Source organism: Ambystoma mexicanum, chromosome 3q (genome assembly GCF_040938575.1).
Source record: "Ambystoma mexicanum isolate Mex_15411 chromosome 3q, UKY_AmexF1_1, whole genome shotgun sequence".
Taxonomy (NCBI): Eukaryota; Metazoa; Chordata; class Amphibia; order Caudata; family Ambystomatidae; genus Ambystoma; species Ambystoma mexicanum.
The window spans coordinates 372,935,281-374,088,713 of NC_090926.1; the positions used below are offsets into that span (position 1 = coordinate 372,935,281).

The window sequence follows — 1,153,433 nt, forward strand, 5'->3', positions numbered from 1 at the left end:
CCTCAGGTGCTCTTCCAAGCCACATATCATGCCTTTCAGGGTCTTGTTAAACCCCTCAACAAGCCCATTTGTTTGTAGATGGAAGGATGTAGAGAACCGTTAGGTGACTCCACACTCTTCCCACATAGCCTTCATATATGCAGATATGAAGTTTGATCCCCTATCAGAAATAACTTCCTTGGGGAATCCAACACGGGAGAATACCCCAATCTGAGCCTTTGCAACCACAGGGACTTTGATGCTTCTCAGGGGGACAGCCACAGGGTACCTTGAGGCGTGGTCTACCACCACCAAGATGTATCTGTTCCCTGAGCTAGTTTTTGGATCCAAAGGACCCACAATGACCATGCCTTTTCTCTCTAAAGGCTGCCCAACCATGGGTACTGGAATTAAGGGGGACTTTGTGACACAACCTGACATGCCAGAAGCTTGGCAAGCCAGGCAGGATAGGACAATTTCCTGTATTTTTATGCTAAACAGTGGCTGGTACAAGTGCACAGACAACCAGTCCAATGTCTTAGTCCCTCCCAAGGGACCCACTATAAGAATTAGGTGAGCCAAATACAAAAGGATCTTTCTGTGGCATTGGGGAATGACCAACCCTTTGGTGCCCTCACCCTCAGAGTCTTTTTGCTCACTGAACAGGGGTCCGTCTGCCTAGTACACTTTGAACAGTCCAGAGGCCTCGTCGTTTGCCTGCTCCTCTGCCTGATTCCGCAGACCCGCCATAGCGGGACTCTCTTTCTGGGCTTTAAAGAAGTCAGTCTGATCCGGTCCCCCAGCTAATCCCACTGAGGAGACACTTCAGATCTGCCCTCACCTGGTCTTCCACCTCAGGTTCCTACACTGTGTCATGCAACTCTGAAGTCACTGAGTCCCCTGCTACCAATGTAGGGTCCTCAGTGGCTCCTGGCCCTTCTCCCGCAGCAGTAGGCAACTCAGCAGTCTGTGGAACTAGACCAGAGGCTATCGGCCATGCAGGTCCCTCCAACAAGCTCTGTGGAAGCACTCCAAGCCCTAAAGCTATGAGAGTTTTGAATCTGACGATCTCTTTAGCCGTCAATCAGGTAACTGCTGCAACTATCTTGTGATCAGGAAGATCATTACCCAACATACATAGGACAGGGCTGGAGTCTTTCACTGCTACACAGCACTAGGTCGTTTCACCGTGCCAGCTGAACTCTACTATCGCCAAGGGGCACTTACTCTTTCCGTCAAACCCACTGACGCTACAATCAGGCCCATCAATATACTGGTCTGGCTCTCCCCACTGCCAGGTGAAAGCAGTGAGGCTAGCCACGGTGTCTCGGACCGCAGGAGTTTTGTGACCATTGATATACACATGTTCCAAATGGAGTTGAGTATTATTGGGAACTGGGTTCACTTGTGGAGACCCAGTACCATTCCTATGAAGTGTAGCCAATCCACATTTTGCCACTCCTTGGCCGAGCGGGATAGCCTCCTCTAGGAGACCCACACTAATGATGGCCTCCTCCACGAGTCCAACGTTCACCATGGCTTACTTGGGTAAGCCCTTGCAAGCATGATCTCCTTTCCTATGGCCCAGCTCCTCACACACAAAATAGCCTTTGGGTGGTGAGAATGCAGGTGTCCCAATGTGTGGGGTGCCTGCGTTCTTCTTTTTGGGGTGTACGGCTGAACTAAAGTTTTGGGATTTCCCTTCATTCCTTTGGGGACTGACTTCAATGTGGATTGGGTTGAACCTTTGTCCTTCCCATCCTTGTTAACCTTTTTTGTCCGAAGATTTCTCTTCTAGTTTGGGTATGCTCGCCTGAGCCTATTTCTAGACTCGAGTACTCACAAACCTGTGGACAGCCTTTGCAAGCTCCCTAGGGTCTGTGATGGTGTTATCCACAAGATGCTGGTGTAGGTCAACATCACAATTCTTTAATGCATGCTCAGACGCAATCAAATTGTACATCCCTTTAAATGTGTCAACTTTGTTACCAGGCACCCACCCGCTCAAATATTTCAATGACAAGTGTGTGAACACTTCAAATGTCTTCCCACTTTTCTTTCCAAGCTCTATGAAGCTCTTGAGATACTGTTCAGGGGTTTTACAGATCCTGAGGAGGGCCGCCTTCATGTTCCCATAAACAAGCCTTTCCTCAAGAGCTAACTGAAGAATTGCATCAGTCCCTGGTGTCGGTAAGCGACTAATCAGGGCTGCACCCCACAGTACCTCGTCCACCTCCTGTAGCTGAAAAGCAAGCTTGAGTGCTTCAAACCAGCCAAAAATATCCTTTCCCACATCATAAGCCTACACTAAGTCTTTGGGGATGTGGCCCCAGGGTTTAACCCGGGCACCCTTGTTTGAGCCACTACAACTGCTTTTGCTAGAGGTGGATCTGTTGGCCCCCTTCTTCTCGTCGAGTGCTGCCAGCCTATGCAGCTCTATAGCGGCCATGTCGCAATCCACTGCAACCTTGTCCCACTCCATTGCAACCGTGTCCCACTCCATTGCGACCTTGTCATGCTGTTTTTGTTCCTCCAGCACTAGTCTCCTCTCCTCCAACAGGAGCTTTCTAGCCACTAAATCGTTAACAACTGGACAATTACTAGCCCACTTAGAGACTGTGCTGAGGTCTGGGCCCTGCAGGATGCCGCACTGGCCCCTGACCTTCCTAACACTCTAGAGTGTTGAGAAACCATGCTTGCACCCCGGCGGGACGGTTAGCAAGTAACACTGCTCATGCTGTGTTCCTCAAAATCTTTCAGGACCTTCAGACCATACCAATGGTATATAAGGCGCTATATAAATGCAAAATAACATAACATAACTACCCTTCCCGGAAGGACTTCTTCATTTGGGTACGCAGGGTCTAACCCGTCCCCTGGGGTCTTCTCCCCAAGCTTGGAGGCTGGGCAGCAACTCAGGTTTATTAACCTTACTGCTGTGGGGAAGTCCCCTCTCTTGACATAAGACGCACAGGACATCCTTGCTCATGCCTTTCATAGTCTCTATGTCAAGATCTATGATTATTTAACACTACCTAGCAGTGTCTAAATGTTGCCTGCAACAGTACTTTTATCATTGGTTGACTAAGCTGTGCGCAAGGCTCCAACTCAATCCCACCACTGCCACCAATGTGATGAATCAACTTCCAGGGCACCAGCAGTCCAAGGATAAACATCGGTTTCTAAACCATCAATCAGCCCCACACCGCTAGTACACAGAAGGGATCCAGACGGATTGGAAACACGAGAAATTATAAACCTCCTTGTCAATTTTGGTAACATGGACAGAACAGCAGGCTTATCTCTGAAAGGTTGTGGATCGTTGGTTAGTTGCAACACAGACATAATACAATTATTACCCAATGATAAAAGGGACTGTCCAGTCAAGGTTGTATACAAATATCTACTTTATTATTATCACAACAGACAGTTCTAGCACAATATGAAACACAAATCACCCTGTATAGGAATACAGAGGACAGAAAGTTTAAAAGAAGTAAACGGGCTGCACTCTGGATACTGACAGGACGGTAGTTTGTATAGTAAATAATCACAATAGCTCAAGGATACTTGGTTTCAACACAAAGGGAGCAATGGGTTGTAAAATGTCAGTAGGGGCCTTCGGAGAAGGAACCGGTGGACAGAACCACACGTACCTTGTGCTGAAGGAGTTCTTGGTGCTCAACGGGGGTCAGTCGGTTTCAGCTTCTGCGACAGAGTTCAAGATGGGAGACAGCTGCAGGTATCAGGCGGCAGGCAGTTCGGCAAACAAAGCTGGACGGACAGCTGCAGGTCAGGAATCATCATCTCAGTGCTGGTCAGCAGTTCTGAAGCACTGGTCGATGTGTCTCGGATTGCTTTAGCGACTGTGGTGTAACAAAAGTCAGCGGTGCAGTCGGTTGCATCTCAAAGCACTCAACTGGCTTGAAAATGTTCTTTAAGGCAGACGCCGGTAGATGCTTGCCGATGCACTCCTAGCTTCTTCTCTGGGCTTGTGTCATACTTTAAGGCGGACGGCCCAATGCTGGGGAGAGTGTTTCAAGAAGCTGCATTGTCCATGGTTTGGTTCAGAGGCTCTCTGGCACTTCCCACCTAGGAAGCTTGCTGTAGAGCCTAGCAGTGCATGCTGTGTGCTGACTGGGAACTGTTTCTGGATCTGCTGGAGGTTCCTCTGAATTCAGTATCTCCCTCTGTTCCATGGGAGATGTTTAGAGGAGGGATCTTGATTCCCTTTTAGAGGTCCTGGCCTTCCTTCACTGGTGGAAGATATAAGGCAGACTGTACCTTCAGCCAGGGTCCATTGCTGAGTTCTTCTTATTACTCCTTACAAAGTCTTCAGATGATCTGTAAAAAGAAGGTCTGAGCCCTCTTTTAAATCCAAATGGACCACAGGGATTGGTGTAGGTTAACCCTACCTCAATGAACTAATCCTGGGTCCCCACCAGCAATCTCCTGTATGCGTGAAGTCATAACTAGAGTGCTTTGCAACAGACAAGCTAAAGGGGTGAAAACCTGTAATACTAAGTCCCACCCATCTTCCTGTCTGTTGTGGATCAAAGGGTCCCTCTGGCTAATGGACCTCTCTGTGGTTCCTGATTAAAGCGGCAGGTCTCCACTGAAGCTGCGGCGAGACCAGACTTTTTGGCTCTGTCAATCCACATACTCATACCTTCTGAATGGGGTCTCCCTGCGGGGATGACTACTGTAAACCTGCAGTCCCAGACATGACATTTCACTGTCAATCAATACTGAGGGTGGGAGCTGGCATCAGGTTGACACAGTGCATATGAAAGGGTGTTGGGGTTTCCTGTCTTCTTTGTTAACCTCTGCAGACAGGCCTGAATTAAACTCGGATTAGTAAATTAATGCTGCCGTGAGAGACATAACTCCTGGCTGTCATATCCCAACTGAATATGACAGGGAACCACGCCTGTAGGCTGTGTCCACCTATAGTACACAGGTCTTTGAGTATGTCGTGCGGTGAGCATAGGAAAATGTGTGCAGATTAGCCCCACACATTTTCTAGAGGTTGCTCCACCATCATTCAATTTCATTTAAAATGTCAGCAAAAAAACAGGCGGGCGCTCACCCACCATGCGGACGGTCGAATTCCTCACAGTGAGTCTGTGGATAACGGTACAGAGTGGGAACATAACATCACCATTCAGGATATAACGTAATCTATATGTAAATCTTCAAATTCTAGAGCACCAGGCCCAAATAGGCTATGAAATTCTGTAATTAAGAAGTCACCCGATTTATGGTCTTCAATCCTATTCATTCTGTTCAAGAAAATCATTAATAAATGAAAATACCCTACTCACATGGAAAGCCTTTCTCATTATCCTGATATATAAAAAGGGGGACAAAGAAAACCCCATTAATTACTGTCCCATTGCGCTTCTGGATGCGGACAGCAAAATCATCTCGTCACTGATATTATCACATCTGTAGAAATGGGTGGCTAAAACAAAGCAACTATCTATATTTCAAAATGGTTTCAGAAAAGGCATTGGTATTTCACTATATGGTTTCATAATTGCCACCTTACAACAAAATGCCTGGTGAAAAGACGCCCCCCCCTTCCTTTACAGCTGTTATTGATCTATCTCCGGCTTTCGAGACTTTGAATAGATAACTTCTTTGGCAAAGGTCAAAGATTTGGAAGATCCTAGATGGACTCCCAACTATTTTAATTCATTAACACACTACTACAAATATCAGTTAGGATAAACTTACAAGGTTTATTAACCCAACAGATCCTTGCTTACAATGGTTTACGAAAAGAAAAGGTTGCATACTCCCCCATGCCTTTTTAACCTGTACATTTCAGATCCAAATGACTATTTACAACAGGTATCTTTCGTTCCTCTGCGCCTATGTAATTGGAACATCAGTTGGCTCGCTTATGCGGATGATGTAGTCTTACTAGATAACAACACATGATCAACGCCCTTTATCAATATCCAAAAGCAAATGACTCAGTGATGAATGTCAAGAAGACCCAAGTCATAACATTTTGTAAAAACAACACAAACAAATTAGGCCATACTTGGAAAATTGATAATACTCAATTGGAAGTGGTAAATGAGATTAAATACTTAGGATTCCATTATTGCGCATCCCCTGATCAAATATTTATTATAAATACACTGCATGAAAAAGCAATCCAATTTATATCCCAGATGAAATGAACAAACCATAAACATGGTACATTTTCAATAGCACCACTTATATTGTTCTATAAAGCAAAATTCATCCCTTCACTTACGTATGGATCAGAAGTCTGCTTCGCTGTTGAGCAGCCTGAGTAATGGCTGCATAGCTTAACAGCTCTGCACCGAGCCGACAACAACTTGAAATACGTAGCGGTTCTACTGATCTGCCAAAGCTGTAAATACACTCCCTTGGTGCTAAATGTGGGGGGCACCTCTGGTCTAAATCTGGTGAGGATTGGACAGCCTGGTGCCGAGACTGGACAACACTGTGCCAGTGGCGTGGTGCGGGACCGGGCTGGTGTTCACCTGCAGTCGGCGGTGATATGGGGCAGCCTCACTGAGATTACGGAGAATTCTGGAGTGGGCTGCACTGGGAGCCCATCCCCAGGACCTGCTGGGGACTGGCCGAAAATCCACAGAACCCCCATGATACTATCTTCTGCCCTGTTGGCCCGCCCGCGGATGGTGGAATACTACGTGAGGTCCCCCGATTTGGGCCTGAGGGGCGGCAGGCTGCCGCCTCCTTTGGCTGGTGCTGGCGGCTTGTTTCCCCCCTCCTACACCGGCAGCACACACGGCGTCGAGCAACACGGCCCTCTCCCGAAGTCCTCTTAAACCACAACACAGAGCACATAAGAGGGGTTGTGCTCGCCAGAGACCTGAGGGACGGCCACTAGAGCAGTGTCGCGCGGGAATCGGCTGGGTGTGGGCGCAGGCTGCAGCTACTGATCAAGGCCTGTGGTGTGGGGTCACCCTGGGTTCCACCTCCGCCTCTGCTCAGCGGGTCACTGAGGCCCCCCGCTCCTTGACACGGGCACAGAGACAAGGCAGCTGCCACTGGGGCCCCACAGCAGGTACTACTGGAGCCGCAGCGGTCATCTGCTGGACAGCTAAGAGCCCACCCTTATTAGCCTGGTCACTACACCGACGAGCCAGGAGGAACATCATACGTTGGTGACTGATTTAGCGACACTGAAGGCAACCCTCGATTACTGCTGTGTGTGCGGTAAGTCATTGAATGGGGCCTATATTCGGCTACCACCTAACTTCAGGGCCTGTGCTGCACAAGCTGTGACACTGTCAACCCAGTAACTACTGCCGCCCGCACTGACGCCAAGTAAGTGATAAGGGAGTGGAATAATCAACTGGCGCGCCCTGTTGCATGGCCGTTGCGGGCTGGCAGAATGGTCCTGCGTCACACTGCATTCATCCTTGGGCATTCAGCCCTCTCCCTCTCTTGGCCACTGGAACCCCGTCTACCCTGAGATGCGATAAGAGACTGCCACCGGACTGATGGCGTCAGAGACTCTGCCGGCCCCCAGGCTGCACTGGATCTGAGGTGCTGTGGACCAACATCTGAGAAATTATTTTCCGGCCCAATGAATAGTAGATGGGACATTAGTGGGTTGGCCCAACACTCAAATGACCTTGCCAACTCTGACCACAGAGGACTAGACAAAGGAGACGTGCTTCTGCTGAGCAGACGATGACTGGCTTGTCGGGGCTTCCTGTGCCCGTCGCTCTCGATTACTCCTCGGGCCAATCTCCTGAATACACCCCGACATGCGATGAAGGTCCCTCGCAGGGCCCAGCAGATCTAGCCTTACAGGAGGAACACCTGGGGGCCTAGACCACGCACGAGTGACCCTTGGAATGCACCATACGGTGCTTCACACTTCAGCCCTTAACTCCTTATACTGCCTCACTCACTACTTTCTCTTGGGCCCACTGTGGTGTACAGCCAACACAGGTGTGGAAGTCGACTGGCCAGAACTCTGAACGGCTGGATTGGGGGGACGACTGCTCTAGCAAAGAATGCCCAACAGATCCCGGAGTGCCAACAAGACCGGCGCCATGGATACATTCGCTAAGGCGGTGCCCAGGCCCGACCGGTCACAGCCCTCATCATGCCAAGACGACACAACGACGCCTGCAGCTACACCAGTCCCCGACCTCGCCAGTATGATGGAGTCCATGGCCAAAAATGTTGTGTCCTTCCATGAAAAACTGGACAACATCAACGCAAATGTTGCGTCACTGAAATCACAGCTGGATCACGCAGGCACCAGGATCACAGAGAATGAAGCCAGAATTGGGACAAATGCAGATGGAAAACAAACACTTCAGAACGCTGTCAAGGCAAAATGTGACGATTTGGAATCACGATCCCGTAGGAACAACATTCGTATAGTTGGTGTGCCTGAGGGCGCGCTCAAGGGAAAGATAGAGCTAGCAATTGAAAATCTGCTTAAAGACCTGCTGGGCAACGCTGACCTGCCCCCCTTCTTCCCCGTTGAATGAGCGCAGCGCACATTGGCCCCCGCCCTAAACCAAGGGACTTCCCCAAACCTATAATCGCAAAGATATTAAGCTACCGAGACAGGGACCATGTACTCCACCTCGCACGGGAGATGAAGGAACTGAGGCTGGGCTCACAGATTATCAGAATTTTCCCTGACTTCTCCACGGGTGTTCAGCAAGCGAGACGCCAATTTCTTGGAGAAAAGAAAATGCTTAGGGAACAAAATATCCAGTATGCCATACTGTTCCTAGCATGCCTCAAGTTTACTTTTAGAGACAAGCTCTACTTCTTCACCGTCCCAGATGAGGCGGTGAAATTCATTGAGGCACATATCCCACTGAACAACCCTGCTGAGGATTTGATGGACAACGACTGAGCGACCAAGCCATACCTACTTGCCCTTTTATCCTGCTGGTCATGAACTGATAGTGGCATAAGTAAAGGTCAACCGTCCACCATAAAGTCGCAATAAGTGGTGTTTCACCACAGATCTAAAGTTGTTGGTTGTGTGGCAGCAGCGTTCCCCTCTGCGGCTGCAATGGTTCTCTTGGAGGTTCTGTCGTGGATGCGTCCCTGTTGGATCCCCGATACAAGTGGGCCAAGTTGGGGGAGGTACACTGGATACAGGACCGTAGGGGAGGGGAACTACACAGCTGGTTGGGTAAGGGCAGTGGGGGGGTGGGATAATTGGGGAATGTAATGTTGAAAATGGCAGAAGTTATGCGGCAATGCACATACCTTGAGGGCAACAGGTGGACGCAACAGGTGCAACAACCCATGTACAGAGGTGGGTTGTCTGGGAGGTACCATGAAGGGTCATTATGGCAACGAAATTAATATCATGGAATGTACGCGGGATTGGTAATTTTACAAAGGCTCGTAGGATCTTTGCATATGCTCAGAGGCATGGTGTAAAGATACTCCTGCTGCAAGAAACCCATGCCACGAAACGCTTAGCGACTGGCCTAGCGCCCTCCTGGGGGTCACATAGATTTTACACCTCCTTCTCGACCCAATCAAGGGGAGTGTTGACATAATCCACGAGTCGGTTCAATTTACACTAAAAAAGAGCTAAATGGACCCCGAGGGCAGATACATTATATTACACTGTGTTATAGCGAACGGGGAATACCTGTGTGTGAACACATATGGGCCCAACGTTGATACCGCTGAGTTCTTTGACACAGTGGTCTCTATTCTCATGGAATATGTTGGTGTGCAGATCATATTGGGAGGGGATATGAATCTGATAATGGACACCGACCTGGATAGGACAGGAGCTGCACCTACGTCCTTGTCTCGGGCGGCACAGAGATTAGAAATACACATGACATCACTAGGTCTGCGAGAGGTATGGAGGACATTCAATGCCCATGAGCGGGGATACATGCACTATTCATCGGTGCATGATAGTTCGTCCTGAATTGACCTGATTTTATCCTCAGGGTACCGACTGGGCAAAGTTCATTAAGCAGAGATACTCACTCGCACACTTTCAGACCATGCCCCGGTGACACAATCCCTAGTGCTGGGATCGTCTACACCTGCCCGTACGGCCTGGCGCTTTAAGTCTGAAGCCCTAATGGATATAGTATTCAAAGCCGAGATCCGCTCTGATATTGAAACTTTCTTTGAATGCAATAAACAACAGGACACGACAGCTGGGGTATGCTGGGAGGCCTTTAAGCTATACATTAGGGATATGTCCATCTCAAGGGAGGCGGGGGCACTAAAGGCGATCAGGAATGATCTCAGGCATTCTGAAGCCAAACTGAAGGTTATTGAACTGGGGTGCGCAACTGCCGCCGCCCCGGCCAAACTGGCGGAGATAAGGGAGGAACTGGAGGTCTTCGAGTCACATGCTCTGCGAGAAATACATTACTTCTCTCACCCACTGGCAGCGAGGAAATATGGGGAAGGGGAGAGACCAGGGAGAACACTTGCCAGGTTGGTCTGGGCGGAGGGTGGTCAATCCCAGATTGAGTGTATCAAGGACACACAGAGCACCTTACAATGGACAGACCAGCAAATACTTGTGGTCTTCGCAAAACTCTACACTGATCTACACACATCACACCAGGTACACATCATAAATGACATATGTGAGCTATTAGACCACATCCCTATGACCTCCTTCGCCCACGCAACTAGGAACCAACTGGATACCCCGATCACACTGGATGAAATAGTTAAGGCCATAACTGAGCTTCCGAAGGCTAAGGCCCCTGGGCCAGACGGACTCACTTCAGAGTTCTACCAATAACATATTGCGCTCCTTGCTCTCAAACTATTGGAGGTCTGGAATGAATCACTAAGCTTGTCTATTCTTCCTCCCTCTCTCCGCGAAGCAACCATAACCGTCCTTCTAAAACCTGATAAACCCAAAGCCGAATGCGGCTCCTACAGGCCCCTGTCGCTCATGAACATAGACACTAAAATCTTTGCCAAAACAATAGCAAATAGATTTCTGCCAATTATGTCCCACCTGGTGCATGCAGACCAAGGGGGTTTCGTCCCGGGACCTTCGACGGCTCTCAATATTAGAAGACTTTTTGATGTAATGTTTAGGGTAGACCAAAATGCGGAGGCCGTGGCAGTCACGCTTGATGCCCAAAAGACATTAGACATGGTCTCATGGCAATACATGTGGGAAGTCCTAGAGAACATGAGAGTGGGACCGATTATTATTAAATATATCAAACTTCTGTACACATGCCCCACAGCGAGGGTACTGGTCAACTTTCAAACCTCCGCACCCTTTGCACTAACCAGGGGCACCCGACAGGATTGCCCGTTCTCCCCATCCTCTTTGCACTGGTCATCGAACCGATGGCAGACTATATGAGGGCACGACACGCTCGTAAGGGAATTCGCCTAAATGATGCCCCGAGATAATTTCATTATATGCCGATGACGTATTGTTATAAGTCATGGACCCATCCATAAATCTTGACCCCATACTAAGAGATGTGATCCGGATAGGCACCTTTTCCGGATTCACGACCAACTATGCCAAATCTGAGATATTCCTGCTCACCAAAACAACTCAACAACCCACATCCGAATACCCACTCCGAAGGGAATTTGGTACCTTTGTTCCAGGTGTCCCAATCTAAATCGACCTTGCTAACTGATAACTATACTGCTGCAGAACGACACATTCAAGCTAAAATAATGAGATGGCGTTCCCTTCTGCTCACGCTCGCTGGGAAACTGTCATTGGTGAAAATGATCCCAGACCCTACACTCCTCTGCGAACTTGCGGGTCTGACGAGGAAAACACTACTTTGACGGACTACACAAGGCGTGTGCGCAATTCCTGTGGAACGCCGGGCCGGTTCATAAAAAATGGGCGCACATGACACTACCTGAGGTTGAGTTATCTGGTTAGGTTGACAACTTTTCTCTGTACAGGTACCACCAAGTGTCTTGTTCATCATTGTATCATCTATGTGTTTGTATTTGTCTCATTATCGCGCCCCGATGCCTGCAGGCTTTCGGCGCAGTACAAATAAACAAATAAATAAATACATATCTTATGAAAAGGGAGGCTTCACTGCCCCAAATTTGAAAATGTATTGGATTGTGTCACAGGCTCAATACGCCACATATTGGTACTCAGAACTAGACACTCCGCCCCAAGTTAAACTTGAAAAACTAGCGACGGCCGGAAAGAATCCCAAGTCATTAATTCTACATCGTACATACACAGATGACTCGGCATTGGACCCCACTTATGCTACACTATTGGCATGGGAGTGGCTACTGCATCCAAAGTAAGGACTACGCCCCTATTACAAATGGCTTCCTATCTGGGGATACCCTTGGCTCGGGCCTACTCATGATAGGCTACTATCCCAACACTGGAAGACACTGGGATATCAAGTACTTAGCGACCTGTTCCCTGAGGCTAAATTCATTACTCCGCAGACCTGGCGTCCTGGACTCTCGGGGTCGACAATGGAAATGTTGCAATACTTTAGACTCCGTGCCTCGGTACGCCTCGGTACGTGCCATGTGGTCGTGCTACCCTGACAAACCCCCTGCTACACCTGAAATACACTACATTGCGAATTCCAGCAGCACTCGTGGTGTAGTCTCCTCACTATACAGGATGCTACTTGCAAAAGCCCCTGATCAACCCCCAAAAGCGCGAAACGAATGGGGAAATGAGCTAGACCTTGAGATCTCAGATAACATTTGGAAGAAGCTTTGCGCTCTCACACGTATGGTTTCCCTTAATTTCCGGTACCGCTGCATACAATACAAGCTGCTGAACAGACTGTAGTACACCCCGCATAAACTAAATAAGTTCAATCAAAACTTGTTACATACCAGCCCTAGGTGCCTGTCTGAGGCAGCAGATCCCACACACATGTTTTGGTCATACAGGAAATTCTCTTCTGGGGTGAGATATTGCAGGCGCTTTCTGACATAGTGGACACCGTGGTGGGTCCGAACCCGATCGGTGTGCTGTTTGGGCTGTGGAGCAATACCAATGTTAAGAAAATTTCGACTTTTTTTAATATAAGTTGCATGGTGGCCATAAAATGTATTCTCCAATGTTGGAAGCGATCCTCCCCTCCGACCTTTCAAATGTGGTTGAGTGCACTTACCTGGACCCAGACTTGCGAGGAGGAATATATAAACTATCTTGCGACGCATTCCTACCCGAGAAACGTATGTACAGAATTTCGTAGTTATCTTATTAGGTAAACTGAAAGCGAACCAGGATCGCCAGCACCCCAACTAACTGAGAGCCAACCTAAAATTGTGACCTGAACACGATCAATGTGCTATGACATTATGTTGGAACGTATCACCTGCTACTTTTATGGGACGTTATGTCTGTGAATGTATGCTGTAATGAATTCCTGAATGTGTGCGCTGTATAACTCTGCCGAATAAAATTTAAGTTTTTAAAAAATAAGTCTGCCATTTGATGACTGATGACGCTTTGTCTAAAATAGAAGGATTTATATGGTAACAGACACTAAGGTTCCCAATTTGTGTCTCAACAGCAACCATCAAATATGAGTTAGGCCTGACCTATCCACACTGCTGGCGCAAATTGAAAGTGTTACAGCTCAATATACATCTTCTAGCATCACCTGAAGACACTTTATTTGAGGTTTTACATAAAGAAATTGTAGATAGCAATACAGGAATATTACCTCATTTTACATTTTTGTGTGAAATTATACTATTTGCTATATATACGATATCTTCACTTTTAGTGACTAATGAAACTATTGTCAGAAAGAAGCTTCTGGTTCCAAGGTGGCCGCCACACAATGAAGACGTGCATGCAAGTGCTCTGTCTACATTTTGATTTAAAATATGCTCATATCTGCTTAAAGGTAGCACAAGCCTAGAATCCAGAGTGGACAGGACCCCAGGGCATCTTGGATCAGTGGTACACTGCCTTTGAAGCTGTAAAGGTACTCTTATCTGGATGGGGACACGCAGCGGCTTTCCAGAGGTGTGGCAGCTTCGATCGGTATAGTGAGGGCGTAACGTCAGCATACTTCGTTCTGACATCTGCGCTGGGGAAGACTCCACCTGATACGTGGCAGGAGCACAGACATGGGGCCTTCCGATCCACGCCCTAGCTTTACTTTGACTGCCTGCAGCGTCCAGCGGGGTGCGACCCGGAGGAGAGCTCCAACAATATCCCTGCGGGGGGAGGGGGCGGGCCTGCACCGTGTCCCGCAGGAGTTTCAGCTTGTCACCAATCCCTGTGACCCCCAGCAGATGGCCGGCTCTCACCACCACCAAGCATCCCATAGAAAGGCCCCCAGGTGGCTTCCAGATTCGCGCACCTTGGCTAAACTTAAACACTCCAGGCGGTCGGCAGACTTTGGCTGCTTCCCGCCATCACATGCAAGCTATTGGCAGTGGCTTTGATCTGAACATGTGCAATCTTCTCCCTCCATTTTGGCTACACACTTGCAAAGACCCCTTAGCTAAAGCAGATGAGGATTGCCTATTTGGGGACTTTAAACAGTCTGGACTTGGAAAAGATTTGGGCGAGGAAGTATTGAAGAAGGGGAAAATAACGTGCTAGTGGGTAGTATCGCTGGTCCTATATGGTAAGGATATGCTTGGTGGGGACTTCACAATTTAATATGAGGTGCATACCAAACTCATCCGGGTAAGCAGGACTCAATGTGAGTAGTGCACACATTGTTTATTCCAGGCCTTTGTGATGACATACTCTCCTCAGTAAATACCGCCATGGTTAACGAATCCCACGCCGGATAAAGAACTTTACATATGTTGAGAGGTAGATAGACGCATACACCGGCTGGGCAGGCCTACTAAACACAGTCAAATCCATTGCAAAGACTGTGGGCAAGAGACCAGGCGACACCCTCAACTAGAAGCACACCTGCGATCATCCCTCCATTGTTGCCACGTAACAAAGATCCGGACTTGGCTGCTTCTAAAGAGGACTTTGCAAAAAAATGTCAAGTCTTCCAGGAAAACTTCTTGGCCTGTTTTCACCTTCAATTTACCTCTTTTACCTTCCGAAATCAGGCACTCACTATCCGATTTTAGCAAGGAAATATCTTCCCTGCGAGAGAGGGTTTATGCCAAGGAGCGAGCAATCCAGGATCTTATACAGGAATGCCGGCAATCGGATCTGGCTTTGGAAGATCTCTCAAGGACTGGACATAATCTTGAAATCCATTGCGAACACCTGGAAAATAGATCCAGACGATCTAACATTCTCATTGAAAACCTTCCTGGAACAATGACAGACTCTGATTTAAAAGAAACTGTAATGCATATCTTTGCGGATATAATTACTGGGGAAGAGGCCCTCAATATCCTGCTTAATCGGGTTCACAGGAGAGTTCCAAAAATAACAGAACCTCGAACTCGCCCCCGAGACGTGCAAGTAGTGTGTGCACTATATTCACAAAAGGAATACATTCTCAGAGAAGCAAGGATCTCGACACCAACAACATACAATGACACGTATATTCAACTATATCAGGATCTCTTGAAGACAACCCTCCAAACACATTGTGAAATGCAGCTGGTGGTGGTAAAAACCTTACAGTCACGTGGGGTTAAATATAAATTGATGTTTCCATTTAGATTGGCTTTTTCATTTTGGAAGGAAAACAACATACAATTACCTCCCGAGAATCTGGAATTGCTCTACTCCAAATCGAAGAGGATACACCTATGGGCCCACTGGAAGGTCGCTGCGGCAACCTAAACCCTGGGAATGGTCATCATCGGACCGACAGTGGAGAAGAAACAGGGGCACGCAGAAATATGACTGGGAAACCCGCCTCAGAGGTCCAAATTCAAAGGCACCCATATTGAGACATGGTTGAGTAGAAAGTATGAAAATAACAGACGGTGAAAAGGTGATCCAACGTTAGCAGAGATGGAGCACAACATCTTGGAACTTATCTGTTCATGTAACAGATGGGGTTTTAAGGAAACGGGTGGACATGCAAACCTTAGCAACTCTCGGTTCGTGTTCACATGTCAGGTTTATTTGTTGGTAAGTATCCAGTCAGCCTAGCAGGTGTGCTAGGTGTATGTGAGAAAAAAAGCCAACATGTGTTTCGACTTAAGTCTTTATCAAGGCGGAAAGCAAGTGACAGGTGGTCCTTATTAAGGGCGTCTGAGCCTTGGGTGTTTGATCAGTGTCCATTCAGGTAGGTTGCTGAATAGCCGATCTGCTTGATCTCGGGTCAGTTCCCGTCGTTCGGCAGTGTATGCAGTTTTGGGATACCCCGCACTTCTCCCTGGGGAGAATGATGACTCACAGGTGAGAGTTCTTACTTCAGGATACATTAGGTACTGTGGCTCACACCAGGGGACTTTTAACAGGAGGATTTGGGGCAGGTTGTGATTAGGGGGGGAAGTTAAACTGGGGGTTCGGGGGAGCGGTGGAAGGAGAAACCATAGTGTTTGGTTCCTTATTACATATTCAAGTAAGAGCGGGTCTAAACATTCACTGGCCTCAATGGAGTTCCCTTTTTATCATTTTAATTCAAGTGCCTAACGATCAATATTAGGGGCCTCAATACACCAGTAAAGCATAGAAAGCTAGATGGATTCTGACGCTGGGCTCATTGACATTAACAGTGACTTCAATATATGCTCCTAATACTGGCCATGAAGGCTTCTTAAAAATTACTCTCACACACCTGGACACTTTTAGGGAGGGGTAAACAATACTTTTCAGAGATCTTAATATAGCTTGGAACACAGTTTGGGATCGTAGCTCAGTTACATGTTATGCCCAGCCCGCCCCCTCCACTACATTAAACTAAAAATGTGCAAATGTGTCTTTAGTAGACTTTTGGCCGGCTCTCAAGGGAGCTGAGAAAGGATATAGGTTCTACTCACATGTTCACTGCTCGTTTTCGCGTATAGATTATGTCTGGCCTTCAATCTCACTTTTAGGCACTATCACCCAAATCACATCTCATAAAATCTCGCTCTCAGATCATGCACCAATCTCCGTAAACCTGAATATACCACGGGGAAACCAGAGGCTGTGGGCTTAGAGATTCCCGTCTGAATTACTAGGCGACAAAGTCATCAGAGAAGAAATCAAAGAGAAGATAGGGGAGTTCTACGACCTTAACCCAAGTGGGGAGACTCCTGCAAATGTGACATGGGATGCCTTCAAGGCAACCCTACGTGAGGTCCTGATAGCGGAAGAGGCCATTAGATATAAACAAAAATTGGCACTTGAAAAATATTTAGAGGAGGACGTGAGATGAGCAATGACAAATATAGAAACAAGGGTGGAGCCATCCATGCAAAAAGCCCTTAGAACTGTGTCAGGCAGATTAAACATATTTCTAACAAAAAAGGCAGAAATATCTGTGCTATATCTTAAACAAAAATATAATGTAAAAACCAACAAGGCCGACCAATCATTAGCCAGACAACTCCACCAAAGAGCAGCGTCTCAAATCATACAAGCGATTAGGCTTCCCTCAGGAGCGATGATTACAGAAATGCCCCACATCATTTCACAATTTCATGCATTTTACTCGAGTTTATAACAGACAAAGTCTCCCAACCTAGAGTCTCAAGTACCTTACCTCAAGGCAGTCACTCTTCCCCAGTTAGAGCCGGCAGATAGGGATCAGCTGAAATTAGATATCACCCAAGAAGAAATTCTCAGGGTCATACGCTCTCTTCCACTGAATAAATCACCTGACCCGATGGTTATCTAGCTGAATTTTATAAGACCTATCGTAAAGTACTAATCCCTTGATTGACTCATCTGTATAATTCTTTCATACATTCAGGTTGCATCCGCCCTACTATGGAAGAAGCTAAAATCATACTATTTCCAAAACCGGTAAAGATCTGAGTAGCTGTGGGTCATACCGCCATATAGCTTTAATACTTTTGGATGCAAAAATGTACACTAAGGTTTTAGCCAGTTGGATGGAGGACCGGCTGCCTTTCTTAATACACTCAGACCAAACAGTCTTCATTAAGCAGCATCAGACACATGACAACATAAGAAGAACATGTTATATCTTGGAGAAAGTCAAAAAGAAGAACATCCCAGCGGTCCTTTTATCTCTAGACGCTGATAAATCTTTTGATCGGGTCAAATCGTTGTTCCTTTTTCTGACCTTGGCAACGATGGAGTTTGGATAAAATAAAAGTTAACTATATACAACCTAACGCTAGACTACTTGTTAATGGTAATTTATCTCTCCTCATCACTCTTCAATGTGGGAACAAACAAGGATGTCCTTTATCGCTGCTTCTATATGCACTACATCTAGAACCATTCCTTGCCAAGATCAGACAAACAGACGCCATCCATGGGATAGACTTTGGTGGGGTCCCACACAAAATAATGGCGTACGCAGATGACATGTTGCTCCTGGCCTCTGAGCCCATGAACACATTCCGGGCAGGGGTACAAGAATTGGAAAAATTTGTTAAGGTCGCTGGTTTAAACATAAATAGAAACAAATCAGAGATTTTAAACTTATCCCTTTCCACTGTAGACCTGTAGCTTTTACAATCGCAAACACAATTTGGATGGGCGCAGGATGGGATTAGATTGCTCGGAGTCACCATAACCCCTACAATAGCAAAGTTATTTGAGGCTAACTACCCCCATGTAAAGAAATTAAAGGTCAACTGTTGAAATGGGGTCCGCTATCGGTTTCTTGGCTCAGTAGATTTAACTCAATAAAAATAGTCATGCTGCCCAAAACTCTTTATATGGTCCAGACGTTACCAATTCAGGTCCCCACCACCTTTTTCCAAAAACGATATAGGGCAATCTCCATTTTTATATGGAACAACAAGGCTTCATGGGTAACCTTGGGTACGTTAATAACCCCTACAACCAAAGATGTCTTGGGTTTCCCGAATGTTCTCACATATTACCACGCAGCTCAAATTTGGGTCTTGAAAGATTGGTGTGCGGAAGACACTGGGAAACGGTGGGTTCGGATGGAGAGGGCATTAGGTGGTCCAAGGCCGGGAGATACATTGTGGTTACCTAAACAGGATCGGCCCCCCAACATGCACAAGAGTTTTATTATGAGCCAGGTTGAGGAAGTTTGAGACATAGCAGTTAAGAAATATTATTTGACAACATTCCCTTTACCCCTCACGCCCTCTCTTAGATCGTGCCTCCTGCTGGTCATTGAAGCAGACTTGCGACTGAGTCCCAAACAAATTTGTAAGGACTAGGTCATAATACAGCTAGTGGCTTTGCTCGTGATTGCTCAAAAATGGAAATTGAAATTCTACCACACGTTAATGAATGGCTCTCCAAGGTCTGGGACTTTCTGGCTCTTGAATGGATAACCTACTCCATACAGGGGGAACAATCCAAATTTACAGAGGACTGAGACATAGTGCAGAACTTTCTTCAAAGTGACTATAATGTTCCATTTTGTCCTCAGAAACTCCATATTTTGGGTTTTGCGTGACCCGATAGACTTTGTTTATTGTACCATGCACTATGGGAAAGGGAAATGGGGGTAGTTGCGGGTTGGCAGGGCGTTTTTGTAATGTTTGGTATTAATCAAAATACCAATAAAAGCAATTTTAAAAAAAGAAGCTTCTACTAAATGGCTGGTGTGAAACTATTAATATAACCAGTAACTACAATCTATATAGCAATTGTACAGTAGGTGCAAAACATGTAGGTTGTCTCCCACGCTACCACCAGTTCTTCCTTAACACTTACTGAAGAAGCCAATGTATACCTTTCAGACTGAATGTGTTATTTATGGGTGAAATCCTTAGTATTAGAAATAAGGATAATGGCCCTACTGGATCATGTTATTATTGCCATCAAGAAGAACCGGAAACTTTATATCGCCTTTTAATAAGATGTACTGACTTATCTCATTTAAGAAATACTTAATTTTTAGATTTCATCATGATGCAAACTGGCTTACAGAAGACGAATTCTGGTACCGCTTGTTGTCGGTCTATGAAAAAGCATTATTATTTGCTGTTATTACATTTCTGCATAGAATTTCACTAATTGCTTTAAAGTGATGGAAAAATTGGAAACTATGTCACATTACCTAAGCTTATTAAAATACTCCTTTTTAGCCTTGTAAAACGTTTTGTATTAATATGATAAAAGGAATATGTACATTTTCATTTTGTTTTGGGGTATTGACTCAAAGATATTGTGCAAATTATGTATTGTGTTTTGTTTTCTTAGGGCCTCATTACACGGAAGGCGGTGGTCCAGGGTGCTATTAGCACCCTGGACCATGCCGGTAAAATACCGGCACCGCCTTGGCGGAAAGGGGATTTACCGCCCCATTCCAAGGTTGGAGGGGCGGTAAATCCCCTTTCCGCCATTGCCCTTCCCCATTCCCATTTCTGCCCCATAGGGCTCTATGGGACTGGGGAAGGCGCTAATTACGGCACCGCAATTTTGCGGTGCCGTAATTAGCTCCGAGGTCCCTTAGCGGGTTGGTATTTAACGCCTGCAAAAAGCAGGCGTTAAAACTCCAACCCGCTAAGGGACCCCGTAGTACGGCGGTAAGGGTTAACGGTCACCGTTGCCATTAACGGTGACCGTTAACCCTTACCACCGTCCGTGTAATGAGGCCCTTAGTGTTTTGTGTAAAAGTTTATAATAAAGGTTTACAATAAACCAATTCACAGTCCCAACCTTCCCCCACAGCAAGAATCAGTGCATGGAAATCCTTAAGCAGAGACCCAGTAACATACCCAAAGTATGTCCCTGCCCTGAGTTCAAGGTTTGCAGTTTAATGAGGCCTTTTCAGTGCTTCTTTCAAACAACCTATACACAGGGTCTGATGGTGCAGCGTCTTCGGTGGCCACAGAGGTAGGCCCAGTGAAGGAAGGTGTGGGGAAAATATAGTCCCAATACAGATGAACTGACCTGCCCATTTTAGGCCCAAAATGTGCAGAAAGACGCAAGGCATGATGTGACTGTCGAACAAAATGGGCAGCATTTCATTATCAACTGTCACACATCAAAATGCTGTTTACAGGGAAACAAGGAGTGCAAACAAGAAATGGACCCTGTATTTGAATGACAAAGAACCAAAAGCAAAGCCCTACCTTTCACTACATTATGATAAAATGAAGACAAATGCACCTGAGATTGAAAGGAACTGTTTACCAGTGAAACTACAGTGCCTGTGCCATTTTAATATAAGGTATAATCTAAAGATGGACATTGATGGCAGAGTGCAGATTAAAACCGGCGATGACATAATGCAATTACCTGAAACCAGGTTTTTCATATATCAAGAAATTGTAACAGATTTAAAAACAACTATTTCTGTTCATCAGAGCACCGCAAACATGTGATTAGCCCCTAAAAGGCTTTCCCATAAAATTCAAAGTCCAGGCACGCACACCTCTCCCTACCCTTATCAGAATATCTGTGAATCTCTTTGAAGCTGCAGCAGTGCCTGGGAAGAGAGTGATTTGGGCGAAGTAGTGACACTGTGTAATCAAAGAAGCAGCCCTTAATGGGTTGAACACTGGAAGAAAAAAATAATCTATTTGTGGGCTCCCTGAGCACATTGACAAGTGACATGTTACAGGAGATTGCCACATGATGCCAAGAGAGTTATACCCCTCTGTTCAGGAAGATTAGAGCCCATCTTCAGACCTTTGACTTTGCAAGAATGTTAATGGATTTATAGCAGCCTGGGTCAACAAAGGAACAGATGGCCGAGGATACATGTTAAGTTTCTTTACAAAATGAAATGTGATGTTAATAGAAGTTAAAATCATGCATGTCACTAGCGATTACCATAGGTTTATATGGAGGATCATATATTGTTCATTATATCTGGGACCGTGTTTTGCACAAAAATGATCCAAGTATCCCCGAAAATCTTATGAAAAGACATATCCAATGATACAACTCTAATAGTAATTTGATGCTGGAACCCAGAGCTAAAAGCTAAAATGTGATTCTAGTGTCCCAGGAAAAGTCACAGAGGCGAGTGTTGGGAAGATGGTAGCTTATTAAATTAGATACCTGTATATTGTTTTGTGATGATAATCACTTTAAATTTTGAAGAAATTGAAAAAATCTGCCATTCACACATGCAACATCATGCCGATACCACACACATTTCATTAAGTCTGGTATGATCACACCAATTCAGAAATATGGATTTTATGATGGGTATTGGCAAATGGGAAAAAGGTGTCATGTTGTAGTTTTTAAGTTCATAACTAAAGTTGATCAAAAATGCAATTTCAAATGGGTGGGTTTATACTGCCCATAAATGAAGTTCAGTAACTGCAGGAACCAATCCAAAGATAAGAGGTTAGACCTTGTTGAAGGGGAGGTCAGTAAATGTCTAAACCAAATCACTAACCAATGCCCTGGCACCTTAATTATTGAGACAATTTTGTGGGTGTGGTTTAGATTTTTTTTTAAAGGGGACGCATGATGGGGAAAGGGGAAAGCTGTTGGAAATCATCTGAGTGGGAATTCCTGGAAAAATTGCTGTAGAACCAACATTGCTTGGGAGGTGGAGGAAACCAGGGAAAGAGACAGAGACTGTGACCCATACAAGGAGAGGCAAATAGAGGCATGGATGCTGGAGGCTATCCATGACTGTTGTTGGAGTCTGACCAGTTCCCTGTGCTTACCGTGGGATGACCTATGAGGCTTGATGTGCTTTCCTGAGCACAAACTCCAGAGCTGTTGAATGTATGTTGACCTATCCAACAGAACTAAGTATTTTGGGGATCTGTTTGAGTTAATACCGTCCCCTTATTTCTTATTTAGTGGGTGGGGTACGGAAGTAGATCCCAGGCATTTTCTTGAAAATTATAATTTGATTAATTCCCCTATAGCCAAATGATACAGGGTGATTTTGTTGAAGTTCAAAATCAACAACATTGCTTCCAGTATGGATAGAAATATAGTCTGTTAAAGCAATAGGGTACTGCTATTTTCTTTTTGCCAACCACAAAAATCCCTTAAGTGGGAGGGGTGCATAAAACACAACATTTCCTACTGCTCCCCATTCCTCAGACCCTGCCTTAAAGCAGATGGCTTTCAATAGTAAACTGAGTATCAGGGTTTGTGCAGGGGCAGAAAAATGCCTTTCCAAATTAAATGGAGTGAAGTCCATGATTTAAAAACATACCCTCTATAGAGAATGAGAAGGTGACTCATGATAGAAGAGAGATTCTTCATTGCATAGTGGTGAAATAAAAAAGGTTTAATCTATATAAAAAGTGTTTTGTCATTAAAAGTTGGTTGTGCTAGAACACTATTAGCAGTGCAAAGTGTGCAGGGAGATAAAAATAAAGACCACTGCCTATGTCAAATTTCTTTTACCAACAGAAAAGTGTTGCATGTTAGTGAAATTAAAACCCCTGAAAAGTATATTACCAAGCGTATGATTTATTTATTTTAGTTATTACATTTGTAGAGTGCACGAAAACCCAAAGGCAGCAAGACGCTGTGAGCATAGAGACATGGTTACAGATACTTAAAAGGCAGGTATGCACATGAGGCTCCACATCAGATCAGTTCAGTTAAACAGAAAAGTTTTGAGTTTTTTCTGAAGATAGTCTGAGAATTCTCCATTATGAGCTGGGGTGAGAGGGAGTTCCAAAGTGCACTGGCTTGGGTGGGGAAGCTGGATCCTCCTACTCTGGTTCTTCTGAACTTGGGTGTGTGCAGGAGGTTGGCATAGGCAGTTCTGGTGGGTTTGGAAGAAGTTGGTTTGGTGATATGCTCTGAGAGGTATAGGGGAGCAGTGTTATTGATGGAGCGGTGGGTCATGGTAAGAACTTTGAAGGAGATACAGTCCTTCACTGGCAGCCAGCGGGCATCTCTCCTGGCTTGAGAGATGTGTTCTGATTTTTTTAGGCCCAGGGCAGCGCGGAGGGCATTGTTTTGTATAGTTTGTAGTCTATGCAGGTTACCTTTCGAGGTGCCAGCGAGGAGAGAGTTGCAGCAATCCAACTTGTAGCAGATGGTGGCTCGTGCGATGTTGATGCAATTGTCGGTGTAGTGGTACGGATGGCAGCCGTTGATGAGTTTGGCGGTATATGCTGATGAGGAGGTGATGGAGTTCACATGCTTGGTGAGTGATAGAGTGGAGTCCAAGTGGACGCCCAAGGTTTTGACTACTGGGGAGGCTGGAACAGTGTTGTTGTCAATGGTGAATTGGGAGTATTCGGGTTCTAGGTTGGTTAGGTGGGCTGGGTTGCCGACAAGAAGGAGCTCAGTTTTATCATCATTCAGACAATGCCCATGGGATGCCATCCAGAGTCACAGATGCAGTTAATTTTGGCTGTGTCTTGGTGATGAATGCTGGAGAGGGGGATGGTGATTTGGGTGTCGTCAGCGTAGTTGGTATGGTTGATTTGGCAGGAGTTGAGGAGGTCAAAGAGGAGTTTGGTAAAGATGTTGTAGAGGGTAGAAGAGATGCATGAGCCTCGGAGGACCCCACAGGTGATGGCGGTGGGGGTGGAGGAGTGGTTGCCGGCAAAGACATGTGAGGTGCAGTCGGACAAAAAAGATGAGATCCATTGGCAGGCTTTGGGGGAGAATAGAGCAGCTGTGGAGAGGTGGTTTTAGAGTATGGCATGGTCATCCAAGTCAAAGGCCGCAGATAGGTCTAGTAGCATGAGGAGCAAGAGGTTGCCAGAGTCAAAGGCAACATCTAGTTGTTTTTTAGCGTCCCGGAGGGTGGACTCATTGCCGTGGCCAGGGCAGAAGCTGTATTGGTGGGGGCTGAGGAGGTGGTGTTTTTCTAGGTGATCTTGGATGCGGATATAGGTGGCGCCGGCTATTATTTTCAAGAGAAAGGGAACGGAAGTGATGGGCCTGTAGTTGGCGGGGATGGGAGGGACCATGGAGGTTTCATTCAGGAGGGGGGTCGTGCAGGATTCTTTGATGGAGGATGGGATGGAACAGGAGTCAATGATGCATTGATGATGGCAGCGATGAGAGGGACCAGGGGCTTGGAGTATTCTTTGATGAGGGGAGCTGCGAAGATGTCTGCTTTGCATATGGAGGGCTAGAGGCTGTTGAGGAATGATGCAACCTCTTGGGTGATGACGTGGCTGCATTTGAAAAAGGGGTTCCTGCTCAGGAGTATAGATGAGGGGGAGAAGGGGCTTAGGTGGGGGCATTGAGGGAGGCAAGTTTGTGCTGGGTTTTGGTTTGAAGGAGGGAGATTTTGTCTGAGGGTACTTGCTGCACGCTATTGCACCAGGCAACATCTTTGGGGACAGCGGAGGGGCAGGCCACTCCGGCTCTTGGACCATTCAGAAGAGTTCACAACAGCCAGATTTCACGTTAGCAATTCTGAAGGAGTAGGCGAGTGCTTTGGCGAGGTGGATGACATTCTTACAGGCTTTAGTATTGGAGGCAAGCCTGGTCTTGTTCTCAATGGAAGGGCATGTGAGCCAGGTACATTTGCAGGCCCGCTTTTTGGAGCCGAGGGTGTGGAGTTCAGGGTTGTACCCACTTGGGGGAGTATTTCTTTATGGGTGCAAGGGTGTCTACAGCCATGGTGAGGATGGTGTTGTACAGGGTGACAGGTTTTTCAATGTCGGTTGCGGGTGCAGCAGGAGAAAGTGGGTGGGGGCTGGAGCAGTTGTGCGGGGGGCAGGTTGACTGGTGGGGATGGAGAAGAGGATGAGATGGTGTTCTGACCAGGCACATGGGGTGTTTGAGATGAGGGGATAGCAGTTTTGGTCGAGCAACCAGTCCAGGGTGTGATCGCGGTGGTGTATGGGTTTGAGGATTGTTTGAAAGAAGTTGACCGAGTCCATAGTGGAGGAGAGGGATATGGCCTCTTTGTCAGATGGGTCCCCGTAACCAAGGTTGAAGTTGCCTAGGTTGAGGGACTTGGTATGGTAAGGCTGTGCGGGAGGAGGTAGGAGTGGTCATCCTCGAAGGATAAGATGGGGCCTGGTGAGTGGTAGATCAAATGGATGTTGATGGTGCTGATGGCAGACAAGGAGAGCTTGACGGATAGGGGTTGGCCGCTCCTGATGGGTGGTGTGGCGGTATCGCGGATGTGGAGAGTGTCTTTGAAGATAAGTGCGACTCCACTGCCTTTTTTGGAGACACAATCATTGTGAAGGATGGCAAAGTCAGGGGGATAGAGATGGAAAGGGATAGGCCTGCACCATCAAGGGGCCAGATTTCGGTGATGGCCAAGAGGTCGGGGTTGTGGGAGATAATATGGTCGTGGATGTCAATGGCGTGTGCTATGGCAGAGCGTGTGTTGATGAGAGCACAGGAGATGGGGCAGTGGTTTGGGGGTTGGGTGGGTGATGTGGAGAGGTGTTGGGGGACAGTGGGAGGTCATGTGCATAGGCGGGCGTTGTGGGATGCTGGCGTAGGTGGCTGGGGGCCAGTGGGGAGTCGTGTGCATAGGCAGGCATTGCGCGATGCTGGCGTAGGTGGCTGGGGGCCAGAGGGGAGTTGTGCACATAGGCGGGCATTGTGCAATGCTGGCATAGGTGGCTGGGGGCCAGTGGAGAGGTGCACGCATAGGCAGGCAGTGCACGATGCTGGCGTAGGTGACTGGGAGCTAGTGGGGAGTCATGCGCATAGGTGGGCCTTGCGCAATGCTGGCATAGGTGGCTGGGGGCCAGTAGGGAGTCGTGCACATTGCGCGAAGCTGGCATAGGTGGCTGACTGGGGAGTCGTGCACATAGGCGGGCATTGTGCAATGCTGCCTTAGGTGGATGGATGAGAAAACCGCAGTGTAGATGGATGAAGAGTAGTGAGCCAGCATGCAGGGGCTTACCTTGGGCTTTGGGTGGATAGTAGGCAGGTGCGAGCGTAAGGGCTGGCCATGGGTCTGCAGTGGTTAGGGTGCATAGGATGAGCATTGTGGCAGGCTACAGAGATGCTTTTGTAATCGTGAGGATTAGGTTCGGTAGGCCGGTTTTAAAGGCAGGAAGGTGTCAAGCGTTGAGGCGTAGTCTGCGTGGCATAGTCAATGTGGGCGTCGATCGGGCAGCATAACCTGCGGACCTGCGGTGCACACCACCATGCCCTTGGTCTTTGCAGGCTTTGCCACAGAGGGTTCGGTAGGCCAGTTTTAAAGACAGGAAGGCATCAAGCGTTGAGACGTAGGGTGCGCGGCGTAGTCATAGTGGATGTCGATCGTGCAGCGTAACCTCCGACGCACACCACCATGCCCTTGGCCTGCACAGGCATTGCCACAGAGGTTTCGGTAGGCTGGTTTTAAAGGGAGGAAGGCGTTAAGCTTCAAGGCGTACGGTGCGTGGTGTAGTCATAGCGGATGTCGATCAGGCAGCATAGCCTGCAGACCTGCGGTGCACAACACCATGCCCTTGGCCTGTGCAGGCTTTGCTCCAGAGGGTTCAGTAGGCCAGTTTTAAAGGCAGGAAGGTGTCAAGCATCAAGGCATAGGCTGCATGGCATAGTCATAGCAGACGTCAATCGGGCAGCGTAACTTGCGGACCTGCGGCGCACACCACCATGCCCTTGGTCTTTGCAGGCTTTGCCACAGAGGGTTCGGTAGGCCAGTTTTAAAGACAGGAAGGCATCAAGCGTTGAGACGTAGGGTGCGCGGCGTAGTCATAGTGGATGTCGATCGTGCAGCGTAACCTCCGACGCACACCACCATGCCCTTGGCCTGCACAGGCATTGCCACAGAGGTTTCGGTAGGCTGGTTTTAAAGGGAGGAAGGCGTTAAGCTTCAAGGCGTAGGGTGCGTGGTGTAGTCATAGCGGATGTCGATCAGGCAGCATAGCCTGCAGACCTGCGGTGCACAACACCATGCCCTTGGCCTGTGCAGGCTTTGCTCCAGAGGGTTCAGTAGGCCAGTTTTAAAGGCAGGAAGGTGTCAAGCGTTGAGGCGTAGTCTGCGTGGCGTAGTCAATGTGGGCGTCGATCGGGCAGCGTAACCTGCGGACCTGCGGTGCACACAACCATGCCCTTGGTCTTTGCAGGCTTTGCCACAGAGGGTTCGGTAGGCCAGTTTTAAAGACAGGAAGGCATCAAGCGTTGAGACGTAGGGTGCGCGGCGTAGTCATAGTGGATGTCGATCGTGCAGCGTAACCTCCGACGCACACCACCATGCCCTTGGCCTGCACAGGCATTGCCACAGAGGTTTCGGTAGGCTGGTTTTAAAGGGAGGAAGGCAATAAGCTTCAAGGCGTAGGGTGCGTGGTGTAGTCATAGCGGATGTCGATCAGGCAGCATAGCCTGCAGACCTGCGGTGCACAACACCATGCCCTTGGCCTGTGCAGGCTTTGCTCCAGAGGGTTCAGTAGGCCAGTTTTAAAGGCAGGAAGGTGTCAAGCATCAAGGCATAGGCTGCATGGCATAGTCATAGCAGACGTCAATCGGGCAGCGTAACTTGCGGACCTGCGGCGCACACCACCATGCCCTTGGTCTTTGCAGGCTTTGCCACAGAGGGTTCGGTAGGCCAGTTTTAAAGACAGGAAGGCATCAAGCGTTGAGACGTAGGGTGCGCGGCGTAGTCATAGTGGATGTCGATCGTGCAGCGTAACCTCCGACGCACACCACCATGCCCTTGGCCTGCACAGGCATTGCCACAGAGGTTTCGGTAGGCTGGTTTTAAAGGGAGGAAGGCGTTAAGCTTCAAGGCGTAGGGTGCGTGGTGTAGTCATAGCGGATGTCGATCAGGCAGCATAGCCTGCAGACCTGCGGTGCACAACACCATGCCCTTGGCCTGTGCAGGCTTTGCTCCAGAGGGTTCAGTAGGCCAGTTTTAAAGGCAGGAAGGTGTCAAGCGTTGAGGCGTAGTCTGCGTGGCGTAGTCTGCGTGGCGTAGTCAATGTGGGCGTCGATCGGGCAGCGTAACCTGCGGACCTGCGGTGCACACCACCATGCCCTTGGTCTTTGCAGGCTTTGCCACAGAGGGTTTGGTAGGCCAGTTTTAAAGACAGGAAGGCATCAAGCGTTGAGACGTAGGGTGCGCGGCGTAGTCATAGTGGATGTCGATCGTGCAGCGTAACCTCCGACGCACACCACCATGCCCTTGGCCTGCACAGGCATTGCCACAGAGGTTTCGGTAGGCTGGTTTTAAAGGGAGGAAGGCGTTAAGCTTCAAGGCGTAGGGTGCGTGGTGTAGTCATAGCGGATGTCGATCAGGCAGCATAGCCTGCAGACCTGCGGTGCACAACACCATGCCCTTGGCCTGTGCAGGCTTTGCTCCAGAGGGTTCAGTAGGCCAGTTTTAAAGGCAGGAAGGTGTCAAGCATCAAGGCATAGGCTGCATGGCATAGTCATAGCAGACGTCAATCGGGCAGCGTAACTTGCGGACCTGCGGCGCACACCACCGCGCCCTTGGCCTGCAAGGGCTTTGCTGCAGAGGGTTCAGTGGGTCGGTTTTAAGGGCAGGAAGGTGTCAAGCGCTGAGGCGCAGGGTGCCTGGCGTAGCGGACGTCGATTGGGCAGCGTAACCTGCAGTACACAATACTGCACCCTTGGCCTGCAATGCTTTGCCACAGAGGGTTTGGTAGGCCGGTTTTAAAGGCAGGAAGGCATCATGCGCTGAAGCGTAGGGTGCATGCCGGAGACGTAGTGAACGTTGATCGGGCAACGCAACCTGTGGACCTGCAGTGCACAACACAGTGCCCTTGGCCTGTGCGGGCTTGTTGTGTTTCAAGGTGCTGCATAATTCTTGACATTGTGGGATTTTTGGGAGTGACCAAAGTAGTTGAAGTGTTTATTTGACCTGAACTGAAAACTGTATATGTGATTGTGCTATAGGTCCTGTGATTTTTAGTTATCCCACAAAAGCGAATTGTGTTCTACTTAATTGTATTGAAGCTTTGTTTTGGTGCAACAGAGAAGGTGGCATGTCGTGTGATTTTGAGCAAATATACATTTTACATATGAATTAATATATATTCTTACTACACACCGGCCTGGTTTTTGGCTTACCTATTGCTAAAGGGGGAAGGGATCTGCATGGTATGAAATGGTTCATATAAGCAGGTATATTGGTGTGGTGCTTTTGATGGGGAGGGAAAACTCCTTGTATTCATTGTTGACCCATGGGGTTGACCTTGAGAACATCTGGGAATTCTTAGTTGAGCCGCTAAAAGGGGCTAGAGTTTGGAACACCCCTTGGAAAGATTGTAATTGTAATTGTTTATTTATACAGCGCTTATGCTCAGGTGGAGTGCTTCAAAGTTTCCGAAAGATTTAATAGAAAAAACAGCATTCTGGGCCTGACCGCATTTATCCTAGTGTAAGTGCATAAGTGTTACAGTTGTGACTAAGCTAGGGAGGTGGACAAAAAAGGAGGTGGGGGGAACTGGACAGATGAACTTACTAGTCCTAGTACATTTAGGTCTTGCATGCATACAGACAGAGGTGCGAGGAAGGGGAGTAGGAGGTGGGACAAACGCATCCAGACCGGCAGGGCCATGGGTTAAGTGCAGAGAGGATGCCCTGCTCATGGAGCGTTGGCTGAAAGTGCAGTAATGCTGAACAAAGTGCAGTGGCCTGGAGGCAAATGAAAGAGACTGACAGGGAGCCTGGGACCTGTAAGACTCTGGAGGTGAACCAGGTAACCAATCAGCAAAACCTGAACAGAGTTAGGGAGGAGAAGGAGTAAGGAGGGTGAAGAAAAAGAGAACAGAGGTTAGCAGGGGAGAGGGAGAGAGAAGGAGGAAGAGAAGAGGAAGGTCTTGAGGAGTTTCTGGAACTTAACGTGCTCTGGCTCAAGACGGGAAAGGCAGCAAGTCTGTTCCAGAGAGAGGCACCTGCAGAGGATAAAGATCTACCCCCAAATCTCTGTTTGTGAAAGCGGCTACCCCAGCCCCAGAAATTCTTGTGAATTATGCAGAGGGTCTTGAACCTGATCCTTGCAGCCACTGGGAGCTAGTGGGGGAATTTCAGCGCATGAGAGATGCAGTCCCTGGGCTTGGGTCCCGTGGTTCTGTTCTGGAGGATGGAGAGTAGAAGTAGGAAGATTGAGAAAGAGGCTGTTGCAATAGTCCAGCCTAAAGAGAACCAAGGCTCTTGAGGTGGTGAGCCTCTGGGGGAAAGTGAGAAAAGGTAGAATGCCTCTGAGGAAGTGCAGTTGGTAGCGGGACGTTTTTGGAGCTGTCTGAGATGAGAAGAGAAGGAGAGAGTGAAGTCAAAGATGACCTCTAGCTTTCTTGCCTCATTGGTAGGTGAGGGTGCAGGGCCAAGGGAGGCCAGCCAGAGTAGAAGTGGGAAAGTGGGAGCAAGGGTCCTGATGAGGATGATCTCTGTCTTACTGGCATTCACACAGAGATTGTTAGCAGCACACCAAGACTGAATTGCGGATAGACAGTCAGGGATGAGCGAGGAGGAGGAGGAGGAGGCTGAGGGAAGCCTGAAAGAGAGCTGCGTATCATCTGCATAACACTAAAAGTTAGAGGTAAAGGTTGAGATCATGTGGGCCAAGGGGGCCATGTAAATATTGAAGAACCAGGAAGATAGACTAGATCCCTGGGGGACACTACAAGTAGAGAGAGTGATAGAGGAGAGAAAGGACCCAAGTTTCACCTGGAGGGCCAGTCAGAGAGAAAAGAGGCGAGCCACACCAGGGGCAAATCTGTGATGCCCAGGGTATAACGGAGATGGGAGATCAGGATGTTGTGGTTTACTGCATCGCAAGAAGAAGAGAGGTAAAAAAGAATGAGGACAGAGGGAGAGTTGGAGTGAAGATTTGCAAGCAGGTCTTCACAGATGTTCAGAAGAGTAGTTTCCGTGACTTTGGATGCTCTAAAGGCAAACTGGTGGTCATGGAGACACCACCAGTTTCAGTGTGGAGGGTAAATTGAGTGATAGCCAGCTTCTCCAGGAGTTTTACCAGGAAAGGGATGATGGAGATTGAGCGATAGTTTGCCAGAAAAGACAGGTCGGCTGAGGGTTGTTTGAGCAGAGGGTGCACACGAAAGTGCTTGAGAGGAGAGGAAAAAACTCTAGTGGCAAAAGAGAGGTTGCAGAGGTCGGCCATGGCATTAGTGAGTGTGTCAATATTGTCCTTGATGGTTTTGGAAGGGCAGGGGTTCACCTGTTTGGAAGAGGCTTTCATAGACCGGACTTGTCTAGAGACCTTGTCAGGTGTGACAGGGAAGAGGGAGGAGAGAAGAGGGGAGGGGAGGGCAAGGTCGGGGGGCCCAAGAGATGTTGTACCAAGAGTTGCACTTTTTGGCAGCCTTCAGTTGGACCCTCATGACAGGGGCAAGAATGTCAAGCATGTTGGAGCTGGAATGGTGAAAGTTAGAGAGGGCTGTATCAGGGTGGGAGTCAGCCGCAGGAGTAGAAGGAGGAGAGTAAGTGGAGGCAGAGCATTTCTAAAGAAGAAGAGAGCTTCACATGAGAAGAGAGAAGAGAATGATCAGTCCATGAGAGAGAAGTAGCTAGAGGAATGGAGAGTGGGATGTCTGTGGAGATGCGAGCATTCAAGGTATGGCCAGCAGTGGGTGTTGGACCAGAGAGTAGAATGGAAAGAGAAAGGGTGTCGCACAGGTTGCGGAAAGGTTCTGAAGAGTCTGGAGAGTCTGGATGCTAAGATCCCCCAGCAGGAGGAGTTGGGAAGAGGAGGAAAGTAGAGTAGAGGCCAGGTCAGCCCATTCCGAGAGGAAGAGGGTGGTCTGGGCCGGTGGCCAATAGAAGGTGGCCAGAGTAAGAGAGGAGACAGGCGAGAGAGAGAGCCTGGAGACCAGGTATTCAAAGAAGGAGTGAACCTGAGTGGGAATACTGGACACAGGGATCCACTCAGGAAAGATCAAGGCTACTCCACCTCCTGGCATGTTGGGCCAGGGCACGGAGAGGATCTTGTAGACTTCAGGGAGAAGTGTGTCAAAACTCGTGACAGAGCTGTCCTTAAACCATGTCTCAGTAAGAGCAAGAACATCAAGGTCCAGGAGTTCAAGGAGGTGGAAGATGTCAGAGGAGTGCTTGACAGCAGAGCAAGAGTTTAGTGTGGCAACATGGAGCAGGTTACCACTTTTGAAAGACTTACGGGGGAGTGCAGGGGACAGAGCCCCCCCCCCCGTAAGCAGCAACAGTGCCTGAGAGATAAAGGTAGGAGAAGGCAGAGAAGGCAAAGATGACAAGGGTGTAAGTGAGGAGGGTTCATGCAAGGAAGCCAGGATAGTGGGAGATGGCAAGGGAGCCAGTGGGGGAGGGGCCACAGGAGTCAAGGGAGCTCCAGAGGCGGTGGCAATGGGTGGCCAGGGCACCAGGGTGGGAGGGGAGAGAATGACGAGGTTGTCAGTGTAGTGCGAGTAGGCAAGGGAGCCTCTACAGTTGAAAGCGGCAAGGGGGGAGTTGTGCAGGAAGTGGTGAAGTTGGTAGGAGGCAAGGTAGCCAAGGTGGCCATAGTTGGCAAGGGAGCCTGGGCGGCCATCGAAACAGGTGACAAGGGGGTTGCGAGGAGGAAATAGCAAAGTTGATAAGGTGAGGAAGGAACCTATCAAAAAGTAAGAGGTTGGGTTGAGGCCCTTTTACCAGGATGGTACCATTTCAATAGACATTTATGATGGTCCTGGAGGTGGAAAAGGAGGCAAGAAGTGCCTCCCAGTGGGTGCCACCATTTTCGTGTGAGGAAGAGTAAGGAGGGAGCAGAGTGGCCATATGCAGAGTCCATAGGTCGGGAGAAGGAACAAAAAAGGGGATGTTGCTGAGAGTCTCTCTGGCGGAAGCACTGACGTAGGCGTCAGCGATAGGAAGGCCTGGGTTGGAGGCCAGTATGTCCTTCTTGAATTTATTCCTGTCAGATTTAGAGCGAGTTGAAGGATAGAAGATGGAGAAGCAGTTAGAGTAGATGGGGAAGATAGAAAGTGCCATAGTGAGAGGCTCAAAGTGTGGTACACTTAACCAAGCAGAGCAGTTGAGGTACGTGGGGGGAGGTTAACAAGGAGGGAGCAAACACACAGGGCGAACAGACAGGATAGGGAAGAAACAATGGGAGATGACGAGGATAAGGGAACAGATAACAGACTAGACAAAGGAAAGAGGAAAATAGGATGTGAACACAGCTAAATTCGATTTTAAGCAACAGCAAAACAATCAGGAAGTGCACACAGCTACATTTGATTTTAAGCAGCAGTAAAACAATCAGGATGTGCGCACAGATAAAAAAAATATTTTTTGGGACAACAGATAAGCAGCACAACAGTACAGGGTGTAGGCAGTGGATGTGAAAGTCCTGGAAGGAAGTAGGTGTTATGGCTTGGTGTTTGGAACAAAATGAGAAAAGAAAAGAAGAGAAACTGTGCCTTCTGAAGATAGTTTATAGAGAATGGCATGAGAGGCACAAAGTACAGAAGATGATGCAGATAGCATAGCAATAGTCCACACCTGCGTGATAGCTGAGGGAGCGATCACATAGCCCAAGAGAGCCTGGATGAGGTACCAAGCATTCAGGTACATACTGATTGGCTAAGAACAAGTAGTGGGGCCCAGAATTCCCAACCAGGACCAGACAGGAACAGACAGGGCCTTAGATGTGGGCCTTTGATGGGGGATGGCTTCCGCCTGCCGGTGCTCCCAGTTAGTTAAAGAGGAATTCAGGCAGCCAAAGAAAGGGGGGCCAGGCATGCTAGGGATGCAAGGCCCAATTTCACACAAACCAGAAGGCCATCTTGAAGAAAGCACTGACCCTCAGGGTGATGCAGTAAAAAAGTGCTAAATGCCTGATGAAAAGCATCCAAAGCCAGCAATTAGTGCATGTGTGTGCGAGCAATTTGCTTGATTTATGTTTTGAGGATTGAATCAGGCATTTAGTCCAAGTTCCGCATTCTGCAGCAAAAACATCAAAAATGCATTTTGCTCAAATTAATTTTCTAATTTCTTTCTTCTTTCCTTGTAGCAAGTCATATGGGATTGCAGTCGATTAAGAGAGCCCCAAGGGCTTACCTTCAATCCGATGGTCGCATGAGGATGGCTGTCGTGGTGGGAGGAGGAACTGGTGTAGCACGCTGTCACCTTCAGTTGCAGGGGAAATGAGGATGCCTTTTCAGGCTCCTTCTAGTCTCTAGTAAAACAAGTCTGGATACTCTGTAATACAGACAGGCCAGACTAAGGGACCTGGGCATATCGACTCTTATCCCCAATCTCTCACAAAAGTGTGTGCAGTGGGGCAGGTGGAGGTTTAACTACAAGCAGTCTTGCGTCAATAGCTGTGTTTACCATCTCTGTAATCATGGCCCTGAGCTCTTCTGCTGATGTATTCATTGTTAAAGCAGGCTCTGCAGGGGGAAGTACAGCCGTGTGGGAAGCCTCCTCCATCCTCCTGGGGCTTCTTCTATGCAAGGGGGTCCTGGAGTAGGTATCCCTGCTCCTGTGCCCTGCTCCCAACTCAAGTGGGAATGGGAGCATGATCTATGCCCCCTCTTGCAGGAGACACTGTAGTTATGCCTCACAAGGGTGGCCTTATATTTGGAACCAGTCGGTGATAAATGATATATGAACAGAGGCTGTTCCCACTAAGCATATGTCACCTGTATGGATAGGAATTAATCCAGACAGCACACAAAAAAAGTCAACATTGTGTTGCGCAAAAATGTAAAAAATGCTTAATGTTTATAATCGAACAGAGAACAGACATGAATTACCAGTATGTGTTTTTTTAATTAAACTTTTAGTTTTAATTCAAACTTTTTTGTTTACAGTCTTCAATTCATCACCTCTTTATCTACTTGTTATTACAACATTTGCTCCTTACTAAAGCCGACTATTGAGGACCAAGCAACAGGTGGCTTACCTACATGAGTGACACTCAGCCAGCCTTCAAAATCAAATCCATATAATCAATTACAGCGCAGGTCAACTTCACATTTTGACCTGCCAACAGCTAAAACCACCATGCAACAATATTCCCATTCTGAGGAGCAAAGTTATACAGCAAGTCAGTTCTTTGATTGGTGAGACCTAGGCATTCAATAATCAGGTGTCTCCAAGATTCAACTGCAGATTGGCAGAAAGGACATCTGTTATCTTCAGTTGCAGTGTCAAGTTTTAAAAAGAGCATCTCCTTGGTTGGATATAAGTTTAGCCAAAGCCTCAGAAACTGGTTCCGGTGATGCCGAGATGGAAATTTGTCTAAGTATTTTGGTCGTTGGTTAATGCCTAATGGAACAACACCAGAACTGATGGAGGATTCCAAAGGTGATCTTTTCTCAATTGTCCGGATCCAGTCTAAATATTTTAATTTTATTTTTACGGTGCCTGGGTAAGACAAGACAGTGTCTAATCTAATATTGGCGTCGAACAATAATTTTTCAACTTTGTTCATCCATACCAACAGTAGCCCTGGAGGAGAGTTCTTGGGATTTGGAGCTAAGATCTGGTACAGAAGTGCGGGTGGAGTCAAGTGCATTTTCCTAAATGCTGCTACAGATTTCCAAATCACGGCAAACAAAAGGGATTCTAAGCCATGTTCAAAGCGGATTGCCACTACTGATACATTACTAGTAAGTTTCAAGATTTTCAGCCAGAACTGGCCCTGCAAGTAGTCCCAAAAATCATAACTTACATTGAAACCAGCCTCAGCACCAAAAGTAATCGATGCAACGACTTTTTGTGTGTAAAACATTAAGACTGGCTTTAAAGTAAATTTGCCATACATTCTATGCAGCTTTGCTCCTTGCAATGCTAATGTTCTCATGCGAGTTTTCAAGTCCTGGGTCCAGTCCAATTCACGGATGGAACTGTTGAATAATATGCCTAGGTAACAAATGCATTGTACCTTTCCAAGCACTTCGTGGGCTATGTGTCATTTAAGATTCGTGCCTTTTTTGCCAAATTTCATTCCGAGAGTCAGGACTTTGGATTTGGTGACGTTGATGGTGAGGTCATTCAATAGCAGATATTCATGAAGCTTAGTCAAAAGTCTCTGCAAGCCGATCTGTGTTGAATCTACGAGAACCAAATCGTCTGCATATGTCATCCAACTGATTTGATTTCCGTTAATACGCGGAGGAAAAGATTGTGTGCTCCATAGAAATAGGGGAAGATCAAAGACGTATAGTTTAAAAATCAGCGCGGCCAACGGGCAGCCCTACTTGACTCCAGTATCAGTAATACAAACACAAGGGCCTCATTACGACCCTGGCGGTATGGGGGTAACGGCGCCGTAAAAGGTGCCGGTGCCATTTACCCCGTACCGCCTCATTACCAGGTCCCCTCTCGGGACCCAGGAAGTAACGCCTGGTCAAACCAGGCGTACTTACCGGGTCCCGCGGGGGGAAGAGGCAGCAAACAACGGGCCAACTCGTAATGGCCTGTTGTTTGCTCCCTCTCCCATTCCCATTCAGCCCTATGGGGGCTGAAATGGGAATGGGGAAGGACCGGGTCCTGGGAGGGAGGAATTACAGGGCCTTCCGAACTCGGAATGGCCCGGTAATTCCTCATTCTGTGGACCCGGACCCAGACGCGATTTCGGCGGCAGCCATCCCGCCAATAGCGGCATGGCTACCGCCGAGGTCGTAATGAGGCCCAATGATGGTATGACAACACAAAGCAATACAAAGGCTGCCACATTTATTCAAACATGAAGATCACAATTAAAACTAAAAAAGAAACACAATTACATAAAAGGGTAACTTCATTATCTCATGACTATATTAAGAAAGTAAGGAAAACATAGTCATGTTTTGTTCAAAAATGTATCCAATTACAATAAGATAAATGGGGCACCAGTCCTCCAAAATGAGTTGCCAGAATAAAAAAAACGATTTACTCATATGTATTTTAGTAATGTCGGACATTACATGTTTCACCCACCCATATATGTATAATCAGTTTGTGCATGTGGTCTTTCTTCTTCAGGGGCAAAATGCATGCGTGGTCAGTGCCATTGCCTGGCTTTAAGCACTTTTACGCTTTCATTTTCTGGTCTGCTCACTGTAAAATGACCCCTTAATGTCCACCGGAAAGCGATTCAGCACCTTGTGGACAACGAGCAATTTATCAGATGAAACTGGAGTAAAAAGGCAACAAGGTGTTAAGAACGTTGCTCCATACTGAGAGGCCAAGATGGCGGCATGGGGGTAACAGCAGCCTGTAACATGCACGCTGCAAAGCGCACATTTAATGCCTTGATTTAAAGAAGATGTTGCTGTGTTACAACACTGCCAGCACAAGGACACCTGCTCGGGAGGGGGCGGGATGTGGGCTGAGGTTTAGGACCCATTTTATCAGAAAGACTCGAAAGGCCCTGTTGCTGTCATTGGCCCTACCAACAGTGGCGTTGCTAGGGGGGGACCGAGGGGCCTGGGCCCCTCCTCTGAAATCCTGGGCCCCACCTTGCACCTTCCTACGTCAGCTGGGCTACTCACTCTGTACTGTCGCCAATGCTGTGTTTGCCCGCACAGCAACACACAGGGCCGCAATCAACAATGACCAGCTGTTAAGTTCCCTTTGCCGTCAAGACCAGCCCCTCCAATCAGAATGTAGCGCACAAAACTGTGAATGGTGGGTCATGTGTGCCTACATTCTGATGGGAGGGGAGGTGCAGTGAGGTTTGGTAGTTGGTGTGCACAAAAGCTTCTCTGCTGAGTGCTTGTGACGTCACACATTCCCTTTCCTAGGCGGCCCCCCTACTTTTGTCTGTGGCCCCCCTACTTTTTCCTTTGGCCCCCTCTGAACCCCTCCCCCCTAAATCTGATTCCTGACGACGTCACTGCCTACCGATAAATTGAATAGGGAATAAAGTGATTAGTGAAATATCAACCATTTCAGTTAAGTATGGATAAGAATTGATGTCTCAAAGTTGTACAGCAAGCGGCCACTAGAAGACAGCCCCTCCCTTCAACATTCGGGGAGAAGAGCCGACTGGGAGATTTACCATAAATGGCATCCTTGGACAGAGGGTCCTTCAGTCGTGACTGTTCCAAAGACCCCGCGAGCAGAATTGGCATGGCTCTGTTGGTATGCTCTAGAAATCCCGGCCACTTGCTTTCCAGTGGTTCGACGAATACATTCTCCTTACAAGTGTGTTCACTCGCGGAGGCAGCTGTGCTATTTCCAGTGTGGGGCTGCTTCCTGGAAGGATGGGAGCGACGAGGCCTGTTAGTTCAGCCACTCGAACATGGAAGCCTATACCACTCAGGGCTATTTAAATGCGACCTTATTATTAATGTTATGAGTTTACCAAACGCGCTTTGCAAATCCGTGCATTTACATTTTTGAAAAGGATGGCGTATCGGGACGCGGCAGATGGAACGATTAGACACGGGCCCCTGCCACCCCCCATCCCCCAACACACATCAGACACGCGCAGAGCTCTCATCCTCCCCCACTCCGCCGACCCCCCTCCAATCTCCCGGGCCTTGCCGCGCATAACTGCCAGATTCAATTCTCGAAATATCAGACTAATAACGATGAAAGAGTACGAGTTGACCCCTCGGATCTGAAGCCGCGCCCCGCCCTCTTTACAGACTGATCTCACAGGTACACCCCTCTCCTCCAATAGGAAGCCGAGCCCGCGGCGCCTCGCGGAGCCGATGCGCGCACGATGGCCAAGATGAGCTCAGATGTGGGCACTGCCGAGGCTTCGCGGAACGCGAGGGAGAGCGAGAGCGTGAGAGGGGGACGGAGCACATCTGCAAGACCGGCTACTGGATAGAAACTCTCCAGGCACCCATTGGCCGAGAGAAGAACGAAGTACTGGACAACCCCAGGAGGCATAGTTGCAGAATTTGTTGGCCAGGCAGATTTTCAGGAGGCTGTTGGTGGGTTCTGGGGATAGTTTACATGACCAGTTGTTTTCTATACCTCACTTACATCTGGGGTTGGATCGATTTCTAAGTGCTCTGCATTTTTACCAGAGAAAGAGGAATGGGAACTGGGACTTTTGGGATAAGTCCAAGATCACAGAAATGTGCTCAAGTGGACACGCCGTAAAAAGAACATAGAGTACTTGCCAACTTAATCAACGCACCACTTCTCATTGCAACAAACAGACCACTTCAAAACGTGCCCACTTCTCAACTACCAGATCATCTCTCACATTAGCCACTAGGCCACTTTCCACGTACTCGAAGTGCAGCTTAGCAGGTGCAACTGCGCCACTTCACCCCTAGGGCACTTCTGAATGTAGCCATTGGATCCCCACTCGACTTAGCCTCCAGGCTGCATCTCTTCTTGTTTCGCTCTTCTGGGTCTTCGGGTGCTGCAGAACACATGGCGTGGTTCCACCTTCTTTTCAAAGTAGAGTGTTTCTGATTGGAGCGTCGGCCCGAGGGTCATGTGATGTGGTCATCTTCTGGCACTTCAAACTTTTCAGCTGCTTCCATGAAACCTGGGTCACCATTCGTGATCCGGGCCTTCAATCTGCCGCCTCTACAAGGCTGCCTCTCCAAATAGATGACACGGGCATGGACCAGGTCGTCTCCAGCCGGGAGAATGCCTCGGCCAGCTACGAGGAAAACACTGGCCATGACCCACCATGGCTGGTCAGCACCCTGGCGGCTGTCCTCATTGTTACCATCGTGGTGGACATCCTGGGGAACCTGTTGGTCATCGTGTCCATCTTCAGGAACAAGAGACTGAGGAAAGCAGGTAAGGGCGCAACATGAGAGTGCGTGAGAAAATAGGTAAGGGCTCAGCATAGGAGTGTGTGAGGATATCAGGCAATGACTCCTCATAAAAGTGTGAGGACAATAGGCAAGGGCTCCTCATAAAAGTGTGTGAAGATATCAGGTAAGGGCCCCTGATAAAAGTTTGTGAGCAAAGCAGGTAAGGTAATGGGACATCATAGAAGTGTGTGAGGAAAGCAGGTAAGGGCTCACCATAGGCCTGTGTGAAGAGAGCAGGTAAATCAGGTAAGGGAGCAGCACAGGCAAGTGTTAGGAAGCAGGTGAGGGCGCAGCACAGGAATGCATAAGGGCTAAGGGCACTGCATGCAAGTGTGTGAGGAAAGCACGTAAGGGCACTATAGTGAAGTGTGTGAGGAAAGCACGTAAGTGCTCAGTATATATAGGAGTGTGTGTGGAAGGAGTCCCGGGTCACCGTGACTGGTATTTCCAACCCATCCTGTCCTTTCATGGGCCCCAATAGGCGCATTACCTGCACACCACCAACATATTCACTACGAAACTTGTCAAAATCGCAATCGTTCATGTCTGCGTAGTTATACTATTGGCTACAGGACACATGTATGATAATGCAGTATGTCCAGGTAGTAGTGTACATGCAGTAAGGCTCGGAGTGGCCTATAGGGTAATAGGCCAATGCCCGAACCAAAAACGCAAAATGCTAGTGTGGGGCAGTTTTTTTAATCAAAGTGAGCCACTTTTTTAGTCAATGTGGGCCAGTTGGATGAGTTAATTCACTACGTGGGCTGGTAGTTTTGCCCAGTGTTGCTGAATAAATATTCTTTAAATTGCACAGTTTGCATCACATTTTATCAAAAAACTCCCCCTTGAGCACTATTCAAACAGTCTGTCACAAAAGGAATGAATTTCCAGTTGCAACAGTGGGCCACTTTTTCATTGGTGCCTGAGACAATTGTATGCCCCAGTCCGACCCTGCATACAGTGTGATTAGAGTTAGAGCCTGCCACCATTTTTTGCGGGAGCTTAGATGACACATTTTAAGGGTGATCCGTGTGACCACCAATGCCCCTTAGGGGGGTCCACAAACATTGCCTTCACGTTATTAAAGAGTTATTATTATTATTTTATTTTTTACCGATGTCACACATTCCCATGTACCAGCACATTCACTGGGGGCACCTTCAAATGTCAAGTCACCATATACCCCAAGAGCCCAGGTTCAGCTTTACATGCCAATGAACATCCATCGTAGCCTGGGACACCTACATATAATGCTAATAAGTACTTTTTTTGTGTACTGCTCGCTAGCGCCATGTTGCTGCTTCACAGCACTTTAGATAAACTCAGACTCGCTCATTTTATAAACTGCTCAGGGCTGGAAGGCCGAGGAACCTCTGCCGCAATTCAAACATATAGTTGCAGGTTGCAAACCAGTCTCTGCAAATCTCCAGAGAGCTACATGTCTGAGGACCTCTGGGCCAGGTTATCAAAGATTTGCACTGGTGTGAAAAAGGGAGCACATTCTTTGATAATGCAAGATGGAGAAAACCGACTTTGTCACAGTCCATTTTGTGTAAACACCTTTGCACTTGGTCAAAAATTAATCCGGCAGTTTTCTTCACTATATTTGGTGCAATGCATTCAACAAAAGGTGTCCCCTACATTTATTTTCATGTTATGCAGCAAACATAGCAAATCAAAGAGCCTGCTCCAACGTCCCCCAGTGAAAACATTTTTAGATAATACTGATTGGGGCTAACCCTGTTGGCTCCATTCTCTATTATCAAAGCAGCAACATTGGTGCTAAATTCATTTGCTCCTCCTTTTTGCACCAGTGCAAATCTTCGATAATCTGGCCTTGGTGACATGCAGGGGCGTCGCTAGGGGGGGGGGGGGCTAAGGGAGCTGTAGCCCCTGATCTTTTGGTTGTAGCCCCGGATAGAATCTCAGGAGCTACAGCCGAAAGACTAGCTAGCCCCCAGTCCCAACATTTCTGACATCAGCATAGCCCCGGGTCTTTTCCAGACCTAGCAACACCCCTGGTGACATGAAATGCACCCACTTTCATCGTGCAGCAGTAGCATGCACGTGAAGTAGCGCACAATAACTCTTGGTTATAGCGATTGCAGAGCCCACGACGCACTGCCTGCGTTGCTCGCATGATGTCGCCATTTTGAAGGAGCAGTAATGACACGCCGACGATGCACTGCCCGCGTTGCTCGCGTAATGTCACCAGTTTGAAGGAGCAGAAATTACATGCCAGGCGTGATGTCGCCAGTTTGAAGGAGCAGTAATGACACGCCTACGATGCACTGCCTGCGTTGCTCGCGTGATGTCGCCAGTTTGAAGGAGCAGTAATGACACGCCTACGATGCACTGCCCGCGTTGCTCGCGCAATGTCGCCAGTTTGAAGGAGCAGTAATGACACGCCTACGATGCACTGCCCGCGTTGCTCGCGTAATGTCGCCAGTTTGAAGGAGCAGTAATGACACGCCTACGATGCACTGCCCGCGTTGCTCGCGTAATGTCACCAGTTTGAAGGAGCAGAAATGACACGCCTACGATGCACTGCCTGCGTTGCTCGCGTAATGTTATGACACGCCTACGATGCACTGCCTGCGTTGCTCGCGTAATGTCTGCAGTTTGAAGGAGCAGTAATGACATGCCTCGCAGCAAAGCTTGCAGGTTGCATTCTTCACTCCCAACTTCTTTTGGCACATATCATGTGTATTATTTTGCAGTACTTCTACATTCTCCTCTTTATAAATGCATGGCTGCAAGTAAGAGAATGCAAGACCAAGTCAGCCTAAAAGTCAGGACTAGCTGATTATTCGCCTCTGGTAAGGGGGAATTTGAGATCGTGCTAAACTGCCCCAGCTGTTGTTCTACTTTCAAAATATAAAGGCACAGCCCAGAAGACCATGCACGATAAAGTCACCTGCTTGTTGCCACAGCTGGACACAGGCTGGCAGCTTATCTTGAATGAGGCACACATCGAAATGCCAACCAGAGGCATTCAAACGCGTATAAACTATTCTGAAATGCATGTGCTGGGTATTAGAGACAGTATTATAGATGTTGATAAAATTGCATGATTTGTGGTCTGCAATGCTGACAGCAAGGCTTCAACATGAGTTGCACAGAAAATGTAGGGGGAGATTTAAAAGTAAACTATCAAGCATTCACACTTGAGTTAAGCTAGAACTGATCACACCCACACTCAGGGGCGATTTCCCGGTAGGCCTCTGCACCGTGAGCCTCTATTGTGTGCTAACCAATTTTATTTTCAAATGTTCTCATAGGAAAAGGGTTGGGCTTGCTGGCAATGTGTAATATGGGGCCACTTGATTCCCAGGGTCTCTTTTTGGATCCCAGTCCAGCCCTGCCCACACTTGATTCATCCCTGATTGAGGTGTCAGCTGTAGCCCCCGTATCACAAAAGCACTGCTTAAAAGAAAAGGAGTGTGTGAAAAGACGCAGGATCTAGTGCGATCGATGGTGGGGCATCTCGTGATGTCTCTGCCCGGGTCTACTTTGCGATAGATTTGTCAACATGTCTGTTAGAGGGAGGGGCAACAGCCTGCTCTTCTCCCAACCCCCAAGCCAATGGTCAAGCACTGCCCGGAGTGGGCGTCATGTGCAGTAGTAATGTTTTCCTGTCTAGTGTGATAGCATTTCTGAAGTGCTGCCTACCTCTGCAGTGCACAGTAGCATAGGTGAAGTATATGGACAATCGGGGTGGCTTTATATCTGAGCACTGTGGCTCAGTGTAACTGAAGCAGTGCTGTATATCTGCCATTGTGCCACAGCGCAACCAAAGAAGTCATGTTTATTTGTGTAACTGAAGTATTATTGTACGTCAGTGCCCTGATACCAAGTATTATAATAATATATAATTGTTTTTGTATAACTTGCTTAATACCCAGAAGTTTCCAGGCGCGTACCCGGGAATCAAACCTGTATTGCTCCGCATCGTCTTGCTTCCAAGACGAGCGCGTTGCCCCCTGAGCTATCCTACCGAGTATAATGTAGATTATCCATGCTTATAGCACAGGCATTATTGATTCTATTAAAGACACAGAGGTGAGGTTTATGCTTCAACTTTCCTTTATTTCTACTATTCAGCAGTTTGAAATCTTTTGAACTTTGAAACACACAACAAAAAAATCTCCTTTTTTTAAAGTCCTTGCACCCCTGTAGTCCATTCCTGCCCTGGTCCCAACACATTGCATCCTGTCCAGGGCTCCTCCTCTTCCTTGATGCTCTGAACCACATTCAACTGTACAGTCTCCTCTAGGCAACTGGAGACCAACCCCAACATCTGAACACTGAAAAAACACTGGGAGATCTGTTGACTAAACTCCTACGACTCCTCAGAACTGCAACCCTCAGCCGTTCTTCTGATGCTCTCCTGCAGCAAGAGAACGCGATCATGGGTGGGCATATGCGATATTTGTCACAAAACTAAACAATCGCACATACGCTGGGTGGGAATAATGCTTGTCTCTGTGTCTTTAATAGAATCAAGACTCCCAGCGGTATAAGCACGGGTAATCTTTATTCTATGTCAAGACTGGAGGTGAGCATTATGCTTATTCAAGGCTGCAAATCACTGTCTCTACCACTGACACTACCGGCTTAAAGTAAAAAGCCTTAAAAACACTATCCTTAGAACAGGGTGAACACCCTGTCGTCTACAGAGACCTTCCACTTGCTCCACAGAATGTTATAGCTCCTGGGGGTGCATGGCACCCATGGTTCTTCGATAAGATGGGCAGCATGGCCCAAAATGGCTGGCAAGCTCCATTGTTTCCCAACACCCCACAGGCCAGCAACGGGAGTTCCCCTGTCACTCTCAGAGGATAATACTGACCCGGTGGGACCGAGAGCAGTTCTTGCCCTTGTGGCAGGGCTTGCAGGAAATCCCTGGAAAGTTCCCTAAGACCTGGAAACCACGCTTGCGACTTCCAGGAGGGAGCCACTACTACTACTTCTGCTTGCTCTCTGCGAATCTTCACCAACGCCCTGTTCAACATAATGAATGGAGGGAACACGTACTGGAGGAAACACTGCCAGCTGGGTAGAAGTGCATCTCTACCCAGCGTGTCTGGATCTAACCTCCAGCTGAAAAATCTGGGTGTCTGCGCGTTTACCCTAGAGGCAAACAGATCTATGTCTAACTGTCCCCAGATGTCTACTAGTTTCTGGAAGATCTCCTTGTCCAGCTTCCAGTCGCTGGCATCCGTGAGATGTTGGGAGTTCCAGTCCGCTATGCTGTTCAATGCACCTGGCAAGTATTCTGCCATCACCAATATCCTATACTCAAGGCAGTGATGCCAGAAGTCGCTTGCCAGCTCCACTAGAATCCTGGACCTTGTGCCCCCCAGGAGGTTTATGTAGGGGACTACTGACATGGTGTCCATTTTTAGCAGTATGCAACAGTCTACTCTGTCTTTTGTAAAAGGTTTGATGGCGAACGACCCAGCTAGAAGTTCGAGACAATTGATATGAAGAACTAGCTCTTCCAGGGCCCACTTTCCTCCCGTCTCTACAGCCCTGCACCTGGCTCCCCAACCCATATTGGTGCCGTCCGACTTGAGGCCCAACTCCAGAGCATCACCAAAAATGGCTCGCCCGTTTCATGCCTCCATATTATGGAGCTACCATTCAAGCTCCGTCCTCCATTCCAAGTCTAAAGAAATCACTTGATGATACCTCAGCCCCTGTTGAAAATGTTTGATCTTCAATCCCTGCAAGGCCCGATAGTGTAAAGGCCCCAGAAATATGGCCTGAATGGACGTGGCTAACAATCCTACAATCCCTGCTAATGCCCTGAGCGATATAACTCTCTTTCTGAGACATCTCCCTTTTTATATCATGCACTTTTCTCGCTGGGTGTTCCAGTGTCGCTGATTTGGTGTCTACTATGAAACCTAGAAAGTCCATCCTTTTCCTGGGTTCTAGGTCTTTCTTCTGTACGGTTGACTAGGAACCACAGAGATACCAGGAGACTCTTCACCCATTGAGTCTGCTTCACCAGCTCGCCCCTGCTGCTTGTCAGTGTCAGAAAGTCATCTAGATATTCTATGGTCCTGATCCCTCTCTTATCACTGCCATAACTTGTCTCATCAGTTTGATAAATATCGACAGCACTGAGGAAAGTCTGAATGATAGAGCTTTGAATTGACAAATTCCCCCCCCCCATCTGAAGCTGAGCCATGCTCTGTGGTCCTGTACTACTGGGATCGTTAGGTACGCGTCTTTCAGATGTATGCGGGTAAGCCAATCGTCCTTCCTGAGGATGTCTCTGAGGAGGTGAATGCCATCCATCTTGAAATGCCTGTACACTATTCACCCATAGAGCTCTTTCAAGTTTATGCCAAGTCTGACCTTGTCCTTTATGTGTACTAAAAACATATTGCTAATGAAGGGCGGGTGTGCTAATGTGCTGTGCCCTATGGCTCCCTTCTCGCAAAGCTGCTGCAACTCGCTGTCTAGTAGCTTCAACTTCTCCCGGGATATATGTATGCGGGCGGGTACTTGTGTTTGTATGGGCATGTCCAAAAATTTTAACTGGAATCCTGTCACTGTTTGTAATACCCAAGCATCGCTGGACAGCTCGAGCCACTTGTGAATATGTGCTGTGGTCCTCCATCTGTGAGAAACCTGAGAGTGTTCTCACGCCTGTTCCCCATGGATCCACTGTGCAGGTGGCCATGGAAAGGCCACTGCTTTTGGATCCCGACCCTGGGGTGGACAAACAAGTGAGGATCACCTGGCCGGAGGGTCTGTGGGGACTGGGATGCCCTCGGGAGGGACATGGTATCCCCTTTTTCCTACTAATGACCAACCAAACCATTCCCCCATCTTAATGGGGTATTATAAATCAGCCCCCCCCCTGATCTCCTCATACATAACTACAAAAAGTACTGAGATAGGGAAGAGGCAACTGGGAGTAATGAAGACTAGTTGCTTTCACCACTTAGGTACTGAGACGAGGAAGAGGCAACTGGGAGTAATGAAGACTAGTTGCTTTCACCACAAGATACTGGGACGAGGAGGAGGCCTGCTGAGAGCAGTAGAGGTCAGGCGTATCTCCTTAATGACAGTCGGGCAGGGCTAATTGTAAACTCGCACTTGCAGCCTGTTAGGTGTATAAAAAGCCCCACCAAATGAGAATGAGAGAGGAAGTGGTGACCGGAGCAGTGGCAGTGAAATCGCAGCAGCAGCAGAGAGGCCAAGAAGAACAGCTAGGAGCTGTTAGTGCCCAGCACGCTTTTGGTTCAGAGGAGAGCAGCCCTGAGCTGTTACTCTGTGGAACCAAGAGAGGTGTGAAAGGGGAGCCGTGCTGGAAGGTGCCTCTTTTACTATTGCTCAAGGTGCTTGTTCCCCTGGGGCCAGAAGCCGACGCAGGAGTGCTGGAGGGGCAGGATGTGGAACCCTGAAGCAAAGACCAGAAGGCTGGAAGATCTGCCCTGCAAAAATTCGCATCGAAGCAACTAGTGATTTTCTAAGCAATCAAAAACCCGGTATGTGAGTGTTTCATCCTACGGGCAAGGATACTTTGTATCAGGTTGGTCGCGTGAATGGTGAGACTCGTTTCTGAAGGTCTCCGATTCCAATCCTTGCAAACCAGCAAAATATGTGTTAGCTCTGGAATAAGAGGGAATGCGTTGTTACGGAGCTGTAACGTGCAGGTGAAAGCACGTTTTTGAAAGTCTCAGCATGCTAGGTATATTTAAAAGAAAACTACAATGATATATTACAACAAACCTGATTGAATATAACAACACAGTTACTTACATGCAAACCTTTACGCATTAGTGAATGCCGAACGAAAAAAAAACGAATTTTAAAACAATATATCTGCACAATTTTGAATACAGCACTGAAAGAAAAACATTACTTAATGAAGATTAAAGAAATGAAGCTTTGCCACATAACTAAACACATTGTGTGCCAGTTCTTAAAGTTAATGAAATTTACATTGAAACAATGTTCACATATATTATTTTTATAGGACAATTAAGTGTTACTTCAAAGAAACCAATGTTTAATGAACTCTGAAGTGAATACAACTTTAACGAGGCAAGTAAATCCAATATGTATTTAAACCCACAGTGAATGGAACTCTGTGAAATGAACTTTAAAAGTGAATTTACTAAACTGCCATTTTTAACTAAAACATTGTGTGGTGTAAAGACCAGTGATATGCAGAGGGTGCAAGTGTGGCACAGAACATTAAGAACATTGGGAAACACCATCATACTAAAACCTCACTGATATTATATCTTGCGGATGGAAACCCTGAGGTTGGAACTCCTTATTGTCTTGAGGACAGAGCCTCAGGATATTTTGTGTTTTGAATTGTGTTCTGGAACTTTGAGAACGGATCCCCGAGTATTGGTCAATCCTACATTGATTTGGAACCCATGGCAAGCCCAAGACTTCTGTTAGAATTGCTTTATGCTTGGGGAAGGGAGCTGCAATCTGGAACAAGCTCTGAACTTTATGCTGAACACTGTTTTGTTTGTTGCTGACATGCCTGCACATTGTATAAAATTAGCTGTGAGGGCAAGTATAGGTTTTGGACACAGACAGATTCCGAAGTTGAACTTGTGGACTTAAACTTTCCTTAGTTTTGGTTTGGTAGGGAAGTACCACCATAGTTTAGGGGAAGATGGGCGTTTTTCCACCCTGACATTTACGTTAATAAAAAAGTGATTGTTTGGAACTTTGAATCTTGTGTCTGTGTCTTGCTTCAAGATGCCCCCACACCGCCCACTTGAGGGTAGGTTCTGAGTCCCATCCTTACCTGATTGCGCACTTTGGGATCTGTTGTAAATCCTTCCTCTGCGCCCTCTAGTATTTCTTCCGCAAGCTGTAAAGAAGGAGTCTTGCTGCCTTGACTCCCAATATTGTGCCCTCGGACCTTGAGGTTCTTCTGTTGCAGGGTTGGCGACCAGCCAGACGACCTGTGAAACTGCTGATCCCGGCAAAAACTCTAATCAGAAATATCAATTTAATAGATGATTGGGCCTTCTCCAACACAGAATATGTTCTTACAAATTTTCGCATTTCTTACAAGAAATCCTTCCCAAAAAGGAGTCCTTAGTGTTGCTTCTCCAGCCTCATAGGACGCCAGGTCCCATAGTTTAGCATCTATCTTGAGTAGAAGGCCCTTGCACCTTTCAGAGGATAAAGCACAATTTGCGTTTCCAAGTACACACACTAGCCTTTGCGCCCAGTTAGCCAGGATGTCTGTGTCTACCGGCTGTCCGGTATCCCTGACCGCCTTGGCCAGGTCCATGATCTTTGACTGGCCCTGTTAAATCAAGTATCTTCTCCTCACAGCTTTTCCAGGACCTCGCCATCCCTCTACGGAGGTCTGTTTGAGGAATTTGTCATGAAGGTAGTCATGTTGGGATAGAGTTCTGGTACATCCGCTACATTTCCAGCCAACTCCGGCCATGGGCATTCTGACCACATGCACAGTCTCGATTTCTTCGCCAACGGCTTCCTTAATCTCTGTACCATATATAAAGCCAATCTCGGTAATAGCTGCCAGTCAGTGGATCTGGGATCCCTAATAGTATTGGGTCAAACATATCGGACACATCGGTGTCCGCCAATTTGATATGTTTCTGTTTCCTGGCTTTCTTCTTGCTCTGGTTGGGCACTGCTTCCATCTCTGTGATGGGCCTCTGATCACTTGTCGAGGCATCGGTGTCCAGTGTCCCACCCAAATCTCTTGTAGTATCGTCCCCTGGGAAGGGGGTAGGAGGCATGGCACTGCTGAATTTTTAAGGAAGGCTACCTTGAGCTTACAAAAAGCACCAGCTACCTATGGGGCCTTGGAACGCCCCTATCATTTGAAGAAGAAGCCTTCCTCTTCTGGTTCGGATTACTCCCCAGTTGTCACAACCCTCATCCCAGATCCCCACTAGCAAGTCTATTGGCCATGTGAAATCAGGACTCGGATCTCAAATAAGACCTGGCATCCACTTCCCAGGCCCTCTTGCGGCCAGTCCTGGCACCTTTGGCACCAGGCTCATACATCGTGAGAGACATGTGTTCAGGAACTACTTCTTTAGGCTACCAGCCAACATGGAGGCATCCACATAGCTTGGTTCTGGGAACCAAGCTATGCAGTATAGTGTTTTGGGTGTGGTGGCCTAGGGACTACTTTACCTGGACTACTTTGTTGGGGCTATTTCAACCAAACCCAGACAAGACCACACGCTTCGCGTTACTTTGCAGTCTGCAACGTGACGCTCACCGTGTCCAGCTTGCTTTCAAGCCTGGAAAAACCAGAACCTGCAGAAAGACAAAAGAACATCATTAGCAGCAGCATCTTACCTGCATTCTCCATCTTCTTTCGCTCTCAGCTCCTGAACAGCTCAGTTGGATCAGCGCACCTCCCGCACCGAAGGACCTGAAAGAAGAGTAAAGACAACATTAAAGGAGGCATTAGAGACATTGCAAGGTACAAACTATTCGCAAGGCTTACCTGGCTGGTCGCCTTCCAGCCGTCATCGCTTCGAGAATCCACACATGCTGAGAGCACACCGTGACCTACAAATAAGAAGGAAAAAACAGGTCAGCGAATGAAGACATTGCAGCGCAGCATAAAGCGCTTACTTACCGCATTTTAGCGCTCGTTGGGCATCATCAACTTAGCCAGTTCGCCTCGCGGACGCTCCGCACATCTAAGGGAGAAGAAACAGAGACATTACCACACAGAGAAAGGCATGCAGGAATAATAACTCAAAAACAGCAATAAGACCTCCTGCAGAGTATCTTACTAGCTTCACTTGCCTGAGTGGGAGATGGCTAGTGCTGCTGGTGCCAATGCCTGAGCTTGCAGGCCTCCGTGACACGCCACCCTCACTGTGAAGGGTTTATACTGGCTCCAATACTTTTTCGTTGTTAGTCAAGCTACTCTGCTTTTACTTTATAGAGATATATTGGTTTTTTATATGTAGTGAACGAGATTAGATGTCTCAATGACCCAATCCTGAATGCTCAGCTCTGCGAGCTGCTGCAATGCGCTCTGAAATGAGTGTGAGTGCTGGGAGACGCATACGTGTGCGAAGTCACGGCAGCTCCACGTCACAGACAAGCGCTCAGCACGTTCCCTGTGTCGCGCAGACATCACAAAGGCAAACACTTCCCGGCTCCGCTAAAGGAAACCGGAGCGTCAGAAGATCTGGGAGATTTTAATCTCTAGAGGAGGCAAGCAGGCCCCGGGAGATGCTCCGATGTGAGCGCGGAACCTGCTCGCATCCTCCTCTAAATGTGGTGAATTTGCAATCACTGCTCGCTGAAGCGGAACTAATACATGGCCCTGGGTCTCACGAACATTGCCACTGCCGCACGCTTATAATGCTCATACAACAGAATAAAAACTGTACATCACATTGACACCATATATAGATTTTGGTGGGTGTCACCCGCAAAAAGCATCCAGACACCCGCCAGCTCATCTGTTTCACCCGCCTTGGAGCCACAGACTATGTTGCATACCTTACACGGGCTCAGTCTTACTATATGAGGCAGCACAGCAGGCTGTGGGCACAGAAGAAAGCCACACAAGTCTACCGAGCCAACACTGATAAGCTTCAACTTTCTATGTTGTGTTTATTTAGCCTCATGGGAGACAGTATGTTTTAGTTTATAAATCTAATACGAAATTAATCCACTTCAATGGACTCTCACCCCACCCCCCAAACAAATCGGGTTTTTTCACCCGCCTTGATGTCAAAGAAGGTTGAGAGCTATGTATATAGATAGTGCCGAACAATCTCTTGAAGCCATGCTCAGAATGGTTTCTTATCTTCTCGAAGAGCAGAAAAGGAAGAGGAGGAACCCTTGACAGGGTGTGATGTGTTGGGTCCAGGGGTAGGAATAGACTCAGGGGAGTTGCTAGGTCTGGAAAAGACCCGGGGCTAAGCTGATGTCAGAACTGTTGGGACTGGGGGCTAGCTAGTCTTTTGGCTGTAGCTCCTGAGATTCTATCCGGGGCTACAACCAAAAGATCTGGGGCTATAGCTCCTTTAGCCCCCCCTAGCAACGCCCCTGAATAGACTACAGGGATGCAAGGACTGACAGGGAGGAAGATATCTTTCTTGTTGTCGTGTGTTTCAAAGTCCAAAATATTTTAAAATGCTGAAAGGTAGAAATAAAGGGAAGTTGAATTGACATAGAATTGAAGGTGTTCTGTATATCAGTCCATTGTGAAGTGGTTTCACTGAAGCATAGTTTCCAGGCAGTGTTAGTGAAGTAATACTGTATATCTATGCCGAGTTTCTACATCTAAAGCAGGGTTGCTATATCTGTGTGGTTTGGGAGCGCAAAACTATGATTGTGGTATGCAGTATAAACATGTAAGGTGTCTGAACTAGTAAGGTGCGCCTTTGTAGACTGATGATGCAAAACATTGCTGAAATAACACGTTATGTCCATCCAGTGTGAGACAGTGTAGCTGAAGCAATGCTATAGGACCATACAGTGTGATGCAGTAGAATTGGCATATCTGTGCACACTTGATACCTCCTCAGCCCTGGAGTGTTCCTTGTAAAAGCCCCCCCCCCTGTTATCCAGTTTAGACCCTGATGGACACTTTTGGGGTGCACACCCCTGCTCCTTTTAAGGCTCTGAGATAACTGTAGCACTGCAGTGAATTTGGTATTCAGTGCTTTCTGTAGTTTCTCCACGATCCTAGCACTGTCTTAAGGAGGGATTGGCGGGCAATCTTCAGAATGCCACTGGAATCCTAAATTGAGATTGTCACTGGGAGGGCTGCTGGTTGAGGAGGGAACTCAGTTGAGAACCTGATTATTGTTAGGGCCACTTTCCAATGAGCGCGGCCAGGAGTGATGCGGCTGCCTAGTTTCCTGGTTGTTGGGTCCTAGCATTAGTGGTAGAGCCATGGGGGACAGATGAGTCAGTCGCCCCGTCTGGCACATCCCTGGTGCACCCCCATGCCTCCCTCAGGACTGGCACTGACTGAGAACCAGCCCTGATATTTAAAAAAAATAAAAATCCATGCATGCTGAGGCGTGCAGCACAGTGCGCCACTTATACAAGGTTATTTGGCAACCACATTGCTCAATGGCATGGCGCTGACATGTCCTGGGTGTTCAAGTCCTTCCGGGTTACGCTAGCACTGCATGCCTAGGTTCATCCATTCCATGCTGCCACTGTACCCGATCATGCCTCTGCCCCCCACTCCACCTTTCATGCGCTTGATGTGTGCCTCTTTCTCTGCTGCCTGAAGAGATGACAGAAGAGAAGAAGACCCAAGGAAAGTGTGCATTTTGAGGTTGTGTTATGTGCATGTATACTTGCATGTGTATTTGAATGCAATGCAGTGAGTGTGAGAGTGTGTGCGTGCGTGCGCGTCTGTCTGGGCATGAGTCTGTGTGCATGTTTTTGTATGGTTGGTCACTGTAAATCCATTGCAGTGAAATCTGTCCTGCATGCTGAAGCGAGACTTATTAAAGGACTCTGCAAATTCGACCACCGCCCGACCCTCATCGAACGGCACTGGCTCCCACTGCAAGCCCGTATCATCCTCAAATCCTATTGCACCATTTACAAGGCTAGCATCATGAAGTTCCCAAGCTACCTCACTGAGAAACTCTGCATCTCCAGAGGCCTGCGATCCACCAGAAGTAAGGAAATGTGCAGACTTGAATTACAACAATGCAGGTCGGAAAAAAACAGAAGAAAGGCCTTCTCTGTCTATGCTCCAAGACTTTGGAACCTCATCCCCATCAACATCAGACTTGCCCCATCACTTCTACAGTTCCGGAAAGAGCTCCAGACCTTCCTCTTCAAGTAATGGCTCCTCCTTAACACCTAGATCCACACACCGTACACTGCCCACCCTACCTGAGACTCAGTGATCTGCTCCCCACTGTCTTCCCCCCATGCTGCCAGCTGCCCACCCTCCCCTGTTAGCTCCCTGCTCCTTTTTTCTCAGCTTTCCTGTGTTCTTTCGCCTGTGATTATAAAGCACTCCGTTGCTTCCTGAAGCTAGGTCTGTGCTCAATAAATACGCTAATAATAAAGAAGATGTTGCCACAGGTGGGTTGTGTCAGCAGGTTCATCCATTTGATTTACAGTGGCCATTAGTGGCAAACAGAGATTGTGGCAGGAGCTTTATGCAAGGCATTTGCAATGACCATTTGTCAATACCGACATAGGTAGGTTGTGTCAGCAGCTTCATGCATGTGATTTGCAGTGGCCATTTCTGGCAAACAGATTACGGTCAGAGCCTCATGCAAGGGATTTACAGTGATAATTTCCTGCACTGCATAGATATGTTGTGGCTGCAGCCTTCTGAACATGGTATAAAGAGCTCCTGTGCAGTGTCTTGTTGGTGACATGGCATTTACTGGATTCTGCCATGTGTTACCCTAGAGAACCAACTGTAAACTGTAGGGCTTTTGTCCTCATTTTTCTTAAGAAATGTGCTACAAAATGCATCATTTCTGCAAGTTATTTGTAAAAATATTTTTCCAAACCCTCTTACTTATTTTGGGCTCCCTAGCCACACTTATTCACTCATGCTAATTTGAGGGAATATTTAGGCCCCTCTGCTGAAAATATTCATAAGACAGATGTTACTGCCAGTAAATCATGAAATTTACTGGATATTTTTCATGTTTCCCTGGAGAACCAACCGTAGATTTTATGGCTTTTTACCTAATTCTCCTATAAAATAGTTGTGTTGCAAAAAGAATCATTTCAGCAAGTTATTTTCCCACAATATCTTGCATCAGGGATTCACCCCAAACTTCCCTTCATTATTTTGGGTTCCCGCCCGATGCTTGGATGTTTTTCCTAATTTGAGGAAATATTTAGGTCCCTCCACTGAAAACGTTCACCACCTTTTGGGTGCTGTCCGCCAACCCTGGCATCAAAAGCTGCTCCCACCACTGCCCAGCCATTTCCTGCGTGGCCCTTACGGTATGCTCGCTTTGCTCACTGCCACTGTCTGCACACTTTTTCAGGGCATGCAACATGCTGTTGAATGAAGCCTGCTGTATTGTCCCACCAAGCTCAGAAACCACCAGAAAGAAGCATGTTCTGCTATGCGAGATTTGTAAAGTGCTCATTTACACAAGTAGTGTTGTATATCCGAAGAGTGATGCTTTTATTTGTGAATCAGTGTTGAATATGTATGCAGTATGATGAAGTATATCTGAAGTCATTTTGTAAAATGCAGCGTGTCAGTAATTCTGTATACATGTGCACTTCGATGAAGTATATCTGGAGTATTTCTTCTCCTCCAAGAAGTAGAAAGTGCTGTATCCAAAGTAATTTTTAAGAGGTTTAGCAGTATCTCTTAAGTATTTGTGTGTGTCTGTGCAGCGTCCTGTTGTATAGAGGCACACTGGGCCTCATTACGAGTTTGTCAGTAAGCAGTAAAATTGGAGGTATTTCCGTTACCGCCAACTTTACCACTACGCCAAATTCTGAGTCACAAAAAATTGGCGTTAATTCCACCGGTGGATATTCCTCACGCGGAATTAGCTCCAATGGTAAATCCTCCAATAATTGGTGGAATTAGCCCCAGAGCCAAGGCTGTCGGCAGAATTACCTCCCAAAAAAAAATATCAACCTATTTCCGCCGAATTACAAGTTGGGAATGGCCTAAATTTCCTCCAACAATTGGAGGAATTACAGGCAAGAACACAGAGGATATACCTTCACCAAGGAGGTAAATGCAGACAGGTCATTGAAAATAAAGGTGCAGATGCACCTTATCACCTCGGGAGGAGTATATTAGGGCCACACTCTCCCCAACACACATCCAGCCAACATGCAGCCTCAAGCAGACGTTCATTATGGGCACCACTACCCTCTCCTCCACTTACAGCTACTGCAGCATGCAAGACCCCAGCAGGGAAAGAGACAGGCACCACAAAGGCACAGGAGACGCATGGCGTGGGGGGCACCCATACCAAGTGTCCGCCCGCCCCCATGGATATACCGACGGTTAGCCAATCAGTGACCCTCTACTGTTTGGACCGCCCGACCATCACAGACCTGCTCACCCTGATCCAGGCCGATCTGCAGGGTGCCATTGGAATGAGAACTGCCACCCCGCCCCTGCAGAAGTTGGTGTCGGTCCTACATATCTGTACAATGGGTGAATCCCAGCAAACCATGGGTACACTGCATGTGATGTCACAACCCGCATTTGCTAAGATGCTGGAGCAAGGCATGGATGCGCTAATGAGGCATGCACATCACGTAGGCACAGGTGCATGAAGCAAAGTCACGTTTCAACAACATTGCCCATTTCACCAATACCATTGCGGCATTGGATTGCACACATGTGGCATTGGTAACCCTCCTCTCCCTCCCAGGCAACTGAGCAGGCATATAGGAACAGGAAACAGTAGCAATCAATTAATGTGCAAATGCCATGTGACACTGACCTCACAATCACCCACTGCAGTACAGGATACCTTGGGGCCACACATGATGCCAGCCATGATACTGAGGAAAAGCACCCTGCCAGCTTTCATGCGGAGACAAGGAGGACAGCTCGCCTGGCTCATGGGTAAGAAATAGGCACACCTGATGCACAGGGCCACCGTCACACACATGGGGTACACAATGTTCAGCAAAGTGTAACAACTAAAGGTCCCATGATGCAACGACAGAAATGCACAGAACAGACCTAGTACACTGACTGACCCACCCCGGTACACAGACAGTACTCATGTGATGGCACAGGGTATCCTGTCATGCAAGGCAGCACATGCAATCAACCCACCCGCCACAACCATAGTAAAAATGCAACACCATAACTGAAAAGTGCTTTGCAGATGACATGACCCTGTCAAATCCTTGATTACTGCTGAATCCTGCAATGTGACTGACTGCAATTGTATTGAAGAGTCACATCAACTTCACACAGTCGATTCATATCTTACATGAGAAGCTGGCCACCCGCAGTCACCATGGCTGAGGACGCCTGTGAGAAACCCTGGAAAACCACAGTAGGAAGCTTACAGTGATGTGCAGAGGAGGACAAGGCCATGCATTGAGTGCACATTTGATTTCTGAAAGCCAGATTCAGGTTCCTATGAGCCGCAGGTGGTGCCCTCATGTACAAACCAGATGAAGTAGGCAAGATAGTATTCATCACTGCAATGATGCAATACTTGCACAGTTGAAGGCACATTTGAATATCACCAGATGAGGCCAAATCACACCCTAGCTCGGCTGAAGGTGTAAACAGGTCAGCACATGGCATACGTTGGGATGTGATGGAAGGACTAATGGTATGCAATGACCTCAGGGACAATTGCCCTCGACTATGTATTTATGCAACACTGAGGGCAACGATGAGTCACTGAATACACAACTTACTCAACCATAGAATAAACACCTTACACGAACACTAACTTCAAACAGTGATTTATTCAGAACCTGACATACCCCGATCCCCAACTCCACCACCAACCCACACCCTGATCCCCAACTCCACCTCTCACCCCACATCCTGATCCCCAACTCCACCTCCCATCCCAGACCCTTATCCCCAATGCGACCTCCCACTCCACAACCTAGCCATTGGACATCAACCCACTAGCACAACCTCTTGTCCCCCTTGTCAGCCGCCATTGCGGCATGTTCTGCATGATACCGTGCACCAGCGCCTGGGTGGGGTGCTCACTAATGAAACCTCAGTAGGGGTAGTGGATTGTGAACTCCCCTCTATGGCTCCACGGACATGGTCCATAGTGAGGTGGATTGCCCTGGCCATAGCCTCATGGGAGGATGACAACTGTTTAGCCAGTTTGCGCATCGTCTGGCTCATCAGACACTGGCTTGCGTTGCTGTGCTCTGTGCTCCTGCACAGCTTGTTGATGGATTTGGACAACTGCCTGGATGCCCCCCGGATACAGCCCTGCATGGCCTGAGAATGACACAATTGTTCCAGGGCCATGGAGTGCATCTCAGCATGCCTCTGCTCCATCCTGTCGAGACGGTCCCAGATGGCCTGCATTGTGAGGCCAGGCAATGGCTGGGGTGAATGGCCGCTGCCATGGTTGGCCTGCTGCAGTGACGGGGTGAATGGGGACCTGCCTCAGCATGACCATCGGAGGAGGACTCATGACGGTAGTGGAGTGCACAGCATTATTCCCGGTGGGAAGGCGGGGTGTGCAACGGGGAGAGGCTACGCATAGGAGAGGATTCTGGGGAGAACTGGCAGGCAGGGGAATGTGGTGGACTTGAAACGGGGGATGCAGAGTCTGACAGCACGTCTGCCATGCCAGCTGTGGCCTGTTGGGATTGTGTCCTGTCATCAACACTGTGTCTCACATGAGGGGCCACAGACGCCCCAGCTGTGGTTGTGTGTTGCCATGTGGCCCGTGGTGCTGTTTTGTGATGGTGCCCTGTCGATGCACGATGGCTATGTCATTCCCAATGCTCATTAGGTCTGTAGATTGCGTACTCACAAGGTGCTTTTTTCTGGGTGGCACTACCCCACTCACAGAACTGGTTGGCATTATGTGCTTCCTGGCGCTGGTTGATGCTGGTGTCCTGGAGGGTCCCACAACATCAGTCTGTTCCTGGGTGTCTTGAGTGCCTGTTGGGGTATAATTCATATGTCCATTAACACATTGTTGCTGAGGTGCATGACGATACATTTATTTTCACTTGTACAATTGCATCACTGTGCATTGTTCCTCCGGGTGCGGGGGGCATGCATCATGTGTCTGCCACTGTGTTGGGACCATGGATTGGGTAGGGGCAACCAGGTGACAGGTGTGGGGTGCAGTGCTTACTATGGATGTGCAACCGTGTTATGGGTTGACCAACAAGGTGTCCTGTCCAGATGTGCATCAGGACTGTTGAAGCTCTGATTGTGTTACAGAAGTAAGGTGATTGCATTGAATTGAGTTGTGTGTGATTCAGGTGGACGTGATGACGTGCATGGAGTGTGCAATGAGTGTCTCCTTGGCGCATTGCTGCTGATGGGCCGTGTTTCTAACATTCTTACACATGCTATTGTCAAATGGTTGCATGTTGTATGTGTTGCATGTGCATGGGTGGTCACCATGTGCCAATGGGGTTTTGCTGTGCACTGTGGGTGTGCATTGCACCTTTGGGCTTGCATGGCAATGGTGATAGTTGGTTGTCATCCCCTGCACTTCCTGCCTGGCTTCCTTGTATGAGGGTCATTGCTTTGCTGACTGGAATCACTGTGGACTTGGACCTCGCCTGGATTGTGTATTCTGGCTGGGGCTCATGCCACTTTGATGGATTTATATTTTTTGCGGCATGCATGCAGGGCTGTCCATGCATGGATGCACATTTCACACATGTACTCACCAGATTCTGCCTGTCCGCTGGCTCCAAACTCTGCAGTGCCCACACCCTCAATGCCGACTATGTGGATGATGCTGGCAACCATCCCCTCCCAGGGTGTGAACAGGAGTGGTTCTACAGTGCTGCCTCCAGTGGCAGCTCTCTCCCTGCGTTGAATTGCAAGCAGGCTTCATACCGTGGCGTTGAGGTTGTTGCAATGCTTTTTCATGTCCATCTCACTGCATTGGACATTTCCTACGGCTACCACCTTGTCCCAGATGTCTGCCATATTGCGTTTCTGCGCTTCTGGGGTATCTGCCGATGCTGATCTCCTTACAACTCATCCGAGTGAGCCACCACCTGCTCAGCCAATACGGTGAGCTCTTGCTCAGTAGGTTTCTGCATCCTCAGATCCGGCACCCTTTATTCCCCTTTTCCCCCTGACATGATTCCATGATTCCGTTTTGCCGATTTTTGATGGATTGTGATTTCCAAAATGGCCACCTCAGTACTACCTTAATAGGCCGCAGAGTACTTCCGACGAGGGAATTTCTGTTGACGGTAATTCAGATGACAGAAATTCAGAGGACTGACCCAACGGTAATGGTAATTCCGCTGAATATCAACGGAAATTCCATAGTTGGGCCAGTTTTCGTCAGTAACTCCGCCAGGCGGAAATTAAAGTTACCACCACTGGGGTGTGCGTGCACCCGCCAGGTTGTAATTCAGTGGTAACTCCGCTGTTCAACACAGCAGTAACGCTAATTCCATCTTGGCGGAGTTACCGCCAAAATACAGCCAAACTCCTAATGAGGTCACTGCTATGCCACATGTATGACTAAGTGCTAGGTCGAAAGGTACGGTTTTAAGATTTCTTGTTTCTGTTGCGCCCGTCTACCTAAGGGCTTGGTGCGCATTACCAAACAAATAAACAAAAAAACGATATGTCATGAAGCACACCTTTCTTTGGGGGGCATTCAGTGTGGTTCAAGAAGTGCAGTGAACAGGGGCCTTGACGGCTGGTGCTTTGCAATCTTAGGGGACAAACTATGAAGATGCGCAGAAGCATAAAGGATTAGGTATCTAAGGGCAGTGTGCAGCAGTGCATCGGTAGTAGTGGTGTATTCATATGCATCGTGATAAGCTTAAAGTGGAGCTGTATATCCGTGCAGTATGATGCAGTGTCCCAGAAGCAGTAGCTCTGCATTGTGCTGCGGTATAGCTAAAGCAATATTACAAGTCTATGCACTGTGTTGTGGTATGTACGAAGCAGCAGTGTGTGTTTTTGTGTGTGAGTGTGAACGTGCCTGTGTGCGCAACGCAAACCAGTAATCTTGAGTAGTATTAAGGAAACGTGTGGTGTGATGCATTCTACCTGATTCAGTGTACTACGCTTGTGAAGTGTCATGCAGAATGCCCGCAGTTGTGAAGTTGTATTATATGTGCAGTTAAAGCAGTGTAACTGAAGTAGCATCTGTGCAGTGTGCTTTATGATATATCGGGTAGTGTTGTATCAATGTGGCGTGTGTTGAAGTATGCCTCGTATTGTATCTCTGCTTAGTGTGTTGCAATACATTTGTAGAAGTATTGTACATTTTTCTGGAGTGATATAATTTGTCTGAAGTATTTTGTGCGTCAGTGCACTGGCTGTGTTGTGACTGAAGTACTAATGTACACCCATGTAGTGTACTGAAGTATATGGGAAGCAGTATTGCATGTCTCTGCATTGTGATGTGGCATAAATATACATATGCACAACGCAAAGCAGTATATGAGGCAGTTTGTATAATGTACAGTGTGCTTCAGCGCGTATGAGCAGAGCAATGCAGCACACCTGGGAAGTGTGATATAGCATATTAGTGCAGTGTGCTGCAGTATACCCGAGTAGTTTGGTATGTATGTGTGGCAGCTGGTGCCGAGGATGATTTTTTTACCCATTGCTAGCACCGTCTTGTTGCATTACACAGTGGCATAACACAAAATGTGGGGGCCCCTGCGTGCAATACTGAGGGCCTCACCCTCCGTTAAACTTGGCAACAAAGCATGGTGCACACCATACTCCATGCCGGTCTAAACCACCACGCATTAACAATGCACACGATAATCACTCTGTGCAGGAGCAAGTTGTGCACCACACTAGATGAAAGATGTAAGTATGTGTTTTAATCAACCCTTAAATATTTCACCTAGGGTAGAAACAAGGGGGCTGTGCCTGGCTCCTGAGTCCAGACACCCAAATGTGCATGGGCAGGAATATTACGCAAGTAATGATACCATAAGAAAACATTCATGCTGGCTCTGCCATTGCATATGCCAATAACCCCATGTACGAACATTAGCTTGTTGGCTTTGTCATTCATGCCACTATCTCCCGCTACAGGAAGAAAACGGGTTATTGCTGCTGCACAAATGCTCACCCCAACAGCTCAAGGCCAGTAGAACATGCAATGCCACATTTTCTTGTTTGGCTTCTGAAATGCCCCCACCTACGACCCACCAGGAAAGAACACTCATTGTGTTGACTTTGCCTTTAACACCAGTAAAACATGCAATGCCACAATAAGAAAACATTAACTTGCTGACTGCACAATCCCCCCGCCCCCCATGTCCCCATGTAAGAACACACATCATATTGGCCTTGCCCTTTATGTGACTAAAAAAAATGCCATGCTACAGAAAGAAAATGTCCAGTCTGCCTGCCCCACTGAACTATAAGCCCCGCACCCCAAAAACCTCCTCCATGTAATAACATTCATCAAGTTGGATTTGCCAAAAAATACCAGTAACACATTTAAGAAGACTTGCAGACGCCAATGCATCTTGCCTGGGCTACAGCCGTGTAAGCCTACATTGATACCCATTCACTCACCAGCCACTTACCCAATGGTGGATATTGAATTTTTGAATTGGAGGGCCTAAACATTTCCCACAAATATGCCAGACCAACTGGGAATAGTGAGGGAGCCCAAACCAACCATATGGGTTTGGGGGGATCCCCCAATACCCAGAGAATTTTTTTTTTTAATTTTGGGTAAACAGGGTGCACTATACAGCACACTGTCTCTGAAATACTGAGTAAAAAGTGAGACAGTTTGCAATTTTCTTTTGGGGTAAATCCAAATTAAATGCCCAATAGATGCAATTCACCAACAGTGCACAGGAGCATTTCCGAAGCCATTTTCATGATGCCTTTGCCCACAATATATATCAGTATAAAAACATCTTCAAGGTGGCTGTGCCCAAACATGTTTATGGTGGCTATAATAATATATGAAAGTATTCCCATAGAAGAACATACTAATGTTGCTTTGCACATAATGCCTTTAATGATACTATAAGAAAACATATCCAGGAGCCCCCTGCCAATATATGGCAGTATCCTCACCTAAGACCATACTCCTGTTGGACTTGCCATTAAAAAGGCCATGCCACAGTAAGAAAACATGTGTAAACTGGCTGCAGCAAAATGCTTGTATAGCCAGCTAATAACTCTTACCATGCCTGCTTTATCGAAGATGCTCAGTATACAATGTCATGCCACAGTAAGAAATTGCTAGACGGGCTGCGCCAAAAATGCCAGTGTAGCTATGTAATAACACTTATCATTCTTGCTTTGTCAAAGAAGCCCAAAGAAGCCCAATGCCACAGGAAGAAATGGATTCACTGCTGGATCAAATTGTTAGTCTAGCAACATAATAACATTTATCACGCTTGCTTTATCAAAGATGCCCAGTACAAAAAAGTCATGCCTCTTCCATAGGGCCGCCTGCACCTTTAATGCACACATAATCAAATTAATTATGTTATGTTATGTTAAAGGTACCTATATAGCGCACCGTCACCAATCCAATTGGTCCCCAGGCGCTCTGGCGGATCTGTAAAGAAGAAGGAGGGTGGGTAGGTTAGTTGGTTGGTGGGGGAGTAGGGGAGTGGGAGAAGTGATGTGGTGTTGGCGGCTTCAGTTCGGTATACACTGTGCGCTAAGCTTTGGTGCGAGTATCGGACCGGGCGAGACCTTGTGTGCTGTAGGTGCATTGTATGTGCTGTTTGTTTGTTGTTGATGATGTAGTGTGGTAAAGTGTGTGCGGGTTGCTGGGTGAGAGATGGTTGTGTGAGCTTTGGGTGGGTTGGGTATGCAGAGATTTGAAAGTTTGGTTTGTGGGTTCTGTATCCTGGTTCTAGTACTTCTTATTCCATTTGAGTTGTATTCCTGTGGGTAGGTTGTTGCTGAAACCTTATTGGCCGCCTGACTGTATTGTGTGATTATTGTATGCTGAGATTGGGTATGTCTAATGTCTCTCCCTCTAGTGGAAGCTGAGGTTGGGTGCTCTCTATTCCCTTGCTATCTATTGTGTCATTGATCTGTTGGAGCTTGGTGTGGTTCAGTGGCAGGGTGCTATTGATGAGTCGTCCTATTGTTTCCGTCTTGGTCAGCCTATGTATTCCATCTTTGTGTCCTCCTATCATGGCAATCTCTTAGTTGGTTGTTTGTTATGTCATGGGGTGTCTTCTTTTAAATCTATTGTTTGGTTGTTGCTTGTGAGTGACGGCATGGCGCGCTCCCAGCTGTATCATAATGAGCCTTGTATAGTGTAATTGGTATGTCTATTCCTCCCCCTCTGGATTCAGGGCTGAGGGATGGGTGTTCCCTATTCTCTTGCTATCTTATCTTGACAAGGGTCTGTTAGAGTTTAGGATAGGTTTAGGGTCAGGGTGCTATTGATGATTCGTCCTAGTACTTCTGTCTTAGTTTGCTATGTCTTTGGGCTTCAGTGTCCTATCATGGCTAGTCATTTGGTATTTCATAGAGTGACTTCCTTAGAATCTTTTCCCATTCGATTGCTTGGTGTGAGTTGGGAACTGTTTCTTCATTCATCGTTGTTTTGGTTGTGTGTGTGTCCCTGTAGGTAGTCTTCTAGTTATGAGGTGAAGAGCCAGGTTTTGAGTAGTTTGCTGAATAGTAGGTCATTTCCTGTGTTGCGTATGTTCTTTGGTAGGTCGTTCCAAGTTTTCGGTGCTTGGTGAGAGAAAGAAGATCCTCCGAATTTTCTTTTATTGTAGGGATTCAGTTCCAGGCGGATGTTGTTGCTTGAGTGTTCTTGTTGGTTGATGTAGGTGTAATTTGTCTCTCAGGAACTTAGCTCATGTTTGTGTACTGCTCTGTGCGTGATGCACATTGTTTTGAATTTTATTTGTTGTTTTATTGGTAGCCAATGTAGTGTTTTTAGCGCAGGTGTGATGTGTTCTCTTCGGGGTAGTTTGAGAAGCAGTCTGGCTGCCGCATTATGTATGCATTGCAGTTTTTTTAGAAGTCGTACAGGCATACCCAAGTACAGGCTGTTGGCGTAGTCTACTCTAAACATGACAAGATCGATGATGGTGCTTGTTTTGTTGCCGAATAATAGGAATGGTAGGATCCTTTTTGCCGCTCGAAGGAGAAAGAAGCATTTCTTGAGTAGAGAGTTTACTTATGGCTCTAGGGTGAGATTATCGTCCATCATGACCCCCAGGTTGTTTACAGTCAGAGAAGGTGCTGGGGTTGTCCCGAGTTCCCTTGGCCAAGGAATGAGGTGGTTTTCTCCTGCCTTTTTGTGACGATCATTATTTCTGTTTTGCCTGGGTTCATTTTGAGGTAGTTAGGGTTCATCCAGTTGAATACATCACAAAGGCAGTTTTCTAGTGTTGAGCTTATTTCTGGAGTGTCTTGTATTTTGAAGATTATTTGTGTGTCGTCGGCGTAGTTGTAGCAGGTGAGGCCGTGACTTTTGATGATGTTGATAAGTAGAGATAGGTAGATGTTGAATAATAGTGGGGAATTATGAATGTGATCATGTGTGCGCGAGGCGCTGAGGGGCCCAGGGGACAGCCATGGCGTTTCTCACTGGGCATTGACACCTATACCCAGTACAAAATGCCATTCCTGCCCATGGGCCACGCAGCACCTCACATACACACAATCTACGTGATTATCTCTGCATGCGAGACACTGGGGGGCCCAGAGGACAGGCCTGGTATTTTTTACTGGGCATCTATCACATATGCCCAGTTAAAAACACCATCCCTGCCGTTTCTGCCCCTCCCCCCCAAGTGTCTCACATGGGGAGCCATTTTCTGGCCGCTGGAGGTTGGGGAGGTTGTGAAACAATGGCATTTACAGATGGCCAGTAGAAAAATGCAGTTGTTGCGCAACCCTTCCCTCCCACTCCACCAAAATCAGCTACCCGGCGGCCCAGCATAAACACGTGTGCACTCACATACAAATAACACTCGCTCATTTACTCACACCATCACACGAGAACCCAAACACGGTATACATTTGCTCATTCACACAGGCACCCAGGCTCAGCTATCCATACATCATACACTCACTTCCATTCGCACGCACTGCATAATACATAACATATCCACATGTACACACGCATACTTACAAACATACCTACAAACATACATCATGAACACCCAAGCATGCACACACAATCGAAACATATTATTAGTTTTCTTACCTGCTGCCAGAAACGTCTTGTCCGTGGGTCTCCAGGTCTGCAGCTCGCATGCTCCGTCATGCAGAGGCAGGAGCTACGAAGCAGGAAGAGCTTTCCGGCTCTTTACCTGTGCAGTGGAGGTGTACTCAGAGCGACTTGATACCGTACCGGAACAAGAGGATTTCTTTTCGAAGTCAGAGTTTCAACTTCAAAAAGAAATGCTCTGGACTTCAGAAAGAAAGAAAGTTTTTTTGAAGTCACATTCTGCTTCAGAAAGGAATGTTTTCTTTCTGAAGCTGAATGGCATAGTCCACCCCAGGAAACCAGTAGAAACGAGTGGTTTCGTTGCAAGTAGGACAAACTGAGGACTTTTTTGGAACACACCGAGATTTTGAAACAATTCATAGGAAAATTTTGTGAGGAAGCAGGACATATCTACTCCTGGTGATTCGTCTTCCACAGTTGGAGGTTTCAGCCAACTGTTCATAACAGGTGAGCAAGGAATGTGCGATCTTTTTGGATCTGTGACACTGTAAATCACTATACTAGTTCAGATCAAGGACCTTGACGTATGGGAGTTGTCTCATCAGTGATGGGGCAACCTCCTATTGGAATACAAGAGATTTATTATTACCAGCGGAAGAAATTAGACCACACACTAACTGGTGTTGGTCCTTAGCCCTGAAGAAAGTGGTCCTAATAATCCCAATACCACTGAAACCGGTCGGCTTTTATGTGACCTGATTGGCAAAATTATGGATCAGAGATATCCCCGTTTCAGGCCACACTGTAATCCCAACATCAAAAGGGATTGTGTATTTGAAAACCCTAGGAACGGAGCTTACACGAAGGAATATATCTCCGAACCACACAAAAAATAGGAGTAGTCTTCGACTATCTTTGGTCCAACACTCCAAATAACACTTTTTAACAAATACTACTTGTGAAATAAACTCATGAGTTCTGCCTCTCGATTTATATAATCCTATTTTCAGATGAGAGACATTAGATCAATACCTCTATTTTTAAAGGGTTGCATTCCAAAAAACGAAATAAATATTAATGTTTATTTGGGAAACAACATACAATGTGTGAAATCTTGAAGGATAAAACAAATCAGGAATTCAACGGTGTGGATTTAATCCTCAAAATAAGAAGTAATATCTGAATAGAATTGACTCAAATCAAACTGTGATACAATACGAGGGAAGATTTGAGTTCCAGATCCCCAAACTAGGTTCTATTATTGTGGATAGCAGTCCACCCCAGATCATGGTGCAGCTTTCCCCTCTCCCCTCCCCCGCCAAAGCCGTGCGAGCTTCGGGGGCCTCCGCTATGCCAGTGGCTTCACCTCACTGTAAAAAAAAAACAGCAGTCCTTTTATTGGTTTCAGATTTTTTTTAAAAAGTGAGCTTCCCCTAGCAGGATTCAAACCCATGACTCAAGGATAAGTGCATACTTTTCCAGTAGCTGAATGTACAAAATGGGTTGATTTGTCCTGCATGTAATGTAAGCAAACACTGCAATCTATTTGCGCAAGGTTCGTTCATTTATAGTACAGCTCCATGTACTAAGCGTGAAGTGTTTTCCTTAAGCAAGCTGTCATCCAGTGCACTGCATTTATTAGTGCTACTGATGACAATATAGTTAAGGAAAAAGTAATAAAGTGCATATGTCCCTGTGCCCTGCTGGCAGTGGCCAACATGACACGGCTGAGCCAGAACGAAGGCAAAAGCGGCAGCTCCTGTCCTACTTAAACAATAAGAATACAGAAAAATGCTGTAGCGAGGCAGTCAGTGCCCAGATATTGTGCAATGGCTTAAGTAATTGAGCTGTCTCATGTATGAGTGCAAACAGGAGGAAAAGATGTATTTGATTATAATCATAAGATCATCCACCAGAGGTCACTGCTGGATTGACTTGTGAACTGTTTTGCTCCGTTTGAAGCTTAATGAGCTGACATGTCTAGCTTAATGAGCTGACATGTCTAGCTTAATGAGCTAAGATGTTCACTTAATGTTGCGTGGAGTCGCCTCTCCTTGCACCTGTAGTCAGCCTGCAGAGCAGTTTGAATCCCAAGCGCCTCAAGTGTGCGACCCTGGTAGGTCCCCCACAAGAGCCTTACTATCTATGTATTTATTTATTGATTGAATATGTATATGGCGCCTATACAACAAGACTCCAGCAATGTCTGTGATGGGACCTGTATGAAATATAAGTTTTATGCTACACAGGGCCAGGCCTTAGCGGCCGCAGAGCCCTGGGCAGCAAAACGAAAATGGGCTGCCTCCCCTCCCCTCACGTGCGTCCCTGGTAATTGGGGCCGTGGGGATGCCAAATCTTTCAATGGGCGCTGATTAGCACCTTATTGTTATTAAATGCGCCACATCCTGAGAGGGGAGCACATTTAATTTCAAAAGGGCGCCTGCCACGCCTTCTCCCACCACACCAGCTCGGAGGAAATCTTGAAAAACTCCCCAGAGCTGGCATGGTGGGAGGCTAATGGCAGGGTGCCCTGGGCGGTTGCCCAGGCGGCCCACCACTAAGGCCGGCTCTGATGCTTAAAGAATTTCTTTCATGTTGCACCAGTTTTAAAAGCATTTTTACAAGTATTCAAAATGTATCATTATCACAACAATGGTCATTACGAGTCCGGCGGTAACCGTGTCGGTGAAACCGGCAGGTTGTCGTCAGACCCGTAAACAGTTACCGGCACCTGGCTTGATGGTAACACTGGAGTATTACAACCGGCCGGGAAGTCAGGCGCCGGTACAATGTTGTTCCCCATTCCCATAGAGTCCCATAGGACTTCATGTGAATGGGGACCACGGAAACACAAGTACCGGTAATAACGGTGCCGGTGCTTCCATGAAAGTCTGTGGGTGGGTGACCTGCCGGGCTGGGGGGTACCTGCCCGCCAGACTTGTACTTTGCCGGTCCAGAAACAACAGTGCCGATAATCTTAATGGCACCTTTGTGTCTGGACCGGCAAGGTTGAAATGAGGCCCAATGTAGTTTAAAGAAAAAAACAGAGAAATGGAGCATTAACACTTGGTCAAAATGAGGCCTCAGTCTGCAGGGCTGCAGTGCCTCATTCATGTATTGGTTAGTGTTATGTGGGCATGGGCAGTTAGAGCAAACATGACCCCTTAGGATTTCTAGTGGGTTCGTGCGGGTTAAACTTTACAGAGTTTTACTGAGATCCGAGATAAGAGGTTTAATCTTCCATCTATGTAAAGACCTGTGAGTAGAAACTCGGGAAATCTGATGTTTGGCATTTGAAGAAGCAGGAGCGGCTCAGGTTTTATAGGAATGGGGTTCTCAAGGTAGTGTTTTTACATTAGCATTACATCGACAATAGGGCCTAGGTAGAATTAGGGAATAAGTGTGGACATTTTGGGGGTTTCTTGAGGGCACATCATGTATGGATGTGTGAGGGAATGAATTGTGGGTGGTGAGGCAGTTCAACCCAGATGCATTCTATAGAAGACCAAAGCACTGATAACCCCACGTGCACATACTAGGCGTAGGAGAAGGCCAACTCACTGACCACCCCATGGGCATTTTGTAGGCAGAGGAGAATGGACATTGTACTGAGAAGAGAACCCCACGTGCATTTAGAAGGTGTAGAAGGCCAATACACAGGGAACCCCACATGCATATATCAGGCATCGGAGAAAGCCAAAACAATGAGAACTTCACAAACATGTATAAGGCATGTGGGAAAACCAAAGCATTGAGAACCTCTTTGGCGTTTAGTAGGTGCAGAAGAAGGCCTCAGTACTGAGAAGCCCATATGAATTTATTGCATGGAAGGAGTGAAATAAATGAACATGTCTGGATCTACTGCAGTACCCAAATATGGTATGTGTCTGGCAAAAGGACCAGCGAGGAATATACCTAATGGGCATAGTACATGGATCCCTATGCCAGCCACTCTGGTCATTCAGGGGCGGCAGATCTCACCCTCTTCAAAAACAGGAGCATCTTTCTAAAGGAAACTGGTGCATTGAGAAGAAATGATTGTGCACGCAGCACCTTTGCACGTGCATCAGGTGCCAGAAACAGAGAGTAAGAGGAGACGGAGGGAGATGAGATGCCCCCAACGAGGCCCAAGAGGGAGAAGGTGTGACATCAGTTCAGCAACTAAGAATGTATTTCAAACTCCAGGGTGCCACCAGGTGCAGGGAATGCCCTATTGTATTGTTGATCATAGTGGACCGGGTACCTGTCTGACCCATAACTAACGTGACCCTTCTTAAAAGGAGTTAGATTTCCTTCACACAAATGCCTCCTGCCTTTTGCAGAACTATGGTCCACCTAACAGTGCTGGGATGTACCTATGCTATAACTAACTTCTTCCCCTGTTGTATCTCCTCCCTCTTTGTGTTTTTAGCATGTATTTCCTGCTTTCCCACCCTCTCATCTTCCACTTGCTCATTTTCTTTCCACCAGCAGACTATGGTCTAGAGGTCCCTGGCTGGGGCACAGTGCAGTACCCCACGGACAAGCCTAGACCCTCAAACTGGCATGGTGGTGCTTTTGTGTGGTATGAAAGTATATTCACATAACATGATATAACAAATATATAATCTCTCCCAAAACAGAATGTAAGTCCAAGATAAACTATAGTGTTTGACCGGAGCCAGTGAATCCTGCACAGTGTCCATGTGGTAGTTACTTATCCTCAGTGGGGGACGAGGATGGGATTGTGCTTGGGATGCAGAGTACTTTTGTCGCTCGCCACTCAGTCACTAAGTCCTCCATATGAAGGTTAAGGAACACAACTTGCACTGCTGCAACGCTCGCTAGCTCATGTAAAGCCTGACAGAATTATAAAGGTTGAATGTGGCAAACCTCTATTGCTTATGTCCTCATCATTCCCATTTCTCAAAGGTGCTTTGCTGACCACCCTCTGATGCTCCTTCGCCTTGCAATCTTCTGAACCAGATTTCCCTTCTTACCATTATTCAACAGGCATTGTTACATTTCCCTCTTGGGTTGCAATCTCATGCCCGCAATAGTTCTCTATCTTGTATTTTTGACCTTGAAGCACCTCGTCAACTCTGATACTGGTAGAAATTCCTTTGCTTCTTTTCCATGTGTTTTTTGTGAAGAGTGGCAGGAGTCTGCTAGGGTGGGCAGGGAGGGGTCCATCCACTCCTCAGCCGAAACGCTGGGTGGCTGGTCACCATACAGTGGAGGAATGAGGGGATCCACCGGTATTCCCTTAGAAATGGGTGAACATCCAGTTCTGGGCCATGGGCCTGTTTCACCGCCATCGGCAGTGTCTTTCTGTTTTGACCTCATGAAGCGCAGCGCCAAAGTTAGCTTGTGGCCATCTGGTACTAATGCCTTGATGGGCGAGGCCCATTGCCTGTGTCTGTTTTCTGCTCTCTTCTTTGGAATGAAGGGCCATGGTCTATCCGCTCCAGCATATTCTCGTAAGTACTGTTTCTGCTGCTGTGAGGTCACTAATTCAGATCTGGGCATCATGAATAATTCATCCATTACAACCAGTAGGTGTTGATTACTGGTTGTAATGGACCTCAAGGGTCTTGCTGAATTAGGAGAGGGTACATGATCTGGCATAGCTATCTCCTGGCCCGGTCAGTTGGTACGGTACTGTAGGCATTTGGCTTTTTCGGATTCCCTCAAAGCATCGATACCCGGAAGCCGCAATTTCCCTCTGTTCCCACCCTTCAATTTAACAATTTTGTGATGACCAGCGGGCACCAGGTGTACTGCCTTTGTAGTCACTAATATGTCCAGAATTAAATAATTGTCTGAGAACATCAGGCCTTCTGGCAAGATCGATAGTTCTTGACAGTGTTTTAAGTGGGATACGAAATCGAGGGGGGCTCTGCAAAAGTGGCATGGCCAGATTGTGCTGGGCTTGCACACTTGACCCATCCCACAGTCAACTTAGACAAGGGCCACCCCCCCCCCCCCCCAAAAATACATCATTAGGCTTTGCAAACACGAACTTTGGGTCGTCCAGCATGGTCTCAGGTGGCCTTGCTTACATCCAATCTGCATATATAAATAAGTCTCCATCTGGTTCAGTTTCTGAATAAACTGCTGTCTGTAAATAAATCTCTTCCTGACTTGGGTTATAAGCAGGTAAAGCAGTGAGTAAACCACCTTCGCTCTGTAAATAAATGATCTAGATCCAGCATGCTTAATGGCTCTTAAGTGCTCATTCAGGGTTTCAGTCCCACTGATTTTGTCTGTCACATGATAATCTATCGCTACTAACCACTTGCAATAAAGGGCTAATAGTATACACATATTGCCTAGGGAGGCGCAAGACTTCTTAAACTAAAGTCTGCGCAACTTTAAATAGGCTTTTACCAGCCACGGCTGACCTCACGTTGTTAACGTATCCCTGACATCTTCAGCTGGCCCTGAAGTCACCCAGGACAGCACCCTGGAGAAAGGGAAGAGGACAAATAGCACCAATGGAAGCTGCTTGGTGTTTTGCTTAAAATCAAAGAGCATTTTGGGAACATATGAACAAACACACATGTTTATAAATGACATGTCTGTGGCATTGATAAACGCCTGCCATCCTTCTCAACCCATAGTGGACATTGGTATCTTTACTTATTTTAAGTATGATAAACACCCTACCTGTGAAGTGATGGAAAACGATGAGTCATATATATAAATGAATTAGGGAGATGAAACCTTTGGGAGTTAAGTGCTGGCTGTCCTGATTTAGTAGGTAGTTAGGTGCTACTCGAAAGTCAAATGCTAGTTGCTTTATTGTAGAACCGGCACAAAAAATACCTCCCCAAAAAAAAAAACGATATACGTAATTAACAAACAGTGAACATAAAAATTAACTAGGCCATCTGAAACATGAAGGCTAGACAAAACCTCAGGATCCCGCTCTGTGAAGGACCAGATGCCAACCTCAAGGTGCCATCTGCTTCAGAGTCATCCTGGGGGGTGCTGCAACGAGCGAGTTAGTGTTCTTGGGTTTTACGTGAAGGTTCTTAGTCAATGGCTGGGCGCGTCCAGTGCTAGCCTGGTCTATAGGGATCGGCTGGGCGGAGCCCTCCTTTTGAATGGAATCAAAACGTGATGGATAGACAGGGTTGCATTGATCATAACCATGGCATATTCCTGGCAAAACGTCCATAGCATCCTTTTTTCTCCCATTTGCAACATTATAAGAGGGCACTGCCATATACAAACCATTACTGGTTCTGCCGCCAGGTGGAGCCGTGCATCCCGGCTGCTAGACCAGATGGCCCGCGGGCAGGAACACAAATCTACAATTCACAGAGAGCTACGCAAACGGGAGGGTGTTCTGATGCGTGGCCCTCCCCCAGTGGGGCCCCTTGCCATGGCTGCACAGTTTACCAGCTCTACATAACAAGACAGACCAGCATGTAAGGAATAAGAAAAGGCGCCGGTGCCTAGCATATGATGCAGTGGCTCTCAGGGAACTAAAACAACTCCAACGCTGCTATAAAAAAAGAGATCTTAACCCAAAAAAATGCTTTTAGGGTAAAAAAATGGACTCAGCAGCTAATAGCGCTCAGAAACCTTTTGCAGTGGTAAATGAGCTATCTGGTGGCTCAACCCGCCCTAAACTTGCTCTATCCCAAACCCCTAGTGGATCGTATTGGCGCCCATTATACTCAAAAGATTGAAAATATTAAGAACCTACTGGACAGACCCGCTCACAGTGAAAATATGCAGGGGCCAGTCCTATCAAATACAGATACTGCCGGAATAGCTATATTAGAAACGTTCCCACTTTTAGACGAGAGTGAACTTCATTAACTCTTCTCTTCCGCCAAATGCTCAGGATCCCCACTTGACGTAGTTCCTCCCAAACTGGCCAAAGATATCTATCCTCTTTTTCAGAAAGACATCCTGAAAAATATTAATCTATCCTTATCCTCAGGAATCTTTCAAATCTATTTTAAAACCACTGCTTAAAAAAACTCTGGACACCAACGAGCCGGTAAATGTCCACCCTATATCACAACTTCCTTTCCTGGCTAAACGACCAGAGAGAGTGGTAGTGTCCCAAATGCAGGCTTTCACGGAGAATATAGGACTACTGGATAGGAACCATTATGGTTTTATACCAATGAGGGGTACAGAATACATCCCCACCACTATCCTAGACCATTTTAGAGAGAAAAGGCACAAGGATCAGCCAGGCCAGGCATACTGCTCCCGCTAGACCTGTCCGCAGCATTTGATAGGGTGGACGATAAAATCCTACTCACTCGCTTAGGCAACTATGGCTTTAGAGGTGCAGCCCTAGATTGGCTCTGCTCCTTTCTAACCAACTGGGGCCAACGAGTTCAAATGGGTCCTTTTCGCTCCCATCCTGTACCAGTAACATGTGGGGTACAAAGGGGATCAGCTTTGTCACCCATTATGCTTAACCTATATGTACACCCATTAATGAACATTATACGCCAACACGGTCTGTTGCTAAATAATTATGCGGATGACACCCACATTCTAATTGACATTGACCAAGGTTTAAATGGCCAACTACAAATGTCTTGTCGCAAACAAGGACTGGATGGACAGGAACTATCTTAAAACAAACACAGATAAAACCGGCATCGCCTTTACTCCAGTCCTGTAGCCTTTGACTTCTGGCCTGAGGAATTTGGACTATGTCCCGAACCAAAACAAGAGGTAAAGAACCTGTGAGAACCTGTGAGTAGTCCTTGACAGCTCCCTTACATTAAAAGGACGAATACACACTGTGACTAAATCGTGCTTTTTCCTGTTAAGAAAATAAGACCTGGACCCCCTTTACTCTCTTTCCCAACATGTTAACATTGTGAATTCTTTGATCCGGTCCAGACTAGATTTTAGCAACTGCTCCTGTCTGGGTATGTCTGAGTCTCTGCTTCATCACCACTAAAGAGTGCAGAGTGCAGCGGCCAGAATACTTTTGAATATAAAGAAATGTTATCACATCACCCCTGCCCTGAAATCATTACACTGGCTCCCGGTGAGAAAACGGATAGCTTTTAAATGCCTGTGTATGGCCATTAAAACCGTACACTGACCGGGAAGCTCTCCTTTTTATGACCAATCGTGAAATTCGCACCGCCCAAGATGGCCGCAGAAGTACTCAATTGAACTCAATAACCGTTCTGATGTACGAAAGGAAAAATAGTGGTGGGCACACCTTCTCGGTACTAGCAACAAGTATGTGCAACACACTGCCACCGAGAGACGTCTTTATGGGAGGGCAAGAGCGGCACTTGCCCAGGGCCCCCACCTTGGAGGGGGGCCCCAGAAGGCTGCCTGATCTGAAGAAGTAAGATTACATTGTTAACCAGTCTTAAATAGCACACATCAGGATATTATATGGGGTGCTGCTGAGTCCTTAAACCCATTGCCTTTCTGTTTTGACAAGTACATTCTGGCTTGATCAATTCATCATGTATTGCTTTCTGTGTTCACTGCGGTATACATAGTTTGTGTGTTCCTTACGGCACAACTCTGTAGCATTCTTTCCTTCCTGTGGGAATTATGTTGATCATGTGCAATAGGCAACAGCGAAATGCATATTGATAAATTGAGTACGACAATGGTTCAGAAGTTAGCTCAGTGTGTGAAGCACCCATTGCAGAGATATGTGCTCATATGCAAAATTAGAATATCATATTCCAGCAAGGCTGGCTGAGCCTTTCCTATGTCTGAAGTGTATAAAACTGGATGCATATGTACTTGGTTTTGCAGAATAACATCTTCTGGTATCAGCAATGTACCTCTACCAGATAGGGAATACTATAAAAACGTACATGTCATCCGTATGGTAAAGGTCTAGAAACTGGTTTGTTCAGATGAGGTGTTGTAAAACCTAGGCAATCGCCTCCAATCATGGCATCAACTGTTAGTCCAAGAGGTGAATAAGTATCCAAATTCAAGACTATGGAACGAAAGCGTTCATGCTTGTATCCTGGCTTTGCCAGCAGATGATACAGTGATCCTGCTCCAATCATCTCATATATCTTACATTACTTTGCTGTCTTCTGTGAGGTTTGCCTTCTTAAGGTGCTTCTGGCATCGTTTAGCCCATTACTTGATCTTTCTTCTTATGTAGACCATTTGAGTAGAAGGGGTGGTAGACAGAAGAGAGCGGACCGGATGTTGTAGGCCTTACGCAAGCATATTTCAAGGTCTGCTTTTTTGACACAAAAAAATGGTTAGCTTTTTGGTAAAAGTCAAAGGTTTTTATGCACGTTTATAAATGAAAATGTCACAAGCCATTTTTTAAAGGTATTTAAAGCTTTAAAATAGAAAAGACAAACCCAGATTACATTTGTTAAATCACAGCGATTGGTATACTGGTACTTATATACTTCCCTTGATGATGGAGAGAATGAAGCTAGAACCATTCCCATTTTGCATAGAACCCTTCTATAATATTTTGTTAAAAATGGTCATGTTTGGTAATGTGATTTGTGTACATTCCGAGTCCATTTTTATAAAATGAGATTGTTTTAGTTAATGGTAAGAACTGGAAAGGAAAGTGTTCAAATGCAGACATAGCAATATTGGCACAAATCCCAGCTTCACCCCTTCAGCCCTTAACCAATGTGTGATCCTGGGCATCTCATTTAATCTTATATTGGCAGTCCCTAAACCTTTCAAAATTGTCAGCCCTTTAGAGTGATTTCCTTCTCATGGTATGATCTTCATAAAATACTTATTCATGGTTTCACTGGCTATAGGGTTGCTTCCACTTTAATAGTGAGCATATTTATATCGCACACCACAGGCATTTGTTCCTTTGATATCTAATGGCAACACTATTTGAAAACCATATCCCACTTCTAATCTCAATCTGTATGGATAAAGGCACTTTTCTGGTAGCTTCTAATCTGCCTCCACTATGCATGCTACAGTATGTGTAGCGTTCTCCTTCCTTCCAATTGGTCTCCTCTGTCCATGCATGATCACTTTTGCATTCTGTGAGGCAGCTAATGTGAGTTCTCTGTCTATTATGGGTGACATGTACCTTTTACATTTGGTCCTGCATTAATACTACAGGCTGCACACCTTCCTGGATGTTATTGATAACAATTATCTTGTATGCACTAGAGCAGTAACCTATTCGTAGACTGCTAATGTTGGTCTTCAAATGCTACTTGTTTATCATTCTGATTATATCAAGAATGAAGAAGGTAAGGGGACTTAAAGGGAGTAAACGTGCTGATTATGCTGCGAGACAGCATATCAACCTATAGGTTGTGAGCGCAACGGGTGGGGGTGGGGGGTGCGACCATTATTCTTGATCCCTAAATTCGTTTGGTTTGGTGGAGGGGGGAACCAAAGATGTCTGTGCCCAGGGCCCCAAAAAGTGCTTAAGGTGGCCCTGCTGCCACCAGCACTTAGAACTGTAATTAGTCTGTTAAAGTTTCGGAAACAGCTAAAGACGCACCTGTTTTGTCAGACTTAAGCTCATATATACAATCACGATGTCTTGCAGACCCTCTCAGCACCAACATCACCCTCCCAGCATCAACATACCACCCGGTGATAGGTGCGCTCTACTGAAACCCACATGACATAACCTCTGTGGGAGACTGCATCAGCAAAGACAGCAGGGCAATGGTCAGAAATTGCACAGACACCCAACACGGATAGGCAGGCCTGTCGGGGAAGTCCATTGGCTTCAACCATTGTCACAATTGCACACTTGACCCATCCCACAGTTGCAGCCCATGCAATGCCACCCAGAGGACAGTGCGCCAGTGATCCCTCCAGATAGAACCAATTAGGACTCAGATTCTCATGCATCACCTCAACAGATGAACCCGGACCGGGGGGAGAACACAGATGAACCCAGCCACCCTGCCGGGACTATTCATGTCACCAGTAAGCGATATTCAATCAACACTACAGCCAAGTCAATGTCTAGTCTGGGATGCTTAGGAAAACCCTTATTAATGTATTTTTATGTCTAGTTCAGTACTCTGGATGACCACTCTTGTATAACACACCCCCCTCTTAGAATCCCCCTGACACCACTGAGCCAAGAAGTAGGTTTGTTTTGCAAATTAAAAGGGTAATTGGAGAATTTAAACAATATATATATGTCACACTTTATAATAAATTAATATCTGATAGTACACTTAGACATATGATGTTGATCAACAATGGGTAATCTGGCACTAGCACACTTCTTTACAATCAATGAGGAGTTAGTATAGGATGGATAAAGTAGCAAAAATACTTTTATGATTTCAAGGGAAAAGCAATGAGGAATAAAATGCAGTACAGAAATACTTGATATGATTTTAGCAAAAGATAAGATAATCACTTTTTCTCTGGCAATTGACCCCCTTCCCCTATGCAATGTAAGAAATGGAAGGAGATGGAAAGAGGAGCACACAGTTCTCAGGAATGCAATCAAATACAATACGAAATTCAGTTCCCCCCCAGCAAGCTTAGAGGAAACAGGTAGGAGTTTGAAACACAGGCCCAAAATGCTTTTTAAATGTGATGGCAATGGATGGGAAAATGTGCCAACTGATTTTAATTCCCTCTAGAGATTCAGGGTGAGTGGGAGATGCGTGTTGGTAGTAGTTCAGGCTCACTTTAGCAATGCTCTATGAGTTGTTACCAAGTTGCAACAGATTTTAACAAAAGAAAGAATGGAGCTGCTATTTTGACAAGTGGAGAAATTGAGCCAAAATCGCAAATCGTGGTAAATTTCGCAAGTGCGTGAATCGTGATTGCGGTGATTGCGGTAAAAGTATAAGGAGTAGGAAGTCAGTTCTAGGCTTGTTGGAAAGATTAGATTCGTTCCTAGCCCAAACGGTTCCAGAGATACGGACGATTAAATAAAGGTAGTTTTTCAGATTTAAAGTAAACTCAAAATGACAGGTGACAGCTTGCAGCTGTAAAATTGACAGGTGACAGTTGTGCAGCTTTAAAAATGACAGATGACACGATTTCTAGGAGGCAGTTCTACTTAGTTAAAATAAATTATTTTAACCTAAGAGATTGGTTCTGCACCGTTCTGCTAGGTACTCGCAATATAAATTTGAACTAGGCCTCGTCACAGATCTGGTCAACACGTCCGGCTGCGGTTCTGTCTGCTCGGCGGGTCAATCAGGCACCGGTTCTGCTCACAGCGATTTGGGTCAGCTCTGCTCTGCTGGTCTAGCCTCTCTGGATTCAGCGGCCTCTGGTTCTGGATACTGCTCTGCTTTCCGGTCCGGATCAAGTGGATTCTGGATGTAACACTGCTTTCTGGGTACTGGCAAGAGTTCTTGGCAAAAGAATTCAGACAGCTCGCCCGGCTGTGGAATAGTTTGCAAATGATTTTGAGGCCTGCTGACAAATACTTTTGCTTGCAGTGGGCCTTCTTGGTTCAAAGTTCTGTAGTCTCTGTTTAGCTTGGAAGTCTAAGTGTTGGATCTCGTTATGTGAAGTCGTCGGTCAGCATGCTCCGCAGCAAATGGAATTGAATGTCTCTACCTGTCCCAGCAGTCTCTTTTTATGTGTTTTGAAAATGGGTGTGTGCCGGGGCCTAGCTAAGCCTGCCACTCTACTTGTCATTGGCCCAATTCTCCCCTCTCCCATGATTGGGGGAACTGAGTTGTGAGTCAGAGTGATGAGGTAGATTTTATGGCCAGAGGGCCCTCCCCTGTCATCTTTACACACAAATCTATATTTGATCCAAATACATATTTTCCCAAATACACAGTTGTTTTTACATCACCTACACACATCATATATCACATGAGGTAGGCACTGTTCCGACTCTGGCGTTTCTAGGAGCTTGGGTAAAGAAATGGCAACTTATTTTCGATTTTAGTGGGTTATGCAACATTGGTTTTTCATTAATAATTATACACATATACACGGCCTGTCCATACATACTCCAGTAAATTCCCATTTCTCTAGCTTAAACACAGAGACTGTAGTATCAATAAATAGCAGGGTTTTGCCCCAGAACATCACACAAATTGGAGTTTGGGCTTGAATTGTGGGCAAAGTTTTCATTTTAAGGATCCCCAAATTTCACATTTCTGTCATCTGGTTACCAAGAGTTATCAGCGTTTCTTTAAAATATATATTTGCTTTCAATTCAAAGTACTGCAGTGTTTGAGTCCGCCCCCAAAGTTTGGGGATGACAGTGATCACATGTCTCTCCTGGCTGGCAGATCTTTGTTGACAGGAAACAGTCAAAATCACCATATCCTATTCAAGGGAAAAGGTCTTTTGTGTGGGCTCCAGCAAGCTGAGGTCAACAGACCAGGGGGCCACTTTGCATTTGGTTAGCATGACCATGTGATATCCTGGGCTTTCTGAGGTGAGAAGGTTTCCCAGCCTTTTGGCCTGTTAATCAAATCAGATTGTCTCTGGGAACAGCAGGTGGTTAGATTTCTAATTAACCCACAGTCTTTTGAAGTCCCAATTGTCACAGAAGGCTGATTAGCTTCTGAAGTAGCAGTTCTCCTGTCGGGGGCAGTTGTCAGGCAGAATCCAGTTTCACTAAGCCAGATTTCAGCTAAATGTCAATTTTTGTTCCCAGTTTTCTACATTCAACTCAAACTGACAATTTGTACCTATACATTAAATAATTACTTCCTTCAAGTCATTTCAGAATATGGTTTTACATTCTTCCACCTCTTAGCAAGTCTTTCCTCGGTCTGGTTTTGTTTCATTTGCGCAGTTTTACACAAAAGTCTGGTGGTTTTAAAACGCCGGCTTTCTGATAGTGGTGAGTACTGGTAATGCAACCATTTTTGAGATTAAGAAAATTAATTCCCCACAGTTCTGAATTGCTTTTTTGGCAATCAGCATTGCCATTCCCAATGGTTTCAGGCTACTGTGTGTGTAGCCCAGTGGTGGTTTTAGGCAGTGCCCTCCTGTGCTCACAACATAGGCAAAAATGGGTGGCAGCCTATTCTTCATGTTTTCCCTGTGCCTCTCTGGGGAGTTCTGGCCATCATGAGGTTTTCCATGCCAGTACTGCACAGTTTTATTGTAGGGCTTGGATGCATGGGTAAAAACATCCCACAAGCCCCCCCTCTTGCAATGGCCATTCTGTCCTTTCTCAGATAGAACTCGCAAGATCTGGGATGTTCTCCTCATCTTCTTCCGGTAGATGGCACAGTTCAACATCTTTTCCCCCATCCGGTTAGATCGATCGGTTCTCCTCGCCGGTCCTGATGGGAATATTGGGCGGTACCCCGGGCCCCTTGGGTCTCTGCTCCCGGTCCCCGGTCGTCCTCCTTGGTCACTCTCCAGGTTTTCTTTCTCCTAGGACGACAAAGGAAAAGCGGCAATACCTATTCATAGACATTTTTCCATCACTACTAATGGTGTGGCAGACATATACATTTTATACTTTAACATACCTAACATTTTACTTTTGAGATACAAGTTATCATTCAAAGACAGTGGCTTACAAGAGTATAATATTTTAGAGACTATATGTGGGATATTTTAGGGTTGGAACTGAATTAATCTGGAGCGGTCCCCTCTGGTATTGCAGAGGACTCCTCCAGTTGCTGCAAAGTGTGCCTGGGATGGCAACACTTTAGCTGGTTAATATGGACCCACTTGTCTTCCCCTTCCGCCAGACTGCCTTTGGGGATGCAGATCTTATAGGCAACAGGGGAGATCTTGTCTATAATTTCAAACGGTCCCTTCCAAGTAGGCAAGAATTTTTGCTGTTTGCCTGGTTCCTTTGGAAATTGTATAGATAGACCCGATCACCCACCTTATATTCCTTTCGGGTAGTTTTTAAATCATAGTGGGTCTTCATGCTCTCGGCTGATCTTTCTAGATTCCGCTGAGCATAGGCAAAAGCATGCTGAAGGTGTTTCCTTAAATTCTCCACATACTCATGAGTTGTGAAGGCATTTATCAACGTTTGCTCTTGGGATCTATAGAGCAAATGCTGGGGAAGCACCATCTTGCGTCCAGTCATCAACTCAAATGGTGACATTTTGGTTGCAGATGAAGGGGTAGATCTGATGGCCATTAGGACCAGAGGTAATCGGATATCCCAACTTGGCCCAGAATCTGCCACAAACTTTTTTAAGATGCTCACAATGGTTCGGTGATATCTCTCCACTGCTCCAGAAGAAGCTGGCCTGTAAGCAATATGTAGCTTTCTTTTGACCCCCAGTATCTCCCACATCTTTGTCATTACTTCACTGGTGCAGTGGCTACCTCTGTCTGACTCAATCCTTTGAGGTAGACCAAAACGGGAAAAGATGTGGTTAATCATCAGGGCAGCTGCTGTTTCTGCCTTGCAGTTTGGTGCTGGGAGACATTCCACCCACTTGGTAAACAAGCATGTAACGGTCAACATGTACTTGTTTCCTCTAGACGAGCGAATCACAGGGCCTACAAAGTCGATTTGCAAATCTGACCATGGCAGTGTCATCCCCCTCTTTTGGAGAGGCGCACGGTGTGTGAGGGATGATGGCTGAAATTGTGCACACACAAGACACCCCTTCAAGTATTGGTCGAGGTCCTGCCCCATGTGTGGCCAGTATGCAACCTCTCTTAAGATTTCCAGTGTTGTGTGAAACCCCCTATGACCGCCAGTGGCCGCATCATGGGCGTGACTTAACATCAGGCTTCGGAATGAGGTAGGAACCACCCACTGATCATGGCCATCTTGGGATTTCCTTACCAACAAACCGTCTTGGATTCGGAACATTTTTGGACATTTCATCAACACTCTTAGGTCCTCTTTCCCAATGTAATCGGTATCCGTCAGGGGAAAGTTCTCAGGGTCCTCAAGGTGTTGGTAAAACTTACCAATAATTGGATCCCCCTTCTGAGCTGTAATCAAATCAGCATCAGGGGTCTCCTTGCTCCATTGGGCAGTTGAAAGATCATTGTGAGCATTTGTCTGGGACCTAGTGATCGCAGTGACCTGGATTTCCCCCAACAGGAACTCTATTTCTATTAGATCCCCTTGGATGGCCCCGGTTTTGGCCAGCTGATCAGCTAAGTCATTTCCAGTTTTGTCTGGTCCCTCTACTTTGGAATGACCCTTGATCTTTTCCCAGTAGATGGTCATCCCATTCGATGTGACCAGATCATCAATGTTTTGGATTAACTTCCCATGTTTCAAGGGTTTGTTATTAGCACATAACATGCCTCTGGTTTTCCAATTAACCAGGTGCTCCACGAACCTGTTCCGTACATAATCCGAAACTGTGATTATGACCAGTTCGTGGAGTTGATGTTGGACAGCAGTGAGGATGGCCTAATGCACAGCCATCAATTCTGCCACCTGACTACTTCGGAGACCAATTTTGTATCCAGCGGAGGGTTCTGGAAACTCCTTCACTCATGCATTCCCTACGCCAGCCACCAGTTCTTTCTCCCCGTCGTTGTCAACATGGTAAGAGCATCCATCCACATAGACAGTGGGCATTCCCTCACACTTGTCTTCTTCAAAGACTTTGTGTGGGGAATTAAGGTATGCCTCCATGTTGTCCTTGATTTTTAGACTTTCGTCCTCGAGTCAGTTTTCTCTGGCACAATCATGCAAGTCAGCCAGACCTTGCACGAGGGGACTCTTCTTGTTTTGGCCATATCTGACCTCCACAGGAAAGCCTTGCATTGACAGAATCCAGGAAGTAATTCGCGAATTACTCACATTTCCGGCCCGGTTTCTGTCACTTTGGAGATATTGCAGAGGCTGGTGTGGAGTCTCCACTATGATGTGTTCCCCCTGGATAAACGGGCGGTAATTCTTCAATGCCCACACCATTGCCAGGAGTGCCTTCTCACAATCGTTGAATTTTTCCTCCACAGAGGATAAAGTTTTGCTCGCATAGGAGATTACTTTATTGACCTTGTCATGCTTTTGGTATAATACTGCCGTCAAGCACGTATTAAAGAACCCCGTCTCCAGGAAGAACTCCTTGTTTCTGACAGGGTAAGCTAGGCAAGGCGCTTGTGAGAGGCTTCTTTTGAGTTGTCTTACTGCCTCGGATTGTTCTGGACCCCATTCCCACTTGACCCCCCCTTCAAGAGATGAATCAGGGGTCTAGTGATCTCTGCGTAGCCTTCAATGAACTTTCTGCTGTAATTAGTCAGTCCAAGGAGGCTCCTTAGTTCCCGCAGAGTTGTGGGGTCCTTCAGTTTCTGGAGTGCTTCCACTTTCTTTTCTTGGGGACAGAGACCCTGAGGAGTAATCTCATGCCCCAAGAAATTAACACAGGTTCTATACCACTGTGCTTTCTGAAAGGAAAGTTTTGCTCCGGCGGCCCTCAACTATGTCAGAACATAACGGATATCCGCTATGTGTTCCTCCACAGATGAACTTTTGATGAGGACATCATCTACATAAGCCAGGTTACCCCTCGCACCCAGGTCGGGCATGGCCTTATGTAGGAAAATGTTGAATTCATTGCCGGAGTTGAGGTATCCGAAGGGAGTCCGGGTCCATGTGTACTGCTGGCCCCCAAAGGTAAAAGCCAGTTTGTATTGGTCCTCCCTACTGACAGGCACGGTCCAGTATCCATTGGTCAGGTCTATTGCTGAGAATACCTGTGACCCCTCAATCTGGGCCAGCCCTTGGTCAATGTAGGGCAGAGGCCATCGGGAAGTATGGACCCGTTTGTTGAGCTCCCTAAGGTCGGCGCAGAGTCTCCACTGGCCATTTGGCTTCAATATTCCCAGCACCGGATTATTGAAAGTGCTGTGGACTGGACGGATTATTCCCCGGGACTCAAGGTTCTTAATTATTTCAGTAAGGGACTCCATGGATGCGAGAGGCAAGCGATATTGCTTCACAAACACTGGAGTCATTCCAGGGTCTGTGGGAATTGTTGTGGTGTGGATGTCGGTGCGACCACAGTCATATGAGCCTACCGCAAAGAGATCTTGGAAATCCAAGAAAACTTGTTTCAACTTTTGCTTCTGTTCCAGAGTCACGCAGGCGTCAGCTAGGTTGACCCTCTCTTCCACCATCTGCCTGAAGCCGGGAAAGACTTCTGGTTTGGCTATCTCAGCGGCCTCCTCCAGCTGGGTGGAGAAGTCCCTGGTCAGAGTGCTGATTTGGACTGGAGGATTCAGGTGGGAAAGGCAGCCCTCGTGGACCTGGAAAATCACCTCATCCCTCCTGAAGTCACAAGTCACATCTTCCTTACCATAAGGGCAAGAAGTGTACACCAGGAAGTTCCCCCCATGCCGGGTGAAAATCCTGTCTGGTGTTGTATTGTCATCACTGTCACTGTCAAAACAGTCCTTGGGGATTGGTCCTAACAGTTCATTTCCTAAATCAATGGAGAAATGTCGGTCATCAATCGCCATTCCAATAATGGTGCCTGCGGCTAGAGTAATACTCTTTAAGTCGCTGTTATCCACCTCTATTGGAATGGTGTCATGTTCTATGTTGACTAATGGTGTTGGGTTTACCCCTAACCCTTGCTGTTAGAGAGAAGAATTTAGATGAATAAAAGCATCAGGGTTTTTCAATTTTTGTCCTCTTTTAGCTTTCACTCCCAGAGAGAATTGTCGGGTCCTTTCTGGGATGGTGACTTCCTCTTTAATCTGAATTTCAACTGCATAAGGTAGCAATTGAGCTGAACTAAATGCTTTTTCTGAATCATCAAAGCCCATGGGATTATCCGCTAATTGGGACCAAGCTTTGAAGTTTGTTAGGTCCAAACTAATGGCAAAGCGATTGAGAATGTCACTGCCTAAGTAAAAGGCGGCAGTGACGTCTCGCACGACCCAACAATTATGGACTATGCTCTTGTTGCCAATGGAGATTTTGAGCATACACCTGCTTGGCAGGAGATGTTTGGAATTAGGTGCTTCCAGGTCCATTTCCCATTTGTCTATCAGTTTGAATGTGGGAATGGCTGGATCTTTTGGGAGTTGGCGGCACATGGCTTCGCTGATGAAGCTCTTACCGTTGTTCACACACACTCAAGCGAGAACAGAGTCCTTCCCATAATTTAACTGAACAGGGTTGAACAACTGATCTCCAATTTGCTGAATATCAGCCAGGCTCTGAGCTGATTTCACATCTTTCTGGACTATAGGAGTGGGAGTGTCTGATTGTGGATTGGTGAAGAAATTCAGAGTTTTTCCTTCCAGTGTGAAATACCACCTTAAACTGGAAGGAAGGTTGATTTTCAGAAATAGAGAGGACCCCCCATCACCAGTCTGTTGTCCTACTGCTATTACTGTCAATCTGGAATTTGGTTGTTCTGGAAGTGAAATTTTACTTGGTCAGATTTTTGTTCAACATTGTGGCAGGTGCCATTTAAACTAACATGGTTGACACTCTGTTTTAATTTTATTGGTCGACTAGTCTGGGTCCAGAGGACCTTGTTTACGCAATCTATTAGGGGTGACAACCTTCTCAGGAGGTCATTCCCTAGGGGTGCCCTCTGGAGTCACTACTATGACCGGGTGTTTCACCTTGTGTCGCCCAATTTTAATGTCCAAGTCTGCAGTCCCCTCAACGGGAATTTCCTTCCCGTCAAAGATCTGCAGTTGTCCAGGAAGAGAGGTGAGAGGAATTCGGTAATTCTCCCCCCTTCCTGCATTTAGTTCCTCAAAGGCCCTTTTGGACAGAAGGGTAGCTTGGGATCCAGTGTCCACCAGTGCAAAAATTGTACCCTGCCCCTGTACTTGTACCGGGGCATAGCATCTTCCCTCCTTCTCCTCAAGGGGGCACAGATAATGCACATTTTTGGACAACTGGTGGGCTAACTATCTGGTTTTGGACATTGCTAGCGAAGAGATTTGGGCAGAATTCTGTGGAGAGCCTTGGGAATCTGAAAGAAAAAGTTGGCAACTGGCGATCAGAGCCATTGTGGGTTCCCCTGGTTCCGGTTCTGGGCCGCCCTCCCCTTTTTGGAGGCAGTCACCAGGATGGGTTTCAACCAGGGGATTTTGGTATTGTCGGTTCTGGGATGAGATGATGGGCAGCGGTAGCTCAGTCTCCACATCTCCCCAGTCTGGATTGGAATCCCTTGGGACCCATTTTTCCTTGGGAGGAGTTCCCCCATCTCTGAAGGAGAAGATCCTTTTCCCAGGATCTTCTGAGGATCCCTCTCCCTCAAATTGGAAGACCTGCACCTCCTCCACAAAGTGGGTCTGTTTGGGTCCTTTGGTTCTCCTACCTCCTCTCTACTCCTTGGGTGGCAGACTTTCAGGGGTAGGAGATTTTGTTTCCGGTTCCTGGTTTTCCAGGGGATGTTTACAAGTTGGGAAGGAGGCTTCCTCCAAGGCTTTACACCCCCCTTCCTCTTGTGCCTCCTCCCTGGGAACCGGTGGGTTATCGGGGTGCTGCCCCCGTCATTGTCTGGAGCACCCGGTCCAGAGTTTGGGGCATTCTGCGGTGGCATGCTCATCTGAGGGTTCTGTTGAGCCCTTAGTATGTGACCCAGATCTCGTGCCATATTTTGGACCTGGCGCTCAAGTTGTGAAAACCGCTCAGGCTGATACGGGGCTCTATTTTCTCCCCTGGGCTGATCCCGGGAAGAGTAGCTATCCCTTCTCTGGTAGTACCCCTGGTTGGGAAGATTTTGGTACCCCTCCACCCTTGGCCTCCCCTCTCCCGGATTAGGTTGTCTGGGCTCAGGGAATTGGGGAAAGAAGGATGGATGATTTTGGGGCTGGAAATTGGGCGGATACCTGGGGAAAAAGTTCTGCCCAGGATTTGGAGAATTTCTGCCCTTCTGGAGGAAGTTAGGAGGGAAGTTCCCCGGGTCAGGTGCTTGGCTGGATCCCCCCCTTGGGCTGGAGGTGTCCACACATAACCCAGGATTGGTTGGTTTCCCTTGTAGCGGGGACTTACATAGTCAGGGGAGCAGGGGACCCCATTTGTGGGACTACCTCCTCGACTCCCTGTCTGTGACTGGCCCGAGGGCCTTCTGGGCTGTGAATTATTTGGTGCAGGCAGGTTTTTAGGCCCCCCCATCTCCAAATCTAAAACGGGGGCAACCTTTACCTCTGCCACCTTGGCAGCAGCAGGGGTTCTGTTGGTTTTGGGGGTTTTCGGCGCGTTATTTTTATTTTCGATGGGCTTCTGCACCTCATAGCTCCGGGTAGCCTGTTCAATGACCCAGTCTAAAGATCTTTTCTCATGAAAATCTCTCACGAGCTGGGTCATTATGTATTTGGGTAAGGCATGGAAAAACGTATTGATAAATTCTCTGCTATCCGTGCCCACCCTTCTGCGCAAATGCACGCTTTAATTCTTGCACAAACTCTTGTGGGGCCTGATCCTCCCCACATTGCAAATTGTAGGCTGCCTTGCGAGCCTCTTGAGGATTTCTGTGCACAGAAAAATGTTTCAAGATGGCCGCCCTGTATGTGGACCACCTTGAATGGTTTTGATCCTCCAGCCCCGCAAAGAAACTGGAGTATTCTGGTGAGAAGGTCCACTTTACATATTGAATACAGCTTTGGATGTCCTTCAAATGGAAAGTCTCCATCATTTGCTCATAGAGCTCCAAGTGTTACCAAATAGAATACTTGGCGTTCTTATGATAAGGCGTGATGACACTCCTTATTGCCTTTATTTGTTTCAATGGGTCCTTAAGCAAGGCCCTTTTTGCCTTATTGGCCTTTTTGGTTCGGGTAACCCTGGTCCATTCATCCTCTGACTCAGAAGCGCTGCTCCCAGAGGTGCCCGTCTGATCTTCCAGGTTTTCCGGGATTCTGCGAGCCTGGGAATGGCTGGCAGAATGTGGGGACCTGGTCTCCTGTGTCCTGTGACACTCAGAGGAGTCTTCAGATCCCTCCTTGTTACCAGGATTTGCTGCGTATCCCCCCTGACCTAACTGGGCAGAGGTTTTCAGGATGCCCTTAATGGGCCTACTCTCCTGGGGTTCCCCACTAAATTGCACTGTGCTTGGGTGCCCATACCCGGATACCCGCCCATCCATTCCTGGGAAGTACTGGCCTATGAGCCCCATACTTCTAGCTGGATAGTAATCTGCCATCCCCGTGGCCCTGGGCTCATGTGCGCGAGGGGACATGGGGGTGGCAGAGTCCAGGGTCTGGGAGAGATGAAGGCCTCTGGTACTAGGGCTCCTGAGGTCATGCTCAGGAGTTTCTCTTTCCCGGCGAACCTCATCTCTATCCGCCCCTGCTTCCTGTTGCAATGCAAGAGCCTGCGCTTTCAGTTCCTCAGTTAAGGCCTTACTAGACTATCAGTCTCTCCTGCATCGCTACCTGTTGCTGGAGCCTATAATTGTGCTGACAGAGAGCCTCATTTTCTCTCTGTGCCTCCTGATTGGTCCTGGAGTACTGGGCCAGTCTCTGCTGCAGGAGGGTTAACTCCTGAGCTGTGTCCCTATTGGCCTGCTCCTTTCTTACCAGAGCATCCTCCACCCTCCTGGTGTGCTCTAACAAGTTCTGGTGTTCTTTTTGGAGGTCACCCAGTCCCTGGAGGGCCAGGTGATTTTCTTCCATTTTCCTTTTTAAGTGGCAGACTTCCTGGCCTAAGGTATCCCTTTCCTGACTAAGAGCCTGCATCTGTGCCGCCAGGTCGTCTCTTTGCCTTTGGAAGGCACCAGCTTTCTGGCGCTCCTGATCAAACTCTGCCTGGGTATCCAGGTCTTTCAGAATCAATTTATTGCTTTCCTCTTTCTCTCTGTCTAATCGAATTTGCAGGGTGGCTACCTGCTCTGTGCATGCCCTGTTGAAGTCCAGTTGTTGCTCCAGCTTTTTCTGGCTCTGCAGAAGGGAGTCCAAGCCTTCTTGGTACTCCTTCTGCAAGGCCAGAAATCTGGTATCCAGGTCAGCCTTCTCCTGTTGCAGTCTATCCATGTCCTCTTTTATTTTAATGATATACTGCCTACTATCATTTTCTGACTCCTGGCTCCTCTGCAGCCTCTGCTCAGAAGAGACCAGGTCAGATTGGGCCTTTTCTAACGTCAGCTGTTGCCTACTTGCCAGATCTTGGCCTTCCGCACATTTGTCCTGCATGGCTCCCATATATAGATACAAATATTCCGCTATCCTAACCATCTTGTCGTGTTCATCTTTGACTTTAGGAGCCATGTATAATTCACTCAGGGCCGCATGTAATGGACCCTGATCTCTCCATGGATCTGACCCTGTTTCAGTGACCTGTTGCGCGATTGCCTGCAGCCAGACCGTTTGGTCCTGATGAGTCCACTCACCTCTTACAAATAGCTTATGTAAGAAGTGCTCTCTGGCTATTTTCATATCTACCAAGGTCGTCATTCTGGAATTTGAGTTCCTTCTTGACTTACAGAAGTTTGTATTTTATTTTGCAAAACAGACCGTTTCCTTAGAGCGTTCCTTTGAGGGGTGGTTTCACAGTGTAAAACAGCGTGGTGATCTAACCGGATATGTGTATCTGGTCAGTTGGCACACTGTATTAATCTGCACAAATGGTAAATCTAACCCAGAATATCCCGGCTCCGAGCCCCCAATTTTGTAAGCGATATTCAATCAACACTACAGCCAAGTCAATGCCTAGTCTGGGATGCTGAGGAAAACCCTTATTAATGTATTTTTATGTCTAGTTCAGTACTCTGGATGACCACCCTTGTATAACACCCCCCCTCTTAGAATCCCCCTGACCCCACTGAGCCAAGAAGTAGGTTTGTTTTGCAAATTAAAAGGTTTATTGGAGAATTTAAACAATATATATATATCACACTTTATAATAAATTAATATCTGATAGTACACTTGGACATGTGATGTTGATCAACAATGGGTAATCTGGCACTAGCACACTTCTTTACAATCAATGAGGAGTTAGTATAGGATGGATAAAGTAGCAAAAATACTTTTATGATTTCAAGGGAAAAGCAATGAGGAATAAAATGCAGTACAGAAATACTTGATATGATTTTAGCAAAAGATAAGATAATCACTTTTCTCTGGCAATTCACCCCCTCCCCTATGCAATGTAAGAAATGGAAGGAGATGGAAAGAGGAGCACACAGTTCTCAGGAATGCAATCAAATACAATACGAAATTCATTTCCCCCCCAGCAAGCTTAGAGGAAACAAGTAGGAGTTTGAAACACACGCCCAAAATGCTTTTTAAATGTGATGGCAATGGATGGGAAAATGTGCCAACTGATTTTAATTCCCTCTAGAGATTCAGGGTGAGTGGGAGATGCGTGTTGGTATTAGTTCAGGCTCACTTTAGCAATGCTCTATGAGTTATTACCGAGTTGCAACGGATTTTAACAAAAGAAAGAATGGAGCTGCCATTTTGACAAGTGGAGAAATTGAGCCAAAATCGCAAATCGCGGTAAATTTTGCAAGTGCGTGAATCGTGATTCCGGTAAAAGTATAAGTCGGTTCTAAGCTTGTTGGAAAGCTTAGATTCTAAGCTTTCAGATGAAAGTTAAATTTCGTTCCTAGCCCAAACGGTTCCAGAGATACGGACGATTAAATAAAGGTAGTTTTTCGGATTTAAAGTAAACTCAAAATGACAGGTGACAGCTTGCAGCTGTAGAATTGACAGGTGACAGTTGTGCAGCTTTAAAAATGACAGATGACACGATTTCTAGGAGGCAGTTCTAGTTAGGTTAAAATAGTTTGGATTAGATTATTTTAACTAAGAGATTGGTTCTGCACAGTTCTACTAGGTACTCACAATATAAATTTGAACTAGGCCTCGTCACGGATCTGGTCAACACGTCCGGCTGCGGTTCTGTCTGCTCGGCGGGTCAATCAGGCACCGGTTCTGCTCACAGCGATCTGGGTCAGCTCTGCTCTGCGGGTCTAGCCTCTCTGGATTCAGCGGCCTCTGGTTCTGGATACTGCTCTGCTTTCCGGTCCGGATCAAGTGGATTCTGGATGTAACACTGCTTTCTGGGTACTGGCAAGAGTTCTTGGCAAAAGAATACAGACAGCTCGCCCGGCTGTGGAATAGTTTGCAAATGATTTTGAGGCCTGCTGACAAATACTTTTGCTTGCAGTGGGCCTTCTTGGTTCAAAGTTCTGTAGTCTCTGTTTAGCTTGGAAGTCTAAGTGTTGGATCTCGTTATGTGAAGTCGTCGGTCAGCATGCTCCGCAGCAAATGGAATTGAATGTCTCTACCTGTCCCAGCAGTCTCTTTTTATGTGTTTTGAAAATGGGTGTGTGCTGGGGCCTAGCTAAGCCTGCCCCTCTCTACTTGTCATTGGCCCAATTCTCCCCTCTACCATGATTGGGGGAACTGAGTTGTGAGTCAGAGTGATGAGGTAGATTTTATGGCCAGAGGGCCCTCCCCTGTCATCTTTACACACAAATCTATATTTGATCCAAATACATATTTTCCCAAATACACAGTTGTTTTTACATCACCTACACCCATCATATATCACATGAGGTAGGCACTGTTCCTACTCTGGCGTTTCTAGGAGATTGGGTAAAGAAATGGCAAATTATTTTCCATTTTAGTGGCTTATGCAACATTGGTTTTTCATTAAAAAGTATACACATATACACGGCCTGTCCATACATACTCCAGTAAATTCCCATGTCTCTAGCTTAAACACAGAGTCTGTAGTATCAATAAATAGCGGGGTTTTGCCCCAGAACATCACACAAATTGGAGTTTGGGCTTGAATTGTGGGCAAAGTTTTTTATTTTAAGGATCCCCAAATTTCACATTTCTGTCATCTGGTTACCAAGAGTTATCAGCGTTTCTGTAAAATATATATTTGCTTTCAATTCAAAGTATTGCAGTGTTTGAGTCCGCCCCCAAATTTTGGGGATGACAGTGATCACATGTCTCTCCTGGCTGGCAGATCTTTGTTGACAGGAAACAGTCAAAATCACCATATCCTATTCAAGGGAAAAAATCTTTTGTGTGGGCTCCAGCAAGCTGAGGTCAACAGACCAGGGGGCCACTTTGCATTTGGTCAGCATGACCATGTGATATCCTGGGCTTTCTGAGGTGAGAAGGTTTCCCAGCCTTTTGGCCTGTTAATCAAATCACATTGTCTCTGGGAACAGCAGGTGATTAGATTTCTAATTAACCCACAGTCTTTTGAAGTCCCAATTGTCACAGAAGGATGATTAGCTTCTGAAGTAGCAGTTCTCCTGTTGGGGGTAGTTGTCAGGCAGAATCCAGTTTCACTAAGCCAGGTTTCAGCTAAATGTCACTTTTTGTTCCCAGTTTTCTACATTCAACTCAAACTGACAATTTGTACCTATACATTAAATAATTACTTCCTTCAAGTCATTTCAGAATATGGTTTTACATTCTTCCACCTCTTAGCAAGTCTTTCCTTGGTCTGGTTTTGTTTCATTTGCGCAGTTTTACACAAAAGTCTGGTGGTTTTAAAACGCCGGCTTTCTGATAGTGGTGAGTACTGGTAATGCAACCATTTTTGAGATTAAGAAAATTAATTCCCCACAGTTCTGAGTTGCTTTTTTGGCAATCAGCATTGCCATTCCCAATGGTTTCAGGCTACTGTGTGTGTAGCCCAGTGGTGGTTTTAGGCAGTGCCCTCCTGTGCTCACAACATAGGCAAAAATGGGTGGCAGCCTATTCTTCATGTTTTCCCTGTGCCTCTCTGGGGAGTTCTGGCCATCATGAGGTTTTCCATGCCAGTACTGCACAGTTTTATTGTAGGGCTTGGATGCATGGGTAAAAACATCCCACAAGCCCCCCCTCTTGCGATGGCCATTCTGTCCTTTCTCAGATGGAACTCGCAAGATCTGGGATGTTCTCCTCATCTTCTTCCGGTAGATGGCACAGTTCAGCATCGTTTCCCCCATCCGGTTAGATCGATGGTTCTCCTAGCCGGTCCTGATGGCAATATTGGGCGGTACCACGGGCCCCTTGGGTCTCTGCTCCCGGTCCCCGGTCGTCCTCCTTGGTCAGTCTCCAGGTTTTCTTTCTCCTAGGATGACAAAGGAAAAGCGACAATACCTATTCGTAGACATTTTTCCATCACTACTAATGGTGTGGCAGACATATACATTTTATACTTTAACATACCTAACATTTGCTCACAACATAGGCAAAGATGAGTGGCAGCCTATTCTTCATGTTTTCCCTGTGCCTCTCTGGGGAGTTCTGGCCATCATGATGTTTTCCATGCCAGTACTGCACAGTTTTATTGTAGGGCTTGGATGCATGGGTAAAAATATCCCACACACCGACCCCACAGACTTAAACTATGGCATTCCACCAGAGTCAGGTTCATCAGCTATCTCTTGAGACCTTCCACAGCACCATAGGATCATGTGAGTGACAGACGGAGTGCTTTCTAAAAAAAAAAACATGAGATAAGTGGTTGTTTGCAAAGAACATTCGTGCTGAAGTGTGTGAGATAGTAGGCAAGCAACCAATTGCAACCAACAGCGTTTTGTACTTCAGGTGACAGCAATGGATTTCAAAGATAGTCACAATATTCATAGGCTGTTAATGAATGTCTATTTTGCTATGCCTTAAACATTCATATAAACAAACCATTCCAAACATACATCTTTACCCCTCAGTTACTGTCTGAGGCTCCTTTTAATGGGGATATCAGCACCACCCAAAGGGAGGCGCCATCCGTGGAAGCCAGGGGTGGACTGGCCTATAGGGAACTCTGGAGATTTCCCAGTAGGCCTCTGCACCCTGGGCCTCTTTTGTTTGGTAACCTATTTTATTTCCCCATGTTCTCATAGGAAAAAGGTTGGGCTTTTGGTGGCAGCCATTGGATGGTGCACACATGGTTGTTGTGCTTGCGGGTCAGCAGCTGCCACATTCATGTCCCCGCAGGTTTTGCATTACAGTTGGACAGGCTTGCGGTCTGCCTTCTCTTTCTATTCGGTCACGGCAAACAGCAGTTACAGGAACCGCCTTGGCGCCTCCCATAGCAAGGACGCGATGTCTGCAGGGCGTTTTCTACCCCTGTCCACATCCTCTGAAGACATGGAAAGTGGGAGAAATAAGAACTCTACTACAGCCCAACTCCCCCACACACTCATGCTGCCACGGGCAGTGGGAAAGGAGGGTCAGGCAGAGTTGGGAGAGCACAGATGTGCCGCATTCCTCTCCTGCGTCCAGCTCATCTAGCAGTGCATGGGAGAAGAGTGTGTTGGCGGTTTGCACGCAAGAGAAGAGCGCATCATCACTTCGCTCATCTCCCGTGCACAGACTTTAGAGAGAAGAGGAGCCAGGTTATGGGCCTGGATGGGGCAAAAGGAAGTGATGGCAGTAAGGTGTACCTGGGCCCCTGGTGTACGGCCATGCGCCTGGGAAGCTGTAAGCAGTCCATGGTAGCGAGGACAGTAGCCGGGCAGTTGATGGCAATCATTGGAAATGGGATAAGATCTAGGAAACTGTTGCCAAACTTTGGCAGCAGGGGAATAATGGACACCTATGCAGTCCTTGCAGTGTAGGGGGACCCTGACGACTCAGTGGGCCCCCAACAAGACCAGGGCATATGCAGTTCTCTGGGTGACCGCATTTTCAAGGGCGATTTACATTTCACACAACCCCCTTCCCCCTCCTTTCAGATTCGGCAATGGGACAAACCTTTTTCTGTTTGATGGTAATCCCTGACCATGACCAAGTACCTGGGCATTGAATGCCAATATTCTATAGTGACACAAGTACCTGGGCAGTTCATGCCAATTCTTTGCTATATGTCAGGCGTTTGATATCCATCCTTGGTAATGGGGGAAGTTTCTGGACGTTCTATGGTAATACTTGGCCCTGGGTCAAGTAGGTGTGCATTTCATGGCAATTAGTAAACGTGCCTGTGCAGTTGATGGAAATCACTGGCATTTGATGGTCATCTTTGGCATTGTGGGCATCCTCTTCCACCATGTTTCTCCTGCCCCAAACCCGCTACCCAGCCGCTCTGCCATGGATTAGGTAGGCAGCCTATACACCTGTTATTTATTGCTGTGTAGGTCAAGCATAACTGCTGTTGTCTTTGTTCGTTTTGCTACTTTATCTCTTAAGACCATGCATACACATTTCTAGTGATTCCACAGGAAAAAAACAAGAAACGGTCATTTGAAGCGTAGCATAACATCATGTCCTTGCTACCAGGGAAAAGCCCCCCTTTGCTAGACCTACACAAAGCCCTAGGAGGCAGACGTGAGCAACAGTGCAGAGAGAGCAAGGAAAATGCAGATCATGGTGGCTGGGTGGATTTGTGTGTCAGGTAAAATCAGAAAAGAGCAGACGGTCACGACAGTCAACTCTGAGACTCTCCTCTTGTAAAATTCTGGATCAAATGCCGCTCTGTCATCCCCCAGACACTAAAAGAGTAATGTCACAACCATTTTACTAATATCCAGCAGAGGTACTCCCAGGACCCCCCACCCCTTGTTTTTTGTATATTTAACTTTGGGTCTCACCCTAAATTACTAGGGCAATCCAGATGTGCAGTCCTTGCTCACTTTTCTTAGAGATGCACCACTCCACCCTATTGGTGAGGCCCAACCAGACTGAAACAGGTGTCTGGGGTTGTTGGTACTCTTGTTCAGAGGAGATTTGGTTAGCATTTCAGTGCTACACTGCCCTAGGGCAGCACAAAGACTGATATGTTTTAGATATTTCTACTCTGTGAAAGATAGTGAGCTAAAGACTCCGGGTAAGTCTCTCATAACCGGGACTTACGTCTGGCAGAGGGACTCCCAGGACCCCCCTTGTTTTTTGCATATTTAAGTAACTTTGGGTCTCACCCTAAGTTACTAGGGGAATCCAGCCATGGACCCCTTGCTCATGATTCTTAGGGAGGCAAAGCTCCACCCTACTGATGAGGTCCAACCAGACTGAAACACGTGTCTGGGGTTGCTGTTGGTACTCTTGTTCAGAGGAGAATTGCCTAGCATTCCAGTGCTGGACTGCCCCTGGGCAGGACAAAGACTGATATGTTTTAGATATTTCTCCTCTGGGAAAGATAGTGAGCTAAAGACTCTGGGTAAGTCTCTCCTAACCAGGACTAATGTCCAGCAGAGGGACTCCCAGGACCCCCCCCCCCTTGTTTTTTGCATATTTAAATAACTTTGGGTCTCACCCTAAATTACTAGGGCAATCCAGACATGGACCCCTTGCTCATGATTCTTAGGGAGGCAAAGCTCCACCCTACTGATGAGGTCCAACCAGACCGAAACACGTGTCTGGGGCTGCTGTTGGTGCTCTTGTTCAGAGGAGAATTGCTTAGCATTTCGGTGCTGGACTGCCGTAGGGCAAGACAAAGACTGATATGTTTTAGACATTTCCCCTCTGTCAAAGATAATGAGCTAAAGACTCTGGGTAAGTCTCTCATAACTGGGACTAATGTACGGCAGAGGGACTCCCGGGACCACCCTTGTTTTTTACAACCATTTTACCTGCACATCCAAATACTCAGGCTGTCCGAATGATTGTATATGCTTTATAGTTGCAAACGGGTGAGTGTTGGAAAAAATGCAATGATCACCGAGCCCAGTATGAATTATGTGCTTAGTGATTCAAGCGTGCAACCATTTTAGCACTGATATATTGTAAAATATAAAGATATGTAGTCATTCTAATATTCTTCAAATGCTCTCCGATTTTATGCAAAGTAGTCATGGCCCCTTAATGGTGCTATTTGATAGGGATATTTCTAAAGAGTACCTAGTAGTGTACCAGACTCTCCATCTTGAAATGATAATCTTCTATCAGAAACTCATGCATATGGCTAGTCTATATTTTGATTATATGTTTTGCAAAGTAAGACAAGTGTTATTATGTTATTATGGCTACAATATATACTGAAAGAGACTATTAGAAATGAACATGGTCAAAGTTTGAAAGAGACAGTTTACAATGTTATTGCAATTAAATGTTATATTCTTTTAAATAGCTTCTTTTTTGGAGAATACCCACCACTGTCTCTTCCCTCTTGGAAAGGGCTGTGCTCAGATTAAAACTAATGATCTGGTTCTTCCGTGTGCACAAAAAAGCAATGTTCAATAGTGCGTGCTGGCCAGTGATTTGGCGGTAGTGCTGCTGAACCAGCACATTTGTTATAGTGTGCACAAACACTCATAATTGACAAAAATTGAAAATAACAAAAACAATTATAGACCCCGCAGTTTGACCCTATATTCCCTTACACAGTCTCTCAGAATCCGAGTGTCATCCACACAACCGACCCTCATCTTTCTCAGATTGTCTCATAGCGACAATGGGTGGTTAGGGTGATGGAGACATTCCTGCAGGATGCACGCTGTGACAAAGCCTGTTCCCAAAAATCAGGCCGGTTCCAACTGGCTGCATCTGTCAAAGATCATCTCATTTTACTTTTAGCTATTAAAAAAGCAGCACCCGCCTTCACGATATCTGTGTTTTCCTCTGGTCACGCTGTTATCAGCAACGGCTGCACTGGCTCTAGTAAACTAGTAAACGCACGCCTGACACTGCGACTTCCACACATAGAGAGAGACAGAGATGATAGAGAGAGAAAGGGAAGAGACAGAGAGAGAGAGAGAGAAAGAGATACATATAGCCGTGTAAAGCTAATGTTCATAGTATGTCTGGCCACTGACTGTTTCACGGGGCAGCTTCAGACTCTTCGAGCAAGCGCAGCCCCATCGCTTCACGAGCTTCCACACGCCCCCCAGGCACAAACATTAGCCATGGATGAACTGGAGCGGCAACGCAGAGAGCAGGCGCACGCGACCTCCAGTAGCATTCCCCTGTGCCACAGCCCTTTAATAATGCAGCCGGTTTAATGGGCTTGCCTGTTAGCTACTCTTAGCAACAGGTGCCGATCGTTACCTCTTTCGAGGAGCAGGAAAGCGGGGGGGGGGGGGGGGGGGGCGTTTCTTCAGTGCGCACGCGCGTTCCCGCCACCAGGGATGGCTGATGTTCCTGGAATGCACGCGGAGCTGGCCCTCCTGGGCTTCAGGCCACCGGGCCTCAAGACTACTTGTTCCTGGAATGCACTGAGCTTAACAAGGTGGAAATTCGACTCTGGTTTTATTGCACATGAAAGAAGTTGTTTCTGTAAAAATGCACGGTATATGCATTCCACTCCCTCGCCACTCCTGCAGGATCTGACATTGCCCCTCTCCTGCAATGACTGAGAATCACTTCTAGTGTATCGCCCTGCAATGACTGAACCCGCATTTCCTCCTCATGTAGGGTATGCTTTCACTTGCTACTTCCTTGCTCTGGTAGATTTTTTCCGTATTCCACAGAGAAATATGGCAGCAGGGGAACGGGAGTAGGCGTTGGTTTCAAAAACTTATAGAACCGACAGTATTTTTCTGCAAAGTTTCATGTGGTTTTGTCAAGGGAGAGCGCAACGTTGTGGGGGGACCCAAACCACCCCAAATCTGGACCGACTTGAATGGTCGAAAATTTGGCTTGCGGCTACAGCCGGAGCCCGCACCGCTGAACTGATTTGCACCAAACCTGCATGATGAGCAGCGGCCTGGTCGCAAAAGCATGTTTTTGCAAATTTGGTGCAAATCAGTCAAGCAGATTTTTTAAAAATGCCCAAAAATTAGGTACAAAAAAATGGTGATATCTCTGATTTGGTGTCTGAGGTCGCCTCGGGAGGAATCAGAGAGCCGCATGACATTTGCAGACATCGGGTAAAGGTGCTGATTGGTTAATTTAAAAACGTGAGGTGCGTCAAACTTCTTAAACAGCTGCCATGTTCGATTCGCAAAATGCACCCGTAGTCTGCGAACATTGTGGTAAAAAATATTAAAAATCACAACATTACACTTGTCTTATGAATGAAACAACCTCTGGGGAGCTGAAGGGGATGAGGGTGGGATTGAATATATCTAGAAAAGGGCAGACATTGTGTGTTTTTTCATCTCAGAAGTGCACACACATCTCAGATGTTCAGAGACATTGCTGTGATGTTCACAGACTTGACAAATGTTCTAGGACATGGAATTATGGGTAAATTAGCTTACCAACGGGATGAGCCTTTTTGGGCAGCGTATAACTATATCACTATTCGATGAATCTTCACAAAACCTAGCAAACAAGATATATAGACCCAACTCAGAATTTATTTGGAAAGGTTGCTGTGGTTTTGTCAAACATGGCAAGGTTGTTGAGGGTCCCAAAAGGTCCATAATCCAGATAGACTTGAATCAGGAAAAACAATGCTTGCAGCTACAGTCCAAACTGTCATATGGATTTGCACCAAACTTGCACAAGTAGAGGCACCTTGTCCCGAAAATGTGATTTTGCAACTTTGATTCTGATCCATCCAGTGCTTTATTTTTTCAAAAATGTAAAACTGTAGGTACAAAACATAGAGATATAACTTTGGTACATGCCATCCCCTGGACAATCCAGCCACTGTGCCAAGTACCGGTTGTGGAGTTAAAGTTGGAACTGGGCCTGGCCTGCAGTAATGCCCAAGGTCTACTCTGAGATGCTTAGCGGGAACTGGAAAATGGCTGAGACCCATGCACAGGGACTGCGGCCACTGGCCATGGGTGCAAGCCATGCTCCCATTATTGGGGTATAGTGGCCACTGGGACAGTCTATAGGCCATAGCCAATGTTTACTGTGGGTTGATTTATGAGGAAGGCAGCATTGCTGAATCTCATGGCCCAGAGAGTGCGGCCAGTAGCCATGGCCACCAGTCGTGGACTGTGGCCCAAAGTCTCACAATTGGGGTAAAGTGGCCAATGGGCCAGGATGCAATCCAGGTCCTTTCTCTACTGTTGGTTGCTTTGAGTGGCAGGCAACATTTATAATTTTTATGCCTCAGGGTTTGTGGCCACTGGACATGGTAACAAGCTGTGGCCAGTGGTCACTGCACCAGGTTGGAACAGGTATAGTGGCTGTTGTGGGTGGCTTGGTAAGGCCTGTGGCATGGCAGACCTCATGCCCCAGTCATTTCAGACATAACTTGCAGAGACAGCATGTGCTGCTCAAAGTAACTGTAACAAATCAACTTCCGGGACACCAGTGGTCCACAGATGAATATCAGCCCCACACCTCTAGTACACCAGCAGAGATCTGAACAGATTGGAACACAAATATATTATAAACTTCCTTGTCCAATTTATGGTAACATTGACGGAACAGAAGGCTTTTCTCTGAAACATCGGGGATCGTTGGTTAGTTACAATGCAGCAAAAATACAATTATTACCCAATGATAAAAGGGACTGTCCAGTCAAGGTTGTATAAAAATATCTACTTTATTATTACTACAAAATACAGTTCTAGCGCACAACAAAATACAACGCACCCTATAAAGGAACACAGAGAATAGACAGTTTCACGAAGGAAAGGGCTGCACTCTGGATACTGACAGGAGGGTAGTCGGTAAAGCAACCAGTCTTAACTTTTCAAGGGTATTTGGTTTTGAGAACCAAGGGAACAAGGGGTCGTAAATTTCACTAGGGGCCTTCGGAGAAGGACCAGGGGGAAAGAACCACAATGTACCTGGTGCACAAGATGATCTTGATGCTCGACAGCATCAAGTCGGTTCCAGGACCGCTTTGCAGCTCCTGTGACAAAGTTCAAGACGGGAGACAGCTGCGGGTATCAGGCGGGGAGGCAGTTCGGCAAGCAAGGCTGGACAGACGGCTGCAGGTTCGCCTACACGGCAGCTCTAGGGCAAGAATCGTTGTCTCTGTGCTGGTTGGCGGACCTGGGATGCTAGTTGAGGCGTTTCGGACGGCTTTAGTGACTGCAGCATGACAACAATCAGTGGTGCAGCCGGTCGCGGTTCGAGGGCTCAACTGCCTCGAAAATGTCCTTAAAAGATGGACGCTGGTTGATGCTTGTTGTGGCACTCCTCTTAGCTTCTTCGTAGGACTTATGTAATCCTTTAAGGCAGACCACCCAAAGCTGAGGAGACTGTTTGCAGGCAACGGCCTTGTCCTTTGTTCAGAGACTCTCAGGCACTTCCCACCTAGGAAGCTTACTGGCAGAAGCTAGCAGGGCACATTGTGTGCTGGCTGGGTACCGGTTCAGAAGCTGCTGGACGGGTCCTCTGAGTCATGTTTCTCCGTCTGTTCCCTGTGAGATGTTTAGGGGAGGGATCTTACTTCCCTTTTGGAAATACTGGCCTTTCTTCACTGGCGGCAGATGTAAGGCAGACTGTACCTTCAGCCAGGGTCCAAATGAGTCCTTCTTACTCCTTTTGAAGTCGTCAGATGATCTGCCAAAAGAGGGGCTCAACCCTGTTTTAAAGCCAAATTGACCCCAGCGATTGGTGCAGGCTATGCCTAACTTATTGAACTAATCCTGGATCCCCACCAACAATCTTCTGTTATGCGCTGAGGTCATAACCAGAGTGCTTTGCAACAGGAAAGGTAAAGGGTGACAACATGTACTACTAAATCCCACCCATCTTCCTGTCTGTGGTGGATCGAAGTGTCTCTCTGATTAATTGAGCTCTTTGTGACTCTTGATCAAAGCGCAGGTCTCCCTTGAAGTTTGTGGCGAGAACAGACTTCTGTCTCCATCAAATTACAAACTTCTTCCCTCTGAAAGGGGTTTCCCGGCAGTAAACAGTTGTCCTAGACATGCCATTCATTGCGCTTCATACAGCGGGGTGGGAGCAAGCTTCAAGTTGACACATTGCATATCACAGAGGTGTTAGTGTCCTGTCCCCTGTTGTCAGTTCTGTGAACAAGCCCCTTCCACAGGCTTGCCTCAATTAACTCTCATCAGTATGCACTGCCACCAGCTGAATTTAGAGAATAGAGAGGGCAGAACCATGGAGCCTTTAATATTTTAATGTGGCTGGCCATGGTGCTGCCTTCCCCCTTCCCGAGATGCTTTGATGTACCCGTAGCTGTCACATTCCAGCTAAATGTGACAGGGAGGACTGTGTCTGTAGAATGTGTCCCCTCGGAGTACATATGACTATGTGTGTGTTATGCGGTGAGCAGAAGAAAATGTGCGCATTTTAGCCCCACGCATTTTCTGAGGTTGATCTCCCATCATTCATTTTCATTACAAAACTTCAAAAAAAAGGCCAGGAGGGCGCACACTTCCCGTGCGGATGGTCAAATTCCTCACAGTAATACACGTCAATATGTGCTGAAAAATATATCCTAAAGGAACATTATAGTTATTTCATATATTTTAAAGAGGAATGTTGAATAACTTACATACAGTGCTGAAACTTCAGTTATAAAAAAGCAATGAAATTCACAGAAAAAGCTTTGTTAAAGGTGCATTATAACCCTAACCCTTGCCAGTTTCTACTGTAGATTGGTTGGCGGGGCTTGCGATATGGCTATCCCAAAGATCGCGATCACTGGCCATGCCCGCAAACCATGTACAATAGCCATAATGCCATTATGAAAATATAGTGGACACTTGACCTGGCTGTAGGCTAGGTACAGTGGATATTGAAGGTAGTTTGCTGGGGTCGGGTTCATGGTTGAGCCTCATGCCTTAGGCAAGTCAACCATGACTTGCATCCCCAACATGCGCTGCTCAAAGTAACACACATATGCAGACATTGCATAAAAGATGTTTGTTAAAGTAGCATTATAATTCTTTCATATATGTTAAAAGTGGAATTATTAATGACTTAAATCGAATCTTGAAACATCATGAAAAATATTCAGTTATAGAAAGTGTTGAAATTCTGTGAAAAAACTATGTTAAAGGGACGTTATAGTTAAGTGGCAGGCCAGAATGGGACATCACGCACGCAGAATGTGCATGATGATCATGCTGCCGCAGCCGCAAGCTGCGCGCTGCACTAGGTAAAATATGTAAGTCTTTTTTCTCTCCAGACTTTACATCTTTCACCTAACATAGAAACAAGCGAGGTGGCATATGGCCCCTGATGCCCAAACATACCAGCGCCATTGTGCGAGGCTAGTAACATTATTATCCGCTGACAATGTCGGAAGGCAGCTTCTGATTCCATAGGGGGTGCAGCATTGTGAATAATTCAAGGTCAGTGGCAGCAGGTGAATATTTTTAGTAGAAGATGTGGCAGGTCAGAAGAAAGACACAGACTCTCGTTAGCCATTTCCCTGATTAATTTATTAAATAAAGAAGAAGAATGCCTAGCTTTCGCTATGCTATAAGGCAACCCTCCCTAGCAAAACTAGCTACAGTGCTTGTTGTTATCAGTGAAAGTCCAACTCAGAATCAGTAAACTGCTCTGACGCTACCACTACCATAACAACAAAAATCAGGAGAATGACTCCTTTCTCCTGCAGACTCAGGTTCTTCCCAACTCAAATCAATAAGTTATTGTTAAGTAGTTCTGAAAAACTACTCTTGTTAAGTCTCACAGTTTTGATACAGAGTTCTTCAAACCTATAAACCCCTCTTGCTTTTGTTTACTCTTCTGATCCTTGTGACTTTCTTCTTCCTTTTTATTTTTGTATGTTTCTCTATTTTGCCTGAGGGAGCAATGCTCTCCGACACTTAACACTTCACTCTTGACTTCCTAGGTTTTCAATCTTTATATCACAGCCTTTGACTCTGTTTGGGCTTTCATTCTTAACCTTGTTCTCAACTGGCTCTTCAGTTTTCCCTCTCTCCCAAAATGTCCTATTTTGTAACGTCTCAGGGCATTTGCATTCACATAATGTCAATATCCTCAAACTGGGAAGAGTATGAGCATTCCAAAGATTATTCTCTTCTTCCTTTAATATTCTTAACGTATACATGGGACGGGTAGGAGTGTTCCAGTTATGATTCTCTTTATCGTCAGTCCATCTTAACAACTTTGGACTGGGACGAGTATGAGCATTCCAGTTATGAGTCTATCTTCATCCAATATCAACAGCTTTGTTAAGGGCATGGGGACTAGTGCAAATATCATGCTCTTGAGTACCATGAAGGCCAGGGTGTTGGAGGGTAAACCTTGTGCATTCATGGCATTCGTTGACCTGGTCAAGGCTTTTGACCAGGTCAACCGAGACATCCTTTGAAGCAAGCTAAACAACCTGAAATGCCCGGGGTCTATCCTTGAACTGATACAGGCCCTTTACTCTGACACTACAATGCAAGTAAGACTGAATAGCTCTGGGCTTCTATCAAACCCAATTAGAACTGCATGAGGTTTCAAGCAGGGCTGTCCCTTAGCACCAGCTCTGTATAACAGCTATATAGCTGATTTCAAGGATTATGAGCAGAGGATAAGAGCCTTGCCCCCTACTCAGGGCAATTTGAACCTATCAAGACTCCTCTATGCGGATGATATCATCCTAATAGATCAGACGGCCATAGGGCTACAGAGGCAACTAAACAACCTGCTATCTTAAATAAAGGAAAACCATTTGGAACTGAACAAAGTGAAAACGAAAATGTCTTTTGAAAAGACAACAAAAAAGACGGAACATCTCAAATGCAATATCGAGGGAGTTTCCCTGGAAAATGTGAAGAGCTTCAGATATTTGGGCTTTATTTTGAACAACAGCCAGTCATAAATTCCAATGCAGGATAGTTTACTTGCAAAGATAAAAACAGCAATTGCCCAAACGAAAGCCATTGACAGAAAATATGGCTGTTTCTCGCTCCTGCCCGTATTTAATTTTTACAAGATCAAGGTGGTAACAGGCTTAATTTAGGGTGCATAAGCTATGCCTAATATTCCAGAAAGTCTTTGGCAAAAACTAGAAGGCTGCTTCTGGCGCAAGGTCCTGGCCCTGCCACAATCGACACCGGCAGAACTAATTCAGTGAGAATTGAGACTCATGTCACTGAGTGCAACAGTAGCACGGAATGGCCTAATGTTATATAGAAAGGTCATACTTCCTTCGCCCCTCCTGATCTTCGAGACAATAAAAAAAGAAATCGATGGTGGTACTACCAGAATGCTTAAGGATTTGATGGCAAAGAACAAGCTCCTCCTAGAAACCATATGCAGCTCAGAAGACAAACTATTGACCAACCTGACTAAAGTCAAGAGGAGATTACTGGAGCACGAATGGATCCAAACTTTCGAAGAAGCAGCAAAATCTAAGCTGACTCCTCCCGTCTGATTTTGGGAAAGTCAACCAAGTGAAGTTTTACTTGGGGGCATTTCCTGACAAAGGAGTATGAAATGGCTTCCTGAGGATCTGTCTAACCTTGATACTTACAAATGAAATAATAGCTATAAGAAACTCATAGAGCTCCAACAAATGTAGGTTCTGCAATCATCCAGACCTAGTTGAAACAACTAAACACCTCCTCCTATGTTGTACAGGGATTCAGGATGAACTTACACCTTTATGATGAGGAGGAATGGTTTTCTATGTTAATGAGTTGAGATAAGTCTGGATGGGTGATTGCAGTGGTTCGCTTCTTCCAGTACATCGGTGTGGATCGGCCTCTTGGAAACGCAAGAAACAACACGGGCATATAAATAAACTGGACTCTATGGAGCATGAGTATAACATCTTCGGGCTCGTTAACTCGTGGAAAGTGTTGAGGATTTGATCATTAACTATTATTTAGCACTATGCATGAAGAGTGCTGAAAAGGATAAATATATTGAATATTTTATGCTCTTGTAAAAATTGCCTTGCAATAAAGCCAAGTAATACAAAATAAAAAATATCAACAACTTTGGATTGGGATGAGTTTGAGCATTCCAGTTATGATTCTCTTTATTTTCATTAAATCTCAACAAGTTAGAACTGGGACGAGTCGAAGCATTCCATCATTCTCTCTCAGTCCCACTCGTGGGTCTCCCGCCTTGCCCGTTACCTGTGGTGTATCGGGATAGTGTCACCAGGGCACTTACTTGGTTGGGACGTTCCTGTTTCCCTGTCAGGTTGGCCTCCTATAGTCTCTGTGTTTGCAGGCATGGTTTCTCCAGCTTTGCATCTGCCAGTATTTTCTGTGCTGGCTCGTCAGTGGTCTCAGTGTTGTTTACGGACCTATGGGTTCACCTCTGTTCCTTCTTGGTCTCGCCACCACTTATGTTTGCTTCTTGTAAGGATGCCTCAAGTCTTTCTCAGTCTCTCTCCATTCTCTCTCAGACTGGCGCTGCATGCCAGTCTTCTTCCAGGTTCCACTTTGGATAAGGGTGCTGCGTGTCCTCAGCACACGCCTGCAAGCAAACTCAAATCTCACTGGCTCTCACCTCTCCTTCCCAGTCTCCACCTGTTTCCTTTATTGTACTGTCACGGGCCTTCCCCAGTGTAAAGTTATAGTCCTTTCTTTCTGTCTGATGAATCTGTATTCCTCCAAATAGGTTTCCATTTGTCTCAGTATGAGGCATTCTTTCTCTTAAAGGGATAACTTCTATTTCCTGGTCACAAAAACACATCTTTGTATGTTATTCATGTTTCTTGTTACTGAATGGGTTTAAAAGTGTACCATTGGTGTGTCCCCTAAGGAGTTCTTCCCATGAACGGGAGCACTTGTCCCCAAATGGGGAGTCTCCCCCAGTGAGGTGCTGCTTGCCAATAGCCCTAGGAAGGGTATTGCAGAGCGGGCTCACCTCCCTAGCCTCACAGGGCATTAACATCTACCACAAAATATCTCAAGCCCCTTTGAGCACTTAGTCAAATAGAGATTTCAGGGTTCTGACTTGAAGATCATTTGGAAAATCTATTGAAACGACTTAGAGCGATGAATTTATTTGAAACAGTAGAGCCAGGTAGGGATTAAACGTCAGGCGGCCATTGGGGCTTAGTGGGCGGAGGGACTGTCTTTGAGACAAACAACTGCCTGGAAGAGGAAGTTTTGGTTTCCATGATTTGACTGGATTCTTCTTCTCATGCAACTGTAACTGTGTACTTGATATTGACATTGAGAAGTGTAATGTTATGTTAAGAGGCTGGTAACCTAAAATCAATAAATTACCTTTGATAAAATAAATCGATTGAAATGGTGCATTCTATGTGTAGTAAATTGCTGCACACGAATATACTCAAAGTATAAGCTTTAATGAGGGGCCCCCGGAGCACAACACCGCCGGGAGAACACTGAACAGACATTCCATCTCAACCATCACTGGAATCTCCCTACATGTATGCATTCCGTAGGCATGCATTCCACTGACATTCTTGTCAGTGACTACATAACATCTCCCTTCTTTATATAAAACGAACAATAGAAGGATGGGTAAGGGAAGGGTGGGAAAGGGAGAGGAGAAGGGAGGAGGAAGAGAGGTGAAATGAACATATCTCTAAACCTTATATAAATAGATAAAATAAACATTCCTTTGAGGACTATATGAAAAGAAAAGGATAAATGTGGCAGGGGTTTAAATGCTAGTAGTAAAGATAGTCATTATTGAAGTTCTGAATAATTCTCCGGTTTCTCTTAGATAGTCCTCCATTTGGAACATCATTCCTTGCATTACATGGATTATTCGTAGACTCCTTGTTCGTGTGGTCAGGTACCCCTGGATCATTGTCTATGCTGATACTTGATTTCCTGAAAGTGTCTTTGTACACTTGACCCGATGTTCCTAGATTAATGTCTTTGTCCTTACTCGTGCTTGGTCTATTGAAATCTTTCTCTATTCTCACAAGATCATCACAAGACCATCTTCTCCCATCCCCCAACACGACCGATTTGCCATGACAGCTCTTTACTCTCTGTGGCGATCTAAACCTGGATTCACCTTTCAGTGTTTTCTTGGGTTCTCTAATGCACACCCACTCTCCTTCTTTAATTATCTTTTCTTTCACCCCATTTTTGCAGCCATAATAGTTCTTGCATTTCTCCTGTTTCTTCTTTACACTTCATAATATCTGGTCAACATCCAATGTTGCCTCTCCTGTGTCCATGAAAATCCAGGCAGGTCTTAGTCGATTGGATGCCACTCTGCCACGCATCATAGTGAAGGGTTCAACATTGGTGGTGGAATGCGGAGTTGACCTATAGGCACACAGGGCTTCTTTGAGTGTCTCTCTCCATGGAAGGTTGTTGGACATGGCTAATTAAATCACACTCTTTGCAAATGTATTCATTCTCTCTACGAGTCCATTAGCAATCGGATTGTACAACGAGGTTGTTATATGTTCAATTGCTTTATCTCTGAGGAATCCTTGGAATTCTAACGATGTGAATTGGGACCCATTGTCGGACACTAACTCGTTGGGGTCCCCTTCTCAGTTGAAAACTTCTGTTAAAAAATGTGTGATTTGCTCAGTGGTGACGCTTTCTTCAGATACTCCCCACTCCACCCATTTAGAGGTATAGTCTACAAGTACTATGATGTATATTCCAACTGTATCAATATTCCCAAATGGTCCCATGACATCTATTGCCAACTTGGACCACACATTTTTAGGAGGCTCTACTGGTTGCAGTGGTGTTTTCCTTAATATTTTAGATTTGTCGCTTGCAGCACAAGTCGTGCAATTCTTGACAATTTCCTCTGCCTCTCTCCACATATTTGGCCACCAATAGCTACTTCTTATTCTATTATTTGTCAAACTCCTTCCTAGGTGTCCCTCGTGAGCTAGGGTAAGTAATTTTCCTCTAACTTGCACGGGTGGAATTATGCGATCACCTCTATAAATGTGTTCCTGATCCATAGATAGTTCTTCTTTGATTTGCACAAAATATGCAAGGCCTTGTCCACATTCTTTCCAGTCACTGGCCATGGTTTTTCTAATTTCCAGCTGTTCTGGATCAGTATCAGTCATATTTTTCCATTCGTCTTTAGCAATGGCCGGGTTTATAGTGGCAATGATATCTCTATCCATGGACTCAGTCTCAGTTCCAAGATTGGTTGATAACCTGGAAAAACAATCAGCTACTTGATTTTGCGAACCTGGTGAATAGCACACATGAAGAATATACTGCATAATGACCAGGATCTACCGCCTAATCTTCAGCGATATCAGGTGGGGTGCTTTAGATTGGAGAACATGCACCAGTGGTTTGTGGTCTATTTAAAGAAGAACAGGTAAGCCCCAATCAGGTTTCTAAAATGTTCTAGGATCCACTTCACTTCTAGGGCTTCCCTTTCTATGGTGGAGTGGCTTAATTCCACTCCTCTCTACACTCTTGATGCGAATGCAATTATCACCATATTTTTGTTTTGAAGTTGTTCTAGCACCGCTCCCAAGCCAACTTTACGAGCGTCCACTGAAATAGTCGTTTTAGCTTTGCAGTCAAACATTCCCAATGCTTGGTTGATGGCAGATTTTATTCTTTCAAATTCATCTCTACACTCATCTGACATACGTATTTTACAGTTTTTTTCATTAGATCTCTCATATTCTTGGTTCTGTTGGCATAGTCATCTACAAACTTAGAATAATATTCCATCATACCTAGGAAAGTTCTTAGTTGATCTTTGTTCTCCGGTTCAGCAATACCCAATATGGTGTTCATTAACTCTTCCTTAGGACTAATGCCCTTAGCGTCTATTGAGTGACCCAAATATTACACCTTGTCACATTTGATCTTGCATTTTTCCAGTTTTAGGGTCAGGCCACTTTTTTGGATCACTTGCAAAACCCCCCTCAGTTTCGCATCATGCTCTTCTTCAGTGCTGGCAGAAATCAGAATGTCATCTTGGAAGCAGTGTACGCCTTCAAGGCCCCCAAACAGATGTGACATCAAACTTTGAAACACTGCAGCAGCTGAAGCAAGCCCAAAAGGCATTCTTTTAAACATTAATGCGCCCAAAGGAGTGACAAATGATGTACGACTCTTTGAACTTTCTTCCAAGGCAATTTGATGGTAGGCCGAGGATATATCTAAGGTACTGAAAAACTTTGCTGGTTTCATAGTTGTCAATAATTCACTTATATTCGGGAGTGGATGCCTGTCTATCCAAATGTTTTTATTGAGGTCCCTCAAATCTACACACATCCTTATCGTGTTATCAGGTTTTTTCACCAGTAATATTGGAGCAAGTGTCATGATCTCTGCTTCCAAAAGGTCAGGACTTACCCAACTCCCTTGGAAGCAGACCCATAACCCAGGTTCCGAGTGCCAACCAGTCCCAATTGGGACCTTTTGGACCCTGTCCTGGCGCCAGTGGCACCAGGCTCATAAATATGCCCAGTCCCAGCGCTGGAAGCGCCGGGCTCATAATGCTTGGGTGGACTTACCTGCAGCAGACCATGCTGCTTACTTACCTGCCAGTTGAGCCTCTAATCCTCTTCTGTTTGGGACTACTTTTCCTGTTGGGTGGGGCAGGAGCCACTCCCTAGGTTCAGAACAATGGAACTCTTCTGGAAAGCAGGAACTCTTTTCTTACCTAGGCGAGGCTGTGGAAGGAGACACCTAAGCACTACAGGAGGCTATTTAAACCACACCCGATGGATGAATCTTGCTTTACGTTATTCTGCATCCTCTGCAGCAGAACGCTCATCTTGTCTTCTGCATCTGATCCTGGGCCTAAGGGAAAAAGGCTTACCATCCTGAATCCAGTCTTCAGCAACACCTATAAAGACAAGAAAGAACAGGTTAGCATTACGGTCTTCAGTGACAGCGCTTCTCTTACCTGGTCCATCGGCTGTCACCAACGCCTCGCGCTGCATTCCGGCATCTGAAAGACAAAGGCTTACCTACTCTTCACGTGCTCCGGAGGTCTTCGCACTGCATTCCGGCATCTGAAAGACAAAAGCTTACCAACTCTTTGCACGCTCCGGAGGCCTTCGGCACTGCATCCCGCATATGAAAGACAAAAGAAGGTGCGTTTAAAGACATTGGGTAACTTCATTACTCACGTGCCAGTACTCCTTCCCACGCCGAACCCAGTGGGTATTCCGGCACCCTTCAGCAGCTCCGAACTTGTACCTGCAAGATAAAAGGACAGTTAGTGCGCATCGTGAAGCAGGCAACAAGCGCTTACTTACGTGCTTCCAGGCGCTTCTATTCCTCACACGGGTTCCATCCTCAACTCACTTCAGCCCATCATCCGCCATCGCCGGAACCCTGCAAAACAAGAGACATCATTACAAAAGACTTTTAAAGACATTTGAAGCAGTCCTCTGAGGTCAAGAGGCCTGCACCCTTATCTAGTGAAGAAACTGGTTACGGCACCCTGCCCCGAGGCAGATGGAGAGCTCGGCGTTCACTTACCTAAGGTGAGAGCGTTAACCTTTGGGGTTCTACAGGAGAAGAGAAGGGGAAGAAGAGAGAGACACCCAATAACCCCAGTTCATTAATCCCATATTTTCTATCTGCAGACATCTTACTCTTCGCGTCAGACATACAGTGCACAGAGGTCCAGCCCAAAGAGCCAACCGTGTGTTACACATCACCTTTGAAGATACGGTATTCGCCCAGTCAAGACCGGAGCCTCTGCGGGAATCAGGTGAGCGTTACAGAACGCAAAGCCAACCGCAAAACTCCCACCCAGGCGCTATGGAAACCTCGAATACCGACCAGCTAGCCCAGTTACTTGGGGAACTAAGAGCAGAAGTGCATGCAGCCCGTCAGGAAACGAACGCTCTAAGAAGGGAACTGATTATTTCCAAGGAGCGAACAGACGATCTCGCTAGACAATTGCTACAGTCACAAGCCGGACAGACCCCATTACCCGCATCAGGGGGCAAAACTTCCTTCAACATCCTCTATGAATCCAGTGAAAATCAACCTACCTGGGAATGTACCTCTGGCTCCGCCCGAGCGATTTTCTGGTGACCCAAAGAGGTTTGCAGTATTTATTAATCAGTGCCGGTTGCATTTCTTATGCCGGCCAGCAGCCTTTCCAACTGATCAAGCTAAAGTAGCTTTCGTGCTTTCGTACCTTAGTGGCAATGCGGCAGACTGGTCGATCCCTCTAGTTAATCAAGATGATCCGGTTCTCCATGATTTTCAAGCTTTTCAGCTCAGTATGGAAAAACTGTTCGCAAGACATTCACAGGGGCAGGCCTTGGACAATGAGCTTCTTTCGTTGCGACAGGGTAATCAAGACCTTTTGGCTTATATTGCGTCTTTCAACAGACTGATAGTGGAAACTCAATGGCCTGAGGACAAAAGGATTACGCTGTTTTATAGAGGTCTATGTGGAGAGCTCAAAGATGTGTTAGCCCAAGTAGTGAATCCCCCGCAAGACTGTTCGGACTATATAGACGTAGTCGTTCAAATAGATTACAGACTGCAGAACAGGAAGGCCGATCGTTCCAAGTTTGATGCTCGAGTATTTTCCAAACCACCAACTCCTTCCAAAGGAGTAGACTCCGGGGAACCCATGCAAATAGGGGGCCTGAAAGGACCACTAACACAAAAGGAGCGGGAAAGGAGAAAACAGTTGCAATTATGCCTCTATTGCGGAAACTCAGGGCACTTTCTTCGAGACTGTCCGGTGAAACCAGCCAAGAAGGCAGTAGGAGCTGCAGTTACCAAGGTCACAAACTCTGAGCAAGGAAACGACCTCGCCCGACAAGTATAGAGGTCCTCTTGCCGAGCGTTAAAACCAGTTCCGTGACCTCGCATTTCGTGATACCTATGGTCCTCATTAACCCTGATCATCCGGATCGATTACATGCGATTGAAGCTTACGTCGACAGCGGTGCCATCGGCAATTATGTGGATCATGAAATGGTTTTGAGGATGAATCTAACTCTTTGTCCCAAGGCTGTAAAGGACGTCATTACTACGGTGGATGGTACGGAGATAGCCTCCGGACCAGTAACGCATACCACTCAAGAAGTGACGCTAGTAAGTCAAGATGGACACCATGAGAAGATCGTGTTCGATGTGATCAAGGCCCCTCAGTTCCAGATTATTCTAGGAATACCTTGGTTAGAGAAACACAATCCTCAGATCGATTGGCGAGCAAGAACGGTTCAGTTTCCAGAATGTGTCTCTACTTGTCACCCTCCACCTGGTGTTGCACTGGCAGCAATTTCTTCGGAGACTCTCCAGTTACCTCCCGAATACCTAGAATTCCAAGATGTTTTCCGGAAGGATCAGGCTAACTCTCTACCTCCTCATAGGTCTTATGACTGCCAGATAGACCTGATACCCGGATCTACTCCTCCTTGTAGTAGAATTTATGCCCTCACCGAGCCTGAGAACCTTCACCTCCGACAATACCTGGATCAATACCTAGCGAATGGGTTTATTCGTCCTTCCAAGTCCCCTGCTTCTTCAGCTTTGTTCTTCGTTCCAAAAAAAGAAGGGGACCTTAGAACTTGTATAGATTATCGTGCCCTGAACCAGATCACCGTTAAGAATAGATATCCGTTACCTTTGATCCCTGAACTCCTGGACCAAGTCAGAAAAGCATGCATATATACAAAGCTGGATCTTAGAGGAGCCTACCACTTGGTACGAGTAAAAGAGGGCGATGAATGGAAGACGGCCTTCCGCACCAAGTATGGGCTATTTGAATATCAGGTCATGCCCTTCGGACTTTGCAATGCCCCGGCCGCCTTTCAATATTTTATGAACGATGCCCTCAGAGAGCTCATAGATGTGTGTGTTGTTGTTTACATTGATGGCATCCTCGTTTATTCTTCATCGGAATCTGAACATCGGAAACACGTGAAAATGGTCCTCGAGAGATTGTGTCAACACAAACTTTTCGCCAAGTTGGAAAAATGTGTTTTCAACGTGACTGAAGTTGAGTTCTTGGGATTCATATTATCACCTAGCGGAGTGCGTATGGATTCAAAGAAGGTCGATGCAATTCTCAAATGGCCATCACCATCCTCCGTAAAAGGTGTTCAAAGCATGCTAGGCTTCGCTAACTTTTACCGCAGGTTTATCCCCGAATTCTCTCGAATAGTGCAGCCCATCACCGCCTTGTTAAAGAAAAACAAACGTTTTGAATGGTCTACCGAGGCGGAGCAAGCTTTCCAGAATTTGAAGACTAAATTTATCTCTGCACCAATTTTAAAACATCCTCGCCCCGAACTCCCCTACATCGTTGAAACTGATGCTTCGAGCCTTGCCATGGGGGCAGTTCTATCACAAAAGGACCCAGTAACCAAACAGTTGCATCCCGTGGCATTTTGGTCCCGCAAATTCTCGCCTCCTGAAATCAATTACACTATTACTGATAAGGAACTTCTGGCTATCAAGTCTGCCTTTAAGGCTTGGCGGCATTATCTTCTGGGGGCCCGACACACCGTTACTGTGATTACGGATCACCGAAACCTGCAATATTTGAAAACCGCAAAAGCCCAATCCTCTAGACAACTCCGTTGGGCACTATTCTTTGCCGAGTTTGACTTCATAATTACCTATCGACCTGGTACAAAAAACCGTAAAGCTGATGCCTTTTCCCGGATGGGAGTGGAAGAACACTTGATCAACCCTAAACCTGTATCTATCATTCCCGAACAAAGAATTCTGGGTGTAATCGCCACACAATCCATAGAGGAAGTTAAGGATAAAGCCAAGCAACTTGTAACTCCAGCAGACATACAGAATTGGCATCTGCAGGGAAAGGACTTTGCAGTGAAGGACAACTTATTGTATTTCCAAGAACGATTATACCTGCCCAGCACAGATTTACAGAAAAAGGTAATCTCTTGTTATCACGATTCCTTAATGGAAGGACATCCCGGTATGGCCAAAACCTCAGAAAAGATCAAGCGCTACTTCTGGTGGCTGTCTTGGAAAAAAGATATCAGTGACTTTATAATGTCCTGTGGAGTATGCGCCCAAAACAAGAGTCAAAAGGAAAAACCAGCCGGGCTCTTATGCCCTATTGACATCCCACCTCGCCCTTGGCAAACGCTTTCTATGGACTTCATCACCGATCTACCTCCATGCTCCGGATACAATACGATCCTAGTAATCGTGGACTTATTCTCCAAGATGGCGCATTTCACTCCACTCAAAGGCTTGCCAACAGCAACAACTCTGGCCCGAGAATTTCTCGAAAACATCGTCCGACTGCACGGTTTTCCTTCAGTTCTAATTTCGGATCGAGGTAGTCAATTCATTTCTCATTTTTGGCGAAGTTGCTGTCGGTCGGCTCAAATTGATGTGAGACTATCGACCAGTCACCACCCTCAAACCGACGGACAAACCGAGAGGACCAATAAAACTCTGGAACAGTATTTACGCTGCATGCTGCAACAAACTGAAAACACTTGGAAAGATATCCTTTGGATAGCCGAATATGCCTACAATAACTCTGTCCACTCGGGAACTGGGAAAACCCCGTTTTTTCTTCTATATGGCAGTCACCCTCGAACCTCGGAGTTGGATCCACTCCAAGATCTTGGAACACCAGCAGTAGACTACCTGCATTCTACAATCACCCAAGCCTTTAAGGAAGCCGTTTCTCACCTTCAAAGGGCTAAGGAACAATACAAGAAAGGAGCAGATCAACATCGGAAGGAAGCCCCCCAATATCAAGTAGGAGATCAAGTCTGGTTATCCACCAAATATCTACCTCTAAAAGGACCACGCACATTCAACCCAAGATACCTTGGTCCCTATTCCATCACTACCATAGTAAATCCAGTAGCGGTCAAGTTGGACTTGCCCCCTCACATGAAGATACATCCGGTCTTCCATGTCTCTCTATTAAAACCCGTGCAACCTCAAACCCGACTAACTAAAGCTCCAAAACCTATCCTAGTTGATGGAGAACTCGAGTTTGAAGTCAAAAGCATCCTGTACTCCAAGATCTCCAAATCTAAACTATTTTACCTAATTGACTGGAAAGGCTACGGCCCCCAAGAAAGATCCTGGGAACCTGCAGAATATGTCCACACTCCTCGTCTAATCAAAAGATTCCATCGAACATTTCCTGACAAACCCAAACCCCCGGAGAAGCCCGGTTTGGGAGGGGCCTTGAGGGGGGGTGCTGTCATGATCTCTGCTTCCAAAAGGTCAGGACTTACCCAACTCCCTTGGAAGCAGACCCATAACCCAGGTTCCGAGTGCCAACCAGTCCCAATTGGGACCTTTTGGACCCTGTCCTGGCGCCAGTGGCACCAGGCTCATAAATATGCCCAGTCCCAGCGCTGGAAGCGCCGGGCTCATAATGCTTGGGTGGACTTACCTGCAGCAGACCATGCTGCTTACTTACCTGCCAGTTGAGCCTCTAATCCTCTTCTGTTTGGGACTACTTTTCCTGTTGGGTGGGGCAGGAGCCACTCCCTAGGTTCAGAACAATGGAACTCTTCTGGAAAGCAGGAACTCTTTTCTTACCTAGGCGAGGCTGTGGAAGGAGACACCTAAGCACTACAGGAGGCTATTTAAACCACACCCGATGGATGAATCTTGCTTTGCGTTATTCTGCATCCTCTGCAGCAGAACGCTCATCGTGTCTTCTGCCTCTGATCCTGGGCCTAAGGGAAAAAGGCTTACCATCCTGAATCCAGTCTTCAGCAACACCTATAAAGACAAGAAAGAACAGGTTAGCATTACGGTCTTCAGTGACAGCGCTTCTCTTACCTGGTCCATCGGCTGTCACCAACGCCTCGCGCTGCATTCCGGCATCTGAAAGACAAAGGCTTACCTACTCTTCACGTGCTCCGGAGGTCTTCGCACTGCATTCCGGCATCTGAAAGACAAAAGCTTACCAACTCTTTGCACGCTCCGGAGGCCTTCGGCGCTGCATCCCGCATCTGAAAGACAAAAGAAGGTGCGTTTAAAGACATTGGGTAACTTTATTACTCACGTGCCAGTACTCCTTCCCACGCCGAACCCAGTGGGTATTCCGGCACCCTTCAGCAGCTCCGAGCTTGTACCTGCAAGATAAAAGGACAGTTAGTGCGCATCGTGAAGCAGGCAACAAGCGCTTACTTACGTGCTTCCAGGCGCTTCTATTCCTCACACGGGTTCCATCCTCAACTCACTTCAGCCCGTCATCCGCCATCGCCGGAACCCTGCAAAACAAGAGACATCATTACAAAAGACTTTTAAAGACATTTGAAATACTCGGAACTTACCGTTTGTGCAGTAAACGACGGACAGCAGTCCTCTGAGGTCAAGAGGCCTGCACCCTTATCCAGTGAAGAAACTGGTTACGGCACCCTGCCCCGAGGCAGATGGAGAGCTCGGCGTTCACTTACCTAAGGTGAGAGCGTTAACCTTTGGGGTTCTACAGGAGAAGAGAAGGGGATGAAGAGAGAGACACCCAATAACCCCAGTTCATTAATCCCATATTTTCTATCTGCAGACATCTTACTCTTCGAGTCAGACATACAGTGCACAGAGGTCCAGCCCAAAGAGCCAACCGTGTGTTACACATCACCTTTGAAGATACGGTATTCGCCCAGTCAAGACCGGCGCCTCTGCGGGAATCAGGTGAGCGTTACAGCAAGCCATTCTGAGCTTTCTATGGGCTCTATTATGTTTTGTTCACACAGACACGTATGTTCTTTTCTCAATGCTTATTTCCTGCCAATTGGAACTCCTCGAACTCTGTGCACTATGGGTACTGCACCTTTTTTTAGACCAATCCTATGCTGAAAACCCTCTAAAAGTCCAATCCTTTCACTAAATACTCTGGGAAACAGTTTTTCTAGCGCAGCCTTAATATCGCTGTTGTCCTTTAGTACGCTCAGTATGGGGATTTCTTCTCCTGGGTGAATCCTGACTTGGAGACTGGCTTGTTCCTCCCAACCCACTACAGATGAGCCATTTCCTGCTATGTAAAGTTCACAGTATGTCTCTCTATCACAGAACTTTAGATTGACCCATGTGCATCCAGTGATATCTATGGTGGTCTTCCCATATCCTGTTGCCCTCACCCCAGTACACTGCATGTCTTGCATTTTGCCAGACAATTCTCCAGTGAAGGTCTTGACATCTACCATGGTGTACGGGGATCCAGTGTCCACCATGATGGGCAAGGATATACCATTAATTTGCATTTCTACCCATGGTCCCTTAGACTGTGGCAACGATGAGACCGTAAGTATTTGTACCTGTGCATTTCCTTGGTTGACAGTCAACATGTCATCTTGTCCTTGACTTTCCTTGATGACTCTTACAGCGCCTCTGGGCATCCTGTTGGAGGGTTGTCTGCTAAATCTGCCCATCCTGCCACGTACATTCCTATAGACCTTGGCAAAATGTCCCACATGGCCACATCTGTAACATTCAACAGCTGCTGCAAGGCATTCTTTATCACTGTCATTATGTTTGTACCAGCCGCATTTTTGGCAACGGCCTTGATTTTGATTTCCGTATCCTTTATCTCTGTTTCTTCTAGAACTGGCTCTCGAACTGTTAGTTGACATTCTCCTCACCATTGCCACTAAGGACTCCTCCAATTCCTCTTTGGGTTTATCTTGAATCATCTTGACCTCCCTATCTTCAACCTTGTCGAACCTTTCTCTCATGAAGCGATCACCCAGTTCCATGCTTCTGGCTATCTCTTCAGCTTACTCCAATGATGGGTTTTTTGGTTGACACAGTCTCTGTTGTATGCATGGATCAGCTACATTTAACACAAGTTGATCTCTTAAATATTCATCCTCGATGCCAGTAAAACTGCATGTTGACATAAGTCCCCTGAGAGACGCTATGTAGGTGTCAATTGATTCGCCTTTCAGTTGTCTTCTAGACAAAAATGTGTATCTTCCCAATATAACATTAGTCTTGTTGCCAATGTGTCTGGCAAGTTTCCCTAGCGCACTTTCAAACTTGCGGTTGCCATCGCCAGAACAACCTTCTGAATCATCCAATTCAGGAAGTGCCCTGAAAATTCTTAGAGCTTCCGCCCCAACGCAGTTCAATAATGTGGCCTCTTTAAGATCATCATTAAACTTATTCCCACAAATAGCCCTCAAATATACCTGGAAACCATCAATCCATTGTTCCCAAGGGCACATGGGATTCCCAGGACATGGAAGAAATTGCATTGGAGCTGTGACATGCTGCATGATGTTAGAATATTACTTTGAATATTGCTGTCTTTTGTTTATGTTTTCTTTTGTTTTTGATGTTGATGGTGCATTCACTTACAGACTTTGTGGTCTGTGTTCAGGCTCCATTTTGCTTGGGTTTTATTATATGGTTGCCTTTGGATGGTGTGTTGGTATTAAAGTTTGTAGGTTTGGATGTCCTTTGAAATTGATTTGCCTGCAATATATCGAATCACCTCAAATCACTCACATATGGTCTTGGCACTTTTACTTTTATGGGCAGTGGCTTTACTATCTGTTGATTTACAGTCCGTTATGGATTTCGTGTCCTCAGTCTGTTTTACGGCGCCATAGTACATGTATTATAATCCGTACGATCTCCGTACTGTGGTTACCATGGCAGCTCAGATGCAAACTTCACAAAATGGCCACACGTAGCCTTACGTTCTAGGGTCTCTTTCTCGAATCGCTAGCGACCGCCGTTGGCCAGCGTTTCATAAAATGCTCTCACTTTCATAGAGCGTTTACGTCGGATTTGTATTATCCTCCTACCTCGTAGTGGCTCACAATGCCCGCAACCAAGTCCTTTTGGCTGGCGCTGCTCGTAGGAACGTCAGCAGGCAGCCCAATATTCCTCCGCAATCACGGCACCGCTCTGTGGCTTGTGGCGGTGCAACCTCCTTCACTGGATGCAGCTGTTGAGGTAGCTCCGGGGGCCTCTACTGATGTAAGGTACCCTCGTCGCCAATTGTAGTAAATTGCTGCACACGAATATACTCAAAGTATAAGCTTTAATGAGGGACCCGCGGAGCACAACACCGCCGGGAGAACACTGAATAGACATTCCATCTCAACCATCACTGGAATCTCCCTACGTGTATCCATTCCGTAGGCATGCTTTCCACTGACATTCTTGTCAGTGACTACATAACACTATGGCACAAGTTTGGAGAAATATGGGATTAAAAGCCATACAGGTTGCACTTGGTTCGCTGTGGTAACACATGCAAAGATCCAGTAGATGGCATGTACACAGGAGCATTATACAACGTTTTCATGATGCCTGTGCCAACAACCTATGTTATGTTAGTATTCTTTTACTGTGAGCACAACACCACTGTAGTGCTCTTAAAGCACCGAAACCTTATCCATATGTAAGTACATTGTGACACCTCACCCAGGGTGCAACCAGACCATGATCTGAAGAATGAGAAATGAAACGGAAAAAATGTAAGTGGGATGGAGGGAAGCTGGAGAAGTTGGAGAGAAGGCAGGCAGGCTTACGTCACAAGAAAGGAAATATGACATGGGGTGAGTGATAGCGATTTCTAGGATGTATGCATAGTGAGCACTGTATAGCAAAGAAAATGCAATCAAGAGAAGGAATGAGAATTGACATTATTAAGTATTCCAATTCATGGAAGCAGTTTCTTTGCACACCGTGTTGTTGGCATTATTGTAAGTCATGTTATGGATGCATGATGGCCTTGAGATGTGCTCATGAAAGTTGGTGTGGGCTTCAAACTAGATGTTCATATTGAAAGTTCCTCAAGATGATGTGGCAATGCTGAGCCCACTGTCAAGAGTTGTAATGTAAAGGGCCTGAGTTGACTGTGTGAGGAATGAACATTGGAGCGCAGAAGCAGAACATGTGGCAAAGGAACTCCCCCACCACCGAACCATACTATGGCAGCCTCAGGGGGAGGCAGTTAGTGATTGGCTCAGCTTGCATGTAATGCAATTGTTCTTACCATAATCCTTTGATGAAGGGGGACCAGAAGGAACTATAGTGACCAGCAAACATACTGTAAAACTATTAGAAATGGGACGGTGCAGCAGCTGTCTGTCTGTAATCAAATAGCCACATAGAGGAAACTTAATTCCCTGAGTACAGCCCTTGCGCGTGCTTGCCACATATGAATGCACAGACACACATGATATTGCGGCCCAGCATCCTAAGCTGTTATGTGAATGGCATTCTGGAATCTGAATGCCCAGGTATGGAGGTCAGAGTTTCAGTGAGTGTTGTGCTTTTGAATGGTAGAGTTAATTAGGATCTTAGTGGGAACATATCAATACTTTCTCTCCCTGTGGTCCCTTTTTCCCCCTCTGTCAAATGCAGTGCTGGTATGTCTGCTAGGATGGGTGAAAAATAGTTATTTATGTTAATTTTGCATCGAATGAATAACACACCTGCAGCTGTTTCCAGGTTGTTGTGGCCCTGGAGGGGGCGGAGAGAAAGAAAGCAGCAGCTCACCCTTTGCATACCAGGCAAAGGGACTGAAGGTTCCATGAGTGGTATAGCCATATACGCAGCGACCTCCAGATCTATCCTCACAGTGTGGCGGGAGAGGAAATACCCATGAATATCTGATAAAACCATAGCAGATAAAATCACGCTGTATAGGGCGCAGGTCACCATCCCACCTAAAATCCTACATGTTGTGGATTTCCCTGTAGCTGCGTCCCACAAATAAATACAGATTCACAGCACAACATTATATGATATACCAGATGCGATGGAGCCAGAAAATTGCAATAGCCAGTCCCCTGCAAAGCAATAGGAATGTAATGCAGTAAAGTTAAGTATATTCACGGCCCACATGGTTTAGCTCGCAGAAGTGTGAAGTTATTATAAGAGTGTGTTTTGTCAAACTGAGGTATTTCACTGGGTATCATTGCCAGCCGGGGTAGAGGCAGAGATTACAAAAGGAATGCACTGGAGCAGGTAGAACGGGTAGGAATGAAAGAATGAAGCAAAAAATAAAAGAGTGTAGTTACCCTCTTTAGGTACACAAAAAAACCTGAAAATGTAGACAAATGTAGTCCCGGTATTGCAGAAAAAGATATAAGGACTCATTAGGAATTCCATGGTCCAGAAATAATGTCTGAAAAATACTGGTAATTCCAGCACCAGCATTTGTTCCGGACTGGGAAAACACAAGTTTGCTGGTGGGGACAGTGAACTACTGGCAGGCCTGACCTGCCAGGAGTTCATGCCCCTATTGGCGAATAAATGCTGGAATCATTCTGGCAATCCCATCCCATGGAGTCCCGTTGGACTCCATGGAATGGGAACTTACCAGTGACTCTGCTGCCCGTAATATCTCGGTAATACTAGGATATCGGGTGGCGGAAACGGTGAGGCAATTTTGCCAGTATCCCACCGGTAATTCTGGCGGGATACTCGCAAAACTGCAATGAGGGCCATAGTTTGGATTTATGATCTCACACAAGATATAAACTGATTATCGTAACTTAAACTTGGAGCGAGCAGTAGCCATCTACTAACCAGGAGGCCATCTTGTATTGCTCATATGCCAGCATTGACAGAGGAAGTCACTTTCATTCAGCTGCAACCATGTTATATGCTAGTGTTGCCAGTGTTAATCATTTACAATAAGCTGCGGCCACAATTTGTGCCAGTATGGTCTCTGAAAATCACTTTCATGGGGGTGCAGCCTCAATCTATGACAGCTTGCTCACTATACATCACTTTGATGAAGGTGCAGCCACAATCCATGCCAGTGAGGTCACTGTAAATCACTTTTATTTTGCTACAGCTAGAATGTATGCTAGTATGGTCATTGTAAGCCACTTTCATGAATCTGCATCAACAGTTTATAGCAGAATTCCCAATATTGCATGTTGATGATGTGACAAATCCCAGGGTATTGTTAGTGCTTCCATGGGGGAAGCCCCTACCATGAAGCAAGGGAGGTGTTGCCGCTACTCGATAGTCCCCCTGGGTGTGGTACTCAGCGGATGCATCTCATGGGGAGGGAAGCTCTCCATGGGACCAGTGACCATCACTTGGGAGAACATGGTATACCCATCCTTCATTTCACTCCCTTCCTTCCTTTCACCCCACTCAGTACCCTGTGGTCCCCCACACCAAGTCTCAGGAGAAAACTAAGACGAAGAAGATTGCCACTGAACTCTGTGATGATCATCAGTTCAGTACTGTGACAAGGAGGAAGTATGGAGCAATGAGGAATACCTATGGAGACTAACACACAGTCTAGTTGCTGGAGACTGCATATTGGTTTCCCAAAGTACAAATGAAAAGAAGGACTATGCCATTGGTCAAGCCTGCACCTGAGGAACCAAGAGTGACATTTGAATGCCGCAGATGGAGGAAGAAGCTGCAGACCGGGATGATGGTGGAGAGAAGCCAATGTCTCTGAGGGTGCTGCCAAAAACCGGCAGCCCACAGGAAACCGAAGAGAAACCAAGTATGTGGAAGACTTCGGGCGTCTGCTAGAGTGAAGCCACAAAGCATGAATCACTCTAGCAGGGAAGTGGACCACAGCGGGAGCAGAGAGAGAAGGATTGGAAGCTCGCCCAGAGAGTTGGAGAAGCTCGAGCAGGAAGCCACGCAGCAAGAATCCCGAAAGAGGGTACGGTAGCTGCCTGGGTCCATGAGAGGTGCTGGGGACCTAACCCGGGAGCCTGCGGAGGCTCGCAGATCTGAAACAAACTAAAGAGGCTGTTAAAACACGGGTCAAGAAATATAACGACACAGATATACGCCGCATCAGTAGACACTTGGCAGGAGATTAAACCAAGTGTCCGAGAAGACCAATACAAAGGGGTCTGGGACTTATTCAAAGAGACTGATAAAACACAGGTCAATAACCCCAACAGAAATATAAGGACACAGACATATGCTGCATCTGTAGAGACTTGGCAGGAGATTAAACCAAGTGTCCGGGAAAGCCAATACAAAGGGGTCTGGGACCCAAGTGAACCACAGAGATAAAGCCAAAGTACAAGGGTCAAGGACCCGAAAGAAATACAGTAGCAAAGCCAAGCTAAGAGGGTCCAGTACCCTGAGAATAGCAAGAAGAGAAAGATTGAAACAAACTGTGTAAAATATCCTATGTGCAGCAGTACCTGGCAGGGGAGTACACAAGCCCTGTTCAGTTGGACACTGAGTGAAGCTGGGTTAGAGAACAAGCGAAAGCAACACACCAGGGCCTAGGACCCATATGAAGTTGGGCAAGGCCAACAAAAGCAAAGCACATGGGTCAGGGACCCATACAAGAGCAAAGACACACATAATCCAGGGGCTGAGGGCCAAAGCAAGTCAGAGACAGCGCAGAGGGATCTGGGACCCATTTGAAAGAGAAAGAGAAGCGTAAGAAGCAAAAACAAGGGGTCATGCACCCATTACCAAAGAAAGAGACATTTTCTGAGTTTTTCAGTCAAGACTGGCAGGATAGTGTACCAAACTTGGCGCGGTTGGAAGAAGAACAATGGGAAGAGACCCCTCTCCTTTTACAAGGAAAATAGGTTTTGGGATTAAAGAAAAGGTCTACAATTAAGTCTAGCAGGATAGTGAACCAGACTTATCACTATGTTTGGGAATTGAAGACAAGAACAAGGGGAAGAGACCCCCCCTTGATACTTGGGAACTGTGTTTAGAGGGTCACTGAATCGTTTTTTCACTCTACGAACTGAATGTTAAAGGTCTACATCCAGGACGAGAGAAGCCCCGTTCTGGATCAAGAAGATGCCCAGTTTTTCCTAAGTTAATTTATTTTAAGGGATGGAAATAGGTTTGGACACAGGATGGTGGACTTTATACATTACAAGACAACAAGACATCCTGACAGAGTCCTTAGTATTCTGTTGAGGTAGGGCAACCCCTCATAGAATTAGGGCAAGATAGGTTGTTTCCTTTGCTTTTATAATAAAAGTCTTTGCCAACAAGCATGCCAACACTGTGTCTGACTCGTACTTCTGCACACTTAAAATGACAAAAACAATAATAATATAGCTATTAAACCATCATCGTGTAGTATATTGCCACAATTCTGCCACAAGCATTTCGGAGAACTGTATTCGGATCTCAATCCGAATTCTATGATTAACCAGGAGGAAGGCAAGAGAACTAATTCTGGAGTTTTGGCTCTGATCATGATAACAGTGATTGAGGTGAAACAAGCCACAAGGGCCCTCCAGGGTGGAAAAGCACCAGGCCCGATAAGATTCCCATAGACCTCATCAAAACAGGGATGATCCCTATGTCTTGGCGCCTGGCAGGAATCATTCCAATCTTCAAAAAGGGGGAGACAGAAACCTACCGTCCAATATCACTCCTGGATGGAGCTGGTAAACATTTTGGAAAGGTTCTGTTGGAACGCCTACAGGGGTGGGCTGTGTTTGCAGGGTTAATAAGTAAATTTCAAACCGGGTTCCAAGAACAGATTAGCATGGTTGACCAGTATTTTTGCCTGGTACAGATCCTGAAATGATGGGGCTCAAACTCACTCTGGGAGTATTCCTAAATAAGTGCAAGGAATTTAGACTATCACTAAATAAGGAAAAAACAAATACTATGGTGTTCCGACATAGATTGGCCAGAAAGGTTAACCTTGTAATGTATGTCGATGGTGCCGCCCTGGAGAACATTTCCACCTACGATTATCTTGCAATCAGGTTCTCAGATAATGGATTATGGACCAACCAGGTAGCAAAAGCTACAGCAACCCCTACGTTTCCACTATACTCATGCTAGTGGGGCCATTAGTCCAGCCATTCGGTTATACCGATCATAGGCTCTTGCGTCGGCACTGTACAGGGCAGAGATATGGGGTTGCGCTAATGTTGAAGCCCTGGGAGTTTCCGAAACCACATTTTTAAAGCCAGTATGGTTCTGGGCAAGACTTTGCTTTGGTCCTCCCCAGGTTTGGGTTGTATAGAGAGGTTGTGAAACACATGATAACCATGGCTGACAAAGCTAAACCTAAGCAAATTCTGGGTTGAACCAGAAGCCATGAGCAGCCAGGCTAAGGGGAGAATCAAACAAGTGGGTGCAGAGTACTCTAGGTGCTCCATGGTGGCAGCATGCCGAAAGCTCTGAACTGGAATTAGATACCTTAGGTCCAAGCCAGCTTTTGGCTTTGAGCCATACCTGGATGCCCTGAGCCCTCGCTTTGCACGCTGCCTGTACATAGAATTTCAAACGCATGCCCTAAAATTGGGGTCCCTCACAAAGACCTGGCTGGGGGCAGTCAAGTCGGTTTGTCCAATGTTTAAGGACCAGGATGAGTCATTAGTACACTTCTTGTTTATTTGCAGGGGGTACAACGATCTTAGGAGAAAATAACTGATCACATTGTTGAAAGAAGCGGGCCTTCGTCAGACCGAAAAGGCCTTGGCGTACTGCCTGGACTCTGGGCGTGCTTATGTAGTTTTCACAGTTACTAAATATACACATAGAGCTTGGCTGAGGTGGTACAATATGCAAAATGGCTAGTGCACAGGTTTGAATTTGAGGGCTCGCTCGGTGATTTTTCGTGGGTATCTTATGGGTATGTTGAGTTTTTACAACTGAGTTGCATTTTATTAACCATTTTTAACTGTGTTCCTATCAATTTTATTCTGTATCATGTTCCATGAAAATGTATTTTATTCATGCTGTTATGGTTTTTAACGCCGAAATAAAGTAATATTGATTGATTAAAAAAAACAATAAGCTGTCATTGTTCCTATAAACAACTTTCATAAAGTAGCCCCCACCCTTGTGCCGCAAACACATTCAAACATCACTCTTGCACAGCCATAGATACATACACACACACAATCACACACGAGCATACACATACAAAGTCAGTCAAATCATGCACACACATTGCAATTCATTCAAACTCATGCATGTAAACACTTGTTTTGTTTTACTTACCTTAAAGTGAACACGCTATGGCTGCAGTGGGCTTCTCTCTGTCTGGGTGTCTACATGGCGACCCTCTCACCATTGCTGTGGGCTTATACATGATTCAAGTCTTTTTCTAAGAGAATTCGGGCCTGGTTCCTCATGTTTATGAAAGCAGTCCCAAGATCCCTTAGAAAGAGGGCTAAAACATGTGTAAACAAACAACAACACTGCAAGAGTAAGGATGCAGATGTCATAGGTTTACTGGTATAGTAGGGCACCCTGCAGACCCCGCAAAGTGAATGGCCAGCATCAGGAGCCCCTTTACCCGGGGCTATGGTACAACACGTAGGTGGCCAACCCATCTCAGCTGTTTCCCTGCATTTTTCCCAGCATTGTATATGGGGGGAAAGCCCCTCCCACACCTCCTTCCATGCCCCCACCCTTTCCTCAGCCCCCAAAATTAAAAAGAAACATAGACTAGCCCCCTCCTTAAAAATGCCACAAAAAATGCAGCAAAACGGCTGCCATGGTTTGGCCCCTACAAGTTTGGGCGGTACCTGCCTGGGTGTTACCACCACAAACCAAGGGGGCTGCAGGAGCCCTTGCCATGCCGGTGATTTGGAGGAGATGCAGATGGTTAACCTCTCGTGTGATGAGTACATTTGCTGTCAGTTGCAGCCTCTGAGGGAAGTGGTGTTCCTCTTGTGGTTATGGGCTCTTTAGACCCAAGCAGGTGTTGCCTGAGGTGGGCGAGATGTTTGGGGGTGGCTCAGGAGGAATAGAGGAGGTAGATCTGATGAAGGGTTTAGCACTCACACAGGGGGGGAAGTGGAGGAGGAGCCGGAGGTGGCCTGCTCAAAACCTCTGGATATATATGTTTCATGTCAGCATACAAGAAATGTATAAAACTGCCCTAGTTGAAGGTAAACCAAATGGCACTTTTTCATATAGAAAGCTCAAATCTACTCATATACTCATACTGTCATATGATGTTCAAGGTTTGGTTAATGAGGCTGATTAAAGACATCTTTGGACTGTACCTGCTCTTCCAATTTTCACCAGAGTGCTATTCAAAGTTATCTTGCATTCACAGTGTACTTTGCTTTGCTTCTCCTACAGGTAATGCCTTTGTGGTGAGCCTCGCCATCGCTGACCTCTTGGTGGCCTTCTATACCTACCCATTGGTCCTGATGGCCATTTTCCATGACGACTGGGTTATGGGAAACCTCCACTGCCAGATCAGCGGCTTCCTGATGGGGCTAAGTGTCATCAGTTCCATTTTCAACATCACTGGAATTGCAATAAACCGCTACTGCTACATCTGCCACAATCTCAAGTACAACAAGGTCTTCTCCAGTGCTAACACAATCTTCTATGTGGCACTGGTGTGGGTGCTCACCTTCATAGCCGTAGTGCCTAACTTCTTTATGGATTCACTGCAGTATGATCGCCGGGTGTACTCCTGCACCTTTGCTCAATCTGCCAGCTCCCTCTACACCATTGCTGTAGTGGTGGTCCACTTCTTCTTGCCTATCTTTATTGTTACCTATTGCTACCTCAGGATCTGGGTGCTGGTCATTCAAGTGCGACGCAGGGTCAAACCTGATGCCCGGCCCAGGATCAAGCCCCATGATCTGCGGAACTTCTTGACCATGTTCGTGGTCTTTGTGCTTTTCGCTGTTTGCTGGGCTCCGTTGAACTTCATTGGGTTGGCAGTGGCAGTAGATCCAGGCCTCAGCAAGTCCATCCCAGGGTGGCTCTTCACTGCTAGTTACTTTATGGCCTACTTCAATAGCTGCCTGAATGCAGTTATCTATGGTGTGCTAAACCACAACTTCAGAAAAGAGTATGGGAGGATAATGCAGGCTCTCTTTCAATTTTGGTAAAGTGGGTGGAGGCTGAAATGGAAAAATATACATTTTAATTAAGCACTCAAAGACTGGGTACACATTTAGCTCAATTCTACTCTGGAGTAACAGCTGCATGCTCAAGGATTTGCAGAGTGGGTATTTCTTCTGTCACAAATGTCTCTTTTTATTGTAGCAGTCGAGTCTGGCAACAGGAAAGGTTGGCCAGTATGCCTAACCATTGGATAAACCATTCCATGGTGATCTTCCTCATATGTGAACTTCTGTTTGGCAGGGATACCTGACAACCTCAAGTCAATCAACCAAGAAAGCGGCAACACATGACTTAAAACAGGTTGTCAGACCACAAATAATCATATAATCAACCTGAGTCTGTTGCTTAGAAATCCCACTGAAACTTGGCCAAAGTATCCACTTTAATTTGGGGACTACAGAATTCAGCATAAACAATGAATGTTCAGTGGTGACTTGCCACAATCTGGACAATACTAGATTACATCACCATAAAGAGCAAATATGTCTGACACAGCGATACCAAAACAAAATAGACCAATCCAAGACAATGGGCCTCATTACGAGGTCGGCTATAATTTGCCGGTGCCACCAGCAGGTTGCCGCTGACCCCAAAACACTGAATCTGCCACCGGCATCATAAGTCCCGGTGGAGCGTGAAGTCAGGCGGCAGATTCGGTAACTCCCAATTCCTGTGGAGTCCCGTAGGACTCCATGAGAGTAGGGAGACGGAAGCACTGGCACCGTTATTAACGTGCCGGTGCTTCCTTGACTTCTCTGCCTACTGTGAGAAACCAGAAGTTGTCTCACCCACTACTCCCCAGGGATCTGTTATCCAGGTAGCCAGGACACCCTTGTTTCCGGGCCGACACACTCGTAATGAGGCCCAATGACTCAAAACAAATCCCAATCAACTCCAGACAATGCCATCAAACAAAAGTAGACCATTCTGAGAGTGTTACATAAAAACAGACCAATTCCAGACTATGATATCAAACAAAACAAACAAATCCCTGGCAGTGGCATCCAACAAAATTAGACCAACCACAGATGGTTACATCAACACAGATCATACCCCAACAATGACATCAAACAAAATCAGGCCAATTCCAGGAAATTATATCCAATGAAATATGTGATATCACACGTTGACACCTGGAAAAAAAGGACCAATGCCCAGACAATGACAGCAAATAATACCCTACCAGGGGGAGGCAGTGATATCGAGTGATAACCGCACCACACTAGACAAACATAGGAAAGAAAAGCAGGCCAAACATAGAAAATGGCAACACAATGAATCCAGACCTATCAAAGAACAGATAATGATGTCAAACAAATCAGACCATTTCCAGACAACTACATTTAAGAGTTAATTTTGAAATTCTAGAGGGAAACAAAAATGTAACTACAGTTTTGTGCTCAGACTCTTTGCTTGGTATTAGGTGTTTCTGAAGCTAGGGGTGTGTTTAGTGAGAATCTGTGATTGGCTGGAAGGTAGTCTGGAGGAATGGAGATGAACTCAGCCCTGACCTTGTAAAAGTACTCGGAAACGCTTGCCCCTCGAGACAACTGCAAACCAGGCCACACCTTAATCCAACCAAACGCCATACATATGGCAGCATGCCAATCGTAAATGCGAACAAATACAACAGTACACACCGGCCTCACCAACACCATGCGCCCATAATACCAACGCAGTCTCAAACAGCTTAAAGATAGCACTGCGCCACTCCCCAAAATAGCTAATGCAATTTAGCATGCTAAATGCACATATACCACACTCTTGTGCAATTAACACAGTTCATGACACAAAGCTGGTTGCACTTTGGAATGACTGAATCCAAAAGTCTGAGTCCCAAAAGTCCGTTTTTTTATTTCCCATTTGTTCACATATATATATGTGGGGGGAGACCCCCCAAAGCCCCCCACCTTACCCCTATACATTTTTTATTAACTTTACCCCCCATATATATATATATATTCGAACAAATAGAGGTCAGACTTTTGGGCTTCAGACTTTTTGCCCTCTGTAATATCGTACAATACCTGCACTTTGCCTCCCAAAACAATCACAATGGAAGACAGCAGACACAAGAGACATCACACCTGCAAACAAATAACCCTGTGTAAAAGGTCATACAGAGGGTAACAAATGCCTCTTCAGCGCCTTTAACAAAGAATAACATGAAGGAGCCACCAGTACCTCTTGATATGCAATCAAGACAGCATGAAAGAGCATGGAGAGGGCAGTCCACTTACTCGACAACACAACCAGCTTAACTGAGCACACCAAACACAATCCCATCTGAAACCAGCACTAGGCCAATAGCAATACAGAACTAAACATGCCACTCTTCCATCAGCACTAACACAACAGAATACAATAGACGAACCAACAGGACACCCACACATAGACACACACACACCAATCCCAGCATCACAAAAGACAGGAAATAGCTCTTCAACAAAATACATAGTACAAGACAAAATCCCACACAATCTAAAACAACATCAAAAGCCACACGTAGAGCAATGTGCTGCTCCAACTACCGTTAAATTCTCAAGGTAAATCTGAGGAGAATGTCTGCCAGTATATTAAAGACATAACTTCACACTTTGGACAAAGAACAAACATATTGACACCAGGGTATGAGACAGCAGACATATTGGTCAGATTACATATGTTACAAATGTAGGGATTAGACAGTTGGATATTTGACAACTGTGCATCCCGCAAGATAAACAGTTCCTACAAGCTCAGGTATTATATCACAGATCTATCATTCAATGTGCATTTCTCTCACAGTCACCAGAAAGAGAGCACTCTCAACTAACATAGAACATGCAGTGTCAAGCTTCAGACAGCAGAGCTACCAGTCCTCAAGGTTACATAGATTCTGCAGCATCAAACTTTCATATCTCACTTTCCATGTCTTCCAAACTGACACATTAGTAAGCTGTATAGAAATTCCATTAGAATGTATTACAGATGTATAACAGAGGTACTAGGATGAGCTACAGATAACATTTCACACACACCTTCACTGTATTCTCTATCTGTGCAGTATCAGGAAGTCTTTTGGAAACCCAAATCAATGATACCACTGTGAGACTCATCCACAGAACTTTAATGTGTTAATCTTTAAAGATATACATCGTTGATGTGGGTTCTATAGGTTGCAAGTATGGAAGGATCGATTCACTGGATAAAATCCTCTTCACAAGGCTGCTTTACACAAAAATACACTTTAGAAGAACCCTTCCTTTGAAGGCCTTCTCCAAAGGAGCCGAATTTTAAGAAGACCACGTACACGTGAGTGTTCTTTGTACCTTCAAAACACCTCACCGCAAAAACCCTGGAACAAAGACTCTGTCCTCTGGATCACTATCAACAGATGGGTGATTCCCATTTTATGTGCTCGATTCATCATTTTAGTTTTGTGAAAACATTTTTTTATAATAAAATAACCTTTCTGTGGTTTTGAATGTGCATTTTGGTTGTTTATTTTGAGGGTGGGACAGACATCACCAATCAGATATGTTCTTTTTCTCTTTTGTGTACATTTAATATGAGGTCACCCAGACAGTAGAGAAGAAGAGTTCTGTGGTCAGTGTGACGGGGCCTCTGGGTTTTTCTGACCAATATAAAAAACATCACTTCAGAAGAGCGCTTCCACAGTTGTTCTCTTCAGAAACCCTTTTTTTAAAGACCAACCTGTAGCCAGTTCCAAAATAGCCAACTTCAAAGTGCCCTTCACCCCCCAGCAACCGTCCTGACTACCGCAGACACCTTTGAAAATAACCCTTTTAAAGGTTCCGTCCCCAAGAACCATCTTGAGAAGGGCTCTTTCACAAGACCCTCTACGCAAACACAGTCCTGCACCACACACACACACACACACAACTATCTTTCAAAAGACGAGTTTCATAGGAACTTTCTTTCATTAACCCTTCACATAAGAGCCCCCTTTACATGAATCTGTCCAAACAGGAGTTTGACACAAGAATTCATCCAGAATACGATTTTGTCACAAGAGGAGTCTGACACAAAACCTCTACGAGAAGACGATCCTGTCACAAGAATTCCGACAGATGACTCCTTCCGCAAACAGTCTTCTTTAAAGAAACCTTTCATGAGTCTCCTTTTGGGATCATCCCTATCACAACACATTTCTTAACTCAACTACTTTCATAAAACCTCCAACAAGAGCCCTTCCTTGTGGGACAGGTCCCGTCATCCTAAGGATGACAGCTGGTTGAGCATCATTAGGACTCAAAGCCAAGATAAAACATACAAGAAAAGGCTTGCCATCTCCGCTCAGCACACCTCTTCCAGAAAATCCTCCTTAGAAGTGAAGAAAGACTGACAGGTGTGTGTTTGCAACAGGTGACTAAAGAAGGTGATTAAAGGAATTCAAACCAAGATTCGGGTAGTTGGCATTAAAGTCTGTATCTGTGCTGGTTTCTGAATGCCTACACGCATTGTTACTTGGATAAAACATATTTCATGGTCATTAATTTTCTGGATGGTGTTGTTACCACTGTGTATGCTACCAAGATGTGGTCCACAAAATGTCATCTCTAAGGCATGTTTTCTGCAAGATTTTGCTATTTGTGCAACGGGTGTTAAAAAAACAGAAAGAATCATGTAAGCATACAGTACATTCACACCACTGCACAAAGAAAAGCACTAATGGCGTCATAAAGGCTTGCGGGGAAGAGGGAGAAACGTGGTGACACGATTAGTGCACATTATTCCACTTATCCAGGAAGAAACACAGGTGGTATTTTATAGGGATTACCGGTATTTAGCTAATCTGCAAGACAATACACATCTGAGAAATCTGGCCAATTACAATCTGTTCCTCCCCATGAAGACCTCTGGGTTCTCCCCAAAAAGTGACTGCTAGCAAAACTTGATTAAAAATGCTTTGTGATGTGACAGGTGATTCCAAACACAGACATGGCATTGGTTGAAGCACCACAGTGATTCACATTCTTTTATTGGGCATTTGAAGCCCTGTCTCCCAGGACCCTTCAGAAATGTCCCATCGCTGTGCATTGACTATGACAGACACATGCACCTTATGGTAAAGGGCCATCCATACAGGAAAACTATGCATAATTTGCTGATTTATTTCATTGGTCTTGGAGTGGCTATTGCAGAAACAGATCATAAGGCTCATGTAAAGAGAACGGGGTTTGACCCCATTGCTCTACGTGTATGCTCTCTTGGCCTCCCATATCCTCATAGCATCTTCTCTCACTCAATCCTCATTGAGGGCCCCTATTTCTCCTATACCCTACCATAAGGGCTTATGGGAGGAAATTGTAGAAGCCTTGAGCTTCATTTCCCAGTGAAGCTCCAATGCCATGACCTAATCTGCCCCCCCCAGCGTATACATCACAAAAAGGAAACATCGGGTAACCTACGCCTGTCAATCTTATCCTTTATCTATCAGGCTAGCCAAGGCCCTTTAAATAGGAAAGCAGTGCATTGCATTCTGGGAATACTCCCCCATGCTCTACCTTTCCCAGATATATTAGCAGATCCGTAAAACCATCCTCCAAAATGATTCCCACTGCAAACATAACTCAAGAGATGAGCCGGCCATCCACTTACCGACAGATGGGCGCTAAATTGAAATGTTGAAACAGAAATGTTCACTATGGAGGAGGCCATTTCAACCCAAGATGATGAAACAAATATTCTCCTTCCCCTACACAATCATGGGAGAGCTGTCTTCCAACCAATATGCTTTGTTAAGGTGATTTGATGTGTGGAAGTTTTAATAAAGCAAGAAGGCAGAGTAATGTCACTGCTTTCCATCTGTCTGTGTGTGTACTTGTCATTTGAAGTACAATGCGAGGACCGACAGGTTTCAAATCTCATGTTCGATCCTCCATAATCTCTTTATATATGACTGGCGTGGGCTGCAGAAACCCATGTCGATTCAGTTTCTAAACCCTTCTCCACATGCATGTGGATATCCACTGATTTGTCTCCACCCTGTGCCAAGATGATCCTCTGCTCGAGACTTTATACACAGCCTTATCAAAATGTCTTTGTAAGTGACTAAGAGGATATTTGGATCCAGCTATTCAACAGTACTATGCTCCTCATTGAGATGCCTGTGGAAGAACCACAGGACAGAGAACGACCCACCGTGCATTCTTGGAATCTGGCTTTTTACCAGGATGTCGACACATCTTGGCACATGGTGGAGACATATCCTTGGATATTGTGAGGGGTCAGAATTGTGAGACAGACAACTTTTGAATGATTTTTCAACACACACCCTTTTATTAAATTATAAATGTTATCAAACGCCTCACTATACCAACTCTGACGAGGATTTCCCTGCCTATCAAAACTAAAGGGAAGCACTCTAACACAGGATGTCTGGCCCTCACACTTAAACATCAAATACATAAAGAAAGACATGAAAATTCAGACTAACATCAACAATGATATTCACAGTCTCTTTTGGTAACATGGATGAATTCCCCTTCCCCAGGTTTCAAGGAAATTCAGTTCAGTGTTCAACAAAAGAAAAAGAAAACAAGCAAATCCGTATTCGGTGATAGAGTCTTAGTTCAGTTCTTAGCTCCTTCAATGTTGATGTAAAGTTCTGTTAAACAAGGTTCCAACAACAGGAAAGCTTTTCTTCTTGGTGAAATAAAGACTTTCCACTACATAAAGATAGCCTCAATGTTATATCCATCCACAATGATTGGCCACAACTTCCAGTTGTCCAAGAAGAAATGCCACAATTCAATGGAAATACAGCTTCTGTAAATGTTAATGAAACACAGTTCTAGATTAACACTTAGTATGTCTTCTCTTTCCAAGATTAAGAGTCACAGTAGGTATCTTTATCAGGATGACTTCATAGAACTTCTACCTCAACAACTTCAACTTCTACAAGAGTTCACCATGAGGGTCTCCTCCTTTGCCTCATACTATTCTACCTTTGTTTGTGCTACTGCAGTCTCACATTTACTGACAACCAAATACACCACTACAGCTTCAGTACTTTGCGACACTTTAAACAGGTTTTGGTTATGACAAGATTCACTTTCTGGTACTTCAACACCTTCAAGTAGACAAGACACTTTTCCTCTGAACCTTCCTTTTCAGAGGAGCATCCTCTGTGCCTCTCTTGTCTGTCTGCAACCAACAACAACCTAGAATTGACTTTAGGACACACTTCTCTCTTCCTACTCTTTCTGGCAATATAGGCTGTATCACCTTCAAAGAATGTTTATAAGTAGCAGGTTTCCATTCACCAACCTTGACTTTCTCCCTCTGCTTATTGTTATCCAGAATAATTATCCAGAAGCTTTGTTGCCACTCTCTTGGCTTCAGCTAATGCTTGCACACTTGTATCTTAGGCAATGCTGAGATTCAGTTTGGCTCACAGTACTGTTCAGACTGTTCTTTGGTTTTGGGAAAGACCGGCTTCAGTCTCAATTGGGGAAAATACCTTGTTATTGCTTGGCTTGGACAATGCTTGCTCTCTTTAACTGATAAATAACAGTTTTTTAACACTGTTCCTCTCTTTTTAAGCACTTATTGACTGCGTTAATAAAGATTCAGAGGTCACTCTTCCCCCGGAATCGTAATTAGGCACATGCAACCACTTAAAGGAGTCTCTCCTCCTCAACACTGAGGCCATCATGTCGCCCCTTGCACCACCTGACTCGCTGGACACCGCTCGCCCTTCTCCCCGCCACCCGGTACAGCTGTACCTCTCATCTGTCCCCCTCTATATCATACCCCAGTTGTATATCTGTTCTGCTGTTACCACGCAAAGGCACTCTGTAATGCATCTGTAATATTGTACACCTCTGTAAAGCACTCCGTTATGTATCTGCATTAGTGTATACCTCTTTAAAGCGCTGCGTTACTTCTCGAAGCTAGTTCCGCGCTCAATAAATACAATAATAATTATTATTATTCATGTGCTTTGCAAGGTTATAAGTTCAAGAAATGATTTTCACAGCGTTTGCTCTTCATGCAAGTGAAACAGAGAATATTCGGTCACACGCGAATGCTACAATTCAAGTTTTCCTTTGTTAGAGGCTCAACGATCAACTTTGCATCACCTCTACTCAAATGCAAGTGATTATTTAGCTGGATACTCTTGCCTGCAGTGCTCACACAAGGAAACCAAATGCCTGGTTCAACTCATTGGCTTCGGGGTTCCTTTTTCTGCATGCCTCACAACTTTTACAGCTTCTGGCTTCACTTGGGGCACACACCCTTCCTTGCTGAAGGCGTCTCCGGCTCAGCCGCTAAAGTAAGGAGCCCCTCTCGTTCATGAGACCCACAGCTTCACTGCAGATTCTTGCCACTTTCTCCGACATACTTCCTGCTTCGCAATCTCTGCAATTAGGCTCATATGGGGAAAGGCAGCCAACATTGTACTTCTTTCTTCTGCTTATGCTACTACTGCATACACTCCAGCCACAGTTACAGCGCCTTCTAATTGCCTGCAACTAAGGGGGCCTTTTAAGCCTCTCAGCTTTCCTCAAGTGTGGGCTACCAGGGTTAATTGCCTGACTGCTACTACTACATGACTTTTCAGCCATCTTCCTCGAACCTGGTACTTATGGGATTATGGGACTTTTAGTCCCAGTTGACAAAGTTCGATTTTCTGACTTCTTCTGTTTGGCAAAAATCCATTAAAAGTGTGGGGTTGTGGGGAAAGTTAAATATGAGGGTTTCCCAGTCGTCCTGGCCTGTTTCCACCCAATGTGATACTCCCACAGAACACCACCCCCAGGGTCGGGATCAGTCAGCATCTGCCCTTCCCTGGCCACATAAAATGGGTCCCAGGCCAGGTATTTGAGAGGAATCATCACTAATTCACCACATGCCCTTGCCCTAATATTGCTGGTTCTCTCAGCCTGTAAAGGAAATCGGGAAAGGAAATCAACATTACCTTGTTCCTTTCCTTTCTGATGTTCCACTGAGAAGCAATAAGGCTGTAGATATAAAAACCAGCTCATGATCCTAGCATTGGTATCTTTCCTCAAACGAAACCATTTAAGAAGAGCATGATCATTGTGAACTTGCGTCCTGTTAAATAGTATTTTAAGTATGTTATTGCTGTAACGAACTCATGGTGGCAACAGTAAAGACAGACATGAGTGATCACAGTTCAAGGGTGTTTTATTAAAATGTAAATGTAGGGTGGTAAAACTTCTACTCTGAACCTAAATCTAAGATGGGACCAAGCGTCGACCATCAAATGAAAAATAAGGCATTCCTTGTGGCATTGTGTCCAAATAAGAGGTCCCATACTAAGAAAAACCTTCTGGCAATTCCCTACAACTAATTACAAAAAGAGTGTGGGATGAGCGTTTAATAAAGAAAGAAGTGTCACAAATAATAAGTCAGGATGTGATTGGCAAGGGTATCCCTTCCCCACCTTTTCAGCACGGGACAAGGGGAGTCCTTGGAGCACAGCACACGCTCGAGCTTTCTCAGCACCAGCTGACAGTTCCTTTCCAGCTATCAGGTTCTTCGATGGATAAGTCTCTTCAATAAAAAGTCTCTTGCCTTCGAGGGCCTGATGTATTCAACAAAAAACAAAAGGTTCCTTTACAAATGGACTTTGGGTGAGGACTTTTCACCCTTGGATCTCCCTCGACCGGGCTTGGACCCAATTGAAAAGGGGGACCATTCACTTCTGCTGGTCTTCCAATGCTTCTTACTTTCACGGGTCTTAATGTCTTTTTAAACACTTCTTCAGGCTGTGCCCCTGATTGCCGGCTTCCCTCTACCCGGTACACCCTCACTAATTTTTACACAAACAGTTCACTATGGGACTTTAGACTTTGCCCTGTCTCGCTAGCCTCCCTCTGCCGGGTACACTCTCGCCAACTTCTACTGACAGTTCATGTACTAGTTTTCACCATGCAGGATTCAATTCCCATTATTTCACAATCAACCGTCGGTCAAAGACTTACGATGGTACAGAGGATTTTACATGACCCCTGTATGACCACTTTGACCTCTCTTCGCCTCTTCCCAAGGCCCTCTGGTTACGGTAGTCTCTTATCATTGGGTAACCGGCCAGAGTTTCCTGCGTGAGACCCACGTGGTGCCGGTCACCTCTGTTGCGGGTTTTCCCCATCTTTTCTCAATAGTTCCTTTCAAAGTTCAAATGCACTCTTCTCCTTCAAGTCAAGGTTGGTACCACTGAGACAAGCGTCCCTCCCCGGCTTGGTGATCAGCGGAGGCGGGTCTCGTGTACTGTAGACATCTGCTGCAACACATGCTGGCCTTTGTTTGCGGTCTTATGTTTCTGTTTGCTGAGGTTTCACTTCTTTCCTTGTCACCCTCTCAGTATTTGCCATCTTTCGCCTCCTCTTCAACTGCCGTGCTGAGTTAGCCCTCACATCATGCAGTCTACCTTGCTCATCCAGTGCTCTTGTGCGCCACCTTTTATCCCTGTGGGGAAGCAAAAGGGCTATCAGGTGTATGTGATTCTGGTAAAATGCCTGACTTTTCCTGATCCTTGTATTGGGACATGTCAGGTAAACAGCTCTGGTGTAGTCCGTTGTCTTTTGTGTTGTGCAAATGTGTTTGTGTCGGAAAAGGGGCTGGCGGTTTTTTGGAATATGCTACATGGTATGATGGGGAAAAGGTGTTGAAAGAAAGGGGATACCGCGTCTCACCCAGCGGTATCCCACTCCTACTCCTCAAGGACCCCTCGTCCAGGTGATCTCACTGGTCCACTCCCAGGAACTGGATCGAATAGCAATGGTCGTGTCCTGCCCACCTAGATGACAGATCCCCGGGGACTAGCTAGGGAGACACCTTCAGGTTTCTCCCATACTCTTCCTCCATGCAATGTAGCCACATGTGTTTCACAGGGCAACCAGGAAAGAAAATGTACATTTCCCTGGTCTTTTCCTTTTCGGTGTTCCACAGTGAAACAATAGGGTTGTAGGTCTAGAGACCATCGCATGACCCGAGGCTTGGAGTCTTTGCATTGGCTAATTCAAACTAGGGGTGAGTGGTCTGTGACAAGTGTGAACTTTTGTCCGAATAGGTAGTACCTGAGATGGATAATGGCCCACTTGATGGCCGGTGCCTCCAGTTCCAACACAGAGTATTTTATTTTCACGTTGGAACAGCTTGTGGCTGGTGAATAGTATGGGAGGTTCCAATCCATTGCAAACCTGTGACAGGAAGCATGGGTGTAATTTTAGGGGGGACAGGGGTGTTTGTCCCCGCCAACTTTCATGGCACACCATTTTGTCCCCATTCATTTGGGTGGGGCACCTTTTCTTCAGATGTCATGCCCCCCCAACATTTTCAGCAAAATTACTCCACTGACAGGAAGGCTCCTAACTATGTGAGGGAGGCATCTGTCTTTAAAACAAACTCCTTAGAGAAGTCAACTACCTTTAAGACTGGGTTATGACACAGCGTCTGCTTCAGGGTGTTCTAACATATCTTATCTTCGTCATTCCAATGAAGTTCTGGGGTTTGGCATGCTTAAGTTTATCTGTCAGCCGGGCTGTTTTGTCCGAAAAGTTAGGGATAAATCTTTGGTAATATTCTAACCCAAGAAAATCTCTAAGATCTCTTTTGGTCTTGGGAGTTGGTGTATCTAAGACACTTTTTACCTTCTTATGTTGAGGTTATACATTCCCATTGCCTATGAAGAAGCCAACATATTTTATGGCTGATTGGGCCAATCTGCACTTAGCTGGATTAGCAGTTAGGCCAGCGTTTCTGAGAACTTTCATGTTAGTACAAAGATGGAAGAGATGGTCCTCCCAAGTTTTACCATAAATGACAATATCGTCAATGTAAGCTTCACAGAAATCAGAATAGGGTTGTAGGATTTCATCCATGAGGCATTGGAAGGTGGCTGGTGCACCGTGTAGACTGAAAGGAAAGACTTTAAATTGGAATAATCCTAGCAGCATGGAAACCGCTGTCTTTTCCTCATTTGGTCCATATACAAGAACTTGCCAGCACACCTTAGTTCAGTCTAGGGTCCATAGAAAGTGGCTGCTCCGAGTTTATCAATTAGATCATTGATGTGTGGCATAGGATAGGCATTGAAATCTGATATGGAATTAACTTGATGGAAATCCATACAGAAACTCCAGGAACGGTCAGGTTTATTGACCAACAAGATAGGAGATGACCATGGACTTGAGGAGGGCTCAATGATGTTAGCTTTCAACATTTTGTTGACTTCCTCGATCACTATCTGTATATATACTTAGGGAAGTTGCTATGGTTTTAAGTATACCACTTTACCTTTACGTGTTCTAATATAGTGCTATGCACCTTTTACTCTTCCTGGTTTTCTGAGAATACATTGGGGAATGAAATGAGTACATCTTTTAGATCATGTTTGTGTTGGATGGATAACTCGGAAGGAATTAAATCAAAGTTATCTATATCTTCAAGAACCAGACAGGCTATTATTTTGGCATGGGTGGCTGACGGGTTCTCTTTCCACTCTTTTAAGAGCTTTACATGATATAATTGGATTTTCTCTTTTCTATCTGGTTGGGTTACTCTGTAAGTACATGTTGCCAATTTTTCTACTATCTCATAGGGTCTGTGACATTTGGAGACACGTTGTTCTCTGACGATGGTAAGAGGACTAGTACTTTCTGTCCTGTGGAGAATAATCTTAAATCCACTTTCCTGTTATAAGTGGTCTTTTGCTGCCTCTGGGCTTTTTCCATATGAGTAGAAACTAAGTCTCTGACCAATTTCATATGTTCTCGCATTCAGGTGGCGGTTCGCGAGATGTGAATAGGGGCCTCCTTGCGATCTTCCCAGATTTCCCAGAGCATGTCCAGGACATCTCTCGCCTCTCTTCCATAGCGCAACTCAAAGGAAGAGAAACCTGTGGAAGCTTGGGGGTTTTCCTCACTGCAAATAGTGCCCACGGGATAATTCGGTACAAGTCTTTCCCGCCCTTGTTTACCAGTTTTCATAGAATTCGTTTGAGGGTTTATTCAATCTTTCTACCATGCCATTGGTCTGAGGATGGTACACAGATGTTCGCAAGGTGGTAATGTGGAGTAGCTCTTTGACTTCGGCTATCAGCTTACTCATAACATTCGAACCCTGGTCCATTAGTATCTACTTGGAAACCCAACCCTGGATAAATACTGTAGAAGATGTTTAGGGATCTGCTAGGCAGTGTTATTTCACATTGGGAATGCCTCAGGATATCGGGTTGCATAATCCACGATGACCAGGACATATTTATTACCTAATCTGGATGTTTCAAGCGGTCCAATTAAGTCCATACCAATTCTTGAAAAGGGGATTTCTATGATCGGCAATGGGTTCAGAGGGGCAGGTGGTGGGATATGCGTGCTGGTCTTTTCACATATTTTTCACATCTGGATGAAAGCTTTTACATCTGCGTGGATACCTGGCCAGTAAAACGTCCCACTAATATATGCCTGTGTTTAAGATTGTCCTAAATGTCCTCCGGTAAAATGGGAATGCACGATTTCCAATACAACCTTTCGGTGGCTTTTGGGTATCACTAATTGTGTTTTTACCATGCCTTCTGGGGAGGTCTCTCTTCTATAAAGCATTTTTTTTATTTTTGGAAAGAAAAAGGAACTTCCCTTCTCTATGCCTTCTTCTTCTGGAACTGCTTGTAAAAATGTTTCAGCGAGAGCTGGATCATTTTGCTGGGCGACGGCTTGGTTGGGATAGATGGTGGGTTCGTCTCCCTTCCTTTCTTCGATGTTAATCAAGTTATCAGCTTCCCCAAAGCCTAGGTTACCTCTTTAAGTTTTATCTGGTACACTTTCTTTAAACTGAGGAAGTAGAGCTCTTTCCAAAATTCCCTGGGCAATTTGATTCCCCTGACGTACCTCAAAAGGGACCTTACCATGGTTTTGTAAGAGAACCTTCACATCTCCCCGAAAGTCGGGATTAATAACGCCTGCTAACACGTCTATCCCGAACTTCCACGCCAAGCCAGATTTTGGGGCCAGTCGAATGTAACACCCAAGAGGGGTATACAGACCAAGTATGTAGGAATCATTGCTCTTTTCCCACGGGGGATAATAGCTTCCCTACTGCTACAGATATCAAACCCTATTGATTCCTTAGTGGCGATGGATGGGCTAGAGGCTCTCTGACTAAGCTTTTGAGATTGTAGGGTTCCCCAATTAGTATCAATTGAGTCACATCCCACTTTTGACACCATATGTAAGTAACTTATGTTGGCAACAGTAAAGACAGCCACAAGTGATCACAGTTCAAGGGTGTTTATTAAACTGTAAACGTAGGGTGGAAAAACACAGAATCTAAACCTTAATCTTAGATTGGGCAAGCGTCGACCATCCAATAAAAAATAAGCCAGTCCTTGTGGTGTTGTGTCAAATTAAAAGGGCCCATACTAAGAAAAATGTATTGCCAATTCCTTAAAACTAATTACAAAAAGAGTGTGGGATAAGGGTTCAATAAAGAAAGAAGTGCTCACATCACAAATAATAAGTCAGGATGTGATTGCAAAGGGTCTCCCTTCCCCACGTTGTCAGCACGGGACAAAGTGGGACCTTGGAGCACAGCACATGCTCAAGCTTTCTCAGCACAAGCTGACAGTTCCATTCCAGCTATCAGGTTCTTCGATGGATTAGTCTCTTTTCAATAAAAAGTCTCTTGTCTTGATGTATTCAACAACAAAACAAACAAAAAGTTCCTTTGCAAATGGACTTTGGGTGAGGACTTTTCTCCCTTGCATCTCCCTCGACAGGGCTCGGACCCACTTGACAAGGGGGACCATTCACTTTGCCTGGTCTCCCAATGCTTCTTACTTTCACTGGTCTTAACGTCTTTTTAAACAGTTCTTCTAGGCTTTCATTTCCCTTTGTTTCACAATCATCGGTCGGTCAAAGGCTTTTGATGGTACAGAGGATTTTACAAGACCCCTTTGTGACCACTTTGACCTCTCTTCGCCTCTTCCCAAGGCCTTCTGGTTACAGTACTTGCCTATCATCGGGTAATCTCCCAGAGGTTCCTGCGTGAGCACCCAAGTGGTGCCGGTCATCTCTGTTGCAGGATTTCACCCTCTTTTCTCAATAGTTCCTTTCAAGGTTCAAATCCACTCTTGCTACTTTTTGTTCAACACAGTTCAGTTTCTTATCGACTCTCCCCTCGACTCACCTGGCTTTCTTCTCCTTTGAGTTAAGGTTGGTACCACCAAGACAAGTGTCTCTCCCCGGCTTGGTTATCAGCGGAGGAGGGTCTTGGGTACCGTAGACATCTGCTGCAACACATGCTGGCCTTTGTTTGCGGTCTTACATTTCCATTTGGAGTGGTTTCACAAGCCATGGACCTGAAAGGGCAAGGTCACTTCTTTCCTTGTCACCCTCTCAGTATTTGCCATCTTTCGCCTCCTCTTGAACTACTGTGCTGAGTTAGTCCTCACGTTGCACGGTCTGCCTTGTTCGTCCTGTGCTCTCATGCTCCACCTTTTATCCCTGTGGGGAAGGGAAAGAGCCATCAGGTGTGTGTGATTCTAGTCAATTGCCTGACTTTGCCTGATCCTTGTATTGGGACATGTCAGGTAAACGGCTCTGGTGTTAGTCTGTTGTCTTTCGTGTTGTGCAAAAGTGTTTGTGTTGGAAAAGGGGGGCAGTATTTTGGAATACATGATAGGATGGGGAGAAGGTGTTGAAAGAAGGGGGATACCGCATCTCACCTGTCGGTGTCCCACTCCTACTCCCCAAGGACTCCCCCCATCCAGGGGATCCGCCTTCACTGATCCACTCTCAGGAACTGGATCCAACAGCGATGGCCGTTTCCTGGCCACCTGGATGACAGACCCCCCGGGGACTAACTAGGGAGACACATCACACATTGAGGTTTCTCACATTGCCCATTTGATGACAAGGGCTTCCAACTCTAGAATGGCATAGTTCTTTTCCCAAGCAAATAGCTTTCGACTTTTATAGAGGATTGGATGTTCTATGCCATAATGTAGCTGAGATAACACTGCTCCTAAACCAATATGGGAAGCATTGGTTTGCAGAATAAAGGGCCGGTTGAAATCTGCCACTTTCAAACAGGCTCATTACACAGTATACAAAAAGGTCTGGCAGCCCCTCTTCCGAGATCGAACACGGCCACATAACCTGTTTTATGGGAAGGTTCCCACTCGGGAGAGTCTACAACCACTTTTTAGCTCACTGTACTTTTCACAGAGGAGAAATACTATTTGCATATTAGTCTTTGTCCCCCCGACAAGGGCAGTCCATCACTGAAATGCTAGGCAATTCTCCTCTGAACAAGAGTATCAACAGCAACCCCATCAGTGAGGTGAAGCTGTGTCTCTCGAAGCACAGTGAGCAAGGGGTCCACGTCCAAGCAATTCGCAGAAATCTGAACTGCAGTCTTTTCTTAGTGAACACCCTCTCGACTCTATCCATAACCTAACAACCCACACAGTGGCTAACTCTTTGGCTTGCTTATTGATCTCCACCTCTCTCTCAGCCACTAATACTACTGTCACACCATCCCCATCTGTCACTCCACTGTTTCCATCACCATCTCCTTTCCAACCTTTCACCCCTCCTCCCCACTTGCCTCACCTATTACTAAAAGGAAATGTAAACCTTCTGCCATTCCTCACTTTCTCTCTGACCTAGTTTTCACTCTCCCCTTTCACACCTGATGCCTCTTCGACTATCACTGCCTTCTCCAGCTTCCAATCCCTACTATACAATGCATTCTCCTCTTACTTCCCATTTCTAACTGTCACCCCTAAGTCTCAGCGCCCTCAACCATGAGTCACCCCATTCATGCGCTGTCTCTGTACAAACATGCATTGGCTGCTGCTCAAATGGAGGCATGCTCACTTGAATGAGGACATGCAACTCTACCTCTCTGCCCTGAACTCTCTCAAGTCATCTCTTGATAGAGTGAAAAGGGAATTCTACCTCATCCTCATCGACTGTCACTCCAACCATCCTTGCTACAGGGCACCCGACACTCCCTTCTCACCCCTCCTAAACTATGACTATCAACTCTACTCTCAGAGCTAAAGGTCTAGCTGTATACTTTTCTGCAAGAAAAAAATTCCAAAATTAGAGACTCTCTCCTGACTTTCCTTACACGCCATCTTCCTATATTCTCAACTCTGCCTACTTTCAAATCATCCTCTGCCTCTATCTCTCACGTTAGTCACACTAATGCTAAAGAAGTCCTATCTCTACTGATGAAGCTAACCCCTCTTGTGCCACATCAGACCCTCGTACTCCTCAGTTAGTCATGCCCATTGCCCCTTCAGTGGCCTCTCACCTTGCTGAACTCTTCAACTAGTCCTTCGACTCTGCTTGCTTTCCCTCGAATTTCAAAATGGCCATGTTTGCTTGTTTCCTAAAAAAGCAAGGGGCGGACCCGAAACTGCCGGCAAACATTCACCTGGGTCTCTCTTTCCGTACTACTCTAAAGTTCTGGAAATGGTTGTGTTCAATTGTCTTACCAATTTTGTTAACATCCACAACCGTCAACACCTCCTATAACCAGGTTTCCGCACCCATTACTCCACAGAAACGGGTCTCGTGATTGTGTCTAACTTCATCGCCTCCGATATGCACTCCAATCTATCCTCTATCCTACTTCTCCTTGACCTGTCTACTGCCTTTGACACTGTCGATCACTCTGAGCTCCTTTATTCTCTCTTTCTTCTTGGGATTTCCGATTGAGCCCTTGTCTGGACTGAATCCTACCTAGCATCTTGCCAATTCCCTGTCTCCTCGAACAACAACACCTCTCAACTCACTCCTCTAACTGTTGGTGTTCCGCAAGACTCTGTCTTTGGTCTTCTCCTGTTTATACTCTACATCTGTGCTCTTGGGGCATCAATTCCCTCCTTTGTACTTGCATACCAACTCTTCATGGATGACACCCAAATCATCTTCTCTTTTCATGAACTCTCATCTGATCTCTCTATCAAGATGTTCAACTGTCTCGCTGCCAGTAAATATTGGATGGATTTGCACTCTCTTAAGTACCAACCTGACACTCTAACCTACTCCTCTTCAGCTACAAACCTCAACATCATCCATGACTTGTCACACCATCTCTATTTTCATCTCCAAAACGGAAACAGTGGCTCACCTCAATCTTCTAAATATTTTGAAAACCAGGCACCTCCTTCCTTACAACACTGTCAAACATGACTCTTGTTATCTATAAAGAAGAATATTGTGCCAGCATCTGTTTTGGTCTCCTCAACTATGCTTTCCGTACTCTCGATAAGATCATTAACTTACCCATGATGCAAAACAGAGTCAGATAAACATTTCTCATACTTGGTCACAAAGGCACCACCCTGTCTATCTACCTCTATCCAACTGTGCAAGACTTCTCGTAATCTCTGCTCGGCTTCCTTGACTACCCTGGTGACACCTTGCCCTTCCTGTGCTTCCTCCCACTTCGGCTCCTTCTCTCTTCTTGCTCCCCTTGCCTTGAATTCTCTTCCGCTGGACATCCAAAGGACAGTCCACATTGAGTTGTTCAAAGATAAATTGAGGCCTACCTCCTCGCCTCTGTGTTATCCTCTTAACCTACCTCTCATCTGCCTCATTTGTCCCTCACCTCTAACCTGCCTCTGTCCCTCACTTTCTCTACCTCCGCTCTAACACTTCATCCATCGTGGTCACATCACTCACATAGCTGGTCGTACCGCCACCTGCACATAAAAATGGCGAATGGAGATTCACCTTAATCTATGTAAATCCACCCATGTATTGTTCCCAGTGATTGTTCCATTTACTCCCCAACACAACCTGGTCAGAATGTCAATCATACTCATCCCATTGTAAGAAGCTCTTTGCTTCCCGTCAAATCTGTTATCTTATCTATTGTACACTCTTTTGCAATCAAAAGAGCATTGCTCTTCCTGTGCCAACAAACAGAGCAGATCCCTAGGTGATGATGTAGGATTCTTGATTTTCCTCTCATGCACAGAAGGGTGCACCCACAGAGATAATACCTGCTCTTTCAATGCCCCACTGTACATGAACAGTGTCTCACATTTCACAGACTCTAAGAGGTCTATCAATAAGTGGGAGTTCTTTTCTGAACAGAAAGTTGTAAGGGTCAACATATCAGTGGATATGTTAGTGGCATCATTAAAGGCCCTGAGGGCATCACATGTAGCAGTGTAGTAACTAGGAAAACCCAAATCTGGAGAAGTATCCAGACCACTTCCTACAGAACACTTTTCTAAAAGGTTGGGTTGTGGATTCTCCAAATATTGAAACTCTTTTGCATTGGCATCTGTAGTTCGGGCCTCCAGGTCCTCACCTCCAGGACATTGGAAGTCTGATTCAGTATTGTGGTGGGCCTCGTCCAGATGAGGCCTAGAGCATTCAATAAGGAGGCAGACACACAACATGCTTCACAATGGGTCCCCTGCTCAAACTGGTGCATGCGCCGCCGGGACTCACCTTTATTCAGGCCAACACCATGTGACTGTATGCATAACGCAGTCCCTTAAAGGGGGCACATTGCAACTATCAAACATTTGCTCATAATGGGCAGATGCTTGATGTCTTGTTACATTTGGGAGTTTTGATGCACTATGTTCTATGGCCCTAGGGCTGTATGCAGCATCGGAAGATGCTTTAAACTGCAGCAAGGGTTCACTGGTGTCAGCGTCAACCTATGAGGAGGTGACCATGGGCCAACCTCTGCATAGTCAGTTGCAGTGCTGACTATGCAGAGGTTGGCCCATGGTCCCCAAATCGGTAAATCGGGCCCCAAGACCAATGCTGGAGGAGAACTGTGTCCAAGTATGGGCATCAAAGCACCCTTATCAATGTCTGTATATATTTATTTACTATGTGAAACCTATATTTACAGTCTTAATGAGGGTCCGCTGGCACAGCTTCCCTGAGCTGGAGGATGCTTTATATTTTGGAAGGATGAAGACTTACTTTTAGCGCAAGAGGCTTTCCTCAGCTTCTTCCCAACTAACTCTGTTTCTACACAGCCCCACATTAAAGCCCTGGCAAGGTAGGAAGAAAAAAATCACGTCGCTGGTGGGGTTGCTGTGGCTTGCTTCCCCTGATGTATTAGTTCAGTCCAGAGACGTCATTTAGGGGTCGCTAGGGGTCGCAACTGCGACCACTGAGGTCTCCCTTGCGACCTCTGCAAAAAAAAAAAAACATGTTTTTTGTAATGCAAGCTCCTGGAGTGGCTGGCTTTCTTGTTCAGGCCCTTTAAAAAAAAAAAGAAAAATGAGAACAGGAGTGCCACAAATCTAACACCTTCAGCACTGACCCTAAATAGGAAAGAATAAGAATGCCAAATAATGTGTCTTTCTGGAATTCTATACAATAATTGCTAGACTCATTAAGGGTTTATTTCAGGCACGCTTCGGGGGTGAGTCACTGATTAAGTCTGTTCTTAAACACCTCAACTCAGCCTTTCATCCTTCTGAGGTCGATAAATGAGTACCAACACAGGTTGGATGATATCAGGTGTATATTTTTTCTATATAAAGCGCTTAAGCGTATGTGCTATATAATAACACATCATTATCATTTGGTCATGGACGTCTGCTTGCTTTCACAGTAATTTGATAATATGGGCCTGCACACACTGATCTTAACGCTAAATATGGCGATCCATTCTTGCATGAAATGTACATCACATTACAGTGATATCGTAACCATATTTTTCGTAGTGCACAATGCTATGTGATGTCACTTCCTGTTTTGTCAACAGGAGAAAGGTCGTGTTCCATCGCTTCCCGCGATATCACTTCGGGGTGGGGTCAAATGACACCACTTCCTGTGATGTCATCAGGGGGTCAAGAGTCGTGTGATGTCACTTCCGCTACCCCTGGCATTTTGGTGAAACAACGTCCCTGCTCTGTGTCAGCAGAAGCCATGCCAGATTCTAGTGGTCCTTATGCCATTAGAAAGGTCTTGGGGATTTGCTTTGCAGAATGATAGTTTCTAAAAGAACTGGATTATGTTAGTGCTGACACGTCTTCAGGGTCTTGGGAGCGGGTAGTATTGCCTGCTGTAGTACTCCACATAGCCTATATACTGGCTGCCCTTCTGGAAGAAATAGTGCGTTTGAGATTCCTTCAGTGCTTTAGGTGGGATGTGAAATCAGGGAATGAGGGGATGGGGGGGGGTCAGGGGGGGAGAGGTGACATCCGACAAGGGGCCTGGCCTGAAGATTGCTGTCGTGGTCTAAAAGTGGCATGGTATAAAGGGTGGCATGCACCAATAGATAACCCTTTTTTGGGAGTTGAGGGCAGTCAACCCACACATTTAGAAAGAATATTTTTTTTGCATACTGAATACATTGCAACAAAAAACATGTCCGATATCCACAAGCCATAACTACTGGCTTTGGCAACGCTACATTGCAGTCTGATAAGCCAACTGTATCGCTTCCAGGGACAGCCGAGTTTGGAAGCTAAGCCACAGTGCGATGACACTATTGGCCCCAACCAGTGAACTGGTCAAGCCAGGACTTAAGCCCCCTCTGCAATGTAGGTACTTCATCGGATACATCCCCGATCTAGGTAGTTGAACTGTTTTTTAATGCTTGGCTTCCCAGGGCTTAGGTATTTTTGTACATAGAGGTGTCTTGAAAAGTGGACAAATTGCATAATTAATTATCCTGCTAATATATAACTCGTTTCCCCTTCTTCCCTATCATTTCATGGCTCCCGCCGTCAATTCTTAAACTGTCTCTGTTTTCACTCCTTCCCTTTGTCTACCTCTCTGCCACATTACATGCCTCATTCACTTTACCTGTGGCAAAGGAGATGGCACTGAACGACACAGCAGGACACCCTGATCCCCAAAAAGCTAATCTTAGTAGTTTAACGTCTGGTTCAAAACATTTCCAGTTCATTAGGGCACTGTGACGGTTTTTGTGGCTGTCTTTTTATATGCCAGAGGGGCTGCAGGGTCTTCAGTCAAAGAAGTGGGCGTATTTGCTATCATTCCTGTTTCTTAATTGTGACACCCTCACCCCCCCTGCTCCTCCCTCACCCGCCTCCTCTTTAACTAGAGAGATGCAGTGATCATCGCACTTTCACCCCACTATCTACTCAACAGTTCACACTGCAAAGAGCAAAGCCATTTTCTACTCTCGACATATGAGAGAAATTAGCGTATTTTGCGTTAAACTGCAGTGTATATGCAAGGAATGGAAGTGGCGCATTCCTGAAACACGTGGAATAAGGACGCAGCTCCCACAGCCTGCTGCTAGTTGCACTGAGAGTAGTAAACCAATGAGTTGTACCGTATTCTATGTGCAAATATACCAATTGAACACATCTCATGTATTAATTTTGCAATATATCACGTGCAATGTGCTCTGTCTCATAAGATCATTCACAAAATGGTCGAAAGACCGTTCCAAATTCTCTCAGAGCAAATAAATTACTTATGTGAGGGAAGGCAGACATGCAGTCTTCCCCTCCCTCTCCCTGTGCTTCTATAATATATGTAGGAGGAAGGGAACAGGCGTTCCCAAAAGCTGGGAGCTCGTTTACTATGGGAAAGCCGGTTGAGTTTACACAAATAAGTAGCGATGATCCAGACCATTACCTGGCCTTGCTGTGAAGTCAGAAGCTCACGCATGCACAGACCCAAAACTACCACTAGACGCTGCACAGATACATACCATTACCCAGATGCCCTTGCTGAGCCAGTAGCGAAAGGGTGTAGTACCTCAGCCAATTAATAGATGTCCTCACAGAGCCAGTAGCATTGGATGCAGTACTGCCGATTGCTACCAGATGTCCATGTGGACTCAGAACCCACACTTCACTGCTGCTGGAGACCAAGAAAAAGAAAGCGCAACTCCTGCAAAGCAGAATCAGCCTCGTATGTTTGCTAGTGGGGGGCAGAGGGAGCCCGGCAGCGCCCTGACTCAGAACCTGATTTTGGAGACTGCCAGAGCTTTGTCCTGGCTAGCCGCAGCCCACTTAAAGCTTATGTTCCGTTCCAGGTCGTCCTTCTGTTCTGCATGTAAGTGAGATTGCCTCTATTGAGTAAGGGTGCAATAGTTGCCAAGTGAGACTGTTTTGCCATGTGTGGCTGCAGCCTAGAAAGCTGGCTTGCCTCCCCACCACTGAGGCAGCTTTTCTGTGAGTGAGCCACCACCGGCGTGGTGCGTTCTCCAGTGTAATCAATGTTGTACATGAAAAGGATTACACGCATATTTGTCGGTGACAGCTCAAGGCCTGCTTCCCCCTCCAGGGGTGCTCGTTAGGTTGCACTGCGTTTAAATACTGCATCTGTAATGCATTCTCCACACCTACAGCCTCGGCGCTGCATCCTTGGGATTCATTATGTAGCTCTGAATTAAATCACTGCTGCCAGGTTCCCTGCTCACTGTTTGATTAAAATAACATATTGAGATTAATAGTGGCCTGAGGATTCCCTGAATAGAGCTATCTCTCTCTCTCTCTCTCTCTCTCCCTCCCTCTCTCCCCCTTTCCCTTTCCCTTTTTTCTCTCTTCCTCTCAAACACCATTAAAACATTCAAATCCAGACTGCTGCTCTGGCTCCCAGCTGGCTAACCATTGCATGCCTGACAATCCAGGGACGCACACAGAACTGTTGGCCACACTTTCTTCTCACTCACAGATGTTGCTAAAGTTCACAAGACCCAACCATCCTGCTGAGTCTTGTGTTGAACCTAGTGGTGGGAGAGCCAGTGAATTCAAAGGTAGAGCCAAGCCAGAGCCAAGCCTGCACTCGAGCTGAGCCCGCAAACAAAGGGCTGTGCAAATATTGAATGGTATTGTTTATGCATCAAAAAACTAATATCTTTTAAGATGTGAGAGACTGATGATCATGGATGGAGCCAGCTGGACATTTCTGGGGATCTTTGAGGGCATCTTTAAAAAAGTGTTCCAATTGATCACTCAGTATCTCTTGGCAGGGCCCACAAACATCAGGTTAACATTTTCATTATGTATTCTCATTTAGTGATGGCCTGACATGTTAGATTTTATCCAAGTCCTGGACCTAGGTTTACGTTTCGCTGTACGGCAAAAGACATGACTGCCTCTGTGTTGACATCATTAGAAGCAATGTCCCAGCAAAGGCACTTCAAGGAGTGTTATCAGTTTTTGATACAAGGGCATCGGGAAAAGCGACATTAAAAGAAGTTGCCATGAATAAGCCAATAGAGAGACAAATAACTTTGTTGTGTGCTATACATAAGTGAAGCCTTCCAACCTTGGGGAGAGGGCTGTAACAGGTGTTATCAGCCCACACCTGAATACGCTGCAAGGTGCATAACGAGGGTATGGGCGATAACACCGGTTACAGCCCTCTCCCCAGGTCTGGAACGCTACTATAATATGGCTGAATCACTAAATAGGTTTAAAACGAAAGAAAACCATTCAAATTGTTGCCTAGAGCCTAGCACTGAACATTGACCTGGTGTTGGGTAAGGGAGACACCAAGCATTGAGGCCGAAAGTTGGGAGAGAAACATCAACCTTTGTACCTGTGTTTAAGGCCCTCGCTGGCTAATGGCCTGCAATCGCCTACCAACAATCTAATATAATGACCATTGTTATTCTATATGGTATAACACTATAGTAAATCATGAGTGAGACTTTTTTAATAGCATAAGCTGCAAAAGAATTCACTTCTAGAGACTCACAATTTTGACAGTCAATACGAAGAAGAGTACATGGTTTGCATTTGATTAGGAGGTGAAACTTGAATTCAAGTCCTGTCTGCAATTCTATGCACTTCATGACATATATCTTCCCAGCTTTCGTTTTTTCAAATATTTGTTACAGTTTGGGTTTCAAGAGCTATATATTTATTTATTTAAGTCATTTCAGACCCTCATTTATGAAATAAACAACATTTAAACACACCAATATATGGCCTCCCATCTCAGCAAACTAATCTTATAAATCAACTTGACACATCACAACCTTCCTCGAGGCCTAAATGTCATTTATGAACACTTAAAGATGTTCAAGTCGATCTAATTTTGATGTAAATGTATTATTGAAAAGAAAATGTCTGGAGTACAGACCTGTAACTATTCTTATGAAAAGTTTCAGGAACATTATATTTAAATTCCCTTGAGAAAGGAACGCCCATCATTCATCCTTCAGAATGGCTGCAGAGGGGAGAATAAAAACAGAGATCGCAGATTGAGGCAAGTCGATACCTCAAAAACAATGCTTGGCACATCTATAAAGAGACCAATTGTGCAAAAGAGCAACTGAGCACAGCTGAGTGAGTCGATTTAGTGAACTGCCTGTATTTCTAAAACATTAAGATAATCAGGTGATTTCTATATTTATTAGGTATTCAAAACATACTCCATATTGGCAGCGTTATATTGCAACAATGTCCCACATCTTTGTCCCCCGATTTAGAATCTTCAAACTAACATTAAGTTAAGTTTGTGTTACTCCTGTTTTCCAAAGTATTCAAATATAAATATTCGAAACATACTCAATATTGGAAAGTTATATTGCAACGTGTACCCCATTTCTGTGTCCCAATTTTAAATCTTCAAAGTAAATATCAAAAATAGTTATTTTCAAAGGTCATTACCGACACGTGTTTCTCTTAGTAGTCAAAACTATATATTGTGATCCCTAGTGAGCTTCTTCAAGGCTAACCATTAGGAAAGTGCAAAATAAAATACACCGTCATTTACAACTGATCATCAAATCTTCTTAAATGAATGTTTCAGTATCTAAAGTAAAACAATAAAAAAAGACTAGTATTCAAGTTCAAATTGTTCCAATAGTATTCTAATGGAATCCTCCCTCTTGTGACACTCGTATTTCTTATCTTATTTACCAGAGTGTGTGGCATGTTTATTTTGTGTTAGTTTGAAAATTCTAAATCAGGGGACAAAGATGTGAGATATTGTTGCAATATAATCTTGCAAATACTGAGTAGGTTTTAAATACCTAATAAATAATTAACTGATTGTCTTAAAGTGGGCCAAATTGGTCATACAAGCACTTATCTTTCTTTCTATTTAAAAATAAAATCACAATGATGTTCTATCAGAGCTCCTTAATTTCTTCATGTCACTAGTAAGGGCTAAAATCATGAACTTTCCCTTGTTTGAGTTGTAGGTGGGGACAGAAGTAGAGACAGCGGAATACAAAACAATCAGACACAATCCTTCTCAATGGTGCAATTCCACAGGTTGCAAGTGTGTAATTTCCTAGCTATCCATAATTTTACTTAATCGATGCACAAGGGGTGACCCTTGCCACCACGAGCACGGGAGGCCACTTAAGGGACGCTCCGTTACTCCTAGTGGCAACCATCATTCCATTTATAATGTTTTCCTCTTTTCTTCCTTTTAACAGTTGCCACCCCCAAATTCACTTTCTTCTACCACCCAAAAGTTCTTTGTCTTGTTCCCGTTCCCCTTTATCATTTGCTTGGACACCATATATATTACAAACTGCTCCATGTCCTTGAGTCCAAGTACCAGGTAGCAGGACAGTCACTGCATGGGGACAACTCTAGTAGCATGAGGGAACACAGTGTTTGGGAGAGCACACAATTAGAGGGCTTTTCTCATGTCCCAGCTTGTGACATCTGGGCATTAGGCTGGGTCCCACAGGCCCTCCTGGCAATAAACCTTCTTTCTTTGCTCACGGGCTCAATTGTTTAGGTCATTCGCTGTGCAGTCCTTGTGCCTGAACTACCAAGAAAACCGGCTGAGTTTCTTGAAATGTATATACATTTTCTTCATCACATCCTATCATTACCTAAATGCTTGCAATTACCTCCTTTTATTTATTTATTCCTTTCATCTGCTTTACATCTCATATGCCTGCTACCCACCCCACTTCTATTCCAAATGTCATTCATCATGTGGGCGCTCTCCTAATTTCTCTGTCCCATTTCTTTTTCTTCTTAACCCACATGAAGGAGACAAAACACGACAAAAACAACAATAACATAGTCCTTTCCCAGCCCTTGCCATACCTGCTCTTCTTCTCCTGGGTGCATCCTTGAGTTGAATCAAGCTGTCTGGTAGAAACCAAATGGGGTCAAAAATGCATAATGAAGTAATGTGCAGAACGGCGCTCCGCTTTTAATTAGCTCTCTCTCTTCTCCTGCGCCTGGTGCCTTGGCCTTGCTGCTGCGTGACCCCTTCATGTGAAGAGCTGGCAATTTCTTCATGCAATGTCCAAGATGCTTTCTTTTTACCATTAACGCTGAACTTGTCTTTGGGATTGCTGTTTGTTGGCAGGCCTGCATGAGCTGTCTCTTTCTTGGCATTTTTCCTCTTGTCCATCTTCTTTGTGATGTGACGTTCCTGCAAACCATAGCTGCTACCTCCTAACATTTCCTGACACTGAAACAAGCGGTATGTGTACACAAGTTTGCCTACCATCTCTTTCACATGCATTTCTGCTTCTTTTCAATATAAAGTTACACATCTCATATAAACATTACATTTCAAATCATAAAAGACATTTGATAATTTCATACAGGTTGATCTATTTACATTGTATACACTTGATAAAAAGGATTGGTTTCTTCTTGTTGAGGGCCACCTTCCAAGTGCCATGCTTCATCTGTGCCTCTTGTCCTGTACAAAAAGATGCTTTTCACTGAAAACCTTTCTACATCGCCTTCACCTTCTACCTGCTACTTACCTCCATCTCTTTTTCCTCCCCTAGAGATCAACATGGGACCCCCCCACACTCCTTTCACCTCCCCCGGTACTTACCTGCTTTCTCGATCCACCTACCCATCCCTTCCACAATTATCTACCTCCTCAAGAGTTGCTCCTTCTCTTTACATTGCTACTCTACACCAACAATTCCACATGAAATAATGTTGTTCCGAAACCCATTGACTCATTCAAAACCCATTAATAATATACAAGATGTGGCACCTTAATACGCCTACTTGCTGGGCATTCCTATGTTGCACATTGTGTTTCCCACTGTAGCCCCTCCTTCCTGGCCTTTATCCTATGTCCAGTTGAACACCTGATTTCCTTTACTCAATCTGTTATTATGCTCTTGTTGCGGTAATATTGTCTGGCATAGTTGCCCCCTTTCCCTGTAAGCCAAAAAAGAGAACTAGACGGAAAACCCCCATGAAACACTGCTTTGGTCCCTTTTAACTGTGCACTATTCCCTATGTTCCAATGCCTCCAACTTGGTTCCCTTTAATGTGTCACTATTGTGTCACTATTGTGTATCAGCCCGCAGCATGATTCATTTTGATGTTAAATCCTCCCCTTCTCTGGTTCTGTTTTGACTTAATATGTGAAACTTATATTGAATACTCATTCACCTGGTATAGACACACCCCCATCTATCAAATGGGTCCACCTGCACCTTCATCAAGAGCTGTCTCCCTAACCCACTTTTACTCCCTTGTCATTATCCCGTCTGAAGTCACTCTGCCCCACCCTTCACCATCGCAACTCTTGTGCTCGCTCGTAGCTGTCTGTCAATTTTCCCTCCTCCGTGTGTGCCTTTCAGGTTTACTGCACGTTTATTTCATGTGGAATTATTTCCCGTTCTAATGGCGTGCCCCCTTTTCTCTTCTAGCCCTACAAACTGACATAAATAATGTGCAAAGTGTCATGCTCTCCCAGAACAGGGTCCCCCCTCAATGTGCTACATCCCCTGTTCTATGTGTGTGAATACGCATTTCCTTGGTGCCTGAAGTGGCTGCATTTGTCTGTGATGTAAGTTCTACTCTCGGCACATGTGCCTGCCACTGTGTGTTTTTGGGCTTACTGTTCATGTGGTTATGCACTGCATTGCAGTGGGTGTGTGTCCCCCCCCCCTAATGAGTCTTGCCACTCTTCTCTTCCCTTGTCTTTTGTTCTTTTTTTTTCCTTGCATGCTTAAAAAATATGTCCTAATATTACGCCCACTTTCTCCCTCCCTCCCGTTTTCATCTTGTGCACAGCTAAACTATGTGCATTCTATATCCGAGGCTTCCTACTTCCCATAATTATGTCTGCCTGTGTCATCGCAGCCCTATCTTAACCCTTGAACAAGATTGAAAATGTAATTCAGGTGCATGTTAAGGCATAAAGGATGAAGGTGATAAATGATTGTGGCGAGTTGAGTGTGGGGGTGAACCATGACAATTAACAGCACAAGGCAAACATAAGAGAAAGAAAAAGAAAGGGGGAGAAGGGAGGCAAGGGACAAGTTAGTTGTAAAGATCTTTGCGTCATAGCGACACTGGCGGCTGATAGCCGTCCGATCGTTGATATGGGGGGTGCCCCATAGCCACAACCGTGGTGCCAACCAGATACAACCATCCAACTAGGTCTACCGTAACATGTTTCCTGCCTACACCATCAGCCAGCACTGCATAAACACTGGTCGCTGGGTCATGCAATCACATGAGCGCAAGTGTCATGCTTATGTTACTCATCGCTCCAAACAGAAACCGATTACCAATCCATAATCCGAATCAGCATTCAATAGATACTGTACAATTAGCCTGGGGCACATGTGCACCAATCCCAAGCGACTGTTACCACAACCAATAGGCTTCTGCCACACCGGCGTATCCGCTCGCCTGAGACTATTTAAATGCACTTCCAAAATGAATTGACCGTCCCAACAAGTACAAGCTTTTACGTAAGGTAAGGAGTTTAGCCACCTTGTGAAACCTTGTTTCACCCATTGTAGCTCACCACCAAACTCTGGCATTGCATCGAACAAGAGACATTTATCGATTTCATAATAATTTGTCTCCTGTTTAACCATGATACCATTACATGGTACCCTGCATATAGAATTACTCTCCCATAGAGCCTTGGGGCCTAGGGTGCATCGGCCACTCACCTGGCACTTTCTAACCAGGCCTCATGCTGCACTTACGTATCAGTTAATTTCAAACTGGCCACTGCCATCCACGTGAACACGAACAACCTTAACATCCTCACATCAGTAGGCTTCCCGGGTGATCTTTACATAGATCACGCAACAATAGGTGCAACCTCTAACCTGGCTTCTAGCATTCGGTTCCACACCATGTAGCCTCCTAAATGGGCTTCCAGAATTCGGTTCCACACCCGTTATAACTGAACACCCCCGTTCTCCTAGGATGCATATGCCCTTTGCTTGACAAGGTTACTGGGGGACTCTGAATTACTATGCCTGTCACTCACTTTAGTCCTTGGTCTGGATGACTTTCCATTCATGACTCGGTCACTTCACCATCTACACTCCTTACCGCCCTGTTCTTCGGTCTTGGTCTTCCCATACCATATGCACCCTAGCACCGCGGTCTGACATCCTCCACCACAACGACCACCATACTATTAGCCAGCACACTCAGTTCTCTAGGGGTAATCTTCCTGCTTTTTTCCATGCAGGCTGCTCCAGTATCGCAGAACACCCGCCAGGGAAAGCAAATAATTCACATGGTACTCTTTTATCTATAGCATCGCCTTATAGAGGTCCACCTATGCGTGGGGGACCAAGGAACTTGCCTTCTGTGATATAAGATAGCTTCTTATGCTAACCCCTATACACAGGTAAACCATCATCCATAAAACTTGCTAAAACGCGTAGCCCACCGGAAATCCAATATTTACATACCTTTTATCATCCGTACCCTTAACTCAATCGTCTAAGCTGACAGCTCCAAACTGATCTCCCAAAGACCAAATATTCCCTAATCAAAAGCAGAAGTTTAACACTTCCTATGAACCCGAAACCTTAACACAAACATCAAGCAGAACCTTTCCATACACTCCCCTGTTTGCCACATAGCTGAGTCTATACTTACACTCCATGATCTGCTGACAAAACAACTAACAAAAACATAGCTATAGCCCCTGTTCCCTACCACCTGTATTTGTCAGATTCCTAGACCCATACTTAAACCAACTCTGCAGGACTGCTGAAGCTCTCGGACTCTCTGTCACTCGCACAGCCTGCCACCCCCACCTTCTGATCTCTGGACGTGCCACAGAGAGCAGGCAGGAATGCAGGGGAGACGGAATTTGTCGCCAAAGACATTACCAGCCATCCCTCTGCTACCACTTGAAGCAGAATTAAAAACCAGAGGCTGGCTCGAAGGAAATCCCCCATGCCCAAGAAAGAGAGGAGTACAGAAATGTGAGAAATTACTGCTTTTATTAATCCAAAACAGGGAAAAGCACATAGATTTCTGCAGCGTCCAAATGCATTTTCACTCATTACAGGCTGGTAGTGAGGTTTTATGTTGCTGTGACATCACAACCAAAAGTTACATTCCTGGACTCTAGGCGAGATGGCATTGGGTGAACAGTATACATATAATTACATCCTATAGGGGACAGATGATGTGATTGGCCTGGCATGATCGGGTAGCTCCGCCTAGCACCACTTTTTTTTCCTTGCATGCTTAAAAAATATGTCCTAATATTACGCACACTTTCTCCCTCCCTCCTGTTTTCATCTTGTGCACAGCTAAACTATGTGCATTCTATATCCGAGGCTTCCTACTTCCCATAATTATGTCTGCCTGTGTCATCGCAGCCCTATCTTAACCCTTGAACAAGATTGAAAATGTAATTCAGGTGCATGTTAAGGCATAAAGGATGAAGGTGATAAATGATTGTGGCGAGTTGAGTGTGGGGGTGAACCATGACAATTAACAGCACAAGGCAAACATAAGAGAAAGAAAAAGAAAGGGGGAGAAGGGAGGCAAGGGACAAGTTAGTTGTAAAGATCTTTGCGTCATAGCGACACTGGCGGCTGATAGCCGTCCGAACGTTGATATGGGGGGTGCCCCATAGCCACAACCGTGGTGCCAACCAGATACAACCATCCAACTAGGTCTACCGTAACATGTTTCCTGCCTACACCATCAGCCAGCACTGCATAAACACTGGTCGCTGGGTCATGCAATCACATGAGCGCAAGTGTCATGCTTATGTTACTCATCGCTCCAAACAGAAACCGATTACCAATCCATAATCCGAATCAGCATTCAATAGATACTGTACAATTAGCCTGGGGCACATGTGCACCAATCCCAAGCGACTGTTACCACAACCAATAGGCTTCTGCCACACCGGCGTATCCGCTCGCCTGAGACTATTTAAATGCACTTCCAAAATGAATTGACCGTCCCAACAAGTACAAGCTTTTACGTAAGGTAAGGAGTTTAGCCACCTTGTGAAACCTTGTTTCACCCATTGTAGCTCACCACCAAACTCTGGCATTGCATCGAACAAGAGACATTTATCGATTTCATAATAATTTGTCTCCTGTTTAACCATGATACCATTACATGGTACCCTGCATATAGAATTACTCTCCCATAGAGCCTTGGGGCCTAGGGTGCATCGGCCACTCACCTGGCACTTTCTAACCAGGCCTCATGCTGCACTTACGTATCAGTTAATTTCAAACTGGCCACTGCCATCCACGTGAACACGAACAACCTTAACATCCTCACATCAGTAGGCTTCCCGGGTGATCTTTACATAGATCACGCAACAATAGGTGCAACCTCTAACCTGGCTTCTAGCATTCGGTTCCACACCATGTAGCCTCCTAAATGGGCTTCCAGAATTCGGTTCCACACCCGTTATAACTGAACACCCCCGTTCTCCTAGGATGCATATGCCCTTTGCTTGACAAGGTTACTGGGGGACTCTGAATTACTATGCCTGTCACTCACTTTAGTCCTTGGTCTGGATGACTTTCCATTCATGACTCGGTCACTTCACCATCTACACTCCTTACCGCCCTGTTCTTCGGTCTTGGTCTTCCCATACCATATGCACCCTAGCACCGCGGTCTGACATCCTCCACCACAACGACCACCATACTATTAGCCAGCACACTCAGTTCTCTAGGGGCAATCTTCCTGCTTTTTTCCATGCAGGCTGCTCCAGTATCGCAGAACACCCGCCAGGGAAAGCAAATAATTCACATGGTACTCTTTTATCTATAGCATCGCCTTATAGAGGTCCACCTATGCGTGGGGGACCAAGGAACTTGCCTTCTGTGATATAAGATAGCTTCTTATGCTAACCCCTATACACAGGTAAACCATCATCCATAAAACTTGCTAAAACGCGTAGCCCACCGGAAATCCAATATTTACATACCTTTTATCATCCGTACCCTTAACTCAATCGTCTAAGCTGACAGCTCCAAACTGATCTCCCAAAGACCAAATATTCCCTAATCAAAAGCAGAAGTTTAACACTTCCTATGAACCCGAAACCTTAACACAAACATCAAGCAGAACCTTTCCATACACTCCCCTGTTTGCCACATAGCTGAGTCTATACTTACACTCCATGATCTGCTGACAAAACAACTAACAAAAACATAGCTATAGCCCCTGTTCCCTACCACCTGTATTTGTCAGATTCCTAGACCCATACTTAAACCAACTCTGCAGGACTGCTGAAGCTCTCGGACTCTCTGTCACTCGCACAGCCTGCCACCCCCACCTTCTGATCTCTGGACGTGCCACAGAGAGCAGGCAGGAATGCAGGGGAGACGGAATTTGTCGCCAAAGACATTACCAGCCATCCCTCTGCTACCACTTGAAGCAGAATTAAAAACCAGAGGCTGGCTCGAAGGAAATCCCCCATGCCCAAGAAAGAGAGGAGTACAGAAATGTGAGAAATTACTGCTTTTATTAATCCAAAACAGGGAAAAGCACATAGATTTCTGCAGCGTCCAAATGCATTTTCACTCATTACAGGCTGGTAGTGAGGTTTTATGTTGCTGTGACATCACAACCAAAAGTTACATTCCTGGACTCTAGGCGAGATGGCATTGGGTGAACAGTATACATATAATTACATCCTATAGGGGACAGATGATGTGATTGGCCTGGCATGATCGGGTAGCTCCGCCTAGCACCACCCCCAGGAGGCCAGTGTGAACCTTGTCAATTACCAGCATGTGAGTAAAAATGATGTGTGGGTAGAATGGCCTCAGAGTACTGCCTGTTTCCCACTAATATTACCACTTCAGTAACTCCTCTGGCCCTGAGCAAGTACATCAGAGTCTCCAACTCCAAGCTGTTACATTTTTGCATCTTCTGTCTTCAGTTTGAAGGCCTCCCCATGTGTCTTAAGCCTTACCAATTAATTTCAATGCCGCTGTGGTTTCCATTTTATTTTTATGGATGTTCATGATAATTGCTTTTAGGTGTCAGCAAGCAGTTAATGTGTGTTCTTTTGTGCCTTGCTAATGTATCTACATGTGTGTTCAGCCATGGTGTCTCTTCATGATTACTTTGATGTCATCTGAGCACCACACACCTTGGGTAATGATAAGCATCGCTTAGATACCTGAGGGTTTGTAGCGCTATATAAGTGCCAAATTATTATTATTATTATTATTATTATTATTATTATTATTATTTGGTTATTAATCTGTGGGGCTGCTACAGTGGGCGGCATCTGTCATCTTGGGGATATGATGACGGGGTCATACCAAGATGAGAAGGAAAAAGAGAGGAAGCAAAAGGAAGAAGGTATGAAGAGCAGGTAAAAAGTGAGAGAGAAAAGATGGGGGAAATGAAGAAACGTGAGAAAATAGAAACAGAGATTGAAAGAATGAAGATGGCAGAGAAGGCGAGTGGAAGAAGAGAAGAGGGAGATGAGAAGACAGGAAGAGCAAGATGAGAAGGAAATGAGAAGGAGTAGGGGAAAAAGGGAGGAGGAAATAGATCACATTGTTAACAGTGTAATACCAGTTGTAGAACAAGAACGATGGGAAGAAGAGAGACGGTCACAACAGTCCTGCGGGGAGCTGCACGAGGTACCTAGAGTACCGACATGGGCTGATGAGCAGGATGCAGAAGCCATAGGGAAAAGGATCAGGGAATGTTATATAGACAGAGGAGGAAAAAGTATGGCTATGAAACTAGAGGGAGTATTGAAGGATCTCCACCGAGAGAAACAAGAGGTAGATTGGATGACGTAATGATGGACAAGCATCGAACGCTGTCCCTAAGTAGACTAGATCTTGATGATGAGGAAAGGGATAACAGCAATATCAGGTGGGGTATAATGATGTCAGACGAAGAAAGGGAAGAAGAGAGAGTGCGAGAAAAGGGTGTGGCGCGTGTGGCTCTTCAATAGACCCAGACGTAGGAAAAGGGTAAAGTGGTCAGATTTAGGAGAACCAGAAGCAAAAACACCACAACCTATATCATATTCTGAACGACCACAAGGATGGTCGCATAGTGTAGGGGAAATGTCCCCGCCTTATCTAAAATGATTAAGATCATTGCCAGGGTGAAGATGAGTGGGCGTAACTAGACCCACCTGGAAGACAAGAAGCGTAGGTGGATATGATTGTAGAACAGGGTTTACACAATTTTCGTTATTAGAAAAAAAGGGGAGTATGACCACAATATATACTGTCGCCGCAGATGGATAAAGATAATTTAAAATTCAAATTACCTAGTTTGATCACAGTTGCGGGAAGTGGATTTATGAGTTAGAAAGAATGACAGCAGCAGTGGGTGATGTAAAAGGCCTACTAGCAGCTATCGTAGGGGAGAGAGCTGACGACATTTGGAGCACAAAACATGACACATGATGGAGCGCCATTTAATAATTGTAGAGCAGGCATATGGAGGCCACTTAGAGTACAGTATCCTGACACGTCCGACATGGGTGCGATTAAGACAAGGAAAATGGGAGAGAACGAAGAGCATGCTGTTTATATTCAGGAACCTCAAGAACATTGGCGTCTTGAGACAAGGGAACCGTGGCATAAAACAGTAGCAGAATCTTTTCATATTTTATGTCGGGTACTGCCTGAGCCAGTGCCAAGGCAGATGAAAAAACAGGTAGGGCTGGAAGCGAAGCCATGGCCAGAAATACAGTTGACTATCGTACATCATTGTCGATTGTTACAAGAGAAGTATAAGAAAAAAGCTGGGAATAGGGTGCTTGAGGAAGCAAAGTTAGTTCAGAAAATGTTGTCTAAAATGTTGTCTAAATTTGCTACAGAAGGAGCAGTACTGACGAGCGGTGAAGGAGTGGTTACACAAGAGTTACAACCTAGACAGTCAATCAATGTAGGGTACCCAGTAGATCAGGGTGGATATAATTTCTGGCAACATGCTAGAGGGAAAATGCCTAAAGGACGAGGAGGTGATTTCAAAATGTCTTTAGTCATGTGGGCATTAAGATTAAATCTTAGATACTGGGCCCGATACCATGGCCACGGAAAGAGTCTCAAATATTTCATCAAAAGACCATATGTCTTACATATATTCTATAATAGCGACTGCAGGTGCCATCAATTTTATTTTTATCTGCAACTGTAGCAATCCAATCTTGCTGTCAAAGTTTTTTTTTATCTTTTCAGGATTGGACAACAACAGATCTTGATATACGTTTAGAGATTTCAATGTTGTCTGGCAGAAGGTCACCCATTGTCCCAAGAAGGCCGATCCACCCTTAGCTATCTCTCCAATTACACTCCCAAAAGGAAGGGCAGGTGGGGACAGCAAACATTTGCGGCAAAGAGCCAATGCCTTCCAAACTGTCCTTGCATACATCAAGATCAAACCCAGCTCATATCTGATCACCAATGTTGCAATCAAGTTTGGCAGCCACAAAGACTCTCATAATTTGACCAGTGGTAAATAAGAAAGCCTCTGCTCCATAGATCAGAACAGGGACAACCTTTGATTCGTAGAAGGTCCTCACCGGTATTATGGAGAACTTCTCAAACCTTCTATTGATCAACATCCCCTGCGCTTTCAGCGTTTTAGCTTCTTCTTCAAGGCCCCTCTTTGAGGACCATCATCCATTTTCGTATTAATATGGGTACCCAGATAAGTCATTGTCAGAACCCAAGTTTAGGGCATTCCTTCCAGGTACCATTTAAACTCTGAAGCTTTTGTTTTTGTTCTCTGTCCAAATACCAACATTTTTGTTTTCAAAGTGTTTATCTCTAGACCATTATTGATCATATATTCCCATAGTCCTTCCAAACTCCTTTGTAGGATTATTGGGGTTTGGTCTATGAAGACAAGATCATCCACGAAAAGAACTCTTGACAACCCTTCCTCACCCAACCTGGGCGGGAAAGCCTTCACTCTATCCAGCATTTTGCCCAGGTCAGATGTAAATAAGTTGAATAAGAGTCGGGGCAAGCGGGCAACCTTGCTTGAGACCTCGTTTAGTATAAATGGATCTTGTCAATACGCCTTGTGCACAAAGCCTAATTTGCACATAAGTGGCCGTATAAAATGCTCTGCTGAAATTAGATCCCCTGGGTATTTCCATGCCTCCAACTTGGTCCATAGTAACTCTATGTCAACACAATCAAAAGCCTTTTTAAGGTCTATAAACGACATTTAGATCTTCAGACCCTCGTTCACAGGCCTGCCTTTTAAGATGTTTAACAATAAAAGGTTCAGGTCAGTTCCCACCTCAACGATGACTTTCATCGGGTGCGGTTCAAGCATCACTACTTTAGGACCCCTTTCCTGCTCCTGCAAAGTCATTGAGGGTTGCTTCCTCGGTACAGTGCTTGTTGATCCAAACTCCACTAGGCCACTCACTTTCATTTTTTTACGGCAATCTTTGGCTTGGTGAAGTTTTTGAAAGACATTTCTGTGTTAGACAGAAAGGATGCAAAACTCGTAAGTGTATGAGGGAAGACATGAAAATGCTTTTCTTTTCTTTTTTTACTTGAAGCTCTGCGGGAGGAAGGAACTTGATCACATAGTAAAGTAGGGTTGGTTGTGATTGATGTTTTTTCTGATAAAGGTTTGTAATAAACAGTATATCAATAAAATAAAACAAAATAAATAAGTATTTTTCATAAGTCTCACTAATTGGATTAAAGTTGATAATAGTGAAATACCACAGTGAATGGCATTTGTAAGAAAGAAACCACCATTTTTCCCGGAAGATTTAGAAAAAGTGCCAAGCATCCTGTGGACAGGCAGTCCACATGACGTGGGTCTATTGAGCGGAGCAGGAGCAGTTCAAATTAAGCTTAAGCTATGAGCAATTTACCATGAGCAACACATTATCCCATGTCCAGAGAAGCAGATGAAGGTATATTTGAAGCCATTTCCGCTTTAGGACAGCAGGGAATACTGGTGCCATCAGACTCCACATGTGACACTGCTGTGTACCCAGTGAAGAAATCTCCGGAGATTTATTCAGGATCTGCGCCCCCTAAACAATATTGTTGAAGCAGAATTTCCTCTGGATCCGAATCCACCTATGATATGTAACATCCCAGCTACAGCTAAGTATTTTACAGTAGTAGATTTTAAAAAACGCGTTCTTTTAAATGCCCCTTCATGACTCCCCCCAAGATTTGACTTCCTTTTCATATAGAAATCGGTGGTGGAAACATACAAGGTTTACCACAGGGACACTGTGAGTCGCCATCAATCTTAAATAGGGTCCTTCAGGTGGACCTAGGTAACATGCAACTTGAGAGCACAATAATTTAGTACGTAGATGACATTTTAGAGTGTAGTGAGACAGAAGAAAAATGCAGAGAAGACTCAGTCCAATTAATAACAGTATTAGCAGGAAAAGGATACAAAGTGGACAAAGAGAAACTACGTCATTGCCAGGAAGAGGTCCTGTACATAGGACAGCTAAATCCCAAGAAGGGAGAAAAGTGATACCTGAAAGAGCAGAAGCAATCATGAAAACTCTAAGACCTATGACAGTGAGAGAAATGCAGCAATTGTTTGGCGTATTCAATTATTGTAGGGCCTGGGTTTTATTTACAGTACATATATTAGACCACTTCTGAAAGGACTTCAAGAAGCAAACACAGGTAAAGATGAGATAAGATGGACAGATGAGATGACAGAAGGATGTGAAGAATTGAAAAGAGCGTTTTGTATAGCCCCTGTGCTAGGAATTCCAGATTAGAACGAGGATTTGTATTTGTTCTTGCGTTCAAATGGAGTGGTAATGACAGCAGTCCTCACACAGAAAACAAAATTTGGACATGGACATAAACCATTGGGTTATTACAGTGGGATTCTAGACCCAGTAATGAGAGGGCATTACCCAAAAAACAGGCATTAGCTGCTGCTGCATTTGCAATTGAAAAAGCTGCAAGTATTACAGTGGTGTTTTTAAATGATGTTATACATCAAGTATTCCTTATTCACCATTTTGGAGAAACCTTAAAGTACGTTGACTACACAAAGAGCGTCTGGCTATGAGGTGATCATTTCAAATCCAGCGATCAAAATTGTTAGATCTAGAGTCGTGAATCAAGCAACATTCATAGCAGAACCAGTAGAGAAGGAGGATTATGTACATGATTGTGCAACTTATACTGAGTTTTATGACGATATTCCCCAAGTTAAAGAAAACTCTAGGAGGGGGGAAATTCCATTAATTAATGGATCTTCAAAAATGTATCAAACAACAGGAAAAAGGCATACGGGATCGGCAGTAGTGAAGTTAAAACAGAATGGCGAATGGTTGGGTTTTGTGTTGAGTGCATAGCAGCATTTGTGAGATGAGAGCCTTGTGTGCCTGTGGTGCTTGGATGAATTGGCTAGGGCTGTGGATTGAAAGTGGTTTGTAGAGGTGTAGTATTCTGTTGTTTGATGTTTGTTGGGGTGGTGTTCAAATGCCATGTGTAAGTGGCTTTGTTGGAATGGTTATTGTATGTTGGAACAGAATTTAACACTGTTAGTGCTGGGAGCAATCAGTGTGATACCTCAATGTGCAGGTTGGTGAGGGGTGCTGACAATGTTGAAGCAACTTATGGCCAATGCGAATATGGCATAGCAAGGCATGACCAGGCATGAGAGGCGCTAAAGTCTTGGACTGTCTGGCACTAAAGAGGGCCCTAAGCAAATCATAGCAAGTGAGACAATTGCAATTAGTAATTATAGTTCCCATAAGTCCCATAGCCAAGCAGTGTCCACCATCTACTGTTGCCCCCAAATTGGGAAAGCAATCAAGTTGGGGTGGGAACACAAATAGGAATCTTACAACACAGAGGATTCATTTTATCTTTGTCATAAATATGGCACTGGAGCAACTGGCTACCCTACACCAAAATCTTTTTTTTTAAATGTTTTATTACACAACAGAAAACTAATGGCCCCAGTTCTTCCCTATCTTTCATGGACTGGTGGGAAACAGCCAGTTGCAGTCTTTGGGGTTTTCAGTGCCCCGCCCATCTTTCTTTGCAGTTGAAATCACTTTCTTGGCTTTTGTTTATTTTTTCAGGATGTTGTACTTATTCATATTTTCCAGATAGTGCAATCTCCAAATCTAGTACCTAGATCTATAACAAAGACTCAAAGGGGAGATTGTGATTAGTAAAAAATGTCCCCCCTCGGACTCGTTGAAGTCCTGCCCATGAAGTAAGCAGTCTACCTGCAGTTGCAGAAATGACTTCATTCCTCCACCATTGTCAACAAATCCACTATGAGGCTGATTACACCTATATTTCTATCCCAGCATTTCCCCTCCATACCTTCAGCCCTGCACCTTCCCACAGCAGTGCCTTTAGTGTCCTTATCCCACACCACCCTATGTTCATTTATTTCATAATGATATTGGCATGGATCCTGGAAACAAAATACATTATTTCCATGGTTCCTGCACTTGACACACGTCATGCACGTTTTGAAAGGAACCAAACTTAAATGATGTTCTTTTTTTAATTATATGATTGCATTTGTTTTGAATTTCGATGCACTCTTAATTGTATCTGAGCCCAAACAGCGTGCACTTGATTGTAGGCCATTAAATATAGTGCTTACATTTATTTAAAATTACTAAATTGTTTTCTATCAACGGAGTGTGCACTAGGTTGCAAAAAGTTAGTAACATTTCCCATTGTAATCATTGTATCCCCACCAGAGGGGATTCGCTGATGCACCACATTCACAAACCAGTGTGAATTCACTTGTGCTCATTTCTCCTTACGTCTTTAAGAACTCTGCACCCTCGCCCTGCAGACCCTATTCTCGCCCGCTTACCTTCCCCCACAAGGGCAGTGTGCCCCCAGTGTGATGGCAACATGTTGGCAGGACTCGCGCAATAATAATGGTATGTCTCCAAATCCCAGGTTGTTCTCACTTTGGGGAATGCCTCTGCCACCGAGTTTAACCATCAAAAACCCAGCAACCAGACCCCCTTTAAGGTATGTATTTTTTCTCTGGTTTGGCCCCCGCCCGCCATAGCTGAGGTAGCTCTAGCAAAGCAGGAGCAAGCAATATGGTAGGGAGGGAGTGAGAATGTAGAGGGCGGGGTGCAGGCCCTCTGCAGAAACTACCGCTCCCCCACACAGAACCCTGACTTCACCTGACAGAACCCAACTTCAGGTTATTGCTCGCTGCCTGCACGTCGCCCCAAATAACAGTGCTAAACAATCATGCCCTCACACATTTCAAACTTAGTTAAATGCAATTACGCTTTATTGGCATGTTGCACAGTTGGGCAAATAGTTTTCTAAGTTCAGATGACTTCAATTAGCCTTTTAAATCATGCGATCACTACCAAAGTTATGGCATTACAAACTGGAAAACATTCCGTATCCTTCCTCACAACCTCCCATGTTAACATATAAAGTTATGACATTACAAACTGGAAAACATGCCGTATCCTTCCTCACAACCTCCCATGTTAATGAAGTTCAGTCCTCCTTTTGTGTCAGCAGCCACTGTCAAATTCCAGTCCTACCTTAATGTTAGTGGCATGGCCTGGTTTTTGATTTTGAAAATCTGGTCACCCTCCATATACAATCCCGGCTCCCATTCAAGCCCATTCTTTCCAAAATTTAGCAAAGCTCTGTACCTTGTATAAAACTCCAAAAGCAATTACTAAAACACAGCAAAGCTCTCCAGGCAGTTATAGCTCAGTTCCCATGTTCAGCACTGCCCTCCCTCGCATCCCGGGATGCTTTCTGGGGAGAAGGGGAGTTCCGCAAGGCTGTGGCACTAAAGCACGGATGGAGGGGGAGAGAGAGAATATGAGTCGAGGGAGCAGGACATGAACATATTCACTAGGACACAGCTGCACTTGAAATTCACTCATTCCAGATAAAATATGCAGATGGATTCCTAATGCAATGAAGACTTAACTTTTAATGTAACATTCTCGCACAAAGACAGGCCAATCTCACCGATATCTAATAAGCCTTACTGTTATTTGGAGACGAGACTTGTATATATAATCTGAGTGACATGTATTGAGTGTAATACATATTTCCCTCAAACAGGCGCTTAAGCACAGCACATCATTTGCTGTGTGACACTCTCTCTCAGGCCGCAGTCAGCCATGTAGCTTCTGCTGGGATCGTGACCCATACATGAGTTCCATCCAAAAAGTAGTTTAACCCCTTTACATTAAAAATAAATGGTATTGTTTTAATTGTAGGTACATGTAATGACATTTCTGGAAAAAGAGAGCCCAATCTAGGTGCATTTTGTGTTGTTTACGTCTGAGAATAAGTAGGGTTGAAGACCCATCTTATGAAATATTACATACCATAGGGACACGCGCTGTGATGTCAGCAGTCACCTTCCAGGATACACCTCCTGCTGCTTCTAATCTGTGAATTGTTTCTGACCTCAGATTCATCGGACCCTTTGCCCTCCCCCTATCCTCTCTAAAGATAGGTTGGTGCTATTTGGGGCCGTGCCCAGGATTGTCAATCCAATTGTTAAAATTGAGATGGCCAAAATTGCCCAAGTTGCCAATTAGTGAGATTGCCAAGAAGGTCGATGGCTGGTCCCTTGTCCCTTCCTGGGCTCTACGGTTTTCCTTTCTTCCCGATCCACTTAAGAGGATAGGACACATGTGTGTTCACCTGTCCTCCACCTTAAACGCCCTTGCCCTTTTAATCCTATTGAACGTTTTTCTTTATATCTACCGCCTTAGTTGATTGTGTGAGATCACCTTCTGTAGGACAAGGACATGTCATATATAAGGTCTAGAAGAGGGCCTCTGTCATCAGACAGACAGCCACGATGGAGGAAGAGACAAACTTATGCCCAGGTGGCTGGGGCAAGATCAAGCAGAGTCACGGGGCAGTGGTCACCACAAGACTTTGTGGCGTATGGAGTAGAATGTTGAGAGTTAGGGACTTGCATTGCAATTTCCTTTCAGGCTGCTCCAACAGCCCGACCCCATGCTTCTCATCACTTTCCCAGAGCCATAGCACCCCTTTAAGCCAAGGGATGGTGCATCCAGCTTCGTGGGTCACTTTTAGGAATCCAGACTCCACCTGTTATCTTTCCTGCTCTTATTTCACAGTGAAGAACCCCCTGCAGGGTTCCAGAATTATCCTGAAACTGAAGTTAGTGAACAGCCACAAAAGCAGGTGGTGGGTGTGCGCTGTGTGAGAGGAGTTTGAGGTTGGCAGGAGATACTGAGGTAGACTTCTTGGTGAAATGATCAGGGATTCTGGCTCTCGCCCCTTACACCTGACAAATGCTGTCCAGTGCCCCGACGGGCAAATGTCCCAGCTTGCCACTGAGCACAGCACCTCATCAAGTTATAGTGAGGTATGAGACAACACTCATCCTGCAAACATACATGCTAAGTAAGTTGACATTTTTGCCTGTTCTATTCATACCTCCAGTGGAGTCTCCAGACTTCCCCTTTGCTCATATGCCAATTCCCAGATCCTTGTGGCACAAAAGGTAAAATGTATATATAGGAGAGAGCGGGAAAGAGCAAGAGAAAGAGCATAGACTGAGAGTCTGACCATGGCAATATGAGAAAATGAATTGGACCTGCCTGCAAGAAGCCGGTGGTAGGAGCATGGGGAGAGCACCAGGTTGGAAGGCCTTTTTCATGTGTTTCTATGACTTATAATGCCTCGTGATGATTTTCGTGCCTTGCTATTTCATTCTATGATCTAGTAAATGTGGTTTAAGGTTTGTCTGTCAATCGAGGTCTCTGACTGCTCCCTGCACCAACACGCTCAACTCTATGTTGCTACATGCAATATGCACAGCAAATATATCACCCGCACATGGCAATTGAACTCCCCACCAAATCATTAAACATCAGAAAACTGCATTCTACATCAAACTTGTATACCTCACCTCAGGCTAATGCATTCTGGCACCACAGGCACAAAAGGCTCCCCTCCGGACAAACGTCTGTTTTCTCTGGGAACACAACACTTAGAAACTGACCAGCACACAGAGGTCAGGGTACTTCCAGTCTGCATGCATCAACACAACAGCAACGCTATTTTGCATTTTTCCTCTCTCCCATCTAACCTCCCTCTTCCCCTCCGCCCCCTTCTCTTTCGGACTCCCTAGAATGCCCGAAGACCATGCATATGGCAACAGGGCATAGTACAGATCCCAATAACATACTTTGTTCCTGATAATCCAGATTCTTATCCCGAAAGGGGTGAACATGTTTTTGCCTCTTGCAGGAAGATATTTTTCCACCTTGAGGAGGTCTTTTATCCGAGCAACAAAATGTAAGTCCTCTGTGATTTCACATCTGGGCCTAAGTCTCTTCTGAATGAATAGCCTCTGAAGTACTCGACACCTTTGATAACCTCAACTTTCCCGTACACACTTTGAAGGCTGTGCTCTTGACCTCATCATTGCACGTATTCTCGAGATCCGTCAGATCATGACAACTCTCATTTTAGTCCATTCCAACCACTACCTAATTTCACTTAGCTTCTCCTCCTTCACCGACCAAGTATGTCTGTTTGAATTTTATGTACATACATTTCATCTACATTTAGGCCCTGGCACCTATCTATGCCCGAAGTCTTTTCCCGATCGTGTCTTATACTGACGGTAACCACAAGGTGAGCACTGGCAAATTATTGAACCTCCATCTCATTGAGATCATGGGAACTTTGAAAACCAAATTATCAAAACCTCAAGTCCATCTGATTACCAAATGGTTTTCAGAAGACATTCCAAAGGTCTGCTTCTGTTCTTGAGTGGGTCCTTGTTTCGCCCTCTGACAGCCTCAAAGCTATCAAAGGCACAGGCTAGTCTGGTGCTCCAAGTGACCCTTGTCCTCCTCTGGTCACCATCTCTCCTGCACACAGTCTTCTCGCGGACTGTCTTCTTGCGAACTACATAGAAATCACCAATGTATTTAGGGTATTCATAAAGTGTGAACCTAGCTAGGAAAGAACAGATCACTGTGCATCAGTGGTAGATTATACATAAGGAAGATCATACATAAGGTAGATCATAGGTGAGGTGGGCTAGAAGTTGGACCAGAGCAGGTCACCCTAGCAGAGACACTCAGGTTCCCACTCTTATTTGAGCTATTCTTTGAACGGCAAGGTCTTCAGTTCCTTTCAGAAACTGGAAAAGTGATTGTGTGCAGATGTACTGTTGTATGGTGCTCCATAATGCTATCGAATGACACGAAAAAGCTGTTTTTGTTGTCCTTTCCTGCATTGTATTTATTCATTTCCTGTTTCGCTATTTTGCACCTTCTGTAATTGTGCTGGCCTCAGCAGAAATGGTTTTTGTTAGCTAAGGCAGTTCTTGCATTGCTATAGCCTTGCATGTGATAAGGCTCTTTTAAATATAATTGAAGATGCTAATGGCAGCCAATGCCGTTTGAACAGAGTGGGGGGAGATGTTCGAATTTTCTTATGTGGCAGATTAGTCTGGCGCAGAGTGCAAGCTTTGAGTGGTGCTAGTGCTATTGTGGAGTTGCCCAAGAGTCGTGTGCTCCCCCACATCCATTTCTGACAGTATCATGGAATACTGTCAGACTTAAAGTCGGAGATTGGTAGGGAAGGTTTTATTTTGTAAAGTAATGTTATTTGTTACTCGTCCGTTGAAACCTTTATGGTGGTGTGATGTTTAAAGGAGAGGACAACATCAATGATGAAGCCTACTGATTTGGCATTTCAGTCTAATTTTGGTGGGATCCCTTCTGGGTTCATAATGGACAGAAATTATTGAATACGTGTGTGTCTGCATTACTCGCAAAAAACATGAACTCTGTTTTGGTTGAATTGAGTTTTAGATATGGTCTTAACATTCAGGATTGAACTGGCACAAGACAACGCTTAAGTCAGGCGATAGCTTCGGTATCACCGAATTGTTATGAGAAGGGTGGTTCTCCTCTCTTTTGAAACCTGCCACCATTTCACTGCTACTAAAGAATCTATCTGTTCCGTTTGAGCGCCCAGAGATGTACCATCCCATCTCAAACTTTCCTAGCCTGGGAAAAGTCCTGAAATATCTAGCAAACAGTTCAAACTCTCAGTCGCATGGAACTAAACGTCCTCTTCGACACCCACCATTCATGCTTCATGCCTGCTCACAGAACATAATCTGCACTCATAGAGATTAGGAGACATACACTTCCTGCCTACCTGCACTTAAAAATGTCCAATGTTGATTGTCCTGAATCTATGTATGTCCACTTATGTATTGTGTCTGGTGACTGTTCCATTTATTCCCCTCCACAACCTGTTTCGAATGTTCCTCAAACTCACCCCATTGTAAGAAACGCACTTCTTCCTGTGAAACCTGATTTCTTATCTATAGTACGTTTTTTTGTGATCAAAAGAGCATTGTTCCTCCTGTATATAAATAAATAAATAAATAAATAAACCTGCTCAACTTCCACCCTGATCTTACTTTATCGTCGGGCTGCACTCGACATGGTTGTCCATCCTCTTTTATAGAGTGCCCCCTATCTTTGTTGTTCAACATATCTGACCTGGTCATTGATTGGATCTTCAAATTTTTCAGCAAAAGATCTCAACAGGTAAAACTCAGGCTGTTCCATTCTCCAATGCACCTCCTCGAATAATGTGTTCCCCAGGGTTTGTCCTTTTCCGCTTTATTCTTCAACACATTGTGACAAAGCGCAAGGCATCACTTCTCACAAGGGTGGGCCACTTCTACAAGGGTAGGGAAGATCATTTGGTGAGAACACAGTATATTCAGCTGCCACAGCCTTCTTAAACACACCCCCTCTATCTTCAACACTTTACAGACTGCCTGTGTAGGGTTGAAGAATCTGTCCATTTAAATCAGAGCTGGACGAGGAAGAAGCTGACCTACCTGGGGAAATTGCTATTGCCAAATACTGAGACAAAGAAAATCTATGGGGATCCCTATGGGAATAACCAAGTTAATACTGTGACGAGGAGGAGATGTAGAGAGGTGAAGAATACCTCTCAAGACCATGGTATACGGTCCATTGTTGAGAACTCCCTGTTGGTCATAGTGAATTTAAAATAGAAGAAGGACTTACCCAAAGGAGAAGCCTTCCCTGGACATGTCCTCAATGGAGGAGCCATGAGAGTCGGTAAGGAGAGGGAGAGAGCACAATGGGGCAGGACACTGAGACGGGACAAAGACGGTGCAGAATGCATCCAACTTGGAAGGCCCGCTCGAGAAGCAGACAAGAAAAGGCTCCTGGTGTCCCTGCAGACAGGCAAGTGTGGGAAGCTGAAGCAATGCCTGCCGATCAGAGCTGGTGGCTGCGGAAGCGAAGCCCGGATAGCTTACCCACTGACCCCAAGCATCCACAAGGACACTGAACCACTGCCAAACACAAAGCCAGGTACGTGGCTGGTTGGGAAAGCACAGAGGAATCTAGAAAAAGGCTGAAGAAGCCACAGAGAAGCAGGAACCTTAGAATACAGGGTCTGAAAACCTATGTTAATAAATGGAACTTTTTCTTATGAGGCGATATTAAGTAATAGGACTTGGCAGGTGAGTAAGCCAAGTCCATTACAGCAGAAAGAGGCATTATTGCGAGTCTGCGACCTGCGCCATAGGAGAGCCACAGAGTAAGAGGGTCTTGGACCCTGAAAGAATCCAAGACGCTCCAGAAGGGCATATATGCTTGGCAGGAAAGTAAAACAAACTATTGCCATTCCTCATTGCGAGTCTTGGACCCTCACCCATATGAGAGCCAGAGAATAGTAAGAGGGTGTGGGACCCTGAAAGCAAAACAAATAAACAGGAAGAAACCATATGCTTGACAGGAGAGTACACCAAGCTGGCGAGTCTGGAACTCGCACCCATATGAAGGTCTAAAGTAAATGGAGGAGCATTCAAGAAAGTACAGGGTCTGGGACACAAAAGGAGGAAAAGAGAATCAACAGTAACTATCTGTTTCATGGGACATGTTTGGCCGGAGAATGAACCAGGCATAAACCCTCCCTGAACCAATAAGGGATGGTCACAGGAAAGCACAAAACCTTTGTTGTGCATCTAAATTAAAGGAAACTACATAAGAGGGAGACAAGCTCTTAGCTTGCCAAGTAGGATAAGAAGAAATCCTGAGGAAAGGAGCCAATCCCTAATCTTTTGAATTTTCCTTTGTGAAAACAAAACATTTATTTTGTTTTACAACTCGAGACATTGGGAACGTTCTGTTGACAAGAAATGTCTTCATCACCTTTCCGAATATAGCATCCTTGCACATTAGTTTTGAATTACTAGTTTTAGGGTCAGAAGAAGGGTTTTTGGACAACAACATTGACTCTTTATTTGAAACCTGACATTTTCATTAGTTTTCTTTGAGGCAGGGAAACCCCTCTTAGCTTCAGGCATAGAGAGGCCGTTGTTCCTACCCTTTTACTGGTTAATAAAAGTCTGCAAACAAAAATATGTCACCTTTGTGTCCGAGCCCTAATTCTGCACCCTTATGACATCCATCTGACCTCTTTTTACCCTCAAAGGATCTTTTTGTGTTTATTTTAAAATATATGCAGATGGTACTCAACTGGTGGCCCTCTATGCCTCCCAAATAATAGAACATGCAGAATCCATTGCATATCTCCCCAGATTCATCCCAAGCTGCATCAAAGTCATTCAGGCCTGTTTGTAACACAATATCGTAGCCCTCAATGGTGACAAATCAGAAATACTCATTCAGCGGCCTCAGAACCCTTTGCTGTTTCAGTGGCCAGGGAAGATTGATTCTGCTCCAGTTCTGTTCATCCAGGAGCTTTGGCATCATCTCTGATAAGCTCCCACCAAATTAATGGTTTGACTAAGAACCACAACTGCCACCTAACACTTGCTAAAAATGGCGCTTTTCATTTACCAATTCACCATTGAGCTGCATCCCTCATCAGAGCTTTTATACTATCCAGGCTTATAGGTATATTTTTCAACTCAGTTGATGCAATTTATCAGTGTTAGGTTGCCCTCTTCTGTCCAAATGGCAAGGTGCACCTCTGTGTGCCCTTCCACTTCAACAACAGCTATAATTTTAACAAACAGAATGAGCACGGTTTTATGCGGTCACCTTCACCTTCCACTATCACAAACATTTTGGAATAATTTCAAGTTACTTACAGGGCACAGCCGTTTCAAAGTCATTAAACGTTTCCAGTCTCTAAAGAGAGAATTGCTGAAGGACAAATGCCTCCTCACAAGCTAAAAGCCTCAAAAGATGACTAACATCGCTATGGCACCCCCATCCCCACCAGAAGTAAAAAAGACATCACAGCTGAAAAATTACTTCCTACTTACCATCTCCTCTCTCAATAACAATTTTGACCCTAACGCCTTAGTAGAGGTCTTCAACAAAACCATGACCTGGGCCCTTGACACTATTGCACCAGTCAAATTGCGCAAGAGTAAACAAAAGGCCCACCTCAACATGTGGTTCACTCCCCATCTTAAAGAATTACGACTCCAGAAAAGAAAACTCCAATCCATATCGCAACACACCCTGACGACCGAAAACAAAGTCACGCTAACAAACTTGGATAATAAGTCCAAAAAAGAAATAATCCTCACCAAAAGGAATATGTTCAATGACAGAATCTCCAAGGCCAATTCCAACACTAAGGAGTTATTCACCATCCTCCGTGAAATAGAAACCCCTATTCCACCCATAGACAATGCCCCTAAAGACAAGCAATTGTGCACTAGAATCCAGAATGCTCTATCCAATAAAATAGCCATTCTACAGACCAAAATAGCTAACAAAAAAGCCTCCCTCCTTCCCACTGAATGCAACCTACCCTACCTACTGTGTTACCGAGCAATGACACACTATTCATATTCACTAATATCTCTATACTAGAAACTGAGAAAGTCATACTCTCTCTGAAGCCTTCAAATTGTCAAGGTGACAGCCGCCCAGCACAAATCATTAAGAATGCAGCCAAAGAATTAGCACCATTTATCTCAAAACTAATTAATACTTCCTTCAAGACTAGCACGGTCCCTAACAACCATAAATAATCTTGGGTTCTTCCACTACTGAAGAAACAAACATTAGACCCTTCTATCCCGACAAATTATAGACCAATCGCTACGCTCCCCTTCCTTCTCAAAATTATTGACAGAGTAGCTTACCTCCAAATTCAGAACTATCTGGAAACTAACCACCTATTAGGCTCCCGCCAATCTGGATTCAGTCCACAACATTGTACTGAAACTGCATTAATTGACTTAAAGACTCAAATCGACGAGTTGAGGGACAAAAGTAAAACAGCTCTGCTACTCCTCCTCGACCTATCGGCAGCATTTGACCTAGTAGATCATGCCGAGTTATACAAACACCTAGCGTCAGCCGCCCATTTCTCGAGTGATGCTATATCTTGAGTACAATCCTTCCTGGCCAACCGTACGATGAGAGTATTCTCACCTTCAGCCTCCGCAGACCCAATCTATATCACCTGTGGTGTTCCACAGGGATCATGTGTCTCACTGACAATGTATAATATCTTTACCAAGCCACTCTTTGGCAAATTGGACATACTGGGTATCACCTACACAAATTATGCAGACGATATCCAGATCCTGATACCCCTTTCGGGCAATTTTGATGTGGACACTGCTTTGGTAAACAAGATATACCTCATCATTCAGGCATGGATGGCATCACATGGCCTCTGCCTGAACGACGACAAAAAGGAGATCCTGATTCTGGGCTCGGACGCCAACCTAAAAAAAAATGTAGCCCCAGCTATGCCTCATTTAATATTGATGGCAATATAATTAAAACAGTAACTGAGGTAAAAGCACTAGGTTTCCACCTCAACTCCACATTATCACTAAAAAGACAAGTTAGTGCCATGGCATTCTCAACGGCCTATACTTGCAAACTTACTGGGCTTGCAGACCCTTCCTCTCCAAAACTAGCTGTATCACACTCGCTAATGCTCTAATAATGTCTAAATTAGACTATTGTAAAGCTCTATACATAGGGGCCAACAAATACATCTTTGATAAAAATGCAAATAATACAAAATAATGCCATTAGAGGAGCCTTGAACATATCCAGCAGAGAGCACATCTCTAACATGAGAAGAGACCAGCACTGGCTAAAAATCAGTGATAGGATCCGCCTCAAAACTGCATCCCTTACCTTTAAATGTCTGAATAACATGGCACCCCCCTATCTTGTTGACAGAATGATTAAAAAAACATCAACCCGTCCCACAAGATCATCCAACTCCCAGTGCCTAGAAGTCCCCAGATTTAAACTTTCTAAATCTGGAAGAGCCAGTTTCCCAGTGAAAGTGGCTCTTTCCCCCCAGCTGTCAGAACTGAACAGCCTTACACCATATTTAGGCATAACATGTTAAATTGGCTTCGAGCTAATGACAACTAATACTGGCCTACTTGTTCTTCTTACTTGAGCCACGTTTGTTTCCTCAGACTTCTGTTGAAACATATGATTGTATCGAAAACTGCACTTGTCCCCTGTATATTACCTTGTTCTTATTATACTCCCTAATTTGTCTTTATTGTACCTTTACTGTGTTGTAACTAAGCTGAAAGTATACTTGTAACTTCTGTGCCCAGCTACCTAAGGGTTTGGTGCGCATTACCAAATAAACAAACAAACAAATAAAACTGAAAGTCGATGCTGTAATTATGCTATTACGCAATCTTATACCTTCACTGGGACTCTGCAATGGAACAAGGTTAACAATTTCGCATCTACAAAGACCCATCATAGCGGCCTGTGTAATCGGTGGAACGTAGATACTTTTCTCATACCGCGCATACCACTAATTTCATCTGATACAAATATGGCTTTCAAATTCAAAAGAAGACAGTTTCCTATACGTTTAGACTTTTCGATGACCATTAATAAGTCACAGGGACTTATGCCCCCTTTCCTGGAGGGGATCGGTGGCAATTTCAATATTTCAGAAGGGAGAAAGAAGTGACCATATGAAATACCGACTGATATTTACCTTTAAGATATGCTAGAACGGCGTATCTTACGCCGGGAACAGCTAGTCTCGACTAATTCCTTTTCAACAAGCTTCCCTTCTTAGGCTCCAGTGTAAAGTCACACGACTCATATTAAACTTGAAACCACATGTTCATATCACCTCTTGTTGGAGGAACTTCACTGGCTCCTTGTATCATCATGCACAACATAAATATTAAAATTATTGTGTATCGCCCTCAAAGTCTTCCACAGAATGTTTCCACCCTGTCTACAAAATCCTATCACTAAATACTTCCAGAAACTTTCTTTCATCTGATAGCAGATATATGTAAGTTCCCACTTTCAAGGCGCTTAGATGGGGGAGGTTGCCGGTTCAGTGTGCTTTTACCAAGGTTGTGGAATGCCGTCCCCATCCACCTTCAAGCCAAAAAGAAATTGATAACTTTGGAAAGGCGCCTAAAGACCTGTTTACAATTGCTTACTGAAATCCGACGTGTCATCCCCCTGCCTCCACCTGCCACATATGCTAATCAGGTGTGCTTCTTTTCTTGAGCTCTGAAACCATCTTTATTTGTATTAGTGTGCTACAAATGTCAATAATCAAATAATGGCAGGGTCCCATTGCCCACTGTGCTCGCACTTCTGCCTAGAATAAACCACCTGCGAGCATGACCTTTTTTGGGAGAAAACACAGGTTCTGCACAATAATATCCTTCCCTCAGGGTTGAGAACAGTGAACCTCAGAAAGAGTGACACTGAGCAAAGGAGAGGCAAAGGAGAAGAAGAAGCAATATACAGGAGGTTGGAGGTGACCTCGAAGCAGGAACTCTTCGACCGAATGATGTGCATGGAGATGGGGTGGAGGTATGAGCATGTGGCACATAGTCCAGGAGGTTGGAGGGAGGGAGTGAGGTGCAAGAGAGGTGTCCTTGGGCATAAGGACATATTGACTAGTCAAGGAGGTAGACAAGGATGAAGTGTTGGGGACTAGAACCGAGATATTAAGACAGAAAGGTGGAGATGGCACCCTGGCGAGGTGGAGATGGCACCCTGGCCTAACCTGTAGAGAAGCTAATTTGGCCAGAATCTTCCCGGGCCAAGGGATTAATGACCCTCATAGATAGATCAGCTTTGAAGCTTATCCCGATGTCGCCCAACCCTAATTTCTGCCGTTATCCCAGTCTAGCTTGTAAGGGCACGAGACCCAGTGAAGGGGTCTACCCAGAATTTGAAGACAAAAAGCAGAAGACCTGCAAAGACGGAACAAGGAGCCAAGAAAGAAGTGCTTTCTGATTGGTTTCCTTCCTCACATGGCCTTTGTGTCTGGCTTATGTGCTAGCATGTCCCTTCAGATACACTCGCCTACCCCCATCCATGCCAGGGTCAAGCCCCTCTCAGCCCCCACAATCCCGGTTAGTTCTTCTTCCTCCCCCTCCCCACCTCTACGCCAAGGTACAACTTATTGTCCTCTCTTTTGAGTCCTTTTCTCTTGTTCTGTGCTGTTTATTAAAAAATAATATACACTCTCTCTCCTCTTTCCCTGAACAGTGCTACCCTCTGCCTGGCACCCATGCCCTCATTAACCTGCAGCCTCATTAACGTTCCTCTCTACCTAAACACACACATGAAATTTGTCATATTCTTCTAAAAGATAACTTGGATGTTTTAGTCTTTACAGAGACTTGGATTTGTGAGTCCTCCGCTCCTGCTATTGCCACTGCTGTCCTTTCTTACTTTCAGCTACTATACCCTCGATAGACCCCTTTCAAACTCCATTTACAGAAGACTTCTGCTCAGTGGCGGAGGCAGCTTTTAGTGCCAGGGGGCAGTTAGCTGCCTTAGGGGCACCAAGATTCTAAACGATTCACGGGTGATTCCTCACACGAGTGGTGAATGTTTTCAGTGAAGGTTCATGCATTTTTTCTCAATTTAGCTCTGGCAACGGAGCATAACAAGGGAGCCCTAAATAATGGAGGATTCGGGGCTGTCGCCGTACCCCCCACCGCCCGAGGATGTTTATTAAAATAATATGATGAATTTATCCATTTTGCAGCACAGTTTTAAGGAAAATTCTATGAAAAGCCATATAATCAATAATTGTTTCTCTACGGTGATTATTTTGAGTTGAGGGGCCAAAATATTTCCTCTAATTATAGTGAGCGAACGAGAAAAAAAATAATGAAGTGGGAAATGTTTTTTTAAATAATGGATTCAGCAGCACAATTTTTGATGAAAAAGACGTAAAAAGCCATAAAATGTAGTCTGTTAACATGAAAAAATCCAGGAAATGCCATATCACCAGCAGTACACAACATCAGCGCACTTTATATTATTTTCATGGGGATGTTGCCCCGACCTATTTATGCCAGTAATGACCGCTTTAAATCATATGCCTTAGGCTGCTTCCACAACCTATCTTTGCAGTAAGACTCACATTAAATCACATGCATGAAGCCCTTCGAGTTAATGATTTAAAGTGACCATTACTGGCGCAGATTGGACAACCTATCTATGCCAGTAACGATCACTTTAAATCACATGCATGAAGCTGGTGCCACAACTAGTGGTGGCTGGTAACATTTTTAACTGGAGGGGTGTGCATATTTCCCCAAAATATGCCCAAGCGACCAAGCGCAGCGAGGGAGCCTGAACCAACCAAAGGAGGGAAGCATTTTTAAATACTGGTTGAAATGGAGCATTGTGTAGCCCAACATCTGTGAAAAACTGCTTAGAAAGCCACATAGTGTGCAATTGGTTTTGTAGGTAACACCAAGCCACAAATACAATAAGTCCAAGTCACCAACGTGCACAGGAGCATTTCACAACGCATTTTCATGATGCCTTCGTTCACAATATATGTTGGTATAAAAACATGCTCACACTGGCTGTGCCCATACATTTCAAGTCTGGTTGCACCACTACATGTCAGAAATCCTATATAAGAACATACTCATGTTTGCTTTTCATATAATGCCAGTTACCATACTACAAGATAACATGTCCACATTGGCGGCTCTGCCAATAGATGGCAGTATTCCAACTAAAGAACATACTCCTGTTGGCTTTGCCTTTACAAATATCATGCCACAATAAAAAAGATGTCCAAACTGGCTGCACAATGGAGTCCAGTCTAGACACGTACTAACACTTGTCTTGTTTGCTTTATCCTTGATGACCAGTAAATAAATGCCATGCCATAGTAAGAAATGGCTAGACTGGCTGTTCCAAAATGCTGTGCTACCCAAGTAATAACACATTATCCTTTCTTTTAGCAACCACCGGTTGATACAAGAAAGGATGATGATTTTTTTATTCAGCATCTATAATAGATTTCTAGTTAGTGATCTGTTGTTAACGCACCGCCTTCCACTCCCGGGCCCAGCACAAACACACATGCTCATACACATTCATATGACATGTTCACTCATTCACACGCACACCCGTACATCATACACTCACTCATTCACACACATAATAAATACAAAATAAAACCTTACCTGCACGCAGCGCCTATCCTCACTGACTCCTTCACTGCCTCCAGAAAACCTCCAGCTCCCGCACCACAAGAACAAGAACCCGGAAGCACGCTCCGTGGTACCTGCACATGTGCACAGGAGCTGGAGTGCTGATGATCCAGGGCCTCACTCCGCTTGTATGTTCAGGGAGGTGCAGGAGTCCTCTCTAGCAAATACAAAAGTGCATGCCCCCAGCCTTGCATGGCCCATTGGACATGCAAGGCTGGGGTACGAACTGTCATAAGGGCAGCAAGCAACTGAAGGAACACTCCTTGGCTGGTGTGGCTCCTCCATGATGAGCGAGTGTTCTGCTGGGCCGGCACTACCTTGCCCATTATGGACAAGCCACCCCTGGCCACAACCTATCTATGTTAGTAATGGTCATTTTAAATTACATGCATGAAGCTGGTGCCCCTACCTATGTATGCTAGTAATGGTCATTTAAAATCCCATTCATGAAGGCTGAAGCGCTTCATGTGTATGATTTAAGGAGACCATTACGGGCATAGATAGGTTGGGGGCACCAGCTTCATGCGCATGGCTTGAAGTGACTATTACTGTCATAGATAGGACAACCGATCTATGCCAGTAATGGTCACTTTAAATCACATGCATTAAGCTGTTGTCACAACCCAACTATGCCAGTGGTAAACAAATGTTATGGTTGGTCACTGTAAATCCCTGGCATTGACCTCACACGCACACATGCATATTCAGACATACACACGCATACAATGCATTACATTCAAACACATACATAAATATACATACATACGTACATAAATAAATACACACAACACATCATTTACCTTCGGTCTTCTTTTGTTCTTCATAGGCACCATGCATGGCCAAGGAGCCAACTCTGCATATGCAGGCGGGTGCCCCGGCATTGCATGTGTTGAAACAACAACATGGTTGCCAGGTCAACCCTGTGAGTACATTTGGTCGGCTTGGCGCATTGGGCCCTCCCTTCTCATTCAAACAATCTGCAAGTAGACCTGTGCAACTGTCACCAATGCTTCAAACAGCAAGTTTGGAAAATGCAGTTTATAAAAATGCATTTCGCCTTTTCTGGCACGTTTGCTGGAAAAGTAATTGCAGCACAGGCTGAAAGTGGTCTTTGTCAATCATATACATATTATTGTACTAAAATTAAAATCCTGAGTCTGTGCAACATAGGTTGCCATCAATTGATCAATAGTCTGAAATACAACTGTAGCCAGATCTTTCAAGTCTTTACACCTCGGTCTTGCCACTAGCCGACGCCCCTGTGTGACCTTCTCCCACTTCATTGGCACTGGAGTGATAGCACCCAGCAACAGTGAAACAGAAATGTATCCAAAAAAGTTACAGTCCAACCCAGTGAGACACAAAATGCCTGAGTAACCAAAGCTGATAGGTATTCACTCCTCCCACCTGGGTTTCAAGTGCTAGCAATACTTATTTATTTGAGCTGGTGACCTTGCTACTCCAACCATGGTTTGTATTTTTATCATGGTTTGTATAGTTGGGCTGGTGGCTTTGCTACTTCCATCCAGGTCCTTTTACTCTCAGCACTTCAGGGATCTTGGGGTATAATCTCCCACCAGTCTGTGACTTCAGTTGAGCAGACATCTCTGACTAGCTTGCCCTCTCAAGCGGGCTTCTCTTAAATGTTGGCTTCGCTAGCTTAGCCAGTCTCCCCTCTCACTCCCTATCACTGGTTGGCCGTATTCTCTTGGTTTTCTGTCTTCTTGCCTTAGTGTTACAACTTGACCGGGCCAACACAAGTTCTTCATCATTGCTTCTCCATGTCTGACTTTCCTCACTCTTATATCACACTCTATCAGTAACGTCATCCTATCACACACATGGCCAGGAGCTTTCTGTCTCCTTTTGTGCAGGCAGTGATAGAGTGATTGATAAACGGAGGGTTTTGATTTGCAGACCCATTTCCCCATTTGCTTCGTGTTTTTCGATTGGTCCTGGTTAAATGGTTCCACCTCCTCCCCATAACTATGGCTCGTGTTAGTGGTCTCCTCCAAGTGTTGTGCATTCTTATCTAATTCAGTAAAATGTTGACCTTTATAGTTAAAATTATAGCCTTTCCTTTTGTGCCTGTTCACAACGTTCTTATTATGCCTCTTCAACTTCTTCATATCAGTTCAGTATTCAAAAGTACTATTAGTGGCCAGCGGGTGATTACCGAGCATACTGGGGTTACCCAACAGTGGTGAACCCCCTGGTTGCTGCATACGCATCCGCTTGCTTCGCTTCCACAGTGCCTTCTGCTTCGTCCGCCACCACCTGCACGCAAACTGCTTCATTTCGCTTCCTGCGGCATGCTCCGATTGGGAAAGGAGCTTTCCTTGCTCCTTAAACACTCTGGTGCTTGCCTGCCACCGGAGCACATCTTACCATAAGCAGGGCCTCTAAGTCCCATGAAGGCCTTTCTGGCATGTTCCGCAAACCCTTAGGAAGCATTGTTTTGCATGTCAACGAGGGATCCGTGTCGTTGTCCAAGTTCAAACAACAGACACTGAGTTGGTTATAGAATAGAAAACATCAGCCTTTCACACTGCTTGCAAGGCTTAATATGACACCATCCCAGGGATGCTATATTGCACAATCTTGCCACTTAAAAACCACCAAACCCCCAAAAGAAAACAGTGATTAATTCCCTCTGTGGCATAAGTGGCACAACGTAAAGGGGAAATTGAGAAAGGGGCCAAGGGTGGCTCCATTTGCAGAAAACTTGACTTACCACAATAGTATTTTTGCAGCTTGTATCTGATTCAGAGTCACAAAGTGCTAGACCACCATCTAGTGGCTAGCGCAGAGTATTTTACTGTATTTGCCCGAAGTTTTGTACATAGTGTCAGCATTGTGAAGTGCATGTTTGCCCCACAATGCTGACAAAGACTCTTGTTATGATGAATTAGAAAATGTAATTTGAAAACATTTCAAACTTGCTTATTGTAACTAATCTATAGAAGCACTTCTATATGAAAGAACAAATTACTTACCTCTGGTAATTTTCTTTCCGATAGATGTTCCACCAAACCGATTCCTCATCTTAGATATATTCCTGCGATAGCAGCACAACTTTAGACATTTTCTCACCACCAAGGGGTGCCATGTGGTTCCAGCAACAAGAGTCCCTTGACACTCGGGAACAGACAGAACGGCGATATACAAACAATTGTCACTGCGCCCGTGACTTCAGTTTGCTATTTTTTCCCCCCTTGCTCAGCTGCGTTGGGGAATTGGGGCTCATTACGAGTTTGGTGGTATCTGGGTGGTAAATCCACCCAGATGCCACCAAACTGTATTACAGTTACCGCCACGTGGTCCGGCGATATTACCACTGGATTAAAAGTGGCAGTGGCTGTGTAAATCCCTATTTTTCTTTGAGTCCATAGGACTCAATGGGGTATTTATGCCAGAATTACTGCGCTGGTAATTCCAGTAAAATTTGGCAGAAAACTGTCAGATTAACCTCCAGCTCATAGCTGTACGTGAACCCTCCAACTTTCCGCCAGTTGGACAGTGCTTTAATGTGAAGGTATATGGTAATACTGCCACATTTTACCCACACCGCCCAACCTACAATGAGCCCCATTGTGTGTTGTAGTCTTCGAACAGTAATTCATGGCTTGTCATGAGCCTAAGGCAGAGAAAGAGAGACTTGCAACAAGCTGAGTAGCTCACTGATTGAGGGGTAGGATGGGAGGGTGATGAGGAATCTGAGAGGAACATCCATCAGAAAGAACATTATCACAGGTAAGTAATCTGATGGATGATGTCCTCCCACAAATTCCTTATCGTAAATAAACTCCCATAGCAGTGCTTGCCCTTTCGGAGGAAGGAAAGAGAGCAACTCCCATTGCAATCTCCTCATAATGCATTTCCCAAGACCGACTCACTGATTGAGGTGTATGATGGGAGGATGATGACGAAATTGTGGGAGGAACATTCATCAGAAAGAACATTATAACAGGTAAGTAATTTGTTCTACTAATAGAGGTGTCATCCCACAGATTCTGCATCATAGATAGACTTTCATAGCAGTGCTTGTCCTTCTAGAGGAGGGAAAGAGAGCAACTCCGGTTACAGTCTCTTCACAGACAGTGCATTTAGCGAGACTGCTCTGACGAATTGGGCATCCAGGCCTCCCCAGGTGTCCAAGGAATAATGTTTAGTGAACGTGTGGAGAGAAGGCCACGTCGCTGCTTGGCAAATGTGTACAGTAGGAGAACTGAGGAAGTTGCTGCTCCTCTATTGGAGTGTGCTCTGATTCCTCCTAGGACTGATTTGCCTGCTCTACTACTGTGGCAATATGAAATAGCTAGTAAAATCCATCTGGAAATAGTTTGTTTAGTAATCGACCTTGCCCATTCAGGGGTAGTGTATCCTACAAATAGCAGATTCTCTGTGCTGGAGCTCCTTGTCCTTGCTATATATAAACTTTGAGCCCTTTTAGGGTTCAATCTGTGCAGCCTCTTCCTGTCCTTAGAAGGATGAGAAGGAGTATAAAAAGCAGGTACATTAATTGTTTACTTCTTTGGGTCACCTGCTCTCTGGTGAAGACAGTGAATGGTGGTTTGCACGACAGGCCTTGTAGCTCGCTCACCCTTGTGAGGGGTCAGTAATGTGAGACTCACAACTGGGTTTAGATTTCTCAGGGTTAAACATTTTATTGTGCACAAAATTATAAAATAAATCCTAACTAAACCTATTTTACCAGGGGATTCCCCTACCTAGTCTAGTATCTATGGGAAAACCCCCCTGCATTCACGATACTAACCCTTCCACTAGACAATATAAACATTCAAAACAACATGAAACTATATAAATAAAAGGTTACCAAACACCCAGTGTCTTGGATGACTTCTAGTGATCGTGGGCAGATGCTGCTCTCCCGGGAATGTCCCAAAGTCAATTTCTTCCAAGAAGCAAAAAGTCTTAGCCAAAGTCTTGAAAAGTTCCAAAGAAACAAAAGTACACACAAATAAAATCCACTGACAAAAGTCTCTTCTTTGTTTTGTGAAAAGCTTCTCCTTTCACAGTTCCACGTAGAAAATAATAGTTCCAAAGGAATTTCCTGGACGACTTCCTTTTCAGGAAAGATCAACAAAGTTGAAGACAAATGTACCACTTCCACTTTGGCAACAACTCCTCTGCTTTCAACTTGTGTGGCGTCTTATTTACCCAGTTTGCCAGGGTGCTGTAAGGTTTGCACTCTTCTCAGCAACTTTCTTTTTTACAGCACTGTCAGGGGAGACACCCTTGCTCCACAGATGGATTCAGCTTCTACTTCTTTCAGCTTTATACTTTTGAAAAGAGTAAGGATGACCACAGCCCTGCTACTGCTGCTACAACGTCTGAGATTAGGCCACTGTTTTGCTACTGCACTGCAACTTCTGAAATAAAGTAATTGTGCTGCTACAACTGCTACATAAGACGTCTTCGACCTCTAGATGCTGGCAAGCCACTCTTATTTCTACACCATCAGAAAGGGCAGCCTCTCTGCCTGTCTTGCAGCTACCATTAAATCTGCTGTTAGTTTATAGACCACTTCTTCTTGCTTCATATAGTCATTGCCATGCAGAGTTTAATGCAACTTCTGTTAACAAGTACCCAAGCTCCCTTCCCCTGCTTCATATACACCTTTCCTTCAATAGTTAACCCCAACGTTTTTGTGCCACTCTTCCAGCTTTGGTTGTTACTGTCCCATTCAATTTAGAGGAATCTTGGGTAACAGTTTAAAAAAGAAAACTTTAGAACACTGGTGTATAGTTCTTGAAAGAGAAAGATTCACTTTTATAGAGTGTGCTCTATAGGCTTGGGTAATACTTGTTCTGGCTTCATCTACAACCTTTTCTACGACTTCTGCTTCAGACTTTAATTTGTTGCAAGATATATATTTTCTACTAGAAACAAAATAAGGTACACACGATTTTGTTTCTCTCTCGAACTGCCACTTCAAAGACAGACATGTTCCCACCTTTTTCGGTCAGCACACAGCCTCCAAGGTATCAGGAAACATTGTCTCACACGCAGGCTTCTAAAACGTTGCTTGCAACACTTCAGGAAAGTCTGTTTTATTTCAATTAGGCTACCAGCAACTTCCTCTGTGGTAACTGGAGACATGTGACGGCTCTGAAGGAAAGGCTTTCATTACACACAAGCGTCTTATTTAAGAGCATGTTGCTTTCCCCTTAACAAAAAGACTTCCCACTTCTGCGGTTAACTATTCTTCACGTAGATGAAAGCACAAGTACAATTAAATCTGGTTACAGTTATTGGCAAGGAAATTCTGCTGTTAAGGAGTACGGAGCTTCTCTTTCCGACTCCTAATTACAAGGATTGAGGGCTGCTGCTGCTTCCCGACTTGGTTTGTGCTTCTCCTGCTACTTCTGCGGGCACTCTTGGGATCCACAACCCTCTGCTTCAAGGGTGTCTCTGACCCGGCCTCATCCAGGGAGAGTCTCGTACTCTCCAGTTTCCCTCGGCTTGCTTCTGCACATGGGCCATGGGAACAACTGCAGCTTCAGCTCTGCATGCACAGCAATGAGGCTCACCTGGAAAGACTGCCTGGGACTTCTAGTCCCTTCCAGTGCTGCCACAGCTATACAGGGTCTGTGAGCACAGGGCCAACACAGAGCATGCAGGTGAAATCTGACTCCTCTCTACTTGGGCATCCCTGTTGTGGTCACACTTCCTCGTGAACTGCTGGTTAAGTGCTCTGCTTCTTCTGCTACTGCTGACCTTCCAGCTCCTGCCCCAGCTTCTTTCTACTGCTCCTTCCTGCTGCAGCCTTTTATGCTTCTCAGGTGGGCTAATTAGGTTAGGTAGAGGCCCTTGTGATTAATTGCCCTAGGCTTGCCTGCCTGACCTGGAATCCCAGATGTCTCTTCAGCCCTCTTCTTCTTCACAGTCACGGAGTGATTTGAGTGATTCTGGGACTTGTAGTATATTGTATTCCATTCCCCTTCTCTAGAATGGTAAAAGGCCAGAAAAAGGCTAGGATTACAGGGGAAATTAAAAAGGGATACCTCCCAGTCATCCGGGTCTGATTCTACCCCAGCCCACATGTGATCCTCCCGCAGTACACCACTGCCAGGGTCGGGATCAGAGAGAGCCTGCCTTACTCTGGCCACATGAGAAGGGCCAAGACCAGGTTCTTTGGGGGGGAATCCAGTCAGATTCACCACACCCTGCACGCTGACAAGATGGCAGCCAGCTGTCTTCCATGAGAGTAGCCTGAGCGGGCAAGAGTGCATTGGCTCAAAGGGTACCAATCAAGAATGTTCACACCAGGTTCAAGTCCCACGCTGGCATCAAGAAGGGTGTTATGGGTGGAGAGGGGGAAATGTTCACTAACCCTTGCAGGAATTGTATGACCAGAGGCACAGTGAAATAGGAGCCTAGCTCTCGAGTTCTCTTAAAATGGAGATTGATTAGCATGGTTTAACAGAAAGGAATGTACTGCAGCAATATCACATGATAAATGATCCAACTCTTTGGCTCTACGCCAGCTGCAGAATGTCTTCCATCGCCAGCGGTAAAGAGCCTTTGTTGCTGGCATTCCCGTCGAGAGCAACACCTCCATGCCGTCTTCCAGAAGATCCCAATCACTGTACCTCATCCTCTCAGTAGCCAGGCATGGAGATTAAGGGTACTGACTTTGGGGTGGAGGATAAGTCCTCCTTCTTGCGAGAGCAGGCCTGTTCTCTTCGGAAGGCGCAGTGGAAGGAAGATGGTCAAGTCCAGAAGATCTGGGCACCATGTTCTTCTGGCCCAATCCGAGGCTATCAGGCTCATGGTTGTGCCAAATCTCCTCAACCTCCTGATGACATGTGGAATGATGGGAAATGGTTTGAACACACATAGAAGTGGATGATTCCAGCCCACTACGAAAGTGTCCCCCAGTGCTCCTCTCAGAGGAAATTCCCTGGCGCAGAATAGCTCCAACTTTGCCATTAAATATTGGATGGCTTTTGCACTTCTTGGTGGCACTGGATGTGGACAGATCTACTTCAGGGGTTCCTCAGAGGGTGAATATCTCTGTAAGGACTTCTTGGCATAGCTCCTACTTGTGGGATATCGAACCCTGCCTTCTCAGGTTGTACACCATCCTGTTCTCTTTCCCGGCCAGAGGAATCACTGACAAAGAAATGTGCTTTGTGACACCCAAAATTAGAGCTGCATTGCTGCTCTGCACAGGGGTAGTGACCCTAGATCCCCTCCTTCGTTGAGATAGTGCATGACCACTGTGTTGTCTGTAATGATCAGGACTGTCCGCATTAATTTAAATGCACTCAACTCCAATAGGTTTATGTGAAGCCTCATTTTCTATAGGGATCACCCACTCACTGTGAGTTTGTTCAGGTGTGTGCCCCAGCCCTTCAGTGAGGCATCTGTCACTACTGTCACTTTGTGCCAAGGTTACCAAAATGGTTCTCCCGCCATCAAGGTCTCCTTGCTGGAACCACACAGAGCGTCCTGTGAGACCCTGGTCAGGACCTCCAACAGATGTTCTGTTGCCCAAGAACTGTGACCACTGAGTTCTGAGAGATCATTAAAGGGATCGCGTTCTCAAAATGCTGGATACCATGAGACCCAGCAACCTTAAAAAGTCCATGGCTGGTATTGTTTGGTCATTCTGGAATTTGCATACCATCTGCTGGATGTTGGTAGCAGCTCTGTCCTCAGGAGGAAAACCCTTCCCTTTGGCTGTGTTCAGGACCACTCTGGTGAATTGGATCATTTATGAAAGTATCATCTGGGACTGTGTGAAGCTGAGAAAGAAGCCCAGTTTGTGTGGGAAGTTGCTGACACAGTGTAGGTGATTCTGGCTCAGTGTAAGATCCTGTAGATCCAGACGCGATGCAGGTACCTCCTGGGAGTCACAGAAGAATTGCCCTCTGCTCCCACAGGAAGAAAAACCACCAGGACAGAGTAATACCAAAAAAGGTTTGGTCTCTCATCCCCATGCAGAAGCAGACTTATGTAGTGCGCCTCCTTTGATATATTCCTGGTACACAGGTCAGGAGCTACAGGAGAGGGGGAAACACAGAAGAACTTTGGTCAGTAACAAGACACCATCATACTATACAATATCCCTTATTCCCATACAAATACATTGCAGCATCCCTTCACATGCTCGAACCAACAGGAAGTAACTAATGCATCTCCTCCGTTATCCTCACAGAGAGGTGTAGGGTAAAAAGAAAGGTGTGGGTGTATGGATATGGTCGTGGTTACCCTTCTTGCTGCAATATTTGCAAAGACGTGGAGGGTTCACAGAAAATAGAACAAGGACAGTCTAAAATTACCTAGAAGATACAAGTGTCGAGGTATCAAGGTGGCATGGATCCATTTGCAAGACGCGTTCAACTTTGCACCGCCCTCTTTTAATGGGTTTGTCTGTTCACAATGACACAGAGCAACGTGGTAATGCCATACGGCCTCAGTGACCATATTGGAATAGGTTGACTTGACCCCACTCAGTGGCCATCCTGGAATGGGACCGAATCATCCATATATCGAATATCGGCGAGTTCAATGAGATTGCCATATGCAGTCCGGAAGGAGGGGAGCGTGTTCCAGGAGCGGTGAGTTCCTAACACTCTGCTCTTCAGAGCAGGCCCTAATTCACCACTCATCCAAGTAAGGGGAGACATGAATTCCCTCCCTTCTCAGACTGGCTGCCACCACAGACAACAGCTTGATGAAGACCCATTGGGCGGAGGAGAGCCAGACTGGCAGTACAATGAATTGCTCATGTGCCATGCCAATCACAAACCTCCTGTACTTGCTGTGCTTGGGATAAATCGGCACATGGCAGTAAGCATCCTGAAGATTCAATGGCACCAGCCACTCCTGAAGCTCTAGAGCCTAGAGGATCTGTGAATTATTCACCATCTTGAATTTGTCCTTCCTGAGGAACTTGCGATTAAGAAATAGTGGGAGTACCAACCCTAGATTACTTTCTGCTAAGGCACCCACACTATTGCAACTTTCTCCAGCAGGGAAGACATCTCTTGCTGGAGTAGCGGATCAGGAGATCTTGGGACCAGGGCAGTTGGAGGACATGCAGGGGCTGTCAGATGAATGGCAGACAGCACCCGTGTGAGACAATCTTTTTCACCTGCACATCCAAAGTAATGATTTGCCATTCTTTGTAATAGCGGGTTAGATGCCATCCCACCAGAGATGTGTGGGGGATGAGATTAGGAAGGTTTTTTCTGTCACTACTGAGCCTGATGGGACGGAAGCAACAGAAGAGGACTGACCTGCCTTACTCCCTCTTCCTCTTCAGGGTTGAAGAAAGCATGTGTGACATCTGCTGTTGAATTGCTGCACTCTGGGACTTTGCCGCTACTTTAGAAGAGTGCAGCTTCTGCAGACTGTCCTTAGCTTTTAAACCAAAGGGGCTATGGCCCTCTCAGGGCACTCCCAATATTTTGGCCCGAACATGAGGTGCAAAACCAGATTTTCTCAGCCATGAGAAGCATCTAAAAACCTAGATGGTGCCTTCTCCTGAGACAGTCTGAGGTATCCAAGCCAGACTGTAGAGCTTGGCACATTGCTTCCTTGCCATATGCTATGATATTTAGGAAGCCGTCCCTCTTTTCTCCCTCTGGGATGTCGTCTGCGGCTTGTTCTTGGACTGCCCATAAAGTATGGGTATAGATAGCCAAGGTGCAGGTGGAATTTACGTCCTTGGGGGCCATGCTTCCAGAAGCCCAGGCATCTACTATTTTGTTATCCATATCTGGGTGCAAGGATGGGTAGGCAGACGTTTTGGCCCATATTAGAAAGCCAGGACCACTAGACTCTCAGGGCTAGAGTGCTTTGTTTGGAATTCAGGGTTGTAAGATGCAAACCTGTGCTTTTTCGCTACTTTTACTGCTGGCACCAAGCACAGCTCTTTTAAGGCTGAATAAAAAGGTACAACAGGTTCTCTTACCGTGCCCTTGTCCAGAATATTGGTCAGGATCTATTCTGTGACCACCTTTGTTGGGGGTCCCCACACTAAGGCTTCTGAGACCTTGCCAATGACAGCCCTGTCTGCTGCATTTGGATGTGCACAGGAATATCGTTGGTAAAGCAGACTTTCAGGGGAAGTGTCTAACTCACTCCCCTTTTGTAAATCTGCAGCCAGGTCTTGCAACATGGCTTCCTCCGGGAAATGTTCATCAGAAGGATTTGCTAGCCTCATGGGTTCTAGTCCAAAGGGGACCTCATCATCCTCATCGTCGAGAATGTTCTCGAAGGAGGAAATAAAATCTCTCCTGTACTTCGGTGGTTAGTGAGGCACTGATGGCTCGTCGAGCTTCGACGCTGATGGGCCTCTTGAAAAGGGGGCAGGGTTGGCTCATATAATTGTTGATACGGTCACGCCCGTCAACAATGTTGGGGCCTTTGGAGGTTTCTCCAGCATCGTGCTTGGGCCTTTTCAGCGGCTTGGCAAGCCCTTGCTTGATACCCTGCTGGCTGTACTTTGCATGCTGGGCTCAGACCCTCCTTTTGACTTTGACTCCAGAGAGGAGGGCTGCCTTCTCGAATATGTTCATCATTTTAAGTCTGAATTGGTCCCATTTCTCTGTAAAATCGGATTTAAATGTGAACCTTACCTTTACTGGTGAGGATTCCAAAGATGAGAGTCTTCTTCTCTTCTTATTCAAAGAAGATGAGTGATTGCAATCAATTTGGCAGTAAGATCTCTTGTGTTTTCTCAACTTTCTTTTCTCCAAATGTTGCTCCGTCGATTTCCACTTCATCTGAAGAACGTACTTTCGAGGGCGTGGGAAGACTGAGACTCAATTTAGAAAGCCGTTCATTCAAGGACTTCTGTGTCATGGACAGGCATGACCAGCATTCAGCCGTCTCGTGATTGGCACAGACACCACAAGCCTAGCCTGTGAGGATCAGGGAGTAACATTTTACCGTTGCAATATTTACAATGCTTAAAGTCTGAAGGCTTTGACGTCGACATTTTGTCAAATGTATAACGTTTTTCAGAAATATGCAGTTTTTCTTGAGGTGTTTCGATCGTTGAGTGCGGAGCCTGCAGAAAAAAGAACTGAGTTCACAGGGGGGTGATGTCAGCTATTTGTATAGATGTCATGTCCAGTCCCGTGCTGAGAAGTGTCGAGGGGCACTCAACGTCAAAGACGCACAGTGCCCCAAGTGGCGAAAAGATTTCCAAAGCTGCTACCGCAGGAATATATCTAATATGAGGGATCCATGGGAGGACAGAATGCATTAGAAACACTGGTGTGTAACATTATACATACTCACAAAAACGTACTTGAGGTATAAATGTTTTCTTGCTTATTTAATTTTTCTTTAAACTGTACCAACCTGCAGGGCGATTTGGTGGGGCGCATGTGTGCTCACCGCTTCACCTGTGGCAATGTGCTTATTTTCTGGTTGGGCCCCGCTAGCCTGTGGGCCGCCCCCTCACCACGCGGCCCACACAGCCTTCTTGATACCAGGTGGCGTCCCTGCTGTTATGTGGATGCTGCCGTGATCACTGCCACCCACTGCAGCCTTCTTTCGGCCCACCCCATCAGTAATGCATCATTAGACGCAAGGGCCAGGCCGCAATCTTCACCCGGGCTATTCCAATGGGTGGCCCTGGACTTTCTTTCACCTGGGACGCTCATTGAAGCAGCATGTGATGTCCTCCTCCTTCTCCTCTTCACATGGTTTGACCGCCAAGGCCAACCCGGGACTTATTTGTATTTGTATTTTGTTTATTTGTATAGCGCGCCTGGCCCAAAGGCATCTGGGCGCATATCTTAGGTTACAGTGACATAATATACATCAAGGTCATCAAATCTTAGGTCACAGTGACATGGTATACATTAAGAACATTGACAATATACAAAATTAACATAAAGTTAACCTTCACCACTCCCACCTGCGGGGTGGAGCAGGCGTTGCCGTGCTCAGCACTTCACCTGGACTGCATTTAGCATACGGAGCCCTGGAGGACTTCCATAAAGTGTCCGGCTCACTGGCCATGAGGCGGGCCATCACAGCTGGGTACCCTGATCCGGGCCACCCCGACATGTGGCACAGGCTGTGCTGCTCTTCATTGGCCCAGGCAGTGCCGGGCACGCTGGCTGGGCCCAAGATACTCCTGGGCCGGTCTAGTCTGGCCCCCAGGGCAGCTGAATTCTGCCACGGCCCTTGGCGGCTGAGATGCCTCAGACATAAGCAGTTCAGCCCCCCGCCCCCTGCTCCTGCTCTGGGGGACTATACATGCGCCGCACAGAGCCATTATAAGGATTTAGGCCCGGGGGGGGGCAATTGAGGCACCACCCCACCCCCACCCCCACCCCCAGGTACCTCTGTTTCTGCTTGTCAAACTATCCTTTTACAACTGCCTTTATTTAGAATCTTCTTTGGATTATTTTCTTCCTTGCCCAGCCCATTCTTGGGCAGGGGAGTTCTATTCTATTGTTCCTTTCCTTTCTTTTCTGTTAACATTCCAGCCCGCCCTATGATGGGCTGGATGTATGGTTCACACATACACAGGGCACATACAAAAATGAAACAAACACTACACTTTTAATGAATACCTTTATTACCCTGATGTCTGTGTCTTTATTTTTAGGTGTTCCTTCAGGGGACAAGCATATAGCCACAGGAGCCTGGCCCCGTAGGGTCGCAGCTACATATAATATTGAAAGTATGTACACAACTCCAAGTTCCCGATTTTTATATTTTAGCTAATGGTATATCAACTAAGAAAGATCTGATAGAACCAGTAATTCTAGTCGAATAGGCTGTAGATGGGTGCAGTAGTTCTTGCTGTATGTTCTTGCCTGTCAGGTTGTAGCATTCTTGAATGTTTTGTACAATCCCTTTGGATATTCCTGTCATATGATGGTTATTCCCAGTTGTGCCAAGCTCAAAACCACACAAAATAGTATGGTCTTTTGAATGTCTTGTGCTCTTATAACGAAGTGCATTAGTGTCCTATGAACATCATAGTGACTTTGTTTGAAAAAGACTGGCGAGTCCATTTTCTGTTAACTTGGAACTTTGATATTACTTTTGATGAAAACTGTGGATGTGTTGTGAAGAACATGCTATCCTTATGAATACTATGGAAAGGTTCTTCCGATAGGACCTGTCATTTACTAAAGTGATAGCCATTATGAAAGTGAACTTTTATGTTAAAATGTAAGCGAACATTTGGGCACTGGTTGAAGAAGAGGACACATGAGTCTATAGAGGACAGTACTCAAATGTGGGGGTCGTTTTGAAACTAGTTGATACAACCTCTTGAGCCCCTTCATGAAAGCTCCTGCTGCAGCATTTTCCACTATGTGCCAATGTACGTTGACTTGGGTGGGCTGCCAATGCAGACAAATGAACTTTGGGCAAGTAACAAAACAGTGCTTGATCCAGCAAATACATCTGAGTGATGCATGGGATAGATAGGGAATTTGTTACACTAACTATCGTTTCTATTTGTTATGTAGCAGAACCTAGTGTTCCATTTCCTTGACTTCCTCAGGCATGGCCTACACTTATGTGGGTGTTCAAAATGTCCCTTTTCTATGACCTCAGGAGCCAAACTGCTACGTTCATACTGTATGGGCGAGGGTGCGCGACTCCTATTGTCAAGAAACAAGTGTTAGCTGTACCCACATCTCGATACTCAGTGTTATTGACGGTTGCATTAGGCGTGACTACTGTACTTGAGTTGCTCATGTCAGTGTAGTTAGTATAAGTTTGACTTGCATTGTACTGAATTATTTGTGCACAATGATTCCTGACCAAGTAATGTAAATAGTCTTACCCAGTGACCCTGGATGCCTGGAGGTGAAGTTGAGGCATTTTTGTTTTCTTTTGGTGTGATCAGATCTATGCCCGAGTGTCACACTGTTGGCAAACGAACCCCATTGTGTTCAGTATTATCGCCCATCTGTGTGCATCCTGTGAGTGATGACTTAGTAGATTTGCATTTAATTGTTCTATTCCAGGCAGAGGGGCCACTAGTGGGATATTTTGGAGCAGACAATAGTGCCATACCTGTTGATACTTTGATGAACTGTGGGTGGTGTGTGCCTCCTTTTCTGTTTACATAGTACATTTATGTTGTGTTGTCCTTTCTTATGAGGTCATGTTTTCCAAATATCTATCTGTACAGCGTGAAGCACTAGCATCACTGCTGTAATCTCCAAGTGATTGAGGTGTAGCGGGTATTCTATCCAGACCCCATGTGCTCATATTTAACCATTTAAGGTGTTGTTTGAGCTTCGTTACCCGCCGGCCTTAAAGAAGTTTGTCACTCCTTCTTTCATTATTTTGTGAGAAGATGGCACAATTCTTCCAAAAGTATTTAAATGCGATCAATCCTGGGATTAGTTCCAGCTCTGCTGTGGGATCTTATCAGATGGTAGCAGTTCCAACAAAACCGTTTTTTTATCTTTTAACCCTGTCTCTGTCTCCTCCTTGCTTGAAATGATGGAGACCAGTCAATCGACCAGCTCATGACATGACCAGTGTCCGGTAAAGATCCTAAACAATGCTCGTACTGTGATTGCTCCTGACCCGTGTCTTTTGATAAACATCTCCTTTGACAGGGGCTCGGTTCCAGCTCAATTTAAGAGGGTTGCATTTATTCCTTTGCAAAGAAAAAAAAACACATTAGATCCCAATCAGTTCTGCAACTATCATGCTATTTCTTTGCTTCTGTATCGAGCAAATTACTGAAAGTGGTAGCAACAGTACACCTGCAGATCTACGTAGAATCACAGAAGCTGCTGACACATTTCAAGCTGGGTTTAGACCTGGTTGTAGTACAGAAAGTAGTAGTAGTGGTGGCAGTTATGGATGATCTAAGATGGCTGGTCAACCACAGATTTCTGGGGGTAACGATTCAGTTGGACCGGTCTGCGGCCTTCAACATGGCTGACCATTCCATTCTCTTATCTCGCCTAAGTGAGTACCGTATTAGAGAGGACTTGGTTCCCTCAGTTGTGGCCTCCTTCACTTGGTTCCTGCTCAACCCCTGTCTCGAAGGTCAGATACTTGGGGGTGTGGCTAGATTAGTCGCCATCTCTTGAAACTCACATTTCCCTTAGTCTATAGTGCCTGCTTCTTCCATCTGCATTCAATAGAGACTCCTGGACTATGTTGCTTTCCCTCATATGATCCAACTGCTGAATGCTTTTATATCCAGCAGATAGGACTTTTGCAATCCAGTCTATCTAGGATTGCCTAAACCATCAATTCAAAGGCTGAAAAGGGTTCAGAATGCAGCTGTGAGGGTATTGCTTCATCTAGGGCGCAAGGATCATGTTTCCCTTGCCCTTAGTTCTTTACTTTGGCTCCTGGTAGACCCACATATAAAGTTTATTACTCAAAGCATTTTAGAATGCGGCTACGGCTTTTCTGAATAATAAGCTCCTAAGGTATCATCTTCCCAGAGCCCTGTGCTCTGCTTCAGCGTGCCTTCTGGCCACCCCCAAAATCAGATTTAAAAAAAGGTGGGGAGGGAGGCACTCTTTTTCCAGCCAAGAGGCAAAGCTCTGGCATCACTTGCTGGTGGCACTTCGGTCCATGCCAAGCCACCTAGACTTTCAGCATACATGTAAACCTTCTAGTTTCCATCTTGATGACGGTTCCCTTTTTTCCTACATGGGCTACGGTATTTCTCTGCTCTGGGCTCCCCACTCTAAGTGGAAATACTGCTATTGTTATGGTCACCTGAGGAAATGGGACTTCAAAAGGGTGTCCTCTTGCTAGGTTTTATGGATTTGACCATTTTGCTGACTGAATTACTGTGGGTGCTATAACCCTTTGGTGTCAGGCAGTACTCCTCTGCCTGCCACCTTTACATACTCAGCTATTCCTTCATGTGTAGTCTAGAAAGTGTTACCAATGAATACAGGGTCCCATCATACCCAACCTTTTCTTTACTGTGCTAGTTGTCAGACTGTGATGTCTGTCAAAGGGGGACCATGTCTCAAAATGCTTTTCTCCTGTCCTGTGAAGGAAAGGTCAGTGTCTGTTTGGCAACTATTACAGCTTATAGACATTTCTTGAATGTGCTAGAGATCAGGTGAGGTTTTTTGATGTTCTATATAAGTCCTAACAGGTGTAGAAGTCAGAGTGTATGTTAATTACAGTGACTGAAAATGGTCCAGTTTACCAGTCTGTTGGCTAGTTATGGATACAAAAGTATTGCACCTCTGTGTAGGCATGCTGCCACCACCAATACCACCCATGTGAACACTCTTGAATGACCTTGAACTGATAATAATAGCACCAAAATAAAAGCACAGATATTTTTTGAGGATGCATTAAAATGTGAAAATAAGCATCCTTGACCTCGATGGTGGAGATCTTGTAAACTCCCACCTGTAACAGAGGTGTGACTTCATAAAGTGTGGTCACCTAAAATGGTTGTGTTTCGATAAACTTCTTTAGTGGACCCAACTTCAGAATGGGTCATAGGCCAAGTATTTGGAATAAATAGCTTGATTCCTTTACCCTCTTGGGACTTCCACTTTGGAGGACATCCTTTATAAGCTGAGGTTGATTTGTTGGATTGGCGCGTTTTTGATGTGTTTGGAATGTGCCATGATTTTCCAGGCAAATGCAATGCAGTATTAATTGTGTAGCATTTCTAGCATCCATTGGACTGCGGGCACTGCCTCCCAATGATGGCAAAATGATGCTGTCTTGCTTCTCACTGGGGTGCTGTGGGAGAAGATGTCAAAGATTTGCTGATGGATTTCCTCTTTTGGAAACTCCTTTACTTCTTCCCAGGGTGCAAAATGTGCACTCACCTTTGGTATTTGACTCTTTGTGAGTAAGACATGGTTTGCTATGTGTTTGTATAGAAATTAGGTGGCAAGTGACTTTTGTATGTCGGGCTAGTAGGTTTTAACTTGAATTTTAGTCCCCTGCTTCTTCCGCTTCCTTTTGATCTATGAAAGAGTGACAGGTAACCTCCTTTAGGGGACTGTTGCCACGGTGGTGACTGGCTCTGAAAGGACACTGGCGATACTGGGCATGCCTGAGGTTATCGATATCCCTTCCTGTTGGAGGGAGTCCCACTTCAGAAGACTAGTGTATATGTTAATGCCCCCACTGACATAGCCATTTCATTTTCCTTTCATTTGGTCTTGTCTAACATGTTCTTCACTTATTCCCCAAACATGTACTGTCTACCAAAAGGCGAGTTAACGCCTTGCTCCTGTACTTGGGGGTTGAATCTCATTACTCTTAGCCATGGATGTCATTTGAGCCCTATTAATGGCTTCATTGCTGCAGTCCCAAATGCATCTAGACACGACGTGATCATTGTACTGGGGGCTGTGTGCCCTTCCTGTACAATGAGCAGTGACTATGCTCCGACTTATTCTGAAAGCATTGTGCCATTTCATCCCATTAGCTTCTATCATACCTGGCTGCTGCCGATGGTGTTGAATTGACAATTCTTATGTTGAAGACCGTGTATGGGCTGATGAATGAAACAGAATAGGTCAAAATGACGTAACCAAATTACCGACCCCACCAAAAGACCTAAAACGCATACCACAAAAAATGTGAACTACCAAAAGTTAGAACTTTTTGTGGTATTTTTTTGGGTGTGGTCAGTAAAAAGATTAAACACAAAGGCTGCAGGGGTGTCTCCCGCAACACCCCGCTCACTATACTATATAGTAAAGTTGTAGGTGGCACCCCCGCAGCTTACCAGACCAAATTATTATTTTTTTTGTTTTCTTTTTTTAAAAGTCAGGGGTGTCCCCCGCAACAACCCGCTCATTAAACTATACAGTATAGTGAGCGGGGGTTGCAGGGGACACTCCCGCAGCTCACCAGGTCAAAAGTAAAAATAACAACAAAAAAAACAAAAAGGACCCTGCCGCGCCGGTTCCCGATCACGGAAGTGAAAGGGAACTGGCGCTGCAGGGACACAGCGCGTCGGAAGGAAAGGTAAGTAGGGGGTGTGGGTGGGGGTGTGTTGGGTTAAAATGGATGTCCGCATGGGAAATGTACGAACATTTTTGTATTGCGTACATTTCCCATGCAGACATTTCCGTCACCGGTTAATAACCTGCAGAAAAATCACACAGATTCGAATCAAAAGATGACAAAGCCAATTGTGGGTTCTCCTGATTCTTACACTGGAGGAACCAGCAGAGGACTCACAACCCTATACAAATGTACGTTATGTATCGAGGCAGCGGGAATTAAGTTTTGACTGGGCCGCAGGGATGGATTTAGGGTTTCATAAATCAGTTTTTTCTTACAAATGTGGTCCTCATTCCATCCCAAACAATCCGAGATCAGGTCCACCTTGTTGGAGGAAAAACAGTAATTCCCCGTCCCTGGGATTAAAAGTGTCCAACACTTCTTTCTTTGCATCGGCTGAGTCTTTCTTGGTACATGCTGAAGTTGTCCGGATCATGCGTGGGTCCACCTGGATTCTCCTATCAAATACCCTTACCTGGTTACCTTAGGCCTTCTGAAAGGGATCAAGGGTTGGTAAAAAACACAGATTCCCATCCTTGAACCTCACCTGGCAGGCCTATTTCTCTTTGTTTATCATATTAGGCTTCTCCGCCACTTGCATGTATTTGTAATGCCAATGTGTTGGTGTTGAGGTTTTTGATACTCTGGCTAATGTGCGTTTTGACTACCTCCAAGAGTATGAAGTCATAGCTTGCGGGCCAATGGTGCTGATGCAGGTTCAGTTCCTAAATCACAGTTTTTGTTTTGGCTCTTGCTGCAAAGATAACTCTTTTGTGGTCTTGTTTTTCTCTGCTTACTGTATCACCTTCCTTGGGTGTGTGTGTAGCCCATTTGATTTTACTGAGGCATTTTTCTTTTTGCTATACTCTTAGGATTCGAGGAGGCATTCTTTTGAGGAGTCAAATATGAAGTACATTGTACAGGATCTGTGGGATGCACCAAATGTGTAACTTTAATACCCATCCTTTTTGTAGGAGTGTATATTGCCTCTTGGTAGGTAGATTCGAGGTCAAAAGTCAGTTTGGCAAGCAGGACCTCCTCTCGGTCTTGCCTTGCACCAAATACCAAATACAAGGCTATTGTCTTGAGTGTCTTGGGCCCATTTAGTCTCATTGTGGTCGCATGGAGGACACCAGTCACACTCAAGATGTTTGTCCATCGACAAGCACCTGTGGTTGCAAGTGGAGGCAATGTAACAGTAGTTTTATCCATGGGGCCACAACACTAAAGACAGAGGAGAAACCACATTTGTTAAATGTATTACACTCATTATATGCAACCTGCCAGGTCCTAAGCTGGAAAAAGTCTTTGAGGCAGGTGTGCAACACCTGTTCCAAAGCCGTTTCATTTTGATGTTTTTATCTTCTGCAAATCCATTCCCTGGCAGAAATGGTAATGGGAAAAACTCTCTGAAGATGGAATCGACTTTCAGGAGGAGTGTGGGAAGTACATACATTTCATTTAAAGATGATAATACTGCTCCACCCATGCAGGCATCTAGTGCAAAACCTCAAGTAAATAAAGTGAAATATTCAGACCAACTACTAGATGGCAGACTATGCAAAGCAAGTCTACCGAAAGCAAAATTACACAATGAAAAAAACACATCTTTGACGTTACTTCTGGTACTAGCCACGCCAATGATAATAGTCTAACAGAGTGGGGATGGAGTTGCTCTGGTGTCCAATCATAGCCGTTTAAAGATGTTGGGATAAGGTTTGCACATGGAGCTATTTCAACAAAAGATGAGGAATTTGTGGGAGGACTGCATCCATTAAAACGTGGCTGTGGCAGGTCACCTTAAACCTGTGTGCTATTGTGCCAGAGAATCAACAGCAATCTTGAACCATGAGGCCCAATGGCATATCAGGAGAATGCCCCTTCAATGGATTCAGCAGGATCCAGCATGTTGACACGGGAGTCTTCGTTCTTCCTAGTGATGAAAATTGGGTCCTTGTCCAAGAAGCATCACCGGGCCCACAGAGGACCAGGCTGCAAATCCAGGTCAGGAGGTGCATATTAGAAAAGGCTGTGTACGCAGTCTACTCTGTAGGGAAAATACAACCTCTCCTGACAGAGGTGGCAAGACATCATAGAATGCGAGCCACTTATAAACCAGGCTCACATCAGAGCAAGAGGCCTTTGCTTTGCCTAACAACCAACTGCAGGCAAAGGAAACTGAGAACACTAGGTTTATAACGCCACTGAAAAGTTATGGAAGATAACCTGGCTGGAACTCGAATAAGAGCTTCAGTCTGCTTCGGTACCCCTTCTGTCCTTCAGAGTCTGGGACAAAGTAACTTATGAAGTAATCCAGAGGCTTTGTGGTCTAGTGGAAGCCACTCACTTGGAGAAACACCCCTCAATAGATCATATGGGGCACACCACATAGTCCCCGTTCCTACCCAGCCTCCCCTGTAGTGGAACTTTAGTACACATTATATCTTCAGACCCAGACCTGAGTGAGAGCCTCATACATACTGTAGGTACTACTGGTAAGGACGGCAAAAGCCTAATTGTGGGGACGTTTCTAAATGGTGAAAATAGAGCAAGGAAGCAGAGAGTGTTTGCAAGCCTGCTTCCACCCCAACGCAGAGCAGACTGGCCACCCATGGACTCACTCACATAAAGATATTCAGAAAAATTCTGGGTTTAGTAACCAGTGAGAACAGTTCTTGGAGCCACCAAGATCAGGGAAGCAGATGGGAGACTCCCAGAGCCGCAGAGGTGCTGTGTCAGGAATGCTTGACATCAAGCTGGCATCTGCTAACATTAAGCCCTTGTTGCATAATAAGGAGAGCCTAATTGAACACAATAAAGGCAGTGAGTTGCAATACCTGAAAACAAGGGGAAGCAAGAGGAAACACTTGGACATGAGGTCGGATCTGGGAGCCACCGCAAGCAGAGGATTCTGAGAAAATGGGGAACGTGGTCACCCTTTCAATCCAAGATCTCAGAGCAATTAGGGCCCAGAGAACATCATGAAAGGAGAGAACTACAGTTAGTTGTGGTGGTAGCTCAGAAGGGGGAGGTGGAGAGCTGGTGCAGAAGAGAAAGTGAGAACAAGAGATGAGAACCATTTGCTGAGCAGGGTACCTCAGTCTTTGGAGCACTTGTCCAAGAGCCCACTAAGAGCTAACCACCCAATGTCAGGCCAAACAAGAGAGGAGTTGACTACAGAGCCTGTTAGGGGATATAACCCAATGCCTGGCTGGAGTAAGGAAGCCACAGACGAAATAGGCCAATTGCAGGCATACTAGTGGCTATACAACAGAGGATCCGAAAGGAGGCTTAAACTGATTATAGGTCCGAACCGAGGAAGGCAACTCTAGGCTGGTGAGTGAGGATAGTTTCAGTCTGAAAAGTACCCAAGCAAGTGGGGGGAGATATTAATGTTGGTAATCATTTTGGGTAGCCCCCTAAGGGGAGAAAGAAGTGTAGTGTGTCTACACTATGCAGCCCAGGATAGAGAACCAAATACCATCTATGAACAAAGAAAGGACTTGCAAGCGCTAAGAAAGCATGCTGGGTGCTATGAAGACCCTGAGACTGTGTGCTTTGGGTCTATGGTGAGTGGTGATTTGCACACCAGATACAGGAATTACTTAAATGATTAAAGGATTATTGATATCAATGTTTAGGGTGTAGGGGAAAAAAATACGTCTCTGGCACAGAAAGCCGTCACAGTAACAAGAACTAATCGAGTGTCCTTAGGTAATGGACACTCCCATCCCCTGCACACCTTTTTAACTGGAAACAGTCAACTGTTAAATGGGTAGGTTCTAGATATACAGTATACCATATTTCAAGGAGTTAACATAATCCTTGAAATATGGTATACTGTATATCTACATCCTATCCATTTAACAGTTGACTGTTTCCATTTAAAAGGTTGTGCAGGGGAAAGGAGGGTCCATTACCTAAGGACACTAGATTTGTTCATGTTATGGTGTGTTTTGGGACTAGTCAGCAGAGAACTAGACTGTGTTCTGTGGGATGTTTTTACCCATACATCCGAGCCCTACCTCAAAAACTGTGCAGTACTGACATGGAAAACATCATGATGGCCAGAGCTTCCCAGAAAATGCACGGGGAAATGCATGAAGAATAGGCTGCCACTCATTTTTGCCCATGTTTTGGGCACAGAAGGGCACTGCCTAAAACCACCATTGGACTACCCACACAGTAGCCTGAAACCATTGGGAATGGCAATGCTGATTGCCAAAAGCAACCTAGAATTGTGGGGAATTCATTTTCTTAAATCCCAAAAATGGGTGCATTACCAGTACTCACCACTATCAGAAAGCCGGCGTTTTAAAACAACACCAGACTTTTTTCTTTTTTTGTGTAAAACTGAATAAACGAACCCAAAGCAGGCCAAAGAAAGACTTACTGAGAGGTGGATACAATCTAAAGTTATATTCTGAAGTGACTTGAAGGTTTATAACAAGACTGGCTGAGTTGTGGATTTCAGCAGTTGAAGTAAATTTGGACTGAAAGACACTAAAAAAATCTAAATGTTTAAAAGAAATGAGTGACCTACTTTTGAGTGTCACATAGGTTGCAATTGTTTTAATGTCATAGTTTTAAACTTAGAATCAGTATTCTAGCTGCATATGAAAACATTGTCTTGACTTAAACTGGGTAACAAAAAGTGACATTTTATCTGAAGCCTGGCTTAAGGAACTGAATTCTGCCCACCAGCTACCCCCGACAGGAGATGAGACTTGCACAACAGCTGTGTTCCCAGGCCTAGCTGCCCTTTTGCTGCTCCCACCAAAAGGGATATGACACTTCCCTGATTGAATTACCTGGGCTCTGCAGGAAATTGAACAAAGCCCTGTCCTGACTCAGGCAAATGTTTTATTATGGGGGCCGTAAAAAGTGGCTTCCTCCTGGAAGGAAAGGGGAGGAGCACTGCCTGTGAGAGCAAGCTGGCTTGGCAGAACTGGAAAAACCAGAAATTCAACCTTGTGCTGGGGGGAAACCACACCCCTGTAGCCAGAATATGGTTTTAGAAAAAGATGAATAACTCATAGTACGGACTTGTCATAATTATTTAAATGATACCATAATTCTTGTGATTTTTCTGCCCACATTTTAAGAGGTTTTTAGAACCGGTGGCATGATCTGGGGGCAAGCTAGCAGTTAAGAGGGTATTACTTAAAATGTCTGCATGTGAAAAGTCTGATACTTCATCAATTAATGCCTGCATGCCTTGCACACATTTGGGTAAATTTGAGTAAGAATCTGATATTGGTAACTTGACCGAAAAGTGAAATATGTTGCCATTTCTGAATGCAAGCTCCCAGGAAGAGCAGATTTGGACAGGGTATACCTCCTGTGATATGTGATGGGTGCATGTAATTTTAAACAAATGTGTACCTGTGCAAATATGTCTTTTGGGTCAAAATATAGATTGTGTGTAATTTGACAGGGGTGGGTTCTCTGTACCATAAACAGACCTCATCATGATGACACTTCATTTCATTCCCCCAATCAAGGGGAAGAGGAGGAAGTGGCCAATGACAAGTGGAGAGGGGTAGGGTCTAGGAAGCTAGCCTCTCCACCCATTTTCAAAACAAATAAAAGCAGACAGTCAGGACAGATAGGGACATTCAATTCCATTTGCTGCAACGCGCTCTGCCGGACCATACCACATCCAGAGATCCAGACTTCAAATCCATCAATCTCCAGAGAAAGCTGTGCAGAAAGATCCAGAAGCAGTGCTGTACCCAGAGAGAGAGCAGAGCTGACCCAGACCACTGTTAGCAGAACCAGAGAGCTGACCCAGACCACTGTTAGCAGAACCAGAGAGCTGACCCAGATCACTGTGAAGTGCAGAGACCAGACCAGAGTCCAGTCTAAAACCTGACCAGATCCGTGGCGAGGCCCATTTAATTCAAGAATATAGTGTGAGTACCTAGCAGAACTGTGCAGAACCAATCTCTTAGTTAAAATAATCTAATTCAAGCTATTTTAATCTAAGTAGAACTGCCTCCTAACTGTCACCTGTCATTTGCAAAGCTGTCACCTGTCATTTTCTAGTTGCTAGCTGTCACTTGTCTTTTTGAACTTTAAAATTTCAAATCTGAAAAACAACCTTTACCATATCGCTCATATCTCCGTGACCGTTTGTCGTAGAAACTTGCAGTAACTTTCCTCTGAAAGCTTAGAATCTTAGCTTTACAACGAACCTAGGACCGCATTCCTATTCCATACACTTTTGCCGCAATCGCGAAAAACGCACTCGCGAATTTACCGCGATTTGCAAATTTCTCCACGTGTGAAAACAGCAGTTTCCTTGCTAAAAATTTGTTTGCCTCTTAAGAACCATCCCTGAATCATTGCTAGTGTGAGCCTGAACTAATATTAACTTGATACCACTCACCATGAACTTCTAGAGGGAATTAAAAGCATTTTAGCATATTTTTCACTTCATTGCCAGCACATATAAAATCATTTTGGGCCTGTGTTTCCAACTTCTGTAGTCTAAGCTTGCTGGGGTGAACTGAATTACATTTGATTGCATTTCTGAGAACTGTGTGCTTTCCTTCCATTTCCTTGCATTGCATAACGGGGGGAGGGGATTGCCAGAGAAAAGTGATTACATTGTTTTGTTGAAATCATATTGAGTATTTTCTGTATTGCATTTTCATTCAACATTACATCCATCTGAGCTTATATAAAGCATTCTCTACCACCTTATTCTTCTGTTCCTATCCACAAGTGTGCTAGTGCCAGACTATCCATTATTGATTACTGCTCAGATTAAGTGTGATATTCCATTATTAATTATTATAAAGTGTGATATATATATCGATTGTTTAAATTATCAAATAAACCTTTTAACTTACTTGCAAAACAGAACTACTTCTTGGCTCAGTGGGGCCAGGGGGATTCCAAGAGAGGGGTGTTATATAGGGGTAGTCATCCAGAACGCATGAAGTGGACATAAAGATATATCAATAAGGGTTTCCATTCAGTATCCCAGACTAGGCATTGACTTAGCTGTAGTGTTGAATTGAATCCTCTTACAGTTCCTGGAACTTTGCACAATAGGTACTAGAACTTGGATATAAAATCCTTTCCAGATTAACCTCTTACACTTCCCTGGTAAGGCCTCCAAGCTGACACCTTCAGTGAAGATCCTCCACTGAAATGTAGTTTCCTCTTTGATCCAATAGGCATTAATTCCACCAACCCTGTCAACCTCAACATACAAGTTTAAGCACATTTGTGGTGTATTGGGAGTTTTGTTGGTCCACACCGTCAATGCTTCCAAAGCTTCCCCCAAGAGAGGGTTCATAGTGTGAGAAATATGCTGAGACCCAATTGATCTAGAAGGATTCTCTGCCAGGGGAGGGAATGCTCAGACCTCACCCAATGTGCATTACACAGACTCTTAAAAAGTCACTGACATGTGTGTTACCTCTCGCTAGCTCTCCTGTTTTTGTGGAGTGGCTCTGTCCCACAAGTGAATCCCCACTGGCCCTTCCTCTAAAGACATATCATCGTGGCTCACTTCCAGACTGCCCTCACTCATTTCTGTTAAACCCTGCACACTATCACCCTTACCCTAGCAACGTTTCTTTAGGGGTGAAAGTATAGGCCCATGGGGCACCCCCATGTTCATTCCTATGGACTCTTCCTTTGCTCGGGTAGCACCACTCCACAGAACCATTTCACTCAGCCTGGCCCCACATCTGTGAGACTGATGAAGCTAAAGCTCCCAATCCCCAAGTTTACCCAAATGGCTCCATCTCTGCAGTGGTGGTAATCCCACGTGCATTGCAGGGAGCAGAACCGTAGCCCAGGTTAGGTACTTAAAGTAACAATAAGCAGAGTGCTGAAATGAGACAGTGCAAAGTCCTGACATTAGAAAGTAACTTGTCATATTGGTCTTTATTTATGGTATCATAGGTGAGGAAGCATGTAAGGGGGGAAATCTGGGGGGAAAGCGGTGCAGTTTCCTACTCTCTTCAAACAACTAATGGAGAAGAGAGTGAACTTCATAAAATGAGAGAGTACAATCATTTTAGACCAGTCTGCACACTTAAATGTGGATCAGCCTCTGCCTCCAGGCATGATACAAACAGCCCAATGTTCATGCTGGATTAGACTCTTCCAGCGGTGGCCCCATTGTTCACCAACACAGGCTCCCCCTGAACTTTTCTCTTCATGGGGTTAGGGCTCTGTCCTACACCAAGTGGTGCCAGGTTGGATTTCCGTCTACAAGGGACAAGATCTCATGTGTAAACCTGTGAAATGTTTCTCTCTGTGGGGCATTATCATAGCTGAGCCACGTATACTTGCACTAGATCCCCTGTCGCAGGGGGCAGCAGGAAGAACATATTGGTGCAACCTCACGTCTTCTCCCACAGACATTTCCTCTGTGCAGGGAGCCGCCCTGGCTAATTGTCTACTCATATATCCCATGCCAGCTCATCATCTGCAAAGGCAAGCATACCTAGCGTGCACGCGCACGCATGCGCGGCCGTGTGTGTCTCTATAAACACACACACAAAGGGAAGCATGTGAGCGGCTGAGGGGGAACAGACAGGTAGGCATGTGGGTGGCCGAGGGGCATAAACAATCTTAGGCCCACTCAATAGTTAAGCTACACTGGTAATATGACCTGAAAGGATCACACCAGTATCATTCACAGGCTTAGGTCTTTACCAATGGGGGCAAGTGTGTAAAGATCTATTGCTTTGCCCAAATTCTCTTCTCCAGTTAAGATCATCTGTGACTCTGCGGTGGGCTTAACACGGTATGTGGTTAAAACTCCTGGTCAATCACATCACCTGAATCCAAGTCTTAAAGAAGGCCCTGTTTAGGTCAATTAGGCTTATTTTGGCCCAGCGCCCACCCCACCTGTAAGGCCAAGAACCTTGGGTCATCTTCGACTCCACTCTCTCCTTCTCTTCTCACATTTCTGACATCTCAAAAAAGGCTAATTATCAACTATACCTCGTCAGAGGCACTCTACCCTTTCTCACTTTCCCTAGTATCTCACTGTCTCCAGAGCCCTGGTTACTCTAGGCTGGACTACTGCAACAGCCTCTTACTCAACCTCCCTGCTTCTGCCCTGCGCCCTCTGCAACTCACCACAACAGAACCGCAAGACTTATCCTTGGCCTCAAGCCCAGGGACTGCATCTCTCTGGCGCAGAAATCCCTTCACTGGATCCATGTGGCTGCAAGGATCAAATGCAAGACCCTATGCATTGTCCACAAGGCTTTCTGGGGCCTGGGACCTACTTACCTTCAACGTTGCCTACCTAAATACAGTCCCTCTCAAGCCCTCTGCTCATCTACCTCAAACCTTCTTCGGTTGAGCCTCTTCTCCAAGCAGAGATTTGGAGGGAGATCCCTTTCCTCAGCAGGCGCCTCCCTCTGGAACAGCCTCCCTGAGACCCTCCATCTGGAGCCTGATATTCTTAAGTTACGGAAACTTCTCAAGACCTTCCTCTTCTCCTCTTCCCTCTCTCTTACCATAGCCTGCTAACCTAGCTCTTTCTGCTCTTCCTTCTCTCCCCCCTTTCCATACAGCCTACTGACTGGCCGTCTGGTGCACCTCAGAGTCTCACATGTCCCAGGCTCCCCTGCCAATGTTTCTGCACTTGCCTCAGGGCCCTCCACTGCACTTGTAATAAATCCTAGAGAGCTTCTCTCTCCACACTTCCCTAGTCTCTGCCGACTGGGTGGACTTGGACCCCTGCCCATCCCTTGCCCTGCCTGCACTTGCACGATCTGTTACAGCTCTGCCTGAAGATCGTTCTGTCTGTTCTCTCTTGTCTTCACCCCTTAATGTGCACTTGGAAAAAACGCAGAATTGTCATCAGGCCTATTTGCTGTATCTAAACTGTTAAATGTATTATCATATTCACTTAATCTGCCTGTGCAGACCGTTAACTTCTCAGAAATTCAAGGGCTCTGCGCGACTGTGGTTTCTTTCCCTGTGTTCCCACCCTCCTTGAGCGCTTTGAAACACTTGCTTATGTATAGGCGCTTTATAAATAAACATTATAATATATATTATATTACATTACATTTTAATTGGTACTGGCGGAACAAGGGAGATGGAAAGGTGTTAAGCTATTTATGTAGCGTTAGCCCAATTAGTCATGTCCTTATTGGAGGGATTAAGCTGGAACACAAGGTGAGAAGTCATTGTGCAGGGCCTGAATCTTTTACCTCTCTGTTCTGCCCTCCTGGAATTCTGAGCTGAAGAGCAAATGAGTCAGAGAAGAAATGGAGGGGAAGACAGAGGAGGTGAAGAGAAGGTGTCTGAGCAAAAACCCACCACCCACCAAAAACTTCACAAATTCTAGCATTCAATCTCAGCATGTAGCTCAGGTGTGCTTATGGTATTCAGGACAAATCCCCACCCTACTAGTCAAGTGAACCTTGAGACCCGCATAGATATTCACAGGAAGATCCACTAGGTTGAGCACAGATGACAGAAGAGGCCACGGACCAATCAAAGCCCATATTTCCAAAACCCTTAACATACACAGGAAACCAAAGAACAAGTGTACCATAAAATAAATCAGTTCTTTATTGGCCCACTGTTATGTCACTGAGAAAGGATTACAGACATTGCATGTAGAGACATTGGTTTCCATTGTAAACAGGTACCATAGGTGGATAAACCGCACATTCACTGTCTTTTCCAGTATACGCAGCTGCCATAACCATTTACAGAGGTTACAGAGGCGCACGCGTGTATTCTAGACATCAACAAGATACAATACAATATGCAACATAGGCCAATGGGAGGCTGGTATTTTGAACACTAGGTTGACACACTGACAGGATGCAAGGTGCATGGTTTGGGAGAAGAATAACCAAGTGCCTTACCCACCCAAGAAGTCCAAATACTGCTCATGTGTGGACTCTAGAAATGGCTAGAATATACTTTGCGTCGAGGAGTTCGTTATAGGCAAATAAATAAGAAACATACAAGTAAAATTAAACAAAGCATCTCTTCCCCACAAGTTATTCATAATGCTAAAAGGGCGTCTGAAACGCAAAATTATAAAAAACAAAAATCTGATAAAAATGCATGGCTTGCATTAAAAACATGTGCAAGTTATTAATGTGCAAATCAAAAGGGCTGAAGTTGAAGTATTATTACGATGAGTACTATAAAAATGTTCATACATTCAAAAGTGTAGGTAATGCAAAACCTTGATTTGGCACCTGGACCTTTAGGGTCAGCAGCACATGTGAAGAGTCAAAGCACTGTCAAGGGTGATATAGGTGCAGTCTAGTGCCCCCTCAAACATCTGCACTAGGGAAGACTGCACGCCTGTCACTGATATCCGGAGAGGGTGGCTTAAAGTAGGCAGTCTGCTTGCCTGTGGGCAAGTCTCCCTGCGAGCAGGACAAATCACAAACAGAGGGAACATAGGCCCTGGCCTTATTGGGACTTTACCCAATTGTTATTCAGCTGTAATGTCACATTTATTAGTATCAAATTCTAATGCCCTCATTGTAAATCAGTCTCCTCTGAATACCACCATGAACTTGAAGCAGTCACAAGGTCCAATCTGCAGCGCACTTCACAGAGAGACCCTACCTCCGGCTTCCTGTAGAGCCTCGGGTGGATTACTCTTACCACCACAAACATCTGCCTGGCCTACATTGTGAGGCAGGAACATCTTATCTATACCGGCTTTGCATTCCGCACAACACACCTTTAGCAGAGCACCTAAATTAAATTACATTTGCTCCACCTGCTTAAAATATGAAATGAGTGGCCCAGGGGACAATATGATTCTCCTGTGCAAGTACCGGAATTTGGAATCAGGCGCATCATCAGCTAGACATTTCCCAGCCTAATAGATTCCAGAAACGTCCTAATTCCTTTCTTCGTTCGCACCTTCCACCATCTGGAAAGCTATGTCTCCTCTCGAGGGAATTTGCTTCATAGCCACGATGACATTAGCACACATCACAAGAGTTATTTCAGCCCCCTGTAGTCCTAAGCCGGTGGGTAGGAGCCCTGGGAACCGTTTCCCAGCGCAAAGTCACAGGATGGGGCCCGGACTGAACATTGCATACCGGCTGCTAATTAACACTGTGGGTGAACTTACTTCCAATTGTTTCTATGTTCATTACCGTTCTCCATTGTTCTCAAAATTGTCTCTTTCCTTGAACATGCTTTTTTTTAAAGAAGAGACGTACATTTTGGTTATTCCCCCATAGTAGTGTCAGTGCTACTTATTGACTATTAGCAGATAATATCAACATTCACCATGTATTACCAATATATGTGGTAAGCTAAAAACGGAATTGTCTACTCTGCTTAAATAACAGGTGTTGCTACCGAAAAAACGGTACGCATTGTATCCACCCCTGACGGGTGAACCAGTACTCTCATGATTCGGGCCTGCCTGTGCCTTGCAGGCTACACCCAGATCTACACAGCAGCAGCAGGCAATCAGACCACAGAGCCGGTTCCAGTGGTAGAAGCGTACCAGAAAAAGTAGTGGAGAGAGTAGGTGGAAGCATAGTGCAACATGTGACGTGGTGTTGCGGCTGGGGCATTGCAATGGTCTAAGTGACTAGTAACTAAGGCTCTTATTACAACTTTACACTTGCACAGGGAAATGAACGGACACATCCTCCATAAAGAATGGTGAATATGGTGCTAATAAGTAGAGGAATGGCAAACAGAAAAAATAAAAGTAGTGGAACACCGTTTCCGCTCACTTCGATCACTGGCCGATCCATCTCGTAATGGCGGCATGGCCAAGAAAGGGAGGTTTCTAAGAGCAGAGCGGTGAGCCTGAGGTGGTTCCACTTTTCACGGGCTCATGAAAACCTCATGCGTGCGTTTACAAAAGAATGAACATGTTTCTCGACTGGTGGGCATCAAGTATTCAGTTTGTTTGGCACACGGTGGCATTTGGGTCTCTGGTTATGAGACCGGGCGATCACATCTCTCTGCCATGAGACACGCAGTTTATAGCCTTCATGTGCTCCATTAATGTGATGAATACACACAGATCACTGTCTCCTACCTACTCAAAGCGGAGGCATATTTACAATAGTGTCTTTCATGCCTTACACACCCACACTTCCAAACCACATTAATGAAAGAAATGCCACCGTTTATGGTAGTGCATGGCACGGCTCATGCATGTTAGCTTGCACCACTCGCCTTGCTCTCTAGATGCCATCGAAGCAGGAGGATGAGGTGCTGGGTGGGACCCAGACGGACCAACTTCCTGGAACTGACTCAAGTTGTCTGTGGTGAAAGCCTTTGTCTCTTTCACTGATCTTCCTTTAGCAATGCAGACGTGAAAGGTGAAAGGTGGAAGAGCCAGCTCTGCAGGGCATGCTAGCTTTAGAGGACATGCCCAGAACACACAACATGCGAGATGCACATGGAATTCCAGATCTAACAAGCATGCCAACAGGGTACGATATGCTAGCTGTGTAGAGCACGCTGATATCAGAGGTATACTGGTGTTGATATGTCCACATTTCCCCCACCAATTGAAGGTACCAGACAACTGCCCTCACACTAAAGTAGAAGACACGAATCCAGGTTCCCATAGAACTAGTACCCACTGCATGACTGTACGAGCTTCAGATGTAGGTCACAGTACAAGCAGGGGAAGCGATGGGAGACTTTTTCCAGGTCACCATGGGACCACCTGTGAGGAGAGTGGTAAGGGTCAACAGAGACCCCAAACCCTGTAAACTTTGTGCTGGATGAACCCCTGGGGAGTGGGATGTCCCTGCAGATAAGGAGATCATCAAAAGAACAATCTCCTCACCGACCATACCCATTGAAGCACCGACCATACCCATTGAAGCAGCTAGCGAACGCTAAATACTATCGAAAGCGAGTGGCAGAACTTCACAGGTATCTTTCATTATCTATGGGATTTAATGTCAACTCTGATTTATTTTGTGAAATTTTATAATTTGTCATCATCATTTCTTGGAGATAAATAAACAATATACAGGTATGTATGTGTGTGTGATCAAGGAAAATTCCTCCCAAAACAATTATCATCCTCAAGGCCTCCATTGTGATGATACAGATAATGCAACTTCAGTTTTAGCAACTAACCGTTAATAGAGTGGACGTGGGGAACACATTTGAAAGAGCGAGAATTCCAGGGTAGCATCTACTGGGAATGGGACATGTAAACATAGAGCCAGGCCTTTTTTCTGGGTGTGCCTGCGGATGAGAGCGTGGCTGCGGCAGGTAGGGGCCAGAAGGTTCACGGTCAATTCACAGCATAGAGATATATGCTAGTTGCGTTGATGCTCGGATTGGCTGATGTTGTAGCAAACTCCCACAGGGACACGTAGGTGCCCATCACAAAGCCCACAAAGCCCACTACACTGATGGCAATGTCCTTGGCCACAGTCCAGCGGCTCAGGCCGTCCACGTAGAAGGTGCAGATTTCCATAAGCGGCGGGAAGATGAGAGCAAGAGCACTACTGCTCACGGAGCCCACCAGCGCGATCACAATATCCAGGCGGGGGATGAGGATGGCCAGTAAACCTGTGCAGAGAAGAGGCACTAATTAGCATTAGCAGTAAGAAGGACACTATTTAATACAGGCACAAGAAGAACATCAGATAAAAACCACAGCAATTAAAAGTAGCAGAAAAAGTATCAATTAGCAAGAGTAGTAAAAGCAAGACATATGCCCAGAAGAATGCATCCATTACTACCAACGGAAGAACAACCCCCATTACCACTGGCAGGGAAACATTACCCATTAGCGCTGGCCGTAAAAACAGTACCCATTTGCACCGGCAAACACAGCCCATCACCCATTGTGGAGGCCTATCAGTGTTCTGTGATGAATCCTCGGAAGTCCTCACAAAGAACCTACCTAAAGTCTCCACTCAGGTGGCCAGGGAAAGCAGCCGCTACTTGATTCTGACCATGTGGGCTGGTATAAGCCGGGTGATCACCTGGGAGGAGAAAGCCCCCAAAGGGACAGGAGGATTCCATTGGGAGGGACGCAGTATTTGTCTTCCTTAGGGGGAGAGATTTCTGTGATACCAGAATATGTAATGACTTGTCAGAGTGAAGTTTCCCTTCCCAAAGCTATCTTTCTTGCTGGTTGTGAAAACTATCATAATCAACATAGGAAACAGAACATCAATACTATGACTGTTTATGAATCCGATTAAATGTGAATATCAAGAGTAAGACTTCCCTTTATAAAGTTGCCTACATTTATGATAGTGAAAACTGTTGTAATCAGCAGGAGAATGATAAATGGAGACATCAGAACATTAATACCCTAACTTTTGATGAAGCTAAGTGTCCTTTAAATTTGAAATAACCATTGTGTCCTTTTAAAACTCTTTTTGAAGGTGTAATTAATGATAAGAGTGAAGTGAATACGTGCTGGGACGAGGAAGAGCGACTCAGAGGCACTAGACTGCAAGAAGCAGTCTAGTGGCTCCAATGACCCACACAACTGAGCGGGACCTTTGAATATATAAGACCCCCTCAGGTGCAGGCCATGAGAAGTAGGAGGTGGAGTGGTTGCAGAGACTCCACGCCGCAGTGGCAACAGAAGAAGAAGAGAAACGGAGACACTGGAGCTGCCACTATCTACAGAGCGGATGACGTTCCTGTGAGGGTTTCCAACTTGAATGGCCTTGAATGCAGAGGTTGCATGGCAGGAAGCGTTATTGTGAAAAGCTTTCCCACAGGAAAGAGGCTCTCCTTATGGTAAGCTGTGCTCCGGTGGCAGGCGAGCACCAGAGTGTTTAAGGAGCAAAGAAAGCTCCTTCCCAACCGAGCATGCCGCAGGAAGCGAAATGAAGCAGGTGGTGGCGGATGAAGCAGAAGGCACTGTGGAAGCAAAGCAAGCGGATGCACATGCAGCAACCAGTGGGTTCACCACTATTGGGTAACCCCAGTATGCTCGGTAATCACCCGCTGGCCACTAATGGTACTTTTGAATACTGAACTGATATGAAGAAGTTGAAGAGGCATAATAAGAACGTTGTGAACAGACACGAAAGGAAAGGCTACAATTGTAACTATAAAGGTCAACATCTTACCGAATTAGATAAGAATGCACAACACTTGGAGGAGACCACTAACACGAGCCATAGTTATGGGGAGGAGGTGGAACCATTTAACCAGGACCAATCGCAAAACACAAAGCAAATGGGGAAATGGGTCTGCAAATCAAAACCCTCCGTTTGTCAATCACTCTATCACTGCCTGCACAAAAGGAGACAGAAAGCTCCTGGCCATGTGTGTGATAGGATGACGTTACTGATAGAGTGTGATATAAGAGTGAGGAAAGTCAGACATGGAGAAGCAATGATGAAGAACTTGTGTTGGCCCGGTCAAGTTGTAACACTAAGGCAAGAAGACAGAAAACCAAGAGAATACGGCCAACCAGTGATAGGGAGTGAGAAGGGAGACTGGCTAAGCTAGCGAAGCCAACATTTAAGAGAAGCCCGCTTGAGAGGGCAAGCTAGTCAGAGATGTCTGCCCAACTGAAGTCACAGACTGGTGGGAGATTATACCCCAAGATCCCTGAAGTGCTGAGAGTAAAAGGACCTGGATGGAAGTAGCAAAGCCACCAGCCCAACTATACAAACCATGATAAAAATACAAACCATGGTTGGAGTAGCAAGGTCACCAGCTCAAATAAATAAGTATTGCTAACACTTGAAACCCAGGTGGGAGGAGTGAATACCTATCAGCTTTGGTTACTCAGGCATTTTGTGTCTCACTAGGTTGGACTGTAACTTTTTTGGATACATTTCTGTTTCACTGTTGCTGGGTGCTATCACTCCAGTGCCAATGAAGTGGGAGAAGGTCACACAGGGGCGTCGGCTAGTGGCAAGACCGAGGTGTAAAGACTTGAAAGATCTGGCTACAGTTGTATTTCAGACTATTGATCAATTGATGGCAACCTATGTTGCACAGACTCAGGATTTTAATTTTAGTACAATGATATGTATATGATTGACAAAGACAACTTTCAGCCTGTGCTGCAATTACTTTTCCAGCAAACGTGCCAGAAAAGGCGAAATGCATTTTTATAAACTGCATTTTCCAAACTTGCTGTTTGAAGCATTGGTGACAGTTGCACAGGTCTACTTGCAGATTATTTGAATGAGAAGGGAGGGCCCAATGCGCCAAGCCGACCAAATGTACTCACAGGGTTGACCTGGCAACCATGTTGTTGTTTCAACACATGCAATGCCGGGGCACCCGCCTGCATATGCAGAGTTGGCTCCTTGGCCATGCATGGTGCCTATGAAGAACAAAAGAAGACCGAAGGTAAATGATGTGTTGTGTGTATTTATTTATGTACGTATGTATGTATATTTATGTATGTGTTTGAATGTAATGCATTGTATGCGTGTGTATGTCTGAATGTGCATGTGTGCGTGTGAGGTCAATGCCAGGGATTTTCAGTGACCAACCATAACATTTGTTTACCACTGGCATAGTTGGGTTGTGACAACAGCTTAATGCATGTGATTTAAAGTGACCATTACTGGCATAGATCGGTTGTCCTATCTATGACAGTAATAATCACTTCAAGCCATGCGCATGAAGCTGGTGCCCCCAACTTATCTATGCCCGTAATGGTCTCCTTAAATCATACACATGAAGCGCTTCAGCCTTCATGAATGGGATTTTAAATGACCATTACTAGCATACATAGGTAGGGGCACCAGCTTCATGCATGTAATTTAAAATGACCATTACTAACATAGATAAGTTGTGGCCAGGGGTGGCTTGTCCATAATGGGCAAGGTGGTGCCGGCCCAGCAGAACACTCGCTCATCATGGAGGAGCCACACCAACCAAGGAGTGTTCCTTCAGTTGCTTGCTGCCCTTCTGACAGTTCGTACCCCAGCCTTGCATGTCCAATGGGCCATGCAAGGCTGGGGGCGTGCACTTTTGTATTTGCTAGAGAGGACTCCTGCACCTCCCTGAACATACAAACGGAGTGAGGCACTGGATCATCAGCACTCCAGCTCCTGTGCACATGTGCAGGTACCACGGAGCGTGCTTCCGGGTTCTTGTTCTTGTGGTGCGGGAGCTGGAGGTTTTCTGGAGGCAGTGAAGGAGTCAGTGAGGATAGGCGCTGCGTGCAGGTAAGGTTTTATTTTGTATTTATTATGTGTGTGAATGAGTGAGTGTATGATGTACGGGTGTGCGTGTGAATGAGTGAACATGTCATATGAATGTGTATGAGCATGTGTGTTTGTGCTGGGCCCGGGAGTGGAAGGCGGTGCGTTAACAACAGATTACTAACTAGAAATCTATTATAGATGCTGAATAAAAAAATCATCATCCTTTCTTGTATCAACCGGTGGTTGCTAAAAGAAAGGATAATGTTTTATTACTTGGGTAGCACAGCATTTTGGAGCAGCCAGTCTAGCCATTTCTTACTATGGCATGGCATTTATTTACTGGTCATCAAGGATAAAGCAAACAAGACAAGTGTTAGTACGTGTCTAGACTGGACCCATTGTGCAGCCAGTTTGGACATATTTTTTATTGTGGCATGATATTTGTAAAGGCAAAGCCAACAGGAGTATGTTCTTAAGTTGGAATACTGCCATCTATTGACAGAGCCGCCAACGTGGACATGTTATATTGTAGTATGGTAACAGGCATTATATGAAAAGCAAACATGAGTATGTTCTTATATGGGATTTCTGACATATAGTGCTGCAACCAGATTTGAAATGTATGGGCACAGCCAGTGTGAGCATGTTTTTATACCAACATATATTGTGAACGAAGGCATCATGAAAATGCGTTGTGAAATGCTCCTGTGCACGGTTGGGGACTTGGACTTATTGTATTTGTGGCTTTGCGTTACCTACAAAACCAATTGCAAACTATGTGGCTTTCTAAGCAGTTTTTCACAGATGTTGGGCTACACAATGCTCCATTTCAACCAGTATTAAAAAATGTTTCCCTCCTTTGGTTGGTTCAGGCTCCCTCGCTGCGCTTGGTCGCTTGGGCATATTTTGGGGAAATATGCACACCCCTCCAGTTAAAAATGGCACCAGCTTCATGCATGTGATTTAAAGTGATCGTTACTGGCATAAATAGGTTGGGGCAACAGCCTCATGAAAATAATATAAAGTGCGCTGATGTGGTGTACTGCTGGTGATATGGCATTTCCTGGATTTTTTCATGTTAACAGACTACATTTTATGGCTTTTTACGTCTTTTTCATCAAAAATTGTGTTGCTGAATCCATTATTTAAAAAAATATTTCCCACTTAATTATTTTGTTTCTCTGTCGCTCACTATAATTAGAGGAAATAGTTTGGCCCCTCCACTCAAAATAATCACCGTAGAGAAACAATTATTGATTATATGGCTTTTCATAGAATTTTACTTAAAAACTGAGCTGCAAAATGGATAAATTCATCATATTATTTTAATAAACATCCTCGTGCGGTGGGAGGGGGGATTTGACAGCCCAGAATCCTCCATTATTTAGGGCTCCCTTGTTATGCTCCGTTGCCGGAGCTCAGTTGAGAAAAAATGTATGAACCTTCACTGAAAACATTCACCACCCGTGTGAGGAATCACCCATGAATCGTTTAGAATCTTGGTGCCCCTAAGGCAGCTATCTGCCCCCCTGGCACTAAAATCTGCCTCCGCCACTGAGCAGAAGCCTTCTGTAAATGGAGTTTGAAAGGGGTCTATCGAGGGTATAGTAGCTGAAAGTAAGAAAGGACAGCAGTGGCAATAGCAGGAGCGGAGGACTCACAAATCCAAGTTTCTGTAAGGACTAAAATATCCAAGTTATCTTTTAGAAGAATATGACAAATTTCATGTGTGTGTTTAGGTAGAGAGGAACGTTAATGAGGGTGCAGGTTAATGAGGGCATGGGTGCCAGGCAGAGGGTAGCACTGTCCAGGGAAAGAGAGAGTGTATATTATTTTTTAATAAACAGCACAGAACAAAAGAAAAGGACTGAAAAGAGAGGACAATAAGTTGTACCTTGGCGTAGTGGTGGGGAGGAAGAAGAACTAACCAGGATTGTGGGGGCTGAGAGGGGCTTGACCCTGGCATGGATGGAGGTAGGCGAGTGTATCTGAAGGGACATGCTAGCACATAAACCAGACACAAAGGTCATGTGAGGAAGGAAACCAATCAGATGCTTGCACCAAGCTTGTGGTTTAAAAAACAAATTATCTGGGTTTAGTAATCCTTAATAAGGAACCCGCTCCTGGGGCATACCTCACTTTTCAATCACGCACAGTCTTTGAAATGTGCCCGTCTCTGCACTTCTTTCTTGGCTCCTTGTTCCGTCTTTGCAGGTCTTCTGCTTTTTGTCTTCAAATTCTGGGTAGACCCCTTCACTGGGTCTCGTGCCCTTACAAGTTAGACTGGTATAACGGCAGAAATTAGGGCTGGGCGACATCGGGATAAGCCTCAAAGCTGATCTATCTATGAGGGTCATGAATCCCTTGGCCCGGGAAGATTCTGGCCAAATTAGCTTCTCTACAGGTTAGGCCAGGGTGCCATCTCCACTTCGCCAGGGTGCCATCTCCACCTTTCTGTCTTAATGTATCGGTTCTAGTCCCCAACACTTCATCCTTGTCTACCTCCTTGACTAGTCAATATGTCCTTACGCCCAAGGACACCTCTCTTGCACCTCACTCCCTCCCTCCAACCTCCTGGACTATGTGCCACATGCTCATACCTCCACCCCATCTCCATACACATCATTCGGTCGAAGAGTTCCTGCTTCGAGGTCACCTCCAACCTCCTGTATATTGCTTCTTCTTCTCCTTTGCCTCTCCTTTGCTCAGTGTCACTCTTCCTGAGGTTCACTGTTCTCAACCCTGAGGGACGGATATTATTGTGCAGAACCCGTGTTTTCTCCCAAAAAAGGTCATGCTCGCAGGTGGTTTATTCTAGGCAGAAGTGCGGGCCCTGGCATTATTTGATTATTGACATTTGTAGCACACTAATACAAATAAAGATGGTTTCAGAGCTCAAGAAAAGAAGCACACCTGATTAGCATATGTGGCAGGTGGAGGCAGGGGGATGACACGTGGGATTTCAGTAAGCAATTGTAAACAGGTCTTTAGGCGCCTTTCCAAAGTTATCAATTTCTTTTTGGCTTGAAGGTGGATGGGGACGGCATTCCACAACCTTGGTAAAAGCACACTGAACCGGCAACCTCCCCCATCTAAGTGCCTTGAAAGTGGGAACTTACATATATCTGCTATCAGATGAAAGAAAGTTTCTTGAAGTATGTAGTGATAGGATTTTGTAGACAGGGTGGAAACATTCTGTGGAAGACTTTGAGGGTGATACACAATGATTTTAATATTTATGTTGTGCATGATGATACAAGGAGCCAGTGAAGTTCCTCCAACAAGAGGTGATATGAACATGTGGTTTCAAGTTTAATATGAGTTGTGTGACTTTACACTGGAGCCTAAGAAGGGAAGCTTGTTTAAAAGGAATTAGTCGAGACTAGCTGTTCCCGGCGTAAGATACGCCGTTCTAGCATTTCTTAAAGGTAAATATCGGTCGGTATTTCATATGGTCACTTCTGTCTCCCTTCTGAAATATTGAAATTGCCACCGATCCCCTCCAGGAAAGGGGGCATAAGTCCCTGTGACTTATTAATGGTCATCGAAAAGTCTAAACGTATAGGAAACTGTCTTCTTTTGAATTTGAAAGCCATATTTGTATCAGATGAAATTAGTGGTATGCGCGGTATAATAACAGTATCTACGTTCCACCGATTACATAGGCTTTTATGATGGGTCTTTGTAGATGCGTAATTGTTAGCTTTGTTCCATTGCAGAGTCCCAGTGAAGGTATAAGATTACGTAGTAGCATAAGTACAGCACCGACTTTCAGTTTTATTTGTTTGTTTATTTGGTAATGCGAACCAAACCCTAAGGTAGCTGGGCACAGAAGTTACAAGTATACTTTCAGCTTAGTTACAACACAGTAAAGGTACAATAAAGACAAATTAGGGAGTATAATGAGAACAAGGTAATATATAGGAGACAAGTGCAGTGTTCGATACAATCATATGTTTCAACAGAAGTCTGAGGAAACACACGTGGCTCAAGTAAGAAGAACAAGTAGGCAAGTATTAGTTGTCATTAGCTCGAAGCCCATTTAACATGTTATGCCTAAATATGGTGTAGGGCTGTTCAGTTCTGAAGGCTGGGGGGAGTACGTTCCAGGAAAGAGCCGCTTTCACTGGGAAACTGGCTCTGCCAGTATAGAAAGTTTAAATCTGGGGACTTCTAGGCACTGGGAGTTGGATGATCTTGTGGGGGGGGGGGGGGGGGGTTGATGATTTTCTAATCATTCTGTCAGCAAGAAAGGGGGTGCCATGTTGTTCAGACATTTAAAGGTAAGGGATGTAGTTTTAAGGCAGATCCTATCACTGATTTTAGCCAGTGCTGGTCTCTTCTGATGTTAGAGATGTGCTCTCTGCTGTTGGCGAAGAAGGATTGTACCCAAGATATAGCATCACTCGAGAAATGGGCGGCTGACGCTAGGTGTTTTTATAACACTACATGATCCACTAGGTCAAATGCTGCCGATAGGTCGAGGAGGAGTAGCATAGCTGTTTTACTTTTGTCCCTGAACTCGTCGATTTGAGTATTTGAGTCAATTAATGCAATTTCAGTACAATGTTGTGGACTGAATCCAGACTGGTGGGAGCCTAATAGGTGGTTAGTTTCCAGATAGTTCTGAATTTGGAGGTAAGCTACTCTGTCAATAATTTTGAGAAGGAAGGGGAGCGTAGTGATTGGTCTATAATTTGTCGGGATGGAAGGGTCTAATGTTTGTTTCTTCAGTAGTGGAAGAACCCCAGATTATTTATGGTTGTTAGGGATCGTGCTAGTCTTGAAGGAAGTATGAATTAGTTTTGAGATAAACGGTGCTAATTCTTTGGCTGCATTCTTAATGATTTGTGCTGGGCAGCTGTCACCTTGACAATTTGAAGGCTTCAGAGAGAGTATGACTTTCTCAGTTTCTAGTATAGAGATATTAGTGAATATGAATAGTGTGTCATTGCTCGGTAACACAGTAGGTAGGGTAGGTTGCATTCAGTGGGAAGGAGGGAGGCTTTTTTGTTAGCTATTTTGGTCTGTAGAGTGGCTATTTTATTGGATAGAACATTCTGGGTTCTAGTGCACAATTGCTCGTCTTTAGGGGCATTGTCTATGGGTGGAATAGGGGTTTCCATTTCACAGAGGATGGTGAATAACTCCTTAGTGTTGGAATTGGCCTTGGAGATTCTGTCATTGAACGTATTCCTTTTGGTGAAGATTATTTCTTTTTTGTACATATTAGCCAAGTTTGTTAGCGTGACTTTGTTTTCGGTCGTCGGGGTGTGTTGCGATATTGATTGGAGTTTTCTTTTCTGGAGTCGTAATTCTTTAAGATGGGGAGTGAACCAAGTGTTGAGGTGGGCCTTTTGTTTACTCTTGCGCAATTTGACTGGTGCAATAGTGTCAATGGTTTTGTTGAAGGCCTCTACTAAGGCGTTAGGGTCAGAATTGTTATTGAGAGAGGAGATGGTAGGGATGAAGTAATTTATCAGCTGTGATGTCTTTTTTACTTCAGGTGGGGAGGGGGGTGCCATAGCGATGTTCGTCATCTTTTGAGGCTTTTAACTTGTGAGGAGGCATTTGTCCTTCAGCAATTCTCTCTTTAGAGACTGGAAACTTTTATTGACATTGGAACCGCCGTGCCCAATAAGTTACTTGAAATTATTCCAAAATGTTTGTGATAGTGGAAGGTGAAGGTGACCGCATAGAACCATGCTCATTCTGTTTGTTAAAATTATAGCTGTTGTTGAAGTGGAAGGGCACACAGAGGTGCACTTTGCCATTTGGAAGGCAGAGGGCAACCTAACACTGATAAATTGCATCAACTGAGTACAGAAACATACCTAAGACATATATATATAAGATAAGCCTGGATAGTATAAAAGCTCTGATAAAAGTTGCAGCTCAATGGTGAATTGGTAAATGAAAAGCTTTATTTTTAGTGTTAGGTGGCAGTTGTGGTTCTTAGTCAAACCATTGATTTGGTGGGAGCTTATCAGAAATGATGCCAAGGCTCCTGGGTGAACAGAACTGGAGCAGAATCAATCTTCCCTGGCCACTGAAACAGCAAAGGGTTCTGAGGCCGCTGAATGAGTATTTCTGATTTGTCACCATTAAGGGCTACGATATTGTGGTACAAATAGGCCTGAATGACTTTGATGCAGCTTGGGATGAATCTGGGGAGATATGCAATGGATTCTGCATGTTCTATTATTTGGGAGGCATAGCGGACCACCAGTTGAGTACCATCTGCATATATTTTAAATAAACACAAAAAGATCCTTTGAGGGTAAAAAGCGGTCGGGCGGATGTTGTAAGGGTGCAGAATTAAGGCTCAGACACAAAGGTGACATATTCTTGGTTACAAACTTTTATTAACCAATAAAAGGGTAGGAACAACGGCCTCTCTATGCCTAAAGCTAAGAGGGGTTTCCCTGCCTCAAAGAAAACTAATGAAAATGTCAGGTTTCAAATAAAGAGTCAATGTTGTTGTCCAAAAACCCTTCTTCTGACCCTAAAACTAGTAATTCAAAACTAATGTGCAAGGATGCTATATTCGGAAAGGTGATGAAGACATTTCTTGTCAACAGAACGTTCCCAATGTCTCGAGTTGTAAAACAAAATAAATGTTTTGTTTTCACAAAGGAAAATTCAAAAGATTAGGGATTGGCTCCTTTCCTCAGGATTTCTTCTTATCCTACTTGGCAAGCTAAGAGCTTGTCTCCCTCTTATGTAGTTTCCTTTAATTTAGATGCACAACAAAGGTTTTGTGCTTTCCTGTGACCATCCCTTATTGGTTCAGGGAGGGTTTATGCCTGGTTCATTCTCCGGCCAAACATGTCCCATGAAACAGATAGTTACTGTTGATTCTCTTTTCCTCCTTTTGTGTCCCAGACCCTGTACTTTCTTGAATGCTCCTCCATTTACTTTAGACCTTCATATGGGTGCGAGTTCCAGACTTGCTAGCTTGGTGTACTCTCCTGTCAACCATATGGTTTCTTCCTGTTTATTTGTTTTGCTTTCAGGATCCCAGACCCTCTTACTATTCTCTGACTCTCATATGGGTGATGGTCCAAGACTCGCAATGAGGAATCGCAATAGTTTGTTTTACTTTCCTGTCAAGCATATATGCCCTTCTGGAGCGTCTTTGATTCTCTCAGGGTCCAAGACCCTCTTACTCTGTGGCTCTCCTATGGCGCAGGTCCCAGACTCGCAATAAGGAACAAGTTACTTACCTGTAACTGTTGTTCTCCAGCATGGGTCTGGCATGGATTCACATGCTCATGAATATTCCCCGTCGTCAGGCTGGGAATCCTCGGTAAAGAAAAAAATCAGTATCAGTTTCGTTTCTGATCTGTCTTTCGTAGTAGTAACCAATCACTGATCTCTGCGTCATACTGACCACAGCCAATGACTGCCCTCCACCTGAGCCCCGCCTCTGGCAGCCATCTTCAGATTTGGTAGCACGTGAAGTGGCAGTATGACCAAGTGAAGAGCCGCAGAGGGGTAGGTGGGAGGGTTCGCATGTGACTCCATGCCAGACCCATGCTGGAGAACAACAGTTACAGGTAAGTAACTTGTTCCTTCTCCAGCATGGGGTCTGGCATGGATTCACATGCTCATGAATATAAGAATAGATAGCAGTACACACATGCACAACCATGGGGGGTGGCAAAAGGCTCAACATTAAGCAATACAAAAAACTCAACATTAAGCATCTCTTACCTCCTCACCAGGCTCACCTTAAGCGAACAGGTTGCGCAGCACTGCTTGGCCGACCCTGGACTCCTCCCTGGAATCCCGATCGACGCAGTAGAATCTAGTGAAGGGTGCGTCGACCTCCACGTAGCAGCCCTGCAGATGTCCAGCAGGGGCACACCAGATAAGAACGCCGTAGTAGCAGCGATCGCTCTGGTCGAATGGGATCTCGGACGGCCTGGCAGAGGTCGGTTAGCCAACCGGTGACAGTGCATGATGCAGCCGGAGAGCCATCTGGAAATAGAAGACTTCGAGAGAGCCTTCCCTTGATTCACAGGTCCAAAGTTCTGGAACAGCTGTGATGTCCTCCGGAAACTCTTTGTGCGGTCCACGTAGAACTTCAGCGCTCTAGCCACATCCAGCGAGTGCAAAGTCCTCTCGGCCGGCGACGAAGGAGACGGGAAGAAAACAGGTAACACCAAGGGCTTGTTAAGATGGAAGACCGACAGCACCTTGGGCATAAAGGAGGGGTGCGTCCTAAGCACCACCCTCGAGGCATGGGAAGTCAAGTACGGTGCTTTGCAGGATAGGGCCTGGATCTCTCCCACTCGTCGTGCGGAGGTAATGGCCACCAGGAACGCAGTCTTCCACGACACAAACTTCATCGGTGCGGAGTGCATCGGCTCGAATGGGGGCCCCATGAGCCTGGTCAGCACCACGTTAAGTTCCCACGCCGGGGCCTTCACCGGTGGGAACGACCGGAACAGTCCTTTCATAAACTCTTTTACCAGTCGATGGGACCACAGGGACGTCCGTCCTGTGGTTCTGGTATATCTGGAGATGGCCGCCAGATGAATCTTAATGGAGGCATGGGCTAGCCCAGCCTTTGCCAGCGATAGTAGGTACGGCAGCACTTGAGGGGCCGTAATCCGTAGGGGGTTGATCTTCTGTGCTCGGCACCAGATAGAGAACGTCTTCCACTTATGACCGTAGCATTTGAGAGTCGAGGACGCCCTGGCCTTTGCAAGAACCTCTCTGCAATCGGCCGGTATATCGTAGCCTCCAAACTCTAGCGCTGCAGGAGCCAAGCCTGCAGGTTCAGCGACGCCGGGTCGTGGTGGAAGATGGCGCCTCCTTCTCTGGAGAGAAGGTCCGCGTCTGCCGACAGCTTGATGGGAGGGGACGTCGACAAGTCCAGAAGGTCCGGGAACCAGATCTGCCTCGGCCACGCCGGTGCGACGAGGATCATCCTGCACCGGGACCTCTTGAGCTGGCTGATGAGTCGAAGCAGCAACGGCAAAGGAGGGAACGCATACAGGTATAGGCCGTCCCAGGGGAAAAAGAACGCATCGCCCATGCTTCTCGGCTGGGGAAACCTGCTGGCGAACCTCTTGCACTTCGAGTTCGTCGCTGTTGCGAACAGCTCGATTTGGGGTTTGCCCCATCGTCGGAAGAGTTGATCCACCTGATCCTGGTGCAGTTCCCACTCGTGACACGCGCGCAGCTCCCTGCTGAGCGAGTCGGCAATGGTGTTTCTTTCTCCTGCCAGGTGGAAGGGAACCAGGAACATCCCCTGGGCGACCGCCCAGTGCCACAGATCCTGTGCCTCTTTCGATAGGGCTGGGGATCTGGTGCCTCCCTGCTTCCGTATGTAAAACATTGTCGTGGTGTTGTCCGTGAAGATCCGCACCACCTTGCCCTTGAGCGATGGGAGGAACGATTTGAGAGCCCAGAACACGGCTCGGAGTTCCAGGACGTTGATGTGCAGGAGCCTCTCCTCCGGGAGCCAGATGCCTCTTGCGTAGAGATCTCCGGTGTGGGCGCACCAACCTTCCACCGTCTCCTGGTACGCCGGCATCTGAAAGTCCTTGCCCGCCGTGAGGTGCGCTCGAACGCCCCACCACTGAATCGCCCGCCGGAACACCTCGTTGAGGGGGACCCTGTCTTCGAAGGTGCCCGTCGCCTGCATCCAACGGGCGTCGAGAAATTCTTGAATAGGGCGCATCCGTAGTCTGCAGAGGCGCACCAGGTAGATGCAAGAGGACATCATCCCCAGGAGGGACTTGATGGACCTCACCCTGGCCACGTCCGTGGCTAGCAGGCGCTGCACTTTGCCTAGAATGGTCTTCGTCCATTCTTCCGACGGGGCCGCCAGACGCCTCACTGTATCGAGCTTCGCTCCCAGAAACAGGGCCACCTGCGACGGCACCAGGTGGGACTTTGGGTAGTTAATGGCGAATCCCAGGTCTGTGAGTAGCTGGACGGTCCTCGCAGTGTGTTCGACGGCGAGTTCCCTCGTCCTTGAGCGGATGAGCCAGTCGTCCAGGTAGGGGTAGACGTGAATCCCCTGCAGGCGCAGCCGCGCCGCCACTGGTGCTAGGCACTTGGTAAAGACCCTGGGGGCCGACTTCAATCTGAACGGCAGTGCTCTGAATTGGTAGTGGCGTCCCTGGACGAACCTGAGGAACTTTCGGTGACTTTTGAGGATGTGAACGTGGAAGTATGCATCCTCCAGGTCCAACGACGATAGAAAGTCGCCTTCCTCCAGCTGTCCCAGTACGTGCTGGAGGGTGACCATCCTGAACTTCTGTGATCTGATGTATTTGTTCAAACGACGAAGGTCCAGGATGGGGCGCCAGCCGTCTGTCTTCTTCCTGACGAGGAAGTACCTTGAGTACACCCCGGAGCCCCGGAGCCTCTTCGGGACAAGTTCGATGGCGCCTTTCCTGAGCAGCGCCCGTAACTCCAACAGCAGTTGCGGGACGTGATTTTCCTTCCTGGGCACAGGTGGAACGTGAGGGCACTTCTTCAGGAATTCAATAGTGTCCTCTTGCCAGGGTATCCAGCACCCAACGGTCGGTGGAGATGGACTTCCACACGCTGACGAAATTCGTCAGCCGGCCTCCTACCGGGGTGCTTCGGTGGGGGCCCGAGACCACGGCTGGTTCAGTCCTGCTTGGAGGTGGTGGCCTTGCCGCCCTGGCCACCTTGCACACAGCGGCGAGGCGCTCCCTGCTTGCCGCGACCCCTGTAGGCCTCCTGAGATGAGGAGAGTGCCGCCTGGCGGTAGGACGACAAGCCACCACTGGATCCCTTGGAGGCACCCTGTCTGCCTCCAGAGCTCCGAAAGGGCCGTCGTTGCTGAAGGGCTCCTAGGGCGCGGGCCGTCTCCGTGTCCGTTTTTATGGCTTGGAAGGATTCGTCCACCGCCTTCCCGAACAAGTTGCTGCCGTCGAACGGCATGTCCAATACCCTGGTCTGGACGTCCTGACGGAAGTCGGTCGCCCGGAGCCAACCCCATCGTCGTAGGCAAACACCGTTGCCTAGCTGGCAGAACCCGGTATCGGCAATATCGGTTTCCACCGTTATGGCGTGGTCTGACGCCACCTCGCCCTCTTGCATTATTTCCAGGGCCTCAGGCCTCTTGTCGTCCGGCAGGAAGTCCAATATGGGGGCCAGCTTAAACCAGAGCTCCCTGTCGTAACGGGCCACGATTGCCAGGGCGTTGGCCGCTTTGATCATCGTCGCCGCCGACGAAATGACCCGCCGCCCCATGGCGTCCAACTTCTTTCCATCGCCGTCCGGTGGGGAATTCGACGTCGAGGCTCCTGACCCCGCCGCTTTCTTCTTCGCCGCTGCCGAGACGACCGAGTCTGGCGTTGGCTGGGCCCTGAGGCACAGGGGAGCGGTTTCGGGGACCCGGTACTTCTTCTCGTACTGGTCCCGTTTGGCTGGTGACGTGGAGGGGTTTTTGAGAACTGACAGGCCCGCCTCCCAGATGTCATCGATTAGGGGCACCGCGATGACCGTCTTCCTCTTGGCCTCCCGGTGCTGATAGAGGAAACCTTCCTTTTTCTGCTCCTCCAGGCAGAGCTGGAACAATTCGGACGCCCTGGCGATCATGGCGTGGAATGAGCCAATCTTGTCGGGCGGCGAGGCCCGTGCGACGGGAGATGGGAGACTCGTTCCGTCGTCGTCGCCCTCAGAACCCGTCGTCGAGCCCAACGCACCGTCATCCCCCGACTCGTGGGAGGATGAGGAGGGAACTGTAGGCCCTACGGGGGCGAGCGGAGGAGAGGGTTGGGTCCTCCGTCGTTTGTTCTGAGGACTTCCCGACGGGCCGGGTTGCGGGTCCTCCGGCCTGGGCCGTGGGAATCTCGTCCTTATCTCAGAGCATAAGGACTGGATGGCAGACAAAATGGCCACCGAGCCATCCTGAGGTCTAGGGTCCGGCTGTGGCGGAAGGGAAGGCCGCTCTTCCTCACCATCGTCGTCTTCCTCTGTTTTCTCCCGAGGATCTTCCTGACAGGATCTACCCTTCTCGAATTGGACTTCGAGGTTCCTCACGGCCTCTGTCAGTTCCTCCTCCGAGGCTGACTCCGAGCTCGAGGAGGGCACCGTGCCCCCCCTCGCTTCTTCCATCATGGCGGCCACAACGATAGGCTGAAAAGAGGATTCCCTCCTTGGGGGCAGGGAAACTCTAGTCCCGGAGGCAGTCTCCGCTGGCGGTGTCTCTGCCGGCTTGGCCAGAGTCGCCGCGATAGCCTCGATGGAGGCCTTCGCCTGCTGGGTAGGGGCCTTCACCACCTTAGGTGCGTCCCGGGCCTTCTCCTTCGGGGGAAGGGCGACGCCTCGCACCCCCTCTTCCGAGATCAGACGGGGCTTCTCCCGAAGCTTACCCGGGGTCTCGGACTTTCTCTTCCCCGAACCGGAGCGTTGGCTCGTGGTTGACGGTGCCGGGGAAGGTGCGCCCTGCCTGGCGACCGAAGAGCCCGACCTTTCGGCGCTCCCGGAGCCAGCGGACTTGCGGCGCTTGGCCTGGTGTTGGGCCCCCGTCGCCGGGGCGCCCGCACAGGACTTAGAAGGCCGCTCGGACCCTTTCTTCTTCTTCTCACCCGTCGAGCCCTTCTCCAACCAGCTTGCGAGACGGGATCGACAGTCCCTCATGGTCCGCTCCGACAAGTTCTTGCAGAACTGGCAGTCCTTCTCTACATGAGTCTTGTCCCCATGAAGACAGTAGAGGCATCGCGAATGTTCGTCTTCCTTAAACACATTCTGCAGCCCGCATCCAGGGCAGCTGCGAAACAGCTTGGGTCCGGGCGACGAACTCGCATCCTGGGCCATCTTGAAGTAGGCCGCAAATCTTCTGGAATCCTCCAAGAAGTTAATTCAACGAAATCTTCACCCTTGAGGGGCGTAGGAAAATCCTGCAACGGGTAGCCGTTAACGGGAGTAGAAAAGGTGGAGCTTGAGGCTCGATTAACAGAAAAAATGTGAAAATTCACCTAAAAAACTCGAAACACGCAGTAAAAGCTCGAGAGCGAAGCACGAGGACTCCCAACACTTGAACGTGCGGTAAAAATCTGAAGATGGCTGCCAGAGGCAGGGCTTAGGTAGAGGGCAGTCATTGGCTGTGGTCAGTATGATGCATAGATCAGTGATTGGTTACTACTACGAAAGACAGATCAGAAATGAAACTGATACTGATTTTTTCTTTACCGAGGATTCCCAGCCTGACGACGGGGAATATTCATGAGCATGTGAATCCATGGCAGACCCCATGCTGGAGAATGTCTCTTTCTGCTCTAATGGACTTGGCTTACTCAGCTGCCAAGTACTATTACTCAATATCGCCTCATAAGAAAAAGTTCCATTTATTAACATAGGTTTTCAGACCATGTATTCTAAGCTTCCTGCTTCTCTGTGGCTTCTTCAGCCTTTTTCTAGATTCCTCTGTGCTTTCCCAACCAACCACGTACCTGGCTTTGTGTTTCACAGTGGTTCTGGGTCCCTGTGGATGCTTGGGGTCGGTGGGTAAGCTATCCGGGCTTCGCTTCCGCAGCCACCAGCTCTGATCGGCATGCATTGCTTCAGCTTCCCACACTTGCCTGTCTGCAAGGACACCAGGAGCCTTTTCTTGTCTGCTTCTCGAGCGGGCCTTCCAAGTTGGATGCATTCCGCACCGTCTTAGTCCCATCTCAGTGTCCTGCACTGTTGTTCTCTCTCCCTCTCCGTACCGACTCTCATGGCTCCTCCATTGAGGACATGTCCAGGGATGGTTTCTCCTTTGGGTAAGTCCTTCTTCTATTTTATATTCACTATGACCAACAGGGAGTTCTCAACAACTGGACCGTATACCATCGTCTTCAGAGGTATTCTTCACCTCTCTACACCTCCTCCTCGTCACAGTATTAACTTGGTTATTCCCATAGGGATCCCCATAGATTTTCTTTGTCTCAGTATTTGGCAATAGGGATTTCCCCAGGTAGGTCAGCTTCTTCCTCGTCCAGCTCTGATTTAAATTGACAGATCCTTCAGCCCTACACAGGCAGTCTGTAAAGTGTTGAAGATAGAGGGGGCGTGTTTAAGAAGGCTGTGGCAGCTGAATATACTGTATTGTCACCAAATGGCCTTCCCTACCCTTATAGAAGTGGCCCACCCTTGTGAGAAGTGATGCCTTGCGCTTTGTCACAATGTGTTGAAGAATAAAGCGGAAAAGGACAAACCCTGGGGAACACATTTTTCGAGTAGGTGCGTTGGAGAATGGAACAGCCTGAGTTTTACCTGTTGAGATCTTTTGCTGAAAAATGTGCAGATCCAATCAATGACCAGGACAGATATGTTGAACACCAAAGATAGGGGGCACTCTATAAAAGAATATGGACAACCATGTTGAATGCAGCCAGGCGATAAAGTAAGATCAGGGAGGAAGTTGAGCAGGTTTATTTATTTATTTATATACAGGAGGAACAATGCTCTTTTGATCACAAAAAAACGTACTATAGATAAGAAATCAGGTTTCACAGGAAGCAGTGCGTTTCTTACAATGGGGTGAGTTTGAGGAACATTCTAAACAGGTTGTGGAGGGGAATAAATGGAACAGTCACCAGACACAATACATAAGTGGACATACATAGATTGCCAGGGCGTTGGCCGCTTTGATCATCGTCGCCGCCGACGAAATGACCCGCCGCCCTATGGCGTCCAACTTCTTTCCATCGCCGTCCGGTGGGGAATTCGACGTCGAGGCTCCTGACCCCGCCGCTTTCTTCTTCGCCGCTGCCGAGACGACCGAGTCTGGCGTTGGCACGGGCCCTGAGGCACAGGGGAGCGGTTTCAGGGACCCGGTACTTCTTCTCGTACCGGTCCTGTTTGGCTGGTGACGTGGAGGGGTTTTTGAGAACTGACAGGCCCTCCTCCCAGATGTCATCGATTAGGGGCACCGCGATGACCGTCTTCCTCTTGGCCTCCCGGTGCTGATAGAGGAAACCTTCCTTTTTCTGCTCCTCCGGGCAGAGCTGGAACAATTCGGACGCCCTGGCGATCATGGCGTGGAATGAGCCAATCTTGTCGGGCGGCGAGGCCCGTGCGACGGGAGATGGGAGACTCGTTCCGTCGTCGTTGCCGTCGCCCTCAGAACCCGTCGTCGAGCCCAACGCACCGTCATCCCCCGACTCGTGGGAGGATGAGGAGGGAACTGTAGGCCCTATGGGGGCGAGCGGAGGAGAGGGTTGGGTCCTCCGTCGTTTGTTCTGAGGACTTCCCGACGGGCCGGGTTGCGGGTCCTCCGGCCTGGGCCGTGGGAATCTCGTCCTTATCTCAGAGCATAAGGACTGGATGGCAGACAAAATGGCCACCGAGCCATCCTGAGGCCTAGGGTCCGGCTGTGGCGGAAGGGAAGGCCGCTCTTCCTCACCATCGTCGCCTTCCTCTGTTTTCTCCCGAGGATCTTCCTGACAGGATCTACCCTTCTCGAATTGGACTTCGAGGTTCCTCACGGCCTCTGTCAGTTCCTCCTCCGAGGCTGACTCCGAGCTCGAGGAGGGCACCGTGCCCCCCCTCGCTTCTTCCATCATGGCGGCCACAACGATAGGCTGAAAAGAGGATTCCCTCCTTGGGGGCAGGGAAACTCTAGTCCCGGAGGCAGTCTCCGCTGGCGGTGTCTCTGCCGGCTTGGCCAGAGTCGCCGCGATAGCCTCGATGGAGGCCTTCGCCTGCTGGGTAGGGGCCTTCACCACCTTAGGTGCGTCCCGGGCCTTCTCCTTCGGGGGAAGGGCGACGCCTCGCACCCCCTCTTCCGAGATCAGACGGGGCTTCTCCCGAAGCTTACCCGGGGTCTCGGACTTTCTCTTCCCCGAACCGGAGCGTTGGCTCGTGGTTGACGGTGCCGGGGAAGGTGCGCCCTGCCTGGCGACCGAAGAGCCCGACCTTTCGGCGCTCCCGGAGCCAGCGGACTTGTGGCGCTTGGCCTGGTGTTGGGCCCCCGTCGCCGGGGCGCCCGCACAGGACTTAGAAGGCCGCTCGGACCCTTTCTAAACAGGTTGTGGAGGGGAATAAATGGAACAGTCACCAGACACAATACATAAGTGGACATACATAGATTCAGGACAATCAACATTGGACATTTTTAAGTGCAGGTAGGCAGGAAGTGTATGTCTCCTAATCTCTATGAGTGCAGATTATGTTCTGTGAGCAGGCATGAAGCATGAATGGTGGGTGTCGAAGAGGACGTTTAGTTCCATGCGTCTGAGAGTTTGAACTGTTTGCTAGATATTTCAGGACTTTTCCCAGGCTAGGAAAGTTTGAGATGGGATGGTACATCTCTGGGCGCTCAAACGGAACAGATAGATTCTTTAGTAGCAGTGAAATGGTGGCAGGTTTCAAAAGAGAGGAGAACCACCCTTCTCATAACAATTCCGTGATACCGAAGCTATCGCCTGACTTAAGCGTTGTCTTGTGCCAGTTCAATCCTGAATGTTAAGACCATATCTAAAACTCAATTCAACCAAAACAGAGTTCATGTTTTTTGCGAGTAACGCAGACACACACGTATTCAATAATTTCTGTCCATTATGAACCCAGAAGGGATCCCACCAAAATTAGACTGAAATGCCAAATCAGTAGGCTTCATCATTGATGTTGTCCTCTCCTTTAAACATCACACCACCATAAAGGTTTCAACGGACGAGTAACAAATAACATTACTTTACAAAATAAAACCTTCCCTACCAATCTCTGACTTTAAGTCTGACAGTATTCCATGATACTGTCAGAAATGGATGTGGGGGAGCACACGACTCTTGGGCAACTCCACCATAGCACTAGCACCACTCAAAGCTTGCACTCTGCGCCAGACTAATCTGCCACATAAGATAATTCGAACATCTCCCCCCACCCTGTTCAAACGGCATTGGCTGCCATTAGCATCTTCAATTATATTTAAAAGAGCCTTATCACATGCAAGGCTATAGCAATGCAAGAACTGCCTTAGCTAACAAAAACCATTTCTGCTGAGGCCAGCACAATTACAGAAGGTGCAAAATAGCGAAACAGGAAATGAATAAATACAATGCAGGAAAGGACAACAAAAACAGCTTTTTCGTGTCATTCGATAGCATTATGGAGCACCATACAACAGTACATCTGCACACAATCACTTTTCCCGTTTCTGAAAGGAACTGAAGACCTTGCCGTTCAAAGAATAGCTCAAATAAGAGTGGGAACCTGAGTGTCTCTGCCAGGGTGACCTGCTCTGGTCCAACTTCTAGCCCACCTCACCTATGATCTACCTTATGTATGATCTTCCTTATGTATAATCTACCACTGATGCACAGTGATCTGTTCTTTCCTAGCTAGGTTCACACTTTATGAATACCCTAAATACATTGGTGATTTCTATGTAGTTCGCAAGAAGACAGTCCGCGAGAAGACCGTGTGCAGGAGAGATGGTGACCAGAGGAGGACAAGGGTCACTTGGAGTACCAGACTAGCCTGTGCCTTTGATAGCTTTGAGGCTGTCAGAGGGCGAAACAAGGACCCACTCAAGAACAGAAGCAGACCTTTGGAATGTCTTCTGAAAACCATTTGGTAATCAGATTGAGGTTTTGATAATTTGGTTTTCAAGGTTCCCATGATCTCAATGAGTTGGAGGTTCAATAATTTGCCAGTGCTCACCTTGTGGTTACCGTCAGTATAAGACACGGTCGGGAAAAGACTTCGGGCATAGATAGGTGCCAGGGCCTGAATGTAGATGAAATGTATGTACATAAAATTCAAACAGACATACTTGGTCGGTGAAGGAGGAGAAGCTAAGTGAAATTAGGTAGTGGTTGGAATGGACTAAGATGAGAGTTGTGATGATCTGACGGATCTCGAGACTACGCGCAATGATGAGGTCAAGAGCACAGCCTTCAAAGTGTGTACGGGAAAGTTGAGGTTATCAAAGGTGTCGAGTACTTCAGAGGCTATTCATTCAGAAGAGACTTAGGCCCAGATGTGAAATCACAGAGGACTTACATTTTGTTGCTCGGATAAAAGACCTCCTCAAGGTGGAAAAATATCTTCCTGCAAGAGGCAAAAACATGTTCACCCCTTTCGGATAAGAATCTGGATTATCAGGAACAAAGTATGTTATTGGGATCTGTACTATGCCCTGTTGCCATATGCATGGTCTTCGGGCATTCTAGGGAGTCTGAAAGAGAAGGGGGCGGAGGGGATGAGTGAGGTTAGATGGGAGAGAGGAAAAATGCAAAATAGCGTTGCTGTTGTGTTGATGCATGCAGACTGGAAGTACCCTGAGCTCTGTGTGCTGGTCAGTTTCTAAGTGTTGTGTTCCCAGAGAAAACAGACGTTTGTCCGGAGGGGAGCCTTTTGTGCCTGTGGTGCCAGAATGCATTAGCCTGAGGTGAGGTATACAAGTTTGATGTAGAATGCAGTTTTCTGATGTTTAATGATTTGGTGGGGAGTTCAATTGCCATGTGCGGGTGATATATTTGCTGTGCATATTGCGTGTAGCAACATAGAGTTGAGCATGTTGGTGCAGGGAGCAGTCAGAGACCTCGATTGACAGACAAACCTTAAACCACATTTACTAGATCATAGAATGAAATAGCAAGGCACGAAAATCATCACGAGGCATTATAAGTCAAAGAAACACATGAAAAAGGCCTTCCAACCTGGTGCTCTCCCCATGCTCCTACCACCGGCTTCTTGCAGGCAGGTCCAATTCATTTTCTCATATTGCCATGGTCAGACTCTCAGTCTATGCTCTTTGTCTTGCTCTTTCCCGCTCTCTCCTATATATACATTTTACCTTTTGTGCCACAAGTATCTGGGAATTGGCACATGAGCGAAGGGGAAGTCTGGAGACTCCACTTGAGGTATGAAGAGAACAGGCAAAAATGTCAACTTACTTAGCATGTATGTTTGCAGGATGAGTGTTGTCTCATACCTCACTATAACTTGATAAGGTGCTGTGCTCAGTGGCAAGCTGGGACATTTGCCCGTCGGGGCACTGGACAGCATTTGTCAGGTGTAAGGGGCGAGAGCCAGAATCCCTGGTCATTTCACCAAGAAGGCTACCTCAGTATCTCCTGCCAACCTCAAACTCCTCTCACACAGCACACACCCACCACCTGCTTTTGTGGCTGTTCACTAACTTCAGTTTCAGGATAATTCTGGAACCCTGCAGGGGGTTCTTCACTGTGAAATAAGGAGCAGGAAAGATAACAGGTGGAGTCTGGATTCCTAAAAGTGACCCACGAAGCTGGATGCACCATCCCTTGGCTTGAAGGGGTGCTATGGCTCTGGGAAAGAGATGAGAAGCATGGTGACAGGGAAAGAGAAGGGGGTTGTGTCAGGGGGATAGGGTAGGCAGTCTAGTAACACCTGAATCTCGAATTTGCAGAATCTCTGTCAGGTGCCTGCTGGTGTAAACAAAGAATGGGAACAACAGCCAGGGGTGACCCGGGAAGACCCCAGACTAGTGAACTGTGGAACAGCAGCAGCACCCCCCACTCCTTGAGGCCAGAGAGGTCCACTTTCCAGCTGCCCGGACAAAGATGACCCTGTGGGGAGGCACTCCCTAAGAGACCTAAAACAATACAATCATGGGACAGCCAGTGTAGCCAGCAAGGAAGACTGGGAGGAGGAACAAGAACAGCCCAGGAATGACACCTAGCTGCCAACTGTAGGAACCAGGGCAAGGGAAAAGTAACCAGGGCCCAGCCACCATGGCCAAACCAAGTACCAAACCAAAAGTAGACCATCCATGCAGCAATCCCCCAGCATTTCACGGAAGAACCAACTGATTGGAGGAAAGGGTAGAGTCCTGTCCAGACACAGACAACCATCCATGGGCCGGCCCAAGCCAGCCCCCCAAACACACAACAGGCAGACGGCAAAGGTCCTTGTGACCAGTCTAGGGAAACATCATTTTTTCCTGTGAGGCTTACGCAGCAGCAGCAGTGCAGGTACTGACAACAGATTTTAAGGGATTACAACATCACTGCCAATGAGAAGGAAACTAGTAGCAGTGGGAGTAGACAGGATAATTGGAACCAGAAAACAAAGGGAAGCATGTTCTAAACTTGCAACGGTATATTAAACACTTAAAAGTGTAGTCCTAAACAGACTGTCTGCAATCTTTTTCTTTGTGCAGGCAGACTGTATGCCGTTTTAGTACCCGGCGAGTGTCAACCAGAATGTAACAACCATTCTAACTGGCCCTCGCCAGGGCTTTACCCGGTCGGGAATCCCTCAGATGGGATTCCACTCCTTTGTTCACGGTGGGGGGGTGTGGCAGCCCCTCAGCCAATGAGGAGGCCTCCATCGTCCCCTGCCGGGGATTCAGGTAAGTTTTTTTTTCCCCTCTGCCTCCTCTTCACACAATCCCTTCCCTGCCCTCCCAACCCCACTTACCTTCGTATTTCTCCTTTTCGGGTGAGAACTTGCTGGGAACACTTCTGTCTCTAGCGCTTGCACTCCCGATGGCCGCCATGTAAAGGGAAAATGGACTGTTTTCCCTTCACGGCGGCCATTATCTGACATGTATTCATTTCATTTTTTCTCTGTTCCAAAACGCTGCAGCATTTCGGAATAGAAAAAATGCTATTAGTAACCCAGTCTGGCATTCGTTAAGGCCTTTGTTAAGGCCCCTGCTTCGCAAGGGCCTATAACTATGGGCCCTGGGGCATTACCTGACTTGGTAATGCCCCCGCAGCTCGGGTTTTATTGCTTAAGTATTGACTGCATTTTCAAAATTCTGTCTTCAGAAGCAGACAGGGCAACAACAATGCAATTTACAGTCCACAGTTATTTCAACAAGGCACTACCACTATGGGAAGGTTTTTTTTTGCTGCAACATCACATTTGACACATGGAAGAGAAAGCTGAAACACTGGAAAATGTGTTCACTTTCTTACACATGACAACTAATGCATACCTGTGTTAAAGCTCTTTCAGTTTAACCTAGTTGTATTTAAAATTCTTAATTCATGAGGACAACCATGTTATAGGCTAATTGGTACTACAAAATAAAAATACATTTAATTTACTAACTCAGGTTGTCAATTTCCATTACTCAAACTTAAAGCATTTTATTACTTCACCACCAACATTCGAATACATGCAGTGCTACTGCCACCAAGTACTACTAGCCTTATAGACTTCGGGAGGGGTCATCATCGCTTGGGATAATGACCCCCCAATTTATGGCCCGAATCAAACTTGGTGGCGTGTCATTAACCTGCGATAATGACCCCTCCCGCACTGTATAAGGCTATATCAACTGCATGTTTACATTGTCCTACATTCAATGCACGCACGACATCTGAAAGGCTGCAACTCTTGAAGTCAAAGCTCATTCTATAAATGGCCCTTTTGAGATTAGATAGGTAATAGCAGCTGGGAGAGTGTGTGTTCCCAATGGCGGACCCTAGAAAATGCCAGGCTACATGAGGTAGAAAAGTCTACATCTGCCGTGAAAGCTATTACTACTGCAGGAAACGTCATCTGCTCCAACGACCTTAGTCGCACAAACGTTCCAAACCTCTAGGCTGACATTTGGATTCCATTTGTTCTAAAAACCCTTTCATGCATCGGCACCTCAGAAAACTGTGTTTCAATAAGCCAGGTATGGGGGTGTCGGGCTGTTGGAGCAGCCTGAAAAGAAATTGCAATGCAAGTCCCTAACTCTCAACATTCTACTCCATACGCCACAAAGTCTTGTGGTGAGCACTGCCCCGTGACTCTGCTTGATCTTGCCCCAGCTACCTGGGCATAAGTTTGTCTCTTCCTCCATCGTGGCTGTCTGTCTGATGACAGAGGCCCTCTTCTAGACCTTATATATGACATGTCCTTGTCCTACAGAAGGTGATCTCACACAATCAACTAAGGCGGTAGATATAAAGAAAAACGTTCAATAGGATTAAAAGGGCAAGGGCGTTTAAGGTGGAGGACAGGTGAATACACATGTGTCCTATCCTCTTAAGTGGATCGGGAAGAAAGGGAAAAACGTAGAGCCCAGGAAGGGACAAGGGACCAGCCATCGACCTTCTTGGCAATGTCACTAATTGGCAACTTGGGCAATTTTGGCCATCTCAATTTTAACAATTGGATTGACAATCCTGGGCACGGCCCCAAATAGCACCAACCTATCTTTAGAGAGGATAGGGGGAGGGCAAAGGGTCCGATGAATCTGAGGTCAGAAACAATTCACAGATTAGAAGCAGCAGGAGCTGTATCCTGGAAGGTGACTGATGACATCACAGCGCGTGTCCCTATGGTGTGTAATATTTCATAAGATGGGACTTCAACCCTACTTATTGCAGACGTAAACAACACAAAATGCACCTAGATTGGGCTCTCCTTTTCCAGAAATGTCATTACATGTACCTACAATTAAAACAATACCATTTATTTTTAATGTAAAGGGGTTAAACTACCTACTTTTTGGATGGAACTCATGTATGGGTCACGATCCCAGCAGAAGCTACATGGCTGACTGCGGCCTGAGAGAGAGTGTCACACAGCAAATGATGTGCTGTGCTTAAGCGCCTGTTTGAGGGAAATATGTATTACACTCAATACATGTTACTCAGATTATATATACAAGTCTCGTCTCCAAATAACAGTAAGGCTTATTAGATATCGGTGAGATTGGCCTGTCTTTGTGCGAGAATGTTACATTAAAAGTTAAGTCTTCATTGCATTAGGAATCCATCTGCATATTTTATCTGGAATGAGTGAATTTCAAGTGCAGCTGTGTCCTAGTGAATATGTTCATGTCCTGCTCCCTCGACTCATATTCTCTCTCTCCCCCTCCATCCGTGCTTTAGTGCCACAGCCTTGCGGAACTCCCCTTCTCCCCAGAAAGCATCCCGGGATGCGAGGGAGGGCGGTGCTGAACATGGGAACTGAGCTATAACTGCCTGGAGAGCTTTGCTGTGTTTTAGTAATTGCTTTTGGAGTTTTATACAAGGTACAGAGCTTTGCTAAATTTTGGAAAGAATGGGCTTGAATGGGAGCCGGGATTGTATATGGAGGGTGACCAGATTTTCAAAATCAAAAACCAGGCCATGCCACTAACATTAAGGTAGGACTGGAATTTGACAGTGGCTGCTGACACAAAAGGAGGACTGAACTTCATTAACATGGGAGGTTGTGAGGAAGGATACAGCATGTCTTCCAGTTTGTAATGCCATAACTTTGGTAGTGATCGCATGATTTAGAAGGCTAATTGAAGTCATCTGAACTTAGAAAACTATTTGCCCAACTGTACAACATGCCAATAAAGCGTAATTGCATTTAACTAAATTTGAACTGTGTGAGGGCATGATTCTTTAGCACTGTTATTTGGGGCGACGTGCAGGCAGCGAGCAATAACCTGAAGTTGGGTTCTGTCAGATGAAGTCAGGGTTCTGTGTGGGGGAGCGGTAGTTTCTGCAGAGGGCCTGCACCCCGCCCTCTCCATTCTCACTCCGTCCCTGCCATATTGCTTGCTCCTGCTTTGCTAGAACTACCTCAGCTATGGCGGGCAGGAGCCAAACCAGAGAAAAAATACATACCTTAAAGGGGGTCTGGTTGCTGGGTTTTTGATGGTTAAACTCGGTGGCAGAGGCATTCCCCAAGGTGAGAACAACCTGGGATTTGGAGACATACCATTATTATTGCGCGAGTCCTGCCAACATGTTGCCATCACACTGGGGGCACACTGCCCTTATGGGGGAAGGTAAGCGGGCGAGAATAGGGTCTGCAGGGCGAGGGTGCAGAGTTCTTAAAGACGTAAGGAGAAATGAGCACAAGTGAATTCACACTGGTTTGTGAATGTGGTGCATCAGCGAATCCCCTCTGGTGGGGAGACAATGATTACAATGCGAAATGGTACTAACTTTTTGCAACCTAGTGCACACTCAGTTGATACAAATCAATTTAGTAATTTTAAATAAATGTAAGCACTATATTTAATGGCTTACAATCAAGTGCACGTTGTTTGGGTTCAGATACAATTAAGAGTGCATCGAAATTCAAAACAAATGCAATCATATAATTAAAAAAAGAACATCATTTAAGCTTGGTTCCTTTCAAAACGTGCATGACGTGTGTCGGCTCTTCCCTTTATCAAGTGCAGGAACAATGGAAATAATGTATTTTGTTTCCAGGATCCATGCCAATATCATTATGAAATAAATGAACATAGAGTGGTGTGGGATAAGGACACTAAAGGCACTGCTGTGGCAAGGTGCAGGGCTGAGGGTATGGAGGGGAAATGCTGGGATAGAAATATAGGTGTAATCAGCCTCATAGTGGATGCGTTGACAATGGTGGAGGAATGAAGTAATTTCTGCAACTGCAGGTAGACTGCTTACTTCATGGGCAGGACTTCAACAAGTCCGAGGGGGGACATTTTTACTAATCACAATCTCCCCTTCGAGTCTTTGTTATAGATCTTGGTACTAGATTTGGAGATTGCAATATCTGGAAAATATGAACAAGTACAACATCCTGAAAAAATAAACAGAAGCCAAGAAAGTGATTTCAACTGCAAAGAAAGATGGGTGGGGCACTGAAAACCCCAAAGACTGCAACTGACTGTTTCCCACCAGTCCATGAAAGATAGGGAAGAACTGGGGACCATTCGTTTTCTGTTGTGTAATAAAACACTTAAAAAAAAGATTTTGGTGTAGGGTAGCCAGTTGCTCCAGTGCCATATTTATGACAAAGATAAAATGAATCCTCTGTGTTTTAAGATTCCTATTTGTGTCCCCACCCCAACTTGATTGCTTTCCCAATTTGGGTGCAACAGTAGATGGTGGACACTGCTTGGCTATGGGAATTATGGGAACTATAATTACTAATTGCAATTGTCTCACTTGCTATGATTTGCTTAGGGCCCTCTTTAGTGCCAGACAGTCCAAGACTTTAGCGCCTCTCATGCCTGGTCATGCCTTGCTATGCCATATTCGCACTGGTCATAAGTTGCTTCAACATTGTCAGCGCCCCTCACCAACCTGCACATTGAGGTATCACACTGATTGCTCCCAGCACTAACATTGTTAAATTCTGTTCCAACATACAATGACCATTCCAACAAAGCCACTTACACATGGCATTTGAACACCATCCCAACAAACATCAAACAACAGAATACTACACCTCTACAAACCACTCTCAATCCACAGCGCTAGCCAATTCATCCAAGCACCACAGGCACACAAGGCTCTCATCTCACAAATGCTGCTATGCACTCAACACAAAACCCAACCATTCGCCATTCTGTTTTAACTTCACTACTGCCGATCCCGTATGCCTTTCTCCTGTTTGATACATTTTTGAAGATCCATTAATTAATGGAATTTCCCCCCTCCTAGAGTTTTCTTTAACGTGGGGAATATCGTCATAAAACTCAGTATACGTTGCGCAATAATGTACATAAATCCTCCTTCTCTACTGGTTCTGCTATGAATGTTGCTTGATTCACTACTCGAGATCTAACAATTTTAATCGCTGGATTTGAAATGATCACCTCATAACCAGACGCTCTTTGTGTAGTCAACGTACTTTAAGGTTTCTCCAAAATGGCGAATAAGAAATACTTGACGTATAACATCATTTAAAAACAACACTGTAATACTTGCAGCTTTTTCAATTGCAAATGCAGCAGCAGCAGCTAATGCCTGTTTTTTGGGTAATGCCCTTTCATTACTGGGTATAGAATCCCACTGTAATAAGCCAATGGTTTATGTCCATGTCCAAATTTTGTTTTCTGGGTGAGGACTGCTGTCATTACCACTCCATTTGAACGCAAGAACAAATACAAATCCTCGTTCTAATCTGGAATTCCTAGCACAGGGGCTGTACAAATCGCTCTTTTCAATTCTTCACATCCTTCTGTCATCTCATCTGTCCATCTTATCTCATCTTTACCTGTGTTTGCTTCTTGAAGTCCTTTCAGAAGTGGTCTAATATATGTACTGTAAATAAAACCCAGGCCCTACAATAATTGAATACGCCTAACAATTTCTGCATTTCTCTCACTGTCATAGGTCTTAGAGTTTTCATGATTGCTTCTGCTCTTTCAGGTATCACTTTTCTCCCTTCTTGGGAGGTTAGCTGTCTTATGTACAGGGCCTCTTCCTGGCAATAAGGTAGTTTCTCTTTGTCCACTTTGTATCCTTTTCCTGCTAATACTGTCATTAATTGGACTGCATTTTTCTTCTGTCTCACTACACTCTAAAATGTCATCTTCGTACTAAATTATTGTGCTCTCAAGTTGCATGTTACCTAGGTCCATCTGAAGGACCCTATTAAAGATTGATGGGGACTCACAGTTTCCCTGTGGTAAACCTTGTATGTTTCCACCACCGATTTCTATATGAAAAGGAAGTCAAATCTTGGGGGGAGTCATGAAGGGGTATTTAAAAGCACACGTTTTTTAAAATCTACTACTGTAAAATACTTAGCTGTAGCTGGGATGTTACATATCATAGGTGGATTCGGATCCAGAGGAAATTCTGCTTCAACAATATTGTTTAGGGGGCGCAGATCCTGAATAAATCTCCGGAGATTTCTTCACTGGGTACACAGCAGTGTCACATGTGGAGTCTGATGGCACCAGTATTCCCTGCTGTCCTAAAGCGGAAATGGCTTCAAATATACCTTCATCTGCTTCTCTGGACATGGGATAATGTGTTGCTCATGGTAAATTGCTCATGGCTTAAGCTTCATTTGAACTGCTCCTGCTCCGCTCAATAGACCCACGTCATGTGGACTGCCTGTCCACAGGATGCTTGGCACTTTTTCTAAATCTTCCGGGAAAAATTGTGGTTTCTTTCTTACCAATGCATTCACTGTGGTATTTCACTATTCTCAACTTTAATCCAATTAGTGAGACTTATTGATATACTGTTTATTACAAACCTTTATCAGAAAAAAAACATCAATCACAATCAATCCCACGTTAATATGTGATCAAGTTCCTTCCTCCCCCAGAGCTTCAAGTAAAAAAGGAAAAGAAAAGCATTTTCATGTCTTCCCTCATACACTTAGAGGTTTCACATCCTTTCTGTCTAACACAGAAATGTCTTTCAAAAACTTCATCAAGCCAAAGATTGCTGTAAAAAAATGAAAGTGAGTGGCCAAGTGGGGTTTGGATCAACAAGCATTGTACTGAGGTAGCAACCCTCAATGACTTTGCAGGAGCAGGAAAGGGGTCCTAAAGTAGTGATGCTTGAACCGGGCCCGATGAAGGTGATCGTTGAGGTGGGAAATGACCTGAACCTTTTCTTGTTAAACATCTTAAAAGGCAGGGCTGTGAAAGAGGGTCTGAAGATCTACATGGCTTTTATAGACCTCAAAAAGGCTTTTGATTGTGTTGACAGAGAGTTACTAAGGACCAAGTTGGAGGCATGGAAATACCCAGGGGATCTAATTTCAGCAATCAGAGCGTTGTATACGGCCACTAATGTGCAAATTAGGCTTTGTGCAAAAGGCGTATTGACAAAACCCATTCATACTAAACGAGGTCTCAAGCAGGGTTGTCCGCTGGCCCCGACTCTTATTCAACTTATTTACATCTGACCTGGGCAAAATGCTGGATAGAGTGAAAGCTTTCCCGCCCAGGTTGGGTGAGGAAGGGTTGTCAAGAGTTCGTTTTGCGGATGATCTGGTCTTCATAGACCAAACCCCAATAATCCTCCAAAGGCGTTTGGAAGGACTATGGGAATATATGATCAATAATGGTCTAGAGATAAACACTTTGAAAATAAAAATGTTGGTATTTGGACAGAGAACAAAAACAAAAGCCTCAGAGTTTAAATATGGTACCTGGAAGGAATGCCCTAAACTTGGGTTCAGACAATGACTTATCTGGGTACCCATATCAATACGAAAATGGATGATGGTCCTCAAAGAAGGGCCTTGAAGAAGAAGCTAAAATGCTGAAAGCACACGGGATGTTGATCAATAGAAGGTTCAAGAAGTTCTCCATAATACTGGTGAGGACCTTCTACGAATCAAAGGTTGTCCCTGTTCTGATCTATGGAGCAGAGGCTTTCTTATTTACCACCGGTCAAATTATGGGAGTCTTTGCAGCTGCCAAACTTGATTGCAATATTGGTGATCAGATATGAGCTAGGTTTGATCTTGATGCATGCAAGGAGAGTTTGGAAGGCATTGGCTCTTTGCCGCAAATGTTTGATGTCCCCACCTGCCCTTCCTTTTGGGAGTGTAAGTGGAGAGATAGCTAAGGGTGGATCGGCCTTCTTGGGACAATGGGTGACCTTCTTCCAGGCAATATTGAAATCTCTAAACGTAAATCAAGATCTGTTGTTGTCCAATCCTGAAAAGATTAAAAAAAAACTTTGGCAGCAAGATTGGATTGCTACAATTGCAGATAAAAATAAATTTGATGGCACCTGTAGTCGCTATTATGGAATAAATGTAAGACATATGGTCTTTTGCTGAAATATTTGAGACTCTTTCCGTGGCCATGGTATCGGGCCCAGTATCTAAGATTTAATCTTAATGCCCACACGACTAAAGACATTTTGAAATCCACCTCCTCGTCCTTTAGGCATCTTCCCTCTAGCACGTGGCCAGAAATTATATCCACCCTGATCTACTGGGTACCCGACATTGATTGGCTGTCTAGGTTGTAACCCTTGTGTAACCACTCCTTCACCGCTCTTCAGTACTGCTCTTTCTGTAGCAAATTTAGACAACATTTTTTGAACTAACTTTGCTTCCTCAAGCTTCCAATTCTCAGCTTTTTTCTTATACTTCTCTTGTAACAATCGACAATGATGTACGATAGTCAACTGTATTTCGGGCCATGGCTTCGCTTCCAGCCCTACCTGTTTTTTCATCTGCCTTGGCACTGGCTCGGGCAGTACCTGACATAAAATATGAACAAATTCTGCTACTGTTTTATGCCACGGTTCCCTCGTCTCAAGACACCAATGTTCTTGAGGTTCCTGAATATAAGCAGCATGCTCTTCGTTCTCTCCCATTTTCCTTGTCTTAATCACCCCCATGTCGGACATGTCAGGATACTGTACTTTAAGCGGCCTCCATATGTCTGCTCTACAATTATTAAATGGCGCTCCATCATGTGTCATGTTTTGTGCTCCAAATGTCGTCAGCTCTCTCCCCTATGATAGCTGCTAGTAGGCCTTTTACATCAACCACTGCTGCTGTCATTTTTTCTAACTCATAAATCCACTTCCCCGCTCCTGTGGTCAAACTAGGTAATTTGAATTTTAAATTATCTTTATCCATCTGCGGCGACAGTATATATTGTGGTCATCCTCCCCTTTTTTTCTAATAACGGAAATTGTGTAAACCCTGTTCTACAATCGTATCCACCTACGCTTCTTGTCTTCCAGGTGGGTCTAGTTTCGCCCACTCATCTTCGCCCTGGCAATGATCTTAATCATCTTAGATAAGGCGGGGACGTTTCCCCTACACTATGCGACCATCCTCGTGGTCGTTCAGAATATGATATAGGTTGTGGTGTTTTTGCTTCTGGTTCTCCTAAATCTGACCACTTTACCCTTTTCCTACGTCTGGGTCTATTGAAGAGCCACGCGTAGCCACACCCTTTTCTCGCGCTCTCTCTTCTTCCCTTTCTTCGCCTGACATCATTATACCCCACCTGATAATGCTGTTATCCCTTTCCTCATCATCAAGATCTAGTCTACATAAGGACAGCGTTCTATTCTTGTGTATCATTACGTCATCAGATCAACCTCTTGTTTCTCTCGGTGGAGATCCTTCAATACTCCCTCTAGTTTCATAGCTATATTTTTTCCTCCTCCGTTTATAAAACATTCCCTCATCCTTTTCCCTATAGCTTCTGCATCATGCTCATCAGCCCATGTCGGTACTTTAGGTACCTCGTGCAGCTCCCTGCAGGACTTTTGTGACCTTCTCTCTTCTTCCCATCGTTCTTGTTCTTCAACTGGTATTACACTGTTAACAATTTGATCTATATCCTCCTCCCTTTGTCCCCTACTCCTTCTCATTTCCTTTTCATCTTGCTCTTCCCGTCTTCTCATCTCCCTCTTCTCTTCTTCCACTCGCCTTCTCTGCCATCTTCATTCTTTCAATCTCTTGTTTCTATTTTCTCGCGTTTCTTCTTTCCCCCCATCTTTTCTCTCTCACTTTTTACCTGCTCTTCATACCTTCTTCCTTTTGCTTCCTCTCTTTTTCCTTCTCATCTTGGTATGACCCCGCCCTCATACCCCCAAGATGACAGATGCCGCCCACTGAAGCAGCCCCACAGATTAATAACCAGATAATAATAATAATAATAATAATAATAATAATAATAATGTTAATTAATAATGTTAATTAATAATAATAATAATAATAATAATAATAATTTGGCACTTATATAGCGCTACAAACCCTCAGGTATCTGAGCGCTGCTTATCATTACCCACGGTGTGTGGTGCTCAGATGACACCAAAGTAATTATGAAGGGTAGCCATGGCTAAACACACATGAAGATACATTACAAGGCACAAAAGAACACGCATTATCTGCTTGCTGACACCTAAAAGCAATTATGAACAGCCATAAAAATAAAATGGAAACCACAGCGGCATTGAAATTAATTGGTAAGGCTTAAGACACATGGGGAGGCCTTCAAACTGAAGACAGAAGATGCGAAAACTTAATAGCTTGGAATTGGAGACTGTGATGTACTTGCTCAGGGCCAGAGGAGTTAGAGAAGTGGTAATATTAGTGGGAAACGGGCAGTACTCTGAGGCCATTCTCCCCACCCGTCATTTTTGCTCACATGCTGGTAATTGACAAGGTTCACACTGGCCTCCTAGGGTGGTGCTAGGCGGAGCTACTCGTTCATGCCAGGCCAATCAGATCATATGTCCCCTATAGGATGTAATGATATGTATACTGTTCACCCAATCCCATCTCGTCTAGACTCCAGGAATGTAACTTTTGGTTGTGATGTCACAGCAACATAAAACCTCACTACCAGCCTGTGATGAGTGAGGATGCATTTGGATGCTGCAGAAATCCATGTCCTTTTCCCTGTTTTGGATTAATAAAAGCAGTAATTTTTCACATTTCTGTACTCCTCTGTTTCTTTGGCATGGGGGATTTCCATCGAGCCAGCCTCTGGTTTTTAATTCTGCTTCAAAGTGGTGGTAGAGGGATGGCTGGTAATGCTTTTGGCGACAAATGCCGTCTCCCCTGCATTCCTGCCTGCTCTCTGTGGCACGTCCAGAGATCAGAAGGTGAGGGTGGCAGGATGTGGGAGTGACAGAGAGTCCGGGAGCTTCAGCAGTCCTGCAGAGTTGGTTTAAGTATGGGTCCAGGAATCTGACAAATACAGGTGGTAGGGAACAGGGGGTATAGCTATGTTTTTGTTAGTTGTTTTGTCAGCAGATCATGGAGTGTAAGGATAGACTCAGATATATGGCAAACAGGGAAAGGTATGGAAAGGTTCTGCTTGATGTTTGTGTTAAGGTTTTAGGTTCATAGGAAGTGTTAAACAACTGCTTTTGATTAGGGAATACTTGGTCTTGGGGAGATCAGTTTGGGCAGTCAGCTTAGACGATTGAGTTAAGGGTACGGATGATAAAAGGTATGTAAATATTGGATTTCCGGTGGGCTACGCATTTTAGCTTGGTTTATGGATGATGGTTTACCTGTCTATAGGGGTTAGCATAAGAAGCTAGCTTATATCACAGAAGGCAGGTTCCTTGGTCCCCCATGCATAGGTGGACCTCTATAAGGCGATGCTATAGATAAAAGAGTACCATGCAAATTGTTTGCTTCCCCTGGCGGGTGTTCTGCGATACTGGAGCAGCCTGTGTGGAAAAAAGCAGGAAGATTACCACTAGAGAACCGAGTGTGCTGGATAATAGTATGGTGGTCGTTGTGGTGACCAAGACGGAAGAACAGGGCGGTAAGGATTGTAGATGGTGAAGTGACGGAGTCATGAATGGAAAGTCATCCAGACCAAGGACTAAAGTGAGTGACAGGCATAGTAATTCAGAGTCCCCCAGTAACCTTGTCAAGCAAAGGTCCTATGCATCCTAAGAGAACGGGAGTGTTCAGTTATAACGGGTGTGGAACCGAATTCTGGTAGCCCATTTAAGAGGCTACACGGTGTGCAACCGAATGCTAGAAGCCAGGTAAGAGGTTGCGCATATTGTTGCGTGATCTATGTAAAGATCACCCGGGAAGCCTACTGATGTGAGGATGGTAAGGTTGTTCGTGTTCACGTGGATGGCAGTGGCCAGTTTGAAATTAACTGATATGTAAGAGCAGCATGTGGCCTGGTTAGAAAGTGCCAGGTGAGTGGCCGATGCACGCTAGGCCCCAAGGCTCTACGTGAGAGTAATTCTATATGCAGGGTACCATGCAATGGTATCATGTTTAAACAGGAGACAAATTATTATCAAGGCGATACATTTCTCTTGTTCGATGCAATGCCAGAGTTTGGCGGTGAGCTACAATGGGTGAAACAAGGTTTCACAGGGTGGCTAAACTTCTTACCTTACGTCAAAGCTTGTATGTGTTGGGACGGTCAATCGCGCTGATTTGCAGTGTCAGTCACCATTTTGGAAGTGCATTTACATAGTCTCAGGCGAGCGGATACGCCGGTGTGGCAGAAGCCTATTGGTTGTGTTAACAGTCGCTTGGGATTGGTGCACATGTGCCCCAGGCTAATTGTACAGTATCTATTGAATGCTGATTTGGATTATGGATTGGTAATCGGTTTCTGTTTGGAGCGATGAGTAACATAAGCATGACACTTGCGCTCATGTGATTGCATGACCCAGCGACCAGTGTTTATGCAGTGCTGGCTGATGGTGTAGGCAGGAAACATGTTACGGTAGACCTAGTTGGATGGTTGTATCTGGTTGGCACCACGGTTGTCGCTATGGGGCACCCCCCATATCAACGTTCGGACGGCTATCAGCCGCCAGTGTCACTATGACGCAAAGATCTTTAAAACTAACTTGTCCCTTGCCTCCCTTCTCCCCCTTTCTTTTTCTTTCTCTTATGTTTGTCCTGTGCTGTTAATTGTCATGGTTCACCCCCACACTCAACTCGCCACAATCATTTATCACCTTCATCCTTTATGCCTTAACATGCACCTGAATTACATTTTCAATCTTGGTCAAGGGTTAAGATAGGGCTGCGATGACACAGGCAGACATAATTATGGGAAGTAGGAAGCCTCGGATATAGAATGCACATAGTTTAGCTGTGCACAAGATGAAAACAGGAGGGAGGGAGAAAGTGGGCGTAATATTAGGACATATTTTTTAAGCATGCAAGGAAAAAAAAGAGAACAAAAGACAAGGGAAGAGAAGAGTGGCAAGACTCATTAGGGGGGGGGGGACACACACCCACTGCAATGCAGTGCATAACCACATGAACAGTAAGCCCAAGAACATACAGTGGCAGGCACATGTGCCGAGAGTTGAACGTACATCACAGACAAATGCAGCCACTTCAGGCACCAAGAAAATGCGTATTCGTACCACATAGAACAGGGGGTGTAGCACATTGAGGGGAGACCCTGTTCTGGGAGAGCATGACACTTTGCACATTATTTATGTCAGTTTGTAGGGCTAGAAGAGAAAAGGGGGCACGCCATTAGAACGGGTAATAATTCCACATGAAATAAACGTGCAGTAAACCTGAAAGGCACACACGGAGGAGGGAAAATTGACAGACAGCTACGAGCGAGCACAAGAGTTGGGATGGTGAAGGGTGGGGCAGAGTGACTTCAGACGGGATAATGACAAGGGAGTAAAAGTGGGTTAGGGAGACAGCTCTTGATGAAGGTGCAGGTGGACCCATTTGATAGATGGGGGTGTGTCTATACCAGGTGAATGAGTATTCAATATATGTTTCACATATTAAGTCAAAACAGAACCAGAGAAGGGGAGGATTTAACATCAAAATGAATCATGCTGCGGGCTGATACACAATAGTGACACAATAGTGACACATTAAAGGGAACCAAGTTGGAGGCATTGGAACATAGGGAATAGTGCACAGTTAAATGGGACCAAAGCAGTGTTTCATGGGGGTTTTCCGTCTAGTTCTCTTTTTTGGCTTACAGGGAAAGGGGGCAACTATGCCAGACAATATTACCGCAACAAGAGCATAATAACAGATTGAGTAAAGGAAATCAGGTGTTCAACTGGACATAGGATAAAGGCCAGGAAGGAGGGGCTACAGTGGGAAACACAATGTGCAACATAGGAATGCCCAGCAAGTAAGCGTATTAAGGTACCACATCTTGTATATTATTAATGGGTTTTGAATGAGTCAATGGGTTTCGGAACAACATTATTTCATGTGGAATTGTTGGTGTAGAGTAGCAATGTAAAGAGAAGGAGCAACTCTTGAGGAGGTAGGTAATTGTGGAAGGGATGGGTAGGTGGATCGAGAAAGCAGGTAAGTACCGGGGGAGGTGAAAGGAGTGTGGAGGGGTCCCATGTTGATCTCTAGGGGAGGAAAAAGAGATGGAGGCGATGTAGAAAGGTTTTCAGTGAAAAGCATCTTTTTCTACAGGACAAGAGGCACAGATGAAGCATGGCACTTGGAAGGTGGCCCTCAACAAGAAGAAACCAATCCTTTTTATCAAGTGTATACAATGTAAATAGATCAACCTGTATGAAATTATCAAATGTTTTTTATGATTTAAAATGTAATGTTTATATGAGATGTGTAGCTTTATATTGAAAATAAGCAGAAATGCATGTGCAAGAGATGGTAGGCAAACTTGTGTACACATACCGCTTGTTTCAGTGTCAGGAAATGTTAGGAGGTAGCAGCTATGGTTTGCAGGAACGTCACATCACAAAGAAGATGGACAAGAGGAAAAATGCCAAGAAAGAGACAGCTCATGCAGGCCTGCCAACAAACAGCAATCCCAAAGACAAGTTCAGCGTTAATGGTAAAAAGAAAGCATCTTGGACATTGCAGGAAAAAAGAAATCGCCATCATATTGGCCCAGAACACAGAAATTGCCAGCTCATCACATGAAGGGGTCACACAGCAGCAAGGCCAAGGCACCAGGCGCAGGAGAAGAGAGAGAGCTAATTAAAAGCAGAGTGCCGTTCTGCACATTATGCATTTTTGTCTCCATTTGGTTTCTACCAGACAGCTTGATTCAACTCAAGGATGCACCCAGGAGAAGAAGAGCAGGTATGGCAAGGGCTGGGAAAGGACTGTGTTATTGTTGTTTTTGTCGTGTTTTGTCTCCTTCATGTGGGTTAAGAAGAAAAATAAATGGGACAGAGAAATTAGGAGAGCGCCCACATGATGAATGACATTTGGAATAGAAGTGGGGTGGGTAGCAGGCATATGAGATGTACATCAGATGAAAGGAATACATAAATAAAAAGGAGGTAGTTGCAAGCATTTAGGTAATGATAGGATGTGATGAAGAAAATGTATATACATTTCAAGAAACTCAGCTGGTTTTCTTGGTAGTTCAGGCACAAACACTGCACAGCGAATGACCTAAACAATTGAGCCTGTGAGCAAAGAAAGAAGGCCTATTGCCAGGAGGGCCTGTGGACCCAGCCTAATGCCCAGATGTCACATGCTGGGACATGAGAAAAGCCCTCGAAAAGCCCTCTAATTGTGTGCTCTCCCAATCACTGTGTTCCCTCATGCTACTAGAGTTGTCCCCATACAGTGACTACCCTGCTACCTGGTACTTGGACTCAAGGACATGGAGCAGTTTGTAATATATATGGTGTCCACACAAATGATAAAGGGGAATGGGAACAAGAGAAAGAACTTTTGGGTGGTAGAAGAAAGTGAATTTGGGGGGGGGCAACTGTTAAAAGGAAGAAAAGAGGAAAACATTATAAATGGAATGATGGGTCCCCACTAGGAATAGTGGAGTGTCACTTAAGTGGCCTCCCATACTCGTGGTGGCAAGGGTCGCCCCTTGTGCATTGATTAAGTAAAATTATGGGTAGCTAGGAAATTACACACTTGCAACCTGTGGAATTGCACCATTGAGAAGGATTGTGTCTGATTGTTTTGTACTCCGCTGTCTCTACTTCTGTCCCCACCTAGAACTCTTAACAAGGGAAAATTCATGATTTTAGCCCTTACTAGTGACATTAAGAAATTAAGGAGCTCTAATAGAACATCATTGTGATTTTTTTTTTTAAAATAGAAAGAAAAATAAGTGCTTGTATGACCAATTTGGCCCACTTTAAGACAATCAGTTAATTATTTCTTAGTTATTTAAAACCTACTCAGTATTTTCAAGATTATATTGCAACAAAATCTCACATCTTTGTCCCCTGATTTAGAATTTTCAAACTAACACAAAACAAACATGCCACACACTCTGGTAAATAAGATAAGAAATACGAGTGTCACAAGAGGGAGGATTCCATTAGAATACTATTGGAACAATTTGAACTTGAATACTAGTCTTTTTTTTATTGTTTTACTTTAGAAACTGAAACATTCATTTAAGAAGATTTGATGATCAGTTGTAAATGACGGTGTATTTTATTTTGTACTTTCCTAATTGTTAGCCTTGAAGAAGCTCACTAGGGATCACAATATATAGTTGTGACTACTAAGCGAAACACATGTCGGTAATGACCTTTGAAAATAACTATGTTTGATATTTACTTTGAAGATTTAAAATTGGGACACAGAAATGGGGTACACGTTGCAATATAACTTTCCAATATTGAGTATGTTTCGAATATTTATATTTGAATACTTTGGAAAACAGGAGTAACACAAACTTAACTTATTGTTAGTTTGAAGATTCTAAATCGGGGGACAAAGATGTGGGACATTGTTGCAATATAACGCTGCCAATATGGAGTATATTCTGAATACCTAATTAATATAGAAATCACCTGATTATCTTAATGTTTTAGAAATACAGGCAATTCACTAAATAGACCCACTCAGCTGTGCTCAGTTGCACTTTTGCACAATTGGTCTCTTTATAGATGTGCCAAGCATTGTTTTTGAGGTATCGACTTGCCTCAATCTGCGATCTCTGTTTTTATTCTCCCCTCTGCAGCCATTCTGAAGGATGAATGATGGGCGTTCCTTTCTCAAGGGAATTTAAATATAATGTTCCTGAAACTTTTCATAAGAATATAACTATGTTACAGGTCTGTACTCCAGACATTTTCTTTTCAATAATACATTTACATCAAAATTAGATCGACTTGAACATCTTTAAGTGTTCATAAATGACATTTAGGCCTCGAGAAAGGTTGTGATGTGTCATGTTGATTTATAAGATTAGTTTGCTGAGATGGGAGGCCATATATTGGTGTGTTTAAATTTTGTTTATTTCATAAATGAGGGTCTGAAATGCCTTAAACAAATAGATATATAGCTCTTGAAACCCAAACTTTAACAAATATTTGAAAAAACGAAAGCTGGTAATATATGTGTCATGAAGTGCATAGAATTGCAGACAGGACTTGAATTCAAGTTACACCTCCTAATCAAATCAATGTCTCTCTATTGGCTTATTCATGGCAACTTCTTTTAATGTCGCTTTTCCCGATGCCCTTGTATCAAAAACTGATAACACTCCTTGAAGTGCCTTTGCTGGGATATTGCTTCTAATGATGTAAACCTAGGTCCAGGACTTGGATAAAATCTAACATGTCAGGCCATCAGTAAATGAGAATATATGATGAAAATGTTTGTGGGCCCTGCCAAGAGATACTGAGTGATCAATTGGAACACTTTTTTAAAGATGCCCTCAAAGATCCCCAGAAATGTCCAACTGGCTCCATCCATGATCATCAGCCTCTCACATCTTAAAGATATTAGTTTTTTGATGCATAAACAATACCATTCAATATTTGCACAGCCCTTTGTTTGCGGGCTCAGCTCGAGTGCAGGCTTGGCTCTGGCTTGGCTCTACCTTTGAATCCGCTGGCTCTCCCACCACTAGTTTCAACACAAGACTCAGCAGGATGGTTGGGTCTTGTGAACTTTGGCAACATCTGTGAGTGAGAAGAAAGTGTGGCCAACAATTCTGTGTGCGTCCCTGGATTGTCATGCATGCAATGGTTAGCCAGCTGGGAGCCAGAGCAGCAGTCTGGATTTGAATGTTTTAATGGTGTTTGAGAGGAAGAGAGAAAGTGGTCCGAAAGAGAGAGAAAGTGGTCCGAGGGAGATGGAGAGAAATTAGCCTGAGAGAGAGAAAGGGAGAGAGAGAGAAAGAGAGAAAGAGAGAGAGAGAGAGAGAGAGAGAGAGAGAGAGAGAGAGAGAGAGAGAGAGCTAGCTCTAATCAGGGAATGCACAGGCCACTATTAATCTCAGTATGTTATTTTAATCAAACAGTGAGCAGGGAACCTGGCAGCAGTGATTTAATTCAGAGCTATATAATGAATCCCAAGGATGCAGCGCCGAGGCTGTAGGTGTGGGGAATGCATTGCAGATGCAGTATTTAAACGCAGTGCAACCTAACGAGCACCCCTGGAGGGGGAAGCAGGCCTTGAGCTGTCACCGACAAATATGCGTGTAATCCTTTTCATGTACAACATTGATTACACTGGAGAACGCACCACGCCGGTGGTGGCTCACTCACAGAAAAGCTGTCTCAGTGGTGGGGAGGCAAGCCAGCTTTCTAGGCTGCAGCCACACATGGCAAAACAGTCTCACTTGGCAACTATTGCACCCTTACTCAATAGAAGGCAATCTCACTTACATGCAGAACAGAAGGACGACCTGGAACGGAACATAAGCTTTAAGTGGGCCGCGGCTAGCCAGGACAAAACTCTGGCAGTCTCCAAAATCAGTCATGGCGCTGCCGGGCTCCCTCTGCCCCCCACTAGCAAACATACGAGGCTGATTCTGCTTTGCAGGAGTTGCGCTTTCTTTTTCTTGGTCTCCAGCAGCAGTGAAGTGTGGGTTCTGAGTCCACATGGACATCTGGTAGCAATCGGCAGTACTGCATCCAATGCTACTGGCTCTGTGAGGACATCTATTAATTGGCTGAGGTACTACACCCTTTCGCTACTGGCTCAGCAAGGGCAGCTGGGTAATGGTATGTATATGTGCAGCGTCTAATGGTAGTTTTGGGTCTGTGCATGCGTGAGCTTCTGACTTCACAGCAAGGCCAGGTAATGGTCTGGATCATCGCTACTTATTTGTGTAAACTCAAACAGCTTTCCAATAGTAAACGAGCTCCCAGCTTTTGGGAACGCCTGTTCCCTTCCTCCTACATATATTATATAAGCACAGGGAGAGGGAGGGGAAGACTGCATGTCTGCCTTCCCGCACATAAGTAATTGATTTGCTCTGAGAGAATTTGGAACGGTCTGTCGACCATTTTGTGAATGATCTTATGAGACAGAGCACATTGCACGTGATATATTGCAAAATTAATACATGAGATGTGTTCAATTGGTATATTTGCACATGGAATACGTTACAACTCATTGGTTTACTACTCTCAGTGCAACTAGCAGCAGGCTGTGGGAGCTGCGTCCTTATTCCACGTGTTTCAGGAATGCGCCCCTTCCATTCCTTGCATATACACTGCAGTTTAACGCAAAATACGCTACTTTCTCTCATATGTCGAGGGTAGAAAAATGACTTTGCTCTTTGCAGTGTGAACTGTTGAGTAGGTAGTGGGGTGAAAGTGCGATGATCACTGCATCTCTCTAGTTAAAGAGGAGGCGGTTGGGGGGGGAGTGGGGGGTGAGGGTGTCACAATTAAGAAACAGGAATGATAGCAAATACGCCCACTTCTTTGACTGAAGACCCTGCAGTCCCTCTGGCATATAAAAAGACAGCCACAAAAACCGTCACAGTGCCCTAATGAACTGGAAATGTTTTGAACCAGACGTTAAACTACTAAGATTAGCTTTTTGGGGATCAGGGTGTCCTGCTGTGTCGTTCAGTGCCATCTCCTTTGCCACAGGTAAAGTGAATGAGGCATGTAATGTGGCAGAGAGGTAGACAAAGGGAAGGAGTGAAAACAGAGACAGTTTAAGAATTGACGGCGGGAGCCATGAAATGATGGGGAAGAAGGGGAAACGAGTTATATATTAGCAGGATAATTAATTATGCAATGTGTCCACTTTTCAAGACACGTCTATGTACAAAAATACCTAAGCCCTGGGAAGCCAAGCATTAAAAAACAGTTCAACTACCTAGATCGGGGATGTATCCGATGAAGTACCTACATTGCAGAGGGGGCTTAAGTCCTGGCTTGGCCAGTTCACTGGTTGGGGCCAATAGTGTCATCGCACTGTGGCTTAGCTTCCAAACTCGGCTGTCCCTGGAAGCGATACAGTTGGCTTATCAGACTGCAATGTAGCGTTGCCAAAGCCAGTAGTTATGGCTTGTGGATATTGGACATGGTTTTTGTTGCAATGTATTCAGTACGCAAAGAAAATATTGTTTCTAAATGTGTGGGTTGACTGCCCTCAACTCCCAAAAAAGGCTTATCTATTGGTGCATGCCACCCTTTATACCATGCCACTTTTAGACCACGACAGCAATCTTCGGGCCAGGCCCCTTGTCGGATGTCACCCCTCCTCCCTCCCCCCCCCACCCTATCCCCTGATTTCGCATCCCACCTAAAGCACTGGCTGAATCTCAAACGCACTATTTCTTCCAGAAGGGCAGCCAGTATATAGGCTATGTGGAGTACTACAGCAGGCCAACTTTGCTGCACTTGTATCCCACCCACAACAGAAGGCAGTCTCATAGCACAACAAAACTACCCGCTCCCAAGACCTTGAAGACGTGTCAGCACTAACATAATCGAGTTCTTTAAGAAACGATCATTCTGCAAAGCAAATCCCCAGGACCTTTGTAATGGCATGTGGACCACTAGAATCTGGTTTGGCTTCTGCTGACACAGAGCGGTACTGGGACGGTAAACACCACTGGCAATCTGGTTCATCTTGGCAAGCGACCCTGCCTATAAGTGCATGATTAAGACCCACATAAAGTTCTGCTCGTAGCCCCGAAAGCTGTTCTATTTAATGGGCCACACGCCTCACCTACTGAAGTGACACGTTTCCATTGCAGGGATGCGTGCAACTCGGCCGGTGGAGCCCATTCCGAGCCAGCAACCTTGTCCTGTCCATCTGCCCCACAGCTCTGCGAGTGCACCACAACGCTGACATGTTGTGGCTTTAGCTATTGCACTACTGCGAAGCACATGCAGCCAGATTAGTGCACCTCAAACCAGTAGCACCCCTATGTGACCGTTCCAGTGCCACCCCGCACACAGATATAACAATGCATGCACCTCAAAATCCTGATATGCAGAATGACAAGCTAAAACAAACTGCCCCAATTCCCCGTAAACCTGTTGGTCCATCCAAACAGCAAATTAAAAAAAAACTGCGGTTCTGTCAGTCCACCCCAGGGTAGCCTGAATCTTCAGCACTCGCCCTGTGTCCCACAAACGGCCCCTCCTCGCTCGCAGCTTCCTGGCCCACCCACCCCCGATCTTCTTTATTCATAGTGCACCTGCTTGTCACCCCGTTGCATCCAATGACGCGTCTAATCCCACTAATGCATGCCTTGGCTCTGCGGGGCCACTCGAGTCGCGAAACGCAAGCGGCTCCACGGTGGAGCGTCCAGGGAGGCTTCAGAGGAATACTATCGCTTAGATCCCACAGCACTTTAATAGCCGTCACTGTGCCGGCCACGCGGGGTCGCAGCTTGATATCATCAAGCAGAAAGGACGGCTGAAATATTCATCAAGGGCTTTTTTTAAATCATAAAAATGATAGACACGCAGAACCCGCCTTTCATCAACTACCTCGCGAACGTGACTAGATGGACACTTCTATGACGCACAAGCCTGCCACACAGTGAACAGTCAAGACGCCTAGCTACTTGCACTGTCTGCATTGTAGATATTCAATCAACGAGGGTGTGTAGCTTTGACAAAGTCAACAGACCTAACATTGTTTAATGCCAAGTGCAGCTTTACAAGCACGGCTGTATGTACAGTCCCATTGTTATGATTTTAATATATTCATTCACACAAAGACAACGCCAGGCAGGTTCTCACGTCCTCATACTTTATTTCCCTCAGCTTAAATGTCAACTGTCCCCTTGGCCGCGCGGCTGCGCCCCTTCCTCCCTCCACCCTTCAGTCCCCTCGTACCGAGTACAGTTCTATTTCCTTAAAGGCAGTGGTCGAAGTGTACGAAAAGAAGTAGTGGAACTATGTTACCTGGCTGGCCTGCACCCACTCCCCACAAACCCATCACCACGTCCCCTTCCACACACAATACACACCACCAAACACTTGCACCTACTGTTTAAGGTAACGTTCAGTGCGTGCAGTGCACTGAAAGGGCAAGTTTCAACTTCTTCCTACACTTTTATTTTAAAACGAAACCATTCCGGAACTGTTTCTTTTTAAAATAAAAGTATAGGAGCTGTAAAAGGTCATTAAAAAAAGTAGAGGAGCACCGCTCCTGACCGCTCCCCCTCACTTCGACCACTGCTTAAAGGGGGCGTATCCTGTCAGCCACAACATCCCATGTGCAAGGGACAGCCTGACATGCCCCGGTCTAGTCCTAATCAGCCATGTACAGCCTGATATAGCTCCATAGTGCCATCCTATCGCAAGAGCAGCCTCATATACCTTACAGACCCATATACAGCCATCGGGGCAGAGCAGCCACAACATTGGGGGGGGGGGTTCAGGAGGTGGGGGGTGCTGGAAGGCAGTTTTGAAAGCTGGTAGTGAGTGGGGTCATTAAACCTATTTCGCTGTTGAGCCCAACGTGGGGCCCAGTAGGCTGAATAGATATTGTGCCTTCCTTTTGCCCATTAGATGCATGGACGTAATTTTAGGGGGGACAGGGGTGTTTGCCCCCCCCCCAACTTTCATGGCACACCATTTTGTCCCCATTCATTTGGCTGGGGCACCTTTTCTTCGGATGTCATGTCCCCCCTCCACCCCCCAAAATCTTCCACAAAGTTACTCCACTGATTAGATGCTTCTTTCACCCAGAACTCACCAGAGGCGTATCAAAGATTTTGTAACAAACAAGTGGGGCCTTGAGCTCACCCTAAGGGTAGCCCGAAGAGGAAACTGGGCTTGTTCTGCCCCCGACAGAAACTGTATGAGCTACCAAGTGTAGCGAGGGAGAGCGAACCCACCCAGGTGGGTTCAGAGCGGTTCTCTCCCAAAGAAAAACGTTTAAATAAGGAGTTGAAACAGTCAATTTGAACAGTACACTTTCTGTGCTACATTAGGTAAAAAGTCACTCAGTTTACAATCGGTTTAGTAGGGTAAGACATGAAAAAAGCGTATTAGGTCAAGAGACTGTTTTACAAAAGTCAATTTAGGAGAAAAAAAAAAGATTTAGAAAGACCGTTCTGTGGCCGAACAGAGCAGTTGTGCAGGGGCCGACAGCCACGCCAGGACCCAGAAGCACCATTGAGGGAGACCGGGTAAGTGTGTGTGTTGTATGTGTGTGTGTGTGTGTAACATTGGGTTTGGGATGTGTGTGTGTGTAACATTGGGTTGGGAGAGTCTTGGGAGGAGAGATAGGTGGCGGGGCTGAGGGAGGTGGGTTTGGAGGGTGAAATCCCTGATTATGGAAAAATCAGGCGGGGGGTAGGTGGTATGGGTTTGGGTCGTGGGGGTGGGGGCAAGGGAATGGCCTTTTTTCGCTTTTTGTAGGCTGCCTAAAATCGACTGGAAAAAAACGGTCTTTTTGTTGGGCGACCTACAAAAAGCAAAGTTATGACTTAGACCCGAAAAAAGTCCATTAGAGGCCAAGTCATCAGCAATGCACAGGAGCATTTTTAAACACAGTTTCATAATGCCTTTGCCGACTGTATGCCAGTACCTAACAAGTGTAAAACACATTTTCATACTGATTGTGCCCAAACACCTCCATTCTGGTGCTCCTATGTATGCCAGTATTCCCACATCAGAAAATACTCATGTTTGCTTTGCCCATGATGGGCTCGCTACCTGCTTGGGAAAGACACCACCCTCCCCATGGCACCAAAACCCGCCTTGTTTGAACAACTGGGGGGGCAGTGGTACCTGGGTGTCCTGCACCCAGGAAAGCGAGGATTGCAGGGTACTGAGACAAGCCCTTCTGCCATGGTGGCTAAACTGTGTGATGGGGAGAGGCGTGAGGTGTGTGCCCAAAGGTGTAGGCAGGGTAGGGCCTGAGGGGCAAGGCCCACCCAAAATCTGTAAATGCCCACTCAGCAGCGCTTTGTGGGCATTTACAGATATTTTTGTCAGTGCAGTGGGCCCAACTACATTAGCATCAGGCCCCATTTGCTAGACAATCCTGGCTAGGCCCGTGTGTGTGCCTAGGGGGCCGAGGGCTGGCCGCAGGCATGGCATCAGTGTGTGATTGGGTGTCTGCGGAGAGAAAGTGGAATGTGAAGGGTACAGGCAGAGAGGCTTTACCGTGTGCTGAATAGGCATTGGGGCAATGCGCTGAACAATGCTTTCAGAGGGACACAGTGAGGTCTAGATAGTGGTGCATGGACAGAGGTGGCAGAGAAGGGTACGGGTATAGGTCCGATTGGATACGAGGTAGGAGTGCAAGTAGTGATTAAGAGGGGTCTAGGGCAGGGCTAGGCCACAGAGTAAGGGCAGCGTGCATATATAGGGATGTAGGCCACATACACACTTGCAGTTGCTCAACACTGCCGCGTGGCACAGATGGGCAAAGATGAGGTGTCCTGCAGGAGTGCTGTAGGGCAGTGGTGTTGCATACACTGACAAAGGCGTGAGAAAAAGAAATGCAGTGCTATGGCACAGAGATGGACAGTGCCAGGACGGTGGGCGTGACATGGGCTCTCAGGGCTAGGGCAGAGGTGGACGGGCACAGCACAGACATGCGAAGGAAGTGGGGTGCAGTGAAAGGTTGGTGTGGGCAAGAAATGGACAGATGGCAGAGGTTGACAGTTAGTGGCACGGAGCAGACATGGGCAGTGTTCTGGGGCAGGCACAAGGTGGGCAGTGCTCTGGGAGCAGAGATGGGCAGTGGTCTGAAGGTGACACACGTTTAAGTTGAAAGAGTGGCTGACTGTCTCAACACCCACTTCCTCAAAGGGCATGCGCTGATGCGCTGTGGAGGAAGGAATGCTTATGCGAAGGCTGCCTCCTGCCGGGTTTGGCAGCAGGGGCTTTGATGGGGGTGGGGGTGCGGTGCTGGAGACACTGAAGACCTACACATATATAATGACTAATGGTGATATTCCACCAATAACGAAATAATCTTGATTTCTATTTTATCTGAAAATCATAACCTGCAGTCAACGCCTTGTGAATGGAATTGCAGTAAGAGACAAGAGGGGCATGTGTAAGACCCGTTTCCATCTGAATACAAATATTATGAATGCAGGAGAGGGAGAGGTGGGCAGCCAGTGCATGGGTGCAGGAAACGAGTGTCAATCTAACCAGATGAACATTGAAAAGGTACACACATTTTAAAGTGCAACGTATAAAAACAAGTCGGATGGGTCAGAGGAGCAAAAGGGAGTGATGTAATTTAAAAATAAATGTGTGTTAAAGTTTGACAAATAAGACGGAAAGAAAACAGATCATTTGTCTTAATAGATTGGCAGTGAATGTAACAAAAAACGCGCCAAGACAGGCTGAAGTCAATGAGAATGGGTATGAGAAGAGGAACACCACTAACAAGAGGCATGTTTGCCATGAGGTTTATAAAGTTTACTTACAAAAAACACAAATTGCATAATAAAGCCACAGGGCAACATATAAATCCTTATAGCAAAATGTTAAACTAAAATATTATCACTGTGGCTTTCATTTTCACATCCTGAATGTCAAACTATAAATCCCAGAATGCAAGATAATGCCGACCTGAAACCCCCCCCACTGTACTTTCAGTAATTTAAGACATGTAATACTAGAAGTTGTCTGTGTAATAAACAAAGATAGACATGCAGATTATTTGTCGCAAACTTCCAGCTCGTTGTTATTCATGATGTTCAAAACATTTGATTAGTTACTTAAAGCAACAACATCATGGATGTAAACCAATCTTTACATGGGTTCCTTGGGTTGCTCACTTTAACGATCACAGATTTGCAGTGCTTTGCAAGCTCTTTGAGTGGAATTGTTCCATCATGCATGTGAAAGGCTCTGCTACAGATAAAGGTTTGGAACATCGGCACATTCACCACCTGCCAGAGCCACAGCGTGTGAGAGAGCTTAAGAGGGTGTGAGTGTGAGAGCGTGAGTGTGTGTGCCTAGCTCTGTGACTTGGGAAACTGGCAGTGCTTGAATGTCCAGCCTGAGTCTAATCTATAACTGGCTCAGGAGAAAGAGCACCTAGCTAGATTGGACACGTATCTCTATTGTCATTACTGGTGGCAACTAGTAAACATGCCTTGAGTATGGTTCTGCATAATAAGTCTTGGATTTTAGCTATGTGGTGGTGGTGGTGGTGATGATGATGATTTTTCTTTTTTTTTTAAAAGAGCAAAAGTAATGGTACCACTTTCTAAAACGTTTACACAAAGCATAACCTGTAACAAATACCATTAACCCTCCATTTTCTGTAAGGTCGTGAATTGACGCGATTCACGGATGATGGTTTGAGGGCCACTTTTTTGAGGCGAGGGGTGGGCCACTTTTTTTTAGGTGTCCGGGCCCATTTCTCATCCCAGTCTGACCCTGATCAAGGTGCATCCAAGTCGCAGGAGGTGATCGCCTGGGATAGACAGCTGCGCACATCTGTCAAGAGCGCTGAATGCAGAGGTGCACTGGCCTTTGGGTAAATTGGGAAATGTTCTGACTGGCCCTAGGTCATATATAGAAAGTCAGACATCTGGCATTAACACACTGTGTGGAAATCGCCCGACTTCCTCAGAGGGGTTCCTTCGCTGGTAATCAGTTCTTGGGTTGAGGCCTGGTCCGTTTTTATACTACATACATTGTATAAAAATAACATGGCTTTTTAAATACTTACCTAAAGTAAAGTTACATGCTCCAATATAGGGTTTGACTGCTTGGCGTCTGTAGTGTATCCGGGCGGCCTTCTGCTGCTGACATACTCGCACTGATGCCGGTGTGTGCAGTGGTGCTGCTCTCTCTGCTCCCCCTCATCAGCAACAATACCAGTGGCTTGAGGCTTACCTTCCACCGATAGTTCCTTAAATCTGTTACCCCCATACTCCAGTCCCATGCTTAAGTTCCGAGCCAAATTCCGGCAGCCAGCATGTCCTGGAATACGGTGACCGGGCTGCAGTGCACACATACGACACACCTAATGCGCATGACGGCCCAGTGGCGCCGGTTCGGTGGGAGCAGGATGCACAATGAATGGCTGCCAGGCCGCCCTGCGCTGCTAGTGTAGTGCTACATTAGCAAGTACCAAGTAGCCAGCCTCGGACTGCAGCAACTACAACAGCAACATGTAGCCACACGCCCTGGGCTGCCCCTCTATGCGACAGGCAGGCGCCAGCCCCACCCTGCTCCACCCCAGGCAGGACAACATTTAGCATAACATCACTCAATTGCAAGTGCAATGCAACTTGCAAAGGAACACACACAAGCTCAGCTGGCTCGGCTGAGTGAGTTGGCTGAGGCTCACACATCCTGGCCACGCTCCCCAGCCCCACACTAGTAGAGTGCGATCACGGTCATCGGCCAAAGCCCGAGCGGGGCAGCCTCCTCGCTGGCCTGGGCGGCTCCATACCACGGATGGCTGGGCCTGGGGGCAGTGGCACTCGTGCTTTTCTGCATTTCATCAAAGCAAACTTAACACTTAGGAACTATGTGTTAACTTGCTTTGATGAACATGCAGAGGTCCCGAGAGGTCCGGTGACGCAGGAGACAAGATCACATTAGCACAATAAAAATCGATCAATGAAATGATCATGCACTGCAGCATGGACGTGGCACAGCCGCTGCCTGCCTTGATATATTAAAATATGCACAGCTCTACAAAACTGGCCCACGGTGGCTCATAAAACCATCCCGCCCCATTCCCAAGGCCAGATTCAAATCGGCCAGGGGCCGAATGACCGATGAGACAATCCGAACCTGCACTATGGACCTTCTCCCCACAGTTTGGGGAACAGGGTCAGGACTCTGTGCTCACCTGAACACCTTCTTGCTCCAAGGTCTTGTTCCCTGCAACATTCCCCTCCAGATTGTCCCCGTCATAACCTCTCTTAACCTTTGGTGAGGTTGTACGTCTCCTACCTCCTCCTGCCTCGGACGTCTGCCCTGGGCTGACCTGGTCTGCCAGAACCTTCCTGTTTTAGTGACAGTAGGGGGTCAACAGTCCTCCTTCCACCTTCTTAGGTTGAGTGGCTTCATCTCCCACCTCCATCTTTCCACCATCCTCCTCGCTATGTGGTAATGAGTCTATCCTCCTCCAACCTCGTGTCCTCCTTCACACCAGATGACCCCCTTCCCTCATCTTCTCAACACTCTCCCCCCAGCTCTCTCCTCCAGATAGTACGCCTCCATCCTGCATCACCGATATTCTCCCTCCAACATCAACTCGCTCCTCCAACTCAAAAGACCTTTCACTCACCAACCTCTTTCAAACACCTTCAAACAGCATCTTCTGAGCAACCCATATTGCCCCAGTTAGAAGGCTTTGTAGCCTGGTCTCTCCTCTTCTTGGGTGGTACTTAGAGACATGGATTTCACCTGTGCTGCGTTGGGACTGTGCCATGTTCTAGGGGATATATGAGTTGGAAGGTGTTTGGTCTGAGGTTACATTAACGGCTGCCGCCACCTTGGTCTCTAGAGAGGTCCTCGGCATCTGTGAGGTGTCCTTCCCTTCCTCTTGAACTTCTGCTGCTATTGCCTGGTTTAGTCTGGGTCCCTCTGCTCTCTCAGCATGCAAATCTAGAGTCAGAAAATCCTTGTGTAAGCATGTACAGCTGTTAGTTGTACTTGTAACACTTTTGGCACGGGATGTGCAACTTTCTTCCTCGTACGGACAACATGAGTAAATTTCCCATTGTTTAAGCGCAACGTTGTATCCACAGGTCTCGTGCGCCCTCCACAAGCATGACACATTCTCAGAAATGTTCTCATCAGCATCAGTGCTGAAGAAAGAAATGTATTTCCCCACTCACCAATGAACTTGAAACGTTGACATTTTGTTTCTTTAAACGGGAAAGCTTTATTTCCTATGCTGGGTGTTTGAGTCTCGCTAAGGAACTGAAAGGCTATTTAAGAAGTGCTGACTTATCATAATAGATATCTTTACAGAATTCTGTCTCTTTCTTCCCCCCTTGGTAGTCTTGGGTGTCTTTGGGGTGGAGGGGTGTGAGTGCTTCCATCATCCCTTAGTGTTAGAACCAATTTGAGGAGGTCTTGGTATCCCCTTGTATACTGCCTCTTGGCCCAGCATCCACTAGCTCAGTGCTGCTCCTTTGACCACCCCACTATCGGTCCCCAAGTTTAGGTAGGGGACTTGATCACATCACCCACTGACTGCCCTTCCCTGCCCAAAGGGCATATCCCTGGGATCTCTTAGAGAAATCTCTGTACTTTCAGAGAGCCATCACAAAGGCAATGGCTTAATCGGTGCTATAATCTAGCTCCTTGTGCAATAAAAATGTCTTAATCAAGCATGCTTTTAGCCAACAGATTAATAAGCAGTATGTGGTTCACTGCATTTGTTACTTACTTTGAATTATGGTTAAAACCAATACTTTTGGCTCTTGTATAGGCATTAGACAGGCATTTGCCAGGCACTGCCATAATATGCCCTGGTACTAACACCTTTTGCCAGTTATATTATGGCAAGCTAGATGATTAAGGCAGCGCCTTGAAAATGCCACCCCATTACTAAACAAAAGCCAAAACTGTAAATGCTTGTTTTGGTTGCATTACCTGTAGTGGATGGCTTCAGTCCTCTTCAGCCCGACCTAAAAGGCAGTTGCATCATAAAACTACAGAAACACAAACAGGATCTAGAAAACACCAACAGGAACCAGACCAGCGTGCCCAACTCACACAGATTACAGTTGTCATGTACCAAATCTAGGAAAGGATAGAAGGCTGTGGTGTTCTGCTGCTTTGATTTGTTTTAAGACACTGCATTACGATTAATACTACAGCAAAGGGAGCAACATTTTAAAAAATTCTACACTCCTGGGTATGAGGTCATATCGCCACCATTTTCCAATCGCAAGTGCTGTGGACAGGGCTGAATCTCCAGAGGGACAGGGAAGAAGATGATTATTTTACCAACAAAGCAGCAAAACTCCAACCTGACATTAGTACCCGGCATGCGCGGCTGAACAGGAATACTGTGTGGTGATTGGTTCATTTGCGAGCCATACCACATGGTATTCATGTCCACGCCGTGCGTGCAGGCTACTCTGTTCCCGGCGAAGGGCGTGGCAGCCCCTCAGCCAATGAGGAGGCTCGAAGCGGGGCAATCCCCGCTCTGAGCCTCCCTATGGCTGGAGGCTTCCTTCGTCCCCCGCCGGGGACTCGGGTAAGATTCCCCCCCTCCAAGCCTTTCCTCCCTCCTGCCTCCCCACCCCACTTACCTTCTATCCCGCGGTCTCCTGCGGGGACGATGGAAACCTCCAGCCGTGTGGAGACTCGGAGCGGGGCCATCCCCCGATGGCCGCCATGGAACGGGAAAACGGACTACGTTTTCCCTTTCCATGGCAGCGGCCATATTTTTTGCCGTTTTTTTTTTCTGTTCCGAAACGTGTTTCGGAACAGAAAAAAATGCCATTAGTACCCCGGTTCGCTCGGGCCTATAACTCGCCCGGGGGCATTACCTGGGGCGGTATTGGCCCGCCGCCTCGTGCCTTATTGCCACATTTCATCCCCTGGGTTTTGTACACATGGCCGTGCGTGCCCAGAACCGTAGTACCAAAAAATTACCTTCTCAGTGATTCAGGTGCTCTTAGTCCCTGGCTCTCCCTTGTTTACATCTTGTTGGGAAGCTTGCTCATGCAGCAGACAGGACAGAAACCTGCTAAAAAGATTCTGCATATTGCAGAAAAAGAATTTGGAATGTGGAACCCACGGGACGTGAACACTCCATTAAAGGATAGTTCCGGGACTTTTTTTTTATTGTCCCTACGGGTCGGCCATGTGTTTGTAAGCATAAATCGGTAGATCGTAGGAAACTTTCCTATGGACCTTACCCGACTTTTCGCCCATTATCGCACTCGAAATCAGCCTCCATTTTGTGATAATCCTATCATTCCGCCGCATCGACCTGGCTCACCTGCCTTTGCGGCACTAAATCAAATCCCCCGCCCCTGAGCCTGACATCAGCAGACGCGTACTGCCCATTTCAAGCACGTCTCGTGTCAACAATCGCTGCGCCTCAGCTATTGACGTGTTGCCATGGAAATGGCAGGACGCCTCTTTCCCCAATAAGTATAAACAGACCGTTTCACAACACACAGCAGCAGATTTTCGATTCCATTCCTCTCTCTGTGTTACTTTGAGTATTCTGTGACTCGTTTCAGTGCTCTGGTCAGCTACCTTCGCCGCTTGTAGCCCGTGTGAACACCTGTACCATCTCTGTAAATTATTTTACTATCTTTACCGCACAATGGCCACAATAATGCCGTATATGTACGAGCCCGAGTACACCGAGGAAGAACTACTGGAAAGTCAAGCACGCGAAAACGATGGGGATTCGGACGGCAGTTGGGAGGACCAGTCAACGGATGAAGAGCCTGGACCATGTCGCATGGACGGCGTCTCCACCTGGTGCACGTGCAATCGGTGCGAGCTAATGCCAACTGAGGAGGAGAACTGCTGCTGCCGTGAAAATTCCGGGTGCTTGGCCTACATTTCGGAAAGCGAGCAAAGTCTGCAGGAAGGCGAGCAAAGTCCGCAATGCATCACCGAGCTGCCAGAGTTCAGGGAAGCCTGCCTCTCACGGACCGTGTTGAGGATGATGATGGTGCTTATGCACGAACTTCGCGGCACTGTTCGTCCGCGTAATCCGAGTAACGAGTAAGTATACTCTGTTTGTGATGTCAGTGATGCCACCACTATTTCATGGTCGTCTCCCACATATAAAATTACATTTACATATCATTCGAACGCATGTAAATTTGTTCCATATAGTGCATTTTCTAGATATAATTTTTTTCTAAGAAAAATGACATGTGTTACCTGAATCGACATTGATAAGAAAGTTTGGTCAGTTTAATACAGTTTGCATCTTTTTTTTTCACAGGTGGTACAGGCTGGTGGCCTATCGTTGCTTCACTTGGTGGCTTCACGGGAGGCTCGGACACCGCGTTCGGAGAGTAATACCTGCCTGTGCGGTACTTGCCATTAGACAACATTTCCCCAGTGACAGTGGACAATACCGCGGATTTTCCCTCGATGTGCTGCAACCTCAACTTTACAATGTGTAATGTTTATTATTTATGTTTAATTAAAATCTAAAATAAAGCCCAACATATATTTTAACAATGGTTGTTTTGATTTTTTAAATGAATCTAGTGTATATTCTCCTGGGAGGGTGAGGTATTTATAAACTCACCCCCCTGCATTCCATGTAGTAGATCCTGCAGCCATCCTCTTACATTCAGTTAGATGGCCTCTCCTTGGTGAGGCCCTGCGGCAAACGGGTCTTGTCTGCACGACCACCGCCCCGATCCACCCCCCGCCCTATCAAAGGCAGTTCGCACCGGGGTACTTGTGCTGGCAAGTGGAGCTGTCAGGGAGCGATAAAGGCCAAGAGGTGCCAAAGACCATGTACACTTCAAAGTGGTCTATAGAGCATGGGTTGTTGTTCCCATGTCTACCTCCAGACCCCGTGTCTCCTGCCAAGCATCCCCCCTCACGCTGGACGGCCCCCTGCAATCCACATAAGTGTGTCTCCATTCACGAGTCTTCCTGTGTCTTGTCTGCACGACCACCGCCCCGATCCACCCCCCGCCCTATCAAAGGCAGTTCGCACCGGGGTACTTGTGCTGGCAAGTGGAGCTGTCAGGGAGCGATAAAGGCCAAGAGGTGCCAAAGACCATGTACACTTCAAAGTGGTCTATAGAGCATGGGTTGTTGTTCCCATGTCTACCTCCAGACCCCGTGTCTCCTGCCAAGCATCCCCGCTCACGCTGGACGGCCCCCTGCAGACCGCATAATGCCACGACATATACACGTCATTCATTCACAAACACACCCCTGTTTCGAATTCTTTATAACCCACTTCATATTTCTAATGAGAACTTCTTTGCGCTTTGCTAGTCAACCCGTGAAGGTGCTGGTTATCTGCTCTTCGTCTCTGTGAACTTCCGTGACCACTTTGAGCAAACTCGTCAGTTTGCAACCTGTGAACTGCTCCCTGTTCTACGACAAGAAACTACTCTGATCCCTGCATCTAACTGTTTGTTCGTCAAGGTAAGTCCATGTACCATAATCATTTTGCGTCCAATTTTTTAATTTATATCTATTTGCTAGTAGTCATCAAATTGCATCCATGTTTTCTTTTCGTTCACGACAGTACATGCAAGGAACTAGTCACATGTTCTGAGTTTAGTCAAATTACTTTTTCTATTTTTTGAAAGTTATTGAAATACTTATCCGCATGTGAATAACATGTATAGTTCCAAGAACCAAAACGGACCTTGCATTGAACCTTTTATGTGTCATTTAATGTTTTAACACATTGGTATTCATAGAGAATTGTTGATCTTTACTTTTCAGAACTTTCCATAATGCCTGCCTGTTCCATTGGCGGTTGCCCTTCGAAGACCCATAACAAATCTGAAGGTACTATAATGCATGTTTTAGACAATAGATCAGATAAGAGAATGGGTCCGATATTGCGGATATCCAGCCTCTGAGATAGAAAGTAGAGTCCTAGAAGTCTTTGCGGACAAGAGGGGTGATCGATACCGCATCTGCAGCAGGCACTTTAGCCCAGACATGTACTCCACATCATTGCTAATAAGGACGAAAACACCGCGAGCGAGGCGAAAATTGCTCTCAACCGCTATTCCCACTCTATTCGTCCACATCCCTCCACTGGTGAGTCAAGTTTACGTATTTATCTCTCGGCATTGCGGTAGTGTGTAGCATTAGCTAACAATAATTTCCCCATTTATGTATCCACTCAATATGAAGGCTGAAGATTCTCCATCCGTGTCGTTATTGCAGTCATCAGCCACTTCAAGCGCCTATCGGGTAATCTTACTTAGCTATTCTGACACTGACTTGTTTTAGGCATGTAAATCAATAGTTTTAATTGATCGTGTAATTATTTTACCTAATGGTACACCACAGTACTCGTCCTCTAGTCTTTGTTTTCAGTTATAATTATTGTTATCCAAAATAATGCAAGTACTGTCTTTCAGGGAGATGCTGAGGAGTCCAACGCATTGACGACAACCGTAGATGTCACTCAGATGCTCGAGGTACGTTTCCGGACAGTTCCATCGATGGAGATCATCAGATCTTGCATTCTTGTAGCGTGATTGTTACACACAATGTTTCTTTCGTTTTTAGCCATTGGTATGTCCTTCTGTCGTCGCCCTCCTATGTGTCTTCTTTTTTCAATATTGTGTTCATTACTAATGAAAGTCCTATGTTTCAGGGAGTCGATGGAGCATTAGTCCAAGAGGAAGGGGGAGCATGCAGTTACGGGTCGGCGCAACAGCTTGCAGAAGTGTGCACCGCAGTTACAGCGTCCCTTGATGTTCTTATGCATTTCGAGGTATGGATACTGACAGATCAATCATGCGAGATCAAATGACGTGATTACATCCGCTATACTTCCTTCTTTATTAACGCAAGTACTATGTTTCAGGGAGCTGACGGAGCTTCTTCAACAAGAACATCACCCCTAGTAGTTGATGCAGATCTCTGGGTGGTGACACTTCCAACGATGGAGCAAATCGAATCATATTTGGATATCCATTATTTATTTTAGACAACTGATCATTTGTGCAGGTCTATTTAGATGAGCCGTTGACGCCTGCAGAAAGTTTATGTTCTTTTAAACAAAATAGAAAACCATACTAATGCAATTACTGTGTTTCAGGGAGTTGCTGAAGCGTCATCTTCAATAATATCATCAATGGAAGTCTATGCGGAGCCCGAGGTATGGATCTTGACAGTTCAATCTAACTAGATCAACAATGCGTGAACTATTGTCGTTTGAATGTTCTACACAATGCGTTCATTCGTGTTTTGCTATTGAGATGTACGTATGGGTATTGGTCCCCAAGTACATTTTGTGTTTTCAATATTATTATACATACTAATGAAAGTTCTATGTTTCAGCGAGTCGATGGAGCCTCAGTGAGTGATGGATGTGCTTATCATGAAAGTATAGTCGTTGCAGCGCGAGAGGAAGTGGAGACATGCACACACGAGTCGGAGCAACAGCGTCCAGATGTTGAAGTTCGAGGAAAGAAAGTTTCAAAGAAAAGAAAGCAAAAGAAAGTTAGTGTCCTGTTCACTATATTATGTTGTCTTTCACTGTCAATAGTTCAATACTGTAAATTGTGTTTAAACTGAACATCCCTTTTCTAATCTGTCCTCTAGTTGCGAGTGGGTGTAAGAACTAGATCTACACAGACAGTGAAGCGAACGAGAGATGTTGCTTGTCAAACCTTTTGGCAGGGACTTGAGACTGGAGATGCATCGTGCCAATGGGAAGAATATGAAGTGATTGACAACGGAGCTATACCACCACCAGCCATTGATAGTGAATGTCCTCCTGGTAGTTTGGATGCAGTCGTAGATCAATTCACAGAATCCACACCCGCAAAAAATAAGAGCACGCGAAAGTTGAAGACATTGTTTTTTTCTCCCATCTCCGGACAAGGAACAGATGTTGCAATGGAAGAGAATGAAGTGGACGACAATGAAACACCATCAATATCACTCAGCATAGCGGAAGACGATATCAGAGATTGTACCTTTCATGCGAGTGACATGTCCTCAACGTTACAGGCCGAACCAGCTGGGATGCAGAGTGACAGTATAAGGAAAGAGGCCAAATTCATTGTATTCGATAGCTGTTTGATGGATATTATTATGATGATGAAATGTGGGCATTGGGTTGGTGGGGAAGTATGTGGGGAGCCATTGATTAATGTGACTCGTGCAATTCGAGGCACTAACCTTAAAATACATGCCACCTGTACACAATATCATCCGTTCGCATGGTCTGCACAACCCATGCTGGGGCAACTGCCAGCAGGCAATCTACTTTGTGCAGCGGCCGCACTTTTTAGTGGTTCAAGTTTTAAAAAGTTACAGTATTTCTTTCAGTTTGTGGGAATCCATTTCATTGCGAAAAGTCAGTTCTACAAATACCAAACCGATTATCTATTTCCAGCCATCAGCGAAGCTTGGAGAATGGAAAAAATGTCAATGGAAAGTACATTCGCGGGCAAACGCTTCAGGCTAGCCGGTGATGGACAATGCGACAGTCCAGGATTTTCAGCCAAGTACTGCACCTACCACTTTCAGGACATGGAAAGTAAGAAAATTGTGAGTTCGGTGGTCGTGCAGGTGTCACAAAGTACATCCTCAGTGGCCATGGAGAAAGTTGGCTTTGTAGCATCATTGCAAGAACTACAATCGCAGGGAATGGTGATCGACCTGATAGCCACGGACAGACACGTTTCAATTGCCAAGACAATGAGAGAACAGTACAAAAATATAAATCACCAATTTGACGTTTGGCATCTTGCAAAATCAATCAATAAAAAATTGTCGGCTGCAGGAAAAAAAAAAGATATGCAAGGTATTTCACAGTGGTCCAAGTCAATCAGCAACCATCTTTGGTGGAGCTCAAAAACATGTGAAGGGTCGTTGGAAATTCTACTGGAAAAATGGCGGTCAGTAATGTTGCACTGTAGCAACGTACATCGATGGTCGACAAATGAGCATTTCCACAAATGTGAACATGGCCATTTGTCCACAGAGGAGGCACGGAAGAAGAAGTGGTTGATTCCTTCATCACCCACTCACAAGGCCATTGAAAAGATTGTATTTGATAAAACTATAACAAGAGATTTGAGGGGACTCACGGAATTCTGCCACACAGGAGATTTGGAGGTGTTCCACAATATGTGCCTAAAGTACAGGCCCAAAAGATTGCATTTTGGCATGGAAGGCATGATAAATCGGACTCTTCTAGCGGTCTTGGCACATAACCATAATGTTGGCCGTCAACAAAGTAGGACGACCGGAACTTTAGGGACGCTTCGCTACAATAAGGCCTTCACTAAAAGAAGTAAACAATGGGTGATCAAACCAGTGTTTGAGGATATGCAATATGAGTTTATTGAGAGACTTATCGTAGATGTCCTCGATAGGCACATACATGGAGTGGTGAACGAACCTATGCAGGGGACAACTGCATTGCCACCCAACATTGCCTCTGTTCCATGTTCACCTAAAGCAGAGCTCATTGAGAAATACACATCACGGTTTAAATGATTGTAATTCGATTGTCTGTTCTCTCGAGTCTCCTCATGTTGCAGGCCCATTGCAATTAAACCAAACAGTAATATAAATCATTTTTACAAAAATTATAGAATGTTTCCGTATTACAAACACATGGCCGACCCATAGGGACAATAAAAAAAAAGGCACGCAGACAAGATGCCCTTACACTAACTGGAGCTAACTAGAAATGTGTGCTCGCTCAAAGTGAAGGTCAGCTGCTTTGATGTTTTGCTCGGGTGGCGGAACGGCCCACGACCCAATATAAGGTTCTATTGTGATTTGACCTTGACAGGCCGGGACCATCCTGAAAGACTAAGAAAAGATAATGAATAAAATTTCAGAAACTAAACGATGAGCCACGTTCATTAGAAGAAGTAACGTCGGCAAAGAAGGAGTGGTGTTTCGGGTCTGCCCTACACAGAGACACAATGGAAAATGCAAATATAATGTAAGTAACTTTTGATGAGTTTATACCGCAATTTCATTACTATACAGTGGCTTTAAAGACGGGTTCAGTTGTACTTGTTCGTTCTATGTGGCATAGTGTTTTCTACCGCGCACTATCTGGAGGAGAAACATCTGCTTTTACTGAAGCACCTCAAAACCTTCCTCTTTGCTTCTGCTTTCTCTCTCCCTCTCCCCTGCTACAACTGGTCCACTGTCTGCGACCTCGGTCCTGGGCCCTTCCACTCTCCACCTGCACTGCCTCCCTGTCAACCCCTGCACTGGGGGACTGTCTCAGTATCCTACAGCCCCCCCTTCCCAGCACTTGTTCTGCACTTACCTTGCACTTGCCACCAGCTGGCCCTATTTATTTATTATTTTATGCTACTTACCTTGTACTCCACTCCCCCCCCTCCATGCCTCGCCACGCCTTTAAACACTTGTGTACACCCAGTAGCGCTGTCCTCGCTATGAAATGAATAATTTTAATAAGGATCTGATGGTGAGACTAATTTCATTTTTTATGTTTTTAGGTACATCATTCACTACTGTCTGTGTCACGAGTACCAGACACCGGCGGACGGCTTCTACAGCCGCCAGTTGCTTCTCCGCGTGAACAACGTTACCACCCTGACCATTTTATGGGACGATCGCCAAGTACAAGTATGCCCTTACGCGGTACTAACGGTTAGATGCAACATACCTACCGTTGTGGTGGCCTAGTGCCTCGTTGTTGGAACAGCCATGCGATTATCAGTGCGACAGAAGAGCTTATTTTTATCGTAAACCAACACCCTGTGTACTGCACACGAACATCGCTTCCCTCAAGACGAACTAATTTGGATCGAGAGCAAAGAAAAATGCAAATCGCTGAATATTCTCTAAACATTTGATGTCCAATAAACGTACTTTGCCAAATGTACAATCTTGCCGTTTGCTTTTAAACCACGGTTTCACATTCCGAATTGTGGTGCTGTATTGTGAGATGCTCTAAGACCCTGTGTACAGCAAAGGACCATCGCGTTCCTCAATACGAACTTTTTGGAACATGAGCAAATAAAAATGCAAATCGCTGAATATTCTCTAAACATTTGATGTCAAATAAATGTACTTTACCACATTTACAATCTTGCGGTTTGATTTCAAAGTACAGTTTCATATTCCGAATTGTGGTGCGCTGTATTGTGAGCTGATCTGTGTTGATTTCCGGGGTCTGTGTGGAGTCGCGTAGAAGACGCCTGGGCGCGTTTGCCTACGCAGCTCAGTCACGTCACGGATAGAGGCGGGGAATATGAATGTTTTGATAAAGTCTGTTTCAGGGGCGGGGGATTTGATTTAGTGCCGCAAAGGCAGGTGAGCCAGGTCGATGCGGCGGAATGATAGGATTATCACAAAATGGAGGCTGATTTCGAGTGCGATAATGGGCGAAAAGTCGGGTAAGGTCCATAGGAAAGTTTCCTACGATCTACCGATTTATGCTTACAAACACATGGCCGACCCGTAGGGACAATAAAAAAAAAGTCCCGGAACTATCCTTTAAGCGACCCGGTGCCCACGCTCTCACGCAAGTATCCCCAGAAGCACAAATGTTAGTTTCGACGTTTTTACGCCAACCAGTACTCTAAATAGGATTAACATATGCCTGAGCAGCTGGCTACCTGAGTGGATGGTGTAGAGGTGGGAGAGCCCAGGCTAACAGTAGCTGAATCACCATGATTGCAATGTATTGTTTGGGTATTAGCTGGTGCTTTAACACCAGACATAAAGCCAAAACAATTGGCATAAGAGTACAGATAGGAGGGAGATGACGTTCATATCCTGGCCACGTCCAGATTGTGCAGAGCCGGTGAAATATGTGGCCTCAGTAAATGTCCTCCTTCAAATGGGAAGGTCTAACAGGTAGCATTCCAACTCTAGCGCCAGCTTACACAGTAGCCCAAGCTTTGGCAAAATGGGTGATCCTGTGCACTCAAAAGCTGTTTTGCGAATTTTTCTGTGAGTAAACTGAACTGCTCCCATTCCAACTTTCTCAGCTGGTTTAGAGCATGGGGTGGGGTTAGGGCGATGTCGCACTGCTGTTCTCGTCCCCGAGTGCACACAAAGGGGTTGCCCAGTTATGGGCGAGTATGGGCCACTTCTACTGTCGCATGTACAATAGGCAACATGCGGGAAAGTTACAGTTACGGGGGATTGTGCAGTATTGGTGTGATTGAGGGCACTTTACTACAGGGCACCGAGGGCAGGTGTACAGTTAGGAGGGATTGTGGTGTATCTGTGCCTCTGGGTGCTGTACCATAGGGCACATGCAACAGCTGTGTAGTTCGAGGCTAGTCAGTGTGGGTAATTCACACTGCTATGCTCATGCTCCTCTGGGTGCCGCATCCAAGGGCACACATACACAGTGCTCACTGCCTTCCTCAATCGCGCATGCAATCACTTCAGGCCTCAACCACTGTTGCAAGCAAACTGGCAATCGTTCTAGTAACTGTTTACACAACACAGTAATCCTAGCACTTGCTGGACACTGAATGATGCGGCCAATAGCCGCACCGTGCAAACCACTGCCAGCGGCGTGAATTGCTAACATTACGTTTAACCAGTGAACTTTCATGTTTTATGCTAGAGCAAATATGCCCCTATGGCTGCATTCTAGTAGAACGTTTGATGTATTGACCAATGTGACAGGTTATGTGTAGAATGCAGTCCCATATAGTCAAAATTATACACATACGGCATAGCTGACTCACCGTTACTTATATATTCCCGAATTTGGAAAAAGAACACTACTGCGTATGTGGTGGCATTGATTTTGAATCCCTGCGTGTTCCTTTATGCTGTGCTGATGGATGGGTTGTGCCACTATCAGCCGGGGGGAGCCTCCCAGCTGTTTGCTCTGTGCACGACGGAGGGAGAGCCTCGGGGGTGCACGGCCTGGCCTATCGATTTTCAGTTCTCTACTGAAAGCGCCGCCCTATAGACAGTTTGCAACTTTGCACAATGATAAATCTATTGGCCGCCAAAGGTAAAAAAAAACACATCCCGCGCATTGCTTCCCACTCCTAATGATTTATATTCAGACTGAGTGAAACATAAGCAATCATAGTCATGTCATAGACCCTACGACATGATGGTGGCCCAATACTGACACAGCGACACACACCTACCTTTGCGCCTGGCGCTGGTGCACATGCCGCCGCCGGCATGGGGCTCAGAGTCGGCTGGCAGGGCACTGAAGCTTCACAGGGCGGGGGGGCAGGTAGGTGACGTGACTGGGGGGGTGAAACAGGAGCAGGATTAGGTGGTGACTGGTGTCGTCAGACTCGTGAGCTCGCGTTCCTCGCAGCAGGGACTGGGAACATGCACCAGTGTCTGCAGGCACGGGGCTGGGCGACCTGCTACTGCCTTGTTCTGCGCAAGTGCGCATGCAGGAAAAGACCCAGTGCACGTGCGTTTGTGCCTGGGCAGTGGCTCGGCTCCCTGCTGCACAAGCGTAGAGTGTCATGAGGCAGCAGCACGAGTAGCAGCCCAGGCAGGGCCAGGAGGCAGCTATGCTCATGTCACTCACATTTTTGATATAAAACAGAAACGTTGCTGCCTCCTGACCTGCCTCCTAACCTGCCTCCTGACCTGCATGCCAGGTGGGACGTAGCAGCAAAACTAATGTGTCCCGGGAGGATAGATCAGCAGCAACGTGCTCGCCTTGGAAACAAGACGACACGAAGTAACACAGGTTCGATCCGCGGGTCCGCGCTTAAAAAAAAAATCTCCAGGGGTATTAGGCGCGTTATAAATACACAATTTAGAGACATATTCCTGTAACAGCGCCTCGATGCCCCGCTTTAAAAAATGCAAATTAAATAAATAAAAGTTCGGATGTTTGGGCCCGGGGCTAGCCTTTGCTTGTAGCCCCGTGATTTTAATCCGGGGCTACAAGCAAAGGATCCGGGGCTATAGCACCCCCCCCCCACTCTAGCGACGCCCCTGCTCCTATGGCAAATACATGATCAGACTGACGGGGAAAAGCCGATAGAAAGTGACAGCACCTTGCCCTGGTAAAGCGGATACAATCGTGTAAGCAGTTAGGCGAGGCGAGGAACAGATTAAAAACCTTGCCCTTCCAAAACTAGGCCCACCTTCCAAGCTTTTAGGACGACCAAGAACTTGTGCTCCAGCCTTCTATCACATCTGATGCAAGTGTTCTGAAACCACCTCCGTTAAACAACATGCCAAATAATAAGAAAGCATTCATATAGACAATGTTCTCTCCAACCCACAGGCGAGTGGAAGGGGAAGGTCTGTCCCAGCAGGGGATTCAAACAGCGATCTGCAAGTTACACACACACATGTAAGCAGCGGTAACGTTAACCCACTGAGCTGTCTTAGGGGCTAACAATATATGTAAAATTAGCCGCCACAGTGGGGCTTCATAGTGCTGTAACTAACAGGCATTACTGTTTTGCAACCAAATGCTTGTAATCTCATCGTCTCGTCTCGGGAAAGGACTCGAACGTGAGCAGGAATCTATGCAGCAGGTGTGCTCACTCGCCTCGGTCTCTCACCCACTCTGAAAAGGACACAACCCATTTCAGTGAAAGGAGTGAGTGAACATGGGTAAAGGGCAGGTGGGATTAAGCAAGCTACCAGAATACCTACCTCCACGGGTGTTAAAGTGTCTACTGATCAGTCCAGGTGATGCCATTAACAGAGCAGGCCTTATTTTAGACCTCTGGTGAGTTGGCGACATGAAAAGGGGAACACGAGTGGTTTCCAGGCACTATTCAAGTAAGTTCTTTTTACCTTGCGCCAAATAAGATAGTATCTAGAACGATAGGTGCGGGTTTCAGGTAAAACAGAGCAGTCACAATAGCACACGAAACAAAGGAATAGAGCCCACCCTAGGCCACGGTCCTGTAGGCCACGGTCCTGTTTCTGCCCCCCCCCCCCCCCCGATGCTCAATGGCTGATATTTAGAAAGCTGGCATATACATATAATATACCACAGCAGGTAAGAAACAAAAGGACCTCTTCACGAAGACTGGCATGCGTTGCGTGTTGCGCCCTGCCCTCCAGTATGTGACTGCATTCCAGACTGACGACCCCAAAAACAACCTAGCTGCACCCAGTACCCCCTAGTGACAACACTGCACTGGAGCAATAGAGAATCTGCTCTCTCATGAGGCAGGAAGCACAACTGCCACTGGGCAGCATGTCTTACTCGGCCAAGGCTCCCTCTTGGGTGCCCTAGGACAGACAGAATGGGTCAAGACTAGATTTCAGGAGATAGCAACCTTCCACGTGGAAGGTTTCAAAGGCGGGTGGTCTGTGTAGGATTCCAGAAAGAGTTCAAGTCCCAGCTCGTCTAGATGACACACTTTGTGATCTTCTTCAAACAATTGCACCTCCGTTATCCTGCTTAGAGAGATAATCAATCGGACCTAGAGAGCAGCAATGGAGCAAAGCGGCAAAACAAATACCTCACTGGGTTTTAAAGTCCACTCTTAGAAGTGGGTCATTTTTAGTTTCTTTGGAGAAAATACTCTTTGCAGCAACAAGAAAACTCCAACTGAGAATTTGTGCTTGGGAAACCTTCCAATGGCCTATGCTAATTCATTTCTTTCCCATTCATACCGCGGGATGTGCATATATAATGTAATATGAATTGTCTTGCCTACGCCCCATCCCCCTTCTCCACACACCTAAATCAGACACCAGTCTATTCGTATTTGGTGGATCTTTTTTCATCCCACTGCAATGTTGAGGTCGCATTCTTTCCCTACCAATTTATTAGTGAACAAAAACAAGCTCATCTTGGAACATGGTATAAAACAATTCATCCATAAGAAGAGAGCACCAGAGTTTTAGAGCGGATGGAGACAAGCCAACTACCGGAAATTGGATTCTTAAAAAGACTGCGGGCTGTTGGGATAATGCAAGTCTTTTTTAAAATTTTTATTTTTAAAGAACACACCCAGGCTTTTGATCAGCAGTTGTAGCACGAAGCAATGAAGGACAAACAAAAAACCATGGGCCTCATTCCGAGGCTGGCGGTAAGGGTTAACGGTCACCATTAATGGCAACGGTGACCGTTAACACTTACCACCATATTCCGAGTTCCCTTTTGCAGGTTGGCATTTAACGCCTGCTTTTAGCAGGCGTTAAAAATCCAACCCGCAAAGGGACCTTGGAGTAAATTACGGCACCGTAATTTACGGTGCCGTTATTTACTCCTTCCCCATTCCCATTGAGCCCTATGGGGGCAGGAATGGGGATGGGGAACCGGTATGGTGAATGGGGAATTACCGGTCCCTCCAACCTTGGAATGGACCGGTAATTAATCCATTCACCATGCCGGATTTCCATGGAGTAAATAGCTCCATGGTTGCTTACCATGGTGCTATTTACTCCATGGATAGCGCCAGCCTCGGAATGAGGCCCCATGACATTAAAATTCGAAGCACGGTCCTTCATGTGTTGGACGAAAATAATGTTTTCCTCCCGCCTCCGTGTTAGGATTCCAACGTGACATTCACTAGGTAGGACCTTGGTCTAAAGTCAAAACCCCAGTTCAGCACTGCATCTGGGGATCACAATCTGAGATGGCAACCATCAGCAGTAATAGAAAGCAGCATGCAGTAATCCCCAGAACAGAGTAAGGCCCACAGAGAGAAGTCTAGTCCACAGCTAAGATCAAGCGCAACTCCCATCCAGCAATGTGCACTAAGAAGAATTTAGCACCCCATAACGTCGGGTGCTAACAAGGCTTGCCCCTTTGGGACATTATAACAGGAAGTGCTCAAAAGGCCTGTCATTAAATCACAGCATAGCATGGGCAAGTAGAAGATTTTGGCCGTCATCGAGTTCGGTGGTAACTGCAACTCAGGTGGTATTCCAAGTACTTGGGAAGGGGTCTCGATGGGTCTAGAAATGGTTTCTTTTGTGTTTTCAGTATTTTGCAACGGTTCCCTAATCCCGCTTGCTGGCAGAGTTTTGGCGTGAGTTTGCAGTCCACAGACTTCAACAAGCCTGTGAATATGAAAAACCCGGACCACGCCAGGCAGATACATAAATTCCACATGCGCTACAAAAATGTTTCTTGCCTTGGGGTGATCAGGATTTTGGGGACTTCAAGGGAGGCCCTGGTGTTAAGCTGATCGGCCCGAGAGGACCGCGTACCTGTAATCTTGGTGGTTGGTCTTGCTGAAGTCGCCAGTCTGGAGTCCAGGAACTGATGAATTAGCGGCACGAGGAATCAGCCCCTCCACCACCCAAAAGAGGAACTGGGTGAAGGTTGGACCGACCCCCAATGTCACGATAAGTACTCGCCAGATGAGCGTGACTCGAGGATTGATGGCTCAGGTTGGTGACACTGTAGTTCAGGTAGAGCCGATTGTAGATATCATGAATCTTCCGGAACCAATGTAACAGTGAGGTATTACAGTTGATAGAAAAGTCCGGTTGGTGCTGATAGTTCCAGAGGTTTGCAGGATTAGGTTCGGAGGTAGGCAGAACAGGAAGAGAGAGAACAGCTGGAGGCTAGCTGGTACTGGGCAAGTCCCGGGTAAGTCTGAAGATGGGCAGACCCAGTGCCGACAACAAGTCAGGGCTGGAGGCAGGCAGGCTCAGGACAGGCCCCAGGTAAGGCTGGAGGTAGGTTGGCTCAAGACAGGCCACAGGAAAGTGCTGAGGTAGGCTGACCCAGGACTGGCCACAGGTAAGGCTGGAGGCAGGCTGGCTCAAGACAAGCCAGAGGTATGGGCTGGAGACTGGCTGACCCAGGACAGGCCACAGGTAAGGCTGGAGGCAGGCTGGCTCAAGACAAGCCACAGGTATGGGCTGGAGACTGGCTGACCCAGGACAGGCCACAGGTAAGGGCTGGAGATGGGCTGACCCAGGACAGGCCACAAGTAAAGGCAGGTGGTAGGCTGGCCCAGGACAGGCCACAGGTAAGGACTGAAGGTAAGCTGACCCAGGACAGGCCACGGGTAAGGAATGGAGGTAAGCTGACCCAGGACAGGCCACAGGTAAGGCTGGAAGAGAGCTGGTCCAGGACAGGCCACAGGTAAGGACTGAAGGTAAGCTGACCCAGGACAGGCTACGGGTAAGGAATGGAGGTAAGCTGACCCAGGACAGGCCACAGGTAAGTGCAGGAGGCAAGCTGGCCCAGGACAGGCCGCAGGTAAGTAAGAGGCAGGAACAACGAGGCGAGCGAAGCGAACCGCGTTGAGACGCGACTCGCTGTGAATTGCGGCCTCTTTTATGGGCCGCCGGCGCCCGAAAGGCCTGGGACGCAAGCCGTTCCGTTTCCGGACGCCGGCGGACCCATAACGAGGCTTGAGAAGCAAGCCCCGCTAGGGAGATGAGTTCGGCCCACGGCGCATGCGCGGAGCCGAGAGAGAGGCCTTCCGCGCATGCGCCGAAGGCCGCCAGCCCTGTAGCCCGCCACTCCCCTCCCGGCGAGCCCCCGGAAGCAGATGCGCGGATAGACTCGCCAGGAGGGGAAGAGAGCGGCAGACCCCCGTCTCCCGCGTGACATAACACCTGGTGCGCCTAATGCAGGACCCTGTCTGTAACCTGAAACGTCCTCTCTGTAACTTGCTACTGCCTACCAAACATGCGCCCGTAAGCCTTTGGGCAAGGAGCGCAATACAAATAAATAAATACAAATAAATACAAAATACAAATACCAGGAGTGGGAACATGCAACACGGCACAAGCCGGCTGCCCATTACAGTCAACCAATGATGTAGCAACACAGTCCTTGGCACTTCAGCTGAGCATACTGGCACGGGGCATGACGATCCTTGGAAACATTGCCAATTACTTTGGTGTTCTTTAGGCTTGTGAATTCCACATGCCACCGGGAGTATCAGAGTGGTGGGGCAAGTAACAGGTTAGAGATGGGCTGGGAGGCCTGTGAGGCTCCTTCTATTCCTCCTCCTGGCCCTTAATCACATATCTGGTGGTGGCATCAGGCCCCCATCATTTCCCCAGTGTCACCTAACCTGGGGCATGGGACATAGGCACAAAGTGTTGAGAATACAGGATAATTCAACACGTAAGCAAATATGTTTTTCATATAAGGTGCATCGCAACTCTAAAAGCAAAGTGTGCTTGAGTTTGGGAACATTTTACCATGGTTTCTCACTATGGTCGATCATTAGCAGAATGCAGATGTTTGGTGGGTATGTAAAATATGTACGTCATGGGATCTGCATGGACCTATGGTGGAAACTGCATCCATCATTCATTTGCTGAATGGATGTTTGTAGAGTAATGTCCACTGCCTAACCTTGGGAATCCCAATATCACCACAACAGGCTCCTTGCACTAACGAAGGGGCAGTCATAGAGTATTTACATACCCTTTACTCCTACAGACACCCATGACCACCAAGGGCACAATCACAATTATTAATGCATTTATTTTCTTCCAAATCGATTTTTGGCAATGTTGCCTATCTTGGGATTTCAAAATACGTCTTATCCAGACTACAACATATACAGAATACCACAGGCAGACTCTTGATGGGCTTGAAGCATTTCACCATGTTTCACTGGCCTTGCATGTCTTCTGCTGACTGTTGGTTAAACAAAGGATCTTTTACAGCATCTGTCTGGTTCACAAATTGGTGCATGGGCGTCATTATCAAATTCTACTTTGATGCCAACCTAGCAGGCACCTAAGATCTCAGAATTCCTGCATGTTGTTTATATCGAGATGGAGAAAGACTCGGTGGGGTGGCCCTGGATTTTCATGTTCTGCCATCCAAATTGTGGAGTCATCTCCTCCTTACCCTTAGGGAGACCAACAACCTACCGACTCTCCTTCAGAAAACAGGGGAAAACATAGATTTCATTAACCAGTGTCCTTCTAAATCATTAGCAGCGGCTGGTGAATGTTTGCACTTCATAAATCCCCCCTCACTCCCAAGTACAAGACCACCCTATGGTCAATGTCACCATATGGTGAAAGCTTGCTTGGCGAGTGGAGCGGTGCTTCAAGTAGTGGGCCCCAAGCCACGACAGGAGCCTCTCCCTAATGTCCCACATAGGAGAAGAAAATGGAGAACAAATTACTTACGCCTGGTAATGTTCTTTCTGATTTCCCCCCCACAGATTCCTCATCTTAGATATATTTATATCCTGCTTTGCAGTCTCGGTAAAAGATTTCGACAACAGGGGGCAATGTGCGTCATCAGCATCGATGTCCCTCGATGGTTACCATTCCCGCGTTCGGATGTGACGTCGATGAAAGTATATATGGTATGTAACTCAGCTCCTAGTTTTTCTGCTCTGTGCTCAGCCGCCTTGAGGAGTTAGGTAACCGTGTATGGGCGCTGAAAGAGATTAAATGAGAATTTGCTCACATTCAGAGGGGTAGGTTGGGAGGGCAATGAGGAATCTGTGGGAGGAACATCTATTAGAAAGAATATTACCAGGGGTAAGTCAGTTGTTTTTCTAATGGATTGTGTCCTCCCACGGATTCCTCATCTTAGATAGGCTCCCATTGCAGTTTTGAAGATGGAGATGGCAGAAGCAGATTCTTATGTTGCTGCCATCAGCACATAAGGTTGTGCAGAACCGCTCTTCCAAATTGAGCGTCCTGACCCAACAGCGTATTTAAGCAATAGCGCTTTGAGAAAATACAGAGGAAGGACCATGTTGCAGCATTACAAATGTCCTGCACTGGTACACCTCTTAGTAGAACCCAAGTGGGTGCCACTCCCCTGGTGGAATGGGCTCTTAAATGATATGGGACCTCTTTTCCAACAATGAACTTGCACTCCGTAATGTATAGGATGATCCATCTTGACAGTGTTTGTTTGGTCACAGCTTGACCTAATTTGTGACCACGGTAGTTTAAGGAAGGCATGGTATCAAAGTAAGACAGACACCTCACCGCTATGCTACAAAATAATGTGGGGTAATGTTCACAAGAAAAGAAAGAAGTGTTCACAAAATTATCAGTCAGGATGTTAAGGCTGTGGTCTCCCTTCCCCACATTTTTAGCACGGGACAAGGCGGGACTCTTGAGCACAGTACACTCCTGGACTTTTCCAGCTCAAGGTTACAGTTCCTTTTCCTTAATATCAGGACCTTCTGTGTTTAAGTCTCTTTCATACAAAGTCTCTTGCTTTAGAAGGCCTGATATGCCATAAACAACAAAACAAAAGTTCCTTCTACTTATCTTCACGTCGTGCGACTACTCTTCACCTGTGGATCCCCCTCAGCCGGTCTCTGATCGTTCTCTCAACGTTAGCCTCCCCTCTGTCGGGCTCAGACCAACCACTCACTATGGATATCCCTCAGTCGGGTTCATACTTGTCGTCACAATGTTCACAGGTCTTTTACTGCTCACCCTAATTCGCAGGCATCCATCAATCGGGTTCACATTTGCCAAACAACACAGTTCACGTGGGTATTATCACAATGTGGGATTCACTTCCCTTAGCAGTCTTCTTGGCTTTATCACAGTACGGTATTCACCTCCCTTAGCTTTCTTCTTGGCATCTCTCAGTCAGGTTCACATTGCCATTGTAACATAGTTCAAAAGAAAGTAATTCATTCTATACCCCTTAGGTTCTTCCCTTACCCAGGTCTGGGTCTCAGCCCCAGTCAGGCTTTCCCTTAAGCCCCCAGTCATGCTTTCCCTTAAGCCCCCCAGTCAGGCATTCTCTAAAGACCCCAGTCAGGCTTCACACAGTCCTACTATCTCATAAGGCTCCCCTCCGTCGGGCTCAAACCTTTTTCAGTGGCTCTTACGCCTTGGCTTCTCTCTGTTGGGCACGAGCCGCTTGGCCTTCCACTATTCGTTGACTTTCGAGTGGGCGAGGACTTTTACGAGAACCCCAGCCTGTCCACTCTGACCATTATTCCGCTCTCATTATTCCTTTTGTACGCTTCCATCAGCCGGGCTCGAGCTGTACTGGTTTTCACATTTGCCCCAATGCCTCTTGGGACTTGTAGTTGCTTTATATTTACTCAGGGTTTCCCTTTCTCGCACTCGAGTACCCCTTCTGCTTCGATCCCCAGTTCCAGTCACCCACACGCTTACCAGGTTCCTCTCTTCATCCGTCGTGAGACTGACGTGGCTAGCGTGGTGCTGGTGGGTAGCTCCCTGGGGGGTAGGGAGGGAAGAGTTCTGGTAGGAGGTCAGGGTCTCACCATCTGCCCTTCCTGCACCTGGACTTCCTTTCACATGCCCAGGGGAAGCAAGCGTTGCAGTAAATACGACCAGCAGGCTGCTGGCCTTCTTTAGCCCTAGGGAGGTAAGGCTCCTTAGCTGGGCTGTAGCCCCACACAGGTACTGGCTCAGCACCTCGACCCTCCTCCTCCTCCTCCTCCTCCTCCTCCTCCTCCTCCTCCTCCTCCTCCGGGCACTCTCCACGGTTTCCTCTACTTCCTCCTGCTTCTTGGTGTGCTTGGGTCTGTGGTAGGGATCCCCTGCCGGACTCAGCCTTGCAGCCTCCCTCCTATGCACCCAAGAGCAACTGCCTTCTCTCTCTTTGCAGGCCCCTTTTATTTTATCTATTTATTTCAATTTATAAAGCGCACAATGGCCCTCAGGCATCGTGGCGCTGTTACAGAATATTCACTTAGATACAGATTACATAAAGAAGACTCCTCCGGGAGCAAAAAAGATGTTAAAAGATAATAATACAGTATATGTGTTCCATTGTTACAGGGGAACAACTATTAGTACAGTCTAATTGAATAACTTTTAAGCACCTGTGTGATATGAACAGGCTGCAGGTGTGGTTAAGATTGGGCCTGCCTGACTCTGCCTGGCCTCGTTAGTGTGACAAAATGGTGGTCGTCCATAGGAGTCAATGGCCCAGGGATTCCCTTGGGTAATGCTCATTCCTTCTTGTCACCACTTCTTCATAGTATTTGGAGGGCAGATTGAATGAAGGGGAGTCTGGGAAATGTAGTGGGTTGTGGATCTTGGTAAAAAGTCAGTTAAATAATTATAAAAAGGTTTTTAAACAAAAAAACGGGGATTATGGAGTTTGTAGTGTTTCACTGAAGAGGAGGGTAGATTATTGTCAGAAAGGGGAGAACAGGTATATCGTGGTGGATTAATGTGTTTTCTCCTGCCTTTTCTTAAAGGAAACTACTGGGGTAGGATGGGACTGTGGTGGCAATGTCCCATAAAGACTGCGGGGTTGTCGGGTAGGGGTGTATGGAAAAGAAGGGGATACCGCGTCTCGCACAAGGGCATTCGTTCAGCGGGCCCCAAAGGCCCCTTGCCCAGGTGATCCTCCCTCGCTTGTCCGCCCCCAGGTTTGAGATCCAAGCGCAATGGCCCTCCTCTGGCTACCTGAACAAAGGATCCCCAGGGTCTACCAGTGAGAACACCCTCAGGTTTCTCACAGTAGCCAATGAACAACTGATCGTCTTGTCTAATTGGTGAAATCCTTGAGATGTAGAAGCCAAGCAGTCTTTTTTGGGCCCAAGCCTGTGCAACCTCTCTTCATCCTCAGAAGGGTGAGGAAGGGGGTAGAATGCTGGTAGTGTGATCTTCTGAGATAAGTGAAACTCAGAAACCACCTTAGGAAGGAAAGAGGGACAAATCCTCAAAACTACCTTCTCCTTGGTGAACACTGTGAAAGGTGGTTTGCAGGATAGGGATTGTAGCTCACTAACCCTGTGAGCATAAGTTATAGCCACTAACAATATAGTTTTCCATGTTAGCAGCCGGAGAATACAGGAATAGAGCCTTTCAAATGGCGCTCCCATTAGGAATCTAAGAACCAGATAGAAATCCCAGGACAGAACCACAAAAGGGACCTGCAGGAAAATATTAATTAGTCCTTTCAGGATTTGCATTACAATATGCGCCTTAAAGTAAGAGCCTTGTTCCAGTGTGAGTTTGAATATTGATACCGTATCCATTAACAGTAGCCACCTGCAGCCCCTGGTGGGATAGGTGCAGTAAAAAAGAAAGCACTGCAAGGATATTGCAAGAGAAAGGACCTATATCTTTAGCTCTACACCTGCTGCAAAATTTGTTTCAACAGCAACTGTATAGAGCTTTAGATGCTGGTCTTCTAGCCGAACTAAACATCTCTATAATGTCTGCTGGAAGGTCCCAATCTTTATATCTTAGCCTCTCAAAAACCAGGTGTGAAGGTTCAATGTTCTGATTCCTTGGTGAAGAGGACGACCCCGTTCTTGTGAGAAGATCCACTCTCCTTAGAAGACAGAATGGAGGGCAGATGGACATGTCTATAAGGTTCAGCTAACACAGTCTCCTGGCCCAATTCCGGGCAATCAGGATAATGGATTTCCTGAATTTCCTCAACCTCCTGATGACATGAGAAATGACGGGGACTGGTGGAAACATGTACAGAAGTGGAAATACCCAGCCCACTACGAATACGTCTCCCAGTGCTCCTCTGTGAACAAATTTCTTGGAGCAGAACATGTTGTACTTTCTGTTGAAATGGACACAAACAGATCAACTTGAGGGGTCCCCAAGGCGCAAAGACCTATAGATGGATGTCCTGAGCAAACCCCCACTCATGGGAGGTTGTGCTCTGCCTGCTCAAATAATCTGTAGTTGTATTCTCTTTCCCGACTAGATAAACAGCCGACATAGATATCCTGTTTTGTAGAGTCCAAAAACAAACAGAGCTGCATTGCCTCCTTGCACAGTGTTAAGGACCCTACACCACCTCTTGTTGAGGTAATGCATGGCCACTGTGTCATCCATCAGAATGTTCTTTCCCTGTATAGAAGGCAAAAAGGCAATCTGGGCTAGTCTGATTGTCCTCAGCTCAAATAGGTTTATGTGTAGTTTTGATTCTGCAGGGGACCATAGCCCACTCATCGTCAGATCGCTCATGTGTGCTCCCCAACCCATGAGGAAATCATCTGTGATTACAGTTATCTCCAGCTAGGGTTGCCAAAAAGGTTCCCTGATCATCACATTCTCCCTGCAGGCTCACCACAGGAGGTCCAGTGCTACCTTGCTCGGGACCTGAAGAAGGCTAGTCATCCTGCCTTAGAACTGTGACCATTGGGATCGGAGAGCTCACTGGAGAGATGCCATGAGGCCCAGCAACCTCAGAAACGTTGAATGCCGGTAGATGTTGGGCGTTTTGAAATCTCATTACCATCTGCAAGATATGATGAGCATTCAACTCTGATTTCGAAGCCTTCCCTGAGGAAAAGTCTAGGACAGTCCCAATAAATTGAAGCTTTTGAGAAGATGTCACCTGGGATTTCTTGAAGTTGAGGGAGAAGCCCAGTTTGTGGAGGGAGTGGCAGGTACTATTGAGATGTTCCAGAGCCTGCTCAGGGTAACAAGCTCTGATCAGCCAGTCATCTAGGTAAGGAAAGATGTGAATTTCTCCCCACTTTAGATTCACTACCACCACCGCCATCAACCTGGGGCAGAAGTAAGCCGAAAGGCAGTACTCAAAACTGACAGTGAGAACTGCCAATGGCGAACCTTTGGCACTTCCTGTGTCTGGGATGTATAGGCACATGAAAGCATCCTGAAGATCGACTAACACATGGGGGGACATTACGAGGTTGGAGGTAAGGGATAAACAATGCCGGTAAACGATCACCGGCATCGTTTACCGTTCCGGGCCATTACGACCCACCAACCCGCTATTAGCGGCACCGTAACTAACGGTGTTTCAAATAGCGGCATGGGCACGGGCACGCGACCCTTCATGCCTGAAATACCGTCATGGCGTAAACAGGCCTACTGAAGCCCGAAAACTACCTACCGGCATGGAGTAAATACCAGCATCGCGGACCACCCGTAAACGGCCATGTGCAGTGTTCCCAACTGCAACAGGTGCACACAATCAGCACAGGTGGAGGCAATATAGACTGGGCCAGCACAAAAGGAGCACAGCCCACCTCCTTCCCACACCCAGTCACACACCAAAATGATTCCAATACTACTAGCAATGCTGGGGCTGGAGGACATGATTGCAGTGGAACTGCTGCAACATCAACAACACCAACAACACAGAGGAGACACAGGAGGAGAAGAAGGGTGAGGCAGGCCCAGCATACCCCACCAGTGCAGCCAGTGGTACCACGCAGGCATCCCCCAATCCCTCGCATCCGAGCCAGTCCATTCAACCTAACCCCTGAGCAGATCCACGCCCTTTACCCTCTGGACCGGGACTCCATCACCACCATTGTGGACATGATACATAACGACATCATCAGCCTGATTGAAATACGCCCCGCCATCCCACCTCTACTGAAGGTAGTGTCTGTGCTCCACTTCCTGGCCACAGGCACCTACTAGCACACAGTGGGGCACATGCATGGCATATCACAACCATTATTCTCAGGTACGCTGAACCAAGTGCTTAATGTCCTCCTGAAGCACACAGGCGACCACATTTTCCTACCACGGACAGCCCAGGAGATCTCCAACACCAAAGTTGGTTTCCATTCACTGGTCGGCATCCCTGGTTGCATTGGCGCCATCGACTGCACCCATGTCGAATTGGTGGTCCCACATGCCATGGAGGTAGTGTACCGCAACCGTAAGTTATACCACTCCATCAACGTGCAAATGGTATGCGACTCAAACAAGATCATCACACATTGTTGTGCCCGATTTCCCGGATCAACCCATGATTCAATGTTCTTGCGGAACTCCACGATACCACGCTACATGGAGCGACATGCAGGGCAGAGATCCTGGCTTCTAGGTGAGTTGCATGTCAGGCTCATGGAAATGCGATGTGGGTAGGTGATTGGGGGGAGAGATGCATACTTCACCTGGCTGAGATGGGGGGAGGGAGAGATGCATACTTCACCTGGCTGAGAGTACCTGAGAGGACGTACCATGCTCATACCCCAAAGCAGGCCAGACTTGACCCGACACCTGAGCACAAAATACAAGACGTAAGCTGCACTACCACGAAAATGATGCAGTGCAACACCCATTACACAGCCATCAACATGTACACTGCACATAATCAGACCGTAGACCCCACAGCACAATGCAGCAACAAGCAATGAGGATGGCCAATGCACAGCGCCAAATACCATAATCAAAAAGGACAGGTCTCCATTACTGCGTACAAAGGAGCCACATGAGGGCAGAATACATGCACACCCCTACACCAACACAGAGGTCCACCCAAACAGCATGTCACCATTTGTCGTGCAGAGTGAGATCATCATGACGCTGCCATCTACGTTGACAGGATGGTAGCATACATATCACTGCACATCACCCAGACCATGGGAACAACCATCGTAGACTTCCACAGTGCATGAGCACTCACAAGGAATTGCCCCCCCCCTGCGCCCACTAGACGATGGCACGCACACCTACCTATAAGAGGAATACACACATAGCAGCCACATCATGTGTCTCTATTAATGCATGGATCTGTGGGTGCATACAGGAAATGAATGCATGCTATGGTGTCATTGATACAGGTCCCATGTGATGTGAGGACTCATACATAATCATTGTTGCCCACATGTAAGTGATGCAGGCTATCCCTTGAAGAGGTGGTTCCTTACCCCAGTCCGGAACCCGCAGAACAGGCACAAGGAGGACTACAATCGTGCGCATACACGTACCCGTCTGGTGATTGAGCAGACCTTTGGCCTCTTGAAGGCACGGTTTCGCTGCCTCAGCAGGTCTGGTGGGGCACTCCTGTACGGCCATGAGAAGGTGGGCAAGATCATCATGGCATGTGTCATGCTACACAATATGTGCATCAGACGGAATGTGCCTCTGCCCCCTGACGGTGAACTGCAACCACCTAATGATGAGGATTCAAGGAGGGTGGAGATGGGGCTGCACTTCAGGGAGGCAGCGATGCAAAGGAGGGACGTGCCATGCGTCAGACTCTGATTGACCAATGTTTCTAGCACACATCGATGGGGAGTGTGACATGGAGGTGGAAATCAGGGCACTGGGTGTGTCAGGGACATAGACACTGTAGACTGTTCACCAATAAAGCACACGTACACAATAAGCAATGTCCTCACATGTGAATTCAGATTTCATAACAAGTATATTCAGAATATGTAACTAACAAGTGCACAAGCCCTCAACCCAACACACCCACTCCCCCCTCCCCCGCAACTTCCCCACATACCCTCTCCCCCTTCCCCCTCAACTTCCCCACACACCCTCTCCCCCCTCCCCCCTCAACTTCCCCACACACCCTCTCCCCCTTCCCTCCCCCCTCAACTTCCACACACACCCTCTCCCCCCTCAGCTTCCTCACACACCCTCTCCCCCCTTCCGCTCCCCCCTCAACTTCCCCACACATGATGTGCACTGGCATGCACCATAAGTCCACATGGGACCAGAATGCCTGGCTGAACCTACAGCCCTTCTCCTCCGGCAGCAGGTGGACCCCTGCCCGACCTGCGCAGGTTCCGGCCAGACCTACACAGGGGGCTGGACTTACTGGAGCTGCATTGGAAGATGTCCCAGGTTGTTCTGCCACCTGTGCCGGACGCATGGCCTCCATTGCTGCCACCATTTGGGAGAGGACCTGCTGCACTGCTACCAATTCACTGCAGATGTCTTTTGAGGAGGTCTCAATTGCAGATTTGAGGGATGAAGCACGTTCCCTCATCTCATCCCTTGCCTGGCCACATTCTGTAATGTGCTGTGTCAACAGCCCTGTCAACTCCTTCTGCCGCTTCTGGATAGCCCTGATCCCCTCTTGGCTGTTCACGACACTGGGGGATGTATGAGGTGCTACCGACATGGTTCGTTCATCATGTACGGTTGGCGTGGGGCTGAAACTACCGGGCCATGAGTCCCCAGGAGACAGCTCATGGCTGTTGCTGTCGTGTATGCTGGATGGGGAGAGGTGTGGTGAATGCGGGGGGCATATAGTGGTGGTTGTGCCATGTGGCAGAACATCTGCTTCATCATCGGACACGGCTGCTGTGGCAGCTGTCTCCCCCACAGTACTAATGGCAGCCGATATAGTGCCTTCTGCCACTGGCTCCAGTGTGTTGGTGGCTGGTGTGGGTGCTGTGGTGGGGGCTGTAGTGCACGTTGGTGCTGTGGGTTCTCGGGTTGTCTTGCCCTTCCGCTGTGGTCGAGGTTGCCCTCTTCCCCTTGATGTAGAGGGGCGGTTTTCTCCCTCCGTGCCCCTGGCTTTCTTGTGTGGTGTTGCAGCATCCTCCCTGGTGTTCTGGTCATCGCTGTCTAATGGCGTGCCTGTGGGGGACCAAGAGAGGGAGAGGCTTAGTGATGGGTCTACATGCATCAGGCATGCATTGGGGTAGCTGCATTGATATGGAATGGCAGTTGATTGGCATTGGGGTACTGACATATGGGTTGCTTGGCTTTTGGGAGGGTGATGCAGGGATGCGTCTGGGATGGGACATATATAGGGTGCATCATGCATGTGGACAAGATATGCTGTGCACTGCCTGTAGGCAGTCTTGCAAATATGTGTCTGGTGGACCCTGCTTTCCATCATTGCACTGTCAGTTCAGGGGGACATCATCGAGTTGGTCATTGCAGTGTTTCATTTGGGACACCTACCTGCATCGGCCGATGACGGGGCTCCTTGCTCCATGTCCCCCACTCCATCAATAGCCTCAATCCCAATGGTGCTTGCGCAGATCTCCTCCCAGGGTTGCATCTTAATGGGGGAGTCCGCACCTCCACCTGTTGCCATCGCCTGCTTGCGGTTGGCCGAGAGGATGTTCCGCATGTGTAAACGCAGGTCGTGCCAGCGCTTCCGGGCATCTTTAGGGGTGCAGGGGGTGGTGCCAACGGCACTTACCTTCTGCGCCACCACCGCCCATATCTCCTTCTTCCGCTGCACTGCAGGTCGAGACATGTTGGTGGAGAATACGACATCAGCATGCTCTTGCAGCGTCTTGGCCAGCATATTCAGCTCCTCTGGTGAGAAGCGCTCCTTGCGCAAGCGCTCTGCACTTTCTTTGAGTGCTTTGGGCATGGTAAGATTCTGCAGGTAGTGGTAGAGGTGTGGTAGAGGTGTGGTGGTGAGATGGCTCCTGGTTACAGAGGATGGCAATGGATTGTGTTTTTAAAGATGGCCGCTGTGCTCTTTCCCGTTCCAGTGCGATGACGCTACTTTCGGTTCCGCTTATTAGCGTTGACCGCTTATTGCGGTCACCGCTAATGCCGATGGCTTGGATGGCGGTGGAGCTATCTGCACTTCGCGCAATGCCGCTAAGGGCGATTTTACACCCTTTTACAGAATGGCGCAAAGCTCGTGCCCGCGTACTCCTAATCGCCCTCTAATAGAGGCCTTGTGGCAACACAGACACTGTATTTGCTCCATGACGGTAAGGGCCGTACCTTACCACCAAACTCGTAATGAGGGCCATGGAGTCCTGGAGCTGAAGGGCCTGGAGAATCTGCGAAAGAGTGACCATGTTTAAATGTGTCCTTCCTGAGGAACTTGATCAAGCGCATCAGGTCCAGGATGGGTTGCAGTCCTCTGTCTTTTTTGGGCACCAGGAGATTGGTGGAATACCAACCCTGGTTCCGTTACACTACAGGTGCCTTTTGCACAGCACCTTTCTTCAACAGGCAAAGAATCTCCTGATTTGGCGCTGATCTGGATCTCAAAGAGAGTTTTCACTCAGGTGACAATCTGGATGCCTCTTTAGGAATGGGAGACAGTACCCTTGGTCAACTGTTTGTAATGCTCATGCATCTGAAGTAATGGTGTGCCATTCTTGCAAATACTTGGTCAATCTGCCTTCCACTGGGGTCTTGTGAGCAAAGTGCTCAGAGAGGTTTTGGGGCTGTGGCTGAGGGGAAAAAGGGAGTTACTGCCTGGGCAGTCTTTCCTCCACAACCTCTTGAAGCGTGTGAAAATCATCTTTGCCCTTGTCTTTGTACAGACTGACATCTTGCTCTTTGATTGAAGGAAGAGTAGTACCAAAATGTTGTTGTGGTTGGGGGATAGCTGCCACTAAAGACTTTTCTGCAGCCTTGGAAGCCTGCAGTTTTTCTAGGCTGTCATCAGCCTGGGGCCAAAAAAATTGGGCATAAGAGTACCTTAAGTTGAAAGGTGCTGTTCATTAACCAATTCAATGGTTACAGTCTCCCTAGTAGCAGTTAGAAGGGTAGACGATTAACTGATAGGTTATTAATAGTGAACCTCTAACAAACAAACAATTGTTGGTGTTTTGAGGTGCTACCTACCGAAGTGTGACTATACACCAGGGATTTTGTGTTATATTGTGAAGATTTGTATAGGCAGGAGTTTTTGAGGTGTATAGGTGACACCTAGGCAGATTTTTTTTTTTATCAGTTTTTTATTAGTTTTTTAAAAACTGATTTGGAACATGTAATGTTGTTTTGTATTGGATGTTTTAAAAGAAGTGCACTAGGTTTTACACTTTTTTATATGTTGTTGGTTTTATTCATGATGATATTTACATTGTGTGTTTCTTTTTGAATAAAATTGTACTTTGATATATTTTTTTCACAACCTTTGACTCGGTCCCTATTTGGTACATGGGCCGAGGTGTGGGAGAGAGGACTGAGTTTGAATAGGAGAAAGACGGCAGGTTCCTTTTTTGTCTTGTATTGTCTAGAAGGCTGAAATAGGTGTTTTGGCCAGGCGTCGTTAAACCACTCCGTTGGTCTCTCATAGTAAGAAGCCAAATAAATTGGACCCATCAAAGGGCATGTCCAGGAGTATTGAGTGGATATTGAGGACAAAACCAGATTTGCATAGACATGCAAAATGCCGGATAACAGCACTAAACCCCATGCATATGTCAACACAGTCTAATGCATCTAATCCAGATTGACAAGAGTCCTCCTCCCTCGTCATTAATAAGGTTAGTAAATCCTTCTCTCATTTCACCTTCAGGAAAATGTTCAGCCACTTGTGCAACCACATGTCATAAAACGTAGATGCAGTTGGCAAGTACACATGATGCATTGATGGCTTTTAACACCATACTTCAGGCTGCTTAGGAGGGCCCTTATCTAGGATGTCATTTAGGTTATCTTGGGTAATGCCCTTTGCAGGAAAACCCCATCCAAAATACTCTACAACCCTGTTCATTACAGTCCTACATGCTGCATTTGGGTGGGAATGTACATCTGGAGTGTCAAACTCAATTTCAGGGGAAGTATCTAGACCACTGGTGTCCTTTACCCATGAGACTAGGTCTTCCAGCCTTAATTGCTCTGAAATTAATTCCACTGGGACATTAATGAGACCCAAACATTCATACCCAAAGGGACCAAAGTCTTCCTCTTTGAAAATGGAACCAAAGGATTTAAAGAAATCCATCTTAGATTGCGGTTTATTTCTCGACGTCGAAGGTCCCTTTAACTTTGTTGATTCCTTTGAAGAGGATGCTATTTCAGCCTTTTACTTTGACGCTGACTTGGTGATTGACGGTGTCAATGCCACTCCAGTAGACATCTCAGAGGCCTTTCGATTCTGGCTTTAAGGCATGCAGGTCAAAGCCATAACCGATTCCCTGCCAGTCTTGGAGGACGCAGTGCAATCTAGAGCCTTCATCGTCTCTTGCGAGCACCATCCTTCTCGCTCTAAAATGTTCCCATTCAGTCGCTGAGGCGCTCTTTTCAGGGTAATGTACAACAACGCCTGTTGGGAGAGAAATCGGATGATGAAGAACAATGCTTCTGCTTCTTACTCTTCTTTTATGATGATGAAGAATAACGTAAATCACTCCTGCATATAGATCTCCAGCAGTGGTTGGATCTCTTCTTGAGCCTATCAGGGGATTTACCTCCTGGGGAACTCCTTCCTTCTGAGGATTTTTTTTTTGGGGTGGAGGACGGATATTCAGATACCGACCAACCTAAGACGAGTTTCGATCTTCTCTACTTCAATGCCTCGCCGCATCAGCAGAGACAAATCCTGTGCAGATCAGTGATCGACATCTTTGAATCACAGTCCGCACATCTATTGAAGCCTATTTGAGACTTGGAGATTCTCATTTCAGGGTTTAGAGCCAGAAAAGTGGAGAGGAGGGATAGCGGCAGTCAGCGATTGCTGGTGATGCAGGTTCCCATGCCATCTCCGGGCAAAGGATCCAACCGAGGAGGGGGGTTGGCTTGCCAAGTTCCTGAACGAGCAGGCATTGAGGAAAAGCAGAAGAAAAGACCCTTACTGGGGAGGGGGACATCCTCATAGGTGGAATGGGGAGGCGATATGGAGGTGCATCACAGGATGAAGGCAGCAAGCCCTCTGAGGATTCCTAGGTGAGGGGAGAGGAACCATAGCACTTGTCTAGCGTCCTGTGGTAAAGATTCTGGGGTTGGCTCAGCTGAGAGACTCTTCAGGGTTCTGACAGTGAAGGGGCACCTTCCTCTGGGTTCGGGAGATGTGGCCTTTGAGTAGGAGCTGTGATCCAGGTTGTCCCCACCACATCAGGGGAAGGAAGCGCTGCTCTGGGTTACCTCTGGTCTTTTTTGGAGAGGCAGAGCTTCACTTAGTATTGTCTGGAACATCAAAGGGTGCTGGCGCAGAGCTTTGCTCATTCTACGATCAGCAGAACTTCCAGGGTGCAGGTCAGGAGATCCAGCTATAAACAAGGTGAGTGGGCAAAGGGGTCTGATTGTATCCCCTTCAAGAGGCAGAGATGGAGCACTGCAACCAATCACACACAAATCATAATTCAAACAGAGGGGTGGTCAGCCAATGGCAGAGCATCACATCAACCACACCCAAGCATTCTGGAAAGGTTTCAAACACAAAGGAATTAATATTTACTGTCCACACTGGTTTCTGGCTGAGAAAAGCCCAGAGTTCTGAGACACAGAACCCCATTGGCCACCTCCACACACACACCTCCACCTCCACACACCTCCACCTCCACACACACACCTCCACCTCCACACACACACCTCCACCTCCACACACACACCTCCACCTCCACACACACACACCTCCACATCCACACACACACACCTCCACATCCACACACACACACCTCCACCTCCACACACACACCTCCACACACACACCTCCACACACACACACACACACACACACACACACACGATAGGCATTTTACCCCTCAGGTCTTCAAGGAAAGAACTATGATCCCCATTTTGGTGAATGGGGCGGGGGTTGTCAAAAAGAACCATGCCAGTAAAATGGAGTCCACCTAGTGGAACCATTTCACAACAGGTGAACAAGCCACCACCAGACTAGCCACACGACTAACATAGAGAGGGTACTCTAAGTACTAGTGTCTGCAGACAACAACTGCCTCACTGTTGGGCACGTCCACACTGTATGCAACATAAGTGCACGGTTTGTAAATCCTGGACAGCTCCTTGGCGTTCTATCATTAGTTTTATGCAGTGTATTTTGTATACGTTAGGATCTCAAAATGTAGCTGGACTGTACTTATTTCAATTTAGCATTTTTTAATATACCCGTTTATCTACAGGCTCTAAACCACTTTTACACCAGCCATTCCCCTCTGCCAGATCAGCCTCCCACTTATCTTTTCTTCATGAATAGCTGACCGCAGATACCAATCTAGCACGCCCTCTCTTTCGCTCTGTGTGCTTTCTTTCTTTCTGTGGGCACGAGTCATGGTGGCAGATGCACATTTGCTAGAGCCACCCAAGTTATTGTAGACAGCCGCCCAACCAGACAAAAAAACATATCTTTAAAGGGGCGGTGGGTGCCCTGTTTAGATGGTTAAATGCAGAATGACATCAGCAACGACATCACACTGAGCCACATTGTCTTTATGTGGGGAGGTGAGAAGCGGCTCTGCAGAGTCTGCTGGAGTTCTGACCGACCTTGTAAAGGACCCAGCTGAGGGGTCTACAAATGTGTTTGTTATTTTCTATTTTTGTTTTTTGTCATGGGGATTGTCTCCGCATCATCAGGTCATCCGCAAACAGGGATATTTTCTGCTTTCTACATGCTAATGTGACTGGTTTATCTACAAAGCCCTCCCCGAGCATTCAGGCAGGGTGCGCAATTTGAGGAATGATTGGAAAGAGTGGGACTCCCACACGAGTTTCCGTGTTGTACAGACCAATCATTTTATACTTCTGTCCTTGTCTTGGCACAGACACTGAGGGTGTCGCAGATTAAGACATGCCCAGATCACCATCCCTGGCTCAGAAAAGTATCTATTTCATGAAAGTGACTAGGCACTGTCCTACCTGGGGACCAAAAGCCTTCTCAGGACCTTAGCCAGTCATAGCGAATTCCTCCTCTGACGCTCTGGTCATACCCCTTAAAAAAACAAGATGTCTGAAGTTGGAAGTAGTGGTGTGGCTGGGGACAAACCCAGCCACGTCTCCTGCAACAATGTCAATGAGCACCATAGAGCCCCGCTTGCTAGGATCACACTAAATATTTTGACTTCCATATTGAGCAAGGAGAAGGGCCAACACAATGGACTCTTTAAGGAGTCGTTGGGATTAGTACGTTGCCATGAGGCTGGTAGCATGTACTTGCACTTAGCTTGTAGTGATACTTAATGTCATTTCAGCTTTATGTGCTCCTTTAGGAACAGGAATACAAGTCACTCCAAAACATTAACATTGCTTGTGTGCCATAGATCTTCAATCTGGTACTTTTGACAGTGTTCTGCCCTTTGGTCCATTTTGGATTTGCATTTGACATCACGTATCATGGTGGCTGCATGTAGACAAGTCACCAAGCCCACATGGCAGCCTTTTGCATCCTGATTCTGCCCACTGGCAAGTGACCAAAGATAGGTAGATGTCAGTTACAATGGGCAAACAGTTTCAGAGTAGAGGAAACGGGGATACCAGGTGAGTAGAGTCCACATAATAACTAAGTCTAAGAGTTAAAGGTAACCCTGGCTTGGCTTTACAGCAACTGTTTGGGGTAACATGTCCAAGAGACAATTTAAAACATTTAACAAGTGCTTAATCAGCAGAATGCAGGCACACTTGACATTATGTGTATTATAGCCGGTTGCAGTTACCCATATTTATACACAGTACTCTAACAAACCTAGGTAATCAGCACCTTTTGGCACTTTAAAGCCATTAAGAATTGGGTCCATTTAGCACGGTGTGCAAAGAAAGATAAGCATTTCCAATGGCGTAGCGGGGGACATGGCAGGCCCGCAGTGCGAGAGGCCCCGCTGCCCCATGTCCTGGGGGCCAACTTGAGACTTCAGAAATAAATAATTTTTGTGGAAATCTGAGTACATGCACTCAGACTTCAGAAAGAAATGATTCCTTTTACAACACAAGGACATGCCGGTTCCATCTTGCGCCGCTAAAAGAAATACGTTTTTCCAAAGTACTCAGATTTCAGAAATAAATTATTTCTTTTGTGGCAGGAGATGGAGGCGCTCTGGCTCCGACGTGCCTCCATCTTGCAATGCAAAGGAAATAACCATTTCCTTTACAGTGCAAAATGGAGGAGCTCTGACTCAAGTACCTCCACCTCGCCCCGCAAAGGAAATAATAAATGATTTCATTTGCGGAGCGAGATGGAGGCTCTCTGACTTGAGCGCCTCCATCTCGCTTTGTGAAGGAAATAAGTATTTCCTATATGGTGCGAGAGGGAGGCGTTCCGAATCGAGGACCACCATCTTGCGCCACAAAGGGAATAATGATTTCCTTCGCGGAGCGAGATCCAGACACTCCGACTCGAGTGCTTCCATCTCACACCTGTGAGGGGTCAGAATATGAAAATTGGACACAAAGTGGCCTTGGTTTTGGTTAAAGACTTTTATTAAAGGAATTCGGTTGGGAAAATACCTCTCTGTCCCTGTACTAAGAGGCGTGTCCCCTACCTATAACCAAAAGCTAAGGAGCTGTCTGTGTCAGGATGTCCGAAATCAAAAGCCGCCCTTGTGCCCAAACATTCTATGCTGACCCTCACACTATAAACAGAACAATAAAGTGAAAAGGGAAATGTCCTTAACCTTGCAAAAAGTGTTCAGAAATAAAATAGCACAACCCCTTCATAAATGATCCCCATAATGAAAATACCTTGATTCCAGAGGGGGCGTCCCTTCCACTGGATTTTGCAATAGTGTAACCATGTCTCTTGGACTAACAGTTCTTTGTGTCTTTCTTGGAAAATACCTTGGCTCCAGAGGGGGCTTTCCTTCCCCTGGATTCTGTAATGGTGTAACAATGTCTCTTGGAATAACAGTTCTTCTTCAACAAATGTTTCTTCTTTTGTTCAACAAATACTACACACTTACCTTGGTCTTTCTCATAGTTTTAAGATGTGCCTGGTATTATCCCCTGCCAGGATTCCTTCTCTCACTCACATCTGCCTGGTGTTCTCTCTTGCCAGGACCTTTTCAATACTTGCAATTTCCTGGTATACTCTTCTGCCAGGATTGCTCTTGCACTCACAACGGCCTGGTGTATACTTGCCAGGTCTTCCCTTCTTGTGCTTTTTTACTGCCTGTTGTATGCTTGCCAGCACTTTCTTTTGTGTTATGTCTTTCCTTACAACCAGGTGGCAAACACCCTGCTTGGCTTGGTATATCTACCTCTTCTCATTCAATCTTGTCCACCATTGGCATTCACTTTTTTGTGGGGGTTCAATATACTTGTGGAATTGGGCAATTTGACAGAATTTATTTTACCATATGGCCCAGTTGACCTAATTTAGGTCATACAAAATAATCATACAACCAAACATTCAGTCAACTGGGCCCTACAAATCCATTATAGCGAACATGGGGGGGGCGTGGCCTGGAGCTCATGGCGAGTGGAAGCTGAGTCGCCGTGCTCCGGCCGAGGCGCCGTTTCCAGATCCTTTTGCCTACTTAAAATCGCACTTGAGATAGAAAGAATCGGTTCCGAGGGGAGGGGAACCGACCCCGGATACGCTGCAGAGGTCTTCCCCTGGATCTGGGCCCCCGAGCCCACGGATTCGTCCCGATAACGGTCCCCCCCCTTGGCGGGACCCAAGATGGCGGCCATCTTACGAAACTAATGTCGCAGGAGAACGCCGGCCGCTCTTGCAGCCAAACCGACCTATCAACTTCTGCTGCGACTGCATCGGGGGTGAGGAGCCTCTACCTCTATCCGGCCCTGCTGAGTTGAACCAACCAGAGCCCCCGGCCGGGGAATCCAAACCGGGGCTCAGACCCACACCACCGAGCATGGCCCCGGCCGTCGACAACAGACGACGGTGGCGGTGGGGAGAGCGCCGGGCATGAGCGCGAACGACCTGATAAATATCCCACTGTGCACCCTCTTGAAAACTTGAGCCTGGACCACCCTGCTTCCGACAAATAACCCCGGCGCCTGTCTCCACACGATTGAGTGGCGCCAATATGGCGTCCAGGAACAAGACAAAGGCAAGCACCATGGACACCTACGTGTCCGCTAAAGCGAAGACTCCTCCGCAGCCAAGCGTTTCCACTCCTGAACCCCCCCGAGCGCAACCAACAGGTTCCCCAGAAAACCAAGCACAAGTACTGGAGGCGATTGAATCATTGCGTGCGTTCATAGACATGAGAATTGGGGAGTTCAAATCTGAGCTGCAGCTTGTGCGCCAGGACGCCCGCAACTTGACGGAAAGGGTGACCTCCGCCGAATCCACCATTAAAGAGACGTCGGGAGACACAACGGAGCTGAAGGCCAAGGTGACGGACCTAGAATGGAAGGTACTCACACTTGAAGCCAGGGCCGAAGAGGCCGAGGGCCGAGCCAGACGCGCCAACATCCGAATACTGGGGGTACCGGAGGGAAGCGAGGGCCCGGACCCGACGGCCTATGTGGAATCCCTGATACAACAGGAGGTGGGCGCAGGAAAGCTGACGCAGGGATTCTCGATCGAAAGGGCGCACAGATCGCTGCAAAAGAAACCCCCGCCGGGCTCGCGCCCCCGCCCTATAATTGCCAAAGTTCTGAACTTCCGAGATAGGGAGATTATCCTCCGACACTCCAGAGAAGAGGGCCCTATCGAACGCAACGACTCTAAGATCACGATCTACCCTGATTACACCCCGAAAGTTCAACGGGAGAGGAACTCATTCGTGCCGATCAAGGCCCGGCTCAGACAACTAGACCTAAAATATATGTTGCTCTACCCCTCCAGACTAAAAGTGATCCACAAGGGCAGGGCGATCTTCTTGGAATCCCCGGCAGCGGCGACCATGTGGCTAGAGGACAACAATCTAGCAGCGGACAATGACTCTCAACTTTCCGCGAATTGATGACCCCCTCGCCCGATGCGTAGATGTCATGCCTCATATACTCAACTCGGACGTTAGGCACAAGATCTAAGAAGAAGGTAACATCACCCAATAGTTCGCAAAGATGAAACGGCCCTCGCTCGGCCCCCGCCAGGCACAGGGCCCCACCCCCCACGAACAGAACAGGTCGGGCCAGTTTCCTGCCCGACCTTCCTCGTGCCCGATACCCGGATGGGTCCAGACGGTACGAGAGCGCCTGAGCACCCGCAAGACTCTGTCGTTGCTGGGCGCACCAGTTTTAGTTTTGTTATTTGTTTTTGTTCACACCACAGCCCTCAGACTACTAATGAAGCAGAAAAATGGGACCGGAGGCTCTTGGGGGTGGCGGACGGGACGTCGCCAGACCCTGAGGGGGATAATGTACCGCCTGGAGGCGGGGGAGGCGTGGAAGACGAGGCCGAAACAATAACTCCATGGCGTCCCAAATCAAGGTGATGACGTGGAATGTGAGGGGCATGGGCACGTACATGAGAAGGAATCGGATCCACTCCTATCTGCGTAGGAAAAAGATATCAATAGCAATGCTCCAAGAAACCCACCTCACGGACGAAGCAACGGCCAAACTCTCCGAGAAGTGGGGAGGTACTGGGAAAGGGGCGCCTTATTCCAAATTCGCCAGAGGAGTGTTCACGTGGGTGAGCCCAACTGTCCCCTTCCACCTGTTGGGCCACAAAGCCGATAAGGAGGGCAGATATCTAATATTATGGGGCACCATCGATTCCATACCGGTGTGCCTGGTGAACTCATATTTCCCGCAACAAGGAATACCCTCACACCTCGCAATGCTCACTGCCAAAATTATTCCCAGGAGAGAGAGCGCTTTCATATGGGGCGGCGACTTCAATTCCGTCAGGAACGGCGCTCTGGACAGGTCGGTCCCCCCCCGTTCCCTGAACAACCTCGCGTCTAACGCGCTGAACACGGCAATAGAACAGCTCGACCTGGTGGATATCTGGAGGGAACAACATCGCAACGAGAGGAGCTACTCCTATTACTCGGCCCCCCACAAGGTCCACACGAGAATAGACTATCTCTTCATTGATCGTGCGCTGGCTCAGCAGGTGGACGACACACTTTACCTAGGCAGAACCATATCTGATCACTCACCGCTGATCATGCAATGGACCCCTAGAGGACCCAGGCCACCAATCCCGCTATGGAGAATGCCACCCGCAGCACTCACGGACTACGCGTTCAGGGAGGAACTGGGTACCAAACTTGAAGATTATCTCAACATTAACACAGGTTCAGTATCACGCTGGAGCACACTCTGGGAGGCCATGAAAGTTGTCACAAGAGGCGAAGTTATATCAGGTGCCGGAGGTATTCGCAAGCAACTGAGACTGAAACTGGAGAAACTGGAAGACAGGATCACCCACCTCGAATCCGAACTCAATAATGCGCCCGATGCCGAAACAGAGTTGAAGGACATCCGGGAGGAGTGCCTATTGGCAAGGAACAGACTGTCCAAATTCGACTACGCGACCTACATAGCCAGAACTCACAAAGAAGCGGATAAGCCTGGTAGAATGCTTGCCTGGCTGTGTGGGCGCGAGTTTCCAAGACACCTCCCAACCGAAATAACGGATGAAAGGGGGACGACTCACCGGACGCAACGAGATATCAACTCAGCTTTTGCGGCCTTTTACTCCAGGTTGTACGCCCATGACGCCAAAATACCAGTGGACGACATCAGGACCACACTGGCCGAGATTGAGCTCCCAAGTCTGACGGAGGCCCAGAGAGAGTCATTGGATGCAGAGATCACCGCTGAGGACGTGATATATGCGATCCAGTCGCTGACCACTTGTAAAACCCCCGGGAGCGATGGACTCCCGCCCGAATTCTACAAGGCCTACGCAGCGACCCTTGCCCCGACACTCCACAGGGTCTATATGGAGGCATTTGAAACTGGGACCTTACCTGACTCCATGAAAGAGACAATTATTATCCCTATACTCAAACCTAACAAACCCGCCAACAACTGCGAATCATACCGCCCGATTGCCATGCTGAACTACGACTGTAAAATCCTGACCACAATTTTAGCTAAAAGGCTGGCGAAGGTGATTGGAACCTTGATCCATGAAGACCAGAATGGTTTTGTGCCAGGTCGCAACACCACTGCGAACCTGAGGAGGCTCCAACATATCATGGCGGAGACCCACGACCGAGATGAAGACCTCGCTGTACTCTCTTTGGATGCCATAAAAGCCTTTGATTCCATCTATTGGGAGTGGTTGATTGAAGTACTAAAGGAATTCGGCTTTGGAGCGAGCTTCGTGAGGTGGATCGAGGTACTATACAACACCCCGACAGCGAGGGTGAAGACTGGAACGACGATGTCCGAGGCCTGGCCGATACAGCGCGGCACCCGACAAGGATGCCCACTATCCCCAATGTTATATATACTGGGCCTGGAGCCAGTGGCTGCCTACTTCAGGGCACAATATTTTGACGCGGGCATCGGGCTGGGCAGGGACTATGCCATAATATCCATGTATGCGGACGATGTCCTCCTGTACTTGAATAACCCCCGGCTCAACGCACACGTCGCGCTCGATATCCTCCTACTCCCGATACTCCGGAATAACATTCAGCAAACTGAAGTCTTGTGCGTTCCCGCTGGCGAGACTTAGGGGCCTGGCCGAGTCAGACCTCCCAGACGTCGGGATACGATGGCAACTAGAGCACTTTAAATACCTGGGAATTGACGTGTGCCATACCCCAGCTCTCACACATGACCATAACACGGAAAAAGCTGTTAGGACCCTTCGCAAATCCATGAACTTTTGGTCGAAGCTGCCACTGGCGGTAATGGGCAGAGCCGCATTAGTCAAAATGATAGTTCTCCCCCGCCTCCTGTACCACTTCACGAACGTATGCTTCTACATCAGGCCGCCTTTCTTCAAAAAACTGGACTCTCTCGTCAAGGACTTCATATGGGGGTCCTCCAGACACAAGATCTCCCTCCCCACACTCACGCTCCCGCACAAGGAAGGTGGGATACAACTACCGGACTTGCAAAGGTACTATCTGGCCGCACAGCTCAGTCACACAACGAAATGGCTTTCTGATGAACTTTCGTCGGAAACGAAGCTCCTCCGTAACCAGACTTCCAAGCTGTTCCCCAAGGAGATGCTTTGGAACCCGATGAAACAAGCTTCAGGAGTCCCCATGATTGTCACCTTGGGCCGGCAGGTCTGGGCCAGAACCGGCTTTCTCCGACACCTGGAGCACCCCTACAATCCCAGTGCCCCCATCCTGGCTGACGTGTGCAAGACCCACGCAGACTTAGCGACAGCGAGACAATGGGAGAGAGCCGGAATCTACACATGGGGAGACCTGTTCGAAGACGGCACGTTCAGAGAACTCGAATCCTTACAAGCCAACGAAGGCATTTCAAACGCCCAGTTCTTGTGGTACCACCGCCTCAAACGGACGGCAAAGGCACAATGGCCCGTCTGGCCGGAGGAACCCCCACCGGACCCCCTTCTTCAGGAGATGTATGACCTAGCAGATGGCTGGAGACCGGTCTCCCGCTTATACGCCAAGCTGAACGACAGACCCAACCCAAAAAGCGCGCCCCTGAGACAAAAATGGGAGTCCGACCTGGGGGTCCCCCTCACCGACGGCGAATGGGAGCGAATACTTCTGTACCCCAAGGAGGTGTCGAGGAATGCCAGATTTAAACAAGTCCAGTTAAATGTCTTATACCGGACATACATGACTCCGCTAAGAGTTGCCAATTTCAACAATCGTGCACTCCCGCACTGCCCCTGGTGCGGTAACGACAAGGCGGACTTGATCCATATGCTTTGGACCTGCACCAAAACTGCGCACTTCTGGTCCATGGTGGAACGTACTTGCACTGAGGCGGGGCTCACAGGATACGAGTGGAACCCAAAGGAATGCCTGCTGGGAGCCCATCCCAGACTCAGCAAACACAAGCATCAGGTCAAATTAATGGACCTTGCTTGCATCCTTGCGAAGAGGTCCGTGGCGATGGCATGGAAATCCCCAAGGGGCCCTAGACACGGACGTTGGCTCAAAGACCTGGAAAAGTGGACGGAGGCGGAGACTAGGGCCTGGCAGGATGGTATCCGCTCGAACGATGACGACTCCAATGAAGCTCTGGACTCATGGAAGGCCCTGGTGCGTGACATTCAATTTGCCTCCGACCACAAACCCCCCTGAATTTTCGCTCCTAACAGAATACCGCCTGTGACTGGTTTCCAAGAATGGCCAACACCATACCCAGCCCCCCACGACCACGGATTTGCTGCACACCGACCCCCCCCCCCTCTGCCCCCCATCACGGACGATACATTGCCCTATGAAGACTGTGGAAGTTAAGTAGTTAATTAGTTAATTTGTTTTAAGTTGTTTGCTAAGTCACTGTTTGTTGTTTGTTTCGCACTTTTACAAATGCCAATAAAATGTTTAAAAAAAAAAAAAAAATAGCGAACATGGGGAACAGGGGTTGCGGGGGTGTCCCCCGCTCCCCTTGCTTGCTATAATGGGAACTGGGTTTGCAGGGGTGTCCCCCGCTTCTGGGACATTGAAAGCGGGGGACTTTAAAAAATTAAAAAAATAAAAACAGAGAAAGGGACCCTACGGCATCAGTTCTGACCCATGTTGCAGTGACGGATCTGATGCCGCAGGGTCAAATGGAAAGCGGACGCTGAAAGGTAAGTGAGGGGGAGGATGTATTGGGAGGGGGTCAGAGGAGGCATGGATTGGTATGATTTTGCCCGTTGCAAAATTGGGTTTGCAGCGAAATTGAATACGGTCAATTCTACCGTGGTCAAATCATACCAATCTGTACTTGCAGCTTCCTGGTATAGTTCTCTGCCAGGATTTCTCTTCTTTTGCTTTCAACTTCCCGGCGTATGTTAGCAAGGACTTTCTCAGATGTTGTAGTCTCTCTCTACAACCAAGTAGCACATACCCTTATTGGCTTGGGATATCTACTTGTTCTCATTCAATCTTCCCCACATTTACATTAATTTCTTATTGGGGGTCGGTTTGGCACTCAGCCCTTTTGCTTCACAAACATTTCTTGGTGTATTTCACTTTCTGTAACTTTAATAGATTCAAAGTCTCTTTGGTGCGGTCACTGATACGCCCCGGGGTGGCCACTCCGCTCTGGCAAACTCACCAGCTGTGTGGGGGGTTTTCGGTCTTGCTCACGCTTCCGCGGCATTCCGCTGCCATGTGCTCTGTAGTCTGGGCAGCTCTGACAATTCTCCAGCCTCTCCCGCAGCTCCACTACTGCAAGTTTTAAGTGATAAGTGTTACTACGTGGCTAGACTGTCATTTTGGTGCAGCCAGTCTAGCTATTCCTTATTATGGCAGGAATTGTCTTACTTGGCATCTATGATAAAGCAAGCATGATAAGTCTTATTAAAAGGCTAGACTGCCATTTTGGTGCAGAATCCTGCAGAACCATCACTGAAACCCTGCCTAAAGTCTCCTCCCAGGTGGCATAAGGAAGGAAGACGCTTCCTGATGCCAACTCTGGGGGTGGTGTACTGCGGGAGGATCTCCTGGGTGGTGACAAGTCCCAGGGTAGTGAGGAAATTCTGTGGGATGAGACACAGGGAGACTCTTACCACTGTGCCAGAAGAGGTTATGGCTTATTGTAATTTTAATGTCTCTCAACCTCCGATTAAATCTAAGGTGGTAAACTCTAATATTGTGACATCAAAGCATATTATGCCAAACAAAAGAATCTTTTTGGTTCCTAAAACAAAATGCCCTCCTCAATTCCAAGGCTACACTAAAAGAGATAGCGGAAATGTTGTCTTCTCTAAACCATCTTTCTCTATAAAAGTCCAAACCTACAGCCGCTCTGTTAAAATGACTACAGGAATTAAATCTACCCTTAAATATAATCAAGAAGTGGAAAAACCTAACCTAAGTGAAAAAACCTAAGCTACATGTCCCAGAATCCTATAGGGACTGAGATGAGGAATTGGGCTGAAGACGCATGTAGATGTAGTAATCAGGCAATTAAGCCTAACTTCCATTGCAGGAGTCAGACAATTGAAACTAATGCCAAACCTGTGAGGCATAAAAGGCTGCAGCAGAAGAGGAGGAGAGAGCTGGAGCAGTAGTTTGAAGGCTGGCAGTAGTCGTAGAAGAGCACGAGGATGGCAATTCACGAGTAAGTGTGATCACAGAAGGGATGCCGGAACGTGGAGACAGCAGATTTCACCTTCAAGTTCTGGGAGGGTCCTGTGTTCTCAAAACCTGCATTGCTGTGGTTGCACTGAGGAAGATGTGCTGGCAGTGGAGCTTTCCCCATGTGCACTGAGTGGCTATGATTGCAGAGCTGTGACCGTGCTGAAGCCAAAGGACTGTAGCAGAAGGCAAGCCGAGCGACTGAGGAGTGAAGGAGACTTCCAAGTGGAGTGGCCACACTGGAGACACCCGTGCCGCAGAAAGGTGTGGGTCCCAAGTGTGCCCAAGTTGAGGAAGTCGGGAAAGTGAAGCAGCCCGCAACTGTAGTCTTCCTGAAGCCGGTGAGTGAAGCTTGGCATTCAGGGTCACTCAGTAAGCCTTGCTGGTAACTGTACCCAGCTCTAAAATAACTTGCGTATATTTGGAAGCGAGTAAAAGCTGTTTGTTGTTCAAAAATCCTTTCTAACAATGGAAATGTAGAACGCGCACTAACAGTTAAAGCCGTAGTGTTTGCGTAAGAAAAGCACATTATTTCCATTGTTGAACATTTCTTTGTTACCAGAGTGATAGCATGTCCTTAATTGAAAAGGGAACGCCTGCGAAAACCATTCCGAAAGCTCAACGTTAACTTTTTACCAGAGTTATAAGTGAATGCAACATCAAATGGAGGTCGCATGTGGTCAATTGTGTTTCACGAAAGAAGTCCGAAATCATCTCTGTGGCTGTCTGAGAATACAATTACTTGCAGTCCTTTGAGGTTACAGATCTACCTTAAAGAGTGTTTGTGTGTGCCTAAATCTGTTTTCCCTTTGAAGGTTGAATCTTGTAGTATTCTGAACAATCATTCTTTAATTTCAGAAGTTGTACTGTCGAGGAGAACAAGCATGACCCAAGCCAAGAGGCAAACCCCATAGTGAAACAAGTAATTTGTGAGATTGTTAAAGGTCAAGAGTTCTCTGATACAAGTGTGGCATTGTTGCCTGAAGCTGGAAAAGTGGCAATACAGCTTCTGGGTAATTCCTGGAACCAAGATGATGTGAACAAAGCTGAGGAAGGGAGTTGGCTGCTTGTAAGGAAGAGTAAGAACATAAACTGTAATGTTGAAGACTGCTGAAGTTGAGAGAAAGTCAGTTTCGGGGCATAGGCAGGTTATACTTGTGGCAGTAAGGCAGACAGAAGAGTCACAGTGGCTGTGCTTTTCTTTAAGCATAGGAAAGAAGAGTGCCTTCTTATCTGTAGAGGTCAAAGTGTCTTGTCTTTATATGCCTAATAATTGTGAAGTATACAATTGAAGCAGAAATGCCTGAGCTGTGGTTGTGTATAAAACTATCAGTGGATCTCACATTGAAGTTGTTTGGAGTAGTGGCATACTGTGGAACAAAGGACACTGTTCTCATAGTAACAATAGTAGAAGGGTGCTTGTTAAGATGAAAGCAGGAACCCAAAGAGAAGCAGCCTGACAATTATACCAAATGTACTGCAGTGATCCTAACTAATTGTTAAGCTGCAGACGAAGAAGTTGTTTACCTATTCTTTGAACTGTGGCAAACAATCTTGGAAATAAGATATCCAGGATTACCATTGGTGCTATTTTCTTGACTGCAATTGGAAGGGGGATCTTTTCAACCGAAGCTGGAGAATTGTTACCAGTTGATTTTTGTTTGGTGAACTTTTGTTTTGACTTGGAACTTACAAGAACTGGTTCAAGACTTTTATTTTCATGTTTGAATACTTTGAAGTTGACTTTAAAACCTTGGGGAAGGGATTTACCCAGGACAGGTGAAGGTCATCCAAATCATTGTGTATCATCTTATGTTGTTTTATTATGTTTCTTGAATGTTTAGTTGTTTAATTTGAGGGCCAGTTTGTCTATGTTACAAGTGATTTCCTTAGTCTTTATACTAGGTAGGAAATTCCCTGATAGAGTAGAGCAAGTGAGGATTTATTTGCAAACTTTTTCTTTAATAGAATGTCTAATCTTGAGAAAAATACAAACAGTTGTCCGCCTCGCATTACTATCCCCTCACAGATGACATTTTGTTTTTTTACAGAGCATCTATAATAAAGCATGCATGATAAGTGTTATTATGTGTCTAGAGTGGCCTACATTGGAACCAGCTTGGAGATGTTTTCCTACTGTGGCATGGCATTTTTAATGGGAAAATGCCAATGGGATGTTCTTATGTGGGAGTACTGCCATATATTGGCAGAGCCTACTTGGGCATGTTTTCTTATAGTATCATTACTGCCATTATGCACAAAGCAAACATGAGTATGATCTTATGGAATACTGGTGCAGCCAGCATGGAAATGCAAGGGAACCCCAATGTGAACATGTTATTGGCATATATTTCAGAAAAAGGCATCATGAAAATGCATTGGGAAATGCTCCTGTGCAGTTTTTTCATGTGTTGTCCTACAAAACCGATTGCAAACTATCTGGCTTTTTACCCAATTATTCTCCGAACGTTTGCTGTGTTATGCACCATTTTAACCTATTATTCCCAAAATCCCAAAAAGAATTCTCACAGAGGAGAACCCTGTTAAACCCTGAACCTCTTTTCATTTGTTTGGGCTTCATTGATTTGGGCTCCCTCACTATGATCAGCCGCTCTGGCATAATTGTGGCAAATATTTATGCCCCCCCAAATAAAAAACTCAAAAGTCGCCAGTGGTCAGGCACCACCCTCTTGTTTCTACACTAGTTGAAAGATTTAAGCTTTGATTAAAAACAAATTAAATGTGTCACTTAGCGCAGTGCACGTGGGTCCCTCGTGCACTAGTGGGCCTCCAAATTTTGTGTTATGCGACCGAGAATTCCATATGATTTTATGAATTAATCTTTTCTAATGCGCTTAATACTGGGGACCAGTCTCTAAGCGCGGGACCCGGATTCAAACCTATGTTGCTCTGCGTTGTCTTATTTCCAAGAGAACACGTTGCCCCTGAGCTATCCTCCCAACCCTACCCTGTCCTCCCAACCCTGACTGAGCATCCCATATGATATAAGATCATGGCCTGGGTGACAAAGGTGTTTCACACTTTGCAAAAAACTCATCCCCTCATTTGTGGTGGCCTTTGGTGCTGAATCACGGAGTGCTTCTAAACCAGTCTTTCAGCGGTTTGGGAATTGCATTTGCTGTTGCAGTATTAACAATCTTGTGAAGTTAAGTGAAGACTTGTGTACGACTTTGACCTGGAGTGGGCATTCAGAGGCTACCTAAAACGAATAAGGGCTGTTTTGGAAAAATAATGGTTTGAGAACACAAAAAAGATAATTTCTGGCACATTCAAGAATATTATTTGGCGATTAAAACCCCAGAGTTGTTGCAATTACCTAAATGGTTTGTCAAGATTGAAGGAATGACTTGTTTAAATGTATTATGCTTCATGGTAATACAATTGACCAGTTACGATAGAATTGCACTTCTGGACAATGAAGAGGATGACTTGTGTCAAATAAAGTGCAAACCAAAGTTAACCTTTGGGGATGAGGGGCCATTTACACACATGGTGGCATATTTGGGTAGACCTATATAATGGTCCTCATTCTGAGTTTGGCTGTAATTCGGTGGTAAATATGCCAAATTAATGGCAACTGTTACCACCACTTGGTCCCGTGGGATTACCAAAGGATTACAAGTGATGGTAGAGTGGTATAACTCCCCATTTTGGGCAGATTTCCCACCAGCAGAATTACGGCGCTGTACATCCACTGATTTGTATAGGTAAAGTGGAGGATTTTTCCTCCAGCAACAAGTTAGAGGTGAATCCAGCCCTCCAGATAAGGTGCGTAACAGGCCTTTTCACACACAAAAATCTTGTCAATACAGCCCATTTCCTTCTTCCTTGCTACAGCTTACGCAGGCTATTTATAGCAGCACCCCCATAAATCTTGGAGGTCACTGGAGACAGGGTGGCCACAAGAGGCTTGCAAAATCACTCTTTACTTTAGCAATCAACACAGTTCCTTGAAAGAAGCAACTGGGATGAGTCCTGGTCCATTTTTTTAAGACACTGTGTTAATAATTCTAACAAGATGATACTTTCAGAGGAATGTAGAAGGGAATTTGTGTTTTGTTCACTTTGTTCAACTGCCTGCACTTTGTAGGTTACAGTGTTATTGAAGCATTTTGAATCATGATCATGCTTTTCAAATTGCTTTAGGACACATGTAGTATTGTGTAAAAAGAAAATGGTACTAGTGCTGCATTTCTGCTTTATTTTCTTCTGTTTTGATCAGCTTTAATAGAGGCATCGTAGTTGCAGTATCCTGGGCATTTCATACTTTGCCTTCTTTTCATCACAGAAGCACATCAATTGCGTTTGATGTCTCGAAGTTTCAAAAGAGCCTCCCAGCAAGCAGTTTGGCATTGGTGAGAAGGAAAAGCTTTTGGTGTTCTATATGAAGATGTGTTTTATTTAGTCTTAAGATTGTATGTGTCCGTGTGCAGGTGCATGCATGAAAGGGCGCTGTACATAGTTTGTCTTGGAGAGCAAGAAGTAGCTGAGCATGTAGTCTTAACTTTACTTTAACTCCCTTTCTGACTACCCGCCCACCGCAAGCGGATATAATGGATGCAGGTAGAAGCAGTGCTGTATTTATTTTCAGTGGCTCAGATTGTTGAGGTACCTCTGAACAGAACTGCTATATATTTGGGCAAAGTACCCTAATTTATCAGCAGAGCTGCTATACGCATGACATGGCACAGAGTCAATTATTCACAACAGGGCTGATTTCATCATGCCCACATTTCTTAGCAGGACTGCTATGTTTTGGGACAGTACCTTAATTTCTTAAAAGAGCTTCTGTAATAACAAAGCACGAACATGTGTTAGCATTTTCTGCAGCAAGCTAAAGTACTGAGCAAGAACAGTGTCTGAGCTCTTCCCACCGGTTTCCCAACAAAATTCATGTATCCCATTACTGCGATGTAGAAAACCTTGCATGGAAAACAAAAAAATTCCCCCAAAGTATAGATGGGAAGGGGCATTGGGTAGGGGTATTTAATAAAGTGGGTGGATGTGTCGGGTGTGCTGCGAGTGGTCTCCCCAGCTTTAAAAATACAGAAAATGTGTTTTACATGTGGGAATTTCGACCTTGCAGTAAAACATTTGTTATTTGCACGTAGATCCTTCCCACCACCTTCCTGAGCTGGTGTGATGCACATTGGCGGACAGTGTGAGAAGATGGCAATGCTGTCATATACTCAATCGATCCTACTCGGCCTTGCACTTTTCAAAACTTCTGCTTCTCCCATGTCACATTACTGAGTCCCACTACCAAAAATGTAGCACATTTCAAAGCCTCATTATGAATCTTCGGACTCATGTAGGATAGTCCAAATAGGCTGAGACATTTTGACAAGCCTTACGTGGAACTGCCAGTGCCCTAACTCTATGTGCCTTTCCAAGTCAACAGCTAGTTGGGAAAGGTGGCTCAGTTGGTCAATAACCCTGCTGCAGAGATCATTGTGTAACCTGTTAGTTCAAATCCTGTTGATAGGTGAGCTAATGCGTCTGCATCAGAGGTATGTGTTTAAGATGCAGGTAACATTCAATTTTAACAGAGCTGACTTAGCTTTCGTCTTATCAAAAGGACTCCAAATTGTTCAGTGATTCAGAACACACACCTCTCATCGGAATAATACAATTACTGCACTTTTTTTACGGCGACCACTGAAAATGTTGAGGGCTCAGAACAAGCACATCCCATTGCTATGCTTGTAATGGCTAGAACACCCATCTCATCTGGGCTCTTATACTTGTAATGACATACAGTGCTGGTAAAGCATCTGCATTCAAGCAAGTACTGCATCTGGTGAGACACACTAACTCTATATAATTCCCAGCCTAATGGCCAAAAGAAGGTTTGCACACATGTAAAAAAGGAGCACCCTATGGTAAAGCTGCACTGGATTTGTAAATGGAAAAGGCAGTTTCAGCTTTTTAAATATTTATTAGTGCTATGTGAAAAGACAAAAAGGAGAGAAAGAGCAACTCTGAACCTAAGCAATACAGGAGAACAAAGTGAGGGGTGCAGGGAGAGGCCGGGAGAACAAACAATGTATTAGACAATTCAAATCAGGAATTTGAGCAACAGGAAGAGAGAGACCAATGAGCTACATAAGAGAGCAACAAAGAAAGTGAGATGGGAAACAGAGGAAAATAATAGGAAAATAATAGGACACACACACAGTAGGAGTGAGGGATAGAAGCAGAGCAAACACGACATATATAGACAGTAAATAAGAAAACACAGATCAACAGCAGATGGGGAGATCTGAAAATAGAAAATCCAGATTAGAGAAAGGCAGGCCAATAACATAACTGGCAGTGCAAGAAAGATAATCAAAAGGAGTAGCAACCACAACAGAGAAAATGAAAAAACAGATATAGCCAGAGTAATGACATGAGAGAGGAAGAGAAGTTATATCAATTGATACAGATCAATGTAGGAGGGAAACAACAATAATAGAATGCAGAGATAGGAGAATAAGAGTGACCAAGCAACAGACCTCAAAACGTGGCATAGCAAGAGTGAGAGGCAGAACATCAGAAAGTGAGAGACTGGGGAAACAGAGTAACAAAGGGAAGGAGAGATGGAGCAAAAACATGGAGTGGCTATCAAGCAGGTATTGCCAGGCAGCAACAGTAGGCCCGAGAGGCAGAGAAGTGATGCTGGTAGAGTGAGGGACTTGATTTATGATGTAACTAGCTGGCATCTGTAGTAGTTTGTTTGTTTGTTTGTTTATTCATTTGTTAAGACTCGTGAGTAAAAGGGCGCAGTGATATGGAGATGCAAGACTTACATAGTTACGTCTACACAGGTTACAATATTTACATAATAGCACGATATACAGTTTTAACAGGAATACAGGATATATACAATGTACAAAATAGGACGAAGAAAGGAATAACCAGTGGAATTAAATAAATGATCAGTAGGCATTGTACAGAGGATAAATGTGCCACAGTGGATCACAATTCACAAGGTCTTCAGAGATTAATGCAAAGATCAGTACAGTAGTCTGCTGTTGCTGCAGGATGACCCAGTCACTAAGGAAGTGGGCAAGTCTTCTAGGAGTGGTGGGAGACTAAGGATCCATAGCAGTGATATGTTTTATTACATTTTTCCTCAAATGTAGGTAAGGTTGGTCCGCTCTCAGCTCCTGGGGCAATGAATTCCAACTTTTAGCTGCCTTAATAGTGAAGCTGTTTCCCCCCAATGGTGGTGAGCTTGTATTTAGGAATAGTCACACAATTAGTGTTTCCAATTCTAGTAGGTCTGAGAGAAGTTCTTCTCTGGAGTTTATCTATGAGGTAGCTAGGGGCTGCGTTGTTAAGGGCTTTATGTGTCAAGGAAAGCATTTTTAGTAATATTTTGTTAGATGTAGATAGCCATTTATGTTGATTTCTCAAGGAAGAGATGTACGTTTTTTTATTTATGCCTAAGGCTGCTCTTAGGGCGTTATTCTGTAGTGTTTGGAGCTTTTGAATGGTAGATTTGTTGGCACCACTGTAGAGGGCATTACAATAGTCGATTCTGGAGAGTATTAGAGCTCTAGCCAGGATCAGACAGCTGTTGTCAGAGAGGAACGGTTTACCAGCTCTGAGTAATTTGCAGGTGTAAGCCGTGGCCGAGGTAAGCGATTTGACATGTTTATCAAAGGACAGTGTGGAGTCCAAGTAGAATCCAAGGGTTTTTACTTCCTTGGAAACTTTAATGGTATTACCGTCAATATTGAATGATGAGTATTCTTGGCCTAGTTTTTTGATATTGGTCTGCGAACCCAGAATTATAAGTTCAGTCTCATCATCGTTCAAGCACAGGCCACGAGTGGCCATCCATGCTTGGATGATGAGGTAAACTTTGTTCACTAAGCCCATGTCCGTACCGTAATCCCCAGAAAGTGGGAGGAGAATCTGAGTATCATCTGCATAGTTAGTGTAGGTGATACCCAGCTGGTCCAGATCGTCGAACAGTGGCTTAGTGAAGATGTTGTAAAGGGTAGGCGAGACACAGGACCCTTGGGCAACACCGCATAGGATGGGTGTAGGGTCGGCAGCTGCTGAGGGGGAAGACGACTCTCATGGTTCTCTCACTCAGGAAGGACTCAATCCATTTGATGGCACCCGTGGAGAAGTGAGCTGCAGAATCAAGGTGCAGGCATAGGACCTTGTGGTTGACCAGATCAAATGCGGCCGAGAGGTCAAGTAGGAGCAAGAGTACTGTCCTTCCTTTGTCTCTCAACTCGTCTATTTGGGACTTTAGGTCGATTAGGGCTGTCTCTGTTCCATGTAGTGGACGGAAACCAGATTGTCTGTTGCCTAGAAGTTTATGCAGTTCCAAGTGTTTTTGAATTTGAATGTAAGCGGCTTTATCCAATATTTTTAGTAGAAATGGGACCGTAGTAATGGGCAAGTAGTTCGTAGGAATAAGGGGATCTAGTGTCTGTTTCTTGAGGAGGGGTAGCACCCAGGATTGTTTAAGGTTAGCAGGTATGGTACCTCTGGTAAATGAGGCATTTATCAGTTTAGTTATGAATAGGGAGAGTTCTCTGGCAGCATCTTTTATTAGCTGTGCTGGGCAAATATCGCCTTTACAGTTTGAAGGCTTCAAATATAGGATAATTTTTTCTACCTCTAGGGTAGATATTTTAGAAAAATGGAAGGTAGTGTTGTGAGCCGATGGTGACTCGTTAGGCAGGAGAGTGTTGGGCGAGTGCTGCAAGTTCAGAACTTCTTTTTTTTGTTGAATTTTATTCTGGAGTGTGTCAATTTTATTCGCTAAGGCATGTTGGATGTCTGTACACCAGGATTTGTCCTTAGTACAGACATCGGGAATACTGATTGGGGACTTTAATTCTTTGAGTATACAAAAGAGTTCTTTCATACTTGAATTTGAGTTAGCAATATGCTCGTCGTATGAATTACGTTTTGCCTGGCAGATTTCCTTCTTGTAGTGTGAGGAAAGTGAGGTTAATTTGGCTTTGTTCTCGCTAGAGGGGCAAAGTCTCCAATTGGTTTCACTTTTATTCTTTAAGTTGCGGAGGTCTTTAAGTTGTGGAGTGAACCATTTGTTTAAATGGGCTATTGGTTTACTAGGGGCAATTTTATCCAGAGTGGTGAGCATAATGTTGTTAAATTCCTGAACTAGGCTGCTAGGGTCAAGATTTTCAGGTAATGCGTTGAGTGTGGGCAGAATGGCAGGGATAACTTTCTCTACCGTGATACTTTTTTTACTTCTGGTTGAGCATGGTGGCGCTAGTGGTTGAGCCAGTGGAGTAGGTCTTATAGTGGATAGGTGAAAGGAGATCAGAAAGTGGTCTGTCCATGCTAATTCTAGTTCTTAACATAGTTTTGGTGTCCAAGTATAATGAAGATGAAGCTGGGTAGTACGCATCAAGTTCTTTGTCACTAATGTTTTCGAACACAGTTTTAATTTTACGCACAAATTGTATAGTTCTCAGACACTTTTTTACTCTCTTGTGAAGGAAGAAACTCATTTTTACTCTCTTGAAATTGCATTTACTCTTCAATTCTAAAAACTGGGAGTAGAATACTCTCACGCCAAAATCCTATCTGGAGCACTGGGTGAATCCACTGCTTTTTCTCCAAAATAGGCGGATTTACCACATGGTAATTCCGCCAGAGGTAAATTCGCCAAACATTATAATTTGGCAGTGCTGGGAAAACGGCAGCAAAACCATTAGTCAAAAAAGTGGTGATAACGGAATTACCGCCATGTTTTGCTGCACTCGGAATAAGGCCCAACATCCTGAGACACTCTCCAGGAAGGAACATGTTGGCAGGACCAATACCACTGATTGCCAGGAGGGTGAGGGCACTGTTAATTGGGGGTGTAGTTAGTGCCCCTCACTAGATCCCCCTCTTGTCACAAATGTAATCGAAATATGTACCACCTTTTCTCTCACTGATAAAACCCCCCGTTTTACTCACATGTCAAACAAACGAGCATTGCACGCACTGCGTAGTCAACCACCTTGCCCCAGCGTTCCGTCACACACGCCACAGCATCCGGAGTGATGATTTCAGCAGCAACGTAAAACTGTAGCCCATATGTGATGAATATCCCGAAGGAGTAAAGGATCTTCACTGACTGGTAGAACCTGAGGGGAGAAAAAAATGTGTCAGGCAGGGAAACCCGAGGAGCTCAGCATCCTGATGTCACACCGAGCCAGCTGATTATCCCTTTAAAATCCAATGCACCTGAACAGCCAGATAGCTAGAGACACGCGCATAACTGCTCCCGCACCTCATCGTAGCTCTGACTGCAGCGCCTCCTCCTGTTCCAATGTTACCACCCATACACAGATGGGGCCATGCACCTTGCTCCTGACTTGCAGCACAGACCTCTCACCACCAGCCTTCACTCACACCTGACATTCCTATACCAATGCACATCAATCCGGGACCTGCGCCCCACCTGCAATTCAAGCACCGGGACCAACTCAGATCTGCCATGGATATGATGGGGAGCTCTCCCACTGTCTCTCAGCCGTAAACAACATGCTGAGGGAATGCACAATGACTCTGTAGTTCAGAGCCCGCCAGCCCCTAAATAAGATACTTTCATTTCAACAAGCTTTGAGGTATACATGTGCTCTGTTCTTCCGGTAGAAAACCTTTCAGATTTGTTTAATGCAACTTAACCTGCTGCCCTTCTGAAGCTGTACTTGGCTGTAGTCAAGTTAGATGTATATGTATCATGCATGCAGACTAAGGTCTGGATAAACCTGGCGTAGGCACAGCTCACCACTCCACGGACAAGCCTAGGTGCTCTGGGGTTACAGTGTACCAAACTTAGGTTCAATGTAATAATGTCCCCTGACAAAAAAGTCACTGTTTTTTTGCGGAGACATTATTACATTGAACATGTGGGGGACACCCCTGCAACCCCTGTTTATTATTATTTTTTTATTTTTATAATGGGAGCAGGGGACATTCCCTGAACCAATGGCTTTTCCAGGTGACATTATATTATGTATGGGGACATTATTACCCGATACACAAACTTCCTTTCCCTTTCTAGGTAAACCCATTGTTGTTATTTCATTGATATTTGGACAGTACACATCTGCCACGGGCATGGCTTTATAAACACTCTAGGCTGCTTTGAGGTCTGGGGTGCACTGTGGCACGGTTCTAGAATTCCTGCAGACAGTGGAGTGAGTGTGTGGGTGACACCGGGTGTATAATAGTCAGGTGCTGTGTGCAAAACCAAGGCATGTGCTCCGGTCATGCCTCAACATGCCTGATACAGCGCTTTATGTGTGCATGGGTAGTAGTAGAGAATGTCAGGTCTCGATATATAGTAAAATAAATGTTTGTATTCCAATTAAGCAGGCTAGAGTGATGCAAGTCTCTGCGTGAATGGAGAAGGTGCATGGCTGGAGAATGATGTAGGAAAACGGACGGCAGGGGTCTTGACTGAGGAGGTGGAGAAGTGCTCCAAATGCGGTGGTGTGTTTGAGGCGTCGAGATGTAATACATGCTTGCTGGTTGCTATGTCGTTACCTTTGCTTGCGACTAGGCCACGAAGTCAGCAAGTGTTGGAGGACGAGAGGAGGCAGGATTAAGACACCAGTGGGTTTTGCACAGCAGGGCATACCTCGTGTTCACACAGGAAGCTTCCTCTGGAGACAGCTGCTCTTATCCGCCTCCATGGAGTCCACGCAACTCCTCATAGAGGCCAGCATGGAAGCTTTTAAGAGGTTTTCTGTAGGCGAGGCATACCTGTACCCTACGTGTTTAATTCAGAACAGAATTCCAGCCCGAGAAGAAGGAATCACACAGACGAGATCTGGTAAACCGTGGGATTTAAATCCTAAACAATGATGACGAATAAAGGTTGCATCAGACGCGGTATCAACGAAGTTTGGATGTTGGAGTTTAGGACCAATAACATGGAACACCCGGAGTGTGATGTACAGTCCCTTAAATCACCATAGGGGGCCCCTGGTATCAATGAAGAACAATCAGGCTTGTGAGCAGTGGTCAGGACAAACAAAGGAGTCTTGCACATTGATCAGAAAGCACTGCACTTTACAGAGTAAATGTTCTAGAGGGCTCAGACAGAGCATGGACGAGGGCTATTGCCATAGAAACCCGACTCTTTGGGGCAAGTCCAGGAAAGTGAAAAATGTGCCTCATGACCTTCAAGTGGTAGAAGGAAGATTGGAAAATAGTTGTTTGAGGCGGCAGGGACAGGTTGATCAAGCAGACTATCTAGATGGATGGACTGCCACTGTGAGGGAAGTGCTCAGCCCATAGGCTGAGATAAGTGGAAATGGTTACAAGGAGGGCCGAACCTGCCAAGTACAGCGTTACCTTCAGTGTTGGAAGGTCCTCTGCATACACATTCAGCTGGGAATGATTTAAGATGCAGCAGGCCTTGGAGGGTTTCACCAATGCCACCACAGGTGTGATGCACCCAAATATTCGGTGTACCCGTGGTGAGAAGTAGCAGACTCGGGCACAAAATAAACTGATACAAAAAAAAGTAGTGCTGCTACTGAAAAAGGTTCATCTTGATTGTCATTGAATAAAGCATGTGGTTATGTGCCACATAACTAGTTGGGATCACCTTGTCCCAATAGAACTTACCAGAACAGACATCTGCACATTGGGGTTCAAATAGAACCCACCCAATTAGATAGTCCTAAGATTACTGGAACGACACAGGAATTCTTTTCCACAAAAATATTTCTAAAGAATACAAGTTGTTGATTAACATAGATATGTGCTATATTCATTGCACATTCTAAACACTTTTTTGCTTTTTTCTTGCTTTTTTCTTGTTATATGTTCCATTTTAGAATTTCACTCTACAACACTATGTTTAAGTTGTATTGTTTTTTCGAAAACATGATTTGTTTTTGTTTGTAATCAATGAAAAAATGTTTTGTACATATTTGTAAGTGTGTGTTTTCAATACAAGTCATTTATTTTCACAGCCCCTTGTGTTTATGTGGGTTTTCCTTCTGGATATTTTCTTTGTGTTAATCTTCCCAAGGTATATTCTATTAGTAAAAACAGTTAAGGTTCCTTGATATTACAAATTGGTTATGCTTTATTCAATGACAAACAATCAAGATGAACCTTTTTCAGTAGCAGTACTACTTTTTTTTGTATCACCACAGCTGTGATGGACAGGGGAAGGTCTCACTAGAGGGAATGTTATGGCCAGCCTAAAATCAGCTCAATTGAACCATTAGTCCTTCCAACTGCTTCTTCATGCAAATTGTGCTGGAATTAAGAAAAGATCACGGGCCAGGTGCATGCGTGGGGGGATGGTTAGGCCCCTCGTGGCCTCTTTAAATGGGTAATGAGGGCATATCCAGAGACGGATCAATACAGGACGTGAGGATCTTACTCCCAGAGCCCCAAGCAGCACATGTATTAGTTGAATTTTCCTTGACAGCACTGAGTATTAAGTGACCTTGCAGCGGCTAGTTATGCCTTAGAGGTCAAAGCTATTTCAACTTCCACATAATTAGCACCTGTGCATCATGGATGCATCACATGGCCTGAATGACGATAAAACAGAGATACTAATCTTAGGATCTGAAGCCAACATCAAAAAACTAAGCCCAAACTACGCATCTTTCAACATTGATAACAATACTATCAAGGAAATGTCTGTGGTTAAAACCTTAGGATTCTATTTGGACTCCTCTCTCACACTCAAGAAACAAGTCACCTCCCTTGCCTCTACAACAGCCTACACCTGCAAACTAATCCGAGCCACTAGACCGTACCTTTCTAGTGCTAGCTGTATCACCCTAGCCAATGCTCTCATTATGTCGAGATTAGATTATTGCAATGCCCTATATTCAGGAGCTAACAAATATATCACAGACAAAATGGAAAGATTGCAGAACAACGCCTTGAGAGCAGCGTTGAACATCCCCTACAGAGATCACATTACCAAATTCAGAAAAGAGGTCAACTGGCTAAAAATAAAGGATAGAATCTTTCCATAAAACAGCTTCCCTCACTTCCATAAGCCTGAACAACCTAGCACCCCGTTACCTATCAGAAGAAATCACTAGGAGAATATCCATCCGCCCTATGAGATCTGCCAACACATTTATGCTCGAGATTCCCAGGATCAAACGATCAACAGCGGGAGGAACAAGTTTCCCTGTTAAAGCTTTGCAATTCTGGAATAAGATCCCACTTGACCTCAGACTAGAACAACCTTGCCCTAAATCTAGGCATAAGGTACTCAAATGGCTACGCACTAATGACCTTTAACCAGATTTACCTTACACCTTACCACTCCCGGCTTACATCTGACATGACTTTTGCACACCTCTCACCTGACTGTTCCCACTGCTCTATACTCACTACCTGTATACACTCCTTGTATGCATACACGCCCACAAACATCTGCATCGAGCCACACTTTATTTTAGGCGAGTATGTATATATAAATGTATATGTCAATGTTTCCTTGACTCTCTAAGGATACGCTCTGTATTATATGTATTTATTTACTTGTTGTACATAATTGTGTTATGCACTGTAACTAAGCTATAAGACTTCCTGCACTGCTGCGCCCGGCTACCTAAGGGTTTGGTGTGCATTACCAAATAAATAAACAAACAACAAACTTCAATGGGAGCCTGTGGCCATTCCAACCAGAAAGGATGAAAGTTTGCCAACACAAAAGCAACAGTGAAAGTTGTGCCCACAGGAATAGCACGTGATGCTTGGTTGCATGTTGCCCTAGCCCCTTCGTCCCAAAATGTGCGTTTTTTCCTGCAGGTCACAGGTTTGAATGCAAGACGGACATATTCAGCCGTTCATGTTTCCGAGGCCCATAAAATGATGCTACAGATTTGGGGGTAAATTAACTATCTTCAAGAGGTAATCTTAATATGCTAACCAATAGGCCTATTTTTGTGAGAATATGTTTTGTTGAGGGGTGGGGGAAGGACACACAAGAAGAAGAAACACAGTGGTGCTGCTCCATTGAATGCACCTGGATTATAGGTGGGGAGAGGGTTGGTGGGGTGCAAGGTGTACAGGTTGGAAAACACGTATGGGGAAGAGGAGCACTGGGGGATGAAGGAGTAACGGGAGGGTAAGAAGCAACACAAGGTGGTTCAGAAGAAGCACAGCAGATGTGGAAAGTACTACTGGATTCTCAGGGATGAGGTGGTGCACCAAGGGAAAAAGGAAACAGGGGGTGCGCACATCTTGAACATACCACAATAAAGTGTTTGTGGGTGTGCGTGATGAAGTTCCACATTAAAGGGTGGGTGATGGGAATGAGGTAATTTTGGGGCAAGGAGTCACCACACACTTTGTGATGCTGGTCTTGGTGGGGGTATACAGAGGATCCTCAAGATCCTCAGTCCACAACAAGCCTCTTGGGCGTTGTCCAGTCTATGATTCCCAAAAAAACTTGGACGACAGGAGCTGGCCAGAAGTGGAGGATGACAAATTGGAGAGACATTTTCATAGAGCTTCTAAAACCAGGCAATAGAAAGAGAGGGGATTATGAGCAAGGATCACCCAATAGTCCAAAAAACATCTATAGACTTGTTCACGCACCCCAGGAACTACAAGTGGCAGGAAGTGACCCTTTTCAGCTGATGGAGAACCCCGCACTAGCATATCACCCTGCAGCCCCGGAAGGGACGCATAATTTCACAGCATAGGGAATCTGCTGTAAAGGTCACAAACCTGTATTTTTGGGGGTCTGCAAAGGAAGCAGTGATAATAGGGAGGCTGGATCTTGCAGAGGACACACGTTCACCCGCCCAACCACAGACCCAATCTGCCTGTGTTCGCAGGATCAAGTGGAAGGGAGAGAATCAATCACTTACCAAGTTAGAGAAGGTGGATTTGTCGCTGCCTGTTGAAGTGATTCCACAGTGGAGAATCTAAATCCAAGATTGCAAAACTGTTGTAAAATAAATACACCCAGAGGAGCCATGCCATGCCCTGTTTCTACATTTCTCCCAAACAAGAGATTTGTAGCTCCATGGTATGAGTGGCAATCACATATTTCACACACCTAAATCCCCTTGAATAATCATCCCCATAGGCTGTTCCGCAACAGGATAAGACATAGGGGAATGTTTGAGTCTGGAGTTTAAAATATCAGGCAAAGAACAGCGCATGACTGTGTGGTGAGGAGGAAAGATGCAGGGAGAGAAGCTAAAGGAGGGGAAGAGAACCACTAGGAAGGAGGAGGGGAGAAAGTTAAGATCAAGGAACGAGGAGGTGAGGAAAAGTCTTGAGGAGGGGGGCAGAGAATTGAGAGCTGGGGAAGAGGAACAGAGGGGCATCAAAGAGGAGGAGAGATAATTAAAATCTAAGCAGAGGGAGGAGAAAAAGGCCAGATGGAGAGAAAGAGAGGGATGGAAGTAGAAGAGTTTAGATCACGGTGAAATGTTGAGGAGAAAAGAGAGAGCCAGGAGGGGAGAGTGGAAGCGAACACTAGAAATGAGGACGGGGAAGTACCAATGAGTTAGACGTGCCCAAGAAGTGAGGCAGGAGACTAAGGGGCTGGTTAGGACTGAAGCTAAGAGAAAGTTCTAAGAGCCAGCAGAAAGGTTGAAGCCTGAGAAACCCAGGGCCTAATGCAATCAGGGTCTGCTGTCTGACCAACATTCCAACGACCCAAGGGTCCAACAACTAGGGGTGGTGGCGCCAGTTTTCACTGGAGCAACAGAGGAATACATTCTGACAAATTGAACAAACGTGTGTACTAGTGTTTGTTTTCTGTTGCAAATTCTTGCGATTGGTCCTCATCTGATACTAATGCCTGATGTTCTGTTTTCAATAAAAACCTTGAATCATATAGCTTAGCTTTGAGCTGTCTGTTGATTCCTTGGCCATGACAGGGCAGAGGTGGGGAAGGGGTATAGACTCAATGGGGCAAGTTGCATGGGCGAAGGAGCACTGAAAGGTCTGGAAGGAACACCAGGAGTGAAGGAACATTGTGGGCGAGCGGTGTGAAGGTTTGAGGGAAATAATAAGTTAGATACAGGGAGAACACTACGAGGCAACTGAAAGGTGAGAGAGATTTGAGAGAGGAGGAGTTTAGTGAGGTGACCAAAGTATGGGGCAATCTAGTGTTGGGATGGAAATGAGCATATCCCACCCAGGCACTTTCAGGTGAGGAGAACACCATATGAGGTTATGTAGTGTATAAGGGGGGAGTAAACCGCACTATTAAACACCACGTAGAAGCACTGTAGCGCCAACAGTAGACGCGCAGCACTAGAAAACACATAGCATATGACTCCATTTTGTATTAGGCCCAAAAAGCATAAGCTTGCTGTCCACAAACTTAGTTCACTAGGCCCAATCTCATTCAAACAGAAAGGATCCGCAGAGCCCAGTTCCCACAGAAATGAATTCCTCCCCCCCGCTTGTCCCTCCGGTGTTGTGAATATTTAGTATCTTTCAGAGGAATGTGCCCTGCAAGAGCGTGAGACAACACCAGGATCTGCGCTGCATCCATTCATCTCCATTAAACTGCCAGTTGGCTTCTAACCCCCACCCAGTCAGTCCGGAGCCAGCCCCACACCACTGACCAAAACCCCACACCTTTGCATTCCCTGAGAAACAAACAACCCCCTGTCTCAACACAAATCAAGGGTCCACAGAAGATCTAAGCATGCGCGGCTGCATTTCTTCAAGCATGAAAACACGTCTTGTGTAACACGAGGTACAGGAGGGATACATTAAAGATCAAAACCCTGGGTGGAGACCTTGAGTCCGGGAACTGCAGTATCATCGAAGCCCTAAATGTGTGGGTCACAGTGACTGGATTTTGTCCTCCCTTCCCCCTGGCACCATTTCCCATGTCGTCCAGGTGCATGCCATAATGATATAGTAACCAGGTTTAGCAAGTTTACTTTAGAAAGAAACAATGTAGTATATGTGTGCCCCGACCTACACCGCGAGGATGAGTCCAGCTGACCCAAGTGGACCCTGATCGACGGGAAAGAACCAAACAATTGAAGCCTGGCATCCCCTATGGAGCAGGCCCATGTGTAGGGTGCCACCAATCAATGGCGCCAGTTACTACTGAATGTGAAGACGTTTTTCAGTCTTTTAAGCTCTTGTTTGTATCAGGACAAGCGAGAAGCTCTCGAACAGCAGTCCTTTGGTGATATTTGTATTCTGTACAATTAAACCTTTGTTATCCTTGCAACGCTATCTCGTGGGTTATTTCTCTAGAGGGTCATCTTTACTCTGGAGCGTGGGTAAAAAGGGACTTGCATTCATTAGGAATAGAGCCACAGAGAGAGGTGAGCATGGGGCACATCTGAGAGTTTGGAGGCTAGAGAAGATATCGAAGGAGAGAAGTGGGGATGAGGAAGCCTGAGAACAAAAAAACAGTCTGGGAGGATCTGATGGAAGAGCTAATGGTGAGAGTCACCAAGAGAAACCCGAGCAGGTACCTGCCCAACTGACTGATGATGCCTTTTCAATGCATTTGGTGAACTGACGTTTCACTGCATTTTTTAATGCCGTTTTTGAGGGAGGTTTGGGCAAGGGTATAATTTTAAATTGGATTTTAGATTAGAGAGGAGGGGGATAGGAGGAGAATTGGGGAATGCCCTGCATATAAAATGACAGAAAATGCAGTGAAAAGGACACCGCAGTAAGATATGCCCGATCTCCTAAGTATGAGGGAGATCTGAGATTTTAGGATTCCTCACAGTGGGGAGGGTGGGGATGCCGAAAGGATACGTGCAGCAACAAAAGTAATGAGTTGGAATACCCAAGGAGCGAGGTGAAAGTTGGACAATGACTTCTTTCTCCTGGTTCTGTGACTCCATCTGTTTTTCACAATAGTTCTTATGAGCCCTTCTAGTTCCCTCAAGGCTTCTCTGAAGGCTCTTTTAATTGTACCACACTGTTTATCTCTGACTTTGACAACCTTATCCCACTTACTGAGACAAGGTACACTACTCCAGAGGCTCTGTTAACTTTGGTTACTGTTGGAACAGTTACTGAAATGAAGGAGATTCCTCCCAAGGCATTGTTCCCAACTGTTGTTATCCTCAATGCAATTAACGGGGTAAGGGCAGGCTCGGACTGGCTTCCAGGGCAATAGGTCCATGCCCGAACCAAAACAAAAAATTCTAGGGTGGGCCTGTTTTTTTGGTTAAAATGGGCCAGTGTTTTGGCCCATGTGGGCCAGTTTGATAAGTTACTTCACCATGCAGCTAGTAGTTTTGCCCAGTGTTACTGAATAAATATTCTTTAAAATGCACAATTTGCATCACATTTTATCAAAACCTCCCCCTTGGGTACTACTCAAACAATCTGTCACAAAAGGAATGAATTGCCATTTGCAACTGTGGACCACTTTTCTATTGGTGCCAGAGACAAATTATGCCCCACTCCGACCCTGGGTAAGGGAGATCACTCCTGAGCTTTGTTCACGATTCTTATTCTTTGTGTGATTACTGAGATGAGGGAGATCACTCCCGAGGCTTGATTCATATGCCCCCACTCCCATATCAGGTCTCCCGCAGTTCCAGTTACCTTTACTGTGGTCGGGGCACGTCACTGGTTCTTCCTGGGGTGTCGGGCTTCTGCATTCTCAACCACTGCTTGTTTGGCTTCGCTCTTCTCTCTCTGCGGTCCCCCTGTATCTCTGCGGCATTCCAGGCAGACGGTGTCAGCATAGTTGCAGGACCACTCGAACCTTGTGGTCACGCCACCATCTCCCAGATTCCAGCGTGGCTTGCTGTTGCTTAGCCATAGAAGGACTCTGGTCTGCGTTGAGCGTCTTCACACTGTCTGAATTGCTCCTGCAGTGTCTCATCTCTCCCGGTTCGAATCTCCCAGGCTGACCAGGCGCTGCACCTGTTCCTCTCTTTAGCGAATCCTCCTTTGCTTTTTATCTTGTTTGGCTGGGACCTCCCCAGTGGAGTGCCATAGCCTGTCGTTGGGCTTAATGGAGTACTCCTTTTGCCTTCATGGAAGAGAATCCTCTTCGGTTCCGGAAGCACCTCAAAACCTTTACTTTGCTTCTGCTTTTTCTCCTTCTCTCCCTTGCTGACTTCCTAACTGACACTGAAACTGCACTGGTTACCTGGCCACCCTCTGATCTCAGGCCCAGGTCCCCTGCCCCGCAAGTCGCACTCCTGCACTGCCTTCCTGGCAACCCCCGCACTTGGGGACTTGTCTTCTGTATCCCTACAGTCCCACCATCAGCACTTGGCACCTGATGTCTGCACTTACCCTTGCACTTGCCGCCTGCTGGCCGTACTTGTACTTATTATTTATTTTCTTATCCCATGCACTGCACTGTCCTCTTCCCTTTTCCCCCGCACTTCTCCTCCTTACCCTTCCCATGCACTTGCGCGATCTGAGTGACACCTGGCCTAGTAGGATCGTTGTCGGTCTTCCCTCTGTTCCCCCTCCCTTGCCTCGTCGCGCCTTGTAACACTTGTGTATAGTCACGTTATAAATGCCATATCATATCATATCTCGTCCTAGTACCTTTCACATGAGTGTTCTATATGACTGTGTTAAAGTTCTTCATCGCAGTTCCTTCATTGTCTAAATCCTGATTAGCCTAAGTATTCATAATGAAGGTATTTAAACTTACAGAAAGAAGATTAGGAGTATCACAACAGTACACAGTAGTAATGTCATCCCGAACCTCAACAGATCTTAATGGTTTAATGGTTTTTAGGGAAAGAGTATTAGGGAGTTTCATCATGGAACGGGAGTTCTTGTCCCCGTAGGGGGAGGCTCTCCCGGTGAGGTCCTCCTGCTATTTACCACCCATAGGGGGACTATCAGGTAGCAGTCTCACCTCCGTAGCCTCACAGGGAAGGCCCTCCCCCCCTTGGGTAAAAGTGAAACTACTGTGTTGTTAACCAAGGACCATCAGACATGCTGCTGCTGCGCCCCATTTATCATGCGGTTTAAAAATGGAGAAATAATTTCTGGCAATTGCCTTGAAAAGCACAAATAACCGCGCAAAACACATGTTGACATGGCATTCATTTCAGATCAAGGATCTACATTTTCTATTCAATTACACGTGCAAATAATAAGGCGTCAAAACACCCCTAGACGTATTAGAAGAGGACGTAAACTATTGTTTGGTCACTATGTGCAGGAAACTAAGTGCCACCTATATAATACTCCTAAACTCGCCTTGTGTAAGAAGTACTGCGTTCAAGTAGACCATATAGGTGCTGCAAGGAACTCACACAAGAGACGTTAAAAGAGGAGAAACTAATGGCCCCCCACAACGCCTGCGTTCGAAGTACAGTAGTACAGGCAGTCATTTTGCAAGTGCTGCATCCAGTATTCGAAGCTGCTGTGGCAGACAGAGGGCCAGATAGAATGACTGAAAGGGTACAGAACGAATATTAGTAGAACGCCTCGGATGCATTAGAATAATGGGGGCGGAGTAGTGCTGGAAATAGAAATAATTAACTGTGGGATCACACCAGCGATGGGGGAGGTTACGGGCGGAGTGGGCAGGGGCGGGGGATTGTGAGAGTTGACTCAGGAGACTTTTTTCACCCGCACCTCATAGATAAACATATCGATTTCAGAACATTAATTAATACATTATTAACAACAGGAAACTAACCCGTGAAAGGAGGATCGTTTGCTATAATGTTTACCCAGCACATTGTAAAAAGCTCACCTTTTAAACATACAAAGTTGTACTTAAATATTTTCTGAGGGCATATTCAAGGGTTCGAATCAAAAGTTCCAGTGGCCTAGTGGGTAAGTCTCTGGACTTTGGTCCTGATGATCCGAATTCGGCAATAAAAGCAGATCAGTTACATGAAGGGCGCAAACACATTTCCTGGGTCTAGATCCGTTGAGAGTAGGAAAATCCGTACTGGGACCCAGATAACTCCACTGGTAGCATAACTAGCTGAACTATGGAACGACGTGGGGCGAAAGCCTGAGGCAAAGGGTGACTTGTGCGAGCAGAGAGGGGGCACAATGCCAGAGTTAGGAGGGTGCAGGGGGAAAGATAAGGAGGTCAGTAAAAAGAGGGGATCGAGGGAGAAACACAGAAGAGGACAGATGGGATACACGAGCAACAGAAGAACGCTGGGAGGAATGAGGGGGGAAGGGAGGGATGTTGCAGCAAGATGGGGGATGAAGGGAGGAGGAAGGTGAAAGGGTAGGGCGGGAAGAAAGAAAATAGGAGAACAAAAGTTTGAAAAGGTGAACGAACCATGAGTGTGCTGAGCTGTTGGCTGCACATAAGAGTGGAACACCTCCAAATAGTTCACAGCCTGGTGCCGGCTGCATCCATTGGAGAGAGGCTGGGAAAGAGAGTAATGCAAGGAAAACAGAATGGCAGCAGCTCAGATGAAGTGTGCAGCCGCCTTCCCGTTCTTATTTCATCTTTATTAAGGTACTCTTTGAAGTTGCAAAATCAATTAAGTGGCAGTGTAGTGCTAGCTTGGAGGTAATCAACTACCAGATATAATCAGGCCGGTGGTAAATGCAGCTGCTTTCCTGTCGTAATTAAAAGCCGTGCAAGGCACAGCCTGGGGTGGGGAAATGGCACACAGTCATTTTCAGTGATTTTTTTGACTGAACAATTTCAGTGTTTAGGGTACGTTAATCGTATTTCACAATCTATAAATCTATAAATCATGATGATTGGAATTGGAAGGCTTATACTTACGTACATGGTCTGCCGCATGTCAGTTTCTTCCTGTAGCTTTTGTTTTTGGCTGCTTGGTGTGTGGCTATGTGGCCTCGAGAATCGTATAGCTGCGAGCCCTTTCGTGTTAACATGCGTATGGAGTCAATGGGCGTCTTAGGCTATTCGCCCAGTGTTGGTCTGTTAGGGAGCTTTCAGTGGTAAATACATTAGCGTGGGTGCGCGCGTATTGTGTGTGGTAAGCACCTGTAAGGGACCCACGACCATTCCCCAGGGTGACCAGTGTAAATAGGTCGTTTTCCAAGGTAGCTCACAGTTTCTCTTTGCTTTCCCTTAAGAGGTCTACCAATACCCTAAACTGGGCCACCCTGTAATATTCATACAAGTATCGGCATCCATCCCCTCTCTTCTCTTTTGGCAGGATCAATGTGCCATATGCTATTCGTGGTCTTTTCCCTTGCCCATACAAATGAAAGGAGTGGTTTTTGCACTTCATAATGGATGTTGGTTGGTATTATCGTTTGGAGAGCCTGGTACAGAAGCAGCATCCTTGGTAGGATGTTCATTTTTATAGACATGAGACGGGCTGCCCATAATAACATGCTTTACGACCAGTACTGCAGGTCTTTCTTAATTTTATCCCTCAAGGGTGGGTAGTTTGCACCATATAGATTGTCTAGATTTCCTGTGACGTTCACCCCTAAATATTTAATACTGTTTATACCTGGATTCCATGGCTCAATACGTTTTGGATCGTCTGAGAGGTGTTCTCCATCAGTGTCAAGGCTACTCTCTTGTTCAGGTTAATTTTAAAACGAGAGAGGCTTCCATATTCCGATACCGTTAGGTAAGGGCCAGGATAGACATTTGTCGTTTGCCATATAAGCCAGTACGTCATTTGCTTATAGGGCCAGTTTCTAAGTCCTTCCTCCCATCACTATGCCCTGAATGTGCCCATATGAGCGAATGGCAATAGCCATCGGCCCCAGCGAAAATGAATGGTGATAGCGGATAGCCCTGCCGAGTCCCATGACTCAGCCGAAGTTCAGACGACGCCACACCATTAATTATCACCTTGGCCTTGGCATCTTGATACAGTGCTATGGCTCATGCAAGCAACCTGGGGCCCAAACCCACCTTTCACAGAGTTGCCTCCATAAAAGGCCATTCGGACCTCCCAAAAGCCTTCTCGGTGTCAATCGAGAAAAAGATGGGCTTTTTTACATCGTCACGGACTTCAGAAATAAGGTTCAGGGTCTTGAGGATATTGTCTGCTCCTTGCCTGCCCATAATAAAGTCCACTTGCTTGTTGTGTACTAAATTGGAGAGAATTGCATTCAGCCTCGGCGCCAAGACACTCGCGAACACCTTGAGTTGATTTGTTCCATGATATGGGCCGATATGAACCACAGTCCAATTTGTCTCTTCCTTCCTTTGGTAGGACTATAATTCGTGCCTGTGCGAACAAATCCATATTTTTCCCACCATTTAAGATGTCATTAAAGAGTTTCATTAGAAAAAGGGCCAACAAGGGACAGAGCCTTTAGAAGAAGACTGATGTGAATTCTATGTGAATCCATCCTGGCCAGGAGCAGATCCTGCCTTAAGTTTTGAGATGGCTTTAAGAAGTTCATCACTTTCTATCGGGGGGGGGGGGGGGGGGGGTCTAGTAATTCCCTTTCCTCCAAGGTCAGAGTTTGAAGGGATCGTACTCATCACACACATGTTCGGTCGTAATAATTGGGCATACAATTCACCAAATCTCTGTACGATTTCCTCTGGTCCAATCAGTATTGTTTATTTCTCGTCCCTGATTTCAAAGACCAATCTTTCTGCTCTCTGATCTCTCAGGTGAGCAGCTAGTAGGGTGTGAGCTTTATCACCCTTTTCGTAATATTTCTGCTTAACAAATTTAAGCTGTGCAATAGCTTTCCTCTTCCAGACATCTCTTAGTGCTGGTCTAAAATCCCTAACTTCAGCGAGTCTTTCCTCAAGCTGATCCCCTGCACTTTTCAGGGCTGTCTCTTTCTCCCCAATTACTTGCTTCAGTTTAGTTTCTTGTATCGTCCCGTCCCCTTTCTTTGCCGAACCTTCCGAGATTAGTAGGCCACGAAAGGTGTCCTTGACTGCGTCCAAAATTACATGAAGTGGTGTGTCCCCTTTGCCATTATGTTGGAAGAATGATTTGATCTCTTTACGGAGGTATAACTGAAGCCTTAAACGATGACCAGTGCTGCAAGGGGTCTGCTATTGAATTCAGCTCTCCTTCAGAGATAAGGAACCTAGTTTTCCAAGTGCTTAAAAACGCCATCACCTCATTACAAAATTAAAGTTGCTGTTGGTTAGGAGCGTAGACAGAACACAGTGTCACCGGTATGTGCCCTATCGTACCATTGATCGCAAGGAGCCGCCCCGCCATTCCTCTCGATCTGTGTGACTTCGAGACCCAGGGATTTTTAAACAAGGATAACCACTGCTACTTTCTTCGGGGAGCCAGATGACCAGAATGTCCCCCCCATTTCCCTACCTATAAGTGCACATTCCTCCCCATTCTTAAATTTAGTTTCCTGCAGGAAGAGTATATTCACCACCGATTGCTTGAACTTCCGTACTACTATTGACCGTTTTTGTGGCGAGTTTAGGCCTTTCACATTCAATGACCCAGTTTTAATTCCATTATTCTGTGCCTTCATACGATTCCATGATTCCCATGACTATTCCCTGTTTGTTGTCAAAGCCTTTTAGCAATCCTCGAGCTCCATTTTTTCTTCAATACTATTAAATTCCTTGTTACCTTCCCTCTGCTCCCCTCCTGAAAATAGATGCAGAAGTTCAAATGTTTCCATCGCTTCCACAGCCCACCCACAATCCCACTGAATTCTAGTGTAATTCGGTTCAGGGTTATAACCTGCCCCTAAAGCCCCGGTGCTGAGGCACCATGTAAAAGTAGGGCCACCCAGAAGAGACCCCTTGCCCCTAACCAACATCATTTAAACATTTCAAAAAACATAAACCTCTATTTCACTCGCGAGAAAGGACTAGTGAAGCAGCTAACTATGGCCAAGTTCTCAATGGTTCAGTTTCTCGGTCTACTCCTTACTTTACCCTCCCTTTTATTGGAACAATATGCTTTCTCAATCAATAATAGGCCAACAACCTCAAGTCATGAAGTGTTTAATTTACAAAATGTTCTCATGCCTGCCGGTCCACCTCTCCATGGACAAGATTTCTGTTTTCTGTCCTTGGAATCTGGTGTGTGGTCCATGCCATCAATTTCTGTGTTGCAATCATCTAAGAACAGCTGCTTCAGGAGACCTTCTACTTCCTCTTGCGTTGTGACTCTCTAATCCTACCCTCAGTGTTCGAAAGTCTGAAGCAATGGGAATCTCCATCGATGTCGGATGTCCCGTTCTTGTAGCCATTGGGTTGGTGGGCAATGTCATAGCCCACAGATCCTGGTATATGCAAATTTACTAGCCCTTGAAAAGCATTTGTCCTTTCTCTCGTGCCTTTTGCACAATGTCCATCTTGTGTTGGAAGTAGTGATACTTCGCAAGGACTGAGTGTGGTCCACCGGGGTCTGAGGGGTGAATTATATGGAATGCAATTTCAGGGGTTTGCGTTTATGTTGTTTTACCCTCCAGTTCCTTCAAGCACATGATTCTTATGTTAGAGCGCCTCTCCTGATTCTCAAGTTTGTCAACTTTTAACGCGAGGTCCATCTCCCTTTGCTCAAGGTCCTACAGGCAGCCTTCAACTTTACTTTCCATGAGGTCGGCTGTAAGTTGGTTATTTTTAAGTGTTTCAAGTTTTTCTTTGATTTTATCCACCCTGCACATTAGTTCAGTTATCTCTGCGGTTATACCGCTCTTCATTAATCTAATTTCTTCAAAGAACACTCATATGTCTGCTTTAGTGGATGCTTTTTGGTCGTCCATTTGTTTCACTGTGGCCATCTCTGATTTGCTGCGAAAGCGGTTCAGCACCGTGGCCTTATAGGATAACCACCTGTACCCGTGTGACCTCACTTTGGAGTGTTGTTATGGTTAGCGAGTGGCTGTGTAGCACTAGCAGGTTAAGTGGGAACATAAGTTGCAAGAACCACATGGGCGGGAGAACAGTCCCAGTCCAGCTGCCCAGTAAAGGTTACACTTGCAGGTAATGATATGGAGAACAATCACCAGTTCTGCCAGGTCCCTGTATGTGATTGTGTTGGTCCTGGCCGAAGCTCTCCACCTCTGGAGGCTTAATATTTCAAACCCAGCTCTTGGTGAAATATTGTGAACCCTATTGAGGTATCGTTAAGTGGAGGGGTGTCCCCTGGCCCCCAGGGTTCATGTGTGCTGTGTCGTTCGTAGAGGGGGCTCTTCAGTCACTAGGCTTACTCGGCCCTCTGTGGTAGGCATCTAATTGGGCGAGTTGACGTAAAGGGTCGCTTCAGGTTGGGTGCCTATTATGAGATGGGTGTTCTGCTGGGGGCAGGAGCTCCAGTTCTCACTGCTGGCAGCCTCCCTGCAGGGGCGGCACATTGACCTGTCTTGATGGTGCCCCCACGGTAACAGATAGCTTCGCTGAGATGCTCTGTGTAGTGTCGCAGGGTTCGCTGACCAGAGCCGACCCCTGTTGTGTCTCCGCCCCCAGGGGATAAGCAATCCGGTGTAGCAATGTAGAGGAGCAGTTGGATGCATTTTCCCTAACTCTCGTCCCTTCACCGCCATCATACTGGAATAGCAGGAGAAGGGCCCTATGTGAGACGCCATGTGTTATGCATATACCCCATTGGGTGTACGAGAGACGATATGCACTTAGACAGCCGGATCGAATGTACCTTTGCACTGAAAGTGCGGAAGGATGCAGTATGGAAAGATGTCGGCACACACCATTGGACATCATGGAGCGTGGAGTGAAATCTGACGAGGGCAGAGTGATGTCATAAAGAAGCTATATGAGGACATAATGAAACAATATGAAAATACTTAAGAGTGACGATGTAACTGAAGCAATGAGAAACATGTACGAAATTATAAAGTAATCATGAATGCAAAAGGAGACAAAGTAACTTGCTGACCAATAAGTGTAAATACGCAGCAACCCAAGGTAGAAACAATACATAGAAGCTTGCTACAGAGGAATATATAACAAGGCAAGGACGGCCAGTTGGAAAATGGATGCCCGCTCAAGTTAATATTCAATTCAGCTGACCTCAAACAGATCAGGGTTGCAGAGTCAAGAGACGCTGGAAGAACAGCTTTATGTGCAAAAAAAAAAGAGTAGTCTATGTTGGTTTGGGATCAAGGATGCTATTTTTAAGGAATAGCTGCAAAGCACGAAGGAAGGCAGACGGATAAGCCATGGAGGAGACATATTTCTCTTAGATTAAAGAAGAAGAAAACATCTGCAAGAGCCAACTATTGCACAATTAAAAGTGTATAAAGTCTATACAAGACAGAGTGAGCAAGTCCCTAGAGGCCGTAAGGAGCAATGACACTCGGTATAATTAAATCAAATAGCAGTAAATAAGAGGCTGAAATTGACAAATTCGTGGTCTCTTCACATGTGACTCAGAATTCGAAACAAGGGCTATTCATTAAGCCTCGGATGAAGATACTGATTTGCTCATACTCCCTTACTTTGGCTCATGGCTGGACTGATGAGAGATGATGGACTAATTGGGAAAGTAGGGAATAATCTGACGGGATTCAATCACTTGGGTTTTGATTTCCTTACATGCTGCTAGCCGAGCCGAAAGTCCAAGGTTGGGTGAGAATACCAACTAATCAGTGGGTCTATGGGGCAACCTGCTATACAATGTTGCATAGACCAATCTGCTGCCATTTTGTTCCCTATAATCAGTATTATACGTATTTAGAAGTAGTTCGAGGTGTGTCTTACAGATAAAAGACAGCCAATGAAGTACTAACCAGTATACATTCCATAAGTAGATATGTTCCACTAACCAATCCCTCCCGCTAATATGTTTTATGTTTTGCCACTTAGATTGATGCCAAAGATGACGTATATTGTGGTATATGACCTATGTGTAATTAAGTTTGTGTGTGAGTGTGCAAGCATCCGTTCAATATCTGTCAGTTGACCCCGTTTTATTAAACTGAGAATAAAGTAGTACTTTGCCATACTCTCGGAGTCTGTCCGGTTATTTGATCTGAGATCTTTATTGACAATTCCATCTAGCACAAGAGATGCTTCAAGGTGCTAAAGCACATGTTGGTGCTGTGCAGAGGGTTCAGGTCTAGTGAACCTAGGCCCAGACCTTCAGACTTTTGGCTGCTCCCGCCATTAGCCAGAAGACCGCAGAGCTTCCTGTAGAGAAAGCATGCAACACTTCACATGTAAAAGGATACGGTTGGGAGGTTCCCCTTTGATGAAATTCCTGTCTGGTCCCAACAGGTGCCCCATGGATGGAAGGCGAACTGGTCGGTTGAGGGGGAGTCGATACTGGGGAATTCAAGCTGAGCCATGTTTGTAAGTAGAACATTGAAAGGGGGCGCTGCTACTCTCTGAGCTCCCGTACAAGCCGCCTGATAATATTGTTAGAGAGCCCACTTGTATTGCACTAAGCTGGAAACCAACACCAGCTGATAGTGTCGAAAGACCCTCTGCACGACTGGAGAAATCCTGGCTGAGCGGCAAGTCACTGTTCTTTTTTAATTTTTTTTATTTGTTTTGATCAAATAGATCTTTACAAAATATAAAAACCAACATTGTGCCGATTTACCACAATAAAAATACACAATACACAATAATTAAAGTCACCGTTCCTCTTCTACCCGCTGTGTTCGCCCAAAGGCTTCCTGGGCCGTGAAACCAGGGCACATTACGGAACAAGACGGTGCGTGGACCAGGGAAGAGGTGAATGGGCCGAGAACAGTTGATGGCGCCGACTATGGAGCGTGGCCCATTGATCTTGCAGCAGACAATATAACGACCACGGCATGAACCATGCTCTATCTGTCCTTGACGCCTTTGGGGTTTGTGACCGGCAGCTGATAGCCCCGCGAGACGGGAGGTGCGAGGGACCTGGAGGACGCTCCGGGAGAACTAGAGCAACTCTAAGGTAAAGCTGCACAAACACAGAGGTTAACTTCAACTACAGCCACCTTCCCCCTTCCTGCTCCATATTTGTACGCCTTGAAGTGTGAATAACGCAGCAAGGAACAGCGCAAAAAAGCATTATAGCTGCACGACTCCACTTGCAGTGCCATCCGAAGTCTTTCCGAGAGAAACAAAGCAACGAGACTGGGAGACATACTTCCCTGGTTAAAAGACACTGCAAGAACGCATGCTTTGGGAGGGCTGCTTACCTATAATACTGCAGTGAACACTTAGCACGGAACGCTCTGCTGCCTTTATTATTGTTGAAAAGTCAGAAGCACCAACGATTGCAGCTATGACTAAAGGAGGAAGGAGCCAAAGGAGACAACACACATCGGAGGCATATGCATGCCGATTAACCAGCCTCGGGAGGAAACACTCCCTGGGACCCTGGCAGCCAATGACGCTGCAAAGACGACTCCTGAGACCCCAAGCCTTTAACAGCGAATGAACAACATGCAAGCTGGCTTTGCTTCTCTTACTGGCAAACTTGATGACATAACAACCAACATAACTACCCTTAACGGCAAAATGGAGCGTGTATCTAAGCGACTTACGGAAGCTGAAACGCGGATTGGTACAGTTGAAGATGATGTACATATCCTTAAATCTCAGATGGCAATTGTGACTACAGACTTGAAAAAGGCCCTCTCCAAATGTGATGACCTGGAATCCAGGTCTAGAAGAAGCAACATACAAATGGTGGGCCTCTCAGAGAACTTTGGCCGTGGCCCTATGGAAACAGCCATTGAGAACTTATTGAAAGAATTGCTGGGCGATCAAGAATTCTCTAAAACATTTGTGGTAGAATGAGCCCATAGTAGACCCGCTGTATGTCCCAGACCTGGGGCTCCCCACAGAGCAGTTATAGCGAAACTCCTCAATTACCGTGACAGGGACACCATCATTCGACTCGCCAGAGAAAAGGGCCCCTTGAAATATGACAACACGTCCCTGCACATCTATCCGGATTTCTCTGCAGCTGCACAGCAAGAGCGAAAGTCCTTCACGGGGGTCAAATGAATGCTTTGTGAAAAGGCCACACCATATGCTATGCTTTTCCCAGCGAGACTTCACATACAGCACAGAGGGAAAACTTTGTTCTTCATATTACCGGATGAAACAGCCTCCTATATTGAGACTAATATACCTATCAATACGTAGTTGGCAGAGATCGTGGAAATAGGAGGGTCATCCGCGCCTACCTGACCGTGACAGAAGCAGCAGAATGGTTGGCTCTAGGTTACCCATTGAAATATAATATACTACTAACGTTTACTATGACCTAGTACCAAGGTATGGACGTAATGCTTCCGGCCTTTATTTGAAGCGGGTTCAAGTAATTCTTTGAACGTTATTGAGCTGTGGCAGGCGAGTCGCTACTGGGAGTCTACATGCAGAGGTAGCAGCCTCCAGGTAAGGTTGCGGTTGATTGTTGTGGTATCTATGTACAAGTTGGGGTTCAGTGCAACAGTTGGTAAGAAAGGGAGCAGGGTGGGAATGGTATACATGGCCCTGGTTGGGAGGGCAATGATGGTGGGGTCAGAGGACGAGGACAAGGGTGTAAAAAAGTTGGGGAAAAATGTTCAGACAACCACAAAACCTATACTTGTATGTCTACGTGCACTGAAATGAATGCATAGACTTGCTCGCACTGGCGATATACCTTTTTCACTGCTTTCAATACTCTGGAGATGCTTCATGTTTTAAGCTGGAATGTATGGGGATTTGAAAACTTCACTAAGGAAAGGAGGGTGGTATCCTACATCAATCGCCATAATGTTCAAATCTTATTTTCACAAGAAACCCATGCGTAGGGAGGAGCGAACACTGCATTTGCTAGGGGTTGGCTCAAATAGATTTTTTACTAACTACTCTTCATAATCCAGAGGTGTGTTAACCCCATTCCACAAACTGGTGGCCTTTGTCTTACTACATTCGTATGTAGACCCGCAGGGTAGGTATGTAATTGTTCATTGCAAATCACGAAATAGAGAAGTCCTATTAGTAAACTCATATGGCCCAAACTTGGATGACCCATACTTTTACCATGGGTTACCCATCGATCCCGGTATCAGGGGAGAAGGGTGATATGAATAATATTTTGAATTTAGATCTTGACCGCACAGACGGGTGCCCAGGCCTTTATCGAAGGTGGCCGGCTGCATCCTTGATCTGTTGACTACACTTGGCCTATATGATTTATGGCACATACAACACCTAACAGAAAGGGGCCATATGTACTATTCCACTATACACAACATGTCCTCTAGAATAGATATTTTCCTTATCTCTGACTACTGGGTGGGACAGACAGCGGGGCCTAGTATACTTCCTTGTACCTATTCTGACGCTTCTCCAATCCGACTGTCCCTGAACTGGGATGACACTGCTCAAACTCGAAACCCATGGAGGTTCAAAACACTAGCCCTGAACCGACTTAGAAAATGATATTCGCACATACTTTTTCGCTGAACGACACTGAGGCTGTGACAGAGGCTATGCTCTGGCAAGCGTTTAAGGTCTACAACAGGGGCATGGCTACATCGTGTGAATTTGGCGTCCTGCAAGATATACGCAGAGGCATAGCCAAAAGTGAGAGTGAGCTCCACAAACTAGAGGTGAATATGCGGCAACACCTGACCGTATAAAACCGGTGGCAATTAAAAAGCAATTAGAGACCTATAGGCAACTAGCGGATAGAGAGGTGAGGCTTTTTGCTAAACCAGCCATGGCCAGACACTATGGAGAATGCGAGAGACCTGGAGGAGCACTATACGCATCGGTTAAAATAGACAAGGCACGCAATCACATAGTGGCAATTAAAGATAAACATCAGATATTGTGATATTCGGAAAAAGAGATCAATGAAGAATTCACGCAATTCTATACAGAGTTATACCAGACACAAGACTTGGGGTGGGAGACAGAGCACACCTTTCCCCTACGTGGGATGTCATGATCCATAGGCGATGGGAAACTCTAGGGTATGACTGTATAGGGGACCTATTTCCCAGAGGGAAGTTCCTGACGGACGTGGGTCTGAAAGCAAAACATGGGGACACTCGGTGGGATTATTACAATACTATAGACTATGTGCAGCGATCCAGGCTAGATGTGAATCCTATCTGGCTGAATCCCCCGAAAACAAATTGCTGGCCTATATCTCCAATTCTAGTGGATGCAGGCATGTGCTCGCTACCTTATATAGGGAAATACTAACTGGGACACGGGGGGACTTCGAACATGAGAAATGGGAGTAGGAATTGAATCAGGTGATAGATGATGAACAATGGGAAGCTATGTGCAGGTTCACCACGTTAGTATCCATGAATGGTTGAATGAAACTGTAAAACTATTACACGTTACACTAGACACCATATAACCTTAAGAGGGCATTCCCGGACCATAATGGTTTATGCCCGAGTTGCGGAGCAGCGAATGTGGGGTGCTTGCACATGTCCTGGTTTTGCCCGAGCCTACTGCAATACTGGAAACAAATATACACTGTAATGTCTGAGATTCTTGGAAAGCATCTGGATGCAACGCCAGTGTCTGCATTTTTGGATGTTGGCAAGATCTGTTGGAAAATAGGATCAGAGCCTTTTCGAACATAGTGGCGAAAAGGTGCATACTCAGAAAATGGAAAGCTTGATGTCCTCCATCCATACAAGAATGGCTGAAAGACTTAACCTGGGTGAATGAATGGTAGGAGCTATACATATCAATAACTCTGCGTACGCTCCTCCCCAAGGACACATGGGGAGAATTTAGAGCATATATTGCCAAGGTCTGAACTAACTATGCAATAAGTGAATACTACGTGGCAAGCAGAATAAGTATGTGCTGAGACAATGTATATCCGACAAATGTATTGTAAATGTTTATTTTCTTTCTGTGATTGCTGACTTAAAATAACATTTTCAAAACAAAAAAAGAACATTGAAAGTGGCAACAATAAGGGGAGCAAATATATATATATATATATAAAAGTAATAGGATTTTGGGGGATTACAAAAAAGAGAAGTAGATACCTCGATTCCCGGTTCCAAGGGGATGGAAGGGTACGCAATAAAAAAAGACTCCAAATCGGGATGTTAAGGAGCCCCAAAATGGGTCAAAATTTAGATGAGATACATTTACTCAAGATAGTAAAGGAAGGTGTACGCACGGGAACATTTATTAAAGTACACGTGTTGGGTTATAAATATGTCACTTTAAAACATTTCGATCGAGATTGATGTCAATTCAGAAGGATAAAAATCAAAGGAAACAAGGAAGAGACTCTTAAAATATCAATGATAGAACGAGATATAAAAAATTGATAGAAAGTATAAACGAAGGAAGAAAAACAACAGTTGTGTCGAGTTTTGAAAGCGGATAAAATATTTAGATTTTCGGATAATTAAGCAGCAATTGATGGCGCCTGCTCAAATTGATAAGTGTGGTATACTTGATAACATAAAGAGAAGAATAAAAAATAGGGTAAGTAAAGACAGTCACAATCGACTTGTCACCATGGGAGAGACTCCTCTTCTACACTTATGCAGGACATTGCCAAGATACAGCTAAGATAAGGAAATATCATTAGGAATGGGTCCGAGGCACGACTAATAAGACACTCATGGCATGGCCTCAGGAGGGTTAATTGTCAAAAACAGTTTTGTCACATATGTCAACGTATTTGAATGCTATATAGAAGGGAAAGAAGTTACAGAAAAGGTTGGCTGTTTTAGAGCTATGGAAGATGTACCAGAGTGAGAAAGAAGATCCAGCGGAGGAGTGGATGCTTAATCAGCATAAAGTAGAGGATAAAACGCATTCGGCTCTCCTTTCGCCTTGTGAAAACAAGAGCGTAGACACAGAGGAGAAGAGATTTTATCCTTTAAAGGAATTGAAAGCAACGGCAGGGTACATTAATCCGACATATGAGCCCCCCGCTTATAACAGTGAGGACAATGCGGAAGAGAGAAAAGCAGAAAACGCAAATATATTTCGACACACGATGAGGAAGGAAAGACAAGATAGTCAGATAAACATAGAGGAAGAAGCAAAGAAGCAGAAAAAAATAAGGCACTAAGCTAAGGGAATAACAATAGTGCAGAATAAATGGATGGGATGACGGATATTACTCAAGCTGGATAAGGGCACTGATGGGGTTCGAGAGAGAGAAGAGCAGGAAAAGAAAGAAAAAGAAGAAGAGAGCATGTAAACAAGAGAAAGAAAGAATGCAAGCGAAGGGAATAATGAATAAGGTACGAGCAAGGGAAGAAAAGGAAAGAGACAAGAGGAGGTAGAAGTGCAATGAATGCAAGAACATAGGTTGCAAAGAAGGTGAGGGGAAGATGAATTAAGGGAGATGGGGAGAAGGGGAGAATAAATGAACAGAAGTAGGCGACTAAAAGATGATGAGATAGAGCATAGTGCTGAATGAAGCACAGGAACAACTTCAGGAAGAGAGAGGGTCACAACTGCAAGGGGTACCAAGAATACTATTGTGGGCTGATGTGCGAGATATAGAAGGCGAAGAGAAAAGACTTGGGGATTTATATAGGCAAATGAGGGATCAAGAAGGACATAAAACCTAAGAGAATATAGAAGGATCTTTATCGAGGGAAACTAGGGGAAGGCTAGATGACGTCATAACAGACTAGCACAGAACGCTGTCTTTAAGTAGACTAGATCTTGATGATCCAGAAAAGGATAACATTCATACAAGCAGGGGCATAATAATGTCAGACCAAGAAAGGGAAGAAAACTAAAGAGTGTGAAGGGAGAGCGCATGCGGATTTTTAAAAGAATCGAGTGTAGAAAAAGGGGTAAAATTATCAGATTTAGAGAACCCCAAAGAGAGAACACCAGAATCAACACCATATACTGAGCGACCACAAGCACAATCGCGCAGTGCAGGGGATTTATCCCCGCCTTATTTAAGTAGATTAAGGGTAATGTCGGGACGGTGACAAACAGGCGAGAAAAACCTTTCCTGGAAGACGAGTAGTGTAGGCAGGTATGATTACGGAGCAGGATTTTCACAATTCCCATTATTAGAGAAAGGGGAGGACAGCCACATATATACCACAAATGGATAAAGACAATTTAAAATGTAAATTACTGAGTTTAACTTCTGGTGAAGGAAAAGGGATTCAGGAGTGTGATGCTGGAAATGCATTGAAGGGACAGGGCTTCCATTTCCTTATCCTGTACTCCCTTATCATGTGTGTTCTGTGTTGTTTTCTGCACAGGAGTGTACGTGGGACTCCTGGCAGTGCAGCTCTTGCTCTTTTTGGTTGTGGTGAACAGAGACCCTTTGGATACCTTCATGGCACCCATGGGTGGGTGTACAACCCTATACCCTTAGTGTAGTTTTTGGCCCACAGAGCAGGGCATGGGCTGGTGGCAGCTCCATGCTGAATTTGACAGGTGCTCTGAGTATCCTCCATTTTGGGATACCCAGGCCCTGCCATAGGAATGAGTGGATTCCTGATAGAAAGGAAGGTGGCCCCTGTTGCCTCTTGGTTTCTATGACCCGTTACCCTGTTTTCGCAAAGTCCTGGGAGGCCCTGCCTCTGTCCCTTCCCCTGACTGGCTGTTGGGTGGAAGAACCATATATGGTATTGTGGGGAAAGTCAAGGTCAGACTGCTAGAGCCTTCCAAGTTACTCTACGGTGTAGGTACACCCTTGGGGGTGTGTGCTTGTGTGCGTTTGTGCTTGCGTGTGTGCGTGTACATGTGTGTGTGTCAAAGAATGAGAGAGCCCGCCTGAAACTGACATGAATTTAGTGTGGTGTGCTGAAAGGTTATGGGTGTCTGGGTGGAAGTGAATGGCGTGAATGCACTGTGAGCCTGATTGGCCGCCTGCCTGCATGAATGCCCTTCTGTCCGATTGGCCGGCTCAGCAGTGTGAATGAGGGATAGATGTGTATATCTGGGGATCTCTCACTTCCGATTTTGTTCAGAAGCTAAAGTTGAAACTTGAAGCTGCTTATCCTTGAAGCCTAGTTGGAAGAAGAAGAAGTGCTGCGGCTTTCCTTTGACCCAATCTAAAAGCTGTTCAGTCTGTTGAGGACTGATCCAATGGAAGACCTGGCTAGGAGACCTCCTCCCGAGCTACAAGGGAACATCGTGCAGATGTTGATCTTCATCAAGGCACCCTAAAAGTCAGTCCTGAAAGGCTGTTGACCAGAGACGGGGTCTGCCAAGAAATCTGAAATTAAAGCACCAGGTCATCGAGGATGTCGAAGTCGGACGAGTTCCGTCACCGATGGAAGCCCGTGGAGTCGTGTTTCCCAGAAGCGGGGACAGCTTGATGCCATGCAACGCTCCACCTTGCCTAAGAACATTGCACAAAGGGCTCCCTTGCCATCACAGTCAACCAATTTGTCCCATCGCAGAAAGTTGCAGTCGTCGACGACTGAGGAAAGTACATCTTTGGGTTTCCCTCCACCTGAAGTCCACAAAGACGCTGACAAGTGAAGATCCGAAATCCATCTGTGGTCAAGTTCCGATCGTCGACGCGACACCTGACGGCCGCTGCCGGGCCTACGTTCTTCACAGAGTCTTCTTTGCGGCACCAAGCACTTTGCATTGAGGCGCACCGCATGCCTCATTTTCCCAGGATGTCCTTGAACGATCGTTGATGCGCACCGCGAAGATCGAAGCTGCAGTCTCGACGCAAGTGTTCACATTTCTTCAAGGAATCTCGACACCCTGTGGCTCCTATTTTGAAGGGAGTCCACTCTCGAAGGATCCGTCGAAGAAACCCTTCTATCTCAAGTACATTGGGGAAGTTGAACATTTTGACCAGGAAACAAGACTATTTAAACATTAATGGACCGGGCTTGTTAATACTCTTTATAACAGGGTTCCCAGGTGGAGGGAACCTCACTCAGATTTGTGTCTTAGGAGCTAGAGAACCATTCTGCCATTGTTTTATCTAACTTGCCTTCCTTCCTATGATCTATGTTGATACACATTGTTATATGCTTTGTATGCCATTATAACTGGCAGTTGATGCATTTCAAAGGAGTCAATAGCTAAGTGTGGTACCACATAGACATAGTAGATATTTGCCATATTAGAATTGCCAGAGTACAAAGTGTGTTATTAATTGATGTATATATCTTGAACCTTATTTATATATAAAGAACTGTGTGAGCACATAACATAGTGTGTGAACATTCCTTTGTGGGGGGCTTGGGGACTACACTGTACTTAAGGACCAGCCCACCCCACCTCCTGAGAGTTTAAGCCTTGGTTGCTCATCCATTCTACCATATGGAGAATCTTGGATGGGTGCTCTGTGCTTCTGCTCTGCCATATAGAGGGCAGGAGTACAGATAACCGCCCCCCGTCCCCCCAAGTCTTTACACTGGTGGCAATGGTGGGATTGATAATGGTTTTAAGAATCAGTGTGTAACCTTGCCACCTACACAATAGCCACACTTTGTTAATTTGAGGTTTAGTTGTGTACTAGGATAACTTCACTACAAGCAATGGAATCTATTGAAAATGGTAAATTGAAGCAGATGCAACCACTGAGGGCCCTGCCCCTGAGGTTATTTAATCTGTTTCTGGGAGTGCCAGCTCTCCTGTTGCCCCTTTTCTGAAACCCAGCATTGTTTCTCCAGGGAATGCCTTGGAACTTGAATTATTGAGGATGAAATTGGCCTTTGAATATAAAAAGGTGGAAAGTGAAGCGGACCTAAAGAAGGAGGAGTTGGCACAGCAAGTGCTACTCAAAGATAGGGATCTTGAACTTAAAAACAAGGACACTGAATGTCAGAGAATCCAGCTAGAGCGAGCTAGAGTGTAGACTTCAGCCAAACAAGTTTATGAAAGATTTGGTTGGTGTGTAGGTGGAGGTTTCTGATATCCCCCAATGGATTGAAGCGTTTGAAATGGTATGTGGGATCCATGATGGTGATAAAAGAGATTGGGCTAAGTGTTTGTTAAGTAGAGTGCCTCAGACTGGTTATGTCTGTATTCTGAAACTGAGTGTGAGGAAGAAAAGGGTATAAGTGCATGAAATCTACTGTGATTGTCATGTTTGGCATGACACCTACCCAATACCTTAAAAGGTTCAGGGAACAGAAAAAGAGAGAGAATGTGTCTTGGGTTGACTGGGTGAGTGCTGCACATATGAACATGATGGGGTGGATTCATGGATACAAGTTGAAAACTTTTGTTGAATTGTCCCACCTTTTGTTTTTGCAGTATTTTTCTGAAGCCTGTTCACCAGAGCTGCGTCAGTATGCTGCCCAGAACATTTTGGATCCTTTTAAGTTGGCCAGGCTGGCTGACAAGTGGGTGTCCCCCAAGAAACCCAGGAAGGACAAGGACAAAGGGAAAGGGCCTCTAAGATGTCTGAGGAGTCCCCCAAGCATACACAGTCGAGTAAACCTAACCCTTCCCCTCCTAAGAACCAAATATCTAGTGGGGATACGTCTTATGGGGGGGGGGGAGCGAGAGCAGCAAGTCTCCTGCTTTAAAGCAGGCTCTCAGTGTACCCAGTACCATACCTCGCATTCCTAGCACGTGTAGGGACTGTGGGGCTCTGGACCACAAAAGGGTGACCCCAAGTGTAAAGTTAAGGCACTTGGAGTCCAGGCCATCAGCCTGACATACCCTTGCTTCATGCCTGAGGTGGAGGCCACTGTCCTCCCCTCCTCTACAGGAATAACATTTGGTGCTCCTGCAGAGATTTCCCTAGTGTCCCTTGGGGATTGGGACCAGTACGCAGAAGTACTGGCTACTATCCCACACAATACCAGCAGAATTTTTAGAAGTGTCCTCTTGAATGGCCAGCCTTCTACTGGTTTGAGAGACACTGGGGCAATTATGTCAGTGGTGGACAGGACCCTGCTCATGCCAGAGGACTATGTAGGTGTTCCTCGGATAACTACCGGGTTTAGCTGGTGGGCCTTGCAAATTATCTCCTGTAGCCCTAGTCACCATCACGACTACGGACAAGACAGCAAAGCCTCCTGTCCTGGTTCGGGACAATATGCCTAGCCACATTTTGTTGGTTAATGATTTAGTTGAGTTGGGGTTGATCTCTGATGGACTACCCCTGACTGCTGCTGCAGTCACTAGATCTCAGGTCACACCGAGTTTGACTGCTAGTCAGGTACCCCAGCCAAGGGGAAAACCCAAGGCAAGATGGAAGGCCACCTCTGTGAAGGGGGCTCCTTCTCTTCCCGCTGTTTCAGCAGCACCCACTGGGATTCAGGCTTTGTAAGGGCTGGGTCCAGTGGTAACCCAGTGTGTGGACATTCCTTTGTGGGGGCTTGGGGACTACATTGTACGTAAGAACCAGCCCGCATCACCTCCTGAGATCTTAAGCCTTGGTTGCTTGTCCATTCTACCATATAGAGAATCTTGGCTGGGGTGCTCTGTGTGTCTATTCTGCCATATAGAGGGCGGGAGTACGGATACCCCCTCCAGTCTTTTCAATGATTTAGAGAGAGTCACATCAGGAAGGATGTTAGCTATAGGTGACATAAAAGACTTGCTAAGAGCTATTATAGGGGAGAGAGCTAACGACATTCGGAAACAAGCAGGATATGCAGGTGTGGCTGCACAAAACACGACACACGATGGAGAGCCATTTAATAACTGCAGAGCAGATGTATGGCGCGCGCAGAGTACAATAACCCGATACATCTGATATAGGTGCGATTATGACTAGGAAAATGGGGGAGGATGATGACCCTGTGGCTTATATTTAAGAATGCTGGGGTCTGGAGACGTGTGAACCGTGGGATAAAACAGTAGCATTATTTTACCACATTTTGTGTCAGGGACCGCCCGAGACAGTGCAGCAGCAACTGGAGAAACAAGTGGGAATGGAAGCAAAGCCATGGGCAGAAATACAATTGACGATGTGCATCACTGCCGATTAATGCAGGAGAAGAATAAGAAGAAAGCAGAGAGTAGAAAGCAGGAGGAATCGAAGTTAGTCCAGAAGAACTTGTCAAAAATAGCCATAGAGGGAGCAGTGCTGACAAGTAATGAAGGTGGGATGACGCAAGAGGTGCAATCAGTTCAGCAAAACAATATAGGGTATCCATATATCAGAGTGGGTACAATCTTTGGCCAAGGGAAAAAGGGGCCAAGAGGACGACGACAGGGTGGATTTGAAAACCCTCAGAGAAGAGGAGGATTTAATTGAGGCCAGCCGCAACAATGATGGCATTGCAGAAAAATAGGACATATACCCAGAAAATGTAGAAGCAGAGGAGGCATGTAGCAAAATTTGCACGCTCCAAGAGGGGGCTTGGCTATGCTTTGCAATATAATACAGAACCACAGGAATATTATGCCCAAGATCACACACAGGTTCAGACATATGCGCTGCAACCCTAGCAAATGCAGCAAGCGCCACAAGGGCAATCACAGTAAGTACCCATGCAAGCACAACAGGTACAAACACAGCAAGCAGACACAGCAGGCGATGGTGCCAAAATGGAATAGGACTAAAGGAGTCTAGCAAGCACCTACACCCAAATTAGTGTGACTGTGGTAGGAGGAAATCCTTTCACAGGTACAGGGATGGATTTATTTCCACAATAGGACAGACCACAGAGTGAAGCAACCTGATGTGTTCAGTACTATCAGTGACACCAGACCTCCAAGAGGAACCAAGGGTCAAGGTGACGATAGGAGGCAAGAGATTTTCATTTTTTGTGGACACTAGAGCAACTCGTTGCTGTGCCTGTGAGGGGAAATATCCAATGTCAGTTATTGCATTGAATGCGCAGGGATTCTCTGCGGCGATGAGTTTAGCTCCTTTTACAGATGAATTACCAATCTCTGTAGGAGAACACAACATGTCTGTGCCATTATTGTATTCTAGACAAATGCCAGTTAACATATTAGGGCGTGACTTGATGACGAAACTTAACATGACAACTTCTTTTACGAATGAAGGAATAGTGTCTTCCACTCCGGGGATACATTATATGAATGTGAGAGAGTTTATATTAGCATTTACAGGCCAGAAAGCATTACGAGGGGTCCCTTTTGACCCAGAGGTATTTTTATATGGAGTGACTGTTTTATTATCGTGGTTGCCCAGATTGATAGGTAAACTGTTAAGAATACCTGATGAGTTTTTGTTCAGACCAGAAATCCCTATGGATGAAGAAGAAGGGCACATCATCCCCTTGGAGTTAGAAGCAGCAGTGGTTAGAGAGGAAAGGGTGGTTCTTTATGGGACAAATAATGAGGGAAGATGATGAAGAACAGTGATAGCCCTCAGTGGAGGATATAGGCTGACAGACGTGAAACATGAGGAGCTGTTTAAGAATGAGTACTCAGATGATGAATTCATATTTTTCATAAGTCTTACTTATTGGACAAAAGTAGAGAATAGAGAAATACTGCAAAGAATGGTATTGGTAAAAACGAAACCATTATTTTTCCAGGAAGATCTCCCTGTAACACGGCTATGTACCCAGTGGGAACATTGACGGAGGGGTCACAGAGATTTATACAGGACCTTTGCCCTCTGAACAATATAGTTGAAGCTAAGTTTCCTTTAGTTCCAAATCTCAAAACAATACTGTGCAACATCCCTCTAAGGCCAAATATGTCATATAGATTTAAAGAATGTTTTTTTCTATTCCCTGCCATGATTCAACAGATTTGACTTCTTTTTCATATAGAACGACCCACCTGAAACATACTTGATTACCCCAGGGGTACTGTGAGTCCGCTACAATCTTTAATGGAGTCATCCAGATGGACTTAGGCAATGTTCAGCTCAAAAGTGCAATAGTTCAATATGTGGATGACATTTTTGGGTGCAGTGAGACAGAAGAAAGATGTAGAGAAGATTCAATCAAGTGTATGACTATCCTCTCAGAGAAAGGATATAAAGTGGATAAAGAGAAGTTACAATACTGTCAGGAAGACTGAGGCAATGCCCCACTGAGGCAATTTGGAGACAGGATAGCACTGGAAAGCCAGTTATGCCTCTAGCATTATCAAGGGTACTACTGGAGCACCTCTACTACTCCGCTCATGTGACTCGAGAGAGTCTAGCTGCTACAATAGCAGAAGAGTGGTTTATGCCAAATCTGTTAGAGCATGTGGCGCAGTTTACTGTAAACTGCATCGTGTGGCAGAAATGTACAGCATTGCACACTTTGCGAACAGTGAAAGGAGCAATTCCTAGACCCAATGGCCCATTTCAGGATCTACATATAGAAGGTACGACGTTCATTCATCACCCTTTTTTTCGCAGGGCTTTTTGCCAAAAATGTTTTGCTGAAAAAAAACATTGGGAAATATGGGGGGGATACAAGTGGTAGGGTGGGATGGTGTATAGAGAACAAAATAATATCGGTGGGGGATGTGGGAGAACCCCCCCAATAAATAAAATAGATTCTTTTCGGCAAAACATTTCCAGCAAAAAGTGCTGCGAAAAAAAAATATCAGGCGATGAATGAACATAGAACCACATAGACTAGGTAGATATACTGAAGACATGCAACGGTTACAGGTATATGCTAGTCGTGGTATTTCCTTTTTCTAGATGTATCGAGGCAGGTCCATGCACACACCCTGAAGCCACGTATGCTGCCAAGTAGGTCTGACGATGCCAATTGCGGTCTGACGATGGACGGCATTTTGTAAATGACTTTTTTGTACAAATAGTTCTTCTATTGGGCATTCAACATAAGGTGAATAGCATCTTTAATTATAATCACAATTGGTTATTTATAACGTGGTTAATACCCAGAGGTTTCTTAGCGCGGACCCGGGGATCGAACCTGTGTTGCACCGCGTCGTCTCGCTTCGAAGGTGAGCGCGTTGCCCCTGAGCTATCCTCTCAAGAGTGAGAGATTAAATGAATTATTGAAGGAAGGGATTGCAAAAATAAAGATAACTTTGAAGAAGGGGTGAGTACATATCCTAACGCTAGCCTTATACGCTCTAACGAACCAGCCTGCCATAGATCACCATGTAACTCCTCATGAGTTTGTGACTGGATGCTGCATGAGAACCCCCCTTGCTCCTCCAACTAGGTAAGAAACAGATGCCCATAGTGTAGCAAAGACATTAGGTGACGAGTGTAAAGACTGGAGGGGGGTGTCTGTACTCCTGCTCTCTATATGGCAGAGGAGAGGCACAGAGCCCAGCCAAGATTCTCTATAGGGTAGCGCTGGACAAGCAATCAAGGCATAGCTTCTCAGGAGGTGATGCAGGCTGGTTCTTAGGTACAGTGTAGTCCCCAAACCCCCACAAAGGAATGTCCACACACTGTATTACTGAAAACACAGTCTTTATATAATTAATATTCAAGATTATATACACTATCACAATAATTCACTTTCTTTTCAGAAAATCTACAATGGCAAATATATACAGTTCTAAGGTGGTACCACAATTATTATCAGATCTCATTAAAGCGCATCAACTATACTCTGGTCAAATGTCACACAGATCAAGGAATAAAAGTAACCAACAACCGATATAGGAGGAAAGCAGTTGGTTAGAACAATTGTCAGAATATTGACACCTACCAACTAGGCACAATTCTGTGCGGAGATCCCCCTACCTGGGCAACCTGTAAATAAAGATATTTCGTACAAGCCCAGTCCATATATTGTTCAAAAGAGTCTTATTTCCTTCTAAAATAGTTCTACAACCCCAATGTACCTGGAATAGCAGAGTATGTCGACAGGTCGTCGACGGATCCTTCTTGAGCGGCTCCCTTTAAGGCAGGAGCCACGGATTGTCGAGATCCAACGGGGAAAAAGGGGTGAACTTTGACGGTGAGGTGGCAGCTTCGTTCCTAGCGGTGCTCAGCAACGACGGAGTGTTGGCGTCCTGCAAGGAAGAGGCGTGTGGGGCACCTCGATGACGATAGTTCAGGAGCGCAAAGAGATTGTGAAGAACTGTGGCCCAGCAAGGGCGTCAAGTCGTCCGGCGTCTCTACGGTCATCAGGTGGCGGAAAACCAACCGGCAGATGTTCCTCGGCGTGTCAGCGGCCTCGACTTTCTCTGGCGGGACAAAGCGGTCGACAGTGCAGGCAAGAGCGTCCTTGGATCAAATGTTACTTAGGCAAAGGGAGCACGGCGGCTCTGGTCGGCGACGGCGGTCGTCGACAATGATGATGGACAACAGTGTCTGGGCGCTTCTCCTTGTGATTGCGTGGCGGTCCCCGTCTCCGGTAGGCAGCCTGTCGTAGGTCTGTCTAGCAGGGAGCTTTGGCAAAGATCAGCTGGTGCACGATGGTCCCTCGTAGCTCGGAAAGAGGGCGCCTTACCAGGTCCTCTCTGGGTCAGTCCTTGAGACTTCTCTTCCAGCAAGGCTTCAAGGTTAAGCTTCAGTTTCAACTCCAGTTTCTCTTCAGCTTCTGAACACGAATTTTAGCAGTGAGAGGCCCCCAGATATACTACTTGATCTCCCATTCATTCTGCTGGGTCACACTCAGGCAACCAATCGGTCAGAAGGGCATTCATGCAGGCAGGCATCCAATCAGGTGTATAGTGCATTCAGGCCATTCACTTCTCTCCAGACACTCACAACAATTTATGTGTATTGGGTCAAGACTCCACACTGCATTCATATCAGTTTCGGGCAGGGCTGTCAAGACTCCACACTCCATTCACCCAGGTCCCACCCACAGGGTGTACCCACAACATACAGTCACTGGGAAGGCTCTGGCCTGGACTTCACAACAACACCATACATGGATTTTCCATCCAACAGCCAGTCAGGGGGAAGGGACAGAGTCAGGGCTTCCCAGGACTTTGGGAAAACAAGATAACAGGCAATAGAAAGCAAGATGCTACAGGGGCCATCTTGTTTCCCATCAGGAATCAACTGATTCCAATGGCAGGGCCTGGGTATCCCAAAATGGAGGATACTCAGAGCACGTGTCACATTCAGCATGGATCTGCCACCAGCCCATACCCTGCTCTGTGGGCCACACACAGGTGCCCAAAAATATAAACTAGGGGCACAGGGTTGTACCCCCACCCCTGGGTGCCATAAGGGTATCCCATGGGTCTGTACACCAAACCAAAAAAGAGAGCTGCACCGCCAGGAGTCCCACATGAACTCCTGTAGGGAAAACACGACAGAAGGCAGTAAAGGACAAGGATACAGAGGCCCTGTCCCTCCGATGCATTTCCAGCATCACAACGAGATGCATGATTACCTAACAGCAATGACTGTTTCTTTCATGTCTCAACAGGTCATGAATTGAAGGGAGGGGTCAAAGAGATGCAACAAAGACGATCAACCCACTGAAGCAGAGGATATGTTAAAGCAACCAATTTTATACCAAGGAGACGAGGTGCTGAAACAAATGTTTGTGAGCACTTGGAGTGCTCCCTGCTTTGAAGGTCCATATGAGGTGGAGGAAGTCACACCCACAGCAGCCAAAGTAAAAGGACGAAGACCCTGGCTTCATTTGCATGACATCAACCCAGACCCCCTCCTGCAACTACCCGCGGTGAAGCAAGAGAAGAAATTCTGTGTGTGCAGACTCGTTCTAAGGCCAAGAGTAAAGACAATGAAAGTGAAGAACACAGCAGCACCTTAGACCAAAGGTCAATATCTTTTAACATTTGACAAGGAGTAAACAGACTTGCAGTTATCCTGGACATTTTTTAGATAGGCTCAAGACACAATGTATTGAAGTACTAAAGCTGAAAAAAGAAAAGCACATTTCATCTTTATGTTACCTATTGCAATAACATTACACACATTCTTGTATGCTGTTTTTAATCACATATTCCAGTCTTATCCAGCTCTAATAAGAAGATACGTCAACGTCATAACGTTTCTTGGAAATCCTAAGAACAATCATATTATTTTTAGAATAACTGTTGCAATCATCGTACAGTTCTTGATATAAAAATGTGATTCATAGAGACTTGCAGAGTTACATATTTAAAGTTTGAGCAAAAAGTAGGAGGTTTCAAAATATAAGCAGCACATTTCCGTCAAGAAAATCAATGAGTTGCCATGGAATAATAATTGTGATGTCATTCTGCATTATGATTTGTGTTTTCCTCCTGATTATTATTACATTTAGACATGTTATAAGAAATAATACAGATATGGTGGGTGACAATGAAACATTTACTGTTGCCCCTGTTGGGGAACATCATATATATATATATATATATATATATATATATATATATATATATATATATATATTTTTTTTTTTTTTATTTTTTTTATATTAGGTTCCTTTCATACAGCGGTGACTTCACCGACTGGTTACCTCCCATTGTTATGGTTCCCCTTCTTTTCACGCGTTATATGCCGTCTCTTCTACAGTCCCTACTCTGTTGACTTTCGTGACACTTGTGGCAGCATTTCTGATTTCAAGACGTTATTTAATGTCCAGATTATTAAGATGTGTACTCTATTTTGTTGTACATTAATCAATGCATTGCCTTTGGTACACTACAACATGGCCGACTTGTGTACAAAACATTGTATTGACTTGTGCAATGGGACGCTCTATGCACTGTTACTATAGAGTTTGAATAACGTTTTAAGGAGTCCCTTGTCTGTGTTTCCCCTACCTACGTGAACAAGCGGTCGGAGTACCGCGAAACGCGTCGTTGTGTTATTTCAGGATCCTCTTTCCTATGCACTTTTGATAAATAAAGAACATTGGGTGCTGCCTGATTTTGCCGTCAAGCCTTTCATTTTGCTGAAGATTGGATTCTCTTTATTCAGCTGCTCTCGGGTGCGCAACCTGCTGGTTTTGCCCTGTTCAGGTGCTCAATTTTCATTTGAAAAAAAAAAAATATATATATATGTTTCTTCTTGGGGACCTAACTCCTCATGAGCAGTGAGGTATGGTGTCAAGCATTTTGCATGGAATATTCTCTATTCCATTGCCAAATTAATGCAACTATTTCTGGCTCGATAGGGGATCCCGGGATAATCCATCTTTTTGGTTTTTCGGTTTGTTTTTTCACATTACGTTTTGTGGTGTTACACCGGCATCTACAGGTCATTTGTTGCAAGTGTGCATCGAAGCTGAAACATGATCAATACCTGATTAATGTCTATCACAAAAGATAGAAACGAGACTTCACTCATGATATCAAATGGAATTTTGCTAGAATTTGAAGATGACATAGTTGAATCAGTTGATTTACCGCCGGATCTATGTTTAACAAAAAAGCGTCTTTCTTCTGTATTCTCTCCTTTCATTAAAGCTTTAATCCTGTGAATATATTTTTATAGAAATGCCACGAAAAAAGATAACAGTATTTAATCCCACCCAAATCAAAACAAAACATCGAAAGCTGAAACATGATCAGCATTCTGAAGAAGGAAGATCTCAAGACCATGAAGCTGATATAGAAAAGAACAATGAAACTGCTGAAGAAACTGAAACATGACTTGCTGTGAAGAGAATTTTTGAAACTGAACTGAGACTTACCGACCAGAGATTTAAAAATCTGAGAATTGAAATCCCGGGTAAAGCCGGTTAGTTAAGCTAGTGAAGATATAAATATGTATCTTTATAATTCGCCTCATTTAAAGAATAACCTATGGTATCAGCACATGAAAAAGGTGGGAAGAAGGCCATCAGATGAAAGTTGCTATGTGTAATTCCCTTATACCTTATGCTTTGAGAACCTCTAAAATAGTCATACCAACAGAAGTATTTGTGAAAAACGCACAGTGCCTGACACAGCTTGCACTTCGCCTAACCAGACGACAGTTCCAAGGCAGAACTGCATCCATAATGTGGATGAATAAAGCGACATCTCAAAGAGAAGACAATTATGTACGGGACAAAGTCAAGAAGAGAGAAGCCATAAATAATGCATCAAATAATAAAATACAAACAGCCAGGAATAAATGGAGCAGGACTCAAGATTGAAGAAAATAAGATGTAACGATGCAAGGATAAGAATGGGAAGGAGATTAGAGATCCTGGGAAAGAGGTAAACTACAAATTAAAGGAACAGTGCTTACTCCTGAAGGGTGGGCTGAAGGATTGGTTGTTTGCACAGCAACAGCATTAACCAGACAATGGGAAGAAGTTGTGGCAAATGCAGAAAAGGAATGCAAAAACCAATGGCCTAATGTTGCAAGATTGTTGACATGGGTCGACGATGAGGGAGGACCATTGCAGATACTAACCTTGAAGAATGCATCTTTATGCTTCAGAAATAATGGCACAGTGAAAGTTGGAGAAAACTGCAAGTGTGGCTGAGTTCTTGATGCAACAGACATGAAGGAAGGAACAGCAGTTCTGATGGGCCATTATTGGGCCTGTGGATCAAGAACATATATAAAGTTGACACTAGAATGGGTAGGAGTTTGTTAATTGGTGCTGGTAAGCATACCAGCCTTTGTACTACCACAAAGTGACCTGCAGATTACAGACTTCCCAAAAATGGACACACACCTGAGGAAGAAAAGATTGTTTCATTGAAGCAGACATAGGAGAGATAATTACTTCTCAGAAAAATCAATTGAAGCCTATTATGACATTCCAGGTGAACAAAGGTTTTGCAGCAGAAAAGCAGTGATAGATACAACTATATTCCTGCCAGGAATTGAGACTGCAGTGAACGCCAAGTGGCTGCAAATCACCAGATGGGAGCTGCTGCAAAACATAAATACAATGAAAGGATTTAATGCGGTCAGAGAAGAGTTGAGGGCAATCAGGCTTATGGCCCTCCAGAATAGGTATGTCCTGGACTTAATTATAGCAATAGAAGGAGGCATGTGCGCCAAGATCGGGCCTTCTTGCTGTACATTTACACCTGCCCGAGATGAAGAAAAATGGGACTTGGACAGATGCAATAACGATGTTGTCAACCTTGCACACCGAAATGGTGGAAGAAGTAGTAAAGACTGAGAAGGACAGCTGGTTTTCATCTCTATTCTCATGGATTCCAACTTGGTTGGCAAATGCCTTCAAATTACTTGGAGCAGTACTAGTGTTGATATTCCTAGGATTTTGTCTCATAAGGGTCATCTTGGGACAATACCAGAACACAGCCAAGAAGGCTATTGGGATGAAGATCATTATTGATATAGATGTTGAAACTGGTAAGCAGATGCAAAAGGAGGAAAGTACCCGTGGGAATATAAAGAAAAGTACCCTTCCACCTCCAGCAACAAAGTTCTACTACCCTAGGGATCATAATAAATATGTAGGACGATGGATATTCTGTCCACCATCAGGAGATTGCTGCCACATGACTTGGAAAGTGAACATATAAAGAAAGCAGGTCACCTGACGGGTATGGCGGGTGACAAAGATATGGGTCCCAAAGAAACGACAGTATGAAGAAATGGTACAGGAGAATGAAGAGAGGAATGTAGTCAAGGACTCAAGGGGAATGTAGAAGAGCAGTTGGACGAATTTCCCAAACTCCTGCCCCCTCACTGCCATCATACTGGAATAGCAGGAGAAGGGCCCTTATGGGACTCCATGTGTTATGCCTATACCGCATTGCGGTGTACGAGAGACGATGCGTACTCAGACAACCATATCAAATGTACCCTTGCACTGAAAGTGTGGAAGGATGCTGTATGGAAGGATGTCAGCACACACCATTGAACATCATGAAGGGATGAGTGAAATCTGATGAGGACAGAGTGATGTCATAAAGAAGCTATATGACGACATACTGAAACGATATGAAAATGCTTAAGAGTGATGATGTAACTGAAGCGATAAGAGAAACATTTACGAAGCGATAAAGTAATCATGAATGCAAAAGAAGACAAAGTAACGTGCTGACCAATAAATGTAAATACGCAGCAATGCAAGGTAGAAAATATGCTTAGACACTTGCTGTAGAGCAATATATAACATGGCAAGGACGGCCATAGTTGGAAAATGGACACCAGCTCATGTTAATATTCTATCCAGCTACCTCAGAAACATATCAGGGTTGCAGAGTCAGGAGACGCTGGAAGAACATCTTTGTGTGCAAAACAAAGAGGAGTCTATGTTGGCTTGGGATCAAGGATGCCAATTATAAGGAATAGCTCCAAAGTACAAAGGGAGGCAGACGGATAAGCCATGGATGAGACAAATTTCTCTTAGATAATAGAAGAAGAAAACATCTGCAAAAGTCAAGTATTGGACACTTAAAAGTGTGTAAAGTCTATGCAAGATAGAGTGAGCAAGTCTTTAGAGGCCAAAATGAGCAATGACACTTAGTATATTTAAATCAAATAACAGCCGAATATTTTTGGTCTCTTCACATGTGACTCAGAAGTTGAAAACAAGGGCTATTCATTAAGACTCGGATAAAGATAGTGATTTGCTTATACTCCCTTGAATGTTCAAGAACAGAAAAAAAGCTACAAGGTCAACTACAGACTAGACATTTTGGCTCATGGCCGGACTGATGAGAATTGTTGGCCGATGGGAAAATAGGGCGTAATCTGATGTGATTCAAACACCTGGGTTTTGGTTTCCTTACGGGCTGGTAGCCGAGCCGAAAGTCCAAGGTTAGGTGAGAATGCCAACCAATCGGTGGATCTAAGGGGAAACATTCTATACAATGTTCCATAGACCAAACCGCTGCCATTTTGATCGCTATAATCAGTATTAAACATATTTAGAGTTAGTTTGAGGTGTGTCTTACAGATGAGACAGCCAATGAAGAACTGACCCTTATACATTCTATAAGTAGATTTGTTCCCCTAACCAATCCCTCCCGCTAATAAGAATTATGGTTTGCCACGTAGGATGACGTCATAGATGACGGCTATTGTGGCATAAGACCTCCGTGTAATCAAGTTTGTGTGCGAGTGTGTAAGCATCCATTCAATGCCTGCCAGTTGACCCTGCTTTATTAAACTGAGAATAAAGTAGTACTTTGCCATATTCTTTATTGGTAATTCGATCTAGCACAAGAAATGCTTCAAGGTGCTAGAGTACAGCACTGTGTCACCGGCGGACTGCAGTGCCCACAGGACGTCAGTCAAGATCCCCTAATGTAGTCAATCTTCCAACCACCACAGCACTTGAGGATAGTACAGGGATGCACTACCTCCACACTCCAGAGTCTCTGTGTGGTGCCAGCGAGGCAAGGGTTGGGCCACGCTGTTCCTCCTTGCTGTGGGGAATCTTGTTAGTATTGCATTGCACACTTGAAGAGGCCAAAAGGAGTGCGGACCAATATCTCGATGTGGCGCTCTCAGAGCTCTTCAATACCCTGAACGGCAGTTTCTGCACCCCTTCCGATTACAACATAGTCACTTTTATTCCGTGATCTTCATGTTTAAGGCATGTTTTAATCATTATTTGTTGCTGGGCAAAGGAGCCGACATATTGGGCTTTCCATGGTGGTCAAGAGAACAGATTTAATATCATAGTGCTGGTGTTATGTAAAAACACCGGCTAGGTATAATGGATATGCCCCTTTTCATGTCTAAAAACAGTAATGTATTATAGAATGTCAACATGTGCCATTTCACTGCTTCATGGTAATTGATTCTATATTGTTGGGGCTAAACAGTAGCACTTCTCACTGAAATAGGCAGTAGCAATTTTGTATTCCTTAAATAGTGATCGGACACCATCTACCCTTGTGTTCCATGGACTTGAGCCCTGCATGGGAGATCTGACGAAGGAAGCCCAGTCCTAAACTCACATTTCAAGGGGGAAGCTGAAGCTTGGTTAGCAAAATGGTTGCGCACCTGATGTAGCACAGACAGGGCAGTCTTAAGAGGTTTAAGTGCCTGAGTCACAGCAAATTTGCTCTCTCCCTGCTGAAACTAAACAAATGAATTGATCCAAGGATCTCTCTTTGCCCCAGTCACACCCCCTAGCTTGATAGACCGCTGTGGCAGCAATCAAAATAAGTATGGGAACTCCCTTGAAGTCTTCTGACTCCCTTTATCCGTGCTGGATTCAGAATTATAAACAAGTGTCACTTCGAGGGCAACACTAGCAGTCCATGATGAGGTTGCTTGTGTTCTATCAGAGGTAGAGGACTATTTAATATCAGCAGCGAAGAGCAAGTCATAGAGGCTCTCATATACAACTGGAGATACAGATCTGGAGCCATATAAAAAAGCTGCACTATCCCCACACAGATACAGACCTCAGATTAGCATCTTCACAGAATGGCCTTGTTCTCAATTATGGATAAAGAAGACAGATGAGAAACAAGCAGGAAGATAAACACACCATAATATATTGAGAATATGTGTCAGAAGACATCAGGAATGTGCTCATATACAACCAGAGAGTAAGATTAGAAGACGGTCATGGTTTTCAAGCAGTGCTGTCGTGTGTTCGCCAAGAAATAAATTACTTTGTGATTTGTTAAGAGGCAATGGGATGGGGCTTAGGAGACCTGGGCGGCTGGGGACTGTTGCCTGCTCCAAGATGCTGGCCCGAGAGGTGGTATAAAGAGGAACCAACGCCTAGGGCCTCTGTCCTATGCCTAGCCTTGCATGGTATTCGACCAGGCAGACCCAAAGACCACTGAAGTATCCCTACCAGTTAGAAAGGAGAGATGTTGGATGCACAGAATTTGACACTTGCAAGCCTGATGCTCTGGGGTTTTGTGAACAACCTGAAAAAAACAACAGCTATCTAAGGTTCATTTTAGAAAAGAGTGTGAGTGCCGCTGTTGGGGGGCACCATGAGTTATCGCAAAGTGTAAACCGTGGGGCCTGCAGCAACATCCTGAAGTCGAAGGGCCCGAGAGACTGGGCTACATGACTCCAAGATGGCAGACCACCTTTATGCTTCCTTGCTAAGTGGAGCCATGATGTGCTTTGCAGCTCAAACAACCACACATGGGACATTTTAATGTGTCCCTCTCACTCGGAAAGCCTTCTCTTGATGAGTGCACAGATGCCACATGTTTTCTGCTCATGATGGGGGAGGTGTGAGAGTTAGTGTAACAGGGAGAGAGGCGAAAAGTGGGAGGAGGCAGGGGTTGGAGCAGAGTGAGTGATAGAAAAAGAAGAGATGGTGCAGAAGAAATAGCCACAGATAAAATAAGGGGAGGAGGAATTCAGAGTTCGAGCAAGGAAACGAATTTGAAAAGAGGAACCTTCAGAGAGAAAGGCGGGAAGAAGCAGAAGGAGCACACAGAGGAAGGAGAGGAGGCAGAAGAGGAACACAGAGACATAGAGAGAAAGAGAGAAGATTAAGAGGAACACCGACAGAGAAGAAGGTGGAGGTACATCTACAAGAGAAAATAGATGAGGAAAAGGGGAGTAAGTGCTGGGAGGAAGAAGGGACGTGTAGAAAGCATCAAGTTCTGTGCCAGGACGGTGCTCCTAAGTTGGTGGATAGACGGCAAGAGATACACTTGACCCGTTGTCCAGCCCCAAGTATAACTGGAGTGCTTTCAACTGCAAACAGGAGGGGAAGTTTTACAAGGGAAGCCCTGTTGTCCAATTGTCCAAGCATTTGTTCATGGCTGACCACCATGGAATAACCAAAGGTACCGGAGAGGTGGTACCTGATAAGAGTCCAGGAGGACCAACACATGACCATGACGACGCCTGTGCTAGCAAAGAAAAGTGTTTAGCAGAGTATGAAATCCAAGAGAGTGGGAGAACATTTCAATTTCCCAGAGCTGCAACCCTAAAACAAGGGATAAAGGGAAGGGCTTAGAATCTCAATCCTAAAGTAAGTGAAAGACCTGGTAGAATACCCGTGTGTTGACTACATGGGCTCTACCCCCATCAACGTGTTTTATTCAACTATGACCCCTTTCGTAATAAGAATAAAGAGCCTTAATAATTGCAATTTGGTTTTGAGTTGTTTGTTTAGCCCATCGGCCATCACAATGTTCACAATTGATTTAAATGAAGCAAGACCATTGTCAGTTAAACCATGACAAAGGTTTTTTTTTAACGTACATACTCATAGAACTAAATCACACTTAAGGATTGACAATTTTTAATATTCATGGGCTGGGAATGTTAAATGAGTTAGACACTAAGAGAGTAAATAAGTTGTCCAGGATCACACAGTATGGTTGAGTGGTAATGCAAGGAATCGAAGCCAACCTGCAACGCTGGCACTTGACCACATTCTTTTCCAGTTCTGTTCGTACACCAAGGCGCTTCTGTTTGTGAATCGTTGACGTTCAGAACTAATATCTTATGTTGTAAAACTCTACACAAATTACATGATAATCCAACATGACAATAGTTTGTTAAAAAGAGCATGAGTGTTGCTTTATTTTCTCGCTCATAAATCGAAGTTTTGAAGTACCAGAATCCTAAACGATGTGAGCCTAAAGAAATCTCATCTGGGTTTTACTACTGAATGGCAACTATTTAAAAACATTTAGCAAAAGAAACAGGGCAATAACCCTGCTTGCATTTATTGTTTGACACTGCCTAAACGATTATTGGATGTGAGGAATATTTGCAATTCCAAAAAATAAAGACATTTTATGTAAAATAAGCAGACCTGAATATAAGCTTGCATGGTGTCTCTGACATTTGGTTGGATCTAGCCTGTCTAAAGCCCCGGATAAGGCCTTCATTCAAAGTAAGATCTGGGAGCGGGTTAAAAAATGTAGCCATAATGTGAGAAAGAAAACCTTTTTCACAAAAGAGTGCCTAGTACTATACAGTACAGGCAGATAATACAATTATTGATTCGGGATAACCAGTTTGCACTGCAACCCATAAAATACGGTAGAGTTTGACGAAACATTTGGTTCAGCTGTCACATAGTCACTGACCTAGCAGTCCTCTCTGCGCCTCAACACAATGCCCTGCATGATCTTTATAATGTTTTAAACTAGTCATCTCTGCTAGTAATTGAATAGTCAATTAGTTCTAATTACTATTCAAATGCAATTGTAATGATCTTTTATTTCCATGTTTGCACAACCTACGGTCTTCCGAAGGGCCTTCCACCCCACATCGCTTCGAGGTCATAACAATGGCAATAGGCACTATACAAATATCTAATAATATATCTGCAACTTGTTTTATCTAATAACTTTGACGTAAGCCACTTTAAATTGAACTTTGAGAAGTTTAAGATAAACTCCAGCTTTGTCAACAACTTTTACAAATTAACTTTACTGTAACAAAGACAGTGTATGATTGATTGACAGCACCTTCTAATTTTGTAAAAATCTAATTTTGATTAAATACAAACAATAAAAAAAAAAATATAACATATTGTTCAGCGGCAAAGCTAGGAGATGAGGCACACCACCTTGGCTGCACTGTCTCATATTTGGCTACCAAATAACCAAGTCACCTGACTAATGCATTGCGATCCTTATTGGGTTGGCTTGCTGGTTTTGTTGGCTCTGGTTTGGATGGACAAGCCACACAATCTTAGGGTAAGTGTTATTAACTAGCGGTTTCTGGTGTAGGTACGCTAGGCCCCATTACGAGTGTGGCAGTCTGGTGAAAAAGCAAAAGTAATTAAATTACGACATTTACCACACTGCCATATTACGAGGTTTGAGTAGTGTGGGGGCAAAACATCCAGCCAAATCCTCCATATCACTGCCAGAAAATGGAGGATTTACCACAGGCGGAATTACCTCCTGTGGTAAATGCTCTGATCCCCAAAAGGGCCCTTTGGGACTGCACCTGTGGGAGTTAACATCACCAACCCACTGCTCGTAATCTAGTGGATTTGTAGCTGATATGAGTGGCGGTAATTGAGTATGGTGGTATTTCTTGTGGAAATGCCCAATACTAGTAACGAGGACCACTGTTTTGTGGCACAGTAGCTATTACCATCACCAAACTACACATACTCAAGTGTACCTACCGCAGAGAGAGAAAACTCTGTAATGTGATCTGGCATGTGAATACAAATCTCTGCAACAAGTGTTTAACACACTGAGCTTTCTTCTTCACGATTGTGGCACTCAAACATATGATATGATATGATATTGCATTTATAACACGCCTGTACACAAGTGTTTCTAGGCGCCACAAGACAAGGGAGGGAAGACAAAACAAACGATCTTACTAGGCCTTGTGACATTCAGATCGTGCAAGTGCGACGACGAGAGGTGCAGTGCGGGGGAGTGGGGGAAGTGCAGTCCGGGCAAGTAAGGCTCTGGGTAAGTGCGACTAGGGCAGCGCAGCTCTGAGCCTGCTACCAAACGAGACTCTGAGGGTACCAAGCAGCCAGTCAGCGCATCAAACAGGAAGATTAGCAGGGGAGCGAGAGAGAGAAGGCAGAGGAGAAAAGTCTTGAGCTGCTTCTGGAACTTCAGGTGGTCCGGCTCAAGTCTGAGAGGGGCAAGGAGGTCGTTCCAGAGAGAGGCACCTGCAGAGGAGAGAGACCTACCCCCCACTCTCTGTCTGGAAAAGTGCCTAACCCTTAGAGAGTTGGAAGTAGATGATCGAAGGGCTCAAGAAGGACGGTACTTGGGCATAGAGAGTTGGATGTAGTACGGGCCGCAGCCCCAATATATCAATAGGCATTTCATTTTAGGTCATTTCACTTGATAAGTATTTTCCCAAAGAAAGGTATAAACACTGCACGAGTAGTGTTACAGTGAACACCAAACTGTATGTAAAATAGTCAACACGGAAAGCATTACATAATACATTAACTGGATATAAACTTAGTTGTTAATAACAGTCAGGCAGAGGGGCAACAAACTATGCAATATCTATCATGAAGTATTTATTTTGTAAAATAATGTTCATTGACATCTTTGCAAATAGCTCAGAGAGGTGGAGGTGAGGGGGAAATTGTACTGTATCCCCTCCACTCTGGACTGTCAGGGGGAATTGCCCCCGTTAGTCCCCACTGCTTCCTATAGCCCTGAACCCAAAGATCATGGAAAGATGGGAGAGCTTTGCTTACTGCTCCTTAACCTGTAAGAAAGCACTTGACTTGTACTGCCAACCCCCACATTAGAGAACACGTTGCCTGCAGGAGGTGGCGAGGGTGGTGACTGGAGGCAGCATACACAAGGAAGGGCAGTGGGGGACGGATACACACAGTGAACTGATTACCCTACTGCCCTGGCCGGTAGAGGAAAATGAGGACCAGCATGTGGTGCAGAGGTGCGAGGCTTGGAGTGGGCTGTCTCTGGACCCAGCCACCCCGCCAATATCACCCAAGAGGGGTCCCTAATTTTATCCTGAAACCGGCACTAGGCCTTTTCAGTTCATTGCCTGCACATGTTCCAGCCGGCGCCTGCCTTTGGCAGCAAGCCAGGGGAGATGGCTCTATTCGGGGGAGGACCCAACATGGCAGAATAGGAGGGGGCACCATTATAGTAGTTCCTGGAAAATGCATACACCATGCCCACTCAAAGTCTGAAACTGTTGCTTTTTCCAATGCTTGTTTTTTTAATGGGGGAATATAGTTCTCCCAACGTCTGGTCAAAGAAGGGAGCAAGACCTACCCAGTCATTTCTTGGACTTCCATGTTCCAAACTGACAATCCCACTAAAGTCTAGAGCAGTGCTCGCTGGTAAATTTTTAGGTACAAATGTCAGAAAAAGTGGGTAGCAATCCATAGAATTTGCATTCCGTTCTGTAGGGTTACACAAGAAACACTCCACTACATGCCAGGTCACCAACAGTACACAGGAGCATTTTTCCACACCTGTTCATGATGGTTGTGTCCAAAGAAAGTAATGAGGCTGACCTCCACAAAGCATGCCAACATTTCCACTGTAAAATGTATTTCCATTATGTTGGTGTCTAGTAAACATAACATACCTGCACTGCTTCCTTTTCATTCTACGTATGGCAAAATCAAATCCTCCATTGTGTCACAATATATGCACACGCTGTCCCCAGGTCTGCATCATGTCTCTCTCAGTGCACACAAACCTTTGCCCATGCACACAAACACACATACGCTCATTTTAACTGTACCTTTTTTATGAGCCTAAAAACCAGTCACTGTTAATTATTTCAAACCTGTGCTCTACATAGACTGTCCTAGAGGTCTTATTAAGCGAAATAGTTGACACCCCTGAAAGAGCCTTTGTGATAAACCTATCCACTTGTAGTCGCCGTTTGACAAAGCTATGCATCGTTTTGTTCTGCACAATCAGCTGTAACACTTAAGAACAATTGAGACTTTTGAAAGGGACACGCCTATATTGTTTGCCATGCCTGATGCAGTCTTTTATAAAGATGCTGCCAGTTAGTGGTTCAATGCAAGAAACTAAGGGTAGTGTGAAAAAAGGATGTGCCACCAAGGAGGCCTGGGAGGAGCGGCCGGACACTACAGAAACCCCTCAGGGCTCTCCTGAAGGTTCTTGCAGACGCAGCAGCTAGCAATGTCCTGAATCTGTCAACTGTGGAGCCTGAGTGGGGGCTGGTTGTCCCTTCCCCTCCAATCAGTACGGCTCAGTTTTATATACAAAACAATGGCTATACAAAACGGCTACAGCGCTAGACAACAGTGTAGTCATTTGACACGTTCCTTTTTTCTCTCAAAGAAACAGAGAAGAGCATTCCGTGATGGGCCCGCCAGCGAGCCACTCTTGCCCCTTTCTTCTCCAACTCTGGAAGTGTTTAGGGGGATGTTCATGTTGGATCCGGAGGAAGCACACACCTTCAACAATGGACATTACACTGAACAGAGGAACCCGGAGGTGCGTGTGTGCTACACAGAAGGGCGCGCACCTAGAAGGGATGGGGCGGCAGGGCTGAGTCAAGGTGGCACCGTCCCCCTGCTGGGGCCAGCAATGGGGAAGATATCCGCACTGCACACACAGAACGATGGGGAAGACAACCGAACACAGGCCTGCAATATGTACAGTAGGGGAGCTACCACAGAAATACTAACATTCTCCCCAGGGGTTTAGAGAAAAAGACAAGGCTGTGGGTCTCAATGAAGTCCCCCTTGGCTTCCCTGTGATATGATGTGGCATTTCTAACGCGCCTGTACACGAGTGTTTCTAGGCGCTAATCAGTGGTGCCGTAAGCCAAGCTCAAAGGACTAAACTGCACAGAAAGTGGTGGGGGATGCAGATAAAAGCACTATAAAAAGACATACCTCTAGTTACTAAGGTTCACTAAACATATCTTAATGGAGATAAAAACAGAAGTTTACAATTCATCAAAAAAGTTAATCTGGTATCTAAAAGTACGACAAGTTCGCAAATAAAAAAACTGTAAAAATAGGTTGATAATATTTATATTAGAATAACAAAACATAACACATAAAGCTTGTAACATTTCCAACAACCTCATTTTGCTGAACAGCGAGAAAAAACAGCAAAAAGAGTCCATGCGCAAAGTACTGGTCTCTGAATTCCAAACTTCAAGACAGACTTAGCCTTTCATGTTTATGTTTATTGTGTTTATATAGAGCATTACGCCAAAGCGCTTTACATTATAACAAGGATACAATAAAAAACAGTAGAAGCAATTACAAAATATGAATCAAACCAGTAATACAGTAAGTAGAACAATTTGCCAGTGAAGATAAACGAGGGAGGAGGGGGTGGAGAAGGGGAAGGAAGTGGGAAACAGGAAGAGGAATCGGCTGAGGATGAGAGAGGAGAGGGGACTTAAGAGGAACGGAGCAGAGAGAGAAAGGTAAGAAGGGAGGAGAGAGGGAGGTGGGAGGAGGGGATAGGAGTGTCTAGAGGGGAGTGGAGAAGAAAAGATTTCAAGGAGACACGAAAGGAGGAATTGGTGGGGATGGAACGGATAGAGGGAGGAAGGGAGTTCCAGTGGAGGGGGGCAAGGAGCTGAAAGGAGCGAAAACGAGAGGCGGCGCATGGGGTAAGTGGGACAGAGAAAAGGAAGAGATCGGCAGATAGGAGAGAGCGGGAGGAAGTGTAGAATGAAATGAGAGAGGAGAGATATGGGGGAGCAAGATCGTGAACAGATGTAAAGAAAAGACAGAGGAAGTGGAATTTAAGTTGGGATTGAAAGGAAAGCCAGCCAAGATGAGAGAGCGAGGAGGAGATGGAGTCGCGAGGAGAGAGAAGACGGAGGATACGAATGGCTGAGTAGTAGAGGGATTTGAGGTGGGCAAGATGGGAAGCGGGGAGTCCATAGAGGAGAGAAGAGCAGTAGAAAAGACGAGAGAAGATAAGGGAGGAGATTAAAAGTTTAGTAGCAATGAAGGTGAGAGAGGAGCAGACTTTACAAATATTGAAAAGGTGGTAGTGACATGCGCGGGAAGAAAGAGAAATATGGTGGGTGAAGGAGAGGGAGGAGTCAAAGTAAATGCTTAGATTACGAGCATGGGCAGAGACAGGAAGATTAGAGGGGGGAAATGAATAAAAGGTGGGGGAGAAGGAGGAGGAAGCGAAGAATAAGACTTCAGTCTTGTCTGTATTGAGAGAGAGAAAGTGGGATGACATCCAGTTTTTAATAGCAGTAAGACTAGATGAGAGATTAAGATGGAGGTCAGGAGTGAAGGAAGAAAATGAGAGGAAAAGCTGGGTGTCATCGGCGTAGAAGTGGTGAGAAATACCGAAGGAAGAGATGATTGGGGCAAGAAGGGAGGTGTAAAGAGAGAATAGAAAAGGGCCAAGGACAGAGCCTTGGGGTACACCGTAGTCCAGGGGAAGAGTAGAGGAGGTACGACCACCCCAGGAGACGGCGAAAGAGCGGTGGGAAAGGTAAGAGGAGAGCCAGTTGAGGACAGAGCCTTTGAAACCAAAAGAAGAAAGAGTGTTGAGAAGTAAGGGGTGATCGACGGTATCAAAGGCAGCAGAGAGATCAAGGAAGATGAGGACTGAGGATTGCTTAGAGTAGCGAGCAGTGAGGAGGGAGTTGAAAACATGAGTGAGAACAGTTTCAGAGGAGTGTTTAGGGCGAAAGCCAGATTGAAAGGGGGGGAAGGAGAGAAAAGTTAACTTTAAAGTAAAGTTAGCAAATTTCATAATTCCGATGCCGATAGAGTACCATTAAAAATAAGTTCATAAAACGATATGCTAGAGGTTTGTTGCAATCGGAGGCCGGTTTGAGATGTATGCATAGTGTGGGTACATTTGAGCACATGATATGGGAATGTAAAGACTTAAGAAACTTTTGGAAGGAGGTTACAGAAACAATGAACAGGGTATTAATGCTGGATATGGATTATGATTACACAAGTATTATCCTAGGAGAAGAAGATCTGGTAGAGGATTTATCTTTCCCGCAACGTTGCTGGTTTTCCATGGCTTAAGGTTCTGCAAAAAAGATTATTCTAAGAAAATTGAAAAGTGAGTAAACGCCATCAGTGACAGATTGGTTGTTAGTCTTGCAACAAATGTCAAGAATGGAGGGACTGATTCTACACAGAGATAAGAAAAGAAGCTTGTATGGCCAAATTTTGGAAATGTTTTTGGAGTTGTGATTCATTACTATAACTTCATTATTGATGTATGAAAACTTGTCAATTTGCTACTGTTTTATGACTTGACTGTGAAGAAAGGAGCCTTATTTATTCTGTATATATGTTTGATTTAAGTTGTTAGGTTTAATGCTTATGTTTAAAATATCAATAAATATGTAAATACAAAAAAAATAAGTTCATAACACCTGAATCAGTGCTTTAAGTGGGTTAAGAAATTGAGGCGGGGAGAGGCTGTGACAAGGGGCGTGGTTTAAATGATGGGTGTGGCCTCCTGAAGTCTGCTGTGCAAGGTGTGCAACCCAGACAGATTTCAAGATACTAGACTCCTTGCCACATAAAGCCCAGTTACGGGCCGTATGTGGTAAGCAGTCTGTCTTGGGAGACTGCAGGGTCTGAGCCCGAGCCAGCCCTGGCCCACTGAAAGCCCTGCCTGTTAAAACAGTGCTTAGAAGCTGGAGGACTCCCGCTTGAAACACCATGTTAGAACATAAAATAGCATTGCTAGAGGATTCACCAGAGCTTTAAGTCGGCCGGGGAAAGTCGGGGTAGAGCCCCGCTACAAAAACATCCCCTGAGCCGGGAGGGGGGCTGCCCGGGCTGCCTATCTCCTATAAACAGGGCTTTTGATTTTTTTTTCTGGTAATGTATTCGGACTGGCACTGCTGGGGTTCCCTGTCATTGATTTGCAACAGCCTGTAAAGTATTTCTAGGCACCACAAAGCAAAGAAGGGAAGACAGAGGGAGGACAAGACACACGATCCTACAAAGCCCTGTGTCATTCAGATCGTGCGATACGCTAAAGTGCAGGAGGGAGAGGGGAAGTCAGCGGGCAGTCACAAGGAGATGCTATGATGGCAAAACTGCCCTAGGCCTCATCAGGCATGGGTATGCCCGGCCGAACCAATTTGGACAGTGATATGCAAACAACCTATCAACGCAGACTTTATGTATGCAGGATTTTCAGTATGCTCATTACGGAGGTGGTGGGTGGAGAGGCAGGGACGTCATTTAGGGGCATCTCCCTTGCGACCTCTGAATAAAAAAGCAAAAAAAAAAAATTTTTTTTTATGCAAGCGCCTGGGGTGTGGCCAGCACCATTTGGCTCTTTAGTTCTGGGGTGGCTGGCTTTCTTGTTTAGGCCCCTTACAAAAAAAAGAAGGAACATAAGAACAGGAGTGCCACAAGTCTAACTTTCAGCACTGACCCTAAATAAGAAAGAATAGGAATACCAAATAATGTGTCTTTCTGGAATTCTATACAATAATTGCAGGTTTATTTCAGGCACACTTAAAGGGGTGAGTCACTGATTTAGTCTGTTCTTAAACGCCTCAACTCAGCCTTTCATCCTTCTGAGGTCGATAAATGAGTACCAACACAGTGAAATGGCGTGTATATTTTTTCTATATAAAGCGCTTAAGCATAAGTGCTATATAATAACACATCCTTATCATTTGGTCATGGATGTCTGCTTGCATTCACAGTAATTTGGTAATATGGGCCTATACACACTGATCTTAAATATACATATGGCGATCCATTCTTGTATAAAATGTACATCACATTATAGTGATATCGTAACCATATTTTTCGTAGTGTACAATGCTGTGTGATGCCACTTGCTGTTTTGTCAACAGGTGAAAGGTCGTGTTCCATTGCTCCCGCGATATCCCTTTGGGGTGGGGTCAAATGCCCACTTTCTGTGATGTCATCAGGGTTCAAATGACATGTGATGTCACTTCCGCTCCTCCTGGCATTTTGGTGAAATGACGTCCCTGTGGAGAGGTCTGGGGGGATCCGTTGATCGCCATGAGCACCTCGCCCCCTCCCCCAACCCCTCCCAGCAGCACCATGCCAGGGTGTTAACTACAAAAGGAGCGTGATTACAGAAGTTGCTACCATTCCCATCACTGTGTTGCACACTAAGATTACTGCTCCGCCGCCTTCACTGCCGTCTAGGACTGCTCCCCCCCAATGCTCTAGTTAATATTGAGGCAGAAGTGCTCCACAGAGAAATTATTTCCGTCTGCACTGTCTGTTGACACAATTATTCTCTGATCAGGTCAATTCATCATGTAATGCATTCCGTGTTCACTGTAGTACAGTCAGTTTGTACATTCAATACTGCTGAGCACAACTTGAGTAGCGTTTTTTATCCTTCTCTGGTGCATATATGATCAAATGCAATAATCAAAGATCAAATGGATACTGATAAAGCAGATGTGGGAGGCACTGTTCAATTCCGTTCCACGGGAAAATTGGTGACTTCCAGGCAACATTTGCCCCATCTGCCAATTTTGCCTCTGGAGTGGAGTTGCCAGCTGTTTAAAAGTTATATAAAAATGCAGTTTTTTTAAAAACAAAACTTTGTAGGAAAATGGGCGTTTTGCTCATTTTAATTTCGATTTCACCGAAATTTTGTTTTTGGTGTGCTTCGCACCAAAACACCCAACATTTTGGGAAAAAAACTCATTTACGTGGGAAAAAAATGAATAAGAAAAAACGCCAGAAGTGTAGTGGAAAAAGGTGAAAAACTGGCCAGCTGGCAGAATGGAATTGTTGATGAATTTTGCCAATTCCATTTCACCGGCAGTAATTTTGCCCACCCCTACTGAAAAGTTTGAGTGCTGCCAAATGAGTTTAGCACCAAAATGCAGACTTCATGCAAACAATACCATTTGAGAATCTGCTGAGCGACCCAAAGTACAAGTTTGCAGGGTGTCATGGTGAATTGTTTGGGTCAGGTGGTGCCTCCTTTAGGCCATATCATCACTAATTAGGCCCCGCCCTCTTGTTAGACTCCACCCCCTGGATTTCACATCACATTTAGAGCACTAGGGTTCACATGGAGTATTACAGCAGTATGGCTCTGGGGCGGAGTACCTCCTGTCCAAATTCCACAGTATGTGCCAAACTGCCCTCTTTGCTCTCAAGCTTCTATTACCATCCAAGCCCCCCACGTGAAGTTGGCGTGTGTTGGTGGTCTGGCCTTCTCCTCAGCAACAGCCAAGCTATGGAACCCACTACCTCTGACTCTTCGGGCCTCTGCTGACCACCTCTCTTTTCGACACTTGTTGAAAACGTTGCTTTTCAATAAACCATTTTGTTACCCTTGCTTTCTGTTTCTGGTAGTTTAGCACCAAGATGCCCTTGGGCGAATGTTCACGCTCTACAAGACCTGCTTACATAACATACCATAACACTAGGCCACTCGTCCCAATTCGTCACTGGGACCTGGCCACAGACGCCAGAAGTACTATGCAAATAATAACCTACACCACATCACATTAGGAACCTCCACCCTGTGCGGCCGCCCTGCCCAGCGAGGCTTGGGGCTGTTTGCCCTTCTGACTGTCACCCACCTTGTGATGGCCCTGCATGGATGATGAATGTACATGCCTTACCCAATTTGATGACTATTCGTCTCCCTCACCTCAAGCCTCGAGGAGGAGCGACTGTGGCAGGCAGGTTGTAGGCAGCAAAGTGAAAGTGCTTATCGTGGGGGGCAGACAAACAACAACAGCGGCGGTTATGTTATATGTTATCGGAATTTATATTGCGCAAGGTCATCCAAGGGCATCATGGCGCGGGGGACACAGTCAGCAGAAGGCTAGCAGGAACCTAAACAAGTTGGCTTTTTAAAAGATGGAGAACATGTAGGTGGTTCTCAACCTGTCTAAGAGCAACGGGTAGGTTATTCCATAGTTTAGCCGCTGAGATCGAGAAGGCCCGACCCCCAGTTCTTAAGCGGCGGAATTTGGGTATAGCCACTAAATGTGCAGCTGCAGAACAAAGCGCTCGACCTGGTACATAGAACTGAAACTTAGCCTGGAGATATTCTGCTCCCTGATGGAAGAATGCTTTTTGTACCAGACACAGAGACTTAAATTTGACCCTTTTTGCCAATGGTAGCCAGTGAAGGGAATGAAACACTGGACTGATGTGTGACCCATTAGGGGTAGATGTGGCTACCCTAGCTGCCAGGTTCTGAAGCCGCTGTAGCCAATGAATTAGGACAAGTGGTTGAGCCAGAAACAAGGCATTTCAATAGTCAATTCGACTAATAACAATAGAGGCAACAACCCGAGGACGAAGATGGCTGGGTAGGTACAGTAGTACTCCACGGAGTACACGTAGTAAGGAGGGCCCCATTTTGCATTCACCTGAGCAGACAGAGTGAGGCAGAGAGGTAAACCCCCAGATTCTTAACCACCGTCACTGGGGTAGGAAAGACACCAAAAGCAGTGGGCCAAAAGAAGGAAGACCAGGAAGCGGAGTTAGGGGAAGAACCCACCACCAGGATTTCAGTCTTGTCCCCATTAAGTTTCAGCCAATTGCTGTTCATCCAGCTCCCCACGGCCAATAGCCACTCACATAGCCGACAGGACACCTCAGACTGGTCAAAATCTAAACGGCCCAAAATCTGTGCATCATCGGCATATACGTAGCACCGAAAACCGTGGGAGCGGATGAGACAAATCAATGGCCGAACATAGATGTTGAATAGTATAGGGGACAAGGCAGAGCCCTGAGGGACTCCACAGGAAAGAGAGGAGGAAGAAGAAGAATGGAACGGGGGAAGAGAAAGAAATTGGCCCGTATCAGACAGAACGAATGAGAACTACAGAACACGCAGGACTGGACCACAGAGGCCTGCTGCCGCCATGAGGGACATAAGGATGGAGTGGTCGATAGTGGCGAAGGCCGCTGACAAGTCAAGCAATATCAGGGCACCCTGGTCGACCAACATGGTAAGATCGTCAACAACTGATACCAGGACACGCTTTGTTCCAGGTCCCGGTCGGAAGCCTGACTGAAAGGAGTCCAAGAGAAGAGAGGACTCAAGAAAAGAGGACAGTAGTTGGGACACCAACGATTCAAACAGTTTCATAAGAAATGGGAGACGTGAAATGGGACGTTAGTTAGCAAGAATAGAAGCATACAGCAACAGTTTATTGAGCAGGGGATAACCATTGCCTGCTTAAGATTGTTAGGAGTAATGCCTGATTGACAAGAAATATTGACTGCTGAGGTAACCCAGGGAATGATAGAGGACATAATATCTTTAAGTAGCTTTGAAGGCAAGGGATCAGAGGAGGCTGCCGACTTCAGTAGACAAGCTTCCCTAGCGACCTCTTCCACGGAGAACTCAGGAAAATTAGAGCATGCTGAAGAGTGAGAGATGGAACCATCAATAGCAGTAATATTAGCCGACGTTGGGGTAGGAGACCTAATAAAACTACGGATATCCATAATCTTAGTGACAAAGAACTCAGATAGTGAGTCTAAGAGTTGTTGAGTAGGTGCTACGGTAGGAATAAACCTACCAAGGAGGACTTGACACAAGCATCCAAACGAGGAAACAATGCAACTGTGCAAGGATGCTTTGCTGTAGTACCTGAAACTTCAATTGGTGCAAGAACGCAGGCAGCAGGAAGAATAGCAACTAGCCCAAATTTAGTCAACTACACCAGGCATCTAACGATCACTTATGACAATGGTCTCAATTGGAAGTACATCTCTGACACCTGTTGAAAGATGTGTCTGAGGTTCAAGCACAGTCTATGGGCAAGATAATCCATGGGACACCCTCCTCAGGACCTCTGGCATCTTGAATACATACAGGTAATCAGAAACAGCCAGTGGCCCATCAGCTGCACAGATGCTTGATGCCCATCAACTAGACAATTCACCTGTAAGAAGGGATGATGAGCTGTTGCAGCATTGGTACAGCAAGTGTTTCAACTGGCGAATGGCATTTGTGAGAGTTGCTGTTGAATCACTAGGCTGGCTCCCGCAACTGCAGCACGCAGCATTGTCTCTGACCATAGGAGAAGTCTCACAGTGCTGCATGCTGAACAATTGATATCTACAAAAATGAAGTCACTTCTTTGCAAAAGAATCTGGAACAACATCCACCCATAGCCAACAAACCAGCTTGGATTAGGATGATAGTGATTTGATATCCAGTACATGTCAGGGACAGAAAAGTGGAGTAGAGCAGTTCTGTGGTGCATGTAGTTGGGAAACCGGTAGAAGTGGGAGTAGTGTTTGTAACTGAGACCCTGACGAGTAGCTGTTTTATATATTCCATTACATTGACCGTACTGCGAGTAATGCTTTCTAAGACTGATCCAACACACGTCTGAAAGGTTTTAATGTTCTCCACAACATTTTGTTAAGGTGAGAATCACGAGAGTGAAGCGTACCTGTAGACTTGGATGAAGATCTTGACGTGGCAGCCAGACTGACGACTGTTTTCTGATGAGTAAATGACGCGGGGTACCGGCCTCTCCACCACCCAAGGTTTATACAGGATGGAAGTTGGACCGACTCTCAACGCCACGGGACGCTCTCTCCTGATTAGCGTGGCGTCAGGAGAGTGCAAGCACTGACAGGAGAGGCAGATGTAGAATGTCCTTTAACAGTAGAGTCCGAAGTTCTATCTGAGATGAGGTCCCAAGGACTCTGTTCAGAGGAGCGTTGAGAAGATGCTGGGTATTGCTGCGGAGCGGGTACAGGGAGGCTGAAGTAGATGGTTGAGTCAGGCACCCGCGAACCACTGGTGAAACAAGAATGACAGGCAGGATGTGGTCCAGACTGGTGCAGCACCAGGTAGTCTCAAAAGTCCCAAAAGGCACCGGGTAGCAGCCCAGGCAGGAGAGTGGGAACCAAAGCCAGGAACTGGACTGGGAAAGGACAGAAAACGGGAACCCAGGAGAGGGGGAGAGGCACCCCAGGATAGGGAACTCCAGGACCCAAAAGGACCTCCAAGCTAACACAACAGGAGGGAAGGACCAAAGGCCGCAGGAAGGGCGAGAAACCAGGCAGGAATTCAGAGCTGGAGCGGGCGGAAGAAACAGGGCTGGAACGGGAGAGAAAACAAACAAGCGTTGTACACGATCAGGGAACAACCGCGTTGAGACGCGACCTGCCCCTGATCGAAGCTCGTTTTATGGGATGGCCGGCACCCGAGAGGCTTGAAACGCAAACCGTCTCGTTGCCGGGTGCCGGCGCATCCAAAGCGAGGCTTGGAGCGCCGGCTCTCGCCGTGGTGAGGGCCCAATCCACTGCGCATGCGCGGAACCGAGACTGTGGTCTCCTGCGCATAAGGCTCCTGACGGGAACCCTAGAAGCTCTCCCCATGGCGAATCCCCGCAAGCGAAAGCGCGGGTAGATCCGGCAAGAGGGAGGGGAGCGAGCAGGTGCGGAGAACCCCGGTCTCCAGGTAAGTGGTGTGACACATTTCTTGAGTTTTTCAGAGGGCAGAGTTGCACACTAACATTCTAAGGTTTTTTCATAGGGGATCGCCGTCCACTAAGGTTCTCCCACGGGGTGCCGGAACGGGGGCAATGGACGGGACATGGAGAGAGCAATTGTATTAATGATAAGTGGCAATAAAGTGTTGCATCTTACTGTGTTGCTTTCTGATTCACAAGCACAAAGGATAAGTGGGGATGCGGTGGATGAGAGCTCAAAGGGGAACCAAAATAAAAAATCTTAGGAGGCTCAGCAAACGTGGTGGGGAAACGGTAACAATTGGGGACAATGGGGACGGGAAGTGGAAGGGAACAGGGATCCCGGTGTCGGTCGCAAAGTAGGGAGAATGAGGGTAAGGCGAGGGAGTGTGGGAGGCAGAGGGGGACAATAGCTTGGAGCCAGAAGAATGGTGCTGCCCCTGCACACCAAGTGCCCGTCACCCTTAAGGGTAGGCAAGCTGTTGGCACGGTTGCTAGAATACCCCTGCACATGGGAAAGGGACATATTGGTGAAAGGTTTCACAATGGGTTTCGAGATCCCTTATAAGGGTCGTAGGGTTGGGAGATGGGCAAGAAATGAGAAGTTGGCACAGGAACACCCAGATGTGGTCAGGGACAACATAGAAAAGGAGTTGAAGCTGGGGAGGGAAATAGGTCCGTCCATGACCAGTACGATGGATCACCTGATTATTTCACTGCTAGGGGCTGTGCCCAAGAAAGTGCCAGAGGGAATTTAGACTGATTAACAACCTGTCCCATCCAAGGGGGACCTCGGTCATAGATTGGCTGGATAAGGATTGCTCCGTGAACCCACCCTCTTTTGATGAGGCAGTAAGCTTGACACAGAAAGCGGGGCGTGGATGTGTAAGCTAATGTAGACATAGAGGCTGCTTTTCGCTGGTTGCCAGTACACTCAGATAGCTTCCACTTATTGGGGTTCCAATTCCAGGGGAACGCGTTAATTGACCACTGCATGCCAATGGGCTGCTCGGTATAATGTGCATTTTTCGAGCAATTCAGCTTGTTTTTAGAATGTGCACTCAATGAGAGAGTGCAAGAGGGTGGAAAAACACCCTATTTGCATGATTTCCTATTCGTGGGCAAAAAAGGGGATGGGGCATGTGCAAAGCTACTATCTGAATTATGTACGCTGGCAGGGGATCTGGTGGCCCCACTAGCGGGGGAGAAGGCCAGGGGACCTTGCACAAGGCTGAGGTATTTGGGGATAGAGATAAATATGGAGGCTCCCGGAAGAAAATGTGGCAGAATTTGTGGACAGCCAGGAAGTGATAGTAGGAAGGCACAAAGCGACACTGAAGCAAATTCTGTCTTTGCTGGGAAAATTGAATTTTGCAGCGAGAATAGTACCAGCAGGGCGGGCGTTCAGCAGGAGACTACGTGGGGGCAACGGCAGGGGTAATGGATCCAAGGCACTACATCAGGTTGGGCAGGGGCTTGAAGGGGGATCAAAGAATGTGGCATGGGTTCATGAGGGATTTCAATGGAGTGGAGGACGCCTGGGACGCAACATGGGCAGGGGCGCCTATGCACAGACGCATCTGGCAGGTGGGAGATCAGGGCAATATTAGGGAAAGCATGGTGCAGGGCGGTATGGCCAAGAAAGTGAGACAGGAAGTGGTGGAGAAAAAACAAAACAGTGTTAGAGCCCTTCCCAGTGGTAGCAGCGCTGCATTTATGTGGGGCAGAGCTGTCAAACAACGAATGATGATATGGTCAGACACAGCAGGGGTAGTACTGGAGATAAATAACCAGTCGCCTAATACCCGGTAACAGGGGGCTCATTCGCCAGTTAGTTCGGGCAGGGTTGCATTTGAACACTGAATTGAGTGCGCGACATGTCCCTGGGCTTCAGAACACGGCAGCTGATGCACTTCCTCGTTCACAGATCAAGAGGTTCAGACGAGCATGCCCCAGGTGGACAGGGAAATTACATTGTTCGACGAGCGACTGTGGGCGCTGGTGGAGTGGACGAGAAGGTGAAGGAGTTAGCGGTGCAGGCACTGGCACAGAGACAAGGAAGAAGTACAGGAGATGCATGGACTTGTTTCGGGTCGGGTCTCCAGACTTGGGACAGGGTATGGAATTGAGGGTCAAGTGTTTAGTGGTCTGGGCTAAAGACTACATGAAGTCAAAAATTTGGCTGGACGAGCACTTGGGGGCAGTGGCATTCATGGAGAAATTGGAGGGATGACCCAACTAGGGGCTTTGCGGTGAGGGCTGACAGATTTTCGGGAATTGAGGCAGCGGATTGATGGGATAAAGGGGGTATGCAACTCACCTTATGAGGGTAGGTTATTCAGGGTCACCTTTATCCTTGCTTTCTTTGGAGCATTCAGAATAAGCGAGCTGATTGCACAGTCTGGGATGGACGTCAGAGGCAGGGTCGTGGCAGGATTGAGTTAGCAATAGATGGGACAAACATGGTTATACATATAAAGTGGTCAAAGACAGACAAGGGCGGGAGGGGGCAAGTGATCACATTGGGGGTACAGGTGGAAGACAAATATTGACTGGTTCAGTCAATCGGCAGGTACATGTCGGTCAGGCCGGCAGTCCAGGGATATTTATTCTTGCACCAGGATGGCACACCACTGACGCAGTTTTAATTTAGGAGGGTGTTGGCCATGGCATTGGCAAAGATCGTTCTGGGGCACGATAGTTATACAACACACTCATTTAGAATAGGGGCAGCAACCACGGCACGCAAGGAAGGTATTGGGGAAGAGAGGATTATGCAGATTGCACGGTGGAAGACGCATCAATTCCAAAACTACATCTGGACAGGGGTGGCACGCAGGAAGGCAAAATTAGTCTTCAAGCAGGACGACGGGGAAAGCAGGGCGGCAACAGAATGTGGCACAGGGGGGGGACAGGTAATGCCACCATGAGGGAGCAGAAAAGGTTGGGGTAGGGGAGCAAAAAGGGTTTTGGGAGCGTGAATAAAAAATTAATCTAAAAAAAGGATTAAATTTGAGGGTGTAACTAATGGCGTTAATTTCGTTTACATTCGTAGGGCAAAATGAAGCGTGGGTGTTTGGATACTGCTTAGTCACTCGAGCAGTGAGAGGCACACGGCAGGTGAAGTGGAGTTTGGGGATGGGGCTCACGGACACGAAGGTGATGTGGTTGGGACTGGGGATCAGATGGGGTGAAGTCTCACAGGGCAGTGGATGAATCGCAGAGGCGCTTGAACGCATGCCTGGGAAAATGTTTGAGGGGTAGCGGTTTCGGTTGGGTGAGGTACCCATTGCTCATGTTGAGGATACCAGGTTATTTTTTCCCCAGATACGGTGCACCTGTCTGACATTGGAATGGCAATAATGCATCTAAGCATTAGGGATGTCCTAGAGGGGCACAGTGCAGGTACGAAGGCCAAGAGAGGGCACAGGCAGGGGGGGGATTTCGCGAGGGGGGCGGGTGGCAGAAACCCTTTGGGAATCCTTAAAAGATAGGAGGGGGATGGTAGGGGAAGGCAAGGACTGGAGAGGCACTCAAGGGGGGGGGGGGTTTGGTTGGGGGACTCAGAGGCGGTGGTCGCCGCTGTAGATTCTTGGCGGAGTTACCTGGTGTATCCAGAGAGAAAGTAAGGTGCTGCAAATGGCCAGAAAGGCCCGGCAGACATTGGGGAGGTAGAGGCAGGATGATAAATATGCATCCCCAGGGCACAAGGCGTAGGGGAGGCAAGTGGGTTAGACAATACAAGTGGGGCAAAAAGAGAATCACCTTGCCATTGCAAGCGAACTGAGGGCAGGAATGGCTGGCTAGTCACAAAGACCGAAACGACTTTAAAGCGTAACGCTGATGGAGGCGAGTGTGGGGAGGGGGGTGCTGCAGATAATGGGGAGAGAGCCAGCCCAGTCGAAGTTGGGTGATACCAATGAAAATTGGCCGGTGCCAGCCAAAGAAACGCAAAGAAAATGGGGCGATTCGGGAGGCAAGTGCTACCTCAATGCAGTGCACCCAAGCGCCCCAGCCAGCCCAGCGTAGTCCCTGCGGCTGCGGGTCATCAATACGGATCACCTGTAAGATAACTCTTGCCAAAAAGTATAAAGCATTTGCAGCATTCGATCATACCAAACGGTTGTGGTTGTGTAATAGTCCTGGGGTATGTCGCTGTGTACAACAAAGCAGTTAGTTTAAAGGCACAGCAGCGATGTCCATTTCATTGCATTGAATGCAGTGTTTAGACATGCTCACCGAGGCAGCCGATGCTTGAGCAAGCTTGATTTATGAACACTGAGCAGACTGATATACTCCGAGATCAAAGAGGAAGACCTGACTTTCCACCATCTGTTTGTAATATGCTTTTTTTGTCTTTGTGCTGTGCTTTTCTGCTTCTGTCCAGAAGCTACCAGGCATGCTCCAACCCCAACCATATATGGCCAAGACCGTTCAGATAGTAGATTAACTTCTTTAGTGCTACAGGAATTCCAGATGGAATACTGCATGTATTCAATAATAAACGGGCTATGTAAGGTCACATCCTTGGCATACCACAGACAAAGGAAAGAACGTGGACATTTCCAGCCTAAGCACTACTGTCTGTGGCAGAAAATAGCGGTCGGTTGCCTCACATGCTGTTGTGCGACTCATCAGCTTCTGTGTCACACAGCTCTGACACCGAAAATTAGCCAAGGACATTCCCATGATATTTTATGTTGCTGAGAAGGTATGTCTCAACATTGGTTGCATTTTCAATTTGAGGGACAGGACGGGTCAGAGCAATATGTGAGGCTTTAGGATGGATATTTACCTACCAAAGAGCTCAAGTTGCCAAATATGAAGACTTGGGCTAGATTCCAATCTCCCTTAGCTCCTCTTGCAGTTATTAAATGTCTCTTGTAAGACACACATAATGAAAGCTCTCTGTTGAATGTCAAGGTGAACAGAAATGACAAGGAGAAAACAAGCCGGAAGTGCCCCCCCGTCCAACCACATAGTTATACATCTTGAAGTTCACGTATTGGCCCCTTGGTCCAGACCCATTCCCAGATTTGGCATCCTAAAGGCTGGTGCACAACTCTGCTTTAAAACAGACAAATTACATCAGCAGGGCTGCTGGGGCTACACAGAAAGCACCTGTGTTAACCCCTCTTCAACCACAGAATATGGTTTCTGGGCCCTGCACAGGATAGATCAGTCTACCAGACGTTCTGTGAAATGACTTGTTTACAATAAGGAATACTGTGCAGGCAATGTCTTTTTTAGCCCCTATATTAAACTAAATGTCAGCAAGACACATGTACCTGTGTGAATGATTGTTTAGCAGCAGGCATGCTTGAAATCATGCAAAAAGCATTAGTATATCAACAACTTCGAAGAGAGCAACTTCTACATTTGTTGCTCCCCCCATGCCTCGAAGCCTGGCTCGACATCCACTGGGCACTCTGGTGCATCCGCTCTATGCAAAGATGGCCATCGCCTCTGCCATCCCTGCTGCACCTGATTTGAGTCACTGCGCTCCAGATTTGCCCGAGCCTCTGTAACAGACCCCTGTGATTGGCCACCCAGCCTTCATCTCCCGCCCACCGACTTCCGCTAGCTGGTGGAACTGGCCCGCTCAGAAGGTCTACATATAAGACCCTTGATTCTGCCTGTCTGTGCCTGGCCGGGTATGGGTGGACACCCCACCGTGTTTTACACCCCTCATCTGCTTTCGGATCCCCTCCACCTTTAACCCAACCAATGCCCAATCGCCCTCATGAAAATTCCTCTTTCCACACCATCTTGGCATCCGGAACAACCCCTACTTTTCTGCAACTACACCCAAACGAACAGTAAGCCCTCCGCCCTCTTCATGAGTTGCAACCTGTATTTACCTACGCTCTATCCTACTACACCCTATCTCCATACTATAACCCTCACTTATTTTTGACCTCCTATATCTCCACCCTCCCTCCTTCATTCCCAAGTATGTCAGCATTGGAACTTTGCTGATCTCCCTAAGTTTTATATCCCTACTTTACCAGCATTGATCTGCACGTTCCTCCAGCCCAGCTACCTGCTGACCATACCTGTGCTACCCAGAACTACATTCTTCCTTGCTCCACTCCTCTGCAGCCTAACCCCTCCCTTTCTCCATGCAGCACCAATACCCTCAGCACTTCTACCCCTCTGCACAACCCTACTCTTTTCCTACTTCCGCTCCTTACCACCACCTCCCCACACTGCCAGCTGTATCCGTCAGCCTCCCCACACTTATACCCCTCACCAATAACATCTATGCCATGCCTCGGATCCCTAAGAACTAACAAATTACGACCACACACCATATTCATAGTCCCACTCCATCTGTGGTCAATTCCCTGCCACCGGCACTGTTAGACTTCTCAGACTTTCGCTACGTACCACAACCCCCCATTCTGCTACCGAATATTTTTCTACCTCCACCCTCACTGTTAGGAAAGATTTCGTAATTGTAGGTAATTGTCCTTCCATGTGGCAACCCCTAAACTTTTTGCTGTTGTTTTTCACCTTGTTCTTGACTTTGCCAGAGAAGTGCAGCCTTCTGCCGCACTCCTCTGGGCTTTCGCTCCTTTCTTACGGGGAAACTGACATGCCCTTAAGACAGTCAGTACCGGGGAACGCTGTTTCCCGTAGTTTCTAGCTTTCGTGCAACATGACACAAGAGGGCACTGTAAGCTAAGTTACAGCTCCCTTGGGTCTCTAGCCTTCTACAGGCCCTAGATACTCGTTTAGGATTGTATCTGATCGGTGCAAGTGATTCAGGGACGGGAATGGTGGCAGCGATCGTTTCTTGTGTTTTGAGCTCCTTTTGGCGTTCTAAGCGCGTTTCTCGCGCTTAACCCAAAATGGTGGCCTGGCTCCCAAAATGGCCAGACCACGAGGCTCCTTTGTCCTGTCTGCTGACCGTCTTGCTCCCTTCACCTTCCCCAGGTCGAGCCGACCCGGGGCCTTCCTTATTTGGGCATGTACTTTCCCGCGAAACACAGATGCTTTCGCGGGCTTCTACATGTCTTGTGTGTGCCTCCAGGATGTGGGCTGTGATGTCTGGTCCCAATACACATCCTGGGTGCCAGAGAGTCTAGGGTGGTGTGAATGCCTGGGACCACCGTGGTCCGTGATTGGTCCACGAATGGTGTGAGTGTTGATGAGCGGATCTCCCATTGGGTCCCCTCCGTTTTGGCGCAAAGGGAACCATGGATAAGAGGGGGCTGGAAACACCACTACCATGTCGATCTCCTGAGTTCTCACGAACGAAGGAATACAGGAGCCAAGTATCCTGCAACCAAGAGGCTGGACCGAGGAATCGCTGGTGACCCGCTGAAGGACTTCTCCTCTGCACTGCTGTCGCCTTGTGAAACCCTTTTCACCTTTGATCGAACCAGAAGGCCTGTACTGGTACTTCGACCCTTGGAATTGCGGGAACAGCTATTCTCGGCATCTTCATCATCTCCTGCCAGTAAGCCTTCGGAAGCGTCTCTGGGCCATCCAGCTGACTGACCAGCTTACACGGGAGTCTTGCTCTGTAACCGCCGCCAGGTTGTGTAGTATTTCGAGTCCTTGTCACTCTCACACGCCTCGTACACTTGGCGTTCCCAGGTCTGAAGTGAGTAGTGTACATTTGGCTCAGATACACACGACCGCTCCGTTGCCCTGCTGTGGTAACAAACTGTGCAGGTTTCTTCGATTGGGACGTCTTTTTACTCAACACGACGAAGAGGCGTTCCCTGCTCTTCTGAACCTGCCAGCTGCTGAAACTGACGCGGAGAAGCCTGGGTCTGCTTGCATCGGGGACCGGTGAGTAGCATAGCTAGGATCTGGTCGCCCTCCTGCAGGAGCCCATTGCTTTTCCCCGCTATGTCAAACAGTACCCTTTTCCGTACTCGCGCTCTGCTTCTGCCCACTGTGGAGGCTGCGCTTGAGTCGCGGAACTTGTTCTTCTTCTTTTGTGCACTAAACTGAACTGCCTGATTTCCCTCGAAGAGCTTCTCCTTTTGCCCGTTGGCACCAGCGCGTGCAGGTACTTTTGAGCACAAGGCTCCACTCTTCGCAGGGCTCGGACTTCCATCTAGTTAGGTGCCTCTAAAGGCAAACTGGGTCTAAGCATTATTGCGCACTGTCTGTTTTCCCTCCCTTTTAGGTGGACTACACATTTCGTGCATATAACGCTTGAGACTTGTTGTATTTGTATATATATTGTGTTGATATGGTATGTGTTGGTTTACTATCGTTATATTGTGATTTTCTCGCTACGGTCATTGTTTTAAAGGCCTTGGAATAAATGTGTATATATTTTTAATATAACAACTGTTTGGATTAGTTTGTAAGTGTTCTTGCTTTGTGTGCTCATTGCGGGCTTTCAGTCACCCTCACCACCCACCCCTCCAACCCAAAGAAGCACATTCCCTGTATAAAAATCTCCACCCTTACATGTGCACTTGTAAACGCATGCTCTCTATGCACCCATGCCACACTCATCCACGATCTCGGCGAAAGCAACCAACTAGATATCTTTTCGATCACTAAAACATGGCTCCATAAGGCTGCAGGCCCAGCCTGTTCCCTGGCTATTCCTCCGGGATATACCATCATCAGGTGGCAGAATAGCACTAATTGTTAGGACTGCTCTGCCGATCCACTCTATTCCTGGCCACCTATAGCAAACCTCTCTCTGACAACCTAGACAGCCTAGGTATCCCATACACCAACTTTGCAGATGACACCCAAATCCAACTACCCATCTCACGTCCACAGCTCATACTACTAAGCTCATTATCCACTGCACAGCAATTGCTGTCACCTGACAATTGCATTACTCTCCCTAGAGCCATCATTGATAGTAAGCTTGATTACTGTAATGCCCTTCTTCCAGGTTCCTCTACCAAAAACCTTACCAAACTTCAACTTCTGCAGAACAAATACCCAAGAGCTGCATTGGGCCTGAAACGCTCGGATCACATTTCACACGCCAGACGTGACATCCACTGGCTCACCACCAAAGCTTGCATTGTCTTTAAAATTCTCTCCATCAAATCGATGCACCTACAACGCTGCACCAGTATAGCTCATCTCATTTCCATAAAATCTGCTTCTCGCCCATTACGATCCTCATCCTCTCTTTCCTTACACCCAGATTCAAAAGCAAGCCAGCGGGCAGCTCTAGCTTCACAGTCATTGCACCCAACTTGTTCAACTCTCCCCCCGTCAGCATCAATAACAAGCTTTCTTATACAATTTTCAGGAAACCCCTTAAAAACTGGCTGTTCAACAAATAGGACCGAAGAATCTCTCGCTATTTATGACTTTACTTATAATTTATCATGTTTGTCACCTCTCTGCTTCTTGGTACCAGAGCCTCTGGTACCTCTGGGTTTGGGCCCTACGCAAATACAATAAACAAAATAAACAAATAAATGCCCAGAATTTGGAAAAAGGACACGGGCACAACCTCCATATATTCCCTTGGAGGCGCACAAATGTCGGCACTCACCAGCAGTTTGGAAGGTTGAGGGTTATGCTTGGCTGGATGCTGCCACCGAAGCGCAGGTAGCCCAGGGTCCCCAAGCTGATGTAGAAGGCAGTGACAATGCCCATGCCAACATAGAGCACCACAGGGAACTGACGGGGAGTGTGCATCTTGTTTTCCAAGGGGAGGATCTGTGGGGGGTGATAAGAAAACAGATGCATCCAATCAGATTTAAAATAAACCACTGTAACAATTAGTTCAACCACACACTCTGCTTGATGAGTTTTTTTTTTTTATTATTCATTTCGGGGGGCTGTACCTGCTCCTTTTCCTAAGAAATACAAGCGCACCCTTCCAACTGAATGTATGAGAACCCCCAAACATTGCTAATTTCTTATCCGACTGTCAGAAAGTTCATCATCCTAGTTTACCCCACAATGTCCTCTCTGGTGCCTCCTTGTGCGCCCCACTTTTGTCTTCTCACACCTTTACTGATTCTTGGAATGGCTCTTTTTAAAAAGCCTCTGGTTTTTTGCACAATTATCCTAAGTGTTATGTCCTTGATCCTCCTTCATTTTCTGTTCAAGGCTCGTTTTGCTTTGCCAATTTCTTAAAAAATGGTGTCCAATCACATTTCAATTCAGATGATACAGGCATTTTTTTATTTTTTTCCAACCATAATGTTTAAGGTCAACTCAGCGATTGTGTTTTGGCAGCTGGGACATGTACATAGTATTTACTTCTGAATCCTGCTATAAAATTATTTCCTAAAAATCATCATTCATTACACTGACTTCTATCTATCCTGTTTACTCCTCCGAATTTTATTTAGCTACATTCGCGTGCACATGATTGCAGCATTGGGTGTAATTGCTTTTCCACATCAATTACTCGAAAATGCTTTCAAATTATTTATTAGTACAAATGTCAAGAATGTACGTGTGAACCTGGAGAGCAGCGCAAGGCAGAACCGGTAAGGAGAAGGGGGAGGAGGGGAGGCCATCTCCTGAGACACCGAAGCATAGCAGACGGCACCCCGGACTGACCGTCCGCCTGCCCGGCTCCACCCCCCTGACTTCCAAAGCCCGACCTACTGCTAAGAATAGCCGGGGGGAACCACGTGCTGTACCCCCACACACCAGAAATGGGCAAAGAAAGGATTAAGAGAACTGGAACCCAGAACACAATGGAGCAATACACAACGTCTACCCCGACACCGCCTATGGATCCGAATAAAACTGGCGAATCACCAGAGCCCGAGGACATATCCCTTAGAGACCTGATGAATGCCATGTCCAATTCTCGAACCGCCATGGAAGTCAAAATGGACAGCATTTGTACAGAGGTCTCCTTGCTGCGTCATGATCTCCAGAAATTATCATCTCGAACAGGGGAGGCAGAAACGCGCAAATCAGTGACGGAGGACAGTATAAGAAGCATGGGTCAACAAATGAATACCGCACTAGACCGCATCAAAGTACTGGAGGAGAGAGTGGAAGAAGGAGAAGGCCGATCGAGAAGGAATAATATTCGAATCCTCGGCCTGCCCGAGAAAACAGAGGGACCCAGCATGGAGCTGTTCCTCGAACAATGGTTTGCCGATCTATTCGCTCCCAAATCCCTCTCAAACTTCTTTTCAATTGAGCGGGCACACCGGTTACCAACTGGCAGGCCAATTCCCGGAGCACCACCACGAACAGTGATAGCCAAGATCCTAAATTACAGGGATCGAGATGCGATACTCCACATGGCGAGGACGAAGGGGACCATGTCATATAACGGCTCCAGGATAGCCTTCTTCGCCGACTTTACTAGAGAAGTACAAAGAGCAAGGCAATCCTTTGACACTCTTAAAAAGCGGCTACAAGGACTGAATGTGAAATACGGTTTGCTATTTCCGGCACAGCTGAAAATATACCATAAGGGCACAAGAGTGCACTTCACAGACCCAAAAGAGGCATGGAGCTGGGCGGAACGCAACCTAGAAGGTGAATGGGGCCCATGGAGATGGCAGGAAAACCGGAGAAACAGACCCCGACCAAACAGACCACCAAATGAGCCGCCACAGCAACAAATGGAAGAAATACCACAGAACGTAGATGATTAAATACAACCAACAGACAACTGCATGAAACACTTTCCGCAAGTGGACAAACGGAGGCACAAGCTGGAACAAATACCACCCAGAACGGCTGGCGGCTACGATAAGCCACACCACGCAATCCACCCCCTCGATTGCAACCGGCAAAGAAGGAAGATTGCAATCACCCACCGTGGCATCTCCAACCCACGGCGGTGAAAAGAAAACCCAGAGTCTCCACTGCGGCACCTCCAACGCCACAGTGACAAGAGACACCCCAAGTTCAACAGTTTAATTAAGTTTGGTTGTGTGGGCGACAGATGCTTCAGTTGGGGAAGGAGTATGGGGAGGGGGGAGAGTTGGGACTTGTTCGCGTTATTTGTTGGCAACAAGGAAAGCACGGCTTAGACATGCGCTTTGAGATGGGAAGACACCAGGGCAGCCCAAGCAGCCACAGCGCAGGACTCCTCTCGTCTAAACTGCGACCACTGACACAGACATTCATACACGACAAGGAATGAGTGCGATTGGGCCAAATACCAAAAAGCTTACTCTCATGACGTGGAATGTTAATGGCCTGGGAAACAGTATTAAGAGAAGACTGGTAACACAATAATTGAATCGTCATAATCCAGACATAGTACTACTTACCGAGACACACCTGGCTGGCACACGATGCCAATGTTTCAAGAGAACCAAATACCGTACAGCAATACATGCAGGCTTTTCAATGGGCTCGAGAGGTGTGTTAATACTAATAAATAAGAGAATCCCTATTGAGATATCCAGTATAACCCAGGATACTGGAGGGAGATTTGTCCTCATAAAAGGAACACTATGGAACCAAACCATTGCCATACTGGCGGTCTACACTCCCCCGGCGCTTATAACTACTCTACTCGACGACATCACACCGATCATAGCCAATAATACTGCAGATATACTAGTAATAGGTGGAGGTTTCAATGAAGTAATGGATGTCAATATGGACCGCACACATATAAGAGGGAGAAATCCAGCGATACCCAATAAAATAGCCACCTTCGCTACGGCAATGGGACTGAAGGATGCATGGAGAGATTTGCATCCGACAGAAAGACAATACTCCTTCCACTCGGGGGCACACGCATCGTTGTCTAGACTGGACTACTTCTTCCTCCCTGGCGAAGACAAACACAAGGTAACGGAGGCAACTCTACAGCCCAGAGGGATCTCAGACCACTCTCCGCTGATGATCCTACTTGAAACAGAAAGACCCCTGCCCCTACTGACATGGCGACTAAATTCATATTATCTAGGATTCCCAGAGCTAGTAGAAAAGATTCAGGAAGCCACTGCTTCATATTTTGAACTAAATCAAGACTCGATAAACGACCAAGGAACCATATGGGAAGCGTATAAGGCAACTCTGAGAGGTGAAATACTGAGTTGGACAGCAGCTTACAAAAAAGCGCACAGGAAAGAGGTCGAAGACGCTGAAACGGAGGTCAGAAATGCCGAAATGCAATATATAAATACAGGCGCACCAGATGACAACAGAACCCTGCAAGTGGCACAAAAGAAGCTGCATAATATCACACTCACCTGTGCGAAACAAGCCACACAGAGCTATGCTCACTAGACTATACGAGACTGGAGACAAAGCCGGCAAGATGCTGGCGTGGTTGGAGAAGAGAGGAGGGGCAACGCCAGATAAGATGTATAACCACCATAAATGCAGAACAGACCTGGACTGATTCAGCCATTGCAGAAACCTTCGCAGCGTACTATGAGGCGCTATACGCCTCCCCGAAGACTTCGGTTGACCCCAGCATCCTAGATACACTCACCATTCCACACCTAAACGATACGCAAAGAATGAGTCTAGAAACAGAAATCACAGAAGAAGAACTATCAACAGCCCTATCCCAACTCCAAAATGGGAAAACCCCAGGGCCTAACGGCTTCCCAGTACAGGCTTGGAAAAAGATCGGCAATGAACAAATAGTACCACATATGCATAAAATGTTCCTGTATGCCAAAGAAAGAGGAATCCTGCCCCCGGATCTAAGAAAGGCCACTATAGTGGTGATACATAAGGAAGGCAAACCATCAGACATATGCAGCTCCTACAGGCCGATTTCACTTATAAACATAGAAGCCAAAATACTAGCCAAGATACTGGCTAACAGGCTCCAGACAGTAATAAACACTCTTATCCACGCAGACCAATGTGGCTTCATGCCGCAGAGATCCACATGAATGAATATCCATAGGCTGCACGTCGCCATTGAAAAGTCCCCAACACTGCGGGAGTCACTAGCACTCCTCATAATTGACTTCGAAAAAGCCTTCGATTCAGTCCACTGGGAGGCCTTGTGGAGCATCATGGGTAGAATGGGGCTGGGTGAACAATACATAGGTTGGGTCAAGCTACTATACAATGCACCGACAGCTGAGATAAGGGTGAATGGATGGACCTCACGTAGCATTAATTTGGGTAAAGGGACCAGGCAGGGCTGCCCCCTCTCGGCGATGCTATTCGCACTGGCAATTGAACCCCTGGCAATAATGCTGAGAGAATCACAGCTGTGGAAGGGGTTCCAATGGGCCCAGGACTGGGAGGATAGAGTCTCCCTCTATGCCGATGATCTACTGATCTACCTGAGCGATCCATCAGGGTCATACCCCATCGTCACCCACATACTAAATAGATATGGAGCATTTAGCGGACTACGGGTAAACTATAGCAAATCCATTCTATTCCCGATTAAAGGAATTGATGCGACAGCTCTACATAATTGCCCATACAGAATAGAAACTGAGCAGTTCAACTATCTTGGGGTACAGGTTACGACGGACCTCACGCAATACGTATCCCAAAATCTACACCCAATCAGAGATAGATTCGCAAACAATGTGAAACACTGGATGACCCTCCCTCTTACCCTATTAGGAAGGGCGGCAATGTTCAAAATGCTGGCTCTACCACGATTCGTATACATCCTCCAGAATGCTCCACTGTATGTACCCAAAATAGAATTCCACAAAATAGACGAGATTCTCAGAAAGCTCCTCTGGGGTGGAGGGCACCCCCGAATTGCACTAAAAACCCTACAACGCTCCGTATGGGAAGGAGGTATAGGACTTCCCCACCTACAAACATACTATTGGGCAGCCCAGATGCCGATAATAAATGACATCCTTCACAACAACCCTGAATTACCACACATTAAAGCGGATAGCCAGATGAGAACAGGGCTCACCCCACTAAGACCCTCTACCAAAGCAGGGTACGCATGATCCCCAACACAACTAAAGCACACAGAACGCAAATATGGCTAGACGCACACAAGCACCTAGGATGGGATGGGAAGCTCACACTGGCACAGCCCCTATGGCGAAATAGGCACCTACCGGAGCTTGGTAAACTTCCGAAATGGGCAACCTGGGAAGTAGCTGGGATAACAAGGCTAGGAGACATAATACAAAATGGAGTGATAATGCCATTCCAGACCCTGAGAGACAATTTCAAGCTATCTCCCACAGAACACTTTCATTACAGACAGATACGTCATGCACTTACCACATGTGCGATAGACCCACCGAACATTCCAGATTGCACACCAATTGAGAGGAACATTGTGGTAGAACGTATCGATAGTAAAATAACCTCCATAATATACAATGCAATAGCCTCTTTCGCCACAACGGAACTTACAGACTTGAAAGCAAAATGGGAAAGAGATGTGGGACCAATACAACCGGAAAAATGGACCAAAGCACTCATGTACCCAAGGGAAGTCGCCATGTCGGCTAGAATCAGATTGATCCAACTAAAAATCCTACATAGGGTATACTACCCAAGAGAGGCCTTACATCAATGGGGGAGAGCAACGGACCCCAACTGTCTAAGATGCCAACAGGCGAGAGGGACCTTTTTTCACATCTTGTGGGAGTGCCCACGAATCCAGATCTTTTGGCAGAAATGTTGTGACAGATTATCAGCGGTCATGGGCCAACGAATACCTATGGACCCCAAACTGCTGTTACTCGGGATGGATGAAGACTTAGATATATCCCGATTTGAGAAACTCATGCTGGCAACAACCACAGGACTCGTAAAGAGGAACCTGGCCCAACTATGGGGCTCACCCTCATCCCCACAATACGAACAATGGATAACGGACGTAGATATCTGTGTGCAAATGGAAACGAGAATATACACTACCAGAGGATGCCCAGGGAAAGCACGCAAGATCTGGCAAAAATGGGAAAACACATAGAATGTTGTGAACTCAAGAATAGACTCGATAGACGTTTGGAGTCCCTCAGAGACCCATCTGCACCATGTATAATTTGGAAGCCCTGTAACTTATTATATGAAGGACTTTGCTATTTGAAATTTGAAATGTGTATGGAGAACCGTGCTTAGAGAATGCTTGTATGCCCGATTGATGTGATCGTATTAATTGTTGTTAATTTGTATGTTTATAAAATCAATAAAATATGTTATAAAAAAAAAAGAATGTACGTGTCCATCAACTCAATCTTTGTTCTTAGGATTCATTAGTTCATGTCTCAATCACTGTTGGTCTTTGCAAGATGGCCTCCTATCTTTAGTCATTCTTACTTTTTATCAATTCTGAATTTATCTGTTAACATGTAATTAAACACTCTTTCTGTTCTTATATCTTCCCATATTTTACATGTTTACAACACATTACGATATCCGATCGTTTTCGGTTGTATCAAAATGTTTTGTGTGCATGTGATTTATTCTGTGCCATGCTCTTTGCTCTTCTTTGGTGTCCATCTATAGAGTCTCACTGAATTTTTATGGTACCCCAGGACACATGTGTTGGGTCTCAATAAAGCAAATTGTGCTTATTAGTGCCTCATTCCAGTAACATTTTCACGACTAAATGGAATTCAGGAATCTGTATTGTTGTTACCTTTCCTTAGATTAAAGATGCTGCAATTTTCATTACTGACATATTAGGATGCACTCCTTGTTTCTGGACTACTTTATATAAGTATTATCCACAAACCAACAGTCAACATTCACAATTCAACAATCACCATTTAGAAATTGGGATTCCGAATCTGCAACAACCAATAAGCATTCACATACCTGGACCAACTTCTCACATAACACAAATCAGTAACACTTGGAACAAAGCCAAGTAGGATCAATAAGGAGGACATAGGTTGGGGTAAATGATGGCATGTACGCAGTGGGCTAATGAAGGGAAGCAGAACGCAAAAACAGGAACCTTTGCATTGGGTTTAATCCTTAATGTGACTCAGTCACTTACAGTCTTGAAGGTTTGAGTGGCCCCACACTATTTACTTTGCACTTCACTCCGTAGACTCTAGTACTCTGCTTCTTGATCCTGACTCCAAATGTAGGTCTTTATTTCTTCTGAATTCACCATGCCATTCATTCACGTTGTCACATTTACCTCTTCATACCTTTACTTCTTTTGCCTTCCACTTCTTCTAACATTCACTTTGTCATTACAGGAGGAGGCTGCCAGAACCCCCCTTTCTTTTCTCACCCAAATTATTCACTCTAACCCCTGACACTAACCCGAACCTTACAGCTAACCTTACCGTATCCATTGCCACCTAGATAATGTGAAGATAAAGACGTGAAGGCAAGAAGTAAATGTATGAAGAAGTAAATGTCTTACTAAGTGTATGTAGAAGACTTTTATTTAAGCGAAGTAAAGGGGGATACCCTGACTCCTTGGCAATCCATTGCTTGGGTCTCGGGGCCTTATGTGCACATGCACGCTTGGCCAGGCAAAGCAGCCTTGGGGTTGAACAGTGATAACTGCCACCCAGATAGGACATCAAGGTGCAGGCCACCTCAGGCTCTTCACATAAGCTTGATGGAGAGCTCCTCATCACCTCCATGTCTTACGGTCCTGACCCTCCTTGCTCAAACCACATTCTCGTCTACCTCAATGAGTCAAAACAGTCCCATACTTAAGGAGGAGACTCCTACTGTTCCTGTGCATTTCCCTCTACAGAACAACTCCTTCCCTTCTCTTGTATCCCCTTGACGCTTTGCCACATTCTCTTACCTCTATCCCTCCTCACCTTGTTCCCGTCAGGCTTGTAGCATTCTCAATCCCTTCAACATCTACAACATTGTTCTGTTTTTCCTCCTCTCTCTCCATCTCTGTCTTCCTCTGTTTCCCCCTTTCAGTGTAAAATGATTCTCCTCCATTCTATTGGTGTCCCCTCTATCTTCCACCTCTCTATGCCTCTACTCCTTCCTGCATAGGTTTTCCACAACCTTCTCCGTATTAATCTCCACCTCTCATCTCCTGCTGTCTCCTACAACCTACTCCATATCCTCGTCCTCTATGTCATCCCCAACATCCTCCTGAATATCTACCTCCTTTCCTCCTGATCTCTCCTACAACAACCTCATTCCATAAGATGTTTATCTTTTCTACCGCCTCACTTCTAATCACCTCCTTGCTCTTTACCACCTCTCTACCCCACTCCTGCCTTCTGGCCACCTCTTCCAAGCCTCCTGGTCCATCACAATCTCTTTTTACATTTGGCACTCTCCAAAGCTCGGCTTCTACCTCCAAACACTGACACTTCTATCATCATGCCTGCAGATCATGCAGTGGGACAGCCTTGCCCCCACTGACCACCCATGCTGAACCATGCTCAGATGTCTTTTTTTCATAATGGTAATCAGAGTAGTTGAATGGAGGGATGCAGACGGAGCCTTGATTAAGGACTAGTGCTATCTTGGCATCTAAGTTAAAGAACAATGGCTGAGGGCTCACCTTAGTGTAACTCCACATTGCACTTCTACCCATTGCTCCACTGCATATGTGGATCAATACAACAAGGCCTCTTGTGTGCAGTTGTCTGTGCATGCTGTTGGCAAGTGGAAAGCTGTGTATGTGGCCATATCTGTTTGTGCATGACTTCTTGCAATAGGTGACAGCTTTTGAGAACGTCCAGACCACGAGGACACTTGAGATCTTGATGAATTCTTCAAGATGGGGGAACCTGATCAATGGTGGGGGACATGTCTCGGCTCAAGCTAACAAGCCCCTGTACATTGACTGAGGGATTGTGGGCAGGCCAGTGGACCCTCCTCACAATGCTCTAAGGCCCAGCATCGCACAACCAGTGGCAGCACCCAGCCCTCAGCATACCACACACTTTACTGTGAGAATAAGCAGGGGACTTCATAACACATTGTTATTTTATCTTGGTATTTGTTATAAATTCACATGGGCAAGTCATCCAGAATTGCTTTGACTTTCACTTGAAACAACATGTATTTAAACAGCTATGCACATGCATTTAAGTGCGAATTCTGACCAGCAGACTAAAGTTGATAATGAGGCACCAAACGGTACCCTTGCAAAAAATGTTTAGGTAGCTGTCCCTGGCTAGATCATGAATAGTTTCATCACTCCATCATGATTGCCAATCGACAGAAACAATGTCTTATGGTTTAATGAAACGCAATGGGGTGCTTACCAGTGATGAACACGCCCCCGCAGGAGGAACACCAGACAAAAATGGAGTTGCTAGACCTTCCTATTTTCAACCTTTCACAGACTCCACTCTCACATACAGAAATAGCAGTCTTAGCTAAAGGCTTAACATTTATTCCAACTCACCCTACAGACTGCTTTACTGTACAGACTGAGATTTGTACATTCTTCAGGGCCATTCAGCTCAAAATATTTTTTCAAGACAGAGGCCCTCATTACAAGTCAGGCGTTAAGGGGTTAACGGCGCCGTAAAGAGCGTCGGCGCCGCTAAACCCTTAACGCCTGATTCACACTTTAACGCCTGCTTTTTGCAGGCGTTAAAGTCCAAGGCGCTAAGCGACCTTGGTGCTAATTACGGCACTGTAATTTACGGTGCCGTAATTAGCGCCTTCCCCATCCCCAATTATGCCCTATGGGGCAAAAATGGGAATGGGGAAGGGCAAATGGTGAATGGGGAATTACCGCCCCACTCACCTTGGAATGGGGCGGTAATCCCGCCATCCACCATGGCAGAATCCGGCATGGACCATGGTGCTAATAGCACCATGGTTCATCGCCTGACTTGTAATGTGGGCCAGAGAGAATTCTACAGTTGAGAGCGATACAGGGCTCTACCCTCCATCTACCTTTACACCGGAGGATCGTACTATGCCTAAGGAGCTACTCACTTTTGAAAAATGTGTCTTGAATGACCTCAAAAAAATGCAAACCAAACACATTTCTATCAGATGAACAAGTTACTCTCTTACCTGGTAACGTTCTTTCGATGGGATGGTCCGACGTATTCCATATCTATGACAGTAATCACCACAGCTGTGCTGCTTCAGAAATTCTTTGGCGTCTGCGTCCTGCGTCGATGACGTCGATACGCCGCCCTCGAGGACCTCCTCCGACGGCCGACATCACTGGATGTTAAGTCGGATGCACGACGCCTGTATCTTCAATTGTAGTTTTTTCCGCAGAGCGTGTGGCACCAGTCTTCTGCCAGTCAGACACACAAAGCCTTGCGGAACCGTAAGCTGCAATCGCATAAGAAATTCTGTAGCGGGGAAGGTAGGGAGGGAGCGATATGGAATACGTCGTCGGACGATCCCATCGAAAGAAAGTTACCAGGTAAGAGAGTAACTTGTTCTTCGAGGGGATTGGGTCCTCCGACGTATTCCATATCTATGACAGACTCCCAAAGCAGTACCAATGCAAGAAGGTGGGAAAAGAATTTAGAAAACAGAAATTTAGCATGCCCAATCAAATTGCGGAGTAAAGGACCGCCTTGCCAAAGGCTAGATCCTGACCCCGGATGGAAGCGAGGGAATAGTGACGTACAAAAGTATGGACCGAAGCCCAGGTGGCTGCATCACTGATGTTGCGAATAGAAACACCCCTCTGCAGGGCAGTAGAGGCAGCCATACCCCTGGTAGAATGGGCCTGTAAGCCGACCGGTGGGTCCTTACCCGCCAAGCGGTAACACTCAGAGATAGCCAAAATAATCCAGCGAGACAAAGTCTGTTTCGTCACAGCCTGTCCCAAACGCTTTCCAGCGTAACCAATAAAGAGCTGCTCGTCCACTTTGACCCGGGACATGAGTGAAATATAAAAGCTTAACGCTCTCTGGATGTGGAGGAGGATAAAATGCCGGAAGAACAACCTTCTGGACTAAATGAAATTCCGACACCACCTTCGGAAGAAAATAAGGACGAACACTAAGGACAACCCTGCCCTTATGAAACACAGTGAAGGGTGGCTTAACTGAAAGTGCCTGTAACTCACTCACTCTGCGAGCGGAAGTGACCGCAACTAAAAATACAGTTTTCAGAGTTAACAGTATCAAAGGGCATGAATGCAAAGGCTCAAACGGAGCACCCATTAGAAACTTGAGAACAAGGTTCAAATCCCAACCGGGCACCTGCAAAGGTGACGGAGGGAACACATTAGTGAGCCCTTTCTGAAATTGAGAAATTAAAGGAATTTTAAAATAGGAACACTCTCCAGACGAGTGCTTAAATATGGACAGCGCCGCCAGGTAACCTTTAATGGTACCCACTTGAAGGCCCCTGTGGGCCAAAGAAAGCAAAAAAGACAGAACCATGGGAATGTCACATGCAAAAGGATCCACATTCTTAACCCTGCACCAGTCGCAGAACTTTCTCCAACGGCAACGGTACAGGGACTTTGTTGCGGGCCTTCTGGCCGAAAGCAACACCTCCATCACTTCTTCAGGGAGGTCCCAATCCTTATACCTCAACCTTTCAGAAGCGTGAAGGTTGAGGGACCTGACCTCTGGATGGAGAACCTGACCCCCCCACCTCCCGTGAGAGCAGATCGTCTCGGTAGGGAAGACCACGTGGAGGGCAGATGGACAAGTCGAGAAGGTCCGAGTACCACGTCCTCCCGGCCCACGCCGGAGCAATGAGGATCATCCGGGAACCGAACCTCCGTAACCTCCGCAGTACTTGCGAGATGACGGGGACTGGAGGAAACGGGTACAGCAGTGGGAATGACCACTCCACCACGAACGCGTCTCCTAAGGCTCCGTTTGGAGGAAATTCCCACCAGCAGAACCTCTCACACTTCCGGTTGACACTGGAGGCAAAGAGATCCACTTGAGGGCTCCTCCAAAGGGCGAAGATCTCCAGGAGAATCTCCTGAGCCAACTCCCACTCGTGAGAGATTGCGCTCTGCCTGCTCAGAGCGTCCGCCGTCTCGTCTTTGTCTCCTGCCAGATGAACTGCCGAGATCGAAACTTCCTGCTGGATTGCCCAGAACCAGAGCTGCATCGCCTCCCTGCACAGAGGAAGAGACCCCGCCCCCCCCCCTTTTTGTTGAGGTAGTGCATGGCCACCGTGTTGTCCGTCAGGATCATGACATTCTTTCCTCGCACAGTCGGCAGAAAAGCCTTCAGGGCTAGCCTGACGGCCCTCAGCTCTAACAGATTGATATGGAGTCTGGACTCCGACGGAGACCAACGACCGCTGTCAACTCGTTGGCATGAGCTCCGCATCCTGTGAGGGATGCGTCCGTCACGATCGTCACCTCTGGCCAGGGCAGCCAAAATGGAGCCCCCCTCATCAGATTGCCTTTGTCGGCCCACCACAGAAGGTCCTGGGCGACCGAAGACGGCACCTGAACAGGGTCCGACATCCTGTCGGAGGTCTGAGACCACTGGAGCTTGAGTGCCCATTGCAAAGATCTCATCCGCAACCTGGCCTCTGGCACCAGAAGAATGCAGGATGCCATGAGGCCGAGCAGTCTCAAGAACTCGAACGCTGGGAGAGTCTGGGCAAGTCGAAACTTGTGCACCATCTGCTGAATGTGATGAGCCCTCACCTGGGGAGGAAAACACTGCCCCAGGGACGTGTCGAGCACCGCTCCGATGTACTGGAGCCTCTGAGTTGGTGTCAAACGGGACTTCTTTAAGTTGAGGGAGAAGCCCAGCTTGTGGAGGGAGTGGCAGGTGACTGACAGATGATCTAGGACTTGCTCGGGAGAGCGTGCCCTGATCAACCAATCGTCCAGGTAGGGGTAGACGTGAATCCCCCCTTTCTTGAGGTACGCTGCCACCACTACCATGAGCTTGGTGAAGACCCTCGGGGTGGAGGTCAATCCGAACGGCAGGACCCGAAACTGAAAGTGCGAGTTGCCAACCGCAAACCTCAGGTAGTTCTTGTGCTTTGGATGAATCGGCACATGAAAATAAGCGTTCTTGAGGTCGAGAGACACCAACCAGTCCTGAAGTTGAAGGGGCTGGAGGACTTGAGAGAGAGTAACCATCTTAAACTTGTCCTTCCTGAGGAGTTTGTTCAAACCGCGTAAGTCAATGATGGGTCTCAATCCCCCGTCTTTCTTGGAAATCAAAAAATAAGGGGAATACCATCCCTTGTTCCTCTCCGCTACAGGCACCTGTTCTATGGCGCCCTTCTCCAGCAGGGATTGAATTTCCTGCGCAAGGAGCGGATCCGGACTCTTCAAAGAGAGATTCCCCGGTGGATTGTCTTGAGGCCTCTGCCCGAAAGGAAGACAGTAACCGTGGGTTATGATCTCCAGAACCCACACATCTGAAGTAATGGCGCGCCACTCTGCAAGATGCTGCGCCAGCCTTCCCCCAACCAGCGAACCATGGGACATGGCCTCATGACTGAGCTGAAGCGGCTGCGGCGTTGCCTGAGGGCAAAGAGGCAACGGCCCGAGCGGCCTTGGCACCTCGAGTACCTTGTTTTCCACCTCTGGCACTCCTACGGTGGCCCCTTTGACTGGCAGTTCCTTTCGCTTTACCAAAGGATGAGTAATAACGAATAATAACGAAAGGTACCTCCCTTCCATTGCTGTCCCCTAGGATGAAAAGGCAGAGGTTGTCGAACTGCAGCTCCCAACGACTTTGCTGCAGCTTTTGAGGTCTGCAAACTCTCAAGGCTCTCCTCAGCCTTGCTGCCAAAAAGATGTTCCCCGTCAAATGGCATGTTGAGGAGCCGGGCCTGCATATCAGGAGCAAACCCCGACTTCCGCAACCACGCAAACCTGCGTATCACGGTGCTCGCCGCCATGAAACGGCAGACGCAATCTGCCATGTCCAAACCCGACTGAACGGCCTCACACATAGCATCCTTGCCATCCTGAAACATGGCAAGGAAACCATCCCGTTCATCCCCTTCAGGAATATGTTCAGCCGCCAAGGAAACAGTTCCACAGAGTGTGAGTGAAACGAGACAATGCACAAATGGAGTTGGCCGCCTGAAGCGCCATACCCCCTGCAGAAAACCCTTTCTTCGCCCAGCCGTCAAAATGCTTGTCGTCCCTATCAGGAGGGATGGTAGGGTACGACGCCTGCTTTGCCGGGGCCGTAGCCGCCTGCATCACCAAACTCTCCGGAGTAGGGTGCTTGGACAAGTGGCAGGGGTCACTACTGGCTAGGCGGTATTTTCGCGGCAAAGACTTGCTCACTGCCGGGAGACTCTCCGGAGCAGTCCAAGCCACCACCACCCTTCTTTGCAGAGCCATATGGAAAGGCAGTACCGGGTCAGTTGGCGGACCAATGTCGAGGATATCCGTAAGGTCATCCTGAACAAACTCCCCTGGGGGAGCAGACCATCCTAAGTACTCGGTGACCCGTGACATAAGGCGCCGGTACGAAGAATCGGCATGAGGGACAGGCTCAGGCCTACAAAACTCCACCTCCGGACAGGCGTCCAGCCCACTAGCATCATGTAGGGACTGCCTCAGGTCCTCAAACTGGCTATGGCCCGAGAGAATCTCGTCAGGCACCATGCCATCATCAGAGCCCTCATCCACCACTGAAATGAATTCCAGATGGCGGTAAGAAGGCACAGAACTGGAACCAAAGCCATGCTTGACCTTGGCCAGAGCCTTTCTAGGTGGTTTCCCCTGAGCCACGGGGTACCCCCGTCGACACAGCTCCGAAAGGCGGTGAGGGTGTCGAGTGAATCGGCACCGACGTCGAGAGAATCAGCGTCAACGACAGACATGGCGCCGACAGCATCGACAGCGTTGACACAGGCCTCGACATCCTGGGCGCCGACTGCATTGACGACTTCCTCAGAGGCGGAGCCTCAAGAGAGTCCGTCGATGACCTCAGCGCCACAGGCGTCGATGTCTTCCTCGAAGACTTCACAGGCTCACTCGGTCTCGAGCACGTCGAGGACCGGCACCTGGACCGGGCATGCCGAGAACGATTCCCCTTGTCCGAGCGGGACCTTTCCCGCGAATCGTGACGACCACCCGAGCCCAAAGGCGTGCGAGCGGTGTCTGTCGGCTGATCACGACCGACCCCACTCAGAGGCGCGGACGGACTAGTGCCCTGCGATTCGAGAATCGCCAACGTTTTCTTCCCGAAGGAAGCCCATTCCTCCGGTGTTGCATGCTTGGTGGGGTAAGCGACCCACTGACTGGCGGAGTCCTCGGATGAGGACAGGGAAGACGACCGATGACAGTGCTTCCGAGAGTGCCTCGATGAGGCAGAGGAGTGGCGAGACCGACTCCGGGACCAAGACCCATTGGACTTCCGACGATGACGCGGAGAGTCGCCTCTCGAATCATCCGTCGAAAACCCTGCAGACCTCGACTTCCGGGGCTTGGACACCGTACCTACCGACAACAACTTCTTGCGCTCCCGCAAGGCTTTGGACGTGAGCGACTGGCAGTCGACACAGTCATCCGGGTCATGGGCCTCCCCGAGGCACCAGAGGCAGGCGTTGTGCGAGTCCGTCACCGACATTTTGGACCCACAGTCTCTGCATTTCTTAAAGCCTGGATGCGGGGTTGAAGACGACGTAGACATCTTGACTAAGAATAACTTCACAAACGAACAGGTTCGAAGAACCGAGATGAACAACAGAAACTCCAGAGAGTCGAGGCGTACCGAGATTCACGAAGCGAACACGTTTGTGGAAAAAACGGAACTGAGGCTACGGGCATCGTGCATCCTTCTTATAACATCCAGTGACGTCGGCGATCGGAGGAGGTCCTTGAGGGTGGCGTATCGACATCGATGCAGGACGCAGACGCTGAAGATTTTCCGAAGCAGCACAGCTGTGGTGATTACTGTCAGATATGGAATACGTCGGAGGACCCAATCCCCTCGAAATAACCTTACGGATCAAGAACGGCAGGCGCCAAGTTCTCTTGCAAATAACCCTCAAATTGTCATCAAACCGGCTGACAGGGGCGGTGGTATCGTAGTGTTGAAATGTGAACAATACCACTCCATGGTGATGGAGGTATTAAATACACCAGGCAGTTATCGCTGACTTCGCAGAGATCCAACCAAAGAAATTCAAAATTCAATCCAAGACATCACAAACTATGCATGTGAACTTTACTTTACTTTACTTTATTGCATTTATATTGCGCAACCATAGACCCATGGGTGTGAGGGCGCAGACGAGACAAAAAAAGACTTGGAGAAACCGGGAGATCCATAACCGAGGGGGATGGTACTAAAAGGTGCAAGGACTACTATTTGAAAAGGAAGGTTTTAAGGCCCTTCTTGAAGTTACTCAGGGCTACCGAGTTTCTCAGATGAGCTGGCAGGTTTTTCCAGAGAGCCGGCGCTGCAAAAGCAAAGGCGCCCCATTGTGCTTTTAGTTTTGACTTTGGGCTGGTGAAGCAGGTTCTGATTATTGGAACGAAGATTTCTAAGGCAGGGTTTTGTTCCTATATACCTTTGCAGGTAGGTGGGCATATTGCCCTTGAGACATTTAAAAGTAATGACCATGAGTCTGAAGGAACGTGCGTGGATCTCACAGAAGGAATTTGAGTTCCTCAACAGAGCACAAGGATCTACTCCAAAATGTTATGCCATCCCGAAAATAAACAAGGATGTGGCCAATCCACCTGGCAGACCCATCCTTGCAGGTTGTGGTAATATTCTTGAGCCTGTTTTTCAATTTATTGACAAGTACTTGCAACCTATCTGCCAAAAAACTGCGGCGTACCTCGGAGACAGCACTTCGGCGATCTTGCTATTTGAAGGCAAACAATTTGATCCCACAACTAGTATTTTTGTTTCCTTTGACATTGCAGCGCTATATAAAAATATTCCCCATTATGAGGGCATTGAGTGTATTTGCTCCAGTTTGACTCGCTTTTTACCATCTTTTCAGGCACCAGTGAAATTGATAATGGAATTACTCACGCTATCACTCACCAAAAACTTTTTTAAATAACAAGAACAGTTCTTTGAACAAAGACAAGGCACGGCTATGGGGGCAGCATTTGCCCCCAGCCTGGCCATCATATTCATGGCATCCTTTGATGAAAACATTTTTTTTTCAGACCTCAATCCATATCATCAATATATTGATAGTTGGTGACGGTATATTGATGACATCATTTTCATTTGGCACAGCAACTATGATAATATCAATGCATTTTTGACATGGCTTAATCAATGCTATACTACCATTACATTTACGATGACAACAAGCAATACTCAGATAGCTTTCTTGGACCTCCTTATTCAACATCAAGCTAATGAACTTATTTGTTACTTATACACTAAACCGACTGATCGCAACACCCTTTTGCATTTTGACAGTTTCCACCCACGAAATCAAAAAGAAAGTCCTCCGTACTCTCAGCTTCTTAGATTAAGGCGGAATTGTACCATATTACCCGACTATGAGTACCACGCCCGTAATGTAAGTACTAAATTTAAACAACGTGGATACTCCAACAAGCTAATCTCAGACTCTTACAAACGAGCTAGGTTTACCTCTCGAAGCCTTTTTGAACCTAAAAATCAGCCAGCCCAAGACTAATGGTATGTGCCTTGACATATAGTCCACACACCTTTATGATAAAAATAAAAAACCGATCAAAGAATTTTGGTCTGTGGCTCAACTACTGTTGCCCAAAGAACCACTACCGATTTTTGCCATGAAAAAGCAGAAAAATCTGAGGGACCAATTGGTCCATGTTTCTAAAAAAAAAACCTCCAGATATATAACAGCTATCTGGGATTTGCGGCCCCTTATGGACCACTTCCCTTGTGGGTCGTGCTTGTTCTGCAAGTTTGTGCACAAAACCAAAACCTTCACCTTTGATGGCAAAACATGGGACCGTTGGTACCACACAAATTGTAAAACACATTGGGTCATCTATTGTATTGAGTGTCCCTGTGGGCTTAAATATATTGGCAAAACATCACGCCCTGTTCATACCCGGATTACGGAATGCCAATCTCGTATCAGATGCAAATCAATCAATTCACCACTAGTAAGTCATTATATGAAAAACGGCCATTCTATGGAAGATCTACGCTGGTGGGTTATTGATGTCGTCAAAGATGCTGCTAATCCAAATCAATCATTGGCTAACAAAGAATCACAGTGGATTTTTCTTCTCGATACTATTGATCAGGGTTTAAATTTAGCATTTCTCATTTGGTAGGCGCCTGACTTTGTTAAGCCACCTGGGAATACAGGCAACCTGACTATCTAGGGTCATGAGTGTGGTCAGACTTGTTATCTAAAATGATAAACATCATTTTGACTTCATCCTCTCCACATTCCTGGTACCAAACAACTTTCCAGTGTTTGCTACTAGATATTAAATATTTCTGTTTTGCTTCGATCTTAGCAATGGGCCTTTTTTCCCAATTGAATGAATTTTTTCTGTCCTCTATATGTTCTTTTTCTATTTTGCACATGTTAAATGCATCTCAGAATTTGAGATCGTAACTATTTATTTTATGTATATTCAGGCACTTTCTCTGGTTTCATTTTTGCTTTGACTTCTAGCCCTCTATTTTCATTCCGTGATGGGCACCATGCTGCTTTTTGGAGGCTATTTTGTTTAAAATAGCTTCAATAGGCTCAATTTTGCCAGTATTTCAATACACTTTGCGTTCTTTGACCCAAACTAGATCTTGTTTATCATTTATTCAATGGCACTTAACGTGAGTTTCTTACTTTCCATTAGTGAATTGATATTGAGCGGAGCTCACACACTTTGACTTTGTAAATAGTCCTCTTTCATTTTTCATGAATTGAGTTACTTCCGTACACTCAACCACTCTCCACATTTCGGGTTGCTTCTCTACGATCGGTATGTAGACTGGAGCCTTCCATAGATGTGCAGCGTTTGTTATTGCGCCACTCAAGTAAAATACTGTGTCTGATGCTCACAGGTGAGACTACTAAACAGGTGCCTCTAGGACCGAACTTGCATGCGGTTACAATTCTAAATGCTATAGGCAATTCACAGGCTTATTGTAATCGAGATGCTTTGTTGTTCTTTGGCCCTCCTCTCTGCCAGCTCAGCGTCCTCGCTCCGGGAACTAATTGAGCAAGGACTTGATTACTTTAAACTGCATCATTTCAAGGCGTCCATTGGCAGAAACTGTGGCACTTTACCTTGGTAAGTGTAATTAACTCGTTTCTGCAATTAATACTGCAAATTGACTAAATGTGTCAATATAGTGTGTGTTTTCTTGCTCTTTTTCATTTTTCCGTACCATTAGATCAAAGTACACATTCACGAGGGACTACAAACTGCTTCATAGTCACCTAATCTTGATGTTACAGTATACATAACGTCATCATCGGACTACAGTGCTAGATTCTCCGAGCATGATGTTGCATTTAGGTAGGTAGTTTTGCAAAGCCCACACTGACTACTGTCATTTTTCGTTCTTCAACACTACTTGATTTATCTTCCAATGCACTGCTGTGACAAGTGTGCTCTATTTGAAAGCACTATGAAGAACCTTTTGCATTTCGTTTTCTACTGAGCAAGGAACACGTTGTTTCTTATCCCCTTCATTTGATTGGTGGTGTTTTCTTTTAAATTTTGGTCATAAGAGACAATCCTTGGGTAACTCTCCCTGGGTCTGATTGCCCAGTCCCACATCTTAAATCATTATCTCTTACCAGTTGGTACCTAGCATATGATTATTTGTCTATGTATGTTGGTAAGTACAATATTTTAATAATCTGTTTTTAGGGGTTGAATAGATTAAACCTCCTCCTGACGAAGGTGGTACACCTATCCTCTTTCACCACTGAAACGCCAGCTTTGCCACTGTGCTAGCTTGGGATGTGAGAGCACACCCTGGACAAGAGAACGTGGCATATCACGCTTATAAATATTCACTACAGCGGATGGCGTAGGCTTTTTTCTCGTATCAGCCTCATCATTTTTTTCATCCTGGCATTTAATGACCAGGTGCACTGTTCCTTGTGGATGTTATTTATGTTTCATTAAATCATAAGACATTGTTTCTGTCGATTGGCAACCATGATGGAGTGATGAAACTAGTCATGATCTAGCCAGGGACAGCTGGCTAAACAGTTTTTTTGCAAGGCTACAGTTTGGTGCCTCATTATTAACTTTAGTCTGCTGGTCAGAATTTGCACTATAAATGCATGTGCATATCTGTTAAATACATGTTGCTTCAAGTGAAATTGCTTTGACAAATGTTTTCTTTTGTGTATTGAATGTGTCTCCCTAATTAGCAGCTCCCTACCTGTGTTTTTCGACCCAGGTATATGTACATATACGTGTATTTTCCCTTCTGAGTGTTTGTGAACATTCACAACACTTTTCCCTAAATATTTGGTTTCTTTTTTCTGGTTATCTTTACTATTTGCAATATACCATCACAGAGAACAAAAGGTTTTTGGCGAGATACTTTCCTCTTATTGAATCTAATAAAAAATGTTTTTTTTTAAATGTTTGCTTAAATGCACTTTACAATTGTTATATTCATTTTGTTTGTCTAATCAATTGTATATTGTATGTTAATGTACTGATAGGTACCACACTTTCAGAAATTAAGTGATTAAATCACTGTGAGACTTGTTTAGTAAATGCTTTGTGCTTATTAAGTATTTCAAAGTTTTCATCACACAGGAACACTCTGTTGTTATTTCTAGTTTATTACTCCATTCAGTTCCCGGGGTGTATACAGAGCTGCTCTTTGTCTTTAGTCTATAATCTAATGCCAATAGCATCAGCAAAGGACCCTTGATCAAAACACACCTTGTTGTGTACTTTTGCACCACCCAAAAGATTGATTCCAAGATATATTTGGATATATTTAGATGCCAATCCATGTTTCATTATGATGTGTTTTAACGTGCAGGCCACATGACGTGCAAGTTAGGCTTTGTGCACCACTTTTGAAAAAGTAGCAATGAAAGGAACTAAGTTGCCACCAGGATGACACGCTAATGAATGAAGATTAGATGGGGTCAAAATATCAAGCTACCAGCAGCATAACGACCTCCAGAACGGGCATGGATTATATTTTTATTTTGGACTTGGCCTTGCCAAAGATAAGGTTGGAGACAGTAGAAGTGGCTCCCACTTAACAGTGGACCGGTGGGAAAGACAAAATTCAGGTGAGGCTCATTCACACTGGAATCCGTCCTGAAAGGAAAGTTATAAAAGAGGCTTTTCCACTACATATCCAGCTTCCGATGTTAGCCGAGTAATTCTGGAAATCAGGGTTTTCCAGATAGAATCAATGAAAAGCTTTAAAGTTTGTTTCTTTATGGTCAGATAGCAAACAGTGGACACCCTCAGAGTGGACAATGAAGATCACCATCATCTTTGAGCAACGAATGCACTGACCTGGCCAAAACTGTGATGCAGACACATACTGAGGCAAACAGAGCACAATATGGGCAACAATTTAACGTTTGCATGCCAAATTCTGGTCAGGGCACAGTGACAATCACTGGTTGAAATGACCATGTTGTACTGTGCCATTTATTGATTTTAATGTACCAACCCTATTCTGAAGTGGTCCTTCACAACTTTGCCTTCATGGAGCAACAAAAGTAGATCTTACGACAAAATATGGCTTTTCTGGTCGCATTGGTAGCATCCAAGGGCGATGACAGGATTTTGGGGATTGTATTAATCTATTCAGAAATAACTCAAAAAGTAATGCAGTCTTACGAGTTACTTGCTTATACCCCAAACACCAAGACTTGAATGCATGCATATATTGTTGCGGTCCGCACCCTCATTAATGCCCAGTGGTAGCTGTGCCAGGGGAGATCAGCAAAGTTTTTAAAAAGGCAGCATATCCACACATGCCCTTTGACTTCAAAATTCTTATTTTTCCACAGAAGAAAGTGTAGCTAAACAAGTGCAAATGCACTACATTGAAAAGCCAAGCGTCACATACGGATATGAGTCTAATTACTGTAAATCCCGTTCTCAGGGGTCTTCCCCTCTGCCATGGCTCTGCTGTCCTGCCACTCATCTCCACTCCAGCTGATTATGGCTAGATACCCTGGCCCTGCTCTCCTTTGCTCCCCCCATCCTCCTTGCCCATCACACGTCTTTATGTTCGGCTTGTTTTTCACCTTCCCTGCACTGCTCATTCCGGCTCAACTCTGTTCTTCTCCTTCTGCCCCCTCTTACTCAGGACAGCCCATGACAGGCCCATGACCAAGAGTGAAGCTAGCCTCAACATTATGGGGGCTGCAGGATATTTTTAAATAGTGGGTGTCAAGAGGACCACGAGTGGTCACCTGATACCCAATGCCCCTCCAGGTGCCTGCATGTCCACGATTAATTGTGCCTTTGTGCACTCTGGCTTTTGCAACCCTAATACATAAGCTGCCTCTGCCTCCAAATGACCTGAAAATATTGAGGGGAGAAAAGTGAACAATAGGGGCCATTGGCGATAAGTTATTTGTGCTGGAAAGCAAACCGTTACCTTCTCCAAGTGACATGAGTGGATAACAGGTCCCAGCACATCAATCACAACTGCATCAATATCTCACAAGGAACTGGAAGTGTGACCTGCAGGTCACATAGATCTCTGCAGTTGTTGGATATTAACGCATTGTGCTACAACCTTCTTCCACCGTTCTTTTTAGCCCAAGAGTCTGATATCTATTATGCCTTCCATTGGCCCATTAGCTCCATATTTCACATCAATTCAGAGGACATTTAGTTTCACAAATGCTAATCATTGGGACGCCTAAGCCACTAAACCCCCAACAGAGCAGTTAAGTCTTTGGCTTCATCAGAGGGGACTAGATCAATACGGTGAGGATAATCTTATGTCCTTATCAATTGTGTTGCTGCTGCCTGTTAATGGTTGTTTAAACTTCAACAGACTGCTACCACAGGTGAGAAATTTGACCGGCTCTTGCTGTAGAGCCCTTTTCCCATGAGTGCCCCAGGATGACATCACAGCAGAGTGCTGCCTTCTGCCTTCAACTTCCTCAATTTGTGAGGGCTTAAGCCTGTGGCTGGTTCCATCACTGCCCATGACCGCTGTTTATATTCAAAACTGTAGCATCCAAACTCCTTAGACTAGAGGATACTGGTAAATACTGCAGGAACCTGGCAGCCAATTAGGCAGTGTCTCCAAGCATCACATAGAAAAGATAGGGGAGACACAGTTAGTGTGAGGGATCCTCCAGCTTTATTGAAGGATAACATGCAGGGTAACAAAAACCGAATGCACGCAATTCAGATATAACGTAGAGGCACTTGAGGAGAGCGATTGGGGAAAATAGAATGGTGCTTGAGTGAGTGTGAACAATGGTAGCATATTCTCCCAGTTCTCCTCTAAGCTCCCCGCTCTTGTGAAGCTCACCCCATCAACCACTGCAGAAAGGGCATGCCCAAATAAAACCCTAGTGCACTGGAGGATTATGTTTGGGGAGGGACAAGTAAGTGTTTGTAAAACAAAACTCAATTGTAAAATTCAAATACTACACTTACTTTTATAAGGAGAACAAGAATATGAATAAAGTTCTGTGATAGAATGCCATCTGGTGAGGTTGGGTTAGCCTAAACTGTTTTGATTTTTAGCCACACAATAATGTGGGTTATTCTGTTTCGGAATGTTAGACCTGCTAATCAGACCCCCTTTCATATGTTAAATGGCAAAACTATTCTGCACCCATATACCTTTGCTGAGCCAGTTTCCTGACATCCCCAGCGCCTGTCCTGCAGGGACAGCAAGGCAGGTTCAAAGATCACGTGTATAACACATCAGCTGCTGGAACCGAAAATTCCAACAGGCAAAAGAGGCTTTTTAACCATCTCCACCTCTGGTTCAAATACTTATAAATGCGTAACCCAGCAGCCTGGTGTCACATTAATGTATATGCCTGCTATGCCTGTGTATGACGTGGTGGCCACTTGGATCACACAATTATAAAGCCACAGGCATTTGTATGACATGTCAATGAAAACGTTTGGTGAGATAACTAATTCATGACAGGCTAGGGTATATTAGTTGTATGGCCATGATGTACCCAAAACATGTCGGACCCCGCCCTAGAAACTTCTCTTTGATCCCCCCCCCCCCCCGAGGAAGGCCAATACTTACCTCCAGGAGACAGGTGCCATCCCTGGGAGGCCCTTCTCTGAGCTGGCTCAACACCATATTGACTCAGTGAAGCACATTGCTGTTGTGACTCGACCTTTAGCTCGTCACTGTGCAAGCAGTGATTCGCTGCATTCCGAGCACTGACTCGATCCAACAGAAGCAGAGTCTCGACCCGAAAGCCGTCAGAATGCACTGGAAGCCATTGAGTCGCCCTTCTGGAACTCAGACTCAACCTGTTGGGCACCATCGACTCAACCCATCTCAACCTATAGAGAACCCTATTTCAAAGCTGCCTTGATGCTGCCTCGACCTTGAAATATGCGACTCGACAATCTCGACACTGGTTGGACTGCAGAAAAAAGTGTTAAGATGCCGGCTCGACAGTGTCCAGTTACCAAGACAAGAAATACAAGTATTTCCAGTGGTCCTGTCCTACTGGTCAACCTTAAAGAGCCCTATTGACTTGCAAGAGAGAGCACACTCTTTGCCTTTTCAAGACACTGGGCCTCATTCCAAGTGTGGCAGACTGGAAACAAGGGTGCCAGTAAGCTTACCGGCACCCTTGTTTCCAGACCGCCACACTACGAGTCTGCCTGCAGTGGCTGTTGCGCCCGGCAGGGTCAGAACTACAGCCCCTAAAGGCAGACATTTCACAGAAGCACTGGCACCGTTAGCAACTAGCGCTAACGCTAATAAAGTTGGGCGGTATCCCAGCCGGGATACCGCCCAACCTTATTAGCATTAGCGCCCACCCGTCCGGTGGTATAACCGCCGGATCGCAGGTTGGCCACTAACTGTTAGTCCCCATTCGCCATTCGGTCCATTGCGCCAAAAATGGGCATTTTTCGGGCATGTTTACCCCCAGCTCTGAGCTGGCGGTAAACACGCCAGACTCGAGATTGGGCGGACCCTTAAATGCAGCGGTAACACCGTTAAGGGCTACAGCCCAACTCATAATCAGGCCCTATTTATATGCAAAATATCACCATTATGGCACGTTGGGTAACTTCTATGGCATATAATAATGCACACATGCAACCATGCACTCTTGTCGACTCCAGCCTGTGGGATGTTTGGAAGTTAAAAGAAAATGGGATAAGCAGTCTGTTTGTACATTCTAGTACCCTTAGATAGAGTTAATATTGAAAAAAAACGCCTAAAGTTTAACAACAAGTCTGGATAAATGGGAAATGGTCTTATTTATGCGTTCCAGAGTGAGGATGTGAACTAGTGGCTTGTGGCTGGTGCAGAAGATAAATCGCCGGACACAGATGTACCTGTGCACATGCCAAAACTTCTCATTTAGTTTGTTTGAGGTAGGGAAACATCTCTAGTTAGGGATAGATAGGTTTGTTTATTCTATAAATAAGTCTATAACAACCACTAAGCAATCATTTGGTCAGACTCCTTATTTCATGCCGTCACAATGGGTGCACAAGTCATCCTATGAATAGCTTGTACTTTTTTCGAGGAGCACTCTGAGAGGTTCAGTCTTTTCCAAAAGAATTTGTACGAATTGCACATCGTACTCGCCCACATCCATAAACGGATGGAGTTGGCATTTGTTAGTGGGCTCATGAGTGTCTTTAATGGCTTTAACCAAGCTTATTTGGGGAGTGACCCCTTGTTGAGATATGGTGTACCGTAGGTACTGACATTTGAATAAACATATACTTGTCTCTAGGAAGGGTGAGACCACTCTTACCAAATCTTTTAATGACCTTCCCTAAAGTCCAATTGAGCTCTTCTTCGGTATTACCTATGGTGGGTCAGAAGGAGGACAGGGACTTGAATCTTCCATTTCAACAACTTTATTGAACCAAATCAAAGGATGTAAACTTCTGACTATTCCTAAACTATGGATTTTCCCTACCTAAAACAAACTAAGTAGGGTGCTTGTCATTCGTCGGTGAGTCCAAACGGAAGATCTGTCCTCTGTCCAAAGCTAATCTATTCTGTCCCCACCACTATTAAAACCAACTAAGGCACATGAGGATGACTCCCTTCTCCTGTGGTTTGCTTTTCCTGCACAGTCACTTAGTAACTAATTTGTAGGTAGGTCTTACTACTTTGACCAGTTCATACAGTTCAGAAATCGGGTTCTTCAGTTTCTCTATCGTGTCCTTGACACTGTGCTTTCCCCTTCTGGGGTTATTTTTCACGCTCTCTTGGTTTAGCACACTTGTTACTTTTCCCTTACACAATGTGCACCCTTTTTCCTGGCTGGGCCAGCTAGAAAGACTCTCAAAAGAATCATCGCTTTCCTCTTTCTTTTTTTTTTTTTATTCAATTTTATTGGTTTTTCAAGGCAACAAAGCATTAATACAATAAATGGCAACCGGGCACCGGCCCGAGCCAACTTCGATTAGAAAAACTCTGCTGTTTACACCCTACCTCCCCCCTCCCGCACAAGACCCCTAACGATGAGGCACACGATCCACATCTCCATGAGTAAACGTTTTGGGCAGCTCCAACTGGGCATACAAGGAATTAACATAAATGGACTTTAGTTGAGGCAGTGCAAAGAGTCTCCTACCACAACCAGTTTTCGGGCCGGGTGGGGTACATAAGCTAGGCTCCCGTATCGTCCTCAACATTGGCGAACGCTTCCATAAATTGCAGCCAATTAGTCTCAAACTGTGTGCAGGAGCTGTGTATTGCTGATGTTAGTCTCTCCATGAAATAAATGTCTTTGGCCACCAACACCCATTCCCTCTTCGAGGGGAGAGATGCTCTCTTCCAAGTCCTGACCCGTACAGCTCTGGCTGCCAATAGCAAGAAGTGTGTCAGGTCCGGGAGTTTCTCCCAGTGGTCGTCCCTGTAGCGGAGACCAAATATCAATAACAATGGGTCTGATGGGTAAACCCCCTCTCCCGCCTCCTCGAGCCAGCTGAGCACTTCTGACCAATAGACTTGTACTTTCCTGCAGGACCACCACATATGCCAGTAGTTGGCTCTTTCCCCACATCCGTGCCAACACAACGGGACAGTGTCTGGGAACATCCTAGAGAGGGTGATCGGGTCGTACTGCCATCTGTGTAGAAGCCTGATGGCGTTGGACTTGTACTGGCATGAGATAGAAGTCTTAAATGCCCTCCTACATAACCTCCCTCAGAGCCCGTCCCCGATGGTACAGCCCAAGTCCATCTCCCATTTCCCTGTAAGGCTCTTAGTCGTTCCCTCGCGGGAGGTTAACAGTGCTCTGTAAAGGAGGGAGATGAGGCCCTTCATTTCCGTGTGGGAGTCTAAGATTTTCTCAACCGGGGTCAGCCCTCTTTGTAAGCATGATTTTAGTTTAGGTTTCATTAGGACGCCCTTAAGTCGCAGGTATAGGAGCGGGGAAAGCCTGCCGACTCCCAGAGCCGCTTCGAGTTCCTGGATACTTATGAAAGTGTCTTCCCTTACCAATTGGCCTACTCTACACAGGCCCGCGTCAAACCATGACTGATAGTGTTCGTGGCCCAGAATTTCTTCGAGGGCTGGCGTTGACCAGATGTGGCTCAGAGGAGAGGGTCATGCGGTGACTTTCTCGCTAGACCCTTTCCCTGCTAGTGCTTTCCACATTGTGCCCAGTATTGGGTGGTCCCTAATTCTTTTGGGGAGCTTTTTCAGTGGGACCCATAACCATTCCCCCACCGTGACTGGGCGTAGGTAGAAAGTTTCAATGTATACCCATTGTTTATTTGTGTCCTCTCCAAAGTGGGGAGCCAGGGCCCTAAGTTGGGCTGCTCTATGGTAGGCATTAAGGTCCGGGAGGGCAACCCCTCCTCTATCCTTGGGGAGGGTGAGAGTCTCGTACCCAATCCTATGTCTCTGGCCCTGCCATATGAACTTCACTATGCGCCTCTTGGCTTCTCTAAGGTATGATTCAGGAGCCTCCAAGGGGAGCATTTGGAAGACGTACAACACCCTGGGGAGCAAATTCATTTTTATGGCGTTTATTCTTCCCATCCAGGAGATCTGCCCCTTCCCCCAAGCCTCCATGTCCCTGAATAGAGCGGAGGGTAGTTTGCCTGGCCTAGATCCCCGTCGGGACGGACTATGTTGATCCCCAAGTATTTTATCTCCTCCGAACAGATTCGGAGGCCCAGTGGGACGAGTTCCACAAGGTCTCTATCCGCATCAGGTGCGAAGGGAAAGATCATGGACTTGCTGACGTTTACCTTGAACCCGGAGAAGTGGCCCAACTGTTGAATCACCTGCAAAGCGGCTGGGACCGACCTTGCCGGATCCCGCAGGTGGAGCAAGATGTCGTCTGCATAGAGGCCTAATTTGAAGGTGCGTTCGCCCACCTCAATTCCTCTCACCGTTGGGGCCCCCCTGAGGTACTCCGCTAGAATCTCCATTGTCATGGCGAAGAGGAGAGGGGAAAGGGGGCAACCCTGCCTCGTACCTCTCTGGAGAGGAAAGACTTGTGACAGGTGCCCGTTGACTAACTCTGGCGGTAGGTGACACATATAGGGCCTTGACGGCTTGTTTAATCCCCGCCCGAAGCCCAGCTTCTCGAGTACCCCCTGAAGGAATCCCCAGTCAACCCGATCGAACGCCTTCTCAGCATCAATGGACACCAGGACGGGGTTCCCACCCTTCGGTGCTGCCTCTCTCATCAGGTGCAACGTCTTGCGCAGTGTATCTGCACCTTGCCTTCCCCATATGAAACCCACCTGATCTGAGTGAATTAGCCTCGGCATGTAGCTGTCCAGTCTCGAGGCGATAATCCTGGTAAATAAGCTTCGCATCTACATTCAGGAGGGAGATGGGTCTGTAGGAGCGGCAAACCGCTGGGTCTTTCCCCTCCTTTGGAATCACCGTGATCAGCGCTTTCCCAAAGGAAGGGGGTGCCCTCCCTGTTTTCATAATATTCGAGAAAAGGTGAGCAAGGACCCCGGCCAGGATGCCCGAAAAAGCATTATAGAAACCTGCCGAGAACCCGTCCTCCCCCGGGGTCCTGCCCAGTTTAAGTCCCGATATGGCTATAAGGACCTCCTCCTCAGTTATGGGGGCATCTAGGGCCGACGCCTCTAAGGGATCGAGGGAGGGGAGGGTGACCCTGTTGAGATAAACCTCTCTCTCTTCCTTCTCCGTCTCCCCTTCCCTCCCGTAGAGCTTCTCATAAAAAGAAGCGAAACTCTCGACTATCCCTTCCGGATCCGATCTTTCCCCCTCTTCAGCGCTAACCACTCTTGCCACCCATCTATCAGCCCTTTGGCCTCCCAATTTTGCTGCCAGCATAGCGTCAGCCTTGTCTCCCTTCTCATAGTATTTCTGACGTAGATGTTGGAGCCCCGCTACAATTTTCCCCATTCCATTTCCCTCAATTTTAGTCTCTTCTCCCTCGCTATGCTCAGATCCCTTTCTTTCTCTGTCTCCGCCTTCCCCTCCGAGCTTTCTAGGTGGATTATTTCAGATCTCAACCTGTGGGTCAGGAGGGTCCTAGTTGGATGCCCCTTCGCTGATCAACCTTCCCCTCCAAGTCGCTTTAGCCGCCTCCCACACCATATCCCGGCTCACCTCTCTTGTGTCATTTAGCTCAAAGAATTCTTTAATTGCGGCGGACATTTCTTCCTTGAAGACCGCGGCCCTCAACAGGAAGTCATTGCACTTCCAAAGAGACTCCCTGGGTTTCAGCCCCGCTATGCTGACATCTGACCAGACCATGTCATGATCTGTCCAGTTGACCGGGCGGATGTCACAGGCCTCTATTCTGCTCATGTGCTGACTCCCCATGAAAAGGTAATATATCCTGGTCCTGGTGCCATGGACTACGGAGTAGAAGGTGTATCCCCTGCGTCTAGGGTGCAGCTCCCTCCATATGTCTACCAATCCCTGCTCCCACATTAATTCCCGCAACCCGCCACGAGGATCAGCTCCTCTGTTGCCTGATGTGGCCGAACTCCCACTATGGTCCAGCCCTCGATCTGCCCACATATTGAAGTCCCCACCCAGGATCCAGAGTCATTCCGTTTTAGCCATCACCTCCTCCAGGGCCACTTGAGCAAATTCCCTCTGGCCCACGTTAGGGCAGTATATCACTGCTAGGCTGACTCTGGAGTTATGTAGGTTGCCGGACACTACCAAGGCTCTTCCATCCTCCCTCTCCCACTGGGACACCTCCGTCAGTTTCTGGTTCCTTTGGAGTAGGATGCACACTCCGCCTTTCTTTACAAGACCTGATGCCCAAAAGGTCTGACCAACGCGAGATCCTGGAATGGCCCTCTCCCCCCCCCCCTTACTGTTCTGGTTTCTTGAACAAACAAGATATCCACCTTTCCATTTTTCATTTCTCTCCCGAGAAGGGAGCGCTTCGTCAGCGAGTTGAGCCCCTTGACGTTGAGCGAGCCCACCCTGAGTGACTCGACCCGGCCCCTTTTTTCATTGACTGCCATTGCTTTCACTTCTTAAGTATCCTGTCTTCCCGGTGATGTCGGGGCTGTCCTGAGCCCGTTTGAAGTGCGGTGGATATCGTGTCCTGAGCTCCTGAACATCAATTCCCCTCCCTCCCCCCTTCCTCCTCCCTCCTTTGTCCAAGACGCCTGCCAACGGGCAAGCCACCAGGGTGTGTGCATGTTCCTTGCACCGCAGTTCTCTTAGTAAGCTCTGTGTCCCCAGCCGGGGTCGCCTACGAGCCAGACTTAATCTTTACACTCCTAGTCCCCTTCAGCCTCTGACATCAGCGTGTTAGGTTTCCTGAATTTTCTCCTGCCCTTTGTTTTCTTCTTCGTGGACCAGGGACCCGCCGGTTCTCTCACAGTATCGCCTGGTTCTTGGGTCTCCATCATATTTCCCCCTTCCGGGGCGTCCCCCTTGAGCACTTGTAGTACTTGTGAGGCTTCTTTGCCACTAGTCACTCGATAGTCTACCCCGGCCCGTTCAAAGGAAAGGGCGAAGGGGAAGGACCATCTGTATCTAATGTCTTGGCTTGTGAGCCACTGGGTGAGTGGACGGCAATCTCTTCTGCGGGTGAGCGTGAGGGAGGATAGGTCCTGGAATATCTTAATTGCGTCGCCTTCAAAGACAAAGCTCCCCAGTCTTTCTGCCTTCTCCAAGACCTCCATTTTCTCTCTATAACGGAGGAACCGCACCACAATGGACCTCGGTCCCCCACCCGCACCCCCTCCACCTCGACGCGCTCTTTCCAGCTGGACTTCCTTGCCGCCCTCCAAAGTAAAAAGCTGATTTATCAGGCCCTGGACCTTCCTCCCCACGTCCGCCGCAGTTTCACCTCTCTCTTGAGTCAACCCCATGATGCGCAGGTTGTTTCGGCATTCTCCGTTTTCAAGATCGTCCATCTTCAAAATTATTTCCTCCTCTCTCATTTCCAAGTCCGTTAGCCTAGCCTCGTATTTCATGTCGAGCAGGTCTGCCTGGAGGTGATTATTTTCCATACCTTCCATTTTATCCTCCAGGGTCTCCACCCTCCCCTTGAGATCCACTATGGGGGCTTGAATGTCCGTGCGAATCGCCTTAATCTCTTGGAGAATGTCCCTGAGATCCTCTTTGGTGAGTGCTGCAGGAGGGGGATCGCCACCCGCTGGCATGGTGGTTATGGCGTCCCTGGGGGCCGCACCCGTGGCCGCGAGGGGTCGGCGGAAGCGCTGGAAGGATGAGATCGCCCCGGGTACTGGGGGTCGCTCCAGGGTCCCAGCCTTCTGGCGCACCTCAGGGCGGTGCCGCTATACCCCTTATTAGGGCTGGTGTCGGGGTCGACGGTCCAGGGCCCCCACAACAGTGACCGGGCCACTGGATACTCGGACGGTGAGGGCACGTGGATCCGTGAGTAGCGCTGTGCCCTAGGTGGGGCCTGTTGGTCTGAGAAGAGTCTCGGCGATAATGGGCCTAGTAGGATCCGTCGAATTTGTGCGGCCCGTGCTCTTTTCGTCGCGCCCGACCGGGTGGCGTACCTGCATGCAACCAAGGAGAAGGCCCTGGGGGGGGGCTGCCCCCAGGTGGCTCGTCCACTCGCTTGTCCCTGCCCCCCACGTTCTCCTCACCTCCAACTGCTACCTGTCACTGTGCTGGGCTCCGCTGAGTAGGACAAGGCGCTTCTGGGGCATCCACAGGGCCGATGCCGGTCGCAGGGGCCACCGTTCGTACACGCCCCACTGCGTCCCCCAGCACACCTCCGCGAAATATGCTTCTAGGATAGGGGGGGTGGGGCCTCTTCGCGGGGGCGGCGGCGTCCGGTGTCGCTCGTGTGCACTTTCTCAGGACACCTCTATAGCCAGGGCCCCAGTCCACACCGTGGCGGGTCTCAGTGTAGGGCCCTCTGATCAGGGGACAGGTCTTCTCTGGCTCAGTCTCGTACTCCAGGCTGGGGACTAGGAAAGTCCACTAGGCCCTGCGGTGCTTTCAGGAGTGCGATGCTTACACGTCCTGCATGCTCCGCGCCCCCTAGTGGTCTCCATCGCTTTCCTCTTTCACTTGACAGTTACTGAGACAATTATGAGGGCTACAATAACAATTCTCATTTGTGCTCACATCTTTAGTCTTACTGGGATGAGCATGAATGTTCCAGCAATGATTCTCACTTATTCCACTTCTTTAGTTTTACTGGGACGAGTAACTCAGATTGGCTGGTGAGAATGTCAAATATATTTAATTTTATAACCAAACTTTATTTTTATATTATCAGCAGTACATGACTTTCTGTCAGCTAATATCACAGTACAACAAAATGAAAAGCAGGAATTGTAACAAGATCCCACCTTAATAACTTCCTTTACCTCCCTGAATCCCCATTCTAATCCCAGCCCTGTGACCCCCTTAAAGTTTCTGGCAGCCGATATCAATTCTGCTCTTTCTGCTGCCACTTCTTCCCCCCGCCGACGGCATCAAGGACTCCCAATTCACTTGTTCAATTTCCCCCAGATCTCATCATGTTTGTAAGGGGACCCTTAATTCTTGTATACCAACTTCTCAATACTCCTACACCTATTCATCCCGTCTTCCCATGTGTGTAGCACAGGTACTTCACAGCTACCCCATTTCACTGCAATATCCCTATTAGCTAGTGCTAAAGCTGTTCTTGCCAGTGTCTTTTCCGCAGCCGCAAGGGAAGCAACGCCCCAGACTCCCAACAGACACAATACAGAATCCATTTCCAGTTCCTCCTCCACCATGGTATTCAGTGCTTCTAGCACTTCTTACCAGTAAGCCCCTATCATAGGGCAGGACCAGACCATGTGGAAATGTTTACCCACATCCCCCCTTACAGTTGGGGCAGGTTTCATCCTCTCTCCTCCCCATCTTTAAAAGCTCTGACGGGTGTAACACACCCTATGCAGCACCAGATACTGGATTGTCCTGAGCCTCGCGTCTATAGCTATCTCTCTGGCCACCTCAAGGGCACATTCCCAATTCCTGTCCTCCAGAGGGCTGAAATCCCATGAGTTAGTCAACGGTTTTGCCGTTGCACTAGCTATCCACCTATAAGCTCTCGAAATTGGTTTGTCTGCAAACATCTCGGTTGCTGTCAGTCTGACTAATGCAGAGTCCAGGGGAATATCCGGGTCCTCCATCAATGTGTCCTAAGCGCATAGCGCAGCTGTAAACACTGGTAAAACATATTTGCGTCCACCCCAAAGGTGTCTTGTAAGTCGGGAAGGGTACCAAGCCTCGTGATTTGATCACATCACTCACTGTATATATCCCTTTTTCCATCCAACCTCGGCGACCCTGTAAATCCCTAAATTCAGGGAGTAATCCATTACCCCACAGAGGCTCGTCCATAGCCAGTCTTTTCAAATATTTTGTCCTGTCCTTCGGAGTGTGCCAAATCTTAACCACCACACTCCCTGATTGTGGGAATTCATTCGGACACATCTTCACATAGAGGATTTGACTGGGGGTTAGCGGTCCGATCTTCCAAGTCTCCAAACTTGTAGTTGAGTCATCCTCTTCTAGGATGAACTAGTCATTCGCCACCACGAGCTGGACGGTCCAGAAAGATTTTCACAAGTTCAGGAGGTTGAGCCCTCCTTCCCCGACCGAGTTCAGCAGAGTGTATGACGCTATATGGGGAAGGAAGTGCCCCAGAGCATTCAACGGTTTACAGAAATCCTCACCCAGTATCACATAGGGCGTGGCCTGCATACATACAGGAATTTGGGAAATGCTACAACGTGACCCTACCCAATAGCGACAGTGGGAGGCCAGCCCATCTTGTGACATCCCTGAGAAAACTGTGAAGTATCGGGTCCCAGTTTAAATGGAAGAACTACTCCTGTGTCCTAGTGATCATAATGCACAAGTATTTAAATGGTTCTCCAGTGGGCACCCGTTAACCCCTGTGGCTCGTGGCCTCCATCTCCCATAGTAAGCTCATAGTACACCAACTTACCCCAGCTAATTTTAAGGCCACTATATGTCCAAAACATGTGGAGTAAATCCCCCGCCTTTGGCAGCGACACTTCTGGGTTACTCGCATAAAGGAGAACATCTTCTGAGAACAGAGAGATCCTATTAGTATGACCACCTAGCCATTCAAAGCCGATGAGTAAATGGTCAGATCTTTTCGCTGCAGCCAGTGGTTAATTCATAAACCACTGAGTAAATAGAAATGGGGAGAGAGCACAGCCCTGCCTTGTCCCCCACTGTAGTGGACAGATGTTAGAGAGACACCCGTTCACCCTTACCCTCGCTGACAGAGACATGTAAAGCAACTTCACCCAGCTAATAAAAGATGGGCCGAAGTCCAACCTCCCCAGGACTGCCCACAGGTAGTCCCAGTCAATAGAGTCAAAGGCCTTGTATGCATTGAAGGACAAAAATGGGTTGTGTTCGCTAGACAGCCATTCCGACTCCAGGATTGCACCAAAGAGCCTGCACAGATTGAGACATGTGGACCGCCCTGGCGTAAAACCATTTTCATGCTGGTGGATCAAATAAGGGGAAACCTCTAGCAGTCTATTAGCCAATGCCTTCAACAGAATCTTGACTTCCCATTAAGAATGGAGACTGGTTTGTAGGATTCACAAAGCTACTTGTCTTTTCCCTTTTTGAGGATCACTGTGATGACACCCTCCTTAAGATTCAGCGGCAGCCACCCTTCTTCCTTACTCTTTTGAAAACAGGGCCAGCAAGTGGTACTAGTCTTCCAGCCCAGCAGTTTCCACAATTACGGAGGAAGACCATTTGGACCTGAAATTCTGAAAGACTGTAGTTGCTGTAGGCTACGTTCGATGACAGACAGTGTCAGGTATGCCTCCAATGCTTCTCTCTGGTACGCCAACAGCCTCCTTAATGGGAGGGCCTAAAGAAATGTAGCCATCTCTGCACCGGTTCGTCCAAATGCCGAAGTATAAAGCTTTTCATAAAAGCCTGCAAACATGCCTGCGATGTCCAGGCCCTTAACACGTAATGTCCCCATGTCAACCCTGATGGCTGTCACCCACCTATCAATTGCCTCTTGTCTCGCCAGCCAACCGAACAGTCTTCCACACTTGTCCCTGTGTTCATATACACTTTCTTTACTGAGACAAATGGAGTGTTTTGCCTCGTCTAAGGAAATTGCCTGCAACTTGTCCCGAGTGATACTCAGTTCCCTTTGTCCTCTTTCCACATTATCCTCTATATACTTCAATTCTGTAGCCCGTGCCTCAGCACTTCTTAACTCTTTGTGTCACCGGGCTGTCAACTGAACCATCATTTTCCCCAAAGAAGTTGTGGGTGGCCTCTCCCAGAGTGTCACCCATACCTGGTGTCAGCAAGTGGTAAGCGTTCAGAAGCCAAATCCCCTGCAGCTTGTTCCGACCCAATCCCCACTCCAACAACGGCGAATGATCAGAGAGACCCCCGGGGAGGTACTCCACCATCTTTATGCCATGGATGTGGTCCCTGGTGGTAAAGAAATAATCAATGTGGGACAGGGAATCATGGGCCTGAGTGAAAGAAGCTGCCCGTGTCTGGGTGCTGAACCCTCCAAACATCTAGCAGGCCTAGTGAGACCGTCCACTTGTGTAATTCTGTGGGTTGTCCACCCCTGAACAAGGTGTTGGTCAACCTGTCCCTCTCTGCCTGCATCGTATCATTAAAATTCCCCCCTGAGGACTATGGACCTCATTACGAGGTCAGTCGTAACCCGGTTCTGCCGATCCCGAAACACTGTTTCCGGGTACTGACTTGCTGGTGCCACCGGGACATTACAAGTCCAGGCCGTGGGGAAATCAGGTGTCTGATTTGGTAAGTCCCCATTCCCATGGAGTGCCATAGGACTCCATGGGAATGGGGACTGGTATGCACCGCCGGTTCTTCCGTGACAATTCTGCCTACTGGGGCCGTTGCACCCGGCAGGCTCAGATTGCCGGGCACGACGGCCCCTGCAGGCAGACTTGTAGTGTGGCGGACCAGAAACAGGGGTGCCGGTAAACTTACCTGCACCCTTATTTCCAGGCCGTCACACTTGTAATGAGGCCCAATGTCAGAATCCATCCCAATGATCATGTATCTCACCCCTTTCAGCAGCTCATCCTTAACTGGGGGGTGGGGGGGGCAAGAATAAACATGAATCAAAGTGATAAAGTCTGCACCTACTCTAGCCATGACACATATGTATCGTCCACTTGCATCGGTCTTGAGACATTGAGTCTCCCATTGTAGTGTTTTTCTGACCATGATTGCCACCCCTCTAGAGCCCCTAGCAAACCCAGCATGAAAAACCCTGGCATGAAGTAGATATTTCACCCCAAAAACCCAACAATTATTATCCTCCAAATGTGTTTCCTGGTGCATCATTACATCAGCGCTGTGACGCCTTAGGAATTGAATCAAGGCTCCCCCTTTAATCTCGTCTCCCGAACTGTTCATGTTCCAAGACATGAATTTCATTGTGTCTCCCCCAACCGATCCTAGTGCATCTATGGTTGTGTGCATGCAACACCTGCAGGGCCCAAGAGTAGTTCCACCGATAATATATACTCCTCCATTGCACTAGCCCGATCGTTTTGTCCTGATGCCTTAACTACCAAAGCCCTTTACCCCAAATACCTGAAACCTGCACCCTCTGTCCATACTTCCAACCCCCTGAAGCATCTGTTGCCCACCCCTGACCCCGCCCTACCCCTAAACCAAAGAACAATATAACAAAAAAAAGAAACAGTTGACTCAAAACCGTGGTTAGGCTTGCTGAGCCCCTCAGATAAAGCAGCAAAGAGAGCTCTCCCTAGTATCCAGGGTTTGGCCGCACACACGCCCCCACAACCACACAACCCTTCCCCAAGAAGGAGAGACCTTCTGTCCCCACCCCTAACCTGCTACTTTATAATCTTGGGCTCTATGACCCCTGCCCTCAGAGTTAGCCCTATTAGTCAAGGATCTTTAAACACTCCCCCACAACTTAGTTAAAATTAGGACTGAGCAATCCCCTCCAAATCACAATCACAAAAAACATTGGCAATTAAAGGTCGGCTCCAGCATCGACAGTTCTTGGCACACTATGCCAAGATGCATCAGGTATCGTCGGCCACTCTGACCCTCTCTGGCAACTCCTGACCTGGAGGATTGGAAGATTCAATAGGGTTTCCCCCACTTGGACCCTGGCTGCTACCTCTTCCATTCCCGTTCTGATCGCCCACCAGACAAGTGCCAGTGAGTGAAGCACCCCTTTCTAGCCAGTCACAAGCGTCTCTGGGTTAAGTGATGATTCAGGATCAACTTCCAGTAATAACTTTCAATTTAGCCTGGGAAGAGTAGCATGTATCAGATGTCCCGCTTTCTCATTTTGCGCTTTACTCTTTCAAAAGATGGCCATGATCATTGGACCCCACTCGTGAGGTTCGGGAAAAGGAGCACCTTGGCATCACCCACCATGATTGGACACACTTTCCTCACTTTTTGGAGTATTGCGTCCCCGACCTGAAATTCAGAAGCATGACAATTGTAACCCTAGGAAATGCTCTGGGAGGCGGGTCCTGGCCGGCACCCTGTGTGCCCTTTCAACTGAGACGGATGACAGACCTGCCTTGCCAAGTTTACCCAGAAGCCATTTTTAATTTTTCGAAAAAGAGTTCCATAGATTCCCCCCTCTGCTCCTTCTGGAAGGCCCACAATATGGATGTTGTTCCTTTTAGAGTGCCTCTCTGCATCCTCCGCCTTCCTCTCCAACCTCACAGGAAACAGTCTGGAGGAGAGATATTTTGCTGCCCTTCAATGTGGCCAGGTAATCTTCCAAAGTGCAGATCTGATCTTCTGGCACCGTCGTTCTATCAGCAACTTTCCAGAGGTCCGCTCCTAAACACCAATACCTCTGTGCCCATTTCCCTACTCTTCCAACATTATTGTTCGAGAGGACTCTCCGCCTAGCTGTTGAGCCGCCTACCCACCTACCAACTGCCCATCGTCGTCATGCTCAGTCCGTCTAGGTCCCTGGAGCACAGACCTGTCCCCCTTCCGAGGCAGGTAGTTGACCATCGTGTTGGACTGAGGGGGACACCCTCTTGCTACAAGCTCCCATCATGGCGAAATGTCAGACCACTTTGTCGTTCCGGGATGGAATCCACAAGACTTTGGCCGCACTACAAGGGCTGACACAGGCGAGCCGCCCAGACAGAGGTCACCCAACAGAGCAGTCAGGTCCAAATGATATGAGGACACCCCGCTCCAGGGACCCCGCCACCGCTCCGGATACTCATCACTTCAGATTTTGATGAGCTACACACCAGGATCCATGGCCCCTACAGCAGGTCCACCCTCCAAAAACCTGGCTGTACTGAGGATGGGTAGGATGTAGGTATCACCTCCCCTACCCGTAACCTCTCAGACATCCTGGTTCAGATCGTCCTCTGAGGGCCAACCAGGACCCTCACAACAGTCACTGCTGTGTGGCACAACCCCACACAGTAACTTCTCAGCAGTACAACCCGCTCCAGTCTGGGGGCCCTGCTGAGCGGGCTTCCGCCACTCTCTCCCTGAAGCTCGCTGAGAGGAAGCCTGACACCGCCGTCAGAGTGGACAAGGCCTCTGCCATGGGCCGCCTCACGGGGAGAGGACCCGTGCCACTATATAGCACGGTTGTGGACCCCCGAGGCAAACCCAGTTGTCGGCACAGTTTTCGGTCCACTACTCAGGGTCTGGGCTCCTTGGTGCTGCACCTTCTCCATGCTGCCACGGAACACGAGAATGCCTAACTGACCAAACCTCTGCCATGCGCCCCGCTCAAGAGCCGATCTCCTATTGCGGTGCGGCTGCCAGTTTGAGCCACCGGCTCCTGTGCTAAGTCTCCTCTTCCCCTTCATCGCCGTATTCCGTGTGGGTACGGGAGCACCATAGCACAGGAGGGTGGCTGAGGAGGGACCCCCCTTCCACAATCAGCAGGGCAATAAATCAATCAGCAGGGCAATAAATATCCTCAGTATTCCTGTCGGATCACCATGGTCTTATGGGAGCCCCTCCGCGATGGTGGTTGGCCATGCCCCTATGCCTGTCAAATTAAGTGATGTGGGACTGAGGAAATGACAGTGGACACTAATGCAATACTAGGCGAAAACCAATGGGTGAATCACCAACAAAGGCATACAAGGAACACCATTGTGTCCCTATCTGCCTCATATTTATGCTGTTTTCAAATAGTGTGAACATATTCACACACAAAGATTCCAATGACTGCAATTAAGGCACATTGAGAATACATTATTTTCCCAGGATCACACATTTTATCAGGAACACACACTGGCCCTCATTACGACCCTTGCGGAAAGCGACTGACCGGAGCGCCACAGCGTAAATAGCGTTTCCGCCATTGTACGAAGGAGCAAAGTGCGGCCCATTCCGACCCATCGGGCACGAGCACCACGCCACGGCGGAAGTGCAAAGTCCGCGATGGCGGAAATGACCCCAAAACGGCCCACACCGCCGCCGTACGGCGCCCTAGGTGCAATACCGCCACCCCTCTTAGCGGTCACCGCAGTGTGCGCCTACCGGAAAGTACGGTGCCCGGAAATATACGGAAACGGAAGTTAAAACATGGGCCCGGAACGGGAAACATCCCGGCGTACACCTATAAAAACACCAAAACCACACAACCACTAAAATCACTACCCTGAAACACACCCCAACCCGTCAACCACCCTAGCGAAACCACGAAAAATGGGAAAAGTAGCGAAGAAAGCGTGCGACCGCAAGCGGCAGGTCCACTTCTCCCGTGAGGAACTCACCGTGCTAACAGAGACCCTCCAGGAGAATGCAGCCGTCGTCTTCTCCACGCAAATGACCAGGACGGCACTTGCAAACAAGAAGGCCATATGGGCTCTGGTGGCACAGCGGGTAAGTGCGGTGGGGACCGCACCCCGCACCCCACAGCAATGCCGCAAGCGATGGGACGACCTGCGGATACGCGTCCGCAGCATACTCTCTGCCAACCGCAACATTGCCACAGCCACCGGGGGAGGTCCTGAATCACCCATCAAGTTGACCCCCTGGGAAGAAATCTGTGCCTCCACCATCGGAATGGAGAGCATAGAGGGAGTCGGAGGGATGGAGAAAGGAGTGCAGACATCCGAAGATTCAGGTAGGTGGGCCAGATAAAACAATGCCAAATCCACAAAGTCCAACCATGTGAAATACCATGCGTCCACATAGTGCAACAGAAACACATGTCCAGGAGAACGTCCACACACATCGGCCTGAAAGCGCACGTCAAAACCCACAATAAATACATAAATAATTAAAAACCCCTAATACACGCACTACACGTGCAGCAGGCACACCCTAACTGCAGGCTGCCAAACAACTGCACCCTCACTCCACACACAAATCAAAGCACCTCCAAGACCCCGACCCAAATCACCCTCAGGTACCACCCCAATGCATGTGATACAATGCCATTCCAATTCCCACTGACCCATCAATAACCCTCGCCCTCCTTTACTCCACCACAGGGTCCGATCCAAACGACGAGCTACAGGACACCCCTACCAGCACACCTGCAAAGAGGGCCAAGACCAACGGCCAGAGACCCTCCACCTCAGCTGCACGCATCAAGACACGGCAGCAGCACAAATCAGGTGGCAGCACAGAGGAGGGAACATCAACAGGCACCCCAGCAGCCAGCATGGCCACAACACCACCACCACAGGTCCCCCCAATGGATGCCACAGAAGGCACTGCCTCTGGTGGCAGCAGCACCATAGGTGACACCCCATTGATGGCAGCATGCTCGGACACAGAAGACGGGGATGTCGAGGTCAGATCCATCCATGACCTGTCCCAATCCCCCTGTCTGTCCCATCCCGTACAACATGAGGATACCACGCAGGTGCAGCCACAAGACGACGACTGGCCATCCCCCACAAGCCCTGTGGCAAGGCAACATGAGGACAACAGCCCCTCTGTGACACCACCGCAAATGGCCATGGCCCAGCAGAGGCAACAGTCCCTCGACAAGTTAATCGTCCAACAGCAGCAAATGGCCACACTCCTCAAGGGCCATGCCGATGAATGTGGGGGCACCAAGGCAGACATAGAAACATCAACAGAGACACTTAGGGCAGAAATGGAGAGAGGTACAGAGACGCTAAGGGCACAAATTGAGAGTAGCACCGAGAGCCTGAGGGGGGAACTGCATGCGACGTCCAAAGACGTATGTGCCGAACTTGCCGCAGTGCGCCGTGTGCTCACTGAGCTCTCGCAAACCCTTAGGGACATGCATGGACGTGAGCAGGCAGACACATCATCCGTTGCAAGTTCCGTCCAGGGCAGCCCCCAACGTAGATCTGGAAGGAACCTGCGCTCCACAGGCAGGGGTGCCCCTGATACCCGCAGAGGGGGCATGCAATAGCGACAGCCCACTGACAATGAGCATCTTTGGACACTGGTGTTCGGGTGGGAGGTAGGAGGGTGGAGGGGGTGTGTTGGGCTCACTTGGGTGGCGGGTCGATAGGGTGTTCAACATGATATCACATATGCCATAAAAAGTGCACGATCAACCAATGAGAAGTGTGGACATTGATCTTTGTGTACTAGGCCATCATAGGCGTACAGTCCATATTGTGCATGTCCCAGACACACGCAGTGCCACGAGTCCCGTGTCCATGTATCAGCCACCAGGCGTGAGTGCTAGAAGCATACATCAATGAGATGCTGACGAATGTCACGGCCCTCCGGTGCCTCGCAGACTCCATGAGGTGCTGCCACATCCCCACCCTCATCATGACCATCATCAGGTGCTTGCAGTTCTGCGTCAGGGGGCATGGGCACATTTCTACGTACGCACATGTTGTGGAGCATGACACATGCCATGACCATCTTTGCAACCTTCTCATGGCGGTACAGGAGTGCCCCGCCAGACCTGCTGAGGCAGCGGAAACGGGTCTTCAGTAGGCCGAATGCCTGTTCTATGACTACACGGGTACGTGAGTGGGCATGGTTGTAGTCCTCCTCATGCTGGTCCCGTGGGTTCCGGACTGGTGTGAGGAGCCATCTCTTCAGTGGATATCCAGCATCACCTGTATGTGGACGAGAAACGTATGATGTGGAATGCCATTGATACGTACGCACACCCCCCCCCCCTTTCCTGGCAGGTCATTGACAATTCACATACCCCACATCATCATGCATGTAATGAGACTCACCGAGTAGCCAGGATCTGTTCCCTGCGTGTCGTTCCATGTAGCGTGGTATTGTAGAGTTCCTCAAGACCATAGAATCATGGGTTGATCCAGGGAATCGGGCACAACAATGTGTAATGATCCTGTTGGAGTCACACACCATCTGTACATTCAGGGAATGAAATTGTTTTCGGTTGCGGTACTGGGCCTCCATGGCATGTGGGACGACCAATTCAACATGGGTGCAGTCGATGGCACCAATGCAACCCGGTATGCCGGCAAGTGCATGGAATCCCACTTTTGTGTTGGTAATTTCCTGCTCCGAGCGTGGTAGAGAGATGTAGTCGTCTGCGTGCTTCAGGAGGGCATCGAGCACTTGCAATAGTGTCCGTGAGAACAGTGGCTGAGAAATGCCATGCAACTGTCCGACTGTGTGCTGGTAGGTGCCTGTGGCCAGGAAGTGTAGTACAGACACCACCTTCAGTAGGGGTGGGATGGCGGTTGGGCTATCTATCATGCTGACAAGGTCAGCCTGTGTCATGTCCACAATGGCGGCTATGGTGTCCCGGTCCAGACGGTAGAGGGTGTGGATCTGCTCATCAGTGAGGTTGAACGGATGTGCTCGGAGGCGTTGAATTGCGGGCTGCCTGCGTGGTGGTAGTGGCTGTGCTGGTGGGCCTTGCTGGCCCTGCCTTGGCCTCCTCCTCCTCCTGCGTCTCCTCCGTGCGGCTGGTTGTAGTTGGTGTTCGTCTACTTCTTGGAGTCGGAGCACTTGCAGTGCTATCAGGTCCCCCAGGGCCAACATCGCGAGTCCTGCCGGTAGCATTTCGGTGTGGTTGTGGGAGGAGACTGGCTGTGCAATTTATGTGTTTTCAGGCTGTATGGCCTCCACCTGTGGTGATTGATTCCACCTGTGCAAACTGCTCTCCCCTTTGGCCGAGCACGTCCCGCGCACAACGCTGCAATTCGGGGAATTGTATCTTGCTATTGCAATCATGTATTTGTACCCGATGGCCGTGTAAGATTGGTTGATATGTTCATTCTGCTGTGGTCCCATTGTTTCACATACTATCTGTGCAGTCGCGAACAGACTTGTGAGGGGTCAGTGGGACGTAGTACTCGAGTAACGGTGGGCCCTCATGCATCACTGTACCGAGTTGCAACGACGGGCGGGGCGTCCCATTCGTGGGTGAAGGCAGTTGCCATTTTCACACACAGCCGCACTCGATGGGATAATTAGTGATTTCAAACGGCCACAGATGCCTTTTCGACGTGATGTTGCAAATGAGGAATTCGAAGGGCGGCGCTTTCGGTTTCCAGCTAGCGGCGAGGAGATGCCCACAGGTCTGACTGCAAATGTAACGTTCTATTGTTCTATGTCCTTGAGACAGGGCCCATGGCGAGGGAGCAATGATTGATATGAATAGTTTGGGATGCGCAATAGCTACGTGGGCGATGAGGCCGTCCGTTCCCAAATACATGTTACTTCACAACACTGGAATTACGGGCTGGGGCACTGTGGATTTAGCAGGCTGCATAACGCACAGACTCAATGGATGTTTCTAATGTCATGTGAGTAATTATTCAGGCATTTTGATCCCGGGATGAGGGAATGATGGATGGATGCATGGGCAGGTGATTTGATACAGAGTTTGCCATGTACAGGGCTTCTTGGGATCTATCCGCCTCCCCTACGCTATGTGATGCAGGGCTGCCATAGTGGGACCATCGTCCATCTGGCCTTGTTGAGCCCTCCCTGTCTCGAGGCGCCCTCAGACACTCGTTTGTGATGGTGTTTGCACCTCGATATAGATGGTTATGAGTCGCAAGTGGTTTTGGGGTGGTGATGTTCCTTTGGAGTGGGCTAGCATGCATATGGCTGTGGATTTCGTGTGATCATTGAAGTGAGTTGTTGGTATGTAGTTCTGATGGCCATTCTGTTCTTTTTCTTTTCTTTTGGTTGACAGGTATCTCCTCCCCTTTTGCCACTGCCATCTGTATGCCACTCCTGCAGATGGATTTTACTCCCGACACCTGCTGCTTCGTGTTAATCAGTGGAGCAGCATTACGATCTTATGGGACGATCGCCAATGGGCCACATGCCCTTACGCAGTACTGGTGGCTCGGAGCAACATTTCGGCCTTTCAGCTGGACTAGTGCCTCCCCATTGGGACGGCCCTGCGGTTCTGTGCGCTTCCATGTTGCCTTTTCGTACGTGAATGTGGCTCTGTGTACCATGGGGGAACAGGGCGACACACAGGTAGTGGCTGGTCATTTCTTGCGGAAGCAGCCCACAATGGTGATTGGTGTTTTGGATTTCATGGCCTGATGGCTGTATGTGCTTGGTGATTTTGATGTGCATAAATTTCTATTCTGATTTGGCCCGTGTAGCGTTTTTCTTTGCAAGTGATGTGGCATATGCCTATTTGGGGGGCGATGTATTGTGAGGAGATCTGCATTGGGTTCCAGCTTCGGGGTTTAGTTGCGTGGTACTGTGCTGTGCGCGTTTGCCTACGAAGCCCAGTGAGGTCAGGGATGGGGGCTGCCAATATGCCAGTTTGAATGTTGTCATGCTCAGGGGCGGGGGATTGGGTTTTGTGTAACAGATGCCGGTCAGCCAGGTGGACTGGTTGAATGATGTGGTTTTCGGAATATTGCTGGTCACAGGTGCCTGTGTTTGCGTGCGTTTCTTGGTGGGGGACTGTGGTCATGTCCATTGGGATGGCTTCTGTATTCGTGCCATCTGTGCCCTGCAGCTCCCATTGGCCCCTCTTGTGTTTCTTTTGTTCGTTGGCATGCATGGGTGACTTGTACATTTCAATGGTTGCATTGTGGCTTCATTGCACCTACGGGGAGTTGTACTTTGTGGGCAGGGAGCGGTGTACAGGCACTCAGTGGGGCCGTTTACGGTTGATTCGCGATGCCGTACTTCTCGCCATGGCGGAATGGTACATTCCGCCATGCCTGATGGCGTTAGGTACATGTCCGCTAGGGTCGGAATTGGCGTACCGTTGCACCATGGTGGTGTTTGCGGTTTGGCATGGCGCGCGCGCGCGTGCTTGGTGCAGTTAGCGTTGGCGTTCACTACGGTGTCGCTAATGGCTTCGTACTTTGCGGTGACGGGTCATAGTCGCACCGAGCGCTATTCGATGGCGGTATTGCATTTCCGCCATCGTTTTTCGATTTCCGCCAGGGTCGTAATGAGGGCCACTGTGATTTAGACTACCTTCCAAGTTCTAGTTATTACAAATATTAAAGTTTTAGCTTTCAAGAAATACAATAATGCAGTCTTATAGAGTTCACTTGAAAAGTGCACACATCACCTAAAGCAACCAGACAATTTGTACATACATATGTAAACATGTTCAGCCAAAAGGAGGCCACTATTGCTGTATTTTCAGAAACCTAAACAGAAGATCTCAAGTCAAAGAATACAAAACCCTTTTTCATATGTCAAACTAGAAACCATTGATATAAACTACATTTTATAAAATAGCTTCATTTTGTGATTCCCTTTCCTACTCTGGGCATTCTTTGGCCTTATTGCATCTAATCTATTTACAACACCGTGTAGTAAGACTCTTCAGCTGCCGCTTTTATGTTAAAAGCTGCCAGAACTGTTAATTTCCCATACAAAAATAGACACTTGAGAACTGATGGGAAGATGACTTGCCTTCTACCTCCCCTTGCCCACCCTTTCTCTCTCCTGCATTACAAGATTTAACATTCTGATTCCTCAACGAACATCTTACTTTTTGTTCGCGTTAATCAGTTATATAGTTGTATCCGTTGGTATGCAATGATTATGTGTAATCACAAAATAACTAATCCAATTACACAAATCCAAAATAACTAATTCCAAAATAACGAATTTGGGAAAAAAACTAATAATGGGGTTGGGAGTGGGAATAGTGGTTTTGGGGGTGGGGTTAAAGTATAAGAAGAAAAAAATAAAAGTGGGTTTTGCGAGGAACCCCCCGAAAACAACGAAAAAGGAATTAGTCCTGCCTGAAGTTTGAGGTGGAGGAGACAGTAAAGGCAATTATGCTCCAGGCGCATAACCGCGCCCCGGGTCCCGATATGATCCCTTCAGATCTATTTCGGGATCCAGTAGACATGTGGGCGCCACTTTTAACTGTGGTGTTTAATGCTTGCATACAAGTAGGGAAGTACCCTCCATCTTGGAAAAAGGCGATCATTTTTCCAATTTTTAAAAAGGGGGTTTTATCCAGCCCTGGCGCATATAGGCCAATTTCTCTACTGGATTCTTTGTTTAAAATTTTCGGGAGAATACTGTTGGCCAGAATCGAAACCTGGATTGGGGAACAGTCTATCCTCTCGGACATTCAATTTGGGTTTCACCCGGGAGTGGGCACAATAGAACAGAGCCTCAATTTATATATTTTAGTGGCCAATTCGGTTTTTGTCCAGGGCGAAGCAGTTTATCTGGCTTTTATGGATCTAAGCACGGCCTTTGACAAAGTGGATAGAGCGAAGCTTTGGGCTGTGCTTGGTTCCTTAGGGTGCCCTGGGGACATACTGCGGGTGCGGGTTGATCTCCATTGTGTACGTAGCGGTCCAAGTGGGCATTGCACAGCCTGCTTTCGGGTGGGGTGTGGCGTAAGGCAGGGTTGTGTACTGGCTCCAATCTGCTTCTGCCTCTATATTAATGGCCTTTCACAGGACCTTACCGATATATTGGCAGACTTCCTGGTATTGGGGGGAAGGGGTTTCCCGGTATTGGCCTATGCTGACGATACAGTCCTATTAGCAAAAACACCAAGGGCTTTACAGGTCCTGATTAAAGCCTATTCAACATTCATGGATAATTTGGGCCTAAGAATTAATACCAAGAAGTCAGCAGTAATGGCCTGTGTAGGAAGAAAACGCCCTGTGCCCATGAAACCTATGCTTTGTGCAGGGGAAATTATACCAAGAGTCAAGGTTTTTGACTACCTTGGAATACGTTTCTCTGAGGCACTAAATGGTAGGGCCCATGTGGCCAAGCAATCTGTAAAGATGAGTCAACAGATAGGCGGCATCTTTAGATTTCTGTCAAAGTGTAGGGGCCAGCCTCTAGATGTGATCACAAAGATCTATGGTGTACAAACTGTGGCAACTACTATGTATAGTGCAGCCTTTTGGGGTTTTCAAAATGTGATGGAAATCCAAAGTAAAGAAAGTAAGTTCTTAAAAAATGTGTTGGGGTTACCAACTAATGTCTCCGGTAAAGCCATCCACAGAGAACTGGGTGTGGAATTCTGGGAGGACCAGTGGGCGATGGCACCTCTTTTATTTTGGGTTCGCTTGTGGGCTAACAAACATGCCTCTCTTTGTCATTTTATTATTCGTACTGTGTTGGGCAGAGCTGGTTGGAAAAAAATCCCCTGGCTAGTTTATGTCTCCTCTAAATTGGCGGAGGTTAATCTAAGTGCCCTTTTTCCACTGGCCTCGATAATAACAAAGAGTGAGGGGGCAGCATATAAAGCAACACTGGGAGAGATTGTGGTAAGGAAAAGAATTCTCTTAGAGTATGGCCAACAATCCGGCCAATTCCACACTAGTATTAGCAGTCTTACCGGAATGCAACCATATTGGACATGGAGCCCGTATAAAAAAGATAGATGGTTGATTACAAGGGCACGTTTTGATTGCCTCCGGTTGCAAGGAAACACTTTTAATTGGAAAGGCTTTCCCGACTCTGCGGGTTGTCCGATCTGTGGCCATATGCGTGAGGATCTTCCGCATCTGCTGTTTTTTTGTACAGGGTTATGTTGGTATACGTAGAATGACTTTGATTCCTGCCCTTAAGAAGACAACGATCGCACGCATCGGGCCGCACTTGTGTTTCTCTTGAGTTCTGATACAGTTTTCACATCCTGGGCTCTTCTGACGTTTTTGAAAAGAGCAATGTATTTCAGAAATAGTTTAGTAAAATTGCAAGGTGTTGAAAACTAGTGTTGTGAATCACACAACATTTTCTGCTAATGGGTTAATTGTATGATCTTTGCTCCCTGCTTGATTATTATCTAATTTTAATGCGGCCACCATAAATGAATTAATGTGACATTCAATTGTATTTGTATGCTGTTTAATGAATTGTCCACTGACCTTTTATCTTTTTATACAAATAGTGATTTTGTTATGTGTATAATTGTATTTTTGTCGTTTAATGGATTTTTTTATATTTCCGAATAAACATGTTTGATTGATTGATTGAATTAGTTATTTTGGTATTAGTTATTTTGGTATTACTTGTAAATCCAATTAACCCTCCGGTTTTTGCCTTTTTGTTAAAAATAAACTACCTGCGACTCACTTTTTCAGTTTGAAGCTGCATGGGGGCTTAGTTCCCTGAATACTTATGCATACGAAAAGGTGATGGTAACAACGAAAGACCATATTTCAGAAACCGTAGATTTGTGTAAGTGCAATAAGCACTCAAAATACATATCAAATGCATTTTTTGCACCAAGGCAAAGGATTTTTTGCAGTAGGGGAATTATTGACCTATTCCTAAATGCACTTGCACCAGAGGAAAATGTCAGTAATATCGCCCCGTAAGTGTTACAGAAGTCATTGCCCTGCCCCAGACATCACCTATCATCTGTTTCCTGTCCTACTCATAACAGCTCTGTAGGTAAGCAAGGTCCAGTAAGCAACAGCCAAGAATTTTAGGGTTGGCTAAAGACCTATTAACCTAGAGGTGTGACAAACCTAACCTAAGCAGCTTAAACAGCATTCAAATCAATCTGTGAAAACAAATGTTTATTTCCAAATGCAGAGTTCCAAGCAAGTTATAGTTGCTTCAGACGACTTAAATATGGCATTTTCAAAAACATATGTTCAGACTTTAATTGGTGGTGTGTCTCAAAACGGTGTCCAGACATTTGGTCGACTGAAAACTGGTCGAAAGACATTTGGTCGACGCAATTTGTTCGAAATCCAAATGGTCAAATTATTTTTTTTTATTTATATATATATTTTTCGGGTTTTCGTTTTTAAAAAAAAGGGTTTTTTAGAAAAAAAAGGGGTGAAAATAAAAAATAAAAAAAAATTCGACCATTTGGTTTTCGACCAAATTGGTTCGACCATTTGTCCAGTCGACCAATTTTTTTCGACCAAATGTCTGGTAACCTTCAAAACTGTAACTGTAACCAGTATCATTCAACTTGCTTACCCCAGAGTCCTCGTTCTCCATGCCACACACTCGTTCTGCTGCATATCTGACCTGCACTCTGCTGAGTCTGACACTCCTGCTTAACAATAACTTATCAGATTTCATAAACACGCATCCCTACTTCGACAAACATATCCTCTCCCATTCATCTGAATTGTTTGCCCTCAGTTTTGCGTCATTCTATTGCCTAGTTTCTCTTTTCTATCACCTCCTCCCCAAACCTCTCCCTCCTTTCCACAGACTAAGGTCTAGCAACAACCTGGTGGGTTCACAATATGCTAACTTTCGGAAAAGGCCAGGCACCGTAATAACACTAAGGTGGTGACGGGTGCAGTAGAAATATTGGAAACATTTATAAAATATACAAGCAAATGATTCCTTACCACGCCAATGCCTTCAAAGGCAAAGATGGCGGTGCCAAAGAACAACGGGTAGGTCCTCCAACCAGAAACATATGGCAGGTTGCTGGCATCTGGTATACCCTGCAAGAAGGTAGGACAGTGCAAGTAAACATAGGAAGCGATGCAAACAAACAGATCTACAACAAACACCTATCTATAAGGGAATTGGGAACGTGTAGGACAGAATTAGCAATTAACACACGAGGAGTGGAGAAACCAATGTTATGGCACAAATCAATGACCTCTTATAGGTAGATGAACCTTAATTGAACAGGTAAAAGGCAAGTTTAAAGGTAAAAAAGGAGCCAAGTTTGAGCATTTATGACCTCCTGACTTTTAGGGTTAGGGACAATTGCAAAGTCCTGGGCAACTGTTGGGCTTATTGAGGTTTGTAATACTGATCTTGTAGTGATGGGGTGCCGTCACAGATAGAGGTATCAACAGAAGGAACTGTAATTATTGTTCTCCAGCATGGCTCTGGCATGGATTCACATGCTCATGAATATTGCCCGTCGTCAGGCTGGGAATCCTCGGTAAAAAGAAAAACAGTTTCACTTTCACTTACAAACTGTATTTCTCCTCTAAATCAATCACTGTACTCTGGGTCATACTGCCCCCATCCAATGCCAGTCCTTTCCCTAAGCCTCTCCTCTGGCAGCCATCTTCAGATTCAGTAAGCACGTAAAGTGCCAGTATGACCAAGAAGAGCCGCAGGGGATGGAGGGAGGGTGAGCATGTGAATCCATGCCAGACCCATGCTGGAAAACAATAGTTACAGGTAAGTAACTTGTTCCTTCTCCAGCATGGGGTCTGGCATGGATTCACATACTCATGAATAATGAATACACAGCAGTACAACATTACACAACTAGGGGAGGTGGTAAGGCTCAACAGAAGAAATAAACACTTACCTCTGGAACAGACTTACCTCAAGCAAACAGGTTGTGTAGCATTGCTTAGCCAACTCTGGACTCCTTCCTGGAATCCCTGTCGACACAGTAGAACTTTGTGAAGGTGTGTGTGGACCTCTCGTAGCAGCCCAGCAGATGTCCAGCCGGGGCTTTCGTCGCAGTGATCACTCTGGTGGAGTGAGCTCTCGGACGGCCGGGCAGCGGTCGGTTCGCCAACCGATGACAGTGCATGATGAAGCCGGAGAACCAACTTGAGATGGAAGCCTTGGACATGGCCTTCCCATGGTTCACGAACAGCTGTGAAGTCTTTTGAAAACTCTTTGTGCGTGCCACGTATAACTTCAGGGCACAAGCAACGTCCAGCGAGTGCAAGGCCCTTTCAGCCGGTGACAAAGGTTTTGGGAAAAACACAGGCAACATCAAATGTTTGTTGAGGTGGAATTCCAACTGAACCTTCGGCATGAAAGAAGGGTATGGCTGCGGCATCACCCTCGATTCGTGGAAAGTCAGGTATGGCTGTTTGCAGGATAGGGCCTTTATCTCACCCACCCTCCTGGTGGAGGTGATGGCCACAAGGGAAGTGGTTTTCCAGAAGAGGAACCGGATAGGGGCCTGATACGCAGGCTCAAAGGGGGCATTCATGAGCCTCGTCAGCAAAACGTGGAGTTCCCACGCTGGGGCAGGCGCCTTCACCGGCGGGAAAGATTGAAAAAGTCCTTTGAGAAATACCTTGCTGAGGCGATGAGACCAAAGTGAAGACCTTCCAGATGACCTGGTGTAGCGAGAGATAGCCACCAGATGCACTTTGATCGAGGCGTGCGCCAGTCTTGCCTATGCCAAGGATAGCAAATATGAAAGAATCTGCAGAGCCATGACCCTCAGAGGGGTAATCTTCTGCGACCGGCAGCAAGTAGCCAAACGATGATGCCCTGGCTTTGGCGAGGAATTCCCTGCAATCCGGCAGCAACTCATATCCTCCAAATTCTAGGGCTACAGGAGTCAAGCACTCAGGTTGAGCGATCCTGGGTCATGATGCAGGATTGCGCCTCCTTCTCTGAAGATCCGGGGCCTCTGGCAACTTGATCGGCAGCAACGCTGACAGGCTAAGAAGGTCTGAATACCAAATCTGCCTCAGCAAGGCCAGGGCAATGAGTATCATCCTGCACTGACACCATCTGAGTGTATTGATGGCTCGTAGCAGGAGAGGCAACGGAGGAAATACATACAGAAACATCCCTTCCCACGGGAAGGAGAACAACTCCCCCATGCTCCTCGGTTAGTGGAATCGGCTGGCAAACTTCTGGCATTTGGTGTTTGCAGCCATCGCAAACAGATCAATCTGGGGCCTGCCCCAATTGGCGGAGATGTGGTCCACCTGGTCCTGCCGAAGTTCCCATTTGTGGCAGGAGGGCAATTCCCTGCTGAGAGAGTCTGCAATGTTGTTCTTGACTCCCGAACGGTGAAGAGGGACGAGGAACATTTCTTGTCTGACGGCCCAGCACCATAAGTCCTGCGCATCCCTGGAGAGCACCGAGGATCGAGTGCCCCCTTGTTTCCTGAAGTAGACCATCGTGGTGGTGTTGTCTATTAAGATCCTCACCACCTAGCCCTTTAGAGACGGAAGGAATGACTTGAGGGCCCAGAGCACTGCCGTAGCTCCAGGATGTTGATAAGGAGATCCTTCTCCATCGGCAGGCACAGGCCTCTGGCGTGCAGACGACCGGTGTGGGCTCCCCAGCCTTCCAGGGAAGCGTCCGTGTGACGGTTTCCTGGAAAGGAGGGTTCTGAAACTCTATGCCCTGGGCTATGCTGGAGCAGACGCCCCACCATCTTATCGCCAGAAGGAACTCATCATCCCAAGTGATCTGGTCTGCAAATTATCTGGACAATTGTACCGAGCGAGAGACCAGGAACTCTTGAAGAGGTTGCATCTGTAACCTGCAGAGCCAGATGAGGAAGATGCAGGACAACATGCCGAGCAACAACTTCATGGTCCACACCATAACAGTCTTCATCGACAACAGCCGCTGCAGCTTCCCCTGAATGGCTGCTACCCTCTCCTCCAAGGGTGATGCTAGGCAGGAAACTATTGAGTCTGGCCCCCAGGAACAGCGCGTTCTGCGATGGTGTCAAGCAGGACTTTGGATAATTGATGGAGAATCCCAAATCCATCAGCAGCTTCACGGCTGCCTCCGTGTGTGCGACAGCCAACTCTAACGAGAGGGTCCGGATGAGCCAGTCGTTGAGGTACGGGTGTAGGTGCATGGCCCATAGACGCAGATGGGCCGCCACTGGTGCCATGCACTATGTGAACACTCTGGGGGCCTGACTTCAAGCTGAAGGGTAGGGTCTTGAACTGGCAGTGCTGTCCCTGCACTACAAAGCCTAGAATCCTCTGATGTTTCCTGTAAATGGGGATGTGGATGTAGGCGTCCTCCAGGCCCAGCAACATCAAGAAATCCCCTCTTTCCAGTTGGCCGAGCATGTGCTGCAACATGACCATGAATTTCTGAGACTTGAGGTACTTGTTCAGACATCGCAGGTCTAGAATGGGCATCCAGCCCCCGTCTTCTTTCTTACCAAGAAGTATCTGGAATAGACTCCAGAGCATCTGGGCAACCAGCTCTATTGCTCCTTTTCGTAGCATGGCCCACACCACCTCCAAGAGCTGAGGGATGTGCTGCTCCTGACAGGCCACCGGAGGGATCCGCGGACACCTGTGCTGAAATTCCAGGGTACGTCCCTGGGCAAGAGCATGCAGCACCCACCTGTCAGTGGTTATCTTTTCCCACTTGCTGATGAACCTCGTCAGCCAGCCTCCCACTGGGGTGCACGGGTGGGGGCTCGACATCTCGGCCGGATCAGGCTTGGTTTGTCACCAACGTTCTGCCCTGCTGGCTATGGCGACGCTGTCCTCCTCCACCGTAGGCCTGGGAGCGGCCTCTGTGAGCTTCCTGGATCGTGGACCTGCCCAACTTTCCTCTGGAGTAGCGAAAGGAAGAGCAGTGGTGCTGGAGGGTGCCCAGGGAACGGGCCGTCTCCATATCCGCCTTGTTGACTTGTAAGGACTCGTCAACAACCTTCCTAAAAAGGTTATCCCCATTGAAAGGCATGTCCAGTACCTTCGTTTGGACCTACTGGCAGGCAATTTTGTCCTTCATCCAGCCTTGTCGATGACAGCAGACATCGTTCTCCATCTCCTGGAACCCTGTGTTGGCAACGTCCGGCGCCACTGTTATCTCTCCCTCCTGGAAGAGGTCAATCGCCGCCATTCTCTTGCCGTCCAGGAAGAACTCCAAAACCGGGCCCAGCTTGTACCACAGCTCCCTGTCGTACCTGGCTAGGATCACCAGTGTGTTGGCCGACTTGATGGTGGACGCGCCGGTGCAAATCACTTTCCTCCCCATGGCATCCATCTTCTTACCCTCGCTGTCCGGAGGGACCGAAGACAACGAGGACGGGTTAGCTGACCGTTTCCTCACAGCCACCGAAACCACCGAATCCGGCAATGGTTGCGAACTCAGGCACTTGGGTGCACACTCCGGCACCCGGTACTTCTTCTCCAGCCTATGCTGCTTGGCCGGAGCCGTGCAAGGGTTCTTCAGGAGGGCCAGGCCCTTCTCCCACATGTCATCCAGAAGGGGCACCACCATGATTGTGTTCCTCTTGGCCTCGCGCCTCTGGTATAGTAAACACTCCTTTTTGGTTTCTTAGGGCCCAAGCTGGAACAGCTCGGAGGCTCTGGTGATCATGGAATGGAATTACCCCACCTCGCCCGGTGGGGATGCCCTAGGCAGCGGGGACCCGCTGCCCGCTCGGACGATATCGTCATTGTCATGGCCATATCCATCCCCGTATCTGGGTCTGCTCGGGGAGAGGGGACCCAGCACAGATGTAGAGGCTGAAATGGGGGCATCGGATGGTGTATCCTCTTCTTCATCAGCGGTTGGTAGGGGGCCTGGTTGATCGTTGGAACAGGCCCTTGTGGCATCCTCTTCTGGATCTCTGACTCCAAGGTGTGAAGGGTTGATAGGATGTCCTGAGACACATCCCTCGGCGGAACTGGTGTGATCGGAACACTAGGCCTGCACTATTGTTGCCATTGTTGTCGCCATCATCCTCCTCCTCCATATCCTTGTGGACCATGTTTAGGGACTCTAGGTCCTCATCACCCGTGGATGTAATTTCCATAGCTTGGGCCATGGCCTAGGACTGATCCGGGGCCTCCTTTCCTCACGCCGTTTTTTCTACCCTGAGGTGTCCCCTTCTCCGGTGTGCCGCCAGACCTTGGCAAAGTCCCCATGGTGGCCTCACGCCTCGGAGGGAGCTATACCTTCAGTGCTGTGGGAGCTCCCTTCTCAGGTTCAGCCCGTTTAGCTTTCAAGAGACCAGCCATCACCAGCTCTATCGTTGACGAAAGATTATCTTGTGCTGCCTGGGCCTACTTGGGCAGCTCAGCCTTCTCCTCTGTCCACAGCTTCTCTTTCTTCTCTCGCAGCTTAGCCGTGTTGGACAACTTTCTCTTCGAGGAGGAGCTCGATTGCCGGCTGGCAATGAAGGCGGAAGGTGATGTTGATCGCACCCTGTCTGCCGTGGTACCTACTTCCGCAGTGACTCCGGTGGATCCGGTCTTGCGGTGCTTGACCTCATCTTGGACCCCCACAGATGCGGCTCCATCACAGGCCTTCGAAGACCGCTCCTCGGACCGACCAGCCTTGGGTGAGGCATGCCCCTGCTCGGAGCACGCGGCAGAGGCCTTGGCATTCAGCCACGCCGCCAGTCTATTGTGCCTATTCTTTGTCATCTTCTTGGAGAAGCTGTGGCATATCTCGCAATCTCCTTCCTTGTGTTCAGGATGCAAGCAGTATAGTGTAACGCTCACCTGATTCCCGTAGAGGCGCCGGTCTTGACTGGGCGTATACCGTATCTTCAAAGGTGATGTGTAACATACGGCTGGCTCTTTGGGCTGGACCTCTGTGCACTGTATGTCTGACTCGAAGGGTAAGATGTCTGCAGATAGAAAATATGGGATTAAGGAACTGGGTTATTGAATGTCTCTCTCTTCTTCCCTTTCTCTTCTCCTGTAGAACCCCAAAGGTTAACGCTCTCACCTTAGGTAAATGAACGCCGTGCTCTCCATCTGCCTCGGGGCAGGGTGCTGTAACCAGTTTCTTCACTGGATAAGGGGAGCAGGCCTCTTGACTTCAGAGGACTGCTGTCCGTCGTTTACTGCACGAACGGTAAGTTTCGAGTAATTCTAATGTCTTTAAAGTCTTTAGTAATGATGTTTCTTGTTTTGCAGGGTTCCGGCGATGGAGGATGACGGGCTGAAGTGAGTTGAAGATGGAGCCGTGTGATGAATAGAAGCGCCTGGAAGCACGTAAGTAAGCGCTTGTTGCCTGCTTCACGATGCGCTCTAACTGTCTTTTTATTTTGCAGGTACAAGTTCGGAGCGGCTGCAGGGTGCCGGAATACCCACTGGGTTAGATGTGGAAAGGAGTAATGGCACGTGAGTATTAAAGTTCCCCAATATCTTTAAACGCACCTTGTTTTGTCTTTCAGATGCGGGATGCAGCGCCGAAGGCCTCCGGAGCGTGCGAAGAGTTGGTAAGCTTTTGTCTTTCAGATGCCGGAATGCAGCGCGAGGCGTTGGTGACAGCCGATGGACCAGGTAAGTGAAGAGCTGTCACTGAAGACCGTAATGCTAACCTGTTCTTTCTTGTCTTTATAGGTGTTGCTGAAGACTGGATTCAGGATGGTAAGCCTTTTTCCTTAGGCCCGGGATCAGATGCAGAAGACACGATGAGCGTTCTGCTGCAGAGGATGCAGAATAACGCAAAGCAAGATTCATCCATCGGGTGTGGTTTAAATAGCCTCCTGTAGTGCTTAGGTGTCTCCTTCCACAGCCACGCCTAGGTAAGAAAAGAGTTCCTGCTTTCCAGAAGAGTTCCAGTGTTCTGAATCTAGGGAGTGGCTCCTGCCCCACCCAACAGGAAAAGTAGTTCCAAACAGAAGAGGATCAGAGGCTCAACTGGCCGGCAAGTAAGCAGCATGGTCTGCTGCAGGTAAGTCCACCCAAGCATTAGGAGCCCGGCGCTTCCAGCGCTGGGACTGGGCATATTTATGAGCCTGGTGCCACTGGCGCCAGGACTGGGTCCAAAAGGTCCCAATTGGGACTGGTTGACACTCGGAACCTGGGTTATGGATCTGCTTCCAAGGGAGTTGGGAAAACCCTGACCTTTTGGAAGCAGAGATCATGACAGTACCCCCCCTCAAGGCCCCTCCCAAACCGGGCTTCTCCGGGGGTTTTGGCTTGTCAGGAAATGTTCGGTGAAATCTTTTGATTAGGCGAGGAGCGTGGACATATTCAGCAGGTTCCCAGGATCTCTCTTGGGGGCCGTAGCCTTTCCAGTCAATTAGGTAAAATAGTTTAGATTTGGAGATCTTGGAGTCCAGAATGCTTTTGACTTCAAACTCGAGTTCTCCATCAACTAGGATAGGTTTTGGAGATTTAGTTAGTCGGGTTTGAGGTTGCACGGGTTTTAATAGAGAGACGTGGAAGACCGGATGTATCTTCATGTGCGGGGGCAAGTCCAACTTGACCGCTACTGGGTTTACTATGGTAGTGATGGAATAGGGACCAAGGTATCTTGGGTTAAATGTGCGTGGCCCTTTTAGAGGTAGATATTTGGTGGATAACCAGACTTGATCCCCTACTTGATATTGAGGGGCTTCCTTCCGATGTTGATCTGCTCCTTTCTTGTATTGTTCTTTAGCCCTTTGAAGGTGAGAAACAGCTTCCTTAAAGGCTTGGGTGATTGTAGAATGCAGGTAGTCTACTGCTGGTGTTTCAAGATCTTGGAGGGGATCCAACTCCGAGGTTCGAGGGTGACTGCCGTACAAAAGAAAAAACAGGGTTTTCCCAGTTCCCGAATGGACAGAGTTATTGTAGGCATATTCGGCTATCCAAAGGATGACTTTCCAAGTTTTTTCAGTTTGTTGCAGCATGCATCGTAAATACTGTTCCAGAGTTTGATTGGTCCTCTCGGTTTGTCCGTCGGTCTGAGGGTGGTGACTGGTCGATAGTCTCACATCAATTTGAGCCGACCGACAGCAACTTCGCCAAAAATGAGAAATAAATTGACTACCTCGATCCGAAATTAGAACCGAAGGAAAACCGTGCAGTCGGACGATGTTTTCGAGAAATTCTCGGGCCAGAGTTGCTGCTGTTGGCAAGCCTTTGAGCGGAATGAAATGCGCCATCTTGGAGAATAAGTCCACGATTACTAGAATCGTATTGTATCTGGAGCATGGAGGTAGATCGGTGATGAAGTCCATAGAAAGCGTATGCCAAGGGCGAGGTGGGATGTCAATAGGGCGTAAGAGGCCTGCTGGTCTTTCCTTTTGACTCTTGTTTTGGGCGCATACTCCACAGGACATTATAAAGTCTCTGATATCTTTTTTCCAAGACGGCCACCAGAAGTAGCGCTTGATCTTTTCTGAGGTCTTGGCCATACCGGGATGTCCTTCCATTAAAGAATCGTGATAACAAGAGATTACTTTTTTCTGTAAATCTGTGCTGGGTAGGTATAATCGTTCCTGGAAATACAATAAGTTGTCCTTTACTGCAAAGTCCTTTCCCTGCGGATGCCAATTCTGTATGTCTGCTGGAGTTACAAGTAGCCTGGCTTTATCCTTAACTTCCTCTATGGATTCTGTGGCGATTACACCCAGAATTCTTTGTTCAGGAATGATTGGTACAGGTTTAGGGTTGATCAAGTGTTCTTCCACTCCCATCCGAGAAAGGGCATCAGCTTTACCGTTCTTTGTACCAGGTCGATAGGTAATTATGAAGTCAAACTCGGCAAAGAATAATGCCCAACGGAGTTGTCTAGAGGATTGGGCTTTTGCGGTTTTCAAATATTGCAGGTTTCGGTGATCCGTAATCACAGTAACGGTGTGTCGGGCCCCCAGCAGATAATGCCACCAAGCCTTAAAGGCAGACTTGATAGCCAGAAGTTCCTTGTCAGTAATCGTGTAATTGATTTCAGGAGGCGAGAATTTGCGGGACCAAAATGCCACGGGATGCAACTGATTGGTTACCGGGTCCTTTTGTGATAGAACTGCCCCCATGGCAAGGCTTGAAGCATCAGTTTCCACGATGTAGGGGAGTTCGGGGCGAGGGTGTTTTAAGATTGGTGCAGAGATAAATTTAGTCTTCAAATCCTGGAAAGCTTGTTCCGCCTCGGTAGACCATTCAAAACGTTTGTTTTTCTTTAACAAGGCAGTGATGGGCTGGACTATTCGAGAGAATTTGGGGATAAACCTGCGGTAAAAGTTAGCGAAGCCTAACATGCTTTGCACACCTTTTACGGAGGATGGTGATGGCCATTTGAGAACTGCATCGACCTTCTTTGAATCCATACGCACTCCGCCAGGTGATAATATGAATCCCAAGAATTCAACTTCAGTCACGTTGAAAACACATTTTTCCAACTTAGCGAAAAGTTTGTGTTGACGCAATCTTTCGAGGACCATTTTCACGTGTTTCCGATGTTCAGATTCCGATGAAGAATAAACGAGGATGTCGTCAATGTAAACAACAACACACACATCTATGAGCTCTCTGAGGACATCGTTCATAAAATATTGAAAGGCGGCCGGGGCATTGCAAAGTCCGAAGGGCATGACCTGATATTCAAATAGCCCATACTTGGTGCGGAAGGCCGTCTTCCATTCATCGCCCTCTTTTACTCGTACCAAGTGGTAAGCTCCTCTAAGATCCAGCTTTGTATATATGCATGCTTTTCTGACTTGGTCCAGGAGTTCAGGGATCAAAGGTAACGGATATCTATTCTTAACGGTGATCTGGTTCAGGGAGCGATAATCTATACAAGTTCTAAGGTCTCCTTCCTTTTTTGGAACGAAGAACAAAGCTGAAGAAGCAGGGGACTTGGAAGGACGAATAAACCCATTTGCCAGGTATTGATCCAGGTATTGTCGAAGGTGAAGGTTCTCAGGCTCGGTGAGGGCATAAATTCTACTACAAGGAGGAGTAGATCCAGGTATCAGGTCTATCTGGCAGTCATAAGACCTATGAGGAGGTAGAGAGTTAGCCTGATCCTTCCGGAAAACATCTTGGTATTCTAGGTATTCGGGAGGTAACTGGGGAGTCTCTGAAGAAATTGCCGCCAGTGCAACACCAGGTGGAGGGTGACAAGTAGAGACACATTCTGGAAACTGGACCGTTCTTGCTCGCCAATCGATCAGAGGATTGTGTTTCTCTAACCAAGGTATTCCTAGAATAATCTGAAACTGAGGGGCCTTGATCACATCGAACGCGATCTTCTCATGGTGTCCATCTTGACTTACTAGCGTCACCTCTTGAGTGGTATGCGTTACCGGCCCGGAGGCTATCTCCGTACCATCCACCGTAGTAATGACATCCTTTACAGCCTTGGGACAAAGAGTTAGATTCATCCTCAAAACCATTTCATGATCCACATAATTGCCGATGGCACCGCTGTCGACGTAAGCTTCAATTGCATGTAATCGATCCGGATTATCAGGGCTAATGAGGACCATAGGTATCACGAAATGCGAGGTCACGGGACTGGTTTTCACGCTCGGCAAGAGGACCTCTATTCTTGTCGGGCGAGGTTGTTTCCCTGCTCAGAGTTTGTAACTTTGGTAACTGCAGCTCCTACTGCCTTCTTGGCAGGTTTCACCGGACAGTCTCGAAGAAAGTGCCCTGAGTTTCCGCAATAGAGGCATAATTGCAACTGTTTTCTCCTTTCCCGCTCCTTTTGTGTTAGAGGACCTTTCAGACCCCCTATTTGCATGGGTTCCCCGGAGTCTACTCCTTTGGAAGGAGTTGGCGGTTTGGAAAATACTCGAGCATCAAACTTGGAACGATCGGCCTTCCTGTTCTGCAGTCTGTGATCTATTTGAACGACTAAGTCTATATAGTCCGAACAATCTTGTGGGGGATTCACTACTTGGGCTAACACATCTTTGAGCTCTCCACGTAGACCTCTATAAAACAGCGTAATCCTTTTGTCCTCAGGCCATTGAGTTTCCACTATCAGTCTGTTGAAAGACGCAATATAAGCCAAAAGGTCTTGATTACCTTGTCGCAACGAAAGAAGCTCATTGTCCAAGGCCTGCCCCTGTGAATGTCTTGCGAACAGTTTTTCCATACTCAGCTGAAAAGCTTGAAAATCATGGAGGACCGGATCATCTTGATTTACTAGAGGGATCGACCAGTCTGCCGCATTGCCACTAAGGTACGAAAGCACGAAAGCTACTTTAGCTTGATCAGTTGGAAAGGCTGCTGGCCGGCATAAGAAATGCAACCGGCACTGATTGATAAATACTGCAAACCTCTTTGGGTCACCAGAAAATCGTTCGGGCGGAGCCAGAGGTACATTCCCAGGTAGGTTGATCTGCACTGGATTCATAGAGGATGTAGAAGGAAGATTTCCCCCAGATGCGGGTAACGGGGTCTGTCCGGCTTGTGACTGTAGCAATTGTCTAGCGAGATCATCTGTTCGCTCCTTGGAAATAATCAGTTCCCTTCTTAGAGCGTTCGTTTCCTGACGGGCTGCATGCACTTCTGCCCTTAGTTCCCCAAGTAACTGGGCTAGCTGGTCGGTATCCGAGGTTTCCATAGCGCCTGGACGGGAGTTTTGTGGTAGGCTTTGCGTTCTGTAATGCTCACCTGATTCCCGTAGAGGCGCCGGTCTTGACTGGGCGTATACCGTATCTTCAAAGGTGATGTGTAACATACGGCTGGCTCTTTGGGCTGGACCTCTGTGCACTGTATGTCTGACTCGAAGGGTAAGATGTCTGCAGATAGAAAATATGGGATTAAGGAACTGGGTTATTGAATGTCTCTCTCTTCTTCCCTTTCTCTTCTCCTGTAGAACCCCAAAGGTTAACGCTCTCACCTTAGGTAAGTGAACGCCGTGCTCTCCATCTGCCTCGGGGCAGGGTGCTGTAACCAGTTTCTTCACTGGATAAGGGGAGCAGGCCTCTTGACTTCAGAGGACTGCTGTCCGTCGTTTACTGCACGAACGGTAAGTTTCGAGTAATTCTAATGTCTTTAAAGTCTTTAGTAATGATGTTTCTTGTTTTGCAGGGTTCCGGCGATGGCGGATGACGGGCTGAAGTGAGTTGAAGATGGAGCCCGTGTGATGAATAGAAGCGCCTGGAAGCACGTAAGTAAGCGCTTGTTGCCTGCTTCACGATGCGCTCTAACTGTCTTTTTATTTTGCAGGTACAAGTTTGGAGCGGCTGCAGGGTGCCGGAATACCCACTGGGTTAGATGTGGAAAGGAGTAATGGCACGTGAGTATTAAAGTTCCCCAATGTCTTTAAACGCACCTTGTTTTGTCTTTCAGATGCGCGATGCCGCGCCGAATGCCTCCGGAGCGTGCGAAGAGTTGGTAAGCTTTTGTCTTTCAGATGCCGGAATGCAGCGCGAGGCGTTGGTGACAGCCGATGGACCAGGTAAGTGAAGAGCTGTCACTGAAGACCGTAATGCTAACCTGTTCTTTCTTGTCTTTATAGGTGTTGCTGAAGACTGGATTCAGGATGGTAAGCCTTTTTCCTTAGGCCCGGGATCAGATGCAGAAGACACGATGAGCGTTCTGCTGCAGAGGATGCAGAATAACGCAAAGCAAGATTCATCCATCGGGTGTGGTTTAAATAGCCTCCTGTAGTGCCTAGGTGTCTCCTTACACAGCCACGCCTAGGTAAGAAAAGAGTTCCTGCTTTCCAGAAGAGTTCCAGTGTTCTGAATCTAGGGAGTGGCTCCTGCCCCACCCAACAGGAAAAGTAGTTCCAAACAGAAGAGGATCAGAGGCTCAACTGGCAGGCAAGTAAGCAGCATGGTCTGCTGCAGGTAAGTCCACCCAAGCATTATGAGCCCGGCGCTTCCAGCGCTGGGACTGGGCATATTTATGAGCCTGGTGCCACTGGCGCCAGGACTGGGTCCAAAAGGTCCCAATTGGGACTGGTTGACACTCGGAACCTGGGTTATGGATCTGCTTCCAAGGGAGTTGGGAAAACCCTGACCTTTTGGAAGCAGAGATCATGACATATAGGCATTGCAGGTGCTTGTCCTCCACAAACACATTTCGAAGCCTGCACTTGGTGAAGGACTTGAAGAGGGACCTTCCTTCTTCTCCTCTGTCATGGTAGTAGGGCACGGAAACTTTGAGGATCTTCGCCCTTGATGGGCACTGAATTTCATTGACAATGGATTCTCGCATTCGGCAGATGGAGAAAAGAGCACACTGTCTCTTTTGGAACAAAAATAGAACCTTTTTCCACAAAAAACATGAAAAAAGTAGAAGTAGCTCGCAGAGCAAATTCGAGGTAATGCAACGCTGACACGTGCAGTAAAAATTTGAATATGGTTGTCAGAGAGGGGCTTAGGGAGAGGACCGTCATTGGATGGGGGCAGTATGACCCAGATGACAATGATTGGTTTAGAGGAGAAATACAGTTTGTAAGTGAAAGTGAAACAGTTTTTACCAAGGATGCCCAGCCTGACGACAGAGAATATTCATGAGCCTGTGAATCCATGCCAGGCCCCATGTTGGAGAATAATAGAAATCATCAAATAGGTTGAATTTTTGGATTAAGCAAAACATAGGGGGTGGGAGCATGGTCTATAGAGAGTGGTTTCAACCGGACATGGTTACTTTTCTAAATTCAGAGCAAAAGGTTAAAGGGAAACAAAATGTGATAGGAATGTTCAAGCCCTAGTCTAAGTAAGTCAAAATTCCCTAGTCTCCAACACTTTGTGGGCACGGTTGTAGTGCACTGCGCATTCCCACAAAGTCACTCACAGTTCTTGGAGATTCTCTAGGTCCCTGCCACTTCTATGGTGGTATGTAGAATGGTTGGCCCTCCTGGGCTCTGTAGCTAGGGGCCCAGATGACAGGGTATTTCATCCATGTGTCTGTCCCACAGTTGATTTTCATGCAGGATTCACTAATGCCATCCCCCACCAGCCAAGGGTTGTATGTACGGTTCAAGGATTCCTTTATTGTTTTCCTTTTGGGTCCAGTTACCAGGTCCCAGAAAGACTTTGTCGGGTTTTCAATTCTTCTTAGAGCTGGCTTAGACAAAATCTGGGATAGAACGCTCAGCAAGTTGTGGGCAAGGGTCCGCTCCTGCCAACCAATACACTGGATTATACCCTACCCAGCCTCTATCTGGTATACTCCCGCCATCTCTTCACGGATGGTTCCCTTTCCTCCCACTTTTTTCTCTCTTTCAACAACGTCCCCAGTTCCAACCTCCCCCTTGCTCTTCTTCATCATTCTCTAAACCAGTTCCAAATGCACCTTTTCTCTCTGTCCTTCCTCCACCTCCATCTTTCCCTTCCCAACTTTGACCTCCCCCTTGCACTGCCTCTCTTCTCCTCCAGCTTCCGGACTTACTCCACACAGCTCAGCTTTTCCAACCTCTTTCCAAACTCCCTCGCCTATACACCAGTCAAATCTATTACTGATACATTCCAATGGTTGCTACGGCACAATCTGACATAGTGAGAAAGGTGGTTGCCCCCAGGAGTTCAGGTGTTTTCTATTTGTCCTTCCCTACATCAATAGAACCCAGATCTTTGGTGCCCCTCTGATCAATACAGGCTATCGCAGTGAAGCGTTCTTTGGTGGATGGAGTTACTTTTTTCTTAGCTAAGAAAAGTGTTTCACATCTGCACAGTAGGTGGGGACTGCAATTTAAAAGGTCAAGTTATCAGTCAGATGAAGGTCTTTAGGCTCCATCAGCAGCCAGTGTATCGTATGTTCATGTATGTGCACACTTCTCTTTATGGTTAGGGTAAACGCAGAGACCAGGTTCAGCAAGGGTTGCAGAAAAACACCAGTTACGAGGCTCTAGTCAATGTTGATCCCTCTGAAACAAGGACCGTAAGCATCAATCCTGGTTTCACCCGAGAAGCTAAAAGTCCTTTTCTTACAAGTCTGGAAACAGATCTTTGCCATACAGAGGTTCTTGTATGGTTGTAGGACACAGACAGGCCTTGTCGTGTCCATTCATCAGGTCTGAGTCTTCTTATGATTCAAGCTAATGTAAGCAGACTATGTGCTTTTTGTGAGCTGGGGTGAGGGTAAGTCCACAACCCAATCAGAGGGTCACATTCAGTCAAACGTTTTGGCAGTCACAATCAGTAAACCTCCTTGGATTCTTCCAGAGAAAACTCTTCAGAAGTGAATTTAACTCTGAATCCAGATATCCAAGCATTGTGGTCTTATCTGGTCAAACCCCAGGCCGCCCCTGAAATACAAGGGCTGGAAAGGCCCTGACCAAATATGGTCACATCCATGTGTCTCCCATTCATTAACAGGAACAAGGCCTAGCTAAGGACCATAGCACTGGATTTTGAAACACAGCTATCTGGTAGGCTGATCCCCCTAGTCTAAATGTGCCTTACTCCCTGAAATTGATCAAAGGCTGACACCAACCACTTTTGTCCATACAGACCACAAAGGGAAAGCAGAGTACTTAGTAGACCTTGATGCTGAGGCGCCAAGTGTCTCATGCGGGAGGTAATGTCTACATTTGCATCTGTGATGCATTCTAGGATCAATACTCACACAGGAAAAATTGGTAAAACAGTAGGCACAAGAGTGAAAAAATACAGGGATATGGTCTCAGAGCTGCAGACTAGGAGGTACTTCTGACAATGACTCTGTGACTTTGGATACCAGAATATCAGAAAGATGCATAAATGCAATAGTTACCCATATTAGGCTGTTATCTGTGGAAAAGTGTTCACAAAAAGAAAAGCGAACCTGAGCTAGGCTGCTCCACGTGGCTTTTTGGCATTTTTAGCAAACAGCAGAGACTCTGAGCACATTGCTGACCTTTATGCAATATACAGGTTAGATAAAGCATCAGTGTTGTGAAAGAGGAGATACAGAGATGTGGTCTTGCAAAGAATAAACAAGGAATGTTAAGTGAAAAGTGAGGTTTGAGAAGTAGGACGAAAGGTGCAGTATGGAAGAGGTGTGATCTAGACAGAGGGGGTGTGCTCAAGTAAGAAAAAGGTGTTGTCTGATAAGGAGGAAATGTGGTGGTGTTAAGAAGGTTATGGTCTAAAGAGCAAGAAGAGAGGTGTCATAAGAATGTTGTGATCTTGGAGGAAAGTGCAGAGAGGTGTGCAAGAGCAAAGGGGTTCTTGAGAAAGGAGGTTTGCTGTAGTAGAGACAGGGAGAGGTCAAGTGACAATGAGGAGTGGTCTAATGAGGCTGCATGAAGTCTAAGAAAGAAGCGGTAAGATTACTACTAGATGAAGTGGGATCGATCAGTTAATGCGATGTAGTCTTCCGAAGGCAAGCTGGATAAATATAAAATATACCATAGTGCCCATGCAATCAAACCATGAAGTGCCTTGTGGCAAATTAATCTTCCATGCTACTTTAAACCAGTATTCGTTTAATCAATTAATTCAGACATAGATACCAACATGAGTGCAATAGGTGTGTTCTAATTTGGTGGCATGTAGATCTTAGTTTCATAGAAATGGAAGAGTGGACAGCCAAGTTTGGTTAGATATAGTCAAGTGGGTGTGCACAAGACTGGGTGGTTTCGGGGGGAGGCGAGACTTATTGTACATCAAATGGAGGTGTAGTTAGATGGACTGCCGTATAGTGGCAGCGGTGTGGTCAAATAGGTAGCGTGGTTCAAAAGAGGAGGGGTGTTGATCCAAAAGTGGAGGTGGATGTTCTAAAAGGGGTAGGTGGTGGTCCACAGGTAGGAAGAGGTGGGCGTGCCCAAGGAGGACGGGGATGGGGAGCTTGTGGTGTTGGTTCAAAGGGGAGGGAAAGTGATCCAAATAGAAGGGGTGGTGGTGGTAAAAAAGATGGGTGTGGAGCATTGGTATTGAGGGTGGTGGGAGGAAGATGTTGATGCAAAGACAGAGGCAGAATTGGTACAAACAGGGGCCGGGAGTTAGTTCAAAAAGAGGGGTGCTGAAGGTGAGTGTTGGCGCTAAAGGGGAGGTGGTATTAGTCAGAAAGTGGTGAAGTGTTGGGCCAAAGTGGATAGAGGTTCGAAATGGGAGCAGTGTTGTTGAAAAGGAGGGGAGTTGTTGGCCCAAACATGTGTCAGCAATGTAGGGCCAAAAAGGAAGGGTTGGAGTCAAAAGTGGAGTAGCTTATCCAGAGGGAGAGGTGTTAGTTCAAAAGAGGCGTTGTGCCCCAATGGGAAGATGTGCCCCAATGGAAATGGCGTGTGCGGTCAATGGGGCAATGTGGTCCAATGGTGAGGCATGCTCTGGCGAAGGGTGCATCCAATGGAAAGGTTTGCTCTGGCAGACAGGTGTGGTCCAGTTGGATTGGGAGATGCAGTGCAGTTGTTAGGTATGATCCAATAGGGTGGTGTGTAGTAATGAAGGGGTATGGTTTAGTGAGGTTCAATGAACAGGTCGGTTCAACAGGAACATACAGTCCAATGGAAAGATGTAATTGATTTGAAACCTGTGGTTCACGGAGCCAGTGGCGAGGTGTTTTCCAATGAGTGAGATGTGGTCTGAAGGAAGAAACAGATGTCTGATGGAGAAGATGAGGTCTTGTGTGCAAACAGTATACAAGAAAGCTGCCTACATTCATAAATACTCCAATGTCGATCTGATGTCCAATAGAAAGGTGGGGTCTAGAAGTGTGTGGTCCTGTGTGAGAAGTTAACCAATTGGAGATGTGTTCACCAATGCCGTGGTGTGATCTTGCAATGTGTGGTCTTGCCTTCAAGGGGGACATACCATTATGATATACTGGTAGATGATCACCAAGCTGCCCAGCATAGCAATGTTGCCAACCATGGAGAAGACTGCCAGATACTTGAGGTTCTTTATGAAAACCAGGAGGATGAGGAAGGGCAGGAAGGAGATCATGTAGAGACGAGAGTCCATGGAGTACGTTAGCACCACTGTTTCATTGGAGTGACAGTTGTTGGTCGTGCCGGCAGAGGCTTCAATAACCTGCATGTCACACAAAAATGGAGGGGTAGAGATTAGTTATACAAAAAACTGGGCAAAAATCCCCCTCTCCCGAGTCACCCTGCTCTCTGCGCTGTTTTTTTTTTTAAAATTGATTTTATTAAGCAATTTTGGTTAATAAACCCCTTTGCTCTTTCCCAGTACAAAATCAAGATCATTTCATATTACATCATTATATATATTACATAAAAGTCGGGAATCCCCCATCTTCTTCTCAATACATACTCTAAAATAGTTTCTGTCTTTAAAAGCATCTTAAATCTCCAGTTCATCTATCATGATTATTGGGTCTGTAAAAACCACCTCTAAAAATGTAATTGCTGCTATAACCAACGATATATTTTCTCCACTTGATAAATGTATCCACCAATCCTCTGCGGCTATAGTCCGGGCTCTGTTTACACTTTGCTGTTAAACTTGTGCAAAACAGCAATATATGTTTAAGTTTCTCATCATTTTCCTGTCCCTTACAGCACACCTACAGTTCATGTTCATATATCCTTTTATTTTACGTATCATCAGCACTTCTTTTGTGAGATATAAATTCAACCGCAATCTTAGAAATGTTTTTCTATAAAAGGAACTTGGGAATTTTGTTAAGCACTTCGGCATTGCATAATTCGGCATAATTAAGTCCTTTGAAAGTTTCTATTTCTTTAGACAGTTTTGCCGCTTTATTCAGCCTCAATCTCAGTGTTGTTCCTGAATATAAAGCTTTAATAACTGCTATTATGTTTTTGGCGCACTCTCATTTCTTCATCTTGTTCCATAATATCACTCTATCAATGCTATCAAATGCTTCTTAAAATCAATAAGGGCAAGGTAAACCATAGTTTGATTCCTCTGAACTCTTGATTGAAAAATACTTATCACTAATGTGTTCAGACTAGTACCAGCTCCTTTAGTAAATCCGGTCTGACATATGTCTCTTTGATTTGTCTCTACAATCCACTTCATCGGACATCTAAGCACCTGTGCCCCAGATATCTTGCATGGCACATCCAAGAGGGTGATTGGGTGGTCCCAAAGTGACCACCCTAACACCCTCTGTGATTATTGTAACAATAATACCAGAATTCCATAAAGCAGGTATCTCGCAGAGTTTCGTGACCTGGTCAAACAGCATGCACAAGGAAACTGGCCATAATTCCGGCTGCTCCTTTAGTACAGCCTTTGACAGGCCATCCGGGCCCGGCCCTCTGGAATTACTAGAGACTTTTATAATCTCAACCACAGTCTGAAAGACCTATGGAATCTCCCACTCTACCCTCGATTCACTTTGTCTCCTGACCTCATTTGACTTTACGTCGGTGAACAAGGTCTCAAAATTATCTATCCATAGTTCTTCTGGGATTGGGATGATCTGTAGTGCCTGTTGTGGGGTATCCATATCATTCAGTAGCTACCAAATCTCACCCATATGCCTTTTACACACTGCTCTTAACATACTCTCTGGATCATTCGGTAACATCATGATCTTTCGTGACCGCAGCCAGTTTTTAAATTCTTCTCTTCTTTTCTTTCTCTTTTGTGGGTAACCCTGGTCTCCGCACTTATCTAGACATCCTCAGTCCCTGTTCTGTTACACATGCACACATGCTTAATCATTGACTCTTTACGTCTAAGTGTGTTGTCACTCTACCCCCTTGACACCTGTTGCCACCTAGGAAGGTACTGCCATACTTGCCTACCATATTTCGAACGCTGATCTCCCCCCTCTAGCTCCAAGGCAAGACCTCTCCTCCCCCACATCCTAGTTATACATGTTCACTCCTATATCAGATCTACAAACACAAAGGCCCTCAGCTACACACATACAACTTTCTGTTCCCCTGTCTATGTTCGCTTCCTTCGACTTATCCTACATCTGTCCTGGCATTGCTAAACGACACTTGTTCTGTGCATTACGAAACAAACCTAAGGCTTACCCGAGGATGTGCACTATAAAGCTAAAAAACTGTAATCTTACCAGCCTATCAGTAACCTGCATTGTGTCATAATTGCCATCAGCCCATCTGTGCCATGTTTTTGGTCACTACCGGCCAAATGACAGGGAGCTTAGACCAACTTTACCCCAGGTGCTTACCCATCCTGCAGCACCCAGCACTTGCACCGTATCAACCCCCACATCATCATGCTCCTACCTAGACTAGTGTTTCTCCTTCATTTCTCACTCTCCCTCTGTAGCATGGCCTCCCATCCATCCCCATACACTGTCCCTCCCCAGACCATCACCTTCCACCTTTCCCATACAACCTCCATCTTCCCATTACATGAAACGGCACTTTCTCTCATGATCACTCTCTCCAACCTCATCAACTCTTGCCGGCCTCCCTCTACTGCTCCTCCCCCCACCCATTCATCTCATATGCCCACCTACAGAACTCACCCTGGGACTCTGAAATACCCAATCAATCATGCAACAAAACTTACTTCATCACCAACCACCTTGACCAGCTCACCCCAACCGCTCTATAATGGCGCTCACTGAAACTTGGATCTCCCCCGAGGACACTGCAACTCTTTCCGCAATGCATATTGACGTTGCCACCTTCTCCTACTCCCCTAGACTCTCCGGAAAAGCCAGTGGTGATGGCATAATTATCAGTAAGAACACACCATGAGCCCTCTTCAACCCACAAATTTTACTTATTCCTCTTTAGAACATATCTCGTCCCAACTCATTGCTCCCCACATCTATCGGCCACTTGGCACCTTCAAACTTCATTTAAATGACCTTGACCTACTACTCAAGTCATTCCCAGTGGAGGTCCACTTATTCATAATGTGTGACCTCAACCTCCGCACCATCTCCAAGACTTAACAACTTTAAATTTGAATTTGACCCTCAATGACCATTCTCTGGTTAGCCTACATAAATCTCCAACTCATGCACACCTGTGGGAACTGGTGGGCAGTCATTTTTTGCGAGAAAAAAAATGTCGAATGACAATTTTTTCGAAAAAATAATGTCGAAAAAAAAAAAGTCGAATTCCGTTTTTTTAAATTATATATTTATTTTGGGGTCCAAAGTAAAAAAAAAATGGGTAAAACAAAAAAAGAAATTTAAAAAGGGGGCCTGGGGGAACCCCCCCATTTCGAATAAAAAACGTATTACAAAAAAATTCCATTTTTTTTCGACATTTTTTTTTTCCGAAAAAATGATTTTTGCATTCGAAAAAATGACTATACACCGTGGGAACTACCTAGACGTCCTCTTTCTATCCCCTACCCTTCATTATTTTGCCCTTATTATTGACCTGTCTCCCTCAGACCATTATCCCATGCACTTCAACATCTCTGTTCGCCCTCTAATGCCTTCTCCTATCACCAAGAGGAAGTTCAACCCTGACTCTATGGCACCATGCCTAGACCAAATCAAGCCCTTCTTGCTAACCCGCTCTCCTCCACTTGTCCATTCCAATAAAATAGCCTTCAATGACTTCAACAATGCACTTGCCACCTATTTTGAACGTGAATATCCTGCTCGTAGCTTCATCCCCTCGCACACCCGCCCTCGAACCATGGATCACTGCAACGAGTCACCTATTCAAGAAACTCATGCTCCTCCACCTACATCTCTGGCGTAAAGATCACTCTCCTACTATTCTCAGTGCCTACAAAGACTCTCTTTGCTCTCAGTACTGCTCTCGACTCCTCCAAAGTATCTTACTACACTCACCTTATATCATCCCTCCACTTTCACCCTCACAGACATTCCATGACCCTCCTAGCTGTGTTTCCCACCAAACAAAATGCTGCCCGTCCGCTTCTCTTAAATGACGACTTTGTGCTCTACCTCACCAACAAAATCAATAAGACATGTGACATATTGTCCACCCTCTAAACTCTCCCTCCTTCCATCTTTCCACCTCCCATCACCCCACGCCCTCATCACTTGATCACTTTTTTCCCACCTTCCCCATCAAACTCCTACCACTCCACCGCTCAGCTAACCCATCATGTGCTCATGCTGACTTCTTTGCAGTACAAACAATTAAAGAGCAACCTCTTGTCCCAATTCAACATTTCTCTTGACACATGGAATTTCCTTGCCTGCTATAAGCTAGCCATAATTAAGAAACCCATTGGTGACCTTAACAATTCTCTCTTCCATAGACCAGTCTTTCTTCTGCACCACGACTCAAAAAGCCGCCTATGAATTGTTTTCAATGGCATTATCTGCTACCTCAAGGAACACTCACTTTAAAGATCCCTTACAATCTGGGCTCTGGAGTAGAGTGCACCGAAACTGCACCCATCCACATATCAAAATGTCAGATATATCTGCAGAGTTCGACATGGTGAACCAACTTGCCCTCCCTCATTCAAACCATTTCCGTCCTCGGTTTCATGGACACCTTACTCCATTAGGCGGCCTCGTATTTCTGTAACCGCTCCTTTGCCATCTCTTACAACTATAACCTTTCCTCTCACACCACACCACTTTCACAAGATTGCACCACCGCCATAGGAAAACTCATCTCATCCTTTGCCTTACACTCCCACCTACTTGCTGATGACACTCAGGCATCTTCTACTTTACCCCCCCACCCCCGTGTATCCCTAACATCTCTAAATGCAGTACCAGCTGTCAGACAGCCATCTGCAATGGATGGTAACACGCCGACTCATTCTTAACTCCTCCAAAACTAAAATCAATGCCATCTCCTATCTGCTTTTCTCCAGACATGCTCACTCCTTCACCCACGGCTTGCAAGCTTGGGGCCCTCTTTGACAGAGGCCTGAGACTAACAGATCATTATGGCTACTCCCACTGCGGCAGGGGTTAACCTTCTGAACATCAGATAAATCTGCTACCATCTCACTCACCACTCCAACATGTTCTTCTATACTCACGTACTCAGCAAACTTGGCTATTGCTTGAGCCAACCTCTTGGTATTCCCTCTACTCTTTCTTACCCCTTAACAAAGTGTTAACTTCACAACAAACTCCCATCTACAACCTACCACAAACCTCTGCAACTCCACAAACCATAACCATGCTGGTTATAGGTGTAAATTTGCTCGCTCTATAAATTCCTTCCCTTAATTTACTAAGCTTTTCACAGTCCTGCCCACCCCTTCAATCCAATCTTGTGCACTGCGTCTCCCTGGACTCTCCCTCTTGTTCCGTAAAATGTGTTTCCCTCTTCAATTTATCAAGTCCCCCACATTCACTGTGCCTCCTCGCTCTTCTGCCAGCCCATCTTTAGAACATACTAAACACAGGCTCAAACTTCAGCCAGTGAAGGAGCCCCACCTAACTGACCTCCCACTACGCCCTACTAACTGCAGCCTTACACTCCCACCTAGATACCACATCTATGTTCTAGCTGCAAAATGAATATTAACATCAGTTGAAACTCCAGACCTTACTGTTACGTTATTAAATGCTGTTAGAGTGTCTTTGTTCCCTGTTCATGTCCCACTACCCAACCACCTCATGACCAGTCACTCCGACTCACTCATCCTCGTTCTTGTGTACAGGCACCCTAACCAGTGATTGACTACAATACCTATAATGCTTCCTATGTACCTCTTTTCTGTCTAACTTAACACCCTCATAAACAATAAACACAAATAGCTAATGGCATCTGAAAGCAAGGACTCACGACCATCCATTTGGTCTCCTGAAATAAAGAAACTCACCATCAATCTAACTATCAAGGATGATGCATTATAGAGAGGCAGTGGAGTGCTGCGTATGGGGCATTAAATGCTGCTTAATGAGGATTGTCTACCAGGAACTTGTCGGTATGGACTGAACCATGAAATGTGTGCAGTAGGAATATTGATGACCAGATCTTGACAAAGGTGCACAGCTCTTGAACAACAAAACAAGTGTACACAGTGAACCTCTAGCAAATAAAGCTCTAAAGATCAGCCCATCTGCTGGGGACCGCAGGCTACTTTTGGAAATCCTAATGGGCAATGGATGTAATCTACATAGGTTCACTTTCAAAGAGAACAAAGAATAAAACATTAGATTGACAGCAGTTCATCAATATTTTAATGGACATGTAGACAAGACCATCAGATTTATAAAATAAAGCATTTGGGTCACTGGCGTAACAGGGGCCACCACAGCCACCGCGGTGCAGGGGGCCCCGCCTGCACATGATGTGTGGGGGGGCTCCCTGGATAAAAAAAAAGAAAAATATTTTTTTTCCCCAATTTTTTTTTTCTTTTTCAATTTACTCTGCATTCATAAAGAAATGATTTCTGTAACATAAATCATTTCTTTATGAAGGCAGTGACTACAAAAAGAAATGTTCTTTTTGAAGTCTGAGGGCTCCGCCTCTCCCATTCCCCATGGCATGGCTGACCGTAGGCTGGAGGCCTCCATGTCATGGGGGGGGGGGGGAGCCCTATGACTTAAAAAAGAAATAGTTTATTTTTGAAGTCACTCTGCCTTCCCAAAGAAATTACTGCCGTTATGGTTCGGTGCTTAACGGAAATAATTTCTTTATGAAGTCAGAGTGACTTCAAAAAGAAACAATGGGTCTCATTACGGGTTTGGCGGTAACTGTGCCGGTGCTACCGGCAGGTTGCCGCCGGACCCGTAATGATTTACCGGTGCCCGACTTCCCGGGAACACAGGGAGATTACAAGCCCGTCAGTCCGGGGAGTCAGGCGCCGGCAAATGATAAGTCCCCATTTCCACTGGACTCTATGGGAATGGGGTCCACAGAAGCACCGGCACCATTAATAATGGTGCTGGTGCTTCCATTAAAACTTTGCGGGTGGGTGTCGTTCCGCCTGGCAGGTCTGGTCTAACCTGCCGGGCGGGATAGCAACCGCTCGCAGAGCTGTAATATGTCAGTCCGGAAACAACGGTGCCGGTAAGCTTACCGGCACCGTTGTTTCCAGACCGGCATAGTTGTAATGAGGCCCAATTTTTGGGGAAGTATTAGGGCTCCCCTCAACCCCATGACGTGTGTGTGTGTGTGTGTGTGTGGTGTGTGGTGTGTGGTGTGTGGTGTGTGGTGTGTGGTGTGTGGTGTGTGGTGTGTGTGTGTGTGTGTGTGTGTGTGTGTGTGTGTGTGTTGAAAGGCTGCACAATTAAATGTATAGGTGGCTGCCTGTGTGAGTGTATGGTGAAATGGTGCACACTTTAATGTACGGGTGGCTGCCTGGGTGTGTCTGTATGGTAAAAGGGTGCACACTTAAATGTATAGGTGGCTGCCTGTGTGAGCATACGGTGAAAGGGTGCACACTTAAATGTATGGATGGGTGCCTGGTAGTGTGTGCCTGTATGGTGAAAGGGTGCACACTTAAATATATGGATTGCTGGGTGTGCGTGTGTGTATATGGTGAATGGTGTGTGTGCTTGCGTTCAGGGGCTCAACAAATCTACATTTCGGGGGGCTAACCTTTCAAATGTTGGGAGAGGCGCTAACTTCATGGGTGGTGAGGGAGGGGCAAACTAATTTGTTTGGGGCATCTCATTTCTTTACGCATTTTAATGAGACTATTCTAGTGCAGCTTCAATGTTACAAGCAGTTAACTCTCTCCTTTAAAGCAACCACTTATAGACTCCTGTGAGAATGAGCGGTCTCCTGCTGCCTTCCTACCCTTCCAATCACTCCGCTGGCATGCAAGTATTAAACCCACGTCACGATTTCAATTGCCTAAAAAATGTGGCATTTGAATGCAGGTGCTAACAGTGAAATGCTTTATGTTAGTAATTGCTGGGCTCTTGTTAACAGCAAAACCCAGGTGACATTTAAGATCTGTGTCCTGTTCTGTCTGGCAACTGCTGTGAAGGTCGACCAGGTTGAGTCATCATAGCCCAAAATTTCAGGGGCAAGGGGGAGGGAGTGCTGAATCCCAGTCAACTCAATGTTGTTGCACCAATACTTGCGTTTAATGCCTTGATTACTCATTACTCCTAGCCCTATTCTTCCTCGTCCCAGTGTGTATGAGACAGCACTTGTGTAAGAGGCAGAGTGCTTTATACACAAGTACTGGGATGAGGTAGAGGTACATGGAGGTAATGCCTGACTTAACTACCTGTAATTATCATTACTCCTAGTCCCATTTGTCCTCATCCCAGTACTTACCTATGAGGCAAAGAGCCTCATCCCTAAGCTCTGGGACAAGGAAGAAGGAGGTGGAGGTAATTCTGGGCACAGAGGTTGGGTTTAGAGGTTGGGGTAGGGTTGGGAGGGAGAAGGGATGTGTGGGAGGTGCAGGCTTGTGCAACAAATCATACAGTCTGTCCATGTCCAGGCTAATCAGGCATGATATGTGGTATTAGTGGCTAGAGAGGCATTTCGGTGTAGCCAGTCTAGTCATTCCTCAGTTTGGTATGACATTTTTTTAACTGGGCATTTCTAATAAAGCAGTCCAGCTAAGTGAATTACCTGGCTAGACTGCCATTTGGGTGCTGCCAGTCTAGCCGCTTCTTACTGCGGCTTTGTATATTTTTCTGGGCATCTGTGATCAAATGATATGATATAAGTCATTTATAACGCGCCTGTACACAAGTGTTTCTAGGCGCAACAAGAAAAGGGTGGGAAAATAGAGGGAGGACAAGACAAACAATCTTACTAGGCCTTGTGTCATTCAGATCATGCAAGTGCAAGAATGAGAAGTGCAAGGGGAAAGCAAGGGGGGAAGTGCAAGGGAGAGGAGAGGGAAAAACAGGGCAGCAATAGTCTGAGTAAGTGCAGCGCGGCTCTGGGTAGTGCAAGGAGAACAAGGGACTGTAGTGTTACAGTTACAGTCCCTAAGTTCGTGGTAGGCCCAGAGGCAGTGCAAGGGTGACTGTCAAGAAAGAGTCTGGACTCAGTGAGACTCTGAGAGAAGCCAAGCAACCAGTCGGTACAGCAGACAGGTAGGTCAGGTAGGCCAGCAGGGGAGGGAGAGAGAGAAAGCAGAAGAGAAGAGGAAAGGTTTGAGCTGCTTCCGGAACTTCAGGTGGTCCGGCTCAAGTTTGAGAGGGGCAGGGAGGCTATTCCAGAGGGAGGTGCCTGCAGGGGAGAGAGATCTACCACCCACCCTCTGCCTGGAAAAGTGTTTAACCCTTAGAGAGTTGTAGGTAACAGAGGAAATGTCTTAAGAAGGAAGATATTTTGGAAGAGAGCTTTGGATGTAGTGTGGGCCCCAGGCCCAGAAAGCGTTGTGGACAATGCAAAGGGTCTTGAACTTGATCCTTGCAGCAACTGGGAGCCACTGGAGAGATTTCAGGGTTGGAGAGATATGATTCCCTGGGCTTGAGACCTGTTCTGGATTAGTTGCAGAGGGTGGAGAGTAGAGGAAGTCAGATTGAGAAAGAGGCTGTTGCAGTAGTACAGCCTAGAGAGAACCAAGGCTCTGGGGACAGTGAGCTTCTGGGGGAAAGTGAGAAAGGGAAGAGTACCTTTGAGGAGGAGCAGCTAGTAGTGGGACTTCCTGGCGACGTCAGAGATGTGAGGAGAGAATGAGAGAGTGGAGTCAAAGATGACACCAAGGTTGTTTGCCTCACAGAATGTCGAAGGAAGACGGCCCAAGTCGGGCAGCCAGAGTGAGAGAGGGAAAGCAGGGGCAGGAGTCCATATGAGAAAGATCTGCATCTTACTGACATTAAGGCAGACATCATTAGAGGCACACCAATCCTGAATCGCAGATAGACAGTCAGGAATGAGCGAGAGAGGAGAGGAGTCTGAGGGGAGCCTGAAGGAAAGCAGAGTGTCATCTGCATAACACAAAGTTAGAGGCAAAGGTAGAGATCAGGTGGGCCAAAAGGGCCAAGTAGAGGTTTAAAAACCAGGGTGAGAGGATGGAGCAGAGAGAAAGGGACCAAGTTGGACCTGGGAGGGGCTGTACAAGAGGAAGAAGGGCAAGGGCCTGATCCGTGATGCCCATGTTCTCATGGAGTCGATTGATCAAGATTGATCAGGATGGCGTGGTTGACCTTGTCGAAAGCAGAGGAAAGATCAAGGAGGATGAGGACAGAAGGAATGCTGGAATCAAGGTTAGAGAGCAGATCTTCACAGGTGTTCAGGAGAGCAGTTTCCGTGACTCTGACAGCTCTGAAGCCAGCCTGAAGGTCATGCAGCACAACCAACAGATTCCCTGTGGAGAGTAAGCTGGGAGATGGACAGCTTTTCCAACAGTTTGCCCAGGAAAGGGGTGATGGAGATTGGGCGATAAGATTGCCAGGCAGGCAGGATCGGCAGACAGCTTCTTGAGGAGTGGATGCATAAGGGAGTGCTTAAGGGGAGAGGGGAACGTGCCAGTGGTGAAAGTGCGATTACTGAAATCGGACAAGGCTGGAGCGAGGGTGTGTGCATTAAAACACATATTTATATTGTTCTGCTAGTGCAGTGTGCATCATATAGCTTCAGCGGCACATTCGTGGGTATTGCACAAGCGTGATGATTTATGGCGGCCCAGAGTGTGGCGTGACCAGTGATTTGTTGCTGAGTTGGGGGGGGGGGACCCACATTTTGTGTTCCGCCACTGATTTGGGTAATGGTTAGAAAATGTTTAAATTGAAAACAGAACAGTACAAAACAGTTCAGCCTCAGTCCCCACCTGCCTCACAATACCAAACGTGCTTTCCCCATTTGTTTTAATGGTTCTACTGTAAAAATGGTGAAATCAAAAAAACGCAGCTGAAAATAACTCGTTTTTTGTAGTAGAATCCCATGGAAAAAGACAATTTCTTTTTTTTATTGTGGGGTATGGGTGGAAGATCCCTGCGGCTCCCCCATCACTTCCCCCACTTTAATGTATACCCATAGCCCACCCCTTATCTATTCAAAAAGGGTACCAAATCCCACAAAAATGTAACTTTAAAAACACGTTATTTTCAGCCTCGTTGTTTTGCTTTTCATTTTTTTGGGAGAATACAGTTTTACTCAGGCTGTGATCCTATCACAACACTTTGAAAGGAAGCAATATGCTCATAAGATTGCCTTCTTTGGAAGACAAATATCAGAGTAATAGGAGTAATATGAAATATATTTTGACAACACATTAAGTATGACATCCCACATTTAGATATGGAGAAGCTTTGAAGATCAAGCTGTTTCTGTGTACTTTGACAGTGCTGGCGAATCTATTCCTAAAAAGATCATTCGAAAAAGTGTGCCACTGAATGACGTGAACACCTGAAATGCAGTGAGGTGCAGAGACAGATTATGAACTTCAATTATGGGGCTGATCGCTCCATAGACAGCTATTGTGGATAGTGATCCCTCCAAGAGAGAGGAAATAAGGGGAGCAAAGTCTTTCCGAACACAATCCAAGGATGTCTCCAACAGGTTTGCAAATGTCTAAAGGTACGTGCATAAAGTAGTCTCACTTTTATGTTGGTTTGTGTAAAAAGGGAAGAGACGTCGTGAAGCATCACATGTTACCAGTACAAGGATCTGGAGAATTCAACAGGGAGAACATCAGGTGGTGTCTTTTCTTTCAGGCACTTTGTTTATATTCCATTAAACACAAGGTTTCTTGATTTGTTATAGGTCTTTCATGAGGAGTGAATATGCTACTAGCACATCTGCATGCCAGTATAACCTTTCTCATTATGTCAAACTCAATTAGAATTACAGTGGCCTGTCCTATAAATTATAATCCTGTTCTCTTCAGGCTGAAGGCCAATGCTCAGAAACATTGATTTTGCATATTGTAACCATTCCTGTGGATGAATGAACTGCACTGTAATAGGACTGAATTGCAAATGATGCACACATAGCGTTGAATTTGTTCTGCATAGCTGCCATATGAGGCAACATTTTCCCTTTCTGAATAACCTGCCTTGTCTGAGGTCATGGTTGGGATCATGGAATTCATAATCAACTGCTGTGACAGGGATACAGCATTTTCTCGGCCAAGATTTATTTTTCTCTTTTGTGTGGCTGTGGGGTGAGAGCAGTGGAAACGTGGTATTTTCTGTGTGTTTTATATATATAATTCCCTCGTGCCTCCCCGCAACACTGCGGGCGCGGCTGGTTCATATGTGGCGGAAAAGGGACCTAGCAGGCCAACCCAACATAAAACTAAGATGGGTAGCTTCCCATTTCACGCAACATACAACTAAAGATGGGTGTGTGCCCTCTTGGAGCTCCAAATGGCATCATAGGAAACTTGAGCTTCACTCACGTGGTCTATCAGATGTCACACTGATGCCCTTTGTGAACTATATCTCTGTACTAGCTAGGCATGTATAATTCTATATGTTGCTGCAGAGTGAACTGTGAAAGGAATCCTTGATAGCAATGCAGGCCACTCAATAATGCTACTGAGCGATTGCGCCGTGTGGGGTGGTTCTATGAGCCCCATCAGCAATGACCAAGAATGCTCTCAAATCAGCTCTGCGTTGCCCTCCCTTTTTGTTGAGTTACGGCCTTTTCTTATAGCAGATTCCTTCCAGTGTGTCATGGCCTCAAGGCCTAAAATCATGGAAAAAAGAGAATAGACTTGCACAGGCGCCTACTGTGCCCTACTAGTGTGCATGCGAACATCCATACCTTACCAACCTTGTATGCGCCACGGGCTAGAAGCAACACTGTTCACTACACCACTAAACAAATGATGCTGGATCGAATACACAAAAGTCGAATTGAGCAGGCCGAGTAACAAAGGAGCGGGCGAGGACTCTAACCACAATTGGAAAGATCACTGGCCAACTCAATGCACCAACGGTGGGAACTTGCACAAATGGGAGGATGGCACATTTAAAATTGGATGGAAAACTGATTTTGAGAAAGACACTCAATGGGAGTTTGCCTTTCATGCTGGACTGCAGATGAGATAACTGTGCAGTTTAAACAGACAAAGGAGAAGCAGCTCCTTGAGCAATCCTTATTGTGCATTTGGCAATCAAAGGAAAAGCCTAAATGTCCAAGGCACAGGAAACTCCCACAGGTTTGTGTGGAGTGTCAGTCAATTGCCTCTACCTCAGTTGATTAGGCTTAGGACATTTTGGGGGTCAAGTACCTCATCTTGATGGCAATGGCAAGGAGGTGATCAATTCAAAGGACTTTTACCTACCTCCTTTGGTGTTCTTTACAAATAGGTATGGTTGCAGTCTTAATTAACCCAAATCTCTATGTGCATACAGAGTTATTGTCATATGTGTGCGCCCCAAAAAGGGAGGGGGCGGCTGGCCATGGAAGGACCGCCTTTCCTACCTGCCATCACAATACATCCTGTAGGTGGTAATTCGGTAAGACAGGCTTTAGGCAATTGACCAATGAAGCAAAATGTAGGTCTATTTTGCCCCACATGACATTTCCCAAAACATTGCCCCACCCCCTTAGCAGGGCAACATAAAATTCCAGTTCCCATCTCCCTCATACCTGCTTTATGTTGTCAGCCAGGAACACAAAGTACACACAGCAGAAACCCAGCTGGGTGACGATCAGGAAAAAGGACACTATGTACCTGGAGGAGAACAGAGAGAGAGCTAGTGAGTTTCTTTCTTGAAAGAATAAAGAAGGAGAGTCAGGGAGACAGAAAAGAAAGTGGCTCATGCTGCACATGACGCATTTTAGGTTATAGGTCAAAGGATCGGAAAAAAGGGTCGAATGACAAAAGGGTCGAGGCAATTCGACCGGAAAAAAGGATCGATTTTTTTTTTTAGGGGGGGCACCCACCAAACCCCTGTTTTTGGAGCAACAAAAAAATATATATATTTAAAAAAAATATTCAATCCTTTGGTTTTCGGTCGAATGCACTCGACCATTTTGCATTCGACCCTTTAACTGGACACCCGCAATTTACATTCACTGAGTATTCTAATGCTGATAGCACCAGATTGGTGCTTCCTCACTTCCCTTCTCAATTCCCGCTCCTCACACAGCTCAACCAGTGGACATAGTACTTGCTCGGGAGAATGTGAAGGGGTACAGGTTGCATCCTCACAGAATCTTCGGCGTCTCTAAACGAGACAGCTAAAAGGAGCAGACATGGGATGCTATATGTTTTGATGATTTTGTGAGAGGATAACTGCAGCTACTGAAGGCCTAACATAGCAGAAAAAAAGTTATTAGACTGTTCTGTGATATGAGATAGACAGTGGTGGTCTCATTCTGACGCCCCTGCAGAATGAGGGTGAAACAGCACTTCAACATCTGGGTGGTAGGTCCAATTAATCCATATTTTGTAGACAGACAGCCCCCTGTGGTGAAAGGCGTGGGAGACCAGACTGATCCTCTGCCCACATGTCTTATTATAGAGTGCAATGAATCTGGAGTGATCTCCACTTTGGCAAACAGGGCTGCTCTCTTTGTGTCATTGATTCCTGTGGAATGCGCAGGTGAAGGGAAAGAAGGCACGGTATATATACAGAAATCAAGCTGCTCTGCGGAAAGAAGAACACTCAGACCCACGCACTCCCTTCAGAATTCCTGGCACTAATGAAGAACCCAGAGCAGAAACACTGGTTCGGGTTTCTGCACAGGGTTCCAGCACTGTATTGGGAATTCACTGCAGAACGGGGCGGTCTTAGAAAAAGGTACATAATACTTTGTCTGTGCTTTTCATTCACATCTGCCCCACAGCTGAGGGTCTATACTCAAAGAGATCTCCTGAAATAGGTCCGGGCAGCTATAGAGCAGGTACCGAGAACACCTGAACCAGACAATTAGTGGCAGATATCACCACCCTGCCCCTGAGAGGCAGAAGTGCCCTGTTAGGATCCGCTTACTCTCAAAGGAAGCTGCGTGACCAGCACTGGGGCTAAAGAACATGGCGAGGTCTACGCTATGCCTCTAGGCTCGTACATGTTTCACAGTTGAATCTTTCTATAAAAAAAGTAGTCGCATTTCAGAGAAAAGGGCCAACGGCATAGAACGGATGCGAATGCCACTTGCTGATTAAAACATTTGAACGTTGGATATCTTTAGTGGGAAAGCAGTTCTGCCAAGCATCACTGAAACATACCCAGAAGTAGGGAGCATGATCGAACTTCATGGGATCTCTCAAGGGTGGGATAATGAAATAGCAAGAACAGAAAGATGGCACAGAAGAGACAAGTAGGAATGCCAACCCTACACTCAGTCCCTCCCTTTATAGTTGAAGGGGCTGAATTGGGAGAAGGGCCCAGAGCGCAGGTGCAGAGAGCAAGGCAAGTGAGGACTCCGCACCATGAGCAGTGCAGCGTGTCTGCTTGCAATTGCACTTGGGAAATAAAGAGAACTAACAATTCAGCATTTCCACAACAGCAACGCGCAGATGAGCTCGAAATGTAAACCGAGGAGAGAAATTCTGAAGCGAGCGTGCACCACAGGCACCCACAGAAAACACATCCTAGTACGGACGGTATTCTGATCAATGCACTGGGCCTCGAGAAGCAAAGGGAGCTTAGGACACTGCTCGAAGAAAAACAGGAAGATGGCACAGAAATTAACAACAAATATGAAGAGGAAATTAAAGCACCGCCAAGTGATTGCACCTGAAAGACAACATGTTTTTAGTTAAATCCCTGTGAGTAGCAGGGAGCAGCTCCAATGAAGGTGCACACACTCTTGGTGATAGTCATACTGAAGCTCCTCTTTCTGTCCGGCCTCCCACCCTAACCTTGTCAGGTCTGTTTTGAATGGGACCCAAACTCCTTACATAAGGACGTGAAGGCACTGCATGTTGGAACATTACTTTCTCCCCTTGATTAAACAAATCCGTATAGTTACCCCATCGCCTCTTCACTAATCTGCAAGGCCAACTGTTCTCCTGTCCCTGAACTCCACCTTCCTCCTCAGCTGTATCTTCATGATTTGACCATTCTTCATCCCCTGTGCATCCCGATTCTTCAGAAGTCCCTTCATGTCGGACTTCCTCTTCTTCTGGACTTGGACCTGGCATCTTCCTGAAGAACTATGCATTGTGTGTGATGCTCGTGTCCCTTCTTTCCACTGTTATCCTTGTCCCTCTGGTTTCTGTCACCGTCACAGGTCTGCTGCGTTGCTTTGTGCACTACTGCTATGCCACCTACTTGGAGATCAGAGGTGTGTGCTTTCCTCCTATGGTTGTCATATGCCTTCAAATTCTCCTTTGCCTTTGTGTCGTGCCTGTGTAGTTGCCTTTTGTACTGCGACACTTGTCCTGGTTTCTCTTTTTGGGACATCCTAGTGCGCACTTGTCTCACAAACATTTAGTTCCGCTGGGCATTTTTTTGGTGCTACTATGAGGCGTGTTGAAGTAGTCTCGCAATAGCTGATGTATGGCCTGTTCCAATGGCTTCTGTGTGATGCTGGATATTTGCACCACCCACTTGAGATTTGCCATGAAGCGTTCTGCTGTCCCGTTGGCTTAGGGCCATAGAGGTGTTACCCTCCTGCGGTGGAACCCCATGCAGTTAGCAAACACCTTGAAGCCAGTGGTCTCATTTAACTATTTTCGGTATTCCTTATGGTGAAAATATTCAGACAAGTGCGGGTATTACCACAAACACAGCTGTGGAATGGAGGATTTGTGTTTCCGGATACCGGGAGTGGTCATCCATTGCTACTAGTATATAACTGCCACAGTGTAGTGGTCCAAAAAAGTCAATTGCTATCTCTTCCCATACATTCTCCGGTAGTTGTGTCCTGATTAGTCGTTCTGGTTATGTCTGCTGATGTAAGCTTTGACAGATGGTTAATCCTTTCAAGGTTGACTCCAGTAGAAGGTCCATTCTAGGGAACCGTACCTTTTATCTCTGTAGTCTTTGTTGAAACAATGCCCCTATGACCTTCATGAGCTACGTCAATGACATTCCGCTGTAATGTGGGGGAAATTATTATCTTGTTTCCTTTGAGAAATAGTTTTGAGTTCGATGTGAACAGGCCATCCTTCACCAACAGTAGTGTCAGTATAGTATGCAAGTCCACAGAGGCATTTCCCTCTGCTAGTCATCGTGCATGTCTCCATTTTCCTAACTTGATACACGTGACAATGATGTTTAATGTCAGGTCATCCGCAGTGTGTTGGTGCAGTTCTTCGAGCAATATTCTCGCTGGGCGCACGTGGTGTGTGACAACATTGACATATGTATCTGCCACGGATACCCTTATGCTGTGTGAGGGCAACAGGTGCTTTGATAGGTAATCGCTGGATTTGCATCCTTCCCGGGCTTGTGCACCATGACAAATTTAAAATCCTGCACTCTTAAACCCCATCGCACAATGCAGGGAGGCATGTGTGTCGACGGTTTCCCCATATATCGTAGTCAAGGCTTGGTGATCTGTGATCACAGTGAACGACATTCCGAACAGGAATAGATGGAAGTATTTGCACGCCCACACCACGGCCAAACCATCTTTTTCTGCATGAGAGAAGGCTTGTTCTGTGTCAGTGAAGCTCCTGCTTACATATGATTCTCCTTCGCGATGTTAACTTGTCTGAGAATTGTTCTAATGCCGCTCCCAAACCCAATGGGCTGTCATCCACTGTGACCTCCGTGCTGAGGTTGGGGACGAAATAGGATATGCAAACAGCCAACACCATGTTCCTCCGGATTCCATCTAAATCCATCCGACATTCACAGACCACACAAACTCCTGATCTTTCCTGGGGAGGTGTTGCGAAGGCGAAACAATAAGAGGGGGTTTCTATCCACATATGTACTTCTTGGCATCAATTTCTTATTTTAGTGCCTATAAATTCTGATTGCTTAATTTTGCATGCAAGCTTCAAAAAGGTAAGCCAAGTATCCCTAAATAGAACAAATTCAACTGTAGTAATCCAGTCAAAAACTTGAAATGTTAGTTTGAACTTAAGTTGCTGCTTTTATTGAATTAGCAGTCATTCAAATGGATTTTTAGTTTTTAAAGTATTTAGTAATATATATAGAGAACATAGTTTTACAGTACACATCATAAATACCAATTATACAACTCATTGGTGGGTTAGTACTGTGTGTGCATAAAGATTGCAAAAGGAAAAACAAATTACAAAGATAAAACTAAAGATTACATATATTCAAACTTCTGAAACAGTAAGTCCAACAGTTGGCACCAGATCCAATAGAGCCAAGGAGCACATCTGGTTGATGCAAGTTCCCTATCGTATTTCAATCTAAGGGCCTCTGTCAATTATATCTGGCAGTTTACTGTTTGGATGAGCTAGTTAAATCGTCTCGGCCCATTGAATGGACCAGCTAAAAGGAGGGAATGAAGGAAAACATATTGCCAACAGAGGACCAAAACCATTGGTCGACGCCAGGGGTAGAGACCCCCTAAAAGGTTTTTTGGTATGGACTGGAGAGCAGGATCTGGGCTCTGTCCATGGGTATTTCGGCTAGCTGTTGATGAGCCTTCGTCTGGGCCTCTGGATTTGCCTCTCTGGAGGAGTAGAAGAGGGAGGGGGAAGATAAAAAAAAAACGGAAAGTGAGACCGGGTGTTTTGTCTCTATCTACAGTAAAAACTACTGCCTGGCTCTGAACCAAGGCAGGGGCTACTAGATTAAATATTTAAATATTAAGAACAAAAATCTGCCGTAGTCTGATTAAGATTTCTGGAACTGGACTCGCACTGACCTGTGTTAGGGCTTATTGTTTGAGCCGATATGTTTGTCCGGTGTCCTTATATATGGGTCTTCAGAGGAAGTGAAAAAGGAAATGGCCGCTTGTAGTTAAGGGGCTAGACAATTTGTGCAGTCCCCCAGTGTTATTCTTTGCTCTCATCCAATATGGAATAACTACGGGGGAATACAGAGCAATGATTGGAGTTAATGGAGCAATGAAAGTGCAACCGTGATCTGATAAAGTAGTACATGGAATTAGAAAAAGAAAAAGTAAAACTGCAATTACAAAAATCCGTACCTAAAGTATACACTGGAACTTGAATGCAGTTTGACGTTGGAAGAAAGAGGGGAACCTGAATGTGGATTCCCTTAGTGGAGGGGCCATCCGCGTTGGTTGGCTCTGGAAGAAACAGGAAACGAGGGAGAAGGGTCTCTGATGAATATGGAGGAGCAGGGGGGGGGAATAAGGTATGGGGTGGGATGGGGAAAGGGTGTTGCGAAGGGTAACCAACAGTAACAAAATCAGGGAGGTAGCGCAAGAAATAGCTAGCAAATCCCAAGAACGATCTTACTTGCGCAACATTGAGTGGTTGCAGTGCTTCTCTTAAGGCTGTTATTTTATCAGGATCCGGTTCAATCACTTTTTCCGAGAATGCAGGGCTGGAGCATTTGAGGGTCAACTTATTAAAATCGCATTTGTCTCTGTTTAGTGTGAGCTCTGTGTCTTCTAGTGCTTTACACACTTGGAGAAAAGTGGCATCATGGTTGTCCTAAGATGTGCAAAAAACGGAATGTCATCACTATTGTTTAGGCAGTTTGGTATGTGCCTGATGACTTTGTGTATTTTATTTTGAATATTTCAGCTGCCAAACATATCCCAAAGGTTAACTTCTTGTAACGGAAAACACCCAAGTGTGTTGTAAACGTGGTGATGCATCTCAAGTCTTCGCTGATCTCCAGTTGATAACATCCCTTGTTTAAGTACAATCTCGAGAAAACTGTGGCTCCTTTTAATAATTGAATCATATCTGTTGGGCTTGGTCTCTTCCCCGGAATATAGATTGATTCGGTATCCTCATCTCTATGCATAGATGTACCTGGCCGTCCGGTACTATGGGCAACCCAAGGCGTGGGGCCTTTCATGGGTTCTATGATGTCAGCTTTGATGAGTGATTGTAGTTCCTTTCCCGCTTGAGCCTGATTGTTGAAGGGGATGCCTCTGTAGTGTTGTGCCACTGGTTATATATTTGGGTCGATGTGTAGCTTGACTTGGCACCCTTTAAGTTCCCCAATTCCTTTGAAAAGTGATGGGAATGTGGTTTCAATCTTGCCCGCAGTTGTTAAGTATTTGTTCATCATAAGGTGGTATAGTATGTTTATAAGGCCCATCTGCACGTGGATTTGAAACTTAGGATACAGCCACAACGTCTGTCAGCTCTGATGACATGTATCATTATCTGGTCAGTCTGTCCCTTGTAGGAGCTGTCGGCCATGAATGTACCAATGCATTTCAGTGGTTTCTTAAATCCATATGCATATTTATCCACTTGAGCTCTTTTGAGCGTCAGTGTCTTTGTTCGTTTCTGGACTATTTCTTCAGCCCTGACATTTACAATAGCTCCTGTGTCGATCAAGAACTTGTGGGACTGCCTGTTTATTTCTAACACCAATATGGGGGCTGTGCTCGATCGCTGTAGGATTTCTGATGGTATATACATATACTTTTTTTTCCATGCTGAATCCAAGTCACACGTGGATGGAGTTGTCATTCGTAGATGATGTAGTCGTTTTTGTTTGGGATGGCTCTTCGGGGCACACAGATTCTGTGCTGCGACCTTCTCTCTAGATGCGTCAATCCTCACCGATCTGTAGATCTTTTCTTTTATTCCTTGAGTCTGTTTGCAGGAACGTTGTTGTTGAATGCCTCATTGTTTCTTGCATGAGGTTTGTTCGCTTTCGATGTCCTGCACACCAAACAGAAGTGATTTTCTCTCCCGCATGAGGAACACTCCTGATGTGTGTGTGTGTGTGTGTGTATATATATATATATATATATATATATATATATATATATATATATATGATACATTACTCACCGTAATCGTATTTCTGAATTTCTGATGCTTGTATCTGCTTAGATTCACATGCTGTGCATAGGCCGACATCTAGTGGAAACTGCGGTGTATTACAGTTTATTTTTCGAAACTCGAAAATGGGTGTCGACACAGGGCGTGCCAGTAATACTATCCCTAGTGTGACGTCCACTGTATCCATGATCCCTCACGCGTCTAGGTCCCTCAGATTGTATTTTTTCTGACATGAGGTAGCATGAGGAGTAGCGCGAGTACAGATAATCCAAGCAGATAGATAGATAAGACTACAAGCATCCATGCGCCTTCTCTCAGAGGGGAGGAAGGGTGGGTCGCATGTGAATCTAAGCTGATACAAGCATCAGAAATACGATTACGGTGAGTAATGAATCTCTTCTGAGGCTTGTGGAATCTGCTTAGATCACATGCTGTGCATAGATTAGCGAGCAGTGTTAGAAGAAGGAGGTGGGATGTGAGAAGGGTCATGAGCAAATAAATGTCTTAGAACCGCTTGTCCCACTTGAGTATCTGTCTTGGAATGGGTGTCAATGCAGTAGTGCTGACTAAAGGTGTGAATAGAGCTCCAAGTAGCTGGTTTGCAAATGGTGTCAAGGGGTACATGTGCAATGAAAGCCTGAGTGGCCCCAATGCCTCTTGTAGAGTGGGCTCTTGGCGTGCAAAGTTTTTTCAGAAAGGGAGTAACACAGTTGGAGCCAGTTAACAATCCACTTAAAGATGGCACCTTTAGAGACGCGATCTCCCTCTTTGCCTGTAGCTACGGAGACAAACAGTTGGTCTGTTTTCCTTAGCGGTCTGGTTTTGTTTACATAGTATAGGACCGCCCTGCGCACATCTATAGTGTGTAGTTTCACCTCAGCCGAGCTTTGTGGGTCTTGGAAGAAAGTAAAACGTAAAACCAGTTTATTCTTATGAACTGTAAAGAAAGGATCATGCACTGACAGAGCCTGAATTTCACTGACCCTTCTTATCGATGTAATTGCTACTAAGAAGGCCGTCTTATAAGTCATGTGTTTGAGACTGCTTTTATGCATGGGCTCAAATGGGGGGCCCATGAGTTTAGCTAGCACCACGTTAAGGTCCCATCCTGGTGGTGGGTTTGAAATTGGAGGGTGTAGTCTCTTTACTCCTTCCATGAAGGCTTTAACCACTGGTACTTTCCACCACGACACCTTGGTATGGGAGGTGGAGTATGCTGACAGAGCTGCCAGGTGTACCTTTAGTGAGTTAAAAACCAACCCTGCGTCCAGCAGGTGGAGCATGTATGTGACAATTGTGGAAGGAGTGCAATCAACAGGGTTGATTTGCTTATTCTGGCACCAGATAACGAATCTTCTCCATTTATCAAAGTAGCAGTGCCTCGTGTTTGGCTTCCTAGACTCTCTTAGGATGTCCATACATCTCTGCAGCAATTTGAGATGTCCAAACTCTATGACCTCAGGAGCCATGCTGCCAGGTTCATTGAGTTGGGTTGAGGATGCACTTTCTGACCTTGGTGCTGGGACAGTAGGTTGTACCAGCCCGGGAGTTTGATGGGTTCGCACACCGCTAGTCTGCGTAAGTGTGGGAAGCACGGTTGTCTCGCCGACATGGGAGCAACTAGGACGAGCGTCATCGATTCTCTGTTCATCTTGTTGACCACCTTCCTGATGAGAGGTGTTGGTGGAAAAGCGTACGCAAACATCCCTGACCAGTTCATCCACAGGGCATTCCCCTGGGAGTCTGGCTGGGGGAACCTGGATGCGAATCCTGGGAACTGTCTGTTTTCGCTTGTGGCGAATAGGTCTATAGTGGGGAAACCCCACTGAGAGAAGATATCTTCTACCATTTCTCTGTGTAGACACCATTTGTGTTCTCCTGGGAGGGGATCTCTGCTCAAAGCGTCCGCCAGAGAATTGAGATCCCCTGGAATATGTTGAGATGACAGGAAGATGTTTCGTCTGAGTGTCCATCTCCAAATTTTCTGGGCAAGCTTGGACAGATTTGGCGAACAAGTCCCTCCTTGCTTGTTCAGGTAAAACATGACTGTAGTGCTGTCTGTCCGGATCTGCACTGACAGGTTCAACAGGTAGGGCTTGAACGCTTGAAACGCTCTGAATACTGCCAGAAGCTCTAGCAGGTTGATATGATTCTTGGCCACTGAGTGAGACCAGAGACCCTGAGCTATGTGGTGGAGATGGTGAGCTCCCCACCCTGACAGGCATGCGTCCGTTGTGACTACCGCCTGTATTTCGGGATCGTAAAAGGGTTTCCCCTTGGACAGATTTTTTCTTGTCCACCAGTGAAGACTTTGTACAAGTGTTGGCGAAACAACCACTAGATCGTCCCACTGACCACTTGCCTGAGACCACTGTTTCGCCAACTATTCTTGCATGGGACGCATGCGTAGGCGCGCGTGGGGGACCAGGTAAATACATGACGCCATCATGCCCAGCAAACGCATTGCTTTGCATACCGTTATCTGGCGACCGGCCCGATATTGCGGAATTTGCAGCAGTATATTCCGAATTCTTTCCTCTGATAGAAAGGCCAACCCCTCTTGTGTGTTTAGGACAGCTCCTAGGAACTGTTTGGAGCTTCTTGGCACCAGACTTGACTTTCTCGTTTATGGAGAAACCTAATTCAAAGAGGCGGCCGTTCGTTCTTTGAATGTTTGTTCTGCAAATTATTGGGGTCTCCCCCCTGATGAGCCAGTCGTCCAGATAAGGGTACACTGGGATTGCCTCCCTGCGTAGATGTGCCGCCGCCACCGCCAGTACCTTGGTGAATACCCTTGGAGCCGAGGCTATCCCGAAGGGCAGTACCTTGAACTGGTAGTGCTGACTGTCCACCTTGAAGCGCAAGTATCTTTTGTGCGCTGGGAACATGGAAATATGAAAATAAGCATCTTTCATGTCCAATGTTGCCATGTAATCCCCCTTTTTTAGGAGGGGGATTACCTCTTGGAGAGAAGTCATGTGAAATGTTTGGGGCTTGACATACTTGTTTGCAGGCCTTAAGTCCAATACTGGGTGCATTGTCAAATCTTTTTTTGGCACAAGGAAGTAAGTTGAATAAATACCCTTGTTTACCTGGTGTCCCGGGACGAGTTCTATCGCGTCCTTTGCTAGAAGATTGGCGCTCTCTTCGAGGAGGATCTTCTGGTGGTCTAATGAGTGTACTTTGTGACACGGCGGGTGGTTTCGGGGACGCTCTAACAGTTCTATGCAGTATCCTGTGGACACTGTGGACAGCACCCATCTGTCTGATGTGATCCCTTCCCAAGCTTGGGTGAAGTTGGTAATGTGTCCCCCTACTTGGGATGCGTGGGAAGGGACCCTGAACGGAACGTCACTGTTTTGGTGGAGGCGTTCCACCGCCTCTACTCGGGCTGCCTCTACCTTTACCACGTCCTCTCTTATTACCCATGCCATAACCCTGGGTAGACTGCTGGTTGTTGTTCCATGGTGTACCCTGCCCCTGGGAATAGTTTGTTCCTCACTGCAAATTTTGGCCGCGTGGGCGACGACAATTGCCATTCCCTCTTTGATTCGGGGGTTTGTTGATTAAATGGCCTAGGGATTTGAGAGTCTCGTACTCATCCTTGACATTTTTCAGGGCGTCCTCTACCGCCTTCCCAAACAGTAGATCCGTCTGCACCGGCTTGTCTATTAATGATGCTTGTGTTTCGGGTTTGAACCCAGATTGGCGTAACCAAGCATGTCTTTTGATAACAGTGCTTTCTGCTATCAATCTGCCTGCGATATCTGCGGCATAAAAGGTTGCTTTTAAGATGCAACTGGACACGGCTCTTCCCGCCGATGCAACCCGTGCCAATTGGCCTTTTAAGGATTCTGGGGCGGAGTCTATGAGTGCCACGACTTCCTCCCACTCGTGGCAGTTGTAACTCGCCAGTAGGGTGGTGGAGTTGGCGATCCTTGCCTGGTAGGCGGAAGTGGAGGCTACTTTCCTACCCAAGCCATAAATCTTCTTGCTCTCCTTGTCGGGAGGAGCTTCGGACGATGACAGGGGTGTTCCCGCCCCCTTCGTGTGTTCGTAACTACCAGGGAGTCCGGTTTCAGTTGCCCCCTTATGTACAGCGGGTCTGATTGGGCTGCCCTGAAAAGCTTCTCTATCTTGGGGTTTACTGCCCTGGTGAGGTTGGGATTTACAAGGGAAGGGTCTATCCTCCTTTGTATCGATTTAAGGATAGGGATAGCCTGGGCAACAGGTCTCCTTTCTCCCACTAATTCTTCGGCAAAGTCCCTCTCTTCCTGTGCTCCCTGGGTGTCAATGTGGAAGTGTTCTGCCTCTTTGGACAGAACTTCATTCAGGAGAGGTTATTTGTCGACCAGGGAGTCGGTAACCGGGGGATCTTTGTCTACTGGGGAATCTACCCTGTAGGTTTCTGGGTCGTCCTCTTCCTCCTCTTGGTCCTCGTCATCCCCATAGTAGCACGTCCCAGTTTGGTCTCCCAACGTGCCCAAATGTGGATCCTCAATAAAGGGTGGATCATCATATTCAGAGTATGTTTGTAAACAGAAAGGGTCCGAAGACCGTGTTGGAGCTTCAACCCGGGACTTCTTACTTGGGGGTATCGGGTCCCTAGAGCCTGAGGGTGATGCCCCGTCAGGGGTAGATGAGAGGAAGTGTTCAGGATTCTTGGCATAGAAGTCTGCCACGGAAGACATCCTAGACATGACTCTGTCTATGTCGTCACTAGACCACTCCTTAGAGCTGGGAATAACTCTTTCCTGGGAAAGATTCCCTGTTTTATCCTGACTGGACATATGGGTTTGTGCAGGAGTCTTTAAAATGCCAGAAGACTGAGACTTGTCTGTATGTTTCTGTGGCGTGGAAGACTGATATCTGTTTGACTGCTTCTGAGGTGTGGAAAAAGGTAAAGAATGCTTCTTCTGTTGTTTTCCCCCCTCCCCGTGGGTGGAAGAGTGTTTGCCCTGCTTTTTAGCACCTTCGGAGCTTTCCGACGTCTGGCGTCGAGCTTCGGGGGTAGTGTCCCTATCTCTAGAGTGTGGAAGTTGGGAATCGGAACAGCCGTCGAGCGGTCTGCTGACACCGACTCCTGGAGTGCGGCCTGGGGATAGAGGTCGGCTTCGTCTTCCGACGATCGAACCGCCGTTACCTTAGGGAGCGAGGCACTTTTGGCAACAGTGGATGGCTGCCTGGAGTCATGCGGCGATCTAGACCAAGAAGGCCCAGAGGACACCGATTCGGTGGACTGTTCTCTGTGTGCCTCTTTCCGAGAACTCGACTGCCCGTCGAGTCTCGGTGGAACTTCATGTGTTTGGTGGAAGTGCTGTGGGTAGCGCTTGTGTCACCAGGGGTTTTCCCCATAGCTGCTCTGCTGGACGACCTTTTCCCCATAGCTGCCCTGCTGGACGACCTTCCGAGGTCGGGGACTTGCGCTTGTCTGTCTCTCAATGGCACGTTGCCCTCGCCGTTCAAAAGCACGGCGTCGCTGCCATCGCTGAAGGTGCCCTCTGCTGCCATGGCCTCTTGACGCCTGGCTTGGTGGGCCCAACGCTTGATCGAACGGTCCTTTAGTGTTTTAGGTTTAAACCTACTACACGCTCTGCAGTTGGCCTCAGGGTGGTCCCTCGGCAAGCAGAGGTTGCACGTGGCGTGTCTGTCAACCCAAGGGTACTTGCGGTTGCACTTGGGGCAAAATTGGAAAGGGGTACCCTCCATATGCACCTTGTGGCAGCGGGCTAGTGTGTAGGAATATATACGTGAAAATATATGTGAGTGAAGAGTATGTACCACCCCCCACTCTCCCTACTTGTAGGGCCGAGGCCAGAGCCCTTCCAAGGCCCGGGCCGAGGCGAGAGGCCTTCCGAGGCCCCAATCCATCGTGCAGCTGTCGACGGTTGATTTTCCTCTCCGTTTCCGGCGGCGAGTGTCGAAGTTTGGTGTCTCCAAGTTGGGGTGGAGAAATGGTGAAATATTAAGATTTTTGTAAGAATTATGGCTATGGCCAGGGAACTCCGTGGGATGCTTCCGACCAGTATGGCGGAAAAAAACAATCCGAGGGTCCTAGACGGGTGAGGGATCATGGGTACAGTGGACGTCACACTAGGGATAGTATTACTGGCACGCCCTGTGTCGACGCCCATTTTCGAGTTTCGAAAAACAAACTGTAATACTCTGCAGCTTCCACTAGATGTCGGCCTATGCACAGCATGTGATCTAAGCAGATTCCACAAGCCTCAGAAATATATATCGGCCAAATCCCTTCATGAGGAAATTCATATCAGCATCTATAAAATAACCGATTTGTGTGTCTGTCAGGTGTCTGTTTCGACACCATCACGTTAATGTTCATCTGTGGATTTTGATTTATCTTGAGTTTTTCCATTGTGGTGACCCACCGTTCCACTACCATGGTAGTGTAGGCTATCGTGAGAATTTCTGGTAATGTATGCAGTTTCTGTAGTATCTTCTTTTTTAGTGTGAGTGATTTGTATCCTGCTATTACTGGTAATTTGATGGCTTCTACATTTGAGTAGATGTCATTGCTTTTTTCAAGGTAGTATTCAGGAGAGAAGGAAATTCTGCCAACATCCTCACGGACAGCAGAGTATAATTCAACTGCTTGTGGATGCAAACATACTTGCAACAAGCTGGGTTTAAACACCATAGTTCAACCCTATTCCACCCCCAGAAACTGGAAGGACTCCCCACGCTGCAGTATGAAGGGAGCGGGATACAGAAGATGGGGTTGACTCGGTCACTACCAGTTGTGGGCTCATCGGATGATTGGAGAGAGTGTGCAGTTAATTTGCTGAGCCCAAGTCGATGCATTCAGTCACTTCTGCTACAGCAGGCTACTCTGCCCAGCAACCCGACTGAGGAGCGGAGGTGTTCTTGCCTCGCAAGTAGAGCACATGATCACATACCAGGTGTGCCAGAAACATGAACAAGCTACTTACCCCTGTAACCTTCTTCCGACTGGATGTTCCTCCCACGTATTCCTCATCTATGATATGTCCAATATCCACTTTCTGCTGCTTCGGCATATTTTTTAGGCAGAGGGCGTTGTGTGTCGATATAGTCGACTTGATGTCCATCGAGGGCCTCCGTCTCGAGTATGATGTCATCAATGGTATATATGGAATGTGCAGCACCCGTTTGCTTCAGTTCTGTTTTTCATGTCTTTCTTACAATAGACCTACCAGCATTAATGTGGTTTAGACCATACTAGACTCTGGAGGTTCGTAAACTGCAATAACATGGAAATTCTACTACGGGTTATGGTTGGGAGGGCTGATGAGGAATATGTGGGAGGAAAATCCAGTTGAAAGAACATTACCAGGGGTAAGTAACACATACTCCTCATCTATAATAGACTCCCAAAGCAGTATTAGAGTATGCATTTTGTCATCGAGGGATGTTATGAACCGAATGAAGGACTGCTTTCCCAAAGCTTCCATCCTGACTTAAGGTGGAATCAAGGCAGTAATGCTTTGTAAAAGTGTGAATGGTAGACCAAGTGGCTGCCTCTAAAATATTATTTTATTGCAACACCTCTTTGCAGAGCAGAACAAGTAGCCATCCCTCTAGTGGAATGGTCTCTCAAGCCTTCCGGGGGATCTTTCCCAAGCTGCTTATAGCATTCAGTAATAGCTAAAATAATCCATCTGGACAAGCTTTGTTTAGTTACAGCCTGTCCCAGTCTATAACTAGTGTATCCTATAAACAGTTGGTCATCTAGACAAAACTTTGACATGCTTGAAATGTAGAAACTCAGAGCCCTTCTTGAGTTAAGTCTGTGGAGCCTTTCCCTCTTCCTTGCCAGGATGAGTTGGAGGGTAAAAAGTAGGTAATACTATCTTTTGTCCCAAATGAAAATCTGATACAATCTTAGGTAGGAATGAAGGTTTGACCTTAAGGACTTGTCCTTATAAAAGACTGTAAAAGGTGGCTTAGAAGATGGTGTCTGCAACTCACGTACCCTACAGGCTGATGGTAATGCTAGTAACAAGATGGTTTTTAATGTTAGTAGTCTTAAAGGACATGAATGGAGTGGTTCAAATGGTGCACACATGAGAAACTTCAAAACAAGATTAAGGTCCGAACAGGAACCTGAAAAGGAAATGGAGGGAACACACTAGTGAGTCCCTTTAGAAATTGTATCACCAAAGGTATTTTAAAATATGACCTTTCCTCAGACGAGCGCTTGAAGATGGAAAGCACCACCAAATAACCTTAAATGGTTCCAACCTGGAGCCCCAGATTGGCCAAATGCAGCAGAAAAGAGAACATTTTTGCATAGAAAAGGATCCACATTCTTATCCCTGCACCAGTTACAGAATTTGTTCCAATGGCAGTGGTACAAATACTTTGTTGCTGGCTTTCTGGCCGAAAGCAAAATCTCCATTACGTCATCCAGGAGGTCCCAATCCTTGTACCTCAGCCTCCCAGAAACAATGTGTGGAGGCTGAGTGTCTTGACCTCTGGACGGAGAATCCGACCCTCCTCTCTCTCGAGAGAAAATTGTCTCTTTGTGGAAGACGTATTGGAGGGCAGATGAACATGTCCAGAAGGTCCGGGTACCACGTTGTCCTGGCCCAATCCAGGGAAATTAGGATCATGGATTTCCCGAACGTTCTCAACCTCCTGATCACGTGAGGAATGACGGCGACTGGAGGAAACGCGCAAAGTCCACCATTTATTTTAAAATGTTTTTTTATTGGCATTTATCTTATCATTTCAGCTACGAGCAATCACAGTCAGCCATTGCTGTCACAATTAAGTATCAGTGGTGTACATTAACATAAGAACATTATACTAACAAACAAACAAGCCATCTTCATGTAGCATGTCTATTGTTTTCCAGGGTCAGTGTCGTGGCCACTGTGTCCAGAAATGTCAGTCTTTCAGAGTCTGCCATGGTGTGGTTGCTTCTCCCAGAGAGGACAAGATGCACAAACGACTCTAGTGCTCACTCGCTTTCAAGTGGGGAAGGAGTTCACATAGGTTTGTCATCTGACGGGTGGAACATGTCCATATCAAGTTCTTCCACGCATCATATGTCATATTCACACTCATCACACCTGGATATTGCTTCCCCCCACACTTTGGTCTCCATTTCAGCCCAGTGTTCAAAATCTCTATGCTACCTCATATATTGTGGGCCACCAGGGGCTTTCCAAGCCATGGCGATGGTCCTTTTGGCCAGAATGCATGCCATATCCATAAATTTGACTATGTGTTTAATTTTACTTCTTCTGGGATAGATACCTAATAAGCATTTGTGTGGCGCCCATTTGTATCGCACCACACCGGCCTTCTCACAGTCTTGCTTTATCCGCACCCAGAATTGTTGCGTCAACTCGCATTCCCAGAACATGTGTAATAACCCTGTGCCTTCTGACCCACACCAAGGGCACAGTGGTAGTGTTAAATTTAGCCAGCCTGAGTGGTGTCATATATGTGCGGTATAGGACTTTAAGCTGGATCAACCTATGCCTAGCATTCCTGGACACTTCCCGTGGGTGTGCCAGTGCCTTCTCCCAATCTTTCTCGTTGATCTCCCTGTTCAGGTCGCTTTCCCATTTAGCCTTTAGCGTTGCACTCATGGGGTTGGGCTTATCAGTGAGGTGGCTATATATTCTAGATATCGGCCTCCATCTGTCTCCTAGGGTATACATCAGGGTCAGCGTGGGTGGAGGCCTCAGGTTTCTCTGGCCAGTTATCCCATTTACACTTAGATGTCTGTCTTACCTGCTGATACCATAGGAATGGCAATCCTTCCTTCTCATGTAATGATTCAAACTTTCTAAACTCCCCCTTGTCATACATGTCCCCCACGTGTAGATGCCACACCTCTCCCAGTGCCAAATCACTCCTAGGTCAGTTATACTTTTGCAGATATCCGCTGTCAGCGGAGTCCCTGGCGAATAAGCCTGTTCGAGTTTCATCAATACCTTAGTTCGGTTCCACACCTTTCTACCCAACAGTACTATCATGGGGACTGTACTCATATCGCAATGGGGCCGCCAGTATTTCCTTCAGATGCAGCGGGGCCACCAATCGCTGCAGCAGGGCAGTTTCTGACATGGGTTCATCTGCGAGCCATTTGGTTACAAAGCTAAGTTGCACCACCAGGTAGTATTTTTCCATGTCGGGTAGCTTTATCCCTCCCTCGCTATGTGGGAGGGTTAGTACGTTCAGCGATATTTTATGTCGTGATGTACCCCATAAGAATTCTCTCAATATCACCTACAGCAACCTGAAGAATGAAGCCTTGACATAACAGTGAACATTATGAAAGTAATGCAGGAACCTCTGCAAGATAATCATTTTCGTTATTGCAACTGCAGAGTGATTCAAGAGAGGAGTGAGCCCTGCAGTTGCCGACCCAGACACACGCAGGAGTACATAGAGGTGAGTCACCGACGCCCAAACCCTCAAATAGCATGGAGGACTGGGTGCACGCTCGCGCTTACTACTGCTCACACGAGGCTGGACGGCGACTCTCTTGGCTAACACAGACGAACGCGCAGTGAATCGCAGGGCAGGCCGTTGAGGGCCGCGCAGGCACTCGCTACCCAAAATCAGCATTTCATGGATATCCAACCCTATTTATATAACGCCGAGTTCGCGAACCCGCAAGAGGCGCATCTCACCACACACATTCATCGACCCTGACAGTATGGACAAGCTTAAGCTGGCCAAGGACCTAGGCCCCCCCGCTCGGAGTGGAGAGCACATTGGACACAAACCATGGATCGCTATGAACTATTCAAAAGTAAAACAAGTACAGTACCCTACATATGCTCTGCGCCACTTGACCTCCAGTTAAGTGAAAAATATTAATCCTGTTAATTGAAAGTAAAGCTGCATAAATAACCCTTTGTGTATGGCAAACTGCAAGTACCGTTACAAAAGTCTAAGGAACCATTGGTGGTGTGTATTCATGTGCATCAAACTGAGATGTTATTCTGTTACAAAATAAAAATAAAATAATACCATAGCTTGACGCGGTTGAAAGTAACGAATCATGTCATATATGTTGAATACATAAATGGCATGACACATACAGGATTATAATTTGGATGAAGTTTGGGTTAATTTTGTAACAAAATGACATAACAATGTAATGCGCATGAATACACAACACCAATGGTTCGCTAAAAACTATTGTCCACTTTGAGACAAAGTATTGAGTGACTGAGCAATCAAGCATAACCATTTTCAGACAGTTTAAGGGGTTTCTCCCGGAGCATTTTAGGCCCATTTCTTGCAGGTGCACTATCCAATCATACCCAAATCACTGCATCTCAGAGTACTAATGATGTCAGAGAGAATTGATAGAGTGTACTTTAGATCCAATAGGGGAAAAGGGCCATCAACCAGAATCTACAACACTAACCAGCTTGGCAAATCGAACTGTCATAATTATAGAGGGCGGAACTTTAGCAATATTGACTTTATAGAATTAAGCAATAAACCCTGACGGGCAGAGACTTTACCGAGCAAGGCAATTCCCCGGGGCCAAGTTAGAGGCCGTTCAACATTACTTTAAATGTTAGAAGCTTTAATGTTAGCACTGGGGCATTACCAGCCCTGGTAAAAGCCCCACCCGGCGGGGTTTATTGCTATTAGAATCCAGGCACATTTTACCGGGATGCTAATCGTTTTTTTCCTCAAATTGAGAAACAGCGTGTTTGCTGTTTCTCAACTTGAAAAAATAAAATACACTGCAAGATGGCAGCCATGGATTAGCGAGAAGGGGACTACACGTAGCCCCTTCTTCCTTTGTATGGCGGCCATTGCCATGACAGGGCTGTGCCGGGATCACTCAATGTTCCCGGCACTGACGAGGGACAAAGGAGCACAGGGTAAGTAGGAAGGAGTGGGTGGGGAACGTGGAAATTGGGGTTGCGGGAAGCATGGGAAAGGAGGCGAAGAGGGCACACTTACATAATTACCGGCAGGGAAGATGGCAGTCTACAGTTTCCAAGGAGGCTCCGAGCAGGATTTTTTATCACGTTATACCCCCCTCCCCAACCAGGTACTAAAGTAATTAATAAAAACACCAGTTTGGATTAAGCATAATGAACTCATGCACGTTTGGAAATATTTACAAATCCGATCACTCTGACAATGCATTGCTCAGGTATCCATTCAACCTTCTTTCCTTATACCCAGATCAGCTTTCATAGGCCAAGCCCATGCCCCTTTGACAGCCCCACATACACATCTCCTGTCACTGTCCAACTAATTACCCAACATACATCATAACACTCCACCCGCTCTTTTACAGTCAGTTACCCACTCTCCAACCACCCCAGGAGGCAAGACACCACCATCAGGCGAACCCACACAATTACAATAGTAAACACACAAGCAATTCCCCTCCCACCTCATCTGCCCCCTAAAGGCCATCCCCAACCTGTACCCATTCATCAAATCCACACAAACAACAGCTCCTATCTTCCCTGCACACTACTAAGCTCACTGCATGCAAAGTGGAGGAGGGTAAATATAGGGTTGAAGAGGACATCATTTCGGCATAGTAATCACTACCCCTACTGTTGCAGTTTGCAAGCATTGTGAATTGCTTTGCAAACCCATGCGATTCAATCAGTCCGACTACTAATCTGCTACAAACCAGTGAGATTCAAGCTTTGGTCGTGTTTATAGCTGGGTGTGCCCATTTTACATTCCTACCATTACCATGCTGCAGCCTCCTGTTTCCAAGAAATACTGCCAAAAAGCATGAACGGGCCTCTCTTTGAGATTACAGATAAATCCAAGTCCCTTCTTGAGATGTCGCCTCCATAACCTCCATGACTGGATTAAATGAATCCCACAGATTCTAAGCCTGATGTCAGTACTTGTGTGTAACTGGGTTACCTTGAGTAAAACCAAAAGGTGATCGCTGGAAGGTTTTGAATCAAACATAACCACCGTCACAGCTCTGGGCAACACTCCAGACTATTGTGTACTTGGCTGCCAAGCCATTACAGAAGAGGAAAGACCATATGCAAATCAGGCGTGTTCCACCCCAAAGGGGCAGTCCAGCCCGAACTGCTTGGTCACATCCCTTCTGCTCAAGACCACAAGGATCCCAGACATGTTTCTCCTACGATGAGGACTCCCCCACTATCGACACAATTTACTCTACAATCCAGACCTGGATGGCTACCAACTACTTGTGCCTGAATGACGACAAAACAGAGATCTTGTTGGTAGGCTCACCAGTTATGCTGAAGAAACTTAGCTCCCAATTCACCTCCTTCATGATAGATGAAATCCAGATATCTGTCTCAGCATCTGTAAAAACATTGGGTGTCCACTCGGATGCCTCCCTTTCTCTCACCAAACAAGTGAGCGCGGCAGCCACCTCGGCAAAATACACTGCCAAGCTCATCAATGCAGCAAGACAGTTCTTGATGCCAGAGAGCTTCCTGACTATCGCCAGAGCAATTATTGGTGCAACATTGGATTAATGTAATGTCCCCTTTGCCGGGACTTCCAAACAGTACATCAACAAACTACAGGTAATCCAAAACAATGCCCTCCGAGCAGTGCTGAACATCCCTAAAAGAGACCACATTTCAGCCGCCAGGAAAAAGGCTCACTGGCTTCCGATTCGGTAAAGGATTATTTTCAAAACTTTGTTTATTACACACAAATGCTTGAGCAACACCACCCGCAATACTTGTATCAGATAATTGAGAGATCAAAGACTACCAGACTGGTAAGGTCTCTCCATGCTCATCGCCTGGCCCTACAAAAAATAAAAAGAGCCAAAGGAGGTGGGGTGAGCTTCGCTACAGTAGCTGTGAACCACCGGAATGCTCCTCACCCTCGAACTAAGAGCAGTGGTCTCCTATTTGCCTCATGGGCCTCTTGTGGCACCCGCTACTCCATGGACCCGTGAAAATGTTAATCTCTTGTTATAATAGCCTGCATTGATGTTCTTTATGTCTACATGTTTGTGGTCGGGTTAATACACCGCCAGAGGAAGCGGATGTATTATGTAACTGGTTCGCAACTGTGCCCTGATGGCCCTGGATTTAGGCGCTTTACAAATGAATAAATAAATATATTTGTTTTGCAACTGTATTATCCTGACCAAAATGTTTGCTCTCTTTCCTTTTTCTCATTTAACAAATATGGGAATGCATTATAATACAGAGAATTACATCTAAACGTATTGACAAGGAGAGGAAAAGGAGGGTCTCTGTTGAAGTCACAAATTGGTGACTTCGTAACCAGAACATCTGTATTCTGATCTGTTTCCCTACTTGACCAAAATGTTTTGATCACGTGCAAATTGCTATTTCCTTGTGCTGCAGCCCCATTCCCCACAATTACCTTTCTATTTTTATCACATCAAATCAAATTTTGCTCATACCTGGCTTGACCTCATTTCAACCCGGTTATCCAAGAAATAAGAAGTGTTAGAAATTTCCCACAAAGTGTAACACATTCCATGAACCCAGAACCATGGTTGGGGCATGTTGTGCACACCTGCTTGTGACATGGAACAGGTAGCATTAGACCAAACAGAATCACCAAGCACCCGATAAAGAGAACCCAAGGAAGAATGAACTGCAGACAACAAAGGGAAAGACCGAGACAAGGTACACAGGGATGGAGAAGACAAAGAAATGGGAGGAAACAACAACGAAGAAACTAACACCAACATTATGCAAGAGGAAGCCAAAACACAGCCAAACAAGCAGACAATCCAGTTCCGCAAACCTTAGAAAGTTATGGAACTGACCAACAGACTCAAAGACTGTATCCTGGAAAATCCCTCAAATATTTAAGAAAGGGGGAGATGCACACTCTCCCTTAAGGCCTCAGCCATGTGCTCAGGCCCTCCCTGCACAGCATCCCAGCAAGAGGCAGGATGAAATGGGACCGCGAGTGACACAGCGATAGAGAGAGGAGGAAAAGAAGCTTTTCCACCAGGCACAGCCACATGCTCAACTGCACATCGGAAATAAAGGTAACAAAGAGTACTTGGGAAATAAATGTAGCCTGGCTAGTGCGTCTACATGCTTGTCCCCTGAGGGAATACCTAGAAATAAAGGGATAGACACTAGGATGAAAAAGGTTTTATAAAATGTGTAGTGTGTCTATTTAGATGTGTCTTGTATGTGTTTGCGCTTCGGACTAAATCATGCAGCCCACCATGGGACAGGATGGAATGTTGAAGGCGAGAAGAAAAAAAAACAATGGAAAAGAACTCCCCTAACCAAGAATGGGCTGAGCAGGGGAGAGAAAAAGAATACAGAGGATTTAAAAAAGTAAAGACAGTTGGGAACGACAGTTGAAGGGAGAGAAAGCAAAGAAGTATAGAAAGAGACTTACCTGGGGGTCGGCGGGGTCGCTGCCTCGAGCGCCCCCCCGAGAGCCTATATCCATCAATTAGTGCCAGGTGGCACATGGGGAATGCCCACAGGGCCTAATCCAAGGGGGCCGAGCTGCTATGCAAAGAGCAGATCGGCTGGCCCGGGCCATGGTGCCTTACGGCCTCTGGGAACCAGACTATAAAGGCCCAGTGATATTGAGGGCCCAAACAGCATGTCGGGGGCTACGTGGGCCCACAAAGAACAGCCCGGGATGGGCCAAGTGTGGGGGGCAGCCCTGACCAGGCTGCCCGGCCGTGCACCCAAAGTCCCACCTTGTGGGCAGTGAGGTGATTTATTTCTTTGTTTTATTGTTTATAGCACGGGCCGAGCTCGAGAGCACCAGAGCGCTTTATAGAGTGGGTAGCTGGCATTTGGACTGGCATCTTTTAACAGTAATGCAGTACTGTGAGGTCTGTGCATCGGTATGCACGTCCTTGGTCAGGTGTTAGGTTATGTTATGTTAAAGGTTGCCACGTGGCCTCTTGGCACTCTGGCAGATCTGTAAAGCAAGGAGGGAGGCGGGTAATTTAGTAGGAATTTGCGGGAAAAAGAGCAAGATGGCTGTGATGTGCTGTTGGCAGCTTCAGTTCGGTGACACCGTTCACCGAGCCTAGGTGTGTTTTTCAGTCATTAGCCACTATGTGCTGTTGGGCGAGACTATTTGTGGTTTGTTTCATTGTTGTGAAGTGCAGTTGATTTGTTGTACTGTAGAGGTATGGTTGTGTTCAGTTCAGAGTTTGAGATGTGTATGCAGAAGGGTGAATATTTAGTAGGGTTAGTTAGTGGTAGAACCTTTCCTAACCCACCTGTTCTGAATAAATGTGGCCCATATCCCTTACCCTGTCTTACATTCCGGTGTGCAACAATTACCACCCCCACGGGTTCCTCCAGGGGTGATGTATTCCCTGTGCCCTGCTGTCCATCCATGTGAGATAAGGACCACTAGCACAAGTGCGCTAAGGAACAAGTTACTTAACTGTAACTGTTGTTCTCCAGCATGGGTCTGGCATGGATTTGCATGCTCATGAATATTCCCCGTCGTCAGGCTGGGAATCCTCGGTAAAGAAAAAAATCAGTTTCAGTTTCGTTTCTGAATTGTCTTTCTACTCGTAACCAATCACTGGTCTCTGGGTCATACTGCCCCCAGCCAATGACTGCCCTCTACCTAAGCCCCTGCTCTGGCAGCCATCTTCAGATTTGGTAGTACGTAAAGTGGCAGTCGTTCCAAGAGAAGAGCCACAGATGGGTAGGAGGGAGGGTTCGCATGTGAATCCCTGCCAGACCCATGCTGGAGAACAACAGTTACAGGTAAGTAACTTGTTCCTTCCCCAGCATGGGGTCTGGCATGGATTCACATGCTCATGAATACAAGAATACATAGCAGTACACACATGCACAACCACGGGCGGTGGCAAGGCTGAACATTAAGCATTTCAACAACTCAACATTAAGCTTCTCTTACCTCCTCACCAGGCTCACCTTCAAGCGAACAGATTGCACAGCACTGCCTGGCCGACTCTGGACTCCTCCCTGGAATCCCGGTCGACGCAGTAGAATCTTGTGAAGGTGTGTGTCGACCTCCACGTAGCAGCCCTGCAGATGTCCAGCAGGGGCACACCAGACAGGAACGCCGCGGTAGCAGTGATCGCTCTGGTTGAGTGGGCTCTCGGACGGCCGGCCAACGGTCGGTTTGCCAACCGGTCACAGTGCATGATGCATCCGGAGAGCCATCTGAAAATGGAAGTCTTCGAGAGGGCCTTCCCTTGGTTCACAGGTCCAAAGTTTACAAACAGCTGTGATGTCTTCCGAAGACTCTTCATGAGGTCCACGTAGAACTTCAGCGCTCTAGCCACATCCAGCGAGTGCAAAGTCCTCTCAGCCGGTCACAAAGGTGACGGGAAGAAAACAGGTAACACCAAGGGCTCGTTGAGATGGAAGTCCGACGGCACCTTGAGCACGAAGGAGGGGTGCGTCCTCAGCACTACCCTTGTCTCGTGGAATGTCAGGTATGGAGGTTTACAGGAGAGGGCCTGGATCTCTCCCACTCGTCGCCTTCCTCCAGCTGTCCCAGCACGTGCTGAAGGGTGACGATCCGGAATTTCTGGGACTTGATGTATTTGTTTAGACGACGAAGGTCCAGGATGGGTCGCCAACCGCTGGTCTTCTTTCGGACGAGGAAGTACCGCGAGTACACTCCGGAGCCCCGGAGCCTCTTCGGGACGAGTTCTATTGCACCCTTTTTCAGCATTGCTCGTACCTCCAGAAGTAGCTGTGGTACGTGGTTTTCCTTCCTGTCCACAGGTGGTAGACAGGGACACTTTCTTTGGAATTCCAGAGTGTGCCTGTGGGGCAGCGCGTCCAGCACCCAACCATTGGTCGAGATGGACTCCCACGCGTTGACGAACTTCGCCAGCCAGCCTCCCACCGGGGTGCTTCGGTGGAGGCCTGATGCTGTGCCCGGTTCAATCCTCCTTCGCTGAGGCCTTTCTTCATCTAGCCTGAGACTGCCCGAACATCCCATTGTTTTGGTAGCAGGTACATCAAGTGGTCATAGCTACTGTGGAATGGGGATTATGCCCCGTCCCCACAGACATGGCTTCTGGGTATTTTTGATATATCTCACAGTATCAAGCTCTGTTTAATATCGCATGAGTGATTGACAAACAGCAGGTTGCCATGTAGTTGGGCAGGACAGCCTACCCAACCCAGGGGACGATGGATGAAAGAAATAATTTACTTTAATGACAATGAAGATACCTATGCCGCCTCTCGCCCCTCCTCCAAGACACCTGGTAAGACGTGAGCTAGTGATGCAGACAGTGACGTGGATTAGGAAACCCTAATAGTAGGTTTGATGGTAAAACGATTAATCAGCCATTGGTGGAGAGAAATCGGTAATGTTATGGTGCTGCTAAAATAATTTTTTCACGATGACAGATATTATACGATACTACTTGGCCATGCACTGTTATCTCATGTGTGAATACTCTGGGAGAACATGCGATCACTCTTGCTCAATATATGCAGTTCATAGGGGTTTCCTTTTCCAATGTTTGTTTCAGTCAAAGCAATTATAAGCTTAAACTATTGCAGTGGAGTGCAGCTACGAGGGAGATGCGACTTGAGGATTGACACACAGCTTGTGGGTGTTTAGTTATTTACCCACCCATTGCCTGCCCAAGGCCATGCTACTTTCTATAGTCATTTCCACCCACTACCTGCCCCTGCCCGCCCAAAGCATATCCTCCTGGGATCTCTTTGAGCTAGCTTAATCAAGCAGTAAGATCACACTTGGTGCTGTAAGTGCCTGTCAGTGCTATTTCAAAGCAGTCTTCTGGGAGTTAATGGCTTTATTGCAGCTATAAAAGGGCAGCTGGGGTAACAAAAATCTCTTTACCAAGTGTGCTTTCTGCCATTTGATCTATAAGCAGTATGCATGTCTTTGCACGGACCTGTCAAATCAAGCTTTGGCAAAGCCAACAGATCTAGCTTGTGTAAAGGTATTAGAATGGCATTTGCTAGACATTGCTTTCATGCGCCCTGGTACTCAAACCATGGTGTGGGTCTTACCACTTTTAAGTACATGCAGTACATTACTGTGCCTAGCAAATGCCAACCTTTGTCCACATAAAAGCCAAACTATTGGTGTTGCCAATGCTGGTTTATGGAGCCCTCAACGCCACCCCAGACTGGGCTGGAAGATTCCCAGTCACAGCGAAAGGCTCGTCCTTCGGGTTCTTTTTTCATTTTACTTCCAAACATATAGAACGGATGGATCAGAGCAAGGCTGCGAGCAACTTTTCAGAGCTGGCTCCATAATAGAAGTCCCAATGGCCAATGCAGGCTCGTCTTTCATGGCAGGTGCTGCAAAAAGAGCCAGAAGCCGCAGTTTTCAGGAGGTAGCCAGCAAGTCCGATGGCTGCACAGCCCGAGGCATTACGAACTGAAGCGGGTTATATTAGTGGACAGCCACTTCACCATCATCATCATCATCCGATTTATCATCACCGCAGCCATCAGCGTTCGGTCCCCGAGGAGGGCGGGCCGTTTCCGACACAATATCAATAGGTTCCGAAAGGAGAGCCGGTGCAAATCTGTGTCACTACTAAAAACAGAAACATCCAGAAACTGGTCTGAAAGCACAGGCTGCATTCGCCAATAAGTTATTGGGTTCAGGGTCTTTGAACTTTGTTAGTAGAGGGTGAAGTATCTTTCCCCGGAGCATTGCCAGTAGCCCTGCACTTGTATTCGCGGAGCAGGACTGTGATATACACTTTTGGGAAACTACTGGCCCCCATAAAGATACAAAGCACGTTGGAGATGCATAAATACCTGCAATGGTGAGGGGGTGCGAATAGTTTGTGCAGGGTGAAATCCTCACTCCCACAATAACTAGAAAGGCGCAGAGGAGATTAACTGCCTGATTCATGTAATTATTTGCGTGAAAAACACAGATTTGCGCACCTTTCTGCCCGAAAATCCCCATACTTCAAACAGGGATTTTCGGGCAGAAATGCACGCAAATCTGCGTTTTTTACGCAAATAATTCCATGAATCAGGCTGTCAGAGACCTTTGTTCTCAGGAAGAGAGGCGACTCACGCAGACCTCACCCGACAATCCAAAAAACAAAGGCTTCACCCCACAGCACGCAACATCCTAGTACCAGCTTAAAAGCCTTCACGAAGGCAGCGGTGCTGCATTGATAGCTTACGACTGCATGCCATGAAATTAAAAAGCTGCGCTCCCATTCTTTTGTCAAAGGTGAAAGAAGTAACGCAACACTGCCACCTTGTGGAAGCCTGCTAAAATACACAAGACAACCAATTCTAACAAGTGAAAGAAAGTGTGTCCAAGATGAGGACTAAGAGGGAAATGTTTGTACTAATAAATCTATAATCCGAGTCCAGTCCAGCTCCTGCAAATATCATCCGATGGTTCCTAAATGCATTGGAATTAAGGGACATTTTAGCGCAGGTAGTGAATAAGACTACAGAGGCCAACAAACTACATTATGATTGGCTTTAAGTAAATAAAGCAGTGCACCTGGACACGGAGTAAAAGTCTGTATTTGTTAAAAATGGCATTAGAAATCTAGTCCCAGACACTACCTGTAGATCACAAAAGGGCATACAATTAATATATGTTGCACGAACATATCCCAAGGGCAGCAATTCTCTCCCCGATGACGCCATTTCACTCCATGGACTGGGCGCAGATTGAAGCAGAACAGAATTATACATCTCCTCGCAGCTTTACCGGGTCCCACCAGGAGAGAATGGCCACATTCCCCGTTGGCATAGGCGTAGGGAAGGAATGAAGACACTGTAAACTTATCTTAGAGTTGCAAATGCCAGGGAGAAGGGACTTTTCTTTCAGCATACACTTTCTCTACTGAGTGCGTTCTCAGTGTTCTCCGACAAGGGAGTGGCCAGGAGCTCAAGATACAAAGGCTATTTTGCTGTAGATACTCGAAGTCCTCAATCCCCGCCTAATACCTATAAAAGAGGAACAAGGGCGCATACCATGCCATCCACAAGATTTGGCAAGGAGGCCTCCAGTGCTGTATATCCCGTAACACCTTCAAAGTTATTGGCAAAACAAAGGACTCTCATGGTTTCCGGTTTCAACTGCGTGGAGAAATGTTTACCTAAATGAGCAGAGAAATCATATTTATTCGAGAATCTCACTCCTAGGGAATTCAAAGGCGTGAACTGATTCCAGTAAGCTAAGTGGGCATTGGCTTGAAAAGGGTAAGTTCTCACTCTTTTACGTTGGTATAGCGTAATGTTTCATGGTGAGACATTAACAACCACTCGGCGCAAATCCATAAAATAGAACGATCCGACTGAACACCATGAATTTAAAAAGCTGCTCTCCCATTTTACGTCAATGGTGAAAAAACTATTTCGTAACACTGCCACCTAGTGGAAAACTGCTACGTTACACACGAGTGTCCAAGATGAGGACGGAGTAAGGTGGTCATGGAAGCACTTTGCAATGTTTTTAATGACCTGTACTCTGAGGCCCGACCAATGACTGCAGAGAAAATCCTATGGTTGCTAAATGCATTGGAATTTACAGTTTTAGAGCCAGTGGTGCTCATAGGCAAGCAAAGGCATGCCCTCTTTCCAGTGCCTGGCCATTTATTTGAAAGGGGTTGGTTCCCGCTCTTTCACGCTGGTATATCATAACCTTTGATACTGAATTATTCACAATTATTCGGGGTGAGCCCATAAAATAATTCGTTAAGACTGCACGCCATGAATTTAAAAAGGTGCTCTGCTATTTTTCATTCAAGGGCGAAACGACTTATTTTTTTATTTACCGTGTTCGTGGTTAAATAACACACCTTAGAACACAATACAAAAAACAAATACAGTACATTTCATAGCATACATTCAATAATCAATGTATAGAAGAAAAACACTGATAAATACAATTAATCACAATTCATGACAGAAAAGTTTCCTTACAATTTTTCTAACACTTTACAAATCCTGAATAATTCCTAAAACAATTTGCCAAATGCAAAATACACTATAATTTCAAACCGGATTATTTCCTGAGTAAATGTAAGACCAAGACTGATCTTCATTAGATTGTGATTATCTGTGTATCCTCAATATCCTGGATTATAAATATTCTTCAGATTCTGGCAGCTGGTTGAAAGGTCGTTTCAGTTTCAAGGTTACACATGCTACAGCTACGTTCCAGTCATGGGATATGTTAGCAGACACCTATAGGAGCGTAATTAGACAATTGTTGTATCTATACGCAATACCCATGAAATTAATAAAGTAGAGGAGGTGGACCTGCAAAGGTCTGGATGGTCAAGGGGGAAGACTTCAAGGATGTCCCGATCCCGGGCTAGAATATCATCCTCCTAAAATGGTTCAACAAAATGGCATTCAGGAGGAAAGGACAACTTCCAAGCAAGTCTACCTCAACTCTTCCAGTCAAAGTACATGTCTGGGGTGGCATGCCCAAGAAAAGCCTTAGACCCCCAACGCAAGGGACAGAGCTTTCCTTAAATAGAAGAACATTATACAGAGGCTTTTGCCTTATGCAAGGAGGCATTACTTACGCGGGGAACACAGGCAAATTACACATCATACCGCACAATAACACCAATTTTTAAGCCTAAGTGGCTCGATTTTAGAAAACTTTCCTATGGACCTTACCCGAGTTTTCGTCCATTAAACGCAAGCGAAAACAGGCACCAGGGAGCCGCCATTTTGTGATAATCCTATCACCTGCTGCATCGCCCTGGCTGACCTGCTTCTGCGGCACTAAATCAAATCCCCCGCCCCTGAGCCTGTCATCAGCAGACTCGTACTGCCCATTTCCCAACGCCAAAACACGTCTCGTGTCAACAATCGCTGCGCCTCAGCTAATGACGTGTCGCCATGGAAATGGCAGGACGCCTCTTTCCTCAATAAGTATAAACAGACCGTTTCCCAACACACAGCAGCAGATTTTCGATTACATTCCTCTGTGTTACTTTGAGTATTCTGTGACTCGTTTCTGTGCTCTGCTCAGCTACCTTCGCCGCTTGTAGCCCGTGTGAACACCTGTACCATCTCTGTCAATTATTTTACTTTGTTTACCACACAATGGCTACAATAATGCCCTACATGTACGAGCCCGAGTATACCGAGGAGGAACTACTGGAAAGGGGAGCACGCGAAAACGATGGGGATTCGGACGGCAGTTGGGAGGATGATTCAACAGATGAAGAGCCTGGGCCTAGTCGCATGGACGGCGTCTCCACCTGGTGCACATGCAATCGGTGCGAGCTAATGCCAACCGAGGACGAGAACTGCTGCTGCCGAGAAAACTCTGGATGCCTGGCCTACATTTCGGAAGGCGAGCCACGACCGCAATGCATCACCGAGCTGCCACACTTCAGGGCAGCCTGCCTCACACGGGCCGTGTTGATAATAATGATGGTGCTTATGCACGAACTTCGCGCAACTGTTCGTCCTCGTAATCCGAGTAACGAGTAAGTATACTCTGCTTGTCATGCCACTCCTATTTCATGTTCTTCTACTATATCCACAATTATATATTCATATCATAGTAACGCATGAAAGTCGTTCAATAGTGTGCATTGTCTAGATAGCATTTGTCCGTGCAGAATACCATTAGTTACAAGAATTTTCATTGACAACAAACGTTTATGAAACTTATCTTTGTCATTTAAAAACAGTTTGTTTCATTCCTTTTCACAGGTGGTACAGGCTGGTGGCCTATCGTTCCTTTACATGGTGGCTCCACGGGAGGCTTGGACACCGCGTTCGAAGAGTGATACCCGCCTGTGCCGTTCATGCCATAAGAGAAACGTTCCCGAGTGACAGCGGTCAGTACAGGGGATTTTCTCTCGCTGTGCTGCAACCTGACCTGTATAATCTTTAAAGTCTTGTATTTTTGTGTCATGAAAATAAGATACAAAATAAAACACCACATATATTTTAACAACGGTTGTTTCGATTTTTTAAATGAATCAAGTGGGTTATCCATTCAAGGATGGACATCAGACATCTGTGCTCCGAATAGGGTGAAGGTCTGGTCGCTGTAAAGCAGGGTGGTCACTATCTATCTAAGCTAACATAACATATTCTCGATAATGCATGCACTAAATAACACTTGTTCAAGGTCTTTCAGTAGGCTATGTCTCTATAAAAGTCACACATATATCTATACTAACAATTACCATTGGATTATACAGGCCTTAGGGTCTTGACCAAGAAGTGTGGGTCTGTGCTCACAAGAATCTCCGGTATGTGGCATTTGTTATTGATAAGCAACAATATACTATCAAAGGCAGTTCGCACCCGTGGATGAGCGCTGGCACGTGGGGCTGTCACGGGCGCAAACGGCCAAGGTGCCAAACAGCATGTACACTTCAAAAGGTATCCCACGCCCAGGGGCCATCGGTCACATGGCCTCCTCAAACCCCGTGTCTCCAGCCAGGTCTCCCCTTGAAGCAGGCCGCCCCCTGCAATCCACATGAGTGTGTCTCCATTCAGCAGTCTCCCTGTGCCTTATCTGCACGCCCCAGGCCCCTCCATCCCACCCACCCTCTATCAAAGGCGGTTCGCACCCGGGGATGAGCGCTGGCATGGGGGGCTGTCACGGGCGCAAACGGCCAAGGTGCCAAACAGCATGTACACTTCAAAAGGTATCCCACGCCCAGGGACCATTGGTCACATGGCCTCCTCAGACCCGTGTCTCCAGCCAGGCCTCCCCTTCAAGCAGGCCGCCCTCCTAAGACCACGACATACATACGTCATTCATTCACAAACACATCCCTGTTTCTAAAACTTTATAAACCACTTGATATGTCTCATGAGAACATCTTTGTGCTTTGCAAGTCAACTCCTGAACGTGCTACCTGGCAACCACTGAGATCTACGCTAATCTGCTCGTCGTCGTGCTATCCGTGAACTTCTGTGACCGCTTAGAGCAAACCCATCAGTGTGCTACCTGCGGCCACCCACCTATTCTCCTGCAACATACTGCTCTGCTTGCTGAATCCAACTGTTTGTTGGTCAAGGTAAGGCCATGTATCCTAGTCATATTTCGCAGATTTTTAAATTTCTATCTATTTGCGAGTAGAGTACACAATAGTGCTATGTTCATTGGTCTCATTGCTATTGACTTGAGTTTCCATTGCTATGCTATCAATAGATCTATTTAGTTTCATCTTTGTCTATTGTCATCGAATTGCATCCTTCGGGGGTCCAGTGTATAATGTAAGCATGTTTCCTTCTCGTGCAAGACAGAACATCCAAGGGACGAGTCACATGTTCAGATTTTAGTCACATCATTTATACATTTCTGCAACTTATGCAAATACTAAGCCGCACATAATGAACTGGTATAGTTCCGGCGACCAAAACAAACCTTGCATTGATCACTGTATGATTCATTTACTTTTGTATCAAATCTTTATTCATGAAGATTGTATAATAATGTCGATATTTACTTTTCAGATTTATCAACAATGCCTGCCTGTTCGATTAGCGGTTGCCCTACGAAGACCCATGCGAAATCTGAAGGCACTACAACGCATGTATTCCCGAAAACTGTTGATCGAATAAGAGAATGGGTCAGACATTGCGGATATCCACTGGATGAGCTGGAAAGTAGAGTCCAACAAGTCTTACAGGACAAGAGGGGTGATCGATACCGCATCTTCCGCCGGCACTTTTCCTTGGACATGTACACAACATCTTGGGTAACAAAGAAGAATAAACAGCGAACGACACGGAAATTGCTCGAAAACGCTATTCCCACTCTATTCGTCCACATTCCGCCACCGGTGAGTCAAGTGTCCGGATTTAGTTTTAGGCCTTGCGGTAGTGTGTAGGTAGCCGAATGGATTAATTGATATTGTAGGTGTTCTATCCCTTGTAATAATTTCGATATTGATATAAGAGTGTATAGCTTTTTGAATAATGACATTTATCAATATATTCTTTTTCGATTTCATAACCCACAAACAAAATGTATATATATGGGAACAGGGAACTGTGCTGTATTGAGCATTTTTCAAGTATTCTGTCGCCTTACATGGCTATTTTTAATATTGGCATTTCATTATCAATCATTAATTTACCTTTACAACTTCTTTACTATCCCTTGAATCTGAAGCAAGAGCATTCTACATCCTTGACGTGGTCGCAGTTATCAACCACTTCTAGCGCGTATCAGGTAATCTTACTAGGCTAATCCGCTACAGACTTATTTTATGCATGTCAAGTAATAGTTTTATTCTATCGTTTTATTATTTTACCGAATGTTTGGTTAGTGCTTTCCAATTGATATACAACTTAGTTATCGTCCGCTGGTGTTTGTTTTCAGTTATAATTAGTGTTATCCATACTAATCCAAGTACTGTCTTTCAGGGAGATGGTGAAGCGTCTGCCACATCTACAACATTTCTAGATGTTCTTCACCAGCAGGAGGTATGGATACTGACAGCTCCATCGTTTGATTGTTCTACACAATGTTTCATTCGTGGTTAGCAGTTGATATGTACCTGTGCTGTCGACCCCAGGTGTGTGTTATGTTTTCACTATTGTAATCCTCACTAATGCAAGTACTATGTTTCAGGCAGTTGATGGAGCGTCAACCCACGCACTTGATGCAGAGCCTGACATTCAAGTAATTCCAGGGGAAGTGGAAGCGGGACCATGCGTATACGAATCGGCGCAACAGCTTTCGGAAGTGCGCACTACATTTGCAACATCCATAGATATTCTTCAGCAGCACGAGGTATGGATACTGACAGCTCCATCATGCGTGATCATATAACGTGATTCCATTTGCTATACTTTCTTCCCTATTAACGCAAGTGCTGTGTTTCAGGGAGTTCGTCCTCACGTGTGTTTTATGCTAACAATATTTTGATACATAGCAATGAAAGTACTATGTTTCAGGGAGACGATGGAGCCTCATTCAGTGCTGTCTAAGCGGATACAGAAAATATAGTCGTTGCAGCGCAAGAGGAATGGAGGACATGCGGAAACTAATCGGAGCTACAGCGTCCAGATGTTGAAGGTCGAGTCAAAAAAGTTGCAAAGAAAAAAAAACAAAAAAAGGTTAGTTACAAACAGTTAATAACTTAAAAAAAATATTTGTGCTGGGGACTATTGTATGTTTTTTTCCAGTCAATTGGACTACACTTTATCTTGTGTTTAAACTGAACATCCCTTTTCCAATCTGTCCTCTAGTTACCCGTGGGTGTCAGAACTATACATACACAGACAGTGAAGCGAATGAGAGATGTTGCTTGCCAGACCATGTACACTATGGAGGAACTATTAATTGAGGCGAGGCGTGTTCAGGCTCGAGATGCTCATGTCCAATGGCCAGAACATGAATTAACTGTGTTTGGAGAATACAGCAAAGTTGCATTGGACCATTGCTACAGTGCGACCGCACCACCACAAGAAGATGATATTGAATGTATTGAAGATAGCTCTGAAGAAGTTGCAGATCAATTCACACAATCTACACCCGCCAAAAAATTGCCACCCAAAAACATGTCGACATTGTTGTGTTCTCCCATCAATGTTGAAGTAGCAGATGTCGAAATGACAGAGAATGAACCAGCCGCAGCATCCATAGACGCATCAGAACTTGATAGCAGCGATATTACTTTCCAATGTGTTGAAATCTCTGCAACGTCACAGGCCGAAACAACGTTGACGCAGGATGACAGTCTAATGAAAGAGAGCAAATACGTTGTATTCGACAGTTGTTTGATGGAAATTATAAGTATGCTGAAATGTGGGCATTCAGTTAGAGGGAAAGTATGTGGGAAGCCATTGATTAATGTAACTCGTCAAATAAAAGGCAGTAACGTCAAAATAAAAGCCGCCTGTCGATTAAATCATAGATTCTCATGGTCTGCACAAACGATGCTGGGGAAAATGCCAGCAGGCAATCTACTGTGTGCAGCTGCATCACTTTTTAGTGGCTCCAGTTTTAGAAAGTTAGAGACTTTCTTTCAGTTTGTGGGACTCCATTTCATTTCTAAATCGCTGTACTACATATACCAACGTGATTATCTGTTTCCGGCCATTAGTGATGCTTGGAAAATTGAACAATTGTCTCTAGCAAGTACAATCGAAGGGAAACGTTTCAGGCTAGCCGGCGATGGACAGTGCAACAGCCCTTGATTTTCTGCCAAGTACTGCACCTACCACTTTCAGGACATGGATAGTAAGAAAATTGTGAGTTCGGTGGTCGTGCAGGTAACACAATGTACATCCTCAGTGGCCATGGAGAAACTAGGATTTTTAAAATCAGTGTAATATCTACAATCAAGGGGAATACACATCGACCTAATAGCCACGGACAGACACGTTTCAATTGCCAAGACAATGAGAGAGCAGTTCCAGCTTATTAATCATCAATTTGACGTATGGCATCTTGCTAAATCAATCAGTAAGAAAATCTCGGCTGCAGGAAAAAAAAAAGGTTTTGAAAGTATTTTGCAGTGGTCCCAGTCTATCACCAACCATCTTTGGTGGAGCTCAAAAACTTGTGAAGGGTCAGTGGAAATACTACTTGAAAAATTCACTGCTGGTCAGAAAACCTACATTTCCACCAATGTGAACATGACCCTTTGTCCCCAGAGGAGGCACGGAAGAAGAAGTGGTTGATTCCATCTTCACCGACACACAAAGCCATTGAGAAGATTGTTTTCGACAAAACTCTATCAAGAGATTTGAGAGGACTGACAGAATTCTGTCACAGAGGAGATTTGGAGGTGTTCCACAATATGTGCCTAAAGTACAGGCCAAAGCGCTTGCATTTTAGCTTTCGGGGCATGAAACATCGCACTCTACTAGCGGTCTTGGCCCATAACAGTAATGTCGTACGTGAACAATCTAGGACTAGGGGTAAAGTAAGGATGCCTCGCTACACTAAGGTGTTTTCAAAACGAAGTAAGCAATGGGTGATCAAACCAGTCTATGATGAAATGCAGTTAGATTTTGTGAAAGGCCTTATTGTAGCTGTGTTAGAGAAGCACAGATATGGAATTTTGGACGTTTCTGTGCAGAGCAGTGATCCATTTCCACCGAACATTGCAACTGTGCCATGTCCACCAGAAGCACAGCTGGTTGTGAAGTACAAATCCCGGTTTAAATAATTGCAATACGATTGTCTTTTTGTAAATAAATGTTATTGTACAGTGTACCTGTAACCCTAACCCCTACCTTCACCATCATGGGTGGCGAACAAGCTGGGTGTCATCTTTGCATTCTCTCTATTCACCTCATATATGTGTATGTATATATTTTTCTCATGTCTCATCTCATGTAAATGTAAATGTTGCGCACTGTTAACGGAGGCGAGACTTGCGTATTGCAAATAATAAAACAAACAAACAAACAAACAAACAATAAATCTCACTTTTAACTCAACTCCTGTGGTACTTTATACTTTCCCTGACCTTTCGCCAAAAATTAAATGTCTCCATTTGGGCTGCAAAGCTCACAGACAACGGGGACAAAATTGGGGGCCTTAGAACGCGCCAAGCGGGCCGTGGCATTTGAAAGAGAAGCCAGTTTGCATTTGCACATTGTGGCGCACTACATAGAGGGATTCTAAACTTCAAGTTCTCACAGATGCCTTTACTACGGGATGTTGCAAATAAAGAATGCGAAGGACAGCGGCTTTGATTTTCAGCTCGCGCCCAGAAGAGGCCCACAAGTCGCACTGGAAGTATAAGGGCCTATTGTTTTTTGACCTTGAGACAGGGACCATGCCGAAAGAACTTCATTTGAAGGGGGTGCGCAATAACGTAAGAGACGATAAGGCAGAAAATTCAGAAACTAGACCGAGTTTCATATTAGTTCAGTATACGAAAAATCGTTGTCAAGAGCACGGTCCGATTTACAGACTGCATTACGCAGAGACACAATGGAAATTTCAAATATAATGTGAGTAAATCTTTAGACGCTTTTATACCGGAATGAAGAATTAATGAATGGATGCATGAATAAATGAATGAATGAAGAGTTAGGAAAAGCAAGGAAAACGTGTTCGTAGTGGGCACATGGGCATGCAGGTCCACTCGTCTCACCGATCTCGGTCCTTGGCCCAGCCACTTTTCCCTGCACTGCCTACCTGCACTACAGTACTGTCTCTGTATCCTTCAGCCCCTTCTCCCGGCATTTACCTTGCACTTGCCACCAGCTGGCCCTATTATTCACCTTGTATTCTACTAACCATGTACAGCACTTTTACCCCCCTCTCCCCTTCCCCATGCGCGATCTGAAAGACACCTGGCCTAGTAGGATCGTTGTCTGTCTGCCCTTGTTCCCCCCCTGCCTCGTCGCGCCTTGAAACACTTGTGTGTAGGCGCGTTACAAATGCCATATCATATATCATATCATTCCACACGCATGTAGACTAACTGTCGTTTCTCATTGTGTGTTGGCCTCGATTTATTTTGTTACTTTTCGCATTAATTTTAGAGCCGAACATACTCCATTGAACTATCCTTGCAAGCAAATAGTTTCTGATCGGACGTAATAAATAAAATGAGTAATATTAATGAAGATCGGCTGGCGAGACTAATTATAATTTTTTTGTTTTCATAACAGGTATTTGCTCCCCTTCTGCTACTGTCATCGGTTTGAGACACCGGCAGATGGATTTTTCAACAGACACCTGCAGCTTCGTGTGAACAACTGGAGCACGTTAACCATATTATGGGACGATCGCCAAGGGCCCACATGCCCTTACGCTGTACTTGTGGCTAGAAGCAACATATCAACCTTTACGGTGGACTAGTGCCTAGTTGATGGAACAGCCTTGCGGTTCACCGTGCTTCCAAAGTGCTTCTTTTAACGAAAAGCAACACCCTGTGTACCATAAAGGAACAGCGCGTGACTCAATATTAACTTAGACGGATTTGCGGATACAGATAAAAGAAAATAAATGGCTTTCGGAGTTCATATGGCAATTGCTGAATATTCTCTAAACATTTAAAGTCAAATAAATGTACTTTACCAAATTTACTGTGTTGCTGTTTGATTTTAAAGTACAGTTTCATATTCCGAATTGTGGCGCGCTGTGTTGTGAGATGGTCTGTGTTGGTTTCCGGGTACTGTGTGGAGTCGCGTAGAAGACGACTGGGCGCGTTTGCCTACGCAGCACAGAAACATCACGGAGAGAGGCGGGGAATATGAATGTTTTGATAATGTCAGGCTCAGGGGCGGGGGATTTGATTTAGTGCCGCAGAAGCAGGTCAGCCAGGGCGATGCGGCAAATGATAGGATTATCACAAAATGGCGGCTCCCTGGTGCCTGTTTTCGCTTGCGTTTAATGGACGAAAACTCGGGTAAGGTCCATAGGAAAGTTTTCTAAAATCGAGCAACTTAGGCTTAAAAAAACATGGCAGACCCGTAGGGACAATAAAAAAACTTTACTGGACCATGCCTTTAAGGAGTATCTCAACTGTACACAAGCCCACCAACAAGGAAAAACTCTTGGCATGGCATTTCAAAGGTTTGGTGGCAGGTTCTGGACCAAGATTTCCGTGAACGGATAATAAAACACATTAAAAAGGTGATTTCTGTGGTCATAGAGAGCAACGGGGAAGCGACCAACATCTGAATGGACTCTTTACCTCACTCTAAATGCTCATACCATCTTGTCATGCTGCTCAGTGTTTAAACTGCACCAGCCATCAAATAAATACAATTAACAAGTACATGCCATGGCCAAAGTGTTACTGGGGGGAGCAGGAACAAGAACAGCACACTACGGTTTATGCAGTAGTTGCCTACTATACAGTGGAACTGAAGGAATAGAGGAACAGTCAGCGGGGAGGGGGGGTCTTGTGGGGGTGATTGCTGGCTGCCTGTGACTAAACCATGGGGCTGGGGACTAACTGAGGCGGGAATGGGGGAGGAGGCAATGGAGCCAGTGGACCAGCCACTTGTCGGGGGAGGAAGAGGGGAGAGGTGGGTGGGGTTTAAAGGGGAAGTTTAATGGCTAAAAGTGAAACATCCCCTGGGGGGCTAAGTGGAGACTGGGAGGCAGGAGATCAGGGGACAGGGGGGAATTCGCAAAAATACATATATTTTAATTTTACACGCTGGGTGTGGTCACCCTCAAATATTACACTCACAAAGTCGGGGATGGTGGCTCTGAGAAGACAAAATGTGCGCCTTGTTGTCCAATCTATCAAAGTTCACTCGTTTGCACCACTCCTCAAAATACTCCGAAGGGACCAAACGTTTGAACAGTATGCAGACCATATTGCTCGGGCAGTGCTTGCAAGTGCTTGCAAGATTAATAAGGACTTGCCCATCCTCTGCTGAAGTGTCTTTTATGGTGTACTTGGAAAATTGGGTACCTAGACACTTCTTCCTCTGAACCACGGGGTAGCAGGCGCTAGGATCATGGGGATCAAATGGAGAAGAGGGGTGGAGGTCAGTGGTACCAAAGGGCTGGCGAAGTGTGAAGTGGCGGGTAGTAGTTGTGTGGGTGAGGAGGGAGGACAATCTTGGTGATATTGGGCGTGGCAAGACAGGTAACACCTCCACTCCAACATTACCCATCGGATGATATTCAACAAAATCAAACTTAGAAGTCAGTTGTGCCAAAAGGATAAAGGGGCAATAATGGGACCAGCATGTACGAGGAGAACGCAGAGAGCAATCTTGGTGCTCTCAGGCATGGCAACAGGCATGGTAGATTTCCAACCCCAACGTCACCCTCCTGATGCTCCTCAAGTAATTCAAGGTCAAAGGCATGTCGAAAGTGTCACTGCGGTGGATAACACTAAATACGAGACTGCACAAAGTCCTACTGTAATTCGAGAACTTGACAAATATTCTCTTCACACGGAGTTGGGGACCTAGGCAGGAAAAGTGCGGCTTTGCTCCACTTGGCAATTACAGTTCCTCAGGCCCTTTTTAGTCCTCCTGTTTTGGAGGGCCCCAAAAGTAGCTGTCTGTTGTTGCAAGGGAGGGGGGGCATTGCACTGAGGGCTGATGGCCCAAAGAAGCAAAGATGCCCCACCCTTCTCACCAGCTTGCTTAGTCCACAGCGGCGTGATGATCTGCCCGGGAACCTTCAGCAATGTTAATTTTATGAAGATATAATAATTTCATATTTTCAAATCGATCACACTGCAATTGACTCACAGATAGCAAAGGCAATCACTATCTTCAGAGGACTTTGTCCACAGTTTCCTCCTCGAGCAGGAAGGCCATAGGACAGAACTAGAGCTATGTTTACAGTACATTCAGATGTTCATGAGGTAAGATGTGGTGCTATGCCTCGTTCCCATGTACAACATAAATGTTCTGTGTACATAACCTTTGCGCATTTTGCAGTAACCCCACACTAGAACCTTACGAGATAGTACAGCGCTCTGCAACCTGTGACTCTCCTGATGTTTTTGGCTGTAACTCCCATGATCCCCTCACTAACCACTGTATGGGCTACGGTTCATGGGAGATGAAGTTGAAAACATCTGGGGAACCAAAGGTAGCAGATCCCAGAACAATGTTTGCCTAAAGCTGGATCGCATAAAAAGGGACGTGAACATCCAAGAATATCTGTTTTGTGCTGACAGAATTACTTCCACTAAAATCGGTTTCATTTATATATGGGGGAGTGCCCAAAATCCAGATATTCTGGGAGAAAATCTTGCTTAAGATAAAAAGCATTACTAAAATTACTATATCTAAAGAGCCTTTTCGAATACTGTTTAGGTGATGCGGATAAACTCCATCAATACCCCTTGCGCTGGCCAATGAATAGACTGAAAACATACCTACAAACAAGTATTAATGAATCCATCGAACAATTGTGGAAATCCACTGACCCTTTTATATGGTAGCACAGGGTCTGGGTGATCGTGATCAATGAGAAAATATATGCGGTAGTGCATAAGTTCCAATCTTACATGACAATATGGTTAACCTTCAGTGATTTTGTAAATCCAAATGATGAGACAGAATTGCCTAAACCAATACATTTAAGATCTTTCTCAAGTTATCACTGATTATGTACCTTATCAAGTTTTTCTTTTTTTGTCTCTCTTATAAAGTGCAATTCAGATCTCCCATAGGGGGAATTAGGGCAGCGCTCCCCCTTTAATTTTCTGGACCCTCCAAACCCCCTGAAGGAAACGAAGCAGTTAAAATAATGCATTACATTATGGAGCGCATGATTTTAACTCACTCCATAATAACGCAAATGTTGCATTTGCAAAGAATCTAAAAACATATAAATTATTTGCAACTGCAAGGACTGGTTGTCCTGAACACCATTTTACATGGGCGAAGCCTGGTGAATAAAACGCCCATGCCTTCACTCATCTACAGATTTGTGAAAGACATTGGTAACACCACAGGTGACATCACGCCCTTCAAGATGCTTTGGGGGCGTTGGCAAATCCGGATCATGAAGCTCCCTGAAGGCCTCATCACCCCTTCCTCTACCTGTCTGTCTCAGGCCGGGGCAGGGTCAGAATGCTGACCCTGTCCTCTGCCCTATACAAGCAGGGGCAGAAGAGGGATTAAGGGGTCTCTTGACTCCCAACCCTCTTTCTTCAACGTGATGAAGCCTGGAGGAAGAGGGAGAAAGCTTGGGCAGAGAAGATCACCACTGCGGCCCGAAAACGTGACGTTTTTAAAATTACATTTGTTTTGTGCATGTTTGTGTGATTGTATGTACGTGTGTGTGATTGTATTTTTAAAGCATACGTGAGTGACAAGTGTATTTGTGTGAGTGAAGTGTTCTGGTGGGTATCATTTGTATGATTCAGAGAGAAGATGTATGGGACCATGACTGCTTGTGTCTATTTGAATGTGTGTATCTGTGTGAGTGAAGTGTTCTTCTGGGTCTCAGGTGAATTAATCATTCACATGGCACCAACCAGAACACTCGACTCAGGCAGATACACATATTCCATGTGTACATGCGCACAAACATTGAGAGACAATTATTGAGAGAAGCTGTATGGGGGTGTGACTGCTTGTGTGCATGTATATATGAATATGTGCCTCTGCGTCAATGATTGAGAGAGGCTGTATGGATGGGTGGCTGCTTGTGTGCATGTGTTGGTGGGCTTGGGATTGGAGGGGGCATTGTTGCCGAGCAATTCTATGGTGAGAAAAGATGTTTATTGTTAGTTGCTGGCAGTGCACCTAATCAGCAAGAACATGCTTGAGGAGTCCAATTACGTGGCTAGACTGGCATATTTTGGTGCAGACAGTCTAGCTATGATTTCTTACTGTGGCATGGCATTGTTTACTGGGCATCAATGGTAAAGAAAGCATGGTTAGTGTTAATACGTGCCTAGACTGGCTTAATTTGTTGAAGGCAATTTTGACTTTATTTTTAAATGTTGACATGTCATTTTAAATGGTAAGCAAACAGCAGTATGTCCTGTGAGGAAGCTGAGGGCGTCCAAACTTCTTTACCCAAAATATCCTCCGCCCAGTTGGCCAAGGAAAGGCTGTTGCTTTCGGATCCTGACCCTGGGAGTGGATCTGCAAAGGAGGATCACCTGGGAGGAGGAGACTTGGGGAGTGGGGAATGAGGCATCCTTGGGTGTGACCCAGTATCCCCCATTTCCCTTTCATCAGGAATCAAATGTCCCCCAGTCGTTTATGGGATATTTCCAATCCCTTCCCTATTGTGTAAGAAAACCATCTTCCAATTTATACCACTATGGTACTGAGAAGAGGAAGAGACCACACAGGAACTTACATTCATCCTTTATTAACTCAGACATACACAAAGACTGCTTTGGGACTGGGACGAGGAAGAGCGATTCCGAGTACCAAGACCATTGTGAAATCAATGCAAAAGGCCTGCACCTGAAGCCAAGAGGGCGGGATAAATGGCCCACTCAGGTGAGGCTAAGAGGGAGGTCGAGATTGCCTGTGGAAAGCTTGCAGATGGAGTAGCCAGAGGTGAAGACAGGGAGACGCGTATCCGAGGCACTGCACAGTCGTTGCAGCGGAAGCAGATTGTGGCTGGCGTTGTCAGCAGGTCTCCAGTGGCAGGGACAGGCTGCCAATCTCCTGCAGTCAAGAGCACCCCCTCTCCGGTAGCCTGAGGTGTCGGAGACTCAGGAAGAGGGGCTTGCTGAGCCAGGAACAGCAGCAGCAGCCACGAAGAACTGACCAAAGCGCCGGAAGGAGCCCGAAGACAGCATGCCCAGTGAGTCAAGTGAGGGTGAGTGACTCTGGAACGCTGTGGTGCGAGCCGCATGGTAAAGGAAAGTAGGAGCGATCGTGAGTGAACGAGTGAAAGTGGAGGTAAAGTTATTGCCGGTCCAAAAATGTAAAACACCGATGTTTTGAAGGTTGATGAAGGAGCGATTTGTGAATACTGAACTGTAGTGCAATTGGAAAGGCCGCGGAATGGCATGAAAAGCATCAACCTTGAAATTGAATGCGAAGTCCGTGAGCATGCTGCAAATTCAAAGCAGGAGAGTGAACTGGGAATTTGCAATCACAATGTTTTGGATATGAAGGAATTGTAATTTTGAATACCAAACCAATGGAAAGTAATAATGAATGGATGCTACATGAGTGGAAAGCAGAGAAAAGCGTTCCCTGATAAGAAGAAACTGAATTATGGAAACTAAAATACGCAAGCATTGGTAATTAATATAAAGGAGAGCTACAGGGCCACCCAGGCAACCCAAATTGGGTCTATGAACTGGGCTCATTGTTTTGTTTCTTTACGGATAACCCTCTTACTTTGAGTTATCTCCAACACTTGCCTTGCCAGAATCACATTATTCCAATACAAAGTCTAATCAAATCTTTATTTTGACGTCAGCCTTGGTCTTGTTTGCGTCCCCCACTCAGTACACTTTGAGACAGCAGTTATAGCTTGCACTTGACCAATAGGTGTCTATATCCCTACATTACTGCCTATTTGATGATGTGCTCCATACGTGCTTTACATGTTATATGCATTTTAAAAAATTATAAAAGATGGTTTAAAAAAGAAATAAAAAGTCCCTAATGCTAGCCTGTGTTATAATGATATTAGGAATGCTGTAGCAGACTGAGTGTTGTAGCTTGATAACGCTGAGCAGCGCCATATTTTGCAAAGCGAGTCACCATAAATCTGTCAAAAAGAGTGACTGTGCTCATCTTGTCTTTCGATGCAACAGCCGCCATGTACCCACGAATATAGTTTGCTATAATCACCAACTTGGTGGATATTTCAGTGAATATACGATACAACATTAAACGTTGATAAAGCACTGTAGGGGCAGACACTAAAAAAAAAACATTGTTTTGGCTGCCCAACCTTCACCCCACACCACCAATGACCATAGAAGGTGGCTGGGAGTTGCCGCCAAACATAAATTCAGGAGTGGACTGGAATCAACTGGCAACTGCAGTGTCTTTGGGGCATGGGTGAAGCAATGTTAACTATTGTTATCATGGGACACCAAGAGAAGAACAAGTTACTTACCCCTGGTAATGTTCTTTTGACTGGATGTTCCTCCCAAGTATTCCTCATGTTATGATATCTTCGTTTCCAGCTTTAGCTGCTTCTGAACCATTTTCTCTCGGCTGAGGGCGCTGTGCGTCGAGACGGTCGACTCAATGTCCCTCAAGGGCTTCCATCTCGGCTGACGCCATCGTCGAGTACATATGCCACGTGCAGCGCCCGTTGGCTCTAGTTGTTTTTGCGCCACCATATGCAGAACTGCCCGCCTTGATGTTCTTCAAATGTATTGTGTCCTTCCACGTATTCCTCATCTTATGATAGACTCCCAAAGCAGTATTAGGTTCTTTTGGAGGAGGGGGTAAGAATTGAGAGTTATTGTTTGTCCAGAATGAAGCATAGAACTGCCTTCCCAAATCTTCCTTCATTGTTAGAAGTGTCTAAACAGTAATGTTTAATGAACTTGTGGAAGGTGGACCAGGTAGCTGCCTCGCAGAATCCTTTATCGGAACTACCCTCTGAAGGGCAGTGGAAGTTTCCATGCCTCTAGTTGAATGAGCCCTTAAACCTTCTGGGGGATCTTTCCGAGCTAGCCTGTAGCACTCCGAAATAGCCAGTATGATCCATCTGGATAGGGTCTGTTTGGTGACTGATAGACTTTGTTTGTGTCCAGTATATCCAATGAAAAATTGGTTGCGCTATCACAACTTTGCCATCCTTGAAATATAAAAGCTTAGAGCTCTCCTCCAACCAAGCCTATGGAATCTTTCCTCTTCCTTGCCAGGATGAGGTGGAGGATAGAAGGCTGGAAGCACAATTTTCTGTGCTAAATGGTAATCCGACACAATCTTCTGTAGAAAAGAGGGTTTGACCTTAAGGACAACCGTATCCTTGTAAAAGGTGGTAAACGGAGGTTTACAGGATAATGCCTGCAACTCACTCACCCTGCGGGCTGATGTTATTGCTACTAACAAAATGGTTTTGTAAGTTAGCAGCCTTAAAGGGCAGGAATGGAGTGGCTCAAAAGGAGTGCACGTCAAAAACTTTAAAACCAAGTTAAGTTCCCAAGTTGGTATCTGGAATGGTGTAGGAGGAAACGCATTTGTGAGTCCTTTTAGAAATGTAATTATCAAGGGTATTTTGAAGTAGCATGCCTCTTCCGAGGTGAGCTTGAATATGGAAAGCGCTGCTAGATAACTCTCGATTGTTCCAGTCTGGAGCCCCAGATTTGCCAAATGTAGTAGTAAAGATAACACTGTAGGTGTATCGCATTGAAAAGGGTCCACGTCATTTTCCCTGCACCAGCTGCAGAACTTGTTCCAACGGCAGAGGTATAAGGATTTTGTTGCTGGCCTTCTGGCTGAAATCAAAATCTCCATTACATCCGGGAGGTCACAATCTTTGTACCTCAGCCTCTCAGGAACCATGCGTGAAGGCTGAGTGTCTTGACCTCTGGATGGAGAACCAAACCCTCCTCTCACGAGAGACGGTCCTCTCTTTGTGCAAGACAAATTGGAGGGCAGATGGACATGTCCAGAAGGTCCGGGTACCACATGCTCCTGGCCCAATCCGGGCAATTAGGATCATGGATTTCCTGAACATTCTCAACCTCCTCATCAGGTGAGGAATGACGGGGACTGGAGGAAATGCGTACATGAGTGGAAACTCCCAGTCCACTACAAGCGCGTCTCCTAGAGCTGCTCTTGGGGGAAATTCCCTGGATCAGAACAGTTTGCACTTCCGGTTGACACTGGTTGCGAACAGATCCACTTGAGGGGTTCCCCAAAGGGTGAAGATCTCTTGAAGGACTTCCTAAGCAAGTTCCCACTCGTGGGAGACTGTGCTCTGTCTGCTCAGAGCACCCGCCACTGTGTTCTCCATCCTGCAGGAGGTCTGACATCCTGCAAGAGAATTGAGACTACTGTGTTCTGAGAGCCCATTGAAGGGATCGCATTCTCAGGCAAGTCTCTGGCACCAGAAAAATGCAGGATGCCAGGAGGCCGAGCAACCTCAAAAATTCGAAGGCCGGAAGACACTGGGCAATCTGAAACTTGGTGACCATCTGCAAAATGTCTTGAGCCCTTACCGGACTGCTCCAATAAATTGGAGCCTCTGAGATGGTATCATGTGATACTTCTTGTAAGTGAGGAAGTAGCCCAGCCTGTGGAGGGAGTGGAAGGTGATACTGAGATGTTCTTGGGCCTGTTCGGTTGAACGTGCCCTGATCAGTCAAACTGTCCAGTTAGGGGTAGACGTGAATCCCCCCTCTCCTGAGACTTACTGCCACCACTGCCATTAACTTGGTGAAAATATTTGGGGCAGAGGTCAGCCAGAATGGCAGAACTCGAAACTGATAATGAGAACCGCCAAGGGCAAAACTTCCTGTGCTTGTGATGGATTGACACATGAAAGTAAGCATCCTGAAGGTCCAACAATACAATCCAATCCTGGAGCTGGAGGACCTGAAGGATCTGAGAAAGTATGACCATCTTGAACTTGTCCTTCCTGAGGAATTTGTTCAAGTATCTGAAGTCCAAGATAGGTCTCAGTCCTCCGTCCTTCTTGGGGATTAGGAAATAGGGAGAATGCCATCCTTTGTTCCTCTTCATCACAGGTACTGGTTGTATAGCACCTTTCTCTAGCAGGGTCAAAATGTCCTGCAACAGCAATGGATATCTGGAACATTTAGCGATGGATCCATGCGGATGATCCCGAGGTCTTTGTAGAAAGGGAAAGCAGTAACTCTGGGCTACTGTTTCCAGTGCCCATGTATCCAAAGTAATACCCTGCCATTCTTTCAGATGCTGTGACAGTCTGCCTCCCACTGGGTTGTCCTGAGTCAAGACCTCATAGTGGTTGTGAGACAGCTGAAGCAGTGGCTGATGGTAAAGATGTTAAAGACGCTGCTGCTTGGGCGGGCTTTGCACCTCTCCCTCATCCACCACGAGGGAATCTTCTCTGTCCTCTTTGACCAGCATGTCCTCTCACTCTTCCAACTGAGGAATAGTAGCAGCAAGACCTACCCTTCCAAGATGATCCGCTGGGGTGAAGCACTTAAGGACTTGGCTGCCGCCTTCGAGGTCTGTAAAGCCGTCAAAAGGCATGTTAAGGAGTCTGCATTGTACACCAGGTGCAAATCCTGACTTCCTCAACCACGCAAATCTGCGTATGACACTGCTTGCCGCCATGGCCCTGCTTACGCTGTCAGCAGTGTCCAGACCCGATTGCAGAGACTCGGACATGACCTCTTTGCCATCCCTCATCATGAAACCGTCTCTTTCCTCACCTTCAGGGATGTGATCAGTTGCCATTGCTATGCAGTCCCACAGTGTGAATGTAAACTTTGCCATGACACGTGGAATTAGCAGACTTTAAAGCCATGCTGCTAGCCAAAAAGAATTTCTTTTTTTGCCCAGGAGCCAATGGGCTTCATTATGACATTGGTGGTAGCCGTGCCTGTAATACAGGCACGGCTGCCCCTGGTGTCATTTTCTTTCCGGCGCCCACGAATGGGCATTTACCGGGTCATTACGGCCCTGTTGGACACGGTAATTGGCCATTTGCGGGCGCCGGAAAAAATATGCTCCCCTTTGCCATTCGGCCCCACAGAGCTGAATGGAAATGGGGAGGTCAGATGCACCAGCACCGTTTATAATGGTGCCGTGCATCCAACATGCTGTACTTGTGGGTGCCGCTCTGCCCGCCAGGTCAGACCTGGCGGGCAGAAAGGCACCCGCGAGCACAACTCGTAGATTGCCAGTACGGGAACTATGGTACCGGCGTGCTTACCGGTACTGTAGGTCCCAGACCGGCAAACTTATAATGAGGCCCATTAATACATTTGTCATCCCTATCAGGGGGTATGGCTGGGTACACAGCTTGCTTGGAAGCAGATGTACCTGCTTGTACTACAAGGCTTTCAGGAAGGAAGGAAGGAAGGAAGGAAGAAAGGGATGGATGGATGGATGGATGGATGGATGGATGGATGGATGGATGGATGGATGGATGGATGGATGGATGGATGGATGGATGGATGGATGGATGGATGGATGGATGGATGGATGGATGGATGGATGGATGGATGGATGGATGGATGGATGGATGGATGGATGGATGGATGGATGGATGGATGGATGGATGGATGGATGGATGGATGGATGGATGGATGGATGGATGGATGGATGGATGGATGGATGGATGGATGGATGGATGGATGGATGGATGGATGGATGGATGGATGGATGGATGGATGGATGGATGGATGGACAGGTAGCCAGGGTCACTAATAGATGACCTGTATTGTTTTGTCAAATTTTTGTTCTCTAGAGCCTGCCAGTTGGCTGCAACCCTTTTTTGCAATGCCACGTCAAATGGTAAAATGGGGTAAAATTGAGGACCCTTGTCCAATATGTCAGTCAGTTTCCCCTGTTGAAATGCAGGAGCTGGCCTACTCCATCCCAAGAATTCCACCACTCTGGACATTAGTCTTCTGTAGGATTTTATCTGCATGATCAGCCGGGTCTGGTTTCTCAATATCTAGTTCTGGGGAGGCGTCTACCCGACGAGCTGTCTTCAGGGTGTCATGTAGTTCTCTAACCTTGGTCTCTTCTGAAATAAAGCATTCAGGTATATTAGTATTCTTTTGAATACTAGGTGTGTCCAATTGGAGACCACATGGAGGGGTATCATCAGAGGTTTCATAGCCCTCATATATTGAAGTCAAGGACCTGAAAAAATAATATTTAGGTAAAGTTTTATAATCCTTTTCCTGGCTTTTCTGAGGTAAAGGCATCAAAGAAAGTACAATCGGCGTCAATGTTTTTTTCTATCTAAGTCAAGGGCGTCAATGGCATCAATGGTGTCGACGGCTTTAGTTTTGTCTTGTGCTTCGAGGGACTTAGCCCTCGACTCAATGTTTTCTTCACCGATTTCTCATCTCGTCGAGTACTCGAAGATTCTCGAGTAGTCTTATGCTTATGACCCAGGCTTCGGGGCGTGCAGGGTTTCACCTTGGCATCATGCATGCCTTTGACCGTAGCATGGCCACTTTTTATACGCTTTGAGGAGGTTGGGGCCTGATCCTCGAAGATTTTGCAAATTTTCTTCCTAAAGAGTTCCCACTCCTCTTTGGAAGAAGATTTAGTTGGGCAGACTGAGCTCCTTTCTGAGGAAGAAGATGAGGAAGAAGAATGTGATCTGTGCCTTCTCTTTGATTTTTTTGAAGACGACAAGGAGTGTCTGCTCCTCAAGTGGGATCATTTTTTCAATCTGTTTTTGTGAGGAGAGGAATCTCTCGACTCGTGCAATGACCCAAATTTAGGAGTGGACAGGGATTTGGGGACAATCCTACCCACTGCAAGTTTCGCTTTGCGCTCTTTTAAAGCCTTACCTGTCATCGAGTGACGGGCTCGACTGTCGTCGGTTATATGCTTGACGCCCAGGTACCAGAGGCATATCTTATGCGGGCCCATGATCGACATCTTGGCGCCGCATTTTATTCACTTTTTGAAGCCCGTCTTCTGAGTATTTGGAGCTGAACACAAGGCCATTTTGAAGAAGATTTTGAGGAAAACTGAAGAGTGCCGTTCATCTCGAAGTGTAAAGCAGCAGGGAATGTTTTCAGGAACCAACCCACCCCTGGGTCGAGATACTTGCCGGGCCCATATCTTGCATTGATGGATTGACTTGCCTTAATCTCGAAGCAATCACATTCGTGGAAAAACAGAACTGAAGACAATGGGTGATGCACGTGGTATATGTACTCAACGATGACATCAGCTGAGATGGAAGCCCTCGAGGGACATCAAGCTGACCATCTCAACGCACAGCGTCCTCTGCCGAGAGACATTTCTTCCGAAACAGCTAAAGCTGGAAACAAAGATACCATAAAATGAGGACTACGTGGGAGGACACAGTCCATTCGAAGGTGCTGCTCGGAGAGCATCAGGAAGCAGAGGGAAAGGGAAAAGTCTATGGTGGCTGGTCCACAATCATTCAGTAAGCAGGAGCCCATTAAAGGGACATTACTTAAGGGGGCCAGATAAAAGTCAGGTGTAAATGCACCACTTTGCTCCATGAACTGTCAGAGGTGGAGAGGTGAAAGATGAAAAGACAATACAGTAGGGGGTCACAAATTATGCAAGCTTGGTGAAGAAATTGACCTTGCAGCTTGATTGGCCACAGGGTTATTTGCATTCACTTGCTAGCTGGAAATTGTCTATGTATCAATATGCCGGAACTGCTCGACAACCAATGACATTTTTCGTTTTTGGGCAAAATAATATTAATCAACAGGTTGAACTGTCTTTTTTTTAAAAAAAAAAATGTATGTCCTTGCTTTTTTTGGGTCACCTAAAAACTTCCACAACTTGCTTAGCAGATTAAACTTCGGTGCATTCCATTGATGTCTTTTCATTGAAATGCGTGCTACAGTTTGGACTACCTTTTTACATTTCTTACAGTAGCTTTGAATTGTGGTGGATGTAAGGTGCGGGTGCACTACTTGTATGTAGATGTTAACCCTACGCAGAGGGCTACATCTTAAGACCTCTAGCAAGGTGTTAGCAACGTGCACGTTTTCACACGGGATCCAGCTGCTGTCAGGTCTGAATGGCTTGGATAGGGGAAGAGCCGAAGCAGCTTGAACTGAACACCACTTTTGAAGAAGGTGGTATATTGGGGGGGGGGTGCATTGATACGTGCACTGTACAGCAGATGGTTTCCGTTTTGTTGTATGCACTACATACAAATATGCCCCCCTAAATTCAATATGTACTGCACAGACTGGAGGGGATAAATAACAAACAAGCAACAATAAACACTGTACACATTAGCCCGAGCATATTTCTGGTGACTATTTCTCTAAAATAAGAGTATACAAAAACGTAGGGCAATACATCAAAATAATAAATAACTACTACATAAATGCCACGTGTGTAAAATGAATGATTTAATGAAAGCATTAAAAGTAGCAATGGTGAAACGGGTCGAATCCTGGCATCCAGTTGATTGAGGGGCCGCCCAGATGCAAAGGCATTCGCCAAGTTGATGAGGCTCACACTAGCCTTGCACCCTGGGTTCCAATCAATCAATGGTAGCCAGGATGGTGTTCATACGCACAGCTAGTGCTGCTACAGAGAGCAAAAGTCAGATTAAAGCTCACGTGCTTAAAAGGATGCCTATATCCCACTGTCTTCCAAATTTCAGAGCACCTGTGGACAGGGCAGAGTTATGAAGGCGCGAGTGCTCCAGCCCCTGTTGAACAGCAGGGAGGACCCACCACGTGGTGCAATGAAAGATAGTGTCTCAAAAGGCTCTGTACAAACATTGGCCGAAACAGTGTTGAGATGTGTCCGTAATGTGCCAATCTCGCTGGTTAAAAAAAAGTGATAGCTAAAACATCACCGATAGTCACTAGAATACAAAATGCGCATTATTATTGTAGATGCAAAAACGACCTCTCATATGTAAAGCGTGCGCTCTGCCACCCCCGCAATTGCCATTCACGCAGCAAAACTGCGGCCGGTGAAAGCAGAAACATGCATGATAGATCCCATGCCGGTGTTAGCAGCACTTGCGGTCATCCTGAGAAATAATCTGGCACATCCCATGGATAAGGTTTCTCCCAGTGTGGAACTAATGCAAACAAATACAAACTTGACGACATACCGCCATCTTCCCAGAAGCCCCCTTTGCTAGAAAGCGCTTTTTGGTCATATTTAAGAGAATGTGGGTCAATGGGGCAAGTGAGGCGGAAGCATTACAAGCCCTCACTAATGCACATGGCTGCTCTTCCTGCGTGCCGTCGGGCAATGAAGAAGGGGGAGCAAAAACACCTCCTCAACCCATGTCTGAGGCGCAGGAGAGCGGCGGCTGAGTCCCCAGAGTCATATTTTATTGAAGGCTGCAGGGTTTGTGAGCTGATTGACTCTACGGTCTCCCCTTCTGCTGCAGGCGAGGAAAGCAAGAACGCGAAAGGGGAGTTGTGTGGAAATGTACTGTGAAGATTAAACATGGACATCAAACAATACCGCAAAGCGGAAGCACAGTTTCAACCAAGTTCCAATACTCGAAATACCCCTCAAAAGGAGTGGCCAATATCTACACGCTGATCAGTCCCGGTTAATGCAATATCGCCTAGCACTCATGCAATCACCCAGCTGTTAAATTTAGAATAACTGCTCGGACAGAGAAAATGAAGAAGAACTCCGTCCATCAAAGCGAGTTATAGGCCCGGCAAGTACTCTCGACCCAGAGGTGGGTTTGTTCCTGAAAACATTCCCTGCTGCCTTTCTGCTACCATCACAGGAACAAATAAAGTTTAATTCAAAGAGGAATGCACGCTTGCAGCCCCTTATAAAGCTGTTCTGAAAACACCAACACTGGAAGCACAAGCCAGCAAAATAGTCCATCTTCCCAGACCAACCAAGATAATCCTATAAGAGGCAGAGAAAAGTTGAAAGAACATTTGGAATGAATGCATTACAACAACTAGGCTAGTCGCCATTCTGACCCTGACAAGGGTTGGTAACAGCCATATGAAGAATCTAGGATGAAACATGTGGATATGGATCAGTGCTTTAAATGGGCCAGGGATGAGCCCCAGCAGTCTCCAAAAAGTGAGGCTGAGCCGGTGCCCACCACACAAGGGCGGGACATACTCCCGCCACGGCCGCAGCCACGATGGAAGATGAGCCCACCGACATGATCAGGTCAGGCAGCTGTGACTGATGTAAGTGCCAGCCAGCAAAAGCCTCGCGCAAATTGCAGTTTGCGTGACTCTGTGGCTGGCTGCCACTTCTGTCAGTCACAGCTGCAGGAAACCCAGCAGGAAACCCACAGCGTCTACAAACCGTGACTTCCTCCAGCGCACAGATCATCGAGCCCGAGGCGTCTTTGTCCGTCAGCATAGCTGGATCTCAGTGATCTAATCTGCTCTGTGTGCTGCAGAGCAGATGAGATTGCTGTGTGAGTACCTTACTATGGTTTGTGTACTTTTCAAGCCATCTTTTGTATGTAACATGTTTCTCTGTTGATAAAAGATGGCTTGAAAAATACACAAACCAAAGTAAGGTACGCACACACATATATAAATGCTTATATTTATATATTTGTGTGCATCCCTGGTGGAGGAAGTGAAGGGTTTATGGCTTCAAAGAGTTGGATGATAGTAATAGTACATAAAAGGGAAGAAATGAGAGTCAGACAGCAAACGATATTTCAAAGACCAACGAGAATACAAGGACTGCTTCTTCTGTCCAGACTGAAAAGTATGTGCTAAACATTTAAGACTGATTGATTGTGCTACAAAATGAAGATATTTTACTAAAGTTCCCTCTAGTTTCAATCTTCCTCAAGTCACCTAGATTGAAAAGAACCCACTCTTGCTAAGTTTGCGTTCATTGATTTATTCAGGTGTCTTGTGGGGCGCTATATGTTGCCTTGTAGCCACACCAAAGCCCTTGCCTGTCTCGTGGGTGGTGTCAGTGTGGACATTTGGGACTAAAGTTGTCCGGCTGCCGTTATGCCAAACATCGTCTTGGAGTCCACATGTTACGCCAAAGGTTGGACCTCCAGCTAGTACGTAGCCTACTTTATATTGTGTTTGGGTCTTGCAAAAGTGTTATGGAACCATAGTAAGGTATGCACACGTACCTTAATTTAGTTTGTGTACTTTTCAAGCCATCTTTTATAAAACATGACAATATTTTACATGTTTATCTTTAGGCCATGCCCACCAAGTCTCAGACCACAGCCATCATGCAAGCCACGTCCCCAAATAAGCCCGCCCCCCCCTCGATTTCTTACCCCACTTAAAGCACAGATAAAGATGACACACGTATGCAGGTCCTTCTTAACTAGCATGGGTCCTATAGAGTGCTCGGGAATAGGAGGATAGAATCAAGCATATTCTTACCGATAGAGTAGGGAGACTGGGGAACATTTTTCTTATTGCTCACAATGGATAAAACTAACTAGATATCAGCTCTGCAAGGGAAAAACGACCCTGTGTAACACTGCCAATGGAGACAAATCTTAACAGAAGGACCTGTCTGCTGTACCAGCCTTGTCTGGGAAGAAGTACATCCGGTAAAGTCTGTGTATGGGAAGAGGAACCCCTGAACTAGCTTGGCATAATATATATGATATTTATAACACGCCTCTACACAAGGTTTTCTAGGCGCCACAAGACAACGGAGGGGAGACGGAGGGAAGACAAGACAAACAATCCTATAGGCCTTATGACATTCGGATCGTGCAAGTGCGATCAGGGCAGCGCAGATCGGGGTAAGTGCAAGGAGGCAGTGGGCTATAGGGGTTAACGTTACAGCCCCTTTGTGTGTGCAAGGCCAGGTGGCAGTGCAAGGAAGACTGGTCATGGAGGAGTCTGATAGCCAGTGGACTCCGAGGTTAACAAGCAACCAGTCTGTGAAGCAGACAGGTAAGTTAGCAAGGAAGCCAGAGAGAGAAGGCAGAGGAGAAAATGAAGGTCTTGAGATGCTTCCGGAACGTCAGGTGGTCTGGCTCAAGTCTGGGAGGGGCAGGGAGGCCGTTCCAGAGGGATGCACCTGCACAGGAGAGAGATCTAACCCCCACTTTCTGCTTGGAGAAGCATCTGACCCTCAGAGAGTTAGAGGCAGCAGCAGAACTAAGGCCTCTAGAAGGAAGATATTTAGGCAGAGAGAGTTGGATATAGTGAGGGCCCCAGCCCCGGAAAGCCTTGTGGATGATGCAGAGGGTCTTGAAATTGATCCTTGCATTCACCGGGAGCCAGTGGAGAGATTTCAGGGCTGGAGAGATGCAGTCGTGGGCTTGAGTCCAAGGATAAGTCTTGCAGTCCTGATCTGGATTAGTTGCAGGGAGCGAAGGGTAGAGTTAGGCAGATTGATAAATAGGCTGTTGCAGTAGTCCAGCCTGGAGAGAACCAGGGCTCTGGAGTGTGAGCTTCTGGGGGAAGGTGAGGAAAGGTAGAATACCTCTGATGAGGGGCAGCTGGAAGTGGGACTTCTTGGCAAGGTCCGAGATGTGAGGAGAGAAGGAGAGAGTTGAGTCGAAGAGGACACCAAGATTTATTGCCTCACAGGAAGGCGAGGGTAGAGGGCCCAAGAAGGGCAACCATAGTGAGAGAGAAAGCGGGAGCAGGGGTCCCAATGAGAAGGATCTCATTCTTAATGGCATTAAGGCAGAGATCGTTGGAGGTGCATCAATCCTGAATCACAGATAGACAGTCGGGCATGAGCGAGAAATTAGAGGAGGCTAAGGGAAGACTGAAAGGGAGCCGAGTGTCATCCGCATAACACTGAAAGTTAGAAGAGAAGGTGATCAGGTGGGCCAAAAGCATTGAAGAGCCAGGGTGAGAGCCCTAGGGGACACCACATGTGGAGAGTGAGATGGTGGAGAGAAAAGACCCAAGCTGGACCTGGGAGGGTCGGCCTAGGAGAAAGGAGGTCAGCCATGCCAAGGGCCTGATCCGTGATGCCCAGGTTCTCGCGGAATCGATTGATCAGGGTGGCGTGATTGATCATATCAAAAGTAGAGGAAAGGTCAAGGAGGATGAGGACAGAAGGAGAGCTGGAATCAAGATTAGAGAGCAGATCTTCACGGATATTCAGGAGAGCAGTTTCAATGCCTCTGGCTGCTCTGAAGCCATACTGATGGTCATGGAGGCGGCCAACAGATTCAGTGTGGAGAGAAATCTGGGAGATGGCCAGCTTTTCCAGGAGTTTGCCCAAGTAAAAGCTATGCAAACCCTCGTTGCATCGCCTGCATGGGAAGAGCAACCTTAAATCTCCCCCATTCCAACAAACTACACCAGGTATCTGCTATATTTGAGAAAAGCTACCGAAGCTATCCGCTCTATTTTGAAAAAGCTACCAGCAGCGTATGTGAACAGCAATCCTTTGTACCAAGCTAATGGCGAGAATAATGCATGGGAAGACCTCTTCTTAGTGCAAGATCTGTATGGGCAGCTCAGATCTATTTAAGGGGATTAACTAAAGACTAGGGTGGTTGAAAGTGAATTGACCAATTCGGAACAAAGCGCTGTTGTGGAGTTGTCAATCATCCAATAGAATTTGAAATAATTGTGTTCAGCACCAGTGCATTTACATACGTTAGGCTCTACTACCAAGCAAAGCACGTCCAAGTTTGGACCTTTGTGGATCGGCTCTTAACCATCCCCCTCCACACCGCTGCAAGTGTGAGAACAACTATGCAAGACTGAAAACAAGGATGTTACCTCCCCCAAATGGAGTGAGTCCGTAGCCATGCACTAGGGCTGGACTGCAAGCCATACATCATGGTATCTCCGTAGTCCACGAACGGCCGCTGGTCCCTGCAGATGGAAAGAGCAGAATTATAGATGAAACAGATGGAATGAATCAATAATGTAGGACTTTTCATAATACTGCAGCGTTTTACTGAGCAGGTTAATTATTTGATTTTAAATGTATATGGTTAAACTCTATAAGCATATAGTTTCTGATTTCCAATGGTCAAAATAACTTTAGGTAAAGGAATGTAATGATTTCAGCACAGCACAAAACCCCAGAAATTCATCAGTAATGGTTCCTAAAGCAAGCATACCTCACCCACTACTACCATGCACTGATCATGCCTTCCAGTGCTGTGCTCACTGATGTAGAAATATGTCTCTTCAAAATAATCTTTACCGTCTATTCAGCATTTCTTTGGTGATGTCCCTCAAATCAAAAGTCAGCATAACCAGTCTGGGGCACCCCCGTTTTTCTTTAGCGCTTTTTGTTCCTCAAGTCCCAGTAGGCACAATGGTTACGTGGATGTCACTCGTGATGACAGGTGTGACATAATGAGCGGTGCCTTGTGGTTGTTGCTGCTTTAGGACCCATAATTGGTGAACCTCTGGGCTTTTGTATGGCAAACGCTTTTTTCACTGAATTTCAAAGGTTTTTATAAGGTAACATGTTTGGCTTTTTAAACAATAAAAACGAACATAATACTGGGCATGGCATGTAGTCATGCCTGGGCACATCAAGGATGCCCATTGCATCCCACTGGGCATGTCCTGCATTCATGCCCAGAGTTAACTGTGGCCAGGGCAGGGACTCAGACACTTCCAAGGTGATCATGTGCCCACCATGCATGGCCCTACATTATTAATTCCACTTAGGTAAGTAGCCTTTTCAATGCTTAGCAGACTGATGTCTAGGCAGGGCACTGCATGTTCTCTCACACCTTCTCTTTTCCCCTGAATACTTGTAAATAAGATGAAATGTGTATTTTCTTCAGCATTTCTATCTGAAATATGTATACGTTATTTTCAATAAATGGTGAAATGTTTGATTTATAATACCAAGTTCTTATGTTTTAAGTACTTCATCTGTACATTTAGTTTATGGTTCATGTTATATAGGTCAATGGTGCAGACTACGATGGAGCAAGTGTTATTTGATAATATTTTTGTACGAATCTCATTGAAGTAAATAAATGCAAAGGAAGTATGCGACTATGAACACAACTAAAACATTTCTAGAACGTAACATTCTGACTATGCACGGAGGCGATAAGCAATATAGAAATGGTGCAACACGTTTATTGATGCTAAAAAGCTAAGGGGTATGTCTCTGTATATGCTGGACTGGTTTCTAAGTTGCTTCTAAGAGTATACATGGCAAAATAGACATCATCGCTTCTTAGTGTCTGAGCAGTGTTTTAAGTGGGATAAAAAAGGTGTTTGCAGGGGCTAGAAACTGAGGTGTGGGTGAACTGTTGCATTCAAGGGACTCAGAAGACACCACTGTATCTCAATACAGTAATGGAGCTGACCCCAAATCTAGCACCTAATCAACATCAGAGCGAGATAAAGTAATTTGGCCAGGATCTCCTAATTTGGGTACATCGAGCATTGAACCCTTCTCCAGTTAACTACTGACATAACACAATGGCTCTGTGTGGTATCGTGACAAGGAGTTCTGGAAGGTGGAACGTGGAGGACGAGAGAAAGAATGGTTGGGATGGGAGAGAGAGGAAGAGGACGGAGGAGCTCCGTATGCCAATGTCTCTAATGAGAAAACTGCTATTAAGAACAAATAAATACTAAATGATATTATCCTCCGCGTCTCCTGCTTGTCAACACTACAGACTTGTCAACAAGGCAGTTCACAGCGCCACACGAGGAAGGAGCTCTGCCCAGCCATCATGTTCGCCCAATTGCACAAAAGTGAGATGGCCGTCCCCACAAAAGCTACGTGCTCTGATTTGGAGTCACGGCTTTGCAGTCTCTGAACTGCTGGTCCTTTTTGAAGAGGCTATGATGGCACACGCCACACGCACAGCGAGCGCACTATGCTCAATATGTAAGATGCGTCCTTTCTGCTGTTGCCTAGCAACAAAGTCAACAGAGCAGGCGTGCTGTATGCACTGATCCATGGTGTAAACCACCAACAGGATTTCACTCATTTTGGATATTTTGAAAATGAGGAAATCACGGCGCACCCCACAATGATTACAGCAGAAAATAAAGCAACAAATATGTGACAGTAATGCAAGCACTGTCTTTTCGACTGGATGTTCCTCCCACGTATTCCTCATGTTTGATATTTGTGTCATCAGCTTTTCTGCTACGGAAAAAAAAATTCCCACCAGAGGGCGCTGTGCTCGATGTTGTGACGTCGATGTCCCTCCAGGGTTGCCGTAGAGTGTCCACATCCTCAGCATGACAAATAGCTCGAGCCCCACCCGTTGGTTTCATTTCTGTTTTTTCGCTCCCATCAATCAAGGCATAACCCAAGACCGCAAGCTCTCAGAAAGCACGGAGTGCAAAACACAGAAATTGTACAGCAGGGTAGGGTGGGAGGGGTGATGAGGAATACGTGGGAGGAACATCCAGGCGAAAGAACGTTACCAGGGGTTAGTAACTTGTTCTTCAAATGGATTGTGTCCTCTCACGTATTCCTCATCTTTGATAGACTCCCAAAGCGGTGACAATTTGGAGGAGGGAGTACCAAAGAACGGCCTTTGCAAAAAGACCTCCTTGAGACGAGGTCGAGTCCAAACAGTAATTCTTTACAAATGTATGCATAGACACAAGGTGGCTGCTGTACAGATATCATTTACCGGGGCACCCCTTTGCAGAGCTGCAAAAGTTGCCATGCCCCTAGTGGAATGAGCCCTTAGCCCACCTGGAGGTGCTTTACCTGCCAGTCTATAACATTCTCCAATTGCTAAAATTATCCATCTGGATATAGTCTGTTTGGTTACTGCCAAGCCCAATTTGTGGCTGGTATACCAAATGAAAAGTTGCTCATCTTGTCGAAATTTAGCAAGTCTTGACATATAAAAGCTTAGAGCCCTTTTTGGGTCTAGCCTGTGAAGCCTTTCTTCCTCCTTACCTGCATGAGGGGGGAGGATAAAAATTGGCAGTGTTATCCTTTGGGACAAATGGAATTCAAAGACTACCTTAGGCAGGAATTATGGTTTAACTTTGATGATGACTTTATCCTTATGGAAAACGGTGTAAGGAGGCTTACAAGAAAGGGCCTGTAACTCACTCACCCTGTGGGTTGATGTTAGAGCCACTAGTAAGACTGTTTTTAATGTACCGAGCCTTAGAGGACATGAATGTAATGGCTCGAATGGAATGCATGTGAGACATTTTAATACCAAATTTAAATCCCAAACAGGGACATGAAATTGGACTGGAGGGTGCACGTTGCCCAATCAATGGTAGCTCAAAATAAGAGCCCTCTTCAGAGGAGCGCTTAAAAATGGAAAGCGCCGCCAGGTATCCTTTTATCATTCCAATCTGGAGCCCCAGATTGGCTAAACGCAACAGGAAAGAAAGCACCATGGATGTGCCACATAGGAATGGATCCACATTCTTATCCTTGCACCAATTACTGAACTTATTCCAGTGACACCGGTACAAGGATTTATCACGGCACTGAAGAAACTATCCAAATTGAGCAACTTTAACCAGCAACTGGATTAAAGACTGGCAGACCAATTCATGCTACAGTGCCAGTGTAGCAAGGTGAGAGAAAGACTGGGGGTGGAGGATGACCCACCGCTCGAGACAGTGGTGTGGATAGCCAAACAAGTTTAACACACAGAAAGATGTGTCAAGACACTAGAATGCAGGATGAAGGAGGTGACAATTAAAGTGGCACCAGACATGGTGCAAGGCACACCTGAAGGGACAACATAGGGAATCTCGCAGCTGGAAAGAAATGGGTCCCAGAAGAAAATAATTACAAAAGGAATGCGTCCAGATTTGACAATCCGAGGGGGAAAGGAAAACTTCCCATGAAATCTCAAAGTCAAATGAAAAGGTGTTAAAGATGTGATAGCATGTCACAATGGGTAAAGAGCCCAAATTGCCCACCATTCTGGATAATTTGCAGAATATGTAATGGAAATGGTCATCTAGCTAGATGTTGCAGGAACAACTCGAGAAATTGGATGAATGAGATATATGATGATGATTATGGTGATGAATGCATATCTACAGTCATAGATGACAAGGAGGATCTAGAAATCCCTAAAGCAACCGTTACTATGAACAATTTACCAATTGTGATTATGATTGACTCAGGAGCCAAATACACTTTACTTCCAGAAGTGGCATGTAAGGATTCGGAAACAGTACTTGCATGAAGTTCACATGAATCCAAAAGCACGTGGGGGGAGTGCAGATCGAACAGATTGGCCGATTTCAAGCTACCCTACGATGATTCAAAGGGAGAGAAGCCACTGGAAAAGTGTATCCGTCTAAAAAAGGGTCAATGCCACTGTTGAGATGGGCCCATCAGAAGTGAAACTAGACCCAAATGCGAAAGATTCCGTACTATCGATAGAGCGTGGTACTCACAAAACATGCAACAAACACAAGAACAAGTATTTCAAGATGATATAAGATGTTAAAAAGGATTTCCATATTAGATTTTATTTATTGGTTACTTATAATGGGTTATTGGTTATTTATAACACAATGGGCATCATTATGAACCTGCCGGTCTGGAAACAACGGCAACGGTAAACCTGCCGCCACCGTTGTTTCCAGACCGGCAAACTACGAGTTCTGCAGGCGGGTGGTGTTACTCCCGCCAGGTCTGACCTGGCGAGGGTAACGCCACGCGCCTGCAGACGGAAATGGAAACACCGGCACCGTTAATTACGGTCCCAGTGTTTTCATGGTCCCCATCTCCATGAAGTCCTATGGGACTCCATGGGAATGGGGAGTAACGTTATTACGCCTCTGGAATTACCGGACCACCGGGGCTGTAATGCCCAGGCAAATCCGGCAAGTCCGGAGGCAGTAATTCATCCTGGGTCCAGCGGCAGCCTGCCGGTTTTTCCGGCACAGCTACCGCCGGACTCGGAATGAGGCCCAATGTGTTTCAAGATTAACTTAAAACATGGTTTTAGACCAGTTGCTCAGAAACTGCGGAATGTTCAAATCTCCATGAGAGATGAGGTGGAGGCAGAACTTAAGAAACTGGAAGATCAAAGCATCATAGAAAGAATAGATACTTCAGAGTGGGTGTCACCACTAGTGGTGGCGAGGAAGGGTTCTGGGAAAATAAGGATTGGTGTCGACATGAGGGAGCACAATATGTGCGTCATACCAGAAAGACTTCCTTTGCCAAATTTCCAAGAGCTGATATCTATCATGGGTCCAACGAAAGTATTTTCTGCCCTTGTTCTTACTTCCGCCCATCATCAGGTAAAACCTGACAGACAGTCTCAGCATCTGACAGCATTTATAACGCGGAGGGATTATATCGGTAAGTGAGGATGCGATTTGGGCTCATATCTGCAGCCTCAGTGTTTAAAATAAATAATGTAGAGGATCTTTGACAATGATGGAGTCATATTTTTTCAGGATGATACTCTGGTGTTTGAAGAAACTTAGGAGGAACATGACGAGAGGCTCAATGGAGTGCTGAAGATGTTGCATGCTGTTGGGATGACTAAGCAAGAACAACAGGAGGGAGATTTGACATGTCATCTCTGAGAAGGTTATATATCCCAAGCGAGATCGTGTGAATGCCATTGAGAAAACGCTTACTTCCACTATCAAAGACCCTGGGCCTCATCATGACTGGGTGGTATCCCAGCGCTATTACAGCTGGGCCACCGCTGGGGCTAATAGCGTTACCGCCAAAACCCCTATTAGCACTGGATCACAGGTTTGGCGGAATGGGAATTCCCCATTGGGCCCATTAGGGAATTTATTTTATTTTATTTATTTATTTGAATTTTCATGACGCGCCAACATGCCCGCGGGCCTCAGGGCGCACACAGAACAAAACAAAGACGAAGACAAAATTCCCCATTGGGCCCAATGGAGCATTTTCGGCGCAACTACCATCGGCGGTATTACTGTGCGGTAATTACACCAAAAATCAGCAAATTCACTGCAGATTTACCGCCAGCTCAGAGCTGTGGGTAAATCCTGCCAAACCTGTGATTTGCTGAACCCTTAAATTTGGGGGTAATAGCATTACTGCTGCATTTAAGGGCTACCACCAAACTCTCAATGACCTACCTCCAAGTCAGGATATTTCTCGGGATGGTGGAATACTATTCAAAATGTATCCAGGTCTTTGCTAAACACACAGCAGTGAGAATGGGATGATCACTTTGAAGAAGTATTTGCCAACATAAAGAAGGCGCTCGCAAGTGCACCAGCTTTACACAACTACAAGAAGGGAAGGAGTACGGTCATCACGACGGATGCTAGTAATGTTGATCTGGGCGCAGTTTTGAAACAGACAGAAAAGTACATGCATACTGATCATAAGCCACTAGAGGAAATAATAATGTTGAAAGGTTTAGATAATGTTTTGGTGAGGATATGGCGATGGGTGTCTAGGCTACAAGAGTACGACTTGGTAATGACATATATACCGAGTGTAAAAAACTATGCAGCTGATTGTTTATCTGATTGTTTATCTAGGATGACAACCAATGAAGATGCTGTTAACGATAAAGAAGTACAAGGAACTGTCCTGGAGGTAGTGGGAACAACAATTCCGGAAGGAGAATGGAAGGCTGCTTTGGTAAATTCTTTCCTGTCTTCATCACTACACACGGAGTCCTGCTGACCTGCTCCTGCAGCCCTCGGCCTGCCTGCCAGTAACATCAGGATTTTCCCCACATTTGCCATGGTAAGCCCTCAATTTGGGGATGCATTTCGCTGTTGGGCGGATTTTTCAGCATAATTGCAAAGAAAACAGAAAATTGTGTTTTACATTGCCTCGCATTGTGTGCCTCATGTCTTTTGGCCTTTTCAAGATGGCCAGTCCACAATCATCTGTGTGGGCTGTTCTGGTGTGGCCTCAATCCCCCTCCCATTGGTTGCCTTGGTCTACATAGGGCAATCATAGCAACCGGGAGGCGGGAGCTGGCACAGTATACTAAGGCCCACATGAAAGGCCCCTGTCTGCTACCAGAATGCTGCTTGAGGTATTTTTCTGATACCCCTGCACTTGGACTTCCATGCTGCTGCAACCTCACTTTACTAAGAAATCTAGACTTCCATAACGCACCTCCATAATTATGGGTTTACTCCCTCCTTCTGGACACGCTTCTACCCTCTTTTGACTCTCAGTTTCCTTCTCTGCTTGTCTCCCATGTTTGCACTTCTGGACTTCTGGTTGCCCTGAGTTTTTGCACCCACTGCTAGTTTCTGATTCTGGTTGCTATTCAAATCTGGCTGTGTTTATGCATTTGGCTTAGTTTCAAATCCGGCAGTGTTTATACATTTAGCTTAGTTTCACATCTGGCTGGGTTTTTATGCAAACTTGATGTACCATTTGTGCAAACCCCCCCCTACTGTATGCTTATGATCCCGGTTTGCCCACATTTGTGTACTTCGATCACCCTCCCCCTCCTGCTTGCCTCTTCTCTTTCACCACACTCACCATTTCTCAGTCTTCTCTTCCTCTCCCTATCATTTTCCCCTCTCCCCATTTCCCCCTTACTATATTCTTTGCACTTACTCAATCAGAAATGTCATCTGACCTACTACGAAAGTAGCTTGTTTGTTTTCCTCCCCCTCCCTCCTTGTTAGTTCCTCCCTCTCCTCCTCCAGCACTACCTAAAATGTCGTCAGGCCTAGCACGGTAGTCGCTTGTTTTGTTTATCTACTCCTCCCTAAACCCCCCCCAACCCGCCCACCCTGCACCTCTTGTCAACTCTCTGGTTCTACCAGAAATGTCGTCAGGCCTAGTACAATAGTTGCTTGTCTGTCTCATCGCCTACCCACCTCCCCTCCTTATCTTTGTCATAGCTCTTGCACTACCTGAAATGTCGCCAGGCCTAGTACAATAGTAATTTTCACATTCTTAATGTCTAATGGCCTTGTAAGAATGTCACTGTATTTTCTCTTGCTCCCTCCCTTGTATTGAAGCGCTTTGAACGCGTTGTGTATAGGTGCTATACAAATAAACAATCAATCAATAAATGACAATAAAGTGATTGCAATTACGAAGAGTGACTGAAAGCACACGGAGTAGGAAACTGCTTAAATAAGTAAATATGGAGGCGCTGTGGAATATAAAGGATGACCTATATGTACAAAACAATGTCCTAAAGAGAGGAGACACGGCTGTACCTCCTGAAGGAATAAAACAACATGTAATTGATCTAGGACATAAAGGTCATTAAGGAATAGTGAAGATGAAACAGAGAATCAGAAACAATTACTGGTGGCCTGGATGGGATATCCTGATAGAGAAAGCTGTGAGGAATTGTAACCTTTTGTGAAAACAGTGATAAAGTCTGTGCGAGTGCGAAATTTCCAATGGTGGTAACAGATGTCCCAGGAGAACCATAGGAAAAAAATAGGAATGCATGTTGCTGGTCTCATATGAGGTGGTGGAGTCCAGACATACTGTTTAGTGGTGATAGATCTTCTAACTAGATGGGCAGAAATACTGATGACATTACATTTGAGCACAGGGAGAGTGATTGAGTTTCTGGAAGAGTTGTGTGGTCGTAAAGGGTATCCCAACACAATTTTGACGGATAACGGGACACAATTCAGATCGTGGGAGAAAAATATTTTAGAGATCATGCCATTACGCATCACACAAGTGCTATATTTACCCCCAAACAAATGGTGCTGTCGAACGATTCAATAGTGTGATCAAGAAGACAATAAGGTGGACATGGACGAATGGGAGAGATTGGAAGAATGCAGTTAGGGAAATGGTGTTGACACATAGGTTTATGTCACATAGTACCACTGTTCGAATTCAGCAGAGGCAGAAAAGCTAACACCAGGCTTTTCCCAGCATAGTTAGGCAAGGATAATACCAATTATATCACAGTGGATGATGTGGAAGAAAGGATAAGGAGAAACCAAATGATGGACAAAATATTATATGTCAGGACTGGTGTGAAGAACAGGGCATATCCCTGAGTGGGAGACTGGGTCAGAATAAAGTTGCCCATAGCACTCAGAAAAGAAGGGTGTAAATGGTTGAGACCGATAAAAGATAAAAGAGTGTATTTAAAAACGCCATCAAGACAGAGGTTGACAGGGTGTGGAACATGGAGAGAGTGATGAAAGTGAGTGGAAAAGGGAGCAATGGTGAAGGGTGTGGAAATGGAAGACCTCAAATGAGAGGTGTACAGTGTGGTGATGAAGATCTCTGGTGAAAGGCGTTTCCTTGCCTTGCAACTCAGATGATGGTTTGTCCAGGTCTACGAGTGGAAGAAAGTGGTGGAGACCGAAATATCTTGGAGAATATACTCAGTAGTCGAAAGAAGGATCTTTGTATAGGTGTGGGTGTAGTATCGTGACGAGGAGTTCTGGAAGGTGGAACCTGGAGGACGAGAGAAAGGACGGTTGGGAAGGAAGAGAGAGGAAGAGCACGGCAGAGCTCCTATTATGGATTTCTCTAACGAGATAACTGATAAAAAGAACAAATAAATACTGAATGATAGCTTGCCCTCTCCGTCTCATGCTTGTCAACACTACACTCTGCCAGTTGTTTTACTGTATATATGGCATTTCTCAGTGGCCACTATTTTATGCACTCAGTATTTTGGCCCTTAAGTGGTCAAACACAAAATAGATAGGTGATGTGCCCAGGACCACAAGATGTTAGTGATGGGAGGAAGCACGGTTTGGAACATATTCATCCTCCTAGGCCGAAATTCGACATCTCCCCTTACATCCGTTTCAAGCAAACAAACATTTCTAACTCACTGACCCACTCCATTTCTAAAGCCAGTTTTACTTCTGCATTATGACCTAAATATGCATGCAGTATGGGTGGTTCCTCCACATTCTATGACTGTGTATTACAGTTGAAGAGATGTGTGTGTTAGTCGCATCATGCACTGTCCTTCATTGAAAGTGAGGACGAGTGGCTTGTGTGTGTGGGTACCAGCCTTCAACTTGAAATTGTATACCATGCCTCATTGCATTACGTTTTCCCGATTATATATTTAGTTACCAACATAGTGACATGTTTTGACCCCCAGCTTCCACCCTTAACACATCACTCTCAAAGCATGTGATCTACCTCACAAGAACTAGCCCCAAACAATGAAGAATATCAGTGATGGCTGAACATCTATGAGGGACATTGGTAGTTGGCTGACAAAGGTATGTTTAAAGCACAAGTGTTTTTACACTGTGATCTTATTCTGGAAAACATATAACTCAGTGAGTTAAATACTTGATTGTGACCTCTGAATGCAACCTGCAGACACAGGTTTGAATCCCAGCAGCGGAACTGAGCCGTTATCCTTCCCAAGTCGATAAATTGAGTAGCATTAAATTAGGCTATAATAATACATTTTACAGCACTTAAGACAGGCAGTAATCCGGCATGAAGCTCTATATAGAAACGTGATATTATGGAGGTTTTATTTTGTTAAGAATTATTGCATCTAAAAAATAGGGTTTCAGTAATTTATTCATCTGAGCCTCAATGACTTGGTACTGGCGCCAGTCTGTATGCTGAGCTATGGAGGAACTACATAGGCAGTAAAAAAAAAAACACTATTGGCAAAACCAAGGTATGCAGAGATTTTAGCCTCACGACTCAAAGCCGAAGTCAGCGCTGGCCAATGGGCCGGCTCTTGCTGGGTCCGAGATCTGGCATCAGATGTCTGGCCTTATCGCGGGACCAGCCTGGTGGGTCTGTGAGCAAATCTGCTATGCGCGAGCGTACCTAGAGCAAATTACATTACCGAGACCCCATCTTCACAGAGGGAATGCACGCAAAGCTGGGGACATGGTGAAATATGCCCGCAAGGGTTCTGGTATTTGTAGTCTCTCAGTAAAGAGGGGAGGAATGTCACAATCGTACACGTTTTTCCTAGCATATTTCTCCTTTTGTTTAAAAAATATGGCTTGCAAAGTACACACACCACGGTAAAGTACACACACCACGGTAAGGTACGCACGAAAATGCATAAATCCTTAAATATATTTGTGTGTGTACCTTACTCTGGTTTGTATACTTTTCAGGCAATCTTTTATAAAGCAGAGCATTGTTAAATTGAACGCCAAACAGGGGGTGAGGAGGGGAGATAGGAGTGCAAGTGAGTCGTGAATTTTGGCCAAGGATGTCTTGTGGGAAGAGAGTTTACAATCCTGGAGACTGGAAGAGTTATTTTCCCTCATTGGGGCCCTGTGCTGGTTTTTAGGGCACAAGGAAAGGATGCATGTGGGTGGACAGTGTAGCTTTTCTTCAGAGGGCAGACACAGCACACTTTGGGTGTTTTTGAGGCCAGCAATCTTGCTCAAGTGTTTGGCTACCAGGATTTATCCCAGGTCGCACGTTCCCAATGTTGACGCTTACCCACAAAACCACACAAAATTGTCATCAAAGCACAGGTCTTATATTTGGATATGTTGTTTTCCAGGGAATACTGCCCTATAGATTGCTGGATTTAAAAGGTGAGCACCTTTTATATTTTTCCAGCGTAATTATTGAAAAGAAGCAGCCTGAAAAAAATGGCACCATTTTAAAACTAATATTGTGAACATTTTCTTAGAGCAGAGTTCAACTGCCAGCTCCGCCCCCTCTGAACTCTGCCTCCTCAGAACCCTGCCCTCTCCTCCAAACTCCAACCCTTGTGGGATCCCCCTTTACATTTTTTCAATTTCCACAACTGATCCAAGTCAACATCACAAAGGCAGCAGCAGACGAGGAGCCCGGAGCCCTTACCTCAGACAGATATGATGAGCACATTTCACCAGAAGGTGCATGCAGTGGACAGCAATGGCACCCATCACAAGCAGACTCAGCGGACCCAGCTGCAGATAGAAGAGAGGGGCACCTTTAGTAGAGCAAGACGACACATGTATTTACAGTTCATGTCTACATGTTCATTATGAAGCAGCAGCGCATTTCACCTGGGATGCAAGAGGTTGGGGCTGGTGAACTTTCAAATTGGGCAAGTATAAAAGGTGTGCTGAATTACGGTGCAAGCAGTACTTTTTTTTAATACAAAGTACAAAGAAACTGGCAATACATAGCTGTTTAATGTAAAAAAAAAACAAATGTTTAATAAAAACGAATCCTGTGTATGCAATCTGTTGTAAACATGTATTTACAAAATATCATGTTACAAACGTTAAAATACTTTCCATGAAACAGACAAACACTGAAAATAATCAATGCATTTTGCAAAACAACTATGTACAGTGCGAGATCTAAATCAAATCATAACCCCCCACCAAATCTATTACATCTCTCAATTACCCTCCCCTTCCACCCCCCCACTTACACATGTACTACACCAAGTCTAGTATAACAGTAGAAATTTACCCCAGATTTTCTCAAACAAACCCATCTTCCCTTATCCCCTGTAAAGCATCCTCTCCATTTCTGCCAAGGCGTGCATTTCAGTTAACCATGTCTCAATATTCAAAGTCAATGTAGATTTCCAATTCCACAAAATAATTTTCTTACCAATCATTGCCCCTCTGAATAACCACTTCTTCTTGTGTATGCAATCTGATGTGGCGTCCATGCATTTAAAAACATGTGTAAACAAATCTCCATGCATCCACTCAACCTATCCCTTTTTTCAAAGTCCCATCCTATTCTCAGTCAAGTTACACAAATCCGAGACTCTGAGGTATAGACAGCAGAGGTGTGCTTATGGTCAGACAGATCCTACAGAGGAGACGCTACTGACATCTTCTGTGGTTCAGGCAAGAGACTGGTGATATATGGTAATAAGTGGATTTTGAAAGCTTTCATTCAACCACCTTAGAAGGAAGCACAGCCAATCAGACTGCTCCAAACGTAGAGCCCACATTTGCCCATCGCCGCCCTTGCCCAGTTTGTCAATCTTTCAGTAACTTAGCTTCTCACGCGAGCAATAGGTCTTTCACAGCATACCCGAGTGCTATTTTTCCATTGTTAGGCTTTGAATGTAACGAAAAGCTTTAACTTGCACAAAACTACACGCGAGTCAGTAAGGAGCTGGATACTGTTACTGACAAGGCTTGTGCAATGTCTTAGAACGCTGTGCTTCACTCATCTGCTTCTTTGACACTTGTTTTGTGCGTTGCACTGCTTTCCCAGCTTCCACTACACCCTCTACTGCTTCTGGCTTGCTGGGGGACCCAATCCCTTCTCGTGAACAGGTGTTTCTGGTCTGGCCACATTTGTTGGGAGTTCCTTCTGCTCTGGAGACCCTTGGCTTGCCTCTTGCTTCTTGCCTCAGTCCCCAGCACGTCTTCTGCTACGCAGCCGCTGCACTTCAGATTTTGGGAGAACAGGACTCTCTCAGAACTTGCAGGTGAAATCTGCTGTTTCCCCATTCCGGCATCCGTCTTGTTCTTCGCTTCTGTGTGTTTTGTCCAGCCTTGTGCTTTTTTCTGCTTCTACTGCTACAGTGTGCCTTCCAGCTCACGTTCCAGTGCCTTTCACTCCTCCTCCTTCCTTGCACCTGAGGGGGCCTTTTATGCCTCTGAGGTTCCAACAGGTGTTGTTCTATTAAGCTCAATTGCCTGGACGACTGCAACTGCTCTTAGGCCTAATTGCCTGACCACTACATCAGCATGCCTCTTCAGCCCTCTTCCTCGTCCCAGTACCTCTGTGATTCTGGGACTAATAGTCCCCTTCAAACAAATATGTTCTTTTAACATTTTAGTCCTTTAAGGGTAGATTTAATTTCCCTGAACTCATTAGGAAAAGGAATGTTAGAATTAGCTGTTAGAGAGGAAGGTAATTTATTAAACACAACATTTCCATATTCCTTTACACTGTACACTTGGGAGTAGGAAAATACATTGCCTTATCCCACTGAATCTCCTCACCACCCTGGGCCTGTCTCCTCCCAGAGGATCCTCCTGCAGTACACCACCCCCAGGGTTGGGATCAGGAAGTGTCTGCCTTCCCCTGGCCACCTGGGATGAGACTTTTAGGCAGGGTTTCAGTGAGGGGTCCGTAGGATTCTTCACACATCCAGCACCTCAGCCAGCTCAGCTATAATTGCCACTTAGTAGTACACACACCTAGAACACTCACCTAGGCTAACGCTCTACATTCCAAAGAATGCATCACTTGCACACCAACATTCTGACAGGCAGAATAGTAGTATATCTTGCTTTTTTATCAATGGGATTTTAGAGAGAGACCTGTTAAATCTAGCATCATTTCTGTTTCTTGCGGACTTCAAAATCATAATATTCGTATTAGAAACTTTTAGCATCAAGTTGCTAAGGGAGGTGTCATTTTTTAGCGGGTTTAATGTACTCTGTACTCCACTGGGGGTCTGATCTAGAAGGTCATCCGCTTAAGAAATCCAATGAATCACCTGTCCCAAGATTCTAGGTGGGTAGGCCCGAGTGGTACTCATCCATTCTTTCAAATCTGAGAAAAACAAATTGAACAAAGCAGGGGCAAGGATACAGCCCCGATTTAGCCCTGTGTATTTAGATATTCTGTCGGATAATTTACCTTGTTGATTTATTCTTAAGTAAAGAGACGTGTCACTATAAAGCTGCATAATAATTTCAACCAGACCTGGCGTGCATACCTTAAGTTATTAAGTAAAACATTCTTTGGAAATTGAAAACCAGATTAATGTGGCCTGCAACAGAAAAAGCTGAGTACTCAGTGGTTTAATGGGGCCGAACAGCTTGCAAACGCAAGTGGGAAAGTGACTCAAGTGCAGAGCAGCAATGAAGCAGCTGATGCCCTGTAATCCATCGCTGCTGGCTGCTGCCGCTGGGAGTGAGGGGGCAAAAACGGCAACACGTCACCCCCAATAAATGGGAACTAAGTGCACTTCACTTTTTAGCCAAATTGCTCCCCACACTTTAGCCACAAGATGGCGATGAGGACTTCATATAATATTATCTATTTAAGAAATCGATTCTGATGGTCGAGTGGAACCCGGCAAATCCAGCTCAAAAGCAGTTTTTTGAGGTTGCCAAGGTTCCTCCCCTGCCCACTTAAAGCCCTGAACGCAGGCGCTTATGGTTCTAACTCCATCAAGGGAGGGCAGCGCCTGGCAGTAACAGCTCTGTGGGGCCCTTGTAAAGGTCCCTGCTGTGCTCATGCGCTTAACTCGGGCGTGTGAGACATAAAATGCCAGGGTTCCGCCCACCCCGGTGGATGTTGTCGCCTCACTATAGATCATGAACTGCGTCCACGTGAGCCAAGAATTAGGTGTAATTGCTGCATAAAGATGGCCTCCAGAACTATAGAAAACATTCCTTATCATGAAGTGGGGTCCCCAAAGCAAAGTGACTGATCACTCAAATATCACGTTGAAACGTTTTGAAAATTTCAGACGTTCATTTACAATAAATGCACTCATTTTGTCTCGAAATATCAGCTTTCATCTTAATAAATACTAGCATTTTGTCACCAAAATATCAGCTTGTCAAATGAATTAAGAGCTGCTATTTAGTACAACACAAGGGCTGATTCATGGAATTATTTGCGCCGAAAAACAGGGGTTTGTGGCCATTCTGCCTGCAAATCCCTCTTTAACAAATGGGGATTTGCGGGCAGAATGGTGCCCAAATCCCCGTTTTTCGGCGCAAATAATTCCATGAATCAGCCCCATGGTGAACAGAGAGACCCTGTTGACATTCTAAATCAGCTCTTATACTCCCATAGTGTCACCATATGCCAGAAATGCCCACGAAGAACAAGTTACCTTCTTACCTGGTAACGTTCTTTCGATGGGATGGTCCGACGACGTATTCCATATCTATGACAGGTAAAGTCCACAGCTGTGCTGCTTCGGAAAATCTTTGGCGTCTGCGTCCTGCATCTATGCGCCTTCCCACAGGACCTCCTCCGACGGCCGACATCACCCGATGTGATAAGTAGGACGCACGACGCCCATAGCCTCAGTTATAGTTTTTTCCCAGAACGTGTGCCACCAGTTTTCTGCCAGTCAGACACACGAGGCCTTGCGGAACGCAAGCTGCAATCGCAAAAGAAATTCTGCAGCGGGGAAGGCAGGGAGGGAGCGATATGGAATACGTCGTCGGACCATCCCATCAAAAGAACGTTACCAGGTAAGAAAGTAACTTGTTCTTCGAGGGGATTGGGTCCTCGGACGTATTCCATATATATGACAGACTCCCAAAGCAGTACCAAGCAAGGAGGTGGGAAAGAATTTAGAATACAAATTTAGCATGCCCAATCAAATTGCGGAATAGAGAACTGCCTTGCCAAAGGTCAGATCTTGCCCCCTGATGGAATCGAGGGAATAGTGACGTACAAAAGTATGTACTGAAGCCCGGGTGGCTGCATCACAGATGTGACGAATAGGAACTCCCCTCTGCAGGGCAGTAGACGCAGCCACTCCTCTGGTAGAATGGACCCGCAAGCCAGCCGGAGGGTCCTTACCCACCAAGTGGTAACACTCGGAGATAGCTAAAATAATCCAACGAGACAAAGTCTGTTTCGTCACAGCTTGTCCCAAACGCTTTCCAGCGTAACCAATGAAAAGTTGATCGTCCACTCTGACCCGGGACATGCGCGAGATATAGAAGCTCAACGCTCTCCTAGGATCAAGCCTATGGAGCCTCTCCTCTTCCTTACCAGGATGTGGAGGAGGATAGAACGCCGGAAGAACAACCTTCTGGCTCAAATGAAATTCCGAAACTACCTTCGGAAGAAAAGAAGGACAAACTCTAAGGACAACCCTGTCCTTGTGAAATACAGTGAAGGGTGGCTTAACTGAAAGTGCCTGTAACTCACTCTGCGAGCGGAAGTAACCGCAACTAAAAACACAGTTTTCAGAGTTAACAGCCTCAAAGGGCATGAATGTAAAGGCTCAAACGGAGCACCCATAAGAAACTTAAGAACAAGGTTCAAATCCCAACCTGGCACCAAAAAAGGTGACCGAGGGAACACATTAGTGAGCCCTTTCAAAAACTGCAAAATTAAAGGAATCTTAAAATAGGAACACTCTTCAGACGAGCGCTTAAATATGGACAGCGCCGCCAGGTAACCTTTAATGGTCCCCACTTGCAAGCCCCTGTGGGCCAAAGAAAGCAAAAAAGACAAAACCATGGGAATGTCGCATTCAAAAGGATCCACATTCTGAACTCTGCACCAGTCGCAGAACATTCTCCAACGGCAACGGTACAGAGACTTAGTTGCCGGCCGCCTGGCCGAGAGCAACACCTCCATCACGTCTTCAGGGAGGTCCCAATCCTTATACCTCAACCTTTCAGAAGCGTGAAGATTGAGGGATCAGACCTCTGGATGGAGAACCGGACACCCCTCCCGTGAGAGCAGATCGTCTCGGTAGGGAAGACGACGTGGAGGGCGGATGGACAAGTCGAGAAGGTCCAGGTACCACGTCCTCAGGGCCCACGCCGGAGCAATGAGGATCATCCGGGAACCGAACCTCCGCAACACTTGCGGGATGACGGGGACTGGAGGAAATGCGTACAGCAGTGGGAATGACCAAGAAACGCGTCTCTTAAGGCTCCTTTTGGAGGAAATTCCCGCAAGCAAAACCTTTCACACTTCCGCTTGACACTGGAGGCGAAGAGATCCACTTGAGGGGTCCCCCAAAGGGCGAAGATCTCCAGGAGAATCTCCTGAGCCAGCTCCCAACTCGTGAGAGATCATGCTCTGCCTGCTCAGAGCGTCCGCCGTCTCGTTGTTGTCTCCGGCCAGATGAACTGCCGAGATCGAAATTTCCTGCTGGATGTCCCAGAACTCGAGCTGCATCGCCTCCCTGCACAGCGGAAGTGACCCTGCCCCCCCCCCCTTTTTGTTGAGGGAGTGCATGGCCACTGTGTTGTCCGTCAGAATCAGGACACTCTTCCCGCGCACAGTCGGCAGAAAAGCCTTCAGGGCTAGCCTGACGGCCTTCAGCTCCAACAGATTGATATGGAGTCTGGACTCCGACGGAGACCAACGACCGTTGACTGTCAGCTCGTTGGCAGGAGCTCCCCATCCCATGAGGGATGCGTCCGTCACGATCGTCACCTCTGGCCAGGGCAGCCAAAATGGGGCACCCTTCATCAGATTGCCCTCGACGGCCCACCACAGAAGGTCCCGGGCTACCGAGGGCGGCACCTGAACAGGGTCCGACAGCCTGCCGGAGGACTGAGACCACTGGAGCTTGAGCGCCCACTGCAAAGATCTCATCCGCAGACGAGCCTCTGGCACCAGAAGAATGCAGGATACCATGAGGCCGAGCAGTCTCAAGAACTCGGACGCTGGGAGAGTCTGGGCAAACTGGAACTTGTGCACCATCTGCTGAATGTGAGGAGCCCTCACCTGAGGAGGAAAACACTGCCCCAGGGACGTGTCGAGCACTGCTCCGATGTACTGGAGCCGGTGCGTTGGTGTCAAATGGGACTTCTTTAAATTGAGGGAGAAGCCCAGCCTGTGAAGGGAGTGGCAGGTGACGGACAGATGATCCAGGAATTGCTCGGGAGAGCTCCCCCTGATCAACCAATCGTCCAGGTAGGGGTAGACGTGAATCCCCCCTTTCCTGAGATGCGCTGCCACCACCACCATGAGCTTGGTGAAAACCCTCGGGCGGAGGTCAATCCGAACGGCAGGACCCGAAACTGAAAGTGCGAGTCACCAACCGCGAACCTCAGGTACTTCTTGTGCTTGGGATGGATCGGCACATGGAAGTAAGCATCCTTGAGGTCGAGAGACACCAACCAGTCCTGAAGTTGAAGGGCCTGGAGGACGAGAAAGAGTCACCATCTTGAACTTGTCCTTCCTGAGGAGTTTGTTCAAACTGCGCAAGTCCATGATGGGTCTCAATCCCCCGTCTTTCTTTGAAATCAAAAAATAAGGGGAATACCATCCCTTGTTCCTCTCCGCTACAGGCACCAGTTCTATGGTGCCTTTCTCCAGCAGGGCTTGAATTTCCTGCGCAAGGAGCGGATCCGGACTCTTCAGAGAGAGGTTCCCTGGTGGATTGTCGTGAGGCCTCTGCCGAAAAGGAAGACAGTAGCCGTGGGTTATGATCTCCAGAACCCACACATCTGAAGTAATGGCTTGCCACTCTACAAGATGCTGCGCCAGCCTTCCCCCAACCGGCGAACCATGGGACCTGGCCTCATGACTGAGTGGTAGCGGCTGCGGCGTTGCCTGAGGGCAAAGAGGCAGCTGCCCGAGCAGCCTTGGCACCTCGAGTACCTTTGTTTCCACCTCTGGCACTCTTACGATGTCCTCTTTGACTGTTAGCTCCTCTCGCTTTACTGAAGGACGAGTAATAGCGAAAGGAACCTCCCCTCCATTGCTGTCCCCTAGGACGAAAAGGCGGAGGTTGTCGAACTGCAGCGCCCAACGACTTTGCTGCAGCTTTGGAGGTCTGCAACCTCTCAAGGCTCTCGTCAGCCTTGCTGCCAAAAAGGTGTTCACCGTCAATGGGCATGTTGAGGAGCCGGGACTGCACATCAGGAGCGAACCTAGACTTCCTCAACCACGCAAACCTGCGCATTACGGTGCTCGCCGCCATGGACCAGCTGACACAATCCGCCAAGTCCAAACCCGACTGAACGGCCTCACACATGGCATCCTTGCCATCCTGAACCATAGCAAGGAAACCATCCCGTTCGTCCCCTTCGGGAATATGATCATCCGCTAATGCAACACAGTTCCACAGAGTGTGTGTGAAATGAGACAAGTCACATATGGAGTTGGCCGCCTGAAGCGCCATACCCCCAGAAGAAAACACTTTCTTCGCCCAGCTATCAAAACGTTTGTCGTCCCTATCCGGAGGGATGGTAGGATACGACGCCTGCTTTGCCGGGGCCGTAGCCGCCTGCACCACCAAACTCTCCGGGGTGGGGTGCCTAGACAAGTAGCAGGGGTCGCTACTGGCTGGACGGTATTTTCGCGACAAAGACTTGCCCACTGCCGGGAGACTCTCCGGAGCAGTCCAAGCCGCCGCCACCCTTCTCTGCAAAGCCATATGAAAAGGCAAAACCGGGTCAGTGGGTGGACCGAGATCAAGGATGTCCGTGAGATCATCCTGAACGAACTCCCCTGGGGGAGCCGACCAACCCAAGTACTCGGTAACCCGAGACATAAGGCGCCGATATGACGAATCGGCATGAGTGCCAGGCTCCGGCCGACAAAACTCCACCTCTGGAGAGGTGTCCAATCCACTGGCATCATGCAGTGACTGCCTCAGGTCATCAAACTGACTATTGGCCGAGATAAGTTCATCCGGAACCGTAACCGGAACCAGACCGCCATCAGAGCCTTCATCACCCTCTGAAATGTACGCCAGGCGGGGAGAGGAAGACATCTGCGGACCAAAGCAGTGCCGGACCTTAGCCATAGCCTTTTTAGGGGCAAACCCCGTGCCAAGGGGCCCCTCCGACACCACTGCCTCGAAAGGCGTCGAGGGCGCTGAGCGAGTCGGTGCCAGCGTCGACAGAAAAGGCGTCGAGAGCGGCGAGCGAGTCGGCGTCGACAGAAAAGGCGTCGATGTCGAGCGAATCGGCGTCGACGTCAGCTGCAACGCCTCCAGCATCGGCGGCGTCGACACAGTCCTCGAAGCCGGAGCTCCGAGCGTGTCTCTCGACAGCCTGGGTGCCGACGACCCCCTCGAAGACGGAACCTCGAGAGTAATCGTCCACGACCTCGGCACCACAGGCGTCGACGTCTTCTTCGAAGACGGAACAGGATCACGCAGTCTCGAGCGCATCGAGGACCGGGACCTGGAACGGGCATGGTGAGAACGGCTACCCTTGTCCGAGCAGGACCTCTCCCGCGAGCCGTGCCGACCACCCGAGCTCGAAGGAGTGCAGGCGGTGTCTCTCGACCGGTGCCGACCGACCCCACTCGGAGGCGCAGACGGACCGGTGCCCTACGATTCCAGAATCGCTAGCATCTGCTTCCCGAAGGAAGCCCATTCCTCTGGTCTCGCTTGCATGGAGGGATAAGCGACCCGCCGACGGGCGGAGTCCTCGGAAGAGGACGGGGAAGGCGACCTATGCCGGCGCTTCCTGGAATGCCAGGCGGAGGAGTGGTGAGACTGACTCCGGGAAGGAGACCCACCGGACTTCCGACAACGACGCGGAGAGTCACCCCTCGAGTCATCGGTCGAAAGCCCTGCAGACCTCGACTTCCGAGGCTTAGACACCCGACCTACCGACAGTTTCTTCTTGCGTTCTCGCAAGGCCTTCGCAGTGAGCGACTGGCAGTCGACACAGTCGTCCGTATCGTGGGCCTCCCCGAGCACCAGAGGCAGGCGTCGTGCGAGTCCGTGACCGACATCTTGGACCCACAGTCCCCGCAGTTCTTGAAGCCCGGAAACGGGGTCGAAGATGAGAAAGACATCACCACAAACAACTGATCGAGAAAGAAAACAGTAACTCCAACGAGTCGAGGCGTACCGAGATTCACGAAGCAAACACGTTCGCGGAAGAAACGGAACTGAGGCTATGGGCGTCGTGCGTCCTACTTATCACATCGGGTGACGCCAAAGATTTTCCGAAGCAGCACAGCTGTGGACATTACCTGTCATAGATATGGAATACGTTGGAGGACCCAATCCCCTCAAACAGATCGTTACTACCTAGGAGAAACATTATATGCCCATGTAAAATTACTTACACCTAGACTGGAACACTGTTGACTGTATCATCCTAAACAGTAAGCAGACGACCAACAATGTATCATGGTCTTTCAAACTGACCACATAGTATAATCAAAGTAAGAGAGCACAGCATACACCAATACCCTGCAGGAGTAACTGAGATGTCTGGGTGGAAGGGTTTCCACCAGTGTTCAGGTTCTCTGCCCCATACACTTTGAACTTGGCGCCTAAGGTTGTGAATAAGGTAGCTTTTCGTTTTACTGGTAGCCAGTAAAGCATGTTAAGGTTGTTGTTAGGAGGGCTGTTCCTCTCACTTTGCGGATGGTTGCCTGGCTATGGATGCGTAAGAGTCTCTGTAGGACCTTTCCTGTACTTCCATGCAGCCCAGGTTGCATTAATACAGTTGGGAGGGTATGCACACTGCATGCAATTATAATGCAATATATTGTACTATTCATAATGACTGACTGCTGAGTGAATGGTTCTTAACTTTCTGTCGACAGTGTGTCATCCACATGCACATGGTATGTTGACAATTCCCCCGGGAAGGCCATGTTGGTCAACAGAGCTCATAAAGCAAACGCCGCACTTGGTACTTCTTGTTGAAGAATTCTTGAGATTCTAGACGATCGAGGAGTACCCTCTGCATCCGACACCGCAGGGAGGGAGAACAATATCGACTTTGGAGTAAAGCGCTCAATAAATGCCAAATGAATACAAATACAAAAAGACACATGTGAGGGTCAGCAGTAAGATTTATTTCTAATGTGGAGGATGCTGTACATTTACAGAACATATTGAGGCTCCTCTGGTTGGGCAGTAGTTGTCCAGCACTGTTGGAGTCCAGTGACACTTTCTTATGGAGTTCTCAACTCATGCATATGTGCAATAGGAGCTATAACCTGCGAGTGAGAGTGGTTTAACAAATCCTGACTCTCAGGCTGAGACTCTCAGTTATCTGTGCAGAAGGCTGTCTGCGGGACAAGTCTCTCTGGAATGCACAATGCTTTTAATATCAGAAAATCACGCTGGACTTGAGAAGGGTCCTTTGGGTGCGATGACTGTAGTACAAGTGAGGAGACGGGTGGGTTGTCATAGAAGGGGTCATGAATATTGTTAAACTTTCCCACCGTAACTGATGGCGGAAAGAACACACCAACTCTTGGTAGTACAACGATTTTGATTAGATGTTTAAATAAGGTTTCACTAAGGGCAGAACATCTCTCTTGCGTCTTCCCTTGCTCACCCTCCACCCTAGCCCAGACGTTCCTGAATCCCAAGGTGGTTACTAGAGGCTGCTCTACTATGTAAGATCTGGCTGACTAGTGGTGAATGCCTAAAGGCAATCGCCTTATGTCTTTACTCCTTCTGGGATCTTGGATCTTAACCTCTGGTCACACAAGAAAAATGATTTTCATTATTGGTGCCTTCCAATCAGGCAGGTCTCACTTGGGATTTACCTCTCGCACTCTTGTACTCCTCACCCTAATGTTCTTTTCTTCTTTTCCCTTCTTCCTACTCTCCTCCCTTCTCTTCTTCCCACTCATCTTCCTCTCCGTTCCTCAGATATTCTTCCAACTACTGCTGCTCTCTTTCTAAAACTCTTCACTCCCCTCTGCCCATGCTCTACTACTCTCTTCCCCCACTACACTCTAGTAGACTCTGCTCCAACTACACTCCACTATACATGCTCTGCCTACCACTCTCCTCCCACTACTCTCTACTACACCCCTCCTTTTCAATCACCTGGTTCACTCACCTTCACTTGCAGCACCTACTCTCACACCTAACCCCAGTCACTCTCTCCACCTGCCATACATGCACTCTCACACCCAAGTACCACTTTCCCTCACCAACCAAATACATCACTTTGTTAACACATGTTATTCTCCATGCTTCGCTGCACGGCCCTCATCCTCTCTCAGCTGGTCTCTCAGTCTGCCTTCCCCTCCCTTGGTCTCACCGAAAAAACCCACATAGACCCATTCCCCGAGTCTCCTTGTATACTCCTTCTCATTCTCATCCACAGGTCATGTATGTCCCAGTGTGCCATCACTGCTCCCCAGCCGGTCAGACTTGCCTCTGTGGATAGAGGCTTCGTTGGTGGTGCTGGTGAGAAGAGAACCCTCCAGTCACATTTTCCTCCTGCACCAACCATCCGAGGTCTGGATGGAGTTTCTTTGGAAGTTTAATCTGTTCCAATTGAGAATAAGTGCTCTGCAGCCAATTTGCTGCCAAGTGCAATTGTGTTTCTCTCATGTGCAACTTGCGGAACTACCAGCACCCAGGAAGCCACTAAACACAGCAGTCACTGAAACTTTACTGCTGGCAGCTGACTACTTTCCAGAAATGTCCGATTCTCTTCAATGGGGGGTATACTGTCCCTTAAGAGCAGTCTCAAATCAGGCAAATATACTGCAGTCTTTGTGTGGGAATTAGCATTGATTGTTCTCGATTCACTGTTGGGCCCAACGCAAATGCCAGTTGTAGGACATACTCGACTGAGCATAATATTCTGTCTGGTGTCACTGCACAGATCAGCCAGTCTTCCAAATATGGCTATGTATGGATCCCTTTGACACGGAGGTGTGCCATCGGAGCATCAGGACCTTCGTAAATACCTTTGATGCTGCATTCAGCCGGAAAGGCAACATTTTACGTTGGTACTGTGTGTTCATCACTGAAAAACAGAGAAATGTCCCGTGCCCCTTCCAGATTAGAATGTGCATGTACGCATCCAAGTCCAGCGCACATATATCCAATCCCCCTCTATCCATGATGCCATGATCTGTCCCTCAGCGTGACCATCTTGAACTTCTCCACTAGGAGGTGGTCGCTGAACCCAGATAGGGATCTAGAATGGTATCCCCCTAATTGACTGTCGATGGCAAATTTCTATGGCATCCAAAGTTGTACATTTCTGGAGTCCATTGGCCAGGTTTGGTGAAAACTGTTGAGGGTTGGGGGAGACAAAAGAGAGGGTACACGGGGGTAATTGAAATCCCTTTTTGTGTAACTGATAAGGTCCATGGGTCTGATGTTATCCGCCTCCAAAATAGTAAATGAAGCCTGGCCCAATTCGCTTAATGGTATCAGGTGTTGGTACCTAAAAAACCTGTTGCAGATCTGCGGGTGTTTTCTCGCTGGGGGAGAGATTGGCTCTACTAAAAATCCTCTAAAGCCGCCGGTCGATGTTGTCGGTTTGCTTTGCAAAGTAGAGGGCGGTCTAGTGATCGGTCTGAAAATGGCCGACAGGCTTTTTGCTGTGAGCGTGTGTGCCTTCTCTTTTACAAACAAACTCTTTGTCAGTGTTGTGGAGGAATAGTGTGGTTACATCGAAGTACAATGCCATTATCTTATCTGGAACTTTTGGAAGAAACGTTGTGCTTCTCAGCTAAGCTAGTCTACGCAAATACAGGCCAACGCACATACCTCTGGCTGCTCTATTAAACTGTTCTGCTGCTGAATTCAGCAGGTCACGTGCCACCTGTGTAGTCGAGCATAAACCTGCGAGGAATTGGTAGTTCCTCTCATATTTGAGATGCCCTGCAAGTCCTACATTTCCATCTGTCATTCTTTGTTCAAAACCAATAGGATTGCCACGCAATTTGTTTGCTTGAGGTGTAGTAATCCATTTTGACACTGCTTTTCCTGCATTTTCTAAAACTTTTTCTTCTTTACCCGATGTTGCAATGGCCCACTACTAGACCATGTGACTGAACCCGACTGTTTTCCGTTATGCCAGTGCCGCTGACACCACCACTGCTTGTGCTGGAAAATTCCAGATCACACACAGCTTCTCACTTGAAACTTGTCTGTAACTAGCATCTAACTTTTTATACGCTATGGCCACGATGTATGGTTTTTCCCAGATTTTCTTGGCGTTCTCCTGAACGTCTGGCTGCATCGGTATACCTGATTTTGCCGGCTTTTTTACATAATACTTTGGCTAGTACCCCAGTTTCCAATGGGGGCGCCTCCAGAATATGTAGCTCCAAATACTCCATTATTTTTATTAATTTGTTGTGAAAATTCCAGTCCGATTGTCATCCTCGCATGAATCAGTGGGTTGTTCAGTTGTCATGGATCCAGTGCGGTGGATGCACCGGTTCCTGTTGGCACCAGAGGTGGTAGAGCGGAGCAGGCCCTCTTGTAATGGCACAGCCATTGTTTGTACACCGCCAGGGGGGCTTGGTGCATCAGTCGGTGGCAGAATTTCTTTGACAATGGCCTCAAAAAACGTCTGCATAACTGGGCATGTGAGCAATTGTTTAAATCTTGTTAGTATGGGCTGGTCTGCCGGTCCTGGCGGGGTCCTTGGTACACTTCCCATGAGGTTGTAGGGCTTGAGCGTGGCCAGTTGCCACAGCATCCCTCTGCAGTGGACCTCATGTGGGGATTTTGTGGTACGGTTCTCTACTAGGGCCCATCCGCTTAACCCATAGTTCAATGAACGAGTATGCTCTGTGATAGTACTAATTAGGGCGCTTGTGGACATGGTTGTGTCCATGCCCCCATCAGATATTAGGTTCCCGGAACCAGGTGGCTGTTCTAGTGCGGAAGGGGCCCGTTTATGCGTGGCTCGGCCATACATGCTATCCTGACATGTAGGTCTGTGCCCTCACCCTCAATCAATCTGTGTGAGGCATGGATCTGTCTCAACAGTTGTGTACCAGTAGGGACAGTGGTCCTGGTTGGCTCTGACACCTCTTTTCACCCTGCACTCCGGTTCTCTCAGGGGTGGTAGTAGGGGAGGAACATTGCTTCTTTTTTTGTGTCGATCCCTGGGTCTGTGCGTGTAATGCAAGTGTTCACTTGGAGCCAGACAATGGTTGGCTCTTCTGGCGCTCAATGCGTGCCTATCTGGAGATGTATCCCTCCCATGCCGTTGCTATGTGGAGTCGATGCTAGGTCATATAAAATTGCTCTCTGCTAGTAGGGGCATGCTGCCTCCCATGCACATGCTCTGCACGGGCCCAGGGGGTGTTGGTTCCTGCCGTATATTCAGGGCTATTACTCCTACCCTGCAGATGCTCCATTGGTGGATCGATGGAGGTGCAGCACTAGTCCCATGTGGGACCTTGGCCTTTGCCCGGTGCGCCCCACTAAGGAAGAGTGGAGAAGTTCTCTGCAATCCGTCCCATGCAATTCCAACCCCGAGAGGCTATCTTTCTCGGGGGTGCAGTTTTTGGTAAAGTTTCACTTACCTTTGTGACGATGAAGTCCCTTATTCCTTACCGACCCAAGATCCCCAAGTTCTTCTCCCAGTGTGACAAGCGGGCCTCCAGAGACCGCCCTGAATAGGAACTGCCTGTGTGCAGGACTGCCAAACATGGTCTTTGCCCAAACAAGAGAGGCAGAATCTGTGCAGGTCAGCGGAAGAGAAGCTTCCTGAACAACCCTCACGGTGCTAGAACCTGCTGGGCATGTTCCACAAGAGTTTTGTCCCCAATTTAAGAGCAACACAGTGGCGCTGCTGCAGTCCGCTCCCTCCCATCTGATGTGGAGAAAGGGACTGATGGTTGGGTAGGCTGCATGAGGGAGGGGCCACACGGGGGCAGGGCATGTGGGCAGTGTAAGAAAGTTCTAAACATTTTTGCCATGCAATAGGCTCCGATCCCGTCCCCCATTCCGTGTGGCGTCCCATCAGTATGGAGGAAAGTGGACGAGCCGTAAGAGTACATATGTAACAAAGAAATTCAATACAGCAGCCAATATACAATTTGCACAAAATAAATAGAAAAGTGGCTTCAGTTACAGGATTGTTTTGGGAACCAGAGAGGGTCAGGGAGAAGGTATGTCCATATCCATCCCTCGGGCACCCACAAGGGATAGGTGTGGCTTTAAAGAAACTTGACTTGAACCCAGTTTTGTGGGTATACCTTGAGATAAGGGGGTAAGATATGTGTCTGATTTGATTGACAGGAGCTGTGCTACCCAATTGTTTGCATGTTCAGTACATTAGGTTTGATGAAAGTGGTGGCAGTAGATGTAATAATCTGCTGCAGTGTGAGTTTGCTCTCAAAGAGCATAGACAGCGTGCAAGCCTTGGGAGATGGGGCAGGATATCAGGGGGAAGCAAAATATTGGAGAGCAGACAGGGGTTGGTGTATTACGCCTGGAGCGTGATAACTTCTGTCTTAGAAGAGATGAGCATCAGGCAGAGAGGCACCATCCAATGACAAATGGCATTGTGGCAGTGGATAATGCAAAAGGACAGTCTATTGGTAAAGGCTGAAAAGGAGAAGAACATGTCAATATTGTCAGAAGAAAAGATGCGAGTGAAAACAAAGGAGAAGATACGTCTGGCAAGAGACGAGGTGTATGGTGTGAAGAGCATCAGGCCAATGACTGCTCCTTGTGTGACACCTGCTGATATAGGGGTAGCAACAAAGATGTCGGTGTTCAACAGCTAAACAAAGAGTAAGCAGAGTGATAGGTGAGGGCCCAATGAAGACTAGGATCCTGAGAAGAACTTGCAGGATCAGGAGGAAAGATGAGCGATCAAGCGAGTGAAAAGCCACAGAGTTGCTGGAGATGAGAAGGAGCTGGAGATGTGAAGGACTGAAGAGAGGCGAGTACTAGTATTGACTGCCTTGTCAGAAGGATCCATGTCAGGAGCCTGAAGCCTCATCTTATGGGCAGGCTATGAACGTGACCAGAGGCTTGAGAATGGAGGCTCCGTTGGTACTTGGAGCACAAGCGTCTGAAATAACTACAGATCCCAGCACCACCAACATCATGATGTCCGGACAGACCGAGCTGAAGAAAGCCGACCGTCAGTCGCGGGTCGCCACCTCTCAGCTGGCATCCCACGTTGGTGATTCTACTGTTTTGTGAGGCTCATCTTTGTACCAGACCTTCGGCTGCTTCCTGCCTCGTCTGTCCTGCTTAACAGTGGTTGTGCAGTCAGCCATTAACATTCACCCTCACTACATCTGCCACTGGAACAGCAGTGTGGATTTGCGTTTCGACCCCTGGAACATTACCTTGCACTTACCTGTGGAACTTGTTTGGATTGGGGGACTCGGTATTTTTTGACGCTGGATGGATTTTGGATTGCTTTTGGAATTTGGTTTGTTTGATTTGATTGTTGGCTTGTAGCTCAGTGATTTTTTACATTTGTAGTTGCTCTGTGAACTACTTCTGGAACTATCTTGGAACTGTGATCATTGTGCATCCAGATATCTGCATGGTGGGTGTCCTTTGCCTTGTAGGTTTTCTGCATCTGCTACCATCTAGCAGGTATTGTAGATTAATGACTCAAGTAAGAGATGGAGGGGAAGGGGTGAGTTGTGCCATACTATCAGTAATGTCTTCTCTAATCTTTCTTCTTTTCTGCTGGGACAGAGCCGAGTGGTAGACCTCCGTGTCTTTTCACTGAACTCTGCTGGTGTAGCACGTTTGTAAACAAACTACACAGTGCGATTCAGAGGAAAGTGTAAAAGCCTCTTGATGCGTCTGTGGGTTGAGGTGCGACTATCAACAGACAACTCAAAAGGTACAGAAGCAGGTTTATTTTACAATATAAACATTTCCATGGGCTTGGAATGGACTGGGTACATGGATTAGGGATTTCAAAGAAATCAAAAGGGAGCAATTCCAGCTTATGAATTGGAGTCCACCAATCCGTCCCTCACTTTACTTGGGCTCAAACTCTTGGCGGTAAAAGGAAGCTTACACACAGTCAGCGGGGTTTTAAATATCCCCTTCTTTGGACTGGATGAAGTGTTTCTCTGTCCTTGTCTTGGCCCGGATGACGATTTTCTAGGTGGCCATTTCCACCTGCCTGGCTCAAGGGGCCTGGGCTTGTTTCAGACAGTGCAACTTGTCTATTAGGCTTTGCAGGATCGTACTCAACTGGGGGAAATTCTGGTGTGAGCCCCAAGATACTGACAATCGTCCCTCACACAGTCGCTGTCAGCACTTGGTAGTAAAGTCCCCCTTCACAAGTTACTACTTTATCTCTCCTCAACCTAATGGTCTTGTCTACTCTCTCTTTTGTCTCCTATTTTCCTACTTGATACCGCACAATGATCAGGCCCCCTACACCTCAATTTCTAGCTCCTTAACCTTGCCTACGTCGCTCACCACCCTGTGCCCTGCTTGAGGTTTCTGTTAACACCACTTTCCTGGCATCCTTCACTGTACCTAGTTTACCTTCATTTTCCCATTTCATTTCTCCTGTCCCAACCAGTTTCCTCTTGAATGCTTCTGCACTTTCACCCTTATTTACTCTCTTGCTAATTCTGCCTTTGCTCCACTCTTATCATTCCCATCATATTTCTCCATTGTCTGCCCCCTCCACTTATTGCCCCCCTATCCAGGTCTTTCCACTTTCCTTTCCTGACAGCTTTCCACTCTCCTCTCAATTATCCATGTCCTTAACGTTTTATCCTGCTCTATTGTTCCCTCTGCTCTCCTCACAAAGTTCCACCTCCTCTGTTTTCTACTCCCTTCTCCAGATCCTTCTTTTTTCCTCCCATTTCTTCCACGTTTTGCTCTGTGCGCCTGCACCTCCATCTCTTTCCTGCTCACTCTGTTCTCCTCACTCACCCTTCCTCTCCACGCTGTACCACCACCACTTTTCTCCTACAGACAGCCATATTGAACGTATGACATATACCCAATAGTGTAGATATGGGTCCAGGAGCCACGTAACCCAAATCGTGCTCAGATGTGAGGATGCAGAAGCACGGGAAGCGGGAAATGGTTAACCCATTTTGAAATATCCTTCACAGCAGTTTTGAGTTGATCTGCACATTCCTGGCACTGCTCTCTAGAGCAAATTATCAAGAGGGTTGTCCGCCAACTTCAATCTAACATCACAGTGTTCTGCTATTTGATGCTGTTTCCACGTCTGGCCACAGGGTTGTAGTCCGAGCACTTCTGTTGCCTAGAAAATGTGCAGTTCGCCACACAAGTGAATGTCGCTCCTTCTTACGTTAAACCACTTTTAAATGTAATGTTTGTTTGGGAGTGGAAGGACCCCACAATTGCTAATTCCTTCATGGGTACCGATGTAGTCCTTTGGGTTCCTTGAAAGTTACATATTTTAGAAAGGTTGATTAGGCTGGGTGTCCAAAGGGGATGGGTGCCACCATCAGAGACAGGCAAGGGGAGGGTTTGCCAGGCTACCCAGACTATCAGCAGCCTGTGAAGAAACAATATACCACCAGACTCAAGACCTGGAAAACTGGTGCCCCGGGAGAGAGAGGTACCAGATATCTCTGACTAGAACTAAAGGAAGCCATGAGTCAGCCAAGTGGTAGGAATACAGTTGTGGTGGAGAAGAAGCAAGAACAAACTCTAATGCACCCTTTGCCATGTTCAGGCCCCCCCTAAAACCGGTGAAAAGCATTCAACCCCTTCACCCTGATCCGTACTATTTCTTCGGTCACCTGCCATGCTTACAGGCACAAACAGTGTTGTAAACCCCTGGCTTGCCAAAACTCCATTCCAAATCAAAGACTGATGGAATTGCAGTGCTCCTTTGAAGAACTGTGTCTATGGTGTTACTGCATCAACCAATGTACTGCTGTCAATGTTTTGTTCTCTGTTGTGACGTGAATCCACTTCAATAAATAAAGCAACTCGATCCAAAGGCCCATGGAAGTGGCTAACATCAACTTGGAACAAAAACTCCGCTAAATAGCAATGACCAGGGTCAGCCTGTCTCCACGACAACGAAATTAAAGAGGAGGGGCGCAGCCCGAAAACGAAAATTACAGTCTGGGATCGTGGAATACGAGAGGCCATGCACATCTCACGACAGTTGGCGACGTTGACCTGGGGCTCTTTGATATAGTCAGCCTGCAAGAAACTTGGTTGGTGGACCAACCCTCACTCGACGGGTACACCGTGGAAATATCGCCAGCAGTGAAAGGTCTGCTAGGCAGGCCATCATCGGGGCTCCTAACTGCAATCAAAACGGGCCTGGGCCTAACGGAACCCCGAAAGTGGAAAGTGGCATATGAAATGCTTGTTATCCTGACCACATGGCTACACTCCAACGAGAAGAAGCAAAATGGCCACCCGAATCTTCTTGCAATAATCAATTGCTATTGGAATCCGCAACGTATGTCTACAAAAACCTTCTGTTTCAACATGAGTGCCACGATGGATCAGTTGTATGAAGAATTCGACAAAATTGAGATCATTATATGTGGCGACTTCAATGGCAAATGCCCAGATACAGTGGGTGAAAAACAAGGCGATGGCCTGCGGACTGGTGGAACGGAAGCAACTATCGAGCGAGTAAAGGCATGGAATGAAGTCATTAGATCGAGAAATATACAAAACATAGCCTCGCTGTTCCCAAACCAAGAAAACATCCCGACTTGGGAACGTAATTCCTCGAAAGCAACTCTAGAATACATATTCAGCTCTGACGGTCTTATACACAGCATGATGAGCTTCAAGGTGCAAAAAACCCAACATAGTGCCCACAACCTACTGGTCTGTACATGGCAAGGAAGAAGGCTGAATAGAAGAACGTATGAAGGTGTCACTGAAACGAATCTCCAACAAACAGGACTACACTTAACAGAAGCGGATATTCTGAAAATCAAAAGGGCGTGGGAGCAAAGAGTCATCAGCATTTCTTCGAACAAGACTGAAGAAAGACCCAACTATCTGCCACTTCTATTGTCATACCAAATGCATGGGACACGGAAAACCAGGAAACCAGATCACGCTATACACGCCTACGATAAAGCACTGGTTGACAAAAGAAAAGTGGGGCGAAGACTGAAAAGAATAGCCAAGAAAACGAACGCCCAGGAAGATTGGGAGAAATGGCAACTGGAAGTGAAAAGGTATAACAGCTGGCGTAAACACCACAAAGCGGCCCAATACCAAAACGACGCTGAGGACATGATGAGCAAAATACTAACAAAAGAATCCAGTGAATTTTGGGCACTGGTAAAAACAATAGTACAACTAGTTCAACGCAGTGTCGGAAGCAAGGTGGATAAGCTATCTAACGACGGAATTCGAGAGCCCGTATACAACCATGCCCGTGAGGAAGCAAGAGACTAATACAACTTGGGTGGATGTATCCAACGCGGTAGACATGGAAGCGACAATCAGGAAGCTGAAAACATCCAGAGCCCGGGTCCCGATGGACTGACCAACATTGACCTTAAAATGTTTCCCAAGGAGTGGTCAGAAGTGATCAGTACGATTTTTGCAGAATGTGGTAGGAAAAAACTGATTCCGGAAACATGGCAGAAAGCCGCCATACTTCCAATCTACAAAAAAGGATGCCGTAACGAACCTGAAAGTTATAGGCAGATCGCCTTACTGGACATAATAGGGAAAATCTACGCAACACACCTGCTTGAACACTTTCGAACCTGGGAAAAAAACGGCCAGTCAAAAGACTTTCTACAAACGGGCTTCCAAAAAAATGGCAGCACAGTGATCAACATCATGCTAATAAACATCCTGAAAGCCAAAGTAAAGGAAGGAGCGCCAAAGGTTTATCTAGCTTTTGTGGACCTTTCGAAAGCTTTTGACAAGATCGACCGGAACAAACTGTGGTCGAAACTTCAAAGCTGGAACTGTCCAAAAAAAGTGCTCGAACCAATAAAAGCACTGCACTATCAGACGAAAATCAGAGTCAAATTAAACTATCAGGGCTCACTATCAGAGGAGATCGAGGTGAACAGAGGTGTCAAGCAAGGATGCCCTTTGGCCCCAGCCCTGTTCATCGTGTTCCTAGGAGTTTATCAGCTTTCAGAAAGTAAAATAAGAGCCTCCCTCCTAAAATTGGAAAAACAGAGATACCACGGCTTCTATACGCCGATGACGTTATTCTGATAGACCAGACCAAAGTTGGGTTGCAACGAAAATTAGCAAATTTGGAGAAATACATCGCTGAAAACCACCTCGAGATAAACAAAATGAAAACTAAAATTCTGGTAATTGAGAATGTGCCAAGTAAACCGACGAAACAACAGAACTGGTTCCTTGACAATACCAAAATTGAAATCATAAAGAGCATCAAATATCTGGGAGTGCAGATAGACAGTTCAGGAACGGATAAGACTTTGCAAAACTAATTTTGGGAGAAAGCCAAATGCCTAACTTCACAAACAAGAGCAGTTGATAACAAGTTTGGGAATTTTTCACTAATTCCAGCGATAAACTTTTATACGACAAAAGTAGTTCCATCTCTGGTGTACGGAACGGAAGCCTCTCTAAATATCTCACGTCAGCTCTGGACTAAACTGGAGGGCCACGTCTGGAAAGCAGTGTTAGGCCTACCAAAATCGACCTCCATGCCGGCTATCAGGAGAGAACTGGGCCTAGTGTCACTAGCGTCTATGGTTGACCAAAGTGTCATGAGACTGTACAGGAAAATAATAATGTCCGACACTACGCATATACAACATCATGAGGGAAGAAATTGAAACAGGAAAATGCCCTAAAAAATGGGTAAAAGCCAGAAAAGATGATCAGGCACAAATATCCTGCACAGAAAAAGAGCTAAAGGAAAATCCGGATCGAATCAAACGAAAAATGGAAGACATGGACTGGATGCTCACAATTGAGAAAGCGGTAGGGAATAAGCTTCTAATCCATCTGCCAGCGACTTTCAATAAGCTGTAAAAAACGCAAAATTACTGTCTAAAATTCCCAGACAAAAGACTGAGAAGCGTGTTCATGAAAGCCAGATTAAATCTATTGCTAACTCGGAGATCATATTGATTCGAGGAGCTACGAGCGACAAGAGATGCCACCTATGTAAAAAGGAACTAGTGGCAGAAACACTAATGCACCTAGTGATAGACTGTCCAAAAACTAAAGAAAACAGAAGCACGTATCTCCTACCGCTGATCGCAAATCCGTGGATGCTACAACCAGACGATCTGTGGAACAGACTGATGTCAGGCGAGACAACGAGATGGACGGTGGCCATGGTTAAACTAATAGAACTAGCATTCGCACAGATAAACCAGCCATCGACCCATAGTACGGTTTCAGTCTAACTGTGAGCCAGCAAAGCAAGTCGGTCAAAGACGCAATCCAAGACATCTGTACTCGAAGCCAGAGAGCTGCAACAGCGGGTTGGTGGATTCGTGAGAAAAGAAAGTTTTTCATGAAAAGCGGGTTTGAAACCTTGATAAAACTCAGGCTTAACTGAGTAAAAATCAATAAAGAAAAAAAATATATAAAGTTATCCAGCCTGCAGTACTACCAAACCCTGAATGTTCCTCACCTGAGTCTGGGTGTCAGGACTCAGTTGCAACGTATTCACACAATGAATGTTTTTCTGTTCACTCTGAGATTTATGACTCAGTTTCCAACATGCAAAATTGGCACAAAATTAGCATTTCCTAATACTCCCCGAGAACTAGGACTCAGTTTCACAGCACACACTGGGGTTACACAATGGGCCACATTACAAGGGTGCCAGTCCGGAAACAAAGGAGCCAGTAAGCTGACTGGCACCCTTGTTTCTGGACCGGCAAACTAGGAGTCTGGGCGGCTGTGCCCGACAGGTCTGACCCTGCTGGGTGCAGCGGTCATGGTAGGCAGACTGGTCACGGAAGCGCCAACATGGTTAACAACGGTCTCTGCGCTTCTGAGTCCCCACTCCCGTAGAGTCAATGGGACTCTATGGCAATGAGGCCTTACATTTTACCAGCGCCTGACTTCCCCGGACTTGTAATCTCCCGGTGGCACCGGGAAGTCAGGCCCCAGTAAAATGTTACCTGTAGCACCGGCAGGGTTACCACCGGACTCGTAGTGAGGTCCAATGACTATTTCTCAGTACACTCTAGGAGTAAGGATTTAATCCGTCTGCAATGTTGTAAAATAAATATTTTTCTGCGCACTCAGCCCTTTCCTGGCTTTTACTAGTCAAGGTGCTTTGGTTGTTCTCTACTTCCGGCCTGGACATCCAGCATTACTCCTCAGACTCAGATTTCTCCTTCTTCTATTAACGCCCTACCATCACCCTGGTGCAGGTGCGCGTTTGCTGGATCTCCTCACCAGCCAAAGCCAGGTTGGAAAAGCTTCTCTTCTACTGTTTCGCTCTCACCCAGGTCCACAAGTAACACACATTGGCAATGCCAATAGTTTTGGTGTTTACTATTCTTTGCATTATGCATTTATAGGCACCATGGGTGTAAGGAGAAGAGTGGAAAGTTTCAATGGAGGATGTGAAAAGGGGCAAGGGCATGGAAGAAGATGAGAAGGCAGGGGACTAGAGCAAGGGATGAAATGATTAAGAGGGTGCCATCAATGATGAGCGAGAAGAAATATGAGTGAGAAAGGTTGGGAGTAAGACATTAAGAAATAAAGCAAGTGTGTGAGAGAAAGGATGAGAGGGGGTATAGAGAGTGGGAGTTGTGTGATACCCCTATTTTGTGTGCATACTGCATATGGAGGTCCTCCAAAATGTGTATATTTGGAGAATAAGGACATTACTCGAATTATCCCACAAATGAAACAGTTGACTGGTGCTTAGTTCTAGTCTCTCGATCTGGCAAATCCACCCAGTCATATCAACATAAAACAATGATTCCCAACTTTTGAAATGTCGTAAAGAAAATGTTATAATAATTGGTTAACTACTATACAAACAATACCCCCTTTGTGTTCACTCTATCTGACGTTAACCACATACTTTCTACAACAACCAATTGGTGTAGGTTAATTAACTAGGTGTGGGTGTGAAGAAGTTACAATTTAAACATTTCAGTACAGTAAAGGTCACAGAAAAAGTGATCAAAATAAGTAAAAGTTGAGTAACGCACCAGCCGGCTTCCTTAGGAAGTCCAAACAAGGGGAGTTCTTCACCTATTCGAATGCCCCATCACCTTTTGCTACAAAATGTTAATTAACGTTGGGGTTGTGGGGGAGATGCACTCACCACTTTAGATGGTCACATATTTCATTTAAAATCCAGCTTTTCCATAAAGTGCCCATGGGCTGGAGTCAGAGCTTGCGCAGCAATAAAGCAGCACCACGTGGTATGTGGGCATACAGATATACCTGTGGCCCATTTAATGGCAAGGCAGAGTTTCTAGCCATAAAAAGTCTTCCTGTATATTAGCATGAAGAGTGCATGAAACGGGGCTGGGAGGGGCAGCCACCAGGCCTTTAAGTGTGCCGGGGCCAGCCAGGGCTGACCCCCGCCAGGCTACTAAATCTCGTGTGGAGGCAGGGCACTGTCGGGGCTCACTAATCTCTCCTTGCAGCCCCGGCCACTTCATGACAAGGATTTATTTCTATAGCCTAAAGCTCTTGCTCGTGTGCGAGAGCTTCAGGCTTCAGAAAAAAATGCCTTTCATGCATAAGGATGGCACGGCACCGGCGAAAGCATCCCTTCAAGCAAGAGATGCCCGTAGCTCCCGCCAGCATTATGGAGAGAAACATAATGCCACAGGAAGCGGAGGCCTTGTTTTCCAACTCCAGAAGCTCCCGCGCATTCACAGGAGTTTCAGTCTTTAGGGAAAAGGCCTCAGCTTCCAGCGGCTTCACTGTTTCGGCCTTAATGGAAAGGGTGACCAGAATTTTTTTTTTTAAAAGGGACAGGCCATAAACATAGAAGTGGGACTAATGTAAATACAAATATAACTGCAGTCCTATTTCTATGTCGCTGGCCTGTTGCGGGGAAGGGGTGTGGAAACAGGCACACTCCTCTCACTGGAGGAGAGCGCCGGGGAGGGGAAGTGGAAGGAAATGGGGCGTGAAAAGCATTTCACGCCCCCATTTACGCAGGAAGAGTCACGGCGGGACCCGATTTCAGGTTTTTCGAAATTGCATCCCGGCAATTGGACCGTAGCCACCCAACCATGCAAACCGCGGACGGGGTTTCTAAAAAGAAAAAACTCCAGGAACCCCAGGTGATTTCCCTGTACTGTCCAGGGAAAACTGGGACATCTGTTCACCCTAATTAATGGTGACGCTGCCCCTCCCCAGCTGGCGAGGGGCAGCACCACCATTAAGGCTGAAAAGGCACGGGCTGCCCCCTGCCAGGTAAGCCTATTTAAAATAAATGCGGAGATCAGCACTCTCTCCACCAAGTCTGACCTCTACAAAAGGCTGCCTGGCGGGGGTGCCTGTAGCACATTGAGCCAGGGCTGTCAAGGGGCATGGCCTAATAAACCAATGAGGAGCACCGTCTCATTTTGCAGTGCAACTTAAATCACTGGCAGGCATAGTGAGACTGATAGAGAATACTGAAGGGGGAGCTGAGCGAGCAGGTAATGGGATAGAAGGCTCTTGCACGGACTCTGCTGCCTTAGATGCCTTGCCAAAGAATATCAGTCCCACAATGTACTGGGTACATACAATGCTGGTCATTGAGCCGGCTCTCGGCGGATCAGAGATCCGGCACCAGATATGGAGCCGGATCTCGGGATCCGGCCAGAGTCAGCCGCCCAAGACCATGACCAGCGCTGGAATAGTTAATAAAAAAAAATGTTAAAGCACGCAACGGCAGCATTGCCTTTTACGACGGCTTTGGCACTGGTGTGTAATGTAATGCACAATGCTCGCTACATGTACAACTGAATCCTTTCAGTTGTATATGTAGCGAGCATTGTGCATTACACACCAGTGCCAAAGCTGGTGGTAAAAGGCAATGCTGCCGTCGCGGTCGTTTTTTTTTTAACGTATTCCAGCATTGCTGGATGTCCACTACGAGCCCCGCCCCCTAGACCACGCCCCCTCAGTCACCACCCCCCAAACTCCTCCCCCACCCCGGCCCTTGTGTTGTGGGATCCCCCACCACATTTTTTCCATTTCCACCACTGGGTACATACAACTGATGTGTAGAAAATAAATAGGAAAGGAAAAGTACTTAACGTTTGGTAAGCAAGCACAATTCCTGCCAATGAGGTTACTTTGTAGCGTGCATGTTCGAAGCCCAAAGAACTGTTGGAATGTATGAATCCTTTGGAAGATATGTTCCTGTTATGTTTAACATGACATTCTGACCAATGGATTTGGCTCAACTTTGCAGCTGCTGCTTATAAAATGAAGTACTTAGTATGTTGAACATATAGAACAGCTATAGGACAAAAACGTCCACTGAATGAGAAGTATCACAATGAACTGTATAAAGTGTGTGTCAAACGTTAGCTAGCCCAATATGTGCAAACGAGAGGCAGCTACATAGTCAATAAGAAACAGGGGCTGGGGTGGGGGCGGGGACGCAGCCAGTAAACCAGCAGCACTTGCTTTTACTTCCCCAGATTACGAATGACACATCCTGAAAGTCGCGAGAACTAACACAAATAGTCATCAAAGTGCTGTGCAGCTCACAAAACGTAACCTTTGCCTGGATAGCCTTACACCCTAGTCCGAGTGACCATGTGTACAGTCAGCCAGAAACCTGGTTTATGAGGAATCGTGCTGAGCGGGGGTCTCCCAGGGCTTTAAGTGGGCCGGGGCCTTCCGGGGCCGGGCCCCAGCAATCTCCAAAAAGTGGGACTGAGCAGGGGCCCTGCCGGGGCCCCCGTCCCACTGCACGCAACATTGGCGGGATGCATTATCCCGTTGCGACGGGAGATGCGCCTGCCATGAAGTCAGGCGATCTGACAGAAGTGATGTTGAGATGCTGTGCCTGGCTGCCACTTCTGTAAGTCATAGTAACTGCCTCTGGTGACCTCTCGCGCGAGGGGTCACCAGAGGCAGTTACTGTCCCTTTGTTTCCCCAGGTCGCCGAGGCGTCTTTAACCCTCGGCGAACCTGGGGATTCTTGACATTTTTCGAGGTTTATGAAAGATGGCTTGAAAAGTACACAATTCAAGCCATCTTTTATAAAGCTTTGCCGACGGACAATTTTGTCCGTAGTCAAAGCTTTACAAAAGATGGCTTGAATTGTGTACTTTCAAAGCCATCTTTTATAAAAACCGAAATGTTTAAAAAAAAAAAAATGGCCTTAAAACTAGGCAAACCGTAAGGTATGCACACACACATATATATGCATGTTATATATCTGTGTGCGTACCTTACTATGGTTTGTGTACTTTGCAAGCTATCTTTTCTAAACATAGAAATACGTATTTCTATGTTTAGAAAAGATAGCTTGCAAAGTACACAAACTATAGTAAGGTACGCACACAGATATATAACATGCATATATATGTGTGCATACCTTACGATTTGCGTACGTTTTAGGCCACGCCCCCACAAGCCACGCCCCCAAATGAGGGCTCCCCCTCGCTTTCTTACCCCACTTAAAGCCCTGGTCTCCCATATGGAGGCGGGTGCCGGAATTAAAAAAGAAATCACTTTTGTATTTAATTTGAACATCACAAACTGAAACGAGAAAACCAAACGGGTCTTTTTATAAACAGAGACCGAGATGAATTAAAATCAGACACTCGACTCAGTTCAAAATACACTTTCTGTAATGTAGCAGAAGTGTACGAAATGAGTGAGTCGCAACGTTGTAAACTCCAAAAGAGGACATTAAACTTAGCCATCACTCAAATGGGGCTCCTTCAACATGGTGTGAAGAAATGCGGGGCCATCTTGCCCTACAGGTGCCGCAGTTGGTGGGAGAGCGGGAGGAGCACGTGGATCGGACGAAGAGCGCTGCAAGCATGGTGTGACGAATCAACTTCCGGGCTCAAGTGGTCCAGGGATGAATATTGGTTTCTAAATCATCAATCAGCCCCACACCTCTAGTACACCAGAAGGGATCCGACCAGATTGGAACACAAGTACATTATAAACCTCTGCAAGGTCGTGGATCGTTGGTTAGTTGCAACAGTGACAATACACTTATTACCCAATGATAAAAGGGACTGTTCAATCAGGATTGTACACAAATACCTACTTTATTATTATTACAACAGGCAGTTCTAGCACACTACAAAACACAACCCACTCTGTAAAGGAACACAGAGGACAGACTGTTACACAAAGGAAAGGGATGCACCCTGGATACTGACAGGAGGGTAGTCAGTAAAGCAACCAGTCTTAACTTTTCAAGGTTATTTGGTTTTAGCACCAAGGGAGCAAGGGGTAGTAAATGTCACTAGAGGCTTCAGAGAAAGACCAGGGGGACAGAACCACAATGTACCTGGTCATCGAGACGATCTTGATGCTCGACAGCGTGGAGTCCCTTCCAGGACACTTTTCAGCTCCTGCGACAGAGTTCAAGATGGGAGACAGCTGTGGGTATCAGGCAGCAGGCAGTTCGGCAAGTGAGGCTGCATGGACGGCTGCAGGCTGTCCTACACGGTGGCTCTGGATCAATAATCATTGTCTCTGTGCTAGTTGGCAGATCTGGAACGCTGGACAAGGTGTCTCTGACAGCTTTAGTGACTGCAGCATGACAACAGACAGTGGTGCAGCCGGTCGCGGTTCAGGGGCTCGAGTGCCTCGAAAATGTCCTTAAAAGATGGACGCCGGTTGATGATTCTTGTGGCATTCCTCCTAGCTTCTTTGCAGGGCTCGTGTCGTCCTTTATGGCGGGCGGCCCACAGCACAGGAGAGTGTTTGCAGGTAAATGCCTTGTCCTTTGTTCAGAGACTCTCAGGCACTCCCACCTAGGGAGCTTGCTGGCAGAACTTAGCAGGGCACGCGGTATGCTGGCTGGGTACCGGTTCTGGAGCTGCTGGATCCGGTATCTCCCTCTGTTCCCTTGGAGATGTTCAGGGGAGGGATCTTGCTTCCCTCTTGGAAACCCTGGCCTTACTTCACTGGCGGAAGCTGTAAGGCGGACTGTACCTTCAGCCAGGGTCCAAATGAGTCCTTCTTACTCCTTTCAAAGTCGTCAGATGATCTGCTAAGTGAGGAGCTCAGCCCTCTTTTAAAACCAAATGGGCCCCAGTGATTGGAGCAGGCTAAGCCCACCTTAATGAACCAATCCTGCGTCCCTACCAACAATTTTCTGATATGCATGAAGTCAAACCAAATGGGCCCCAGTGATTGGAGCAGGCTAAGCCCACCTTAATGAACCAATCCTGCGTCCCTACCAACAATTTTCTGATATGCATGAAGTCAAGACCAGAATACTTTGCAACAGGAAAGGTAAGAGGTGACAACATGTACTCCTAAGTCCCGCCCATCTTCCTGTCTGTTGTAGATCAAAGTGTCTCTCTGGTCAACTGAGCCCTCTATAGCTCTTGATCAAAGTGCAGATCTCCCTTGAGGTTTGTGGTGAGAACAGACTTCTGTCTCCCTCAAATCATATACGTCGGCCCTCTGAAAGCGGTCCGCTCTGCGTTAGTTGTCTATGGAGAATAATGGACACAGACGTACCATTCACTGTCTTCATACAGAGGGGTGGGAACTAGCTTCAAGTTAACACGTTGCATATCGAAGAGGTGTTAGTCCTGCCTTCCTCTTGTCCATTCTGCAATGAAGCCTGACGCAGGCCTGTTCCAATTAACTCCTATTAGTATGCACTGCCATCAGCAGTTTAGAAAATAGGAAGGCAGATCCATGGAGCTTTTGATATTTTAATTAGACTGCCCATGGCTGGAGGAAGGTGGTGCCTTCCTCTTCTTGAGATGCTTTGATGTACCTGTGGCCGTCACATTACAGCTGAACATGACAGTAGAGGATAGCGCCTGTAGGCTGTGTCCTCACGGAGTACACGTGACTATGCATTTGTCATGCGGTGAGCAGGGAAAATGTGTGCGGAATGGTCTCACACATTTTCGGAGGTTGATCTCCCATCATTCATTTTCACTTAAAAAAAAAAACAAACAAAAACAGGAGAGTGCCCACTCCCCGTGCGGATGGTCAAATTCCTCACACATGGGGCCCAGAGACACAGGGGAGGAGGGACGATGTGGGCGCATTGGAGCAGCTGGGACCGTGAGGCGAAGAAAGAGGAGAGGGGAGGGGGGCTGCCGGTTGGAGCAGTCCATGGGAAAAGGGGGAGGATGGGCACATGGAGCCCAGCCTGCTTTGGTGTGCGGGCCAAGGCGACACTGCGTGGGGAGTGGTGCCCCCCAAACCCCTTCTATACTCACCTCAACGCAGTGGAAAGCAGGACCATCACTGCCATGGCACTGACTTGTTTGCAAGGAAAGCAGCAATCGCTGCAGTAGAGAGGACGTAGGGCAGTGGGGGAGGACCGCCTGGCGGCCCCATCTTTGTCAAGCAAAGAGATCACTCTGCGCCCCAGCGTTGCAAGTCACACAAACATGTGACAGAAATCCTGACTGGTTGTGTGTTGCATAACCTAACAAAGTTCAGGGAAGAAACACTTCAGTGTGTCCCTCTGATTAAGTTCCAATTGAGAGTCATCAGAGGGCAGGACTTATACGAGAATCCCCAATCCCTTAAGCAGAGGGTCAGGGGTGTGGATATCTACGCACTCAATTATGACCAACTCCCTTCTATAAAACGCTCTAATGGCTGTGGGAATATATTCCTAATCACCACTGGAGTCAATCCCGTGGTCCTAGGCCTAAAGTCTTTTTGCCTCTTGGAGCAGGTAGTGGGGCTTTCTCCTTAAGCAATGCCACGGGCAGAGAAATTGACATTTTTGGTGGAGGTGGCAGATGAGAAAGGGTTGTAATTGAGACCCCTACGGTACAGGAGGGGCCCTGAAGGGGTCAGAAGATTGGTCTATGGACTATGTAGGACTATGGATTTTGGGAATCTTGCAGGGGTGCCACTCACTTTGTGTTATGCAACTGAGAGGAGATGGCTTTGGCTGAGCAGGGACCAGAAGGGGAGACTAATGCACCAGTGTAAGAACCAGTTGACATTGGGGAAACGGTGGAGGTACTGCAAGGTAATGAGATGCTTAATAAAGGACCTCGTTGCCAAGTGCAGTCATAAAATGACGAAACCTGGAAAAAAGGTCTCCTCTTCTCCCGAACATGAGCCTGGCCAATAGAAAAGACCCCAACGGTGGGTCTGGCCTTGTGGGGAGTACGAATCCTGAATCACCCTGCTCACAGTGTTACAAGTGGAAATGTCTCAGAGTTCCCTTTACAAAGTATCTATACAATTCTCTCTCAAGTGTCACTTAATTCACCATCCCTCAAGTTGCTGTCGCCAATTCTTGGATCACCTACCTGATCTATTCTTCCCTGTCACAGTAGCTTTTTCTCATAATCCCTAGAGATTTTAATCAACCAAGTTCTGGAAACTGTGCATTGCTATGTTCACAGCTACACAACATTTTACCAACGTACTCCTTTACAGTGTGCAGAATTTCAAGTTGCAAGCTACTAGCCAGCCATAAAAAGGCATTTGCTGCCTCAATTATATACATGCAGACAGCACACCATTTCTTAATTATGCACTATCCCTGCCAACCTTAAAAAGCAGACACTAGATCCCCTCATCCCTACCAATTACCGCCCTATTACTACGGTACCGTTTCTTCTTAAGATTCTGGACAAAGCCGCATGTAACCAAATTCAAAAGCACCTAGAACTACATAACTTATTAGGAGAAAGACAATCGGGCTTCCGTCCCCAGCACGGAACTGAAACCGCCGTCATTGACCTGAAGTCTCAAATTGATGAGCTGAGAGACAAAGGGAGAACAGTACTCCTACTACTCCTGGACCTCTCAGCTGCCTTTGATTTGGTGGATCACAAAGTCCTCTGCAGTCACCTGGACTCCGCCACCCATTTCTCTTCGGAAGCCATTGGATGGATCAAGTCATTCCTGAGCGAGAGAACGATGAGAGTCTTCTCCCCTTCGGCAACGGCAGATCCCACCCCTATCTCATGTGGTGTTCCCTAGGGCTCTTGTGTATCCCCAACCCTATACAATATCTTCACCAAGCCCCTGTTTGATGATCTGGACCATCTTGGTATCACCTACACTAATTATGCAGATGATACACAGATCCTCCTCCCGCTTTCTGGGGATCATGCCAAAGACACGGAATTGGTGAACAAAGTATACCTTATCATCCAGGCGTGGATGGCCACTCGTGGCCTCTGCCTTAACGATGATAAGACAGTTGATTATACTGGGTACCCAAGCCAATATCAAAAAACTAGGTCAGGAATTTTCCTCTTTCAACATAGATGGGAACATCATCCAAGTATCCAAGGATGTAAAAACCCTGGGATTTTACCTTGATTCTACCCTATCACTTGATAAACAGCTAAAATCACTTGCATCCTCCACGGCCTACACGTGCAAACTGATTAGATCCGGTAAACCATTCCTTTCCAATAAGAGTTGCCTAATCCTGGCTAGAGCCTTAATTCTCTCTAGAATTGATTATTGTAACGCGCTATACTCTGGAGCCAGTAATAAAATAACCCAAAGACTACAAACATTACAAAATAATGCCTTGAGAGCAGCACTAGGCATTAATAAAAGGTCCCATATTTCTTCCACTAGTCGACATCACAACTGGTTGACCACGGAGAACAAAATAAAACTTAAGGTGTTATTACTGACCCACAAAGCCCTTAACAATTCGGCCCCTAGTTACCTGTCTAACAAATTCCACAGGAGAACATCTCTTAGACCAACTAGAGCCGGCAATTCCAATTGCCTGACAATACCGAACTTTAGACTCACTACTATCGGAGGAAATAGTTTCCCGGTTATGGCAGCTAAAACCTGGAACTCACTACCACAAGACCTCAGAGCGGACCTGCCCTACCTTTGTTTCAGGAAAAAAGTCATTCAATTCCTTACCTTGACTGACCTTAGTTGACCGGTGTTATCTACCTCCTACTGATATTTATCAATAGACCATCATTCCATACAGTTGGAATTCTGATCAACCCACTTGAACTTGTATATTTTCTATCTATTTGTGTTACCCTACTGTAATTTCTAATGTACATTGCGCTATGATGCAACCTCGTGCCCTAATGTAATTTCTAATATACACTGTGCTCTGATGTAACCTGTAAGTTTCGCATTTTCTTGTCATTGCGCCCTGCTACCCTTGGGTCTGGTGCGCACAAAAAATGTATAAAACAAACAAACAAACAAACTAGGCAATGGCTAGTGGCAATTGCACATTTTGCACCCTACTCCATTAAACAACGATTACTTGTACAACACATACAAAAATAATCTTTAGAGCGTTCAATTACTTATTCTCATTTAATTACCTGTGTCTGACCAGTTATGCTGAATTAGAGAGATCCTTTGTTTTTTCCATGCATGATTTCTTTCCAAAACACATTAATTAGTCCAAAGCAAATGGTATAAAAAAATAAATAAATTTCATAGCTTTCAGAACAATGGGTTGATGCCCGTTCCTCAAGACCAGCCTTATATGGAGCCGTTAGCAGTTTACTGCAGTACTAAACTCAAATCTCGAATCAGCTTTGGACAGTTTGGCCCATGACAGCTCCAAAATGTTTAAAAAAGGACATACAACCTTTGCTCGTCTCAAGATTTAAAGATTCATAAATTACTAATTCATAAACATGAGCGCTTCTGGCTGCAAACCTGCAGTGAAGACTAATTGTAATTGTAATTGGTTATTTATAACGCGCTTAATACCCAGAGGTTTATCTTTCTTCCAAGGTGAGCACATTGCCCCTGAGCTATCCTCCCGAGAAAACTAAATAATCCAATTAAATAAAGCCTGTAAACTCTGGCGCCTGGCTATACAACAAACGAAATCAGATATTTATACTAAATTCTACCAAATAACACCGCTCTGAATAAACTTAGTACCATGTTCCCCAGTCTGCCACTAGCAGCTCATCCTTCTTCTGAAATCTCCACTAAGATAAATGTGATCTTTTTGGGAGAAAATTAATTTGATCCAAATGGAACTTAAGGACAAATTGCTCTACTTCTCTCTTTTTAGATCGGCAAATTCCATTATCGAAGTCCTTCCAGAGATGCATATTTTCCTCTTTTCTAAAACTTTTGGATAATCTAAAACTTACATTTTATGAGGATTACATTATTCCAGCAACTGTTATTAAACAGTTACCCTGTATCTTTTCTGAACAACTTTATATATATAGCTTATTTTTAATCGTGTTCCCCCCTTAAAGAGGAACTTCTCCACACTCTTTAAAACATGGCATCATCACTCCTCTATTAAAAGAAAAATCCAGTCCCGAAGTGGCTGTTGCAAGTAACCTTTGGCTGCTCACAAGTATTCCTTTTCTTGGAAACTTGATCGAAAAATCTGTAGCTATTTAACTGGAGACACTCAGAAAATCTCCTTTTAAGAGCATTTCAGTCAGGCGTTTTCTCCAGACAGAGTACCTAAACAGCTACCCAACAGGTATGATGATGATGTCTTACAGATTACAGATCTACTGGTAGTGACAGTCTGTCTACTAGTGTTGTTGGATTAGTCAGCAGTGGATCAAGGAAGCCTTCTATCCACTCCCTTTGTGCATATGGGTACTGGGGAGTTTCCCTGGAATGTTGAAAAACGTTCCTACCCTGCGGATTTCAATCTTTCCGCGTATGCATCTTTTCCCCTCTATTGTTTAATCTCTACAATGGGCTGCTCACAAATGTGGCTACTAAATACAATGTCTCAGACACAGCAAGATATGGCTTCATGGTAATGGTTGGCAAGCGAGTCCTGGATTGCCAACACTAGACAGAAAAGTAACTCATACAAAAGCATGTTCTCTTTTTATTTGGACCTAAAAATCTACCCAACTGCTGTAATCTGGGCTACCGGCCATATCTCTTTAGGCTTTTACCTCTTCCCATGCTGTCTCTCCCCTCTTTTTGGATTGCTGCTCGACTCCATAACTTTAAGAAAAGTCCCATTGAGCTAAAAAGGCACAATTAACCCAATACTAATTGTGTTTTCTGTGGAATTGAAAACCATATCTCCCTGGTGAACTAAGTCCAACAATTGTCAAAGATCTTGTGCTACTGTAAGTTGATGGAGGTCATGCACTTCGGGTTGGAGTTTCTAGGGAAATTGTCACTGAAATCAGCGTTCAGATCGACCGCCAGTTTGGTAACATAGGTCTGCACATTTTACTGCATTTCTTTTGCTTTGGCATCTGTGACGAAACAGGGGTTTCAGTCACTTCTCCGCAAGGAGAGCCTTTCCCTATGAGGGTTGGGAGGTGAGCCCGCTATACAACACACTCCCTAGGGGTAAAGGTAAGCGGGACCTCACCAGAGACAGACTCCCCCCACCCCCATTTGGGGACAAGGACTCCGGTTCCGATGACAAACTCCCTAACCAACCCACATATAGCCCATCAGTAATAACACCTACCAGAAGAAAACATCAAGAACGGACTGATATTTGTTTTTGTCATGTAGAACCCTTAAGTAAGCCTGAAAATAAATACTTAAGCGGTAATGAGACTAAGAAAACCACTGCAGCAGTACAGAGTATGAGCAGAGAAGGAGGACTTGGCGTTATCCAAAATTGGAGAGAGGCAATATGGGAGTGAGGGAAGCATGGAGATCCAAATCCGATGTGACAGAGCAGCTGACAGAGATGCACAGATTGGACAGTGAGTAAAGAGAAAGTCCCAAGTATAACTAACAAGAGAAGAAGAATTGTGCCCAACGTGTGGGTCCAAAATACCCTGAAATAGACTGCTGAAACGAGGAAGTGGGCACGAGGGTGGGTCCTGCAGTACAGGAAATGGGCAGTATCCCAAAGCGGACTACCAATAAAACAAAAAGAAACCTAAGAGGGTCACATCCAAAGAGAGGCAAGGGGGACAGAACACCCCTTGGAATTGACTGCTCGGGAGGAGAATAGGCCCCCACCGACAGACTGACCAGTTGAAACAGCCCCATAGAGTGCTTCTGGCTGAAAAACAGGGGAAGTAGGAAGTTGAAAACCACCCCATTAGCCGGAGTATCCATAGGTGGTGCAGCACGTAAAGCAACAGAATGCTACAGGCAGAGGTGTCCATATAGAGGTTAAGGAGTCACACAGTGAGTGGCGCGCCTGGAACGGCAGTCTCTGAACAAATACAAGTGGCATCGAAAGGACCAGCAGTATCAGAACACTGAGGCCCGCATACTATACAATAACAACACGCCGGCAGGCACTTGCTGCAATGGGCAAGGATAAGACGACAACCAAAAAGGTGGTCAACCAAAGCACTATGGAGCAATTCACAACCACTACCCTGCCTCCGCCAACGGAATCAGGTAGACCTGAAGACGCACAAAATCCTGAGGAAGCCATATCCCTAAGAGACGTAATGAACGCTATTGCCAATTCACGACCCGCAATGGAAGTCAAAATGGATGGCATCTCCACAGAAGTCTCCCTCTTGAGACACGATCTCCAGAAACTCTCATCACGCACCAGTGAGGCTGAAACCCGTATATCTGTTGCGGAGGGTGAGCTGAGAAGCATGGGCCAGCAAATGAATAGAGCGCTAGAACGTATTAAGGTATTGGAGAGCAGGGTGGAGGAGGGAGAGTGCAGGTCAAGAAGAAACATCTGTATTCTTGGGCTGCCCGAAAAGACTGAAGGAGAGAGCATGGAACTCTTCCTCGAACAATGGCTCACTGAACTGTTTGCTCCAAAGACCCTGTCAACACTGTTCTCAATAGAAAGGGCAAATTGAGTCCCAACGGGCACACCGATACCTGGGAAACAACCGAGAACTGTGGTAGCGAAGATCCTCAACTACAGAGATCGAGACGCAATATTGCAAATGGCCAGGACGAAAGGGGAGATAACATATCACGGCTCTAGGATTGGCTTCTTTCCAGATTTCACAAGAGAGGTGCAGAAGATGAGACAGTCCTTTGACCCTCTCAAAAAGCGCTTACAGACACTGAACGTGAAATATGGCCTCCTGTTCCCTGCGCAGTTGAAGATATATCATAATGGCACCACAATACACTTTACTGATCCCAAAGAGGCATGGACTTGGGCCGAGAGAAACTTAAAGGGAGAATGGAACCCACACAAACGACAAGAAACAAGAAGGAATAGGCCACGCCCAAATGAACCACCAGATGGACCACCCCACCAGGAAATGGAAGCGTGACCCCAGAGAGAAAACGAATAAGTGCATGAATGTATGAAAGATGGAAGAACATATAGCATAATACTAACGGAATTTACTTGACATAAACAGCGACCGGAAACTAAGTACTGGCGGCCCATAGACCAGTACGACACACTAACCCCCCGCAGTGGCAAGTGCACACTAAGGTATCTTCAGTACCAAAGAGACTTAAGCACGTAAAATTAGTTCGAGTAGACAAATGTTTTGTTCATTAGGCGACAGATGCTTCAGTTGGGGACGGAGTATGGGGAGGGGGAACCGGGAGTTACACAGGTATACAATTGACACCTGGCCCATCAGGGCTACATCGAAAGCGGCATACATGAAGATTGCAAGGGACAACCATCCGCATATAGTAAGGAACTCAGAATATAATGACCACAACTGTAAATAGGGGAAAGAAGCTCGCCTTCATGATATGGAATGTGAATGGCCTGGGAAACAGTATAAAAAGAAGGCTAGTAATACAATATATAAATCGGCACGACCCAGATATAGTGATGCTTACTGAAACACACCTGGTGGGCACGAACTGCCAATTCTTCAAGAGAACCAAGTACAAAACAGCATTCCATGCGGGTTTTTCCATGGGTTCGAGGGGAGTACTAATATTGATAAACAAAAGAACCCCGATTGACGTGGCAAAGGTGATCCAGGACCCTGGAGGCAGATTCGTCTTCATGAAAGGCACGCTGTGGAACCAAACCATAGCTACATTGGCGATCTAATCACCCCCAGCACTGATGACGGCCCTACTTAAGGAGATCACACCAATATTAGTAAACAATCCGACGGATACACTGGTGATGGGTGGAGACTTTAATGACGTGATGAACATTGTTGAGGATCGCACACATCAAAGAGGAAGAAATCCGACACTACCAACTAAACTCGCAAGTTTTACATCAGCACTGGGCCTGAAGGACGCATGGAGACCTCCATCCAGGGGAGAAGCAATTCTCCTTTCACTCGGTTGCACATGGGTCGATGTCCAGGCTAGACTACTTCTTTCTCCCCGGCGAAGACATACACAAAGTGACTGAAGCAAACCTTCAGCCCCGGGGGCTATCGGACCACTCCCCGCTCACGATGCTGCTCGAGACAGAAAGACCCCAACCTCCACCGAAGTGGCAGCTGAACGCATACTACCTAGGATTTCCGGAATTAACAGAGTAAATCCAAGAAGCAACTGCAACATACTTTTAACTAAACCAGGTCTCTGTGGATGATGCGGAAATAGTATGGAAAGCATATAAAGCAACTCTAAGAGGTGAAATTCTGAGTTGGACCGCAGCACACAAGAAAGTGCATCAGCGAGTCGTGGAGGAAGCGGACGACGAGGTGAGACGGGCCGAGGAGAAGTTCATAAGCTCGGGAGCGGGTGAGGACAACACCTCATTACAAGTGGCGCAAAAGAAGCTATATAACGTTGCCCTGACATGTGCAAAACAGGCGCACAGAACTATGCGGGCCAGGATATACGAAACAGGTGACAAAGCCAGTAAGATGCTGGCATGGCTGGAAAAGAGAGAGGAGTGTCACCTTCAGGTACGCCGGATAAGCACCACAAACACTGACTGGGTCTCAACGGATGCGGACATTGCGGAAGCCTTTGCAACCTATTATGAAAGACTATATGCCCCACCAACGACCCTGATGGACCCTGGCATATTAGACACACTAACCATTCCAGCACTAAACAAAACACAGACATTGAATCTCGAAGCCGAAATAACGGAGGAGGAATTGACGACAGCCATCTCCCAGCTCCAAAATGGGAAAACCCCTGGGCCTAATGGCTTTCCAGTGGAAACATGGAAGAGGATTGGCACCGGAGAAGTGGCGCCACACATGCTTAAAATGTTCTTACATTCAAAGGAGAAAGGCATCCTCCCGCTGGACCTAAGGAAAGCCAATATCGTGGTGATACACAAGGAAGGTAAACCTCAAGTTACATGCAGTTCATACCGTCCAATCTCTCTCATAAACACTGAAGCCAAAATACTGGCAAAAATATTGCCCAATAGGCTGCAAACACCCTCCCTGGTCCACCCGGACCAATGCGGCTTCATGCCCCAAAGATCCACGCGAATGAATATTCATAGACTTCAATCTGCCATTGAGAGGGCACCCACTCTGCAGGACTCACTGGTACTTCTCACCATTGACTTTGTGAAGGCCTTTGACTCGGTACGCTGGGAGGCCTTGTGGCTTATCATGGGTTGAATGGGAATTGGAGCTTAATTTACAAGCTGGGTCAAACTTCTCTACAATGCCCCGATGGCAGAAATCAGAGTCAATGGCTGGTCCTCACGTAATATAGCACTTGGGAAGGGCACCAGACAGGGATGCCCCCTCTCTGCCATGCTATTCGCCTTAGCAATTGAACCACTAGGGATAATGCTGAGAGAGTCCCTGGATTGGAAAGGATTCCAGTGGGCACAGAACTGGGAGGACAAGGTGTCCCTATACGCAGATGATCTCCTAGTCTACCTAAGTGACCCAGCAACCTCCTGCCCCATTGTTGTGAACATATTAAATGCCTATGGGGATTTTAGCGGACTAAGAGTGAACTATGACAAATCCCTGCTGTTTCCGATCAAAGGGCTTGATGCAGTGACCCTAGATAATTACCCATTCAAAATCGAGAGTGGGAAGTTCCGATACCTGGGGATACAAATCACGACAGACTTGACCCAATATATAGAGAAGAACCTACACCCAGTAAGAGACAGGTTCGTAAACGATGTGAGGCACTGGATGGCCCTTCCGCTCACCCTCCTAGGGAGAGCTTCCTTGTTCAAAATGCTGGCCCTCCCCCGCTTTCTATACATCCTACAGAATGCACCACTATATATACCTAAAATAGAATTTTGCAAAGTAGATGAAACACTTAGGAAGTTGCTATGGGGAGGTGGTCATCCCCGAATTGCACTAAGAACCCTACAGCACTCAATATGTGAAGGAGGAATTGGACTTCCACACCTACAAACGTACTACTGGGCAGCCCAAATGTCAGTAGTCAACTATATCCTGCATAACGACCCAATGCTACCACACAACAGAGCAGATACCCAGATGGAGCACAGGATTACCCCGATAGAGAGCCTCTATCAAAAGAAAAGGCGACAAAGCACACCCACGATGGCAGCTCAGAGAACGCAGATTTGGATAGACGCACATAGGCACCTAGGATGGGAGGGAAAGGTCACAATGAAACAACCCCTGTGGTGTAATAAACATCTCCCGGAACTTAAACAAATCCCCAAATGGGCAGCCTGGGAAGAGGCGGGGATATTAACATTGGAAGACATGGTAAGGGACGGAGAAATTAAGACTTTTCAAGACCTGAGGGATGAATACGACCTTCCCATCACAGAACACTACCACTATCGACAAATAAGACATGCGCTCACTGCAAGCGAAATAGACCTCCCCAATATACCAGAGGTGCACCCCGATTGAAAGGAACATAGTGATGGAGCGGATTGCACACAAAACAACCTCTACAATGTACAATGCCATCAATTTGTTTGCCACAAAGGAGCTCACAGAACTCAAAGAGAAATGGGAAAGAGATGTGGGCCCAATACCAACGGAGGACTGGACTGTGGCATTCATGTACCCTCGAGAATCAGTAATTTCGGCCAGAATCAGGCTGATCCAGTTAAAGATTCTACATAGGGTTTACTATCCCAGAGAGGCCTTGCACCAATGGGGGAGAGCGACGGACCCCAACTGTCTCCAATGTCATCAACTGAGGGGAACTTCCATGTTCTATGGGAATGTCCGCAGCTAGAAAGCTTCTGGCAAAAATGCTGCGATAGACTTTCAACAGTGATTGGCCGTGAGATACCAAGGGACCCCAAACTTCTAATACTAGGAATAGACGCAGATATAGAGCTATCAAGATACGAAAAACTCATGTTCGCAACAGCCACAGGCCTTGCAAAAAGAAATGTAGCCCAATTGTGGGGCTCAGCTATATCGCCACAGTACGAGAAATGGGTAACGGACGTAGATATGTGTGTGCCAATGGAAACGAGAGTGTATACCACAAGAGGGTGCCTGGAGAAAGCAGCCAAGATATGGCAAAAATGGGAGGACAATTGAAGGTGGGCAAAGAGGACCCATAGAGACACTGAAAGCCGTATGGAGAACGGACACAAGCGATCGAAATGATCCTAAAGATGATTAGATGTAATAACTCTATAATATATGCAAAGAAGAACCGGATGCCAGGAAGAAGTGTACACCTGTGTGTTTAAATGTAGTAATTAAGTATTATTTCGTTTCCTTTGTTTGATTGCTTGTTTTGTTTGTATCTATAAAACAATAAAAAAGAAATCACGAAAAAAGAGAAGAAGAATTGCTATAAGGAAAAAGGGAGATGGAAACAAATAGGCTCACAAGACAGAAGAATAAGACAGAGAGGGAGAACCAACGTGTAAACGACACTGTTGAAACTATCTAGGAATGCCTTACTAAAGTGAACCTGCTGAGAATAAGCCCACAGGAGAAGGGAGCCATTCTCCTGTACCTTATGTGATGAATCCTATGGTTCCCTCACTGACCCCCTGCCTAAAGTCTCCTCCGAGGTGGCCAGAGAAAGGCAGACGCTTCCGGATCCTCATGGGGTTGGTGCTCTGCAGGAGGATCACATGAGAGGGGAAAAAGGTTCAGGGAGGTGAGGGGAATACGTGGGATGAGACACAGCATTTGCCTTCATTTGAAGGAGACATTTGTACACTCCCACAATATATAATGGCTTGTTGCCACAATAACCCATCTGTTTCAAAGATTAACCATTTTAGTGTGGGTGGAATTAGTCAGAAGCCTTATAGGAATAAACTAGATTGACATTGTTCCCAAACTCACGCAACTCAGACACTTGAGCAGTCACCTAACTCCCAAAGATGTAATGGAAGGAAGATTATAAATGGTAACATCTATAAACATATATTCCTCTTTGTCTAAGGGTCTACAAATGGATATTCCTTTGGGGAAAAGATAGACAGATTTCAAGTCCCATAATTCCCTCAGTACTGAGCTGAGGAAGAGGGATGTAGAGGGTCAAAACTGTAAGAGTGGTCAGCTAATTAAACCAGATGGCCCACACCTGGCAGATACCGGGAGGCTTAAATTGCCCCTTAAGGTGCAGGGCATGGAAACAAGGCAGAACAAGAGGCAGGAGACGAGACAGGAGAAGAAGAAGCAGGAGAGGAGGAAGCAGTGCAGACTGTATTTGCAGTTGGAGGCCAGACAAGGCGCAGGGACACATTCCGAAGTAAAGTGGCAGCATTGAAGGCAGACGAAGAGGGTTTTATCTCCATGCCGAGACGAACCACAGTCTCTGAAGTCTTGCCATCCTCGAGCGTAACAAAGGAAAGGGACTTAACCGGCTAGTTCACTGTCTGCGAGAGACCCTGGATTGTTCCGTTGTTGTCCGCGTGTTCCCAGCCAGCATGCTCATTCACATATGAGCGAAAGAAATATTGTTAAATACCCAATTGTGAGAAAGAAACGAAAGTGGTGTGTAAGGAAACACAGTAACTGTAAAAGCCGATTTCTGAGTTTATGGCAAGCACAACAACCTGGTGAGGGAATCCTGCTTAAAACTGAATTGTGCATACTTGGGACGCCATGAAAGCAATTCTATGGGGTATCTTAATTGTGCATTCCCCAGCTTATTGCAAATGGAAAAAAACAGGCTAGGGTGCTCTTAGAACAGGAAATCTCGGAGATCGAAGAGAAATATAAACAAGGTTGGTCCCCCAAAACACACTCCGCCCTCCACATTTCCCAGAATAAACTAGAGGCCCTGTATGCCGAGGAGATAGCGGGTAACCTGCTAGCGGCGAAACAAGGGTACTACGCCAAAAGCAATAAGGCCAACCAGCTTTTAGCACAAGCGCACTTACTAGAGACCATGTCCAGCTCCACGAGATCGGTCTCGGCCCAGAGGGAATACACCACGGGGGTGGCTCTACCCTGCCTGACCAGGGAAGAGGTTGAGGCACTAGTGGCCCCTATCCGGCAGGTAGAAGTCGAGCAGTAATTAAGGAATTAAAGCCAGGGGCCCCTGGGCCAGACTGTTCTCACCTAAAGTTTATATGCTTTTTAGCAATCAGCTCCTCTCCCCCTTTTTAATTCATTTGGCGAGGTAGGCAGTGTAACCCTCTCCATGCAGGCCTCCACTACAATCCTATTACTGAAACCTGGTAAGGATCCTAGAGAGTGTGACTCCTATAGGCCGATTGCCTTTCTGAATATTGATGCTAGCATCTACTCAAAGGTATTGGCTAATCGACTGGCCCTACTTCTTACTACTCTAATTAACGCGTACCAAACAGGTTTTATTCAAGGAAGAAAGACGGGAGATAACATTAGACAGGCATTAAATCTAATTAAATCTACTTCTTCGAGTGAAGGAAAGATGGCCCTACTAGATCTCAACGCGACTAAAGCGTTCAAAAAGGTGGATTGGTCTTAACTCCGCCTGACCTTGGAGGCTTTCGATTTCGGGCCCCAATTCAGGAAGAGGATAGAGGCAAAAGAGAAATGAAGAACTAACCAGAGAGAGACAGGTGTGCAGCATGGAGAGACCGTAAGTTTCAAACTCAGAGAGGACTGGAGGAAAGGCTGTGCAGAGGATGCTGGCAGCAGACTGAGGGAGTCCTAGTGGGTCTAGCAAGAGCAGACCCCACTCTGAGCACTAGAAGCAGCAGCAGTGAAGTGACCTCAACGAGGTGGACCATTTGGTCTAATACCTACGCCGACACTGAAGAGCAGAGGACCACAGAGCTGACACAGAAAAGCAGAAGTAGAAGAGAGCAGCCGAGGAGGCCAGTGACACCGACCCCAATCCCCGGAAGAACCAGTGATGTGCCACAACCTACACAAAGGTAACGAGAGGCATGGGAGACCCAGAGATATGGGGTGGCAGAGAAGTACATCATGAAGACAGGCAAATTAATGTGTCATTCATTATGTCGGCCCCTCCCCTGTGTCGATGCTAGAGAAATGGAAGTTGCGTGCCACTCCTGGCATCAGACTCCTCACCACCACCATACCATAGGTGTGAGAGACAGTACTCACTGAGACAACCCTACCGACCCTACCCTAGAGGGATTGCAGAATAGCTACATCTGCAAGCTATGGAGGATATGAACATGCTGTGACCAAGGCGAAGAAAGCAAGTGACGTCACTGCTGAACAATGACACGTTAGGTGCATTAGACATGAAGCACATACGCATCCACCACAAAGATACACGAACAATAGGTAAATTTGCACTTAGAAATGAAGAATATGCTTGCATACAATAGGTTAGAAACTGTACTCTATATACGCTGCAACGCAAGACGCACAAGAATAAACATACAGCTTGCATAAAAGCAGAGCGCACCTAAAATGAGTGGGCATGCAAAACAAGATGGATGGCGCAGCCACGTTTTGGTGCATGGGAGACACCGAGAAGCCTCAAGGCTGCAGGGGGACCTAGTATGCCGAGTTAGCATAAAAGCCAAACCTGTACAGCTCGGACAATAGGTTCACATGCCTGGCCAAAGTTACTGTGGAAGGAAAGTGTTCGATAGACACCCAAGAGAGCAAACAATGTCAGTAACCAGACGCGAGATACATTTTTCGTAGATTAAGTAAAGGAACAAGTAACATTGGAAGGTCAGATTCCCACTGATACGGACTTAATATTGAGAAGAAAGTAGCTCAAACAAGTCTCTAGAGGCCAAGGAAGGTAATGACACCTGCATTAATAAGGGCTAAAAATCCTCATAAACCCAAAATAGATTATTTCAAAATGTGGTCTCCACACACGTGACCTACAGTTGGAGGATAATGCCTATTCATTAGAGTTACAGAGAGACAGGCAGTCCTTCGTTCCCATTCAGTTCTCGGAACAAAAGATACAAGGTAATGCAAGGTTGAAAGATAAACATCCTAGCTTGTGGCCTAGAGAATCAGAAATGATAACCTTATCGATACAAGTAGCACTTTGGTGCCATTCTCACCAACTTCTATTATTGCTCATGTGCTGGTAACCTTCCAAAGTGCCAAGGCTGAGAAAGACACCACTGACCAATCCCTACCCACCTTTAACACTCATCTATCAATGTTGCAACAGCCAATTATACTTAATTACAATGACATGTTCTCACTTGTGTAATGTTAGTAGGTGGTCTCAGGCGGAGCCACCAGGCAGAGTGCAGCCAATAAATGTACTAACCCCTATTCAATGTATACCTAGTTGATTCCCCTAACCAATCCCTTGCCACCTTAGGTTTTCTAGGATGAAATGTCAATTGTGATGCATACTCATTTTTAAGCCACTGTGAAGCTTTGAGTTATTCGAGAGCGTGGAAATCATCTGGATGTCCATAGCTGTCCCTGTTTTATATGGTCTTTGAAACATTTTTGGACTCTTCTGTTTTTTGGGCGTGGGATTTCTCCTCGCCTGTCCTCTTAACTTATCCACAACGGGCTGCCACCTCTCTTTAACAATTGAGTTGTGCATCAGGAGTAATCTCCCTAGTCCCAGTAGCAGCAGTAAGGCTACTGGGGAAAGGAACTGGAACCTTGATCTCAGGAGTAATGTCCCTTGTCCCAGTGGCAGCAACAAGGCTACTGGTGAAAAGAACTGGAACCTTGATCTCAGGAGTAATGTCCCTTGTCCCAGTGGCAGCAACACGGCTACTGGTGAAAGGAATTGTGTATTGTAACTCAGAAAAAATGTCCCTCATCACAGTAACTCCAAAGACATTGCTGCTCGTGGTTGAGGAGTTGTTGAAAGATAACAAGAAAGGTGTAACCAGTGACATCTGCATCAGGAGCGAACCCCCGCATCACAGTAGTTGGTGGAGAAATGCTGAAGTTAAATTAACTGTAGAAGTTGTAGATGAGCTGCTGCATGTCTCGGCAGGAAATCCTGTCTCCCTACCTCCAATATGTTGGAAGCCTGAGATTGTGCCACGGTTGACAATAGCAGTTGTGCCAATACGCAGCGTATATTCAAAAGAAGTTCGCATTGAGACAACCCTATCAAATGTATCCCTGAAGAGACGACAATCTGAGGGAGGAACTCCCTGAAGGAATATAAAAAGAGCAAGGAAAGAAGTCTATGACGTCATAAGAGAGTATGAACAACGTCTCCGAATATTGGCTGAAGAAGATGTATGGATCTTACAGAAACTAACGACGAAGTAAAGAAGTCAGTGAACTCTTAAATATGGAAAAGAAGATTACATGTGCACACAGTGTTGCAGAGAATCAACCGTTCAATAATGCTACGATGCTGAAATGCAAGGTACACCAAGTAACCATAGAAGCTGGCTATATGTATTGAATGCAGGTGAAGCCGCCACTGTATAGAAGCTGCACATCGGTATCATGAATTTAGTAAGCCTAGACCAATGAAGAGGAAAGGAAGAAGTGTGTCGCAGCAAGAATATGCTGAAATCATGGAGCTGCATGGCGAGGTTGTCTGGCCTGAAGTCAAGATTGAAGCAGCCAAGGTCTACTATCTATTCTGGAAAGGAGTGAACGTGCGAAGGATGAAACATCCCTTGTTAAGGTGCAAATAAAGAACACCAAGAGTGCCAATTTGCATTCATTTAAGACAGTTAAAACCTGCAAAACTGACCAAATCGTGGTCTCCTGTCATGTGAACCAAGGATGTAAATGGAGTCGAACTTGGAGTCCTAGAACACGATAGTGAGTTCCCAGAGACAAGAATACTTTGCAAGGCCAAATTCAAAGACAATCTTCATTGCAGAAGGCTTGGGTGATGAGAGATGCTGGGCTAATTGCATGGGGAGGTAGAGCAATGCCCATCCCCTTGCACCTGGGTCTGGGCTTACGTGCTGCTAAATGAACCAAATGTTCCAGACATGGCACAAGCATGCAAATCAATTGTAGTGGTCCATATAACGAAGGACCTTATAGTTTTAAGACCAATCAGAAACCGTGTATTTGATGTTTTTGAAGATTACATGTTTTAGAGGTAGGTATCTTCCTGAGTTGGTTTGGTTATTTGGACTCAGAGTTATTCTGTGAACCCATCTTGCATGCACATTCCTAAAGGGCCATAAGCTCAAAGCTAATAGAAACCTGAAAAGATACATTCCTCAGAGGAAGCAGGATTGTATAACCTATAGGGGAGCTCCCGAGAATGCCCAGGGAGAGCTAAAAGAATAAAAGAGACACTTGGCAAGTAGAGAAACTGAACCAGAAGGCAGGCCTGAGCCAGCCTAGGTTGTTTCACTGGTTAAAGGCTGCTGCCTGCATGGCTCTTACTGGCCCATGGCTGAATTTGCACCTGCAGATTTTGAGGGGCACACACAGGCATCGCCCTGCAAGTGCCCTAGTGTGCTGGCATGCGCAGGTGCTGAGGTGCAGCCTGTGCGACCCATGCCGTCATGCCGGAAAGGTTGCTAGAGCTTCGAGCAGAGCTGACCAAATGTAATTGACTGCAGTAGTCAGCCATGTGTTAGTTTAAATGGCTGTTTCCTTTGTAAGACTGAGGTAGTATCGGCCAGGCCTCAAGAGTGGTGTTATTGAAAGCGGAGTCAGGTGGGTGAATAGTCAGTCGCATATCAGTCTTCTAGTTGTGGATGTGCTTCAGTGAAATCTGAGCTTCTCCCTGCTGTCTACAGGCGGGGATAGATGGTGGCACGCAGATTTTTTTCACCATGCTATCGGCCTCAGTGCCCTCACCGTGCTGGAAAGCTACAACCGCTGCAACAACGACTGCTACAAGTAAGTGCCCATTGCCCTCACCCAGACAGGAGACCTCTTGGGCCAGACCAGCAGGCCGTCGTAGGTTGCAATATTAAAGCTTGAAACAAAATTAAACCTTGAAGCTGGAAGTTCAAAAAACACACTTCTTATACTTCTCATTCCTATACTTGAATGTTTAAAAAGTAAGTTTAACTAATGAAATGACCTAAAAAAAATAATATTTTCGATGTTAAGTTTGGGGTGCTTTGGCCCTTCTTGGGGACCCATGTCCAGTCCTCTCTCCTTGCCTCTAAGTCACGTACTTCAACACGTACTCATGCATATTTTTTACTATTATTGGGTGAAGGGGCGGTGCGCAACCTGCTGCTCCATTCGTTTTCCATCCTGAAAACGCCTGACCTCTTCATTCTGCCTATTTTATTTACTGTTCCACCTAAAACGTTGGAGTCTAAAATGTTCCCCCAAAATGTCATATTTGAAACTTTATATTTTTCGAGGTTGGCACCAGATAGGGCAGTAGTTCTGATGTGCCTCACAAGACCATTGACACAGCCTAGACTGGCATCCGGGAAGAGGGTGGGGGGGGGGGGGTTCAGCCCAGAGTAGTTAACAATCGACCTGTTCACACCCACACACGGTCTGTTAAGCTGTTGCCAAATCCGATGGCATATGCGCCCCTAGCGTGTATGCCAGGGGTGCATATGCCATACAGGCTGAAGATGTATCCAGAAGAGAGCACATTGTAGGTCCCTGGGGAGCACTGGGTGAAACCCCCACCCGCCCCAGTCCCATCGGCAGTCCATTATCAGGGATTATATCCCTGAAAAGGGACACAGCCATAGCGGGCGAGATGCCATGTTTCATTAATGAACATCCACTTGTTATTTTCAGTGATTTTAAGCACGTATAATAAAACTTCGTAACTGTTGGGCAGGGGCGCAGCAACAGAGACAGAGACACGTAAGGGTGTGATGAAGTACCCAGGGCCCTAATCTCCCAATTGGTTGGGCAGGTAAGAAATATGATAAAGAATTTGGGGGTGCACTCTGTCTGGGAAGATCGCAAATCAATCTGCCCCCCATCCAAAATGGCAGTAAAAGATGCCATGGCAGACTGGGACACTTTGCATAAAGGGTGGATACAGAAATGTGTGGCTCATAGAATTGTACATGTATGAAATTGGAGTCTTTTTTTAAAAAAACTACATTTCTCTAGCGAGTTTTGATTAGAGATTTTACCATTAATTGATTTCAGTGCATTATTTGGGAACACTATGCTTTAACTTTCTTTATTGCCACTATCCAGCAGCTTAAACTTGCTTCTTTCTTTTCCCAAATACTCTTATAAAACTAAGAAACACTCAGAGAACTACAACATCCCATACGGCGGCGGCCACCAGGGGCTGTGTAGATGGAGGACGCAAGTTAGTGCTCCTCGAAGAACCAGACCCCCTTAATCCGCAAATGTGCCCCCATTTGCCCAATATACGAGGCCCCCGTGACAATAGACGGGATACCCAGTCAGAGAAGCGTCTAACGAGCGAAAATCTGACTAAAATCGCACAAGGGAACCCAGAGATACCATTACTCTGTTGAACAGCTTGGTTCGCGAAAACAGAACGTCACACGTTAACCACCCTCACCGAGGAAGTGACTGGCAGACGTGAGGTAAATAGGCCCTCCTGACAACAGGGCACCCTGGACGTGGGAGTCCCTAGGAACCAGGACACCAACATTGATTTAGCCTACCAGGGAGGCTCCGACCGCTGACTTAAGAGCCAGCGCGGATTGCGGTAACAAAAGCCCAGCTGCGCTACACGGCCCTTTGCCCCTCCGGTCCCGGCGCTAGGGTGTTAGGCACAAGGCGGCCATACGAACAGGAGGGTAAGCGCCAGCCCCTCAGGCATAACAGCAACGACAGGGGAGCCCGGTGAACTTGCAAACGGGTGGGTGCCCCAGTCAACACACCTGAACGGTGTAATCACGACGAGACCCGTGGCCCAGTAGCTGGGAGTGCAGAGGACCCAGCAGAACACAGATCCCGGAACACTGCACTCCCAGCGTGCACAACGTGATGGGCCCCACAGGCACATCGAGCACCGTTGTGCACCGTTACAGGGTTGAGAACTAACACAGCACCCATGACATGGCATTTGTCACAGGGCCTGCCTCCAAGACAGAGGGCAATCCCGAGGGAACGGTGGTACAGGACCTGACCCAAGCCACTCCAACACTAAAGTACACGTATTACAGTCATAGAGGCAAGGCCCACGTGGAAGGACTGTGCGGCCAAGGAACCCCCAGAGCAGTGAGACGACCTCAGGCACACGCAGCAACTACCCCTAACTGATGGGCCACTAGCAACATGGAGCGTAAAGTGGCCCCGCACCCAATGTGCCACGCCTTGACACGGAAGAGTTCTGTATCCTTCCTCTTCCTGAAAAACAAATTCAACTACTGCACAAACCATTGTGAGGAGGCTACGGGTGGCGTGGGTGCACGTAACTTGGAGCACCACCTTAGAACCAGCGCTCAGAGATACGGGACCCCAGACAACACAAAAGACCCTCTGGGGGTTTGATTAAGACACACGAGGTGGGGGCCCCCTCCCGAGGGGCGTGTGCCCGCCTGGGCCTGCTACAGCATGGGACAAACAAGAGGTCGACCCTGAGCAAACGACTCATTATCTACGCCCCCGAAACAACAAAGCCTGCTTGCGGGTGGCGAGGCCCTGAGACCATAACGCGCACCAGGTAAAAAACCACAAAATTGACACGAGCCCTCCAGCACCATGGCTCATTGAGGTACACCAGGATTCAGAGCATAAGTCTGGACTCTTAAGTCAGTCAGCCAGAAATATTCCAATAGTCACAGCAGGAAAGCATCTCCGGAGGCAGAAAGAAATAATCCCTGGATCAAGTGTGGGCACAGGGTGACCTCCCAACACACGCAAGGAAGATATGAAGGGTGTGTGGCCCCCCAACCTGGGGCGAGTGCCCGCTCGCCTAAGACGAATAAAACCAAATACGGACATTCTGGAGTGACCACTCGACCAGAAAGCACCCCCACAGCTGCCCTCCCTTGGATAACACAGTTGTCCACCCCTGACTACCACCCAGACCACCCTTTTGCACGCAAAGGTTAGAGGAAGTATCCCAAGAGATCGAGATCCTGAGAGGTGGCCACAAGTAAAAACATAAAGGCATTGAGCCCAGAAACAGGATGGCAGACTTTGCATACCCAGGAAGGAAGGAAGGAAGGCGGCAACCCCCACAAGGACAAAGCAATTTCAACAGGGAGTCAAGACGCAATGGCCCTCATTACAAGTCAGGCGGTGGACCATGGTTAGCACCATGGTCCATGCCGGATTCCGCCATGGTGGATGGCGGAATTACCGCCCCATTCCAAGGTGAGTGGGGCGGTAATTCCCCATTCACCATTTGCCCTTCCCCATTTTTGCCCCAGAGGGCATAATGGGGATGGGGAAGGCGCTAATTAAGGCACCGTAAATAACGGTGCCGTAATTAGCACCAAGGTCGCTTAGCGCCTTGGACTTTAACGCCTGCAAAAAGCAGGCGTTAAAGTGTGAATCAGGCGTTAAGGGTTAACGGCGCCGATGGCGCCGTTAAACCCTTAACGCCTGACTTGTAATGAGGGCCAATGGCCACCAAAGGAGACGTCACTGCACTACTGGAGGAAATAAGAGGCATGCGTGCCGATATTGGTGACAAAGTGGATAGGATCAATGTCAGGCTGGACAAGATGGAAGAGAGACTTCAGGAGGTAGAACAAAACCAGTCTTCCCTCGACACCATGGAAACGCAAATGGGCGTCTGCCTGGGAGAAATAGAACAACGAGAAGCAGAGATGGTCCTAAAGATGGATTACTTCGAAAACCGAGAAAAGGAGGAACAACCTCTGATTCTTCAGTATTCCAGAAAAAGAGGGGGAGACTGAGGGAGACCTCAAGAGTTTGATCCATCATATTTTAAAACACCTCTTCGAAGACGACTCGACCGATGTCACAAAGATTGAAAGACTCCACAGGGCCGGTGGACCAGCTGGAGGCCCACGATCTGTCCTGGTGCACTTTCACAATTACCCCGTCATGCTCCTAGAAAAGGACAAAGTGAAAGGATCAGTAATCATGGGCATGGCTCGCATCTCTATATTCCAGGACCTGTCATCTCTCACCCTCGCTAAGAGGCGTCTATGCCAGCCCCTATCCAAATGGTTGAAAGATAGGGGAGTGCAATACCGATGTGGATTCCCCTTTTCGATCGCATTCGAACTAGACGGACAGTAACACAAACTGGTAACGGAACCTGAGATTAAAGACAGCATTCGGGAGCTACTTGGTGAAGAAGGTCACACCACAGGAAACAAGACAGGGGGCCTAGGACGCACAGGATGGCGGGTGAAGGGACCCAAGAGAAGAAGGATTCCAGGCTCGAGGAAATTAAGGCCAATGCGTCCTCACCCAATGCACCTTGAAGTGTCCCTAGGAATTGCCGATAATGCGATTCAAAGAGACGCTCACACGAATGGACTCACCTAGGAGTCACTGGTGGCGAGTAAAGCACTGACCCATGGGCAATAGACACAAACCGTTGTACGGCCCCTCACAGGGCCCAGTAAACTTTGGCGTAAAAAGCAAAGTTGAGAAATGTTACCAATGTTAGAGTTATGCAATAATTAGTTAAGTGGGTAAAATGAGGGGCACCCAATAATGTGGTGTTGAGAGCAGGGGTCTGGGTAAAGGACCTCGCTGGTGGCTCAGTCTCACCTATTGACGTGAACTGGGAGAGACCAGGCGCCCCGGAGGGAGGGAAGTATAGGGAGGGGAGGGGAAATGGAGGGTAGGAGAGACAGGGGGTCTGATCCTAGAGCAAGAGGATATCTGGGGAAAATTCATCCAGCAAAAAGGCTCAAGAAATGACTACCACCACACTTAAACACACTGAAACCGAGGGACCTGTTCGGCATAGAAAGGTAGGCGAAGATCATATACATCACACATGGCCGCAATAAAAACAGCTCTTGTAGGTGACCTCTCCGTGTATGTACGTTGAACGTTAAGGGCCTAAATTCACCCACAAAAAAATTCCCTAGTAGCCAGAGATCAGGAATTGATGTTCTATTCTTACCAGAAACCGATGTTCTATTCTTACCAGAAACCAAACACCAAAGCGTAATATACCAGGTGGCCTCATTGGCGGCACATACTGGGGCTCGGGTATCCTCAAGAGGCCGGGGGTTGGCATCCTGATACGGAAAGAACTACGCATGGAGGTCACAAAGACATTGTCAGACACCTAGGGCAGAGCGCTGCTAATATCAGGCCTAATACAGAACACAAGAGTCTCCTTTGCCACAGTTTACACCCCCAATCAGGGCCAAAAGAGATTCTTGCAGAGGACCATACAAAAGATTATGGGGGAGGCACAAGAACACCTCATACTTGGGGGAGATTTCAATATATGGATGGACGTAACCCTAGACAGACAAGCCGGAGGGGAAGCACTTCATGAACCCATAGGTCAGGGAGAGGAAGAGCTCAGCACGGCTATGGAGCACTATGGTTTAAGGGACAGCTGGAGACACCAACACCCGCAAAAAGAGGCTTTATCTTCTACTCTTCTCCACACTGTACTCTCACGAGAATCGACTACCTATATGTCTCAAGACACCTGTTGGGGATAATGGAGCACTCTCAGATCCACCAAATCTTATGGTCAGACCACGACATGGTGTCCATAGACATAAACTGGAAGGGTCTGTACCCTGAAGCTCAAAATGGCGATACAATGACACACTATGGACAGAACCGATTTTCAGGGAGGAAATAGAAAATGAAATAAAACAATTCTTTGTCACTAGTGACACAGGAGAGATGAAAAAAGACTATGGTGTGGGATGCGGACAAGGCCACATGGAGGGGTATCCTCATCAGAGAAGGGGCTCGCAAAAAAAGAGCGCATGCTTATTGAGAAAAGACTAAGAGGCAGAATAGTGGCAGCGGAGAGACTTGCTCAATCCTCCCCCATAGACAGACAAAAATGTCTTATGGAGGCCAGAGATATTAGAGGAGGGAAAGATCGTCCAGAACTTACAGTTCCTTAAGCAAAAATTCTATGAGAAAGGGGACAAGGCCGATGCCCTCCTGGCGGCACGATTGCGGGAACAACGAGCCGACAGGTGGGTGACCGAAGTAGAGAGTGCTGATGGCAAAAACACGAACACGGCAGAGGGAATTCAGGAAGCATTTGCATCATTCGATGAAGTCCTATACAGTAGTTAAGGCACAGCACTCGCAGGAGCCATTGATTGATAACTAACAGAATCGCACCTCCCTTCACTGTCCATGGCAGAGGCCCTAGAAACGCTGATCACAGGAGAGGAAATACAGAAAGCCATTGGACGCCTCAAGCTAGGGAAAGCACCAGGCGATGATGGCTTCACCCCAGGTTTCTATAAAACATTCTCAACGATTCTGACCCCCTTTTTAACGACATTATTTAATGACATCTTGGAGACAGGAGGGGCACCAGACTCCTTTGCACAGGCCCTATTCACGGTGATACTCAAAGAAGGCAGGGACCCTAAATATTGAAGATCTTATCGACCAATATCGCTGCGTAACATTGATACAAAAATCTACGCTAGGGTCATCGCAGCTAGATTGGAGGGCCATCTTCCCAAATTGGTACATTCTGACTAGGTAGGCTTTATAATGGGATCCCAGGGGGCAGACCATGAGGAAAACACTCCACCTAATAAATGAAGCCCAAGGGATGCAGGGGGACCCCACCCTTCTCTCTATAGACACAGAAAAAACATTTGACAGAGTGTCATGGGACTTCCTAGATAGAGTCCTGTCAAAGATAGGATTGGGGCCGAGAATCTTGCAGGACATTAGAATGATTTACTCCTTCCCAAAGACTTCAGTAACAGTCAATGGGGGCCAGTCAAAATGGTTTAACTTGGGAAGAGGGACTAGACAGGGCTTCCCTCTATCCTCACTACTCTTTGTTCTCTCGTTAGAACCACTGGCCCAAAGGCCAAGATGAGATCAGAGGGTGGAGGGAATTGCGGTTGGAGAAAAGGCATACAAACTGGGGCTCTACGCAGATGACATGTTACTTCACGTAATTAACCCACTAACCTCAATCCCAGCAGCAACTGAAGTGATAGAGATATATGGTCAGCTGGCGGGGCTCAAGATAAATACTTGGAAGTCAGTCTTCTTCCCAATAGATAAAAATAGAGATGAAGAGGTCAGGCGGTTCACTCACCTGGGCATGAAAATCAGCCTGGACACGACGTTACGGTACCTGGGGATCAATGTCACTAGAGACCTCAAAGAGTTATAGGAGGCTAATTCCCCCCCCCCCCCCCCGATGACAATCGTAGAAGAGGACCTTGAATGATGGAACCAGCTCACACTGGTGATATTACCTAGGATCTTGTATCTCTTTCAAATGCTCCACATATAGTTACCCGATGACTACTTCAGGAAAACCAGGGGCTCCCTAACACACTTCCTGGGGCCTGGGGCAGGGCAAGAAACCTAGTGTCTCCAATGAGCTTCTGCACATGCACAAAGATAGTGGAGGTGTGGGGCTACCAGATATACACTCATACTATAAAGCCACGCAACTGAGAATCCTGATCCCACATCTTAGACTATGGGAAGACGTACAATGGGTGGGTCTTGACAACCACCACCTCCGCCCTGCAACAGTGGGAGAATGGTTAGGGGTACCCAGATCCAAGTTACTCAAGAGGATACAACACCACCCCATACTAGGAACCCTTCGGAATATCTGGCGGCAGGGAGTGGGGATAAAGAGCGTCACAACTTGGCCCTCTCCGCTGGGTCACCTATGGGTACCAGGAATCTGCGACGCCATTCCGGACCCCACGAGGTACCAGGCCTGGTACGAGGCCGGACTTGAAAGAGCAGGACAGCTCTGGAAAGGGGAATCCTTTATTACCATACAGGAACTTGAGGAAGCACTGGGGTTGGGACCACTTCCAATATTCTTATACTTACAACTGAAGGGGGTCATGACCAGAGAAGTCTGGAAAGGCAAATTACAAAGAGAGCTTACACCCTTTGAGAGAGTGCTGGATAGTGGTACCAGCACCAGAGGTTTAATAGGTGCACTATACAGAACCCCAATAGAAACAAATGGATCCCCATCCAACAAATTAAAGAAGAAATGGGAAAGTGACTTAGGGAGGGAGCTATCCCCGCGTACGTGGCTCAATATGTGCAGAAGAACCTCACAAACATCGATTGCTTGCCAATACAAACTCCATGGTATAAAACTCCTCCACACATGACAATATGACCCGGTTTGGCTCGCTAAGATGTATCAAGGAGCGAGTCCCTTTTGTTGGCATGAATGTGGAATGAAGGCCGATTACTGGCACATGTGGTGGGGTTGCACAGAGGTCCAGTCATTTTTACATGAGGTCCTAAATTGGATCAAAGACCTAGATGGCGTGACAAGGGATAAAGTACCAATGCTTATATTATTTGGTTAAGAGGAGCGGGACGATGAACTCACTAAACTGCTGAAGATGGCGCACGGCCTGCTCCTTACCGCCTGGGAATGTCTGGCTATGTACTGGAAGAGAGTACTCATCCCGAGGAAAACCGAATGGATCAATGTAGCGCGGAACTTGTACCGCATGGACCGTCTTACTGCGGAGACCAAAGCTCCACTGAAACAGACTGGGCTGACTTCTGTGCACAATATGGCAACTAAAACAATACACACAGAAACAGTCAACTACAAAGTCATTCCAACAAGTTGAAAGTACTCACCTACAATGATCGAAGTATGAGTTATTGTCCATATACATGGCAAGGGTCCCGCGCGTGATGCCAGCAGCTATGGTGGCAAATGTCTGAGCATGTGGTGTAATGAATAAGGGGGAGGGGGTGTGAAGGGAAAGGGAAATAAGTAGAGATGCACCTGCATAACTGGTGCGTTCACTTTTTCAATATGTTTTTTTGTTGATCCACACGATGACTTGTTGCTTGTGTATGATGCGATTCGATAAACTCAATAAAAACCAAATAAAAAATTTAAAAAACCTATAAAACCACTGTCTAGCTGTCCTTATGAGGCCCATCATGCCTGGGTCCCTTCCTCTTTCTTTTGCTTCTCTCACAGCAGATGAGTATTGATTTATTTTGGCTCTTGGTTTAGGATGCTTGTAAAGTTTAATGATTGGATTGATCTATAAGCGCGTGACATCTGGTGCTCACGCGTGGTTATGTATATTAATCCTTGTTACAGTCTTCTTTGCAACTAGTGTTGTGTGCATAGGAGTGCGTCACCGTTGATGGCCTAGGTAGTCAATGCTCAAGCGTAGTGTCAGCTGCAAAGCGGTACCAGAGCCATGCAACTCGCACACCTAAGGCTGCCGGTTCTGTGATCGCAATTTAGGGAATTTGGAGGCCCTTTTTGGGCTAGAGGACCTGTGGATCTCCAGTGTGGGGCCAGAGCACCCTCTGCTGCGGCGATCATTGGATCGCGTGCGTGTCCTCCAGCACTCACTGCAGCACATCACGTGATGGTTAGCAAGGCAGCAGCAACAACGGCTCCACACTCGTACTCCAAACGCGGCAACTAAACTAGTGGTAGCACTCGCAGGCAACCATATGCTCACAGGGAGATTTTGGTTGATAAAGGAACAAGAGCAGAACGCCCCGCTTGACCCGTGCACACTGGTGATAAGCAGCTTGCCCTGTTCAAGAATTCTGGCACCTGAAAGCAGAGAAGCCAGTACTGTCAACAGTGGTAAGAGGCACTCATAATAGCAGCTTGCTTTGTTCAAGCACATATGCGCAGTGAAAGACAGCCTCCACGGAGTCCCTAAGATCCTTGTCTCAGTGGAGTGAGGAGGAGATCCCCGATGTAGTCAGGGACCTATCCCTAAGTTTCAAAAAAGTCCTGGGGACTCCTTAGTCTTGGCGGTTTCGTAAGGGGTTAAACCCATTCAAGACTGCTTGGAGGTATTGGAGTCACTCCTAGCTAGTAAAATAGCAGGCGGGTCGCAGGAAGTGTGCAGAAAAAGAAGGTGGAGTAGCGCCGGTGAGGGGATATCTACTAGACACCCTAAGAAAGGGGTTGATGACAAGGGGAGTAAGAAGGCCCAGAAGGTCAAACTCTTCTACTCCCCCAGGCCAGTCGGAAAGGGGGAATACTAGTTCTGCGTATGTTACTTATGCATTCAGTAAACCCAAGACTGCAGTGTCAACCTCTTAACCCTTTCCCCAGGGGCGAAAAATATAGGGGAGGATGACGGCAGATACACGCTTGATGAGTAAAATGAGGAGTACGAGGATGCAGGTGACTGCACAGGGAGACATTCCAGCGAGCACGGTTCATGTAAAGGCATGCAGACTGTGGCCCGAGATAAGGGAGACGAAGGGGAGAATATGAAGGACATGTTCAACCGAGAGGCAATTAGGCACCCCAAGTCTACAGACTGGTTGCCCTCTCTGAAAGTGGACTTATACATGGTGCAGCGGATACAGAAACCGATAGAGAAGGAAGTAAGATTTCGTATGAGGGCCGAATGCCAGAGGCCAGATTTACCCAGCAAGGTCATGGATACACCGGAATTACATGCAAAGATGGTGACCTTTGTCACAAAAGAAACAAGAGACATCAGGAAAGGAGTAAACAGTGCTTGGAAGGGCTGCCAGGACAAGTTACTGGACTTGGCCAGACCCATCGCTAAAATAATGGACCTAGCCAACAGGTCAAAAGAGACAGGAGAGCCCGTGGATGCATAGACACTGGCTAGCTGGGCTCAAAGAGTCGTGTGCCTTCTTGGGAATGACAACTGTGCACTTTCCTCCGAAAGGAGAAGGAGCCTGCTGCTAAAGATAGATAATAAGCTTGGCGATCTCGTCACGTATGAGGCAGGCAAAGGGGCACAATGCATGCACTTCGGGGATGCCTTTGCGAAAGAAATGATCAGATTTGTCAGCATGTATACAGCGTTAGAGAAGGCTCAACCCTCGATACAAAAAATCTTCCCTGAGCAAGTTTTTGCCGAGGCCTGCCGACTCAGAGGCAATTCGACCCGTCGCTTCAGAATACAACAAAGGCTTAAGGGACCCAAGGCCCAGTGCTGGGAGTCGAGACAACACAACACTTTCTTCCCCACCAGGACTCAGCATTCCAGGGGGGCGTTTGTAAAGAGGTGGCAGGAATTGTCAAGCGACTCGTGGGTTTTGCAAGCTTCGAGAGGTCTGAGGTTTGAGTTCTTAGGGGTGCCGAGGCAGAGAGCAGAACCGCGACCCATTCAAAGGGTGAGGGAGAAGCAGAATTATTACAAGCCGAGCTTAGCAGTCTGTTGAGCAAGGGCGCTCTACAGCTCAGTACAGCAGACGGTCCCAGCTTCTTCAGCATATTTCTGGTACACAAAAAAGGGAAGTCGAGACCAGTGATCAACCTAAAGGAGCTCAATGGGTGGTTAGTCTACCATCACTTCAAAATGGAGGGGCTTCATCTCCTGTGGGAGCTGCTCTGAAGGGGAGACTGGTTAGCAAGACTAGATTTAAAAGATGACGATCTTACTATCCCGATAGCAGCAGAACATTGGATGTTCCTATGTTTCCACTGGAACAGGGAGAGTTATTGATTGAGGAATTTATGTAGCGCACACACCAAACCTACTCGTATCCTGGCGAAGTTGACATACATCATCGTATGAAAATACCATCACCGATCATATATCGACAGTAGCCTACAGTTATGAAGAGGTTTATTTAAAAAGGTGTGTTTTAAACCCTTTTTGAAATGTTGACAGAGATTCTGCTATCCTTAGTTCCAGGGGAAGGTTGTTCCACAATCTGGACCCGAAAACCAAAAAAATACAATCCCCACTGAAAACACATCTTGTCATGGGGATAGTAAGCAGGTGCTTGTCTTCTGAGCTTAAGTACCGAGTTGGTTGATATTGTATTAACTTGTCCCTCAGATATCCTGGTGCCAGGCCGTTCAGACACTTAAATATAAGACATCCAATTTTAAACTTAATGCGATCCTCCAATGCTAACCAATGAAGGGAACGATGAAGGCCAGAAATTGGGGTACATTTTGATACCCCAAAGACTATTCTAACTGCTGCATTCTGTGCCTTTTGTGATCGACGGATTTGTTTAGCAGGAGCAGCAGCGAGTAAGCCAGTTACAATAGTCCAGCTTTGTGTTCACTAGGGCTCCTACCACTATGGCACGGTCCTTCTCAGGGACATAGAGAAGAGCATGTTGCAGCACCCATAGGTTATAAAATGCGGCCTGGGCTTTGGCTAAAATCTGCCAGTCGCAGCCCATGTCACTTTGTCAAATGCACCCCAAATGTTTAACTTTGGACACATACTTCAATTTTGAGCCCAGAAATGAAGGAGGGGTGGGGGGTTGCTGTTCGCCTCCAGTAGGTGTTTTGGTCCGAAAAGGATCAACTCAGTTTTGCTTGGGTTGAGTTGTACCCAATTAGACGCCATCCATACCCCTATTTCTTCCAAACACCTACCCACCCTGATGAGAGTCTTCTACATCATCAAGCCTGACGTACAGCTGAGTATCGTCAGCGTAAGATTGAAAACTGATGTTATGCTTTCTCAGAATGTCCATCAGTGGGTGGAAGTACAAGTTGAACAGGAGTGGTGAAAGTGCGTAGCCCTGTGGGACCCTGCAATTTGTGGAAGAAGCCCCCCAGCTGTACTCCTTGTCTGCGCCTGTTCAGAAAGGAGTCAAACCATTCAAGAGCACTCTCTGAAACATTTCCAGCGGTCTTTAGACATTCCAATAGGACATTGTGACCCACAGTATCGAATGTCGCGGATAGGTCAAGCATTAGGAGTGGGGATAGTTTACCATCATCTCCCGCTCACAATAACTTGCCCCACACCGTGATCAGCGCTGTTTCGGTACCAAATTTAGGCCGTTATCAGTCCAGATGCCTTCCCTACAGTCTAGCATCAGCGCCGTGGGCCTTCACCAAAGTGATGAGACCCATAGCAACGTTGATCAGGGTCAAGGGAGAATGAATAATTGTGTATCGGGAAGACATCCCTGTTCTGGCGCAGAACAAGGCAGCCCTGCAGGCGCAGGTGGAGCGGGTATGTGTACTCATCACTTTACTGGGATTCTTGATCAATCAGGACAAGTCAAAGTTGAAGCCTAGCCAGAGGATTGAGTTTCTGGGCTTCATAGTGGATGTTAAATGTATTTTTTTTTAGATACCATAAAAGCTTATCTGGAATTGCCCCCTCAGAAGATGAGGGCAATCAGGAAGGAGTTGAGGGCAGTTATCAGGGAGATGATTATTTTGCGTTGGAATCTTGCCAGAGTAGTGGGGCTATTGACTTCCTCCATCCAAGCGATTTACCACGGGCCCCTGCATTGCAGGGCTTTGCAAAGATTGAAGATCAGGTATCCTAGGGACGGTGTAGGATATCATCATTTGGTACCGTTAGATGAGGATGCAAGTGCAGAGCTGACGTGGTGGTGGCAGAATATGGAAGCGTGAAACGGATGTGCCATCTTTGGGGATGATGCAGACCTGATAATAGAGTCTGGTGCAAGCAGGGCTGGGGTGCCCGATGCAGGAAATAAGAGACAGGAGGCAAATGGTCCAAAGAAGAATTGAAGCTCCACATAAATTGTCTGGAGCTGTTAGCAGGATCGTTTGCGGTAAACCGTACCGTATGTGTGTACAGATCAGCCATATCAGCTGGGCATTCGAGAGGGGATGGTGTGCCGGTTGGGGAGCACCAGGCGATAGTGCGTTTGCTTTGATGTGTAAAGCTGCGGAAGCTTCCGGCTCCAAGGTATTCAGTGTTGTGGGACGTCAACGCAGTGTTTCGACTGTTCCTAGGCTAGTTGGAAAACAGCCGGTTGTCTTGTCACTAAGTTGTCGGGGAAGTTGTCAATGTTGCTCTGCTTAGTGTCATGCAGGAGGGTATCCGATGTGAAGGCATTGCAGGTGAATAGGAAAATCTTCTATCCAGATGGAGTAGCCTTTAGAATAGCCAAGAGAATGAAAAGTGGGTCTAGAGTGATATCCTATCAGTATTTCCCAGTTAATCCTAGGCTCTGAGTATAAAATTTTTATGAGAAAGTGGCAGAGGATGTGAGGCCGGTAGGGGTGCACCAGTCCTTGATAGCGTGCAGGAAGCCTTTTCACATGGTCACTTCGGCCACCATAGCCAAGTGGGTGAGGGAGATTATAGAACTGGCAGGTATTGATTTAAGTGTATTCAGAGTGCATTCTGCTAGGGAGAAAATGGTGTCTAAAGTCTTTGCAGCAGGAGTTTCTTTGAAAGATATTCTTAAGTCTGCCAACTGGTCTTCTGATGCGACATTCGAGGGACTCTATTTTAAGCCAGTGTCTGCTGTCACGGCAGCAGTTTTGAACAGCTTTGAAAAAGCATAATGCTCGCCTCTGGTCTAGACATAGAATGAAGATTGCTTAGGCTTCCAGCACAAAAGAGTCTTGATTCTATTAAAGACACAGGGGCAAGCATTATCCCCACCCAGAGTTCTTGATGCCTCAGGGCTTAGTGCGCTCTATAAATGCAAAAATAATGAAAATAACTAAGTTATGCATTGTAATGTGCTATGCTGAAATGACGCTGTTGCTATTGTTGGTTCCGCAACGTGCGTACCACCACCCTCACTCTGTTGTTTTTCTTACCTTGATTCTCAGGTGACGAGCAGAAGACTACTGATAGGTCAGACAAAGTCAGATGATGAGGAAGACGATTGTTCGACTTCCCTGTGACATTGTGGAGGAGGTCGTTCAGTGGAGCCATTTCTCCCTAATTGGACCTGGTTTGTTATTAATGGTTGCGAGTCGGTGATAGTTTCAAGTCATCAAAAGAAAAAGAAAGGGACCCAGACAGGTTGTGCCTCCTAAGGACAGCTGGGTCAGGACTGTTGGATTGCAGAGTTCTTCAAGACTACAAAAGACAGAAAGTTAAAGCATAGTGCTCGCCTCTGTCTTTAATAAAATCATGGATCCCTTGTGCTGTGAGCCTAGGTAATCTTCACTGCTGCCCTTTTTATTCCAGGGTTAAACATGCGTCCTGTTTCTATTTTGTTGCCCACTGCACAAACTTCCCAGACACTAAAAGCTGAAAGCTTAGTTCGTTAGCTCAAAGAAGCATTAAAAAGCTAGAACCTGCACTTGCACTTTCTAAATTCATCTGGGCCTATTGAATTACAAGTGCAGTAGCCCATTATATAACTAAATCATGGCAGGTGAAAAGGAAGTTCATGCAGAAGGCAGATTGCCTTTTTAGTCTGTTTTATTCCAGGAGGATGTACTGGGTTGATGGAATGATTTGCCTGCATGATGTATTTGGTCTACTAATAGGGTTGCGGGCGGAGGATTATACATTCTGACTTCAATAACTAATATGTTTAATGTAATGTGTATGTTGCGCTTTTATGGAGCCTCTTCGAAATGAAGCTGAAATGAATAATAATAATTAATAACAGTCATTATTCACAAATTCGACATTACAAAAATGGCCCGTGGCTTACTCCTGGCAACTTCTTTTAAAGCAACTTCCCATGATAACCTGAGGTATCAAAAAGTGAAGTATAAATCACTTGAAGTGGCGTATGCATGAGCAAATTAGGCGGTGCCGGACATCTGTTATCACACTAGATCTCGCAAACCCAGACGCAACCCTGGTTCTGATGTCTTTACTGCTTGCTATGTGCTTTCCTCCAGAAACCTCGACCCCAGGGCGCAGTGGCAGAACTGATACCAGCCCATCCTGAAAAACTTAGACATGTGAAATAGCCATGCTGCCTCTCAGGGAGCACCTCCTCTCCCTACCAGAGAGAGAGAGGGTGCAAGTCTGATAGTAGTAGGCCACAGGGGTGGACTGTGCTATAGTGAACTCTGGAGATTTCCCAGTTGGCCTTTGCACCCAGGGCCTCTTTTGTGTGGTATTCTATTTTATTTCCAAATGTTCTCATAGGAAAAGGGTTGGGCTTGCTGAAAATGTTTAATATGGGGCCACTTTGAACATTATTTCCAAGGGCCCCTTTTGGTTCCCAGTCCACCCCTGGGAGAAGGGAGGTATTCTCCTAGTAATTTGTGACTTAGGAACTGCCAGAACTTTGGGAACCAGCAGAAGAGAGGTATTCTCCTGCTTGGTTCTAATATTAAGAACTCACTTCTTTGAAAATTGTATTTGGACCAGTGGGGCTATAATTTCTTGCCACCAGGAGAAGGGAGTAATTCTCCTGGTGCTCTTTATAATTATAATTGTCATTTTAAAATGTATTTGCTGTTATTAGTATGATTGCATCAGTAATCAAGAAAATCGTGAGAATACAGCACATGGTTAAGCATATGATGGAATGCAAATAGGTTAAACCAAATTCAAGTAAGAATAACAGAAACAAAGCAACAAAACAAATTAACTCTCCAGGCATGTTAACTAGGCTATGATACTAAATAAATAGACATAGTGATTACAGTAACGGTGAAGAAGGGGGTTTGGAGGTACAGGAAACTCACAGTTAGCCTAATAAAAACAATGAGCAAGTACTGGGATGTTCACGGTAGCTTGTCATCCGATGGATGAAACATGTTGAACACAAGTGTTTTCCAAGATTCATAGGTGTCCCCAAGAGTCTCATCCAAACAATGTAGTGTCCAAGCCCACATCTTAGTCTCAGCTTCACTCCAAATTTCAAATTCACAGTACCACTGTTTATATTGTGCACCCCCCCCCCTGCTGACTTCCAGGACATGGCAATGCGACGTTTAGCGAGAGTGCAAGCTAAATCCATAAATCTAATGATATTCTTTTATTTGCTGTTCCTGGCATATGAGCCGAGGAGGCATTCCATCGGGCCCCAGTTGTATCTAATTACGGCTGCCATTTTACAAGCCTGTCCGATTCGGGACCAAAAGCCTTGCACTTCTGCACATTTCCAAAACATGTGTATTAGATCTGTGTCTTCTTGATAACACCAGGGACAGGTCGACTGTTTGTGTTTGTTGAATTTGGCAGCTCTACTAGGAATTATATATGTGCGATGGGGTACAATTATTTGAATTAGTTTGAAGTGAACTTTCCGGGACACATTTTTAGGAAAACTAAGCATTCGCTCCAACTCCTGTTGCGTTATTAAAGTTCCCAGATCTGACTCCCACTGCATCTTCAATTTTGGACCCAGAGGGTAAGGCCGGGTCAGCAAGCAGCTATATAATCTAGACACCGGCCTCCAACCATCCTCCTGGGAATACATTCACTTCCGACTTGACATGCCACTTGCACCATTTACGTCTCGCCACACTCACTACTTTCATGTACCTTAGGAATTGCCCCTTGGGCAGGCGAGTTTGTTGGGCGAGGTTATCGAAGTTGTTAAATTTACCATTTTCGTACATATCTCCCCATGTAGAAATCCCCCATTCCTCCCAGCACATTGCAACCTTAAGGTCATCCCTGTTATTACACACATCACCCACTATCGGGACATTGTGTGAATAGGGAAGGTATCCAAAGTAGTTTTAATGCCCTGGACCATATCTTCCTGCCCAGTTCCACTAACAGTGGTAAGGTGTTCATGCAGTTGGCCGGGAGCCACAGCATGTCATTAAGGCAGGCTGGAGCCACCAAATGTTTGAGCAGCAGCGTTTCGAAGTGATATCATCTGATAACCATTTCGCTACGAAACTTAGTTGGCTCCCCAGGTAGTAAAACTCTAACTTAGGTAACTGCACACCCCTTCTTTATAAGGCAGGCATAGTACTGTAAGAACAAGCTTTGACGGGTTAGGCCCAATAGGAACCCTCTAATCAATCTGTCTAACAGGTGAAAGAAGGATGCTTTAATATAGTAATGGATGTTTGCAAAATAATACAGAAATCTAGGGAGGACAATCCTTTTCACAATTGCTACTGTACCCATGAGTGAGAGTGGTAATCGGGACCGAAAGGACATAGGGTCTCATTCCAAGCTTGCCAGTCCGGAAACAAGGCTGCCGGTAAGCTCACTGGCACCCTTGTTTCCTATCAACAAACTCTGAGTCTGTCTGCCGGGCAGTTGTGCCCGACAGGTCTGATCCTGCCGGGCGCAGTGACCATGGTGGGTAGACTGGTCACGGAAGCCCAGGCACCCTTGCTAACGGTGGCAGTGCTTCCGTGTCCCCACTCCCATAGAGTCCCATAGGACTCTATGGGAATGGGCACTTACAATTTACTGGCGTCTGACTTCCCGGGCCGCCGGACTCGTAATGAGGCAGTGGCACTGGGAAGTCAGGTACTGGTGAAATATTATAGGTTACCGCCGGACCCATAATGAGGCACATAGATTTTGTAAGGCCCCTCCCCATCATAAGATTGTTGTGGGTGTGTGCGTCTTCCGGCGTATGCATGACCTGAACATCCAAATATTTAAATGAGCACACCTTCCATGGGAGACCCAGGTCAGGTAAGGTGGCTTCGCTCACTCAACGAAGGCCGGCCAGAGGAAAAAGACAGGACTTCCATCTGTTAAAACAAATCCCAGAAAGTGTTACAAAGTTATCCAGTACCTCCAGGACCATTGGTAGGTTGTGTTGGGGTTCACACAAATAGAACAAGACATTGGGCCTCATTACACGGTAGGAGGTAACCATGCCACTATTAGCGGCATGGCTACTCCCTTACCGCATACCGGGTCCGGGTAGGCGGTACGGGGACTTACCAGGTCATTCCGACCATGGAGGACCCGGTAAGTCCCCATGCCAAATACCATTCCCCATTCCCATTTGAGCCCCCATAGGGCTCAATGGGAATGGGGAAGGAGCTAATAACGGTACCGCAATTTACGGTACTGTTATTAGCTCTGAAGTCCCTTAGCGGGTCCCGTCCTTAACGCCTGGTCAGACCAGGCGTTAAGGAGGGGACCCGCTGAGGGACCTCGTAGTAGGGCGCTAAGGGATTACCGGCAACGGTGCCCTTACCAGTGCCGGTAATCCCTTAGCACCTACCGTGTAATGAGGCCCATTGTCAGCATATAGCGACACTAGGTGTCTAGAACCAACCACCATAACCCCAGAATCTGAGTATTCTTGGCGGAGGTACACCGCCAGAGGCTCCAGAGCCAATATTTATAGCATGGGTGATAACGGACAAACTTGGCAAGCCCCCCATTTAATATTCCACACTCTAGATATTTGTCTACCAGATTAGACCCTTGCAGTAGGCGAGGAATACAACAGCATCACCCAGCGAATAAAACACTCTGCTATCCCGAAGCTCTGCAACACAGCAAAAAACTATTCACAGTAGAGGGAGTCGAAAGCTTTGATTACGTCAACTGACGCTACTACAGTGTTCTTTACAGGCATTGGTCTGTTCAATGACAAGCTGCAGCCATTCAGGGTGGTACTACGACCTAGGACAAACCCAGTTTGGTCAATATGTACCAGAGCTGTGATGACTTTACAAAGTCACCCCGCTAGCACTGTAGTAAGTATTTTCACATCATAATTTAACATAGCCAGGGGGGCGATATGAGTCACATCTGTCTGATGGCTTCCAGGCTTGGGTATGGGTATCACCAAGGATTCCCTCATGCTAGCCAGGAGCACACCCTTAGTATGAGCTTCTTCAAAAACATTCAGCAACAGTGGAGCCAAAGTAGAGCTATATGTTTTATAGAATCCAGAGGGATGTCCATCACTTCCGGGCATTTTACTTGTAGAAGGTGAGGTAATTGCTTCGCTCAATTCCTCCACTGTGAATGGTTGATCTAAAAGAACCTGTTCTGTATCAGTAATCCTTGGGAGTGAATAAGGGAAAGAGCTTCTGTCACGTCCCCTTCATGCACTTGTTTGTTGTGATAATATGACTGAGAGTAGTATGTTGCGAAGATGTCCTTAATCTCAGTTTGGGACCGCCATGGTGCCCCACATTCATCATGAAGCAAAGTGGTTAGGGGTCTGGGATGCTCTTTTTTGCAAAGGCACGATAAAAGCCTCCCAGGTTTGTCCCATTCTACTTGTGCCCGAGTAGTTAGTGTGATATAATCAAATTTAGACAACCTTTAGACAACGCAACGGGACCGGTCTCGGCCAATGTCTCCTTGTCCGACCGCAGGCCTGTATGCAGGGCCCCTTGCGTTGGTATCTCCTCCTCCATAGCCTCCAACTCCTCCCTCAATTTCCGGCGAATGCCCGCAGCCCTAGCTATCATTTCGCCTCTAGTCACTACCTTCATGGTTTCCCAAATAGTGCCCCACTCTTCCATGCATCCCATATTGTGCTATATAAACTCAGACACCAAGGTTTGCAATTCTCTTTTGAAGACTTTGTCCATCAAAGCGCCAATAGCAATGCGCCACGTCGGGATTGGGGTCTAGGTCTCCTAATATACCATAAAATCACCAAGGGGGAGTGGTCAGATATCGAGCGGCCCATATACTCAGTATCACAAACGTCAGACACCTGTCGTGACCCAATGAAAAAATATTTGACCCCGACGCATAAGTCATGGGGAGACGAGTAAAAGGAGTAATGCCTAACCTCTGGATCAAGTTCCCTCCAAATGTCCATTAGATCTAGGTCAGTTAGTGCAGTATTCAGAGCAACTGTTGCTGGTGATGGACCACCCCCCCACCACAGGGAGGGGAGGATCTGTCGAGCACAGCGTCTCCATCACAATATAAGTCATCCCTCCTCCCCAAAAGGAAAAAACACTCCCGCTGAGACGTGACTTGGGGACATAGTGTGCATACATGGGATGGGATATTATGATTCGGGAAGTAGGAGTTAATGATACACACTTATGTATGATCAAGGTAACCCGGTACAATCAAATACCACCCCTCCCTGTCTCTGTCAATTTCTAACAGTTGAAACGGCAATGAACCATCAATCCATGTAAGAACTCCGCTGTCGTATTCAGAGTATGTGGCACCATAGCCCGTCCTACTCCAGCAGTTAAGGACCGTCTCCTGTTCTTCAACCAACAGGTGGGTCTCCTGGATTAAAGCTATTGATATCTTCTTCTGTTACATATAAGATTTCACCCTGTTCCTGCGGAGGCATGAACCCATCCATGTCAATATTCTGATGGAGGCCATAGATGTGGTATATACCATTAAGTCCACGCATCAAGCAAATGACCCCAATCCAATAAGGTAAGCAAGAGCGGCACCCTCCAGGTTACCCAGACAGTCTACGTAGCCACAGATAATTTTTAAACACGCCGTCCCTGTCCAGCCGCTTGACCAAAAGCAGCACTATGTGAGCCTAATGCGTGGAGGAAACAAAGAGATATTAACAATAACCAAACTGTATAACATTGCCCAACAATCGTACATTGCTCAGGCATTCCTGTACCACTAAGGCCAAACCTGGCCATTGTGTATCGGGTGGCAGGGGCAAGCAACAGGCTGGCACCCATTACTAACTTAGAGCAGGCAAGTAAGGCCAGCGGTGGGCGACCAAACGTTGCTCCCACACAAAGTAACATTTCTGAAGCAATAATAGCCATTGCGATGCAGCATAATTCAGGTCATACAGAGTTACACTTCAAAAGCATAATAATGGCACAAGCAACAGAGACAATAAGTACAGTCTCCGGATCCCCAGTATCCATCAACCCATATCAAGCATCACCCTCTGTCTGAAAAGAGGGTGGGAGGGCCCAGGGCCGTCCGATGGTGTGTCCAGGTTAGATAGAATCAAACATTAGGTCAAGTGCCAGTCTCGTCCCCACTGGCCAGGTTGCTGTGTTACAACCACATGGTCGCCGCAGCAGGACTGACGAGGAATGGGTTCTGCCATTGTAGATCTTTAATCTAGCAGGGTACATGAGCATGTATTTAAGGTTCAGTTGTCTGAGTCTCGCCTTAACCGGCACAAACGAGTTCCTGACCCTTTGAACCACAGGTGTATAATCCGGATAAATAGCAATTTTAGAGTTCTCCTCTGTATTTCGCTACCTTCCCTAGAGTATTTCAGAATCACTTCTCTGTTGCGGAAATTTAGGATCTTAGCAATGACCGGTCTAGGGTGGGATCCAGGCGGAGGTCGCTTTTGTAGTGACTGGTGGGCTTGTTCAACTGCAAAGCTCTTTGACAGTTTTCGGGCCCAATCTCCTGAAGTAGCACATTTTGTATATAGGAGGTCAGGTCCTAGCCCTCCGTCCCTTCAGGGAGACCAAGCACACGTATATTGTTCCTGCGGGACCTGCCCTCAGTGTCCTCTGTGCATAGTTCCAAGGCGGTGTTCCTCCTCTCCAGTTCTTTAACCCTTGTCACAAGATCCTTAGTGGTGTCTACGGTTTCCTTCAACCCCAGTTCGGCCGTCGTGACCCTCTCAGCTAGTTGCCTGACATCTTGTCGGTGCAATTGGACATCAACTTTGACCATCTATTTTTGTCTCCAGTGAGGATATTAAGGCAGCTATTGCAGCAAGAACTTGATCTTCCTGAGGGTTTTTTGCAGGAGTATTTGACTCCGCCAGTGCAGTGTCTGTGTTTTGAGGGGTCTAACAGTGTTTATTTTGGGCAACAAATGAATCCATAGTGGTTGGTTTGCCCTTATTTTTGTTAGATGGCATTGTGCAGGAGAGCAGTCAGGGCAAGCAGGATTATGTGCCCCAACACATGGCCAGACACACTCCAGGCAGTAAGGGTTAGGCATATGCCCCCTCGAACCACAAGGCAGGTCAGCACTTCCTTTGCTATCACTGCGTAAGAATTGACCACCACAAGCCAAAAAGACAATGGCACTCAGGGCTCCAAAACAAGGCAGTTGGGGCTGTAAGTGGTGTACCAAGACGCAATAAGTATCTAATGAGGCCCAGATCCTTTAGGCAGTAGCAACGTGCAGTAACAAAATGGGCACAGTTGCAGTCAGGGATAGCTCAATGCAAAGCTTAGGCGGTGTCCCAGTAACTCTGGCGCTCTCATGGGTAGGAAATCCGCAAAGTGTAAACCCTCCAGCAACCACACACTGCACGGGTTTAACACAAATAGGGGGAGTGAAAGCACTAGAGATCTAATGCATCCCCTGCATGCGGTCCGTGTTCCAGGAAGGGGAGAGAGGGTAGCAGACCAAGGCCCAGATGTTGTGTTGTAAAGGGAGCAATGTAGAATGCAGGGCTCCAGACACACGATCCACACCAGCATAAGTACATGAGGCCAGGAGAACACGGGCATCCGTCCGAGTGACTTGTTCTTTCTGCAAGTGCTGGAGCGATTCGTCCAGTGCCTCAACGTTCCAGCTCGTGCCTGTGCTGGGCAGCAGTCCTCACCCAAAGTAAGCCCTAGTTCCGCCAGCACTGCGGCAGGTGGAGGATCACCCTGCGAATGCCACAGAGGAGGGCAGAGCGACCCTCCCAGCCCGCGCACTCCGCAGCCCCAAGCAGGAAACAGCAGGAATCTGCAGGGCAGTCAAAGCCGCCCCCAGTCCCACCCAGCACATCCTTGTAGGGAGGATCGCAGTGCAAGCCTGGCCCCAGCCAGCAACAAGGCACAATCCCGTCACAAGCACTCTAAGTTTCAGAAAGCTGCTGCAGTGGCCATTTTGGATCGCACGCGTGCAATGCTATCCTTCCTCTGTTTTGTTTTGTTCTTAGTGGCAGGGCTATGGGAGGAGTTTGGACAGAGGACAGTAATTTTGTGCTGGACCTTCATCCTGACGATGAGCACCTTATTTTCTCTTTAAGTAGGGAGTCCCCTTTAGAGTTAGGAAAAGATAGGTTTTTGTTTAGTAATTTAATAAAAGTCTTTAGCCTAAATGCCACCTCTGTGTCTGCCTCCTCACTCCAGCACGCCACACCACACACAGTCATGACCAGTTAAATTCTCGGATCCCTAACAGGCTTTCTTGTTTCATGCTTCTAGTTTCTAGAATTCCTTTCCTGAGACTCTAAGATTGTCCCCTTAAAGCCTCTTCTTTCACCATGCGATATTACTCTTCTCGAAATAATCTTGTTCTGAACCCGTGCCAAAGCTGGCCACTGAATTTTCGCTCCGCACTAGATTGCCTTGCCTTTTTGGTTCCATCGTGTTTTTGAAAGCTTCATCTATATTTTTTTATTTATTTCCTTTTATTTTTGCATATGCATGTTTTAATATACCGTGCCATGTGAGCCTTTTGGGTAAGGTTTGCACACTATCAAATACCTTAAACATTTTTAAACAAGTTAGTCCTTCAATCAAGGAAGGAATTGCGCCGGGGCTTCCATGGTTGAGGTTCCTAGGAGAAGCATGCTAAATTGCCCATTTAGGTACCTTATATGGCTGAGAGGCCAATGCATCACTGCAACTGCAGTGGAGTGGGGACTTTGTGAGCATTCTGGCATTGTTTGCGTGTTCCCACCTTTTCGCCAGTTTGCTGTGGACACATATGTGGGAGTCCCAGGCACTGTGGTACCATTAACCTCTTGAGACGAGGAGCTCTTGTGCCTAGTAGTCGGCCATTTGTGGCGGTACAGCAGTAGCTGCTTCTGGCATGGTGATCTAGATTTCAGACTCACTGAAGGGTGTATGGGATTTATGTACTTGCCTTTCAAGTTCTTCCCGGTGATACAAAAAAGTGTATACATACACAAATCCCTCAGTGTTATCCTATGTCACCTAAACCAAACAGCCGGATTAAAATGGCTACAGCAGCACCTTGGGGGCCGGCCCTGGTGGTAGGTTGAATGCCAGTGTATTCAGTGCAATTATGCCTTGAGGGGAGCTCAGAACGTATTCCAGTATTAGGTCCAGTGGGCACCTGAGAGCGGGCTTCGGTAAAGTGTGTCTTTGAGCCAAAAGGAGGTTCCAGTCGGTTACCCATGAAGGCATCACCAGACGGGGGGTGCCTGAGAAAACAAAATAAAAACGTTTTTACTAACAGGCTTCTTTTCTACTATGTCCTTGAAGTTCTTTGAAATAAGGGACTTGAAAAAGAACCTCCCAGGTCGTCAATCGAGCCCACACAGCCCTGAAAGAGGAAGTTGCAGAGGTCCATCGATGGGCCGGATACAAGCACTCCAAGCAAAGGTATCGAGGGTCTCAGCAGAAAAAAGCCATGGAGGTCCTGAAGAAAAAGAAAAATGCTGATGTGCAATCTTGGGTGGACCCAGTAGCATGTGCGAGGGGGGACCCATACAATTGATGGCGTGGAGGGGGGAAGTCCACACATGCACCCCAGCAAGATGCTACCGGGCCAAACCCCTTCCAAGAGATGACATTCCATAAAGATGGAGGAATGGAACATAGGTGTACCAATTCATATTGGTACATTTGGATCCAACATGTAGAATTCAAAATATGGGGAGACTAAAGTAGAGGAGAGAACATAGCCAGTGAAACAGGGGAACGACCCGTGCGGATGGAACTTTCAGGAGGGATACTGGCCTGGCTCACAGACCAGGCTACTGCGTAAACCTATAGGCATAAACCACATTTTACGTTGTTGTGCCTTGAACTACTAACTTCACTTTCATTGTGAAAAGGGAGATATGCTGTAATGTTATGTTTTGTTCGTCTCTTTTGTATCCATTAATATAATATAATAGTAGGATCTTCGTTACCACAGATCCTTGGAAAGGGGACTATGACATACCATGGTGGAATGTTGTAATGCATGCCATGCCATTTGGGAGACAGTTGGTATATGTACAACTGGACACGAGGGGTGTTCTAGGGGAGCATGCATTGTGCTTCATGCAATGAGCTTGCATTTACTCACCTCAGTATTGCCAGTTTACTTAATTAATATTAATTGGGGTATTTTTTTTGCGTTGTCTATACTCGTGCATTGTTTTTTCATTTGCATGATTCTATTAAATCTATAGTCACTTTGTGTTTAGTTTTCCAAATTCTGTAGGCATATTCCGAGTCCAGTGGAGTTCTATCTTGACGTCCATAGTCTTGGCTACCTTCTTGCCATTTGGCCTTAGGCAGCAGCCTTAGCAGTAGTTATTTATTTAGGGAGTGAAGGGTTTTCTTTTTTCAGTGTGTGAACAACAAATAGAAAAAAACCAAATGTAATAGCGAAACACAAACTACACAGAAATTGGAGGAGATTGAATCCTAAATATCCAGACTACTCGGAAAACAAAGAAATAACGAGAGCACAGAACGACTACATCCCTGCAGTAAAAAAAGACACTACAATTCCCTTTCAGTGTATGTTATTCCTTTCATCAAAAGGGCCGGGCTCAAATGATGAAAGCAGTAAGTAGGTCGTGTGGAGGTTTTCCGGTCCCCCGTTGCTTAGCAGCCACGCACAGAGACAATGGCAAACAGACAGGCCAGAGTTTCAAAGCGAGCACTTCGTTCCCCTTTTATTAGCGGATCTATCGAGCCCGCCAGCCTGGTCCTCCTGCGCTCAACCAATAAGTAGTAAACAAGCGCGGAGCACTTTAAAAGACGACGTAGGTCAAGCCAAAAGTTAGGCCTCTGTTTATGCATTTTGCCAGACACTGCCATTATATGTCGGTATTCGGGGCACTTTCGGGGTGTGCGGGGCAGTAACAATAGGCGCATGCTAGAGACTAAGAAAAAAAAATGAAAAAGTAAAAACGAAACTTTGTTCAGTACTGCAACGCCGGGTGTGGTACGGGAGTCCGGCTTCAGTATTCAGTACGTCATCTATAAAATATCACACTTCTTGCGGCATTGCTCGTGTCAATGTAATCCTATTTGTTGGAACTTGTGGCGTTCTATAGTAATTTAGCATCGTGATGGGGCGGCAGTAGTTTTGCAACCGTGTCTGAACGAAGAACATGCGGCCTTTGCAGTGGCTACCAGAAGGGCTTACACAAAGGGGCTTTCAGGCTTGGTGTCAATGTATGTGAAGCACACAATAAAGCCATTCGCTTCATCACATGTCGAGGCGCATTTTGGGGTGAAGTGCACTGTACTTTGGTGCTGCAAACAGACCATCTGAGAAATACTTGAACGACATCACAACTTCTTGTTTCTTGTGGTTTTGCTGCTGGTTTAAGAACATCATGGCACTGCGCTGCATCACGGGTTTCCGCCTTAATTAGCAATGTATACTGTAGATATGTTGCAATACATAGCAAATAAGCACGTTCGTGTACATTGGATCTGGCTTCTGTATAGCATCAATGTAGGTGCCAATATTCTTGCTGCTTATGGCTTCTCTACAAGAACTAGAAGTGGGAGGGTTAAATCTGAGCAGAAGGCCCAATTTGGGAAACAGGCTTAACCGCACTCTAGCATGGGTGAGTTGAAGGGCAGCATATTTACAGCCTTATTACCATGCCAAAGCCAGAACATCTGTGCATGAGCGAGCTCAGTAGACAAACACGCCAGGATCCCATTAAAAGCTGTGCAATCCAGGTTATTAAAATATAGGGAAGCACAGAGCATGATGTTACCAGGGACTGGCTCGTCCAGTACAGATTATTATTATGTAATATATGTATAGCGCTGCCCACAGGCCTCAGGGCGCACATAAAACAGAGACATGGGAAGACAAAGACAACAGATAAAAGAGAACCGGAACCAAGGAGAATCACACCAAGGGGGCAAGTCACGAATCCCTTTGTTGAACAGATGTGTCTTGATTGCACGTCTAAAGTGGTTCAAACAGGGGCTGTCCCGTAAAGTAGCTGAGAGACCATTCAAGGCATTGGGAGCCCACGCGTCAAATCTGGTTCTCCCATGCTTAAGCAGTTTAAATTGCAGCTGAGAGATCTTTTTGTGATCCTTTGACCGGAGCACTCCTCTAGATAGCGCGTCTGTAAAATGATCCGCCAGATATTGGGGGTCATTACCAGTCAAACATGTATGAGCAATTAACGGTTTTGTGCAAAATCCTGTGCTTCACTGGCAGCCAATGAAGGGACAGTGTGGCAATGGTGACGGGATCCTGCATGGCCTCATTCTGGATGGTCTGGAGTTTATACAGCTAAGCCAGAGAAGTTCCTGCCAACAGGCTATTACAGTAATCCAGAATTAATAAGGGCTGAGGCCATGAGAGATCTGTTATCTTCAGAAAGATATGGTCTAATCTGTCTCAAGAGTTTGATGACATAAGCACAGATGACCACGAGTGAGCGATCTTCATCGAGAGCTGGGAGTTCAAATAAACTCCAAGGGTTTTAAACACAGGGGGCCGCTGCAATTAGATCATACATTGATTGTAATGTGGATCCAATTTTTTTAGCCAAGGACCCGAGCCTTCAATCAGAAGTTCAGTTGTATTGTTATTTAAGGCTAAGAAATGAATTCAGGACAAAATGCTATATGCCCAGCAAAGGTTAGTCTCCCACACCTGACTCCAAAACATTAACATGATTTACAGTCACAAACGGCATTCTCGACCATGAACCAATCCATCTGAAGCATCCTGTGACACACAGAGACTAAGCAAATCACTGGGGACCTGCCGCCTTTAAGTCAAGAACAGTCTGCCCAGCATGAAACTTCCCTCATCCACGACTGCCTTGCAGAGAAATCTAGACACACCAGACCTAGGAGCCAGCACCCCATATACCACCCCCTTTTCTCTCTTTACAATTGTCACGTAATCCTACAAAATAACTCCTGGCCGTGCACCAATTTCCTGAAGCCGCACCTTTGCAGCACTGACACTGGGCCCACACAAAGAAAAGCAGAGAGTTAGGAGTCAGATCGGTGGAGAAAAACAGAGCTGGACAAAACATTGCCAGCACCTCGCTCATAATTGAATAACTGAGCCATTTTCCTAACAGACAGGGCACAGTCTTTCTGGGATGGAATCAGGGAAAGGTTACGTCGACACTTAAGTGTAAGTAACGTGCTAATCAACTGGCCACCAAACCCGCAAATGTTGGATATATACTCCTTTAGACACCAATGCTCACAAATGTAACCAACCACATCCTAATCAACCTGCACCAAATTTAGCTCTGCCTAAATCCTAAACTACCCTATTGCTGGCACCCACACTGGCGAAGTCAGAGAATCTCCCCCACCACCAATCCTCAGCTTAACTAAAACACCTTTAGGGATACTGTATCCTCGCAATGAAGGAGAAGGCGTGGAGATGATCAGACATGGTCGTCCCCAACCCAAATCAACCAAGCAACTCCTATTCTTTAAGCACTTGCTTTCCCCCTTCTCAATCTCTCCCATCTGCGCTCAGTGCCATCCTATTGTATTCAGAGTGCCACCTTCACTGATGCCTTGCCATACATTTGCTAAGCTCTAATACTCAAAACTTAATTTCTTATGGCAAGGAACAGGTGGCAGGCCGAGATCTGAGGGAGGTGAGAGAAAGCACAATGGTGGACCCAGTTCTGGGAGACCGGAGGGGCTGACTATAAGAGAGATTCACCTTCAAGGAAATGGGGAAGTCAGTTGGGAAAGTTGGGCTACCTTTGATATGGCGCAGTGCTGAGGGCATGGTAAGTAAAGACAACATGGTATGGCTAAGGTTGAGGAAATAACATATCACAGCTAGCTGGGTCTAGGCTAAATCGAGCACGGTAGGATCATAAAAGCACCAATTTAATTGAACAAAATGAAATATAGGCCTCCTCTCGGTCAGAATCATGACTAGACAAACTGAGGTGTGGCGTGAGGACTACAGTCTGTGCGCCTGAGACATACCATTGGTATGCTGATGGTGCTGGGTGTAGCAGTGTGGCAGTAACACAAACAAGATGCTCTGTCTCTGCACTAGTTCTCAGGGTCATCGCTGCAGGATCATTGTGGATAGGCACTGGTGGCATAAGACCTGTTGACATTGGCATGAGGGAGGGGAGCCACAACAAAGTACCTCATGTGGCGCTGCAACCGTCCATCATCACCCAGAACCATAAGGGAGGGCCACGGAGGATGAGACCCACAGTGACCACCTCCTCTGCGCTCTTCCCTCCCACGTGTCATCCATTGTGACTTGGGGATAAGGGGGATGGGCTTTGCCCCTCAGGTTACACCCTGCTTACGCCATTGACCTGGAACAGTTTGATTGTTTGAGCTTGCTTTTCTTCATCCTACACTTTCCATTGCACCATGCCCTTAGGTATCTGTGATGCTGGAAATGCATTGGAGGGACAGTGCCTCCATGTCCTTGTCCTGTACTGCCTTATCATGTGTGTTCTCTGTTGTTTTCTGCACAGAAGTCCAGTTGGGACTCCTAGCAGTGCAGCTCTTCCACCTTTTGATTGTGGTGTGGACACATGATCCTTCTCATGCCAGAGGACTGTGTAGGTGCTCCTCCGAGAACTACCAGGTTAGCTGGTAGGCCTCCCAAATTATCTCCTGTTGCCCTAGTCACCATCACGAGTGCAGACAAGACAGCAAAGCTTCCCGTACTGTTTCAGGACAATGTACCGCCAACATCTTATTGGGGAATGATCTAGTAGAGTTGGGGTTTATCTCAGATGGACTACCCCCGACTGCTGCTGCAGTCGCAAGGTCTCAGGTCGCTCAGGGTCGAACTGCTAGTCAGTTACTGTAACGCTCACCTGATTCTCGCAGAGGCGCCGGTCTTGACTGGGCGACTACCGTATCTTCAAAGGTGATGTGTAGCACCCGGTTGGCTCTTTGGGCTGGACCTCTGTGCACTGTATGCCTGACGTGTAGAGTAAGATGTCTGCAGATAGAAAATATGGGGTTAATGAACTGGGGTTATTGGGGTGTCCCTATCTCTTTCCTCTTCTCCTCTCCTGTAGACCCCCAAAGGTTAACGCTCTCACCTTAGGTAAGTGAATGCCGAGCTCTCCATCTGCCTCGGGGCAGGGTGCTGTAACCAGTTTCTTCACTGGTTAGGTAGCGCAGGCCTCTTGACTTCAGAGGACTGCTGTCCGTCGTTTACTGCACGAACGGTAAGTTTCGAGTCATTCAAATGTCTTTAAAGTCTTTAGTAATGATGTCTCTTGTTTTGCAGGGTTCCGGCGATGGCGGATGACGGGCTGAAGTGAGTTGAAGATGGAGCCCGTGTGATGAATAGAAGCGCCTGGAAGCACGTAAGTAAGCGCTTGTTGCCTGCTTCACTATGCGCTCTGTCTTTTTATTTTGCAGGTACGAGTTCGGAGCGGCTGCAGGGTGCCGGAATACCCACTGGATTAGATGTGGAAAGGAGTAATGGCACGTGAGTATTAAAGTTCCCCAATGTCTTTAAACGCACCTTGTTTTGTCTTTCAGATGCGGGATGCAGCGCCGAAGGCCTCCGGAGCGTGCAAAGAGTTGGTAAACTTTTGTCTTTCAGATGCCGGAATGCTAACCTGTTCTTTCTTGTCTTTATAGGTGTTGCTGAAGACTGGATTCAGGATGGTAAGCCTTTGCCTTTCAGATGCCGGAATGCTAACCTGTTCTTTCTCGTCTTTATAGGTGTTGCTGAAGACTGGATTCAGGATGGTAAGCCTTTGCCTTTCAGATGCCGGAATGCTAACCTGTTCTTTCTTGTCTTTATAGGTGTTGCTGAAGACTGGATTCAGGATGGTAAGCCTTTTTCCTTAGGCCCAGGACCGGATGCAGAAGACACGATGAGCGTTCTGCTGCAGAGGTTGCAGAATAACGCAAAGCAAGATTCATCTACCGGGTGTGGTTTAAATAGCCTCCTGTAGTGCGTAGGTGTCTCCTTCCACAGCCACGCCTAAGTAAGAAAAGAGTTCCTGGTAAGAAAAGAGTTCCTGCCTTCCAGAAGAGTGCCAGTGTTCTGAATCTAGGGAGTGGCTCCAGCCCCACCCAACAGGAAAAGTAGTTCCAAACAGAAGAGGATCAGAGGCTCAACTGGCAGGCAAGTAAGCAGCATGGTCTGCTGAAGGTAAGTCCACCCAAGCATTATGAGCCCGGCGCTTCCAGCGCTGGGACTGGGCATATTTATGAGCCTGGTGCCACTGGCGCCAGGACTGGGTCCAAAAGGTCCCAATTGGGACTGGTTGGCACTCGGAACCTGGGTTATGGATCTGCTTCCAAGGGAGTTGGGAAGACCCTGACCTTTTGGAAGCAGAGATCATGACAGTACCCCCCCTCAAGGCCCCTCCCAAACCGGGCTTCTCCGGGGGTTTTGGCTTGTCAGGAAATGTTCGGTGAAATCTTTTGATTAGGCGAGGAGCGTGGACATATTCAGCAGGTTCCCAGGATCTCTCTTGGGGGCCGTAGCCTTTCCAGTCAATTAGGTAGAATAGTTTAGATTTGGAGATCTTGGAGTCCAGAATGCTTTTGACTTCAAACTCGAGTTCTCCATCCACTAGGATAGGTTTTGGAGATTTGGTTAGTCGGGTTTGAGGTTGCACGGGTTTTAATAGAGAGACGTGGAAGACTGGATGTATCTTCATGTGCGGGGGCAAGTCCAACTTGACCGCTACTGGGTTTACTATGGTAGTGATGGAATAGGGACCAAGGTATCTTGGGTTGAATGTGCGTGGCCCTTTTAGAGATAGATATTTGGTGGATAACCAGACTTGATCCCCTACTTGATAGTGAGGGGCTTCCTTCCGATGTTGATCTGCTCCTTTCTTGTATTGTTCTTTAGCCCTTTGAAGGTGAGAAACAGCTTCCTTAAAGGCTTGGGTGATTGTAGAATGCAGGTAGTCTACTGCTGGTGTTTCAAGATCTTGGAGGGGATCCAACTCCGAGGTTCGAGGGTGACTGCCGTACAAAAGAAAAAACGGGGTTTTCCCAGTTCCCGAATGGACAGAGTTATTGTAGGCATACTCGGCTATCCAAAGGATATCTTTCCAAGTTTTTTCAGTTTGTTGCAGCATGCAGCGTAAATACTATTCCAGAGTTTGATTGGTCCTCTCGGTTTGTCCGTCGGTCTGAGGGTGGTGACTGGTCGATAGTCTAACATCAATTTGAGCCGACCGACAGCAACTTCGCCAAAAATGAGAAATAAATTGACTACCTCGATCCGAAATTAGAACCGAAGGAAAACCGTGCAGTCGGACGATGTTTTCGAGAAATTCTCGGGCCAGAGTTGCTGCTGTTGGCAAGCCTTTGAGCGGAATGAAATGCGCCATCTTGGAGAATAAGTCCACGATTACTAGAATCGTATTGTATCCGGAGCATGGAGGTAGATCGGTGATGAAGTCCATAGAAAGCGTATGCCAAGGGCGAGGTGGGATGTCAACAGGGCGTAAGAGGCCTGCTGGTCTTTCCTTTTGACTCTTGTTTTGGGCGCATACTCCACAGGACATTATAAAGTCTCTGATATCTTTTTTCCAAGACGGCCACCAGAAGTAGCGCTTGATCTTTTCTGAGGTCTTGGCTATACCGGGATGACCTTCCATTAAAGAGTCGTGATAACAAGAGATTACTTTTTTCTGTAAATCTGTGCTGGGTAGGTATAATCGTTCTTGGAAATACAATAAGTTGTCCTTTACTGCAAAGTCCTTTCCCTGCAGATGCCAATTCTGTATGTCTGCTGGAGTTACAAGTTGCCTGGCTTTATCCTTAACTTCCTCTATGGATTCTGAGGCGATTACACCCAGAATTCTTTGTTCGGGAATGATTGGTACAGGTTTAAGGTTGACCAAGTGTTCTTCCACTCCCATCCGAGAAAGGGCATCGGCTTTACCGTTCTTTGTACCAGGTCGATAGGTAATTATGAAGTCAAACTCGGCAAAGAATAATGCCCAACGGAGTTGTCTAGAGGATTGGGCTTTTGCGGTCTTCAAATATTGCAGGTTTCGGTGATCCGTAATCACAGTAACGGTGTGTCGGGCCCCCAGCAGATAATGCCGCCAAGCCTTAAAGGCAGACTTGATAGCCAGAAGTTCCTTGTCAGTAATCGTGTAATTGATTTCAGGAGGCGAGAATTTGCGGGACCAAAATGCCACGGGATGCAACTGATTGGTTACCGGGTCCTTTTGTGATAGAACTGCCCCCATGGCAAGGCTTGAAGCATCAGTTTCCACGATGTAGGGGAGTTCGGGGCGAGGGTGTTTTAAGATTGGTGCAGAGATAAATTTAGTCTTCAAATCCTGGAAAGCTTGTTCCGCCTCGGTAGACCATTCAAAACGTTTGTTTTTCTTTAACAAGGCAGTGATGGGCTGGACTATTCGAGAGAATTCGGGGATAAACCTGCGGTAAAAGTTAGCGAAGCCTAACATGCTTTGCACACCTTTTACGGAGGATGGTGATGGCCATTTGAGAACTGCATCGACCTTCTTTGAATCCATACGCACTACGCCAGGTGATAATATGAATCCCAAGAATTCAACTTCAGTCACGTTGAAAACACATTTTTCCAACTTAGCGAAAAGTTTGTGTTGACGCAATCTTTCGAGGACCATTTTCACGTGTTTCCGATGTTCAGATTCCGATGAAGAATAAACGAGGATGTCGTCAATGTAAACAACAACACATACATCTATGAGCTCTCTGAGGACATCGTTCATAAAATATTGAAAGGCGGCCGGGGCATTGCAAAGTCCGAAGGGCATGACCTGATATTCAAATAGACCATACTTGGTGCGGAAGGCCGTCTTCCATTCATCGCCCTCTTTTACTCGTACCAAGTGGTAAGCTCCTCTAAGATCCAGCTTTGTATATATGCATGCTTTTCTGACTTGGTCCAGGAGTTCAGGGATCAAAGGTAACGGATATCTATTCTTAACGGTGATCTGGTTCAGGGAGCGATAATCGATACAAGTTCTAAGGTCTCCTTCCTTTTTTGGAACGAAGAACAAAGCTGAAGAAGCAGGGGACTTGGAAGGACGAATAAACCCATTTGCCAGGTATTGATCCAGGTATTGTCGAAGGTGAAGGTTCTCAGGCTCGGTGAGGGCATAAATTCTACTACAAGGAGGAGTAGATCCAGGTATCAGGTCTATCTGGCAGTCATAAGACCTATGAGGAGGTAGAGAGTTAGCCTGATCCTTCCGGAAAACATCTTGGTATTCTAGGTATTCGGGAGGTAACTGGGGAGTCTCTGAAGAAATTGCGGCCAGTGCAACACCAGGTGGAGGGTGACAAGTAGAGACACATTCTGGAAACTGGACCGTTCTTGCTCGCCAATCGATCAGAGGATTGTGTTTCTCTAACCAAGGTATTCCTAGAATAATCTGAAACTGAGGGGCCTTGATCACATCGAACACGATCTTCTCATGGTGTCCATCTTGACTTACTAGCGTCACCTCTTGAGTGGTATGCGTTACTGGCCCGGAGGCTATCTCCGTACCATCCACCGTAGTAATGACGTCCTTTACAGCCTTGGGACAAAGAGTTAGATTCATCCTCAAAACCATTTCATGATCCACATAATTGCCGATGGCACCGCTGTCGACGTAAGCTTCAATTGCATGTAATCGATCCGGATTATCAGGGCTAATGAGGACCATAGGTATCACGAAATGCGAGGTCACGGAACTGGTTTTCACGCTCGGCAAGAGGACCTCTATTCTTGTCGGGCGAGGTCGTTTCCCTGCTCAGAGTTTGTAACTTTGGTAACTGCAGCTCCTACTGCCTTCCTGGCAGGTTTCACCGGACAGTCTCGAAGAAAGTGCCCTGAGTTTCCGCAATATAGGCATAATTGCAACCGTTTCCTCCTTTCCCGCTCCCTTTGTGTTAGAGGACCTTTCAGACCCCCTATTTGCATGGGTTCCCCGGAGTCTACTCCTTTGGAAGGAGTTGGCGGTTTGGAAAATACTCGAGCATCAAACTTGGAACGATCGGCCTTCCTGTTCTGCAGCCTGTCATCTATTTGAACGACCAAGTCTATATAATCCGAACAGTCTTGTGGGGGATTCACTACTTGGGCTAAAACGTCTTTGAGCTCTCCACGTAGACCTTTATAAAACAGCGTAATCCTTTTGTCCTCAGGCCATTGAGTTTCCACTATTAGTCTATTGAAAGATGCAATATAAGCCAAAAGGTCTTGATTACCCTGTCGCAACGAAAGAAGCTCATTGTCCAAGGCCTGCCCCTGTGAATGTCTTGCGAACAGTTTTTCCATACTAAGCTGAAAGGCTTGAAAATCATGGAGAACCGGATCATCTTGATTAACTAGAGGGATCGACCAGTCTGCCGCATTGCCACTAAGGTACGAAAGTACAAAAGCTACTTTTGCTTGATCAGTTGGAAAGGCTGCTGGCTGGCATAAGAAGTGCAACCGGCACTGATTGATAAATACTGCAAACCTCTTTGGGTCACCAGAAAATCGTTCGGGCGGAGCCAGAGGTACATTCCCAGGTAGGTTGATCTGCACTGGATTCATAGAGGATGTTGAAGGAAGATTTGCCCCTGATGCGGGCAACGGGGTCTGTCCGGCTTGTGACTGTAGCACTTGTCTAGCAAGATTGTCTGTTCTCTCCTTGGAAATAATTAGTTCCCTTCTTAGAGCATTCGTTTCCTGACGAGCTGCATGCACTTCTGCCCTTAGTTCCCCAAGTAACCGGGCTAGGGGGGCAGTATCCGAGGTTTCCATAGCGCCTGGGCGAGAGTTTTGCGGTTGGCTTTGCGTTCTGTAACGCTCACCTGATTCTCGCAGAGGCGCCGGTCTTGACTGGGCGACTACCGTATCTTCAAAGGTGATGTGTAGCACCCGGTTGGCTCTTTGGGCTGGACCTCTGTGCACTGTATGCCTGACGTGTAGAGTAAGATGTCTGCAGATAGAAAATATGGGGTTAATGAACTGGGGTTATTGGGGTGTCCCTATCTCTTTCCTCTTCTCCTCTCCTGTAGACCCCCAAAGGTTAACGCTCTCACCTTAGGTAAGTGAATGCCGAGCTCTCCATCTGCCTCGGGGCAGGGTGCTGTAACCAGTTTCTTCACTGGTTAGGTAGCGCAGGCCTCTTGACTTCAGAGGACTGCTGTCCGTCGTTTACTGCACGAACGGTAAGTTTCGAGTCATTCAAATGTCTTTAAAGTCTTTAGTAATGATGTCTCTTGTTTTGCAGGGTTCCGGCGATGGCGGATGACGGGCTGAAGTGAGTTGAAGATGGAGCCCGTGTGATGAATAGAAGCGCCTGGAAGCACGTAAGTAAGCGCTTGTTGCCTGCTTCACTATGCGCTCTGTCTTTTTATTTTGCAGGTACGAGTTCGGAGCGGCTGCAGGGTGCCGGAATACCCACTGGATTAGATGTGGAAAGGAGTAATGGCACGTGAGTATTAAAGTTCCCCAATGTCTTTAAACGCACCTTGTTTTGTCTTTCAGATGCGGGATGCAGCGCCGAAGGCCTCCGGAGCGTGCAAAGAGTTGGTAAACTTTTGTCTTTCAGATGCCGGAATGCTAACCTGTTCTTTCTTGTCTTTATAGGTGTTGCTGAAGACTGGATTCAGGATGGTAAGCCTTTGCCTTTCAGATGCCGGAATGCTAACCTGTTCTTTCTTGTCTTTATAGGTGTTGCTGAAGACTGGATTCAGGATGGTAAGCCTTTTTCCTTAGGCCCAGGACCGGATGCAGAAGACACGATGAGCGTTCTGCTGCAGAGGTTGCAGAATAACGCAAAGCAAGATTCATCTACCGGGTGTGGTTTAAATAGCCTCCTGTAGTGCGTAGGTGTCTCCTTCCACAGCCACGCCTAAGTAAGAAAAGAGTTCCTGGTAAGAAAAGAGTTCCTGCCTTCCAGAAGAGTGCCAGTGTTCTGAATCTAGGGAGTGGCTCCAGCCCCACCCAACAGGAAAAGTAGTTCCAAACAGAAGAGGATCAGAGGCTCAACTGGCAGGCAAGTAAGCAGCATGGTCTGCTGAAGGTAAGTCCACCCAAGCATTATGAGCCCGGCGCTTCCAGCGCTGGGACTGGGCATATTTATGAGCCTGGTGCCACTGGCGCCAGGACTGGGTCCAAAAGGTCCCAATTGGGACTGGTTGGCACTCGGAACCTGGGTTATGGATCTGCTTCCAAGGGAGTTGGGAAGACCCTGACCTTTTGGAAGCAGAGATCATGACAGTTACCCACACCAAAGGGGAAACCCAAAGCAAAACGGATGAGCAAGAGGACTACCTCTGTGAAAGGGGTCTCCTTCTCTTCCTGCTGTTTCAGCAACACCCACTGGTATTGAGGCTCCGGACAGGCTGGGTCCAGTGGTAACCCAAGGCTCAACTCCCGAGGGAGAAGAGCCAGAAGACCCTCCTGCTGGAGAGGTGCTCAACCCTGACCTTCAATGCCTGCTGGCTGAAGGGGGGCCCTATAGGGGAGACTTCTAGAAGGGTCAGAGAGAGTGCCACTCTCTCGTGGGTATAAGAAAACAGGCCCAGGCAACAGTTGAAGTGCCTATGTCCTTCAAGATCTATTGGGAGGGTGAGTACCTTTGTAGTGAGCCCACTAAGCCTGAACCTGGTGACCTCAGGAGGTTGGTGGTACCCAAGGTTTACAGGCCCTTCCTATTACAGTTGGCGCATGAGGTGCCCTTAGTTGGTCATCTTGGTACTAAAAAGACTAAGCAACGGCTCTCTGCACATTTCTACTGGCCCCAGATGGGAGTAAAAGTGGAGTCCCACTGCCGGACCTGTCCCACTTTTCAGTTGTCTGGCAAAACGAGGCAGTGTCATTGCCCACTACAGCCTTTGCAGGTGGAAGGCACACAATTTGATAGGGTAGGAATCGACATGGTCGGTACCCCGGACCCTCCCACATCAGGTGGACACTGGTTCATCATGGTATTGGTTATCATGCCCTCCAAGTACCCTGAGGCGATACCCCTTCAGACCATTACTGACAAGGTGGTTGTCAGGGCTCTCCTGGACATTTTTACCAGGCTTGGATTCCCTAAAGAGGTGGTCTCCGACAGAGGATCCAACCTCATGTCTAGTTACATGCAAGCGATGTGGAGGGAGTGTGGGGTAACAAGTTCTCCACCTCCTACCATCCCAAGACCAATGGTCTGGTTGAGAGGTTCAATAGGACTCTCAAGGGCATGCTGGGTGCTTTGGAAGAGCCCGTAAGGACGAAATGGGATAACCTCCTGCCTTGCATGCAGTTTGCTAATAGAGAAGTGCCTCAAGAGGGTGTTGGTTTCAGCGCATTTGAGCTTCTCTTTGGACATCCCGTTAGGGGGGCCCCACGACTTAATCAGAGAAGGTTTGGAAGCCTCGCCTCCAGGTCCTGCCAAGCAAGTGGGGGACTATGTGTTAGGCCTCAGAAGGAGGATAGTACAGATGATGGCCAAAGAACTACAAAGGACTGGGTTTTCTTGTGAAAAGAGGCCTAGGACAATGCCCAATTGAACTTGTATTATTACAAACAGAAGGTCCTAGCTCCTCTCAAGTCCTCGCCCTTAAGGATCCAACAGCAATAGTTTGGATACCTAACAAACTGCCCTCCTCAGTTGCAACAGACTACACTCACAAGCGTCATTGAAAAAATATATGTATATTTTATTACAAAATTCATTCCATATTAAAAAAAATTCATATATTTACAACCAGTATTTCGACCCCAGTAATCCATATATGTGGAGCAACAAAACAACCTCAAGTGAAAAAAATATATAAAAAAAGTATATAAGAAAGTCAGGAAAGAAAACAAAACACCAAAGATAGAACTAAAGGGGTTCTGTGTTAAACTTAAAAGCGAACACCTGCACCTTTATTAGACAGAAAAACAGTAAAGCAGTTGAAGTAATCAATATTTCTCATTAAAGGTTGTTAATAATATAACACACACACATGCAATTGTATACTAAAAAACACATAAAAAATACACAATATCTAACATTAGCATCTTAAGTACAAATACCAATCTGATGTCTAATTGTGGATCTATTACATTAGTATTAACATCCTATTATTGTTACTAAGTAGACAGCAGCTTTTGATGCCTAATTAAAACCGTTACAGTTATCTCACAGCCAGAGAGACCTGACATGTTTCATTCCCATATTTCTTCAAGAGAATTATTCACGGGAAATTCTTCAGGGGGGATGTATTGTAGACAACAATCGGAATTACACACACTTAAACCAATTCTAAGCATTGGTAGTGCAACCTGATGCAAGCAAGCGGGGGGCAGCTCTTTGATGAAAGGCTCTGAACACAGTGTGGTGTCGGCCTCACTGCCAACTTGTTATTAGTAGCAGGGGTAAAGGAAGAATCTTCGCATGAGGAGCTTCCACCCTCTCAGGCTCGGGGTCTTGTAAGCACAATGGCGGCAAAAATTAGAAGTCTTCATGCAGCTGAAGATTTCAAAAAAGCAGGCACGATGTCAGCCGTTCGCTCATTCATCACAATCAAGAGCACTTTGCTGTGTCTCACCATGCCTCTCTTGGGGATTCGCTTAGAACTCTGTCTTGCCTCTTAGCACTCTTCCTGCCTTTGCTGGGGTCCTCTATTATCACTCAGGAGAAGCCCTCTTCTTTCCCGCTTGTGAGTGTAGTCTGTTGCAACTGAGGAGGGCAGTTCGTTAGGTATCCAAACTATTGCTGTTGGATCCTTAAGGGCGAGGACTTGAGAGGAGCTAGGACCTTCTGTTTGTAATAATAGTACAGATGATGGGCCAGGCATCAGCGAATCTTAAGGCAAGCCAAGAAATGAACAAGTACTGACATGACCTTAAGGCCTCACAAGTGGATTGAACTCCAGGACAGGAGATTCTTGTGATGGAGCCTACCATGCCTCGAGATTTAGCAGATAAGTGGACTGGAGCCTTCAGGATAATCTCCAACTATCTGGTAGGCCCTCAGGTATTCCACGTTAATAGGCTCAAGCCTTTCCACAGGCGAGAGGAAGTCTCATGTCTTCAGCTAGCCTCAGAGCAAGAGGAGGATAAGAGGGAGCCCCTTCCTGATTTGCTGCATAGTAACCCTCAAGATAGTTCAGTGGAGGAAATGCATCTCTCTCCAGATCTGACACCAGAGCAGCAGAGGGCCTGCAGGGCTTTGCTCCGGCAGTATGCCCCTCTGTTTTTACTGACACCAGGCCTCACCCTGTGGTGCAGGCACGAAATTGACACTGGTGACAGTGTACCTATCAAAAGCATATGCTATTGGATGTCAGATACGGTAAAGCACCACATCCAGGCTGAGGTCGCCAAGATGTCGGATATGGGTGTAATTGAACACTCAACCAGTCCCCTGTCCAGCCCCGTTGCCCTTGTCCCCAAGGCAAGTTCCCAGGCCAGTACCAAAGATTGGAGGGTCTCTGTGGGCTACACAGGAGTCAATGCCATCACCAAGACTGACGCGCACCCATTGCTCAGGGCTGATGAGCTCGTGGACCCCATAGGTGCTGCCAAATTTGTAAGCACCTTCGACCTCACCGCAGGCTATTGGCAAATAGCTCTGACGGACCAGGCCAAGGAAAAAACTGCTTTCTCAACACCTGAGGGGCTCTACCAGTTTAGAGCCATGCCTTTCAGGTTCAAGAATGCACCTGCGACCTTCCAAAGGTTGGTCAATCATGCGCTCAGTGGTCTGGAGGCCTTTTGAGTGGCCTATCTAGACATCATTGCTGTCTACAGTTCCACCAGGGAAGAGTATTTGACTTATTTGGATAGGGTGTTGCATGCCTTGCAAAGGGCTAACCTCACTATCAAGGCCACCAAGTGCCAGATAGCTCAAGGGTAAGTCACTTACCTTGGTCATGAGGTAGGAGGGGGCGAATCCAACCTCTCCCCAGTAAGGTACAGGATGTACATGACTGGGAGACTCCAACTACTCAAACCCAGGTGAGAACTTTTTTGGGCCTCACTGAGTATTACCATAACTTCATGTCAGACTATGGAACCATAGCTGCCCCTCTGACAGCTCTGATATCGTCCAAGCAACTGAGGAAGGTTTATTGGATGGAAGGTTGTCAGAGGGGCTTTGTTGGCTTGAAGGAAAGCCTGTGTAGGGCACCTGTGTTGTGTGCTCCTGATTACAGCAAACTCTTTATTGTTCAAACTGATGGCTGTGACACCGGAATTGGAGCGGGCTTGTCCCAGTAAGATGACAAAAGGAGGGAAGATCCCATTATTTTTATCAGTAGGCAACTCAAAGGTAGAGAACATAGGTGGGCTACTGTTGGAAAAGAATGTTTCATTAGTACCCCGGCGAGAGACAATCAGATTGAAACAAGCATTCTGATTGGCTCTCGCCAGGTCCATACCCAGCCGGGAATCCCTCCGTCGGGATTCCACGGCCTTTTTCCCCAGCGAGGGGCGTGGCAACCCCTCAGCCTATGGGGAGGCTCGAAGCGGGGCCTCCCCGCGGCTGAGAGGCTGCCTTCGCCCCCCGCTGGGGACTCGGGTAAGTATTTTTTTTTCTCCCTTCCCTCTCCTCCCTCCCACCCGCCCCCCCCAACTTACCCTCTTGTTTCTGCGTCCCCGTCGGGGGACGAGGGAAGTCTCCAGCTGTGTGGAGACTCGGAGCGGGGCCATCCCAGCTCCGTGCCTCCACACTGCTGGGGCCTTTTCTCATCCCCCGCTGGGGACGCAGGTACGTTTTTTTTTTTTTTCCCCTCCCACTCCCACCCTCCCAACCCCGCTTACCTTTTTCTTGATCCTTTTTTGCGTCCCCGGCGCGGGACGAGGGAAGTCTCCAGCCGTGTGGAGACTCGGAGGGGGCCATCCCCGCTCCGTGCCTCCACACGGCTTGGGGCTTTCCTCGTCCCCCGCCGGGGACGCAGGTACGTTTTTTTATTTATTTATTTTTTTATTTTTTCCCTCCCAACCCCTCTTACCTTTTTCTTGATCCTTTTTTGGGAGCGGACGCGCTGGGAACACATGTGTTCCCAGCGCGTCCGCTCCCGATGACCGCCATGGAGAGGGAAAACGGACTCCGTTTTCCCTTTCCATGGCGGCGGCCATTTTCTTGGCTGTTTCTTTTTTTCTGTCCCGAAACGCCGCAGCGTTTCGGGACAGAAAAAAATTGCTTTTAGTACCCCGGTCACGCAAATATTTAGTTTGGGGCCGTATGCATTTTAGGCCTTACCTTACTGGGTCTACTTTCAAGGTCCACACTGGCCAAAAGCCCTTAAAGTGGCTTATGCAGATGAAGGGTGAAAAGCTTAAACTGCTCAGGTGGTCCATTAGCCTGCAAGGGCTAGACTTAGTATTGAACATAGACCAGGGAAGTATCATGATAATGTAGATGGCCTTTACACAGAAGGTATGGATGAGGGTGTAAATCTCGTGGGAGAATAGACCACCCTAACCTCAGTCTGGGGTGGGGGGTGACTGATGCTGGAAATGCATTGGGGGGACAGGTCCTCAATGTCTTTGTCCTGTATTATCATGTGTGTTCTGTGTTGTTTTCTGCACAGGAGTCCAGTTGGGACTCCTGGCAGAGCAGTACTTTTTGGTTGTGGTGAACAGAGACCCATGGGGTACCCTTATGGCACCCATGGGTGGGGGTACAACCCTGTACCCCTAGTGTGTGTTTGTGGGCACCTGTGCGTGGCCCACAGAGCAGGGTTTGTGCTGGTGGCAGCTCCATGCTGGATTTGACAGATGCTCTGAGTATTCTCCATTTTGGGATATCCAGGCCCTGCCATAAGAATCAGTGGATTCCTGATAGAAGGCACGATGGCCCATGTGGCCTCTTGGTTTCTATTGCCTGTTACCTTGTTTTCCCAAAGTCCTGGGAAGCGCTGACTCTGTCCCTTCCCCCGACTGTCTGTTCGGTGGAAGAACCATATATGGTATAGTGGGGAATTCCAGGCCAGGCTGGCTGGCCTTCCCAGTGACTGTATGTTGCGGGTACACCTGTGGAGTGGGACCTGTGTGACTAGAGTGTATGATAAATATACATTCTATGTTATGGGCGTCTGGATTCTGTGTGTATGACACAATGAATGAGACAGCCCCGTCTGAAACTGACATGAATGCAGTGTGGTGTGCTGAAAGGCTGGGAGCTTGCCCCAATCCACATTCCTTGTTTTGGGTGTCTGGGTGGAAGTGAATAGCCTGAATGCCTGTGAGCCTGAGTGGCTGCCTAAGTGGCTGCCTGCCTGCATGAATGCCCTTCTGTGCGATTGGCTGGCTCAGCCAGAGTGAATGAGGGACAGATATGTATATCAGGGGACCTCTCACTTCCCAATTTGTTCAGAAGCTGTTGTTGAAACTTGAAGCTGCTTATCCTTGAAGCCCAGCTGGAAGAAGAAGAATTGCTGCTGTTTTCCTCTGACAAAATCTAAAAGCTGTCGAGTCTGTTGAGGACTGATCCGAGAGAGGACCTGGCTAGGAGACCTCGCCCCGAGCTATGAGGTAACATCGTGCAACCATTGTCCCTGGCAACCATTGCACTCAGGGACTGTTTCTGTATTCCTACAGCCCCCTACCAGCACTTGACACCTGATGTCCGCACTTACCCTTGCACTTGCCACCAGCTGGCCGCATTTTTTATTTATTGTCTTTATTTATTTTACTGTTTATCCTATGTACTGCACTGCCCCCTCCCTCTTTCCCCCTGCACTTTTCCCATTCCCCCATCCCCGGTACATGCGCAATCTCAATGTCACCTCGCCTAGTAAGAACGTTGTCTCTGTCTTCCCTTTGTTCCCCATCCCTTGCCTCGTCGCGCCTTGAAACACTTGTGTATAGGCACGTTATAAATGCCATATCATATCAAAAGCTGATCTTAATCGAGGTACCCTGGAAGCCAGTCCCGAAAAGGCTGTCGACCAAAGAAGAGGTCCACCATGAATCTTGAAGTGAAGCACCATTGCCGTTGACCGGGGTTCAGAGGATTTCCTTAACCGCTCGAAGCCAGTCGAGTCGTGTTGCCCAGAAGCAGAAACGGCTTGACACTGTGCTGCTCGAGGACCGGAGCAGCAACGCTCCACCTTGCCTAAGAACATTGAATGAAGGGCTCCCTTGCCATCTCCGTCAACTGATTTGTCCCTCCGGAGAAAGAGGTCGCCGGCTACAGAGGAAAGTCCACCTGTGGGTTTCCCGCCACCAGAAGCCGACAAAGACGTCCCGAGGACACTGATGAAGTGAAGATCTGAAGTCCAGCCCGTGGTTGAGTACCGATCGCCGAAGCTATCCCGAGGTACGTGCTGCGGCTGCGGCACCGAAAGGCCAGAGGACCGCTGAAGCATCTCCCGACACTCGACGCCCGTGGCTGGGACTACATTCATCACAGAGTCATCTTTGCAGTACCAAATTCTTTGAACCGAGGTGGACTGAACGCCTCATCTTCACAGGACTTCCACGATCGATCGTCGAAGAGCACAGCGAAGGTTGAAGATGCAGTGTCGACGCAAGCGTTCACCTTTCTTCGAGAAATCTCAACACCCTGTAGCTCCTGCTTGATAGGGAAGTCACTCTCAAGGGTACCTTTGACCAACCACTGAAGCAACTCTTCTATCTCAGGTACATTGGGGTGGTTGAACATTTTAAACAGGAAACAAGACTATTTAAACATGAATGGACTGGGCTTGTTAGTACTCTTTATTACAGGTTGACCAGGTGGGGGGTCCTCACTCAGAACTGTGTCTCAATAGCAATTTCTGCCATTGTTTAACCCAACATGCCTTCCTTACTACGATCTATGCTGTTACACCTTGCTGCATGATTTGTATGCCGCCATAACTGTCAGCAGTTGATGGATTCTAAAGGAAGCAATAGCTAAGGGTGGTACCACAGATATTGTGTATATTTGTCATATTAAAATTGCCAGAGTACAAAGTGTGTTATTAACTGATGTATATATCTTGAACCTTATTTATATATAAAGTACTGTGTTAGCACATAACATAGTGTGTGGACATTCCTTTGTGGGGTCTTGGGGTCTAGACTTTACTTAAGAACCAGCCCACATCATCTCCTGAGAGCTTAAGCCTTGGTTGCCCGTCTATAGCTACCAAATAGAGAACCTTGGCTAGGGTGCTCTGTGTTTCTACTCTGCCATATAGAGGGCAGGAGTACAGATACCACCCTCCAGTCTTACTCCCAAAAGACCATATCTCGCTGCTATCCCACTAGTGGCTGTTAAGACATGGTAGTGTCTACATCTTTCTCAATCTGAGGCCTAGTAGTATCTGTAGATCCTCCTTCCCGACAACTTAATGTCACGGCTCGCTCCCTTCGCTCCCGTCACTTGGGGGCATGTTTTTCCTCCGAACCTTATGCTACAGTGCTGTGATGAATTGGGAGCGCTAAAACCTTATTTTCCAAGTTACTTCCCTTCCGGATCCATTCCAGGTTTTTGGCAGCCAGCATGCTACTTTAATCTAATGACTATGCTTACCAGAATGCCCGGCTCACTGCTTCACCTCCTCCCTTGCAGGACAAGGTTGGGCGGAGGATAGGCAACACCTGTGGCTGCAGGTGCAGCAGGCGGCACACCTGAGGGGTGTGCTCGTTAAGCAGCTTTAAAAGCCTCAGTTTGCTTCAGTCCAGCGCTGGTCATTGTTGCAGTGTTCCTGTTGTGACTGGTCCCTTGTTCCTAGCTTTTGTGCCTAGTTCCTAGTTCCTGTTTCTTGTTCCTCTGCCCTGGATTTCGGATTTATGTGCTTAATTGATTTCTGCTTTCTGGATTTCCCTTTCTGTCTTCCCCTGTCTGCAGGCAGCCTTTCTCTGTGCTTTACCCTTTCATGCTGCCCAATTTGCCTGTGTTCTCTGTTTCTTTGATGCTGTCCTTTGCTACTGAAAAACATGATGCATTAGTCTTTCCCTTTATAGATTTAGCTTCCTGCCTTTTCTCCTTGGAGGGGTGGGAAAGATTTCCTTTTGTGATATCATTTTCCCTGCTCCTGATCCTTACTTTCTATTGGGATCCATTCCATGTTTTCCATTGCACTTCGCATTTATTTCCCATTGATTATTAAGTGTGGGGTGCTGTTGTAACTAGTCCCTGTGTGAATGCCTTTTGTTTTCCTCACCATCTATAATCACAATTCCTACTTGCCCCTTGACTTGGGTCTTATGTATTTAGTTATCCTCCACCCATTGCTGTTATAGCCTTCTGGGTCCCTGTTTGTTCAACTGGGTTCGTGGGCTTACTGACATTCAAGTGGTCTTTCCGGTCCTTGTGAGTACTGTTTCTAAGTTCCTTATTCAGTATCATCCAGAGTGTCAGCTCACAGATCCTGTCCTTGCTTGCCCTCTACGTGGGCTTAGCGCTGTCAGTATCTGTAATAGCATAGTGGGTAAGGAGTTTGCCGACTTTCCTTTCAGTCATAAGGAGGTTCTAAGTGCTTACCCCACATCCCTTTTCATATATTGGTATTATTGTTTCACTCTATTTGCACTCCTGGGTTTTAGTATACACGGGTCTTGGGTATTGTATGCACGTGGTAGATTCAAAGTTGTTCACTGTGCGATTCCGTGCACATTTCCCTTGCCATATTCATTGCCTTCTTCCTTTCTTAACACTTAATCGCCTCCCCACACAAAATCACTATTGGTTCTAGGGGGTCTACCCTAGTCATACGATCTAGTCCAACATAGTGTCTGTTTTTTCACAAACCTTGAATTGAGACTGTCGGTCACCTGGGAAATGTAGACAATATGGTATATCGTCATGTCACTGGGGTGTGTGCATGGCGTAGCAAATGTTTGGTTCAGTTGCCTCCAGGACCCTATTTTAACAAATCGAGTGAAACACTGCAAGACCTCTTTTGGGACCCTCGATGATGGTGTAGCATACACTGTACACTCTGGTTTTCACAGCTCGTCAACTCACCATATTTCCTAAAAATATACAGATCTCTGACTTTCTCAGGAATGCACAGCATATCCCCTATCCATGTTCTTCTAAAGTAGTTCAGTGCCTGGACAATTCCCCCCGCATTTGCCTAGCCTGGACAGTGGATGGGAAATGTAAGAGACTCCAGCTGCCCCTCATCTCAGCGATTCCTCCTTGGTACTCATGGAACTAATGCACGTTTCTGCAAACTCGCCACTTTCTTTGGCACTGAATGGAAGTGCAGTTTTTGCAGTTGTCTGCTCTGGGGGAGAAGACGCTTACATCATTAAAGTGTGGCCCCTAGACTTTAAAGAAGGCAAATTCTTACTGACACAGAGAGATACGCATAAAGTCCCTTTAAGATGGCTTCATGCCAGGTCCCATCCAATTGCACCGATCAGATAAAATGTTATCACAGCATCAAAGTCACCACAAATCAAGAATATTTCTACAGCAATGTAAGACCATATTTATGTAAATTGTGATGGGTTTGTGAGGGCGGAGACCAGTGCAACAGTGGAAGATTAGTATAATCCTCGTCCAAAATGCTTTCCAGGTGCCACATGTGCTTTGAACCTTGCTGGATGACCATAGTTCAGTTGCACGCAGTCAATTAGGGGTGGCCTAAAGGCGGCCTTGTACGTGCTTCACTTTAGTAATTGCCCCAGTCTCCATGCTGGGTGTGTTAACCCCTTTGCTTAAAGACCAATCTGATGATCTGGTCCTAAATAGCCGCAGTCATCCTCACCAGTCAATCCAGCAGCCTCAGAACTAAGGCTAAAACCGCCTCAAGTTCGTGTGCAACTGCTGATGCACCAGGCCAAGGGGCCTTGACAAGGGACAGGGCAGTGCTTCTCACTTCCTGGTCCTGTTGGTTCTCATGTCTTCAGGAGAATGCAGACATCAATTTTAGACTGTCCATTAGTTCTGGATGGCGATATGCAGACCCACAGGAAGGGGAAAATGATTGAGAGAATGAAGGGATAGGAATAGCTGGGGAATGGGCATGGGCTTATGGATGGAGAGGTGTGAACAAGTATCAGGTATATGGTTTCTGGCTACTAATGAATTGTAGAGGATAGGGGGCACATGAACATGGGCTACTGTCTGATCAGGGTGTGATATTACGGAGACATGTGATACATAGCTGTGTTCTTTCTGATTCCACATCTAGTTTTTAGCATATTTCCAGCAGTCCTTGATTAGTTTGCGCAGAAGGTTGCCCCCTTAACTGGAATTCCCCTTCCTGCCCCCTGCTTCAACTCGTCCATCTACCGAGTTCCATAATTGGTCCACAAACAGGGACATTTCAACTGAGCCCCATTCCTAAAGGAATGTCATCAGTTTATGCTTTGACGTTAGAAAGGGCAGTCTGTTGCTTAATGGGGAAGTGCGCAGTACTCCCCAAGGGTTAGCTTGAGGGCCCATTCGGATAGCAAGTGTGTAGCTGTATTATAAATGTGCAAATTGCTAGACCAGGCTGGAGCTCCAATCATGTCTAATGGGTCATAGAAGGAGGGCTCTCAGGGCTAATTCCCTCATCAGGTAAGGTACCCAAACCTAGACGTCAAGAGTCTAGAGCTGGTACTGTGTGCTGGGCTCTAAAGGACTTATAGCAGGTATTGGATATCACAGTATTCCTTCAAGGGTCCTGCTAGTGCTTCCCCAAGGCCCCCTGCCCCACTTGCACTGCATTACTAGTACCAGCTGTATTGTGCTTGGAAACACAGCATATAGCTTAACACACATACATGCTTCCTGTTCAAAACTTCACACCCAATGACAAGGTATCAAGAAAAAGAAATTGATGATTTTTTTTCATCCCGTCCAGTAACATCGAGCTCAGCATAACATCACCAGAGGCACTCATTCCAGCTGCCTAAGGCTGCCGGCAGAGGTCAGAGGGCCTAAAAGAACCAACCAGGGTCAATCTACAGGCTAATCTCATGACACCCTGACTCCAAAACCGCCACCTTTCATACAGAGAACGGGCTTGAAATGGGAAATACCGGGTTACTTTGGGATAGAAGCTATTTCCTTAGGTTGTCCATTAGCTTGGGTGTCCAGAGCAAAGGGCAGACAGGACAAAGAGTTCTTGCTATTATATTTTCCCTTTTTCATTCTATGCTCGAGGTTAGCCCATGCTTGCCACGGGCTGCCACAAAATATGCCTCATACAAAAGCACACAAACACCATTCAAATTAAACTCCAACACAGCACTCCACTAAAATAAATCACATACACCTACACTCTTCTCAACTGCCACTCTGATCCAGCTCAGACACATGAAATCAATGTACTCATTAGCAGAAACTCCAAAGATATACATTTCCTTACAGAAACATGGCTCACACCCCACCACACAACCGACTGTCCCTGACATGCTTCCCACGCACTCTCTCATTCACCACAGAGACCACAGAGACTGCCCACACAAAGCAGCTGGTGGCATTGCCATCATATATAAGGAGTCACTCACACTGGGCAATGCCATACATATCCTTTGAAGCACTCTTTTTCACTTGGTCCCCTCCATCAGACCTACACCCCACCTTTCTTCACCTCATGTACGATCCCCCAACACACAATCCCAACTTCCACACCTACTGGACCGACTTCAGTACTAACAACGTCGGCTCCCCCTGCATCAATATCTAGTTTGGTGACTTCAACACTAGTAGTTTCCATCCAGACAGCAACCCCATACTAAATACCATCCTCACTTCACTCATCCCCTATTAACACATGCAACTCATCACCTACCCACACTCACAGCTGGTAACAACCTGCACCTTTCAAGCAAAAATCATGTCTCTGTGGAAATGTGCTATTTCCTTCACGTTCACTCTACCACACAAGAGCCCCCCACCTGCCACACATCCTCTACCCTCAGTCAGACAAACCAAACACATGGCAGACACAGCCTTGACACTACTGATACTCCACTCCTCCTCCCCACATGCGCATCCCTCCAATCTCAACAATTACAACACCATCATCACACAAGCACTCAGCAAAATTGCCCCCGCCTCAAATCACATGCCACAACCATAAATTGTGGTTCAACAGCAAGCAGGAGCCCAGAAGCCTAGAAAAGTCCTGGCAAAAGAACACACTTCTGCCACCAGAACACCACTCAAGCTCTGCCGCAATAATACAAAACAGCCACACGCAATTCCAAAGCCAACCATTACCTCCAAGAACACCAATCTGCCACCAATTGTACACATACACTATTCAACATTGTCAAATCCCTCTCCAAACCATCATCCACACAACCCCATCCACTGCAGTATGCAACTCCCTCATGGACTATTTCAACTCCAAAACACACAACATCAGGCAAGCCCTCCCCTCAGCTCTCTCACACCCATCCCTGCTCCCAAACAATCCAACACATGGGACACCGTCCACCCCATACACAGAGACAGCCTCACCACCCTTACTACCAAAACAAAACCTGCACACTTCCTAGGATGATCAGTGCCCAATGTCCCGAGTTTCCCAATGCACCGAAATTCAAGGGTTTGGTTGCGCTTAGTTTACTCACCTTAACTGCAATTCAACTAAAGTTATTTCCTTGAACATATACACATATACCTATGCACAGGTCATGGCAGACTAAATGAGATCTTACAGCAGAATTCTACAACCCTAGACCAAGCTTAAACAGAGGCTTATGCATTTACAAAATGGCTGATCCTTTCCACACAAATGCCATTTTGCTCAATGTTCAGGGACATATAAGCTTTGTGTTGAATGTGTGTATGTGTACATAGGTCTGTACACTCGGCACGGTATACTTAAGGAGCTCTTACAGGAAGCATTCTACAACCTTACACCCAGTTTACAGAGTAGCCCAGGCATTTACAAAATGGCTGGTCCTACAAACACAGGGGCTGTTTTGCACAATTTCCAAGAACCTGCAAGCTTCTTCTTTGTGTTGCAAATCCCCGGTTCACATTTCTCAGCTGGTTTAACGAGATCCCAAAGTTAGGGCATTTTCCTCAGACATCTAACCAATTTGTTGATATTAATATCAGAGTAACTGTAAAGGTTACTGTGCACAAATAAATGCTAGATTATGTTGTATGCCATCCAAAAATATTTTACATATAAACAACCAGAATAAAAGGGTATGAAAACTGAATTACAAACAATATGTTCCTTTTGCTCAAGAAGTATTGATTTGCACTTTTTACATTATACTTTAAAGGAAAGCAATATACACAATAGAACGATTATATTTAATACAAATATTACAATGAATTTTAATAAAGGTAAATTACAATAAGCTGCACACACAGTCAGTATAATTCAGTTGTAAAAAAATGTAATTACAGATCAATTGCTGATAAACAAGTCAAACCACACAATCAAATTGTATTTTAAGTACAATAAAAGTGTATACATTATATTGTTGATCAGGAAAAAAGAAACGGGCAAACACGTGTTTCACATCATTGTATATGGAGTTCGAATACAATGTGTACATTTCTTCAGGGCAAGAATTAAAACGATTACAAACTATAGATTCTGAATTCATATAGTCCACCTAAATTGTTTCACTGATTTATTTTGTAACACTTGATTTTTAACATCTATTTTTGGCTCCTTGTACAATTTCTGGTGTTCAGAATTTCACTAAATTAGAGGTTCTAGGTCCAAATTAAAATTTCACGTTGCTGAATTCTTCAGATAAGCCTGTTGAATAGCCAAGAGGCTAATCTAAAGAATTCAGCAATCTTTGACATCCCTGCCCTACCCTTCCAAGGACAGCCCTTAGAATCTGGTTGAATACAGCATGGCTGTTTTGCTCTGGTACCCTCATTTAGCTGGGACACAGGTAAAGAAATCCCACAAGACCCCTAGCTAACAAAAGGGCCTTGACAGACTGCAAGCTCGAGATTGCAGTCTTATGAGAATGTTGTTCATGTCTCCCAGCCCCAAAACCTCCATCTTTCACTGGCAGCACACTGCTCTTCACCATCCTGTGGCAGTCACACATCCCTGTCCTCTCTATGAGGCCATGGTTGAGGCCAAGGTGCTGCACTTATTTTTTTTGTTTTCTTGAGGAATCCACACTCCACCTTCCATAATTTCTGCTCTTTGTTTAATCGTGGAGAATCATCTGCAGAGTTGCAGCATCAATCTGAGACCGAAGGCCTGGTGCCGCGTCAACTGGTGAGCTGAGTCTGTTTGAGGCAGTGGAAAGAGATTTAATTTGGAAATGTGTGAAAATAGTTTGGGGTTTGTGGGAGTCAGCAGGGTAGCACTTGAGCATTTTCAAGTGAGGGCTGAGGCTTCCCTCAGCCTGTCAATCAAATTATCAAGGAAGCCGAAATGGGCGTCTGCGGTCCTCAATTTTTAAGCTGCCCTATCACTGATCTGTATCATTTTGCCTCCCATAAGCTTTAGCAGATTATGGTAATGTATGAAATGCCACACCGCCCCTTTCCTTCATCTGCCAACTCACAGATCCTGGTTTTATTTTCATCAAGAGCACAATGTATACGTTTGAGAAAGTGATAGTGAGCGAGTCACAGAGAGAGAGAGAGAGAGAGAGAGAGAGACAGAGAGAGAGTTAGAGCTGACATTGAGAGCTAGAGAAATGAGACCTGTCTGCAAACAGCCAGGGGGAGGAATGCAGGACTGCAGGGTGTTTGAGGACCAATCGCCTGAGACAATTGAACACACTTTTCTATAAGGCAGGAATAGGGTGCGGTAAGTGCCTTTCAAAATCGTGGGGTCGAGCATCTGGAGTGCATTCAATAAGTACATCTGGGGGGATGGGTTAGTGGATTGGGAATGGGTTAATGCAAGGAAAATGTCCATTTGTCATGCAAGACTTAACTATAATCAAGCCTTTTGCTCATCGCATTGCCTGAAATTTAGACAATTATTTTTTGATGTTCAAAGTAGCTATAGCTAAAGTATAATTGTGTGATTGTTCTAGAAATAAAAGCTCATGTTTTTATAACCACCTTCCATTATCATATTCATATTTTGAGATGTCATCTATGTGCTATCATTTAATTTGAGTTTACCCTTCGGCTTGCACAGCACAGTACAGACTGAGCATTCAGCAGTTATGAAAAGGTTGACCAGGATTTCTTGTAAACCTCTTGTTTAACTTTAGATTAAGAGTTGTAAGTGGGAGGCGGGTAGGATTTCCAAAGATGACCACAATTGGATATTTGCAAAGGCCCCTGGGCCAAAGAGACCAGGTATTAAACGAAGGAGGAGCGCAAAGCTACAGGTCAATGGAAACAGACAGGCTGAGTTCTAGTTATTAGAGGTGGTGATGGGTGAGCAGGGCTCCAGGCCGCAGGAAACAGAAAGGGTCAACCCTAGTTTTAAAGGAGGTAGGAGCACAGAGCTCTTGGTCACTGAGGATTGTCTTCTCCAGTCATTGTTGTTATATGTAAAGGAGCACAGAGATGCAGTTCATCAGGACAGTCGGTAGAGGCCTGGTTACTAGAGGCAAGGGTGCACAGTGCTCCAGTACACAGGTCACAGATTAATTCACTTCAACATGTTGTCTCTTTTATTAGTTTGTGCATAGCTTCCATCTATTTTAACCGTTGAGATGATTTTTCAAAAGCTTACAGCCCTTTTATGGGGTACAGAGGAGGCTCCAATCAGTGTTCAAGTCATTAAAATGCACACATAATTCTGCAAGCAAAACTGAGCTTCCACCACTGTGACAATATTGTGTGAGCTGTGAACCACAACATTTGGTTAACTAAATAATCTCTAAAAGAAAAATCAACTGCGCAGTGAAAAACAAGTTGGTCTTGGAGTCAAGCAACACACATCAAATCATGGCCGTAGGCCACAAGCAACTCCATCCATGCCCTCTGGCAGGAAGAGCAAATGGAGACTTACCACAATGCCAGCATTCTTCACAGCCAGTGGCAGGCCCAGCAGCCCAGTGCCAATGTTCCCCTTCAGTAAATTTATCAACGTTTGAACCCATCTGGAGGTATAGAGCATAAGAAAAAGAAGGATAAAAGGTGGTCACGTAATTCCTGTGTAACAAAACATACACTAAGCAAGAACAAGATGTCCCAAGAAGCCACTGCCTCCCAGAGGCTGCGTTAGAGTGAAGGTACATATCAGGCTAGAGGCACTGGGAGAAATGTTCACAAATTGATCTATTAAGTCTGGTGCAAAGGCACTTAAATATATGCTGGGACGTGTGCAGCACACCTACTCATATAAAGGCCAGAAGGGATGGAAAGAACCATCACATTTGAGACCATTCTGAGTGAGAAAAGTCAATCAAGTGGCAGGCAGCGACATAACCAGTGATTGTTGCAAATTATGGGTCCACTTCCTGGGAGGATTGCAGGCAGTGAAATTAAACAAAATATATTCCAACACATGCTGTACAACACATGCTGTACCCAGCGTATCATACACTGATCTCTCTCTCTCTATCTTATTAACTCTACCTCTCTAATACAGACCTCCTGAAGCAAGCTTTGTGGGTTTTATTTGCCAAAAGCTCTTAAAAAAATAAATGATTTAACTGTACTAGCATTGTAAAGTGACAGGTACAATGTCCATTTCTAATGATCAATTCCAGTATGTACTGTAGTCATAATACAAACTTTACACTTGTCTTGCTAAGCAAAGCACATTATCAAAACCTAAAATAACTGTATACATTATTTTCAGATAGAAGGTTATCATTCCAAGATGGACAGTCTGGTACACTCCTTGTGTACTCTTTCAAAATAATAGCTCTATGAGAAAGGAGAAGGGTACACATAGAACGAACATGGGTTCCTGGCTGATTTGCATAAAACCAAAGAGCATTTTGGAACAAATGAGTGACCACATATTGCATATTTGACAAATGTGTTCATGATAAACAACGTTGTTGGCTTGAATCACGTGTACATAATGCACACTGGTGCCCATAACCTAAGGATATGGATTTGAGGTTAAAATGGCTGTGGCATCTGCCACTCTATCGGAGTCCTAGGGTTGTTTTGCTTCTTGCTACTGGAGAACTTTAGAAGAGGAGGGGCTGGGGCTGTGCATCTGCGGAGCATGCTAACTCCCTAATCCACAGACATCCTTAAGACAATTATATAAATATATATACAATTATTTTATGGAAAGTCTTGTAATCGTTAATGCACATTACTATAAATGACCTTTGGTTAAATATGGGGGTTGTATTTGCTCAACATGACCTCTTGCTTCTCTAAGTCAAACTTCCATGGTACCAGAGGCACGTATACAGAATGAACACATTTCACATATCAAACCAGGAAAAGGTTTAGTCTGTATTTTTCATTTATTCTAAAAGCCCAACATTGCTTGCCTAATACTATTATTAACCTATTCAAACATTCAAAAGAAAATTATATAAAGTGTGCGGATGGTGGTGGGGGAAGATGGCAGGCGGGGCAACCAGCCATCAGGTGGCTTGGAACGTGGGTAGATTGACAGCATCTGCCAGCGTTTCAAGCCTCCTGATTGGCTGGCTCCCCCCGCTTGGTGCCAATTGTAAATATTCCAATATTAATTCATCAAGGATGAGTGCATCAATGCACTGTGAAGTAAATTATGTGCAACTGTTCGCCAGGAGTTCATCATCGACTAAATGATCCAGCGCAAATTTGTATCCACAATTCTCTATGGAGAAGAAACCCTTAAATTATATAAAGCTTTATTTAAACAAGTGCATTTGTTTTAATCTTTTTGAATAAAAACTTTATTTGGAACTGATTTGACACAATATTATATTAAGTATAACGAACAAGATCCAAGAAATGTCTCCTACTGAAAAGGTTTTCAGTCCTAAGAAAGTGAATCTAAAAGCCTTCTCTGTGCAGTAACCACTACTAGGTGAGTGGGGCATTCCAAACTAAAAATTGGAAGTGGAGATGACACACTTCAAAAGGTATTTGGGGGCAAGCAGGCTCTTCCGAGGTCAAAATGATTTAAAACTAGAAGGGATTTAGTTCAACAAACAGAACAGAGTTGGACAAATACAGATCTATCAACAGCACCATCTGGTATTCAAAAGCCTGTTTCAATTTCTGGAAAAAGATCTCACTGTAGTTTCATGAATATCATTTGTGCTCCCCCAAACCTGAATTGGTAAGGAACGGTATACCTTTCGGTTTGGGGCTAAGAAGCTGCATGCAGCAGTCCCCACTCGAGAAGCAGTTATTAGAGAAAGATTCACTTACGTCGTCCCAGTCCGCTCCCCCAATCTCTCATAGCTTCCAGTCGTGGACACGAAGTTCCTCAGTGACTCATTCCTCAGGGCCTCGGGCGGGCTGTCTGTTGGACTGGTCTCTGTCGAGCTGTAGTCACTAAAGTCATCGCGCCTGAGCCTTGAGGCCGCCATTCTAGCTGCAGAGGCAAACAAAGGAGACCAGCATGGTTAGATCCACGCGACAGAGCTCTCAAATCTTGGCACCCAATAAATGCTTTAGTCGATCTACTAAACCAATATGTTTTAACATTTGTATTTATCTTCCAAGTACATAACGGTAAAAAAACAGTGACAGAATATTATAAGTTTCCCTCTTTTACGCATGTAAACCCCTAATCTGCCTCGCACTCCCAAGTCTCTCATTGTTTTACTTGAAAGAAGGCACTGTTGTCTCTCATCATGAGAATTATGCATTCGTCTTACGTCCCTTCTTTGCAACAATCACCCTTAGATATTTAAGCTTTGATCCAAAACATCATCTGCATGAAATACTATATACAATCAAATAGGTAAGCTCAAGAGTCTCAACCTCTGAGGACAAGTCAGTGACAGGAAACCATTGGACATATAACTTATTATGCACTGTCAAGTGGTCGCTATTCTGCAAAAATCAAAATCAGCTTACTGGGCCTCACCGTTTCACTCACAGCTGCGGCTATTGGGGGGTTGGCAACCAATACAGGTGTGTTACCACAGAGATCTAACAGGTGGAGTAGAACCCCCCCTCCCTCTAGGTTTTAAAATAATTGCCTTCTCTTGCTAGGCCTACCCATGTTGAACTACAAGGTGTGAATAGAGGTGGAAAACAGGCAAGGTAAGTACATCAGTGATCTTACTAAAAGATCGGTAGCGACTTACAGTCCGCTAGGAACGTCTGGGGCTGGGAGGTGGGACCCAGGCCTAGGAAGTAGAGAGGAAAGGGCCAGCCCTAGCGCAAAAGTTCCCAGCCCATTAGGCCCTAAGTAATCCGAAGAGGAAACGAAACCAGCCATTCTGATAAGTTTAATAAACACCCTTGAAATTGACTTTAGGAGTCAGTGTGGTTCTTTGTGGCGGGCCACCTAGTCACACTGGTCACATAACTTTTTGGACTGAAACACCAGACTTGTTTCAACACCTCTGACATTATAGCTCGGCACACATCGAGTCTCCTGCTCTAGTGCTCTGTCATGACCACCCTCAGCACCTGCCCACGTGCCTGACCTCTTGGCCTGTTTACTGGAGCCTAGCCATTCCTCCCAAGTCGTAATCTCGGCCAAATACACAGACGCATCTTAACGTCTACTCTTAGAACGTTTCCCACACCTGGACTTCGGTCCCCGAGGGCGTTCCCACCACAAAGCGCTTTGAGGCCATACAAATGGGAAAAGGTGCTATATAAATGACTACTACAATACACTACTATACTATGCAGCTTAGGCCTCCAAGTCAATTCTACATATTCCACGCAGGTCCAGATTTTACTACTCTCTCTGTTGGACTATTATACAAGCTATCCTCTTACATCCAGTAGGGTCACACCACCTTCTTTTGCGAGTATTGCAAGCTTAGCAGATCCTCTTGTGTTTCCCTGTAAGAAACAATTATCCACCTGGAATGAGCGTGATCCAAGGGCTTTCTAGGCATGGATTTAGGGTGGATTTAGGATAAACCCAGAAGAGCAACAGAAGCCCGAGCGGCATATTCATTATCAATACCATGGCCACTCCCAACCATTCCCAACTATTGATTGCCTTTTCCTTTTGGCCTTTGGGGTCATTTGAATTCATTAGTCGATCAGTAAACACATAGATAGTATATATTGAGATTTTACTATACACACACGGAAAGACGATGGTAAAACAAAAGCACCCCCTACCAAGATGGGAAACTCCCTTTACTATTATCAACCCAACTTTCTATTCAATAACTATTATTTGATTTTACTGCACTTGATGCACTGGCAACCTGACATCTATTCAAGCGCAAACCGTCAAAGAGGAGGTTAAGGTGCAACAGAGGAATTAGAAGAGTAGGGTCTTCGTTTTTTTCATAAATAAGTTAATTCATTCAATGTGCCGTACCTACTAAGGCAGAGTATTCCACCGCTTGGTTTCAAGAACACTGAGGAAAATGCTGAGGGCCCGACTTGCTTAAAATGGGAGATTCCAACTCTACATCGTATCCTAGCATGCTGGGGTCTAGCAGAGAAATGCCATTTCAGGTACAGAGGAACATGGCCACAGAGAGAGAGCTCTGTGGATTAGTGCTAAGGATTTGAACAATAAACCTGACTTCATTGGGAGCCAATGAGTCCTTCTAAACCCCCGTGATATATATGTATGCCAAAGGTCTCAGTACTAACTCTCGCTGAAGCATTTTGTGGAATTTGAAGAGTCAGTCGAGTGGCTGCCAGAAAGAGTCCCCCGCAATAATCCAGCTTCGCTCCAATGATGGCACAAGCAATGTTAGCACAGTGAGGCACAGGCAATAGGTTTTAGCTGTCTAAGTAGCATTAGGTAATAGTTAACAGAGCTGGGAATGAGGGGAACATGTGAGTCCATAGAAAGAGATAAGTCTAGCGCAACACCCAATGTCTTGACCTTTTTCTGGACTGGAAGAAGAAAACCCGAGATGGAAAAATGGGGCTAGGGTATGTGTATGATAGTAGCCGAAGCACGGTTTTATCCTGGTTCAAACTGCAGCTGTATTCTTTCATACACTACAATACACAGCTAAACACAGTGCTTTAAGTGGGGTAAGAGATTGAGGGGGGGCCTCATTTGGGGGCGTGGCTTCCATGGTGGGCATGGCCTAAAAAGCGCACAAACCATAGTAAGGTGCCACAACACCATGTACCATACCTAGTCTCTAGATCGGTCTTTATTCTGTGAAATGGCTTTGTCTGCCCAAGTCCTATTATATGTTTTTTACTGGTTCTGCCACCAGTGTTTAATCTGGAAGCCGTTCCTTGCCTTTCCTTTCTCGGAAAACTGCCCTTTTTGACTCCTGAGCCCCTACTCTGGGGTCATATCATTATTATTAGAATTATTATTTATTATTATATCACATTTTCATGTAGCGAGTCATGTCATATTTGTCCTGCCCTTTAAGCACTGCAATTGTAAGCATTAATGATCTTAAGTGTACTGGTACTCAGTTTATAGACATCTGCAGGATGACAGGCTGAGTCCAACTCAAATCTGTGTAGTGTAGAGTAGCACCATGTGAGATGGGAGTGCTTAACTCATGACCGTCACACTTGTGGCCCCCTTGCTCTACAGCCACCCCATGTCCCGGGTAGATAGGCAGACGTTCGGTTTGCACGAGAAGTATGTAGATCATATGAGGACAGTTGATACCTCTGTAAAATTGTCTTCTGGGGTAACAATGGTGTTATCCAACCCCAGTGATATAAAGTTCAAAAGTGATTGGTCGGAAGGAGAAACGGATTGTGTCAGCAGGTCTGCTCATGAGACAGACACATTGGCGCACACTCACAAAGATTCCCTCTGTTACTCTTTATTGAGAGGATGCCACGAAAATGGCATATATTCTGCTGTGCAATATCAGATGAAATAACTTTACATTCCTCTCTTCCTGGAAATGCCATATGCCACCCAAATGTATGGACCTTGTGAACGGGCAAATGGCGGGCCATCTATCCCGCCCTTTATGTACTTGCAGCAATGCCACTGATAAGTACACACTCTGGACATACAGCAATGTAGACACATGTGCACATCGAGTATGCCCGCGTATAACAACACCCGTTTTATTTTATTTTTTACATTTATATAGTGCACATGCAGCCCAAAGGCATCGCGGCACTGTTACTTGTGGCAGACTTAGTTATGAAAAAGTTACATACATGTGATGGAAAACATATCAGGAGTACAGTTACTTTCTGAAATTGTGGTACACTCTCTTTGTATTCTATACGCATTCAGATACATATATTAGCTACAACATGAGAACGAGTAGAGTTTCTGTCTTGGATGAGTCTTAGATGAAGAGCATAGTTTTCAGCGACTTACGGAATGCTAGGTGAGAGACTTCTGCTCTCAGGGGTGGTGGTAGGGCATTCCAATGCAATGCTGCTAGGTACGGGAAGCTGATCCCGCCTGTTCTGGCTCTTTTGACTCTGGGGATCATGAGCATGTTTGTATATGGAGTTCTGGTCGGTCTAGTGGATGTAGTGGGGTGGATTCTCTCAGAGGGGTATGGTGGAGCAGTAAGGTGGATGCACTTATGGGTGAGGACAAGTACTTTAAAGAGGACTCTTTCTTTGACTCGGAGCCAGTGTGCCTCTTTCCGAGCTGACGTGATATGCTCTTTCTTGGGTATTCCCGTGGCTGCTCTCAAAGCGCTGTTTTGTATAGTCTGAAGTTTGGTCATGTTTTTGGTAGAGGTGCTTAGGAACAGTGCATTACAGTAGTAATGCCAAAGAAAAATTGAAAGAAATTAACAGAATTATGGACCAGTTTATGTCAGACACATTAGAGAAAAAACATAAAAAACTAGCTAAAGATATGAATGAGTTCAAACTGGAGAAGGTGTACCCATATCTAGCACCTGAATTCAAAGAAAATAAGGAAAAGGAGAGAGCCCAAAGCAATGCTGGCTCAGCAAGACAAAGAAAAAGATGGGTTACGTTCTCTGATACCTCTAGCTCCGGGTCAGGCTCAGGAGACCAAAATCAGCCAACCAGGTCTTATCCCCACCAGAGAGCCCCATATTTCCAACACCAGCCGCCTTTTTTAGGCCGAGGGGGTCCCGGAAACATGTTATGGGGCCCCCCTCCAATGCAAATGTACCCACAGTGGCACCCGCCACAAGGACGCCGACGCAACCGCCGACGCAAGCCAACATTGACAACTTACCGATCTTTAACCTCTCAGACTACAATCTTTCGGACGAGGAAACAGCCGTCCTGGGCCGAGGGCTTTCATATGTACCCACCAACCCCACTAATTGGTTCACATTGGAAAATGAGCTCCAAAGTTTCTTTCGGAAAATTTGTCTAAAAACCATTTTTCAAGACTGAGCCTCCCAGCATGGAAGAAAGCACAGGCCTGAAACCTAAATCCACTTTTTGCCCCAGTGACAATGAAACCAAACCAGCCCTCATAAGCTTTGAGAAATGTGTCATTCAGGAAATCAAAAAGCTACAGAAAAAACAAAAACCACTCCGTCACAACCTTTCGAATGGAGAACAGCTAGCCCTCAGACAACTATCATCGAATAACAACATTGTCATCAAGACAGCTGATAAAGGCGGCGGTATAGTAATACAAATCTTGAGCCAATATAAGGGGATGATCGCCATAATCCTTGAAGACGAGAATAACTACAGTAAACTAGGTCAAGACCCAACCCAGGCCATCCAACAACAAATCTCTACCAGTACCAGCTACGCCCGAGAACAAAACTGGATTCCACAGGATGAAGAAACGTTCCTCAACACCACTGAGGGAAGAATCCCAGCATTTTATGCACTTCCAAAGATTCACAAGGACGCCACCAACCCACCTGGTAGGCCCATCGTTTCAGGGTGCGGATCCATCCTAGAACCCCTGTGCAAATTTATAGACTTCTTCCTCAAGCCCCTGTGCCAACTCACACCGACATACTTGAAAGACACTATGTCTACAATCAACATCTTTGAAAACCTCCCCTTTGACAGCAGCCGTGACACCCTTGTCACATTGGATATTAAAGCCCTCTACACGAGCCTTCCCCAGACAGCAGCCCTGGAGTGTATAAGACACCACCTCACTCACCATATGGAGCAAAGCAGAGTCCCTGTCAATTTCATTCTTGAACTTTTGGAAATTGCTCTGACAAGAAACTTTTTTACCTTTGAAGAAACATTTTACTTGCAGATCAGTGGCACCGCCATGGGAGCGGCTTTCGCTCCTAGTCTTGCTATCATCTTCATGGCAGAATATGAAGCCTCTTTTGTGCTCAACCAACAGAACCCATTCTTTGACAAAATTCTCAATTGGTACAGATACATAGATGACATTCTGTTTGTCTGGAAAGGGACCATACCAGAACTCACTACGTTCCACACATTGCTTAACACTCAATTAGCAGAATTTCAATTCACCTTGAACAAACAGCCATATAGCGATCAATTTCCTGGACCTAACAATCACCACAGATGACAACAGGCTTCAATGCACACTATATGGGAAAGAAACCGACCACAATACACTGCTCCGTTTCAACAGCAACCACCCACAAAGTCTGAGAACGAATTTACCATTCGGTCAATTTCTCAGAGTTCGCAGGACTTGTTCAGAGATGCAACAATATCGCCAGCATGCATCACATCTTGAATGTAAACTCGTGGCACGAGGCTACCCCAAAAAACTGGTCAAAAATACATGCAAAAGAGTCTTATGCATCCGAGGGAGACACTGCTCCAACCCAAGGATCATGGCACACCAGAAGATCGTATCACCTGCGTGACCACCTTTGGACCAGATACTAACAGGATCAAAAAAATCATTAAACAATTCTGGCCACTTGTTCACCAAAACCTCCCAGACGAACCAATACCCAGGATGGCATTTAAAAGGTCGAAAAACCTCAGTGAGTGGCTCACACATGCTCGCCTGCCCAAGAAATCTACTAGAACAGGATTATGGGACCTTAGAACAGCAACAGGACACCATCCGTGTGGCAACTGCACAGTTTGAAAATATACGATCAAAATCAAATCCTTCAAAATTGAAGCCAAGGACTGGACCCTCAGGCAATTCACCAATTGCAAAACTCCAAATGTGATATACGCCATTGAGTGCCCATGCGGACTCCGCTATGTAGGCCAAACAACGAGACCGGTACACAAACGCATTGGGGAACATCGCTCCAAAATAAGATGCCGCTCTATCGCAGCACCACTGGTCTCCCACTACGTGGAATTCAAACATACACAGGAACAATTGAAATGGTGGGTCCTTGACAAAATCCAGTACACCTCTAATATCAAAAATGCCCTCAATTATAAAGAGGCCTGGTGGAAGTACAAATTGCATACTATTGAACATGGACTGAATGAAGCTTCTCCCCCCCCCCCCGATAACTACCATAAGTATTGGTATCTCTGTATTCTTCGTGCATCTTCCCAACTTTGTTCCCTTCTTTTTTCAGCAGGGTTAGATCTTATAACTTTGTGTTCTTACAGTATCTCTAACAGAGGCATTCCCTCCATACCTGCCCCCCCCCCAGCCTAGCCTCGCATATTTTGCTTCAGCCATTTCAACATCCAGAGTACATGGCTTGGTACTTGCACAAAGGCTTGTGAGCTTTTTCCACCTTGCCTACCAGGCTCAACATACACAGCCTCTTATTCTGTGCATCACTTTTCACAGACGTACTTCGCGTCCAGACTAGCTGTCTGTGCTGCCACATCTCCAGCCAGGCAGTCATCGCAGCCCAGCACTTCACAGTACCGCTCCGTGCCCCGGGGCGCATGCGCGTGGAGACTAGTGGCTCTGCACCAGGGACTACACACACTGTCCCGGAGCGGGGCCACTGGCTCCCAGCGCATGCGCCTTAGAACACGGCTTCCCGGTCCGATGTGCACACTATTATTTAGCGTATGCGCATTGCAGCGCATACACTGCTGAGCGATCCAGCAGTTTGAACGCACACCTACGGATGGCAGCAACGCTCGTGTACGCCGCATCTGCGTATCAACGCAGGTAAGCTGCGTGTCTAAGCAGTCCCACAGGTCTGCTGCCTCACAATACCGGCAACCTGTATTGGTCCCGCGGCACCCTGCTCATATTAGCTCTCCCATTCCTTCCAGCTGCACCATGTAATGGCAGTTCCATCTGGCGCCATATCGGGCCTCAGGACCGGTCTTTCAGACAGCCGGACTTACCCCTGCTCTCGCCACACATCAACTCTCAGAGGGCTGAGCCTTTAACCAGAGGTATGCTACATTTTGTATACCACCAGATGCTAAGGTTGACTTTACCTGCACCACAGTCAAGATACAGTGCAACCCCCTTTACATTACTTTTTTTCTTTTTGCTCCCTCTCATGTTTTCTGCTGCAGCCCTACCTACGGACACTACAGGGCGCAACAGTCATCTCCCTGCAAGCCACAACAGGGTGCCCCACACACCCAGATACTGGATCCCATTCTACACGGTCCAGTCTGAGTTTGGCTCTCTTCCCTCCCTCCCCTTCCCAGTCCGGACACATAAGGTCAGTTGCGTTAATCCCCTGTAGACCAGAATACACATCCGCATGTGTACTCTAGTGTTCTTGTTCCCTTTTTTTAGCTGTTGACCTGATCATACCTGCCGTGGATGCTTTCTCCCGAGCATGTCCTTGATCTAAAACATATCAATTTCTTCTCGTACACATTATTTTAGGCTTCCACAATCCTTTTGGCCCAGAAGAAGGCTGACAATTCCAAAGCCGAAACGTCACTGCATCAGGCTGTTGCCTGCCTCCGGTAAAACATCAGGGATTTTTCATTTCCCGACGTAGACCAAGGATTGGCCACCACCTCACTAAAGGCATGGTACTTTCCAAATAATGCCTCACTTGAGATGTGTGCTCTCTTTTTCTCCTGATCGCATTGGCTTGTACACAGCTACCTAATGGTGCCCACAGAGCACAATGTACCTAACTTTTTTGTATGAATTTTCTGTTTGGTATAATTGCAGTATATTCTGATGCCATAAACACTGACTGCACTAGAGAATGTTCCAGCTCTGTTAGTAGACCACAGTAGCAGCATAATTGTGTACATACACGTTTTCCAAGTTTCCGGTTCAAACATTAAGAACCTATCATTGTTACAGACGGGTTCATGTAAAGGAAATATCCTTCTAACTATATGCAAATGTTGGTTGCACTCCTGAACACAGAATCCATGTTTTGCTTTGAATAAGGACAATCCTAGTGTCTAACATAGTCTATTTTTTCTTTGATCCATACACCATGGCAATATGTTGCATAATGAGCTCTTTTCGCCTGAAGATGTTTATGTGATTTTCTTTTAGACTACATGTAAATAAACACATGCCCCTGATTGGAAAAAGGGTGTACAACAATTGACATGATTTAATCTATGTTTGCTGTTTCCTAGAAAAATGCGAGTTCATGTTTAAGCTCTTGCAAGTTTGGAATAGGGTGATTATTTCTAAACATCACTACATTTTCCCTCTAAATAAAACATTCTAAATTTTAAGAATTGTCTGAATTTGATCGGCGGCAACCACCCCCTTGTTATACATTACAGTAGTCAAGTCTTGATCCTGTGATGGCTCTAGCAATTGTAATGCAGTTTTCCTTAGATAGGAAAGGTCTGGCTGCTGTCAGCAGTTTGGCATGGTATGCTGCTGTGGATGCGATGGCGTGGTACAATAGCCCATATATAAACCTGTATTTCTGCCTCTGTACTTCATAGCCCTAGTAGTGCGTTGGAAAGTGTTTTCTGAGGCAAATTTGAGATGTTTTTATTGGAAAGTCACTGGTGCTGTACTACTTAAATTCAATCGAGTTAAGTAATGTTTTAATTAATTTCACCACTATTCTCTCCTGCCTATACCATCATTGGTCTTTCTGATTTTACTTCCGCTCACAAAGAAAAGGGAAAACATACTTTCTTTAGGACAGACAAAACACGAGGTGTCACATATTTCTATGTCTATAAAAGATGGCTTGAAATACACAATTCAAGGCATCTTTTAGAATGCTTTGCCAATGCTATGCAGAGCACAGATCACAGAGTCCATGGCGTCTTTGATCCTCTGCGAACCCGGGAGCTCCGTGATTAGATCACAGAGCCCCAGGGTTTGCTGAGGGTCAGTGACCTTGGGAGGGCAAACAAAAGGGACCATAACTTCCTCTTGTGACCGCTCATGCGAGTCGCCTCTGTATACATTCGGAAGGAGCCGTCTGCGTACGCGTAAGAAATATATTGTGGCAGAAGTAATAATAACTATCTTCACGTTACCCGGGAGCCGAGCGAGACCGTTAGAAATCAGATTTTTGATCTGACCACACATCTATACCTAGAGGACAAAGAAGACAAAGATACTATAACACACGGAACTACAACAAATACGTATTCTTACTAATAAAAGAAATACGCAGTCCGAGAGTATCAAAAGCTACCACTAAAACAAAAGGCTTGATTCCTCCTTGAAAAATCTAATAGAGGATTAACATATTGAAGAATCTTCTACTTCTTCATGGCTCCTACACATATGGTCGCATACGACTCAATATGGAGTCAATAGCAGACCAAGAGGACCAACTCCTGCTTTATTCAGGAAAAGATCCCTTCGGATTCACTCAAAATCAATGAACTAGCTCCAGTCTGAACACGAAAAGTCTGATGTTTCATACTAAAAACAAGAACAACGACTGATATTAACTATTGTTTTTATAACAGTCTCTGTCTTTACTGTACTATTTGAAAATACAGCGACATACCTCCTGAAGAAAGTTCCGTAATAACTGTACGAGAACTGAAACAAGTCGAGTTCCTCTCTCTAGATAAGAAATTGCTTGAAAGAAGAATAATATACTCATAGATTAGTAGTTTTGATTGTTGTAAGACGGCTAATGCCTCTACAACACTCTACCATGTTTTCGAATGCTAAGTAGATACACGTTACCTAACTGTATTTAGGCCCATATGTCACGACTATATTGTCAGGTTTTGAGACAGTGTTTTAGTCTTTATTACTACTAGCGATAGTGATTGCACTCTCGTTTTTATCCAATTAAATGTGTATTTGTATAACCATTAATACATTTCTGAATGTGTAATTTTGACAGTATTGATTTAATTAGTGTTTTACTGTAAGCTGTTGATATTGGCTAACTTTCACCATCCCTACCCAGGCGAGGATTTCCCTGCCTAAAATAAACTAAAGGAAACACTCTAACAAAGGATATCTGGCCCTCACACTTACAGATAAAATACACCAGAAAATATATGGCAATTCACAACAACAATAATTTAATTTGTAATGTATTCAAAGGCTCTCTTTATATCCTGCGTTAATACCCCTTCCCTGGGTTTCAAGTTGGATTCAGTTTGACTGTTCAACTAAATGAAACAAGGAAATCTGGGTTTCTAACAAAGTTCCAACACAGTTCTTTGCACCTTCAACTTGTGAAAAGAAAGTTCTACTAATCCATAGTTCAACAATGGAAGGAATCCTCTTCTTCTTTGAATAGATATTTTTTGTTAATCAAATAGCATCGATGATATTCTTGGTCAGGATGATTTGTCCCAACTTATAAGATGCAAAGAAACACAGCTTCTTAATATCAGCTTTTCTCAGCTCTCCTTTCAACACCATAAATCACAGTTTGTATCTTTGTCAAGAAAACTTTACAGCACTTCCACTTCCACCTGGTTCACTCCCATGCCAGGTCTACTTCAATAAGGATTTGCTATGCAGGTTTAATCGCCTGCCCAACAGCTTTCCACAATCAGCAGTGCTTCTGAAGTTCTAGATCTACTAAAAACCAACAAACTTCACAACAGCTTCAGCAGTTCACAATTTTAAGACTTCAACAACATTTCCGAAAAGACAAGATTCACGTTAGTGTTCTTCAACACTTTCATGTAAGCAATGCTTTCTTATTCGGAACATTCACCTTCCAGAAGGGCAACCTCCTTGCCACTCTTGTCTTCCTGCAACACCAATAACCACAAACTTTCCTCCTTTTGCAATGTGAGTTTTTATACCAGCTTTAAATGTATGAAACAATCACAAATCAACAAGCTTCACCTTTGAAAACATTTCATTTGCCACTTTTCTTCCTGTTGGATGTATTCATTTAACTGCATGCCTTGCTGTTAGTCCCTTTTGGCTTGGGCAATGTTTGTATAACTCTTGGCTTTGGGCAATGCTTGAACATTGACTGAAACTCACAATCTTAAAGTCCGATCACTTGGTTTAAATGCTACAAAGTTTTCTGCTGCTTTAGGAAGGATTCTTCAGTTAGCTTTCACTTTAGAATCACATTTAGACATATGCGATTGGTATTTAAGCTGTTTTCTTTAGTTCAGTATTCAAATATTAGCCAAGCAGTTTCGCTCATACCCAAGTTAATTTTGTTGCCTTCATTGTTCAACAATCGAACTGTCAGGTTTAATTTCACTCACACGCGAGTCACTCCTTCTTGCTACTGTTGCCTGCCTTTAATACGCAAAAGGGATTAGAGCAGTCTGCAACCCTCACCAGCTTCTTCCTTCGCCTTGGACCCCTTTCACGTGCCGCAGGACTTCCACTGCTCTGGCTTTTCTTGAACTGACACACTTCCTCTCTGAAGTTGCCTATGTTCCCGCCACTTTAACAAAGTGCTTTGCTTGCTCCTGATACCCCCAGGTGCATTCCAGCCACCAGGGATGCTCTGCACGCTTTCTGCTGCGCAACCTCTGCACTTCAGATTTAGAGGGAAAAGAACCATCTCAGGATCGGCAGCTAAAATCTGCCCTGCAGTGGTCCCAGCACCCTCTCTTTCCTCAAACCTCTGCGTGGCCTGCAAACAACGTGCCTGCTGCTGCTCATGCTGCTGCTAATGCTGCTGCTACTGCTGCTGCTACTAATGGCCTGCACCTTAGAGGGCCTTTTAAGCCTCTCTGGCTCCCTCTAGTGTGGGTAATTTCCCTCAACAAGCTGACCACTCCTATAACATTGCTCTTAAGCCCTCTTCCTCGTTCCAGTACTTGGAGAATTATGGGACCTGAAGCCCCAAACAACAAAATTAGGTTTCCTAGTCAGCTTTCTACTTTTGAACTCAAGTTAACTTCTTCTGAATATATTTGGGGAAACATCACAAGAATATATTCAGAAAGAGAAATGCAGTTAATATAAGCCAATATTTACAGATTTACTTTCAATGTTCCTTGGGAGTAAGGACGATTTCTAACTTTAGAAGTCTCAGAAAGGCGTTCATTTCTTAAGATGTTCAGGGATTTTATATTGGCTTTGTCCACATTAAGATGTACTATTTGTGGATCAGACAACTCATAACGACAATAAGCCATTAGCATGCCTTCATATTTGTAAAAATATCTTCCCATTGGGAGACAAATCAACTCTCTTCACCATCCTGAGCCTTGTCTTCTCCCAGATGATCCTCCCAAGGGCAGGATCAGGAAGAAGCGTCTGCCTTACCCTGGCCACTAGGGAGGGGATTTTGGGCAGGGGTTTAGTGAGGGATCCACAGAATTAATCACATCTAATACCAATATTCATGGACCCAAAAGGGTCCAAGACCAACCAACAGGGATATATTAATAATGAATGAGAGCTCTGCCATCATGGCCCATTACATACATATTTCGATGGGCGGACACCAGTAATGTTACTCAGCATTTCCATCCATATATTAGAAGATGAGGGCGATTCGCTACGCACTGCTGATTCCAATGACAGTGATTCTTCCACTGCCATCCATTTTTATAGGCAGTGACGATTGTAACCAGAACACAGCAATGAGTTATCAAATCCAGGAAAATCCCTTTTGATTCTCTTAGGTTTCTTACTAGAGAGTAGCAGACTTAACAAGGAGATCTGGGGAAATTTCATAAATCCTTGAGAGGGTGCATTTTGTGTGGTGCGAAGTAAACCCTTGCAAATATCTTAAATGTAATAAATTTAAGGGAAGCATTCTAAGAAACCTGGTCTACGCACTCACATATCCTCTGCCACTCACTATCCGATTTTTCCTGGATGCCATCACTCTCCCGGCCTGTTGCAAATCTACACAGTTATGGGTAGCGAATGACAGTATCGAGCCTGGGGGTTCAACAGGGAATACGCCCAACACTTCAACCCCACTGAATGCATCTTACCATGCATTTCCAAACTGTCCTCTCGGTAGCACATAGTTCTGCTGCAGATCCTCAAAGGACATAACCTCTGCAAATAGGCTGCCCCAATTTTCACAACCACAACCTTCCCAGTAGCTGACATTGTGTCTCAATAACATTTTGAATGTTTGCAATGTGTACAGCCATGTCCTCTATGGAACATATAGTGTGCCTATATGCATCTGGCTATGGATTCTGTTCCAGGCATGTGAGGTGTTTTTGATAAACAAAGAAATTCCATTTTTACATTTGTATGCATATTTGAGTAAACTTTCTAGCTATAAATCTGGGGTATAATTATTCACTATATGCCCAAAAACGGGATCAAAACCCCAAGGGTGCATTCGGATAGAAACTGTATTTGTGCTGCTGTGTAAAAAGAATAGGGACACCCAAGTTGCCCTAGTTCAATAGCAATAGTAATTTCAATGTTTCCATACTCACCCTGAGAGTCTTACCACTGCATATCAATCGTGACAGTGAACAACCCAGGAACAATATCCTCCTCTCACCTGCTGATTTCCTGGCTGAATCTGAAATTGCACTGGTTACCTGGCTACTCTCTGATCTTGGGCCGAGGTCCCCTACCCACCAGTTGCACACATGCACTGCCCCCCTGGCAACCCTTGCAGGCGGGGACTGTTTCTGTGTCCCTACAGACCCTACTAACACTTGACACCTGATGTCTGCACTTACCCTTGCACTTGCCATCAGCTGGCCGCACTCTTATTTAATGTCTTATTTATTTTACTGTTTTCCTATGTACTGCACTGCCCCCTCCCCTGTCCCCTGCATTTTTCCCCTTCCACCTTGCGCAATCTCAATGCCACCTGGCCTAGTAGGATCGTCGTCTCTGTATTCCCTCTGTTTACCCTCACTTGCCTCGTTGCACCTCGTCGCCTCGTCGCACCTTGAAAAACTTGTGTATAGGCGCGTTATAAATTCCATATTATATCTTAGCATATCATAACCTAGTAGCTTAACGTGACTAAGTGGAATCCCGAGCGGGAGAACTATTTTCCTTTTGTGAGGCCTATTCTCCCCATAATCCACCCCCCACCCCCAATCAGCGAGACGGGTATCTTATTCCAAAACTCAATCATGGATCTTGTTATTATTATTAGATTTCAGGTTGTCGGAGTTGGAATGGAACACTTTGATAACCAAGTAATTAAAGAAATGGGGAGACCATACGATAGGAGATGACAATCTTGGCCTAAATAGCCCCCAGCAGACTAGGAACATCACAGATTAAGTCCAATTAATACAGATCCCAGACAAACCTCTGATACTTTCTAATTTCTCCAGCACACTCAGGAATGTATGCTTGGTGTTTGGAAAGAACAACAAGATATCCTCCACTTAAAGCAATATGGCTTGAGTCACACTGGCCACTAATATAACCTCATTATAAAATGCATTTCTTATCATGGATGCCATACAAAAAGGAGCACTGATAGGGGACACCCCTGTTGTGTCCTGCGCTGAAGCTCCCGTTTTCATTCGGGCCAACCACTTAGTGTAGAGCACTCTTATCCATTTGAACAGATATGGGCAGAAACTAAACACTTCTAGAGTTGTTAGCAGGAATTGCCTGTTCAGAGAGTCAAAAGCCTTCTCGGCATATAAACTGGCAATTGACAATATGTCTGAATTTTGTTTCAGAACGGCAAATAATCTATGTATGTTAAACATTGTGTTCCTGCCTGGAACAGAACCATTCTGGTCTGTGTGTATCAAACCGAGCATCGTCCCATGTACATGTTGTGCAATTATGCCACGAATGATCTTCATGTCAATATTTAACAATGACAAGGGTCTAAAGGACGTTGGTAGAGTTCCATCTTTATCCTGTTTCAGGAGGACCGTAATGAGCTTTTCACGCAAGGAGCTAGGGAATAATGAATTATCATAGGCTCCTTGATATACCCTTAACAGACAGTCTCACTGTAAGCAGTATAGAATTCTGCGGGTAGGCCTTCTGTAGCTGGCATCTTGCTATTTTTTACGCTTCCAATGGGACACTGAATCTTATGTAAAGTGATGTGACCGTCTAATGATTTTGAAACCTCTAGGTGTAGGGTTGGGAGTTGGGCTTGAGATAAGTATTGCTCAATCTGCACCACATCACCCATATTGTTTTGGTAGTACAGTACTTCATAAAAATCCTGTAATACCTAATTAATTCCTTCTTGTGTCCCCACATAGGAAACTTAAAGAAAGATAATCTTAGATACTTATGAAATATGAATAACCTAAAACCCCCAACTCCTTCCCAATTCTCCACTCCCAACTGATCGATTCCCAAAACTGAAACCTCTGTACCATTTCAATACCCTAATCTGAACCACTCCCGATGATCCAGCATCTGGAGACTATTCCCTACAAAGGGGGCAATGAAATCAGATGCACCACTTCCCTCATGCGATGAAGCAGAGAGGGTTGATCTCATCAATTAATTCTGGTCAATGGTAAGAAGAGCAACAAAGTTCCCCAATAGGAATAGGGATGTGTGTAGATGAAGGGATAAAGACAAATCACTAAAAGCAGTGCAACTCCATTTGTTAACTCTACCTTGACCTGGCTATTAAAAATAGTTGTTCCTTTTCTCCCACCAGAAGAGTCCTGCACACAGGTTTATAGCACAATGCCAAATGGACTCCCCACACCACTGAACACATTCTCCCTAGCAAAGGACTTCATCGGTCTGGCATTTCAAGTTTTCTCAGCATCCAAACCCTAGGTGAAATCTCGGTCTGCACTTTCCTGAGAAAAATGTATCTCATTCCCTAGTCGTTCACTCTCCAACGTGAACGGGAAAGGTAAATGGGAAGCCTCTTCTCACTGTAGTTCCACTCAAGAGGTAAGTTCAGTTCTTTTTGAACTCCAGGAGGGCCCACTTCCCCATTACGATTTTGGGCTGAAATCCAAGAAAAGCAAAAAAACAAAAATCGATGGCTATCGGAAGAAACCCTTTTTGGTTTTATAGCCCATGAAGCAGCCTAGCTATCATTTTTGCCAAATGCAAAACTATCGTTGTGGTTTCCCCTCTAGTTTCCCCCTACTTCAGCCCTTCAGCAGAAATCCTGCCAATATGGTATGGCCCATGGAGGAGATAAGCCGCTGATACAACTAGTTACGGCAGACCCTTAATCAATCTTGCCTGCAATCTCTCTATTGGGCCATTATTCAGAACACAAAGCACAAACAACTAAGAACCCACACACGGCTTATCCAAAACGTTAAGAGGATGTGCAGTTAAAAGCCTCCAGATTTCTTATGCTTGACTAAAGCGTTTGATATTTTTCATGGTGGTAGAAGTTGCTCTACCTTACTGCTCAAGGTTACACACACTCTCCCCCATCTACCAAACAGCATATTCTGTTTTTAGCAGCCTCCAAGCTAAATATTACAACTTCAAATCTACAGCTAACACAGCCATCTCTACATCACCAGATCTCAGGTTTGGATCAGATTGGGCAGTGTTGATCGACTAGGGGGCGGGTGTTGCCTTCACATGTTAAATGTTCCTACTTCAGGGAGTTCACCTGACCCATCCTCTGCCCCTTGTTTTGACATAAGCCTTGCAGCTGGACAATATTGTCCCTCCCTCCATTTCTCTGCCATGGCTGACACAGTTGTGCCCAGTCACAGATGGTTACATCACACACGGATTAAAAACCTAGAATTCTTAAGCATACAAGATGGCATCTGCAGTGATGCCCACCTGAATTTTCCTAATAAGATCCTTCACCGGGGGTAGCAGGAGAAGCCCAGAGCCAGCCCTTCCATCCAGCAGCCTCTTCCTCTCCCACGACAATTGTAATACATTTCTCATGCCATGATCGCAGGGGTTGAAGTGTTCTTCTGACTGTTATCCATGCTCACTGGCACAACAAGGACACCCAAATCCGATAGCTGGGTCTGGTTACTCGCCAACCCCAGTGCCACTCTCTCTCAGCTGATGCTTCTACATGGTCCTCTCTGCCAATGTCTCTAAGTGCCAACTCTCCGATTTAGCTACAAAACCCACCTGCAACATGGGTTACAAACAGGCTTGGACTGGCCTACAGGGAAGTAGAGCAATGCCCGAACCAAAAACACAAAATGCTAGTGTGGGCCAGATTTGTTGTTCAAAGTGGGCCACTTATTTGCCCAATGTGCGCCAGTTTGATAAGTTACTACCATACAGCTAGTAGTTTTGACCACTTTTACCAAATAAATATTCTTTAAAATGCACAATTTGCATCACATTTTATCTATAAACTCCCGCTTGGATATTATTCAAATGGTCTGTCACAAAAGAAATAAATTGCCATCTGCAACTGTTGGCCACTTTTTCATTGGTGCTCGAGATAATTTCATGCCCCAGTCCAACCCTGGAAAATCCTCAGCTGCAGACTCCCCCTCTTCAAAAGGCGTCCACGTGGCCTGGGTAGCGTCAAAAAGCCACAAAGCCACGGGAAGGAGTCAGTAATACACCCAGAGGAGAATGTGCTCAACTGGAGTTTTGGGACTCATCAGCAAAATATTGAATGCCTTTTTTGATATGCTGCAAGTGGATAGATGCTAACAGGAAACTAGGATCATGTTTCTGAAGAGAGAAACTTCTTCAGATTTCGCGGGTTCCATTTTAAACCTCTAATATTAACGACGTGAAGACGAATCTAACTCTCTTAGAGGTACGTCAGGGAGGCATCAGGGATGCAATTAACACTATAGCACCCTCTGCCAATAGATTTACATTCTCTCTCAACAACCCTGTAGAGAATACCCTTAATTCTAGCGCTAGCCATAATTCACCTGGCCAAGTGCTCAACTATCAATGCCAAGAGAAATATGGGAAAAGAGCGGGCCTACAGCATGCCACTATGAAAACGAGCAGGCCTAGAGCATGCCACACTACAGTTTAATGGTCCCAGATAGTTCATTAACTGTTGTTAGGGCCATTTTAATATACAATTTCTCAAAGTCAATATGTCCACATACCAGTCCAGTGAAGTGTCAGTCTACCCCATCAAAGGCCTTTTCATCAGCTAATGAGATCAGAGTTGAAGGGATATTTTGTATAATATTCACAAAGACAGAACGGTTAGGGGATGGGCAAGTCTATCAAAAGTGGAAGATCTTTCTATGCGTTCTGTGAAATGGCGTTAAGTTTGCAATGGATGTATACGCTAGGCACTTGGCCGGAAACCTTCTCTGGTTTAGCCATTACCAATATGACGGGCTTTGGTGATTGCATCATGCACTCTGCTCACCCACAATTGTTCAAACGGTTCTACACCACAGTGAAGGGTCCAGCCAATAGCCCAAAGGTTTCTTATTAAAGCCAACATGCCACAGAGATTCCAATTCTATTGCAACTTTATTGCCTTATTTACCTCCTCTTTCGTTATAATGGTGTGCAGCTGCTCTATTTGTTCTCTAATGACTGCCAGCAACCCCGCCCCTTTGAGGTACTCAACATCTGATGCCATTGATTACGACCTACAGCAAAGTTCATTTGAGAAAATCTGTCGGCTGAAATGCTTGTGCCATGAGGATGCTGGGTGGGGGAACCAGATTGTCCAATTATAAAGCAACTTTCCAATGACGATGGTGTAATCTATTATCCTTTCAGTGCTGCCAAGCCACAGCCCTTACAAAGACTACTAACTCACACAAGTAGCTCAGTCTGGCATGAGAGGTCAAAGCAAAAATTATTTTTCAGTTATACATTTTCCTGGATATACAACACTATGTAATTAAGAACATAAAATACTCGGAATAAGACCGGACCTACTGCTACCAGAGGAGGGAATGGGCCCAGAGGTGGATGCTAATACGCTGCATGCTATAAATTGAGTGGATTTCGATGCAAGGAAAGCCCCAGGGCTCCAAGCCGGTTCTTGCCACACTCTCATTCCACAAATGCCGTGTTGCCACTTTAAGGACATTTGGAGATGCAAGCACCAGTCCTTCATGCAAGTCCCGCTACACTCAAAAGCAACATGCACTGTGCCACTACCTGGGAAATCCCTTGAGAGACCTTGCGCTTTTCCAGTACACCTGTCCACCGCCAGGCACGCCACGGTTGTATACGAATTGTTCGTTTTACAACTGCTCGAATGACAATTGACCTTTTCACAATTGACCGAATTGCGAAGGTCAATTGTACCATATATGTGGGGTGAAACCCCCCCACATCCCCCCACCCAACGCCAAACCCCCAGAAACCCATTTATATATATATATATATATATATAAAACCAAACCGATATATATATATATATTCGTTCAATTGTGAAAAGGTCAATTGTGACCCTTTAAATTCGGTCAATTGTTCATTCGAACAATTGTAAACGAACAATTTGGGTAATACCCATGCCACTACTCAGTTTGCTCCGTTCGTGTTGCATCTGCCACAGGACATAGGATCAGCATTTAGAAGCACCGGATGGACTCAGAAGAACTTCACCCCCCATAATGTAGAGTATGTGAGAGGTGGAGGTCTAGACCCATGGTCTGCTAGCTCTCCCTAGCCCTCGGTGCTTTCACACAGGCACAGCTCCCTTGCTAGGCTGCCATCAGCCATTTACCTGCTCCAAAAAACGAATGAATGATTTGATGAATGGCTAAAGGTTATCTTCATTGTCTAAATATGAAAAATTATGCATCTGTCAACTCATTTTATGAAATTAAAGAAAAAGGAGACAATCCATCATTGCTATTGTCAAACGTTTCCATTCCGGCAGAAGATCAAAGCAATATTCAAAGAACAAAGCTGCCTTTGAGGCCTTGATCTTTTTCATGAGGAAGGGAGGGAGGGAGGGAGTGCACGGCTTATCACGGAAGCACATCATGGAAACAAGATGCATTTATCCCTTAAAAATGAAATGTAATGCCAAATCCCATATAACTGAGCTTGTTTTCAGTGGTTCTTCGTTGTATGTGTTCAAATGTCTTCACTGTTGGTATTCATCGTACAATATTGCCAGTAAGAAGCACACCTGTTTATTCAGATTAAAAACCAAGCACCGTGGAAACGTAAAGGCCTTTATTTTATTGAAAGCGCTAAACTCGCCTTTAGATTGTATCTAAGCACGTCCAATTTCTGATCGATAACAAAGGAAGTGGGCACAAGAAGACAGTGATTTACTGAGGATCACACATTGTGGCCAAGTGGGAAGGCATGAACTAGAATCTGAGAACAGGTTAGTGTTTGATATGATGCCAGAAAGAAGCAGGCTGTTTACTATGAAAATATCACAAAGGCCTGGTTTCCCGTAATTGGCCAAATGCGTATCTCAATGAAGCAGCTCTAATAGTTGTCGCTTATTTTTTGCATTCGTATATTGGTGTTGAGCAGGTTTCTAAAGGCTCTCAATTTCTGGTAGATAAAGGAATTCTGATGCAGGGAGGAAAAGTCATTATAGGATTATAGTGTGTGCAGGAGGTCCTATTGGAATTCAAGCCAGCCAAGGCAAATTTAATGAACTTAAGTCACTAGACCACTTGCGCAATCTGAATGTCACCTGGCCTAGTAAGATCGTTGTCTTTGTCCTCCCTCTGTTCCCCCTCCCTTGCCTCGTCGCGCCTTGAAACACTTGTTTATAGGTGTGTTATAAGTACCATATCATATCACATCTCCCAAGAAGTAGCAACTTGCTGCCATCGAGAGAAAATTGTATATTGCCCTACTCATTGCCCACTCTTAAAAATCAGTGGGATTGGGGCAGAGCCTATCATGTGTCTAAACCTTATCTGCATTTCCATATGGTCCAGTCAGTATGTGCCTAAAGAAATGAAAGCGAGTGCCAAACACATTTAGAAACACAGGCTCAAGAACATATGTTACTTGAACAAGTATGTTAATAGTAAAGGTTTTTATACTGTGCGCCTCCAGGTGCTCAGGCGGTTATGTAATGCAAGGAGGGACGGTGGGGGGTTAGTAGTGTTGAGTGGGAAAAGTGCAAGCGAGCCGTGATGTGATGTTGGCAGCTTCATTTCGGAAGCACTGTTCACTCAGCATAAATGTGATTTTCGGAAGTTGGCCACCATTTGCTGTTGTGCGAGATTATGTGTGGCTTGTTTTGTTGTTGTGAAGTACGTGCGGACTGTGTGTTATATTCAATCTCAACTTGTCTTTTATAATTGGAACAGCCTTTGCAAATTGGAACAAAAACGAAGAATCTCCTACCTGAAAGACAGATGGGAGGTAGAATCCTGGTCAGCTTGATATTCGAAGTGTAGATCAAAAATGGAGCGTGTGTATAAAGTTGTTTCCTAGCTGAGTTAAGGAATCCCCCTGGAAACCCCTCCGGAGCCCAGCACAAATGCTTGGCTGCCGGAGGGATCACAGGGAAATCCTCACGGGGGAGAAAACCCTGCGAAGTGCTGCTGGGGAGCGTTGACTCCGCGAGACGGGCAGGAAGGGACTGAAGATCCGTCTCTACTCTCTAGTATTATTTATACTGATCCGGTACTGGATGGGATATTAGAGAGAAAGCATAAGGTTCAGTATAAGGAGGTAGCGTTAACTTAATAAAGATCAAATAGTAAAAGGTCTTGAAATTACCATATGAAGGAGTAGGCCAGAGAAGTCTAGTTGTTGGGGGAAAAGTCCATGCGTGCTCAAGACAGCTGAGGAAATATCAGAACTGATTAAAGAACAAGAACAATGTATGAAAGGTTTAAGGAAAATTTTTTTAGAGTGAACCAAGACCAGCCGCTTACATGACAGTACTCAGCTGTTTAGTATAAAGAGACGGCTTGACGCCTGGAGCTTCCTTTCCGTACGCGAGGAACTGCTCTGCAATTGAGAATACAATGCTTCCTATTATAATGATGTTACGGCCAGTAAAGATTGGGTATGCAATACGCAGGTTTACAAAGGGAAGCCGACCTGGATGGTAAACACGGGACGAAGCCGAATGCAGTTGTGGACAAAAGAGGCGTGGCTTGTTACTTTCGGTTTCAGATACCTCGTTCTGTTCTAATGCCGAGCTGTGAGCAAGTTGAAAAATAGGAATGAGGAGTAAGGAGGTGAGTAAGAGGCAACAAATGGAAATGTTAGAAAATAGAGAGATAGAAGGGTAGCAATGGCTACACTCACGTAGCGTTTGTTTACTGGGATTCCCGGCTGATATGCAGGTAAGGAAGTGACCTCAGCATCCTGCATTGCTCTATGGGAAAAAATGACTAGACTGCTGCTAGTGATATGGTCACAACCAGGCGCGGCCATGATGGAGTAATTACAATGTGGCTAATTCGTCTTTATGATCATTACACTGTGGTGCTGCAGAGGTATGGTTGTGTTAAATCCAGAGTTTGAGAGGTGTATGCAGAGGAATGAGTTTATTAGTACAGATTATTGGTGAGAGTCCTGGAAATCTATCCAAGTGCTCCACCCTTCCCGCCCCAGGAATCCACCCACGTGCACCACATTTTCCACCCCAGCAATCCATCTGGTGTGCCACCCCCCGTTTGAGAATCCACCCAAGTGCTCCCCTCCCTCCACCCCAGGAATCACTCCAAGTGTGTCATACCCCCCAGCCCCTTGAAAATCCACCTAAGTGTGTCACATTTCCTACCCCTGAAATTCATCTAACTGTGTCACCAGTGGCAGTCGTGATCTTCGTCTCCCCCCTTTCCCCCTAACTGCGCCTTCTGGGTTTTACCTGAATTGTCACCTCAACAGTCATGATTACTAAGCTTCTCCGAAATTTGTTAGGCTGTCTGATTTCTTAGTAAAAGCCCTATTTCTAACTAGGTGATGTGTTCAATGGTCTAAGGGGGACCGCCTGGGAACGGTTAGTCTTCCTTGATACTCTACAGGCGTCGAGTATTATCTATTGGGGAGGGTCTGGTACATTACTCGTGTTCACTTGTTGGTCCGCAGTTGGGGTACACCTACGCTGAGGGTCTACTTGCCTGATTTTCTCTCCCCCGGTTTCCCTTGATCCTCCTTCCCTGGGCTAATCGTTTCGGGCCTACCAGCTTCTCCCGTGCCTTAGTAGTCCCTTTTGTGGGGGCAGAGTCGTCTCTGTTTAAGTTCTCTCCTCCCAGTCCTGTCCTTCATTCCTCTATTCTTTGTGGGCTAATTTTCCTTATTCAGTACTTGGCCGTTTCGAGGTGTGCGGGTGCCGTTCAGTCGGTTTCATTGTGTTCGGAGGTGAGAGAACCAGGTTTTAAGAAGTTTTCAGAATTTTGTATGGTCCTCCATAGTTCGTATTTTCCTGGGAAGGGAGTTTCATAGTTTGGCAGCTAAGCAGGAGAAAGCTGATCCGCCCAGTTTTTTTTTTGTGTACTGTTTGGGGTCTAGTCGGACGTCATTGCAGAATTTCAGAGTTATAGTTGGTTTGTAGGTGGAAAGTTTCCTTTGAATAAATTCCGCTCTCCGGCAATGTATTGTTCTGTGCATTATGCACATTGTTTTGAAAGTCATTTTTTTCTTGACCGGGAGCCAAGAGCTGGTGTGATGTGATCTTGTCTGCTGAGTTTAAGGAGAAGTCTGGCTGCCGTGTTTTGTATTTGTTGCCGTTTTTTTTTAGTATGTAGCATGGCCTTCAAAGGTATATGCTGTTACCATAATTTATCATGGACATGAGGGACATGATGGCCAGTGTTTTGTGTGTGAATGAGAGGAATGGTAGCTTCTTTTTAATCATTTGTGGGTTGAAGAAGCACTTCTGGATTATCGTAATAACTTGGGGTTCTAGTGTTTCCTCTTTGTCCATGATGATTCCAAGGTGTTTTACAGCTGCAGTTGGTGTCGGTGGGTTTTCCAGTTCTATGGGCCATGGAATCCGCTGATCGTTTTCTTGGTCTTCCGGTGTAATCAGGATTTCAGTTTTGTCTGGGTTAATTTTGAGTTCGTTGCTGTTCATCCATTGTTAGAGCTCCTTGAGACACTCTGTTAGGGGTGCATTCTCTTCTTGTATGTCACTGTATTTGAAGATGATTTGTGTATCATCTGCGTAGTTGTAGCATGTTAGTCTGTGTTTTTGATGAGGTTGATTAGCGGTGTCATGTAGATGTTAAAGAGTAGTGTTGATAGTGATGAGCCTTGGGGTACTCCGCATGTGGTGTCCTGTGGTGCGGATTTGAAAGGTTTGTTCTTTCCAAGAGGAAAGATTTGAACCAGAGCAGCGCTGTGTCAGTGAGCCCTATTTCTTCCATTTTTTTATTAGAATGTTGTGGTTGACTGTTTCAAAGGCAGCCGAGAAATCCAGTAATGTCAGTGCTGATTTGGCGTTGGAGTCGGCGTTCATCGTTAAATCATCCCATTTTGAGACGGTGCGGTCTCTCTTTCTCTTAAGGGTCTGAAGCATACTTGTGCCCGGTCCAGTAGATGGTTGTTTTCAACATGATCCAGTAGTTGTTCATAAACGTAGATTTCTAATAGTGTTGCCGGTTATGTGATGTTTGAGATTGGTCTATAGTTTGCAAGGTCTTCCACATCGCCCCTTGTGTCCTTGAGCAGAGGTTTGATCTAGGCTACTTTGAATGCAATAGATACTCTCCCTGTTGTGAGTGATTGATTGAAGAAGTTTAGGTAGTATTCCGATGGTGTGTCCTGTGCAAGGATGTGTTTATAGATGTCTGGAGGGCCGGGGTCCATTTGGGGAACCTGCCTTGTTACTCTTTTTAACTAGGTTTAGTAGTTTCTCGCTTGACATCTGTTGGAAGTAGCATATTTACTTTTGTGGTCCTTGGGGCTGTTGGGAGCTGGTGCGTTGTTTGGTCAATTGGTCTGCTATGTATGGCTCAGTGTATGTTGGTGATTTTGTTCTTGAAATGATCTGCAAGATCGTTGCATATTTTTTGGGAGGTTATTGGTGAGTTGTTGCATCCGGGTGGGTTTCTCATCTCATTTACGATATTGAATAACTCTCTTTGGGTGTTGGTGGCTTTTCTGACTCGTAGTGCTTCTTTTTTGCTTTGAGGATTTCCACTGCATGATCAAATTTGTCATCAGAATTTTACTCTTTTGTCTTGGTCGTAATTTTTCCTCCAATCATGTTCTAGTTTACGGTTAGTTATTTTCATTGCTTTTAGGTGGGGGTGAACCATCTAGCCAGCATGGGATGAAGCGCTTTTCCGGGCAGATGGCATCCATTGTTTCTGCAATCCATTTCTGGATCAGGTTTGCTTTTCCGTCTATGTCTGTCAAATCCAATGATATGGTTGTTGGCTTCGTAGTTTCTACTAGTTCTTCTCGGTTACTATTCTTGATGGTTTTCCAGTTTCTTTTCCAAATATTGTGGGTATTTTAGTGTTTTCTTTGGATGGGTTTGATGGTATTTGGATCACAAAAGGGATAATGAGGTGGTCTCTCCATAGTATTTGGATGGGTGGTGCTGTTACAATGAGGATTATTTTGGCAAAGATTGCATCCAGGATATGTCCTGCTGTGTGTGCCGCTCCTTTAACCATCTATCGAAGGCTAATGGTCTCAAGTTGTTTGATTAAGGTTTCCTGCAAGTTGGGGTTCTCTTCTTCGAACCATATGTTGAAGTCCCCGAGAATGATCATATGATCATGTTGAATGGCTAGATTAATGACTGCTTCTATGAAGATGTCTGTGAATGCGGCGTCATAGGTTGGAGGCCTGTAGACAAGTATGAATGTAAGTTTTGATTGTGGGCCTGTGGTAAATTGGAGGATGAAGGATTCGCAGTTCTGGATGTTTAAAGCCTCAGCTGTTTGAATTTGTAGGTTTTCTTTGTAGGCTACTGGGAGTCTCCCCCACGCCCTCTTTTTCCTTTTCTGTTCACCTGTTTGTATTTGAAGTTATCAGGTAGACAACTGTCTAGTATGACTTTGTAGTTTTCACCTAGCCAGGTTTCTGTGATGAATAGGATGTCAATTCCCCCTTCGCATAGGTAGGGTCGTAGTAGGTCATAGTAGGTCGTAAATCTGTGTTTGGACATAGATCTGGCATTGATTAGGTTGCAGTGTAGTTTTCTCTTTGTTGTCAATTGATTTGTTCTGGATTGCATCTTTGGGTGGTTTTGTTGGTGGTTCTCCTTATCGTCTTTGGGTTGTTGAGATTGTTCAATTATTCTTGTTTCGTCATTGAATAGGGCGGTTGGGTTTCTAATTGGGTTCATGGTCATTTCATACCTCTCTTCCGATTTAGGATGGTGTTAGTGGTGCTCTTTGGGTTTGGTGCTCTATGGAGTGAGGGTGCAGCTTCTCATTCTTCCAGTTGTTTCTGCCTTTTTCCTATGGGGTCCTGGTATCTGGCTGTCGTGTATGGGCATCTGTTCTGTTGATCCAGTTGCCGTGAGGTATGGTATAAGATAGAACAAAGGGGGGTCTGGGAATCTCTCTACCAGCACAAACACAGCCCAATGACCTGTTCTTGGGTGAAGGTAGGGTGATTTTAGTCTTGTTTTCGGGTTGGCTCTTATTCCTGTGATGGTAGTGGCTGTGAGTTCTGATGATGTTCTACAGTTTGTCGAGGTAGGGGTCTGTTGTGGTTACCTTTTGGATATCCTTTCTTGTCACTTTCTCACGCGTCAGCTGATTCTCTGACATGGCATGGTCTGGTCTTAAGGTATTTTTCAGGTTCCCTGCCGGTTGCAAGTGGCTTCCTGTGATCTTGGGTCACAGGGGCGTAAGCCCTCCTGTGTTGATTATTCTGTGTTTCTGTCTGCATTGTGATGTCCGCCTTGTTAGTTTTGGGCTGGGTTCCTTTCACTGGTGGTTTCGTCATGAGTTTTCTTTCCGTGGGTAAAATAGGGTATGTTCAGAGTGGGTGCGCCAGGTTGGTGGTAGGCATTGCTCTCACGCTGTGTGTGGGCTTGATAAGTTGGCTAGGGTAATTGTGTGGTGAGATGGTTGATGAAGGGCAGGACTTGGTCGGGGTCCTAGTTTATCCCCGTGGAGTAGTTTTACCAACGAGTCGGATTATGGGTTTTGGCTTACGGTTGATGAGGTTCCTGGTGGGATTGCCTACCTTTCTATAATTGTTGAAAGTTTGTTTCCTGCCTTTCGCCCGAGTATGAACTATGGCTACCTAACACAGTTTGTCCAAATTTAAGTAGTGCTAAACGCAATTCACCTAAGTGTTAGATAGGCTAACCAGCACAATTCGCCAAGTGCAATATATGGCTAGCTCACACAATACCCTCAAGTATGAGATACGGCTAACTGACACAATTTGCCCAAATGTGAGACATGGCTAACACGGTTGGTCTAATTTCATGTAGGGCTGGAACACAATTTGCCTAAGTGTGAGATAAGGCTAGCTAGCACAGTTGGTCCAAAATCAAATAGGGCTAGAACAAAAATCACCTAAGTGTGAAGGCGAATTCGCACAATTCATCAAAATGAATGTAACACCCAGACCCGGGACAACCGGCGAGAGGGAAAATGTCCCAAAATGGTGGCACAACAGTAAATGCAGTAATACCTAAAAGTAGTGGGTTACAAAGCAATCAGAATAAATGTGAGCTATGGCTAGCTACACACAGTCGAGCTAAATGTAGGATAAGGCTAACTAAACACAATCAGGCCAAATGCGAAATACTGCTGACTAGACCAAATCAGTCTAAATGTGTGATATGGCTAGTTAAGCACAATCAAGCTAAAATGTGAGAAATGGCCAACTAGACAAAATAAGGCTAAGTGTGAGATATGGCTAACTAGATACAATCAGCCTAAATGCAGGATATGCCTAAACTAAACACAATCAGTCTAAATGTATGATATGGCTAACTAAGCCCAATCAGTGGGAAGGTCAAATATGACTAACTAACCAAAATCAGGCTAGACGTGAGATATGGATAATTAAACACAATCAGGTTAGATGTGAGATATCGCCAACTAGACACAATCAATTTGAATGTGAGATATGGCTAACTAAACACAATCAGGCTAAATGTGGACAGAGAGTGGTAAAGGATAGAGGGAGAGTGGCCCAGAATGGGGGCACAACAGTAAATGCAGTAATACTTAAAACTGATGGTTATAAAGCAATTAGACCAGATGTGAGATATGGCTAACTAGAACAATCAGGCTAAATGTGAGATATGGCTAATTAAACACAGTCAGGCTTAATGCGAGATATGGCTAAGTAGACAAAATCAGGCTAAATGTGAGATATGGATAATGAAATACAATCAAGTTAAATGTAATGTGCTCTAGCACCTTGAAGCATCTCATGTGCTACGTGGAATTAACAAAGATCTCTGACCCAAATAACTGTACAGACTCAAAGAAAATGGCAAAGTACTACTTTATTATTAGCATAAAATAAAGTAGGGCAATCTGGCGAACAACAAGCAGTAGTTCACGCACTCACAAAAAATGTTATTATACAAAGGTTTTATACCTAGATATGCGTCATCTATGACATCATCCTATGTGGCAAACTGTAAAACCTATTGAAGGGAGGGATTGCTTAAGGGAACATATATACATATATATTATCTAAGTACTAACAATATTACTGGATGCCCCTTATCTGGTGGGCACGCCTTGAACCACCTCTAAATACATATAATACTGATTTTAGGAGACAAATGGCAGCGGGTTGGCCTATGCAACATTATATAGCATGTTGCCACATAGACCCTCCGATTGGTTGGCATGCTTTCCCAACCTTGGACATTTGACTCGTTAGTAGCACGTAAGCAAAATGAAACCCACGTGCAGAGAGTAATGTCAGACTATGGCAATTAGTCCATCATCTCTCATAGATCTGGCCCGAAGCCAAGGTTTCTTCTTTATAGTTGACCTCAAAGTCTGGTCTCTGTTCTGGGACATTCACGGGAGTGTAGGCACACCATTATCTTCGTTTGGGCTTAATGGCTAGCCCTGGTTTGTGACTTCTGAACCATGTGTGAGGAGACCACAAATGTGTTCATTTCAATCTTCTATTTACTACTATTTGATTTAATTTAGCTGGGTGTCATTACCCTGTTTGGCCTCTGGCGACTTGCTCACTCCATCTTGCATAGGTTTTCTGCATCTTTAATCGTCTAATACTTGGCTCTTGCAGATGTTTTCTTCTTTGCTTAATCTAAGAGAAATATGCCTTACGTACATGGCTTATCCTTTAGGCTCCCCTTGTGCCTTGCAATTATTCCTTGAATTAGCATCTTTGATCCCAGACCAATAGACTCCTCTTTATTCCTCACATGAAGCTGTTTTTCCAGTGTCTCCTAACCCTGCAGCCCTGGTCACTCTCTGAGGTAGCTTGATTAGTTTTAATACAAGTCTGGCATCCATCTTTCCATCATGGCAGCTGTAGACACATTATGTTTTCCTTTACAGCAAGCCTCTATATGTCTTGTCTACCTTGCGTTTCTGCGTATATACACTTATTAGTCAGCAGGTTCCTTTATCTTCTTTGCATATATGATTTTTTCATATTCGATTACATATTTCTCTTGTTGCTTCAGTTACATCTTTATTCATAAGGATTTGCATATCCTTTCAGTGTGTCTCAGTATCTTTCCTCCATGACGTCACTCTGTTCTCGTTAGATTTCACTTATAGCTCTATAATGTCTAATGGTGTGTACAGACATCCTTCCACCCTCTCAATGCGAGGGTAAATTTGATACAGTTGTCTGAGTGCATATCATCTCTCATACACTCAATGCGTTATTGGGATGATACCTGGTGTCCCACACAGGGCTCTTCTCCTGCACTTCCAATATGACAGAGGTGAGGGGGCCGGAGCTAGGGATGACGTGTCCACCGGCTCCTCTACAATCAGATATGGCAAATTAAACACAGTCAAGCTAAATGCAAGATATGGCTAACAACAAACACTCAGGCTAAATGCGGGATAATGTAGAAAACTCAAATGAGCGGACTGAATAAACAGTGGTCCTCTTTTTTGATAGGGGCTTGGGGGTGAGGACTAAATGTCAGAGGAGAGACAAGGAGGGGTACACAATGTATATGGGGACCCTGCAAATAGTGGGATATGAACTGTACCTTGCAAAGTCACCCATGTGTTACTAACAACACTTGAAATTCAATGTATTCAAGGAGTGAACACTAGGACAAAAAAGTGTTAAATGAATGGTCTTCCTATTAATTTTGTTTTATGTTGTCTAAATTTGCAAACATGGCCTGTTGGTCTTGTTTTAACTTATGAGTAATCACTAAATAAAATAAGAATATATTTTTTGAAACCACCTTTCTCCCCATCTTCTTACATTTGTTGATAAAGATGTGGCTATAAACACATTCAAGTTGTTACATAGTTCTGTCGCCTCCGGTGCGTACATCTTGAGGTAGCTCAGTGGGACCCCTCCTTGGCTCTCCTCTAAATGCGGGATAAGGCTAACTAAACACAATCAGTCTAAATGTGAGATATGGCTAACTAGACACAGTTGGGCTAAATGTCAGATCTGTGTAACAAACTACAGGCTCTTAGATAATATGATAAAAGAATAATAAGATGGGTTGGACAGTCTAGTGGGGAGCAGTAATAACTCTTCCCCCCTGTCCAGACTTTGCCTACCCGTCAGTCATTGCTGGTTGATGGCCGCAGGCTCCACACTCAACAGGTTAACACAGGCCAACACGGTCTGGAGCGGTCTCTTCAGTAACTGCCCTTGGCCTTGGGGCCATTAGCCACAGGGGCTGCCAAGCAGAAAGGGTTCCCTGGTTGGGTGTAAATTTAAGGGGCAATTCACCAATCAGGAACTGGAGTGGTGCGAGAGGCGGGAGGGGACACTGACCAGGAAACGGGGTTAGGAAAAGGTGCATAAAAATTGGCTGACAAAGCACCAGGGACAACACTTAGCTCGTGCCTTCAACCTAAATGGCAGAGGAAGCGGCCAGCAAAAGGTTAGGCCCTTATTGTTGGCAAAGTTGGTTATTGGTGGATCAGGGCTTGGGAGGGGGGTGTGCGGGAAGCAGGAGGGACACAGACGAGGAAACGGGGTCGGAGAAAGGCGCGAGTAGCAACCTGATGGCAAATTTAACAAAATGCAAAAAAATGGGCACACAGTACCGGGGACAATGCTTACCTTGTGCCTTGGACCTAAATAAATAAATAATACAATACATGGCAGCCTGCAGCACCCGTATAAAATTCAAGATCATAAAGGCAGTGCTTAAGCACTGTGCATTCTGGGAAATGTAGTTACGGAACGGATGTATAATAGCAAAGCAAAAGGGCAAATCCCAGATTGCAAAAGGAGTTTGCATGCATATGTTGCCACCAGACAGGCTGCTGTTTAAGGGACGGCCTCTCTGTAACTTGTCCAACTGCCTCATCGCATTGAGACTGTGCTGTACTCTCAATCCTTTTGATGATTTACAATTTCAGTTTGCATTGAATAGCTCAGATTAAGCAGTGAGTTATTGTCAATGTTGGATGTTTTAGTATTGTTACTGTCCACTTACATTACCTCCTGACACAGTGCACCAGTGGCAGCGCTTTGCTTTATTTGGAAGTATAATGGTGGGAGTGGCTAAGCATGAAAAAAAAAAATATTCAAACATTATGTGATTTTCTTCACAAGAATGCATAGAAATCTGGACAGACTAGTTACATGTGAATATTTAGGACTCGGACTGGGTTATCATTGCAGGAAGCTGCTCAGAAATATAATAGAGGGTGCCTGCTGCTTTATGCACAGTATGGGGAAATGCCACATGAGTCATGACGCCCATGCTTCAGATATGAGATGTGTGCAAGAATAACTAGTGCTCGGACAATGATGACGTGCGAGTACTAACCACAAGGGTTGCGTGAGTAACAAATTTGCAGAGAAGCAGAAACAACGGGCTACCCATCAAGGACTAAGTGTCCCCTTCGGACTCTGGGCCTTAGGCCTCATTACATACTTCTCATCCCAGTGCGATAACACTGAAGGCCGCTGGTTCTGAGCGGACCCTTTTGCAATCACAGGTTTCTAAACTTTCTTCCTTTGTTTATCTGTGTAGCTCTGCTCCACCCGTTTCATGGCAGGACCATATAGTCTCCGTCTGCCCACAGCCCTTCCTGGGATTTTTCTGCCCTTGCGCAGACCCATTTGTTCCCTCCCACGCTCGCTCATAACAGATTTGTTCAGCAATCCTGGGGGAAGTAGGTGCTTGGCTGCACCGGTAAAGCATCCTTTTTCGCGCTGGGAGCTCCGAGCGCAGGTTGTAAGTGCCCTTGCATTTCTGCTTCAATAGCATAATGTAAATAGTGGCAGTTCTTATAGCCGCACAGCTGCAATGCTGCGTCAGTACAAGGAACATATCTGTGTGTCACCTACTTCTTTCTTCAGCAGTAGCCTCAGATTCCTCCCACAGTCGTGTGCCCCAAAGCCCTGCAGAACTGCACTTGGCCGAACTTCATGTTGCATCACGCAGAGCGCCTCTTTGATGGCAGGTCCTCTTGGTACCCACCCAGCATGCATGAAATCTGCATTGCATATCCTCCTGGCAGCTACAGACACATGAACCCTCCATAAGTAGCAACCCTCCAACTCGTGAATTGACGAGACTCACAGATGATGGTTTGAGGGCCACTTTTTTTAGGTGAGGGGTGGGCCACTTTATTCTGGGTGTCCGGGCCAATTTCTTGTCCCAGTCCAACCTTGCCTTACATCAACGCCATGGCGGAGGCTCAAAAGAGGGCACGCGAGATTCTGAAGCAATAACTGACTACAAATAAAATTAAGAAAAGAAATACAGAAGCCATCCTTACAAGTCTAGCTCCCAGTCCCGAAGCAGACACTTGCCTTTTGAGAGCACAATCTCAAAGGGAAAGGCATGGCCAGAGGCACGAAAAAGAGATGACTGACCCACAGTAACAATATTGTCAGAAGATGCCTTTTTCGAAGGAAAATAGTTGTGTGTATTTGCAAGATTTTACTAGCAGGATCCCACCGTCTTGATTTTTCTGCAGTGAAAACACCCTGTGACTCTGTTAGTGACAGCAAGTTTTTATTACCTTTTCAATTACTTATTTTCCCTGCAATCAGAATATTGGGCTGCAGCCTATATTGTCAGTTGCTCGTTAAACGTTCCCTTTTTGCAAGTTCTTTAGTATAGTATGGGCATAAGAGGGTGCGAGTAACTAACAGGCTCAGATCATGTTCAGTGTTCGGATACTGACATACATATTTGTTTGCATGTTGATTGGAAGTCCCTCAATGTGGAAACTTGATCAACACGTATGCTTGGACCGTAACATTTTTAGATCGGATTTAACACACCATGTTGATTTTAAACACAGCTCAACTTAAAATATGTAGGGATGGAGGAAACGTATTTTCTTTAAAGAGCAGGATCCCGATATGAGGCTGTTTTGTAAGGGGAGAATAAGGAGCATTTCGACAATATGAATGCACATTCAACTCTTCCCCTACTACATCTTTCTCATAATTTCAATTTTTACTTTGACATTTCCAATTAAAGCTGGCTTGTGTCACTTCCTCACCTCATTTTTTCACAAGAGGCTAGGTAACATGCACTGCGCTAAATGATGGCACACACTGCATCAAAGGTATCACAATATGAGGCAACTTTTTTTTAATTGGACGATTACAGTCTTCCCAATGACTAGCATTTTTCCCAGGGACGTCATTTGACCCAAATGCCAGGGGTAGCGGAAGTGACATCACATGACCCTTGACCTCTGATGACATCACAGGACGCGCTGTCATTTGACCCCTCCTGGAGGTGATATTGCGGGAATCGATGGAACACAACCTTTCACCCCTTGACAAGACAGGAAGTGGCATCACATAGTATCGTTCCTACATACGCGACAAAAAATATGGTTACGATATCACTATAATGTGATATACATTTCATACAAGAATGGATCGCCATTCATATAATTAAGATCAGTGTGTATAGGCCCATATTACCAAATTGGTGTGAATTCAAGCCGACGTCCATTGCCAAATGATAATGATGTGTTACTGTATAGCACTTACACTTAAGCGCTTTATATAGAAGAAGAACAAGTTACTTCTTACCTTGTAACGTTCTTTCAACGGGATGTTCCTCCGACGTATTCCTCATCTTAGATATCTCCTTCCAGCTCTGCTGGCCTTGGAAAATTTTTTCTCTAGAGGGCGCTGCGCGTCGACGACCTCTGAGTCGATGTCCCTCGACAGCCGCCGTATCGACGTCGACGTCATCCTGCCTATAAAGGCCGCGCGCAGCGTCCGTTGCTCAGTTCCATTTTGTAGCCCACAATAATACTTTCTGGACTAACTAATCACCCTGAAGGAGCGTAAGCTGCAACAACAAGGGAAGTAGAACTGCGGGGATGGATGGGAGGGTCGATGAGGAATACGTCGGAGGAACATCCCGTCGAAAGAACGTTACAAGGTAAGAAGTAACTTGTTCTTCGAAGGGATTGTGTCCTCCGACGTATTCCTCATCTTAGATAGGCTCCCATAGCAGTATTCTATTATCGGAGGAGGGAGTACTGACTTCACGCTGTCTTCTATTGATGAATAGAATGCAGTACAGCCCTTCCAAACCTAGTCTCTTGACTGGAGGAGGAATCCAAATTGTAAAAACGTGTAAAGGTATGGACAGACGACCATGTAGCGGCCGCACATATGTCTTTAACCGGCACGCCTCTTTTGAGGGCAGATGAAGCTGCAATACCTCTGGTCGAATGAGCCCTAAGGTTTTGAGGGGGCTCTTTCCCTGCCAGTTTATAACATTCCAGAATGGCTAGAATGATCCATCTGGAAATGGTCTGCTTAGTTATTGGTAACCCCAGCTTGTGACCTGCGTAACCTACAAACAGCTGGTCTGCCTGTCTTATCCTGGCTAGTCTACTGATGTAAAAACTTAAAGCCCTCCTAGGGTCTAGCCTGTGTAACCTCTCTTCCTCTTTCCCCGGGTGAGGAGGAGGATAGAAAGATGGTAGGGTATTCTTCTGAGTGATATGGAATTCAGAAACCACCTTTGGGAGGAAATTAGGCTTCACTTGCAGGACAACTTTGTCTTTGTGAAATATTGTGTGAGGGGGTTTACAAGAAAGAGCTTGTAATTCGCTCACCCTTCTAGCAGATGTAAGTGCTATTAATAAAACAGTTTTAAGGGTAAGGAATCTTAACGAACAAGAATGGAGAGGTTCGAAAGGTGTACCCATCAGGAAAGTTAGTACTAAGTTTAAATCCCATAGGGGAATTTGGAATGGTCTTGGGGGATAAACATTGGTTAACCCCTTTAGAAACTGTATTACCAAGGGTAATTTGAAATAGGTTGGTTCTTCCGCAGTACGCTTAAAGATGGATAGCGCTGCGAGATAGCCCTTAATGGTGCCAACTTGAAGGCCTGAATTTGCCAAATGTAGCAGGAAGGACAAAACCATTGGTGTACCACATGAAAAAGGGTCGATATTCTGTTCTCTACACCAGCTGCAAAATCTGTTCCAACGGCAGCGGTATAAAGACTTTGTTGCTGGCCTCCTTGCCGAAAGCAACACCTCCATAACATCATCTGGGAGGTCCCAATACTTGTACCTCAGCCTTTCAGAAGCCAAGCGTGAAGGTTGAGGGTTTTGATGTCTGGATGGAGAACCTGACCTCCATTCTGTGAGAGTAGGTTCTCTCTGAGTGGAAGTCGAATTGGAGGGCAGATGGACAAGTCTAGAAGGTCCGGGTACCACGTTCTCCTGGCCCAATCCGGGGCAATTAGGATCATGGTTCTCCGGAATCTTCTCAACCTCCTGATCATTTGAGGAATGACAGGGACCGGTGGGAACGCGTACAGAAGCAGAAACTCCCAGTCCACTATGAACGCGTCTCCCAGAGCTCCTCTCGGGGGAAATTCCCTTGAGCAGAACAGGTCGCATTTCCTGTTTAGGCTGGTGGCGAACAGATCTACCTGAGGGGTTCCCCAAAGGGCGAAGATCTCTTGAAGGACTTCCTGAGCTAGCTCCCACTCGTGGGAGACTGTGTTCTGCCTGCTCAGAGCGTCCGCTGTCAAGTTCTTCTCTCCGGCTAGGTGAACTGCCGATAGAGAGATTCCTTCTTGGATTGCCCAAAACCAGAGCTGCATCGCCTCTCTGCACAGGGGTAGTGATCCTACGCCTCCTCTTTTGTTGAGGTAATGCATGGCCATCGTGTTGTCCGTCATTATCAGGACGTTCTTCCCTTGTACAGCTGGCAGGAACGCCTTCAGCGCAAGTCTGATGGCTCTCAGCTCTAACAGGTTGATATGTAGTCTGGACTCCGATTGAGACCAACGACCGCTGATGGTCAAGTCGTTGGCGTGGGCTCCCCACCCTGTGAGTGAGGCATCCGTGACTACTGTTATCTCCGGCCAGGGTTGCAAAAACTGTTCTCCTTTCAGAATGTTCTCCTGACAGGCCCACCACTGAAGGTCTCGAGCCACCCTGCCGGGAACCTGAAGAAGATCTGTCATTCTCCCTGAGAATTGTGACCACTGAGTCCTCAGTGCCCACTGGAGGGATCTCATTCTCAGGCGAGCCTCTGGCACTAGGAAAATGCAGGATGCCATGAGGCCTAGCAACCTCAAAAAGTCAAAGGCTGGGAGACGTTGGGCATGTTGGAACTTGGTAACCATCTGTAGAATATCTTGAGCCCTCACCTCTGGTGGCGAGGCTTTTCCCAGGGAAGTGTCCAGGATCGCTCCTATGAACTGGAGTCTCTGCGATGGTATCATTTGTGACTTCTTTAAATTGAGGGAGAAGCCCAGTCTGTGAAGGAAGTGGCACACGTGATTTAGCTGGATCTGAGCTTGTTCTAGAGAAACAGCCCTGATCAACCAATCGTCCAGGTAGGGGTAGACCTGAATCCCTTCCCTCCTTAGACTTGCAGCCACTACCGACATTAACTTGGTGAAGACCCTCGGGGCGGAGGTCAGCCCAAATGGCAGCACTCGAAATTGATAGTGAGAGTTGCCAATTGCGAACCTCAGGTATTTCCTGTGTTTGAGATGGATAGGCACATGGAAATAAGCGTCCTGAAGGTCCAGAGATACCAACCAGTCCTGGAACTGAAGGGCCTGGAGGATCTGAGAAAGAGTGACCATCTTGAATTTGTCTTTTCTGAGGAATTTGTTCAATTCTCGCAAGTCCAAGATGGGTCTCAGTCCTCCGTCTTTCTTTGGAATGAGAAAGTAAGGGGAGTACCAGCCCTTGTTCCTCTCCACTACAGGTACCGGTTCTATGGCACCTTTCTCTAGCAGGTCCCAAATTTCCTGCAAGAGGAGCGGATCTGGAGCTTTCTGAGAGCTGATCCCCGGTGGATGACTCTGAGGTATACGTAGGAAAGGCAGGCAGTAACCTTGGGCAACTGTTTCCAATGCCCAAGCATCTGACGTGATAGCCTGCCATACCGCCAGATGTTGAGTCAACCTGCCTCCTACAGGTGTCCTGTGAGGGAAGTCCTCAGAGTGGTTTTGGGGCGGCTGATGCAGATGCCGATGGTAAAGAGGTACCTGCTGTTGCTGCGGCTTTTGAATATCTACCCCGTCCACCTCGGGTAGTTCTTCTTTGTCCCCTTTGAGCTGGTCGTCCTCTACCTCTTCCGAATGCGGAGTAGAAGCGAAAGGACTTGCCCCTCGCAGAGGTTCCTGTGGGACGAAAAGGAGTCTGACGGATTGCCGCTCCTAGGGATTTTGCTGCTGCTTTTGAAGTTTGCAGTTTCTCTAAACTGTCATCCGCCTTTTTCCCGAACAAAGAAGAGCCATCGAATGGCATGTTCAAGAGCCTGGCTTGCACATCTGGGGCAAAACCAGACTTTCTCAACCAAGCGAATCTCCTGGTTGATGTACTTGCCGCCATTGCTTTGCTGATACTGTCAGCCGAATCAATGCCCGTCTGGAGGGATTCACACATAGCGTCTTTACCGTCCTGTATAATATTCAGGAACGCATCCCTTTCTTCTCCCTCCGGGATGCAGTCAGCCGCTGTAGAAGCACACTCCCAAAGTGTATGGCTAACCTAGCAAGGGTGCAAGTAGCATTAACAGATTTTAACGCCATGCTACATGCTGAAAAGACTTTCTTTGCCATCGCATCATATTTTTTATCGTCCCTGTCCTATGGGACGGTAGGATAAGCCGTCCTGACATCGGTAGAGGATGCTGCCTGTACCACCAGACTTTCTGGGGATGGGTGTTTAGACAAAAACTCTGGGTCTGTAGAAGATACCCTGTACTTTGTAGACAGTTTTTTATTTACTGCTGGTACTATATCTGGGGTTTCCCAGTTTGTCATGATCTTTCTCTGAAGAGCTTTATGAAAAGGCACTACAGGATCCTCCTGTGGGCCTTTGTCAAGAATATCCATGAGGTCATCTTGTTGGAAAGATTGTGAAGGTTCTTTCGACCAGAGCATCGCTCTCGGCAGTCTTCGAGGGGGTCGAGGCCGCTTTCTCGAAGACGCTCATCATATTTTTGCGGAATTCCTCCCATTCAGCCCGGGAACTATGTTTCGTGGGGCAAGGGATTCTTTTTGGCGAAACAGAGGAAGAGGAAGACGGAGAAGGGGATCTTCGACGTCTCCTCTTCGAGTGCTTCGATCTCGAGGAGTGATGAGACCCACTCCGAGACCTGGAGCGCGAATGGTGACGAGGAGACGAATGTCTCGACTTCGTCGACGAAGAAGAAGCTTTAAAAGTCTTACCTTTCTCCAGCTTCCCCCTACGCTCCTTCAGGGCCTTAGCTGTCATGGGCATACAGTCCTCGCATTCCGAACAATGGTGTTCAGCTCCCAAACACCACAGACAAACTCTGTGAGGGTCAGTCAACGACATCTTTTTCCCACAATCTCGACATTTCTTGAAGCCGGATCGAGGAGTTGTCGGTTCCGACGAGGAAGCCATCGAGTACGGATCGAATGACTCGAGGTAAATAGGATTAATCTGACTAAGAACTGAGCAAGGGTATTCCGAGGCACTGAGTAAGCGCGGAAAAACGGAACTGAGCAACGGACGCTGCGCGCGGCCTTTATAGGCAGGATGACGTCGACGTCGATACGGCGGCTGTCGAGGGACATCGACTCGGAGGACGTCAACGCGCAGCGCCCTCTAGAGAAAAAATGTTCCGAGGCCAGCAGAGCTGGAAGGAGATATCTAAGATGAGGAATACGTCGGAGGACACAATCCCTTCGAAATATACATACATCACCCAACCTGTGTTGGTACTCATTTATCAACCTCAGAAGGATGAAAGGCTGAGTTGAGGTGTTTAATAACAGACTAAATCAGTGACTCGCCCCCCGAAGTGTGCCCGAAATAAACCTTTAATGAGTCTAGCAATTATTGTATCGAATTCCAGAAAGACACATTATTTGGTATTCCTATTCTTTCTTATTTAGGGTCACTGTTGAAAGTGTTAGACTTGTAGAACCCCTGTTCTTTTTTTATTTTTTAAGAGACCTGAACAAGAAAGCCACCCACTCCAGAAGCAAAGAGCCTCATGGCGATGGGCACAGCCCAAAAGCTTGCTTTAAAAATAAAAAAATAAAAAAAAATTGATTTTTTTCTTTTTAGGGGTGGCAATGGAGACCCCAGTGGTAGCATGGGAGACCCCAGGGGTGCACTTAGGAAGGCCTGATGGCAAACTTTAGTGATGTAAAAGTCATCAAAACAGGTTGCAAGGTAAACCAAAAAAAGCACTGGGTGTGATTAGCCCTATAAATAAGGGGTATATCTGCCACTTTTACGCCCTAGAAATTGGCAAATACTACCAAAAAATTAAAATAGGGAGTAATAATACTCCCAACAAAAAAAAGGAAAAGACATGTAGAAACTTGTGCCCCTGCGTTCACCCTCACAGCTCCATTGATAGGTTTGGACCAGCAGTGCACGTAGTACCACAGGAAGAAACTGCTATTTTAACTGCCTGATTGGAAGAAGTAAACATGTATCTTTTAATGTGCATGAATAACTAGGTGCAAAGAAATAAATATTACTAAAACCTTTACGTTTTTCAGTTAATACATGCTTTTTGCTCACTTATTTTTTTATTTTTTTATTACGAGTATATAATCACCGAAGTGATTTTACAAGAAGATAAAAAAAACTTAAAATCTTTACAAAATATTACACAATGTAGCATTGAAGTTAAAATCATATCGAAAAAAAAAGAAGCATCAGAAAAAAATCAATAGTTTCAACACTTTGCTCATTAGCAGAAAGGAGAAGAAGCGGGAACTCAGGGAAGATGAAATCGCACTCAACCAGTGCCCGGCGAATCCGCCACACAACCAAGCGGTGTCACCCCCCGTAAATAGCATCAAGTGGATCCACTCTGCCGAAACTCCGGAACAGTGTGTTCGAAAATTAAGTCCAGGATTTTGGTGGCTACTATTGTCCATGAAGGTCTAAGACCCCCTATTAAGCGGTCCCACCAAAGCGCTTCATCAGTCAAATAAGCTTTCTCTAAATGGTGAAGCAGGTACGGTGATCTGTGCTTAGCTGTTCCTGGACACAGTAGAAGAAGGTGCCGTAATGTTTTGCTTTGTCGAGTGTCATTACAGAAGCGGCAGATATTGGTTGCGGAGAGTCCTCTTATATGTAAGATTTTGTTCGTAGGTAATAAGTTCAACCTAGCACGCAGGGGAGTGTTCTGGGTTTTTCTCTTTGGATGTTTTATCAAAAACGGTTGGACTGCGTTTAGTTTTCTACATGTTGGAGGTAGGTGACTAGTCAGTTTGTACGCAGAAGCTTTTTCCAGTGTACTTATCCAGTCATTTTCCTCTATGCGAGTTTTGGTTTTTGTTGGATTCCCTAGTAACTCTTCCATGGAGCTGCCGCAGATTTCAAGCTGTAGTGTACACATTGACTCCCATTTGGTCAGCGGTATAGCATAACAGAGGCCCTCGTTACTATTGACTCTAGAGTTGAGAGAGTTCACGTCTTATCAAGACTAGCGGAGTGGAAGTTGGTAGATTCAAAACTGAACGCCAGAAAAGACTCTCTAGTCTGGACCACAGAGAGTTGGGAAGAGATGGCATGGCGTCTGCTCCGTAAGTGATAGTTGGAATAACTTTGCCCCGATAGAATTTGAGTAGGGGCATCAGAGAGAAGCAGCCATATTTTCTGTCCAGAATGTTTGCTTGTGAAATAAGAGTTTTCATTTTTGCGGAAAGATGTTTTTGCATTGCTGAATCTTTAGCTGTGGAGTCTATGAGGACCCCAAGATATTTAAATTCTGCCACTTGTTCGATTTTTTTTCCAGCCAGAAACCATGAGTTGATGTTCTTCTTTTTGAGGCTTTTTTCGAACACCATGATCTTTGTTTTTTGTTTATTCACTTCTAGATCGTTGGCAGCTGTGTATTCAGTCAGTGAAATTAGCTGGCGTTGTAGGCCAATTGGAGTCTGATCAAGTTGAATGAGATTGTCCGCATACAAGAGTCTTGGAATCTTCTCCTTGCCCAATTCTGGGGGGAAAGCTCATGTCAAGGTTGTAGTTTCTTTGTAATCCCCAAAGTATGAAAGGAAAAGGGCCGGGGCAAGAGAACAACCCTGTTTGACCCCTCGGTTGGTATAACTGCCGAAAGAAGACCACTTGTATTCAGTCGCACCTGGACCGTAGTGGAAGCATGTAGAGCATTAGGGTTCAAGATCTCCGGTGGGCAATCCCAGTTGGTGTGTTTTCCCCAGAGTTACCTTCGATTGACTAAATCAAAAGCCTGGGTAAGATCTATGAACGCCAGATACAGATTCCGATTTGCTTCACAGGCTTTTGCTTTTAGTATACTGAGAATGAAGATGTTGATGCTGGTTCCAACTCTCTTTTTGAACCCAGATTGAAGAGGGTCATTACAGGATGCATTTTTTGCCCAGTAGTTAAAGTGTTCCAACAATAGGGATCTGTAGACCTTCCCTATGACATCAAGCAGAGCCACTGGGCGGAAATTCCTAGGGTCGTATTTTCTTCCTTTTGTGAATATGGGGATGATTACTGCTGAAGTCCAAGACGGCGGTATTGTGCTGCAAGTTGTGCATTTTTGGAAAATCAGACTCTGCAAGTTTGTCCAGTCTTCAGGCGCAGATTTTAGGTTTTCGTTCGAGAGGCCGTCAGGCCCGGGAGCCATCGATTTCTTGAGCTTGGATATTATGCGCAAGATTTCTGTTTTGTCACAAAGATCGACCCAAGGTTCAATTGCCGGCGACAGAGGAGGCACAACAGAAGAATCTGGAGATCTGAACAGTGTTGAATAGAACTCAATCCATGTTGCTTCCGGGATGCTGTTTAGCATCGTTGAGTCTGCCTCTTTGGTCTGTGGATTGATCAGTCTCCAAAACTCTCTAGAATTGCATTTCTGAATTTGTTCTAGCATAGCTTCAAAGTCGTTTTGATATAATGTTAGACGATGAGAACGTAACCAACTTTTGTAGGATCTCATTGCCTCAATTGCGTAGGTTCTGTTGGAAGCCGTATTATTTCTTGCAGCAATTCTTTTTGCTCTACGAAGTGTATTTCGCTGTGCCACCAGGAGGGCGTCGAAATTATGTGCATGTTGTGATCGCTCTGAATTTTGCAGCTGTGAGGATTTCATCATAGATCTGCAAGGTTCCAAAAGTGGTCTGTAGTCGACCTCCAAATCAGACACACTGCTTCCATATGAAGTTGTGATTGCTCGAATGTTTGCCCGGGTGACCCTCACCTGGATGCCTTTACCTTCCGGTTCGATTCTTCCTGGATAGTGGGCTGATAGTGGTTTTGTAGAAGCCCATTTGATATCCAGAAGATTGTGATCACTTTGTGTTGACTGATGAACACTGAATTCTGTCAGCCGAGCTAGGAGAAATTCTAGGCACAAATATAGTCTATAGTTGAGTGAGTCGAGCCCCGCTTCCATGTTGGTAAGTTGTTGGAATCAGGAAGTATGGTCGCTGTATTAAAAAGTTGTCTTGCAGTCAACAATTTGAGCCAAGCTGTTCCTTGTTTGCAGTGTTTGTACTGTGAGTAAAATACTGCCACTTCCAAATCTTATCTGGAGCACTGGGTGGGATAATGGTTCACTTCTCAGTTGTGGGGCTGGTAGACCCAGGGATCCCCAAATCCATTCTTCTGACCTCGTTTCTCAAACGTGAAAAGTCTTGAAGTCAATTGCATGGTTTCTTGAGCCCAGTGTTGATACAGCCGCAGTATCTCTGTGAGGGTCATCTCACTACAACTCTACTTCTCCTCTGTCCTGCGGCTGTGCTCTACTTCCTGCACCCACCATCCTCAGCTTGCCACGGATCAATCCAGAATCTTCCTTTGCTTTTGTTTCTTCCACTACACCACCTCCTACTCTCTGGCTACCATCCCTCCTCTGTTATTACTACCTCCTATGTTTCCATCACCTTCTCCTCCATCATTAGCTACTCCCTCCTCTGAAAACCACTGCCTACTTCTTTATCGTTACAAACTCCTCCTCTCCTCTTACTGCCATATCTTCTGCTGTCCTATTCCCCCTCTCACCTCAAGAATCTCTTTTTTACACCTCTTACCGCACTCCAAAAATGTCTCACCATTCATCTCAACCTTCTCCAACACTCCCACACTGAGCAACAGGGGTTGTGAGCTGTCATACAGTGTCCCATGTTCCCCATGGATGGAACTCCCAGTGAGGGTCTACATCTGTGTCTTGTTAATAGGTGAGGGCTGGGATTGGCTGTTGACCCAGAGTCTGCTTTGGGCTTAAGAGGCCGAACAAAACCTAAAAATGGCCTGTCTGCCATTTTGAAACGTATTCCTCTCTGACCCTCCTTTGTGTTGCTTTCCCTCCTGTGGCTTCAGCATACGATTTACGTTCTGAAACATTCTGGGTAAGCTTAGTAAACGCTTAAATTTAGTTATTATATTGTGCGCTGTAGGTCACGCAAACTCTGTGAAATATACTCTTTGATGAATCATATGAGGATTTAACTGTATTTAAACACGTGCTACCATTGGTGAGTGGCAGGAAATGATTTCCATTAAAGGAAAAGGTGTATTTTTCCAATGTGGGACTCTGGGTCTGCACAGACAGAGCTTCAGTCTCTCTCAGTTGGGGTTGGGTTTGCAGAGAGGACCATGGACAGGGGGCCATGGGATCCTCTTCACACCTCCCATGGGCCCATCATCCACTGGTTCAGGAGGCACCCAGTCCCCTAATTCATCACCCTAGTGGACCGAGAACCAGGCAGAGGACCTCGTCACAGAATGCACATTCACTCTTCCTATGCATTGTTCTCAGAATTGCCATTTTAATTTTGACTATGCCATTTCAAATGAAGGTAGGCATTTATCACAACCCATATTATTTTCACTGAGATGTGGGCCAAGATGCCAGGTAATACATACTACTGTATATGATGGTGCACAGGATTTCATCAAAGGAGCATTTCATATTCCTCATGGAATGCGACAATCTCTCTGAACAAAGAACCAGATTCGGAGCCTACTACAAAATCGCAGAACAAACAATGAAAGCAGAAGAAAGATGGACGGTGTAGCATGGTGCATCTTGTGCTACACTGATGTAGAATCCACAAGGATTCCAGAAGGAGAATGTGGAGGTGGAAGGAAGGACTCAGAGGACGGTTGGAGATACAGAAGCAGCTCCCTCCAGAGACTCATTCCCTATTCCCCATTATATATACTTAAAAGTAACTTCATTCTTATATAAACAATAAACCTAAAGCCATTATAATTATCATCTCTGTCCTGTGCTTCATACTACAATTGGCGACTAGGAAGTTCTGAACTTCGATCACCGTGCTGAACGGAACAGAGAAATCACCAGGTGAGCTTGAAAGACCCTGCCTTTTGCGTGTTTAAGGAATACTGGCGGGTTAATATAAAGTCTGACAAGTCAAGTCTCCAATAATGTTATTCATGAGATTGTATGAACTCACGTTTGAAGTTTGTGTACGCGTGAGCCTCGCAAGCTGCATGTTAAGCATAAAAAGACAGCTGTGCAGCCGATCGCGAGCTCGCAGTACGGAGTGAATCAGCGGTTTCGAGTAAAGGACACTATATGTCGTGACGTGCGGCACGTTGTGGCGGCCATTTTAGATTGGTAACGGAGCGTTGCTACGGTGACGAGGCCCTGGAGCTCTGTTACATATATTGTTTACGCCGCCCTACTAAAGGGAATAAAGCGGCGGATATAATTTATTTTGGCAACGCCTGTGTACGCGTGTATTTTTGGACAGTTATACATATATATAAAAAAAAATAATAATAAATAAGATTTCTGAGGATTAGCCAGATTGCTCATGCTCCTATTCGTCGCAGTACCATTATAAGGAATAATAATAAATGTACACATATACAGTACCACTAAGGCATACATTTGGGAACCATACAAGGTTACTACCAGTGTGTCTGTGGGTACAATTAGTAAAAGAGGAGCAGGTGATCGACATCCAGCTGGCAATATGACAATGCACAATGTTCCACCACCAGCTATGTTTTTACTGGAAGCTGGAGAACCCAATTTGACATGGAAGAGATGGTTTAAATCATTTGAGCATTATGCTTCGGTTGTCTGTGGAACAAACTATAGTGTGGAGAGAAAGAAATCACTATTACTCCACTGTTTGGGGCCAGACAAGAAAAATATGAGGATTTGCCAAATTTGCCTGGTGATGATGAAGGGGATTTGAATGAATATGAAAAGTGCATTGCAAAATTGAATAAACACTATGAAAAGAAGCTAAGTACAATTTTGGAAAGATATAAATTCGGAAAAAGGGCGCAAGAAAATGTAGAGAGTGTGGAGCAGTTCATAACGGTCCTTAGGAAACTAGCAAAGAATTGCAAGTGTGGACCACAACTTGATGAGACTTAGGGATCAATTTATGTTGGAGTGCAATAGTGCTAAGATCAGAGAGAGACTATGGGGAGAAGATGATCCCGATCTGGATACAGTACTACGCATAGCCAAGGAGGTGGAGCATATGGAGAATTGTGTCAAGACACTAGAGGAAAGAGTGAAAAGTACTACAGTAAAGTCGGAAAGTTCTATTAATGCAATTGAAATGGCAAAAGCTGATGAATACAATAATCAAAATACTGTGGTGAGACGGAAAGAAGAATCTAGAACACAGAGCATGTATAAACATGGTACTGACATGAGAAATAACAGTGACACAAGGAGCAGAGGATTTGCACGTGGATATGGAGTCTACAACAGAGGACGTTATGTGAATAATAGATGCCCTCAGATGAATCAGAGCGGTAGAGGACGAATCAGGACGTGCTTCAGGTGTGACAGTCCCATGCACTGGGCTAACAGTCCTGAATGTCCAGCTATCCACGTCATTTGCAAGAACTGTAATGGCAAGGGTCATTTAGCGAAATATTGTAGGATGGATAAGGCGAACATGAACTGGATTGGTGGTGCGGAAGAAAATGAGGAAGAAGAATGTGTATTTGCTGTCAGTAGCACGGTAGATGGAATGGAACTGGAGAGTCCAAAAACCATCATCAAGATAAATGATAAACCAGTTAGAATGATGACGGATTCGGGAGCAAAGTACACGCTATTACCTGAAAGAATCTGGAGGAAAATTGGTCCGAGGTGGCTGAATGAGTCTCACATTAAGCCAAACGCTTATGGAGGAGCTAAAATAGACATTCTTGGATGGTTTGAAGCAGAGTTAGGCTTCAAAGATAGGGCTGCTAAAGCAAAAGTTTATGTATCAAGGAAAGGGGAAACACCATTACTCAGCTGGACGCATCAGGCATGGCTGAAAGTCAAACTGGATGCCAGTGCTGAAGAGTCGGTATATATGATTGAATCCAGTAAAATGTCTACAGAGGCAGTGAAGAAGGTGGTATTCAGAGATGAAATAGGTTGTGTAAAAGGGATTACGCATAAAATACAGCTCAAAAAGAATTGTGTTCCTGTTGCACAGAAGTTGAGGAATGTCCCGTTGGCAATGAGAGACGAGGTCAAAAGTGAGTTGAAAAAATTGGAAGAACAGGGTATAATTGAAAATAATTGATGCCTCAGAGTGGGTATCACCATTGGTTGTGGTGAGGAAGAGTTCGGGGAAGGTAAGAGTATGCATCGACCGCAGAGAACTGAACAAGTGCATCATCACTGAGAGACATCCTCTTCCCAATATTCAGAAACTGTTATCTACGATGGGGCCTGCGAAAGTGTTTTCAACCCTTGACCTCACTTCAGCATATCATCAAATTTGTTTGCATAGAGACTCAAGACAGTCGACAGCGTTCATAACTCCGGAAGGTTTATACCAGTATAAGAGAATGCCGTTTGGTCTCATATCAGCAGCCTCGGTATTTCAGAAGACCATGCATCACATTTTTGATGGTGATAAGGGTTTTATATTTTTTCAAGACGATATTCTTATATTTGCCGGAGATCAAAGAGAGCATGGTAAGATTTTGGATGGAGCATTAAGGAAACTGCATAAGATGGGCATGACATTGAGTAGAGAGAAATCTAAGATTAACAGGGAGCAAATTGAATATTTAGGTCATGTAATATCGGAGCAAGGAATTACACCCAAGCCGGTTTTGTTGTCTGCAATTAATGATATGGCTCAGCCCTGCAACAAAGAAGAACAAAGAACCTTCCTTGGAATGGCTGAGTATTACTCTAAATATGTGAGGAGGTTTGCTGATAATACAGCTGCGTTGAGGGATCTCACCAGGATGAATATCAAATATGAGTGGAATGAAAATTGTGGAAGAGATTTCAGGTACATAAAGAGGGCCCTCACAACCGCACCTGCGCTAAAAAACTTTATAAGAGGACAACGAACAGTGATCACGACAGATGCCAGCAATGTGGGTCTAGGTGCGGTGTTAGCGCAACTGCATGATGGAGAGGAGAGGATAATTGCATTTGCCTCGAGGCTATTAAAAGGGGCAGAGAAGTCATATGCGACTATTGAAAAGGAATCCCTAGCCGTCACGTGGGCTGTGGACAAGTTGAGGAATTTTGTCTGGGGAACACAATTTGAGGTAAACACTGATCACAAGCCATTGGTGGAGTTATTCATGAACAAGTGTATGGACAAAGTGTTGGCGAGGATACGGAGATGGGTACATAGAATGCAGGAGTTCAATGTGGTGGTCAAGTATATTCCAGGAGTGAGGAATTATGCTGCAGATTGTCTATCCAGGCTTACAAATACCCAAGAAGATAACAAAAGTGATGGTGAAGAGAATCAACAGGAAATGATATGTGTGGTACAGGACACAGCTATTGCTAAGGAGGAATGGCTGATAGGAATGAGTAAAGATGCCAAGCTACAATTTGTGATGGAAAATATTAACAAAAGACAAATCCCGCTCAACAAGATCAGGGAGGCAGATGCAAGGACTGTGGAGTGTCAGGGATGAATTGAGTGTACAAGATTGATACTTGCTCAGAGGGGATAGATTAATTCCACCTGAAGATCTACGGAAGAAAATAATTGATCTAGGCCATGAAGGACACCAAGGGATTTCCAAGACCAAATTCAGAATAAGAAACACATACTGGTGGCCGGGATGTGATGCAGAAATCGAGAGAGTCACAAGAAACTGTATCCTTTGTAACAAATCTGATAAGGGTTGTGTGAGTAATGAATACCCGATGGTTATGACTGATGTGCCGAGCAGACCATGGTTGAAAGTGGGAATTGATATTATGGGTCCTATATGGAGTGAAGGCAGCCAGACGTTTTGTGTGGTTATGATTGATATATTAACAAGATGGGGTGAAGTAAAAATGATGCCGAGTGTCATTACTAAAAACATTATTAATTTCATGGAAGAGGTATGTAGTAGGGAAGGATATCCTGGAGTTATATTATGTGATAATGGGCCTCAATTTGTCTCGAAAGAAATGGAAGACTATTTAGGAAAGAGATTGATTAAACATGTGACCAGTGCGATTTATCATCCACAAACCAATGGGTTGGTTGAAAGGTACAACAGGATTCTTAAGGATGCCATTAGGTGGGCATGGGCCAACGGTATAGGCTGGAAAGAAGCAGTTAGGAATGTCATCATGGCACACAGATTTACTCCGCACAGTTCTTACAGGTATATCACCTTTTGAATTGAGCAGGGGTAGAAGGGCAATCACCAAGCTCTGTCCTGGATGGATGGGTGAAGTGATAAACATGGAAGTTGGAACTAGTAATGCTATAGATAGGATTAAGCAGAGACAATTGAGGAACAAAGCAGAGTATGACAAGAAGAGATTCAGGTGTAATGAATTACTTAAAGTAGGGAGTTTTGTCAGAGTGAAGCTTCCAGGAGCGTTGAGAGTGAGAGGAATTAAGTGGGCGGATCCCATTCAAGTTATTGAGGTGTTTAAGCATGCCATAAGGACAAGTGATGGAAGGGTATGGAATAATGGAAGAATTATGGGAGTGATTGGTGAGAATGATGGTGTAAGTGCAGACAAAAGTGGTGACAAAAGTGATATGGGTGACATCAGAGAGAACCAGAAATTTTCCTTACCAATGAACTCCATACATGCATTCAATGTAACACAGTTTCCGATGTTAAGGTTCAGGAGAAGAAACCGAAGACCGGAACGATTAAAGTACTATGGAGAGTGAAGATTTGTTTGGAAAGAAAGGGGGTGTGTAGCATGGTGCATCTTGTGCTACACTGATGTGGAATCCACAAGGATTCCAGAAGGAGAATGTGGAGGTGGAATGCAGGACTCAGAGGATGGTTGGAGATACAGAAGCAGCTCCCTCCAGAGACTCCTTCCCTATTCCCCATTATATATACTTAAAAGTAACTTTATACTTATATAAACAATAAACCTAAAGACATTATAATTATCATCTCTGTCCTGTGCTTCATACTACAGACGGCGATGCTCAACAGCAAATCAAACAAACTCATATTTACGATATGCAGATTTCTACAAGAAATACTAAAACTAGACAAACATACCACAAATTGAAAGGAAAACTTGCTAAATCGAGACAAATGAAAAGTTTAACATTAAACTATAGCATTTAACAAAAAAAAACAAAATAAATATGCTCACTCATTTCCAAATTGACCCAGGCACTGTAATAGAAAAACAGAGCCAAAATGATACATTTGCAAAAACGTAGCATGAATAGAATGTATTGCAATACAATACAAAAAATGGCAGTATCTCCCATCTTAACCATAAGCAGCAACACCCCCAGACCACCACCAGTTCCTCAAATCACACATATGTATACTGTTTTCAGAACTGAAATTTGTTTTCTTAACACAATGAGCTCATACAGCCTTGTTAGACATTACTACCCCTGGTAAACAGCAGTCCCTTACTTCAGGGAGGGAAGTCTCACCTTTGCTGTCCAGTGCACTTGCCACTCTCTTCATTACGTTACATGATCCTTCTGGAAACATCCCATCTCAGAGGTAATCTTGAGGGCTACCTGTGACCATCTCCAATGTTTGGCATCCTGTGTTCCATCAATTAGCCATCCCAAATTTTTCCCGCTCAACGCCGCCATTGTCTGCCCTGGACCACTGACGGGTGCCAAGGCTTCCCTAGCGCAGTCAGCACTTTTCATTGTTCCAGCTGTTTTAACAGCTGAGGGCGCATGTTCATTTCTGTTACTGTCTTTTCTATGTTTATTTGCCATGCTAATGGTGAAACTTAGGATGGAAGAATAACTTTAGTTTCCCACGGTAGCTTCTAGAAGAGTATGCACATCCAGTTCAGAATGCCTTAATTCAATCCTGTGACAGCCGATATTCAATGTGAACATTGTCTTCTGGCGCGTGGCCTTCCTCAACATTTACTATGTGGGAGGGTGCAGTCGTCGGAGATATTGTGTTGTTCAGTGTCGTCAATGCAGGCTCAAATCTGCTTTGAAGTACATGTTTTGCTAATGTTACATTCCGGAAGTCTAGATCTAATTGAAAATGTTATTGGAAAGTGAAGTGACCCTAAGGGATGTTGATTAGCAGCTTTCAGTAAGCCGCAAAATAGCGACAATCACCGATTTGCCGCATCCAACCAGGACTTCCACCAGTTGATATGACAAGCATGAAAAGTGCTTCTCTTTCCCACCCCACCTCACCCCTATCATAGAAAATCAGACATCCCTCTGTGCGGATTGAACTCTGGTCTGCTGAGGCATAGTCTAGGACACCAACCACTAAGCCAAACCATAGCAGGTATACCTGTATTGTTTGGTCGTCAAAGTCAATATAATTTTGCTCTTCATTTGCTCTGTGATATGGGAGGCTCTTACCAGGAGCCATGCAGCTGCGGGTTTGACCTCAGAGCAACGCAGCATATGTTGCAGTTCACTCTATCCTTTCGGTTCCACAGGGAGAAATAGAGAGAGATGACATGCCACGTAGACCGGTCAATTGAACACACTCCCCTTAGGAACAGGGTGATGCCATGTGTCATGGGTTCAATACCCTGGGGGTGCTCACCCAACCCTACATTCTCCTGAGGTCAATAAATGGAGTACGAGTGAATAATGATAATGAAACTAACAATTACAGGGCTTGAGATGCTGGAGGAATCTAGCAGGGAGTCTATATAACTCACCAAATTATGAATATAATGAGCATTTTTACCCCCAGTTATGGGACTGGGAGGGGGAGAATGAACCAGAGGTAGTGTTCTAAATGGGGTAACAGGAGTATTCCTCTAATAAGGGTCTACCCAATGAATTAATTAAAGGGTCAGGCCAAAACCTGATTTGGATGAATGCTCTACAGGAAGGAAAGAGCAAGTTTACAAAAATCAGAACGCCCATATACAAACGAATGCTTTGCCAAAGATGGCATCGTGAACTTTCATCCAACAGTAAACATTGGGAGTAAAACCTGTAATTTAAAGTGGTCCTATAGAATTCCCGTCTGTTATGTTTGTTGCTCTCGCTACGTGCAGTCTCTTTTCTTTGCAACTGGTCCAAATGGATCCAGGTCACGTGACTTCACCACCTTTCTACCTCTTCTTAACTTTTAGATTCCGAGGCATTTCTCGCAAAGGTGTTAGAAGCAAAGAGCAGAAGAAGCTTTGGCAGATGAAGATAACAGGAATTTCTGATTAACTGGCAAAGAAAAGAGCAGTTCCTGTTTGTTTCGATTAGGGCCTGGAAAGGCCCGGAAGCCGTGATCCACACATATCAGCAAAGCATGAGCATCACACCTCACTCACCCCTTCCCATCACCACCATCACCCACAAAATAAACAACCCAATCCGTACCCCGTGCCCACACACTTCCAACACAAAGATCATCCACATCCCACATTACACCTCCAAAACACATCTGCAACCTTATGCCCAGAGATTGCTAACCTCATCACTACTTGCAACCTAGACACACCCTTTATCACCGAGAGAGGGCTCACCACCACCTCCACAAAAATCTTGGATGCCCTTGCCCCACAGGCTACAGCCTCCACTACAAGAACAGCAACGGGAAGAGAGTGGCTCCCTATTTCCAATAGACATGCACCATCCAGGAGCACACAACAAATGCATCCATGAAACTGCTTAATTGACAGTTCTCACTCCCTGCGCCTCACACTCAGCTATCTTTCATCTAATCTATCAACCACTCCAAACCAATAAAGCCCTTTTCAATGAAATTGCAGACTAAATGACAACAGCATGCATCAATAATACAGCATCTTCCACCAAGATCTTAACCTGCCCAGGAGCCATTCCCCCAAGAGTACTAGGGGGATTCTACCTGAACTGTTCAAAAACACAGATATCCAGTATCTTGTCACATAACTAACCCACAGAAAATGCAACATACTCAGCCTGCTAATCACCATTTCTCCAGCCCCGACATGCCCCCCCCCCCTTTGGACTTGGCAGACCACAAAGCCAGGCCCATCCTGCTCCACCACAGACCTCTCCACATCAGGGCCAACCCAAAACAACAAAGACACCCCACTGCTCTTTCAAGAACTTTCCCATGGGTGACCTGAACAGAAACCTTATCACATTGGCCTCCACGTCCGACCCCCCAGAGAATGTTAAAGCAAAGCCAAGCACAATCAACCACACCTTAACCGAGACCACGGACACCCATGAACCACTGCAACTTCGACTCAACAAACATAAGCCTTCAGCACCTTGATACAAACAGAAACTCACTGACAGCAAGTGAGCCATAGGTGTACAAGAAAAGATCTGGAGAAAATCTCTTCAACTAAAAAATCTGCTCACACAGAGAAACCGCTGTTCAGCAAGCAGGAGACTCATCACCACAGTCAACGTTAACTACTACACAATAACCATCATGCAACGATCCAACAAGAGCAGAGACATCTTTCAAGCCATGTAGCACTGAATCAACCTCCGGCCAGGCCCTACAATACAGCAATCCACTGAAAAATGCAAAAACATCAAAAGTGTATTAAGAGACAAAGATGAGGCAATCAAAGCTCATTGACAGATCAAAGCTCAACACAGACCCCTCACAACTAAGCAAGATGGACCAAATTCAGGTCAAATAGGCCAGAAGACCTGATCAATACTCTTGCAGCCTTCAGGCCGTCCAGTTACTAAAACAACATCCTCAGCTTCTCACCAGTGACAATCACAGGTAAAACGCACACACCATCTCTAAACATCATCAACATATCCCTCACACAAGGCAACTTCAGAGATGCACTGAAAATGGGACAGATCATCCCCCTGCTGAATAAACCCACACTTGATACGAATGACCTGGACTTCCAGAATGTTGATGTTGTAGCTTCCACAAATGTACCATTCCTCAGCAAAGCGATTGCAAAGACTGCTGCCACTGAGTTGCATGAAAGGATCGCTCACTCCAATCTGAAATGGGCCTTCTAACCTGGTTTACAACCACGATGCAGCAGAAGAATTACAACCATCTAAGATTTCAATGATGCTCTACAAATCCTTGTCAAACCAAACCCATGTTTACGCATTCTACTCTCTCTGCCCCCTTCAATACTGTTGGAAATTAACCCCTTTCAACAACCTTGCCAAGCACATGGGTTTAAAGAAACAGTCCTGCTGTGTTTTACTTTCTACATCACCAACAAAGACCAACTCGTCCAAAAGGGCTCCAACAGATCCCAATGTCACCCAGTAACATGCAGAGTTCCACAAGGCTCCATCTTGTCCCATCATTTTCAACCTCTAGATATAATCTCTGGCAGAACTCCTCACCAACATCAAGATACAATGTAGAAATGGCAAACAGATTTTACTAAATATTTAATGCATTAATGACATTCAAAGACTCAAGCATTGTCTGTCCCTAATCCAAGCCTAGATGTCAAGTGCCCACCTGTAGCTCAAGTCAACAAAGACTGAATTCATTCTCCTAGCAAGTCCCACCAAGAATCCACAAGTCCGGAATTTGCTGACTGCCATCAAGCTCAACAGATTCATGCCTCAACTCTTGCCCACTGCAAAATCTGCTGGCTTTACCATTGACAGTGAGCTCTCATTCAAAACACAAATCACCAAGAAAACCCAAGCAGCATGGTACCAGCTTGCGCGCCTCCACAAAGTCAAGTCTTTCATCCCTGCCAGAGTTTCAGAACAGCTGTCCAAGCTCTGCTCATCTTCCACCAATATGGTGGCAAAGCCCTACTTGCAAAAGTCATTGTACCCACCTTGGCCCCATAGCCATCAAGCACACTGCCACACACATGATCACAGAAATATGAATATACAACTACATCACCCCCATCCTCAAGGAGATGGACTGGCTACTTTTTCAATCAGGCATCTTGTGTAAAGACAGCCTGCATCCCCTAATGCAATTACAACCCGATAATCACTCTACCTGGATGAGAAACTCATCTCTGAAAGCTACATCACCAGTCTGGAAAGAAAGAACCACAAGAGGGGAAAAACAGGAAAAATGCCTTTCCCTGCCTCTGGAACAAGTTGCCAAAGCAGAAAAGATATCACTCCTCCATCCTGCACCTCAGGAAGGACCTGAAGAACCTGTGTTTCAAGCCAGTAAGCTAGATCAGTGGATTAAGCGCTCACTAATCTGATCTGTGTATGATTTGCAGGTCGCAATTTCAAATCCTCTAAGGCCAATTCAAATTCAGCCTTTCATCCTTCTGCAGTCATTTGCCCCCACATGGGATGGGTAATAATTATTGTATATAAAAATGCTCCATGTACAGCTTTTTTGGTGAAAGCACTAGATAAATAATGATTATTCAAAGAACATCTTAGCAATCACTCCGTTAAACCCTCTTCTTCTCCTCTGGAGCCTCCCCTCTCAGCTCCTCCCCTATCCATACCAGATCCTTTGCTCCACACCCTTACTTGTAACCCCATGGGTGCACCCCTATGTAGAGTGCTCTGATGCTTCACAGCTAGGTTTACGCTTTGTAAATCCCATATATAAATACATATGGGAATGTAGGAGAAGGGATTGTTAGGAAGATAGCATGAGAGGCAAATGCAAACCTCTAGGTTTTATGGGTGCAGGGCAGAAGTACCTTATACCTGAGCTTTGTGATGCTTCTATGGGTGTGGTGAAAACATCGAGGGAGTATTTCATCCAAAGGGGAGAGCTCAGGTTCTGAACGAGTACAGTGCTAAGGCCATGGTTAGCCACTGATGTAGGAGGAGTATGATGGGGCTAAAGAAGAGTGATTGGTTATAGCTCAATCAGTGTTGATGTGCTAATGGCTAGGCCTATGGCGACCGTCTATGGGGGATTTGTGTGTGTAGTGTAAGGTGGCAGGAGATTTTAGAGGAAAGGCATTGAGTTGGGGGGCTAGAGGGGAATATGCCTTGCACCCACTGCACTCCTACCACTGCCCTCATGCAGCCAGGCCCCATTTCACTTTCCCAAATTGCCTCTGTCAATCTTGCTTTCCCTCTACCTCATTGATACATAATACTCCATGTGGAGCAAGGATCTGAGAATTGGCAGATGGGTGAAGGTCTGGAGACCCCCCCCATTACCAGAAGATACATTGGAAGGGTTAGGAGAGGCAAGAACCTTTGGTCCAGATAAAGGGCTACTTCAAATAGTAGCAGCTTATGCATTCATTCGCCTTCCTTAGTATGGTGGTTGGCAGACAGTCACCTTTCGCCCATCAGGGTAGAGAATAGCGTTTGTCAGGCATTCACTATGCAATCAGGGTAAGGGCCAACATCCATGGTCGTTTCTCCCAGAGAGCTATCCCAGGGTTGCCCACAAGATGCACGCCTCCACCTCCTCTCACACAGTGAATACAGCCACAGGCCAAAATGAAATTCCTCCTGTCTCCACCGACCCACATTCACTGGGTGCTGAGGCCACTGCAGAAGTTTGGTTTCAGAAAGAAGCCATGCAGGGTGTCTCCACAGTGAAATGAGGAGGAAACATAAAAGGCAGAGGGTGGATTCCTCCAAGTGTCCCTCCGAGGTGGATGCACCATCCCTTGGCCTAAAGCAGTGTAGCGGCTGCAGGGGGGTGAAGAGAAGCCTGCTGGGAGCAAAGGAGAGTGTGTTTGGGTAGTTGGGATAGGATGGCAGTCCAATAACACCAAAATATAATAAATGGATGCACACATGTAAAGCCGCTGGCTGTCTTCAATTTGGAGCATCTCTGGCCTCTTGCTAGGTAATTATTTCTGCCTGCGTTTCTTTGGATGCTTTGTGCAACAGCTAAATAATGAAACCAGGGCTTTCACGGAATGTCATCTGTGAAGGATGCACCAGCCTAATCCTTTTTGATTTTTGCTATGCAAAATGATGCTGGTTTTCCATGTCAGAAACTGAGATCTGCTAACCAGACTTCATTTTGCAATGTTGCATGCTAAAAAAATACAGAGCACGCATATGTACTTTCGCCGCCACTAACAATAACAATTTCATTTGGCAACATGTCAACTATAGAGTAACATGTGCATTCCTGAAAACAGCCTCCTGGAATTACATTAATTTCAACATCCAGGGGCTCCCTTTAAATGTGTGCATCCATTTAATTCGATTTAAGCTTTAATACAGCGCTGGCCTTGCCCAGGGGTTTTTTTGAGTGATTTTCTAATGTTCAAAGGGAGGAGGTGAAAAAGAAGTTACAATGTTGTTCAGAACAGGATAAAGGATCATGGGGGAGGAGGTTTAGCTGCATTAGATGGGGGAAAGAGATACGTGTGTTATGCTTTGACGGATGGTAACAATGGGAGTGGGCGGATGTTGCAGGATCTGGATGCACTTTGGATGAAGGCTTATCTTTGGGTGCAAGTTATCTTGCAGAGTGGAATGTCTAGGAGATTTCTGTTAGCTTGTCTGGTGTTTGTGTGGGTTTCAGTTTGTTTTGAAAGTAGTATGGGCTTTTGAGGTGGATGGCATTGTATATGATTCAGAGTCCTTTGATAGCAATTTTCAGGCGTATGGGGAGCCAATGGAACTGGAGTGATGTGTCAGAGTTTGGGTAAGAGCAGATTGAGTTTCGCTGCCATGTTCTGTATGGCTTGCTGAGAAACAAGAGTGTTGTTGGGGAGTCCAGTGAGGAGAGAACTAAAGCCTGTACTGTGAAAAATAAGTTGTCAAGGGGAAGGGTGTATCTTGTATAACGTTTGGGGTGTAGCTGTAGGTTGAATGCTTTAGTGAGGGCAGCTATGTGGGATGCGAAGAATGTTCTGGAGTCAATGGTGAAGCCTGAGGAGTTGACTGGTGTGGAGCAGATGTGAGGATTGTCAGTGGTAAGTTGTTATGTATCGACGGTGAGGTTGGGTTTGTGCATGGAAGGGGGAGGAGAGAGACAGGGATGTATTCTGTTTTGGATGGGTTGCGTTTTAGGAATTGAGTCACCATCCAGTTGGTGATAGTGAAGAGACAGTTTCTGGGTGTGTGCAGAGGAGATTTTGAAATAAGAATTTTTGTGGCAGTTAAGTGTGTCCGAGGGATCCAATTTATGGGTTTATTTGGAGGGGAGATACGAAATATCCTTCTGGTACCCCATACTTGACTTGGGAGGGTTTTGATCAATAGAGGGCATGGAGATTAGGTGTTTTCCGTCAGTGAAAAAGGAGGTAAACCAGTTGAGATTGTTGCCCGAGAGTTTTATCCTATGAAATAGGATGTTTAGATGGATGGTGTGGTCAATGGTGTCTAAAGCTTTGAAGAGGACTAGAACGGTTGTATGTGATATGATGATGTGAGGTAACTGAAGGGACAGCCCTGTTTGTGGGAGGACAAAGGGCTTAGTAAACTTTGAAACAAAGGGGGAGTCCTGCCACATATATTTGCGTATTCGCATTCATTCATGCAAATATTTTGATTTTCACATTGGTCTTGACAAGGATATCTCTATGTCAACTCTTAACATCATGAAGAACTCAAGAACACAAAGCTTTTATTATTTAGCTTGTGAATTTACCTTTTTTCTTTTTAACTTTTTATCAACAGTTTTTTGTCATTTTCCTGTTTAACGTTTTTTCGATTTGACTTTTTCCTTTCGTCATTCTACATATCATAAAGCAAACAACACATAAGTTGGTGTGTCAACACATAAACAAAAAAAGGTTGCCATACATGTTCAGATTTCACATATCGGGTTACCATTGTAGTGCAACATTACATCATCACAAACAGACAAGCCTAGTCATAGCTTAGCTTATTGGCAGAGTGCTCAGTGGCAGACTCCTTTCCCTGAACCTCTCCCGAGTTCAGAGATGCCGGACAGAAGGGTGACCTAACCATAGGTGATGATATGATGATGTGGCATTTATAACGTGGCTGTACACACGTGTTACTAGGCGCGAATGTCCTTTGTCAGCGATTATGTGGTGTTCGCCCCCAGGATGTGAAGTGTTTCAATCTTTGTGCTGTGACCAGGGCAGAAACCCGATTTGAAAGGGTTGAGGAAGTTGATGGGGTAATGTGTTGTTGCAGTTGGCTTGTGACAAAGCATTCCATGATGCTGGCGTGGCATGGCAGGATTGGGACGGGACAGTAATGTACACAGAATGTGAGGTTGAGGGATGGTCTTTGGAAAAGGGTGAGAAGGGGATGTTGGTAAGATAGCAGTAGAGGCAAATGCAAACCTGTGGTGTTTATGGATGCAGGTTGGAAGTACCATATACCTGAGTTTCTTTCTTTCTGCTTCTATGGGTTTGGTGAATACACTGCAGGAGTATATTATCCAAAGAGAATGTACTTTAATAATATATAAATATACGATATAGCACCTTTTAAGGAGATACAGTCATAAAACCCAAATCCCCATCTGATATAATTGTTACCTGTGATTCCCTACTGTCAGAGCTTTTGCTTTTTGCTGTCTGGGGTTGGGTGTTTCACACACAACAAACGTTGGGCCTGGAGTCCACTTTGTACCCTGCTGCGAAGGCTTTCCACCTTCCCGGAGGAAGAGTATACACTGTGGGAGCTGACATCAGAAGGCCAAACCCTTGTTACAGTAGAACGGATTGGCTTTTACATGAGGCTTAGAATGGAGTAATTTACTATGGGAGGTTGATTATATAGTGTGAGGCCTCCCATACCCCGCTAATTGAATCATCTTTAGACTCTCTTGAAGAGGTATACTGAGGAATCCTGTATAAAGACAATACTACTGGAACCATGTTAGGGTAAAGTGTGCCAAACCTCACCAGCCATTAGGATTAATATAAGGATCTACAAGGAGGCTGCAGACCTCCCCGTAATGGCTTTGGGAGAACATGTGAAGCAACCTATTGCTTGGAAAGCCTGCCTGCTGCTGGAACACTGGTACCCAAAATTCTGCCTGCTGAAGTGGCAAACCTGCAAGTGTTTCTGGCAACCTTACTAGCAGGGAGAGGCAAAATAAGGATTTTCTCTTTTCGCAGAGAACATGAACAGAGATTCACAATACCCCAGGATCAAGGGATGCTGCCTTTGGCTCTGCCTGCATCTTCGAACCACTGGAAGCCAGTTTGATGACCTTTGAGCCCCTTCAAAAGGTGCAAGAAGTCCAGGGAGCTTCTTTTGACAATTATGTTTTCGAACCAGTTTGAGCATTTTCAAACCACCAACTTAACATCACCTGCCAGTTCCCCAGCTTCTTAGAGCTATAAGCATTGTGCCATTGGATCCAGTTGAACCGACTCACTGCTGAAGTCGATGGCCATAGTTTTCACAATTGAGCCACTATTGAGCATTCAAACCATGTGGATTTAATCGCTATTTATCCAAAGCTTCTTTGAGATGCAGCCACTTGTTAGGTTTTCCTGCATTATTGTATCCTATTGAATTAGCTCGACCGACTTGAATCCGACTCAACTCATTGGAAAGCAGCCAGAAGCCCGGCTCAAAGTTTTCAAGCACCTGAAAGATGACCAGAGGTTTAAAACAGCGCTTCTGTCCTCCTGGTCTTCCTCTATGTGCCCATGTGATATTTAAGACCACAAATGATATATTAATACATTCTTGAATGTGACTGTGACCTTGCTACACAGACTATTTGCCTCCATAACTCTGTTCTTCATACGCAGAAGGCCCTTTACCCCCAAAAGTCTTCTTTATCGGTTTGTACTTTCAGGGATGGGTTGCTAGTATATTTAATAATTTGTGTTTTTAACAGAACCTTGATCAGACATTTCTTTTATTTCAGTACCACATTATTATTGTTGTTTTGGATGCTTCCTTGCTGGCTCACGCCCACTAGTATGGCCTGCCTTCAGCCATGCTACTTTAAAGAGGCAAAGAACAATTACCATTCATGTTGTGCCTGTTTTACAATTATAATCGAGATCACTGTTGGTTTAGTAGTTGTGTTGGGTTGAGTAGGAGTTTAGAAACCACAACTCGTTCCTGTACTCTTGCTGAGCAGTAGCCATTTCGTCACCAGGGCAAAAGCAGGTATGCAGAATTCATCTTATTTTAAATGATGCACTTCCAGAGATAATGAAGGGTTGTCATGGATTATCATATCCACAAGCTCTGAGCTTCTCTCACAGGGTGTCTCTTGGAGGAAGGAAGATACCACCTCGCCCATTAACAGCTATTTGATCAACAAAAGGGAAATGAACGGGGAGGAAATTATCCCACTTACACTATCTGAAGCCCTAAATGGATGCACCAAAACAAACACTGCCTTAAACCAGCTGAAGGAGAGAACTTCCTCCTGAGTGCAACAGACCCAAGGCCCTTTCCATTGAACTATACTGACACCACTAGCGCTGCACCTCTAGCCCTAAAGTAAGTGGCGAAGTGAGGGTTTCAGTTAGATTGACAACCATCACATCTCATCACTTGTCGCCAAGTCAGTCCTCCACCATCTATGCAATCACAGATGGTTTCTGACTCCATTGGCAATGCCTCAGAGAATCACTGAGCTACACGCAGTAACTGCCTTGTGCACATATCGCTTTTCCTTCACCATAGAATGTGAAAAAGGTTCCTGCAAGTGTCGACCCACGGATGCAAGGAATAACGACCCAAGGCACTCCCCTTTTATCTACTCTACCGCACCTGCAAAAAAGATCCCCCATTGAGACCAGACATGCGTCGTCTGACAAAAAGCTACCAACAAGAAACCAAGAGAAACATGGACGCAACACCTCTGATGATAACATTTTATTTCCTCGCTGAATCCAGCCCTCCTCGCCAAAAGTTCTCTGAATCTGGAGAGTGGTGTTTTTAAGCCTATACTAAGGGCCCGGTTCATGGAATTTCGGCACAGTTCAAAGTGATTTTGCACTGTTGAAAAGTGACTTTGCAGTGCCGACACAACCCCCGATTCATGGAACTGTGCAAAGTGTAACCATTTCACAGCAATGACAATAACGATGACGACGACGATTATCTCCATGGTTTTAGAGAAGTGTATCTTGAGTTGGCAGTTTCTGTTTTGGTCAACAACGTGTCGTTTTTTTTTCTTTGCTTCCCGTTTTCTGACATTTTCCCAGCTGCAGATCATTATGTGTTCCTTCCTCTGATGCGGCCGCAGCACAGAAAAAACATTTCTGAGCCTTACCCCATTCTTTCAAAAGCACTATAATATGATGGGGAATAATCATTAAAGGACCCAGACTCCCTTGGTGCCTCCCACAATAGTAAAGAAGGGTGGGTGAGTACGGAGGGGAAAAAAATAGTTCTCAGCAGAGCTGAAAACGACACAAACACATTGAGACACGTGTCCGTTTACAGCGCTACACCCTACCCGCGTTTTAAACGGATTCATCTTGGTATTGTAAGCTAAATATTGGCTATAGCGAACGCAAAATGCTTCCCTGGTGCAGTGGACTCGTGTGGGTACTGCACCTGACCCTCTTTCCATCACGATTGCAATCGTGCATCTGTTTTACTAAGAGCTTGACAACACATTAAAATACAAACAATGGTAAGGTTATTAGCCTTTCACCCCAAAACAGAGAGGCTTGATCTTGCCCTTGGCTGGTCAAAATAGTGTGGTGGTCCCAGGCCAGCCACTCGGCGACTTATGCGTATTTGGATATTGGTACCCTGTTTGGCTATTAGAACCCCGTTCTTCCATTACTGACGAATCCCCACCAATGCAGCATAGCAGGAAATTAACGTACTGCCGACTCAGTAAAGACACTAGGACAAGGTGAGGGTGGTGGAACAGTTTCCCCACTCTGCTCGGAAACGGGGAATCATTCCCTTGCTTTTACTACTTGGTGTGTGTGTAAAAGGGGAAGAATGTCATAGGGAGGTATGGGGGGGGGGGGTGTAAAAGATCCCAACCCATAAACGGTGGCTTCTCTCCAGTGCACAACTATTAACAAAATGGGCACCATCTTGCACAGGGATGCACCCGTACTCAATCCATGGTTTTCACAACGATAACCGCAAACCACACAGTAATCCTTTATCCTGGCCTTACACTGTGAAATAAAGAGGGAACACAACAAAACATGAGCAACTCTCCACCCCAAGATCAGACAAAAACATGGGACTGGCTCCATCAGAGGCAGTGAATGCACCACAGGTGCATAGTAGGGGTTGCAAAAACGTATCCAGGGACTGACACACACAGACTTGGAGTTTTACTCAGATCCAGGCTCTATTAGCACTAGGAGAGCAGCTCCCCACCATTTGGGGGATGGGGGATGCCAGCCACTGCCCCTATGTTGCCATTCTGCAGCCTTGTAACACGCTTCTCCTCTGGTTCCTGATTCTTGGGAATGCCGGATACCTCGCGTTTCACTCGGATATTCAAGTCTCCTTCGAAAGTCACGGGCTCCGCTGCTCTCTCTGTTTTCACCTCCTCCCGGCATAACCTCATTAGGGGGCTTCACCTGCTTACGCTCCCTTCTCTCTGCTCGCACTACACCTTCACTCAGCGCGCTCTCCTCACCCAGTCTATTCCTCTCTATTATTTGTGTCTCCTCTTAAAGAGACAAAGCCTTCTTCTTGTGCATAACGGGTTATTTTAGTTTCACCTTCAGCTAGGTCCCTGGCCCTTACAGTATTCTTAATATCTAATAGTCCCATATAAGCCACGATGGTGGAGGACTTAGGGAATTCCTTACAGGAACGGGAGTCCATGTCCCTTGAAGGGGAGTCTCTCCCAGTGAGGTCCCACTTGCCCAGACCCCTATCGAGGGTCTTGCAGAGCGGGCTCCCCTCTTTAGCCTCAAAGGGGGAAGCTCCCATTGGGGAGAAGGAGAGAAGGGATGAATACCTGTGATTCGTCACATTACCCATTCCCACATCCACTGCTATCCTGAATCTTTTTTAATCTGAGTCCTGGGTGAATCTGTGGTTTCTGGAAGGCCTCACAACACCACTCCTGTGCTGTAGAGTTAGGCAAAACACACAATTCAATTCAATGGGAGTGCCAAGCCAGAGGTCTGTCTTGCCTTTAAGGGTAAACATATGGGCCAATCCATAAAAAAGTAAGGGACTAATGCAACTTAATGTGGCCTCATTATTTCTATTAAGAGTTTCCTTTTTTAAACTAAACTTGCGGACCGTCCAATCCCTCCTACTCAAGCACTAGACCTATGCGCAGAGTAAGCAGATCTTGCAGACTCAGTCAATCGATGCTTAATATGAACGTCTTACTCGTGAGTGATTAGTCCTCTAAAGTAAAGCAACCACGTTAAAAAGATGAGGCCCAAAAGGGGTGAATAATGTCTTTGAGTGTTGAACATCTTTGAGAGCTATCTATCATTAAGGGAACTACTCATTCAAAGTGACACTGTAATGGCTGTACGATTATTGCTTTTGCCTGTTGTATGAAAAAATAAAGTATGCACTGCCCACTGACCAACCACAACTTCTGTTATGTTATATTGGATTTGTAAAGCACTTCCCTGCCAATAACACAACCTTGTAGCACTGACAACTTTCCTGCATGGTTGCTAAACCCTGAACTGTGTTGGGAAGTCAAGGTGTATCGGAGGGAATGTGGGGAAAGGTCCTGGCAGGGTGGCGACAACTTTGCAGCGCTCTTAGTCACCTCATAGTCTGAGTTTGTTAGGGACTACTCCTGGCAGAAGGCCATAATAGTAATGCATATATGTGAATCTTATCTGTACCATTATTCTCGAGTAAATTCCCACCACAACAGAATGCAAATGTCATGGATAAATGCGCCTCATACTTACGGTATACTTTGAGGTCCCGCCACGCCATCTTTGGAAAGTGCGGTTAATGGTCTAGCTGTTCCGGCTGTCTGAGCTCTCACGCACGGACTGACGTCATTGTCTGTTACGGGATTTCCTTCCTGGGATTCAGAGGCTCTGCACATAGCAACTCTTCGGTAGGTTGCATTGGCGCTTGTTCCGTCTCCTTGCTTGTCTTGCTTGACCTGTCCTTCCTCCTCAGTCTTGTGCAGCGTTCTTCCTGTTCTTTCCTACTTGCCACTTATTCCCAGAGCCTTCCTGTGAATCCTCTGCTTCCTTCTCTTCCTGTCCTCAAATTGTGCTGTTTGTGCGCGTTTACCCTGGACCATCTTAGAATCCTGTCTCTGATTATGGCCCTCGGCTTCCTCCTTACTTGATGTCTTGGAAAAACACAAATTGGGCCTTTTGGATATAAACTATGGCTGGAAAGGTTTGCCTGGAACTGGGACTTATTGGCCATGTTGTGATTATACAGTTAAACAAAACCAATTTGGGAGGGTGTATCTGTGAGAGTCATTCCAATCCTAGGAAGCACATTCACTGTGCTCTTGGGGGCAATTTACCTATGTGGAATTTAACACCCAAGAGCTGTGCCATGTGCAAATAGAGGAGTCCTGAGGACCTGCATGAACATCCATCCACCATGAGTGATACTTGGCTGGAGGATCTTGTTGGTTTTCCAATCAAAAAGATCTGCTTCTCACAGGAGAGCTGCGTCGATAAATATCACAATATGTGGGCTTCTATTTAGGTTGGTTTGCTGCCTAATGTAAAATGAACTCTTTATGTATTTCACTGGCTAGGTACCGTTTCTTTCGCACTCCTCCTTATCCCCCTTTCTCTGACAACACCATCTCTTCATTCATTCTGTAGCACGTTTCATGTCTTTTCACAAGACAGACAAGAAATATATTCATAGTAACCCAGCATGTTTACAATAAATTAGTTTCAAGTATATCTGCTCAAATATTATACACTTAGATGAACACGCATTGGCAATGCCAACAGTTATGGCTTTTGTGTAGGCATCGGAAAGGCAATTGCCAGGCACTGCCGTAGTGGTATTAACTGGCCATTGATGGTAGTAAGTGCAAAATGGTACCAATACCTGGGCATCTAATATCTGTGCCTGGCAAATACCTAATACTTCTACACAAGTCAAAACGGTTGGCTTTGCCAATGCTTGAGTGAAGGACACGCATAGTGCTTATGAATAGAGTTGCTGAACGCAGACCTGGTTACGACATTTTTATTACACAGTAGGGTGTTTGCAGCTCCAATTAAGTCATTAACCCGATAAGACTGCTTTAAAAAAACCACTGGCAGGCACTTCGAGTTTGATGGTAAGGCTGGAGTACAGCAAGCTCAAAGAGTTCCCATAAGGAGGTGTTTTGGGCGAGGAGGGGCAGGAACTGGGTGGGAATGTCCATAGGGATTAGCTAGGCCATGGGCAGTCAATGGGTGGGCAAATAATTAAATAACACATACAAGCTGTGTGCCCTTGCTCCTCAGACGTACCCAGAACCACTATGAATGTAGGCAGTTGTTAAAAACCCTTTTATTTGAGGTACTACATTTTGCTTCCGGTTCCGTTTCTGAGTATCCTAGCACCACTATGCCCTTGGGTGGGCGTGCGCTTTACAAATTTGGATAACATAACATATGCCATGTCTCCATATATGTACTCTAATGCAATCGTTTTGGATTATGCCCCACCTAATAGCCCAAACTAAAAACATGTTTGAGATACTATGGCGACCCCAGGACAATTAGCAAAAATTGAAAGATTTGTTTTGGAGGAAAAAATGCTATTGAGGCCGATTTCTTGTTCCAATTAACAACAAAGCGGATATGATCTTACCCTAGCACACTCTGAGGCTTGCTGATTGGGTCACAGCCCTGTACTTTGCGAAGGCTGAAAGGCTAGTCTCCCTGTGAAAGAAAGCACCAGTGGTATGCAGTGGACTCAAAATACTTGGAAACATAGCTCCTAAGTTATGATGTACAAGCCAGCACTTATGTTAGTAAAAGTGCAAGTGACCGTATGCAAATGAGAACAAAAAGAGGACTGGATGAACTACTTACACTTAGCAAAGCACAACTTGAGAGCTTTCATAATCCCACTCCTCGATCGGCAGCGCACTTTCATTTTAACAAAATCACTCAGTTATATACACATCGTATGTGTTCAGTGACAATGTTATTACGGTCACCCCCATTTCTCTCAAATAATATAGTTGGCATTGTAACTTCTGATACTTTGTAAAGCACTAGGAGAGCATTTGTCTGTGTGAGATACTGTATACATATTGGAATACATTGCATATTTTGGGCTGCTGGGTGGCATAATGTGGCTAGCGCTATAATGTCTCTATGTGCTGTGCCAGGTATCTACTAATCAATTTGAACACAATCCTTGCAGAGGCATATTCAAAGCCTGCAAGGTATGGGCAATGGGACCATTTGTGGGTACCACAATAGCAAACTGGTAAACCTGTAACTAAAAACGAATATAACATTTTGAACGGGCCTTCAAACTAAAGGCCACTTCAAGGCTATGGCCATAAGAGTCATATTAACACATTCACAGGCTCAGGGCTGTGTAGAAATACGAGGCCATGTGCCCACAAAGGTAGATCAAATCGTTTTGTAATTGTTGGCAATCTCTACAGACGCCAGCACAGCGCAGAGCGCGAGAGAGAGCCGAGATGTTTGACTTGGCTCTGTTTCGGCTGTCTGCTGACAGAAGAGCTACAGACGAGTCCGCATGTGACGTTAGGCTGTAGCCAGGCTTGAGCCTCCATTGCCGTGGCCACCTCGGGTGCGGATGCGGATGCAAGGAGTTTGGGGTCTTTTGAATCAATGTCTTCCGGAGGCATTGATCTGTGTCTCCATTACCTTAAGAGGACGTGTGCATATTCCCGGTTGGAGGAAAGAGTACACAATCATTATCCCAATCCTCCACTACATGGACTCCAAACAACTGTTTAATGGCAGACAGAACCTTTTGGTATTCTGTGGACTAGCACACATTGGCTCCGTTATCTCCTCTACAATTTACACAAAGGGGGTGCATGGGCCTGAGAAAAGGAGCAGCATTGACTATTGGCCGAGCTTCCACTATGAGTTTTAAGGAAGAGTGTTAAAGTGGGCTAGTGTGCCTTACTACGAAAATAGGGCGAACGTACTCGACCTTTGCACTTGACGAGTAAACCGAACTTCTTTTGGAAGGTGGAAGTAAAAGGCTTCTCAGGCAGTCAAAATGTAGTTTTCATTCTCAAATGAAGCAGCTGCAGGAAAGTAAAAATACATTTAATCTGACAACATGTGTCATGTTTGTAATGATTACTTTTTTGCACCTCGTAATGGCAGGTATGCCTCTTATTTCGAGCGGTGATGCTGGATAAACTGGCAAGAATGACATGTTGGAAAATTGTTAGACAACATTATGAAAAGATACATCTAAAGATGTGATTAAGCTTAACACGTTTTTCTTCTAAAAAAGACTAACCTGTTACCCATGCATAATGATATATGTACATATATTAACTAAACTGTTATTTATGAAGCATTGTCATTTGTGATTTGTCTTGTTTTGTCTCGGTCTCTGCGTCACTTCCTTTACTTTTTAATGTTATTTTGTATAGCTGTGATGGATGCATGGATATATTTCAATACGAATTTTCTGAATTAGCGAGAGTATTGTGTTTGCCAAGCGTATATAGAAAAGACGTCCTTCATTTTAATAAAAAATAGCCCCATGTTGTCAACTACATATATCTTGTGGTAGTGCAACGTATACATTGTGACGCAATAACGTGCTTCATGACGCTGCAGCCAGGCAAGGGCTCGCCCTGGACGTCCTACTCTTAGAGTTATAAGGCGAGCTCCTGGAAGTCTCGCGGTAAATCATTACCCTCCGGTTGGTTGGCGATTCTTTACCCACCTGATTTTAACAGTTCGTGCTCCATCCAGGTTGTTTTCTAACTAAACGCGCGCTGTAATTTACGTTTTTCTGGAACAGGGTGTCCTTGGAATAATCTATACTAATTACAGGGGGTGGGGGGTTGGGTGGGGATCGTTATAACTATCAGCCGCTCTGTTGACGTGCAATAAAGCCCTGTCTTAGGTGGAAGTGAAGGGCTCGCCGCTCACCTGAAGTGTCTAGCACTGAAGTCCCGCCTCTTCTCAAATGCAGCAACACACCCCCAGACGGAGGACTCGCCTCTCCTTGGCTTCAGTCTCTCTGCTGAACTGCAGCAGGCACCGCGGTCCATGGACTCTTAGGCGCTCACCCCAAGAAACGCCTCGTGCAGCCAGTAAGCATCCACCAGCGTCTGCCCTCCTCTGCTGCTCACCGCGTGACAGTATCAGTCCCGTTTTATTACTGAGCGCCCCCTCCTCTTCTCTCAGCTGCTCACCTCCAGTATAAGCACAACGACTAGACAGCCACAGTACTCCAAAGAACCATCTACGCGCGCACCCATGACAAATCCCTGCGCTCGACACCTCGCGTTAGCACTGAACTCCATACAGCCCTCTGTGGTAGGCGGCAGAATTCCGAATAGCATCTCCTCCTTGCGCACACCTTAGAAACTTAGACTCAAAGGTTTACTGGAAGGAGTGGTCTCTTGGGAAAGTTCCCCCTCCCCCCCCCCCTCCTCCACCGGGCGGCAAAGACCTATGGACTGTTGTTGTTTGGGGGGCCTGGGGAGGGAGCTTTATCCATCCTCCCAATGTTTGACAACATTAATGATGTAAAGGTAGTGTCCCGCTCAGGGAGATTTCACGCTGGACTGTGGCTTATTTCCCATGGTTTATTTTAATCTGGACATTCTGAAGGACATTGCGCGTACTGTATATGAGGAGAGACAATAGCCTATGCTCAGTCAAGTCGCAGCTCACTGGGATGGTGGGACATAAGCATTTCAAACCAAAAAAAACCCACCCCAACCCCCTAGCTTCTCAATCACTCTCTATTCCAGAGTAAATACATTCAAGCAGTGAGCCTCTTTTTTAATCTTAACAAGGTTGGCTAAACTAACTTTTTGGCAGACGCCAAGAGAACACGCTCACCTTTCTGTGGGATTGAACATTTTATTCAAATCATACATAACAAGATGCATAGCTAGGTGAACCAAGGAAGAAAGGATGCTACGGTGTAGCGTTACGTTTTGAAATCAGTACAAACCATAGGACTTTATAGAGATGACATGCTGTATCCTGTTGGGCATGGAATAATCAGCCAACCCTGCTTTTAGGCTCATTTAATGCATTTATCTCCCTCACCACCACCACCACTTCCTGACCTCATATTGGGTCTCTGGAATATCTCAATTTTCACCAATTGTTTTGATTTCCCTGCCCTATCCTCCAAACTCTCATTGATGGCTATCACCGAAAGCTGGATTTTTCCACCGGATACCCCAACCCTGGTAGCCCTTCACCCTGACTTTCCCTCTTTCTCTCACTCCCCTCTCCAAAAAAGGCAGTGAAGCTGGTCTCATCATTAGCAAGAACACACCATCAGCACCTTTTCCCCGCTCTGATTTCACTCCCTTCACCTTTGTGGATGTTTCGGTCCAACTCTTCACTCCCACCCCTCCTACTATCCCTACTCATCTACGGGCCACCGGGCCAGCTTTAACCTCTTCTTCTGTGTTCATGAACATTCACTCAAAACGCCCCCAGCTGATGCTCCACCTGTTATAATGGGCAACCTTAATCGCTTCAATATGTCTAAGGCCTAACAGCCCCACTTGACTTGACCTTCTCTGACAATTCACTAGTCATTACATAAACCTCCAAATCACAGCAAAGGCAACCCTCTGAATCTCATTTTTCTGCCTTCTGGCCTGATGTTCCCAGCTCCCACAATTACCCCACCCCTCTGACCACTATCTCACTTCCTTCATCATCTCTATCCCCACCCCACTCTTCCACCGCCTCTCTCATCTATTACCAAACATACATTTAAACCCCACTACATGGTTCCATACCTCACACAAGTCAACATCCTGCTCTAATTACTCTCTCCTCAACTTTCTCCCTCCATTGATCTCACCTTTACTGAATTCAACTCTGCACTGTCCATCCCCATCAATGATCAGTACCCTGCCTACACTCTTTTACCATCTCCTTCTGCGTCCTCAAAAATTAACCTCTCCAGCCATCCAGCCAACCTACCATGCATCTCTGCTCATGCCATCGGGTCACAGACGGATCCCCCATTCTCTACTGGCCCTGACCACAGCTTTTGACGCAGCCAAATCCTCCCATTGCATACATCTAATTTCCTTTCTCCGCTCATAGCCTCGCAAACTATCATGGACCCTTACAGGCCATGCACCCTCATACTAAGAGCCACTTTTTTTTGTCCTCCCTTCCGCCAATGACCTTGCCTCCTACTTCTCCTCTTAAATCATCTATACAGGACACCATGCCCACCCTTCTATTTCTGCTACCCACACCCTCATTTTTCCCCTGCTTCCATTGTCCCCACTCTATTCCCTGTTTTCCCCTCTCCCTCTCTCCAAATCAAAGTCAGACCTCTCCTAAAGAAAAAAGGTTTACACCTCAACTGCCCCCGATTTTACCAATCCGTCTCTCTCCTAACCTACCAGTCTAAAACCTTGAGGGGGTTGTCTAACTGCATAGACAACTATCTCTAGGCACACTCAAGTTCCAATCTCCCCCAAACTGGATACTAGTCCAAATACTCCACTAAGGATGCTCTCCCCTTCACTAAACTAGTTCTATTAGCACTTCCCACGACTCTCACTTCTCTTCTGTTATCATCCTTCTAAACCTTTCTGCTGAATGCCGCACTGTCAATTATGTTATGTTAAATATGCTTTTAAAGCATAACCATCACCAATGGCATCTTGGCACTATAAACATAGAACTGAACCAGGACTTGCAAAAGCATCTAAAAATTAAAAGTAAACATTTCTTTAAAGTATGTCTAAACCCTAAATGATTGAGTGCAGATCTTAAAGAATATGGTATTGAGTTCCACAGCTTTGCGGCAACTATGGAAAAGGCTCAGGCCCCAGTTCTCGATAGTCTGAAACGAGGTACTTGTGCCAAACATTTGTTTTGAGAACAAAGGGACCTTCCTGGAGCATAATGCAGGAACTTAGCCTGCAAGTAATCAGCACCATGCCCGTAAACGGAGGCCCGGTGGACAATACAGAGTGACTTAAAAGCAATCGGTTTCTCTACAGGAAGCCAATGAAACTGACAAAGGACCGGGTAATATGGCACCCAAAAGGGGAGCCAGAAGCAACCCTGGCTGCCAGGCCTTACAAAAGTTGTAAGCAGCACAGTAGGTATTTGGGCTGAGGAAGATATAACTAAATACAATAATCAATTCTGCTCAGTACCAATGCCGCCACAACTGGAGCATATAATGCTTCCGACAGGAAAGGCAGGATTTTCCGCAAGATTCGAAGATGAAAATAACCAGATTGACAAGCTGAACTAATTTGAGCCTCCATAGAAAGAGATGAGCTAATCTTTACCCCAAGATCCCTAACCATAGAAACAGGAGTGGGACATGTGCCAAGTGCAGGGGGCCAAACGGAAGGGGACCAATGAGAAACCGCACCAGAAGACCCAACCACAGGGACTTCCATCTTGTCTCCATTCAGCTTCAGCCAGTTGTCGCCCATTCAACACCCAACGGCCTCCAGGCAGCCCCTAAACTGAGACAAACAGTTGGAATTTCCCAGATTAATCTTTCCACTCCATAAGTAGGTTTACATGACAAACCTGAATCTTCTGGCGTCTATCTGGTTGTGCTATGAGACAGTTTAGTGGGCCTTTCTGTTGCAGGATTTTATAAGGACTACACCATTGGGAAATCATTTTATTTCCTGATGTGGGTAAGTGGACCAATACTGACTGTCCAACCAAAAAGGTACGGGTGACTGCCCATCTATTTTAGACAGCCTGTTGTTCTTGTGCCTGTCCCATATATTTCCTGATTATCTTTCCCACCGCTTTCATATGAGATTTTAACTTCTATGCAGTTTGAGATATGGGCAATAAGGCTTCTTGCCTCTCCTCACAGTTTTTCTTTAGCATATCTAGGACATCTTGGGGTTCCCTTCTATGCAGGAGTTCAAATGGAGAATATTTTAGAGAGGCCTGGGTAGTTTTGCTGACTGCAGAGTGTCCAGGCTACCATCACATCCCAATTTATCCCACCGGTCTCTACCAGCTTCCTCAATACCTTTTTAACTTTTGGTTGAAGCGTTCTATGAGACCGTCGGTTTGGGGATGATACACTGACGTCCTCAATGTTTTGATATTCAATATTTTTTTTACCTCTTGCATCAGGTGAGACATGAGGATAGTACCTTGGTCCGTAGGGATTTCTGTTGAGGATCTGTTGTGTAGTATTGTTACACAAGTGAAAGACTTCTGAATAGTGTGAGGAGTCAGAAATGAGAGGTGGACACAAAATTGTAATGTTTTCAACATTTGACATCTTTAATAAAATAAAAGGGTTGGATAAAGGCATTTCTGTCCCTATCCTAAAGAGGGATTCCCTGCCTAGGAAACGAAAACTAAAAAGATAGTCTGTGTCTCGTCGTCAAAATTATACAAACTGTTCTTGTGTCCAAAACGTATCTGTATCTGATCCTCACACTAAAAATGAACCACCAAAAGGTGTAAGGTACACTTCTCTGTTTTAGATTCAGTACAAAGTGTACAAATCAAAATATTAAAATCCAACAAAAGAATCCTTGGGTCCAAGGGGTGGTTCCCCTTCCCCTGGTTTATTTCAGGTAGTATAGCAAAAGTGTCCTTTCCAAACAATGATTCCTTATGTGTAGCTGAAATATCTCTTTCACACAACACTTTCTTCAGGATGGCAAAAAGTGTGTTTTGTAGATTAGCAAACGTGACTCCTATATACAATTTCTAAGAGTGTTCTCCTGCCTGCTGTACTCCCCTGCCAGGAATCCCCTTGTGGGTTTTTGTACATCCCCTGGTATACTCTCCTGCCAGGTATCTTTCTCCTCAAGGCTCACTGCCTGATGTGCTTCTTTCACCAGGACGTCTTAGAATGTTCTCTTTCAGCATAACACAGTTGTACTCCTTCACCTTCCTTAATTGGCTTTAGGTACTGATTGTTCCAACTTCCCCCATATAGACATCTCATATATGGAGACTTGTTCAAGTTCTGTCTGTTAACTTCTTCACTATTGTTTCTTCGCTTGTGGCAATATTTGTTCCAATTTTCTCCAAATTGACATCTCATATATGCAGACTTGTACAGATTCTCCCTTTCAATTTCTTCATTAATGTTCATTTGCTTGTGATAACATTTACTCCAACTTTCCCCATATTGACTTCTCTTAGGATTAGGATTTGTGTAAATTGTGTCTTTCTATTTTACTTGGTTGGCATTCAAAATAACTTTTCAATTGTTCATAGGCCTGTTGGCACGCCCCGGAGTCCCAAACACCTGTGGCTAGACTCACTGGTGTCCGATGGCATTTCCGTTGCTGCGGTGGAGTTCTCACTCTGGGAAAGCTTTCCTGCTTTGCAGACCTCATTCAGGTCTCCCTACGGCTCTGCAAACATTGGCCAGCAGAACTGATGCTGTCTGTCTAGACCGTGCTCTCAACAGCTTTGCTGCTGCTGCTGGCTTGTCAAAGTTCCCTCCACAGCATTTGCTGTGCTTTTCCCGGTTTTACGCCTCTCCGGTAAGTTGCGCTCACAAGCGGTTGCTTGAAAGCATGTGCCTCGCTCAGCCCAGTTCGTTTCGGTACGTCTGCTTCTGCCTTTGATTCTGCTTCCCGCTTCGCCCACCCTGCATCTCTCTTCTCCAACTTCACTTTTTAATGGAAGGTGCACACCATTTTTAAAATGTCCTGTATTTGTATTTATTTGTGTTTTATAAAGTGCCTTAAGCCAAGGCGCTGTAAAGAGAACGAGGAACAGTACAATAAAATGAATAAACATACATTTAGAAAAACAATCCATCAAGGATGTTGCAACAAGTGAGTCTTCAATGACCTATGAAATAAAGAATAGACAGAGCTAGAACGAAGAGAGTAAGAAGAGCATTTCAGTGAAGAGGGGCTAAAAGCGTGAAAGTACGAAAACAGGATTGAGCACAAGGGGGACAAGGTGCCGCCAAAAGAAACTGGGAAGAAGAGCGAAGAGAACAGGAAGGAGTATAGAAAGAGATCAGAGCAAAAAAATATAGTTAGAAGCAAGACCATGGAGAGATTTAAATACAAGGCACAGACAATTAAATTTTATTTGAGTGTGAAAGGATAACCAGCCAAGAGTGGTAAGAGAAGAAGAGAGAGAATCTCGGAAAGAGAGAAGACAGATAGAACAGTTGAATACAGATTTGAGAGGGGCAAGACGGGAAATAGGAAGCCTGAAGAGGGGAGAGGCACAATAAAAGGGTCAGGAGAAAATCAAGGAATAAAATCAGTTGTTTAGAAGCTTGAAAACTGAGAAGGGGACGTGCTTAGTGAATATTGTTTAAATGAAAGCGACAGTCATGTGAAGTTAGAGAAATTTGATGAGAGAAGGAGAGACTAGAGTCAAAGTGGAGGCCAAGATTTCGGGCCGTGGATGATATTGGAAGCTGGGATGGAGGAAAGGAAATAACAGACGGGAGAGGAGAGAGGATATTAGCAGGGAAAAAGAAGACTTCAGTTTTCCCAGGATTGAGCGTGAGATATTGAGGACATCCAAGATTTGATAGCCACGAGACGGGCCGAAAGAGTGTGGTGAATTTCAGAAGAAAAAGAAAAGAAAGAGAAAAAGAGTTGAGTGTCATCAGCATAAAAGTGAATGCTGTGATAAACCAAAGGAAGAAATAACAGCAGCAAGAGGGAACAGAAAAGGGCCCAAGGCAGAGCCTTGGGGAACGCTGTGGGCAAGCAGGAAAGATTTGGATGACCTGCACAGTTGATTTCCATTACAACAACTAGTTTGTATGTTTAGCTTGGTGTGTCCTCTAGTCCATATTAACTCCTTCCTCATCTGAGTACTTGAGCCTTTATGGGAGTTCGAGTCCATAGGATTTTTAGGTCTTACAAAGTTACATTGTTTTAGAGTCGGGAGATGTTAAATGCGTATATGAGGTACGAGTGGTTTTCTGCTCAAAACAATAGTATGCCATCAGCTGTTTAGGCGCTACAGTACTTTACACAAAGGGGGAGGAAGTATACTGTGTCTCTTCCAATGGAGTCACCACCTCACCCCGGTGATCATCCCCTCCCACATGATCCTCCCTCATAATACCACACCCAAGGTCTAGATCAGGTAGCGGCTGCTATTCCCTGGCCATGTGGGGGAAGACCACCACCGGGGAATCAGTGATGACTCTGCAGGATTCATCATAATAGCGAGTGGCATAGTCAAGAATTACAAGAATGAAGCAGTTCCCTAGTTTAGGGGTTTCTAGAGGTCCCACGATATCCATAGTGATTCAGGAAAATTGAACGTCTGTTATGGGTAAGGGTTACAACGAGGCAGGTGGTACGGGAGTGTTGGTCATCGTCTGACAAATTTCACAGGTTGACATAAAATTCTTGACATCTGGGAACACACCCAGCCAATAGAACCTAGGTATTAGTTGGTTCTGAGTTTTCCCCATTCATTGGCAAGCAGCTGTCAGATGGGAATGGGCTAGCTCTAAGACAGTCCACAAGTGACTTTGTGGTATGATTTGTTTTTGGCTTATCACCTCAGTGGTTACATACCCCCTGCATAGCAGTCCTTTTTTTAAGAAAAAGAAGGGACTGGTCTGCTTCCTTGATATTACCTTATTAAAGGTTTCCGTGAGAAGGAGATCATTCCTCTGAGCGAAGGCCAGATCGGGTAAAGGGGCTACGTCCTCTTAACTCTTTGTGGAGTTTTTTCAATGGGGAAGTCTGCTTCCCTGAAGCCCCTAGAACCTTATTCTGCCTCTTCTTTTTCCGATACCTCTTGCGGAACTGGAAACGCAGCTTTTTCTAAAATACCCTGAGCAACCGTTTCCCCATCTTTCACAGTATATGAATCCTTCCTGTAACTATGTAAAAGAACTTCAACATCTCCTTGGAAATCAGGGTCATAACATCTAACCCATATCTCCAGGCTAGGCCAGACTTGGTCAGCCTGATATAGGACCCTATTGGAGGTTGTGTAGGGGGCGGGGGTTAAAACTAAAACTTGTGGGAATTAGATGTCTCTCGCCTAATGGTATTTCGATCCCTTCAGTACTTTGCAGGTCAGACCCTATTGACATAGCAGTGGCTACACTGGGGCCATATGCCTTTGTGCTTAGTTTTGTGAATATTATGGGTTCCCAAGTTGGGTGAATGTTATGGATTCCCAAGTTTTATCAGTTGGTGTAGATCCTCCTCCTGACACTTTATGTGGCAAGTCAGAAAAAGGACACCGACTCTGAGTAGACCTGATTCAAGAACATTTTTATTAAAGTAAAGGAAAATGCCTAACTTCACCTATCTCCATAGGTGGTCTCTACCTATATTCTTTATTTTTATTTTTTGGGGGATTTTATTTTGTTAGCCAAGTTTTATTAAAGGCATCAACCAATACAAATACAGCATAGTCCAGAGTACAATAACAAGGCTCAAACATTGTATCTAAATAATTCAACTTATTAACATAGATTACTGATATAAAAAGGTATGATGAATTGGGTTTGGACCCTGCAAGAGTCAAAGCGAAAAGAATATGATTTGCCTTTATAAAGTTGGGGGAGGAGGGCGACATATAACATACATTACAAACAAGAAAGTGTGGTAGTGGGAGGGGTCAGGAGGCTGGGGAAAAGATATGATAACCTGCCTATATTTCTATCTAAGGTGCTCGTCAGTCAGTTGTGTCCAAAATGGAATAGTGCTCATCAGTCAGTTGTGTCCAAAATGAAATAGTCCACTGTCCAAAAACTATCCTATAGGACCATACCACTATAAGAATGAACCTATATTTGGAGAATGACTCCCTACTCCCTTGGATACCAATCTATAGAATTGTTTACTGATGTGAAATTCTCAAATAGTCTCTTGTGACTTCTTTGGTTAGTCGCCGTAACTCGTCAGATACATTATGTGATTTAGGATCCTTTTAGGCCTCTTTTCTAAGATATATATTCGTTGTTGATACTTCCAGCATATCCTGGAACAATACTATTGTCCAGGTGGCCTTTCTATCTAGGTAAATTAGAATTCAACTTCCTTTGCCAGACTGGCTTATTTAACTGGCTTGCTGCTTTATTTTCTGATTCACAATATCCATTCCTTTTGACATCCTCTTCTGCTGATATGAAATTTCTTATGGGTCTCCCCTTCCACCAGGGTCTGGTTATTCCTTGTTTTACTATTCTGATATTGTAACGCTCACCTTGTAGCCACAGGGACACCACCCGACTTGGCTGGATCGCTTCTAAGTTGGATTCACCTCCCCCGGGGACTCGCTCTGCCGTGGATCTATTCTGGAAGACAGAAGTTCTGTTTTAGCCACAATCGCCTTCTTTCGGGGCCCGTCTCCCAAGTTTGTTTGTTTGTTTGTTTGTTTTATTTCTAATGCGCTCCAGACCCATAGGTAGAAGGGCACAGCAGGTAAGATAATGCGAAACTTACATCGTTACAGATTATACAGGATACAGTAAAAGTTATACATATTATACAAGATACAGTAATAGTATACAAATGTGCAGGACCATCATCGTGCAGGTCGATGAGTTACATAGAAGATGGTACGCATAACATATCGTGAGACAGAGGAGAGGAACACGTGTCAGGTCTGGGAATACTATAAACCTATATCTAGTGGTCGTTGGAGATAAGATATTGGATAGCATTCCTTCTGAATAGTGGGTACGGCTGATCTGCTCTTAGATAGTTGGGTAATAGATTCCAGGTTTTAGCCGCCTTCACAGGGAAACTATTCCCACCGACCGTGGTAAGTTTAAATCTAGGTACTACCAGACAGTTAGTGTTGGTAGCTCTAATAGGTCTGATGGAGGGTTTTTTTTGTATTTTGTTCGTGAGGTAACTTGGGGCGGCGTTGTTAAGAGCTTTATGTGTCAAGGAAATAATTTTTAATTGAATTTTGTGGTTTGTAGATAGCCATTTGTGTTGACGTCTAATGGTGGAGATGTGTGCTCTTTTATTTATGCCAAGCACTGCTCGTAACGCATTGTTTTGGAGCGTTTGAAGTTTCTGGATGGTAGAATTGTTGGCGCCACTGTAAAGGGCATTACAGTAGTCGATCCTGAAGAGGATAAGTGCTCTAGCCAAGATCATGCAACTGTCATTAGAGAGGAAAGGCTTGCCTGCTCCTATCAGTTTATAGGTGTATGCGGTGGTGGAGGCCAAGGATTTTAGTTGTTTGTCGAATGATAGTGTGGAATCCAAGTGGAAACCGAGGGTTTTTACTTCCTTGGAGATCCTGATAGGATTTCCATCAATATTGAAGGAGGAGAATTCCTGACCTAATTTTCTGGTGTTCATATGTGTTCCCAGGATTATCAACTCCGTCTTGTCGTCATTCAAGCACAGGCCATGTGTGGCCATCCATGCTTGAACAACGAGATATACCCTGTTCACCAATTCCGAGTCCTTCCTATGATCCCCAGAAAGCGGGAGGAGAATCTGTGTATCATCTGCATAGTTAGTGTAGGTGATACCCAGAAGGTCTAGATCATCGAACAAGGGTTTGGTGAAGATATTGTATAGGGTAGGCGAGACACAGGAACCCTGAGGAACGCCACATAATATAGGGGTAGGGTCAGCTGCGGCCGAAGGGGAAAAAACTCTCATTGTTCTTTCACTGAGGAAAGATTCTAGCCATTTGATGGCCTCAGGAGAGAAATGGGCAGCAGACTCCAGGTGTTTGCAGAGTACCTTGTGATCGACCAAGTCGAATGCTGCTGAGAGATCAAGTAGGAGCAAGAGTGCAGTTCCTCCTCCATCCCTCAGCTCGTCGACCTGCGTCTTTAAATCAATTAAGGCGGTTTCCGTTCCATGAAGTGGACGGAAACCAGATTGTCTTGCTCCTAGGAGCTTATACAAGTCAAGGTGTTTTTGTATCTGAATATAGGCAGCTTTGTCCAATATTTTGAGGAGGAATGGCACAGTGGTAATGGGGCGGTAGTTGGTTGGGATAAGTGGGTCTAAGGTCTGTTTTGTGAGAAGTGGGAGCACCCAGGAATGTTTTAAATTGGCTGGGATAGTGCCTGATGTGAAGGAGGCATTGATTAATTTAGAAATAAATGGTGAGAGGTCTCTGGCAGCGTCTTTTATTAACTGTGCTGGGCAAGTATCGCCCTTGCAGTTAGATGGTTTGAGTGAAAGAATGATTTTTTCTACTTCTAGTGGGGATGTTTTGGAGAAGTGAAATTTGTTGTTTGCCTCTGGTGGGATACTATGTGTAGAGGTATTAGGGGAGTGCTGAAGGTTGAGCATATCTTTTTTTTGTTGTATTTTGGTTTGAAGTGTATTGATTTTATTTGCTAGCGCATTTTGAATATCTGTGCCGCCCTAGCGATCCCCTTAGTCTTCCTCACCTTGTATTTCGATAAGGTGCGCTCTCCGTCCTGCTGTTCTGTGCAGGGGCGCTTCGTGGCTTGGCACCTTACAGCCAAGTTACTTCACTGGCGTGGGCCCGGGAGTCCAGTCCTGCTGCGACTCCGCTCTTGAGGTAAGTCTTTAGTTCTTAAGTGTATGTCCGTAAAAGTTATTGCCCTGTTAATCTTCTCCTTTTCTCATAGGTGCTGAAGCGATGATGGAGACGTCAAGCTGATGGAGAGGGCGGTGCTCGAGAAGGTAAATGAATGCGCGGAGCACGGCGCTATGAGCGTCTTTTGATTGGGCTAACCTGTGCTGTTCTTCCCTTGCAGATCGCTGAGAGGTTCCTGGAAGAAGTGCAGCCAGATGGAAATGGAGCGTAGAGTGGAAGGTGTCCAGACAGTTGTCGAATTCCAGGAGAGCTGCGGTAGGTAAGCGCGAGTCAGAAAGGCGTTGGAATCGGAAGACGAACACTTACTAAATTGTCCTCTGCTTTTTCTTCTCCCTAGGATGTTACTTGCTGGTGAGGACTGGCTCCAGGGAAGACTCCAGAGCGATCGAGGAGCTGGATTGCAGAACAGGTAAGGAGGAATAATGGTGTTCTTCATCTGATGCAGGCCAGGAATACTGCGAGCAGGACTCGGTGAACGTCACGCTGCGAGTGCATAACGCAAATCGCGTGCTTCAGCTCGGGCGTGGCTTAAATAGCCTGCAGGTATCCCAGGTGCCTCCAGGGCGGACCACGCTCTAGATGCTAGACTGCATGGTTCAGTTCCGAACTGAACCTTGTGGGGGCGGCCATGTTGATCCATTCCCCAATGGGAACTCATCTGCCATATGAGCCTGGCACCAAAGGTGCCAGGACTAGCTCCAAAACAGGCGAGGGCATGATTGGGTCCTTGGGGCTATGGTTGTGACAGATATTCAGATTCCCATTGTCTCTATTTCTATTTCCTTGATCATTCGAATTGGGGAATTTCAGTTCTGTCTCTTTCTCTCTCTTCCCACAATGTATCTTCAGCGATTCGTCTCATAATTTATACTGAGACGAATGATATGTATGATCGCTCTTCGGCCTCCCGTTATCCCAGTTGTATTTGTATTTTGTTTATTTATATAGCGCGTCTGGCTCTGGGCGCATTTCTTTAAAGGTTACAGTAACAAATATACAGCAGACATATATCAATAAACATTTCCAATTACATAGAAGATATTTGCACAGGAAGTTCACAAAAAACGGCCAGGCTGGGCATCGACAAGCAGCAGAAAACAGTGTAGGTTGTTCTGGGCAATGTGTCGGGTGTAGACTTTAACAGTCCTGCACTGCGAGCCACATTTTAACTTTACTCTTGAAGGAGTGGAAGGAGGGTTCAGATCTGAGTGGATTAGGAAGCGAGGTCCACAACTTAGTAGCGAGCACCCGGAAGCTGCCGCCCCCCGCTTTCTGCACCTTGAACCTCGTTAGTGATAGACAGTGTGCTTGGGCTGCTCTATGTGGACGATAGGAGGTGTTAGGTGTGAAGCGGTTCGCCAGGTATTTTGGAGCCTGGTTAGCCAAGTATTTGTGTGTGAGTGCGAGAGTTTTGAGGGAGACTCTTTGGGTGACCGATAGCCAGTGTAGGCTATGTCTACTGTCAGAGATATGCTGGTTTCTAAAAATGTTTAGTGCAGCCCTGATGGCATTGTTTATTGTTATCTGTAACTTGCTTAGGTTCAGTTGACTGGTCCCAAGATAGAGCGCAACATGATGAGGGTTCTGGCAAGGATGGTGCCATGGTAAGGAATGGTCGACAGGCAGTGATAAGTTTACATGTGTAGGCTGTTGATTATATTACAGCGTTAGTTTGTCTTGTTAGAGATAGTGTTGAATCAACATAAATGGCTAGGGCTTTCGTATCATTGGATACCTTCATGGTGTTCACATCAATGATAAAAGATTTGAAGGCGGGATCTAGTCTGTTGAGTCTGCATTGGGATCCAAGGATGAGTAGCTCTATCTTATCGTCGTTAAGACAGAGCCCGTGTTGTGCCATCCAAGCCTGGATGACCTGATAGACTTTGTTTAAAGCTTTAGAATCAACTATGGGGTCACCAGTGATGGGGATGAGTATTTGGGTGTCATCTGCATAGTTAGTGTAGGTGACACCCAAATAGTCAAGAATATCGAAAAGTGGCTTCGTGAACACGTTATAGAGTGTAGGTGATACACATGAGCCTTGAGGGAACCCGCACAGGACTGGTGAGGGTTCAGCGGAGGCCGAGGGGGGGAAAACCCTAATTGATCTGTTCGCCAAGAAGGATCTAATCCATGTAGTGGCTTTATCGGAAAAATGGGCTGCAGATTTGAGGTGATGGCAGAGAATTTGATGGTTAACCAGATCGAATGCTGCTGAGCAGTAGTAGGAGTGCCAGCTTGCTGTTAGATTTAAAAACTCAAATTGAGGACCTTAAAGATATTAGGGCTGTTTCTGTTCCGTGCCTCGATCGGAAGCCAGATTGTCTAAGGTCAAGGAGTTTGTTGGATTCTAGATATTCCTGGATCTGCACGTAAGCAGCTCGGTCCAGGATTTTGAGTAAGAAGGGGACAGTGGTAATGGGCCTGTAATTAGTAGGGGTGCTCGGGTCTAACAATGTTTTTTTTAGTAGGGGGGGGCAGGCATCATTGAGGCTATCAGGCACAATGCCTGTGTTGAATGAGGAGTTTATAAGGGCAGAGATGAATGGTGCTAATTCATAGGTAGCCTCCTACCTATGATGGGGGCCGGGCACGTGTCACCCTGGCAGTTAGATGGTTTGAGTTTAATGATGCTATTTTCTACCTCTTTAATAGAAAGTGGCAAGAAGCTAAAAGGTTTATGGGTGTGCTGGGGAGGGTCAGTCGTTCCAATGGGAATACTGAACTGTAAGTCAGTCGGTAAACTACTTCTTTTGGCATTGATTTTAGATTGTAGCGTGTTGATTTTGTCTAGGAGCGCTTTTTGTATATTAGAGCACCATGTGCTATCTTTGATACAGGTGTCAGGTGTGGCTGATGGGGATTCTAGTTCTTGAAGTATCGCCCTTTGGTGTTTGATTCAGCTTGCAAGATTCGCTTGTTACAAGTGTCTTTTTTGGCTTGGAAAATTGCCTCTTTGTAATTAATGTAAGCTATTATAAGGCTGCCCTTATTCGCGGCTGAAGGAAGGCTTTTCCAGCGGGCCTCTGCGTTTCTCTTTTCCTTACGTAGTGCTCTCAGGTGTGGTGTAAACCACATGTTGAGGTGTGCACAAGGTTTAATTGGGGCAGTGGTATTCATGGCTTTAAGTATGGTTTGATTGAAGGTGTCAACTAGGACTGTGGGGTCCGCGCACGACACAGAGGTATTATTTAGTATGGGTAGAATTATTAGGAGCAGTTTCTCCCTTGTTTTATCACTTTTGTTTCTCGTGCTGATGGACGGTGCAATGTTCTGATTAGAGCATTGATTATTGGCTTTGATGGTGAAGGTTATCATATGAGGATCTGACCAGGCGCAAGATGTGTTACACCATGTTGATGCTGCAGTTCAGATCAACCAACCAATCAAGGGTTCTCCCTTTGTTGTGGGTAGGCTCCTGAATGCAATGGGAAAAACCCAATTCAGTTAAAGTGCTGGCAATGTCCAGTGCTTTATGGTCATTCGGATCTTGGAAGCCAAGAATGGGATGACCTAGTAAAATAATTTTCGAGTTGGGCTTGGTGTTAGCTGATAGGAGGGTGGGGATGTCATCGGTAAAAGATGGACAGGTCCCGGCGGCCTATAAATGAGGTGTAGGGTGATGGTTTGGGTAGGTGAGACCGGCAATTTGACAGACAGTAACTCTGCTGATGGCATATGCTGATTAGGGATGAGTCTAAGGTCTAGGGAGGTTCTGGAGATGAAGGCGAGGATTGGTTAGTATTCCGGTCACATCTAGTGATGGAATAACCATTAGGAATGGCGAGAGATAGTAGTGGTCCTGCTGCTGCGTGAAGCCAGGTCTCCATAATGGCTAGGAAATATAGATCTTGGGCTTTGATGTAATATCCACTGCATGAGCAAGGAGAGACCTTGCATTGATAAGGGCACCCTTATGCGTTGAAGCTTTGTCAGTGGTAATGTCATTGTTATTAGAGGGAGCTTTAAGAAGGATGTTCTTGGTAGCTATTGACTTAGGTATGTGTATATGTTTACCAGAAGTATTGAAAGATTTGGCGGCAGTGGTGCGAGAGTGTGATCGAAGGGCTGCGCAAGGGAATCTGGAATCTAGTCTGAGGCTCCTAAGATGCAAAGCGCAAGGTTGATTTAGAGTAGGTTTGGCAGCAAAGTGTTCCAACCATAATGCTGGTGAGTTCAGGTAAGGGTTAGTGCAGTGGTAATGGGCATAGTGCTGATGATATGCTGTGGGCAAGGGGGCAGGAAGGTGGCAGGGGGAGTGCTCTCTGAAGGTGGGGGCCTAGAGCTAGTAGTGCGTGGTGGGCACAACATAGTGAGCCTATTTTTCAGAGTGATGGTGGGCTGTGTAGGTATATCCCTGCTGATGTTAGTGAATAACAAGGAAGGTGTTAGAGTGGTGCAGAGTAGCAGTAGTGTGCAATGTATTAGATATGGCATGTACATAGTGGAATAGGATCTAGGCGTGCGAGCAGATCAGATTAGGTCGGGAGGGATGCACCAACTGCAGAAGGTAAGTAAAGTAAAATCATGAGAGGTACAATAATGCAAAGGAGAAAGTCAATTAGGAGCACCTGGGGCCTAAGAATACAATGGGGTGGTTTAACTTAGATAAGAAAGGGCACACCAGTATAGTGGATCGAGACAATAGCTTTCAGCTGGGGTGCATAGGATGCAGTTGAGTAAGTCAGGTAGGGCGCGCAATAGGTCAAATTGGATCAAATATGGTAAACGGATACCATGGCGCAAATCAAGTTCGTTCTGCCAGGGCACACAATAGATCAAGTTGGGCCAACGTGGTCATACAGATACAGTGGAGCAAGTCAGAAATCATTCTGCCAAGGCACACAATAGATCAGGTTGGGCCAGACAGGTCACAAAGCTACAATAGAGCAAGTCAAATTCGTTCTGCTAGGGCACACAATAGATCAGGTAGGGCCAGACCGGTCATACAGATAGAGTGGAGCAAGTCACAATAGTTCTGCTAGGGCACATAATAGATCAAGTTGGGCCAGACATGTCATACAGCTACAGTGGAGCAGATCAGTTTGTTCATCTGTGACAAGCAAGATGCACTGTGGCAGATCGATTTCGTTAAGCTAAGGGGAGCAATTTGCTGAGGGGCAATTCAGCACAGTTCAAAGGGACATGACAATAAAAAACATTTTACTGGTGTCAATAAATTTGGAATTTTTAGCATTAAGCATAAAAGGTTAGCTTCTCTTGTTAGGGAGAATTCTCAAAAATGTGCTAATTCCTCTCTACCTTAGAGACCCCCAGCTCTTTTGCTGAACTTTGGGTCTTTGTACTTTTAATTCTATTTGTTTTCTGTGTTTGTTTCTTTTGGTTATGGAGTCTGACAAACTCCAAAGGCATCATCTTTTACAATTGTGTAACACAGCACCTTCACTGCAGTGGCACAGGGAAGTCTTTTAGATTTCCCAAGGTTTAAATACCTTCCTCTGGGATAAAATACTGTTTCCCAGAGCAGTAAAGTGAAATTGACTTTACTTAGCATTGTACCTGCTAGACCCAGCACACCCTATCTTACGAAAGAGTGCTAGAGGGGGTACTTAGTATCCCCAGTGTCTAAATGCTCCTGTAACATTTTTATGTTACCCTTTCCTCACAGAATGGCTGGTGGCAGTGGTTTTGTTCCAAACTACCATGGTTTGCATTTACCGCAGCTGTTCACGCAGAGCTATCTTGGACAAAATGGTCCCCCGGGCTTCTTTTTTTGCCATGTTTTTGTGAAAAGGTCCTTCTAGAGAGTTCCTCTGCGCGCCAAACTAGGTTTTGTCTCTTTGTTCATTTCGCCTTTGGCGGGCTTCAGGAGTGAAACCCGCATTTGGCTCCAGAGTGTCTGGGGTAGGCAGGAAGTGAGGGAGGTGCCAAATCTCCCTGTGCTTAGTCTTCTAGGACACCCAAATGCACTCTGTGGTGATTGGCTGGCTGACTGTCCCGCAAGGACAGCCACCCTGCTGGGTGAGTGACAGCTAGGCTGGAATTAATGGGAGAGAACTGAATAAAAGGCGAGTCTTTTGGCTTGGCAGGCAGAATCGACCACTGGACGAAGAAGAGCTTGAAGAGGACGCCTGCTGCAACTCCTGGACTGTTGTTTTTCCGCCGGTGAAGCCCTGCTGCAGTGCCGAATCGCCAGGTTCGCATCGACAGAGAAGCCCCTGCAACAACGACTTCTCCCTTTGAGTTGGTGGGACCAATCAACTCCAAAGTAAGCCACCTGGACAGGAAACCGAATAGCCAGAGAGCGTGACATCAGATTCTATGCATTACTTATAAGCTGGCCTAAAGCTTTTGGAAGATCCTCCGGACTCTCACGAAACAGGACTGACCAAGCCTGAGCCCCTCAGCAGAGTGTGGGACCCCAGAAGCAAGGACAGTCCACCTTGACAGCCAGGAACTGTGTTGTTGCTATTTGCGGTAGCTGAAACGCAAAACATCCACTGAAAGTGAAGTTTGCCGGTTGCGGGTTGTGGCAGTCCCAGTGCATTGCAGGAGTCCCCTGACGTCCTCCCTCTTGTCCCCCCGACTGAGGCCCAGGAACAATGAGATCTGCAGAGCTGCACAGGCACAGACGTCATCAGCTGCATCTTTTCTTCTTTACCAATGTACTGTAAAACAAGTCTAAGAGAACTTACCTCTTACTGTAGAAGTGCTTGTAAATTCCACAACTCACAAGCCTAATCAGCTTGTGGCCCTACATTTGATTCTTCTTTTCTTCTTTTCATCAAAGACTCCTAAGAACGTGTGCAAAGACTTTTCCATTGACTTACCAGAAGTGCCTTATCCTATCCAAGACTTTTGGCCATTGACTTTTGTTTAGCCTATTGAATTGAATGACTCTTCTAGTGAACTCTAAAAGTATCTGCACTGCTTAAGAATATTTGTGATCTCTTGTGTTCTAATAACCTTTGCCTTATACCAATTTTTAAAGAGTGTTCTGAATGCCAACAGTAAGATATGAATGTCCCCAACCCTTGTTACTAAAGTCACCTGTGGGTGTAGGTTGTGTCTGTGGACATCCCAAAAGGGTCTTGTCTGATTCAGAAACTCAAAGTGTACAGTATTGAAGTATATTTGTGTGTTACTATTCTATTGCTCCCCTGTGAAGAAGGCTTTATAACTGACTGATAAATAAATTAATAATTGTTTATGCAAAAAAAACTTGAGTTTAAGAGTGTATTTGAATACCTGTAACTGTGAATCTTTGTGTAACTCCACTACAGCTCACATTTCCCCTCTTGAGATTAGCCTGGCTGCTCAAAACGCTACCAAAACTGTAGAACAAGCTTATATCAAAGGTTGGGTTGCCTCTACCTGTAGTTATAGTTGTTTGTAGTGTTCCCAGAGGGTACTGCATTCAAACTTTGCCCAACATCTCTCATGAGGGCAACAACTCTGGGAGCCTTGTTCCTTGACAACCTCTTCTCGAGTTTTGGAAGCTTTCGCGTTGTCATCCTTGGTATTTCTGGAATTACGTGTCGGATTGGAAGACCCAGCTACTTGTCTCAGGATTCTGTGGTGTGGATTTCTCAGGCTCGGCCATGACTTTGGCATTTCAGCCTCTCATATCAGGCTTCTGCCCTGCTGCTCTCTGTTAGGGATAATTCAGTGACTATGGCATTCCTGCTTCTCATATCGGCCCCTGCCCCGATGCTCTCGGGTAGAGACGACTCCATGACTTTGGGGTTCCCGCTTTGCGGATCAGGCTCCTACGCTGTTGCTCTCTCTCGAGCAAGATTCAGACTTGTGGTTTTCCACTCTGCTGCATACTCTGCCTCCTTCCACTCTTACGCAGCATGGGGCCCTCGTTAGATCGCATATGAATTCCCCTTTCCGTCTCTCTCTCCAGGATATGTTATTTAACATACTCATCTAAGTACGTTGTATATTCGAATTTAAAGGGGACATGTTCATTGCCAATACGATAATGATATCTCTGAGGAGTTTATTCATCCCAGTCTTGATTTACCAAGGCCTCTGGTATTATGGAGCTTGTCATGTAGTGACAGTGTGTGTAACTGTAGGGAGTTCCTCACGGGAGCAGGAGTCCTTGTCCCCTAAGGGGGAGTCTCTCCCTGTGAGGCCCCACTTGCCTCAACCATAAGGAGGATATTGCACAGCTGGGTCACCTAGATTCACAGAAAGGGGCTCCCCTTGGGGAGAAGTGATGGATTCCCTCAATACGTGACAAAGGTTATCACCCTGGTGAATTATATTAGTGAAAAATAAAGTACCTCGTCTCTTTAATTCAACATATTGTAGAAATACTCTGGAACTTGCTCAGACACCATTTCATGCCAATGTAGAGAGACTGGCATTGTATGGATACCTTTTTGTTAGCCATTGTTACCCCCAAAGAATTTTATTCATACAAATGGAAATGCATCATCATGACTTTGTCATCACAATCCAAAAACCTTATCAGCAGCGCTAGGACCTTAGGCAGGCCTTACAATTCATGGCCTGCATGGTGATTACCTTAGTTTACCTACTCGACCAAAGAAAAATGCACTCGCCCCTTGGTGACGGGAACCAAAATGTTGACCTTTTCTTTCTGTAAAATGGTGCATGTCACCACAAGAACACTTCAGATTTGGTGTAATGCTGCCACCCAAAGGCCAGCCATGCACAGTGAAACTTGTATTTGCCATTTACTTCAAACAATCTTTGTTTGCAGTAAATGGCAAAAACGTTTCAAACATCCCCATACTCGCCAGTAAGGTTATGTATCATGGAGACAGTACTCGCCCTTCATAAAATCTTCTTGCCAATCAGAGTGGGCTAGTAGATTTTGCTAGCCCTGTTAGGTAATGGCTTTACATTGGTCTTGTATATTAGAAAGAAAGATTCTGAAGGAAGCATGTCAATTGCAGGGACCACTGGCTATTGGGGAGGGATAATTGATTCTTGACTAGTACGAAATGATGTGCTCTCTGCATGTGAAGAACTGAGGTGCGAGTGACTTTTTATGTCTACAACTGAACACTTTCTAGCAGTAGTTGTACTAAAGACCTTGGTGTCTTATGAAAAATATCTACATGTAAAAGTTATGTAAACTTTTATTGATTGAGACATGCCATTGGGGAATCTCATGGATCTGGTTCGGTTCATTCTTTTTTTCTTTTTAAAGTTACATTGAAGGAGTGAAACCATGTGATGAAATCACTGGCCAAGTAAAGGTAGAAAAGGGAGTAAAGGCTTCTATGCACTTATATCAGGACTTCCACAGCTGCAAAACAGGTTCTTCCTCCACTGAGTAATCTACATTTGGCTAACAGGCTCTCGCCTGGTTTCTGCTGTCATGGCCAACAGTGTTTATCTGAAGAACAGGTATGTGAATTTGGAGCAGAAATGACTTAAAATAAAACATTTTCAGAGGACGGAGGCAATCCGCGAAAGACGTAAAGATGAGAACAATTGATGAACCAATTCATGACGGTGTGACCAAAGTGGGACATAGACAAGGGACAAAACAAACAATACAAGAAACCAGTGACTTACAAAGATAATATTAACCTAAGGGACAAGTGTTTCCAACAAAACAGCAGTTCTTTCCAAAGAGACAAAATAATATTGTTACACGGCACTGGGGTAGAAGTAGGGTCAGGTAAAGAGGATGGGTACAGCATAGGGGAGCTCCTTGTTTAGCAAGTAAGTCAAGTTTAAACCACGCTTTCAAGCCGGCTTTGATTGCAATGGTCAGCAGGTTCCAATGGAGCAGGACAAGTAGGAATCAACGCACGTTGACTGAAGGTACCAGGGTGATTCTAATGAGGGGGAGGCTATGGGGACCACATGAAAGTTGCCGAAAGATAGCAATATTGAGGCTGAAGCCTAAGAGAATGTGAAGCCCCATGTTGGAAGAAAGCAACAGAGTTACATAACATAATTTATGATCATGACTAACATTCTTGGATGAAAGACTGTGAGAAAGACTCTGAGTTAAGCCCAAACAACTGTGATAAAATTCAAAGACATTTGAAACCATAATAAGGGGAAAGACCCCAGGAGGTGGGGTATCAAACACAGGAAAAGGGTATAAGATTTCCCAACAGAGAGTAAGAAACAACCCCCAAAGTAAAAGGATTCAACTTGCTAAAACAGAAAGGAAAGAGCCACTAAGAATTGTGACTGGGGCTGTTCGGTCATCCCCCCACAGAGGCCGTGCAAGTGTTGGCAGGGATGTTGCCAATGAATTTGAGAAGGGAGGAGCTGAGTGCTAGGTATTGGCTGTGTTGCAAGTCCCTCAGTGTGTCGCATCCTGTGAAGAAGTGTCTGGAGGTTAACTGGATACATGCTTATAAGAGTGCGAGTTGGGAGAGGAAAAGGGGGCCTTTTGGATTCCATGCGGACAGGCTAGTGAAACGATTGGGTGTGGAGGGGTGGTGTATGGTGGAAGATGTGGATAGGGTTGTAGGACCGATTTGGATGCAGCATGATCCAATTGTTTGTTTGAATCTGGCCAAGGTGGTGACCAAGAAGGGTGGTTATAGGGGGTGATTAAGAGATTGGCAGTGCAGTATGTGGAGGGTAAAGTTGGCGCTCAAGTATATACGAATGGTTCCAGGGATCCGGAGAGGAACAGGGTTGGTATAGCTTGCTATTTTCAGGCGGATGAGGAGTTTTGGGTGACTAGGTTGTCGGATGATGTATCCATCTGCACGGCTGAATTAATGGCTATTAATATGGCGGTGCTTCGGATTATAGGGAAACAGTTGGCTAGGGTGGTGGTGTTTGTGGATTCGATGAGTGCGTTGTTGGCTATCAAGGAGGGGAATTGTGATAGGAGAGATATAGTTGTGCTCTTTAGACTGCGATTAGAGGAGTATGTCGCAGGGGGTACCGTGGTGGAGTTGGCTTGGGTTCCCAGTCATTGTGGGGTCTTGGGTAATGAGTTGGTGGATCGGGCTGCCTATGGGGCCACGTTGCAGGGGGAGGTGGATGTGAAAGTTCCATTGAGGGAGGCTGAGATACAGGGGATGGTGCGTGGAAAAATTACAGATATGTGGCAGGATCAATGGGATATGAGTTCAAAGGGACGGCAGTTGTGTGCAGGGAAGTGTGGGTTTGGGCGTTTGGGGGGGGGTGGAGTTGACACAAAGTGAGGAAACTATTTTGAATCGCCTTAGGGTGGGTCATGCGGGGTTGGCGGGATGGAAGTGTTTGACGGGTAGAGTTACATCCCGGCGTGTGAGGCTTGCGGGTGCCCAGAGACTGTGCCTCATTATATGCTGGATTGCGTGAAGTTTGATGTGCAGCGGGAATTACTCAGAGTCCTGATGAGTGGCATTGGGGTAGTTGTACAGGGGTTATCTGATCTGTTCAGTTGAAAAAGAAGGTTGGTGAATGAACAGTGTAGGTTCCTGCTTCAGTTTGTGTGGGAGACTGGGAAGTGGAATGATATCTAGTGGAGGTTGATGGCTGATTGGTGCTCTTTTTGGCGAACATCATCTTAATAGATGGACATTTCTGGAGTCATCCTAACAAGAAGAAGAAGAAAGAGCCACCGTCTTAAAGAGTACAGAAGTGAGACTAGAGACTCAAGAGCTCTTGGAGACCAAACGTTTAAACATATACCAAGAACTACAAAAACTCATCAGTGAGGGTTCCGGAACCCGGATAAATAAGAAATACAGACTTTATACTAGTTAAGAAAACTGTTGTATCTTGGAAGCCCTGAAATAAAGTCGAGAGGGACGTCTAAAGGCAAGCTACCATATTTAGTTATTAGTTCCAAGTAGTAGGGCCAGATAGGTTTAGGTTATTAGATGGAGGACGTTTCGGACTTCTGACGAGCACCATTAGTTAGTTTGGTTAGGTAGGGAAAACCCCAGAGTCATAGGGCAAGATAGGCATTGCATTATTTTGGTTAAATAAAAGAATGTGGAAACGTCTAATTTGCATCCAACTCTTTCTTCTGGTTCGCCACAACAGCCAACCAGCATGGTGTGAGTAGGTCGAAGTGGGTAGATAGTAGAGTGCAGGTAGAAAGGTTGAAGACTTTGTCTAGGAAGGAGGACGGAGTAGAGATAAAAGCCAAGCAGAAGGCATGAGCAGCAGTCACGTTTGCAGAGCAGTAGGGGGGAAGAAATTAGAGATTTTGTAGACTGTGAGTAAGAACTGGTGAGAAGGTTAACATGAGCAGCATAGGCGGTGATGGTAACACATTTTTGCAATTGGAGCTTGCTATCAAAGAGGACCTGAAGCTTGTGAGGGGTGGCATTAGAAGTCGACAGTGAACCCGGCAGTGAATTTTATACAATCGTAGATTTAGTCTTGTATTTCTTTCAAGAACTCTACGTGAAGCAGGACATTTCGGTGTGGTCTTTCCGGTCCAGCCGTTTGCATGCAGCACGTTCGGATCAGGTATGCCTCTGGCACGCCACGTTGGCTGCATCCAGTAGGGGAGCGCCAAAGGGGGACCTAACACCTCTCAGCGCTGTATCTTAAATATGCCATCACTCAAAACACTAATATGTGCAGGCTTTTGGGTGATGATATATTCAAGGTATTCACAACCCACTCAGCAAATGAAGCTGTGCTGCCGGCTTCACTTACTGAGCGGGCCGGCATTCCTTGAATATACTGTCATCCAAAACACTGCAATTATTACTGTTTTGAGTGTCAGTATGTCCAAGACATGGTGCTCTGAGATGTTATGTTTCTGCGCCCTCACTTGCTGCACCAACAGGGAGCACTAAAGAGAACCTATGACAAAAGCGCTGGGCTGAAAGGACCGGCGTAGAATGGGCCGCACCAAAATAAGGCGTACCAAACTCCAGAAATGTGTTTGTGGATAAACTTCAGCATGTTAGTGCCTATTTCTCCAAATCCATTTGAACTTTTCTAGGGCAAGAAAAAGGTCTACTGCTATGAGACGAGGCTGTCTTCACAGTAGAGCTTGTTATGTTTGGGTGTGAGCCTCACAATCAACTTTTTTGTACTTGAATTAATGTTTACCCATTGACATAGTCCTAAATATTACAACTTTTACAGAACATGAAGTGATTCAACAACGATGTATATTAAAAATACCAACAATTTGAATTATAAGTAGGAAGAAAGACATTTTTTGAGTAAGGTAATAATTTTCCTTCCCCCCCTTACTTTTCTTTGTACACATTTACAACTGTATCCAGAAAGGTTGTGCAGCCTGGCTTCAACTGTACCCCCACTTAGTCACAGTCTGGGATGATTGGTAATTCAGAGCACTTCTGCTAGTTGTAAATTTTCTACTGCCACCCTTTGGTCCTGAAGAAGGTGCCTTATAATCTTGTGTTGCGCCGAAACGTCATACATCGACCATCTATTTGAAATTTTATACAGCTAGGTAATAGTCAAGAACGTATATATTAGATCCTGTGATGGAAATGATGTACGACTGGACACATTCCCCTATTCATATCAAAGGAATGATTATGTCATTATGCGAATAAATAGGATGAGATAGGATTACATGCTATGTTCATAATCATATGATGGATTTCTGTCTAGTGAGCTGAAATAGAAAAGAGATCACGTATTGCTTCACATATCTTTTAATTTATATACTGATTGTGTTCTTTGTGTTTTTTCAAGTGTTTGTGTATATTGTTGGATGTTATTATGTTAGTGGTACTCTGCACACTTTGTTCTCTTATAATCGTAATTCAAGACCTTTCTGTACATTTAATTGGTTGCACCTACTTCTAAAGGTATTAAATTAAATATATTATTATATAGTATTAATTGTTTTCTTGAAAGGGTTAGGAGTTAGGAATAATTAAGATATTAAGTGTGCTTGGGAGGCAATAAAGAAATACATTTGTGATGATTTAATGGTAGAGAGCATCTCTTTTTTTGTTGGGGTGCAGGTATGCCTTGCGCCACACATCCTCGCAACAAGTCATGCTTAGCAGCCCTAGGTCCCGAATAAGAGTCACATGGGTGGAAGGTTTTATGTTCAGGTGTTATTATATGTAGTGGAAAGATCTGCTAGAGGTAGTGGTTTGTGCCATGTGGAATTATACAGATCTCGAATGGTGATGTAAAGCCATGCCCTCCAAGGTCAGAAGATGCTCCGTTCGGAAGTTCATTATTAATGTAACTGACTCATTGTATCATAATGACTCTTCTGTACAAGACTCATTGTGTAAAACCCTACAGAATCCCCAAGGTTTAAGTCCTCTAGGGGCCACATGTTTGGGACAGAGATATTATTCCAGTTTCCCTGACCATTTCTGCACAGCTGTATGGAAATAAATCCTTTCTCCAACATTGCTGCCTGAGGTTGCTTATTGGATTATGTGGTAATGGATTTGGTTGCTCTCTCCTAACCTCACTACTTTGTTTTCTCCCTCCTGATATTGCACACTCCAGCACTTGCCTTCTCTATTGCGATTCACTGCAATTGCACCTTACCTCTTGCTCTTATTCTGATCCGAATGGACCAAGACATGCGAATGAACAGGTTATTAGACGTTTAGGGCCTAAGTATGGTCCTGGAGTGCTGAAACCACTTCTGCAGTTAGTTTAGCAAGGAGAATAGTTCTCTCGTATGTAAGACACTGGTACAGTAAGTCTGGCATAGTGACCATGTTGCCAATCTGCTATAGGGGATCTTGTAGCAAAGAAGAAAATGCTCTCAGCGGGAGAACATGTTGCTGGAAGCCGTATTAGGATGCAAGATTATCAGACTGACATGGCTGTAGCACTTCTTTTGTAGGCATCAGATGTTTCTGTAAAGATTGCGGGTGCAGTGGATTTACAAAAACAATGCGACATCTGCAGCTGAGCTCTCCAACGTCATCTCAGCGGACACTGAAGGTACTGGAAAGATGGTATTTTTTATGTTTTAGTTTGGATTTCTTCTAATTGCTAACGCATGGTATGAGACGTTTGGCTTAGTTTGCCTTCGGAAATAAAAACCATTTCATGTTTGGCACAAAAGAAAATCCCTGCCTTCACTCAATTCAATATGTATGATACCAATGCCCGCAGTCTGTAATCATGTGATTGCCAGAGTAAAGGCCCCATCTACAAACCACTAAATAAAAGGTAGGTGCCAACGGCGTGCCACTCTATATTCCATGATCGGTGCTCGATACTGCATTACTGCGGATGCGGAAATGTTCTTGACTTCCGAAATAGAATGGAAACTGGCTATTGATATGGTGGTGTTGCCAACAGAAAAAATACCTATTGTTAGCTTTGTTGGGTCCTGGTTGTGTCCATTTCCTTCTGTCGCATCATGAGACAAGCATGAGTTGTGCTTTGTTTCCCCCACACCCTTCTGATTGACTCTGTTCCATCTAACAAGACAAATGTGTGCAAGTCAGGTCCCCTAGACGTCGTACCAAATGTTCAGGACGTACAAGCAGTGAGAAAGGTGGAGTCAGGGGGTAACAATGGTCCACTGGATATTGGTTGTTTCCCCTCTTTGGGGGTGCCCAAAAGGTAACGGGCAATTGCATGACTACTAACCTGGGCAGCGTTATTGCTGAAACATGTACGGACATGTTCCCTAATTGTGTGCTCCTGCAGGAAACTAGGCCTTCCCCATTCCAAGATGAAGATGAAGGGGAAGGTCAGGAGCATGTATTGGCTCTAGTTCATTCTAGAGAGCAGTGTATGACACTGGCAAGCGTTCAATAACTGCATTTCATCTAGACAAGCAGCAGGTAGTTCAAAGCCATCTACCTGGAGGCAGAGACAACAAGGATAGAAATGGAACGTGACACAGATTTTCAGACGACAAAGACTGCCGAGTTTGTTTTTCGAGTAAGCTCACAGAGAGTGAAGAAATAAATGGGTTAAAACGATGACTACGTCTAAGCAAATGTGACAAGCTGGAAGAACATTTGTTAGTATAGTGATCCAAAGAAGACGAGACCAAAGCTACAAAAGAATCAACAGGCAGAACTCATGATTGAGGGTTTTATCTAAAGAAACTAATACCCAAACATTCAAAGATTCTGCAAGTGGAATTTATGATGAGAAATGGGATTTGTTCATAGACTGGTTAAAATTAGTTAGGGATAGTTAATATACCCTATAGTATAAAAGCCTTGATGAAATCTCATGTGTCTACTGCAGCCATCACATTGCTTGCAAGGTTTCATCATCCCCATAAGGGAACAAAGTTACTGAAAAGTCAATTCTCATCCTGACAAAGTGAAGAGGCCATCATTAAATCCGACCCCCGGAAATTGACAGGTGTATTCAGATATTACTATGGGTTTGCGTTTTGTGTGTGGGGGGGAGCTGAGCTGGGACGTTTGTGTGTGGGGGGGAGCTGAGCTGGGAATTTGACAGGTAAGTAAATGAACTGTAGAAGTAACAATGTAGAGGGGCACTCAGCGTAAAAAAGTTTTCTTTGAGGTTCTATGTTTGTCTACAATTTTTCAATTATATTTAGGTGCAACAGAAGCTGATCTTGGGCTACAAGATCGATATGAGAAAATGAAAAGAAATGAGTGCCACCATATCCGGTGGAACTAAAGCTCTGTGCACACTTTATAGCAAAAAGGAAATGCTAAAAGAAGTTCAAAATGGTAAAGGATATGATGTTTAATAAAGTAAAAAGATTAAAAGAATGGTTAAATAAACATATTCATAAACGTAAAAATAATGAAGTTCATAACATCAATCGACACTTCTTAATAAATTGTACACTTGTGAAAAAACAGCGCTTATGTTCAAAACAAGAATTCGGATACAAAATTATCACAATCTCATAATCAAATTGTATTCTGTGAGAACAAGAATGTTCACCATGTAACATGGCAATTAATTTTGAATTTATTACAAAATAGATACAGTCATGCCAGACTGAAAGTACATGCAGCAGACGTAGTACTGCATAAACAACGAGATACCAAGGAGACATCAGATAATAGATCTCATTGTAGCCCTACAGGACGTATGACAGCACGGGACTAATGAATTATAGAGCTCTCATGTAATTCAAACATGGCGCTCTGCGCGAACAGGAACAGTATTACCTCTCACATCCACATCCATGTTCAAGCTCGTGCGCCCGTTACCTTAGTAACAAGGAACAACACAGAGTTGCACGTGCAGAATGCGAGGAAACAAAGACTTTGGCGAGCCCGCACGTGGTAAGAGCTTGAATCTTATATACCCCGCTCTACCCATATGATGAAGGGATTAGAAGAGATACATTATTGAATCTGTATATTACAGATTTACAGGCCGATTCATGGAATCAACGTGCGCCGAAAAAACGGCACACGCGTGCAAAAACGTGCGATTCGCAGAGAAACAGCGAAAATCACAGTGCAAGTGCGATTATCGCACAGAAAACATCGCACATTAATTCATGGAAGTCCGTGCACGCGCGAAATGTGGGATGTGCGCTGAGAAAGTGCGCGGTGCACGCTGGCGCACGCTGGCGCAAAGGTCAACGAACGCCGTGCGATAAGGCCACAGTGAATTCGCACATAGCGCGGCGCACATAACAAAAGTAGGCGTAACACGGGGCGTCACACGCAGAATGGGGAACAACTCGTGAAAATGTGGGCATCACGGGGGAAGTACAGGAGGCAAGTGCGCAGAACGCCCACACGCTCGCCTACAACACGTATTCATGGAATCGAATAGGGAAAAACAGCGCACGGCCAAAGACGCGCACAGGCCCATACATGTCCGCCACACGAAAGCAGGCGGTAGCGTCCCTGCGCAGGAAAAAAATGTGCGCCAAAGTCCTACACGCGCGAGAAGGCCCACACGCGATCGGGCCTGGGGGAGCGTGTGCGTGTATTTCAGGGGTGCCCGTGCGCGAGAAGCTACTCACACGCGATTGGCCTGGGCGCGTGTATTTCAGGGGCTCGTGGGTGTTTTCACACGCGATCGGGCCTGGGGGAGCGTGTGTGTGAAATTCAGGGGTGCGCGTGAAGTCCCACACGCGATTGGCCTGGGCGCGTGTATTTCAGGGGTGCGCGAGAAGCTTCTCACACGCGATTGGCCTGGGCGCGTGTATTTCAGGGGCTCGCGGGTGTTTTTACACGCGATCGGGCCTGGGGGAGCAGGGTGCGTGTATTTCAGGGGCTTGCGGGTGTTTACACGCGCGATCGGGCCTGGGGGAGCGGGGTACGTGTATTCCAGGGGCTCGCGGGTGTTTTTACACGCGATCGGGCCTGGGGGAGCGGGGTACGTGTATTTCAGGGGCTCGTGGGTGTTTACACACACGATGGGGCCTGGGGGAGCGTGTGCGTGTATTTCAGGGGTGCGCGCGAAGTTTTACACGTGACCTGGCCTGGGGGAGGGTGTGCGTGAATTTCAGGGGTGCGCGTGAAGTCCCACACACGATTGGCCTGGGCGCGTGTATTTCAGGGGTGCGCGAGAAGCTTCTCACACGCGATTGGCCTGGGCGCGTGTATTTCAGGGGCTCGCGGGTGTTTACACACACGATCGGGCCTGGGGGAGCGTGTGCGTGTATTCCAGGGGTGCGCGAGAAGTTCCACACGCGATTGGCCTGTGTACGCAATTCCATTGGACCAAAGGCCCTGACAGCGCAGGCGCGTTAGTGACGTGACACGCGCGGGCTTGTCCCTGTACCCGGGGGAATGTTACAAGACCAAAAACTGCACGTCCGAGTGTCAGCCTGCGTGATTGGAGGATAGTGCCTCAGTGCGTATACGCGGAAGTGACGTTGGACGTGTGGTGCGGTTTAAAAGGTGCATGTAGTACGTCATTTCCTTGTATGTGCTTCCACTTCAGCTAATGCCTGCAGAAAGTCATGTGGTCAGTGTGCCATCGCACACTACTACTACACAGTCCACCGGTGCTCCTGCCTCTAGTGTCCAGAGAGGTGTAGGGCACTCTGGATCTCCACCACCCACAAAAAGAAAGAGGAAGAGTGCTCATCCAGTGCAGGCTGATGACCCCGACACGGCTACACGGTCCGGCACGCCAAGGAAGCCTAGCTTCAATGATGCCGAACTGGATGCACTTGTGCAGTATGTGTCCGAACATGACGCCAAAATGCTGGTCACTTCAGGGTGTAGGATTACACCTGCTCGACGTCAGGCACACTGGCAGTCCATCGCGGACAGCATAAGTGCCCTTGGGTTTATGAGGCGCACAGCTGTTGAGTGCTACAAGCGATGGAACGACCTTAAGCGTAGGGCAAAGAAAAAGCTGGCCTCAAGTCATGCCGCAACTCTGGTGACTGGAGGTGGGTCTCCACAAGAGGACATAGAACTCACTCTACATGAGCATGTTGCTGGGACCTACGTCACAGAGGAGCAGATCCAAGGTGTGGGAGAACTGCCAGATTACGAGGCATTGTCCGGAGAGTGCACATGCATGTGTGTGTGATCCATGTGTATGTAGTTTGTGGGAGGGGATCTGGTTGAGTGCCAGGTCAGGATGTGTGTGCCTGAGTGTTTTGTCCCACCCATGTGCTTCATCCAATGCATTCTGCGCCCCGGATTTGGGTATTACAGTATCCCTTCTGGCCACAGTAGGCGTTCTGCACTACATTGCGCCAGTTGCCCTTGAAGTGGCATCTTGCTACCACATTGTTCCGTATTTAGCTGTGTTCATTCAGGCTGATAGTAGGAATTCACCTGGTTCAACTGCGCATCACTCTGCCCCATTGTCACATATATGACATGCCCATGGTACATGCCATCTGTGTGATGGCATGTGTCATGTATGTGTATTGGACATGCCACTCACAGGCCAATGTGTGATATCACTGCTAGACAGCATGCAGCTGATGCGTTGCTCTCCCATCTTGGTGTCATCAGTGTCTGACATTTCCCTCCACGTCCAACTCATGGACAGTGCATGCATGGGAGGGTTATAGTCATGTGGGACATGTGTAAATCAAGTACTGGTACTGTAGCTTGTCTGGCCTAATAGCGTGCCATGGTGCTAATGCCTGTTTCCATTTTTTGTCTTTCTTGTTTTTGCAGAGGATGACGCACCTGATGCTGTTGAGGGAGAGGAGATGGTGCAGGCCCAGGAGGGATCTGAAGCACGACCTGGCACCAGTGGGGGACGTGGTTTGGTGGTGGGGGAGAACCCTCTCTTGCTGCAGGCCATACTGTCCCGGGGTGTCCCTGGCTGCACCTCCCCAGAACTCTTTTCAGGTGTTGATTCGGATGAGGCCTATGTGGATTCGCAGGTATGTGTTCATGGAAGGGATACTGTTAAGTCCGACCCACCTGCACCAGGGGTAGAGCCCACTATGGGGATGTCAGTGTTGGTAGGTGCGCCTGTGGTGGTTACGGATGCAGGGCCACACTCCGCAACATCTGATCCTGTTCCTGGGCCAGCAGTTCAGAGGAGAAATGCAGTCCTGCAGCCTCAGGCAGTGCCGACACAGCAAGGCGCAGTTCGCCTTGCCCCAGACAGGTGTGGTGCCCGCCAACGCGGTGGCCGTCCGCCACCAGGCAATACCGCATGGGAGCAATCCATTTACGGTATGGCCAACAAACAGGCAGCATCATCCGAAATGATTGCTCAAGCCATGGAGAGGGTGGCCACTTCCATTGTCCCCCCAGAAAGGCAGATGGAGCTACTACAGCAGGCAACAGACTCCATTTGTCAATCAGTCAGGGGGGACATGTTGGCATCCAACAGTGACAGACAGGCGGCCCTGGACAATCTGAGGGAATCAATTTCTATAGATGCCCAGGGACAGAGGGAAGCCCTGAGGGGAGAGGTCCGGCACCTCAGGCAGACTCTTGTGGACCTTGAGGCTTCCACTGTCACCAGGACGGAACAGCTGCTGGAGCGTGTCACCCGTACGCTCTCAGCAGAGATGCAGGCAACTCGGGCGGAGGTCCGGGCAACACGTCGGGTGTTGCATGGGGATCTCCGCACCATATCCCTCCAGAACGAGGCCTTCCAGGCCTGCATGCTTGCTGCCATGGAGGACCAAACTAGGGCATTGCGTGGGCTGCCTCCCATGGCACCACCACCTCCTGTGGCAGCAGCAGCAGAGTTTGAGGAGAGCGAATCCAGCAGTGAATCTCCCACTATTTAGTAGCCGTGCAGGCCATGAGCCCATGGAGGTGTTTTTTTTCCGCAACATTCACGCAGGTGGCTGTTGGTGGGCACCCTGTCCTCTGACCTCCTGGGTGGCCTCCCCCACCCCCCCTGGCCCACACATGGCCATTTTTGATTTTTGATTTTTTATTGCAGTGTGTTGCCTTGTGTGGCTCCCGTGGGCATCCACTGTATTCCGGCTGGGCACATGCAGGCTTGTCCTGAGTTTGGGTTAGATGCTTGGGTCAGTGAGACACACACCCCTCCTGCTTCCCGTTTCCATGGGCTTGCAAAGGGTGTGCCCAAGTGACAGTGAATTACACAGTGACGTTGGACTCCCATGAGCTGTGTGGGCAGTCTGTAGTCAATACTGTGTATACATTCATAGTGCATATTGTTGTTGTATTGTGCACTGCATGGTGTATTGATGTGTGCTTGTGCATCCATGTCTCCATCCTGATTTGCAGGTTCATTCCTCATGTCTTCACAAGGCCGTCCACTTTGGAGATGGGGCTCATGTTGTGAGCAGTGGACTTCCAGATGTGCGTGGCAACAACACTGTACAGTTGGAGGTGGTGGATGTGCTGGCATTCTCATGTTGTAAGACTACGTATCCTTTGCCTTAGTACTGTCATGTTTATGCTATGTCGATTGTATTGTGGTAAGTATTTGGTCATGTGTGTTGTTGTTTCTACATTCATGTGGGCATATTGTGTGTGGCCAGTTTCCATTAGGGACACTGTACTTTGTGACACGTGTCATGTTTGGGGGATGACTTTGTTTGCTCTCACATGGCATGTCATGCCATGGTGTGTTGGGTGGCGGTGCTGGGGAGGGGTTGGGTGACATGGCATTGTTGTCATGTTGTGTCTTGCAAAATGCTAATGATTCTAGCAGCATAGGAGTGTGTCTTTTGAACACGGCATTGGTGCTGTTTGTGAAGGTTGGGAAGCACACAATGGAACACTTCCAGATGTACAATCTCAGGCTGGTATGGTTGTGACAGTTGACTGTCCATTGACACATCATAATTGTCAGTAACAATCATCATTGATTGTCAGCTGGTATGTGCCAGGGCTGTGTGCACTCCACAGGGGTGTGATTTTATGTGAAGTAATTAGCCAAGAGCTGCGTACGGGCTGCCTCACCCCGTGCCCTTTCCCCTCCCATGCGCAGTGGGCATGCATGTGGTTGGGGATGTGGGGGCACCACCATGTCCACGGCCAGGCCCCGGCGTGTTGCAACGTTGTGCAGTACACATGCAGCCACTATGATCCTGCACACTACTGGGGGAGCGTATAACAGCTGCCCGCCAGAACGGTCAAGGGAGCGGAAGCGTGACTTGAGCACTCCGAATGTGCGCTCCACGATGCCCCGGGTTGCAATGTGGGCTGTGTTGTATCTTACCTGGGGTGGCGTGGTGGGGTTCCGAATTGGCGTCATCATGTGGGTGCTGAGAGGGTAGGCACTGTCCCCTGGGGTGGTGGTGATGGGTATCATCCGTGGGGTTGTGACATTACTCAGTATCTGACATGCATGCATGCGCAGTTGCATTTATACTCACCGAGCAGCCATGTATCGCCATGCCGCCCAGCTTCTATGTCCTGGTTTAGGGTAGACATTCTGTAGATGAAACTGTCGTGGGTGGAGCCTGGATAGTTGGCGTATACTGAGGTGATGATTCCCTTGGCATCTCATGCTACCTGGGCATTGATGGAATGCCAGTGCTTGCGGTTTCTATAGATGTGCTCAGTTGCCCTGGGGGGACGTAGAGCCACATGGGTGCAATCAATGGCACCTAGCACTTTGGGGAATTGTGCCACCATGTAGAAGTCCTGGGCAACAGCCTGCCTTTCTGCAGGTGTTCTGGGCAGGTATATGTGCCTGCGGACTGATGGGCGTGCAGTGATGATGGCCAAGACCTGGTGTAGGCAGCGTGACTGCGTGGCCTGTGACACCCCCCCCCCACTATGGCACTTGTCCACTGGAATGATCCAGTGGCCAGGAAGTGCAGTACATTGAGGACCTTCTCCAGGGGGCTGAGTGCTTGGGAGCACAGGGTGGTTGATGTGAGGTCATCCTCCCACTCACTGACCAGGTCGAGTATTATGTGAGGTGGAAACCTGTACCTCCCATACACATGGTCATCAGGCATCCCAAAAAGGCTGGTTCTGGGTGTAAATATTCTGGCCCGGACTATCCTCCACCTCCTCCTGCGGTATCCCACGGCCACTGCTGCTAGGAACGGTATGTTCATCCTGGCGTCTGAGCTTGTTTGTTGTTTGCGTGCACTTTTATGCTGTGCGGGTGGACGTACGCCTACTTCCTGCTGGCGTACGTGTTTCCGGATTGGCCACGTTCGTTTCCATGAATACGTGTTGTAGGCGAGCGTGTTAAACTTCCCGCGCAGCCCAGGCCAATCGCGTGTGGAATTTCTCGCGCACCCCTGAAATACACGCGCCCAGGCCAATCGCGTGTGGAACTTCTCACGCACCCCTGAATTACACGCACACGCTCCCCCAGGCCTGATCGCGTGTGTAAACACCCGCGAGCCCCTGAAATACACGTACCCCGCTCCCCCAGGCCCGATCGCATGTAAAAACACCCGCGAGCCCCTGGAATACACGTACCCCGCTCCCCCAGGCCCGATCGCGTGTGTAAACACCCGCAAGCCCCTGAAATACACGCACCCCGCTCCCCCAGGCCCGATCACATGTGAAACCACCCGCGAGCCCGTGAATTACACGCGCCCAGGCAAATCGCGTGTGGAACTTCTCGCGCACCCCAGTAATACACGCACACGCTCCCCCAGGCCCGATCGCATGTGAAACCACCTGCGAGTCCCTGAAATACACGCGCCCAGGCCAATCGCATGTGGAACTTCTCGCGCACCCCTGAAATACACGCACCCAGGCCAATCGCGTGTGGAACTTCTCGCGCACCCCTGAATTACACGCACACGCTCCCCCAGGCCCGATCGCGTGTGTAAACACCTGCGAGCCCCTGAAATACATGTACCCCACTCCCCCAGGCCCGATCGCGTGTGAAAACACCCGCAAGCCCCTGGAATACACGTACCCCGCTCCCCCAGGCCCGATCGCGTGTGTAAACACCCGCAAGCCCCTGAAATACACGCACCCCGCTCCCCCAGGCCCGATCGCATGTGTAAACACCCGCAAGCCCCTGAAATACACGCACCCCGCTCCCCCAGGCCCGATCGCGTGTGAAACCACCCGCGAGCCCCTGAATTACACGCGCTCAGGCCAATCGCGTGTGGAACTTCTCGCGCACCCCTGAAATACACGCGCCCAGGCCAATCGCGTGTGGAACTTCTTGCGCACCCCTGTAATACACGCGCCCAGGCCAATCGCGTGTGGAACTTCTCGCGCACCTCTGAAATACACGCGCCCAGGCCAATCGCGTGTGGAACTTCTCGCACACCTCTGAAATACACGCGCCCAGGCCAATCGCGTGTGGAACTTCTCGCGCACCCCTGTAATACACGATCGCGTGTGTACCCACCCGCGAGCCCCTGAAATACACGCGCCCAGGCCAATCACGTGTGGGACTTCTCGCGCACCCCTGAAATACACGCACCCAGACCATTCGCGTGTAATACTTCACGCAGGCGCAGCCCTTTGCGATGGTTTTGCGATCTTGATGGCTTTTCCTTGCACGAGGACGTTCTTGGGGGCGTAACTGGCACTGATGCAGGGTCGCTGCGTCACTCTGCGCCACGTCTGCTTTTGGAGGTGGGAATCCATGAATACGCTGTGCGCGGAAATTGATTTTATCGCACGCGGCTGGCGCAGACATTCGCACGGGCACGCTGTGCGCCAGCCGCGTGCGACACTTTTGGGTGGAATTACATGAATCGGCCTGTTAATGCATTGACGGTTTGCGATTGCCAAGGGAGTGACTGCAAATCTACAACGCAGCTGCACCGCAAGTAAAAGTAACTTGTACAGTACATTGACGTGAAGAAGAGAACCCAGATGCCATTTAAACACGGACAAAAAGTTATGAACTTAGATTAGGAGATACGCACTGCACCGTACAATAATAATACATTGTTAGTTCATAACTTGTATCGAGGTGAGCACTCTTTAAACTTAAAACTAAAACGTGTGTGCATTATAAATATACAGGACTGAGAACTGGGACACAGCACTATTTCTTTAGTGACTGATCCCAGATCTAGCCCACCCTACATGCCACAACTCATGCAGGTCTCTTTTATCCCGTCACAGATCTTACTCTCGTCTATTGAGAGAAGACCAATACACAAGCAGACTTGAATTTGTCATAACTTGAGGCAGGCGACTGCACCTGAACACTAAGGTTAGTAGGTTTTAACACAATATTGAACTATTAAAATTTAATTTTCAGAAATCTTTGAATGTCTATACCTGATGAAGGGCAAGTAAGCCCGAAACGCGTTGTATAGAGACAAAGGGATATACTTTGGAATTACCCATATGTATATTTGGACTTATATCACATTATTAAACACTATATCCTTTACCATATTGAACTTAGCATTTCCTTTTTGCTATAAAGTGTGCACAGAGCTTTAGTTCCACCGAATATGGTGGCACTAATTTCTTTTCATTTTCAAGTAAATGAACGGTGACAAGATAGTGACCTACTGTCCTTTTCCTTGCAGACCTCCAATGTGCAGAAACGTATCTAGCTGTTATTGTATACAAAGGCCCATTTCTCCAAGGTGGGGTGTGACTGCAAAAAAAGTGAATAGTGCTATTCTACAATAAATGCTCATGGGACTTTGTGGGACCAGTAGCTCCTGTGGAATTCCATTTGATGGGACCTGAAAGTGTGCCACTCATCCCTTCCTGTCACCTAGGGGAATTAAAAATATTGGAACGTTGTTAGTTAATATATCTACTTTATATGGTTAAAGTTATGAATATAGAGCTTGAAATTTGATGGACTAGCTTTTTTCCACTCTTTAACTAGTAACCTAGTAATGTTTCCCTGGCAAAGCAATCTAACATTTGCCATATCATGCCATTTCTGGTTTGTTAAATTATTTTTCCCTCTTTACATAGTGTGATGAATCAAGGGAGTTTGTCCCTTCTCCGGGATCGAGAGCCTTTTCCTGTGAGTCTACGGAGGTGAGCCTGCTCCGCAGAACCCCTAGGTGTAGAGGCAAGTGGGACCTCACCAGGAGAGACTCACCTTTTGGGGACAAGAACTTCTGTTCCTCTGAGAAACTCCTTCAAGCTGGAAGTGTTATGGCCTATATGGGATGTGTAATGCCAGAAATCACAAAGTACCAAAACTGGGACGAAGAAACTCGCAGTGAATATTGTTATTTTATGTTAGAAGATCATGTCCCTTTAATGCAGAATATCCCAATCACTGGGATGAGGACGTTAAAGAGCGTGCGTCTGGATGAAGGAGTGTAGAGGAGGAGCTAAGTACCCCCACCTCAACCGTTCCGCCCCTATTACCTGTATGCTGGAAACCAGAGTATGTGACATACACAGAGCCGCTGAAGCGACAAAGGCCAAAGGGAATGCTAGAGGCAAGATTCCCATTGAGGAAACCATATCTGTACACAAGGAGATATGATGGTTGTTTAAATTAGATTCCTGAAGAAGCAGAGCAAATGAAGGGTCAAGAAGAATGGTGACGTCACCAACTCACCAACCATTGGCAAGTACACGTCACACAGAGCTGAGCTGAGGCATCCAGAAGAGATGCAGAGACTAGAGAATACAGATATTCTGTAAGGCATCAAGAGAGAATCAAGAATAAGTGACATCATGGGATCAAGGTGAAGAAGCTTATGCCACAGAAACAGATGAAGACATTAAGTCATTTTACACATGTACAGATGCAAAAGAATGCAAGCAGACGAAGTATTCTTGAAGCTAGCCAAAAGCTTTTAGTGACTAGATTGCAGCTAGTGCCAATATATACATATATGCATATGGACAAGTAAAGGATGGATGTTTCCACTACGCATTATAGCAGGGCTGGACAGTAGAAAAAAGGCCTCATTTCTAGTGTGTAGCAGTTTAAAAGCAAATTGAATCACAAAGTGAATCTCAGCAGACAAGGCTTGGTGAGCCAAAAACGCCAAGGTCTTATCAAACTGGAGTGGGCTGGCATTGGATACAAAATCATGTGAAAGAACAAAACTCCTGATCAGAAGGCATGAACATAAATAAGACGTCGGAGGTCTATTAAAAAATAGTAGTAAATGCATTAAAGGCTCGATTTTATGGTCTCTAGTCACATGGAAGCATGAAGTTGGACGAACAAGATGGTCACACCTACGCACAAGGGCAGAGCGCATGCTTTCACTCCCTGAATTTCTCAGAGCTAAGAACACTGTCAAGGTCGAGCTTCAAAGCCTAATTGACAGTAGACCACTGAGGTGATGATGGATTGATATAATTGAGTGCTGGGTAGTTGGCAAAAGGAAGACTTTTTTAATATCAATTATCTAAAACAGGGAGCATAACGAACACTAAGAATGTTTGAGTAAGAGGATCGAGCGATTTCATTGATGTTCGTTATGCTCCCTGTTTTAGATAATTGATATTAAAACAGTCTTCCTTTTGTCAACTACCCGAGTCGTTTTAATTATTGATTTATGAATAAAAATCTGCATCCCCATCCATCTCCAGGCTTATTACTACTCATCTTAAAGGGCTGGGCTATCCAGTTCACTTGGTAGCAGAGAGGATGGTTAGAGCCATCGACATAAGTCAACTTTAGAGTCCCGGAAATATCGAACCACCTTTGCCATTCGTCTGAAAGGACGTGAAGCCCCTCGTAGATAGTGGTTAGTGTAATTTGAAAAGGCTTGCAAGCGAGGTGTGACGGGTGCCCTGATTTCATACAGAATCCCCTCCCACATCTACGAGAAGCTGATCAGACGGAAGGTCGAAGAGGCGGTAAAAGAGGCGTAAGATCCTGAGGGTCAGAAGACGAAAATGCGAGTGGTGAGTAAAAACTGAGAGTTGGTATGGGTAATGAGTGAAGGAAAAAAGTGAGTAACGGAGGGAGGCGGGATAAAACGTAAGGTGAGAATAAGAGTGTTATATATAGGGGAAATAAGATATTGACTTGAGTGATGGCCAAGCAATAAAGTATCGTGAGAGAGGAAACGATAAGAGAATATGCCCGGGCCTGTGTTTTAAAACAACATATCAGAAGAAATTTGAACCTAGAGTCCCATAGTGGATGATGTAGAAGACGGATTTGATTTACGGCGAATCTAAAGAGGTTAATTTACACTCCATATGGAGTATTTTAGAGGGCAAGATGAGTCTTAAAGAGAAGATCGTAGAAAATATATGTGACCGGTCCAGTTTGTCTGTTTGTTTTATGTGATTTTGAAAATGATGAAGTCATAAACAGAAAAAAACAATTGATTGTTTTTAATTGAACTTGGTTGTTTTTTAGCAAGATTAAAGTAAAAATTGTGATTCAAGGAATTGGAGCCTGCGACGAGTGGTGCACACTCATATTGTGTTATTTTTCTGAAACATACTTTTTTTAAATTTGTGATTAAAATAAGTTAGTGTCAAACAGGTTAAGAGTAGACAAGTTGAGAATGGAGGATATTACTCCACTTATGCATCTCTGCAAGCAGTTGCCGAACCATGCACCCAAGCTTAGACAGTACAGTGTGGAATGGGTTAAAGGAACTGCAGATAAAATGTTTATGCCGTGGCCGCAAGGAGGGTCACTATCGAAGGCAGTCCTGCAGCAAATGACGACATATTTGCATGCAGCATACACAGGAAAAAAAGCTAGACAAGCGAGTAGCTATCTTAGAGCTTTGGAAGATGTACCAAGAGGAGCGAGATGAGCCGCCTCCTGCAGATTGGATACTTAATGTGTGCAAAGAGGGGGGTGTGGAGCCCTCTGCTCCCACCGCCCCGGCTGAAATAGAAAGCGAAAACAAGAAAGACAATGGGTAATACCCATTGAGGGAGCTCAAGGCAGCAACAGGGTATAGCAACCCGGCATATGAGTCGCCTATGCAAAGTAGTGACGAGCGTCCAGACAAAAGTACTGAGAGAGATGTAATCTCTAAAGTCCTGAGGGACAAGGAAAGACGCGATAAAGAGAGAAGTGATCGAGCAAGCACATCTCTAGATATAGGAAGAGAAATAAAGAGATGGAAGGGAGAAAGAGACAAAGATGATGAGATAGCACTCTTACATAACGAATGGATGGGTGGCCATATTTTGCTAAAACTGGATGGTAAAGGCATCGAGGATGTGAGGCAAAGGGAAGATCAAGATGAGCAAGACAAAAAAGATAAAGAAAAAGAGGAACGATTAAAAGACGAAGGAGCGAAAAGGAAAGATAGAGAAAGATGAAAAGTTATATCAAGAGGAGCAATTGAGAAAACCAGAGAGCAGAAGAGCAAAGAAAACGTGAGTGGGAAAGGTTAAAGCGAAAAAGAATAGAAGTTGAGGAACAGAAGTTAAGGGACAAGAGAATACAAAGACGAAAGGATGAGGATGAGGAGATAAGCAGGGCAAACGAGAAAAGGGATATGAAGACAAAAGAGGAAGACCGGGTAAGAGAGGAAGCAAGGAAGCAAAGAGAATTTGACGATGAGATAGAACGTAAAAGAAGCCAGAGAGCATGCAATGTCGATCGCCTGGAAAAGGAGATAAGGGATCCCGAACCAGAAGTGGCAAGGGAGGACATAGAAGATTTTTTTCCCAGAATACAAGTCATTACCAAGCCCGTCTAGAGTAAATCTAGAGGACGAGTTTGACTCTAATAGCATTAGGGAAGCGATTGATAAAGTATATCATGACATGAAAGCCCAGAAAGAATTAAACAGGAAGGGAAAAAAATGATCGACTCGGGAGCACTCGGTTGTACGACACAGAGGCAGCCTCCTGTAGTACGAGGCAGAAGGAGTTGTCTTTAGATAGACTGACTATGAACAGAGATGAGGAGGAGAGAAGTTGCACGAGTTGGGCACAAGAAATGTCAGACGAAGACAGAGACACCTTCTGTGGGGAAGACAGAGGGGATGCATGTGGTCCTGAGGGATGTTTTTCAATGAAAAAAGAAGTCAGATGGTCAGATTTAAAAGCACCTATACCTATACCTAGGACGTCAGAACTATTGACACAGTCAGACCGACCTAACAGGCAACTCCATGGTGAGAGGGGGGAGTCGCCACCATATGTGAGCAGATTAAGATCGCTACCAAGAGAAAGGCGGTGATGTGGGAATATTGTCCCTGCGGTGGACAGACAAATGATGAGAGATGGGAATTAGTTTGGGGCTTCACAGTTTCCCTTGTTAGAGAAAGGAGGGCCAGACCACGGTATATACGTGGCCCCAGATGGACAAGGATAATTTAAGGTGTATACTCCTGAGTTTAACTTCGGGCGCTGGGAAATGGATACATGAGTTAGAAAAAATGACGGGAGAAAACACATTAGCTTTAGCGGACGTTAAGGGTCTCCTAATCGCCATACTTGGTAAGAGAGCTGATGACGTGTGGAAAAGGGCAGGATATGCTGGTGTTACTACAGTTAACACCGCTCACGATGGAGCACCGTTCAATAACTGTAGAGCAGAGGTCTGGAAAGCGCTTAGAGTACTGTATCCGAACACGTCCGATATGGGAGCTATAATGGCGAAAAAGATGCAATATGGGGATGATCCGCTTGTTTACATTCAGAATGTTCAAGAGCATTGGTCCTTAGGGACGCGCAAATCTTGGGGAAAGTTTATACCTGTGTTCCATTATATATTGTGCCAAGGGCTGCCAGACCCTGTACAGAAGCAGCTCAAGAAGTTAGTGGGTATAGAAGCCAAACCGTGGTCGGAGATTCAGCTGACCATTGCACACTATTGTAGACTCTTGCAGGAAAAGAATCGCAAAAAAGAAGATGCTCGGAAAAGCGAAGAGGCAAAGTTAGTGCAGAAGAAATTGTCCAAGTATGCCAATGAAGGGGCGATGTTGACTAGTGTAGATGGATCGAATCCACAGCAGACTGCGAATATGCCGCAGGCGAATAACCAAAGGCAGTTTGAGCAGGGCAATAATGGATTTGCTCTGCGAGGAAGGGGAGGATTTTGAGGAAGAGGTTTTCAGAATAATCAAGGGAATTGGCAGAATAATCAGGGAAGCTTCCAGAATAATCAAGGTGGGTTTCAAAATATGCAGAATGACGGTCAAAATATGCAGGATGGGCAGATTAGGAGGCCACCTATATGTTGGATATGTGGGATGACAGGGCACTTTGCTCGTATGTGTAGAAGTCAAGGGTTTGTGCAAAACAGCCCATTTTTAAGTGGAGGGACTTCTAACCCGCCTGCATATTTACAGCAGAGTGGAGATGGGTTTGCTCAAAATCCAACGATGCAGCATCAGCAAGCACCAAGAGTGCAGCAAGGCTTGCAAACACAGCAGATAGCAGTCAATCCGCCACAAGGGCAGTCTCAGCATTCGCCCATGCAGATTCAGCAGAGCACAAGCACAAGGCAGTTAATGACTCCTAGAGTAGGGGGTGTCACTGTCAATGGAGGGAATCCTTTTACAAGTAATGGAATGAGACTGTACCCGCAATATGACAGCTCACTGGGAGACTTGATGTGTTCAATACCATCTGTGATGCCAAATCCTCATTCGGTCAGAAGTTTCATTCACAGACGCAGCATCTTCGGTCAGAGGTTTCTCTCATGGCTGTAGCATCTTCAGTCAGAAGTTTCATCCACAGTTACTGCATCTTCAGAAGGTCTTTTCCTCAGCTTTCCGAAAACCAGCAGACACCACAAGAGGTATTTGATTAAAAAAGGAACTAAACAGTTTTACATAGAAGACGTTATTTAAGCATTTACGTACCTGAAGATTCCACACGTTTTCACCTCACAGTTGTTACCGCGCTCCACCTCGCAGGCTGCTGTTACTCTGTATTGGCGAACTTATGTTTAATAACGTATTCTCATCCTGAGTAACTCCGCAGCCAATCGCAGCCATAATTCTTCTCCCAAATTCCATGAACCTGCGAAAAAGAGAAAAAGACACAAGAAATTAGAAAGAGAGATCTCGCCAACGTAGGAGTCTATTCAAGCCCAAACAGATTACAGTATCTTCATCTGCTACTTACCCAAAGCCTCATTCTTAAAAGAATAGACAATTAATGGCAAGAAGGTACAGAATTCATCAGCCTCCCAAGTTACCATTGTTTCTCCATCTCAACACACCCCTGTAGAAGAGCAGGATGGAGAGCTCCACAACAATAAAACACAGGTGAGAAGGGAGTTCAACCCTAGAGTTAGTAGGGGGTGAATTTAGGGGAATACACATCTCATATAGTGATATATCAGATAATAGATGTTATAGCAGTTCTATTGTTGTCATTTGTTTTGTTAAAACAGAAAAAGAATCCTAAAGGCTCCAAGCTATCAGGTCCACAGGCTGGGAAAGTATTACGCTCCCAAGGAGTCCAAGTAAGCGTTACAGAATGCAGCACTTTAGAGGAAGAGTGCAGAGGCGATTCTGTTCAGCTGATGATTACACTTGCTGACAAAGGATACAAGGTTGACAAAGACAAGTTACAGTATACTCAACAGGAAGTGTTATACATAGGCCAATTGATTTCACATGAAGTAAAAAAGGTTACTCCTGAGAGAGCTGAGGCTATTTTGAAGACCACAAAGCCAAACACGATAAAACACATGCAGAGATTTCTGGGATTATGTAACTATGTCAGAGCATGGGTTTTTGACTACAGCTCATATATAAGGCCTGTATTGCAGGCTTTAAAGAAAGCACAGGTGACACAAGAGAAAATTGTGTGGACTGAGGAAATGGAAGAAGGGTTTGAAGAGTTAAAAAAGACAATTTGCCCAGCTCCAGTTTATGAGGATTCCTAATTATGCTGAGGAATTATTTTTCTTCTTGCACACTGACGGCACTTATGACAGCAGTTCCTACGCAGATAACCACATTAGGGTACAAGCCCCTTGCATATTACAGTGGGATTTTAGACCCAGCGATGAGAGGTCATTTTGCGTGCGAACAATCGCTGGCATCCGCCGCGTTTGCTATAGTGAAAGCTTCAAACATAGTGGTGGGATGCTCTATGGCGTTATTGGTCGAACATGCAGTTTGCCATTTTAGAGAAACCAAAAAGCACGTTGACTTCTCAAAGGGCTTCTGCCTATGAAGTAGTCATATCGAATAGAGCGATCAAAATAATTTGATGCAGAATAGTAAATCCTGCCATGTTTGTAGCTGAACCACTTGCAGACGATGAGTATGCGCATGACTGTTTGAACTATGAAGAGTTCTATGATGAAATCCCTAGGATAAAAGAAAATGCTTTAACAGGAGGAGAAATTGTTTTTATTGACGGTTCTTCAAGAATTGATCAAAATGCTCGGCAGAGATACACAGGTGCCGCTGTACAGATGTAGGTGAAAGTGGTAAAACATACATCCAATAGGGAGTTTTAGACATTGGTAAGTGCATGACGCCCGTCTCACTATTCAGCACAGGCTGCAGAGTTAGTGGTGCTGATTGTCGCGCTTGAGAATCATGCAGACCAGGAAGTAACAGTGTACAGTCACTCTTCTTATGTGATGTCAACAGTGTAGAGGAGGTCCCAGATATGGCCTGCACCCCTGCCCCCATTGCGATTTGCCAGTAAAATACTTGCCAAGGTATGTGACGTATGAGGAGCAACTGAACCAACAGAGAGCCGCATTGGGCCTCTGCCCTGTGTATATTAGAAGATCAGTACCTGTTGAAATGCCAATAAGCAGACATCCCTGGGGCAGCACAGTACCCAATCAGACAACCATACCGGCCGCTGATACGAAACGATGAGTATTTACAGACTGTCCATGAGGAGACACAAAGAGCCCTGATGGAAGGCAAACGATGATGAGAAGAGGGCCTGGACAGACTAACGCATGAGAAAAGGAAACACACGAACACGTGTATCCATGAAAACAGGTGCAAGAGACACAAAGGACAACACAATGTTAAAACGTAAGAAACGTCATAGCGAAAGAACCAAGATGAAAGAATCGAACCAGCTAATGTGTGTAAATAGGCTTGAAACACAAGAAGCTAAGAAATCGACACTGCGTTCATGCTTAGTAGAAGAACAGAGTGGCAAGTGACAACTATATATCTACCTCAATAAAGCACAATGTACACGTGCAACTCCATTTTGTAAAAGCAGAAGTACGCACAGGCGGCCAAGACCTAACTGGTCGGGTTTCATATCCAAGCCCAAGCCAGGGGAAAGAGCGGAATCGAAACTCAACAAAGGATGGCTCAGGCCTGGGAAATCGAGGTCAACCCAAGAGAGGGAGGCGAGCTTCAGCTAAGGAGAATCGAAACTTCAGAGCATACCAGCCTGCCCTGTGAAGGTCAAGATAGGAGGCCCGGGCAGGTGGTGGAGCTACATGGAGAATTAAATACACGAAAAGCTGGAAACTGAAGCAGATTCACGGTGAATCAACACGTGACCAGCCAGGCGCGAAGAAATACAACCGTCTGATGTCACTAAGAACCAAGGGGTGCCATAACTTTTCCTGATAAGAAACTACAGTTTTGAGGCCTTCTGTAGCCAGCTAATTGACACATCGCCCTAACACCACTGATTGATGGAAGGAAGGCAGGGTGAATCTTGGGACACTAGGCACCTGGGTGTTCATTCTGCATGCTGCTAATTAAAGTGGAGATTTATGTTTAGGGGTGTAACTTGCCCAATCACAAGGGACCATGTAATCTAGGGTCCTATAGACACTGTAACCAACAGGACGTCGTACTTATAGTGACGTCCATCACGTGTGATGCCGAGGGATGGGCGTAGACGCCCACCAGATAAGAGTTAACCAATCCACATGCCCTATTGCCATATACAGATATAACACCTATACTTGTTACCTTTCCCAACCAATTATATTGCGTGATGATTTTTTGTTGAATTAGACGTCAATGATGACGAGTTTAGCATATAAAAACGGCTGTTGGATTAAAGTTCGGGGAAGTCGGAGCGAGACAGGTGTTCGCGATGCTGCCGATTTCCATATGCTGATGTATGTATCATTAAACGGGCTTCCCTTTGCCAACTTATTGAGTCCTGATTTTTGAGAGGTGCTGGAGTATGTGAATCCTGCACCCTGTCCTCACATGGTGCAGCTATCTAGTATTACAAGTTCTCAGGGGTTGAGTACTGACCAACAGGCCTGTCAGTAATTTCCTCTCCCTGTGAACACTTGGTAGCAGAGGATGGTTTTGGCCATCGATTATTGATAATCGATTGATATAGTTATAGACACCCTTAGACCGACGGCACGAAGTAACTCTGGGCCTTCGGTTACATCACGAGTCCTTTCGCCATTCCGGCTGAGTAGGCCGAGAAGCTCCCCGTGGACAATGATAGAGGAACATTTAAAAAAAAAATCTGCAGTGGCTCTGAAGGAACCCGCCTTTCCAAGCATAATCCTTCTCATTCCCATGGGCAGCGGATCAGACGAAAACGTTAAAAGCAGCAAGAGGAAGGAGTGGTGATCCTGAAGTTCCAGAGAGGAAAAGAGGCGATCAGTGAGTGAAACAACGAAACTCGTTACCTTGGCAAATGTCTCATAGGCATTAGAGCAAGTAGGGGAAAGGTAACGGAGGGTGGCAGAGAAAAATAAAGTAGCTAGATGTAGAGAAGACGGTATATATTTAAAGGGTTAATGACTCGAGTATAAAAAGAAAAACATATATAAAGAGGAATACCAGGGGGCGGGGCACATGAGCTAAAACGTAAAGGAATACCAGGGGGGCACCTGAGCTAAAATGTAAAGGAATACCAGGGGGGCACCTGAGCTAAAACGTAAAAGAATACCAGGGGGGCACCTGAGCTAAAATGTAAAGGAATACCAGGGGGGCACCTGAGCTAAAACGTAAAAGAATACCAGGGGGGCACCTGAGCTAAAATGTAAAAGAATACCAGGGGGGCACCTGAGCTAAAACGTAAAAGAATACCACGGGGGCACCTGGAAGAAAACGTAAGAATACCGGGGGGACACCCGAGAAAAAAACAAGATTTTGCATTGTTCCTGCGCATTAAAGAGTGGTCAGAAGGAACGTGAACCCAGAGCCCACAGAGGGGGGACAATTTAGGCTATGATTACGTTTAAAGACGGAATTAACGGGGTTCGTTCAAATCCCATGGTGGGGTATTAATTAGAAGGGAGGTACATGTATGACCAGCTGGTGTCTGTCTAGTCTGTCAAGTGTCCGTCATGTGTGTCTTACTGCATGTTAAATGTACAACAATTGTATTGGTGATTGATTGAAATGCATTTTGGCCTTACACGATTCTATAAACTAAGAGGGAATCACCAGTGAATTGATGGTTTCTTTTGAGTAAAATTGAGAGTATAAATTTTGGCGTGAAAAGTTGGATTGGAGCTTGCGGTTGTGGTGCTCGCTCATACTAGTGGGAAGATTAAAAGATTGTGTAAACATTGTTGGTGTCGAAATTAAGAATGGAGGAAGCTACCCCACTTGCGTATCTGTGTAAGCAATTGCCTAAGCATGCAGTAAAATTGAAGAAATATAGCCAGGAGTGGGTTAAGGGTACCGCCAATAAGATGTTTATGCTGTGGCCCCAAAACGGGTCATTGTCTAAGGCTGTTTTACAGCACATGACAACAAACCTGCATGCCACGTATGCCGGCAAAAAGCTAAATGTTCGAGCAAACAAAGGAGGAAGAACCACCCGCAGACTGGATATTAAATGTATGCACAGAGAGGGGTGAGACGCCTACCGCACCACCAGCCCGGCCGGAACCAGTCATTGAGGGAAGCAAGTCAGGGGGTCTTTACCCACTACGAGAACTCAAAGCAGCCACAGGGTACAGTAACCACGCATATGAGTCACCTACATGTAGTAGTGACGAAACTAAAGAACAGGAGCAGGAAATTGATTTGGCCTCCAGAGTCCCCAGGGACAAGGAGAGGCGCGGCGATAGTACTAAGGATCAGGCACAGGTTAGTGCACCTCTCGATAAAGAGAGAGAGGGAAAGAAGCAGAAGGGAAGTGATGAGACAGCATTCGCGAAAGACGAATGGATGGGAGGACAGATACTATTAAAGCTAGATGGAAAGGGAAGTGATGATGAACGGACGAGAGGAAGGCACGATGAAGAGCAAAAAAGGAGAAAGAAGCAAGGGATGAAAGGGCGAGAAAGAAGGATAGATTAAGGCGAGAACAACTATATCGCGAAGAGCAAGGAATACCGCTCAGTCGCACACAGTATGCAGCCTATGAAAAATACAGGCTGAACATGTTAAAGTTGGAGGAAGAAAGGAGAGTGCACGAAAGGAAGGTAAAAAAGCGGGAAGACAAGGAGAGTAGAAGGGCAAAGGAACGTAGAAATGAACGAATGAGAGAAGTAGATAAGGCTAGAGAAGAAGCGAAAAAGCGAAAGGAGATAGATGAGGAATTGGAACGAAAACACAGACAAAGGGCACGAGATCTTGAGTATTTGGAGCGGGTAGTCGTTAAACCCAATCCTGCAGTAGAATGGGAAGACATAAAAAGAATTATTTCCTGCAAGTGATGCGGTACCAGGTACAAGCGGGATAAATATTGACGATGACTTCGATACCAGAAGCATCGGGGAAACAATTGACAAAATATATGATGAGATGGGACAAGAGGTAGCCTACCAAGGGGGAAGGGAAGTTAAGCGCTTAGAGAGCACACAACTATATGACACTGAGGATACCACCCAAGGTAGTGGGAGCAGGGGACTGTCCGTTAATAGACTGGAGATCAGGCAGAACGAAGAGGTTGCAAGGAGTTGCGTAAACTGAGATCACTCAGGATCTGACTCCGGTGGGCATATGGAGGACTAGGCACAGGAGGAAGGGAGGCGATGTGAAAAGCCGCTCCCTCGAGGCCAAGGGGTACAATGGTCCGATGCCAGTGAATCTGAACCTAGGACATCGAAGCCTACCAAGGCATATGGCAAATGTGAGGGAACACCCCGCGATCAGAGGAGGGAGCCAGCATACACCTATACAGGCATATTAAGGGCAATGCCGGGTAGACGCCAAGGTGGTAATACTGCCCCGCCAGTAGACGGGAGGAGTGGGGGAAAAGAAAAGGAAGATTGTGCCTTTCAATTCCCGCTGCTAGAAAAAGGGGGAGTGAGGCCACAATACATTCCATGGCCACACATGGACCGAGAAAACTTAAAAAATAAGCTTCCAATGCTGACATCGGGGGCTGGGAAATGGATACACGAGTTAGAAAAGATGACCGGGGGAGTCACCTTAGCTATAGGGGACATCAAGGGCCTCCTGATCGCCATACTTGGTGAAAGGGCTGATGATGTGTGGAAACAGGCTGGGTATCCAAGGGTAACGATAACTAACACTACCCATGACAGAGCACCGTTTAATAATTGTAGAGCAGCAGTGTGGAAAGAGCTGTGAACGCTATACCCAGACACATCAGACATGGGAGCTATAATAACTCGTAAAATGAAAGAGTCAGAGGATCCGCTGATTTATATCCAAAATTTTCAAGACGCGTGGGTGCTCGAAACGCATGAGTCTTGGTCAAAGTCTATCTCTGTCTTCTACCACATACTGTGTCAAGGGTTGCCTGAACCGGTGCAAAAACAGCTCAAGAAATTGGTAGGGATCGAAGCCAAACCATGGGCCGAAATTCAATTGACAATTGTACAGTACTGCAGATTGTTACAAGAAAAGAACCGAAAAAAGGAAGCAACCCGTAAGGGAGAGGAAGCGAAGCAGGTACAAAAGAAGCTCTCGAAGTATACTCTCGATGGAGCCATGTTGACTAGCCCAGCCGAGCCCAGCACGCAGCAAGTAAATAACCAAGCTAATACGGGATATTACGTGAGGGGTAAAGGATATAGAGGAAGAGGATGGCAAGGTGGCCAGGGAGGTTTCCATGGTAATCAGGGAGGTTTTCAAAATAACCAAGGCGGATTTCAGAATGGACAGATGAGCGGTCAAGCCATGCCGGATGGGCAAATGGTCTGACCACCACCAGTATGCTGGCTGTGCAGAATGACAGGACATGTGGTGCGCATGTGCAGAAACCAAGGCATGTGGCAAAATGGCCAAGGAATTGGAGCAGTTATGGTGAATCAGCATGCCGCCCCGCAATAAGGCAGTGCGCAGGGCCACATAGTACAGCAGCAGGCAGCAAGCTTGCAGCAAGGTGCACAACAAGGGTTTCAACCCTCAAACATGGGGAACTTGCAACAAGGGCAGCCCCAACAGGCACCACCGCCAGTGCCACAAGGAATGAACAATGGAAGCGGAGCCAACCCCGGGGATGTGGGTATTCCACAAACTTACAGTGGGCCGAACCTATACATAAAATAGGACAGCTCAAGGAAAACTCTGATGTGCTGTATCCTATCGGTGACACCAGACCCTAATAGGGAACCCAGGGTAAATGTCACCATAGGGGGTAAAGAATATTCCTTCTTAGTTGACATGGGTGCGACACATTCGTGCATACGAGAAGGCAAGTTTTCCTTGTCCGGCGAGGCTATAGATACTCAGAGTTTCACTGGAGCTCATAGCAGAGTTCCCTTTACAGACACACTCCCAGTCTCAGTGGGAGAGCGTGAAATGAATTGTACTCACGTCAGTCCCCAGTAAACATCATGAGTCGAGGTTTGATGACAAAGTTGAATATGACAATCTTGTTTACTGAGGATGGTATAGTGTGCACCAAGCCAGGAATGCATTATTCTAATGTGTGCAAAATGATCACAGCATACTCTGGACGTGCAGCCATGAGAGCTATACCGCTGGAGCCAGACGTTTTCGGATATGGCGTACGAGTGCTTATGGCGGGATTGCCAGGCCTCGCAGACAAACCTATGAGAACCCCTGACGAATTTCTATTTAGACCAAGAATACCCATGCATGAAGAAGAGGGACAAATATTTCCCTTGGAAATACAATCTGCCGCAGTAAAGGGGAAGGTGGTCCTGGTAGAAGGATATGATGACGAAGGAAGGCAATGGTGCGCTATTATCGCCATTGAAGAACGGTATCGAGTGACTAACGTCACGGATGATTATCTGTTCGAAGAACACCCTGACTTAGAAGAGACAAGAGTGGAAGTAAGTCTCATATTCTGGGTCAAAATGATCAAACTAAAAGTGCCACAGAGAATGATGTTGGCGATGGTACATCCAAAATACTTTGAGGAGGACATGGCCCAGGTGCCTGTCGCAGTATGGACAACAGGGCCTTATGACGTAGGACTCCTGAAGGGGGCGGGAGAGGTGAAAATAAAACTAAAGCCAGGAGCGATCCTACCAAGAGCGCCACAATATCCCATGTCCATAGAAGCGGATGAGGGGATCGCAAAGACAATTTCCGCCATGATGGAACAGGGCATCCTAGTAACGTCAGAATCACCCTGTAACACAGTGATCTATCCGTCAAGAAATCGAAGGACGGGTCTTGGCGTTTAATCCAGGATTTAAGGGCATTAAACAACATTGTCGAAGTTGAGTTCCCTCTAGTCCCTAACCCGTCTACAATTTTGTGTAACATACACACTGTGGCAAAATATTTCACGGTGATAGATTTGAAAATGCATTTTTCTCAATTCTGTTGCACCGTGACTCGCAAGACTTGACATCATTTACATTCAGGCAAATGCACCTGAAAAGAACGAGGCTGCCACAGGGGTATTGTGAGTCTCCATCCATTTTTAACAGAGTCCTGCAAATGGACCTAAGCAATATTGCGGTAGACAGTGTTGTTTTGCAATATGTAGATGACATTCTGATCTGCAGCACCACTGAGGAGCAATGCAGGAGTGACTCTGTCCAGCTACTAACAATACTAGCTGAGAAAGGGTACAAATTTGATAAAGAAAAGTTGCAATACTGTCAGCAGGAAGTGCTGTACATAGGGCAACTAATCTCTCATGAAGGGAAAAAGATAACCCCAGAAAGGGCTGAAGCCATCATGAACACGGCCAAGCCGCGCACGATCAAGCAAATGCAAAGCTTTTTAGGCCTGTGCAATTATGTCTGAGCCTGGGTCTTTGACTACAGCTCGTACACCAAGCCCTTGCTTCAGGCCCTGAAGAAGGCCCAAGCGACAAAGGAAGAAATCGAGTGGACTGAGGCAATGGAAAAGGGTTTTACAGAACTCAAGGGGGCAATTTGTAAGGCCCCAGTTCTCGGGATCCCTAATTATGCAGAAGAATTCTATCTGTTCTCACATACCGATGGCAATTTTATGACGGCATTACTCGCTCAACAAACATTGCTGGGGTGCAAACCTCTAGCGTATTACAGCGGGAGTCTGGACCCGGTTATGAGGGGCCACTTCCCATGCAAACAAAATATGGCCGCTGCCGCGTTTGCCATCGAGAAGGCGTCTTCCATTGTGATGGAGTGCTCCATGACATTGTATGTCGAGCACTCACTGTTCGCCATATTGGAGAAGCCAAAAGGCACATTGACATCACAGAGAGCATCCCCCTATGAAGTGATCATCTCTAATCCATCGATCAAAATTGTTCGATGTAAAACGGGGAACCCTGCAACATTCATAATAGAACCAGTAACCGAGGGTGAGCCTGCCCATGACTGTGCAAACTATGAAGAATTCTACGATGAAATCCCAAGGGTAAAGGAAAACGCCCTGCCAAGTGGGGAGGTCGTCTTCATAGACGGGTCTTCTAGAATCAACCAAGAAGACAGACAAAGGTATACAAGCGTAGCCGTGGTAAAACACCTGGCGAATGGAGAGTTTGAGGTACTAGTCAGTGCGCGAATACCCTCTCACTATTCAGCCCAAGCTGCAGAACTGGTGGCACCAATACTCGGCATCGAAAATCATGCAGATCAGGAAGTGATGGTGTACAGTGATTCTGCCTATGTGACTTCCACCGTGCACGCAGGCTTAGCACGATGGAAAAGGAGGGGTTACCTCAGAGCAGACGGCGCACCAGTGCAACATGCAGCCTTACTGGATAGGCTGATAAAAGTACTATAGCTCCCAGTGTGCATAGCGGTCGTGAAATGCGCCGCTCACACCACAGTAACAGATTTCGTGTCATGTGGAAACCATGAAGCGGACACGGAAGCCAAGCGCATGGCATCCAAGAATGAAACAATAATGGACGTGAAGGTGGCACGTACCCATGAATGAATGATGGTAGCGCGAGCCACACCAGAAGCCTATAGCAATATGGGGCAGACTCAGCTAATGGAGCTCCAAGGGGAGGCACCTCAGGAGGAGAAAAATGTATGGAAGCGTTGAAGCGTCTAGGATGTTCTTTAAACCCCACTGACGGATTGTGGAGGCAAGACAGCACTGGTAAACCAGTAATGCCTGTCACCCTTCTAAAGGTAGCGTTAGAACAGCTCCACTACCCCTTACACATGTCAAAATGAAATCTTGCTGCAACGCTCGCAGAAGACTGGTTCACGCCGAATTTAGCGGAGCATGTTGCATTTTTTATGGTCAACTGCACAATTTGTCAGCAATTCACCTCTCGGCACACATTAAAAGTAGTGAGAGGAATCATTCCCATACCTAATGGACCTTTCCAGCACCTACATATCGATTATGTCAATATGATTCAGGTGTGTAATGGGTACAGGTATTTAATTGTGGTGGTGTGTCCATTCTCAAGATGGATAGAAGCAGGTCCCTGTACACACCTCAATGCAGCCTGTGCTGCAAAATTTCAGGTGAGGGAAGTGTTCCCTAGGTGGGGGGTGTGCGAGGTAATGAGATCAGATAATAGGCCCCATTTTGTAAACAGTGTTTGAGCAGATTAGCTTGTTGCTTGGTATAAAGCACAAATTCTCATCGGCGTATCACCCAGAGGGAAATGGGATATGTGAGCGGCTCAACGGCCTGTTAAAAGAGAGAATAGCCAAGTTGAAGCTCACATTAAAATAGGGATGTTTTCACTGTCTACCAATAGCATTGTATGCTCTTCGGAACCAACCACGCTCCGACCATCATCTTACGCTGCATGAAATTGTTACTGGTAGAAGGATGAGGACCCCTCTTACCCCCCGAGACAGGGCTAGATATGATGCCCAGCCTGCTAGGGAGGTTCTGGGAGCAGAGATGAAGGTTTACCTGTACTGTCTCACATCCAGCGCCTCTGTCATTTCAGGCCAGCTGCAGCGACGCTGTAAAGGGAACAGCACAGCACAAACCACAACAGACAGTGCTGATGCAGGCGCAGCTCACAGCCTGCATGCGCCCCTTGTCTTCCCTGGCGACAGCGTCCTCGTAAGGAATTTTACAAGGAAAAAATGGGACGAGCCAAGGTTTAATGGCCCTTTCATCGTAGAGGACTGCACCCCGTCCGCTGTCAAACTCGAGGGCAGAAGAGCCTGGATATTCCTAAACAACATCAAACCGTTTATAGGAGAGAGCCCTGCTACTGCATCCACCTCCGAGGAATCTACAGACAACGGGGAAGGACCTCAGCACGTGCAGACAAGATCTATGTTGAGGAAGAAGGACGCATGAGCAGAGAAGAAAAGAAAAGAGCCCATTTGCGAAAATCGTGTCCACACTGAACTTTTCCTTTATGCACAGAAAGAGACAAAAACAAGCAAACAAACACTCTGTGCAGCCAAAAGTGCAGGGTAAAGAAGAGAATCATACATTCCGAAACCACAGTGACACTGGTAACTCGAACACGTTGAACCACACAAAGCATTGTAACATGAACTCTAAGACTCTGATAAGTAGTAAAATAAGACATTTCTGAGAACCAAGAAACGTTATCCTAAAGCATCCAGTACCAAGACTTTGTGCACAGAACTTATGGTACATCCCGGCAGAAGTCTCAAGTGGGATGTACTCACCTACTTTCAGCTCGTGCTCCTAACATATCCATCACTCATAGGGAGAGGAGCAAGTGTCACAGAAGACATTCAAGATCCAGAAAATAAGGAGGTAATCAGGCAACTACTGACTGTCATCACAGAGGTCTTCGCTGAGTTGCCCAAGCACAGTGAACAAGAGACTAATGCTCCCACCTCAAGTGATCATTGATGAACTAACGTAAACATTATTCTTCCGAATCATAGAGGAGTGCCCAGGACTTGTCGGGAGAACCACAGATACACTGACTCTCATCAGAGATCCCAGACCAAATCAACAGTAAAAGAAAAACTGCCTAAAGAACGACCGGCTCCAGAAAATAGAGAAGCTAGGTGAGAACCCAAGCAGAGGGGGCATGACAGAAGCCCTCAAGGAACCGGAAGAAGCCATGAAAGAACTTACTGAGAAAACACATGCGTCGGTTGAGTATGTGTTCCCGCTCATACTTAGAGCTAGAAGCTACATGAGGAGCTGAGCAAGAAAACCACAGAAACTGTAATAACGAGCATGCCTACTCCAACGCCAGAAATAAGCATCAGGCCTACAATGCCACCACGCGTTGGGAAGATGACGAGCAAATGGTGGTGGGAGGAGGTCTACAAAAGAATGCATGAGGGAAGGAAAAGAAATGCAAAACATCCCCCTATTACTGCAGGGCAGGAAATGAAACCTGCCCCACCAAGGATAGTACCCGAGAGCCTACCCGAACGGAAGAGCAGTACAGACGCATTCAGAGACATAGTGATAGCCAATTACAGAAAAACATTAAGAATCAAGAGAAGCCCATATGAAACCGACAACGAACTAAACGATTACTTGGACAGCACAGCCCATCTAGGAAACAAGGAAAAGGTTGTTTGGCTCCCGGTTATCTTGATTGTAGAAATTTTTCCGAAATGATATCCATAACACTTTGGTTGGTACGAAGTGATTCGTTTATTCGTGGTCAGCCGACACGTGTTTCGACCCGTAGGGTCTTTCTCAAGGCTGAACAGTTTTCAATGGTGACAGGTGTATTGTGTGATTTGTGACAATTGTGTGACAGATTATATCATATGCCATTGTGGTGTAGGCGTGATGTGCAGTAAGTGAACAAAAATAACAAAACAAAGCATCACATCAAAAACCGTTGACGTGTTGGTTTATAAAAAGCATTGTTGCATATAAGCGAGGAGAAAAGGAGGAAAAAGAAGAAGGAGAAGGTTAGCAACTAGGCAGAGGGCGAGAAATCGGAGGTTGTTCTTTGATGAGGTGGAATCCTCTTACCTAGTCTGTTTGCTGAGTACCCTCAGTGGGGTGTTGTTCAATTTGGAACTGTCCTTGCGGCAGTCCTGGCTCCTATTGGGCCCTGTGATAAGAAGTCCAAGAATAGTGGTTGTTAACGCCTTGTGTTATCATATACCTGATTACTTTCTAGTGTTACCCAGGTAGTGAGTGTTCTTGGCGGCGTCGAAATCACATCACGTGCATGATCCGGCTCGTGTGTGTTTCTCGGCCGTGTGGGTCGTCCCTAACGGATTTCTTGATTTCATTATGGGTCGCCAGATTGGTGACGTGAGCTGGTCTGGATTGACATCAAGGGCTCTTGTTAGAAGCTCTTGTGTGTGGCCAGCCACTCAAGGGAGGCTGGCGTTGTTCCGGGTAGCTCGAGTGGGGAGGTGGTCAATGGGAATGTCCCTACTGGTTGGGAGGTCTGCTATCCATGAGGGTAGGCGGGGAGTCTTACCTTTGTATTGTGTCTGCGTCCCTGGGCAGTGATCTGCTACTCTCCTCCACCGCTCTGGGGGCCGCCATTATATGGCGCTTGTGAGCTAGCTGAATGGCTTGTCTTGTGGTGTCTGCGCATGCTCAGTGGATCACTGTTAATACTGTAGTGTTCGGAATGGTGAGATATGGGAGATGCGTTGTGGGGCCAAAGGCCCATAACAATTGTCTAGACGGTTGCCCGGGGGGGGGGGGATTAGCGTTGGGAGGCGCATGAGCGAAATTGTTGCTATAACTTATAGCAACAATTTCGCTCATGCGCCATTCCGAACACTACAGTATTAACAGTGATCCACTGAGCATGCGCAGACACCACAAGACAAGCGCATGCACAGTGCCATTAGCTAGAACACTATACCACAGAGCATGCGCACCCGTCACATCACGTGATTCAGCTAGCTCACAAGCGCCATATAATGGCGGCCCCCAGAGCGGTGGAGGAGAGTAGCAGATCACTGCCCAGGGACGCAGACACAATACAAAGGTAAGACTCCCCGCCTACCCTCATGGATAGCAGACCTCCCAACCAGTAGGGACATTCCCATTGACCACCTCCCCACTCGAGCTACCCGGAACAACGCCAGCCTCCCTTGAGTGGCTGGCCACACACAAGAGCTTCTAACAAGAGCCCTTGATGTCAATCCAGACCAGCTCACGTCACCAATCTGGCGACCCATAATGAAATCAAGAAATCCGTTAGGGACGACCCACACGGCCGAGAAACACACACGAGCCGGATCATGCACGTGATGTGATTTCGACGCCGCCAAGAACACTCACTACCTGGGTAACACTAGAAAGTAATCAGGTATATGATAACACAAGGCGTTAACAACCACTATTCTTGGACTTCTTATCACAGGGCCCAATAGGAGCCAGGACTGCCGCAAGGACAGTTCCAAATTGAACAACACCCCACTGAGGGTACTCAGCAAACAGACTAGGTAAGAGGATTCCACCTCATCAAAGAACAACCTCCGATTTCTCGCCCTCTGCCTAGTTGCTAACCTTCTCCTTCTTCTTTTTCCTCCTTTTCTCCTCGCTTATATGCAACAATGCTTTTTATAAACCAACACGTCAACGGTTTTTGATGTGATGCTTTGTTTTGTTATTTTTGTTCACTTACTGCACATCACGCCTACACCACAATGGCATATGATATAATCTGTCACACAATTGTCACAAATCACACAATACACCTGTCACCATTGAAAACTGTTCAGCCTTGAGAAAGACCCTACGGGTCGAAACACGTGTCGGCTGACCACGAATAAACGAATCACTTCGTACCAACCAAAGTGTTATGGATATCATTTCGGAAAAATTTCTACAATCAAGATAACCGGGAGCCAAACAACCTTTTCCACGTACCAAATAGGGGCCCTGGCTTAACCCCAAAACGGCTCCTGTGATCTTGCCAAACTCACAATCTAAATATAACCGTTGCACAGCACAGGCAGGTTCAATTCCTAGAAGCCACAACCCACAGCATCTAGGAAACAACATTTGGTACCAACACATGAAGGAAGTTGGAAGGAGGCAATCAGAAGGGGAATGTTTCGTATGTGCACTCCTGCCATACAGCATGGGCAAGTCCAAAATCTTTGTGGCGATAGAAGTTGATGTCCCTACTGCACACCGCATGTAACACGTAGAAATGTGCAACACCAGAGGGCAGTTTAGGGGGAGAGACGCCTCGCTGATATGGGCCAACGAAAAGGATTTCCCTGATGAAGACAGTTTTGTTCAGGACATCAAAACAAGAAACAGGGCGCACACCAAGAATCATGTGATTAGATATGAGAACCCTGACATCAAAGGATCAGGAATAAGATGGGAAATAAACCCGAGACTGAATGTCCAAGGGAAAACAGCTGAAGAAGCTCAAATCTGGAAGAAGTGAGGCCAAATGCAGATCTGGGTGTCAGTAATGTCCCCAAACTGATGGGAAGAAGGGGTCGTGATCTGCCGAGCCTGGATGGTCCTTGGAGCCTGCCAAGAAGCAATAGAATTTAACAAAGACTATGCAAACCATTGTGGCCAAGATTCGTAAAGCTGCTAACATGGGTCGAAGACAGAGGAGGACCCCTGCAAATAGTACCACTGGAAAACCCAAAACTGTGCTTCAGAAGTAATGGTGCGAGGAAAATGGGGGAGAATCAAAACTGCAGACGAATATATGAAGCCCCAGGGATGTTGCAAGGAACCGCAGTCCTGATGGACCATTACTGGGCATGTGGATCCAAGGCATACATAAGGCTACCAAGGAACTGGGGAGGCATATGCACACTGGTGAACGTCCACTTTCCGTCACTGGTGACTCCAAAAAATGAACTGAATTTGGACAGCTTCCCAAAAGCAGATGCTCACCTGAGGAAAAGGAGGTCTGTGAAGTTAATGTTGAGGATCAAGAGAGAAAATTACTTCTCCACCAAATCAGAGGACGCATTTCATGCCATTCCCTACAAACACAGGCTGTTTAGCCTAGCATCATCCATATTCACAATATTCTTGCCGCATATCCAAGTTAGTGCAAATACTAAATGGTTGCAGATAACCAGATGGGAATTACTGCAGACCATCAATACCACCGTAAAAGGATTCAACGCGATTAGAGAAGAACTAAGAGCAGTCCGCCTGATGACTCTCCAGAACAGATATGTGCTTGACATGGTTACAGCGATAGATGGAGGTGTTTGTGCAAAAATAGGAGAATCGTGTTGCACATTTATACCATCGCACGAATAGGAAAATGGAACCCTCACCGAGGCCATAGACATGCTGACAAGCCTAAAGAACCAGATGACCGAGGAAACAGATGAAGTGGACGATGACAGTGGTTTGGGAACTTATTCTCCTGGGTCCCGCAATGGATGGCTGACATATTCAAGTTTCTGGGAGCCTTACTAGATATGATGCTGCTAGGATTCTGTGTTATCAAGATAATCATCACACAATGCCAGAAAACCGCAAAGAAGGCCTTGGGATGAAAATGATGGTCAATGTCGAGCCATGTTGGAAGCCCAGAGACCTGACAGACGAAGAGATAAAGGACTTTGTGAAGGCCAGTGAATTTGCACCAGAGGGAATAAAATTCACTTATCCCAAGAAACGAATAAGGTATGAAGGAAAATGGATTTATTGCAGTCCAAATGGACAATGCCAGTTGATGCCCTGGAACAAAGATGAGCATGTGAAAACAGCAGGAAGCTTGAAAGGGGTGATAAAGATATATACACGAAAATTGCATGCATTCACGCCATCTTGTGTAAACCCGGAAGACGATGAACAAGAAATTGAAGAAACAAAGAAACGAAATATAAAGGAGGAAGCAGAAGTGGTCGATGAACCGACAAGAGGGGGGAGTGTAGAGGAGGTCCCAGATATGGCCTGCACCCCTGCTCCCGATTGGGAGTTGCGAGTAAAATACTCGCCAAGGTATGTGACATATGAGGAGCAACTGAACCAACAGAGAGCCGAATTGGGCCTCTGCCCTGTGTACATTAGAAGATTAGTACCTGTTGAAATGCCAATAAGCAGACAGCCCTGGGCAGCAAGGTACCCAATCAGACAACCATACCGGCCGCTGATACGAAACGATGAGTATTTACAGACTGTCCATGAGGAGACACAAAGAGCCCTGATGGAAGGCAAACGATGATGAGAAGAGGGCCTGGACAGATTAATGCATGAGAAAAGGCAACACGTGAACGCATGTATCCACGAAAACAGGTGCATGAGACACGAAGGACAACACAATGTTAAAACGTAAGAAATGTCATAGCGAAAGAACCAAGATGAAAGAATCGAACCAGCTAATGTGTGTAAAGAGGCTTGAAACACAAGAAGCTAAGAAATCGACACTGCGTGCATGCTTAGTAGAAGAATAGAGCGGCAAGTGCCAACTATATATCTACCTCAATAAAGCATAATGTACACGTGCAACTCCATTTTGTAAAAACAGAAGTACGCCCAGGCGGCCAAGGCCTAACTGGTCAGGTTTCATATCCAAGCTCAAGTCAGGGGAAAGAGCGGAATCGAAACTCAACAAAGGACGGCTCAGGCCTGGGAAATCGAGGTCAGCCCAAGAGAGGCAGGCGAGCTTCAGCTAAGGAGAATCGAAACTTCAGAGCATACCAGCCTGCCCTGTGAAGGTCAAGATAAGGAGGCCCAGGCAGGTGGTGGAGCTACATGGAGAATTAAATACACGAAAAGCTGGAAACTGAAGCAGATTCACGGTGAAACAACACGTGACCAGCCAGGTGCGAAGAAGTACCACTGTCTGATGTCACCCAGATCCAAGGGGTGCCATCACTTTTCCTGATAAGAGACTACAGTTTCAAGGCCTTCCGTAGCCAACTAATTGACACATCGCCCTAAAACCACTGATTGATGGAAGGGAGGCAGGGTGAATCTTGGGACACTTGGCACCTGGGTGTCCATTCTGCATGCTGCTAATTAAAGTGGAGATTTATGTTTAGGGGGGTAACTTGCCCAATCACAATGGACTATGTAATCTAGGGTCCTATAGACACTGTAACCAATAGGATGTTGTACTTATAGTGACATCCATCATGTGTGATGTAGAGGGATGGGCGTAGACGCCCACCAGATAAGAGTTAACCAATCCACATGCTCTATTGCCATATACAGAAATTGCGTGATGGTTTTTTGTAGAATTAGACGTCAATGATGACGAGTTTAGCCTATAAAAACGGCTGTTGGACTAAAGTTCGAGGAAGTCGGAGCGAGACAGGTGTTCGCGATGCTGCCGATTTTCATATACTGATGTATGTATCATTAAACGGACTTCCCTTTGCCAACTTATTGAGTCCTGATTTTTGAGATGTGCTGGTGTATGTGAATCCTGCACCCTGTCCTCACATGGTGCAGCTATCTAGTATTACACGTTCTCGGGGGTTGAGTACTGACCAATGGGCCCGTCAGTAATTTTCTCTCCCTGTGAGTAACAGTGCATGCAGGGTTAGCATGTTGGAAAAGAAGGGGTTACCTCCGAGCAGATGGCACTCCAGTGCAGCATGGCGCATTATTGAACAGGCTTATTAAGGCACTGCAACTTCCAGTAGCCATCGCAGTCGTTAATTGCGCAGCACATACTAAAAGGATAGACTTTATCGCATGTGGAAACCAAGCAGCAGACAATGAAGCGAAACTCGCTGCATGTTCAGAGAATGTCAGCTACGGCGAACAGGGTGTGGGGCAGTACAGAACACAGAAGGAGATGCTTCAACAAGTAGCATTCAAAAACTTTGTCTTCCCAAATTATTCCCAGGAAATGCGGTCCTAATCCGCAATTTCACAAGGAAGTGGCACGAGTCCAGATTTAATGGCCATTTCACTGTGGAAGATGTCACGCCGTCTGCAGTCAGAGTGCAAGGCAGACGTACTTGGACTTTTTTAGGCGACGTCAAAGTTTACACTGGAGAAACCCTTCTGCCCCCACCCCTTTAGAAGCAAGCATCGAGGAAGAACCTCAGCAAATGCAGACAAGGTCTATGACGAGGATGAAGGGTGCAGAGGCTGTCGAGTAAAAGAACCAATGTCATTGGACTGTGGCTTAGTTCGAGACACTCTTAACCATCTCTGGAAGAGTTAACGGAAGCTCATTCGAACACTCTGTACAGTTATTTCAGGGTTAAGGGAAGATCTTCTGGTCTTAAAGCCACAGGAGTTTACTGACTTTGGACTGAGGCATGCTTTTAGGCTTGATAAGAAGAGAAACATGCCAAATTCTGAGTTCATTTTCAACAATTGTAAAAGGGTGCAGTACCCCGATTCATTTCTCACCGAGTTTCTGTTTGGATTTGCCCATGGTGATTCCCAATAACAACGTTTCAAGGATCATATTTAAAGTTTTTCTCTTCATTCTGCGAACTTATCCGGCTATCATGGGAATAATTACTAGTGTACATGTTTTTCTGCAAGATCCCAAGAATGGTCCAATCATAAGGAGGTTACTTACAGCAATCATCGAACAAGTTCTGCAGCTACCAGAGTACAGTGGGGAAAGGACTAATGCCCCTATCCGCTGATGATGCTCACAGACTGGTCAGTGTGGTTTTCTATCGTCTGATTAAAGAATATCTGCATCTTGTTGGAAGACAGACTGATGTGCACACGTTCCTAAGGGATCTGAGAAACAATGCAGCACTAAATTAAATCTTGAGAGGCGTCATACTGCAAGTCAATGCTTCTTCTGTGAGAACATCAAGGTCCGAATGAAACTTTCCTTCAAGTGACAGATCGAGAGTTTGCTGGTCAGACGTTTGTTTCATGCTGAAAGAAAATCATGTCATCTGGTCTAAGGCAGATTCGAGGAATAGACTGGGAACTGATGTATGTCGTTGAACTTGTCTAGACTTACTGAAGTCGGTTTTCTTCTTGATGGAAAGGCATCCATATTCTGTCTGGTTAAAGACTGGTTCCAGGGAAGCATTGAGGAGTCTGCTTTGATATCCCGTAAGAAGACAGCTGATCAAGGATAAGTTGCAGAGTCAAGATAGCAGCTTCAAGAAGCAGTTTACAATGCTGATGTATTAAAGTTACTTTTTCCTTTCTTAGGCAATAAAGATGGGAAGCGTTAGTAGTAACATCGTTATGCCCGATGCAGCGAGATGTCCACGATGTGAAAGAAGTTGTTGTTGTAAATGGTCATACTTATGCATCATTTATGCTTGTATTTTGTTCATAATACTGCTTTCACTCACAGTATGTACGTCATATTGCATAAATGTACATGGAGCTAAGAGTCCTGTTAATCTTCCTGAGTAGAAGGAAGGTACAATCGTGGCAACTACTAGGCATCCAAGATCCTATGTAGTCATTCCTATTCCAAAGAAAATGACAAATTACCTGAGTCTGAGATAAGTGTCACTAACAATCGTTCACATGCAAGAAGTGTCTTAGAGACCCTTTTAGGACACAAGAGACAGGCTTGGCAAGATAGGCAGGAAAAGAGGGTGTTGGACGGTGAGCCTATACAGGTAATGCATGTAATTACACCTGGTCCTGTGATGAATGACCCAAAGATGATTCCTAAGAGACAGTCACACATGGAGATTTTGCGAGACATATTCATGCCTAAATGGTATGTTGAGAGGATGAAACTTTCTGAACTTTATCAGATAACACATGTAGGTGTACCTATAATTGATCCAGCTAGAAGGAGTCAGGCTAGCACACTTCATGGAATGATTATGGAAGAATAAGGCCTAAAAGAAGCACCAGAGAGGATGATTTCGAACTAAATGGTTACCTGGACAGTACAGCTTACCTGGGAAACGACATATGGTATCAACATATGAAGGAAGTGGGATGAAGTACTTCGAAGGAGGAATGCTTTGTGTGTACACCTCTGCCGTACAGTATGGGAAAATCCAAAATATTCATAGCTATCGAAATAGATGTTCAGATAGCTCATTGTCTTTCACCCATAGCACTTTGCAAAACAAGAGGGGAGTTCATGGGCGAGACGCCTACCTCAAATGGGCAACTGAATGGACAGAGGAAGATGACTACATTCAAGACACGAAGACAAGAAACAGAGCTCACACAAAGAATCATGTGATCAGATACAAGAAGCCTGGAGTAAAAGGAGCTGGAATCGGATGGGAAGTAAACAAAAGACTGGAGAGTCCAGGAAAATTTGCAGAAGACATTCGAAGATGGAGGCAGAGGCCAAATGCAGATCTGGGGATCAGTGTTATCACCAGATGGATGGGAAGACAGAGTGGTAATCTGCAGAGCCTGGGTGGTCACTGGTTGTTACAAACCTGCCATTGACATTGTACAGAATGGCTGTAAGTCATTATGGCCAGGACTTGCTAAACGACTGACTTGGGTCGAAGACAGAGGAGGACCCCCTTGAAGATAGTGCCTCTGGAAAGTTCAAAGCTGTGCTTCAGAAATAATGGCACAAGAAAAGTTGGAGAGAATCAGAACTGTGGTCAAATATTTGATGTACCAGGAATGATACATGGAACAGCAGTGATCATGGATCATTATTGGGCTTCTGGATCCAGGGCATACATGAAGTTACCCAAGGATTGGGGAGGACGATGCTTATTAGTGAATGTTCATGTTCCAGCGTTGGTGATTCCAAAAAGTGATCTGAATCTGGACAGTTTTCTGAAAGCAGATGCTCAACTGAGGAAGAAGATCTCTGTGGAGCTGATAAGGAGGATGAAGAGGGAGAACTATTTCTCAGCAAAGTCAATAGATATTTTTGACTCTATTCCATATGAGCACAGGCTGTTCAGCCAGACATCATCAGGGTTCACCTTAATTTTCATGCGAAGAATCCAAGTTGGAGCAAATACCAAGTGGCTACAGATCACCAGATGGCAATTGCTACAAACAATCAACACTACCATAAAGGGGTTCAATGCTATCAGAGAAGAGATGAAAGCCATACGACTGATGACTCTTCAGAACAGATATGCCTTGAACATGATTACAGCAATGGATGGAGGTGTTTGTGCAAAAATTGGAGAATCGTGTTGCACATTTATACCTTCTCATGATGACGAGAATGGAACCTTGACAGAGGCCATAGACATGCTGACAAAGCTCCATGGTCAGATGATAGATGAAATAGAAGACATTGCTGATGACAACTGGTTTGGATCGCTCTTTTCTTGGATTCCATAATGGATGGCAGACATGTTCAAGTTTCCTGGAGCCCTGATCGTGTTGGTGTTGCTTGGATTCTGTGTGATCAAGATAATAATCTCACAATGCAAGAAAACAGTAATGAAAAGCCATAGGGATGAAGATAATTATCGTTGTGGAAACCCCGAGACTTAACAGATGAAGAGATCAGAGACTTTGTGAATGCCAGCATCCATGCACCTGAGGGAACGAAGTTCCTATATCCAAAGAATGAAAAGAAGTATGTAGGAAGATGGATCTATTGGAGTCCAAGTGGACAATGCAGTCTCATGACATGGAACAAAGATGATCACCTGAAATCAGCAGGATGCCTGAAAGGTGTCAAAGATATGGATCCCAAAGAAGCACTTTTTCAGAAGAGGATGCCTGGATGTGAAGGATGATGAGAGAGTGGTCGATGAATCGCCCAGGGGATGGGGGGTGTAGAGGAGTAGCTAAGTATGCCAACCTCAACCGTTCCACCCCTATTACCTGTATGCTGGAAACCAGAGTATGTGACATACACTAAGCCGCTGAAACGACAAAGACCAAAGGGAATCCTAGAGGCAAGATTCCCATATCTGTACACAAGGAGATATGATGGTTGTTTAAACGAGATTCCTGAAGAAGCAGAGCAAATGAAGGGTCAAGACGAATGGTGACGTCACCAACTCACCAAGTCACCAACCATCGCCAAGTAAACGTCGCACAGAGAGATGCAAAGACTAGAGAATGCAGATATTCTATAAGGCATCAAGGATAAGTGACATCTTGGGATCAAGGTGAAGAAGCTTATGCCACAGAAACAGATGACAACATTAAGTCATTTTACACGTGTACAGATGCAAAAGAAACGCAAGCAGACAAAGTATTCTTGAAGCTAGCCTCAAGCTTTTAGTGAATAGATTGCAGCAAGCGCCAATATATACATATATGCATATGGACAAGTAAAGGATAGATATTTCCACTACGCATTATAGCAGTGCTCGACAGTATCAAAAAGCCCTAATTTCTTGTGTGTAACAGTTAAAAAGCAAATTGAATTACAAAGTGAATCTCAGAAGATGAGGCTGGGTGAGCCAAAGAAGCCAAGGTCTTATCAAACTGGAGTGGGCTGGACAGAACATTGTGTGAAAGAACAAAACTCCTGTTCAGAAGGCATGAACTTAACAAAGAAGACGTCAGAGGTCTATTAACAAATAGTATTAAATGCACTAAAGGCTGGATTTTATGGTCTCTAGTCACATGGAAGCATGAAGTTGGACAAACAAGATGGTCACACCTACGCACGAGGGCAGACCGCGTGCTTTCACTCCTTGAATTTCTCAGAGCTAAGAACACTCTCAAGGCTGAGCTTCAAAGCCTAATTGACAGTAGACCACTGAAGTGATGATGGATTGATATGCTAATTGGTGGGAAGCAATGGTTAAGGCAAGCTCACCAGCACCTGGATGGCCAGCCTGCATGCTGCTAGACGTAGATGGAAAAGGACGGAGGGTAAAATGCCAACCAATTGTAGAGGAACGTGTATTTAGGGGTCCTATAGTTGTGTAAACCAATGGGATGTCGTGTATTTAGGGACGTTCATAGTGGTAATTTTTAGGAGAGGGCTTAGTTGCCCCACCTGATGTTAAGTAACCAATCACATATTCACACTTTTTTAGACTAGTATGGATCGTATACTTAGATATTCACTCAGAGCCAATCACCCATACTTTTTTGTAGTTTGCCACGTAGGATGCAATAGTACATACGTAGGTTAACATCATTGATGATGAGTTTCTTGTATAAGATCTTAGTTTTTACTAAGAATGTTTGAGTAAAAGGATCGATCAATTTCATTTATGTTCGTTATGCTCCCTGTTTTAGAAAATTGATATTAAAACAGTCTTCCTTTTGCCAACTACCTGTGTCGTTTTGATTATTGATGTATAAATAAAAATCTGCATCCTTATTCATCTCCAGTGTAATTGCTACTCATCTTAAAGGGCTGGGCTATCCAGTTCAGGAGAATGAGAAGAGAAAGAGGAGCAAGATGATCGCACATGCAAGCTGGGAAGGTCCCAACCTGTGTAACACCTGGAGGCGAAGAGAACCAGAGAGTGTGCAAGTTTCAAACTCACTAGGAACTGCAAGACAGGACACCAGATTTGCAGCGCTCACACAGCATGAGAATCCGACAGGGCAGACTGCCAGGAAGAGGTGGTGGTGAGACCACAGAGAGAAGTATATGGTGGGTAGCTAGCCCACTTAACGTTGCCAATAACACCAGCAAGATAGGGTCATGGTATGTCCATCGGAACATCTAAACACTGCAACCCTGTACCGAAACAGAAGAACGAGAGACGGGGGACACGAGAGAAGAAAAGGTGCCAATGTCGCAAGTGCAGCAAGAGAACTCCCGAGAAGGAAGGCTTCCGAATATGTTCTCCTGCAAGAACAAAGTTAACGGGGAGAACAGGAAGCCCGGGAGGATTCAAAGGAATCATTAGAACAGAGTTATTTTTGAAGCACACTAACTATAAAGGCTGTTAACCAAGAGAAAGGATTGTTGAAGAGCCAAACAGAGAGAGAAAGCCAATGTATAAAAATACCCCGGGAAGAAGGGAAAATAACTTATCATCCTGAACAAGCCAAAATTAACAATAACGAGAAGAGAAACCATTATAATGTAGAGTTAACTCGTCACAGTAGAACAGAGTTAGCTTTGAAACAAAGTAGCTACAAAGCCTGTGAAACAAGAGAAAGAAAAGAACTGAAACAGAGTAAAAGAAAGACAATGTATACAAACTAGCCAGTGAAACTAGACAATTGAGTCAGATACAAAGACAAAATGATCAAGATAATTGGAGCTGTTATTATCGAAAAAGAAACAGAATATCTAAATAAGATTACCCGTGATGGATACACTGAGATCAAAGACCAAGAATATAGAGACAATAGGAAAACACCAAAAGGGAACTCCGGGGCCAAGGAAAGCCCAACTGAGGAACTTAAGAGACTGATCAGAAAAGTCACAATACTACTTGTGAATTGAATTTTAAAGACTGGTACCAGATGTAAGGGAGTCATTCTCCTGGCCTAAGTTAGTTTTCATAAGTGGTAGGGTCAGTTAGGATAGTTTTTGGGACAGCTGACCTATTTCTTTGGGACACTCACGACTGACACATGAGAACCTTAGTTAGTAACATGGATAAAGACCACCCATAACAACAGGGAAAGGTAGGCCTTATAGTATTACTTTTATAAAATATCTTATATCATGTCATCTGAGAGTCCCTGTCCTCCTTCTGACTCAACACAATAGACATATTGCTTTTTCAGTTCCTGATATGTTATTCATGCTCCCTCCACCAATCGGCTGTTTGAGGATTTATTGTCAAATAACTTCCTCTTAAACTGTTTTTGTACCATTACCAAACTAATTAGGAGTTGCTTTTCTTTATAGGAGTATTGTTCATTTTCCTCATCTGTTTCTAGAGGTTCATAGTGATAATACCGAATACCAAAATCTCGAAAACCAAAATCTCGAAAACAAAAGGCCGAAAAAAAAAATATCGAATTTTTTTTTATGACGCTTTTTTTTCGAAATGGGGGGTTCCCCCCAACCCCCCTTTTTTTGTTTTTTTTTATTTTAACCATTTTTTTTACTTACCTGACCCCAAAAACACATATAAATAAATTAATAAATAATTAGATATTTTTTTTTTCGAGATTTTGGTTTCGAGATTTTTGACATTCGGTATTATGTATTCGGCCTTTTGACTGACCACCGTTTCTAGAATATTAATCCTATGTTAAAATTAAACTGTCTGCAATGCAGGACCTCCTTGATCCAGCTTTTTAATTCTCTACACTGCACTATTGCTTGAACAAAGCTGCCTATCCTTTCTTTATATCTGAACATTTATTATTCTGCTTATGTTTTTACAGTTTTTACACAGACTCTTGATAAGTACTCCTTGCAAAGTAGAAAGATTTCTCCAAGGTGAATTGAAAATGCACAGCTGCCACTTTTTAGAGGGAAAACTATTGAGCCAACTGATAACCCTAAAGCTAGCAAATACAAAAGCTCACTACAACAGATTAAACGACTTCTCAGACAGGTAAGGCTAAAATACCCAATTTAAGAAGAGGCTTCCACAAACGGATGACAGGCATTACTCTTTTCCTAGCTAAAGATTTGGCTTTGCTGTAAATTATATCAACAAGATGGAGGCGACGCCTCATACTGGTCTGCACTTTGAGGCAATCACGTCTAAAAATAAACACAAACATACAGTCAGAAAATATGATTGTGATACAAGCGTATGCATATTACACATTTAATATTTATTTATTTTTTGAAAATTAAGTTTTATTAAAAGTAGTGACATTGGTCAAACAACAATGCAGCTACAATGATAATCTTAAAAACAATCACAACCTTTTCCCCCTCGCCCCTTCTTCCCATCATGGATCTTGATATAACAAATGCGACAGGGGTCCAACACAGTGTGTTATAATACACTGCAAACAAAGGGTAGACATCAAGCAGGTGCTCAGAACGCAGGGCCCATCACTCTCGAAATGAGTCCGCCGTGTCATCCAGCTCCGCAAGTCCTCTGGGTGGGGTTCCAGGAAGTAGGCTTTCAGGTCCAGTGGGCTAATCTAAGTGTCTCATAGGCCTCATTCCGCTCTCCCATATTTGTCGAAGAAGGGGAGCCATAAGCCCTCAATATTGGTTTTGGATTCATCGATTAGGTGGGTGAGGAATTCCATGTCATATATAGCACGGAGGTTGGTAACCCATTCCCTTTCACCCGGAGGTCGGGTGGCCTTCCATTTTTGATCCCAACAACTTCTGGCGGCCACTAGCATGACTTGTAACATGTGGTCATGGGTTACTTTCGGGCCTCCCTCTACTTTAATACCAAACAACACTAACCATGGGGATAGGGTTCTTTAGATTCCGTCCACCTCCTTTATCCAAGCCAGGACCTCGCTCCAGTAAGTGTGCACCACCTGACATTTCCACCACATATGTACATAGCCCCCCCTTTCAGTGTGGCATTTAAAGCAGTGTGGGTCATATCCCTTCCTCATCCTAGCAATCCTTTGTGAGGGGTAATGCCATCTATGAATCAGTTTCAGAGCCTGATGGCGGTATTGGGGGGCAGCCGTTGAGCGATGGGCCTGCCTGCACATTTTGTTCCACCTCCTGTCGGTGATAGGAGAGCCTAAGTCTTTACCCCAGTGCCTCGGCTCGGGGGGGGGGGTCTCACGGGGTGGAGAGCAACAAAAGAGGCCATAGAGCCTAGAGATCACACCTTTGGTTCCCTTATATGTGATCAGGAATTTTTCTAAGTCTGTTAGGTCCCTCCTAAGCGTATCCCCCCATTTGTTTTCAGTAAGGACCCCTTTCAGTTGGAGATATCAGAAGGGAGAGGCCCATAGCCTCCTTCAACTCTCCTAGAGAGATAAATGTTCCGTCCGTCCAAAGCTGCCCTGCTCTGGCCAGACCCGCCTCATACCACTGTTGGAAGGCTAATGGCTCATCAATTCCATCCCTAAGTGGTGGTGCCCAGATACAGCTTAAGGGTGAGGGCCATGTTGTGAGCCATCGAAACTAACCCCCCTCTTTCCATATGGACCACAGTACCCCCATGACTGGGTGATTCAAGATCCTCTTCGGGATACATGCTTTAGGGAACCACAGCCATTCATCCAGCGTAACTGGGGCAACGAGCTCATTGTCTATTACTACCCACTGTTTCTTTGGGCCCATCACAAAGTGGTCAACTAGGATTCGCAGTTGGGACACCTTATAATATGTCTCTAAGTCCGGGAAACTCACTTCACCCTCGTCTTTGGGTCTTGTCAATACATTGTAAGCAATTCTATGTGACTTTCCTGCCCAGAGGTAGCGCAGGAGGGCCTGTCTGACCTCAAGAAGGAAGGACTTAGATATTTGGGTCGGCAGCATTTGAAATAAGTACAGGAATTTAGGGAGGATCACCATTTTTATTGAGTTGAGGCGTGCCATCCATGACAGGCTGGATTTTGCCCATCGTTCAATATCACGTCTAATCGCTGACCATAAGGGTGGGTATTTGGCAGCAAAAAGATCAGCCAGGTTCAGCAGTAGGTGGATCCCCAGATGACAGAGTCCCTCTGTCTCTTTGCAGAACGGGAGGTCCTCCACATATTGCCTCTCTGCCGCACTGAGCTGCCCTGCCATGAAAGCAACAGACTTCCCAAAGTTTATCTTATAGCCCGCAAGGGCCCCATATCGTTCCAAGCTATTCAGTACCTACGGGACCGACTGAGATAGGTTGGTAAGATAGAGCAGCACATCATCTGCAAATAGGCTCATCTTACAGTTTGTTTCCCCAATCTTGACCCATTTACTTTTTTTCATTCCCCCTGATCGCTATGGCCCAGGGTTCCATCACTAATGCATGTATGAGGGAGGATAGAGGACACCCCTGTCTCGTGCCCCTCCCCAAAGGAAACGTTGCTGATTCACCCCCGTTGACCACCACCCTTGCAGAGGCGTCCGAAGAGAGGGCACAGATCCACCCTTGCCACTTTGGCCCCATCCCTAGGGATGATAAAACACCCTCCATGAAGGACCAACCCACCCTGTCTAACGCCTTCGTCCAGGCACAGGAGAAGGGAGCCATCTGTTCTGACTTCCCTTGAACGTAGTATGTGAATGGTCTTGCGCATGCTGTCAGCCCCCTGCCTGTTGAGCACAAAACCTACCTGGTCCGGGTGGACCAGTCGGGGGAGACACTGCTCGAGGCGCGTTGCTAGGGTCCTGGCAAAGATCTTTGCATCAACTTTCAAAAGCGAAATGGGTCTGTAAGAACCACACTCTGCCAGGTCCTTACCAGGCTTCGTTATCACCATAATCATGGCCTATAGGAATGTCTGTGGAATGGATTCCGGAGACCTAATCTGGTTGAATAGCTTGGTCAACGGTTGTATCAGAACCGATTGATACTGTTTAAAGAGGTTGGCTGTGAATCCATCCCCCCCTGGGGCCTTGCCCACCCCGAGTCACTTAATAGCCCCCTCCACCTCTTCCTCCGATTTATCCCTTTCCAAGGCATCACGCTCTGGTTCGGTGAGCTTGGGGAGGGGGTGATACTCGAGGTATCTTCGGACTGCATCTGGGGGGTTCACCCTCCTGTTTCGCGTAAAGCTCTTTATAGAACCCTGCGAAGGACTCTGTTATGTGTTCTGTTTTAATTTGGATTTTGCCCGCCTCATCTCTGATGCCCTCCACCCGTCTATTTGCTCTATTTCCCCTCAATCTGTGTGCCAGAGGGTCCCAACTTTGTCTCCCTTCTCGTAATATTTCTGTTTAGTGTACCTCATTTTTTGACCACTTCCCCAATTAGGACTGTATGTAGGGCTGGTCTTTTTTCTGTCATTTCACCCGAGAGGGTTTCACGATCTACAGCCCCCTTAGTGAGCTGCTCTCTCATGGCCCCTAGGTCCCCCCGGAGTCTGGCCTCAGTCAGTGCCCTCTCCCGTTTCCTCCTCGAGCCCTCTGCAATAAGGAGGCCCCGGAAGGTGGCCTTCGCCGTCTCCCAAACTGTGACCATTGGTGTCACACCTGTATCATTAGTTAGAAAATAAGCCTCCATTTCTTTCCGCAGGAATTCTTTGAACACCTGGTCCCTCAGGAGGGTATCATTACAGCACCACCTATATGACCTCAGGTTGCCCTGGAGCCTCCAGTCCATAACTAAGAGCTTGTGATCCGACCATGTGACTGATTCCACTGACGGGCTTCCAATCTCCCCTCCACCCTCCTCGGATATCAATAGTAGGTCAATTCTAGCATATGTTTGGTGCGGGGGGGGAAGAATGTGTACCCCCCCCGGGGGCTTGGTAGCACTTCCGCCATACATCTACCCAGTAGTGGTCCTGCAGGAGATCCCTCATGGTAAGGTTGTCCTTTGTGGGTTCCTTTGTCCCTACCCCTTTAGCGGACCAGCAATCTAATCAAGGGTCCATGATAAGGTTAAAATCCCCGCCCAAGATCATCGCTCCCTCTGCCCATTCGTCCATGACATTTAGTGCCCTGCGGATGAATTTGACCTGGCCACCATTAGGCGCATACAGGGTGGCCAGTGTGATTCACATACCCTGAGAGAACCCCTTGATCCCCAGGAACCTGCCCCCAAAACCCCTTTTAGTCTCCACCTCGGTGAGATGCATGGACTTTCCGAGGAGAATGCCCACCCCCACTTTTTTGGAGGATTTGTGCGAGGCCCAAAAGTTCCTACCTATCTCCTTCCCCTTTATCGTCGACTCAACCCCCCTCCTGTAGTGTGTTTCTTGTAAGAAGAGGACAAGCAGTTTTTGTTTGCGGAATATATTGCCTGTGAGAGAGCGCTTGTTCTGTGAGTTTAGGCCCTTAACGTTGAGTGTGCCAATCCGGCCTTCAACCATGATCGTTGCTACCCATACCGTTAAGGATTCCAGTGTGGTGCCCCTGGTCCAGCTGTACGCATAACCCATAGATCCATGACGTGATGCCCCCATTGCCCTTTTCCCTTCCCCACCGCGACTCCCCTGCCCCTTATTTCCCTTACCCATTTTGCAAGGCGTTTGTCTTTGTCACCCCAACTAGGGTTGGAGCTAGTCAACGAACCACCAAGGTTGCTACCCTGGCCCTGGGAAATTCAATGATATAGGACGTTCCCTCCCGCTCTTCACTTGGGAACATTCCCCCATTTCGGCTCACATCGGGGTCCCAATAAAGATCCCTCACCCCTGCTCCCCTGCAAGTGTCCCATAGTATGCAATCCGCCCCTCTCGGCTGCGAGCCCCCACGCAGAGTGTCCCTCGGCGTGGGACCAGAAACACCCAGCCATCAAGAGGGCGAGGCACAAAAAACCTTTCAATACACATCATCACGGGCCTCTCACCAGGCAACTCTACAACTTTGTATCATAACCTCTGAACAAAAACTCACCAACTGTGGCGACAGCCTAAGGTAACGTGCGTCTTCCGTTGGTCGTTGAGACCCCTAGGATACTGTGTAAAAGACTTCATCACAGTGGTTAGACTCTTGATATTTCCAGTGCATTCATGGGGGCCCTCCCCCGATCCGCTAGGGGGTGCTTAGTTTTCTGGAACTTCCGAGTGCCCTTCACTTTAAGCTTCCCCTGAGAGAGATCAGGGCCCTGGCTATGATCCCTGTTGCTTCTATTCTGTTCTCTGGATGTTCCTGGAAGGTCCCCCACCAAGTCACCCGTGGCTCTATGGATGTCCTGCCCCGTTACAAGTTGGTACCTCTCACCCTGCCATTCAAAAGCCAGGTAGAATGGATGCCCCAGCGGTATCGGACCCCTTTCTCCTGTAGCCATCTGGTGATGGTTCTGCATTTTTTCCTCATCTGGAGTGCAAGGGCCGAGAGGTCCTGGTAGATTGTCACCCTGGAGTTCCCATATTGTACGTCTCTCACGTTCTTTGCCCTTTCCAAAAGCCTGGCTTGGTCTCTGTAGTAGTGGAATCTCGCCAGCACTGAGAGCGGACCCCTTCCGCCCCCGCCCGGTGGACCCTATCGATCAGGACCGTCTCTCCAGAATCAGTTCCCAGGACGATCCTGATGATGTCCTCGATCTTAACTTCCAGGCCCACTTGAGTCTCCCCCTCCGTCTCTGCCAATCCGAAAATCCTCAGGTTATTTCTCCTTTCACATTTTCCATGTCATCAACCTTGAGTCAGAGATCCTCCTCACGGCGTTGTAGCTCCCTAAACCTTGCTTCCATCTGTGTTTCAAGGAGGTCCGTCGATGCCTGGTTGTTTTCCACCTCCTCCATCCGGTCCTCCAGCGTGGAGACCTTGGCCGTGAGGTCAGCCAACTTAGCCCCCATGTCTGTCCTCATCCCTCCGATTTCATCGGGGGTCGTTCTGGATATTATTCTGGATGGTGTTCATGTCTGGGGCTGGCACGGAGGGGGTCTGGTTTCCATCTCTAAATGCCCTGGTGCAAATTGATATTTTCGCCAGGGTCTCTTTCCAACTCATGAGACGCCGGTGTCCCCAGGTTGCTGTGGCTTCTCAATGTGCCCAGTGGTGTCCTAGTGACAAGGCTTGTGTCCCCACCACCACCGTGGTTCGTCTATACAGTTATGTAATGTGGGGTGTCGCTGGAGCTTTCTTCACTTTTTCGGGGCGTGCGCCAATCCCTGGCCCCCGCTTTGCTTCACCGGTCTCCCCAAGTCAACCACCAGTGGCGCATTAAATGTAGGTTGGTTCCCTGGGGATATTTTAGTGGCTTCCTTATTACTCAACTTGGGGTCCGGGGTGATTCCTTGTTGGCACCCCTGGGTCAGAAGTCAAGAGTCTCCTCTTAGTTTGGCGCCACTTTATATGTCCCTCATGTGCCTCCTCAGTGTGGTGAGGAGGGGCAGTGTTCCCAGGAGGTCGCCTGTGTCACCCCCTCCAGAGGTGGTCACTGCTTACAGTTAGGTCCCAGTGGGTGCTCGGGCCTGGGTGGGGAACCGCTGTGCTGGCGGTCCCCTGAGTGCTCTCCTGGGCTCACCTACGTTCACCGGCAGTCAGGGCCGCCTCCCGGTGATACGGCAGGGCGGTGCGGTTAAGGCGCCCCGTTCCGGGAACTCCTGTTGCAGCCTCACAGTGTGGTGTTTGGGCTCCGCACTCTCCACGTTGTTAGGGGGGGGTTCCCCCAGACGTCCCTTGTTATGGGGGTCAGATGAGAGAAGAGGGGGGGATCTGGGCACGCTCCCACGTCGGCCCAGGCCTGTCGAGGAGATGGTTGGGGGGAGGGTGGTGTCGCCGGTGACTGTGGCGGTGCCCCTCTCCAGGACGCCCAGGGCGGGCCCTCTCACCCGCCGTGTGTCCAGGAGGCCTGCCTCGTGTGCCTCGCGCAATGGGGCCAAAACACAGACGAAGAGAATAAGGGGCATGGGCGCGCTCCCGCTTTGGCCCGAGCCGGTGGGGGACTCCGCTGGTAGGGGTGGGGGAGCGGGGAGGACCACGCTGCTGGCTTTTTTGGGACGCAGTCCCCCAAGTGTGTGAAGGGCTGCGCAGCGTCTCCGCCCACCACCCCTCCGGTGCTGCCTCAAGTCTCACAGTCTCTCCGAAGGCAGGGGTGGGGGGGTCTCGCCACAGATTCTCCTCGGGACGGAGGTCTAATGGGGGACTCGTCTCTGCCGTGGGGTGTCCGGAGCCTTCACTGGCGGCCGAGCATGAAGCCCAGATGGGGCACCGGACTACTCCCCCTTCGGAGGGGTAGGCCGCACCACGGTCTTCGTCCCGCGTTGCCTTAAGGGCCGCGTGGGGGAGAGGGAGTTCCAATACAAACGCCAGAGTATCTCTGGCTCGGAGGCGCCCCCAGAAGTCGCTCCAACGCTCGTGGGTCTCCCAACAGTTCCCACTTCCAGATTTCACAAATTGAGGGTCAAGTTCCTTTAAGCGGCATAACTCCGCAAGTTTCCCGGGGCCATACAGGGAGCATGAGGATCATGCTGCCATCTTGACTGCACCCCCTGGTGGCCTGATATTTATTTTAAATAGCACAAATATAATTTACTCTAATGAATTGTAAATAGTCATCATTTAATTAATTATACATTGTGTAGGGGAAGATACAAGTGTATGAAAAAGAGTGAAGTGCCATGCCTTATCAAATCAAATTCAAGTGCCCAGAGCAGCAACAAAGAGGTATTTTGGTGTAAATCTGCTGAAATACAGGCAAACAAATGTACTGTTACCACCACTTGGACCTGAGGATTTACCGCACTATTACAAGTGGTAGTAGGGGGCGTTGCCAGGACGCATGGAGTGAAGACGTGCTGAACTCAAGCTCCTACTCTGATCCTTTTATTAATCCTCTGGCCTGAGCCACTGTCCGAATAAAACAGAAATATTTAGTTCGGAGCATTGGCAAAGCGATTCCCTACCTAGCTGAAAGAAGTGGAGCAAAAATTGGAGTAGCTGAATTGTTGCTGTGAAGCTACGAAGTGGAGCCCCGAAGGCCCGGCAAGATGGCGAATGTCTTTGTGGGACGATAGTGCCAGTGGGGGAAGGGCAGAATCCCAAGCAGTCCTAGTGCGAGCACTGGCGAATGTGATCCGGCGCCCTTTGCAGACCGTCACTGCACCAGAGGCACATGGCTCTTCTGGTTTGTGAGAACCGGCAACACAGTATTGTGCATTCCCCGACCCGTGGGGCCGACGGAGGCGTGTGCGTAACAGCCTGATACGTGGCAGCCTGGACAGGAGGGCAGGTCGCAGCAACCTTGGAGCAAGGTGAGGAGCTACGTGGGACGGGGGAAGCGGACTGCATCACCCACGGTGTGCGGGAGGGAGCGGCTACCCCTGAAGCTAATACGATACGAGGAAGAGATTAGCTGCAATCCCTGTGTACCCACTGGACTACAGCACAATATTCATATCGCGGCACTAACGCAAGTAATAAAGCGCAGCGGCTGTGCCACAGTTGTCCTGCAACCGTAGCCAGGTCGGAAATATTGGGAAGCACGTAATGGCCACACTGCTGCATGCTTAAAAGCATACCTAAAGGAAGCACATCCGGCGACCAAATCACATTGATAGAAGCAGGGCGCACGCACGTCTGACACAGTAGGGAGACGTCACTTGATTTACTTGAGCTGGCAAGGAACACCTAGAGGTGTCGGAGTCATTACGTTACCCGAACTGCCCCTAACCCATAAATAGTGCAGTGCTGCGGGCTGTGCTCGAAGTTGGCACTAACAGGCCCACGCTTACTTGCTGCAGCCGCTAAGACCCAGCGGGGGAGGCGCTGTGCCCCACACTGAACTACGACTGTCAGTCTCAATTCCCTCAAGCTGATACCATAGCAAGGTCGGTGGGCCCAGACACTACGAATCGCCCACTGCTGGGACGGGGCTGCTGGATTTGGGCACCTGTGCTCCCCTAGGACCTGGAAGGGTCTTCTACAAAGGACATTGGGTGCTGGAAGCACGCCTCCCAATATAAATGTGGTGCAGTGCGAAAGGTGAGTTACACAAGAGTACTTACCACGAAAAGTTGCTGCTACTGGTAGGGGGCACTGCGCTGTAAAGGTGGTGCTAGAAGCTAACTGGGGGAGCACCGAAGTTCTGCCAGACACAATGCAACAATGACCACCCACCTGTGGCTGATCTGCTCCAGTGGTCACAAGGCAGCATATCAAAATACAACAACTTGGTGCAGCCGCCCACTCCCAACCACAGCTTTTGTTGGCCATCATATACCAACACACGGAACAACGGACGCACACAGTACGTAGTGACGACCGGGGGCATTGGTTACTGAAGAACGGTATGTCCCCACCAAAAAACAAGAACAAACCGGCGATAATGGAGGCGTTCGCTGCAACTAAACCCAAAGAACAGAGGCAAAGCACCACTGCGGCCTGCCTGGCTCTGACAACCACAGAAGCCCCCAACAAAGATAGCCAGGTGCTCGAGGCCATCGCGGGATTGCACTTCTTTATTGATGCCAAAATAGGGGAAGTTAAGTCCGACATGCAGCTGATGCGCCACGACATGCGCAATCTCACAGAACGTGTGTCCACGACAACAATGTTGAAAGATGTCCAGCTCAAGGTGCAGGACCTGGAAAGAACTTTATTGTAACCCTATTACATCAGGAAGTGGGTGCTGGCAAGCTCTCGCAAGGATTTGCAGTGGAGCGAGCCCAGAGGACCCAACAAAAGAGACCACCGCCTGGCTCATACCCTCGCCTGATGATAGCGAGAATCCTGAACTTCCAAGATAGGGAGATTATTCTGCGATACTCGAGAGAGAGGAGGGGGGGGGGAATAAAAAGGGACAATGGTAAAATTGCAATACATCCGGATTACACCCCGGTGGTACAAAGAGCAAGGAACTCATTTGTCCCTGTCAAAGCAAGACTGCAGCAGTTGAAACTTAAATATATGCTAATGTATCCATCAAGGCTTAAAGTGCTGTACAAGGGTCAAGCTGTCTTCCTAGAGACGCCTGCCGCGGCCACTATGTGGCTAGAACACAACAACATGGGGTCATGGGAGGAGCTGGGGTCGGGGTCGGACTCAGAGGCTCGGAAGCCCTAAGATCAGAGTGAGTGGTGCCGAACGCTACGTCAGTAAGGACATGCCTCTACCATTATCAGATTTTTGCCGTGCCCCGGACACATTAAGCTAAATGAGCAGGAGCCCTGCGAGGTCACGGAACCGAAACCGGCAGGCACCCCCCTGCAAAAGGGCTAGTGCCAGTTGTTTGCTGACACACTTCTACCCGCACAGGATGTCCCGGAGGCGCCAAGAAGGTGCGGGGGCACGTGAGCGCTGTCTGGTTAGCGCGGCTGCTGAGTGCAGTTTGAAGAGTTTGATATGTTATTGGTTAAAAAGTTGTGTTGTCTTCGCAATGCTACGTGAATTGGTGAGATGGTCTGCGAGTGGTAAGGGCGAAATTAAGCAGTGGAAGGGGAGGGGGTCGATTGGGGTGCAGCTGGAGGGGGAATTCTAGGTGGAATGGAACCAGATAAGGATGCCAGCTGACATAAAAATGTTGACGTGGAATCTCCGGGGTATGGGCACCTACATGCGCAGAAACAGGATGAAGTCCTTCTTGAACAGAAAGAAAATCTCCATAACATTAATTCAGGAGACCTACATCACAGCAGACGACAACGCAAAAATGGAGAGGCACTAGGGGGGACAGGGCTTTGGTGCGGGATATTCTAAATATGCATGGGGTGTATATGCCTGGATAGATGCATCTGTGCCTTTTTCGCTTATTGTCGAAAGTAGTTGACGCAGAAGGGAGATACCTAATCATTAAGGCATTGAGCAAAATGAGGTCTGCATAGTGAACTCCTACCTCCCTAATCATGGGACCCCGGCGTACTTAAATGGGCTGTGCAAGACACTGGCCCCATACCGTGACTGCTTTTTTATCTGGGTGGGGGGATTTTAACTGTATGCATGATTGCGACCTAGACCGGTCTATCCTGCTACAAAATGGGACGGGGAATATAATGTCGCCACTTAAACGGGTTATAGACACTCTGGATTTATCAGAAGTGCGGAGGGAACTGCACCCAGTGAGCAGGGAATTTTCCTATTATTCATCCCCTCACGGGCTATACACAAGAATAGATTATTTACTTGTGGATAGGGTGCATCTCCCCCAAATTGAATTCACAGCCTATCTGGGTAGGTCGATATCGGACCATTCGCCCTTGCAACTAGTCTGGTCAATGAAGGGTCCCAGGCCCCCATACCAATGTGGCGGATGCCGACCGACACTCTGTCGAATAGCGTCTTTCAAGAAGAATTCTGCAGTAAACTGACAGAGTATATAGACACTAATGTGAGGAGCGTAGATAAACTGAGTACCATCTGGGAAACACTGAAAATAATGGTTAAGGGGGAAACTATTGCAGGCGAAGGGGGTATCAGGCGGACACTGAAAAGGGAAATAGAGGTAAACAAGGATAGGATCAAACAACTGGAAGCTAATGCTCAGAGGTCACAGAAGAGGAGGAGGAACTGGTGGCGATCAGGGAAAACAACAGAGGCCTGGAATAGATTATCGAAATTTGACTACATAGCGAAAACTACCAGAGCACACTCCGAGTGGGACAAGCCGAGCAGGCTTTTGTCGTGGCTGTGCAGAAGAGAAAACCCGAGACATCTAACTACGACACTTAAAGACGAGTTGGGCGAGATACACACGACGGAGCTGTCTATAAATTACCCCTTCCGAAAATGTTACTAACATCTGTACCGCCGCGACAAACAAGTCCCACATCAGGACATATTAGACACGCTGGAGTAGATAGGGCTGCCTAAAATAGACAGGGCACACAGAGAAATGCTCAACAGCGAATTGACCGCTGAAGATATAAGTGAAGCAATCAAGTCAGTGGCTACCAGTAAAACTCCTGGAAGCGATGGTTTGGCCCCTGAATTTTACAAAACATACTCGTCAGAGCTAACTCTGATCCTACATGAAGTATTTCAGGAAGCACTTAACACCAAAGTGCTCCCGAACACCATGAGAGAGACTTTGGTGGTCCCAAACTCTAAACCCGGTAAACTCACAGATGAGTATGACTCCTATAGGTGCCTCTCCAAGGTGATAGGATCTATAGTATATGAGGACCAGAGTGGATTCATCCCAAACCGCAATACAGCAGTAATCATGCAGCATCTACAACATATTCTGGAGCAAACATCTAACCGGTAGGGAACACTATGCAGTAGTTTCACTGGATGCCATAAAGGCATTTGACTCCATATATTGGGACTGGTTGATTGCGGTATTGAGAGAGTTTGGGCTGGGTGAGCATTTTATCATATGGTTTGAGCTACTCTATGCAGCGAAAGTGGTCAGGGTAAAAACTGGAAGGACAGTATCAGCCCCCTGGGACATCCAGAGAGGGACCAGACAAGGCTGCCCGTTGTCGCCCATGCTCTATATATTGGGCCTGGAGCCGATAGCAATATACATTAGAAAACAATTTTTGGACACTGGAATCACAGTGGGAGGAGTACACCATGTGGTGTCCCTGTACGCTGATTATGTGTCGTTATACCTACGGACCCACACTTGAATGTTCCTGTGGTGTTGGAAGTGCTGGAGAGATTTGCAGAATTCTCAGGGATATCTTTCAGCAGGAAGAAATCCTGCATATTCCCATTGGGGACTGGCTGGGAAACCAGTGGTTGAGCTTCCTGAGGTTGGGCTTAGCTGGCAGTCAAAATCATTCAGATATCTGGGAGTGAATATTTAGCACACTCCGGACCTGGTGCATGAAGACAACACCAAACTGGCGATAAAGGGGCTCAGAAAGTCCATGGGGTTCTGGTGAAGACTCCCACTATAGGTGATGGGTAGAGTTGCTATAACTAAAATGATAGTTTTGCCGTGGTTTTTGTACTTCTTCCACAATGTCCACCACTACATCCCAGCCTCATTCTTTTGCACGGTCGAGAAACTGCTGAGAGAGCTTTTGTGGGGTACTGCCAGATACAGACTGTCTTTATCCACTCGGACGCTGCCACACAAGGAAGGTGGTGTCCAATTGCCGGATCTAGAAAGGTAATACCTAGCGGCGCAACTCAGTCACGTGGCCAAATGGCTTGCTGATGAGGCTACCTCGGAAACGAGACTGATAAAACGACTGGTGGCCCCTGCACACCTGAAAGAAATATCCTTGATCTCGTTGAAGTGCTTGAATACAACCCCAATGACTGTGACGCTGGGCAGGAAGGTCTGGAACAGGGCACTAAAATTGTCAAAAGGTGACCGCCCATATCAATGGCAGCCGAGGTCTGTGTAGTCAAAGAGGACCTAGTAAACATGAGACTATGGGAGGGGTTTGGTGTCTACACATGGGGTGATGTCTACTAAGAGAGGGCTTTTAGGGAATTTGAGTCCATGATAGAAAAAGAAGGGCTGCCCAGAGGCCAATTTCTATGCTACCACAAGATCAAAAAAGTTGCGAAGGAGATCTGGAAGGATTGGCCAGAAGAACCAGAAATAGACCCGATATTGGCAGTGCTACACAATTGTGGGGATGGGTGGAAACCAGAGTCCAGGATTTACAACCAACTGATGGATAGGCCTAACCCCAAAAGCATAGCACTAAAACAAAAATGGGAGACTGATACGGGAACTGATACAACGGAAAGGGAATGGGCTAGGGCCCTGGCATACCCCCGGGAGGTTTTTAGAAATGCCAGAATTGGGTTAATTCAATTAAATGTCCTATATAGGACATATATGACCCCGGCCAAAATTGCTAACTTCATTGTGCCCTTGGTGCGGTTCAGAGGGAGCAGAGCTGCTCCACATGTTTTGGGAGTGCCCAAAGTCACAAGGCTTTTGGAAAAAGATAGAACTGGCCTGTAGGAAATCCGGGGTGGTGAGATACGAGTGGACATCGAAGGAATGCCTCATGGGGTCCTACCCAAGGATTGGCAGATATAGACACATAATTAAGCTCATGGACATGGCATGTATATTAGCAAAGAGGTCCATTGCAATGGCGCGAAAATCAGCAGGAGGGCCACGGTATGAAAAATGGTACAATGAGTTGGAGCACTGGACGAGTGCTGAGACTCGAGTGTGGAGTGAAGGGGTCTCCAAAGCTGGTGGTGAAGCAAGCCTAGCATGCGAAGCCGGGAAGGCACTAGTTTGGGACATGTTCCACTCACCTGATGATAAACCCCTGTGAAAACATGAGGCTATGGTTTAGGTTCTGAGTAGCCCACAGTAATGACGTTGCTATAGGGGTGTTGGTCAGTTAACCCAGTCTGCCCCCCAATACGAGAAGCGTTGACACACTATTCATGCCCTACTAATGCACTTGCAGAAAACACTGCCTGGAGGAATAATATGTGAAGACTTGTTGTTAAAATGTTGTTTGTTTATGTTCATATGTTGCACTGTGTGTGCAGAATAATATTGGTGAATCATGCCACTTGCTGCAATGATTAATATAAATGCCAATTAAAACATTTAAAAATAAATTACAAGTGGTAGTAGGCAGTGTAAATCCCAATTATTTGGAGTGCACTACATGGGGATTTTGGCGAAATTACCGCTGCCGGCAATTAAGCCGATTCTGCCGATTTCTGGCAGTACAGTGGGGGGGGATTTACCTCTGGCTTTCTGCTGGAGGAAAATCCTCCACCTCACTGCCAAACCTGTAGCACGGTGGTGCAGTAATGCACTGGTAACAGAGTTAGCAATCTTTACCACTGTTTCTCCCCCCGCACCACTGTACTTGTAATGATGCCCAAAATACTTTAAAAAAAATACCACAGTCATCGACATGCATGTTTCAACCCACATACAATTACAATATATGGGTCTTCCGGATGTAGTTTCCTCCAAGAGGATGTTCTCAATTCCCTAACGTTCAGTATCACAGAAATTGAGTGCCTCAAAAATCATCTATTACCTGCCTACAAAAATAAATTAAACAAGTACCTGGTCCATTATTGTAGTGGCAGCTACATTATTGTTACTACTATGTCAACTACACATAGCTATTTCTTAAATAATTAATTAATTAATTAATTAATCAATCTTAATTGGCAGGCCTCCAATTAGATTATTCCAACGTTTTCATGATCTAAAATTCACATTTTTATCTCTTCATAACACAATCCTCTTGACAATAGAATCAATCAACAAAGACATTTAAAAATATGGACAATGTAATCTTTGATGCCCTGGGTGTTAGTCTGAGCAGAGCATGGCAGGAGGACGAGTTATGGTTGCACAGCCTACCACAGCTTGCAAATATCTTTGGTTTTTTCAATTTTGCGCTGCAAGCATAACATCCCTTTAACAAAATGTTTTCACTGAATTACAATGCTTTTTATAACTGAAGAGGTTTCATCCTGTTCCAAGACTGTAAATAAGTTATTAAAAATGCCTCTTTAAAAAATATGAACAAACTATAAAGTTCCTTTAACAAACGTTTTGCAGCACACATTGATGTGTGTTCTTTGAGCAGTGCATACTACGGATGCAAGTTATGGCTGAATGTCCTGACTTACAAGGCTCACCCATGACCCTGGCCCCACCTAACCACATACAATAGCCACTGAACCTAGTCTGTGGCTTGGTCCTGTGTCCACTACACCCCCATATTGGGGCTGCAGGCCACAATCCCTGGGGAATGGTCTTCAGCCATATTGCAATACCCGCCAACCGATCTACAGTAGAAATTGCGCAGGGCAACCTAACAATTATGTGCATTTAACATTAAAGTTAATGTTTTTTTCAGTAACTTTTAATGTTTTAACTCAAGATGTTACATACAGTGCAGGAACAGTAAGAAAGTTATTTTAAATTCCTCTTTAAAATATATGAAACTATAAAGTTCCCAACATATATTTTGCAGCGCACATTGAGGTGTGTCACTTTGAGCAATGCATGCTGGCAATGCAAGCTAAGGCTGAAGTGCCTAGTCAAGTCAGCCACTGGATCTATCATGTGGCCTGGTGCAGACAGTACGAACTATACCAGCTGCTAAGGGTCCATGCAAGCAAGCCCTGCTGGAACCGGTCCAATGCAAGTGAGAGACCCCCATCTTTCCTTCTTCCCGCACTCTTGGGTCCCTGCTTCTCTTTCTGTTCCGTTTTCATTTACTGCTTTTCTCTATTTCTTTTCCGTTTTTCCCTCTGTCCCTCCCCTGACTTTCTCCCGCCCCTGCCTCCCATGCACCCCAATTGGTTGGTGGAAGTCTTGCTTCCTCACCCATGTGTTTTGGAGTGGCATTTTCGAGCTGCAGTGGGCCTGTGCAAGCAGGCCGTGCTACTGCCGCTCCAAAGCAGGTGAGTGACCCCCATCTTGCCCCCCCCCCTTGTTCACTTATTCTCTTGGATCAATTTTTCTCTTTCTGTTCAATTTTTCCTTCCCCGTTTTTCTCTCTCTGTCATTTTCCCCCTCTGTTCCTCCCCTGGTCTTTCTCCTTCTCCTATCCCTCCTGCCCTGCACCCCAATTGGTTGGTGGACGACTTGCTTCCTCACCCGTGTGTTTTGGAGCAGCGTTTGAGCTATAGAGGGCCCGTGCATGCAGGCCCTGCTACAGCTGCTCCAATGCAGGCGAGTGATCCCCATCTTGCCATTTAACCCCAGTCTCATTCTTGGATCCCTTTTTCTCTTTCTGTTCCCTTTTCATTCCCTGCTTTTCTCTCTGTCTTTCCCGTTTTCCCCCTCTGTCTCTCCGCTGCCCTTTCTACCTCCCAACTCCCCTGCGCCCCAATTGGTTGGTGGAAGCCTTGCTTCCTCACCAATGTGTTTTGGAGCAGCATTTTCCGAGCTGCAGAGGGCCCGTGCAAGCAGGCCCTGCTGCTGCCGCACCAAAGCAGGCGAGTGACCCCATCATGCCTACCCCCACCCTTGTTCTCTCACTATCTTGGATCCCTTTTTTTCTTTCTGTTCCGTTTTTCCCCTCTGTCCCTCCCCTGGCCTTTCTCCCTCCCCTGCTCCCCAATTGGTTGGTGGAAGCCATAGCCACCCTCTTAACAGCGGGACCCAGGGCAGCCTTGCCCGGGCAGCTCTCGGCTAAGAGCAAGAGGCAACGGGCAGCTACCCCCTAGGCAGCTCCACTCTGTATTTGCCTGCCTGACACAAACAATCTACAGCGACTGACAAGGTAAGTGTGGTGTGGGTGGGGAGTACAGCCATTACTGTACGCCAGTAAAACCCCACCACTCTTACTACCTAATATCATATACCTTCATGCATTTAACCCAACTATGTAAGGTAGCCATACCTTGCTTTAAGCCCATTTATGTTAGTGAGCCATACCTTGATTTAATCCCATTTGTGTTGGTCAGCCATATCGTGCCTTTAGCCTAACTGGTAAGGAAGCCACATTTTGCATTTTGCCTAATTGTGTAAGGTACACAGATGGAACCCAGGATGCAGACGTTGTTTGTACAGCTAACCTATTTTCTCCTCCCACATACCACACCTTCATAATTTAGCGGAAGGTACAGGCTCATTCCACACACCCTGAACTCACATATAACACAAACACTATTGTACAACACCCCTGCCATAAGAACGAAGCTACCTTTAACGACAAAAATGTGAACTGAAGCTTCTCACATTATTCTGTCTCCTTAAACAGAATCCCCCCATTTAGTTAATTGGATAACTCAGCTGTGCCCATCCACACACCTTTCTGACATGGGTAACTAGCAGAGGGATTCTGGTCCCTCGAAGGGCATCCAGCCATCAGGCGTTGGGACCATAATTATGGTCAAAGGCGCTATACAAATGAATGAATGAATTAATTAATATGGGACCTGTGATGAATCATGGGAATCCATCACTTCTCCCCAGCGGGGGACCTTTCCCTGTGCCGCTACGAAGGCGAGCCCTTTCTGCAATACCCTCTCTAGGAATAGAGGCAAGGGGCACCTCACCGGCGAGACTCCCCCTTTGGGGACAGGGACTCCCGTTCTTACAAAGAACGCCCTAAGAGGCCTCTCCCCAAGAAACATCTAAAGACATCCAGTCAAGAAAAATATGAAGAACCTAGTCAAATCTGTTTTTGCTGTGAAAGTACAATACGTATTCCTCTAAGGGGTGGGTGCGGGGGCGTGGCTTGGCAGCCATGTGGTAAGGAGCACTGCTCAAGAGCTCCTGCATGATCCGGCACAACATCCGAGAAAACTGGTGAAATCCATGACGGAATAAACAAGAATAGCATAGATCCGGGTGTCGGAACACCCACAGATCATCAGGGGAGCCCGCCGAGGAGAATGGGAGCGGACTCCGGGAAGAATCTTGCAGGCAGAGATCCCACCCGAACGGCCAAAATGGCGGACGCAAGCTCCGAGGCCAGAAGAAGGGCCAGCGCATTCCGGACCGTATGGCACGCCTGCTGTGTGAGGAGGAAGCAGAGCGGGGCTGGCGCGCTTTGAAGGAGGCGCCAGAACAACAAGGATTGCAGGACCCCAGAGTGACAGCGGGCCGGGAGAACCCTTGCTGCAGAAACATAGATCACAGGACCGAAGCGCTGCCCGGACCGCAGGAGGCCGGAGAAGAGGGAAGGTCTTGGAGTGCTCCCCGGGCGTCGATGCAGGACGGAAGCGCCGGGGACCCACCCCTGCTGAAGAGCCCTGGGTGTACAGCTGGGGACACGTGACTGGCTCGGTGGGACCTACAGAGTCCTCCCCTCGCTTCTGAAGGACAGCGACAGAGCTGCACACAGGCAGCGCGGACTGGAGCTCTACTGGGAGCTGCCCACCCTGTGGAACCCAAGCGGGGCCTAGCGCACTGCGGGGAGAGCCCAGCAGCCGAGGACGCGGGAAGGACGACCCGCGCCCCCAACAGGCATATTGCATTCGCTGGGAGGGCCGCAGGCAACTAGGCGGTGTCCCGGATTGAGGGACCAAGACAATACAAACGTGCCGATAAGCACGTGGAGGCCACAGGCGCATATGTCCGAGCGGGAGGTGCTGCCGGACTCCGGACCTCCCACCAGGTGCGGTGACACAGGCAATCAGCACAGGGGAATAAGGACGGCAGGCAAGACCGCGGCCCGCAGCCAAAGGGGCACTAGCATGGGAAGTCCATGCAAACACTCAAGCAGGTAATGGCTGGTGCGCGGCACGCACAGGAGGAGGTCGGGAGCCCACACAGAAGAAAATAAAAGGGAAGGAACAAAGGAACTGGCAGAAGCACGAGCGGGGAGGGAGGGTGAGAACCAGAGGAATTCATAGCACTGCGATTGCTGTGTTGCTTAATCTGGGAGAAACTGGGCAAATTGGATTACAGGAAGTATGTGCAGAGACTGCACGCTGAGGGGGACAAGCCGGGCAGGCTCTTGGCCTGGCTCACTAAACAGGAGAACAGGCACAAACCAATAACCGCCATCAGGGATGAACGAGGCAAGAAAGTGAGGACCCAGGAAGGGATTAATGGAGTGTTCTCACGGTTCTATGCAGAACTGTATACCAGGAAGCAAGAGGCAGAGGGGGAAGATATAACTGATGCCCTAGGGGAGATTCCCCTCCCCAGGCTATTGGAGGACCAGGTACAGACACTGGATGCGTCCCTCACGCTTCAGGAGCTGACAGAAGTGATAGCGGACCTCCCGACAGGCAAATTCCCAGGCCCAGACAGGCTACCTGGGGAATTCTATAAGAAATACAAAGACATCCTGGCCCCACAGCTTCTGGAGATGTTTCATGAGGCATATGAGATGGGAAGGTTGCCACAGAGCCTATCGGAATCAGTCATTATACCCATACTGAAACCGGGGAAATCGCCACTTGAGTGCAGTTCTTACAGACCGATTTCCCTAATCAATCAGGATTCCAAAATCCTGACCACAGCCCTAGCAAACCTACTGAAGCGGGTAATAGCCACGCTGGTGCACCCAGACCAAACAGGATACGTACCAGGGAGGAATACAACATGGAATCTGCGCAGACTTCACTAAGTAATCGAGAGCACGAACCAGGAACAGTGATAAAGGGTTGTAGCATCACTAGACGTGATCAAGGCTTTTCATTCAGTAAATTGGGATTGGCTTCTGGGGGCTCTTGTCCCTTTCGGGATAGGGAAGGGATTCATACGCTGGATTAGGCTTCTTTACAAGAACCCCAGAGCAAGGGTGAAAACAGGGAGACACATCTCGGAGGGTTGGAAGATTGGCAGAGATACAAAGCTGGGATGCCCGCTTTCCCCGATGTTATATATACTGGCTCTGGAGCCGTTCGCAGTCTTCCTCAGGGCGGAGTACGGGAATGCTGGAATAGAGATAGATGGGGTGGTATACTTAATCTCGATATATGCAGATGACATGCTCCTCTATGTTGGAAACCCAAGGGTAAATATGCCAGACCTGCTAGAGGCACTGGGGGCATGTGCTAGACTGTTGGGTATCACGAATAATAGGGAGAAGTCCTCGCTCTTCCCCCTGGTGGGTTTGAGGAACATTGCCCCTGACCAGTTACCGAACCTGGGACTCACATGGACCCCAATCACTTTCCATTACCTGGGGGTGGACATACACCACAGTACCACGGCAACACACACGGCCAATACACAGGCTGCCCTAGCAGAAATAGAAAAAGCTATGACACTCCCACTGGGGATTATAGGAAGAGCAACCCTGTTGAAGATGACGGTCCTGCCCCGTCTACTGTATTATTTCACAAATATCCCTTATAACATACACAGACCCTTTTTCAGACGGCTACACACACTGGCTAGAGAGTTCCTGTGTGGAGGGGAGAGGAACAGGATATGTTTGACACACTACAGAGGGGCTATGAATGGGGGCGGGGAGGTGGGGGTGGAAATCAAGCTACCAGACTTTGAACGTTACTACCTGGCGGGCCAGCTCCAATTTGTTGTGAAATGGTTGGGAGAAGACACGTCCATAGACACATTGCTCTTTCAGCTGGTTATACGACAGTATTACTTGAGGGAACTCCCATGGATGGATGAGGCCCTAGCCGGGGTACTCCCTGCAATGGTCCAACTGTGCTTGACTGTGTGGAAGAGGGCGTGGAGGATGCAAAGAGTTTGTGACCCCTAGTCGAGGCAGATCCCCCTTGCGGGACTAGTCGATAGTCAGACCGCGTCCCTGACCAACTACCGCACGCAGTGGGAGGACAAGGGATTGGCACAGACCGGAGACCTGTGTAAAGGAGGACAATGGGTGGATTTTCAGACCCTGATGGATGAGCAGGGCATACACAGCAGACAATTTCTATGGTACAATGGCATGATACAGAAGATCAAGAAGAGGTGGGGGACATTGCCGGGAGAAGAAGATGGGGAGGGTGTGCTTGACGAGTGGTATGATGTGTCGCAGGGAGGGCACACAATATCTAGACAGTTATGAACAACTCCTGAAAGTTAGAGGCAATAGCCCACTAATAATACTGGAGTATTTGCTGCTCAGGGCAGCCCTTGCCTCCTAGTGGTCTGGCCTTCCAGACGAGCCCACCCAACAAAAGCATATGGATATTATATTTACTGCACTGCTGAGCAGAAGGTTTGTCACAATCTTCTACATTCTCATTCAGTCGGAGCTTGCAGTGGCTGGGCAGATAGTATGGGAATTAATGTAGACCATGAGATGTGAAATGCTGCATGTACACTCACTAAGGAGATGTCTTTCAATTTCAAGTTCTCATTAAACTGTTTTAAAATCCTTCATCGACTACACTCTAGGGATTATTGGCAAGTTTAAGATTGCCCGAGATGTAGGTTCCTAGACGCAGATCATCTTCATATACTATGTCCTATTGTTCGGGTGTCTGGTGAATTATCGTTAATGGTGGCCATTAATGTTCCAACTGATCCCCGCTGAGCAATACTCGGTTGTTACTGTAATATGGAAAGGGTGAAGAGGACATTTCTGAATGTAGCCTTTTTGTTGACCTTTAGGGCTATACTGTTGCAGTGGATAAAATATCAATCCCCCAGCATGGAACATGTGGCCGTCAACACTGACATGGGCAAATGACAAGAAGGAAATGTATGTTTCGCGTATCGCTGCAACCTATCGATAGCAGGCTTAAAGACATATGGACTTACCTATGGACATATTTTCTGGCACAAATGAGTAATGATATGGGATTGGTTGGAGCACCTTTCCAAGTGCAACAGTGATTATGTAACCATTTTGCTTGTCCTCTTATAGTGTCGGTGGGTTATCCTCTTGTATTGTGCTCAGAAATTTGGATGGTAACATCTTTGATATTTATATATCAATGACCATGTTGTATGTTGTATGTTTTACAATAGACTATCAACAACAACAAGAATATGTTTGTTGTTGATAGAGTCTATTGTAAAGAGGATGGTGGAGAAGACACAATATTGTGTTATGAAAAGACATAAAAATGTGAATCTCCAATCATGAAAACTTTGGAATAATCTAATTGGAGGACTACTGCAAGTACTGTTTGATGGATGGGAAGAAATAAGTATAAGTGTAGTTGATAGAGCAATAACAATAATGTAGTTGCCACTACAATAATGGATCTGGTATTTACTGGTTTTATTTATTTTGTAGGGAAGTAAAAGATTGACTTTTGGATGCACGCAATTTCTGCAATACAGAAAGTTTGAGAATGAATAGTATCCTGTTAGAGGGATCTAAATCCTGAAGAAGATCCTTAGAAAATAACTGTCTGCTGGTTGAAACATTCATGTCGGTGACTGATGTTTTTTAAGGATTTTGTATTTGTTAAATGACAATGTTATACTTCTTTGCTGCTATTCTTACTATATGCCAGGGCAGTTTTGATATTTAAGCACAGCACTTTTATTAGCCACTACAATGGATAAGTGATCAAATGATGATTATTTGCAGTTGTTTGGGCTAAGTTATATGTTTGATATTTAAAACAAAGACATGTTTTATTTTTAATATACCCGGTCCTTCTATTAGTCAGTATATTTGCGTTTAAATGTGCTGTAAAGTATTCTGGTAATTGTTTCTCACGGCCCTCCTTCCTGTCCCAGCGTGCAACAGCACTAACGTTTACTTGTGAGATAAGCATTCTCTTATTCACGCCAAGGGCATATGTCCGAGCTCATGAAAAGAAGGTTATGGGTGAAACTCCCCAGAAGGAATTGCATTCACTTGCAGAAGAGAACCCCAGTCTCTACCAAGCTGGAGCGGAGGTTCTATTGCTTTCACTGACAGTGGTCTAGAAAGGAGAATAGGCGAGCACACGCTGGATGGTATCCCATTCTACATCAGTGCAATGGAACAAAAACAACTTTCAAATGTAATTGAAGTTTGGACACAGACATCATTTCACCCAAATGACGTTTGCAAGTGATTTGGGATGTGATACTCGTTTCTAGGCTTATGTCCTGCAACTCCACGTTTCATATTTCTTCCTCGGTGCGAGCAGAAATGCAAGTTTTTTTACACTGACACATTACGTAATAGATTTGGCTGCAGTTTACAGAACGAGGACCTGGACGAGTTTGTTCTTGTTTGGAACATAAAAGCAGTAAATGTACAGACACAGCAAACATCTACTGGGCTCTTTACAACCCTGCTTTGACTCGAAGATGGGGCAGACGTGATGTAAAAAATATGCTCAGCGCTGGTAAACATCTTAAATGAACTTTCACCTGATTGTACTGGCCTTGTTAACACATGGTACCAAATAATAATTGCAATGAGGCATCCGTAGTTACTGAATGCTGGTATCTGATAATGCCACGTCCACCTTACGCCACAGCTATCAAGGCCACCATCACGTTGAGACTAGAATCTGCCGATAGCCTATACCTGGGTGCCCCTGCACACCTGCTTGCTTGATTGCCGAGTACAATTCACAGCGGCTCGTCTTTGCCAGAGTCTAAGGCGCAGGGACTATACTACCCCAGCCTTCCACTTTGGCTTCCAGTAGGACGCGCAACAACATTCCACGGACAGGAGATGCATTCCCCCAGTCAAAATTCAAAAAGATGTATTCCCAGCAGAAGCTATAGACGCTCTGCACACCTAGCATTAGTGTTGCTGTGCGTGCATAAAAGAGGAGGACAGACACCCCGTAATGCTACAAGACGACACGTCTACAGCACCAGCTGTGCATCGGAGCGGGTGGCGACCCGCTTTCAACTTGTTTTGTGGTGCTGACAAGGAAAGGCCCTACTGTGATGCTGCCCCTTTATGGGTGCACGCACGCGGAGGAGTGACGTTGCACTCTGCCACGTGCTGTATAAATAAATGGGGCGTTTCCGGCTGCGGCAGTGCGACCGGTGAGCCCGAACCGAACGCAGCTGTGCTGGTGTGAGTCTGTGGTCGAGCAAGGCTCACGGGGGACTCTGATGGGGATCGGAGCATTGTAACAGTGGCGACGAGTATGGATCTGCAACCAGGCACGGCGGTGAACAGCGGCGGTGATTATCTTTGCTTTGATGTTGAGGATTTCACCGTCCGATATGCCATGGAAAGGGGTGCAGACCACGCGGCTGGCGGCCATTTTACAATCCGGGCCTAGGATGGTTGCAGCTCAATTTTAGCGTGACAGTGAGCCATCCAAGCCCATTTTTTGGAAATCTTAGCGGCACACAGCTGCTACTGGCACATGATGTGCTTTCTGGAGTGAATTTCTTACGTTTTCACCCATTTCTGTCGAATGTGGGGTGAGGAGCCAGGGGAGGCCTGCTATTCCTTTGCTGTGTTCCCTGGGCCACCCAACTCAATTTTTGGGGCCACTGACCTAAGACCTTAATTGCACAACCTGTCCATCAGTAGACTGTGGGATTGTGACTGTCCTGGTGCAGTGCACTCTGGAACACCCCGCTGGGGCCCTGAAGAATATTTGTGCTTCCCTGTTTTGACTGTCGGTGGAGAACTTCATCCTGCCAATGATTTGTCAAGTGAAAGGGAATGAAATCAACGCTGCAAGGTGAGGAGGAGCCAGTTGCGGCCCCATCTAGTCCGGGTGGGGTGCCTGTGTGCTCGCTGCCATGAACAACGACCAGGCTGCGGCACAGCAGCCTCCTACAGTGGCAGTCCAGCAGCCCCCAGCGGATGTGCCCCAACAGCCCCCGCACTGCCACCAAGGCCGGCAATAAGACCACTGGGTGCCCTGCAGCCAATGCCTGAATTTGATATTTCGGGTGCTCCTTCCAGTCTGAGGCCCAGGTGGAAAATGTGGATGGACAGGTTGGAGATGTACTTTAGGGACACAATGGAAACCAAAGATGATAGCAAGGTGGCAACCCTGTTGTACTGTGCTGGGCCTGCAGTGCATGAAGTGTTTCTGTCCCTCCAGCCTGAGGACAATTCTTATGCTGCCGCAAAGGAAGCCCTCCACAACTATTTTCTGCCTCTTGCCAATGCCGATTATGAACGATTATCATGAGTTTGTCTCGCCAAAAGGATGAGATGCTGGACACATAGTATGGGTGGCTGCGCATGGGTGGCTGTGCAGGCTACCAGTTCCCTGTGCCTGGGACAATCCTGATACCATGATAAGAAACCAGTTGAATCAAGGATGGGCTTCTGGTAAACTGCGCCGACAGATCCCAAGAGAACCTGGCATCACCCTCCCTCGCATCTTGGAACTGGGGAGGTGTCAAGAGGTGTCGGAGCTACAGGCGTCCCGCATGGAGGCTGGGGTAAGCCCCAACAAAGTGGAGGACACCTGTGCATGGGCCGGGGCAGAGTGTTCAGGCGCCTGGCTGGCGGTCAGCGTGATAGAGGGTCAGGGCCGGTCAACTCGTGCATGAAGTGCGGGTATGACCTCCCGCACCCGGCGGAGTGTCCAGCATTGGGGAAGTCGTGTGGCCGCTGCAGTGCTGCAGACCAAGATGCCTGCATGTGTAAAGCCCCAAATCCGATTTTTGTCCCAAAGAGTCCTGTCCGAGCAGGGTTCTATCGCCAGCAACGCCCACCAAATGTGGACCAGGTTGACCAAGGGGAGGAAGGCACCAATCTGGACGGCAAAGAAGAAGCGGAAGAAGAAGAAAACGTCTTCTTTGTGTCTAGTGTGGACATCCTGCGTCCAAAATCCAGGCAACAACCCAGATGCCACGTGCAGGTCAACGAGTCATCAGTCCCGGTGCTTGTGGACACTGGTGCCTCCATGAATGTCATGGGAAGGGAACATTATGACGCCATGGAGTCTCCGCCTCGCCTTTCTACGCCCAAGGCTTGCATCTTTACGTTTTGAGGGTCGCAGCCAATCCCGCTAGACAGTGCTTTCATGGCAGATGTGAAGCATGGTGGGTCAGAGATTCGAGCAAGATTCTACGTAACACCCATCAGAGGCAACACTATACTCAGCTGCGCGGCTGCGGAAGCCGTGGGCATTGTCACCTTTGCATACTCTGTGTATGTGGAGTACATCCATATGTTGCTGGACAAACATTCAGGTCTGTTCAAAGGAATTCGGCGGATGACTGGTGACCCGGTTAGATTGCACATAGATGACTCCATCCAACCTGTTGCCTTGAAACATCGGCGGGTGCCATTTCATTTACCGGACCTAGTTGATTTGGAGCTAGACAACCTGGTTGGACTTGATATCATTGAAAAGGTGGAGGGTCCAACTCCGTGGGTCTCCCCGATTGTGATTGCACGAAAGCCAAAGCAGCCTGACTCGGTCAGGATATGTGTGGACATGCGTCTCCCCAATAAAGCGATCAAACAGGAACGGCACTTGCTGCCCACCATTGATGACATTATCACCGAGTTACAGGGCGCCCGCTTCTTCTCAAAACTTGATCTGCGGACCGGATATCACCAGGTGGTGCTCCACCCAGACTCAAGGTATATTACCACCTTTACCACCCACTGTGGTTTGTACCGGTATAAGAGGCCCAGCTTTGGGGTGTCGTTCGCTGCAGAGGTATTCCGGAATATCATCAGGGGGGCCCTCGCTGATCTTGAGGGCCTCCACAATATCAGTGATGTTATTTTGGTGTTCGACAAGACCGAGGCTGAGCATCTGACCAGGCTGGCAAAGACGCTTGAGCGTATCCAATCTCTGGGTCTCACTCTGCACCACGACAAGAGCGAGTTCCTTAAGACCACAATTGAGTTCCTCAGATTCGTCTTTAAGGAAGGTGGAGTGTCGCTGACCCGAGGAAGGTGAAGGATATCAAGGAAGCCCGGTCGCCTGAAAATGTCTCTGAAGTGCAGAGCTTTCTGGGAATGGTCACATATTGTGGCCTGTTCATCAAGAACCTGGCTTCCTGGTAGGAGCTTCTGCGGGTCCTCACAAAGAAAAAAAGTCACCTGGCAGTGGGGGCCGTTGGAGCAAGCAGCATTTGATGACATAAAAGGGGCTCTCACCGCTGAGGACACTATGGCTTTTTTGATCCGGCCCTTCAGTCTGAGATTGTGGTCGACGCAAGCCCTTTTGGTCTGGGAGCGGTGCTTACCCAGGTTGATGCTAACTTGGAGGTCCGCCCTTAGCATACGGCAGCAAAGCCTTATCATACACTGAACAAAGGTACTCACAGATTGAGCTGGAGGCGCTGGCGGTCTTATGGGGCTGCCGGCATTTCAGACTGTAGGTGCTGGGGAGGCCGGTGACGGTGGTCACAGACCACAAGGCCCTGCTGCCCATCCCGGTAGGGTCATCCTTCAAACCACCAGTGAGGATCGAGCGCTGGATGCTGGCGCTACTTGAGTATGGTGTGTTACTGGTGTACCGGCCGGGCAGCAATAATGGGGCTGACTATCTCTCCAGACATCCCAGGGGTGAAGGTGAGAACCTGCAGTCCAGCTGTGCGGAGGAAGCGGATGAACATATCTGACTGGTGGTGGAGGCGGCGACGCCCAATTCTGTGCAGGTGGGTGAATTAGAGCAGGCCTCATCATTCTTAAGACCGCCATGCAGCAAGGTGCGTGGAGGGTGGTGATGGACTCCCTGGCCTGAAGAACTCAAGAGGCCAAGATCACCCTGGAACAACTGTGGAAGGTGCGGGAGGAGCTGGCGTTCTCCGAGGCAGGCTTACTACTCAGAGGAGATCGGATAGTGGTACCACAGACAAAGGTGCAGCAGATCATCAAGCTAGCCCACCAAGGACATCAGGGCGCGGCTAAGACAAAAGCCCGCCTTCGTCAGAAGGTCTGGTTTCCGGAGCTGGAAAGGCAGGTGGAATAGTTTGTGGCATCATGTGTATGGTGCTAGGAGGCGTCGCCAGCACTGAAGGAGCCTGCCACAGAGACCATGCTGCGTGGAACAAGACCATGGGAGGTGGTTCACACAGACTTTGGATCCACGACCAGGGGCACACATTTCCTGGTTGTCGTGGATGAGTGGTCCTGGTACCCAGAGGTGGAATTCGTTGAGTCAGTGGCATTTGAAAAGGTGGTGGTGGCAATAGAGAAGGACATTGCTACCCACGGACTGCCCCAGCTGCTGTGCTCGGACAAGGGTGCACCCTTTCAGGGCGAGAGTTTTGCGGACCAGATGAGAGGGTACGGGATACACCACCGGAAGGTCGCCCCACAGTGGCCCACAGCAAACAGCGAGGCGGAGCACATGATGAAAACCTTAAATAGGGTGTTCCGCATTGCACAGGGTGAAGGTCAGTGTCTGCAGAGGGCACTGTATGCATTTCTGCGGGAATACCGGACCACCCCACACACATCCACAGGGGTGGCGCCAGTGGAAGCAATGTTTCAACGGTGCCTGAGGGGCCTTCTGCCAGAGATGGGGTAGCGCGAGCCCGCCGTCATTGACAACGAGCAGGTGGAAAGGGAGAGAAAAGAATGGATAGAATTCGAGAACACTTGCAGGGGTTTGAAGCTCCAGAGACTGGCTCCTGGCGATGAGGTGTTGGTGAGGAACCGACACCTCCAAGGAAAGCCGTCTCTCATGTATGAGCCGGGACCAATGGATGTGGTGGCGGTGAAGGTGTCGATGGTCACCGCGTCAGATGGAACAGCCTCCATCACCCGCAATGCTAGTTTCTTTAAAAGACTGGGCAGAGACAACGTCAAACATGGACATGGAGGAGGTGCCGGATGAGGGAGGCGGCCCGGTTCTTCTGTCGGGATCTCCGACCCAGGAGGGGTCGGCTGAAGGAACTCTGATGCGGGAGACTGGCAGGGGCTACCCCCCGAGGACAGGACGTCTCACTGACTATGTGATGGACTAATTGAACTGGTAGTGTGTTATTGACCTCCGGGGGCCGACAGTTACAAGGGAACCAGGGTGGCTGTCAATTAAAGGGGTCTCCGGGGAAATGAGTGTGCAGTGTGCCTTTATGTGTGGTAGGTAGTAATCCTTTGTTCATGTGTTTCGTTGTTATGAAAAAGGAGGAGTGTGATGCTGCCTCTGCCGCGTGCTGTATAAATAAATACATAAATTAATTGGGCATTCCCAGCCATAGAAGTGCGACAGGGGAGCCCGAACCGAAACGCACCTGTGCTGGGGTGAGTCTGTGGTCGGGCGGTGCTCACGTGGGACTCTGACGGGGATCAGCGCATTGTAACACCTACCACTGCTGCTGCGATCTGCTGGGAGCACGGATTCAGCGCACGAAGCAAAGCGGCAGAGGCCCATCGGCTGTTCCAGGCTGCAGGTAAGGCAGGCACAGCTCTCAGTCCCGGAAGCCGCTCTCAGTCACACAAGGCGCTCTCAGTGCTCTCTGCTCCTGGCAAGAGGCCCCAAGAAGGGGGGTAGTGCTGCTAGGGCAGCCTGTTGGCACTCTGCCTGGTGGTATGTGCAGCAGCCAGCTATCTCCTCAGTGGCCCCTCTTCTGCAGGTGAGAGACAGGCTACACTCCTGGGCCCACCCAGACACCCTGGCTAGCAGGCCCCACGCTAAATTGGGGGTATGGGGGGCTTGCGCGCCCAGAGGGTGGGGCTGGCCCTAAGGGATAGTTTGTTGCATCACTGTGCCAGGATGCCCTACATGTTTTGGACACACCACAAGGATGCTAGATGTCAACTTGGAGGAGGACTCTGACACGGCCATGGCCAAAAGAACACCAGTGTTTGCATCCTGCGTAGCTGGTGGGGGAAGTAGAAGCGCCCCATGCAGTGCTACCAGAGTGTTCATGGGATGCCCAATTGCCTTATTTGATGTTACAGGAGCACCAGCAACATTGGGGCCATTGTAGGACATGTGGGTTAGAAGACCTGAAATGTTCTTCGACACCACACTTCGACACCACACTTAGAGGTAACTACAGAAACGTGATTGTTAGCATGTGCCACACTTAATGGAATTTCTCAAGTTTAGTCTGCGCCAAATCTAGACAGAAATATGAATGTTAGCATGTGCCACGCTTAGATGGAATTGCAGAAATGTGACTGCTAGCATATACCACACTTAGAGGTAACTACAGAAACGTGATTGTTAGCATGTGCCACACTTAATGGAATTTCTCAAGTTTAGTCTGCGCAAATCTAGACAGAAATATGAATGTTAGCAGATATCACACTTAGATGGAATTTCAGAAATATGATGGTCAGCATGTGCCACACTCAGATGGAATTCCCAAGCTTAGTCCGCGTCGCATCCAGATAGAAATATGATGGTCAGCATGTGCCACACTCAGATGGAATTCCCAAGCTTAGTCCGCGTCGCATCTAGATAGAAATATGATGGTTAACATATGCCACACTCAGATGGAATTCCCAAGCTTAGCCCGCGTCGCATCTAGATAGAAATATGATGGTTAGCATATGCCACACTCGGATGGAATTTCAGGAATGGGACCATTAGCATATGTGACTCTTAGCATGCACCACACTTAGAATTATGAACCCTAGCTTGCGTCGCATCTAGATAGAAATGTGACTGTTAGCATGTACCGGACCTAGATGGAATCCCACAATTGCAAGGACAGCAATGCCAACTAACCAACCAACTAACAACTCCATCCCTCTGCAGACACCTCTCAAACTATAACCAAACACAACCACAAGCCTTAAACGCAGCAATCCGCACAAACTTCACAACAATGCAACAACAAAACAAACCACACATAGCCTTGCACAACAGCACACGACGACTACGGACCATAAAACACCCCAAGCCCGGCCGACGGAACCACCGGGCTGAGGCTGCCAACAGCACATCACTGCTCTCTTGCACTTTTCCAGCTTATTCCTACTAACCCACCCCCTCTCCTCCCCTTTTCAGAGCCGCCAGAGTGCCAGGGGACCACTTCGGTGGTGATAGTGCGCGGTACAAATGACCTTTAACATTAACATTAACCACCAGAGAGACTGATGACAAATCCATGAAAGCTATACTTCTCTTTCATGCAGGCAGTAAAGTGCATCAAATATTCAAGACACTGCAGCCCAACGACAACACGTACAGCGCTGCCAAATAGGCATTTCAGGAGTACTCCAGCGCGCTTGGCAACCGTGACTATGAGCAATTTCCCCTGCGTCAAGCTCATGAGGAACCGGCAGTCATTGGATGCCTACTATGCGCGCATGCGATGCCTAACCATGTCGTGCCGCCTATTTGATGAGATGGACGAAATAAGGGTGCAAATCGTACAGCATTGCTGCTCAGCTCTTATCTCGTCTTGAGGACTACTCTGACATTTTAATTGGGCTTACTGCTTAGCAACTTGCTCCCTTGCGTTTTGTTACACTCCTCTCCTGTCATCTTCTTCATGTTCTTTTCATCGTCTTCAAATGCATTCGCAGCCTTGCTCCTCCTTATCCATCACTAGTCTCAATCTACAGACCTTCTCATGCCTTACGTTCTCAAACTCAATCAGGCCTCGGAATTTGCACTCGCCACTAACCAATGCCGAGCAATATTTGACTCTTGGAAAGCAAGAAAGTGTGCGTTCTGTGCTTGTGGACGATACATGTGACTTAAGATTGCTCATTTTTAAAAGGTCCAGGTTTTGTGCATGTGTGGCACCAACGGGTTGAGTAAAAATAAATCCTTTCATTTACTCAGAAACATAACACATAGTCTGTAGTTTGTGCTAAGTAGATTGACTAAATATTTTGGGTTATGTTGTGATATTCGGAAGGCCAGAGTCAACAACCGGGGTCTCCTTGATAAACAAGAAAAAATGAGGGAACCAACATTCTCTGAACTTCCTTTGAACAACAAAGCGCAATGCTACCGCATATTTGGTTACATAGACAGGCTGTTACCGTTTCATCGTTCCTCATCCCACACACACAAAATCTCTGCCTCCATTGGATTTCATTAATCCACTCAGACATGATTGTGCTTGGATACATGTATGGGTGTGTATTTTAGTGTGAACATTGCTCGTACAATAAAAATAATGCTGTAAAGGTGTTGGGATACATGTCCAACCCCTCTGGCCCCCGCCAAACAATTCCTACATTCTATTTTCACCCCTCTGACGTAAACCATGACAGGTCCTATGACGCGGGACGGCCATTTTAGACCAATCACACTTCTTGACTAACCAACCAATCCGCGTCATGCTCTTATAAATTCCCGCAAGTAGGGCTGATCCACAGCACACGGATTCCCGAGAACGCTCGCACGCAACAAACTCACCGGACCCGGCCAACGGTAAGCCTCTCAGCAGACGCCCCCTCTTAGACGTCCCTCCCCGGCCTCCTGCCCATTTGCTACTACCCAACACCCCACTTCTCCCATTGATATGTATTTAACATCGGCCATTCGTCCATGGGTCCCATCCCTGCTGAAAACCCTATCTATCTATTTCAGATCTGCTAACCAGCACCCCTGGCGCCCTTACCTGGGAGGACCAGCTTACAGTAATTCCACCCTTCAACTTAATTAGGTAAGAATCTGCTTCCTTTACAGTTACCCAACTAGGTTGTTTTACCAAATTCTTTTGGCACTTGACTCAACTAATTGACTCTCCCTTTTCTTTCTCTCCCTTGGTACATTGTCTCTTACTCTGTCTCAATTGACTTCACACTGTAACTATACATCTTGTCATGCCTAAATGTAACCATCAATTGCTATATGTTCTGCACTGTCACTTACCCGTCACCACCACTCATGATCACGGGTTTTGTTAAATTACTAATCTGTTATCGCAATGTGCTTCCTTTCCTCATGACTGGAACAAATTATTAAATACATGCATATTGAATGGAATATATATGTTATAAATAAACAATGGGTATCCCTATGTCACTTCACGGTGCACATCACAACATCACCAAATCACAGCCTTGAAAAAGACTTAGATTGAAACGCGCGTCGGCTGTGTAGCGAGTTACCATGTCAAAACCTTGTCATTTCATTTGTACAATGATGTTTTCTTTGGTGCTAACTAACCAAAAATAAACAAATTAATGACTATGACCTGACTGGACCATACAATTGATCTAATCGCTCAACAAGCGACCCTTGGGCCACCATACCCTACCAGCGCCCAACTTATCCAGAGTTTGTCATTCCCACAACTCTTACACATTATGATTAAGGCCTAGGTTGGCACAGGCTGCGGTAAAAGCAGCAGCGCATTCTGGCACCAAGTCTCACAGCACTTTCCCATCCCTGTTCCCAGCCCAGTGTGATAAATCAGAGATAAATCAGAGATGATTCACCCAGGAAACCTGACCTGGGACATGCAGACGGATTCTGATCATCCTGACCCTGGGGGCGGTGTTAGCCGGGAGCATCAGATGAGAGGGGAATCAGGTCAGGAGGAATGGGAAACCCCTTTTGTAATTTCCCCACAAGACTCCAATACCCTAATAGCCTACTGTAAAGTAGAAACTGTTTAAATAACTGATTTCCATGTTAGGGACTTCAAGTCCCAGAATCCCCATAGTGCTGGGACGAAGAAGAGGGCTGTAGAGGCACAAAAAGTGTGCAATGCAGCACACTCATGTTAATGATCCACACCGGAGGGCAGCTGTGAGGCATAAAAGGCCCCCTCAGGTGTAAGCCATTAGAGAGAGATCAAGACGGTGGAAGCAGAAACCGTTGCAGCAGCAAGAGGGCACTAGTAGTAGTAGTGGGTGGAGGAGTTTTATATTCTCCACAAAACTGCAGAGGAAGGAATCGTGCTGGAGCCGGGATGACCGCGGCAAGAGAAGGAAATGTCGCTCCCAAGAGGGTTGCTGGGGCTCAGGAATTTGTCTGCAGAGTTCGCGCTGCAGAAAGTGCACCTTTTTTTCCTTGTGAAGCATTTGCAGGTGGCAGGCAAGCACCTGAACGCTGGGAATAATGTGAGCACTTTGTTTACAGATGTCGCGTAGCAGAAAGCACACCTTCTTTTCACTTCTCCCCATGCAGGACTTTTGCGTGTAGCAGTCGAGCCCCAGAACGTTGGGAGAGTTGCAGAAGCTCTGAAAGTGAAAGACGCGAGCAGCAGGATGCCGTACCAGAGATTGCAGCATGGCATAGCAGCTAGGAAGCGGAGGAGCTGGAAACAGGAAGGCAACCAGACATGCATGCGAGGTCCCAGTGAGTTCACTGTAGAACTGTGACCCCCGGAGCGCGCCAGTGTGCCCGTTGATAAAATCCAGACCTTCTTGATTCTTTTTAATACCGAACTAATATAAAAGAAGTTGATTACAAAATTATAACTCGTACCAAGCCGATTTAAAATCGATACACGAGAACAACTTAAACCTTTGAGCCAAAGACTGTAATTATGAAACATTGTGTTACAGTAAAAGTAGGTGTAATATATAGAAATAGATTGTAAACCACCATTAGCAAAGCTAATAAAGACACATAAGAAGGCAATTGAACAACCAGTATTGCCCAAGCCAAAAGAAGACCACTGAGCCTTTATAGGTATAGTGAAATACATTGCCCACATGTAAAAAGACATCCTACTGAGAGGTGGTTTAAACAAACATTGCCAAAGAAGTGTGAAAGAGAAGAACTGTTATCAGCATTTGGTGAATACTGCAGAGGTGAAACAAGAGTGGCAGATAGGCTGCCATTCTGATAAAAGAGGTTCAGGAAGAGGAGCGCAATGCCCGTCTTGCGTGTGGCAAATCCATAGGTGTAGTAATTACCACCAGTGGGATTCTTATTGCCTTTGAAGAAATCCTTAAACAAAATTATGAAGCAGAAGACATTAGTAAAATCTTTGAAGTTAACCCGCACCACAGAATTACTTGAAGCTAGTAGTTTGGTCTGGCAAGGGAGTATACAAGACTGTGGAACTTTGTACCAATAGGTCCTGTTTGGGCAGGCGAGTATACCCATGCAGAGAGCTGCAGTGATTTGTCTGGGTTGACAAGAGAGGATACCAGGTCCAAGAACTGTTGCAACAATTGGTTCTATTCTGGCATGAGTGTACATCAGAATGAAGAGTAGCAGACGTTATAGAGCTGGCATGGGAGTAAACCAGGTGAATGTTGTTGAAAGTATTGTGGTGGGGTAAAACCTTATGACAAAGCCATTTGAAGAATCACTTGAGAGTTTTGATGAAGTAGTATTGAAATGAAACATGGTGCCAAATTATCCTGACAAAGACACTTGTTTTGAAATCAATGAAGCTTTGAAATATTCTTTGTTGTTGAGGTATTCTTTATTCACAACGAGGAACTGTTTCAAGGTCTTTCATTATAATGGACATTGTTAATGACAAGAAGCCGTCTCAAGACTTTGAGTCCAAGCAGTAAGGAAGAAGTTGTGTTAATAAGTGTGTCTCACCTGGAATACAAATTAGAACTCTTGTGTTATCAACTTGGATGAAGAGAAACTTTTTAATGAGGCAGGACTTCCTTATCCTTTTTGAACAATCAAACAAAAGTCTGCTTGAATCTGTGGGAAGGGCATTCACCCAGGTTATTAGGAGAAGCAGCTATTGCAATGTGAAGTGAACTGCTATATTTGTTGTTTTTTTACTTTTATTTTTATTTGTGTTTAGTTTATTACAAACTTTTACAAAAGAAAGAAGAAAATCTTTGGCATGTAACATACCGAGTTCCAACGTTCACTTTCAGTTTGACCAATTTACAACTTTTCCAACTTATGCGCATTATCAACCTATTTCTCGCCATCGTTAACCCATTGGCTAAATACAGTTGATTAATATCATACTACATGTAAAAATGTTTTGAATTAGTTTGGGGCGAATTTAAAGACATCAAGGAGGAAGGTCACTGGAACTGATACATCCCCATGATTAATCTAGTCCCTTGGTATCATCGAGTCAAACCTCGTTCTTTAATAAGCTGTTCAGATAGTTGATAATAGCACATGTTAACATCTGGATGTGACCTGACAAAATATATAACCACCAATGATCCAACTCTCAAGTCATAGGAGCATATTTCCACAAGGCCACCTTTCTTATAGAATTTAAGGTTAAACATTCAACTACTAAGTGTTTCAGAGTTTCAACCTCTGACTGACAAAATCGACATTGATTATTCGTGGTTTTTCCATCATGTTTTAACAACAATATCTCTTTCTTGGTTTAATCTCATCCACATGAATTGATCTCAGTGAAATATCGAGGAAAAATGTTCCAGATAACTTTGAAGATGATTAACGCGACACGCTTCCGCACTCAAATCAAGATTCGATTTTAAATTGGCTCTCTGGTTGATGGTATTTATCCACTCACAGTACATCACTTTCTTTTTCACTGCACATGGATTTGAATGCAAATGTTCGAGGCTCGGCCCAACCCGCTCGAGAGCATACAGAATTTTGCCATACCAGTCTTTTTAATAATCCTTGATAGGGTTTATCCAAAGATTCTTTTAAGATTTCATATGGACGAACTGAGTCGCTCATTGTCATCTTTCAACACAGGGACATTGATTTCCACAGCACTAGCGAACTCAAGGACTGTAGTCCCAATTCATATCGAATGGCGGCTATGGAGACACTTTTGGACAACTTTAGAATTCTTCGCCAGAATTGGCCTTCTAACTGATTCCAGAGTGCAATTGATACTCCAACCGGCTTTGCTTCCAAACGTTATGGCGGCCACCACTTTCTGCCGGTAAAACATCAATATAGGTGTAAACATGAATTTTCCGTATTCACGATGGAGTTTTGCGCCTTGAAGTTTCAAGTTGGTCATTTTCCGCACTAACTCTTCAGTCCACTGCCATTCTCGGATCAAAGTATTAACTTTCTGGGCCCTCAGAGCCCTCATGGGTCCCCTACCCACCAGGACAACATGAACTAAAGGAGGGGAGGGACAGAGGGGAGTGGGTACAGAGCAAGCTGCATGCATATTAAATGCAAGGAGGGTCCTGTGGACTCATGTAATGCATAGATAATGCTGTAACCGAAATAAAGTTGTTACAAACAAAAAAATGGTCCCAAGGTATCTTATGTTTTGTGTTCTCTCTATTGGTCTCCCAGCTATGTACCACTTGAAGTTTTTTCCTCTTACTCAGAGCTGTGTGCCAAAGACTAAAATTTTGATTTTTCGATATTTATTTCCATGTCATTTGTGTCGAGATAAGAGTCTAACTTTGATAATAGACGCTGTAGCCCTATTTGAGTTGTATCGACCAAAACCCAAATTAAGGCTGCAAGAGGGCAGCCTTGCTTCACGCCTCTCTCTGTTCGAATTCTTTCGGTCAGTTCTCCTTTTGCATTTAAACTCATATAAATTGAAGTGTTCGAAAGCAGTTGTATAATGGCTTGTAATAAGTCACTTGGACAATTTCAGCTATGTAGTTTGGTCCACAATCGCCTTCTATTAACACGGTTGAATGCTTGACGCATGTCTATGAATGCTAGAAATAGTTTTTTGTTGTTTTTCAATGCGTCAAGTTTTAAGAGGTTCAATAAGGTGAGGTTTAATTCTACACCAACGCCTCTGGTGAAACCTGTCTGCTTGTCGTCAATATTTGTTATTGTCCATATGTCCATTGCCCAATTTATTTTGCAAAAAAGACGCAAAGATTTCCCCAATTACATCAAGCAAGGCAATCGGACAGTAATTTACAGGATCTGTTCGATCTCCTTTCTTAATGATCAGAACCACTATCGCCGATTGGCAAGAGCTTGCAATTTGTTTTGTCTTTGAAACCTGATCGAGAAGTTTTTTAATAAATAAGGCCCACTGACTTTTGTTTTTCCTTTAGCCTTAGGTTGGTTAACCCATCAGGGCCAAGTGTTCTGGAGTTTTTAAGCCTTGTGATGGCATTCTCCATGTCAGAGCTGTCCCACTCAAAATTCTATGCTGAATCCGGGATTTGTGGTGGGCCCAAATCTTTATCTGATGGTGCTTTAAATACTTTAGTGAAGTGCTCCACCCAAGCTGATTCATTCACTACAACCAGGTTTCACGACTCTGGCTTTGGTATATCACTTTTAACATGATTTCCGCTTGATCTTGTCACGAATCAGTTCATGCGAAATCAACCAGTTCTCATATTGTTGTTGAAGTCCATCAATGAACAATCCTTCTTAAGTTTTCTGAGCTCTTCTAACAAGTTTTTCTTTTCAATAAGGACTCTCCTACTAAATGGATGTTTATGTTTAAGATGAGCTGTTTTGAAGCCACTTGGTTGTGAGTGAAATTGTGCTAAAATGGAACGTAATTAATCAGGCTGTCACCTCGTACATTGGCCTCTACTAACCTGTCTGATAGCTCAACGATCTGTGTTGAACTCAATCTTACTCGGTTTAGGCCTTGGTTTATCTCCAACGTAGCTGTATAGACTTTACTTAATGTTATTTGGCTGGATTTGTTGTTGTTGAATTGTCATGTATTTCCTTATTGATGTGTTGTATATTCAAGTGTGAGGGTCAGAAACGCTTTGTTAGAGTGTTTTCTTTAGTTTATTTTAGGCTCGGAAATCCTCTTCAGGGTAGGGAAAGTGAGGTGTTTATCCAAAATTTTGAGTTAATAAAATGGCATTGTTTGAAAAACCTCCATAAAGTTGTCTGCCTCATGTTTCTGACCCCTCACACCAGGCATTAGACAAAAAGGCCTTCAGCCCTGATAGATAAACCATTCATTGTCTCATATTGCAGGCATGTGAAATCAGAAAGGCATGTGAATGGCCGAGCATGGGTAGGGGTGCGCTTGTCTCCGAAGGACAAACTCCTGGGAGTTTGGGCAGAGGTCTTGAGCTGCCAAAACATCCCAACCCAGATTTAGGGCACTAGCGCCCGCAGGAGGCTGGTCATCCTATTTGAACTACCAGGTGCCCAGAAACAGCACCCTTAAATCCAACACAACCAGATTGATTAGTGCGATTACGGAGAGGCGTAGGAGAAGTCCTGAGGCTGGGCAGCTGCTAAAAGGGGGTCCGGGAGGGAGGAGGACAGAGCACGCCGTCCGGTGATTTGTACTATGAGGTGCATGGGGTGAGGCCAAAAAATCCAGACTTGCGATGGGGAGGAATGGCGGGGGCGCTCGCGTGTCTGGGCTCATGAGTGGTGCTTCTTTGAGGGCCAATTCGACCTCAAAAGTATCCGCTGAGCTCATGTCCAACTACATCATGTAAGCTGCCCATGGGGAGGGAAACATTCTTAAATTTCCCGCCCATCATATTCATAGAACCCAAGTTGGCAAGGCCCAAGGCCACGTGGAAGGGGATTGGCATAGAGTAGATGCAGCCAATGGACCGAGGCACTATAGGGAACTGATGTTATGTATATAGGGGGTTGCCAATGAGGGTGGGGAATGAACACTATATACTGGTTGCGTCACATGTGATGAAATTGTCCTTTAAAATGTCTTGCATACTTTGAACTAACCAGTGTGCAACGTGGAAGTTGGGATTAAATGCCCCCACTGACATATTTTGCCTTTCTGTATAAGAAATAAACCATGCTATCCCTGCAAGAGGTGCACCAAGTCTTATTCCTTAGAGAATTGTTTTTTATCGTCTGGTTGTTGGTGGTCTGCCCTACAGATTTGGTGACCCTGACATGAACCCAGACCCTCTGCAGGGACAGAGTATTCCTGGCCCCAAATCTGGAGGGGCCGCACCTACCTGCAATGACCAGTCCCTTATGCAAAACCTGGAGAGGTTTACAGGAGCCATGTTGCCAAGATTCCTGTCTGTTCTTTGCAGCGTGGCGTCGCTCCCGGATTGTGCAGGCTGTTGATGGGACCCAGTGACGGAGTAATTCGGGAGAGGAGAGGGATAAGAGCGACTGTTGGTGAACAAGGAGACAGTGGTCATGGAGCGACTGATGTGTGGGTGTTGAGTAGAGAAACCAGGTGTCATTTTGGCTTTGACTTAGTTTGTATTATTATATGAAACAAGAAGGATGATGGAGTAACGGGATCCTTCCCGATTGGGCAAGCTCTGGATCTTTAAGGAAAAAAAAGGAACAGGGGTAGAGGCTCCATATACTGAGGGGGCCTGGGATCTCCCCGCCCAATATAAAGGGGGTGGGGGAACGAAAAGTAGTATTTTTGGTGTTTTATATTGAGGTTGTTTTTGTATTGGAGCGAACCAAGGAGAGGTCCAGGTGTGGTGTCTAGAATTTGTGAAGCAAAGTGGAGTGTGGGTGTGAGAGAGTGTGAGGCATATTGGTGGGAGATTAGGGTATGGGGTGAACCGGTGGCATGTTGCGACGAGGGGAGCAGGGGGAAGTGTTGGAAGGGATGGGGCAACGATACAACCAGGTAACACTGGATTGGAACTTGAATAAGCAACTATTATATAGTTAACATAGTGGCAGGGGCGGCTAACATGGACCCGGCAACTCCACTAGAGTATATATGTGTGCAGCTTTGCCATTGTAAAAGAAGAAGATAATTAAGTACCACAGACAGTGGGTGGCATAGACAAGGGGGGTGGGAGGGGAGATGTTCAAATCACTGCCTGAACAAGGGACGAATAACAAGTAGGCTTTAGGACATATATACACGTTTTTAGCAGCAAAATATAAGGGGAAAAATATTGAAGAAAAGTAGTGCTAGAATTGTGGAAGATGGTAGGAGACTTAGAAGTCCCACCTGATTGTGTCAAGACGGGGCCAGCCCACCTCCATCGTTTTTCCCCCGACACAAATCACCCCCATGCCTCATACAAATAAAATATAATTTAATCTACACAGGAACCCATTTCCCTACAGTCAACTGTGTCACTAGCACAGGCACCCTAGACCAGCAGCAGCCCCTAGTAGGGTGCTACCCCACGCACAAAGCCTCAGGATACACAAACCCAACATATGTCCCTCTGCCAGCCACCACTCTGCCACCTCCGTCCACACTGGCCCAATATCAGAATCTCCCAAACCCAATAGCGTCTGCAGCCGTGCGCAAGAGCAGGGAAACTTCGATCACAAACCACAAAAAGAGTTGGAGGAGGAGTTAAAGAGGACATAGGAGGAATTGGCATGGTTGAGGGTGGAGGAGAGGGGTGGACAGAAGGCACCAGTTACAATGGATGAATGCTCGATAGTGTGGCCATTAAAAACATGCATATCGAAAAGGAAGATAGGAAAAGAGGAAGACACTGGGCAGGAAGTTTAGATTATGGGACAGTGTGATCAGAGGAGGGGGTTAGAGAAGGACATGGGGGCGGAGGAATGGGACACAGTGGACGAGAAAGAAGATCTGCATGTTATATATACGCATAAGTGGAGAGCTTGTGGGGGCCCAGGTAGAGGAACCGGTATGGGCGCATGTCAGTGGCAAAAAGCAAACAAATGGAGAAGAGGAAGGTGAAAAATGTAATGGGGACAGTTCCCCATGTTCCATAAAGGACCAGAGAGGGACAGTATGTACCATGGCAGCACATGGATAAAAATATTCTGATCAAGGCCCCATCAACCATCATGGCAGGCGCGGGAAAGTAGATTTATGCATTTGAAAAACAAACAGCCAGCATCACTCCGGCCGTAGGTGATTCAAAAGGTTTATTTGTTGCAATATTAGGGGACCAGGCAGATGACATTTGGGTGAAAGCAGGATATCCCAGAGTACGTTTAGGGGAGGATATTCATGATGGGGTCCACTTTAATGACATCAGAGCGCAGGTGTGGACGTCACTGCGACGCGCCTACCCAGACACTCCGGACCTTATGTCAATCATGCGGCACACAATGCGGGATGATGAAGACCCCACCCAGTATATTTTACAGGCACAAGAGATGTGGAGGGTAGAGGTGGGGAAGTCATGGGATCGATCAATCCCATTCTTTCATTTCGTGGTTAAAAAAGGGTTCCCCAAGGAGGTGCAAAAGGGACTCGACAAGATAGTGGGGATCGAGACAAAGGGGTGGGTGGGGATACAGTCCATAATTATACAGCATTGCAAACGGCTGAGTGAAAATGAAAAGGAAACAACCCAACCAGTAGAAACAGAGAAAGTGAAACTAGTTCAGAAGAAGTTAGAGAAGAGGGCGGTGTAGCAGCGATACAAGACGCGCAGACAGAGCACAGGGCGGTCCACGCCAAAGTGCGAATGGCACCAACATGGGGAGGGGCCTACGAGTGGAATAGTGGGTCGCAACCAAAATATCAGCAGTGTCCCTAGGGAGGAAGGGGAGGATTCAGGGGGATGGGGCCCCTAGGGGGGAAATATGGGACAGTGTTGGACGTGTGAGAGGATGAGAAATTTTTCACAGGAGTGCAGCAACAGGCCAGTGACTACCGTAACTACCAGATGCCCCCCATATGCGCAGGGAAGCCTAGCTCTATATCAGCAACAGCCTTATGCCTCTGCACCTCCAGGATCCCTGCACAGTGTGTCACATTCCAGAGCCCACCTGCTCCACCTCCCACAGTTGCAAGGCCCAGTACCCAGTGGCCCCCCCAAATATGCAGTACAGCTGATGCAGCAGCATGCACCACAAGTATCTAACAGCAACGCAGTGACTTATGGCACAGTGACCTATTACCAAGGGGCGAGTGTGGTGGAGGGCAGCCCCTTTGTTTTCCCAGGGACAAACACATACCCCAGTTAGAACAACCCACAGAGAAACATAGCGTGCATAGCGTGCCCAGTCCTGTCAGTCACTACCAGCCTAAAGAGGAACCTTTGGTGGGCGTGGAGATAGGAGATAAACCCTTTATGGTGATGGTGGACACAGGTGCAACAAAATCTTCTATCAGCATGGGTCATTTCCCTTTGTCAGGTGAGGTTATGGACACACAGGGCTTCTCTGGGGCAGTGAGATTGGTTCCATTCACAGAAGAATTGGCCATCAAATTTGGAGACTGGGTAGTACGGGCACCGTTTTTGTTCTCAACAATGTCCCCTGTCAACCTGGTAGGATGAGACGTGCTCAGCATGCTGAATATATTGTTTCCTGAGAGAGGAGTAATGTGTTCCACCCCAGGAATATGCCATATAAGAGCAATGGTGGTTATACATGTACTGTGGTGCGAGACAGCAGCCTGAGGATTACCAGTGCATCCCAATTTATTTATCTACGGGGTTCAGTGCACTGCCCCAAGGGGCTAACAAGTGCTGCCGAATACCATCCGATTTCCTATTCAGGCCGGCCCAGCCCCAAGAACATGTTTCCAGGGACTATCATTTTGTTGGATCTGGAACGGGTGCTGGTGGCAAAGAAAAGGGTGGTCCTTAAAGGGTGGACAGAGACAGTGGAGAGTGGTGAACAGTGTGGCGCATAGAGCCAGCCCAGCCTTCAAAGGAAGTGACACTGATTTGTTTGAGAACAAGGATGACGAAGGAGAGATTGTCTTGGCAGTCTATGTTCCATGTAAGATAATGATACAGTACCGTCAGTTCCTATGTTTGTGGCCGAAAGCATCCCATCATTTGTTATTTAGCACAAGTGCCTGACAATTTATGGACAACAAACCCTCATGATGTGGGGCTCCAATGGAGCGCTGCACCCATACAGATTACCCTTACGCCAGGAGCAGTATTGACCAGAGTAAAGCAGTACCCACTGTCCAAAGAAGCAGAGGAGGGAATAAACAACACCATCACAGCACTGTTACACCAAGGCATTATTGTACCCTCTAATTCACCCTGCAACACAGCTATATACCCCATCAAAAGATCATCAGATCTAGTTGGAGTATGATCCAGGATTTACGCCCTCTGAATGATATAGTACAAGCTGAGTTTTCAGTTGCCCCTAACCCTGCTACAATACTACGCAATATACCCACTTTAGCGACCCACTTTACTGTCATTGGTCTAAAAAACACATTCTTCTCAGTGCCATTGCATTCTGACTCTCAATATCTCAAAGCGTTTGCACATGCCGGGAGGCGATTCCAACACATACGGCTTCCCCAAGGGTACTGTCAATCCCCCAGTAGCGTTAACAGAGTACATCATGCAGACTTGGGGAACACAGAACATACATGTTCAAAGCACGATGTTCAACGCATGATTATTCAGTACGTGGACGACGTGTTAGTGTGCAGTAACAGTAAGCAGCAGTTCAGTGACAACTCTATTGTCTTGATGCAATTAATGGCTGGAAAAAGGTACAAGGTGGACAGGGCAAAGTTACAATTATGCCAACAGGAGGTACTATACATCTGTCAACTAATTGCTGTCAGTGGCAAGGAAATAATGCCAGAACGCGCCACAACAGTACGTGGCAAACCTCAGCCAGTGACAGTCAAGGACATGCAGACATTCCTGGGTTGGTGTAATTATTGCAGGGCATGGATTTTTTACTACACGACGTACACACAACCACTACTGCATGCACTCAAAGAAGCCCAAAAGACAAAAAGCACGATCACGTGGATGGAGGAGATGCTCATTAGTTTGCAAGAATTGAAAAATTATATTGCCACGCACTCTGTCCTAGCAATATCTGACTATACACAAGACTTCTATCTGTTCTCACACTCAGACAGGCAGATAATCACAGTACTAACCAAGAAAAGCACAATGGGCCACAAGCCCCTTAACATGCTACAGTAGCATGTTAGATTCAATTATGTAGGGCCAGTTCCCGTGTGAACAAGCTCTAGCTGCAGCAGCTTTTGCTATAGAGAAGTCAGCCACTATTACGACGTGGTGCTCAGTAACTGTAGGTAGAGCATGCAGCGTTCGCTATTTTGGAAAGGTCCAAATCCACCTTGACCACACACAGAGCATTGGCCTATGAAGTAATACTGTCCAACCCTAACATTAACATCTTATGATGTAAAAGAGTGAACCCAGCTACCTTTTTGACAGAAACAATCACTGACACTGATGACGTACATGACTGTGCCACATACAAAGGTCCTTATGATGACATTCCAAAAACAAGAGACTATGCCCTTGACGACGGAGAAGTTTTCTTTGTTGACGGGTCAGTGACTATTGACCAGGTGATGGGCAAGAGGCACACGGGCCGCAGTGGTCTGCTTAGTAGGCAGAGAATATGAAGTGCTAGTACAGAATACTGCACTATTCAGCACAGGCTGCGGAACTGATTGCATTAATAGAAGCGCAAGGAGCCTCTCAGGGATGCAGAGTGACAATCTATTTTGACTCGGCTTATGTCACAACTAACAGACATTCAGGATGGTCCTGGTGGAAAAGGAGGGGGATTCAGGAGAGCAGACAGGTCACCAGTGCAGCATGCTGCCTCATTGGACAGGTCGATCAGGCCTTGCAAATTATAAAATATCCCACTAGACCTGCAGGGCGAGTTCGTTAGTTTACATACTCAACCTAAGTGAAATGCACTCACCCCAAGGTGACTGCTGACAAAATATTTACCAGTATTTTTTGTAAAATGGTGCATGTTGTCGTAAGCACACTTCATATTTGGTGCAATGTTGCCAAGCATGCACAGTGAAATTTGCATTTTCCAGTTTCTACAAACTGCAGTAAATGCAAAATACGTTTCTAACATCCCCATACTCGCCAGCAAGGTTGAGAATCCTGCATATTGGTGTTCACCCTCCATAAAAACTACTCATCAATGCTAGTGGGCTAGTAGATTTTGCTAGCCCTGTTGATCTATGCCTTGTCACGGCCGACACAAGTTCATTTATTTATTTTATGGGATAGCTTAGACAAGCTTTTCATAAATAAAAAAAATTACAATACTAAAATCAAGAATTTGTACACTACAGCAAAGAGAACAGTTTCATGGCAATACAATAAAATCCAACAATACATAGTTCAGCATACAATTTTCATCTAAAACAGAGAGAATAGAAAACGTATAGCAGCAATGCAAAGAGAAGTAGAAGAGTCGCATAACAAGTGTTGCCATAAAATATAAGACCAAAGTTCGTCTTCTGTTGGACCAAATTTAACAAGTGATTGTGTAGCTGAACCAATTCCCTACATCTAACGACCCAATGTTCTAATGTTTCCACCGCTTTTAAACAAAGGCAACATAACCGTGTATGCTTAGATGTTTTTTGCCTGGCACCAATGATATCTCCAGTGTAAAACAAATCCAGTTTTAACCTTACCATTCAATTTTGACATTGTTAAGATGGATGCCTCAATAAAAAATATTGCAAAGCATTAAAAGATCTGATATCATACAACAAATGATTAAACAATGTATATGTACTTAATAATTCCCTATTTAAAACCCGGTCATTTAAGAACAATTTTTTCTCTAACCAAAGAGAGTATTTAAGTAATTGTTGATGAGCCGAAATCACAGTGACATTTCACACTCAAGGCTCCAAGTGATAAAACTGGACATGAATTAGTGCTAATGACATTGTCAAAAAGAGTAAACAGCGAGCCTGCAGGAGGAAGCAAGAAATGTTGGCATAAGCATAAACGCCCCCAAGCTATTTGTGAATCTAAGGAAAGAATACCCAGCACGTGGTGAATAGCGGGCAATGGAATGACTTGGGGAATCCGATTTTATTTCCCCTCCAAATTCTTGCTTTCACCTTGGCCCAGTCTCTTTTTTACGAAAAAAGTCTCTGCACCATAAATTAGTTTAGGAACTAATTTTTGATGATAGTATAATAAAAACGAAAATTTGCCAAACCTTGAATCTAATATGCGCAAGTGAGAAATTACTGGAGAGGCCATTTGAATCGTGGACCTGACTAGGGCCTGTTTCTCTCCCTTAGCGGATATGGTCGCTGTTAGGAAAGTTTCCCATTTATGTGTAATTTTCCCTCCAGATGTGAACCCCCCAACTTTTTGCTCTGACAAGCCGTCTGCTTCACTCCGCTGGGTTTTCGCTCACTTTGTTATGGGGAAACTGATGTGCCCTTAAAGACAGTCAGTACTGGGAGACTTAGTTTCCCTTAGTCCTTTCCTATGTTGCAACTTTTCTGCAATATGTTACCAGTGCATAATTTACCTTAAAGGTACAGTGCGCTGGGGTCTTCCTTTCATTTCCAAAGGCCCTGGACTCCCTCAAATGATGTTTTGGTAGAAGTGCAGATGTGCCTCGGACAGGGCTGGTGGCAGCTTATCTTTTCGCATATTTCTAACCCTTTCTTGCCATGCAAACCGCATGTACCGCGGTTGGCACAGGAAGGTGGCCTGGCTCCAAAATGGCCAAGCCACAAGGTTCTTTGTTCTGTTCTTGGCCATCTTGTCCCTTTGCCTTCCCCAAGTCGAGCAGACCAGGGTCAGTCCTTATTTTGTCATGCACTCTCCCGCGAAATGCCAAGCTTTTGCGAGCTTCTGCATGCCTTGTGTGTGTGCCTCCAGGATGAGGGCTGGACTGTCTAGTTCCAATACACTTCCTGGGTGCGACAGAGTCTGATGTGCTGGGAATGACTGGGACCACTGTGGTCCGTGATTGGTCCACGTCCGGTGTGCCAGTACGTGAGCAGATCTCCCATTGGGTCCTCTTCGTTTTGGCACGAAGGAGATTCTGGATAAGAGAAGGCTCCAAGCACCCATACCAGGTCGATCTCTTGAGTTTGCACTGAACCTAGGCTAGGATCCAGGCATCCTGAAACTAAGAAGCCGAGTCGAGGAACCGCTGGTGACCCGCTGGAAGGTTTGGCACCCTGAGCCCGCTGTTGTCCCGCAGGACCCCTCTACATCTGATCGAACCAGAAGGTTTGCAATGGCACTTCGACCCATTTGAATTCACTGCATCTTCATCTTAACCTGCAAGCGAGCCTCTTCGGAAGTGCTCTGGGACCATCCAGTGAACCGACCAGCTGAAACCCCCACCTTTTCGAGTTGACACTTGAAACTTGGGAGATTGTAGGCACTGGTTCCGATGCACTCTCCTGCCGAGTTTCATACACCCGGGTGCCCTAGGTCTGGAATTTGGAGAGTACACTTGAACCTGAGTGCACGCAGTCACCGTGTCACCCAGCCGTGGGGACGAACTTAGCAGGTGCCTTGCTGCTGTGCCCCTCTGTGCCCTGAATCCTGCTGCAGTGAAACTGGCCTGATCCCTTCACCAGGAGCAGTGAAATTGCCACTGTCCTGCCACGGAACCATCGCTGTAACTCAGCTGCTGAAATCCTCAGAGTCGCACAATTGCCGCACTTGAACCTGCAACCGTAGGGACTGGACTGCCTCTTAGTTAGGGACTAATTGATGAAGAACTGCCTAAAGTCTATTTGCACGGTTTGCTCCCTCTCTCCATAGGTTGTGGACCCATTCTGTGGACAATTCCTTTAGGCCACTTGGTAACTGTATATATGTTTCATAGAGGTGTTGTATTGGTTTGAAGTATGACTGTTGATATTTGCTTTGTGTTTGATTTCAAAGGCCATGAATAAAATGTATTTGTATTTTTGATATATACACCTGATTGGGAGTTGTAGTGTCCTTCACTGTGTGTGCTCATTGTGGGCTTTCAGTCACCCTCACCCTTTCTGAGACCTAGTCTTGACCGCTGTTAATGCCACCTTGATTGGTCTGGATTGTCCAGAAGGTTACCCTGTTCCAAGAAACTAGGCTGGCCTTCTAGACCTCTGCCCACCAGGTCAGAGTTCAGAAATCCTTCTTAACAGTCGCTCCCAAATATTTAAAATGATCCACCTTTTCAAGGAGCCTCCCAGAAAGTGCAATTGCAAGCCTTTTCTTTTAGGATTAGACGTCACAGATCCTTTTGGATTCATGATCTAAACTTTGGATTTCTCTGCACTAAGAGTTAAGTCGAAGCCATTGCAGTAATTATTTACAGCCGATAAGACCCGCTGCAATCCAACCGGTGTAAGATCGAATAAGACTGTCGTTGGCAAACAGCAAGTAATTTAAAGAGACTGATCCAAGTTTAGGAGGATTAGTTCCAACGTTGTCCAGAGCCAAATTAAAATCCAAAATATATAGGCTAAATAAAAACGGGGCCAAAACACAACCTTGGCGTAATACCCTACTCACGGAAATCCACTTTGTGTGGGAACCCTGCTGATCCAGATGCACTCTCAGCCTATTGTTTGAATGGAGGGCAATGAGGATATTCCCCCCACGGCATCCCGCTGTACTACTGCAGCAGCCGCAGTCTCTGCTTCGTTCTGCCGCTTCCCCTGCTGTCCCCTTTTGGCTCGCACCCGACAGGCCTTTACATGTTTAAAGGTCCAGCTCAGGTGTGGGTAATTATGAAAACTAGACCGTACCTCACACTTTGGGGACTCTTGATCCCTCTTCCTCATCTCAGTACTCGGAGTAGTATAGGACATGAAGTCCACAATGTTCCTAAGTGTTTTAGCTTGTGAATCTTCATTTCTACAATAGGCCATGCCCATTGATTCGCCTGGATGTCTCCTCTCCCCCTCCCAGGCCCAGCTGGTGCTGCCACTGCTCCCTGAATCCAGTTGGCCAAGCGTGCTCTTGATTCTTAAATCCCCACAAATGCGGATGACCCTGCCCCATAAAACCTCTGAGTTGTGTATTATTTATATATCTATGCTGTTTATAACATGCAACACGTAGACAGGTGGAAGGCACCAGAGAGCAAAGGGATTGGTTTGAAGTAGCAGGAGATGGAGAGGGGAGGGGTGGATAAGAAATTGTGTGTGAGGGAAAGAGAGAGAGAGAGAAGCGAGTAAACAACTGACAGAAACCTTTGCATTCAAGGTCCCGGGTACACGGAAAAGCAGATGCATTTCTTAGTTACAATTTTGAGCCAATAGGCCTAATGTTTTTTGGCAATAAGGGCAAGGCAAGTATTTCTAACTTCATCATACAGTGCACCATTACATATATAGGGGTGCGTGAGTAAAAATATGTCGGGTCGTGGGTACATTTAGAAGCAGGGAGATTGTTTTGTGGGTTATTTCCGGGAAAGAAGTGTTTTCAAGGCTTTCCCGACTTCTTGTTCGGTTCCAACCTCAAGTCAATGGGGAAACTGTTCCAGGACTCGGGGCCTTTGTAGGTGAACCTTTCCTTGTGGTGACATTTACTTGAGGCAAGATGCTGTTGCCCTCTGCATCCTGGGCTGGGAATGCTGATGCACCACAAATCCCATGGGCTGGGGATCCTGCTAACCCCTGAATCCACCAGATACTCCGGATCCATAAATGCCCTGGGCATTAGATGCTGCTGCACCATGAATGCACATGGTTTTGGATACTACTTCCTCATAAATGCCCTGGGCTGAATATGCTGCTGGCTACCTAAACCTCTGGACTATGAGTGCTGGTGGCCCACGAATCCCCTGGGCTGCGGGTGCTGCTCCCTCAAGAACACCCTGGAACTGGGATGCAGCTGCCCCATGAACCGGTGGGATGGGGATGCTGCTTCCCCATTAATCTCCTACAGTGGGGTGGAAGCTGCCCCACGACCTCCCCTCCCCCCTAGCCCCTTGACTGTAGATGCTGCTCCTTTATGAATGCCCTGGTTTGGAATGCTGCTGCCTCATGAATGCAGGGGAGTTGATGCTGCTGCCCCATGAATCCACTAGAATGGACATGCTGCTGCCCAATGATCCCCCTAGATGGAGATGCTACTGCATCCCGAATCTCCTGCTATGGAGGTGCTACTACACCGTGAATCCCCTAGGGTGGGATTGTTTCTACACCATAAAGTCTCCTTTGCTGCGTATGCTACAGCCCCGTTAATCCCCTGGGCTAGGGATGCTACTGCCCAATTAATGCACTGGTTTGGGGTGCTGCGAACCTCTGAATCCCCTGGGGTTGGGATTAAAGACTGCCCCTGAATCTACTGGAATGGGCTGCTTTTGCGCCCATAAACCAATGGGCTTGAGGGTGCTGCTGCTACCCTAATTCCCTGTGCTGGGATTGCTGCTGTCCTCCTATGCCCCTGGGTTGGGGATGTAGCTAGTAGGGCTGAGGCTGTTCCAGTTTCTTAAAAGCCTTGGACCGATTATGCTGCCATCCTCTAACGGTCAGTGGGCTGGGTTGCATTAGGTTGCCTCTGAATTCGGTGCTGAGGTTACTGCCCCCGTAGCTCATGAGTGCGAGCTCCCTGCAGCCAGTGCTGCTGCTACCACTCCATTCTCTGGCACGGAAAAGATGCGCTGGATCTGCTCTGCCTGAATTCCCTGGCATGCGGTTACCTCAAATTCCTTCGGGAGGAGCTGTTTCTACCATCGCATTACCTAGGATGGGATTGCTAGCCCTGTAACCTGAGCTGGGTTGCCTCTTTTTGCCCTTGAATACCCCGCTCCGTACCTTTATTTTCCCCAGATCTCACCGGCCGACTCTCTCCATCTTGTGAGCTGTCAGAGGCTGCCAGAGAGTCACATGATTATGTTTTGTCACGTGGTTACCTTGATCTAGTCCCAGGAAGTGGCAAACGCTTTCTACATACACAACGGCGCCCAACATTGAAGAGGGAAAAAAAGTAAAATCTATTGCTGTACTAAATACTTGAACAGGTGCTTCTAAAAGAACGGAGCCAAGTCATCACTGTTTTAAATGAAATAGATGTAACCCATTGTAATTAATTTCCATATTGGTCTGCTCCCTAACGTAGAATCATTGAGATACTACCCAAGCTGTAAAAAAGCGCAAGAACATTTCTATCTTGCAATATGTTATATCTACCTCCGCCAGAGGTCGCGAAATCACGGAAGTAACATGCTAGAGTCGATAAGGTAGGGTAAAACGTGGAAGACAGGAAGAGTACGACAAGACATGCCGGTGCAACATCATTGGGCTGGTACCGATCATGTCACTGATGAGGGTGTTTCAGAAAGATTTTAACCACACCCTCTCGCACTTCGTTCGTATTTTATGGGGTACATATCTGACTGCAAAATCAAAAACCCTGAGATGCATTTTATTCGAAGCCACGCCCACAACTATTCGTGACTCCACCCACCTGAACCGTCATCATGTAAAAAAAAAGTCAAAGGCAGGCTGCGAAATATACATTGTAAGAGCTCACAGGTGCCCTATATGGCAGAGCGCGCAGAGCAGAGGATCAGAAGAACCTTAACAGGCTGATTCATGGAATTAATGTGCGCCGAAAATTTCAGCGCAAGCGTGCGAAAACGTGCGATTCGCAGTGAAAGAGCGAAAATCGTAGTGCAAGTGTGAATATCGCAGGGAAACCAGCGCACATCTATTCATGGAAGTCTGTGCGCGAGTAAAATCAGGGATGTGCGCTGAAAAAGTGCGCGGCGCACGCCGGTGCACAGGTCATCTAACGACGTGCGCTAAGGCCACAGCGAAAGTGCACATAGCGCGGCGCACATAACAAAATTAGGCGGAACATGGGGCGTAACACTCGGAATGGGGAACAACTCGTGAAAATGTGGGCGTCATGGGGGAAGTACAGGAGGCAAGTGCGCGGAACGCCCACACGCTCGTCTACAACACGTATTCATGGAATCGAATAGGGTAAACCAGCGCACGGGCAAAGACGCGCACTGACCCAAACCCGTCCGCCACACGAAGGCAGGCGGTAGCGTCCCTGCGCTGGAAAAAAATGTGCGCCACAATGCGCTAACAAAAAGCACGGATACACAGCTCTGATGAATGTCCCATACTGTGGCCCCCTAGGACAAATGACGTGCAAAGGGGTACGCGACAAACAGCGACACCCGCTGTGTGAAAAATTAGCTTGTGCATGTATTTCGTGTGTGCGCGGGAAGTTTTACACACGATCGGGCCTGGGGGAGCGGGGTACGTGTATTTCAGGGGTGCGCGTGAAGTTCTACACGCGATCGTGACTGGGTGAGCGTGATACATGTATTCCAGGGGTTCGCAGGAAGTTTCAAACGCGATTGGGCCTGGGCGAGCGGGGTACGTGTACTTCAGGGGCTCGCGGGAAGTTTCACACGCGATATGGCCTGGGCGAGCGGGGTACGTGTACTTCAGGGGTGCGCGTGAAGTTCTACACGCGATCGTGCCTGGGGGAGCAGGATACGTGTATTCCAGGGGTTCGCGGGAAGTTTCAAACGCGATAGGCCCTGTGCGAGTGGGGTGCGTGTATTCCTGGGGTTTGTGTGAAGTTGCACATGCAATTGGCCTGGGTACGTGTGAATCTCGGGTTCACGGGAAGTCTCACACACGATAGGCCCTGTGCGAGTGGGGTGCGTCTATTCCTGGGGTTCGCGTGAAGTTTCACACGCGATTGGCCTGGGTATGTGTAAATCTGGGGTGCGCGGGAAGTTTTACATGCGATTGGCCTTGGTCGAGCGGGGTACGTGTATTTCGGGGGTGCACGGGAAGTATCACATGCGACAGGCACTGTGCGAGTGGGGTACGTGTATATCTGGGGTGCAGGGGAGTCCTACACGTGAATTGGGTCATCCCTCTACACCCTCCACGGCCCCTGCAGGCAGCCCACACCACAGGGGACTTCATGTCCCGCAGGCAGCCCATCCACCATGGGCATGCCCCCCAGGCAAACCACATATCAGCTTGCACTACTGATCACCAACGCATGACCCCCTCACCCCCCACCCCCGAGCAGTGCAGGGCACCTGCCAGCAGGCCCCCACTCATGTCCCCTTGCACCCCCACCCCCAGCAGTACAGGGCACCTGCCAGCAGGCCCCCACTCATGTCCCCCAGCACCCCCACCCCCCAGCAGTGCAGGGCACCTGCCAGCAGGTCCCCACTCATGTCCCCCAGCACCCCCACCCCCAGCAGTGCAGGGCACCTGCCAGCAGGCCCCCACTCATGTCCCCCAGCACCCCCACCCCCAGCAGTGCAGGGCACCTGCCAGCAGGCCCCCACTCATGTCCCCTTGCACCCCACCCCCCAGCAGTGCAGGGCACCTGCCAGCAGGCCCCCACTCATGTCCCCTTGCACCCCACCCCCCCAGCAGTGCAGGGCACCTGCCAGCAGGCCCCCACTCATGTCCCCTTGCACCCCCACCCCCCAGCAGTGCAGGGCACCTGCCAGCAGGCCCCCACCCATGTCCCACTCATGTCCCCTTGCACCCCCATCCCCCAGCAGTGCAGGGAACCTACCTGCAGGCCCCCACCCATCTCCCCTTGCACCCCCACCCCCCAGCAGTGCAGGGCACCTGCCAGCAGGCCCCCACACATGTCCCACTCATGTCCCCTTGCACCCCACCCCCCAGCAGTGCAGGGCCCTGCCAGCAGGCCCCCACTCATGTCCCCTTGCACCCCCACCCCCCAGCAGGGCAGGGCACCTGCCAGCAGGCCCCCACTCATGTCCCACTCATGTCCCCTTGCACCCCAGCCCCCAGCAGTGCAGGGCACCTGCCAGCAGGCCCCCACTCATGTCCCCTTGCACCCCCACCCCAGCAGTGCAGGGCACCTGTCAGCAGGCCCCCACTCATGTCCCCCAGCACCCCCACCCAGCAGCAGTGCAGGGCACCACTCATGTCCCCCAGCACCCCCACCCACCAGCACTAAGGGCACCTGCAAGCAGGCCCGCCCTCATGTCCCACTCATGTCCACTTGCACCCCCACCCCCCAGCAGTGCAGGTCCACTTGCACCCCCACCCCCCAGCAGTGCAGGGCACCTGCCAGCAGGCCCCCACTCATGTCCCACTCATGTCCCCTTGCACCCCCACCCCCAGCAGTGCAGGGCACCTGCCAGCAGGCCCCCATTCATGTCCCCTTGCACCCCCACCCCCAAGCAGTGCAGGGCACCTGCCAGCAGGCCCCCACTCATGCCCCACTCATATCCCCTTGCACCCCCACCCCCCAGCAGTGCAGGGCACCTGCCAGCAGGCCCCCACTCATGTCCCACTCATGTCCCCTTGCACCCCCACCCCTCAGCAGTGCAGGGCACCTGCCAGCAGGCCCCCACTCATGTCCCACTCATGTTCCCTTGCAACCCCACCCCCCAGCAGTGCAGGGCATCTGCCAGCAGGCCCCCACTCATGTCCCCCAGCACCCCCACCCCCCAGCAGTGCCGGGCACCTGCCAGCAGGCCCCCACTCATGTCCCCTTGCACGCACCCCCACCCCCCAGCAGTACAGGGAACCTGCCAGCAGGCCCCCACTCATGTTGTCCCACTCATGTCCCCTTGCACCCTCACCCCACAGCAGCGAAATGTTGATCCCATGACACAAACCAAAAGTCAACTATGTACATCAACACATGTCCGCCACACGAAGGCAGGCGGTAGCATCCCTGCGCATTAAAACAATGTGCGCTAACAAAAAGCCGTATATACAGCTCTGATGAATGTCCCATACTGTGGCCCTCTAGGACAAATGACGTGCAAAGGGGTACGCGACAAACACGGACACCCGCTGTGTCAAAAATAGCGTGTATTTCGGGGGTGCGCAGGAAGTTTCACACGAGATTGTGCCTGGGCGAGTGGGGTACGTGTACTTCAGGGGTTCGCGGGAAGTTTTACACACGATTGGGCCTGGGCGAGCGGGGTACCTGTACTTTAGGGGCTCGCTGGAAGTTTTACACTCGATTGGGCCTGGGCGAGCGGGGTACATGTACTTCAGGGGCTCGCGGGAAGTTTTACACGCAATTGGGCCTGGGCGAGCGGGGTACGTGTATTACTGTGGTGGGTGTGGAAGTACAGGAGGCAAATGCGCGGAACGCCCACACGCACATGTCAAAAAAGACGCGCTAATCCGGAAACACTTACGCCAGCAGGAAGCAGGCATACGTCGACCTGCGCAGCATAAAAGTGCGTGCAAACAACAAACAAGCTCAGAAGCAAGGATGAATATACCGTTCCTAGCAGCAGTGGCCGTGGGATACCGCAGGAGGAGGAGGAGGATAGTCAGGGCCAGAATTTTTACACCCAGAACCAGCCTTTTTGGGATGCCTGTTGACCACGTGTATGGGAGGTACAGGTTTCCACCTCACATAATACTCGACCTGGTCAGTGAGTGGGAGGATGACCTCACATCCCCCACCCTCTGCTCCCAAGCACTCAGCCCCCTGGAGAAGGTCCTTAATGTACTGCACTTCTTGGCCACTGGATCATTTCAGCGGACAAGTGCCAAAGTGGGGGGGTGTCACAGGCCACGCAGTCACGCTGCCTACACCAGGTCTTGGACATCATGACTGCACGCCCATCAGTACGCAGGCACATATACCTGCCCAGAACACCTGTAGAAAGGCAGGCTGTCGTCCAGGATTTTAACGGGGTGGCACACTTCCCCAAAGTGCTAGGTGCCATTGACTGCACCCATGTGGCTCTACGTCCCCCCAGGGCATCTGAGCACATCTATAGAAACCGCAAGCACTGGCATTCCATCAATGTCCAGGTAGTATGTGATGCCAAGGGAATCATCACCTCAGTATATGCCAACTATCCAGGGTCCACCCACGACAGTTTCATTTACAGAATGTCAACCCTAAACCGGGACCTAGAAGCTGGGCGGCATGGCGATACATGGCTGATCGGTGAGTATAAATGCCACAGCACATGCATGCATGTCAGATACTGAGTAATGTCACAACCCCACTAATGATACCCATCACCACCTCCCCAGGGGACAGTGCCTACCCTCTGAGCACCCACATAATGACGCCAATTCGGAACCCCACCACGCCACCCGAGGTAAGATACAACACAGCCCATATTGCAACCCGGGGCATAGTGGAGCGCATATTCGGAGTGCTCAAGTCACGCTTTCGCTCCCTTGACCATTCTGGCAGGCAGCTGTTGTACGCTCCCCCAGTAGTGTGCAGGATCATAGTGGCAGCATGTGTCCTGCACAACGTTGCAACACGCCGGGGCCTGCCCGTGGACATGGTGGTGCCCCCACATCCACAACCACATGCATGCCCGCTGCGCATGGGAGGGGAAAGGGCATGGGGTGAGGCAGCCCGTACGCAGCTGGTGGCTAATTACTTCACCTAAAATCACACCTCTGTGGAGTGCACACAGCCCTGGCACATACCAGCTGACTATCAATGATGATGAGTCAAGTGACAGTCAACTGTCACAACCATACCAGCCTGAGATTGTTCACCTGGAAGTGTTCCATTGTGTGCATCCCTACCTACACAAACACCACCAATGCTGTGTCATCAAAAGACACACTTCTATGCTGCCAAAATCATTACCCCCTTGCAAGATACAACATGACAACAGTGCCATGTCACCCAACACCTCCCCAGCACCGCCACCCAACACACCATGGCATGTCATGCTATGTGAGAGCAAACAAAGGAATCCCCAAAACATGACACAAGTGTCACAAAGTACAGTGTCCCGAATGGAAAATGGCCACACACAATATGCTCCCATTAATGTAGAACTGACAACACACATGACCAAAGACTTGCCACAATACAATGCAGCTAGCCAGCCCCACATATAGCATTCACATGACAGTACTAAGTTAAAGGATATGTAGTCTTACAACCTGGTGATGCTAGCACATCGACCACTTCCAACTGTGCAGTGTTGGTGCCACGCAAATCTGGAAGTGCACTGCTTACAACATGAACTCCATCTCCAAAGTAGACGGCCCTGTGAAGACATGAGGAATGAACCTGCAAATTAGGAGGGAGACATGGATGCACAAGCACACATTAATACACCATGCAGTGTACAATACTACAACGATATGCACTAGGAATGTATACACAGTATTGACTACAGACTGCCCACACATGTCATGGGAGTCCAACGTCACTGTGTAAGTCACTGTCACTTGGGCACACCCTTTGCAAGCCCATGGAAACGGGAAGCAGGAGGGGTGTGTGTCTCATGAACCCAAGCATCTAACCCAAACTCAGGACAAGCCTGCATGTGCCCAGCCGGAATACAGTGGATGCCCACGGGAGCCACACAAGGCAACACACTGTAACAAAAACTCAAAAATCAAAAACCAAAAATCAAAAATCAAAAATGGCCATGTGGGGGACAGGGGGTTTGGGGGAGGCCCCCCAGGAGGTTCGAGGACAGGGTGCACACCAACAGCCACCTGTGTGGATGTTGCGAAAAAAAACACCTCCATGGGCTCATGGCCTGCACGGCTAAGCTATCGTGAGAGATTCAGAATCGCTGTGGTCGCTCTCATCACCCTGTGCTGCTGCCGCCACAGGAGGTGGTGGTGCTATGGGAGGCAGCCCACGCAAAGCCCTAGTCTGGTCCTCCATGACAGCAAGCATGCGGGTGTGGAAGGTCTCGTTCTGGAGGAATATGGTGCGGAGATCCCCATGCACCACCTGACGTGATGCCTGGACTTCCCTCCCGAGTTGCCTGCATCTCTGCTGAGAGCGTACGTGTGAGCCGCTCCAGCAGCTGTTCTGTCCGCGTGACAGTGGAAGCCTCAAGGTCCACAAGAGTATGCCTGAGGTGATGGACTTCTACCCTCAGGGCTTCCCTCTGGCCCTGGGACTCTAAAGAAATGGCTTCCCGCAGAGTGTCCAGGGCCGCCCGTCTGTCCCTGTTGGATGCCAACATGTCCTCCCTGAGTGATCGGCAAATGGAGTCTGTTGCCTGCTGTAGTTGCTCCATCTGCCTTTCTGGGGGGACAATGGAAGTGGCCACCCTCTCCATAGCTTGAGCCATCATCTCAGATGCTGCTGCCTGTTGGTTTGCCATACCATGTATGGATTTCTCCCATGCAGTATTGCCTGGTGGCGTACGTCCACCGCGTTGGCGGGCACCACACCTGTCTGGGGCAAGGCGAACTGTGCCTTGCTGTGTCGGCACTGCCTGAGGCTGCAAGACTGCATTCCCCCTCTGATCTGCTGGCCCAGGAACAGGATCAGATGTTGCGGAGTGTGGCCCTGCATCCGTAACCACCAAAGGCGGACCTACCAACACTGACATCCCCATAGTGGGCTGTACCCCTGGTGCAGGTGGGTCGGACAGAACAGAATCCCTCCCAGAAACACCTACCTGCGAAGCCACATAGGTCTCATCATCCGAATCAACACCTGAATAGAGGTCTGGGGAGGTGCACCCAGAGACACGCCTGGAGAGAACGGTTTGCAGCAAGAGTGGGTTTTCACCCACCACCACACCCCGTCCCCCACTGGTGCCCGGTCCTGCCTGAGATCCCTCCGGTGTCTGCACCATCTACTCACCCTCTACAGCATCAAGTGCGTCATCCCCTGCAGAAACATGAAAGACAAAAAATGGAAACAGGCATTAGCACCATGGCACACAATTAGGCCTCACAAGCTACAGAACCAGTACTTGATTGACACATGTCCCACATGACTATAACCCTCCCATGCATGCACTGTCACTGAGTTTGAAGGGGAGGAAAATGTCAGACACTGATGACACCAAGATTTAAGAGCAACACATTAGCTGCATGCTGGCCAGCAGAGCCATCACACATTGGCCTGTGAGTGGCATGTCCAATCCACATACATGACACATGCCATCACACAGATGGCATGTACCATAGGCATGTCACATGTCGTTTGACAATAGGGCTGAGAAATGCGTAGTGAAAGTGGGGGGATCGAAACAATCAACCTGAATGAACAATGAGAAATACGGAACAATGTTGTTGCAAGATGCCACTTAAAGGGCAACTGGCGTGATGCTGCACAAAATGTCTACTGTGGGAAGAAGGGATACTGTAATACCAAAATCCAGGGGCGCAGAATGTTTTGGATGAAGCACATGGGTGACCCAAACCACTCAGACACAAACACCCTCACCTGGCACTCAATCAGAACCCCTCACACACACAACATACACATGGATCACACACACATGCATGTGCACTCACTGGACAATGCCTCGTAATCTGGCAGTTCTCCCACACCTTGGATCTGTTCCTCTGTGACGTAGGTCCCAGCAACAGACTCATGTACAGTGAGTTCAATGTCCTCTTGTGGAGACCCACCTCCAGTCACCAGAGTAGCGCCATGACTTGAGGCCAGCTTTTTCTTTGCCCTGCGCTTAAGGTCATTCCAGCGCTTGTAGCACTCACCAGCTGTGCGCCTCACTAATCCAAGGGCACTTATGATGTCCGCGACGGTCTGCCAGTGTGCCTGACGTTGAGCAGGTGTGGTCTTGCTCCCTGAAGTGATCAACATTTCGCTGTCATGTGCGAACACATACTGCACAAGTGCATCACGTTCGGCATCATTGAAGCTAGGCTTCCTTTGCCTGCCGGACTGCGTAGCCGTGTCTGGGGTATCAGCCTGTAGTGGACAAGCACTCTTCCTCTTTTTTTGGAAGGTGGTGGGGATCCTGAGTGGCCTACGCCGCTCTAGCCACTAGGGGCAGGAGCACCGGTGGACTGGCTAGTTGGAGTGTGGGAATGCACACTGAGCATGGGACTTGGTGCAGGCATTGGCTGAAGCGTTACGTAGTCAGGGGGAACATTAGCAAGATGGACTGGGACCAACACTGCCCTGGCTGGGAGAGTCAGAGCTGGGGTGGATGGAGCTGCAGCTGCCCCTGCAGCCTCCCCACCCTGCCTACTCAGGGCAGCAGATGGCATAGCTGCCCCTGATCCATGTGGCCTGGTGACACCAACTTGCACCGCCACACGTGGCCTAGACTTGGCGACCTGGAAGTCAGCCTGGGAGTCACCCTCTGCCAGGTCAGGTGCCACAATGGGCCGGTCCAACAAGGGCTGAGCAGAGATGGTGTCAGCCACGTTTCCCTCAACTATGGGGGGAGGCATGGGGGTCCCTGACTGGTCTTCCACACATGGGGGGCTAGGGGTACCCTGCAAATCCCGGCCACGTCCCCTACCGCGCCCACCACAGCCACCTCTTGAGGCTCGGCCACCTTTGCCACCCTTACCGCTTGGTCGCCTCCCAATCATGGCACTGATGTTGTTGTGCGTATGGGAGTTGCAGTAAACTATTGTCCTGGGCAATTGGGGGTCAAAGGGGTAGGGTACTAGATGGAATTCGTACCCTAGTGCTCTAGCAAGGCTGTATGTGACCCCTGGGGAAGGATGACGGGTCACGCACAGGCACCCCAAAAACAGAAAATTATGTGCACGCAACCCCTCGTAGACCACGTGCGTGGAAAAATTAACCCGCACTACGCTGTGGCACCCAGAAACACAAAAATGAATGTACGCTTGTTACAAGCAGCCTACGATGACCTTTGAAGGGGTACGCGACACACGGGGCAAGCACAGTTGGTAAATACGTGCGCGACTCACCGTCTGCCTGGAAAATGAGCGTGAAAAATACGCGCGTGTGCGCGTTGGCAACAACCCCGCCAAAAGAAGAATTGTACACTGTCTGAGGAGACAGGACAAAAGAAGAAGTGAACGCTGTTTGAGGAAACGCTGTTTGAAGTAAATCGCGTGTGAACCAACAAGAAGTACAGAATTCACCCACTCGCTCTCCACGAAAAGCACGTACAAGTAAATGACGTCCTACACGCACCTTTTGAACCGGCCCACATGTCCAACGTCACTTCCGCGTATACGCGCTTTGGCCCTAACCTCCAATTACACGAGCTGACACTCGGACGTGCAGTTCTTGGATGTGTAACATGCGCCCGGGTTCAGGGAAACGCCCACGCGTGCACGTCATAGACGTGCTTACGCGCTAAGGGCCTTTCGTCCAATAAAATCACGTACGCGTGCTGACGCACTTACGCGCTAACGGCCTTTCCTCAAATTACACACTGACGTGCTAGATTTTCACGTGCCAAATCACTCCGTATCAAGCTGGCCACGAGTATGCACACGAAAGACCACGCTCCTGCCCACAAGGCCGAATTACTGCCCCCCAGAGCCCCGAGCACGCTCCCACCTGCCATCTGCTGCTGCCTGATTGCCTGCTGCCCACGTGCCCTGCCATTTAATGCCTGCACGTCAGCCCGGGGTGCTGTTGCTGTGAACACCCCTGCTGGAACCGAAGACTCCCGACTGCTATTCCATCGCTCCACAGCCCAGCCCCAGGACCCAGTTGCCCACCCACACCTGCCTCTGGGGTTGCCATGTCGGGCACTACACCATCTGGCACCACTGGCAACCCCCAGCCAGAGAGGCAGAGGGCCACCAGCTTCACTGCCACCAAAGTTGGTGTCCTGGTGGATCAAGTCCTGGGGCAGTATGATGCCCTCTTCAGAAGGTTGGCCACCGACAAGGAAGGACAGACTCGGATCTGGACGGACATCGTGACTGCCATCAACGCGGAGGGGTGGCAGTCCGCGACTTCCAACATGTCAAGAAGCGCTGGGAGGACTTCAGGTCCAGGACCCTCAACAGGGCCCGGCGCCTCTTGAAGGCAGCAGATGCTAAGGGGCGCCGTGGCCACCTGTCGGAACATCAGATGAGGGTCCTGGAATGCATACACCCAGCGCTCCACGTCCAGGTCCTTGAGAGACAGACACGTCTGGAGTCGAGCAGTAAGTGTACATGCATACTGATTGGAAGCTGTGTGTGTGGTGGTGTGCCAGTAGTGTGCAGGTTGTACATGTGGTTTTGTAGGGCCATGTATGGATGTGTATGTACAGGGCTGTGAGGCTGACACATGCAAGTCCTTTCATGTGTGAGACACATGGATGGTGTATGTGTGGGTAAGCATGCAGGCCAAATGCAGATGTGTGAGCACACATGTTTTGATTACTGTGTATGTAAATTGGCATGGTTGTGGTGTCACACATGGATGTTGGTTCCAGCTGCATGTATCTGCACCGTGTACATGTGCATGTGTGTGTATTTGACATAGGTGCAACAGTGATGAAACATGGATGCATGTGAGACTGATATGTAGAAGACTGATTGCCAGATGTGACATGGATGCCAATCTCATCACTGCGACAGTTGGCGGAGGTGTACACATGCATGTAATTGCGGTGGCGTGTGTGCATGTCTAGTGCACTCCCTGTGTTTCATGTGATGTCAGGCTCACCTTTGGCTGCTCATGCTGTATGTATGTGTATGGATGGTGCTGGCTGTTGCAATATGGCTGTGGAATAGCTCATGTGTGTGAGTTGCAATGACATGTGTGTTGGGGATTGTGATGCCATGTCTGAGGTTTGACAATGCCACTCATGTACAACTGTCATGTGTGTATGAGTCCATTGTACATGGGGCGTGGCCTGATGTCCACGGAGTGAGGACGCGAGTTCCCTGAGCTCCGTCTGGGCCGCAGCAGTCTGATCCTTTTCTAGGTGATTCTGCCCACAGACACCGCATCCGAGGAGATCCACCGGCGGCCGAAGCGGGGGACCTTGTCTTCCACCCAACCCCGACGAAAATCGGGGCCTGAGAAGCTTCTACCGCGACCCGGCGCTGGCTCCCCCTTCTTCCCGGGCGAGGCACACAAGATGGCGGCCGCCTCGCGTTGACAACCCAGCGGCTCGCACTGGATCCGGGAGCCAGCGACTCGCTGACTCGAGCAGTCCCACCCTGCAGTCGAGTGCACCCCGGCCCGGGCCACTCGAGGGCACCGTCAGGACCCGGTGCAGCAGCCAAGAAGGGCCAGAAGGAAGATCGCTACGCGGCCGATAGACACGGGGAAGAGGGTGGCGACGGCATCAAAGAGGCAAGATGGCTGCCGCGAGGAACAAAGCCAAGCACGCTACTCTGGACCCCTTTGTAACATCCAAGCCTGCTGCTCAATCCACACCGAAGACCTCACCAGCACAAGATGCCCCTGGAGATGAGACCAGACATAATCAATTGCTTGAGGCGATCGCGGCCCTGAGGACATTCATCGATACGAAAATCGGGGAGGTTAAGATGGACATACAACTTATCAGGCAAGATGCCCGCAACTTAACGGAGTGCGTCACCATAGTCGAATCCTCCCAGAAGGACATCTCAGATGAGACGACGTCTCTACAGAAAGAGGTAGCGGACCTCAAACGGAAAGTGCACTTCTTGGAGGCGAGATCCGAAGAAGCAGAGGGTCGGGCCAGACGGAACAATATCAGGATCCTGGGCGTACCGGAGGGGTCGGAGACCATGGATCCGACGGCTTATGTGGAATCCCTGATACAGCAGGAAGTAGGGGTGTCGAAACTCTCGCAGGGATTCGCCATTGAAAGAGCTCATAGATCCCTCCAGAAGCGGCCCCCGCCTGGATCCTACCCCCGCCCCATCATCGCCAAGGTCCTCAATTTCCGCGACCGAGAGGTGATCCTGAAATTCTCGAGGGAAGGAGGTATAATCGAGCGGGGTAACTCAAAGATTACCATCTACCCCGACTATACCCAATCGGTGCAGAGAGCAAGGAATTCCTTCGTCCCCATCAAGGCCCAGCTGAGGACACTGAACATAAAATACATGCTGCTCTATCCATCACGACTAAAAGTAATCCACAAAGGGCGGGCGATATTCTTGGAATCACCAGAAGCGGCTACTATGTGGATGGAACACAATAACCTTGCTGAGGCTCCCAAAGAAACCACGCTAGAGGAACGCACCTAGCACGCCCAAAAAGCTGACCGCATACTAACGCGGCTGGAGCACCCATTTCTCTGGTATTATACTCCAAACCGAACTGAAGCTATACCAATACTGAAGCAAAACTACCACATCAGAACGCTAAATGACTGCGAGCTCACTCGACCTCCCGCCCATGGACACAGACCACGGACCCACCGTTGACCAGTGCAGACCTTTTTCCTGCACGCAACCACTCACGCCAGAGACCTGGACTAGGTCGGACGGCGCGAGGGCCCCCGAGCACTCCACCTCGGTGGCTGAAGCTGGGTGCATTAGTTTTAGTTATTTGTTCCAAGTTGTTATTGTTACGACTGTCCCAACCCGGATGAATAAAGATTTCCTGGGCCTGGGTGGGCCTACCCACCCCACACAAGCGGCTCATCACCCACCCTACAATACGGCTCATGCAACACTGGGAGAAGGGGTGGTACACCCCTCATCAAGGAACCCACTTATGCAATGGCAGCAAGACTCAAGCTAATTACATGGAACGTTAGAGGGATGGGAACATACATAAGAAGAAACCAGATTTTTTCCTATCTAAAGAGGAAAAAAATATCATTGGCCCTCCTGCAAGAAACACATCTCACCTTGGAGGCCACAGACAAAATCCCGAACTACTGGGGAGGCCAAGGCAGCGGCGCATCCTTCTCAAAGTACGCAAGAGGAGTCTATACATGGGTGAGCCCGGATACACCATTTCAACAAATGGGAACGGAGCTGGATAAAGAGGGCAGGTATGTGATAGTGTGGGGCATGCTTGAGAACACTCCCCTGTGTATAGTAAACTTGTATTTTCCCCAGCACAATATACCCTCACACATCAAGGACCTATGCGCTAAATTGCTGCACTACAGAGAGTATACGTTCATATGGGGAGGGGACTTCAACTCTATTATGAACCCGGAACTGGACAGATCGACAGCTCCACGCATGTCCCATAGCGCCTCTCCTGGGGCCCTCTCCAAGATGGTGGCAGACCTACACCTAACGGACATTTGGAGAGACCTCCACCCCTCGGACAGATCATATTCATTCTACTCGGCTCCCCATAGCCTCCACACGAGACTGGACTACTTCTTCATCGCCAACGAACTAACCCCGCAAGTTGAATTGGCAGAATACATGGGCAGAACAATATCCGATCACTCCCCCTTGTTGTTGCAGCTCTCCCTCAAGGGCCCCCGCCCCCCCATCCCGACGTGGCGCATGCCATCAGATGCCTTGACCGACCCAGCATTCAAGGAAACCCTAAGAGAAAAGCTGGAAGAATACTTAGCGATAAACAAGGGTTCGGTCGAGAAGTGGAGCACGCTTTGGGAGGCGCTGAAAGTAGTGACAAGGGGGGAGATAATCGCCGAGGCGGGCGGGATCAGGCGACAACTGAGGAGAGAACTGGAGGTAGTGGAGGAGAGAATAAAGCGACTTGAAAGTGGCGCCCCACCAACCACCGAAAGGGAGGCTGAACTGAAACTGATCAGAGAGGATTGCAGGGAGGCATGGGAAAGACTCTCGAAGTTTGACTTCTCTGTGCGCACCTCGAAGGCCCACAGGGAAGCTGACAAACCGGGCAGAATACTCGCATGGCTATGCAGGAAAGAGCACCCGAGACAGGCCCTCAAGGAGATCAAAGATACGAATGAAAAGACCTGCAGAACACGACAAGAGATCAATGATACCTTCACGGAATTCTACAACGACCTATACACTCATGAGACGAAGGTCCCCATAGCAGATATAAAGGATACGCTGGCTGAGGTGGGATTGCCTAGGCTGAGCCAGGAACAACATGACAAACTTGGGGAGCCTATTACGGTGGAGGACATCACAGATGCAATCAGATCCCTCTCCACAGGCAAGGCTCCTGGCACAGATGGCCTCATCCCAGAATTCTACAAGGCCTACGAGGAGATCTTCTCTCCTATACTACACGCAGTATATATGGAGGCATATGAGTCAGGCACTCTCCCTAACACTATGAGAGAAACCCTCATCGTCCCGATGCTCAAACCAGGCAAACCAGCCGATAGATGTGACTCATATCGCCCACTGGCGCTCCTAAACTACGACGGTAAAATATTGACGACCATATTGGCCAAAAGGCTCTCGAGGGTGATCGGTTCCCTGGTACACGAGGACCAGAATGGCTTCGTTCCGGGGCGTAACACCTCCGCCAACCTCAGGAGGCTCCAACATATCATTTCACAGACGTCCGAAAGCGAGGAAGATCTAGCAGTACTCTCACTGGATGCTATAAAAGCCTTTGACTCTATTTACTGGGAGTGGCTGATCGAAACCCTGAGGGAGTTCGGACTTGGCGAACACTTCATCCACTGGATAGAGGTCCTGTACAGCGACCCATTGGCAAGAGTCAAAACGGGTGTCATGATATCGAGGGCCTGGCCCATCCAGAGGGGTACCAGACAGGGATGCCCACTGTCTCCAATGCTGTACATTCTAGGCCTGGAGCCGGTGGCAATATACTTCAGGAAGCAGTTCTTTGACGCTGGCATTAGCATTGGAGGATCAGACAACATCATCTCGTTATATGCCGACGACGTCCTCCTATACCTGCGCGACCCCCTGGAGAATGCCCCGATTGTATTGGATGTTCTGGACAACTTTGCAAGATACTCTGGGATAAGATTTAGCAGGCAGAAGTCTTGCGCGTTCCCACTAGCAAGACTGAAAAATAAACCTGAGGAGGAGCTTCCTGAGATCGGGATCCGTTGGCAGGTGGACACTTTTCGATACCTAGGCCTCAACATCACACATTCACCAATATCCACCCACAAAGCCAACACGGAGGCCGCAATGGGCGGAGTGCGGAGATCCATACAGTTCTGGTCAAAGCTCCCGCTCTCCATGATGGGGAGGGCGGCGATAGCTAAAATGATAATCCTCCCCAGGTTCCTCTACTATTTCACCAACGTGGTGTATTACATTCCCCCACTCTTCTTCAGGACACTCGACTCTCTGATCAGGGACTTCCTCTGGGGACGAGCCCGGCACCGACTCACACTGAATACCCTCACACTCCCTTACGCAGAGGGCGGCATTCAGCTTCCCGACTTCCAGAGATACTTTCTGGCGGCTCAGTCGACACACCTAGCAAAATGGCTCTCAGACGAACCTTCAGCTGAGCTAGAACTTCTATCCCACTCCTCTTCACCGCTGTATCCCAAGGAGCTACTCTGGAACTCCCGACTTGGACCCCCCAACCCACCCACTATGCTAGAGGTTGGAAGACGGGTATGGAGCAAGGTGAGATCTGTGGCGGGCCTGCAACGCTCTTATACACCCGACATCCCCATGATGACGGATGTTTGCAAAACCTCCACCGACCTGGCAACTATGAGGAGATGGGAGAACCATGGTCTCTACACATGGGGGGACATGTTTCATGATGGCCTCTTCAGGGACTTCGAGTCGCTTCGAGAAAGAGATGGACTGCCACTGGGCCATTTCCTCTGGTACCAAAAAGTGAGACATGTGGCCAGAAAGAACTGGGTCGCATGGCCTGAGGAACCAGAAACTCACCCCCTCCTGAGAGAAATGTATGACGTTGGTGACGGATGGAGACCGACGTCTAGGTTGTACACTCAACTGAACAATCGACCCAACCCAAAGAGCGCCCGGCTGAAGGTAAAATGGGAGGCAGACCTCCGGACTGAAATCACAGAGGCCGAATGGGCGAGAGCCCTGATATATCCAAAGGAGGTATCCAGAAACGCCAGGTTTAGACTGATCCAACTGAACGTACTCTACAGAACGTATATGACCCCTCACCGGATATCCACGTTCAACAACAAAGCGGACTCAAGGTGCCCCTGGTGCTCCTCAGACCTGGCGGACATGATTCACATGTTTTGGACCTGTTCCAAATCTCAGAAACTCTGGCAGGCCGCTGAACGGACCTGCAGGAATGCTGGCCTAGAAACTTACGAGTGGACACCCAAGGAGTGCCTACTGGGCACCTACCCGAGACTTGGTAAAATCAAACACTTGACGAAGCTTATGGATATGGCCTGCCTTCTAGTCAAGAGATCAATTGCCATGGCCTGGAAGGCCCCAGCGGGCCCCAGGTATGACCCCTGGATCAGGGAAATGGAAAGATGGACTACGGCTGAGACTATAGCCTGGGAGGAGGGAAACAGATGCAGCGGCGACGATGTGAGCAATGTGCTGGAGGCCTGGAAAGCCCTCCTTAGAGACATGGTCTTTGCAACGAGCTACAAACCTCCTTGAACCCATCCCCCTTGCATCCTAGAAAGCAACAGACACTACAGATTAGCCCACCACACCCATGGGCTCCACCCAGCAACTGTACTGAGGGAGCAAAGCTGATACCCGCCTCCGGACCCACTCCCCGAACCTGGCTACATCGATTAAGAAACCACACCGAGAGTTGGGACAGTCACTGTTAATGTTATTGTTATTTCTTTTCTCTTCTTTTCCCTCTCTTCCTTAGTTTGTTTGTTCTTTATTAATAGTTTTGTCATTGGTTATAAGCTGATCAGCATATCACATTTACGCCAGTTATTGCATTTTGAATGTAACTGCTTCCAGAATCTTATCCTTGTACAAGCTTATTCACAAATGCCAATAAAGACATTTAAAAATAAATGAGTCCATTGTACAGTGCCCTGATGCCTGTCTCCTATCTCTCCCTGTCTGCAGCGTCAACTGATGAAGAGGGCAGAGAAAGTGCTGTGGAGCACAGCGGCAGGGATCGCACTGCCAGCTGGAGACGCAAGGCCCGGCTCCCCTCCCAGGTTGTCACGGGGAGTGAGGAGTCCGGTGCCGCGTCCCAGGTGGCAGCTGCCGAGGGGAGGTCCAAGAGGCAGAGGTTGGAGTTGGACTCCTCGGCAGCCGAAGGGGCAGCTGAGACCCCACAGGGCCCAACGGAGGAAGATGGCACGGAGTCATCCAGGTTGGTGGGGGGTTTGGTGGAGGAGGAGGCCATGCAAGGGACAGAGACGGGGTCTGGAGGTGGGGATTCCACTGGTGCTAGTGGTGCAGTGGAGGGGCAGGGACAGGAGGCAGCACAGGCCGCCACGGAGGTGCCTGTGTATAATCCTGTCCCCGATCCTGTGACTGCATCATCTTGCAGCAGCAGGGATACCTACGTCCAGACCCGTTCTCAGGGAGGGGATTGGCTTACACCAACGGGCCTTTCTCTCCCTGCGGATGTGGCTATCCGGCACCGGGTTGAGCCTGTCCTGGGTGGGGTGGCGTTGCGTCAATGTGCCATGCGAGCTGACCTGCAGTCTTTTCATGAGGTGGGAGCCATGATGGCTCGGGGCCTTCATCATCGGAGGGGCAGGAATCGGCCCGAGGGCAGGAGGACCCTGGACGGGAAGTGTCTTCCATGTGGCAGCGGTTGGGCCATGCGATAGATTCGGAGCAGCAGCGGGCGGAAGAGGCATGGCTCACGATGGTCAGGGCGGAGAACTCCATGCGTAGGGCCCTGAGGCGGGCCGAGTGCCTTGAGGCCATTCGCAGGGACCTGGAGTTCCAGATGTCATCGTCCCTGCGAACCCTCGGGGCCATGGAAGAGGACCACCTCCGGGAGATTGAGCAGCAGTTTGATTATGCCCTGGCCCGGAACATCAACATGTGAGCCGTTGGACTTGCCCGCTGCCCTTGTAAATAATTTGATAGTGTTAGGTTTCCTTTGCTTTTTTCTTTATTTTGGTTGCGCTTGGAAAATGCACCACCTTTCTGTATATAGTTTTTCATTAGGTAGTATTTTTGATAGGTTTCATTTCTTCAGTTGGGATCATGGACCTTGGATTGTTCTTCTGCATATAGTTCACTATTGGATTCATCTTTTTTATTATTTTATTTACCCATGGAGCAATGGTTTTCACTTTTGTTTTTCCCTTGGATTTGATTTTTTGAACTGTGACTTTGGACACCTTTTGTCATGATGCCCGCTCCTGGGGAGCCGGTTCAAGCCCTGCGTCCCTGAAAGCGGACGTCCAATCCCCAAGGAAGGACCCAGCAACCCCATATAGGGGCCCTTTGGACAGTGTCCTGGCGCCTATGGCGCCAGGCTCATAAAAGACATCAGTCCTGGCGCCATAGGCGCCAGGCTCATTATGGGAGTGCTTGGGTGCACTTACCTGATGCAGACCATGCTGCAGGATCCCGGCCTCCTTGAGGCCTGAAAGGAACTACTTTACCTGTGGGACTTACTTACCATCCGGGCGTGGTCGGGGAAGGATACATACCTGATTGGAGGAAGGATACATACCTGGAACTTCTTCCAAGGCTATTTAAACCCCACCTGAACAGCCATACGTGCTTCGCGTTGTTCTGCATCTAGCAGCTGGATGCTCACCGTGTCTGCTCCTGCATCCTGACTTCTGCCACGCCTGCCAGCATCCTGGATCACCTGCAAAGGAAGAGAAGAAGAGAACAGAAGAAGGAAAAGTCCTTACCTGCTAAATCCGCATCCCGGAGACATCTCACCGACAATCCTGAAAAGGAAGACTTTTATTTAAAAGCTCATCGCGTCGATCGCTGCAGCGCCGCATTCCACTCACCTTTACAGGGCGCCTCCATGTTCAGCAGCGATCATCCGGATTCGCAGTCACGCCCCAGTGCCTAGGGAGAAAAAGACCAGAACAAAAGGTGAGAGAGAGAAGGGAATAAGGAAAGCTAAACCTCCATGTTAAGACTTACCTGTTGATTCATTCCCTCTTCATTTCGGGTCCGCGCCGCATCCTGACATTTCCGGACCCCGGCCCCTAAGGGGAAAAAGAGACATCAGCGTTAATGAGCGAATGAAAAGACATTACCAAAAAACGCTCATTAAAGACTTACCTGATTTCTACAAGGATTTCACCTCTCATCTCGGGTCAGTGCCTGTTCCCCGGCATTCCGTACCCCGGTCCCTATGGGGAAAAAGACACTAGCATTAGTACAATAATGCATGGACACAAGGGGAACCTCTTATCAAAAAACTTACCTGGAAGCCAAGCAAGTTTGGTTCTCACCAATCCGAAAATCCAGTGAAGTAACTGGATACCAACGCGCCCCTGCATCAGAAGCAGGATGAAGAGCTCGTCCTTCCAGACCATAAGGTGAGACGCTACGAGGAATGACACAAGGGTTTCGAGGAGGGTGAGAGGGGAAAGTGGGACAGTTAATCCCCTATTTCCGCCTACAGAAGGATACTTCTGCGAGCCAGACAAGCCAGATTTGGGGGCCCGGTCCAGTCCGTCTGCCTAACCGTGCGCATCACCTTAGAAGAGGTCACAGCAGCGCGAACCAGGCCAGCGCCTCCGTGGGAGTCAGGTGAGCATTACAGAACGCGAAGCCTTCCTAAAAATTACCACCCAGGCGCTATGGAACGTTCTGAGACTGATCAGTTGGCCCAATGACTGGGGGAATTACGGGCCGAAGTACATGCCGCTCGTCAAGAGACTAATGCCCTCAGGAGGGAATTAATAATATGAAAGGAAAGAACTGATGACTTGGCCAGACAGCTTTTGCAAGGTCAAGCTGGGCAAACGCCTCTACCCGGTTCCGGAGGGAACCCCGCTCATGTGGTTTCCAGTAACCCTGTGCAGATTAATCTACCTGGAAACATGCCGCTGGCCCCACCCGAACGCTTTGCTGGGGACCCCAAACGATTTGCCGTATTCATGAATCAGTGTCGTTTGCACTTCCTATGCAGACCTGGGGCCTTCCCTAATGATCAGACCAAGGTAGCCTTTGTATTGTCATAGCTCAGCGGCTGCGCTGCCGATTGGTCAGTTCCACTGGTTACTCAAGATGACCCGATTCTCCGTGATTTTCAAAGGTTTCAAGCAAGCATGGAAAGGTTATTTGCTCGACACTCTCAGGGGCAGGCTCTGGATGACGAACTTCTATCCCTGCGACAGGGCAATCAGGACCTCCTATCCTATATTGCAAACTTTAATAGACTAATTGTGGAAACGGGATGGCCAGAGGATAAAAGAGTCACGTTGTTTTATCGAGGCCTACGCGGAGAACTTAAAGATGTCTTGGCCCAAGTTGTAAATCTGCCCCAAGAATGCACAGAGTATATAGACTTAGTGGTCCAATTGGATCACAGACTTCAAAACAGAAAAGCGGATCGGTCCAGGTTTGAGACCCGGGTGTTGGTCAAGACCCATGCTAATCCCAAGGGAGTTGATGTCTCTGAGCCTATGCAAATTGGAGGGGTTAAAGGACCCTTAACTCAAAAGGAACGTGAAAGGAGGCGGCAGTTAAAATTATGTCTTTATTGTGGGAATTCTGGACACTTTCTACGAGATTGCCTGGCAAAACCGCCCTGAAAAGCGGTAGGAGCCGCTGATAAAAACCATGAAGACTCTGTTTCGGGAAACGACTCCGCCCGACAAGTGTAGGGGTCCGCTTGCCGAGCTTGAAAACTAACTCTCAGACCTCGCATTTCATTGTGCCAATGGTTCTCGTAGATCCAGAACAGCCTAAGCGGTTGCATGCAATAAAGGCATACATCGATAGTGGGGCTATTGGAAACTATGTGGATTGTGAATTGGTCTCTAGGATTAACCTCCCTCTCCGTCCTAAAACCAGCAAAGATGTCATCACCACAGTCGATGGAACTGAGATTGCCTCTGGACCGGTAACACATTCCACTACTGAGATGCCTCTTATTGGTCCCGACGGCCATCGGGAGGGTGTTGTGTTTGATGTAATCAAGGCTCCACAGTTTCAGGTTATTCTTGGAATCCCTTGGTTAGAGACACATAATCCTCGAATTGATTCGCGAGCTAAGAGAATAACCTTCCCGGATTGTACACAAACCTGCTACCCAGAAAACCTGAAGATTAATCTAGCATCTGTAACCTCTGCCTCCATGCAACTACCTCCGGTATACCAAGACTTTCAGGACGTCTTCCAAAAGGAACAGGCCAACACGTTACCTCCTCACAGATAGTACGATTGCCAAATCGATCTGGTGCCCTTTGCACAACCCCCTTGTAGCAGGATTTATGCCCTTACCGAACCTGAGAACCTGCATTTGAGACAATATTTGGATCATTACGTAGCCAATGGTTTTATTCGCCCGTCAAAGTCCCCGGCATCTTCGGCTTTGTTCTTCGTGCCCAACAAAGAAGGCAACCTTAGAACTTGTATCGATTACCGCGCATTGAACCAGATAACGGTTAAAAACCGTTATCCTCTGCCTCTGATCCCTGAACTCCTTGACCAGGTGAAGGACGCTTGCATATACACCAAGTTAGATCTCCGGGGGGCTTATCATCTGGTACGAGTTAAAGAAGGCGACGAATGGAAAACTGCCTTCCGTACTAAATACGGATTATTCGAGTACCAGGTGTTGCATTTCGGATTGTGTAACGCGCCGGCTGCCTTCCAATACTTCATGAATGATGTCCTTCGGGAAGTCATCGATGTTTGTGTTGTCGTATATATCGATGACATTCTGGTGTACTCCTCTTCGGAATCTGATCACAGAAAACACGTCAGGGCAGTACTTGAAAAAACTGCGCCAACACAAACTATTTGCTAAATTGGAGAAATGTGTTTTCCATACCACAGAAGTTGAGTTTCTAGGTTTCATCCTGACACCCAAAGGAGTCCGAATGGACTCAAGAAAGGTGGATGCCATCCTCAAATGGCCATCATCTAGCTCTGTAAAAGGGGTTCAAAGCATGCTCGGCTTTGCCAATTTCTATTGCAGGTTTATCCCAGAATTTTCACGCGTGGTACAACCCATTACTGCACTCTTGAGGAAAAATAAACGTTTTGAATGGTCTGAAGAAGCCGAGCAGGCCTTTCAGGATTTAAAAGCTAAGTTTACCTCTGCACCTATATTGAAACACCCGCATCTAGATCTCCCTTATGTCGTCGAGACTGACGCATCCAGCCTAGCCATGGGAGCTGTCCTGTCGCAAAGAGATCCCGAAACCAACCAACTGCATCCCGTAGCATTTTGGTCCAGAAAATTCTCGGCACCCGAGGTTAATTATGCAATCACGGACAAAGAACTGTTAGCCATTAAGTCCGCTTTTAAAGCCTGGCAGCATTATCTGCTTGGCGCTCGACATACCATCACAGTGATCACTGATCACCGGAATTTACAGTATTTGAAAACCGCCAAGGCTCAGTCATCACGGCAGCTCCGATGGGCTTTGTTTTTCACTGAATTTGATTTCGTGATTACCTATCGACCTGGCTGCAAGAATGGCAAAGCAGACGCCTAATCCCGAATTGGAATGGAAGAATCTGATACAAACTCAGAACCAGTACCAATAATTCCTGAACAGAGGATTCTAGGCATGACTTTGTTACAGACACTTGGCGACATTCAAGCCAGAGTGAAACAACTCCTGGACCCTACAACCTTACAGGATTGGATACAAAAGGGATCAGACTTTACCATAGATAATGGTTTACCTTATTTCCAAGGACGCTTATTCCTGTCAGATAAGGAATTACACGAACTAGTTATTTCCAGTTATCATGATACATTAATAGAGGGACACCCCGGTATTGCCAAGACAGAGGAAAAGGTGAAACGACAATTTTGGTGGCCCTCTTGGCGAAAAGATGTTAAATCTTTTGTGATGTCCTGTGGTGTTTGCGCCCAAAATAAAAGTCAAAAGAAAAGACCAGCCGGTCTCCTTCAACCTCTAGACATACCGCCAGCACCCTGGCACACCCTATCAATGGATTTTATTACGGACCTGCCTCCTTGTTCGGGGTACAATAATATTCTGGTAATTGTGGATTTGTTTTCCAAAATGGCCCACTTTATTCCTTTGAAAGGTTTACCTTCAGCTTCTGTCCTAGACAAAGAATTCCTCGAAAATATTGTTCGGCTACATGGATTCCCATCTATACTAATCTCTGACCGGGGAAGCCAATTCATTTCCCACTTCTGGCGCAAATGTTGTCAAATGGCGCAGATCGACGTAAGATTATCGACCAGTCACCACCCTCAGACCGATGGTCAGACCGAGAGGACAAATCAGACCCTTGAGCAGTCTTACGGTGTATGTTACAGCAATCTGAAAGCAACTGGAAAGACATTCTTTGGATAGCCGAATACGCATATAATAATTCGGTACACTCTGGAACTGGCCACAGTCCTTTTTATACTTTGTTTGGGCATCACCCTCGAACCTCAAACCTTGACTCACCTCAGAACCTCGGAATGCCTGCAGTAGAACATCTGCATTCTACAATTACCCAAGCCTTCAAAGAGGCAACTACGCATTTACAACAAGCCAAGAGAAAATACAAGGAGAATGCTGATCTACATCGGAGTGAAGCACCTCCGTATCAGATTGGGGATCAAGTGTGGTTAGCTACCAGACATTTACCACTCAAAGGGCCTCGAACTTTTAACCCAAAATATCTGGGACCTTATTCTATTACGGCAATAATTAACCCAGTGGCTGTTAAACTTGATTTACCAGCTAGTATGCGAATTCACCCTGTTTTTCATGTGTCACTTTTGAAACCAGTGGTACCCGGAACCCGACTACTCAAACCTCCAGAACCTATTCTAATAGATGGGGAGCCCGAATTCGAAGTGAAGAACATTTTAGACTCAAAAATGTTTAGGTCAAAACTATTCTACCTAATTGATTGGAAGGGATACGGACCTCAGGAGAGGTCGTGGGAACCCAGCGACCATGTGCATGCACCTCGATTAGTCAGGAAATTCCACCGACTCTTCCCAGAGAAACCAAAACCCCCGGAGGGAACAACCTTGGGAGGGGCCTTGGGGGGGAGTGATGTCATGATGCCCGCTCCCGGGGAGCCGGTTCAAGCCCTGCGTCCCCGAAAGCGGACATCCAGTCCCCAAGGAAGGACCCAGCAACCCCACATAGGGGCCCTTTGGACAGTGTCCTGGCGCCTATGGCGTCAGGCTCATAAAAGACATCAGTCCTGGCGCCATAGGCGCCAGGCTCATTATGGGAGTGCTTGGGTGCACTTACCTGATGCAGACCATGCTGCAGGATCCCGGCCTCCTTGAAACCTGAAAGGAACTACTTTACCTGTGGGACTAATTTACCGTCCGGGTGTGGTCGGGGAAGGATACATACCTGATTGGAGGAAGGATACATACCTGGAACTTCTTCCAAGGCTATTTAAACCCCACCCGAACAGCCATACGTGCTTCGCGTTGTTCTGCATCTAGCAGCTGGACGCTCACCGTGTCTGCTCCTGCATCCTGACTTCTGCCACGCCTGCCAGCATCCTGGATCACCTGCAAAGGAAGAGAAGAAGAGAACAGAAGAAAGAAAAGTCCTTACCTGCTAAATCCGCATCCCGGAGACATCTCGCCAACAATCCTGAAAAGGAAGACTTTTATTTAAAAGCTCATCGCGTCGATCGCTGCAGCGCCGCATTCCACTCACCTTTACAGGGCGCCTCCATGTTCAGCAGCGATCATCCAGATTCGCAGTCACGCCCCAGCGCCTAGGGAGAAAAAGACCAGAACAAAAGGTGAGAGAGAGAAGGGAATAAGGAAAGCTAAACCTCCATGTTAAGACTTACCTGTTGATTCATTCCCTCTTCATTTCGGGTCCGCGCCGCATCCTGGCATTTCCGGACCCCGGCCCCTAAGGGGAAAAAGAGACATCAGCGTTAATGAGCGAATGAAAAGACATTACCAAAAAACGCTCATTAAAGACTTACCTGATTTCTACAAGGATTTCACCTCTCATCTCGGGTCGGTGCCTGTTCCCCAGCATTCCGTACCCCGGCCCCTATGGGGAAAAAGACACTAGCATTAGTAAAATAATGCATGGACACAAGGGGAACCTCTTATCAAAAAACTTACCTGGAAGCCAAGCAAGTTTGGTTCTCACCAATCCGAAAATCCAGTGAAGTAACTGGATACCAACGCGCCCCTGCATCAGAAGCAGGATGGAGAGCTCGTCCTTCCAGACCATAAGGTGAGACGCTACGAGGAATCACAGAAGTGTTTCGAGGAGGGTGAGAGGGGAAAGTGGGAGGCCGATTGCATTACCCCGCAGACAGTTAATCCCCTATTTTCGCCTACAGAAGGATACTTCTGCGAGCCAGACAAGCCAGATTTGGGGGCCCGGTCCAGTCCGTCTTCCTAACCCTGCGCATCACCTTAGAAGAGGTCACAGCAGCGCGAACCAGGCCAGCGCCTCCGTGGGAGTCAGGTGAGCGTTACACCTTTCCTTTGGATTATGATTTGTTGTTTTTCATTATTTTACGGACATGCATCTTTTCGTTTTTAATTCCCATTGTCGTTTGTTTGTTTTTAATTCCATTCATGTTGCTTTTAATACATTTATTTCTTAATACTTCAATGTGTGGTATTATCTCATTGGTTTCATGCGTGTCATGATATGGGTTTTCACATTCACTTGCACCCATTGTGTGTGTGTGACAGACATGTGTTCATTTACATACTTGCCATTAGGGTTGTATCATGAAATTGGTATTTCTATGTGGGTGGATGCAATACTTGGGTGGGTCTTTGGCATGTGGAGGCTGGCCATAAGGGCCAGGGATCTAGATTGTGATGACGTGTTGGCTGGGGGACATGTGTCGGGGCCTGCTGGCAGGTGCCCTGCACTGCTGGGGGGTGGGGGTGCAAGGGGACATGAGTGGGGGCCTGCTGGCAGGTGCCCCGCACTGCTGAGGGGTGGGGGTGCAAGGGGACATGAGTGGGGGCCTGCTGGCAGGTGCCCCACACTGCTGGGGGGTGGGGGTGCAAGGGGACATGAGTGGAACATGAGGGGAGCCTGCTGGCAGGTGCCCCATACTGCTGGGGGTTGGGGGTGCAAGGGGACATGAGTGGGAGCCTGCTGGCAGGTGCCCCGCACTGCTGGGGGTGGGGGTGCAAGCGGACATGAGTGGGCGCCTGCTAGCAGGTGCCCCACACTGCTGGGGGGTGGGGGTACAAGGGGACATGAGTGGGACATGAGTGGGGGCCTGCTGGCAGGTGCCCCACACTGCTGGGGGGTGGGGGTGCAAGGGGACATGAGTGGGACATGAGTGGGGGCCTGCTGGCAGGTGCCCCACACTGCTGGGGGTGGGGGTGCAAGGGGACATGAGTGGGACATGAGTGGGGGCCTGCTGGCAGGTGCCCCACACTGCTGGGGGGTGGGGGTTCAAGGGGACATGAGTGGGGGCCTGCTGGCAGGTGCCGCACACTGCTGGGGGGTGAGGGTTCAAGGGGACATGAGTGAGACATGAGTGGGGGCCTGCTGGCAGGTGCCCCACACTGCTGGGCAGTGGGGGTGCAAGGGGACATGAGTGGGGGCCTGCTGGCAGGTGCCCCACACTGCTGGGGGGTGGGGGTGCAAGGGGACATGAGTGGGACATGAGTGGGGGCCTGCTGGCAGGTGCCCCACACTGCTGGGGGTTGGGGTGCAAGGGGACATGAGTGGGACATGAGTGGGGGCCTGCTGGCAGGTGCCCCACACTGCTGGGGGGTGGGGGTTCAAGGGGACATGAGTGGGGGCCTGCTGGCAGGTGCCGCACACTGCTGGGGGGTGGGGGTTCAAGGGGACATGAGTGGGACATGAGTGGGGGCCTGCCGGCAGGTGCCCCACACTGCTGGGCGGTGGGGGTGCAAGGGGACATGAGTGGGGGCCTGCTGGCAGGTGCCGCACACTGCTGGGGGGTGAGGGTTCAAGGGGACATGAGTGGGACATGAGTGGGGGCCTGCTGGCAGGTGCCCCACACTGCTGGGGGTGGGGGTGCAAGGGGACATGAGTGGGACATGAGTGTGGGCCTGCTGGCAGGTGCCCCACACTGCTGGGGGGTGGGGGTTCAAGGGGACATGAGTGGGGGCCTGCTGGCAGGTGCCGCACACTGCTGGGGGGTGAGGGTTCAAGGGGACATGAGTGGGACATGAGTGGGGGCCTGCTGGCAGGTGCCCCACACTGCTGGGCGGTGGGGGTGCAAGGGGACATGAGTGGGGGCCTGCTGGCAGGTGTCCCACACTGCTGGGGGGTGGGGGTGCAAGGGGACATGAGCGGGACATGAGTGGGGGCCTGCTGGCAGGTGCCCCACACTGCTGGGGGGTGGGGGTGCAAGGGGACATGTGTGGGACATGAGTGGGGGCCTGCTGGCAGGTGCCCCACACTGCTTGGGGTGGGGGTGCAAGGGGACATGAGTGGGACATGAGTGCGGGCCTGCTGGCAGGTGCCCCACACTGCTGGGGGTGGGGGTGCAAGGGGACATGAGTGGGACATGAGTGGGGGCCTGCTGCCAGGTGCCCCACACTGCTGGGGGGTGGGGGTTCAAGGGGACATGAGTGGGGGCCTGCTGGCAGGTGCCGCACACTGCTGGGGGGTGGGGGTTCAAGGGGACATGAGTGGGACATGAGTGGGGGCCTGCTGGCAGGTGCCCCACACTGCTGGGCGGTGGGGGTGCAAGGGGACATGAGTGGGGGCCTGCTGGCAGGTGCGCCTCAGTGCTGGTGGTGCAAGGGGACATGAGTGGGGGCCTGCTGGCAGGTGACCCTCAGTGCTGGGGGGTGGGGGTGCAAGGGGACATGAGTGGGGGCCTGCTGGCAGGTGCCCTGCACTGCTGGGGGTGCAAGGGGACATGGGTGGGACATGAGTGGGGGCCTGCTGGCAGGTGCCCCACACTGCTGGGGGGTGGGGTGCAAGGTGACATGAGTGGGACATGAGTGGGGGCCTGCTGGCAGGTGCCCTGCACTGCTGGGGGTTGGGTGTACAAGGGGACATGAGTGGGGGCCTGCTGGTAGGTGCCCCTCAGTGCTGGGGGGTGGGGGTGCAAGGGGACATGAGTGGGGGCCTGCTGGCAGGTGCCCCTCAGTGCTGGGGGTGCAAGGGGACATGAGTGGGGCCTGTTGGCAGGTGCCCCACACTGCTGGGGGGTGCGTGTGCAAGGGAACATGAGTGGGGGCCTGCTGGCAGGTGCCCTGCACTGCTGGGGGGGTGGGGGTGCAGAGGGACATGAGTGGGACATGAGTGGGGGCCTGCTGGCAGGTGCCCCACACTGCTGGGGGGTGGGGGTGCAAGGGGACATGAGTGGGGGCCTGATGGCAGGTGCCCCGCACTGCTGGGGGGTGGGTGTGCAAGGGGACATGAGTGGGGGCCTGCTGGCAGGTGCCCCTCAATGCTGGGGGGTGGGGGTGCAAGGGGACATGAGTGGGGGCCTGCTGGCAGGTGCCCCTCAGTGCTGGGGGTGCAAGGGGACATGAGTGGGGGCCTGTTGGCAGGTTCCCCACACTGCTGGGGGGTGGGTGTGCAAGGAAACATGAGTGGGGGCCTGCTGGCAGGTGCCCTGCACTGCTGGGGGGTGAGGGTGCAGGGGGACATGAGTGGGACATGAGTGGGGGCCTGCTTGCAGGTGCCCTGCACTGCTGGGGTGTGGGGGTCCAAGGGGACATGAGTGAGGGCCTGCTGGCAGGTGCGCCTCAGTGCTGGGGGTGCAAGGGGACATGAGTGGGGGCCTGTTGGCAGGTGACCCTCAGTGCTGGGGGGTGGGGGTGCAAGGGGACATGAGTGGGGGCCTGCTGGCAGGTGCACTGCACTGCTGGGGGGTGGGGGTGCAAGGGGACATGGGTGGGACATGAGTGGGGGCCTGCTGGCAGGTGCCCCACACTGCTGGGGGGTGGTGGTGCAAGGTGACATGAGTGGGACATGAGTGGGGGCCTGCTGGCAGGCGCCCTGCACTGCTGGGGGGTGGGTGTACAAGGGGACATGAGTGGGGGCCTGCTGGCAGGTGCCCCTCAGTGCTGGGGGGTGGGGGTGCAAGGGGACATGAGTGGGGGCCTGCTGGCAGGTGCCCCTCAGTGCTGGGGGTGCAAGGGGACATGAGTGGGGGCCTGTTGGCAGGGGCCCCACACTGCTGGGGGTGGGTGTGCAAGGGAACATGAGTGGGGGCCTGCTGGCAGGTGCCCCTGACTGCTGGGGGTGGGGGTGCAAGGGGACATGAGTGGTACATGAGTGGGGGCCTGCTGGCAGGTGCCCTGCACTGCTGGGGGGTGGGTGTGCAAGAGGACATGAGTGGGGGCCTGCTGGCAGGTGCCCTGCACTGCTGGGGGGTGGGGGTGTTGGGGGAGATGAGTGTGTGCCTGCTGGCAGGTGCTCTGCACTGCTGTGTGGTGGGGGTGCAAGGGGGTAATGCGTTGGTGATCACTAGTGCAAGGTGACATGTGGCTTGGCTGGGGGGCCATGATGGATGGGCTGCCTGCGGGACATGACCAGGGGTGCAGGGTAGTCCCCTGTGGTGTGGTCTGCCTGCAGGGGCGGTGGAGGGTGTAGACGGAACACCTGGGAGGACCCACACTGCCAATTCATGTGTAGGACTCCCCTGCACCCCCGAAATACCCGTACCCCACTCGCACAGGGCCTATCGCGTGTGAAACTTGCCCGCACCCTTGTAATACACGGACCCTGCTGAAATCGTGTGTGGAACTTCCCACGCACCCCAGTAATACACGCACCCTGCTGAAATCACGTATGGAACTTCCCGCGCACCCCAGTAATACATGCACCCTGCTGTGATCGCGTGTTACACTTCCATGCACCCCAGAAATACATGTACCCTGCAGTAATTGCGTGTGGAACATCCCGCGCACCCCGAAATACCCGTACCCCACTCGCACAGGGCCTATCGCGTGTGAAACTTGCCCGCACCCTTGTAATACACGGACCCTGCTGAAATCGTGTGTGGAACTTCCCACGCACCCCAGTAATACACGCACCCTGCTGAAATCACGTATGGAACTTCCCGCGCACCCCAGTAATACACGCACCCTGCTGTGATTGCGTGTTACACTTCCATGCACCCCAGAAATACATGTACCCTGCAGTAATTGCGTGTGGAACATCCCGCGCACCCCAGTAATACAGGTACCCTGCTGAAATCGCATGTGAAACTTCCCCGCGCCCCAGAAATACACGTACCCTGCTGGAATCGCGTGTTACACTTCCACACCCCCCAGAAATACACGTACCCTGCTGTAATCGCGTGTGAAACTTCCCCGCACCACAGAAATGCACGTACCCTGCTGAAATCGTGTGTGTAACTTCCCGCGCACACCAGTAAAACACCTACCCTGCTGAAATCGCGTGTTAAACTTCCCCGCACCCCAGAAATACACGTACCCTGCTGAAATCGCATGTGTAACTTCCCGCGCACCCCAGTAATACAGGTACCCTGCTGAAATTGCGTGTAAAAGTTCCCCGCACCCCAGAAATACACGTACCCTGCTGAAATCGCGTGTGGAACTTCCCGCGCACCCCAGTAATACTGGTACCCTGCTGAAATTGCGTGTAAAAATTCCCCGCACCCCAGAAATACACGTACCCTGCTTGAATCGCGTGTGGAACTTCCCGCGCACCCCTATAATACACGTACCCTGCTGTAATCGCGTGTGGAACTTCCCGCGCACCCCAGTAATACACGTTCCCCGCTCGCCGTTTGCTGTTTTGCAGCCCTGTATACTGGTCCAGGGTTAGCGCAGCCCTTTGCGATGAATTGGGAATTTTGATGGCTTTTCCTTGCGCAAGGGCGTTCTTGGGGGCGTAACTGGCGCAGCTGCAGGGTCGCTGCGCCACTCTGCGCCCCGGCTGGTTTTGGAGGCTGAAATCCATGAATACGCTGTGCGTGTATATCGATTTTAGCGTACGCGGCTGGCGCAGACATTCGCACGCGCACACTGTGCCCCAGCCGCGTGCGCCACTTTTGTTCGAAATTCTATGAATTACCGTGTAAAGCAGCACACATGAAAACCCTTGGATTTAAAAGGAAATGTTTTGGAGGCACTATTCTAATGCCGCGTAGAGGGCAAGGACCACGCGATTTGCCTGGCATTTTGGATTGGATGCTCGGCGTGGTCGCGGCTCTTTGTTAGAGTGCCTGTGCGCCATCCGGACTGAATTTGTTTACATTCTGTTCATGGAACAGCTGATATTGCACATGATGTGCCTTTGAAGTAATTTCTGTGCATTGTTGACGTCCAGCATGAGATGAGGAGCTTGGGGAGGCCTGCAATTTTCCACTGTCTGTTCCCTGGGCCCAACCCTGCTCAATCTTTGGAGCCACTGGAGTGGCTGGAAGTCCTTTGGCAGCGCCATCTTCTCACTCTGCACATTGCTGTTCATGGTGCATGCCTGGTGCCCCCATTTTCTTCATTTTAGACAGTTTCTGGGGTGCTTTTTTCCTCATTGTGAACAGTTTCTGTGGTGCATGGAAGGGTGCACAGGCCTACCAAGTGCATGGTGGTGTTAGGAGTCATCAGAAGACTGCTGCTGGTGAGTTCTTTTGCCTACTCATCCAGTGTATGCTAGTGTGTGCCACGAGATCGCTGCCTCAAGGACATTGTCACACTCATTTCCTGGGTGCAGGGTGGTGAGCTGCGGCCCCATCTACACCTAGTGGGGTACCTGTGCGCTTGCCACCATGGACCAGAACCAGGTAGCACCTCTGCCCCCCCCAGGCTCTGCCACAACAACCAGGCTCCAGCGCACCAGCCACTGATCGGAATGAAACCGCCGGGGGCACTTCAACCAATGCCAGAGTTTGATATCTCGGGTGCCCCATCCAGTCTGGGACCTCGTTGGAAGATGTGGATTGACAGGCTGGATATGTACTTCAGGTCTACAATGGAGACCAATGATGACAGTAAGGTGGCTACGCTTGTGTATTCTGCTGGCCCTGCGGTGCATGAGGTCTTCCAGTCCTTGCAACTCCCAAACACCTTCTATGATGCAGCGAAGGAATATTTCCTGCCACTTGCTAACGTGGACTACGAACGCTTTGTCATGTGCTGGGCTTGCCAAAAAGATGAGACTCTGGACACTTTTCATGGCAGGCTGCGTCGGCTAGCCCTGCCATGTGCATGGGACAACCCTGACGCGATGATCCGCAACCAGCTATTCCAGGGGTGCGCATCAGGCAAGCTACGCAGGCCGGTGCTGCGTGAACCCGTGAATTCACTACCTCTCATCTTGAAACTGAGTCAGTGTCAGGAAGTGTCAGAGTTGAGAGCGTCCAGAATGGAGGCGGGGGTGTGCCCAGGGAGATCGGAGGTGTGCGCAGTTGGCCGTGGCCAGGGTGGATGAGGAGCTAGACGCCTAGGGGGAACCAGCGGGATCGGAGCACCAGGACAATGGACTCTTGTAAGAAGCGCGGATACGATCTTCTGCACCCTGCTGAGTGCCCTGTGATGAGAAAATCATGTGGCCGCTGTGGTGCTTACGGATCACTATGCCCGGATGTGCAGGGCCCCGCTGCCGGTCGTGGTCCTAAGGGGGCCTGTCAGAGCAGGATTCTTCCGGCAACAACGCCCGCCCAACGTGGCCCAAGTGGATCAAGGGGAAGACAGTGCCCCTCCGGAGGACGAAGACAAAGATGAGGAGGAGAATGTATTCTTCGTATCCAGTGTGGGCATTCGGCGCTCCAAAAACGGGAGACAACCGAGGTGCCTGGTGAGGGTGAATGAGTCACCGGTTCTGGTGCTGGTCGACACAGGGGCTTCAGTGAACATAATGGCCTGAGAACACTACGATGCCAAGGAATGTCTGCCGAGGCTGGTCACACCCAAAGCGTGCATCTTCACTTTTGGTGGAGCGCTGCCGATCCCGTTGGGTGGTGTGTTTGTGGCCAATGAGGGACACAGTGAAGCGTCAATCAGAGCCCGTTTCTATGTGACAACGGTAAGCAGCAACAACCTGCTGAGCTCTGTGGCGGCGGAGGCATTGGGCATTGTCAGTTTTGCCTACTCTGTGTATGTGGAGGATGTGCAGGAGCTGCTGGCGGAGTACTGTCGTCTGTTTGAGGGCATTGGGAGCATGGCAGGTGACCCAGTAAGGCTCCACATAGATGAATCAATTCAGCCAATTGCTCTGGAGCATTGCCGGGTCCCGTTCCACTTCAGGGACTTGGTTGATAAAGAGCTGGACAACCTTGTCAAACTGAACATCATCGAGAAGGTGGAGGGTCAGGAGGGGGAAGCCTGCCCACCTAAGTGACTATATTTTGGACCCCTGAACTGGTGGGAACACCCCGTGGACTGGATGTGACATGCGGGAATGGGTTGGATGTGATTAAAGGGGTCCGTATTTTGTGTGCTGTATGTTCTTATAGTTTTGTAGGTGGATCCTTTCTTGTTGTTTGTTAGGAAAAAGGAGGAGCGTGGTGCTGGCCATTCAAGGGCACACACACGCGGCGGAATGATTTTGCACTCCGCTGCGTGCATTATAAATAAACTAGGCGTTCCCAGCTGTGTCAGAGCGACCGGAGAGTCTGAACCAAGGACAGCTGCGTGTGCGTGTGTCTATAGGCTGGAGGGGGCTCCCGGCAATCCGGAGGGAACCGGAGAGATACAACAGAGGCTATAGGTCTTCCTCTCAGTTTATGCACTCCAGATAGTAAATATGAGGTACTTGCCTCAATTTTTGGAAACCCTGGGTCATACCTGAGCCCACGCCCATCAGGTTTATTAACCTGCTGTATTGCTCTTCCCCAAAAAGTGCACGGAACAACCATAAATCACCAATGCAATTATAGAGCAAATACTTCAAACCATAAACAGACAGACACAATAACTCACAGCCACGCACTCTTTAGATGATAATCAGCTTTTTACAGCTATTTATTCAAAGATCACAAGTATATAGAAATAACTCACAAAAATAATAAGGACATAGATCACAGAAAAAGTCAAGAAGTCAAAAAGAAATACATCACCGTGAGCGTAACAGAATTCCTCATTTCGTCCAGAAGTGGCTGGAAGACCCCGGGAACAGCCAGGCCGAGAGTACCACAGCTCACAGGAAGGCCAGACGTAAGCGTCCTTCTCTGGCTGAAGTCTCACCTGACCCCCTCATATACACACTCCACAAAGGGGAGTTAATTCTCGAACCTTCTGGAAATTGCACTTGCGCAGTTGAGGAACAGGCATCGGTTGCCAGCTGAGTCAATCGAGAGCTCCCCCCAAGAAGCGCAGTGCCTCCCTTCTCTAAAAACATGCTCCACGGAGAACAGTAGCAAGCCATAACAACGTTAGCTTTCCCAGCAGAAATGGCCTTGACCGCATACCAGGTTTGGAAAAGCATGTTTGTTTCAGCACTGTGAATCTAACACTCAGCAAAATGTGTGCAGCGTTTCACTGCGGTATGAAGTAATATCCAACATGGCTCCGGGCGCTCCCAGAATGCAATGCGCACCCGCGCCATTTTGGATCAAGCATAAATCAAGCATAACACCTGCACCCTGAACTGTCACTGGGTCACCTCAAAGAAGGTGTGGCACGGCTTTCGCAAGAGAGTGCTCATGCACCGGCCCCATAGTGCCACCAGCAGCTCCCATATTTGGGTTGCGGCTCCTCACAGGAGTGCCGGTGCGCCCGCTGTCTAGGAAACAGGTTTCACCCTCCAAGTACAGGGTTGCGGCTCCACCTTCACCCATAGTGAAGATGTCAGCGGATGAGGCTGGTGTGGCCGCACCGCGACCTCTGGGAGGCACATCCCATTAGCGGGGGTCGCTCACGCCATTGTGCGAATTTGATGCACCGACAAGCCTAGGGCCACAGTGGGAACTATGGCCTGAGTGCTTGGACATGTATTTCAACTCTACAGGGAAGAAGGATGACCTGACAAAGAAATGCACGCTAATATAATCGGCAGGCTCAGCAGTACACAAGCTGTTCAATACTTTGCACCCTACCGATGACTTGAATAGCGCCGCGGGGAAGGCGCTGTCAGACTACTTTGCTCCCATGGCTAACACTGATTACGAGACATTTGTTATGCGTACCACCATGCAGAAGAGTGATGAAAGCCTGGACAAGTATCACAGCTATCTCAGGCAGGTAGCAGCAACATTTGCCTGATTAAATGAAGAAGAAGAGGTGCGACTCGAAATCATGATTGGATGCCACTCCGTCAAACTGAAGAGGCAAATCTTATGCAAGCCCGGAATAAATCTTCCCAGAATCCTCCAGCTCGGGCCGTCCCATGATCTAGCAGACATCAGAGCCTCAAAAATGGATTCAGCGCTAAAGGCAATGAAACTTGAGGAGGTATGATCAGTCGAAAACAGCCGCCCAAGAGCCAAGGAGGAAGGAACACCTGGTGGCAGAAAAAGCAACGGAACACAACCACTCCTGCCCCTGCCTGCAATGTGGGCACAACCGTCGACATGAGAAAGACTGCCCAGCAAAAGGGTACATGTGTACAAGGCACGGAAACCTAAACCACTTCTCAAGAGTTTGTTTCTCGTGGCAAAGAGCTCACAAGAGGGAACCCCCGGATCGAGCAGTACTGACGGCCAACACCATGTCAGTAGACACCAGGATGGAACTACAAGGAGAGGGCCCAGGGGATGAAGACGAGGATGGCTTCTTTATCTCAGCCATGCTTACAGTAGGAGCTAGAGGGAAGCGCCGACCTAGGTGCTCAGTGACTATCCTAAACACCCCTCTCCCAATACTTCTGGACACTGGTGCATCCATCAGCGTGATGGCAGATGAACAATACAGGAAGTAGCCAGGACCCCCACCACAACAAAAGTATGCATATTCACCTTCAGGAGAAAAACCGTGCTACCCCTAGAAGTTGCCTTAGTGGTACCCGTCAAGCATGGTGACGTCTCCATACGCGCCCGATTCAATGTGTCCAAAGTAGGCAACCAGACACTAATAGGCTTCTCCACAGCGGAAGCCCTCAGGCTCATCCAACTTGTATTTCACGTGTTCCTGGAAGACATAAAAGCACTGCAAAAAAGATTCCACAATGTGTGCACATGTTAAACGGGAAATCATATTGTGCCTCCTTTCTTGTATATATTGGCCTAAGCCCAGTCGCTCTGCAAAAGATACCGCGTTGCAAAGTTCCGATTTTAGATCGATTTCGCTGCCATTTTAGTTTCAGCCGCCATTGTGATTTTTGTTCAAATGTAACTCTGTGTTCTAAAATGGTGGACAGTGTTTCCCGCTTGTAACCAAGCCTTCCCGAACTTTGCACTGTAGTTAATGGTTAGACTGTCCGTTGGCTGAATGTTTAGTCTGAGTAAAGAGACCTTGTCCCATGCCTGACTTGTGGTTTTAGGGCTGTCTGCACCAACAAGTCTGATCCACGGACATACTTCGAACACAATGTTGAGCAAATATCGAACATGGACACTGGCTGAACTGCATTGTGAGGGACATGTGCTAAGGCTTACTGTTAAATCCAAGAATACACTGTTGCCATTGTGACTTGTTTCTATGTAAACTAAAGATGATCCGTGTGCATATTGTCGTATAAGCCATAAGTAAACTAGGCACAAACTCTAGACCATGGATTATCAACTTGCAGAGGGGCTGGACATTATTACTGAAAATGTATAAAATGCACAAATGTCTAGCTGTCCAGTACCTCTCACTTCTCACACTGAAGGGCTGGTATTCACTGTGATGTACTGAGGGCCAGATAGCTATCTGTTTTGTTTCTTTGTAACTGTGCAGTAATAGAATAAAGATCTGTGAATCTTTATAAGCCCGTGTTTGGTGTATTTCCTTTTGTGGTACTCAGCCTCGATATTTCCTTGCTTTTACAGATGGCGCCCGAATAGGGACCCTCAAGATTGATGCCATCTCGTTGAAGGTTGACGTGGCTATTGGACCGGGATTGGACGGTGAGAAAGGGGGCCCCTTTCTTGGATGAGAAGCGATACCTCAACAGTACTGCACAACATGATCCCTGGACGGTGAGCCCGTGGTCTGAGACAGCATCTTGACGAGGGTCCATATATCGAGGTGGGCAGATTTGCTGAAATCACCAACCACGTGGGTCCTTTGATCCTTAGAAATCTGATCGGACCTCCTTAGTACTTTGATCAGGTGCGTCGTGACCCAATTCTTAAGTATCCTGATAATTTGTTTTGGCGTATTGCACTTGCAAGTACAATTACTGACCAGGTAACACCAGTATTCTGATATGCCTGAGAAATTGTCTGCCTGCTTCAGGGCGTTATTCCGCAGTGACAGACAATCTTTGGAATTTGGCCGACCAGCGCCAATGGAGGGGTCGCCGGCGTGTACTATGTACTGTAAGCACAGCATTGGTAGTATAGTGTTTAATGAGATCTGGCACAGACAAACTAGACATGCTTCCGAACTTCAGTGGCCAATCAATGGTAGTTTTGAAATTCCTCGCATAGAATACTTAGAATATATATTATTAAAGAAAAAGGCTAGACCTGCAGCATTTGATGTATTACAGAATTGGAAGAAAGAAGCTATGCAGTAACTTAAAAGTAGGGAAAAACATGCGCACCGTCATATGACCAATGCCGAAAAAGCATTGTTGTATGATCAAAATAAACAGTCTGAGTCAGTTAGGAGTATGGATAGGGCTTTTTCACTTGGTATCCAGAAAATGTATACGTCTAAAGACTTTCATGTTTCTGATGAGCTGATTGATAAACTTCTAAATGAACAAAGGCCTGGTGCCACTGCGCGACCTCTGTATGTTCCTATTCCTGCTGTTTTACCTCTTCCTGCTCTTATTCCTCCTCCCGTAGTTCTTCCTGCTCCTCCTATCATTCCTCTTGTTGTTCCTCTTCTTTCGGCTGTTGTTCCTCCTCCTATCGTTGCTCCTCCACTTGCTCCTCCGCATTTGCCTGCTGTTACGGGTTTGGTAGGTTTGCCTACTGCACCAGTGATAGCACATCTGTTACCGAATGTACCAGATTTATCTACTCTTTCTCTTCCAAGTGGTTCCGTACCACTTGTAGTTGATAAGGGAGCAGGATCAAAGATTGTAACTCGTAATACTGTGTCTCCAGAGAGAAAGCGCAAATTAACTGCATGGGCTAGACGCTGTATGGAGAAGGGTGAACAAGCTGATGTTTTTGCCACACTTTCTAATTTAGCCAGTTTTCCTGAGAAAAACATTTTTATTGAAGGGTTGGGAATTCATTTGCATATAATGTGGAACAGATTAGATGATATAGATCTCCCACAAGGGTTGAGGGATCTGAATGTTTTAGCATATTCAAGAGATACTGCGGAGAAAGTACATGAGCATGTCGAGAGGGTTTTTGAGTATAGAAGGGAGTTGGAAATGTTACGGAATGAAGATATTGATGGTGATTGTTTGGACGCTATGTTTGTACAGAAACGTTCTTTCCTTGTCGTAAATCGATAAATGAGGAAACGTAAATTTGCACAAAAGATGCGATTAGTTATATTTCAGACATGTCGATAACTCCCGTAGAAGTTTATGACACGTATAGGCAGTATACGCCAGAAATGCAGAGGAAAGTGATACAGGTAATGGTAGAATACCTGCAGGATGAATGCATAAAAAGAAAGATGTGTTGTCCCGCAGAATTAGTGAATATTTACAAGAGAGCTTTTTTGTTTGACACTCCTTCGGCTGCTTTAGCGCTCGATTTAGCTCTGTTACTCAGTAAGCATTCGGAGTCTTCCATCTCTCAGTTGCCTATGAGAGAGGTTCCTCTGACATTTGTCCCAAAAGTTGAGATTCCAGCTAATCCTGCAACAGGTACTGCTGCTCAGGGTATTCCTGCACATTATGTGTCGCAGTTCCTTCACGTCCCGTTCTCAAGACAGGAAGTGAACACCATTAAACAATCCATTCCCAATATTAGGAAGAATCCGACAGGGTTCTACAAAGAAATCGAATCTGTCTTGCAGTCATCAGAATTTACCCTGAGCGATATTGATGTCATGATTCCTGCCACTCATGTCCCCAGCCCTCCAAGATGTCAGGCTGGAGCCAGGCCATGATCACCTACATGGCCCTCAAGGGCCTCTCCATCCCTCCAAAGACCCACTTGGAGTCAGACTTGGCGCTTGTGGCACCAGACTCACTCACTCCCATAGAATAACATTGGGGATTGGACTTGTAGTGCATTGATGGGGACAAGATGGATGCCCCCACATATTTCGGTTCCCAGAACTGCATGTGTGGTCTAGTCTTTTGGGTCTGGTTCAGCCCAGAGACACCTGGGATACCCAGAGACTATTTAAGCCACACCCAGGCTGAGAAACATGCTTTGCGTTTTCTGCACCTGCAGCGTGACACTCACCGTGTTCGGATCGGTCTCCAGTAGGTCTGCATCTTTCTTCTGCGCTCAGCTCCTGCAAGAACAAGAACACCGTTAGGAACAGCCTTACCTTGCGGCGCTTCTGCCCATCATTCATCACTCCTTCTGTTCTGCGGGCATCTTCGGCGGTGTCATTCCCTTCCCTGCACGCTGCTTCCTAAGGAAAAGGGAAAAGAACAGAAAAAGGCATTAGTAAGCATTCTGCAAATCTTTGCTTATTTTTAAATACTGTACGAGCTTCAAACGCTTACCTGAATCCCAGCCGCTCTGGGGGAACTCTGTCTCCGGAATGTCTCATCCATCTGCAAGAGGGAAAAGACACTCCAGGTTAGTGTGTAAACATCTAGAGGCACCGCATACCGCGTTTACCCACCGCATTTATTATTCATAACTGGCATCCACGCTGAAAATGTTGCCGCACCTAAAAGACAAAGAAAAAGAACTCAGTTCAATGCAAATACGAAATGGGTGCATCGCGCTCTCACTCACCTTCAGCGCTACTCATCTCAGCAGCACGCCGCCATCCCTGTACGCCGGCCATCATCTAAGGAAGGAAAGGAACGAAGTTAGAGAACTGTTCAAAAGACTCTTTATACTTACCTGTCGGACTCTTGCCAGTGAAGTAACTAGGCAGCAACGAGCCTGCATCAATGAACGCGCCCCTGCGCTGAAAGCAGGACGGATAGCACACTATCCAAGAAAATAAGGTGAGCTGTGGATCAAAGGGAAGGGTTGGACACCAGGGAAGAAGGGGTTCAAGCACACAGAGACAATAGGGAGTTAAACTCTACCAATCCTGTGTTTCAGGCCCAGTCTCCAGTCGAATAGCCTCCAGGGAAGGGTTCAAGGTCATATGAAGTCAGAACAGGCTGAGTGACGTCCCCGTGGATACCAGGTGAGCGTTACAGAACGCAAAGCCTCACATCAAAATCCACCTGGGCGTCATGGAAACGTCAGAAACCAACCAGTTATCCCACATGTTGAGGCAGCTACGTTCCGAAGAAGATGCAGCCAGGCAGGAGACCAACACACTGAGGAGAGAGCTGATAGTAGCCAAAGAACGCACTGATGATTTAAGCCGGCAACTTCTCCAGTCACAAGCAGGGCATGCACCATTGCCAGGAAGCGTGCCCTCGATGCCAGCGCCATCAGCCAATCCCGTTCAAATAACCCTTCCTGGGGCAGTTCCCTTGGCCCTGCCCGAACGATTTACGGGGGACCCCGAGAGGTTTGCAACGTTCATGAACCAGTGCCGCCTGCACTTCCTTTGTAGGCCAGGGGCCTTTCCGAATGACCAATCACGGGTTGCTTTTGTGCTATCCTACCTGAGTGGTAGCACCGCGGACTGGTCTGTACCCTTTGTGGCCCAAGACGATCCTTTGCTGCATGACTTCAGGGGCTTTCAGCAGGAGATGGAAAAGCTGTTCGCCCGTCGTACTCATGGGCAGGCATTAGACAACGAACTTCTGTCCCTACGCCAAGGGAATCAAGACCTATTAACATACATAGTCACGTTCAATAGACTCGTAGTTGAAGCAGAATGGCCAGTGGAGAAGAGAACCACTTTATTTCATCGGGGGTTGCGGGGGGAGCTCAAGGATGTTCTCACACAAGTAGTGAACCCCCCGAAAGACTGCTCCGAATTCATTGACCTTGTTGTTCAACTGGATCATAGGTTGCAGGACCGAAGAGCAGATCAAACCAGACCGGACCCTCGCCCTATGTATGTGCATTCAAAGGACAATACTGCCCGAACAACGGAAGGTTCAGGAGAACCAATGCAAATCGGGGGAGTCAGATCCCCCTTGACTAAAGCGGAAAGGGATAAAAGGAGACACCAGCAGTTATGTCTGTACTGTGGAAGGTCAGGTAATTTCCTTAAAGAGTGCCCTGTGAAGCCACCGAGGAGGACGGTAGGGGCCATGGACAAGGAAGATACCATCAAGGAATCGGAAAACTCCCCAGCCCGGCAAGTGTAGGGGTCCACTTGCCGAGCGAAGAAAGTGAACTACAGACCTCCCATTTTGCACTATCTGTGGTCTTGATCAATCACCAACAACCATCTCAGATGCACGCAGTAAGAGCGCACATAGACAGTGGAGCCGTTGGGAATTACATCGACCAGGAGCTTGCGGCAAAGATGGGGCTTCCGTTACGCCCTAAATCAACCACCGACACTGTTACCACTGTCGACGGCACAGAAATAGCTTCTAGTCCAGTATCCCAATGCACTGCAGCTTTAACCCTTCTGTGCCAGGATGGACACCAAGAATCTATTGTTTCGACCTCATTAAGGCACCACAGTTCCGGTTGATTTTGGAAATGCATGGTTGGTAGCTCACAATCCTCGAATCGATTGGCGAGCAAAAGAATTGGCCTTTCCCAAGACTTGCGCCCACACATGTTATCACCAAGAGAAACAACCAATAGACACCAGAACCTCCACGCTTGCGACTGTGGCAATCAGCACCCTACCAGGTGAATGCCAGGACTTTCAAGATGTCTTTCAGAAAGAACAGGCTAATACCCTGCCACCGCATAGACCATACGATTGCCAAATCGACCTGATACCCGGTGCACAAATCCCTTGTGGGCGAATTTACGCACTCATGGAACCAGAAAACCAGCACCTGAAGGCCTATCTTGACCAATACCTGGCCAACAGGTTCATCCGTCCCTCGAACTCTCCAGCAGCCAGTCCTCTATTCTTCGTACCGGAAAAAGAGGAGGACTTGAGAATGTGCATCGACTATCGCGCACTGAACCAGATTACCGTAAAAAATCACTACCCCCTGCCAGTGATCCCTGAATTGCTTGATCAAGTCAAAGATGCCAAAATCTACACAAAACTAGACCTGAGGGGGGCATATCACCTTGTTCGCGTAAAACAGGGGGGACAAATGGAAAACCGCTTTTCGCACCAAATACGGCTTGTACGAATATCAAGTAATGCCCTTTGGCCTTTGCAACGCATCTGCTGCATTTCAATACTTCATGACCGATGTCCTACGGGAATTGATTGATGTCTGTGCTCTAGTGTACATCGACGATATCCTAGTATATTCGGCATCAAAGCAGGACCATGTTAAACATGTCCGATCCGTATTGGAGGAACTCCGTCAACACCAGCTCTACGCCAAGCTCGAAAAGTGCTCATTCCACATCTCCGAGGTGGAATTCCTGGGCTTTATTCTCAGCCCGAATGGAATCCGAATGGATGTACACAAGGTAGATGCTATCCTGAACTGGCCATCCCCAAATTCATTCAAGGGGGTTCAAAGTATGCTGGGTTTTGCAAACTTCTACCGCCGGTTTATCCCAGGATTTTCACAAATCGTGCATCCCATTGCGTCATTACTAAGGAAAAGCAACAAAAAGTTCCAGTGGACAACAGAAGCCGAGGAGGCTTTCCAGGAACTCAAAGCAAGATTCACATCTGTCCCAATCTTACGCCACCCTCGCCCTGATCTCCCATACTTGGTGGAAACGGACACCTCAAGCATGGCTATCGGAGCCGTCCTCTCACAAAAGGACTCCAAAACGGGCCAGTTACGCCCTGTTGCCTTCTGGTCGCGTAAATTCACACCCCCTGAACTCAATTACGCTATCACAGACAAAGAACTCCTGGCCATTAAGTTAGCCTTTAAGGCATGGTGGCACTACCTCTTGGGCGCCAGACACACAATCACCATAATAACTGACCACCGGAACCTCTAGTACCTAAAAACGGCAAAGGCCCAATCCTCAAGACAACTACGTTGGGCTCTTTTTTTTGCTGAATATGACTACGTGATTACATTTCGACCAGGGGTGAAAAACGGGAAGGCCGATGCCCTTTCCCGTATGGGGATGGAAGAGCAAGGGGCTCAGACCCCTGACCCAATAGCAATAATCCCGAGTGACAAGCTCCTAGGAATCACAGCAACCATAACTCAGTAAGAATTACATGAAGAAATCCAAAACCTGATGAGTCCGGAGCAATTACAAGCGTGGAGTGCACAAGGAGAACATTACATGATAAAAGATCAGTTGCCCTACTTCAGGAATCGTTTATTCTTACCAAACCAAGAACTACGAGAACAAGTCATGTCCGGTTATCATGATTCCTTGATCGAGGGCCACCCCGGAATTGCTAAAACCCTAGCCAAGGTAAAACAAAATTATTGGTGGCCCACGTGGCGTAAAGACATTATCCAATTCATCCTATCTTGTGGAGTGTGTGCTCAAAACAAGTAATCCAAGCAGAAACCGGCTAGGCTATTACAACCATTGGAAATCCCACCAGCACCCTGGCACACGTTGTCCCTCGATTTTCAAGGGTTTAACACTATTCTTGTGGTCGTGGACCTATTTTCAGAAATGGCACATTTCATTTCTCTTAAGCGGCTCCCAAATGCTTCCACTCTGGCAAAGGTATGGTATGGCTCCATGGGTTTCCTTCAGTTTTGTTCTCACACCGAGGTACTCAATTCGTATCTAACTTCTGGAGAAAATGCTGCTCTATGGCCCAGATCGACATCCGGCTATCCACCAGTCACCATCCCCAAATGGATGGTCAAACTGAGAGGACAAATCAGACGCTCAAGCAGTATCTGCGTTGCATGTTACACCAAGCTGAAGGAAGCTGGTTCGACCTATTATGGATAGCTGAATATGCTTATAATAATTCCCTCCACACCAGCACTGGGCAGACACCCTTTCATACCATGTATGGCAGGCAACCACGTGCTTCTGAGTTGGACGTTCCTACAACCCTGGAAATGCCAGCACTCAAAACCTTGCACACGACCATTTCTCAAACCTTTAAAAGAGCAGCTGAACACCTACTTCAAGCTAAGAATCGCCAAAAAAAGTTTGCTGATCAACCCCCGAGCAAAGGTCCCCAACTACCAAGTGGGAGACAAAGTCTGGCTGGCGTCTAAACACATGTCCATTAAAGGAGCCCGAACTTTCAGTCCAAGATACCTGGGTCCATTCACCGTCACCTCTGTGATAAATCCTGTGGCGGTCAGACTAGCTTTGCCATCAAACATGCAGATTCATCCTATGTTCCACGTGTCTCTCCTTAAACCTGTTCAACCTGGGACCCGGGTAGCAATGCCACTGCAGCCAGTAGTAGTCGCCGGGGAGCCAGAATTCTAAGTCAAGGACATCCTAGATTCAAAGTACATCAGATCCAAATTATACTACTTAGTAGACTGGAAGGGGTATGGTCCACAAGACAGGACATGGGAGCTTTGTGAGTACATCCATGCACCTCGCTTGCTTAGACGATTTCATCAAAACCATCCAACCAAACCAGGACCAGACAGAAGAGCCACCTTCAGAGGGGCCTTGGAGGTGGGAGGGTGCTGTCATGATTCCTGCCCCTCATGTCCACAGCCCTCCAAGATGTCAGGCTGGAGCCAGACTACGATTACCTACATGGCCCTCAAGGGCCTCTCCATCCCTCCAAAGATCCACTTGGAGTCAGACTTGGCGCTTGTGGCACCAGACTCACTCACTCCCATAGGATAACATTGGGGATTGGACTTGTAGTGCATTGATGGAGACAAGATGGATGCCCCCACATATTTCGGTTCCCAGAACTGCATGTGCTGTCAAGTCTTTTGGGTGTGGTTCAGCCCAGAGACACCTGGGATACCCAGAGACTATTTAAGCCACACCCAGGCTGAGAAACATGCTTTGCGTTTTCTGCACCTCCAGCGTGACACTCACTGTGTTCGGATCAGTCTCCAGTAGGCCTGCATCTTTCTTCTGCGCTCAGCTCCTGCAAGAACAAGAACACCGTTAGGAACAGCCTTACCTTGCAGCGCTTCTGCCCATCATTCATCGCTCCTTCTGTTCTGCGGGCATCTTCGGCGGTGTTATTCCCATCCCGGCACGCCGCTTCCTATGGAAAGGGGAAAAGAACAGAAAAAAGGCATTAGTAAGCATTCTGCAAATCTTTGCTTATTTTTAAATACTGTACGAGCTTCAAACGCTTACCTGAATCCCAGTCGCTCTGGGGGAACTCTGTCTCCGGAACGTCTCATCCATCTGCAAGAGGGAAAAGACACTCCAGGTTAGCGTGGAAACGCCTAGAGGCGCCGCATTTGTTCTTCATAACCTGCATCCACGCTGAAAACGTCGCGGCACCTAAAAGACACCGAAAAAAAAACTCAGTTCAATGCAAATACGAAAGGGGTGCATCGCGCATTGCGCTCTCACTCACCTTCAGCGCTATTCATCTCCGCAGCACACCACCATCCCCGGACGCCAGTCATCATCTAAGGAAGGAAAGGATCGAAGTTAGAGAACTGTTCAAAAGACTCATTATACTTACCTGTCAGACTCTTGCCAGTGAAGTAACTAGGCAGCAACAAGCCTGCATCAATCAACGCGCCCCTGCGCTGAAAGCAGGACGGAGAGCACACTATCCAAGAAAACAAGGTGAGCTGTGGATCAAAGGGAAGGGTTGGACCCGGGGAAGAAGGTGTTCAAGCACACAGAGACAATAGGGAGTTAAACTCTACCAATCCTGTGTTTCAGGCCCAGTCTCCAGTCGAATAGCCTCCAGGGAAGGGTTCGAGGTCATAAGAGGTCAGAACAGGCTGAGTGACGTCCCCGTTGATACCAGGTGAGCGTTACACCTGATGGCCCTCTCCCTTCCCCACAGGGATAAAAGGTGAAGCACGAGAGCACAATACAAGCAAGGCAGACCGCACAACCAAAGAGCTATCCAAGCAAGGCAGTGGAAGTGGAGGAGGAAGGCGGCGAAAACCGAAGGGGCAACAAGGAGAGAAGTGACATTGCCCTTTCCGACCCAGACCCGCAAAGCCATCATGCAAGGAAACATAAGACTGCAAACAATAGCCAGAATGTGTTGCAGCAGATGCCAGCAGGACAAAGAGCATGCCTACACTGATAAGCAGGACAGAGGGAGACGCCTGCTACCATGTTACCGTCCTTGACTCCAGATATAAGTAAAGCCTAGCGATTCATCACAGCAGGGGAGTCGAGGGGACAACTGATAAGAAACCAGACAGTGTTGAATAAAAGTCGCAAAGTGGCAAATTAAGAAAAGTACAAAGAACTGTGAACATTGAGAGAAAACCAGCTGCAGAGGGGTCCGGCACCACGTGGGTGCTCACTCGAGAAAATCTGGTTGATCCCGTGTCTGATGAACTACTGATACCAGAAGGCCCTAGGAGAGCTGCAAGGAAAAGGTCAAAGTGGTCATGCAGGGGTCCAGCAAAGCACCTTGTTCAGTTGAAAGTCTTTTACCTGCACGGAATTGGAAAGTTAAGGGAGGGGAATCCCGGATAGTGAATTCAAGAGAAAGAATTGTGGGAAAGAAAAGAATTGGCAAGAGGGAACCCGACAGAGAGATGCCGATAGAACGGGGCGAAGCCTGAAGTCCCAATGAACAGTGTGTTGACGAAAGTGAACCCGGCAGACGGGTGTCCATGGTGAACTGTTTAAAAAGACATTAAGACTTGTGAATGTCACAGGTGAAATTGTTCTGAAAAGCCATAGTGAACCCGACGGAGGGAGGCTGAGATTTGAGAAGGGTCTGAGCCCGGAAGAGGGGGCTCCAAGGGTGAAAAGTCATCACCCAAAGATTTGTGAAAACAAAAGGAGAAAGCATGTGAATGAGAACCTTAGTGAAGCCAGCGGAGGGAGGCAAACATTCCAGAAGGGTCTGAGCCCAAAAGAGGTGGATCCAGGGGGTGGAAAACAATCACCACACCGACATATGAATGCAACATAGAAATCTTTTGAATACAAGCCCGAGTACACCAGATGGAGGGAGGCTGATATTCGAGAGGGGTCTGAGCCCGGAAGAAGGGGGCCCAGGGGAGTGAAGACTCATCACCCCAAGTGCAATCCAAAATGAGTTTTTTGTTGTTGTCATATTTGAACCCATCAGGCACACGGAAGCAAGAGACTTAACCACAGAAGGTCCTGATACCTGAGAGCAGAACTGTGGTCTCGTGCTGGGAAAGCTTGAGTGTGTGCTGTGCTCAGGAGTTCCACCTTGTCCTGTGCTCAAAACATGGGGAAGGGAGATTTCCGGCTACCACATCCTGACTTATCATTTGTGAACACTTCTTTCTTTCTTGTGAACCGTATCCTACATTCTTTTTGTATTAAGCGTAAGGACTGGCAATAGGTTTTTCTAGTATAGGTCCTTTTATTTGACAAGACGCCGCTAGGACTGCCTTATTATCATTTGGTGGTCGTAGCTTGCTCCCATCTTGGTTTTGATTTTTCCAACCCACCTATACAGTTTAATAAACACCCTTGAACTGTGATCACTTGTGTCCGTCTTTACTGTTACCACCACGAGTTCCTTACACACCCCAGGCCGGTAAACAGTGCTGGGAAAGTCTGTATGTTGGAATAACATATACAACAAAGAAAAACAGACTACAACTCCCATTAAGTTTGAGTCTTTGATAGATTCTATATTATTGGTCTTTCATTACACACGTGATTTCCCTGACCAATCCTTTCACTCCAGGTCCCATAAACATTGCCACCATCTTGACCTATCCTCTTTCTTTACTGCTCGAGCAGCAAGTTAAGTATTACTTCTTTAACGTTATCTTATTTATTCTGCTGATCTATGACACTGCTAGTGTTGGAGTTACACTGTGAGCACATCGATCGCAGGCTTCTGGCGGAGCGTATCTGCGGATTAAATACTTTAATTGGTGCGGTCATGTCAGAGCGAGTGCTCCGGCGACCTCAACCTTTCAGGCCAGCCGGCAGGGGGCATTACAGTCACAGAAGATGATCACAGCACGAGGGGACAGTGTTCGACTCCAGCGCTCTTCGGATCATAGGTTTGTTACCGTTAGTCTATGCGCGAGCCGACTCTGGTGCCCCTCAGAACAATTTCATTACATTCCGCAGTGATTACATGCTTCTGTTAGTTTCACGCTGTGCGCGTGTTACTGGCAAAAACAGAGAGGCTGTCAGCACATACGGGGCGTGTATTATTACACAAAGATCTGACAAAACACTTTGAAGAGCTATACAGCGGTTCTGCTGGTCAGTCAGTTTTGCAAATAAATCTTATGTTTGACGGGCACAGTCAAAAACTGTTTAGCTAAACACTCTGCATTGTACCTGACCCACTGCAAGCTATACTGTGCAGTATTTGACAATATCTTGACGGGAACAGGCCCTGGAAACCTGTATAAATATTGAATAATCTCCCAATAGTCACTGAGCAATATGAGTAGCTCTAGTGATATGATATGATAGTTTATTTATATAGCGCCTATACATAATGTGTTTCAAAGTGCTTCAAGGCAAGGAAGGGAACAAGGGAAAATACAATGACATTCTTACAAGCCATGAACAGTAAGGATGTGAAATTAACTATCGTACTCGGCCTGACGATTCAGATAGTGCAAGAGCTAAGACATAGGGAGAGGGGAGGGGGAGAGTAGGATTGAAATGGAAACAGACAGGCAACTACTGTACTAGGCCTGATCACATTTCTAGTAGAGCCGGAGAAAACAATTCTGATAGAGCAAGTGCTGTTAGGGAGAATTCTCTGTTTATGCTGAATTTCCTAACCTAGTGAGTCCCCCAGCAGCTTTGCTGGATTTCTGGAGTTTGTTTTTTTTCCATCCTGCCAAGAGTGAGACTCTACTAACAGAACTAGTACAAACCATCCTATTGTGGACGTACTAGTAGGGGTAATTCGATTACACCTGGTTCTGTTATTCGAGGGGGCACTGTCCCGTCCCCCCTCGTCGAGTTTTGGCTGGTGGCAGTGGAAACTACTTGTTATATTCGACCCCGAATATAACCCTATGGGATTCTTCCCATTGTTGGAGGTTAATACTTTTTCTCGTTAATCTCTAACATACCACCGGTTTATTTATCTTAAATAAATCTATCGGTTGGTATTTTCTGCCAGAACCGGGTTTATAAAATGGTGTCTGTGTTCGTCTCTGTGACTCCTAAACCAAAGGTTGAGCCCTTTGTTCCACTTTTGGCAGGCTTCTGCACAGAGGCCCTCCAAAGTGGTGCCATTCTGTCTGGGTACGACAGGGGGTGTGGGAGGGGGTTTAGGCACACCGGACTGAGTTGCCTTGCCAACTCAAGTCGCACTCTGGTGTGATTGGCCCAAGTGGTGAGCCACCCGCTCACCACTTAGCGTGTTTTGATTGACAGCTAGGCTGTATGAATGGGGGTTTTTTGCATACAAGCAGGGCTTTTGGGACTGGATCTTCAGAAGTCGCCACAGGACCTAAGAATCTGACGAGGGTAAAGCTGAGCCGACCTGCAACGACGACACCTCCCGTGGAGCCCCGCTGAACCGACTCACTACTTGTCAACGACAGAGGAGATCTCCCCACCGGAGAGTCTCTTCCCCTGACTGGTGGGAACAACCAGTCCCCTTTGCTTTTTCTTCGCTTCCAGGGTGTAGTGGTCGAATTGCCTGTGCTGAGCACCCCGGCAACCGGATAGCCACTAACCTGTACCGCGACCAAAAGGTGGTGCCTTATGATGGAGCACTCTGCGGCTGGTCTCTTCTCTGGTGGTGCAACGATCTTCAACTTTCCTTCGACGACGAGAGCATCTCTTCTCTTGGCAAAGCCCCGACTTGCATCCACCACCAGGAACAACTGCCCCCGCCGGAGCTGTCTCTCCACATACAAGGTACCGTGTCCGCCTGGCTTCCCTTGTGACGGTTAGCGTGAGGTGTCTTAATCCTCGCCTCTCCATTGGGTCGCCTCCAAGCCTTCTTAACTTTCTGTTCTGAACTGGTCCAATCTTTCCATAACAATTTGCGACAAAGACTCAAAGTGCATTTCCACTGTGATACTTTTTGGGACATATCGCCTTGCCTCTCTCCGAGTGGGCCTGGCCTCTGAACTTTGCGATCTACAGTAGACCCTGCCTTACTTGCCTTGCATTTGTTCGTAAAAGTGTTGGTACCGAGTTGATTTCATACCCTGCCTTTTCTCTCCCATCCTAACGAATATTAGAGTGCCATCTAGGTTAAAGCATTTACCTCTGTCTGCAAATAAGTGGTGCCGTGGAACCTAGACTTGTCGAACTATTGTTAGGGGGATTGATTTACTTATAGTAATTGTGATTGAAGTTGTTTGGCGTATTAGTGCCATAGATGTGTTCTTATAAATAAATAACTATATAGCTTTACACCGAAGCTCTGTTCCGTGTTTGCTTGTTCTACTGTGTAAATTGCCCTATTTTGTATACTCCACATACTGCCTAACTCTTCTTGAGGGAAGGCTGACTGCTCAGCCACAGCTACTAAGTGAATCGGATGGTAAACCAGGTTCTGAATGGGATGGAGGACCTCTGCATGGCATACTTGGATGACATAGCAGTGTTCAGCAATTCCTGGGAAGAACATGTAACCCACCTGAGAGATGTTTTGCAGGCTCTTGGACGAGCCAATCTGACCATAAAGGCGAGTAAATGCCAAATTGGACAGAGTAAGGTAGTCTATCTTGGACACGAGGTAGGAGGTGGAGAAATAAGGCCTTTGCTCAGTAAGATTGAAGCTGTGCAAAATTGGACAACACCTACTACTCAGACACAAGTGAGAGCCTTCCTAGGCCTCACTGGGTATTACAAGAATTTCATTGAGAACTATGGGACCATAGCTTCTCCACTGAATGTCATCTCCTCGCCCAAATTTCCTAAAAAAGGTTAGATGGAACGAGGAGTGCAATCAGGCTTTTGAAAACCTGAAAAAGGCTCTTTGCCAAGCCCCAGTACTCAGAGCTCCTGATTACCGCCAAACTTTCATTGTGCAGACAGATGCTTCAAATGTAGGAATAGGTGCCGTACTCAGTCAACTGGATGGGAAAGGTAGGGAGCACCCCGTTTGCTTCATCAGCCGCAAGCTGAAGGATCCTGAAACAAGGTGGGCAACAATCGAAAGAGAATGCTTTGCTATCGTGTGGGCTCTGAAGAAGTTTAGGCCATACTTGTATGGTTCTACTTTTGTCATTCAGACTGACCACCAACCCTTGAGATGGTTAATGCAAATGAAAGGGGAAAACCCAAAACTACTGAGATGGTCGATCTGCCTGCAAGGGTTTGATTTCACCATTGAGCACAGGTCAGGGTGTCACCACCAAAATGCTGATGGTCTCTCTAAGATGTATGTCATCGACTAGAGGTATGAGATTCATCCAGGAGTGGATTAAATCCTCCTGTCCCTTAGTCTGGGGGGGGGCGAGTGTTAGGGAGAATTCTCTGTTTAGGCTGAATTTCCTAACCTAGTGAGTCCCCCAGCAGCTTTGCTGGATTTCTGGTGTTTGTTTTTTTTCCATCCTGCCAAGAGTGAGACTCTTTTCTCCCACTCTTGGACATGAATGTGGTTAATTCCTTTGAATGTAATGTGTTCTATGGGCTATGGGGTCTTTTACTCCATAGGGTCTCATATGTTTTACTATGTGTGTTACACGGCACCCTCCGTGCCGTAACACTGGGGCGTCCTAGAGGATCCCCACCATAGACTCCATACCCTGGGATTGACTACTGTCTCCCAGGGCATGTAAAGTCACCATTGGCTTTACTAGACCTAAATTTACTAACAGAACTAGTACAAACCATCCTATTGTGGACGTACTAGTAGGGGTAATTCGATTACTCCTGGGTCTGTTATTCGAGGGGGCACTGTCCCGTCCCCCCTCGTCGAGTTTTGGCTGGTGGCAGTGGAAACTACTTGTTATATTCGACCCCGAATATATCCCTATGGGATTCTTCCCATTGTTGGAGGTTAATACTTTTTCTCGTTAATCTCTAACATACCACCGGTTTATTTATCTTAAATAAATCTATCGGTTGGTATTTTCTGCCAGAACTCAGTTTTTAAAATGGCATCTGTGTTCGTCGCTGTGACTCCTAAACCAAAGGTTGAGCCCTTTGTTCCACTTTTGGTGGGCTTCTGCACAGAGGCCCTCCAAAGTGGTGCCATTCTGTCTGGGTACCACAGGGGGTGTGGGAGGGGGTTTAGGCACCCTGGACTGAGTTGCCTTGCCAACTCAAGTCGCACTCTGGTGTGATTGGCCCAAGTGGTGAGCCACCCCGCTCACCACTTAGCGTGTTTTGATTGACAGCTAAGCTGAATGAATGGGGGTTTTCTGCATAAAAGCATGGCTTTTGGGACTGGATCTTCAGAAGTCGCCACAGGACCTAAGAATCCGACGAGGGTAAAGCTGAGCCGACCTGCAACGACGACACCTCCGGTGGAGCCCTGCTGAACCGACTCACCACTTCCCAACGACAGAGGAGATCTCCCCGCCGGAGAGTCTCTTCCCCTTACTGGTGGGAAGAACCAGTCCCCTTTGCTTTTTCTTCGCTTCCAGGGCGTAGTGGTCGAATTGCCCGTGCTGAGCACCCCGGCAACCGAATAGCCACTAACCCGTACCGCGACCAAAAGGTGGTGCCTTGTGACGGAGCACTCCACGGCTGGTCTCTTCCCTGGTGGTGCAACGATCTTCAACTTTCCTTCGACGACGAGAGCATCTTTTCTCTTGGCAAAGCCCCGACTTGCATCCACCACCAGGAACAACTGCCCCCGCCGGAGCTGTCTCTCCACATACAAGGTACCGTGTCCGCCTGGCTTCCCTTGTGACGGTTAGCATGAGGTGTCTTAATCCTCGCCTCTCCATTGGGTCGCCTCCAAGCCTTCTTAACTTTCTGTTCTGAACTGGTCCAATCTTTCCATAACAATTTGCGACAAAGACTCGAAGTGCATTTCCACTGTGATACTTTTTGGGACATATCACCTTGCCTCTCTCCGACTGGGCCTGGCCTCTGAACTTTGCGATCTACAGTAGACCCTGCCTTACTTGCCTTGCATTTGTTCGTAAAAGTGTTGGTACCGAGTTGATTTCATACCCTGCCTTTTCTCTCCCGTCCTAACGAATATTAGAGTGCCATCTAGGTTAAAGCATTCACCTCTGTCTGCAAATAAGTGGTGCCGTGGAACCTAGACTTGTCGAACTATTGTTAGGGGGATTGATTTACTTATAGTAATTGTGATTGAAGTTGTTTGCCGTATTAGTGCCAGTGTGTTTTCCATAGATGTTGTCATGATGCCTGCCCCCGGGAAACCAGACCAGGCCCAGCAGCCCCGGAAGCAGGCATCACGCCATTTGGAGCATGTCCAAAAGCCCCAGTTAGGGGCTGTTTGGGTGCAGTCCTGGCGCCTTTGGCGCCAGGCTCATAAGGACAAAGTCAGTCCTGGCGCCATAGGCGCCAGGCTCATTAATGATAACTTACCTAAAGCAGACCATGCTGCTTACTCACCTGATGCAGACCATGCTGCATGAAGACCTAAGCCAAATGAGGCTTAGGAGGGACTATTTTAATGCAGGGACTATTTTCTTAACTGGGTGGGGCAGTGGAAGAATACTTACCTGGGACTTCTTCCAAAGCTATTTAAGCCATGCCCGGACAGCCACACGTGCTTCACGTTATTCTGCAGTAGCAGCGTAACGCTCAACGTGCCTGCAGCAGCTTCCAGTCTTCAGCCACGCCCGTCTACACTCCGGAGCTCCTGAACCCTGCAAGGAAAGCAGAAGGAAAGGTTAGAGCAAGCGTCTTATTCATACTCACCTGAATCCTGCATCTTCCCGACTTGGACCTGGAAGAAAGAATCCATTAGACTCTCTTGCCGTGCCTCCTGGCACGCCGCGCTGAACTCACCTGTTGCCCTTTTCAGCATTCCATCACGCGCATCTTCAGTTCGCGGCCGCTCTTCATCACCTATGGACATAATAACAATAAGGTGAGCAACAGAGAGTTATCTAAGACAACAAAGGCAAATATTAAGACTTACTTGAGATCACCGGGGATACTCACCTAATCTCGGGTCGGCGCGACCTCCTCCGCATCTCCGCCGCACCCCGGCCCCTATGGGGAAAAATTCCGCTACAGACTTACCCGGTTGCGGTAAACGCTTCAATCCACGGATCTTCCTCCGAATGGATGCCTGAAAAGGAAAAGACCACAGGTTAGAGCAAGCTTCCCTCTTTATTCCGAAACAGCTTTTATAAACACTTACCTGCGCATCTCTGGTTGCCACGTGAACTCTTTCCAGATCCATAAGGGCAACCTAGGGGAATTGGACAGAGTGAATTCCAGACATTTTGAACTCTTTATAACTATTACCTCTACAGAGTCAACACCGTCTGCAACTCGCCAACTTCCCACACCAGTGAGGCAACTGGTCATCTACGCGCCCCTGCACTTGAAGCAGGATGGAGAGTTCATCTTTCCAGATTATCAGGTGAGAATCTAAAGGAGTCTCAAAGTAATTCATGGGGAGAAGGTGGGGTTAAGCTTAAACCTCACAGGTGGTTAATTCCCCCTTTCTGCATTACAGAAGAGTATTCATACGAGCCACACAGACCAAGCTGGGTGGCCCGGTCCACTCCGTCATCTCGGCGCTCCGTGTATCACTGGAAGAAGTAACATCAGGCAAGTCCAGATCAACGCCCCCGTAGACACCAGGTGAGCGTAACAGATGTGTTCTTATAAATAAATAACTATATATCTTTACACCAAAGCTCTGTTCCGTGTTTGCTTGTTCTACTGTGTAAATTGCCCTATTTTGTATACTCCACATACTGCCTAACTCTTCTTGAGGGAAGTCTGACTGCTCAGCCACAGCTACCAAGTGAATCTGTGTGGTACAGACTGCTACCAAGTGGGTTTACTGCTACCAAGTGGGTTTACTGCTAAACACCTGTAGTTCTAAATCTTTTGCAGTGGTCCCAGAGGGAACTGCACAGGTTTCCCCCTAACAAGTGCTTAGAAGAAAGTGAGGGGAGGAGATAGGAAAAAGGAGAGGAGGAGAGAACAGAGAATAAGCAGTCAAAAAGAGTGGAGAAGCAAGAGCGGAGAGCGAATACAATTCCAGAAGTCAGTAGTAACACATAATGTTGCAAGCCTGGATACAAGATGAAGATGGGAACAGCATGATCAGGGCCACCATGAGAAAGGGTGACTCACCGTGAATCAATGAAGTCCATAAAAGTCAAATCCAGCATTGGCCACAAGACGGTGATGGTGAAACCAGAATGTACCAGGACAGACTCCTGCAGAAGTAGGCTTGAGGGCGGGATGGGAAGCAGGGTAGAAGAATCAAGCAAAACAGGCAACACCTGTGTGCGAGAAGGGGGGGCACAAGGGAACATCACAGCAGGGGGACCAGAGGGGGTGGGGATGGCCTGTGGGGACACAGGGAGTACACACATGTTGGTGCATGCTTACCTGCTGTCTGAGCAGGAGTTCGGGCCCTGGATCCTCCTGATCCGAACAGGTCCAAACAGGAATTGCCCTTTTCTTTGTCTGCCCTTTGCTTCGGATGCCCGGGTGATAGACGTTAAGAGTTAAGAGCAGGAAGGAAGAGGCAGGGCTAAGAAGGCGGGTGGTGCTTAGGCCAGGTGGCCAGAATCAAATTGCATCTGCTCCCCATCTGCAAAAGAAAAGAGGCTGAAGGGCTCCTTAAGTAGGGAACAAGAGCGGCAACCAGGAAGGCACCAGGTGGACGGGGCTTGCTAAGTGGGGAAAAAGAGCAGCAACCAGGAAGGCACCAGGTGGACGGGGCTTGCTAAGTGGGGAAAAAGAGCAGCAACCAGGAAGGCACCAGGTCGATGGGGCTTAGGGCAGGTGACCAAGATCCACTTGCACCTGCGTCCCCTTCTGCAAAGGAAAAGAGGCTGGAGGGCTCCTTAAGTAGGGAAAAAGAGCGGCAACCAGGAAGGCACCAGGTGGGCGGGGCTTGCTAAGTGGGGAAAAAGAGTGGCAACCAGGAAGGCACCAGGTGGGCGCGGCTTAGGTCAGGTGACGAAGATCCACTTGCACCTGCTCCCCATCTGCAAAGGAAAAAGAGGCTGAGGGTGCCTTAAATAGGGAAAAAGAGGTACAAGGTGGGCGGGGCTTAGGCCAGGTGACCAAGATCCACTTGCACCTGCTCCCCATCTGCAAAGGAAAAGAGGCTGGAGGGCTCCTTAAGTAGGGAAAAAGAGGTACAAGGTGGGCGGGGCTTAGGCCAGGTGACCAAGATCCACTTGCACCTGCCCCCATCTGCAAAGGAAAAGAGGCTGGAGGGCTCCTTAAGTAGGGAAAAAGAGCGGCAACAAGGAATGCACCAGGTCGCGGGGCTTGCTAAGTGGGGAAAAAGAGCAGCAACCAGGAAGGCACCAGGTGGGCGGGGCTTAGGCCAGGTGACCAAGATCCACTTGCACCTGCTCCCAGGGTTGGACTGGGACAAGAGATAGGCCCGGTTACCCAAAGAAAATTGGACCTCCCCTCGCCTCAAAAAAGTGGCCCACCCCTCGCCTCACGGCCCTTGACCTCTGATGACATCACTTCCAGTGATGTCATTTGACCCCACCACAAAGTGACATCCTGGGAAGCGATGAAACACGACCTTTCACCCCTTGACAAAACAGGAAGTGGCATCAAATAGCATTGTTCCTACATACACTAAATTACTGTGAATCCAAGCAGACGTCCAAGGCCAAATGATAGTATGTTATTGTATAGCACTTACGCTTAAGTTCTTTTTTATAGAACAAATATGCATACAATATCACCCAACCTGTGTTGGTACTCATTTATCGACCTAAGTAGGATGAAAGGCTTTTTGAAAAGAAAAAAAGAATTTTTTATTTTTTTTCTATTTTTTTTTCCAAACCGGCCCCCACTCCCCAGGGACGATTTCGGCACCGGCCACGGGCCGAAAGGCCGACGGGCCAATCCGACCCTGCCTGCTCCTCATCTACAAAGAAAAAGAGGCTGGAGGGCTCCTTAAGTAGGGAAAACAGCGGCAACCAGGAAGGCCGCAGTTGAGCGGGGCTTAGTCCAGGTGACCAAGATCCACTTGCACCTGCTCCCCATCTGCAAAGGAAAAGAGGCTGGAGGGCTCCTTTATTAGGGAAAAAGAGCGGCAACAAGGAATGCACCAGGTGGGCGGGGCTTGCTAAGTGGGGAAAAAGAGCAGCAACCAGGAAGGCACCAGGTGGGCGGGCTTAGGCCAGGTGACCAAGATCCACTTGCACCTGCTCCCCATCTTCAAAGAAAAAGAGGCTGGAGGGCTCCTTAAGTAGGGAAAAAGCAGCAACCAGCAAGGCACCAGGTGGGCAGAGCTTGGTCCAGGTGACCAAGATCCACTTGCACCTGCTCCGCATCTGCAAAGAAAAAGAGGCTGGAGGGCTCTTTAAGTAGGGAAAAATCAGCAACCAGCAAGGCACCAGGTGGGCAGTGCTTAGGCCAGGTGACCAAGATCCACTTGCACCTGTTCCGCATCTGCAAAGGAAAAGAGGCTGGAGGGCTCCTTAAGTAGGGAAAAAGAGCAGTAACCAGGAAGGCACCAGGTGGCCGGAGCTTAGGCCAGGTGACTAAGATCCACTTGCACCTGCTCCCCATCTGCAAAGGAAAAGAGGCTGGAGGACTGCTTAAGTAGGGAAAAAGACTGGCAACCAGGAAGGCACCAGGTGGGTGGAGCTTAGGCCAGGTGACCAAGATCCACTTGCACCTGCTCCCCATCTGCGATGAAGGAAGGGCTTAGAAGGGCTCAGATTAGCCAAAAGAGAGTACAACCCAGTATGGGCCAAGTTATCCAAAAGACTCTGGCAGCCAGTCTGGGACATAGGCCCCATCAATAATCCCTGAGGGAGGACTGGCTAAAATTCTCTCGTGGCATGGAGGCGCTCAAGGGAGCGAGTGAGCCTGGGAGAGAAAAAAAGGAGGAAGGAAACAAAAACATAAGACACAGGAGTCTAAGACCGTCCGGGCATGCCACAAAAGTGGAAAGGCAAGAGAAAAGCAGTGTGGTCCAGGGTGAAGGAAAGCAGGTGGTAGGACGTGTCCACAGGAAGCTCAGATTAGTATGAGGATGAGGATGAGGACTGGCAGAGTCATTCCTCCGAGGAGGAAGTGCAGGTAATATTGTCCTCTAGTGAAGAGGGGTGCAGAAAGGCTTTTAAGAAAAGTAAAATCACTGACATTAAGAGGAAGGCGGGATGACTTTGACACAGATTCCCTAGCCCACCCTCGATCAGTGGAGTGGGAACCACTGACAAAGATTGCAGCATATCTGAAGAAGTGTCTCAGGGCGCCTTTAGCGAAAAAAGCTAGAAATAAGCTCAAGGTGGAATACCCTAGGCCTCATCTTTCACAATGGATTGCTGAGACCCCAGAAATTGATGACCGGATAGTCACTTTCATGAGTAGATATGTCAAAGACATAAAGAAAGGCCTGGATAGATCCTGGCGGTCATGCCTGGATAAAATGCTGCATGTGGTAGGACCACTTAGGAAAATCTTACAGCTGACGGAAGAGGCGAAGGAGAAGGAGTCAATTGACCCAGTGATTTTGACGGGGTGGGCTCAGAGAGCGATCTGCCTTTTGGGTAACTACAACAGTACAATCACTGCAAAAAGGCAGAAATCCATTCTGGTAAAAATGGACCCAAAGCTCACTGAGCTGTCCTTTTCAGAAACAGCAGCACCGGCTTAAGGTAAACTTTTTGGCGATTCGTTCATAAAAGAACTAACGTAAATTTGGCAATACCTGTGCTTCCTTAGATAAAGCTTAAGCTTCCCTGAAGACGGTTTTTGGCAAGCAGATTTTGGGGGGGCTAGCAGAGGCAGGGTCCGCTCTGCCAGCCGATACTCATATGGCAGGTCCTTCAGCGACAGGAATCATAGGAAGGAACAGGACAACTGTAAGCTGATCCGTTCTTCCCCACCAGGGTAAGAGGCGGAGGAAAGGGCTGGAGACACGCAGAACGGCAACAACATAACTCAGGTGAGAGCAGACGGTCAAGCGCGAATGATGCTAAAATAAGAGATTCCTGCAGTAGGCGGGAGGCTAGCGTGATATTTAAAGAACTGGTATCTCATATCCACAGATTCTTGGATTCTAGATACTGTCCAAGGTTTTCACATAGACTTGTATACCCTACCAGTACAAGAGGAATGGCCAAAGCCATTTGTGCAAAGCGTAGTAGACAGTCTACTACTAGATTTTGAAATAAGAGGACTGGAGCAAAAGGCAGCCATTGTACAGGTGACAGATCCCTCAGAAGGTTTCATAAGCAATATCTTTATGGTGAAAGGGAAACACAAACTGAGGCCAGTTATCAATCTAAGAGAGTTGAACAGCTTCATTATATACAGGCATTTATTTCAAAATGGAGGGTATACACCTCCTAAGGGACATCCTTCAACAGGGGGACTGGTTGGTCAGGACAGATCTCAGGGATGCCAACCTAACAGTTACCATAGCAGCAGAGCACCAGAGCTATCTAAGGGTCCATTGGAAGGAAAAGATTTGGGAGTTCACGTGTCTACCCTTCAGGCTGGCATCAGTGCTGTGGTGTTAATGAAACCGGTGGTGACGTACCTGAGAGAGCAAGGGATACATCTGATCATATACCTGGACAACATATGCATAATGTGTCAGGACAGGAATTTGATCAAGGATCAGATGAACGGCACAATAGATCTGCTACTACAGCTAGGGTTTCTGGTGATTGGGAGAAATTCCAACTGCAACCGGAACAAATCATGGAATTTCTGGGATTAATGGTAGATACATCCAGAGCAGACAAAGTCTTCCTCTAAGCAAAGTGAACGATGTCAAAAAAAGATCAAGAATACTCTGGCAAAAAAGGTGATGTTACGAGAGATAGCCAGGCTGGTGGGGCGCTTGGCGTCATCAATCCAAGCTATATTCCCAGGACCACTCCAGGGCCCTTCAGATTTTTCAAATTCAACATCTCATGAAGGGCTTATCTTACGAGCAAAGGGTGCCTTTATCGCAGGAAGCGAGAGAGGAACTGGAGTGGTAGCTACAACATATAGATTCCTGTACCGGGAGAGCAATATTTGGCTCATCCCTGGACCTAATAATAGAGTCTGATGCCAGCAGATGGGGCTGGGTGCCCGATGCAGAGATCTGTTGACAGGAGGCAGGTGGTCAGAGAAAGAACTAGACCTACACATAAACTGTTTGGAACTGCTTGCGGCTCATTCGCAGTGAGATGTTGGACTCAAGAGAGAGCACAATGTTGTGTACTCCTCAAGATGGACAGCCTGTCCGTTGTCAGATACATAAACAGACTGGCCGGCATGAGATCCAGTATGTTGGCAGATTTAGCGAAATAATTTTGGCATCTATGCCTATAGAGGAAAGTGTCAGTGACAGCGGAATATCTGCCAGGTCAACATAACGAAATAACCAATGGGAACTCCAGGTTCCTCAGGGATGCCAGCGATTGGGAGTTGGACAAGAAAATATTCCTAGATTTGATGGCACGATGGGGTCCATGTAACAACAACTTATTTTCATCGAGGTTGAACAAACAGTTACCTCAGTTTTACAGTTGGAGGCCGGATCTGGAAGCTACGGCCGTATTCCTCTGGTTGGGGGCCAGCACACAGAGTATGCATTCCTGCCATTTTCAATGATGGCAAGGACATTGGCCCATGAAGAGACATCAGGCTTCTCTGTTTCTAATAACTCTGGATTGGAGGGGCCAAGTGTGGTTCCCCAATCTTTTGAAGATGACGCACGATAACTTGGTACCTCTTCCGAAGAGCGAGCTGATCGTGCGGGACCCCACGGGAACCAGCCATCCACTGGTGAGAGCAGGCAGCCTCAGCCAAATTGCATGGGCGATTTCAGGAGATCCTGGGCTAGGCTGGGACTATTGGGTGAGGCTGCACACATTATCAAAGAGTCCTGGTCACCAGGGACCAGGAAGACATACAAATCAGCATGAACAAATTGGCATAGCTGGTGTGTAGAGAGGAACGTGGATCCCTCTTTAACAGATGTGGTGCACGTAGCTAACTTCCTAGCACAGATGGTGGCACAAGGGACGGCGTACAGGACTGGTAATATGGCTTGCTTTGTGATATCGTCGGGTCACCCCCATGTAGAGGAGACAGCGGTCGGAGCACACCCTTTAATATGCAGATTGTTGAGGGGAATACAATTGCTCAAACCTTTTAAGCCTAGGTATTCACAGATGTGGGATATAGATAGAGTTTTGAAATTATTCACATGATGGTCTGACAACAGGGAATAATACAGAAAAGCATTGACAGCCAAAGTGACAATGCTTTGATGTCTTTTCTCACGTAAAAGAGTTTCTGATGTAAGAGCGTTGGAAGATAACAGAAAATCGATATCTCCTACAGGAGTAACCTTCTATATCACGAAGAGAACAAAGACGGGCTTGAGGACAATAACTTTTGACTCATTCCCAGATCAACCTAAATGATGCCCAATTCGATGCTTAACGGCATACATAAACATGACAAATGACCTGTGACCCACAGCGGTGTCTCACTTACTCATAGCTTTAAGGAGACCCTTTGAGGCAGTAACTCTGGCAACCTTGGTGAAATGGGTGATGCTCCAAGCGGGCATCGATATAGAATGCTATTGGCCGCATTCGGTGAGAGAAGCGATGGCCTCTAAGGCATATAATGTAGGAGCTTGATTAGAGGATATTATGAAGGCAGTGGATTGATCGAATTAATCGACATTTAAGACATTTTATTTTAAGCCAATTGAAAAGGTTGCAATGTTGGTGGTACGTAAACTTTGAACAAGCATAATTTGAGTGTCTGGGTCTTGACATAGAATTCAAATTTTCAACACATTTGTTATACAAAGTCATAATTCTATTAAAGACACTGACACAAATGATTATCCCACCCTATCAATCATCAATGTTAATGTTTTTATGTTGCTTATGATGTTCATGATACTGTAATGAACATGAATGAGGATTTGTCACGATTTCCCACCTGTGTACAACAGAATCCTGAGATGTGTTTTATGTTGTAGGTTCCAACATCGCCAACAAGCCTGCTGGGTCCTGATGAGTTGACTGGACTTTATTTTCAGTTTGTGTTTACCGGTTGGGACCAGAGGTCGAAGTGTGCGGGAGCGGTCGGGGGCGGTGCTCCTATACTTTTTATTTTTCAGTTTCACTGTTCCTATACTTTTATTTTAAAAAGAAACTGTTCCGGAACGGTTTCGTTTTAAAATAAAAGTGTAGGAAGAAGTTGAACCTTGCACTTCAGTGCACTACACTGAACATTCCCTTAAATAATAGGTGTGTTTGGGGGTTTGGACTGTGTTTAGGAGGGGTGCAGGGATGGGGTTTGTGGAGAGTGGGGCAGACTGGCAGGTAACATAGCTCCACTACTTCTTTTCGTACACTTCGACCACTGGTTGGGACACTAAAGTTATAGGAAGGATCAGCGAAAGAAAGAGTATAAGGTCAAGATGGTGGCAATGTTTGTGGGACCTTGAGTGAAAGGATTGGTCGGGGAAATCACGTATGTAATGAAAGACTAATAATATAGGAACTACCAAAGCCTCAAACTTAATGGGGGTTGTAGTTTGTTATTCTTTGTTGTATATATTATTGCTTGTTTTTTTTATGATTCTTGAGAAGTAAAGTTAAGAGAAAGCATAATCCTTCGTCTCTGTGTCCTTATTAGAATAATGTCTTTCTATGACGAATGTGTCGGAAAATCTGAATTACTTGCCGTTAACTTTCATTACTCCCACTCCTACTCTTCATCGTTACAGTACTTGTGCAGGTCCCCAATTATGTCCCAAATTTGGGCCCCAGGTCCCAAATTATGTTTTTTAGAAGCCCTAACTGCTCATTGGCAGTATAAAACCTCTCACTATACACCAATGTTCTTCAAACTTCGGCACCATGCCTGGGGGTTGGGAGGAGCGTGAATCCCAACACTTGTAGAACAATTAAATACTGATAAGGATTTATCGGCAGTGTTGCAGCAAGCGCTGCCTTTCATTCAGCCGCCCCTTTCAAGAAGTAAACACAGCAGGGCTCTCCCATTCTGTGTTAACTTCTTGAAAGGAGCACCTTTCTGAAAGGCAGAATGCAAACTCAGCACAAGCCAAAACACAGCCGCTTTGGCAGTATTATGTCAAGCGCTGCCTTTGAGTTCTGCCTGTCAGTAAGCTACTACTTTCAAGAAGTGAATTTGGCTTAGACCTTTCCATGCTGTGTTCACTTCAAGAAAGGAGCACCTGGCCGAAAGGCAGAATGACAGGCCCTTGCATTATGTCTATCAGCATGGAGCTACTTTCATGGATCATAGGGTGAACAGAAACAGGAAAGGAGGAAGAGACAGAATGAAGGACAGAATAGGAGGCAGAGACAGAAGAGGAGACAGACATAGGAGGGAGAGATTTATACAGAATAGGAATACGAGTTTTGACAGAATTGAAGGGGTAAGGGAGGGAGACAGAAGAGGAGTGAAGGAGGGAGAAAGAGCAGGACTGAATAGAGCGAGACAGAACAGGGTGCAGAAGGGACAGATTAGGAGGAGAGGGAGGGAGACAGAGGGCCGGAATGGGAAAGGAAAGTATACAGATTGATGTGGAAAGGCTATGTGAAAGAGGAGGACAGTGAGAGAGAGATCTTAAAGGTTTTGTTAGAGGGCATAAGATGGGAAGATGTGAACATATGGAAATGAGACCTAAGATAAAACCGCAAGAGAAGAGACAGAACTGAGACAAGCAGACTAAGAGAGACACCAAGAGACAGAAAGCAAGGGGAAAAGAGATAATTGTAGGGAGCCGAGAGAGAAAGCAGAAACTGCAGGTGGGAGAAGACAAATCAAGAATTAAATGAAGACAAGAGACAGATTGAGAGGTTTAGAGAGCCAACAGACCAAATGGGAGCAGAACTAGAGAAATAAGAGACAGACTGTGAGGAAGAGGAAACAGTGTTGATGGGGAGGTAGAATGGAAAGTGGGAAGTGTGTATGGTGGAGCAATAAGAGACTGAATTTGAGGGGATGAAAAGGAAAAGGATATTGCAAGTGGTAAGGTGACAGAACAAGAGAATGACAGTCAAGCCCAGAGAGGAAGAAGGGAGACAGTACAGGTGCAGTAAAGAAAGAATAGAGAAAACAGCAGAGAGTTAAGGATGGGAGAGACAGTACAAGGAAGAAGTGTGATGCAGAAGAGATCAACAGAGAAGGAGACAGTGACAAGGAATTTAAAAAAGTGGTAAGGATGCGAGGGAGTCTGCAGCTAAAACATGTAAATCCCACCCATAGCAGTTAAAATGATTATGCTTCCAACAATCTCAATGTGCTGGTGGAGGGGGGCTCCGACTTAAAAACATTTTCGCATGGGTGGGGGGCTTTGCATAGAAAAGTTCAAAGACCACTGCCAAACTGCACAGAATCCTCTTGTTATGCAAAAGGATCTGAGACGATTTGTCCAGGAGGGCGGGTGAGGACGGCGAGTGTAATGTGATGATTAACAAGAGTCAAGCAGGTTCTAAAAGCAGGACCCAAATATTATAAATCACTGAGTGAGCTGCCCTGATTTCGCAGAACCAGGGGCTCAACTGTGCATCATGAAGTCAAGCAATGACAACCTTTCTATCGAGCTCAACAGTATGTTTGTTGTTGCTCTCAGTCATGGAGCCCAATAATAATTAAGTGTCCAACGTCAGGTGCACTGTCACACTTGTATCAGCGCTCCCAGGTCGCAAAGCCACCCCTGCCAACAGCCTTTGGCAAACCGACCTGGCTGTCCATGCCTCTACACAAGAGACAATACCTACTTTCTCCCAGACATCTCGATCCTATGTCTAGGCAATTCACCAGTTTTATAGGTATCGAGCAAATGATCAGGGCGTACCCGGAAGAACAACAAGACACAAAGATTTAACGATTATTGGAACAAAACACCAACATATGCTTCATTAGATACGGGTTAATAATTGTCACGGGAGTGAACGGAAAACAGTCCTAAACAAAAAACAATTGCTATGCATACAAAGCAAAATACATTTACTCAATACAGCCCCTTATCATTTTAAAAGGGGATTATATTGATTTAGATTTAGAAACATAAACTTGGTGCCCAGTGTACACAATAGACACTGTGTGCCTAAAAAGTCGACACAACTGTGTTTCATCCTTTCAGCAAACTTGGATAGCTGTGAATGTGACAGTCTTCATCAGGAGGGGGAATTGTGTTTGGGCTCTGGTAAGAGCTTCCTGTGATGATGATCTACGAAACAAATGGGATGTACTAAATAATGGTCTGTTTCCAGGATAATTATTTCAATAAGCTCTGAAAGTAGCTAGAAAAGTCTCCGCAATGGCGGAACTTACCATGCTTGAATGAATGTAGCACGTGGAATCAGCGCATTCAGGTAGCACATGGAGCATGGGCTGCTGGAGTCCCAGTCCCATCACAATGGATGAGGTAGTGGAGTGCTACGCATGCACTGTCACCTAGGAATACACAAAAGGTGTAAAAAGCCAGTGGCTTCAGGGCCTATCAAAACAATGACTAGTTGCATCACCTGTGGGGAAGGAAACACTTACTGTGCTTTACTGGGAGTTGCGCGTGAAGTATGCGCTATCAGGCAGCACATAGAGTCTGGTCTAGTATAGTCCCACTATAGTCAAATTAAGAAAAGTGTATGTGAACCCAGGAAAATGGGGCCCTCTGGATACGCAATAAACAATATGCACGAGCGATGGCGTGGCCCATTGCATGGTCATGGGGGATCCCTTTTAATCCCAAAAAGTACGTTTGTGGGCCTTGTACTGCCAATGTCCATTTGGGCATGTGAGTCGCCGGGAATGCATATGGTTCCTACAATTTGCTATAGCTCAGAGGGTATTATACCACAGTAAGGCATGCCAACGTTACCCAAGAATTTTATCAAAAACGGCAGAGGGTTCCCTCAATCACAATTGCCTCAGTTGGGACGTTGGTATACCTACTGCTTCGTTCATTCTGTGTAGCACGCCGGGATTCTCTGCATGTTAGTTCTCGAGCGTGGTCATGGTAACCAGGCCCTGCGACCAACCGATGTAAAGCATCTCGCTCAACTGGTGATCATGGTAACAAGATGAAGTGGCCAAACTATTTAAAGCATCCCGCTAAACTGCTGGCCATCTTTTAATGACTAAAAATTGGTTGGTTGCGGCTCGGAGAAAAATATGTCAGGGTCTCAGGATGTTGATAGGTGCCAATATCATTATAAACAACAATCACTCAACAAACTGAGTGTGCCACGATAAATGCAAAGAATGCAGAAAACAAGGAGATCTGTGGATAACAATCCCAGCAGTGTAGTGGTCCTGGGAGTACATCTACAATGTAATTTAAGCATATTGCCTTTGGGCTAAAATATGTCAATGCCTCGACAATCTTGGTTGCTCTCCATGCACAGAGTGCTTACAATGGCTGGAAATGGGGTCAAATTGATAATCTTCTCGTTTACTTCGTTCACCTGAGACAAACGTGACTTGTCTCGAGGTAAATCTCAGCTTGTGATGTATATCAGTGAGCTTGATAAATGTGGGTGCGGTCGTATATGCACATATTAGTGGCATATTTCATTTTTTTCTGTTTGCATATATGAGCTCAACAATGGCTATTCTCTAGGTTTGCCAAAAGCATACTCATAATGTACACAAGGAAAGTGAATACATGGTACCCTAATGAATGGTGAGAATGGCAGACTAGTGGTAATTACTGCGGGGTCCAAATGTCTGGTGCCCACATGTTCTTACGAGATGGTATTGGCATACTTGTACAAAGGTCCCTGAGAGTGGAAATATAACAACACCATATATATGCATGTGTATATCAAAGGGGTGCATCAATCTGTGGTACTCTGATCTAACTGATGTGGATGGGTTTAATGGTTCAATAACACATTCCATTCTACGACCACATTTAGCCCTTTAAGGGCACTGTCGAGATGATAAATACATCTTTGTTCTGATTCACTCAACTGTTTGTCACCCTCTTTTCCTCTCCTGTTTGGGCTTGCAGTTTGAAGGACAAACCACTTCAAATCTTGTTTTGTGTGTTTTTGTGGACTGTAATGGTCCACAAGTGGTTTGTCTGCAACCATATGTCTGATACAGGAATGATGCTCCGAGATCCTCTGCTTGACTGGTCTTTTTGTCTTCATCATAATGTGGCAACCACACTGCTGTTAGAAATCGTACACGGGTGATGTGAACTTCACAATATTATCACCCGAGTGACATTAATTTGGTACTAAAAGAAAGCAATACAAGGAGGTGTCGTAGGAGTGACCTAGAATCAGAGTCATGTCAAATTAGCCACAAGTGACTCCATAATTATTTTACATATAAATCAAACAATTTATCGCTTCCTCAAGACTCTGAAGTGCACATGCCAAATACAGAGGGTATAGCACACAGGACTACACAGCTCAGCCGCGTTGCACGAGAAAATTGACAAGCAAGCACTTGGCACCAATCCCATCACCCAAACTTGTCATGCTGCTCAGCATATATTTAGGACTTTGACGACTAGCAGGTTGTTGTTCAATGATCTGTACCCATGTCAAGCCCCCACAGTTTTTGGATTATGTCCACAAGCCCGTGCAATGAGATGTATATCGAAACGAGCACCAACCAATTTCTTAGCAGCATCTACAGAAATCTCTTTCAATGTGACTGTTACTATGGATGCATATTTGAGGGAACCCAGTATAGCTGTAAATGAATGAATAGCTCTAGATCAGTGGACTCTGGCCTTCACAGTTGAATAGGGTTCCGGTTAAAGATTCGGACTCCTGACGTCTGAGGGATGATAGGCTTATTTGATAGATGCAGATATGACACCATAGACATTAATGTTGTTTGGAGCAAATCAGGATGTTCTGGAGAAATTACGCTTCTCCGAGGTCATCACCCAGGCAGAGAATGTCATTAAATACTGGGGTCCCAGAGTTCCCTGTACCACATGGCTGTCTGGTCTGTCCCAAATGTGCCCAATATATCCCAAAGGAGCAATCTGTAAATGGCGTAGAATTATAACCTGCAGAGTGGAAACATAAAGTACCACAGTCTAGTATGTCCCCCACCCCTAATCCACTGCCAACACATCTCCACCAACCATTGAGAGTCACTTACATCAGAACCACTTACATCAGAACCAGGGACGTAATTTCACCAAAATGCCAGGGGTAGTGGAAGTGACACCACATGACCCTTGACCTCTGATGACATCACAGGAAGTGATTTCATGTGCCCCACCCCAAAATGACATCACAGGAAGTGATGGAACATGACATTTCAACCCTTGACAAAACAGGAAGTGGCATCAGATAGCATTGTTCCTAAGTACACTACAAAATATATGTTTACGATATCACTATAATGTGACATACATTTCATACAAAAATTGATCACCATATGTATCATTAATATCAGTGTGTATAGGGGTGTATTACCAAATTACTGTAAATGCAAGCAGACGTCCACAGCCAAATGATAATGATGTGTTTTTGTATAGCACATACGCTTACACGCTTTTTATAGAACACATACATACAATATCACCCAAACCTGTGTTGGTACTCATTTATCGACCTCAGAAGGATGAAAGGCTGAGTTGAGGTGTTTAAGGACAGACTAAATCAGTGACTCACCCCTTGAAGTGTGCCTGAAATAAACCTTTAAACCTTTAATGAGTCTAGCAATTATCATATAGAATTCCCAAAAGACACATTATTGTGGGATATTTTTACCCATGCCAGTGCGCACCCCACTACACCCCTTTGCCAATGGGGGAAAGGAAACTGCCAAAAATGGATGTGTTAAACCCTGTGCGTGCCAAATCTGCAAAACTGCATGGTTCACAAATCACAAAAAGGCTGCATCACCCTGCCACACAAAGTCAAAGTTGGTGTCAAAACAGGACTCACTGAATGTCAGTGGGTGCGGTCACCTGTCACATGAAGCAAGGCCACAGAAGGGCTAAAATCCGAAAATGCCTTTAAAATCCAGTTTTCCTAATCAATTGCAACCTTCAAAGTGCTGTTTTGGCACTCATTTCAGTCATTTTCCCAGTGAGCTATTGAAATGAAAAGTGTGCTGAAATCACAGATTCTCCAGGTGGCTCAGAGAAAACCGGCCTAACTGACTTACAGCAGCTAAGAAGTGTATTTTCTGAAACACCAGTCCAGCAAAAACCTAGTTTAAATGTGTTTCTTTTTCCTGAAGAAATTGCAAAATTCGCCTATTTAAAGCATGTTTGTGAAGGACTTAATTCTTTTAAATGGTCAAATCCCTTGTAAACTGTGCTTATTTTTATATGTGTGAAATGAAAAGACTGTAAAGTGAATTTAGAGCAACTCAGTATCGGGAAAGATTGACACTTCAAAACTGACACTCCCTTGCTACAGGAAGCCTTAATGGTTCCCGCATATTGACAACAAGGAGCACAATGGACTCATGACATTCGTTTTTGGCTGAGCCAAGAACAATGATAAGCTGCCTAATGATCTCTACACACCTCCCCGATCAAAGGACTGTGACAGCTGTTGCCTGTGAAGGGGAGTTACAAAGGATGAGAAAAAAACAACTGGAACTTTTTGATGTTTAAACCCTTGATTGTGATTAAATTTGAAACTCTTTAACTGTGCAACCTGAAGGAGGATAAATAAATCTAAGAATTGGTGGATGTTAACCCTCATTTTAGGCTTTTGCTTTGAAGACATAAATGGACCCTGTACCACCTAAGGAACGAGAGTTACAGGAAAACCCTGATTGTAGCATGTTGCCAGTCTAAGATTGTATATACATGATCCAGTGATAATCGCCCAGATCTGTACTGAATTAGAAGTTATTAGTCCAGACTGTTATGATTAAAATTGATAAAATTCTATAGAATCATGAAGGCAGCTCTCACAGAGATGAGGATTGAATGTGAAGATAACCCATGAAATATGCTATGTATGTGTCTGATTTTATTAGGGAACATACTTTTACAAATGTACATTTGTGCAAAAGTTAAGTTTTGGGTTAAATCAATGTGGGAGTCCCTAAATCCCATCATAAAGATGACAGCTCTTTTCTGACTGCCAACCAGAACAAGGCAAGTGCCTGTGGCCACTCACAGCCATGGGGGTGTGTTTTGAAATTCTGCCCACACCATAAACTTGGTGATGTCACTTGGTATGATAAATATAGGAACTTCACCCCATATAGGACACACTTCTTCCTGAACACATCCAGATTTCTGTGCCGTGCTTTGTTCCTGACTTCTTCATATTGTCCAGAACTCTTCACCTTGCAGCTGACTCCAGAATTATTTGCAGAATCCAGACTTTAGCATTGCTGAACTCTTTCTAGCTAGATCCAAATTCAAACATCCCAAACTGGAGGGGATTTAATTCTGATTCAGTCTGGCTTGCTACCGTTAAGGCTTGCCTGCTGAAACTCGCATCCTGCTATCTACCGTTTCCAGTGACCAGAAGGGCCCATCCAAATCCAGTCTGAGGTGCAGTCCAAAATTGACCAGAACCACACTGCTGATCCAATCCCGCCAGAGGTGCCCTGCTGCCGGTAGACCTGACCCAATGACCAGAACCTTGATGGTCCAATTTTAATCACAAGGGACTGTAAGTATCAATAGGAAGAACAGTGACCCATAGTATATTTGCATTGTCTTATCCCAATCTCACCCCATCCTATCTTTAAACTTCAGAACCCTAGTCTTGTCAGAACAATTCTTGCGCTGATTTTTCTCATTTGTTTTACAAAACCATAAGTCATTAGTGATTTTGAGTAACTGAAGTAAATCCCAGAAAAAAATAAAGTATCCACCACGTGAAGGGTTACGGTGGCCATGTAACTGTGGAGATTCCCGGTGGCAGTCTCTTTTTCATTGTCATTAATATAGTGTAATAAAACAAATCTGTCAGTTTAAAACCGAATTTCTGTTTTCATTTTCATGCCTATTTTTTTAAAACGCCTCTCAATAAAACCTCCATAACTTCTTCAATTTTATAGATAGAAACGAAATTTCAACTCTCACCGATACCTAAGACCCTTAGCTACATCCACAACCACATCGCAGAACAGTGTATTTGACCCGTTTATATCATAAATCGCATAGTGAAGTTTTGCAGCAAATTTGCAGTTTTCAAATGTTTACACGTGTCCTTTTTCCATCCAAAGTGTTTCTCAAATCCCATCCTGATCTAAAGTGTGTACTGTTGTTTATATTGTAGCTCCTGTGTTTTTGGACCTGTTTAGTGTTACTTTCCTAAGAAATGTTCTCCATTTAAGCATTTTTGCGCCATTTTGCATTGTTTCACAAAGCCATTTTCACCTGTCTGTTTACAAGTGTCAATTTCCAAAAACGGTTTTCTCTCTTGTTTGGGGAGGGAAGATTGCATTCAAACTCTAGACATTGGGCCTCATTACGAGCATGGAGGTAATGAAAAAAGGATGGCGGAATGGTATTACCGGCATCATTTACCGGTCCGGGCCATTACGAGCCTACAACCCGTTAATGCCGCCCCCTCCCGTACCGTGCCCCTTCTTACCGGCATGCTCGCGTACATGCGCCCCTTCACAGCGGCAATACCGGGAGGCCGCTAACAGGAGGACATCACAAGTCACGCGGGCATGCACTTACCGACATACAGAAAGCAATAAATAGGGCCTGCACAAAGGCGGTATCACAGGCATCGCGGACCACCCATAAATAGCAACCTGCAGTGTAGCCAACTGCCACAGGTGCACACAATCACCACAGGTGGAGCCAATGGAGCCTGTCCCAGCACAAAAGGAGCACACCCACAAACCACACCCCTTCCAACACCAAAATGATCCCACTAGCTGTAGCAATCCTGGGACTGGAGGACATGCCTGCACTGCTACACCAGCAACAACAACAACAGGCAGCACAGAGGAGACACAGGAGGAGAAGGAGGGTGAGACAGGCCCAGCAGGTCCCACCAGTGCAGCCAGTGGTACCACGTAGGAAGCCACCAATACCTTGCCTCAGAGCCAGTCTATTCAACCTAACCCCCATGCAGATCCACACCCTGTACCGTTTGGACCGGGACACCATCACCACCATAGTGGACATGATACACGACGACATCGTCAGCCTGATAGAAATCCGCACAACCATCCCCCCTCTACTGAAGGTGGTGTCTGTGCTCCACTTCCTGGCCACAGGCACCTACCAGCACACAGTGGGCCAGCTGCATGGCATATCACAACCACTCTTTTCACGCATGCTGACCCAGGTGCTTGATGCCCTCCTGAAGCATGCAAGCATCCACACATCCCTAGCATGGACTGGCCAGGAACTCGCTGACACTAAAGTAGGCTTCCATGCACTGGCAGGCATGCCCAATTGCGTTGGTGCCCTCGACTGCACCCATATAGAATTGGTGGCCCCTCGTGCCAATGAGGTGGTGAACCGCAATCGCAAACAATAGCACTCCATCAATGTGCAGATGGTATGTGACTCCAGCAAGATCATCACACATTGTTGCGCCCGATATCCCGGAATGTACACATAATACCATGGTGCTGCGTAACTCCACGCTACCCCACTACATGGAGCGACATGCTGGACGACGTGCCTGGCGGCTTTGTAAATTGCCTGACTGGGCCATGTCAGTGCAGTGGGGTTGTGAGATGGGGGGATGCATACTTCACCTGGATGAGATTGGGGGGGATGCATACTCCACCTGGGTGAGATTGGGCGGTGAGTGGACAATGTACTTACAGCTATAAACTGTTCACCTGAATATCCCAACATGAACATGACACATCAATGCCATACATAGGACCAATGCTGCACAGCAATGACAACATGCCAGACGCACAAGCAGGGCACCATGTGCATGATAATACCAAATAGCTGCATCCATGGCAGTGATTCCTAAGAGTGTCAGGTTTCATATTGACTCACACATACCTCATTGTGCTCCCATGCAGGTGATGGTGGCTATCCCTTGAAGCCGTGGCTACTTACCCCTGTACGGAACCAGCATAACAGGCACGAAGAGGAGTACAAAAGAGGAGTACAATCGTGTTCATACCCGTACACGTGTTGTGATTGAGCAGACCTTTGGCCTGTTGAAGACAAGGTTCCTCTGCCTCAGCAGGTCTGGTGGAGCACTCCTTTATGGGCCTGACAAGGTGGCAAAGATCACCATGGTGTGTGTCATGCTGCACAACATGAGCATCCGGAGAAACGCACCACTGCCACCTGACATTGACCTGCATGCACCAGGTGAGGATGATGAGGATGATGATGGAGGAGAAGCAGCACCCGTGGCAGTTCGTGATGCACAAGATGGCCGTGCTGTGCGCCAATCACTGATTGACGTTTATTTCTGAACCACAGGGACGTTGATGGTTATGTGTCAGTACTACACTGGGCACTGGGATTGTGTGGACATGGACACAGGGTGTGTGGGGAGTTGGGCACTGTGCGCTGTCATGAATTGATTAAACACACACGAAATGAACAATGTCCAGTCATGAAATGAATTTGCACACAACGGGTGTATTAGAAAAAATAACAATATAGTGCTTCATCCCTCCACCTCTCACACACCCTCCCCGCTCCCTCCAAAACCCCCTTACATCCCATACCCCCCAAACACCCCATACCCCCCAAACACGCCATAACCCCCCAAACACCCCTTACGCCCCAAACACCCCATACCACCCAATAAACACCCCTAACACCCCCCCAATAAACGCCCCCAACCCCTCCAAACACCACCAACCCCACCTCCCCCCTCACCCATTGTCATCCCACACACGATGTGGGTGGTCCAGCTATTTTCGGCCTCTTTTCGAGTCTGTGGGCAGCATGTCGGTGTGCCTTGCGCTGCGCCTCATCATCTGCACAGGGCTTGAGGGAGTTGAGCTGGCAGGTGTGGATGATGGGGTGGATGGGGGTGGAGGTGGTTGGATGTGACACTGCCGGTGCAGGTTGTTGCTGCTGAAAATGGTCCAGCATCCTGCTAAGGACCTGTGTCACCGCCCCTAGACTGTCACGGATGAGTATGGCGCTTGTGTTGATGGCATTTACGGTAGCCGCATTTGCCTCCCTTATTTCTCGGCGTGTTTGTTCACCCTCGGCCACATACTGGCGAACCAGTTCAATCATGGAGTCCTGGCGGACCTCTACCCTGGTCAGGCGTGCCTCCATGTCAGTGGGGGCTGTGGAGGTGGATGGTGCTGTGGCTGTGTGGACCATTGCAGGGCTGCCCTCTGAGGTGCTGGACAGATGCCAACTCCTCAGTAGAGCCGCTGGTATCTGCATGGGGCATGCTGGTGTGCCCTGTGTGGAGTGGTGGGGGGTGGACTGGGAGCTTAGTGTTTGGGGACATTCCACATGGATGGTGTTGTCAATGTCCTGGTATTCCTCCACTTGCACATCCAGGTCGCTGAGGGGGGCTGTGACTGCTGCCTCACCTACCGAACTGGTGGCAGCAGACTGGGTACCATCATCCTCTCCCTCTACAATTGTTCCCGACTCTGTTTTTGAAGTCTCGTCGGCTGCTGTGATCTGCTCCTCAGCCAGCCTGGCCTGTACTGGTGCCCTGGGGTGCACTCTGGCCCGCGGTGCTGCCCCGGAGGTGGAAGGCCCAGTGCCCTCTGGTCTGGCCCTGGATGACTTGGAGTGTGTAGAAGCCCTTGGGGCAGGGTCCTGCCCTTCACTTTCTGCATCAGTGCCTGTGGGGGAACAAGAGATGCAGGGCATCCGTGATGGTGTTACATGCAAGATGCATGAGTTGGTGCTATACAGTATTTCATTTTTCATGCATTGCATCCTTATAGGTGTGTCACACAGGGTACTTTCACGGGGGGTGGGCATATTGGCAAAAGCCGTGGCCTCTCCATTCGGTACTGATGTGTAGCAGGTGGCATACCGCTGTATTGCGGTTTGTGTGATGTGTGACATGTGAATGGTCCCTGTGTGTTGGGTGTCTGTTGGTAATGGGATTGGCACGCAGCATGAATTTCATTGTGCCAGGGTTTGGGCCTCCATCTGGACATGGATCTGTATATGTGTGTGTATGATGGGCATGCATTGGCTTGGGTCACTTTCACATCCGTTGTACTATGTCATGGTTTGGCCTACTGGGGTTTGCGGGGTCACTCACCTCCATCTTCTGATGTCGCTGCACCATCTCCATTTCAGCAAAGCCCTCAATGGACTCCATATGAATGGTGGTGCTGCAGGTCTCTTCCCAGCGCATCAATTTTACGGGTGAGTGGGCACCTCCGCCTGTGGCCATGGCCTCCCTGCGATTCGATGCCAGGATGTTACGCACCTGGAGACATAGGTCATCCCATCGCTTTTTACAGTCTTTGACTGTGCGGGGGGTGGTGCCAACCGCTGTCACCTTACGCTCAACCTCCTCCCATATTTCTTTTTTTCTGAGTTTAACTTCCCTTTTGAGGTTGTTTGCGAACACCTTATCCGCATGGCTGCAAGAGTAAGCATGTTGAGCTCCTCGTCGGAAAAGCGCTTCTTGCGCAGGCAGTGGGTGGTTTTGCGGGTTGCCTTGGCCATGCTGGATGGTATGGCCCTGCTCTCAACTCTGTAGCACTGCTGCATTCAGAGGATTGCAATGGATTGTGTTTTTGAAGATGGCCGCCGGCGCATTTCCCGTTCCGACGCAATGACGTTACTTCCGGGTCGGGTATTACGAGCCCGGTATTTGCATGATGTTATTACCGGGTTGTTATTAAGGGGTTGCTGCTTCGTGGAGGCGGTATCAGAGGGTCCCGTGATGGCGCTATCGGGGGGTTGGAGGGCCTTTAGCGGCATGGCGGTGCAGCCATTACCGGCATGGGGGTTCGCGCGTGCTCGCGCACTCGTAATCACCCGTTATTAGCGGCGTCAAGGGTGCACAGATGCGCTATTACTACCATGCCGGTAATGACTCCGTTTTTAAATCCATGCTCGTAATGAGGCCCATTGTCTTTCATTCCTGAATACCTGCTGATTATTACATCTGTGTAAGATTGCTCATTTGCACCTTAAAGTACTTTGCACTGGGAAATATTAACCTAAACACTATCTGCACCGACTTCACAGTGCAGTCCTGAGCCGCACTCCCGGAGTGGAATGGCACTTTTAAGTTACACACATTCATATTCCACAAATCTTGCCACAGCCAAAGTAGATGTAAAATGTCTTCTTTATTAACAAATGTTTAAAAATCTGTGTGGACACTTCCAGCCCTTGCCCAGCCAAAAGGAAAGTCCAACGACGATGACGCGTTTCGCTACTGCTCGTAGCTTGGTCACATGATATATATATATATATATATATTAAACTTATGTGTGATTTGAATTTAAAATAAATAAACAAATATTTACCTTTACAAACTAGCCTGATTCCTGGTCCAGTGTGACCTGGGGGGTATTTTGAGAAGGGTGTGATATGAGTGGTGTATTATTCAGAATATTGAACTTATAGACACAAATAAATAAGTATTTCACTGCGCACTCCATGCTAGGCGAGACTTGGGTGTGTGCCTGATTGAAATCCTTAACATTATTTGTTATTCCTATTCTTTCTTATTTAGGGTCACTGCTCAAAGTGTTACAGTTGGGGAACCACCTCTTTTTTAAGAGGCCTGAACAAGAAATCCAGCCACTCCAGAAACAAATAGCCACATGGCGCTGGCCACAGCCCATGAGCTTACATCCCCTCCAAAAAAAAATGTTTTTTTCTTTTTTGGGGTAGCAAGGGACACCTCAGGGGTCGCAATATCGGCCCCTGGCAACCCCCACATGATGTGCCTGATCAGAACAAACCAATTGTCCACCATACTGGATGCCCAATGACACTGTCATGGAAAAATGACCACTGACTTTTCCGGTGGCTTGGTAAACAATATATTAGTAAAAAGCAGGCAACAGGACAACAACAAACCAACGACAGTACGAGACTTTGACACAAATCAGAAGTACCTCCCTCCTACTACCGTTCTCTTATACCCAAAAGAACAAATGAATTTCAATGGAAGGGGAGGTCCAGACAGGGAGGTCCAGACAGGGCAGGAAACCATACTGAAGCAATGATACAAGTAGGGAACAAAGCCCACTATGAAAGTCTTTGATACCAGCTGCGTTCTCACACTTGGAGACATTGTTATCAGGAAGGACAGCATAAAGTGATACATTTAATGGAGTTGATTATACTACTCAGAAGTTCACACACGGTCTGAGACAGGAGCATGTTTGCAGTTTGTGGTGAGTCGGAAGAAAGAGTCGAACACACTTGGGACATTTCTCTAATGTTTACTAAAATAATAAGGTGAATGCCCACCTTGCCCTATTGCTACAGGGGTACTCCCTGCCTATCAAAATGAACTTTGGTGCTAGTCAGTCATCGAGGTGTCAAATAAAAACCTACCTGATCCTACCACTCAATATAACTAAAAAACCTAAATCTACCTGATCCTACCACTAAATATAACAACAAAAAAATGGGCAAAAAAATTGTCTCTGTTAACTTTCTTCATTGCTTGCTTTCGTCCGTCTGTATCTCTTCGGCTTCTCTTCTGGGTGTGCTTGATTTACGTTTTTATCAACTGCACAATCTTCAGGTTGTGCTTGATTTACGTTTTCATCAACTGCACCAAAGTGACTTTCCAGATATCAGTTCACAAAGGTGATCTCCTTTTAATGTTCCTCATCTTAATGATACGTTCCTCTTACACCTTTAAGGCGCTCATGGGTTTAATGTCCCATACTTGATAATGTATCTCAGGGTTCTCAGGGATTTCTTTAATAGCCTTCTGGCGATACCCGTTATTATTATTATGACTTTTTATAATGCGCAGCTCCCCCAGAGGCCTCAGTGTGCAAAAGACTTTACAGGAATAGGATAAAAGGAATCCAGGGAGGTTTTTACGGTCGGACCGGAAAAAAGGTCTGACCGTACAAAACGACCGAAAAATGCTACGACCAAAGGTTCGAACACCAGAAGTTCAAACTTTTGGTGGTAGCATTGCAGGTAAGTAAAAAATAAAAAAAAGACTGCGGGGGCTGCCGGGGTGTCCCCCACAACACCCTGCTCACTATACTGTGTGGCATAGTGAGCAGGGTGTTGCGGGGGACACCCAGCAGCACACCCGCCCAAAAAATAATTTAAAAAATGAAAAGAAAAACAGGGGCTGCAATGGTGTCCCCCGCAACACCCCGCTCACTATACTTTACAGTATATACACTATATACTTTACAGTATAGTGAGCGGGGGTTGCGGGGTATGTAAGTGTGTTCGCATGAGAAAGGTGCAAACTTTTGGTAGTTCGCAACCCTCTCATGCGAACATTCCGGCCACGGCAAAATCAGCCGCGGTCGGATCACTTAGAATCATCCGGGGAGATATCACGTCATAAGAGACAGATGAAAAGGGAAATCCTTATTTAGTCATCAGAATTAAAGAGGTACATGTTAATAGCTTTTTAAAAAAGGCTAAGATCTGGAATGATTCTTAACTCCAGGGGAAATGAATTCCAGAGTCTGGGAGTGCATACGTCAAAGCTAGTACCTCCAAAGGACTGCAGTTTATGACGAGGCTGAACATGTTTATTGTGGCTGTTGGAGCGTAGGGATCGTACAATAGGATTACTGTGGATTCTCTTAGTCAGATACACAGGGGCTTGATGGTGTAGACATTTATGGGTCAGAGAAAGAAACTTGTGAGAGATCAAATGTCTCACCAGAAGCCAGTGCAATGAACGTTGTGCCTTGGAGACATGAGTCCTGCGAGCAAGTCCACAATCTGCTCTCACAGCTTATTCTGAGCAGTCTGAAGAGTCTTTAGGTTGTTCTTTGTAGTTCCAGCAAAGATACTATCACAATAGTCGGATTTTATAGTGCCGTCGCTAAAGATGAAACATTACTATCAGAAAGATATGGTTTAATCTGCCGGATGAGTTTGGTGGTGTAAGGACATGTAGATTTGATGTGAGTGACATGCTTTTTCATATTGAGATTAGAATCTAAGTATAGACCAAGAGTTTTTATCCTGGGGCATGTTTTGATCGTAGATTCTGATGAGATAAAGTGACTATATCTAGAAAATCATTTGGACAGTCGCTGGCTGGAGCCCACTAGCATGATCTCTGTCTTACTGCCCGTTAAAGCAAGAGAGTTATTGTTCATCCATTTTTGGATGATGTCATAGACTGATGCAATGGTGAGAGAGTCCCTGTTATAATCCCCAGTTAACTCGATGACCACCTGAATGTCAGCGGCATAATTGGTGTATTTAATACCACGCTCTTCCAGGAGGTCAAAGAGTGGGCGGATATAAAGATTAAACAGTGTTGGCGACAGAGAGGCACCCTGCGGAGCACCACAGGTAAGTGTTTTTGGGGGAGATTGAAAGCCGTCTACAGTTACCCTGGCTGATCTAGGTCCCAAAAAGGAAGCAATCCAATACAATGCAGGTGCTGCACAGTTAGCGATGCTCTTCAATCTCTCGAGAAATAACATGTGATCAATAACATCAAACATGGCCGAGAGATCAAGCAACATAAGGATGGCCACACGTCCTGAGTCCACGATACTTGTCAGGTTAGCTCTTAAATCAAGCGTAGTGGTCTCCGTGCCATGCTTAGCACGGAAGCCAGATTGCGAGGAACTTGGTAAATTGCCCATTTCTATGTGTTTTTGAAGTTGTAGATATGCAACTCTATCCAAAATCTTAAGCAAGAAGGGAACATTGGTAACAGGTCGGTAATTATTCACATCCAAAGGATACAAGGATTCCTTTTTTTTAATTGGAGTGATCCATACATTTTTAAAACATGCCAGTAGTGTAGAATTGAAAAAAGATGAGTTGATGATGTTAGTAATAAGGGGAGCAAGACAAATGAGGCCTTTCTTAACAACACTGGCCGGGCATACATCACAGGGGCAGGATGGGGATTCAAGGCCATTAACAATTTTTATCAAATCCTCTTCAGTTGTTTCACAGAAGTGGAACTCAGTCCTAGTAGTAGGATTAGCAATTGATAAACTTTTATCCTTCTTTGTATTCAAATTAAGGAGCATGGTTTCTGTTTTACTCTCCTTCCTATTATCTGGCACTAATATTGTGCTTAAGGCTTCACTGTTAGCTTGATGGGAATCAAGGTTAGTCGTGAAGCCTGATTGTACATCAGCACACCAGCGATTATCAGTGGTGATTTTCGAATAGGTTACTGGTATTACCTTTAAAATCTTTGAGTATTGAGAAGAGTTCACTTTGAGAGGGTTTAGCCAGGAGGATTTTATTCTCCCAATGGGACCGTTTAGCAGAGACAATAGAGTTCTTGTATTTGCCAGCCGCCTTCTGATGGGAGGACTGGGTCAGATGATCAGGGGATTCCGCCTGACTCTTTCTGCCTGTCTATTAGCCCTCCTCAGCTCAGCAATATTATCGATAAACCAAATTTTGCAGAGGGTGTCAGATTTGCATGTTTTAATCACTATAGGTGCAAGTGTATCGATAGCGCATGTGATAATATCGATAGACTGATCTGTAAGAACACAAACATGTTGAAGGTGTCAGATTGCCCAAAAGTGGGCAGATAGTATCATTGAATGTTGCAGGTGAAATTCTATTAATATTCCTAACCCTAGTGGTGATTCTAATGTTGACGTTCAATTTAATGGGTTTTGAGGGCAGCATCAGCGTAAAGGTGACCAGAGAATGGTCAGACCATGGACATGGTAAAATATATCGATGAAAGAGATCATGATGTTATAGGTAAGGACCGAATCCAAGATGTGGCCTTCTTAATGAGTGGGATGCTTAATCAACTGAGAGAAGCCAATGGCTTGGAGAGGTGAAAGAAGAGAATCTGCCTATCATCACTATGATAAGCCCACAGTTGACATCACCGAGTAATATAATATAAGATGAAGTTTTCATGAACTCCCCAATAATAGCAAGAAGCTGTTCTTCGAAGATTGGTGTGGTGATAGGTGGACGATAAAGAGTGAGGATCCCAAAGGTGGTATTGTGGTCAATGCCTATCTTTACAATGGTATATTGACACTCATCCAACAATGGTAGTGTCTGTGAAAAAAACACAAAAGAATCTCTCAAAATGATAGCAGTGCCTCCCCCTTTACCGTGTAGGAGATAAGTTCTAAATATTGTATTACCGGGTGGTACAGCTAGTGAGGCTGCATAGTTAGCAGACCCAGAGAGCCAGGTTTCAGTTAAGCAGACAAGATCGAGATTTTGACTCTCAATCATGATAGCCACTTCTAAATGATGTTTAACAAGCGAGCGTGTGTTTGAAAGTGCACTTTTTATGTGAGGCGGAATGGCATCTGTACCATTGTTATGCTTCATGCCAGCAGTATGGGCATTCTCAATGGCCACAACTGCGGGCTCCTGAGAGGTGCAACTGTTAGTGATAAAAGAGAGATTGAAATCAGAATCTACGGTTTGTGGATCATCAGATTCAATAATATTAAGGCTATCAGTATCATGATGCAAGGTGTCAGTTAAAGTGTCACTCAAAATAATCCTAGTCTCCAATTGTATAAGCATTGTAGAACCTGCATCCACCACCATCAGTGGCGGTGATGTATGTCCATATGCCGACAAAATATTTAATGATCATAGAAAGTCAGTAAATCTAGACTTTTTTAGAAGCGAGTCACTGGTATAGCTTTTCTTACCGATTTGGTCTTTTGCAGCTTTAATAATTTCCAACAGAAGCATATTGGACAATCCCAGGATAATAGCACACAGAACAGTAGTCTGCTCCCTGCACACAGAGGGAGGACTTACAGTCCTCCCTCTAAGTATTTTACTCTTGCTCCATTAGAGCCCTTTGCCCTATATTATATTTTAACCAGGGACATAACATCACCACCCCTGTGTTCTCTCTACTGTGCTGGGTCTCTGGTTTCTTGCTCCTAGATATTTTTCGTGAAACATTATACTTCTTATTCTCAGTTATTAAGGGCAGTTCCCTTTTCTTCTTCTTGGATAAAGTTAGTCGGCTCGCTCCAAGCCGTGCCTTTCATTTTTACTGCCAACATTCTTTAAAATCTTGTAACATAGGCCATTTCTCCCTTTCCATCATTCCAACCTGTTTATGGTAATTCTCATAGCTTTCTTTATTTCTCATATATTTCCCACTGTCCCTTATGAAAGATGTTCTACTCTTCTTCCCATATACTATTGGTTACTTCTCTTCACCTTGCCAGGCAGAACTTTCCGGCTTTCTCCGAACTTCAGCCTCCAAATTATGGATTAGCCTTCGTAGGTATGTTATACCAAAAACCGTTTCGCTTTTTCAGTGTTCCAAACTTAATATAAGTCTTCATAATTTTCGTCACTTTTCTTAACTTTCCCCAGAGGCCTTCCCTTCTGAAAATCTCCCTGGTACCTTCCTTTAGTATGGTTGACTTTTTGGGGCTAGGCACTCGCTCTAGTTTCCTTCTTCGGTTTGTTTTCCCGCTGCATTGTGCTTGAGCTCTGTCTTGTTCTCAGCATCTCTGTGCAGGGTATGGTTCAGTGACCATTTGCTGATGGGAGGTTCCAGAGCTTCCACTTGTGCTGATGTCGGCGTAGTTCTGTGGGTGCCCGGCTCACCACGGTGCTTCTGTGGTCACACCACCAGCTTGGACGGTCCTCTGTCCTCCGTTCAAGCAAGGGTTCACCCATTGCTGGTTTAGATGGGTCTCTGGCTTCTCCTCTTGGTGTTCCTCACATCTGTGATTGCGGTCAGTTCCACAGATTGATGCTGCTCCACCCCTCCAAGACATTGCAAGATTGCAAGGATTCCCCTGAGTATGGATCTCTCTTCCCCCTCCTGATCCACTCATCTTCCTTACATACAGGTTTTCTCTTAAAGGCACAGTCCTCTTTGCTTCAGGATTCATAATGAAATGAGTGTTGCCTGAAGCCAAATAAACAAAGGGTATTTTTTTTCCTTGTTGTAGATAGTCCTGTATATGCAGATGAGGTAGGTTATGATATGATATGGCATTTATAATGCGCCTATACACAAGTGTTTCAAAGCGCAACGAGGCAAGGGAGGGGAACAAGGGGACAAAACAATGATCCTACTAGGCCAAGTGTCATTCAGATCGCGCAAGTGCATGGGAAGGGGGGGAAAGGAAAGTGCAGTACATGGGAGTAAATGATAACAATAAATAAAATAAATAGAGGCCAGCAAGTGGCACGTGCAAGGGTAAGAGTGGACATCAGCTATTGAGGTCTGGTGGGGGGACTGACGCTGGCAGTAGAGGGACCTGAGCCAGGGTTCAGAAGGGTGTCCAGGTAGCCAGTGAAATACCGGTTTCAGCCAGGAGGTCAGCAGAGGAGAGGAGGAGAGAGGCAGAAGCAAAGAGATAGGTTTTGAGGTCTTTCCGGAACTGGAGATGGTTCTCCTCAAGTTTAAGGGAGGCAGGGAGGCTGTTCCAGAAGGAGGCACCAGCCGAGGAGAGAGATCTACCACCAACTCGTTGCTTGGAGAAGCGACTGACCATGAGGGAGTTGGAGGCGGATGGGCAAAGAGCTCGAGAAGGAAGATATTTAGGAAGAGCGAGTTGGAGGTATTGAGGACCCAGGCCCCAGAAGGCCTTGTGGATGATGCAGAGGGTTTTGAACCTAAGCCTTGCAGCCACTGGGAGCCAATGCAGAGATTTCAGTCCTAGAGAGATACGATCCCTGGGCTTGAAGCCTAGGACAAGTCTCGCAGTCCTGTTCTGGATGAGGTTGCATAGGGAGTTCCCTGTGGTCAATGAGATTTCTTGTCCCTGGGGATAGAGGGGTGAGCAACCTGAAGGTACTGTCACATCTACTCCCCAGGGATCTTCATTCAGGTGGCCAGGAAAGGGTCATTGCTTCTGGATCCTGACCCTGGGGGTGGACAAGCAAGGGAGTATCACCTGGGTGGCGGTCTTTGGGGATTGGAGAGAGGGCATCTAAAGGTGAGACATGGTATCCTCCCTTTATTAACACTGACCTAGGGACCCTCCCTCAGGCTTCATGGGATATTGTCAGTCCTTTCCCATTGTTCCCTGTCATTTCCCACCAAGTACTGAGAAGAGGAAGAGGCAGCTAAGAGTAATGCACACTTCCTATTGTAAACACCACTTTGCTACTGGGATGAAGAAGAGTGGCATGGCGGCCCCTGGTAATGAAGATCAGGCATGTCACACTAGTAGGCTTACACAAGGTCAGGCAATTGAGTCTAACCCTTTTCAACTACAGCCAGTTAATAATGCAACAAGGTATAAAAGGTGGAGCCCAAAACAGAAGTGAGGAGAGGGGAGAGATTCCACTGTGTTGGGACCAGGCCAAGAAACAGAGATGCCAGGAACAAATCCTGGAGACCGTCAAGAGGGACTTGGCAGGACATGGAACCCTCTGTAAGGTGGGCAGCAGATGCTGCCGAGTAGCAGAGCAGAAAGAAGAGCTGTCTGCGCTCAAGCCCAGGTACAGCTGGAGCTGCAAGAGAGGCCAGGGCCACAGATCGCATGTGGTGCAGAGCAGAGACGCCGGGGTGCTTCTGGAGCCGCGTAAGTCTGTAAGTTTCAAGAGACACTGAGGAGACTGGAGTGCTCCGAAGGAACGTTGAAACAAGAAACGGTTTCTGCACTTAAGTAAATGTTACCTACATTGCGTACCGAACTGAAAGAAAACTGCTAATTGAGCAAACCCAAATAAATGTTACTTATATTGAATATTGAACTGAAAGAAAGTTACCATCGGAGTGAACACAAGTTAATTCTACCTATAATGAATATCGAACTGAACGCAAGCTGCCAAATGAGTAAACAACGATGTGCTGAATGGTGAATTAACACTTTAATAGACATGTTAACCACATTACCAATTAAGAGCAGTATGGACATAATCAAAGGCATATGAGGGATTGAAGAGTCGGCGGTGAGCATTATGTGTGCCAAGATAGGAAAGGCTACCAATTAGAATTGCAAACGTGAGAAAGAGTTATAAGCATATTAGAAGTCAAGAACTGGTATCAAAGAATGTTGCAAAGAATACAAGTGTGGAAAGTGAAAGCCCAGGGCAGAAGTGCCTACAAAGGGCCCAACAGCTTTAGGTAGACGTATGGTTGCGTGACCTGTGATGGGTGGACCTTACGGTCCGACAACTGCGCCTACATCTGAAAGTCTTGTAATATATAGGATTACTGGTTGCATGCCCTGTGATTGGTGGATCGTATGGTCAGACAACTGTGCCTGGAACAGGAAACCCTGAACGATGAATTCGCTGTAAAGACTTTGTGAAACAAATGGTGAAGCAAACCTGAAGAAGGGTCAAAAGGACCAATTGTTTTCTTTTGAACTTTCAGCAGATGAAACCAACATGAATGTTATGTTAAAGTCTTCTGGAAGGGAACCCTAAGAGTCAAAACGATCAGAGAATGCTGTCTTGGTAAAGGGAGTCCCAGGATCTCTGTTTTGTGTGAACTGTGCTGCTGGAGAATGCTGTCTCAGGGGAAGGGAAATCCAGGATCTCCATTTTGTGTGAACTGTGCTATATTTGAACTTGGGAAAGAGAAGCCCAGGACCTTTGTTTTGTGTTAACTGTGCTACATTTGAAATTTGGGGAAGGGAGTCCCAGAACCTCCATTGTAAGTGAACTTTGGTACATTTGAACTTGGAGAAGGTAATTTCAGAACTTGATAAAAAAACATTATTGGGACTTGAAATGGGGAACCCAAAAAAGAACTCAAGCTGTAAAAAACTCAAGCTAAAAAAAGTAGCTTAGTTTTGACTTTTGAACACTTATCTTTTATTGAGAAGATTCCCATACCATGTTTTGTTATAGTTATGAGGACAAGCATATGTTTTGACGCAGACAGACTTTCAGACAAAAGGACCTCATCACGAGTTGGACGGTATCCAGGGGGTAAATGTCCTGGGATAGTGCACAATGCTATTAGCATTACCGCAACTAGGTCTGGCGCAATTTGCACCAGATCCCGAGTTGCAGTGGCGCTCTTAATCCCCATTTATTCTGATTTCATAAGACTCTGAGGGGCTTTTTCAGCGCTATTACCGCCAGCGGTAATGTCGCTGGTGGTAGTATCATGGAAAATAGGTGGAAAGGGTTGGTTTTTGCCTCCAGCAAAAAGCTGGAGGTAAACCTCCCACTTTCCACCCAAACTTGGGATTGGGCAGAGCGGTAATGCAGCGGTAATAGCGTCACCACCGCATTTTAACTGCTACACCCAACCCCTGATGAGGACCAAAGCCTTTCCTTAAGTTTCTTTAGACAAGGAAAATACCACCATGGTGTAGGGCAATTAAGATGTTACTTGTCTGCTTAACTGAAACCTGGCTCTCTGGGTCTGCTAACTATGCAGCCTCACTAGCTGTACCACCCGGTAATACAATATTTAGAACTTATTTCCTACACGGTAAAGGGGGAGGCACTGCTATCATTTTGAGAGATTCTTTTGTGTTTTTTTCACAGACACTACCATTGTTGGATGAGTGTCAATATACCATTGTAAAGATAGGCATTGACCACAATACCACCGTTGGGATCCTCACTCTTTATCGTCCACCTATCACCACACCAATCTTCGAAGAACAGCCAAATGATGTTTAACAAGCGAGCGTGTGTTTAAAAGTGCACTTTTTATGTGAGGCGGAATGGCATCTGTACCATTGTTATGCTTCATGCCAGCAGTATGGGCATTCTCAATGGCCACACATGCGGGCTCCTGAGAGGTGCAACTGTTAGTGATAAAAGAGAGATTGAAATCAGAATCTACGGTTTGTGGATCATCACATTCAATAATATTAAGGCTATCAGTATCATGATGCAAGGTGTCAGTTAAAGTGTCACTCAAAATAATCCTAGTCTCCAATTGTATAAGCATTGTAGAACCTGCATCCGCCACCATCGGCGGCAGTGATGTATGTCCATATGCCGACAAAATATTTAATGATCATAGAAAGTCAGTAAATCTAGACTTTTTTAGAAGCGAGTCACTGGTATAGCTTTTCTTACCGATTTGGTCTTTTGCAGCTTTAATAATTTCCAACAGAAGCATATTGGAAAATCCCAGGATAATAGCACACAGAACAGTAGTCTGCTCCCTGCTGAGTATTTTACTCTTGCTCCATTAGAGCCCTTTGCCCTATATTATATTTTAACCAGGGACATAACATCACCACCCCTGTGTTCTCTCTACTGTGCTGGGTCTCTGGTTTCTTGCTCCTAGATATTTTTCGTGAAACATTATACTTCTTATTCTCAGTTATTAAGGGCAGTTCCCTTTTCTTCTTCTTGGATAAAGTTAGTCGGCTCGCTCCAAGCCGTGCCTTTCATTTTTACTGCCAACATTCTTTAAAATCTTGTAACAGAGGCCATTTCTCCCTTTCCATCATTCCAACCTGTTTATGGTAATTCTCATAGCTTTCTTTATTTCTCATATATTTCCCACTGTCCCTTATGAAAGATGTTCTACTCTTCTTCCCATATACTATTGGTTACTTCTGTTCACCTTCCCAGGCAGAACTTTCCGGCTTTCTCCAAACTTCAGCCTCCAAATTATGGATTAGCCTTCGTCGGTATGTTATACCAAAAACCGTTTCGCTTTTTCAGTGTTCCAAACTTAATATAAGTCTTCATAATTTTTGTCACTTTTCTTAACTTCCCCCAAAGGCCTTACTTCCGAAAATCTCCCTGGTACCTTCCTTTAGTATGGTTGACTTTTTGGGGCTACGCACTCGCTCTAGTTTCCTTCTTCGGTTTGTTTTCCCGCTGCATTGTGCTTGAGCTCTGTCTTGTTCTCAGCATCTCTGTGCAGGGTATGGTTCAGTGACCATTTGCTGATGGGAGGTTCCAGAGCTTCCACTTGTGCTGATGTCGGCGTAGTTCTGTGGGTGCCCAGCTCACCACGGTGCTTCTGTGGTCACACCACCAGCTTGGACGGTCCTCTGTCCTCCGTTCAAGCAAGGGTTCACCCATTGCTGGTTTAGATGGGTCTCTGGCTTCTCCTCTTGGTTTTCCTCACATCTGTGATTGCGGTCAGTTCCACAGATTGATGCTGCTCCACCCCTCCAAGACATTGCAAGCTTGCAAGGATTCCCCTGAGTATGGATCTCTCTTCCCCCTCCTGATCCACTCATCTTCCTTACATACAGGTTTTCTGTTAAAGGCACAGTCCTCTTTGCTTCAGGATTCATAATGAAATGAGTGTTGCCTGAAGCCAAATAAACAAAGGGTATTTTTTTTCCTTGTTGTAGATAGTCCTGTATATGCCGATGAGGTGGGTTATGATATGATATGGCATTTATAATGCGCCTATACACAAGTGTTTCAAGGCGCAACGAGGCAAGGGAGGGGAACAAGGGGACAAAACAATGATCCTACTAGGCCAAGTGTCATTCAGATCGCGCAAGTGCATGGGAAGGGGGGGAAAGGAAAGTGCAGTACATGGGAGTAGATGATAACAATAAATAAAATAAATATCGGCCAGCAAGTGGCACGTGCAAGGGTAAGAGCGGACATCAGCTATTGAGGTCTGGTGGGGGGACTGTAAAGATACAGAAACAGTCCCCAAGTGCGGGGGTTGCCAGGTGGGCAGTGCAGGTGTGTGACGCTGGCAGTAGAGGGACCTGAGCCAGGGTTTAGAAGGGTGTCCAGGTAGCCAGTGAAATACCGGTTTCAGCCAGGAGGTCAGCAGAGGAGAGGAGGAGAGAGGCAGAAGCAAAGAGATAGGTTTTGAGGTCTTTCTGGAACTGGAGATGGTTCTCCTCAAGTCTAAGGGAGGCAGGGAGGCTGTTCCAGAAGGAGGCACCCGCCGAGGAGAGAGATCTACCACCAACTCGTTGCTTGGAGAAGCGACTGACCATGATGGAGTTGGAGGCGGATGGGCGAAGAGCTCGAGAAGGAAGATATTTAGGAAGAGCGAGTTGGAGGTATTGAGGGCCCAGGCCCCAGAAGGCCTTGTGGATGATGCAGAGCGTTTTGAACTTAAGCCTTGCAGCCACTGGGAGCCAATGCAGAGATTTCAGTCCTAGAGAGATACGATCCCTGGGCTTGAGGCCTAGGACAAGTCTCGCAGTCCTGTTCTGGATGAGGTTGCATAGGGAGTTCCCTGTGGTCAATGAGATTTCTTGTCCCTGGGGATAGAGGGGTGAGCAACCTGAAGGTACTGTCACATCTACTCCCCAGGGATCTTCATTCAGGTGGCCAGTGAAGGGTCATTGCTTCTGGATCCTGACCCTGGGGGTGGACAAGCAAGGGAGTATGACCTGGGTGGCGGTCTTTGGGGATTGGAGAGAGGGCACCTAAAGGTGAGACATGGTATCCTCCCTTTATTAACACTGACCTACGGACCCTCCCTCAGTCTTCATGGGATATTGTCAGTCCTTTCCCATTGTTCCCTGTCATTTCCCACCAAGTACTGAGAAGAGGAAGAGGCAGCTAAGAGTAATGCACACTTCCTATTGTAAACTCCACTTTGCTACTGGGATGAAGAAGAGTGGCATGGCGGCCCCTGGTAATTAAGATCAGGCATGTCACACTAGTAGGCTTACACAAGGTCAGGCAATTGAGTCTAACCCTTTTCAACTACAGCCAGTTAATAATGCAACAAGGTATAAAAGGTGGAGCCCAAAACAGAAGTGAGGAGAGGGGAGAGATTCCACTGTGTTGGGACCGTGCCAAGAAACAGAGATGCCAGCAACAAATCCTGGAGACTGTCAAGAGGGACTTGGCAGGACCTGGAACCCTCTGTAAGGTGGGCAGCAGATGCTGCCGAGTAGCAGAGGAGAAAGAAGAGCTGTCTGCGCTCAAGCCCAGGTACAGCTGGAGCTGCGAGAGAGTCCAGGGCCGCAGATCGCGTGTGGTGCAGAGCAGAGACGCCTGGTTGCTTCTGGAGCCGCGTAAGTCTGTAAGTTTCAAGAGACACTGAGGAGACCGGAGTGCTCCGAAGGAACGTTGAAACAAGAAACGGTTTCTGCACTTAAGTAAATGTTACCTACATTGCGTACCGAACTGAAAGAAAACTGCTAATTGAGCAAACCCAAATAAATGTTACTTATATTGAATATTGAACTGAAAGAAAGTTACTATCGGAGTGAACACAAGTTAATTATACCTATAATGAATATCGAACTGAATGCAAGCTGCCAAATGAGTAAACAACGATGTGCTGAATGGTGAATTAACACTTTAATAGACATGTTAACCACATTACCAATTAAGAGCAGTATGGACATAATCAAAGGCATATGAGGGATTGAAGAGTCGGCGGTGAGCATTATGTGTGCCAAGATAGGAAAGGCTACCAATTAGAATTACAAACGTGAGAAAGAGTTATAAGCATATTAGAAGTCAAGAACTGGTATCAAAGAATGTTGCAAAGAATACAAGTGTGGAAAGTGAAAGCCCAGGGCAGAAGTGCCTACAAAGGGCCCAACAGCTTTAGGTAGACGTATGGTTGCGTGACCTGTGATGGGTGGACTTACAGTCCGACAACTGCGCCTACATCTGAAAGTCTTGTAATATATAGGATTACTGGTTGCATGCCCTGTGATCGGTGTATCGTATGGTCAGACAACTGTGCCTGGAACAGGAAACCCTGAACGATGAATTCGCTGTAAAGAGTTTGTGAAACAAATGGTGAAGCAAACCTGAAGAAGGGTCAAAAGGACCAATTGTTTTCTTTTGAACTTTCAGCAGATGAAACCAACATGAATGTTATATTAAAGTCTTCTGGAAGGGAACCCTAAGAGTCAAAACGATCACAGAATGCTGTCTTGGTAAAGGGAGTCCCAGGATCTCTGTTTTGTGTGAACTGTGCTGCTGGAGAATGCTGTCTCAGGGGAAGGGAAATCCAGGATCTCCATTTTGTGTGAACTGTGCTATATTTGAACTTGGGAAAGAGAAGCCCAGGACCTTTGTTTTGTGTTAACTGTGCTACATTTGAAATTTGGGGAAGGGAATCCCAGAGCCTCCATTGCAAGTGAACTGTGGTACATTTGAACTTGGAGAAGGTAATTTCATAACTTGATAAAAAAAACATTATTGGGACTTGAAATGGGGAACCCAAAAAAGAACTCAAGCTGTAAAAAAGTCAAGCTACAAAAAAGTAGCTTAGTTTTGACTTTTGAACACTTTTCTTTTATTGAGAAGATTCCCATACCATGTTTTGTTATAGTTATGAGGACAAGCATATGTTTTGACACAGACAGACTTTCAGACAAAAGGACCTCATCACGAGTTGGATGGTATCCCGGCGGTAAATGTGCCGGGATAGTGCACAATGCTATTAGCGTTACCGCAACTAGGTCTGGCGCAATATGCACCAGATCCCGAGTTGCAGTGGCGCTCTTAATCCCCATTTATTCTGAGTCCATAGGACTCTGAGGGGCTTTTTCAGCACTATTACCGCCAGCGGTAATGTCGCTGGTGGTAATATCATGGAAAATAGGTGGAAAGGGTTGGTTTTTACCTCCAGCAAGAAGCTGGAGGTAAACCTCCCACTTTCCACCCAAACTTGGAATTGGGCAGAGCGGTAATGCAGCGGTAATAGCGTCACCACTGCATTTTAACTGCTACACCCAACCCCTGATGAGGACCAAAGCCTTTGCTTAAGTGTCTTTAGACAAGGAAAATACCACCATAGTGTAGGGCAATTAAGATGTTACACCACCCTAATCATTAGTAAAGTTTTGTTTGGAACTACACGACTTCTGTTGTCTGTGCCATCTCTCTTGATAACATACCTGTTTCACAGGAGTCACTCCCAGTGAGGTCCCACTTGCCCAGACCCCTAGGGAAGATCTTGCTGAGTGGGCTCACTTCCCTAGCCTCAAAAGGGGTGGCTCGCCCCTGGGTACAAGGGGCAAATCTTCTCGATGCGTCACATGTATGATAACTTCAGCTGCCAAAGCTGCTTTTCCTAAAAAAAAGCATACGCCTGAAACACGCTAACAAATGTCAAAAGGTAAACACGTCAGAAGCGAGAGATGTGAAGGCGAGCATGGCTACATAGTAGGCGAAGAGCCTTCATCGGAAAGACATCTATAGTAAAGCCTAAAGCCTCACCTTGCACGGGAAAGAAACTGTTGTTTAAACATAGCTGTTATGATTACAAGCTGATGAATAGATGCACCCAAAGGTCCCTGTAACCATCATTTCAAGGTTCCATGTCATTTCGCCAACCCCCTTTTTCCGACAGATGGTTTGCCGCAGGAGTTGTGCTGAAAAAGCTCATCGGATTTTATAAAACAATTAATTTGAATAGGGGTCCCCCCCAAGCCGCCATTCATTTTATATTTTTTTTAATTTCCCGTCCCCCCTCAACCCTTTATTTACCCTCCCCCCAAAAAAATGTAGATGGACATTTTCAGCCAAACTCTCGCAGCAAAACACCCGTCAGAAAAACGGGTGTCAGCAAAAGGACACAATACCCACACCAGGACCCAAAAGTCCAGGAAGACTCTGGATTGGTGTGAAGGAGGCTTATAGTGTGGCAAATGTGGGTAACAATGTCAGTAATATTTCTATTGTAACTGGGTATCAAAGTACAGCACTTACCTTTCACGTTTGCACCATACAGTTCTGAAGCACCATGGCTCGAATGGCTACTTGTTCTTGGGATAGTAAGATCAAGGAGGACACCATGGCATTTGCAATATCCTCTACCAACCGTGACAATTGGGTCAGACGGTCTCCGTTTATCTTGATTCCAAGGGATGGTATGAGATATCCTACCCCATCAACAAAATCATGCCAGGCACTCCTTCTCCTGGGGCAGGGCAGAGCTGGAAAGATGGGAGTATGATTCACCGCGGGCAGAACATATTCCATGCAACAACTCACTCCCCAATTTATGGGCATTCATGGATACGTTATTTCCCCACAAATGAAAAAGGTTCTCGAATACGTTGTGTACCCGGATTGTGAAAATAAAAAAATAGAGTTGAAGGCAAATCTTACATTATCGATCACTACACTGGAATTTGTGTACAAGTAATTATGACATTTGCTAGTTCACATGAACAAAGGACCCAGATTGGTGAAGCATACAAGGCCAGTTACTGGGGAGAAAAGGTGGAGTGTTGCCGGCTTGATGTGCACTTGGTCTGGAGTGGGGAAGTTCAGAGGACTGGTGAAACCCAGGTGGGAATGAGCATCCCTACAGGGTCCTGGTCCTTGGGACTGGGTGACCAACTTAAGATCCAAACAGACATGCCCCCACTGGAAGCGTATGGATACAATAGGGAACATGAAGGATAAATCATGAGGCAGATGAGCACAGACCCAGCAATCAGTAAGATTAAAAATACAGGCATACTGCCAGCAGAGGTGCAGGTAGGTGTTTTCATTGTGAACTCAGGGATGTGCAGAGGGACCATCGTTTTCATGACAGGTTGTACGGAAAGCAGCAGTCACAGTGAAATTATATATCAGTATTCTGACAATAACGATAATAACAGAGTTATAGCCAGACATAGTGAACTCTAGGGCCAATTCTCAAATGTCCAGGTTCAAGAATCAGGTTGTGGCACCAGCGCAAATGTTTGTGGCTTGAAGTTCCATTCAGTTCATCAGGCCTGGTGATGTGCGGGGAACAAGTGATACAAGCCCGTCTGGCCAGACCTTTCAGTTCAAAGTTTTGTAGACTCTTTGAAGCTGCAGCAAATTAAACACCACTGTTCAAAAGTTCCGACAGAAATCAGTTACCGAGCAAAGAATTTCTTAGTTCGGATTTGGAGGTTCCAGCTAAAAGTTCCAACTAGAAATTTGTAAAGTACTAGATCCACATGAATATAAGGGCCATTAAAATAAAGAGAAGGGCCAGCAGGCGATAACAGCAGGGGCCATAACTTGCAGTTATCGGTGAGTCAACAGTGGTGGCTTCTACCCTTTGCCTGTGCACTGCCACCTCAGAGGGATTCATCATTGTTGCCACTTTGTTCTGAGCTACTCGTTCTCGGGAGCTCTTCCGCGTGATCGCAAAGCATACCTTTTGAGGGCTGCATTATAAGATCTAGAGAAACCATGAGAACAGGGGAGTAACAACTTCCTCTAGTTACTGGTAGTCAAAATGCAGCAGAAACTACACTCCCCTAGGTCCCTCATAAAGTAATTAGCAAAACAATGTTGATTGTGTAGTTGTACAGCGCAAAAGACTTAGTATTCTAGTATTCAATACTTTAGAGTTAGTACGAGTCCAAAATATAATCAAAAAACAGATGCAGCAATCCAAATATGTGAGTGGTGATTTATTCTTTTCATAGCCCACACATGTTTCGACCAGTCCGTCGTCCCGAGGGGAGAACCGATAAGAAACCAAACTAGTTTCAACAAACATTGCAAATGGCAAAATAAGGGAAGTTCAAAGAACTGTTAACATTAAGGGAAAACCAGCTTCAGAGGGTTCCGGTACCATGTGGGTGGTCATTCAAGAGACTCTGGCTGATTCCCAGTTTGTTGAAGCTACCAATGCCAGGAGGCCCTAGGAGAGCTGCAAGGAAAAGTTCAAAGTGGTCAGACAGGGGTCTAGCAAAAACCCCTGTACAGTCAAAATTCTTTTACCTGCACGTAATTGGAAAGCAAAAGGTGATGAATCCTGCATAGTGAGAAAATAGAAAGAACTATGTGATTGGCAAGAGTTAGCAAGAGTGAACCTGATGGCGGGATGCCGATGGAATGGGGTGAAGCCTGAAGTCCCAATGAACAGTGTGTTGACCAGAGTGAACCTGACAGAGGGATGTCCAAAGTGAACTGTTTAAAATGACATTAAGATTTGTGAATGCCAGAAGTGAAATTGAGTTGACAAAAGCAGTAGTGAACCCGTCGGAGGGAGGCAAAATGGTCTGAGCCTGGAAGAGGTGTATCCAGGGGTGAAAAGCCATCACCCACCGAAAAAGGCCATAGTGAACCCAATGGAGGGAGGCAAACATTCAAGAAGGGTCTGAGCCCAGAAGAGGGTGACCCAGGGGTGAAAAGCCATCACCCCACCGACATGTGAATTCAACAGAGGAATCTTTTGAATACAAGCCAGAGTGAACCCGACGGAGAGAGGCTGATATTCGAGAGGGGTCTGAGCCCGGAAGAGGTGGATCCAGGCGTGAAGAATCACCACCCAAGTACAATCAGAAAGGAACTTTTGTTTATGATTTTGAACGTTACCAGGCCCTCGTAAGCAAGAGATCTAACCATCGAAGATCCTGATATTGCTAATACATTTTTGTAGCTCTGAGCCTGGAAGAGGGGGATCCAGGGGTGAAAGGTCATCACCCAACGTGCATACGGAAAGGAACCTTTTGTTCATTATTTTGAATACATCAGGTCCTCGGAGGCAAGAGACATTTTTGTAGAAAAGAGACTTAACCACTGGAGGTCCTGATTCCTGAGAGCTGAACGGTAGTCTCGTGCTGGGAAAGCTCGAGCATGTGCTGTGCTCAGGAGTCCAGCCTTGTCCCGTGCTCAAAACATGGGGAAGGGAGACCCCCAGCTACCACATCCCGACTTGTCATTTGTGAACACTTCTTTATTTCTTGTGAACACTATCCCACACTCTTTTTGGTGTTTAGTTGTAAGGATTAGCAATCGTTTTTTTAGTATAGTCCCTTTTATTTGCCAAGACGCCACTAGGGCTGCCTTATTATTATTTTGATATTCGTAGCTTGCTCCCTTCCTGCTGCAGAGACGCAACACTGTGGGTAAAATCGCCAGGTAGGTTTCCCTGGCCCGCGGCAGTGACAGGTCTGGGACTTGACACATCGTAGGACATGTGGTATAAGATAGGGAGTGGTTGCTTAACTTGGAAGGGTGAGCTTTGTACGGTTTGTGACCTGAATAGGGAATATTGTGGGAATGGTAGTGTTTTGTCACACCAAATTGGGAATTCGAGAAATAATAATCAGAGGGACATGGAGGAGAATGACTGGGAGGATTGGGGTAGGACACAGGAAATCAGGGATTCTGGGAGAGATAGTTTCTGAGGGCAATGGTGTTTGGGTTCCTAGGGGATTTGTTATTTACGGAGGGGTCATTGGATTTGGACAAGAGTGATTCAATGGGAGGAGGGGAGCCAGATGTGGTGCAGCCTACAGAGGTCTCAGGGATCTCATCTCAGGGATCTCGTCCTCTCCTTCTTCCCCGGTATAATGCAGCGTCTCACCTGGGGTATTTCCCGGAACACAATCCCGGGCTCCAACGTCCAGGTGATCTATGGAAGGGGTCATCCATCACCTGAGGGAAAACCAGGCTACAGTATATCCCTATGTCCATTGTTGATTCCCTGATAGAAGAGCAGGAAATAGGTCTATCCTCCAAAACCCTTCCATCACCCTCTCCCAATTTCCAACCAATACTGAGACGGGGAAGTGGCAACTGGGAGCAGTCAAGATTACCCATAGAAACAACATGGCGAAAGTAAGGGAAAACTACTGTAGAAAGAACTCAAGTTGTCCCACTAATAGAGTCAGGCAGGGTCATGCATTTAATATTGACCACTCACACTTGACTCCACTGGACTGTTTTTTCAACTATAAAAGGTGTGGTTTTTCACAAAGAAGAGAGCCAGCTGGGGTTGCTGTCAGGACCCTAAAAGCCGAGGAGCAGAGAGTAGCAGGAGTAAAAGCCTGGAGGAGAACGGTATGCTGAGACGCTGTCCCGGTGTTTGTGAGGGGCTGCAGCGTGGCTAGGGAGCCGTGCCTCCAAGGAGCCGGAGTGAGGCAGCCTGCATCCTGCTGGTGGTTCTTGGGGAAATACTTGTTCCCTTGGGACGTTTACTGATCCCAAGGGTGCCGGAGGGGCAAGTGGTGAGACACTGACCTCAACCCCGTCCATCCAGAGGAACTGCTTGTCACAGCGACACTGTCTGGTAAGAGAGAGAGAGACATGAGAGCTTGCGTTTGACTGAAGCAGAGCGGGAGAAAAGACACACTTTCTAAAGCGGCATGGAGCGGAAAGGTTTAAAAGTGCACAAAGGACAGAAAGCATAAGAAATAAACAGTGAAAGAGAAATAGAAGGAAGAAAAAGGGTGCTAGCGGTTCAGAAGAAAAGAACAATCAAAAGAAAGGCATGTGAAGAGCTTAAAGAGGGCAGGAAGCACAAGAAAGAAACAGACAAGTGCAAGAGTGTACAGTGAAACCAAAAGGATGTGAGGTGTGCAAGAGGCACAGTAAAAAAGTAAAGGAAAGTACAAGAGAGCACTGTGGAACAAAAGGAACAGCAAAGAGAAAGTGCAAGTGTGCACGAGCAAGAAGCGAAGTAAAACAAGAAGGGGTGCAGGAAACACCTAAAGGTGAAAGGTTTAAAAAGAAGAGCAAGGAAAAAAGAGAGGGGTTACAGATCAGAGTGGTCATGACCAGGAGGAGCAACGAACAAGGCGGTTTCGAAAGTCTGATTGTGCCCCACAAGTGAAGTGTGTGTGAAAGAACTGTGTTCAAAAAGGAAAGGTACATCCCGACAAGTTGAACTTGTATTTGAAACCAAAAAGGGGCCTGAGCTTTGGGAAGGGAAGCCTGAGCGGGCGAACCAAGTTGGAAACATATTGTTTTGTAGTGTTTAAAGGATAAACCTCTGGGAAGGGAACCCTGAGAAACTTCGCAAAGAACTGTATTATATTTTTTCTGTGGTGTTTTTTGTTGTGTTGAACTTGAACAAGTTGATAGGGGCCTGAGCTTGGGTAAGGTAACCCTGAGAGGCCTACTTTGTTGTTGTAATTGAAGCTTGGAGAAGGAAACCCTGAGAAACTTAAAAGGAACCATTACATTTCTTTTGTGGTGTTTGGAACTTGAACAAGTTGGGGAAGGGAACCCCGGGGAATCCAAAGACACTGAAGGTATTTGAGAATAGTGGAAGGGCTCTGTGGAGGAGGTCTTATGAACAGCCCTTTTTGATTTAACTTGTTTTTGTGACATTGAATAAACTACTCCTGGTGAGAGGACCACCTGAAAGCAACTATGGTTTCCTATTTTCTGTTGACCCACGATTTTACTTTTTAAAGACTTCCTATCACATTTTTATAAAGAGTGAGGGCAAGCATAGGTTTAGACACAAACAGACTTTTATTTTGGACAATTAGACATCGACTGCCCTTAGAAATATCAGTTAAGGGAACCATCCCTTTAGAGTTAGGGCATGTCAGGCATTACACCAGCACAGGAACCTTAGTAAATAAAAGTTTTGAAACAAACACTTCTGAGTCTGTGTCTCTCTTGATACCATGCTTGTCTCACAGCTCTCACTCCTCCTGGAATAAGAACAGCATTGAATTTTGTATCAATGACAAATAGTTTGGCCAGGATGGTTCATCACAATTTCAACTGTAGAAAGAATTGTAGCTTTCCTCAACAGTTTCACAATTCTTCGTTAAATGTCACAACTCAATATGTTGTTTTCTATTAGTTCCATCTTTAGCACTTGCACCTTCCACTTCTTGGCATATCCTTTCACCAGGTTTCTCCTAGGCAATCACTTCTTGCCCCATGGGTATACTCGCCTGCCTGCCTACTTCTTCAACATCAGAACAGAAAAGGGCTGCAATGGTAACTCTCAAATTTGAATAACAACAGCTTCAACAATCTTCTTTGCTATCAAAATATTAGTAGCTTTCAGGGAATAGAATCTACATATTGATCCCTATCAAGGCTTTTCCACAAATGATGCGCAGAATTCTGCTGAAATTTCGCCTTGCTGCTTGCTGCTGCCTTGTGTGCAGACTGGAGTCTGCTTTCCTTTTCCGCTGAGCCTACAAAAGTGCCATAGTAGCTGGAGGCAGGTGCAGTGAAGCAGAGTGTTGTGTTTGGCAGGTTGGCGTCCTGCGGCCGACCCTCCTTCTACTCCTACTCTCGCTGAGTTGTAACTACCGTGTCAGAAATGAAAAAGAAATTTCACGATTAAGGTACTGTGTCCTCTTGGCAGGTTACAATCTTTGTATTCTTAATCATACTAAGAACGATTGCGATTGCCGCGGAGTAGACTGCTGAGTAGACTGCAGTCTCAGGCACGGCGCATGGCGAGGCAGAGGAACATTTCCTGCGAAGCACGAGACTGCGCCGCTAGGAGACGAGCTCGAGGGAGATAGACCTTGTGATGAACAGCAGCAATCAGCCAGAAGAAGCCACAACAGCAGGTAGGAGAGGCCGCATAAACTCTTGTCCAGCCCATTCTTCACCTAATCTCGCTCAGCCGCATGTGGAAAGGGCGGCGAGACAGGGACAGGGGGGCAAAGCCCATTACCTACATTCACGCGTGAACCAAATTGGTCACCAAAGGAAAGCGTCTTCAGCTGATCCCCACCCGAGCGGGGCACCAAAGCCTCTGCTGCCATCTGCAGGGGGGAGCAGCGAATCCTGTGATTATGGCCCTGCCTGCGACCAGCGCCTATTCACAGTTTAACCCAACAATGATAACAATGTCAATAATGAACTGCTCGAGTCACTGAGCGAGGGAACGGCGAATTATGGAATGTTTAACCAGAAGTCCTCGCCTTATCTTCTCCTGGTACACCAAACAGAAACGAGTATGAGCTTAGTGGTGGAAAACAACGTAGAGATGATTCATACCAACTATATGACTAAAGAAAAGGATGATACGTCTCTTGTCACACTCTCTTACTTAGAACAAATAAATTGGGCGGTATCACCTCTCAGTTAATGACACGAATAGACATACATCATCAGTTGAAAGAGCGGACCTGATTAGCCCGGACAAAGACCAAATGGACTCTTTATATTTTCCATTGGAGGAAGACTAATGGATGAAGAGACGATAGGTGGGGATGACGTAAATGTCTCAAGTATAACTATAGCAAAATCTGTTCTTGAAGTCATCATCTCTCAACTACCGGTCAACCCCAACAACCTTAAAACCAGTATTAGAGGAACAGCCCAAAACTGCCTTTAACAATCATCATGCAAAGTCAAAACATGTTACTAAGGTAAGGATTAAAACAAAAAAGCCACGGGACCGTGTAACACACAATGTAAATCCTTGTCCCATAGTAAATGAACTGAAGAAAGCCAGGAGAAATACCCTGAGACTTAGAGGGACAAATAAACAATCAGAACAAGTAACGCTGTGGCCTCTACCTTTACCCCCTAACATATTGGTGGATTTTTTCAAGAAAAAAAGATGCGCCTTGAGTGTGACTGTAGGTGAATTATCGGATGCTGACATTTTAGAAGGGGCGGAAGACCCATTGGATCACCCTACAACAAAGACACAAAAGCCATCTGGAAGGTACCCTATGCCAGGTGAAAAAGTGTCAAGTAATATCGACAAGATCCCAACACCTGTAAGGTGGCACTTTGGCAAACCACCTTTGAATTGCTGGAATACGACCCCTGTGCCATTTGGGTCCTCAAATCCACAATTGGAAAACAAGAAACCTCTCGGCCATACAGCGAAGAATGAAAAGGCGACGCCGAAGGTTCTTGCACTTCCCCCTGATCGTTCTGAAAATACGAGCCAGGTGGCTCGCCAGAAGGAAGAACTACAGCAGGAGCCTGAGGTGATAGGATAACTTCCACACTTGAACTGTCCTAAAACACCAATTGGAACAAGTGAAAATAATGAGGATCATTGGATACAAGACCAGCTGTATCTCGGAACCTGACTAACATAGAATCAACGCCGAAGCGTGGGACATTTACTACCACTCCACCTCACAACAGACGCCTGAGTGAGATATCTCAATCAATGCCAAAGGAATCCCCCAGTAAAAAAACAGACTTGCTAACGATTATGTCAACTGTCACTATAGCATTGCCTCACTTTAGCAAGCTTTACAAAGCACTTAATGAAAGATCATACCAGTATGACAGCTTTAATGCATACTAAGCTTTCGTATCTGGAAGGCTACGTAATGGCTAAAAGGCAAAGGAAAAACCAACTAAGAGGGATCAAGCTATAGACACTCCAGCATGGAGCACCAACCTTCAGGACTCCAATCAACACACTTGTGACCCGGAGACAAAACTGAATCACTCAATCGGCACAAAAACAATTGAGAGTGTACCAAAAAAGGTCACTATCGTAAGTAAGCTGAGAGAACCGACAGTCGACTTGACATCAGAAAATTTGCCAGAAAATCATCAAACTGCTAATGACAGGCTTGCCCCTAGACAAACGAACCAACAAATCACCAACTCTAAACCAAACAGTGCTACACACAAGGGAACCACAAGAGGAGGGAAAGGTAATGGATGCATAGCCCTGTGCTCACAGGTTCATATTCTGAAACAACCTCCCTTAAATCAAGACCTAGGCAAACGGGACAGAACTGAGAGAGGAGAACCAAAATTGGCTCTGTTTGGAATCTTCTCACAGAAATCGATCTCGAGTGTGGAAGATGAGTCAAGAAAAGTTGTAAGCAGGGATCCTAGACTCAAACAACCTGGTGATTCGATCGATCAAGGAAGAAAGGAAAGGAAGGTAGTCCTCCTCAAAACTCAAAAAAGGACTCCAAGCAGCCCCATCCAGATAAAAGACAAGGCACCAACAGTAAAACCAACAGACAAAAAAAAAGTGTCATGCCCAATTAATGTGTTGGAAGACTCGGAACAATCCATCGATCTGATGGACATGAGCCTTCACACAGTCAAAGACTCCGAATCTGAACTCACTAATCTGGGATGTCAGAAAAGGAAAGACAACAGCCATCGGGACAAAGACCTACCTTATGAGATTAATATTTTTTTTCTTTTCTTTTTTATTGGTTTATAAAAGCCTTTAAAACAACAAATCAGCGGTCTCTACATCCGTTATATACAGAAGATAGAAATTCCATCCATTTTACAATACACTTTTCTCCGTTGCTAAGGTAACCTTGTCGGAGAGCGATGGGTGTGCAGCATGTGGTCAAATAGATGACTGCGCACCATACAGTCATCCTTGTGCTTCATTGGCTGATGTGTCAAGGCCCTCATCAATCTCGTCCAGAAACAAGGTTAGCGCAACTGTCAGTTTTGTGTCGTGAGATGTTTTAGAGATAAAGTGATCCTTCCCACCTTGTTTAGTAGTTCTGTTCTTCTCCACTGATCTTGATCTTATCCTGGCATTTCTTATGGTTTCATCCCTTTCTTATGGAACATCAAGTGCCACCATTCTTCAGCGTTCCTCGTTGACTGATCTTTCAGCAAGTGGCCAAAGCTTAATATTGGAACCGTCCTCTCCCACCTTTTTAACAATGGAAGACAAACGAAAAAGGACATTTGATAACAAATGGAGATCGAACCACGAGACCCATCACAGGGGCGGAGAACAAAGGTCCTTCACGAAAAACAACGACCAGATGGATCGAAGGACGCAGTTAAAGACTAATGAAGATTGGCAACCGTCAAATTACAAAAGAGACAAATCTCCATCACAATGTAAAACATTCCGAAAAAGACTTGAGGATCGCAGCTCAAAAGAGAGACCCAGATCTAGAGACAGACATTCTCCAGCTCAGAGAATTCAAAACCCCGACATCAAATCGAAGAGATGGTCTCCTTTGAAGAAAACAAAGAAGATCCTCTCTAGGAGAACTTTCAAACTGGAACATGTCTTGGACTCGGGAGACAGTCTGATTTTAAACAGGAGGACAATAATGAAACTATTTAACTATATCCCGAGCCTGAGGCATTCTCCATCAGATGACTTAAAGATCGTAGAGAGTGGCCAAAATGGGCGTATTGACTGCTCCTATCTCTACATCCAATCATGAGCAGTAAAACATATGCTAAGGGATGCAACAGAAAACCTATTAATCCTAGGATACGATCTACAAGAAATTCACACGGATAAAGGCGTACATGACCATTCATCAAAATGTGAAAGGGATGAAACCATAAGAAATGCCAGGATAAGATCAAGATCAGTGGAGAAGAACAGAACTACTAAACAAGGTGGGAAGGATCACTTTATCTCTAAAACATCTCATGACGATCAATATACTCGCCACAGTCACTACACAGGGAGAACCTAACCCTCAAGAGCAACAAAAAGGAGACCATTGAGACACAGGAAGGAAAGGTCAGTCCCTTGTGAAAGAAATCAAAGACTAAACTCCCCTTTACTTAGTGACAGGGAGGAACTTATAGAAGCCAACGACCCAGAAAGACTGCCGAAAGGACCAATCTCTACACTCAAAATAACTTTTGACCGGGACATGCCGGATGACAAATATGTAAAAATAAACAAGAAAGATGCAAGAGCTGATAGCAAAGAGGACCAAAGAAAGTGGTCCTGAATTTCCTCGGCTCTGGCATCCAATGCTTCCAATTAGCCAGCCATCAAAAAGAGTCAATCTGGTAAAGAACCAAGAATTTGGTGAATATCTGACCTTGGCTTCTTGGAATACCAGAGGGTTCGGACACCTGACCTCACAAAGTGACGTAAATCTAGGGAATTATGACATGTTAAGTATTCAAGAGACTTGGCTGCAGATGAAACCCTGCCTGGCGGATATGACATAGATTATTCGGCAGCCCACAAGGGACCCAAAGGACGTCCCATGTCAGGTCTGGTAACAGCTTTCCGTTCTAGCATTGATCTACATTTGGTAACATCGCTATTATCTACAAAATTCATCCAAGCTTCTCTGGGTACATGGCAACGAGCTAATATAAGGAACAATGAAGAGATAAGGAATAAAATGCTGTTCGTGAACATGTACTGGAACCCCAGTGCTATAAGCAACAAGCTCTTTTTAAGAACAATGGAAAAGCTAATTGACGTTGCCTATGACCACCACCAAGTAAGGCATATAATAATCAACTGAGACCTAAACTCAATTTGCCCAGGCACTGGAGACTTCAAGCTTAACCCAATAAGATCTCCGACCGTTTTGGAGAGAGATTGGTTATGGGCTGCCTTCATGGAATCTAAAGACTTACACAATCTGCACTGGATGGTAGATAACCAACCCTTTGGTCATTGATAAAGTCATCTGTAAAGAATGCCAACAACACCCTCAAAAACAATATGGGGGAATTGAAATGGATGGACCATTTCACCACTCTATATAAAAAAATAGGAGTGTGAACAAGTACAGCTAGAAGTGTATTCCGATAATGCCTGGGAGATTCCACACAACATCAACTCAATCTTAGCAATGATAAAGAGGCTGAATCGTTCTAGAGCTCCTGGTCCAGATGGAGTGACAAACTTTGATTTGAAAAAATACCCCGAGGCTTGGGCCTTATTTATCAGCGAAGTGTTTCAGAATTGTGTCAAAACAAGATCAATAGCTGCCTCTTGGAAAATGGCTAACATAGTTCCAATCTTTAAAATAAGGCGCTAAAGATAATCCACAACATTACCGTCCAATTGCGCTTCTCGACACTATCGGGAAAATCCTTGCGTCATTCGCACTGGATAAGTTACAAGAATGGACTGAGGAAGTTGGATGTAACACCCTTTCCAGGCGGGCTTTGTTAAGGCCACAGGAACATCTGCAAATATCCTCCTATTGAGCATCCTGATGGCAAAGGTCATTGAGGGAAGACCCCGCATTTTTATGGCCTTTGTTGACCTGGTCCAAGCCTTCGACCAGGTCAACCGGGAAACATTATGGCAAAAATTGTATAACTGGAAATGTCTGGGGTCAGTACTAGATCCAATGAAGGCTCTTTATACGGGAACAACATTGCGAGTCAGACTAAGCAGAGCTGGACTTCTATCAAAGTTGATCATCACGGCCAGGGGAGTAAAACAAGGCTGCCCTTTGGCCCTGCTCTGTACAACTCTTACATCGCCGATTTCAAGATACACGAGCAAAAGGTAAGAGCCTTTCCCCCCCGACTTTGGGAGACGTGAAAGTATCAATATTGCTATACGCCGATGATATTATCATAATGGATCAAACGGCAGTGGGTCTCCAGAGGAAATTGAACAATTTATCAGCCTTTATTAAGGAAAACAATTCAGAATTGAACAAAGTGAAAACAAAGATGATGGGCCTCATTATAGGTTTGTCGGTCCGGTAACAATGGTACCGGTAAGCTTGCTGGTACCGTTGTTATTGGACCGGCAAACTACTAGTTCTGCACGCAGGTGCCTTCCCACCTGCCAGGACTGCGAGAAGAGCATGTTGGATGCACCGGCACCATTGTGAATGGTGCCGGTGCATCCAACCTCCTATTCCCATTGAGCCCTATGGCGCTCAAATGGGAATGGGGAGCATTTTTTTCCGGCGCTCGTGAATGTGCAATTACTGGGTCCGGTGGGGCCGTAATGACCCGGTAATTGCCCATTCACGGGTGCTGGAAATATTTGCAAGTTTGGCGGCAGCCTGCCGGTTTTACCAGCAAGGCTACAGCCAAACTTGTAATGAGCCCCAATGCCTTTTGAAAAAACATCAAAAAAGACAGAACAACTGAAATGGTTCACAGACAGAGTCCGTCTGGAAAGGGTCAAGAGTTTTAAATTCTTAGGAAGAACATAGAGCAACAGCCCTAAGGAGCTTCCAATGCAAAAAGCTTTGTATGAAAAAACCAAAGCACTGATTGCACAGAGTAAAGCGGTCGATAGGAAATATGGCTGCTTTTCTCTTATACCAGCCCTGAACTTTTATAAATCAAAGGTAGTTCCAGGCTTAATTTATGGAGCAGAAGCCATGCCCTACTTACCAGAAGATCTTTGAGCCAAATTGGAGGGCCTTTTTTGGTGCAAAATGTTGGCCTTACCACCGTCAACCTCTGTAGCATCAATCCGAAGAGAACTGAGTCTAATGTCACTGAGCGGGACTGTTGCATGTGACACCATAATGCTATATAGGAAAGTCATCCATCCCTCATGCCCACCAATCTTTAAAATCAAAGGAAAGAAATGGAGGGAGGCAACACTAAAATGCTGACAAAGTGGGTATCGGATAACACCCAACTCTCGGAAAACATAGGAAGCTCAAGAGAAGAATTGTTGTCCTATCCAACTAAAATCAAAAAGAAATTGTCAGAACTTGATTGGATAAATATATTGGAAGTGGCAGCTAAAAATAAGCTGACGAGAAGTTTGCCGGCAAACACTAAAAGACTAAACCAAACAGCAAGTTATCTGGCAAAATTCCCGGACAAAGAGTTACATCAAAGATTCCTATGAATACACCTCAATTTGCTGAAAACAAATGACATTTTGGCAATAAGTGGCAGAGCAATTTCAAATCAGTGCCGGTTTTTTAAACAGACAGACTCAGTCGAAAAAGAACAAGACATCTGCTACTAGTATGCTAAGGGACACAAGAAGCACGTTCGCCTTACCTTGGCCACATCATTTCTGACTTCCACATTTATGAAGAAGAGGAGTGGTGGTTTCGCCTAATGAATGGGGAAAAGACTACTTGGGTGATTGCAGTTTCAATTTTTTTTCATGCAATAGGGTTGGAACAACTTTCTGAAGTCGAGGAGGAAATAAGGACCCGCTACACAAACTAAGATCCTTTCTGCGAAACTACAAAACTCACAAAAACGTACATTCTGCACTGGACAAGGACAGATCGTTTGAATAACTATTCTTGTACAAATTGTATTTCCATTAAAACAAGTAAAAACATGAAAAAGATTATATGATGGTCATCTCTCTCTGGATAGCTTCTCCCAAAAGAGCAGCCTGTTTGCCACATTCTTTCCCCTTTTACATCAACAACCAAACAGTGACATGTGTAAGGTTTTACTTTGCCTCTCCCTTGGCTTTGGCAATGTGTGTTTGTATAAACCACATATACAAATCTCCCAAAGCATGAACAGCATCCTTTAGAACCTTTAGGCCTCTTGTTGTTTCCCTCCTGCCTTTGGCAATAGTTGATAGATTGATATTTCCTGACCCAACTTTTTTGGCTTGGGTATTTGTTGTGACCTTCAGAGTTCAAAGAGGCTTTCCCACTGGGTAATTGTTGTTTCCAAAACTTTACAGACTCAGAGTTGGAGCCTTTTTTTTTAACTTGTTTATTTTTGGTCAGCACACAGGAAAACATTACATTACAAACAGATCGGCACATATTGCATTTTGCTCTATTTTCATCTTCCCTCTGGTTTCCATCCCCACCCTCTAATTCTGGCTGTCTTCCGGACCTCACTCCTCAACTGATTGGGCCAGATCCCTGTCCTCTGCCTGTAGGGCGTTCGCCACCAAGCGTGGCATGTATGTCAGTGCTGGGAAGCGTTGGTCATAGTCTATCATGGGCGACCAAATGTTTGTGAAGCGGTGAAGATGGCCCTTGTTTGCCGCCATGATCTTTTACGCTATGAAGGTGTCCCAAAGTTTTTACCACCATAGAATCATTAGGGGGCCCTCCGGGGATTTCCAGGTTCGGGCCACTATGATTTTAGCAGCTAGGAGCAGCTGAGTCATGAGGGCCAACTGCTTACCAGATCTCGGATATATGCCCGGAATCGGGACCCCCAGGAGTATTGGTTCTGGCTCCAGTGGCAGAGTGGTCTGGGTGATGTCTGCAATGGTGGCTATACATTGGGACAAAAATTCGCCACCATCGGGCATGTCCACCACATATGTAGGTAGGAGCCCATCATCCCGCAGCGGCGCCAGCATAGCGGGTCCAAGGACTGATTGAAGCGGTGTAGCCGGAGCGGCGGGTAGTACCACCTTAACAGAAGTTTATGTGCACATTGTCGGTTGGTCACGCAGAAAGAGGACGAATGAGTTTGTGACCAAATGTCTATCCAAGACTGGTCTTGTATCGGGTGTCCTAACTCTGTTTCCCACTGTGACATATAAGTTGCTTTGGCTTCAGGCAGGTTTGTCTGGAATAGTTTGTATAGTGTCGAGATTCACCCTCAGCTCGGAGGATCTGTGACTGTTAACTCGAGGGAATCTTGTTCCCGTGTGGCCGCCATGCGGGTCTGGGGGTGTGAGCACCAGTGTCGGATTTGGATGTAAGAGAACCTGTCGGTCTCCGAGAGGGCAAAGGCGCTTTTACATTGGGCGAAGGTCAGTGGCTGGGTCCCTTCGAAGAGCTGACTTAGAGAGTTGAGGCCCCCGGTGATCCAGTTTTTAAAGTTCGAGGGGGAGGTCTCGGGAGAGAAGGACGGATTGTGGAACACTGGGGAGGATGGGCTTGGATCTCTCGGGATGCCTCTGGATTTGCGCGCCCAAACCCATGCTTTTAGAGTCTGTTTGGTCGATGCTAGGATGGATGGCCAGTTCCACCATAGGGAGGCCGGCGGGTGTAACAGGAAACGGAGGGGCAGAGGTAGTCAGGACTGTTCTATATCGGTCCACTTGGGGCACCCTGATGCAATGGTCCAGGCTCGAGTATGAGCTATCTGCGCCGCCATCTGGTATCTTTGGAGGTCGGGGACCCCGAGGCTTCCTAGGTTTGGGGCACACAGCATAGTTTTCTGTGGGACACGTGACTTTTTCCCCTTCCAGATGAAACTGAATATCTTCCTCTGAAGACGCTGAAGCGGAAGTCAGGGGATTATGGTGGGGAGGGCAGAACAGGCAAAAAGGACTTGTGGTAGGAGGTTCATCTTGCAGGCCGAGATGCAACCTATTAGCGAAATCTCCTGTGAGAGCCAGCGATCCAGGTCTTTCTCCAAGGTCTTGAGTAGTGGCGAGAAGTTTATCCGGTAGATGTCCTCGGGGCAGGCAGGGATCTGGACTCCGAGGTAAGGGATTGACTTTTAGCTTAGTGGGATCGAGCAATGTGCTCTAAAGGACTCTTTATCTCCCCGTTCTAGGCCTATCCCCAAGGCTGTTGATTTCGCAAAATTGATGGACAATCCAGAGACTCTACCAAATCTATGGATTTCTGCTAGGGCAGCCCTCAGTGACTGGGAGGTGTCTGTTATGGTCAGCATCACATCGTCCGCGTATAGCGCTATCTTGTGTTGGGAGGAGCCTACTTGGAGGCCATTCATTCTGGAGTTGAGGCGGATACGTTGGGCTAGGGGTTCCATTACCAGGGCGAAGAGGAGCGGGGAGAGAGGACACCCCTGTCTAGTGCCACATGATAGAGGAATCAAGCTGGAAATTAGGCCATTCATCCGGAGGAGGGTCTTCGGGGCTTGGTAATTCGCTAGGACGAGCTTCAAGAAGGAGGGCCCAGAATGGCAGATTCCAGGGTGAGTCGGAGGAACGACCAGTCTACTTTATCAAAGGCCTTGGCTGCATCTAAGGCCATCAGGGCTAGTTTTTGGGAATCTCGTTTAGCTATCTCGATCAGATTGAGGACCCTGCGTGTATTATCTGTGGTTGCTCTGTTCATTATAAAGCCTGTCTGATCTGGGTCATAATATCCGGGAGTATTCTCGGTAGTCGGTTTGCCAAGATCTTCGAGTAAATGTTCGCATCTAGGTTTAACAGGGAGATGGGTCTGTATGCCGTGATGTCGCTGGGGTCTTTTCCTGGTTTGAGAACTAACACTGTGATTGATTCTTGCATTGATGGGGTGATAGATTCTGAGGTGGCAAAGGAATTAAAGAGCGTCGTCATGGGGGCCAGCAGCTTGGGCCCGAAGAGTTTGTAAAATCGAGATGAGAATCCATCCGGTCCAGGGGCTCTTGATTTCAGGCTTTTAATGGCCACGTCAACTTCTTCATGGGTGATCGGGGCTTCTAACTCTTCCCTCCCTGTGGTTGTGATTTGAGGTAGAGCGGCATCCTGCAAGTAGGTTTGCTGTTCTCCACTAGATCTCGGGGTCGCCGACATCGTATCTGCCATGTGGGACTCTGCAATCCAATGTTTGTCGCGATCCGCTAACTGTGTTATGCCCTGGGGGTCACATAGGCCTACGATTGTGTTTCTCCTCTTGAGTCTCGCAGGTTTTTCCACCAGGAATTTATTTGCTTTATTACCTCTGACATAATAGCTTTGTTTTGTTTTGGCTAGGAGCTGAGCTGTGTCCTCTGCATAATGGGCCTCCAACTTCTTCAGGCTGCCTGCAAGGCTCGGTAGGTTCTCGGGGTCGAGTTCCTGACTTTACACACTGTCTCAGCCTCCTGCACCTTGCTCTCAAGGTTTTAGCGGAGCTGTCGCTTTTGTTTGAAGTAGGCTGCTCCTTGGGAGATTAGCACCCCTCTCACCACCGCCTTCATTGCATCCCACATGTTTGCAGGGGAGGTATGCTCATTCTTATTTTCTTTAAAGAACTCCTTTATTGCTTTGGCGACCACGTCTCTTACTGACATATCTCCCAAGATCGGGTCATAGAGGGACCATCTGCGTCGCGAGGGCAGATCGGGGTCGTGGGCTCTGAGCGTCAGGAGTATTGGGGCATGATCTGAAAGGATTCTGGAACCAATGAGGACCTCATCTGTAAATGCTAAGACTTGCAGGGAGGCCAGGAGGAGGTCGATGCGTGAATATGTTCTATGTACGTATGAGTAAAATGAGTAGTCCCGGACCTCCGGGTGGGGGACTCTCCAGGTGTCCACTACATCCAGGGTTGCAAATAATTTGAGTAATGCTGTCGCCAGGCCGAAGTCTCTACAAGCCGGAGGGTGTGATTTGTCTGTCACTGGATCAGGAACCCCGTTAAAATCTCCCCCAATGATAGTCTGGTCCTCAGCAAATGGTGGGAGGGCTTTTTCTAAAGCGGCATAGAACTCCTCTTGCTCATCATTAGGAGCGTAAACTGAGATCAGAGTGTAAAGTTGGCAGAGGATCCGGCATTTTATAGCTACGAAGCAGTCCTCCGGGCAACGCAAGGAGTCTAGGATCTGTGGCCTGAGGTCCTTGGCAAATAGGATCGCCGTACCACCGTTCTTCGTGCCATTTGATGCCAGGAATTGTAGCGGGAATTGCCGGTCACAGAGCCGGGAGAAATCAGCCGGAGTCAGATGTGTCTCCTGGAGGAAGACTATGGAGGCCTCATCGTTGTGTAGGCGCCGCAGTATCACTTTCTTCTTCTGTGGGGCATTGAGACCTCCAACGTTCATCGTAAAAAATTTCAGTTTTTGGTCCAGAGGGGGAGTCTCCTGGCATCCTCAGGTGGCGGGACCTAGTCTGGGGGGGGGAGGATTGAGGTTCTCAGCCATCATCTAAGGATTTAGATTCAGCGTGGGTTTCCTGTGGCTGGGTTTAAGGTTTCCTCCAACGGGAGGGTGAACTACTAATTGGCTGGGGGGCCGGACTTTCCGGTGCAGCCCTTCCCACAGCCAACTGGGCCATAACTGTCTTCCCAGCCAACGGGGCTAGGATCAAACCATCTAGTTTGGTTTGTCTCCAAGGGTGGCTAGGTGACATACTCCTTGGAGTGGGGTATGGGCCGCTCGGGGCCCGCAACATCATTGATTTCTTCTTCAGTTATTGGATTGGTCATTTCACGATCGTCGGTCGTGGCAGGATTATTTTATCTTCCGGCGTCTCTGTGCTTTGGGCCAGGACTGCTGTTGCTGTCTCTGGGGGAGCTGTTCTGCCTCTTCTGGCGGGCAAAGTGGGCTCTGGGCAGGCGAGGGCTCTGGCGAGTTCGGGTGTAGGATGGACTCCGCGTCCTCTAGGTGGCTTATTTTGCACTGGGTTACCCGGAATGTGAATTGGAGAGTGGAGGGAAACAGCCATCGGTAGCGTATCTGCTGATTCTGCAGGAATAGGTTTAAGGGCTTGATGGCTCTTCTTTTCTGTAGGGTCATCAGGGAAAGGTCCTGGAATATCTGGAGCTGGGTGCCCATGAACGAGAGCTCATTCTTGGTGTGGCTTATTGCTGAGATAGCCTCTTTAGTGGCATAGAAGTGGACCCTGGTAATTACATCTGGGGGTGCGTCCGAGTCTACTCCTCGTCTTGGGCATAGTCTGTGGGTGCGGTCCTGGACGAGTTGGGCTTTGTCCATGAGCGGGAGGAGCGCTTGGAAGAAATTGCCTATATATTCTGGCAGCTCCCTGTCTTGGATCGTTAATGAGACGCCCCGAATGCGCAGGTTATTTCATCGCGCCCTATTTTCTAGTTCTTCCTGCTTGAACTCTAGCACTTCACTCATATTCTGCAAAGCTTGAATCTCACGTCTCATATCTAGTAGTGTGGCGTCGTGACTCTGAGCCAGGTCCTCCACCTCGCCCAGCCTCTGTTCCGCTTCAGTGAGCCGTTGGTCTGTCTGTTCCATCTGCGTGGTGAGCTCTGTCATGCAAGACCGAAACTCCGCCTTAATGTCCCACATGAAGGCTTGGATGTCTTCCTTGGTGGCCAGTTTTCCTTGCTCCTCGGGGGCCTTCTGTTGGGCTAGTTTAGGGGGAGGGTCCGGTTTCTTTGCCTTGTCCGCTGCTAGCAGCATGGTGGAGATGTCCGAGGATTTGGTTGCTTTGGGTAGTTTTGACATCATGCAGGGTGTGTGGCGCCGGGCTTCTTGCGTCTGCAATGCCTAAGTTGGGAAAGTCTGCTAGGCCCTAGGGATCCCTTTATTTAGAGGGGCAAGAGAGAGGGGGGATCCGAACATGTGCAGTGTGGAGGGGCTTGATTCAGAAGCTCTCCGGGAGTTAGGTGGCACTAAGTTGGGAGTCTCAGAGGGGGGGTCCGGAGTGCTGCCTCCCCGGTTTCAGGGGCGATGGAAGGGAGGGGGGGAGTGAACCCCCAATACAGGTAGTCAATATTCGATGATGTAGAGAGGGATTTCTCCCGACATGAAGTTGGAGATCCAGGACGCCAGGGAGGTGGTGGAGGATGATGGGCAGGGGCGCCCCAGGAAGTCGCCAGGTAGGTGGGCACGGCGGGAGCCTCAGTCCCGGGCTCCTGCAGCATTAGAATTGTGCTGGAGTAGATGTGTTGCCAGGATAATGAGGGCGGCAGGGTAGTGCAGGGCTACTGGGGGATTCTCGCAGGATTCCGGAGAAGGGCTCCAGGGGGTGTCACTGTCGGCGGTCAGCCTCACGTGGTGGCCAAAGTGGGAGAGTGGGCCGGGGCACCCCAGGAGGTCTGGGGGGGCCTAAAACGGGCTCAAGGGGTGCACCGCCCAATCGGGGGTTGAGCCCTCAAATCATCTGTGCTGCAGAGGCTCACTGATCCCCCCTCAGGCCTCGACGCCGCACCCTCACCTCTTCGGGGACTTGAGGATTCCGGACGGCGCCGTTGGGTGCTTCCAAGGGGCCAGTTTGTTGCTGGCCGCCAGCGGCTCCGCTGTCCTTCCCCGGAGAGTGATGCCTGGCCCAAGCTCGGGAGGCTCCTGCTCGACCGGCGCCTCAAGCCCGAATCTCTTCACTTCCCCTGCAGGATCGTCACGTCAGGGGAGCGGGCTCTCCCTCCTCCTGGTGTCGCTGCACAGAGCCGTGGCCCGCGCTTCAGGCAAGCGGGTGGGGGAGGAGGTGGGAGGGGAAGGCCGTCTGCCGCCTGGTCTCAATACTCCCGCACGGCTCAGGCGAGGGGCGGGCAGCTCTCCCTTGTTACCCCGTGGACACTGTCAGAGCTCTCCAGGCTCTGCATCCACCTCTTGGCTCGGGCGGGGACTCCCATCATTGCACTCCTCGTTCGGGCGGCGAGCGGGTCTCGTCCGCCATCTTGGCAGGGCCGACTGAGGGCTGGGCTCGCTAGAGACTTCGGGCTTTTTCAGGACGAGATAAGGGGTTAGCGAAGCCCTACTAGGCTGCAGCTGGTGCCTCAGGTCTTTTCCGATTTCCATTAATCAGATGGTTGCTTCGATCCGATCCGAAAAGAATTATAATATTGCCAGATGCCGCCGGTCTCGGATGGAGGCCATCAGGGAAGCCGCCATATCGCTGGCACACCTGGCCACTCCTCCAGAGTTGGAGCCTTTTAAGTTTACAACATGCCACTTGCATTGGTTTTTGAAAGTTTGGCATTCACACAGTTTGTCTACACGCTGTTCACTCACACTCCAGTGAAGTGTTCTGTGCAGCACACGCGGACAGCACCACACAGGGCCCCGGAGTCACTCGCTTGCCTCAGACTTACCGAGTGAGTCGTGTCTCTTTGCTACGCTGGAGTTTTGCAGAACCTCCATACATGTGGATTCTCCCAACCAGTCGCCCGACCTCTCTTACATCACCTTCGCTTCTGCCACACCAGAATAGAGCAGCCTGCACCTCTGAGCATCCCTGGTGCACTCCAGCTAACGGGAAGATCTTGGCTGCTCTCACCACTTCTGTCTTCCGCTGCACCAGCTCTGCACAACGTATTCTCGGGGGTTATAGCGTATCGCACTTCCCACTGCGCAACCTCTGCAGGGGGTTAATGAGAGGCACAGACCCTCTCAGGACCCAGAGTAGTCCCGGCGTCTTTTCGCTCCTCCAACCCCACCTCCTACTGCAGCGGTCCACACAGCATACACAGCTTCTGCTTCTTTTGTTTCTCTGGCTTCTCTGGCCTCTCCTGCTTCTCTGACTTCTCCTGCTTCTCTACAGCTTGCACCTGAGAGGGCCATTTAAGCGTCTCAGTCTCCCTCAGGTGAGCGTCATTTAGGTTAATTAACTGACCACAACAATTGTGTTCCTCTTGTAAGGAAGGCATGGTATCAAACAGTAAAACAGACACAAGTGATCACAGTTCAACAGTGTTTATTGAACTTCAAATGGGTTTGAAAAATGCCTATCTAATCCTAAATCTAAAGATGGCAGCAAGCTAAAACCATCAAATTATAATAACGCAGTCCTAGTTGTGTCTTGTCAAAATAAAAGGGCCTATACTAATAAACCTATTGTCAATCCTTACTTCGAAATACAAACAGTGTGGGAAATATTGTTATGCAAAAGAAAAGTGTTCAAGAAATTATATGTCAGGATATTCAAGCCACTGGCTTCCCTTCCCAACGTTTTCAGCATGGGACAAAGCGGCACAATGAAGCTTAGCATACTCTCTGGCTCCTCTAGCATGAGGATGCAGTGCAAAATCTCAGTATCAGTCTCTTTGCCATTCAAAGTCTCTTACTTCAGAGGGCCTGATGCGACAAACAAACATTAAAGTTTCTTTCTTCTCAGGATTTTGACTTATACAACTTATCAGTGATTTACTGTTCACCCCACGTCCCCCTCTGCTGGGCTCAGAACCACTTTATCACAAAACCTTCAATTGGTCTCCCTCTGCCAGGCTCAGACAAAATTGACGTGCGCAGGATTTTGATTGACCTGTCGCAGGACCACTTCGATTCACATTTATTTGTTCACTTTCATATTATCTCCCTCCGCCTGGCTCGGATCAGATTGATCTACTTTCATCACTCCTCAGCCGGATACCTTACAGAGACCTTCGATTGAGTGCCCACGCGGTGCCGGACCACTCTGTCAAAGGTATTGTAGTTTGCTTTAAAGTTCAATCACTCATCAGCGGTTCACTTCACTTGCGTCTCTTATCAAACGCATTTTAACAATGTTCGTTCCAGCGCTCGCCATACAATGTTGCTGCTTGCAACCTTGGATTCTACACAGAAAGTCTTGTATCAGTCTCCCCAACTCACCGGCTGTGTTGCTTTCACTGAAGCAGCTTTGTTCTTGGAGCCAAGGACGGTACCACGGTGGCTGTTGATTCTACCCACCTTGATTAGTGACATGGGATGGACCTGGGTATCTCCGACACACAATACAGGATTCTTCAGCCTGGTTTCCTGGTGTTATGCTTTCTCTCGAGGTTTCGGGAAAGTTCCTTGTCGAAAAGGTCAAGGGAATTTCTCTCCTTGCAATCTCCTTCGGTTTTGCCGCCTTTCCAGCTGACATCTCGAAACTGTTGTTTCCTTGTGTGCTTTGCCTCCCTCAGAGTGTGCTCTCGTGCTCTGCCTTTTATCCATGTGGTGAACTGTAATGGAAGCCAGGTGTGAGTGATTGTCGATAATTGCCTGACCTCGCCTGACCACAGTATTGGGACATGTCAGGTACACGGCTCGGGTGTTAGTCTGTTTTCCCTTAGAGCGGGCTGTCAGTGAGAAAGTGTTTGTGTTGTAAAAAGGGAAGGGGTAGAGTTCCTAAAGGTCCTACCAGGTAGGATGGGGTAAAGGTGTTAGAGGGGAATACCACATCTCACCATCCGGTGTCCCACTCCCCGAAGACTCCTCACCCAGGTGATCCTCCCGCACTGGTCCACTCCCAGGAGCTCGATCCAAAAGCGATGGCTGTGTCCTGGCACCTGGATGACAGATCCCTGGGGACTAATAGGTGAGACACCTTCTGAGTTCTCACACTCTGCATCCCTCTTCCTCATCTCAGTACTGAAGAAATTATGGGACTTGAAGTCACGAATGCCAAAATTAGTTTTCTTAACTGATTCCATACATGGATTTTGGTCTACCCTTTCAATAACCTTTGCTACGGGAATATTATTTGAATCAATAATCAGACTAGATTGTAAAGAAGAATATAGGTCTTCAGAAGAAATGTTAACTTTCACAAACCTTCCTCTCTTTCGCGCATTAGGGATATTGTCAATTGTCTGAGTTCCCTGAATTTGAGAAGGAAGTTTCTTTGTTTTATTTATACAGGATTTCTGACTAAGTCCAACCCCAATAAGAGGGTTAACTCATGCATTTGAAGGAATATAGTGGCAACAAGCCATTACATATTGTTGTAGTGTAAAAATGTCTCCCTCAAAGGAAGGTAAATACCGTATCTCATCCCCTGGAATCCTCTGACCTCCCTAAACCTTTTCACCTCCCATGTGATACTCCTGCAGAGCCCCACCCTCAAGGTAAGGATCAAGAAGCGTCTGCCTTTACCTGGCCACCTGGATGGAGAATTAGGTAGGGATTCAGTGAGGGATTCATAGGATTCATCACAATCTTACTTTAGTTTTTCTCACACTTACACATGCGAAACTGACGGGTCGGGTACCGCCATCTTGTGCTAAACTTAGCCATTGATCCATTGCTCTAAATCCAAGTGGGCTCACAGCAGTAATTCAGATCACCCGCCCCTCACGCTGACACCCCTGGTAAAAATGATATGCTCCACCTATTCTCATGACGTTCGTGGACAGCCTAGCCAAATATACCTTGTCATCACCTACGTAATAACGTTACCGAACGCAAAACTAGGAATATCAACACACACATCCAAACACAGCTCAAAAGTGCAATTTCTTTTCACAAAAAAGAGAAATCAATGTATACTTTGAAGAAAATAGCGATAGTTGGGAATGTAACAAGTCGTTTTTAACATAATGCTCAAAATAGAAGATTACATCCACGAAAACATTGAAAACATTTGTGAATAGAAGTGTTATCCAGAAACGTAAGCAAGAAAGCATGGCATGCTTCAAATTCTTTCTATAACTGTCAACTTCCATCAAATATTGACGATTGACTTGATCAATCGTTTAATCCCTTTATTTTCATTGTGTAATCAAAGTTCTGTGTGGTTCAATCTAATGCACTTATGTTCCATGACTGATGCTTGATCGATGCACATCGTGTTGTGTTCCGTTAGTGAGAAGAAAGGAGCTCTTTCACTTTGAAATGCAACACTTTTCGATTTGCAGGTATTGATACCATAAATGGAGGAATGTTGCTTCATAATACTGCCACCATAAATGGACAAACTGGTGCCTGACGATCGTCCCAGAATATAGATAATACAGATGCGTTGTTGATGGTTTTTGTCCAATTCTGGTTGAAAAACCCATCCACAGGAAGATTGTATCCATGAAAAACGCACATCACCAGGACTCAGCTATGTACATTTTGGAATGCAAAATATATTTCAGTACCCACTTTAACAAAGTAATATACACAGTACATAAATATGTTAATTGACAATTTACGGTAAAATGTACACGTACGATGTCTAGTCTTTGTGTCAAATTGAACATTAATTCCGTACATCATTATTCATCAGGCATACAGCACACATATCAACTTTTGTCGCATAAATAATATGTAAAATGTTGCTTACATTATTTGCTGATTTTCCGTTGTCTCTATGTAAGGATGTGCAATCGTTTCCAACGAAAGATTTCACTAATTGAAACGTAACTTTCCTATGCTCGGTTTCATTATAGTGAATCAATTGTTTGTGGCTATTCAACACATTGTGTCCTTCAAATTGTTAGTACAGGGGATTCTAGGACAAATAACAAAGAGACCCTTTATTGTGTGTTCTCGGCCTGCCAGTGGAAGGTTTCTTTATCGGGAACAAATGCCACAAAAATGAACAATATTATTTTCTACTTTCAATTGCAAACTGTGCAGTAGAAATAATGAAATATTTCAACTATTCCACATAACAAAATATTTACTTCCATTTTAACAGTCTCAAGGCACTCTGTCCCACCCTATTTTGGGCTACTTTAACACATGCAGCTAGAAGTGGTGCGGAACACGGATACAGCACATTGCAGTGGGCTCATGGCTACCACCAGTCATGTGCACTGGGCATGTTTGTATTGTTTGTTATAGAGGCCCAGAAGGGAGACCATCCTGCAGCAGTGGGGGTGGGGTGCAGATCTGTCTGCCCATAAGTTTATGATCGGGCTAGGGGTGAATGCATTATTGGCGAAAACGTTTTTACAAATACGTGCCAGTCTTTCTTCACTGTAAAGTCAAGCACCCCATCACAACTAAACGTAGCAGTATTGCACCAGTACACATCCAAGGAATGTCCTCACTATTAAATAAACAGAATTCAAATACACACCATGAAAACACACTTTTCCACCTCAAACCCAATACGATTTCTGAAATTCTGTCCATCAGTTAAATAATTTCACCCATTTAACTCTGCCTCCTATTGCAACATTACTCAATGTACCTACTTCGAAACACCTGATATGTATGTATTGCGGTTTGCTACCTAGCTGTTTGCTACACACCTTCAGCGCAGATCAAGCACGCACAAAGTCATTTTACAAATCCTCCCTGTCACTCACCGTCTAGGATAGATGTCGAGCCCAATAAGAGGTGAGTTGTCTTCCTGACTCAATCAACTTGATTGAAGAGCCTGGATTAATCCTTAACCCAGGTCTCCTCACCCAAGGGAGCTCTTCCTCTCGATACACCCCTCTGCTGTAGTTAAATGAAGGCCAGACAGAGGCGTTGATCAAGCAAAAGAGCAGTTAGCAAACACTGCTAAGGACCCAAGCTGTAAGCAAAGAAAGAACAAGGTTACTGACAGCCAACTGTAAAGCAGATAATACAACTCTTGGTGTGTTTATTAACCCGTTACATGGAGATTGGTGAGGTAAGAATAAGGAACTGGTGAGCTGTTTGCGGGAACCTAAGGTGAGACACGAGCAAACAATAAAACCCTTAGTATGGATGCCCTTTCCTATAGTTCTGTAATAAAGGTAACCAGAACCTTCCTTACCAGGCAGCACACGATGAGAACAGCAGAGTAACAGGGAGCCCAGTAAGAGAGCATGAGTCCAGGATAGAGTAAAATGAAAGGGTAAAATAACAAACAGGAAGGTTAGTAGAGGGAACTGACCCGAATGAGGGTCGCTGTAGAGCCGGTTGGTGCACTACTTAAACTGTAGACGTTCTGTAATCAGTTCACTGGAGCCTGAGAGGATCCTATGGGAATCTAAGGTAAGCAAGTTTAAGCAGACAAAGAAATCCGTGAGGTGGATTATAGTTAAAGTCACATAACGCAGGAGATAGTGCCTGATTGAACGGTGAGGGATCCGAAATTGTACGCTGCACTGATGTAACATGCAATGCGGTGAGATCCGCACAGCCGTTCGGCAGCGGCGACTCCGGGAAGCGATGCCACAAAAACTCCAATGTGATGCAAAAGGCAGTCCGATAGAAGGCAGGGTTCGGCAACATGCTTGTAATCCAAGGAACAAATCGGCAGACACATCGTCAGGATGGAGATCAGATAAGTATGGGAAACAAGGTAGCGCTACTAAAGAGAACAGAGTCAATCAGAAGCACCTGGCAGTAGGCTAGAATGCTATTTATGCATCCGGCTGAGGCGTTTCCTGCCACGCACAACTGCTGACCTGATCACTTGAGCGTGGCACAGCCTTTAACAATGTGTAAAGCGACAGAGGTCCGTCGCCAGGGCAACAGCCAACGCCACAAGAAAGGGGCTGCCACATTTCGATTGTGCAATGACAGAGTCGTCCGGGGGGAGGTTGAAGAGGTTGAGAGCGGGCATATGAACCCAAAATCCTAACACTGTCAGACATAGAGAGATGCTTAGAGCGCGAAATACAGATGCATGGATATTGATGGATTAAAAGCGGTGGGTTAATGTATGGAGATGCCATGGGTGTACCAGGAAGGGGGAGGCAAAGGGGCAATTGCCCACCAGGCTTGCTGGACTATTGCTCCCATGTACGGAGGTGCAAAGTGCAACAACAAAAAAAGACAACATCCTTAGAATTACAGCCTGCCTAAAATAAGCTGAGTTTTGAAAGGCTTGCTGGCTTCCCTTTAGATATAGTCAAGCAATCATCTTCATTTCAGCAATGTTGCAGGCGTGCCTTGGTGCCCTCCACATGTGGGCCTTCACAGTGAGATAGAAATGAGCATAGGTCACAAGCGCATTTTCATACTACACATTGGCAAAGTATGCATTTAAATGACATATTCTGTGACCCTGGATGTCAATGTTGGCTATCAATGTGGCCCATAAACCTTTGGTCTATTGCAATCCGCAGCCACTTAACATGAATCCTACTTGCCAAGGAAGTTAGACTACATATCTTCTAAGAGTTTTTCCTTGCTTTGATTCTGTATGACTGCTTCTCCTCTGTTCTGATGAGTTTCTTGAGCACTTTTGAGTTCATTACAAAAGAGTTTAATAGAACCCTGAATAATAACCATGAATATTACAAGTGTGGTAGTTTGTGGTACTCACTTTGGGCACGGTTGAATAACACTCACAGAAAGATTTAACAGACAGGTATCACTTATTAGCATTACAGGTCACATTTTATGCACGGAATAGTCAATAGTCTCCCTCTAAAGCATTTTCTGGAAAAGGCTGTGAGAATGCAGGCATCTGAGATGCCATCCTTTACACCCCTTTCCATGGCCCACTCTAAAAACTTAAAGGGGCCGATTCATGGAACAAACGTGCGCCGAAAATCTTCGCGCAAGCAGGCGCAAGCAGGCGCAAGCAGGCGCAAGCGGAAAAAAACAGGCGCACGCGCACGCGTGTGATTCATGGAAGTCCCTGCGCGTGTTTACCATGGGATGTGCGCCAAACCCGTGCATGGCGCACATGTCACTGTAACATCCCAAAAGACGTGCGCGATGCGCACAGTGAAAGCGCACAACCTCGGCGCATACACCAGAAAGTGGGCGGAACACGGGGCGTAACGCGCGGAATGGGGAACAACTCGCGAAAACAAGGGCGTAACTGGGGATGTACTGCAGGGAAGCAGACGGAACGCCCACACGCACCCGAACCACACGTATTCATGGAATCGAATAGGGCAAAGCCACGCACAGCGAAAGACACGCACAAGCCGATACACGTCCGCCACACGAAGGCAGGCGGTAGCGTCCCTGCGCATTACAAAAGTGGCAACATACAGCAATTGTGCGAGCGGGGCACGTGTATTTCGGGGTTGCGCGGGAAGTTACACACGCGATTGAGCGGGATACGTGTATTCCGGGGGTTTGCGGGAAGTCACACACGCGATCTGGCCTGGGGGAGCGTGCTACGTGTATTTCAGGGGTTCGCGTGAAGTTTCTCACGCGATCGGGCCTGGGGGAGCGGGCTATGTGTATTTCAGGGGTTCGCGTGAAGTTTCTCACGCGATCGGGCCTGGGGGAGCGGGCTACGTGTATTTCAGGGGTTCGCGTGAACTTTCTCACGCGATCGGGCCTGGGGGAGCGGGCTACGTGTATTTCAGGGGTTCGCGTGAACTTTCTCACGCGATCGGGCCTGGGGGAGCGGGCTACGTGTATTTCAGGGGTTCGCGTGAACTTTCTCACGCGATCGGGCCTGGGGGAGCGGGGTACGTGTATTTCAGGGGTTCGCGTGAAGTTTCTCACGCGATCGGGCCTGGGGGAGCGGGCTACGTGTATTTCAGGGGTTCGCGTGAACTTTCTCACGCGATCGGGCCTGGGGGAGCGGGCTACGTGTATTTCAGGGGTTCGCGTGAACTTTCTCACGCGATCGGGCCTGGGGGAGCGGGGTACGCGATCGGGCCTGGGGGAGCGGGGTACCACTCACCGTCTGCCTTGCGTGTAGAAGAACGCGTAGCCAACACCCGCTGTGAAGTAATAGCGTGTGAACCCCAACGGATGGAAAACACACGCACCGCACGAAAAGCACGTACAGAACATAAATGCACGCGGGATCACCAAGCCCTGCCAGGGCAACGCCCGTGCGCAAAACGTCACAGACGCGCTTACGCTGTAAGGGCCTTTGGTCCAATGAAATCGCGTACGCGTGCTGACGCGCTTACGCGCTAAGGGCCTTTCCTCGATTTTCACGCTGACGTGCAGGATTTTCACGTGCCAAATCACTCCGTATCAAGCTGGCCACGCGAAAACACACGGAAGACCACGCTCCTGCCCAGAAGGCCGAATCACTGCCCCCCAGTGCCCCGAGCAGCCTCCCACGTGCCATCTGCTGCTGCCTGCCTGCCTGCCTGCTGCCACCGTGCCCTGCCATTTGGTGCCTGCACATCAGCCATCTGCAGGGGTCCAGTTGCTGTGTCCACCCCTGCTGGTACAGAAGACTCCCGACTCGAATAACATCGCTCCACAGCCCAGCCCCAGGACCCAGTTGCCCACCCACTCCTGCCCCTGGGGTTGCCATGTCGGGCACATCCACATCTGACCCCAGTGGCAACCCCCGGCCAGAGGGGCAGAGGGGCACCAGCTTCACTGCCACCGAAGTTGGTGTCCTGGTGGAGCAAGTCCTGGGGCAGTATGATGCCCTCTTCGGATCGTCCCGCGCCAACAGGGAAGGACGGGAGAGGATCTGGGCCGACTGTGTGGTTGCCATCAATGCGGAGGGGGTGGCAACCCGCACCATCCAGAAGGTCAAGAAGCGCTGGGAGGACTTGAGGTCCAGGACCCTCATGAAGGCCCGGCGCCTCGTGGAGGGGGGCCGGGGCCGCATGAGTACCATCCAGTTGAGGGTCCTGGAACGCGCACACCCAGCGCTCCACGCCCAGGTCCTTGAGAGGGAGACCCGTCTGGAGTTGAGCGGTAAGTGGCCAAGCATTGCTGTGTGAGACAGGGCATGTTGCAGTGTGCTGGTTGTCTGATACTTGCCTGCATGTGTGACATAGGCCATGTACGCATGTATGTGTGCAGGGACATCATGGGAATGCATGTGCGACCTGTAATGTGTGAACCGCACGGTTGTTGCATGTGTTTGAATGCGACATGGGGAGCCCTGTGCAGATTGCACACATGAGAGCATGGCAGTCTCTGTTCCTGGACATGGGTGGGGGCGAGGGATGGGTGCTGATGCCAGATACATATGTGGTATCCATGTGTGTGTGCCTGACCTGCCTGTCTGTGACTTGTGAGTGCCATGGATGCATGACACATGTCTGTGACAATGTACAGATTCACTGATGCAGCCTAGTCATCCTTGTATGCACTGTGATTGGGGTGTACGGGGCCAGATGGATGTGACTGAGGTGAAGTGTGTGCATGTGATAGGCATGACCCATGATGCATGTGAGTCCCATTACATTGTATGATTCGAGAGTCCATTGGGCATGCATTGAAATGTCCATGGCACGCACCATGACTGTCACTGTGTGTGTTTTGCCTGGACTGACACATGTGTTGTGGTGTGACATGATGGAAGTGTACTTTGACAGTGGCACTCATCTGCTATTGCTTCCTGTCTAGGGGACCATTGTACAGTACCCTGATGCTTGTGTTCTATGTCTCCCTCTACGCAGCGGCTAGTGAAGGAGAGGGCGGAGACGGCGCTGTGGAGCAAGGCGGCGGGGATGCACCCACGGCTGCAGCGGAAGGGGTGGGTGAGCCCCCACAGGGGCCTGCTACGGCGGTAGACGGCGAGGAGCCATCCAGGTTGGTGGTTTCCACAGAGGAGGAGGAGGCCGCCACTGAGGCGCACATGGGGCCTGGTGGGGGCATCCCTGCTGGTGCAAGTGGTGCAGTCCAGGGGCAGGGGCAGGAGGCAGCACAGGTCACCGTGGAGGGGCCTGTGCATGTCGCTGTCCCTGAACCTGTGGGTGCACCACCTTGCACCAGCAGGGATGCCCCGTCCCAGGCCCGTCCGCAGGTAGAGGGGATGTCCATGTCATCTGACTCCCCTCCACCTGCGGACGAGGGGACCCCTGGCCGTGTGGAGAAGGTCCTGATTGGGGTCGCGATGCGCACGGCTGTGATTCGTGATGCCGTGCGTGCTTCCCAGGAGGAGCACGCACGTCATCACGAAGAGCACCGTGCCGACGTGGCCCAATTGGGATCGGCCATGTTCGGGGGTTTCCTGCATGTGTCGGCCAATCTGGCGGCCCTCTCCTCCTCTGTGGAGACTATACGCCAGTCGTTCTCCTTGCCGTCTTCCGGCCCAGATGCCACCAGGGCCCCCTGTGGACCTGCCCTGACCAATGCAGCCAGCTCGGTGGGGATCCCATCCCTGCCACAGTCGGGAGTCAGAGGTCCAGCAGGGGTGGACAACACAGCAACTGGACCCCAGCAGATGGAGGATGTGACGGCATCATCGGGCAGGGCACGTGCACGACGGCGTCGGTGGTTTCCATCATCCTGGATGCCGTCGTGCTGGCAGAGGCAGTGGCGTCGGAGGCAGCAGCAGGCTCGACGTGGGAGGCATCATGGCTCGGGCCATCAAGATCAGAGGGGCAGGCATCGGCCGGAGGGCAGGAGAACCCTGGGATGGTAGTGTCTTCCGTGTGGGAGCAGTTGGTCCAGCGGATAGGTGCGGAGCGGCAGCGGGCGGAAGAGGAGCGGCTCACCATGGTCAGGGCGGAGTTCTCCATGCGTCGGGCGTTGAGGCGGGCTGAGTGCCTCGAGGAAGCTCGCAGGGAGTTTGAGGTGAACATGGGGTTATCCCTGCGAGACCTCGGGGCCAGGACAGAGTCCCGCCTCCAGGACATCGACATGGAGTTCGATGATGCCCTGGCCGGCAACATCACAGAGTGAGCCGCAGGACTTGCCCGCTGCCATTGTATATAGTTCTTTAGTTAGTTAGTGTTAGGTTTCCTTTATTTTTTGAGATTTTTTTGGACCGCTCGGACAATGGCCACTTTTCTGTATATAGTTTTTTTATTAGGTAGTAGTAGGTTTCATTTATAGTGTTGGGCTCATGTTCCCTGGAATATTCTTGTGTATAGTTGGATTTTTTAAAATCCATTTTTTTGATTCATATTTGTGTTCACCATGAGGCAATGGTTTTTCCTTATTTTGTTTCACCATGATTTTGCTTTGGACAACATTAGTTTTTGGATTCCTTATTTTTTTTTATTTTTACATTACTTATCGGACATGGACAATTTATTTTGTTATCCCCATTGTTGTATGTTTGATTAGTTTACTTCATTTTCTTCGAGAATACATGTTTTTATAACTTTCTTTTGTGGTATTTTCTCATTGGTTTCATGCATGTCATGATATGGGTTTTGACATTCACTTGCACCCATTGTGTATGTGTGTGTGACGGACATGTGTTCATTTACATACTTGCCATTGGGGTTGTATCATGTAATTGCATTTGCTATGTGGGTGGATGCAATCCTTGGCTGGGTGTTTGTGCTGGGTATGCTGCCCATTACTGCCATGATTGTGTATCGTCAGGACCTGGGGGCAGGGGGACATGGTTGGGGGCCTGCTGGCAGGTGCCCCACAGTGCTGGGGGGTGGGGGTGCAAGGGGACATGAGTGGGACATGGGTGGGGGCCTGCTGACAGGTGCCCCACAGTGCTGGGGGGTGGGGGTGGTGGGGAACATGAGTTGGACATGGGTGGGGGCCTGCTGGCAGGTGCCCCACAGTGCTGGGGGGTGGGGGTGCAAGGGGACATGAGTTGGACATGAGTGGGGGCCTGCTGGCAGGTGCCCCACAGTGCTGGGGGGTGGGGGTGGTGGGGAACATGTGTTGGACATGGGTGGGGGCCTGCTGGCAGGTGCCCCACAGTGCTGGGGGGTGGGGGTGCAAGGGGACATGAGTTGGACATGAGTGGGGGCCTGCTGGCAGGTGCCCCACAGTGCTGGGGGGTGGGGGTGGTGGGGAACATGAGTTGGACATGGGTGGGGGCCTGCTGGCAGGTGCCCCACAGTGCTGGGGGTGGGGGTGGTGGGTGACATGAGTTGGACATGGGTGGGGGCCTGCTGGCAGGTGCCCCTGGTGACTGGGGGGGGTGGGGGTGGTGGGAGACATGGGTGGGGGCCTGGTGGAGGCTGCCCCTGGTGACTGGGGGGGTGGGGGTGGTGGGAGACATGGGTGGGGGCCTGGTGGAGGCTGCCCCTGGTGACTGGGGGGGTGGGGGTGGTGGGAGACATGGGTGGGGGCCTGGTGGAGGCTGCCCCTGGTGACTGGGGGGGTGGGGGTGGTGGGAGACATGGGTGGAGGCCTGGTGGAGGCTGCCCCTGGTGACTGGGGGGGTGGGGGTGGTGGGAGACATGGGTGGGGGCCTGGTGGAGGCTGCCCCTGGTGACTGGAGGGGTGGGGGTGGTGGGAGACATGGGTGGGGGCCTGGTGGAGGCTGCCCCTGGTGACTGGGGGGTGGGGGTGCTGGGAGACATGGGTGGGGGCCTGGTGGTGGGTGCCCCTGCACTGCTGGGGGGTGGGGGTGGTGGGAGACATGGGTGGGGGCCTGGTGGAGGCTGCCCCTGGTGACTGGGGGGGTGGGGGTGCTGGGAGACATGGGTGGGGGCCTGGTGGAGGCTGCCCCTGGTGACTGGGGGGTGGGGGTGCTGGGAGACATGGGTGGGGGCCTGCTGGCAGGTGCCCCGCAATGCTGGGGGTGGGGGTGCAAGGGGACATGAGTTGGTGATCATTGGTGCAAGGAGACATGTGCCTTTGCTGGGGGGCATGCCCATGTTGGGTGGGCTGCCTGCGGGACATGACCAGGGATGCAGGGTAGTCCCCTGTGGTGTGGGCTGCCTGCAGGGGCCGTGGAGGGTGTACAGGGAACACCTGGGAGGACCCACACTGGCAAATCACATGTAGGACTCCCTGGCACTCCTGAAATACACGTACCCTGCTGAAATCGCGTGTAAAACTTCGTGCGCACCCCTGTAATACCCGCACGCAGCCCATTCGCGTGTAAAACTTCGCGCGCACCCCTTTAATACCCGCACGCAGCCCAATCGCGTGTGAAAATGTGCGTGCACCCCTGTAATACCCGCACGCAGCGCAATCGCGTGTAAAACTTCGCACGCACCCCTAATACCCGCACGCAGCCCAATCGCGTGTACAACTTTGCGCGCACCCCTAATACCCGCACGCAGCCCAATCGCGTGTGAAACTTCCCACGCACCGCTGAAATACACGCGCACAGGCCAATCGCGTGTGGAACTTCCCGCGCACCCCTGAAATACACGCGCCCAGGCCAATCGCATGTGGAACTTCCCACGCACCCCTGAAATACACGCGCCCAGGCCAATCGCGTGTGGAACTTCCTACGCACCCCTGAAATACACGCGCCCAGGCTGGATTGGGGATTTTGATGGCTTTTCCCTGCGCGGAAGGCGTTCTTGGGGGCGTAACTGGCGCTGCTGCAAGGTCGCTGCGCCACTGTGCGCCACGGCTGGTTTTGGTGGCTGGAATCCATGAATACGCTGTGCGCGGAAATGGGTTTTGGCGCACGCGGCTGGCGCAGGGATTCGCACGCGCACACTGTGCGCCAGCCGCGTGCGCCACTTGTGCGCTGAATTCTATGAATTACCCCCTAAGTGTTTTGATGAAAGCCCATGCGCTTACTTGAAAAGGCAAATACATGTCATTTGTCCCTCTTACTCCCTCTCCACCACCATATCCGAGGATGACACCCCTCGCAGTTCCCTCTACTTCCATGAATTGAAACATGCAGCCAACTTTACAAGAAAGTGCAACATGTCAGCACAATAAATGCCAAGTCCCCTCTGCGTCTTTTGCTGTGTTGTCCAAGTGAAGACCCCATAGCTACAATCACCATCAAGTATCCGAAAACAACTTCTTGTTGTGTCTGGCAGAGGATGAATGGCAAATAAAGGTGATCTGCCTTCTAGATCTGAACCAGGGCAATGAAAGGGGGTGACTTACAAGCAATTAGTCACTTTGCAATGTGGGCAAGGGAATGGGTTGCATGCCAGGCAAGGGAAGGGAATTGAATAAAGAGTAAAGGGATGGTGTAAACGGGTAGCAGAGGTATAAATGTTATTTGTAAGGAAGCAGAGGTCTGCCAGCTTTACAATTAAATCTATCTTTGTTGCATGCTAAATTCCATACATTGCTAGCCTCTTTGCTCGGCTTTGTGCACAGTCAGACCATAATACAGCGTTCAAATACCTGGAAAAAAGTGGGTGTACTCATTAAAATACCAATTGAATGTTGTTTCACCAGATATTAGCATATAAAGGTGCCCTCTGAAAAAATGTGGGAGGACTCCTGAAAACAGTGTGGGTACTCCATCCACGCTCGTGTACCCTCGACTTCAGCCCTGTCATAATGCACAGTTATTATGAACCACACAACTAATTGTTCTTTTCCTTTCAATCCATGTTCTGTGTGCAAGAAAAATATTAACAAATGTAATATTACATCCGGCACATGTTTTACTGTATAGATTCAATTTTGTCAATGTATTCCATTCTATCGATGTTCTATTTCTCATAAGCAACATTTTACTATGACCTTTTACACTTTAAAAAAAATTCTAAAACATGTGTATATAGAATTTGAATCATAAAAGACTTTTCCATGATTTTTCTGAAAGGCACAGACTTAATAATAACATTCTCATTTATTGTCATGTAAAACAGATTTATTAATACACAGCTACTAATATTACATCACAAAAAATAAATAAATAAAAATAAATTCTTCAACATTTACATTTCAACTATTATACAATTACATTTTTTGTGTGATCAAAACATATTCCAAACACTATTCAAACGTTTGAAACTTGCTTTGGATAAAACTGTGAAGACCACAAAACATCATTTAAATCTTGAAGTCAACCTTTCACAAGTTAACGTTTTGGAGGACAAACTATTTTTGCAATGTTCTGTGGCATAGACTGGGGCCTGCAAACATAATCTGATGCTGTTCTGTGTGTATGCATGGCCAGAACAGTCAAAGTCAGATCTTTAACAGATTCAAACTCCATCTGCTGGAATATTGGCTTGTTTTTTGTAAACGCCATGTTGTAACGAAGCATCCCGAAAAGTTCCTGCAGTTTTGGCTTGTTCCCAAACAACATTCTCATTGTGTGCAAGTACAGCCAGTCTTGTTCTGGCCGCCATATTGTCTATGCCGAAATGCAACCTTTGAGGCCTGTACTTTAGGCACATATTATGGAATACCTTCAAATCTCCATTGTGGCAGAATTCTATGAATCCCTTCATGTCTCTTGAAAGTGTTTTGTTGCACCAACCACTGTTTCTTACGCTACTGCTCCTTACTCAAAGGTCCATGTACACATTTTGATTTTGCGATGTACCATATATCAAATTGATGCTTTATGTGTGGGAACTGCTCTTGCGTCGCCTCTGCTGTTCCAAGGGGCCTGTCAGTGGATATCAGTTCGATTTTCATTCCCCTTGACTGCAGAAGTTTGATGGATTTAATGAAACCATATTTCTCCATGGCAACAGAAGATGTACATTCAGACACCTGCACATTGAGTGAACTCACCATTTCTTTCCTTTCCATGTCTTGGAAGCGCTAAGTGCAGTAATTTGCAGAAAAAACAGGGCTATCGCACTGTCCATCGCCACCAAGCCTGAGGCTTTTGCCTGCAAGAGCATTGTCCATTCATATCTGTTCTAGATTCCAGGCTTTGCTAATAGCGGGGAACAAGAAATGTCTCTGATATTTGTAGTATTGGGTTTTAGCAAGGAACTCAAGTCGCACAAATGTACAGAAACTTGACATTTTACTTAACGTTGAACCACTAAACAACAAAGTAGATGAACGAAGTACATTTCCAGCAGGCACTTTTCCATGGAAAGGTTAAGCGGACCATGAAAATGTGTTACATTGCTGGACACAGCTACCATTGATCTTCAGGTTGGTGCCTTTGACTGCAGGAGTAAACTTTACCATTGGCTCCTCACACATCCTTCTACGTAATTTATGATTTGTGAAGGCATCATGAAGCCAGACACATACAACAGATTCAAAGTTCAAAATAAAATGTTTTATTAACTCAAATGTCAGGATGGGTGAACGCCTAATGTGCCCTATGCTAAAGTGGGATTTCCCTACATGAACAAAACTAAGGAAAATCTGCATCATAAAGTTCAACTTAAAAGTCTGTCTGTGTCCAAAACCTATCCTTGCCCTCACAACTAAAGCTAAAAATGTGTAGGGATGTCAACAACAGAAAATGGTGATCAAAAAGTTCTGAGATTCCTTTTTCAGCACCCCTTAACCAAGTTCAAGAAAGTTCCACAAAAGTCTCGAGTTTACCTTTCTCAAGTTCAAAACAGTTTTACAAATTCTTGGGGCTCCCTTCCCCATGTTCAAGGCAACACAGTTCCACAGACAAGGGTCTTTAGGCTTCTGTTCTCAAGACAGTATTGCAGTTCATCAAATCTCAGGGTTCCCTTCCCAAGGCTTCAACTAGCCAATTTACACTTGGTTTCAGTTTTCAATGTTCAACAAAACTCTAGGTGAACTTGCCGCTCCTTCTGGAGTGAGTTAACAGTATACTTGGTTCACTTCAACAATGTCTCTGGTTTTCACAATGTAGGGTTCCTTGGTCTAGGCGCAGTTGTCAGACCAAACGGTCCACGCCTTAGAGGTCACGCAACCAGTAACCCTAGGCTTTTCAGCCCACACAGGTTCTTCAGCATTAGCGCCTGTGTACAGATTCACACTTTATGTGAGAATCCAGAGGGGGGTATCACCGGCTAGCCCCCGGGGATCTCTCTCTCAGGTGGCCAGGGCATGACCATCGACTTTGTATCCAGACCCTGGGGGTGGACCAGTGCGGGAGGATCACCTGGGTGAGGGATTTCAGGGAGTGGGGGTGAGGCAGACAATGGTGAGATGCGGTATTCCCCCCTTTTGTGTTCATCTACCCCATCCTATTTTGTAGGATTCTCTGAGGTCCCAACCCCCCAATTTTCCACAGACATTGGGCCGAGGAAGAGGGTCATGTGAAGTCAGGCACTTGACTTCAAGCGCATCCACCTAATACCAATTAGCTCTCCCCACACGGATAAAAGGCAACACCTAAAGACACACTCTGAGCAAGGTGGTAGACGAGTACGAGCAGGGATTCTGGGGTGAAGGCAAACCTACTGGCGCAGAGCGACGGACCAAGGGACGAGAGCAGTGGGTCGAGAACCCTAACAGTTCCCTACTGGCGGTTGTTGCCTCTGACAGGCTGCGAAGGACACGTGGAGAAGGCCAGATCCTGCAATTGAAGATTGCATTGTATTTCAAAGACGCCAACGACCCTCCCGGGTGAATGGCAGAGTTGGGGAGGCAAGGCCAAGTCTGTGGTACCAACCTTTACTCGTGAATTGGAAATCGTAAAACAAAGAAAGAAACTCACACAGCCGGTGAGTTGGCAAGCGACCTGAGAGACCGGTGTGTGTTTGAAGTGGCAACATTATATCATAAGTGAAGGCTGCATGCTTGTGGATGAGACGCGAAGAAAGGGAGACCTGTGAATGAACTTTGAAGTAAAAAGACAGCTGTGGAATCAGCGATACAGATTAAAGGATTGGTCCGGCGAAAGGAAGTAGCCCACTTGAAAGTATCCGTGAAAGGTGCATTGTTTATAACAATGAAGTGAATGAAGTAAGCCGAATTACCTGCAAGAGAAGGGGAGAGTAGAAGTTGAATTTTGAACTGTAAATTGAAGTGGTCCTGCAGAGGTCTGTAAAGAAAACCACGCACATTTGAAAGTCTTTGACACCAGAAAGTGGTCTGATACCGGCTGAGCGAGACCCAAAGTGTAATAAGCTTCTTGGGTAAGGGAGCCCCTTTGCAAGTTTTGTTGAACTGTGTGCTGAAAAGGTCTGAGGCCGACAGAGGGGGACCCTTGTGAACTGTGTCTGAAGAGGTCTGAGCCCGACAGAGGGGGCCCTACATAAACCTTGTGTGGAAACAGTATTTTTGGAGGTCTGAACGAAATACTTTAATGTGGAAGGCCAGGTGGGCCTCAATCCACATTTTGGAACTGTTTATTGTGCTGAGGAGCTGAGCCAGAGTGTGTCATCCTGCCTACACAGACCACTGTACACTGTGGGGTCTAACGTGGGTAGGAGAGTTGATTTAGCTATCTTTATTAATTTTAACACTGACTTTTCCTTTGCATACATTTCCCCTTTACACACTTCTTGTAGAAGAGATAGAGCAGGCATTAGGTTTTTGTTAGCATAGGTCATTTTGATTTGACAGACTCAACCAGGACTGTTTTGTTTATAGTTTGATGGTTGAGACTACTCCCATCTTAGTAATAGGGCAGAGTAGGAGTTTTTCAACCCCAGAAACATCAATAAAGGTTTTTGCAAATTGTGCCTATTGTGCCAGTGTCATACTTGTGATACCATGCCTCCCCTACATATGGTGGCTGAAGTGGGATACGACTCCATTAAGACAAATTGGGGGACCCTAAAATTCCAGAAACTTAGTCACGGAGGCTCAGACCCCTCTACCGCTACAGATATTTGTATCAGCCGAGAAGCCACTAACCCTCCCGGAAAAAGAGGGATGATTCCCACGGACTTAGTCCTAATACCACCTGCAGGTTGTTATACAAGATTGGCCACAAAATCTGGCCTAGATATCCCAGCAGGCGTTATAGATCCAGATTTCCGGGGAGACATAAACAGAGTAATTCATACAATTCAGCACACAAGTGGCGCACGCGGCTGGCGCACAGTGTGCGCGTGTGACTTCCTGCGCCAGCCGCGTGCGCTAAAATCCATTTCCGCACACAGCGTATTCATGGATTTTAGTCTCCAAAACCAGCTGTGGCGCAGAGTGGCACAGTGACCCTGCAGCAGCGCCAGTTATGCCCCCAACCCCTCCCCGTACGCCATGCACAGCGCACAAATGCCGTACATGGCGCACAGGCCCCGAACCACGTAAATGCCCATAAAACTCCCCACGCACCCCTCCGAATAGATGTACACCCCGGCGCGGGGAGTTTCCCACGCGATTGGCCCTGTGCGAGCTGGGTACGTGTGTTACTGGGGTGCGCAGGAACTTTCACACGCGATTGGCCCTGTGCGAGCAGGGTACGTGTGTTACTGGGGTGCGTGGGTACTTTCACACGCGATTGGCCCTGTGCGAGCGGGGTATGTGTATTACTGGGGTGCACAGGAACTTTCACACGCGATTGGCCCTGTGCAAGTGGGGTACGTGTGTTACTGGGGTGCGCAGGAACTTTCACATGCAATTGGCCCTGTGCGAGCGGGGTACGTGTGTTACTGGGGTGCGCGGGTACTTTCACACGCGATTGGCCCTGTGCGAGCGGGGTACGTGTGTTACTGGGGTGCGCAGGAACTTTCACACGTGATTGGCCCTGTGTGAGCGGGGTACGTGTGTTACTGGGGTGCGTGGGAACTTTCACACACGATTGGCCCTGTGCCAGTGGGGTATGTGTGTTACTGGGGTGCGCGGGTACTTTCACACATGATTGGCCCTGTGTGAGCGGGGTACGTGTATTAAAGGGGTGCGCGGGAACTTTCACACGCGATTGGCCCTGTGAGAGCGGGGTACCTGTGTTACTGGGGTGCGCGGGAACTTTCACAAGCGATTGGCCCTGTGCGAGCGGGGTACGTGTGTAACTGGGGTGCGCGGGAACTTTCACATATGAATTTGCTGTCAGAGTGGGTTACGTGTATCCAGTGTGGTGCGTGGGGAGTCCTACACGTGAATTGGCAGTGTGGGTCCTCCCAGGTGTCCCCTCCACCCCCTCCATGGCCCCTGCAGGCAGCCCACACCACAGAGGACTACCCTGCACCCCTGGACATGTCCCGCAGGCAGCCCGTCCACCATGGCCATGCCCCCCAGCCAGGCCACGTGTCACGTTGCACTAGTGATCACCAACTCATGTCCCCCTGCACCCCCACCCCCCATCAGCAAGGGGCACCTGCCAGCAGGCCCAAACTCATGTCCCCCAGCACACCCACACCCCATCAGTAAGGGGCACCTGCCAGCAGGCCCCCACTCATGTCCCCCAGCACTCCCACCCCCATCAGTGAGGGGCACCTGCCAGCAGGCCCCCACTCATGTCCCCCAGCACCTCCACCCCCCAGCAGTGCAGGGCACCTGCCAGCAGGCCCGCACTCATGTCCCCCAGCACCCCCACCCCCCAGCAGTGCAGGGCACCTGCCAGCAGGCCCCCACTCATATCCCTCAGCACCCCCACCCCTCATCAGTGAGGGGCACCTGCCAGCAGGCCCCCACTCATGTCCCCCCAGCGCCCCACCCCCCAGCAGTGCGGGGCACCTGCCAGCAGGCCCCCACTCATGTCCCACTCATGTCCCCCAAATCCCGCACCCCCCAGCAGTGCGGGGCACCTGCCAGCAGGCCCCCACTCATGTCCCCAGCACCCCCACCCCCCATCAGTGAGGGGCACCTGCCAGCAGGCCCCCACTCATGTCCCACTCATGTCCCCCAGCAACCCCACCCCCCAGCAGTGCTGGGCACCTGCCAGCAGGCCCCCACTCATGTTCTCCAGCACCCCCACCCCCATCAGTGAAGGGCACCTGCCAGCAGGCCCCCACTCATGTCCCACTCATGTCCCCCAGCACACCCACCCCCATCAGTGAGGGGCACCTGCCAGCAGGCCCCCACTCATGTCCCCCAGCACCCCCACCCCCCAGCAGTGAGGGGCACCTGCCAGCAGGCCCCCACTCATTTCCCCCCCATGTCAACATGACCCACAATCATGGCCCTCATGGCCACCAAAATCCCATGGCACGCCACCCCTGCCCAAATAACCAACCAAGCATAACATACACCCTAAATTCAAATGCCCATTACATGAAACAACCCAAATGGCATGTATGTATTTCAACACATGTCCGTCACACACACACACTGGTTGTCATTGATTGTGTAAACCCACATTTTCACATGCATTAACCCAATGAGCAAAACCCACACATGGAACTAAAATATGAAAATGTATTATGTACAAAAATAAAGCAATGAAATGAAAGCCTAACAAAATATCAAACATGAAATGAAAAGCATGTGCAAAAGATGAGTAAATGAAAAGTACAACCAATCCAAAGTAATCCTAAAGAAAAATAGTCAAAACTGTCCCTCCACCAAAGCAAATCCAAAGGAAACGTAAAAAGAAAAATCCATTGATCCATGGTGAAATCAAAAGAAAAAGTTCAAAATAATCCATTGTCCAACTATGTACAATCCATTGTCCAAAAGAAAAATCCATTAATCCATTTTCAAAATAAAATAAAAAGTTCAAATAAATCCATTGTCCAACTATGTACAATCCATTGTCAAGGGTCCAAGAGCCCAACGAAAGAAATGAAACCTACCTAAGAAACTACCTAATAAAAAATTATATACAAATGTGTGTGGCATAGTCCATTCACCACTAATCAAAGGAAAAGGAAAAGGAAACCTAACTCTAAAAACTATTTACAATGGCAGCGGGCTAGTCCGACGGCTCACTTTTCAATGTCCCGGGGCAGGGCATCATCGAACTCCCGCTCGATGTCCCATAGGCGGTCCTCTTCCATGGCCCCGAGGGTTCGCAGGGACGATGACATGTTCACCTCCAACTCCCTGCGAATTGCCTCGAGGCACTCGTCCCGCCTCAGTGCCTGCTGCATAGAGTTCTCTGCCCTGACCATCGTGAGCCGTGCCTCTTCCGCCCGCTGCCGCCCCGCATCTATGGCGTGGCCCAACCGCTGCCACACAGAAGACACTTCCAATCCTGGGTCCTCCTGCCCTCTGGCCGATGCCTGCCCCTCGGATGTTGAAGGCCCTGAGCCATCATGGCTCCCACCTTGTTGCTGCTGCTGCTGCTGTGACTGTGCCTGTGCCCTTGCTCTTGCTGGGGTGCAGTTTTTGAGGTGGCCACCCCTGCTGGACGTCCGACTCCCGACTGTGGCAGGGATGTGTCCTCCACCAGCCTGGCCTCAGGGTCAGAGGCAGCGCCACAGGGTACCCAGGTGATACATGGGTGGGAAGATGGCATGGAGGACGACTGGCGCATAGGTGGTTCAGGTGAGGAGGGGGTCGGAACAAGGTCCAGCAAACAGAGGAATCCGGCACTGGTGACCCATCCCAGTAGGTCAACGTGGTCAACAAGGCATTCGAGATGACGTCCAGTGTCCTCACGAACTCACTGCAGGTCAGCTCGCATGCCCCGTTGACGCAACGCCATCCCACTCAGGACAGGCTCAACCCGGACCCGGATAGCCACGTACAAACGGAGAGGCAGGCCAGTTGTTGTAAGCAGATCCCCTCCCTGAAAACGGGTCTGGACGTAGGCATCCCTGCTGGTGCAGGATGATGCAGTCACAGGATCGGGGACAGGATTACACACAGGCACCTCCGCGGCGGCCTGTGCTGCCTCCTGTCCCTGCCCCTGCACTGCACCACTAGCACCAGTGGAATCCCCACCTCCAGACACTGTGTCTGTCCCTTCCATGGCCTCCTCCTCCACCAAACCCCCCACCAACCTGGATGACTGTGTGCCATCTTCCTCCGTCGGACCCTGTGGGGTCTCAGCTGCCCCTTCTGCTGCCGAGGAGTCCAACTCCGACCTCCGCCTCTTGGACCTACCCTCGGCAGCTGCGGCCTGGGACGCGGCCCCGGACTCCTCACTCCCTGACGAGATGACAACCTGGGAGGGGAGCCGGGCCTTGTGTTTCCGGCTGGCGGTGCGATCCCTGCCACCTTGCTCCACAGCACCCTCTCCGCCCTCTTCATCAGTTGACGCTGCAGGCTGGGAGAGATAGGACACAGGCATCAGGGCACTGTACAATGGACTGATACACACATGACAGTTGCACATGAGTGGCAGTGTCACACTTCAGATATGGCATCACAATCCCCAACACACATGTCATTTCAACTCACACACATGAGCAATTCCACAGCAATATTGCACCAGGCAGCACCATCCATACACATACAACAGCATGAGCAGCCAAAGGTGAGCCTTACATCACATGAAACACGGGGAGTGCACAAGACATGCACACACGCCACCACACTTACATACATGTGTACATCTCCACCAACTGTCGCAGTGATGAGATTGCCATCCATGTCACATCTGGCATTCAGCCTTCTACATATCAGTGTCACATGCATCCATGTTGCATCACAGTTGCACACTTGTCAAATACACACACATGCACATATACACAGTGCAGATACATGCAGCTGGAACCACCATCCATGTGTGACACCACAACCATGCCAACGTACATACACAGAATTCAAACATGTGTGCTCCCACATCTGCATTTGGCCTGCATGCTTACCAACACATACACCATCGATGTGTCTCACACCTGAGAGGACTCTCATGTGTCAGCCTCACACCCCTGTACATACACATCCCTATATGGCCCTACAAAAACACATGTGCAACCTGCACACTACTGGCACACCACGACATGCACAGCGTCCAATCAGTATGCATGTACACTTACCGCTCGACTCCAGACGGGTCTCCCTCCCAAGGACCTGGACGTGGAGCGCTGGGCGTATGCGTTCCAGGACCCTCATTTGGTGGTCGGACAGGTGGCCCCGGTGCCCCTTGGCATCCGCTGCCTTCAAGAGGTGCCGGGCCTTGATGAGGGTCCTGGACCTGAAGTCCTCCCAGCGCTTCTTGACATGTTGTAAGTCGCGGACTGCCACCCCCTCCGCATTGATGGCAGTCACGATGTGTAACAAAAGTGACGAATGTCACAATGATCTTACAATTTAAACAACTGGCAGGTTACCCCAAGGACTCACCGTTAGCTCTCTTCTTGTCCTGTGACTGACACCTTCTAGCAGGGGAGGACTCTCCTTGCTCCAGGCGGGGAGATGAAAGTGAAAGCCTCCCAAGTACCTCTTCCCCTTCCCGGATAAACCAGGTAAGAGAAGAAGTCCCCGGGAAACCCTCTGGGGAAGAAAACCCTGTGCCGATGGTAGCGGTAAGATGTCTTCAGGTTTCAGGTGGAGATTCCGGTGAAGTCCGGAGGACGCTTGTCTTGAAAGAGAAAGAGACTGGTAAGTACAGGCAGGTAAGTGGAAAAATGGATATATGAGATATATAGGTATGGTGATTACCCTTAAACAGGAATGAAATGTGGGTAAAGGTGCCAGCCAGAGACTTCAGAGGACTTCTGAGAAAGTAAGGAAGGTTTTAATGAGAACAAGTAAGATAACTAAAATGGAATAGTGAAAAGCCACTGGGAAGTCTTTACCTGAGAGGAATGGAGGGCGGAGCTAGGAGTTGTTTCGATAGAACAGAGTTTAGCACGGGCGGTCCCAATACCGGGGTAACATAAGCCTGTAGCTATACGAAGTAAAAGAGATCAGTAAGTCGGGAAAGGAAGAGAAAACGGGCATTTGATATGTCAGAGAATTCCGAAATAAGCTTACCGCCCTCCGAAACGAGACCGGTAGGCAAACTTAGGTGAGAAGGAAATGGAGTCCGTGGAATCGGGAGACAGAGAGGCAGTGGAAAATGCTCTGAAATTCAGACAGAGCAGAACAGTTTAGAATGTTGAAAGGTAGTGGTTTAGCAAGCCGTATCAGGATTCCTAGATGCGAACTTACGTAGCGTTGTTGAAGCAGAGTAGCAACGCAATTGTGTGCTGATCACAGGAACAGATATACCTACACTCGGGTAGGGAGACAGCACTTCCTGGAAACCGAGTCGTGCAGAATCTAGACCCGCAACTCCAGTTACGGCGGCCATCTTACTAGGAAAAATGGCCGCCACCTGTCGTCCAACGGTCCATCGATGCCACAAGGACCACCGCCTTCGAAGGGGCGTGACAGTATGCCCCCTCAAATGCCCCGGGCCACCCGGTTTATTCGGATGGGACCGAAAAAACCGGCGGACCAGAGCCGGAGCATGTACAGCCGATACAGGTTCCCAAGAACGATCAGCTGGAGAATACCCCTTCCAGTCAATCAAGAACTGCAGACGGCCCCGAAAGAGACGAGAATCACAAATACCAGCCACTTCGTATTCGGGACCCATCGGGGTGATGACAGGAGGGGGTGCACCCATCCGTACTCGGGAAAAACGATCCACCACGTCCTTCTTCAATTGCGATACATGGAAAACAGGATGAATCCTGGACCAAGACGGAGGGAGCTTGAGCTTGTACGCAGACGACCCCATTCGTTGCAAAACAGGAAAGGGACCGAAGTATCTCGGGGACAATTTGGACGGCACCAGATGACGAGGCAAAAATCGGGAAGCCAACCAAACCAAATCTCCTGGCACCATATTTGGAGCTGGAGTGCGATGTTTATCAGCAGAGCGTTTGACACGGGCCTGGGCATCCAGAAGAGAGGATCTGGCTGTTCGATGTCCCAGCTGAATAGTATTGATGAGATTGTCTACATCGGGAAATCTAGATGCGGAGACTGGACCGCTGGGAAAGCACTGAGGGTGGTATCCGTAGGAACAAAAGAAAGGGCTGAACCCCAAGGCTGAGTGTCGAGAGTTATTATATGCAAATTCTGCCAAAGGTAACAATGAACACCAGTTGTCTTGCGATGAAGAGATGTAACAACGCAGATAACCTTCAAGGGTCTGATTTAGACGTTCCGTCTGACCATTTGTCTGCGGATGGAATCCTGAACTCAATGCTCGGGAAATATGCAAACTCTTGCATACCTGCTGCCAATAACGAGATGTGTATTGGGAACCTCGATCAGAAACAATGGTCTCAGGAAGTCAGTGAAAAGAGAAAATCCGTGAAAGAAAGACTTTTGCCATCTGGGATGCGGTAGGAATCCGCGGAAGTGGAACAAAATGTGCCAATTTCGTGAAGTAATCTATTGTGACCATGATTACTGTGCAACCGTCCGAGAGTGGCAGATCGACAATAAAATCTGTTGAGATCATTTGCCAAGGACGGTTAGGAACTGGCATTACTGAGAGGAGGCCCGAAGGGGCAGATCGCGGGCATTTAGATTGCAAGCAGATGGCACAAGCGGAAACATAATCTAGGATGTCTCGATTCATTTCCGGCCACCAGAAATTACGCCGGATCAATTCTTTAGTATTATCCACACCTCTGTGACCAGCTAGGTAGGAGTCATGACAAAGATTTAGAACCGTTCTTCGTAGTTCACTCGAAGGGAGGAAAAGCCTTTTGTTATTATAAGCACATCCTTGGACCAAAATGAGTTTCCAGGTTGTCAGAAAATATGGATTCAACTGGATAAATTGCAAAGTTGAGTTAGCCACGTTTTGCAGAAATGTGGTAACTACGTGCACGAATGTGGCTCTGGGAAACAGAGGCTCTGTTCGGAAAGGCGTAGGGGAGTTATAATCCTTTCTAGACAAAGCATCTGCCTTGAGATTGGCTCTTCCGGGAATAAAGGTAAAAACAATCTCATACGGTGAAAAGAAGTGTGCCCAACGTGCCTGTCGGCTATTTCGGGTCTGAGCATATTGTAGAACACGTAAATTACTGTGATCAGTTCTGACCTCAACTGGGTGTCTTGCCCCCAACAGCAGGTGTCTCCATTCTTCGAATGCCCTCTTTATGGCTAGTAGTTCCTTTTCAAGCACTGAATAATTTATTTCAGAGGGAGACAGAGTCTTAGAAAGATAGGCTACAGGACATTCCATTCCTTGATCATTTTCTTGGAGCAGAACTGCACCAAGGGCCTGATGAGACGCGTCAGATTCAACAATGAATCTCTTGGATTGATCTGGAGTAATCAGAATGGGTCCTGTGAGGAAATGCTCCTTCAATCTCTCAAATGCCAGTTGAGCCTCCTCTGACCAAAAAAATCTTACATTCTTCTTAAGAAGAGCTGTCAGTGGGAGAATTTCTTGCGAATAATGTGGGATGAAACGTCTACAAAAATTTGTAAATCCGAGAAATCTCTTTAGATCTTTGATGCACGTCGGTATCGGCCAATCAGTAATAGCTGAAACTTTCCTAGGGTCCATGGCTATCCCATTTGCAGAAATTATGTATCCTAGGTAGGCAACCTGGTTCCTGTGAAACTCACATTTCTCTAGTTTGCAATAGAGATGATTGTTAATAGTCTCCGTAGGACTTCCTTTACGTGCTGACAGTGATCCGATGGGGATGTAGAGAACACCAGAATATCATCTAAGTAGACAATTACTGAATGAAGAAGAATGTCTGAAAATAGGTGGTCCATAAAGCGTTGGAAGACAGCGGGGGCATTGGACAAGCCGAACGGCATTACTTTATATTCATAATGTCCCAAAGGAGTACGGAAAGCCGTTTTCCACTCATCGCCAGCTCGTATACGGATGAGATGGTAAGCCCCGCAGAGATCTAGTTTTGTGAAAATGGTAGCTCCTTTAACGGCTTCAAGTATATCGGGTATGAGAGGCATAGGATAGCGATCAGGGATAGTGATCTTATTCAATCCCCGATAATCTATACACGGTCTCAGTTCCGTAGATTCTTTCTTGGGGATGAAGAATAAGGAAGCACCTGCTGGTGAGGTGGATTCTTGAATAAGTCCATTGTGAAGATTCTTTTGAAGATATTCCTTAAGAATTTCACGTTCTCGTCCTGATAGGACGTACATGCGACCGAAAGGAATCGGTGCATCAGGAACTAGTTCCAAGGCACAGTCATCTCTCCGATGTGGGGGTAATTCGGCATATTCTGAATCAGAAAATACTGTCTGAAATTGCTTGTATTCGAGGGGTAATTCCTGAACATGGTTCAACATAGAGATGGAACCCGTATCTTGCAACACGGAAACAGTAGGACGAAACCCAACAGCTCCGTCCAAGAGACAGTGCGTCAAACAATGTTCAGAACCCAGAAAAACAGTGCCCGCCTTCCAATTGATATAAGGATTATGGGTACGAAGCCAAGGTAACCCTAAAATTACTGGATAGTGTGCTGTACGGATTACATCAAAGACAACAGATTCTTGATGGGAGGAAATATTCATCCGCAAAGGTATTGTTTGTTCCTTTATGGGTCCTGAAGTTAACAGACTACCATCCACGGACTCAACTGGTATTGCCAAGGTCTTAACAGAACACGGTATATTATGAGCGGTCTTCCAGAGGGTATCAACAAAATTCCCTGCGGCCCCACAATCTATTAAGGCCGTGACCAGAATGGGAACAGAATCTCCCCATTTGATTTGGACTTGCAAAGCCATCATAGTAAGATCGGGGATCTCTGTTACTTGAGATGGTATCATAGAGTATGAGGAACCTGTTACTGATTCCCTAGCCGCGGTTCCCCTTGCGGTTGGGAAATGGCGTTTCCCTGTCTTTTGACTGGGATTAGAAGACAATCTTGTATAGTGTGTTCCTTGGAACCACAATACATACATAGCCCCTTGACTCGACGTCTATTGCGCTCTTCTGGAGTAAGACGACCTCTGGTAGTTCCTATCTGCATAGGTTCTTCCGTCTGAGATTTTCCTAAATTAGGGTAGTATGTAACAGGTTGTCTCACGGGACGGCCGCAACGTCGTTCCTTTATTCTTTCTTGCAATCTGTAGTCCATCTGCATTACCATGGTGATTAATTCTGCCAGATTTGGAGGTCTGGGTACTCGGGAGATCTCATCTTTTAACTCCTCATTTAACCCCCTGCGGAATATAGTGATCAGAGCATCGTCAGCCCAAGACGTGCCAGCTGCTAACTGCTTAAAATTGGTGATGTAGGACAACAGATCTTGAGATCCTTGTTTGAAATCCAATAACTGTTCTTGGGCTGAAACCGTGATTTCTTGACGGCTAAACATGGCTCTTAGACTATTCAAAAATGCAGGGTAAGAATCTAGCAAGGCATTATTTGTAGTAACAAGAGGCGTGGCCCATGCTAAAGCAGGACCTGTTAAATTTGCAATCATGTGTCCTACTTTATCACGGTCACTATGAAAAAAGGCGGTCTTGAATGAGAACTGAACGGTACAAGCTTCAATAAAGGCCTTGAGTTTATGAGGATTACCGTCGTATAAGCCACCCGGAATTGGGCCAGGAGGTATCTCAGAACAACTAGGGACTCTGCCTACCTGTTGTCGGAGATAGGCATTCTCCTGTTTTAGAGCCTGCACTTCGGCCGTCAACGCTTGTACAGCGGTGATTATTTGTTGTTGTTGGGATGCGTCCATATTTCCTTGTAACCCTGAACCCCTGAGATAACCTGCTCAGAATTTCTGAAAGCTCAGTTTAAATTACGAATCTCAATAATATCTTCTTTAAAGTAGGCGTTGCTAACTGTAACAAAAGTGACGAATGTCACAATGATCTTACAATTTAAACAACTGGCAGGTTACCCCAAGGACTCACCGTTAGCTCTCTTCTTGTCCTGTGACTGACACCTTCTAGCAGGGGAGGACTCTCCTTGCTCCAGGCGAGGAGATGAAAGTGAAAGCCTCCCAAGTACCTCTTCCCCTTCCCGGATAAACCAGGTAAGAGAAGAAGTCCCCGGGAAACCCTCTGGGGAAGAAAACCCTGTGCCGATGGTAGCGGTAAGATGTCTTCAGGTTTCAGGTGGAGATTCCGGTGAAGTCCGGAGGACGCTTGTCTTGAAAGAGAAAGAGACTGGTAAGTACAGGCAGGTAAGTGGAAAAATGGATATATGAGATATATAGGTATGGTGATTACCCTTAAACAGGAATGAAATGTGGGTAAAGGTGCCAGCCAGAGACTTCAGAGGACTTCTGAGAAAGTAAGGAAGGTTTTAATGAGAACAAGTAAGATAACTAAAACGGAATAGTGAAAAGCCACTGGGAAGTCTTTACCTGAGAGGAATGGAGGGCGGAGCTAGGAGTTGTTTCGATAGAACAGAGTTTAGCACGGGCGGTCCCAATACCGGGGTAACATAAGCCTGTAGCTATACGAAGTAAAAGAGATCAGTAAGTCGGGAAAGGAAGAGAAAACGGGCATTTGATATGTCAGAGAATTCCGAAATAAGCTTACCGCCCTCCGAAACGAGACCGGTAGGCAAACTTTGGTGAGAAGGAAATGGAGTCCGTGGAATCGGGAGACAGAGAGGCAGTGGAAAATGCTCTGAAATTCAGACAGAGCAGAACAGTTTAGAATGTTGAAAGGTAGTGTTTTAGCAAGCCGTATCAGGATTCCTAGATGCAAACTTACGTAGCGTTGTTGAAGCAGAGTAGCAACGCAATTGTGTGCTGATCACAGGAACAGATATACCTACACTCGGGTAGGGAGACAGCACTTCCTGGAAACCGAGTCGTGCAGAATCTAGACCCGCAACTCCAGTTACGGCGGCCATCTTACTAGGAAAAATGGCCGCCACCTGTCGTCCAACGGTCCATCGATGCCAAAAGGACCACCGCCTTCGAAGGGACGTGACACGATGTCCATCCAGATCCTGGTCCGTCCTTCATAGTTGGCGCACGAACTTCCAAAGAGGGCATCATACTGCCCCAGGACTTGCTCCACCAGGACACCAACTTCCCTGGCAGTGAAACTGGTAGCCCTCTGCCTCTCTGGCTGTGGGTTGCCAGTGGTGCCAGATGGTGTTGTGCCCGACATGGCAACCCCAGAGGCAGGAGTGGGTGGGCAACTGGGTCCTGGGGCTGGGCTGTGGAGCGATGGTATCCCAGTCGGGAGTCTTCGGTTCCAGCAAGGGTGGTCACAGCAACTGCACCCCTGGCTGACGTGCAGGCAGCAAATAGCAGGGCATGTGGGCAGCAGGCAGTCAGGCAGCAGCAGATGGCACTGGGGGGCAGTAATTCAGCCTTCTGGGCAGGAGCGTGGTTTTCTGTGTGTTGTTGCGTGGCCAGCTTGATACGGAGTGATTTGGCACGTGAAAAAATTGCACGTCAGTGTGTAATTGGAGGAAAGGCCCTTAGCGCATAAAAGCGTCAGCAAACGTACGCGATTTCATTGGACCAAAGGCCCTTAGCGCGTAAGCGCTTCTGTGACGTTAGGCGTGCGGGCGTTTCCCTCGTGACGTGGGCATAGTGGTTCAGCGTGCGTGAAAAAACTGCACGTCTGCATGTGAATGCATGTAATCCGAGGAAAGGGCCTACGCGCCTAAGTGACATGACACGCGCGGGCGTTTCCGTCAACACAGGTGCAGGTTCATCGTACACGTCCAAAAACTGCACGTCCGAGTGTCAGCTCGTGTAATTGGAGGAAAGGGCCTTAGCGCGTACACGCATAAGTGACGCTGTACGTGTGGGCTGCTTTAAAAGGTACGTGTAGGACCCCATTTCCTTGTACGTGCTTTTCGTGGAGAGCGAGTGGGTGAATTCTGTACTTCTTGTCGGTTCACACGCGATTACTTCACAGCGTTTCAAGTTCGTACTCCCTGTTAACTCTGACAGCGTTCTTTTTTTTTTTGGGCCTGTTTCCTCAAACAGCGTTCACTTCTTCTTTTGTCCTGTCTCCTCAGACAGCGTACAATTCTTCTTTTGGCGGGGGTGTTGCCAACGCGCACACACGCTTTTTTCATGTTCTTTTCCAGGCAGACGGTGAGTCGCGCACGCATTTACCAACTGTGCTTGCCCCGTGTGTCGCATACCCCTTCAGAGGTCATTGTAAGCTGCGTGTAACACGCGTACGCTTATTTTTGTGCTTCTGGGTGCCACAGCGTAGTGCGGGTTCATTTTTCCACGCACGTGGTCTACGAGGGGTTGCATGCACGTTATTTTTTGTTTTGGGGTGCTTTGCATTGCGTGACCCGTCATCTTCCCCCAGGGGCCACAGACAGCCTTGCTAGAGCACGAGGGTACGAAATCCATCTAGTACTCTACCCTTTTCACCCCCAATTGTTTACTGCAACACCCATACGCACAACAACATCAGTGCCATGGTTGGGAGGCGACAGGCGGTAAGGGAGGCAAAGGTGGCCGACCTCCAGAAGGTGGGCGTGGTGGGCGCGGTAAGGGACGTGGCCAGGATTTGCAGGGTGCCCCTAGACCCCCATGTGTGGAGGACCAATCAGGGACACCCATGCTCCCCCCCCCCCATGGTTGAGGGAAACGTGGCTGACACCATCCCAGCTCAGCCCTTGTTGGACCAGCCCATTGTGGCACCTGACCCAGCACAAGATGATTCCCAGGCTGACTTCCAGGTCAGCAAGTCTAAGCCACGTGTGCCGGTGCAAGTTGGTGTCACCAGGCCACGTGGATCTGGGGCAGCGATGTCATCTGCTGCCCCAAGTAGGTAGGGTGGGGAGGCTGCAGGGGCAGCTGCAGCTCTATTCACCCCAGCTCTGAGTCTCCCAGCCGGGACAGTGTCGGTCCTGGTCCATCAAACTGACGTTACCCCTGCCAGCATCACACTTCAGCCAGTGCCTGCATTAAGACCTATGGTCATTGTGCCTTCGCACACTCCCAGTACCCAGTCCACCTGCGCTTATGCCCCTACTGACCAGGGCGGCGCAAGCCACTCAGGCTCTGCTCCACCTTTGAAAAAGAGGAAGAAGGGTGCTCTGGCATTACAGGCTGAGACCCCAGACGCGGCTAAACAGCCCGGCACGTCAATGAAGCCTAGCTTTAATGACCCAGAACTTGATGCACTTGTGACCTATGTGTCGGCACATAGCTGCGAAATGGTGGTGACTGCAGGGTGCAAGACCACACCTGGTCAACGTAGGGCACACTGGCAGACCATCGCGGACCGCATAAGTGCCCTTGGATTTGTGAGGCGCACAGCTGATGATTGCTACAAGCGGTGGAATGACCTGACACGCAGAGCAAAGAACAAGCTGGCCTCAAATGATGCCGCTACTCTGGTGACTGGCGGTGGGTCTCCACCAGAGGACAACAAACTCACTCAACATGAGTCTGTTGCTGGGACCTTCGTCACAGAGGAACAGATCCAAGGCGTGGGAGAGCTACCTGATTACGAGGCATTGTCCGGTGAGTGCCCATGCATGTGTGTGTAATCCATGTGTATGTTGTTTGGGTGACGGGTTCTGATTGAGTGCCAGGTGAGGGTGTGTACTCCTGAGTGTTGTGGGTCACCCATGTGCTTCCTCCAATACATTCACGTGCCTTTGATTTGGGTATGACAGTATCCCTTCTGCCCACAATCCCTTCTGCCCACAGTAGCCAATTAGCCCCACATTACTGCTGTTGCACTTGAACTATCATCTTGCAACAACATTGTTCTGATTTTTTCTGTGTTCATTCAGGCTGATTGTTTAGATTATCCCATTTTTCATATGCTTTTTTCATCCCTAATGCCACATATGTGACATGCTTCTGTCATTGTTTACACCCCACATTGTGCCACTTTATTTACCTGGTTATGTGAATGATTAAACCATTCAGGGCGAGAGAGTATTGGCCTGCTGAAATTTATTTTTAGGGCCTGTTTGCATGTGGAACATGATAGTTGTTTCCTGTCATGTTGAAGTGACCAACCATTGATGTGTACATCTGGCTACAATCACTGTCTAATTGTACACTGGATGTGTTGCAGTGTGCGGCACATGCATATTTTGCAACACTATTCTGCATTAATCTTCTCATCATGTCCATGTGACAGTACTCATTCACTGACATATCGCTCTAGTTGTCTAATTTACCATGGTTATGCTACATGACATCTATGTGCTGGCATGTGTCATGTATGTGTATTGGACATGCCACTCACAGGCTGATGTGTGATGCCAGTGCTACACGAAATGCTGCGAATGTGTTGCTTTTCCATCTTGGTGTCCTCATTGTCTGCCTTTTTGACTCCCCTTCAAAATCATTGACAGTGCATGCATGCCAGGGTTATAGTCATGTGGGACATGTGTAAACCATGTACAGGATCTCTGTCTTGTCAGGCCTATGTGTGTGCTATGGTTCTCATGCCTGTTTCCATTTCTTGTGTTTCATGTTTTTGCAGGTGACGACACACTTGATGCTGGTGAGGTTCAGGAGATGGTGCAGACCCAGGAGGATTCTCAGCCACGACCAGGCACCAGTGGGGGATGTGGTGTGGTGGTGGGTGAAAACACTTTGATACTGCAGACCATACTGTCGAGGGGTGCCTCTGGGTGCAGCTCCCCAGACCTCTATTCAGGTGCTGAGTCGGATGATCAGACTTATGTGCTGTCGAAGGTCAGTGCTTCTGGCAGGGATTCTGTTCTGTCCAACCCACCTGCACCAGGGGTAGAACCCTCTATGGGGATGTCAGTGTTGGTAGGTCCGCCTTTGGCGGTTACGGATGCAGGGTCACACTCCACAGCATCTGATCCTGTTCCTGGGCCCGCAGATCAGAGGGGGAATGCAGTCCTACAGCCTCAGGCAGTGCCAGCACAGCAAGGTGCAGATCGCCTTGCCCCGAACAGGTATGGTGCCCGCTGACGCGGTGGCCGTGTGCCACCAGGCAATACTGTATGGGAAAACTCCATGTACGGTATGGCAACCCAACAGGCAGCATCAGTAGAAATGATGGCTCAAGAAATGGAGAGGGTGGCCACTTCCATTATCCCCCCTGAAAGGCAGATGGAGCAACAACAGCAGGCAACAGACTCCATTTGCCAATCACACAGGGAAGACATGTTGGCGTCCAACAGGGACCGACGGGCGGCACTGGAGACTCTGCGCGAATCCATATCAATAGAGTCACAGGGCCACTGGGAAGCCCTGAGGGTGGAACTCCATAACCTCAGCAGAGTCTGCTTGAACTTCAGGCTTCCCGAAATGTTAGGGCAGAACAGCAGCTGGAGCAGCTCACACGTTCACTCTCAGCTGAGCTGCAGGCAACACGTGAGGAGATCCGGGCATCCCGCGAGGCCATGCGTGCAGAAGTGCAGGCAACCCGTGACGTGCTGCATGGGGATCTCCGCACTTTAATCTTCCAGAATCAGACCTTCCAGACCCGCATGCTTGCTGCCATGGAGGACCATACCAGGGCTTTGCGTGTGCTGCCTCCCATAGTGCCACCACCTCCTGATGCAGCAGCAGAGGGTGAAGAGAGCGACAGCATAGCTGTGCAGGCCATGAGCCCATGGAGGTATTTTTTTTCTCGCAACATCCACGCAGGTGGGTGTTGGTGTGCACCCTGTCCTCGAACCTCCTGGGTGGCCTCCCCCACATGGGCATTTTTGATTTTTTTACAGTGTGTTGCCTTGTGTGGCTCTCGTGGGCATCCACTGTATTCCGGCTGGGCACATGCAGGCTTGTCCTGAGTTTGGGTTAGATGCTTTGGCTCGTGACACACACACCCCTCCAGCTTCCCGTTTCCATGGGCTTGCAAAGGGTGTGACCAAGTGACAGTGACTTACACAGTGACATTGGGCTCCCATGAGCTGTGTGGGCAGTCTGTAGTCAATATTGTGTGTACATCCCTAGTGGGTATTGTTGTTGTATTGTACACTGCATGGTGTATTGATATGTGCTTGTGCATCCATGTCTACCTCCTAATTTGCAGGTCCCTTCCTCATGTCTTCACAAGGCCGTCTCCTTTGCAGATGGAGTTCATGTTGTATGCAGTACACTGACACATTTGCGTGGCAGCAACACTCTACAGTTGGAAGGGGTGATGTGCTGGCTTATTCAGGGTGTAAGACTACCACTACTTTGACTTAGTACTGTCATGTTTTTGCAATGTTTCATGGTATGTTGCTGTATTGTGTTGGTGGTAAGTATTTGTTCATGTGTGCTGTTTGTTAATGATTACTGGGAGCATATTGTCTGTGGGCAGTTTCCATTTGAGACAGTGCACTTTGTGACACTTGTGTCAGGTCTTGTGCATTGCTTTGTTTGCTTTCACATTGCAAGACATGCCATGGTGTGTTGGGTGGCTGAACTGGGGAGGGGTTGGGTGACATGGCGCTATTTTCATGTTGTATTTTGCAAGGGGGTAGTCATTCATGCAGCTTAAATGTGTGTATTTTTTGTGACACAGCATTGGTTGTCTTTCGCAAGGTAGGGATGCACACAATGTAACAATTCCAGGTGACCAATCTAAGGCTGGTATGGTTGTGACAGTTGACTGTCCCATATGTCATCATCATTGATTGTCAGCTGGTATGTGCCAGGGCTGTGTGCACTCCACAGGGGTGTGATTTTAGGTGAAGTAATTAGCCACCAGCTGCATACGGGCTGCCTCACCATGTGTCCTTTCCCCTCCCATGCGCAGCGGGCATGCTTGTGGTTGGGGATGTGGGGGCACCACCATGTCCACCGGCAGGCCCCGGCGTGTTGCAACATTGTGCAGGACACATGCTGCCACTATGATCCTGCACACTACTGGGGGCGCGTATAGCAGCTGCCCACCAGAGCGGTCAAGGGAGCGAAAGCATGACTTGAGCACTCCGAATGTGCGCTCCACTATGCCCGGGTTGCAATATGGGCTGTGTTGTATCTTACCTCGGGTGGTGTGGTGGGGTTCCGAATTGGCGTCATCATGTGGGTGCTCAGTGGGTAGGCACTGTCCCCTGGGGAGGTGATGATGGGTATCATTAGTGGGGTTGTGACATTACTCAGTATCTGACATGCAGGGCATTTATACTCACCAAGCAGCCATGTATCGCCATGCCGCCCAGCTTCTAGGTCCCGGTTTAGGGTTGACATTCTGTAAATGAAACTGTCATGGGTGGACCCTGGATAGTTGGCATATACTGAGGTGATGATTCCCTTGGCATCACATACTACCTGCACGTTGATGGAATGCCAGTGCTTGTGGTTTCTGTAGATGTGCTCAGTTGCCCTGGGAGGACGTAGAGCCACATGGGTGCAGTCAATGGCACCTAGCACTTTGGGGAAGTGTGCCACCCCGTAAAAATCCTGGACGACAGCCTGCCTTTCTGCAGGTGTTCTGGGCAGGTATATGTGCCTGCGGACTGATGGGCGTGCAGTCATGATGGCCAACACCTGGTGCAGGCAGCGTGACTGTGTGGCCTGTGAGACCCCCCCCACTATGGCAGTTGGCCGCTGAAATGAACCAGTGGCCAAGAAGTGCAGTACATTGAGCACCTTTTCCAAGGGGCTCAGTGCTTGGGAGCACAGGGTGGGTGATGTGAGGTCATCCTCCCACTCACTCACCAGGTTGGTTATTATGTGAGGTGGAAACCTGTACCTCCCATACACCTGGTCATCAGGCATCCCAAAAAGGCTGGTTCTGAGTGTAACAATTCTAGGCCTGACTATCCTCCTCCTCCTCCTGCGGTATCGCACGACCACTGCTGTGAGGAACGGTATATTCATCTTGGCGTCTGAGCTTGTTTGTTGTTTGCGCGCACTTTTATGCTGCGCGGGTCCACGTACGCCTGCTTCCTGCTGGCATACGTGTTTCCGGATTAGCGCATCTTTTTTGGCACACGCGTTAGCCGTTCGATTCCATGAATAGGTGTTGTAGCTGCGCGTGTGGGCGTTCCGTGCATTTGCCTCCTGTACTTCCCCCGTGACGCCCACATTTTCACGCGTTGTTCCCCATTCCACGTGTTACGCCCCGTGTAACGCCTACTTTTGTTGTGTGCACTTCGCTATGTGTGCTTTCGCTGTGCGCGTAGCTCACGCTGTTTGAAGACGTGTGCGCCAGCGTGCACCACGCAGGATTTTAGCGCACATCCATGGATTTACACACGCACGGACTTCCATGAATCGCTATGCGTGGGTTTCGCTTTGATTTTCGCACTTGCGCTGCGATTCGCATGTTTTTGCACGCTTGCGCGGGAATTTTCAGCGCACATTAATTCCATGAATCGGCCTCAAAGGTTCTCTTACGGAACCATGGCGAAACCCCATTTGAAATATACTGAGGGGACAAAATTGCACAGGGAATTCTTGAGAAGGCTCTATTTCCCTGTTTTAAGGAAGAAAGTGAAAAAAGGAAAGAAGAAACTACCATCGTTTACCGATATAGCCTTCTCCAGCGAAATGATCCAGCACTCGCAGAGGCTTTCTTACAACTGAGTCCAGAGGGAGAAGGACAAGAAAAGGGGAGTCCCTTCTTGTTTATGAAACAGGGATTGCTTAATAGAAGGGAAACGTCCTGAGAAGGCCTAAATAAAACTCAGTAATACCACAAAGCCCATCGCAGGATTGTGATAGAGATTGCACACTCTCATTTGACAGGGGGACATGTAAGACCCAAGCTCACATCAGTGGGAAATTCTACTGGCCAGGTATCCATGCTGACATAAAGAACTTCATTCAGACATGTGAAATATGCCAGAAATCCAGCTCACATATTCACTTACCTGCCCCTCTAAACCCATGACTGATAATAGAAGTCCCTGATTCCCGAATTGGGATGGATATCATTGGACCGTTGGAAACCTCTACACTGGGTAATAAATATGTTCTCGTAATTGTTGATTACACTACCCAGTACCCAGAAGCCTTTCCCATATGGAACACCACAACTCAGAAAATTTTAAAACACCTCCTACCATTCTTTTCTAGGGTTGGTCTCTGCAAGGAAATTCTGACAGAGTGATCCAATTTCATGAGTAAGCTTAAGGGTGAAGTTAAGGAATTACCACACTTTGCCACCTTAAGAACCTCAGTTCACCCCCCAAACGGATGGATAGGTAGAGAGATTTAATAAAACCCTTATGATTTTGAGAAAATTGGTAGATGAGGATGGGAAGGAATGGGATCGCATGATCCCATGGGCCCTATTTGCAGTAAGAAAGACCCCTCGGGCATCAACCGGATTCTCCCCTTTTGAGTTACTCTATGGTAGAGAACCAAGGGATGTCTTAGACGTGCTCCAGGAGACCTGGGAAGAGAGGCAAGAGGCACCTATTCCACTCTCACAAACAGCTACCCGATTGCGAGAGCACATGAAACTCGTTCTGAATCTAGTCCACACTCACATGGAAAAAGCTCAAGCCCAACAGAAGTCCACCTATGACAGAAAGGTGATTTTAAGATCTTTTTCAGCAGGACAAAAAGGTATTAGTCCTCTTTCCTACCTCTGAAAATAAACTTGTCTCAAAGCGGCATGGGCCATATGAGGTACTAGTGCAAACCGGGACCTGTACCTATGAAATAGCCCAATCCGATAGGAAGAAAAGGACAACCTTTACCACATAAATCTCTTAAAGAAGTGGACCGAAAATCCTTCGGCTGCCACCACCTCAATATTGTCTTGTTTGGTACCGGAGGAGATAGACAACTCTGAGCTTATTCCCCAAGAACGATCTAGACAGAAATAAGAAGATTTGAATGACCTTGTTATGGCATTCCCCGATGTATTCTGTGAGAAACCAGGGAGAGTACATGGTACTTATCATTATATCAGAACTTCAAAGGGAAAAGTGGTCCATTTGAAACCATATAGACTCCCAGAAGCCCCAAAACAAATAGCGGTTGAGGAAGTGAAATAAATGCTGAAGGCAAACATTATCGAGCCCCCTTCAAGCCCATGGTCCTCCCCTATATACTGTTGGTAACTAAACATGAACATTCTTGGAGGTTTTGTATACACTTCAGGCAGATCAACGCTATCTCCGTCTTCGAGGCATATCCTATGCCATGCATCGATGAGTTAATAGATAAACTCTGAAATGCCACATTCCAATCAACCCTTGACTTAACCAAGGGATATTGGCAGGTCCCCATACATGGACCTGATAAGGAAAAGACAGCTTTCTCAATGCCCCTGGCACTATTCCAGTTCAAAGTCCTCGCTTTTGGCCTGCATGGGGCCCCAGCCACTTTCCAATGGCTTAGGGACAGGATATTACAGCCCTATTCCGATTTCTGTGGGGCCTATCTTGACGACATAGTCATTTATAGTAAGACTTTGGAAGACCATCTTCTTCATCTTTCAACTATTATGAGAACCCTCAGAGAGGCCGACTTAGCTGCCAATCCATCCAAATGTAAGCTGGCTCAATCGGCCGTGAAGTACCTCGGCTTCTTTGTAGGGAATGGCAGTGTACATTACCAATGAGAAAAAGTGAAAGCCATCCTAGATACTCCCACGCCTAAAACCAAGCGAGACCTTAGGGAATTCCGAGGATTTATCAGTTATTATCGTAGGTTTATCCCAAATTTCTCAGAGAGAACAGCTAGGTTGACAGAAAAAATACAAGAACGCAGAATCCCAAAAGATTCATTGGACTGATGAGGACTATGCATGTTACAACTTAAAACAAACCTTATGTCAGAACCCAATCATAAATGTAGTAGAATTTTCTAAAGAATTTGTATTACAAACTGATGCCTCTCTCACAGGGCTAGGAGCATTTTTATTGGAAATTAGTGATGGATTAGAACACCCTATCCTATTCACTAGTCGAAAACTCTTCCCACGTGAGAAGAACTACTCTGTGTTGGAATTAGAGGCCCTTGCCATCAGATGGGCAATCACCCATCTAAGATACTATCTTCTAGAAAGGAATTTATTGCTTGTCACCAACCACTCACCTTTAGTATGGATAAGTCAACAAAAAGGACTCGAAGCCTCGAGTCATGTGATGGTTCGTAGACCTGCCACCCTACTATTTCACTGTGGAACAACTAAACGGTAAATACCAGGGGAACATTGATTTCCTTTACCAGTTTCCCTGTGAAACAAATGCAGCTACATTGCATAGAGGAAGGGTATGTGAGAAACCAGAAGGTGTCTCACCCGATAGTCCCTGAAGGTCTCTCTCTCAGGTGGCCATGGCACAGCCATCGCCTTTGGATCCAGACCCTGGGGGTGTACCAGTGCGGGAGGATCACCTGGATGAGGGATCTTTGGGGAGTGCGACACCAGATGGCAAGACACAGTATCTCCTTCCATGTAACACCTTTACCCCATCCTAACCCGTAGGATATTTGTGAACTTTACCCCCCCTTTACCTTCATGAACACTTTCAGACGATCAACCGCTTTGTGAGAAGACAGACTCACACCGAGCATTGTACTGGACATGTCCCACTACTATGGTCAGGCAATTACTGGTAACCACTCACACCTGACTTCCATTAAGCTTCCTCAACTGGATAAAATGCAGAGCATGAGAGCACATTCTGAGCAAGGTAAAGCACACAAAGGAACAGTATTTTCCAGATGGCAGCTGACTGAGGGAAGAAAGACAGCAAAACAAGAAGGGTGCGCAAGGAGGGAGATACCCTTGACTTTTCAGGCGAGAAACTGTTACTTTCCAGAATCCTTCAGATTAAAAAGCATAAGGGCAGGAAACCAGACTGAAGAATCCAGAATTTTGGGGAGGAGCAGCAGCCGCCGTGGTACCGTCCTTGGCTCCAAGATCAAATCAGCGCCAGAAGATCAACAGAGCTGGTGAGTTGGGGAGACCGATGCAAGACAGGTCTTTGTTGAAGTCAAGGTTGCAAGCGGCAACGTTGTATAAAGAGCACAAGAATGAAGATTGGGAATGCGTGTGATAAAAGACACGAGGAAAGCTTAATTGCTGATGGATGTTTGAACTTTAACAGAGAAAGATACAATACCAGTGACAGAGCTGTCCGGCACTGCAAGTGTGCTTAATCGAAGGTCTCTGTGAGGTATCCAGCCAAGAAGTGGCAGAAGCGAAAGTAAAAGGAGAATGAGAAATGAAGTGAATCGAAGTGGTCCGGCAACGGTTTAAGCAAAATCCATTGCACAATCGAAAGTCTTCGATTTTTTATACAAAAAGGGAAAGCTTAGAATGTGAGACTGCATGATCTGAGCTCGAACGAGGGAGACCAATTGTGAACATTGTGCTCAAGGGGTCGCAACCCGAATGAGGGAGACGAACTGTGAACTTAAGGGGTCCGAGCCTGAACGAGGGAGACCAATTGTGAACATTGTCCTTAAGTGGTCCGAGCCTGAACGAGGGAGACCAACTGTGAATATTGTGCTTAAGGGGTCCGAGCCTGAATGAGGGAGACCCATGGTGAACAGTGCACCCGAGAACTTGTGAATGTGAAATTGCTGATAAGAAAAGAACTTTCGTGCTTGTTTGTTATGACAGGCCCTCTGCAATAAGAGACTGTTACTGGGAAAGAGACTTTGGCAGAAGGCCCTGATACCTATGCTTTAAACTGCATCCTTGTGGCAGAGAAGCCAGAGTGTCTGTGAAGCTCAAGCATGACGCCTTGCCCCGTGCTGAAAACGTGGGGAAGGGAAGTCAACTGCTCAACCATCCTTAAATATAATTTCTTGAATACTTTTCTTTTTACATACATTGTTGTCCACACCATTTGTATTTAGAAGTAAGGATTGGCAATAGGTTTATTACTATATGCCCTTTTACTTTGACAGAGACTACCCAAGGACTAGGTTATTATTATTTGATGGTCATAGCTTGCCCACATCCTTAGATTTAGGATAGATAGGCGTTCAGCCAATCCATTGAAGTTCAATAAACACCCTTGAACTGTGATCTCTTGTGTCTGTCTTCACTTTTTTATACCATGCTTTCCTTGCAGTGGTGAGTCCTCACATCCTTAAATCATTTATAATGATGTGTTATTTATAAAGCACCTTAATCCAAAGCGCTTTACAGAGCACATATTTGCATAGCATGCAATATAACCCAACCGAAATTGGTACTCATTTATCGACCTCGGAAGGATGAAAGGCTGAGTTGGCCTTGCCGGGATTCGAACCTGCGACCTGCAGATCATGCTCAGATCCCAGCAGCGGGCGCTCAACCTGCTGAGCTATCTTACTGGCTTGTCAAGTTCCCTTTCTCTCCCGTCTGATTCATTGGAAGTCTCCCCACTTTCTCTCTCTTTCTAGCAACGTCAAATGGGGATATTAGCATGTTTTTAATTAGCATTAGTTCCGACATAACTTTACTGCAACTACAGTGGCACTCCCATGACCCTTCACCATCCTCCCCTTTTTGCTCCAGGGTGGCAGGGACTGTTTTCCAGGCACCAGTTGATAGGTTAAGTGAGCCTGCCAGTGGAGCTGTGACAATTACCTCTAGTGTGCATGCTGGACTCTCGCAGCACTCACTACCCTGATTTAATACTGTGTGGGCAGTGTGCTGGTTGATGGTCACATTGGTGATAGTCATATTAGATGGCAGATGCCCACCCACACCTCCATTTGTTCACAAAATTGCAGGTCTGGCCAAAGTACGGTGACCCTCCAGCCAACCTAACTTGGGGGAGGGTGACAGCAAGAATTTTACTCTGCGTGGGATCAGGGGGGCTTTGCGCAGGAGTTGAAAATAGGGCTGCCAGGCTTGAAATGCTTAGTGGCCCCTCAAGGTGTTGATGTGTCTGTTGGCCAACAGGGACTAGCCAGCTATCACCCCCCTCTGACTCTATGGGCCTCGAACAACTACGGTAGGGGAGGGTGAGATTTTGGAGGTCTCTGCAGCCGTAACAGTGTCAGTGAGAATTACATTTACCCCCTCTCCAAGTATAAGGTTAGCAACGGCACTGAGTGCACCCAGAAACTGCAGAATCTCCCCAAGCAGCAAATGGACCTCACCAAAGGAGTTGGCAGGATTAACTTTGCTGCAATGCACTGGCTCAACAGTGCTTAAGGAAGCCGAGATGACTGGGTTCAAATTTAGATTTGGTTTTGTCCTTTTAAGGGTCAGTATTTTCCATTTTGAGCCCAATGCAAGCCTGTGTACAAAGCCAAGCCCAGGGCCATGTACACGAGCAGATTCCTGGTTGAGTGTGAATGACATGATGATTAGCCAAGTTCACCCTTCACCCTTGCACTTAAGGGGCTTGGGCAACACCCCCAATAAATCAATAAAGTCAGTAAAGTCAATACGGAGTGCAGGAGGTTTCACACTGGCCTCACAGCTTTAGGATCGTAGAGATACAATTCAAACAATTGGAGCAGACCGTATAATAAAAAGGATCTAGTGGTTCCACTTCGTTACCTGGCTTAATGACTCACCAGTCCTTATGGATCGCTCAAAGGTAGACAAGGCAAACATAAAACAAGAAACCAGGAGATAACGCACAGGCTTCACCCTCCCAGGGGAGCCAGTGGGATTTTGAAATGATTCCAGCAGGGGGGAGGGGTCAGCAGGGCCGTCGGCAGCAATGCAGAGGGAACTCCAGGGACGGTGAGCATGGACACCAACACCCCGTGTCCTTGACCTCATGCAGGCTTCATTGAAACATGATAAGGACATTGTGCAATATAACTTAATACTGCCTGATACGTTGCACACATTTCTGCATGCTGTTTTTGTATACATACTCCAAACATATCAAGCTATAGTACGATGAAATGTGGAGGTTCTTATATTTTTAGAAAATCCTAAAAGCAGTCCTATCATTCGTAGAGTTATTATTGCCATTATAATTCAGTTCATGTAATAAAAAAGTGCAAATGTAAAAATGGACTGAATGGTGAAAAAAGTAAATAGAAAATGGGAATTTTCCATTATATAAAAACACACACTGTTAACGAGAAGATCAGCTACTCCAAAAGTGATAATGTGGCATGTGAATACTATGGCAATACATGTTGCCATATGTGTTGTCTTTATTTTTTTATGCTCTTTACATTTCGTGAGATCTTGGGCCTCATTACGAGGTTGGAGGCAGCCATGGAGCTGTTAGCTCCATGGCTGCCTCCAAAACCCTACCGACTCCGCCCTCGTGAATGGAGCAATTACTGGTCCATTCCAAGGTTGGCGGGACCGGTAATTCCCCATTCACCAGGGCCCTTCCCCATTCCCATTTGAGCCCCCCATAGGGCTCAATGGGAATGGGGAAGGCGCTAATAACGGTACCGCAAATTGCAGTACCGTTATTAGCTCCAGAGTCCCGTTGCGGGTTCCGTCCTTAACGCCTGGAAAAACCAGGCGTTAAGGGAGGACCCGCAAAGGGAACTCGTAGTAGGGCAGTAAGGGATTACGGACACCGGTGCCCTTACCGGTGCCGGTAATCGCTTACCGCCCACCTCGTAATGAGGCCCATTGTTTTATAATTCAAATGAAGTATCCCAGAATGGGACATCCATCTTATTAGTGACAAAAACATGAGTGATATTTTTCCTGACATTTCCAAACAAATTGTCTGACTTAAAAGAGATATTGGGAAAGACAATGGAGGTATATATTCAGATCTTGACAATTCGGCCCATTTGAAATATACAAAGTAGTATCAGCACATGAAGAAAGTGGGGAGAAAAAAGTCAGATGAAAGCTGCTATGTATGTTCCCTTATAGCTTGGGAACATCTAAAATATTCATAGCAACAGACGTATCAATAAAAAAGGCACACTGCCTGACTCACCTTGCACTTTGCCTAACCAGACGATAATTCCAGGGCAGGTCAGCGTCCATCATGTGGGTGAGTAAAGCAACATCCTATAGAGAAGACAATTATGTGTAAAGCAAGAGACACTGCGCCGAATAATAAAATATGACCAGCCTGGAATAAATGGAGCAGGAATCAAAGTCAAGGAAAATCGGAATTCACAATGCAAGGATAAGAAAGGGAAATAAATATGAGAATGCTGGGAAAGAGGTCAACTGCGATTTTTTTTTGTTTTTGTTTTTTTGTATTTTTTTATTTAGTTTATTACAAACTTTAAAAAAATTAAAATTAAAAATTCCAATCATGACAATTTCCTACACAGCTCTACATTACTTTCTTTTTCTTAGAATGGAGTTTCAATAGTCTTTTATCCGTATTCTTCACTTTTTGCTTACGAATTATAGGAACAGTCCATCCTCCTGAGGGATGGGCCGATGGATTGATTGTGTGTAAGGCAATTGCATTAACAGGACAATGGGAAGTAGTTGTGGTAAATGCAGAAAGAGAAAGCAAGGACCAATCGCGTAAGATCGCAAGGTTGTTAACATGGGTTGACGATGAGGGGGGACCATTGCAGACATTAGCCCTGAAGAATGCCTCCCTATGCTTCAGAAATAACGCCACAATAAAAGTTTGAGAAAATCTCAAGTGTGGCTGTGTTTTTCATGCACCAGGAATGGAGGAAGGAATAGCGATCCTGATGGACCACTACTGGGCCTGTGGATCAATAGCATATATGAAGTTGCCATTAGAATGGGGAGGAGTGTGTTCATTAGTACTGATAAGCATATCAGCTTTAGTAATACCACAAAGCAACCTAGAGATCACAGATTTTCCCAAAATGGATGCACACCTGAGAAAAAAAAGATTGCTTAAACATATTCGACAAAAAAGGGAGAACTACTTCTCAGCAAAATCAATAAACACATATAATGATATTCGAGATGAGCATAAACTGTTCAGCAGAATGGCAGTGATATTCACATCTATCTTCATGCCAGGGACTCAGACTGCAGTAAATGCCAAATGGGTACAGATCACTAGGTGGGAGCTGCTACACATGATCAACACAATAAAAGGATTTAATGCGATCAGAGAAGAACGGAGGGCAATCAGGCTCATGGCCCTCCAGAACAGGTATGTCCTGGACTTAATTACAGGAATGGAAGGAGGTGTGTGCGCCAACATCGGGCCTTCTTACTGTATATTCACACATGCCCATGATGATGAAAATGGTACACTGACAGAATAAATAACTATGTTGTCAACTTTGCATAGGAAGATGGTGGAAAAACTAGATAAGACCATGCAGGAAGATTAGTTTTCGTCCCTGTTTTCATGGGTTCCAACCTGGTTGGCGAATGCCTTCAAACTACTTGGAGCAATACGAGTGTTAGTATTGCTAGCCTTCGGTCTTATAAGAATATTCAAAGGACAGTGCAAGAAGACAGCAAAGAAACAATTGGGATGAAGATAATGATAGATGTGAATGCGGTCACTGACAAGCACACGCAGACAGAATATACCACCCATGAGCTTCTGAAAGGAAGCCCTTTGGCACTTCCAGGAACAAAGTTTTATTACCCTAAGGACCATAAGAACTATGTAGGACATTGGGTGTTCTGTCAGCCGACTGGGCAGTGCTCCCATATAACCTGGAGTGTAGATGAACACATAAAGAATGCAGGTGACTTAAGAGGGGTGACTCAGATATGGATCCCAAAGAAGTCATTCTGTGGAAGAGGGATAAAGAGAATTGAGAAAGAGGAGGTGGCTGAGGACTCGACCAGATGGAGGAATGTAGAAGAGAAGATGTGTGCATCACTGATAGAACCCAGCTCTCACCTCTGACCTACTGGATGAACAACAGGAAGACACAGTGTATGAAACCAGGTATTATTCCAATACTGCATCGAGTGTATGAGATATGTTATGCACTCAGACAACCGTACTGAATGTACCCTTGAAATTAAGTGGTAGCAGGAGATTTGCAGACACCACTGAACATCGAAGAGCTCCATTAAATCTGACTGGTACAAAGTGATGTCATGAGGAGAATACATAATGACACACTGAAACGATATAAGAATACTTAAAGAATGAAGATATAACTGAAAAACCAAAGAGACTTACATACATACAAGTGACAAGAAATCATATATACAAAGATGATAAGTAACTAGATGAGTAGTAAATGTATATACACAGAAACGCAAAGTAGATGAGTCATATAGAAGTTTGCTGCAGTAGAAAATACAACAGGGGTAAAGCGTTCATGTTGAAAAGATGGACATTGGCTCCGAATAATAGTACGCAAAGAGCTCGAAGGAGAGAGACCAGGTCTGCAGAGCTGAAAGACGATGGAAATATACATTTGTGCATGAACAAAGAATAGCTGTTGGCCAAAGATCAAGGATGCCACAGCAAGAAATAATTGGGGGGTAGAAAGGGAGTCAACGAGGATAAGCAATGTATGCAGGACATATTTCTCTCAGATTAAGTAAATGAGTGAACATTTGTGGATGCCAAGTATTGACAATTAAAGATGCAGAAAAGCACATGTGAGACGCAGAAACCAAGTCTCCAGAGGCCGAAGAGGGTAATGACACCTGATATAATTGAATCAAATAGCACTAAATAGAAAGGAGAGTTGGACAAAATCATAGTCTCCTCACACGTGGTGCAATGCCAGAAAACGAGGCCTATTCAGAAACGCAGAACGAAGAAAACAATGTACCTTAACTCCCCTTAAAGTTCCAGAGAAGACAACATCCAGCAAGTTCAAGTACAAAGAAGATGCCTTGGCTGAAGGCTTGGCTGATGAAAGATGGTAGATTAATTGGGCAATTGGGTAGTAGTCTAACATTGTTCTCTGCACCTGGGTTTAGTTTTGCTTACGCGTTGCTAGTGAGCCGAGTGTCCAACGTTGGGAGAAGATGCCAACCAATCATGAGGGCCCATGCAATGATGAGCATACAATGTTGCAGGGGCCACTCAGCTGCTGTTATGCTGTTATAATCTGTATTATATGTAGTCAGAGGGAGGTTTGAGGCTTGCCTGCCAGCCGAGGGGCAGCCAATAATGTTACTAACACTTACAGGACCTATATGTAGACATGTTCCCCTAATCAATTCCTCCGTCCGATAGGTTTTATTATTTGCCACGTAGGATGATGTCAAAGTTGCCATACATCGAGGTATAAAGCCTTTGTGTAACTGAGATGTAGTTGAGAGTGTGTGGACTATGACTTGTTGTTCTCCAGGTTTACCCACTTTATTGATCTGATAATAAAGTAGTATTTTACCATATTCTTTGGATCTGTCCTGTTATTTGGGTCCAAGATTATTTATTATGGTAATTCCATTCTGCGCAAGTGCTACTGCACATGGGCAAACTCTTAATAGCTTTGGGAAAACAGTTCACTCTACTGGACACCATGGTCTTTCTCTCAACACCGAGCAGTCTTCAGACCCAAAGTCCCAGGTCAGTGTTCCGGTCCAGAATGACTGATTACACTCATTGTAATCTGTTTTTCTGTGATGTCACTTCAGATGATGTCAATACATATGCAAATTATAACATTTGCATCTATTTTGCCAAACAGGGCCTTGAAAATCCCAGGACTGGTCCTCAGAGAAATCTAACAAAGCCAGTGCTTTGTATGCATAAGCATCACATTGATTTTATTATTGTGTGCTGTGTATGTGTTAAAATGCCATTTTCCCTAACTTGTTATCAAAAATGTTGCTACCCTGGGAAATGAGGGGTGCAAACGTACATTACTGCACGCAAGACAGGCCGTTTCTGATGCACCTCCATGTCTAAAGGGTCCTACAAAACCCTTTTGTAGTGGAATGTCTATGAGAAGCTGGAACGTCTTGGTGAGCAGCAATGCTACTTTATCTATCGTCAACACTGTGCTCCCTCCGACATCCGACATTCACCTTCACTCCCAACCGTCTCACCACTATCACGCATTCCACACCACGCACATACATTACACACAACTATGCACCCTCCATTCCAACCACGTGGGAGGGAGCACAGTTGAGGACACTACACACACTCATTTCCCCAACAAAACAAACAATTTATAATAATGTAATCAGAACACACAAAACAAAAACATAATAATAGTGTAATACACAAAACAAAAATGCTAGTGTTCCTGCAAAATCTAAAGAAAAAGTTCTTGGCTCTTCAATTCATGACAGTTTTTTTTACCACAATGGAAGTTTCCTCATTCTTCTTCTCACTTCAACACCTTGGTTGCTCGTGACAACCTCTTGCTCATCTCTCGAATTGGCAGCTCTCTCATCCACACTCGTGTTAGTCTCCATAGCATCATCCACATCACCCAACCCATTTCTATCATCCATGTTCAAAATTAAACCATCCTGTACCCTGACAGCATTGTAACCACTTTCTTTACTCCCACAGGACTGGAATACTTAGACTCTCCCTTTCTCACTGACCTTCCCTTCTTTATCCTTACTAAATCAGCAGGTACTACTCAAGCCTGTACAAAACCACCACTCCTTTCCTCACAAAAATTAGCACTCTTGGTGCTCTGCTCTCTCCTCATCTTTCTCACATTCACCCATACAGGATTCAAACTTGTGTTGGGTTCTCTGCCTCTCACAAACAAAAATGGAGATAGACCAGAGTCAGCCTGAACAGATGTCCTACCACTCCATAATTTGTGTTGTAATGTCATGTCTACCGACCTGTTGTTTCTGATGGCCTGTTCCACGGCTTCAACAACAACTCTATTGCACCTTTCCACAAGCCCATTGGTTTGTGGATGATAGTAAGTTGAACATTTCCATTGATTACCAACCGTCCTATCATACCTTGAATTTGTTGCCTTTATTATTTATTTATTGTTATTTATCTGTTTCTCCTCTGCTTCGCACTTTCCACTTCTTTCCCCTTCCATGCACTTTTCCCCTCCCCCTCTCCCATGCACTTGCGCGTTCTCAATGTCACTCGGCCTAGTAAGATTGCTGTTTTGGTCTCCCCTGTTCCCCTCCCTTGCCTTGTCGCACTCTGAAACACTTGTGTACGAGCGCGATAGAAATAAAATATCAATATCAATACCTCGCCATCTCACGGCTCCCGAACTGTACACCATTTCCACTAAGTTTTCGGGTAACCTTCTCTCCTCAACACGTTCTACAAGATGTTTATGACATTAGATGCACCTATTCTGCGTACCATTTTGATCTCCAGTCATTTAGAATAAAAGTCGACCATGACAGTTAAAAACCTCTTTTCACTACCCAAGTTGTTATATGGGCCTACAATGTCAACTCTTGTCAGAGTTTTGACAAGCCCAGCAACATCTCAAAAACTTTTCAACTTTGAGGTCCAGACAAGGCCAACAATACTTGGACCGGACATTCAGTTTGGTGCCTGTTGAACCAGGATGCCCCTGGTGCGCCCTCTCGATCAAACCTTCCCTCAGACTCTGAGGTGGAATCAACATGTCCCTCTCACCAACAAATCATCTTCAATGGAACACTCATCTCTAATCTCCCAAAATGGAAGACACGCCTCATCCAACACACTTATTTGGCTAACCTCTCACAGTGTAATCCATGAACATGCATAACACCTCATCCCCCTGCAATTCTTGGATCCATCTTTCTCTAGGAATAACATTCCAAACTACTGCAACCACCTCTGAAAAATCAATTTTTATTTTTTTTGTATAGAACTTTATTTTTTTTTAGTCAATAAAAAACAAAGACCTTACAAATAATTTGTGATTTCTTCAAAACAGTACAAAATCAGTTAAAAGCCATCAACAACCCATATTAATGTACATGACATAATCAATTTAACACATGTTAAACATAAAATGACTAGTTCATAAGTTAAAATATGTACACAAATAAACTAGATTCCAAATCCTTCTACTCTCATCAAACTCATAGGTCTATGTAGTCAAGGAACTCTTTCTAATTCTTTCTCAATGATGTTTGCCAAGTTCGTTGTTTTAATTATTGATGAGTCCGTTGAACCCCACATACATTTAATCCATATCCACTCTCTAGCTGAGTTCGTATTAGCTTGCACAAAAGAGTTCATAACTATACAGCGCACAATTTCAAAATAGCTGCAGCAAATAAACAGATGTTTTAAAGTTTCTTGTGCTAAGTTACAAAAGCGACATATTTCATTAGTGTGATCAAGTGCATCTTTATGCCAATGTTTTGTTCTAGATCGAGTATGAAATAAGTCAAGTCGAAAACGCATAAAGGTGCGACGAACATTGGAACAAGGGCAAAGTGTTAGATAAGACATGCGCGGTATCTGCTTGTGTGTGAATTTACAATATTCCGCACATGAGGAATAGCTTACCATTTTCTCACACGTATCAGCCCAATCACATTGAAATAGCTTTTTTTGATTTCCCTTGAAAAAGTTCCAAATCTTCCACAGGGCAATTGATCTTGAGCAACAGTGACAACATTCGTACTTTATATTGCACCATAGAGGAAGGAGTGTTATCTGCTAACATTCTATTTAATCCAGTATATAGCGAGTTTCTAATCGGAAACATTTTCGAGAAATTCACTAATAAGCTCCAGTTGTATCTGGAGGATAGTGAGTTGAACCCCAACTTGTGTCTGACCACAGCATTAGGTAAAGATGATGGTAAACCTAGTACATCTTTCCAAATCTGCCCTTGCAGTTGATCCAATAAGGGTACCAAATTGTGTAACACAAGCTCAAATCCGTACAATAGGATGGCTTCCACTTTTTGGAAATAGTATTCCAAAAGTGGAGACAACGAGAATTTGCAAAGTTTCATTTTCAGAATTTTCATTTGACATTTTAATGGCAATATTTTCGCGATCAATTGTTCTTTCGTACTTTTGTAGGAGGTATTCTTAGAGAGGATTAATCCTAAATATGGTAAAGTCAGAGAGGTTGCAATGGGGGATGAGTCAATTTTCCATCCAAACTGACGTACTTTTTTCGTGTTTGAAAAAATGATAATATTAGATTTTTGTGGGTTAACTAGAAGGTTATTGTTTTTGCAGTATAACATGAAACAATCAAGTTTAGCTTGAAGACCTGCCTGTGTCCGATCAAAAAGCAGGATGTCATCTGCATATGCGAGCCAGGACAAGGAGAAGGCTCCAATCCGAATTGCAAACGATCTCTCAGTATTCCATGATTCTTCAATGTCAGCTAAATAAAGATTGAAGAGCATTGCTGCCAAATTGCAGCCTTGTTTGATCCCTGTGAAAGAAGGAATAGCTTCTGTAAGTGATCCTTCCCTGTTGATTCTTACTTTAAAATTGGTGTTGTAGTGCAACATTTCAATAAGAGTAATGAGGTATTGGGGGAACTTAGCTTTCCGCAATTTTTCCCACAATATGCCCCTTATTACCCCATCAAAAGCAGCTTTCAAATGAAGGGATGCTACAAAGACTGGACTGTTTGTCGGGCATGTGGAATGAGCAATAATATGAGCCAACAAACATGCATTAAGGGATGTCCCCATCCCTTTACGAAATCCAACTTGTGATGGACTCAAGGAATCATGGCTGCGTGCAAACGTTTCAAGCTCTAGCAGAATTAAAGAGGCAAATATTTTTGCTGCGACGTCAATGATAGCGATCGGGCGATAGTTATTTGGATCTTCAATTGAACCTTTTTTATGAAGTGGGATAATGATTGAAGTAAGCCATGACTCAGGAATCTTTTTAGAGCGGAATATCTCTTGGAATATGGTGAGAAAGAAAGAGGACCAGAATAGAGGGTCATCTTTAATTAAACAGGGAGGCAGGCCATCGGAACCTGCACATTTAGAACTTTTTAATTTATGAATAGCCTCAATTATGTCTGTCTTTCCCCAAGGACACACATTAGGAATTGTTTGACAATCAGGAGGCATATCAAACATTCTAAAACTTTGTGGAAGTGCATATTTAGCTAGAAAAAAAGAAGTCCAGGCTGCACTGTCAATACCAGAATCAAACTCGCATGACGGCTCTTTGTCTAGCGATCTTATGTTGCATATATATTTAGTTTTGCGTTTGCAAAGTAAATTTACTATTTTCTGATTTTGAAGTAATTTATTTGCATCATGGATCTTTTTTACTGCTTTTTTATATATGAATAAAGTCTTGTTTTTTAAGAGAAATATGCTCGGCCTTGAGGCACAGCGTGGACTTCTTTAACACCCGAATCTCGGCATTTTTCTTTCTTTTTAAGGCAGCGATCTCAACAGAATATTCACTTCCATTATATTCCCAGGAATACTGTTCAGTGTAGAGTCAGATATCGTTTCCTAAATGTGTGGCAATCATATCGCAATTCCATTTTAAAATTATAGAATTATCCATGCAGTTTTGTGCATCATCTTTCCAGAGATCTCTATTAACTAGGTCTGTAAATTTCCTACATGTAGCAGGAGACCACTTGATCGAAACACCTGGTCTATCACATTGAATTAAAGATAGCAGAGCTACTGGAGGACACCTGGTGAAATAGTTTATGATGGATGTGGTGATCATTACATGGTCGCCCAATTCAGTCTTAAGTGTGTTTGTTTTAGTCAAAGAACCGGATAGCCCGTTTGAGGCAAATATGTGATCAATCCATGAACTTGAATTACCCCTTTTCCAGGTAACCTTACTATGAGTGTCTGTATGGGCAACTAAGTGTATGTTCCAGGCTTTAAGAAATTTACACCAAGTCTTTCCTTTCAAACTGGAAGCTTGATAATAGTGCAAATTACAGCCCTTATAGATACCGTAGTTCCCAATGTAAGAGTTGAAATCGCCTTCAATGATAATTTCTGCATCAGGTGTTTTACAAAGAGCATGGTTAAGGGCCTCACCCAGCATATCAACAGCTTTTTCAAGTTGAAATTTACTATATATAAGGAGATCAACAGGAGATTTCCATATGTTCTAACCTTGAAGGAAATATCCAGTATGATGAACATGTCCGATTGATGCACATTATTGATGGTAAATTTTAATCGTGTATCGATCAGTATCGCTATACCACCAGCGGGTCTCCCTTCCAACCCTTTCTTTGCATGATGAGAACAGACCTTATAACCATCGATTTGTATATCTTTTATCACCATGGACTCCTGTATTAAAAAGATGTTAGGAAAAGCTTCAGTCTTTACCCTTTCTCTCCACCTCATTAAATTCAAAAGGCCACAACAATTCCACGACACTATGGTAAGGTCATGTCTTCATGAAGCAACCATAGGTGTACTTCTGTTAGCAGCAGATTTAATAAGTGGTTCTAGCCATTTGAGCCCATTTAGGGCATTAGTCAGGGCAGAAAGTTGTTCTACCATATTTTTATTAGATGAATTTTGTCCCACTGTTGAATCTGTAGGAAAACTATTCAATATCAATGGGGGAGGTTGATATTCCAGAAAGTCCATTGCTGTTTTTATTTGGGGAAATCCAATCATCGCCAATCCCAGGATCGAAAGGTCACTCTGGTGATCCCAGATTAACTTGGCAATTATGGGTGATAACATTTTAGACAACATCCTACTATTGTTTATGTTAGGCAATCTAATCCACTCTGCATCATTTGTAACTAAGTGTCTAAGTGAAGGAATTTTATATAGAGCGTTCATAAGGAACGATCTGTTAATGCGAACCGTCCCATTGATTTTGACATCGCTAATCCAGCCAATGGCGTTTTTCATTTCGGAAGGAATATTCTGAAATTGCGGGATAGTTTGACTCTCTTCAGCTTCAATGGGGCACTCTTGTTGAAATACCTCTTCAGCAAAACACTCTATTTTCTGCCGATGTGCTTCCACCTGCTAGATATTGATCTTTTAAAGGATCAACCATTTTTAGGTTATGCTGTTCCATTTGTGCGGATACCTCTGGCTTGAAGGCCTTAACCAGGGGGGGTAATGAGGGATCAGTTGAAGTTTGATCGTATTCCTTCATTTGCAAATTATTTTCAATCAATTGTCCCTGCTTGATGTGGATATCTATGCACGCACCTTCTTCTTTAGGGATGGATTCCAATAATAAGGCGATTTTTTCAAACACTTCCTTGATAGGCATAGCTTTTTGATGTTTTTCCTCGTTGCTCACAAGAGTAGTTGTCTCTCCAGAGGAATCATCCTTGCATTTGGGCTTATCGTTTCTGATAAAACCATCACTTTTTTTTTTAAGAAATATTGGTAAAGAACGAGGTTAAGTGGGGTTGAATCATCAACTCAGTTTGTAACGTAGCTTCAGTTTCCATACACACGTTTCTTTTCATTTCAACCAGTTCCCCATTAGAGTGATTCAAGTTCTACTTCTGTTTCTTTTTCAATTGACCAGTGGTTTTGATACAGTATCTTGAATCGGTGACGGCTTCAATTGCAGAGCATTTTTGCTCTCCTCATTTAACGCACTTAGGTTTAATTTTTGTTCAGCAGAGCCTACAAAGGTTGGATCAAAGTTAGAGCATATATGTTCTTTGTTTTCACAAGAGAGTTCTTTAGAAAGATCATGCATTTTTTTTTCGCCCTTAATGGAAATTCCTTTATTTTTATGATGTCTTTTTAGGGCTTTTAAGTGTTTTTTCTTAGCTCTTCGTGACGTGAAATAGAACTTAGACTTTGCTTCAGCACATTCTTGGTGATCGTCTTTAGACTTGACTTTTTCCATAAGATTGATCAATATCGTAGGACTATCGGGGGAGGATTCTGTTATGTCCTTGCAAACATTAGAAGTTTGAGCCTCATTTAGCATTTCAAAAATTTTGTTTTTAGAATTCATCTTGACCAGGATGTTCTCAACTTGTGTCAGTCTTTCATGTTGCAATTTCGCAACTTCCAAATAATCAATGTTCACCGCATCTGACGATAACTCACAACTCTCTCCCTTCTCAACCTTACACTGCAGTATTTGTGCAAAAGTCACTGGGACGCCATGTGAGAGCAGAGGATCATCAGAGGTTTGCGATCCTATGTGTTTTTTTTCCACTTGGAGATCATTAGATGACATGTCATTTTTAGTTTTTGCAGGTTCCATTATATGACAGCTCGCATGATATCCCTGCCACGCTTCTTGCGCCATGATATAACCTTCAATTTTGGCTATCTGTGTGGTGTTTTTTACCAGCTCCCTTTGTAGCTCTTGTAATAGGAGATGTGAGTATTCATGCCCACGATCGAGCAAGTTTAAAATTCTCATAAAGATCGGAAGATCATTAATCTTTTGGTCGAGTCGATCTTCCTCAATACTTTCTTGTGTTTGCGGCTGATCAGGAACGTTGGAAAAATTAAACACAGGAACCGACGTGTTTACATTCTTCTGCGCAGAGAAGGGGTTCTGTATGAGAGGATTAGCGGCGGATTTGATTGTGGGAGAGCTAGTGGACGGATATTGTACATCAATTCTCTCTTTGGTATTTTCCAATTCTACGGATTGATAATGGGACTCTTTAATGTTTGATTTATGAAAGTGAACATGTTCCATGCTTATTCCTTGAGTAGACACTGGAGTAGATGGCCCCAGCGATAAACACACTCTTTTATCCAACTCTGACATAATTACAGGAGCAAGCATTGAGATGTCAGAAATGGGCAGGTATTTGTTGTCATGAATGTCAGCAATTATATTTTGTATCTTTCGTGTATGATCCTCTGGATCAAATGGATCGTTTGTAATATTATCATTTGCTTTTTTTAACGAGCAGACTTCATTAGTCCCTAAAGACGCAGTTTGTTTTTCTAAAGTAACATTGCTCTCTTCCAAGGGCTTCGTTTCATGAACGAGACTTGACACGGATAAGAAAGATTCTTTTCCATTAAGCGAAGCTATTGGACTGTTTTTTTCATTTTGTTTTCATTTTTAGGGGAAACAGCAGAAGGGAGTGTTTTGGATGAGCACTCCCACCTCTTTTTCCCCATTTCTCAAAACCAGCTCCATAGCACACAATTGAAAGTAACAGGGAGCTGTACAGAGTGCTTGGCACCAAACAACCAAAAAGAGCAGCTTTATCCAAATAACTTATTCGTGACAAAAGGAACTCTTTCCTACCTTGTGAGGCACAAGACATCTTACAATAAGTCAGGCCCCGCAAGCCGCACCGCGCACCGCGAACAGCCAACAGTACATCAGTGTACTTCACGTTGTGCAGCGTGGGTGCGCGTGGGCTCAGCTATTTGTGTGTAACAGGAAGGCGCTGTCACCCAGGAGGGCGGGATCTCATGTAGTGGACACACCTCTGAGGAGAAGAGAAAGAGGATGGGTCAAGAAAGAAGCTAAACACTATACAAGCACTTTACAGGAAAAAGGTTTACAAAAACGTGAGCAATACGACGTTTGTTTGTTAATGGTTCAGCATTACGTGTACCCACGTAAAAGTGACACGTGTTTTAGGACAGAGTAGGAGACACGGGGCACAACGTAAAAGTGACACGTGTCTTAGGACAATTAGAAAACACGGGGGCAAAACGTAAATATGTCACGTGGTTTCAGCTTAAGTACGTGTTCACAATAAGAGTAGCAATGTGCCTCGTACTCGTGCACAATAGTCCAGTCACCTTAGTAATGTCAATCAAGGGCCAGGCAGCAGAGTGTTGCAGACTCAGACGTCCTGAAGACTTCTGGATTTTCTCAGTGGATGGCGGGCTTCAAGAACCAGGCAGCCTCACGAAAAGGAGAAAGCGCACACACGCAGCCCGCAGCCAACAGTACTTCAGTGTACTTCACGGTGCGCGGCGCGGGTGCGCGTGGGCTCAGCTATTTGTGTGTAACAGGAAGGCGTTGTCACCCAGGAGGGCGGGATCTCATGTAGTGGACACACCTCTTAGTAATGTCAATCAAGGGCCAGGCAGCAGAGTGTTGCAGACTCAGACATCCTGAAGACTTCCAGATTTTCTCAGTGGATGGCGGGCTTCAAGAACCAGGCAGCCTCACGAAAAGGAGAAAGCGCACACACGCAGCCCGCAGCCAACAGTACTTCAGTGTTCATCAATTTGACCTCTCCTTCCAACTTCAGGGGCAACCTCGAAAGAAAATCTGCCACCTTATTCCTATTACCAGGTACGTACTTAACCTCAAAGTGGTAATCCTGCAAACTCAACCTTAGCCTTGCCAGCCTAGGTGTGGCCTTGCACATGCCTCGCACTGACCTCCACAAGGGGTTTGTGATCGGTGCATATGGTAAACTTACTGCCCCACACATACTTCCTAAAATAGTTTACTGCCCACACACAAGCCAACAACTCCCTTTCAATCATCAAATATCTACTCTCCACCTCCGTTATGGCTTTAGAAGCATGGCAAATAATGTTCTTATGTTTGTCTTCCATCGCCTGCAACAACACTGCCACAAGTCCAATGCCACTTGCATCCATTTGAGCTTGGTCTGCCTACCAATCACAAAACCACCCATATCCAGAGATTCACACAAACTCTTCTTTAAGCACTCAGTAGATTTCACACAATCGTTACTCCACTCAAATTTCTCCTCCTTGTTGTAAAAGTGACACGTGTCTTAGGACAATTAGAAAACACGGGGGCAAAACGTAAATATGTCACGTGGTTTCAGCTTAAGTACGTGTTCACAATAAGAGTAGCAATGTGCTACTTCTCATCAGCTCTGTCAAACTAGTAAGGTTCCGCACAAACTTATTACATTATTCGCATAGTCCCAAGAATGATCTGAGCTCCTCCTTATTCTTGGGTTCAGGTGCCCCACTAATGGCCCTCCTTGCATCCTCCTTAGGTTTATATCCCTTGCCACTCACCACATGGCCCAAATATACCACCCCACACTCCGTAAATCTGCATTTACTCTTTTCCACTTTCAGGACTTTCTCAACACTGCACAGCACATCAGGAAGTCTTTCATCATGCTCCTGTTCTCCCTTTCCAAATACGATGATGTCGTCCTGGTAGACCAAAATCCCCTTTAAGCCCTTCAGCACTTGCAACATTGCCCTTTGAAAAAGCTGCAGATGCAACTCCAAAAGGCATTCTTCTATAGCGGTACATGCCGAAAGGTGTGAGAAAGGCTGTCAAATCTCTACAATCTTCTGTGAGGTTGATTTGGTGATACGCGTTAGACAAATCTAATGTGGTGAAGAGATCTGCCCATTCAATGCAATTCAACAACTTTGAGATTATGAGCAATGGATACTTATCCACCAAGATATTCTTGTTCAAGTCTCTGAGATTGACGCAAATTCCGATAATTTTTACTGTGACGACGATAGGGCTTACCCATTGAGATGACTCAATACTTTCAATGATCCTTTCACTTTCAAGTCTATTCAGCTCTTGTTCAACACTTTCCACTGACGCAAAGTGAATCGGTCTTGCTTTACAATACACCACTGGTACCACTCCAGGTTTCAGTATAATTCTGTAAGCATAATTCTTTAGCAACCCTAACTCTTGATGAAACACTTCATCAGTACCTCCCTTGGATGTTTTCTCCACACTCAAATTGCTGCTCTTTACAATTAGTACAGGTTCGTCTTGACATGGATCCAATTTAATTATCAATGCAGTCTGATCCTTCCATCCCCAAGACATTAGCACCTTCCTTTGCAATGTAAATCTTCACCTCTGCTCAATGGTTTTTAAATTGTACCATGCTCTTGAACCAACCTCTGATGTGAATCCTCAAACTTTCGAATCCTCCTGGATTCTTTATGTCAGATCGATTAACCTTTGCACTCAAACCTTCGCTCGAGACTCTCCATTGTTCCAGCCTGTATAATAGTATAAGGAGAATAACTGTCAACCATCACCGACAACTTCCAATTCTCAATAATTATTTAACATCTGGGACACCTCATTTCTCCATTGGCTGGTTCGTGTACCACTACCAGTCACTCCTCTTCTGAGTCTGAGTCATCCTGTACTGAGGACATCTTCTTAGTGTTCCTACAAACCACAGTAAAATGTCCTCTAATCCTGCAAATAGTGCACGTCTGGTTGATGGCAGGATAGCTCCATGACTTGGCATAATGGCCCATCTTGCCACATCTGTCTTTATCTCTGCCTTCAGTCTTGAATGTAGATTTTTTTCATCCGCCTCTTGACTTCTTTGCAATCCTGTTGCTTTGATCTCAAATTCTTGTCATTGGGAACAGCTTCACCAACCTCTGCTTTGTCTTTCTTGCTCCTTACTACATTTACTAAAGGTTGTTCTGGGACTCCTTTTCTGGTTTACTTCCGGTTTGTAATTGAAGAACTTCCAATTTCTTATTCTTGATCTCTTTCGAGCAGAGATGTTTGTGCGCAACTTTTAGCAATAGCCATAGCCTCTGGTAACGAAGGATTCCCTACCATCCACAAACGATCTTGAATCAGGGGGTCTTTGCTGTGGACAATGATTTGATCCCTGTTAATTTCTTCTAATGTGATGCTTGCTCCAAATCGACATGTGTGAGCAAGCTTCTTGAGGGCTGACACATACTCTTCCATCGACACATCCTTTTGAAACCTAGTGTAGAAATGATATATAATGATGGCAATATTGATCTGCGGGGCATAATACTTGTCTGTCTCAAGGCCCGTTCATGTTCATCCAAGTCACCAGCTTCATCACCAACCAGCTCCGGTAACACCCTGTATTTGCGCTGGCCTTCTGGTCCCAAAGCATGCTGTATAGAAGGAGAATCCTGGAAGCAAGATTCCTATTGAGACAATCATACCCGCATTTGAGACAGTCTGATGGCTGTCCAAGTGATAGTGCGGAAGAAAGCGGGACAAATTGAAGAAACTATTAGAAATAATGATGTCATACAAGTGCAAAGCTGACGTATAAAGAGAAGAGATGCAGACACCAGCTGTAGAGAATTCTATTAGGCATCAAGAAAGTATCGAGATGAATGATATCTTGGGATCAAGATGAAGACACATATGCGACAAAAATAATGAGCATACCAAGCAATTTCACACGTATAAATATGCAAAGAAACGCAAGCAGATGAAGTATTCTTGAGGCTAGCTTTATAGTAAATAGAGTGCGGCATGTGCATATAAATATATATATAGGAGTCAGCAGAAGATGGATGTTCCCCCTAAGTACGATAGCAGTGCTGAGCAAAAGAAGGAAGGTCGTTTTTTTTAATTTTGTCATAGTCAGAAAAACAAGTGAATTACAGACAAAATCTCAGAAAGGCGAGGTTGGTTGAGACAAGGCCTTATCAGACTGGGGTGAGCTGACATTGTATACAAATTGTGTAAATATCAAAGCTTCCTGTTCAGAAGGCATGGTCGAAAAAAAGACGATGTCAGAGGTCTATTAGAAAATAGCATTTTAATACTCAATTTCGTGGTCTTCAGTCACGTGGGGAGGAGAAGTCGGATGAGCATGATGGTCACACCTACGCACAGGGGCAGAATGTGCTTTCACTCCCCTGAATTCTTCAGTAGCAAGGAACATTTCCGAGTACAAAGCCCTAATTGACAGCAGACCACTGAGGTGATGATGGATGGTCATGTTAATTGGTGGGAAGCTATGGTTAAGACTAGCTTATCTGCACCTGGACGCTCAGCCTGCGTGCTGCTAATGTAGGTTGGGAGGGTACTGACGGAGGTTAGAAAGTAACCAATGATAGGGGACCACATGATCAAGGGTCCTATAGTTGTGTAGCCAATTAGACGTTGTATATTTGGTGATGTTCATAGTGACATATTTAGGGAAGGGCTTAGTTGTCCCACCTGATGTTAAGAAGTCTTTCACTTTTTCACTGCCCAAACGAATATGGATCGTATACCTAAATGATCCGTTTAGACCCTATCACATTCATTCATAGGTTTTTAAGTTTTTCCACGTAGGATGACGTTAGTGATAAGCAGGTTAACATCATCAATGACGAATATTTACTATAAAAGTGTGATTCTTTATGGAATGCTTTGAGATCATGATGAGAGACGTCTGCTGATGTCCGTTGTACTCCCTGTTTTAGATAATTGATATTAAAACAGTTATCCTTTTGCCAACTACCTGAGTTGTTTCGATTATTGATGTTTGAATATAATTCTGCATCCCCATCTATCTCAAGGGTATTGCTATCTCATCTTAAAGGGCTGGAAGGTCCAGTTCACGTGGTAGCAGAGATTTGATGGTTAGATAATCCATCGACCTAAGTAAGCTTTTTGAGGTCCCAGAAATATCACACAACTTCTGCCATTCGGCTGAAAGGACGTGAGGCTCCCTGTAGATAGCGGTTTTTAGAATAACGCAAAGTCTTGCCAGCCAGGTCAGACGGGTCCCCTTGTTTTCATGCAGAAACCGCTCCTGGTGTCTACAGGAAGCTGAACGGGTGAAACATTGAAGAGACCACTGAGAAGGCGTGCAATCCAAAGATTCAGAAGTTGAAAGATTCAAACAGTGAGTAGAAAACTGAGCGAGGTGACAAAAGAGGGAATGGGCAGTGGGTGAAGAAAGTGATAAAAGGGAAAACGAGTAACGGAGGGAGGTAGTGTTAGATATTGTGTAAAAATGTCCTTGAGGGTAGGCCAAGCAAGTTAAGGGAAAATCGTGAAGAGGAGCCGCGATAGAGAGTATGCCTAGTGCCTGCATTTTAAAGAACGTAACAGAAGGAACAGCACCTACAATCCCATAGCGGATGACGTAGGAGACGGGTTTGATTAAATACAAACTTAGTTGTTCACATTCCATATGGGGTATTTTTAGGGGCAGAATTAGTCTTGTGAGAGAAGACGAGAAGTATATGTGGCCAGCCGAGTGTGTTTGTCTGACTGTTTGTTGTGATTGTAAAGAAAATGATGAAACAGTAAAATGAAGTTGATAAAAACCGCTAGAGTTGTTAAGAACTAAGCGTATATTTAACGAATTTGAGTTGATGATATTTTCAGCAGAATAAAGTAAAAATTGAAAGTATAAAAGGTTTTGAGTTTGCGACAATTGGTGCTCGCTCATATTGTTTGACTGTATTAAAAAGTATTAACATAATTTGCAAAGATTAAACAGGGAGTATTGACGGTCAAAGAGTGACATGTCAAAATGGAGGATATTACTCTGCTTATACACCTTTGCAAGTTATTGCCAAAACACGCGACAAAGCTTAGACAGTATAGTGTAGAATGGGTTAAAGGAACTGCGGACAAGATGTTCATGCCGTGGCAACAAGGGGAATTGCTATCGAAGGCAGCCCTGCAGCACATGATGAGATATTTGCATGCTGCATTTACAGGGAAAAAGTTAGACTAATGACTAGCGAGCTTAGAGCTCTGGAAGATGTACCAGGAGGAGAGAGAAGATCTGCCACCTGTAGATTGGCTACTTAATGTATGCACAGAGGGGGGTGAAGAACCTTCTGCTCCACCTGCCGCACCTGAAGCAGAGGGCGATAGAAAATAAAAATGATGGGCTGTACCCACTACGGGAGCTCAAGGCAGCAACAGGATATAGCAACCCTGCATATGAGTCGCCTGTGCAAAGTAGCGATGAGGGACCGGATAAAACCACTGAGAGAGATGTAATCTCTAAGGTCCCGAGAGACAAGGAAACACGCGATAAGGAGAAAAGTGATCGACCAAGTACATCTCTAGATATAGGACGAGAAATAAAGAGATGGAAAGGAGAAAAAGATAAGGCTGATGAGTTAGCACTTATACAGCACAAATGGATGGGGGACAGATTTTTCTCAAACTCGATGGTATGAGCATTGAGGACGTAAGTCAAAGGGAAGATCAAGATGGTCAGGAAAAAAGGAATAAGGAAAGAGAGGAAAGATGAAAAGACAATAGAACAAAAAGAAAGGATAGACAGAGACTGGAAGAGTTGTACCAAGAGGAGCAACTGAGAAAACAGGAAAGAGCAGAGGAATAGAGAAAATATGATAACAGGCAGAGGGCGATCGAAGAGCAATAAAGAAAAGCTAGGAAAAAAAGGGAAGAAGAGGAGCAGAAATGAAGGATACAAGAATGCAAAGACACAGAGATGAAGAAATACAAAGGGCAAATGAAATAAGGGACATGAAAAGGAAAGAAGACGATAGTGTAAGGGAAGAAGCAAGGAAGTGAAAGGAATTTGACGATGAAATGGAACGAAAGAGAAGGCAGAGAGAATGAGATCTTGATCGCATGGAAAAGGAGGTCATGGATCCTAATCCAGTAGGGTCATGGGAGGATTTAGAAGAGTTCTTCCCAGAACATAAGCCAATAGCAGGTCCTTCCAGAGCAAATCTGGAGGATGAGTTTGTCTCTAGAAGTATTGGAGAGGCAATCGATAAAGTTTATCATGACATGAAGTCCCAGAAAACATTGCAGGGGAAAGGTAAAAATGATCGACTTGAGAGTATACAGTTGTACGATAAGGAAGGAGCCTCATGTAGTTTTGAACAAAAGGAGCTGTCTTAAGATAGACTGACTCTGAACAAAGATGACGAAAAGAGAGGTCACATATGTTGGGGACAAGAGATGTCAGGTGAAGATAGAGAATCACTTATGGAAAAAAAGGCAATATATGTGGACCTAAAGGGTGTTTGTCAATAGACAAGGAAGTAAGATGGTCGGATTTAAACCTCCCTATATCTCGGGCGTCAGATTCCATGACGTGGCTAAACTGACTTAAAGAGCGATCCCATGGTTAGAGGGGGGACCTGCCACCATATGTGAGTTGGCTAAGATGACTACCAGGTAGAAGGCAGTGTGGAACTATTGTTCCGGCTATGGATAGGCAAACGATGAGTGACGAATGCAAGTTTGGGGTTTCACAGTTTCCTTAGTTGGAGAAGGGCGGAATGAGACCACAGTATATACCGTGGCCACAAATGGATAAGGATAATTTAAGGTGCAAACTCCCGAATTTAACTTCTGGTGCTGGGAAGTGGATACATGAGCTAGAGAGAAAATGACAGGAGGAAATACATTAGCTATAGGTGACATTAAGGGTCTCCTGATTGCTAATCTTGGGGAAAGAGCTGATGAGGTCTGGTCCAGAGCAGGATATTCTAGTGTTACCACGGTTAACACTGCTCATGATGGAGCACTGTTCAACAATTGCAGAGCAGCAGTTTGGAAAGCGCTTAAGAGTGCTGTATCCAGATACATCAGATATGGGAGCTATAATGACGGAAAAGAGGCAAGAAGGGGTGATCGCTTGTTTACATTCAGAATTTCCTAGAGCAATGGGCTTTGGAGACATGCCAGGCTTTGGTAAAGTCCATACATGTCTTCTATCATATATTATGCCATGGGCTGCCAGACCCGGTACAAAAGCAGCTCAAGAAGTTAGTGGGCATGGAAGCCAAGCCATGGTCAGAGATTCAGCTGACCATCGCGCATTATTGCAGGCTTCTGCAAGAAAAGAATCGAAAGAAAGACGATACTAGGAAAGGCGAAGAGGCAGAACTAGTGCAGAAAAAAACTTTCCAAGTATGCCATTGAAAGGGCAATGCTGACGAGTGGAGACGGATCTGGTTCACAGCAATCAGCAAAAATGCCACGAGGGAATAATCAAAGACAGTTTGACCAAGGTAACAATGGGTTTATACCATGGGGAAGAGATGTTTTCGAGGAAGAAGTTTTCAGAATAATCAGGGAAGCTTCCAGAATAATCAGAGTGGGTTCCAGAACATGCAGAATGATAACCAAGGCATGCAGGGAGGACAGATTAGGAAACCTCCTGTATGTTGGACATGTGGAATGACAGGGCATATTGCAAGTATGTGTGGACGTCAAGGATTTGTACAGAACAATCAATTTTCAAGAGGGGGGATGTTAAACTCGCCTGCATATTCGCAGCAGAAGGGAGATGGGTTTGCTCAAAACCAGATAGTACAGCAGACTCAAATACTGAGAGTACAGCAACATTTTCAAACACAGCAGCTGCCAATGGATGCACTGCAAGGGCAGTCGCAGCAGTCACCTTTGCAAATACAGCAAAGCACGAACACAGGGGCGTTAATGACTCCTAGAATAGGAGGTGTCACTGTCAATGGAGGGAATCCTTCCACAGTTACGGGAATGAGACTGTACCCGCAATAGGACAGCTGACTGGGAGACTTGATGTGTTCTATACTATCAATAGCGCCTAATCCTCAAGAGGAACCGAGGGTTGATGTTAATATAGGAGGCAAATCTTTTTTGTTTTTAGTAGACACAGGTGCAACACGCTCATGTATACGAGAGGGGACATTTTCGATGTCTGGAAATGCCATGAATACTCAAGGTTTCACAGGAGCTACAAGTAGAGTTCCTTTTACTGATGCACTACCAGTCTCTATAGGAGAGTATGACATGTCTGTACCATTATTATATTCAAGACAGAAACCTGTCAATATATTGGGTCAAGGCTTAATGACCAAGTTGAATATGACAATTTCGTTTACTGATGAAGGCATAGTGTGTCCGACACCGGGAATGTACGATTTAAATGTAAGCAAATTTGTTATGGCATTTGCAGGAAAGGTAGTCATACGAGGAGTGCCATTAGAACCAGAAGTGTTTTACTATGGGGTACGCATTCTGTTGACATGGCTACCAGGGTTAGTGGGCAAAATTGTGAGAATACCTGAGGAGTTTTTATTCAGGCCAAAGATACCTATGTTTGAAGAGGAAGGACAAATCTTCCCTTTAGAGTTACAAGCAGCTATAGTCCGAGGAGAATTAGCTATGCTTGATTGAGTTGATTATGACGGCAGACGATGGAGTGCTGTAATCGCCATTGGGGAGGGTTGCAGATTAACTGATGTGACGGATGAAGACTTGTTTGGAGATGTTAAGGATTTCAATCAGGTGACACACACCTTGGTCTCAGCCTAGTATGTAGCGCACAACTGAGATGCCTTTCTCTTTATTTTATGCAAATTCAATTTGAGATGGTACACAACTCGTATCACACCCCCTTTTTCAAATACCCTGGGTCACAATGGACCATGAACCAGGCGGGTGGGTGAAAATGCAATATTTCTTAATTAACCTTCTTCTAGAACATATAGAAAGCACAAATGAATAGGAGCACTTTTGGAATTAGGAGAAATAGCACCCAAGTTAAGGTTTCTCCCTGCAATGTTCCCTCAACCCACAATTAACCAAATTCTGAGTGGATATAAATAAGCAGCAGGTAGTCAGGAATAAGGGGGAGAAAACAACAAAAATCCAACTTTCCCTCACAAAATAAGAGGTGAAAACAGATTTTAAACCCTTAGCAATAGCATGAAATGACCCTCGGAAATGGCAAATAAATAATTAACATGCAGTTAAAACTTTGGGGTAAATATGATTTCTCACAAAGGCAGTAATATATAACCACTAGTAATCACAAGAAAATGGATCACCAAGAGCATACAATTTGAAAATGAGTGGAAAGTTTAAAACATTCTGCCGCCAAATGACACGTTGGAAAACTTGCAATTTACTCAATTCCCGCTTTAAATTACCCAAACGGTTTTTAATCAAAACGGGTGAAATACTTCGAGTGTGGTTTCTGGGCTGAGGGATAGAGGTATATCACAGGGACAATGTAGAGGTGAAAATAGGTATATAGCTGGTGAATTGAGAGAGATTTGGAAGGTAGAGTGAGGTTTGTTTGTATGAAAATAGAGCAGTTAAAAGTGAGAAAATCGGTTTTGAAAGAAAGGTAAATGTTACTTACACTAAATTATCAAGGCTATATTGTTAAAGAAGAACGCAGTAAGCTCCAAGGTTGTTTCACAAGGTCAACCTTGTCACCCCAGTACTCAACCCCAACAATACAATATATGGAAATTAGTTTGATAATTCAAAATATAACAAAGGTCTCATAATTTACGCAAGACAAAAAACGAATAAAAGAGATGGCACGAACACGTTAGAAAGTCAAGGACAGGTACATGGATAATTCGACCAGTTTCAACAAGTTACCAGGGTATAAATCTGACTACTTAGAGAGTGGGATAAGGACAAAGGCAAGACAAGGCTATATGTTTCTATATGGTGGGGATTATACTCACAGTCCACTTTTTGGTTTTGGGATTTCTGGACAGTCAACAGGGTCTGGTCACCACACGGCGGCGTGCATTGGCAAATGTCAGCTGGGCAGGGTCTGGTCACCGGGTAGCGAACAGCTGGGCAATTCCGGTCACTGGATGGCCCAGGGACCGCTGGATGCAGTTAGTGGGCAAACAGTTAGTGGGCAGCAAGCCGGTCTGATTTAAGGAAGCAGAAGGTACCACAACTTTCCACCTTTTTAATGGGAGATCAGTGGGTTGATTCTGGATCAATGGCCTTGCTGGGAATAGGATCAGCAATGCTTTGGCCTTGCAGTGGGGTCTGGAATCTGGCAGGATGAATGCAGAAGATCAGGAACGCAGGAGCAGGAAATTCAGGAACAGTGTGTGTCTAGAGTCCTATCAGGGACTCTTTATATAGAGCATGGTGACATCATAGACTATATGGCTTAGCTAAGCACGCCTCTAACAACTGGATTGGACAATCAATGTTGGCTGCCTCCCCTAGGACGTGACTCAGTTTAGGGGTTGTACTTTTATGAGCTAAAAAGACTTCCCACAGATCGTTTTGCCAAAAATCAACCATAACAGAATTTACACATTTGTACAGTTGTGGAATTTTAGCCAATTACATGAGAAGATTACATATTTTATGCAGACCATTGCAGTCCATCTCTGCAATCTGTGAGACATTGTTTTGTACGTTTAATATTCTTTGGTCATTTTCAGTGTGAACTGTTCGGCCTAAAATTCTGTGACTTTACATGTGCGTACATACTAACATAGGGCCTTTATCTGTTAATTTTTAACGTTCCATCATATGTCCTTTCCCCATGATTCACATTCTTCTGGAGTTCGTGTCCCAAACATGCTATTGACAGCCAAGACTATTTGAAAGCCACAAACATCACATTTAAACAGCTAAATATTCATATTTTTGCAAAGTCTTGTTGCAAAGATACAAGTCTTTAAAGTTTATTTATAAAATAGGCTCTGGAAACAGATGGGCTGTATTGTCCCCCATTGGACTATTTTTTTTTCTCTTCAGCTACCACCAACTGTCATTTCCTCCAGAGTAAGGTGGGGGTTTCCCAGCTTGATTGAAGGTTTATTGCCCCTTCTCCACTTCACACTTCCGTGTCCTGAGAGTTCCATTGTCAAAGGGTTCAGCCCAGACCAGATTCTGTCCAACCTAGTAATTATCACTGGGTGTTAGTATCTATTGAGAGGGGCCCTTTTGCTTCTGTCATCCTGTCAGCAGAAAACCAGTTTTGGCTGACATCCCCCCATGCAGTCACTGAAGTTTGAGTTAATTGTATTTATTTTTGCTCTGAATTGGAAGAAAACCTGCTGAATAGAACCATTTCATACATTGTATTTTCACAGCACAATCCCCTTTCACATTATTAGGCAAGAAGAAGTTTTTGTTCAACTTAGTACTCTCAAACATGCATTTTTCTTCTCTAATTTGCAAAGTCAATTTTTACACATGTGGTGCAAGCTGCTAGCACTTTGCATACAAATTTGGTTTTTGACTTTCCATCTGAATTCCCACACTTTTTTGCAGCCATAGTTATTTTCTTTTAGGCAGTAGTTTATTTGAACCACCTATGCACTGAAATTGACATAGCCCACAGCTGGAGCTTCTTTGAATTACTGATCATTGATACTTTGTAACTTCAAAGTGATGTTTTTTCCCGCGCTGCAGAAAATTAAGATTTTTTTGTTGAATTTTCTCAGATTTGGTTTGACAGAGCCCGTCATTCAGGGATCATGCTTGGTTTTGCTGAAGCACAATGGGAATATGAATGGGCATGGCAGGGCCTTATTACTAACAGTAGCTTGAGGGAGAACATATGAAAATAGCATCCGAGCAGCATCATTTTAAGGTCAAATACCCCCTTTTCAATGGGGACTTTGGGCTGGCAGCAAAACAGCACTGCTTTTTCACTCTATTTCTTTTGCATATGTAAGAACACCCTGGCAAACTCCCTCAGTGTGCCCCCATGTCCCATCCTGCCCATGTGTGCTTGGCAAGATGGTGCAGCCATCTTTTTGTTGCTGCAAATGCAGTTTTGAGGCCATGGTGCTCACAGGAGCCAGCGCAGCCATTTTGCTGGTGACTGTAGATGCGCAGCTTGGTGATGTGGGGAAGTACTGCTGAGTGGGTAAATATATCCCACAGAGATTATCCATCAGATGACGAAGTAATCTTTGAAACTAGCATTACTTGGGTAAGAGCCATTAAACGAGAGGTTCCTCAGAAAATGATGTTAGCACTAAAACGCCCAGAGTATTACGAGGAAGATATGGCGAAGATACCTGTTTACTTATGGACAAAAGTCCCCTATGATGTAGTTCTGTTGAAGGGGGCTGGGGAAGTAAAGATTAAATTGAAACCAGGAGCAATTTTAGCACAAGCATGACAGTATCCCATGTCTAAAAAGGCAGATAAAGGTATTTTCAAGACAATATCTGCCAAGATGTAACAGGGTATTTTAGTGATGTCAGAATCACTGTGCAATACTGCTATCTATCCGATCAAGAAAGGGAAAGGGGGTTTGTGGCGTTTAATTCAAGATTTAAGACCGATTAACCAGACTGGAGAGGCTGAGTTTCCTCTACTTCCCAATCCGGGACAAATTTATGTAACATACCTGTTAAGGCACGATATTTCACTGTGATTGATTTGAAAAATGCGTTTTTCTCAATCCCATTGCACAAAGACTTGCAAGATCTGACGTCATTTATGTTCAGACAAACCCACCTGAAAAGTACTCGATTACCACGGGGGTACTGTGAGTCCCCATCTATTTTCAACAGGGTCCTACAGATGGACGTGGGCAATATTGATTTAGAAAGTATTGTATTACAGTACGTGGATGACAAATTGGTCTGGAGTACTACAGAGGAGAAGTGCAGACGCGATTCAGTTCAGTTGATGATTATTCTTGCAGACAAAGGAAATAAAGTGGACAAGGAGAAGTTACAGTACTGTCAGGAGGAAGTGCTGTACATAGGACAGTTAATCTTGCATGAAGGAAAGAAGGTTACTCCGGAGAGGGCTGAGGCTATATTAAAAACAGTAAAGCCAATCACAGTAAAACACATGCAGAAATGTTTAGGACTATGTAATTATGTGAGAACATGGGTCTTTGAATACAGTTCATACATAAGGCCCTTGTTTCAAGCTCTGCAAAAAGCACAGGTAAATCAGGAAAAAATTGTTTGGAATGAGGCAATGGAAGGAGGGTTTGATGAATTGAAGAAAGCAATTTGTACAGCTCCAGTTCTAGGGATTCCTAATTATGCACACGAATGGCACTGTTATGACAGCTGTACTCACGCAGAGAAGTACATTGGGGTATAAGCCCCTTGCGTATTACAGTGGGATGCTAGACCCAGTAATGAGGGGTCACTTCCCGTGCAAAAAATATTTGGCAGCCGCTGCCTTTGCCATTGAGAAGGCTGCCAGCATAGTGATGGGATGTTCTATGACGTTATTTGTCGAGCATGCATTGTTTGCCATTCTGGAAAAACCTAAAGGTACGTTGACATCTCAAAGAGCTTCTGCCTATGAGGTGGTCATATCGAATCCAGCGATCAAAATAGTCAGATGCAGAAAAGTGAATCCTGCCATGTTTATAGCTGAACCACTGGCGGAGGGTGAGCATGCACATGATTATTCAAACTATGAAGTGTTCTATGACAAACTCCCAAGGGTGAAGGAAAATGCATTGGAAGCTGGAGAGATTCTCTTTATTGACGGTTCATCTAGAATCAATCAAAATGATGGACAGAGATATACAGGTGCTGCTGTCATAAAGCACACGGCCAATGGATAGTTTGAAGTAGTGTCAAGTGCATGATTACCGTCTCATTTTTCGGCACAAGCTGCAGAATTAGTAGCGCTGATTGTTGCGCTTGAGCATCATGCATACCAGGAAGTAACAGTGTATAGCGACTCTGCCTATGTGACGTCAACAGTGCACGCAGGATTGGAACGTTGGAAAAGGAGGGGCTACCTCCGAGAGGAGGGTATGCCAGTGCAACACGCAGCTTTATTGGACAGACTCATTAGAGCACTACAACTCCCAGTAACCATTGCAGTCGTAAAATGCGCAGCTCACACTAAAAGGGCAGATTTTATTTCATGTAGGAATCAAAAAGCAGATGAGGAAGCCAAACGCATTGCCCATACAGAAGTAATCATGTCTTTTGATACCCTTGAAGTGAATGAAAGTATGGCGGTGAAGATGAGTGTGCCAAATTGTTATAACAATCTATCCAGAACTCAATTGGGAGAACTTCAAGGGGAAGTGTCCCAAGATTAAAAAGACTTGTGGACGCGGATAGGGTGTTCTTTAAACCCCTCTGAGGCATTGTGGCAACAAGACAGCACTGGTAAACCGGTGATGCCTCTAGCCTTATTAAGGGTGGCGTTGGAACAGCTACACTACTGTGTATGTTACTAGAGAGAGCCTCGCCACAACAATCGCGGAGGATTGGTTTGTTACACATATAGTAGAACACAGTGCATTATATGTAGTAAATGATATTGTATGTCAAATGTTTACTACTGGGCACACATTGCGCACAATTAGCTAAATTGAAATTGACCCTGAAAAAAGGATGGTTGCATCGTCTACCACTGGCATTATATGCATTGAGAAATCAGCCAGGGTCAGACCACCACCTTACCCCTCACAGGATAGTGACAGGGAGGCGAATTAGGACACCCCTCACACCTCCATCTAGAACTAGAAGTGATGCCCAGCCAACATCAGAATTGTTAGGAAAGGAGTTACGTGATTATCTTACATGTATGACTTCAAGCATCTCTGCCATTTCAGCCCAGCTCAAGCGAAAGGGGTGTAGGGCAACACAGAACACAGAAGGAGATGCTACAGCAACAGGAGCAGATCTATTGTGTCTTCCTAAACTGTTTCCTGGAGATGCAGTTCTAATTCGCAATTTCACTTAGAAGGGGCACAAACCACATTTCAACAGCCCTTTCATTGTGGAAGATGTCATGCCGTCAGCAGTCAAAGTGCAGGGCAGACAAGCTTGGATTTTCCTCGGTGATCTAAAGATCTACATTGGAGGGCCCACATCACCCTCTCCCCCACCCGAAGAGAGCATTGGGGAAGAACCACAGCGTGTACAGACTAGGTCTATGATGAGGAAAAAGGATGCAGAAGCTACTGCCAAGTAAAAATAAGGAGTTACTTGGACTGTGGCTTATTTTGGGACCCTCTTTTCAGTCATTAAGAGAGTAAAGGGAAATATAATGGTTCTCAAGCCACAGAAACTTGTTGACATTGGACTGAGGCACACTTAAGCTTTGATTGAGAAAAAGGATATGCCAAAATCTGAGTTTGTTTTTCACCATCGGGAAGAGGTCCCCTGTTCCTGCCTTGCTGAAAATCCTTTCTAGAGTGCTTATGGTGGTGCCAAACGACAATGCTTTCTGGATCATTTTTGCAATCTTTGTGTTCATCTTACACGCTTACCCTGCACTGGTGGGGGAGAACTACTAATGTTCACTTGTTCTTGCAAGATCCAAAAAATTGCCCCATTGTGAGAAGGTTGCTCATAGCTATAATTGATCAGATCCTTCAACTTCCTGAATTCAGAGTGAAGAATACAAATGCTCCCGTCACCGGATATTGCTCATAGACTAGCCAGTACAGTGTTTCTTTATCCAATAGAGGAATGCCCATATCTTGTTGGAAGACAAACCTACGTCCGAACTTTCCTGAGAGATCCGAGAAACGATGCAGCACTCAATGAAATATTGAAAGACATCATCAATGAAGTGAATGGATATTGTGAAAGAACCTTGAGGACAGAGTGAAAATTCCAAGGAAAAGAATCAAGAAAGATTTTCCAAATGAGGAACTTTTGTTTCATGTTGAAATAAAATCTTCATGGTATCCGGTCGGAGGCCAAGTCGTGGCATTTATTGGGATTTTGAGTACATTATTGTATAGTCAGCCTGCTGAAACTGATGGAGGAACTCTGAGCCGATTCCGCAGATTTTAGAAAAGTGCATGATGTTGCCCCATTAAAAATACTTTTTCTTTCCTTAAACATCCACAATGTATTAAAGGTTGTTGCTTTAAGTGGTCAGGTTTATGCACAATTTACACCTGTATTCTGTTCATAGCAATACTGCTCTCACTCACAGTACAAACGTCATATTATGTAGACATAAGTAAAGTGAAAATTCCTGTGTATCCTCCTGTGCAAGAAAAGAAGGATACAGACGTGGCAATTACAAGGCAGCCGAGACCCTATGTGATTGTTCCTACCGTAGAGATACACACAAAGGCACCTGGTCCTGTGATAAGTGAACCAAGGTTAGTTTCTAGAAGGAAGTCACACATGGAGATTTTACAAGATATTTTTATGCCTAAGGATCATGCTGGGAGGATGAAACTCCTAGAACTTTCTCCTACTCAGGTAGCACATATAGATCCACCTAGTTCACTGATGAATAGTTCTACGATTGGTCCAGTAAGAAGAACCTATGCTGACATACTTCATGAGATGATTATAGAAGCTCATGTGAAAAGGAGGAGACCTAAGATAAATGCTAGGGAGTATGAACATGAGCTAAATGATTACCTGGACAGTACAGCACACTTGGGGAACAGCATTTGGTATCAGCATATGAAAGAAGTGGGAAGGAGAACCTCGAAGGAGGAATGCTTTGTATGTCCACTCCTACCTTATAGCATGGGGAAGTCTAAAATCTACATAGCTATTGAGATAGACATCCAGACAGCACATTGTCTACCACAAATAGCATTTTGCCGTACAAGAGGCCAGTTCATGGGTCGAGATGCCGATCTCAAATGGGCAACTGAATGGACAGATCCAGATGAAGAGGATTATGTACAGGATACAAAGACAAGAAACAGAGCTCATACCAAGAATCACGTGATCAGATATGAAAAACCTGGAGTGAAAGGAGCTGGAATCAGATGGAAGTAAACAAAAGACTTGAAAGTCCAGGAAAGACTGAAGAAAACATCCAACACTGGAAAAACAGAGGTCAGATGAAGATTTGGGGATCAGTGTTATCACCAGATGGATGGGAAGAAGGAGTGGTTATCTGCAGAGCCTGGATGATATATGATCGCCCTGAATCAACTGTTTGGAATGCCCAGGTGGGGTGCAAACCGTTATGGCCGAAGCTTGCTAAACTATTGACCTGGGTCGAAGACAGAGGAGGACCCTTGAAGATAATACCATTGGAAAAATCGAAGTTGTGCTTCAGAAATAATGGTACATGAAAGTCGGAGAGAATGAGAACTGCAGTCGGATCTTTGATGCACCAAAAATGAATCTTGGGACAGCAGGGGTTATGGATCATTATTGGGCTTGCGGATCAAAAGCATATAGAGATTGCCCAAACACTGGGGAGGAATATGCACACTGGTGAATGTTCATGTTCCTGCGTTGGTGAATCCTAAAAGTGACCTGAATATTGACAGTTTCCCAAAAGCAGATGTTCATCTAAGGAAGAAGAGATCTTTGGAACTGGTTCATCGAATGAAGAGAGACAATTACTTTTCTGCCAAATCAATAGAAGCCTTTGACTCTATCCCCTATGAACACAGATTATTTAGCCAGACGCTGTCCGTATTCACGTTAATTTTCATGCCGAGAATCCAGGTTGGAGCAAATACTAAATGGTTACAGATAACCAGATGGGAATTGCTACAGACAATCAACACTACCATAAAGGGATTCAATGCTATTAGGGAACAGATGAGAGCCATACGCCTGATGACTCTTCATAACAGATACATCTTGGACATGATCACAGCTATGGATGGAGGTGTTTGTGCAAAAATCGGAGAATCATGTTGCACATTCATACCTTCTCATGACGACGAGACCAGCACTTTGACTGAGGCCATAGAAATGCTAACGAAGCTCCACAATGGATGGCAGACATGTTCAAGTTCCTTGGAGCTCCGATTGTGTTAGTATTGGTGGGATTCTGTGTGATCAAGATAATAATCACACAATGCAAGAAGACAGCAAAGAAAGCAATAGCGATGAAGATCATGATCGATGTTGAATCTGGATGGAAGGCCAGAGACTTTGTGCAGGTCAGTATCCACGCAGCTGAGGGAACGAAGTTTCTGTATCCAAAGAACCATAAGGAGTATGTGGGTAGATGGATCTATTGTAGTCCAGTCCAAGCGGGCAGTGCAGGTTCATGACTTGGAACAAGGATGAGCATGTGAAATCAGCTGGATGCCTGAAAGGAGTCAAAGATATGGATTCCAAAGAAACATTTCTGCAGCCAAGGATGTCTAGATGTGAAGACTGATAGGAGAGTGGTCGGTGAATCACCCAGAGGTGGTGGGGTGAGATGGAGCTAAGTACCCCCATCTCAATCACTTTGCCCATATTGCCTATCTGCTGGAAAACAGAATATGACACACGTACAAAACCATTTGAATTATAGATTCCAAGGAGAATCCTGGAAGCAAGATTCCCATTGAGACAACCATACCTGCAGATGAGACAGTATGATGGCTGTCCAAGTGATAGTCCGAAGAAAGCGGGATAAATTGAAGAAACGAAGAGAAATAATGATGTCATACAAATGCAAAGCTGACGTATGCAGAGAAGAGATGCAGAGACCAGAGGCTGTAGACAATTCTATAAGGCATCAAGAAAGTATCGAGATGAATGATATCTTGGGATGAAGATGAAGACACATATGCTACAAAAATAATGAAGATACCAAGCAATTTCACACGTATAAATATGCAAAGAAATGCAAGCAGATGAAGTATTCTTGAGGCTAGCTTTATAGCAAATGGAGTGCGGCATGCCCCAACATGTACATATATAAGTCAGTAGAAGATGGATGTTCCCACTACGTACGATAGCAATGCTGAGCAAAAGAAGGAAGGTTGTTTTGTCATAGTCAGAAAAACAAGTGAATTACATGCAAAAACTCAGAAAGGCGAGGATGGTTGAGCCAAGAAACCAAGGCCTTATCAGACTGGGGTGAGCTGACATTGGATACAAATCGTGTGAAAGAACGAAGCTTCCTGTTCAGAAGGCATGGACAAAAACAAGAAGACCTCAGAGGTCTATTAGGAAATAGCATTTTAATACACTGAAAGCTCAATTTCGTGGTCTTCAGTCACGTGGGGAGAAGTTGGACGAGTATGATGGTAATACCTACGCACGAGGGCAGTGTGCCTTCACTCCCCTGAAATCTTCAGTAGCATGGAACATTTCCAAGGATGGGTTCAAAGCCCTAATTGACAGCAGACCACTGAGGTGATGATGGATGGTCATGATAATTGGTGGGAAGCTATGGTTAAGACTAGCTTATCTGCACCTGGACGCTCAGCCTGCGTGCTGTTAACGTAGGTTGGGAGGGTACTGACAGAGGTTAGAAAGTAACCAATGATAGGGGACAGCATGATCAAGGGTCCTATAGTTGTGTAGCCAATTAGACATATATTTAGTGATGTTCATAGTGACATATTTTAGGGAAGGGCTTAGTTGCCCCACCTGATGGTAATGTTTTGTTAGTTGCCATTTATATAGCGCCTTATGTATCACTGGTATGATCTCAAAGCGCTGCTAGGTTGAACGCCCTTGGGAACGGTAGTTCAAGTCAGTAGAGAGAGCGTGTCGTATGGTGCGTGGGTGCACCGGATATGTGTGCAGCTGGTGTAGTTGTTGGATGATAGCTGCTTCTTAGCGATAGGTGTGGTGCAGGGAAATCAGTTGGATGTGTTCAGTCTTGCGTGGACACCCAGACTGGGTTCTGGCTGCGTTAGGCCTGAGGAACCCCTAAGCTAGCCGGAATGTGCTTCAGCTAGCTGTATTTTAATAGGTTGTTGAGGTGAACGTTGAGTTGTGTTTGTATCTGAACAGCTAGGCCGAATTCACAGGGGTATAGCTGTGTTATGGTTGAATGATGGTGTATAGTAGAGAGTAGGCGTAGTGGTGTGATATGGTGGCTATCAGTATAAGCGCGTGAGACCAGGCACGTGAGCAGGACAGCGGGGACGTACATAGTGACATACATATATATAGCGACATGATGGATAGAGGTATATATAGGATACAGATATATATATATATATATGGGGATACGGGTACATAGGATATATTGGGGATACAGATATTTGGTAACATCATGGTGAACAGGTGTTGCAACTATCGGCAACATCCGCACCATCTGCATCATCCGTGACATCCGCAGCAGATGCTAAGAAGCCTATCACTTTATTTCACTGTCCAAACGAGTATGGATCGTATACCTAGATGATACGTTTAGACCCTATCACATTCAACCATAGGTTTTTAAGTTTTGCCACGTAGGATGATGTTAGCGATACGCAGGTTAACATCATCAATGACGAATATTTACTATAAAAGTGTGATTTTTTATTAAATGCTTTCAGATCGTGGAGAGACGTCTGCTGATGTCCGTTGTATGCCCTGTTTTAGATAATTGATATTAAAACAGTTATCATTTTGCCAACTACCGGAGTTGTTTTGATTATTGATGTTTGAATACAATTCTGCATCCCCATCCATCGCAAGGGTATTTCTATCTCAGCTTAAAGGGCTGGAAGGTCGAGTTCAATGCACCAATAATAATTTCCTTTTCTGTGGTGTCCTACCCTCTTATTCAACAGTCTTAATGCAGTTTTTCCAATATTCTTTACACTCCGCCCACAATATGTTTGGTCGGCCAGAATTTGGCAAACATCGCTCTGGTGGATGTACCGTAATCCCTTCCATGTTGAATTATGCTGAAATTGCTCTTTTATTATTCTTGCTTTTAAGCAAGACAGGTTTCTGAAAGCAAAGCTAGTCTCTGCTACTTAAACCCTTTTTCTTTATTTCCCTCTTTACACTGCGACTAAGATGGTGGCTTCAGAGCAAGGAGGATTACCGGCTGGATTGCTTTAGTGCCTCAAAATCGCGGCATGTTGAGTGACGCTTTAAAGTGCCTTGGTCTAGCACTGTTATGAACTGTCGGATGCTGTAGTCCGTGTGCGTGCACAGTGCACACACAAAAAATGATTTGCCCACAGATATAATGCACACAATTCCTCGAATACCTTAAACTTGCCCATCTGTGCCTGCAAAATCATCTGTAGGGAGCAGCCGTCGGACTGGCCCCGTACCTTCTGAACAGCGTCTGACCTGTGGCTCACTGCGTGACGTGTATACGATAAATTGGTACTTCTTTGTGAGCAGCAACGCTACTTTATTTATCTTCAACATCAACCCTGTGCTCCCTCCGACATTCACCTTCACTCCCAATCGGCTCATCACTACCATGTATTTCACACCATGTACCGAACATTCCGCAAGACTACGCACCCACCATTCCAACCACGTGGGAGTGAGCACATGCGATGACATTACACCTTTCCTAAAGTTGGTCATCAAATCTCCCTCTCCTCACCCCTCTATTCCCCTTGACCCACACTGTTCAATTTTGCCTTCCAGATCCTTCTGTATAATCATTGCCAGTTTACTTGGGCCGCTCTCCAAAATCATTTTTCTTTCCTTGTGCAGCCCTTTGGAGAAAGCACAATATAAGCACAATTACATATAAATACAATCAAACAAAATCCTTCCTTCAGCACTGCGAGTCAGCAAGGTCCCACTGCAGGAGCGAGATGTCTCTGCAGTCGGACCCTGCTGATTATAAAGAGGCTCGCCCCGCCCCTTTCCTTTGTTTTGCCCTTCGCGGGCTTGGGGGGGGGGGGGGGGGGGGGTTTGGCGCTGTTCCGCCCCCTCCACTTTCCCAGGGAGAGGGGAAAAAGTTGTAATGAGGACTCTGCAGCGGTTACCATGCTGCCTCCTCCATTTTCTTCGGGTCTTTCCCGTCATCAGCGGCATAGATTTACACGATGTGACTAATGCTGCCATCAACTGGTTGCGTTTGGTTAGAGCATCTTGTTTTTGTCATAGCTGCTACTTCCCTATGCGGTTCCGGAAAAAAACACCAATTTACCCACACGTCACTCTGCAATCCGACCATGTTTTGGGGGCACACTCTTTGCATTGCATCGTTTACAAGTTACAGGATAGACCAGCTCTATTTTAGCGCATTGGATTAGCAGCAAATTATGACGACACAGTGCTCTCCCCATTGCTCACCCCACCCACCTACGCATGATTGACTCTCACCTAGCATTCCGCAAAGCTATTAAAACTGCTATTTTTGTCTAGTGGTGCGTCACTGCTGTCTTCTCACCTTTGCTTCTGTAATCAAGCCTGTGACCTGTGTTTCTGTAATCAAGTAATCATGACTGTTGACCACTGTCATTTGTAACCACTGAATCAAGTCTACTTACAAATTCATGTGACAGCGCCTCAATGCCTCCGGGCTGTAAGTGCGCTATACAAATGCAAATAAATAAATAAGGGCCTGGGACAGCAGCTGAGATTTGCATAGAAGCATTTATTAAACAAAAGACATTATGCAACCCGTCCCAAGGGGGACGGGATCCCGTGTGCTCGCATCACCCATGATGCTTAATCTTCTTTGAACATATTATTTACACCTCAAGACTCAATTAAAAAATGCGGGTTGTTTCAGACAATCAATTCAGGTACCCGCTAAAGACTGATAGCATTAAAACATTTCTAAATAGTTGCTAATAAAACGTGATTCCAATAAGTGTTAATGAAAGAAATTAAGTATTCCAATTCAGGTACTATTATTATTTCTGGTCAGATTGCATCTATCATTATATATGCAGCCATGCTCGTAACAGTAATCGTGCTGCAAACCTGCGTCCTCATGCTGCTAACTGCAAAGCCCGGGCCAGTCATGAAACAAATATACAGTTTTGACAAAAACTTACATCCTGACCCTCAGCACCACGATCATTCAAAGATACGAGGCTCACCTGAGCTTTGCAGTGCACCTCAGTCTAGTCCTGCAGGGCCTTTTGCTATTGGGCCCACACATATCTTTGCAGTGGCACCTCAGTTCCAAACAGCTACATAGGCCTCTATGGGGGTCATCACAGGTTGAGCAGAGCGGTAAAAATGCAGCGGTAACACTATTAGCACCGCATTACCACTGTGCCCAATCCCGAGTTTGGGTGGAAAGTGGGAGATTTACTTCAAGCTTTTTGCTGGAGGTTAAAAATCTCCACTCCCCCTGACCCCTCATTTGCACTGCTACTACCGTGGTGCAAATTGCGCTGCGGTAATAGCGCCCAGCATGCCCCATAGAGTCCTATGGACTCTTGAAGAAATAGGGACTTACAGCCATACCACAACTAGGGATCCGGCGCTAATAGCCCCGGGCCGAGTTGCGTTAACGCTATATGCATTGGTGGTATCCCGGCAGACTTACCGCTGGGTTACCATCAAGGTTCTGATAGAGCCCTTAATATGAACCAGAGTATGATGCTTAGATGCACAGGAGACCACAAGGTGAGCCTTAGTCCTGAAACTGAACTGTTGATTGTGCGAAGACTGTACATGAAGGTTTCGGTAGTGCTAAAAAGGCTGTGCGACCATTGAGCAGCTCAGCTCTTAAGTGGAGGGCTGAACACTGGAATCTATCACCTGCTACTTTGCAGGAGTTTTAGACTACACCTCCCATGATCTCTCTCCACTGACTATGCTGGCTATGGCTGGTAGGAGTTGCAGTCAAAACATCTGAGGAGCCAAAGATTACATACCTCTAAATTCTAGCAGTGAATGATAGATAGTATTAGTACTTACTGTCCCAACTACCCAGCGTGGTGCCTTCCCACAGTGCGCTGCAGTTTGGCTGGTTCTAGGGGAGGACTAATAGTGGCCAAAAACAGAGAGGAGAGGGCGAGAGAGAGAGGCAGAGAGAGATTGCAAAAAACAATTTGGGAAACTGCAGGAAAACAGTAGCAGAAAACTAGCAGTGTTGTGCTAGAGGTTCCAGAGCACATGTGACAATGCAGCAAATATGTCTGAGGGCAAAACTCAGTACAGGCTTCTTTTTGATGGGATTTAAAGCTGGTTTTATAGGGTGGACAATAGGATGGAATTTTAATCTGGGCCTTGTAGGTGTTTGCTGGCATTGCATTAATGTTTTGATATCACATAGGTTTCTTATACTAGTTGCCGGTTTTACGGTTGGCTTTTCAACCTTTCTTTGATTAAGAAAGAATATGGACAGCTGTGATTTTTTCTACATTTAGACCCGAATGCACTTTTTCTGTCCTCACAAATATGGTGTTCATCCCCTGCCGGGAGGGCTGACATGGCCTTTAACAGCTTCCCAGCCCGAGCTAAATCAGGCTGGAGCGAAGTTCGGGCCTCAGCTCTGGCGGTGGGCCATTAAAGACCAAGTCCTCCCTTCAGGCAGGGCATGAAAGCCATTCTCAACCAGGGGTTCGTCCGGGGTGCGAAAGGCTTTCACAATTTTTCATCGGGAGGTCCGAGCTGCTAGCGCAGCCAATCCCCAATGAAAAGTGAAGAGAAAAAAAGGAAAAAAGATAGCTGCCACTATATGGAAAAGGGACAATGGTGATTGCCAGACGGGAGGAGCAATGCTCCAGTCCCGCAGGTAAGTGGAGGGGGTGGGAAGGCAAAAGGGAGAGGCTTCCTGTTGCCTCCCCAAAATGAAAAAAACCCCACCCGGGGAAGGACCTCAGGTGGCAGGGACAGCAGGCAGGGATTGTGTGTTCTCGCCCACTGTTCCAGCCACCTGATTGGCTGAGCGCCTTTACCCGTGTGCAAATGCTGCTTCACCTGCAATTAAGATGCTAATTAGAACACAGTCGCTGAGAATGAGATCTTCAAAGGAAGACAGTGACAGCCAAGAAGGGACCGCACATCTTTTCTTGTCTTCGTGGATCCGCAGCCGGTCAAGATCTCGATACTTGAAAGGGATTGCGGAATGGAAGAGCGAAGGGCATGACCCTGGTAAATACTCCCTGTGCGGCTAATGCAGGGACTTCCCTTTTGCTAAAATGCACTCCGACTTCAGGACATCAGTGTAGATTGCTTAGTACGGTGCATAGAAGTCACACAGTGATGGTCTTCTTCACTCATCACTACCCGAATGTCTTACACAGTACCAGGCCAATTGGAAAGGGGGGTCCAATAGGAGCCTATTGCCCTACCACACCAAGTGCAACATTGCTAAACAAGGGGGTAAAAATAGAAAAGACAGGGCGGGTTTATGGGTGGAAGAAAACCATCATGGAGAACCCATTACCTGGACACAGTCCAACACAGGGTTCCAAGAGGGACTTCTTTCTGGTACCTCGCTCAGTCCTGCATGGTTGTGCATGGAGCCAGAGAGCGGATCTTGAAATGATATTGCGCTCCATCTAAAGGGCTCTTTGGTCTTGAGCTAGTGCAGAAAACCACCCCACTGACACCTCGCCCTTGTTTCAAGTGTTTGATTTGAAATTTAAGTACTAAACTCTCTAAAACCTCACCATTTTAAAAACTGTCATTTCTGCTTACTTATTGCATTTTTGGCCGACCTAATGTTCAAGAACAGCTTCTCTATTATTTTTAAATACAAATAGTTTACTTCCTATAAAAGAGTCCCGGTCAATGGAATTTTTAATGTGAGAAGAAAAGGGCATAGAAACTGTTTAAAACGTGAAACGCCTGTGTTGCGCCTATGTTTTACAATCGGACGCCTGATTTCAACGAATAATACATTTGCAGGCTACGATTCATATTAAACCGGAATGTAAAGTGGATATAACCGGATTTCAACAGGAATAGGTATGGGTCATTGTTCAAAAGGTCTTTACAAAGCATTTTAGGAACATCCGAGGCAATGGAGGGAGAGTTGGAAGTCAGGGGGTGCATTACATATGTTCTTAGTTCACCCCTTAGTCTCTATTTCCACCAGGAGTGAGACGGTGAGGTGAGGGACAGTTGAATGTTGGCACAACCAACTTCTCCCTGGGCATTGCTCAAGGTCCCCTTCACGCGGTAAGTTCCACTTTCCAGCCAGGATGGCAAAGGCACGTCGGGAATGTAGAACGCGGAGCTTGGTACAGAGTACGTGCCCTGCAGAGAGAAGGGGAGACAGAGAGTGTACGTCAATCTTGTGAAATCCGGAAGTGACCAAATTAACAGACTAGGCAAATCTAGCAACCAGATTGCACATTATGACAAGTCCCGCCTTCCTCCCCGCCCTGAGCGAGCAAGGCCCTCCCTCAGACGCCCAAACAATCCCGCTACGTTCTCACCGCTTTGAAGGGGCAGTGGCACGGGATGCCATAGGTGTGCAGGGGTTCCGGGCATTGCTGTCCGACAGGGAATAATTTATCCAGCGTATCGCAGACGTCGTAGGTGCAGCTGCCCAGGTTGTCCACACAGGGGACCTTAATCCACGCACCCAGGAACAACTTCTCCAGGGCGAGGGTGAGCTGAAACAGGTCCAAAATGAAATGATAGTAAGAACACGCTGCCCATTTAGAAAACACGCCACAAAGTAAAATGCTTTCTTGGTACTTCGGTGGGTGCTGCTCCCACCGCTTCCTCCAGCATCGTTTAGTAATGGAATTCTGTATATTTGTACAGTAGCTCCCCTGTAGCTTGCAACAATTGCCTCCCTAGGTCAATGCAGTTTTGTTTTGTCCTTGGTCTATGTGCAAACCCTCATAAAATGACTCGTTACCTGTTTCTAACGTTATGCTATTGTATAGCACCCTTCTGGGGAATGCCTCCGCCATCTGTAAATGTGCAAGTCATTTCTATTGCCAATTGACATCCCTGTTCTTCAGGCAAATACAAATGCCGCTTTCCACTGGCAGTTCTTTTTTTTCTACGGGAAAGTATTAACGGTTAAGCCTCCTCGTTATTAGGAGTTTAATCTGTGACCTGCATGTCACACATCAATCTCTGCAGTAAACCCTCACCCATTGAGCTATTTTACCAGCTTTTCACAGAAACATGTAACACAAAAGGACTAGGGTACCCGGGTGGCGTGAAGGTTATGGCATAGTACCTGCCACACCGACGAAAAACTTGAGCACCACTTAGAAGCCTAAACTATTGCATTGGAGTACAGCTAGACAGGAAATGGCACTTGAGAAGGGATTTACACACCCACTGACTGCCTATGACCACGAAAATCCCAACGGCCATTCCCACCCAATAAATTGTCCTACATGCCAAAAACACATCCACCTGGGATCGCTTTCAGTTAGGTCTATCAAGCAGTAATATCAAATGTTGTCCTGCACGTGTTATTTCTGAGCCGTCTGCTGAGAGTTAATGACGTAACTGCAGATTTAAATGTGCTACTTGGCAGTAACAACCACTTGATTTGCATCTGTTCCTTACACTGACTCCTGTTGAAATACAAACACTAACAAAGCTAAAAGGCTGGCTTGTGAATATATATTAGATAGGCATTGGCCTGGCACTGCCATCATATGTCCAGATAATCACACCATTTTCCAGCTGTTGTCTTCTTATGGACGATTAGTACCATTATGGCAGTCCCTGGAAAATATCTAGCCCATACCTACACAAAAGCCCAAACTATTGGTTTTGTCAATGCTTATTTTCTGTGCCCCTCTATAATGGAACTAAATGCTATTTTGTAAAGAGCAACTACCATGTAGCCAAATTTGGATCAATACATGGAGGTCTGTGATAACAGGAAAAGTGGCTTTCAGCGAAAGGCGCCCTCTACAAATCTTGACCTTTAAGTACATCGGACAAATGTTGCGAAATGATGTGGGCTTTAAACGTTGCACTCTGCTGTACATTGCTTGATGCAACATAAATGGGCTATATATCCCGCATACCCTACACGCTGCTGCTAAAATCAAAGGGTGCACTCCCATTTCGTCAAAACGTCTCAAATCCGCCCCGGCCTGAATGGTTTATGGGACCGAGCTGTACCATTGTGCTCTTTCCATTCCAGCACTAAATCTGTATTATTTCTGCCAGTCCTCTTCCCCGTTGTGTGTTGTTTGCTATTTTTCACCAGAGTCACAAATCCAGAGAATTAACATCCTCTAATTAACGGGTGAAGTAATGTCAGGCTAAACCTATCCTTTTACAATTTTCCTAGGCATCTGTCCAGGTCCGCATACAGACAAATATAAGCTCTCCAGTCTCCACCATGTTATGTTATGATACTACAATACATAGCAGCCTGCAATGGTATTGTACAAAATTACCTACCTACTCCCAAAAGTTCGACCCCCAAAAGTTTGACCCCCAATTTTCCGCATATATATATGTGGGGGGGGGGTAAAGTGAATACAAAATGTATAGGGGTAAGGTGGGCAGGCATAGGGGGTCTCCCCCCACATATATATTTGCGGAAAATTGGAAGAAGAAAACCCTGGACTTTTGGAGTTTGGACTTTTCGGTTCAGTAAAATCACATAGATCCGCCTGCAATAACCATATAATAGCCTCTAGTGTTCTTATTACCGGAAAGTTGTGACATCACCACTGACCTATAATAAGATGACACCACTGCTTCTCACTAATCAGTTATTACAGTTATAAGAAAAGATTGAAAATTAGGGCACCTGGCAGAGCCCTGAAAAACCCAGGTGGGTATACTTGAATAAACAAAACCAAAACTTCAGGGTGAGAGGTCACACAGTTCCAACATTATAACAAATATAACAGTCATTTCTTACTGCATTTCTTTTCACAAAATGTATTTTAATGACATCTGGATAATGTTGGTGGGGATAGAGCACCCAGAGATATTTAGAAAAAACAATACATATAGTTATGATCCAGTAAAACATGCTGGATCTCAATGCAATAACAACAACGGAAAACTGCTACTATTGGTTGATCATTTCAATTGTGCAGTCACAGGAATAAACATAAACCCACATAAATGGACATATATACAAAAAGCACATTAACAATGTTTCAAATGTGCACTGTGTAAATGGTGATATTGTCGACACAAAGGTGTTTCGGCCTCGAAGAGCTGTATAGTGCAGCTTTATGAGCAGGCCTTCATCAGGACGTGTGATGGAATGGATGGTAGTCCCGCGGTCTCTATCAAAGACTTATCCAGTGCAAGGGTAAGTAAGATAATCCATCATGGGTACCATCATGGGTACTGGATAAGTCTTTGACAGAGAGCCCGGGACTACCATCCATTCCATCACACGTCCTGATGAAGGCCTGCTAGGCAGGAGGCTCATAGCGGCCTCGGATATGAAATTGCTATGTGGACATCTACTTCTGTTTAATCATTCAATGTCAATCTGAACAGACGAGTAATCGTTTCTCAGGGTGCCATCAACTTGTGGAACTAAGGAGAACAAAGCTCAAGTGTAGGACCACCAATGGAACAAGGGGGCCAGCACCGCTCTCAGTCATTGTCCGTTAACTCGTCTACCGGGTTGTTCAGAGGAATGTGTGCTTCTATAAATTTCACTGCTTCGTCCGGGACCGTGAAGAAATAAAGCTTATCCCTGAAGGTGAACTTGAGACATGCCAGGAAGAGTATTGTGTAAGCCACATTCCTTTCTCTGAGCATCTTCTTCACACCAGTGAATTGACGTCTTTCCTGTTGGACTCCCGTGGAAAAATCGGGAATAATTCTGATGACTTGTGATCCCAGCCTGAGCTCACCTTTCGGAGTATTTGGCCCAGGCCCCTATAGCTTAGGATTTTCGCAATTATTAGCCTTGGAAAGTCACCAGGTTTGGGGCGCAGGGCTAGCGCGCCGTGGGCCTGTTCAACAGTGAAGAAGGGAGATAGCTTTGGGTTGTTGTCCAGCAGGTCTTTGAGTAGGTTTTCAGTTGCCAATTCCATTTGCCCCTTGAGCACATTCTCGGGAACCCCAATGATACGGATGTTGTTCCTAGGCGATCTGGATTCCAAATCATCATATTTTGCTTTAACGGTTTTCATATCACGGGAGAGGGTGGTGACCGTATCCTGCAGTACTTGTATTCCATCTTCGTTAGCCCCGATTCTGGTTTCAGCCTCGGTGATTCTGGAGACTTGTTGATCGAGTTGTGTTTTAAGAGATGCCACATTTGCATTGATGTCATCAAACTTTTCATGGAATTTTTTGCCATGGACTCCATCATGCTGGTTAAGTCAGGGACTGGGGTATCAACTGGCGTTGCTGTATCTTCCTGGCTGGCTGAGGATTGTGCCAGATCTGGCCTAGGTTCCGCCTTAGCAAATTTGTCCATGGCACTGACCTTCTTGGCTCCGCAGGATCTGTTAGACATTCTACAGACGGTTAGCTGTTTGCTTCAGGGTGGACATATGATATCGGACCCTTGGTGGCTCGTGTAGTTATGGCATTTGCGTACCGTTTTTCAACGTAGCAAGGATTGTTCAAGAGTTATGCACACCCCCGTAGTGCCCCCAGCCGTGCCCACAGTGTATTCATGCAGGAAGAGACTTTGGACTGTGCCCCATGCGCTATGTAAGTGTTAATACAGCTGGGCGGGTGCCGCAGTTGCACCACAGCAACCATTAGCAACCATTACTGTATGGGTCCCAATTTCACAGCGCCACGGATGTGAGGCCTGGCCTTGGATCCCTTGTTTGTGTAGGTGCCCAGTATGTAGCGTCTTAACAGCAGCTCAGTGGACAGGGTGCTGAGGCGAACTGATTGGACCACCTGAGTTACTGGAACCACTGAGTATACTGAAAGAAGATTGTGGCTGGTGGGGGTCAGTTGCCAGCATTAGACGTGCAGTTTGGGCCTCCCATGCGAGCGCGTGGGACCTCCAGGTCTGGCCCAGTGGGCGGCTAGATGTTGGTGTCAGCGTCAGCCAGCAACCTTTGCGATGTTCTCAGAACTGCTCAAGTTGGCAGTTGGGTCTTTGGGTCTCGGCTGCAGTTTGGCAGTGGAGTGGGTGCTCACCCTTGTGTGATGTTTGGTATATGTCAAAAGTGTTCAGTGGGGTCCTCCATTTACATGCAGGTGGCACCTCGCGGCTCACTGGCAGCACACTTGGAGGAGGAGGAGGACGGGGGCTTGCGCCAGTGGCACACGCAGGGCGGGCTTCGGGCTATCACTGGGTAGGAGCACCGCACCTCTCAACACTTACTTGGAGTATAGGCAGTGGGCACTGATGTAGGATCAACGGCAGAGCGGAGGTCCGCCTGGAGCATCAAGCAACCCGATGCGCTGAAGGAGTTCTGCCTCAGTGTGCTACACCTCTCATGGCCTCTGTGAGATGGTAGCCTGTATGGCGCGCAGCCTGCGCAGGAGTCTGCAGTACAGTGCTGTCAGCACCCGGGTGCCAGGAATGGCGGGCGAACGCGCCTACGAAGGATCATGGCGGGCGCCGCCCCTATAGTGGGGGTTGCCCAGCCAGTCTCCTCCTCCCTCCTCAGACACGTCGGGGGGCGGGGATATTGCCCTAAGAAAACCGCCCCCGGAAGAGGCTCGGAGTGTGGAGGAAGAGAGGCGGGGCAGGGAAACGAGGGAGAGGAAGGCCCTATAAGGGGGAGGGTCTTCATCGAACTCGTTCTCTATCCCTCAGTCACTGCCCCCGCCAAAGGACGCATTTTGTTTTGTGTTCAGCGTTCGTGTGGGGTTTCCTGCGTCCAGCGTGGCTCCGGTATTGGTGATCATGTAGGCGTGGCGGGAGTTCCAGTGGAGGTCGGGCTGCATTGTCCTGACGAGGAAGTTCCAGAAGTTTCCAGTGTTGTGGTGTGTCAGAGGTTTATCGGTTCGAGTTGAGGATCTGAGGAGGCGAAGGTAGGGGTCCGAGGGTTTTAATGCTGGATCTGTGGGGCCTTTGGATTGTCGAAGTGTGTTTTGGAATGCGGTACATTTAGGCAGAGTGAGTGCGGGGCTCGTACGGGCGGGTAAAGCAGCACGTCGGGCAATGCACATAAAGGTACATGGGTAGGCCGGTATACGCCGGGTCAGACTTCCAGCTGCAGTGTGAACGCCACTGTGCTGCGCCAGGAACGTCCACAAGAACAAAAGTCCGCTTTGAACACCTACTTGGGCCAGCACGAACGACGGTTGCAGAAAGGGTGAAGACGGAATGCAAGCCTGTAGTCTGCGGTTTTACAATTCAAAGGAAGATGGTAACAGCCCGGTGTTATCAGCGGCTGGGGGCACGTGTGTCGAGCGGGGGTGAAGGTAACACAGTGCAAGGGACGCAATGAGGCTTGGTGGGAAAGCGAGCACTGGGTGGGTAATATGGTTTGCCGTTGGGGGGTTTGCTAGGGTTTGGCTCCAGATTTATGGGGGCACATGGTGGGCGAGGGAGTTCAGAATGGGTTCCAAAATGACCCTTGGGGGTAGGGATGCACGCGCCAAGGACATGCGGGGGCACAGCTGAGATTTCGGGAAAGGGTGTAAGGTAAAGATCATGATGTGAGAGGGGAGCGGGCTGTTGTATAGTCGCCGGTAAAGGATTTCACTCAAATGTAATAATAATAAGGTTCGAAGCGCATTTAATGGGAATTGGTTTGGCTTGCCAAAGAAGATGTTGAGTGATGTACAGTAGTTTTGTCTTTTATTGTTGCACGGTAATGGCATGTTCGGGTACCTGGGTTTTGCCAGAGGCTAGTCAGGATACTTGGGCCCCGGGAAGCGCGATTCTAATGTTAATTGTGTATTAAGGTAGCGCCTTGCAGGCAAAGTGCCTCGGGGAGCGGAGCTGTGAGGCCATCTTTCCAAAAGGTTCCCCGACCCCTCCTTTTGTTTTAGGGCGGCATTCGGGCGCGGGGTGCGGCGGGGGAAATGGCGCATTGGACACGGAGCGCCAGGGCTGGATAACTAGGCCAGTCCCTGGTTGTAAAAGGTTTAGGGATGTAGCCCAGGATGGCCGGGGGTTATGCACGTGCCGGGTTTTTAAAGATTCGGGGATGGCTCGCAAGGGTTTTTCACGGTATGGCCTGGGGGTGGTACACGGGCAGCTGGGGGAAAAGCTGGGGGAAACAGCTGGGCCATTCCCCGGTTGTCATAAACACCGAGGGGGGCAAAGAATGGGTTTTGTCTTGTCGAAATGTTTAGCAAATGGGAAGATAACAAATTATAAAGCAGGGCAGCAGCCCATTAATGCGGTTGGGTGGCCGGTGTGAAGGCTGCGGTCCAGGTACAAGCACCGACGACATGGAGGGACCGCGGGCATTGATTGCTCCAAAACAAAAGCGTGCACGGGGAGCTACTGTCGGGGCATTGCAAGCGGCAAGTGCCGAATCGGGCAGGGACATTGCCACCGAGGTTCTCTGTTTGGAATGATAAGAGGCTGACCGGCCCCCGCAGGGGGCGCTAGAGGGACAGCCTACATAGCTGGCTGTCCCCTCTGGCCACCCCCTTCCGGTTGCTGGGCATGCCTCTCCTCTTCCTCCCACCTCAGCGAGGCGGAAGAGGTGTCCCCGGGGACCTGGCTTCCGGGCAGATCTCCCCAGGGACACTTATAAGGGCAGGAGCGGCAGGCCATCAGTCTTTTGCCCTGCAGCTCCCGCCTAGTGTGTTGTATGAGTTGTTCCCAATTCTCTTCTCTTGTTACAGGCGGAGTATCGGGGCGGTCCTAGCCAATGAGGGACTTCACGCTGCAGCTGCAGCGGCTCGGGATTGGCCGGGCTCGAGCCGATCCCTCGACGGGCACTGACTCCCTTACTTAGGCCTTTAGGCCAACAATCTCCTGGTCAGTGCCCCTGAGTGTCCTGCTGGTAGTACCAGTGTAGCTGGAATAACCAGCAGTTTTTGTCCGTTTGGCCAGTGGCTAAAGAGGTGACATGGTTCACCCGTATCGGACTGTTTTTTGTGATGTGGCTGGGACCGTCCCAAGTTGTCTTGCTCCAAATAAACTGTGACCTTGTGTTTTCCAAAGAACTTTAAAAAAGTTGTCTGTGTATTCATTTCAATGTACTATTATTCTGACCTAAGGAGGTGGGGGTGTCCAATGGGGATCTCCCCGCTATGTGTTGGCCCGTGTGAAAGCAGGCCCAGAGGGCAGTACGAATAGAATGCAATTAAGGAAGAGGTCAGGTTCGGGGTTGAAACAAACTAAGCCATAGGTGGGGGAGGATTGGAAATGCAGTCAAGGAATGCATCGGGGCAAGACAAATGGCCACAGCGAGCGTGCAGGGTACGTGTGTAAATTATAATCTTACATGGATTCTAAGGTGTATCGAGTGAGGAAGAGGGAGGATTACCACTAGTGCAAGGGCCACCGATTAGAAGGGTTTATCAGAATGGTGCAGATGTGGGTTCACAAAGGAAAGCGTAACCACGTGGCCCACGGTTTGCAGCGCATGACAATTTTCGGTCATTTCAGAAAAGGGATTTATAACGCGGATATACACAAGTGTCGACCAGGTTATGCATGGTAGGGCATAGAGTTTGACGGCGTTAGAGCGAGGGGGGTTGGGGGGGTACGGGGAGAAAGGATATGAAATGCACGGGTTACAGAAGCCAGAGGCTGCATGCGGTATAGGTGGAGGAAGGTACGGATGCCCTGCTGCTACGCACCAGCTAACACACACACACACACACACACACACAGGACGACTGTGTTAGTGATAAGGTATCTAGACAAATGGGGCTCTGTACGGCAGACGAATACACAGCAAAGAGGCCAATCCCGGTATGGGCGGTCGATGGAGGTAGAGCGCACGCAGCAGTAGGTTACTGGTAGGGGTAGAGGGTGTAGGGGTTAGCAAGGTAGACACACGACGTGGGGGTACTCTCAGGCACCAAAGATATCAGCCTCCATTAATGGAGTGTTAGGAAAAGGAAAACGCGGCCGCAATTAGAAGTCATAGGGGCACACATTGAGCGTGATCGTCTATTCAAAAGTACCAGGGCCGAGGTAGATGAGCAGTTGGTGGGTAGGTCATTCGTTAAGTATGCAGCGCGGCCAGGGGGTAAGGTAGGTCGTTGGCGAGGTGACATGGGGCCATGGCCGGTGTCTGCTCGTGTGTATATTCTCCGCGAGTGTGCTTACTAAAAAAAAAAACAAATTAAAATAAAAAGAAAAACAAATATATATATTGCCACATTACAGGTAGGTAGCGTTCAGGTGCTTATCACTGAGAAAGATGCACTGGTGTGGGCAGGATTTATGGTGAGTGCACACTGTCCCATGGCAGAATTAAAGGCAAGGAAAATGTTAAATGAAATAATTTGAATGTTAGTGGTGCAAGGCATCTAGCCATATTGCGGTAGTTACACATGTGGTATTTGGTGTGTGTGCGGCAAGGAAGTTAGGTATGTTTAAGTGAGAAGTAGTGCATGGCTGCAATAGGTTATGAGCGCGGAATCCAGGCTGGAGCAGGCGTAGTGCTATGTGCAGAAGGGGTACGAGTAGTGTGGGGAGAGAGGGGGAGGTCGCGGGGGATGTGGAAGTTAATTTGGAGGCAGCGCGTTACAGCAGGAGAGGTGTATGCACGTATGCAGTGCCATAAAGGGCTCCGGGAACAGAGGGGGCGGGGTGCGTCGGACAGGGGGGGTGGTTATGACGGAGGAGGGGCGAACGCAAAGAGATAAGAGCATGCCAGCTGCAAGATGCAGGAAGATCTATGACCCTCATTAAGCACCAGACCAGGGCCGGAGGCAAAGTCACGGCTGGGGGAGGTGCAAGGGGAGGTAATGGTAAGGAATGTGCACGATAAGAAGGGGCACTCATAAAACAGGAATATGGCGGTTGAGGGTTCCTAGCGATTTGTGCTCCAAAAGTTCTGTTATCTAATGGAATCAGCGCCCATTCCCCAGATGCAGCTGAACATTTCACTGGGGACATCGGGTGCTGCGAATAGGCGTTAGAAGTGTTGTTATTGGGAGGTTGCATCATGCATGTAATAGTTTGGGACACGAGTGCTAGTTCAAAGGTTAGCATATACGCTCCTGGTTTAGAAACAGCTTAAACCACGGTACGAGGAAGGGGCGCGGCGAGCCGTTGCCCAGTACATGGGACATCATGCTCGCGTTTGGCAATTAATTGGAGCAGCTTCGTGGGTGTCATTGTTTCTGACCAGTGCCCATGCGGTTTCGGCTCACCAATTTGGGGTTGGCGCCGGGGGGGGGGGGTGGTGGTGGGGGGGAGCAGGCTGCCTAGGTTACCGGGGTTAAGTCCAGGATAAGAGCTGACAAGAGCTGTGGGAATGTGCCTGCCAGCTGTGCAATGCGATTCAGTGACGAATGTAGCCCACAATAGCTGGAATGAGAAGATGCGTGTTGGAGTTAACGTTCCTTTTGGGACACAATTTCTATGGAATGAACTGTACGCATTTGCCAAGTTGCTGAATTGGGAGTTGTGATGTGACTACGCAGGGCGTTCTCTTATGGTGGCGTGGTAAGGGAACACGCACTGGTCTAGGCATGTGCATTTTATGTTGCACGGGCTCAACACTGTCGCATGCGCAATGGGTGGCATGTGAATGCATCGGATGTGGGACGATGTGGGTATGGTTCAGTATAGAGTTACTTCGGGGGGGGCAGAGGGCTAGGCCATGGACAGGATCTGCCGTCGTACTTGGTGGGAGGACATTTTGGGAGCATGCATTGTGCCCAGATGCCTCGGTCCTTGGTCCCCGCCCATGGTGGGATGTTAACCGAATGGCGCGCGCTGTTTACACCACGGCTGGCGGACGCTTTGCCCCTGTTGGAAGCAAGACCACACGGAGCACCACACATTCGCTTCGAGCCCCCTCACCCTGAGCAGAGAGTTGCTGTGGAATGGGGTGCTCGGGGTGCCCTTAAAAAACACCAGGGGCACATAATAGTGTGCACACGTAGGGGGCTACAGGCCGCCGTGGACGGGGGGGCGAAACCCCCACTCCTCACACCAGGGATGGAGGGCTAAAGGACGCGCAGGGTATAGGAGCACGGGAAAGGGAGCGTCCTGTGCATGCTGGGGGGAACTCTCCACCGCCGGCAGCCAGCAGAGAGTCTTGGAGGAGTCACAGGTCGATCCCTTTAGCAAAGAACTGGCAGGCCCTTAGGGGAAGGAAAAAACATGTTAGCCGGCACCGGAGGGCGGTGTCGGCCAGAATGTATAAGGAATAATGGCTGGAAGTATGACAAACGGGAAGCATTCAAATGGCCAGGGGTAGAGAGAGGTTGCTAGCAAGGGCCGGGCTCAACCCGAGGCGTCCACCGGACAAGGACGGTATGGGAGGGGCTAGGGGAGGGCAAGGGATACCTAGGTAACCCCACACGGCGTAGATGAACCTGTGGTGTGGTGGATTACGGATCGCCTTTAAGATAAATCCAAGACTTTATGGGAATAAAGCTGCTGTGGCATTTAACTCTTCCAACTTTACAAAGTGTCTGGTGTGTTATTTCTGGCTGACAAATCTCTACCGGTTTGGAGTAGCGCTGGGGGTGCGGTGGGAGGGGGGTGGCCTGAGGGAACAAGTCCATGGAGGAGGGGGGGGGGGCGCGGCACTGGGATGCCCCCGCTAGGAGGCTGGTGCCGAACTGGATGGAGTGTCCGTGGCAGGTGAGAGATCCGACGCATGGAGCAGCCCAGCTTCCAGCTTCACCCACTCGGCAATCGGGGGGTGGCGGCTGCCCACGTACCGCCCAGGAGAAGCACAGCACACGGCTCGTCGCCGAACCGACTCACCCTGCAGAGCCGTCGCTCCGGAGCAGGAGTTCAGGGGGCAAGTAGGCACAGCACCCCTCCGCCAGGCGGAAGCGGGGACCAGCGTGATGGCTAATGCGGCGACCCAGCTCCACGGTCGGCACAGGAGCAGGCGGGGAGGAGGGGGCAGGCAACCCAAAAGGGGGGAGGCCGCTGCGGCAGGCAGGAAATGCAGGCATCCAGTCGATGCGGAGAAAGTGGGGGCAGGCCGCCCCCGGGCCCGTGGCCCCCGTGGCCACCCACACCTCGCCGGCACTGCAGTGCGAGGGGGCGGTTTGGTGACGTTTTCATGCCAAGGGTCCGGAGCGGCCTTGTGTGGTCGCTCCAACAGTGCAGCACCGCTCACCTCCGGCTGGCTCACGCAGGCCGGGCGGTTCCTCCTCGAGGCCACGGCTCGGAATCCGCAAGCCACCGCTCCTCGGGTTGCGGGGGTGAGATCTCCGCCAGAGGATGTTAAATCCACACGAAACTCGGACCCGTTTTTTTTAATTTTAATTTTTACATTTCATGCTGGGCTCTCGGCCTCCTCCATGACTCTTCCCCGCACGCCTCCTCCAAAGCCCCCCTCCCACCTGATGTCGACCTCTTAACTTCTCCTAAAGTCCCTCGGCAGATCTCAATAGAAAATGGGAGTTGGATGTTGGCCCCATTGACGCTGAAGATTGTCAGGAAGCCTTGACGGCCCCACGTAAAATGGCTCTCTCTGCAGGACTTTAGCTAATCCAGCTGAAAGATCTACATCGGGTCTATTGCACCTGTCACTTGATGTTTAACTATGGCCGAGCGACAAAACCCCATTTGCTTTCACTGTCAGAATGTGGTTGGCAATTTCATATGATTTGGCTTTGCCCTGAGATTCGTCGATTCTGGCTCGTGGTTCAAAGACGGATCTCTGCCGCACTCACCCAGACTGTTCCGGAACGACCCGAAGTTGTTTTTAATCGTTGATATGGGGCCAACAGTTTACACCAGATACACTAAACCTTTTATAGCAAACGCCAGAATAGTGGCAAAAAGAAGCATTGCTTTGAAGTGAGGCGGCTAAGGACCTGCTAATGCTTTCTAAATGGGAGTAATGACCTGGATGGCTATATGGCAGTCGAGGGACGTCCCCGTAATTTGCCCTGATTTGGGACAACTAGAGAAATTAGGGGGAATTAAAGTTTATGATTATTGGAAAGCATGTATGTTCGAAGACTTCACTGTATCTCTATATTGGCCCGAATTTCTCATTGCCGATTACACACTGAATGGCTTCATGGTTTTGGATATCACATTGTATGTTTTATATTTTGGTAGTGTTTGTTTATAAAACTCAATAAAAATAGATATTCAGAAAGTCACATGCTCCCATTCCTTCGGTGTTAGGCACACCACCTCTTAAACATATATATATATATATTTTTGTGTTTAATCATTAAGATGTTTTACAAAGTGATCATGTTGAGAAACAGATTCTCTTTCTCACGGATTCTTTAAGCAAAAGAAAAGTTCTTTTAGTTGCTAGGTGCCTGACAAGGGGGGTTTTGTGGCAGTAGTACAGAGTTTACATATTTTACGATGTTAAAGGTTGCCAGTTCCCATCGTGTTCTGTCCCCCCCCTATTAACTTAGCCCAACAATTTTCTTGGTCGCTTAAAGCAAACTCGCTTAGAATGTCCAGAAGATATGATGATCTTAAACCTCTGGTACTGGAACACTCAAGGACCAGGTGACGAATTGATTCCGTTACTGATTGATAATTACAAAAGCGACATTCTTTTTTCGATGATAAGCCTCTAATGAATAGGATTTAGTTAGTTTGTAAGAGGTTCAATCTCGCTCTCATAATCAGGTCTCTCGCTGGTTTTGATGGAAATTTCTTAATGTAAGGCTGCACTTCGTTTAACCTCCTTGTATTTGGTGGCAAGTGCTGGATTAGTTTGTTTTGCGATGCTATTTCTTTAGTTTTGATCCAGTCCAGTTCTTTCAATTTCTTTTGTATTTTTGTTGGATTTACGAACAGAGTTTCTTCGTCGCATTCCACTGATGCTAGATATTCACAATTCCGGGTACACCAGACCTTTAACATTTTGTTGGTTCCACTTTTAATTTCTCTTAGTATCAAGTTATGAATTGACTGATCTTCTGCCATTCTGCATTCGCGCAATAGCATCAAGGAATTGATTTTTACTGTGCCTTCCAGAGATAGTAAACTTAGTCCCTGTCTTATCACTGCCATAGAGGTGGAATGTGTGTGTTTTGGTCAGACGCAATTTTTACGTGCTATGTCTAATCATTTTTAGCATTGCTATTGGGTGACACTGCCATACAGAGCATATCTGTGACTTGTTAGCCAGAGAGGGACAGAAAGTTAGAATATGTGCCTATCTAGCTCTGTGACATAAAATCCTGGTGGTGTCATCTGTGTTTTTATTACTATACATGAAATTGCTAATAGATGCATTGTATATATTTTCTACATTGATATATGTCTTTGTGTGGTGTTTTTTATGATTGGTGCACGTAGGACCTATGGCCTGCGTAATAAAACTATGAAAACATTTTCTATTAAATGGAAAAAAAAATTTGGTACTCCGTGTAATGTTCATTCTGTGGGGTGATGTATACAACTCATGGAATACGACCCAGTTTAAATTGGAGCTAGGTCCTTAAATTTGGTTCAAAATGGTTCATCTGGGGGACTCCCCGTTGTGTGCTTATAGAGGTGGAATCCGGCAGGGCTAGTATTGATCTCCAGAATTGTGCTTCAAGTTTCAGCCAAAATGTAGTTGGAAAAGTTGGCATTGCATCTGCCCCATATGTTAATGATGGAACAACCTTTTTTTTGTAAAATTCCAACACAGGCAGTAACGAAAAGCGGCCAAATTTCCTGTTAATGGCCTTGCCTTGCCCAATCAGTTTCTTTACCTTCAGTTTTAAGTGCGTCTGCATTGCATTTTCTTTTTTCGAGCTGTCCAAGATCACTCCCAGATATCTAAATTCCGGCACCTTTTCAATTGGTTCTTTCGTCAGGTGCAGTGATATCTTTTCCGATTTTTTGGAGCTAATTGAGATAATCATGAATTTTGTTTTTTTTTCGTTTATCTCCAAATTGTTTGTCCTCATGTATTCCTCCAGACTGTTCAGATGCTGCTGCAATCCAATTGGAGTGTGATCCATTAAGATTAGATCCTCAGCGTATAGCAGTCTATTTATATGGGCGCTTCCTATTTTGGGCGGAAAGCATAGAGTCGACAAATTTACTTCTTGTAAATCATCCAAGAAGGCCAGGAAGAGCGCAGGTGCCAAGGGACACCCCTGCTTGACTCCTCTGGCCGTTGGAATAGCTTTAGAAAGGAGGCCTTGTGGAGTTAACTTCACTTTCATGGTGGTATCTGTGGATAGCGCCTTACTTGGGTCCAGGATATCTTGTGGACATGCCCAGGCTTCCAGTTTTTTCCACAGAAGAATTCGGTCAACACGATCAAAAGCCTGTGTAAGATCAATGAAAATGACAAACAGCTTTGGGCCCCCTTCTAAGACTTTGCTCTTTAGGGCGCTCAGTAACAGAATGTTAGCCGAAGTCCCCAGGTTTTTTTTAAAGCCTGTTTGAAGGTAATCGCTGCACAGAGCTGATTTTGCCCATAAGTTAAATTCCTCCAAGAGCAGGGAACCAAAGACTTTTCCAATACAGTCCAATAAGGCTACTGGCCTGTAATTTGCCGGGTCGGCTTTGTTCCCTTTTTTGTAGACAGGTACCACAATTGAGGATTTCCATGAGGGTGGGATAGAATGTAATGTTGCACATCTCTTAAAAATATCACTCAAGAGACTTGCCCACTCCGCTGGAAAGGCTTTAAGATCTATGTTGGTTATGCCGTCTGGACCCGGAGCTCTAGAATTTTTCAATTTCATTATTTGTCTTGTTATTTCTTTTTTGTCATTTAGAGGTCTCCACGCTGTTGGAATGGTCTCTTTAGCTGGTCTTGGCCGTGTTTGCGACTTCTCAAAAAGCGTTTGGAAGAAATTCACCCATGTCCCTTCTCCGATGTTTGAAATAAACGCTGGCTCAGATGGAGAAGAGGCCGTTTTTAAGAGAGACCAAAACTCTTGGGTATTGTTAGCTGTTATTGCAGTTATGATGTTCTCGGCGTCTTGTTGGTATAAGGCCAAACGATGGTTATAAACCCAGATTTTATATTCTCGTTGACCTTCGTTCGCTGCCTTGATTGCGAGTCGTGTACCTAGTTTACTGGCTTGTCGTTTCAATTTTTGCATTTCTCTCTTTTTCTCTCGCCACTTTTAGGTCATACCTATGAACATGTGATCTTTTGGGATCCTTATTTCCAGTTTTATGGCTGTATATGAGTAGCAATGGAGAATAGTCGATCTGTTTTTCAGAGGTAAGCTCTAACTGGGTGTTATACTTTGACCTGAGGTCACAGATCGCTGCTGCTGATAGCTTCAGTCTTGTGCGTTGATTGTTGATACATAATGGTAATTCCCCTGTAGATTTTACCGTCCTTTTTCTGGGCCACGTTGCACAGAGGAGATTGTGGTCACTTGATGCTGTTTCGATTACTTCAAATGCCGTCACAACTGATAGCAAGGTTGTGGATATGAAAATGTAATCTATTATGGCCCTTGTAGACTCTCTTTTCCAGGTTGGCAAGCGAGAGGGATCTGGGAAAACACTGTCTATGTTGTGCATTTCTCTAGATTTCATCAATTTGAGCCAAGCCGTACCTCTTTTAGCTGTTGCGCTCATGGAATCGTGGGGTGCTAGCTTGTTTGAATCTTGTATGCACGTGGCGTTGAGGTCACCACAAATCATAAGGTAGGGTGCCAAATGGACACCTATGGCTTCGTCAATTGCACTTTCCAGCATTTCCAGGTACTCTAAATCAGTGAGGGTCGCCGGGTTCCAATAGGTGTTTGCAATTATAATTACTGGTGGCTTGCCTTTGTCTCCTTTCTTGATACCCTCTAGCCATATGGCCTTGACCAATAGCAAAGAAGGGTTACTGATCAAGGTTTTTTCCAAAGTGCAGTCACTTCCCTGTCTGCAGGCTATCAGAAGCCCCGAAGATGGTCGTCCCCTCGGTCCTTTTTTTGCTGGAGAGAACGCTATTTCGTAGCCATCCAATGTTGGTGCTTGTGTTAACCACGTTTCTTGGAGGCACAGTAGGTCGTAGTCTGCTAATTTTATAGGTCCTTGTGCTGTCAAGTGAGTATGGCCTCTGGTGTTCCATGAGCCTATACGGAAAGTTTGCCTGTGTGTTGCTTCTTTGTTGTTGACGCCACTCTTTAGATTTTGATCGTTGGGTTGCTATCTCTTAGATTCCCTTTGGAGGGCTTTAGGTAGCCAGGACCAAATGCTGTGAGACAATTTTGACTCTAGATTAGGTCCATTGTTGTCTTTGGTTGCTACTTTCTTTATGGTTCTCGTTATCGTAATGACTTTGCTTTTATCACTCCCTCTTCTGGCACTTCTGTTTTCTTGCGTCTCATGCTTATTGTTGTCCATGCTCTTGTCATCTTCTTCTGAGATTTGTACAAAGTGACGATCCTGGCTAGGTCCACGAAGTACTGTTTCGTTTCTGTCTTTTTGGGCCGGGATCTCTTCCTCTTGGTTTCCAGATTTGGGGGGTGATCTTTTTCCATGTCGAGTCCCTCGCTGAACTGACTTGGAGTTTCTTGTTCTTGATTTAAGCTCCTCGTCGCGCCTAATTTTTGGCATCAAGGCTATCGACCTTGACGAGTCAGCAATGTCATAGCCCATTCGTAACAGCGATTTGGACTCTTCTTTTAACAGGTCGCGCACCCTTTTGGAATAGAGGTATAGGTGAGATATGGCCTTTTGATGTTTCTTGCTGGGGTCGACAATCAATAGGTCATACGTTTTAATAGATCTTAGTTTCGGGATAAAGGCAAAGAGCCTTAGAACTGACCCTCTATTCAGAATCAAGTCATCTTCGTTCCCTGGGATCTGTTCCAATTTGATCACCCATCTCTTTTTCTCGGGGTCAGTCTCCTTTATTTTGATGTTCTCCTTTTTTCTTTGAGGCTGATCATTTCCCCTTTTCTTCTCATGTCTCCTGTTTTCACCTGTTACTTTATGCGTGTGATAAATACTTGGCAAAGCTCTGTTAGACCTTTTCCGTTCTCGAGGGTTCTCCTTTTGATGTAATTCCCGGGACTTCCTCCTGATTTCCCTCGGGATAGGTTCTTGTGGACTCGCCTCTTGCATGCGATTGCAGTATTCTGATGTGCCTTGAGTCCATCCATCCTTCTTAGCTGTCTTCTTACATCGATCTTCCAATGTTAAGAAACCGTCAGCTTTAGTTTTTTCTCTAGGCTCCTTTTTCTGTAAGGAGGTCGCAAGTGTGGGGGATGAAATAGCCTCCCCTCTATTTTCATTCATTATATGTTGGCTTAAGTTCATCATTTCCTTGTCTGCCAGGAAATCCTCTACCGACCTTGGGGAGCCTGCAGGTCTAAGAATGACCTTGGGACTTTCAGTTTGTGATTCAATTTCTTTCTTCTCATCGATGGCCAGTTTAGGATCACCTTTGTTGGAACTACAAGCTGTAGGTATAGAGGATCTAGTAGCCTTCGTGATGGGCACTTTTTTAAACATTGGGGCCAATGGAGTTTCATTGCCCGCCAGCACGATCGTACTTGTACGTTCTTTCGTAGTTGCTTTTGTTGTTTTCTCACCGGTAGTTTGATCACGTTGTCCCAATATTACTTTTCTAGACTTTATTGCACTTAGGTTGTTGTTTGTCGACTCTTCTGTAATACATTCCTTCATATTGCTACTGCACGGGCCCCAGATACTTGAATTTTTTGTCCACACGTTGTTAGTCTCCTCAGTCAGATCAATGTTTATTTCTGTTTGTGTGCTACTAGATGTTTTAGTTTCCAGGTGTGTCAGATCGCCTTGTGTGGATTTGTCAGAGGAGCGTGATACTAGCCTACCTGAGAGCAGCGCAGCCTCCAGTTGCTCTGGTGCCAGGATATGAGCCTCCAGGCAGATTAGTTTTTTGTTCATTGTAGTTTGAATGTTAGTGTAGTCTTTTAAACTGTCACTGATTGTTTCATATAACTTTAAGAAAGGATTTAAAGATATTGTAATTGCTGACATTATCGAAAGCATGTCACCTTTCTTCGTTGGTGTGTCTGGAGGTGACAGGTTTTGTTGGCCGTTGCTTCTTGTTTTCTCTTGGAGTTCCTGTATCCCGGGCTGTCATCGGTTGGTAGATGCCCTGGCTCCCCACTGCCCTAAAAGAATGTCTTCGAGGATCCTGTGGTCGTACATTTTCATTTATGGTTGAAGAACCTATTAAAGATAAGTTTACATTTTCTTTACTACTTTTTTGAGGTCTTTGTTGAAGGTTCTCCAAGCTTGCAGGGTCTTTTAGGTTTACTGGGGTCGATGTCCCCTTGTTCGTCACTGACTTTTTCACAGGTGTTGTATTTGTTCCTGTGTTCATGTTTTTCTCTCGATCTTCAGTAAGAGGCTTGTCATTTTGTGCCATGATCGCAGGATCTTTTTGACTTACTGGAGGTGAATTCAAGTTTTCAGGACCTGGGCTTTGGAAGGGTGCTGTGGTTGCTCCTGTCGATTCGTTTTCCTCGCAGCTGCGTTTTTCCGTGCAGGACGCTATGGAGGATGAGTCTTTAGGGGCTACAAGTGTGATAAGATCTTCCTCTGTTGTCTGTGGGCCTGCTTTTGTTTGGGCTGTCACATCGCCCCTTGACGGTGTTACATCGTCGATTTGGCTGGTTGGAGCAGAGCTCAACTTTGATCCCACTTTCTTGCTTGGTGTCAAAGGCCTTTCCATTAATTCCTCGGGTCCCATGTTTTCTTCTCCTCTTGTAATGTCTCGGGGGTCACCCCGAGAAGTAAAGTTTGTTTGAGGCTCTGGCTCATTCGTTCTACGATGTTTCGAAAAAAGGCCAACAATCCTTAACAGCCTGGAGGATTTCTGCGTCTGAAAGTTCCTCTATCAATGGCCTATGTGTTTTGTGGGAAGGTTGGAAATAGTTTCTTTAATTATTTCTTTCATTTCGATCCCCATTTTGCTCTTTGAGCATGCTGTTGTTTTGGGGCCCCCCGCGGGATATCGCTCGATTTGGCACTTTTCCTTTTAAATTTCTTTTTGGTGCGGCTTTGTTTTTACTCAAAGAGTTCCTATTATTCTGTGTTTTCCCCTATTTACTGTGTCAACCTGTTGCCTTTTTCTTTTTAGGCATTTGTTTCTTTCGACCGCCAGGGAGTCCGGGGCTCCTAGCTCCTGCTCGCTCTCCGTCGGGTTCACCTGGTCGGCCCTGACCTCACAGGGTATCTGGGGAAGGTGGATCATGGCTTCAATCAAGACTGTTCATCCTGCAAACTCCTGGATTTGCTTTGGATTTGTAGGAGGGGCCCTGGGAAGAGCTCCTTTCCTTCTTCCCAGTTTATGTTTGGAGGCGGGGCTCTAGGGGGCAGCCCCCCCTCGTTAGCCTCCACGGCCCTCGATGGCGAAAACTGCTTGATTGGTATTCTATCCCTTCCCTGCACCTCGGGCAGCTTCCGAGATGCATTTGCCTGGGGTCGTGGAGTCGAGGCGGGGGAAGCCCCCCCCTCCCCTCCTCATCCTCCGCTGCTGCCGGCTCCACTCCGTGCCCCTCCTCTTCTCTCCATACGCCAGTCCCAGTTACCGCCACAACCGTCGCCAAGTTAAGAGCCCCCAGACTGGTGGGCTCTGGGTCGCCAGCCACGTTGGGGGAGGGCAGCGCAGGATTATGCTGATTGGGCAGGGGGGGGGGATACACTGGGACATTTGTCTGTATCGCGCTTTGCATGGGTGACAATGTTAGTTTTGAAAGGTTCGTGCTTTCATTAGGTAGCGTGATAACAGTTTTATGAGGCAATTGTGATCGCTCACCTCTTTTGCCAGAGACTGGCTTGGCAATCACAACGTCCGAGCCTAGGCGTAGTCGAGAACTGCGTAGTCTCCTCATGTCGTCTTCAGCTTCACACACAGAAGGTGTAGGGATCATTCCTTCATGCCTTCCTGCCTGCATGACTGCAGGACTGCACCTACTCAGCACCTACTCCGCTGGAGAATGGAGTTTTTGACTGTTGAATTTGCTCTGCTTTGCTCCACCCACAGTAGACACTGCAAACAGACTGCTCCAGAGTAGACTGCAGGACTGCACCTACTCAGCACCTACTCCGCTTCTTGTTTGCAAACCAATACTGTACACAATCATAACTTTAGACAAACATGACATCTTTGCGTTTGTCACAAAAGATTTGCATCGTACGCAAAAACCCAGGCATATTGGTTTTGTCAATGCCGGTTGAAGCAGCTGTATCTTGATCTTCTCTGAATTACCAAACTATACCTTACACAGGATTGTTGGCCGGATCAGTGGAGAACCAGGTCTACTTCACAACTCCATCATGTTATGGGAAACTGCTCACAGAGGCTGTGCTGTGCGCCTATCCAGGCCGCAGTCGGGAACAGGTACAGAACCTAACCTTCTGAATACTGGAAGGAGACAATTACATCCATGGTTGAAGGCAAACCTGTTCTCTTGGTCATTCTGAAGCTTTCGGCATCTTTGAACATCTGGGCAGCGGATTAACCTGGCGAGACTGGCACAGCTGGTGACCGCTAATTCCAAAGGCGTGGCAAAGGTTTATATTATTCATAAGTGATAGAACATGGTTTCTGATTTCAGGGCATTTCACTGACCAAATGCGCTTTCCAGAAGTTGACTGCTGGCTGGTGACCAGGTTCCAGGCATTAACCTCAGTAAAGAAGCCTCACTCTTACACCCATGTAGACCTATGCATGTCAACAGCTCCCCCCTACTTACCTGCCGAAAGAACGTGTGCACGTGTTGGCCTTCAGGGAGATAAGGAGAGATGGAGGATTCTAGCTGAGAACCTTCAATGCATTCTTCGCGATTCCATGCTCTTTTGCTGGTTCCATGTGATAATATCGCCGCAAAAATGTTTTCATACAAGAATAGCCCATTTTTCTGGGGCAACATTATCCTATGGAACCTCCCGGGAACACCCCCACCCCACTGGAACCACCCCCTTTTTTTTTTTAAATGGAGCAGGGGACAACCCAGCAGCCCCCGCTCCCATTTACCTCATATATTGTCCCCATAAATAATGTTGCCTGTGCTGTTTCCCAGCGACTATATGTATGGCGATATTATTTATGGGGATAATATTACCCGATTCCCTTTTGCTTGGTCTACAGAAATGATGTGTCTAACACGGAAACTCCAGCTGGTGCAGAGAGCAGCTGCCCGAATTCTGCAATGTGTTTCACGCACAATGAGCTCTGACAGCCCATGGGTGTCTGTGAAATACAAGGTGGTCTTTACGGCCTTCAGAGCTTGGCAGGGGAAATGATCAACCTGTGTGTGGTAGTGTGTGGTCTGCCAAATAGCAAGAGGACTGGAAACGCAAGGTGTAAAGGTGACTTCGCCTGTGTTTTACAGTTTACCATTATGTGTTGGAAAGTTTAAACATTGCATGCAGGGGACATTTTGCACGGAGGTGCAAAAAGAAGTGGCCCCCTCCGGGAAATTTACTATTCAAAGGAAAATTACCCCCTCCCCTAATTATTGCAGCAGTCACATGACTGTTTGCATTACTTTGTTGCAAGAGGACGGTCCTTCCAAGGCCCACTTCTGAAGAAGTCACTCACCCCACCCCAGAGCTGAAATTCTAAGATGAACCTCGGGACACAATTGAAACTATTAACAACCCTCCATTACGAGAGAATGGGCGGTTTGGGGCACTGTACTACTGGGTCAGGCCTTGCTGAGCCGAGTGCAGCAGCTCTGGATCCTGACACTAGACGTTTTGCACTTCTGCCTATACTCTGCACTGTTTAAGTTTTCAGGAGTGCAGGCTTCCAATTAAAGGTCATTGAGACCACTGTATACATTTTCCTCCTTTATTCCCGTTGTCCTCTGGTCACATGACAGCGTTTGCATCGATTTGGTTCAGTATATATCTGTCTGAACTCTTGCCCACATACTACCCATTACGCCCCCATTCTATAACTCTGTAACAACCCCCCCTCTTGTGCCGCTCTCCACTGCTGGCCAGGTAGGTTTGCATTTTACGAATTCCATACACATGTTTTGCCACCAGTGTTGCTAGTGGGCATGTGCCAGTGTGTGTATGGTCTTACCTCTGTGGGGGCACTTACCCTTATTGAAATGAAGCAAAAGCAAAGATCAATATGTATATACAAATGGCTAAGGCAGTTGAAAAGAGCAGGCCTCAGTAGAGAAACCTATGGAATGGAGTGTAAAAGAGTCTCACAAAAGTACAAGCGGTGGTCAGTGGCCAGGAGAATGTGGCGACTCCAGCTAGATGGAGAGCACATGCTGAAACTAATGGGGAAAAATGATACTGGTGCATTCTGGTCAGTGATGCGTCGCCTGGAAGGCAACGCAGACACTGCATTATGTAATTTGGTCCCAGAAAAGAGCTGGATAGAGTTCTTGTTAGCAAGCTTCAAGAAACCGGGGGTAACAGAAAATATTCCAGGTACATCTACTCGCTGAAGTCTCCCATTAGAGGTGCAGTCTACAGTGGACCTGATCGCCAAATCCTCCAACTCTAAAGCAGCAGGGCCAAACGGCCTAACTTACCAAGTATTAAAAAAAACAGCCTTTACTATAGGCTAAAATACTATGCTGGTTGTTTGGAGAGATTTTGGAAAGGCAACAATTCCCTGCATCCTGGAAATCAGCGATCATTATTACACTCTTCAAGGGGGGTGATCGACTGCAACCAACAAACTACCGACCCATCGCCTTATTAGATATTGAGAGTAAACTTTTTATGAAGCTCCTGTTGGAGGAGGTACAAAGGTGGGCAAAAGAAAAAAAATCCTCTCAAAACACCAAACAGGTTTCTGAGGTGGACATTCAACAGCAGTAAATGGTCTAATACTGAACATCTTAAGCGAAAACCCGATGGTCAAAGGGGAACAACAACTTTATGGGGCCTGGGTAGACTTCTCAAAGGCATTCAACCATTTGAATAGAACACGCTTATGGACAAAACTGAGGAAATGGAGTATTCCTGAAGGACTTCTGTCTATGCTGGAAGAACTGCACAAGGACACGACAATCAGAGTCCGGTTAGATGATGAGGGTCACCTGTCAGATGCAATAAAGGATGAGAGAGGAGTATGTCAGGGCTGTCTGGGCACCCCCCTCTTTTTTTAACTTTTGCGTGGCAGATATGGGAGAGGAATTAGACGCATCGACACTTGTCAGTCCCATAATTAATGGGTGTAAGATCCATTGGCTCGCCTATGCTGACGACGTGGTCCTGCTAGATAAAACCCCCAATAGGGTTGCAGCGACTCCTGGATAGATTGGATATTTACGCAAAGGAAAATGATCTAGCCATCAACCCAAAGAAATCAAGGATTGTAGTTTTCAAAACATCCACTTAAGAAAATAAATTATGCAGACTGGAAGCTTGGGGTACAGAGTATCCCAAGAGTAGAAGATCTAACATATCTGGGGCACAAAGTCTATGCGGCACCATCGCAGAGGAAGGTCGAACAAGATGTGCAACTAAAAATCTCACATCTTGTTCCCCAAATGAAAAAGATTTCATCAAAACTCTGTACATTCTCAGTCATGCCATTAGTTAAATTTTACATGGCCAAAGTAGTTCCAGTGATTCTTCATGGGCTAGAAACAAAAACATGTCTATGGAGCACAGACTGGCAAAGGCTAGAGGGGCTAGTCTGGAAGAGAGTATTGTGCCTTCCATGGAGCCTCACAATGTCAGTCCTTAGATTAGAATTGGGCCTAAGGTCACTCAAAGTGCAAGCGGAATGTAAACTAATCTTCTTCTTTTGTCTTATAATCACAGCTCAGAAGAACACCGTGTATTTCGATCTCAAAGCACAACTGGAAGCGAAAAAAATCAAAAATCCTTCTACACCTGGAAGAAAGATCTCTGGAAAATTTGGGAAAAGCAGGAACTGACGTAGAGACACTCATATCCAATCCTTTAAAGCAAAAAAACATCTGGAAGAATTAGATTGGATAATGACAACTGATAAGATGCGATCCCAAATCCCAGAAAACTGCTTTTTTAAAGCAGAAAAAAACAGGGAACTCTGGCCCAATACCTGCTGAAATTTCCAGAGGAAAGGATCAGAGGATCAGAACGAACTTCCGTAGAGTAAGGCTTAATATAGCTCATTCAGGAGACATCCTCTCAGTTAGGGGAAAAGGGGGAGACATCTGCAAAATACCCTCCAAACAGTCGCTGAAACATTAATTGATGGACTGTGAAGGGACTTGGCCAGTGAGAAGACTCTTATTCTTTTCAAGATTTGGAGTTGGTGGGGAGACCCACATTCCAGATATGCTCTGGGATAGACTAATCTCTGGCCATTCGAGTTCATTAACAATAGCAGTGGTGAAAGTCCTCGAGAAATTTGACATAGTGATGTCTAAGAAGGCGGCAAATGATTCTTAGGAAAAACTGTACGCCGCGATAAACCAGTGTTAGTGGAACAGTATTTTGAAGGTCCACTTCATTGCATTTGTGTTTGCACTATCAATAGATTCTTCACAACTTGTTTTTTTTTATAAGTTTGATATTAAGTGATTTTTTTAAAATATAAAATATAAGCCATAAAATGCTCAAACTCCCCATTTGGCTTCCCAGGAATAGCGCTGGATAGATATGCCTATTGACTAGGAAAAAAAAAGCCTGTAAACTGGTAAAAAAAAAGCTCTTTCTGCTTTTCTCTTTTTTAAAAGTTTTATTATTCGTCTGTTAAACTGAAATTGAAGTTTTGTAAAAAGGTTTTCACTAACCAAATACAAATAAAAAATGTTTTAAAAAAAATATACAAATTACATTACCGTCAGCGGGGACTCGAGATCTATACTGGTGGAAGCCACGACAGCCACATTCACGTCCCCTGGAACAGGAATGGGGTCCGGGTTGACGGACAAGCTCTTGATATTCCCCGGGTGTGGGAGGTCATCGCACTTGGACCAGGAGAATTCGCTGACCTGGCGGGAGAAGAAGAACAAGAATTTGAGGAGCAAACAGAGCTAAGCGGGTTGATACAATATTGTGAAGTGCCGACTAGAGGACAACGTTGGCAGGTTTCAGAGACATATGCATAGCCAGAATTAACAAGGGTTTGCGGTTTGAGTCATCTGGATATCAACACTCAAAAGATTCCTCAGGCAATTCCTGCGCATTTCACACTCGAATACCGAACAGAACTCCCAAGAAAACGGCAATAAGGATCAGCCGGAATATTTCCCCCACCATCAGCACCTGAACTACCCACTGAAATGTTATTGTTGTAGATGTGCGAGACAAGAAAACATGGGCGTCATTACAAGTTGGGTGGTTCCGTAAAAATGCAGCAGAAACCCATTACTGCCACATCACTGCACCTCCCAACTACGTGTTTGGGGTAAGGTGGAAGAATACCCTCCAGCAAGAAGCCGGAGGTAATTCCGCCAACTCCCCTCCACCCCCCAAACCCAGCCAATTCTGCGCTATTACCGCCAGCGTAAATATCGCTGAAACACCCAATGTAGGCCTATGGACTCCAATTAATGGGGGACTAACACTGCCTACCACCACTTGTAATCGGCGGTAATACCGAAAGACCAAGTGACGGTAACAGTAATACAGTTTGGTGCTATCGCGTCCCCCTTTCCCCACCACCTCCCCCCACCTTTCTGAATACTTAAAACAAATGTGTTTAAAAAACAAAAAAGAAAACGTACATACAAATGGGTCTCGAAAAAACTGGTCTGCGAGGAAATCGGCTCCTTCCAAAAAGAAAAAAGATGAAAATAGCCATAGATCAAATGTTTTCCACAACCGGCTATTGAAGGTGAAGCGGGCACATTCCCAGATCATCCCATGTAATTCCATTGGGGGCAGAAGAAATCCGGCGTGTGCTTTGGGACACAGTGCGAGGCAGAGCAGAAGTGTGGTGTGTGATACCGATGCATGGTGTCCGACTCTTAATTATTAATAATTATGAATCTGTGGGTAATGTGACAAAAAGAAGCAGTACTGTTGCCTTGTTTGGGCAATGATGACTGCTACAGTGGAGTAAATGTGCTGAAAATGTTGGGGGGTGGGTGGGGATGACTTCTAAATGAAAGGGGCCCCCAGTCGAGTGAGACAAAATGCTGTGCCACAAAAGTTGGGGGGGCAAACATTGTCCCCCCGTAAAATGACACCCATGCCTGCGCATATACAAGGCCCTCCTCGCTGTGACTCCTGACAGTGGATCAGGGGGTGCAGAGTCTGAGGGCACACATGAAGAGAAAAGCTTAAGGGAATTACAAGCACATTTTGGGAATACACCAGCAGTCCTGAAAGAAAGGCTCCAATTCTTTCCTAGGTGTTAATTCAAGAGTGACATGGTTGATTGCACTGCTGCATCACGAGGCCTCGTTGAAATGAGCACATTGTGTGGCTTCATCATGATACTGACCTACAGTGCAAACCTTCAATACTAAGGCATAGGAAAGCTCGTGGCAAAAAAGAAAATGAAATCACATTGCAGGTCACAGCCATTGCCAGAGCCAGCGAGCTACCCTGCAGGCGAGTCCCGATAGTTCATGCAAGTGAGGCTAAAGCGGCTGCGGAGGGCGTAACTGCTGCACCAAAAGTAACGATGGCAATGCACCAGAGGTTGCCATGAAAGTAGGACCAATACATATGCACCAGGTAAAAGGCACGAAGTGCCAAAAGGGATGCAACAGATGTGGCTGGGCAGGGCACAGCACCAAAGAATGCCATGGTCGCGAGCGGAGTATCAGGAATGTGTTTTATTTATGCTTTTGGCTAATTCAAGCCGTTTGCATTATATACCATTAAAATAAATACAATCAGTTCACATTATTCATAAAACACACTTAAAAAACATTCAATCTAATCATCCGTTGAAAACAAGTCGTCCATTCTGATAAGTCCAACCTACATAGGCTTTGATAGTTGCCAACATTCAGGGTCTTGCCCCTTCTGCGGCCAATCTAATTTCAAGCATAGTCGAAAAATGAAGGGCTGCTGCCGCCACCTTTAGCGGTTCTGCAGAATAGAGCATGGACCACAATCGATCAAATGTATGGCCCCCAAAGTTTGCTGTAAAAGACTCGTAGCCCCTTTCATACAGATTTCCCAATCCGGGACAGCACATCAAGATGTGCCTGCTGGTTTCTAGCTGTACCCCACAAATGCAACATAATCTCAGCTCTCTGGTGTCCTTGGTCTAAGCCCCCATTACCTCCCTTACTGGCAGTATATGTAACATTAGATAGAGGACAAGTCGTGGAAGGGATACGCTGCAGTGTTTGGTCAAGTAGCTGCAGGGCTCACGCCAACTCTGCTTGGTAAACTCTATATAGCGATGCGTCAATCCATCAGTGGTCGCAACCCCATCCTACAACATAGAGTGCTTCCTTAGTTCATATAGGAAGACCCCAGGCTCCGACATGTCCTCCACTTGGAAGCCTATGTCTCTTAAGTGACTGATGACTATATGAGGAATGTGTCTTGAAGGCAGGCCTTTCTTGCATAGAGTTGCAGATCATGTTTTAGCAACCAGGGCTTTTCTTTTAACTCTAGAAGAAAAGACAGTTGGCTTGCTCCTAAATTCTGACTTGCCTTACACAACAGTCCCTGAAGAAGTGCCCCTTGGGATATCCACAAATTGCACAGAAGGCACTTGAACAGAGACTGCTTACTGTGATTGGGTGAAAGTGGTTTGGTTTACTCTTAAATTCAAAAAATATCTCTGCAGTGTGCAAGCGGTATGTAGTGGAAAGGGGTCACCGGTGGTGGTGAGGGATGACCTAGAAGCTAGGATCGTTGTCTTGTCCTCCCTTTGTTCCCCTCCCTTGCCTCGTCACACCTTGAAACACTTGTGTATAGGCGCGCTATAAATGTCATATCACATCGAGCACTTAAGATTGAATTAAGGCCAGTGGAGGTACAAATGTTAAACGCTGTTTAAATCACTAATAAAGAATCGCTAGTGTCAGAGAAGCCCAACGTCTTCAATGAAAGGACTGGTGAACCGCAAGGATTTCAGCTCCCTCTAGTTCTGAATAGCGAGAGCGACCCCAAGCTGCACAATGTTCAACCCATAGTGACAGCGTTTCAGCTGGAGCTTAGCAAGGAACTGAATAGGCTGTCTGGGTGTGGGGTTATCGAGATCATGGAGTCTGCAGACTGGTTGGGCCCTGTGCTCATAGAGTACAAGGGCAATGGAGGAATCTGCATGAGCGTCGACCCACGTGACCTCAATGCTACCCAAGTATTTCACTACCCTAGACTGTGTCACGCTAGCTGATCTGGCAGAATGCCGAGTATCTCCTAGCCACCTGGCTGCATTCGCTACATCCCCGGGAGCATTTAAATATCAGTACCTGCCACTCTGTCTGGCCTCTGTAGCCATAGCTTTCCAGAGACGCATTCAAGAACTGCTCAGGTAGAGGACAAAAACCTACTACCTCCAAGATGACATCATAGTCACCCGAAGCTCTGAAAAAGAACATTCTGCAGGGCTGCATGGAGGGTTAAAGGTGAACAAGAGCAAAGGCCTGATCCCACAATTAGAAACATGTCAGATCAAGTTAAATACCAGCCTAAATTACTTCGGGCACACACTATGTGAGATGGGAATCAAGCCCAAGAAGAATTTAGTAGCCGTTATGCCCTGGGTACCTGCAGTCCAGGAGCAAAGATCATTTAGGTATTATTTTTTTTAAAGGCGTGGAGTAATATGCTTTGCTTATTGCACATTTTGCACAGATGTCAACGAGAATAAGAATGTTTTTGATGAAGGGGATAAACAGAGTGGAACAGTGAGTGCCAAAGAGAGTTTGAAGGCCCAAGGACAGCAATGAACGTTGCAGCCATGCTAAAAATGTCTGATCCCAAGGCCCAAACCATGTGTACTGTGGATGCGTGTGGCCAAGGATTAGGGTCGGTACTAGTAATGCAGATTCATGAGAAAGAGCAGGCCACATTAGCATTTACACCCGGAGCTCCGGGAGAGTCAGTGATGAACTATGCCAGTTTTGAACAGGAAGCCATGCCAGTTTACTGAGCCATGTAACCTTTGAAGACGCTCATTTGGAGTATCCCTTTACTAATTTGCATGGGCCACACACCCTAACTGCACATGTGTTCATCCCAGAACATCAGCACCAACTCACCCAGGATCCGTAGGTGGATAATTGATGGTGGAATACAACATCAGCAAGGAATATTGACCAGGAGAATGCAATGTGGTGGCAGATGGCTGTTGAGATGGACACCAGAGCCGGCGTGTGCCACTACTGTCTTGGAAGAAGGCAAGAGTGAATGGAAAGAGTGCAGCAAGACTAGTCGAAAAGCTGCGCTTATTCACAAAGGTTTGAGGGAAGAATGGAAGGACGTAGTCAATTACCTCCCTGGTTTTCAGAATGGAACTGGCTTATGCAGAGCAGAAAATTGTAAAAGGGAATCACGTCCTACCACCAATAGCTCTGAGAAGGAGATTTGTTGATGTAGACCTGGAAGACCTCTAGGCCCTAGTCTCACTCAAAAAGTATTTGGGAACACTATTAGTTGCCAACCATGGACAGTGCTCCATGCGAGTACAGTGACAAGTATAAAAAACAAGTCAGTTAACCGCCCAATCAAGCCACATATATGGACCTACTTGGCCTAGGATGCACTAGGACCCTTCCAGATGTTAGGTTCTTCTTCGACTCGTTTTATTGTTTTGGAGGACGATACCATGAAGTGGATTGAGTGGGAAACCATGTCAGTGGTTACCACAATCAAAGTCCTTAGGTTTACACTACAGTTAACAATGAGGGGATGATCGAACAAATTGTCACAAGAAGTTGGGAGAGATTTGTCCCTGAGAAGATGCATCAATTCCTGCAGAGCTCAGGTGCACAGCATGCTTCCTCTCCCACGTGCCAATGGGCTGGTGGAAAGAGACCACTTTTATTTTTATTTTTAGAAAAGCTTGTATTCAATTGCCACTCTCTAGTAACTTGGACTGGATTCAAGCCTTGTGTAAATCTTTGGTGTCTTACAATTTGACGCCTCACTCACTAACCAGTGTAGTGCTATTGTTTGTGGTGAGAGGCCTAGCTCCCGGTGACAGATTTGAAGAGGGTTCAGATAATTATAAGATGAAGTATGATCAACTACATTCCACCGAGTAGGGGGGAGATGTGATGAGGGTCAACCTCGATTTGTCAACTAGTGGTAGCCAGTGTAACAGGCCTGGTGAAGGTGGTGGGTGTTAGCTCAGGAAGTATAACTGGTCAAGGAGGTAACCGCGAGAGTAAAAAGTGACGTGCTAAAAGTACAAACCCAAGGTAAAAATACAATTCAGTAAACAAAAGGAGCATGAGGAGAACAAATAAACCAGAATGCCTCAAATATTTTAGAAATGAGGAACTCAACCATTTTTCTCTTTTCCCCTTTCCGTCTGTGCCACCATTTAATTTCAGTTCTATTTATTCAGTTCTACTTAAACGATTTAGATGTCTTGCTTAATAATTGCATTTGGGTGGATGGTATAGTGTTCTCTTACCCCTGTCTACATCTTTTGAAAGCTCTCTATTCTCTTGTGTTTTCATATTCCAGCACCAGTTGAAGGGAGGACTTGAAGCTCTATTTTAAGTACGTATATGACCTTCCAGTGGGTATACAGTCTTGATAACTAAAAATAAATAATGAAAAAAATAACGAAAATATATGGGGGGTGGGGTAAAGGGTTAAATCTTGTGGGGAAGCGGTTGGGGTGGGTGGGTACCGTGTTGTCTTCTTCATTTGGGCCAGAGCATATTCTAGGAAAAGAGAGAAACTCAGGAACCTGGAATGACTGCTCCAAGTAAGAAGATGAAATGTAATGTCTATGAAGCAACATAGCTCTCACGCCCACAATCAGAAGCAGACAGTGCTAGGAATGGACCATCAGCATAAGATAGGCTTCAGCGAAGTGAGGGCCTCTGAGAGTCCTGTTCTGGGACTTGGCCAGCCCCAGACGAGAGGGTAATAGCTATTAGCAACTCGGGGCATTTGCAGGGCTGATAATAGTATTTAATGGAAAATTGTAGCAGAGACTTACGGGCGGGCCCAATTTCTCTTTAAAAAAATACAAACGAATATGACCCATAAATGAAATAGAAAAGGGCACAAGTCCTTTTGCTATTTCCATGGTGTGGCGGGGAGCATACGGGAGAGCCAGGAGGACGCTGGGGCAGAGGGGTGTAGAGATAAGTGAGGGTTAATTTGGAGGACTGACGTAAAGGTGCCTGGGCCAGCGGCCAAGACAAAACAAGATGGCAGAGCTGGAGGAGAGCAGAGGAGGCCAGGAGCGATGGGTAGTTAAGGGCAGATTTTGTCCATGTTGCTAGCCTCCTGATTGGGCAGCACATCTCCCTGGGTGCTAATAGTATGAAGAATTAAAACAAACCAGTAGCAGAAAGATTAACACCTTACATTTCAGTGCATGGGAACAAAGGCATTTCACTCAGTTTAATTGAAGGCTTTTCACTCATTTTAATTGAGGGTCTCCCTTTTTTCTCTGGCTTGGTCATAATGTTTTCATCTTTTGTTGTCGGAACCCATTTACTAACCCCAATTTAGCATAGAACATCTACTGCAAAGTGAGTTCTTGAAACGTTTATTCACCTCGCGGCCTCAATACACATTGCCTTTACCCAGTACCAGTAGCGAACACGGGGCAGTGCTATTTGCACACACTAAGAAGAAACAGCCAATGGGGCCGCACAACCCACAGGAAGGCCTTGGCGCCAGGCCCCCTCACATATTGAGCATGCTCACCAGACACTCGTGACCATCCCTCCCATGCCCTTACAAGGGGGGACAGGAAAGAGAGGACGGGGAGGTGCAGGAAATCTCATCAAGTAGTAGGCGGCATGGGGGCGGGGCCAACAGGGGTAGAAGCCCTCTTTGTTTGGCATCAGTAGGAGAGGTTTGACTCCCCTTCCTAGGACTGGAAATATTAGATTTGATGCGCTGTCAGTCGCAACCATTGTGATGTATTGAAATGTGCTTTATCTTACAGAGGCGCCCGGCAGAGTTACCTGGTGTTTCCAAAAGGTAATCCACCGTCATGACCATAGGGGTGCAGCAGTCAGGAGGGGGGCTGGGGATGTATGCGTATGGCACAGCGGGGTGTAAATCCTTGGGGAACCCTTGGGTGTGAGACAAAGCAACGAGGAAGACTCGCCATTGCAAGAAAAGTAAGCAGTGCTGGCTGCCAGAGGAGGCAACGGTATCCTTATGGGGGACAACCATGTAATAAATCACTATGTTCCATGCGATCGGTGGGGATAGAGGGGGGTGCGGAATCAGGGTCTGAAGAGACCCGGGACGGGGGAATGTGAGTGCAGCTCACACAAACACCCCCGCCCAAAGCTCTGTCACTGTGCATTTCCAGACGGAAGCCCATGGAGCAGCCCCACAGGGTTCCATGTGTTAATATCCCCACAAAAATATCGCGATACAAATATATATCGCCATATTGTTGCGGCAATATTGACCCATGGACCCTGCAGGGGACACCCCTGCAACCCCTGCATTATTTTAAAATGTGCGGGGGACACCCCTGCAACCCCCGCTCCCACAAATTATCCCCCCCAAAAATATCGCCTATGGCGAGACAAACGGCCATATGTACAGTGATATTTTTGGTGGGGATATTTTGTTGGGATACCGCCCCAGAGGGGCTTGCAGTGCTGAGGCATAACAGGGCTGAGGGGGCGAGCACCCCCGGCCCCACCTATCACCTCAAAAGCGAGGCACAGGCAGGAAATGGGGCCATCTATGGTGTTCCGGCTAGTAACGATTTGGGCTTTTTGATGTCTGAGCTTAAGGGTGTTGGTGTGGTTGGGGTGCGTAGGTTGGGTCCTAGGAATGAGGCAGACGTAGTAGCTTCGACTACTGTCTTGGTGTCGTTTCAGTCTGTGGAGGTGCCCCGGTATTTGTGGATTGGATTTGAGAGGTTCCAGGTGGCAAAATATGTGCCCCCTCTTTTGCAGTGTTTTCGGTGTCAGAAGTTTGGTCATGTGGCCGGTGTCTGTAGAGGGAAGCAGTGCTGTGCAAAGTGTGGCGTTGGCCATGATGTCAAGGAGTGTTTAAGTGAGACGGTACCTGTATGTAGGAATTGTGGTGGGGATCACTGTGTTATGTTTAAGAAGTGTCCTGTGTATGTCTGTGAGATTTGAGTGCAGTCCGAGAGAGTGGTCATAATTTGTCTTATGCCAAGGCTGTTGCACGGTTACCAGCTGCTGGTGTGGATCGGGTTGAGAAGGTTTGTCTAACTGGGGATGGGCTCTTGCCCCCTCCGGTTGTGCCTGTGGATGGTGTTGTGCAGCCACTGGGGGTGGGTGTTTATGATTGAGGTTATTAATTGTTCTTTTCAGAAGCAGAGCAAGACTGAGAAAATTATGATTATAGTTAGGGCGGCTGAGAAGTTTTTGGGTATTGTTGGCTTTACGAGGGAGAATTTGAATGAGGTGTTGTGTAAGGGGATTGTGTGAGGTGTGGTGGATGTTTTCGGGTGTGGGTCTCCTGGTAGTGAGGTTTGTTGTCGCGGTTGGTCTGTAGCTGCTTTTGTGGGTAGCTTGGAACAAGACTGAGAAGATGATGATTGTAGTTAGGGCAGCTGGGTCGTTTTTTGGGCACTGCTGGCTTTATGGGGTTATATTTTAATGAGGTTTTGTGCAGAGGGATTGTGTGAGGTGAGGTGGCTGTATTTTGGTGTGGGTCTATTGGTAGTGGTGGTTTGTTGTTGTGGATGGTCTGGAGCTGCATTTGTGGGAAGTTTGGCGAACATCATCTATTTAGATGGAAATCGCCGGCTCCTGGTCTCTGGGAGTCACCCCAAGAAGAAGAAGAAGAAGAAATGGGGCCATTTAAGTAGAGCCCACGCAGCGTGAGCAACCTATTTGCACCGCCGCTCCCCCTGCAGCAAGTCAGCGTTGTACCTGATCCGTGGCAGCGTGTACCCACCAGCGAACATCAAGGAGCAGTCATGGATTTGCACTGTGTAGTGACAGAGGAGCCTACTGCTCAGTGGTGGAGAAGCGTGGTCGGGCGATGTAAGCACCCACTTTGGGACATGTGCATCCAGGCACAGCAAAGGTGCAAGGGGATTGCGGTCGGCTCCGAGGTGAAGCTCCACTGGCAGCAGTTCAGAGTGGTGACGGGGAGCGAGGCCAGAGATCCACGTGGGCCAAGCTCCACTAAGCAGGTGCAGCCGTGGATGCCCCCCCCCCAAGAAAGCAAATAGTTAAGGATCAAGAAATAATCCATGAGGGGAGAAAGAGGGACGTTTTAGCCGGCGGTCTCTGCTTCGAGGGATAAAGTATTGCGATGCAGCAAAGAACTCGGGGGTCAGGGGTGATTAAGCAGAGCAAACATGTGAGCCTAGAGGAAAGGACCAATTCAGCAGAGCTGGTCTTCCTAACAAGGACACCCGAAATAAAGGGACAAAAAGCTTGGCAGTCATCTTGGAGTGGGCTGATGAGCTGGCCCATCATACAAGGGCAGCTGAAAGAAAAGAAGGGCCTGACTGTGAGGAGATTGAGCGGTGGCCATCTTGGATGAGGAACAAAACAAAAAGGATTTGACAAGCAGTGTTCATCTTCCTCGTCGCAGTGCTTTGGGGGAAATGATTAAATATGCAATGGATAAGTGCATGCTTACAGTCTGAGTGGAACTGCAAGCAACAGGCACAAAGGCCCTAGCATACAAGGGCAGCAGAAATAAAAGCAGGACCATACCTACAATTTCGGTAGGAATTGCTTTTTGAAAGTGTTAAAGATCAAAGAAGAGGACGGAATGTAAGCTCCAGAGAAGATGGCAGACCTTGTGAGAAGAATCAGAGCAGCCACAAAGGACAGAGGGGTGGACTGGCTCATAGCGCAGTGAACGGCAAAGGAGGAGAAAGAGACATTGGTAGTGCTGGAAGATACCGAGGGTGAGGACTACTTGCCAGACACCCCCCGGAGAGTTGGCAAACAGAGCCCAAGGAGAAAGAGAGTGAGACATAGGAGGGTTACTCCGAAGCACCCGAGAGAATGGATGCAGCTCTAAAAAGGAAAGGCATGGAAGAGGAGAACGACCCACCAGCAGCCAAAAGACCACAAAGAGCCAGAAAGGCATTGTGGAAGGTGGCGGAAGCTAGTGGGGAGACAGACACACAGAAGCAGCAGACCAGGACGCATTGGGTGAGAGGATCGCAAAAATGGTAGAGATGCATGTAGATGAAGTGCTGAAACATTTGCATGACAGCAGGCGGGTCGAGAATGTGAATGTGAATGCTTGCACGGATAACGATTGGTTGTAGGATCGGGGCAAATGTGGGAGACTGCACTAGCGCAACGCTGGGGGAGAGAAGCAGGCCTGCAACAGGGGGAAACGATGTAGCTATTGCGGGTGGGGGGGCACAGCAGCACCCGGTCAGTCCCCGCAGAGGAGGGGCACAGCTCCCGAGCTAAGCATGGGAGAATAGCAGGAAGGGAAGGAGCCAATCCCCTACCAGTGACATTCCTGGTGAAGGGTGGGGGGCTTGAAAAGAGAGGTGTACAAAGGGGTGGTAAGGATAGCAGACATGTACGCATCAGCAGTGGGGGTGAGGAGGGGCCCAGGGTGCACACCATTGACCACTAGGGCTGCAGGCTTAGTGTGGCACGTGCCATTGGAAATCAAGAAAAACATTTGGAGCAAGGTCTTCACAGACCTATTCACTCTGCTCGAGCTTGAGTAGGTGGGGCTGGACATAGTAAAGGAGGCCAAGAAAGAGGACGACGGGAGGGATAGCAGGAAGAGAGTGAGGAAGGAAAGGAACATCATGAATTGGCTTTATGCCTTCAGGAGGTACACCTCAATCATGGTAGAGAAGTTCCCAGCGGACACTGCTGCATTCATCACATACGAGCAGCACATCCATGAGGCTCATGAGGAGTATGGAGGTGACACCTGGCTTGAATACGATGAGGGGCTCAGGTTGAAAATGCAGATGTTTCCAAGTATGAACTGGGATGATGAGGATGTGTCGGGGTACATCTATAAGATGATAGCTAGCAACAGGCGAAAGGTCTTGCCAGTAGGGGAGCACCAGCAAGCAGGGGAGAGGAAATACCAGAGCTGGCAGGACAGCACCTACCAGGGTAACGATAGAGGAAGGCAGCCCTTTTGGGGTGGGGATGGTGCCTGGTCCAAGGGCAGCAAATTGGAAAGGGGCACGACCTGCTGGAAGTTTGAGAAAGGGAACTGCACGTGGGGGGAAAATTGCAAGTTTAGGCAGGCATGCAGCAAATGGTGGAGGCTAGAGCCACTGGCCACTCGTTCATAACGAGAGCGGCGAAGTGGTCGGACACCAGGAGGCATGGAAGAGACAGGGCCTTGAGCAATACGGACATTCTATGGTTTGGTAAGAATGGAATGGGATTGGAGGACCTGGAGGAAACAGTGGCAGAATTACTGGAGGAGAGAGACCCTCCCAACATGATTATCCACCTAGGAAGGGAATGACCTGCCCCAATTGTGGAGAAGGGTCCTGGTCGCAAAATGTGCCGCACTATGAGGCCGTTAAGTAAAACCTTGGGGGCGTGCGAACTGATGTGTTCAGAAATTATTCCTAGGTTTAAATGGAGTGAGGCCAAGTCAATTGCAGCGGTTGAAAAGTCCCGCAAAAAGCTGAACGTGGAAATGTCATAATTTTGCAAGTGGGCTGGCTTCCTAACAATCAGGCAGAGGCTCATAAATCTAGGAGTGCCCGCTTATTACCAGGAGGATGGGGTGCACCTTTCAGGTATGGGCTGGGACCTTTTTTGCTGAACTTGGAGGTTGCCCTGAAATGGCGAGGGTGTGAATTGGAGGCCAGTTTCAGCAGGGTTGGGGCGGCAAAGGGTCAGAAACCCCTTTTTGCTGTGGCGGTAACTCGGGCGATCGAGCAGCGGCTAAACTAACCTCCTCCCCGGTAGCCTAACACGGCGGGAGGGGGGGCCTCTATGGTATAAAGAGAAGGGGCACCCCCGTGGTCGTCAGCTTCCAGCTTGGGCTGGTGGAAAAAGAAAAGCATAACGGCACTCCCTGCAGCCCATCAGCGGCGGCTGCCAATGTGTTTCGCCCAGACCAAAAGGCTCTGGTAGGCTCTGAGAGTGGTGGCCCAAGTATGCTGGAAAGGAATGGACAAGTAAAAGAGAGCTGGCTGGAAATAAATAAAGGAACAGTGGAAGATGAAAGGGGGGTGCAAAGGAATGTGTAAACAAAAAGGTGCTGCCGATTCTCTGAGGTGTAATAATATATTGAATATGTTATTATCTGGTTTGCAGTGACAGTGTGAAATGTGTGATCATAAAACTGCGGCCTTGTTTTGCCACAAATGGAGCAATGGGTCTGGCCTCAGTTATTTAGTCAAAGTGGGCTACAACGGGATGGTAGGTAGCTTACTGGTTGGGAGGGGGCGAGCGGTAACCAAATGCCAATGTTATTGAAAGGGAGATATTTATAGAGAGAGAGAGAGACAGCCAGACACAGGGAGCTCTGTGGTGCCACAGAGAGTAATGCTGGGTACTCAGCATGACTTTAGGGGAGCCGCATGGAGATCTGTGGAGCCAGAGAAGCAGATTCAGAGCTTAGCGCTGAGTAAGCAATAGAAATGTCGGGAGGACAAGGCAGTCAGAGGAAATAAAATGCATGGTGATCAATGCAGTCACTGGAGATAAGAAGGGACTCAGTGCAGCCACAGAGATGCAACAAACGCAGTCTTTAACAATCGAAAGTGCAAAGTCCTCAGCACAGAATGGGTAATACAGGGGTCAGTGCAGCCGCAGAGAGGGATACAAAGAGGTCAGTGCAGTAACTGAGTTAGGTGCAAATCGGTCTGCAAAGTGAGAGGGAGAGAGAGAGAGAGTGTAAGAGTGAGAAAGAGAGTGTAGAGTGTGAGAGAGTGAGAAAAAGAGAGAGAAGAGAAACAGAGAAAGTGAGAGAGGGAGACAGACACAGCAAACGCAGCGCTGCCACAGGAGGAGATCCTGTGAGCTCAGCAATGTACCAGAGGGAGAGGAAAAGAGCTCAGTATAGACGGTGGGAAACATTGCGCGCTCAGGGAAGTCACAGTGGGGGAGGTGATATATAGGGGAAGCTGCCGTGCAATATCTTTTCCCCCTCTATTCAGTACAGCACCCTACCTGGCCGAGCCTCCAGGATGATGCTTGTCTTGCATCCAGGATCACGTAGGTGTGCAGCGCTGGGATGCTCAGAAGCATCACACAGAGAGCTAGGTGGAGGTTAGAGCCACTGGCCATCATGTCTGCTGAAGAGCCGAGATCTTGTGCCTGCGAAAAGAGAAGAGAAGAATCCCGGCACACATTAGGGGCGGCAAGGTGATCCTACACGCATGGCACAAAAGGTTTCTTGTCAATCACAGTCACAAAAAAGCATTGTTCGACGGATCTGTACAAAACTGCAAAAAGAGTATACACGATCCTCTGAATTATTTGCCAACGTCTCGTGAACATCCAACCAGTGTGGCAAAATTAAATTTATGGACCAAAAGTTGCACTTCCCATTCAAATTCCCCATTGGGATTTTTTGCTGTCACCTACTAAATAAAACAGTGGTTGGATTTGCACCTAATCTTTGCGAGGAGATGGCATCTGGGCCAACTGGAGTGCCTTACCTGGTGGTATCTGCAGCCCTTCTGGAGAGCCCGGGGCCTTACTTGAGGATGCCGTAGATCCTGCACGAGAGTGTTCAAAAATGTTCAGAGGGCCCATACAGTGCCAATGATATGTATTTATTTGAAAAAGGGTGGTTTTTGACCGTGGAAAATCACTAATAGTAGAGACAACTTAGAGTGTAAGCGGTGTATGAAAATTCAGATGTCAATCTCTCTTAGGATTCACTTTCGTGTGGTAATGATGAAGGTAAATCTTTCAAAACCATTGAAAGTCAGTGACAAAACTTTGCTAAATAGACTTTACGGTTAGGTTACGTTTGTAAGAGGGCCTTTTAATAAGCAATGTTTAGTGCAGTAATACCATGAAACACCTTCATCAGGAGACAAAACGTCATTTCAAAGAACTATGGTTGCAGCTCTAAATCTAAAAACTAAAGCAATTCACCAGTTATGGTAGGCTGCGCAACTGTAAATTGCACCCCCATTAATGACCTGTAACAAGCAAATGCACCTTTCAGCACTACACAACCCACAATCCATGATGCTGCTCTTCTAGAGCCTGAAGATGGAGTTTTAATGCTTTCTAAAATAGTTTTAAGGGTTGCAATTGGATTATCAAGGCTGGGGAATCCGGTATAAGCTTGGAAGGCTAAATGCTCCATTTTAATCTCTGGAAGCTACGTTTGGAATTTTCATGGCAGGGGCACTATTTGGTTGTTAACAACATCTCCCTTTATCAGTGACCCAGTTGCCTTCTTATGCTTCCCAGGCACTTCATACTTTGAAGCCATGCTTAATTGAACCTCAGCAATTCCTGCTGGTTACTTGTGATGTGCTGGCTGATTTTTCCTTGGATCCTTAGATTTGAGTGCAAGCAAAACTACAACTACCAGAATGCAAACTCAAAACAGGGACCACTGACTTAACAACTCACACCTGACCAGAGGTACAGTAGAGTTGTAAGGGACAGCATTATTATTGGCCATTTTGGTGCTATTCTGTAGGATCAGTGTATGCTTTAACTGGGGAAGAAACGGACAGTAGAGTCCTGATTATTTCTTTTCAATCTGAGACTTGTTGTCCTGAATGGAGAAGGGGAAAGGCAAAACTTCCATGTATTTAAACGCACCTCGATAAGCAAGTCACATCTAACATGGGACAACTTTGGAGCGGTATTCCATTAAATCACACTGAAAAAGAAAACCAACACTGCACAGGTTCCTAGAAACAAAGCATAACTTGGAAAATGTTCAAAGGCAATAGGGATGCTTTTAATGTCCAATTATTTAGGTTAACTTGTCTTATTTAGCAATTTGGTGTGAAGACACACACGATTCTTTATTTTTTTCTGTACTGATTGATGGGTCCAGGGTTGACTGCTTAATTAGAACAAATTCTAAAGATAGCTTTAAGGCCTCCATTCACATCATATATATATATATATATATATATATATATATATATATATATATATATATACGCCTCAGCACGAGGAGTGCTGCACTTTGGGGGACCTAATACTTTGATCTTTTTTCTATTTGAGGAATACATTTCCATGTTTTCTTAGGTATGTTTCGTACTCAGCTGATGCAATGTATCAGTGTAAGGTAGCCCTCTTCTGTCCAAATGGCAAAGGGCACCCACTTCCAACAACAGCTATAATTTCAACAAACAGAATGAACACTGTTCTACACGGTCACCTTCACCTTCCATTATCACAAATTATCGGAATAGTTTCAAGTTACTTCTTTCCCCCCCCACTCCTCTTCACACAGGGCACAGCGGCTCCAGTGTCAATGAACAGTTAATTACCGGCTCAACGTTTCAGTCTCTAAAGAGGGAAACGCTGTAGGATGAATGCCTCATCATGAGCTAAAACTGAAAGTAGGTGCTGTAATTATGCTACTATGCAATCGCCATCATGGGGAGTCTGCAATGGAACAAGGTTGTCAATTATGTGTCAGTTACGCATCCATAAAGACACATCATAGAGGCCTGTGTGATCGATGGAACTTAGATACTGTGATGTATCCTGTGCATGCCTCTCATTCCATCTGATACGTTTAGCCTTTTCAATTACCATCAATAGGTCACAGGGAGCTACGCCCCCTTGCTGGAAGCTATCAGTGGTTATTTCTGACATTTAAGAAGGGAGACAGAAGTGACCCTATGAATTACCAACCAATATTGATCGTTAAGATATGCTAGAATAGTGTATGTTACGTGGGAACAGCTAGTGAGAGGAAAAGCAGCATTTAAAAATGTAATCAGCAAGATAACAGCATGTATGTGTTATTATTTAGCTGAGACCTTCGACTATGTTATATTAACTGATGATTTTGGTAGGTAGTTTCATTTTAAATGCTTGGTGAGCCCGGGTATTTGACTCCTTCAGCTGTAAAGTAACCATCATAAATAGCATAAACAACGAAGAGACTTGCACATTATTTCCACTTTAAACCATGACATGCCATTTTGTTGTTCTTTTACAGTTGTAGCAATGCCAAACAAAACCCAGGCTTTTTTCTTAGTTACAAAAATGAGCTTAGAGGTACAGGTTATATAGGTAATTGGTTTCAGACGGTTCAAACTTCCATCATTTGAGAAACTATTTCAAGTTGTCAAAGAGCAGTGGTTAGTTACTGAGCCAGCACTGTTTATATAGAATTTGTAGATTAACATGTCCCATTATCAATGTAGGGCACCAAGTGCCCCGATGCAATACAATGCAGGGAAACCATAAAAGAATGGCAGAATATCTACAACCAAGCAATGGACAATTCCAGTCCCTGGGGAGAGATCCTATGCCAAGCCTACGGAGCTTGAGCTACATTATGCCAAGGCTTCCACTGCTCCTTTTTCGGCATTCTCAAACTGTGGTCTCAAAAGTATGACGAGGGAAAGAAACAAAACTACAAGTACCAGAATCACAAGTCTAAAACTCCTGTAGACCCATGCACAGGACATGTGGCCCGTCCACACCCGGTTCGTGTCCCTTGAATTCTGGTAGGTGTAGTTTTGCTTTTGCCATTAAACATGTATAACTACATTTGCCATAATGCATAGAAAAACAGGAATGCATGGACAACACCCCTCAGATATATATATTTAGGTTTAGTTACGCCAGAATAGTCTGTAGTGTAGGAAGCGCGTGAAACTGTAAGAGTTATGCCATCAAAATAATAATGTCTGTGGACTTCAGCAAAACACACGTCTATTGATTTGTTCACAGTGGCTGACAAACAGAGCGTGGTTGTCAGTGTTCGCTTCTACCACGGGCCTTTTCTAAGGGTTGGCAGATGCAAGAGTAGAGAGGTATGATGTGTTTACTTGATGTAGGGACAGCACAAAGAGGCCTAATGATGAATGCTGGGAAGTGGGGTTTGGATCTGCAGGTCACACAGTGGCCAGCACCAGCCACTAGGACACGTCCTGTGGAGCAACCAATGTGTCCCATGTCAGGCCAAGTATTCCCCGGGCATCCTCTGACCTGCCTGCGGTCCTCTAGTAAAAGTGCACATCACAGAAGGCAAAGGGGAAACCAGGGCTGAATGGCGGCCACTCGAGGTCTCATTGGATGACTTCAGAGCAATGCTTCCCCTTGTGTATAGGGATTGGCTGATGAAGGATATACCCATCAACCTGAGATAACCCATCTGCAAAAAGAATAAACCAACCAAACAATAGCTCTGGGGTGGCTACGGTGGCCGCATGGTCCCGGTGGTTCAGTGCATAGTTGTAGTGATAAGTTTAGTTCCACAAAGGCAAATGCCAGGTGTGGGAAGGCAGGAAGAGGAAGTCATCTGTTGGTCGACTTCTAATGTCTTGCCTGATCGATTTTTGTAATCCCCCCACCCCTGGCTCTTAAGCCCAGCCATTCGCCCCCCCAACCTCAACCAAAGAGAGCCTGAGTGGATATGCATAGGAGTTGGATGGAGAGGACTGGTTCAGTGTTCCCTAGAGAGTGTGGTATGGTACATGTAGTCCCATGACATGCACTATCCTGAGTGTGGTAGAGGGCATTCTGGTATATGCGGTCCTTTTGGGGCTCCTGCACTCAGTGAGGCAGAATGCATTGTGGGAAATGTTAGACTTGTCATTTTTATTGCGAGCCCAAGTGAGGCACAGTGCATTGTATATATAATATGTAGTCCAGTGAGGTTAATGCGGTGACTTATGCAGCATTCACTGTGGACGTGCATTTCTATGAGGGCATCTATAAAAGGTTAGACAGCGCTCATTCTAGGAAATGTAGTCCAATGGAGCCTCTGTGGTAAGCAAATAATCATCCATTCTGGCATTTGGTGGGTCATACTTGTCGCTGGAGTACCCCTATGCCGAAGCTTGATTGAAGAGATACCAGGGCTCAAATACTTCGCCTTTCAACTTCCTACTCTTAGTACCAGTGATTCAGAAACAACGCCTCAGAGGTTACACATTTCCAGAGCAAGCTCCAGTCTTGGAGAAAGCCCCAGCCCTGCCCCATTATCTCCAGCGTAGTTGCAAAGCATCCGTTTTGCTTTGCCTTCGGACTATTTTTATTTTCCAGTTGTAAATGCCAACCTATCTCCTCCCCATCTCCTCTCCACTCCCCATCCCTCCATCTCCTCTCAACTGCTCTCCCCTCCCCATCCCCCATCTCCTCTCAACTCCTCCATCTCCTCTCAATTGCTATTCCCTCTCTCATCGATCTATCTCCTCTCAACTCCTCTCTCCTCCCCCATCGATCCATCTCCTCTCAACTCCTCTCTCCTCCCCCCATCAAGCCATCTCTCAACTCTCTGCTCTCCCTCATCCCTCCATCTCCTCTCGTCTCCTATCGCCTCCCCCATGTCCCATCTCCTCTCAACTCCTCTCTCCTCCCCATCCCTCCATCTCCGCTCATCTCATCTCTGCTCTCCCCCTTTTGCATCATTTACGGTCATCCTGCCTCTTTTCATTATGTGCTCTGAATTGGCAAATACTTCTGCACGCGTTTTTTACAAGTGGCTCTTAAATATATAATTATTGTGTGCTCCTTTCAAGTAATTGAGGTTGGTTCTAGGTACATGATGGCTGTACCTATGCACACGAGTCTGGACCTGGGCCTTCTTTATCGAGCCTATGGACACATCTGTGCAGTAATATTGTACAACACGTACTGATGTAACCCCATATTACCAGGTCCCGTTCCTTAGTGTGTTGACTAAACACCTTCCTACTTAGTGGGATGTATACAAAGCTTTATTATCATAAAGGAAGGTTAATATTAAAATAGATTTGCCAGGAAAACATATATTACACAGCCACAGTAGTGGCTGTGTAGTTATTGTTAAGTTGCTGTTTCCATAGGAAGAGCACTTTTTGGGCGTCTTATAACTCAGCTCCCCATGGACGATTCGTCATCAAACTTTGCAAAAAAAGTATATCGGTCACGCTGAATTTTTTGCAAAGTTTGGTCCAGGGGGGCAAAAGTTATAGGGGGGTCCCAAAACGTCTTTTTTTCCCATAGACTGAATGGGGGAAAAACTTTGCGCACGCCTACAGGTCAAACCGCTGAATGGATTTTCACCAAATTTGCGGCAGGGGCTTGGTCCCGAAAGCGTGCTTTTGTAAATTTGGTGACAATCCGTCCAGTAGTTTCCTTTAAAACGACCCAAAAATATGTCTAAAAAAATTAGTGATAGCTATGTCCGCTCTGCGGTCACACTTCTCTGTTCATTCCGCGGACAAGATACCATTTGGCAAGGGGGTTGCATCATGACCGGGGACACGCGACGTCTCCGCCGATTGGCTGCAGTGAGCTGTGTTTAGGCGGCAGGTGTTAATGATGTATTCGCCATGTCCGCCTTGTCTGGGATGTTTGTAAGTACTGAAAATGAGGGGTCTCATAAGGACAGTACTTCAGTCCGTGCTGTGCGCAGACAACTTGAAACTGTTCTAAGGACACGCGTGGTGTTAGCAAACATTACAATTGAGTACATGCTGTAGTTACAATTTTTGTTTCTATGGGTGTCCTACTAATTTCTACGCCGCCATGGGTGTGATATGCTGCGGTGGTTGTGGCCAGGGCCTAGAGTCTTGGGTGCATGGCCGTAGGCTGTAGGCCATACTCCCAAGATGCTAGGCCCTGGCCACAACCACCGCAGCATATCACAGCTATACCTACACCCGTAGTCTCGCATATCGATCAGGTGGTTGTGGGGAGGGCCTAGAGTCTTGGATGCATGGCCAAAGGCCATGTACACAAGATCAAATGTATACATAGAGAATTTATAAGCCACTATGGGTGCGATATACTGTGGTAGTTGTGGACAGTACGTAGAGTCTTGGGTGCATGGCTGAAGCCCATGCACCCAAAAACACATTTATAAGCACTGGAGTTAGCCACTATGGGTTTCATATACTGCACACCCATACATTCAAATATATATGGCCTTAAACCCAATACTCTAGGCTCTGGCCACAACCACTGCAGCATATCACAGCTATAGATACACCCGTAGTATCAAACATCAATCAGGTGGTTGTGGGGAGGGCCAAGACCAAATTTATATGTAGTGGACTTACAAGCCACAATGGGTGCAATATGCTGTGGTGGTCCTGGTCAGGATGTAGAGTTTTGGTTGCATGGCCTTCTTATAAGCACTGAAGTTATAAGACACCATGGTTTTTATATAGTGCATTGGTTGTGGGCAGGATGTAGAGTTTTGGGTGAATGGCTGCAGGCTGTAGGCCGTGCGCCATACTCCCAAAACTCTAGGCCCTGGCCATAACCACCACATCATATCACAGCAATGGATACACCCGTAGTATCGCTTATCGCTCAGATAGGTCTGGGGAGGGTGTACAGTCTTGGGTGCATGGCTAAAGACCATGCACCCAAGAACAAAGTTATAAGCACTGGAGTTATAAGCCACTGTACACCCATACATTCAAATATCTATGGACATACACCAAAACTCTAGGCCCTGCCCACAACCACTGCAGCATATTACACAGCAACAGTAGTGGCTGTGTAGTTATGGTGAAATTGCTGTTTCCATAGGAAGAGCACTTTTTGGGTGCCTTATAACTCTGCTCCCCCTTAACAAATCCTCACCAAACTTTGCAAAAAAAGTATATCGGCCACTCTGAATTTCTTCGAGAAGTTTGGTGATGTTTGGTCCAGGGGGAGAAAAGTTATAGTGGGGGTCCCAAAATGTCTCTTTTCCCTAAAGACTGAAATTCGTGTCCGTGGACATGTGGCGATTTCACTGACTGGTTGTGGAATAGCGTGAAGTACGTCAGCTTTCTTCAGTGCCCCCGCCATCTTTTATTCATGTTTTGGTCTCCGCGGACATCGCCAGTAACACATACAAAACAAGACACCATTGCACTTGTCACACTTATGAAATACTATTTCTGAAGGTGAGCTTTAAGGAGGCTGGGATGGGAAGTGGCAGCACAAACTCAAAAAGTGGAGTTTTGTTGTCACCAAAGTCATACGGTAAAGTGGAAGTTGGTGATCACTGTACGACTACCAATTAGTGCGTCTGTGTTACAATGTTTTTAGAATAATATTGCCGTCAGATTGGCGTCCTACGTTTTCAAAACTAAGCCTGCCATCTGCACTGTTTGATGGAAACAGCGATTCTGGAGGTGTATGGGAGTAGCGGTTCTCATAATTGGATTTCAATGTGTTGTTGCAAAGTAAGAATGTATTTGCCTTCTGAGTGAAGGTCACTTGAGTTGCTTTTTTGGTTGCACGCTCAATAGGCCCACGCATCCGAGTGAATCTATAAGGGGCAATTGTTTTTTCACCTTGAGCGAAAGGGAAACTTTAGAAGCAATTCAAGGAATGAAAGGTTCGAAAAAAATTGCATTTGATAAGATTATGTTTTTAAATCGTTTGTAAGCTACATGAAATATCAGTCCACGAAGATTCTTCGATACGAATACATTGCTGTCTGAGTTGGCCAAAAAGAATGGAGGCAGTAAATATTATGTACGTTTATTTTTGACGAGACTACACCGAACTACGTTTTAATTTTATATTAACGAAACACTAATTGTGACAATATAATTGAAGTATTATCTTTCTGCGCAGTTGTATTTTTCCTCCAATAACAGAGAGTGCAGACTTTCCGCGTTTGCAAGGTATGACTAGACTCGCCCTTTTTCAGCATTAATATTTCTTCTTTGAAACGTTATTTTTGCCCACATAGCTTTCTGTATCACTTTGCACGTTCTTTTGGTCTTGTTTGAAATCACGAGATGTAATTTTTTTTTTACTTGTCCATTCATTTTATCTTCATAACTGAATTATCATCTTCCTGTCTAGTTGCCATTTTTTTAAACCTTACGGCGAATGCAGATTCTCAGCGTTTGTAGCCTGTCACTATATTTACATATTTACACATGGTCAACACTAACATTTCCCTAAAATGTCATGTTTGACCACTTACATTTGTGTATTACTTTCCACATTGTTTGTGTCTTTTTTGCAATTTTTTGCTAAAGGTTGGGTATTGACACATATTTTCTCTTACGTTTTCCGGCCAGGTACATCTTTCCGTACTGTCCGTGCCATGGTTTCCAGATGCCGAGTGACAGCTTTTTTGTACGCCAAATACAACTGCTCGTGACCAGTTGCCTGTCCATCACAATTATGTGGGATGACAGCCCAGGCCCCCTTTGCCCGTATGCTGAACTCGCTATTAGGAGCAACATCACATCATTTATGGTGGTGTAGGCCGAAGGTCATGACGTCGTCTTGGAAATCACTGTGCAAACACAGCGGGTGCTTTAACCAAAAACACATACTTTTTGTATGGAAACAGAACAACATGTGCCTCATCTTTAACATTTGCAATGACGCCCTTAGAACCATTGTTACAATTTCATTGAAAATGGGATTACTCCGATGGTCTCTGACAGTTTCTTGTTAAATAAATCTACTTTACAAACTCTAAAATGTTAACGTTTTCTTTTACAATCCAGTCTATCATTTCAAAATGTAAGGTACTACGTTGTACGTCGCTGTATGTTCATTTACAGGTTCTGCGTCACGTCACGTACTTGTGCTTTTTGCAGGCTACCATGGAAATGGAAGAGGGGCTATGTATGGAACAACCGCCTTCCCTTTCTATGGTGGCCATCTTGAAAAAGGATTTTGTTTTGTAATCCGACCCGCCGAAAGCGCGCCAGATTATAACCAGAAATCCTATTTTTTAATAGCACACGTTACTGCTTTGCAAATCTAGACTATTACTGGCAAATATTATTGCGTCTATGTCCTTTACTGAGAAATATAAAGTACATCGAGTGTATATGATTTTTTAAACTTTTTTAAATATATTTATACTGTGAAAGGTCGCTCTTAACGGAATATTTACTTTTTTTACGGATGGCTTTCTTTTTTGGTAGGACAGCTAATAAGGCAATTTGCGAATGGCAACGAGCAAAGAGGCAACAAACTGTAATATGGGCCGGTAGATGGACGGTGAACATTTTTGTGCATTTGTTATTTGTAAGGTAGCTGCAGTGTTTGTCATGCTCCTTCATTACAGCAGTACTGCTGTTTCTTGGGGAGGAGGGATGGCCTTAGCTGATGTTGTTTTTAGATAAGTAGAACTTTTGCTAAAAGTATATAATGTGTAGTGCATTGCTAATGGCTGACTACCAATACGTGTTGGCGCTGTGCAAGGGAAATGTTGAAGGTGGACGTTCCTACATCAATATGAAATCTATTTCCACACTGTCCACGAGGCATACATCTTACTGTTAAGTGTGTACTGATTCTCAGACACGTCACCGTTTTGTACGTCAGTATATTGTCATGTGGCATTCTCCGCAAGGTGTATACTCTTTAGCAAAAAAACCTTGTTAAAAGGACGGTATGGTTAAGTTGCCCTACTGAAAACCTGTGACATTTAGTAAAAAAAAGACTTTCTTAAAGGAACGTTATGGTTACATGCTCCTATTGAAAACCTGTGACATTCAATAAAAAAAAGACTTTCTTAAAGGAACGTTATGGTTACATGCTCCTATTGAAAACCTGTGACATTCAGTAAAAAAAAGACTTTCTTAAAGGGACGTTATGGTTAAATTGCCCTACTAAAAACCTGTAAAATTCACTAAAAAAAACTTTATAACCGTGACATTATGGTTCGAGGTAAAACCAAAAAACCCCTGAAATTCGCCAGTTATGGTAGGCTAAGCAACCAGAACTGGCTGCACCACTGTGCACTGCTAACACTAACACCCAGGACATCAAAGATGACATCACAAATGTCATTGATGACATCACATGTATAGCCCCTTCGTTTTTGTTCACTGCCATATCTAGGCCAGGTGGGTTTATTTACTGACAGTCAGAAAGTTACCTTTGAAAAGGTATTACATTTATAGATATTGCTAATCTCACATGTTCTTACAATACTTTCCTTAGAATTTAATCACATCTTAAGATGTACATATATAGTGGAAGAAGCAGGCCTGAAACAAAGCAATCATTTTTGTGCGTGAATACAATCATGTTCATTATACACAGTTGCTACTGATACTGCCTCTTGTTTGCTTACTTTACTCTCCATATATAAGCCCCATATTTGTATGCATTGTAGACTATTTATGTTTTGGGTGTATTACTACAAATATGTAGTGAGTGATGCATTATTAGCAACTTAGTACATGTTTCACAGACCAGAAAAGTGTGATACAGAAACATTCACCTTTTTATTATACAACTTTGGAAAGTACAAACTTAGCACCTCTGTGGTGTATGCTGCAGCCAATACCTACATTTCTGCACGAGTAGGTTTCTGTACTAGAAAGAACACGGCAATGGAATTTTCTTTAGAACAGTACATTGCGTGATGAAGTATGTACTTTATTACACATGTCCCGATAATCCCTGATATTTTTTTGCTACAATTACATTCACAACCCCTCGTCTGAAAAGTAAATGAACATGTGATGTCATCAGTGATGTCATCAATGACATTTGTGATGTCATCTTTGATGTCCTGGGTGTTAGTGTTAGCAGTGCACAGTGGTGCAGCCAGTTATGGTTGCTTAGCCTACCATAACTGGCGAATTTCAGGGGTTTTTCCTCGAACCATAATGTCACGGTTATAAAGTTTTTTTTTAGTGAATTTCACAGGTTTTTAGTAGTGCAATTTAACCATAACGTCCCCTTAACAACGTTTTTTTTAGTGTACATATATATACACATATATATATACATGAACTTCTTAATACAATGTTGATATGTTTGAATATATATTGATCTCAGGTTAGGTCCATTCTTTCAGGACTTAGTAACCGTATATGTTTTCCGGGCAAATCTATTTTAATCGTAACCGTCCTTTATGATAATAATAGCCCGTCACTTGGTGACCACTTAGCTGCCAGTCATGTGGCATCAACGTGCAGGGCGACCTTTTTCTTAATGTAGACCCTGCTCTTTCAATGTAAATTGGCCTGTATGGTGTTTACCTGCCATATCTTTGCACCTCAGGCTACCTCTTCTTCATAGGTTTCGTTCTGTTAAAAGGCGTGTGGACTGCACCACCTCACCAGTGTTTTGCTCAATGACAGCAGTAGCGGGGTGTGCAATGATGTTCCCTTGCATGTGCTTAACTTGCCTGGGCATGTGAGGCATCAAGTGGCAGTGTGTTGGCTTTGCAGGGCTTGTTCTGGTGGGGGGGGAGGCATGGCACAAGGTCTCACGTCCTGAAGGTGTGCATGGCACTGCCTGGGACAGCACTCACGCCAACTCTGCACGCATGCAGGACTTAGTACAGTGGGCGGGGGATGGAGGTGGTCCTATAGAAAGACAAGGGAGGGGAGTGGATACTGCTATGGACACTATGAATAGGGCTGTTTTGGGATCTTATGTTATTTGGGTGTTTGTAAAGTGCTGAACTGCCCCGTGTGTGGCCTCCTAGCACTCTGTGCTGGTCTGTAGTGTATTGCAGCACCTACGTGGGCTTCTGGTAGATTGTAATCTGAAATATAAACAATGTACTTTTTGTCATTTTTATGTTATGTATGTTATCGTCATTGGCTGAGATGTTATGTATTTTTTTCTTTCTTTTACGTGAATAAAAGTGTCTAAAAGTTCATAAATGTAACTAAGAAGCACAATTAAACAATACATATATATGCATAAACAAGGACAGAGGCCTTGCAACTATGAGCTGTGCAGAAACGGCGCAGGCGGGTAATAACGAGGCGCTCGGTCAGGCGGTGTCGTGTTCTGTGTGGGGCCACAGGCGGGGCACGCGTTGATTGTGTAAGAGGTTTCACGTGGTTTGTAAAATCCAGTGAAACGTCAGGTGATGGTGCCTCACAGGGATGCTATGCTACGCGTCCCATTGTTATGCAATGTAATATGCTATGTTGTGTCTTGTTATTGTATGTCATATCTTATGACTCGCAGTGTTCACCCGGGCTCTGGTTGACAGTCATGAGCACATGTGGGGGGCAATAGTTAGCATCTGATGCTATGACCCCCAGGCTTCTTCAAACAGTTGAGGGTCCATTTCATTTACTGGAGGCCAGTTCGACAGGTCAAGATAAGGTGGGAGGATTTAGCACAAACCGTGCACATTGTAAATAAGCCATGTTATTAAAACAATATTAAGTGCAGTGACAACGTGTGTTGCGTTATTGCTGCGCTGCGTAGGATGTTTTATAACCATGAGAGAGCGCGAAGGGGTGGTGTTTGCGGGTATACACTGCTGTGCACCTACACACGGGACATGGGCAAGGATCATGTGGTCTGATATCTACATCTCCGCCCAGACGCCCCCTCTTATCTTATCTACTCTGGACTCATTTAAAGGGACCAGAGGCGGTCACGTGATCGCGTGGTGATGGGAACGCTGGTGGGAGGCTTGTCAGTCCCTACCCCCTCCCCACCCCCCCACGGAAAATGAATGCCTTCCGCACACACCTATGCTTGGGGCTGGGAGGGGTTAGCTCTGGAGTGAGTGCTGGGAAACCAGAGTTGGAGAGCCCTCTTCTCCAGACAGGTAACCCGCTTCTCTCACCCACAAAGCACACATGAACACACCGTGAAAGTAATCATACATATGGATCTTGAAATACAGCAGACACCAGATAACAGCTCAGACTATGAACCACTCAATAACAGTTGAACACCAAGGGGGTGGGAGGGTTTTAATCCATAAAGTGCCTCCATGAAAACGTTATGTTCCATATGCTATAAAAGCGCGACCAGCCTGCAAGGCATGGCCTTGCTGAGAAGCCCTGTATCCGAGGTCGTGAATGTGTGGCTAGGAGGCCCCAAGGTCACTGGCTTGGACTGGAGCATAGGCAGGGACAGTGTTGGGGCCTTTCAACCCTTTCAAATGAAAGCGGCCCCCAGCAAGTGCTCCTGTGTTGCCAGCCAGCAGTCTTCTGACACGGCAATACATTCCTTTATATACTTTATTCGGGAGGGGGGGGTGGACTTTAAATTTGCATTTTTCAGTGCTCGCCTTAAAAGCTGCGTTTGCTGCAGCCCTTCCGGCCGTTACTTCCCTCGGGGTATACAGACATGTTATCAACTCTTTAACACTGGTTCCTCCACATCAGGTCCTGGCTGACCAAGAATGCTTTGTAGCTTTTTAGTGGCCATTTAGTGTTTTAGTCATGTCAAACATAAAACACCTTCAAAACAGGTAAATTATGTATATAGATTTTGCAAGTAATGTTCTGCAAGGCCAGGCTTTTAAATTATTTTATTTTGAAATGTAATGCAACTACTGCTGGTTAGTGATATTTGGCAGCTATTGACTTTATCTTTGTCACCATTGCAATGTATGTACCCCACGGGTACCTCGGGCTGTTTTCGCTCTAAGCAAGGGGGACCCCCAACCACCCTGCTGAAATGGGCCCCACATATCATCAGTCAGGCCTTCCCATAGGGAAACAGAGCAATGCTGAAATGCAAAGCCAACGTGCTAGAGCGGGCCATTTTCTTTTCAAAGGGGGTCTGTTTTTTGGACAAGACGTCCACTTTTTAGATTCATGATTTACTTCACGCTGCAGCAATTTCGTTATCACCACTGTTACTGAACAAATCTATATAATATATGTATGAGGGATAGAGAGAGAGAGAATTTGTTTAGTTTGTTCCTTATACAAGTCCACACCGTTCCACCAATCTGCACCAAATTCTGCATAGTTACCTGTTAGGACCCTCTGGACATTACTGACTACATAACATTTGGACACCCCACCCCTTTCCCTAGATTTCAGCCCCTACACATATGAGAGGGTTGCCTGAAATTGGTGAAACATCAATACGGTTGTAGAAGGACCGGACAAAGCTCATTTTAAGCGTCTCGCCATGAGGAACAAAACTCAAAGCTCCCCCACCTTGAAAACCACATTCCAAGGCCCTAGGATGCACCGTTTCCTGGATATGTGCACCGCAACGCACTGCACAGTGCTAGGGTGAGGTGATAAATGGGGAGATTGCACATGCCACAGTATACTGCAGCACGCCAACTCTAGCCTCCCCTCCACGTCTGCTCTGTGGTATGTCAGCCAGCCACACACAACCAGTATCAGTGCAGTGCAAAGCACATCAAGGGATAAGCAACTCGGAACAGTCGACCAACAGGATCATTGATTTTCAACAACTGATGAGTGTTATCATCTCTGTTTACAGAACCCATACAGGGTACAGGTACTTTTTCTAGTATTCTTTAAAATGCACAATTTGGAACACATTTTTAGAAAAAAAACTCCCATGTGGTTACTAATCAAACAGTCTGTAACAAAAGAAGCGAATTGTCATTTGCGACTGTGGGACATTTTTAAATCGGTGTTCAAGCCAATCGTATGCCCCAATTGGACCTTGCCAATGAGAACATGTGATGAGGACTCCAGCCAATCAGAAAGCACGCACATGTTGCATGACAGGCCGCAGGAATACATGAATCCCAGATGCAGCTCGAGAAACACCCAGTGCTGCTCGGTTGAGAAACAAGCCACAACATTTTGGACTTGTGGCCACACGTCTATCCAGCCAAGAGAATCTCAGACTCTGCACACAAAGATGACAAGCGCCCTGGTGATCAAAGAACAACGTCCCGAGCAAGAGGCTGAAGCAGAGACCCAACCTTAGCAGAGAAACGACAGCCAGCCACTCGGTAAAGACGCCACGGAGATCTGATATTCAAAGAAAGTGAGCAATGATGTGCAAACCCACTGAGAAACCCAGACACAGCGTAACGTGAAATGCTACGGACTACTCTCACAGACAACGAGACATCCCCACACAATGGTACCAGAGTGACTTGTACATTCAGAGAGACAGTAAGCGACCGGGAAATCAAACTAAGGGCAAACACACATTAAGCTGAACATGATACCATTAAAGCAGTATTAATCGAGACGACTTCAGAAAAAAGAGAAAAGGGAGTTGAGAGGGGACGTGCATCATAACATCAAGAGTGACGGTAGTGGCATGCAGGTGGGTGCAAGGGAGAGTGCAGGGGTGGCAGTGACAGTTAGTACAGCAAGGGTAATGAATAAGACAGTATGGGACTCACAGTGATAGGAGCGTGGGTCACATTGACAGCATGTGGCCGAGTTAATTTAAGAGTGCCAGTGAACAGAGGGGGCGTAATGGCATTACAGTTGACGGCGGGGGCGCCAGTTGACGGAAAGTGGTTTAAGTGAAAACAGTCTTAAAGGGAAAAGAGGGGGCGGCGGCGAATGAGGGAAAAGTACAACGGACTATCCATTGGCCGGTGCCACAAGCAGCAGGAGGCCAGAATGACACGGGGAGGGGGAGTGAGGATTCAAGAGGCAGCAGTGGATCGGAGAGACTGTGGTGTGGACAGACAGTGGGGTGACCCTTCAGACGGTGGTGGCGGTTAGGTAGGTAGGATGAGAGCACCCGGTCTGGAGTTGGGATGGGGATCTCGTGGCCCACGGGGACAACGACTTCACAGGCGACCTCGGAAAGAGCAGGGAGTCCCAGTGGCAGCAAATGAGCCACGGGACAGCAAGAGGGTCTCGGAAGCAGCCGGGCACCTGTGTGACAGCAGGCGGTCTCAACGACCTGTGGGGCTCCCTTTGCGGTAAGGGCCTCTCTGGACAGCCCCGTGTTCCAGGGGCAGCAGAGGGGTCTGGTGAGCGTGCACACCCCAAGTGACCGCAGAGTTTTTATTGCAGGGGGGGCCCACTGACAGCTCGGGGCAGTGACAACCGAGAGAGCGTTGGTAATGGGTTCCCCCAGTGTCCACAGGTGAAAGCAGCTGACCTGAATAACAGCTAAGAAGTAGCAAAACCAGGGGGCTTGATGGCCATAGTAAAACGCACTCACCTGAAGTGGATCTCTCGGCTTCTGGTGAGATGCTGTGGCCGGGCCCTTTATTTAGGGCTGACTCCCTCACGCCTACTCTCGACCCCTGTGCCCTTCTGCGTCCCCTCAGAGCGATAAGGAGCTGGCGCCGAGTCTCGGAAAAACTCGAAACAAAAGCCCTGTGTGTTGAGTGTGTTTGATCGCTTGTCTATCAGATCACGCGCGTTCCAGCCCCAGCAGGCTCCGCCCCTTTCAGTCCCACCCCCAGCAAAGCAACCCCCATCTCCTGCCGAGGCTACAGCACTGCTCCGCGGCGGGGACGGTTCTCCCACTGCCCGGTGCCCTTCCTCGCATTCTTTTCCGCATTCACCGGGCGTCCCCTCTAGGAGAGCAGAGCGCCGGTACCGGTGCTAGTCTGTGCCAGGGCGCCCTCTGCTGGACTGCAAGGGACCAGTGCAGTCTGCATTCATTAAAGCTTGCTTAGCATCTCGAATCTCGTTCTATTCTTTGCACCCTAAGTTTTGCTCTGTCCTTATTTTTCTTGTTCTTAGTATCTTCATTTTGGTTCAGCATAACCAGGAATGGGGTCACTTCCGCCATGGTAGTGACGTGCTTCCTCTGTTTCCTCTTTTTCCCTTTACTGGCCGGGTTGCGACCTTAACCCCCCCCCCCCCCCCCCCCTTCTTCCTGCTTCCCCTTTTGTCCACATCCCGTTCCTAGCCCGGGCTCCACGTTTTGTGCCTTTGTGAAAGTTCGAAGTGGCAAGTTACACATTTCTTGAGTCGGGTAGATTGTGGGATGTGGTGTTTTGACATTTAAATATATAGGCGAGAGACATCTTTATGGGAGGGCAAAGGGGCACTTGGCATGGGCCCCTTCCCCAAGACTGCCTAATTCAAAGATTCAACTCCCATTGGCCACTAAACCTAAATAGCACATGTATAGCGTGCTGCTGAGACTGTAAACCAATTGCTTGTCTGTTATTGAGTAGATTCTGCTCTGATTAATTCACCCTGAAATGATTTTTGTGTTCACTGTGGTATACATAGTTTGCACATTCACTACTGCACAACTCCCGCAGCATTCTCACCCTTCTGCGGGGATGATATTAATCATGTGCAATAGCCAAAGTTGAAATGCATATTGATTAATCTGAGTGCTGCAATGCTTCAGAAGATAGCTTAGTGTGTTAAGCACTCATTGCAGATATCTGTGTTCATATGCAAGATTACAAAACCAAATTCCAGCAAAGCCGATTCAGCCTTTCCTATGTCTGAAGGTGATCAACCTGCATGTATATGTACTTCTGTAACCCACAGTGTTGTGAAGTGCTTGTCTTGGCATGCAGGAGTTGAGAGATGTTGATGTGAGTTAGTGGAATGTTTGGTTATGTATGCCAAGTCAAGGTTCCACCCAAGAGCAGTTGTAAGAGGCCAGCCTGGGTGATGGGACCCAGTGGTTCCCTATATAACAGCTTGAAGTAAACCACAATAAAGCCTGTTGTGAAGAACCTACTTAAGTGTACAGTAGCAACTTTATTTCATTGGTGACGAGAACTAAGAACCTGCGTGCAAAGAAACAGAAGAGGAAGCTGTTTGCTGAGGGGAGAGCAGCAGAAAAGAAGAGGACCCACTACCCCCCAAGTAGAAAGAAGTAAGTCCCATCACCCAGGGAAAGGGGTGAAAGTAGCACCCAGGGCAGTGAGACGGACAAGGCCAATAAGCCCAAATGTGAAGAGAGACCCCAGCGCAGTACCCAGGGATAAAGGAAGGAGAAGGCAAAGGCCCCAGGGGAGAAACTGGTGAAGCACAGCCCTGTAACCAGGGGTACAAGGAGTAAAGTAAAAGCCCCAGCCCAAGGAACAAAGGGAAGCACAGTGCCAGTGCCCAACCCTGAGAAGATAAAGAATGGGTCTGTGCCCAAGTCTGAGCCTGAGAAGGGAGTTTGCTTTTGAGTCCAGGGCGGAAGAAGCACAAGGTGCTGAAATTAAAGGAGAATGTTTAAATGCCCAACAGAAAAAGACTAACTTCACTGGAATGGTAAAGTCCCATAAATGTTTTTTGTAAGGGAGAAAAGAAGAATAGATAAAGCTATGAGTTGCCCGCAATGTAAGCCGCATTTTGGACATTTGCGTGGCTCCCAGGAGTTCCGAGCGGCTGGAGCAATGTGAATCCGTAATGCAGCAGGAGCCCCGCGGCTCTCCACAGTGGCCGTATGACTAGTGACGTCACATCGGGAGCAATGGGTGGTGGCGAGTAGTAGAATGCCATCGACAACTGACGTTGGGAAGGTGTGCGAGGTTCAAGTGATGTCAGCGTCCTGAGGGCAGGGTTGCCGTTGGATGTGATTTGACGAAAAGATGGAGGAAAGAACCGTTAAGCATAGAGAAGACGCGATGACGTCCGTGTCTTCAAAGAAAGAAACGTTGTTACCAGCGACGTTCCTCCAAGAATGTCTGTGTCTCTGGTAAGGAAGAAAAAAAGCATATCGCAGGTTGCATTAACATTTAGCGCTGAAAAGGAGGGCAGACTATATGGATCGAGTGGTCCGTTAATGGATGCTGCGACTGTCACTCAGCACGGAGAGGGATAAAGGAGGCGGCGCCAAGGAATGCCTTTGCTACATGAGATTTGAGATGTGTGCAGTGCCGTCAAGGAGAGGCAATGGCTTAGGATGCTGCTGCGTGGAGTGCCAGGTGGGGCAGCCGCACTCGCAGCGTTTGCGGTGTTAGTGTCAGAAGAGCTTCGGCCCTGAGATAGTTTGTATTCGTTTAGTGAAGCAAATCGGTGTTTATGTATACTTTGCTAAACTTGTATGGTTATGGTATATGTTACCTGTGTTCAAGTACCAGGTATGAAAATATTAGATCAGGGAAGAGAGATGACAAATACATATGTCAAGAATGTCCGTGCTCATGAGGTTGTGTATGCCCATGGGTGAAATGGAAGTGTGGTACCTTCTGTGGCTATAAGGGATGCTTTAGAGAATGCCATTCCTTTGGTGCTTACAGGATAAGAGGTCCAACGCACTGAAGGACGTTTAGGAAATGTTGTAACTTGCTGACATGACGCAGGAAATGTACCAGTTGAAGTGCCAGAATGTGTGAGGAGCTCAGATTAAGTTTAGGGCTCATCTTTTTGAGGATTGACAGGATAAAGTTGCAAGAATGCAGCATGGACTTTAGGAGTGTAATTACTTACAGTGTTTATGCTGTATGAGCGGTATGTGTCTATGTGTTATGCTAAGCGTTATGTTAGACATAACAAGCATTAAGGATTGGTAGCATTAAGTTGCCAGAACGCAGCATGGACGTTTGGGAGAATGAAGAAGTTAATGCTGTTTGAAATACACAGTAGAGTAATGTGATGAAAATGTCAGTGATAGTGTGGTGAGAGAGTATCCTCTTGTGTGATGAAGGGAGGGCATGCCTTTTACCAGTGTTGGAGAAAGGATAATCCTTCCGCTAGAGAAGTATGGGGTTATTAGTTTCCATAGAGACAGATGGGGATGGTAGGTCCCATACTGGGTTATAGGGGTGGTCATGCCTCCCGTTGGGATGGAAATGGGGAGGTCGTGCCTGCCACCAATAATGAGAAGTGGGAATGGTATTTTCCCTAGTGATTAAGGGGGGTAATACCCACAGTTGTTTTACAGAGTAGCACATCTCTTCAGAGGTGCACTTTTGTGGTTAGTATGTGTATCTAGTGTCTCCACAAGAAAGGGAGATATGTTTTAATGTGCTTTATGTATGTGTGTGTGTGTGGTTGTTGTGAGGAAAGGAGATGTGTTGTGAAGTGCTTGTCTTGGTATGTAGGAGTTGAGAGAATGTTGTTAGTGGAATGTTTGGTTATGTATGCCATGTCAAGGTTCTACCCAGGAGCAGTCAGCCTGGGTGATGGGACCCAGTTGTTCCCTATGTAACAGCTTGACGTAAACCACAATAAAGCCTGTTTTGAAGAACTTACTTAAGTGTACAGAAGCAACTTTATTTCACACAGAAATACATGGCTATGGGGAAAACCGCTTGTCTTGGAAACAAGACAACGATGAGCAGCACAGGTTCAAAACCCGGTTCCGCATGACTCTGGAATTCGTCTACAAAAAAAGATGTACCGCCTCCACCTAGAAGTTTCTATGAAAACAAACATAGCATCAGTACGGTGAAGGTCTAAAAATAGGTTTCTTCAGACAAGTGTTTGTAAAACCTAGACAGCCTCCCCAAATGATGCGCATAAAGTGTGAGTTTGGAGAGGTAATCAGGCAATCAAAGTCAAGACTGGAACCAAAGCGTTCCTTCTCTTATCCTGGCTTTGTCAGTAGATGCTACAGTGATCCTGGACAAATCATCTTACATCACTGACAGTATTATGCTGTCTTTGAAAAGGCCTGCCTTCTCACATGCTTGTCGCATTGTTCAGCCCATTACCTGATCTTTCTTTTTATAGGACATTTGAGCCGAAGGGGTCCTAGACAGAAGAAGGTGGACCAGATATTGTAGGCCTCTGGCAAGCATATTTTAAAGTCTGCTCATTTGACACAAAAAATGGCTTGCTTTGTTGTACAAATCAAAGGTTTTTCGGCACGACTATAAATAACAATTTCACAAACCTGTGTTTTGGGCGTATTTAAAGATTGAAAATTCAAAAGAGAAACCCATATACAATCTTTTAAGATTGCATTAATTATAATGATGGTACCATATATTTCCCTTCATGATGGAAATAAGCTACAATCATCCCCATTCTGCACAATACGTACAATATGCTTTGATAGCCCAACATGACAATGTTTTAAAACAAAATGTTATGTGATGTATGTACTTTGCAAGGCAGTTTTAGAAAATGGAATTTTTTGAGTTCATGGTAAAACCTGGAAATAAACTGCAGAGTGGGTGCAAATTCCAGTGATACCGCTTGACAAATGTGTGATCCTCGTTTTATTTAATCCCGTATTGCCTAACCTGTCAAAATGACCAGCCCCAAAATTGTCACTCTTCAGGGTGATTTAATCCTCAGGGTATGATCTTTAAAAAAAACACACTCATGGTTTCACAGGCTTTAGTGTTGCTTCCACTATAATAATAGTGAGCATTGATAGATTGCACACCACAGCCACCTGTCCTTTTGCTCTCTAATGGCAACACTACTTGAAAACTATGACCCTCTTCCAATCTCAGTCTTTCTGGATAAAGACAACTTCCTGGGCGCTTCTAATCCAAATCCACTATCTATGCTATGGCATGTGCAGGTTTGTCCTTGCTTGCAATTGTTCTAATGTATTCATGCGTGAGCACTTTTGCATTCTGTGAGGCAGCTAATCAGAGTCATCTGTCTGTTCTGGATTATGTGCACCTTTTCATATGGTCTGTGCCCTGCATTTGTACTATAGCCTGTATACCTTCCTCGTGGCTGCTATTGATGAAAAGTGTCCTGTACCTATGCTAGAACACACGTACACTTGTGGACAGCTAACGTTGGCCTTGAAATGCTACTTGTTTTATATTCCGATTACAGCAAGAATCAAGCTGGTAATGGGACGGAAAGTTAGTTCCCTTGGCTATTCCGATAGATATCAAGCTATGGGTTGGGATCGTGATGGGGGATGGGTGGCAGTTATTCAGGATCCATTAATTTCTTTGGAGTCTGCGCCCCGGCCCCAAAAGTGCTTACAATGGCCCTGTATTGGGTCAAGTGACAAAGCAAATGGAAACCGCCGACAGAACGCACAATTGTAGTATCCTTTTCACATATAACAAACAGTATCAAATTCAAATTTATATCAATTCGCAGCACCATATGGTGGGCACAGTTCGGCCTCTGCCAGTGCCCAGCCGGTGCTGCAGAGTCCTCTCTGAATGGAGAAGCGACTGGGTTGGGCAGGCAGGGGCCACCAGCCCCCTGCTTCTCCTACTCCCGGCACACAGTGATGACACGTAAGACCAGGCCAGAAGCTAAAGGTTTGTTAGGGGGAGGGGCGAGACCAGGGGCATGTGGACACCATTCACAGGCTTTCCAGGGAGTGGTCAAGCAGCAGAAAACAGCCATTTAAGGGCCGGCCGAGGAGGGGGAGCAGCATCACCTCCTCCTTGGTGATCCCACCCCTGTCCTGTTCCCCCACCTCCCAGACTGCAGCCTCTACTCAGCATTGTGTTGCCACTGCCAATGTTGCTGCCTCAATCTTGTGTCTGCTGCCTCGCCTTCCTCTCGCTGCTGATGCCCTCGCTGGGCCAGGAACCAAGGAAGCTGTTTTCTGCAAATGGATCCCGGCCTGGGGATCCTGACCAGGTGAGTGCCTGCTGTTGGAGCAGTTTTGGTCACTGTGAGATCGGCTGGGGCTGTTGGGGCCAGGGTTGGTGCTGGCAGGCAGCAAAGCTTTATTATCTGCAGTCTGACTGTTTATGGTGAGGGCAGAGGGATCGCTGGTGGGATACTTTCATTCCGCTTATTTGGTGAAAAGGAGATCCTGAGTTTGATCACAGCTGTGGCTTTTGTCTGAGGTGTTAGCTATTGCCTGCTTTTGCTGCTGTCGTGGAGAACTAGTCAGATTACCATTACATAATGCAGTTTCACGTTATAGCTGAAAATGAATGTAGCCCAGTTTAGGGTGCTTCGCCATGGTGCTGGAAAGGGGATGGATAAGGTTATGCCTCAATTGAGGGACACGGGCAGCGATCAGCGGTGACCAGCAATGCCTGGGGGAGCGAAGAGGCCATGGAGGGAGTGCATGCCAGCAGGCCTCGTAGGAATATTGTTCCCCCCAAAGAGGCATTTCCACCATTAAAAAATCGGAAAACTACAAAAAAAAGGGCGCGCATATGGTGCCCCTCTGGAATCTGGGAGGAGGGGCTGTGTCATCTCCGCTGGAGAGACCCAACATCGCAGCATCACCACCTGGGGGACCAATAGCCACATAGAGCTCCAATAGAACCGAGTACCAGCGGGACTCTGTCTCTGACCTTAGGAGTTCCTGCGAGCGGGTTCCCTCCCTGGGGACAGCAATGTTACCGTTCGGGGTGGAACAGCCCGTCTTGGTCTGCGGGGACACAGATTAGGATTGGTAGGTATGGTTCTGGTTACTGAACATCACCCATGGACATCTCAACGAGGTCAGTGGTCCCCCCAGCATCCCGCTTGGGTTCCCCCATGGCCAGGGCAACAGAGGGCTAGGCCCTTGAGTGGGATTGGCAAACAGTGCGGCACATGCAGGACAGCGGAAAGTGCAAGGGCATCAGCGCCAGATACGCCTAGCCCTATCTGGGCAATTAGAGTCTCAGGAGAGCCAACAAGTGTGGGGAGGTCTTTGCAGGGCCCACAGACAGTTCCCGGGGTGCATCGCATAATTGCGGGGTGCGGTGACATGAAAGCTGGATCGGCCTCAGTTCCTGTGCAAGCAGGTATGTTGAACTGGCTCATTGCGCCAGATGTAAAAGAAAACATCTGGAAGGATAAATATATCGATCTATTCTCCTTGTTAGAAAATACACAATAAGGACAATATGGAGAACAGGGACAACAAAGATAAAAACAAATACCCATTGAGAAATCCATTGTGAATTGGAATTTAGACTTTGCAATATTCTCAATAGTGATGGTAGAAAAAGTATCGTGAGTTACACCCACGTTTTTGTATTTACATCTTATAGTATCAATGTATCAGGATTGCTTACATGCTGCATGGTTGATGCACAATGAAAGATTCAGAGGGGCAAAAGCTGGGGGCATTGACCTGGACTGGTGCACAATGTCCATTGATTTATGAATAAATTGCACAGCGGCTAAACCACAGTTCTCAAGGAATGGGGGGGGCGGGGCAAGGGTTCCTCCAGCCAGGGCAGTCCTTCTGGACTGGGCCACATTAGCTTGATAACAAGACAGAGGGTCCGATGACCACACTGACGTTTCTAGGTATTGAGATCGATTCTGATGGGGGTGAGTGTCGTTTGCCATTAAGTAAGGTACGGGACTTCCGCAAGTCCGTAGAGGGCTGTATTCTCACCGAGCAGATGACCCTAGGGCAGCTTCAGAGGTTGGCGAGGCATTGAATGTTGCCCTTCATCTTATTCCCATGTACAGGCCCTTTTCCAGGTCTATCGTGGGGCGATGAGGGGGCTGATGGAGAAACACCACTATGTGAGGTTGTCTCGGGAGGGGAAAGAGGATTTTAGGATCTGGGCAACATTTCTGCCTGACTTTAACAGGTCAAGAATATGGCCTCGACGAAAGGTATTAAATAGCCACCTGGGTTTGTATACAGACACAGCAGGCAGTTTGGGTTTTTGGTGATATGGGGCAGCGAGAGGTCTGCAAACGAATGGCCTTCTAAATGGTTTGAGTCTGGTCTGGTACAGAATGTAAAATCTTTGGAGCTGTTATCAATTGTTGTGGCCTTAACTGTCTGGGAGTGGGTGTTGCGAAACATGAGTGTGCTGTTATTTTTTTTATCAGACAGCATGTCAGTGGAGCAGGCCATCAACATCAGTGAGTAGCATTTCCCATGGCCATGAGGGTGCTAAAAAGAAAGGTCCTGTTTGGTCTCTTCCCCAACATACGTTTTGGTGCAAAACATGTTCCTGTTATAAACCGTAATGCTGCCGATGCTTTATCTCGTTTCAAGATGCAGGAGTTCCGGTGATGGCACCCGAATGCAGAGGAGAGGATGACCCCATTCCCAGAAATGCTCTGGAAGCTTAGTGCCCAGCTCTCTCCTCATTGATCGCTGGTTCCTTAGCAGCAAAAACTAAAACGGCCTATTACGGGGCCCGAAGAGTTGCGAGTTTTTGGCAGGGAGCAGTGTTTTGCGTCCTTATTTGGCAGGACATCTCTGTTACATTATCTGGAGTATCTTCATAGTTGAGGGGGCGGGGATCCGGTGCTCTAACCCGGAGACACATAGCTGTGGTACGTTCCTTTGTGGGTTTCCAAGGGGTGGACAACCTGGCATTTGATTTTGCCATACGTAAGACCCTGTCTGAGTAGGGCAGCTTGCCGGAATCCCCAAGCAATAGCAGGGGGACTTTGGAGCCGAGTTACAGGATGTTGTTGTTCAGGCCTTGATGGGGATTTTCAGGGACAGATATGAATACTCGCTCTTTAGGGCAGCATTTGTTTTGCCTTTTTCGGGGGCCCTCCACATCAGTGAATTAGTAGGTTCATCTATTTATGACAGAGCTGCGGGGCTTGCACGCAGCAACATTGAAGTCTATGCCGGTATGAAGAAACAAATATGGGTCAGGAGGTCCAAAACTGATCAGGAGGGGAAAGGGGCGAGGATATCCTTGGGCACATACAGCAAAGTCCTGGTATGTCCCGTACGGGACATACCTGCCTTTCTATTGGCATGAAGAGATTGTACAGGTCCTTTATTCTGGCACCTGGATAGCTCCAGCTTGTCTCGCTTCCAATTCTGGAAGGTTTTTAAAAGGGTGTTAGCCAGGGCAGGACTCGAGAGGTTGGGTTTTGGGGTGAACGCCACAGCGACTAGTGTTGGTTGGAACCTGGCCAAATAATGAAATTGGGGAGATGGAAATCCAATGTATTCAAGAAGTACATCTGACGTCAGCTGCTGTGCTAAATAGTTCGGGGTCAGGACAGGAGATTTTGGGGATGATGCAGAGGAGGGGAGGTTTCTGTGTCTGTCTCAGGTCTGACACTGTCTTGGGGGTCCCATTCATTGTGTATCTCACCTGTTTAGTTTCTCTCATTACTTTAGGGGATGGTGGCAAAGTGCGTGGTACGGATCGATGGTCACTCTTTCATGAGGAGGATGAAGCAAAGCAAGGTCTGTTGAAGGGTTCTGACGTCTCAATTGTTGGATTGGTTTCGGGGGCCTCCGTCTCCATCAATTGCAGGATGTCGTGATGAAGGAGAGTGCCAGGAGGCGAATTCCAGACCTGGTTTTGGTCATCCCTCACATAGGGGGTAACAACCTGGTTCCCTTCGGTAGGAGGTATTTGAGGAAGGACTGGTGTCTCTCCTTTCGTGGATGCAAAGGTTCTGCCCTTGTGCTATCCTTGCCTGGTCACAAATCATCCCACGACCAACATGGGGGCCGAGTGTGCTGGGCCGCCCTTTGAAAAATTTTGCCCGTAAATTGAACAATGGACTGGCCTGGCTGACCTCATGCCATGGGGGATTTAGAATTGTGGCTAATGGAATGTGTAGAGGAATGGCTTATTTTCATCAGGATGGGGTGCACCTGTTTAAGAAGGGATCTGAACTGGCTTTCATAAGTAGCGCTTTGGGTGGTGGAGGTAACTGTACTGGTAGGTCCTGGTCCCTTTTACAGCTGGTGGTCTTGGTCCATTAAGTCAGTGAGTTGCCTCTTCTCAAGACCCTGGTGCCCAAGGTTGGTTGGTGGTGTGGGTTGTTAGCCTCTCGCTGGGGGACTTCAGGCCGTTAGGGGTCACAAGGGGTGGGGTGCGGGATCAGGAGCCAGTGGGTATAGATCAAGGGCGTGGGTCCTCCTGGTACCGCTCCCAAAAGGGCATGGCGGGGAGGCTGGGGCAGCGCGTCACCGTCATGCACCACCATGGGGGCGGAGTGGACCACGTGTCATAAAGGTAAATTCAAGCCAATTGTTGTGTTTCTACTTGTTTGATGTATATAATATCTGCTTTCTGTTGAGAATCCTGTTACTTCGAGTCACGTTAAAGTTGTATGCTGTAAAATAAACGTGGCCAGTTTTACATCCAAAAATGTGCCTACCCTGTGCTTTTTTCTGCACGAGCATGCTGCCACCTGCTCAGCCCACTCATGCATTTCCGCATTCACAGAGTGCCACCTCTAAGATCAGAGCGGCTGTTCCAGCGTTAGCCCCTGTGCCAGTATGCCCTCTGCTGGACTCAAAGTGGCCAGTGCAGTCTGCATTTATTAATGTTTGGTTAGCATCTCGAATCTCATCCTATTCTTTACTCACTAATTTGGTGTCTTTCTTGGCCCTGGGGCAGACAGCACACTCTGGGCCTATTCTCCTGCTTCCACACAGCGCCACAATTAAAGCATGGACACAGCAGGATAAAGATGCACATCTTTATTCCTCAACTTTTGCAACTTTACTAACGCCCCCCCCCCCCTCGTACCTCCACGTGCCTACCTGCCTCCTCCCTTAACACGTGATGTGGGTCGTGGCTTTATGACACCACAACCCCCCCCCTTTTTAACAAACAGTTAACTTTTAATCAATTTCTTCAATAAGTCTGTGAGGTCTATTCCAGGCTCTTTGGGGTCGGCCGGGATGGCTCACATGTACCCTCTCTAGGGTCAGCAGGGAGTCCCACATGTCATTGCCGGAGTCTTCTCCATCTTCTTTCTAGGGGTCTTCTGACTCCCCTGGGTTTGACTTGTCATGCTCGAATCTCCGCCCACTTTCCCGGTTACCCTCCTGAAATGTGAGGAGATCCGGGTCATGTGCCATCGTTCATCACCAGCGGTTACAAGGGACCCCTTTACCTTTGTGATGGTCAGCCGGGCACTGTTGAACGCTGCAGTAAAAGTTGTCTCCCTATCACAGTGTCCCCCTGCTGTAGGTTCGCTGCACAAGCATGTCTCTTAGTATCTGCTTGGCGCTTAATTCCCTTCTTGGCTCGGGCATCTTGGTCCCTCATAACCCAATTCTCTGCATATGCTTTCTCAGGTAGGGTTATATGTGGCAGTTGTATTCTGATGTTGCGTCGAAACATGATTTCCGAGGGGGCATTGCCAGTGATGTTGTGGGGGGTATTCCGATAGTCCCTCAAAGTTGGTACAGCACTTTCTCCACAAGTTTTCTGGTCAGGTGGGCGATCTGGATGTTTCTTTTGATGTTGCTCATGAAACGCTCCACCATTCCGTTAGCTTGGGGCCATAGAAGCATTATTCTCCGGTGTTTTTACCCAATGTACTTGGCAAATGTGAAAGGGGCCCGTTATCTGACTTTACCACTCGCGGCACCCCATATGCTGTGAAAATCCTATTGAAAGCGGGATGGTGTGGTATGTGGCTGTGGAACTTAACAGTTGTATCTCTGGAAATATGCAGTATTCGTTCATGGCTACTAGCATGTAGTCACCCTCGTTAATGGGACAAATCAATAGCAATTTCATCCGATGCCTTCTGTGGTAGCTCAGTCACTTGCAGGGGTTTGGGTTTGGTATGAAGATTAATGACAGCGCATGTGGGGCAGTCCTAGGGAGTGCTTCTACGTGACTGTGGTGAGGGAACCAGACCTTCTACCATAGTAGCCACCTGGTTAACACTATGCCCCTATGTACCCGTGGGCTAACTCTAGTATCCTCTATTTTAGGGTTTGAGGGATGACTATCTTGGTCCCTTTCAAAAGTAACCCTTCCTCTGAAAAAGTTAATTCTTCCTTGACAAGTAGCAACCTATCAATATCTCATCACACCCCGGACAGGCACTTTCTCCCACCTCTTTAGCATGTTTCCATCATACTGATTCCAAACACTGGAGGATGATTTGGACTGCCTGGTCGATCTTCATCTCCTAAATGATCTGAGTGAGGTCAACCCTTTTTGGGACTGCTGCCTGTACCACATAATGGATGGACTGGCCTGCAATCATTGGACCCATCAACGACGACCCGATGAACTGGCGAGATAGAAAGTCTGCAGGATTCTCTTCTTTCCCTGGCCAGTGTATGATTCGAAATCGATAGTCTTGTAGTTGTAGAGCCCATCTGCCAATCCTGGCAGGCTTTTTGGCTTGGGGGTTGCCATAGATGAACAGTAGGGCCTGGTGGTCCGTCACGATGTTGAACGGCTTGCCGTACAGGAACAGGTGAATGTGCTTGTAGGCTCACTCCACCTCCAAACCTTTCTTCTCTGCCTCTGAGTAGGCATGTCCTGTCTTAGGGAATCCCCTGCTGGCATAGGAGAAGATATGCCATTTGTCGGATGACTCGGGGTCCATTTACAGCAAAATGCACCAAATCCCACCGGGCTTGCATCAACTGTGAAGTAGGCTATTTCGTCGGCTGACGATATGTTATGGTGAATGATCTCAAAAGCCTCCTGGCAGGACTTTGACCATAAGAATGCAACCTGTGTCTTCGTAAGGGCTCTTAGCGGTTCATTCACTGAGCTACATTATGAATGTAGTAGGTACAGTAACTCGCTAGCCCTAGGAATTAGCGCAATTCTGACAGGTTGGTGGGCGGAGCTGTTTTGTTGAGTGCAGCTACTTTCTCAGGGTCTGGAGTCATGCTCTGGGCTGAGAACACATGCCAAAAAAATCAGTCCCCTTCCGAAATTCACATTTCTCCTTGTTGTGTGAGTTTGTCAGCTTCCCGTGCCATGCACACCCTTGTGTTGTCATTCTGGTCCTGATCCTTACCAAACACTATATCGCCACTGTAGTTAATACAGTTTGGGATATGTTTGATGATGTAATAGATCTCAGCCAGGAAAATCTCAGTGGCTCAGGAGACTCCAAAGCTGAGACGTTTGTACCCGAAGAGTCCTAAATGAGTGTTGAAAGTCATTATGTACCTGGATTCCTCACACAACTCCAGCTGGTGGTATCCTTTATTCAAGTCCAGTTTGGAGAAGACTTGTGCTCCATTGAGGAGATGTATCATATGGGTGATCTGCGGGGCCTGGTGTCTCTCCCTCATTATCACCTTATTAAGTTGACGTATGTCAACGCATAGTCTAATGGCGTCGGATCCCTTTTTGGGGACCAGAACTATGGACCAGAACTATGGGCGAGACCCAAGGGGTAGGTCCTACTGCTGGCTCAATGATGTCCTGTTCAAGTAGTTTGTGTAACTCTTCTTCTACATGCTGTTAAATGATTCATAGGTATCCCCCTGTAGTGTGTGCTGTTTGATCTGTCGGTTATTCAATTATCTGAGGTCCTTGAAGAGCATGGGAAAAAGTGGTTCAATTGTCGCTCTCACTGTGGAGTCTATGTATTTGTGAGCAATGAGTGGATCTAGTAAGTGGATCAGTTCCATACCCAGTGCTGCCTTGAAACTCAGGATGCAGCCGCTTTCCGCTGCTGCTTCCAACACGTGGATTGGGAGTATCTTGGATTGCACCTTGTATTTGCACTCAGCCACAATTATCCCTTGCTAGGTATTGGGGTCTTTGACCTGTAGGGGTAAATGTTCCCCTCTGCTGGTTTGAGTTTTGTGGCACGTGGAATTTTGCTTCATACCGTTTTGTTACAGAGGCCTCCTCTATTGTTGAATATAGAAAATCTTCATACACGTAGCTTAAACTTCCCAGGTGCATTCACACAAGCATGTATACATTGGTTCCAGATTTGTGGTGAGAAATGTATTTACTTTGTGGGTCTTTTATGCGCAGTATAGGCATGAAAGTGTTTCCCCTCGCTGCCTATTCCTTCCGCAACTGCCCTTCCTATAAGCAGGGTTCCACCCTCACTTCATCCTTCCCCCCAGTCCAAACATTCGAAACCTTGTACTCCCACATTTACCTTGAGTTCCAGCTGTGGCATTGCATCCTCTTCCTCTGCACTCAATGTATGACATATGTGACGCTTCCCCCAAAACGCCCCCTTCACTGCTAACTACCTGCCCCTGACACTTCTTTCTTATGTTTGGTGATCAATTAAAATGTGCATATTACCTGCCATAACGCACAGTGGAGGATGCGTCTTGGGATGGGCCACGAATATGGGCAACTGACATATTTTTGACCTGAATTGGTGATCAGAGTTGCTGTATTAATGGGGCTACCAGAGGGGCCCCCTCCAGCACGCAGGATTTTATTGCATCCATAACACATTCTCGGACTATTGGGGCCAACCACATGGGGTAATTATTGTCATTTTTTTAGATTGTTACATACATAATGCACACTAACTCCATAAAACAGATAGTGATTACTTTTTACCAATTTTGGTTACAGATTGAAACCATTACGTCTAACATCACTTCAGAAATTTAATTTTCCCTGAAGAAGCTGTATTTATTGACCTTGCCAGCCGAAACTTAAACTAACATCAGGAACCAACAAGGATTGAAAATTGAAAAACTCATTTTAGGTGAATTAATACATCGCCCCCAACATACAAATGATAATAATGTGAAAAATTGTCCTAGCATGGATCAGTGACACCACCTTGACTGCTCGACAAATGTCCGGATCACAATTTGTTAATTTTTAGCGTTTTTTTTGTAGTCCTGTTTATAGCATTTGTCTGCATGTATGAGCTTGGTGATGGTTTTTCACTGGGAGTGATATGAAATGTATTGGTGTGCCTTATTTTGTAACTTTCTGAAAAATATATTTCTACATACAATGGCTATTTTTGTGAAGTAATTTGCTCCCCTTAAATGCCCGCTGCCTGAAGTTATTATATCATGGAAAAGGTCCACTTTTTGTGATTATTCTAATGCTAATGTGGACACTTTACGGTGTGTCATTGCAGAACTACATGCTACAAGTATTTGTGAAATGGTGTGCAAGTCGGATATTACCTGGGTCTGGTCTCATTCGCGGAAGGGGAAGGTGTTGAGTGGTTTGTAAAGTTGCTGTGGATTATTCTGGAAACAATAAAAACATTTAAACAAAACACTACCTAGCCCATACACACACCATCCTGCGCCTACCCCTGCTTCGTGGTACTTTGCCTAGGTGCACTTGCAGCATGGCACAGGCATGCCACCCACACTTCATATGCACAGCTATGGCGTAGCTGTCAACTGATCTGGGTTTGCTGGTTTCACCCGCATTTAAAAGGTGAAATGTGCAAGCTGCAAAGCCCTGGTAAATCCGCAAGGCGTGTCCGTTAGTGATGGGGTGAAGCCCCCCATTTGTAAACTTTGATATCCCTTTCTGAAGATCGCCCTGCTGCTGGGCGGTTTTGAAAAGAAAGATGGCGTAATGCTCAGAGGAGCCCTGTATCTGCAGGGTGCACTTGGAGTGCAAGTAATCAACGGTGACGCAGGTGGAATCCTGCCACATAAATGGCAATTGTTGGAGGTATGCAGCTTTTGGACGCCTTGACATTTACTCTATCTTGCTACTTTCCAAAACATACATTTTGCTACATACCTTTTCTCAAACAGATGAGGAACAGCTATTTCTGTTTGCTGTGATATGAGACATAACCTTGACAGGTGTGGGAAGAATACCCTTCCTGAAGAGAGGACTAAGGAGCATGCCCTTTAATCTTCTGCTTTCCCAGTCCCTATCTGGCTTCTACTCAAAATTCTGAGGCTAGCTAAAAAGAAAAAGGATAAGGCCATGATGTGGCTATCGGCAACCTCAGCCAGTTCATATGATGGGAGCCCTCAACCTTTCACACGAGGTGGCAGCTTGGAAGAATGCAATACTGTACATGTTGTACTGAACCCTGAATGGAGCGCTGGCAGCTTGGAAAATAGAATTCTGTTTTTTTGGGAGTTAAATTCCTCCAACTTCAAGTTCTCAGTCACAGCTAGGCCGAGTGCAATGAAAGAGAGATGTCTGTCTTTGTACTTTCGAAAATATATTGGCTTTTTAAAAAAATAATTCTGTATAATTTGCATTCAAGTAATCCCACCAAATTGTTTCCGAAAAATGGGTTGACGCCTTGCCGTTTGAGTGACAGCTCACAAATAATACATTTGTCCAAATCAACCTTTATATTATCTTGCCTAATGCCCAGCAAAAGTACATTCTCACCTTTGCTCTTCAACGTCTAAATTAGTCCATAATCTAAACTGATCAACTCTTTCAGTGTCAAAGCATTTAATTATGCTGATGGCTCACATCTTATTTTCCATGTTAAATTAAAGAAACCACAAGCAGTACCACTCTTCAGAGAGTGGAGGCTTGTAATCTAGTGCTGGTTGCAGCTGATCAGTCTTAACATAAAGTCATGTAAAATGGAAATCATGGTCTTTGAGAAGCAATCCTGCTGCTGGCCTGTCTCCCATTGACCACCTGAATTGGGAATACGCCCTCAACAGAGAGTCAAGGTTAAAAACCAGGGTTTCTGATCGATCTATCAAAATCCGGATTAGTGCCGTTGCAAGCAAGGGCATTCATTTAATTTATTTATTTTATTTATTACACGCTGGAAAAAAGGCCCTTGGGCATAGCAGCACAGACAAGACAAACACTGAGTGCACATGGCAGATAACGAATGGGTGCAAGAGGAATTTAGCGCAATGCAATGAAGAAGCATCATTCAAAAAGGAACGTTTTTATACCACGTTTCGTTTGAACAGTGCCAAGGACATACAGGCCCTTACATCCAAAGGTAGGGAGTTCCAAAGTCTTGGAGCTGCCATCGGGATGCACCCTTTCAGAATTAGGTAGAGTTTGGCTTTAGGGGTCAGCAGGAGACTAGAGTCATTCGATCTCAAGACCCTCTTGGCAGGGAGCCAACCTAGCAATGATGAAAGATAACTAGGACTTTTTCCAAGAAGACAGTAGTGCGCAATACAGAGGGTATGAAAGGTGATCCGTTTTCCCATGGGGAGCCAATGCAAAGATTTTCTGGCCACAGAGATGTGATCCAATTTGTGCATGCGACAGACGGTGCAAACCGCATTGTTCTGCACCACCTGAAGGTGATTTAGTTCACCGTGCCCTAGTCCCTGCAGAAGGCTGAAACAGTAGACAGGGCGAGAGCCAATAACAGCGCGGGCCACAGCAGCACAGCTATTCTCACTCCAGAAAAGGACAAATCAAGGCCAGGAGCCTCAAGTCGTAGGAGGAGCGGGAAACTAAATAAATCACATGACCTTTCATACTCCATTCTGGATCCAAGATGACGCTCAGGGTCTTAACCTTGGGTAGAGACTTCAGGAAGCAGTGTGCTACTGTGAAGGACTGGAACGCTGGGTCTAGCCTACACAGCTTTTGATTGGTGCCAAGAACCATGATCTCAGTTTTGGAGTTGTTCAAAGCCAACCCATTATGTAGCATCCATCTGTGAATCAGGGCATAGGCAGTTTGATGGTTCGGGAGTCAGCTGCGTGATTACCGGTGAGAGGGAAGAGACACTGGGTGTCATCAGCATAGTTTGCATATGTTATCTCTTCTAAGTCCAGCATATCAAACAGACGAGTAGTAAACATGTTGAACAAGGTCGGTGATATACAAGACCCCTGTGGTACCCCACATGGGATCACAAAACTCTCTGCAGTAGCCTTCTCACTGTACACCCTAGCTTACCGCTTAGACAAAAAAGAGGAGCCCCAACCAGCCACTTCCTTAGAAAAGGAGGCAAATTCCTGAAGCCTAGTGACTAACGTGTCATGATCCACCAAGTAAACATCAGCTGTAAGGTCCAGAAGCGTCATGAGAGCGCATTGGCCCTTATCTATGGATTTAATAATATTGGTTTTCAAATCAATCATGTTAGATTCGGTGCTGTGATGGCTTCTGAAAGCTGATTGTTTGGCGCCCAGAATATTATACTGACTCTGATGATTCTGAATTTGTTTGGGTGTGACCGCATCTAAGATTCTAAGTAGAAAAGGAGTATTAGTTATAGGGTGGTAGTTTCCAGCCACTGAGGGGTCTAGGGATGTTTTTTTCAGAAGAGGGACAATACAGGCCTGTTTAATTGAATCCAGGGCCTTGTTTTCTTTGAAAGACCAATGAACACATTTTGTGATCAAAGGGGCAAGTGTACTGGCGCATGATTTATCAACAGTGGCAGGGCAAGGGTCACTCTTGCAGTTAGTGGGTTTTAATTTACCAATAGTATCCTGTATCATTATTTCAGTAACTTCCGAATAGACAAAAGTGTGATTTGGTCCAATACATCTACGTGAATTATCACTGGTAGAGGATATGGGCAAATGAGACTTAACTGGCTGAGATATCAGCCTTGATGTCTTCCACGTCAAGGACGGTGGGCAGAGGTCCGCCAATTCTCGTAAGATTTTAAATAATTCTTTCGAGTTAGGGGCTTTGCTTATTCTTTTCTTGTGGGACCGCTTTTTCGCCTCAACGATAGCATTTTTGCCGAAGTTTGAAAGCTTTGTCTTTTATAATTTTCGGCTTGTGAATGTCAGATGAGTACCATGGCTTAGAGAACTGGGTTTTAACCATTCGTTGTCTGAGCGGAGCTAGGGAATTTACTGCCAATAGCATCATGTCATCATATGCCATGGTTAATTTGTCTGCCATGTCCAGGCTGTCCAGATTACTAGTTACAGTGGCAAAAAAAAGCATGAAGTGCCTGAGGAGTTAACTTACGAGTTACAGCAGGGGGACTTTTGTGGTATATTCCTTGTATGTGTTAAATTTTTAGAAGTTGAAAGAAAAACAACCGATGGTCAGACCAGGGACAGGGGTCTACTCTGATGTTGTCCACTGAAAAACCATAGCAAGCCACCCAGTCCAGAATTCTACCTGCATTGTGAGTTGGATGCAGGATGTGCTGCTGAAAGGATAAGCCCTCGAGTGAAGACTGAACAGCCTGGGCCAAAGGATCCTTTGGGTCATCAAACCCCAGGCTGAAGTCTCCCAGTAGAATGACTCTGGATGAGGGCTTAATGGCAGAAGAAATCCAGTTGTTGAATTGGATAAGAAAGTCAGGCATGCTCTGGGGCGGATGGTAGATAAGAAAGACATTTACAGTCGTGTTGGGATCTAGTAGCATTTTTACGTGCGAGGTTTTGCAGCCGTCAATGCCTACTGAGTTAAGGCTATGAATGTTGAGGGATAAGTGAAAAATGAGGACGACTCCTCCACCCTTACTCACTGGTCTGTCTGTTCTCAGGGTGGTATAATCTTGGGGAATAGCTGGTGTTAGTGCTGGTCCTGCCGGCTCATGTAACCAAGATTCCTACCTCATGTAACCAAGATTCATACCGTACAAACGTTTAGACTTACTTTTCCATTTCTGAGCTTCCCCACTTGGTTACAAGTCAAAATAGTAATAGCCCACTCCGTCTGGAATATTCTAATAGTGCTTATTTAGGACTTTCAAAAACCCACATGAGCAGCTTCCAGAGGCTGCAGAACGCAGCTGCCCAATTTCTGATGACCTTTTGCAAATTCATCCATGCGGCACCGGCTTTGACAGCCTTTGCACAAGTTGCCACAGGGGAGTTGGGCTACTATAAATCTATGTGTATATTACACAGAGTATGGCACAGAATGTGACCACACTTGATTCAATCAAAATTGATAAAGTGTTCTTCACATGGAAATCTGAGGACTGTATCCCGGCTTGCGTTTGTTGTCCCCAAAACAAAGAGCATGTTAGTTTGCCGTGCCTTTTTGATCTTCAAAGAAAGACTATGGAACTCCTTCCCACTGCGACGGATCTGCATTCCAAAACACTATCAGTGCAGAAAAATGTTGAAGAGTCAATTTTTCCAGTAGTTTTTGCAAATGCGTGTGTTTCATTGATGTAAGGTTGGATGTGTCATAACATAACCTAACCTAACCTGACGCAACAGTAACGAGGACCCTCCAATAGAGGTAGTTGGGTCATTCAGTTTCAAAGATCATTGCTGTGGTGACATTTTTACAAAAATTGGAATTACTTACAATGCGAAGTATTAGTTATGTTATGGTTGTACGTAATCTTTGTGCAAGGAAATTATGCCGCCGGTTGATATGTGCATTAAGATGAAATTTACTGATTTCAATGAGATATTCTTTAGGATTTTAATACAGGTTTTTTAACATATTTTTGCATTTGCTTAATTGTATTTATGTGTGTATTGATGTGTGTTATGTATTGTAAATGTTTGCTTTAAACTGTAACAGTTACAATAATAATAAAGGTAGTTGGCCATGTTGAACTTCTTATTGAAATTCACTGCAGTGGATGAATATTTTGAAGCAACAAAACAGGAATCGTCTGTATTTTTGTACACAAATGAATCTGAAATGAGGGTCACATTATTTCTGATATTCCTGTGTGTGTATTGTTGGCTATAAAAGGGTCGGAAAGGGGTAACCATTTGTAGCTCGAATGTGCACTAGAGATTGGCAGTCTCCAGGAAATGCACCATAGCAGTCATAGCATGGCCTGGTGGGCGGGAGGATTAGTCAGCAGTGTCATGTGGTGGCCCTCAGATAGGCCCTCCTGAAAAGCGGTCATCTATGCGCCGACTTCTCATGCAGAGGGGAAGCCTCATATCCTCCTTTACAGACGCATATGCTGGAAATGACTGTATTTGCCCAAGCTCTCCTACACACGCCTATGCACTGTTTAGCCTAGTTAAGCACGTATTCAATTGACCGTTTCTACACTGAACTCCCCAAAAGCCCTGTCAGTTTCCACACAGCGATACTAGACGTAGCAAAGCCAATCGATCCACTGGGACGAACCGTGACGTCGCACACGTAGCTCCACGCAGATGGTCATTCATTTCATGCCCTGCCGCATTGCTCCTAAATAGCTCTGTGCAGAGGCGTGTGGCAATATGGCTTTCAGTACTTGCAAGCCCTTCCATTTCACCTTTGGTTGGGAGGATCATCCATATTTGACTGAGGCCTTACTGGTATGTGTAAGAACTTCAGCACTTTCCCCAGCGGCAACATTTCTAACAAAACAACATATTTACCTTGGAAATCAGTGTCAAATAAACTTCCCTGTCTGTCAATCATGTGCTAGAGTAGAATATTTGCCAATAAAACCGAATTTACTGGTGTACGAACCTGGTCTCGGGTCGTCTTTCCTGCCATAATATTTCTTGGTAGTGACGTAGGCCTGGCAATTTTCGCGACCAGTATTGTATTCATCAATAGGCGCAAGTCAACCTGATGACTTAGCACTATTTTTATGAAAAAGCTATTGATTTATAAAGTGCACTCGTTTGGTAGAACAAATCATTTACTCAGTGAAAACTATTGAATCCTCTTTTTTTGCGGAGTGACTCTCTTAATATACACATGCTTTATGTTTGTGCTGTCTTTCACTTTGATTCTAATGTACTTTATGAATTATTTTTTTTTGTAATTTTTCTGCTATCCACTATTGATTTTCTCTATGCATCTGAACATGTTTATATGCATACGTGTTTCATCTCTCTCTTTTTTTCAGTGATTTATTGATTTTTTGAAAAAATATACCTTATAGAATAATGACGATATTTTGTGTGATGCTTAGTCCCCGACATTACTTGTTATGTATCTGAACCAGGGCATTCTTTGCTTATGCTATCTGATAGGAATCATGTGATCACCTTGGCTAACTATGTACCTCCGGATGCCAACTTTTGTCATGTTTGCTTAGATGCAGCAAAGGCATCAGTAGCACAATATTCCCTCACACTCTCTAGACAAGTACAGCGCAGACAGAAAGCAGCAGCACAGGCTTACATCACTAACAGAATATGCCCAGGACACACAGCAGTAATGCCTGCTTCCCGTCCATAGAACAGACATAGCACAGACAGCAGCATTGGAGGCTTCCTTCCCATATACTTCTACTGCAGCATCCCATGCTTCCCTCGCGACAAGAGGTCCAACACTGGCAAGCATAGCAAACGATTCCCTTCCAGGGAAGAGGCACAGCACAGTCCGCAGCAACAGCAGGTGTAAATCCCACACAACAGGTACTGCACCGGCATCAATAGAGCAATGTTCCCTCCTAGACTATGGGCATAGCACAGGCAAGCATGGCACACGTTTCAATCCCACACAAGCGAATCCATCACAGGCAGCAGAGCAAGCTTCCCTCCCACATAACCCACACAACAGGTGAAGCACAAGAAATAGCAGTGCAAGCATCCCTCACACATGTAGCACCGCACCGTACCAGCTTTTCAAGCTTCCCTCCCACAACAGTTCCAGCTCAGCAAGCAGCAATACAAGCTTCCCGTCCACAATGTAGATACAGAACAGTAGCAAAAGTGCAGGCCTCCCATGCACAATATATTCCGGAATGTGATGTGATGAATCTGATGATGCCATCACTCCGTCCCAGCGGTAGCCTCTTCCCATGTGGCCAGGGGACGGCAGCCGCAACCTGATCCTGACCCTGATGCATCAGCAGATGGAACATGGTATCCCCCTTTCCCTTTTAGGGATACCCCTTCTGTTCCACATGCCTCAATGGCTTATTGCTATAACTCCCTTCCACCACCCAGAGAAACCAATGTGGATCTCTTCCCTTATGTTGTGCATTCGTTTCCTAAAACTCACTACCATTCATACGAAAATGAAAGTACTGTGACGAGAAAGCTGCTTAGAGCAATGAAGAACACCGACAGAACACGGTTTAGTTGTGGAGAACCACTGATAGGTGCCGGGCCATTTAAAAGTCACATACAGCATGGCTGGGAGAGAGACTTCTGCCTGGAGTAGTCCCGAAGAGCCAAGACTGCCGAAGAGGAAGGAGAACGGGAGCAAGAGGACGACATGGGGAGAAGGACCCCCTTGTCACACTGCCCGAGGCAACCTTCAGTAGGAGCTCTGGCCTGTCTGTGACTGGGGAGCAATATCCCCAGACTTGAAGCCAGCTGCGGAAGCAGCTATCCCTGAGGAGCCAGAAGTCGGGGCAGAGCCAGGCGTGAAGTGATCGGAGACCAAAGATGCCTCTGAGAAGTGAGATCCGGGTGGAAAAGAGACTGGCAAGCACGCGGCGAGGAAGCCGCCAACCACTGAAGAAACCTGCACGCTATGACCGGATAGTGAGAAGCACGCCTCCCTCAATGCTGCACACCAAAGAAATAGGTACACTGTGGGAGAGACGGGTGCTAGATGTCCGGGAGGCTATGGGGAAGAGTGAACAAATAATAATAATGGGGTGAAGGACCCCAAAGGAGAAAGCAAGCCAAAGTATAAGTAATGAATATTGGCAAAGATGGAAGCCGAGACACTGTAATGAATATAGGCGGACATTATGTGTGAAGCCCGCCACCAAATATTATTGGGAATCAAGTTTGGAAGTGCTTCAAGAGAGACATATGAAGAGAAAGCCCTGGCAAGAGAGTATATTAGTCACAATGAAGTTTACAAGTTTTTGATGCCCACAAGAGAAAAACCCTGGCAAGAGAGTATACCAGGCACAATGAAGTTTAAAAGTGTGTTGAATAAAGCTCATGAAGGAAAAGCCCTGGCAAGAGAGTATCCCAGGCAAAGCTAAGTTTTGTGGGATGTTTTTACCCATGCATCCGAGCCCTACCACAAAAACCGTGCAGTACTGGCATTGAAAACATCATGATGGCCAGAGCTTCCCAGAAAATGCCCAGGGAAATGCATGAAGAATAGGCTGCCACCCATTTTTGCCGATGTTATGGGCACAGAAGGGCACTGCCTAAAACCACCATTGGACTACCCACACAGTAGCCTGAAACCATTGGGAATGGCAATGCTGATTGCCAAAAGCAACCTAGAACTGTGGGGAAGTCATTTTCTTAAATCCCAAAAATGGTTGCATTACCAGTACTCACCACTATCAGAAAGCCGGCGTTTTAAAACCACCAGACTTTTTTTTTGTGTAAAACTGAATAAATGAACCCAAAGCAGGCCAAAGAAAGACTTACTGAGAGGTGGATACAATGTAAAGTTATATTCTGAAGTGACTTGAAGGTTTATAACAAGACTGGCTGAGCTGTGGATTTCAGCAGTTTAAGTAAATTTGGACTGAAAGACACTAAAAATCTAAATGTTTAAAATAAATGAGTGACCTATTTTTGAGTGTCACATAGGTTGCAATTGTTTAAATGTCATAGTTTTAAACTTAGAATCAGCATTCTAGCTGCATATGTAAAAATTGTTAGTTTTATTTGAATGCAGAAAACTGGGTAACTAAAAGTGACATTAGCTGGGGCCTGGCTTAAGGAACTGGTTTCTGCTTGACAACTTCCCCCCAATTGGAGTGAAACTGGATCCACAGCAGTTCCCTGGCCTAGCTGCCTTTTGCTGTTCCCACCAAAAGGGATATGACACTTCTCTGATTGAATTACCTGGGCTCTGCAGGAAATTGAACAAAGCCCTGTCCTGACTCAGGCAAATGTTTTATTGGTGGGAGTCGTAAATGTGGCTTCCTCCTGGAAGGAAAGGGGAGGAGCACTGCCTGTGAAAGCAAGCTGGCTTGGCAGAACTGGAAAAACCAGAAATTCAACCTTGTGCTGGGGGGAAACCACACCCCTTTGGGGCCAGAACATAAATCTAAAAAGATGGATCATTCATAGAACGGACTTGTGAAAATTTTATAAGTGATATCATTATTCTTGTGATTTTTCTGTGCACATTTGAAGACGTGTTAGGACCCGGTGGTATGTTCAGGGGGGTTTTAGCGGAAAAGAGGATATTACTCTAAATGTATGTATGTTAAAAATCTGACACTCCACCACCTAATGCCCACATGCTTTGCGAACATTTGTGTAAATTTGGGGACAAATCCAATATTGGTAACCCGACCAAAAGTGAAATATGTTGCCAAGTTTAAACCCAAGCCCCCAGGAAGAGCAGAGTTTGAACAGGGGATTCCTCATGTGATATGTGATGGGCGCATGTAATTTTAAACAAATGTGTACCTGTGCAAATATGCATTTGGGTCAAAATATAGATTGTGTGTAATTTGACAGGGGTGGGTTCCCTGTATCATAAACAGACCTCATCATGATGACACTTCATTTCATTCCCCCAATCAAGGGGAAGAGGAGGAAGTGGCCAATGACAAGTGGAGAGGGGTAGGGCCTAGAAAGCTAGCCTCTCCACCCACTTTCAAAACACATAAAAGCAGACAGACAGGACAGATAGGGACATTCAATTCCATTTGCTGTGGGACGCTCTGCCGGGAAAATCCATACTTTACCTCCATCAACCTCCAGAGAGCCAACACAGAGACTTCAATCTATCCACCTTCAGAGACCAAGACTTTACTTCAGAATTTGTAGCAGAGAGGTCAACTACAAGCTAAATCCCTCTTTAGCAGGCCTCAAATCATTGCCGCTATTCACAGCCAGGCGAGCTGTTTGAATTCTTTGCAAGAACTCTTGCCATTTGCCAGAAAGCAGTGTTGTATCCAGAGAGAGACCAGCTGAACCGGAGACCGCTGTATCCGGACCCACAGACCTGATCAGAACCAGAGACCCAGACCAGACCAGCAGAGTAGAGCTGACCCAGACGCTGTGCGCAGAGACCGTCCGTGGCGAGTGAAGAAAACCCGTTGACCAGATCCGTGGCGAGGCCCATTCTATTTCTAAATATATTGTGAGTACCTAGCAGAACTGTGCAGAACCAATCTCTTAGATTAAAATAGCTTGGATTAGAATATTTTAACTAAGTAGAACTGCCTCCTAACTGTCACCTGTCATTTGCAAAGCTGTCACCTGTCATTTTCTAGCTGCAAGCTGTAACCTGTCGCTTTGAATTTTAAAATTTCAAATCCAAAAAACAACCTTCACAAAATCGTTCATAACTCCGTAACCGTTTGGGCTAGGAACTTGGTTTAACTTTCCTCTGAAAGCTTAGAATCTTACCTTTCCAACAAGCCTAGAACCGACTACTCCTTATACTTTCTCCGTAATCACGATTCTCGCACCCACAAATTTTGCCGCGATTTGCGATTTGGCCCGATTTCTTTACTGGTAAAAAGACAGATGCTGTTGCCTGAACTGCTAAATTTCGTTTGCCTCTTAAGAACCATCCCTGAATCATTGCTAGAGTGAGCCTGGACTAATATTAACTAGATACCACTCACCCTGAACCTCTAGAGCAGCGGTATTCAAACTGTGGGTCGCGACCCCCTAGGGGTCCGCGGGTGCATCCCTGGGGGGCCCTGAGATCTCATCATGAATTTAAAAAAAAAAAAAAAAAAAAAACATTTTTTTTTTTTTTTTTTTAGATTCGTAGAAATGATAGGGGTGGCTCACATGGTCGGGCTGAAGCATGAAACTGTCTCAGGCAACAATGAAAAAGTGACCCACAGTTGTAAATGGATATTCATTCCTTTAGTCACAGATTGGGCATCATTACAACTATGGCTGTATGGTAACAACGGTGCCGGTAAGCTACTGGCACCGTTGCTACCGTACCGCCATAGTAAGAGTTGTGCTTGCGTGTGCCTGCCAGCCCACCAGGTCTGACCTGGTAGGCCGTGCGGCACCCGCGAGCACAGTTCGTTGGCTGCACCGGCACCGTTACGAACGTTGCCGGTGCATCCGAGCCCCCCATTCCCATTGAGCCCTATAGGGGGCTATAGCGGTACCGGCACCCACAAAAGGTCAATTATGTCCGCCTAACTTGGCATGACCTGGTAATTGCCCATTCGCGGGTGCCGGACGCGGATGCAACTCCAGCGGCAGCCGTGCCGGTTTTACCAGCGTTCTAATGAAGCCCACTGTTTCAATAGTACCCAAGGGGGTGCTTTGTGTTAAAATGTAAGTAAATTGTGATATATTCAGCAACAATGGTCAACATTACTAACTGCATAGTTAAGTAACTCATCAAACTGGTCCACATTGGCCAAAATGGTGGCCCATTTTGACTGGCCCACACTAGCATTTTACATTTTTGATACAGGCATTGCCCTATAGGCCTGTCCGAGCCTGGCGGCTCATCCATAATGGCGAGGGGGCGCCCACCCAGTGGCCCCTCACCCATTATGGAGGAGCTAAGGAGCCAGCCCAGTGAAACAGTGAGCACTCCCTCAACTGTTTTATCTAGCTAATGGAGTGCTCCTGGGCTGGCTGAACTGTCAAAGGGAAACAGTTTCCCTTTGACAGTTTAGTTTAGTTCCCCAGCCGCACATGCTCACTGAGCCATGCAAGTGCTGGGGCGTTTTGCTTCGCCAGCATTGCATAGCTCATTGGAAATGCTGGCTGGGGCACTGCATGTCTGTATGTCTGAGGGGGAGCTCCTGCGCCTCCTTGCACATACGGACAGAGCAGCCAGAGCAGGCCGTTTCAGCACCCACACGCAGGCCAATGCAGAAGGTACGCTTATGTTCATTGTTTTTATTTAAACATGTGTATGGATGCGTGTATGCTTATGTTATGAGTGAGTGTATGGTGAAGGATGCTCATGTGAATGATAGAGTGATTGCAGTATGAATGTGCAGCGCCTTGCATACACACATAATCATGTTGATTGTGTTAGGACCAGTGGGGCCCAGTGGACACCGATGGTATCTTTTTACTGGACATCTATCATTCAAAACCCTCTGCATTGTCCACAAGGCTTTCTGGGGCTTGGGTCTAAAATACCTTCAGCTATCCCTCCGCAAATACCTCCCCTCTCGAGCTCTACACTCCTCTACCTCCAACTCCCTCAGGGTCAGTCGTTTATCAAAGAAACAAGCTGGGGGTAGATCTCTGTCTTCGGCTGGGGCCTCCCTCTGGAACAGCGCCCTGCCACTATAAAACTTGAGGAGAACCATCTTTCTTCCTGCACTTCTCAGACCTACCCTGTCTGCTGCCTTAAACGTAGCACTTGCAAATTGCTGGCTGCACTACCACTGTTTGTTGCCTTTATTATTTATTTATTTATTGTTATTTATCTGTTTCTCCTCTGCTTCGCACTTTCCACTTCTCCCCCCTTCAATGCACTTTTCCCCTCCCCCTCGCACTTGTGCGTTCTCAATGTTACTGGGCCTAGTAATTCTTCTCCTCTGTTCCCCTCCCTTGCCTTGTGCTCTGAAACACTTGTGTACGAGCGCGATAGAAATAAAATATAAATATCAATATCAATGCCTGCCCCCTGGACTCCCAGCACCAATTGCAAACTGTTTGGCTATTTACCCATTTTTTGTTCAAAGTATGCTCTACAATGCAACATTTTAACCCATTATTTAAAAAAATTCACAGGGGGAAACCCCCCTAACCTCTCCTTATTGGTTCGAGCTCCCTCACTATGCTCGGTCGGTATTGCATTTTTGGCAGAAATAGTTATGCCCTCCACTTAAAAAAAAAAAAAAAAAAAAAATCACCAGCCGCCACTTGCCCTCAGACTGTTGGGAACGGGATGGGGGAACCCGGGGATTATGGTGGGAGCACAATGGGCGGGAACCATGGGATAGTGGTGGGAGCAGAGTGGGGAGAGCCCAGGGTGTGTGATGGGGTGGGGAGAGACCAGCGACTGGGTAGGAGTGGGATGAGGGAGCCCAGCGACTGTGATGGGAGCAGGTGACGGCGCGCAATATATACTGTCCATTTGGCATTTCTGGGGGGTCCCGACCTGCCCAAATTTTGCTCAGGGGGGCCCTGGCCAAAAAAGTTTGAAGACCACTGCTCTAGAGGGAATTAAAAGCATTTTAGCATATTTTTCACTTCATTGCCAGCACATATCAAAGCACTTTTGCCTGTGTTTCAAACTTCTGTAGTCTAAGCTTGCTGGGGTGAACTGAATTACATTTGATTGCATTTCTGAGAACTGTGTGCTTTCCTTCCATTTCCTTGCATTGCATAAAGGGGGGGAGTGGATTGCCAGAGAAAAGTGATTACATTGTTTTGTTGAAATCATATTGAGTATTTTCTGTATTGCATTTTCATTCATCATTGAATCCTTTTGAACTTATATAATGCATTCTCTACCACCTTATTCTTCTGTTCCTATTCACAAGTGTGCTAGTGCCAGACTATCTATTATTGATTACTGCTCAGATTAAGGGTGATATCCAATTATTAATTTATCATAAAGTGTGATATATATATATATATATATATATATATATATACATATATATATATATATATTGTTTAAATTCTCAAATAAACCTTTTAACTTGCAAAACAGAACTACTTCTTGGCTCAGTGGGGTCAGGGGGATTCCAAGAGAGGGGTGTTATATAGGGGTAGTCATCCAGAACGCATGAACTGGACTAAAGATATATCAATAAGGGTTTCCATTCAGTATCCCAGACTAGGCATTGACTTAGCTGTAGTGTTGAATTGAATCCTCTTACAAATTGGGGGCTTGTCCGGGACGAGGCAAAGGGACGACCTGACAGTACAGATGCAGACTTTTAGTCAGGAAAGGGACCACTTAGGCCAGGAAGTCTGCCACTTAAAAAGAAAAATGGAAGAAAATCACCTGGCCCACCAGGGACTGGGTGACCTCCAAAAAGAACACCCCCGGGTTCCCCCATCCCGTTCCCAACAGTCTGAGGGCAAGTGGCGGCTGGTGATTTTTTTTTTTTTTTTTTTTTTAAGTGGAGGGCATAACTATTTCTGCCAAAAATGCAATACCGACCGAGCATAGTGAGGGAGCTCGAACCAATAAGGGGAGGTTAGGGGGGTTTCCCCCTGTGAATTTATTTAAATAATGGGTTAAAATGTTGCATTGTAGAGCATACTTTGAACAAAAAATGGGTAAATAGCCAAACAGTTTGCAATTGGTGCTGGGAGTCCAGGGGGCAGGCATTGATATTGATATTTATATTTTATTTCTATCGCGCTCGTACACAAGTGTTTCAGAGCACAAGGCAAGGGAGAGCACACCAGGAGGGTGGAGGATGCTCTAGCAAGAAAGGAGCAGGCCAATAGGGACACAACTCAGGAGGTAACCCTCCTGCAGCAAAGACTGGCCCAGTGCTCCAGGACCAATCAGGAAACGCAGAGAGAGAATGAGGCTCTCTGCCAGCACAATGATAGGCTCCAACAACAGGTAGCGATGCAGGAGAGACTGATAGAGTCTAGTAAGGCCTTAACTGAGGAACTGAAGGCGCAGGCTCTTGCATTGCAACAGGGAGCAGGGGCGGATAGAGACCAGGTTCGCTGGGAAAGGGAAACTCCTGAGCATAACCTCAGGAGCCCTAGAACCAGAGGCCTTTATCTCTCTCAGTCCCTGGACTCTGCCACCCCCATGTCCCTGGGCGCACATGAGCACCGGGCCACAGGGATGGCAGATTACTATCCAGCCAGAAGCATGGGGCTCATAGGCCAGTACCTCCCAGGAATGGATGGGCGGGCACCCGGGTATGGGCACCCAAGCACAGTGCAATTTAGTGGGGAACCCCAGGAGAATAGGCCCATTAAGGGCATCCTGAAAACTTCTGCCCAGTTAGGTCAGTGGGGGGGGTACCCATCAAATCCTGGCAGCAAGGAAGAATCTGAAGACTCCTCTGAACGGCGCAGGACACAGGAGACCAGGTCCCCACATTCTGCCAGCCATTCCCAGGCTCGCAGAATCAGGGAAAACCTGGAAGATCAGACAGGAACCTCTGGGAGCAGTGCCTCTGAGTCAGAGGATGAATGGACAAGGGTTACCCGAACCAAAAAGGCCAATAAGGCAAAAAGGGCCTTGCTTAAGGACCCATTGAGACAGATTAAGGCAATCAGGAGTGTCATCACGCCTTATCATAAGAACGCCAAGTACTCTGTTTGGGAACACTTGGAGCTCTATGAGCAAATGATGGAGACTTTCCATTTGAAGGACAGCAGTAGCTGCATCCAGTACGTCAAATGGACATTCTCCCCAGAATACTCCAGTTTCTTTGCGGGGCTGGAGGACCAAAATCATTTAAGATGGTCCACCTATAAGGCGGCCATCTTGAAACATTTTTCTGTTCACAGAAATCCTCAAGAGGCTCGCAAGGCAGCCTGCAATTTGCAATGTGGGGAGGATCAGGCCCCACAAGAATTCGTGCAAGAACTGAAACGTGCCTTTGCGCAGACCACCAGAAGGGTGCGCACAGACAGCAGAGAATTTGTCAATACATTTTTCCATGCCTTGCCCAAATATATAATGACCCAGCTCGTGAGAGATTTTCATGAGAAAAGATCTTTAGACTGGGTCATTGAACAGGCTACCCAGATCTACGAGGTGCAGAAGCCCATAGAAAATAAAAGCAATACCCAGAAAAATTTCAAAACCAACAGCACCCCTGCTGCTGCCAAGGTGGCAGAGGTAAAGGTCACCCCCGTTTTGGATTTGGAGATGGGGGGGCCTAAAAACCTACCTGCACCTAATAATGCTAGGCCCAGAAGGTCCTCGGGCCAGTCACAGACAGGGAGTGAAAGAGGTAGTCCCACAAATGGGGTCCCTCGCTCTCCTGACTATGTAAGTCCCCGTTACAAGGGAAACAGACCAATCCTGTGTTATGTGTGGACTCCTCCAGCCCAAGGGGGGGGATCCAGCCAAGCACCTGACCCTGGGAACTTCCCTCCTAACTTCTCACCGGAGGACAGAAATTCTCCAAATCCTGGGCAGAACTTTTTCCCCAGGTATCCACCCAACTTCCAACCCCAAAATCATCCATCCTTCTTTCCCCAATTCCCTGAGCCCAGACAACCTAATCCGGGAGAGGGGAGGCCAAGGGTGGAGGGGTACCCAAATCTTCCCAATCCGGGGTATTACCAGAGAAGGAATAGCTACCCTTCCCGGGATCAGCCCAGGGGAGAAAACAGGGCCCCGTATCAGCCTGAGCGGGTTTCCCAGTTAGAGCGCCAGGTTCAGAACATGGCACAGGAGCTGGGTCGCGTGCTAAGGGCTCAGCAGAACCCTCAGATGGGCATGCCGGCACAGAATGCCCCAAACTCTGGACCTGGTGCTCCAGAACAATGACGGGGGCAGCACCCCGATAACACACTGGTTCCCAGGGAGGAGGCACAATGGCAAGGGGGGGTAAAACCTTGGAGGAAGCTTCCTTCCCAACTTGTAAACAGCCCCTGGAAAACCAGGAACCGGAAACAAAATCTCCTACCCCTGAAAGTCTGCCACCCAAGGAGCAGAGAGGAGGTAGGAGAAACAAAGGCCCCAAACAGACCCACTTTGTGGAGGAGGTTCAGGTCTTCCAATTTGAGGGAGAGGGATCCTCAGAAGATCCTGGGAAAAGGATCTTCTCCTTCAGAGATGGGGGAACTCCTCCCAAGGAAAAATGGGTCCCAAAAGATTCCAATATAGACTGGGGAGATGTGGAGACTGAGCTACCGCCGCCCACTATCTTATCCCAGAACCAACAATGCCGAAATCCCCTGGTTCAAACCCATCCTGATGACTGCCTCCAAAAAGGGCGGGGCGGCCCAGAACCGGAACCAGGGGAACCCACAATGGCTCTGATCTCCAGTTGCCAACTTTTTCTTTCAGATTCCCAAGGCTCTCCACAGAAGTCTGCCCAAATTTCTTCTCTTGCAATGTCCAAAACCAGAAAGTTAGCCCACCAGTTGTCCAAAAATGTGCATTATCTGTGCCCCCTTGAGGAGAAGGAGGGAAGATACTATGCCCCGGTACAAGTACAGGGGCAGGGTACAATTTTGGCACTGGTGGACACTGGATCCCAAGCTACCCTTCTGCCCAAAAGGGCCTTTGAGGAACTAAATAAAGGAAGGGGGGAGAATTACCGTATTCCTCTCACCTCTCTTCCTGGACAACTGCAGAACTTTGACGGGAAGGAAATTCCCGTTGAGGGGACTGCAGACTTGGACATTAAGATTGGGCGACACAAGGTGAAACCCCCGGTCATAGTAGTGACTCCAGAGGGCACCCCTTGTTTACTAGGGAATGACCTCCTGAGAAGGTTGTCACCCCTAATAGATTGTGTAAACAAAGTCCTCTGGACCCAGACTAGCCGACCAATACAATTAAAACAGAGTGTCAACCATGTTAGTTTAAACGGCACATGCCACATGGTTGAACAAAAATCTGACCAAGTAGAATTCCACTTCCAGAATAACCAAATTCCAGACGTGACAGTAATAGCAGTAGGACAACAGACTGGTGATGGGGGGTCCTCTCTATTTCTGAAAATCAACCTTCCTTCCAGTTTAAGGTGGTATTCCACACTGGAAGGAAACACTCTGAAATTCTATACTAATCCACAATCAGAAACTCACACTCTTATAGTCCAGAAAGATGTGAAATCAGCTCAGAGCCTGGCTGATATTCAGCAAATTGGAGAGCAGTTGTTCATCCCTGTTCAGTTAAATGATGGGAAGGACTCTGTTCTCGCCCGAGTGTGTGTGAGCAACGGTAAGAGCTTCATCAGCGAAGCCATGTTCCGCCAACTCCCAAAAGATCCAGCCATTCCCACATTCAAACTGATAGACAAATGGGAAATTGACCTGGAAGCGCCTAATTCCAAACATCTCCTGCCAAGCAGGTGTATGCTCAAAATCTCCATTGGCAACAAGAGCATAGTCCATAATTGTTGGGTCGTGCGAGACGTCACTGCCGCCTTTTACTTAGGCAGTGACATTCTCAATCGCTTTGCCATTAGTTTGGACCTAATAAACTTCAAAGCTTGGTCCCGATTAGCGGATAATCCCATGGGCTTTGATGATCCAGAAAAAGCATTTAGGTCAGCTCAATTGCTACCTTATGCAGTTGAAATTCAGATCAAAGAGGAAGTCACCATCCCAGAAAGGATTCTCTCTGGAAGTGAAAGCTAAAAGAGGACAATATTTGCAAAACCCTGATGCTTATATACATCTAAATGCTTCTCTCCAACAGCAAGGGTTGGGGGTAAACCCAACTCCATTAGTCAACATAGAACATGACACCATTCTAATAGAGGTGGATAACAGCGACTTAAAGAGTATTACTCTAGCCGCAGGCACCATTATTGGAATGGCGGTTGATGACCGACATTTTTCCATCGATTTAGGAAATTAACTGTTCGGACCAATCCCCAAGGACTGTTTTGACAGTGACAGTGATGACAATACAACACCAGACAGGATTTTTACCCAGCATGGGGGGAACTTCCTGGTGTACACTTCTTGCCCTTATGGTAAGGAAGATGTGACTTGTGACTTCAGGAGGGATGAGGTGATTTTCCAGGTCCATGAGGGCTGCCTTTCCCACCTGAAGCCTCCAGTCCAAATCAGCACTCTGACCAGGGACTTCTCCACCCAGCTGGAGGAGGCCGCTGAAATAGCCAAACCAGAAGTCTTTCCAGGCTTCAGGCAGATGGTGGAAGAGAGAGTCAACCTAGCTGATGCCTGTGTGACTCTGGAACAAAAGCAAAAGTTGAAACAAGTTTTCTTGGATTTCCAAGATCTCTTTGCGGTAGACTCATATGACTGTGGTCGCACTGACATCCACACAACAACAATCCCCACGGACCCTGGCATGACTCCTGTGTTTGTGAAGCAATATCGCTTGCCTCTCGCATCAATGGAGTCCCTTACTGAAATAATTAAGAACCTTGAGTCCCGGGGAATAATTCGTCCAATACACAGCACCTTCAATAATCCCGTGCTGGAAATATTGAAGCCAAACGGCCAGTGGAGACTCTGTGCCGACCTCAGGGAGCTCAACAAACGGGTCCATACTTCCCGATGGCCTCTGCCCTATATTGACCAAGGGCTGGCCCAGATCCAGGGGTCACAAGTATTCACTGCAATAGACCTGACCAATGGATACTGGACTGTGCCTGTCAGTAGGGAGGACCAATACAAGCTGGCTTTTACCTTTGGGGGCCAGCAGTACACATGGACCCGGACTCCCTTCGGATACCTCAACTCCGGCAATGAATTTAACATTTTCCTACACAAGGCCATGCCCGACCTGGGTGCAAGGGGTAACCTGGCTTATGTAGATGATGCCCTCATCAAAAGTTCATCTGTGGAGGAACACATAGCGGAGATCCGTTATGTTCTGACCCAGTTGAGGGCCGCCGGAGCAAAACTTTCCTTTCAGAAAGCAGAGTGGTGTAGAACCCGTGTTAATTTCTTGGGGCATGAGATTACTCCTCAGGGTCTCTGTCCCCAGGAAAAGAAGGTGGAAGCACTCCAAAAACTGAAAGACCCCACAACTCTGCGGGAACTAAGGAGCCTCCTTGGACTGACTAATTACAGCAGAAAGTTCATTGAGGGCTACGCAGAGATCACCAGACCCCTGATTCATCTCCTGAAGGGGGGGGTCAAGTGGGAATGGGGTCCAGAACAATCTGAGGCAGTAAGACAACTCAAAAGAAGCCTCTCGCAAGCGCCTTGCTTAGCTTACCCTGTCAGAAACAAGGAGTTCTTCCTGGAGACAGGGTTCTCTAATATGTGCTTGACGGCAGTATTATACCAAAAGCATGACAAGGTCAATAAAGTAATCTCCTATGCGAGCAAAACTTTATCCTCTGTGGAGGAAAAATTCAACGATTGTGAGAAGGCACTCCTGGCAACGGTGTGGGCATTGAAGAATTACCGCCCGTTTATCCAGGGGTAACACATCATAGTGGAGACTCCACACCAGCCTCTGCAATATCTCCAAAGTGACAGAATCCGGGCCGGAAATGTGAGTAATTCCCGAATTACTTCCTGGATTCTGTCAATGCAAGGCTTTCCTGTGGAGGTCAGATATGGCCAAAACAAGAAGAGTCCCCTCGCGCAAGGTCTGGCTGACTTGCATGATTGTGCCAGAGAAAACTGTCTCGAGGACGAAAGTCTAAAAATCAAGGACAACATGGAGGCATACCTTAATTCCCCACACAAAGTCTTTGAAGAGGACAAGTGTGAGGGAATGCCCACTGTCTATGTGGATGGATGCTCTTACCATGTTGACAACAACGGGGAGAAAGAACTGGTGGCCAGCGTAGGGAATGCATGGGTGATTGAGTCCCCAGAACCCTCCGCTGGATACAAATTTGGTCCCCGAAGTAGTCAGGTGGCAGAATTGATGGCTGTGCATCAGGCCATCCTCACTGCTGTCCAGCATCAACTCCACGAACTGGTCATAATCACAGATTCGGATTATGTACGGAACGGGTTCGTGGAGCACCTGGTTAATTGGAAAACCAGAGGCATGTTATGTGCTAACAACAAACCCTTGAAACATGGGAAGTTGATCCAAAACATTGATGATCTGGTCACCTCGAATGAGATGACCATCTATTGGAAAAAGATCAAGGGTCATTCCAAAGTAGAGGGACCAGACAAAACTGGAAATGACTTAGCTGATCAGCTGGCCAAAACCGGGGCCATCCAAGAGGATCTAATTGAGATTGAGTCCCTGTTGGGGGAAATCCAGGTCACTGCTATCACTAGGTCCCAGACAAATGCTCACAATGATCTTTCGATTGCACAATGGAGTAAGGAGACCCCTGATGCTGATTTGATTACAGCTCAGAAGGGGGATCCAATTATTGGTAAGTTTTACCAACACATTGAGGACCCTGAGAACTTTCCCCTGACGGATACCGATTACATTGGGAAAGAGGACCTAAGAGTGTTGATGAAATGTCCAAAAATGTTCCGAATCCAAGACGGTTTCCTGGTAAGGAAATCCAAAGCTGGCCACGATCAGTGGGTGGTTCCTACCTCATTCCGAAGCCTGATGTTAAGTCACGCCCATGATGCGGCCACCGCCGGTCATAGGGGGTTTCACACAACATTGGAAATCTTAAGAGAGGTTGCATACTGGCCACACATGGGGCAGGACCTCGACCAATACTTGAAGGGGTGTCTTGTGTGTGCACAATTTCAGCCAACATCCCTCACACACCGGGCGCCTCTCCAAAAGAGGGGAATGACACTCCCATGGTCAGATTTACAAATCGACTTTGTAGGCCCCGTGATTCGCTCCGCTAGGGGGAATAAGTACATGTTGACTGTGACATGCTTGTTTACCAAGTGGGTGGAATGTTTCCCAGCCCCAAACTGCAAGGCAGAAACGGCAGCTGCCTTGATGATTAACCACATCTTTTCCCGTTTCGGTCTACCTCAAAGGATTGAGTCAGACAGGGGTAGCCACTTCACCAGTGAAGTAATGACAAAGATGTGGGAGATACTGGGGGTTAAAAGGAAGTTGCATATTGCTTACCGGCCAGCTTCCTCTGGGGCAGTAGAGAGATATAACCGAACCATTGTGAGCATATTAAAGAAGTTTGTGGCAGATTCTGGGCCAAGTTGGGATATCCGATTACCTCTGGTCCTAATGGCCATCAGATCTACCCCTTCATCTGCAACCAAAATGTCACCATTCGAGTTGATGACTGGACGCAAGATGGTGCTTCCGCAGCATTTGCTCTACAGGACCCAAGAGCAGACACTAATAAATGCCTCCACAACTCATGAGTATGTGGAGAATTAAAGGAAACACCTTCAACATGCTTTTGCTTATGCTCAGCGGAATCTAGAAAGATCAGCTGATAGCATGAAGACCCACTATGACCTGAAGACTTCCAGGAAGGAATATCAGGTGGGGGACTGGGTCTATCTATACAATTTCCAAAGGAACCAGGCCAAACAGCGAAAATTTTTGCCTACATGGAAGGGACCCTTTGAGATTATAGACAAGATCTCCCCTGTGGCCTACAAGATCCGCATTCCCAAAGGCGGTTTGGCAGAGGGGGAAGACAAGTGGGTCCACATTAACCAGTTGAAGTGTTGCCATCCCAGGCACACTCTACAACAACTGGAGGAATCCTCTGGAATCCTAGAGGGTACTGTCTCAGACTAATTCAGTTCTAACTTAAAATATCCTACATATCGCCTATCAAATTCTGAGTTTCTCAATGTGGGTGTTTTCGTTTTTGAATGCAAAAAGAAATGTGCAGGTTCATATGTTTTGACTATAAATTTATATGCCACCCCACTATATCAATGGTGGGGGTGAAATGTCCATGAATAGGTATTGCCGCTCTTCCTTTGTCGTCCTAGGAGAAAGAAAACCTGCAGGCTGGCCAAGGAGGACGATCCGGAGACCGGGAGCAGAGACGCAAGGGGCCCAGTGTACCGCCCAATACTCCCATCAGGACCGGCGAGGAGAACCGACTGATCCGACCGGATGGAGAAAAAGATGCTGAACTGTGCCATCTACCGGAAGAAGATGAGGAAACATCCCAGATCTTGCGATTTCCATCAGTGAAACAGAATGGCCATCGCAAGAGGGGGGCTTGTGGGATGTTTTTACCCATGCATCCGAGCCCTACCACAAAAACTGTGCAGTATTGGCATTGAAAACATCATGATGGCCAGAGCTTCCCAGAATATGCCCAGGGAAATGCATGAAGAATAGGCTGCCACCCATTTTTGCCGATGTTATGGGCACAGAAGGGCACTGCCTAAAACCACCATTGGACTACCCACACAGTAGCCTGAAACCATTGGGAATGGCAATGCTGATTGCCAAAAGCAACCTAGAACTGTGGGGAAGTCATTTTCTTAAATCCCAAAAATGGTTGCATTACCAGTACTCACCACTATCAGAAAGCCGGCGTTTTAAAACCACCAGACTTTTTTTGTTGTGTAAAACTGAATAAATGAACCCAAAGCAGGCCAAAGAAAGACTTACTGAGAGGTGGATACAATGTAAAGTTATATTCTGAAGTGACTTGAAGGTTTATAACAAGACTGGCTGAGCTGTGGATTTCAGCAGTTTAAGTAAATTTGGACTGAAAGACACTAAAAATCTTAATGTTTAAAAGAAATGAGTGACCTACTTTTGAGTGTCACATAGGTTGCAATTGTTTAAATGTCATAGTTTTAAACTTAGAATCAGCATTCTAGCTGCATATGTAAAAACTGTTAGTTTTATTTGAATGCAGAAAACTGGGTAACTAAAAGTGACATTAGCTGGGGCCTGGCTTAAGGAACTGGATTCTGCTTGACAACATCCCCCCAATTGGAGTGAAACTGGATCCACAGCAGTTCCCAGGCCTAGCTGCCTTTTGCTGTTCCCACCAAAAGGGATATGACACTTCTCTGATTGAATTACCTGGGCTCTGCAGGAAATTGAACAAAGCCCTGTCCTGATGTTTTATTGGTGGGAGTCGTAAATGTGGCTTCCTCCTGGAAGGAAAGGGGAGGAGCACTGCCTGTGAGAGCAAGCTGGCTTGGCAGAACTGGAAAAACCAGAAATTCAACCTTGTGCTGGGGGAAACCACACCCCTTTGGGGCCAGAACATAAATCTAAAAAGATGGATCATTCATAGAGCGGACTTGTGAAAATTTTATAAGTGATATCATTATTCTTGTGATTTTTCTGTGCACATTTGAAGACGTGTTAGGACCCGGTGGTATGTTCAGGGGGGTTTTAGCGGAAAAGAGGATATTACTCTAAATGTATGTATGTTAAAAATCTGACACTCCACCACCTAATGCCCACATGCTTTGCGAACATTTGTGTAAATTCGGGGACAAATCCAATTTTGGTAACCCGACCAAAAGTGAAATATGTTGCCAAGTTTGAACCCAAGCCCCCAGGAAGAGCAGAGTTTGAACAGGGGATTCCTCATGTGATATGTGATGGGCGCATGTAATTTTAAACAAATGTGTACCTGTGCAAATATGCATTTGGTTCAAAATATAGATTGTGTGTAATTTGACAGGGGTGGGTTCTCTGTATCATAAACAGACCTCATCATGATGACACTTCATTTCGTTCCCCCAATCAAGGGGAAGAGGAGGAAGTGGCCAATGACAAGTGGAGAGGGGTAGGGCCTAGAAAGCTAGCCTCTCCACCCACTTTCAAAACACATAAAAGCAGACAGACAGGACAGATAGGGACATTCAATTCCATTTGCTGCGGGACGCTCTGCCGGGAAAATCCATACTTTACCTCCATCAACCTCCAGAGAGCCAACACAGAGACTTCAATCTATCCACCTTCAGAGACCAAGACTTTACTTCAGAATTTGTAGCAGAGAGGTCAACTACAAGCTAAATCCCTCTTTAGCAGGCCTCAAATCATTGCCGCTATTCACAGCCAGGCGAGCTGTTTGAATTCTTTGCAACAACTCTTGCCATTTGCCAGAAAGCAGTGTTGTATCCAGAGAGAGACCAGCTGAACCGGAGACCGCTGTATCCGGACCCACAGACCTGATCAGAACCAGAGACCCAGACCAGACCAGCAGAGTAGAGCTGACCCAGACGCTGTGCGCAGAGACCGTCCGTGGCGAGTGAAGAAAACCCATTGACCAGATCCGTGGCGAGGCCCATTCTATTTCTAAATATATTGTGAGTACCTAGCAGAACTGTGCAGAACCAATCTCTTAGATTAAAATAGCTTGGATTAGATTATTTTAACTAAGTAGAACTGCCTCCTAACTGTCACCTGTCATTTGCAAAGCTGTCACCTGTCATTTTCTAGCTGCAACCTGTAACCTGTCGCTTTGAATTTTAAAATTTCAAATCCAAAAAACAACCTTCACTAAATCGTTCATAACTCCGTAACCGTTTGGGCTAGGAACTTGGTTTAACTTTCCTCTGAAAGCTTAGAATCTTACCTTTCCAACAAGCCTAGAACCGACTACTCCTTATACTTTCTCCGTAATCACGATTCTCGCACCCACAAATTTTGCCGCGATTTGCGATTTGGCCCGATTTCTTTACTGGTAAAAAGACAGATGCTGTTGCCTGAACTGCTAAATTTCGTTTGCCTCTTAAGAACCATCCCTGAATCATTGCTAGAGTGAGCCTGGACTAATATTAACTAGATACCACTCACCCTGAACCTCTAGAGCAGCGGTATTCAAACTGTGGGTCGCGACCCCCTAGGGGTCCGCGGGTGCATCCCTGGGGGCCCCTGAGATCTCATCATGAATTAAAAAAAAAAAAAACATTTTTTTTTTTTTTTTTAGATTCGTAGAAATGATAGGGGTGGCTCACATGGTCGGGCTGAAGCATGAAACTGTCTCAGGCAACAATGAAAAAGTGACCCACAGTTGTAAATGGATATTCATTCCTTTAGTCACAGACTGGGCATCATTACAACTATGGCTGTATGGTAACAACGGTGCCGGTAAGCTACTGGCACCGTTGCTACCGTACCGCCATAGTAAGAGTTGTGCTTGCGTGTGCCTGCCAGCCCACCAGGTCTGACCTGGTAGGCCGTGCGGCACCCGCGAGCACAGTTCGTTGGCTGCACCGGCACCGTTACGAACGTTGCCGGTGCATCCGAGCCCCCCATTCCCATTGAGCCCTATAGGGCTCAATGGGAATGGGGATCTACCGGTACCGGCACCCACAAAAGGTCAATTATGTCCGCCTAACTCGGCATGACCTGGTAATTGCCCATTCGCGGGTGCCGGACGCGGATGCAACTCCAGCGGCAGCCGTGCCGGTTTTACCAGCACAGCTACCGCCAGAGTTCTAATGAAGCCCACTGTTTCAATAGTACCCAAGGGGGTGCTTTGTGTTAAAATGTAAGTAAATTGTGATATATTCAGCAACAACGGTCAACATTACTAACTGCATAGTTAAGTAACTCATCAAACTGGTCCACATTGGCCAAAATGGTGGCCCATTTTGACTGGCCCACACTAGCATTTTACATTTTTGATACAGGCATTGCCCTATAGGCCTGTCCGAGCCTGGCGGCTCATCCATAATGGCGAGGGGGCGCCCACCCAGTGGCCCCTCACCCATTATGGAGGAGCTAAGGAGCCAGCCCAGTGAAACAGTGAGCACTCCCTCAACTGTTTTATCTAGCTAATGGAGTGCTCCTGGGCTGGCTGAACTGTCAAAGGGAAACAGTTTCCCTTTGACAGTTTAGTTTAGTTCCCCAGCCGCACATGCTCACTGAGCCATGCAAGTGCTGGGGCGTTTTGCTTCGCCAGCATTGCATAGCTCATTGGAAATGCTGGCTGGGGCACTGCATGTCTGTATGTCTGAGGGGGAGCTCCTGCGCCTCCTTGCACATATGGAAAGAGCAGCCAGAGCAGGCCGTTTCAGCACCCACACGCAGGCCAATGCAGAAGGTACGCTTATGGTCATTGTTTTTATTTAAACATGTGTATGGATGCGTGTATGCTTATGTTATGAGTGAGTGTATGGTGAAGGATGCTCATGTGAATGATAGAGTGATTGCAGTATGAATGTGCAGCGCCTTTCATACACACATAATCATGTTGATTGTGTTAGGACCAGTGGGGCCCAGTGGACACCGATGGTATCTTTTTACTGGACATCTATCATTCAAAACCCTCTGCATTGTCCACAAGGCTTTCTGGGGCTTGGGTCTAAAATACCTTCAGCTATCCCTCCGCAAATACCTCCCCTCTCGAGCTCTTCACTCCTCTACCTCCAACTCCCTCAGGGTCAGTCGTTTATCAAAGAAACAAGCTGGGGGTAGATCTCTGTCTTCGGCTGGGGCCTCCCTCTGGAACAGCGCCCTGCCACTCTAAAACTTGAGGAGAACCATCTTTCTTCCTGCACTTCTCAGACCTACCCTGTCTGCTGCCTTAAACGTAGCACTTGCAAATTGCTGGCTGCACTACCACTGTTTGTTGCCTTTATTATTTATTTATTTATTGTTATTTATCTGTTTCTCCTCTGCTTCGCACTTTCCACTTCTCCCCCCTTCAATGCACTTTTCCCCTCCCCCTCGCACTTGTGCGTTCTCAATGTTAAAGGGCCTAGTAATTCTTCTCCTCTGTTCCCCTCCCTTGCCTTGTGCTCTGAAATACTTGTGTACGAGCGCGATAGAAATAAAATATAAATATCAATATCAATGCCTGCCCCCTGGACTCCCAGCACCAATTGCAAACTGTTTGGCTATTTACCCATTTTTTGTTCAAAGTATGCTCTACAATGCAACATTTTAACCCATTATTTAAAAAAATTCACAGGGGGAAACCCCCCTAACCTCCCCTTATTGGTTCGAGCTCCCTCACTATGCTCGGTCGGTATTGCATTTTTGGCAGAAATAGTTATGCCCTCCACTTAAAAAAAAAAAAAAAAAAAAATCACCAGCCGCCACTTGCCCTCAGACTGTTGGGAACGGGATGGGGGAACCCGGGGATTATGGTGGGAGCACAATGGGCGGGAACCATGGGATAGTGGTGGGAGCAGAGTGGGGAGAGCCCAGGGTGTGTGATGGGGTGGGAAGAGACCAGCGACTGGGTAGGAGTGGGATGAGGGAGCCCAGCGACTGTGATGGGAGCAGGTGACGGCGCGCAATATATACTGTCCATTTGGCATTTCTGGGGGGTCCCGACCTGCCCAAATTTTGCTCAGGGGGGCCCTGGCCAAAAAAGTTTGAAGACCACTGCTCTAGAGGGAATTAAAAGCATTTTAGCATATTTTTCACTTCATTGCCAGCACATATCAAAGCACTTTTGCCTGTGTTTCAAACTTCTGTAGTCTAAGCTTGCTGGGGTGAACTGAATTACATTTGATTGCATTTCTGAGAACTGTGTGCTTTCCTTCCATTTCCTTGCATTGCATAAAGGGGGGGGAGTGGATTGCCAGAGAAAAGTGATTACATTGTTTTGTTGAAATCATATTGAGTATTTTCTGTATTGCATTTTCATTCAACATTGCATCCATCTGAACTTATATAAAGCATTCTCTACCACCTTATTCTTCTGTTCCTATTCACAAGTGTGCTAGTGCCAGACTATCCATTATTGATTACTGCTCAGATTAAGGGTGATATCCAATTATTAATTTATCATAAAGTGTGATATATATATATATATATATATATATATATATATATATATATATATATATATATATATATATATATATATATATATATATATATATATATTGTTTAAATTCTCAAATAAACCCTTTAACTTGCAAAACAGAACTACTTCTTGGCTCAGTGGGGTCAGGGGGATTCCAAGAGAGGGGTGTTATATAGGGGTAGTCATCCAGAACGCATGAACTGGACTAAAGATATATCAATAAGGGTTTCCATTCAGTATCCCAGACTAGGCATTGACTTAGCTGTAGTGTTGAATTGAATCCTCTTACAAATTGGGGGCTTGTCCGGGACGAGGCAAAGGGACGACCTGACAGTACAGATGCAGACTTTTAGTCAGGAAAGGGACACCTTAGGCCAGGAAGTCTGCCACTTAAAAAGAAAAATGGAAGAAAATCACCTGGCCCACCAGGGACTGGGTGACCTCCAAAAAGAACACCCCCGGGTTCCCCCATCCCGTTCCCAACAGTCTGAGGGCAAGTGGCGGCTGGTGATTTTTTTTTTTTTTAAGTGGAGGGCATAACTATTTCTGCCAAAAATGCAATACCGACCGAGCATAGTGAGGGAGCTCGAACCAATAAGGGGTGGTTAGGGGGGTTTCCCCCTGTGAATTTTTTTAAATAATGGGTTAAAATGTTGCATTGTAGAGCATACTTTGAACAAAAAATGGGTAAATAGCCAAACAGTTTGCAATTGGTGCTGGGAGTCCAGGGGGCAGGCATTGATATTGATATTTATATTTTATTTCTATCGCGCTCGTACACAAGTGTTTCAGAGCACAAGGCAAGGGAGAGCACACCAGGAGGGTGGAGGATGCTCTAGCAAGAAAGGAGCAGGCCAATAGGGACACAACTCAGGAGGTAACCCTCCTGCAGCAAAGACTGGCCCAGTGCTCCAGGACCAATCAGGAAACGCAGAGAGAGAATGAGGCTCTCTGCCAGCACAATGATAGGCTCCAACAACAGGTAGCGATGCAGGAGAGACTGATAGAGTCTAGTAAGGCCTTAACTGAGGAACTGAAGGCGCAGGCTCTTGCATTGCAACAGGGAGCAGGGGCGGATAGAGACCAGGTTCGCTGGGAAAGGGAAACTCCTGAGCATAACCTCAGGAGCCCTAGAACCAGTGGCCTTTATCTCTCTCAGTCCCTGGACTCTGCCAGCCCCATGTCCCCGGGCGCACATGAGCACCGGGCCACAGGGATGGCAGATTACTATCCAGCCAGAAGCATGGGGCTCATAGGCCAGTACCTCCCAGGAATGGATGGGCAGGCACCCGGGTATGGGCACGCAAGCACAGTGCAATTTAGTGGGGAACCCCAGGAGAATAGGCCCATTAAGGGCATCCTGAAAACTTCTGCCCAGTTAGGTCAGTGGGGGGGGGTACCCATCAAATCCTGGCAGCAAGGAAGAATCTGAAGACTCCTCTGAACGGCGCAGGACACAGGAGACCAGGTCCCCACATTCTGCCAGCCATTCCCAGGCTCGCAGAATCAGGGAAAACCTGGAAGATCAGACAGGAACCTCTGGGAGCAGTGCCTCTGAGTCAGAGGATGAATGGACAAGGGTTACCCGAACCAAAAAGGCCAATAAGGCAAAAAGGGCCTTGCTTAAGGACCCATTGAGACAGATTAAGGCAATCAGGAGTGTCATCACGCCTTATCATAAGAACGCCAAGTACTCTGTTTGGGAACACTTGGAGCTCTATGAGCAAATGATGGAGACTTTCCATTTGAAGGACAGCAGTAGCTGCATCCAGTACGTCAAATGGACATTCTCCCCAGAATACTCCAGTTTCTTTGCGGGGCTGGAGGACCAAAATCATTTAAGATGGTCCACCTATAAGGCGGCCATCTTGAAACATTTTTCTGTTCACAGAAATCCTCAAGAGGCTCGCAAGGCAGTCTGCAATTTGCAATGTGGGGAGGATCAGGCCCCACAAGAATTCGTGCAAGAACTGAAACGTGCCTTTGCGCAGACCACCAGAAGGGTGCGCACAGACAGCAGAGAATTTGTCAATACATTTTTCCATGCCTTGCCCAAATATATAATGACCCAGCTCGTGAGAGATTTTCATGAGAAAAGATCTTTAGACTGGGTCATTGAACAGGCTACCCAGATCTATGAGGTGCAGAAGCCCATAGAAAATAAAAGCAATACCCAGAAAAATTTCAAAACCAACAGCACCCCTGCTGCTGCCAAGGTGGCAGAGGTAAAGGTCACCCCCGTTTTGGATTTGGAGATGGGGGGGCCTAAAAACCTACCTGCACCTAATAATGCTAGGCCCAGAAGGTCCTCGGGCCAGTCACAGACAGGGAGTGAAAGAGGTAGTCCCACAAATGGGGTCCCTTGCTCTCCTGACTATGTAAGTCCCCGTTACAAGGGAAACAGACCAATCCTGTGTTATGTGTGGACTCCTCCAGCCCAAGGGGGGGGATCCAGCCAAGCACCTGACCCTGGGAACTTCCCTCCTAACTTCTCACCGGAGGGCAGAAATTCTCCAAATCCTGGGCAGAACTTTTTCCCCAGGTATCCACCCAACTTCCAACCCCAAAATCATCCATCCTTCTTTCCCCAATTCCCTGAGCCCAGACAACCTAATCCGGGAGAGGGGAGGCCAAGGGTGGAGGGGTACCCAAATCTTCCCAATCCGGGGTATTACCAGAGAAGGAATAGCTACCCTTCCCGGGATCAGCCCAGGGGAGAAAACAGGGCCCGTATCAGCCTGAGCGGGTTTCCCAGTTAGAGCGCCAGGTTCAGAACATGGCACAGGAGCTGGGTCGCGTGCTAAGGGCTCAGCAGAACCCTCAGATGGGCATGCCGGCACAGAATGCCCCAAACTCTGGACCTGGTGCTCCAGAACAATGACGGGGGCAGCACCCCGATAACACACTGGTTCCCAGGGAGGAGGCACAAGGGCAAGGGGGGGGGGTAAAACCTTGGAGGAAGCTTCCTTCCCAACTTGTAAACAGCCCCTGGAAAACCAGGAACCGGAAACAAAATCTCCTACCCCTGAAAGTCTGCCACCCAAGGAGCAGAGAGGAGATAGGAGAAACAAAGGCCCCAAACAGACCCACTTTGTGGAGGAGGTTCAGGTCTTCCAATTTGAGGGAGAGGGACCCTCAGAAGATCCTGGGAAAAGGATCTTCTCCTTCAGAGATGGGGGAACTCCTCCCAAGGAAAAATGGATCCCAAAAGATTCCAATATAGACTGGGGAGATGTGGAGACTGAGCTACCGCCGCCCACTATCTTATCCCAGAACCAACAATGCCGAAATCCCCTGGTTCAAACCCATCCTGATGACTGCCTCCAAAAAGGGCGGGGCGGCCCAGAACCGGAACCAGGGGAACCCACAATGGCTCTGATCTCCAGTTGCCAACTTTTTCTTTCAGATTCCCAAGGCTCTCCACAGAAGTCTGCCTAAATTTCTTCTCTTGCAATGTCCAAAACCAGAAAGTTAGCCCACCAGTTGTCCAAAAATGTGCATTATCTGTGCCCCCTTGAGGAGAAGGAGGGAAGATACTATGCCCCGGTACAAGTACAGGGGCAGGGTACAATTTTGGCACTGGTGGACACTGGATCCCAAGCTACCCTTCTGCCCAAAAGGGCCTTTGAGGAACTAAATAAAGGAAGGGGGGAGAATTACCGTATTCCTCTCACCTCTCTTCCTGGACAACTGCAGAACTTTGACGGGAAGGAAATTCCCGTTGAGGGGACTGCAGACTTGGACATTAAGATTGGGCGACACAAGGTGAAACCCCCGGTCATAGTAGTGACTCCAGAGGGCACCCCTTGTTTACTAGGGAATGACCTCCTGAGAAGGTTGTCACCCCTAATAGATTGTGTAAACAAAGTCCTCTGGACCCAGACTAGCCGACCAATACAATTAAAACAGAGTGTCAACCATGTTAGTTTAAACGGCACATGCCACATGGTTGAACAAAAATCTGACCAAGTAGAATTCCACTTCCAGAATAACCAAATTCCAGACGTGACAGTAATAGCAGTAGGACAACAGACTGGTGATGGGGGGTCCTCTCTATTTCTGAAAATCAACCTTCCTTCCAGTTTAAGGTGGTATTCCACACTGGAAGGAAACACTCTGAAATTCTATACTAATCCACAATCAGAAACTCACACTCCTATAGTCCAGAAAGATGTGAAATCAGCTCAGAGCCTGGCTGATATTCAGCAAATTGGAGAGCAGTTGTTCATCCCTGTTCAGTTAAATGATGGGAAGGACTCTGTTCTCGCCCGAGTGTGTGTGAGCAACGGTAAGAGCTTCATCAGCGAAGCCATGTTCCGCCAACTCCCAAAAGATCCAGCCATTCCCACATTCAAACTGATAGACAAATGGGAAATTGACCTGGAAGCGCCTAATTCCAAACATCTCCTGCCAAGCAGGTGTATGCTCAAAATCTCCATTGGCAACAAGAGCATAGTCCATAATTGTTGGGTCGTGCGAGACGTCACTGCCGCCTTTTACTTAGGCAGTGACATTCTCAATCGCTTTGCCATTAGTTTGGACCTAATAAACTTCAAAGCTTGGTCCCGATTAGCGGATGATCCCATGGGCTTTGATGATCCAGAAAAAGCATTTAGGTCAGCTCAATTGCTACCTTATGCAGTTGAAATTCAGATCAAAGAGGAAGTCACCATCCCAGAAAGCATTCTCTCTGGAAGTGAAAGCTAAAAGAGGACAATATTTGCAAAACCCTGATGCTTATATACATCTAAATGCTTCTCTCCAACAGCAAGGGTTGGGGGTAAACCCAACTCCATTAGTCAACATAGAACATGACACCATTCTAATAGAGGTGGATAACAGCGACTTAAAGAGTATTACTCTAGCCGCAGGCACCATTATTGGAATGGCGGTTGATGACCGACATTTTTCCATCGATTTAGGAAATTAACTGTTCGGACCAATCCCCAAGGACTGTTTTGACAGTGACAGTGATGACAATACAACACCAGACAGGATTTGTACCCAGCATGGGGGGAACTTCCTGGTGTACACTTCTTGCCCTTATGGTAAGGAAGATGTGACTTGTGACTTCAGGAGGGATGAGGTGATTTTCCAGGTCCATGAGGGCTGCCTTTCCCACCTGAAGCCTCCAGTCCAAATCAGCACTCTGACCAGGGACTTCTCCACCCAGCTGGAGGAGGCCGCTGAAATAGCCAAACCAGAAGTCTTTCCAGGCTTCAGGCAGATGGTGGAAGAGAGAGTCAACCTAGCTGATGCCTGTGTGACTCTGGAACAAAAGCAAAAGTTGAAACAAGTTTTCTTGGATTTCCAAGATCTCTTTGCGGTAGACTCATATGACTGTGGTCGCACTGACATCCACACAACAACAATCCCCACGGACCCTGGCATGACTCCTGTGTTTGTGAAGCAATATCGCTTGCCTCTCGCATCAATGGAGTCCCTTACTGAAATAATTAAGAACCTTGAGTCCCGGGGAATAATTCGTCCAATACACAGCACCTTCAATAATCCCGTGCTGGAAATATTGAAGCCAAACGGCCAGTGGAGACTCTGTGCCGACCTCAGGGAGCTCAACAAACGGGTCCATACTTCCCGATGGCCTCTGCCCTATATTGACCAAGGGCTGGCCCAGATCCAGGGGTCACAAGTATTCACTGCAATAGACCTGACCAATGGATACTGGACTGTGCCTGTCAGTAGGGAGGACCAATACAAGCTGGCTTTTACCTTTGGGGGCCAGCAGTACACATGGACCCGGACTCCCTTCGGATACCTCAACTCCGGCAATGAATTTAACATTTTCCTACACAAGGCCATGCCCGACCTGGGTGCAAGGGGTAACCTGGCTTATGTAGATGATGTCCTCATCAAAAGTTCATCTGTGGAGGAACACATAGCGGAGATCCGTTATGTTCTGACCCAGTTGAGGGCCGCCGGAGCAAAACTTTCCTTTCAGAAAGCACAGTGGTGTAGAACCCGTGTTAATTTCTTGGGGCATGAGATTACTCCTCAGGGTCTCTGTCCCCAGGAAAAGAAGGTGGAAGCACTCCAAAAACTGAAAGACCCCACAACTCTGCGGGAACTAAGGAGCCTCCTTGGACTGACTAATTACAGCAGAAAGTTCATTGAGGGCTACGCAGAGATCACCAGACCCCTGATTCATCTCCTGAAGGGGGGGGGTCAAGTGGGAATGGGGTCCAGAACAATCTGAGGCAGTAAGACAACTCAAAAGAAGCCTCTCGCAAGCGCCTTGCTTAGCTTATCCTGTCAGAAACAAGGAGTTCTTCCTGGAGACAGGGTTCTCTAATATGTGCTTGACGGCAGTATTATACCAAAAGCATGACAAGGTCAATAAAGTAATCTCCTATGCGAGCAAAACTTTATCCTCTGTGGAGGAAAAATTCAACGATTGTGAGAAGGCACTCCTGGCAACGGTGTGGGCATTGAAGAATTACCGCCCGTTTATCCAGGGGGAACACATCATAGTGGAGACTCCACACCAGCCTCTGCAATATCTCCAAAGTGACAGAATCCGGGCCGGAAATGTGAGTAATTCCCGAATTACTTCCTGGATTCTGTCAATGCAAGGCTTTCCTGTGGAGGTCAGATATGGCCAAAACAAGAAGAGTCCCCTCGCGCAAGGTCTGGCTGACTTGCATGATTGTGCCAGAGAAAACTGTCTCGAGGACGAAAGTCTAAAAATCAAGGACAACATGGAGGCATACCTTAATTCCCCACACAAAGTCTTTGAAGAGGACAAGTGTGAGGGAATGCCCACTGTCTATGTGGATGGATGCTCTTACCATGTTGACAACAACGGGGAGAAAGAACTGGTGGCCAGCGTAGGGAATGCATGGGTGATTGAGTCCCCAGAACCCTCCGCTGGATACAAATTTGGTCCCCGAAGTAGTCAGGTGGCAGAATTGATGGCTGTGCATCAGGCCATCCTCACTGCTGTCCAGCATCAACTCCACAAACTGGTCATAATCACAGATTCGGATTATGTACGGAACGGGTTCGTGGAGCACCTGGTTAATTGGAAAACCAGAGGCATGTTATGTGCTAACAACAAACCCTTGAAACATGGGAAGTTGATCCAAAACATTGATGATCTGGTCACCTCGAATGAGATGACCATCTATTGGAAAAAGATCAAGGGTCATTCCAAAGTAGAGGGACCAGACAAAACTGGAAATGACTTAGCTGATCAGCTGGCCAAAACCGGGGCCATCCAAGGGGATCTAATTGAGATTGAGTCCCTGTTGGGGGAAATCCAGGTCACTGCTATCACTAGGTCCCAGACAAATGCTCACAATGATCTTTCGATTGCACAATGGAGTAAGGAGACCCCTGATGCTGATTTGATTACAGCTCAGAAGGGGGATCCAATTATTGGTAAGTTTTACCAACACATTGAGGACCCTGAGAACTTTCCCCTGACGGATACCGATTACATTGGGAAAGAGGACCTAAGAGTGTTGATGAAATGTCCAAAAATGTTCCGAATCCAAGACGGTTTCCTGGTAAGGAAATCCAAAGCTGGCCACGATCAGTGGGTGGTTCCTACCTCATTCCGAAGCCTGATGTTAAGTCACGCCCATGATGCGGCCACCGCCGGTCATAGGGGGTTTCACACAACATTGGAAATCTTAAGAGAGGTTGCATACTGGCCACACATGGGGCAGGACCTCGACCAATACTTGAAGGGGTGTCTTGTGTGTGCACAATTTCAGCCAACATCCCTCACACACCGGGCGCCTCTCCAAAAGAGGGGAATGACACTCCCATGGTCAGATTTACAAATCGACTTTGTAGGCCCCGTGATTCGCTCCGCTAGGGGGAATAAGTACATGTTGACTGTGACATGCTTGTTTACCAAGTGGGTGGAATGTTTCCCAGCCCCAAACTGCAAGGCAGAAATGGCAGCTGCCTTGATGATTAACCACATCTTTTCCCGTTTCGGTCTACCTCAAAGGATTGAGTCAGACAGGGGTAGCCACTTCACCAGTGAAGTAATGACAAAGATGTGGGAGATACTGGGGGTTAAAAGGAAGTTGCATATTGCTTACCGGCCAGCTTCTTCTGGGGCAGTAGAGAGATATAACCGAACCATTGTGAGCATATTAAAGAAGTTTGTGGCAGATTCTGGGCCAAGTTGGGATATCCGATTACCTCTGGTCCTAATGGCCATCAGATCTACCCCTTCATCTGCAACCAAAATGTCACCATTCGAGTTGATGACTGGACGCAAGATGGTGCTTCCGCAGCATTTGCTCTACAGGACCCAAGAGCAGACACTAATAAATGCCTCCACAACTCATGAGTATGTGGAGAATTTAAGGAAACACCTTCAACATGCTTTTGCTTATGCTCAGCGGAATCTAGAAAGATCAGCTGATAGCATGAAGACCCACTATGACCTGAAGACTTCCAGGAAGGAATATCAGGTGGGGGACTGGGTCTATCTATACAATTTCCAAAGGAACCAGGCCAAACAGCGAACATTTTTGCCTACATGGAAGGGACCCTTTGAGATTATAGACAAGATCTCCCCTGTGGCCTACAAGATCCGCATTCCCAAAGGCGGTTTGGCAGAGGGGGAAGACAAGTGGGTCCACATTAACCAGTTGAAGTGTTGCCATCCCAGGCACACTCTGCAACAACTGGAGGAATCCTCTGGAATCCTAGAGGGTACTGTCTCAGACTAATTCAGTTCTAACTTAAAATATCCTACATATCGCCTATCAAATTCTGAGTTTCTCAATGTGGGTGTTTTCGTTTTTGAATGCAAAAAGAAATGTGCAGGTTCATATGTTTTGACTATAAATTTATATGCCACCCCACTATATCAATGGTGGGGGTGAAATGTCCATGAATAGGTATTGCCGCTCTTCCTTTGTCGTCCTAGGAGAAAGAAAACCTGCAGGCTGGCCAAGGAGGACGATCCGGAGACCAGGAGCAGAGACGCAAGGGGCCCAGTGTACCGCCCAATACTCCCATCAGGACCGGCGAGGAGAACCGACTGATCCGACCGGATGGAGAAAAAGATGCTGAACTGTGCCATCTACCGGAAGAAGATGAGGAAACATCCCAGATCTTGCGAGTTCCATCAGTGAAACAGAATGGCCATCGCAAGAGGGGGGCTTGTGGGATGTTTTTACCCATGCATCCGAGCCCTACCACAAAAACTGTGCAGTATTGGCATTGAAAACATCATGATGGCCAGAGCTTCCCAGAATATGCCCAGGGAAATGCATGAAGAATAGGCTGCCACCCATTTTTGCCGATGTTATGGGCACAGAAGGGCACTGCCTAAAACCACCATTGGACTACCCACACAGTAGCCTGAAACCATTGGGAATGGCAATGCTGATTGCCAAAAGCAACCTAGAACTGTGGGGAAGTCATTTTCTTAAATCCCAAAAATGGTTGCATTACCAGTACTCACCACTATCAGAAAGCCGGCGTTTTAAAACCACCAGACTTTTTTTGTTGTGTAAAACTGAATAAATGAACCCAAAGCAGGCCAAAGAAAGACTTACTGAGAGGTGGATACAATGTAAAGTTATATTCTGAAGTGACTTGAAGGTTTATAACAAGACTGGCTGAGCTGTGGATTTCAGCAGTTTAAGTAAATTTGGACTGAAAGACACTAAAAATCTTAATGTTTAAAATAAATGAGTGACCTACTTTTGAGTGTCACATAGGTTGCAATTGTTTAAATGTCATAGTTTTAAACTTAGAATCAGCATTCTAGCTGCATATGTAAAAACTGTTAGTTTTATTTGAATGCAGAAAACTGGGTAACTAAAAGTGACATTAGCTGGGGCCTGGCTTAAGGAACTGGATTCTGCTTGACAACATCCCCCCAATTGGAGTGAAACTGGATCCACAGCAGTTCCCAGGCCTAGCTGCCTTTTGCTGTTCCCACCAAAAGGGATATGACACTTCTCTGATTGAATTACCTGGGCTCTGCAGGAAATTGAACAAAGCCCTGTCCTGACTCAGGCAAATGTTTTATTGGTGGGAGTCGTAAATGTGGCTTCCTCCTGGAAGGAAAGGGGAGGAGCACTGCCTGTGAGAGCAAGCTGGCTTGGCAGAACTGGAAAAACCAGAAATTCAACCTTGTGCTGGGGGAAACCACACCCCTTTGGGGCCAGAACATAAATCTAAAAAGATGGATCATTCATAGAGTGGACTTGTGAAAATTTTATAAGTGATATCATTATTCTTGTGATTTTTCTGTGCACATTTGAAGACGTGTTAGGACCCGGTGGTATGTTCAGGGGGGTTTTAGCGGAAAAGAGGATATTACTCTAAATGTATGTATGTTAAAAATCTGACACTCCACCACCTAATGCCCACATGCTTTGCGAACATTTGTGTAAATTCGGGGACAAATCCAATTTTGGTAACCCGACCAAAAGTGAAATATGTTGCCAAGTTTGAACCCAAGCCCCCAGGAAGAGCAGAGTTTGAACAGGGGATTCCTCATGTGATATGTGATGGGCGCATGTAATTTTAAACAAATGTGTACCTGTGCAAATATGCATTTGGGTCAAAATATAGATTGTGTGTAATTTGACAGGGGTGGGTTCTCTGTATCATAAACAGACCTCATCATGATGACACTTCATTTCATTCCCCCAATCAAGGGGAAGAGGAGGAAGTGGCCAATGACAAGTGGAGAGGGGTAGGGCCTAGAAAGCTAGCCTCTCCACCCACTTTCAAAACACATAAAAGCAGACAGACAGGACAGATAGGGACATTCAATTCCATTTGCTGCGGGACGCTCTGCCGGGAAAATCCATACTTTACCTCCATCAACCTTCAGAGAGCCAACACAGAGACTTCAATCCATCCACCTTCAGAGACCAAGACTTTACTTCAGAATTTGTAGCAGAGAGGTCAACTACAAGCTAAATCCCTCTTTAGCAGGCCTCAAATCATTGCCGCTATTCACAGCCAGGCGACCTGTTTGAATTCTTTGCAAGAACTCTTGCCATTTGCCAGAAAGCAGTGTTGTATCCAGAGAGAGACCAGCTGAACTGGAGACCGCTGTATCCGGACCCACAGACCTGATCAGAACCAGAGACCCAGACCAGACCAGCAGAGTAGAGCTGACCCAAACGCTGTGCGCAGAGACCGTCCGTGGCGAGTGAAGAAAACCTGTTGACCAGATCCGTGGCGAGGCCCATTCTATTTCTAAATATATTGTGAGTACCTAGCAGAACTGTGCAGAACCAATCTCTTAGTTTAATTAATCTAATCCAAGCTATTTTAATCTAAGTAGAACTGCCTCCTAACTGTCACCTGTCATTTGCAAAGCTGTCACCTGTCATTTTCTAGCTGCAAGCTGTAACCTGTCGCTTTGAATTTTAAAATTTCAAATCCAAAAAACAACCTTCACAAAATCGTTCATAACTCCGTAACCGTTTGGGCTAGGAACTTGGTTTAACTTTCCTCTGAAAGCTTAGAATCTTACCTTTCCAACAAGCCTACTCCTTATACTTTCTCCGTAATCACGATTCTCGCACCCGCGAATTTTGCCACGATTTGCGATTTGGCCCGATTTCTTTACTGGTAAAAAGACAGATGCTGTTGCCTGAACTGCTAAATTTCATTTGCCTCTTAAGAACCATCCCTGAATCATTGCTAGAGTGAGCCTGGACTAATATTAACTAGATACCACTCACCCTGAACCTCTAGAGGGAATTAAAAGCATTTTAGCATATTTTTCACTTCATTGCCAGCACATATCAAAGCACTTTTGCCTGTGTTTCAAACTTCTGTAGTCTAAGCTTGCTGGGGTGAACTGAATTACATTTGATTGCATTTCTGAGAACTGTGTGCTTTCCTTCCATTTCCTTGCATTGCATAAAGGGGGGGAGTGGATTGCCAGAGAAAAGTGATTACATTGTTTTGTTGAAATCATATTGAGTATTTTCTGTATTGCATTTTCATTCAACATTGCATCCATCTGAACTTATATAAAGCATTCTCTACCACCTTATTCTTCTGTTCCTATTCACAAGTGTGCTAGTGCCAGACTATCCATTATTGATTACTGCTCAGATTAAGGGTGATATCCAATTATTAATTTATCATAAAGTGTGATATATATATATATATATATATATATATATATATATATATATATATATATATATATATATATATATAGTTTAAATTCTCAAATAAACCTTTTAACTTGCAAAACAGAACTAATTCTTGGCTCAGTGGGGTCAGGGGGATTCCAAGAGAGGGGTGTTATATAGGGGTAGTCATCCAGAACGCATGAACTGGACTAAAGATATATCAATAAGGGTTTCCATTCAGTATCCCAGACTAGGCATTGACTTAGCTGTAGTGTTGAATTGAATCCTCTTACAGTTTGCAAGAGTATCAAGTAAAGCACAAGAGAAAAGCCCTGGCAGGGGCTTGTACAAGGCAAAGAGAAGTTTGAAAGCATTGTTAAGTTAAGCATAAGAGAAAAGACCTGCCTGCAGAGTATACCAGGTGAAGCCGAGTTGCTTAACATGCAAGCCACTTTTGTTGTTGTTCTACAGAGACATTTAAGGAAGAATCATGCCCTTAAGAACTGTTGTGTTGGTGAAGAGAAAACCTGGGGAAGGGAACACTCTCCTAGAACTGTGGATTGTATCAATTGGAACGTTTGTGTTAAAGTTACGCCTTAACTTTTGAACTTGAACAATTTGTGCACTACGAAGGCTAAATACATTAGCCTTTTCACCTTAGAGTTATGTTTAAAGTGTGTGGGCCAGAATAGGATTTCGGACACAGGACATTTTGATTTGGATACCTTGACAATGGGCAGACTCTTGGTTTTTGTTGAGGTAAGGAAAACACCTCTTAACATAGGGATAGCAAGGCTTTTTTCAACTCCTTATTTGTTACATAAAGATTTATAGCCAAAACTATGAGCTCTCTGTGTCTGCATCATATTCCTGGCTCTACACAGTGATCAGAAGTACAAGCTTTTCCTTCCACGGTACAGGTTCACTCTGCAGCACTGCAAGCTACCCTCTGATAGAATCTGTACAGCACTGTCAGCAGCAGTACAAGCCTTCATTACACAACAGATCCAACCTACATGGTAAGCTTCCCTCGTACAATTGGTCCAGTAAAGGCAGCAGAATCACAAGCTTCTTCTCACATAGTTGAGGGGCATATGTCATTCCATGGGATTTTGAATAAAGGGAAGTTATGACTACTGGGGGTGGATTGCAAATTAAACATATAATCATGTATTAACTGGTGTTTTGTCTGAATTTGTGCCATAGGGCCTGTGTGACGTCTTTAATCCAAGATGGCCACTGTTACAATTTATGAATCAGAATTTGATCTATAAATCCTTTCAGAGTGATCGTATCAAATATTTTCTTTGTTCACCATAAAAACTGAATAAAGAAGGTTGTGAAAAGAATTAGATATCTCTTATTGTTTGGAAGTTTCTGTCCGCAGCTGTTTTTCATGATTTCTAACATTGTTTTCCTTCTATTTTGTTACAGGTTCTGGTAATTGGCAAGAAAATTACAACATTATTTAAGAGCAGTTGAAGCATGACAGTTATTTATTTTTTACATTTGTAGAGCGCTCCCAAACCCGTGGGCATCAGGGCGCTCTTACCAGTTACATGGGCCCAAGTTGGGCAAAGGCATAGGTGCAGATGAGAATATTACAGGCATTGCAATCACGGTGAACAGTTATGAGGTCATAGGGTTTAGGCGTAGGCATACATAAAGAGGATGCAGTTGCAAGGTAACACAGTTGCGGATCGCTGGGGTCAAATTCATAGATTCAACCAGAGCATATATATATATATATATATATATATATATATATATATATATATATATATATATATATATATATATATATATATATATTATAAT

General features: G+C 46.6%; 3 protein-coding genes across 5 annotated transcripts; 1 reads left to right on the forward strand and 2 right to left on the reverse strand.

Moving 5' to 3' along the window:
- Positions 1-124,037: 124,037 nt before the first annotated feature.
- On the forward strand, positions 124,038-132,860 carry LOC138447978 (melatonin receptor type 1A-like). Its single transcript, XM_069604504.1, has 2 exons — positions 124,038-124,140; positions 128,688-132,860. The coding sequence occupies exons 1-2, from the start codon at positions 124,038-124,040 to the stop codon at positions 129,452-129,454; spliced, it is 870 nt and encodes a 289-aa protein (XP_069460605.1). The 3' UTR covers positions 129,455-132,860.
- Positions 132,861-214,624: 81,764 nt separating this feature from the next.
- Positions 214,625-840,701, reverse strand: LOC138582588 (proton-coupled amino acid transporter 1-like). 3 transcript variants are annotated; one of them, XM_069654002.1, is made up of 12 exons: positions 840,617-840,690; positions 728,580-728,670; positions 649,901-650,066; positions 647,577-647,667; positions 544,673-544,761; positions 532,738-532,833; positions 475,910-475,994; positions 462,378-462,596; positions 444,655-444,753; positions 394,159-394,325; positions 325,354-325,523; positions 218,240-218,619 (listed from the first exon to the last, which is right to left on the reverse strand). In XM_069654002.1, the coding sequence occupies exons 3-12, from the start codon at positions 650,059-650,061 to the stop codon at positions 218,339-218,341; spliced, it is 1,458 nt and encodes a 485-aa protein (XP_069510103.1). In that variant the 5' UTR covers positions 650,062-650,066; positions 728,580-728,670; positions 840,617-840,690; the 3' UTR covers positions 218,240-218,338. The 3 variants fall into 3 exon arrangements, with proteins under 3 accessions (XP_069510102.1, XP_069510103.1, XP_069510104.1); XM_069654001.1 differs by lacking the exon at positions 728,580-728,670 and having other exon boundaries at positions 214,625-218,619; positions 840,617-840,701; XM_069654003.1 differs by lacking the exons at positions 728,580-728,670; positions 840,617-840,690 and adding an exon at positions 719,346-719,479.
- A 195,508-nt stretch (positions 840,702-1,036,209) lies between these two features.
- GM2A (ganglioside GM2 activator) lies at positions 1,036,210-1,095,657 on the reverse strand. Its single transcript, XM_069654004.1, has 5 exons — positions 1,095,374-1,095,657; positions 1,078,571-1,078,717; positions 1,065,218-1,065,370; positions 1,039,981-1,040,160; positions 1,036,210-1,039,798 (listed from the first exon to the last, which is right to left on the reverse strand). The coding sequence occupies exons 2-5, from the start codon at positions 1,078,688-1,078,690 to the stop codon at positions 1,039,625-1,039,627; spliced, it is 627 nt and encodes a 208-aa protein (XP_069510105.1). The 5' UTR covers positions 1,078,691-1,078,717; positions 1,095,374-1,095,657; the 3' UTR covers positions 1,036,210-1,039,624.
- Between the last annotated feature and the right edge of the window lie 57,776 nt (positions 1,095,658-1,153,433).

Coding starts and splice junctions, on each gene's coding strand:
- LOC138447978 (XM_069604504.1), top strand. CDS start 124,038: ATGGAGGAAGAAGCTGCAGACCGGGATGATGGTGGAGAGAAGCCAATG. Junction 124,141..128,687: donor GGAAACCGAAGAGAAACCAA/GTATGTGGAAGA, acceptor CTTCTCCTACAG/GTAATGCCTTTGTGGTGAGC.
- GM2A (XM_069654004.1), bottom strand. CDS start 1,078,690: ATGATGGCCAGTGGCTCTAACCTCCACCTAGCTCTCTGTGTGATGCTT. Junction 1,040,161..1,065,217: donor ATCTCGAGTCCCCGCTGACG/GTAATGTAATTT, acceptor GACCTGTTTCAG/CTCACCCTCGCCCTGGAGAA. Junction 1,039,799..1,039,980: donor GCCACTGCCCCTTCAAAGCG/GTGAGAACGTAG, acceptor TTCTCTCTGCAG/GGCACGTACTCTGTACCAAG.
- LOC138582588 (XM_069654001.1), bottom strand. CDS start 650,061: ATGGCGGCCTCAAGGCTCAGGCGCGATGACTTTAGTGACTACAGCTCG. Junction 647,668..649,900: donor GGGGAGCGGACTGGGACGAC/GTAAGTGAATCT, acceptor CTATACCTCCAG/ATGGGTTCAAACGTTGATAA. Junction 544,762..647,576: donor TGAAGAATGCTGGCATTGTG/GTAAGTCTCCAT, acceptor TTCTATCTGCAG/CTGGGTCCGCTGAGTCTGCT.